This window comes from Castor canadensis, chromosome 7, assembly GCF_047511655.1.
Source record: "Castor canadensis chromosome 7, mCasCan1.hap1v2, whole genome shotgun sequence".
Taxonomy (NCBI): domain Eukaryota; kingdom Metazoa; phylum Chordata; class Mammalia; order Rodentia; family Castoridae; genus Castor; species Castor canadensis.
Window position 1 is genome coordinate 24,450,652 of NC_133392.1, and position 1,153,433 is coordinate 25,604,084.

At 40.1% G+C, this 1,153,433-nt stretch overlaps 5 protein-coding genes across 13 annotated transcripts; 1 reads left to right on the plus strand and 4 right to left on the minus strand.

The window, feature by feature from the left end:
* Positions 1-158,857: 158,857 nt before the first annotated feature.
* Sorcs3 (sortilin related VPS10 domain containing receptor 3) lies at positions 158,858-760,575 on the minus strand. Of its 2 annotated transcripts, XM_074078349.1 has the most exons (27): positions 759,263-760,575; positions 577,861-577,928; positions 486,330-486,429; positions 440,927-441,085; positions 379,964-380,037; positions 331,506-331,570; positions 317,660-317,778; positions 279,998-280,087; positions 271,421-271,600; positions 262,384-262,530; positions 260,597-260,699; positions 255,298-255,374; positions 252,035-252,126; positions 235,505-235,612; positions 211,482-211,599; positions 210,362-210,495; positions 201,218-201,331; positions 197,579-197,750; positions 194,874-195,060; positions 189,626-189,759; positions 176,192-176,315; positions 174,687-174,799; positions 170,705-170,836; positions 168,897-168,996; positions 167,860-167,965; positions 161,618-161,778; positions 158,859-160,773 (listed from the first exon to the last, which is right to left on the minus strand). In XM_074078349.1, exons 1-27 carry the CDS (start codon positions 759,872-759,874, stop codon positions 160,709-160,711), a joined length of 3,654 nt encoding a protein of 1,217 aa, XP_073934450.1. In that variant the 5' UTR covers positions 759,875-760,575; the 3' UTR covers positions 158,859-160,708. The 2 variants fall into 2 exon arrangements, with proteins under 2 accessions (XP_073934451.1, XP_073934450.1); XM_074078350.1 differs by lacking the exons at positions 210,362-210,495; positions 211,482-211,599 and having other exon boundaries at positions 158,858-160,773.
* Positions 760,576-933,864: 173,289 nt separating this feature from the next.
* Cfap58 (cilia and flagella associated protein 58) lies at positions 933,865-1,056,446 on the minus strand. The gene is made up of 18 exons (XM_074078351.1): positions 1,056,315-1,056,446; positions 1,039,265-1,039,546; positions 1,036,576-1,036,724; positions 1,034,008-1,034,164; positions 1,033,001-1,033,195; positions 1,030,485-1,030,622; positions 1,028,068-1,028,227; positions 1,025,082-1,025,164; positions 1,021,861-1,022,052; positions 1,009,421-1,009,582; positions 1,008,683-1,008,829; positions 1,002,837-1,002,977; positions 1,001,235-1,001,458; positions 998,815-998,926; positions 996,500-996,604; positions 946,746-946,865; positions 943,902-944,035; positions 933,865-940,096 (listed from the first exon to the last, which is right to left on the minus strand). Exons 1-18 carry the CDS (start codon positions 1,056,441-1,056,443, stop codon positions 939,982-939,984), a joined length of 2,745 nt encoding a protein of 914 aa, XP_073934452.1. The 5' UTR covers positions 1,056,444-1,056,446; the 3' UTR covers positions 933,865-939,981.
* Positions 1,056,447-1,056,453: 7 nt separating this feature from the next.
* Itprip (inositol 1,4,5-trisphosphate receptor interacting protein) lies at positions 1,056,454-1,085,379 on the plus strand. Of its 7 annotated transcripts, XM_074078353.1 has the most exons (4): positions 1,056,609-1,056,725; positions 1,072,760-1,072,917; positions 1,073,509-1,073,570; positions 1,075,106-1,085,379. In XM_074078353.1, exon 4 carries the CDS (start codon positions 1,075,119-1,075,121, stop codon positions 1,076,793-1,076,795), a length of 1,677 nt encoding a protein of 558 aa, XP_073934454.1. In that variant the 5' UTR covers positions 1,056,609-1,056,725; positions 1,072,760-1,072,917; positions 1,073,509-1,073,570; positions 1,075,106-1,075,118; the 3' UTR covers positions 1,076,796-1,085,379. The 7 variants fall into 7 exon arrangements, 6 of the variants coding, with proteins under 6 accessions (XP_020036410.1, XP_020036411.1, XP_020036413.1 ...); XR_012449632.1 differs by lacking the exons at positions 1,056,609-1,056,725; positions 1,072,760-1,072,917; positions 1,073,509-1,073,570 and adding an exon at positions 1,056,454-1,056,593 and having other exon boundaries at positions 1,075,106-1,077,419; positions 1,083,649-1,085,379; XM_020180821.2 differs by lacking the exons at positions 1,056,609-1,056,725; positions 1,073,509-1,073,570 and adding an exon at positions 1,056,459-1,056,593 and having other exon boundaries at positions 1,072,700-1,072,917.
* A 3,350-nt stretch (positions 1,085,380-1,088,729) lies between these two features.
* On the minus strand, positions 1,088,730-1,102,754 carry Gsto2 (glutathione S-transferase omega 2). Its single transcript, XM_074078356.1, has 6 exons — positions 1,102,600-1,102,754; positions 1,102,232-1,102,340; positions 1,101,378-1,101,600; positions 1,100,359-1,100,460; positions 1,089,777-1,089,883; positions 1,088,730-1,089,030 (listed from the first exon to the last, which is right to left on the minus strand). The coding sequence occupies exons 1-6, from the start codon at positions 1,102,631-1,102,633 to the stop codon at positions 1,088,871-1,088,873; spliced, it is 735 nt and encodes a 244-aa protein (XP_073934457.1). The 5' UTR covers positions 1,102,634-1,102,754; the 3' UTR covers positions 1,088,730-1,088,870.
* A 6,442-nt stretch (positions 1,102,755-1,109,196) lies between these two features.
* On the minus strand, positions 1,109,197-1,120,434 carry LOC109697299 (glutathione S-transferase omega-1). 2 transcript variants are annotated; one of them, XM_074078357.1, is made up of 6 exons: positions 1,120,412-1,120,434; positions 1,119,748-1,119,856; positions 1,117,234-1,117,456; positions 1,114,504-1,114,617; positions 1,110,847-1,110,953; positions 1,109,197-1,110,083 (listed from the first exon to the last, which is right to left on the minus strand). In XM_074078357.1, the coding sequence occupies exons 2-6, from the start codon at positions 1,119,804-1,119,806 to the stop codon at positions 1,109,930-1,109,932; spliced, it is 657 nt and encodes a 218-aa protein (XP_073934458.1). In that variant the 5' UTR covers positions 1,119,807-1,119,856; positions 1,120,412-1,120,434; the 3' UTR covers positions 1,109,197-1,109,929. The 2 variants fall into 2 exon arrangements, with proteins under 2 accessions (XP_073934458.1, XP_020036416.1); XM_020180827.2 differs by lacking the exon at positions 1,120,412-1,120,434 and adding an exon at positions 1,120,019-1,120,198.
* Between the last annotated feature and the right edge of the window lie 32,999 nt (positions 1,120,435-1,153,433).

A 1,153,433-nucleotide genomic window follows, 5' to 3' on the forward strand; every position in this document is an offset into this window, starting at 1 on the left:
CACTCAGCATCTTATTTAATAATTATAACAAACTCAAAAAAATAAACACAATTACCATTGTTTTTCCATTTACAGGTGTGAAAACTGACATTCAAAATGCTAACTAATTTGCCTAGTCCCTCAGCTAGTGGAGTGTGTAGGCAAGAATTCAAATTCCAGCTGCTTCATAGAAAGACCTTGTGCTTAACCTCATGCCAAGGAAATTCTATCAAAGTGAGCTTCATACTCTTGAGGACCATCTTCTATTTAGGCTTGCCAAGTTTAATCAGCAGTATATTTCATCCTTTTTTTGGTATTTTACCTGCTATTAGGATAATTATGAGACTTAAATACTAGGGGCTCTGTGGAAGAAATTAGCATTTTCCTATCATTGTTTTCTCATTTCAAAAATATAACTCTGCAGTTTAAAAGCCAGATATAATAATATTTTAAGTATTTTACTAAACACTATTTGTAACACATGATAGATACTAAGCAAAACATTTAAAGATATAAATATTTAGGTATAATTTTATTTTAATTCAAATTCTTAATTTATAACACTCAAGTCATAGTTTCTCACCAGTCTTTTCCAAATTACAAAATCTCTCTGTTTCCATATTCTGATTTGTGCATTACAACATTAGCAAACTCACTGGTATATTTTAAGATTGAACAGAACTTAAGCAAAGTATTAGGAACACTGCCTGGAACATAGTAGGCACTAAATAAAGACCAATTTTTATACATATTAGACATTAAAGATTATAGACTCCTTTTATAATTTACCCCATATGGACTTAAACATTCTATAAGGTGGTATCAAAGGCTGAGAGCAGCTTGTTCCTATAAATCCTTTTGACAGCTTGCCATATGTTTCACTAACCACATCCAATTTATTCCCTTAGATCATTTATAAATTTAAAAGCACAGTAAGTCTGGCTTTGCTTTGTTGGTTTCTAATTACCTATAAAAGTCTATTTCTGCTTACTTTGTTTATTCACACACATAGCGGAACAAAAAGTTACCTGTAGGTAAGTTTCTGTAACAGCAGCCTTAATTCTATGACAATATTTAAAATTGGATTTCTCAGTTTTTTTCCCTTTTGACTCAAATGCAAATTGATGCATGAATATCTCTTATGCTTTATGTGCATAAGACACACACATAAAAACACTTGTGAATATATAATGATACTTTTTGTTGTTTTAGATGCCCAGCTGAGTCATAATATATGAAGACTTCAACAGAGCTGGGTCCAGGCCTTCACTATTTTCACGAGAAATTTTTCTTTTCTTTTTTTGTCTGATACTGGGATTTGAAATCAGTGCCTTGTATTTGCTAGGCAAGCATTCTACCACTTGAGCAATGACCCCAGATCTTTTTCTTTAGTTTATCTTTCAGACAGGATCTGGTGCTTTTGCCAGTGATGAGCCTTGGACCACAATCCTCCTATATCTATAACCCAGGTAGCTGGATTTTCAGGACTGTTATTTTAACTCATTTTTTTGATGTTGTTTTTGTTGTTGTTGTTTTGAGATAGGATTTTCAAAATGTTTCCCCTCTGACAGGCCTTGCTTGAACCACTGTCCTCCCATCTCTGCCTCCTTTATATTTGGGATAACAGTCATGCACCACCATATCCAGACTCAATAGAACTCTTGACTTCACATGCTCTTACTTGGTTTCATTGTTGAGTGGTTTCCACATGAATAAAGGATGATTATAAAGAGTCAGTCCTGTGACAGAGCCACTGATCATCATCTACATTTTTCTTGTACTCAGGTGGGTTATACCACTAATTTTGGACAATGTAATACAAGCAGAAGTGACACATATCACAATCAGACTGATACAATAAAAGCTCATGCTCAGTGCCCCATTAGAGGGAGTATCATCTTACCTGTAACACCAACTGGCCCAACATTGTTTAACCTGAAATGTTGATTAATGAAAAGAATATGTGTTCCAAGAGGTGCACTCTTTAAGGAGAAGCTTAATCACACTGGGTACATGGATCACCACATGGAGAACTTCTTGGGACTGCAGTTCCAATGAATGAATGAGAAATGACTATGGAAGTAAGTCTTTCGATGCAAAATCAGTCTGCAAAATTAGTTGCATTGCTATATGCTAATAGCAAATTATCTGAAACAGAAATCAAGCCAGGCACCAGTGGCTCATACCTGTAATCCTAGCTACTTGAGATTGGTTTGAAGCCAGCCTGGAAAACAGCTTGCAAGACCCCATCTCCAAAAAATAACCAGAGCAAATGAACTGGAAGTGTGATTCAAGAAAGAGCTGCTTTGCAAGCATGAAGCTGTGAGTTCAAATCCCAGTCCCACTGAAAAGAAAAGAAATTAATCCCATTTCCAATAGCTAAAAGAAAAAACAACAAGCCAGTTGTGGTGGTGCACACTTGTACACCCAGCAGCTGGGAAGCTGAGGCATGGGGATATTGAGTTTGAGGCCAGCCTGGGCTACATAAACTCTGTCTCAAAAAATAAACTAGTAATAAGTTTAACAAAATATGCAAAAAATCTCTACAATGAAAACTATAAAACATTGTTAAAATGCCCATATCACCTAAAGTAATTTATAGGTTCAGTGCAATCTGCATCAAAATTACATTCTTCTTTAGGTTTCATATAAAACCTAAATTTTGTCTGAAATCTCTCTCTCTCTCTCTCCCCTCTTTGTCTCTCTGTCTCTCACACACACACACACACACACACACACACACACAACACCAATGGAACAGAATAGAGAGAACATAGAGTAAATTCATACACCTACAGCCAACTGATTTTCACAAAGGTGCTAAGAAATGTTTGTCTTTTCCATAAATGCTTCTGGGAATATTGGGTTTCCATATGCAGAATGAAACTAGACTCTTTACTCACCAGTTATAAGTCAGCTCAAAATGGATTAAAGACTTAAATAAGAATGGAGACTCCAAAGCTGCTAGAAAACATAGGGGAAATTCTTTAGGAGTTTGAAATAAGCAAGGATTTTTAAATCAAACCCCTAAATCAAGAAAGCAAAGCAAAAATAGACAAATGGGGCAATATCAACCTAAAAAGATTTTCTACAGTAAATGAAGCAGTCATCAGAATAAAGAGACAACTTATACAATGAGAGAAAATATTTGTAAACTATGCATGTGATAAGGAATAAATGTCTAGGATATACTAGACATTCATATAACTCAGACAAATAGATAACCTGATTAAAAATGGACAATAGACCTAAATAGATATTTCTCAAAAGCAGACATACAAATGGCCACAGGATATGGAAAAATGTTCAACTAACCACCAGGGAAATGCAAATAAAAAATATAATGAGATATCCGTGGCCTGAATAGGGTTACTGTAACCAATGAAGGAATAGCTGCCCAAAGCATTTGGGTTTATACAGTCAGCACTAATGGTTTCCTGAAGTCTTTCTGTTGCTGACACTTCCTTTAGCAAGTTGTTGGGAGATGTTGTTGGGAGAAGTAATACATTTGCTCTTCCTAAAGTGCTTAAGTGACAGACTTTAGTTGTCATCAAATATATTACCTATGTGAACTTATTCACATTCACCTATGTGAACTCACATGGGTGTATGTAGGGAGAGGGTAAAAAGTTGTTAAATTCTAAGAGATAGACCTAGTCTTTTATATTCTTCTATCAGCTATATGTAATCCTTACCTTCAATTCAACAAACCCCTACAGAGAACTTACTAACTAAAATATAATGTGCTAAATGGATTTCTAAACTCAGAGGCTAGCATAAGGAAAGAAGTGTTAGTTTATATGGTTGCAGAAATAAGTAAATAGCACCAGAGTGTGAAGGATGGATCTGAGATGGAAACAAGTAATTGTCAGCAAGGTTGGTTTAAGACAGTCCAGTGGGACTTTTACAGATATTGGTAAGGATTCATGGAATCAGGAAAAGCCTGGTAGAGCATCCCATGACTAGCAATAGCAGAAAGTAGGTAAAACATGAGAATGCAATGATACTGGGAGGCCATCCAAACCTGGAGAACCAAACCTGGAGAAAAAGGCCACCTTACAGGAGTTTTGACTTTTCAGGAAGGATGGGCCCACTGCCAGCACATAGACCAGAAAGGAGAATTTGGGGAATAATTACTCTAGCCTTCAGTCTTTTTACCCTCTAGTATCTGTCTTCTGCCTCTCCTTGGCTAAACCCAGCTGGTTGGTTGATGTCTGTGGAGATCAACTTCCTGCATCACAAAGCAGAATAGACAAGATGGAGATACACAGAGATGAACAGTGAGCTGCAAACACAAAGCATGGAGGGAGAGAATCGGAGATGAAGCTGAAAAGGCAGTTTTAACAAGAACAGGGAAGGCCTTGTTCTCAAAGTAAGGGGGCTGCCTGAATATTGTGAAGAAGATGCATCCTAGATTTTATGTGACTCTGGAAAAAGTACACATGATGTATTCTACACAATATTTCCCCAAATCTATCTTGGACAGTTGCATTCTGGATTATCAGATGTTATACATTAAAAGGGTCTCATAGAAATCTTGGGCAATGGTGACATTAACCAAGTTAAGTTGGCTTTTGTAAAACAGAATTTCTCAGGTCCTTTAATCCACTAACATACAATCCTAATCTCTAAAAAGTGAAGTATAATAATATGACATTTTCAAAAGGTATTAGACTCTGGACTGCACTTTGACATTTTCATACAGATACATAACTTACTTTGATCATATTTACTCCATCCTTTACATTTTCTTATCCCTCTCTCCACACTCATCCTTCAACTCTACCTAATGTTCCTCCATTTACTTTCATGTCCTTTTTTCTTTTTCTAGGTTCCACATACGAAAGAAAACATGAGTTACTTATGTTTCTGTGTGGCTTATTTTGCTTAACATGATGATTTCCACTTGCATTCATTTCCCTATAAACAACATAGGGAAAACAACAGTTTTCTTCTTTATGACTGAAGAAAACTGCACTGTGCATATTTACCTCATTTTCTGTATGCATTCATCTGTTGATGGATACCTGGGCTGATTCCATAATTCTACTATTGTGAATAGTTATGCAATAAACAGAGATATGCAAGTATCTTTGTTTCTTTTGGGTATACCCAAAAGAAGTGGAATAGCTGAGTCTGTGGTATAGGTAGTTCGGTTTTAATTCTTTTAAAAACCTCCATACTGATAAAAGCGAGAGCACACAAGGGAGGGGTGAGGATAGGTAAGACACCTAAAAAACTAGCTAGCATTTGTTGCCCTTAATGCAGAGAAACTAAAGCAGATACCTTAAAGCAACTGAGGCCAATAGGAAAAGGGGACCAGGAACTAGAGAAAAGGTTAGATCAAAAAGAATTAACCTAGAAGGTAACACCCATGCACAGGAAATCAATGTGAGTCAATGCCCTGTATAGCTATCCTTATCTCAACCAGCAAAACCCCTTGTTCCTTCCTATTATTGCTTATACTCTCTCTACAACAAAATTAGAGATAAGGGCAAAATAGTTTCTGCTGGGTATTGAGGGGGGGGAGCGGGAGGGGGTGGAGTGGGTGGTAAGGGAGGGAGTGGGGGCAGGGGGGAGAAATGAACCAAGCCTTGTATGCACATATGAATAATAAAAGAAAAATGAAAAAAATAAAAAATAAAAAAAATAAAAACCTCCATACTGATTTCCATAGTGGTTGCTCTAATTTACATTCCAATCAACATTGTAAAAGGGTTCCTTTCACCTGTATCTTTATAAGCATTGGTTTCTTGATGTTAGCCATTTTGACTAGAATGAAATGAAATCTAAATGTAGTTTTGATTTGATTTTCTCTGATGACTAAGGATGCTCAACATTTTTTTGATGTATTTATTGGGCATTTGTACTTCTTCATTTGAAAAGTGTCTGTTCAGTTTATTTGTCCATTTATCATTTGGATTCTTTGCTCTTTCATTTTTTTGAGTTCTTAAATATTCTGGATATTAATTGCCTGTTGAATGACTAGCTAGCAAAGATAGTCTCAGATTCTGTCTGTAGACTGTCTCTTCACTCTGCTAATTATTTCCTTTGGTGAACAGAAACTTTTTGATTTTATTCAATTCCATTTGTTAATTTGTGCTATTATTTCTTCAGCTATTAGAATCCTTTTTAGAAAGTCATTGTCTCTGCCCATATTTTAAATTATTTCTCTTATCCTCTGGAGTTCCAAAGTTTCAGTTCTTACATTAAGGTCTTTGATCCACTCTGAATTGATTTTTTGTACAAGATGAGTAATAAGGATCTAGTTCCAGTCTTCTACATGTGGATATTCAGTTTTCCCAGCACCACTTGTGAGAAATGTTGTCTTTTATTCCAAAGTATGTATTTTTGGCATCTTTGTCAAGAATCAGTTGGCTTTAGCTGTGAGGATTTATTTCTGGGTTTTCTATTCTATTCCATTGGTCCACAATCCAGTTTTTGAGCCAGTACTTTTCTGATTTTGGTAGTATGTGGCTTTGCTGGTATAGTTTGAAGTCAGGTGATATAGCCAGATTACTCTTTTTGGTCAGACTTGCTTTGGCTATTCTGGTTTTATTGTATTTCCATATGAATTTTAGGATTTTTCTTTTCTATGTCTGTGATAAATGTTATTGAAATTTTGATAGGGATTCACTGAATCTGTTGATCAATGTAATATGGCAATTAAATTCTGCCAGTAATGTATTCTTCAATTTCCTTCTTCAGTATTTCATAGTTCTCATTACAAAGAAGGGTCTATAACTTCTTTGGTTAAATGTATGCCTCAGTATTTTTTTTTAGGCTCTTGTGAATGGGATTGTATTCCTGATTTTTTTTTCAGGGAGGTCGTTATTGGCATGTAAAAGGACTACTGGCTTTTGTATGCTGAATTTGTATCCTGCTATTTCACTTAAACTGTTTATCAGATCTAAGACTTCTAAGTGAAGTCATTAGGGCCTTTTAAGATAAATAAACAGACATATAAATATAGAAATAGACAGTTAGTATTGTCTATTAACATTATTGTCTGGTAAGCCTGCAAGGAAAAGTACTCATGGCAATATCACTAGGATTTCTTAGAACTTGAATTCTTATGAACGGCAGATGGCAGTACCTTAGACTACTGTTTATATTATTGGGAGCTTCCCTGGACACTTTATGGCCCTGAGATGACTGAAAATGTGTAGTAAAAGCCTTGCTATAGAACATAAAATTGGATTCAAATGAAATGTCTAATGTAGGGCCACTAGAATATAGGACAAAGAGCTTTTCCCTCAACTTAAAAGAAAAGCAGAGAAATACGGTAGACTCAGCAAGAGACAGCTGCAGGTAGCAAAACTGTAAAGGAGAATGTTTTATTTTTATTATGTTTGTTTCTACATTGCTGAAGAATAGAAGGTGGTGGTTTAATGCCTAAGGTAATGCAATGTGTTTCATCAAATGGAAATTGTCATTTGTTCACATTTCAATCTGAGAAGTCAGGAGGCAACTTAAAATTTCACATGCCAGGAAGGTCTCAAGGTGGTGGTTGTCATTGGCTAGGCATGTACAAATTTATTTGTAATTCCTAGTGGTACCACTAGACAACTGTAACCCATTTATACTTCAGTCTAGAAACCATGTAAGGGTCATTTGATGAAGGAATATGTTGTTTTCCTTCCAATAACAGACTACTGTCTGAAAACATTCAGTTGTCAATTTCTTGGAACACATCTGTATTAGAAGTTGCTAGGTAGTATTAGCAGGATAGAAAAAAACTGCATGATAATAGTGGAGACCTGTTAAGAATATCATCAGCATTTCTGACTCATTTAATAGAACAAAGAGAGATATGATAGCTATGACTCTGGTCAAAGAATGATTCAAAACAATCAGATTTTGGTCATGATGAAAGTTTAGGACACCTCAAATCCATTTATCTTAATTTATATTCTACTTTATTACAATATGCACAAGATCAATATACAATAGCAACCTGTATCTAAACAAGTTTAAAAGGTGTAAAAGAGCTATTTAATAAGTATGAAATATACAACCTAAGTGAAACAATACATTGTTGCAAAGCTCATTTGCAGTATCATTTCTTCCTCAGTTGTACCTTTTGTAAAATGGCTGATATGGCCATTGCTGAGTGTTATACTCCATGGAAAACAAACAGAACAGTGGATTACCTTCTCTTGCTTTCCTTTGCTAACATTTATTAATAGCCAAGGTAGCTACAGAAAGGACTGTGATTATAGCAGAAACTATGACCCATTCCACTATGCCAAGAGATGTTTCTCCCTGAGTTTGTACTTTTTGTGGTGAACATCTTGACCTCAGCAAAGCCATCCTCCAACCTGGATAATGAGTTTCTGTTTAAAACTCCAATGTGTGGCCCCAAATACATCAATGAGCTATACTGAGTGTTTCATCATTGACCAATGTTAAGCAGGCAACATCCACATTCCCTCAGACCTCTCCATCCTTCCCTTAACTTGCTGAAGACTAAGTCTCCAAATTTCAAGATCAATCCGATAGTGGTACCACAAACTTCGGTGAGAAACACCTATTAAATGAAACCACTCTTCTCTACCAACTGCTATTATCAAGTAAGAATCAAATTGTTATAAAGCAGTATGAACAGATACACATACACATGTACATACACTTCCCTTTTCTTCTCCTGCCTTTTGTCTTAGGAGTTTAGAGCTTCCATCTTTTCATCTTTTTCCCTTTCCTTTCTGATTACCAAAGAGAAGCAGCACCTACCTATGCTTAATAAACAAACCAGGATTTGCCCAAAATTGGTGATTTTTCACTTCTTTGGGTTGTTTTCTGCTTTGTCAGCAAATTAAGTCTTTTTTGGGGGTGTACTTGGTTTGAACTCAGGGTCTTGTGTTTGCAGGCAAGCACTGTACCACTTGGGTAATGCTCCAATCCCTTTTACTTTAGTTGTTTTTCAGATAGGGTCTGGTGCTTTTTGCCGGGAGCTGGTCTTGGCCCCAAATCCTCCTAGCCTATGCCTTACTAGACAGGAATGAGACTGTCCTTCCTGATCCTGCACATAAATAACATTTAGACCCCTTTCCTAGGGGAGCTGCTTGGCAAAATATTTAGGCCTGACTCTTCCATTTAACCCTTTTGGTGACTGATATATGAAATGTTTCATGGAAAAAATGACATTATGTAAAGAAAAAGAAATGTGTCTCAAATTCATAATGTTTAATGGTTTTGATAAAAATGAGAAATTCAGCCTTTTAGGCTATCTTTCAAAACACTAAACTATAAACCCTCTTGATAAGGGACTTTACATATTTAGTTATTTCCACTATAATTAGTTCAGCAATCTCTCAATTATCGCATATATCTTAGGGTAAAGGGAATAATTACATTTTTACATAAAAGAAAAATAAAAACCTTTAAGTAGCTGACTAATGGGGGCATAATTTAAGATGTATCCTCATGTTCCTTCCTTAGTAAAGAATATAAGTAAACCATAATTTCACTTTCCATTGATAATAGTATTGTTATAAACATGAATTCCTATATCCTCTTGGGGAAATTGCTACTCTTCTTTGATTCTTGGTTTCCTTATTTACAAAATAGTAAGAGGAAAGGTTAACTGAAACAAGTGTAGGGTCATTTTGTGCTTTGAGCATCTATTGCTAGGATAAAGCCATTGGGATTCTGCTTTTATGTGAAAAATTCCAACTTAGAATGTGTGTTTAGGTCAGTGGAAATAATAACATAGCTAGGGCTGGCACTAGGTGATCTTAGATAAGTATTCTGGGTCACAATTTCTGTAGCTGTAAAGTAGAGCAACAAAACAAAGAGTCCATGAAGCTCTCAGCTGCTATCACTTCTTAAGCCATTTATTTGGATTTTTGATGATGGGTTACAATATTATGTTTCAATACCTCTATATGTCACGTAAAGATAAAATCAGGGTAAGGAGCACATTCATTACCTTATGCACTTACCACTTCCTGTGGTGAGAGCATTTACTTTGAACAACACAGGTTTAAGCACACAGAAGTCATTGGAATCCTGGAGAAAGACTCTTGGGATCATTGGCAGACTCTTGTGGAAAACAATTCTAAAGTCAAATGTCAAGTGATTTTTTTTAAGCAAACTTCATCTGTAGCATACACATAGAGAGTAAAACTTTGGTCATTGTATTTCCTCTGCCCTTTCCATGACACCCCTACTAATAAGACAGTCCTCTCCTCCTGTCTTTATCGATAAACTGATCTGTTTGCAAATACACAGTAAGTGCCTATTTTATGCAAGGCATAGTTTTAGTAGTTGACTTTCCTAGCATAGAGGGACACAAGCTGATCAATTTATTCGAACTAAACCTGGAGGCTATTAGTAATTTTTGCAGGTTTCTCTCTATAGGCAAACAATTAGAAGCACAGATGACCCCTCTGGTAGTCTGAACTCAGTTCCATCTGTGATTAACAGTCCAATTAACAAGGCTGATTTAGCAGTTACAGTAGAATTATTTACAGGTGCAAGTATTTGTGGAAATAATTATAAGCTGACTCAATTTTGCCTGGTCAGGAACAATCATACAAATGTATTTTTAAGTTCTTCTTATGGGGCCATCTAGGGCACAAAAATGTTACCTAAGTTCCCAGGATATGTAAAACCATCAAACACTAATGACTTTAAAGACTACAACCCAAAACATTCCCTTACTTTTATATCAAATGAATATTTAGAAAATTCCCACTAATTATTACTTGGACATTTTAGATTTCGTCTTTAATTTGTTATGAATATGTATTCTAAGTTATGTATTCACTAAAACACTGGGTTTTTTCCTATTTTAACTTTGGACTTTAATTTTTTAGTACTCATGTGACACATAAGATTGTAAAAATCACTTTATAGTAATTAATTTGCTGTAGAAAAACACAGATGGATATTTTGGTATTCAAATTATATTGAATCCTAGTATTCCCTTTAAATATATATGATATGTACATAACAAAATTGTTTTATAATTATGAAAATTACAGTAAATTTCTTCAAAACTTCCTCTACCTACAAAAGTATCATTACACTTGTAATTGTGATGTACTTTGACCAATAATATTAACAATTACTACTTTATAAATTGCTTATTATCACAGACATCAGCCTAAAAGCAGTTTTAAGTAACTCTTCATCAACCAGTATTTAGTAGGCATTTAAGAGAATTCTTTTGAACAAAATAAACAAATGAATAAGCACATTATTGTCTGACATTTTATGCCATCTTCACACGACTTTATGTTTATGGGTTCTTTTTTCACATCTCTGAACCAAGCATCCCTGATAAGTAATAATGTTCAATCTCCATTTGTTTCTGAACACTTCTTCCTTCCTCTCTCCTTAAACACAGGAATTGGGGTGCTGTAAATCCCATATACTTTATGTCAGTGATACTACATGTCCAATGATGAAACCAAACAAAATCAACATTATTTTATGTTGGTTGGATATATATATATATATATATATATATATATATGTAGTTGAGTATATATGTACATATATATAAATGTTTATTGAAAGACAAAACATTCAAAACTAAAGTCCAAGCAGTGATATGTATTATATCTTTCAAAACAAAACCAGTAAATCTAATCAACTCCCTCAAAAAATGGTTAAGATAGAGAAAAAGAGGAGAAAACAATGTGCTCGCTCCAAAAATGATACAGGAAATAGAGCTACAGATACACAAACTATCTGGAAATTGTAAGTAAATACTACATGAGGCTTTTAAACAATAAACTAGAAAGTCTAGAGAAGATATCAAAAACAAATGAGAAATACAGAGGAAAAAACAGAGTTAACACGGAGGTAGTTGTTTTATCAGTTTAGTCCATTCTCCTTAAAAGGAACCAGGGCCACCTTGTTTGACAAGACACTTGCAACATACCTTCAACAATGCGATAATTCTTACATTATTTACTGAGTAAAATTCAGAAAGCACCTCAAGGACCACCCCAAACAACATTGCACAAAGACAGCAAGCACCAAAATAATATGCTGAAGAAATTTGCTCAGCTTTTAAAAGCATATGAATTCCTTTTAAGAAAAATAAATCCTGTAGACCTCCATTTAGATTTATACACTAAGAGCATACATATATATATGAAGAGAAAATAAATTAAAACTCCTTATTAGACACAAATTCACAAAAATTAAACACAATTTTATAATCATATAAAAATAATGTATTAGCCACACAATTTCAGACATAACATTAAATTAGGCAAGTAATGTAGTATTTGATAGAAAAAAGGTGTTTTTTTGCTTTTAAGTTTAATAAAGGTGATAATAAGTATTCCTATTCACATAAATATATTTTTAAAGAATTACTAATACTTTCATGATTTGGTTTACTAATTACTAATCATCAGAATTCATAGTTTTTCAAAACCTTTGCTAATGAACAATCTTGTACTCTTTAAACACCAATTTTAATCAAGTGCCACATAATTATGTAAATATACCTGGCTCACTTAAAAATAAATTAGCATTGTGGCAAAATGAAAGCATGTTATTAAGTGGTTATTTTACCTTTTATTGCTAGAATAGGGGAAGACAAGCTCTCTAATTCCTATTTATAAGTACATTTATTTGTACAAATTGGTATATCCAGAACCAAAACCTACATCTGTGCTTCCCATTGTGGGACAACCATTAGAATTATTTATAGATACTTTTTAATGCTGATGTCCAAGCCTCAACTTTATGATTCTGATTCTTTTGGTCAAGGTTGAGGCCTTGGATGTGCAGGAAGTTTAAAGACTCTGATCCACATAGAACACGTGTATACAAATGACTTTCAGAAATTATTACCTGTTATTTGTTCATAGAAAATATCATAATCAAAAAATGTTAGAATAATTGGAATTTAAACCAAGGACTATTTAATTACCTCAAATTGCTATTACTCAACAATAACAATCTTGTCAATGAAACAAAGGAAAAAGGAAATACAAGGTATGACTTTTGGAAATTAAATAACAATGTTGTGTTCTGTAAGTGATATTAGATATCATCCTAGGAAATCCAAGAATGCCACCTGAAAATCCTGTGTAAAATGAAATAGTTTAATTTAATCATAGTAGTTAATACAGGCTTGGTCTTCCAAGAATTAAGAATGAAGAATGAAGAATGACTTAATTCTTTTACTTTTTCAATCCCTAGTATTTAATGTTCCTTGTCATATATTGATCTATCCTTGGTGGAAACTCCACCTTAAACACATAAGCGAACTAGGACATTGAACACAGATAGAAATTCTGTTTTAGGGTGGTAACCCACATCTATGATTATATTACAAGATTATGCTTAAATAGGTACAATTTTAGAGTATCATCAAAAGAGAATAAAATATGAAATTATTTTATGAGAATCTTTACATCTCAGGATTATGCTTAAATGTGTATAATTTTAGTATCATCAAAGGAGAATATAATATATAAGTACTTTATAATAATGAATCTAAAGATTACTTGATTCAATGGGTCTCAGTGTGAGAAATACAATTAGCGATTAATACAAATATATATATAGGAAATATGCTAAGTAACTAATATAAAATTGAATTAAACAATATTTTAAAACAATTACATAGTATAATGACTGAATATTTTACCAGGAAGTAAACACAGCTCACCAAGGTTTAATCTAGTAATATCATTCATGGTATTATAATTAAGAAGGAACACAAGACAATTCAAGCAATATTAAAGGCATTGTGGTGAAATTCACCCTCTTTTAGTAAACTTGGAGTAGAAAAACTCCATTAGTTTAACAAAAAGTTTCTTCCTAAATCTAGGGAAATCATCATGTAATATTACAATCATGAAATATTCGAATAATTGGAATTTAAATCAAGGGCATATTTTAACTGCCCCAAAATGTGATTATTTAACAATAACAATCTTATCAGCAAATGAAGAAAAAAGTGTGAGATAAGATTTTAGAATTTAAATAAAACAATATTTGAATTCAACAAGTGATATTAACTATCACCTTAGAAAATCCAAGAGCACCTTCTGAATACAGTATGTAACAATTCAAAAGTTTATTTAGTAAAAGTTATCCATATATAAATGTATTACATGAAAATTAATAGTGTTTCTTATGTCAGTAACAATGAAACAAGAAGCATGATTTTAAAAAAGTTTTTATTTATAACAAAATGAGCTATGAAATAGTGAGACATCAGTACCCCCCCGTATCAGAGATACTTAAAATGACACAATAAAATTTACCCAGGTGCCTTAGTTAAGTAACAAAGCCTAGAAAAATATTCAAAACAAAGATTTTTACAAATGGGAAGATACACATTGCAGAACGGAGATTCCTGAGAGAAGAGCAACCTGTAAAGTCAGACTGATAATTGCCAAACACCAACTTACACCTGAAGATTGTTGCCAGACTGAGGTGCAAGGAAGGCAAAATAAGCAGAGTCTGTTGGTCTTCTCAAGTCCAGTCTGGATAGTGGGTTACCAATGACACCAACACAGCTAGGTTCATAAGGAAGAGTTTTAGGAGAAGAATGAACAGAAGACAGTGCCCTGGAGACACACAGTCACCTCAACTCCCACTTCCAAGCTTCAGGTGTGCCCTGATCAGAGTATACGTGTAAGGATGCTACTCACAACTGAAGAACGAATGGTCAGTAAGGAGAAGGCAGAGAAATCTATGAATTCACAAAGGGCAAGGGACAGTTTGTTCTGGAGCCATCCAGAGTGGAAACATGACACATAGAGCATTACTCAGAAAATTCAGAATATTCCTCAATAGGAAGTTAATTGACCTCAGATTAGTCTTTTCTTATCTTCCATATAAGTAAAAAAGCAATTCTCAAAAGCATCAAACCTTTGTTCAACTTATCCCCAAGTTGGTTAAAAATTTAAATAAACACAATATCCAGGACCCAATAAATTAAAATTCACAATATTGTCCATAAAAAAATTAAAAGTCATAAAAGAAGGGAATACAAACTGTAATAAGGAGAAAAAAACCATCAATGAAAATGGGTGCAGAAAAGACACATGGAAGAAGTAGTGGACAAGCACATTACAATATTTAAAGTATTATATTCCACTTATTATGAGAAGGCAAAGGAATATATGAACATGGTAAAGATGAAATGGAAGACATAAAAGAAGATTAAATTGAACTTCTGGAGATGAAAAATATAATGTCCATTTAAGTGCACTAGAATACATTAAAAACAGAAGAGACACTACAAAATTAAAGATTAATGAACTTAAACAATACCAATGGAATTTATCAAAAGTGAAACGCACAGAGAAAAAAACTTAAAACTTAGCATAGCATCAGTGAACTGTGAGATGATTTCAAACATGCCAACATGTAAAGTCAGCATCTCTGAGGGTGACAAGAGGAAGAGATTAACAGAGAAAAATAGCAAATATTTCCCCATGTTGGTGAAAGTTATAAAACTACTGAATGAAGAAGCTTAGGCAATTCCTAACAGAAAAAAATCCCTTGGCATATCATAATCAATTTGCTCAAAATCAATAATAAAGAGAGAATTTTCATCACAGCCAGAGAAGGAAGACACATATGTACTGCAGAATAAAGCTTAAGAATGCAAAAAACTCTCGTTGAAAACAATGCAAGATATTAAACATGCCAGTTAAAAGTTTTGGAAGCAAAATACAAAACAGACAAATGAAAAGCTCGCAACTCTCCCTCAAAATTGAAGTGATAAAAAACTTACTGTCTCATTTATTGAGGCCAGTATTACCCTGATGATACAAAGATATTACAAGAAAGGTATTCACCTAAATACCCCATGAACTTAGACTCAATAATTCTTTTCAAAAGTTTACAAAACCAAACACAGTAATATCCCAAAGTCGTAATGTACCATGACCAACTGGAATTACTTTGGGAAGGCAAGAATGATGTAACCTTCCAAAAATCTTTTTTCTTTTTCAAACTTTGTTTTTCATTGATTTTAAATAAGTGAAAAAAATGCATGGGTTTAGTATGTGCTTGGAAATACACATACACTGTGGATGGGTAAGTCTGGCTAATTACCTCACATTGTTATAATTTTATGCATTTCTCCTTTATCATCAAAATAAAAAAATAAACACTATATGATCATATCAGTAGATTTAGAAACACCTTTTGACAAAATACAACATCTGATCTATTTCTGGTGAAACTTCTCAGAAAACTAGAAATAATAGAGGTTGTCTCAACCTGATACAGAAAATCTATGAAAAGTATATCACTAGCATCACACTTATTATTCAAAAGCTGAATTCTTTGTCTTCTCCTTTTCCTTTTCCTCCTCCTTCTTTGGCAGTTTTGGGGTTTGAACTTAGGGCCTTGCACTTGTTAGGTAGGTGCCCTAACACTTGAGCCATACTCCAGTCCAAAAACACTGAATTCTTTCCCTCTAACATCCAGAACAAGGCAAGAACTTAATTTTCAGAGTAATGGTCTTATAATGTCAGTTCCCTAATAGAGATGGAAGATGGACTTGAAAGACTTTAGTGTACAGACAGACTGAACTGATCCTCTTCTTATTGTTAGAAGATGCTAGACCATGTAGAAGTCTTGAAGATGATGAACAGGCTTCATCTGACCAGGGGCCTATAAACCACCACTGATGGTAGAAGAAGGGATTAAAATTCTCAGAGAAGTGTCCATTCTATAGCGAGTGCAATGCATGCAGTTTGAATAACCACCAGCTCTGGTGTTCTGTTGGGAGTCTCAAAAAAGACTTCATTTCCTAGAGTAATGAGGAATGTATTGATGGCAAGGGTGTCAGCATCATTTAACATCTCAGTGGCAGCTGGTGGCATTGCCTACCTATCTAAAGTAAGTAGACACAATTAACATAATGATCTGCAAGATCAGAGACGTAGCCACAGAGGCCCAAGCCACAAACAACTAAGGAGATGCTTAATAGAACACAGTGTTCCTAGAGGCAAGACACATGAGCAGCCAACAAAAGCATAGCTTAATTTATATGAACAAAATAAATCAAGAATGAATGAACTGAAGGCAACTCACAATAGTGGCAACACTTTTTTTTTTAACTAATCTCTTGATCAGTTTCTAGACTTGAGCCATTTTCATACCCAGAAGCCTCTAAGAAGGGCTTGAAATATTGCTGCACGTGAATTCTTAGGTAACTTCCCCGTGAGGTCTATGCTCATTTATTCAAGTGACCCTATATAAGAGAAAGGGAAATATTTAGGATTATGGGTATTAGACATGTGGATTGCTGGACACATGGTCTGAATTACCTTTCATATGTTTTATTTTATTTATTATCTTGTTTTGTTTTATTGTACCATGTTTCAAAACATGCTCTTCAGTAACACAGCATTATCACTAAACATTAGGTTTGTGTGTCATCTGTTTTTATGTTGCATCTCTAGCTCACTTAGAAATTGCATAATATCCCAGTGTATGCATACTTGAGTGTATATATCTACTCTCCCGTGGATATTTCCAATTTAAAAAATAATTGTAAACAGTCATGCTCCAAATATTTCCGTACAGGTCTTCTTTAGCATAAGTGTGAAATTTTTCACTAGAGAATATACTCAAGATTAAAATAGATGAAGACTTAGTTATGCATGTCTTTAACTATGAAATATTGCAAAAAATGCTCCCAAAGTAGTTTCACTTTTTGATATTCCCTTGAACTGTGTGGTGGGTTATATTGGCCCTCATCATCATTGTCACATATGATAATGTCAGGTTTAAGATGTTTTTCCAATATGCTGGATGCAAAACCTTATCCTTGTGATTGAATTTTCATCTTTTCTTGATAACTAGAGAACATATTTTCATTAATTTATTGACAATTTGTGTTAAATAGTTTGTGACATACATATTACTATTTGCTAAAGATATATATCATAAACACCTTTACCTAATCAGTGGGGTTTTTAAAAACATAAATTTTGACACAGATAGAATATCAACTTAATATAAAAACAAGATCAGTCAAAACAATTATTTTGTGCATTGTCAAAACAACTTCTCATCTAAAAAGTAAATACCCAAGTTACCGGTATTAGTAATAGAACAGAAGAGCTAAAAGAATTCTGTAGAGAAAAAAAGAATACACTAAGAGAAACCATCTTCTTGACTTCAATACTTATTGTGTAGACATTGGAATCACTGCATGATATTGGCAGAAAGACAAAATAAGTAGGTCAAGGAACTAAGAACTATTCCATACAAGTATGGCCACCTGATATTTGACAAAGGTGCAAAGCAATTCATTAGAGAAAGGATAGTCTTTTCAACAAATGATGTTGGAGAAATTATATATCTATAGGCTAAAACAGTAATAATAATAAATTCTCAGCCTTGACATCACATTTTAAAACAAATTAACTCAAATTGCACCATAGATTTAAATGGAAAAGATTAAAATTATAAAATGTTTTCAACATTAAACAGGAGAAAATCTTTGGGAGACAGGGTTTGGAAAAGGAATCTTAGCTCTGACACCACAAGTACAACCTATAAAATAAAAATGGTAAGTTGGACTACATCAAAAGGTAAAAATTTGTTCTACAAATAGCAGTGTTTGCTATTCTGGAAAATACTTTAGAGTTTTTTAAATTAAACAATCACATTCTTCATAGCAGCTTTATATCTAAGAACCAAAATCTTAAAATGTCCTTTATTGGGTGAATTTTTAAACCGTGGTTCATATAATTTGTAACACTCTGTGATTAGTCTTAGCATCTAATGCCACTCGGGAATAAAAAGGGACAACACTTCAAACACACTTGTATGTATTTTGATGTACTGAGTAAAAAAGTAAGACAATTTTAAATGGTCATATACTGTTTGGTTCCATTTACATAGAATTCCAACAAAATAAAAAAGTAGTAACAATGGAAAAGACAGAGGTGATTGCCAAGCATTAGCCATGGGATGGAACTGGGTGAAAGTTACATGAGTCCCTTTTTTACTATTTTTTTCAACATTTTACAAATCTATAATTATTTCAAATTTGAAAAGATTTAAAAACTCAGTGCTTGACTTTTTTTTTCCTCCCATTTTGGAACAGAAACTTCTTGGAAACAAGTACAGTAGTCAGTTTCTTTTTAATTCAGTTAGTATAATATTGTTTAATGCAGGTAGTATAAGAGAAAATGTTCTGTAAATAGTAGAATACCAAGTTCTGCAAAAGAATCCTCACACCACCAAAGACCTGGGGAATGGACACTGAGAGACCATACTCATCTCCACACTCGGGCTCCATCTGAGCCACAATTGGGTGACAAGTAATGAGGAAGTCAGTAAGCATCATTGTAGACACTGTTTGAATTACCACTTGACACTTGCTCCAACTGTCTTAAGCAGACAGACACACAGTTGAATCTGCACATATGCCATGCATGTGGTTGGTGACCTCATATTCCAAAGTTAATCATCATTGCATTGTTGTGGATAAAAACTTCACTGCTTATTTAAAGCCCATTCTTATTTCTTTAGTGGGTATGGAGGACAGTGTGTTAGTATCTTATACTGCTCAAACTAAGGAGCACTGTTCTTTCTTTTGAGTACTGGTATTCTAGAAAATAAAACCCAATGATTATGTGTGAACCCTTTTTAACAGAAAAAGTAACCAATATTTAATTAACTTTTTGAGGAAATGCTGTTTCCATAGTGGCTACACCATTTTACGGTCTCACCAACAGTAATAGAGTTTATCCACATTTGTGTCAACATTTGCTGTCTTTAAAAAAATACAATAGCCATCTTAACAGCTATGAAGTGATATCACATTGTGGTTGTAATTTGTATTTCCCTGAAGACAACTGATGTTAAGTATATTTTCATATATCTGTTGGTTATTTATGTTTTCTTTAGAGAAAGTGCTCAAGGCTGGTGAAATGGCTTGAGTGGTAAAGCACCTGCCTAGAAAGTGTTCAAGTCACTTATCCATTTTAAATTTGATCACTTGGATTTTGTTGTTAATGGCTTGTAGAAATTTCTCATATATTTTGGAGAATGATATTTGAAAATATCTTCTCCCATTCCACAGATTAAAGTTTCACTGTTTTGATTGTTTCCTTTGCTGTGAAAATTTTTAATTCGGTATAACCCCTTTCCTATTTTTACTTTTGTTCATTCTGCTTTTTGGGTCATAAAACAGCAATCATTGCCAAGACCAATGTCAAGTCATTATTAATATATGTTTCCTAGTAGGAGTCTCACTGTTTCTTGTCTTTAATCCAGTTTGAATTTGTCTTTGTGTATGATATGAGAGAAAAATCCAATTTCATTGTTTTATATCTAGGTATCCAATTTTCCGAGTACCATTTATTGAAAACATAATCCTTTCCCCCACAGTGTATACTTAGGAACTTTGCAGATCCATTGAATGCTTATCTGTAGGTTAAACTTGGGCTTCCCATTATTTTTAACATCTTACAAGGGTGTTTTTAAAAACAGAGGAGTGTTGTGACATATTCAGAATGAAAGATCTAGAGTCAGACAGCTCAGCCAATCTGAACTCTGCAGCAACTATTACTATGGCTTTGGAAATCCCATTTAATCTCTTTATGGAGTGGAAAGAGGATAACAATAATGAATATTAAGTTACATAACTGTATGTTATGTTATGTTTTTAACATTACTTGCCAATAGCATGCACCTTATAAATACTAGCTGTTCTTAAAATGAGTTCTCACACTGAGAATCTACCATAAATCACTCTCTTTTTCTCTTACAAAAGAAAAAGTTCTTTCATAATTTCATCCTATAGGTAGATAGAAGATTTAATTTTATTAATCAGGATAATTTCTACTTGAGGGGGAAAGGAGAGGGAATGAAGAAGACAGATCAAAGTATGTTTTATATCTCTTTATCTATATTGCTACATATGTATATATGTATGCAAAGGAAATATAATGAATCCACCAAACATTGGAGGAAAGTTAAGAAAGTAGAATAAATGGGTGAAGTTGCTCAGAGCACACATCCATGGAATTACCGCAATGAAACCCCTTATAATTGTTAATGGATGCTAATAAAAACAGTAAAAACAGAGGATAAACATAGATGTGTTCTAAGAAGACAGCATGCACAGTGTATTGAAAACAAGAGAAAAAGAATAGGTGAGGTTTCTAGTACTCAGGTTTGAGATAATCATTCACCTGTGTAGGACTTACTTTCCTTTTCTATGAAATGGAGGTTGTGGTATTTGCTTTTCCCAAATTCCATGAATGCTGTAAAACTCAGATAACGTAATGAAATTAAGATCACATAGCAATTGTATGGTGCCTGGGAAAACTACAGAGAAGGATGAAAACATATCTCTAAAGAACTCCTCCAGCTGTGTCCTGTGACTACCTCCAATCAGTCAACAGTCAAAGTACTCAGGCATTTCCAGGTGTTCTGCCAATTTCTTTAATAGATAATTTATGTGGCCATGAACATTCTTTTGTTCAATGACAGAAAACAAATGCTAATCACCTTGTTTAAAGCATGTGTATGACAGTGACAATCGGTGCATTTTAGTTGAATAAGTTACCTGGTTGATGAAACTTAAAATGAGGTCTGGGTTCAGCTCAACCAAATCCTTTTCCTGCAGGTCTGGATTCAGTTCAACCACCTCCTCTATATATTTTAAAACTCATGTTTTGTTAAACTCTATAAACCAAGCTTCAGGAAATCTGATTCTTGCATAACCTAAAAGTGCAGGAGTGTTTTCATGGCCAGTTTTTCCTTCTTCTTCTTTCCATGCCATATGTATAGGGTCCTCCACTGTTCATCTACTTCATTATATTCAACAGTATGTATGCACGTTAGGAGAGGGGTAGTTTGGAGGTGGTGCAAAGGTAATCAAAAGTGCCTGCACAAGATCGCCACTCATTAGCTTGTAGGTGAAGATTAAGAAAAAGGGCTGTTTACTTAACCTGTCATATACCAGCTGCTTATGTTCATGACATTTTACACGCCCCACATCTCTAAAAGTTTTGTTGAAAGTCAAGTTCAAAGATCCTTATCCCTATGCCTTTCCATGGTTTAGGATGACAGTGCATATGCACATGACATTTAGTGAAACAAAATTTAAGACAGCAGTTTTATTAGTAAAAGAAACGAAAGTTGGAAAATGAGGCTTTGTGCCAAGGCTGAGAGGGGCTTCTTCATTTTTTCTCTTAGTTTTGCAAAATAGTCATGCCTGCTGTGTAAAGCCAAGTGACTGAGGCTCTCACTTGCAAACAGACATGTTGCGATGGAAAAAACTGATCTTTGATCTTCTATTGCTGTCCTCCCTCAGGCTTTAGGCGTAGACTTATAGAACTACAAGAAAACAAAAATGCAGAGGCTTTTGTGTGTGTGTGTGTGTGTGTGTGTGTGTAAGTGTGTGGGACTGGGGTTTGACTCAGGGCTTTGTACTTCCAATGCAGGCACTCTTCTGCTTAAGTCACATCTCCATCCCATTTTTGTGTGGTTATCTCCAAGATGGGGGCCTTGCAAACTATTTGCCTGGGCTGGCCTCAAACCGCAATCCTCCCCATCTCAGTCTCCCAAGCAGTTAGGATTACAGATGTTAGCTATTGGCACCCAGCTAACATAGAGCCTTTTTAAGTGTGAGTCATCCACAAGTTTCATGATTTTATTAGGTGAGTTACCCCTACTCCCAAAGAAGGAGAAAGTTGGGTGAAAAGAGTGACCAGAAGTGATGGCTTCAACACATCCCCTACCTAGGTTCAAAGGAAATGCTGAGAAATAGACATTTCTTTTCCTCTGTGAAAATATGAGAAGAAGAGAGATGCAGTGAGGAGCTAAGTGGTGTTAAATGTGGATTCAAACAATTTCTGTGTGCCAGATGGTGGAGAAGAGCTTTATAGCATTCATTTCATTTAGTCATTCAAACCAACCTAAAAAACATTACTGCCATTTTAAATTTGAAGAAATTGTGCTTCACAGAGATAAAGTGCTAGAACACCTCTCGACACTTTTAATATCAGCAGGGATCAGAATCCAAAGTGAAATGAAACTGAGTCCAAATCTCAGGACCCATTCATCTCACTACATAGGCTCTACGAATGAGTGTGTCCCAAAGAATACTCAGTTATCATATATGGGGACCATATATGTGGTTCCTGTATGAGGGACTGATATGAAGTACTTATTGGATAACCATGAGGACCTGGGTTTGGTTTAAAGGAATTAGTGCCCTGGAGAACAAAGTAAACATAATTTTCCTGATAATAAAATGGGTTGAGTTTATTTTCTCCTTTATTTAGGGTTTTCTTAGAAGATGCTTTTTTATTGGTGTAACATGCATGCATACATACACCACACATACTCCATTCAACATAAAAATTTGGTTTGTGCATTTATCTAAAAAAAAGGACAATCACTTACAGACTATTCTATATGTATTGCTATTCTTAACCGGAAATTTTTCTCCTTGTACTGGAGCTTGGATTTTTGAGTATTTTGTTGGGATTCAGCTCTCTGATGAACTGACTTTCCGTGATACACAAGGTCTTACCAAAAAGAAAATAAAGATAAGGAGAGGGAAAAAAAGGAATTATTGTCTCATTAAGCAGATGATAATTGCAATTATTCACCAAGAATTATGAATCACAAATGAGTATTGCAAAGTCAATTGGGAATAATTTGGCTATAAATACTCATATTAAGCAGACTAATGAAATTCACATTGCTTTAGAAACTTCCTGTCTTGTTTTTATCAAGTGTTTTGTAGAAGTGCAAATCTTGATGAATTATTCCTGTCACTTGTAATGCACAAAATGAATGTATTATAATAAACATGTTGCTGGCTTCAAGATCTTCTGATAATAATAATATCACCTCCAATTCAAGTACACAGAATTTTTAAATGTTGTTTTCCACTCAATATCATTATTTCATGTGATACTCAGAGTATCACATAGTATAAAGCAAAAAAAAATACTTGATTACAAAATTTACAGATAAGGAAAATGTGGTATAGGAAGGTATAATGATAACCCTAAGGTTTACAGTCAATTGCTGGAGTAGAATCTAGGTCTTCTTATTTCCAGTGATGGGAAATTCTTTCCCTTAAACCATACTGTCTTCATTATCCATTTAACTGTTTTTCGTCTCTTATAAGTAAAAAGTGAACTCAAATTGACTTGAGAAATAGCAGGGTTTATTGGTTTATGTAAATGGTAAGATGACATAAATAGGTAAGTATGATTGTTGGGTTTGATCTAGCAGCTCAGAAATATGAATAAGTAACTTCTTTTCACTTCCTATAGTGTCTCCCTTTTTGTCTTAAGAAATATTTACTTTATGTCACAGTGTGAGTATCAGTAACTTTGGGAAGTGAAAGAGAGAGGTAGTGTCTAGGGTCAGAACCAAAGCTAGCCTGAGATTCTAGGATGTGCTCCACAGTAGCCCCTGATTTAATGAGGGGACTGCACCAGTACTGCCGTGGAGAGCAATTTGTACCTTAGGTCCCAGGTGCTACAGTACTTAAGTGCTGTAGATCTTAAGCCCAAGAACCCACTTCCACAGCCACTTCAGGTACCTGGATCCTGGATCCCAGGCCTGCTTTGGCCTCACATGAGCAAAATTAGGCTGGCCCAAATTAGAAGAGATTTCCTCAGCTAAGGCTCTTCATTGAAAAGAGCATAAGAACAGGAGAATACATAAAGCCCTTGCTCTAATTACCTACATAACCATGGTCACTGCATAAGCTACTGCATTCTAGACCACCAACTACAGCGGTCACTAAGGTTAATCACATCTGAAGAAGCTGCAGCAGATTGCATCATTGCACCTACATGTAACCAGAGTCACCATATGTGCCCAACTGGCATATTCAGGACCATCTGTAGGTGAAGGTCTTCCCTTACAAAAGTCACTCAGTAAAATTTAGAAGAGGTAACTGCACCTCCAAATGGAAGACATTGATGAAAAAAATCAAGAAAATGTGACATTATCAAAGGAAAACAATGATCCTCCAATCACTGACTCCAAAGAAATGAAAATTTACAATTGCCTGAAAAGGAATTCAAAATAATTATTTCAAGGAAACTCATCAAGATACAAGAGAAAACAAAAAGAAAGTCAATGAAATCAGGACAACTATTCATAATGAGAATGAGAAATTCAGTACAGATAAATATTATTTTTAAGAGAGTGAAATAGAAATCGTGGAGCTGAAAAATTCAATCAAAAAATAATAAAACAATTCTGTTCTTCAACAGAAGACTAGATCAAGCAGAAGAACAAATTTGTGAACTTCAAGTTTTTTTTGAAATTGCTCAGCAGGGGAAAAAGAATGAAAAAGAGTAAAATCAAACACACAGGACCTTGTGTCATAACTAATTAAATAAATATTTGAATCACAGGAATTAAAAAAGAGACAGAGAAAGCAGTAGAAGGCATATTTAAAGCAACAATTGCTGAAAAATTCCCAAATCTTGGAACAGATATGAACATCCAGATTCACGAAGTTCAAAAGTCAAAGGACTCTAAATGGATCCAACCCAAATAGGTTGTCTGCAAGGCACCTGATAATCAATACATCAAAAGTCAAAAACTAAGAGAGAGTATTAAAAGCAGTAAGCAAAATCTATCAAGTCATATATAAGAGAATCCCCATAAGACTATCAGTGAATTTCTCAGTAGGAACCTTGTAAACCTAGAGAGAATGGGATGATATATTATACTCAATGTGTAGCAAGGAAAAAGGAAAATCTTCCAGTCAAGCATACTATACTCAGAAAAATACTTCAGTAAGGAAGGAAAAATAGTCTTTCACAAAACTGTTCAGTTACACAAAAACTGAAGGAATTCATTACCAATAAAATTACCTAATAAGAAATGTATAAGGGAGTTCTTCAATACAAAATGAAAAGATGATAATCATCATCAAGAATACATATGAAAGTATAAAATTCATTGGTAGAGGTAAATAAAGAGTAAAATCAACAACACTCCAATACTGTAACAGGAATTTGTAAATCATATACATCCCTAATATAAAAGTTAAAAGTCAAAAATAAATGAATCTAAAGTAAGTTGATAAGGAATACACAATCTGAAAATGTATAAGTTGTGGCACTGAAAGCATAAATTGAAGAGTAGGAGGGAAAAATTTCAGTTTTTGTTTGTGACAGATTTTAAATTATTATCAGCCTTTATATATATATATATATATATATATTTAATACCTATCATTGTACAATACTATACATTATGTATTTAAATGATAACTACAAAATCTATAACAGATATACAAATGATAAATAGGAGTCAAAGCTAGCTATACAGAAAATTATCATAAGGACAGACAACAAAAAAGAAAGGAACAATGACCCTGTAAAGCAACCAGAAAGCAAATTACAAAGTGACATCTTACTAATAATTTTAAAAAATGTACTTTATCTGCAAGAGTGGTTGTACCAGCCTCTCTTCAGTACCTGAAAAAATGGCAAGTAATAGTACTTACCTATGCATAATAACCTAAATATCAGTGAAATACATTTTTCTAATCAAAAGGTATAGAGCAGTTAAATAGATGAAAAAATTAAGAGCCAACTATATGCTACCTACGAAAGGCCAATTAAGCTTTAAGGACACACATAAGCTTAAAATTAAAAGGTGGGAGAAAATTGTCCATGCAAATGGTGATTCCAAAACAGCAAGGATGGCTGATTTCAAGACAAAAACTGTTGCTTGAGATAAAGGAGCTCATTATTTAATAATAAATGACTCAGTTCATCAAAGAACATAGTCATTGAAAATATATGTACACCCAACATTCAAGCACCTAAAATATATAAAGCAAATATTAACAGATATGAAGGGAATATCTATTTTTATTTGTGTGTGTGTGTGGTACTGGGTTTGTAACTGAGGCATTTTCACTTGGTAGGCAGGTGCTCTACCACTTGAGTTACACCACCAGCCCTTTCTACTCTGGTTATTTTGGAGATAAGGTCCTGCTTTTTTTTTTCCAGGCCAGTCTCCACCATGAACCTCCTATTTTGAGCTTTCTACCATAGCTAATGTGACAGGCACATACCACCATGTTTTTATTGGTTGAGATGGGGTCATGTGAACTATTTACACATGCTGTCTTGTAATTATGATTCTCCTGATCTCAGCTTCCCAAGGAGTTAGGATTAGAGGCATGAGCCACTGGTGCCCATCTTGAAGGGACTATTTCTCCCTTTATAGCCATGAATACAATAATAGCATAGCATAATTTCTCACTTTCAACAATAGACAGATCAACCACATAGAAAATTAATAAGGAAATATTAGACTTGAATTGCACTTTTAACCAAATAGAGCTAACAGACATTTATAGGTCTTTCCAGTCCACGTGGAACAGAATAGATTATATACTAGGCCACAAGACAAGTCTTAAGGAGATGGAAATCATATATAGCATTTTTTCATACTACGTGGCAAAAAACTAGAAATTAATACAGGAGAAATATTAGAAAATTTACAAATTTGTGGAAATCAAAGTACATGCTACTGAACAGACAATGGGTCAAAGAAAACATCAAAAGGTAATTTCAAAATATTTACTGACAATAAAAGTGAAATGCAATATACCAAAACCTATAAAATGTAGCATCCATTAAACTAAACTAAATCCAAAATTAGCATAAAGGATGAATTAATAAATATCAAAACAGAAGTCAAATTAAACAGGAAAAAACCTTAGAGAAAACCAAAAACCTGGGAATTGGGGTTTTTAAATAAAAAATGATTTGGCAAACACTTAGATGTTCTAAATAAAAAAGAAAAGACCCAAATAAGTAAAATAAATTAAAGTGAAGTTATTACAATAGATGCCTCAAAAATAAAAAAGGACCTTAGGAAGGATTATGAACAATTTTATGCCAACAAATTTGATAAACTAGAGGAAATGGATAAATTCCTACAGAAATACAGCCTACTAAGACTTAGTCAGGAAGAAACATAAAGCTTGAACAGACTAATAACCAAAGAAGAGATTGAAGAAATCATCAAAATACCTCCCAATAAGGAAAAGTCCAGCACCAGATGTCTTCACAGCTGACTCCACCAAACATTCAAAGAAGAATTAATACCGTGTCTTAAATTCTTTCAAAAATCAGTAGTAGTGGGAATACTTCCGAACACTTTTCACGAGGCCACTATTGTCTTGACACCTAAGCAAAAGACACCACAGGAAGGGAAAACTGCAAGACAATTTCTCTGATAGACACTGAATCACAAATCCTCAATAAAATACTAGCAAATCAAATTCAACTATATATGAAAGTGATTATATATCATGACTGAGTGGGACATGTCCCTTGCATATAGGGTTGGTTTAACAATATGCGGATCAGTCAATGGCGTACCTCACAGAATGAAAGATAAAAAAAACAAATAATCACCTCAATTGATACAGAAAAAAGCATTGAGCAAAGTTCAACCTTCATTCATGATAAAAAAAAACTTAGCAGTTTTCAAGGAAAGCTGCTCAACAAAATAAAACCTATTTAATATGAAAACCCCATGACCAGCTTTTTAATCAGTGGGGGAAACTGAAAGATTTTTCACCAAAATCTAGGACAGAGCAAGGATGTACATTCATGACACTTTTATTCAACGTAGTACTGGAAGCACTAACAAGATGAATCAGACAAGGAAATAAAACTTACCTAAATAGGAAAAGAAAAATTATCATTATTTATTGATCACATGTTTCTACACATAAAAACCCCCAGGATTATACACATAGAAAACCCAAACTGCTAGGAAAGTAAATTCAGTAAAGTTTCAGTATAGAAAGTTTTAGCATTTTATAAATAAATGAAAACTCAATTGAAAAAGAAATCAAGAAAATAATTCTACTTGCAATAGTATAAAAATACTTAGAAACAAATGTAATCTAGAAGGTAAAAGATTGGTACACTGAAAATTATAAAACATTGGTGAGCAAAAATGTAATTTCCCGCATTAATGGAAAACTACACCATGCTTACTGATCAGAATAGTGAGCAGTATTTAAGTGTCCATACTACCCAAAGCAATACACAAAGGCACTACAATCCCTACAAACATTTCAATGTCATTTTCCCTAGAAAATATAATCTTAATAATATTTTTAAATTATGGAACTTTAAAAGGCCCCAAATCAACAATTGTTTTGTTGAGTAAACAGTTTGGAGCCATCACACTTCCTGATTTGAAATTTTCTGCCAAAAATAAAGGAGTCAAAACATTATGGTTCTGACATAAAAAGCAGACACATAGTTCAGGGAAACAGGATAGGAAGCCCAGAAATAAATCCAGACATACGTGGTCAACAAATGTTTGACCAGGCCACTAAGAGAACTCTAGAGAAAGGACAGTTTCTTCAATAAATGGTACTAGGAAACTGGATTTCCATATGCAAAAGAGTGAACTTAGTGTTGGTGAGGATGGCTCATGCCTGTAATCCCAACTACTTGGGAGACAGAGATAAGTTTAAGATCTGGGTTCCAGGCAAGCCCAGGCAAAAATTTAGTGAGACATCCATCTCAGTCAAAAACCTGGGCATCCATACATCGGAATCCCAACTACTAAGGAGGCCATAGGTAGTAAGATAGCAGTCTGTGGCCAGCCCCAGGCAAAAAAACAAGCCCCTTTCTGTAAAGTAACTAAGGAAAAATATGGTGGGGGCGTGTCTTAAGTGGTAGAGCACCTGTCTGACAGGGGCAACACCCTGAGTTCAAACCCCAGTACTGCCAAAAAGAAAAAAATGAAATTAGACTTTTATCATAAATAATTCTCAAACATCATCTCAAAATAGATGAAAAACATAAATATAAGACCAGAATCTGTGAAGCTCCTAGGAAAAAACATAGGGGAAAAGCTCTTAGATGTTGAACATAGCAATTATTTTTGGGAGTCATGCCAAAAATGCAGGGCACAAAGACAAAAATGGACTAAATTAAAGTACAAAGCTCTGAACACCGAAGAAAGCAATCAAGGAAATGTAATGACTGCCTATAGACTGAAATAACAAAAACTATATATCTGATAAGTGGTTAATATCTAAGATTTGTAAGTATCCCATATAAGTCAGTAGTAAAAGACCTGATTTTAAAATGAGGGAAAGACCTAAATAGATATTTCTCCAAAGAAGACATACAGGCCATTAGGTCTATGAAAATGTGTTCAACACCATTAATGATCAGGGAAATGGAAATCAGATCCACTATGACTAACAATAGGATGGCTAATATAAAAAAAGACGAAAGATAACTGACACGGCCACTATGGAAAATAGTAAAAAAGCTTCCTTAAAAACTAAAAATAAAAGTACCACATTAGCCAGAAATCCCTCTTTTGGGTATCAGGAAATGAAAATTTAAAGATATCTGCTCTATTATTGCATCATTATTCACCAAAGAAACAACCTAAGCATCCACAGAAAAATGGATTTTTTTATAGTATATGCACGATATACACATATAGAATGGATATTATTTAGCCTTTAAAAAGAATAATAAGGCAGGATTATAAGCCAAATAAGTCATATACGGAAGGAAAAATACTCCACGACCTCACTTATATGCGTAATCTAAAAATAACATAGAGAACAAACTAGTGGTTACTAAGAATAGTGGTGAGGAAAGTATGAATGTATAGGTTAGAGGATACCAAGTAGCAGCCTGGAGATCTAATGTACAATATGAAGACTACAGCTCATACAAATGTACTGTGTAAAGGAGTCATGTTAAATGAATAGATTTGCATACCACACACATAGACAAAAAAAACCCCTGGGAGTAACTATGTAAGATGATGAATGTGCTGATTTGCTTCAATATAGTAACCTTTTTATATCTATATGCATAACTAATAGCATAATGTATACCTTAAATATGCACAATAAAATTAATTTTTCAAAAAAAAAGAATGTGGCATGAAGACAGGGAAGACAAATAATTGACCTTGATTAAAAGAGAAAGACTGTTCCAAATACAAGCCCTAGGCTTAGATCTCATGGGCCAATGCCATTTCCGTACCCAACCATGGCAATATCATGGACTAATTGCCTTAAGCCAGTGTTGATGACATTTCTCTGCCAGTCCCCATGGCAAAAAGCTAAAGGAAGGTTGGTTGTATTAGAACAAGTGGACCCCATTTCTGGAGTCAGGTCAGAGGAAACCCTACCCCACCATAAGCCAAATACATGCTACACGATGATGTGGGATGATCCCTACTGTGAGGAAAGTTTGAGTGAAGTTTTAAATGGAGGTGGATGCAGTAGGGAAAAGATGGTCCCTTCAATAAATGGAAAAATGGATACCCACATACACAAAACAGTGAAATCAGACCAGTATCTCAGACAGCATACATAAACTGACTCAGAATAGATCAAAGTCTTAAATATAAAACTTGTTTTCTTAATAGAAAACATAGCAGAAAGTTATCTAGACATTGGGTTATAAATTTTTTTGGAGGCAACACAAAGTACAGGCATCAAAAGCAAAAATAAAGAAGTATGAATAAAACTACAAAACATCTCACAGCAAAGTAAAAGATTAAAAGAAAGAAAAGGCAACCTATGGAATGGGTTATAGATACATGCACATGTATATTATATGTATATATATGTGTATATTTACTAAATATCTATCTGATAATGACTTACTATCTAATGTCTATAAGTGACCTCTAGAACTCAATAGCAAAATGCAAAAACAAAACCAAAACAAAGCAAACAGGTAAAACACCTGAATAGACATTTCTCAAAAGAAGACTTACAATAACCAATAGGTATATGAAAAAGATACTCAACGTAACTAGTCATCATAGATATGCAAGCCAAGACCACAATGTCTATAACCTCAGAACCATTGGGATGACTCATCAAAAAATTAAAGGGAAAAAGTATTAGCAAGGACACGGAGAAAAGGGAACCTGTTTATACTGTTGGGGAGATGTAAATTGGTGCAGCTTCTATGGAAGCCAATATGGAGGGCTCTGAAAATGTTGAAAATAGAATTACCATTTAATTCAGAATCTTCACTTCTGGGTATATATTCAGAGAAAATGAAATTGCAAAGATATATATATATCTTTATATATAGTATATATAGTATACATATATACTATCTTATGTCAGTATTATACACAAAAGCTGAGATAGAGAAACAAATTCTATATCTACCAATGCACAAATGGATGAAAAATGTGATATGTGTGTAATAAAATATTATTCAGCTATGAAAAGAAATTATCTCATATGTCATTTGTGACATGTATGAACCTGGAGGACTTATACAAAGTGAAATAAGTCATACACAGAGAAGCAAACACTGTAAGATCTCACTTATATGTATAATTTAAAATAACCACAATCATACAAGCAGAGTATAACTGTAGTTACCAGAGGGGAAGGAGAAAGATGGAAAAGAAGAAAGAAAAAGATCGTAACTATATGTGAGAGGAAAGATGTGCTAATTAGCTTGATTGTGGTAAGCATTTCAGAATATACAGACACATTAAAACATCAGATCATATGTCTTAAATATGTACAGGTATTTTATTTGTCAAACTTAACTTTATGCCAAAATGTCATAACAAAATAAAATGGAAGTGAGTGGAATCTTTGCTTGAAAAGGTCCCAAGTGCGTGCCTCTAAATGTGTTACAAAAATGAGCCAAGTCTAGCAGAAGATACATTCAGCTCTAGAACATGGAAGATACAGTCTACAACTGGGAGAAGACAGGGTTATAAATGCACCATGTCCATATATAAACTAGTGATCTGAAATGAGATGGAGAATGGAAGCCTAGGTAGGAAGTAGTTCAAAATAATTCTATGAAGTCAGTGGTATATCTTTGGTGATCTTCCATATTCTACTTTATACCCACTTCCTGTTATTTTCTTCCATTTTGTGACTCACTGCTTTCTCTTTATTTTAGACATACTGTGGTTACAAGATTCATTGATTATTGATCTTAGCCAAATCCAACTGTCTGCAACCCCAGTTGTGTGATCTTACAAAACCTGGGCTACACTTTCCCTCTGTTGCAAAATTAGTTGTTTCATAAAATTAGTTATGAAACACTTCATAATCTCTAAGGTTCTTTCCAATTTTAATATTCTAATAGTTTCTGAATGCTTCATTTAACATGAACATTATATTTGATTCTGTATATATGAAGGAGACTTGGGCAAGAAATCCTCATTTCCCATTTTATCATGCACTTAACTGACTTACTTGGCTGGGGAAAATTAAGACTCCTTGAACTTTGAAGTTGACTGGCATCTTCCCATTTTCAGCTTGTGGCAGACAAAAGATTAAATATGAATAGGTTTCTGTTTCCTTATTGAAGATTTTGCTTTTACCATAGCATTTGGTAACCTAACTTAATTTAATCCTACTTGAGAAATGATATCTGGTGTTTACTTTCAAAATTTCTTGCATAAACAATTTAATCACCATCTCCAACCTCCCTTCTAAACGTTTGCTATTACTAATAATGCTTAAACAAATGTCACTTACACTTTTATCCAGATACCTTTAGAATAGATTCTAAAAAGTAGAATGACCAGGTCAAAGAGGAAATGGATATATTTTTTTGCTAGATATTGCCAAATATCTGACCATAAGTGTTGTAACATTTTGCATCCTCACCAGCAAGGTATGAGAGTACAGTTTCTTCAAAGACTCACAAATAGATTATGCTATCAAACTTTGGAATAATGCTGGCCAACTGATAAGAAACTACATTGTATTAAAGTTTTAATTTGAATTTTCTTTATGTAAATGTGGTTGAGCATGGTTTTATGTGATTCAGTATCACTTTCAGTTTGTTTCCTATGAACTCTGCTTCTTTGGTCCTTCATCCTACAAGATAGATTTTTTTTCCTGTCTTTTTAGGAAGCCTTTAAATATTAACTATTGGCTGTGACAAAAAGTACACATTTTTTTTCCAGTATGTCACTTGTCTTTTTGGGTTGATCATGGTGTATTTTTCTTGGAGGCTTTTTCATTATCATGTCAGTTAATGTATAGTTCTCAGGGTTTCACACTTGCAAAGCAGGCACTTTACCACTTGAGCCATACCTCCAGTCCGTTTTTGTTCTGCTATAATAGAGATAGGATCTCAAAACTATTTTGCCTATGCTGGCCTTAAACCATGATCTTAGCATCCCAAATAGCAGAATTACAGATGTGAGCCCCTGGCATCTGGTTAAATGTATAGTTCTTTATTCAGAGCTTACTTAAATAAGATGCTGAGGAATGTCTCTGTGGGGATGTAGCCTTAAATCTGACAGATCTAATAGTCCAGATTTGCCAGCACTAATAGACTGCTCAGTTTGAATGATAAACCCAGTGATTTCTTAGGCAAACTAGAATGAGTTAGTGACTCTACATGAAAGCTGAGATGAATGGACCATCTTGGGAGGCCAGGTAAGAGTGTTTGGGGCAGAGTAAACCTCAAGGACGAAGCCTTAAAGCAGACCGTGGGAGAAGGAGCATAGCAGAAGAGAGGGAAGAGACATCAGTAGAGAGAAGGGAAAGACTGCAAAATCACCACACCAGGGTGAAGTGGAAGTAACTTGTATTTATTCTGAAAGCTGTTGAATGCTATTAACAGCTTTTGACACAGGACAGCATGATCTATTCATGTCTTTTGGGACATGTTATCTGTCATTGATTGAAGATTGGCTTTTGGTTCAGTTTCAAATCTTTGCACTCCACTCTATGAGAACCTTTATCAGTTACACTGAATCTTTTCAACTCACAAAGTATCTATTGCCAGTACCTCCACAAAGAGTGATGAAAAAAATCTTGTTGGATAAACAAACGGCAGAAAGATTGAAAAGTTGTCTGTGATTCCCTCACATCAATCCTACAAAGGGCTTCTCAAGAGAAACATCTAAAGTGGAAGCTTTTAAAAGCCAGAAAAACCTTCTGATGTAATACATAGCCTATAAATTCATAGCAGCCCCATCTTTCTCTGCCTTTTCTCAAGGGGAAGTATTTACAGGTTTATCCTGATAACTGGATATTTACCATATAACTGAAAATTTGAACTTTAACTATAAAAATAAAATGGTTTAATTTTTTTAATCCTTGAATTCTATCATATTCTGTCAAATCTCCTTTTTGATCCCTTAACTATATCCTAGATAAATTCATTGCTTTGCAATCTCTTCAGACTATTAGGAGATTCCCTCAGCTCAGAATGATTGAAATCTCCAGCCTCATTTACAATTCAAATATCACCTCCTACACTCCCAACAGGCCTTACTTTTAGAGAACCTTGGAAGTGAATGGGATGTGTAGTTTGACCTCAATTCCTCAGTGGAGTTTGCATCGTCTCATCCTGGTATATTTCCTCTCCTTTGCAACTTCTATTTCTAGCTCTTCTGTATAGGGACAGGGGATAGGAAAGAAGGAAGATGGTCAGAGGTTGGGATATACTCACATTTTATTCTGATTTAGTTTAATTCCACTTGTTGCTCATGTTTGTCTGCAAATGTGCAAATAGTTTTCTTGAAATACAAATAGTGTTTCACTCTCACTACCACTATGGCTAAGTGCTCAGAGACAAGCAGCTGTATCTAGAGTGGGACCTGATACGTCCACCTACTCACTTCTCCCTGTGTAGGGTTCCCATCTCTCTTGGAAGCTAGGTAAGCTATCTCGTGGCCCTTGCCTTTGTCCTATTTATGACTTTTACTTCACTTGAAAGTACAAGGGACTGCTGGAATAGTGTTCTACACCTTTCACGTGTGCAGCCCTGGCATTCTCTCTTGGTGTTCATTCCTACCTACATCCATTCACTAATATCACCCATGTTTTCATTTGGGGAATGTATCTCCCCACATAATTATTGAGCAGCTATGTGATTTGAGTTTGGTTTGAATTTACTGAACCTCAGCTCCAAATTTATTTAAAGTCAGTCCTTCCTAATTTAATTCTTTGCTATGAAAATTAGGTTGGTTGTCCTCTTTTTCTTATGCATAGAACCCTATGATTCCAAATTGCTCTGTTGATTTGGACAATTCTGCCTTCAAACATATCCAGATGAGACACAGACTTTACAATCCTTGGAAAATTTCTCCAAACTCCAGTGAACAAATGTCACGTTTGCCTTGATACTAAGATCATTTCCATTCCTCTTCATACAGGCCGATTCGATTCCACAGCTGAGCAATCCAGCAGGGAGGGAGAGAGTTGGTAATGAATCCTTCTGGTAGAAACATGAAGTTCTATTCATTTGTAGAGTTTGGAGAACTCACTCACTTGGCTTTGAATGAAGGGAAATAACCACTTTCTCCATGAGGAAAAAAAGACTTTCCCTCCTTTCTCTGTTTTGCAATCAGTTATGAACTAGGAAGAGATGGGAAGGAATTGGGGTGGATGACAATGGGATGGGGTAAAGTGGACCATGAATAGAGATGCTGCTAGCTCATAACATCTCTTTTAATGAAGTACAGAAAGGCATTTCCATGTTGAAAGGATATAGCCCATGGGCACACAGATCAGTTAGCAGACTAAAGGCTGCATTTCAGTCCTCATTACCCTCTTGGCTGTGTGCATTTGGACAATAAGCAACCTACATGAAACAACTGTGGGTCGTGGGTCTGACACTGCAGTGATCATCAGAGACACTAGGGCTGGCTTAGCTACAGCTTACTAAATACTAATGAAGGGGGTCTGGCCTCAACTCACACTTGCTGTATGCTGACAGCATAATGAAAGTGAAAAACCAAAGGAAAATTTTCATGCAACTTCCTCTAGAATAAACATAGTTATGTACTATTGGACATTGTGCTCAGTGACTTGTGTGACTTTTTTAGAAAAAGAAGTGTTATAAAATAATATCCAAGGGCAATTTGAAAGAGACGCTCTTGCATATAATAATGGAGAGGAACTAAGCACTTAAAAAATTAAACTATATTTAAAGTGAAGCCATATTATCTTTACCTAACATAATCAAACTAGCAGGAACATATTTTAATTAAGAGAACCAGACTCTGGAACCAAATTTGAAATGTGCTAAGACAATCATAGGAAAAAGTTTGCCGTCAGCCTTTTAAGAATTATGATATAGCCTAACCTCATTTGTTTGTTTGTTTGTTTATTTCCTTTTTCTCTTTTCTTGGTTTGTTCATTGTTTTTAAGCAATGCAGATAAAAAGCTACTATTTTTCCTTAGTTCAGTGTAAATTATCATTAATTCCTCTATTATTTACTTATTTGTTTCCCAAATTGAATTCTTCTTCCAGCTACAGGCCATTATTTTAGTAGGCTTAAAATATATTCGTGAATTTCTGTACAATGCATGCATCTTAGGAAATTTAAAAATTTTTAATTTTAATTATTTTTTATTTTAAAATGTTTTATTTTATATTTATAAATTTGATCATTAATTTTCATATTTTACATATGTAATTTAAAAATACTTGAATATGGTATAGAAGTCTTGCTGTTTATCAATACATTTTTATTCTCGGTGCTGTTTTAAGACAATTCATTGAACTGCATGTGTATGACTATGTATCAATTTGTACATGATTTTTGCTTCTACCTACAACAGAGTATTTCATGGCTTGCATTCTCCACATTATGGTCACCAATTCTTTCAATAACTGACTGCTCCCAATTCTAAGCATCTGCTCCATCTCTCCATTTGAAACCAAGCAAAACTTGCCTTGCTGTGTCCCAGGGTATTTGCACACTTAACTTGAGTAAGTACTGCCATGGTGCTCTCCAGAATGGCCATACTGTCCTACACTCACACCCCAAATGAATTATGCATTCTCTGCTTTTGCCAGCAAACATCACCTTTATAATTAGCCTACTGCAAGAGTCGCAAGGGGACACTCAGAAAACTGAATCTAATTAATGCAAACAGACATGTATATTCTCAGAGATCAGTGAAAAGAAGCTGGAATGAAGACAGCTGTAAGATATTTACACAAGAGGATATTAGCATGTTAATGAGGCCGATGCAAATTAACTAGGCTAAATAGATGGTAAGTTAAACTATGAAGAAGACAGAACTCTTGCTGTCTTTTAATCAGTTTTTTAAATGATTTCTAGTGTATATATTTAAGGTATATGACATGTTATGGGATACATATAACTATCTCACTCTTTTTAAAACCACCTTCTGATTATCACAGCAATACATACTTATTATAGATATTGAGAAAATATAGAAAAGTACAGTGGAAAAATAAAATTTTATATAATCATCCTTATTTAGAGCAATTAATCTGTTCTATAATTTTAAAACATATCTGAGATCTGATATTACATTTTCTATAATTTATGCAAATATGTTTCAAATGTGATCCTGTATAATTTAAACATTTTCTTTCAACTTCATTTTCAAACAACTTAGTTTGTTACATTGTACAGTTAATGCAATTTCTTAATTTCAATGTCACTTTTGAATTTATAATTTGAAGCTATGGTATGATGATAAATCACTACAAATCTGTAATTTATCATACCAAATGTAAAAGCAAATAAATAAAGGATACTTTTCCTCTTACATCCGTGCCTGGCATCTCCCCTTGATCCAAGAGTAGAGACAACTTGCTTTCCTTTTTTTTTCTTTTATTATTCATATGTGCATACAAGGCTTGGGTCATTTCTCCCCCTGCCCCCACCCCCTCCCTTACCACCCACTCCGCCCCCTCCCTCTCCCCCTTACCCCCTCAATACCCAGCAGAAACTATTTTGCCCTTATCTCTAATTTTGTTGTAGAGAGAGTATAAGCAATAATAGGAAGGAACAAGGGTTTTTGCTGGTTGAGATAAGGATAGCTATACAGGGCATTGACTCACATTGATTTCCTGTGCGTGGGTGTTACCTTCTAGGTTAATTCTTTTTGATCTAACGTTTTCTCTAGTTCCTGGTCCCCTTTTCCTATTGGCCTCAGTTGCTTTTAAGTTATCTGCTTTAGTTTCTCTGCGTTAAGGGCAACAAATGCTAGCTAATTTTTTAGGTGTCTTACCTATCCTCACCCCTCCCTTGTGTGCTCTCGCTTTTATCATGTGCTCATAGTCCAATTCCCTTGTTGTGTTTGCCCTTGATCTAATGTCCATATATGAGGGAGAACATACGATTTTTGGTCTGTTGGGCCAGGCTAACCTCACTCAGAATGATGTTCTCCAATTCCATCCATTTACCAACGAATGATAACATTTCGTTCTTCTTCATGGCTGCATAAGATTCCATTGTGTATAGATACCACATTTTCTTAATCTATTTGTCAGTGGTGGGGCATCTTGGCTGTTTCCATAACTTGGCTATTGTGAATAGTGCCGCAATAAACATGGGTGTGCAGGTGCCTCTTGCTTTCTTAATCTACCTGCTTTCTTTCAGTCCACTTTGAATTATTGGTAATACTGGTTGGAAATTTTCATTTACTTTCTCTAAAGAGCATATGAATGGAAAAGAAAGGTCACAAAATCATGATAAAGTTTAAACATTAGCCCATAAATTTCACCTTATAGTATTGATAGGAAATAATGTCATTAAAAGAAAATAGAGAGAAACAATTGAAAGAAAATAGAACCAGTAAAATTTCCCTTTGGCATTACAAATTGAGAAGGGATGACTTGTTTTGGAATAAACTTATCGCTGAATAAAAGTATAAGACTTGTACAAAATCTTTTCTTTTCTTTTTTTGGCTGTACTGGGGTTTGAACTCAGGACCTCATGCTTGCTAGGCAGGGGCTTGAACCACTCCACCAGCACTTGAACAAAATCTTTTTAAAGAATCTTTTTGATATCATAGAAGAATTCAAAGGAAATGAGAATTTTTAGGGCCAACATGCCAGAAACTAGAGAAACCCAAAATGATGAGCCCATCATTTGGTACTGCTTTTCTTTTTGATGCTTTGCTGATTTTAAATCAGCAATTGAAAGACTAAAAGCCTGAGCATACAGTGAGAGCTGAGGGTATTGGTGTTTCACTAGCCTGGAAGCCATCCAAAAGCAGGGACTTTGGCTCACAAATGAGATTGAACAGAGATCCTGAAAGATAATATTGTAAACATAAGTATTAATCAGACATAGACCAGGACCTACAAGGACTCCAGTTCAGCTTTGAAAGAGCCAAAGTGTGATTATATTAAAGTATTTCCTTTTGCTAAGGAACTACTTTGCACTTTACTATTTTTTAGATTTTATTGTATCTCTAGGCTACATGAAGTAGAATGTCAAGCATCCATTAAATATCCACAAATTGGATGAGCCAGAGTCTGGTTAAGAGGCAGAAACTACATAATGCATCTCAGTAGAAATAATTTAACATTAAGAATTTTTTGATGGAAATTTAAGAACTAAAAAGGAAAAAAGAACAAGGGAATTAACATCACCAAGGTAACAAATGCAGAAGCAGTATAACTAACTGCTTCACACATAACTGAGGAAACAAATAAAGTTAGAAATACTTAACAATGATTTAAAAAGAGGATCCATCAGAAATGAAAACTGTTCCTTTAAAAAGGATTTGCTGCTTGGCTAGTGGTACCTCTGAGCATGGAAGAGAATCCTTCAGGATTGAGACCCAAACTTCCAGCAGGCAATGCTGCCTGGTTAGTGGTGGAGTTTCTGAGCTGTCCCATTAAGGATGGTCTGTGTTTGGCAAAAAAAAAATAAAACAACTAGAAACTGGAGCCACCAGTTGCTTCTGTTTCAACAAACATCTGCTCAGGAGTGAGGAACTGTTGCTAAGATGATATTGATAGAAAAAGTTTAAAAAGAAAGAAATAGAAAGTCACCACTTCCTCCTCTAATCTGCAGGTCTCCCTCTAGTGCTTTTTATTGCCAGAGCCTTAGAAATCCAGTGGTCAAATGAAATGATATTGCAGCTTTTCCACTGCAAAGCAGAATATAGAATGGTGGACCTGATGTTGAGAAATTATTGCTCAGCAAATGCCATCGTAAGCAAGTTAAAGAACACTATTGACACAGAGCAAGTGAAAAGTAGAAGACAGGGTAGAATTAGAGGCGATCTAGAAATTGGAGTTGTCAAACAATTACTTTTAAACAGCTACAACTGATCTGTTCATGAAACTAAGGGAGCCAGAAAGTTTAATGTCTGAAATTAAGAACTAAATGAAACTGAGTTCTCATTAGAAAGTAGAAGGAGGTAAAAGAGTTTCATTTCTAACAAACCACCCAGAATTCAACAAAAACAACCCCAAACATCACACCTTCCTTTAATTCCATTGAAGAGCTGAGTGCAAGTGATTCTAAAACACCTTATGCTGTCAGGTACCGAATGAGAGAGGCCATTTCACAGTGGACAGGTTGCACAAGGTGGGGAGCAAAGAAAGGCAAGTGCAGAGCCAACTGAAGTTATGGTGACTTGTGCATTTCTCCCATAGAGCATGAATGTGAAAGATTCCCAGACGTAACAGTAATTGTCTCTCCACAGGGGAACTGTGTTAGTTATGGAGGCAATATATTCCAGCTTGTTTAGTGAAAGCCTTAATAGAATCCGTAGTACACGAAAAGGACACTGAGTCATGAAGAGGTGGGTCCAACCTCAAGTAAAAGTTTACTTGGACATTCAAGAATCAACAAACATTATTCTCCATAATAAAAGATCAAAGGAGAAAATTTATATGATTATTTCAATATATGCAGAATAAAATATTTGGTAAAATTCAAACCCCACTCTGGACAAAATCTCTCAGCAAACTAGAACAGAAGGAAATATCCTCAGCTTAATAAAGTACAATTTTAAAAATTTAATATAAAGTTGGAGAGATATGAAATACTGTACATGAGTATAAATACAATTAATGGTCAAATAATGAAGGTCTTTAATCTGATATCAGCAGAGACAAAGATGACCACTTTAATTCAAAATTGTACTGAAGGTCTTAGACTGTGAATTAAAACAAGAAAAATAAATAGATTATATAGAGATTGGAAATGAAGATAGAAACTTCTCATTGTCATGGACATAACTATGTATGTTAAAATTCAAATAAATCTACAGTTAAGTTACTTGAAATAATAAAAATGAGCAATTCTTTTGCTGAAATCAAGATTATTTTACATATATCAATTTTTTTCCATGTAACTTCAATAACATAATAATATGGAGTCTTTGTAAATGGTATTATTGACAATGACTTAAAACATGTAATAACTAGTAATGATTCTAACATAAGAGAACCTTATGCAGAAAACTACAAAATATTGAGTATAATTCAATATCTAAAATACTGGTTACTATGTTCATGAGGTATAAGATTCACTATTAACAAATTATGCTTTCTCTCCAAATTGATCTATAAATTGAATACAATAATAATAAAAAAAGTTCAGGAGGATTTCTTCATAGAAATTTAAAACTCATGCCAAGCATGGTGGTACATGTCTATAATTCCAGCTACTCAAGAAGCAGAGATAGGAAGATTGTGGTTTGAGGCCATCACAGGCAAAAAGTTAGGGAGATCTTATCTTGAAAACAAGATGGATGTGGTAGCAAAGGCCTGTGGTCCCAGCTACTTGGGAGGTAGAGGGATCATGGTCCAAAGCCAGCATGGGCAAAAGTGTGAGAACCTATATGAAAGCCAAGGGACTGGGGGTATGGCTTGAATGGTAGAGTGCTTGCTTAGAAAGTGCAAGGTGCGACCTTGTGTTCAACTCTCAATACCTCAAAGAAAAAAATTAAAACTTATTTCTAACTTTTATGTTGAAATGCCCAAAATCAGTATCAGCCATGACAATTTTGAAAACAAGTAACGGTATCTTAGAATGTAAACTTCAGGCATAGACAGTATAGTCCTTGTGTCGTGTACCACAGACATAAAAACAGGGGGAACATTTGCCATTGTCTAAACCGAAAACGATAAAATATACATCCACACAACAAATGCATACGTTTAATGTACATTCATACAAGGAATTGCCTTTTAAGTCCAACAAAATGAATTAACCATAGCTATACCAACAAAATGGTTAAACCTCACAAATGTGATGCTGAGTGAAAAGAAGAAAGTAAGATGTGTTGGGTGATTTCATCCACATCAAGTGGAAAAGCAGGAAAACAGTGTCGGTGTTTTAAAACAACAGAAGCTGGGGAAGAGCGCAGAGTTACTGTGTTGAAAAAAGGCACGAAGTGGACTTCCGTAGTGCTGGTAACAGTGCTTCTTAACCAGGTGGTAGTCACAGGAATTCACTATTTTGTGAAATTGTATCAAATTGAACACTGATGATGTGTGTCACTTTCTATATGCATGCGATATTTCAGTTTTAAAAGTTTAGTAAAAGTGAAGGCAGAGAGGTTGAAGTCTGATGGTTATTAGACTTTGATAGTCTACTTTTTGCATGATAAATTAAATAGAAATATCATATCCTCATCAATAGCCCTCTATTGTCTTAGACCAAACTGATTTCATAGCTTTCTCTTCTAAAATACACCTGTATGGACTTACACTGTAGTTAAATTTCAGCACTTACTCCTCAGATATATTCTACGTACCCGTTTCACCTTTGAGTCTTTGATTCTCTTATCTCTGCCTCCCCTAATGCCCTTCCTCATTGCTCTTCCTCCTAGTCCTCCTTCATTCTCAAATGGTCATTTCCTGCCATCACTCACCTACCCATGTTTCTCTAACCAGATGTTACCTTGACTCCCCCATGTTGCCATGATGTTGCATGACATTTTGGGTTTTTTTTAAGTTCTCCAAGAAGTTTTATAATGCCTGCTTACATACTAATGGAAATGCTAAAGTGGTAAATAAGCTTACTCATTTTTATCTACATTCTATCTTTTATTTTATCTATGTTCTATATATTATTTCTATTACTAATCACAATTTTTGGCACAAGAAATCATTTAATAAAGATTTGAACAAAGTACCAAATATTGAAATAAAATGAAATTTACATTTTCAGACCTTTCATAAAGAAGGTTGCCATTTTTGAAGCCCTACAAAGTCCCTGGTATGGGCACAGCCATAATGCACATGGTGTGTTTGGGACTTTTAGGAGGATTTAACAGGAATTTGTCTACATAGGGCAAATGCAGCAATGTGGTTGGACTTGGATCACATGACAAGGGGAGAGCACATATGGGAGATACAGGAATAGGTACAAAACCCAAAACATGAAAGCGTTTGATGTCCCCACTCCAGAGGAACTAATACAGAAACCTTAAAGCAACAGAGGTCAACATGAGAAGGTGATCAGGAACCCGTGTAAAGATCAGTTAGAGATGAATCAACATGGGTCGTAACACATGGGTACATGAAAGCGATGCTAGGAATATGTCTGTATAGCTAGCCTCAACTCAACTAGCAAAAACGCTTTGTCTTCCTTATTAAGCTTGTGTCTTTTCTTCAACAAAATTAGTGATAAGGGCAGAACAGGACCTGCCTGGAACTGAGGGTGGGGGCGGGGGGAAGGGGAGAGGAGGGGATCAGGGGAAAGAGATGACCCAAACAATGTATGCACATGTGAATAAAGGAAAAAAATGTCTAAGGAGCACCTACAGTGTCTGTACATTACCAATACAAAGTACTTTGTAGTTTTTCTATGCTGTTGATAAGTGATTCTCCTTCTTCTTCTTCTTCTTCTTCTTCTTCTTCTTCTTCTTCTTCTTCTTCTTCTTCTTCTTCTTCTTCTTCTTCTTCTTCTTCTCCTCCTCCTCCTCCTCCTCCTCCTCCTTCTTCTGTGCCTTCTCCTCCTCCTCCTACTTCTTTTTCTTCTTTTCTCTCTCTCTCTCTCTCGAAAATAACATCATTTATAAAAGGAAGCATAGAATTTTGAGACTTTCCTTCCTCTTAGTACAAATTCCAACTCAGACAGGTTATATAACCTCTCCCTACCTTTACTTCATCATACATAAAATCATAGTTAAGAGTAATAGAAAGAACAGAGATAATATATGTATGCGCTGCTCATTATTATCACTATTGTTACCATTATTATCACAAGTAAAGCAGCACAGAACAGTAGCAATGTGATCTATAGCAAGGCATGTGACCTCGAGAACATTAGTTTCCACATCAGTAAAGAGTGTCTTGACCTTGACTTCTTAAGGCCAATCAAAAACTAAAACTTATACATGCCTGTGTTTGTATACCCAGGTATACATACAGGCATATCATCCAACTTTATCTAAAGCAATGCATTTAAGTTTCTGCTTTCTGTGTTCATGTATCTCATTATCTTCAGTAGAATTTGCTAGTGTGAGCCCAATATGGTGAAACTCTAGTTAAAAAGACTCAGATAGAAAGTGGGGGAGGATTGCTAAAAACCGTATATGTGTCATTGAACACAGTCTCATACGGAATTGACACAGATCTTTCTAATGTACGTTTATACAAAATTTCACTTTTATATTCAATAATTTCCATGGGTTTTCAGTAGATTTAAGTATTAAAAGCTAATATTTCTTCCAAGATACCCAGATGTTCACAAATATTGTATGCACCTTAGCATTTGCTAGGTCTCCAAACCTAAAGGTTATTTAAGAAAGCTTTATCAGAATGCAAGTAACATTTAAATGGATAATACTGACTTCATTCTAATTTTAAAAAAATTTAAAACGTCAGAATTTACTCTTAGTAGTAAATTGCTTGTAACTTATCTTCCAATTGAGGATGAAACTCAATGATTTGAAGCACCAAGCCTGAAAATGACTAGTTTATGCAAGAGAAATCTTGGGGTTCCAGTTTTAGAAATAAGTTTTATATTCAGCTCCTGGATTCAATATTCAGTAATTATATGACCCTGAACATGTAACATAACTTTCTTCTTATTCAATTTTTATATATGTAAAATGGAAATTAATTAGATTTAATTTCCATCCTAGGATGAGTACATTAGGTCAATACAAGCCAAAAGCTCACCACAGCTTCTAGACATGGAAAACTCTGATTAAATACTTGATTGTGTATTATTAAAATATCAATCAACATAACTTAAAATAATTTGTGAACTGTATTAGGTGCAATCAAGAAAGTGAAGGACGAAATATGATACTGTAAATTTTTAAACCTGTTGAAATCACCATAAGAATGGGACTAAAGTAGAAAGGAGAAAAATAGAGGCGATGAACCAATTTAGGTTATAATACATATATACATGGAACTGTCACAAGGAAACCAATGTGTAACTATCCTAAACAAACAAAATGTCCATTTTTTTACAAAAATGGAGAACAGGAGGGCAGAACAGGTCCTGTATGGGCCCTATCAGTGGGAGGGGGGCAGACGGGCAAGAGGTTGTAGGAAGATGACTCTGGTGCAAATACAGGGCACACATGTATGTAAATCGAAAAATGAGATCTGTTGAAACTTTTCCACCGAGGGAGGAGAATAAGGGAGAATAATCGAGGGGTTGAATTCAACTATGATACATTGTAAGAACTTTTATAAATGTCACAATGTACCCCCAGCACAATAATAATAAAGTTAATTAATCAACTAATTAATTTTTAAAAGAATTTGAAAGAGTTCTGAAGGGCTCTATTTGCACTAATAAAGAATTTCACCTTAATCTTCTAACTCTGATCTTCATAGATTTTGTTCTATAGCTTCATCCTTTGCCATTTTATTTCCTTCCACTCTCCATTAAAGGCTGCTAAATCTGGTTTCACACTCCCAATTACTTTGCTCAAATATCAAAAGCTAAAGTATTCTACCAATCACTTGCTATGGATTTATTCTTTCCAGACAGCATGAGTGTTTCACATGTAAGAATATGGATCATACTTGCTTTGTTGTTACATTTCTAATATTTACAGCAGTACCAAAAGAACAGAAAGTACACAAAAATATGTATGAATTAATAAATTTATGTTGCTGGTGTCTAATACTTATGTGCTCTCAACAAACTTTTCTGGGTTGTGTCAGGGACAGAAGAAAGGGATAAAGATAGGTAAATGGCTAGATTAATTTAAAGATTATACATGAAAAGAAAAAAATCCCTCACTCAAATCTGTAGTAGAAAGTTAAATGGTAAAAAAAAAATGATCAAAAGATAGCACAAAACAGCATATAACTCCAGAGCTAGTACAAATAACATTGATCTTGCCTCTGGTTTTACTTAGATTATTTTTGTGATATATAATTGAGATTACTTCCCATTGCATTAAAAACCATTTATCTATTTCCTACCTACATGGAAATAAATGATTCATCTTACTCTCTAGCTGTATACATGTTAAGCCAAGTAATTTCACAATGATATTATACACAGTTTTAGAAATAAGATTTATTTTTTAAAAAAACCTCTCTAGAAACAAGTGATTATAAGTGATTATATTATCTACATTTGCCATGTACTGGACATTATTAAATAAGCCTCATTAGGATCAGGACACCAACCCAAACCCTAAACCCTAAACCCTAACCCTAACTCTAACATGATTTATAGATTATAGATAATTGATAACTATATGCTAAATAAAAACAACAGGAAAAATTAAATCCACAGATGCTTTAATTTGTGAAAATAAAGACGAGTACAAGTCTTATGTTCTAGAAAAAATGTATTTATTATACCATTAAGATATATGGACAATAGGACCATTGAAATCCAAGAGTTATCATACCTGAGAAATCCACTGACCAGAAAGATCTGTCCACACACAAAGCTGATTCCAAAAATATAGAACCAAGACAAGAAAGGTGAATTATCCCAAAAGTTGCAGTATCCAGAAGGTCAGAGAGTTAGCAAGCTCCTTAAAGTATATTGTAAAATTTGTTTCACAGAATAAGGCATAACTTTGTTCATTCTTTTTTCTGATTCAAAGAAGCTTAGGTCAACTAATATTTATTTATCCATCCATTCAAGCATCCTCAGATTAAGGAGTATGCACTAGAGACCCAGGGGCTAAAAATGTAGATACCAGACTACCTTTAGTAGCTTAAAGGCTAGAAGGGAAAGAAGTAAATGATCCATAATAATAAAATGTCATCAATGCTATGATAGGGGCTTCACACAGAAGAATGAGTAAGGGCCTGTCATCTATTGTAGAGAGTATGACAATGAGCCTCTATAGGAGATTATGACTAAATTGAGGAGTAAAAGATAAGTAGGACTTTTGCAATCTATGGAAAAAAATGAAAGACTATTTTAGATAGAGATAACATCAGCTGATGGTTTCAAGAGGGGTAACAGTTTAAGAACGAAGACTTCCTCTTATTTAGGGTTGTTAAACAGGGGCTGAGATAATCTCAAACCACACCAAAGGGAAATAAGGATGCATCAGGCAGAAGACTATTTCAGCTTCCTGTGATCACCAATTTCTCATGATTGTCAGGAAGTCGGAGAGTTAACTTTAAGCATGAACGCTAACAGCAGCATCTCACAAGGTAAAACAAGCAAACACTCTTGCAAAGATTGACGACTACTTGACAACTGGGAGGTCAAGAAAATTGCAAATATATTTTGGGGAAGTACATGGATTATTTTATGTAGAGGAAGATTTGGGGCCAAGAGAGCTAAAGTACACAAAATTCAAGCTCAGGATCAGGATAGTGCTCTTTTAGGTATTCTGCATCGCTGAGTTTCTTAATTCTTCCAATGGACGTTGAGAGATACCATTAATGCAGGCACACCCCTTGGGGCCCTGAGTCCGTGTGCTTCAAACACATAAATCAGGAAATATGCCTTATTTCAAGACACTTTACAATATAATTGCCCCTTGATAACAGCAACATTGGAAGTTTCAAATGCTTATAGCTACTTCTAGTTATCTGATAAAATGATCCCACCCCAAACTTCAGCCTGCTTCAGGCTCATTTGTTTTTTCTGAAGACCTTGGCAGACACAAGAATTATGGTATTATGTCAGGAATGTTTTTTCCAAATTGATTCAGAGTATGCTTATGCAACTATGTTGGACTGTGTACTCTGTTGGTCTTAACGCTGAGCTCTACTAAAGCTTTTCTCTAGAATAGATTTTAAGCCACCTCTGTCCTCATGATATTCGTTGCCCAATTTGGACTTCAGTATTTCCAGGCTGAACATTAAGAAAATGCAGATTTAAGAGAGAATCTCATCCAGAAGTATCTATTGAAGAGAATGGACTACTGCCTGTAAAATTCTTTATACAAGTATCGCTGAGTCTGCAATGTATACTGGTCATCTTATTCTTCAATTTAATTTCTGAGAAGAGTGGGATTACTTTATATTGTATACATTTCTTTTAAAATGTATTTATTTTAATGTTTTAATTAGCATATATTAGTTGCACAGGTTTTATTACAGCATTTCCACATATTCAGACAATAACTTTCTTTTACACATGAAACAGCTGGATTCTCATAATTGCTTCTGCATTCGATCTGTAGTGATGTGAGGTTTTTATCTGAAGCATGTGAAGAAAATATGGCCTCACACAGACAAACAGTTAAGGACTGGGGAACTCTTATGAATCTTCTGAAAAAGGATGTCAGGATCATCAGAGCAACTTTAGAAATGCTGACCAATTTGCAGAAGACAGTGAGTCTTTCTTGAATTTGGAGAGGAATGAAACAAACCATAGCTGTAGAGGAGGAGTCAGAGAAAGGAACTTGACAGTAACATTTCATGTTATTGCAGAGGCAGGCTCCTCTATGGGGTGCTGCTTCTTTATCACCTGGAGAAAAATGATTCTCCACCTCCCACCCTTCATTAAATATTTGATGGGCTTCCCTACACTTGAATCAGCAAAGTTGCCATTGAACACATGGCACCATTCGTAGAAAACAACCTTCACTAAGAGCACGGTTTCTACCTTGGCCTTTCCTGAGAGTAGGGTGAGCCTGATCTGCAAGTGTTTATATATATATATATATATATATATATATATATATGAAACATTCAGTGTGATCTATATCTGTAGTGTTTTTTAATATTTTTTGAGATTCATGGAATAGATACAATGCAGATCTTAGGGAAAAATGTCATATCCTGGCCACCATAATGTGAGCAGATTTGCTCTACCATGTACTTTCTGCCATTGTGTTCTGCCTCTCCAAAGGTCCAAAAGAAATGCAACTAGCCAACAATGGACTGGAAATGTAATACAAAAAACATTTCTTCTGTTTAACTTGTTTACCTCAGGTATTTTATCACAGCACCAAAAAACTTTGACTATCACATTATGACTTCAGCTCAAGAAGAAAGAAATTTTGTCATTTGCAGGTAAATGAACAGAACTGGAGAACATCATTTTAAGTGAAGTTAGCCACATTCAGACAGCCAAAGGCCATGTGTTTTCCCTCATATGTGGAATATAGAACCAATAAAAATATAAGCAATATTATCACACTAAGGGGATGTTGTAATTGGGAGAGGGTAACTAAAAGAAGGAAATTAAGGCAAATATAGTGGATGTACTTTCTATGTAAGAATAAATACAGAATTTTTAAGCACATTGATATCACCATATGAAGGGGACTAAGGTAGAAAGGAGAAAAATATATGGGATGAACCAATTCAGGTTATAAGTCATATATACATGAAAATGTCACAATGAATCACCCTGTATAGCTAGCTTAAACAATTTTTCTTTTATCAAAAACAGAGGAAAGGAAGCCAAAACAGGTCTTATACAGTGGATTGGTACCAGTGGGAGGGGAAATGATATTAGGTAAGGGCAGAGGAGGGTGAATATGCTGGAAATATTATGTACTCATGTATGAAAATGGAAAAATGAGACCTGTTGAAACTGTTCCAGGAATGGGGGTAGGAGGGATAAGGGAGAATGATGGACAGGGTGAATTCAACTATGACATATTATAAGAATGTTTGTAAGGTCACAATGTACCTCTCGTATAATAATATAATAAAAAATATTAAATTAAATTGCTCTGCCTCAAGTTCTTCACCTGAAAATTGAGGTTAACAACTACTATTTCCTTAGTTCATCATGAGGACTAAGTGAGTTGATACAATGAACAAAAATTTAATAACTAGGAAGGTATATAATTATAAAACCATTGTTATTACACTCTTAAAATTTTTCTTGTTCCCACTACGTGGTAAGTAGATGATAAGTTCTATAAAGGAATAGGTTCAATATTCACTATTGGAGGGGTTTCCATGTTTTTACACATTCTTATTTGATGGCTTGGGAGTAACAATATAGTTTGCCACTATTGTGTTTGTTTTATGCTACTAGGCAATAATGATGGTGATCAAATACAGTAAGTACAATATCTTGCAAAAATAAAGACTTAAAAATATCTGGTTGATTGCAAGAGCAATGCACTGCACAGGAAGAGGAGTGAGCATGTCTTCTTTTTTCTGAAATCATATAACTAAATTAGCCTGAATAGTTAAACTCTAGCATTTGATTACCATTCCTATTTCTTATTACATTTTTGCTTTTCATTTTGTTGAATTGTTTTCCATGGCTGGTCTATAAAGCTTTGAGTAAATAAGATTGTCCTTGCCTGTCTCACCCATCTATCAAAGTACTCAGCTTTGTGCTGAACACACCCAAGGCATTCAGTGAAGAGCTGTGAAATTGCACACTAGTTATTATCTTCCTTCTGGAAATTAATACAACTGCTTGATGAAGCAACTCAAATGGATTCACCAAATCTTTTCTTTGAAAAAAAACAAAAAACCTTCTGGGGCATGCTATGTAAAAATTGAATTAGACCAAGCTCAAAAGGAGATTTTTCCTTTTAGGGGACTCCAGCTGCCTAAGACTTTTTCCTCTAGAAATTTAGGAATTGCTCTTAAATACAGTACATGAAAAGTTATGATATATTAACTCTTGGGTTTGAAAATTTGCTATATGAGAATTTGAAAAAAGATACTGAATAAATTGAATGTGTGTGTGTGTGTGTGTGTGTGTGTGTAAGAGAGAGAAAAATACACACAGACAGAGACAGAAAAAGAGGAGTATATATGAAGAGTGTGTAATCATATATACAGTCAGTCCTCCAAATTGATGGGTTCTGCATTCATGGCTTTGATAAAATTTAGATTAAAACTATATGAAAAAATGTGTCTTTTATTGAGCACAAATAAACATTTTTTTCTTGGCATCATTCCCTAAGCAATACAGTATAACAACTATTTATATTGCCTTAAGCATTGTAAGTAATCTAGAGATGAGTTAAAGCACACTTTATGGCTTTATTTTTGCATGGAAACACACATGGCTTCCTCCTCTTTTCTGCTTAATGCCCCTGCTGTTCTCAATATTGTTATGAGAAAACCAGAAGATTTAGGTTAGCAAACGTGAGAGATGAGAAGGATAAAAATCCATTCAGGCCATGTCTGAGGAGTTTACAGCCTGGATCTAAATTCCTGATCTGTTCTTAATTCATGTAATGTGATCAAAATCACTTGATTTTTTAAAGCAGTTAAATGACACCTGCTATACTGACCTCCTATATAGCAGGGACATTTTTAGACCCACAACAGTGTGTAAGTTGTCATGAAAATAATTTGTAAAGTTAGAGTTTGGTTTGGTTTGTTTGTTCCGTTTTTGCAGTACTAGGGATTGAACTCAGTGCCTTAAGCAAACTATGTAACTGCTCTACCACTTGAGTTATGTCCCCAGTCCTTCTATTTTTAATTTGTTTTTGAGACAGGATCTCATTGCTACCTTTGCCCAGGCTAGCCTGACACTCACTATCCTCTTGCCTCTGCCTCCAAAGTAGCTGGGATTATAGCCTTGTACCACCACACCTGGCTTAAATTTTCTGTATAAACAAAGCTCTTGGTGATTGCTAGAATGTGGGGAGTATAGAAAGAAGCAAAGGGAAGCTATCTTTACGGCTTTCTACTTTAGCCATGGGAGAAGGGTAGTGTCATCACCCTAAATATGAAAAGGTACTCATTACAGAGAACTCAGACACTTGTTTTAGGCTGGAGTTGGTAGAGAATATCCAAGTAATTTCTGAATTCTCTACATAATATGATTCTTACACATCTTCTTTCTTAGAAAATGGTCAGTGTTTAGACACTGTTCCTGCTACAAGGGTTTTGATGAGCCTACTATCTTATATAACTTTTTCTATTTTTGTTGGGGCAAGGCATTGAAATACACAACATCTGGTTGGGCTTGGGTATTTTATGGTCAGGTCAAACAGTAGTATACATTTACCCTTCTTCTTCAGGATTTGTTTCTTTGGCAGTGCTTGGACTTCAGGTTTAGGCAAAAAGACAGTTATAGCACTTTTTCTAAAGTATTTTCTGCCTATACTGTACTTATATCAGTGTCTTGTATGCAGTAAGTAACATGAAATATTAGCTATTGTTATTCTTTTTAGTAATAAGTGCTAAAGTTATGACTATGAATTTTCCTCTGAATAAGGTTTTGGCTTCCTATGTTGCGTTTTTGAATCATGTAATGAAAAATTTAGTTTTGAAAGATTATTTGGATGAATATTTTCATTTTCTAAGAGAGAAAAAGAGGGGAAAAAACCAGAAAGCCAAAGCAAGAAAGTCACTTGGCCAATATCACAGAGTAGTTTCCAAAATACATGTACAATTAGGCTGGTGAAAATAAGCAAACCAGGAAAAAAAAATCTTCTTTTAAGCTATCCACTGAGTGTATTTAACAATACTTAATGTGCTAATCCCTGAATTATAAACAGTATAGTTGTTGATATTTTTAAGGAAGTTCTTCCCTAAACAAATAAAAATTAAAATCTAGTAAATAAAAATGGAAACCTAAAAATTGAGCCCAAAAGGGAAATCTAGCCATCATGAGTTTTGAACAGGCAATTAACTTGGTAGATTGTTGAAACAAAAGCAAAAATTGTTCTTATATACCTCAATACATTGCATTTCCAAAATCATTTAGACAGTTCAGATCCAAGCCCTCCTATGTTTCATTAGCAAGAAAGATTTGCAAGTTTTGGGTTCCTTAATTTTATTCTTTCAACATCAGTTCTAAGGAGAAACTTCTGTTTATTTATAAATTCGTAACTAGAAATCGCTTTTGAAAAATCTGCCATATTATAAGGATAGATGACAGATAAATAGGTGATAGATGATAGATAGATGGATAGATGTTATAATTATTGTCATTTGCATTATAGTCAGAACTTTCCCTTTGGAAAGCTTAAAGAAATCCCAGGAACTGAAGATGCTGCGTTGACATGCCCTTTACAAACTCTCCACTAGGGGTCTCATTTGGGAACTATTAGCCAAATGAACAAAGTACAGGTTTAATTTTGTTTCATTAGCTTGTGAAGAAACCAACATGAATTAATTAATGTTAACTACAACACGCTTCACTAATATTCTGCCAATACAAAGATTTCCTACAGCGCCAAGATGAGAGACATGTTCAGGGTGATAAGAGGAATGTATCTGGGTTTGGGCAATTATTATTATAATTACTACTGTAAAGAATTTTTAATTTAAAGGGGATTTTGCTTTTGGGGGGTAATAAGCTCCATTAAGATCTTAGGCTACACACTTAATTATTGTTTAATGGCATAATTTTTGTCAAATGAATGCAAATTAAGTATTAAAGCATATTGATTGTGATTATTCATACAAGAAACATCTTGAAATGACAAATAGGACTTGCAAAGGGTAAGCCAGACACTCAGTCCCATTGGGGTGAAATGATAGTGAACTGAAAAGAAGCCTTGGGCAGAAAAAGTGGTTATTTGTGTGGTGAGTAAGGGGTGGCCTCTATCTGAGTTGCGCCCATTGGTAAGACACTGCCTTCAGGTTCATTGATGTTTAGGCATTTAAAATGGAGTGACTTTTCTTATCAAAACACCTGTTGTGTACATGAAGAAGTTTCTCAACAATATGAAGGTTGTTCTCCTGCTTAGTATTTACACAAAAGTCACAATAATGTTAGTGAGTTAGTGATAAGTTTTGACCTCCAAAGTTCCCACAGAGCAAAATACATACACACATAAAACAGAGCCACTGTTAAACAACCTGCAGTGTTAAACAATGTATACTGTGTGTTTGGCACATTAAAAATTACCCATTGCTGTGATCCCTAATGCTTATATTGTTCCTCATGACGATACGCAACAATTACTATAATTCAGCCCTACTCCTTTCAAGTTTTCTCTGTGATACTTTTAGCTGTCACTCAAAAGTTGCAGTGACTGAAATGACACAGTTTATATTTCACCTACTTACCCACATGCATTCAAAGCCTTTAAATGTGTCCTTATGGTATTATAATTTTTTTAACTCTTTAGAAAATATTGCAGAACTCCATGACTTGGCCACTAGAAGATGGGGGCAGTAATGGGTGATGAAGAAAAGGGCAGAGTTGTTTAATGCATGCTCACACAGAAACACATGGATGGGATGTGAGATCAGGATACTAAGTGAAAGAAGCCAGGCCCAGAACTACAGGTACTGCATGTTTTTACTCATATGTAGATGCTAAAAAAGTTGATCTCATGTATGGGATTTTGAGGCTGAATAGTATTCCCATACATACCAAATTCTCTTCATCCATCATCAGTTGCTCCTACTTCCTAGCTCTTGTGTATGGTTGCAATCAAAATGAGAGGGTAGATGTCTCTTTGACAGGCTGATTTCATTTCCTTTAGATATATACCCAATAGAAGCATTGATAGATTATATATATGGTGGTTTTATTTGTAATGTATTAAGTAACCCCCATACTGTTTTCTACCATGGCTGTACTAATTTGCATTCCCACCAACTGTGTGCCAGGGTTCCCTTTTCTCCCATGTCCTCACCAGCACTTGTAACCTTTTGCCTTTTTGATAGTAGCAGTCTTACTGGAATGAAATAATATCATTCTGGTTTCATTTGCATTCTTCTGAACATGTTTCTCACATTCCTGTTGACCATTTGTATGCCATCTTTTGCAAAAAAATATCTATTAGCTCAATAGATCCTTTGCTAATTTTTATTTGCTTATTTCTTATTTTATTTTTGAGTTTTTTGTATTCCAGATATCAACCCTTCAGCAAGTGTATATAGATATAAAGCTTTATTAAACACAAGTCATTGTCAAACAGATTTGGATCTCCCAATCCCTGGATCTGTTAAATTCTCCAACAGTTTTCCCCAAAGTTTAGGAGTGACTTTCAAACCTGATTTCCCGAAGGAGCAGAGTATAAAGTGGTCAACACTGCTGCAAAATAAACAGATGAAGAACTGGGACCAAGACAGTTTGTACCTCAGTGGAGAAAGAATTTGTGAAGATCTGAGTTGGTGTTGCATGATGCATAATGCACTCCTACCACCTTGCCATACCTCTGCTGTTGTGATTTTACAAGCCAAGTATAAACATTGGAGTTCTTAAAATTCTGTCATTTGGACAATGACCAATTTTATGATACTGTTCATACTTCTGGATACTATAATTGAGTAATTTTCTAGTCCAAAGATGATAAAAGTACTGAAAGACTAGATGGCTGCCCGATGAAAAGAGTATTTCTATCCCCACAGCTGTGAACACTGTAGGATGCTTTTGACAGTGAGAAAACATTTTATTTTTTCTAATTTTATATTATGAGAAACATTTTAATATTTCTGAACATTTCATATTCAAGGAAAAGTTAAACATGTTAAAGCAAATTTTAACAATTTGTTAACTTTATATGCTAAATTTTTTTTTATTTTTCTGTTTCTTGGGATTTTAAATTGTATATGTGTGCGTGCATGAGTGTGTGCTGGGGATGGAACCCAGAGCAAGTGCTTTAACACTGAAATAAAACCTCAACTATAAGACTTTAGAGCAATTTTAGGCTCAAAGAAAAATTGAGCAGAAAATATATAGATTTCTCATACACCCTATAATTCTTGTTTAATTTCCACATATTCTGGGATTGTCCAGTTATCTGTTATTGAATTCTAGTTTAATTCCACTGCAGCTTGGGAGAAGAACCTGCTTGGTTTACCTTCTTATAATTTGACAATGTGTGGTTTATGGCCCAGAATGTGGTCTACGTTGATGAGTGTTCCATGTGAACTAGGGAAGAATGTGTATCTGCTATTTTTGGATGGAGTAGACTATGGATGTCAATCATCTCCAGTGGAGTGATGGTTTTGTTCAATTCAACTACTCTTTAAGGATTTTATGCCCAGTGGCTCTTTCCATTTCAGGAGTTGAAGTCTCCATCTATGATTTAGTGGAGTTTTCATTTACTCCTTGCTGTTCTGTTGGTTTTTGCTTCATGTACTTTAACGCTCTGTTCTTCAGTGCAAGTATGTTAAAAATTATTATATCTTATTATAGAATTCTCCCTTTATTATATAATGTCTTTATCCCTGACAACTTTCCTTGCTTTGAAGTCTGTTTCATCTAAAACAGATATTGTTATTTCTGCTTTATTTTAATATTATCATTTTACTCTACCCATTTACTTTTAATTTATATGTGTCTTTATATCTAAAGTAAATTTCTTGTAGAAAGCACATAGTTGAATCCCAATTTTTTATCCACTTTGACAATTTCTGTGTTTTAATTGATACATGTAAGGTTATTTTCAGCATGGCAGGGTCACATCCACCACGTATGCTACTCTTTGTTACTCAGTGTCCTGTTTTTTATTAACATTCATTAATAGTACAAGGGGCTTCACTATTTTGGCTCATTTTTTATTCTTAGCTTTTTCTTCCATTTTTCCACCTTGTGTGGTTTTAATTAAGCATTTCACATTGTTTAATTTTCTCTCCTTTCCTATCATATCAGTTAAACTTCTATTCTTTAAAAATGTTATGGTCATCCTATAATTTTTGATAGATATTTACAACTAATTCAAGTCCAATTTGAATGAATACTTTATCTATTTTATGAAAAGAGTTTGTACCTTAAAATAACAAAACAATCCCAATTCTTCTCTTTCTATGCCTTGTATGACTGCTATTATTTATTTCCCTAACAATAAGCATATACATGTATGATATGTACTTGCATATATTCATAATTTTTTGCTATTATTATTTTTAACAAACTCATCTATTAGATCAATTATGAAAAAGAGTTGTGAAAAAAAGTTTTACCCTGACTTATTTCTCCCTCAATGTACTTTCTGACCAATATTAATTTCTTTGTCTCTGAAGAACTTCTTTTAAACGTTCTTGCAAGGCAGGTTTGTTAGCAAAAGATTCCTTCAATTTTTTTTTTTTTTTTTTTTTTTTGTGAGACCTTATCTCAAAAATATCCAACACAAAACAGGGCTGGTAGAGTAGCTCAAGTGATTGAGTGCCTACCTAGCAAGTGTGAGGCCCTGAGTTCAAACTCCAGTACCACCCCCCCCCACACACACACACAAAAGACTGAAAAATAGGCTGGCAGCATGACTCACCTATCATGCATAAGGTCCTGAGTTCAAACCTCAGTCCTGCCAAAGGGAAAAAAAAAGAATTACAACCACAAATAAAAATATAAGTGAGCCTCACAAACATAATACTGAACAAAAGAAGTCACAAAAGACCTTGTACTGCGTGAGTCCATTTATATAAAATTTTTTTTTTTCATTTTTCTTTTATTATTCATATGTGCATACAAGGCTTGGTTCATATGTGCATACAAGGCTTGGTTCCTTCAATTTTTGTTTGTCTGAGAAAGTCTTCATTTCTCCTTATCTTTTGAAGGAATTTACAAGGTACTAATTCTAGATCACTTGTTCTTATTTTCCCAAAACTTCAAATATTTCATTCTACTGTCTTCTTGATGCCATGTTTTCTGAGGAAAAATTGCATGTACTTTTTATCTTTATCCTTATATTAATAAGGTATGTTTTCATCTGGTTTCTCTCAAGACCTTTTCTTTTCTTTGATTTTTCTATAATTTAAGAAATGATATGTTTAAATTTAGCTTATTTTTTACATTTATTCAATTTGATGTTCTCTGAACTCCCTGGATCTCTGGTTTGGTGTCTTACATTAGCTTGGAGAAATGATTAGTAATTAGTATTTCAAATATTTCTTCTCCTATCTTTCTTCTCTTTCTACTGTCCTTAATTATTCTCATTTTTTTCCTTTTTAATTTTGGAGGTTTCTGTTGAAATGTCCTCAGCCATGTCCAATCTATTAATAAGCCCATCAAAGACATTCTTCATTTCTGTTGCGGTGTTTTTGATCTCAAGATTTTTCTTTTCTTTTTTTGAGATAGGGTCTTGCTATATAGCCCAGACTAGGCTCAAACTCACCATACTCCTGTTTTAGCCTCCTAGGAACTGGGGTTACATGTGTACACTACCACACTCAGCATTCAAGAAATTCTCTTTGGTTCTTTCTAAGGACTTCCATCTCTCTATTTTTGTATGGTGTCAGCTAGATCTTTTACTATGTTAATCCTAATTACTTTAAAGTTTGTCATCTCATAATTCTAACACCCATACCATTTCTGGTTTTTATGCTTTCTCTGTTTCTTCAAATTCTGTATTTTACTTTTTTGTATGTCCTGTGATTTTTTTCTCTATAGCCAGAATGTTGTACCAGGTAAAAGTACCAGATAACTAGTCAATAATCTTACGATTCAGTTGTTTAATGAACTTGTGCCTCTGACCTTTGAACTTCACACCTTCTTTTCAGTTCCCATCCTATTCTCTTTAAAGTGGGACAGGATGGCTAGAGTGAGCTAGAATTGAGTATTTCCCTTTCCCCATGGGTCATACCCAGTAGGATAGAATGTGGTTAACTGGTCCCTCCTAGGGGAACCCTTGTTGAAATAAACAGAAAACTCTGTCATGTTTCATATGTTTCATTTCTACCCTCCTGCCCACCCCCCCATCCCCCTTTTGGTGCTGGGAACATGAGGGGGTTTTTCTCTAGTATTTACTGTGAAAAATTGGTTGAGTTCCTGGAGGAAACACTCACAGGAGTGGGAGGGAGGGCTTTACAACTGAATATTCCTGATGATGTTCTAACTCACAGACTTGTCCACCACAAGCCTTCAGCAACTGATTAATTACAGTTTGGGTTTCCCTTCTCAATTTCCACTTGTGAGTCTCTATGCCTTACACTCACCTTTTTCTCTCTTGCAACCTGGGGTCACAAGCTTTCCCTTTATCCTCACCTGTCCAATGGATCCAAAAATAGATGTCAATTGTTTTCAGCCTGTTCAGCCTTCTACTTGTTGTGAAGATGAGGTGATGACTTCTAGGCTTCTTAAATGTGGAATTGGAAACTGGAAGTCAAATTTCACTTATTTTTACTTGGTTAGTTGTAGTAGTGGTTATTGCTCTTTGCTTGTTTCTTCCACTCTCCTCCCCCACAAAAAAAGGGCAATTTTAGACCAATTCAGTTTTATACACTGGATCTTATCTTTGTTACTTAAAACTCTGACAAACTTCAAGATTGTTTCTCTGTTTGGGGCCTTTTCCTTCCTCAATGTACCCCTACTTTCTATTTGCCTCCTCAGTTGATTTTATATTAGAAGATATCTATTATTTTCTTCTTTAAATAAATGGATATTTTATGTCCTTTGATGTTTAAAAAATTAATGTTTTATGTTCTAAAAAACTGAATTCATTGGACACTTAGTTCTGGAAATACCCATTTGTTTTCCTCCCAGCAGACATCTAATCCTTAGTTAGTTCATAGTAGAAAAGATATTATTCTTTCATTTTCTTATAACTTGCTCCTTATCCAAAAGAATCATGACTAGAAAAATACACCCATGTGATTTAGAAGCATATCCTAGTCTTAAAATAGAAACTCACTTCCACACAGAGTATGGTAACTGTCCAAAGCCAACATATTTTTCTCTATCTATCATCACTCTTCTTAAAGAGGCCAGAGGACTTTCCTATCCTCTGTGTGTGCAAAGCACTGGCTGACAGAGTCAGGAAATGGATCTGAATTCCCAGAGTTGCTTTGTGGAGGGCAGACAGAGGACTCAGTTCCCTCTCCTGAGGCTGCCCCTTTCATCCTGGCTGTAGCCTTTCATGGCTGTTTGCCATCATCGAAGGTCATAAAACTGAACTTAACTCCTAAGTATAATGTCTGTGCTCTGTTTATAATATTTCACTGACCATGACAAATAGGCCCTGGTCACCTTCACTGTATTCCAAAGCCATTCCTGGTGGATTTCAACATTTTGTTCTTTGACCAATAGTACAACCCTGAATATATATCTGTCCAAAACACTTCTACAGAAACTTAAAACTTTAACCTTAAATTAGGTTAAATTAGGTATGTGCTAGAAATGTAATTATAAAAATAAATTAATAAAATATGTTTTATTCTGTGATATTCTAATTTTTCCCCTTTCTGATGAATCATTGACTTTTCAGTCTGTAAGGCATCATACTTCTCCAACTGTCCTTGCTTCAACAAGTAGATCCTTAGTACACACTCCATTAACATATGCATTCTTTTTCCTTCTGTGCATTTACCATCTTTATTCCTGCATTGAAAGCTATTGTGATGGATATTCCATCTTAATTGACTGCCATATACTTTCTGACATTCTTCTTGATCCTCTCTTTGTCCTTCACCTAGTGAAATATGGCTTTCCATTGTTCCTTGGTTCAATAGGCTTTAATTTATTACTCCCTTTGTTTTTTCAAGTGATGGCATTTTAATTTTTTTAAATTAGTATTTGTTGCTTATATGAGTCAAAAGCTCAAGGATATGGAATAGGCTCATGTGCACAGCAACTGGAAGAAAGGGTTATAATGATCATTTCTTCTCTCTCTGTTGTTCTCTCTATCTCTCTCTGTCTCTGTCTCTTTCTCTATCTATCTGTCTATCTATCTATCTATCTATCTATCTATCTATCTATCTATTTATCTAGCTATGTGTCTGTCTCTCCCTCTCTCTTCCTCCTTCCCTCCCTTCCTATTGTTTATTGTAATTACAGGCTTTTCTTATTTTAGAGTTTGAGCCTCATTGATTTAATGAAGATGTTTTTCTTTTTCTGTGTAAAGTGAGAAAATGGCCCTAATATATTCAGTTTGCATCTCCTGAAAACTTTAAAGTCTACAAGAAAACATTTTTCTCAAAGCTTTGGGGGGCTTCTGATTAACCTGGCTTTGCCTTATGCATATGGCTAAAATTAAATGATCCAAGATCAGGTATACAAGAATCACATAAAATGAGGCCTATGTGGCTCCTGAAAAAAAAAGATTCTTTTCAACACACTACAAATGGGGCAGTCATTATCGTAACATTGGGAATACAGAGGTGCAAGAGACATGTCTATTAGGAAGCAGACTAAAATAATTCTAATTCACTGGACAAATACTTATTATTCTTACTCTCGGGGTGCTCTGGGAGCACAGATGAATGCCATGTAGGGGAGGGGCTACAAAAGGATTCCTAGAGGAGCTAAGTCTTAGAAAATGCCTTGGAGTTGGCAGGTTAAGAAAGTGGATATGCAAGGTGCAAATAATTCTAAGAACATGAGTAAAATATCACAGACTAGACAGCCTCATGAAGTCTAGGATTTGTAAGTGGTTTCCAGGGATGAACAAGGAGCATGACAGAGAGAAGACAGACATATAACAAGGGAGAGATAGAAAAAGTAAACCCTCAAGGCTAAAATTTAAGGCTCAAAAGTGGCATGTTTTAGGCAACCACTGAAATTTATACTGCAGCTACTCAAGAAGCAGAGATGGGGAGAACAGCAGTTCAAGGCCATCCTGGGCAAAATATGAGACAGACCCCCCTATCTCAACTAATAAACTGAATGATGGCACAAACCTATAATTACAGATACACAGGAGACACAGATTGGAGGATCAAAGTCCAAGAAGGCCCAGCCACCTCCCCAAAGAAAAATAACCTGATCTGAAAGATAACTAAAAGCCAAAAAAGGTTGGGGCATGAGTCAATCTTATATTATTATGTATATATAATATATAATTATAGTATTACATATCACAAATTTTATTATGTATAAAATTATATATATATAATACACAATGTGATAGTATTTATGTGTAGTATAAATCAAGTATAGGAACAGTGTGAACAATGAACTTGGCGGTGACAGAAGGGCAGAGAGAGCAGTCAAGGGGAAGCTACACTGATGTGAGTGAGGATTTTGAAGGGGGCCAGGAGCATCAGGAGGAGGATGTGGCACTGGAAGAGCCATGGAGGAGCTCAAGGGACAAAACTGAATGACAATTGGACAAGTCAGGAGAGTGCTAGGTTTCTGACCAAGATGTATGAAGGGATGATAGAATGGAATCAAGATGTAAAATTGACCAGCTATTGAGTTTAAGTCCACCCTAGGGCCTGCTGACCCTTAAACATCACATCTTCAGAGGTCATTTGCTAAAGGTAATTGATGAACCATATTTTGCTTCCTCTCCTAAATGTAGTCAAATTCAATATTTTTTTGTCTAGAAAAAGTTCAATTTCACATGATCTATAATTAAAACGATGGTTAGATTCAGCAATCAAGAACACTAATAATGGTGAGATTTCAAGGTGGATTTTGTCCTACATATGGTGAGGACTTCTATCTGAAGATCCTGGCAAAGAAACAAGAATGTGGAAGAACTCAGTGGCTGGCAGGAAAGATGGTGGATTTTCAGTCAGTTTATAACCAAAGCAGCAGAATGGCACTGATTGCTTACAAAAACACTTATAAAAATGTGAAGAGGTCCAGCTTAAATTATAGATTTACTTGCTAGTGAATTTTCCTGTCTTTTGCATACATTTCCCTCCAAAACTCTTTCTTCTATTTCAAAATATCTCTTTTCTGAGCTTCAGTTTTCTGAAGGAAATATGAACATGAGACATCCACATCTAATTCAGTTCTGTTTTAGAAATAAAAATGATTAAAATAAATAATACCAAAAGTCATTGAACTTGACCCCACAACTCAATCTCATTACATTAGGAACCAAGTTTCTAACACATGAAACTTTGGGAACAAAACACAGCAGTCATTAAGATATTTGTTTCTTTACAGAATAAACGACTGAAATCTTCATAGTCTGACATCTATCCTTGATGTTCTGTAGAAAATGTAGGCTATAAATCATAAAGAGTTATCTGAGCTACTTATCAAAAGTAATCAAGAGAAAAAGGAAAGATTTATAGGATGACAGATCATTTTATTTATTCCTGTCCATGAAGACAGAGGACCATACAATTCACATGAGATACCATTGAAAAGTCTGCAAAGATAAACTTAGCCTCATTTTTGGCTGACATTCTTAGAGTAGAAACTAAGATCCCTCAGGCAAACCAGCATCTTCCTATTCTCCTTTCAGTTCCTGATTTTCTGACCTCTCCACTTCATTCATCCTTAACTCCTCACATGCTGGGCTTCATTCAAACTTCTTCCCTTTAATAGCATCGATTTATCTCTTTTTCTTACCATAGCCTTTGGTCAATACCAATCTCAATATGTGTATGATAGTCTCTGATCAACATCACCCTAATAAAATATTCTCAAATGAAGAATACTTTCAGTTCTTATGTACAAAATCACACATTTATGTGGATAAATATTTGTCTACTCTCTTGTATTATTACCTAGCTCATTCATTCAACAGCCATTAGAGCAAGCACTTGTATATACATACAGGCCCTGTAATAATCACTGACCATGAATCTCAAGGAACTCACAGCCTAGTGCAAAAGGCCCTGAGTGAATTAACAATGTCTCTCAAGAAAATGAGCTCTAGACAGAGACAGGTAGAAGATACTATTAGGGCACAGGACATGCATGGACTTCAAACTTGGCAACAGAGAGAGGCTTACTGAAGGGAATGAGGCCTAAGTCAAGCTTATGAGGGACAGGAAGTATCGGCTAGACAGTGGAAGCATATGAGATGCTTCAGAAGACTTGAAACAGCCTGACCTATTATAGAGGGAATCTTAACTAGTTTGGTATGGTTGTGGCAGGAAATGCACTGGTGAGAATTAAGCCAGAGAAGAATCATCAATAGAACATCTCAAAGTTTTGAATACAACAAACTTAAAAAAAAATTTTAATTAGTATAAATTAATTGTATAAAGGGGTTTCATTGTGATATTTACAATATGTAGATAATATACTTTGATCAAATTTATCCCAACTATATTACTCTTTCTTAACCACGCTCTCTTCTCTCCCCTCTTTTTTAGGTAGTTTTTTGGTGGGGTTCATTGTGCTATTTTCATACATATCTATAATGTACTTCTGTAATATTTGCCACCATTTTGTGTGTGTGTGTGTGTGTGTATGTATTGTGTGTGCAGTACTGGTGACTAAACTCAGGTTCTCACGCTTGCTAGGCAAGCACTCTCCCACTTGCACCATACCTCCCTCCAACCCTTTTGGTTTTTAGTATATTTTCCAGTTTGGATCATGTGCTAACTTTTCCCAGGCTGGCCCCAAACTGTGATCCTCCTACCTCTACCACCCACATACCTGGAATTATAGGCACATGCTACCATGCACAGCCAAATTTTTGAAATTTAGAAATACATCATCTAGAGAATTTACTAAGAAATGGAGTACTGACCAGGTTCTGAAATTTTGATTTAGTGGAGCCCAGTAATCTACATTTGCAGCCAGTTCTTTTTATAAGTTGTTGTTCTGGATTTTAAAGAGTCTTGAATATTAAACAAATATTTGTGAAAGAAATCCTGAAAGATTTAAGGAGCTACTGAAGCCTCTTTAGTAGGAAGGCAGGATCCATTTGTTGAGAAGACATTGCCATAGAAGGGAACCAGATTGGACACTATCTCAGAGTCAACTTCAGTGATCCACTTAGTTACATTAATATACAATAGAGATTATGAGTCATTATTTTATTTTTTAAATCCCACAATGATCTGGAATATTGGAAGATGAAAAATTTCTGAACCTCACTCCTTGACTATCAAAATGCCTGGGTGGTACCCAGTGATGTGCATTTTATCACATCACTCACTAGAGTGAGTTTCATGTGGCACAAAGTCATCTCCAGAGTGTAGAAAAAGCAGGGCTGGTACCTTTTAGATCATCCAGTAAGAGGCCCTGATGGGCTCAATCTGAATACTTTCCAGTATTTCAAAGACACAATTTGAAATGCGGTATCATTATTAAAATCTTAGCACCATAATATTCTGACAGTGTATTAGTTGCTCCCACAACAGTTAGAAAACAAAACAAAAGCTCTTGCAAACTTCCTAGGCTCGGTAAAAGAAAAGCAGCTACTAAAAGTTACCTGGAAATAACTACATATTAAGATGTGTCTTTGAAAAAAGCTGCCAATGCTTCTGTGAAACATAAGGAGCTTTTCAGTAGAAAGAAATCAGGTAATTCGGTTTGAATTAAAGTTAAGCACATGGCTTAGTTCTTCTTTCATTTTTCTTATTGTAAATCCCTGACTAAATTAATTGAGTGTTTAAAACTGGTAGACAACCTGACACAGGAGGCCATGTGGCAAGCAGTTATAGACAGTGAAATAAGAACAAAAGTTAGAACCTGAGGCTTGGGAAGAGCAGGCCTGATTCTCCCTTCTTCTCTTCAACCCCACAACATGTCTACAACTGGCTGTCATGACCTCCCTTTGTGGAGTGAGTCAGCTTGACTTCCACATTTGACTCTTTGCTTTCCTGATATAGATAAAGTATAAAAAACACATGAAAAATGCAAAGGAAACTCTGCCATTTTCCACTCACAAGCCTCACAGCCTAAACAGGAGTGGCTGGCCATGCAACCAAAAGCTAGATCAAAGAAAAGACTTTAGGCCAATGACAGTTGAGAGCCCAGCCGTAATGGAATCACAGCTTGTCTGAGATTCCATCAACTCCAGACACTATGCGAAAATGCATGTAGTAATCTCTCCTTCTTCTCCTTTCTTGTCTCCCCTCTTCTTATCTTTCCTTCCATTCTTTCCTACTTAAACATGACCTTGGCAAAAATCCTGTCCCTAGGGTGCTTTGCATTACCACTAGAGTGGAGAAAACAGATCATGTGTAATTAGAGCAATTAATGTACAGAAATAATTACAGATTGGGACACACATTATAAAGTAACACAACAGAAGGTTATGGGATGCACAACAGAGGGGGCCTTAGAAAGGGTAGAGACAATGAGGAATACTTTTGAACTTAGATGCACAGCATAAGAAGGAGCTGTGAAAGCATGAGGAAAAGTGACCCTTGTTAGTGGAGGCTCCTGGCGTGACTGTCAGGACTTAGGCAAAATTTGTCTCTTGGAAACCATTACCCTCCCTTCTTTTTAATGGCTTTTCAATAAGATAACACATTTTCTAATTCTAAGTGGAAATTTCACAGGGCTGTAAAAGGGAATCTCTAAAATAAGGAGGTTGAATTCAAAGTGAATTGTTCATCTTCTTTGCTTGTAGGTTTAAGACATTAGTAACTTGAGTACATGAGGATCAATGCTCCTAAAAATACATGATAAAAAAGCCAGTAGAAGAGGTAGGAGCAGAGCTGTGCCCTTGCCATAATTAACCTTCATTCGAAGTTCCACATTCAGCGCAATTCCTCCTATGGTTGACTACCAGAAAGACGAAGGCAATCTTGTCATCTACAGCAATTATATGGGTTCCATTATTTGAATCCTTGAAATTTGTTTGACCTGAAGATTAAGGCAATTTTAAGCTCAATTTGTTTTGGTTCTGGGGTAGAGGTATGGGGGCGGGGGGGATGTCCTAGATGCTGAATTGTGGCAAATTTGAAATAGCAGGTGAACGCCAGTGGGGGAGAGACTGGTATCCTCTGCCTATCTGATTTGTGCCTGTCACAGCAATTCGAGGTGATATGATTCGACACCAATTAGTTGGCGTGCACAGAAGTCATTTCCTTCTCCAGTTAGTGGAACCGTGGAGTGTCATGCACCTCTTCAAACATGACAAGCAGCATACAAGCCATTGCCTTCGTTAAGGCACATCAGGGCTGACAGGCGGTGAGTTACGAGGAGATTTTGGAGAAGCAGAAAATATGATTGGTCACAAACATATCATCAAGGAGGACAAAACCTCCCAATGTCTGGGCCAGGTGAAATAGCCAGGCAAAATTTAAGTTTATTACTGCCCAAAACATGAGCTCACAAGGTGTCTGCAAACATCCAGTGCATCTCAGGGGACTCTTTTGGTGTAGAAAGAGACAAATAACTTCCCAGAAGATTCCTCGGGCTGGACTCTCTTGTACAGAGAAGACTGGCAGGTTAACCTGACTTCCAGAGAACTGCAAGTTTATAACCTTCAGATACTTTAAAAAGTAGAGTATTCTCACAAAGCATGCAGAAACAAAAACCTAAGTGTGATTTTGATGACTTTTTTACAATTCATAGCAATGCTTATTTCATTGACTCATGAGTCTTAGTGCACACACACATGAACATGCATCTTAACATGATTATTTCCTACCCCTCACTATTCAAACTGACCTAAAACTCTGTTACTTCATGCTTCTCCCAGCCTAAGAACTATTTACTGACTCTGTTTGCTATGAGAATCCTAAAGTTCTCATACTAGAATTTTTTTAAAAATCAAGTTCCCTCTACAAACTTCGCTTTAAGAAAATCATGTCTCATAGTTCTCTTTTCTTGTCAACAAAATGTCTTATAGTTATACTGATCCTCATTTTTGTCTATAATATGATTATATGATGTTTGCTCTGAAATTTTATGCAGTCTTGTACAGGATCTCTCTCTCTTTCTCTCTTTGTTTATATGTATATTGAGTATACATATATTTATGTATTTTTATATATATTTGAAAGAGACCCATCACAAGAGATATTTTAAGGTAAAAAAATCTAAATGTAGTGAAACATATACTATGTGATCTTGATTATTTTAAACTATATATGCATATACTCATTCTATTAGTAAAACAGAAAAAAATCGTAAAGACCACTGAGGAGGAAATTTAACTTTTATATACTTCTGAATTTGGGACTTTTTACAGGTAACATGTATATACAACCAATTGATGATATAAACATGTATAGGTATTTCAGTGAGAACTCAGGGAGGAGTACTGGTATTTCAGAGGTCCACAAAGAATCAAGCATTTTGTCAGTTCATAGTACTAACTAAATGAATTAAAGCTGATGACAAATTAAAGGAGGCAAAGGTAGATAAGAGTAAAAATGTCAAATGGAGCCAATATAAGATTCCTAAGCCCCCGCCAAATTCATAAGGCTCTACTAAAGTCCCAGAGAACCAATACCTAAGGAAAAAATAATGTAAATATCCAATCAAAACCAGTGTGTTGAGTTAAAAAAGAAATAGACTCATTTATGGGTTGTCCTCCTCATTCCTTCAATATTTACAGAAGAATGTCCATGCCTTATCCTAGCCAGCACCAATCTGGGTTTAACTGGAATTACACCAGAGCAGCAGTCCAGTTCTTAAATGCAAACTCAAGAACTATGGATAGAAATAATATTTACAGCCAATTGCCTGAAGGAATGGCAATTCTGCCACCTTCCTTGATCAACATTTCCTAAGTGTGTCTTTTGGGACATAAATTCTACAAGCTGTCCAGTGAAGAAAAACTACTTTGGTCAACCAAACTTGGCAAATGCAGTGTATTAACTTTCCTCCTTCCCCTGCCCCTAGAGGTTCAGAATATGCCACAATATATGACAACTTCTGAGAATTCATGAAGTAAAGAAAAACTTTCATTCACCTAGAATTTCTTAGGCAAAAAAATCAGGTAAAGAATCATTTTTATATAAAGCCCTGTGAAACATACTCAGGAAACACCCCTCTGATGGTACACACCATTTCCAAATGTACTTCTAGTTTACACTCCAAAATTATTTAACTCAGGCCTGTTGCTTTGCCCATGTTGCCTGCTGTTCTGCAGAACTGCTGATACTAAACTGAAATCCTTCCTGAAATCTTCTTTATGCACTTTGAAATTTGTTATTTTGACTAATGGGGAAGTATTTTTTACTTGCATTAAAAGTAGTCACTAAATTTTAACTAATTCAATGAGTAGACATAATACTGAGTTCCTTCCAAAGAATATCAAAGATAATCCTGAAAATAAAAACCTGTAAGATGAGCACTGTTGTTCCCAATTAGTGAACAGGAAAAAAGGCTTGAAGGAGGGCAATTCACCTTGCCCAAAATAACACGTGAATAAATTGCAGAGTGTAGAATCAAGCTCACACTTGTAACTACTATATGCATTCCATGTCTAAGATAATCCATGAAGGATGGTCTTTTTTCTACCAGAAATAACCTGACTGGGCCAGCCACAGTGGTACACATCTGTAATCTCAGCTACTCAAAAAGTGGAGATTGGGAGGATCACAGTTCTAGGAAAGCCTGGACAAAAAGTTAGCAAGACCTTATCTCCATCAGTAATCTGGGCATGGTGGTCTGTGCCTGTGATCCCAGTTATGAGGCAGGTCATAAGTGAAATGCTCTCAGACTGAGGCCACACTGGGAAAAATGTGAGCTCCTACCTAAAAAATACCTAGAGCAAAATAAGGGCTGGGAGTGTGGCTCAAGTAGTAGAGTAGCTGCCTAGCAAGTGCAAAGCATTGAGTTCAACCCCAGCATCACGAAGTTAATACTGCTACTACTAATAATAATGGTAATAATAGTATAACAATAATCTAACTGCCAATTTTTATTATTATTTTTAAAATGTTTTGTTCACTTATGTGTTGTGAGCTGGATCTGTTTCCCTCTTCCCACTGGTTCCTAAATACCTATAGACTATCCAGTACACAGGGCTTTAAGACATGTGTGTAGAAGACCATCCTTACGTGGGCTCCGTCCGACATTTTTTACTCTTACTGTATCTATGCTTCATTTATTTTATTTTTTCATCATTTTAATTCTTTTTTTTAACTGCCAGAGTGTACATATGCTACACAGTTGTTAGGTGGCAAGGTAGAAACATGTTGCATCTCTAGCATTTTCTATTATATCCCTTCACTGTCACAGTCTTTTTTTCTTTAGCTGTAACATCATAAAATACGATTATGAAAATGAGTTGGAATTGAGTTCTAGTAATAAACACACTTTCCTTACCTGAGAGCTTTAACACTAGTCAGTCAATTAGCATACAGTGTATGGCCCTGAAGAAAATTTGTCAAGAGCCAGTTTGTCATCTACAGGTAAGTAAAAGGTGGTTAATGTAAATTGCATTTCCAGAATTCATTCCACTGAGCATGGTTCAGAAAGGACCTCGAGACTATAATCTGAAGATTGCAGTGAGGGTGAGCACAGTGGTGGCACTTTCCATTTAGGTGAGCATCTTTCTCCAGAGAGCACTTTGCAGATGTCCTATTTACTTCTCCTCATTACACTTGTTTGGTTGCTCTACTGTGTTATATACAAAAGCATCAAAACCAGAGCAGCCATTAGTTGCAACTTCCCAGAGCGCATAGCTTAAACTGTGCTAAGAGATGATTCAACCCACGCTCATGCAAGGATTGCTTGCCCTGCATGAGGAGAGGACCATTTCAAACGTGGCTGACCATGTTAGAAGCACATAGCAGTACAGCTAAGGACCACATAACACATCAGTTTTAGTTATTGGGACAACAAAGCCAGAGATCAGATTTAAGGTTCAAATATTTAACCTGTTATTCTTAAAGCAACTAAATATATTTTATAAAGACTTGAAACATTATTGAAAGATTTATTGTAGAAATTCTTTAAAATACAGATATAGAAAAAGAAAATGCATAGCACCAAAAATGGTTCTCCAGACTTGGATACACACACACATACATATATAAAATGTATGTATTATGCATGTACACATGTTAGTAGTTTTTCAAATCAGGCCCTGGTACCAGGATTCCAAACTTCCCCTTACATACCTGGCACTTTGTGTTACTATTTGCCTACAACTGGTTCCTCTCCTTGCTCAAAGATTTTACCTTGCTACCACCTTGGAGTCAGACTTGGCTTTGTCATTTGCCTTGGTCTTGAAATATGAGGAAATCACTGGGAGACACCAACATGTGGAAATGTAAAAGGCAGTACATGCTCCTTTTGTCTTTTCCATGACACTGCTCTATCAACCCAGGCTTCAAAGTATTGACAATAACAGGTCAGCTAGCTGACCTGGGGACCTATATTGTGAGCTAGAAATAAAAATGCTGTGGAAAACCACTGAAGTCTGGGGATTACTTATTACCACAGCATAACCTAGCCCAGTGAGAGTCACTCTATTCAATGTAAACCAATCATATAATCAACCCGAAATGACCATGCCAAGGTTAAAAGTTGCTGTCCTACATAGATCCCAGAGTGCCATCTTGGATACCTTTGCAATTTTAGGTTGCAAATCATTAACTCACAATGTTTACATGCATTTGATCTACATATCAACAATATTTTTCTAAGTAAAACTGTGTTAAATATTAAACAGCTTCATAGAAAAGGTACTTATAAAAATTTATGCTCCTTGCCAGGTACCAGTGGCTCATGCCTGCAATCCTAGCTAATTTGGAGGCTGAGATCATGAGGATCACAGTTTGAAGCCAGCCTAGGCAAATAGTTTGCAAGACCCCATCTCCAAAATAACCACAGAAAAATAGACTGAAGACAGTCCCACCATGAAAAAAAAAAAACATACTCCTTAGCAAAACTGTTTACATATCTCTATATACACAGTTCACACAGTTTTAGTCAATGTTTGTATACACATATAGTTGTGTAGCATTTTATTAATGTCTTTTATAAGTATTACTCATATTTCTATAGTAGTGATATTTATCATTTTATAGATAGATACTACTAACAGGTATGCGTATCAGAGTTTAATTCTTAGCTAAGAAATATCTGTGTATGTGTGCATATAAAATGTATATATTATCCATATGGTTTTTTTACTCCAAATTGATTCCTAGACCCCTCTCAAGATGTTTAATTGTTCTTACATGTTTCTGGATCACTTGTGACCTCTTTAAATAAAAATAAAAAGCTAATGTCTTCTAAATTGTTTATATATATTCCTGACACTCAAAGAGGTTTGTTCCCCAATTTTGATTTTTTTTTTCTGACTGTAATTTACTCCATTAACTTTTCGAGTTTTATTCCAAAAATATTCTCTTTGTGTGTTTGCCCCTCTCATTAATCTTGGCTCTTTCTTTGGTCCCATGTTCATAACACTGAAGGCCCAGCACAGATAATCCAGTCAATCACATCACCTCACACTTTGCAGTTTGAATCTTTTCCTCTAGGGCTTGAATCTTGCTTAAACTTTTTACTCTTGAAAAATAAGCATGGCTACTTCTTCTTCTTCTTCTTCTTTTTTTTTTTTTTTTTTTTTAGCAGAATCAAGGTGGACTATCCTTAAAGAAAATGGGAAAAATTTAAAAAGGAAATATTTATAGAGTGCTACTCTTTAGCTACACCTTTACTTTGTATTTACTTTGTAAGTGTACTTATACCTTTCTCTGTGCATAAGTTTTACCTAGCTGTAATCACACTGTCTTTGTGATTTTGTATCATTTGCTCACATACAATGACTTAATAAATCTTTTTCACACTATTACAATTTTTTCATAGCCAACATTTCAAATGGCTACACAGACTTAGGTTGATCGTTGAAATTTGGTTTTGTTAAATATTTCTGTATTCTATGTCCTCTAAATTTACATGACATTCTTGCTAAAATGCAGTGGTTTACAATGGAGCAGAGAATATTGCCAGAGGCCCTCAGAATAGTGTCTCTATTGTTTCTCCAGATGGTGCATCTTCAAGTGTTTGCATATTATTTATTAGACTGCATTTTCACCTTCTCCCCATGATTGCTCTCCTCTCACACCCTTTCTGCGTTCCTACATAGCTTGGAATTCCATATGACAAGCATTTGATTTGATTTTCCCCTGTTAACAAAGCACCTTCTAATCTGTCAGGAAAGCTCATGCCTTACATTGCTTTCTCCATGAGCTGAAGCCTAGCGAGGCATCAATGATTGTCAAACACATCATAAGCTGTGTAAAGATGAACCCAGAGGGCCTTAATTTAGAGAAAGGGAGAGAGAGGTAAAGCAGAGGGGGAGGGTGGGGGACAGGTGCACCTCCTCAGTGAGAGAGGGAAAGAATGATGATAAAGGGAAATGGAAGGGCAGCTTTGGTTTCTAGGAGAAACATTCTGCAGTGAGAAATGCCTAGGAATGAAATTGACTTCCATGATGGATTATTACACGTTGATAAGGGAGACCTAGAAATGGCATCGGTTAAACACCACTATCCATTCAGTGCATTAATGAGACAGCTTTCAGAATTCACTTGTATAAAGAGGGCTATCAATATTAGAGAAGTCCAGAGATACTGCGGCAGATTAGAGCAGGATGAATGCTTGCCAAGGGGATGGGGATTTTTCATACTGTGCCTCATTTTCTTGCACATTTCTGTCAAAATTCAACAATGCCCAGAAGTCTAAGAACTCCAACCTCAGGCTTATAATAGGTATATGATAATTTCATTGTCATGAATGTGAAAAACTCCAGGGGATCATTCACTCTGGTCAGCCCTCCAGGCTAACCTGACATTCTGGTGATACGGACTGCACAAAGCCTTTAGCACCAAAACATTTACTGCTCAAGTAGATGTCCAAAAACAACACTGTCTTTGATTAGACACATTCCTGCTGCTGTATTAAAATAAACAGACATTTGTTTATTACTTATTTATTCATTCATTTACACAAACCCTACTACATATTTCACAAAGGACTTGAGGCAGTTACTATGCTATTATTAGAAAAATACACTGTGTTTTCTAAACAGTGAGAAATAAAACAAAACCCAAACTTAGACTATCAGTAGTGATGCTGTATGCACTGTGATGAAATGGGATTTATTGGTAGTGACCATAGTGTTTCTTCCTCAGCTTAACATATTTTCTGTTGTATACCACAAGGTCAGTGTGTATGTTGCTGACCATTTATGGAACAACTAACAATTCAGAAATAAGAGTGGTTTAAAGACTTCTAATTACACACAGGCACTTAATGTATGAATTAATCTTTGTCTTGTCACACAAAATACAAGAAAATAGATTATGAACTTACAAGGAGCTGACCAGGAGAGGGAGAGTTTCCAAGTTTTAGGGATATTTTAAGTGGATGAAGGGAATCATTTTGCTAAGAAACCAGAATCCCAAATGCTTGTGCTGAGGGCAGCCAGCAAGGAGCGTATCACTTAATGTTGCAGAACTGTGGGGCACAGACAACAGAAAGAGTAACCATAAGGCTATGAAAAAAAAATAAGTGGAAGACACTGGTAGAGAATTCAGTACCCTGGTCTGCTCTCTATTTCACTTATTTTGCCAACTTCACTTTCTCTTCCCCAGCCTAAAGTTTCTCTTTCAGGAATTTAAGTCACAGAGTTTCCATTCTAGGAGACACTAGTCACAGTACACAGTGGGAGAGAGATGGAATGGTGAAAATAAAGAGGTCAGGTTAAAGTTTTCAGCCATCATCCACAAATTATGTCCAAGATTTCTGGAAATGAGTCCCATACCTCACAATTACTAACCACTCAATACCCCAGCCCTGGTCTTGGCTAAAGATAAAGCCTGACGTTTCATCTTTGCAAAAAAGGAGAATGTAGAGACAAGGGCTCAAAGATGTGTTCATTTGCCATTCCTTCAGTCAGTTGCCTGAACTCTTACCTATTACTCAACAATTTCCATCAATGTGCCATATCTCCCAATCAGTTAGCATAGTCTCTAATATAAAGTTTTGAACACTAACGACAAAAAATAAGTTTCTAAATATCCTCAAAAACAAACAGCCAAGCCAATAAGTTCACATATACAAAAGTAGGTATTAGAATACTTGCAGAATTTTTCAACAGCAACACCAGAAGCTGAATGAAAATGAAGCAATGCTTTCAAAATTCTCATGAAAGACTTGTTTCTGACATATGATGCTATACTTGGTGAAATTATCAATCAACTGTGTGGATAGCAAATAATGTTTTCAGAAACTCAAAGTCTTAAGATGTTTTCTCAAGCCTCATTCTCAGAAAATCTCTGGAATGTACACTTCTCTAAAATAAGGGCATAGACCAAGAATGGCAAAGGAACTCCATTAGGAAACATGAGATCAACCTTGGGAGAAATGAAGAAAACATCCATTTTTAAAAATGTGATATTCACTTCAATATAAAAAGTGATACCAGTAAGAAATGTAATCATAGTACTCTATTGTTAGACAATGTCTATGCAGTCATACAATATAACACATAAATATAAATTTAAGCAAAATTGGATTGCAGTTATATTCTGTAAATGGAAGAAAGAAAAAAACATGCAGGGAGGGCTGAGGCAGGATGTAAGAATGTTAGGTCCTCATTTGTCAGATGGTGAGGTGATAAAAGCACACATCAACAATTGGTAATAGGAACATATTGCTTTGAAATATGAAAGTCAAATCATGAGTGGAGGGTAGAGAGATACAGATAATTGGATAGATATGGAAAGAGATAGATAATAGAATACATAGATGATAGATGATAGGTAAATTAGATAGCTAGAAATATCCATACATAGATACATAGATACTGACTCTGAGAAGCAAGACTCAAGAGACAATTGTAAATAACAAATAAACTTAAAAAGGTGCTTTTATTGAAACTTTACAGTATTTACTATCTGTTTCTAAATTGACAGGTTCTACTTTCATAAATAATGTTTGGAGAAAGACAAGCTTTTTTAAATGAGGGAAAATGATAGATACCTTTATGTCCTAAATGCTCAAAAATTTAGATAAAGGACTGGAATTAAACAGACATTTGTGGTAGTCACATTATTCCTATATATTTCAGCTTGAAATTTTTTGGAATAAAACCTTTAAGAGTGATACTAGAGGCAGATTCTACAGAACTTGAATACTTAGATAAAATGTTTATACAAAAAAGGAATAAACATGTCCCTCATTAGAAGGATAGAAGTATTTAAAGAATCATACTTGGAGAGGTAAGACACCCAAAAAACTAGATAGCATTTGTTGCCTTCAATGCAGAGAAACTAACAGGAGAAGGGGACCAGGGACTAGAGAAAAGGTTAGTTCAAGAAGAATTAATTTAGAAGGTAACACACATGCACAGGAAATCAATGCGAGTCAACTCCCTGTATAGCTATCCTTACCTCAACTAGCAAGAACCCTTGGTCCTTCCTATTACTGCTTATACTCTCTCTTCAACAAAATTAGAGATAAGGGCAAAATAGTTTCTGCCTGGTAGCGAGGGGGTGATGGGGATAAGGTAGGGGGGAAGGGGGGAGAAATGACCCAAACATTGTATGCACATATGAATACAATTATAAATAAATAAATAAATAAAAATAAAGAATCATACTTAAGAAAAAAATCTAAGTGATAACATTTGTTAGTGCCTTTTTCAAAGTTTTTTTTTCTCCATTTTAAGCTTTCAAGTCTTTTCTACTTGATCTAAGAAGCATTCCTTAAACACAATAGTTCACAACTCTCTATCTTCTAAAAATATGAGGCTCTTTGTTTTCCATGCCTTCTGCTAAAATTGACCATTTTCTTTCCCTTGATCATGTACATGGGTAGGTGACACACACATGTGCCCACTGGTATTTCTATATTCTCCAAGCATAGAATTAGGTGCAATATACTATATATAGTTCAAGGGCTAAGAACTGGAGATATTTTCTTTCTCATTAAAGTACTGAGAAAACATAAACCAAAGCAAAATAGCTCCTGACTTCCAGGAACTAGTCTGACACTTAGAGATCACTGATTTTAGAAGTTGACCTGATATTCACACCTAGACATTCTCCTATAGAACATCAACAATCTCATAAAACATCAAAATCAGGCTAAATCACTCTGAGACCAAGAAAAGTAAGACCATTTCATAACTTATGGCACTTTGTAATTTTGTCTACACACAAGCAAAGACAAGGTGTTTGTACAACCCACAAAATGACAATCATCCCCCATTCCAGTTATAAGAGTGACAGCTCCTCCTTAAGCCAAACACATCTTAATCTTTGCTTTAGTTTGCTTCCCCCAAAATGATAATTTATTGAGATACCAGATCATAGAATTTCTTCTACTTCTTAAAAGCATACAACCCAGAGTAAGTTCTTGCTTTCAGAAACTCTATAAAATTACCCAACCAAAATTCAAATACTCTAGCAGATTCTTTTTAAAACTATCTTACTAAGACAATTTGTATTTCCCTATGGGGTCTTCTGTCCCTCCCTACAAGTAATAGTCAACAGTTTTTCAACTACCAGTGGCTCTGGATAGGCTTTAGCTGGAGTACATTAACACTATTAAGTACTTTTGTGCATGGATTTTATTTATTTATTTTTTTGCAGTATTGGAGTTTGAACTCAGGGTTTCACACTTACTAGGCAGGCACTCTAGTGCCTTGGAGGTATGTCTCCAAGTCCTTTTTGATCTGGTTGTTTTGGGATATAGGGTCTTGCTTTAGCCCAGGTTGGCCTGGACCAATCCACTGTTTTATGCTTCTCATCGAATCTGGGATAGCAGGCGCAGGCCACCATGCCCAGTCTTTTTTCTGTTGAGATGGAGTCCATGTCTTTTGGGTTTTTTTTTTTCCTTTTTTCTTTTTTTGGGTCAAGGTTGGCCTGGTACCACAATCCTCCCAATTCTTCTGATCTCAGCCACTGGACCCAGTTATTGGTTGGAATGGGGGTCTTAGCACCTATGTGCCTGGGCTGGCCTGAAACTGTAACCCTCTTGATTTCAGCCTCCCAACTAGCTAGGATTACAGGTGTTATCCACCAGTGCTTGGCTTATGCATGGACATTTCTTAGGCTGAGTAGAGAAAAGGGTTTCATGTGGCAAGAATCACTTTTCTCATAAAAGATATAGTAAAACTTGGATGAAAAATCCTTCAGTCCAATCAACATGCCCAACACAGTTAAAATATACTAGATCTTCCAAAATATGTAAGAACATGCGTTCAGATTGTCAGGCTTAAATGCTGGTACCATGGCCTACTATGTGGTATGTACTATGTTCCCTAACTTTGTGGTGAAATAATGTATTTCACTGGCTTTGTACTTTGTTATGTTACTATTGTGTAAGACCAAGTCATAAAGTTGAAAGAGTTTAAATTGATCTACATTTTTGCCTCCCATTTCTCTAGTCACTTAATCTTAGTTACCTCATCTTAAGCTTGAATTATTCTGCTTCTACCCCTACAGAGTTGTCATGACAACCAAAGAGGTGATGATCATAGAGGGCCTAGAACTGTGCCAGACACATTTCAATTTTCAACAATTGTTTATTATTGTTATTATTAATATCACCATTTGCTTTCAGTGGAATGATCTTTCATGAAGGAAGAATAAGATTAAATGTGCAGAACAGAAGTTTATTTTCAGATTTTTAAAAAATATCTAGCACATAGTAGGCATTCAATAAATATTTTTTGAACTAAGTTTATTTTGTAATTGTGTTTCTTACTAAGTTGAGTATCAACTTAGTTTTTTAAAAGTGAAATCATACCAGGCATATTCAAAATTGTCCTTTGGCTTATTACTAGTCACCATGAATAAACAAAAATTTTGAATTTAATTTTAAATTGGGGGTTTTCTTTACAGGAGGCATGTGTCTTAATATTGTCAACCACTAGACAATTTAGAATAATGATATATCGACTTGTGGCTTTTATTGAATATATATGATTTAGCTTAAAACTGTAAAAAATATTCACTCTGATGAGATGCTGCAATCTTTCTTTAATGATGAAATCCCAGAAAGATTTTTCATGAGCTGCACCAGTAGGTGGAATATTTTCACACATGTCCACCCACTAAAGTGTCACTTGTTTCTAAATAAATTCTGTGTTTACATTTTGAAAACAATATGTCCATCTATCATTCTTTTGAAACATGGGGAAGAAGATGCAAAAGTCAGCAAGAACCACCCCTGGCAGCCATGATTTAGAACATATTGCAACAATCAAATTTGACATTGTTAACAATCTATCTGGCTCAACCTTAATTCTGATATACTGACAAGTGAAAAATCTACTGATGCAGAAACATGGTGGGCAGATTCCCTAATGTTTCAAATGCTCAATGAAGCTTCCTTCCAAATTATCTCAACTTCAGGCTGTGCCTTAGCTCTATCTTAGAATAACATCTTTCACAAGCTTTCAGCTTTGTTTTATAATAGTTGTGCAAGACCAAGTCACAAGTTAAAAGGATTTAAATTGATCTATATGTCTCTGTTTGTATATATCTATGTTTACATGTTTTCTGTCAAAATGTTTCTATAAAATCTCATTGATGCGCATGTTCTTGAATTATGATTCTTGCAGTATCTTGGTTGAAATGCTACTTTTGAATTATGGATGAAAAAAATCACAACCAAATTAATCTTCCACAGTGGCTCTACTGAGTGGAAATGCTCCAATATTGAAGCTGAACTCCATTTCCATTAATTTCTAGCATATTTTTAGAAGTCCCCTCTCAAGTTTGATTCCATTGTGTGGCCAAGTTTGGGCCTAGTAACCAAAACTAGCTGCTCAAAGAGCAGCCCATGGGTTAACATGTTCACTTGGGAGTTTGTCATATATGCAGAGTCCTCAGTTCCTTGATAGACCCATGAATTCAGAATCTAATACAGGCCAGGATTTCCCAAACTTTACAGTTCCTGTCAAAATGCACATTTGAATTCAGTTTATTAGCTGTGTGACCTGAGAATCTGCATTTTAACAACTCTTTGGTGCTAACTAAGCATCTGGCCCAAAGATCATTGTTTGAGTAATAAGGATCTATCTACTATAGGAGTCAACCTCCTTGGAGCAGAGGACAAAGCTCAATCTTCACATCCTCCCATTTAGTAATAATAATAAGGAATACTACTTTTAGGCCAAGTGCTATATGAAGATGGCCAAGAACCTTCTCTACAAGCTCTATGAATAAATAATGATAAATCATATTATTATATAAATTGTAACACAGAGAGAAGAAGGGTGTGACTCTAAGCTGATTTTCTAGCTTTCTGAGTCCAGGGACAATATTTCCTCAATATTTTACTTCAAAGACTCTCAGATTTTGTGGTGATTTTGAATCAACTGAATGACTCATTAAGTGAAAACATTATGGTCTATTCTGATTCAGAGTGTGAATGAGCAGACCCAAGAATCTATTATCTACCCAAAAGATGGCCTGGGTCCCTTCTTAAGTTTCAAATGACGACAGAAAAGCAACAGAGTATTTCTGTGAAGGGAGATTCTGAATGAATATGCCAGATTAATCCAGAAGATTTCTGGCTAGAGACACTTTTATTAGCTCTGGTATTATACTGTGAACTCTGTGTACTTAAAGTAACAAGATGTACTGCTGAAATGAATTTCTCAAAGGATGAACTTCTTAACATTTTTAATAAATGGGAAGATACCATCACTGCACTTACAATCTGGGACATGGAAAACAAACATAATATACAGCGTCTCCATGAAAGCTCCTTTGTAGAGGAGACAGATATAAACCTATGATAGTTAAACAGGAACACAGGGTAGCATATGCAAGTTGCCAAATGAGCAGTGGAGGCATACTCATAACAATAGTAGTTACCACTTATTAAATGTCTGTTATGTGGCAGATGTTTTATATAAAGTGCCTCATTTGATCGTGACAATCTATGTAAGGTTATAATTAATATTCCTATCTTAAAAATAAGGAAAGAGAGGCTTAACCTGTTATGTTATTTCTCAAGGACTCACTGATATTAAATGCTAAAGTGGAATTCCAAGCCTAGGCCATGTGACTCCAAGTGCAGTGACATTTCTAAAATGTCTCATTGTCTCCCATACATTATGCTACCTCCTCTGTATTCTTGGAGGTCACTGAAGGAAAACATTCAACAACAGAGAACTTTTCATGAGGAGATTTTACATGACCTGTCTTCATAAAAACTGCCAGGGTTATATACATAGGGAAAGGAAGAGAAATTAAACCAGCAAAGAGAATGAGCAGGGAGCGGGATCAGGAAACATGGGGGTGGTCAGGGTTGATAGAAATAACTTGTTTGAGGGAAAAATAGGCAGTGGCATGATAAGCTAAGGTCAGTCATGAATAGCCTTAAATATCAACCTCAAGGATACTGGTCTGAGAAGAGTGATCACACAGAAGTGTTCTGGAGAAGGAAGGAACAATGACTACAGAATTTTCATAAAATGTATAGGACTCCGGCGTAATGAATGGTTTGAAAAGCTGGGAAAGGAAGGAATTGGTGAAGAGTTCTAACAAACCATATCTAAATTGCAAGGGTCTAATCTAGACAGTGGCAATAGGACAGGAAAGACAGGGATGGACATGGCAGAGATTCAAACACAAAACTTGCAAGGAGCATGTCACCAGTGACACTGGGTAGATATGATAGCATCTATACATTTTTTAAACAGTTAAGAACCTTACATTCCATTAGGTACTGTACTAGGTTCTAAGAATACACACACACAATGAGAGAGAGAGAGAGGTGCATATACAATGTATTATGTAGCAGTTAGAAATAGTAGGTGAGATATACAAAAAAAAAAACCAATATAAATGATCTCCTAAAAACAGTGCTAAAGGAAATAAAATGTAAGATAAAATTGCAATGTATAATTTAATACCTGATTTAGGTAAATTAAAATTACATGTAATTTTTTAAAGTACATACTCTTCAAGAATAAACACAAATACAAATAAACACTAAGTATTTAGAGTTGTTACAGAAAGAAGTAGAAATGGACAATAAAGGGAACAAATAAGTAAGAGAAAAACCTTACATAGACAATTAATGATAATACACTCTGAGTTGAGGAATAAGATGAACTTAATTTTGTTGGCAGCTGAAGTCCAATGTCTCATTCCCAATCAAAAAGATGAATAGACATTTTTATCATACATTCAAAAGGGTCATGTTCTATAAGAGAAGACAGAATGTTCATTAATTCAATAAATACATTTAATTGCTTCCTATATTCCAAGCACTGTACTGGATCCTGGAAATTCAAATATGGAATTTATGGGACAAAAAGAACAAAACTGCAATAAAATGTTAGAAATGACCACCTCATTTATTACAGCATTTATGGATACACAGTAGAGTCATGACTTACCGAGAAAGTCAATCATGGCTTTCAAGAGGAGCTACACCTGAGATAGTTTTAAATGGTAATGTATTAATTTGTCAGGGTTATGGTAACTACATACACAGACTGAGTAGCTTAAAGAACAGAAATTTGTTTTTTCATAATTCTTGAGGTTATAATTTGATTGCAAAGTGTTGGCACCTTATGGGTGTCTCCTGAGGCTGCTCTCCTTGGCTTTTGTATAACCATCTTCCTGCTTTGCTTTTATTGGCCTTTCCTTTGTGTGTTTGTGCTCTGGCCTTCATTTTATAAGGACACCAGTTATATGCGCTTAAGGTCCACCACAATTACCTCATTTTAACTTAATTACCTCTTTAAACACTATCACCAAATCCACTCACATTCTGAGCAACTGGGGATTAGGACTTCAACTATGTGTTGGGGGAGGGGAGACACAGTTCTAGCCAAAAGAAACCTTGAAATATGGAAGATCATTAATTAATTCTCAAGATACTGAATTTGAAGCAGAAGCAGCAATGCCAAAGGCAAATATGAGATAGGTACTTGATGATGCAGAACACGAACTGTGGGGTCTGAGCATTAAAAGGTGGGTTTAAAATAAGAGTAAGTGGAATCAGCAGGCAAGAAGAGGATAGATGACTGGAAAAATTCAAGCTCCATTTGACTGCATAAGTAAGATGGGGTAGGAAGACAGAAAGAGAACAAAAACAAAAGGAGCCAGAAAACAAGTGTAGGTCCACATCCAGGTACAGTTTGCCAAACATCCTGTTTCACAAACAATCTGGTTTTATGGTTGACCTATGTCTTGAACAGCAGATGACGATCCCAACAGAGACCTTCCCCAAATCTAAACGTTAAATAGAAGGCTCGCATACATTTTATTTTAGTTGTGGTTTGATGCATAAACCTTACCTCAGATTGCCAACTTGGCTCTTTAGGCACCTTATCAAGTAAAGCCACTTTCTGTCTTTTCATTCCTGGAAGAATACTCTGCCATTTTTTAAGAGAACTCTGCAATTATGTACCTGAAGTTAACACAGCCGATTTCCTTCAACTATACAAGTGCCTACACTCCAAAAGTTTGGAGCCATTTGGGTGAGCTGCCTCCTCTTGTTGTATCCTAAGACTGCACTTTTGCTTCTGCTTCAATAAACCACATTCTGTCATTTTGACTGTGCATCTACCCCTGCATTTCTTCTTCAATGAGTCTGAGAACCTGCTGCCCAGCTCTGGTGACATTAGAGTATGTCATGTTACAGAAACTGGGAGGCAATACTGAAAAGATTTATGACAAAAGAACAAAGATGATATAAAATATATTTTTAATGTATCATAAATTCAAAGGAAACAAGTAGATGGGTGTTTAAAACAAACAAAAAAGAGAAATTTTTTTGAAAAGATTTAATGCAGTAAGAACAAAAAGTGTGTTTTGTAGATTGTTTGGAATGAAGATTTCTTAAGTATGAGAAATCTTTGGAAATCTTCACTCCCCTTAACTGTCTTCAAACTAGAATTGATTTAACTAGACTGATCTGTGTGAAAACAGAAGAACATCCCCAAAAGAGAGTTCAATTTATATCAGAAGAATTTTTCATCTTAAATGCATATAAAATCTTCCTTTTTGACCAATTACTTTCAAATTGCATCATTCAGAATGAATGATGTAATATAATATGAAAATTTCAAAGTTTAGTGCTTATAACTGGAGTATAATTTTAGTAGGAAGGACTTGAAGGAGAGTTCTACATTTGTTTAAGGTAAGAATGCTGGAGAGAACACTGATTCTACCTTAAAACAAAGGGGCCAAAAATAGATATATGAAAAAATAAGTCTTGGGCCCATCAGAGAGTTGAATTACAAAGGATAGCAAACTCTGCAAAGCAGATATGGGATACATGAATTATTTCACCTTTGGAAGAACAAAGGAAGAAGATGTGGCAGCTACAAAAGCCAGGAAAAAGAAAAATAGCTGAAAATTTATTGACATCTAAAAGAACAAATACCTTTAGTTCTCCCATATTCATATCCTATTCTCAGAACCTGTGGCCATGTTAGATAGCATGGCAAATGAGCATAATAGTTGCAGATGGAATTAGGTTTGCTAATAAGCTAACTTTGAGATGAGGGGATTACCCTGGATTATCTGACAGTCACAAGTATTTTAATTGGAAGAGGGAAGCAGAAGAATCAATGTCAGAGAGAGATTAGAAAATGCTACTCTCCTGGACTTGAAGATGGATGCAGGGAATGAAAGCACAAGAATCTGGATTAGGCTTTACAAGTTAGAAAAGGCAAGAAGATAAATTCTCCCCTAGAGACTCCAGAAGGAATGCAGCTCTCACAGTACCCTGATATTAAAAGAGAACTCTTTCAGATTTCCAATATTCATAACTGTGCGATCTTAAGTTCGTGTTGTTTCAAACTACTATGTCATGGCAATTTGTTGCAGAAGCAAAAGAAAACTAATAAACCAACCATAGTTTAGAAAAAATTAGAATCCTGGAGCGTCACACCCACAGAAAGTCCATACTGACTCACCAGTTCTTTTCCAAAGCCCTCCAGGATAGGTTCACGGAAGATTGGAGACATGGTGGGACACCTGAAACACCCTCACTTGCTGGATAATTCTATAGGTCTGTATAAGGCTGGTGATATAGCAGAAGTACCTGGAGAAACTCACTGTAGCTGGGACATGTATAGGGTGGTGATAGGTTGCCTAAGAGCAAATATAAAACATGCCCTAGCCTCAACCACCTCAAATAGGAAGCAAAGGACAGTCACTTCTGCAGATAGAAAATAGTCTTCCCTGGACTTAAGTATACTTTGACTCAAGGAAAAAGTCATTTGCCAATGGGAATGGGGTAGGAAATCCTCCTGTCCTCAGGGCAAGCAAAGTTGGCTGCAACCAAGGAAAGGATAGAAAACTCACCCCCAAAGTCGATATAGACACTGAACAAAATTCCTCAACTACTAGAGAAGACAGAAAACATTCATGCCAAGAATCTTTCACTGAGGCAGATGATGTTTCCTGCTGTCAGAGAAGGCCAAGAACCTTGTTATGCCCACCTACCCCTCCACCAATACGTGACAGAGTCCAGCGGCCACCAAGAGGAACATAAAGAGCCCTGAGTTCTGCTATACACCTTGTAATTAGAAGAATCTGAGCTTTATTGCCTTTGGGGAGGAGTAAATAACATCACAAAACTCCCACTCCTGAGGTTTAGGCACATAGGCTTGCCTAAGACAGAGACAAAAGAACTAAGAAGAGAATTAAGGGAACCCTACGCCCTCATCAGAAACGTTTCACTGAATAACGAATGATACCTCCACAGGAGGACTGATAGGAGCTCACAGATTCATCACAGTGTCTCTTGAAAGCTTAGAGTAGAGAAGGAACAGAGAAAAATCTCCTAGCACTTTTAGGCCTCAACTGAAGAGCTGGGTAGTTTCAGTCCACTGCTGGAGAAATTGGGAACCTGCAGAGCACTTGAAGGTAACAAACAAAACCCAAACACAACTCATTAACTGGGTTGATTCAACCACTATGCTAATAATCCGAGAGAAGAAAAGCATTCTCATTTCTGAATGTAAATAAATTTATCACAGTTTTTGCAGTTGTTTTAGAAGCAATGTCTGGTTGTCAACACACACACACACAAACCAAGGAAAAATGTACCGTGGTCAAGAGATAAAACAGTTGACAGCGAACTAGTCTCAGTGATAGCCTAGTAGCTGAAACTATTACAAAGGAATTGAAAAATGCAATAATTAAAATAACTATAAGTATGATTAAAGGATGTAGAGAGAGGGAAGTAAATAACGTGAGGACATTTGGCAAAGAAATAAAAACTGTATTTTACAAAAAGAGTTAAATTTAAGTTTTAAAAATAAAAAATACTAATAAATTCTACAATGTCAATAAATCCTACAATGTACAAAAAAGAAAAAATTCTTTAAAGAAATGAAATAATGGGAGAGATGGCCCAATGTATACACATATGAATAAATGAATAAAAAATGAAAAAAGAAAACAACAATTTTTTTAAAAAAACAAAATAATAAAGTAAACTCTAGCAGACATACATAATTAGTTGTGTATCCATTAAAGAAAGAAATATTGTGAAAAATACTTTCATAAAGAAAATTTTAAGCCTACCTGATTTCACTGGAGAAGGGACAAATATTCAAGGAAGAAACAACATTAATTATAGTCAAATCTTTCCACAAAATTGTAAAGGGGAAATAGCTACTAAACTCATGATGGGGCCATCATCACCCAACTAGCGAAACCAGACAAAAATATCAGCAGGAGAAAAATAAAACAAAAAACCTCCAGACCAATATCCCTTATGAATACAGATCTAATCATCTCTGAAAACTTTCATCAGGTTGAATCTATCAAGACATAAGAATAGTATATCATAACCAAGAACATTATTACAGAAATATAAGATTGTTTCAACATTTAAAATAAAAAATATATTTATCTCTATCAACAAACTAAAATAGAGAAGTCATATGGTTGTCTCAATAGATGCAGAAAAGGCATCTGAAGTGTACTATTCATGTATAGTGTAAAAATATGTCATCAAATTAGGAATAGAAGTCAATGTCTAATAGATGACATCTATGAAACCCCTGTAAGTAACATGATAAGTAATGTCAAGTGCTTTCCCTTGAAGACTGCAAGCAAGGCAAAGACAACCACTTTCAGCATCCTATTCAACACTGAACCTAGCAAAAAACCCATCATAATACAGAAAGAAAAAAAGACACATCTATGTAAATGAAAGAAAAAGTAAAACTTGTTCATGATCATCTTATATTGAAAATCTGAAAGAATATTATTTATTAGAACTAATAAGTGAGATTAGGCATGTCAAAGGATACAAAGCATTGTTGAAAAGTCAACTGTATACTAGCAATGAGCAAAATGAAATTGAAAAAAATTTAAATCACTCAAAATATCATCACAAGCCTTGAAATAGATAAGGTCAAATTCAACAAAAATGTATTAATCTTGTGCAATGGAAATTACAAAATATTCCTGAGAGTATTTAAAATAGACTTAAATTAATGGATCAAAGGATTTAAGAAAGTTAAATGTCGGTTGTCTCAAAATCAGTTTATAGAGTCAAACCAATCCCAATTAAAAACTCAGCAGAATTTTGTATAAAAAAAAAAAGCCAATGAACTATTTCTAAATTTTATACAAAAATGTAAGGAAAAGATGTTTTGACAAGCAAAAATTTAAATAGAGGCTATATAGAGCTAAGATTATAAAGTGTGTAGAATACAATGGAATTCTACACAGCCATGAAGAAGAACGAAATGTTATCATTCACTGGTAAATGGATGGAACTGGAGAACATCATTCTGAGTGAGGTTAGCCTGGCCCAAAAGACCAAAACTCATATGTTCTCCCTCATATGTGGACATTAGATCAAGGGCAAACACAACAAGGGGATTGGACTTTGAGCACATGATAAAAGTGAGAGCACACAAGGGAGGGGTGAGGATAGGTAAGACACCTAAAAATTAGCTAGCATTTGTTGCCCTTAATACAGAGAAACTAAAGCAGATACCTTAAAAGCAACTGAAGCCAATAGGAAAAGGGGACCAGGAACTAGAGAAAAGGTTAGATCAAAAAGAATTAACCTGGACTGGAGGTGTGGCTCAAGTGGTAGAGCGCCTGCTTTGCAAGCATAAGTCCCTGAGTTCAAACCCCAGTTCTACCAAAAAAAAAAAGAACCTAGAAGGTAACACACATGCACAGGAAATTAATGTGAGTCAACTCCCTGTATAGCTATCCTTATCTCAACCAGCAAAAACCCTTGTTCCTTCCTATTATAGCTTATACTCTCTCTTCAACAAAATTAGAGATAAGGGCAAAATAGTTTCTGCCTGGTATTGAGGGGTTAGGGGGGAGAGGGAGGGGGTGGAGTGGGTGGTAAGGGAGGGGGTGGGGGCAGGGGGGAGAAATGACCCAAGCCTTGTATGCACATATGAATAATAAAACAATAAAAAAAAGAAACCCAAAACATGATATAGTATTTGATGTCCTCACTGAAGAGGAACTAATACAGAAACTTAAAGTGACAGAGGTCAATATGAGAAAGGGATCAGGATCCTGTGTAAAGATCAGTTAGAGATTAATCAATTTGGGATTAATCAACACATTTGTATATAGAAGCAATGCTAGGAATCTCTCTGTATAGCTATCCTAACTCAACTAGCAAAAACGCTTTGTCTTTCTTATTATTGCTTTTATTTTCTCTTCAACAAAATTAGAGATAAGAGCAGAACAAATTCTGCCTGGAAGCAAGGGGGGATTAGGGGGGAGTGGGAGGGGGTGGGGGGCAGGGTGGAGAAATGGCCCAAACAATGTATGCACATATGAATAAATGAATTATAAAAAGAATTGTAAAAAATTAAAAAAAATAAAGTGTGTAGAATAAAACACAAAAGAAAATACTTTGGCCTTCATAAAAATTTCCTAGATAAAACACAAATGGCACAACCATGAGGAAAAATTGATAAATTTAACTTTATCAGAATTAAATTCTGATCTCCAAAGGACAATGTTAAGGAATTGAAATTGACCCCCAGCTCTGGGGAAAGAAAAAAAGGAAAAGAACAGAGTATGGTTGATGTTCTTTCTATGCATATATGAATATGGAACATTGAAACTTGCTGAAGTCATTTCAAGGAGGGATGTAGAAGAGAGAGGTTAATGGAGGGGTGCACCAAACTGGAGCACAATACATACATATATGGAAATGTCACAATGAAACCTCCTGTATAACTATTGCATTCTAAAACAGATTTAAAAAAAAATAAGAAGAGAAACTGCAATTGCAAGCAAGAGAAGTAACATAATGAGAAAAAAAGTCTTTTTAAAGTATTAAAAAAGATACATAGAATATATGAAGAATTTTTAAAACTTAATAATAAGACAAATTGTCAAAATTGGGCAAATGATGTTAATAAAGTCTGTTAAATAAGGTAGCAAATGGAAATAAGCACATGAAAAAACTAAACTTCTTTTGGTGGGACTGGAATTTGAACTCATGGCTTTGCTCTGCAAAGCAAGTGCTCTATTGCTTGAGCCACATCTCCAGTCCATTCTCTTCTGATTATTTGGAGTCTTGCAAACAATTTTCCTGGGCTGGTCTCAAACTGTGATCCTCCTGACCTCAGCCTCCCAAATAGTTAGGATTACAGGTGTGGGCTACAGCACCCAACTAAAACTAAACTTCTTAATCATCAGAAAAATGTAGATTAAAAGTACAATAGGATTCCATTTGAGGCCCACTAGAATGTCTAAGAATTAGAAGACCGATCATAAAAAATGTTGAAAGACCATGGAGCAACTGGAATTCTTGTTAATTGCCTAAGATTTTGTTTTAAATGTCTGTCTTGTTTTGCATCTGAACATGCAGTTTCTTTTACAGTTAAAATACATGTATGTGACTCAGCAACTACATTGTGGTGACTGTTATATAATGTATACATTTGTCAAAACACATCAAAATGTACTATTTTGAAAGAGTGCATTTTATCATGTACAAATTATACCACAGTAAAAAGAAATGAGCATATTTTGGGTTAATTTTTTTTTGTACTTTTTTTTTTAAAGCAAATCATTTTCCTGGGTTTGTTTTCTGGAGTGAAGAAATTCCAGATCACATAAAGAAAAGTGATTAAATCAAAAATTATTAATTAAATACTCACAATATGCCAGTCACCTTTTGGACATAGTGGCTGTAATGAAGTATGAACCATGAATCTTGATTTTCAAAACATGTTAACAAATAGGTGTTATATGGTTAGAAAACTTCAGTCAACAAGAAGTCACTCCTCTATGGAAAGACAGAAACATCTTCCAAGGGGAAGTAGAGAGATTCTGTGTGTGGACTGGGGATCGAACCCAGGGCCTCATGCAAGCTAAATGCACACTCTACCACTGAGCTACACTCACAGCTCAAAAGTGGAACAATTTTGAGTTGATAATACTAAAATGTGGTATTCAATGGGACTAATATAAACAGGGTATATAGGTGAAAACAGAACAAGTTACTTTGTAGGGATAGTGAAATGGTCAAATTTTCTGGGGTACAGGATTTCTTTTTAGAAACTGGAAATTAAAAGGCAGCAATGTCTTGACAGGGTTGAATGTGTATAGGTAAGGGATTCGGAATTCTAGGGAGAAGACAGAAAGCCATTATGATGATATTCTAAAAGAATAGGGAAACAAAGATCTCTTAGGAAAAAAACGAGATTTTGAAATGGCAGTGGGAATAGGAATGAAGGTATAAATGATAGGAACCAAGAAGTCGAGGTAAGAGGTGGCTAATCAGAACTTCTGAATTCAGAGAGAAGTCAGAATGACCAAAAGAAGGTATTTTCTGGAAGATTGGGAATAATAGTTATCTATTTACTTGTATTTAAAATCTAGACTTTGAATTTAAGGTGTAAAGGAAATGTGATACCAGACAGAATATATTTTTCTTTATAAAAAAATCCAAAATAAAAATAATAGTTTATGTTTGCATACTTTCTAATATATACATATATATATACATGTTTCATTGTCTAATTCCAATGATTTTCACATAATCACCATACTGAAATCTTCCTTATCTATAAAGAATTCAAGATAGAAATTATTACTCACCTTTTGCATGTGAGGAAAGTGAGATAGAGAAATGTTGGGACATCTGCTCAAGTTTACTCAGTGTATAAGCAGTCAAGCCCGAGTTGGTCCTATGTACAGTGTCTGCAAGTCCAAGACAGAAAATCCTGTAGTCAAGACAGAAAATCTGAGGCAGAAGAAGGTAGGGCGGGCTGGGGATGAGCACACCAATTTCTGTAGCAATGTGTCATTCCTTCAATTAGTCCATTAAGCAGAAGACAATTCAATAAAAGTGGGTAATGACTTTGCACTTTAATTGTCATTAGGCTTAAATTACAGAGGTACTTCTCATGAGTTTCCAGGAAGGCAAGAGAGTGGAAAGAATGAAAGTTGGAGAAAGGTTTGGGTTTTTTCCTTTTCTTTTCACAGTGAGGTTGTGTGTGTCTAAATGTGAAATTTCTCCACATGAATCAATGACCTCTTAATTGCTGATATCCAAAGCCATTCATCTCCTTGATGAGAAGCCCATTCCAAAGGAAGGCTCTTAAGGTGGACAGGTCTCAGAAATGAATCAGGCCCCGTGGATGGAACCCAGGTGGGAGATTCATGTCATCTAACACTAGATGTAATTTAACATTTCCCAGATTCCAACTGGATGGACAGACAGAGACATAAGATTTCATGTGCCTCTGCTGACATCCAAGACTGTTTTTTGGTAGAAAAAACAAAGGGGAGAGGGAAACTAGAGACCTGAATATATTAGTTTGTAGTTGCCCATAAGGTGAGTCATTTTATCACTCTGTGCCTCAGTGTCTCACCTGTCAATGAGAATAAAAATCATTGATTTCTACATCTATTCACTGATTCATTTAATGAATTACAGACCTTACTGCATGTCATGGGTTGAGTTTAGTGCTGAAGAATGCTATGGAATAAAAAAGATTCCAGTCAAATGAATAGGCTAATGAATTAATATAAATAAATAGCTATAAAAGTAATCATTTAAGATCATTAAGAACTCAATATTTTAGTGAGGCTTTCTAGAATGAAGGAAGGGGAAGAGAGCTAAATTTTACTCAGCATGTACTGTCTTTTAGATAATGTGCTAGGATCTTTATATGCAGTTTCTAATTTAGTCCTCCCATCAAACCCACCACACATAATTTGTTGTTATATGTGTGTTTCCATAAAGGAATAAAGGCCTAGACAATTTAATTGCCTAAATCTATCATATTATAGTACTTAGGAACCCAGACTCAGGAGTAAGGCTCCATGGCTTCAAGCATTTTATTATGTTTGAACTTGGAAAGTTACTTAACTTTCTCATATCTCAGTTTTCTCACCCATAAAATGAGAATAGTTATATATCCCATCTCATGGGATTGTTGCACGAATTAAATGAGTGCTTTGTGCCTGACAAATAAAAAATGTTTTATTAATTCTATTATTCTTCACAGTAGAAATTATGATAATTAATTTTATGTGTCAACTTGACTAGGCTATGGCGCCTGGTTGTTTGGGCAAGTGCCTGCTAGTTACTGCTTTCAGGAACGTTTTTGGGTGCGATTAACATTTAACTCATTAACATTAACTGTGCTGCTCTTTGAGTAAAGTGTGTGGTCCCATAATGTGAGTGGACCTCATCCAATCAGTTGGAGACCCTATGAAAAAGATGTTTTTTTGAAGAAGTAGAATTCAGGTTCAAGACTACAACAGCAAGTCTTGCTTGAGTTCCCAGCCTTCTTGGCCTGCCCTTTAGTTTGCACTTGGCAGTACCCTCAGCAGGATAGATCCTATTTGTTCTGTTTCTCTGGAGACCCTGACATTACAAATGGTAAAGAATGAATGACACTCCAACTCTGATGGAAGAAGTTGGTTCATTCTCTTACAGTGTTTTGCTTCAAAGTTTCAATGAACCTTCAGGCGGCTAAACTCAAAACTACTCAATTGGTTCAGTCTCCTCTTTCCAATTGGTTAAAAAATAAGTGTTCACTGAAAATTCAAGGTGTGGAAATCAAGTGAAAAAAGACTTGAAAATAGGCCTTTTTCTCTTCTTGGTCCTGAATGTTTGTCCTTTGAGGGCTTCGTCATGGTGAATAGGGGCACATATTTCTTTCACAGTAGAGAGAAAAGTTTAAAATGAGATCTTAGACTTTCATTAGTTTCTGTGCTGCCCTAATTTCTTTTTCTCCTTTGCTTTCACACCAGATGCTGACTTTAATTAAACTGGTGGCAAGTGTTCTGAACTTGGCGGGCTTTCCCGAGAAAACAAGGGCACCTCCTCCCAGTGCAGATTTTCCCCTAGTTCTCCAGCTTGCATTTATTTTTCCCAACTGTCCAGATTAGTGGCTGGAAGCCTTGCACGTCCTCACAAAGTGTTTCCTCTCTCCTTTGTTCTCTTCCACTTAGCAGCATTCGCTGGAAGTTCCCGATCCATCGTTATTGCCATGATTAATTCAAAGTAATATTTCATTGCTGTAATTATGGTAAATTACTACACTGGTTTATCATTTTGCTTCTTTATTTTAAAGCACCATTCATAGCCACAGGATAAAACCATCTATCTGTATTTATGGATTAAATTAATGCATCCTTTTATGATAGAGAGTGATAAAATGAAAGGTGAAGAGAAAGCATAATCTTATTAGGCTGTAGACAATGACAAATAAATTAGGGACCATCTCAAAATGTTCCTGAAAGCCAGTGGCTCAGTGCACAGGTCTGTTTGATTGAACCCATTTTGTGATGGTCACACACTCTAATATAAATCACTGAAACATACAGATAACCCAAATACTGCTTATGTGACATTATTTAAACAAATAATCTCTTTCTTTAAAAGATCATTTTGTTCTGCCAAGATCCTTCTGAAAGCTGCATCACTGACACTTTTACACCTTTAAATAATGTTAGCCAGTTTATAAGAAAATCATAGAAAATGGTGATGCAAAGATAGGGTGAACTGAATAAATAAAGAGGCTCAGTGACTAGAAAAATGACAGGGGGAGAGTTCAGGATGCAAAATCTAGGGGCTGGGTGAATACTCGTGTACCTTCTGAGAAGTGACAGGACAGAAAACAGAGGGAAAGGGATACTAGGAGATGAAGCCTTAAAGAATTCTTTCAATACAAAAAAGAGGTAAGATTCAGAGTAACTTTTGGTAGTTAACTAACAAAAGTTAGTTAACTTTTGTCACTGAAATAAAAATATTTGATATAAACAACTTGAGGGAAGATGGATTTTTTTTTTTAGCTCAAAATTTTAGAAGTTTCAGTCTAAGGTAGGCTTTGAGCCTGAGCTGAGGCAGATTATCATGGTGGTGGGATCCTGTGGCAGAGGCTGTTCACCCGGTGCTAGCCAGGAAGCAGAGAGAGAAACAGGAAGAGGGAGGTACTTTTCAAGGGCATGTCTCCATTGATCTACTACCTCCAATCAGTTCCACCTCCCACCACCTAACAATAACGTCCACAAGTTATGAATCTATCAATTAGGTCAATGATTGGATCTACCAGCTGAGCCTCCAACTGAGGCCTCCAACTCATGAATCTTTTGGGGGCTACTTCATATCCAAACCATCTGCAATTTGAAGATAACTTCAGCAGCCAGAGTACACTGAGAGCCCATTATGTAGAAGGTCATTCACTTCATGTATATTAACTCACTTAACCTTGGCCTCTGCTCTGTGTAGCATATTCAAGGTGGTTTCCAGGGAAGATATGCTACCAGCTCAGTTGCAAAGTGTTAGTATTCAGAGAACCCCGAACTTGAGGTTTGAGACTGTGTTCTCTGCCTTGAAATTCTTGATAATTTAATTGCTGAAAGTTTTATAAGCTAAATTGGACAGGTCAATAAAGTACTTAGGAGGCTTGGAGAATTAGATCACAGACAATTCCCCTGGCCTTTCACCTCCCTGGCGTGGGCCTTTAGCTGCCCTCTCCCAGTAGCATCAGAGAAAAAAAAAAGATTGATGATCACATGAGAAGTGGTTGTGGCTTAGTCCATAGGGGTTATATTGGAGATGGTAAAAAATGGTCATATCTGGATATCTTCTGAAGTTGGAACCACTAGGATTTGCTGACAGAATGGTCGTGAGGAGCCCAAAAAATGAAGAAAATTCCAAGATTGGGACCCAAGCCGTCAACTACAGCTGAAGGGAAAGTTATGGAATGAGCAGGTTTGGGGATGGAGTGCCCTGAGTTCATTTCTGAACACATTAAATTTCATGCCTATGAGATATTGAAAGGGAGCTAATAAATAGATAGGTTCATACATAGTTTGGGGTTTGGAAGAGATGTCCTGGCAAGAGCTAAAATTTATACACTTTAGCATACTGATGATATTTAAAGCCACACTGTTGGATGAAATTACCTAGAAGGAAATAGACAGAAAGAAGATATAACTCAATTGTGAATAACATACAATATATGTAATACACATCATTTTACGGAATCTTCATATCATCTCTGCAAGGTAGGTCATATCAGTCTGATTTTACAGATAGGAAATTCAAGGTAGTTCAACGCCTTACCTAAATCAATTCAAGTAGGAAATAATAGCAGGTCTCAAAACCAAAGCCCCTGGTTTCAAGCTATACTCTTAGTATACACCATGATTACGTGCAGAGCGCTTTGGCCACATGAGTTTTCCTAGTGTGTATTTTTTTCTCCACTGGAGATCAGAAGTGCTCTTAGGCTCCAGGCCACCTGTGTACAGAGCTCTTGGGAGAGGCCGTGGAAGGATAATAACTAGTGCTTTAACATCCCTGGCCCTCTTTATAGACAGAATCATCTTCACATTGAGTCTCCTGCCTTGCAAGTTATCTAAAAGAAACCTCAAGAAAGGAGGCCACAGGAGCTGAGTAACTTTGCTGCAAAACAAAAAGACCACAGCGTTTTATGCACACCCCAAACTCAAAGTTTTTAAAGTTAGTAGCTGAATGTAGCCGGAATGTCAGTCTTGCCCTAGAGGCTGCTGTGAGCAAGGGGATGCCTACTATGGCACTTGAATCAGTGCCCATGTGAGGCAGGGAAGCAACCAACAGAACCTCTCCAGGGGCAGCTCCCTGTGCATCCTCACCTAGAAGCCTTATGAGATTCCTATGTTTGGTTAATTTTAACTGCTTCTCTCTCTCTTTCATGAATGCACCAATTTTTACAGTGCTCACAGCTGCTAATTAATATAGACCTCTCTCCCTGAACAGCCGCTGGCGTCTTTAGTGAAGTTATGGATTTTCTTTCTCAATTGCTCTGGAGTCACCCTGAGGCTATTAATTTGGGCTATTAGCTGTGGGTGATTTCAAAATCCATATTGATAATGCTGAGGCTGTGCTGGCTGCCTGCTGCATAGGCTGTAAGTAAACAAGGGGTGGCCTTCTCTGTTACTCCTGCAACAGCCTGAGTTGCTAAGGTTATTAGCTTTCTAGAAGCTAAGCTGGGTCAGGTCACTGTAGGAGAAATCTTACTTGGCAACACATTTGGAGACAATAACTTGCTTTCACAATGGTAAAAATAACAATAACAATAATGATAAGCTAACACAATAAGTTGACAATACTTTTATTACAAAGAGAATTAACTAATAATTTCTTATTAATTTAACTAGGAAATATAGTTTAATAAATAAAGATGGTAACTGTTTCTATAATGATTAAATGATTGAATAACTACTTCAAGGCACCATTCTAAACAGCTTTTTTTTTGCATTGGATTCTTACACCTTCCCAGTAAGAGTTTCTGTTAGTAATACCACTTTGTCACTGAAAAATCTAAAGTTTTAAAGTATATGCAATTTCTCCTATCGTATAGTAAGTGCCCAAGAATCTACATCTGAGTCCCAAGTCAGCACTTTTAATCTAAGTTTGCAAATATTAGCCCTACAATTTGTCTGCTTCCCAGCCACTTGAACACATTTGTCACAACGCAATCTATCATAGCCCATTGTAGGCCTGTGTCAGACCCCAAACCTGCAAGTATAGTAACACACTTTGCAGACAATACTGACCCTTAGCCCAATCTGGGAACCATGGTGTGATTTCTCAGCCACCATGTTTTATAAACATGGACTCTCAAACTGCACCTCTTGTATATGGGTCCAAATCCATCACTTATTTGTCATATATCAGTAAGAGAGTTATTTGATGTGTTCTGTGCCTCTGTTTCCTCATTTTTAATGCAGGATAATACTAAAGCAAGGATGATATTGAGATTATGGCTCAATAGAGGGCTCGCCTGAGGTGCACAAAGCCCTGGGTTCAATTCCCAACACCACAGAAGCACTAAAGCCTACTTTAGGATTTAAGATGTTATTCAAAGCCCAAATTTTGAATAAATTCTTATTGGTCAAAAAAGAGATGAAGTAACACATACCCCCAAGTTTGTGACAGTGCCAGACATGCCTCAAGTATTTGTTACCATTAATGTACTAGTCTTTGAGGGACCAGTGGGCTCAGTGGGGTGTGGGCCTAAGGCATGTGATTTTATATTCTGCATGACCGTCAGTTTCAAATGTGGATAAAGAAGATGCTTCCTATCTTGACAACTGAGCAGGATCTGGAGTTGAAAACTTGAGTTGCAATCTTTCTATGCTGCCATCTATCCTGTAACTGTAAAGTCACATCAGCTCTTTTAAACTCAGCAGTGAAATCTGCTAATAGTCCCTTCTATAACACTGCTGTGGAGGTACATGCAAGTGGCCATCTTGATGCTTTCTACATGTCATACAGGAATGACTGCTGACTCTGAGAGGCAATAGAACAGATTCCCTTGTGTAATAAAGCTGTGCCTTCCCCTGTACATGACCTGCTCTGATAACTGCTCCGATATCTTCAGAAACCTCCACACTGAAGGTGCTATTTCATGTTAGAATGTAAACAATGGGTGTATCTTCACATGAGCACTTGGCTACTGACATGTGCCCATAGCAGACATGGGTTGCTGCAAGTTTCAGATGTAAATTCCAATCAATTTACTTACCTAAGATCATAGAGGAAATCAGTGTGGACAGCATGCAGAGCAGAGAAGTCATAAACATTCTCCAGTGAAAGATGTTCTATAAATAAGTGTGCTCAATGTTTTAAAAACAAGAAATCAAACGTCTCATTTTTCCCCATTTACTTCCAGAATTATCATTTGTATGTTTTTTATTTGTTCAAAAGAGTCTCCAATTTGTTTGTTAGTCTTATTTTTCTATTTTGTTTTATGTTGTTAATCCATGACTGGTGTGGAGGTTGACAAATGAGATTATGGAAAATCTTTTAAAAAAAGGCAGTCAAAACCATTCATAAAACTCTCCATGCATATATATAAACATATTAATAAATTTCCTCCCAAATATGTTCTGTGATAGTTTTTGTGATGTATAGTGCTTGATTCTTTGTATTTCACTTGATATTTGTACCATAAACTTGCCCCATCTTATTTAACATATCATTTTATTGACATTCCTAGTATAGATATGCTGTAATTTACTCAAAACAGCCTCCTATTGTTTGACATTTCAATGACTTTGAATTTTCACTCATTGTAAAAAGGGTCGCATTGTATGTGATAACATACAAATCTTTGCTTTTACTGCACTTCTGGTTATAATATTTACCTAAGAAAGGTTCATCAAAATAGGTGACTGAAGTTCTTGCTGTACATTCTGAGAAGGTGATACGAATCTAAACTCCCCTCGCAGTATACTAAGAAGCTCACTTTATCACACCTCTCAAATTTTACAAATAATTTACAAATGTTACATTTGTTCTTCTGAAATGTTGAAAAGGCTAGGATCATCATAAATTTTAAATTATAAAATTGGAAATTAATCTTGTTTTCTTATATATTTTCTGATTATTATGTGTACTCACCTGTCTCATTCTAATATCATACACAGAATTTGGGATAGAAATAAATTATGTGATAATCAGACAGGAACAACTTCAAGTCACATACTTGGACAATATCAACGGAACCTAATTTCTGCTAATGCCACACATTAATGCACTCATTATGCCACAAATATTTAATGATTACTTACCCAAACCACCTGTTGTTTTAATCAATAATTATAAGACTTTTACATGAGACAATGTTGGGTGAAATAAAGGCAGAATGTCATGAGAGCATGTAATGGGGATATCCTATCTATCTCAGCTGTGAAGGATGACTCATAGTGGATTACAGGAAAAGTAGGTGGAAGAGGGAACAGCATATGTAAAGACCTTGATTGGAGGACTACCAATAAGGTAAGAGCACTAAGAACAATGAGGGAGAAGAGAGCTAGGTGTGAGTAGAAAGGATGTTGATGTAATCACACTTGCTAGGCTATTTATAACTCAGCATTCTGGTCCAAACTCTGAAAACAATCAGATGGGTGCAGGGTTTCAAGAAAGAAAAGACATGATTGTATTTGCATTTTCAAAAGACAATTTCAGCTAGTTAGAGAATAAATTGAAAAAGAAAAAAATGTAAACCTAGAGACCAATTGGTCAGTGATTGCAATCTGAGAAAGGGATGAAGGTGGCAGCTTGGACTTCAAGAAACGGCAACAATGACAGAGAGAAATGAGAATCTTAACGTTAATAACTACAGTGGCAAAGCTTATGTCCACTTGAATCCTTTATATAATGGGTGACAAATCTTTATTCTTGTCCCTAATTCAGTGAGGATAAATGATGACAGCTTCAGTAAGATCTTTCTTCACATATGACCTAAATTACGTTTCTTCTGGTCTTTCTTTTCCTTTGGCTAAATAATCCCATTAACTTTTATCTCAAATCTTAAGATATACCTGTTGTTAAAAATATTCTAGAAGTTGGTGGAAGGAAAGCCCCAAAGCTTTAAAAGATGAATATGTATTTGTCATTCCCCTGTTAGGCAAAGGGCACTTGTAGGAAATTTTCCTTGGTTATTTGTGGAAATTTTCCTTGTTATTAAACATAAGTTTAATAACCTATTCATGAAATGCTAGAATTTTATTGTTTATAAAGCAATATTTTTACATTTTATTTGCTACAATTTGAAAAGAAGTGTGATGGGACAGGAGAAGGATGTGCGCACATGCATTTCTTTTGAGGCCTGAATACAGGATTTCCTGTAGGTGAAGATGGAAGGCACAGAATGGTCAATTTTCTGGAACCCCCTCCAGTGAATTTTTCTGTGGTGGTGGGAACAATGATGGCTCCTAGGACACTTCAATACTTTGCCCCATTTCTAACAGTCACCACATCTCACAAGGGAGCAGAATAAACATCATGGAGATACACTGGATGACTTTATATAGATCATCAAAATAAAAGGGCTATATATATTCAATGCATTACGAATCTGATTGTATTTGTACTCATGATTTTCACAAACATTGACTTAGCCTTAGAAGCTTCTCGTTCTTAACTCTGCATTTGGGGAAGAATCTAGTATTAAACACTCTGGCAAGACATTTTTGTTAGAACAGGAGAAAAAGGGGCAGACAGCCTTCATTCATGGTTTATACTCTGTACAGCCTCTTCCATTCTCTTTTACAAAATTGTCAATCTCCATATCTTCTTTTCTCAAGCAGAGAGAGCCCCACCTCCACAGAGCATCACAAAATGATCATGTACCCCTCATCATTGCTTTTGGCCCCCCCATGATCTCCTCTCAGCTGCTGGCTTTACTCAGTTGATTACATTCTAGCTTTGTGAGTTAAAAGAGATGGATGCTATAAAAATTCAAAGGGAGTGATTTCATTTCTGTCACTTGCCTCATGAATTTGCACACTGACCCTTTACCACAGGCTTCTGTACTGTATCTGATGTAAACCATTATGTTTCTTTTGATGAAAATGTTGGGCTGAGGGTAATATTTGGCCAGTCTATGTCAGCCACCTTATAGAGGAGATTGTGTTGCAAAATTTCTTGAAGATACCTTAACCCTGACCCTTAATTGGTTCTCCAGTCTTCAGACTTACATCCCATGATTAATGACAATTATTAGATGTGTCCAAGATCAAGGAGTTTTTTCCAGACTCAAGGAGTTCCCGAACAAACCTCATGATGTTTTCACTTGGCTGTGTGATGTTTTCAATGCTGAGCAATACAAGATCATGGAGAAGTTAGGAAAGGGTGTGAGAGGGATAAAACTGAGCTTCTCCAATATCCCTGTCTTGAGCTGTATTTATGTCTGTAATGATGGGGGTAGGCCAGAGCTCTGCAAATCTGCAGCTTCTCTGTCACCTCCCATGACCCACATCAAAGCTTGAACTCTGCTTACGCAGCCTCCTGGATGAAATTCTTGTGTTTATTTATTTGTGATTTATAAAATTGCACCTTTGGCAAACTGCTGGCTTTGGGAGCAAGTACACACACAGCTGAAGCCAGCTAGTAAGTCACATAAAGACCAGTGTAGCAATCAACAGCCACTATCAGCGGGAACTGACTTAATGATCCCTCTTCGTTCATACCAATCAGGGCAGGGCTTCTTACAGAGATGGGGCTTCCTCTAAACCCTGAGAGGAGGGAGGTCAGGTTTTCTTCCCTTAATACCCACAAATCCTCTTACAGCAATTCCATGTTCTTTGTCCTCCTGAGACTTAATTCTTGACAGTCAAGAGAGAAATGCTATCCTAAGATGTCTGGGAAAAAATCTCTTAAACTCAGCAAAATCTTGTTAATATAGAGCCTGCTGTGCCCAGCCCAAAGTGGTACATGGGGCAGGTGCACAATATTTAACCCGTTATTGAATCAGTGTCTCCTGTGTAAAGGATGGAAATGACATTTCTTTTCAATCCTCATCTCAAGGACTTTAAAAGGGCTGTTCCCATGGCCTCTTTAGCTGAAATGATGTGGGAGCAGAGGAGTCAGTCCCAATCAGGCAATCAGCTTTGTGAATGAAGTAAAATAGCAAGCTTCTTGCCAAAGGAAGGGTGGTTGGGGAATCTGTGACATTTTGAAAATGTGGTTTTTGCTGTGCTCTTTATTTAAAGAGCACTATACAAAAGCTGGCTTATGATAAGTTCTCTTTGTATATATTTTCCTTCATGACAGTCATTAAGGCTAAAAAATGGCCACCACAGTCCCTTCAGAGTTCAGCATCCCAGCCCACCAGCCACACAACGCCTGTTCCTTTCACTCTTCTCTTCAAAGTAAAAGATGAGGGGATCAAGTATATGTTTAGAGTCAGACACACCCTTAATTCAAATCTGGATTTTTCTACCTTTTGACTCTGTGCCTTTTTAGATCTTTTAATGACACATGTAAGGGGATTGGTGATTCAGAATGGTCACTGATGGTTCTGGTTGTTATGGGTGCCACATTCTCTGAACCTCAGTTTCCTCCCATATAAAAGTTACATTAAGAATTTTCCATGCTGGACCAGAGTGATGATTAAGTGAAACAAAGTATGATGAATCTCCCTGACTTCCCCACAGCTGCATGGCAAAGCCCTCCCCATGATCCTCATGGATCCCTCTATCCTCAGTGATAGCTAGTTCCAAATTTTATTACTGTTATCTGTGTTCTTAACCATGAGAATAAACTCTTTAAGGGCAAGGGAATTGGTTCTTTTTAACTGGAATCCCAGGGACCAACATATCTCAGAAATACTGGATGAGTAGATAGATAGATGGATGGATGGATGGACAAAAATATGGATGGATTTATGAATGAGTAATCAGTGAAGTTTGGGCCCTTATATAAGCTTAATAAAAGTATTCATGCCCTTCCCTTCACCATTGATCCATGACACTCCAGCAATAAGCCTATGCAGTTTCTCCCACAGGGTTCCATTTTGGTTCCTCACTCTTTCCCTTTCCCATACTGATCAGATCTGATAGGTACCTAATTGAAAATTAATGACAGCTAGCTGTCTAAGTGAAGAGACAAAGCAATCTCATAGCCATGTTAGCACTGAATCACTAATGACCAGCACAGTTTAATCTATTTCTGCATTTTAGATGTTTACATTTTAACCACTGACAGTTCCTTAGCTGAAGGAAGGCTGTGTAAAGTGGTTTTTCAGGACACAGGGAGCATTTAGAAGTTAGATCTTTTTGTAGTATCCAGCAGTCACAAGCACCATCCACCCACCTATTTCTGAGACATTTAAGTACAAAGTCAGCTCTGAACAAGAACACCCATAAAAAGTCTCCTTTATTCCTCCCTCGATCAAGAAGAAACCTGTCACCAAACTGTAGCACACCCCTGCCTACTTGAAATATGGAACTATGAGATGGATTTAGATTTTTCCCATATAAGGGGAGGGCTAGAGGGAGAGTTCTTCCTGGCTCTTTATTTATTCTTTATTCCTGAAGACAAACCTCTGGTCTTTCCCTAACCAGAGTCAGCCCACAAATAGTGCACCTGCTACAACCTTGATTGTGGCTACACAGAGGATCAGGTTATGTGGTCTGACAAACAGAGGTAGACTAATGAGATATAAAAATAAGAGAGAAGAAATCATGGTAAATGTCCAACATAGGGCTTGCCCACACTTGGGTGAGCAATTTTTGGTGGTTTCTAGGGATGTATGGCATATATCAGGCTTTGCAAAGAGGAATGTTTCTGGTATCAGATGCCTATGTGAAATTTCAAAATTGAGAAAGGTAAGTTTGACACTGTAGGACCTTATTCAAGTTGCATAATCTCTCACAGCCTCAGTTTCACCCTGTGTAAAATGTGAACTTTGACTCTTGCAGTAGAGAGTAGTAGAGAAAGAATCAGAGGTGAAGTGTTTGGCAGTAACACTCATCTTTTGTCTGTCCCTCCTCCCTCCCCTGGGGCCTGCCTGCTCATCCCATCACCTTTGTACCTATCCCTGCCCCCTCTGAAACCTCTTTGCTTCCCCATGGCTAGTGCTACTTCTGGTTGCCCTGACAGAGGGGATGTTGCTAATTGCCTGTCTTTCCTCTTCCCCAAATGCAGGCACCGGGGATGCCAACCTCTGGGCCCTGGCCTAACTCTAACAGCCAGAATGTTTTCCAGGCTAGGCTCAGAATAGCAACCCTCATCTCAGAAATATTTGACCTTTTCCCAATGTCTCTTTTTTGGTTGCCTCTGTCCTTTCTAAAAGCTCGATATTGATGTTTGGCCCTAATAGAGAAACGTAAACAAGAGATAGATAAAGGTTAACAATACCCAATCAATGCTGCAGAGAGGCAGCTCAGGCAGGGATGTATTGAAAGGCCAAATGTAAGCAGAGCTCTATCGACAGGTTAATTGCATTTATTCTTCCCCCTTATATGTTGAATGCATAACAGGACTTCCTGATAGTCTCTCATTTCAGCTATGGTGAGGTTTTTTTTTTTTCCTTTTACAAGATCAGAAGGAAAAGTATAATGTAAATAGATAACAGAATATTTTCTTAAGTTTTAAGTCCCTGAAATGTGCTCCTCCACCTCCAGTCTTCTTCTGTTCAAGTTGATCCAAATGAGGAAGCCCAATTCCCATTCTGACTTCCCTGTGAGGCATTTCTTGAAGCCCTTGAGGTACCAGTGACACCCTTCCTCTTACCACAGCCATCCTGTCATAGCTTCCTTGACATCATTTCTCTCTGACACAAATTGTCACTGAAACTCATGAGGTGTGAAGGGCAGAGATTATTAAGCAGATGACAGAGGAGGAAAGTGAGGCTCAAAGGGATTACCAGTCATTTCCTGTGGCCACACAAAATGTCACAAAATTTGGAGCTAAGCCAAGTGTGGTGGCACACATCTGTAATCCCAGCACTTGGGAGGTTGAAGCAGGAGGATCAAGAGTTCCTGGCTAGCCTGGGTTACATAGGTAGACCCTGTCTCAAAAGCAACAATAACAACAACAACAAAAACCCCACAAGGAGCCAGGAACGGTGGCATACATCAATAATCCCAGCTATTTGGGAATGAAGGTAGGAGGAAGATTGTCCAAGTGGGCCAGACAAAGTTAATATGAGACCATATCTGAAAAACAAACTAAATGCACAAGGACTGGGAGCATGGCTCAACTGGTAGAGCCAAATGAGATCTTGAGTTCAATGCCCAGTAATGAAAAAAAGACAAATTTAAAAAATGACTTGGGGTTAGAAGTTAGTCTTAAAACCTGATCCTTACTATATTTTTCAAATATTTTACGTACTTCATTTAATTTATTATACAAATAACATGAAAGAAGTACTCAGTAGCCCCAAAATTTTCTATATCAAACAAATAAGTAAGAAAAAGAAAGGAAGAAAGAGGGGAGGGAAGGAGAGGAGAAAGTTCCCATGACAATGAATGAACCACTCATTGGTAGATCCTCTGGATGAGAGGCAATCCTAGTAGTTAATTCCAGGTGCACTTCCTCTTTGTAATAATTTATTATGGCCCATCCCTTGTTTTCTACACATTTCCCTATACCCCACACACAGCATTCCAGGAGCAAAAATCAATATTCTTTCCTTTACAACTTCCTCTTAGGTAAAAAGCTGAAATTGAAGAAGAAAATCTGAGTGATGGTAAAAGGAATGTCGCTTAACAAAGCAAAAACAAAATTTATGTCTAAGTAATTCTTCATTTTATATGATTGGGATTCTTAACATTCACGTTGTCAATTTCAGTGATAAAAAATACATATGTTGCAAAATATTAGGCTGTCTTTCCCATCATGAAGCCTGCCTGTCTCTGCCTCTGCTTGGCTTGCAGATAGTGTAATGTATGTCTGAAGACTTCAGTCCCAATGACACACCTATAAAGTAAATGCTCCATTTGAGCAGAGACCCTGAAAACCAGTAGCTATATTGTTCTTTCCACATATGGGAGGAAGGACACCAAGGTCTCTGCTCCCTCCAGAGTGGAAGAGGAAAGCAGAGGGTGCTAACGCCTGTGGCCCCAACCCATTTGCTCTCTTCACCTCCATTTATATGCTGCAGAAAAAGAAACAGCAAAATGCTGTTGCATCAAAGAAAATTGCATCAATTTTTAATTATGCACTTAATCATCATCTTCCAGAAGGGCAGGCTGTCTTTCGTGACATTTTTACATATTTGAAGGCAGCACTGTATGAACACAGGGCAGGATGTTTGGTTTATTAGATGTCACAGACAATTTCAGTTGACACACTGATGGGTTCCAAGGGCCATGAGACTAATAAGGAATAAGAGTGCCAAACAAAAAAGATATGCAATGCGCAGTCTGTAAATTTTCTCCTTTCATTTATTCATTCAATTGATTTGCTAAGAAATTTTTATGAAGTATAATATTTTAAGTATTAGTCATATAGATATGAAAGGCAATACCTCTTCTTAAGGAACTCACAGTATGATTATTAAAGTGAGTAGGTCAATATGTAAGTTAAAATATACGCAGGTAAGAACAACATCTTAACAAAGGCTCTGGACAGATTTCAATTGTCTTAATCTGGGAAAAGTAACCGTGAGATTTTCTGCCTATCTATAAAAGATCTTGAAGATTCTGAGCAGGGTTTTGAGAGCTAAATAGGAGTTTGGAAAGCAGGCAACCTGATATCATTTGTGTGTGTGTGTGTGTCCTTCCATATGCCCTTGGACATTCTTTATAACATTAGCTATTAATGCACCAACACTAATAAAACTTAACATTATGCCTTTCAAGGTAGGGATGACCAATGGTACTTGAAGTATACAAATGCTGAATTGTTTTCTGTAGTTCTAACAGCATAGAATCATTGTTTCTGAAATGCTATTTAATGCACTCAGGGTATGATCTCCAGACAAAACTGAGATTTTTGTGATGGACTCTCCTTTGACTTCTGAAATGTATCAACTTTTTAAAAGAGTGTATGTTGTTAGAAACATTCACCTCATGTCCTTCCTTCCAAAAATTCAAGCTCTTTTGCAAATAGTAAATGCTAGGAAGCTGTACTCTGAGAGCCCCAATTCTTTCCCTTCACCTTTATTGTGACCTTAATTTCTTGACACATTATTCCCTTATATACCTGTCCCATTCCTTTCCTGTTCTTTAACATTTATGTTACTTTTCATGGTTTATTTTTTGTTTCGTCACATCTCCATTCATTCTTTCCACTCCTCCTAGCAACTGCTGGTCTTTCTCTCATTTTCTTTATCTTTCTTCTGGCTCCTACTCTAAGATAAGCTCTTCTCTGCAGGTAAAGCATTTAAGATTCTCAAATAAAATGTAGTTACAGATAAGATGCTGACTTCTATAAAGGCCCAGGATACTCAGTGGGATTTCTCTGGGGTCATGAGGAAAGGGCAGGAGAAGTTTATTTCTAAAATAGCTCCAATTGCTTCTGAAACCCTGTATCACTCAATTTGACTTTTATCAATTTAGTCTCTTAAGTAGAAAGTGAAAAAACAAAACACACGTGCTTTATTCAAGGCTTCCTTTTACAAAAGAAGATTTTATTATATAACTACAATGCCATTTTAAACCTAATAGTATTGACAATATTTTTAGTATCATTTACTACCTATGATTATTCATGATTGCTCCAATATGTCTTTTTACAAGCAATTCATCAATTGCTGTGGAAAGAGAGGCTTCTTCATTACATTTGTTTGTACTGTGTCTTAAGTATCTTTCATCCACATTTAATCTAAAAGAGTCCCTCTTTTCTATTTTGTTTTCAAATTTTTTGTTGTTGTTGGGTAAACTGAGTTAGTTATCTGATAGAAAGCTGCACACTCTTCATGTGACTAATTGTTTCCTTATAGTGTCATTTATTTGTCCCTCTATCCCCTATGTTTACTACATGGATTATAGGCTGTAAATTATTCCTAAAGGCTTCATTAGATTCAGATTAAACAATTTTGGGACAAACATTTCACAGGTGGTGCTAGGTAGTTTAGATTATATCACACCAGGTGGCACATCACATCTCGCTTTTAGTGACGCTAAGTTGAAACACTGTGTTCAGGTGGTGACAGCCCTATCTCCGCATTGTTCTATGATTTTCCCACAGAGCCTAGATTAAGCCATTTATGAAGGATCACGGACAGTGGGGTTTTTTTCTAGCCTTCATGGGGACTTTCAATAATACTAAGAATCTGGGTGGGTGGATCAACAAACACCTCCCTCCTGGAGCTGGTCCTCCCCCTAGATATTAACAGTAATGCCATCACTTACTTAGAGTGGACATTTCCAGGGACTGTTCTGAATGCTTTATTAATCTTAACCCATTTGGACTCACAACAACCATCCACATTTTACAGATGAGACATCTGAACTGCAAAAAAGTTAAAAGTTAATTAACTTTTCAAGGTTAGATGGCTGAAGATGGCAGTGATGAAGTTAGAATCCAAGCTGTCTAGCTTCAAAACTTTGCTCTCATTCATTTTCCCTCCCCCTTTCCTGCACAGTTCACCTCAAATCTCACTTTTTTAAAGAAGTCGTCCTTGACTGCTCCAGTACTTCCTGAACCCCCTCTGACATAATGTAGCATAATTTATAGAATGTTCTATTTTCTGTATTTCTATGAAGCAGAGAGCATAATCCACCTGAATATATGAGATAGGGACCCAAGAGAGAAAAGTTTTCTCCTGGCTGTCACTTTCTAGCTATTTGTCTTGAGGTAACTTAACTTCTTTGGGATTAGTTTTCTGTCCTAGCAATAATTTTCTCTTGAAGTTCTTAGGAAGGTTCAATGAAAAAATATAAAAGGACTTTGTAGCTAAAGAACTCTCTTAATATTTTTTACTCTTCTTCATTCAGTAATTCAGCCATCTCTCGTGCTTGCCCCTCTCTCTCTTTTGATTAAATCATTCACAAAGTGAGGGGCCATCTCAACTTTTCCTTTTTTTCTCCTCTACAGCTTTCATAATTTCTTTTCTTAGGATCTATGCTAGGATATTAGCTGCTAACCAGACTTGATAAAACTGAAACATCTAGGGGACCTGTCAATATTAACCAGCAAAGTTTTATTTCCCAATGAGTCCCAGCCCAAAGATGATGTAGGAATCCAACAAGTCTTCTGGCCCAGGAGAGATGCCAAGTCTTGCACTCTGACAGCATTACAGAGGAGGCAAAGGACATCATTTATGATAAAGTCACATTGACTTAGACTCTACTTGCTTACATCATTCAGATATGGCAAATGTGCTTTTAATTCAGAACCAGCTTTGAACAATATGATGAGGTGGCCCAGCTCTTTGGTATGTATCCTTTCACTCCTCCCCTTCCAAATCTGTATGCATAATTCCCTTGCTCTTGAGTATGTATTTATTTTTTGATATGTGTATGTTACTGTAACATGGAGACTCATGTTTTATTTATCCCTAGTGAAGATGAGTAACTTAACTGAGGTATTTGGATGACTGGAATTTTATACAAGAAGTTAGCTCAACTAGTGTAAATCTTAGGCATACCATTGCTGTTAGGGCCATGTGAGAAAGTATAGAATTTGAGACATGTAGACATTTCAGAACTCATCAAAAGGACTAGGGTACAGAAAATGCCTTTTCTATGTATCTATAAGGTAAATCTATTTTTGATGGAAGGATTTAGTTCTCTATATTATTTCTATCCACAAAATGAGCTGATCACAACCCAAAGTTCAGTGTTATATTTCAATTTGAATAAAAGTTCTAAAGATTGTGTCTTCGCCTTACAGAACTATAGACCTAGTTGTTATGTGTTCAGTAGAGTCAGTTTCATAAGACTTATCTACTCAGTACAGTAGGTCATTTCAGCGAGAGAGCTTTTAGCTGTTTTCCTGTACAAGAGCATGCATGAGAGAAGTAGGCTGAGAAACGAGTACAGTGTTCAGATCTTAGTAACAACCATCACTAATTAAGAACTTTAAATCTTGGATCTCAGTCTCTTTCTTTGTAAAACAGAAATAATAAATCAAATACTCCAGATATCTATTGTATGAGTATGTTAAGAGTGACAATGTAAAAATTACATGACATAGCTTGCTCTATCAACAAATATGACTTCCCTTTCTGTCTAAATACACTACAGATTCTGGTAAGTTTCATCACACAAGTGCAAAGGATCACAAGCCTAGGGGAACGGATTGATTCTGACTGAGAGAGATTTTATAATCAGGCTATATCACATGTCCCATAAGGCCCTTAAATATTATGCTTTTTAAAACTCTCAATTTTATTTTCTAGTATCTATTAAGCTTTTGGTTTCAAATACATAGCAAATTTGGTTTTAGAAAAGTATTTTCAAAGAAAGGAATTTCCAATTCAGAATCTACCATGTCAGAGAAAATCTTACATTTACCCTGAAAATAGAGACGATCTTGGTCTGCCTTCTTTATCATCTGCCTCATTCCATCTCTCGGTCATTGGTAGCCAGCCTAATGGGATCTTTTTGAATATTACAGAATGCTATTCATGATCTCCCACAATTAAAGCTTCTGAAACTTTATGAGCTAGCCTTGTCTTAGAGAATAGAACACAGACATATATACACATTGTGCTAGTCAGCTTTGTGTCTTTGGGATAAAACATGAAATAAACAACTTAAAAAGAAGAAATATTTCTTTGGCTAACAGTTTCAGAGATGCCAGCCCATGGTAAGCTATCCACTCCTTTTGGACCTCTGGCAAGGCAGAACATCCAGGTGAGAATAATGTGTGGAGCAAAACTGCTTACCTCACAGCAGCAGAGAAGAAGAAAGAGACAAGACAGGACTGAGGTCTCCATATCCTTTTCAAGGGCACACCACTAATGATATGACTTCCTTCCACTAGGCCCCACTCCCAAAAGTTTCTACCACTGCCAGTAGTGCTATAGACTGGTGAGCAAGCTATAGACTGCTGACACAATAAGATTTCAGGGAACACTACAAATCCAAATGATAACACAAACACACACACACACATACCTGAGTTTCTAGTAAAGTTTGGATTTTATTTGTTATATTTGGAGAATAATCATCCCTGACCCTGGCTCTCAGTTTATGTTTACCAGTTGGAAGACAGCATAGACTTTATAATATTCTTTCACTCATTCTCTCTTGTGTGTTTTTCTTGTGTATTTGTATTCTTATAGTCCTTTTTCCTCACTTTTATTTTGCCTTTTATACTTGGATTAAACTCTCTCTCACTGAATACTGAAGGACCTACTATACATTCTACTCTGTTTAAATGTAACCAGGCAATTCATACATTTGTCTCTGTATTTCAGATAAATGAGTAAATGGTTGGTTAAAACAAAGAGGAAACAGACATTAAAAAAGGATGCTTCTACAAAGCTCACATGGACAAAGCCACGCTTCCTGAAAAGGCCTACCACCATTCTGTCATGCTCACAGATGTTTATTTGTTCCTTATAAAAAAAAAAAAACAAGGTAAGTGAGTGAACATTTGGGTTCCCAGCATGGGTGCAAACACTCTCTAGCCAACTCTGAATTCCAGATGGTCATAAGGAGAGATCTAAGCATGTCTAGTAAACAGGCTTGAGCCATTTTCAAAAGTTTTTCTGAACAGATCAAAACTTACCCGTATAATTGTGTACCCTGAAAAATACATCTGCATTTGAACCAGGGTAATTTCTTTTTTGCTTTTTGTCTTCAACTCTGTTGCTTATTTAGCATTTAAGTTATGCTGCTTTGTATGTTTTTTTATTTTTTGTGAGGTAAAAAACTGGCTTTGTGCATACAATATCTCATACCAAATCATTGGAAACACAATTTTCTACATTTTTCATTTTATTTGTTACTTACTACTTGATTAATTGATTGGCTTACAAATAGATACGCATGAAAAAATTTTTAAAATCTTTGTCATTTTGTATGTTTCTTTCACCCACCTGATTTTCAACCAATAACCAGCCGTATACCCAAAGAACCATTGGAGTCCATGATTTTTTGTACATGAGTGCTATGTATTTGTTTAGTGTAGATTAAACCTTCTCTCTGTGCCGAACTTTGTGCTATGGTCGCTATAATGCCATGAAATCCACTTAACATCCTTGAGCCATAGTTTCTGTTTTCCCCTCTATATAATGGGAATAATTATTTTCAACCTTCCCTGTTAGAATAAGGATTTATGAGGAATTATTTTTGTAAACCTCAAATCACTAAATAAGTGGATTTATGTTGACATTTTCTTTCCCACTTTATTTTCACTACTTTTTAACAAACATATATTTTCTGAGGCCTTGGTCCTGAAAACTTTTCAAATTCGGCCTTTATTTATGAATGCCTAAATAACATTCTATAATCTTCATGGTCTGAAAATAGTAATTTCTGGCTAACTTATTTTTGGTTGTAAGCAAAAGCTGGTTTCAAGAAGTTTAAACAAATAATGAGGTATGTGTTTGTATGCTTATGAGTTTAAGACATAGTAACTTTCTCATAAAGCCTAAGGGCAAGGAGGACTGCGGAGTCTGGTAAAAAACTAAAACCAGGAATGGAAAAGATGTCAGAAACAAGCCCGAGGCCTCTCAGTTTCACTCTTGGATCTTTGGTTTCTGCTTCTCTCTGCACATCTGCTTCCTTCTCTCCTCTTTTTCATGCCCAAGCTGGAAGACAACACTCCATAGACCCCCAAGTACATACAAACACAGTTGAAACAAGCACATGTCAATATTCCAAGGGGAGAAATTCTAACTGGATCAGCATGGACCAGGTATCCACTCATGAGGCATACTCATGGCTAACGTCATTCATTCTGCTGATGAGTGGTGTGGGGGTGGAGTAGGTGTTAGTTCTCTCAAAAAGATGGTTTACATAAGTTACATAAATACTTCAAGTTTCTTTTCACAATCACATTCTCTTCTGTTGCATTTTATAATTATTTTAGTTCCCAGAGATATAAGTTTGTACGACATGCATGACTAGTCAATAAGCCAATATAACTATCCCTTGCTTCTGTGTACCCACACCCACCACAACACATACTGGTACTTGAGAAATACTTGCTTATTTTAAAAAAAGCCAACCTTGTTAAAAAGACATAAAACATAGCCTATATATAGTAAATCAGATATATTAAATATTTTCTGGATAATATACATAAATTTAGATTTTTATAAATATGCATTTACATATTTTGTGTATGCATATGTGTATGCATTTTTATTGTAATTTTTTTGTTAGAATTTATTCATTATACATGGGGTAGGGGGATTCATAGTGACAGTTCCAATTAGGCTTGTATTGTACATTAGTTATATTTCCTCCATCATGTCTTCCCCTCAACCCTCTCCCTACCCCACTTAAAGCAATTGCAAGAGGTCTCTTTGTTCTATTTTATATAGATATATGAAGTCCATCAATCATATACCCTTACCTTAGTCTCCTTCATTCACCCTTTCCTCTCCCACTAGTACCCCCACACTCACACTGTACCTATTTTACAGTCCTGTCTTTCATTACTGATATTTAAGTTGTTGTTTAAAGGTGTTTCTTAATGTATCCACACTGTGGGTATACTTTACTTTGGTCCATTTAACCCCTTCCATTACTCTCCCTTACGTCTTAACCTCTCACCATGGACATTTACAGATCAGTATTTTAGAAAGAGATAGAAAAGGTGATGTATCTTTTGGGTCTGATAAAAAGAGTGAGGAAACCATAATTAATGTCTATCAATACTTCCTATGGACCATATGTGAGACCGTCACCTAATATCTTTCATCATAACAATCCTAAAATTGGGGAGAATTTAAGAAGAATGAAACCATCTTATAAATACCCAAGACAGTTTCTAGCTAGAAAAAAGTGAGTACTCTTGAACTCCAGCAAAAGGGAAAGAAGGATTTGGAGAGAGTATGGCCCATCCTTAAATCATCCTTCCAAAGGGAAATTGTGAATATTTCAGTTTTCTATCTATTTTTATTGACTTGGGAATCTTTGTCATGGTGGATTCATGAGACTTTAAATATTTGCCACCATAATCCATGCCTTCAAGATGCTTTATTATTTTTTAACCAACATTAAAGTTTTAAAAGTGAATAAAAGCTTTGCTCCATGATGACCAGATTATCTCTCAGAACAGAGAAATGAAAGAACAAATCAAACAGCAAGATTTAGAGCCAATGGGGGTCATGCTTTTCATTGCTTCCTTTGACAGGGTATTTGTGTTTGTGTTTCCCTACATTGAAGATTAGAAGAAGAAAGCTCCATTCCAGGTGTCATAGTTAACTACATTTGAGACATTTAATTTTCAGAAATGGAAATGATCTGCAAGTTTACTCATACTGCAATCTAGTTGTTGTTGGATGAAATCAAGATTGCATAGTATTGGCTTATTCAGTATCTTTAAAAATTGGAATATTTTATTTAAAAAAACTATGCTAACCATGGTTATTTCTAAGTAGTAGAACTAATGATTTTCTCCATTTTTTGTATTTTTTAAATTTCACTAATTAATATCATTAAATAGTTTATATTAAGAAAACTAAAACTATTTAAAAATTGGAATTAATCATCAAAGTTTTAAAATCTGACATCCTTAAATTAATTTCGGATTTCTGAATATTATGTTAAAAATCCAAGAGGCTTATAATCCTATGCAACAGCTTGCTGAGGTGAGAAGACTTTGCTTCCTCTAGTTTTTCTATCTTCCTATGTTCTATGTATTTCAGAGTCCTCTCGTTCTGTTGTGGGGACACTGAGATTGTAGGCCAGTGAGCATTGGATATGATATTCTTTGTTTTGTTTATCTTATAGTATCATATATGGAAAGTGTTTTGGGCTCTTATTCCAGGACTGTATTCAGAGAAAGTAAACCAAAGAAAAGTTAAATAACCATACATTTCAAGTAAAGTATGAGAGAGCACAGCTCTTTGTAAAATAATGAAGGACACCCTTCCATGTGTATATAGACAGGGAAGTAATATAATTTATATCCCTGCTATAAAATAAATCCAGCCTCTTTCATTCATTTTTTATTAAATATCCATAGGGATAAAATATTTGATTCATGGATTTATTTAGACCTTTTCTTGTTCTGATATGTGATTATTTTACTAAAATTTCTTACTGAAACACCATTTCAACAGTTGTAGCAAAAAAATTTTCATGTAGGCCTATGAAAATTAACAGCAGGAAAAAGATAATATTCTATAAATGAAGAACTCCAAAGAGATAGCAAACTGAGATTAGGTCTCAGACACCCTGAGTCAGTCCCCAAGACTTTTTCTGCATAGCACCTCCTCTTAGATGCAATAATCAACAGTGGAGGCTTTCCTATCATTGCGGCTTCAAGTCTCTTTCAACAACATCAAAAACACACAAATTTTATGATTCTCACAGGAAACTTGTCTTTCATTCTCTCAATGACTTTGCATTTATAAGTTCCCTTTGGAAAAAAAATTCTTGCTTCTAAACTATTAGAGTGTTTGTTTCTACTGCCACAGAAGCTAGAAGTGAATCTTGACTTAGTTTGCCAATAGGATAGGCTTGGTTCCCAAGACACATGGTAAATGTGTTTGGTACAAAATTGCCTGCTGCATTTTGAACATTAGTTTTTCTTCATGTTTTCTATTCTTCATCCAAATGTCAAATTAACACTTCCAGGGAAATCTAAAGCTCTCTTTTCCAGCCTGAAGAAGTTACTTGGGTAGGAACCAAAGGGACTCATAGCTCAACAATTTCATGAAAAGACTGAGGAGTTTGCATTTTAGGAGGAGAGGATTTCGGGAAACCCAAGAAGACTCTCTTGAACATGTGCTCACTCTCTTCACAAACATAGAGCAGAACTACAACTCAGAATGATGTGAGAGATGAAACAGTGGAAAGTTTAGCACTACTAGAGCCAGTCTTGGACTTTGTATTGTGTGTGATAACATGGAGTAATAATTCTTTTTTTTTTATTAGCAACTTAATTTTAATTAAAATTAACAGTTCAGATGAAGAATAGGACTGAATAGTGTTTAATATCAACCTCTGGGAAATCACATTTATATAAAAGAAATAAAATGGGCCAGCAGAAATCCAAAAAAGGTGCAGCTTACATTATTGCACATGGATGAAGTATGCCATTTAGGGGTAGCATAATACTCAGGCCAGGCCTGGATGAGGAAGAGACAAACACAGAGGCAAACCTCTAGGCAGCACTCATTCTGGATTCTGAACTGGTCTCAAAATACATAGCACAATGGACACATTCAATAAGTTCTGCACAAAAATGATGGCAGTGTCTTTAACACATTTTAGCAACACTCATACACTCTTTTCCAATCATGTGCAAGTTCAGTGACAGTTTGAAGGGAGTAATAATTCTTTTTGAAGCTATATGATAGTATTTATGCTGCAAGAAGATTTGAAGGAAATTCTGAACAATTTGATGTAGATATTCTTACATTGTTACTGAAAGTTTTTCAAAAACTAAGAATGAGACTAACTAACGCAAAAAAAAAAAAAAAAAACCTCAGATTCGTATCTGAATCTTCTGGAGATCTGCCTGCATTTGGAGGAGACATGCAAAATCAAATGAAGCCCACATTCTTGGGGTTGCTGAACAACAGAAAATGTACATTCTCTCTTCCATAAAGCGAAATGAAGACAAGACCCATATGTCATTTACAACATAAATGACCAAATTCAGTTTCTCAAAATAAACACATTATCCAAATTAAGTGAATAGTATGATGTTTCAAAAGCCATGTGTAATAAAAAAATAATGACTGTAATTATTTGTAATACATTTAATAAATAAAAACCCATGAGTCTATAATAATAAAGGAAGAAAACTCATTTACCACCATTGGAGATGACTATTATACCAATGCAGAATAATTCTTTCAATAAACATATAGAGGGAATGAGATAATAATACAATCATTACATACACAAAATTTGATGGAGAGCAGGATATTTGCAGCTTCTAAGCCTCACTGTAAAGATGTATTTGTTTACTATGGCTTAAAGCAAATTAGCTCAAACTCAGTGGCTTTAAATGGCACATGACATACAGCTTCACATGGCTGCAATCAAATTGTCACCACATCATGAGCTTTAGAAAGCCACCTGCAGTGTGTGGAGCCAAGGATGTTTTGACAAACTTTATTATCTGTCACACCAGGCTACTCTGTGCAAGGTTTTTATACAGATATAGACAAAAGCGGCATTCTGCAAATTTATTACATCTTCTGTGCATGGGAACCCAGCCACTAGTTACATAACTAGTTGTCTGTGAGATGATACATAGCAACAGTGCCACTATCTCTAGATTGGCTTAGTGCACCTGCTGTCAGTGATAAGCCTAACTTTAGCCATTTCCCCTACAAATAGGTACAAGTTTCAGTTTTGCAGTATGAAAAAGCTCTACAGATCTGTTGCACAACAATGTGAATCTACTTAACACTACTGAATTTTAGACTTAAAATGATTAAGATGATAAACTTTAGATTACTTGTATTGCACCATAATAATTTTTTTTGAAAGGAGAAAACAAAAGTCCCCTTTTAATTTTGACGATTAGTACTATTGAAGCCTAATTAGTAGTCCTGGAAATGTTAGCTCTTACCAGTCTTTGTTGCATTTGGTGGCTGTATCCTAAAATACACTCAAAGATGTTGACACCTTTAGGGAAGGGAGTGAATGCTATTTTATAGAAAATTAGAAATGCCAAGGAGAAAATCTTTGCTGTGAGATTTTCCTATCACAGGCTATGTCCAAGAATAGGTGGCAATGTCTTAGACTGGCACGACTCAAAATTTAACATGCATAAGAATCATCTGGGGTCTTGTTAAACTATAGATTTGAATGCAGTAAGTCCAGAATGAGCTCTGAGGTCCTACAGTTCTAAAACTCTTCCAGGTGTTGTGGATACTGCTGGTTCACTGACCATACTTTGAGTAGTGACAGCTCTAAAGAGATTAAAATAATTAGCAAAGATTGAATGAACTGTGCAGTGTTTACCAGTTTTACCTGGTCAAGGGTTCACCAGGTCAAGAGAATCACCTGGTACTCTTGTTCATAAAGCCCAGAACCCTGTCCTGGGGAGTATGCCTTAGCTGCTCTTCAAGGGAGGTCTGGAATCTGTGTTGTTAACCTGATGGTTGTTATTGTCAATAAAAAATGATCAAATGATTAATAAATAATCTGCAAGACAGCTCTTAATGTTGACTTTACAGAATTCTGCTCTCTCTTTCATGTACATACATATATATTAAATGCATATATATGTACATATAACTGGGCATGTCATGTTCACTGATGTAAAGTAATTTATACATGGATTTTGAAATGTTAGAATAGTATATTACATCAACAATGTAAAACAGTGTCGTATAGAGTGCTATTTTAAACTTACAGATTCATGATTTATGTGCTTTTATCCCATAATTGTACCAGGTTTTAAAGAACATAGTTCATGCATCAATGTTAATCATAAATTAATTCAATTTTCTAAAATTTATAGGATATTATGAAGGTGAATTATAGTGTGACTGATGACGCTGAAAGCTCCCTATTTCACTGTCTTTTTTAATGTAATTGTATCACTCTCCAAAAACCTAAACTTTTTGCCTTTTCACCTAATATTCCACCACAAAAATCCTAAGAATTGGACCATAGAGTTCTCCTTGAGGTGGTGCATCATAGAGTTCTCCTTGAGGTGGTGAAATTCTAAACACAAAATCTTAGTGAACCAGGCCACCTAGCTTAGGAAAGACTGGGATGATCATACATTACATTTCTTTTTTTTCCCCATCACAAGTATAATTAAGAGTCTCCCACTATAGGAGGTGGAAGGAAAGAAAATGTTAGAGAATGAAAAATATTGACACAACCCATCTATATATGAATATAATATAATTTTCTGTAGCATAAGCTGTTTAGTATTAGGGTAGCATGGTGATAGAGAAAAAGTAATGGGGAATTAATTTGATTAAAACATAATACATACAGGCCTGAATTACCAAGGCAAAACCCCATGGAACTATCAATATACACTTAAAATGAAGAACAGGAGGGTAAAATATATCTTTTCTGGGGTAGGTACCAGTGGGGGGTGGGCACAAGGAAACGGTTAATTAAGGTTGATATGGTAGATGTATTTTGTATTCATATATGAAAATAAAAGGTTGAAACTGGTCTAAGAAGTGGGGAGGAGGATGAGGGAAAATGATGGTGGGGGTAAATCTAACTAAGATACATTATAAATACTTAGGTAAATACCACAATATGCAATTACCATATGCTAACAAAAAAAGAATAAAAAGAGTGTCAGTGATCCTGTGTTGAGAGTTAATGACCGTGCACACAGCAGTACTGGATACATCACCAACAAATCAACACTTTGGACAAGGCTCTCAGAGGAACCTGGGTGAGAGAAAGTTCATTTACCTTCAAGTTCATAAGCATTCAGAAATAATTGTGCTGAAACCACTTCTTCTCAAACTTGTATAGCTTTGAGGGACTGTTCTTATCATGCATTCATTAATTTACCAGGTATACACTGCACACTACAGTAGTCTAATTCTTCACATGACACTACAGGGAATCTCTCAAGTAACTGCAACTAGTCCTGATGTCACTGCCCCTTGTCAGCAGTGGGTCTGAGTCCTTGATTTCCCACACACTCTTCTGGTGGTTGCATTACTGGACCTTGTTCACTAGATGTATTGATGCTTTGAACATTCTTTTGTGGGACTTCAATGCCTTATGAATTATAAGTATCATCGTCGCCCTGTTTTGTTTTTAAGCTGCTTCTTAATTTCTGTTTCTACCCTCATGACCACTTTTTGATTTATTAGCATATCCTTATCAGTATTCCCAGATGCAAATGCTGATTACTGCTAGGAATTACAACTGTTTAAATTCCAAAATGACACAATTAAGCATCAGACCAGACTTTAAGCACAATACTCATGCCAGGGCTGAACGCTGTGTATTGTTCAGAGTAACCAAACCCTCTGATTTGCCCTAGGCTCAGTGTGTTTAGGGACTGGGGAGGTTGTTTCTGGGACAAAGGACTTTCTGGGATAAAACCAGGACACTCGTAGGCAAACCAGTATCACTGACCACCATAACTGGCTGCAATTATTTTTCCCAAAGGGAAAATTGACTCTTTCTTGTCCCTGTTCATAATTCACATTTCTGGGAAGGGGAGGCTGCTTTCTATAATGTCCTATCTCTGCTTCCCACTCTGGCATTGTTATTATGGATTAAAAAGGATCTCTTCTCAAAACTGTTGGACCCATTACAGGTCTTTGCTTTTTGTTTATTGAAACTTGAGAAATTCAAGGTAGATTCTCAATTACACAGGAAACTCTTAAGAGAGAAAGATACATGGGGCTAGATAGGCAACTCAACCATGAAAACATGATTCACTCTGTGGAATGCAGATTGTTATAGGGCTTTTGCCAGGAGTCCCAGGGCTTTGCTGGAGGTCCAGTGAGGTGTACACTTTTAATCATAAAGATCATCATCAGATCATAAAGATCATTTTGTTCATCTCTTTGGAGTTGAGATTGGTTCTGTGTCTCTCTCGGGTAGGCAAGTTATAGATTCAGGTCTTTAGCAGCTAGACTGAAGATCTGAATTACATAGCCTTAACTCTGTCTCTATTTGACTGATTTGGAACAAGTAAATTCTCTCTCATCTGTGTCTTCATGTGTCAAATGAATATAATAGAGTAGATCATTCTCATTGCATCTCCACTCTGGATTTATATAAGAACTAATCATATAATGAGTATTGACCTCAGCCCTTTGCATATTTTAATTCATGCAGGCCTTGCAACAACTCTGTAAGATAGATATTAGTGTGTTTGTGACTCTAAATCCACATGATTCTTTCCCATCATCCTGTAATACTGAGAAGACCAACCTACATAAAAGATATTCCTTCTACCTGGCTACTCTTTCAGTTCTGCCAACAGTAAGTAGAAAATTAGAAGGAGGAAAAGTGATGTTGGAGTCCTTACTCTCCTGCTCCTTGCAGTGTTGCCTGTGAATGAATGCATCTCTTGATGGAAACCTGCAGCTTTTGCCAGGCAGCCTGCCCACAGAAGTCTCCCTCTTTCTGTGACAACCAATGTTCTCCTTCTTTTGGCCTCTTCAGCCTTAGACAAGTGACAACTCCTAACATTGTTACTTGCTAAGAATACTGAGTTTTCCCCTATAGTTTCCAGGAATCTGCCCATATCTTTATAAAAGAAAAATCCATTCATTGAACTTTCCTCAAATTACCCATCTTTTTCCTAACAAGGCTGAATAATACAATGGGTAAACTGAGACACAAGATGAAAAAAATAACATGTTACAACACATAGCCAGCACATGTCTAAGGAAGAATTCAAAATCACAACAGTGGTTATCAGGGTTTATGCTCTGTTGCCCTATAAAAATTATTAAGAATTTGATTTAGAATTATCCTTTAACTCGTGTATTACCTGCTCTGACAGACCTTACAAAAAGTAACTTTGATACTTCTGGATTCCTACCTATGCATAAATCTTATACCAATAGAAAATCCATGTAGAATAATAGAAAGTATTGGACTTTGAAATCAGGTAAAACTGGTGTCCAACCCCAGATCTACTTACTAGAAGTGAGACAATGGGAAAGTTATATAATGTGATTAAGCATTTCCATATCGAAAGTCATATAGTTTAAGTTAGTTTTACAGATTTAAATTTGTATCCTATTAATAAGGCATCCAGTGCAATTCCTGAGACAGTACTGGGGCTCATCAGATATTAATCTCTCTTCTCTTAAACATTTATTTTGGAATTTCTTCACTGTGGCATGATTGTACACTATTTCCATTTTCTCTACCTTTAGCAAACTTATTTCCCATCTGAAAACCAAGATTGAGACACTTAACTATGTTTCTAGTAGTTCTTAACACAACTTGTTCAATAAATAAAGTGAATCTTCTGGACAGATTTCTGATCAGGATATAGACTTCAAATGTTCCCTAGGTTTTCTTCAATTTTCAAACAAAGATCACCAACACACACTCCTTAACTTATTTCACCCTTGAATAGCCACACTACTGTCATAGCCAGAAGGAGAAACATAAAAATTATATTTATTTCTTTATAATATGTTCATATGAAATACAAACACCCACCAATAGACATTTCCACTGTTTTAAAACCAAAATCAGGCTAGATCTTGATGGCAAAGATTGAGATAAGCAGATATAGGTACTTTGAGTCAGATCATTTGGCATGACTACCAACCCCTTCTGAATTCTTTTGCTTGGAACCAGAATGTAGAAGGTTGCAATTTTGTGAGTGTACTTTCACCTCTCTTGTTTGCTGATATGCCATTGATGAGCCTTTCAAAAGCCTTGGTCCATTCCCAAATATTCTCTGAAGTGGGAGTTACACATCTTATTGTTTCCTATCAAATAATTAATTCAAGAACCAGAGGTGTTTACATGATTTGTTGCTTTCATAAGTCCACAAAATTCAGATGGTTATATGAGGCAAACAGAACTGAAGATGACATAAAATTGAAAAGAAACAAAAAATAGTAAAATGAGTTCATAAATCACTCTTTTCTCTATGATGAATATGGGAATTTAGGCAACTAAAAAGCCGTAAGAAAAATATGTCTGGATTTACTGTACATGTGATAGCTTGTTAGCTGAACAATCTTCTTTGAGCCACACTTTCTCTCTTAACAAAATCCAGATGTTGCATTTGATAGTCTGTAGTATCTACCCTGACTCCTATTTGGAAGTATATGATTCTTTCAGATGCTTCCTTGAACAAATTGCAGAAATACCATAAAAAAAAGCTCAACAGAGGCCCTCCTACCAACTAGCTCTGAAGAGTTAAAGAACCTCAGCAATAACTTGGTTTGAAAATGTTACACATTTAAAATCACTACTCTTGCAAGAAGAATTATGTGACTATGTGATTATAGAGGTTGGAGGAAAGAAACTCAACCCCCTACCAACATGCAACTCTCTCTGCAAGAGAAAATCCAACACTTGTTATACTGAAGCATCTCTGTGATCCCTCTCTTCAAGTGTCTCTGAGTATTGAATCCTACCCTGAACATTTAAAGGAGCCTCCTCTTATCTTCACTGTACTCCTTCTCCACCCCTACCTCTAAGCATCTCACACTGGAGTTTTCAATGACAGAGTTAATGTTATTGCAAGCTGGTGTCATCTGACATCCAATGGTTCCACTGAGGATGTATTTCCAAATCTTCTCTGACCTTAGGGAGTGGTGGGTAATTGTTCCTATAAAGTAATCCACTGAAACAACCTTGGGAATTTGAAATCACTACAGGAATTGAAGAGTAAATTCCTCTTAATAATGGAGTTCACAGTAAGATGCCTAGGAATAAGAAATTAACTCTTAAAAAAGTTGTTGCTTAGCAGGGGAGATCTCCAGCTTTAAGAACCCAACAGGGTAGGCTTGAGATACATTTTCCACCAATAGGTCCCTGGATGTTGCAGTAGTGGGTATATTATATCTGAGTGAAGAATTTAGGTAACAAAATTATTTATCTGGCTCAAGTAGGAAAGGCAACAAACTGTGGGGAATAAAAACTCTGAGAAGCAGATTCTATGCTAGGGTTATCCTTTGTGGCTTGGCTTTTGATGCTGAAGACTCAGATCATATCCCTCCAGCCTTGGTCTTCTCAGAACTATGTCTAACATTAGAAAGCATGGTGATATTTTCTCTCCCAGGCACCTGGAGAGACAGATCATGTCTGTCATACTATTTGTGTGACGTCTGTAAGAAAAAAATATGTAAAGCTTTGGAAGGGCGGCATTATATTAATACAAATTACAATGTTGATGTAATAGCTCTGATGTTTGAAGCACTTTGTATGAGTCCTGCTTGTCCTTAATGATTTTTTTTTTCACTGAAAAGTGAGAGCAGACAACCTGTCTAGGTAAAAGAAGGTGAAAATAGCACTCAAGCAGTGTAATACTTACCTGAAAGGACAAGGATGCAAGAATGGTCTGAATGCATTTGCCTAAAAATTTTGATGTATTGTGGCTAAAGACCTACTCCCAGGGTAAGCTGATATTCACTGACTATAAAACCATGCTCTCCAAGGACTTCTATGATCCTGATCATTCTAGTGGCTCCATTTGCCCATTCAGATTATTTTGTTCTCCAGAACAATGCATTCTTGGATGTTATTGATCATTCTTCTTGAGTAAATGCCACTCTTTGCCTAGCAACATTATTCTTTTTCCTCCCACTCCAATTTCTTGTTTTTTACCTGCTCTTTATTATTAGAACCAATAGAGGGTTGGTATTAATATGGGGTCTGGAGTCTAACCCCCATATGATGGAGGCCTTGCTCTGTAACATACAAACGATCTACTTAATTTTTCCATCCTTACTTAGTCTTTTTACCTTTACATTAGAAAAATGGTTGCTAGAAATGTTAAATAAGACCAGGTATACAAAGTATATAATAAATTGGCAATACATTCTTACCTATAATTTTATTTTGCTGCTGAATACCTATTTGAACTGACTTCTGACTTTCTTTTTGAAGAATAATCATAAAAACTTTCATTTTCCCTGCTTTCCTTCTTTTCCTCTCCCTTTTATCCATTACTATCTCAAATCAGATGACAGCTATTTAAACTTCCTACACCTTTGTTTTCTCATCTGTAGAATGGGGAATATTAGCAGTTATTTTTTCATAACTTCCTCTTCTTGTGTTCAGTGGTTTCATCCTACACCCCCTCTAACATGACTCCCAATTTGATGTCACACAACCTGTCCTAGAAGAATACAATGCAAAAGATAGCCCTGGTAAGCTGTTCTCTGAACAACTTAGCTTTATTTATTTGCCTAATTTTAACTGTTCTTTACATGAAACTTTTCCTCATTCTAGATTCTCTCCTCTAAATGAATTGATTGATATATGTATAGGCTTTCTGTAAGGTAACAATACCTATACAATACTGTCTTAGCCTGTTCTGGGGTGCTAAAACAAAAATCATGCTGAGTAATTCATAAACAAAAATATGTTGTTCACAGTTTCTGGAGGCTGGAAAACCCCAAATGAAGGCATCAACAGATTCGAGATTCAGTGTCTAATGAGGGCCCATTTTTCATGTGTCCTCTCATGGCAGAAGGAGCAAATAGTCTACATCAAACCTTTTAAATAAGGACACTAGTCCCATTCCCCTGAACCATTCACCTCCTAGGGGCCCAGCTCTTCATACTATTGCATTAGAAAACTAGCTAGCATTTGTTGCCCTTAACGCAGAGAAACTAAAGCAGATACCTTAAAGCAACTGAGGCCAATAGGAAAAGGGGAACAGGTACTAGAGAAAAGGTTAGATCAAAAAGAATTAACCTAGAAGGTAACACCCACGCTCAGAAATCAATGTGAGTCAATGCCCTGTATAGCTATCCTTATCTCAACCAGCAAAAACCCTTGTTCCTTCCTATTATTGCTTATACTCTCTCTACAACAAAATTAGAAAAAAGGGCAAAATAGTTTCTGCTGGGTATTGGGGGGGAGAGGGAGGGGGCGGAGTGAGTGGTAAGGGAGGGGGTGGGGGCAGGGGGGAGAAATGAACCAAGCCTTGTATGCACATATGAATAATAAAAGAAAAATGAAAAAAAAAAAAAGAAATAGGCTGAAAGATATGGTGGTAGAGAGGTGGTACAAACCAGGCCATAGAAAATACTTCTTCCCAGATAACCAGTTCAAATAAAACAACATTGCTTCTTTCCACCTTTGATTTTAAATTTTCCACCAAATTCTAAATTTCTCATATTGAAACACCAATCTCATTAAATTATATACATGTCCTCTTATACTATTGACTCATTTTGTTTCCTACCTACAAAAATCCTTACATAAAAATGTAAAGTTTTATCTTTTCAGTTCTGTATTTGTGCAGTTGATTCTCTGAACTCAACAAGTTTGATTTCACCTTCACTTACATTAAATTTCATACTATTCAATTCATTTGGTGGGGATTTTCATAAATATTGATTTGTTCAATCAATCTATTATCTCACTTCTCAACATTTGTTATCCACAAATCTATGAAGATTATTAGATCTTAGGAAGTTCCTATTAGAAACATTCCTCTCATTTGTCATTCATCAAACAGTCCCTTTTGGGTCTCTTTGTTTATCCAGTTATTAGTCTATTTGTCCTTTCATAGCCACCAATTATCTATTGCAGGCCAAATTATTGCATGATGCAACTTGTAATGAAAGCTTTGGCTCACCATATAACATGTTTATCATGTTTACCTGTACCCAGAATCCACAGTTGTTATAAACTTGAACACTTGAGTCAGAAGGACTTGCTTTTGAGTTGGCATCCACTGATCACAAGCTATTTGACCATGGGAAGATTACATAATTACTCTATCCACAATTCACAACTAAAGAAACTGAAATTTAATGACAGTAGCTTCTTTATATGGCTAATATATTTTCTGTGCAGATATAAAGAAGCATATTGAGGGCTTACAAGAAACCACTTGCAAATACTAAGGACTCAATAAATGTTGACTTTTTCTACTTGTGTAAATGTAATTACACCAAAGAAATGCAAAAAAAACAAATTCACCTGGCCAAATCCTTGCTGACTTCTACTACTCATTTATTACTTTTTCTTAACATCTGTGTTCCTATTCTTCATGGCGCTCATCTCTAATGTAAAAATAATTAATTGCTGTGATTATTTAATTAAAATTATCTCCTTCATTGAATAAAAACTCCACGGGGGCAGCATTCATGTCAACTTTTGCTCAGCACAGCACCTCCAGTACTCTGAATAATACTGAAAAAGTACTCAATGTGTATTGGTTAAACAAATGAACAAATGATCTCCATGGAATTGTACTAATAATTACTCAGACATAAGAAAAATCAGTGAAAACCATTATGAAAGTATCAAGGAAGACTAATTTTCTTGCGTCACCAACCTTACCACGTGACCCTATAAAGGACAGCTGGGTTCAATTGGAAACTAGGGAAGGGAATATATTTTACAGCTGTACTAAAAGCAGTAAAATCAGGAACTCAGAACATCATACTTTGGCCTTTTCTCCAGACTGAAATGTGTACTTGAGTCAGATAGACTTGATGACCACAGCTACCAAGCTGAGAAACTGAAGAGAGCTGATGTTTAATGCTAGGAGGCCTGGAGAGAGCAGGTGCAAAACTCAGGGTGTAAGGTGCTGAGCAGGAGATACAAAGCTGAGGTAAGTGGAGTCACTGGGGAGAAAAGAGCAGAGGCTGTCAACAGCATACAGACACCACACCTCACAAACACGATGGAGAAAGCAGCATGAATGGGATCGGGTATGGACTGAGATGGACTTCCTCCATCTGTGTGGCCTTGAGCAAGTTATTTGGCCTCCATTGACCTTGGTTTTCCAGTCCTCACAATGAAGGAAGAAGTATAAACCTCACAGAGTTGTAGCAATTCAATTATAGTAGTATACCAAGTCACTTATCCACCACATAACAGTAGCAGATCCACATATCAGGCATTTACATTTTTGACTTGTGAAAATAAAAGGGCCCAATTTCTTCTAATAATAATCTTATTTCTCTGGGATGAAAGAACAGAAAAGAGAAAGAAAAAAAAACCTAACCAAAAATCCATTCAGAGAATAAAAAGATATAATAGGTAGGTGGCTCTATGAGAAATACAGAGAAACATCATCATAGAAATATCATAAAGGCCATCTAATTTGTACTTCCCAAATTTACTTAATCATAAAACTCATTTGCTAAACATATAATTCTAGATTTCTACACAAGATCAACTAAATCACAGTCTCCAGGGGAGACACCAGACAGTTATATTAATAAGTGTACTTGGTCATTCTTATAACCAACAAAATTGACAAACTCAGCTTTAGTTCAGTCTTCCCCAATTACCTGAGACCCTCAAGTGTTTTCCATATACCAGAAGCATCAATAATACTTTGGAACTTTGTAGAACTTCAGACTCACTCTAACCCCTAACCCATAGGTCTGCATACCACACTTTGAAAATTGTTGCACTGATTTGTACTCTGAGGAAATCTTTTCTCCTCCCCACTCTGCCTCTGAATCTCCTTTTTTTTCTTTTAAGTACTAACACCTTGCCTTGGTGTTCTGACATTCTTCCTTTCCTCCACAATTTGACCATTAAAGGGTTTATGGGAGGCACTTATCAGTGTTAAATCATCTTTGTATCTGTGATACTCTTTAGGAGCACAATAATTCATTACACTTGTAACTGTACTGAAGTTTTACCAGCGATTCAATAATGCAATGTGAAAGTTCTGACAGCAACATAAAATGAAAGAGATTTCTGGAAACATAAAGAGTTTATAATGTTTTATTTTCCCAATGTATCAGATAGGGCCCTTACATGAAAACAGAAGTCACTCTATGTATTTAGAACTTTAATTTAATAGAGGCAGCTGGTGGCAAAGCTGATAGCTTATGGAAAAATTAAAAAGCCAAGTAGAACAGTGGGACAACCCAGATTTAGCAAAGTGCCATTACCATTTTCATAGCACAAGGGGAAAATGAGGAACTGGTGGTACTCTATCCCAGGGCTAGAGTTATCCAGAGAGAATGGAAATTCCAGGGGATCTTTAAAACACTAGCTAGAAAGAAGAAGTTGTAGTCACTGCACAGGATGCTGACCCAGGGAGAAATTAGGAAGAAACACCGTGACTTTTCCCTTCCTCTTGCCCTCTGCGCTCCTGTAAAGACTTCCAATGGCTGCACCTGGCTGGATGACAGAAGTCTGGGAAATGAAACTACAGAAAAGTACAGGAGATAAAAGGATCTGACAGGAAACCATACATGGATAGAAAACTAGAAAAGAACAGAGTAAAACCAAAGAATGTGTGGACTAGTCATAAACCAGATTTCACTAGCTAATAAAATAGAAATAATCAACAAAATCAAATAAGTTAAATTCTGTAATTAACAATCCAAAGCAGAAATTTTGCCTGTATTATAACCAAGAGACAATGTTCATTAGATTAAATAGATCAAAGAGAAAACAGGTCAAGGACTGACACATCATAGCTTTGGTGTGATATAGATCTAGAATAATATAATTCATTAATTTCTACTATATATTGACCTATATTCTGGAAGATGGGCATTATTGGTGAGCAAGCTAAAGACATGGACTTGATGTTTTAATGAGGAGAGATAGACCAATACAAACAGTAATGTTAACTATGCAAAAATTTAAGACAGGGTGATGAGATAGTGATTGCATGGCTCTTCTAGATCACTTGTATGGTGAGCAGTTCTGAGACTGCAATATTTAAAACAAGATATTAATAAGGCACAGACCTATGAAGATCTGAGTATGGAATCATCCAGACTCTAAAGGCACAAATAAGCTGGACATGTTAGAGAAACTGAAAAAAGAACATTGTAGTGAGAACATTGGGTAGGATGAGAAGGGAGGAACCAGTCTGATGGAAGCCTAGGTTTACAGGGATTTATAAGTCTACACACCTATCCCAACCCTTAGGATGGAAGATGCTAGAACAAGTGTACCTCTGTTGGGAGTGATCAAGTGGTAGGGACATTGAAGATGCAGGAGATAGAGGTGGAAATGCCAGTTATTGGTAAATTTAAGATGTAAATGGCACTGAGATGAAATAAAGATCACTGGAGGTGGACCAAGAGGAAACCCACTAAAGGTACATTAAAATGGCTGAGAATGGTCTCAGAAATACAGAAGGAAAACAAGACAGTGAATTGGGTGTGGAAAAGTTGTCAGCAAATGAAGGAGTGAGACGATTCAGTCATGATTTGTGGCAAGATGTGAAGGCCTGAATTTAATGGAAGCAGGGGTTTTGAAGGAGGAAGTAAAAGTGGTTTCAAGGGGCCATTTTTCTGCTCTGAGGTTCTTGGGATAAAAGAGAAGTAATGGCTCCTATGCAACTGTCTCTAGAGGACATAACTAATAAGAGGACATCTGGATTACCAGTGCTGAAGGTCAGGGTAAGTTGGAATCCCTCCAAATTGTGCAGCACGTGATGCATTAGTCTCTGTCCCTCCATGTTCATGTCGATGAAGCACTGGAAAAGCACGAGCGAGTTTCAGATATTCAGCCAAAGAACCCTTTCTTCATATGAAAGTTGATATAAAGGCCCAGCACAAAAAAGAGTACAAATCAGAGCCTCTTCTATCCCCTCAAACCCAGGACTCCAGAGGGAAATATTCAGATCCTCTAGGGGACTCAAGAAGCATGCTTCACACACCCTTGGACAGTTTGATCCAAACTCCAAATCTGATATTCCCTGTTGATATTATCCACACCATTCTGGATGATGACCGCAACCATGAGATGTGGTAAAGCCTCACTAATTCTGAATAATGAGGCTAATATGATTCAGTAACAAAACCAAATTATAGTTTGTCAACAAAATACAATTTTATTGCCCTCAAGTAGAAAATGTATTATAAACTGAACTGTAAATGGATATTAAGCTAAATGGAATAAGTTTATGAAAAATTACAACTCGCATTAGGCCTACTAAAATAGTAATGTATCACAAACATATAAATCCTTAAGTATAAGGTAAATGATTACTGTGATTGAGAAATTGAAGGCAAAAATTAAAGGGTCTTTAATTATATTGAGTCCTTGATTTTAAAAGCTACTATTAGAGTTTAATGGCTTCCTTAAATATAAGACCCTAAAGAATCAAAGGTAAAAGAAATTATTTTAATGTTTTCTTGGAAAACATAAAGTGTACAAATTACTGAAAATCTGAAGTGAATAGGCTGGCCATGATGAAAAATGATTGTATATTTACAGTTGTGCCCTTGATATTTTAAATACATTGAGGTGGAATTGACACATGCTGAATTAAATAAAAGGAGATCATTTATACAGGTGTAGGATTTCTTTAAAATGTTATAATCAAAGCACAGCCTATATAAACCAAATTTTAACATGATTGCAAATTACCTGGAAACATGTTTGGATGCAGATTCTGATTCTGTAGGCCTGGCTGGGAAATGTGATTCTGAATTTCCCACTGGTGCCAAGGCTGCAAGTCCAGAGACCACACTCAGACTCACATGAGAAAACTGAACAGATAGAGCATAGCATTTCTGATAGTACATATCTTTTGTGAGGAAAGAAAAATTTTATAATCATTTCATCCCCAACATTGTGGCGTATGATTTACCAAATCCAATAGTCCTTTAATTTTAGCCCTTTGCTCTTTCACCCATACTTCCCCTAAACATTAGGAGGGGACTTTTCTTTGCAGGGCATTAATTCAATTGCATAGAGAAATTAAGTACAGAATTCCACAATCGAAACACTGTTATGTTGGCATAAGGGCTCTGCATGGACTCTTTTGATGCTTTAAAAAATTAGTGATTTTATCTAAACATGCTTTCACAAAATTAGTACTTCATTGTGGACAAACTAGACAAGCATAGTAGTTTTAAACTTTTGTGAGCACATATCCCCTTTGGATAATCATAAAAATCTGTAGCTATTCAAAATTACAATAAATACCATGATATTTAAAATATAAAAAAGTTAATCTAGCTAGCAATTTGCTCCTTAGATTCATAGACTCAGAGAATTTTAGGATGAGCAGGCTATTAGAATGAATATCATATAAAACTCTTGTTTTCCAGACAATGAGATAGAAATCCTAATGATGGCATGCACCCATTATCACATGAGAAGGTCCCAACACAGCCAGGGTGAGTACTATCTCTAATCTTTCTTTGAATTTTTAAATGACTACTGGAGCCCCTATTCCTTGAACTTAAACCCAGATATTGCTTATCTTGTGGGCTTCTGACTTATTAAAATCTTCATAATATATTTATGAGTATATTATCGGTATAAAATACGAAAGTTTCATGCACCTTTTGTTTTCCGGGTGGTACCAGGGTTTGAACTCAGGGCTTCACACTTACTAGGCAAGTGCTCTACCACTTGAGCTGCTCCACCAGCCCATTTTTTGGGTATTTTCAAGACAGGATCTCACGCACTATTTGCCTGGGCTGGCTTTGAACCATGATCCTTCTGATCTCTGCCTCCTGAGAAGCTAGGAATATAGGCATGAGCCACCAGGGCCTGGCTTCATACACTTATTTGTGACATTTCTCTTACTGTTTTCCAGATACTAAAAACTGTGTGTCTTGAACTGTAGGATGAGCAGTTTAAAGGTTCAGTACCATGTTCTTTCACCTTGGTGGTCCCTGTTCATGATTTGGGTCCATATGAACCTTCATTCCCAAATAACCTTAAAGGAATGGCCAAATTATCTGAGAAAGAGGCATGTTTCAGAAAGATGTAATGTGGGTTCAGGAACTCAGGTTTACACAGCTTCTGATTATTGTCCACACAGGGCATTGAATGTCCCCAGTAATCTGTGAAATATGCAGAAGGCAAGCTCTCCAGCTCGAGCTGCTTGCCACTTAGCCCTGGTGAGCTGGCTGGGCTCCAGTTCAGGTAATTGCATCCTGTCTGCTCAAATTTTCTTTGCAATTTCAATCAGATATGTTATCCTTCTTAGCATGACTGCCTGGAATGATAGTTCAGGATTCCCTTACAACTGCTAAACAGCTGTTCTGTTCAACCCAAGAGGTGGCTACATTTCAGTAGTGGGTAAAGTGATTCCTTGTTATTCTTTTTTGCCATCACAGAGGCATTGTGAGGCTTAATTAATTAAAATGTGTAGTGCTTTTGTGTGTGCACATGTGAATAAATGAATTTAAAAACATAGCAGGCACTCACTATTAAGTGTTTTTAAAGAAATAAGCACCTGCCTTCATCCAGAAGTGGACTCTGGGCATGAAATTACACTATGGACAAGAGATAGTATGTAAACTATGATGTAGCCAGTATAAATTCAATAAAAAGTTAATAGAAGTTGGCATTGGTTTAATTTAGAATTATGCAATATGTTACTGCTTTTTATCATTCTAAATGACACCCAGTAATAATGCATCAACCACTCACTAACAACTGCATGAATAAACATTTCATTGATGGTCCCATGTTACTAATAACAGACATTGCAAAACTGTTGACCTTCTTCATACATCAGTTCCATAAGTCTTCCACATGGCTTTCTATGCTTCTTCCTCATGAAAATATGCTACACAAACATCACCCCCAAACCTAATTGTTTAAGACACTTATCATTTGATTACATCTCACGAGTTTTTGTAGATCAGGAATTTGGCTCCACCTAATTTGACCATGGTCTTTAATTATGTTCAACTGATGTCTACCCTGGTCTAGAGACTATAACACAGACTTATTTACTTGCCCTGACCATGTTAGATAAAGAACAGGCACAGTGGAGGCCCTCCTCATTTAGTGCATAGGCTTCTTCATATGATCTCTCCAGCAGAGCAGTCCAACTATTACAAAGACTAAGGACTCCAAGATCCCAAAGCAAGAGCTGCAGGTTTTCTAAATGCTGCTATATTACTTTGACTCTCCTTTTTTGGTTTTCAAATGGAGGGGCAATAGATCCTCATCTTTTTTGAGGGGAAGGTCCCTGGGGTTTGAAATCAGGGCTTCATGGTTGTAAAGCAGACACTCTACTGTTTGAGCCATACGTCCAATCCATTTTGCTCTGGTTATTTTGGAGATGGGATCATGAGAAATCTTTGCACAGGCTGGCCTCAAAATGTGATCTTCCCAATTTCAGCCTCCCAAGTAGCTAGGATTGTAGTTATGAGTCACCAGCACGCAGCAATAGATCCATATCTTAATGAGAAATGTTAAAGAATTATGAGCTGATCTAACATACAATAATGGCCATATTAGCAATTCTCTTATCCATGATACTTTCAAAGAGATCTGAACTTTCCACAAAAGACATTTCTACAATTAAACATCCAGACCTAGAGTCATACTCAATACTAACTTTTAAGCCTTAACATTGGCCAATGGAACCCCTGGAAACACAAAAATGTAGATATTTCCTCAATCAAAATAAAATTCCCACTTCTGCTGTCTTAAGAATACAGTATCAGTCAAAGAAAAACCAACTCAAATAAAATTACAAATACTTTCAATTATTCAAAGTGCATTTACCCCAGGATGTATTAAAAGACTTTCAGCAGAGGTAGTTAAAATACTCTTCTTTTCCATTCCTCTATTGAACATAAAATAGAGAGAGGTGGTGATTTGCTAACAATGTCCAGGTAATGAGTGATGGGACCCTCACTGATGACCACCCACACCAGGACTCCAGCTTTACCCCACATTCTTTCTCCTCATGGAGACTTTACTCACAATCTGAACATTCTTGATGTTCAAGGCTCCTGACTGCACTACAATGGACATACATTTGTATGAGGGCAAAACAATTCTCTATCTATATTCAAAGGTTCATTGAGTGCTGTCTAGGTTGGAAATGCTGCTGTTGTGCCCAGTTTATTTATTCCCTTGGGCATGGAGTAGGAGAGTTGCATATGGTTGAATAACGTATGGTTGGCTCTGTTTAGCCACATCACTGCCAAAAATGTGAATCCATTCTAGGCCTCTCAATTTTCTTCTCCTAAAGCAAAATGCATTCTCTGCATTATTCTAACCACTTTTCTGTAATTTCTCCTACTCTTCTTGCTCTTAAAGGTTCAATTCCATTCTCCCAATTTCTCTGAAAGACTTCTCCCAGTATTTTAGTCCATATTTCACTCTTATCAATTAGCTCATAGAATTTTACAGTTTGGGGCAAGCATTATCAGAAATCAATCATATTTATTCTTTCACCCCTCAAAATGTTTTAAGCACCAACCCTGTGGATATTTCTAAGTTAGAAATTACCCTGCAGATATAAAACAAATCACATTTTTTTTCTTCAAAGAACTAACAGTATTTCAGAGGAAATTCACAGATGAATCACTATACAGCAGACGCTATGGGCTTCATTCTAGGACTTTATATACCTGACAACATTCCCAGAGGGATTTAGGGGTGATAACACTGGACTCCACAGTGTTGAATCCCTTGCCCAGGTCACATTACTACTAAGTGGCAGAAAGAGGATTAAAGCCAAGAAGCAAAGTGCTTGGCCATTAGGCCCTAATGTCTTTGGGGGTAATTATAACATGTATTCTCTCTCTCTCTCTCTGTGTGTGTGTGTGTGTGTGTGTGTGTGTGTGTGTGTGTGCGCGCGTGCATGTGTGTGTATGTGTGTATGATCATTTGGGGAAATGCATGGCTACTTTTATATTTCAAATCTCATATGTAGCATAAGAATGGTATAAACAAGGAATCATGGGACTTCAGACATGACTAAAATGACTTCATTTTGAAGATAAGATTTGTGGCACTTGACATGGGTATTCTCCTTGGAATAGCAAGTAGTTTTTAATCTGAGAAAGAGATGAGAAAGCACAGTTAGTAAGAATATAGAGGAAGAAATGTGAAAGATATGCTAAGGAGTTTGGATTTTGTCATATAGTCATTGCTCAGTTCTACATGTATTTAACACGGGTTGATGAGACCAGAGCTGAATTTTTCAAGACAGCAGGATAGACTGGAGTAGGACCTAATCAATGATATGGGTTGAGCCTTATCCTTTTAACTCCTCTCAAGAGCAATTATTATAAAACTCGAATAAAACAAGGAAATGGCAACATGACTCCATTATATACCTCATCTTGACTTGTTTGTTGATGATTTTAAGAGTTCAATTATTGAACTGGCAATTACTAGTTAAAATAGTAATTGACATTCCTTTGATTCTTTCATCGAACTTTCACAAGCATTATCCACTGAATTTTAAACTGAGCCACAGACTCCACAAAACTGAGAATCACAAGCTAACAAATTCTGAGAATGTAGTTGTCATTCTACATGTTTGGTTAATATACTAATGGATCTATCAGTTACCAACTTCCTCTGATCTTGGAGTCATTCTCTGAGGTGCCTCTGCTCACAATTATCAAGGCAGAAATAATAATCACAAAATAATAATTTCCAATAAATAAGTTATTTTAATACACAACATGAATTACATAATTTAAGCTCAGTCACATAGGCTATATATTATTATTCCATTTGAAGCATACAGAAATGGGGAAAGAAGGTTGAATAACTGTCTAGATCTATATATATATCTATATATATATAGATAGATAGATAGATAGATAGATAGATATAGATAGATAGATAGATATCAGAGAATGGTCTGGGATTCAAATGCAGGCATGATGATTCTTGAGACTGTACATATTTAATCAATGACTTCCCAAATCTACAGAGTCTCCGTAAGACAAGAGATCTTTCACTAAGAGGTCTCAGAAAGAAAAGATATATCTTAATTTTCTTGGATGCCCTACTCTAAATAAGGGTATTGGGAAATTATTTTTAGGATGTGATTCATGAACCATCTACGTTGTAAATCATGAGTTTAAACTTGACTGAGTTCTCATGAGCTTAACATGTCTAAGAGTGAGAAGGAAACTTGAAACCCAGTAGGTGGAAAGAATCCATACTCCCTAATCCAAAATGAGACTCAATTTCTAAATCCCCAGAGGTTTTCTTCCTCTTAGCAACTGGATGCTAGGAACAGAACGAGTTCACCACAGTCCTGTACAAGATTTAATGGGGTAATTAAGAAGTGAGCTGAGAATTTGGCCAGGACTTGGTTTTGTTTTTTGCTCTGCAGATTTTGTGTTGGTGGAAGCAGTTCAGGCTTGCACAAATCCATCATTTGTGCTTGGAAATGCCAGTGACAAAGTCAGTTCTTGGAATGCAGTAAAGGGACAATGGTACCAAGTGGGTAGCCAAGGTTTGACAGCAACCTATGGGGGTCTTAGGGGCCTTTGGCTACAGTTAGAGTTCTCAGATAACTGTTAGCAGTAAGTGACAGGGGAAAATAGGTCTGCCATTCCCCCAACCTGCCCAGAGTTGATTGCACTTCTTTTTCTTTTCTTGGCTTATTCTTTCTACATCTATAAACAAGCTCACATTTGTAAGAAAACTTCACTCGATGCTACAAATATAAGTGAGAAATGGTATCTTTAGGGTATGTGAATGGTATGAGTGAGATGGATCATCTTTTCAAATGTTAAAGAGTCACTTATATTTCCTTATTTGTGAATTGTCTGTTCATTCCATTAAACATAGATCTACAAGCTCCTGTGGTAAGCTAGAAAAAATATCCACACATAATGATCATGAAGTTATAAATTGTGTAGCAATTTGTCAATATCTAGCAAATCTTTTCAAGTGCTCATTCACAATTATATACCTATACAGAAAATGCTGTCATACATGTAGTATGGCAAACTTACAAGATCTTTATTGCAATACTTTTAGGAAAAAATAAGAGAAAATAACAAATATTTATTAATAGATGTCTGGTTAAATAGCTAAACTATAGGAGAGACATCCACTTCTAGCTATGATGGGCAACAAGAATGAACTAGTTCTCCATCCACAAACACCTATAAGATTGGACAAAATATATCAGGTAATATATTTTAAGCATTGGACAACAGAGAGCATAAAAGTGTGATCCCTGTGAGAAGGGAAACTAAAGAGATGAGGCCCATGATTGTGTAGCCTTCTGTCTGACATAATTTCCTGACCATGGCACAAAGAATAGAGGCCATTGCTGTCCTGCCAACTTGAGGACATAGGTCAGAATTTCAGGCCACTGACATGACCACAATCTGTAGGGTGGATCATCAGAGGTGAAGAGGGAACTATGAAAAGACAGTGCTCCAATGAACCCACAAAAAGCTACATATATATCTGTAATTTCAAAGAAATGTTGGGAGTTAAAATTAAAGAAAGTACTAGTCATAAAAGCACAAAGCATGAAATAAGTTATATCCCAAACTATAAAACATTGTTGAGAAAAAATTAGGAATACATTAAAAATAAGAAAAGTTATACCATATTAATGAATTTGGGGATTAATATTGTTAAGGTGTCAATTCTTCTGTAATTGATAAATAGATACAATGTCACTCAGTTATGTTGATGTGAGCATACTGAAACTTATATGGAAAAGCAAGGGAACTAAAATACCAAATTTTGAAGAACTAAGTTGAAGTCTCACACTGGGCTTAAGATTAAGATAAAGTTATAGTCATCAAGACATCCACTACGGAACAAAGTACAATGCAGATAGGCCACAGATACATGGCCAATGACTGGACAAGGCTTACACAGTCCAATTAAGACATGATAACCTCTTCAGCAAATGGCAATAGAGCAGTTTGATATCTATATGCAAAAAAGAAAACAGTAGGAAAAGAAACTGAGCCTATGCTTTACATTAATATAAAATTTAACTCAAAGTGAATTATAATCTTAAATAAAAAAACACAAATCTTTTCATAATAGCATAAGAGAAAACCTTTGTTACTTTGAGTTAAGCAAAGATTTCTTAGATAAGACATAAAAAAGCATAAATCATAAGAGAAAGAATGGATATATTATATTTCATCAAAGCCCTTTGAAAAATGCTGTGAAGAAAATGAAAAGACAAGTCACAGACAGGCAGAACAATATATGAAAAATGTGTCTGATAAATATCTAGTATATAATAGATATATAAGGAATTCTCACTACTCAACAATAAGCAAACAAACAGTCCAATTCAGTATAAGAGAAAATTTGAATTATTTTCAACAAATATTACTGGACTGACTGGATATTGATTTAGAAGGAAAGAAAACTGACTGTAGCCTCATACCACATGCAAAAGAACAAATGAAGAAAAATGATAGATTGGAGTCCATCAAAATTAACATCCTTTTCCCTTGGAAGACACAGTAATAGACAGAATTACAACCCTCCTCATTTCCCAAAAAATTGTATGTCCAAGTCCCCAGGAAGAGTGTGAATGTTATCTTACATGACAAACAGGATTTTGCAGATGGAATTTAGGCTACTAATCAGCTGACCTTAAAATTGGCAGATTACTCTGAAGTATCTAGGTGGGCCTGACATAATCACATGAGTCCTTCAGTGCTGAAGAGGAAGACAGAGGAAGCAGGAGAAGGGTTTAATGTCGCTCTCTAGACAATGAAGGGAGCTGTGTGTCAAGGAAAACACCTTAATGAGCTTAATAAGCTTGGAAGCAGACTCTGCCCCAGAGCCTGTGGAAGTAAAGGCAGCCCTGCTGCTGTCTTCATTTTGGCCTTATGAGACCCTGAGCAGATCATCCATCTTAAAGTACCAAGACTTACAGAACTGAGAGATAATAAATGGTGGTATATTAAACCACCCAATTTGTGGCAATTCATTATGCTACAATAGAAAGCGAATATAGACACAATTAAGAAGATAGAAAGGTAAGCCACAGTCCAGAACAAAATATTTGCAGCTTATATCCGATAAAGGACTTATATCAATTATGCATAAGGAAGTCCTGCAATTACATAAATAGGAGACAATAATCTTAAACTTAGTCAAAAGATCTGACCAGGTAGTTCACAAAAGAAGCTATTCAAATATCCAATAAAGCCACGAATGCTCAATATCATTAGTATTTAGGGCTCAAATTAAAAACATAATGAGATATTTTTAAATACCTATTAGAATTTAAAACACCATCCGTAAGCCAGGTGCTGTAGTACGTGTGTGCAATCCTAGCTTCTTGGGAGGCTGAGAAAGGGAGAATCACAGTTCCAGGCCAGCCATAGCAAAAAAGTCCACTAGATCCCATCTCCCATCTCAGTGGAAAAAAGCTGGACATGAGCATGCCTGTCATCCCAGCAGTGGTGGGAAACATAAAATGGGAAGATTCTGGTCCATGGAGGCCTTGCCTGGCCAAAAAGCAAGGCCCCATCTCAAAAACAACCAGAGCAACAAAGGCTGAAGGTGGCTTAAGCAGTAGAGCACCCGCCTAGAAAGCCTGAAACCCTGAGTTCAAACCCCAGTCCCACAAAAAAAACACCAAAAGTAGCCATAGCAAGAGTTGGAGATCATGGGGCAAGTGGAACTGCATGTATTAGTAGTAGGAAAACAAAAAAAAATACGGCTTGAAAACAATTTGGCAGTTTATTATAAAGGTAAACCTCCAAGTACCATGTTACCCTGATATTGTCACAAGACAATTGAAAACATCAGTCTACCTAAAGTCTAGTACACAATTGTTCATGGCAGGTTCTGCTATTCCAACCAGAAAAAAACACAAAATCAAAGACAAAACAAATGTCCATTGGTAGATGAATTAGTTAAAAACTTTATATATGTATAAAATTTAGTATATAATTCTGATATATATATATATATATATATATATATATATATATACTATATATGTTCTAGCTATATAATAGAATACTACCCAGAAATAAATAAGAACAGACTAATAAAACATACAACAGCTTAATCTCAAAAACAAGAGGATAAATGAAAGAAACCACATTTTTAAAAAGAGCACACTATAAGAATACAAGTACGTACATTTCTATAAAATGCACTTAAATCTATGTATGCAGGTCATTGCCTAGAGATGGGGTTGAGGGAGAGATGACTTCTAAATGGCCATAAGAAGGTTCATGATGGAAATATTTATTGTCTTAATTGTGATGATGGTTTCCTCGGTGTAGACATAGGTTGAAACTTATCAAATTGTACACTTTAAATACGTGCAGTTTATTGTACTTCAATTATGCCTCCATAAAGTAGTTTAAATGATTACATGCCCCACAAAGCACATTCTCCTGCCAGAGAGGCTTGGCTATTGTCCAACAATTTGAATTCTCCGATATCATGATCATCATAGAAGTAGGAGGAGGACACTGTGAAATAATTAGGATTGTGTCCCTGGAAGATCCAAGTTGGGGTGTCTGTGAGAGGTCAAGGGGAAAGGGCGACTTTCCTTTCTCTCTCTTCAGATTCAAGGAATTCAGCCTCTGGAGAACTGTTTTTGCTGGGGCTGACTGTAGTGGTCCATGTCATCATAAATCATGAAGCTGTAGTTACTTTCCCAGCACTCAGCCTTCCACAGTCAAGGGGATTTCTCAGTTCCTTGGGATTCAAGAAGACTTTCTGCCTGGGTCCCTGCTGTTGTCAACTACCGCATTTGAGATAGTTAGTGGCAGCCAATGGGATTAGTTATAGACAAATCTCAGGAACTTCCATAGTTTAAAGATAAAGTAAATCCCCAGAGGAATTTTCTAGCCAGCCACAGAATCACAAGATGATTTCATTGTATCTGTGATGGAAAGAAATTGTTCTAATTACATCTTTTGAGTTTTTATTACAGGAGCGACTCAGAGGTCTTTTTATCTGAGGTTTCTGCTTTGCAGGGCTACTTTCCCAGCCCAGTGTTCTCAAGAAGATGTATTTGACACTGGGCAGAAATCCAGAAACTGTCTATGAAGAAGAAAATCTGTCTGTCCCTGATAGAGGCAACCACAGCACAGCCACAGACTGGCCTCCTCCCTGCAGCCATGCCTCAGCCTTGGCCAAGAGAACAGCCAGCTGCAGAGGCTTTGACCCTTTCTCTTCTGACAGAATCCATGCTAACTTGTGGGAAAAAAAAAAGGATTTAATCTCTTCTGTCACTGGCAGCCAGATCAGCAGGTATTTCCAAGAAAGGTCTTCATATGACATCATTTCTGCTAGCCTCAAGACATCTTCCTGACAATCTTTATTCTCCACAAAATTATTTCATTGCATCTTAAGTAGGACAAGTCATTTAACCTCTCAGAACCTCATTTTCCAGTTATTCTTTCATTCATTCATTCAAGAAATGGTCACTTTTTACCTACTAAGTACAGGTCACTTGTGTACTCTTGGAAGGAATCAAGACTAAATATAGGTCTACTAGAAACCGGGACAGTTCTCTTTTCCCTATATCATTAATAATATATTTTATTATATTTTTGAGTGACTATTGAGCATGAGCTATTTTATAGACATCAGTCCCTTTCCTTACAATGCAAATTAGGTATTATAATAAGCACTATGTTGGGTATCTCAGTATATAACCCAGCCTAGTTTAGTGATTTTAATATGGTGATACACCTCTATATTTTAGCATTTTGGTAACCAAAATGCTATCACTTCTAGCACATTTTATGAAGAAATGCAATAGTGGTGACATGGGCTAGCACAGGCCATTGGTGAATTCCCCCTTGCTGGATTCCCACAGTCCAGTTTTGAGTTCTCAGACCACAGGGTAGCCAAACAATTTTGTTTTTCATCAGAAGCTAATTTGCTACAAGCGAGGAACTTGGTCTATAAGTAAGAATTCTAACTTATTATTATTGATTTGAGACAGGGTCTCACTGTGTAGTCCAGGCTGTCTTGGAACTTTCTATGTAACCCAGGCTGGCCTTGAATTTCAGATCTTCCTCCTGAATGCTGGGATTACAGGAGTAAGCCACCATACCCAGCTCCTTCTTTGTTATCTAACAAGGTAGCCCCTGTTAAAAGAGTTGAATATAGAACATGACTTTTAATTCATGCCACAATATTTATTGTGCTCTAGTTGCCAGCATGGTTCTAGGTGCCAAGGATAAGATAGTAAACAGGACCAGCAAGGTCCTGCCTAGCATTGTCAGTGCTATGGTTCAGATCGCTAGCTGGGTGGAAAATTCACGCATGAGCCATGAGAAGTTCAGCTTTGACTTCAGAATTTGAGCTGTCTTGGTTGGTGAGGAGGACCATTCCAGGAGGAGCTGGAGCTGGCTCACACCAGCTATGAAGAGCTAATTGTAAAAAGATCAGGAATTTTGTGAGTTAATCCATATCAGGTTGATAAGCCATGGCCAGTACATTTACACCATGGTAACTATTCAAATCAGGGCTCCTCTTAAAGACCTACTAGCATGTCACTAGGTAGAGGAGAAGAGGACTGGAAAATGCGGACAAGGAGAAAGATTCTGCCTACATTTGATTCTGAACTCAGTATTTAGGTTTAAGGGTTATCAAAAAACAGATAGTAGTCAATGTCTTGTGGTAGCTTTGGGGAGAGTGATGAAAGCAGAGGATTGAGAAAAGAGCATTAAAAAAAAAAACTAAAGCAGAAACAGAGCAGCAATGATAAAAATAAGCTCCAAGAGTTTTGAATGAATATAGTTTTTAGTATCAGGAGTTTCATAACCATGTTTCATGATGGCCTATGAATCCCAGCTATTTGGGAGATCCAGATTGGGAACACTATAGTTCAAGCCAGCCTGGGCAAAAAGTTAGGAAGTTAATTAAGACCTCTCTCAACAAACAAGCCAGACATGGTGGCAAGCATCTGTAATCCCAGGTACATAGGAGACATAAGTAGGAGAACCGTGGTCCAAAGCTGATCGCAGGCTAAAATGTAAGAGCCTATCTGAAAAATAACTAAAACAAAAAGGGCCAAGGGTGTAGCTCAAATCATAGAGTGCCTGTATAGCAAGCATGAGGCCCTGAGTTCAAACCTCAGCACAGCAGAAAAAAAAGTTTCACAAGAAAATGGTGATAAGAAATTTCCAGAAGGAAGTGTTCTACCTTGCTCTGTTAATCTTTTAAAACTATTGTCTGAAGTTTGGAAAGTGTCCAAGAATTTTGCTTAGCTAGAGTGGGGTGAAACATTGACAAAACTGGACAAAGCATTTTCCAAGAGTGTTGGGGAATGAAGTCAATTGCAGAAAGGCAAAGGGTGGATGGAAAGTGAGGTGCAGATAACAGGGGTACAGAACCAGAGAGCTCATGTCTGATCATGGGAACTTTCCCTTCTGGAAAGAGGAAATGTGGATATTCTTTTTCCACAGCTCACCCTCTGGATGCCTATTTTATTTTCTTCAGGTGGGATATCTGCTCTGTTAGTGCATTACTTTTTCACACAAGAGAGGAAGAAGGCAACAGCTTTAGCTCTGCCGAGCAAGATACTCTCCTGAAATTGATGGTACCCAAATCACTGAACCTGGAAGTTCAACTGCTTATTCTTTAAGATGGGTTTTTCTACAGATGGCTAATTTCATTTCCCAAATATTGAGCTTTTCCCTAGCTTTCTTCCCAGAGAACAATCTAAATTTCATGCTTAGGAACTGCCTTGCTCTTACCCCATGAACATATGCTCTGAGAGGGAATATTTTCTGTGCTCATTTTTAATTCATAAAAGATATAGCAGGCTTGTGTGAGATAAGGAAGAAGAAAAGAGTAAGCAACTTCCATTTCCTATTTGGTAGTAGCCATCCAATCCCTTGTCAAAAAAGCTACATCATCTAATACATACTGACAAGGAATGGCCAAGCTCTGTACTATGGTATTTTGTTCTCCAGGTCTCAGCCCCCTGGGCTGGGACAGACAGCTATTCACTTGATGGTTATTTCAAAATCTGAACAGAGACAGTGACTTGCTGGCTCAAAAAGACAAACTGGAACAATTAGATCTCCTGTCTTGAGGACTCTAGCTTGGTTCCTTCTGCTGCCCAAGTATGGACTGAAACTCAAGCAAAATTAGAAAGAGGAAGCAGAAGAATTCAGAGAGGCGTGATGACCATGTGAATCCTAAAAGACCTAGCATTTGAAGCTATAACTGAGCCTCACAGAAACCGAAACTTTGAAACTGGAAAATTCAAGGTCTCAAAGTCTCAGTTCATCATAACAGAAGAACACTAATTAACTTAGACATGGATTTTATCCAAGAAACTATCTTTTCATGATTGTAACTTACAATAAACTTTTAATAAATACCCACACAAAGAATAAGGTCCTGAGCTGGCAGAGTGAGTCAAATAGTAGAGAGCCTGCCTGCCAAGCAAGAGGCACTGAGTTCAACACCCAGTACTACCAAAAAAAAAAGAATGATACACTATCTTTCCAATCATCAAACAGCTCTCAGTCAAAAATAGAAAAGAGAAATATTTTTAGCAAGTAAGGATTCATTGGGAAAAAGGGGAAAAGGAAAACTGAGATAGCAGATAAAGTCACAATTTGAGGGTGAAGTACATCTGAAATAATTGAACAGCAGCCTGATTTTTCTGTTGGCAGATTTCAATAGCTGGCCACAGGAAACTTGCAGCTTGCCTGTGTTTATACTCACTGGTTCATTTCTTCAGACAGTGTAGTTACTTTAGCTCATTGGATAGTCTGATTGGTTTCTTCTCTCTTCTGGACAGTCACAATCTGAACACTATTTCTTGACTTTTTCCAAGAAGAATATTTAGAGTGGGCTTGGATAATTCATAAAAATAAACAAGCATATTTTCTTTATTGAGAGTCAAACCAAGAAACAGGAATAATGCTCATCCCACAGGGATCCAGATTAGCATGTCATAAATGGGAGCTAAATTGGATGCAGGAATTGTCTCACATAAGCCTCACATAGTACCAGGAAGAACTGCTATTACTATTCCCATTTTTCAATGTAAGGAAACTAAGGGTTAGTGAGGTTTAGGGAGGGGGCAGAGAGGGAGGCAGATGGAGGGAAGGGAAATAGGGAAAAAGGGAAGGAAGTTACGGCATTTAAAACAATAGTAGAAGTGGTAAGCTGATCCAACTTAGTAATAATTGAGTAAGGTACTATGTCAGTGTTTTCCATGGCAAACAGACATGTTGGAAAGTTTTAATTAGCAAAAATAGTCTCACAAGTTGTGGCTTATACCCCCTCTCAGCAGGCAAGGGCTTTATAAAACAATTTATGCAGTAATGAAAATCCAGAGTTAAATGATGATGCAGTTCTCTAGCTTTGGGGAAGAAAGCAGAGCAGCCTTTTAAAGTATTCACTAGCGTTGACTGGAGAGAAGAAGGAGGAAAAAATATATAGGCCTTCCATTCACATACCAGATGTTCCCATACAACAATTGCTTTCAAGAAAGCTCAACTTGTGTGGATGATAATCATTGAGTTTGTGAGCTTAGCGGCCACAGAAGAACATTATGGCAGAGGAAGAGCTGCCTCTTGCTGGGGCTGGCCAAGGCACTCTAGTTTTGGTGGTTCGGGGTATTCCACCATGTTGTATATCTCATGAACCACATGAGCCCCACTACCCTCCCGTCTTCCAGAAGTCCCTTGATTCGGCTCACTGCTGGATTATGACACTCATTTATTCATACTTTGTGTGTGGTCAATGGAGCTAGTTTCCTTGCTCCTTCAGGTATCATATTGAGAAGGACATAAATGTCCTATATACCTTGTATTGGTAGGGGTACCTTGAATCATACAGATGAGGATCTAAACCTTGTTTGTGAACTGACCACTATGGAATAGTGTCTTAGATCTCCTAGAAGCAGAGCCTGAGAGGGATTTGGGGCATATGGAGCCTTTATTGAGATATTGCTCTAAGGGACAGAGAGAAGGCAGATGAAAAGGAAAAGAGAGTTGAACTACAGTGTATAGTTCCAGGTTAAGCTCGCTTTTGATTTGACTTCTTTGTGTGTGGCCAGGGTGGGGGGGTGTCTCTAGAGCATAATTTACACTACAGACTTGCCCCATCAAGAAGTTGGGGTGTTACTTCTGGAAGAGATGGGGACTCCTCTGGGGCAGGAGCTGGGAGACATTAGCAGCCAGTACTCAAAACACTGGTATTAGATGCATGGCTGCAAACAAAGAAGTGCAAACATAGGTGGAGGAAGAAACCAGGAAATTGCCTTCTTACTCAGCTCATTGTTGTGACACCTCTGAGCTAGAATATTAAATTCACTGCAGAACAGGGTATCTCATTTGATACATATAATGATCTGGTAAGATAGGCAGGACAGACATGATCTCTTTTCAGTACTGACTCCTTTTTTTATAGAGGAGGTGTTCCCAGAGAGATTGAATTACTAGCCTAAGTAAGCCAGATTATATGAGAAACTTTGCAAGTAGAACCTCAGACATCTTGATTTCATGTACTTCATCATTTGTGCTCAGTCTCTCTGTACAGTGATGATAGGAAATGTACAAGTCATAGAGCAAATGAATGCCACAGGAAGCAGGAAAGGGTGGGCTTGGCAAGAAAGGCTTGATAAGGAAGCCACATCTGTGGTGGGTCTATTCTGGTTTGGTTAGGATGCCAATGGATGGAGAGGTGACCACTTTCCATGTTCAGGTATTCCGGAGACTAGAAGTATCCTGGGTGTATCTGGAGCATAGCATGTGGGCCATTCTAGAGAGGGCTAGATTTGGACAAGCAAAGTCAAGCTGTGTATATAAGCTTGGAAGAGAGCTCTCAGTCACTCTAGCCTATCCCTCCTCTCACTCATCTCGACATGGGTTTCTCTCCATCTACTGACTCCATGTTGTTTAGTTTCTAAATCAGACTATAATTTCTTTCTCTCTTTAGATGAAGTAAAGCCCTTTTAAACTCAAGATGCATTTTCTGAGAAGCACCAGAAGGGTTTTTACAGAATTAAGATGGTTCTGGAGAGACCAAGGTATTAAAAAAATTTTCCACTCTTCTCTCAGTGTCAAACACCCCTAACAATGAAGTTCACACCAGTTCCAAGGGGAAAGACAAGGAAAACAAGTGGCCACTACTGCCTTGGCTCAGAGCCAGACCACAAATCCTAATGCAGAATGTTTTGAGAAGCCTGACTGATGCATGTGACTCAGCTTAGATATTTGTGAAGCGTCTTCACTAATCTCCCCTTTCCCAAAACTGCAGTGGAAATAACAGGATCAGATGGCTTAATCTATTTCACAAAAACACAGAAAACTGTACCTGAAAGAAAAACTTTCTTCTTTTCTGATGGTCACATCATTGAAGTAGTGACCCCAATAACTAGCAACAGGGTCCCAATCTATGTGCTAGAATCTGAGAAATCAGATCACTTTTTTTTCTACTTTAATTGGAAGTAGGAGTGAGAGTATTGGTGAAAAGTTTCCTTTTTTTTTCTTGGTGGTACTGGGATTGGAACTCAGGTCCGTGCAGTGGTAAGGCAAATTATCACTATTTGAGCCATACTTCCAGCCCTTTTTCCTTTTATGTTAATTTTCATATAGGGTCTCACTAGCATTTTTCCCAGGGCTGGCCTTCAGACCTTAGTCCTCATACCTATGCCCACTACATAACTGGAACTCTAGACACATAGAACCACAGCCAGTTTTATTTTTGCTCAGATGGAGGGCTCACTAATTTTTTTGCCTGGGTTAACCTTGAATCACTATCATTCTGATCTCTGCCTCCCAAGTAGCTGGAATTAGTCACTACCTCCAGTCAAGAAATCTCTTCTTTTTAAAAAATAATAATAGACCACTAGTCTTGTATGATTAAAGGGTTTATATAAGTTAATTCATCTAATAATAATAATTTACAAAACAAAAATCAGAAAAACAATAACATCATGGCATAGGTTCACTCTAAAGAGTCAAAAGACTGGGATATATGCCTGACAAATTTTGCTGGGGAAAGAGAGCTAAGGAGAAGGAATGGGTCAGAGGGCCTACAGATGATGCTAATAGCTATGATACAGAGCCCACTGTGTGATATGGGCTCCCATACACATGTGCTGTTTGTCTCAATTTTATGTTTTTGAGACATAATCCTGCTGTGTCACCCAGCTGACCTCCATTTCAAGATCCTCCTCCCTTGTTTCCCAAGTGCTGGGATTACAGGTGTATGCCACCATGCCTGGCTTTATCTCTCAACTTTTATCTTTTTGCCTGCATCCTTATTTTAGGCATAGAACTAAGTAACGGGTTTAGTGGTGATCCTTTGAAAGATATACCCATCCAGAACTTGTGAATATGACTGGTTTATTGTTTGGAAAATAATCTTTGTAATATTATCATCAAGACCTTGAGATGAGATGATCCTGGATTAACTGGACAGCCCTAAAACCAAATGGCACATGTTCTTATAAGAGAGATGAGAATTCACAGGAAGGTGACCAAACATGGGGGCAGGTATTTGAGTGATGAATATAAGACAAGGAATGCCAAGACTTGCTAACAGCAACTAGAATCTAGGGGAGAGATATGGAATAAATTTTCCCTCAGTCTCACAAAGGAACCATTCCTACCAACATGTTGAGTTTGGACTTCTGGCCTCTAGATGCGTGAGAAAATAAATATCTACTGTTTTAAGCCACCCAGGTTAGGTAATTTGTTATAGCAACCCACAGAAACTGATACCACTTGTTATTTCCTTGGAAACACACTGAGATATTAACAATAGTGTGGGCAGATGACCTGCCAGGCTGCCCACAGCACAGATAGCTCAGCTATCAGGGAACAGGGCCACCAACCAGCATTGAAATTTGGGAGCCAGCATAATCTCCTGGGGCCAGTGACCCCACAGAGAACCTTCTGCCTTGAGTCTATCAGTCAGTGTCATTGCTCAAAATATCCCATTAAACATGGCTCAAGCACATCTTGGAGACCCTGGGGAATGTGCTCACATGACAGAACTGCTCTTCTTTTTGGCAAAGGTGTTTTATCAAGCAATACTGAGTATATTTTCAATCATTCTCATATCAAAATGAAGAGACCAACCTCAAATGTAAAATGCTATGGTTTTGGTACACCCAAGAACTAACTGAGGCTTTGAGCATCCATGAATCTTAGCAGTTTTCTGACAAAATGTAATTCAATCTTTTTAACTTCATGATATATATTTGTGTCCATGGCTTTAAGATAAGGAAAAGACTTTAGTGAAAAATGAAACTTCTGGTGAACAACTTGAAGAATGTTGAATAATATACAAATATTTCCTTCCCCTCTGTCAGAGAGATTCCAAACCCTGCTTGGTTTCAATCCCTGTTATTGCTCTTCTTTTATAGGAGAAACAATTTGGGAGGAGGAAAGAAAAAGAAACAGTGGCACCTGCCATAAGGAGAGTGGGGAGTAGAAGGGGTCAGAGAAGAGACCTGAAAGAAAGGAGGGGAGAAAAAAAAAGACTTCATTTGTAATAATTGAAAGATCCCAAAAGATGCAAGGAAATTGGCAAATCATTGATAATAATCATAATAACAAAGCTAATAATAGGCTCTTGGAGAGGAAGGACCTTGCTTGGTTTCATATTTCTTGTAAAGAAAGGGAGACGTTCAGCTGGAAGGGTAGGCCGTGTTTAGGCATACAGCATTCATTCCCCAACAGCCCACCAGTCACGTCATGGGCCTGGCCTCATACCATCCCAGTCCTAATTTTGCCTCCACAAAATTATTGGTTTTTGAGGCTCTTCTCTGAGGCTTGACAAAAGAACAGGTGTAAACATTAGTGGGGTGGTGGAATTGGTTTAGGGGTTGTCTTTTTCTAAATTTGTTTCATTCCAGTGGGAGGAGAGGTATCACTGGATTGTTGGATGGGTTCAAGTAGGGTCTCTGTCTCTGAGGGGGCAAAGAGAAAGCCTTGAAATCTGAGACTTCTCATTCTTCCACCCTAGCAAGGACTTGCTATGCTCTGCCATGTGATGTCCTTGAAAAACACAGGAAGAATGGATGGAGAGAATATCCAGTTATTCTGAAACTATGCCACTCTAGACATTTAGAGTTATCATTTTATTTTCTTTACTTCTTGAACAAGAGAGAAAGGTTTAGAAACTTACCCAAGATCACACAGTTAATAAATTCAAAAGTTGGGTTGACCCTTCAAAGGCTAAATTCTTATAGCATCATGCTCCTTTCCCCAAAGGTGGATTCAGGTGATCTGGGCTGAGAAGTTTAAATGTTAGTTCTCAGAGCCCAGAGTAGGAGTGATTTCATTTGAAGGAAAGAAGGTTTTATAACACATTAGTAAACACTCCTTAAAAGCAAATACTGTAAATGGAAACTTATTTAGAGAGCAGACCCTTTTCCAAAGCTAGTGGGGCTAGTTTAACCCTGGTTACCTGCCATATAATGTCTTCCCTGGGTGACATCCTGGGTCTATGGACCAGCATTGTGAATCTCAACCTATAGCTATCACCTTCTAAAAGTGTAGGTGCTATGCCATAGGAAGGAATTTTGGTGGGAAGTTTCCCTTCTGTTTAAAATGTTTTCTCTGAAACTGGAATAAATCCCCCAAGCTAAGTACTTCACCTCACAGTTCATGCAGAATCTCTTGCCATGTTTGATAACCACTTAAATCCTTAATTGGTGGTGTTCTGTTCCAACATTTGTTAACAATAGAAAATTACTTATGGAGGAGGCATTGCCAATGAAACTGCCAAATAAAAGTTTCTCTACTTTTGTGAAAGGAATAAGATAAAAGAATAACAGAGAGCAACATAAGAGCTATTTCCTTTGCCAAGAAGCTTGAGTAATGATTTCCTGTATCTTTAATACTCATTGTGAAGAACCTAAGTAATTACAGTTTCTTTTTCCATTTATAAAGTCCAATAAACCATTCTCTAACAGATATTATGCTACCACAAGTCTTGTTTGAAATTATTGTCCATCTCTGACCTATGGATGTTCCTATTTTAACTGTGGTTAATAATCAGTATTGCAGAACAATCTCATTATGTCTTTTTTTTTAAGTTTATTTAAAGGGACTCTTAGGCAATACCCGGAAATTCACTAGACCCGAGAACCATTATGGACATTTGATGTGACTTTTACTTTCCTCTTTTTTTAAAAACAATTATGAAACCAATATGTATTCATTATAAAAACTTAAAGCAATAAAGAAAGTGCAAATGTCATTGTAGGAGAGGAGGCCAATATTATTCTAAACCAAATCCTGATTTCTACTTATTTCATACAGTTGTTTTTCTAGCTCATTAATGACCATTCTCCATCTGCAATCAACCTCCAGTTCTGCCACATTCAGAAATCCATCATCTTGGAGAAAGAGAGAAGGAAAGGGACATTCTAGATGAAAAAGCGTGAGATAATGCAAGTGTGAAACAATGCCAAGGTTTTTTAAATGAACAGTGCAAATGAAATTTTCTTTGATAATTCTTCTTTAATTTTCATTAAACCCCTTCCTTTGGGGAAAAGAATTGCCCCTCTCCCCTTTTGCTGCCTTTCTTTAAATTATCAAAGTACTTGGTTCCCTAAAAGTGTAGAACTGTGATAAAAAATAGAATAATTAGTTGTAACAGTGCTCCTTAAAACTGGGTCAAGAATGGGGTGCTGTATTCATACCTGAAATTCCAATAACAACACAGTACCAGACATCTAATTTCTTAGTTTATGCTCAATAAACATTCAAAGAATAGTGATTTCTAAAAAATCCCTTGACAGGTTTTTATGCCCTTGCCTGGGTTGTATTGATTGCATGAGCTCCTGATACCCATTCTGCTTCATAATTAGTAACTTATTTTTGTTGGTGGTGTTAGGAGGGGAAGGATAAATTTTCTCCTAATTCAGGTAGTCTAAAAAGAATTGTAAATCAAAACGCTATTACTCACTCCAACTTCAAAAGCCAGAGCAATACTAATTTCTTGCCCTCAATCCTTTCCTAGTTTGCTAGGACTACCAGAGCATGGATCACAGGCTAGGTAGCTTAAGCAACAGAAATGTATTTTATCACAATTCTGTAAGTTAAAAGTCTAAGGTTAAAATTTCCAGCAGGGTCGTTTTCTTCTGAGATCTCTTTCCTTGGCTTGTACATGGACACACTCTCCCTGTGACTTCATGTGATTGTCCCTTTATAATTGTCAATGTCCTAATTTCCTCTTATAAGAATACCAGACATTGGACTAGGACCTAAGCATATCCCCTCATTTTAATTTGACCACCTCTTTAAAGGTCTGATCTCCAATATGGTCATATTCAGAAATACTGGTGGTTAAGGTCTGCAGGATGAATCTGGGAGAAACACAAATCAGTCTGTAACACTAACTGTACCATTGAGTGAGCATGTGACCTAACATCAACATTTGGGAATTGAGTGGAATTTTAATTCTTCAGTGATATAAAGATAGAAGAGATGGTTGGAATTCACTCATCACAAAGAAGGCCTCTGGTAAGATGCTACCAAGGCAATATTCTTGATTATTTTTATTCCTATCCCTTCAAATCTGATTTAACTCCTACCTCCTTCCTAGCTCGGTTCTCCAAACTTGATTCTATGAGCTCCTGATATCCTTCTGATAAATTCCTTCTTGGCTTGAGTTAGTCAAGGTCAGTGTCTATTTTTGCAGCCAAGAACCCTAATGGACACAATATTTTAAATGTCTTTTAGAGAACAATTTGAAGCTATACTTACTGACCTCTAACTATGTAGGAGTTTGCCACCCCTAATAAAAGGCCCTCAAAAGGCATTAAAGTAGATGGTGAACCTCTATAAACAGATTTGGGACTCGTGGAATTGGTTGGCCATCCATGGTTCAGGATTTGAAAGGGAAAATTTAAGTGTACATGGAATATATATACAATCTCTGACTTCAGAAACATGCTTCCTCTAGATTTTAAATCAGACTAAAAGTATATCCTGTTTTCCCTGAGACAGTCCAGTTTTCATGCTAATTTTCCCAAATTGATTATAAACAGTACCCCATTCACCCCAACTTTGTCCCAGTTTAGACAATGAATTATGTTGCTACCCTATTTTAAATGTGTCTTGATCACGGATGAATTCCCTACATCCACAACTGAGCCAAAGAATGAGTAGGTATGCAATAAATATTTGTTTTTAAAATGAATAAATGAATGGATGAAAGCTCCAGATGCATATTTAATTATTCATTTTTCTTCTTTGTGAGCCAAGAGATTTTGGAAGGACAGCTTTTCCCTATGGACAGCTCCTATACAGAAAGGAGACTAGTATTTGGAGACCTGCTGTGTTCTTGTTATCACATATAGAACTGGTGACTGCCTCTTTTAAAAAAGATGCATTTCAAGGGAAAGTGTGAAGCCCACCTGTTGTTAGAAAGCCTGCCAAGATGTGAGCTCAGAGTTCTCTCCCTACCTACCCTCCCCATCCCAATTGCCTAGATGAGGCTCCAACTTGATCAGTAGGCAACCAACATACCACTAATTAGGAGGCACAAGGCATAGCAGAGGATGATTAGCTCATGATGAGCACATGCTGCCTATAGTTGCCTTGTTACCATTATAAATAGATTAGAAATCTTGGGAGCATCTGTATTTTCCCCTCACAGAGGAGAGTCTCAAATTGACATATTGAAATGAGAATGTGTCAAGTAGAGCTTTGTAATTGACAAAGATTAACTTTATTTCTCTAGATCCATCTTCCCTTCTTTACATTGTGCCTGCTACCCTTCAAAAGTTCCAGCTGCCTGTAGAAGAAATCCAGCAATCCTCTAATGGAACCATAAGATTTTGGAAGGGCAGTGTGAGAAAACCATTCTGGCACTCCAAGAACCAGGTGTGATGTTTATGGAGACAATTATGTGCTTCCCAGGTGATTCTACCCAGAAACCAAAGACAGATTAGTGACAAGAAAAACAATGCTGTTTTCTCTCTGCTGCTGCAGTGGCCTCCTTTCTCTTCCCATCCACCATGGTTGGACAGACTGTTAATTGCAGCCAGTTCCTGGGATACTGACAGAAATAACCCTTTGCAAGTGAGAGCAAGCAACAAAAGATGCTGCATCATCAGAAGAGCCTCTGGGAGAGGCCCTGGAGAGAAGAAGTAGGGCCTTCTTGGTGGCAAGTAATCCCTGGAGCCTGGCAGACCTCTGCATACGGGACACTTTGGACACAGATATTTCAGTGAAGCAGTCTTTGTTGTTTGGGGAGCAGACCCCAAACATTCTCAGAGCAAATCACTGAGGGTGTCACATTATTTGGTTCATTTCTAGTAGCTGCAAAGTGTTGTTCCCGAGAGACTGAGCCGTACTAACAGACAGCATGTGTGCCTGTCATGATTTATTTTCTTGTCCTCACTGGCATTTTGAAAAGAACCCACATCTTTAGTACACTCCTTGGATCAGCTCTGCTTGAGCTGTCACCAAGTGAAGGCACTGTGGATCCTTGTTGTTAGCTCCTCTGAATGTCTAAAAGGTAAATTTTTACAAATAATTATTGTTCTGTTGGATTGTTTTTCAGTGACCCTCAGAGAGACTTTCAGGGATCCCAGGAGCTAGAATTGCATGCATTATCACAAAAGCATTCTATGAGAAGAGAGAATAAGGAAGCAGGTCATGTCATAAAAGCCTGAGCCCAGATGCATGAATGAGCAAGGCCAAGCTGTTTTTGTCCCACTGCATGGCCATCTCCAGGGCACCCCTCATGGCAAAAGCAACCATGTTTCAGAATCTGAGTGACTTGGGACTTTAATTTTATAAGTCATACCTGACATCTCTGAGTTGGGGAGCCCATCTCTTGCCCTTTCCATATAGTCCGAGCAAAATTAGATCCATTATATTAGGGAAAAAAGTAACAAAAGAAGTAGTGACTTGAAATTGAAATATATGAAGTGCATTTTAACCAAATTCTCTTCCTTTTAAGAGGAAGCTGGCATGTCTCTCCAGGTAATTCTGAATTTTTTCCCTGGGGATGATACAACTGTATGTGAGAGATTGGTTGGACAACTTTTAAACTTGAGGACAAGGAGCCAGCCAAAATGGACTAGAGCTTCTCAGAATCCATTCATTATTTGCATGTGTTTACCCAGATTACTCTCATTTAATCTAGATTCTAACTCTGTGAAGTACATGTCATTATCTTCAATTTATAAATAGAGAAATCAGGCCCTGATTATATCATTGTACCCCTCTGGGACTCAGATAATTAAAAATTGATGGATTCAAATTTTATTGAGACTTTTAGCTTCCAAGTAAATTGAACTCCAGCTGAGATTTTCTCCCCTTTTGTATACAAAGTTACATTGTTTCCTTCCTGAATGATATAGAGTCTGAAAATCCAGAGGGAAAGAGTGTTTTAAAGTACACTCTGCTACACTAAAGAAAATGGTAATTGAAAAAAGTTTAAGGAGCATCAAGGTGCAGTAGAACTTTGGGAGGTCATTGTTGGGCTATATTTGGTCCCCTTTGGTAGTACTCTTGAAGGTGACAAGAGAATTTGGCAAGATCTGGCATGTATCAGGATGAGGCATTTCCATGGTGTATAGCCTTTTTCCCTCTGAACAAGGCCAACCCCTTTAAAAGGTGCACAGCACAGCATGTGAAGCTGGAACCAAGCAGCTGTCTGTGTCTGTTGAGCAGTAAAGTTGGGGAAGGAAGTGCATTAGGCCACAGGCTGCTAAACTGTGGGTCAGTGGCATGAGGAGAGCTATAAGTCACTGAATGATGAGCAGGAAGTTATCCTCTAAACCCTTCTGGGATATGGGAGCCATACACGCACACAATCAGACTCTCAACCAGTTCTCAGTGATCTACAGTTCAATCAATTTTGCGTGTTCAAAGAGATGTGTGGTAGAAAGAACCTTGATTTATATATATATATATATATATATATATATATATATATAAAGACATGAATTCTAGCTCCACAGTGATATTTTAAAATATTAGGACAATCATGGTCCTCTCTAGATCTCAGTTTCTCCCTGTCGGAAGAGGGGAGCTTTCCTAGCACAGCCCACACTAGTAAGCTCTCAATATATTTGGAACTAGAAATGTGCTTTTCACACTCTGGGACTCAACAAAGTAAGGTGAGCAATAAAATGTTTCTCTTTTACAAATAAGGAACTAGTGGTCCAGACTGACTTGCTTAAAGTCAGACTTCTAACTTGTGGCTCAATGTTCTTCTAAGGCACAATCCATCACCACCTTCACTTGCAATGTGTTTTTGTCCCAGATAATGCAATTGGGTGACTCAAAATTATAGCCATTGCCCAGGAGGAAATGAGCAAATTTGGAAGCTGTTCTCACTTCTGTAAATTAAGATGCCTTTATCAAAGTAACAGTAACCAGGGGCAGTGTCTTCTACCCAACCTCTCTTTCTGAACTATTTTTGTGGCAGATAAAGCTGTTGTTCTCAAATTTCTATGCACATGAGAGTCTGTTTATGGAGCTAACAGCTGGGCTCCAACCCCAAAGTGCTTCTATAGGCTTAGATATCAGGTTAAGATTGGCCTTAGAGAAGACAATTCTAATACAGAGTTTCCTCAGTGGTGAGAACCATGTGTAGAAATAGCTACAATGCCTCTGTCTTCTACTTGGAAATCTGATAGACTCATGGTCTATCAGATACAGTAGGGCCAAAATGGTCCTACTGGCTGGCAGAGTAGTTCAAGTGGCAAGAACACCTGCCTAGCAAGTGTGGGACCCTGAGTTCAAATCCCCCAGTACCACCAAAAAAATGTAAACTTTAAAATGGGCCTACTGGTTTATACTGTTCTACTGCTTTTCTTTTACTCTTACCATTTTTTGAAAGTTGAGCAACTTCACTAAATTGTACATAAATTTAAAAAAAGAACTCAGATTCCATTGGGAAGCAAAAACCTATCCATTTAGAAAATTCACTTTTGGATTGAGATAGGAATATTAGACTCATTATATTATTTGAGAAGTTCCAAATGGGAAAATCATTAAAGAAATATAGGCATTTTGGGTTATGAACTATTTGACTGGAAAAAAACCCAAAAAACCTCACTACTTCTTATAGAGATACCCAAGTGACATTCCCAAAGTTTGAGGAAGAAACTTATGTATCATAAAAGTTTCAGGAGTTGGGGATATACTCAGGAGTAGGGCACTTGCCTAGCATGTATGAGACCCTGGGTTTGATCCCCAGCACTGCAAAAAGAAAAATTGAAAAGGCAAGTATAATTCAAGAAAAGTTATGCCAATAATCACAAATAATTTCTAAATAAAGTCCAAATTAAAAGAAAACCACCACCTATGTTTAATCATTTATCTTTAACTTGAGTTCAGAAAAAAATATTTCAGAGTAATTAGCTAGTTTCATTTTCAAAGAATGTGAGCAAATTATTGATCCAAACTTTCTAGAATCTTGAGTTTCTGGGATGCATAGAAATTTATCATGTATTTTAAGCAATCAAGGCATAAAAAGATCCAATTTATAGTCCTTATTCTGGGTGCTTAGTTCACATTTCCTTATTTACCTGGTGTGGAGAAGAGTCGCCCATTCAGCAAAGAGCTGAAGAAGGCAATTTGACCTTAGTTTCCTGAATCAAAGACCAGAAAGAAAAGGAAAACAGGGTGAGAGGGGTGAGTTTGGAACCTGTAGTTTCTTCTCTCATTTTCATTTCTCCTCCTTATGTACTCAGGATCTGAGTGGAAGTTCCATTTTGACCTCTCACTGGAAACTGATTCCAAACTCAAAGGCCTATAGTTATAAAGAGGCCTGCGCAGAGTCCTGGCCATACAAATTGGGATGAGGAATGTGGATATTGGTTTAAATGGCTCCTGTTGGAGCTGTGGAAAATGGACAAATTGGATTGTTGTTCCCAGTTTTTTTACACTCTCCCTATATTGGGAATATTTTTTCTGTACCTTTTGCTATGTAATTTAGTAGTGCCTTGCACTAGAGAAGGAAGAGTCTCTTTCCCCAGTCCGTGATGGAATATTTTGCCATGTGGTTTTCTTTAGTCAATAGAATGTCAGTGAAAGTACACAGAGTGACCATTTTGAGCCAAAGTATTTGAGGCACAGGGGTTTCTGCTGGTCTCACTTGGAATAGCACCTAGTCCCAGAATGAGGTATGCCTCCTGGAGCAGACTCATGCATCCAGATTAGCCCAGAAGAGCTGGCTGATCCTGACTGAGTTCAGCCAATCCATAACCAACCTGAAGATACATGAACAAAAGGTAACTATCTGTTGTTATAGGCCATGCCTTTTAAAAATATCTTTTGCAGCCATGTAACATTATTGCAGTAGTAAATCACCAAAAGAGAGAAAGCTCAGTCATGTATGTAGCTTTGATGTACAAAAATACATTTATTTTCAACAATTTCAAAACCACTGTCTTTTTTACAGTAGAAATATTCAAATGGAACAATAAAACCAAGAACAGTATATGTACATATACTGTATATATATATAGATATAACTCATGCATTTGTATTCCAGTGTTTCGTACAAGTATTGCAATTGTCTGCCCCATATAACCCTTGAAACAAAAATGCAAGATCTTTAGAAATACTTGTAATACTCTTCTATGCTGTAGCCAGACAGATTTCTCTATACCACATTCTCCCTGTGTCTCACAAAGAGGAATGTGAACAGCATCCCACAAAAATTAACAGGTGAAAAGCGTGGCCTCTCCTCCCATATATATATATATATATACAGTATATCATTCTTTAAAATGAGTGTGCTCAGGCTGAGCCTGAAAATAAAAACAATGCTTCCAGCCTGGTGTAAAGTGACCCTATGGAAAAGAACTGGTATGTTAAACACGTGAAAGGGGCCAAGGTGGTGGAAAAGCAAATACCAGCTTTGAAAGCCACTCACCCCAGAGGCAAGAACTACCATAAGGGAACAGAAGGCAGACATTTGACTTCAAGGAAGTTGTGTACATCTGACAAGCAAATAGCACAGCTTTGCTAAAATCATCTTTGACTAATATCATTAAAGGCTAGACCTCTATTTGGCCTGCAGGGTTTGCTTGTACTCAATGCTGTGTCCCTGCCTCTCCACCTCTCCTTATGCTAACAGGCACTCACTGAGCTAAACTGAGTGCCCTTGGGACTTTTTGAGCTCAGAGTAGCTTGGGAATTGGTCATAAGTGCCACACATTTTCAAGGAATCCAATAAAAAACCAGAAACAGACCAAGATCTGTATATCCATTGTCTGATCTCCTTAAATAGAACTGCTTTCTCAGGCTAAAACACATCAACTTCCTTTTGTAGGGGAAGCTTTGTCTCCCCTTCTGTGTCTCAGTTTGAGGTCTCTACTGGGCCTTATCTTGCAACTTCTTCTACTGCACTGTTGGCTCAAAAATGATTCCCATGTTCTATGATGCCACTAAAGTCCTTCCTTTATCAATTGCCCCAAAGAAGCCCTACCCCCCCGCCCCCCTTTATATACATAAGTAGAAACCATCTATGGTGTGGACACAGAGGTGCAAGAGTTAAGTGTGACAGACAGCTGGAGAGCATTCAGAACCTGACACATCAAGCAGGCCCAGGGATTGGTCAGCTCCGAGGGTGAGTGCGTAAGCCAACACACGCATCTTTCTTTTTTCTGTTTTCTTTTTTACTAAACATTAAATTATTTCTTAGGAAATAAAAAGCTATTTACATTGTAGTTATATACAATCAGCCATCTGTAGCCTCGCTATTGACATGCACGAGGCAGGGCCTCTTTCATAAAGGTGTGTGTGCCTCTGCAGCTACCTCCACTCCCCACCCACCTACCACCTGTGATCCAACTGGGAAAGTTTATGCTGTATGGGTATGTGCAGGGGGAAGGGAGTGTTAGTGATAGGGATATAATAGGTGGTTAACAAAACACCAACCCAACTTAAATTTAAAAAACAAAACAAGAGAGACCATAAAGTAAAAGAGAGTGTTTGCACTAGCAATGGCAGAATAAAGCAAGGAAGCTGTGGGAAGTGCATCTTTGCCTATAGCACAGATACAACCATTTATTGTTTCTGTCTCATTTTAATCAGCTAAGAATGCCTTTTTCTCCCAAAGCTAAGCATTTGCCTGCTATTTATGAGGGGACCCTTGGTAAACAAAAGGTAAAAAAGACATTTTTCATTTTCCCATAATAATAGTAATAGTAGTCATCAAAAATAAAAAGTCAGAAAGGTGGTTGACCACGTGGCTTGTTGGCATTAAACACTAGTGCAGTTGGGGATTTCCTTTGTGCTTTCACTGTTGGCAACGGTGGCAATGCCTCCTGCAGGAAAGAGAAGACACAGACAGAAAAGGAAGTAAGTTCCATAAGACTAGGGATCTTGGTTTTATTCACTGCTGAATACCAGCCACCTAGAATAGGGTCTTAATGGGTATTTATTAAATTTATTAAATGCCAGGATGTTCCTATATGCTCCCCAGAATTATGTCAAGCACATTTACCATATGCTACCACCCACACCAGCACATAGGGACAATCAGTAAGTTGACAGCCATCTTGCACCTTGCTGCTAACAATGGCAATAGATGGCATGGAGTGAATACTCTGATTGTGGCAAGCACTGTGCTAATGGCATAGAGTCATTTAATTATCACAACACTCTCAGAATCAGTTCGCAGATACTATATAGAAATTGGATAGAATCGTAGATACTATTACTCGCATTTCACAGTTAAGGAATATGTGGCACAGAGAGATCACAGAGCTCAAAGACTGGCCAAGTAGGGGCTAATTCAATATAGATTCTTCATTCATATGACTATTAATAAAGACTTACCATGCTTTTGTTTTACAGAAAATAAAGAAAAAACTTCAACAGTAATGGATGATTGACTTCATTCCTTCTCCCCCCCAAATAAAACCCCAGTGCTTCCACTCTCAATTGAATTCTAAAGGGAAAAAACTCCAAAAACAAAAACAAAAAACTCTTGTCAATTTCATGTGGCCCGAAGTGGCAGACAAATTTTAAAACATGATTATGTCACTATAGCCGGTTACTTTCCCCAGCACTCCTGTCTAGTGCTGTCCGCAGAACAAGAAATAAGGGCTGTTGACTGAATGTTTGGATCACAGAGGACTCTGAGGTTGATGGCACAGGCACACATACCTATGACCCTGGTGTCCAAGTCTTTGTCCAGCAGCTCTTCAGGCTCAGTGAAGTCACTGAGTGTGATTTTGGGGGCATTTTCACTTTGGCTCACTGACCCAATCATCTCCTGCTCCTTGTCATGTTGGACTTGAGCATAGATGTTAATCCAAGGGATTTTCCTACATGGGGTAGGAACAAAATCAGAGTAAATTGCAGGGCATGCCAAATGTGGGCCTTTGGAAATTTCTGGGTTATAAGGGGAGGAAAGTTACTAAAAGGAAGAGCCAGCTGAGCATGGTGGTGCACATCTCTAATCCTAGCACTGGGGAGGCAGAGACAGGAGGATCAAAAGTTTGAGACCAGCCTGGGCCACATGTTATGTTTGAGGTCAGTGTAGGGCTACAAAGTGAGATTCTGTCTCAAAACAAAAGCAAAAAATTTTAAAAAGCAAAAACATAAACAGGAAACAACCCAGAAGAACCATTGTCAGGGAAAATGATTGGTTACATGAAGGCACTGTGGCCATGAGAGGCTAAAGATGCAAGGCTAGCCAGAAACCCAGATGCCCAGGGAAGATGTAGACCATAGAACTCCCAGAGAAATGCATATTCTCCTGAGGTAAAAAGCAAGCAAATAAAAACAAAAAGGCAATGGTGTTGATTAATATTCACTAATACCCTTAAAATATTTATATACTAAGTTTTTAAAGGAGTTGAACTTTTTGACACTCATAAAATTGTGCATAGGAAAAGACATTTTTCTAAAGATGCATCAGTTAAATCAGTTCGGATTTTTTCTGTTAAGAATAGCCAAGAAACAACAGACTTACAGCTATTATTACAATTATCAGAGCAACACCCCCAAGTTAAGCATCTTAAATAGTCTGGTAGTTTCCACATATGTTCAATGGGGGTAATGATGACTTTCTTTTAGACTTGTGAGGAGTATTAGGAGAAGCTAAGTAACATCCTTTAAAGACACAAAAGTAGTAGGTTTGGAAATGCAAGGCAGATCATCTGGGGGTTGGAAGAGAGGACAGGTTCAGATTAAAATCTTCTTGGGGTATTCATCTCCTGACCTATCTCTATTATCTACTGATTCCTCTAGCCTCTGCAGCCTCCTTTGAGCTTCTCTAGGCCAGCATTTCTCAAACTTTGATGCTTAGGCATCACCCAGGGTCCTCAGTGAAACATGGATCATTACTTTATAGATCTGGACTAGATGGGTTGAGGTTCTGCATTTCTGCCAAACTCCCAAGTGATGCAGTTACTTCTGGTTGGCTGGAGATCCAAATTTTGACTTTCAAGAATATAATACAAAATCTCTTCCCCACTGACTTTGAACCAACTGTTCCCTCTGTTACATGCCTCCCTCTGTTCTTTTCATGGTAGTTTTTCATTACTGTCCTTTAGAATTGACTTACATGTCACCTCTGAGAGGCCTCCCCTGACAACCCATCCTTCTTTGTTTTAAATATGTAGTTATAAGACAACATCTACAAAAGAAATAAATGAGGTATTGTCTTAGGGTGCTGTAACAGGCTTTATTTTTTGGCTTGTTTTCTGTTGTAATTATGGGACATCTACAAAAGAAAGAAAGAAAGTATTGTTTTAGGGTGATGTAACAGGCAATGTCTATTGGCTTGTATTCTGTCTTTTTCTCCCACTGGAATGAAAGCCCCATGTGGGTAAGAACAACATTTTTTGTCTTCACTGCTATTTAGTTAGCACAGTGCTTGGCACATGGTTTACATTCATTAAGTAGTTGTTGAATAAATTAATATATGATTCAAAGCCTGTGCTCTATTTCCCTATAGTCTTTAATTAGAAGGCTACATTTTTACCTTAGGATCCCATATTCAGAAGATATTCCTCTTGCCTCATCATATGATGGAGAAATTGAACGAAAGTGCAGATACTTCAGGAAGCCAAATATTGGCACAGATACCTAGAAATCAGGACCTTTGACTGTCACTCCAACCCAGAAAATTCCATGCAATTCTAAAAGAGAATTTTTGTGTTGCCCTAATACCAACCAGTGGCAATTTCAAGCTTGTATATTCCTCACCATACTCCACCTCCAAATGAGGCATAATGTTGGCATTTAATAAGGTTTTCCAGTAGTCAACTCTGAAGAAAAACTCTTAAAATAGTTTAAAACATGCAGCAGTTTTTACTTCTCCTTTAAGTTTAGTTTTTATGCCTCTAATGTTTGCTTGCTAAACATGAAAGAAGGTGCCCAATGACTCCTACCGGTCCAGACCAGTTTAATATAATTTACAGGGTCTTAAATGAGCAAAATCTATGTGAGGCAGCAAACTGCAGCCTCTGTAAATGTGTAGAATTAAAAATTCATGCTGACCCTTCCTTTCTTCTTATCTAAATAGAACTGCAGACTAATGACTTCCATTCCTTCTAATCATAAAAGTACATATTACTCATGAATGTTGGGATCAACTGTAATATTTATTAGGTACTAGGGCAGCCAAACCATTCTTGATCACATGGCCTATGTACTTCAGAGTTGTAACCAGAGCTTATTTCTTCCCCTTTTGGCTTGGCTAAAGATATCTATGAGCATTTGGATAAGTTAGCCCTTATAATGATTGTTCATTCTCTTCAGTGTCTGAAAAAACACATCTAAAAAGAGACATATTTTCATCTTGTTGTAATAGAGGTTTGGAAGGGATTGAGTTTTCTATCACAAGTTACAGCACTATAAAGAGATGTCAAGTTGCTTTTCATTTCTTAACACATCTGTTTGCAGGACTTTTGAGGATATAAGTGAAGTCTGAGCCCCACTTTTGCATAAGGAGATCAAGGAATGTTTTGGACCACACATTCATACAGGTTTAAATAAGAGGAATAAGATGAATAAACTGAAGTATCCTAAAAAAGCAGGTAAACAAACAAAAAAAACTGTAGTTTATATTCATTTTCTCCAGCTATGAAGATTGTTGGAAGTCTGTGAGAGCAAAGTAGACTTTGAACTATAATGAAAGTCTTGCTGAAAAAAAGGCAGAGAGAAATATAATGGTTCAAAAGTTTTTCATGGATAACCAGGAAAAGCAGATCTACAGTTATAGAAAGAAGGTCTTGTTAGGCAGTTTTCAGAAGGTAAAAGTCATCTCACAATGATTTTTAATTATATTGTCAAGACATCAGGAAATAACAGTTGCTATCCAAAAGCGAGATGGAAGGTGAGAGGCAGGATGATATTTACTTAAAGGTGTTTAGAGATTGTGCTAACACTTCTTCTCCTAAGGGGTCACTTGGAACGGATGGTTTTCAGTGCCTGAAACATAGTAGGCACTCACTAAATGAACAGATGCATGTTTGAATAGGTTAATACTGGTGATTGCAGAGAGAACATTTTGCTTATAGAAATGCAACATAGCGAATAATCTGGAAATAGAAACATAACTAGACTGTATTGTTAAATACAGTATTTATTAGCCAGGTGTGGCTGCTTAAATTTCAATTTATTAAAGTTGAAGTTAAAAATTCAGATCCTCAATCATTCTAGTGGCTACCATAGTAGTACAGATTACAGAGCATTTTCACTATTGCAGAAAATTTGATTGGACAGTAATGAAAAAAGTAAAGGACATTTGGGGAGTTCAGTGATCAGAACCTGACCTTCACTTGTATGCAAGCTGGTCATCTTTCACATAGCCATTGTTGGGGCTCCATATGATGGAGAGGGAGAAAAGGCCAAAGGAGTGAAAAAAAATTCGACAGAATTCAAACAAAGGGATGGAGCTGTAGGAGGAAAACTTCTGGAAAAGGGGCTAGAAAAGTAAAGGTTAACTCTTGACTGACTACTCATGGCTGACTCTGCTGTTTATCCTGTTTTACTGGCATTGATCCACTGCCAGAGACATAGAAAGGGCTGGCTGATAACTGGGTGCTACAAAGGTAGAAGAGATCCATGACCTCGTTACCTGGCATGGATTCATGTATTAAAGCACAAAGATTTAGAGATTTTACAGTAAGTTGACTGTCTAGGGAGTTTACTAGTATTTATGAAGGAAAAGAAGCTGTTTTTTTTACAGTACTGGGGTTTGAACTCAAACCCTTGAACTTACTAGGCAAGTGTTCTACCACTTGATCCATATGCCTAGCCCTTTTTGCTTTAATTATTTTTCAAATAAGGTCTTGCCTTATGCCCTGGCTGGTTGGGACCACCATCTTCCTATTTATGCTTCCTGCCTAGCTGGGATGACAGGTATACACTATCATGCCCAGCTTTTATTGGTTGAAATGGGGTCTCCTAAACTTTTTTGCCCAGACTGGCTTCAAATCATGATCCTTTACCCCATCTCTACCTCCCAAGTAGTTAGGATGACAGGTTTGAACCACCGTGCCTGGGAAGAACAGAAACTTCTAAGTCACAGCATAAATCTTTTTTTTTTTCATATTATAGTTTTATTTTTATTTTTTATTAGGATATATTCAATGTACAGGGGGAAATTCATTATGACAATTCCAAATAGGCTTATATTGTACATTGGTTAGATCACCCCCACCGTCTCTCTCCCTGGATCCCATCCCCATCCCACTTAAAGTAATTGCAGGAGGTTTCTTTGTTCTGTTTTATGTAAGTATATGAAGTCCATGCACCATATTCCCTCACCTTAATCTTAATTTGAACATGCATGACACATATAAATGCCTCTTTACAGGACTTCTATTGGCCCTTGTCCTCAGCAACCATGGAGTTCTAGAACTAAAGGCAATAAATTTGGTTCATATGAACTTCAAACCCCAGCAAGCACTAGGACTCCCCACAATCAAATCCCTAGATAAGTGAAAGTCTTCTGTGCATGTAATTGAAGTACCCCCATAACTGGGCATTGTCTTAAACTGATTGTTCCCAAATTGAAGCTTTTCTAATTGTGACATAAAGACTTTTCCTGTCTTCAAAGGGATCAGGAACAGGTGGGTTGACCTCCCTTGATCCAAAAGGACATGATCTTACATATAGGTCTCTATGTTGACAAAAAGCTAAATGTCACTCTGTCCTTCTGGTGAGTATGGGATGGTGTTAAGTACTCCTGCCTGGGTGGCTAATTCTGAGAGATATATTGAGTCAAACTGGTGTTTTTAAGCAACTGAGATATCACTGGAGAAGAAAAAGGGGGTGGGAAGAGTAAAGCCTGCTTACCACTGATCTTTTCCGAAATCTACAAGCATTGCCTAGAAACACTACCACAGGCAAGCTATGCTTTTAAAACCCACCTGATAATAGGTAATGTTATTTTTACTTTTCCAAGGTTTCCTAAGAAGCATATCCTTGTGCCACTGGTATAATTTTTGAGAGCCTACTATGTGACAGTTTATGACATACAACACATCTGGAAGACACATTCATTGTTCTTGATCCTAATTTAGCTTTCTTACTTATTTAGTGTGTGGTAGTTATAGCTATTATATTTAAATCATATTGTAAGCCTATAAAATGTTATCATTTTACTCATTTTATAGGAGGAAACTAAGACTTAGAGAAGCAACTGTGATAACCCAACTATATAAATGCTAAATGGTAAAACTTAGTCTGTCTAATTTCAGAGTACATAATCTCATCCAGTCCACTTCCTGGAAAAATATTGCATAATTTGAATGTTAATAGAAAATTAGTGATTCTACTGTTATGCTTTTACTAAGTATCCTGTTATGTCACCCCATCTCTGTGGCTTTCAAAGATAATTTCTGAATAGATGTGCAGATTGCTTTTCCTGATCAATTTCCTTTAGAAATGGGAAATGGGGGATTAAGGGATTAAAGTTGCATAGCATGCAAATTTAAACACAGATACTAGATAGCTACAACAGAAGAGAAGTGTGTGTGTGTGTGTGTGTGTGTGTGTGTGTATCAGATGATTTCATCTGCTTTTTTTTTCTACTCAAGCACCCTGAATAGATGCTGGTCTATACAAGTAGATCTTCTGAATGCCTGAAACTTTACTTTAAAAATTAGGATGATGTTTGTGATTGTCTTACACTGCTCTTGAGGCAAATACAAGGATTTCATAGGCTAGCCCTCATTTTCCTAATTCATTATACTTACAAATTGGATAGAGGTCAGATTCTTATGCCCACTTATTTTCTGACCCACAACTACTCCTGCTTTTCCCCAATGCCAAAAAAAGCTTCAAGAAGAACTGTGACCACATTCATGAGATGAGGAAAGATGGTTAAGGAAGGGTAATCTTCAGCGAACCTAGTCCTGATATAAAAATTGAATGACATCACCACATACCTTTTAAATTTGTAGATCAAAAACACAGCCAGGCCTACAAACACCACTGACAAGAGCATAAGCATGGCTGAGCTGCTGTGCCCAGTGCTGGAATCCACCAGTGGAGCTAGGAAGGAAGAACAGACATGCTCACTTGGAAGCTAGTTAGATGGAGGGAGTACCTACCACAGAAAGGTAGGTATTGGTCTCCACTCTGTTTTCCAGTCTGCAATTGCCCTGCATACTATCAGGGCATGGGAAAGCTGGTTTCAATATTAAGAATAGCTGATCACAGCTTTTAAGGAAAAGTACACTCCTCTACTATGCCTGGGGAAATTTGTTGTTCTTAGTAAAAATTGAGCAATGTATCTCTCGATGAGGAAGTAGAGGAAGGACTTGAATGCTCTCTTAGTCTTCCTGTTAATACAGCAGCACATTGGGAACTTTAGATTAAGTACTAATACATTGGTTAGCTTTGCTTCTGTGTTGTTCTGGTAAAACACTTCTGCATGAACACATCTGAAAAGTTTTACATTAATAAGACCCACTGAGCAAACAGACTCTCCTGGCCAGCCATGCATGTCCCAATAGGACATGCCTTTGTTACTCCTTTCATTATTCAACCAACTAGAACTGGTCTCTGTTTCTACTTAAGACTTATACATTATAAACTGGAAGGGGGTTTTGAAGTCATATGATAAAATCTCCCAATCAAAATTCATGGAATCAGAGATTCAAAGAAATTAGAAGAACCCAAGGACTAGTCAGTTCAATCTCAATTGTTGCAAATAAGTAAGTACACACACAAAGTCAAGACCCAAAGAAATTATAGATTTTTCTCAAGACCATCCAGGATTCAATGGTAAAGCTACTCCTAAGAAAGTCTTCCTTCTACCCCTCTTGATAGCTCTAGAAAAACATAACACTACATATAAGAGCCTTGTACAACACCATTTTAGGCATTAATGAAATGTTTTGGGTGATTTATCTTCTTCCCTTTCTCTCCAGGATAACAGATCACTGAACTCATATCTCCCAGACTCCCAAAAGCCACTCACCTAATGTCAGCTGTGTGACATACACAATGACTCGGACCCCGGGCTTCAGCTCAAACTGGACCAAGTTTTGGTTGAGAGCATTAAACAGTGTCTCTACAATCTGGAAAAGAAGCACAAGTCTGCATGGGAAGACATGACATATGATGATGCTTCTCCATCAGGTAACTGGCAAAAAATTACCAGGCTTAAGCAGGGGACAGGATATTAGAATGTCTTTATCAACTTGGTCTTCACAGCCCTCAGAGCCATGTGAAACCAATGAAGTGGTGGTATTATTTGCTTGTACTGGAGAGGAGACAGAAAGAGATGTCCACAGTCACTGTTAGAAGCGCTAATAGACATAAGTATTTCATTCAACTCCTGGTTCAGTATTCTTTCATCATTGCCTTGGTAACCTAAGACCTGTTGTGGATTCCTATGAAAGAAAGTCAACTCATCATTAGCTCTTTAATCGGATCAAGTTAACACACACAGAGTAAGACACTCCAGTATTTAAGCAGGCACAGATAGCCCCAGCCCACTCCTCTGCATTTTCTATCTTAAAGACAATGGGAGGCAAACATCAAAGCAGAAGCTTCCTCCGTTTTATAAGATAATTTTTCCTCTTTACTTTTACCCAGCAAGTCTCAGAGCACATAACAACGATTTAATCACTCTTCAATTCCCACATGAAAGCTGAGGCAGACTTAGGCTGTTGTCCCTAACTCTTATCTCGCTGTACGAGCCTTAATATCACAGCTGCTATTCATCACTGTAATTACCTATTTATCTAAATGGATGGATATTGTAGCTTCCAAATATAGTTCACAAACATGCCACTTGCTATTTCAGAATAAAGAGGTCTTGGAAAAGTGATGTGTGCATTGAGAAGGTGGGTTTATCTCTGGCCAATTTCAACATGCAACCCCAAAATCCAATGAAATGTTTCCTGTTCCACAGAAACTGACTACAGTGGAAAATATACCACTTAAGTTCTATGCATAGATGAAGGGAAGTAAGCACCAGAGGGGCACAAGCCTGTGTCTGTACAATGGTTACCCCACACAGGAGCAAATGTGTTTGATTCATGCCAATTTTCAGCAACCTCATCCTTGCTTATTTTCACTTCTACCGGCTTAGCATCATGCAAAGTCAGGGAAGGGAGACCACAGAGCTGCCAATAAGATTCCAGTAGGAGCAGTAAGTGAGATGAACAGTGCATGGCCCCCCCTCTTTTGCTTCCAGGATCATGTGCACATCACAGACACAATATGCCCATTTGATGAAGACAGTAAATCACAACCCTCTTTGGAAATACTGCTTCTTCAGTCAAAGCAAGATGAGGCAATCCATCTCTCTCCAAAGAAATGTGTTTAAAAGCAGTTCATTTTCTCTCCAGAAGCAGAGCTTAAATTGACTAGGATCTCTAGGGTCAGTGCAGTTAAAGACAAGAAGCATATATTTGCATAAATAAATAGGGGAAACTCAAGCCAACCCCCACCCTTCTTCTCCCTCTCTCTCCACCTGCTGCCACTCCAGGAAAAGTCATTGGAGGGAGACATGAGCAAGGTTGCAGGGATGCCAACCATTGGCAAGAATGATGCCAGGGTGCTATTGCATCCTATAACTCTGAATGCTCCCTGATATTTGCATTTTTGTTTATTCTGGGTAAGACTGATTGTTCTTCAAAACCCTAAGTGTTAGGCAAAGAGAAACAAGTTAGTGGGTTAATGGAACAGAGTTTGTTTCTTTTTAGGATGAAAACAGTTTTTTGTCCCCTTAGAGTGTGTGATGCAGGCAAGTATACCTGCCAAGTTTCCTTCACTTACTTGTTCTAAGTCTCCTTCGTGGCCTTTCCTCCTCTCAGTCAAGTTCTTGGGTGGGAGGATGAAAAGTTCCGCTGAAGTGGGGAGGCCGGGGAACACAGCCACAAGGATCTGGTCTTCTGGGACACTGGTTACCTGCAAATCATTTAGTGCAAATAGTGAGGTTCTAAGGAGCCAGTCCTCCCCAAATGGGTAACCAGAGTACGCACAGTCATAGGATGCAAACAAGTTTGTAATTTTTTAAAAGGTAGCATTTTAAGAACAGACTGCAGTGTACAGCCAGGCCTCCTTTCTGTGTCCCCCCTAGAACTGCTAGGCTAAGAATTATTAGTTCCCTCTGCTCTTTAATACATTTTTACTGAAACTAAAATAGCATTACAAATGAATTTCAAGACATTATTTGCTGGTTGTATTTGCAATAGTTCCATATTTTTCCACTTTTCTGCACTAAGCACTAGAGCTTCTGGCTAAAACAGAAACAGACTGGCTGCAAATGGGAATGAATAGTTATAAACAAACACGGGAAATGCAAATTTAGAAAAAAAAAGCTGAGTAGCACTTGTTTCCACTTATTAAAGAAGGATTTTTCAAGTTTATTGCTAATGTTGGTGTGGGTACAGAGAAAGAGGTTCCTTCATTTGTTGCTGGCAGTACTAAAAATTGATACATATCAACAATTTGTTTTCCAAAAGACTTACTTCATGGCCATAAAATATTCATATCCTTTATTCAGTAACTGTAACTTGGTAAATTAGTCCTGAAGACATGATCCAAAACATAGGAAAAGCCATATACAGGAAAAAACACAACATTATGTAGAATAGAAAACAAATGGGATAACTCAAATACTCAAAAAAATTCACTCAGTGTACCACAAGCATCACCTGGTAGGGAATTATCCTAGCTGTGAAATGATAACGAGCACCAGGAGGCAACATGGAAGACTCCTGAGGGTGGCTGCATTCTGATCTATTTTCTTACATTTCTTTGGTTACAACTCTATAAAAATACAAATGCATATGGAAAAAAAAAAAACTAAACTACTAAAAGTTGTTAAGAGATTGAGCTTATGAGTGAATTTTTCTATTCTTGAGTGCTTAGTAAAAGGATTATATTGCTTTTATGATAAAAACTTAAATGTTAGGTCTGTCTGAATGCAAATTCCTGAAAAAAAACATGGGTGAGATGGAACTGAGTTTTCCCCATTGCTTATACTTTTCCCTATGTCCCCTGAAGGCCTTTTATCCAGGTCACTATGCCTCTTCTATCAATTCAAACATGAGAGATGATTTGTGGTTCAGCAGTAATACTGCCTCATCCAAGGAGTCTCCCTTAACTATCTTTCCTGAATCTCACCTGAGCGCCTCCAGATCACCACGGCCACCACATTTTAGGGACACAGGTCACGTACACTGTGACATACAATTATGTCTGGATAGTGCAGTCTTTTCTCTGATAGGTTCTGACTGTGTATTTTTCCAGACATTCCTGGGGGTCTTTGTTGCTACCTCACTATTCCAAAGGATTCTTGACAGAGAAGAAAATAAATAGTTGCTGAATTGAATAGAAGTGGAAAGATGGGTTGTTTTCCATTTGTTCAGCTCTGATTCCTATTTGGAACTAAGCTTACAGATTGGAGTTAACTCTCAGGGATGTGAAAAAGAAAGGAGACTGCCAGCCTACATGAAAGTAAGAATCAGAATCAGCAGTTAGAAGCCTAAAAAGTCTACAGATCAAGGAAGCATTCTTTTAGAATTCCTGAGGTAGTTAGCCAGCCACTTCAGTCTCCTGCTGGGAGCTATGACCCCAGCCAGGGACCTTGGAGCCATTCATCCACATTCACTTAATCCTGTCCAAAGGGAGTGATATGTCTTCCTGAGACACAAGTCTTAGCCATCAACTGATATGGCTGGTTATTATTATTTAGTGGCATTAACACAGTAACCAAACAATTTCTTCACAAGCTGGTAAGTTTTTAATAAATGCACTCATGCAAAACACAACACAATTTTGGACATTATGGGTTTGAATATTTATGTTCCTCTCCCTACAATTCTTAAGTTTGATGTAGGATGTGAGGCCTTTGGAAGATGATTAGGCCATGAAGAAGAGCTCTCATAAATGAGATTAGAGTCCTTAGCTACCTTGCCTCAGTAACAAATCAGGAAATAGGTTCTTACCAGATATCAAATCTGTCAGGTCCTTAATCTTGTACTTTCTATTCCCCAGAATTATGAGAAATAAAATTCTGGCATTTATAACCCACCTAAACTATGGCCTATTGTTATGGCCACATATGTAAGACTGAGACAGTCTTTTACATACATAGAAGTCTCATTTTCATTTCTTTCTATGAATATCTTTTTGTTAAAACTTTTGAAGTTCTTGTAGACAGCCCCTACAGGAATGCTCATATATCATTCTCATTTATTTATTCTGCTTCCTTTCTGTCAACTAGCTCTCCATGTCTTTAAGTCTGTTCTCCTGTGCCTTGGGGAACATTAGTAGTCACAACTTCCCCAAAGCCCTGGCCCCCTGAGGCGGCCTCATGGCCTCCACAACATCAGTCCTTAAATCTCTGCCTCTAGCTTGAAACTCTGTTTGACTTTCAGACCCATATTTTAAACTTTCCTGGTCATTTTTACCCAATTATTTCTCCTGTGCTCCAAACTAATATAAAAGATCAAATCAATACTATTCTCCAAGTTTTGTTTCTCCAACACAGTTCCCATTTTGGTTAAAAACATAGCCATAGCCTACTCTTGTATCAGAAAGCTCCTCCTTCCCTCTTACCTATCCTGCATTTATAGTCAGTACTCCTATTGTTCAGTTTCATAATTAGCCTTTGACTCTTCCTTCTTTACGATCTTATTATCCCTGGTCTAGATAATTTCAGTGGTCTTTTTAATATCATTTGTGAAATTTCCCCTATCTTATGTCCTTCCCACCCTAGCAGTCTTTCCTCTACATTGCAAACAGAAATGGGCACATGGAATACAAATCTGTTAACAGAATTTTCCCACTTAAATAAAAATTAACATTTGAAACTCTCCACTGCCTACAGTTTAGCTACTGAGACCTTTTATAATCTGACCTCACCATCCTAATCCAATTTAAACCACACTTGTCCTTATTAATTATGGATTGGCTACACAAAACTCCATGCCATTTCCCAAACATGGTATACTCTTTCAGTAGTCCATAGCTTTGTATGTGCTGTTCATTCTACCTGGAAGAAAGTGTCTTTTCCCTGCTAACTGACATAGATCTTTTAAAACACAGTTCAAATTTACCCCTCCAAAACCTTTCCAATAGTTCAACAAGTATTAATCAAATTGCAATTCTGTGCTAAGCTTGTTCTTTCTTGGACAGGAAGAAATACTTTTTTCTTCGTGCTTCTGGGAGATGCTGGCTATGCCTCTATCACAGAACTAATTGCACATTAGACTTTATTTCTACATTTAATTTGACCACATTTTATTCAATATTATATTCTGTTGGTTAGTTCTTACAGAGGTTAACAAAACTGCTTTACATTCTCTAAAGCAAATCTGATGTTGGGTTAAATCTAGTGTTTCAGTTTCCTGTCTTGCAGCCTTGAGACCAATGGCAGTCTAATGCACCTGAATATCTGATTCTGAAGACACTATTCATAGACAATGAGCTAGCTACGTGCATGAGATTAGTGTAGACTCACTGGATGGTCCATTCATTAGTCCACTAAAGGTGTCAAGCCTCTGTCTCAGAAATATTTGGGATAAACAGTGGGACATTTTCCATCTCTAAACACTGTCCTGAACTTTCTTTCTCACTTTCTTTCTACCTCTCCTATTCCTCTCCCCTCTACTCTCCCTCCTTCTTTTCTTTTTCTCTTTTTACAGAGAAATAATCCTTATCTACCTGGAGGATAGTTGTTTAATCCATGAAGATGCATTATCTAATTCTTTTCATTGCTCACAAAGACTTAAAGATAAAGTCAACTTACTTTAACCAGAGCTCGCTTGATGACATTGCCAATGTCTTGCCTCCACTCAGGAATGTCAGGATTGTGGAAATCCAGATTAGGAGAGAAGGATAGGAGCTGGGACTGGAAGTATTCTGCAGGAAGACCGAATGCACAAGTGAGACTGGCAGAGTGAGATGTGAGAGTGTGTGAGAGCTACCACTATGCCTTAGGCAAAGAGTCTACTCTCATAAGGCCTCAGCTACAATTCCTTACTTTCAGCTTACTTTTTGGCTTCTGAAAGAAAGCGGAATTTGGTGACTGGAAGCAGATCTGTACTCCTACAAGTGGTGTTAATTGCTAGGATCCTAAACCTTTCTTCTTGTAAAGAGCATTGCCTGAAAGGAAAGATAAGCAGGAAACCCCAAAGGAGATTTGTGCATTTATAGGTATTGTCCTGCGGATCCAACCCAAAGCACTAATAATTGGGGCTTGGTTGGAATGGAAGCTTTTCACTTCTCCCTTCAATTCCTTTGTTCATTATGCTAGAAACTGCCTGATAGGAGTAGAAAGTAGGTTGAAACCTTTTCTCTAAGGCGTGAGTAAGGTAATGCACCTTCTTGGTGAGTACATAGGTTTATTCACCTGATTGTAATCCATAACGTTAAACATTCATGATTTAGATGCTTTTCTGTATAAAATTTACACTTCAATATAAATGTTTACCTAAAAAGACAACATCCAAGTAAGCAATAAAGAGCCTGAGTAAAAGTTGGCAGAGAGGTAGGGAAAGGAACTCACCAGGATGAAGTGGAAGAAATATAGTCCAGATTAGAGGCTCACATGCCTTAGTACAAGTGTCTAGAGAACCACAGCGATAGTGCCTATGACTAGGAACCTGAGGCAGGTTCGGTGGGATGCAGTAAAGCGTAGTCAATTTCATTTAAAATAAAGTTAGTAATTAAGGATGATTCTCCAAGATTGAGAACAGCATGGGAGCCCTGTTTTCCGCTTTTTCCTGCCTCTCTTTAAGCTTATAGTATTAGCCTTATTATCTAGCTTTTATAGATTTCTAACAAATCTCCAACAGACAAGAAAATGTATCAGCTCTGTGCAGGCCATCTCATTACCTGAGCTATGAATTCTGTAGGGGCAGGAACCATGACTCCTCCAATTTCAGAACTCACTGGTCCCCATCTCTGCACACACATGACAGATACCTCAGCAAGACATCAGATCTAGCCCCCTCCATTGACAGTATTTCCACCAGTAATCAACTTATGATACATATCTTTAATGAGAAGCCCAAACAGGCTATGATCCAGACACACCACAGTGAACAACAAATAGTTGCCTGTGATCTCTTATGACCTCAATCCTCTATCTAGGAGCAAGGAGGTAATCTGAATGCTGCTTGTGGACATACATAATTTCCCCATGGACTGAAGAATTTCAAAGCAGTCAGTGATCACCACTTACAACGTGAATGGGGAAACTTTCTGGGCAGGGTGCGGGGGGAGTACCAAAGGATGATTTTCAGGGCTTACCGTGAACTGCAATATCTTTTGTGTCCTGAATAAGAGCATTCCCAGCAGCCACCTGAACAGTAATGGTGTTGGTTCCCTCTGCGAGGAAGGTAAAGGAGATGCTGCTGTCCAAAGTGATGAGCGGCTGCAAGAACCACAACACCCATTTAGTTCTGGTGGGAGATCAGCCTTTCCTCAAATCTCAAAATGTCATAGATCTGCACAGGAGATTAGATACAGAGGAATCTTAACTTGAAAAACTGAAAACTTTATGCAGTTTCTGAAAACTGCAACTATTTCTCCAGAAACTAGGAAGAGTATTAATAAATTTGAACTATATTATAAAATCCTGGGAAATGAGGGAAAGACTGGACACTCTTGATTTTTCATAGTCTGTTCTTTCTTCAGGGGCAAAGTAGAAGCACCTTTTAATACCTATCTTGTTAGCTCGGGAACAGGAATCATTTCTCTTTTTCCCTCAATATCCAATGTCACTTATATTTTCATCCTGTATTACATTGGACTATAAGACCTCTCAAATAAGTGGCAACATTTTACTTACTTCTGTATCACCCACCCCAGGTGCACTGTCCCTTCATGTAACAGAAAATATGTGTAAGTTAGATGCATGAACACACTACTGACTTTTTGTTTTATTATACCTGTTTTCTATTACAAGACATTTTAAGTATTTTATTAGGTTGGGAAATATACAAGCATACATATCTGTATGATTAATCTTATTTTCCTTTGTTTACTTTCCTGATTTATCATAACAGATAGGGACTTGTCAAGGCAAAAGCAAAGGAATAATTGTATTTTTCTCTAAGAATTAGGATCTTGATAAAAGCAGATGCTTATTAGAGAGAGGAGAAGGCAGATCCTGATACTGAAAAGCCATTTTTCCATGGCCATCTTAAAGTCCAGTCCCTCTCAAGCCCTCTGTTATTTGCAAGCTAAGAAATAATAGTAGAAGACTGATCTAAGGCAAAAGATAAAGAGATACCACAAGCACAGATGAACAGGCTCCCTCTCTTCTTTGTGTGTAGACCACAGGATAAATAATGGTGTAACTTGTTGGCAGGTTCATAGAGATGCCCTTTAATTGGATAGGTATGGGTCAGCCCAAACAGCATATCCATGCATGGCTAAATGCATATGCTTACAGAGCCCTGCGGAGGCTCAAAGTTGCATCTTTCAGGTAGCTTTCCCCTCCGCAAGATTGAAATGCCTTTCTAGCTCACAATTTTGGACTGGGCCTCTGAAACAATAATTTGATCTCTTCTGCTTTAAAATTCTATAGCTCTATTTTATGACCAGGTTGATGGAGTTGGGAAGAATTAGAGATTTGCCCTGAGCTTCTGACACCCTTTCTTCTCTATTTGCTGAATAAAAGAAGGAAGGGAATTTAGAAAGAAAGTCTTTCCCTTAACTAAGGGCAAATCTCGGTATGCTGGCATGCTTTTCTACACTTATGTCTAAGTGATGGTACACACAATGATGCATCCTTCTGAATTAAACAAGGGGGTGAAAGTGGGTTTGTCCTCCACACCATGATGACTCCATGGCAGTTTAGAGTCCTGTTTTGAGAAGGAAGCTGAAGTTGTATTGAGCTCAGCACAGCAATGTCATCCATGGACCTTAAATGAGGGAATAATGTGTGACCACACTGTCGCCATTTCTAATATAACAAGAACAGTGACTTAAAATTTAGGGTCTGCTACTATTTTTAATGAATGACCCTGGGCAAAGTCTGTCCCCTTTCAGGACTTGCTCTTTATCTGTGAAATGAACAGCTTGGGTTAGAAAATCTGGGAGGACTCATTCAGCAGTTAGACTCTAAGGGATTAACAAATGGCTCTAGGCAAAGTTTCTAGTTCCCAATGGCCAGCATATTAGGTGTTCCATGTCCAAAGGCCTTCAGTACCTTAGAATTCTCTAGACACCTAGCAGAATGACTAAACTATGTTGTTTCATGATAATGTCAAATAATGTTGAGGATGCTGAGTAATCTAAAACTCTAATATGATTTTGGTAGGAATATAAAATGCTACAACCACTAAGAAAAACTTTAGCTTTATAAGAAACTGCAAGAACTTTTCCACAACAATTGTACCATTTTATATTTTATGATTTGGCCATAGCTCTACTGGGAATTTAGTCAAAAGAAAACACACATCCACAAACAACTTAAAATACAGTTCATAGCAACTTATCTATAATAGCTTAAAATTATAAACAGCTCAGGGATTCATCAATAGGAAAATAATTACATGCATCTTCACATCATAAAGAGAAAAAATAGATAACAACATACACATGTCAGTATGCACACATGCACACACACACACACACACACACACACACAGAGGAATTCCTACACAATGAGAGGTGAAAGAAACCAACTCATATTGTATGATCATAGTTTTATAAGTTTTGAGAGCAGACATCTATTCTGTGATTGAAAAAAAAATAGAATAGTAGTTGGTTCTGGAGATTGGGTGAGGATTGACTAAGAAGGACCATGAAGAAACTTTCTGGGATGATGGTAATGTGATATATCTTGCCAGGGGTTTGGGTCATAAAGGTGAATGCCTTTGTTGGAATCAGTAAGTTCACATTGTAGATTTGTGCATTTCATCATTGATACATGGGAGAAAAAAATGACAAGAAATTGTGGACTATAGTTTTGTAAACTGAATCATTTAGCGCGCAGTACATAGATGTCTTAAATTTATTTTTGAATTGAATCAAAACAACCTAGATAGATCAAAGGATAGAAAGAACTGTGATAGAACCAGTGCAGTAAATGTTAATGGCAAACTTCAGTTAATGTGTATATGGATGTTCATTGAAAATATAAGTGAAAATTTTCTTAATAAAATATTAGGAGAAAAGTTTATAAAAGGGATGACCAATGTGCTTTTATTTTTCCTGATTCCTTGAATGACTGTTGTGGCAGTCACTATGTCACATTTTTGTCTGCTTTAGTTTGCTGCCTTCAGCTGGCTCTCATCTTGTCCCACCTCTCACCACCAGATCTTTTTCTTCCCTCACTAATTTTCTATTCAGGAAGATTTGCTACTTCCTTGTCATCTTCCTCAGCTCTCAGTGGGATGTGTGGCCCTCTTCCCTCTTCACTCATTCTTATTAACTCAAGACCCAGGTGGCTGTGCTGTGCTGGCCACAGCCTCTCTCCTGAGAGTAGCAGAATTCCTGTTCCAGCACATCTTATCTTCTCTCCATCTGGCTGGTTCCCTAGAAGATCCAGAGCTGAGTGAGGGAGCAGGGCTGCAGGATAAAGGGAATGCCATCTGAGGTGGGAGAGCACGTGCCACCCTGCCAGCCAGGCAGGGCACTGAGCCACAGCAAACAAACCTCACTGATTGGAAATGCTTGGTCTCTGGGTGGCAGGTCACAGACGTCTGTGCTAGGGAAATGGCAGAAGCTAATTTTGTTTTCCAAATTGCTTTTGTTTTTCATCAGCAGTTATGGCATCATGGCTGATTTCACCTTCCTTGCAAAGCTGCAACACTCAACAGGATCCTTGAGTTCTTCATTGGCCAGTGCTATCTGGTGCCCAATGCTAAATTAAATCAAGTATTTTAAGGTTCATTTACTCAAATCTATTAGGCAAGCAGACACATTTATTAAGCCAGACCTCTGTTAATCCCAGCAAATTGGACATTCAGAGCCCCACAAATCCATCAGGCGGCCAATTGACTTCTCTGCCTCTGCTTTGCCCAAGCTGCAGGGCCAACTCACAGTGAGGCCACTTAGAATAATACCACATGGCCTGCTTAGGCCGTGGGTTATGCCACTCCCCAAGAAGAATCTCACATGTATGACAGGTCACATACTTTCCAGCTGAGCCCAGCAAGAAATCAACAAAGCTCTGAGAAACATTTAGTTATGAGATTTCCATTTGACTAATGGAACTGGGAGCTGCAGGGAAACTCTTTGGATGCCAACTACACTGGTTTCCCAGACACAGTATGTCACATGAATGTGACACATTGTAAAATCTCTGCAGTTTAAAGTGGATACCTTCATGAAAGATGCTGTTCCCAAATTGGACATACCAGGCAATCACTATACTTGCCTTATTTAAGTCCTTCAATAGATTGTACAGTAATGAGTGCAAGTGTTTATCATATGAAATGGAAAGGTGGAATATATAATTGTGGATATACCATGTTTAGAATTATGCAAAAAACCTTAAATACACACAAAGACAAGAAATAAAGAAAACAGCATTTATAACTATGTTATGACTATGGGATTAATGTGAAAATTCATGGCTAAAACATTATTTTCTTCAAATATACATTCACACATACACACACTAAAATATATCCAAAACTCTGAGAGTATCTAACTGCCTAAAATATCATTGTCCGTCAATCTCATTCTATTTTTTATTTCTCTACACTAACTCTGAGGGTTGTTTTTCTCAGAACTGGTGTTTGAACTCAGGGCCTTGGGCTTGCTAGCCAAGTACTCCATCACTTAAGCCACGCCCCAAGCCCTTCTTGCTTTAGTAATTTTTTCAGATTGGGATTTTTATTTCTCTTGGAGACTGCCTCAGACCACCATCTTCCTACTGACCCCTCCCATGTAGCCAATTAACATGGGTGCACCACCACACCTGGCTTATTTGTTCAGATGTGGTCTTGCTAACTTTTTGCCCAGGTGGGCCTTGAACTGTGATCCTCCTGATCACCTCTTGAGTAGCTGGAATTTTATATGACAATATAAAATGTGTACTTTTAATACTCAAAGCCAAATATCCTATCATTTATCTGTCATTTTATTCCTGCAACTTCTAGCCAAATGAATTCTGTTTTGATTGAATCAGTGCACACAGAGCACAACCATTTCAAAAAACTTAGATCCCTTTCTTTCCTCTGCTTCCATTCCACTATACCTTCATGCCAGCTTATGATCAATTTTATATATGACTCACTCTGTGACCCACAAAACCTGTATCCATCACTCCCTAGGTTGTTTGACTTGGCCAACAATAATACATTCCTACTGCTTCCCCTTCATGGGTCTTTCCTTGAATGTTAACCACATATTATCAAACAGATTATGTCTCTTGAGGGCAACAAATGGAATTCACACTGCTTTGTATTCCTTACAACACCTAGTACAAAACATGGCTCCTTAAAAAGATCCACAGAGAACCTGATGCAATTTCACACCCCCTGCTGATAGATTTGTAGGTATGTAAGCCAACAGTTGGATTTCAGGAATGCTTGTTCTTTTCTATTTTGTACATGATAAAAAATTACTGCTTGTGTTCATCTTCCCATCTCATCTGGAATGTTCTATCTTTAAAAGTAGGGATAATTTGTACAGTACCATGACAAGGGGTGGTTATAAAGAGAGGGGTCAGTTCTTTCTTACCCAAAGATTGATATAATCAACTACCTGGATTAACCTCTCTACTTCATCCAGTGTCTCTCTGTTTCTGTCTCTATCTCACACACACAAACACAGTTCAGTGGTAGTCAGAGGGAGCTAAATAATTCTAATGCTACAGAAGTGGTCATGACACACAAAGGTATTCATTCTTTTCAGTCAAATATTGTGTTCATTGGATCAATCATTACACTTAGTGGCCATCTTTGTGTGTTTCTGGCATGATGCTAGCAAAATGTACTAAAAATGTAGTCCTATATCTATTGAGCAAATAGCCACTCTGTAGACATGAATGTAATCAGTAGAATCAAGTCAGGATTGTCGCCTGTTGTAGATGTTATTAGTGCAAATGTTATTTCCAAATGCTTTGATGCACTCCACGTGATTCGTGTAACATTCTTTACTAACCTCAGAGTAGCGATTAATTACTGTAACTACTATCATTACCCAGACATTACAATTAATAAAACTGAGACTCAAAGAAATTGAATGGTTTGACTAAAGGCATAGAGCAAAGAAGAATCCATCCGGATCTCAACCTAGGATTGTGTTCTTCTGAAACCACTTTATTTTACTGCCTCATGTATTTTCATTCTCTCTTGTTTCTCTGAGAACAAAAACTGACTGGTAAGACCTTGAGATCCTGGGTACTTGTGTAGAACTTCATGCTGAAGCTTGTAGACAGGAATACTACTGGTTATCAATTAAAAAACAATACTCCCTGAGTGTAAGTGGTTCATCCCTATAATCCTAGCTATCCAGGAGGCAGAGATCAGGATGACTGTGGTTCACAAGACCCTGTGAACACACAAAACACAGCTAGGGAGTGGTTAAAGTTGTAGAGTTGCCTACCTAGCAAGCATGAACTCCTGGGTTCAAACCCCAGTATCACCAAACCCCTCCCTCCTCCAGAAAAAAAAAAACCTATAATGTCAATATCAATGGAAAAATCACCCTCTCCTAATATGTCATAATGTGTACGGGAGATTTCAATTAATAACTGAATGATTCCATGTATTAAAGGTTAGTATACTTGCTTTAAACAAAAGGACACAGTGAGACTTAGATCACATGATTTAAGTTAACACAGATAATTAGTAGGAAAATAAAAGCTAGACTCCTCAATCACTGTGACAATTTGTTTGTTTTTTTAATCAAATAAATCAAATAGTTATTATACTCTTATAACATCACAGGTCTTAAAATCAGTACTCAAAAAATAAAGTTGTACAGTAGAGAAAATTTTTACTGACCATTCTTATAGGATGTTGAGCAAATCTCTGTTGAAAATAGCCAAGACTGGCCTCTTTGCACAGAGTAGTTTCTTAGTAAATATCATCAGATAAATGAACACTAACAGAAAAGAATTCCCTTATTTGGAAGTCACACTCACATCACCAGAGAAATAAACTTCTCCCCACAATAATTTAATCTTTATTCTTTACTATGCATGTATCTGTTTTTTATTTTAAAAGATGGTAGGCTAGCAACCCCTAGGAGATAAAAACTGCCAGGGTATACTTACAATATCCTAGGGCAGAGGGAGGTACATGGTATGGGAAATAGGGGCCCTGTGTTTGAGGCCTAGCTCTGCAATTAACCAAATGTTTGATCATGGGATGTCTGAAACACACTGGGAGCCTTACTTCTCTATTATATCAATACATATTTTACTTACTAGCTATTGTCCTGGTGAATAATAACCCCAGAAATCCAAAGTCACATGTCACCAATAGTAAGAAATTAATATAAAAGCATGAGGCAGAAATAATGCAAACAGGGGCTCATGGGTCCGTGGCTGTTGCTCTTTCACCACCTCACCTAATTATCAGTTTTGGTGATATGATAAAAAACAGACATTTGTGTGGGCATGGTGTGTGCCAAGTAGTGTGTATTACCTTAGCTTTCACAACAATCAAAAAGAAACAGGCTTTGTTCTTGCTTACACATGGTGAGTGAAGGGTATGTTACACAATTGATCACTCTTACACTCCCAGGATGTGGCAATGCTTCTGGAACCCTAAAACGTGACCCTAAACCTACCTTATCATGCTGTCTCTGCAGAGGAGATAAGGAAGGAGGTATCTCTTACTCCTCTTGTTCTAGGGTGAGGACATTGTAAAGTTCTCTTTGGTTATTATTAACCAATAACTATATTTATTTCTCCTCTCTTGATACCCAACATTTCCAAATTTGATGAGGCAGATTTTTTAAGATTTTCTTTTTAATTTAAACTATCTCCAGGATAAGCAATGCCAACAAGAACATGAGTTTTCATGGCAAACATAAAACTGAGAGTCAAAAACTCCCAGAAGAGATCTAGTCAGTCACAGGGAGGCCCTCACAACTTTATGTACCTTATAACCAGGAGCTGACCAGGTTCTCCCATAAATATTGGAGAAAATTGTCCTTATGCTTCTGGCAGGGAGGGAAGAATCAAACCACTTTAAAATACATCAGTGCTTTGTGGCCTTTTTAAAAAGTCTACCCTCAGAAGAAACTAGTACCTTGGAGCTTAACCTGCTGGGGTTTTATCCAACTCCAGCCCACCTTAGCCATGCTATTCCATCAGGGTAAGGGACCTGGGAAACATCTGTGAAGTACACAGGGATATAGGTTCACTAAGACTGAGACAAAATCATATTGGCTACAGAATGCTTTTCCTTCTCCTGTACCTTACTACCACATCATTATTAAATACTCCCTTTTATCCAGTATATCACACGGTAAAGGCATGCTAAGAGGCAGACACATAGAGTGAGGAGACAAAGTAAGTATCCGAGAAAGCCATGGCAGATATGTTGAAATGATCAGACTAGGAATTTAAAGCAAATATACTCAATGTGCTAAGGGATCTAGTTTATTTAAGTAGGCAGCATGCTAGAACATAAGTAGAGATGAAAGTCCTAAGAAATAAGCAAAAAGAAATGATCGAAAGCACTGTAACAGAAATGAAGGTTGCCTTGGATTGGCATGTTAATAGACTCAACACAGCTGAGGGAAAAAACCTCTGAGACTGAGGATATGACAACAAAAACCTCCAAGATAAAACAGGAAGAGAACAAAAAAATGAAAAGAAAATGTGGGGAAAAAAACAGAATTGAATATCCAAGGATTAGGGATAACTACAAAAGGGATAAATGTGTGTGTTGTGAGTCCCAGAAGAAGAAAGAAAGTAAAAAACAAGAGAAATATCTGAAAGAAAAATGACTGTGAATCTTCCCAAGGCAATGTCAGATAAATCACAGCCACAAGAAGCAGGATAAATGCTAAATACTTTACACCTAAGCAGACAGCTTTCAAACTACAGGAAATCAGAGAAGAAATTAAAATCCTGAAAGAAATCAGAGGAAACAAACATCTTACATATAAGAGGAAAAAAATAAGAAATACATGCAATTTTTTTCCTCAAAGACCATATAGATAAGAAGAAAGTCAAGTGATATATTTAACATGTTTAGAAAAATCCGCTATACTACTAATTCTGTACCCTGCAGGATTATCCTGCAAAGGTGAAGAAAAAAAGACCTTCTCTGACAAATGAAAATAAAGAGAATTTGTTGCCAGTAGGCCTGCCTTGCAAGATTTGTTAAAGGAAGTTCTTCAGAGATTAAAAAAAAAAATACAGACCATAAACTCTGAACCACAAAAATAAACAAAAGAGCATTAACAAAAGAATAAGTGCAGGTAAAGTAAGAATCTTTTATTTTTCTTCCTTTGAAAGGATCAAACACATAAAGATTTATTCAAAATAATAATGTGTTTGATTACATATGCTTATGGATAGATCTCATATATGCTTATATGTAAACAAAGTGAGTGACAGTAGTGATATAAGAAGCAGGAGGGAGGGATTATGACTATCTGGCTTTTGTCAAGTACCATGCTACCTACGAACCAGTGTTACTTAAAATTGATACGAGGACAACCACTAAATAAAGCTTTTAAAAAGTATAAGTGATATGCTAAGAAAGGAGGGAAAGTCAATAAAAACATACCTGAACTCAACAATCCAATCAACTGTATAAAATTGACACGTGTAGATTGCTTCATCAAAAATCAGAAGAATATACATTATTTTTAAGCTCACTTAGAACATTAGCCAAGGTAGACCATATGCTCCACCATAAACACACTTAAAATTTAAAAAGAGATCATACAAAGTCTGCTCTAGACCACAAGGAAATTAAATGATAAATCAATAAAAGAAAGATAAGTGAAAAATCCTCAAATATATAGACATTAAGCAACATACTTCTAAGGAACACGAGTCAAAAGAAAAGGTTTCTCAAAAGAAATCTTAAGAGAAATTAAACAGTATTTTTAAATAAATGAAAAAGAAAAAACATTATCAAAATGTGCAGGATGCAGCAAGAGCAGAGATTGAAGGAAATTTTATAGCATTGAATAAATATATTAGAAAAGAGATGGAAAAAATCAAAACTTTCACCTAAAAAAAAGAAAAGAAAATTAAATCCAGAGTAACGAGAAGAAAAGAAGCAATAAAATTAGAACAAAAAAAAAATCAATGAAATTGAAAACAGGTAATCAGTAAAGAAAATCAGTGAAACTGAAAGCTGGTTCTTTGAAAAGATCAATAAAATCAAGGAGTCTGATCCATGAAAAAAGAGAGGAACATGAATTACACAATATTCCAAGTGAGTGAGGGGGTGTCACCACAGATCCCATGGATATTAAAGGAAAAAAATGCCTACAAATTTGATAATTTAGATAAAATGGGTAAATTGCTTTAAAGGTATAATCTGCTAAAACTCACAACAGAAGAAACATACAATCCAAATAGGTCAATGTTTTTAAAGAAATTGAATCAGTAATTAATTACCTTTCAAAGCACAAAGCATGGGGCCCAGCTGCTTTTACTATTGAAACTAGCAAACACTTAAGGAAGAAATCATGCTAATTCTCAACATAAAAATCTAATGAAATCACAAGGTATTGATAACAAATAAATTCCTTGGACCAATAAGTGATAATATTCCAAAGTTGAACAGAGTCCTATTTAGCAGTACAAGTAGAATTCAAATTAAAACAGAATACCATTTATATTAGCAGCACCAATGTTAAACACTCTACTTAAATATAAGTCTAACAAAATATGTGGAAGGAAAACTACAGGACTGTTGAAAGAAATCACAGAATAACTAAATAAATGGAGAGCTGGTCCATGTTCACGGATAGGAAGGCTAAATACTGTCAAGATGTTAAATTGCATCTTCTTGATCTGTAGATTCAATGCAATTCCAATTTTAAAAAAAACCAGCAAGTTATTTTGTAGCTAACAGTGAACTTTGTTCTAAGTTTATATGGACAGGTAAAAGACCCAGAATACCCAACACAATAATGAAGGGGAACAAAGTTAAGTAATAGCTTTACCTGACTTCAAGACTTATGACAAATCTATAGTAACCAAAACAGTATGATATTAATAAGAGAAAGACAAATAGAGCAATAGAATAGAATAGAGAGGCAAAAAGAGTTCAATGTGATCTCTGACAAAGGAGCAAAGGCAATACAATAGAACAAAGCTACTTCTTTCAACAAATGGTGCAGGAACATCTGAACATCCATAGGCCAAAAAAACCCCCAAAACCTAGCCACATACCTTACACTCTTCAAAAATAAGTTAAAAATGGACAATAAACCTAAATATAAAACGCAAAAGTATAAAAATGCTAGAAGATAGCACAGGAGAAAGCTCACATGGCCTGGGGTATGGCAATGGCATTTTAGATAAAACACCAAAAATACACACCATGCAAGAAAGAATTCATATGATGGACTTCATTCAAATTAAAATTTTCTGTTCTGCAAAAGACCCTGCTAAAAGAATGGAAAACAAACCACAGACAGGGAGAAAATATTTGCAAAGGAGGTATCAGGAGTATTATCTAAAATACATAAAGAGTTATTAAAAACTCAACAGTAAGAAATGGAACAATCTGATTTTTAAAAATGGGCAAAATACCTGAATGGAAACCTCACCAAATAGGATATATACCTGATAAATAATTATATCACATATTCTCCATGATACCTCATCAGGGAAATGCAAATTCAAACAATGAAAAGATACCATTACCACATGCCTACTAAAATGACCGGAATCTAGAACATGACACCACAAATGCTGTCGAGGAAGTACAGCAATAGGAATTTTCAACAGGAATGAAAAGTACCCCAAACACTTTTGAAGGCAGCTTTGTAGTTTCTTACAAAGTCTTACATGCTTTTACCCTATGATCCAAGAATCATGCTTTTGGAATTTACCCAAGAGAGTTGAAAACATGTCCACATAAAATCCTGAACACAGATGTTCACCTCCAAACTTAGTAGCAACAAGATGTCCTTGAGTTAGTCAATGGACAAATGAACTGTGGTCAATCCAGACCATGGACTATTATTCAGCAATGAAAAGAAATGAGCTATCAAGCCATAAAGACACATGGAGAAAATTTGAATGCATCATTACTAAATAAAAAAGCTATTGTGTCTAGACTTCATACAGTATGATCACAACTATATGGCATTCTGGAAAGGGCAGAAGTATAGGGATAGTAAAAAAAGATTGCTATCTTGTTTTTGCGGGATTTGGGGAAAAGGAGGGAGGGATGAATTGGTGGAATGCTGAGGAATTACAGGGCAGTGAAACTTGTTTCATAGTATAATGGTAGAGTAAATGTCATTATACATTTGTTCAAACCTATAGAGTGTGCAACACTAAGAGTCAGTCCTCAGGTAAACTGCATTCTGGGTGATGTGTGACTGTAAATTCATCAGTTACAACAAATGCATTCTTCCCATAGTGATGTCGATAATGAAGGAATCTCAACATTTGGGGGCAGGTGATATATGAGAAATCTCTGTACCTTCCTCTCAATTTTGCTGTGAATGATAAACTACTCTAAGAAAAGATGAGTTTGAGGGCTGAGCATGGTGGTTCATGTCTGTAATCCCAGCTACTTGAGTGGCAGAAATTGGGAGGATTGTGGTTCAAGACCAGCCCAGGCAAAAAGTTAGGGAGGCCCAATCCCAACCAACAATCTGTGCATGGTGTTATATAACCTGTACTCTTAGCTGTATGGGAGGCAAAGACAAGGGGTGGGGGAATAGGAGATTTTATCCTAAAATAAATAAGGCACAAAATGGCTGGGGGTGTGGTTCAAGTGACAGAAAGTCTGCTGAGCAAGCACAAGGTCCCAAATTCAAACCCCAATACTGCCAAAAACAGTTAAGTTTACAACAACACAAAAAGATAGCAATAAAGAAGAACATTAATTAAATAGAGGAGCCCTCGACCTAACTGCTCTCAGATTCTATCATACAATTATGGTCACTCTTCAAACAGACATCACCATCACCAGGGACTGGGGGAATCCTATCTGGAAAGCCCAGCATTTGCCAGTTCAGCTTCTTACTCTGAGATGGGGCAACCTCAGTAAGTCAGCTAAGACCTGTAGGGTTTGCAAAGCATACAGTAGGTGCTGGTGAGGGTTGTTTACATGTGTTATCTCACTTAACTTCCACAACCTGCATCTAGAAATCTAATTCATATCGACAGATTCCATTCCTGAATCTCAAAGTTGTCAAGTAACTTCCTTGCTATTATACAACTAGTGAGTGCAAAGGCCAAGATTAAAACAAAAGGGAGGGCTGGACAAGGGTGACTCAAGAGGTAGAGAGGCTGCCTAGCAAGTACAAGACCCTAAGTTCAAACCCCAGTAAAACAGGAAAGAAAAAGAAAAAGAAACAGGAGCACATGAAATTTTAGAAACGTTGATTAGAGGAACAAGAACATGCAGGATTTCACAGTGTCTTAGAATCGCTTAAATTTTCCCTATTAAAGTGATGGACTTGGCATGGGAGGTTAGTTTTATTCAACTCTGGGTTTTTAGTGTTATCCACCACCTCTTATTTCTGCTTCCCTGCTGCTCCCAAGACAGATCTAGAAGCTGGAGCATAGCCGCTGTCAACATATATCAGACTTGAAACTGATCAGAAATGGCAAACCTTTGTGCTGTTGCCAAACCACCAGAAGTAGGTGAGGGTCCCCAGCTGACTGGGCCATACAACTGCACTGATGTTGACTTCCTTATTTCTTATGGCGACGAATGGAACTCGGAGGTGAACATGTTCCACGGGACCTAAAAACAGGAAAAGAAGTGTCAGTCTTTATATTCCCAGAAAAAAAAAAAAACTGGCAAAATTTATCGCACTTAAATTCTTAATCCTGATTCCCCTCCCTGTAATAAAGCAATGATTATCCACTCACAAATGCTGGAAAGTGTGTTTGAAATCTGATTTGAGTTGCCAGGTATAATAGGCAACTCAAATCAGATTTCAGATTGCTTGAGTGGTATTTCAGCTTAATTTACATCTGAGAAGCTCGCCCATGAATGCTTCTGAACTTCCAAGTCAAGGACAAAACTAAACACTTAGATATTAAATAGGAAGATAGACAGCAGTCTGTTTGGGTTCTGAAGATTAGCCTGTTTTGTGATTTGGAGCCAAGGCATTGTATGGAAGGCTCTTCCATTATCCTAAATCGCTAATTGGTTTCCATCCTCTTCCACAATTGGCCATTGTGCTTCATCATCTGTAGGACACAGTAGGTGTCACTCAGAAGCTGGTAAGGCCATTTTACAAAGAGGGAAAAGTATATCACCTCAAATTGGAACAAAAACAAATTCCAGGTTCCCAAGTAATTAAAAAGGTTGATTCTCTTTTTTTCTCAGAAAACTGGGTTTGACCAGCATGGAACTGTTCACTAGCAACATGTCAGCGCACACACTCTAGGCAGAAGTGAAGATGTTAATTTCACTTAGCTCCAAAATAAAATGAGAAAATGGAAATGGGATGAAAATCATTAATAGATCAGTGTGGCATTTGGCAGGTAGAAAGGTTATTTTTTCAACTCTGCAGATCTTTCTTGTCCTGTGATTTGAGGAAACATGTATGAACCCAGAGTACACTATGTTAAGTAAAATAAACCATGCACAGAATAATGAATGCCACATTTCGTCACTAGTGTGGAATCCAAAGAAGTTTACCTCATAGAAGGTGGTTACTAGAGGATGGCAGAGGTGGGTGGATTAGATGTTGGTCAAAGGATATGAGGCTTCAGGAAGAGAGGAAGAATAAATTCAAGAGATTTATTGTAGTGTGGTGATTATGGGCAATAATATTCTGTTGCATTTTGAAAATCACTAAGAGTAGATTTAAAGTATTCTCACAATAAAAAAAAGAAGTATGAGAGGCTAATGGCCCCATCAAGCCATTCCATAATGAATATATTTCAAAACATCACATTGTACACAATAAATGTACATAATTTTTATCAGTTAAAAAATTAATGAAGGAAAAATTTTAAATAACCTATTTATATACATAGATACATAGCCTGGAAATGCTTTCTGCCTAGAGCTCTTTGCCCTGACTCAGACATATGGCATCTCAAGATTTCTTCCAGCAAATAATGTCAACCTTGTCATTTCATAATACACATTTGGCTGAGGGTTTAATTATTTTAAATGAGCATATCTGTATTATTTTTGTATGGTTTGCTTGATGTCAGTAAAAGAACACAAAGTGCGAGAAAATATTAGCTAAATCCCTTGCTTTATTTACTTATTTTTAGGAATTTACCAGATTAATTTCTCTTTATTATTTGTGTTTTATTGATCAAAAAGGAAGAGTGGAGGCTGTGGGAAGGGGTCCCTGGCTTGTCCATAGTCCAAAAGGGAGATGAGAAGCCTAATTTTTTACATTAATTCCAGGCCTGGGTTCAGATCTCCAATTCTTTCCCTCCTGGGAAAGAGACTTCTTTTGCCCATGAGATCATTGCTTCATTTCTCACTGCTGTCCTGCAAAAGGTATGATGCCCCTTCTCTAGCTGCCTCATGAGATCCCCAGGCTTCTCCATAGATCACCAATGTAGCACAATACCTTGTGACCCTGGAAATTATTTTCTGTTCTCTGTCCCTTGGGGGACTTTACTCAGCCAGGGCTGAAATTGTAGGGTACTCTGACACCCAAGATCATAAAAGGACCTCTTTCTCCCTATCTTATGCCAGATATAAAAGAAATGGAAATTCTATGAACTGACCACCATGGTCACATTTATTCTAGCTTCAGGTCAAGTGTGTTTGATTAAAAATAATCATAAGAAACAATACCATGCTTCAGCTTTTTAGGACAAAGATCCTGAGTCAGATTCGGACTTCAGTGAAGAAACAAGCCACGGAAAAGTGAAAAGAGAAGAGAGCTGGAGAGAATACAGCAAACTCCTAAAATCTTCCTTGTCAAATAGTGCTCCTTTTGATAAAAGTTCAATAATCTGTGTGAGATTGGTTATTATGGGCAGCTAACAACTACTTTTGTTAGCTAATGGCCCAAGGTGAGGCCAAGAGCAGTTTCCACTATAATAACTGTCTGGTAAATGCAGCCATGATTGATTTGGAGGGAATTATGAGCACGATAAAAGTTTCAAGGAACATTTCCTCCTTCATGCACATAACCCACAGTATAAACCTGTTCCTTGCTGTTGTGTTTTTTGCACTTAAGATACGTTGGTCTTCACACCTGCAGATAAGGCCCACTCTTGGCAGAATCAGGAACATGGGTAGGACAAGTCCTGTGGAGTGTAAAGTTCTTTTTCTTTGCCTTCATTTCTAATTGCAGCAGAAGTGTCAGGCAGAAAGTTAATAGGGAAAGTACTAGTAATTACTATAATAACAGGTAACATTCCTCATGGGCCAGGCTGGGTATGAAGCAGCATTCTGCACTCTATGCAGTAAAATGTTAATATGGATCTGAAATTGCTGTCCATTCAAAGGTGTGTATGCCGAGCTGGCTCTTGGCTGGTGTCTGAGAACTTGGTTCTGAGAGTGTTCCTGATCAGTAGTTAACTAGAAAGAGTGGTTCACTTTGTCTAACTGCTCTCACAAACACTGTAACTTGTACTGACTACCTGCTTTGTGGAAGTTTGGAGCTTGGTATATGCCAGACAGAGGCATATACCAATAAAAACTATGGGCACTGGGTCTCTAATGAGATTCTCTGGTAAAGAGCCATTATGTTGTCACCACTCATTGCTAGAGGAATTGGCTTGTCCTGTGTGACTCCACAGAAAAAGCATCTGTGGAAGCCTGAACCTGGTTTTTTAATTTTCTCTGGGCTTTGCCCTGGAGCCTTTTTGTTTGGCTGATTTTGCTTTATATCCTTTCATTGGAATAAACCATTGCCAGGGATGGAGCTATATGCTGAGTTCTATGAGTCCTTCTAGTTAATCACCAGACCTAGGAGTGGTCTTAAGAGACTCCAATGCATGCATGCATACACACCCCTTCCACCCCCACACGCTATTCAATTTGATTCCCACAGTCTCCTTATAAGCTCATATTAAAGACAAGGAAGCAAGGGTCTGTAAGTCTATAAAAACTAAGATAATTGACCAATATTAGACATTTATCAAAAGGATATAATCAGAATTCAAACAAAGTTTTCTTTTCTCTAAAGTCTGGCTAACTGAATACCTTGCACCCAACTCACTTGGGTTTCTGACCTGGTGCTTTCAGCACAGGATTACTGTACTTACTGTGTGGAGGTCATCACCATTTTGCCTACTTAGGGCCCACTTTTGCAGCCCTTCCTCTTCCCCAGAAGAATGTAAATCCTGCAAGGGCAGGGCTGTATCTGTATTGCTAAGTCCCAATTGCCCAACAGAGTGCCTTGCACATATTAAGAACCCAATAAATTCTAGCTGAATAAATTAATAAATGAGTGGATGTTTTATTTGGATTTCATTTTTATTGTTACAAGAGTCCTCTGAGGCAAAGCAACACTCAGAATTAAGCCATTTTAAAATTGGAGTTTCAAAACCAGGCAAGAATTTATCTCAAGGTTACTTAGAATGGCATTTTTAGGGGCATAATTGATCTATAATTCAGATTTCCTCCCTCGTGTTTCTGCTATCTCTATTGGTTTCCTGTACCAGGGGACTAGGTAGCTTACTACTTACCAGGGAACTCTTAGGTGTGGGTTGTTTATATAATGGAATTTATACCATCACTGAGTTGTTAATAAAAAGGGAGCTTCATGTATTTAGTTAACCTCTTTCAAAATGTGTCATTTTCACCATAAGTGACATATTACTGGAAAACCATGTGGGCATACAGTAGACCCTGCTTCTCCAGTGTCACTTTCTACAGTTTCAGTTACCCATAGTCAAACACAATCTGAAATTATTAAATAGAAAATTCCAGAAATAAATAATTCATAAGTTTTTAATTGCACACCATTTTGAAAAGCATGACAAAAATCACATGTTATTCCTCTCTGTCCCTCCCAGGACATTAATCATCCTTTTCTCTAGTATATCCATGATGGATATGCTACCAGCTCAATAGTATGAGAAAACACATGGTGTATAAAGGGTTTGGTGCTGTCTGTAGTTTTAGATATCCACTGGATCTTGGAACAAAAAGACCTGAAGTCCATGAGTATTAATGATAAAGGTGTGGGAAACTATTGCAAGCCCCATAGCAATGTTTCTTTAACCTATCATCTTGAAATAACAGTATTCATGTTCCAGTTTACATGAGTCAAGTCCCAGGATAGGTAATACATAAAATGCATCCAACACAAACAAAATAGTTTTGAACTTCAGCTGTTGTTTTGTTTCTACCAAGCATCAGCCAATAGCAATAAAGTAGATTTTACTACAACAAAAAATTTAGAGTTCTTAGAAATGTTTACTGCATAATGAAATTGAAATAATATTGGGTGTAAAATTCAGGTTTTTACATGTTCAATTCTTCTTTAAAATAATTTAAACATGTATTTCTGTAATTCATCTTTGGCTCTTTCAACAGAGATAACAGTTTAGTTTGATTTGTGCACTATTCACTCATAATTGCTTGAAAATGAACCTAAGACCATCAACCAGAATTCCACTTCTTATATTTTCAGGATTCTCAAAAGTAAAGGGAAGGGATATTTACCTGAATGTGTGTCAGAGCAGATGATGTTGGAAAGGAGGATCTGTTATCAATGCGTTATCCAAACTTTCAAAGTACTGGATCTACTTCAGTATCATGAAACTCTAATAAATCATAGGTGAGTATACAACTCAGTCTTTTGATTTGGGTCATTGCAGTAGTCACACTCAACCTAACCTCAGCTCTGAATTCCAGGAAGTCTGGACAGAGGGAGGTGCCAACTGGGAGCAAAGGGAGAAAGGGATGCTCATGCTACTTACAAACCACATGTAGAAAGAGGACCGCTGTGTCTGAGCCAAGGTTGTTCTCTGCATAGGCTGTCACCTGGAAGATCCCCGCACTCTTATACACATGCTTGATGCCATCCTCGATAGGGCTGAAGTTAGCGTAGGACACGGCAATCCCATCCCCAAAGTCAAGTTGGATGTTTGTCCTTTGGAGATCACCCTGCAAGGGGATAGCAGTTGGCCTGCGCCCATTCACATGGTCCTGCATGATTTCTATCTGGTGCTTCCTTCTGTGGATTCAGTATCACCCTACTTCCTAGGGACAGAAACACCCCAGCAAAATCACCAGATTCCCATCTACTACCCACCAGGCATTATGAGCAGGTACCTATTGTCCCTGTATGTCTAAGCACAGGACAGTCGGAGTTGGTGTGAAGTGAGTAGGGTTAAGCATCTCTGAAGTTAAGAATTGGGTGACCAAGGACTTCCCCTCACAATATGGTTTAATTCTTCTGTGTCATTATTATCATTGTAATGATACTAGCACTTGCAGAGTTTCATATCAGTGCCAAATAATTAATCTCCCCACAACTCTGTCTTTTTTGAGAGTATTATTGTCTCTGTCTTTAAAATGGGGACAAAAATAAGTTGTTAGACCAAAGTCACATAGCTAGTAGCAGAAGGCAGAAGACCCAAGTTTTCAACCTGGACAGTGTAGTTTCAATACTAATGCTCTCAATGACCATGATATATATATATATATATATATATATATATATATATATATTTTTTTTTTTTTTTTTGGTACTGGGGTTTGAACTTAGGGCCTACATCTTAAGTTGTTCCATAAGATTTATTAAAGATAGGGTTTTGCTAACTATTTGCCCGGGCTGGCTTCAAACCATGATTCTTCTGATCTGCCTCCTGAGTAGCTAGGATCACAGGCGTGAGCCACCTGTGCCTGGCTTACCATGCTATAATTTTAATTGTCCCTACTTCTGAGTATTTATTATCACATTCCAAAGGCAATGCTAATCACTAAACACATATGATGCATCCTCACAATAACAATATGACATAGGATGATTGTTCCCATCCTAAAAGTGATTATTGCATATTATCTAAAATTATACTCTGTTTTCTTGTTCTTGGACTTCCTGAAACCTGCCTCAACCCCCTCTTCCCCAAAGCCTCTTTTGAGAGTCCCAGCTCACAGATCTCTCTGCCTCTTGGAAGGGCAAGAGCCCCTTGGGTGCTGCCTGCCTGGTAATGTGAGGTCAATGATTCAGTGCATGGCACTGGTGGTGAGTACATGGCATCATCCCAAGTTGGCACTTGGCTTCTTCAGTGCTGATTTGAACTCCATTCTTCCTGTCCCCTCCAGTTATACTGGATCAACACTTTGGATCAATGCAATGAACTTGACGCCAAAACAAAGATTCTGGGTGATAAAGAATAGGAAATCTCTGCTTATATACAAAAAAGGATGATGGAATAATGAGAGAAATGCATTTTGGAATTACAAGTCAATCCTTCTGCCCAGGGATTGTGCACTGGTCACAGTTTCACTTTCCATGTCTCCCCCACAGCAGCCCAGATGTGTAAGAAATACCGATAGGTGCTCTCTTGGACCCTCAAACAATGTCAACTACCCTTGAGTTTATAAATATAAATTAAAGTGGAAATGAGCTTGAGGCAATTCAAATTGATAAGATCGTGGCTCTTCATAACCATTCAAGAAAAGTTTTTTATATCTCTGGCCCTGAAGACTCCCTGGTGGAAATATGATAATGACTACCTCAGAATCTTAAAGTCCTTTAATTCAAGTGCCCAGTGTGAGTGAGGGCAGAGGAATCTGTCAACCCAGGATAAGGAACCTGCCACTTCCTGTCCTGTCTGGTATAGTCTTGACTTTAAAGATTCTAAAGTGCTCATACTTGTGAGAAAAACCTCCTGGCCTGCTTTGCTCTGTTTCCAAGATCTCAAGAGCATAGAGCAATTTGCATATAAATTTAGAGGCCTTTGTCAATCAGGCAAGTCTTCCAGCTCAGCAGTGCAGCAAAGAGTCCCTGAAAAGTCCCTGGTTTGGGCAGAAGAGAAACAGCTCATATAGGGAGAAGAAGCAAACAACAGAGCTACTTCCACATTGGAATGGCTGCATGCAGTTGAATTTTACTGCCCAGACTGCAAAAGACACTAAAAAAATGAACTAATGCAGCAGGCAGCTGGCATTGCAACTAATACAGTGTTCTTTACAAAGACAGCTTAAAGCATCCCAATTCTCTTTCCCCGTCACTTTCAAGAGCCTTTAAAAGCATTGTAGGGGTTTCTAATCAGTGAGACTAGTGGGTAGAATACAGAAAAAAATGCAACAGAAGTAATAAGAGTTTCCTTTTGCTACCAGTTTATAAGTTACAGTCTTACAGTAATAAACATTTCCTAAACAGGCCCTGAAGGGGAACCCTGAAGACCACATTCAGATTTGTATGCCTCAGAGACAAGTGGGCCCCCACTCCAGATTGGGTCTTTATTGTGAATGAAGGATGAAGAGTCTGACGCTACATATCCCAAGCATTTTTCACTCCTGTCTGTTTTCTGCCCAATGGTCACTGCTTATCACCTTTAGCATTAGTACAGTGGCCCATGGGAATGCTGCACCTTTGTTTTAATTCCTTTAGGGAAACCAGGAATGGCCAGCATGGGAGTTCTGAACTCAAGAGAGCCAGGTAAACACCTACCTCCTCCATGAGGATGATGAAGGTCGCATTGTGCCCCTGCTCTGCCACCAGGCGTCCATCAGTCGTCACCACATGGAGGCCTCGAGGGGCTTTTCCAGGGCACAACTGGGACTTGGCAGAGTACTTGTCCCTTAGTCCATCTGTGCAATTGTTGGACACAATCCTCCGGTACCTAAAAAGAAATGACAGATGATAGCGGTGTGGTTGTGTGTGTGTGTGTATGTGTTAGTAACAGAGTGCAAGAGAACAAAGGCAAAAGAGATACTTCTCACAGCTGCCCCTGAAAACCCTGCAAAAAACCAGTCATTTACAAAGATAAACAAATGCTGACCAACTGCTATCCTTCCATTTCAGGAAGAGTACCTCCTTAAACATTATTATTGATCCTACCTGGTGAGCCAGGGATCAGATCAGTGTCTAAACCAGGAAGAAAAATCAATGTCTGACTCACACACATAGAGGAGGAGGCAGACAACTGAACTAGGGAAGCAGGAAAAGCAAGCGCACCTCTGACAGGGAGGACCCTGTTCTATTTCCCCAAGGCTACCTCCAGCTTTCTTCATACCAGAAAGCAACTAGCACATCAGACTTATAGCTCTTGTTAATCAGAAAGCTTCTGCCTGTCTTCTCTCCATCTCTAGGATATTATTCCTTCTCCTAATACCTAATAGCCCTTACTCTGGAGCCACTGGGCTATTTTATAGTACATTTTCTCTCTTTGCTAATATTTCATTTTCTTCTCAACAGAAATGCTAAATTAGAGGCACAGGATTGCTGGGAAAACCTCCCTACAAAGCACCATAACAGCATCATGTGTACTGATACCATGTCACTCTCCTTGACCACTCACCCAAAAGCGTGCCTACAGACCCAACCGGCAATATGGACTATTTCCAGACACATCACAATCTGTAAGTCTTCACTAAAACCAATATTTTGATTAAACCACTACCACCACTACCACTGCTGCCACCACCACCATCATTACCATCACATCTTATCTTCTTTCACCTTCCATGCTAGGAATAATCAATCATTGACAGTTAATCCATCCATGTTCCTTTTTCTAGTGTCCTTAAGAAAAGAGAAACTGAAATTCTTCTGGAGTGATATTTGTCCTCCATGATACCTACTTATACCCAAAGTCCTCTGTTGTTGAACCACTTACCTTCCACCTCCACTCAAAGATCTCAGGGGAATATAAACAGAATGCTGTGGGTAGTTATCTCAGATGAAGTTACAGCACATCCTCTTGTTGATTGAGATACATCTTTTTTTATTAGGATATATTCATTATGGGGGGGATTCAAAGTGACAATTCCAATCAGACTTATATTGTACATTATTTACATTTCCCCCATTGTCTTTTCCCCAGGCCCCCCTCCATCCCACCCAAAGCAATTGCAAGAGGTATTTTTCAGTTCTGTTTTATATAAGTATATGAAGTCCATCAATCATATACTGTCACCTTAATCTCCTTCCTTCACCCTCGCCCCTCCCACTAGTACTGAACTGTTGTCTGGAGCTATGCTGCCCAATATGGTAGCTGCTTTCCACATGTGGCTATTGAGTACTTAAAATGTGCTAATTTGATATGTCGAAATGATAATTTTTATTATGTTAAATAAAATATATTTAAATTAATTTTACCTTTTAGAAGATTTTAAATGTGGCTACTAGAAAATCTAAAATCATATATGTGACTCATATTATAGTTATTTTGGTCTGCACTGGTCAAATTAATAACAATTTTCTTATCAATTCATACTTTCTTGCTGATCTTTACTCACAAAATATTTAGGTTTATTCATGATAGATATGTAAGTGATATGTCCTAACACAAACTGTGTCTTCCTCTTTTCCTTTAATTGGCCATCAATTTAAGCTGATAAGTGATTTGTAATATAAGCCAACGCTTGAGAAACCTGGAGGTATTTGTAAATAACTAGAGTAAATCCCTTAGGGAAAAAGTGAATAGGCTTTTCTTTTTATCTTTCTGATTTATTCTGTTAGCTATAGGATGTTTTACTATACCAAACTGATTAAAATTGGGTCCACTTATAAATGCCACATGATTACATGAGATGTGCCAGTGTAATTCTTTTCCAGTTATATCAAAGAGATGCTCTGACTGGGAATCAGGTTGCCCAGATGATCCACTGTAACCATTACATTCTCCTTCTTCAAACTTCCGAGCACTTTTTTCTCTAATAGCACATCTCCTTAAATTCAAGATTCTAGATTTGTAGTTTGAATGTCCTAAGGCCTACAATAACATTGCATCACAGTTTCTAAAATCCTCAGCCTTGACCCTGGAAATAAGCCATCCTAGAACCAAATATTTAGCTAAAAGTTACATGTTTTTCAAAGCAAATTAGACTACTCGATATACCTTCTTCATCAGGTTTATGTTGCTTTCTTAGTTGGGTAGGTAGTACCTACCACTATATTACATCCAAGTAAGGTAAAAGTGAAAGGAGAGTAAATTGGTTTGAGATGGCAGCCGATCCACTCAAAGAGGTGAGACATGTCTAGAACACCTTAGACCCTTGCAACTCATAGAGTGATCTGGAGAACAACAATACCCACATCATGTGGGAGATTATTAAAAATGAAGGCTTTCAACCTCACCCCACATCTCCCAAATCAGAAGCTGCATTTTAGCAAGGTTCTTAGACGCTACAATGCACAAGCTCATTAGAATTTGAGAAGTGCTTAGTCTGCCCAATCAATGCAATGTATCTCCTCTGAGTCACAGAGGCAGCAAAGGAAAAGGCAAGACAGAAAGCCTCCAGGAAAACCTTTCCCAAGAACCCGAGAGGCAACTAATAAGCTAACAAAGAAAGATAGACCAGGAACTAGAGAAAAGGTTAGATCAAAAAGAATTAACCTAGAAGGTAACACACACACACAGGAAATCAATGTGAGTCAATGCCCTGTATACCTATCCTTATCTCAACCAGCAAAAACCCTTGTTCCTTCCTATTATTGCTTACACTCTCTCTACAACAAAATTAGAAATAAGGGCAAAATAGTTTCTGCTGGGTATTGAGGGGGTGTGGGGGAGAGGGAGGGGGCGGAGTGGGTGGTAAGGGAGGGGGTGGGGGCAGGGGGGAGAAATGACCCAAGCCTTGTATGCACATATGAATAAAAAAAAAAAAAACAAAGAAAGATATACACATACAATTAGAGAATTATCCCAAGTGTGCCTTGACCTCAGTATTCCAGGAGTTCCTAGGAAAAGACTTACATTTTTATTTGAAGTTTTGGTATCAGTGGATGAGAACTTCCATTCATCTCTTACTAGAGAGCACTCTAATGTCTGCATTACCACTTGCATAAATTTCCTTCACTTGAGCCCCTCCAAATAAGGTAGCATTCCTTTCCAGAAGAGAAGTTTTAAGCAAACAACTAGCATTTCCCACAGGTAAATGGCAAAAGGTATTGGAAATCAGAAATCTCTTCTGACGCTTCTCAAAATACTCTCAAGTAAATGTGATCCCTCAATTTCCCTCTGAAATAACCTGGCACAAAGAAATTATCTACATCCTTCTTCTTCAGCACCAATGCATTCCCTTTGACTTTACCACAGGGAAATGAGAAAACAGTAAGTTGAATTTCTCCAGGTGTTTTACTTACCCAGTGCTGTTGAGGTAGCTTTGACCAAGGCTGCAGTCCTTTGAAGGGGATGATGGATTGTACCAGAAAGCTGGAACACATTGGCTCTCCCCATGTCTTTCATAGCCATAGTCACTGTCAAGAAAAGTAATATTGCACAATGTTGTATATGTACAAATGCTAAAATATCCAGACACACATAAACATATGAATGTTCTATGACTGTCCAGAAAGTCTAAACACATTGTTTTAACTAACTCTAGTGAGGACAAATACTCATATTTTGAAAGTAGTATGAATTTAGATTTAGAAACTCTCCAGTTTAGAGAGACAAACATAGTGGATTATCACTACTTATCACTGAAAAGGTATGGATTCAAATAATGTGACAGGTACATTAAATGAGGGTAGGAGGGGGGACACTGGAAATTTAAAACAATATTTTGGGTCCCAGTAGAATTAATAAAATATGTTGATGACAACTAAGAAGATGACTTTAAAGGTCAAGATACATTACAATGTTACAGTTCAATACATGTCCTTCCAAAATCGATGTCATAGATTTGATCTTCATTTTCCTATAAATTCTTCCCTCTCAAACACAAATATACATGTACATTCATGTATGTACAGTCACTCGAAGCTTTTCCTGATTAGCTAGAATGAGGCCCATAATTCCCTAAAAATAAAATTAAAATGTATCTCTTTTCCATGTTTCTGTAAAATTCCAGCCATAATAAAATGAAGAAAGTCTGGACTGACTCTCTTCTCTTCTCCCATGTTCAAAATGACAAAGTAACAGACCAGTGCAGGAGGGGAAGCCTTTCATCTGAAGAGTGTTTCCCTGGTATATAAATGTCAAAGTATAAGAAGAGTAATGAAATTGGTAAAAGGGGTTATTGGTCTCATAACCAGCTGGAACTCATTGTGGGTGGCTTTTGGCCATGTTTACATGTTTTCCAAGGGTTTCCTGAAAGCCACTGACAGGTCAACATAATCTGAACATTTTAATATTAACACACTGAGAGTTAAGGAAATATATGTTGCAAGGGACCTCACTCTCTCTGGATCCACCCCTGCTTTCTTTTTCTACTTCCATATTCCTTGAGTTATGATTTTGTGGAAGTCCAATAAAAACACAGGCAAGTTATCTGTGTGTCTGTTTATATAAGAATATAATGATGATGGAAATACAAACGTTATTCTACATTTATTATTCACTGACTGCCATCACCTGTAAGATAAATCTTTGTAAGGTAGAGATACAAAATACTCCAAACCCAACTAAAGAATGGAAAAATACAGCATGCCAAAGAGCACTAACCTGTATACTCAGAGAAGCCAACTGATGAATGGGATCTGTCCAGTTTGACCCAACCCCATCTTCCTCCGCTAAACCTCCACCAAACTGAATACTCTTAGCCACACCTTCTTGTCCTCATTTTCTTTTTGTATGTTATGCTCTTGGCTCCCCCCACCCCATGTTTGGTAGTTTCCTGCTTATTCTTCTTTAATATCTAGATTGTATGAGGCTGTCCCTCATACCCCAGACAAAATCTTTGGGCCTATCACATGCTGGAAACTAAAAAGAGCAGGGATATTTGTCAGTGCTTTTCACCAATGCAACCATCTAGAATAGTTCCTAGGACTTTATAGGTGCTGAATAAATATTTATTGAGTAAATGAATATTTCAATTGAATTAAAAACAATCTCATTAATTATCACATTGCATTCTGACTATTTCTGTAGGAAGACTGTGAGGCCATATTGACACTCAAATGTTGACCAGAGAGAGTATCCCCATGTGGTCAAGAGATAACTGTAGAATGAATGTGAGTAGAATTGTGGATCAATACATGGAAAGGTGGAACTCCAGATCAGCTTTGATATGACCATGTGTCAATAAAACTGGAAGAAAAGAAGGAGAAAAAGACATTTCTGCCAAGTAAATCCTTTGCAAAGCCTCTTAATTCAGTATTGGAGAACTCCCAGACTTATTGTTCTTATGAGTTTAGAGTTGTACCAGCTTGTAATAGTCCATGATATCTGACTGTTAAAATGTCAGGAATCTTGCAAACCAATTAATGGTTGTTAAACAATGCCATTATTAAAAATAACCTGAAATTTCATTCACTTGACACATTTTAAAGGCAACAAATATTCAAAACACATGATTTCCTCTTGCTTCACTGCATTTTATCATTACTATATTAATATATATGCTATCTAATTAATTATTATACATAATATTTGCCATACTATATATAAAATAGTGATATATTATATATGCTCTTGAGGTTATGTACATCTTATGGATCTGCATGGTAGGAATAGTATGTAATGTGAGACTACTCCCTATGTCTTCTCAATTCTGCATTCGCTGATGTCATGGTGGTAACTTGAAATCTACCATTGGGGGAATATGTACAGTGATCAATATTTGTTTGTTCCTAGTGATTTGGTAGTTAAATATTTACCAGTACACCACTGAATATCTTATTTCCAAGCATTATTTATCCATGGAAACCTTGGAGTGTGATGTGTCTGCACTACTTAAACAAAATTCCCCAACTGCTTTATGTGGTGAACATGTTGACCTCTCCTACTGAACCTAGGAAATATTGGTAGTCTGTGAAAGAAGGATGCTCTTTTAAGCAGTCTTGTGAAAGATAGAAATGTTTTAATGCTCTTTGCAAAATGAAACTGTCTTTAGGAGTTCTGTTCAGCTCTGCTACCTGTTAGTGATGCAGTAATTAAAAAAGGTGCATCAAGCATACTGCTTTGCCCCAAAGAGCAAAATCTCCTCATTAATATTTAACAACATTAACAGAAACTGGATGCCCCCAAGCTGTGGACATCTTCATTAATTTCTGCTAAATGTATATTAAAATCTCTCATACTGCCCAAACTTCTTCCTATCTCAGGCGTCTACATGATTTAGACAAATAAGCAGATCTAGCTGCTGCTCCAGCTTCCTGGGGAAAGGGGCGTAATGTGGACTTGTGAGGTTTGGACAGAATGCACCTGATTTGCCTCAGGGAAGTGTACTGCCAAGATTCTGCAAATACAAAAGCAATTTCCTCCAAGAAATAAGTCACCTTTGTGTCTTCCTTGATTATGAAAGTTAAACTTCTAAAAGTTTAAGGGAAAATTTGTTCATTTCCAGGAACCTGAATATCTTCCAAACCCATCCAGGAAAAAGTCTTAGATTCTGAAGAAGGAATGGCCAGGGCCATTCAAAAAGCCTCTGTAGGTCAGAGTCAGAAGGGACACTTATATATCTAGGTCCAATCCCTTCAGTTCATAGAGTGAAAAGGAAAAACCTTTGTGGCCAAAGGGTGCACACAGCTGATAGGGGCAGATGGAGGTGATAATCGAGACTCCTGGAACTTGTTCTACATTAGCACAATCCTATGGGGCACCCTTTTAATCATTCATAGTCCTCAAGGATGATATTCTGAAACTCTTCGCTAACCACAAAGTAATGGTCTCTTCCAGACAAGCTGCAGGGCTTTCCGCGTCTCAGACTGTGCATAGCCCTATCAGAGCCTCCCTGACCCCTACTTACTTCACCCTCCCACCTGGCAGTAGAAATTCCAGGGCCACAGTTCCATAGGTGCCCCCGCCCCATCTTGAGAGGCAGGATACCATGGTGGCTTGAGATCAGGTAGATCTTGTCAGGCACAATATAAATACTCAATAAAACAAAATCATCATGTATTAACAATTAACATCATCATAGTTTGACTACATAATAAGCTAAATGCAGTCATACAGGAAGACAGGCAGTTATCTACAAGCCATTTCAAAAATTGTTTGTCTTACCCAACAATCATCCTTCAAACATTTTTACTCATCTAATTTCACTCTATCCATCTGTCTTATCTCTCTCTTCACCAATACCCTTCTCCTATATCTACTCTGATTATGGCAGTCCTTTGTCCATTTCTCTGAAGGGCTATTTTCCTTGACTTACTCAGCAGCAAATTTACATAGCTCCACCACCACCTCCTCTATCAGATACAAGAAATGGAGGCACAGAGAAATAAATTCACTCAAGACAATGATTTTCTGACTCCAGAATCCTGAGTCTTAGTACGTTGAAGTGGCTGCCTTCCATGTATCTACCAGCATGGGGACAGACATAGAGCAAAGTTACCAAGTATTAATGCAGAAGACACACGGGAAGAAGTTTTGGGGCATTTCAGCACATAAATTTGGGTGAGTCTAAAATCCATTCAACCTTTAGTATTATGTATATGGATCACAAGTAAGCATTTTTCCTATCGTAGGCAAGTCAAAGTATAAACAAAATGATAATACTAAACTCTCCTTCCAGTAGTTGGCTGAGAAGTTTAAGTAGGCTCATTCATATAAAAGACTTGGTACAATACCTGATACACAGGAGGTGCTCAGTGAAAGCTACATTGAGTTAGCAGTTGGGTGTGGGGAAGAGATGAGGACTAGTCCCTGGATTCTCACTGAACAAGTGTATTTGAGCCTCCCAGAAGGTTACTCCTCTATAGAAAGCCCTCATGTTACTTCAGAGCAAGCCCCCTATGCTCTCTTTTCTTCTAACACCAACTAGACTCTAATGACCTTAATTTTCAGTGAGAATTAATTCCTGGCTCCTAACCAGAGCCATGATGAATGTTGCTGTGGAATAGTTCTGCAGAGTAAGATTGAGACTGGGGGGATTTGAGGTTCCTTGATTGAAGCATCAACATTTATAAATGTTCACATTTATTACTGACACCCACTCTGGTGAAAGTTGTGAAAGCCAGTAGTGTCCTGCAGGAAAATGCTTCTGAGACTATAAATTCCTTATTTTAAGCAGAGCAAGGTCACAGGTCAAAAGCTTCCCTATGTGAATCTAGGTTGTAGCCTTCAACACTTCCACCAAAATGAAGAGGTTCAATTCACCTTTCTCATCCTCCAACCCCTAAACTGACTAAAGTAGGTTATATCCTCTCCCTGCTGTCTCTGAGACTTAAACTTTGCCTGGACCATTCAAATGAGCAAGCCCTGATTTGGCTTAGGGAAACAACTAAATGGAATATACATGGTAATTGCTGGCCACTTGCGGTTCCTCAGTTAATAATACTTCCTGGTAGGGAGGACAATTGAGAAGGACACAAGGCTATAAAACTGTTGCCATGTATTCATTTCCAGCATTAGCACTCAAGACATAGACACAAATATTATTTGATGACAAAAACCATATTTTAAAACCAGCAACCATGCTTATTGAAACAGACTTAAAAACAAAACAAATTCAAACAGTCGATCCTATTATCTCCCCCCAAATGACTATAAATAATTCAGAATTTTCAGAAATCAAAAACTCCTTCTCCTATACTCAGAAATATTTAAAAAATACATTTTAGGCCATATGGCTTTTTTGTTATTATTTCTGATTATGACCACCAACCAGCATCAAACCTTGTCTGCCTGTTTACTCTGCGTCAGACTCAGTTTCTTCTACCTTCTTTTTAATATGTGCTTTGATTGACCATGGGGATATAAACATACAATATCTTACATATCGAAAAATCTACTAAGTCTTCTTGGAGACCATATACCTATTACAAGTCCAACACCAAAAGTCAAAACTACTTCAAGTGAAATTGTTTTAGACTTAATGAAACGTTTATATTAAACTCCATCTATAGTAATAAACCTTAGTCATTTGGAGATGAGATTTAATTTTATACTAAAAAAATGTTCCTTCTGAAACATAAAGTAAATCTCAAATAATAAGATGTGTTTGATTTCTGGAGAAATAGCAAGTGTAGAAGAGGATTTATTTAACCCTGCATCTGAACCCCAAATACTTCTCTCCCAGTTACATAACTATGATGAAGTAACTTACGGGCAAGATGCTCATCTTTTTTGTCACTGAAACGGCAATAGTAAAGATCCTGACATTATGGGGTCTTGGATCCAGATAGTAGCTCTACCAACACAAATCTGAGAAGCACAGAATGCTTTGCAAGAGCTGCCACTCCCCACTGCTTTGCTTAGAGATGGATTCTGACAATAGTCCATAAAGAAGGGGGACTATTCAGAAATACTTTAAGCAATGCCATTAGCATAAAATAAATGGATAATGCCCAAAGGTACTACTTTGAAGACAGTGCTTATTTGAATGTAGAAGCTCTGTTTTATTTGCTATAAATCCTATGGGGACCACTTAACCCTGGGGTACAAGATTCACAACAGTAGCAGCAGTTCCCATATGTTGCAGGCCTATACTGTACACCATTAGGCTAAATGCCTTATCTATATTAATGATCTATACTCATTTATTTATTAATTCATTTATTTCTCCCTAGAACCCAATAGGATACGTGTTATGTATTTTTATTTTGCAGCTAAGGAGGTGAAGGCACAGAAATTAAGAAAATTTCTTAAAGTTAAAAAACTGAATATCAGCAAAGGGATTTTTATCTAGACCAGTAAATGTTAATGGAATTACTGAAGGAAAAATATTTCCATTATAATTCTGTTGCTTCTGACTTGTGAAGCCTCCTAACAATGGGTGAGGGTCTGCTAAAGGTCAGAGAGAGACGGGAGAATCTGTAGTATGACATACTCAAAGGCAGTATGCCTCGATAGACTCAGTCTGCAGCAGGACAGAAGGCAATCTGAAATTTGTGTTCTGAATATTCAAGCTGACATAATTCTGAATGGACTACTGTACACCTTGCTATGACTATTTTGCTGGATTGTGGCTGATAATTAAAAATTATTCTCCTGGCTTCATTCACATGGTAGCTTGTAACTGTATTCCCAGCTACTTGGGCTGCAATGTTCAAGGTGAGCCCAGGTAAAATGTTCGCAAGATCCACATCTCAAAAAACAAGCTGAACATGGTGGTATGCACCTGTAAGCCTACTTATTCAAGAGGCAAGGTACAAGGATCATGGTTGGAGGCTGGCTTTGGCAAAAATGTAAGACCTTTTCAGAAAAATAACTAACACAAGAAAGGGCTGCAGACAAGTGGTAGAACATCTGCTTAGCAAAAGTGAGGCCCTAAATTCAAAGCTCAGTACTGCCAAAAAATTACTTTCCCAACCTTTTCTCCCAAAGGGGCAAAATTGCCATAGAAATGGTCTTACTATTGAAATTTAAATTCAAATGGAATTTAAATGTACTAAATGAATACATCACATTTTAATGAATCTCACTGAAGTCAAGCTTTTCACAGAATAAGTTCAAGGATGAAGAGCAGGTAGAGCACCCATTTGGCTTACAGTTATCAGTTATACTCCCAGTAGAAAGTGGGAAACAAAAGATGGCTTCCAGGAAAAGTCATAACTATCTGGATGAAATGAGGATGGAAGGAGGGGGGCTGCTGGTCAGGGGCAACTGCTCAGCAGCCACTTGGGTTCAGTCTGCAATTAAGCACTAGAGGAGTCCAAATGCAACACCATCATTGCTCCAGTCCTTCCCTGTTTATAGGCTGATGCTCAAGCTGTTAGCTGTGTCTTCTCACTGGGGTGAGCTATGAAAATAATCAAATTGACCTGCTTTTGACTTGGATTCAGAGGACGAATTCACCTACCTGGGATTAGCATGATACCAATATATTCCTAGAATTGGGAAGTTTTTGACTCTCTTAAAAGGAACAATATTCAGAATCGTGCTACACCTCTTTATCGAATGTTTACTATGGACTAGGTACTGGGAATTCAACAATGAGTAAAGTCAAAAGCAGTCACAGCACTTGCTTTCTACTGGGGAAAGAAAAGTGATAATAAAACATTCAAAAACATGATCACCTCATATGGTGATTAATACTAAGAACACGATAAAACAGAGTAATGTGCTAGAGAGTGCCAGGGTATAGGTGAGATTCGGCAGTCTCAGAAGACGTTTCTGAGAAGCTAATAATTTTGTTAAGAGATGAGTGTTTCAGAGGTGCCAACCATGCTGAGATTTGGGAAAATTCTTCCCTAGGAATGAACCTGGGCTAATTAAGGTAAAGGAAATGGTAGTGTGGCTTCAATACAGTGAATGAGAGAAGGACAGTAAGAAATTTAGACACAAAAGGATGTCAGGTCAAATGACCTACAAAGGAGCAAGCCAAGGAAAGAAAGAATATTTTAAGCAAGATAGGAAGCCACCAGAATATTTTTAGCATAGGATCACATGATATGATTTGGATTTTTAAAAATATAATTTTGGTGCTGTGAAGGGAATGGATTTTAAGGTGACAATGGAAGAGGTATAAAGAGAGTTAATAGGCTCTTGGAGTGATCCAGACAAATGTGGAGATGGGTGGAAGTGCTTATGGGTAGAGTGTATTTTGAAGGTAAAAACCCTAAGGACTCACTGATGGTCTGCGTCTGAGAATAAAGGAAAAAGAGACAAGCCCTCCTGGAATTTTTTATTTTAGCCACCGTGTAGACATCTGTGCATTCTTAACAAAGCTGTGTAGATAAGATAAACACATGTCTCTGTCCAAGAGGAGAGGGGTAAATATTTGGATATTTGGAATATAGCTCATATAGTTATGGGTAAGATTTAAATCTCAATAGGTGAGATTTAAAGTTATTCTTTGTCACTCTCAGCAGAGGGAGAATTATAGTCTTTAACACCTTATTAAATATTTCAAAATATCCAGGAGAGTCAAAAATTCTCAGTGCAAAGAAATGATCAACATTTGAAAAAATGGAAATACTAATTACCTTGATTTGATCATTACACAATGCATATGTATATAAATTATCATGTAGCTAAATGTAAACAAATATTACATATCAATTAAAATAAAAATAAAAGGAAATGATAATAGAGAGTTTGCATGGAAGCACAATTTAAGTGAACGTGGCTGAAGGTACCTGTGCAAGGCATAGCTCTCCAAGCTCCATCAGTGCCAGCCCAACCCCTCCGGGACTGTTCTACACAGCTACAGACTGATGATGTGAGAAATCTCCCTTGGGAATGCTGCTCAGCAAGAGCAATGATCTTTCTTGTGACAATGCCTCATCCTGTCCTCCTTTTAACTATGCAGACTTCCCAACTGGTCCAGTAACTAGGCCACAGACCCACCTCCTACCTCTGGGTCATGCCTTTCTCCACTAATCCCATCTTTACCCCCACCCCACAAATAAGTAAAAAGCTGGTTAGAAATTGTGATGATATGCCAAAGGACTCACCACTCGAAGTCCCAGTCAGCACAAACACAGGGTTCTGAAACCACCGACCCTGAGTAGTCTCGGCCCAGGGCACACTGAGCTCCTGGCTTGCGTTTCTTGAATATTTTCCTTTCTCCCATGACACAAGGCTCTCCCTTAGAGAGAAAGTCCATAGTGAGAGAGGCAGAAAAAAAAAAAACATAAGAAGTAAAATAAGCCAGCTTGTCAACAAGAATCATTGGCCTTTTCATTTTCTTTTTAAAAAGTCTCTCCACGGAGCAATCACATTCCCAGTAACTATCCAGGAGTTTCAAGAGCAGAAGTACTTATCTTTTACCACTGCACAAAAGGAATATTATGGGAGGATGTCCAATACCACCATATCCCATGATGTCTACATCAAATCCTATTTCTTGTCTACCTCTGTAGAGAATTCAAAGATGACAGGCATCCTCACAGACCATGCTACTGTCCCAGTGGCTTCAATAGCAAATCTAGAGGAAAGAAGCCTATTTCTTGCATATTTTTCTCATATCATTTGCCCAGTAAAACTGAAGTTGACACAAAAAGTTCCCTCTCTTCTGATAAATGATCATACTCAAGTCCTAAATCCTAGTCAAGGATAAAAAGAAGAAGAGAAGTTGATGTAAATTACATGAACCCAAAGGTTTGGAAGAATGCAGAAGCCTGCTGATATTGCAGAAACACTCAGCACTGCTAGACCCACTCACCCTATATCTTTTCTCATCAGTCTCTTTCTGAATGCTCTAGGGCTGGTTTGAGAACATGCTTTACCCCTCCACAATGGCAGGGCCAGTGAGCAAACTGTTGGAGACTTCCTAGCTGACTGGTGCACACTTCTCTTCAGATCAAGCTAAAACACAGGTTATTGTCATTCTGTCTCTTCCAGGCAGCTCAGTGAATTCAATGAGTACATTGAACCCCAGGGTGCAATCCCATGTTTTCTAAATATTATCCACTTCTGTGTGGCCTGAGGGTCTACAACCATTTCCCCCAAATCCATACCTACATCTTCAAATAGACTACTACCTTCTTCCCCCAAATAGTATGGCCCAGAGATGACTAAATCCAGCTTGCAGTAGCTCCTTCTAGAGGCCAGCTCTCTCTGTCATGGGTATACCTGATTGAGCAGGTGCCAGGTCTGATAGTCCTCTTTGGTGCAGCGCCGGCTGAAGATAGACTTGTAGTCCACTTTCACCAACTGCCATTCGGAGCGCAGGCTGAAGTGACCAAAAACTCTAAGTGTTTAGGAAAGAATGGAAAACAAAGCAGAGGAGACCCATAGTCAGTCAGTAGTGCACCAGACTGTGAGGAGTTGGAGGATTTCAGTGTACCCTGGACTTTTTTTTTGTTCTTCCAAAGTGACAAGAATCACTGTGCTCACAGTTTGACCCAGTTGGTGTTTCATTCACCAACTGGATTTAACATTAATCCAATGGATTAACATTAATCTTTTTTTAATTGAAAAGTAATATAGATTCTTTGTGGGAAACATTTAAAATATCAAAAGTACAGAGACAGAAAGTAATATACATAATAGTCAAAAATCCAACACCTAGATAAAATCAATGTCACATTTTAACACACAGCTCTCCCATTTCTCTTTAATGTAAGTACTGGTATTTTATCAATGTCTTCTGACAGAGACAGTTCCCTCATCTGTAAAGTGGAGAGAGATGGAGAGAGAGAGAATTAGGAGAGGGGGAATGGGTTAGCTGATCTAATATATGACCTTACCAATGCCAAAATCCTGTGACTATATCTAAGTATATTTTAGTTGAAATTCTACCTGCCTAACATGAATGCCCACTCTCCCTTCTTCCTTTTTCTAAAAACCAGTTTCATAAAAGGAACTCATATTTATGTATAGTGAGGAAACATACCATCTGTGTGACTTAGATAATCAATACTAACCTTTTCAAATCCCAGTAGTTGATAGCACTATAAATATGAGTGATCAATCATTTCTAGAAAATATAGAAAAAAGACTAATCATCCATACTTGACTCTGGTGGCATGTCTTACAATTACAATGCAAGACATCTATCACAGTGATGTACAGTGGAGACCAATCATGCTGGGAGCTTAAAACAACTGAAGTCTCTCAAGGAATTGGATGATGTCCATTTTAGCAAGACATAATTGCACTATCAGCCCTTAATTCTCCTCTGCTTACATTCAGATATTCTTTGGTGACAAACCAAGAGACTAACATTCCTCAAAGCACATTTCCTTCTACTATCTGAAAGATGAAAATGCTTACAGGAAGGATGAGCATTGACCTAAATTGTGAAATGGAGAAGAAATAGGATTGTTTTTGTAGATCATATGACTTAAAATACAACTCAGGAAATAACTTTGAATGTTAACAGGTACATTTTTTTCAAAAAAATTAGAGCTTTTTCTAAAATGTATTAAATAGACTTTGAGAAGGAAATTGAAGGATCTTTCTTTTAGCAAAACTGCATGGTCTTTGTATGAACCCTAGGTTAACATGGGGTGATAGAAGCTTGCGCCTAGAATTAGCCACATATGTGGCTGATAGTATGCAGAGCAGAGTGAACACTTAACTGTCTCTCTGCTAGATTCTATTTTCTAGCAGTTTTGCTAAACTCAGAGCATCCACTAAGGATTCAGAACTTTTAGTTCTGAATTTATTCAGAGTTCTCAAGTCAATCCATTTAAAAATCTTTAACAAAATAGACATCTCTTATCATAAATTTCTAGTTGTTTGAAGAAAGGAAAGTTAAATTGATAAGCTCATCAGTGAAAACAAAACAGTGGGAGAAGACCTTGACAAATGTCTCCTTCTCTATCTAGCCTATCAAAATCTTCCCACGTTCAAATGCTACTTCCTCTAGTAAGTAATCTGAGAAGCAGAATGCTAGTCATGCTAAATCAAACATTTCTGCCTACTCCAAATAGTTTAGCTATTTCATGCATCTCAAAATACACTATGTCAGATTAATCCCATTCATTTCTATGAAAAGATTACTAGGCAGACAGAAGAGGAAAATATGAGGCACATGATTTACTCGGATGTCACCAAGGTAGTTTATGGGGTCTGGCATGGCAATTTTGAAGAAAAAAATGAAAAACTATGAGTGAGGTGCTGTATGATGTGGCTGAATAGTGCCTAATTAAAGTATTAAAATCAGCCAGGAGGGAGGTGTCAGCAGTCAGCTGCAAGGTTCTGTTGTATGCTCTTTCTTGTTCATCATTTTTATTAATGACTTGAAGACAGGCAAACAATGGTCATCAATGGAAATTGAACTTTTTGATGACACAAAGTTGGAAGTAGCGGTCAATATGTTTAATGGCAGAATCAAGACCCAATCAGGTTTTGACAGTCTAGAGAAATAGATTGACTGAATTTAATAAGATGTGATGTCAGAGGGAGAAATGTCAAGCGTCCCTTCTACTAATGACATAAGTATTGAATAAAATAAACAACAGACTTGGTACAGCTCAGGTCAAATAATAATAATAGCAGTTTAAGAGTTTCCATATACAATATGATCAATACAACTGGACACTTCTGGGAGACCTAAAATACTTAAAATGATTTTGAAATGAATTAACAGAACTCTATACATTCTTTAGAGCAAAAGAAACAATCCCATTAGCCATTTCACAAAGAAAAATTGTGTTTAGTTTAGTATTTTAATATTAAGAAGGACATAGATTAAGCATCAATCTATGGTTCACATTTATACATATATATACATTATATATATGTATATATAATGTATATATATGTATATATACATATATACCATATATATACATTATATATATGGTGGGGGTGGAGGATATTGAATCTCCTGAAAATTATAAAAAATATATCTTTATTGGAACAGGTATATTTAGATATGGACAAATCCTATATTTTATTAGGTTACCTAAAGGAGTTCAAAGTTCCCAAGGTTTAAAGACCACTGGAAATAAGAGACTAAGATGTTCTACTGGGTTGAATAACAGCCTCCTGTAAGATATGACCATGTCCTGTTCTCTGGAGCTGTGAAAATGACCTCATTTGGTCTTTGCAGATGTAAGTAAATGAATCTTAAGATGAGGTCATCTTGCATTGTCAAGATTGGCCCTAAATCCAATGACAAGTATCATTGTAACATATACAAAGAAGAGAGACACGCAGTGAGAGGACCACGTGAAAACTGACATAGAAATTGGAGTTGTGTGGTCCTAAGGCAAGAAACACCTGGAGTAATCAGAAGTAAAAAAATTAGTGTTCCCCTAAAAATCCAAAAAAAGTATAGCTTTACTGACCTTTTGACTTTAGACTCCAGTCCCCAGAATTGTGAGATTATAAATATGTATTCTTTTAAGGCATCAATTTATGGTAATTTGTTACAGCAACTATAAGAAATTAGTACAGATAACAATATAATTCAGATGTACTTTTAATCTCTCTGTCCAAGAAGTAGTATAAGAACTAAGGTTGGTTAATATGAAGATGTCGTAGGAAGGGGCAAGGGAAGGAAGAGTAATAGATGGACATTCTAGGTATTTCTTAAGTGTGAAAATTCACAAAATGTGAGAGAACTTTCTAATACATGAAGTTGCTTACAAGGCAAGGGATACTCTGTGTAGTTTGTAACCAGAGAACTTCCAGCTAAAGCTTGATTGTTTCTCAGGATTGATATTGAATGGGGTACAAAGAGCATCCAGGTACACAGCTGAGTGGACTCTGAACCTCTAAGGATATCCTCCATATGGTCAGTTTTCCCAACTCTTTGGATGTCCATTTCTGAACTCAGAGTGTTCATTTCAGGACTGATCACAAGAATAGGGATCAGTCTAAACTTCGGAGAGAGTTCAGATTCTTTTGCAATCTTGGTAAGTAAATTCTTTTCATCTTTATTTCTTTGGCTTTTATCCCAGATTTTCATACATTCTTTTCTTCTTGGATCTTTCCCCAACCTGCAAATTGATACACTGATATTTTCACATGGGGGGATGCTGGTCTAACCTGCAAATTGATACACTGATATTTTCACATGGGAGGATGCTGGTCTGATTTTACACGAGGTTACTTTCATGTGGCAGATGAAAAACTATAATAACTTAAACACTGTTAGGATTATAAGGTTTATTCATTTTCTCAGTGGGCCCAAACTAAGATCAGGGGAACAAAATCCCTTAGCATCTTTCATACATTCGCATTCCCATCCTTCCATCCATCTTCAGTTCTAGGAAGACCATGGCCAATTGTGCCCTCACCACAGTAATGTGTTAGGGACTTGAAGGCATGGTCTCTTTTCTACAAGGACCTGGCTTCCTGCATGCTGTTCAATTTCATGTTTATTCACAGATTAGAGCTTTGGAAGCTGAAGAAATGAAAAATATAGTGAATGCAAGCAAGAGAAAGATAAGTAGAAGATCAAATAAGGACTAATTCATATTTAAGTATTTCTCTTCCATTTTTATAAATACGGATGAAACAGATGTTAAAATCCACAAGGAGATCTATGGAAGTGAGAACTGAACACAGAAATCAGGGTAATCATCAAGAGAATCTATCCATCATTTGGTTCTGATAATCACTGGAAACAGGCACTTGGTCCTGAATTAGGGAAAAGAAAGCCCAGACTGCTTCTAATGAATTATAATAAAAAGCAAACATCAAGTTCCAGAAAATAAACTTCACCATCTGGAAATATTCTAATGTTAAGGAACCCATGGTCAACAAAGTAGTACTCTTCATACTAGTAATATCTTTTTTGGAGAACAAAGTTGTTTGTGTACCAGTGGAAGATGAAATTAATTGAAGATGATTCTTTCCTAGTAGTTGAAAGAATTAAAGACATGGAGAGCCTGTTAAATATTGTCATGCAAGTTAGGATTAAAGTTAGATGTTTTAATCCTAGCACTTGGAAGCTGAGGCAGAAGGATTTCAAGTTTGAGGTTAGCCTGGGCTATATAGAAAACTTGAGGCCAGCCTGTGTTACATAGTGAGACCTTACCTCAACAACAGAAAGAGAGAAAAAGGAAGAAAGAAAGAGACTGAAAGAAAAAGAGGGAAGGAGGAAGGGAGAAAGGAAAGGAAGGAACAGTATGATTCCTAAGTGCTAATTTTTTTCAGAAGATCTTTGTTTTTTCTGGCAACAATGAGCTTTCTTTCTTCAGAAGCTCAAATGCTCCTATCATCAGAGGTTTTTCTAGAGGGCTTGTTAAGTATAGATTGTTCTACCCACAGTTTCTCACTAGTTCATTTGGGGTACCTAAGTATTTGCATTTCTCCTAAGTCCAATGTGATGCTTCTACTGTCCCCAAGATCACACTTGGAGTACTGCAACTCTAGACCACATATCCAGAACTTAATTTTCTTATATCATTGATCAAGTTTCTGTTAATCAATTAGAAATATTCCAAGGTTGGGACTCTTCTTGCACTTCTTTGTATCCTATAAGTAACAGTTCCTGTCAACAGTGGTTGTTTTTGGAAGAGAATGACTATTTGACCACTAAGGAACAAAAGAGGGTGAGGTTTAATTTTCATCTTTTGCAAAGAGAAACTGAGTCCTAGCTTGGCCAGTTTCACTATTACCAACAGTCCTACTTCCTTGCAATGACCAAGATAAACTATTTTGGCTCCTTCAGAAATTTATTCTCAGCCCCATTTCTCAACTTAAAGAAACACAATCACCAATATAATTAAAAACCCCCATCATGTGAGACAATGCATGTGAAAAATCTTCAAAACCTCCATTGACCACAAATGTTCACTTCCATCATTATCATTCTCATTGCTGGAATCCCCACTGACTCACTCGACCACTTCCTCATGCAGGGCTTTCAATATCATAATCCTCTCTTCAAGGAACACACTAACCTGCATGCACAGGCTTTGTCTGTGTTTGTGTGTATGAGACATCTCCTTACTGAGCCTTGGAGAAAGAGATAGACACCTCCTACATAAATATAGATGATTGCTTGGAAACAGGTAGCTACCCTTTGGATTCCCTGAGGAAGTTGCTCCTAACCACGGGAACAAAAATAAATGAATTCTCTAAGCCATTTCTCACTCTATGGATTTTCAGGAAAAAAAATCAATTAAAATTTATTACCTCTGTTTTCTTTTTTCTTTTATGTTGCCACATGGATTTTTTTTTTCATGTGAGTGTTTGCTTCCACTCTAGATTTATCTTCTTGGATTCTATGAACCAAAAAAGCCATCTTTCCTTTTTTAAACTCCTCTCATGCTAAATGTCTATACTGCTTATGTCACTCTAGTCCCAGATGGTCCTGTGATCCTGTGTTGCTGTTTAATTTTGAACATACAGGTGGCATGGGCATACTGTCAAGAAAACTAAGCAGGGAAATTAGAAGGCCTGATTTTCCCTACTCCTTTTCTGGCATAAAATTAACTAGGTAGCCTTGAACAAATCACTTCCCTCAAGGCTTCAATGTCCTTATCAAAAGTGATTTTTGATTAGTGGCAGGTGCTCAAAAAGATGGCATACAGAAATCAAATTCTGAGACTTTATTTTATATTAATCCCTGTGTCTATTTCCAGATAAATAAGTTATCTATCTCCTGTGCCTCTCTACACAAAGGATTTGTCTATTATAGTCATTCATCATTTTCTCCATGGGCACTCCTTTCCTATAACATATGCTCAATAAATTCAGTTCTGGGTTAATTAATGAATAGAATCATTCACTTCTTCCAGAATTGCAATAATAGCTTTATCTACTCCTATTTCTAGGTCAAAGAACATGGTTGAGTAAGGTACTCTGAGGTTTAGAAGGATAAAATCAGTCTCTGAGGGAAAAAAAAGAATAGTTTCTCTGTTCCTTGTCATCCTGGACTATGCTAAGATTTCCATGACAAATGTGATTTCCTACGATGTTAAATAACATACCTTCTTTAATCCACCATCTAGTCCTGAGTAAGTCTTTCTGGGAAGAGAGTGATTAACTTAAGGGAGGGAGGTGGCTCACAAAAAGAAAAGAGTTCATTAGAATTCCATAGACAGAGAGGTTAGCTACTCATTAATTAAATGATTTCAAATGGGATCGGGGTATATAATTGCTATAATTTAGATGGAAACAATGCCACATTAAATGTAATTAGAGAAGTAGGCTCTGTAAAGATGTTTACTTCTGCACAGGAGAAAAACTGTGGGTCACCTGAATCTCTCCTACATAGATATGTTATTATTTTTTTGATCTCCAGTTACACCAACTTTTATTGATAGTCATGAAAGCAGAGAGAAGTTTCAAGAAGAGTGGTTGACCGTGATCCTTCAAGGAGGAAAAGGACAGAGTCTTTACCAAGAAGTCACTAGAAACGTCAAAAAGGAAAAACAAACAGTCCCTTGGAAGTTGGATTACATGAACTTCAGTGCAGACTGCCTTCTGAGGAAACTTGATTAGGATAAGATCATGTTGTTACAACTTGCAAACAGGACTTCCCCCTTTCCCTTTCTCAGTGATTTCACTTGTACCTTGAATTCCTCCAACCACCAACTTGCATTTTTATTTGCCTGAATAGCATGATCAGAAACAGAGTAAGCAAGGCTGACTCCAGTCAACTTCTTCTGGACATGGTTCTTTCTGTTGTCGCCTCAGCTGAATTGTCCATCATCAGATGAGAAACTTCTGCATCTGCACAGATCCAGTCCTCAACATGGTCCTCTCTTAACCTCCAGACTTACTCTCAGTTCTTTCATTGTGTACTAGGACTTCCAATTCTTTACAGCACGACTACAAATCCCTCACATTCTTCAATTACACTTGAATCTCCCTTCCATGCCCTGATAATAATGGTGACCAATATTACTCCTTTCCACAACTTCAACCTCTTTGTAGAGGGCTCCCAAGTTTGCCTTCTCTTGTTCTTCAGCTGATCAGTGATCTAGTCATAAATAACATACAAAGAACTTTAACCTTAAACCCTGCTGTATTGGCCTCCATCTACTTTTGTGCATTGTTTTTTTTTTTTTATCTCTACCTTGTGCTCAAACAATTCCATTTTGTTCCACTTAGAAAAGTATGACTTCCTGCGCCTGCTTTTCCTCTGCTTGGGATGCCTTTCTACACACCTCATTTTATCCAACTCTATTCATCCTGAGAGACCCAGTAAGAAAATATGCAGTACTTGGGTGGAGGACAAAAGAGGAAGAGGAAAATGTTCCACATCTAAGTATATCAGTGACTATTCTGATTTACTTCTTAAGAAGCAAAACTATTCTTACATAACTCATAGTTTTGTTTCCAAACATATGTGTTTTTCTTTATTGTTATTTTACTTTAAATTTCTTATTGAATTGCAATATATAGAGAGAACATGGTGTCAATGGTATCAGCTCTTTGGACATAGCTGGGACTTTTCATATGCAAAGTGAATGTACAATTTAAAATTTATTTAAATGTTTGTTTGAAAATAGTGTGCCTTCTCCACTTGTTGACTGCAGGGTTGTACACAGGCCCTTTAAGTCATGTTTTCTAATAATGCAATGCATTTCCAGAATCATACTAACTTTTTGAATGCTAGTCTATTGGTTTTTAAGTGAAGTTTACTAAAATGTTGCCAAAAATTGCAACTATTCCATTTCTCTTTGTATTTTACAAAGTTTGTGTGTTATATAACCATAAAATTATGCAGATTTTTCAGATAATCTCCTCAAGGTATTTTTTAAATTTTAATTTAAATACAAACATCTTTCGTATGTGCTCCACGATCTTTCTCTCTTCCGCATTTCCTTTTCAAGTACTCTGTCCTCTGAATTTCTGTAGCTTTTTAATCTTTATTTGGGGCATGACCCTTAGCACAACCACCACAATTACAATCTGTAGAATATGTACGTACGTGTCTTGTTCACTTTGTTAAATTTCAAAAGACTGGAAGTTTGTAACTTACATGAGCTGCACTTTACACATTGTAAGTGCTTGTCATGGACCACTGTGTGAGGAGCAAGAGAACAAAGTAATTAAACACAGAGGTGTTCACATCATGCAGGTCAAGATGTGAGGCCCAATCCGGAACCTATGGAGAGTTCTCCACACATATGAGACTTCAATTTCCTTATGTTCAAAATGAGGATAATAACAGTATCTGGTATACTTTTGAGGTTAAAGTGTATTGTATATTTATAGTGTTTAGTGTGAATAAATTAATACTATTAAACTACCAACAATGTTATATAATAACACTTAATTATCATCATTTACTTTATCTATTTTGTTGGGGTTCTAAAATTTTTCTGGCCAGTTAGTGATCCCTCTTACAAGACTTTGCAAACAGTAGATACTCCGTAAAAGACAAACAAATAATACAATAGTTACTAATAACAGTAATAGGGAAGATTTGTTGAACTTTAAAGAGTATGCAAGAAACTTTGCATGGATTATCTAATTTCATCTGTCATTCTCATTTAACAGGCAAGGAAACAGGCTCAAAGAAATTGAAAAACATGTAGGTGACATAGTAAGCAAATGAAGGAGTCAGGAGTCAAATTATGCATTTGTAGCTATTGTTCCAACACAGTTGTCTGCAGTGTACTTTCAGCCAGGCTCACACTCCTTTCTAAGTGCTTTGTGACTCATTAGCAGTCATTTGACTGCACAGTTCACACTGAGGCCTGGGCATGGGGGCACCTCTTACCTTCAGCTCTAAATAGCCTATTTGCACAAAAGGCAGAAACACCAGGCTGAAAGCGCAGTTGGAGGGAGGAAGAAAAGAGAAGTCTATAGAGAGGTTGTAACTAGAAAGTTCCAATTATGATCTACTGTGTGGAGAATTATATACTTGACCCTGAACTATGACAGTCTTTATTGGCTTGGTCTCCAGTTGGGAATCCATAAGCCATGAAAAAAAACAAACAGGATGATAAAGTCTTAGTGCTGAAAGGGTCTTAAGGGATGATCCTTTGGCCTAATTCCTTCATATACTAGCTGAGGAAACTAAGGCTCATATAAAACAGCAGACTGCTCAAGAACACCAAGAACTAACACCCAAGTCTCCTGCCACCTAACTTTCTCCCATGCTGACAACTTATGGGAAGTGTTTCCATCATCCGCGTAACTGCAGCACCATGAATACTTGCTTACTTGAGGAATGCAGATGAGAGAAGCGATTATATTCAGGGCTGCTAAAAAATGAGGTAGGATTCAGTCAAGCCCCACTTCCCAGGTTTTGCTGGCTTTTCTCCCAGGCTTGCTTGCCTAAATGGGTGCTTTGAGTTTGCCAAAGTCTACCACCAAACTCTATCTGCTACTACAGTTGAATGCTACTGTTTCTTCTAAGACTGAATATCTTCTTGGATATACTCAGATGGGGCATTCCTCTGCAGAACCTTTCTCCTGACTCAGTTGAATCAAGTGAATCATCATAATGATATAACAGCGATGAATTCTATTCCTGGGAAAATAAATCTCCTCCCCCAGACACATGGTAGCTATTCTCATTAAGCCTCAGAGATAATATGGTGATGGGGTAATTGGGTTTCAAAGATGGCCAGTGAGCTGGAGGGCAGACATAGAAGAATGTCTCCAGTCAAGAATAGGAATTCTCCCCATGGTTTAGGTCTTACCTCAACATTCCCATGTAGATAAATGTGCCCAACTGCTCTACAGTGCCCACATCTGGTTACATGCAATTTCTTCCTATTGACACACTGAATTTATTTTTCATTCTTCTAAATAAACAGTTAAACCTGCTGTGGATTCTGGTGAGTCACATACCATCTTCTCTGCCATCTCCGTCCAGGACTCAGAATTAGCCATTGCTAGGAAACCACAAATCCCAATTCAATCCTTTTACTCAGCCTTGACTTCTCTCACTGGCTGGATGTCATTATTTTGAGAGCAAATTATTAAAAACCTGGAAAACAGTTCTGAAATGCCTGTAGATTTATGATGAAGTCATTTCACAAAAGGTCACAGGCAACCCCGCTATAATTAAATCTTTCATTAATTTTTAAAATACACAATAACTTACAAATGCAGCATAAATTAACCAGATGACCTTGAAGAAATTATTTAGAAGACTGCTTCATCAGAAAATACTACCTAGCAATTTTCTGAATTTTTATTTTTACAAGTAGGATTTGTCCATTTTTCCAATTCTTATCTTTTACTGAGTTCTAGCAGTATGTTTATCTGAAATGGTGTCATTAAGTTATTCAGAGCACTGGGAAGTGATGGTGGGTAGGTAAGACTCTCCCTTCTTCTAGGTCACAAGCTCAAAAGTGTAGAGTGATCCACACAATCAGCACTATATACTCAACTGCAGCCCCTCCTTCTTATTATTAGGGAGATGGTTTTATATGTATACTTTGATAAATGATTTTCCTTTCCTCATTATAAAAAGAATGCAGTCTCATTATAAAAACATTTGAAAATATAAAAATCTGTAGATGAGAAAATAAAAGCCTTAGTTTGTGATGTTCCCTTCCAATCTCTACAGTATTATTCTTTCTCATACTAGGAGATAAGCAATAATCAGAAATCACAGCCAAGGCTAGAATATTTGCAGGTTAAAATTACCCTGAGGTCTAAGGCAATATCTAAGTATCCATCATTCTCTCTCTCTCTCTCCCCCTCCCCATTACAACTGCTCAGAATTGGATTAGAACAGACACCATAAACATGAGAGCTGAAGTAAACCTCATACAAAAATGAACTTTTCTCCACAATGGATGAAGAGGATTTTAGAATATAAACTTCCTCTCAGTAGAGGACTTGACTATTTTCTTTATGCTCTAATCAGCTTCTAGAACACTTAGAACAATGCTTACCTTACTGCTGGCTATCAATGCATATGGTTGAATAAAGAAATATTAAATGTTCTTGTAACAATAGCAACATGCAGACTCCATTAAATATTCCTATAAGAGTTCAGTTATTTCTGAAAGGCCTGGCTCCCTAGGCCTATTCTTGCATGTGCCTGGAAAACCCCTCCTCTTCTAATTCTGTGGAGGAAGCAGCTAGGAGCAGTGGCTGGTCTCCAGAAATTCAGGCTACATCCGTGACTATGGTGTGCCTCCAGGGCACCTGATTGTTTTCCCATTATGGCATAGATGGGATTAGTGGTAAAGGAGGTCAGCAGCTACAAGGGAAATTGCATTGAGCAAAAGTGAGACATGAACTAGATCTTAATAGAAACAGGCAGTAGATAAACAGCAAGGATTCTGCAAGTGGAGCCTGTGTTAGCTGCATGATATCATGACTGGTAGAAAGAAGGAGGGGCTAAAAGACTTGAAAACAAATATGGGAAGAGGGGCAAAAGGAAGATTGAAAAAGGAAAAAGCATTGGAACTGAAGAAGCAAAGAAAGAAAGGTAATTTTTAAAAATGAACTTAAAAGAAATGTTTTCTGTGTGAACATCTTTGATTCTTTTCCCAAAACCAAGTTCCTTTAATGGGGTTTGAAAGTTTAGAGCCTGTAACAGAAAATGTGTCACAAAATGTGGTCTATAAACTAGTAAAAGAAAGTGAGGGATGAAGAACCTAGGGAATGGAAAGAAAGGAAGACAGATGTTCAAGGTGGGATTTAGAGGATAAAAAATATGTAAATTAAAAGAGAGGAGGGGGAAAGGCACTTTGCTTTTCCTTTGTCACTATAATGTCATTTTATTTCACTTCTCTGTGCATCACATTCTGAACAAAAATATAAAAAGAATCAGAAAAAGCATAAAAGCCAGCACTTGTCCAGTTCAATAGAATTACTCCCTCCCTGTATATCTGCAGAGCACTAATTATGCACACTTACAATTACATTCAGTGCTGCAAAGAGATGTCCATTATGTAAAATAATTAGAAAACAGTACCTATTTGGTGCATATTAACTCACTGACCTGAGTCAGCATTTCCACAACTAAGTGCATAGCTCAGAAAAAATCTTCTGTGTATTTAGCTGGAGGTATGTACACAGATAAGGTAATAGTACTCATAACAGAGCAAAACTAGAAATAACCTAAATGTCCACTGATGGGAGAATGGACAAATAATTCTGTATATACATATCATGATCGAATGCCACATAGTATTAAAAGTGCCTGGACTCAATGGATAGGCCCGAAGTTAGATAATAAAGAAGCATATAAGAGAATATCATTTGTACACAGCATGCATTTTAAAAACACATGAGGCAATACCACACATATTTGCACTGATAAATAAATACTAAAATTACCAACACTTATTCTACAAGAATGTGGAAGGAGCAAGGTTTGAGATGAACAATAATAGAAGACCAAGTCTACCTGGATGTTTTATATACTATATTTAAAGCTTAGAATCCAAAGTGATAACATGTTAATTATCACTAATTTCAGGTAATGGGTTATCATTGATTTCAGACACTTATGATAATGTTCTTTGTACTTTCCTGAGTTTTTAAATGAAACTTAAAGAAAATAAAATAGTTATGAAATTGTAGCAGTTAGACCTAAATTGGGAAATGCAAATTCAAAATCTTACCAGAACCAGGAGGGTACATTCAATGAACAAGGTATGAACTGAAGCAATTGGAGTAGGATGTGAATTTCAGGTAAGGGGTGGAGCAGGAAATAGCATGTCCTGTCCAAAGGGAGCAGTTGCTACCTGGCTTCTGCAGATTGTTGACCTTAATGCTGCTAAGTGTTTCTGATTTTTGTAATTCACTCCATGGGGAAAAGTGCAGATTGAATGTAAGGAAAGGGAATGAATAATCTTAGAGGGCTTCCTGAAAAAAGGTGAGACTTGTACATAGGAGAAATTAGGAGGCTTCTTTTTTAAAGCTAAATGTACCATATATGATAACACTGATGAACCTAGAAGGCATTGCACTTAGTGAAAAATTTAACCACAGAGCCGAGTATGATGGTACACACCTGTGAACACAGATACTGTGGAGGCAGAGACAAGAGTGACACAAGTGCAAGGCCATCCAGACCAAATTAGTGAGACCCTATCTCAAAAACCAAAGGACTTAGAACATGGCTCAAATGGTAAAGCCCTTGCTTAAATTCAATCACAGAAAACAGGTGCTTCACGATTCCACTTGCATCTGGTGCCTAATAGTCAAACTCATCAGGCAGAGAGTAGAATGGTAGTTGCCACGGGCTGGAGGAAGGAAAAATGGGGAGTTGTTCAATAGGTATAGAGTGCCAGTGATGCAGGAGGAGTAAGAGACCCACATAGTACAACACATACAGCATAATGCCTATGGTGAGCACTATGGGATTATGCCTTTAAAAATACACTAAGAGATAAATGTCATGCCAAATGTTCTTACAAAAAACCTTACGGAACAAAGTTTTAGAGGTTATGAATATGTTTAGCACTTAGATTTTGATGATGGTAACTTATGTATATACATGTTCAAATACATTGAAATGTATATATTAAATATGTATAAGTTTTGGAATACATCATTTATACCTCAGTAAAGCTTTATAAAAAGAAATGTGTAATCTTCTTAGCTATTTCTTGGATAGTACCTTTTCAATAGTCTGTAAGGGGTACAACTGAAGAAGAAATTTATTCACAGCAACTGTTTATAAAACCAGAATGTATTAGTAAGACTTTGTGGCAAATACCTGAGAGAAAAAATGTAAAGATAGGAAAGATTTGTTATGGCTCACTGTTTCAAAGGTTTCAGCCCATGGTCAGCTGGCTCCATTGTTTCTGAGCCATGGGGAGGCAGAACATCATGGCAGAAGGGCAGGGTGCATATTTGCTCACCTCACCTCCAAGTAAGTATGCCTTGTCTCCTACTTTTCATCACCTCTCTCAATGATGCTATTAATACTTTGAATCCATCAAGGGATTAATCCCCAATGAAGGCTGAACCATCATAATCTACTCACATAGCACCATCAACAGGAGATCAAGTCTTCAATATATGAGCCTTTCAGGGGCACACCTGATACCCAATCCATAACTGTCAAAAGCTCAAATGGTATTTGTAACACAATCACCATGAGCTGTTCAGGGCAAATTGCAACCCAGGGGCCAAATCTGGCTTGCTACTTGTTTTGGATGGTCCACAAGCCAGTAATTGTCTTTAAACGTTAAAAGGAACGAAAAATTGTATTTTATTATTTATGATTATACTTTATGACACGCCAAAATTGTGTGGAATTCAAATCTGTGTCCGTGATTGAAGTTTTATTAGAGCCCACTGATGTCCATTGGCCCAAATATTGTCTGTGGCTACCTTCACTCACTTGATTGGGACAGATGAATAGGTAGAATAGCAGCCCTGTGTTCAGCAAAGCCTAAAGTCTTTACTATGGGGCTCTTCACAGAAAAGTACACGTTCTGCTGCTTTAGTTGGATTCCTTGTGAGTAGCTGTCTTTTGGTCTTTAGACCTTGGAGAATACTAATACCTCAAATGCCCCTTGATGCAGGTGAGGAAACTGGGGTTCAGAGGGAGGTTAAGCAAGGGAGCTAAAGGTGCACAGATGTTTAGTGGTCAGCTGAGTGCTCTCCCTGGAGGCAGACTTCCATATCCCATGATCTTGGCCATCACACTGACCCCTCTTGAGTCTACCCAGAAGTCTGTGGGTCAAAATAACCCTTTTCCTTCCAGAACCATGCCAGCCCCTACTACATTCCAGTATTATCCAGAAACCTCTCTGCAGGCATGCATTCAGCCATTGAGTTCCTTGGTAAAAATGAGAGTAGTTCTCTGGTAGGTAGCAAGCCTGGAGACAAGCTTATGGGTATGAATCAAATAGCCAGCCAGAAAGGCAACGACTTAGGGGTTTCACTGGTTTTGCAGATTATTTGAATGACTTACTTTGGACAAAGTAAAATCAGGCTCTTCCAGCAAACAACAGAAAATTGAAAAACAGATCAATGGAAGCAGTTCTGGTTCATTTCCAATGACTTTATCAGATGCAGTTACTACAAGCTAAATAACGCATTTAAAGCTTAGAGCTGGGCCTTCACGTTGTGTATGCTAAGGCTGTACTTAAAAGTATGTTCCCGCTTAGCATGTGGTCACAGTCTCTTAAGTGGAAAGATCTCCACTTTAAAAAAAAGTCTCTTCAGCTTGGAGTTTGCATAATTTTCTAGGCAAAATGTTATTTCTCCCCTTCACTTTGGCTGTTAGTTCTGCTGGTGGAACAATGAATCAAAGATTTATGTCAATTAGAATTGGATTTATAAAGGGAGTCAGCAAGACAGTTAGTCCTAACCAACTTGCTGGAGGCATCTCTAGCCTTTCCTATCTCTTGGTTTCTTCTCTACAAGCCAGGAACTTTCCTACCAGTCTGTGTTTGCTCATGTTGGGCCACCCACAAGGAAGGACTCATCTCCCTCCTTTTTGTAGCTACTTCTTTGATATCCAATGGCAATAACAATTTGCCCCAAATCTTACTATTTAATTATTCCTGAATTCTTTGATGTCTTTATAATATGTTTTCCAGACAAATTGTGGATTAAAATTCTGTTGTGACTGATATGGGGCCACACAGTGGGTACTCATCAATACTTAGTGAATAATTAACATTCTGCCACTCAGCCCCACATACCTTAGAGGTTCTTTATTGAGGAACCTTAGAGAATTGTTACCTTTCCTCAATTTTAGCTGACATTTCTTGCTCTTATTTTGCCTCTTTCTGAATATGTGGGTTGAACATTGAATTTCTGTGAGTCTAGGCTCCTCATCTTCCCAATGGTGACAATCCTGTCTGCCTTGTGGGGAGATTTCAATGAAAGTGAGTTTGAAAGAGTGCTGATTGTGGTACCTGGCACACACACACACACACACACAAAGGTGATGAATAGATACAGACTGGCTGTAAAGTGTTTACTGGATTCCCACAGATCATACTGAATTCTCTGTAGGTCCTCTTGCTGCTCACTCCCAGAAGATTTGCTCTCTTCAAGGAAAGCTGTGCTTCTCCCTTCTGGGATTTTTTTTTTCCTGGGAAGCTGCCTAGTTCTCCCTGGCTCCTGTAAAAGATCAGCTAAGTCACAGTCAATTGGTTCCAACCTTTCATATTAGGAAAGGAATTCACATGTAGCTTTGAAGATGCAGGAAAGAGGCTTTCCATCTGATTCCACATAGAAGCTAAAGGAAAAAAAAGGAGCTCTCCTTAAAGTAGTATTTTGAGGACAAACAGCCTTTCAAGTAATAGTAGACCAAAGGAGCCGGGGTTCAAACTGCCACAGGCATCTCATCCGCTTGAGAGCCTCTGCTTGAGACTACAATAGGTTCTTGGGCTTGTCAATCAACCAGCCCTGTTGTCAGCTGTAAGAAATAAGAATGGTCACATTTCATTGTGAATTAGGCTACACTAGATGGTTTCTATCAAGGTTGCCAGGGAAACATTGAAATAACAACATTTAAAAAGGCAGTAGAAGAGAGAGCAATAAAAGCAAGCAAATCTCAAACCCTCATGCTGGGGACCATCTCTCCCATGCAGAGCTGCAGTGTGAAGCTGGGCAGATTTTTGTAAAAGTTGAAAATCAGAAATCATTTCTGGTACGGTCCTTGTTCTCTAGCTGCCCTTGTGCTCACACACCCTATTTTTCACTTGTGCTTCATAACCCCAGTTCACACCTCCTCACAGAGATGGCACCTATTTTGATTCCAACACAACTCCACCCCCCAAAATATGCAACTACTGGATTCTGATCAAGAACTTCTGAAACTCTGGGGGTCTTTGATCAATTTCCTAAAATGCTGGAGCCATGGGCTAGAAAGTCCCAGCTATCACAACACAGGACAGACTCTTGGGATTCATTGGATTAGTCATCCACTTTTTAATTCATTTAATTATTCATTCATCAAATAGATGTATACTGCTAAACTCTCTGTGTCACCACAAGCCTGATAAATCTCTTGTATTTGGCAGTACTGGGGTTTGAACTCAAGACTTCATACTTGCTAGTCAGGCCCTCCACCACTTGAGCCACTCCATCAGCCCATGAAAAATATCGTGCACTCAAGAGGCATGATACATAAAGAAAGATCATTCCTAACTGGGACTTAAACCTATATGTGTGTATGTGTGTGCACACATGTACATGTGTCTGTATCTGTCTGTCTTAAGGGCGAGTGAAGGTGTAGGAAAATATCAAACATCTAATGCCATTTTTGCTAATTTTTACTATTTGAAGTGTTACAAAGGAAAAAATATATATTATAGATAGATAGATAGATAGATGCGGTCAAGATAGTATACAGTGTGGAGACCCAACCTGATCTAGAGGTCTAAATGAAGCCCACTGGAAGAACTGATACTTCAGCTGAGACCTGTAAGATACTCAAAAGTTTGGTTGTTCAAGTGGCCAGGGGAGGCACATTTCAAGGCAGACACAAAAAGTTCCTGGGGCCAAAAAGTTCTACTGTATCAGAGAAGGGTGGTCTGATTATATGGACCAGAGATAAGGTCCCAAAGAGGTAGTCAGCATAGATATTTGTAGGTCATTCAACGAGTTTGAACTCTATCCTACAAGCCATGCCCTCCATGTTTTGAGAAGAGAGTTGACTTCATTAAATTTCCAATTTAAAAATGCAATTTGATACAAGTGTCAAATCTACAAACATCACCTAAAGCCTCTGGCAGTCTCACCATCTTAACACCTAATCCTTTGTGTTCTCCCCTCTTCTTGAAATCATTCATCCGCTTATTCAACAAATAATTACTGACTTTCTACTATGTGTCAAATTCCCATTTTAGGCTCTGGGCTTGTTTAGTGAATAAAAGTGTTAAAAATCTGCTTTCTTAGAAGCTACATCTATTGACTCTTATTTGGCTTTCTACTGGTAAAGTGCTCTTGAAAATTCCACACAAACTCAGCTGACACCTACTGTGTTTGTGTGAAGTCCTCACTTCCATTGCTAATCTGGCTCTAGAACCAAGATTCCTTGATGGTTAGTATAACTCCACTTACTCTACATGGCCCTGAGAGCTCCTTAAAGGGAAACAATTGCCTTTATCTTTTTAATACTTAAGATTCAACAGGCTGTGACACATATTAGAAGCTCATGAAATATTTTAAATGGATGAAATATTAAGTAATAAATTCCCAAATCAAGGTGTCAAGATAAGGCACATTGGTCTTATTGTTCCTTTTTTCCCTGGCCACAGCTAAGTTAAAAGAGAATTAAGGTTAACAGTGAGTTCACAGAATTCAAATGGTCTACTTCATTAATAAGTTTTCAGTTCAATGGCAGGTCTAAGCATCCTTGTTTCCAAATGGACTCTTTGTTCTCATAGTTCCTAAGGAAATACATATTTGAACTCCTGCTACAATCCTTGCCACACTGCCATTCTACAAAGGAAAAACAAACACTTGGTTAGCATCCTTCTGGCTATCTGAACAGTCACACAAAAAACTATTATTTTCACACAGGAGAAACTGGTTTAATAAAAAATTAAAAACAAGTATCCTAAATTATTTATATTTGTTTTGTGAATGCTTCCAAGACCTATCTTAATTTCATAAAAATATCTATTTCTACCTAAGATTCCCTATAAAAATAATTTCTCTCCATTCTTTAAAGTACTTTGATAAGCAATACAGAAGAGGTACAGAAGCTCTGCCAAGCTCTTGTGGGTCCTAGTGGAGAGAAAAGGAAAACTGAACGCTATCACATCTCTTCAGTAAGTGGTTTGGCCCTGAGGTCAATCTTCCTCCATGTGACCAGCTAAACTCCATATGAAGCTGAGAAAAAAATATTAACACTTAAGATTAGATGAACACAGAATTTCAACTGTGGCTTTAAACTTTCTATGAAATATCAAGCTGTGGGAAGACTGGTGTTGTTCAAAGTAAAGCCCAATAGAAGCATGCAATAAGTTCAAATAAGCCTTACACAGGAGAAATAATATTATAATATGAGGGGGGAAATACAGCATGCCAAGACAGTCTCTTTGGTATAAAAAACTGAAATAGCTGACTTTGAGACCACTGCCCAAGATTCTAGGGCCTTGTCAGATTGGAATGGGATAAGCAACGGCACCTGGCTTGACTATCCAGAGAGTAGTTTACACCAGTTCCTGCATATGTGTACCTCTTTGCCTTACAGAATTTAGAACTCAACACTTAAATTCTTTAGTGGCCATGTTAGAAGTCCTAGAAAAGTATAAGCTTTTCTTCTATGTCTAGTAAGTAAAGAATGAGAAAAAGCTTAGAGAAGTCAGCAGTTGGCCAGAAATCCTCATAGAAAAAACATGGTGGTGTTCTTGGTATTTCATTCACTTTCTGGAATTCATGAGACAATTCTGAATCTGTTGGCAGAGTACTCTGGATTTCATGGAAGACTTATTTGCTTACTGTATTTATTTAATATAGTACCATAGGACAAGGGTTTCTTTCTGATTTGGTCATCTGGAACAGTATCTGGCATTTAGTAGGTACTACCAGTTTTTTTCTGGTATAGTATAACTTTATAAAGATTTTGTTGAGACCCTAGATTCTATGGATTTCTCTCAGTCTCTCTCTCTCTCTCTCTCCCCATCCCTCCCTCCCTCTTTCTCCTCTCCTCTCCCATATATCTATCTCCAGACATATGTGTGTATATATATGTGTGTATATATATATATATATATACATATGTATATATATACATATGTATATATATACATATGTATATATATACATATGTATATATATACATATATATATATATTTGTATATATACAAATATATATATATTTGTATACATATATTCATTGATATGGATATGTGGATATGTATCTATACATACAGGCTTGATTATATATATATTCACTATATATGAATATCTACATATTTTCCAAGTAATGTCTACCTCAAAAATAAAATTTATATTATGATACTACTTATGAACATAGGACATATAACAATGCTAATATGGTTGTTATATAGTAATCAAATGATAAAGTTTAAGACTATACGTATTAATAATACCCCATGGATTAAAGCTAAGATTGCCTACATTGTTGTTAACCCTAAGCTAGTAAAATTATCTGACAGCTTAAAAATACAGCCTATTTTATTATGGTAAATTTAATCAGGAATTTAGATTGTGAGGTAATTTTATTCAAGATAATTTAAGAAAGTGAATGAAGTTTCTGGAAAAAAAATTCAAATCACAGCCTTATTTCTTGAGCAATAAATTCTAGAGGAAATCTTCAGTCACACTTCGTAAGATACGTGCCCAGAAAAGTTGTACAATGACACAAATTCAGTCTAAAGATATTAGTTACTGATGTGGTATACCACTTGGGTAGAATGTAGCAGTTCCTTAACAGCTTTGACATCTGTCTTTCAACTTCTGAACAGAGTGCTGGGTCCAGGCCAGTGTGTAACACAGAGCAGATGCTCACATATGAATGTCAAATCCTTCAAAGACATAGTTCATCATCCTTGCAGCTCAGGGAAGATTTCACTAACAATTGGAAAATTCAGAAAGAATTAAAGAAGAGAGTTTTAAATCACTCTTTAGAGCACTTTTCTTAACTGTCTTTAAAGATGTTCTCTGGAGTCTCCAAAAATTTCTATAGGGAACATTTTCCAATAGCAAGAACACTGGGAATCTGTAAACTTTCTTATGGTCCTACACGTGTTAGGTACTTTTACATAGTTGCGACTGAAATACCTGAAAAAATAACTTAAAGGAGAAAAGACTTATTTTGGCTCACGGGTTCAGAGGGTCAGTTTGTGCTTGCTTGACTCCATTCATTTGGGCAGACACCATGGTGGCAGAAGTACATGGGGAAAGAGGTTCTTCACCGCCTGCTGGACAGGAAGCAGACAGAGAGAGATAGGAAGGGCCAAGAACAGGACACACTGAAGGACCTGCCCTGCAGTGACCTACTTTCTCCAGTTAGGTCCTGCCTCCTAAAATTTTTAGAACCTCCCAAAATAGTGCCATCAGTTGGGGACCAGGCAATTGAAATGTGAGCCTTTTTGGGGGACACTTTGTATCCAATGCATAACTCTATATAAATCCTGTAGGAATGGGGCCTTCCTTGCAGTGCTTCAGCTAGATTTCCTAAAGAGGGAAATATTTTCAGAATTTCAGTATTTTCATAAGAAACATAAAGAGGAGATATGGTTTTACAAATGAAGTCATGGAGGTCCAGCAAGATGAGTTACTAGATATGTATTTCATAGCCATACAGTTGCATAGACTCCTACCTTAGGTCTGGGTGACCCCATCCTGGGATCAGACTGCAGTCTATTTCATTCGTTTTTCCTAGTTCCCACACTATTCCATTTTCATCCCATCTGGATTCTTTTTGTCACCCAGAAGGTGCAGAGGAGTGCTCAGTTAACCTTCTGGATGTGAAAATGGACTTAGAGGCATGGATCGTGGCAAAGTGCAATAGCCTGGTCCAGACTATGAAATTTTATCAAAACTGCATAGCAGCAGCAGTTACAGAAGATTTTTCACAACTGATCACTCTGAAAAAAGGCAGAACATGAGAACAAGCTATTTGCTCCCAAATTGGGTCCCTCTTCAAAAATCTATCAGTATTTGGACAAGACTGTTTCTAACTACAAAGAAATTCATAATCACAGAAGCTTGAAGAGCAGTGTCCCTTATAGAAAGAAGACCACACCACACAACGTCTCCCAAACCAGCAGACACATGATCTGAACTATTCTGTGCTGCTACAGTTTGGATCTGGAATATCCCCCAAAACCTTAGGTGTTGACGTCTTCGTGCTCAGCTTGTGCTATTGGAGGTAGTGGAATCTTAAAGAGGGTGAGCCTAGTGGAAGGATGTGCACATCACTGAGAGGTGCATTCGGAGAGTATTGTGGCATACCCCCAGCCTTTCTTCTTCCTCTCTTTGCTTCCTGGCTTCCATGTGGTGAGCAGCTTTTTTGACATATACTACTGCCATGGTGTACTGACTCACCACAGACCCAAAGTGATAGATCTAGTCAACCATGAACTGAAATCTCTGGAGATGTGAACCAAAATACATCTTTCTTCTCTGTAAGCCAATTATTTCACGTATTTTTTTATTTGTTTGGTTATACTGTGGTTTGAAAGGATGGTATTGTGTTTGATGACAAATGTTCTATCACTTGAGCCAAACCCCCAACCCTTTCTTGCTTTTAGTTATTTTTCAGATAGGGTCTTGCACTTTTTGCCATGGGTCAGCCTTGAACCACAATCCTCCCAACTATGCCTCTCTTGCAGTTAAAATTACAGGTCAGAATCATGATGCCTGGCTTGTTTGTTGAGATGGGGATCTCACTGACTTTTTGTCTGGGCTAGCCTCAAAGCATGATCCTCCCAATCTCTGTCTCATGAGTGGCTGAGACTACAGTCATATACCACCATGGTAATTTGTTATAAAATGGAAAACACAGGTGTGCCAATTCCACAAGGAAGAAAATATCCCTTGATTTTTCCCAATAGTCTCCCTTTATTCTGTCCAGCAATGAGTTAAAGTGTAAGGTGTTCCAGTCAACTGGGACAGGTGGAGATAGTGAAGGTTGATGGAGGATTAACACCATCATACCACCCCCGTAAACACTCATGCAAGCATAAATATAGGTTATCAAATTTTTAAAAATTAAAATTTAATATACTTTTAGAAAGCAGTAGCAAATCTTCATTATTATTATTATTATTACTATTATTATTTAATATTCACAAAGTATTTCAGGGTTTATTATAGCTTTAAGATCTATATACCAGCTATCTATTTTCCTTGAAAGAAATGTGGAAAAATTTTCACAGCAAATCAATATGAGGTAGAATAGCAACAATTCTGTGTGTGTGTGTGTGTATACGTGTCTGTGTGTGTGTGCACATGGGAGACAGACTCTGGAAGTCTCTCTTGAAGCAATCTCTGATTTCAGTGTGTTGCCTGTTCTTCTCCTTCTGTCCCTGCCTCTTGCATCTTGCTAGATTTTTGGAAAGACAGAAAACACTTCTAATGACTTAACTTTCTGTTTGCTTGGGTTTGGGATAAGTGGGAATGTGTTCTCCTATTTTAAATTCCATTAAAACCTTAACTGTTCAATTAAGAGCCTAGCCTCTATAATCTTGTCAGTAGCTCTTTGAGTCAGTGGTGCAAACTTAAATATTTCCATTTTCTAGGCAAGGAAACTTTGGCCCAGATATGAAAACGCTTTGATATAGGATTCCCCAGGAAAAATCTGAGGTCCCAGAGGAAGGAGAACCAAAGTCTCTGGTCTCCTTTCTACCATGGCAAAAGTTGTACTCACGTCATGATGTGCGTCTCCACTCCTGCCTCTACCAGAGCCCCGTCCACGAAGAGAGGAAGCAAAGTGAAGCTATACTTGTCCCAGGAGTGGCCCTCATCAAAACTCACGCTGGGATGGAAACAAATACAGGGAAGAGACAGCTGAAAATAAAGTGACAGTCTTTGGCAACCATTTTTCAGGTTATTAAATTTTCCTCTGTAACTTGCTCTCTGACTGTTTGGATTATCAATAAGTATTAATCTTCAACATCTCCCCATATTATTATGAGATTTGATCAAAACTGCATTTCCCAGCCCAGGCGGAGATAGCACTAGAACTGCAAAAATATTTCAACACATTAGAATTGAAAAAAGCAACCCAAGTAGGAGGGCTTAGTGGCTGCAGTGTCACGTTTCAAGTACTCAGAATGAAACCTAAGGTTCAATTTACAGCACAATCAATTCAGCCCTTGGAGTTTCTGACACAGTTAAGTTGAGTAGTGTAGGGTGTGCCCTGTGGAAAGCAGTGTGTTTCTTTCAGACCAAACTTAAAAAAAAAAAAAGAAAAAAAGAAATTTCCTATTTTTCAGAATGGATATTGGGATTATTTCCCCTGCCCAATGCTACCTTTAGGGGATTTGAGAGATGACTATTGACTGAGATGTGCTGAGCAACTCTGTTCCATCTTCTGTCCAATGGTAAGAGAAAGGTCTGATCCTTGTGACTGCAGAACCTGCATCTCTTTAAAGAGTGCTACTAGTAGAGGAGACTGACACAACTCTGGGCACTTGCTTCCTTCCCTTTCTTGATAGCATCATGTACCTCTCTGGCTGTTGATTTAAGCAGAGGACACTGCCCAAAGACTGACTCCTCTGGGAAGATTTTGAGGTACCCTCTTTCCCAAGACAGCTTTAAACTTCATCTCTTGTGATCCATCTTATCTGATTCCTAATTCTTCTCTAAGTCTACAACTTAAGATTTGGAATCCTTCCCATGTGTTCCTGCAACACACAGGCCCTCTACTATCTGTGTACTGTGTGATGACTTCTTAATCAATCTTGAGTGTCTCAATTTAGTATTGGAAGCTGTTGGAGTCAACAAGCATGTATGTCATCTTATTCATCGACTGACCCCGTAATACCACATGTGTATCTTTATTACATCGCTCATTCCTTTGTGTTATACATGTTTTCAGAAAATATGTTGTGACTCTTGCTAACTGTGAGTTTTTGAGGTCAAGGACCATACCATTCATTTTTATATTCCTAATACTCAACAGAACCAGTGGCATACAGTTGATATTATATAAATGTTAAATAAATAAATAAATGAAAAAAGAATGATGAAGGGCCCTCTTTTAATCAATCTAATCACTTTTTCAATTTTGATTTATATTGGCATCCATACATTAGGTACAGGAGTTTCTTTTCCTTTTGATTTCTAACCCACCTAGTCCATTCTCTCCTCCCTTCTTTGACTCTCTGTCTCTTTATCTGTTTTCCACTCTATCTTCTCCTCTCTTTCCAATTATATAGATTAAAAACAACACTTATAAAGTCAAACTCTTCACCAAGCTAGACTAACCAGTGTGTCAGACAACGGCTTTTGTATTTATGATATATCCATGTCCACAGATGAAAAACAGACTATCATAAAAGTTTTTATGAGTTGAGTAACTAAATTGTCAACATCCATCATGAATTTTAAGAACTTTGTCATTTTAGCCTTATTTAAGTTGGCGTAGAGAAAGTTGGGAGTATCTGGATTGCTTTTCATAGAAATGGGTTTCTCATTTCAAAAGTGAAAAAAAAAAAAACATGATTGGGAATGGACTTAACCTTTCTTGCCTTGTTCCTCATTGGTGCCTAAAATAATCATTAGTGTTTCAGAGTATACCATAGTCACTAATTAACTCTGTCTAGTAAGTTCAGGAGGTAAGAAAGTTTAGAGTTTTGAGTTTATTTGTTTGTCAAATTTATTTGTTTCAGTGACTTTGGACAGATTGGTTATTGTGTTGAGTTCAAGGCCTCATCTCATTCACAATTTCCTTATGACAAAGGTCAGCTATTAGCATCAGCAGAGAAAACTTCAGTGATTTCTGCCTGTGTTCCATGTGAGGAAGAGCCCTCATCCTACAATCCTTATTAGCAAGGCTTAAGACAGACATCTCTACTTCAAAAAAAGGAGAAGAAAACACCACAGAGCAGATTATGAGGGCCCATCACAACCTTCTAGTATCAAAATAGAAAATCCAAGGCAAAGCTCAGACCAGATGGAGAAAGAAATTGTTGAAGACCCAGGGCTTCCTGTATGAAATGAATCCTATGGGAGAAGCAAACTCACAGGGCAGAGGAAATAATGGCATCTGGAAGGAAAGATAGTCTGTACAATTGAAGTACCAAGATGATACAAAGAAGCACAGGCAAGTGGACAAGCTCCAGAGTCAGAATGAGGAATGAATCCTATGCTACTGTCAGTGGACCATTTGGAAGACCAAGATTGTATTGCAGGGATGGTTTTCTGAGAAAAGTAATTTTTAACATGACTATCTCAGGGTAAGACAGTTAATAAGAAAGAACAAAACTAATGAAAATTCCCTAAAGAAATTCTGAAAACCACAATAGAAATCTTAATCTCTTGGTTGTCAGAAATTTTGGTCTGGATGACCTGCCACTTGTGATGACTAGAAATTTAAAAATATTTAGAATTAACTATATTAAATGATATCCCCAAAGGATCCACAGTCTCCTCCTTAAGTCAATAGCTAATTAGTGTCCAAGATGAAGAAAATGGGAACTCCTTATTAAGACTATATGTGAAATTGAAATCAGAAGGATTGCCAATACTCAAGAAGACAATAAAATTCTGATTGACCTCTCCATAGTGCTAATGTAAGACCACAGAATAGAAATAAAATACACTGCCTTTACCAAATAGTTATATGCCTACTATGTGTCTGAGTTGGCTGTGGCTTTAGTTGTAAGGGTGTAGCAGTGAACAAGAAAGGAGAGTAAGGGAGAGGTACTGTGTGCAATGGAACCTGCATTCTAGTTTATGGAGACAAAATGTGCAAATAATACAAAAATAAGAGTAAGAAATAAGAGTCAGAATGACAATTAAAATAAAATGATTTGCTAGTAGCCTTTAGTCTACTTTGTACTAACAATTTAAGAAAATCCTCTCCTAAGAGGTGGCATTTAAGATGAGATCTGATGATAATAAGGAACTAGCTATGCAAAGATCTAGGGGTGAGCTATTACAGAGGAATCAGTTAATGTGGCATGGGAAGAACATGGCCGTGAGTTAGTGGAATGGAAAATACAATGACATAGAATTAGAAAATAAGGTAGAGGCCAGATCATAAAGGATTTTGTCTCTAGTTGAAAAATGAGAGAAATGATCTGATTCAAACTTACTTTTCTGGGATTCCAAGATGGCAGCTAGAGGGAGGAAGCAGAAAGCGTGCCTCCTAAAGTAAAATCTTGGAGAGACATTGGAGATACACCTTACAGGAAAAACAACTGAAAAGAGGCAAAACATTGACTACTCCACACCTCCAGTCTGCACAGAGCTTCTCCACTTCACATTAAATGGAGAAACCAGGAGGGCTCCCATGCCACCACCAGACACCAGTGCCCAGATGTCTTGGGAAGACGCAGACCACAAGGTGAGCTAAGTGGTACACAGTACTCCCACAGACAACCCTGGGCCAGATCAGCATAGCTCCCTGGACAGACCAATCCCCACCCAGGGAAAAAAGAAAAATCTGAATAATAAGCAATAACAACAAAAAAGACACTTAGTAAAGAGGGCAGGCACCTTGAGTGCCAAAGAGCAGGGGAGGGAAAATCCCTCACAAGCCGGCTGGAGAAGGCAGGAGCAGTGGCACACGCCCAGCAACCAGGAGCGGAAAAGCTTGTAAAAGTGGCAGTGGGAGGAAAACTCCACAGGAGAGGGGGCAAGACTCACTTCCCATGTGAACTGGAAATAAACACGCAGGCCTGAGAAAGCTGGTGCAGTGTCACCTCCCCCAGTGTGCTTGGAAAGGCGAAAGCTGTAGCAATGGCTGTCACGCACAGGAGAACTCTAAGTAAACAAAACCTGTGGGGCTAGGTGAGTGTTAAGCTCACTCCTGAGATCTTAATAAAGCTTCCAGCAACAACAGGCTGACAGCAGCGGGCAGGCGAGCCGCAGCCCCAGATAGCCATTCACAGAACTGTCTCCAGACTCTCTTTCTTTCTCCCTACCTTTGATGAAACAACAACCAAATTACACCTGCATGCTGAAAAACTTACTGAAACTGTATTGCATTTGAACTTGGGACACTTTTTGGTGTTTTGTTTTGTTTTGTGTTGTGTTGTTTTGTTTGTTTTGGTTTGGTTTGATTTTTTTCCCCTTTGAAGAGACAATGACAGAACTACTTCTGAGACACCATCTCCAGGATTGGAGGCTGAGGGACGAACACCAAAATTATTAAGACTGAAACTTTATTGCATTTGAACTTGGAGATGTTTCTTTTTTATTATTTTTTTTATTATTCATTTATTAGTTTTTAGTTTTTAGTTTTCAATCCTCTCTCTGTCTCTCTAATGCCTGTTCAGCTTACTGTTGATTAGTATGCTATCTCTCCCTGTTTATATCTTTGAAACTTTTTTGTTTGTTTCTTTGTTTTGTTTTTTCTACTTGTTTATTTGTTTTCCCCTTTTTCTTTAACTTCTTTGCTTTCCATCTCCTCTCACCCTTCCATTCTAAATATCACCAGTGTTATTATTACAACCTACAAAATACTTAATTGCACACAGTACAGGGACAATAACAACACCAAGGGCAATGACGGGAAGACAGAAAAAAACAGGGAAACCACAGCAAAAAATTAGTACAGGAACCAGAGGCAAATGAAGAAAACAGATACTCAGATCCAGACTCCAACAAAATGAAGATAAACTATGCCAAAGAACCCTATGTAGCCCACAAGAATAATCTAAAAGAAGAAATACTACAGGTACTCAATGAGAATTTTATAGAGATGATACTGGATATGGTCAAGCAAAATGTACAGGAGACACTCAAGAAATTCCAAGACAACAAAAATAGAGAATGTGAAAAAGCAAAAGAGGAAACAGAAGAAACCATAGAATCACTGTATAAACACCAAAGTGAAACAAAGAACATGATTAATAAAGAAATAAATGAACTCAGGACAAAAATAGACAACATTAAAGAGGAAATGACTGAGGATATGGAAAACCTCAGAAAAGAGAACGAAACAGAATGGCAAAACAAAATGGAAGGCCAATCCAGCAGAATAGAACAAACAGAAGACAGAATCTCAGAACTCAAAGATGAAATGGTAATTAAAGGAAAAACCAAAGAACTATTAGTTAAACAACTCAAGACCTGTGAAAAGAAAATGCAAGAACTCACCAACTCCATCAAAAGACCAAACCTGAGAATCATGGGCACTGAAGAAGGAGAAGAGGTGTAAGCAAAGGGAATGCGTAATATATTCAACAAAATAATAACAGAAAATTTCCCAAATCTAGAGAAATCTATTCCCATACAGATGCAAGAGGCCTCCAGATCACCAAACAGACCAGATCAAAATAGAACTACCCCACGACATATCATCACCAAAACAACAAGTACAGAAACTAGGGAAAGAATATTGAAGGCTGTAAGAGAGAAAAAACAAGTAACATACAGAGGTAAACCCATCAAAATCACAGCAGACTTCTCAAAAAAACATTAAAAGCAAGACAGGCTTGGCGTGAGACCTTCCAGGCACTGAATGAAAATTACTTCAACCCCAGGATACTCTACCCAGCAAAACTATCATTCAAAATAGATGGAGCAATGAAAGTCTTCCATGATAAGCAGAAACTAAAACAATATGTGACCACAAAGCCACCACTACAAAAGATTCTTCAAGAGATTTGCACACAGAAAGTGAAACCCAACATAACCATGAAAGGGCAGAAAGCACCAAACTACAGGAAAAGAAAAAGCAAGAAAGTAGAGAGTAATCTCAACGTAGGTACACACAATCAAACCTTCAAACAACTAAGACAACTAAACAACAGGAATCACCACATACCTATCAGTATTAACACTTAATGTTAATGGACTTAATTGCCCCATCCATTGACGAAATGGATTAAAAAGGAAGATACAACAATTGGTTGCTTACAGGAGATCCATCTCACTGACAGAAATAAGCATAGGCTTAGGATGAAAGGCTGGAAGAAGATTTACCAAGCCAATGGCCCTGGAAAATAGGCAGGAGTAGCCTGTTTACTTATCTCTGACAAAGTAGACTTCAAACCTACATTGAATTAACAATTATCAACCTATATGCACCCAATGTCAATGCACCCAATTTCATCAAACGTACCCTGAAAGACCTACAAGCACATATTACTCCAACACAGTGGTTGTGGGAGACTTTAACACTCCATTGTCATCAATAGATAGGCCATCCAAACAAAAAAACAATAAAGAAATCCTAGATCTAAAATATACAATAGATCAAATAGACGTACTTGTTGTCTACAGAACATTTCATCCAACTTCTGCACAATATGCATTCTTCTCAGCAGCCCATGGAACCTTATCCAAAATAGATCACATCCTAGTGCACAAAGCAAGCCTCAGCAAATATAAGAAAATAGAAATGATACTATGCATTCTATCTGAACACAGTGCAATAAAACTAGAACTCAACAGCAAAATAAAGACAAAAAACATGCAAACAGCTGAAAACTGAATAACTCATTACTTAATGAACAATGGGTCATTGATGAAATAAAAGAGGAAATTAAAAAGTTCCTGGAAGTCAATGAAAACACAACCTACCAGAACCTATGGGATACAGCAAAGGCAGTCCTGAGAGGAAAGTTTATAGCCATGAGTGCATATATTAAAAAGACTGAAAGATCCCAAATCAATGACCTAATGATACATCTCAAACTCCTAGAAAAACAAGAACAAGCAAATCCTAAAACAAATAGAAGGAGAGAAATAATAAAAATAAGAGCTGAAATCAACGAAATAGAAACCAAAAAAACCATACAAAGAATTAATGAAACAAAAAGTTGGTTTTTTGAAAAAATAAACAAGATCAACAGATGCCTGGCAAACCTGACTAAAATGAGGAGAGAAAAAACCCAAATTAGTAGAATCAGGAATGCAAAAGGGGAGATAACAACAAACACCATGGAAGTCCAGGAAATCATCAGAGACTACTTTGAGAATCTATATTCAAATAAATTCAAAAATTTTAAAGAAATGGACAGATTTCTAGATACATATGACCATCCAAAACTAAACCAAGAGGATATTGATCACCTGAATAGATTTATAACACAAAATGAAATTGAAGCACCAATCAAGATTCTCCCCAAAAAGAAAAGTCCAGGACCTGATGGATTCTCTGCTGAATTCTATCAGACCTTTAAAGAACTGATACCAACCCTCCTTAAACTGTTCCATGAAATAGAAAGGGAAGGAAAACTGCCTAACACATTTTATGAAGCCAGTATTACACTTATCCCAAAACCAGGCAAAGACACCTCCAAAAAGGAGAACTACAGGCCAATCTCCTTAATGAACATTGATGCAGAAATCCTCAACAAAATAATGGCAAACCAAATTCAACAACACATCAAAAAGATTATTCACCACGACCAAGTAGACTTCATCCCAGGGATGCAGGGTTGGTTCAACATACGAAAATCAATAAATGTAATAAACCACCTTAACAGAAGCAAAGGCAAAACCACTTGATCATCTCAATAGATGCAGAAAAAGCCTTTGATAAGATCCAACACCATTTCATGATAAAAGCTCTAAGAAAACTAGGAATAGAAGGAAAGTACCTCAACATTATAAAAGCTATATATGACAAACCTACAGCCAGCATTACACTTAGCGAAGAAAAACTGAAACCATTTCCTCTAAAATCAGGAAACAGACAAGGATGCCCACTATCTCCACTCCTATTCAACATAGTACTGGAATTCCTAGCCAGAGCAATTAGGCAAGAAGAAGGAATAAAAGGAATACAAATAGGTAAGGAAACTGTCAAAATATCCCTATTTGCAGACGATATGATCCTATACCTTAAAGACCCAAAAAACTCTACTCAAAAGCTCCTAGACACCATCAATAGCTATAGCAAGGTAGTAGGATATAAAATCAACATAGAAAAATCACTAGTATTTCTATACATTAATAATGAACAAACTGAGAAATAATATATGAAAACATTTTCATTTATAATAGCCTCAAAAAATATCAAATACCTAGTTGCAAACCTAACAAAGAATATGAATGACCTCTACAAGGAAAACTATAAACTTCTGAAGAAAGACATTGATGAAGACTATAGAAAGTGGAGAGATCTCCAATGCTCATGGATTGATAGAATCAACATAGTAAAAATGTCTATACTCCCCAAAGTAATCTACATGTTTAATGCAATTCCCATCAAAATCAATGACATTCATTAAAGAGATTGAAAAATCTACTGTGAAATTTATATGGAAACACAAGAGGCCATGAATAGCCAAGGCAATACTCATTGAAAAGAACAATGCTGGAGGTATCACGATACCTGACTTCAAACTATATTACAAAGCAATAACAGTAAAAACAGCATGGTACTGGCATAAAAATAGACATGAAGACCAGTGGAACAGAATAGAGAACCCAGATATGAAGCCACACAACTATAACCAACTTGTCTTTGACAAAGGAGCTAAAAATATATGATGGAGAAATAGCAGCCTCTTCAACAAAAACTGCTGGGAAAACTGGTTAGCAGTCTGCAAAAAACTGAAACTAAATCCATGTATATCACCCTATACCAGTATTAACTCAAAATGGGTCAAGGATCTTAATATCAGACCACAAACTCTAAAGTTGATACAGGAAAGAGTAGGAAATACTCTGGAATTAGTAGGTCAAAATGGGTCAAGGATCTTAATATCAGACCACAAACTCTAAAGTTGATACAAGAAAGAGTAGGAAATACTCTGGAGTTAGTAGGTATAGGTAAGAACTTTCTCAATGGAACCCCAGCAGCACAGCAACTAAGAGATAGCATAGATAAATGGGACTTCATAAAACTAAAAAGCTTCTGCTCGGCAAAAAAAATGGTCTCTAAACTGGAGAGAATACCCACAGAGTGGGAGAAAATATTTGCCAGCTATACATCAGACAAAGGACTGACAACCAGAATATATAGGGAACTTAAAAAACTAAATTCTCCCAAAATTAATGAACCAATAAAGAAATGGGCAAGTGAACTAAACAGAACTTTCTCAAAAGAAGAAATTCAAATGGCCAAAAAACACATGAAAAAATGCTCACCATCTCTAGCAATAAAGGAAATGCAAATTAAAACCACACTAAGATTCCATCTCACCCTTGTTAGAATAGCCATCATTAGCAACACCACTAACAACAGGTGTTGGCAAGGATGGGGGGAAAAAGGAACCCTCTTACACTGTTGGTGGGAATGTAAACTAGTACAACCACTCTGGAAAAGAATTTGGAGGCTACTTAAAAAGCTAGACATTGATCTACCATTTGATCCACCAATACCACTCTTGGGGATATACCCAAAAGACTGTGACACAGGTTACTCCAGAGGCACCTGCACACCCATGTTTATTGCGGCACTATTCACAGTAGCCAAGTTATGGAAACAGCCAAGATGCCCCACCACTGACGAATGGATTAAGAAAATGTGGTATCTATACACAATGGAATTTTATGCAGCCATGAAGAAGAATGAAATGTTATTATTCGCTGGTAAATGGATGGAATTGGAGAACATCATTCTGAGTGAGGTTAGCCTGGCCCAAAAGACCAAAAATCGTATTTCTCCCTCATATGTGGACATTAGATCAAGGGCAAACACAACAAGGGGATTGGACTTTGAGCACATGATAAAAGCACGAGCACACAAAGGGAGGGTTGAGGATAGGTAAGACACCTAAAAAACTAGATAGCATTTGTTGCCTTCAATGCAGAGAAACTAAAGCAGATACCTTAAAAGCAACTGAGGCCAATAGGAAAAGGGGACCAGGAACTAGAGAAAAGATTAGTTCAAAAAGAATTAACCTAGAAGGTAACACACATGCACAGGAAATTAATATGAGTCAACTCCCTGTATAGCTATCCTTATGTCAAGTAGCAAAAACCCTTGTTCCTTCCTATTATTGCTTATACTCTCTCTTCAACAAAATTAGAGATAAGGGCAAAATAGTTTCTGCCGGGTATCGAGGGGGTGGGGGGGAGGGAGAGGTGGGGGAGGTAAGAGAGGGGGTGGGGGGAGGAGGGAGACATGACCAAACATTGTATGCACATATGAATAAAAAAACCTTACTTTTCTGCGGTGAACAGATTGTCATGACCCAAGGTCGGTACAAGATGATGAGATGGAGGGAGAGCAGATGATAATTTTATAAGAGACCAAGTAAGAGATGGGGCTTGGATAAAAGTTACAGTGGTGAAGAAAGAAATGGAAAGGCTTGTATATTTTTAGAAGTGAAGTCAATAGGATTTAGTGATGAGATATAGATAGATTGCATATGCAAAAGAATTTCCATGATAGTGGTTAAGCAATTGAGAGAGGGACATGGGAAGTGCAGGAGAAGTAGTTTCTTGTTTATCTGTTTCTGTTTTGGCCCATGTCAAGATTTAGATGCTTTTTGGACTTCTGTATTTTGACATTGTCAAGGAGACCTTTAGATTGATGGATCTGAATTTCAGATTATAACCAGGGATGTGGATTTGGAAGTCTTTTATACGGTAGGGACCACTTAAAGCAGACTGTTAATAGGAAAGAAAATAAATGAAAAGGAAAGGAAATAAGAGAAAAGCTCTACACTTGAAAAGAGAATATTAACTAAGAAAATGATAAATTCAGTCACAAAAGAATTGGAGTCTTTGTCAACACAAGTTAAGCATTTTCCAAAAATGGCACCATCAGCTAACCAGTCACTATGAGTGTGGTATTTGCTCCTAGTCAGATTATATGCACAAGGAAAGAAGTTGTCTTTATACCAGATCCTAAATATTATGTTTAATTTCAGTCATTTAAAAAATAAGCTGACAATCAGTGTGATTTGATGTAAGAAACAAATTGTCTTAGAAATAGATTATATGAATTTTAGACAGCTTAGTTGGGAAAAAGGAAGACTAAGAACTGAATTAATTGCCATTGCCTTTTAACTGCTTTTTTTAGGTAAGGAAGTTTCTAAATGTTTAAAATTTATCCTATTTATTTACCATTGAAAAACGGGAAATGTCCACAAATGAAATTAGAGGAAATATACATAGACACATGGAACTATCAATTTTTAAAAATACAGATAAAATAACAAGAAAAGGATTCAATTCTTGTGACTTTTAAAAAAAGAATAGATAATTTTTCTACACAAGAATGTAAGTACCTAAGTACACTGTTCTGCTCAACAGTATACCTTAGCCCCTATACCAGTGCTTCATAAATGAACGTGTTCAATGATCACATGCAGCATAAATGAACAAATGAGCAAAATCTATCTTGTATTGCATATCTGATCATTGCCTAGAATGTTGAAAAACTAGACAAGGAAATATTTTGAAGCCATTTTCAGCTACACAATTATAAAACCATACACAATTCTGGAGGAGATTATTCTTCATAGATCTGGGTGACAGCATAGGAGTCAATGGGCAAAAATTATAAGTAGATTCATCATTGCCAGGCATAAAGAACAATCTTTCTAATAACTAAAACCCTTCCTTTGGTATTTGTCAGTTGGTTTACACTATGATATTCCGGTGAAGTGGGTGACCATTTGAGGTGTTACAAAAGTATTTGTTATACCAGAGATGACACCAGATTTCATGACCTCTAAGACCCTTTCCTATTCCATGTGTCTATGACTTTATCATATTGAGATGAAAGAAACTAAAAGAAAAAAAAATCCCAAGAACAACCAAAGTCCTTCCCAAAAGTTTAATACAGAGTTACAACTGTCACTGAGAACCAATGTTTTTCCTTTTCCCTTTTAATTTTAATCCAAATGCATGAGATGCTGGCATGCTAGACCCTTGGAATTTTTTCAGAGCACCATGTGCACTTTCCCTTCTCAGAGTCATGCACTGGTTGGAACTACTGTTTTCATGGGAATGTTTTCCTGAACAAAACAAAATGCAAGTGCCCACAACCATTTATAGATGAACAAAGGAACACAAAAGGCCAGGTGGTATTTTCCTCTCTGTTTCCAAGAATATCCCATTGAAAGGAAATAGGGACAGCATGTCAGGAATATGTACACAGTCACACCCCAGTCTACCTGCTGATTAGGCACCCTGAATACTGTGAGTTTCCATGAGAACGCTGTATCTGGTGGAACTCTGTTCATTTCCCTCTCATGCTTCTATGGTACAAAGGTAATACTGAACAGAGGGTTTACCTTCAATAGCACTTAGTTCTCATCTCTAAGCATCCAAATGTACATGGTCACAAATAGATGGGTTTATTTGTATGCTGTTTTGTCTTCATGCCTATCTAGCTACCTACCATTTCAATTTGTAGGAAACAGCATGCTTTTTAGCCTAGCTAAAGTTTCCCCAGCTACTCAGTTATGACTCCTATTTTCTCTGAAAAGCAATGTAGCTATTACTTAAGTTTGAGAGTCACTATACCCTTGTGTGAGACTAGGTAAACTAGTGTCTTTTTCCTGTGTGCGGCGTATGTGTGTGTAAACAAAATTATGTCAATCTGAAATCTACAACACAAAACAACAATGAACTGATTACTTAACCTTTCTTCCTCTTAAGATGAGCTATTTATCTTGACGTTTGTAACTTAATTAGAAGCTTCTAGTGAGGAATACACTGTGTTTGAGTTTTAGAAGCTTGCATCTCATAAGCAGGAGAAAAAATCAGTCAACCATTTCATAAGAAAACATTGATGATAATGACATGGTCAAGCCCTTACAAAACACTCACTTAGCCTTTGAAAGAGAAACACAGAGAAGAATTGCTGAATGAATTATTTGTTGTTTCTAACACACATACTCAATAGCTGGCATTTAACCATTTGCAGGGATCATTTCCAAGAATGGCGTTGATAGATAGACAACGAAACAGAAATCACGTCCCTATCCAACGTGATTCAGAAGAACATTTACAGCATTTGTGACAAATGGCAGTGTCAATGTCCTTTAAGTGAAGATAATACTATCTATAAAGCTTAGTTTAATATTCTTTAATATTTTTTAAATTAGAGTAGGCAAACATATGGAGGGAAGCATTGCCATTCTTACTATAAGAGAAAATTCAATGTGGATTCAGTTATTTTTTCTGAGTTCTAAAATGTTTTTATATTTTTTATTTAAAAATTATTTTTGATTGATGAATAACCTTATACAACTTGTGAGGTACAATGTGATGTTTGATTCATATATGTACAGAGTAGTGAACAAATGAGAGCAATTAGCATATCTATCACCTTAAACTTTATCATTTTTTTAAAGGTAAATACATTCAAATTTCTCTCTTCTAACTATTTTTTGATATATAATACATTACTGTTAAGCATATTTTTACCATGAAAAGAAACATTACATGGAATAAGGGAAAACACAAACTGTATTGATGATTTGATCAAATCATGCCTCTCAGAGTTGTCGATACAAAATTTGCCTGTGTGAAACTTGAATAATTTTACCAACTTAGATGAATTCCCTCCAGGGTCTCCCAGACAAGTACTCATTGTGGAAGTGAGCAAATCTCTGGAGAGAAACCACTGCAGATCAGGCTGAATGGTCACATGTAAGTGTGCTAAGATTCGCCAGAGCCAAAATCCTGTTTAGTTCCTCAACCCCATGAGTTCCTTCTGCACCAAACAGACTCTAATTTTCACCACCAAAAAGAACAACACACCTTCCCTTCCTCAGCACAAGGAAACCTCTCTAAAGTCAGAAATCTCTAAAGTCTGATGATTAAGTTAGTATTAGATTCCTACCAGAATCAAGAAGAAAGGGCAGAAAGATGATGGTCTAGTGTTAGGTAGGGTTGCTGCCTTCTTCTTTCAGGAATTAATAGAAAGAAACCTGTCTGTTAAGCTCTCTCCATACTGCATTTATCAATTCTCTTGAGATTTAGGTGGAAGTTTCACATTGTTTTTCTTGGTTAAAAGTCAAAATTGTTTCAAGAGTCAAGCTCACTTCTCTGACAGTACAAGTTTACTTAGTGCTCAATAGATATATAAAGAGATGAATTTTTGATAATGAAAGAAATTATCAGTCAACCTTGACTAGTGTTTAAATTCTTCTCAGTCCTACCCACTTTTACATACTCAAATTCTTGGCTCCAAATATATAGTTTTTTGAGTAATGCCTACATTTTAAAAATTTCACCCTTTGATCAGTTTTCTCTTTCCCTAGCTTGCCTCTACTACTCTTTCCTCTAGTTCCTAGCATTCTTTCTTCCAAGATTAGCCCTCATGCCACCTCCTGATGGTGTGTATTACTGCTTTCCAGTAATATACACAGTCAGTATCCTGTAGCAGCCATTGCTTTGATTTCTGATGATAAATGGGCCATCTAAACTCCTTGACTGACCTCTAAGAGGTCAGGGACCATATTCTTGCAATATCTAAAATATTACCAGTTTAAATAGGGGAGCACCCTACTTGGTGCTACTATCTGCTAGCTGTGTAGCATTCAGCAAGGTATTCCATATGGTTGTATTCCAATGCCTTTATAAGTGGGTGACTTTTTTTTAAAGTACATATGTGTACAGGGTTGGTTCAAGAAATAAACTGAATAATTCACGTAAGCAGTTTAGAACAGTGACTAGTATATAACACTGCTTCAATAATGCTGACTTTCATTAATATCAAGTGATTCCAGTCTTCACATGCTACTAAGTAGTATATAATTAGTAGTAAATGGATAATAAATTATTACATTGGGATTTTTTACAAGCTCATCTTTGGGCTTGTAGAGCAATTTTCTTACAAATGATTTCATGTACCTTTTAAAAATTTATAAAATGACACAGTGTTATGCACAACTATTCCACTTCATGCTAAATTGAGCTTCAAGAAACTGCCAATATTTGAGCTCTTTTAGCCTAAAACTAACAATTCCATATGGCTTAACCTAAAGTAGCCTAGCTGACAGAAGTGTTAAGTCTTTTCCAATGTGGCTGGAGTTTGGATTTGGCACCAGAGAATCCTAAGGCTACTCCTAATAACAATATGATGCTTCCAGTAAGACTCTCACTCTAAAAGGGTTGGTCTCTCAAAATCAAGGACCTAGTAGTTGAGCCAGGATCCATCTTTCTTCACATAGAGAATCCCATCAACTGTACTCCTAGAAAGTATACCCTTCATCTCCAAATACTCACACTTGTACATATTCACTTTACTGAATCTGAAGCCTGAAATTCTTCCCTTCAGGATATAAACACACAAGTCAGTCACCTATGCCTTGCCAAAAATATAAACAGAAGACATCAATAAATCATCCCCATCATTATAAACAACATCATGATACATTCTCACTCCACTATTGGTCCTCGCTGAAGGTCTTGCATATATGTTCTCAGTTCCAATCTACATTTTCCTTTTTTGAGAATAATAGTCTATACTGTCACTACTTCATTTCATTGTGTATCACTCATTCAGTCATCCATTCACTTATAAATCAATTACAATCTCTTTTTGAACTCCACCTCTGATTTATATCTACTCTGACAAAGATCACCACTGACCTTTATATTGCTTAGCCTTAGACTGTTATTCATGCCATAACTGATTTGAACAGATTGTAGAATTTGAAGACATTGGCCACTCTTTCCTTCAGCATTCAGGAAAACATTTCCCCCTGGGTTTCTATCTTTTTGGCAATCTCTCTTTCATCTGTCCCATAATCTCTTCTTCCACCTTGAATATTGGTTTTTTTTTTTTTAACCCAGGGTTCCAACTGAAGTTTCTGGTTTGTCCTCATTGTACCCACTTTCTAGAAGCACTGAGCCCACAACCATGTCTTTAAGTACCTCCTAGTACCTAATGGCTACAAACCTAGCCTGTTGGCCTAGACCTGCCTGCGGATTCTCAGATGAATATATCTGACAACTAATGGTCCTATATGGCAAAATATTCATAGAACTCACAAATTGAACTTATCCAGAACTGCGCTCATGATCTGCTACATGGATATAACTGTCCCTTTGTAGTGACTGCCATCTTTCATATTTTGGATTCTTAATCTTGGCTACTTGAGTGGGAGGTTCTTCTGTTATTTTCTGCCTTATCTGACCACCCATTCCTATCACTCCACCCCATTCATTGTACTTCCTCATCTGGACTACCTGGCCTACTATTGCTACCAATTAGTCAGATGATGGAAAACATATCAAACAAATGGACTGATGAATAATGGATGAGTAAATGGATAAAAGGGTATAAAACCATGGAAAACAACTGATCCCATCCCTCTCCACTAAAATACTGCTCGTTAATAGGGTAGGGAACTGTCCTTACCACAAATGCCTGACTGGCAGAGGTGTGTGTTTCATGGCCACGAGGGCGCCACCCCAGTCTAGGAACCAGACATTGTACTCTTCATCAAAGATCTGGAACAACAACAACAACAACAACAATCATAGCAACACCTTACATTTGCATAGTGCTTAATACTTTACAGGCTTTCACATACATTGTTTCATCTAGATCCTGAGCCTTTCAACAACCCTATCAGACAGTTTGGCAAGGATTATCCCCATTTGGTAGATGAGGAACTGAGCTCACAAGAGAACAAATAACTCTCCACAGGCAACTCAAATAATATTTCCAGGGTTCTTTTCACTAGTCATGTGAATTAGTGTGCTACATGAAGGTGAGGCAATATGGTGCATGATCAACTAGGTAACCCAAGGAAAAGTGTGACTTCAAAGATTTTCCCCCACCTTTGAATCTTCACAAGTTCCTACTTATTCTCCATTTCTTGTCATCTATTGAAATGTTTGCTAATTTATAAATTATCCGTGTCTTATAGTGTTTATATTTACCAGGGAACTGAAAAGACAAATTCCCTAGACACTAGGATAACTGACTACTTAGACTTAGCCACTACCTCCCTATTTACCCTGAAGATTAGATGAAGACCTAGATTTTGTGCCTATGAAGGCTTTTTCAAAAATTTTTTTAGAATATGATATTTACAGGGACTTGAAGCTATTCATTCTCTGATTCATGTATTCGTCTATAACCTATTTATCAATTCACTCATTCAGTGACCCATCCATCCATTTATTCATAGTTATTTACTAAGCACCAACTATGATACAAGGCTGTAAACTAAGCAATTTTCAGACCTAATTTGACTTATATCAATGTCAATATCTATATAGATAGATATAGATCTATCTATCTATATAGATATCTATATATATAAACTTGAGGCCAAAACTGGAAAAGCATTTCTCCAGCAAAGAACTAACCTCAAGTTCAGAGTTTTTCAGTTCCTCCAGCACTGAAAACTGGTGGTGGCTCTTGCAGCCTAGAGAGGTTGGGATGGTGGATTAGGTAAAGAGGGCTGGAAGGAGCTAAGGAGGGACAGATAGATGTAAAAGGGGAATAAAAAGAAGAAAAGGGGCCACCTGTACATATGCCCTAATGAACATTCAGAGAAAAAAAAGTTTTCTCAGCCCTAAAACATTTTTCTTCTTCACGTTTATCTTTTAAAGAGAGACAAATATCCTACTAATGGTGAGTCTTAATATTCAAAGGCTTTAAGGGGGTAACTGACTTATACTTAAAATATAGACAGAGACTTGGTGCCTGTAATGCTAGGCTTTTCTATCTGGGGCTTCAAAGATAACTCTATGCTAAGCTGCATAATGGAGAAGCAGGTGGGAAGTCCTTGGATGGGGAACACAGGAAGAGACTTGATGCTGAGGAGGAGGGAGACGTCATTCTCACACTTTCTCTACTGTCATTCTGGCCTCTGCTAACTCTTACCCTGTCAGGTACTAAATGAAAAGTGGAAGCCTTGGCTGTAAGGGAAAGTGGGAAAGAAAAACAAAATAGTCACAACATAAGGAAGGTATGCTGCAGTGGCTACCTAGTCAGGTGAGCTATTTCTTGCAGTGGAGGGACAATGATGTGTCTGTTGGGAATTTTATACCAGTTGGGACATTTGTGTTCCAGCATCCACCAGCTTTTAGCACTTGCAATAGGTAATTTTATGTTTTGATTTTTCTTCATTTTTATTAGGATATATTCATTGTATAGGGAAAATTCATTGTGACAATTCCAAATAGGCTTACATTGTACATTGGTTAGATCATCACCACCATCTCCTCTGACCCCTACAACTCCCTCCCCACCCCACTTAAAGCAACTGTAAGAGGTTTCACTTTTTTATTTCATATATGTATATGAAGCCCATCAACCACATGCCCTCACCTCATCTCCTCTATTCACCTTTCCCCCTCCCAAAAGTACCCCTCCACACACTGTACCTATTTTATAGTGCCGTCTTTCTTTGTTAATTCCAAAGTTAATGAAGTATGATTTTAGTTATATTTCTTCTCCTCAGCCACCTTATTATGCCTTCTGAGTGTGAAGCTCGACACATTCTTCTCTATATGTCTTATAGTGCTTAAAATAACTGCTATATGTAGTAGGTACTTAGCAATATTTTCAGTGGTGGTAGTGGTGAAAATGGGGGCGATGATGATATGGATGATGATGGTGACAATCTTCACTACAGCATCCAAAAGAGGAACTTGTCCAACCAGATTGCTAATGGTGACTTCATCTGCATTATCAAAACATTCAGTGCTCTTTCCTTGTCTTCCTCAGATAGAAATATTCTCACCTTTTAAGACTTAACAAAATGTGACCTCTTCTTGCGAAGTCTATCTCAATTTCTTGAGTAGGTTCCCCTCTTTCCTTTCCTTTCCTTTCCATTCTAATAAGGTCACCAAAACAGTGTAATCACTCTGAACTACAGTTGTTTGTGAACTTGTTTCCTCTATTTAATTTTGAGCTCCTTAAGGAAAGGAACTCTCACTCCTGAAGTTTCGGCCTGACACTTCACTGATACTGATATTGGGTCAATAGTTTTTGTCCATTATGGTACTAATGAGACTATTTACCTTTAAATTAATTAAAATAAATAAAATGTTAAGTTCCTCTGCCACACTAGCCACCTATCCAGAGCTCACTAACTGTGTGAGATGGCATAGACACAGAACTTTCCCATCATTACTGAATTTTCTATTGGATACATTGCTGCTCGTAACAGTGAATTAATGTTTCTCATAGTCTCATACTTACAGCTGGGTCTAAATAATTCTAAAACTACTGCCGACTTTCATGGCTTTGCCCGTTTTAATATTCTAATTCTTTCATTTTGTAGATAAAGAAACAGATACAGAAAGGTGAAGAGACCTGCTTGCCAAGATCTCTTGGCACATTAATGGTAGAAACAGTTTTATTGGTTGTATCCCCAGAAACCAGCACAGTATTTAGAATCTAGCAGATGTTACATACCTACTGCTGAAGGAAAAAATGAACCAGCTGGGAAAATTCCAGTTCCTTCTATTCCCTGCCCAGTGCTCTTCCCATCTTATGCCATTGCCTCCCTAAACTGCCAGCCAGATTATCCAAACTGAACGTTTAATCAAACTTTTTTGCAACTACAAAGTCATAATGAATCTGAAAACCTATAGAAAGGGGAGACGTTAGCAGAACTTACTCTAAATGCCTCTTCCCTCTTCATGACTCATCCCACTTACCTGTCTCCATGTGTTGCCCCCATCCGAAGAGATGAACACTCCAATATCAGTATATGAGAGTTCTGGACCAATATTGCCTAAAACATAAGCAGATCATTTGAAATTGTCAGACAGGTTACAGATTAAGTGTGCTCAGGTTTAGGGGAGGGGCAGCAGAAAGTAAAGGTTTTCCAAATGATGTTTACAGTTAATTCGTGCTTCTCTTTCTTGGTGCCATATCAAAAACTCAGCAGGAAGAAAAACCCAATTTGGGGGAACAAGCAAATAGTATGATAGAAATGTATTTTTAAATGGTTAAGGCTCAAAGACTGAATATCGATTATCTTGAGTTTCATGAATTATTCACTCTGTATTCCAATACTGATGTAAATTGCTCTTGACTGGTGTCCCATGAATATGGCAAAGAATGGAAGAATAGATATGTATGGAGAAGCTGGTCATAGGGGTCCCTTACTCCTCAGAAAAACTTATATGTATGTGAGTGAGAAAGTGTATGCATGTTGATGTGTGGATATGTGTTTGTGTGTATGTTTCCAGCTTAAATTTCCTGGTTTATCTCTTGAGCACCAGGAAGTTGAGGGACCAATGCTATAGGTTACATAATCTAAATTACAGATTTCCCAGAATAAGATAACCAAACTCAGCATACAATGGCCATTAAGCATGAAAGAGGAAGGTACCCCACTATGCTTAGACTGTTCACATTTATTGTGGTTGACATCCTCTTCTATCCTTCACATTCTCTTCTCTCTGTCCTTCTTCTTCCCGTGACACTCTATTACTTTGTGGCTCTGTTCACTAAAAAGACAGTAGTCAAGATTTTCTACTCTACCTATGTTACCCGAGTTTTCCCGATGGATGGTCCCCATTTCAGATCCTTGAACAGTGCCCCCAAACCTAATAGAGTTCGACACATAATGTGGAATGAGCGCATGAGTAAATAAAATATTGAATGATGTTCTAATGTTGAAAGCCAGGGAGGTATCTTACACATGTAAGAGTTTATCACATTGCTGATATTTTTTCTTTAAAAATAGCAGGAAGGGAATGTTAGCTCCCACACATCTGTAGCCTAAATAAGAGCACAATAAAAATGCAATAATGAAAATGTTAATTGAGCTCCTGACATTTAATGCTTCAAAATGAGAAATTAAAGCCAGGCTACAGCTTGCCAAGTTCCCATCAGCATCAGGGAGCACACAGCTAGTCAACTTGTTTTGACACTCAGGTTTCCAAAAATAACCCTGAGGCTCAGGGCTCAGGCAGTCGGTTAGACAGAATCAGGTAGATTTGGTGAGCATCTCTATGGAGATCTCTTTGGAATTCGGAATTCAACGCTCCAAAAGCACAAGTTTTAGGAGCCACAGATGAAGAAAGTAAAAAGTGATGGGTCAGAGAAATCAGCTCAAGTTGTTTGGTGTGATGGTTGCCTGGAACACTGTGCTTAGAAGAATTTGGAAGCGATAGGTGCTTTTAACACAATAGAGGATGGTGATCCATTAATAACATTTACCAAGAGTGATGTGGGAGACAGGCAGCAAGAGCATGTCTACATATTTGCTATCCCTACCACAGCTTTTTAGGATCTATTCCAGCACCTCTTACCCTTACCCTTCTTACATGTTAGTGCTAATAATATTCTCAGCCTTTCAAAGCTTGATTAGACCGATTTTGGAGGCTTTCTGGTAGTGAGAATCTCAGGATCATAGTAAAGTCTGTTTTTTAAAAATATCCTCTGTCAATTGAAGAGCTCCCTGCAAGATACAGTGATGACTACATGGACCAAAAAGTTGTTCTCAGATGGAGAGACAGAAAAGATGTACAGAGGAGGATTTGATCTTTGACCTAAGTGGCCCTTGAGCAATCTCTGATAAGAAGAGCTTGGGTGAGGATAGCATAGAAAGACTGGAATACAGAGCATCACAGGATAAAGTTGAACTTGGAATGGTCAGCCTGAGTGGCTGCTGAGCTTGTTGGAATGAAGAAGCTGTAGCTGTAGCCACCTGAGTGGTGTTAGAGTAGGGAGGGAGGAAGGGTGAGATGGGAAAACAGGGAGTTTCCCTCATCAACAGCTGAGTTGGTAAATACCCTTTCTGGTAGCTTGACACAACTTGCTTACCCCAGCTTCCTCCCAATGCTTCCCTTCTCTGCTCCTTAGTTAAACTTGTAAAAAGAGTGAGATAATTTTTAGACTCAGAGATTAGAGATTAGAGATGCTTCTCTCATCACTACAGATGACAGAAAGAAAAGTTACCTATGCAGGGGGTGGCAAAAAGGACTCAGTGGAGAAAGGCCATACATGGTGCACAGTCAACAATTGCAGGAGGAGATGTATCAAGGAAGAGAAGAACCTGAGGTAGGGATGGGTTAGCTGTGGAGATGGCATGTTTAGAACCTCAGGGACAGGTGTGGTTAAATGATTATAGGATTGAGCCCTACTCTGAAGTCAGAGGGAGAATGAGCTTGGGCATGACACCTCTCCCACTTACCCTTCATCTCTTCATCTATAAATTGAAGAGGATTGTGACTGCTGGGTCTACACCATGGAGTTGTTGTGCAATCAGGACAAAGAGAATGCTTTGCACACTGTAAAGCACTGTGAGGTTGGAAGCTCTTTACTACTAAATGGAATCCAGTATTTGGAATACTGGGAACCTTAGTGTTCAATTGCCAAACGCTCCAGACTGGAATTCCATCTGCTTTTTGAGATGTCCTCAGTGAGAGGTGGAAATGAGTCTCAGGGCACACATTCATCCGCACAGCTTCCCTGAGACCACTTCTCAAGGCAAGGCTGGATGAAGGAGCGAGAAGAGTGGAAGGGAGACAGCTCGATAGTCCTGGGGCGTAAATGTAGGAAAACTCACTGCCTAAGAGGCCCCATGAATGCCACTGAAGGCATACTTGGGTGATGTCATGATTGTTTTCCTGATAGCGAATAACCGTTCAAGGAGACCAGAGTAGTGGAGTAAGGAAAAGCTGGGCATGGGGAGGAATAAGCCAGTGATTTAGCTCTGGCTTTTCAGCAGGAACTTGTCATCTGTGTTATATCCCTCCTAATGTCTCAGGACTGGTAAGGAGCCTCAGAGATTATGAGGGGGAGAGAAGAAGGAGTTAGTAAATTTTGATATACACGAACAAAAACGTGCAAAAAGAAATCTTTAATGTCCTCATGCTTGTTAATTCAAAACAAACCTAACGTTAGACTAATTTAATAGCACATGCTGTTCACAGGTAATAGTAATTACTGCTAATCCTACTCCACTAAATGCTGAGCCCTCTTATAAGTCATCTATCTATCTATCTATCCATCTATGTTTGTTTTTTGAGACAGGCACTTATTATACAGCTTAGGCTGGGCTTGAATTTGTGATCCTCCTGCCTCAACTTTCCAGGTGCTAGGAGGAGAGGGTGCACTCATTATGGCCAGCTCTCCAATCTTTAGACACATTTTCCATCTCTAATTCTTTTTTTTTTTTTTTGCAGTAGTGGGGCTTGAACTCAGGGCCTACACCTAGAGTCAATCCACCAGCCCTTTTTTTGATGGGTTTTTTTCTTTTTTTTTTTGAGATAGGGTCTTATGGACTATTTGCCTGGGCTGGCTTCAAACTGTTATCCTTCTGATCTCTGCCTCCTGAGTAGCTAGGATTATAGGCATGAGTCATTGGCGCCTGACCCATCTCTAATTCTTGTGACACACTTTCGAGGTAAAAAAAAAAAAAAACTTTTGTTTACACATGAGGAAAATGAAGCTCAAAAAGTAAAAACTAAGCCAAATTCACAAGCCTAGTAAGTGTCAGAGCTCAGCTTAGAAAGCAAGATGACAGGCTCCTGGGTTTCATTGCATGCATAATGTATGCTTATGATTTATGGGTTTTATTGAAGGAGACGAACAATTATATTCTTCTGATGCAAGAAGAACAGCTTTAACATCTACGATATTAATTAAGATAGGTAGCTTGTACTGAGAGTTCAATATTTCCTGAGCCCTGTTCTAAGCATTTGAAATTCATTGCTTCATTAAATCCTGCAATTCTATTACGTTAGCACTATTAGTCCCACTCTGCCAATGAAAACACTAAAGTTCAGCGTGGTTAAACCATATTGAACAATTCCTAGCTACATCACAAGCATTCAAATCATGTTAACCTTTATCCTTGATCACTGTTTGCCAGTGTGGCTTCTGCTCCAGTACTGATCTCCTTGAGGCCTTCAGGAGAGGCGAAGGAAGCAGCAGCCTCTGAGTTGGAAGAACCAACTCACATGGATGGTGGAATATGGGAATCACTCCCCAAGCCAGAGAACAGCAACAGAGCCTGTCCTCATCTCTCACTGTCCTGGGCTCCTGAGGTCAGTAGTGTTCATCATGATGGATTCAGTTCACATCAAGTTGAGAGGAGTTGATTGAAATGCAAGCAGGTGGTGCTTGCTGTCCATCTGAATAAAAAGGCTGCTTACTGCTAGTATTTAAGTTCACTAGATTGGTGGCTTGGAGAAGGAAGCCAATATCTAAGAGAACCAGAGCTCAAGGTTGATGAAAGAAAACAGAATATTATCTTCTCAGAAAGTCACTATGAATTTATCTGCTTTCATTAGAAAAAGAGCTGCCTAGCACCAGAGCTCTAACTTCTAAGATTAGAAGCCTGCCTTGCTTTATGCTGTCAATGTATTCCTGAAAAGGTGCATGCAAATCAAATGTATGCTAATAGGAGCATATTCCCCTGAGACTTTCATTTTCATCTCAGAGTTGCTTTATCTTCACTTCTGATTGATGTTAGTGGACAGTGGTTCCAACAATGCAACCTTAAGTTTTTCTGCCCTTTCCCCCAGGCACTCAGGCAAGTGCTTAATCATGTGTAAACAAACCTTCACATGCACCAGAGACCTCCTGATTAAAAACAGCTCCGGGGTGAAACCCTTTGTAAAGTATCCTCTGTGTAAAGAGAAAACTGCCCCAACTGATATTTGGAGAGCTGGAAAGTTCATACATCATGTTTTCTTAAAGTGAGAATTCCTTTTTACAATCTCTCTGACTGGTCAGTTGACTTTGACAGAAACTCTGACTTCTTGTTAAACACAGGGGACTGCTCTCAGACTGGGTAGGATGCATTAACCTAAAAATATCAATTTTCCAGAACTCTTTGCACCAATGTGCTTTGGAGATCCAAGAATCCTGTATATTTTCTGGGGAGGGTTCCTGTAACTTACAAGTGATGCTCAAATGAGTTCATGACCCAAAACTAAGTGGCAAACGTATTCCAGAGGTCCTCCGTAAGGATGAAGCCCAGGGAGTTTTCCTTACCTGTGGCCACCACAAGACCTGGGGCTGTCTCCTTGCTTGAGATTCTTCCTGATGAATAGGGATTTTCAGAAAGCTGCAAGTGTAGGTGTAAGGAACAGAAGGGCTAAAATGGAGAAGAAGAAAATTGTTTTATTCCAGGAAATTCCTGATCCCCACATACCTTGCCCTACTAGAGATGGGGCCTCCAATGATCAACTTCCAGAAACAGCAAGATTTTGAATGATGAGCCTCAGACTTAGTTTAGGGCAGGAGTCATCTCCGTCTGGTATGGTGATTATTTTACATGGGAAGTTGTCCTGAGCATCATCTATAGCCCCTTCCCTCACCTGATCCTGTCCACCATCATGAGCCTAGCCCTCTCTCACTGTCATCCCATCCAAAGGCCAAAGTCTCCATGGCCTTTCCTTCCCACAGAATAACAATGGCCTCCCATGGCTAATTTGACCATCAAATTCTGCTCCTTAAGGTTCTAAGGGGCCACCAGGAGAAGTGCAAAGTGGAAACAAAGTGGCATACATACTCCAGGCTGTCTACATTCTTCTTCAACTAGATTGTCTCCGTTTCTATCTGTTTTGTGTATTTTGTTTCTGTTTATAATTTACTTAAAATATTTTAAGCCATTATCTGAAATTCATTTAGGCTTATGTTCTTTATTTATTTACTTATGAATTGGGGGCATTTAAAAAAAGGGCTTGGTGATTTACAGAGATGTATTCTAAATAAAAAATAAGAGAATAGAGGAAAAGCAAACCCTAGGTTAAGCAATAAGATGAAGCCATAGCTAAGGTTTAAGGGTAAAAATCATGTTATGTTACTGGGAACCAGTGGCTCACTCCTGTAATTCTAGCTACTCAGAAGGCAGATCAGGAGGATTACGGCTTAATGCCAGCCTGGGGAAATGCTTCGAGAGACCCTATCTCGAAAAACACCATAACAAAAAAGTGCTGGTGGAGTGGCTCAAGGTGTAGGCCCTGAGTTCAAAGCCCAGTACCGCAAAAAAAAAAAAGAAAAGAAAAATCATGCCATGAGTTAGTCCAAGAGGTAGGCAGTCAATTGTCTCTGACTTCCCTAGTAACCCTAAACAAAACAAAACCAACCACCAAACAAACAAAAAATAACCGTGGATTTAGATTAAAAACTATAAAAGGATAAGAACCCCATTTACCTTAGTCTCTACTATGTTCCTAACATTTAACTAGAAGATGATAACTATGATAGTTCATAATCCTTTCTGAATACATGGCGAATGGTAACGTTTTTGCTCTGGAAAAACATAATTACTTCTGGGACCCTAGAATATTTTTGGGTGTAGGTCCTCATTAAGAGGGCACTCTCTCCCTAACTAGTGTTGCAACAGATAAGGGCCAAGATGCCATCATACACACCACATCCTCCATGGTGCCTACCTCACCATTCCATACAGCAGGAACCTGGGAAGCTGACAGGTTAACTGGCCATCCCATGAAGACAAAGCATTCTGATCCTTCCCGGCTAACAGCTACATTAGTGCTACTGAGCCCTGCCTGGGCTCTTTCTTATATTCTTCTTTATCTTACTATGAGCTGTATCACATTAGATTTTCTCAGTAAAATTCTGTGCAATTCATCCAGGCCTTCCACTAATTGGTGTGGCAGTCTGAGCCTATAGACCAACATCCTGACAGTTGTAGGAAATTGCTGCTCAGCAGCAGCCAAGTTCCAAAGACCTCTTGGTGTAAGAAAGCCTTTTAGTAGCATTCCCATGGGACCAGCCTGCCCTGTAACTCCACATGAGACAGGATGACTGACCAGCAGGCAGTGCACTGGGCTTCCTCTCAGGTCCACATCCGGAGCTTGCAGTAGACGCCAATCCCTGCCTTTGTTGTAAGTGATGTATGTCTTCACTTGGTCATCCACCTTTTTGTTTGCCAGGAATATCCCCTTGATACCTGCTACCTAGGAAAAATGGTGAGAGATGGAGAACCATGTTGGGCCAAAATGCCTGTAGTCTGGAAGAAGTCCTGAAAGAAGCTTCAGCAGCTTTCACAGGTGGTTTGGGATGCAAAAAAGAAAAAGAGGACCATGGTGAAGAATGCCATATAACCTGCAGTCTCTAAAAGAAATTTAAATTTAACCTTGTACACTACTCCACTTTCCCAAAATATCCCATCCCTTTTATCTATCTTTTTTTCCCCACTTTTCCTATCTCTGTGCTTTTTCCATAGGATCTTATCTTTACTTAACTGTTAGCTTTCCTTCTGATAATAATTGAAAGAATAACCCTTTCGAGAGAACATTATTTTAGCTCCAGAGAGGCTTGTAGATGGGTCTTGAAGGCATCAAGGAAAGTCCTTAATGCTAGAAGTCCAGGAGTCTCAATTAATACTAAGGTAGATATTTTTGAGAAAATGACCCAGCTTGGAGAGCTGACATCTATTTCTGTCCATACCACTAACTTACTGTGTGACTTAAGGCAAATCACATATCATCTTTGGGTCTCTGCCAATGCTAACTCTAAAATTGGTGGTTTCTTTTCTTTACTTTTGTTGGCTAGCAAAGGGTCCATGAGATAATGCAGAGCACTTCTGCCAGGGTTTCTGATATATTGGGATTTGCACGCCCTTGATATTTAGAAGGGGGAAGAGAATGGCTGCGAGACAAGTAACTGGAGGATTAAAGATTTATCACCTAGAAGGGTTCTAGGCTAAGCACAAATCTGACTCAAACTTTTATTCCTTCTATTCTACATGCTGAGCAAAGAGAACAGACTATTTAAAATGGCAATGTCCTGCATCAAATAAAAGATTCCTGTAACTTTGGAAGTTCCAGCACATTCCAAAGCCAAAAGCTAATTCAGATAAGCAAAGGATGAATGGCTGGTTTGCTGGATGAAACTTAAGACACATCAAGGTTTTAAATTTTATCCTCTATTCTCATTCATAGTTAACTGAAGTTCACTTTCATTCCAAAAGAACACCAGTGGAAGGAAAGGGCAAAACTTCCATGGAAGGGATTGGTGGGATTTTATTTGGGGGGTATTTTTATTTTGGGGGGGTTATTGTCTTCTTATTTTTCCTAAAAGATGTATTTTAGTTGATGAAACAAGACGTCTTTTGTTTGTTTGTATGTTTTTTTTTATTAATCTATTTGGATTTGAAAGAGAATGACAACCTCCCCCAAACAAACAAAAACTACCAAACAAGTGGAAAGAGAATGCCAGGAGAAGAATAGGATTGTGTGGGAAGGACATCACCGGGGAATATGACAAATGGCAAGAATGGAATTGATTATATTCTAACCTTGAAGACAGGGTAAGCACAGGGAGATGCCAAGATGTGTGTGTGAGTGATTGCCCATCATTCCTCACAGAGAACAGAATGTGGTTTCTCTAGAAACTTGTGCCAGATGGAAACCTTTTTTGGTGTTCTCTTTGGCCACAGAGCTGGTGCCTTTTCTGCTGGACTGCCAAGTAACACTCAATCTTAAATCAGTTGGTCCCCTTCCAACTGAGTTGGGTACATATTTGTACCATAAGCATTTCTGTCTATTTCTTGGTAGAAAATACACAGGTCAGACTCCAGACTCATGGACCTTCCATCCATGGTCCCTGCTTCCTAGCTGGATGCTTAGTAGCAGAATGTGTGCTGTTTGCATGGGCATGCTAGCAAATGGAATGGCCACTCTTATATTTTCCCACTGAGAGCTCCACCACTCTTATGGTCATATTCTTGTGTCCTACAGCAAAATTATGAGGCAAAACCTGGGGAATAGGGACTGAGAAGTTGCAGAGAGGAGCAATTTCCATGGAACCCTTGTGAAGTTCTGAAGGCATTTCTCTGGTAGCAGCATATAATGCCATAGCAGTTTCCCTCCTTCTGAAAGAAGCAAAACACTCTCCATCTGCATTTGGATAATTCAAAGTCCTTACATTATTACTGAATGGCTTCTTGGCTCCAAGTCTCATATAAGTAAATGGACAATAAGTTTGGAGGGCACTTTGCTTTTATGTATCCCAGACCAAGACCTCTCACATTTTGACTGTAACCCAAGTTAGGAATACATTTATGTGTCAACCTAGTAGGCATGTCCATGTATGCATGTATGTGTACACAAGTATGTACATATACACAAAGGTGTCATGGAGCACTACTTAGCCTCATTATATGAAATGTAAAGGAATCTGAGAATAAGACACGTATGTTTACTCTTCTTTATCCAAGGAAGTACTTAGCATCCATATTCTATTATCAATTATTATCATATTATTGTTATGCTGGGGATACATCATGGCATTTACAAAAGTTCTTACAGTATATCATAGTTGAATTCACCCAGTCCATTGTTTGCCTTTACCTGCCCCTCCCCATTCCTGGAATAGTTTCAACGGGTCTCACATTTTTCCATTTTCATTCATAAGTACACAGTATTTTGACCACATTCCCCTTCCTACACCTTCTCCTTATATCTTCTCCCCTCCCCCTGGTAGCAACCCCCAGTCAGGGCCCATTTTACTTTCCTGTTTTCTAATAAATTTTAAGCATGCTTTCTCCCATTGGTGTCTGGAATCATAAGTGTGGCTGCTGCTGCTGATCTTGCAATCCAGGGGGAAGGGTACAAGTTTATGTTGGTGCCCATAAAAGAGTTCAAGGCATGAAGCATGGATGGGCCACTTTCCCTCTGGGAAATAATTTGAAGTGCAGAAAGAAACTGACAGCAGGCATGTTGGCAGAGCATTGTGTCCAGGTGGCATGGTCTTCTGCCAGTCGTGTCCCTGGGACCTCAGGACAAAGATGTCAGGGTTCTGCTGAGAAAAGCAATTACTGTGATATGCCCTGGGCTGTCCCTAGAGACGAATCTATGGTGAGGGTCAGAAGAAGGCCAGTTCAGGGAAAAGGTCCCTGTGGAGTTTATAAGCAGCTGTCCATCTGGTACAAGAAGAGTCACAGAAGGTCATAATAAAGAAGGGGATGGAGCACAAACTAGAGAAAAAGATGGCAAGGAAAGATTCATAAGAAGGATAGACAAGAACACAGAGGCTGGCTTAGAGAGTTAGATTTTACTCATCCAGGTATGACAGGGTCAACAGATTTAGTCAGTAAAGAAATGCAAATTAAACCCACAGTGAAGTAGCACTAGGTCTTAATCAGAATGGTGAAAAACACAAGGGGTTGGGTGGTGTGGAGGTAGGAGGATAATCAAACAAATTTGTTGATGAGAGTGTCAAAGAACCACAATGCTCATAACTTGCTGGTAGAGATGCAAAATGACTCTGTCACTTCAGAAATAGTTGGATGGATTTTTAGAAACATAGACTTACATTTGACCTTGACCAAGCAATCACATTCCTAAGTATTTACCCATGATAAATAAAAACGTATATTGATGTGAATGTTTGCAGAAGTTTTATTCATAGTCACAGAACTGGAAACAACCTATGTGTTCTTCAACTGATGAATAACAAACTGTAGCACATCCACACAATGGAATACTACTCAGCAATTAAAAGGAACATCTATCTACACACTTGACAACTAGGTGAATCTCTGATCTATTCTTCTAATTGAAAGACAACCAGACTCCAAAGGTTACCTGGTATGTAATTCCATCAATTGACACTCTAGAAAAGGGAAAAGTAGAGACAAGAAGAAGTCAGATGGATGGATATCTATCAGTAACTCTGTAGAACAGCAAAGGGTCTGTAAAACTGAACATCCTACAAAATGCAATGCCTCTCTGTCTTGATTGTGATGGTAGCTATAAAACTGCATGAATCTCAAAACTCAGAGAGCCATATACCAGAAAGGGTAAATTTTACTGAGCACAAATAAAACTGCATTTCTAAAAACTGTGGGGAAAAAGGGATAGTGGGAAAAGTCTGAATTTTTAGATAGACAGATATGGATTCTTTTCAAGTGTAGTTGACTGCACCTATAGTCAACCATGCATAGTTGAGTCTCCCATAGTTGGTTAGTTGGGTGATCTGAGCCAAGCCACTAAATTCTCTGGAATTAAAATTTCATACATACAATGGGAAACAATGCCTACCAAAAACAGATATTGTGGGGATGAGAAAATAAATAAATTATTTAGGTCTACACAATTCAAGAGACTAATTTTTAATGTTATTTAAAACTTTAACCTATACAATTTTAAACTTAATTGATACTTGGTTTTATTATTGGAAAATTTTTAAGCATGTTTGCATAACTTAGATATGTGAATCTCTTTTTTTTTACTGTAAATTTTATAAAATGTAAGTGCTGATCAAGTATTTCAGGTGAAAATTTATCATATGAATTGATCAAGGGAAGTATAAAATATATACAGGGTTTTGAAGATTTAGTATGAAGAGATAGAAAATAACTACGAATTTTTCATATTAAGTCTACATTAAAATGAAAATAGATATTTCATTCAAATAAAATATATTATTACAATTAATTTCATTTGTTTATTTCTCTCCTTAAAATGTAGGTATTAAAATTTTAAAATGTGTATATAGCTCATGTTGCATATTTACTGTATTTGATAGTGCTGGCAAAGGCATTGCTACTAAACTGTTTTATGTGAATGCTTAACATCAAGGAAAGCATTGAAGAAAATTCATCAGGCCAGCAGCTCAGAGTATGTTTCCATAGCACACGTGTGGGTTTTGGAAAGAATACCTGTTCCTTCACTTGTTCCTGAAGAGTAAGGAAAATGAAATATAGCTTATTGTTAGTGATATGAAATTACCACAATGGAGTTCTATAGAACAGTGTCATAGGAACAATGGTGAGTCACAAACTGGACTGCATTCACTGTCAATGCCAGTCTTGTTTTGAAGAAGCAGATTTCTGACACCTTAAAGCAGAGATCAGTTATTATTTGGCCTTCAAGTGCTATGCTCTCCCTTAATTATGTAAATGCAGCCATGACAATGTTGTACTTTGAAGAAGGAATTAGAGAATGAACAAGGGACTCTCTCTATAGTAAGAGATGACTATAACAGTTTAGTCATAGAAATTGTCTCAGCCTTATCGATTTTTGAAATTGGGTGGGGTTGGCCTACTTTAGTCTTCAAGAACTTTCAGTGCCAAGATTTCAAGTTAAATTCCCCCCAAAAGTTCTTCCTTTCATTGTTTCCTCTCCATTCCCAAGAGGAGGCTTCAGAGGATCATGTGGAAGATGGAATGATATGCCAGTACTTACATGGTCAAGGTCAATCAAAGTCACCTGATATCTTAGTTACCTAATGGCATCAATGACCTTTCAGACAAGGGAAATAGCTATAATGTCCCATCAAACATAAAGTTACAAATTAAACCTGGCACAGGAGACTGTATCACACATGCAAATTTTATTAACTGATTATGTAAATGGGGAAGAAAAAGATCCAGAGAATAAATGAATGCCTAACTCTTCAGGCAAGCTCTTTACCAGTATCTTCACGAAATTCATTCCAGTACTTTACAAAGCCACTCAACATTGCATGAACACAGGTCCGCACTCGCACTCATCTGATGCTGGTTCTCTTCCCTCTACCTCCTTCATGTAAGCCAACACATTTCTCTAAGTCTCTCCAAGTTCCTTAAGTTAGAGTTCACCTTTCCCCATGAGTTAATACAGTTAGGTTGTGATCTCTAACCTAACAGGATCACTTAGATCTTTCCTATAGAGTGTAAGCCTTATGTACCAGACCTCCTATCACCAGAAAAAAATTCACTCTATGAAAGTGTGTTAACCTAGTTGAATTAAATGTGAAAATTTACTGATTTTCCCAGCTGCATCACTCAAGAGCACTTGGAGTCCAGGAAAATTGTAGTTTCCTTGCTAACTGGCCATATGGCACACAATCTCAGTTTGTATGAGAATCTTCAGTAAAGAAGGTTAAATCCTAACCACCCCTAGAGACCAATTAAATTGAGCTTTATCTCCCACCACAGGATGAATCTCCAGGTGCAAAACAACATCCCCGTTAAAAATCTTCAATACGGTCATGGTCTAGAAAATGTTGGTTCCCAATTTATTCACCTGTTGTTAAATGCCTTCTAGAATTTGAAGTCTGATTACTTATCCCACCCTCATTCTTGTCCCTGAAAAGTATCTATTCTATCTAATTAGACCAGCCAACTCACTTTCTCAAAAATCTACACCATCTATCCAGTCTTGGTTCATGCTATTTTTAACACTTCGAATGGCCCCTATTTCTTCACTCCCTCTTCCATAAGGTAAAAGGGACTGATAATATCATTAATACTGAGAAAAAGAACTGGGCATGCACAGGTACAGATTGTCCCTGTGTCAGATCCACCTGAGTAAAACACATACTTTGTACCTCAATGCTGTGTTGTTACAGAAACAACCTTCTACAGGAGAATACTCGATTAACCATTTCTGCCTGTGTCTAAAGAGGTGAATCCAATTCAGGAATGAAGGATTAGTAATCTCACTTCCTCTTATGTAAATTTTAAGGTGCTAAAAGTGTGTTTGATCTCCATTTGTCTCATGCTTTCTCTGTCTCAGTTAGTTCTAGCTCAACTGGTTTTGAGGTTGGTTCTCTTCTCCCATCTCCAGAAGTTCATCATGTAAACCAACACATCTCTCTAAGTCTCCCCAAGTTCCTCAAGTCATAGTTCACCTTTCCTTTTGTGAGCCCATTACATGCCAGAATTTTGCCTCTAATATAAGTTAAGCTATGATCTCTGCCCTAACAGGTTCACTTATATACTTCACATAGATTGTGAGCCTATGCACCAGAAAAAAATACGCTCTGGGAAAGTGGGTTAATTTAGCTGAATTAAATGTGAAAATGTACTGAGTTTCCAAGCTGCAACACTCAAGGGTACTTGGCGTGCCCTTGGTAAAAAGGGAACTTTATTTACTAACCTCCTCAAAACCCAACAAACTGGATTGCAAGCTCCTTAGGGATAAGAATCACACATCCATACAGACTTTCTAATGGGCTTGGACACAAAGTTTGGGCACAATCATTCGGGTAAAACTGAATGAACGACAGGCTCACAGAGCTGGCTTTGAAGAAGTTGCCCTTCCTGTTATGTCTTGCTTCTCAATAAATGTAAAGACACTGCACACTTTTCCCCCAACAATATTGAAAATATAAGACCAACTCCAGCAAGAAGAAAAATAAATCGCATGTGTTTGGGCACATTTTTCACAGTGATTCATGCTTCACTTCAGATCACAATATCTTGAGGTTCTAAATGACCAGGGAGTTTCAGACTCCCTTTCCTATAGGTACATCACAGTGGCAAATTTACCCACTGTATCAGGAATGTCAGAGACACAAGGATTTCTTGTGTGTTGACTATAAAATCATCTGCAGCAATGCCTACTCTCTGCTATTTGGGTCTGACCAGAGATGAATAATTGTCATATCTGTATAGACTTATTGTCTAAACAGGAACTTGAATAGACTCAGTCCTTGGAATATTCATCCAAATCTTCTCCCACGATCTCTTATTACTAATATTGAAGGTGTATCTGTGTCTCCTGGAGTGGTTAGAGGCATGGGAATGTAAGTTTACCAAAGTTACTTATACCCCTTAGTCATCTCTACCAGTCTTCACAACTCTAGGAAAAATATGGAACATTTACCAAACATGGACCTTGTTGTTAAGGGGAATTATTTTAGCACCTGAGTTCCTATGAAAATGGAGTATTTCAACTGCTTTTGTTTTCTACCCAGTGATATTCATTTTTCTTTTTTAAAAATGTACTTCTATTCATGCCATACATTTGTGTTATCACCCTTCTACCTAATGAATTAGTTACAACCTGAAATATTACTAGCACCCTCAGTAACTGAATAGCTAACCTTGATACCAATGCATGGATACTTCAGCTTTGGCAACCACTGTTCAGAGGAGACCACAGTAAAGCAGAGGCACTGAACCCTCTGTTCTAAGAGCTTCTGTTTGTTCCTCAGATAGGAAAATCTACAAGGGAACAGCTCATCCAGGCCACCTGAGGCTACTACCCACCACAAGATTCAACTTAGCTTTACATAGGTGATGTCAAATATCACCACCTGTGTGAATATGATCATCAGCCACTGTTTAATGTAGGACAATAAGACACACCTTTTTTGTTCAACTCAATTCGTCATACCCATGTGGTCAGTCAAGTCCCTCACTGCTCCTAGCACTGTCAAAGGTCATGTACTGTCATAAAAGGTATAAGAAAGCACCACATTCTTAGTGTCAGCGAAACTAGTTTTACTCTACTTCCTCTGTGGACCTTGTTGTCAATAATCTCTATGGTTCCGCACAGAGATTATTCTTTCACTTGTGATCACATCTAAAAATAAAATCTCAAGATAAGTGACATGCTCCTGTCAAAGCCAGGTCTTTTCCCTATAAACCCTGGCATCTGATGGCATCTTAGAAAACTTGAACTCTCACCAGTGATACCTGTTTTTTCCTATAAAATTCATTCATAAATATTATTTTACAAATAACTGAGGCAGGGAAGAATCGCTACTCTTTCTACCCAGGATCCATAAGAAGAAACACAGTTAAAAAGCTATATAGGTATCACCTATGCCATTTAACTTCTGGTATGTAATCATGCTCATACCTGTAAGACCATTAACTGAATTAAGGTTGAAGCCGCACTAGATGCTTTAGATACAACATCTCTCATCTGACAATAATCTTAGGTGGTAAGTATTTAATGTATATTTTCCTGGAATTCAGGCACAGAGAAGTTATATTCCTTAACCTAAGTTACAATCGCTAAGTGGTTCAGCTGGCATTTGAACTCAGAACTCCACTACTTATGTGTATACCATCAAAATTCCTGACAAAGAGAGGTCAGTCTAGGAGAGACAATTTTGGCTACATACCTCATACAATTCAATAATGATGTTTCCCATTAGACCTCGGCTGCTCTTAATGTTCTCCATGGCCAAGGTAAAGAATATCCCCCGCGCGTCCGAGATGTAGAGGTTGTATGTGTCGTTCTGGTTCCATTCTTGCACTGCTGCGAACACTTGGTTCTCATCTGTACTGATGATATGCATGTCCTGTATAAGACAGAAGGCCCGTTAAGCAGCAGATCTCCATATCTCTCTGCCCACCGGGACCCTGAATAATTACCAGGACTTATGAAACGGTTGGAAAAAAACCTTGAGTTGTAATATATCCAGGGTTATAAATTATGAACGAGCATCATGACTTCTATACCTTGCTAAGTGGCAGCAAGATGGGTGTAAGGGGCTTTGGTGGGTATCATTTTCTATGGCTTCAAGGGATTTATCCACTTTCACTTTTTATTTTTATATCTGAAAGTTAGTGTTGGTGCTAACAGAGACATGTAGTCTTGTAAGAGGATTCTCACACATATAAAGAAGACAGGACCTAACCTGTCTTGATCTGCATTTGTGGTTTGACATTTTGTGGTGTAGTGGTTTACATAGTCTTTTTGAGAATCTTCAGTATTAAGAAGGTAGCAAGGAGGCAGAATCAATGAGTCTGGCTCCAGACCTCCCACTCTGCTTCAACCACAGCAGCACCACTTGAATCTGCTGTATATACAGGAATTCTGTCAAAGATTTTAGAAGTAAAAGGTAAGGGAGGGCCTGATGCTAATAAAATGAAATTATGTTTGAAAATCACTGATATGGAGAAAATGATATTCGACCTGGAATTAGGTGTTCTAGATTCTAATATGTGCACCTAATATAAGCACAATGTGTTCACCTCCATGGATTTCCATTTTCTCTCCTAAATAGTGAAAATGTTGGCATGCCAATAAAAATACCTAATATTTGGGCACATTTTAAGTCATCTAAATTAATTCTTTCAGTTGAAATAAAAATAATTCTGTAATGGAGGTAGTATGATTATATCTATTTTCCTGAATACTAAACTCAGGCACACAAGGGTTCACCAAATTGCTTCAGAATATAAAGCTCATAAGTGGTAGAACTAGGTCTTGAACCCCTGAGGCCTGACTCTCTAACAATTTGGATATATAGCCTCTAGATCAGGGATTTCTAACTGATGACAGGGAGTGAATAACGATCGCAAAGGTTAGTTTGACCATATCTTGTGTCGGATATCTGAATCTCTTGTCTACCATGTACATGCTGATATCAACTTCATGGCCTGGATTGTTTCTAAAATTATATCTAGTAGTTGACAATTAAATGTAGTGTGCAAAAGTCTGGCCTTTTTGTAAGTCACACTGTTGCATATTTGGATAGACACTGTAAAAATACTATCAAAATTTCAAATCCTTACCTGGAGAATTTATACTTGGAGCACATGTTGGCATGGATTAACATTTGACTGTACTTTAAACATAAATAAATATATAGCTGTATGTGCCCAAAGTAACAGACAGCAAGAGAAACACCCTTGTACCTGTGGTAGGACACACTGGAAATAGGCCCTTCGCACCTGGAGCTGATAGAAAGTTAATAACCAGGCTGGGTATAGCCTTTTTCTTCATTTGACTAATCTTTCCCAGAAACTGTTATAAGTAAAAGAAGCAGCAAGGCACTATCTTCAGTGTCAGTATCGTGGAGAGTTCCTCTGAGCTGATTTATAAATGAACAAGTTCATTTGATTTGGACAACTGGGAAGTGGGAAAAGTAAGAAAACAAACTCTGGATCTTTAATAGGAGATTCATTCTCAAATGACCTCTAGCCTTGAACTGTCTAGGTCACCTTGACTAAGACCTCACTTTCATTGGTGCTTATACATCTCATAGAATTACAGACTCCTGCTGAGGTACTTGAAAACAGAAAGAATGCTTGCTCTTAAAATCCATGTGACGAGATCTTGTTGTGTTGGTGTGGAATGAATGCCCAAGAACCCAGTAGGAGGGGAAACAGCAGCTGCAGGAAATACAGATTAAATTCACTTACCCTGTTAAAAATGCAGTAGAAATGCTTGGTTTTTCCCAGATGTTTTGGTCATAAAAATGAATGAGCTAAGTTATTTTAGACTAAGCTAATGTAGAAGAATTGAAAAAAAAAACAACTTAAAACACCCAGCATGGTCAGGATAAGAGGCAGCTAGGTTTGCTGTGAGTGTATATTAGGTAAATGCTGTCTTGGGGTTGTACCAGCTGGTGAACAGGTATCCAGGTTCTGGAGTACGATATTAGATGTCTTTAGTGTCTAGGATTCTGGGATGTTTGTCTAAGTAGTCCTCAATTTTTCAACTAACAAATTACATTATTAAGATTTAAACCCAAGACTATCATAATCAAGAAACTACTTTCAAAGCACTGTGTTTAGGATATGACTTCAGTACGCATCAAAATAACCCTCATATCTTGGCCAGTTTCTATTTTTCTTTCCTTTTTGAAGAAACAGGGCCTCCCCAGATTGCTGAGGCTGGCTTTGAACTCCTGGCTGAGCTCAAGTTACACTCCTTCCTCAGCCTCCCAAGTAGCTGAGATTATATATGTGCACTAGCATGTCCAGCTTGACCTGGAGACCTCAACAGCATGTAAATTCATGGGTCCCACTCCCTGGGATCATGATTCAGTATATCTAGTGTAGAGACTTAGTCTACCATTTGAATAAACCCTCCAGCAGACCCTGCTGCATCTAAGCCTGGGGAATTACTCACTGAAAAACTGAACAAGTGTGACCTATCTCCAAATAGGTCTTATGGTTAAATTGTGGTCAACCAATGAAAACAAGAATATTAAGTCCTCAACAACAAATAAAAGCATTATTAATTAAAATTCACCCAATAGGGTTCTGAACAATAATGAAGCTTTTTTTTCCTTGAATTTAGCTACCTATGGTAGGATACATTCCAAACACATGCTGCTTTCTAGACTGCTGGTCCTACAAACATGTGGGAAGAAACTTGAAAAAGAGAAACAGAAGGAGGGAAGTTGCAGTAAGAGTACATTCAGATTGGGACCTTGCTAAAAGTTGGAATTGAATTTGAAGAGCATCAAAAATAACTACATACAGGTTTTTATTTGGAAAACACTGAGAACTAACGCTCCCTTTCTGTCCTCCCAACAATGATTTGGGAGGCATGAAGTTGCCTTTTGAAATCTAAAACCTTTGTCATATACCAGTTACCACAATGGAGACACAAAGAAGAAAAAAGGTAAAGCCTGACCCCAAGAAGTTGCCTCTGTTGTTGAAGACTTTACATACTCTTGTGAACTTTCTCAAAACTGACTAAAGGCTATATTAGAGGCACTTAACTTGCTAATTAGAATGTAAAGGTTTACAAACGATAGACAGGGTGGAACATTCAAGGAAATAAATGTGTGGAACTCAGTACAGCTTGAAGGTAGTCTTCCTCTGCAGGAGGTAAGGACAGAGAGTGGTTATATCACATCTATGTGGCACACCTAACCTTCATTCTGAAAGTAGTACAAAGTTCTCACAGGGTTTCAAGTGGGAGAAAAGCATGATCAGAGATGCCGTATATAGAGATTTCGTTGGAGAGGATCAAGTTCCTTGTGTTATCATATTCAATGTGGGATCAGTGTGACAAGTGGATTTAGATTGGGCTATTGTAGAAGCAAGGGACAAAGGCTTAAAGGGCTATTGCACTAATCCAGGTAATAATGCATGAGGGCCTGAACTAAGGAAGGAAGTTCTTTATGAGGATCCCATGAAATGAATTGGTAAGCCAGTGGCTCACCTGTGATCTTAGCTACTTGGGAGGCTGAGCTCAGGAGAACAGAAGTTCAAGGTCACCCTGGGCAAAGAGTTTATGAGATTCCATCCCCAAAATAATCAGAGAAAAATGCACTGAAGGTGCGGCTCAAGCAGTAGAGTGCCTGCTTTGAAAGTATGAAGTCCTGAGTTCAAATCCCAGTCCCACCAAAAAAAAAAAAGAAATGGATTGATAAGATGTTAAAGAGGTAAAATCTATAGGTGGATAAGGAAAAGGACATATCTACAGTGCTCCAAATATCTGCTCAAATATCTGATTTTTCCTTTACATCATTCATTATGCTCACGATTAAGTAATCGCTTGTTTAATTGTTTGATGTCTTTCACTTTCATTAGACTGTAAGATTCCAGAGAGAAGAAACTGTCTCTCCTATCACTTTATCCAAGTATTTACTAGTGTATCTGGCACATGGCAGACATCCAACAAAAGTTTACAAAATAAGTAGATGATACATGTAAATGAACACAAAAGAAGAATGAGATACAAGGGAGTAGGAGCCCAGTTCCAAATTGGTTAAATGGGACCTTAAGAGAACAGTACTTCAAATAAGCAACTGGATATGTTATCTAGACTTCAGTGGAGAAGTATGGGCTGGGTCTGTGGATACAGTAGACAGGATATGAAAGAAGGGATGAGACACTCAGGGAATACACAGAACACAAGAAGTACTCTTAGGAACAACAACTTTTAAGTGGTGGCCAGAGAGAGAGCATATAGAAAAGGAGATGAGAATAAAATACTGCCTGAGGGAAGAGGATCAAGGATGAACTTTCTTCCTTTTCACATCAAATGCTCCAGAGAAGTGAATAAAGATAGAGGGTAGAGATGTCTTTTAGGTTTAGCATGTAAATGGTCACTAGTAACAGTGGCTAGAGAATTATCAGCGAAATAGTGGACACGTGGCTATAAGGACAAAAAGCAATTAGAAGTGGGTTGAAGAGTGAACAGGAAATGAGGAAAGAGATTAGAATTGCAGATGACTCTTGTAAGGGCAGCTGTGACACAGCAGACAAGGATAAACCAGTATTTGTGGAAATGTAAAAACTAAGGATATAAAAGGTTAATATCATTGTCACTATTATTATACTTTTTCTTAGATAAATTCCCCCTTGCCTGTTTTTTATTATTCAAAATAGGATTAACCATTGTCAAGTAACAACAAACTCAGAGTTAGGTCAGAAAAGACTATTATAGGGAGAATATCCTGGCCTTATCTAAAGCACCTCAGAGTAAAGACAGAAAGAATTGCTTTTATATGGCAACATAAAATAAGTCTAAAAAGAACTGGGTGTGGAGAATGGGGTTAGCAGGTAGCATGATGGAACAATTCAATGGACATTGTTTTCATTGAGGCCAAGTGATTCTCAGAAGTACTGTTAAGGGGAGCAGTTCCTCCTTGTTCTATTTGCTTAAGTTCCCATAAGTTGAATGTGAGGCAAAGTTCAGGGGTTGAACAAAATTAAGCTGGACTTAATTTTGGTCAAGTCAGATTATCAGACATTTATCAACAATTCAGCTAATAATATATGAGATAAATAATGAGAATCTGGCCTTGCTACAGGTAAACAAGGCAGACATCTGAGTCTTAACAAGTCCTATGGCAGAGGGTGAGGCATTGCAGTGAGCCATTTCCCAAACACAAAACAGTGGGGGAATTTCTTAACCTTGGTTGTTTTCCAAGAGCATGGGGTTTCGGCAAAGTTCAACATCATCACTTCTAACCTGAATCCTCTACAGAAAAAAACAAGTAAAAATATAAAACCGATTTTTTTCTTATGGAAATAATTATTAGAGTAGTTAGTTAAGAATAAATTCAGAATCTAAGAGACAAAAGAGGGCATTTAGTGGTAAAATGACAGCCTTGGGCAATATGGAGTCCAAAGTTGGTTGAGATACAAACCCATAATGAGCACTAATCTCTATGCTAGACAGGTTAAGAGCATCAATATTATTTTCCCCTGTGTAACAATTGTTCCTTAAATTTTCTGAGCACTTTACCCTGGACCAAAAGTGAGTCATTCAACGAATCTTCATGAGTTTGTCAAATAGTATTACCATTCCCATTTCACAGATGACAAGGTCATGAATAAGTAGATGGCAGAGTTGGAATGAAAATTCAGAGTTTCTACTCATAAGCTCAATTGTCATTTCCCTAGGCCACTATTTCTCCCTGTCCCCTGCCACCACGCCCTCCACTAGTGCACGTGTTTTGTTTTTATGCCTATGAAGTGAAGAGTGCTAACTCACTGCCCAGGGACTGAACTGTGGAGGACTTAGCACAAGGCTGCTGCTTCTTGTTAAGGACACTCGCCTCACTGTAAAACACTCCGACTCCATGGAGTGCATATCTGAGAAGATGGGATGGGAACAGAAGGCCTGGGCAGTGGTGACAGGGAGATTTTCCATGCTTGTGTCTTTAAGCAAGATGATTAACAGCAGCCCCAGAGCACTGCACAGAGCAACACATTGCTTAAAAGCATTTCCATTTTCAAACAACAGAAAGAACCGATCAAGCCTGAACCCTTCCTCCTTAGCCTTATTATGAAAATCTGGGCCAACACCAGCTAATAAAGGGATCGATAACCATCCAGCTATTTTCACAGCTTCCCATTTTAATGAGAAGCTACCCTGGATGAAGTTCTATAAGGGGGCTGCATCAATGGAATCATATGCCACCACAATAAGTTTCCATGGGGCTGCTAATTATTAATGGAGTGCTCCAGGGTGCTAATCAATTCGGGCCTCATTTGTCCCCACCTGCAGCTACATGGCTCAGGGGAGTGAATGGTTTGTTTTTCTAAGAAGGTTAAAATACACAAAATATGCACACACAGAAAAGCAAAAATGAACCCTACCTTGGGAAGATGCTCTGGAAAGTTCCTGAAACTCATTTCTTAGGCTAATGTATGAAGACTTTCAGGTTACCTGGGAGGGCAGTCTCTATCAGGATGAATATAACTGTGAGCTATCCCTCTCCAATCTTCTCCAACAGGGATACCACTTTCCCACTTTCTCGTTTGAGTTTAGGCTATCTGACAGGAACATCCTGCAACCACAATTCTATAGAATGGTCCCATGAAAGTGGTTATAGAGAAGGTAGAGAAAAATGAGAAATCTTTTCCTACAGCCCTGAAGCAATCTAATATGTGCCCTCCCTACCCCATCAGTCTCTGCAACTCTCTGCAACCCAGCCTCTCAAAATAGCTCTTTAGTTTGTTAAATGAACCATGCTCTCTCTTAAAATAGGGCTTTGCACAAATAGTCAGCCCTCTGTATCAATGGGTTCAACAGATTCAACTAACTATGGATCATAACTGTGGTTAGAACTGCATCTGTACTAAACACAGACTTTTCCTTGTTATTATCCCCTAAATAATACAGTATAAGAACACTTTATAGAACATTTATGTCATGTTAGGTATGACACATAATCCAGAGATGATTTAAAGTATTCAGGAGGATGGGCATAGGTTATTTGAAAATACTGGGCCGTTGATCTTTATGTCTGTAGGGGTGAGGGGATCCTGAAACCAACTCACACCAATAACAAGAGTTGACTATATTTTCTACCAACTTCTTCCTATCTTTGTTTATATATTTAATTCCTTACTCTTTTGTATTACCGTAAACATCACCTTCTCTAGGAAATTTTCCTCACTACCCACCTTTAGGTAGCTGTACCTTTTATTCTAAGATGATCCTTGAACATCTACAATACTTCCTACACCTACAATTGCTTGTCCTGGTCTCTCTTCTCTCTCAGACCATAAGCTCCTGCAAGACAGAGATCATTTGTGTCTTATTTACTACTCTACCTCCAGAATTTAGTTCAGTTCCTAGCACAGAGAAAACACTTAAATGGAAGAAAGAATTGCTGAATGGATGCATAAAGGAACAAATGAATGAATACATATGTGTATAAGTAACTGAATGAACAAAAATACCAGGAAATATAAAATTAGCCACCTTCTTATCTCATACTCCTCCCACCTCTCCACTCATTTATCCTTTCACAATATTTTTCAGCACCAGTTCAGAAGCCCACGTCTTTGCCACATTTACTTGGTATGTGTCCAGCTGGAGACTTATCTCCTTTGCAGCCTCATTAAGTGATGCAATTACATCCTGTCCTTGTTCACACTGAAGTGGTAAGATCCATCTCCAACTAGAAGCCAGTGTTCACAATGAATGGGATAAGTTTTATGATTTTTCCAATAGAGGAGTTAAAATGTCACCATTGATATTAACATTCCAGTAAATCAGCCCATTTTAATTACTCATAGTGGCACAGGGGAGTGGAAACATAAGAAGTACATTTATATTTAACCATAAAATGTAGAAAGAAGCAAGAAAACCACCAGACTTATCTGTGCACTTTTATGCACACATATGTAGCAGCTGTGCTTCTGCCTAAATTTGACCTATTTAGCAATAAGGCATTCGTGAAAGGCAAAATAAATCTTAGAAGAGATTTATTTCAAATCCAGTACTCCTTCTCTACCACCCTTGGGGAGAGATCCAAGGTTGTACAAGATGTTTGAGTCACAGGATATCAAAGCTAATTCTTGGTGCCCTGATGAGATGAGAATACAGAATCCTGGTTCAACAACATCAGCAGTGGCCAAATCCCTCAGGGGTAAGTTAGGCTGAATGCTACCAGTTCTTCCAGTCAGGGGTCTGACTTCCCATCCCCCATCAAGGCAGCCTCTCCAACCCTTGCTTCATCTGGAAGGACAGAAGTTGGTGCATTTGGTACCTTTGGCAAGGAGTACTTGGGAAGCTTTATCTGAGCAAAGGCCTCTCTTCGATAGGACACGTAGTAGTTGGCTCTTCCACCTGTTGTTACCTAGATGATGAAGGAAACACAGAGAGATCAGATGGATCACAGTTGATGGCACAAGTTGGAAAGTACCACCCTCTCCATCAACAACCAAAATAGATTTGTATTTATCTTTTAGAGAATATCCCTACTTGACTTTGAGTTTCCAATACTGTGACAACCCTGAGTTATTCGTGTTGACAGTAAATTGGTAATTACAACAGTATTTCTCACTAACTGATATCTCTATGAGAGTACCAGGTTCTGCATCTGGTCACTGTGCTCTGTGTATAGTACACACCTAATAAATATTTTCATCTGAAAAGAAGCTATTGACATGAACTGCTCTCATGATGTATTTGTTCAGCCTTTTATCAGTTTATTAGTAACCCATTGCAATCATGACACAAAATTGTTAAAGGTATTTTTTTTGGATCTGAATAATTAACATTGCTCAAAACTATCATTAGTTTACAATTTAATTTCACTTATGATCCGAGTACATTTTTACTTCTTATTTACAGATTCATGCATTGAGCAAATATTTATTGATTCTTTCCATATACAAGTTGCTTAAAGACAACTGTGCAACTATACAATGTGGAAAAGCTCCAGATTTGAAATTCAGAGATCCTGGGTTAGAGTCCCAGTCTGCAGTCTCCTAGCGGCGGCTCATGGATAAACCCTGTAACCTCACTTGAAAAAGGATAGATTCTTAGTTAGATGACTTAGAAACCACTCCAAGAAGTAGTCCCTAGTCAGGGCTTGCTGAAAAGTCCTGCCAACATGGCATCGCTCTGCAGATGGCTGCTCTCAGCCCAATTATCCTAACTCAGGGGGAAATTATTATTCACAAGAGAAGATAACATGGCCTGTTCAGAGAAAATAGCAGAACAACAATAGCAACTAGTCTGCTGTGCTGAGGAGGCAATTACTCCAGGCACATGCTCCATTCTCAGTGAAGCTCAAGCGTATGCTGGAGACTGGCCAGTCCTCTCACTCCTGTCCAAACCTGGAGCCCATCCAGCAACACTACAAAGCACAGGGGGTATAATGTCTCTGTTGCAAGCACCTGTGACTCCTCATTCCATAAGATAGCCTCTCCCATGGCTCCCCATTGATCCACACAAATTGGAACCCCACAAAGCAGGTACCCCAAGTTGTCAGGTAGACCAGATGTCAGAATCAGCAAGAAGGTAAAGCCTTGGTGTGGCGGGGGTGGGGAGGATAATGCAGAGAATTAACTAAATGAAGAGGACAGACTGGCTTTCTCTCTGAAGTTCAGGACTAGCCCTTGTCTCCATTTTCTAATTAGCATCATTCTTGTATCCCGGGACTCTTATTTTTATGTTGGTAAAGCACCTGTTATGAATCTATATTGTTGTGTGGACTTAGAGGTGGGTGTTGACATACCAAGACAAATTGGTTGCTGAGAAGGTTTTCTTCTTTCTAAGATAAACCTCAACTTCATAAAATTGGATTAAAACATAATCCTTGGATCTGGACACCCAGTCACCATTATACCTTGCAGGATCCTTTTATTTATTTGTTTAATTTGGTTTTATTTTTAATTATAAAATCAATGCATGTAAACAAACCTGCAAATTCAAAAACTAGATCAATAATTTTAAATTTTAGAATGCATCAGAATCAACTGGAAAGCTTTTAAAACTCAGATTGCTGGGCCTCATCTCTGATTCAATAGTGATGGGTTGGAGTTTAAGAATTTTCTTTTCTAGTAAGTTTCCTAATGATGCTGGTCTAGGGACCACATAGGTACATACGCAGAACTAGACCCTTAACAACAATTTACATGCCTGTGTGCTTCATCTGTCCTGACCCCTGTCTCCTTCCCAGATGTAACTAATTTCCTCAATTCTGTGTTTATAATGATGATAAAGACTTTTTTATTGAGGCAAAATTCAATAAGCATAACTAAGCCTTAACCTTTTTTCAATTAGACAGCACTTAGCATATTTACATTGTTGTCTAATCCTCTCTTCTATTTTGTCCTAAAGCAATTTCAGTAACCCCCAAAGAAGATCACATACCCATGATAAAGTTTTTAAGCCCCTAAAATATACCCTCTGGTCACTTATCATATGCCTGAAATCTACAGGACACCCCAAACTGCACCAAAGTAAACCAGCCTCCAAGGAGGCAGAGCCCATCCTCAGCTGGGCAGAACTCATTAATTAGAAACTTTCCCCCAGCAGATTTTAGCTACCTCTAAAGGGAACAAGATGGCAGCACCACCAGACCTTTTGTCACAAGCAAAGCAGGTGTCCTTGGATTTTCTAAGCACCAAGAGCTGAGAGAGAATGAAGTGTCCTCATCCTGGAGTGACTGGCCCCATAGCTGTGGGCACTCAGCACAGCATGTCTATTATTTCTCTCCACAAGCACAGATTCTCTCTTTCACAAGCTCATATACAACCTGGGGGGAGTTTGTGCTTGAAAAATAAATATAGAAATTATGCTTCATATGTACCACAGGATGGTGAAAAATGTGAAGGGACCTCATGGTCCCTGAAGCATAGTGGTTCTCCAGGTAATTCTGCACAGAATCTTCCAGACATACTAAAATGGCACTTTTCTTTTGCATGGACTGTGGCCCTCTCTGTACCTGCCAAAAATTTAACTGATGCTTTAAACCTCAGTGCAGGTCTCATGAAGTTCATTGTAGGGTTTTTAGATACCACCAATTCAGTATAATTTCTTCCATCAATCAACTTCTGATTTTTTTCTTTCCATTTCAATGGCACTTTCAACATTTACTCTGTGGCATAGATTTCTCTGTAATGGTACTTCCATGTCTTATTACAGTGCTATAACCTCCTCTATTCCAAGACAACATCAGTGCTATGGTTTGAATGTTTGGGTCCCCTATAAAATTTGTGTTGAAATTTAATCCCCAAGCAATAACATTATGGTGCAGAGCCTTTTAGAAGGTGATTAGATCATTGATGTTTGGCCATTATGAAGGAATCAATGCATTATCAAAAGGCTGGAGGTAACCATCCAGGCCCCATTTTGCCCTACTGTTCCTTTTGCCATTGAGGGCACAGTGGTCAAGGTGTCATCTTGGAAGCAAAGACAGGACTGTCCCAGACATTGAATCTGCTTCTTCTTTGATTTTGGCTTTCCCAGCCTCTGTGGGAAGTGTAAGAAATACGCTTTTGTTGCTTACAAATTACTCACTCTAGGGTCTTTTATTATAGCAGCAGAAACAATTGGCACTGAAAAGTAAGGTGTTACCATAACAAAACTGAAATATGTGAATATGGCTTTCAAACTGGAGTAATGGGTAGCTACTGGAATAGCTTTGAAAAGAATGCTAGAAAGTTTATATTGTGATTTATAGAGTATTAGGGGTGATTCAGGTGATTACTCAGAAGAAGAGAGCTACATAGAGACATAGAGACAGTCATCTTAGCAATTACTTAAGTGGTTACAATCACAATGCTGGTAGAAATATAGATGTTGGTGGCAATTAGAATTTTGGTGGAGATGAGGAGCGAGGTGCTGGTAACTGGAAGAAAGGCCATCCTTCCATAAACTGTCAAGATATAAGGCTGACTCTGCCCATGTTCTAATGCTTTGTGAAAAGCAGCTCTAATAATCAAGGAACTAGAATATTTGGTAGAAGAAACATCTAAGCAAAGTGTTGAGCATGTGGCATAGCATGGAGGACAGAATGGTTTCAAGAGAGAGGTCCATGCCTTACATGGAACCTCAGGGTTCACTACCTAGCATGACCTTAAGACTCTGCTTCCTGAATTCAGATGCAGCATTCGCTGGCTGCCCTTGCTGTGACTCATGGGTGGCTCAGATGACAGCAATGTAAGGCACAGGGATAAACCTTGACAGCATCCATGTGGTGCTAACTCTGCAACTGCACAGAGCACAAAAGATGTGGAGGCATGGCTACTTCCATCTAGATTTCAAAGGAGTCCTGAAAAGCCCCAGGACCTAGACAGAAAACTGCTTCCAGTGTTGGGCTTGCAGCAGAGTCCCTACTAGGGAAATGTCCAGCAGAGCCATGTATTGGAGCCACCCCAAGCTCCCAAAGCTGTACAGGAACTCTAGCCTGGAGCAACCACAGGCATGGGGCTCCAAACAACAACTGCTTTGTGAGATACACCTAGAAGAGCTGTGGGGATAGAATCTGACAAAGCCTATTCTAGGGACTCAAATCCTGCCTCAATATGTCTGGAAGGCAGGATATAGTCAAAGAATATTGTCCCAAAATTCATTGTTGTTTACCTTGTTGGGTTCTGGATTTACATGGGAAATGTTACTCCTTCCTTCTTTCTTGTCTATATTTGAATGGAAATGTTTATCCTAGGCCTACCCATCATTGTATTTCATAGCCATATAATTTGTTTGATTTAAAGAGCACAAAGCTACACAGCAATTGACTTGGGGATGAATCACACCTTGAATCTCATCCATATCTGTTTTAGATGAGATTTGGTATTTAGAATTTAAAGTGTTGGCACAAGTTAAGACTTTAAGGCTATTGGGATGGAATGAGTATGTGAGGAAGAGACACGTTTGTGTAATGGCAGGGGGGAATGATATGGTTTGAATGTTGTTATCCCTCCAAAATTTATGTTGGAACTTAATCCCCAGTGAAATGGTATTAAGATGATTAAACTATGAGGACTCCTCCCTCCTGAAGGGATCCATGTTTATAAAAGGGGTAGAGGTAGCTTTGTGTGTGGCTGAAGTGGTACAGCACCTGCCTAGCAAGCATAAGTCCTGAGTTCAAATCCCAGTGCCACCAGAAAAAAAATGAGGCCTGGAGGGAACTAGCTAGACTTCCTTTCCCCACCCTCACCCCCATCCCTTCTTCCTGTGAAAACACAGTGTTGAAGGTATCATTTTGGAAACAAAAGACCAGGTCCTCACCAGATAATAAACCTGCCTGTGTCTTGATTTCAGACTTTCTAGCATTCAGAAGTATGAAAAATAAATTTTTATTGTTTATAAACTACCCAATCTCAGGCATTTTTTGTAGTAGCAGGAACAGATTAAGATGGCTGATCTCCTGGCAGATGGCTAATGAATATACAATAATAAAAATAATGAGAAAATCAACATTTGTTGAGCTTACCATCCAAGATTAGAGCTACATAGAACCCTTACATAAATGATCTAGTTAATCCCTGTGGGAAACTTATAGAGGTTATAAGGTACTGAGTGACTTAACCAAAATAAGAGAAATGTGAACCTCAGAAAATCTGGCCCTAAGCCTGTACTTCTCCTACTTTAATTGACTAAAAAATGTCCTCCATTTGTCTTACTTATTTCACTGTAACATCATATTCCTTTGGTTCTAAGATATTTTTTAAGACACACTTATAAAAAGTTCTGTAATATATATTTCTTTGCATTCCCAGAAATCTGTTATAGCATTGACACTACATCTTAAACAGAATGTCTTCTTAGAGATGTGAGCTAACAAAAACAAGAGTAACAATAACCGCCATGAAATGGGTGTTTGTCACATAGAAGATGCTATGATGCACAGTTTGCATACCTGATTTTACCGGCCAGGAAACTGAAGCAGAGAGAGATCAACCAATTTGCCCAACATTATGCAGCTTGTCACTGTTACTACCAGAAAGTGAACTTGGGCTTTCTTATTGTCACCCATGCACAGACCTTTAACCAGGAATGAGCATGGCTCCACAGAGTCAGGTGTAGAGCAAGGGATCAATTCTTAGTCACTAACTGAATCATGGATTGTTGGGATTGACCTGCTTCACAAGAAAGACTGAGTCTGACTTCCTCCATTGTTTTTATTTATTTATTTATTTATTTATTTGCAGCACGGGGGGGGGGGCTTAAACTCAGGGCCTTCACCTTGAGCCATTCCACCAGCCCTTTTCTGTGAAGAGTTTTTTTGAGATAGGGTCTTGTGGAACTGTTTGCCTGGGCTGACTTCAAACCACAATCCTCCTGATCTCTGCCTCCTGAGTAGCTAGGATTACAGGTGTAAGCCACCAGCGCCAAGCTCCTTCATTGTTTTGACACTGAACAATGGATGTAATAAAGAGCTCTCCAGTCCTGCCCAGTCTCTGGATGATTCAAGGATCTTATTTCCAAACAGAATCTCAAGCACATCCCCTCTGGAGCAGAATCCTCGTAGATTTAGAGAGATACCAAGCTGATGGAAGTGCTGTCTCTCCATGATTATTTGTGTGGCTCTCTGGCAACCACATAAGAAAGGAATAAAATTTAGCAACTATTAATCTATTTTGATGAACTTTTCTCTTCCATACAAGCAAATTTTCTGGCATTGTAAATCCCAGAGATTATTACCACTCTACCTTTCAGTGACATCTTTTATTTTACATTTGATGGATGTCATCCAATTATTGGCTCTGGACCCATCCGTCATGCTAAACACAGAATTAGCTAGGTCTTTTCCTTACTAATGACTGGCTCGTTAATCTGATTCTGGATTTCCATTTTACAGGTTTAATTGGGCTCCTGGCCAGTGAAAATGATGCCTTTGAACAAATGCATTGGCCATTAAACACATCTGTCTCTTCTGACTTGTTAATGTTCTTGCAGTGACCAAGCCTAACCCGACATATGCTTTTTTTTTTTTTTCATTCATCCTATTTAGGGATTATGGCTTTCTCTGGAGGACAGAAGGAAATATGTCTACTGCCCCGTGAAACCAAAAGGTACTGAGTCATTTCCAGTCCCCATTTGGAGATTCAGAAGCTGAGCCTTTTTCTACCACAGACAGGAGAAAACCTGTCAAGTCTCTAGAATCTATAAATAGATATAGGAAATCTGAGAAGAGGGACTGAAACAAATATTTTTGAGTACCTGTTTTATGTTGAGAGTGATATACTTTCATAAGAGTATTGAATATCCACAATGATTATATTATTCATTATCAATGCAAATGATGACATTAATACCCTAATACGTAAAGATGTTAGTAGCAGGTAACATTTTTGAGCATTTAATAAGAAAACACTGATATTCTATGCTTACCAATCTTCTATTTTACATTAAGATGAGGAAACTGATGAGTAGGGAACTTAATGTGACATACTCAAAGACACACAGCAAGTAAATGAGAGGGCCAGAATTTGAACCCAAGTTTATCTGGCTTTTAAAGCTCATGCCAGTCTCATGGACATAGTCTCAGGCTATGTCCATGGAGAGGAATGGATTCTGTGTCACTCTCTGGCAATTTCCCAGACAAGATGCCCACCAACAAGGAATCTCTTTTGATGTCAGGGTTCCTGTCAATTTCTCAGCCCTAAGAAATCGATGTTCTATTGTTACACAGGAGTGAATGGTGCTGCTGGGAAAATTTGTGAATAAGCACTACATTGGAAGCAACTTTGGCTTACACAAGAACTGTTGCCTTTTAGGAAATGATATTCAGAAGCTTTTCCAGTTAGAGTATCGAGCTGAGTCCAATATGATGTGAAGAATCTGTCTAAGCCAAGAAAAATGACCACCTGTACAGGCATACTTTAGTTGTACCTTGTACAGACTGCATTGTTTCCTCCTCCTTAACAAAGGGAAAGGAACAGTCAAGCTGTTAAGATGCACAATTAACTTTTCCAATTTCTTTGCTCATTAAGTCCATTCAGATTATTTAAAATAAATCTTGATGCTGTTAGTCCTTTGTCTCCCTCTCCACCTACATAATTCCTCCAAAGACCACATTTCTCTTTTAAGAACAAAGAAACAGTCTTCTGACTACTGGGCCACAAGAGTCATCAAACTTGTGCCTGTATTAAAATACACATGAACCCAGGAGTTCAAGGTCAGCCTGAGCAGTTCAGCGAGGTCCTGTCTCTACAAAGGAGTGGCAAAATAGCCTTAAGTGTCAACTAATAGAAGTAGCTCTCACAGGAAGTTACTATAGCTACTATACATATCAAGACAGCTCCAGCAGCTTCTACATGGAAGTTTAGGTTGACTCTGCCAACTTGAGTTCATTTTCCAAAACTGCTTTGCTAAGGTACCACCCTATGTGACTAAATCAAAACTGTGGTGTAGCATTTGGAAGAACCAGGCATTCTATCAGCATGTCATCTTCTACGCTAGACTATCTGACTTTGAATTCAGTGTTTGTGTAACTGATATTTGCTCATTTTATACCCTGGAGGCTCTGTGATATTAATGTAATACAGTTTTATCTCCCTGTGTCTAGAAAGAGTGGGTCTATTACCTAACACGTTTGCATTGTGTTATGGCTGGACAGCCTTAGAAACAGATTTGCACATAAAATCTTTTATTGGTACCCAAACATAATGGACCCAAACTAGCTTCACCAAGAACAGATTTGGGATAAGACACTTGACACTGAAGCCAGTATTGCTTTCTCTCTGTCTCTCTCCTTTCTGTTTCTTTCTCTGTGTCTCTTGTCTCGCTTTCTCTTTCTCTATGTCTATGTCTCTGTTTCTCTCTCTCTCTCTCTCTCTCTCTCTCTCTCTCTCTCTGTGTGTGTGTGTGTGTGTGTGTGTGTCTTTGCGTGTGAGTAGGGGAGGTTTGGAGGGAAGACATGCACTGAGGCTGCCAGTAAACTCATTGGTCAAAAATTACTGATGAAGCAACTGCCACCCTCATCAGCCCTGCCAAGCAATTTCCTGGAGCCTTTACTGATGGTTGTGAATAACAGTAAAGGCAGAGAAAAGGTGATGAGTTGGGAAAAACACTGGACAGAGTTTGTTTCTAAAGCTTTTGTTTCCCAGATTTTGGTCACATACATGACTAGAAGAATTATTACGCCAGACTTTGCCGGTATTTCTTCAAATGCCACAAAGGGACTCAAATCAGTTTCCAATTACATACATATTTTCAACTAGAACTCTTCTTCTTACTTTTAAGTATTAAAGTACATTAGTTGGAATTCCAGGACTGAATTTGAATCTGTATTCCACCCCTTGTTGGCTTAGTGACTTTGGACAAATAATTTAACTTTCCTAATTTCCTCTTCTGGAAAATAGAGATAGTAAATTTATCTATTGACAAATGATTGTAGAGATTAAATATCACTGAACATGAGAACAGCTTTACTCTCCTGTGGACATACAGTTGCTCACTGCAAATTAACTGCAGAACTGCAGGCAGAGGTGCCTGCACCTGTCTAACATCTCAGAAGCCTTATAATGACTGACTGTAGCAATTTACATACGCAACCTGCAGGCATCACATGGTGCTGTGGTAGCCATGATGGCCGCCAATCATAACTTACCAGGGATAGAAGATTTAAATACTTCTCTTTGTCCCTAGTCAGAAGGAATTCCTGGAGGAGACCACATTTGAGGACCACAAAGTCAAAGCATTTTGTGCTACAAAATTTGACTACAAGCCTGATTTTGACTTCCAGCTTCCATGACTTAGAGGCAAATCAGAGAGACACCACCTGATTCATCAAAAGAAAATTTATTTGCCTTTCCTCTATGAGATTTTTTTTTGGGGGGTAGGGATGTAAAGGCCGAGATAAGGCATAAATATAAAAGACCAGATATGGGTTTGAATTGCCATCCCAAGTCCAGTGTTTGAAGCATCTGAATACTCCCAAGTAATACAAAAATATCAAAAGCATAGATAATCTACTTTCAGAGACACAGATAAGGATAACAGAGCTTCCTTCACACACAGACAAAAAGGTACTACCCATGGAATTCCTGAACAGAAATGTGAAAGCCTGATATCAAAACACCTCTCTCCTTTTGCTTTCAAAAATTATTCATTCCTTATGGACTGTGGACTCAAATGATTTTGTAAAAGATGGAACTAAATGAGGGTTAGAAATTATATTATAAGGGACTTCACTTATGTAATCTTCCTATAATTATATAAATTTTTATTCAGCTTAATAGATCACATTGTCTATTTCCTTTGTTTCTATAAGTGGAAATTTTGAAGTCAGTTATTTGGGTAAAATCTTCCCAACCTTCTGTCATTTCTACATTATCTCAAACTTCAGAAAATAAAAACAAAATGGTAGAGAGGAGAAGAAGAAGGGTGGGAGGTCCTGGCATCTGTGACACCGGTAGCCTTATTCTCAGTTCAGACATTTAGCTATTGAGCAACTTTAGGCATGATCACTAATCTCCTTAAGTTTGCGGGTTATTTTTCTATAAAAATGGAATTAGCAATATTTACCCTACTTTCACAGGTTCTTTCCAGTAAATGAAATAGGGCCATAAAATGCTTTCCTGTAACTATAAAGTACTGTAAAATAGAATAATTATGATGTTATGCCATCCTTGAGGTATTTACATAGGAACCCACAACTTTCAGAAGCGTCTTCACTGAAAAAATCCAGCCAATGATCCATGTATGTTCATGCTGACTGTGTGGGGTACTAAATCTACCAGTGAGGCTCAAACTACACACACAATGTAAGGCAAGAGGCAATAGGAATGTGAAAAAGAAATGGATGAGCAAAACTATAGAAGCGTCTCCAACCACATGAGATGAATGGCAGGTGCACATAGCTATTTAGGGAGTCATTAATTTTATTGATATTTTCAAGATATTTTAAATATCTTGAAAGGGCAAAGCAAACAAAATCATTAATTTCCTAGAGAAGGAAGAATGTTTCCTTGGGATATGGGATTTCCAGTAGGTTAGAGCTGGTAGATAGGACAGCAAAGCTTTACCAACATGGGATTTGCATTCCTCATGAGTGATTTCAGGACAGCAGTAAATGGATTGAAACCATCTGTCAAGCTGCTTCTCAGATGACACTGCCACCTCCCCAAGAGAGTCATGAATATTAGTGAAATGCCAACTGCTAGTTCTTGAACTTCTACATTGTACTCCTTATGTTAGGCTTCTCCTGTCCTCCATCAGCACAAGCATCATTGTTGGATGCACAGTACACATACAAAAAGATCCTTTTAAAGAGGTACTGTGCAGCCTGGGTTTGCTGACAAGTTAAATGACATGCAGAAGACACTCAGCTCCAAAGTGGCAAAGCCCAGATTTAAACTTGGCTTTCTAAATCCTGACAAGATCAATTACACAGTACAACCCTGACTGAGTCTACAGTGTCTACTCTGGAGCCTTTCCAAGCAATGGCTAGTTTAGGACAAGTTATCTGGATGCAGATGCAGCATCTGCAGATTTCATGGTGGCTTATATGAAGTTCTTTTCCTATCCCAGTTTCCCAGCGGTATTCATCCTTTCTTCCTCTTATTCCCAGGGCTCTTTGTTTGTGGCCATTTTGCTGTACTTAGTAGCTTTTTTCCTGGATTACAGTAAGTGACTTAGCAAGAACAGATAATGTGTCTTATTCATCTTTAATTCTCTCTCAGTACCCAGCACCTATGTCATAGCATCTGGAATCTGTACAGCATTCTATGCTATTAGTTTTCCTCATTAGTATAGTAATCTTATTTGAGCTGAGCATGACTCTGCAAGTGAGGCATAATTACAAGAGTTTGAGGTCCAGATGGGCCACTTTAGGTCACTGTGTTACTTAAAGGTGGGGTTCAAAGCCAACCTCAGAAATGCTGACTTGTAACTTCAGGTACGTTTTGCTGTGTTTGGCTTCTAAAATCTGTATTTCCCAAGTCAAAATCAGAAAAAACACAAAGGGAAGATAATTGCATGGCTTGTTACAAGTAGACAGCAATTTTACATAAAATATTCCTTTGACTGGTTAACAACACTGCAACATGGAAAAATCAGGGACTGTAAGAGATTTCACCTTCCTATAGGAAACAGGGAAGCAGATTACAAGATGTTCTCCTCCACCTACTCCTGAATCCCCACATTAATTAAAGCTCTGACCAAATTCACATCATTTCTTGAACATTCATCATGTTTAAACATCACATTTTGATACCAGTCTCATTTCCTCTATGTTACATGTGTCAAGTGTGAAGTATATATTCAGCATTTTTGTGTCCAGGCTGTGTCAGACCTATGGTAGTCATAGAGCTGAAACCTCATGAAGTTCATCATCTATTTGTGACAGAAAGCCTAATATATAAGGTGTACAAATGATGATATGAGAACAATGATACTGCTATGGTCCTCTGAGCAGAGTGAACCTCCATATCTTGCTCAACTTATTCTCATGTTTCTTCTACAGTTAGAATAAAATTAGTGCTAGGCACTGTGAGAACCACACTCATCCTATCTGCATTTTGCAAGCAAGACAATGAAGATATAAGATGGTAAAATCACCCAGTTAGCAGAGGTGAGACCTAACCTGTAATTTTAAGTCACATTTTTCTGACTCTGGAGTCTGTGAGCTTAGCCTCTCTCTTATATCACTCTTCACAGTGTGATAAACTCTTCCATGTGTGTCATGTGCACATACATGGGTGTGCACATATTGTGTCATATGTAATAGATAAACAGGTGCAATTAATTTCCTACGGCCTTCAGAGGAGAGTGGGTCCTCAACACTGAAGGGTATTTTGCTTGTTGAATGGGGTAATGGATTTAAGGATGGGGGACTAGACAGGCTGAACTATGGTACTTAACAAAGGGAGAGATAGAAGAAAAGGTAGAGCTAAGGTGGGTTAGATCTTGGAGGAAGAAAAAGATAACTAATGAAGCTGGAAAGATTTTAGTAAGAGAGAACCAAGAAGGTGTGTAACTATTTATTGTTTGAAAAGAGGTAGTTTGGTAGAGGTGGGCCACAATGGCAGGTTAGAAGCTTTCTCTTTTGACTCCATGAATGAGAAGAGTCACAGTAACAAAAGAGAGACTTACTCTTGAGAGAAAGAGAAGAGCACTGTTAATCATGAAAGAGGGTCAGAACAACTGAAAACCTTAGAGAAACAGAAAGATGATAGAGAAAAGTAGGAAACAGAATTGAGCTTCAACCTCAGCTCCCAAGGGTAGGGGTGAGGGGAAGATGAAGCAAAAAGTACAAGGTAAGCCAGGTGGTCCTGGCCACATACTGGCAAATCTAGGTACAGGATAATGGTGTACTTCCAATAAGCCTTAAACTCAGTGCAGAGATTTGATGTGTTATTGCCTAGTCCTGTGTGGCAGACTAGCACTGGAGGAAAAAAACATTTTGTCACTCCCCATATCTTAGAGTGCCATAGCCAGGTGCCATCTTGAGAATGGGCCTATTGTTTAAGCCTGAGATACTCTGGGAACCTGAAAACAAGGAACAATCCTAGCTCAAGGAGCTTGAAGACACTCTGCCATGGTGTCTGGGTAGCGGATGGACACAGAGGGGATCATGGAGATGGGGGGGTGGAGGATGACACTGATTGAGAAGTTTAGGTAGCAGGGAGTTCAGTGAGTAACAGGTAAGGTAGTTGGTGGCAATGCCCTCTCTGGTGAGGAGTGAACATCATCACCTGAAGATCACTGTGGAAACAGAATTCTAAGCTTATGGATGGAAGTCATGTTGTGGGGTTTCTTTTTTAATTTGTTGTATTTCTGCATAGGTATCTGAGTATCCAGGTCATTGATTGGAAGTTTAATCACCTGTAGTCTTTCAGTCAAGGCATCCTCTATGTTTAGGCTTGGCTGGATAGTGACATAAACATAAAAACAGAAAAATCCCAACATAATGATAACAGGTGACTTCAATACCACATTGTCATAAATAAATAGTTCTTCCAGGCTAAAAAATGAAACTTCAGGGTTAAACAACTCTATAGATCAAAGGGACTTAACAGACATCTACAGAATGTTCCACCAACAGCCACTGAATACACAGGAGTCCAAAGAACTTTCTCCAAAATAGATATTTTAGCCCGCAAAACAGTCTTAACAAATACAGGAAAATTCAAATCATTTTCTTTTTATTTGTTTATTTATTTATTTATTTTCCCATTTCCTTTCTTTTTTTATTATTTTTATTTTATTTTATTCATATGTGCACACAATGTTTGGGCTATTTCTCCCCCCTCCCACTGCCCCCCCTTGCCCCCCTAACCCCTTGCTACCAGGCAGAAACTATTTTGCCCTTATCTCTAATTTTGCTGAAGAGAGAGTATAAGCAATAATATGAAGGACCAAGGGTTTTTGCTAGTTGAGATAAGGATAGCTATACAGTGAGTTGACTTGCATTGCTTTCCTGTATATGTGTGTTACCCTCTAAGTTAATTCTTCTCGAACTAACCTTTTCTCTAGTTCCTGGTCCCCTTCTCCTATTGGCCTCTGTCACTTTAAAGTACCTGCATTGGTTTCTCTGCATTGAGGGCAACAAATGCTATCTAGTTTTTTGGGTGTCTTATCTATCCTTATACCTCCCTTGTGTGCTCTCGCTTTTATCATGCGCTCAAAGTCCAATCCCCCTGTTGTGTTTGCCTTTGATCTAATGTCCTCATATGAGGGAGAACATACGATTTTTGGTCTTTTGGGCCAGGCTAACCTCACTAAGAATAATGTTCTCCAATTCCATCCATTTACCAGCGACTGATAACATTTCATTCTTCTTCATGGCTGCATAAAATTCCATTGTGTATAGATACCACATTTTCTTGATCCATTCATCAGTGGTGAGGCATCTTGGCTGTTTCCATAACTTGGCTATTGTGAATAGTGCCGCAATAAACATGGGTGTGCAGGTGCCTCTGGAGTAACCTGTGTCACAGTCTTTTGAGTATATCCCCAAGAGTGGTATTGCTGGATCAAATGGTAGATCAATGTTTAGCTTTTTAAGTAGCCTCCAAATTTTTTTCCAGAGTGGTTGTACTAGTTTACATTCCCACCAGCAGTGTAAGAGGGTTCCTTTTTCCCCACATCCTTGCCAACACCTGTTGTTGGTGGTGTTGCTAATGATGGCTATTCTAACAGGGGTGAGGTGGAATCTTAGTGTGGTTTTAATTTGAAATAGTTTTCTATATTTTATCATACTATAGTGGAACAAAACTAGAAACCAACAGCAAGAGAAACTACACAAACAGATGAAGATTGAACAATACCATTTTGAGTGATAAGTGCACATTGGAGAAATAAGGAGGAATTCAGAAAATTTCTAGAATCAAATGAAAATGAAAACAAAGAACCTTGGGACACATCATGGGCAATGATAAGAGAAAGTTTATAGCTGTGAGTGCCTACATTTAAAAAATCAGAGAGATCTCAAATAAATAAACTAATGAAAATAGAACAAGTAAAACCCCAAATCAATAGATGGAAAGAAATAATAAATATTAGGGCATAAATTAATGAGATGGAGTCTAAAATAACAACTCAAAACAATAATTAAACAAATACTTGGTTCCTTGAAAGGTAAACAAGATTGAAAAACCCTTAGGCAGCTAACCAAAAGAAAGAGAGAGAAGACCCAAATTAATAAAGTGAGAAATGACAAAGGGGATATCACAACAAATACCAATGAAATTCTTAGCATCACAGAGAATATTTTGAAAACTTATTATCCAAAAAATTTGGAAAATGTAGAAGAAATGGATACATTTATAGGTGGATATGATCTACTAACTTTCAACCAAGAGGACATAAACCAGATCTTTAATGAGCAATGAGATCAAAGCAGTAATAGAGTCTCCCAACAAAGAAAAGTCCAAGAATGGATGGATTTACTGCTGAATTCTATCATATCTTTAAAGTAGAAAAGTAATGCTCCTCGAACTATTCTATAAAACAGAAATGGAAGGAATGCTAACAAACTCATTCTATGAAGCTAGTATTACCCTGATACCAAAGCTGGATAAGAACACACCACAGAAAGAAAATCATAGACCAAGTTATTGATGAACATAAATGTATAACTTCCCAATAAAATACTGGCAAACTAAATTCAACAACATGATCAAGTTAGTTTCATTCCAGGGATATAGGGATGCTGCAATATACACAAACCAATAAATATAGGACATCAATAGAATCAAGGACAAAAATCACATGTTATCTCAAAAGACAAAGAAAAAGCAATTGACAAAATGCAATATTCCTCCATGATAAAAGCCCTGAAGTAACTAGGAATAGAAGGAATGTACCTCAACATAACAACACATCTATAGCCAACTTCACACTAAATGGTGAAAAACAGACCATTTCCTCTAAAGTCATGAAAGAGACAAACGTCCACTTGCTCCATCCTTATTCAATATAGGCTTGAATTCTTAGCTAAAGCAAAAAGGCAAGAGAAAGGGGAGACGGTATATACATAGGAAAGGAAGGAGTGAAATATCCTTATTTACAGATCATAAGATCCAATACTTAAAAGACCTTAAAAGTTCAACCAAAAAAAACCTCTCTGATCTGATGAAGACTTCTGGGAAGCAGCAGGATACAAAATCAACGTTTAAAAAATCAGTAGCATTTTGGCCAGGTACCAGTGGTTCATGCCTGTAATATTAGCTACTTGGGAGGCTGAGATGGGGAGGATCATAATTTAGGTAATCTTAGCTACCTGGGAGACTGAGATGGGGAGGATCATGGTTTAAGGCCAGCCAAGGCAAAAAAGTTTGTGAGACCCCATCTCAACCAATAGTTGTGCATAATGTCACACTGCTGTCAATACAGTGACAATGGGAAGCATGAAATAAGATGATCATGATCCTAGACAGCCTGGGCAAAAAGTGAGATCCTACTTCCAAAACAACCAGACCAAAAAGGGTTGAAGTTATGGCTCAGGTGGTAGAGTGCCTTTCTCACGAGCATGAAGCCCTGAGTTCAAACACCAATACTGCTATAAATAAAGAAATAAAAATCAGTACCTTTACAGCTAGAGAAAGAAATGAGAAAAGCAATCACATTCATATTAACCTCAAAAAATAACTAAGAATAAACTTAACTAAGGAGGTGAATGTCTCAACAATGAAAACTGTAACACACTGAAGAAAGAAATTGAGGACACTAGTAGATGGAAAGACCACCTAGGTTAATGAATTGGCAGAATTAATATAGTGAAAATGCCTTCAATACATTTATAGATGTAAAGACTTAATGAAATCCTCATCAAAATTCCAATGTCAATCTTCACGGAAATAGAAAAAAAATCCTAAAATTCATAAAGAAGCATAAAAACCTTGAACAGGCAAAGCAATCCTTAGCAAAAAGAACAATGTTAGAGTTATCACAATACATGCCTTTAAATTATACAATGGAGCCATAATTATACAAATGGTGTGGTAATGGCACAAAAATAGACAAGTAGACCAATGGAATACAATAAAGATCCTGATATTAGCCCATACAACTATACTCATCTGATTTTCTAGGAAGTCTTCAAAAACATACATTGGAGAAAAGATCACTCAATAAGTAGTGTTGGGAAAACTGGGTATCAACATGTAGAATGAGTTCCCATGTCTTACTCCATACAAAAATGAATTCACAAAGGATCAATGACCTCATTTATTATAAGACTTGAAACATTGCAATTTCTAAGGAAAAACACATGAATATATAGGTACTGGCAATGACTTTGCAAAATTAAGACTCCAATTGCTCAGGAAATAAGAACAAGAATTGGCAAATGGGATCGCATCGAATTAAAAGTTTCTGCACACAAAGGGAATAGTTATCAGAATGAAGAAACAACTCACAGAATGGGAGAAAATCTTTGCCAGCAAGTCCTTGGACTAGGGATAATATCTAGAATATATAAAGAGGTCAAAAATTTAAACAAATAATCCAATTAATAAATGATCAAATGAATTGAACAAAGAGTTGTCAAAAGAAGTACAAATGACCATTAGATATGAAGAAATGGTCAACAGCCTTAGCCATTTAAAGAAATGCAAATCAAAATGACATTTGATCTTATACTCTGTTGATGGAAATACAAATTAGTTCAGCCAATATGGAAATCAGTATGGAGTTTCCTCCAAAAACAGTGAATGTAACTACTGTATGATCCTGCTATGGTATCCTGGGCATCCACCTTAAGGAATATAAGTCAGCATACAATAGTGATATCTACCCTCCTGTGTTTATTGCTGCACTATTCACAATAGCCAAGCTATGGAATCAGACTAGATGCCCATCAGCCAAGGAATAGATAAAGAAAATGTGGAATATTCATATGTGGAATATAAAAAGGGGACTGTTGGGGGTAAACCAGTGAGATTAAGTACAGCTAAAGAAAGGGTAATGAGGGGGTGAATATTTTCAATGTACATCACATATATAAAAATAGACTAATGAAACCCACTGAACATTGTTTTTAAAAAGGGTGGCAAGAAGGAAGAAAAGAAAAAGCAATAAAAGGGTTGCATATGATCAGAGTCTATTATATGCAGGTATGGAAAATCACAAGAAACCCATTTGTACAATTAATATACACTAATAAAAAATATAATCTCTCCAAAACAGAACAAAAAAGACAAGGAATGGTTTGAGGTGACTGAAAGAAAGAGTTGTTGTGTGTAGATTGTATCAAATGCTTTCACTATATTAGTCAGACTTTGTATATCTGTGATAAAATACCTGACATAAGCGACTTAAGGGTGGCTATTTTGTGATCGCTCATAATTTCAGATGGTTCAGTCCATGGTCACTTGACTGTGTTTCTGAGCTAGTAGGAAGGCAATATGTCATTCCACTAGGAGCATGTGGTAGGGGCTGTTCACTTCATGGTGGCCAGGAAGCAAAGAGAGGCACACCAGGAATTCATTCAGTGTCCTACTTCCTCCAGCTAAGCCCCATCTCCTAAAATTTTTAGCACCTCCCAAAATAGTTCCACAAGTTGGGGACCAAACCTTCAATACAAGAGTCTTTCTGGAGGACATTTCATATCCAAACAATGACACTAAAATGAATGACATAAACACTTCCTTATTTCTATTTAACATCTTTAACAAAAAGTCTATACTATGCTGCTTTGCAGAGGTGGTTCAGATCACAAACAAAGTCCTTCTTCAAGAAAATGCACAAGGATTACAGTTGAGTTATCAGGAATTTTATCTTTGTGCACCTTAGGTAACTTATTTTGTTCTTTGTTATGAAAATTAATGGAGCCACGGAGCTAAGCCACAATGGATTCCAAATTTCCTCTGATCTATGACTATTATGCATCTTTGGGAAAAGCACTTGTGTTCTTTAGGGTCTCAGTTTCATCTTAAATTCATGGCAACTCACAGAAACACTCACAACATGAGACTGGACCTGGCTGATGCAAAGTAGGGATTCAATGTTACATTCCCTGTATTCCACATCCCTTCACATCCTAGTTCATGATTTCCTCAGGGTAGAGTTCTTCAACTGTAATCTTCAGATTCTACACTGCCAGATTCTTTTGTGATCATTTAACCACTCCGAAAAGATTTTTTGAAGCACCTACTTTAAAAACTAGATTTCTAGTACATCCTTTATTATAATACAACAAAATAAAAAGTATAGAAATAAATGTGACAAAAATTGGTGGCAGTTATGTATGGTGGTCAGGTTATGGAAACTTTCTCCTGATCTCAAGTTTTATTTTTTTTTCTAACTTGCACAAACAATATGGAAACCTTGAAAATTACTGATTGGTGGAGATATTTAGCTCTATTTGTACATATTTGATAATTGAAATAATACCATATTTTTCAACATTTATTGTTTTCTTCTAAATCTTCAGAGATTAGACAAAGTTATATCCCAGTAATACAGTGAGAAACAATTCATCATATATTTTCATAAGAAAAAATATTCACAACATACATCTTACTAATGATGACCCTAATTAAATGAAAATTCGTGGTGACATTTTTAAGAATATGACCACAATATAGCATGTATTATTATTTCTGTTGTTATTTACATTTGTTTTTAACAAACCTTGAAATTTCTTTGTGCATAATTTCTTTTTTGTTATTAGCATATATTAATTGTTATAAGGATTTTCATTATTACATTTTCAGGCATGCATTGGTGTGCTTTGATCACATCCCCCCTGCTCCATTACTCCTGAAGCACCTGCTCTTGTGTTGAAGCTGTGTGTGTTTGCTCACTGTTCCTTACATAGGTTCTGACTGATTTGTGCTATGGTGGTTCTTTCTCCTGTAAGCAGCAGAACCATGCTGTGGTCGAGAAAGAAGGCTATGGGTCAAATTGTCGGGGGTCAAATGATCCACACCACTATTTAGAAGTAGGCTGTGCATTGTTGAGAAATGCCTTAACCTCCCTGTGCCTCTTCTCTGAAGTGGAGGTAAGAGGAATATTTAATCCATAGGGAATCGCAGCAACTAAATTCATCCATATATATACATAGCTCATGCTTCCCACTCAATTAGTGTTAGTTGTTACTACTAACGACAATTGATTCTCCAAGAACTACTGATTTTTCAATAGTAAAAAAAAATTAAGCAGGACCTAAAAATCACAGAAGACATCTGAGGCGAAATCTTCAGAAATAAAATGGTGAGAACTGCAGTGTTTCTTACATAGAAGAATTATGTCTGCTCAGCTTCATAAGGGCACATGTCAGACACTTCAGAGGAAGTGAGGAAGCCAGCGCTTGCATCCTTTCCCTCCCACACAGAGAACACCTGAGAAGCAATTCCACAGCACAATGAAATAATAAACACAAGCATATTAAGAGCCCTTTGATGATTTCTCCCTGCTGTAATCTGAAGGCAATGGCCACCTGGGGCAGGCAGTAAAACTGCAAGTGTTTATCCAAGAGAACTGGACAGAAGGCCTTGGCAGGGCAGACTCTCTGCTCTAATTGTGTTCTGTGGAATTACCACTGCGCATCATTCCAAGGTGTGCATCCCTTCTGAAAAGATTTTTCACAGAAGAAAGTGGAAGCAATCTTGCTTGACCTCGAGAAGTAGCAGGCTAGAAAGAGTGATGGAAGTGGCTATTTGCATGTTCCCAAGAAACACAAGCTGGGTGAGCAGAAAAGATGAAGGAGGAGACAAGAATGGAGATTAGACTTAGATAATTGTGAAGTCCAAAAAACACAGAGACTTTTGAAAAAGCTAATCATTTTTTTTTCTGTTGTAGTTTCAAATCTAATAGCAGTCAGCATAGTAAAGATGAACTGGTAAGAGGGAGAAAAAGAGAAAGCCATAAAAGGACAGAAGGAGGTTGACAAATCAGAAGCTCTTCCCCATGGCCTCCCTCCTTCCCAGTCACTGTGCTAGGTTCAGGCACAGGCAACGTGTGGGGCACTTCTCCTGCCCCCACCTTGGGTTCCTGGACACTGGCTCTTCCTACAGCAGACCCCATCCCTCTGCAAGCCTTCCTCTCCAGGAAAGCATGAGTAAGCAAGCCCATCCTTTAAACATCTTCATCCTCTTACTTTCATAATCAGCTTTTAATGTTCAGTTCAATAGATGTGGGGCCAGCCAGACCAAGTACTTCAACAGCTGCATGGGACGTGGAGCTATTCTTTGTGCCATTGATCACAGGGACAAAAATCAATCCTGGCTAAGGAGAAAGAAGTTAAAAATAAATTGCAGGGATTGATTTCTGTTCAGACCTTCTGACTCCCAATTTAGGAAGGTGGAAGGAAGAGCGTGCCTGGATCCACCAGTCATGAAACCACGTCATATGCCCCAGACTCAAGAGTAAAATCCAGGAATACTTTATACACATACACATGTAATTACCTTTTTATTTATATTTTTATATTATTTATTTTTGTTTCCTAATAACTGTCAGAGATGAGGAATCATCTAAATAGTAAGGTTTGTCTGATTCACTACAAAATCTCTCAAGTGTAACCCCATGTTTTGAGGATAGTAGTAATGTCAGAAATACTTGTTGAGGGGCTTACTGTATAAATAAATAAATTCCTATTATTATCTCTCATTATTATGTATATTTGGTCATAGATTTATCACAGTACACATTTATTGCTTTTATTTATTGTTTTTTTTTTTTTGTATATTATGACTCTCCCTCCCCAGACTATAACCCCCCTTATGGCAGGAACTATGTTTTTCTTATTTGCATATTTATTTCTTATATATGTATGATCTCCAAGGATCATAACCTTCTTATTTACTTTTGTGTCTTTTATTTCTTATTTACTGTGTTATCTCCCTATTACATTCCCCAGAAGATGTATGAGGAATGAGGAAGGAAGGGAAGATGCAGCAACTCTCTTGAGGATTTAGCTGCATCCCAAATATCTTTTTTATATTATTCTGACATCAAAAAAATTAGTAGTGCAAATATTTCTGAATAATACTCCCTTGTCCCTAACTGACTAAATAGAGTGACCTGTGGAGTGGACAGACTTGTGGACTTTTAGGGGGAGGTATTCTCAGAAGGGGGCTCCTGGAGTTGTATAATCCACTGCTTTCCAAGTTGGGTTCTGTGAAGTTCCCAGGCCCACAGAGGTGCCATTGGGGGTCCATACAGGAATGAAGAAATGAAACTATCTCTACTACACTTATGTCTGTTTTGTATACTGGAATTCCTTCTGAAAAGCAGTGCTCCGTCAGCAATGACAGCAAGAGGTCTGAAAGCCCTTCTTGAAGCAACCCTTTCAAGGTAACTGAGCTCCAGGGAGGAAAGACAATGGTCCAAGATCACAGAGTGAGATAATGGTGAGGCTGGGGTTGCACCTGGGATTGCTACCTCCTCACGTGCCCATCCTACCCAGGCATAGTCTCTTCCCACTGAACTGTCTCTTTGGCTTGGATATTGCCTGGTTCTAAGTTGGACCCCTTGAATAAATCCTCCTCTGCTTTGAGAACTAGCCTGAGCCTGCCCTCTTCATAACCTTTCCTGATTGTGAATCAGGACCTCATGGATATCCCTCAGTCCAGGAAGCAGCCTGTCCCACAATGATTGGCACTTTCTTATATGCTTTTGAGCATTGCTCATGGAGTGTGACAGACTAAATAGTTCCTGTTCCTCAGATTGAAAGCAAAATGAGGACAAGCACTTTGTTAGTCTTGCTTACCATTGCACGCCCTTTAATTAGACAGAAGTAGGAGCATATTAAGTGCTCAATAAAGGATTGTAAAGTGAATGGATAAATGAGTGAATGAATCAATCTATCAATTAGTAGGTCTGTCTCAGACTGAACCTATCTCAGCTTTGCATATATTAGAAGGTCCTCAATCAAATCAAGTGGATTGATTGATTAATCAATGTCTCTGCCACTATGAAACTTAAGAAGTCTTTATTCTGGTTGACTGTGAAGGGTTTCAGAGTCATATTTTTAAAAACTGCTTGCAGAAATCCAAAGTGTTTGTTTACCCCATTAACTAGTTATGGAGTTAAAGGCAGAGCAATTAAAATTTTAGAGGCTGAAACTCTGAAATTAATAGACATATATATCCTAGTTAGGATGGTAATGGGGAGAAAACTGGACTTAATAGTCTACTTCTCAGTCAACACCCCAACTGCTTTCATTATTGGCACTGTTGTTTTTATAAAGGAGTTCTCTTGGGAGATGGGCCTAGCAGAGTATGTGTTTGAAGGACTTGCAGGGACCTGGAAGGCAACAGGAATGGGGACACTCAGCTAGGTCATGACTCCACAGCTCCTCTGAGTCCTGAAAGCAGACTCTGAGGAAACCCCTTCCTTCACTTCAAAACACATCATGGAAATTGAATAACGTGTGGCAAGAGGTGCAAGACAAGTGAGGAGGGTTGGAGAAGACCAGAGATGTGGGTGGTGACCATGATTAACTGTGAGGCCACTCTGTCCCCACTTGGTAACCCAGTGATGTATGCTTGAGTAAATCCTACAAGTGGATGTAAGGGGCAACTCTCAGCAATACAGCCGTGATTACATTGTACTGAATCCCATTGAGCTTTTCTTTGGTTAATGATGCAGAAATTTCCTGATATGAAACAAAATTGAAAAAGATCTTAACAAAGAGTCCACTTGTCAGGGAGTGGATAAGGCTTTCCCACCTCTGTTATCTACAGAGATTGGGCAATATCTGCCTATTTTGCTAGTAAAGTCACCCAGAAAAGTTTCTGGGAACACCAGGTATTTGGTACCAATGTGAACAAAAATGAAAAGGAGAAATAGATCATTGTCCTCTTTTGTCATTCTTTAGGAACCCAGATAGCCCTGAGATCATGTCTTTGACCCTACCCTTTCTTGAGCTATAGACAAAACTGATTCTGTAAACTTCACTAAAGCTCAGTTTCCTCCATGAGGGTGGGGGGTGGACAGTCATATCTACCACATCAAAAGCTTTCAAGTATTAAAGTTTTGTTAAATAAAATAAAATGTGCACATGCCAGACATAAATTTGTCACTAAATAAATGTAAGGTCCTTTTTCCATTATGACATTCTTTTTTTTCAGTTTGCTGATGGGTGAGTAAAATTGGTGTGGCCAGATGAAAAGAACATTGTGAAGAATCATTGCTTCAGAAGGAGACAATTACAGATTTTCAAACTGTGGAAGAGACTGAGAGTTTTGTAGTTGTTCTTGCTCCTTTGAGCTAATGATGAAAGCACTGTGGTCCTTTGAACAACACATTGCCTTCCTGATGAAGACTTAGTCACTGCCTCTAGCAGAATGAGACTCCTGGATAATTAAACAGCATGAGCACCACCTTTCTTGTAAAACACATTACACAGCATACCTACAAACACCCTTCATTTTCCTGTGCATGGAGACACTGCCAACTTACAAGAGCAGCTTTCCTACTAAACCACAATAACATGACCACCACTGTAGCTATTATACATTATTCATAGGTGAACCAATTTAATACCTGGGAAAAACCAAAGCAATTTAACACCTTTTGAACTAAACACATCCCATCCATGTACTACAAGAAAGGCAAATACTTAACATATGGTGAATTGCAGAACCACTCTTTGAGATTAAATGGTAACATTCCTCACTATGTTGGCCTGGTAAGCAGCAAGTGTTATAAGTTCCATGAAGTCTCATTAGACCTCTTAGAAAGAAACAACTCTTAATAATTTATTAAAGACATGCATGGCAAAGCTCTGAGTGGAGTAAAGAGGAATTGATGGGCATTCTATGACCAGTGACCCTTCCCTGGAGACTATCTGTCTCTGCATTACATCAAACAGAGCTGGAGAGTCAACAGCATTTGGATGCAATTGACACTAAAACAGTTGATAAAATGGGATTCCCCAAAAAAAGGAAGTGAACAGAGAAAAGGAACCCAAAAGAGACCTGAGGAAACCCATGCATGAAGATGGGGAGAAATGGCACCTGTATAAGAAAATAGGATAGTACTGGAGAGGGAGGAGGACACTCTGAGCTCTGCATGACCAAAAAGTGACAAGAGGTGCATGCACCAGGACAGGGTGGGCAGTCAGGGGATCTGAGTGCTGCAGTCAGGTCAACTAAGTTAATTACTGAGAAGTGTAGTCTGCATATAATTTAAATGTATCTTTGATGAACTTGGCAAAAGCAATTTCAGTGGAGTAGCAGAGGCAGAAGTCAGTCTCAAGTGGGTTACAGAGAGAGGGAAATGAAAGAATGTGATAATGAATACAGACAACACTCAAGAAATTGAGTTACAAACGAAAGACCAACATTTATAGAGAGGAGTATGGAATTCAAAGAAAGTTTTGTTTTGCTTTGTTTTGTTATTGAAGGATGGTAGATATTTGAAAATATTTAAATACTATGAAAAGTCTGAAATAGGGATGAATAATTTAAAGATAAAGAGAAAAGGGAGACAATCAATAAGCCAGGTTCCTGAGAAGGAATGGGATTGAATGTTCACAGTGAGAAATTGATGCCTCTATTTTTCTGACATAGTTCAATGCATCCATGATGCTGAATATTTTAATAGGGACTCTACAAATACTTAAGAGTCTTTCAAGGCTGAGTTGGTTTCCATCCAAAGTAGATCCTAAACAAAGACTTTTATGTAGGCAGTTTTTGTTTTGTTTTGTGAGAAGTGATCTAGGTCCAGGAGAGGTGCAGTAGGAAACAGGCAGGGAGAGAGAGCCCTCCCAAGGTGAATCTCAGAACTGGTCATCATTGGGAGTTTCAGCCCGCCAGGAAACCTATAAAAACTCATAGAGCATAAGGCTCAGCATTGCCCACCTGACACAGGAAGAGAATCTGCTCCTTTCTTGTGGTCAGGTTGTCTTCAGAGGATCTTGACACCTGTAACCTTTGAATCTGCAACAGAATGGCTAAGGATTCTCTTGTGATCATTCCACTTGGGGATAAATCAGACCCAGAACATAAAGCAACAGATCTACAGAGGAGGTAAGGTGATAATAGGCTTTAGCTATTTACAGAGGCAAACATGAACTAGAACCATGTGAGAGGTGGCATGTGAGATTTTCCAGGCAAAGGTCAGCTGAATATCACTACTTCACAATCAGATCACAAATTTGTGTTCATTCATGGAAGTATTTCAAATACCAATAGCAACTTTTATGTCAAGCCACTAAAATCATTACATGTATGGCAAACACATTCCAACATCATGCTATTTGATGAATCTCCATTTCTGCTGGATTGTGTTGCTGTTGTTTGTTTTTTCTTTTGTTTTTGGCAGTGCTGTGGTTTCAAAAGATTGCTAAGCAAGCACTCTACTTGAAGTAGAACTCTATGTTTCTACTGCTTGAACCATACCTCCAGCCTTTTTGCTTCCTTTATTTTTCAGATAGGATCTCCCATTTTTGCCTGAGCCAGCTTGAACGTGGATCCTCCTACCTATGCTTGGGATTATGCAGATTATAAATGATCCACATCTGGATCATTTGTTGAGATGGGGGATCTTGCTAATTTTTGCCTCAGTTTGCTTCAAATCACCATCCTCCTGATACCTGTCTCCTGAGTAGCTGGGAATTACAGGCATGAACCAACACACCCAGCCATGTGCTGGCTACTGAAAATGCTTTAACTTAAGATTCTGAAAGTGTTTCAAGAGTATACACTTGAATATGTCTTTATTGGTTTTCTTTTGGATTGTCTCTGTATCTCTTTCATCTTCCTTTAAACTTCTTTGTTGTAACTGTGTCCCTAATGATGAAATTGCTATTTATCTAACATTCAAAATCTGTCCCATTAAGGCCAAATTAACATCATTTAAAATACCACCAAATAGTTTTCTTTGAATAATTATTACACTGTATTAATATCTGCTTCAGGGCTCTTCTCTTTCGGAAGGATAATTTATTAGGGAAACAATAGCCTCAACATAGAGGTTTCTCTATCTCCCATGATGGTACATAAAGTCAGATCTTACATGAAGTATAAAAAGCCAGGTGAGCTGGGGACCAAGATGCTACAAGTCTTGAAAAATAAAAAGCCCCAGAATACACAGAGTCCCACAAAGACCATGAAAATTTCTTTCTTAGATCGACAGTAACATGGAAGCTATGTGGGAAGGTATTTTGTTGGTCCATGAACTGAAATCATGAATAATTACAAATAAATTTGGTGAAGTGATTTAGTAATCTTTTATGTGGCGGACTAAGAAAAACAAAGGATGTAAATACACTGAAGAATGAGGCTGAGTTTTGCACATGTATTAGTCTTTCCATTCTTGCATTTTGTGAGGCTTTATAGTTTTCAAAGCATTTGAAAGCCATTATTATCTCTCTTGATCCTCACAACAACCTTCTAATTTGCACAGGGCAAGTAGTGTGATTCCATTCTGCAGAGATGAGGAAATTAATGCTCTGAGAGTCTAAGTGATTTGTCCAGTGTTCCCTAGCTGGTAGGGGAGAGGTCCCTAATGACAGTCCAAGTCTTTCAACTCCTAGCTCTTTTCTCCATATCACACCACTGGCTAGTTGGGTCATAAACTGTTTGAGAGCAGGAGCAATGTTTTCTGCCTCTGCTCTGTCCCATTGCTCTTGGCATACTTCTGGGAATATCTATTCATTGGCCACTAAGATCCATTAATTGCTAGTACTTCTGGAACATATCCTGACACTTCATAGCAGTACCATTTTTCTATGTTTATACACAGAGCTCTTAAAAGCTAACAGAAACTGGTATGGAAGCTACTGACTGGCTTCATAGTGGTACTGTAATCATCACAGAACCACTTTGCATGTACTATTGTTCTGTCCTCAGAATTCCTTGCTGTAAAAGGGGCTTCCTTTTTGATGACACCCATAGAACAATACTAGTAAATAGGAATAGTATTGGTGCTAGATGTGTCTATACAGTGCTGCTTTTACAGAAGTTTACAAGGGTTCAGGGAGCAACTAGCCATTGTGGGTTAGTGAGAGTGATTGTGGATACCATAGGTTTTCTTCTTAGACTGAATCTGTTACGAACTCTCCCAGGCTCAGGGGGCCAGGTGTGGTTTTAGGGTCTGTCTTTTCCTGCTCAGCTCCTAAAAACAATCTCTTTCTCCTGAGTACTGAAGTTTCTGTGTGTCATCTCCTAGGGCAATATTAGGCTTATCTAAAAGAGTGAAGGAAAGCTTTTGTTCTGTGCAAAGGCAGCAAAGACACCAGGGAGCATGTGGATTAAGACTTAGCAGAGTCAGTCTGACTTTCCCTCCTTGGAATTTTCATTTTCTCTGCTTCTTGAGTATGTTATTTGTATCTTGATTGTGGATCTGGTTTTCTCTTGTATTTTAGATATTTAAAGATATGTTGGCATCATACCTTTGACATGAATGCAATGCACAACAGCAGTTTATTCAGTGAGTGAATGAAGCCTTCTTGTAGGCGAGGCTTACTTATGTGCCAAGTAATCTACTGCAAATGCACCATTTTTGTGTGGTGGCTTACTCATACCCTGTTCTTGTTTTTTTATCACACTCCCTAGTAGCCAGGGTATGAATAATATGGCTGAAGGAACTTTACCATGACAATTGCTAAACTATATTTGCTCTAGAATAATCACTAGAAAAGCTACACTGTAAGGTGGAATGACAGAATTTTCAACCACCTTGGCTCAGAATGCAGAAATCAACTTACCTCTCCCTAGTCCTACAGAGGAAAGCCTATTTCCCTTTTATCCATGTGGAACAGATGCCTTTCAGGCAGACTCTTCCCCATTAAAACAAGGCTCTTCTGGGAAGGATTAGCTCCTTTTGATTTCACTATGAAACCCCAGGCCCCCTGCACAGAAAAGGCACTGACAGATTAACAAATTTCACAGTTTCCTGTACATCTCCAACTCAGCTTGCTCAAAAGCGGGAGATCAAACATGAGGTCCCCTCAAGCAAAGCCATCAAGTGGCCACCTTTACCTCTCTGTCAGCAGGAAAATAAAAGGTAAGGTAGAACCTTTGGGGTCTCTCTCAATTGCAGGAGCTGTATGAGTAATTTATAGACCCTTCTATCACACACAGGATAAAGGATTAAAAATAATTGATCCAGAAAAGGAAATTGGTTACAGGGAGTGCTTTCTACTAGAGAGGCAAATGAGAGAGGGTGAAATTTTCATACAAAATTAATATAATGGGAGAAGCTTGATTATTTAATTTAATTAATGAATATTATTATTTAAAGGTTAACTGTGCTCTCAAATGCATATACATTTGTATATAATGATTCACCGGTGGATAAATAACTATGCAAGAAATATATACACTGCACATATTCATATGTGCAAACAAGTTATGAGCCTGGATCTCACCTGCATTCCTAATGGGTCATTCTTTCCCATACATGAAAAAGCCTGATCTTTGATCCATTTAGCCAGAAAAGCTATAAAAAGTCAGTGATTTGTAAGCATTTTTTTTGGTCAAATGAAAGAGTATTGAGAAGCTCAATGTACAGAGCAGTCAGAGTTGTTCTGCTTGAGGAAGTGCTAAGAAGCCTGCAGATGTCCTCTTCTATTTTTAAATTTTTTATTGTTTTAAAATAATACAAACCCCCCAAAAAAGTTGGCCCTGTTTATGGGGTACACCATGTAGCGTGACTGTGTGATATTTCACTACATATATATATATTGTATAACACTCAAATCAAGCTGCACATATCTATCTCCTCAAATAGTCATCATTTCTTTATGATGAAAATTTCAAAATCCTTTTCTTCTAGGTTTTGAAATACAAGATACATTACTGTTATCTATAGTCACCCTACTTTCAATAGCTCACCAGAACTTCTTACTTCTAGCTAACTATAACTTAGTTCCTATTGACAGCTTCTCCGCATCCTTTCCAAACTCTTGTAACTACATTCTATTCTCAACTTTTATAAGATCAACTTCTTTAGATTCCACATATGAGTGAGAACATATGGTCTTTGTCTGTCTGTGTCTTCCTGACTGACTTCATTTAATGTGATAATCCCCAGTTATGTCCATGTTACTACAAAAAGGATTCCATTCTTGTCATGGCTGAATAATATTCAATTAGTTATGTGTACCTCATTTTTGTTACCCATTTATCAGTTGATGGACACCTAGGTTATTTCCATTCTTGGCTATTATAAACAGTACTGCAGTGAACATGGGAGGACATATGTCTTTTCAACATACTGATTTCATTATATTTGGATATATACACAGTCGAGGCTCTTCTATTTGTTGAGACAAGTTTTCCTGAGACCTAATGTAAAACTGCCAGAAACACCTTTGGGTATAGAAGTGGGAAAAGTGAAGGAACAGACTGGATTTTTTTGTTATTGTTATTAGTTTTGTTTTGTTTTCATCAGAGTTCTATGTCTCTGTTAGCACTAAAACCAAATATAAGATAACAGTATTTGAAACTGGGCACAATTAGCTCATGTCTGTAATCCTAACTTGGGAGGCAGAAATCAGGAGAATCAGATTCAAAGCAGCCTGGGCAAAAAAGTTCACAGACCCTATCTAAAAAATACCCAACACAAAAACAGGGCTGGCAGAGTGGCTCAAGTGGTAAAGTGCCTGCCTAGCAAGTATGAAGCCCTGAGTTCAAGTCCCAGTACCATAGCCCCATCCCAAGAAAGCTATCAGTATTTGAAAAAGTTAGACAAATTAAAAAGGAAAATTTTCTTAAAGTCATGAACCACCAAAGCCCCTTATGCTCATCTTGCTGTTATTCAGTTTTTCAAATTATAGGAATGAAAGAAAACACTCTGCTTTTACAAAGCTCTACTTTCAATGCCAAATACTGAAGAAGAACAAAATCCTTCAGTGCAATGCATAATCCTCAGGGTCCAACTTGCCTTGGCCATAACTCCTGGAGAGACTTGAAGCAAGCCTCACAATTCTATGCAACTTCTCCCAAATTCATCTTTTTTATTTATTTAATTTATTGAGCCAAGGTCTTCCTATGTTGCCTCCGCTGTCCTGGAACTTACTGTGTAGCCCAGGCTGGTTTCGAAGGCATGATTCTCCTGCCTCCATCTCCTGAGTGCTACTTAACTTGTCCTCTTAGCTTCCCCTCCAGGAAGCCGGCACTGACCCTCCTTCCCAGGCAGGGTGACGAGCAACATGTGCTTCCAACTAATACAGCCCTCATCACATTGCATTATAATTGTTTAGTTGTCTGTGTTCCCCACTGCGCTGAATGTATTTTAATATATTTAAATGAATGAATATAAAAAGGGCACTGAATAACACATTGGGTAATTCCTGGACAGCAGTATTATAAAAATGCAGAGACATTCTACACATGGGCATTTTTTATGCAGTGAGCAATTGTCAATTACCCTAAGTTGTCTTATATTGTTAGCTGCAGAAACAAGATTTCCTTCCTTAAAAAGATAACTAGCTATACTCCTTGAAAATTAGGACAATGTCTTATCTTCTCAGTTCAGTTCAGTTCAGTTCAGCAAACGTTTATTGAGTACCAGTCATTATGCTAAGTGCAAGAGAAAGAATGATGAATAAGACATAGCCCTGTTCTTAGAGTTTACAGACCTAGCCAGGGAGATATTATACAAATGGATAAGTTGTCTGCACTGAAGCATGGTCCAATCCAGTTGAGGATGTCAGTTTGTCAGATAAAGGGACATTCTAAACAGAAAGACAATGTAAGAAAGGCAGGTGAGACAAGAAATGTCATGGTGTTTGCATGGAGACTAAAAGATCCACGTTTGTTAAAGGGTAAATTGAACAGGAAGGTATATGGGAAATAGTTAACACACAGGGAATTCACACAAGGCCGATGGGGAATGTAGGATACAGAATGTGGAGGTCTGGAAGGCAATCCTAAGGAACTAGATTTCACTCTGTGGGTGATGAACAGACACTGAAGGTAGGAACATTGATTTTTATTTTAAATAAATGACTTTGGAAGTAGTGTTGTGAATGGACTGGAGATCGGTGTGCTGATCTGGGAGCAAGGAAATCAGTTAGTAAGCTATTGCAACACTTCAGAAAATACACAATAAGTATTTATAAATGGTTTTAAGTAGCCAAGTAATGACAGAGCTTCCCACTTTTTCTTCTCATAAATCATCCTACAGCATAAGCAAAACAAGAATGAGAAAGGCAAATTCCACACTTAATGAAAATTTAACTGTGAAGCACAACATATGTTGGAAGGAAGCCACATGTATTATGTTCCAAGAGAACCTGCCTTATGAGAAGAATCCTTTTGGAGAAAATGATCTTGGGTCATATGCAAACACATTGAGTATCAAGGAGGACGACTGACAACTGACAACAGAACCCTGATATACTACCAAAATAAACCTCCTCAAATAGTTCATGAGTAGTTTGTGACCTGAAGAACTCAGCTCATTAAAAAATAAGTAATAGTTAAAGACATAAAAATACAATAGTACAGTAATGATAAAATAATTCAGCATAATAAAAGAGGGGAAGGGATAGTAAAAACATAGAATAAAATACAATTTCATGGAGCAAATGAAAATGGTAACCACATTGCTATGATTTAAAATAACCTGTGTGGTGAAGAGATCACCTCTATAACAGAAGAACTTTAAGCAGGTATACAAAAGTCCAGGGAAGATGTATTGAGATAACAAGAGATAAAACATAAGCTGGCAAAGCACAGAGAAGAAGTTAAAGCAGAAAAATAAAAGGCAAAATGAGTGTGGACACTACTAAGTACTTATTTGAGGATAGTGTAAGACTGCTTTATCTCATTCTCCTCAGTTTGCTCAAATTGAGAGACGGATGAAAAGACATCTCTCTTTTGTCTCTCCCGTCTATTATACACATCCAGGGTCTCAAAGGAAGACAACCAAAACAATGAAACTGACATAAAACAGGTATTTCAAGATATGTTATAGGGGCTTTTGAGAGATTTAAATGATGAAGAAATGGAATCTTCTGGAAAAGATGGACAAAGTATGGCAATCACAAGGCATAGTCTAATAAACAACTGGTATTCACATGTAAAGGAAAAAGGACTTTTAATAATTAAAGATTATTTAAGTTTATTAGAGGTTATTAAAAAAACAAAACCAAAACATCAACATCCCCACAAGAAAAAACAAAACAAAAGAAAGACTTCTAAAGGGAAGAATATTTCAGACTGACCTGAGCCAGTAACATTCAGGAAGCTGATGGAGCAAAGTTCTCATGCAAAGAGAACAGCACATAAATTTTATACCATAGAAACTAACATAAAGCATAAAGGGGGGTAAACAAACCTACTTCTAACATATAAGAGTTGGCCATTCTTGAAGGCATTACTAAGGGAATAACTTCAGACCACCAAAAGCTAAATGAACAAAACTATAGAAAATAACTGATGGGGACAGGTAAATAAATACATTTATAAAACTAAGATCAAGGGCTGGCAGAGTGGCTCAAGAGGTAGGGTGCCTTCCTAGAAAGTATGAGGTCCTATGTTCAAACCCCAGTACTGCCAAAAACAAACAAACAAACAACAACAAAAACTAAGATCAAAGTGCATGCAGGAAAAGTAGGACAGAGCAGAACGCACATGCTAAAAGACTTAGTTAAATGAAATGGGTCAGAAAAGTGAATAGGGTGTGTGGTCATAATGTATATTAGTGCTTCATAAAATATTGAAGTCTACCAGAATTACAGTTTAAGATAAGGAAGTACTATAATTAATCAAAATTATGTAGCAGAAGAATTAGGGGAGAAAACAGAACGGTATAGAAACACGCTAATTTTATAATTGCTCACAAGAAAAAATCAATAGGTTTTACTTAAAAATAGAAGATTCAGTATGTTAGAAAAAGTTATGTTCTGAAAGCTAAGCAGTTAGAAAACTACAAATAATTAAAATTATCAAACGAATACTTGGGACAGCAAGGGAAACAGAGCATATGATGGGAATTTTTTAAAAGTACTAATAATTGAGCAGTAAGTATACACTGTCAGACCTAAGATATCTGTCATACTTACCAGTGCGAATGGCCGAGCTCACCTGCCAGAATGAAAGGAGTAAATGCTGATGGCCAACTGATTTATGTTTGCATCTGCAGCATGTGTCTGTGGTTGATTACCTGCAACCTACTGCCATTCTTTCACATTATTTCAATCTTGACTAGTTGATAGTTGCAAACAGTAAGTGCCACTTAATATGTGTTTATTTGGTGATTAATGAAATTGAAATTTTTTTAAGTTTATGGCCTTTTGAATTATTATATTGCTAATCAGTTGTCTCCTATTACATCCATGGTAAAAAGGAAGGAAGGAAGGGAGGGAGGGAGAGGAGAAGGAGGGAGGGAAGGAAGTCCTTAAAACAGCCTCCAAGAGCCTGTGGGGTCAAGTACCCTGTCACCTTTCTGGCCTCATCTCTCAATTCTTAGTCAGGGTCTCATTTGTTGGCTCTTTCTTATAAACCAGAATTCCAAAACATGTTGTTCCCTGGGACCAGTGTTTGAACTGTATCTCTATTCCACTACTACCTTGATGACTTCAATTCTGTAATTTCAAAATACCATCAATATGCTGACAGCCTTCCAAATTATATACTTAGCCACATCTTCCCCTCTTCCCCAGCTCTGAAGCTAGCTTCACATCTCTTTACTCCCTCTTTCAATTGCCACATCTCAATGTGGGGCTCAAAAGGGTCAGGACCCAACACAACTGTTCCCTACTGACTGTGCTATCTTCTGTCACCTTGTCCCTAGTGCATCACTTAATAAAGCTTTCCTGGGTCATCTTAAATAAAATAGCAATATTGTCATATCCCCCTCCTTTGCAGTCCCTGATTTATTTTTATCCGTATTCCATAGATCTTCTGTTCTACTTGATAGATAAATAGACAATAGTAAGGGATAGATAAATAAATAGATTTCTAGGTAATGAGATGGCAAATATTCATGTAGCACCATGGTTCCAGCCATGGTGTTTTACAGATATTCACAAATGTAGCTGGCGATATGGCTGAAGTGGTAGAGCACTTGCCTAGCAAGCTCAAGGCCCTAAATTCAAACCCCATTGCCACAAAAAAAGTAATCCTTCCAGAAACCATTAAGTAAGCCCTATATTTATCTTCTTTTTATAGACAAGTCAAACGAAACACAGCTCAAGGTCACCCAGCTAAATGTGGCAAGCCATAATCTGAAAACACGCTAGCCATTGGGCTCTAACCCATACGTCATACGTTCTTATTGGCCATTACACTCTATAGCTTTTCACATCTGTGTATTTGTATGTGGCTGTGTGTATCATATATATACATATATATATAAATATATTCCCATGTCCTATTAGAATTGTTTCCACTGAGGCAGAAGCTCTGTTTTGTTTGTTATTTTAACCCCAGTATCTAGAACAGGGGCCTCACATACACTAAGCAATAAATAAAACTTTATTGAATGATGGAACCTCATATTTCTTTCGAACAAAATTAAAATGCTGCTTTTTTTTGAAAAAAAATACTTATTGCTTCAAGTATAATACAAAAAGAAATGTTTCAGGAGAATTTTCTAAAAATATGGGTATCTGCCTAAAAATTACAGAAAACTATTCAACACAAAGAAAAAAAACTGAATGTTTTATATTTTAAATCACGCTTCCTAGAAACAATTCTGCCATGTTCATCTTTATATACAGTGTTAGCATTAAAATCATATTTGTAAATTCACAAATCATTTCTGTGCCTCTACTTTTAAAATACTTCAGTAAAAAGAAAGAGAAAATAGTCTTACATGGGGCCCATAACAATGAGAATGGAGTAAAAGGAAATGCCTGAGAAATAACCAAGAGTGATATGAGACAGGCTTTGGATTCATTCAATTTGGTGACATTGACTGACCTTCAGGTTCCTACTTTGAGTGACTTGATAGAAGGCAGTGTCACCAATTTGTTGTGAGGGTCAAGGGGGACAAGCTGATTTTGTTTTCAGAATCCACATTGGATTCTGAGATGGCTCGTAGATATAGATCTGAAGAATATAATGAAGGCCATAGCTCACTGACTTAAGAGTCAAGAGATCATGGAGATGGTGTTTAAAACATGGAATTGCTCAGATAGTGAGTCTTGGGTGCAAAAAGCAGTAGGCCAAAAGCAAAAATCTGGGAAAACACCAAGAGTAGTAACTAGCATTATATATTTTGCCATATACATGTTCAATAAATGTCTATAAATAAGACCATGAGAATAACATTGATCTGCCAAGACACAGAGAAACAGTCTTGAGATTCTGGTTTTGAATAAATCTGAGAAACAAAGACCTTTTGAAGTCATAGGGACTCCCTCTTTCATTCTTTCTTTCAAATTGGCTTTTGAGAAGCTGGTTACTTCTCCTGTATTTTATTAGACCTCAAAAATCCACACAACTAAGTTGTAGAAAGAAGCAACTGATATACCCAAAAGCAAGTATTCACTGAGCACCACTGATTTACAAAACCATCATGGTAGGGTCAAGAGTTAGGTACAAAACAAAAATATATGATATTTTCCCTACTCTCAGAAAGTGTAAAATGCAATTTGGAAAGAAGAAAACTCTATTCAGATTTGGTAAGAAGGGCTGCTAGAGGAATGGCATATACCACAGACCTATAAGGGTGCACAGAATGTGAGTCACAGTGAGTATTAGAGTCTCAGAGGATATGGGATGGATATGGACTCAAAGGCCAAGGGGCAAGCACGAAAAGTCACTGATGTGTTTAGGTTTGAGCAAAATCAAAGCTCAAGTTTCTGATGAGAAACAGTTTATAAAACAAATGAAAGTAGAGGAATGGAAAAGCAGAGGGAGAAGTTCAAGCTTGTCATCAAATGCCAAGTTTGATTTGTCACACAAACACACACGCACACACACATACATGATAACTCAGTGGAGCATCACTTTTTCTTTCTCTTCATTTATGCTCTATTTTTGTATATCCTTTTAGTACATCAAAATCACAAAACCTAAAAGAAAGCTTCCTTTGCCTGCCTAAAACATGTAAGTTCCACCTAGTTTCCTATGAGAGTAAGATTTCTGGAAGTAACAGATTTGGGGCTTGGACCTTCAACTGGGTGGTCAGCACTGGAAAGAGAGCAGAAGATTTAGTGATTTTTAGACTTTTCCAGAAAGAACATTCTAGAGATGCCTAATTCATTAGAGATCTAATTCCCAAGTTAGACAAGTCACTTTAGACAGAAATAGAACATGGCTTTGATAAATTACTTAATGTCAAAGCCCATTAGACATCTGACTTTAAATAACCTCAAACACCAGCCCAAGACCTAATCACGTCAAGACAGCTCTGTTATCTTGAAATGGCAATCCAACTGAAGGATTCAGCAGGCCACCAAAATGCCCGCAACAGGACAATGACCCATAACATCTTCATCCTGTAGCAGAAGTCTGGGATATCCCCAGGGCTGGTACCCCAAAGTGAAAGAGTGACAGTGTCCTAGCTCCACATCTTCAAACTTTAAGAAAACCATCCTCATTTTCCTGCAGGCAGCGAGCTTCACTTAAAACATTTTCTTCCTACCATTGACTGCACTTTCTGCACTCACCTGAATGAAGATATATTCATCTTGGACTACCAGGGAGCTGACATCAATGGAGCGAGCAAAGGGACCACTCCGAGTTGTCTCTGCACATTCCTGGATCCTGCAGGTGAGGTAGTGAGCATCTGAAAAGGGAGAGTAGAGTGACACTTAGACACAAGGGGAAATGACAAGCCAAGTAAGCAGCACACAAAGCTCTACTTCATAAGCAATCCATGATGTAATTTAAAATAACAATGAGATTTCACATTTGGCAAATGGGTGGGAAAGAGTTAATCTCATATCCAATTGGCAAAAGAGGAAATCTGTTTAGCTTTTAAGAAGAACAAATTTGAAGGAGCTATCAGAATTTTACATGCACATATTCTACACCAGCAATTCTAATTCAAGGGACGTTTTCTACCGAAAGACTCATACATTTTCACAAAGAGGAAAGGCGAAGATGGTCATTGTAGCATTACTCATAGCAATGAAAAACTGAAAAAAACCTAAATGTCCATGAATTAAACAGCATTTAAATGAAGCTAAGATACATACATATGACAGAGTATCATGCTATAATTCAAAGGTTTAGTAAATACCTATGCGTTGACCTGCCTATCTCCAAGAAGCACCACTCTGCCACCTTTGAAAAATTCAGCACTACATATCGTGTGATCCAATTTATGTTTTCATTGATATGTGGGTTTGTGCTACAACAGCACAGAAAACTGTATAAAATTAGCCATGATTACTTTTGGGGAAAGGAATGGATTTAAGGAAGTAAACAATTAGAGTGGGAACTTCAATTTTTATGCATCTTTATTATTTTCAGTAAGAATGCATTTGCTTATTACTTATAATTTATAAGACATATATAATGACTTGTAAAATAGTCTGAAGATCTCAGCAGGTGATCACTTCCCATTCCCTCCAACAGCCTAAAAACCTTTTGATTGCAGGAGTAGCTGAATGGGAAATCCTTGACTCTAAAAGGCCTTCTGACCATGATAACAGGGTAATCCTGGAAAGTCAATTCATTTTATTATTTGCTCCTTCTAGAAGTATACGGTTGAGTTTCTGTGAAGAAATCACTCTGTACATTGCTTTTAAAAAGTTTATTAGGACAAGCACAGTGGCCCACACCTATAATCCTAGCTAGTCAGGACACAGTGTTTGGGAGGATCATGGTTCAAAGTTAGCCCAGGGCAAAAGTTCAACAGATTCTAACTCACCCAATAAGCCAGGCATTGTAGCAAGCACTTATCATCCCAGCCATGAGGGAAATATAAATAGGAGGATTGCAGTCCAGGCTGGCCCAAGCATAAAGTGAGATTCTATCTCAAAAATAACTGAAGCAAAAATTGCTGGGGTGTGGCTCAGGTAATAGAGTACCTGCTTAGCGAATACAAGGTCTGATGTTCAAAACTCCAGTACCACCAAAAAACATTTATTGCTCATTGCATGGAACTAAAAAATAAATGGTCAAAATGGAGAGACTGCTTTAAGATTAAAAGTGGAGAAATTTTACCATCAAAACACATGTGAATTATTGTACATATCCATGTAATGCAATTGCTACTTTGCACGTATGTTTACATTGGTATTAGAGGCTAGAAAAGGAGTGACAGCAGAAATAAAAAAAGGCCAATAGTTTAAGTAAACAAAAATGTATAATGGTGTAAGTTTAAAGTAAAGGTAGTTTAAATTATTCCTGTTTCTCTTCAATTAATGATTGATTAATTGATTCAATAATTAGTTTTTGCATGCATACCGTGTATCAGGTATTATGTGCGGTACTAGGACTATAGCAACGAATGAGACAGAGATTTTCTATTCTAAGAAGACTTGTGGCCCAAGAAGAGGCTTATTCATATTTATGCAGCTATCTATTACAAACATTAATTTATAAAGATGATGCGAATTAAACAAAAAGTGTATTTTGGTAGAAGCAAACTTCATTATGTGCTGTGCATTCCAACTTCTTTAATGTCCATATGGAACAGAGTCTGTTTGCTTCCATATCTATGATCTGAACATGTCAAACATTGGTTTCATTTTTTCCATCAGCAGTCCTGTCACATGTCCAGTAGATCAAGCCCCTTAACTTTTCTTTCTTCCACATTCCGTATAATCCAGTTGGCTCCTAAACCTGGACAATTTAGCCATCGACTCTCTTCTTCCTATTTCCTGTACTACTAGCCTGTTGCATGCATTTCACAAGGGTTTCTGTGGATGTTAGTTTGGAAGCTGGATGGGCCCAAGGCAAACACCAGATTCACCTATAAAACTACTTTAGTTAATACCCTCCAGTTTTGAGTACCTAGGACAGGACTAAATATCTTTCTATAGAATACAAAGTCTTTGACAATGAGTCTAATAATCTCAAATGCCTAAGGTGCCAGGCCAATTATGTACAAGAGTGAAACGGTCTGTGTTCACATGACCATGGGCTGCTGGCACATCGTCTCAGTGCTGGGAATTGAAGCACAATGAGGATCACCACAAAAGAACAAATGCTTGGCTCCTTAAGGGGGAGCTGCTACTCAGCTGCAGCTAATCACGGGCACTCAGGTATAACATCTTTTGAGTTTCTCAGTAATGCTAAATGAATGATTTTTGATGCAAAACTTCCTGACTTTTAATAATTGACAACTAATTTAAATTTTAAATATAGTTCAGGCCAATACCATAAGGCCAAACAAACACTCATCTCCCATCTCTGCTCTGTAATTTGATCTCAATCTACCTCTCCAGGAAGGAGACAGAACTTTTCACCCCCTGTCCTTGACACTGTAGCAAAACCAGCCTACCCATCATTAAATATGGCCTGCATGTCCCTTCCTCTTTGTCTTTGTTCACAGAGGAAGCCAAGAGCAGCCTGGCTTTCCACTTTGGGCTGAAAGGAGAGGAGAAGGCAGGGAGCCCAGGATGTGCTTTAGAGCACATTGCCTGCCCACCAGGGATATGCTTGGACCTGTACAAATTTACTAATTTGCTCCTAGAATAAAGCGCCAAAAATACAGCAAAAAGCTACAGTGAATAAACACAAAGAAACCATAAATGTTGACATGACAACCTGCATCCTCATTAGCTGGTGTCTTAGAAAGCTCCTTACAGTGGTAATCAAAGGTGCACCCCGGGGAACACCTGCTTAACCACACACTCTGGCCCATTCTCTCCTGGTTATTTACTATTCACTCTTTCATTTGGCCACTTTGAGAAAAGAATCAAGTATATTCAAGGCCACCCCAAACAAAATCAACACCTACCTAAACCTTGGCCTGTGGCAAGTGAGATATTATGCCAAACTCATCCTACTTCTTGGCTCTTTCTCTGCTTGCCACTGTCCAGCATAGCATGAAAGGTCCAATTTAACAGGAGAGCATCACTAAAATGAGTTTTTGAAATCCACTTAAAATTCAGGGACCTTGCAGTCTTTAGCTGGACTCATGTATTGGAAGTTCTCAATGCTTTTGTTTTTCAAAACATAGGGATATGATAAGTGTTAATATGCTTACTGTTGCATGAGATCTCAAAGTGGGAGGGTAAGAGAGAATGAACTATCAATGGCCACTAAAGAGAAGCAAGTGACAGTCATGGGGTGGCTGTGGGTGTCAAGGGCGACCAGAGAACACCATTTGGCTCAAGCTTGATAGTCATAAAAAATCTCAAATTTGAATTTCAGATACTCCCTTCAAATGAGGCTGGATACAGTTACAGAAGTCCTATGATAAAACTCCAAAATACATTTATCTATAACTTGAAACCCCACAACAGGTTTGTAACGTGTGGCCTTTTTTTGTTTGTTTGCTTTGACTTACACCAGATACCAAATAAAATGGAATGGCTCAGATCTCTTAAACACATTGTGGCATTTGAGAGCAAGGCCTTTGAAGCTAGAAGGTGCTGAGTTCAAATCCTGGACTTACTACCCTTGACTAAACTGCAGCACAGCTTCTCCTCTGTGAGGTACAAACAATTTAGTATGTGCCTCCAAAGACTGTTGCCAGGATTAAATAAGATTATACATGAAAAAATGCTTAACATATCATTGAATACATTTCAAAAGTTCCATAAATGTTAGTGACTCTTTTACAATGGAGAGAGGAAAGGCAATTTAACTCTTAGTATAACTCATTTATCCCATTAATAATGGGTAACATTCTGTTTTATTGTTAGGTATCAAAAGATCTCAATACTATAGGTCCTATCATAAAGTCATGTTCCAAGTTTGTACCATGTGGACTTTATTCAAACAAGAAACAAAAGTGTGTCTAAGCTTGAAAAATCAAAAGATCTTCAAGAGAGAGGTAGCCCTTGAGTTTAGCCTGGTTGGGGAATTGTGCTATGGGAAAAGGGAATTCTTGCAAAAGGGAGTAAAAGTACACATGGACTTTTATGCAGGTAACACTTATGGAAAATACTAAAGCATTCCTAGTGTGCTATCATTATTCTTGAACTTCTACTTTCTATCCTTTTCTTTGAAACATTCTCAAATGAAAAACTACAAAGACCAGCCTAGAACGAGACTTATGTAGATGTTCCTATGGCAAAAATCAGAGTGATTTTTATAAATGATTATCATATTTCTAAATGCAATATATATTTGCATTTCTAAGATCTGATGTATTTCTAAGATCTGGTGTGGTCACTGCTCCACTTTCAAAATCTAAAAGTCATCGGACAGACTTGGTAACTTTGGAAATACCTGTCCCTATTTCAAAGCAGCAAGATGTTTAAGGAAGGTATTTCCCAAGTGGGGACAATCTCTATGTCTCCTCACACCGCAGATGTTAGACCAAGAGTCTCATATGGTGAGAAGGGCTGCCTGAAATGGATGAATTCATTTCTTTTATATTGGATCAAACTATGTAAGGACGCTATCATTCTTGGAAACAGAGAAAATTAGATGAGTCCTGTTCTCAGAAGATTCCAGGGCAATGACAAAGCATAATTTTATAAGTGATGGGCTTTGAGATTAGGGCTGGATTGAGGGTGCTTAAAAAGCTGAGGAATGTGAACCAAGAGACTAAGACAGTACAAGAGCCTTAGCCTTGCTTTCTTTCTAAGAGGCTGCAATTCAGTTGAGAGTGTCATAGGGCTCAGGGCCACAGATTAACTCTTTCCATCCATCAAGGCAAGCTTCTCATCTATATCAACAAATTCTACCAAAAAGTCCAGTTTGGACTTTATCAAACCTTCTCAAAAGAGTTATCTCCTTGCCAGAAGGAATAAAGTCTTAGCCATCTTTTTCTCTCCTTGGGCTGATTTTCTAAAACCCCACTAAATGCTAGTTAAACTGAATTGAATTACATTAAAAGTCTATACATTTTTGTTATGCTGAATTATATGATGACTTTGATTGTGATTTGCCTCTGAGATTACTAAATATTCAAAATTCCTAGACACCATGCCTCTTGGCACCTCAGAGAAAAGAACTTCCTATGATTCGCTCAAATTCCATCCCTTTGGGTAATATACACATTGTCAGAAATTGAAAAAGTGAATTAAAATTGTGAACAAAAAGCAAATTCAGCTCTTCAGGTCTGTTCTTCGAGAAATACCCAGGAGCTGTTTATTTTAAATAGCATTAACTCTCAAATGCAAATAAGTAAAAGAAGCATATTCAGGGTAACTCTGAAAAGTTATTTAGCTTCCATCAGCCTCTTTTTCCTTGACTGAGAAGTGGAGCCAACTTATTTGCAGACACAATACAAACCAAAGGGACATGACATGTGCAAATGACTAATACAGCACTAGAGGCATCAGGGACCTAAAAACTAGAATCAACAAACAAAAAAAGGTAGTTTGCACTCCTTAGATTTATGGCTTAAGTTTTTGTGAAACTTCAGATATCTCATAAGAGAATACTGGTATTCTCTGCTTTAAGGCCCTGGGGATAGTATGCAAAGATAGAGACATTTAGAAATCTTAATAACCTTGAATATCTTAGGACACTATTTAGGACACTTTCCACTCCATCTGCTCAATAATCTAAACTTGAATATGACAATTATAGGATAAATGATGATGACAATTATAATAGCAAGAATTTCAAGTGTTCACTCCATGTTGTCTAGAATTCTAGGAGCTATATGTATTAACTTTTTTAATTCCTGCAACATCTCAAAAAGGACTTGTACTTATCATCACCTCCATGTCACAGATGAGAAAACTGAGGCACGGAATGATTAAATACTTACAGATTAAGTAATTGCTGTCCTACTCTGTGACTTTGGGCATGTTGGTACAGATGTTGATGCTTTTTGGGAAATGATGCCATATAAAAACTCTTATCTATTCCAACTTTTAAAATTCTGCAATTCTTTTTATCAGATATCATTGCATGTCTTCAGTGCGGAGTTCAGCATACCTGCTCTAATGGAGCTGAAGGCAAGCCATCTGTAGTGCCATTGATTTAGCTACCATTTCATCTTCAATCTGGCCTCTGAGTCCTTAAAGAGTTGCTAAAGCTTTGTGTTATACAGTTTGAAAATCACTGAACTCATCAATAATTCAAGGTCCTTTAGGAGTCAATAATCTATGCTTCTAGAGCCTGGAGTTTAGTCTACAAGACCAATAGTCTCACTTCTGCATCAAGCCCATTTGATTATTTATGTCTGCCCGAAATTCTCTGTTAAGAAGTGTTAGGCTCTATCTTAACTTGGCAAGAAAGTGCAACGATTGACTAATGAGGTGCTATGGGTTTTGATTCTAAAATTTCAGGAATAGCTAGATGTTTAAAAACTTTTTGCCTATGTCCAGGTGAACTGACCACAGTACCTCTGCAAGACACTCACCTGGTTTGTGCTTGGGGATTTCCAATGAAGAAGAGCTTACTATATGCAAAGCAGCCTGAGTCATGTTTAGGTTTTTGAAATTATTACTCTTTTGTTTATTGAACTAAAATCTGCCTTGTTGTCAATTTTACTCTACAATAAGATTTTTGTTAGCAAACTTACAAAGAAATGAATTATAAAAACATTTCTTGTATATTTATTGGTATTTTCAAATAGATAATGTTGTAGATGAGGGAGTCACAGAAAGGCTAGGAGTTTAGTCCAAGGACAAACAGCCTCTAAATGAGAGTTAATTCTCCAATTCATGTCACCAAGTTAATGCTCTTGCTATTGCCCTTCAATTGTCCCTTAAATGGAAGGGCTGTGTGTGTGTGTGCGTGTCTGTGTGTGTTCATGTATGCATCTGTCTGTAACTATGTACCAGATAAAAAAAGAGAGAATGCACAGGGGACATTAAGATAAGGATGATTTCCAAGACAGAATGGAAGAGGCCATTTAAATCCTGACTCTCATGGAAGAAACAGATTTATCCTGTCATTAACCAAACTGGTTGGCTTTGCCCTATTTAAGCTCTGCCAAGCCAAAGGATCATTCAGTGATTTAGTTCCATCTGAAAGTCTTAAGAAGTTTGACCAGGACTGGGACAGAATGGAGATTCTTACACTTAGAATAAGGAGTGGGACCAGCTTGGGCTGGGTTTGCTCCAGACTGTCAGAGCCAGCTTAGAGACAGGGTTGTCAGTGCAACACCACACACAGTGCTCTGCTCCAGGGGCTCCTTTGATCTAGGGCAACGCTGTGCAACAGACATGACCTGAGCTAAAAATGACCTTTCACATTTTCCAGTAGCCATGTTAAAAAAGTAAATAGAAAAGTGAATTCACTGAGTATGTTTCATTTAGCTCAATATATCCTCAAATATGATCATTCTATCATATCATTAATGTAAAATTATTAAGAAGCTCTTATTTATTACTATTTATAGTAAGTCTTTGAACTTGAGCCATATTTCACACTTAAAGCAACACCCCCATTTGGACGGTCCATTTCAAGAACTCCATAACCACATGTAACCAACTACTGAATTGCATAGCACAACTCTAGCATAATTCTCCCACCTCGACTTTTTACCATCCTCTTGGGAAGACGGAGCTTAGTCATGGCCTCTTCTGCACAGCCTTCAGTCAATTCTCAGCAGATGGACAACCTGTCCTTTTGGCTTCATAGCACTTTGTCCATGAGAGTTTCATCAAAGTCTCCAGGGCTGGTATCACATTATGTTGCAGCAATGATCTGAGCATGTGTCTGCCTCTTTCATCCGCCTGTGGCCTACCAAATGCTGAATGTGTCCTACTCATCTGAATACTACCCATAGCACAGGGCAGTGCAGTGCTAATTACAGTGGAGTCCCTGGACCAGAGGTAGAAGAAATCTGCAAAGTGTGTTTTTACAAATTCTTCAGATATAGCATGAGCAGGTTAAAGCTCAAGAAACTTGGATTGAGCTTCATCATTCTCAATCCTACATGCTCTTTAGAATCATCAGGGTAATTTATAAGGGTCCAATTTCCAGAATTTTCCCTAGAGATTCTTTATTCATTTTGGGGTGGGGCTATGAGTGTACATGGGAGGGTATGCATGTAAGTGAGTCTGTAAGTTTCCCAGGTGATTATCATGTGTGGCCTGACAACCACTTGTCTTCCCTAATTTTGAGAGTGTTTCACTATAGTAGAGTGAATTGTGAGAGGAAGAATAAATATAGGAGAAACACCAATTTCTATATTGATATTTGTATGAATGTTAGTATCTCTGTCTTGCTCAAGGAACTAGAATAATATTAAACTGTCCTTTTATGAACATAGTTTGTTTCTGTTCCTTGAATGAATAAATCATTAATTCTGCTTCATTTTACAAGAGAAAAGGAAACTCAACAGATTTACTTGTTTCCCTGACTCATACTGCCTTTCAGTGGAAAAAGTAAAATTACAATTGAGGTTTCTACTCTCCCAGTCTAACCACCTATAAACTAAATAAATAAAGATAAATACATATTGCAAATGTAGGTCCCATGGAGAGGGAGCAAGGAGGGTTGTCCACCTTGTCCAGGGCAGCCTAACCTTATTCTAGGACCTTGAGAAGCCACTCATTCCAGCATTCGTCCTCTCTGTCTTGGGAGACAATGCAGACAGACTCAGTAAGTCCAATGTGGCCAGGCAAGAAAAGTGCTGGGCATAGAGCTGGGTGTAACTGTTAAGCTCATCTGACTACAGCCCAGTCTCTGGGAAGCCAGGTATAGGTGTTGCTAAGCCTCATCAATCACTGGTGCTTCAGCTCTGCTTCACCACCACACTCTGAAGGCCACAAAGCAAACCAGTTTCTTTCTCCATCTCTCAGCACCATTCCCAAGTTAGTGGTCAAGTTAGTTAGGATGGGGGTGTGGCAAGACAAAGCAAAGGTGTCTGTGCTCCAGAGATGGAAGTGTGGGTCTCCATGGGCTGGAATGGGTGCTGGATTTTCATTGGTCATTTTCTAAATTTTAAACATAATACACACAAGTGAAAAAGACTGATAGACTCCATAGCTAAGGTCACAGCTAGGGAAAACATAGTTGTATCGTGAAGCTTTGTCATTATAAACAAGCAGGAAAGGTCTTACATGGCTTAGAAAGCTGCCTATGAATCCTCCATAGGTCCTTCCTGGCTTACTCTAACAGCTCTATCTTTTCATTCTTGACCAGTTTATAACCTACAGCCTTATACAAATCACCTTTCATAATTCTGGGAACGTGTAAGCTGCTTCTCTCTATTAGAATGGGCTGATAAATTCCTACTAAACTCTTAAGCACCAAGTCAAGTATTTCTTCTTTTTTCCCTCAATTTATTTAGTTTAATATGTCACAGTCTTTTTTATGATTCAGTATAACATATGCCAACTCTACTAAAGTCCTTATTGAATTGTACTAGAATAATCTGAATACATGTCCATTTCCCCCAACAGTCTACAAGTTCCCTGATGATGAGGATATATTCTCTTCCATGATGTGCCTGGCATATGTAGACTTTAAATAAATGCCAACTGGATTAAGGAAAAGCTAGGTAGATGAATGAATGAATGCATGAATGAGGGAGAGTAGGATGTGCTATAGAACTGGAAGCCAAGAACTCTTTCTTCTAGTGTTTTTCACCACAGATTTTAATATTAATAGTATTTTAATATGAAATAATTTCCTAGAATATACATGTAAGTTTGAACAAATATATTAATTTATATGACCACCAATATTCAGGTTGCAGAACTGCTACAACATCCAGCCCTTTCTTGTCAAATTCTTTCCCCATTCTAGAAACTCCATTCCTATAGACTGTCATTGCCATGAGGTCATATAAATGGAATTATATAACATGTAACCCTTTGAGACTAGCTTATTTGACTCAACAAAATTCCTGTGAAATTTATCTGTGTTGTTGCAAATATCAATAGTACTGAGTAATATTCTGTTTTATGGATGGACCACAGCTTGTCAATCCATTCACCACTGACGGATAGGTTGTGTCCAGTTTGGGGTGATCATTAATAAGTTGACTATAGACCTTTGTGTTCAAGGCTATGTGTGAATATAAATTTTCATTTATGTCAGCTAAATATGTAGGGGTAGGTTTCTGGATCATAAAGTGTGTGTAATTTTGAATAAAACTGTCAAAATGCTTTTTCCAGAGTGGTTGTACCATTTTCCATTTCTACCAACAATGTGTGAGAGTTTTATTGTGCCTCACAGCCTTACCAGCACCTGGCACTGGTACCTTTATCTTAGTGATTGGATCAGTATATAGTGATAAATGATTTTAATTTATATCTGTCTAATGCTGAATGGTGATGAGCACTGTTCCATATACTAATTTGTCATCCTTATTTATCTTCTTTGCTAAATGGTCTGTTCAATGTTTGCCCATTTAAAAAATTTGTTAGTTTTTATTATATTTTTTTTCTTTTGGCAGTATTGGGTTTGAACTCAGGGCCTCTAGCTTGCTAGGGAAGTGCTCTACTACTTAAGCTACAAGCCCAACCTTTTTGCTTTAGTTATTTTTCAGATAGGGTCTTCTGTTTATGCTCAGAACCACAACACACCTATCTATGCACATAAAACTCATAAGCAGCTGGATTACAGGTGTGACTACCATGTCTACCTAATTTGCTGAGACAGTGTATTGCTAATATTTTTGCAGGCTGCCTCTAAATTTTGCATCCTGAGTAGATGAGATTACAGGTACGAGCCACCATGCCCAACCCTGAGATTTCCTTACTTGTTCTGGCTACATGTTTGTAACTCAGCACATGATTTACAAATAGTTTTCCCCTGTGTGTTAATGATTAATTTCTAAAACTAACATTTTCAATTTTAATGAAACCTAATTTTGCAATTTTTAAGTCAATTTTGTTCTTTTTTTGTGGTACCGGGGGAATTCAGGACCTCATATGCTTGCTAGGTACATACTCTACTTCTTGAGCCACTCTGCCAGCCCTAGTTGATTTTGTTGTTAGTGTCATAGCTATATTTAACTCTGTCCAATCCAAAATCATGAAGACCTTCTCTTATATCTTCTTTTAAAAGTTTCATAATTTTTTGCTTCGCATTTAGACCTGTGATTCACTCTGAGTTAAATTTTATTTAGATTATAAATCACAGGGTGAAGATTTTTCCCTGATTGCACACCAATTGCTCCAAAGGTATTTGTTGAAAGTAATATCCTTTCTCCACTGAATTTACTGCATAAACAATCATGTCAATGAGAAGAGCAAGTTATATTTTTTCCTTTGCAATCCATGTGGATCGCGTTTCACTTTTCTTGTTTTATTGCAGTGGTTAGGGCTTTCGGCATGGTGTTGAACAGGTGTGGCAAGAGTGAAAACACCTGCCTTTTTCTTGCTCTTCAGTCTCTCATTATTAGCTATGATGTTAATTGCAGATCTTTTGTAAATGTCTTTATTAAGAGTTCCCTTCTATTCTTAGTTTGCTAAGAAGTTCTTGTGTAGTTACCCCTCCCCCATCACTTACTAGCTGTGTGAATTTGAGCAAATTTGAAATTAACCCACCATGTCCAAAAACAAAAGAAAAATAAAATACATGTTACCCATTCCTGTCCATTCCTGTGATGATCAAAGAGTGGAGATGTGTGTGAGTGCCGAGCGTGAGGAAGCAGTCCCCATATGCCAAAAGGGACAGATCATGTGTTTCATTAGGGTATATAAAATAAAACATTCCCTGATTAATGCAATTTTTCTATGTGCACTTCTAAATAAAGCAGGGTTAGAACCAATTCAGCAAGTTGAGAGAAGATTTAAAAACCTAGAAAGTGGAACAGAACTAATCTATTCTGTATTTGAAGATTATGATATTTATTCCTATTATATTTCTGCCTTTTTTTCAGTTCTTGAATTCTGACAATAGACCAGTTTCTTATTTCAATCTCATAAAATTTCATAGCAGTCCTACATCACAGACCTTATCTCAAGTTTGACCAGAATTCTTACACTTTCAGAAAATAAATTTAAGCTTAATATAGAAAATTACTTTAAAAAAATAAGTAAAGGAGCTTCCCAGAAGCAGAGAATGACGCACCTGGGCCTGGACTGTGCTACCTGAGAACTCACTGTGGGAGGAGTTGGAGAAGGTACTTCCTACACTAGGTAGGAAGTCAGGCAGTCTTAAAAAGTTTCCTTCAACCCTGAAATACTATGACCACTATACATCCCCTATATGGCTTTAAAAGGTTGGCACAGAGAGCAAAGCCAATGCGGGATGTACTTGTACTGAAAACTGGCTGTGGGTTATTTTCCAGACCAGCTCTCTGCTGAGAGGAACTGAGGGGGTAGGTTAGGGGAGGACAGGGAGGGGGTTGAAAGGGAGACAGAGTGCCAGACATATAGTAACAAATGTTGATTGCCTTCTAACTCTTAAAAATGCAAATAAAACACATTCCCCTGTGTGTTTTTGGAATCCACCTGTGGTTGACCTCGCACAGATTTCCCCTAGAGAAAGCATATGCAGTTTTATTCAGTGTATTCTAAATGAAACAGCAACACCCACAGTCAGGTCAAAACAGAATCTACTTGCAGTTGTACATTTCATAGTTTCCCTAACAGTCCTGTTCTATTTGGTCAACCCAGGACCTTATGAGGTGAGCAGGACAAGGAAAGAGTTCTCAGATCACAGAGAAAAGTTTAAGCCCACAGAAATCAAGATTTATTGCTGTCGTTTTCCTAGTCTCATGGATAGAAGGTGGCAGAGCTGAGGACCCCAACTCACAGGCAGGAGCTTGTCCTGTACTTCTAGGTAAACTCTATTAGATTATTTGACTGAGGAAATGCTAATTATATCTGCATAGATTTTTATTTAGCTTGACCTCATTTTTGTTTTTGTGAAGAGTCCTACAAGTATGATCATTTCTGGGAAGAGTTAAACATTTAAATTGGTGCAGATTCTGTGTAAGGTGTACACAGCTACACAAAGGACAAAGAAGGTCATATGTTTGAAATTTTGCAGTTCCACTGTTAGCATGGGGCTCCTTGTTTGCAGGAACAATATAAATCTTACCACTGAATCTCCAAAGCCTAGAACAATGCCTGGCACATACAAGGGCAACCTTAAATAATCTGCCAAATGTATGAAAAAAAACCCCACTTTTGCAAATAACTTTATCTGGCCATAAAAAGTGTTTTTTTTTTTTAAGCAAGTGGCCCCTGTAATTCACCCCTGTGAATGTAAATCATCGTGATGAGTTATGGACACCAGTATTTGAATTACACTGAAGATGCCAAGGAAATTACTAACAGAAGCCTCAAAATTCATCACACTAACTCACATGCCCAGAAAATTCATTCCTGAGAGTTTATTTCAATGAAATGTCTCCCCTGGGACTGGAAGTCGCTTGCCCCATTCTGGGAAATAAGGATAAATATGGCAGTAATGGAGCATAGGGCTTTCCATCTTTCCAAGTCATTAAAATGTAAATCAGGGAGTTGAGAGACCCTCAGGCAGCCTCCCTGGGTCCTGCCTGTCTTCAGTAGCACTCACATCCATCTGCAGTCCGCACCTCCATGTGTACCAGGTCCGCCTCCTTATCCAATCCAGCCACAGACCTGGGAAAAGAAGGGAGAGACAGGTTCAGTAGGGACAGGGGCAACACACAGCAAAGTGGGAAGCACTCTAGGCTGTTACTTGAAAATCCAGTCTCTGAAAACAGGATCATCTCTGCACCTGGAGACTTACAGAATACAGCCACTGGTGGTCCTGGTATTGTGTCTGCCCTTAGAAACTGCCGCCTGCAGTGGTCACAACATGAGTCCCAGAGTGGTGTGAGTCAAGTGATTTGAAAACCACATAATAGAGTCCATAATGATGCTGGTCTAAATGGCCCTCCTGCATCACTTCGTACCTTCCAAGGAGTTTCTCTCTGCCCCATCTATCTTTCATCTGTCTCCTTTGTCTTGACTTTTTCCCCCTACCCAGAGCTGGAAATGGAACCCAGAACCCTGCATGTGCTAGGCAGGCCCTCTACCACAGAGCTCCATGGTTAGCTCTTGATTATTTCCAGTCCTCGCTCTCATGTGGAGCACTGTGCCTTGCCACAGTCTGTTGGCTTTAATGTTGCCCTTCCTGGTTTGATCCTATCTACCACTTTCCCTCTTTCCTTACAAACAATTGTTTGGCAACAAACATTCAAAGCCTCATCTGACAAAGACAAAATTCTCCTGGTATTTGGTTTGAGAAACCTTAAAGGCCTCTGGCCAATAGCTAGAAGAAGGAAAACTGAGAACCCCTACAAATAATCCTATAGAGCTCTGATCTTCCACACCAAAAGCCCAGACAGCCATCTCCTGCCTTAGATATCCATGCCAGAGTCAGACCCAAGTGCCAAGACACACTAAAACACACATGTGATAAAGAGCACATAATCGTTCTCTCCAAAAAGCTCAAACTCATGGTCAATTTACTCTTACTTTCAACACCATCCTAAGATTGGTTTTTCAGTTTTTCATTCTTCAACAGGTAAGAAACAGCCAGTTTGAAAGTGAAACTAGATTAATGGTGAGAATCAACAGCTGATACCTAGATAGCAAGAGAAATAGAAAACACAAAAAACAGACCTAAGAACTCAAAACCCAATCTTCCACACCACAAATCCCTACACTTCTCAATAGCTCTGGCATATTACTGTATTGTAGCACAATTCAGTGTCTGATGTCTATGCTTAGGGTCTGAAGACAGAAAAAAGGAAGCAGGGATCCTGGTATCTAGGGTTCTCTGTGGAAGAAACTAGGGTTGCGTGTGAAATATTTTAGGGAAGATAATAAGATTTTTTTGTTAAAATAAAATGATTGTTTTGACATGATTGTTAAAGGAGGACTGTTGAGTGGGGCAGACCAGTGGGAGAGAAGAGTAAAGGAGATGTGATGGGTGACTGAATATGAATGAAGCACTTTATATGCGTGTATGAAAATAAAATAATGAAACCCATCTAAAATTACGAAAAGGGTGGGAACATAAGAAGAGGGGTGAATTTGATCAACGTCCATTATATGCATGTATGGAATATCACAATGAAACCTCTTTGTACAATGAATATATAATTGAAAAATGATGATTATGTCTTGAAAGGTCAAACTTATCTTTATATATATAAGCTTTTCACTTATATAAAATACTTCTTTCCCCAAAGAAGCTGAAAAAATGAGGCATTACCCTAATGGGTTGTTTTCCCCAATGATTATTGATACATACTTTTTGTTTTTCTTTACCTCATTTGATCCTAACAGCAAATCCCTAAGGTTAAGGAGAGCAGCATTAGTTGCATTTGACTAGTGGAAATGCAACTAGAAATTAAGGCATGGAGAAGTCTGTGTTCACCTTAGGTCACACAGGAACTAGGCCAGAAGTAGAAAGCCATCCTGATTTCCCAGACCAGAGCATCTCTGAAGTCCTTATTCAGCCATGTCCTTGCCCCTTTCTCCTTCAGCTAATTTTCACCTCTCTCTCCAAGCCCACCTGGCCTCAGCCCTCCTTCCCTAACCTCTTTGCTCTCATAGCATCCTAACCTTAGTAGTTTGTTAAATTGGCTGCTCATGGAAAACACTAGGGAGATATGAAATATGCAGTTGCCTGAGACTCCTTCCCTGGACCAAAGAAACCAAAACCTGTGAAGATGGAACAAGAGAATCAGTATTTTTTTTAAGTTCCCAAGTAATTTCCACATGTAGACAAGTTTGAAAACCAATGCTTTGCATAGATCAATCACATCTCTTACATAATTGCTAATTCATTTCTTGTCTTTCCCACTTAGATACAAACTTTAAAGAAGGACCTTGTCTTATTTATTTTGAACCGTGACACTTATGTGCCTAATATATATTATGTGCTCTCTACATGCTTATTAAACTAATAAACAAACAAATATACCTGCGAAGTTGCCAACATTTCAAACTGATTTTCACTTGAAGTCAGAAACACAGAAGACTGAGGGCACCAGAAGGGATTATATGGACACTCTTTGCTCTGCAGACTCCTTGTTTCTTTTTTTTTAACTTTATTTTTGAATAAATGTACACTAATAATACAAGAGGGTTTCACTGTGTTAAGTCCATGCATGTGTATAGTGTACTTTGAACAAATTCACCCCTTCTTCCTCTCCCATTTTTAAACAGCATTTGGTTGGTTCATTATTGGTATTCTTAGGATTAGAGGCATCTTGGCTATTATTCTTGCATCCTATTCCCACAGTCACTGGCAGGGCAGCACAGATATACTTAGAACCACTATGACTGAGCCTGATTGTGGTCATCAGATTCTATCCACTATTAACAAAGAAACAAAGTCCTTGTCTTTTAGAAGCTTAATACAAGGTAAACAAACCAATAAGCAAACAGAAGAAGCTATTCTAAAACCCAGGCATGCTTAGGGTCATCCATATATTCAAAACCCTACACATCTTCAAGACTGAAATCAAGAATCAGGTCCTCTTAGAAGCCCTTTGTGGTCACTCTGTCTCTCTCATACTTCTAGAGAACTTGGAATCATGGTCCTATGCCCTCCAGCACTTAAGCTGTGATTGGGATGATTGTTTTTTTCTCTTGAGTTTATTTTGGCTCACTAGAATGGATATCAATGGTTTTGATCTGCTCGGTATCCTTTTCTTCTTCCACTCTGCAAGATCTGTTCTACCCAACTCAAGCTATTTGCTTTTGACCAGGCTGGTCACTTGGAGCAGCAGCCCATCCTCCTAAATAGCCAAGATGTCCTATGATTCTGCATTGTCATTGAGACATCTTGACTACAGCAATCAGAACATGTTAGTGCAGTTCAAAAGACTTCCCCAGTATTCCTCCTAATTGGAGCAGGGAGAAAAGAATTGTTTTTCTTCTCCGGTTACCAGGAGAAATCTTTCCAGCATGATAAGACAACCGAGTCTCAGAGAATTATGTAGATGTACAAATAGAAAAAGCTGACAATATGGCAGAGACAGGGAAAGAGACAGTGGGCAAGAGACGAGATAGAGGAACACAGACAGAAACAGACAGAGAGGGAGCAAACAGCTAGAAGTTCACTCAAAGATATAGAAAGAAACAGAGACATGGAGATACTGCATGTGCATGTATGTACATTCACAGAAATATAGGCAGAATCAGAGATCCACACAAACAGGGAACAGAGATATATAGACACAACTGAAGGTGTTCAGATAGGAGTTCACACACATAAGCCCTCTTATTGTGAGGGTGTTGGCATATTTTTTTGCTTAACTACAGTTACAAATACAATGACTCTTATTAATAGACAGCTCATCAGACAGGAAGATTCCTAAGGACAGGAAGCCTAAGTATCATTCTTCAGGTTTTCTAGTTTTTTTTTTTTTTTAAACACAGGACCTCACTATGTAACCCTCTAGACCTGAACTCAAGACCCTTCTGCCTGGAATTACAGGTGTGCACCCCATACCTGGCTTTCTCCCATATTTTGCAATACACAAGTTAGACACACCTTTGAATTAAATGATAGGGGTGAGCGATTTCAAAGAAACTCTGCCCCTAGATTCACAAAAGGGAGGACTTAGCTGCCTGGAAGTGTAGCAAAATAACTTGAGTATTGAGGGCAGGAAAACATTTTTCACTACAGTCTGAGCTGTGGCCCACAGGCACTCACCCAGCAGAGAGAGGCCACTGTCCACTTTTTGCTGCATTGGCAGCATTAGCCTCAGGGTTCTTAGCTTAGCACGGTTGATATTTTTGACCAGGTAACATTCAGAATAGTTAACAGCATCACTGACCTGTACTAGATATAGTCACATCCTTGCAGCTATGACCACTAAAAGTGTTACATTGTGAACTATGTCCTGGTAGGAAACAAAAATCACTCCCAGTCAAGAGCCACTGTCTTAGCTGGACTCATTTAATTGCTGCTTGGACTCTGCGCCACCTCTGCTACAAAGGCAGCAAAACTAAGCACTCAGGAACTGCACTTCCTCACCTAGCACAAACACCAGCACCACTGAGAAGCCATGAACTGTTGTTATTTCAGGCCACCCCATCACACCAGGAAACTAGTTGATACTCACCCAGTACAAATAATCAGGTTTCTGATTTTAAAGCCTAAGTCCCAATTATGGAAACTCAGGGTAAGGAATGTGCCCACAAATACACCAAGCAAAGAAATACAAGATGCAAATGTTTTGTGAGATTTACTGGGGTAAGGGAGGGTGGAAGTTGTAAGGGATGTGTTCCTGGAAACATTTGGGAAAGTTCATATAATTATGATGATAAATGGTAATGGGTACTGAGAACCTCTTGTGTCAGGTGTTGTATTTGGTATTTATGGACATTAACTTATTTAATCCTCAAAATGAGTTTTTAAGGAAGGTCCCATTCATCTAATTTTCCTCCTTGGTAAAGTGGGGATAATGGCAGAGATTAAGTAATGTGCCTAAAGTCACATGATTATAATTCACAGATATTGAGAGCACACCATGTGTCAGGTGCTATTTTACACATAAATGCTGATCTCACTTAAACCTCATGTAACCCTATGAGGTAGGAATCAGTTGTTCCCTTATTTTAAAAGCACACACTCAGGCATGAGACTTTAAACAACTTGTCTAAAGTCTTACAGCTAGGAAGTAGCAAAACTAGGACTTGAGCCAGGAGCTTAACTTCTGTAAACTGCCCCACCTCTGGTGAGGAAGAATGGGAATTGAGCCCAGCCATCTCTCCCTGAGTCAAGGTTCTAACTAACTCGTCCCTGCCAATATCTAAGTCCCCGCAGCAGCACTGTGGGGAATTTAAGTCCCTCTGTATACATCTTTCATACTGAGGAACAACTTGGTTATAGAAACTTGAAGTCACTCCTATTGGTGACAGTCAGTACAAAGGGAATGCTGGGAATAGAAAAAAGAGGCTGGATGGATGGTAGAGGAATAGCAAGTAGAGACTTTTGCAAAGAAAGATAAAAAATGGAGAGAGAGGAAATTTGGGGCTTGGACTTGACTCTTGAGGTCTGAAAGGATGGAAGAGGCGAAGATGTACAAGAGGGGCTGAGATGTTGCCAAGGGCAATGGGAGGGAGAGGAGAGGCATGCTTGCTCAGACATGTCAAGCAGCTGAATAAACGCCTCTTCTATCTTAAGCCAACAAGTCCCTTCATCTTCCCAGGACTAAAGTTAGGACAGGGTGGACCAGTAAGTCAAGTCCAGTATCAAGTGTAGAACCATCAACAGGACAGATAACATGCCCTGTGATTAACATCTGAAACAAAGCAAAGATGAATTTATAAGTGTCTGATTGAAACCACATGGAAAAGAGCTGGGTGAATTGGCTCACACCTATAATTCCAACTACTTGGGAGGTGGAGATAGGAGAATCAGACAAAGATTTAGTGAGAACCTATCTCAAAAAACAAGTTGGGCATGGTAGTGCATATGTGTAAACCAAACTGTACAAGAGGCAGAAGCAGAAAGATCAAAACACTATCCAAACAATAACTAAAGCAAAAAGGACTGGTGGGGATGTGTGGCTCAAGTGGTAGAGTGACTGCCAAGTATGCACAAAGCCCTGAGTTCAAACCCTGTGAAAGGAGGGAAGGAAGGGAGGAAAGAAGAAAGGAAGGAAGGTAGAAGGGAGAGAGGGATGGAAGGAAGAAAGAAGAGAAGGAAGGAAGGAAGGAAGGAAGGAAGGAAGGAAGGAAGGAAGGAAGGAAGGAAGGAAGGAAAGGAAAGGAGGGAGGGAAGGGAAGAAAGAATGAAGGAAGGCAGGGAGGGAGGGAAGAAGGAAAGAAGGAAGGAAGGGAGGGAGGGAAGAAGGAAGGAAGGAAGGAAGAAAGGAAGGAAGGAAGGAAGGAAGGAAGGAAGGAAGGAAGGAAGGAAGGAGGGAGACAACTGGAAAGTTTCTAGAAGCATTGGATGGTAAGGAGAAACTGTATCCATATTGCATTATCACTATAGTAAATTGTAAATAAGTTGTTAATAGTGCCTTTGTTTGCTTATGCTGTATTCCTGGTTTTAATTAAGTGAATTTAAAATAACGTTTTATAAGACAAAAAAAGAATTAGGTATTATGATCAGAATCCAGGAAAACCTGTGTGAATATTTTCATATTCCTTAATCATGAATTCTTTTACTACAGAGTTTTTCTAACACATGTGATTGGGGCAAAACTAATCTTTTCTGGTAGATTTTACCAGTCTTCTTCAAGAAGGCCCTTCATTATAAACTCCCAATCACATTTTGTACATATGTGCCAACAATGATTTTTAGTTTTCGCAGCTGTAAAATAGGAAGTTCATAACAGCTGCTTCATAGAGTTAAGAGGATTAAATGAGCTAAGTAGTGAACACTTAGAACAGTGTCTGGCACACAGAATGCATTCTTAATATTTTAGCTACCATTATTTTTTAGTTGAAGGACAGGATAAACTAATCCCCTGGCTGCCTTTTTCACTCCTTTAAACCTCAGTCCTATGTTTGTTGAATGCCTAACAATGATGGTGATATTCTGGACATGGGATAAGCAACGTCCCTCTGTGAAAGAATTCTGTTTAGACATCTTCTCCCTCACTAGACTGATCATACACACAAATCTGGAAGCCAACTTTTGATGAGGGCTCTTGTAGCAGCCTGTTCTCCTCCCCAGTGTAGAAATCATTGTAAGGGTTAAAATAATCTTTTGTCCCTGTTAGACATGGTCCTTGACCTCAGGGGCTTTCACTGCATAATACATCAATGTGTTCAGTTGCAGTGTTTGGCACATTGTAAATCATCTGTAAATCTTTGTTGAATGAATGATTAGAAATCTTTCACTGAGTTAGACCATCTTCCTAAGGCCTGCATCAAGCACTTTTTGGGTCTTAGAACAAACCTTTCTTACATCCAAAACAGATTTAGTAGTGTTGGTCTTAGGGATTGTTCACCTTATATTGATAAAGGGGAGGGAAAAAAAAACTACAAAGAGCTGAATGTGTCATGTAGTTTTCTCTTAGGGGTATTTATTGTCATTAATTTTATAACAATTAATGAGCCCAATAATAGCATCAAATATCATCTAAAACTCTAAGGGGAAGGACAATGAGTATTCTCCAAAATTAGAAGCCCTTCAAAGTTCTGAGCAAAGATCAAGGACACAGGGAACAAAAGGAAATAGGGAGCCATAGCCAAACCTCCAGAGATGACACTGTGAGCCATACAGTCACAGATGTTGCTGATAGAAGAATGTGAAAAAGGTCAAGTGGCTACAAGCTTATTTTTAGGAACTGAGCCCTCTTTACAAATAGTCTTCAAGTCCTATCGTATGAAATAGGTCAGACGGGAATTTCTCAGGAGCCATGACAGCTCACCTACACACAACAGTCCCCAAGAGAAATGGATGTAGCAATGTTTGAAACATCACAATCCCATCCAACCCCTTCACTTCACAGATCAGAAATTAGCGTTTGCAATCACCCAGGGACATAGCTAGTGTGTGTCAAGTGGCCCTAGAATCCAATTTGGAACTTCAGTCCAAGCCTTTTCCTAACACACTTGGCTGTCATGAGGGAGTACCAGGGCCAAGATCCTGTGCATTTTCCATTTTGGGTGGCTACAAATTCCAGGGCAAAGTCTTCCATGGAGATAAGAAAACTGGATATTGTGAGGGAATTACTGAAGGTAAAATACTAATAAGGCCAATGTACAAATGCTTACCCAACTGATTAGACATTTAAATTACAAAATAATTTTATGAATATTATTTTAACTGACAAAATATAATTGTATACATCAGTGGGTATAATATGATATTCTGATAACACATATGTGTGTATATGTATATATATATATATATGATGTGGAATGATTTAAGTGATGATAATTGACACATCTATCACTTCATCGTTTTGTCTGTTATGGTGAGATATTTGAAATGTACTCTTTGCTATTTTGAAATGTACAGTATTATTGACTCTTGTCACCTGCTGTAGCTCATTATGTCTCTTCAACTTACACCACAACTTTCTTCCAGCTGAAGCTATTTCTCCAGCTGGAATATTCATGCTGGTCAATCTGCATGGTCCATGCTGATGGTCCAGCTCAATGCCTATGTTCCACAAAAGTACCTTGCCCTGGATGAATATTAGAAATTTCTTGGGGAACTTTCTAAAATCAATAAATAACAATGCCTAGGCCCTACCCTAGGAATTCTGATTTAGTTGATTTGAATAGTTATTTCTTTGTGATTTTTATTTTAGTAGCAAATGACTACCCTGGAATTCCTGGTGTTAAAACAGAGACCGTTGGATGTATCCTCAAAGTATGATTCAGGAGGTCTGGATGGGGCCCAAGAATTTGCATGTTTAGGAAGTACACAGATGACACAATGCTGACGGTCAAGATTCCCACTTTCAGAATCACTAGACTACAGTAAAGTTCAGGAGAAATGGCTTTTGGAAGCTCCTGGGTGGTAAGAATGTGGCAGAGTTGAGAATCACTTATTAGAGCCCCAAACACAATCTCAGAGTGCAATGCCCTCTCTTTTCCATGTGTCAGTGATGCAAGGAAGAGCATACATTCTGCTGTCAGACTCTGGGATGGGGTCTTGGCTCCATCACTCACTAAATGTGGGAATCATGTCTTAAATCTTTTTTTATCTGCACAATAGGGAGATAATAACAATAGTACTCTAGTACTTATTTTTGTGGATCTAACTGAATTAAATGTATATTAAATACTTAGAACAGAAAGGCATGTACTAAAGTTTACCTTGCACAGTTCTTACAATGACAGTGCTCACATTATTTTAAGTGAAAGTAATATTTATTGAACACTTCTAATGTACCTGGACTTTTACTAGTTTAATTCTTAAGCAAACTTTGAGATTAACAAAGTATAATCTTTCTCTTATTTCTCTTATAATCAGATGAGAAAATGGAGGTCTTCAGATGTCAAATTGCCAAACCACTGATGAGGAGTGAGGAAAAAAAATCAAGCTTTAGTTCAAACTTAATCTCTCTTACTCTACCTTCAATTATTTTTGCACCTAGTTTTTCTACCTATTGATTACATTTTCCTTAAACACAGGGTCTACATCTCATTAAATTATGCTTTCCACTAGTACTGAGCACCATGTCTTGTTGCACTTACAAATATCTGTTAAATAGATGAGTAAATACATGAATGAGAATAGCAATAATAATAATGGTGATAGTAATAATAATCCTAGCAGTATGTTTCGGATAGATGTTGAAAATAGTCCTATAATATGATGAAACAGATATCATTCATTTAATTAATCTGTAGGCAACTAAGTGAATAAAGTCTTCATTTATATTATTATGGTGCTATTGTCCCCATTTATCCTCAAAGCAATATTGGATCTGTCAAACACAGTCATCTGTGACTTGCTTGAGAAATGTGATCATCCTGTGAAAATGCTGGGCCAGCAAAACCTCAGGGATCTCCTCCAGCTCAAATGAGCATGGTTCCCCTGGTGTGCAGTTGGAGAGTTTCCTCACAAATCACAAATACTCACCCTGCTTGGCCAACTGCTTGCTACTTCCAGAGTTATGGATTTTTAAGGTGCAGATCCCCATGCTTATTCTATATGGGCCTTCCCCTTGGCAAAGTACTAAGTATATCAGTTAAACCCCATCCAAGCTGGGGCAACGAGATCAATACTCCAGACTTTGGGATTGGGTTGTGAGACATCTCTCCAACATGAGATTTGGAGAAAGTGCATTTCAACATTTGCAGAATGGATTCAGAGAACAGGCAGAGTCTTTGTTCCCAGCCTTTTGATTTTGGAAATTCCTTTCTCCAATCCCATTATTTACCTCTGGAGCATTCAATGTTTCAAAGACTCTCAAACAGCCGGCAGTCTTGTCAAATGTGTAGTAGATCATAGAGATGAGGGACTCAGAGCTAGGCTTGAAGAATGTTTGGGATTACAAAGTTAGAAAATTCAGGGAGAACAGACAGCCATAGAATACAAGGCACTGCTGTGAATGGACATGCTGGAAAGGTAGAATATTTGGGCAGAAGGTATAAGAGATCATTTGACAAAAATGAAGAACTTGGAGATAATGAAATGCCACCATCCCAGAAATGATGGATTTGTTCCTGCAAAATAAATTTTCCATCATTCCCTCCACTTTTCTTGTATCATGGGTAAAGCCATCTTTTTCTGAAACTGTATTCATTCTATTTCTTTAGAAATGAATTTGTATAAAAGTGACCTTTATCATAAACTGGTTCATTTAGAAGGTCTATGCTTTCAAAAATTTCACCAAATATATGTATATATAGTGAAAAATTTTTAAATAAATGTGTGAGTATACATAAATATATATATATATATATACATATATATAAATGCTTAAATTATTACAACATGGAGCATGTGTGACACCTAAACAGCTACACCTTGTGGAGATACTCTCCTTCATGCCGAGGATTCAATTAATACCCATGGTTTCTCAGGTGGAATGAATACAGAGAATAAGAAAGAAAATGTAGGCCAAAATTTAGGACACTGAAATGTCCTAAATTCTTCCATATAAGAAAAGCCAATGGAGGCATTTATATTGGCAAGAATTTCTGTAAAAACAAGATTGAGAAGGAACATCTTTGTATCATCCCCATCATCACAATACTGAGTCTTTTCTGGGCAGATCACCACACTAACTAAATAATTCATCCAAACTGCCCACACATAAGTACTGAGTATCTGCTATATGTTCAGTTCCCGAAAGAAGATGCCAAGATGAGTAAAAGCAGATTCCAGCTCTCTAGAAGCTCAAACCAGTATGGGAAACAGCCCAGTGGGGCAGATACCAGTAAGAAAATGTAACGTGTTCTTTCATAGATCTGTGGGAATCCACAAGCATTGGGTTTTGTGACTCCTGAAGCAAGTATTTTCCAAGAACTTCCTATACATTCAGCATAAAGATTCACAATGAGAGGACGATCAGGAGGATGGAGAGAGATGGGTAAAGTGGGGTAGCATGTAATTTGAGAAATAATCAGCCTTATAAAGCCACAGAGGCCAGTTAAGAGGAAAATAATTAAGAATGATCAAAACTATCACTGCCAGTCATCTCTCAAGCTTGCTCTTGGAATGACACACTTAGGACTTGTCCAGGTTTCAATAATCACTATTTTTAAATAATTATATGTTTTTAGCTAAGAATTTGTCTCTTATACAGTTTAGTGGTTAAGAGAGGAGCTTTGGAATCACAGGCCCTTGATCCGAATCTTGGTTCTACTTTTATTAGTCCTGTGACCTTGGGCAAGTTAGCTGACCTTTCTAAACCTTCAAATCTCCATAATATTCACAACTTCCTCATTTGGAGGACTGGGTGTGTGGCTCAAATGGTAGAGTATCTGCCTAGTAGGCTTAAGACCCTGATTTCAAACTCCAATACTGCCAAAAAAAGCCATATCATTTGGTCTTGGGGTCAGCTTTCTATTAGTGTAACAAATCCTTGAATAATCAACTTATAAAGAAGAAAATTTATTTTGACTCACATTTTATAAGTTTAGTATATGATCAGTTGGCCTGTTGTTTTTAGATATACAAGCATGTGCTGGAGCAAAACCACTCACTGAATGGACCAGAAGTGAAAGAGAGAAAGAGGACCTGGCCAGACTTCCCTTTGAGGGCAATTCCCCCAATGACCTAAAGACCTCCCACTAGTCCCAACTGTTTAAAGTTTCCATTGCCTCTCATTAGTGCCACACTGGTGACTAAACCTTTGACACATAGTTTTTTAAGGGGACATTTATAGCAGGAAGGATAAAATGCACAGTTTAATTAATATGCAAACTAGGTTTCAAGAACTTAATGGGGCATGGACAGACAGACATGTGCCCACATACCCACAAATACATGTGGACACAAACTCAGTTCAGCACCTCCTGACTATGTAGAGAATGTTTAATACAAATTTATGTTGGAATGTAGTAGAAAGAGTAACAGGGGAGGACAAAGACCTTGACACCAGTCAGAGTCACAATGACTACCTGTGAGGCTTTGGCTAAGTCACTTAACCTCTCTGGATGCAGTCTCTTCTGCAAACTGAAAAGGTTGCCAGGACTAGTGGATGAGACCAAGGATCCTTTCCATCTCTGGTTTCTAATGGTTAGTAACTCCACAGATAAAGAAGAAGGTGGTCTTGGGAGCTCCCTGTGTATACTTGCCAGCTCTTGCACCTCTATTGTCAGAGATAATATGATACATGCTCTGTCTTGCCCTGGCACTTAAGTGAATGCATTAGAAGGAACAGGGGACATACCCATCAGGAATACAGTTTTCTGAACATCTGAGTACTGTCTTTGCAGCTGCACCTTGGTGAGGACTCAAAGACAGAACAGGTCCCAGGCAGATGAAGAGCTGTGGCAATCTATGAGCAAGAGCTTTAGCAATAAGTAGTTTGCAAAGCACAGTAACATCACTGCCTAATCTTAATGACCTTGCTCTTAGGGAAAGGACATTATGGTTCCCCATTCCACAGATGAGCACACTCAGGAAGCTGAGGTCACTGAAGATCTTCCAGCAGATTTAAATGAGCTGGAACTCATGCCAGGCCCTGCCGACTCTGAGCCCAGTACTCTCAGCACCATGTGCTTCTGAATCTGCCTCTCAGATAAGTCACAAGGCCACATGTAATTAGATGCAAGATTATGTGGTACTGTCTAGAAGTGCTGGAGGAATTAAGAGAGTTAATTAAAAAGGCAAAGGGCATTAAGGAGACAGTTTGGGAGGATGGGGGACTTTGGTGGAAGTTCTGCAGAAGAAGGAGAAAGGAACCAGGTGTATTTATAGATTAGTAATGTGCAAAAGGGGGGAATGTGCTGCCTTGGGCAATTCTCATCAAGTTAATGGATGTTGCCAATTACTGTGGTAACAATTTTAATTGTATCTCAGCTCTGAGGAGAATAAAATGAGAATTTCCTAGTCTTTGCCTCAGGACAATTAAGGGCACACATTCTGGTGCATCACACCAGTATAGACATATCCACTCAGAGTCTACATTGACATACTACTCATAGTTATCTCAGGTCCAGATTGAGGCTGGAATAAATGGTTGGAAACACAGCATGTAGGTATAGGTTCGTGTGCATCAACAGGTCTGGAAGATACCTGGCAAGTGTACGAGGGAACAGGCTGTAACTACAAGGGGACCCCATGAAGAGGACATTAATGCTAACATAGTCATAGCTGGTATTTGTGTGCTGTGTGCTACCTCGTAAGTCATCCCCTGTGATAACATATGTTTTTGTGTTTCATCTGATTTAGTACTCATAATAATTCATGTGAACTATTTGAATATTGCTGTGTCCTCTCAAAATTGTAAATTTCTTTTTCCTTTTTTTCACTCTTGGAGCTACTGGGTTTGAACTCCCAGTCTCATGCTTGAGCCTCACCCCTAGGGATACTCTAAATTTCTTGAAGGGAAAGTGTTTGTCTTCTGGGCCTACCTTGCTAACTCCACTTCCTAGCACAACCCTGGCACTCAGTTACATGGTTGGACAAATGATTACAACTCCTATGGGGGGTGTACAGTTTTGTATGCATTTTACTGACAAGGGGTTAGAGATTCCCAAACTAAAAGACTTGTCTATGTCACTGAAAGTAATAAAGGGCAGATTCCCATTCAAACTCAGGTCAAGTGTGGCCTTGGTTGCAGAGCACATCCTGTGATTCACTTCTCCAGGAAAGAAAGAAGGAGTGAGGGATGGAAATGACCAACATGTGTCAGTCAGTCACTCTGTACCAGGCACCTGATTTCTTCATATCATTTAATCCTACAAAGGAACCTGTGAAGTATGTATTGCTCACAAAGTGAAAATACAGAAAAAGAGGTTGCTTTTTCAATTTAAGTGACTTACCCAACACTCCTCAGGTCATAAAGAGAAGCTGGAAGATTCAAATGACTCTACAACATAACTCCAATAGAGTTCCCAGACAGCTTCTCAGAGTTACATACCCAGATGAAGCTACATCCTGGAAACACAAGGTCATTGAGAGAAGAAAAAACAGTTCCACAGTTCCCACTCCTATAAACAAATCCACCGGGGACAAGCTGGGGGATAGAAGTTATTCCTCTCTGATGCTGCCCTCACCAAGACCCAACCCTAGCCCAGTTCAGTACTTAACCCTCCAGTGGTCTCACACTTCTCATCCTCATGCCTCCTCCTCCTGTCCCAGGATCCATTTAGGCCTACCTTTGATGACTAATATTCTAAGCTTCAGAATCAACCACCAGCAGTCCATGGGAATGACAAGGCCCTTAGTCAACAGGAACCAAAGAAAAATAATTGAAGGAATAAAAAGATCTCCTTCAGTAACAAGCAAGGATCTCTTAACATGAAGAGCAAAGCAAACCACCATTAGCCAATTATGCCTCCCGCGAATGTACCAGTCACCAAACACCTTGTGCTCAGCATCATTCAATAAATAGGGGATACATGGACAAAATACCCCCTTTGCCTAAGCCTGGAAGGGATCCCTGCCAAAGTGCACAAATAGCAAAAGTTCTCAACATCTGTGCACTTGGAATCTGCACAGAAAGCTCACTCCACAAGTCCAAGTTTTCAGTTTAGAAAGTCAACTCTGCTTCAATTCAAAGTTAGCCTCAGTCTTCTCCTGCCTCTTCTTCACTTCCACCTTGTTCTGTACATCTTATTATGAGATAGTGATGGACTGCAGTGGAGTAAAGCATGAATTCTACACTTGTAGAGATTTGGGGTCAAATTCCAGCTCCACCACCACCAGCTACATGACTGTCATATGCTCTGACCTCTCTTGGACTTAGGGAATAGCAATAATAAATTATATCTAACAGGATTGTTGTGAGAATAAACCCAAATAATTTTATGATACTCCTACTATAGGTTAAGAGTGTGCAATACATGTCAGCCATTAGTGTTTCTAGTCTTCCCAGGAGATTGTCAGTCCTTGACCCCACCACGTTCATGCACCCTTCATCCTATTTTGTTTTCATAGACACTGCTATATATACATCTCCTGGCTAAGAGGACAAACAGGCAAAATCCACCAGATCCCATCCACAGGTAGAGTTGATAAATCTACCCTCCATAAAAGTTCCCCCCCATCCTAGCACATTACAGAGGCAATTTGTAAAACATGCCAAGTCCTAGAAAGTGGACTGCAAGTTATATACAGCCTTGGCACAGAGCAGCAGCCTCCTGCAAGATATTACTCACACCTGCATCCATCAGCCTGGGAAGGGCTGCCCAGAGAAAGAGCAAGAAGTCAGACCCTGTGGGACAATTAAAATTAAACTGTACTAGACAATCTGGATCCTCTCATGGGAGTCATCCTGCCTAGTCTGGGGCTGGAACAAGTTCACTTAATAGGCTCTTCTTCATCTTTAATTTCTCTGATTCAGAAAGTTTACAAGATCAATTGCTAAGAGGGCTAATGTGAGGAGATGAGGCAGCAAGTTGCTCAGGGTCCAGAGTCAGCTAATTCCTTAGCTTCTAACTAGAGTCCACAGAGACCCACTTACATAAAGCCTGAGAGCGCCTCACCTCGCTCAGCCACCCCACCCATCTCAAACTCCCTCTAAATAAAGAATTTGAATTGCAACGCAGCAAGAATAGCATAGCAACCTCAAGTTTGCTAGCATTTGTCAAGAATCTCAGTTATACCTTGCTTAACACACTGTACTGCCCAGAGAAGGGCACATGAGTTTAGAGCCTTTCCTTCTTAATCTTCACACCACAGGACCTAGGGTCCTTACATCAAAACACATCAAGTCAGTATGCTCTCAAACTGCATTGGTTTAAATCTCAGGTCTGTTTCTTTCTAGCTTTATGATTTTGGTCAAGTTAGACAAACCTAAGCAATGGTTTCCTCATCTATAGATGGGAGTCACAATAGAGCTTTATTACCTGCACTCAGCAAATGCTACCTGTATTTACTTACTGTTCATTAGGCTTGGGCACCTGGATTAAATATTAAGGACAGTCAAATATTAAGCACTAAGAACCAAGGATTAAGTCAAGATGGATCAATACTAGAATGCTTTCTTATCTAGATACAAGGCTGTATCTAGATTTCAAATCGGCCAGTGTCCTGTAACTGCTGCATCCATTGAGAAAAATGTCAGCCTTTTCATTTCTTTCTTTTATTCTTTTCCCTATTTCTTTTATTCCTGTAGAAAATTAAGATCCCACCCTCCCTCATTCCTGCTTCATGGGAAGCCACAGGAACAATGATGGGTGATCACAGTTTTACCAAGTGATTTCTGGAAACAGAACAGAAGAGAACAAAGTTGTCTCTCATGCAGGAAGCCTACATTCTCTAAATGGAAACCCAACTCAGAGGGGGTATAGCTCACTCCAGTTGCTTAGGATTGTGCATCCCCCAGGATGCCTCAATTTCCATCACAGGACACTTGCTTAGCTTCTGAATCATTGTTTATGTGCATATTTTCCTTAAAGACAGAAGAATTAAAATGAACTCTTTCTACACAACTGGCTCTGGGGGATTCTGGAAAGTCTGTGATGGAAGTTTCAATTTGTTCACTTGCTGAGAATGAATTCTGCCTCATATAACTCCTGACAAATTGCCATTTTTAAAGGGTTTGTTAATTTTCAATGAGCAAATGGCACATCAGATATCTTGTTTATTCAACAGATGCTCCTGAACTAAACAAATGGTTCTTGTTTAACAAACATGGAAACATCTTGTCAGTTTTGCCGAGATCATCCTGTTTGACTATCCAGGGAGGATCCTGTGGTTTCTGGGGAAAATACAAGCTGCTTCCTTCCATGCAGGATTCTCTGAAGAGATGGAGATATTGGTTCCACTGAAAGAGAAGATGTGAAGTTCCTTAACCTCAGGCTTAGAAGCAGCTCTCAGTCAATGGACCTGGAATCTCTCTCTTTGTCTGAAGATGCCACATATTTCTGATTTGGGTCTACTTGACTCATAAATCTCCCAGATGCTGAATCTGAAATAAACCTCAAAGGAGAATACCATCTAAGACTTAGAGCTGGTAGACAGTCACGATTAAAACCTCAGCTTTGGAGTAAACCTGGCTTGGCTCTTGGCTCTACCACTTACAAATCATGTGAATTTGAATTAGTTTCTTAACCTTAGTTTCTTCAACTAATATATAAGTTTAATAATGGCATGAAAAGTAAAGATGCTGATGATAGTGATGCATGTTCTTAATCGTAATCCTAATTATATACTAAGGAATTTTAAATGGAGCTGAACCCAGGAAAGACTCAGGAGCAGAGAGAAAAGGCCTTGGGAAGAGCCCAATTCTTGTGTCCTCCATTATCTGAAAGAAGTAAATGTGACACATTTGATAATGTGAAGTCGCAAAGACTCCAGCCGAAAATGAAATCTGAGCAGACAGTGGAACCCTTCCAAGCCTCAAAATTTCAGCCTGATATCATAATTACTTTCAGCCAGAGAGTTAAAGACCTGGCTAAACTGAAGGATGGGGTGGGATGGGGAGGGCTTGGGAAAGAGGCCAGCTTGCCAGGAGCACATGAGGACACATGGAGAGAAGCAAAGTTGACCTCTGTCAAATCTGAATATGTGATGATAAATCCATCTGCCGATGGGCGCAGCACAGTACAACATATTAATTATAGGAGGGATGGTATTTCAAAGCGTGCCTGCTGAAAAGTATCACAGAAAATTACCTTGGGACAACATTTAACTCACTGAAAATTAATTTACTCCACAGTTTTGATGGTTGGGAGGGATGCAAAGTGAGGTCGACCCCAGCTGAGTATGACATGGCCATGAGCTGTATGGATGAGCTATGAATGGATCTGAGCTCATAGCAGGGCTGCAGAATCCCCAGGCATGCTTAATTTCTGAAGGAATCTTCACAGCAACCCTTTGAGTTAGACAGCATTGTTATCACCATTACGCTGACGAGATGAAGGCTCAGAAAGTCTCTCCCCAAAAGTAGATCTTTTAATAGAGGAGTGAGGAGGTCTGTCTCTGGAAACATGCACTTAGTCACTCTGGGAATGTGTGAGAGAGGGTCCACAGAGTTTCAAAAGTTAGGTAATGTTTAAGCAGAACTTAAATGACAATAAATTGATTGCCTACAATTGCATGCCCTGCCTCCATGACCTGGCAAAGGGAAGTTCAAATGAGGATCTGGAGATATGCAATCTCATGGCATTCATGCAGAATAAGAATGGCTGTAAGGTGTGGATGGAGAGAGATGAGGCTTCACAGATGACTGAGAGCTTGGAAAGGTATCCCAGGAATCTTGTGTGAGAAGGCTGTCCAAGGTTTGTACTTTCATCTTGGGGCTAGTTTTTCTCAGTCTTGAGTTTCTGAAAAATCCATGGTAGATGCATTAAATGTAGGACACAACTGGATGACCACAGCATGAACCTGAGCAAATCTCAAAGAATTTTTATGAAATTCTATAGAGCAATGGTTACATTCACATCTCATTGTGTTCTATTTAAAAAGGCAACTCACTGTGGTCACTAAGATAGTTAAAGAGTAGAGGCAGGGGACTCATTAGCTATCATTCCACTGATTTCTCTTCATTTAAGAATGCAGATATGTAATAATGACATAATTTTTCTGACAACCTTGAACTGCCTCAAATTTGAGAGACAGACAGAAACTAGAGAGAGAGAGAGAGAGAAACTCATCAACATTGGTTCTTGAATATTGGCCACAAAAACTTTGTGACACACATCACAAGTAATCATGACTCACTAATGTGTTATTACACTATTATTTAAATTTTTGACAGTTCTTCTTGACTTCCATTGCAAAAGTTTTTGATCAAAGGTTGACCTCATTTAACCTGAGTTTTAGAAAATGACTAAGATAATATAAAGAGCTACCTCAAGTGGTGGCAAAACTGAAGACAGAGAGGCAGAGAAAAAGCTGGTCCAAGCAGACATCATGAAGACTTGGTTTAAGGAAGTGCTGATGGGGTAAAGAAGATGCATTTGGAGTGGAGCTTTTGCAGGTGAAATAAATTCAGTTTGGGGATCAAGGGCATAGGGTGGCTAGGACTAAAGAAGTTGATGAAGGGAGACCAGGGCAATTTGAGATCTCTAGTCAGGATGGTAATAATAATAACTAACATCACTGGAGAAATCAGAAATCATTTAACCAAATTAGGGAAAAGAGATGATGCTGATTTTATACATTTTGGAAGTGTATACATTTTATACATTTGGTGAAGAGTAGTTTGTGTTTTGAGGTAGTTGAGAAACATCACAATGGAGCTACTCAGCAGTATCAGAGTAGAGCTGTTGAGTGGGGCTTGGAGAAGCATGTATGTGAAATTCTTGAGAGGGTGCAGGACATAGGCTTTGGTAGTCTTTGCAGTAACTGGAAGTAGTGATAAGAATGTGTATGATTTCCTGGGAAATTATATCTTTTTGCAAGCAAAGGGACTAATGAGGACTGTACCTTGGAAACACTTGACATTTATAGAGGGTCTCCTAATCAAAAAGAGGCAGTGAAAGGTGCAACAAAGAAATAATTAGGAAGATAAAAAGAAAAACAGAATAAAATAATTGTGGTCCAGGAAGGACCAAGACTTTGGAAGGAAGGAGACAACAGTGTGAACATCTGCTGAAGTCAGGTAGAATGAAGAATGAAAGGCAAGTACAGAATCTGGATATCAGGAGTCCCTCGATGACCAATGAAAGTCAAGGGCAGAGTGAGGTAGTGAGCAGACAGGATGGGTTCAGAGGTGGTTTGAAGGTGAGGAAGGACATCCATTATAATTCCATAAAACTCAGCAATGAAGAATATGACACAAATTGGGAAATCACTTTTATGGAAAGACAATTTTATTAAAAATTTAAACTGACAGATAAAATTGTACGTATTTATCACGTGCAACACAATATTTTGAGACACACACATATTAGAGAATGACTGTTCTTTTCCTTTTCAAGATGGAAGAGAATTAGGTAATGCTTTTTTTGGTGGAAAGCGTAGAGTTTGAAGATGCTGAACCAAGAGCGAGTTACTGATGAAGCAAAACCCCAGAAAGTTGGGAAGGGACAGGATTAAAAATTCCAATGGAAATTTAAGTTCACAAGCAAATACTGATATTCTTCCAACATGGCAGAGAAATAGGGGGGAAGGGAGAGAACTTGGGGCACTGGTAAGGGCAACACCAGGTGCATTTATGTACTACAGTTGGTTTTCTTTGTGAGATGGAAGGCTCAGTGATTGCCAAAAGTAAGGGTCAGGGTAGAGTCAGGGACCAAGGTGAGCCAAAAGGTATAGTAGTGATTTGGGATAGTCCAAGTAACAAAGCCCAAGTAGAAGGAGAGGCCAACTAGGGAAGCACACTGGACAACAATAGTGGAGGCTGTTTGGCTAATCAAGTAAGAGCAGAAGGGAGCAGGTGTGGCTGGTCCTGTGCTGTTCTAGAAGACACATGTCTAGAACAGATCCTCCTGCCTTGAACATTGAATAAGAGAGAGCCAATGGATGAATACTCATGGGGAAAGATTTTGGCAGGAATGGAACATGGGAGGGACCATTCCTTAATGTTAAAGAAGGTCTTCTGTGTGCAACATGGTCACAGAATGTCAGCCATGATTGTCCCACAGGATGAACCCATGACCAAATATTAATTTTTAAAACCATTTCTGAGTATTAGCTTTTTATAAAGCAGAATGTTTACCCAGGGGGTCATCCATGACAGCAGTTGAACAGAGACACTCAAATTTATTATGTTCTAGGGTCTTGGGAAATAGAAATCCTTTAAGTACCTTTACTCTGTTTCCTTTGAGATAGCTTTCAGTTTAAATTATTTATTTTTCAGACTCCTCACTTACTAAATTCCATTTATGAATCAAAGTAGCTTCTAAGCAATTTGATGGGAATGAAGTGGATTAAGAAAGAACAAACATCAAATATATACATTTGGTCATTTGAGTTTATTGGATCTTTTTTCCTTTTTCTTCCTCCCTTTTTTTTTCAAAAGACATTGAGCTAGGTCTTATCTTTTCACCTTTGACATAAAGAACAAGTATATTGCCAGGATAGGACACATTTTGGCTGTCTTTTTAAAATTACCAATTCAGGATTCTGTTATTGTTCTAAGTTCTTGACTCAGGCTAAAAAAAGTTCTTTCTAGAATATCTAGAGTTCTTTTCAAATAACATCTTTTCTTTCATAACCATTTGATTCCAAAGTTTTATAACTCACATTTAATCTAGAAGTTTCTATACTATCCAATCTGAATCAAAGGTAAATGGTACTGGAAAGGTTTTCAGAATCATCTTATACAGTTGGTTTTTCTTTATTTATTTCTCTCTCCCCATCTTTCTCTTCTCCCTCCTCTTTCTCTTCCTCCCCCTCCCCCTTCAGCATTGCTAGGGAACAAACAGAGCACCATGCATGCTAGACAAGTTCTCTAACAACTGTACTGTATTTCTACCACCTAAAGTTGATTATAAAACCACTTGTGTTAATTAATTTTCCCAAATCATTGCAGACCAATTTTTTGCAAATGCAATAAAATATCACAAGATGTCAAATTGCTATATAAGTTTCTAAACACTCTAAATGGATATTCTTGTTTGTGTTCTTATTCCATTAGAGACTAGTGACAGTTGTGGGCCAAGCTCATTTCCTGACCCCTCTGTGAATAGTGATGGTGCCAGCACAAACTTCCTATTCTTCAGATAAGGGAGCTGTTGTGCAAGGGGAAGAGGCAATTAACCACAAGCACAGTTTCATAGTAGGATGGTTTGGTGAGGACCCAGGACTGCAGATGCCAGCTACAACTACTGAATCTCACATTCTCTCATATAGATTGGTAGATGGACCCCACCTGAAGACTCCCCATTCCCTATACCCCATATGTTTGCCTTCTGTTAACAACATGGGTGTATTGAACTAGGCTAGATTTGCTATTACATATATACAATGAGGACAGGTTTTCCAGACTCCCAAACTGTTGGGATCACTTCATTTTACACTCAACATGGCAAACATTAATGATCTTACATTGCTCTTAACCACAGTTAGTAAGTGCTCCTTTATTTGTTTATGAGGAGGATGATGATTTTAATGATGTGATGATGATGTAATGATTATGATGATGCTGTGTTGTGGATAATGATGTGTTGATGATGTGTGAAGAGGGCAGAAGACCATTGTCTATTTTGCCCACCATTGTATCCTGGTGGCCATTCAATGCATGGCTCCTCGTAGATGTTCAGTAAATGAAAGAACTAGTGAGTGGAGAATTAGCACTCTGGGGCCATCTATAGGTACTACAGAAAGCTGACAGCATGCCCAGAACTGCCCCAGTGAGGAGGACACCAGGAATGATGCAGTGCCAAGCCTGGACCCAGAGGCCACTGGTAGGCATCATATTCTCCAGGATGTCTCACAACTCAAGCCTCCTAACTTCTCCACACTTATTTCATGCAGCCCTTTGCAAATGCAGCTGGCTGAAGAATTCTTTCCTCCCTACTTCCCTTTCTTTCTTCTTTTCTTCCTGTGAGTATTTCTCCTTAATGCTGTGAAGTAGTGAAATAGTGTATACAGAGATAATCTGGCAGAATTTCTGCCTAAAAAAGCTCACTATCTAATTAGAGAGAGAGATAAAAGTGTACTGAATAGTTAATTGGAGAAGTTAGCAGAGCTAACCATGAAAACATGACCTCAAGGAGGTTCAATTTGGATTTTAAGTCCCTCACAATCCAATAGCATCCAACTGGCCAGGCTTACTCAGTGTGCATCAGAAAGCCCACACTGCTCAGTACCTACAAAATGTCATGCCCATTTCTGTCTCTAAGCCTTTAGCCCTTGCTGTGACTCTGATGAAAACATCCCCTCTCTTTTTTTTGGCTTAGTAAAATCTCACCATGCCAGACCCAGTTCAAGTGCCACCACTGGTAGGAAACTCCAACACTAGCCTTGGGTTTCCTATGGCATGAATTATCTTCATGGCAGGTGGAAAAAGGGGTATTTGACAACTGATGATCAGGTCTCCCAGCTGGATTATAAACCCTTTGAAGGAAGGGACTATGGCTCAGTGCATATTCAGTGTCTCTGCAGTACTCCTGAATGAAGATACAAATGCTCTAGTGGGAATACATTGCAAGGCCAAAACAATGAGCTGGTCAGTTAGGGACATGTAGAAGCAAATTTAGGGCAACAAATGCAAGTAGATGTAGGTGAAAGTTTCACATCTTATCTCAGAAGAGAATATATTTGAGATTATTTACAAAAGAGTTTTCCAAGACTCAGTTTGCCTGTTATCAAATGGGTACAGTGAGGATAGCTGAGAAAAACAGGGAACAGCAGTATGACAAATACAGTACTGCCACTGTGTCTACACTGTGGCTCTGGGTGGGTCACTTCTGGGTGGATCTCAGTTTCTTTATCTGTAAAATGAGGGTTCAGGTTCTGTTTTCCCCAAACTCCCTTCTAACTGATTGTCCAAGTATCTCTTAGAAACCAGCACATTTCTCAGGTTCCCAAGGTCAATGGCTGTTCCAGAAATGACTGCTGATTTTCTGTGAGCAGCTGGAAGGAAAGGTTCTTATTCATTAAATAGCCTCATAAATCATCTGGAGTCCATAGGATGTTTAATATGGAATCACTTAATTTAATAGTCATTTTGACATAAGGAATTGTTTTCTTAAAGCAAGAACTGGCTGTAAAACTTCCAGTGATATTTTATGGCTGCCATATAATAAAATCATTCAGCAATTAGTGATTAATGACATACAACAGTAAGTTTCTCCATGATCACCTCCCCTGGCTGCTGTTTCTCTCTGGTTTCACTCACTTCCCATTTTAGCAATCACACCTGGAAGTGACAAGCTTCTTTATAGAACCAGGGTAGATTTCTGAGACTAAAAGACCATCGCTACCATCAAAAAGTGTCTGATGGATCCTGGCCCTGTGGTGGGGCTAGATGAAAGTGCTTAAGTAAGTACAACCCATAGCATGGAGGAAAGTCAAAAAGCATGGAGTTTCCTCAGACAAACCACCAATGGTGATTTCAGTACAAAAAGAATGAAGTTTTGACTTGCTAGGTTTTGTTCATTTTTATGACCAGGTTGGTCCTTGCTGGCGAAGGTGTATAAACCCTGTGAGCTTGAAGTCTTCACACCCTCCTGCCTACTACCCTTCTGTCCATCACTGTGTTTTTATCCTTGCTATCTCTCACCTCTGAAATGCCTAACACCCTCTCACTGAGCATGTGACATTCTGCTCTGTCATATCCTTCCACAAACACCAAATATTTAACTTGACAACATGGGCTTTGGACTCAAAAAATCCAGCCCGTTGTTTTGAGTTCACAAGCCAGCCCCACTGTTTTCTAGTGTTTATAACACTCTCAACAACCCTACATGGCAGATTGCTGCTGTTAACCCCACTTTATGAATGAAGAAACTGAGGTTCTGAGGGTCCAAATATCACATGGCTAATAAGCAGTACAACCATGATTCAAATCTGGGCAATCTTTAGCCATCTCCATGCACTGGGCCACAGCCATATTCTGTGTGTGAAAAAGATAATTGCAGCCACACATTATGGACTTAGTACAAGGTCTAATACAGCATAAGCCTTCAACAAGCACCTCCATGCCATTGCATCTCCCTCCATTCCAGGACTTCACTACTTAGTGTTGAGGTTCAGGTGAATGATGAGGTTGAGACTTTTCCATGGTGGATGGCATCCATCCCTCTAAAATCACGCCTCTTCTCTGATGGCAGCTGGCCAGTATATAAAGGCTTAGTCCCTTATTTCAAGGCCAGACCTCTCTGAAGGATCTCTCAGCTACAAGCTTTTGTGGATCAGCTGCTGTAACTTCATAGAAACCCAATCTCTCCTTGTGTCAAATGCCGCCTCCCCCTCACCCCTTAAAAGTGCTGTCGTTTCCAAGAGTTCCCAATAAGCCTCCTGCACACAACTCTATTCCAGCATCTATTTACCAAGGGAACACTGCTAAAACACTCACTCTGTCCCCTAAAACGAACAGATAAAAAGTCAGTCAGGGAACTCTCTTCAGAGCCTTTGTACACAGGGGGAAAATTATACTTGAGTCCAAGCACACTTTCCAAGAAGTGTGTAAATATCATGCTGAATGTGAGTCCTTGTTTAAAAATTCATCTGTAAAGTCTGTAAACCTGTGGTCACCATAACTTTTTTATTTCTAATAGAACTCAAGTGTCCAGTATTACCCATTCTAGGAAACATCATTCTGAGATTGGGGAAAGATTTGAATTTATTTCCTATTCTTTAAGATGTCCCTTAACATTTTTAGTTGCAAAGCACATTTTCAAGAATTTCTTGGAATTTTACCTTTTTTCAGACCCATTGCACCTAGTAATATCCATTGAATTGAACACCTGGTCCCCAGCTTTTTCTTCTGTGATTTGCCCTTCACCCTACTGCAAGGATGATCTTCCTAAAGGCCAATTCTGAGCATGTTCCACACTTGAGTATGTTCCACTCCTGAGCAGAACTCTTCAAAAAGGTACACCGTATTAATGGCAAAATCCAAACCTGTCATTGAAAGCTTTAGGATTATCATTTTAATCTTCTTTCTCAACCTTATCAGCCCTTTTATTTTGATAAGTATAAAAATTTCTATAAAAATGATGTACTAATAGTTTCCTAAATGTACTTCATGCCTCTCTTATCTTTGGAGCTCTTCTCCTTCTCCTTCCTCTGCATGAAAAAGCCTGCCACTACTGGTCACCCTAAATGACCTCCACACACACTGAGGCTCTTGTCTGTTGAAACTGAAACCATCTTTCAAGCTTCTACTCAAATGCTAGCTCCTCCCAGACCACTTTACTGAAACCAATTTCCCTGACCCCTCTATCACAAGTTGTACCTTGCTCCTGGAACTCAACAACCATCCTTTTTCTCAGGCATATGTCCCTTTGTCTCAACTCCTCTTTGTCTTACTATATAACTGTTTAGCTTTTGTTGCATACTAAACCACCCAATGATTCAGTGGCTTAAAACAAGTTATGATTTCACTGACACATGTAGGACCAGCCAAGGATTGCCTTTCTGTAGACTGGGCCAGATGGGATGCTCTGCTTCATGCCAGGATTCCAGCAGAGTTCAGCTCCTCACAGACGTGGAGGGTCACATGCTCTCCATGGGTTTATTATGGGGAAATGGGGGTTGAGATAAGAGGACTACAACTACAATGCAATGTCAGAGGCAAGAGAAGTACATTCGATGTGAAAGACACACTATAAGTGTCTGCTTTATGTCACATTTGTTAAAATTGGCCAAAGCAACTCACTGGACTGAGCCCCAAGTCAAGGGATTAGGGAAGTGCTGCTGCATACAATGCAAAGGCATCAAGAAGTTACACAGCAATGAGTTTGGATATATGATTCTAGTACTTTAAGGAGAGCTGGGAACTGAAGCAACAACAAACCTAAAAGACCTATTGTCCATTATATCCCTTCATCTATATGCATTTTTCACAGAGTGGGGGCTCACAACTCTCTCTAGAGTGGAATTCCCAAGTAAGTACATCTAATGGGCATAGATCAAAATCAATAATCCCATTCATTCTATGAGTTTCATAAAACTACATTCTTTTCATAATGACTGTCTATACATATCTATCTATACAGCAATTTATAGTTACAAAGCATTTTAATAATAATCCTTTGTAACTTTCAAAGCACACTTAAATATATTATCTCATTTAGCATGAGTGTAAGCATTTTGAAAAGATGCCTAAAGATGGTCATTTCTTTATTGATTGAAAGAACTCTTGCACTGTGGGTTTCAAGTGCTGTTGGAAATAAGAAGGTCTGGAGTAAGGAGATCCAGGCTGTACTTCTCAAAGGACAACACCTGGTCACCCACTTATTTGTCTTCCTGGCTTCCAAAACTCCTCCGAAGTACTTCCTCTGGCTTTCAAAATTTAATATGCTGAAAAACTGCTATAAAACTCTATTAAAATGAAGATCCTGAGCTCAGTTCCAGAGATCCAGATCAGGTGATTCTAGGTGAGGTCCAAAAATCTGCCTTTTTACAAGTAACTTAGGTGAGTATACTCAGATTCTCCTTTGGCTATTGTGTGAGAAACATGGTTCTTTTTGACTGTTGGAAGACTGATTTTCTCCACCACCGCCATCTAATACTAGAGATCAACAGCCAGGATGTTAAAAATCAGAGACTCCAGGAGGCAAGCATAGGACCAATCCTCTGACACCTTCCTGTCAGCCCTTTGAATTTAAAGATGAGAATCCAGAATGCCTGGACCCTCTATGAGTGCCCCAAGGCCCTGCTAATATTCCAGTGGCAGAAGTAAAATTAGAAGCTGGAAGACCTGACTCCTACTCAAATGCTCTTTCTGCCACAACAAAGGCCATGGATTTATGCTTCCTAACTTGGTGAGTTTCTCTCAGCTATGGAAAAATTCTAAAAAAACTCACATTATTAAAAAAGGAAAAGAAGCAAAAAAGAAAGGTGGAAGTTACATCTCTTCCAAATCTATAATTCATGTTCTAAATCTCTACTTCCACAAAAGTATTAAAGAGTCATAAACCCAACTTTACTTGTTCTACACTTGGCCCTTCATATCCACAGGTGCTGCATTCACAAATTTAACCAACTGAAGGCTGAAAATATTCAGGGGAAAAAATTCATACCTATGATGTGCAAACTTGCTTTCTTTTCATTATTCCCTAAACATTACATTGCAATAACTATTTATACAGCATTTACAATGTCTTGGGTATTACAAGTAGTCTAGAGATAATGTAAAGTATACAGGGGGATATATGCAAGAACTAACTATATCATTTTATGTAAGGGACTTGAGCATCCTCTGAGTTGGGTAACCACTGTAGATAGTGAGGTACAATTGTATTTCACTATGGTTTCTTTTAATGGCACTTGCTAAATGGGGATAATAATGCCAAGAGATGCATGAATCAGGATCTTGGAGTCCTCATTCCCGGCATTACTTGGAAAAGTGCACAGCCATCCCTCTTAAAACCTCTAGTGCTTTGGGTCCACTCATTACTGAATACAGTAATACCAATGGTGCCTTTTATAGACCAGACTGGTTCCAGGGTCTGACCTTTTCAATGCTTCCATCTCCTTGAATCCATCTGAATTGCTGAATGGGCAGAGCAGGGATCCCCCAGGGACTTCCTCTCTCTTCTCTCTGCCTCCATTGTGCACAGTTCTGCTCAAATTACTTGACAGCTCAATGCAACACTGTTAGGGGAAAAGTTTGGAGAATGTCTGAATATGACAGGGCTGGGCAGCAGGGAGATGAGAGGACATGGGGCAAGTCCTTAATCCATCATCCAGGCACAATTTCCAAAAGGCAATTATGGATAAGATGCCTAAAGGTGTCCTGATTTATGGGGAAGCACCATAGATTCTCAATCAGAATTCTGTCCCTGATTGTATTTGTTGGACAAAGGGGATCAAGGTGGTCAAACCTGCCAGTTTGTGCATAAATACACAAACATGCACAGGGGAGGGAAAGCACTCTGTTGATAGCTAAAAAAGTCTAATCAACTGAAGGAATATCCTGTCTCAGATGTCCTTTTAAGAATAAAACAAGCTAGGATGATTTCATTTTCCCAATAAATGAAAGGGTTCATTTCTTCTGATCCAACTTCCATGGCCTTTCATTCTCTCTCATCCTGGTCTATGGATTAGCACTGAACTTGCCAAAATGGTGAACCCACTGATAGAACAGTGGGTCACCAGGAGATGCCCTCACTGATAATGAGTTAGGGAGCTTGTCAAAGACTTCTACCATTCAAGCAGTGTCTACACTGTGAAATTAGACATTTCATACTGAAAGGGAAAGTGATGTTGCTGGCTTCGATGCAAGGTCCAGTAATGCCTTGAGCAGGTGGTCTGGTGAAGCAGGCTGCTTTTACACAGCCTGTCTAACTAAATTTGTGAGCAGGGACTGAAAGACCATCTTTGTTGCTGCAGAGAAGGCTTGATGTTTTGTCTCAGAAGTCCCCACCTGCAGCAAGAATGCACTGAGAACAGAGGTGATAAAACAAATCAAGAAGCAGAGCTTTAAATGCACTCTGGGGACCAGTGAACTTTGGAGGGAGGGGAATAAAGAGGGAGCTAAAAGAGCAATAAAAGAGGAAACCCAAAGCATTTCAGTGGACTACCAATTTCTGGGTCCCACTGATTGACTCTCTGAGCACCCTTTACTTTCACGTTAGGCAATAAAGATACCTTTGCTTTGACTTTGCCAGTGTTCCTAGCTTTAATTCCTTAAAGTTTAGAGAACAAGGACCCACAATAGTCAAGTGCCTTGGACCTGTGCATCACATTTCTTGGTGCCCAATATGGGGGTCGAATGCATAAGACTCCCCAGATTGTCATCTCAAGGTCAATATAAGGCAAGCCAAACTGGGGGAGAGTACCTGGGAAGTAACCGTGATCACCCAGCACTCCTGTGGACTTTCCTTCCAGGGGATCCCCGACCATGCTTAGCACAGTTGAACTACCTGGCTGACTCATTTCTCTCATGCTCTCTTGATAAGGAGTGATCTCTTGATAAGAAGTTCCCCTTGTGAACCTGAGAAGGATGCCCCGAGCCCTCTCCAGCTAACAGGCAGGCAACCCGAGAAATCAGGGGCCAACCAGGAGTTTATACCACACTTCCATAACAGTCTGGTATAAACTGGGGTTGAAACCCCAGTGTAGTGAGGCTCTGGTTTCTACTCCTTCTCCATTCCTTTCCTGTGTGTAGAAATGAGTGGCTGCCCTTCTGTCCTAGGCAGCAGTGGGCTTCCTTCTCTGGCTGAGTCTAAAAAATGCTCCTTGTATCCTTCTGCTCAACTATGTCCTCAGGGACTCCTATGACCATTTGCAGCTCTTGTTTTGGTTGAGTGCACCAAGAGGAGGTACTCTCTGACTTGGACTGTGCTGTTTTTATTAGACATCGGTTGAACATATCCCTGCAGTCTGCCCTCAGGAGAAAAAAAGAGTGCTATTCCCGAGATCTGCCCAAGGACAGGGTGACTATAATGGTCTTTTCCCATTTTGTCCATTAAAAGCAATACCCATAGGTGCTCCCTCCCTTTTTATGTAATATACCAGAGGATGGGACGTTTATTCACCATCAGAAATTCCAAGGGTCCTTCCTTTGGCCATGCAAGGCTTCCTGGTTACTCTAAAACCCTTTACTGATAAGGTCATTTTTGAGCTGAAAGCCTTCAGTTGGTGAAGGAAAACCAGGTACCTGGGTCACAGGGTGGATAGGGCTGAGTCAGGGTCATACTGGCAAGGTGGCTAAAACCCGGATAGACCCATTTGTCTTCCCTGCAGTCTGAGTCACAGGTGGTGCTGGAAGAGTCTGGCAGAGAGGGATACCCTCCCCCACCCCACACCAAAAAAAAAAAAGTAGGAGGAAGTCTCCTCCCCTGGGGACACTCAGGTGGATGGAAACCAGATCCTCAAACTGACCAACTCCCCTGTCCCCCTTTTTAGATGGGAACTCCAGTCCTCATGAATTCCTGAGGGATCCCCCCTTGTCTGCTTACTGAAGCACTGGAAGTATCTTGAACCAGAAAGTCTTCAACAGAAGCAACTCAAGTTTTTCTGTGCCCAGGTCTGGCCCCAGTACCCTCTGGGAGATCAGGAAAAATGGACAGAGGTGGCAAGCACTAAATATACCACTTTACAGCTTGGTTTGTTTTGCAAAAAGGAAGGTAAATGGGCAGAGGTTCCGTATGTCCAGCTTTTCTTCTATTTGAGGGACTACCCAGAATGGCTAAGTGAATGTAGATTGGACTCTCAGACTATGGCAGTTCTCTCCAGAAACTCTCTGGCCTACCCGAGCAGCAGGACCTGGAGACCCAGTTGATACCCAGGGACTCCCAACCATTTCAAACCAGCAACCAAAAAGTCCAGGTACTCCTCTTCTAATGGTGCTTTCCAGGATTTATTCCACCCTAGAGGGGCTAAAGGGACTGTCCCCTCCCCCATGTCTCTTCCACCTTCTTATCTGGGTGAGGTACCACCTCTAAAACACCCATCATGACTGTGCTCCCTGCAAGCCTATTGGGGCAGGGGGTTGGGGAGAGAGTCCATTCAGATTAAATGAGCTCAAAGAGCTAAAGAAAGGTCCACAAAGTTATATTGATAACCCTGACCAATATATTCAGGCTTTCCATGAGGTGAGCCAAAACTTTGACCTGGCCTGGAAGGAAGTAATGTTACTATTGGACCTGACCCTAGCCTCACTGGAGAAACAGCAATGATAAGTCAGAAGGTGGCTGTGGAAAATGACTATCATTTGGCCACAACTTCCTCCTGGGACATCAGCCAGGTCTCAGCTCCCATGGAGGAAGAACAGGCCAGACTGAGAAGGGAGGCCCAACTCCTGGTCCCAACTGGAGATTAGGCAGTGGTCCTATCTGACCCAAATTGGGACCCTGAAGAATCAGCAGACAATTGATATAGAAACCATTTCATATACTGCATTACTGAGGAGGGCTAAGATAAAGCCCCTTAATTATTCCCATGTCACAGCTGTGTAACAGGGACTTTTAAAGCCCCCAGTGGTCTTCCTGCAATGGCTCAAGAATGCCTTACAAAAGCATACCAATGCAGTACCAGAGTCACAGGAGGGGGAGATTGTCCTAAAAGATAAATTTCTCACACAATCAGTTCCATATATCACTACAAAACTCCAAAAGCTGGTGACCAAGCGGAGCAAGAACTTTGATCAGTTGGTCCAAGCAACCACCTCAGTGTACTATAACGGATCTGGAAAAGGAAAAAACAAGGATAAGTGGCAGGAGGCTTTATCAAAGCCTATCAACTATCAGCTGTACTCTGGGTGACTCCCTCTGAACTAGATCCAAACCCGAAGACCTGCTGGAGGTATAGACTGGAAAGCCATTTCATAGGGAGTGGCCCCAGAGGAAGAAACCACCTCTGGGACCCGGCCCCATCTGTAAGGGGAAGCTCTTGGTGGAGCCAGGTACACAGCCATCTGAGCAATGATGGGTCCCAGGGCCTCCCATCCAGGCTTCTGTAACCACCATAAGAACTGAGGAGCCCTGGGTTGTGCTTATTATTGAAAAGCGTGCAAAGTCAGCCTCTTCTTCAACGCAGGAACATGCGTTTTGGCTGTCCCTTTTTCTCCTGGACCCAGGTCCTCAAATAAGGTTATTGTTCAGGGCATATCAAGCTAGCCCCTAGAGAATTATTTTACCCAGCCTATTGACTGCTCCTGGGGAGATCTCCACTTCTGTCACTCCTTTTTAACAGTCCCTGAGAATCTGACCTCCTGTTAGGATGAGACCTTCTGTCTCCACTAAAAGCCCAACATCTCTTGCCCCCGGGAGAGCATTCCTGTTTGTCATTAATAGAGTCACAGGTAGACCTTGCTGTAAAGTGGAAAAGGTAAATGAGATTTTAAAGTGACACCTGACTAAACTCATTCAGGAGACACACTCTCCTTGAACCAAATTGCTTCCAATTGCTCTTCTAAGACTAAGGAACACCCCAGGCAAGCAAGACTTGACTTCCTTCGAGTCCCTACACAACAGGCCCTTTCTTAGGAATGATCTTTTTCCTGATAAGGAAACAGCCTAGCTGGTCTCTCATGTCACCCAGCTTGCCAAGTTTCAGCAGGCACTCTGTAAAATCAAGCAAAAAATCCCCAGGGAGCGCATACAAGGCCCTCTCCTCTCTTGCCTAGGAGACTTAATTCTGATAAAATCCTCTGACCCTGACTGGAGCTTAAATGTACCTCCTTGGGATGGTACCTATCCAGTCATTCTATCTTCTTCCACAGCAGTGCAGACAGCTGGCCTGGACTTGTGAATCCATCACTTAAGAGTTGAATGCTGGAACTCTCCTACTGCAGCGGAGAGCCTGGAGTCAACTCCACTATTGGACCTGAGACCAGAGCCCACCTCCTTCAACTGTGAACCCAGCTTAAAAAGAAAACTTCCATCATCTCAGATAAGTGCGGACTCCCATGAGTCCCATAAATTTTGAGTTACAACACCTTCTGCTAAATTAATTTTGCTTGTGTTCATATTTTGTTTGTGCTCGTGGGTGGTATTGGTTGCTACTTCTCCTTCTGATTAGACTAGATTTCAAAAAGCAGCATTAACATGTTCCTTTATCTGCTAGTTATATTGCTATGGGTTTTAGTCTTTTGGCCACACTGATCTCCTCAACAGAGAAAGATCATAACAAACCACAATTCTGGGGTAAAAACACTTTCTTAAATCTCTCCAGAGTATTTTCCTTTCCTAGGTCCCCATCAAAAAAAATTGCTAAATTTGTTATAAAAGACTGGTGGGCTGCTCATTTGCCACATTGGATCCATTTAAACTTTACCAATTCCCCTCTGTACCCACTCTTGAGAACAAAACCTAAAAACTATTCCTATGCCATGGTTCCCCTTTCTGAAGTACCTTGGATCAATCACTCTGCTAGAGTCCTTGACTAAAAGGGATTAATTTGGCAAACCAACTTTCATTTCCCCATTATGTGTCTGAGTAAAAGCCCAAAGCAAATGATGCCTAGGCCAAGGAAGGGATATTACGACCCCTCTGATTTTAATTTTACTATCAATAACGCTGTCTAGTATTATATTATTAATGTAACACTGTCTGGTGTTACATTAATAATATTGAGTCATATCTTGATGTGCTAGAGCATCACAACCAAACAGCTTTCACAGGGACCATTACAAAAAAAAGCAACAATGGCCAGGATTAATGCTAACTTAATCTATTCCTGGTGTGCCATAAAAATTAGTCAAGTTTGCAATTACATTGCAACTGTCCTAGCAGCATGAGTCTGGGTAACTTACACCCTGCCTTCCGCAAGCCTCTCTCTTTCTCTCTCTCTTTCTCTCTCTCTATGTGTGTATATATGTATATATATATGGAAAAACTTCAACATTGGATGGTACAAGGGAAAAAAAAACAGGCAAAGGCTCAAACCATTCCAAAATAAGCCAAAAAAATGTGTTGTGATTAAAGAGGTGCTACCTGTTCATTGGCCATGAGCTGCCTAATTATACAAAACCTCACAGGTATAAAAACAAATAAAATCCTAGCTCCCCTCTATGAATCAGTTCCTTCTCTTTCTGGATCCCTTAGTTGCTGTAATCTTCCTGCTGATCTTTGGGCCCTGCCCACCTAAATCTTATGGTTAAATTTGTCTCCTCTCACCTAAAAAGATTTGTTACAGATGCTGATGAAGATGACCACTTACTACCATAGCCGCATGACAGCTCCCCTCGTGGCCAGCCCTGATGCTGTGGGCCCCCACATAGCTCCTTTTCAGCAGGAAGTAGCTAAGATGAGATGCTTTGTCCCATTTTCTAAGGGCAGTTAGGGGGGCCACTGAGAGGGGGGTTTGAAAGACAGAGCAATGTTGCTGGCTTCGATGCAAGGTCCAGCAATGTCTTGAGCAAGTGGTCTGGTGAGGCAGGCTGCTTTTACAGCCTGTCTAACTAAATTTGTGAGCAGGGACTGAGAGACCATCTTTGCAGCTGCAGAGGAGGCTTGGTGGTTTTTCTCAGAAGTTCTCACCTGCAACAGAAATGTGCAGAGAAAAGAGGTGGCAAAACCAACCAAGAAGCAGAAGCTCTAAATGTGTACTCTGGGGACCAGTGAACTTTTGAGGGAAGAGGAATAAAAGGGGAATTAAAAGAACAATAAAAGAGGAAACCCAAACATTTCAGCAGACTACTGGTTTCCAGGTCCTGCTGCTTGACTCTCTGAGCTGCCTTTACTTTCGATTTTGGCAGTAAAGAAAACTTTGCTTTAACTGTGCCAGTGTTCCTAGCTTTAATTCGTTAAAGTTTAGAGAACAAGGACCCAAAGTAGCCAAGTGCCTCAGACTTGTTCATCAATACTGATGTGAACACTGAGAAGAGATAATATAGAGACTGTCACACACATATGCAGCTTCTGCAAAATGAAAAGGCCAGACTAGAGCAATGATTTTCTAAACATTATCACGTGCTCCTTTAATGAATGGTCTTCTGTCTTTAAAAGTAATCTTATGCAGAAGCCCAACTATAAAACAAATTAAGAATCTGAATAGTTCTGCCTAAAGAAAAACAAGGGGGCCAAGGACCTACTCACTAAGCAGCTTACAGTCATCTCTGTGCCTTGTGTAGTCCCAGGAGCAATTTATCAGATCCCCTAGAGAGCTTCCAAGAGCACTGTTGGAGAAATCACTAGAGCAGATAATCTCTCAGGGCCCTTCCCACTCCAATATCTCCATAACCCTTTAATATAAATGAGAGCATATCCACTCAGTGGAATATTCTGTCCCCACCAAAATAATCTTTATGAATGCTAGGCATGTATTTCAAAAATGGTTTAGGTTAAGTGTAAGTTATTTTAAAACACATTAAGTAGGCACATACTCTAACTTTGAGAGAAATTAGTTTTATGTGTGCAAAAATTCAAGGACAAAAAAGAATGAAGAGTTGTGTTATAATGATTATATTTAATAAAAATCTTATACTTGATACATATATCAAGTATAAACAGACATATTTTTTAATTCTCCAATTGTACAACATTTTGATGGTGAATAGAACTCAGGATTGGGAGACTTTAGAGATTTATATCTATTATGAGAAAAGTTGGTAGCTTATATTGACAGAGAGTTGCACGAAAATGGACTTGAATATCTTGGGAAAGTGCCAAATGTTAATGAATCTTCATAAGACATAAATATCACACCATTCACTTGTACAAAAAATGGATGTTCTCCATTAACCAGAGAGACAACACGACACCATTCCCTGGCATTTGGAGCACTTCACAATCTGAATTTGGGCTACATCCTTACCTTGACTTCTCAGTGCCCCTCAAACAAATTCATGTTTTCTAACTCAGTGATTCTCTGACAGAGGGTGGGAAGGTAAAATATTTAGTCTTTGAGAAAATATTTAGCAATATCTGAGGACATTATTGGGCTGTCACAACTGGAGGATTATAGGTAACAACTAGGCATATGGTTAAACATCTTACAATGCAAAAAACAATTATTCACTTTCAAATACTGTGAGTGCAGAGGTTGAGAAACCCTGTTCTAGTGCACCTGCCAATTGCTCTCCAAACATACAATGACCAGAACTTTGCTCCAATTATTCTTCCTTCCCATGAAAACCTATTTCTCTTTCTTATTTGGCAAATCAAGTATTTTCCAATCCTATCTCCTCTGCGAAGCTGTTGCTGGGCACACTAGGCAATCACATCCTCTAAGCAATCATAATATTTCCTCTAATATCCTTTTGGGACTCCCATGTCTGGCCATGGTCCCTTGGGAATCAAGGATTGGTCTCAACATTTGCATCACAGCTGCTAAGCACATGTGATTTGATAGAACACAATCCTCAGCTTATGTTCTTTTGAATTTTATTACCTTATTAACATCACGCCAAAAATAATTTTTCTCCAAAAATAGTAATTTTAACAAGTATAAAAATAATCCTTATGCTGATTGCTGGAAAACCAGGTCATAAATGCAAACTGTATTAGGCAATGAGATTTGAATGTGGGAAAAATACATGGATATACCCATACTTACTTAGTTTCAAAGATGCTAAGTGTCATTAGTCATCAAATTAATGGAGATGATCATTTCTTACAAATATCCTCTTATATTTTAAGTTGTTTTATTATTAATTTTTATAGCTAATTCATAGTAGGCACTTGTGCACTATAGGAAACTGGCATTCACACAGGAGGTAAGAACAGGATGGACCAGCTGGTATCATTTCTGACTGGTGGCATGCTGGTTACAGGGGCTAAGTGAAGCTGCCCAAAGTTACACAGTTACAAAAGGCAGAGCTCCCAAACTGAAAAGATCCCAAATATCACAAGGTAAATCCGTAGCCACATCACACTCTCCTAATCATTTAAAGGAATTTTTACAATAAATTTCTTTGTAGCATGAAGAATATTAGCACATCAACTATACATGTACTCAAGAAAATTATAGATACACTTCATGGTATCATGCCAATTCTAAGAGAGATGCTGATGTACAAAAAATAATTACTTAAAGTAGCACCAAAACTGCAAATTCCTAAGAACATTAATTAAAATGAACTACTTTTCACATACATACACATATGTATATGAAAATACCATAATTAAACTAACCAAATGCTGTTTGAGAAAGATGGAAGAAGGAAGAGGGGTAAGGGAATGTAATACAGGGGGTGAACTTGTTCAAAGTGTACTGTATATATCTATAGAATTATCACAATGGACCTCCCTGTTCTTATTAGTTATTCTAATAATTGTTTCTTATTAATGAATACTTATAAGAAAAGGCACACTCTGCCCAAATTTGGGGGGGAAATTTGTAGGACTAAGATAAAGAAACCTATACAATTTGATTGAGGAATGTACAGAAATGGAATGACAGGAAAGAAAAACCAGAAAAGGACTCAGTTCTCTCCAAATGAATTGATAACTTTGTTGCAATTCTAATTAGTTGCATTATTGAAAGGAAGTGGGAGATTTGGGAACATAACAAGGTTATGTTCATTTGGATGAATAAAATATATGAGATAAACCAGGGGTATCCTGAAACAGAACAAGGGTTTTATTCTTGTTTTGTTATGATATGTAGGAAAGATCTGCCCAGCCAGATACTACGTTCATTATAAACAATAATTAAATGCAGGCACAGATGAGAAATACCACCAACCTCAAAGGCTTTCTCTCTCTCTCTATGGACATATAATTAAATGGAAAGATTTCACCATGCTTTATTTTACCTAACAAAATAGAAATCTTATAAATCTTAAAAATACCCATCAGTATGGAAATTATTAAAATGACTATATTATTATATAGTCTTGGGATGAAACAGACAAAATATTAATATACAATTTCTAAAGCATCATGTAGGAGAATGATTAGTATTTTATATCATCTGTAATCTAATATATATGCCATATATACTACTTAGTAAAGTGGGATTACAAATAAAAATATTTCAGTTAATATTTATATGATTATAGGTTAAAGGCACTATTTAAAAATAAAGTAATAGACATTACAATGGGAAATATAAAAGATTTCAGAACATGATTTTTTTAAGTAAAAAGTAAGGTTAAACTTGTGATGCAATTAAAAACCAAAGAACAAACCTAAGACAATACTGAAAGAAAATGAGAAGCCATATACAAACACCCATAATCAAGAAGGAACAAAAACAGATGGTCACATAAAAGAAATACAATGGTAAATAAATACGTGAAAATATGTACAAATTCACCGATCTGATAAGAAATGCAAATTAAAACAAACAAAATCCATTTTTTGGATTTAATGTTAGATTACTTTTTTAGATTAAATTTTATGAGGTATAATGAAATGGTATTTTAGTTAGAGTGGAAACTGGTGTAAACTTTCTGGAGGACAATTTGGCTTGATTTTACATCCATACACACATACATAGTGTGTGTGTGTGTGTGTGTGTGTATACGTATATATGTTGCTTTGATATTGGACAAACAATTACTTAAAGGTTTTCAAAACAACATTAGAATGCTTCCTTCAATAGTTAAATGTTAGAAGCAATATCGATGTCAAATAACAAAACAGTGATCATTATACAGCCATCAATTAGAATACCATGAAAGTTATGAAAAGAAGATGATGGTACAGGAAAATGTTCAATTTCATTTTAACAAGATACACAATTGTATAAACGGCATGATCTTGATTGTGGTAAAACTTAAGTATATGCTTAAAATTATACTGTAGTAGAGGGAAAACAGGATGTGAAGAAAACTTGATTTTTTTCCAAGAGGTATCTTTGGAGCAGTGCAATTACAGGTAATCATTTTATGGGTTTTTTTCTGCCTTTTCTTGAATGTTTACAACAAGCTGTACTGTTTACAATCAGAAAAAGGTAGTTAAGGTGCATTTATGCCTTTAAAAAATTATTTCTGTAGGTCTTGCATTGCCTCTCCATCTTCTACACTCTGCAGCCATTTCTGCTCCAGAATTTTTCTTGATGGATGTATTTCCCAAGTTGCTACCTGTTTTACAACTTATTACATACTGAATTTTATCTCTCCAAAATAAGTAGGTTAAAGCCCTAACCCCCAATGTGACAATATTTGTAGATGGGGCTTCAAGCCATAAGTAAGTTTTTATGCGGGTGGGGCCCTTGTGAGAGAATTAGTGCCCTTATAAGAACAAATATCAGAGAGCTTGTACTCTTTCTGCTACATGAGAGCACACTGAACAGGTGACCTTCTACAAACTAGAAAAAGGCCCTCACCAAAAACCAACCATCCTGGCACTATGTTCTTAGACTTCTAGCCTCTAGAACTATGGAAAAATAAATTTATGTTGTGTAACCTTCCCAATCTGTGGTATTTGGTTAGGGCTGCCTGAGCAGACTAACACATAGATAGCCCCAAACCATGGTGGAGTAGAATACTCTCAGACTTCCTTAATGAGAAGAGTGGTTCCTCCTGCTTGCAATCTAGTATCCAGTCACCAAGCCTTCAGTTTATAATTTTATCTTTGGGATACTTAGCAAAACATCTTCCTCTTTCTTCTCTCTCTAAGCCTCTCCTTGGCTCTCAGTCCTCATATTCCCCCTTACGAGACTGTTGAATAATTCATTATCATCAGTGTATTCAGTTCTCCCAATGTCTCCATGTAGCCTGCAAGCACTGAAATAGCTGATTCCAGAAAGACTACAGTGGTCAAAGGCAATGCTCTATATGGGGGCTTTCCTGACCCTATCCTCTTAGAACAATAATGGACTCAAGTTTCACCCACTGCGAGAACAGTCAAATTTGCTCACCTCTGAAAGTTCATTATCAGTGGCATCCCACTGTCTCTAAGTAGAATGAGTATTTCCCCTGTCCTAGCATAGTCATCTGAGTATAATAAGGATTTGGAAGCCATCTCTCTCTCATAAAGATAAGGAACGAGAAGATGTTGCTTCCATTTGCATCTTGGAATTTTACCACACTGGATTAGATGAATGGATGTGGCTGTCTTTGAGTTCCATGTTTAATATTTTCAGATTTTCAAGGAAGAGTAAAACATGGTAGAAGTCATTAAGTGTAGAGTTATATATGTCTCATTTCTTCTACCTCACAGAACTCTAATGTGTTAGGCATAATCACATGAGTTCAGCACATCTTGACTTCATCCAAAACGTTGAGCATTCTGTCTTGCACCAGACTACCATGGTAGGTGACTACCATGTGTATCATTTGAACAGTACATTTTCTTTGTTTGTAATTTTTATATTATTCATATGTGCATACAGGGTCATTTCTCTTTCCTTCCCCTTGCCGTCTCCCCCCCACACACCCGCTGCTCCCTCCCTTCCTCCCCTTACCCCTGGCTACCTGGCAGAAACTATTTTGCCCTTATCTCTAATTTTGTTGAAGAGAGAGTATAAGCAATAATAGGAAGGACCAAGGGTTTTTGCTAGTTGAGATAAAGATACCTATACAGGGAGTTGACTCACATTAATTTCCTGTGCATGTGTGTTACCTTCTAAGTTAATTCTTCTTGAACTAACCTTTTTTCTAGTTCCTGGTCCCCTTCTCCTATTGGCCTCAGTTGCTTTAAAGTATCTGCTTTAGTTTCTCTGCATTGAGGGCAACAAATGCTATCTAGTTTTTTAGGTGTCTTACCTATCCTCATACCTCCCTTGTATGCTGTCACTTTATCATCTGATCAAAGTCCAGTCCCCTTGCTGTGTTTGCCCTTGATCTAATGTCTGCATATGAGGAAGAACATATGATTTTTGGTCTTTTGGGCCAGGCTAACCTCATTCAGAATGATTGAACAGTACATTTTCTTCAGCTCCTCTACAGCCAAGACTTGACTGGCCCTATAGCATGGGTGACCCTCATCAACAAAGTAAAAACCACTTTCTGCTTGTTAGCCAAGCTCTCGTACCTCTCCTCCTGACCCTGCATGTATTATTTTAAGTGTAATGTATTTTTAAATTGCTGCACCATTTAAATATGTGAGGGAGAGCTGAATTGAATATTATTTGTGGCATATCCTGATTTGCAAAGGGCCTCTAAATCTGATCCCTCATATCAGGTTGATACTGAAATCCCATTACTTGAGATTGCAAATAACTGTGTTTGCAAAATTGTGGATGCACACTTGGAGGCAGCATCAAAAATTCAGCCCATAATGTTAACTTTGTTTGAAAAGATCTTGATTTTCCAGGAAGCAATCTCAAGCCATTCTTGCTATTCTTTAACTCTGTCTGTCATGGATAATGCATTAATAGCCTAAGGATGACTCAGCAGTTGGTTCTTTAGGAATCAAGATCTACAGTCAAAATAAGATCTTGGATGAATAGAAGAAGTCCATTTTTGAAGTAAAATGTAGGATATATTTCAGAACAAGTGAGATCTTCAGAGCTCAAGTTCAGGTTAGAAGTGAAAAAGCATTCATTCCAGCCATGTTTTCTCAAGGTAATCACTTCCTATTTCCCTTCCTGCTTCTCTGCCCTATATTTTCCATGCCCCAGGATGCTACCTGACCTAAGCGAGTGTCCAGGACACAAGTAAATGATATTCTAATGCCTTAAGTGAAATCAACAATAGTCTCAGAAAATATAATTCTGTTATCAAAATGAAGAATAAAAATGAAACAGTACAAGACCAGGAAACTTTATTATACTAAGTGAGTTCCACTCAAGCTTAGGACAGAGTTCTCAGGACTGTTAACCTTCAAACCCCATACAGCCTGAGCAACAGGTGGCAAAGAATACCAGGGCATGGCATTGTTTCTCTATGGTAAGTACAAGCCAAAGCAATAGGCAAAATACATCAGGGGCTGACACCAGTCATGTTTGGAATCAGTGCCAGACATGAGAGCTATATGTAGACAGGAGGGTGTGATGGAAGAAAGAGTCTTATGTTCTAAAATACAATAAAAAATAATGGGTTATTTATTTCTTGTTAATAAATTACCACAAAATTTAGTAGATAAAACATCAAATATTTAGCTCATTGCTTTTATTGGTCAGGAATCTGGGCCCCACTCAACAAGGTCTCCTGACTCAAAGTCTCTCACAGGCTCCTCAAAGTGTTGATCAGGGCTGCAGTCTCATATGAACGATTGAATGGCGAAAGATCTGCTCCCAAGCTCACTCACATGACTGAGGTAAGGATTTGGTTCCTCACTGGAACTGAGCTGTTGAAATAGTTCCTCATTGACTTTTGACTGGAGACATCCCTAAGTTCATAAGCACACAAACCTCCTCATAGCTCAGCTCATAACATGATGGCTTGCTTTGAGCATACAATCAAAAAGCTATACCCAAGATGAAAACCATTGTCTTCTTCTAATCAAATCTCCAAATCCAGTCTGTACTTAAGGGGACAGGACTGTAGAATGGAATGACTTCCATAGCTGAGGTCATTGGGGGCTGTTACAAAGGCTACCTATCACAAGGAGGAAGTAAATATTAATAGGCTGATAATATCATATGTTATAGGTTAGAATGTATATAATAGCTTATAATTTTGATAATATTTTGAATGACAAGTTTTAAGATACTGAAAGCATAGAGTTTTGATGGAATAATTTCTTTCCTTGTAGTGGTTAAACCTAACCATTACCAATGTCTCTTCCTCCATGTTCCAAGGCATATACACATAAGAAATATTACATTGATTTTATGGGGATGGGGTAAGGGTGGTAGATGGATCATAAAGGAGAAAGGGTAGGTCATTCTCTACAAGAGGAGCTATGATGCTTTGTAGGAGGGCATGGGGGAAGGGAGAACAATGGAAGGCAATGGATGGTGGACAATGAAACCCTGAGACAAAATAGTTTTAGAGCCCATGGAAAGAAAGAGTAAAGATGAAGCAACCCCATGACAATCAGAATTTAGGAGAGACAAATATGGACAGAGGAGTTTAGAAAGACTCATGAATTGTATGATACAATGCTTTTTTCCAAGCCCCATGAAGAAAATGTTCAATGGAATATTACATTGTTCTGAAATATTCTGAGGGTCAAGTGAATTGGGATCATTACTTTGAAATGTGACATTCTGGTGACACTGGGGAAAAATCAAAAACTTTTATTAGGCTACATAAGATACTGGCCCAAGGAAACAATCTTAGATATTGAAGAACTATGCATAAAAATACCAATCATTATTTATGATGATGAAAAACTGAAAAATTTCCACGTTCAATAAAAATAAAACAAAGTAATAAAGCACATATCTGTGCATTATGAAATGTTGCAAAGATAATTTTAAATGATGATTATAAAGATTTTATAATGACATAAAATCTCTGTACTAGGACATTAAGAGGGTAAGGGCAGATTATACAAATTTTAGCTATGAATAAAAAAACATATGTCCACAAAAAGATGTAGGTGCTAGTGGCTTACACCTGTAATCCTAACTACTTGGGAGGCTGAGATCAGAAGGATCACAGTTCAAGAGCAAATAGCTTAAGAGACCCCATCTCCAAAATAATCAGAGCAAAATGGATTGGAGGTGTAGCTCAAAGAGTAGAATGCCTGTTTTGCAAGAGCAAAGCCCTCAGTTCAAAGTTCAAACCCTATCCCATCCAAACAAAAAGAAAGAAAAGAAAATGAGACAAAACAATGAAAGATCAGAGAAGAAATCTGTGATATTGGAATTCTACTCTGTTATCTTTTCCATATTAAATGTTTCTCCTTTAAAAGACACTTTCCTAGGGCCTCCCATTTACACACACCAGGAGGGATATGTTTTGATTTTCCATTCTTTCTACCATCCATCATGGCTTTTCTGGAAGAGCAGATAAGAAACTGTTGGTATAGCCATCACTAGAAATCAGCAGTGTACGGATCCATCTCAAAAGACACCTGGGGTCTGTGTCTGTCTCTACATATCAGCCACTCTTCAGTAAGCAACCAGGAATCCCAACAGATCAAAAAGCAAGTTTCAATATACCCTCTGTATGATCTGTCTTTTCTAGACCATCTACATCTTTTGACATCTTCAAGGATACTTAACATTAGAGCCCAGGCCATGTGTAATCCAAATACCCTAGAAAAGGGATAAGAGCTGAAGTCTCTGGCACCTTAGGGTTTATTACTTTCTCAGAACATTTTCTTGCAGTGATAAAGAAGAAAGATAATATCCTGTTCTTTCAGGACACAGAATAACTAAGAGGAAAGAGGGGAAACAAGAGGAAGCCCAGGAGACATTCTTTGTTGTTTTTGGATTCTATTCACAGGAATGCCATTAAGGACCAGGGGCACTATGAGGTCAATCCAAATACACAGATAATTCAGGAAGGCCTCATACCTGTATGACCTCACTGAAAGAGATGTCTAAAAATGGTGGTCACCTAGAGAGAGTGCAGGACCATAAGGGCAAAGCTATGAGCCACATGTATTCACATTGGATACACACACACACACACACACACACAAAACCAAAGCGATCTTCCTGCCTGTCTGTTAAATACCTCCCAGGGAAAGAGTGGAAATATTACTCATTTGCAGCTCTGTAGGATTTTAAAAAATAAGAAATCAACAAAAAACTTTTCCCATCATGACTACAACTCTGCCTGAGCAGAGACTAGGAAGAATGAAGAGGAAACACTCGGACACTTCTTCCACTTGTTTGCTCTCCACACAAATACTCATTTCTGGAGCAGTTGGGGTAGTGAATGAAGAGCAATAGACAGGTCTAGTGATTACCTGGTGACCGGTATGAAGTGAGTGAAAGGGTTATATATAAACAAGGAGCTTTTGTGTCAATTGTTCCTCTTTGAGGGATGTGATCAATGCTGAGCAATTCTATGGTGAAAGATTTCTAGGTGACTTCTCTTGATGGGAATTCATAAAGAACCTTTTATGTCTAGATGAAGCTTTTATTATTGATATTAATGAACATTATGATCCATGCCCTGCTTTCCCCGCAAGCATGGTGGGGCACTAATGAAAAAAATAGTAATAATGATCACTCCTTGCAATTCCCAAAACATTTCACTACCATTTCAACAATCGCCACTATACAGCAGATATGGTGCATGGATATGGTCTTGCATTCTTGGCAGCAATCATTTCTGGATACAATGTTCCTTCCCATGAATCCCCCTTTAAGTGCAGTTTTCCATCTATTAAAGATGGCCTGCAAAAAGAAACCTGATACTCATGAAGGATCGACCTTTAAGACATTTGTCAAAGCAATATTTGGGAAATGTGTCTTCTGAATCACATGTGCCTATGTAGCACAAGTTAAAATTTTAATATCAACCATCATTTCAATGTTTATTTTATCATGACTGATTTCTCTTCAGTGTTCCTCACCACCTCAATTCTACTGCACTCTGCACACATCCCTCTTAAAGTAGTTTTAGAACTCTTTGTTGTTTTGTTTTCTTTTATAACTTCACGGGAATTTAACTCCATAAGGAGCTGAAGACGATAATGTTGGGTTAGGTATGGATTCTTGACAGTAAGTTAGACTCATTCATGTGTTATCAGAGGTCCAAGGGAAAACAGCCCTGCCAGGCCTGGGACCCACATCTGTGCCAAACAACATAACAGATCATTTATGAGTCATGCTCATAAGGACTGCCAATATTCATAGTACTTAAAGCATATATAGTACTTAAATACAGAGTACTTAAAGGCTTATAGTTTACAAATTAAAAATCTGAAGCAAAATCTCCCAATATCCACTTAATCACACCTGGCCCTTTCAATAACTTTATGTAACCAAAAGAAAATCATGGTTCTCATTATATGGATGAAGAAAACACAAGTTAAATATGGCCCATTGAGTCCAAAGTTTGCTTTATAATCCAGAAATGCAGATTTTGAATTTTTTCAAGGAGGTGCAAAATATACCCCTAGCAAACAAACCAAGTCTCTTGAACATAAGTGATTAAGAGCTTCAGACAACCTTGGATTCTGTCTTTGGGGAAAAGCAGACTGTATAAAATGAGCTCTTCCTCTGTGACTCCTATGACACCTAAAAGAATAATCACAGCAATTACACCTCAGAAACAGAGAAGTGATAATTACAAAAATGAAATGTTCAGCTACCACTTGGCTAGCCGACATGGACACTAACTTTTATATTTCCCCATGGGGGCATGTATGAAGGAAGCACAGAGTAGAAGAGAGACAAATACAATTACCAGGAACTAGGGATTTATCCTTTCTCATACATAAAAGAAGTGTGGGGGAACAGAAGCTGGAGCATTCTCATCTTGCTCTTTGCAAAAGATAGGAAAATGCTGCCTTTCCTCCACTTAAGTTCCTTCAGAAATGCTGACATGGCTCATGTAGTCTACTCTGCTTTCCTTCTCCATCAATTTGAGTTCCTAGTTGGCTGACTGTCTCACCATCTCATCTCAAAGTTTTTTTTTTTTTTCCAGAAATGGCAGACTGCTTTTCTTCTTCTTCTTCTTCTTTCTTCTTTCTCCTCCCCCTCCTCATCTTCTTCTTCTTTCTTCCTCCCCCTTCCCCTCCTCCCCCTCCTCCACCTCCTCCTTCTCTTTTCTTTGGGAGAGACTTCTGAGTAATGGCACACTGAGGAATTGGTCCATCACAACTGGGAAAAGGCTATAGTTCTACAGCTGCAATATCAGAAACAAATACTTCCTTTTTATGCCTCAATCTAATGAAAAATCTTAATAGTTCCAAAGAAAGACCAAATAATAGCTGTAATAAGAGTTATGGATGAAATAATAATTGTTCTTTAAAGGAATCACTGGTCTGAACTGAGGATAGACCAGGTGTTGAGTCAAGAGTGATAGCCCCCAACTCCTTTTCTCTTCCAGCTACTCTGAACTAGGTACAATACAACACAGCTGGTTTTCACAGTATGCTTAGGCAATCATCATTTTTAGTTATGGACACAGTTTTGTGGCTCCAGAGGTGAACAGGTGAAGCTACTACTTGCAGAGAAATGGGTGTGATTGTGTACAGGTAAAAGGTACATGTCACCACCACCTCAAACACACACATGTAACATCCCTATGTTGTGCCAAGTATAAAATGGCTATTACATGACTTTTCAAGGTAATTGAGGTAAGATATTTAAAAGGAGTTGGGAGTAGTACTGCTTTCAAGCATTGTAAATTTTGTTTTCTTTGTTTTAATTAAGTATAATTAATTAAAATAATTAAGTATATCATATACTTTGGTGTGTGCTTTCTCATCTCTATTCCTTATCTACCAAAACAAGAAGCAAGCAAGAATCATCTTCACATTATTGCAGGAAGTATACAAGGAAATTTATACTGAACTTGTAACAACCAAGGTGAAAAGAGTGTGCGTGTATAAAAGAACATCAATTAATATAAAAAAAACTTTTGAATAGGAGAAATAGCTAGTTTTCCATTTGAACCTTGGATTCACTCATAAAAAGGTTTTTAAAAAATGTGCACCACAAAGATTGTTATGGAGGATTTATCAGGTGTGATATGAGAAAAAGATTTTGTATGAAAATGAGTTTGAGAACCAGTGATCCCAGGTTTGGCAGGCTTCTTCCCTCTGAGCTCCTCCAGAGTCTTCAGTATCCTACTATGAATCACTAGACTACAGAAAGACAGAATTGGATAATCATGAGCTAAATTTATTTGACCACAGAAACTCCTACGGAAGGAGAAGCATTGGGGCAATTATTGTTCTTCAGGGAATTTTAGGGAATATTGCTTTGTAGAGTAGGCGCATAAAAAAGAGAGGGGAGTATAGTAAGTTAAAAGCACCTTGTTATGAACCTCCTCAATCCCAGTGTTTCTCAACTACTAATGTATATTGAGGGATTGTGCTAAATGCACATTCCAGTTTCATAAATCCTTATTGGGCCTGGGATTCTGTATTTCTAACAAGTTGCAAGTGATGTGAATGCTGCTTGTCCGTGAACTGCTCTTTGAATAGCAAAGAGTTACTACACATTTGTCCTCAAGTGCTGAAGGTGTTCATTTATTGTCTAGAGTCTCTGCTGTCTGCTAATTTTTTATCCAAGAGTGTGTAAATGGGGCTTACCAGTAAAACCTGTTGGGTGTGATGCGCTCATGCATGAGTTGCCACCGTCTTCCAAAGTCCATGGAGCTATAGAGCTGAAAAATAATGAAGCAAGCAGAGCATGAGCACAGGTGTCCTCACCCTGCAACATTCCAACACCAGAGTGCATGCACACACCATAGGTACCCAATTCACCCAGATAAAAATGCAAGAATATGACTTGTCATACTTATCATGGTACCTTCTCAAGCAAGTATAAATCCATTTCCAATGTTCAACGTCTCCTTTAGGAGTAAAGCCTTTAATAAAAGTATGCCTTTTGTTTTCTTCAAACTCCAAAAAGTATCTAACTAAACCTAAATCAATTCAGTAACATTTACTTTAAAACTATTTATTGACAACTATCATATTGAAGGCACTCTGGGAAAAATAAAGATAAGGAAGAGACAGAGTTTATCCTCCCAGGAAAAGTGGAACACAGCTGGGAACCAGTGCCTCATGTCTGTAATCCTAGCTACTCAGAAGGCAGATATCAGGAGGACCACAGTTCTAAACCAGCCCCAGGCAAATAGTTCATGAGACCCTATGTCAAAAAAAAAAAAAACTATCACAAAAAGGAGGGGAAGGTGGAATAGCTCAAGTGGTTAGGAGTGCCTGCCTAGTAAGTGTGAGGCCCTGAGATCAAGCCCCAGCACCACCAAAAAAAGAAAAGTGGGACATATATGTAAAAATGCTCATCAGCTGATAGCTAAACCAATATCATATGCAAAATGTTGTGCTCTTTGACTTTTTTCTCTTTCTGCTTTGATACATTATAGATAATATGAAATGGACCTCTTCATTGTCATCAGATACCAGGCTCATTTACATTCCCATGTGTTTGAAAGATAGCAAGGATAGGCCACTCTTTATGTCAAATTAAAATTTTCCCATCTATGCAAGACCAGCACATCCTCCAGAAAAAACCTTTTCTAACCAACTGAGCCTACACATCTCTGTTCTTTCTCACCTTTTGTTTCTACTGAACACTTATCATGGAGTAATATGGTTGTAGACAAATTCACATTTGTCTATTGTTTATGGTTATATTCCTTGAATACATATAAATGACCATGAAATATCTGTTGTATATTAACTGTAATAATAATATTAAAACAGGAAGTCATAATGGATAGCAACTAACAGAATGAGAAAAAAATTCCAGATGATCTCCAGTAAAACAGGTCCTTTGTCCAGGGGTGGATATCAGTGGGAGGGGGAGGGTGAAGGAGATCAAATATGGTCCATATACTTTGCATATGTGTACAAAAATAGAACAATGAAACCTGTTGAGATTGTTCTAAGAAGTGGAGGAAGGAGGATGATGGAGAATGATGGAGAGGGTGAATTTAATTAAGATACACTATAAGCACACATTTACATGTCACAGTGAAACACCCCTGTACAAGTAATACATACTAATAAAAGAGATTTGGAAAAATAAAAAGAATTGCTTGCATGGTTAATGGAGTCAGATTGTATGTTCACTTATTTTATGGATATAGAGGCTCACCCCTTTATGACACATTAGGAATAGGCCAGCAGCCTGTAAGAGAATAAGCAAGAGTAACTTTTACCCTGCTAGGCTGTGAATCACAAGAGAAGCAGGAATCATGGCTAATTCACCTCTGTGTTTCAATGGTTATATAATGCCTGGCATATAATAGGTGAGCATATTAACGTCCCATTTCATGAAAATCTTGGCAAAGTTAAGGATTTAAGTTTCCTGATGTCTAGCTCAAGTCTCCTTCCATGACCTTTGTGCATGTTTATGCTCTTTTTATTACAAGTGTTTATAGGGAGGGAAATTGAGGAATCCAGAAGCCAATGGCCCTTAAGTTTATTATAGGGACAGGTGAAGTATATTCCTAAAATAACATCCCCAGTTGCTCTTGTCTATAGGACTATGCTCTAAGTAAAACACCCTCAGATAACCTGGCCATTTGTAAAGTTCTAAGTCCATAATCAAAGCTCATAAAGAAATTTCAGCATGAACTTATGATAATCTCAAATTTTAAGGGGGTAAGAAAGTTTGGTGCTCATTTCAATTTAATACAGCAAGTTATGTATTGAACCCTGGCACCGTAAAAAATCTATTTGTGTCTAGTAAATGACAACTAGCTAGCTAGCTAGACAGCTATATAGATAGATAATAGATAGCTGAATGTAATATATATAATATATGTAATAATATTATATATAATAATAATATGCAATACTATTATATATAATTTGCCATATGTAATTTCTTGTGGTGCTCAACAAAACCTATAACATGGTTATCATTTCCATTTTAGAGATGAAGTTATCAATACTTGATGCTACAGAGTGACTATAGTAGCTATCTGGAAAACTGGGACATCAATCCTGATTTAGCTAATCACAAGTTTCCACTATCCCATACCTCTGTGCACCATTTTTCACAGTGTTCAAGCAAACTGGGCTCTCACACTATGAATAAGTTCTAATTCCTATGTATTTCCAGTTCTGCATATGGCAATACTACTCACCATTGTTCCCTAGTTCCTTTCTTCATTCACCAACTCAATGAATAAAGCAACACTGGTTCTAAAAGCACTAAATTACACGGCACATAAGACCACATATGATTACTTTATTTCATTTAAAATTGAAAAATAATTGTATATATTATATATTGATGGGGTACAAGTGATGTTTTGTTATGTTTACATTGTAGAATGATTAAATCACACTCATAAACAAATCCATCATCTCCAATATGTACCATTTTTTGTGTGCAGTAAAAACATTTAAAATCTACTTTTTTAGAAATTTTGAAATGTACATTAGTTATGGTCATCATTCTGTGCAATAGATCACTAGAGCTTATTCCTCATGTATAACTAAAATGTTGTACCCTTTGATCACCATCTTCCTTCTTATGCCCTGGTGCCCGGTGAACCTCTAATCTCAACTTTTCTCTAACAGGTCTACTTTTAATAAAGTAGATTGTGTGGTATTTGTGTTTCTGTGCTTTCCAGCCAATTATTTAGGAAGTAAAAATAGTATCCCCTTCCTTGACCTCCTAGCATACACATAGGTATGCCAAATCACAGAGGAACATGGGGCAAAGGGTGAATCTCTAGAACTTTAAAGATTGGCATGGGTAGAAAAAGAACAATGGGACTTCCTGGAGAAATATGTCATGAGCTAGGCCATTAGAGACAACTGGTGTGGATAGGAGGAAAAATGGATGGAGATTTATAGGGCAGAAGAAACAATAAGTACAAAGATGCCAATATGGCCAATACCTTGAGCTTACCTTGTAGAAGAACTTTAAGGAAGAAGGAGGAATATGATGAGGGTCTCTGGCCAAAAGCAGATAGAAGTTGTCTATCATCTACATGCCTGACTCTCTTTCTATCCATCCACCCATATATCTACCTGTGGCTGTTTATCTATCTATCTATCTATCTATCTATCTACCTATCTATCTATCATCTATCTATATCTAGCTCTATCATCTATAGATATGTATTTACATATGTATAAAAGCAAAGATTTCATGAAAACCAGACCATTCCATACTAATATATTTTGTTTCAAATACTGATTGTTCCATGTAGGGTTTTTAAAAAATGGTTGACTCTCCTTCCTATGGCAGGTTTTTGAGAGACAGATGCACAGACTGAGGAAACATGTCTCCCAACTTATAACCCAAAGACCACACATGGTCAACTCTGATTCCAATCATAGCAAAAAAAAGCCTTTAAATTCCTTTCTAAAAAAGAATTAAAAACCCAGCATGATCATATCTTCCCCAGCTGCTAACTCCAGAGATAGACCAGGCAAAAACCATGAGGATCAGACTGACACTGTTGGAGTTTAGAGCAGTCCTTTGGAGAGAGAGCACTTCCTGGTGCCCACACATGGCAGAAGCATGGCTCTTCTAGTGTCATGCTTCTCCTAACACAGAAAGAATGAAAGGTGCTGATCTCCTCATCGAAGTTTGTTCCACCTCCTGACTCCCTTGTCTCTGGTTTTGCTTCTTCAGCTCTTCAGTTTGACTGATGGGAAAAAATTAATTGTAATCTCTGCCTAGAGGTAAATTCGGATGAACAGAAAGAGCAGGCTCCAATTCATTAACGGCCTGGGTTTAGCTCCCTTGTCTCTCAACCTACAGTGAGTTTCTGAGTACAAAGAGCAGTTTTCTTCTACCATAAGCCATATCCTTGCAATCTCTTCATTTACATGTTTCTTCTTCCTGTTCATTTAATCAATCATGGACTCTTCATTCCTTTACTCACAGAAAGTGTGAAACAATCACTATACCCAGTCACAAAGGTTAAAAAGCCTATGGTTAGAAGATAGAAATGCATACAATTATACTGCCAAGTGTAATATAAGCGATCTCTGTGATGGTAATTGTGGGCAATTGGGTTTTTGTTCATTTGGTTTGCTTTTTAAGTTTTTTGGCAGTTACTGGGGTTTGAGCTCAGGGCCTCATGCTTGCTGGGCAAGCACTCTACCACTTGAGGCATACACCCATCCCATAATTTGGTTATTTTTGAGATAAGGCCTTGCAGCATTTACGCCCGGAACAGCCTACAGCATGATCCTCCTATACCCACTTGCTATTTTTATTGGTTGAGTCAAGGTCTCACAAACTTTTTGCCTGAACTTGTCTGGAACCTCTGCCTCCCAAGTGGCTGGGATCATGGGCCTGAACCACCTGGTAGCATTTTCTTCTTTTGGTCATCCAAATTTTTTAAATTCTAATGAGCATTGTGTTACTTTTGTAGTTAAAAATATTAAAATTTGAACGTTCAAATGAAAATGAAGCATACAGTGAAATTCAATAGTAAATTGTTGAAGATCATTTAATGATATAAAAATGCTCATGATATATCATTCACTTAAAATATATTACAAAAGATGCATATATTAATATCAACTTTATTTTAATATTGCAAAAACTTCAAACATGTTAGAAGATTAGAAGGAAATATGCCAAAATATTAGCAGTGATCATCTCTGAATTGTTGGATTATGGACAATGTATATAAATTTTAAGCTTTCCATCATTTTCAGATTCTTTTACAATGGATATGTACTATAGTTCAACAGTAAGAGAAACTTACCTTTTATTCTACTTATGTTTTAATATTAGTAAGTTTCTGATTTCAAAGTCTATATTACTATATTTATTTCTCAAACTAATTCTTCAAAGACCAAAAATTAAAATTCCAATGTTTTCATGCGGAAACAAGAATTGGACAAACCAATATGGAATTTTTCACAGGATAGTATTTCATAAAAATTATCATGGATAGTTTTAAATTCTTCTTTGATCATTGGCTCACATTGTGTTTATACAGCCCTACGTAGTTTCAACTGAATGTGTTCGTGCGACATAAAAACAAAGTTTGTTTTGCAAATAATAAACATCCTTAAAAGCAGTCCTTGTTTCTACGAAGGTACATATGTGATGTCACGTCCTGCTCATGAAGTCCCCTCCCAACAAAAACAAACATCACCCCTGGATATTACCAGAAAACAAACCAAATCCCTTCCTTTTCCCTCTCCCACTAAATACCATGGCCTCATATCTGTTAACAAACACAGAAAGAATACTAAGTGAATCATCAGAACAGCTGGAAAATCTGAAAGAACATGCTCTTTTCCTTATTGATTCAGTTATTATCTCCCTAATTACATCAGCCTGCCAGAGAAAAGCATCTGAGAGCTGATGAACGAAGAAGGCAATTTAGTCAATGAAATATTCCACAGGAAGAACAACAGGTTGTACCTAGAAAGCTTGAATTCAACAATAATATGAGCTCATTAGGAGCATCAAGAATTGCTATGAGTTGTATCTATATTCTCCCAGAAAAACATGGTGAAGCCCTAACTCCAGTATCTCAGAATGTGACGTTATTTGGAAACAGAGTCTTGGCAGATATAATCAGGTTAAAATGAGATTATTAAAGTGCACCCTAGTCTACATGACTGGTGTCCTCAGAAAGGGATAGACAGCCACAGAGGGAAAATAATGTGAAGTTATCCAGGGAGAATGCCACATGAACACAGAAGACTGGAGTGATGCATCTATAAGCCAAGGGACATCTAACATTTTGGACAAACCACTAGATGCTAGCAAGAGGCAAGCAAAAAATCCTCCAGAGGTTTAGGAAGAAGCAGACCTCTGCTAACATGTTGATATTAGAATTCCAACCTCTGGAAAAGGAAGGCAATAAACTGCTATTGTTTTAAGTCAGCCAGTTTGTGATACTTACATCAGCTCTGGGAAACTAGTACAGGCATCTCATACCCACCACTGGGAGTGAGCAGCTGGAGAGAGTTAATGATGATCCTTTCCTCTGTTGCCTCCTGGTCTCGACCTATGTATTTAGCTGTAGGCCAAAGGTCTGGTTTAGGGCAGGATTACTGAATTGTAAACCTGAGGATTTGAGAATCAAATCCTCATTTTCTGGCATTTTTATGCCCCTGTGCATTTTCGTCATGACCCACCTCTAAAGATAGTTTCTAAGAAATGTGAATTCTTAAGAATCACAACTGGGCATAGTCAAAAGAGGCAAGAAAATATACATTTTAGGAGATGTTTTGGTGATCAGGCCAGATTTCTAAGAGCCAGGCTATTTCCCACTTAGGAAGAAAGGATGAGTTGGAATATATTTATCTAAAAGCTTTCCTCATAGGAAAGTTCAAACCTGATCTTTAATTGCCCTATTTTTTTTCAAGAAAACCTATGGGTTTTATGCAGCATTCTGCTAAATTATGCTCATGATGGTCATTGTCTTTCAAATAAAATAACCTGGGAGGATATAGCTTAGTGGTATACCCCTTGCCTAGCATGTCTGAGACTCTGGGTTCCATCATCATCAAATCATCACCACACACACACACACACACACACACACACACACACACACACACACACAAACTTGGTTTCTGCTCAAAATAAGACATCTCTGCATCTTTCTTTGGAAGCACAAGGGTGGTGGTAGGAGGCCTTGGCTGGACTATGTAGGACTGTAGGAATAAACCCCTGGGACTGTGGTAGTATTTACAACAGACTGAAGAGAAACCAGGGTCACACAGAGGCAGAGTCCTCTGGCTCCTCCCTTAAATATTCTCTAAAGAATTTCTTTCCTGATTACCAGTGAGAATCAAACCATCCCATATTCTTCAAAGTTCTGAGGACCCAGACTAGAATTTCTGTTCTCACCTTCTTTTCCTCTGCCTTTGGAGATACAAGACATCTATGCAATGAAGAAATTTTAAAAACAAGCATATACTGCTTGCTCATGGAGCCCTGGTATTCTTCTGCAGAGAGCAACATCTTTCCTTTCTTCTCAAAGATTTCTAGCAATAGAGGTTTTCTTTCTCTCAGATGAGTTACATCATTTACTCTTTCCTTTCACAAATATTGGTCACATGTCTATTAAGAACCAGGCACTGTTCTATAGGTTTAGACACATCAGTGAACAAAACAGACAAAAAGTATCTGCCTTCAAAGATCTTACATTCTAGTGAAGATCATGAACTTACAATGGCCTCAAGCCCACAATGTGAAAACACAAAGAGAAGGGAAGAACTTTGCCATTATTTACACTCTTCAGACACGGGTTCATTTTGCTGGCATTCTAACATGGACAGAAAGTTTCTTTGCTTACGCAAGAGGAAGATTTTCCCAGTTTTTATTGGAACAATCTTCTAAGGCTGTCTTTTGTTTTCCTGCTTTTGATAGAGACAAAAAAAAGGTTTTACTTTTCCATCCACTCTAAGGAAAGCATAGTGCAAATGTAGTGATTCTGTTGACAATGGAATTTCACTATAGTGTTAGGAAGGAACAGGAAACCCAGAGAGCTATGCTCCACCTGAAACTGGGCTTAGCTGTTCCTTAGCTAATGAGGAGAGTTGATTCAGTAACACCAGACTTTTATCATCTTTAAGAACCAGAAAATTTACTTTTATTTTCTGTGAAATCTCTACATTTTTCAATTTTGATAATAAATTCAAACAGTTAAAATATACTTCAGGGGAAATAAGATATGCCTTGACTCAAATAGCCAGATGCTACCTAAGGGACACAAGTTATAACCTGAATCTCAGTGTAAATATACAAATGCCTCAAGAAGAGAACGGGTCTATTAAACATTGAAGTAAGATTGCTAGGTTAGGCAAATAAAAATGTAATTCTTAGGTAATTTAAATTTCAGGAAAAAATATTCTATATGGGTATGTCTCATGCAATATTAAAATACACTATTTTAAAATTTGAAATTAAAATTTAACTGGGTATGCTATATTTTATCTGGCAACCCTACCTTGAGGTATCATCTATTCCATTTTTAAGACTCTGGATTATAAAATACATTCTCTTACATTATGTGTTTTTGCTCATTGACATTCGACTTGTTCTTTGACTAAGTAAACTGAAATCTTGGGATTGTTATAAATTACTCATTTACTTAGTCAATGAACTGAAATCATTCACTCATTCATTTATGTGGTGTTAAATGAATGCCTAGCATGTGCTAAGCTTAGTGCTATGTGGGATTACATGATGAATAACCAAATTCCCTGATCTCTAGAGACTCAAAACTTGGGCAAGAAGATGACATGTCAATAGGTTAACTGCAGTACAGCAAGGTCATGACAACAGAGTTAGAGAAGAGACACTAAGAGGGCTTACAGGAAAGAATGCTAGCTTTGCTAGGCTGGGGCAGATCCATGAGGTAAGCCATAGTAGGTGAGTAGGAATTGGTATAAAGAACAACTTCCATCCCAAAATTACAGATAACAAAGATGAATACTTCCAGTCATAAGGAAAGATGTTGGAAATAAAACTGAAACATTAGCTCATCCCTCTACAAGAGTATGATTCACTTGGGCCATATTACAATATATTGGTCCAACTTCTACAGCTAAGAGAAAATAAAACAGACACAAAAAGGGATCTAAGCAAGGTAATGTAAAGCATTGAAGAGGAAGGGGACGAGACAGCTCCACAAAAACATAGACATAAGAATAAAACAGAGACTTAAAGATTGGCTGTGAGAGTGAAGGCTATAAATGCAGAAAAATGTAGGTTGGTACACACTTGTTTATTGAATTTCAAAACACTCCCCTTGAACTCCAAAGAGGCAAGATTACTACACCAAAAACAAAAACAAAAAAACTACTTTTCAAAGCAAATTCATAAAATTCATTATGTAAGAAGTTGGTGAGAAAGGCAGGGTATCCTAAAAACAGTATCTAAAAACGAACTTTAAGACCTACTACTTCTCAGTTTTCTATCAAAGCATGTCCTTATGGCCAAAGGTACTAAAGCATCCCACCAGGAATCTGGGGACTTGATCTTAAACAATTTGATGAAAGGACAAATATTTTCATGTTTCTAATTCTCATCTTAAAATTCCATGCATATTTTGTTGTCTTCTCTAAAATATATCTGGATCAGACTAAATGGTATATTTCTTCACAAATCTTTAAGTGAAATGGAGCCTCTGGAAAAATACCCTACCTCTGTCATCTTCTCATTCACCACTGTCCCCAGAGATACATTTTCATTTCCTAGTTTGAGGAGGAGAGGGGAAAAATGATTGATACATAAGGGACTAGTTGCTGTTGCTGAGGGTGACATATGAGGTTCTCCCGTGTGTTTTGTGCATGGTGACTACAAGGCAGACCTGTGGTCAGTCCTAGGTTCCTATAGCAATTAGAATTCTGGGATTGACATGAAAAGACAATCCATGGACAGGGTTTTCATTTATTATAAATTATAATTATAGTGAACAATTATAAGAGAGAGGAAAATATGTAGTCTTGTATGAAGTCATACTTGCAAAAAAGTGATCTCAGCAGACCTTGTCAGATAACATAGAAAGCCCGAGTTTGGCCATGGCTTTGTATGACTCTTCAGAATTGTCCTTCCAACCAGGCATGCAATTTCATAGACTACAAGTATTTTTAGATGACAAAATCCTTCTGTTTCTCAAGTGAGTATCCTACTCCCTGGAAGAGATTTTCATGCCCTTAGAGGCCTATTTGAGAACACATATAGGAACACAATCTGAGAATTTGCTCCAGAATCCCAATGCCCACCCTATGGCATAGAATGCCTTCCTCCAACTAAGCATGCAGAAACTGGGTCATGCTGATACTATTGTCTATATTTTGCCAAGTGGGTAACGCTGTGTTTATTTCCTACACCTACCTTTTCCTCTAAGATGCTCTCCTCCCCCCTTATTTTCCACGTTCTAGCCACAGTAGCCCCTGATGGCTACTCAAACATACCATGGACTCTCCCATCTCAGGGCCTTATCACATGCTGTACCTCTTTATCTAGAACACTTTTCTTCCTCTCCACACTTCTCTATTTTTGCCTCCCTCTGTATACTTAACACCTACTAAAATGTCACACCATAGGCAAAATAACACTTCCTAAGGTAAGCTTTCCTATGGATCACTTCTCACCCCACATAGCATCAAGCCCAATGTCACTTGCTCTCATAGCTCTTTGTTTTCCTTTTTCATAACATCATCAAAGTTGGAAATATATGCTTGTTTCATTACATGATCAATGTCTATTTTCCTTTCTAGATGGTGGGGATATCTTCTTAATAGTCTTGAGTGCTTAATGTAGTACCAGGTACAAGAGAGTAAACACTCAATGAATTGTGCTGAATGAACACATGAATATCCCTTTCTAGGTCTTTTAAGGAGCTATGTCTTCTAGCCACCCCTTCTTTTCCCCAATCTGTCTAAATTCTACCCTTCTTTCAATATTACTCTAATTCTGTCCTTTCCATGAAGTCTTCCTTGGCATATTTGACCAAAAAAGGTAAGATTACAGCACTAAAAATCAGGAGTTGCAATTGCTTTTAAAACAAAATTCATAAAATTCATTAGTATAAGAAGCTGGTGAGAAAGAAAGAGTATCCTCTACACAGTATCTCCCTTTTCTCATAGTTAACATTCGTATCCAACCAGTTTTTAATAGATTTCTCTTACAGCTCTATTGCTGCTTTTGTTTAACTCATCCAAATATTGATTCATCCAATTACAGATTCAAACTTCAGATATCTTTTCAAGTATATCAGAAGTTCCCTGATAAAGAGGGATCCCATCTGAGATCTTGATATTTTTTTTGCAGATACTACCACTAGGATACCCAGCCACATAGGATCAGAGAGTCATTAATTTTTATAGATGAACATGACATAAGAGATAATTTCGACATATCTTTTCAAAACACATGAGGATCCAAGGCTCAAAAATCCTATATGACTTACCTAGTGTCACACAGGTAAGGTGGCTGTGAAACTGGAATTCAAACCCAAGTTCCCAACTCTAACTCAATACTCTTTTTACTAAGATATGCTGTCTTTTTATTATTTGCTTGATTTTAAAAGAAAAACAAGCTAACATAACCTCACAGAAATAATGGCCCATTTGGGTATGCCATGCATGAATGATATTACATCTTGAATTTATCTAGCACCTTTATTTACAAATCATTTTCACAACTCATTTTACTATCTTTTATACTGAATAGTATTTTCTTAGCTAATAGTAATGTAAGACAATCTTTCAAAAATTTACATAGTATTTACTAAAATCCATTCTTTTGTCTCCACAGTCCTATTCCCTTGACCATTTTCCTTTGCAATCAGAGTCTATTCATTTTACACAGTACAATTCAGAAATGTCTCACATTAAGCTCTACCCTTTGAACAAAAAGAAATCTGGTTCCTCGGTGAGCTGACTTTATTTGTTCTGATCCACGTTCCCCTCCCCACCCTTCACCTGTGTTTTCTCTTTCAGTAATAGATTTGGTTTCACTTTATATCCTAGTGTCACCATCCACTTTATTTTCTTTCCTGGCCTTTTCACTATGTCCAATTTGTCCTTAACTCTTTTCCAAATTCAGGATTGCTTTTCCTTCTCAAAGGCCTGATCTAAAAGAGGTGAGAAGAAGTTAAATCCCATAGTTTTCAGATCATTTATTTAACTTAAATTACTATCTCTAAGTATCAGAACAGTCTTCAACTTGGAAGAAATGAAGACTTCACTATTCCTACCATATAAAACAACATTTGAAGCATATTTCAAGATAGAAATATGAGCAATTAAATTTGCTCATGATTTTAGCATTGACAGTGAACTAAAATATAAGAGTTCAAATCAACTGAAGATATTAAAAGAAAAATAGTATGTATTTTAAAGCCTCATAGAAGAGTGAGAAAGGGGAAAATAACCTAATATATTAAAGTTGCCCCGACATTTCTGTATATGCCATCTAGTTCAGCTGACATGCAATAAACTCTGAAGGTGATTTCTGTCTACACTTCCTAAAGAAGGACACTGAAGCCCGTGACTGCTCTAAGCTTGCTCTTGATACCAAAGCAGTTGAGTTAAGGTGACACATAGACATGATCTCAGCTTCATGTGAGGACATAGATAGGACAATGGCAGTCTGAAGTTGGTCCCAAGCAAAACCACAAGATCCTACCTGAAAAATAACTAAAGCAAAAAAAGGTTGGGGTATGGCTCAAGTAGTAGAGTGCCTGCCTTGCAAGCATATGGCCCTAAGTTCAAGCCCAAGTACCACACAAAAAAGATTTATTTTGAAGATCCCAAAGCAATTTCTAGGGCATCTGAGCATAAAAATCAGTGATCACTCCAAAAACAATATGCTGCCATTGAGAAGTAATTGGTTTCAAGGAAACAACCTAAAATGTGAGAGAGTCCAAATGCATATCCTAGGAGGAAAATTGTAGAAACTTGAGACAGAAAACCGACCAGTGAGTGAAAAGGTTTAAACCTATTTTTGAAGGTGAGAAAAGGTTGCTCTGGGGATGGGGAGACTTTCTTCACATAGCATCAGAGGACAGAAGCATGACAAAAAGCTAAAACTAGGCAGAAGCAAATGTTGGCTTTGTGTAAGAAATAATATCCTAATGATAAGAACTCTGCAGCTAGGAGGAGCTACTGCACATTACAGCAGATTCTCCATGGAGTTACATGATGCATTTGAGCAGAAGATGGATGAACATTTTGATCAATGTGATATTATCAGGAAATTAAAGTGTCAGATGAGGTTTAAACTTGATGAGTTCTTGGTCCCTTTAGATACGTGATTTTTGATTCTTCGTCCAAGAGCAATAATCCTAGGAATAGAATCCAAGGGAATATTCACTGGTGATGCTCACAAAACATTTGCAAAAGACTTTTATAAAGGCACTCAAATGTTATAGAAAGGACCGAGACTATGTGGCACCTTGGGTACATTCTGCCTCCCAGTATCTAAGACCTTTGTCAAGGGATTTTCAGATCTCTCTGTGGGAGCAAGCATTTATTTCCTTACCCATGAATCTAGGTTGTTTTTGTTCCTTGTTTTGGTATCAGAATGTGGTGTGAGTGACAGTGTCTCACTTCTGTGTATAATCCCTAAGAAGCCTAGGATACCTGCATCATGCTGAATGTTGTCATCCCTAGGTGAGTACACTTGTGCTAATCTGCTGGAGGGAAAGACCATGTGGAAGACAGCCCAAATGCAGGAGTTAATTCAGCTGAGAACAGAAAAATCACCTAACCTACCCACAGAATTTTGAGCAATGAAGAATGTCTATAGTTTCAAAACCTCTAGGAGGTTTTTTTAGGGAGTGGGGAAGCCAGTTACATCACTTAGCTAGTGATGCAAAGACCTAGATTTAAGTCTTAGCTCTATCAGTGACCCACCTCTACTGTTTTGAGACTTTACATTTCTTGTTTTCTCACATAAAAAGAATGAAAGTCTCATTCCAGAAGAGCAGCTCTCAAATTTTAGAATTAGTCAGATACTGTGTTAAAAATGTGCGTTCCAGTCCTCCCTCCAAATATTGTGATTCAGTGGGTCAGGCATGGACCCCAGATTCTTCAATTTAAGAGGCTCCCAAATGACTAATGTAAATGCAGAGACACCACGCAATAAGAAACTCTCTCCTAGATAATTCTTAAGGATGCTTTGACATTTAGGACCAAGCTCATCCCCCTTGTTTTAATCCCATCTATCCCCACGTCCCAGGTAGACAATGACCAGCTGAATATCTGGAGCTTCTTATAGCTGGGAATGTCACAGCTTCTTTTAGGACTATTAGAGCCAGAGCCTTGACCACAGGCCAGAGACCTTGTGACTTCTTGGAACATACTCTCAGCTCCATCAAAGAAGCTAGGACCTTGAGAAAGGAGAGGGACAATTTCTATTCAAAGCTTTTCTGTCCACTTGCCACTGCTAGAACACAATGAGACAGCAAAAACACAGCCTCAGCTAAAACACAGAGCAACAGCTGGACTGTATGCCCTGAAAGTACAACTCATTTATTACACAGATAATTAGGCTTCACTCTAAATGCAAAAGTGATATGCTCTGTGCATTAAGCAAAGAGGACTTGCCATGGCCTGGCAATCACTGCCTGAAGCCTTCAAATGATGCTGATCCCTTGATGCTAAAATGGAATGAAGAAGGAGCTAGGGTGGGGGCAGGAAGGCATCATCTGCTTTGAGGCTGCTCTGAGAATCTTCAGTTCATGGCTTTAATAATGCACTCAGTGGCTTTTGACTCTACATTAGAATTTCCTGGACTTTTAAACAATATTGATGACTGGACCCCCACACAAGAAAAATAAAGTCACAGTCTTTGGGATATACAATATGTGAGCATAGATGTTTTTAAACTTCTTCAAGTGACCCTAACGTGGAATCAGGATTTAGTACTTGTGAATTTACTACTCTAAAGCAGAGGTTGGCAAACTATGGCCCAGCTGTTTTTGTAAAGAAAGGCTGATGGAACCATAGCCAAACCCATTCCTTTAGAGATGTGCTATTGCAACAGAGATCATATAGCCACTGAAATCTAAAATATTTGCTCTCCAATCTTTTGCAGAAAAGTCTGCCATACTGCTCTTTGACTATTGGTGAAAGGTTCTTGATGAGGGATATTATTGTCAGTGCCTTTTGGCTTGGTTTTGTATTCTTTTGGCCTATTTCTCCAACACTAGGAAATCAAAGCACATAATAACAATAAGACCTGATGCTAGGAAGTACTTATTATGTGATAGGCACTGGATTAAGCGTGCCTCTACCCTGCCAGAGGACTTCTAGTTAACTTCATTTTACAGAAGGAAAAATTGAAAGGTTGGGAAAAGACTAAGAAACTTACCCTAAAGTGCATTACTCTTAACACTTACTCTCACATAGGCTGTCTCATTTCATGGTCCAGGGCTCAATCACTACACCTGCCATGATCCATAGTGCCCACAAATGGAGTTTCTAAGCCAGACTGTTGTGTGCATTTAGCTGGGCAACATCAAAAGGCTGGGCTGCTGGTAATCCCTCCTTCACAGGGAGGGTTCTTGGAAGATGTGAACATCTTGTCATGGCAAGGTGAGACAATTAGCATAATATCTAATGAAACAAAATTCCTGGAAGACTGAAATTGTTAGTTTGTAGATTTTTCCATGAAATATTCTTGACTATATTTCATCCATTTGCTTCTTCAGTTAATCAGTAATTTAGTAAGCACCTTCCACAAGGCAGGCATGGTTCTAAGTGCTGGGAATATAGCAATGACTAAGATTCTGAGAAAGCACAGCAGATCCCTGGCTTTATACAGTTTATGTGGTAGTGGGGAAATGGACAATAATCAAACATCAAACATATATTTGTATAAACATAATTAAACATATACACACAATTGGCTTTTGTTATCCATGGTAGTTATGGTCTATAAAGTCATCATACTGCTGGTTTAGTGAGTAATGAAACATTACCTCTAGGGAAAATACAGGAGCAGATTTCTGTAAGTCTCTGGTGACATTTTCATCAATCAGCACACAACCTTGTTTCAGATGTATTTCTGTTTAAAGACGCCTTATTAAATATGCATTGTTGATTCATTAACATTGAACTTGTGGCCAGCAATACTGTAATTCATGCTTCAGAGAAGCTTATCTAATGTGTGCCTTTTTTCAATAAGGCATGTCACAGCCTTCTGTGCTTAGGAACACTAGGCAACCCCTCTGCAATATACCTGGGGGTCATCATAAATATTTTTAAAAAGCACAAAAATATGAAAAATGTAATAAGAAACAGACCACAGAAAGGACACTTGCTTACGGTACATATGACAACTAAAACAAGAAAGCAGAGTGTAGCCTGAGTGGACCTCAGCTAGAAACCACTGCATTGGGTGACGCACTCTTTTTGTCACTCTTCACATGCCTGTGAATGATCACAAAAACACAGTGAGTATTGCTTTGGGCATTATGAATATATTTTAGCAAGTCAGCAAGTTGGCAAATACAGAATCCGTGAATAATCAGGATCAGCTGTATAATGTCATGCAGAGAGAACTGCTGAGAATATTAAAGAAGGATAAGAGGACAGTTTAAGTGATACTCTTTTTGTTGAGGTGGCCAGGGAAGACCTCTCTGAGGAGCTGACACCTGAAATGGGAGTGAAATGAAAGAGCAAGAGAGCTCAGGGAGGGGAACCAGTAGAAGGGGCAGGGCAAAAGGAGAGGGTGTTGGGGATTGATTATGATCAAGGTACTTTATATGAATGCCTGAAAATAGCATAACCTCTTTATCATTAAATATACACTAATATAAAAAAAGAGCAAGAGAAATGACTATCTGAGAAAAAGAGCCATTTAGGAGGGAGGAATGGCAAGGGAGGAGGCCGTGAAGTGGGAATTTCTGTGGCACATTTGAGGAACACTACAGATCAGAATGACTCAATCAGAGAGAGAAAAGGGAAGATGAAGTCAGAGAGAAAGCCAGGGATGAGCTCATATAAGAGGCCCATTTGCCCTGATAGGGTCTCCGGCTCTTTCTAGGCAGCAGAGGTGAGTCCACCTAAGGATAAGGTGCCATGATCAGCCTGAAGGTGCTGTATGACAACAGAAAGTGAGAAACCATGGGGATGGCAGTGAGGTTGGATAAGCCATGAGTGCATCGGTCTAGAGAAGAGGAATGGTGGCTGACACTAGGTTCCAAAGGTGGAGTTAGGGACTAATTTGCAGAATACCCTGGAGGGAATGTTGATAAGACTTGATAACACAATGGCTGTGAGGTCTCAGATTGGGAAGTCATGGGCAGCTCTGAGATTGGGATATGTTTTGAAAGTGGAAGTGATAAGCTTTGCTACTGTACTGAGGTTGGGTTTGAGAGAAAATGACAATTCAAGGATGACTCTAAGACATTGAGCCTGCAAAAAGGGGTGTCACTACTGCCACTCAAACTTGGGAAGGAATGAGTTTGTAAGATGTCAAGAGTTGTATACACTAACTTTTTCTTCATATTTTTATGTGTGCAACTGAAGACAGAGAAAACTACATGAAGTATGCAACCAACACATATAAATTGCCTAACCTACGTGCTCTGAGAAGTGCTAAAGATAAGGTAGAAACACAAAACAACTGCCCTGCTAGAACTTGGAGACTTCTGGGGGAAAGAGAACACAAGGAAACAGGTGGCTTTAAAAGAAAAAAAAAAAAAAGTGAATACAGTTCTGAAGTCAGAGAATGCCAGGCAATGTTCACGGCTGTGTGGAAAGAATACTAGAGTGAAATCCAAAATTTTAATCTGCTGGAGAAGTTTCTAATTCTCTAGAGAAAGAGCTGAGAAAGGGTGACTGTGTTGGACTCAAAAACACACAGCGAAATATTTTCAGCTCAAGTAGTTTGGGTGATAATTAAATTGCTCCTAGGATCTCCTTGGGAAAGCACCCTTAGGAGAAACCTAACTGGGCAGGCCAGTAGCCACCAAAACATTAAGTGCCACATAAATGTGTTTGTGCTCAAGGGACAGCCCACAGTTCTCAGGGCCAACACTCCCAGATTCACTCTACCTGAGGGTCTTGCCTCCAGATGATGTACTTGTTATTTTTACAGTGCAACCTAGAGCCACTCTGGGGGAGAGATTCTAACAAAGCTAAAAGCCTTTGTGCCAGAGAATCGCCTCCACAAACAAAACATAAATTCCTCCAAGGTCTGAGCAAGGGAAAAAACAGCTCCCTTGAGAAATATCTCTGTTGAAGGCAGGGTACTTTTTCCTCTGGGTTTGTTCCTACCTTTCTCTCTGCTCCCAGCACTGACAATGACGAAACTGAAAAATGAGACACAATGCTTTCCCTTACTCCCCTCAGTGCAGCAGTTAGAGGCTAGCATTTTCAAAAAGAATTTACTCTGGAAATCCAGGAGGGAAATAAACAAAGAAAATATAAAACTGTAAGGTTATTGTACTCTCAAAGCAACAGATCCTGACCCTATAATAGTTAAGAATGTTACTTACCAGGCATACCGGCACCATTTTATTACACACTTTGTCTGAAAGTTCCACATGAAGGTATTCTTAAGCAGGCAGATGGAGCACATGCATGCATTCATACACATGGCTTGGCTGCCTCTTTTCTAATGGTGCCTGGAGTGAAATTTCTAACCCAGTGGAGAAAAATGAGCAAGGATCCAGGTTTCTACAGCTTCCATGGGTAAACAATGCAAAACTTGCATTCCTTCAAACACGGACAAGCAAAGACACAGGTGGGACAAAGACTCCCTCTCCATTTCCCTACCTCTATGCTATCCCTACTTCATAAAATATTTGCATTCATAGCTGGAAGGGTCACTGAGATTGATCAGAGTCCCCGTTGAAGTCAATAACACCTTTGTCTGACTGTATAGTGGCCCATACAACTTTCCAGTGCTGACATTTCACTCAAAGAACAGTGAAAGACAAAAATCAGATGTATTGCTCCCAACTTCAGTGGATACAAGAATTGAAAAGTAAGCACAAACTTTTGAAGAAAAGTCACCCTCAGAGTCATGGAAGAGTCCAATGAATTCACTCTCACCCAAAGTTTTGTTTTGTTTTATTGAATGTCACATACGGAGTGTGCATCCCATGTAGAGATGCTTCCTCCCTGCATTTTATTTTCTTTTTGAACTTTATTGCACAATGAACACTAAATATTGACAATGCTTTCATGACAGAATCAATTTACAAAGATCAAAATAATTAGACTGGGAAAAAGGGAGGCTGGCTTCCCCTTAAACCAGTCTCTTCCCCTCTCCTGACCCACATGGGTAAGAGATTGGAACTACTCTACATGTGAGCTTGCCTTCCCATTTCCAACTGGATTATATGGTTTAATTATTCCTTACTTTTTGTCTCCTTATCATCCTATCCCCATTAGAATTTATTTTCCATTTCTTCCTTAATGCATTGCTCAGCAAGCACTGAGATGCCTCAAGTGATTATCCAACACCCCCCACCACTGTCCCCAGGCAAGGGACACAAATTCCTATTGGAGCCAACATTTGGACGTGCTCATTCTCTGTGGCATGATTTATAGAAAGGCAACCTCAATTACAATTTTTCTTACTCCTTGCATTGACTAAAATGCTGAAAATACAGAATTGCCAAGATGGCACGGTACACAGCCTCTGACTTAAACAGCTTTCTGCCCACAGCCCCGGGCACAAAAAGAGCTGCACTGCCAAAAACAATGACTCAATCCATCAGTGCCAAAGATGGGAAAACCAGAACTGTCTTCCTAACTCAGAAAGGGGGGTGGTGCCTACCATGGTGCTGCTTTTTCCAACCAACACTGGGAGCTCTGCTCTTTTTCTTTTTCTGGCTGTGTGCTCAGAGGCAGTCAGTGTTACAGGCCAAGCAATTTCAGGGACAGCAGCCAGCAGACAGGAATTGGGGGATTAAAAAATAAATCTGCATATGTGCTTCTATTTCCAGTCCTTGTTTACGCATGGTAATAAAAAAATGAAACCAGTAACTGAAATGAAAATAAATAGACCTATTTATCTACTGGCTTTGGTTTCATTTTTATACTGTTGATTTGAGACTGGAGAGAACTCCAAACTAGTGTTTCACCAAATTCTCCTTACTGGAGAGAGCCTAGGGAAAGGGGAGGCAGTGGCAAGGAACATAATATGGTTATTAGAATCAGGAGCATATTAAAAACAAGACCACCCTTGGACTACCTTGCCACGGACCTCATGATCTTACTTTTAATCCCTTTTCCTCTAAAGTCTCCTTTATCATAGCCTTAATGATCATGATGGCCCCTTAGAAAGTATTCCAACTTTGAAACAGGTGCTCAGAGGGAATAGGTAGCCATTTCAGGCTTTTCCAGTCTACTTCCAATCAACTTAATCGTAGTCAAACTCATAGCATCTGCTCCCCATCCTAGCAGTATGTCCCCAAATGATATTCTGATTAAAATCTCTAAGAAGTCATCTCTTGACAACTGGGATATTTTGTATTCACATGCTTAATTATTAAAATTAAGAAATGCTTTTTAAATAAATTAATAGCTTTTTGGAGAAGGTTTGGTCAATAGAAAAATGAGCAATAAGTAAGCAAAGAGTTTGCATATACTCTCTGACCTCTCCTAGGATTATCAACACCTTGCATTAAAATGGTATGATTACTACAACTGATGAGCTGATACTGGTCATTATTACTAACTGAAGTCGATAGTTTGCATTAAGATCCACTCCTCAATTATATTTTCTACAGGTTTTGAAACTGCATAATAACATATATCCACCATTGTACTGATACAGAATTATTTCACTGCCTTAAAAATCTTCTATTTATCTCCCCGACTCATAGAAACCATTGATCTTCACTGTATCCAAAGTTTTGCCTTTCCCAAAATGTCATACAGTTGAAATCATACATTATGTAGACTTTTAAGATTGATTTCTTTCACTTAGCAATAACAATTTTAAGTTTCTTCTAGATCCATGGAAGAACTGCTTTTTTCATATGTTTGTTTGCTTGGCTGCTAGAATCTGAAGCTTATAAACACAGGGCTAAAAGTAATAGCTTATAAACTCTTTCTCCAACTTTCCCCTCTCTTAACTGCCATCTCTGAAACTGAATACAGACACCATGAAAAACCAGTCAGACAAATGCTTGAGCTTCCTTATAGCTGTAAAGGTAAAACCACAATGATTTTACTACTGGATTTTATATTATCCAGTGAGTGTTTATATATAGATGGGTCAAGTGAATCAACCAAAATTATCACATCTCAGGGAACATTATTATAATTACTAGTTATTAGAATTATTCATTATTAAAATTGGAATGTGTTAGAGTTCAAGTGGAAAAAAAAAGAGTACTCAAATTCTAAAACAGCCCAGAAGAGATACACATTCAATTGACTGGTTAATTCCATCTTGGTACATGCTATGACTTGAATTTGTCCCCCCCAAAAAATCATACATTGGTAGCTTAATTCCCAGTGCTACAGTGTTGGTAGATTGGGTCCACCCTGATGAATAGATTAATGCCTATTACAGAAGGGCTTTTGAAACAATTCTCTCTCTCTCTCTCTCTCTCTTTCTCTCTCTCTCTCCTTTCCTTTCCTTCCACGATTGGATGACGCAAGAAGGCCCTAACCAAATGCTAACCCCCAACATCTTGGACTTTCCAGTCCCGAGAACCATGAGCCAATAAATTTCTGTTTATAATTAATTACCCAGCCTAAAGTACTCTGTTATAGCAGTACAAAACAGATCAAGATAGTGTACACACATGCTGATAGATCAAGCACCCTTGATTCTCAGATGGGTGTCATCTGTGAATTTAGGAATGACAAGGCTAAGTGCAATGTACTTTGGGCATGTGGATACCTAAGACATGTGTCCTGCCCATTGCAGCATATGGTCTCCCCAGGAGGAATGTGATGCATACGACAAGCACAACAAAGTTAGATGTTATGTGTTGGTTCCAGGGATGCACAGATGAGTATCATGGGAGCTTAGACAAGGAAGAGATGTGTGTGATGTGTGATGTGGCAACACTTCATAGAAGACAGAAAGTCCCCCCAAAACACTTGCACAGTGGCAAAACAGCATAAGGTCAGTGGAGTAGTGGAAATAAGGTATCCTGACTCTCCCTCTCTCCCTCCTTTTTTTGATTCAGTTTCCTCAAATTTGTAATGCATGGGCCAAATCCAGCATTTATTGTGTGTCTGTTGTATTTTGGAGAGTTGTTTTGGTTTATTTTTTATTTTGTTAACACAGCATTTTTAATGACTTTGAGTATCTTTAGGCAAAGCATGTACACGATGATTTAGCATAGTCTAAGACTGTTCCATATTTATATGATTTTTCTGTGCCCAATGTTCATCTGAAGTAAACCTGGGATAAAGATTTTCAAAGAGAATCAAAGGGTGACTCATCAATGATACAACTGTGTAAAAGGTTGAATTGTGTGCTTATTAGTTTATAGTACAGCTTGTAGACCTAACAGCAAGAGGGGGAGCTGATGAAGATTTGGTAACTTCATTTGAAACAGACTATATGGACAGTATTTATGAGGTATTTGCCTTAAAATATTCTCTTCCCATAAATAACAAATCCAGGACCTGGATGATCAATGGCAAGAAAGTATGGGAAGCCTCATGGATGCCAATAATACAGCCAGGAAGTTTCCTGATATAGCAATAAGACCATGGCTAGTAGCTCTTGGAAATAAGACACTGATTATATTTTCTAGAGAAAGCAAACTTAGACTCTGATTTAGACATTTGGAGTAAGTGAAACCAAAATGCACTGGAGCTCTAAAACCATGAAATTTAAATGTAAGTAGCTGACACTTCTACAAAATGTAGGAAAGGATGGAAAGAGAAGGGAATACATTTCTATGGTAATCGGTACCCTTCTAATATTGAACAAAAAATCACTTGCAACTTTACTCAGGAAAAATGAGCCCCTGGATCAGTTAATTTAGCCAAAATGCATTTCAGTTTTTTCACTTGTCCATCCATTCAACAAGTGCCTATTGAGGGTCTTCTGTGTGAAGGGCCTTGTTCTTGGTGATAGAAGAGTAACAAAGATGATAAAACGGGTTTTCTCCCCCACATAGTTCTAGATATAAAAAGACAGTGTGCAACATAGAACCAGGGAGATGAATTCCTTACTACTAGATAGATTGATAGTACATACAACAGTATAAACTTGATAAATAGCTACTCTCTGTATTTATGAAATGAAAGGAAGAAAGGAATGCTGAGCTTCAGAGGGGTGTGACCAAATTTGTTGGGTGACTGTAAGAAGCTTCATGAAAAAAATGACATGAAAGGACATTATTAGCATGAGGCTCAGAACGATAAGAAAAAGGATGAAAAGAAGATGAACAAGAAATGTTTATCAAAAGGAACATGACTCAAATATGTCTAGAATGTGAAGCATATAAAAAGAAGTAGAAATGGTAGGTAGTACCTAGACTAGAAAACTCAAATGCTAACTTGAAGCATGAGCAATGGAGAACAACTGATTATTCTTCAGTATGGGAATGACATACTATATCATATGGAAATCTACAAAGTTACTTAACGACACAAAGCAATGATCTTAATCTCTCTTCTGTTTCATCATCCGTAAAATGAGAAAAGAGTAGAAATGACTTCTGAAGAATGATCAGCTATCTCATTCTGTAGGAACTTTAATCTGGCATCAGTACACAGGAAGGTTATAAAGAAGAGGCAGAAGGGCTATTTGAAGTATCAGAAAGCCACTCTAGGTGTTGTCAAAAAAAGACAAAAAATCAAGAAGGTAACAATAGGATAGAAAGAAAGTAGAGACAGTGACAGGATAACAAGATATAATGATCTTAATATGAAAGACAAGGATAGGAAGAAGCCCCAAGTTAGAGTGACAGGAAGAATGAATGGGTCATTGATGTAACTTAGGAAGATAAAAAAAAATCAGGTTGGATCTTGGCAAGTGACCAGAAATTCAATTTGATTTTGTTGAGACAGTATTGGGTAATTACTTTATGTTCTGTTTCAAAAGTTAAGAGACTAAAACAATGAAAAAATAGCCTTACATGTAATAACCTTAAAATTTAGTTGAGAAAAATGCTGAAATCATGCTTCTACATATGGCAGCATAAGAATCTTTGATATTCATTGTTCTCCTGCTCTGTGCCAATTTCTAAATCTTTGGATAACTCCTAGTTGCCCTGGGGCTGCTCCTCCTCCAGAAAACTCATAAGATTTGAGTGCAACTTTCCTCACTCTGAGATAGGGTCAATGTATGATCCAGGCCTGAGCTAATTATAGTGGGCTTGGTGGTTAGTTTAGGGAGGACATGTGGTACAATAAGAGCCAACTGGAGCTGAAAACCCTACTGCTAGAGCTCCTTCCACTGAGCTCCATCCACTCTAGGGACTAGAGTTGATGGTAGCCATATTGTCCAGGAACAAAAACAACTCCAGAAAAAAGAAGCAAAATATCAAAAGACACAAAGAGAGTACCACTGGCATAATCTGAGCTCTGAAACCCAACCAATACTGGAAGCAAGATGCATCTTTCCTTGAATGTCATAGCCACTTTAGCCCATAAATTCACCTTCAGTTTATGCTAATCTGACATGGGTTTTTCATCACTTTCAACTAATACATTCCTTTCATAGCACATAACCACATGTGCAATTGCACAACACAGAAACTAAGTTCAGAGAGAACAGGCTACATCAGTCAGTGAACCTTCATGAAAGAGGCCAGGTCTTCGAGTCTGGTCCGTTGTATTTCAGCTAATAAAGTTTTTATTGAGCACTGCAGGTAATATAAAAACTGACTTTAATATAGCTCTTCTAACCAGGAACCTCATGGTTTCAATTAGGAACAGGTACATGTCTAGACCCAAGAAAAAGATGAACATAGTTCAAGGAGGAACAAAGTTCCTTCCTCTAACAGAGAAGGATCAGTCTCTGTGATGTAAATGAAACATTTTTTGCAGTACTGTGGATTGAATTCAGGATCTTTCACATGCTAGGCAAACTCTTTACCACTAAGCTAATATTCCCTGCCAAAGCAAATGAAATGTAAGGAGGGCTGTGGCACATAAAAATGCAGCATTTATTGAGCAACATTCTATGTACTAGAACTTCTCACATTTACTATGTCTGTATTCTGTTCCCAATAGTAATTAATAATAGTAATAAAAGCCATAAAGTCCATGACTGCCTCCACTGATGTTTTTAGACTGTGCTGTGTAATCTAAAACCCCATTCTTTAACCATATGCTACTCTTGCAGATTGGCTGATCCCACCAAACTTCATGGTTTATTCACCCTTTTTTGTATCCCTGAATCTGCAGAGAAGCCTCTTTATTTGCCTGACACCAGTGGGAAGTGGAAAACTAGCATCCCACACTTTAATTATTTCTTGATATCCTGTGAATCAGTTATACAGAACCACAGGGCATTTCTAGCACTGTTACTATTACTGTGTAGTGGATTCTACCCCAGCCTCACACATCCCGTAGCACAGTCATTCCACACAGAGGCCCGTGGAAGCAGATAGCTCCCTCGAAAATGAACAAATAAATAAGTAAAGCTTCATGACACAACAAATAGCCTCGATAATTACCCAAAGTAGCAGAAGAAAATATTACTAGCATGGGAGAAGAAGCAAAACTTAATCTTTAAGTGAGATGTGACAGAGTTTCTTGTACTACATCAAAGTCATGGCAAAAACTGCTGTCCTCCAAGTGAGAACACTGCTCTCCTGATTCCAAGAGGCAAATCAGTTTAAACACATCTTTCTCCTGGTGCCATTTTTAAGATTAATAATATAGCATATGTTGCTTTATTGTTTTCTTCCCTACAGCTCGAAATAACATTTATTTTGTAAGTTTTGAGCAGGCTGGCCATCCGCTCCCCATAAACACAATGAACAGAGAAAGGAAGTTAACTTTGCTGGGAACAACATAATTGGAGCAGCAGATAGGAGTAACTCTGTCTACAGTCACAGTCCACCTTCTAGCCGATGTGATAAAGCCCTCAGCAGACTTCACCTTCTATGATAATCATTTATATAAAAGAGATCACAAAACAGCAAATAAATAAACAATCATCACCATTTCAAAAGATAATTATGGCTATAAGTGACAGCTGCTTTTTTGTTGTTCAACTATTAGACTACAGATGTGGTGCTATGCGTTTAAGCTCTGCAATTATTTCAGTGCTATGCCTCAGCCTTTTGAAAAACCCCGTAATATGTTTATAAAATACATGTGTAATACATAGTAGTTAACATGACTAAGTTATGAAGTTCATCAAAACAAACACTGTGATCACTGTGATTCTGTCACCCAATATAATAATTATATAGCCCAGCTGAATTCTTGCTCAACCCCTAACAGGTTTATCTCTCAAAAGACAATAATCCTCCATGAACAGACCAGTTAAAATCCACTAGATTCAAGACAGCTGACTAAACTACTATTAGCAGACCCCAAACCCTATTTTAATCAGGTGGGCATGCTAGATGACACACACGCCAGCACCATGAAAGAATCTTTCATGAAAGAATCATAAAAGGAGGTAGGTAGCACCTGAAATCCCAGAAAAATCTCTACCATTCCCAGAAGACATGAATATCACTCCCCTTTATTAGTCTATTTCTCTTCCTTGTTTCTTTTACCCTATGTCTATGATTTCCACACTCCCAATAGATTTAAAGGTTGATTTGGAAACTTAGCCTCTCACTCTCCATGTAATGCTCACTGAATACACTTAAGCTGTTGGCACTTAGCCTCACCATGGTCTTTGGGCTTCAGACACTGAACAGTAAAAGATATCCCTTTGTGTGTATGCAGGGAGGGGGTCCTCTCTTAGAAGGGCCAACAAATTGTGGATAACAATTCCATCACCAAAAGTTAAGAGGTAGAACCTTATTTCTTCCATTGCAGGTATCTCTGATTCCCCCTAAACCTAAATGGTAAAGATTCACCAGAATTTGGTGTTTATTGTCCCCTTGCTTTTACAAAAGATTCAACTTCATAGGTTTGACTCTCTAACCACCATATTGTCAGGCACTGCTTACTTCTGAAATTTACAAAAATGACATCATACTATTTAAAGCCTATTTTAATGTGATTTTTTTCCCACCTAGGGTTATTTTTTCTAAGATCCATCCCTGTTCTCCAATGCAGTTTTAGTTCATTTGTCTTCAAATAACATTCCACTGTGTAAATACAATACAACTTGTCCATCCTCCTATCAGTGGATAATTGAGTTGTTTCTAGCTCTTTTTCTATAATAAGTAATTATGAATGAATATCCATGTCTGTGTCTCCTGGGAAGAATTTCCTCTTTGTAGACATCCAGGAGTAGATTTGTAGTTGTAGAATTTGCCCCTATTTGGTATTAAATGTGCTGCCACCTTGTTTCTCAAAGTGGTTGTTCAATTTTATGCTGCTACCCACACATACTGGTGTTCCCACTGAACTTGACCCTCAACCATACTGAAATTACAATGTTCTCAATTTCACCAGTCTGATGGTAGTAAATACTATCTTACTATGGTCTTAATTTGCATTAATAGTTACTAACAGGTTCAATATTTTCTCATGTTTATTTTAGCTTTAAACCATTTGAGTTGTTATAATAAAGCATTATAAACCTGTAGCTTATAAACAATAGAAACTTATTTCTCACAGTTAGGAGGCTGAGAAGTCAAAGATCAAGGCATCAGCAAATTTGATGTCTGGTGAGGGTCTACTTTCTGGTTCACAGATGGTACCTTCTAGCTGTGTCCTCATATGGTGGAAGGGGGAAACTCTGGTCTTTTCAGTCTCTTATAAAGGCATTCGTCACATTTAGAAGACTCTACCTTCATGCCATAATCACCTCCCAGAGTTCCCGCCTCCCTAATATGATGGGATTAGATTTCAAAATAAGAAATTTATGGGAACGCAAACATTCAGATCATCACATTTTCCGTTAGCGTTTCCCCTCAAACGATAAGTCTTTTCATTCATTTTGGCAATTATGTTGTCATTTATCTTTTGCTTACGAAATTTATAATATTTCTTTATATTAAATAAATTCTTACCCTTTGATAGGGATAGTGTTCCAAGTATCCTCTCCAAGTGTGTGGCTAATCTTTTCACAAACCATTTTTGGTACGTTTTAATGAACAAGTACTCTTCATTATTGTGAAGATTAATTAATATCACATTTATTCATCTATGGTTAACAGTTTTTACATCTTAATTGAGAAACACTTTCCTGTCATAAGATACAAAGTAGTTGCCAAAACTTTCTTCTCAAAGGTTAATATTTCTCTTACACTGTTAAGTCTTAAATCCTCTGGAATTTCAATTTTGTGTAGGCTAAGAAATTCAGACACAAATTTATTTCTTACCCATGCATAACTAATTTTCCCAGCATAATAATTAAGTAATTCATCCTATCCCTACTGTTTTGCTTTGCCTACTTTGTTATATCAAGTTGTCATATGTGTTTTATATGGATCTGTTCTGGACTTTCTGTTCTGTACTACAAGTCAATTTGCCCATGCCTCTTATATGTATTTATGAATGCATGTGAATACACAAATTGAAAAGCATAGAGTAAAACTATAACTTTTGATAACTGAGTTACCCAACCTAGCCTCAAAACACATACTTTATTCCCTTCCTTGTGAGTATGGCTTATTATTGGGCACTTGCTATATGTCATGCATTAAAAAATCAGCATGGTAAGTTTATATATGTACCTGTTGTCATTTTGGTTGAATTGTATTGAGACACAGTAACCTACAGAGCATTAATGGTTTTATGATATTAAGGATTCTGATTAATATACATGATGAATTTCTTCATTCAATTTGGTTTTCTTCAGTATCTTCTAAAGTTTAAAATTTTTCTCCATAAGTGTCTTATATAATTTTTACCTGTTCTTGTTGAATATTGGAACAAGATACACTTGGCAAATGATATTTTAATTGTGTTTTCTAACTCATTCTTTTGCTTAGAAAAATTGAAAATTATTAAGCATTCATCTCCTTGTATGCTGAGGGGCTTTTGCTTATTCATTTGTTCCATTTTCTAGTTTTTATTTTAGAAATCATTAATAGGTATTGAATTTCATTCAATAATTTTTATGTCAATTGAGATGCTATTGTAGTTTTTCTCCCTAAACCTTTAGTATAGTGAATTCCACTTTTAAAATTTTCTTTAGAATAAGCCATCTTGCATTCTGGAAATAAATCAACCTCTATCATAATACATTCCCTTTCATATATACTTTGGGACTCAGTTTATCTCACTCCACCTTCACATTATGAAATAGGAACTTTACCATCTCTGCAGATTACTTAGTAGCGGTATGACCACAGGCAGAGACACAACTTGAACTCAGGCTGATCTGATTGTAAAGCCCAAGATTTTGATAATTTGCCGTATCTCTCTGGATGCTTAGAAATTAATAATTTACAAGAATGCTTTAACATAAATCATTTTCATAGTGTCCATAAGGCATCTAGTTCAGTTCTTGGTCTTAGGATAGTAAGATTCCAACAGATTAATTTAATTATGCTTGACTGGTGGACCTTGGAGATCAGCCTTGCAGGTGTGTGTGTGTGTATACACTTAAGAACTGGGAAGGATAATGTGAATGAAACTAAAATATCTCTAAGATCTGTTGAGAAGAATGACTAGGAGAGAATAAGATTAAGGTTACAACATGATGGGAATGGGCTTCCTTTCCTTCTTTCCATCTAGACTTACAACAATTTATTTTCAGACTTGTTTATACAGGTCCACCTCTACATAACTTCCCTCTTCTTTGTCAGGTCCCTCATTGTTTTCAATCATTCAATACCAATCTTTAGAGCGAGAGAACATTCACCAGAAAAAAAAAAAAAGAAAGCCCTCAATGGCAAAAAAAGTCTATTCACATTTCGTCCCCAGAATGCTTTTTCTTTACTTCAAACATGTGCATTTTCTCAACCTTCTCCAGTTTCTCCTTATCCTTTTCTAGGTTCAGACACCAGAACAAAACACAACACAGCAGAGAACTCAAATGAACCAGTGCTATGAACCACATAGCATTAAGGAGGCACAGCCCTGGAAAATTTGAGAATGGGTGTCATGAGTTTCATCTCTTCTGGACTGTTGAAAGGCTACATACATCCAAGAGATCATATTCCAGGTTGTAATGTTATGTGGAAACCTAGCAAACTTGTTGAGTACTCCGCTCTAGAATTCTGCTTCTCTTGAATATCACTGTCTCAAAATCCTCCCTAAGTACCCTATCGGACATGCAATTCTCTTATCCTGGCTTTCCTATTCTCTTTTTAAAAAATTTCATTTTCCTTTTAGCATTTATGACCAACCAACAATATGCATTATTGTTATACCAACTATAACAACAGTTGGCCAACTATACAAGAACAACTATAACAATAAATGTTGTAATAATCTTTTTTTTCACAGACATAGAAAGCTTTACCATGAGGGGATTTACCCAAGATCCTAGAACAATGCCTGAGACATGGTCAGTGCTCAAGAAACACTGATAGAGGAATGGAAATTGGAAGAGAAGGATGGCAGGAGGAAGGTAAGCTTCATTCTCTCACTGTGGAACCTAGATTGGGAAATGCTGATCAGCACTCTTGGTCACTAGAGCAGCTCCTATCTCCCTAAAATGTGGTGTATCTCAGATACACACAGAGAGTTTCTCAGGTATTAAAACCAGCAGTACAAGTCATGTCATCAAGAATTGAGTTCACCTCAAAACACTATACTCACTAATAAAAATAAAGGAACTGTTGATATGTACAGAAACAAGGAGAAGTTTGATTATCACTACACTTAATGAAAGAAGCCAGACATACAAAAGAAGCGCATATTGTATTATTCCATTTGTGTAAAGTGCAAAGTACTCTATAGTGATAAAAGCCAGACTAGTGTTACTATGGGGCCATAGCTGAAAGGAGGGATCACAAAGGGGCATGAAAATATGTGGCAAAAGTAATGAAAATCTTCTACATTTTGGTGATGATTTTGCAAGTGCTTACAACTGCCAAAACTCACTTTAAATGAATATGGTTTATTACATGTAAATTATTTTTGGGATAGTCATAAGGAACAAATACCCTAGCAGGCACAATAAGGGGCAGATATAGGGTATTTAACCTGGTTTGCTACTCAAAAAACAGGCTTTTCATAAAGTCATTAGGCTGGACACCAACAAAGTGCAAAGTCAACCAAGAAGTGTGGAGATTTTCTCTGCCCCTCCTCTTCTTCCACCTCCGTGAAATACTCCTCGGACAGAATCTCATGCCTGCAGCAGCTGCATTCATCAACCTCTCTGTGTGGTCACATTATATGTTGTTTGTGTCACTCATCACTCTGTGATGTTTAACTAACACTCCATCTGGGCCAAGGCAGCCATAGCCTCTAGTAGCTCCCTGGATAATCTCCTCTGGTCATTGCCCACCCTTCCTTTCTATTAGAAGTGTTTAAACATCAGGGAAAGTACCACAGAAATAAAAAAGAAGAAACTGTACTTCCAATGGAAAGATTTTTCATTTAAATGCACTTTATTGTGTGATGTATTCCTTTAATTAAAGTGTGTGTCTGGGTGCATTGGTTGCTATTACAGTGCAATTCCTCATGTTTATTGAATGCAAGAGTAGCTGGGGCAATGCAGTGGAAACTCACATAATAGCTAGAGTGCAACTTAAAGCTACAGTTTCCTGATCTTTTGAGCTTTTAAGGGGTAGATAATCTTCAGGGTGAATTTGGTTAATGGCCAAGTGTGGTGAGATGCCCTCTCTCAATTTGAGCTCATTTGGTCTAAGAAACCAATTCTTATTTCCCAACCAGCTTGTATGGCTCTGTGTTACTCTCTAACTCAGAATACATCCTTCACTTCCAGCAGAAGTGTAGAACCACAGGAATACTATATACTAGGAAGGTTCCAATGTCTTCAAAAGGTGGTCTAGAGAAGTAGAATTTTTACATTCCCTACCATTCCTGTTACCTTACAGTTTATACAGCACTTTTATGTTTCTTCATGAACTCTTCTTAAAGAGGTTGTGAAGTATTTTTACCTCCCCTGCTGATTTGGGAACTAATACCCAGTGGGTAAATGAAATAACCAAGGTGACAGAAAGTAGCAGAGTAGAACATGGGCAACAGCTCTAAGTACCCAATCTATGCTCTTTCCACTAACCCCAGAGCTGGGGGTCAGGTACCTGGTTGTGCCACAGGCATGACTGACTTTGGGACAAATCTTGGGACCTCTTGGATTTTTGGCCTCATCAGTAAAAACAGGAAATGTTTCAACATCCCTTCAATTATTAAATTCTAATAGTCCCTAATTGTTTCTATAAAGTTATAAATGAGAAGTCTGAGAAAGGAGTTTTATTCCAAAATCTTCAGGGATAGTGGCAAATTTTATTACTAGTCAGGGCTCTGATAAACTGAACAGAAAATCTAGCTTTTCTTTTGATTATAACTCCTGTTTTTTTTTTCCTCAAAATTATTTTTACAAGTCATAGTAAAATACCAGATAGAAAATAGTCATTCTTTAATCAATATTTAGAATACATAAACGGTTTTCATTTCCCCATAATCTGCCAAGCTTTGCCAACACAGTCGTGCATTTTACATGGCGATGTATCATCTCACTACATCACAAGAAAGAAGATCCATCCTTTTGTGATTGTTTATTCGCCAAATAAATTACCTAAATTTTCTGATATACCTTTTCTCTCCAACTAAATTGTAAACTTACAGGGACACAGTAGGATCAGTGTTTATCATTTACTGCTAGGATACAATAACATTCAAAATACATTCCTCTGCTACTTGAATTCTTCTCTAAAATTTAAGGCCTACTACCTTTTCCAGATTCCCTCAAAAATATTACTTTCTCATTCGGGTCTGAGACTTACTGAATCCTTATAACAGCTTAAATCATTGATTTGCCTATATTATGTTTTTAACTCTTCAGCTTGGAAACAACAACAAAAAACGAACAAAACTCACTAGCATTTTGTGATATAAAGTACATGAAAGCCCTTAGCACAATGCCTGGCATATAGTAGCTCATCCATAAATACATGTTGGATCTGAGACAGTATGTGTCTAGATCCATAGTCTCCCCTCATGTTTAGAAGGAAAAGAGAAGTAGGAAACATGCTATCAAGGAAAACCTCACCCCTGCCTTCCCAAAACTATCTTCATTGTTCTTTCTATAACATTCAGTAGGATGGAGAGCAATCATCTTAAATATCATGCCTATGAAACACTCTACCACAAATCTCTTTTTCATGAGTCAGTGCAACAAAAACCACAGCCCAGTCACCTAATGAGAGCTTAATGCCACATCAGAATGACAAATGCATCCAAAGTAGTGCTACAGCCTTAAGTTCAGCCCGTTTTGACTGTATTTCTTTGGCTAGGTGCTGTTAAAAATGAAGAGCTTCAAAGAGCTTCACAGCCCTTCATCCAAGAACTGACTACTCAGTATTTACTATTGCTGAGTACTGGGATCCACAGAATGAGAGACAAGGTGTCTCATCCACTGTTGATCATGATCTTGCATGAAATGATGGCCTGCCTGATAGAGATCAAAAGGGTTTCTCAGACATCAGTTGCTGAGTGAAAAGATGCCAAACAGATATCAACTATGAAACCAGAATCAAGGGATTTCTCTTCCCTTTCTTCCTGGTTTCTCTTCAGCACCACAAAAATTTTCCAACCTTCTAAGTCAACTTTAAATCCTTCCTTCTTTGTTATAAATCAATCACTCCAGCACAGAAGGGCTGGAATGAGAAGGAGATCCCCATACTTCTGCATTCCCAGCTGATGTTCTGATTTAAAATTTTTCCCCATCTCCCCCTGAGCTCCTTGAAGGAAGGACATGCCTAGGAATGCACATCATTTTATGTCCAGCATGAATTCCCCTACCTGGTAGCTAGTAACAGCCCTCCTATACATACACAACCAGTGAATAATCATCTCAATGACTGGTCACATGGTGAATTGACTTTGCAGTCTGATTTTTTGGTTCAGAAACCATGGTCTGTAATTATGGCTCTATAAGTTAGGCAGGTGGATTTGGTCTTAGCTTCTGCTGCTTCTCTCATTCTCCCTACCCTCACAAACTCTCACACACACACACCTTCAAAAAGTTACTCAGGCTCTCTAGACTTGACTTTCCTCTTGTGTTTTTTTTTTCCTCTGGGGAGAGGATTAGAAGGAGGTAACAATGGTATCTTTCTCAAAGCATTATATGGACTTGGTGAGATTCTGAGTGCAAGAATTTGGTACAGTCAGTGCCTAGATCATAGCTATTGATATTACTACCATTGTATTGGTGTTGGTGTGAGTGTGTGTGTGTGTGTGTTTGTGTTTACCATCACTAGACTAGATCTTTGAGAACAGAAAATATATTAAACATTTTTCTGTATCTCTGATAATACCCAACACAGGGCTGCACAGAAAGTAGATTACTAATAAATGTCAATTGACCAACTGGTCTAAATGCTCAACTGTTACTAAGGACTTCAGAAGGAAAGCAAGTCAGACACCAGATTGTATCCATTTCCTTTCCTTCCTTGAGGAAGGTGCTTTCAGGATGAGTCATCATTACCTGGAAGATCTTGTGCTGGAACTTTCTCACATTGGTTCATTCAGTCAGCAAATAAGCCTGGAGCACCTGTCCTGTGCAGGCTGGACAAGAAGACCAAGTCGTTGCCTTCCCATAGCTTTAATTATAATGGGAAAGAAAGGTATGAAACAAAGAACAACATACAGAATGGTGAAAATAAATCAGGATAAAGGGTACCAAGAGTGGTAGGGAAGAAACTGAGCTTTACATAGGGTGCTTGGGGAAGGCATTTCTAAACAGATGGGAATTGAGCAGACACCTGAAGCCAGAAAAAATGCGAGCCAAGAGGATAATTAGCATCCACTGGTAGAAGAGAAGAGGACTGAGACAGGCCTGTGTCTGGCAACTGGAGGAACAGCAAGGAAGCCTTGGTGGCTGGGGCACCATGAGTGAGTGGGAGAGTGGTGAGAAATGAGGTCGGAAACATGGCAAGGGCACAGAGATAGGAACATTATACAAGCTTTTGTGAGCCACGAAAACTTATATTTTGCTCTGAGTGAAATGGGATACACTGGAAATTACTGAGCATGGATGGCATAGGACTTGTATTTCAGCCGCTTTTGGAGAATTAATGATAGGTGGATAAAGTAGGAAGAGGTTGTTATGTATGGATTACCATGAGAGGGAGGGATGATAGCAACATGGCTCAGACATTAGTGAGGAGGGAGTGAAAAGAAAGGGGATTCTAGGATGCATTTTAAGAGCAGAGCCAAGATAATTTGCTTAGGAACTATTTGCAGAGTATATAGAAGAGCCAAGAGGCCAAAGTATTCACCTGAAAAATTAGAACTGATTGTGATAGGAGCAAATTTATGAAAGGAAATGAACAAAAACTAGGTATTTAATTTGGCATATTTATAAGATTTCTTTTTGAGAAATCATGTAGGCAGTTTAATGAACAAGCCTGGCATATAGGGAAGAAATCAACCTAATTAGAACAAATAAATGGTATTTAAAACCATGCGTTTGGAAAACACCATGAAAGGAATGAGTGAGAGCAGAGACAGAGAGGTCTAAGAACTGTGCCCGGGGCTGTTCCACATTTGTAGCGGTCATAAACGTAAGGTAGAACCACAAAAGGATTCTGAGAAGGATCAGCCGATGAGGGAGAAGAGCTAAAGAAGATCAGGGCTCCATCTTCTCCCCCTGCCCCCAACACACACCTTTTACTACTACTACTAAACAATTTTCCCCAGCTTTGCTGGTGACTTCTACTCATCCTTCAAGTCTCAGCCTTTGTATTTCTTCCTTAAAGAGGACTTGCCTCATTCCCAGTACAAATTTTCCTCTTCTTCTCCTATCATATCCTGTTGCTCTCAACATTTTGGGTATGATTCTGTAGATATATATCTGTATGAACATAATCCTATGTAACAATATATATACTTCCACGCTTATTTACATGTATACACAATGAATATTCACCTTTAGCCAGACTTTTGGCTACCAGAATGCAAGTATCCAGTCTAATTCTATTCACTCTATGGTGCATTTGATGAATTAGTGCAAGAACGAATGCCAGATCCTGGGCTAGGAGTATCATAGTCATTATCTAAGCTCATCTTAATAATAACAATACTGTGACGTTTGCATAATAATCCCACTTTATAGATTTGAAAACTGAGGATGAAAATTTGAGTAAATGGCCAAAGACACCTAATTAATAAGCAACTACACCAGGATCACTCAAGTCTACATCATTCAAAGCAGATACTCTTTCCATAGGCCATGTTGTTCTTACACAGAAATGGATTAGTAAATGTTTGAAGCTGGTCTGTTTAAAAAGGAGCTTCAAAGCCATCCCTTCTCTGCACTATCCACCCTGGCCCCAATCCTCCTGGCTTTCTGCACAATCCACGCTGTCAGGCAGACAGCTGCACTGTGCCCACTCTGATTTTACAGCCATCCATAGTCCCATAAAAATCAATGGAACAAAACCCAGGGAATCTTTATCACACCTGAGAAATTTCCCATAACTGCTCTGAAATTGTCCTGAATCTCCTGTGGTAAAACTTAAAAAAAAGACAAAGAAAAAAAGGAGGTTTGACAACCAGGTGTAAAGTACTGGTAATCCCCATCTTTTTCCCTGACTGGATGAAAAATAAGTGCCCACAGGAGCTCAGCCTGTCTGAAGACAAAGATAATGCTTTGTGCACCTCTGATTCTGAGGCACTGTTTGCATAAACATTTTCAAAATCCCTCCCAAGTGCATGAAAGGGAGCCCACGGCCAGGTTGGAATGCAAAGTTGGGGGGACAGGTGCCCACATCAAGTTTTCTGCCTCAACACACTCATGCTGGGGGCCTGGATAAGCACAATTAATGACAAAATGGTTTGTACGGTTTATGTAAACATATTAAACACCTTGCTCTGCACATTTATCTGACATTAAGTGATTAACCAGTTGCATAAGCTAATATTTACACATGACTTATAATTGTGTAATGCAAATTAGGATCCATTTATCAAGTTGTTGGGAGAATGTAGGAAAGGAAACAGAGCCCAGAGACTTTCCCAGTTCATTCCTCACTCTATGGAAAGGAACTAAGGCAGAGAAAGGGACTGTCATGTCCAAGGTAGGCAAGAGAAGGGCTAAGAGGCCTGTATATCACTTCAATCCTTTTCTGCCATATTTTTGCTATTTCCCATCAACGAGAGGAATGGTGTATGCATCTCTCCCAGATCCATGAAGAGAATAAATACTAAGTTTCTCTAATATCCTTAAAGGCCAGAATAATGAAGATTAGCATTGCTTGAGCTCTATGCCAGGCAGATACTAAGATCCTAATGTGGAAAATGATTTAAATCTCTCAGCATCACTATAAGATTGATGCCATTATTAGGAATTATAATAAAATCTGAGTCCTGATACTAGATTCCAGCTCCCTGGGCGTAGAGCCCAGCACCACCATTAACCAGCTGCAAGAACTTTTCTGTCTGTATCTCCATTTACGAAATGGGGCTAACGGTAGCATTTACCTCATAGGATGGTTGTAAATATCATATTACTTAATGCAAGCAAGTTATTACAATGGTGTGTTGGATATAGTGTATTCCCTTCTCAGATGTTCCCTATCTCTCTGTTCCAATTGTGCTTCCTATTTTCTAGGGAAGAGAAAAAAATGCAGAGAGATATTAAAGAGTATGATCAAAGTATGTTATGTATACATATGGAAATGCCATGATGAAACCCCATGCTATGTACAATTTAATGTATGCTGATAAAACTTTGTTGAAAAATGAAACTGTTTAACTATGCACAAATACATAGCTGCTAAGAGTCAAAGCCAGGCTCCAATCCAGTCCTTCCAGTGTGAGTCGACACTCAATATCATTGTCATCGTCCAGCAGAGCTTTCTGCAATGATGGAAGTGTTCTATATCTGTGTTTCCCAGTTGGATAGACACCAGCCACATATGGCTACTCAGCACATAAAATGTAGCTAATGTTTCTAAGGAATGGAATTTTAAATTTTTATTTTTTAGAATTAATTAAATTTAATTTAGAGTCACATGTAGCTAATGGGTACTAGATTAGCCATTTCTTCGCTACCTTATTCATTCTGCAATCCTTGTGCCCCAATTCACTGCCTGATATAGGGTAGGTACTTTGTGTTGCTATGTAGGACACTAACCCTACCTGTATCTTTTTGGTGTTACTCCTTCTCAGGTATGTCCTCAATAAGGGTTATGCTGCTAAAATTAACCCACACATGTTTGCAGGACAAACACGTTTGTAGGGTAAGAAATGGCTTCATGTGCAGCAGGTGAGTCCCCAGGGTTGCCCTCTTTTATCTTGATGCAAATGCTTCTTCCCCAGCCTGCTGCACCTTATCTGCTCGGAAAGAGAGATCAATGGGCCAAAGTTCTAGGCTGCTAAGGTCATTAATCACCCATTACCTGGTCCTCGGGGTGCACAGCTTGGTGCCTGGAAGAGAATGGGGAACATACTAATGTCTCATTTTGATTCTGGCAGTCACATTCTCCCATTTGCTCAGGAAAATTTCAAGACCCTCTTAAAACTGATTTTACTCTGGGATTTGAATAATTAAGATGCTTTTTTATGGATTCAAACAAGCCTGCAAATCTCAATTCTGTTATTTGTAGCTCTGGTATTTTGGGCCACTTCAATGTTTTAAAACCTTACTTTCTTCATCCCTAAAATTGGAATTATGGTGTTCATTTCCAAAGGATAGAAAGACATACTGCATCTGAAAACCTTTAAACAATACCCAAGACATCGTAGGTGCTCATGAAAGGATGTTCAACCTCTTCTTTCAATGCTAAAGCTATAGAAACCTCCTCCTTCAATCGACTTATCACTAACCAATTCTCCTTTTCAACAATCTTCCCGAAGAGGGTCCTGAAGGCATTCTCCCAGAAAACACATACACTAAAAGATGAGTACAGAACTGAAGTAGATCCCATATTGTTGCATAAATTTTGCCAATGGAAACTGCTATTTGAAGGAAAATTTGGGGATAATTACTACTATCATCAAAACACAGGTAAGTGGATATTTGCAAGTAAGCAGAAAGGAAAATGGAATCCCTGCCATTCAGGAACACTTCAAAGAATCACATAGACCAAGTCTGTTCTCTTTAGACAATCACCAAGTCAAATGATTTTTCTTAGCCCTTGCTTGTCTACAGAAGTTTATTCTTATAAAAACTTGGAAACATTCTCCTTTCTTGAATTGTGTGGCATTGTTCCTTCCTGGTTTATATCTTGCTCACAGGAATACTCTTTCTTGTCTCCTTATCTGATCTGTCACTTACTGGCTGTGTGATCTTCAAAATCTTAATCATCTTGAACCTTGGTATTAGTATCTGTGTAATCAGAGTAATGATAACCAACATCACTTGATTAGTTTGAAGGTTATAAGGAAAAATAGAAAAGCTCATTTCCAACCACATGAGACCCCATCTCCCAACAAACATTTTGAAATGAGAGCTACAATATAATTTAAAATTTTAAAATGATTTCTGACCTTGGAATTAAATTCCTATGCATTAAAGTCTAAGTGAAAACTTAAAATCTAAGTAGTACATAAAAGCAGACTTAAAGATGATCCCTGGTGTTTGGGAACCAAATATAAGGTCTGGTAACTGACAACAGGTTCTAATAACTACATAAGGAAAAGGTATTTGTCTTTATGCAGTAAATAGCTGGAAATAAGCTTAACTTAAAGTATAAGTGTTTTCTGATGCATGATGTGGTATTTTGAAATATGTTCCACTCTGTGGGCAAGCAGCACCCAATTGTCTTCTGATCATAGCCTTGGATTAGGATGGGGGTGAGGATGGGCATAGTTAGCCCAATGAAGACAAAGCTCCTGGCTAGCTTAGAGCTATGTATATAGAGTGTGAATTCACACAACCTACATGATGAATGCGATAATGTCTAGCATATAAGTACATGTAAAACTGTCCATGCCCACTGATGCTCCTAGCGGTCAGCCAGAAGCAAATGTAAACCACCTATGGGGGATATTTCACCATACAGAGACCCTTGTCATAAAACAAAGTAGATAATCCATGTGAAAATAAGTTAATACTTAAGTAACACACATATAAACAAACATACACAAACACACACACACAAAAATAAATTATTAAGGAATTTTGAACAAACAGAGGTTAAAATATTATGCTTAGCAAGATAAAACACCTAGCATGGTGCTTACTATCTATCAGGTATCCAATACTCTCTACTCCTTCCCTCTTTTCTTCTATATCTTAAATATTGGTCCTAAGATTCTATCTTTGTCTCTTTGTTGGTTTGGACAGTTCCTTTTTGCTTTGTTTTATTCTATTCATTCATGTATTCATTCAGCAGGAGAGTAAGTGATCAGAGCAGAGCTACAGGAAGACTGTGCTTTCGGCTACCACAATGCTGAATTTCTTACTACTGCAAACAAACAAAAAAGAAAACAATAAGAGCCAATGATGAGGATCAAGGATCAAGGAAAAGGCAGGTAGTCACACAGAAAGGAATTTATCTGCCCACCACAAGAGGGTGATCACTCTAGGGAGATAGATATATGTATGTGAAGGAACAAGTGGAATAGAGCAGAGAGGCTATTTTGGAATCTCAGCTCCACTGTGGACCATAATGGGCTGGTCCATGACTTGAAACCAGAGTTAAAGAGCATAAGGCATTCTGAACTCACTGTGTGTGTTTGAAAAACCAGTAGTTGGAGCTGAGGCATAAACCCTCCTGCCTCTCCCCTGTACCACGGACTGTGGGTCAGGGTTATCAGAAGTGATCCTGAGGACAAAAACTGTTCATCTTGTAGAGAACAAGCATAGACGAATAGGTACTAAACTACACCACCCATTTGAAGGGCTTTCATAAGCAGAGAGAGGGGACCTATTTCTGGCTTTAGAAGAACAGAACAATATTTGAATGAGTTAGTGAATAAAGAGAAACTATGTTCAGTAGGCAGAAGATAAAAGAAGCACATTTTATTTTAATGTGATAAGACCTTAGTTGATAACTAGAATTCTCTAAAACTGAAATTGTCTGCTCTCTGAGCAACTGAGTTCCCTGAAAGTGTGTAAATCAAAGCTATGTGACATCTGATTAAAGATGACATACAAAGGATTTGGGGTTGGATTACAGAAATGCTCAGTTCATTCTACAAGAGTTAATTAAGAAAAGAAAAGAGCAGGAGACAGATTAAACCCAGCAGGACAAAAACCTACAAAAATTTTAATCAATGAGAATATGTAAAATGAGTTCCATACCTATAAGCATCAAGTGAAACCAAAAAAGTTTCTTCAATAAATAATACATATTTTTTCTCTTTTCTTTTCCAGTTTTATAACAGAGTATAAGTGTATCCATATATACCAGCTATCCAACAAAACACCACCAAGTGTCACTGGCACCACTGGAATACTAAAAATATCATAGCTCACATGCTGTCATATCTCTGCATCTGTGTGTCTTTACATGATAGCAAGAAGAGCTGGATATTCTGAGTTTTGCTGTCTTCAACTTTGTAATTGCAGAACATGGGCCCTGATGAATTGCACATGGAGTGAGAACCCCACCTTGTAACCTAATGAGCAAATATAGGACAGTCACAGATGTCCAAACTACATATTAATCGGAGGCTGATGATGCTTTGGTGAGAAACTGTCCCTAGTAATATAAAGTCCTATTAACCAACTACTACCCAGTCAGACCTCTAGCCTTTCTTGGTCCAAGTCTCAACAATGCAGCATTAAGAAAATGGATAGTTCAAAGAATCTTATCAGATGACTTCAGGCAAGAGGAAGCATGGCCTGAAGTTATACAAAGGTTAAAGGTTAAAATTCAAAGTAGCAAAAGGAGGAGATCAGAAAAAAAAGGAAAAGAAAAAGACTTCCCTAATGGAGAATATGTGAGCACTAGCTCAGCCAATTGAGAGCTAAGTCATATGGAGAAGAGTGTCTTCTGCTCAGCTGTGAGACCTGATAGCAAAATTCTGCTAAAATAGTTTATGCCAAGAAGAGATCTCACAAGAAAAAGATACTTGGTATATGCTATACCTTATCCATATGATTCTCACTACTGACCTATCATCTTTCCATCATTATTTTTATTATGCAGAAAGAAAATAAAGCATGCCAGAGAGGAAAAGCATCTACCCTACATAACACACCTGAGAAAAACAGAATTAGGGAATTAAACCTAGGTCTTTAAAAAATGAGTCCAATTCTGTTCCTGGAGCCTAGCTCTGCCTATTTAAGGAAGTCCATGTTCAGCTCAGTATTATTATGAGATGGCTTTTAAATTATGCATTCTTCTATCTGAGTCTCTTTTTCCATAACTGACCTATCGCCGGATATCTATTAAGCACCTAATAATACCTGGTTGGTTTCTTTCATTGGTGAAACCCCCTCAGCCTCCTACATTCAACACATTCCCTCCCCTTCTCTGTACAGTCTGCAAAGACCCCTGCTGATGACCTCAGAGACTCAAGAGGTCCCTAAAATTCCAATGGCAACCTATGTGGTTAACAACCCATGACCTTCCCTCCCCCTCAGATTTTAAAGGCTGTAGAGATAATCCCAAGGGACAGATCTCAAGAAAACAAAAAAAACCACACATATCTATCTTCCTCACCCTCAATCCCTGGTGTGCCTTCTCCTTTTCCCAAGGTCTGGAAATATCTAGAAAGGTACATTCTCTATGACTACTAAAGCAGAGGTTTTAGAGGCAGGTTATTGCCTGACTAGGTTTGATTTCCTCATGGGGATAAGATTATTGATAGAAAGTTCAAGTGTTAGACCAAGAGAAAGTCAAGTGAGAGAAGTGTTCACATCTGAAGTTCTGAACAAATCAGGAGTTCACATGAAAGTGATGAAAGGCAAAAGTGAAGATTCCCTTTAATTTTTCAATGAAAATACATTCAATGTGAAATAAATAACTTACTCAAATAGCCTTTGGTGGTTTAATGTAGATAGTTCTTAATCTCCATGTTCTAAGAAAAATGTTAAGGAGATGGAAATATTAACCACCTGACTTTATCCTTACACACTATATGAATCAAATTACCACTTTATTCCACAAGTGTGTATGATTAAAATAATAGTTAATTTAAAAAGTCAAAAGAGGAATGATTTCATATCTCTGATAATAAAGTACCAATTACCCAATCTAGCCCTCAAATACTCCATCGTCAGAATGTCAGACATCTCAGACTGACTTTCTGCTCACATTTTCTATTATTCTCATAATGTACTTTGTGCCAAACTAAAGAATTTGCTAATCTTACCTATACCACTTTTTCCACCTTCAATAATTTACTTGAGCTGTCTGCACTGCCTGGAATATCTTCACTACAGGCTGATCTAATTTTCATTAAAAAAAAAAACAACAGTTTTCTCAAGCTCTACTTATTTAGCCTGGATCTCCCTCCACTAAGGTTTTGAAATACTTACTTTTATCTCTTCAATATGATATGAAGGCAGAAGTTTGTACTTACTTGACAGTTACAGATATGGTGCTAGTAATTCTTTTGTTTTATAATCTTACTCTCAAAATTCCTCATAGCTTCAAAATAGTTTCTCAAATGTTAATTTTCATGCCTCCCTGAAACAAGTGAAAATAATTACGTTTCACAGGTTAAGAGTTACAATATGTGTACTCAGTCACAAATAATCAGAATATGACCTATTTTGGTAAATGTTCTATATGTACTGAAGGAGAAAGTAGACTCTACTTTGCTGGGTGAAGTATTCTAGAGTTATCAATTCGGTTAAGTTAGTTGATTATGTTGTCCAATTCTTTTATATCACTATTGATTTTTCTTTCTACTTGTTCTATGTACTAACAACAACAAAAAAAATTTTCTTAAATTACCATTACAAATAAAATTTATAAAATATTTAGGGATAAACCTGGCAAAAGAGATGCAAGCTCTGTAAACTGAAAACCATAAAATATTACTGAGTTAAAATGATGATAACCCAAACAAATAGTGAGATAAAGTGTGTTCGTGGATCAGAAGAATTAATGTTCTTAAAATGTCAATTACTCTCAAACCAGACTGTGAAGTATATGCAATGCCAATAAAAATTCCATGAGACTTTTGGGCAGGGAGAGAAATTGACAAATTGATTTTCAAATTCATATGAAAATGCAAAACACTACGATGGCTAAGAAATCAAGATAATGTGACATTGGTGTCAAGATAAGCAAATAGATCAATAGAATAGAATAGAGTCCACAAATAGACCTGCAAATATATAGTCAATTGATTTTTGACAAAAGAATAGCAGCAATTCAATGGAGAAAGAATAGTCTTTTCAACAAATGATACTGGAACTATTTGGCATCCATACACAGTAATAGTAATAAGTTTGATCCATACCTCACATCATAAACAAATGTGACTCAAAAGGAATCATGGACTTAAGCATGAAACTTAAACAATATCCATATCTAGTAAGAAAAAGAGAAAGTCTTTGTTACAATAAATTAGGAAACTGCTTCTTAGATATGAACACCAAAACTATGCTGCCAAAAGAAAAATAATTGAAAATTGAACTTTATAAAAAGTATGAACCTCCTTCACTGCAAGATACTCTGAAGAGAAACTATAAACCAGGACGTGAGAGGAAACACTGCAAATAACATATCTGACAAAGGATTTTATCAAGAATATAGAAGGACTCTCAAAACTCAATAAGAACACAAGCAACACAAGTTATAAGTGGAAAAAAACCTTCACAAAAATATATTGATACCAAGCATGCAATGTTCAATATCTTTAGTCACTAAACTAATGAAAATTAAAACCACAAGGAGATACCACTATGCAGCTATTAGAAAGGCTAAAATTATAAAGACTAGCATTCCAAGTAATGGCAAGGATGCATACAGCTGCAACTCTCATCCACTGCTCCTGGAATTGAAACTGGTATAACTTAAAATATACTTTGGCATTTTCTTGAAGCTTGTAGTTTCTTGAAACTATATCTACCATATGATCCAGTCATTCTATTGCTAGCTATTTGCCTTGGAAAAATGAAAACATATGCCCATATGAAAACATGAACACAAATAATTATCACAAGTTCTTTATTATAGCCCAAACTTGGATTCAATCCAAATATCCATTACTAGGTGAATGGATAAACCAATTATTGCATATTCATACAACATAATATGACCAAGAAAAAATAAAAGAAGAAACTATCAATATACACACAACATAGATGAATCTCAAAATAAGTATTAGAAAGAAGCTATACAAAAAAGAATTTATATGGTAAGATTCCAACATATAAAATTCTAGAGAATGTAAGCCTATCTCTAGTGATAGAAAGCAAATCCCCAATTGTGAATATGGTCAGGATAAAGATGCATGGAAGGATACTAAGAAGCATAAAGGAACTTTTGTAGGTGATGGGTTTGCTCACACTCTTGCCTAATGATGGCATAGGTTAATCGTGTTGACTTTTGCTAATTTATATACTTTTTTTGTGCATTCATTGAATGTCAGCAACATTCTTTTTATAATCAATGAAGTCTATAAAAATCTGAAGGCAACTCATAGAACAACTCTAGCTTTATTTTAAATAATGTATAAAAGCACTCAATATTGTTTAACTTCAAGATAATACTTTAATTCCTTATAATGGTAATTAGATTGAAGATTTTTGAAGTAAGATCAGACTAAGGTATAATTTAAGAACAATCTATGTTTCTGTTTTGTAGCACATATCATCTCTACCTCCTGTAATAGGGTAAGTGCTCCATAAGTATTTGTATATTTAGCCTGGCATCAATGCTTAAGGATCAGTTTAGTTTAGTTTTGACTTTTTCCTTTCATGTTTTCGTTGTAGTTTAGTTTTGTTTGTTGTTGTTTGAGGCTGGAGATCAAACCCAAGGATGCCTACATGCTAAGCACATGTCCTATCACTGAACACTGCACAACTCCAGCAAAGAGCACATTTTTAGTATTTTTAATGATGTACACTAAAAGATAAGAGATGGTTTCTACTCTCTAAGCTTCTTTTCTTCATCTTCTCATTTAGTTTTGGCAAAATCCTTTTGAGATGTTAAAATAAATATTTGTTAAGATTTGATAGTGTCTGTATCAGCATGTAAATGATATGAGAGGGAAAAAAGAAATGATGAGACAAAATTTTCAGTTACTTTTAATGATTAAGCTGTGATATCTGTCAGGGAGGTTAAATGAATAATAGCAGCTTTTTATCTAATTATTAAACTGGCATTTTCAGCATAAAAAATGAAGCAGATATTTTATAAACTTAAGAGCAAGCAGAGTACGTCAAGAGTAATGATCTACTTGTGAACTCTGAGAGACCCTCTGAGCTGGATGGTTCAGGAGATCATTCACGCAGAGGTAGATATGCAAGAGAATAGATTACCCAGCCACCTTTCAGAATCTTAAATATGAAAACATTCAAACCCAATAATAGCACAAACAGTGTTTGAAGACAGAAAAGTTAATATATCTTTTTCTCCCCTCACTCGTTCCCTACTGATTTATTACAAAGCTTCTAGATTACGACTCTGGTATCTCTACCAAGTACCTCAAATTAAAAAGTCTCCATTCTAAAAAGCCTTGTTCAGCTCTGGCTGGCTGCTGCCTCTGGCACTAAGAGCAACCAAGGGAGACTTGGACAAAATGTCAGAAAAGCCGATAAATGGAAGAGCAGCCACAAAAAATGGATTACCCCCTCTGTGGTGCCCCTTGGCAACAGTGCCACCAGGGCCTCTCCTCTAACATTCAGTAGTTTTGGTAAACAAGTACCTCCTTTGTCTGCAAGGAAATGTGCCACAGGCGTACTCCTTGGCCTTAGGCAATCTTACCGGGCAATCAATGGCATCCTTTTGGGTCTTGTCATGGCCAGAGTTAACAGTCATTTCCCTCTGTGACTTCTAGGCAATCACAAAGTCTAATACTATTTTCAAGTCACTCTAAAATTTCAGCCCTACAATTATTGCCTTTATCTCTTGCCCAGGGATAATTTAAGATCTTTAGATATCATAAAATTGAGAAAATTTCCATGTGTTCTAATATACTTTAAAAACATTTAAACTTTGTTAGTCAGACTTTCATCACTGTGACAAATGCCTGAGAGAAACAACTTAAAGAGAGGAACAATTTCTTTGCCTCATAGTCTCAGTGGTTTCAGTGCACAGTTGCTAGCTCCACTGCTCCATGGTTCAGGGCCTGTGGTTTGGCACATCATCATGGCAGAAGGGAGTGGTAGAGTAGAGCTGCTCACACACTGGGGACCAGGAAGCAGAAATAGAAAAAGGAACGGGCCCAGGACCAGATGTATCTTTCCAGGCATGTTCCCAATGACTTATTTCCTCATTTCCGCATTTTCTAAAGCTCCCAGCAGCTTGGGACCAGGCCTTCAACACGTTTCATACTCAAACTGTAACAAAAACCAAGAAACTAAAAGCTAGCAAATGTTCTGAAAGGAAAATAGCTTCTTTATAGACTTTTGTTTAAAATCTAGATCAATTTAGGTTACATAGATACTTGCTTAGGGAAAACTTTCTATAAAGTCATGTTTGCTTTGAATTTTGAAAAATAAACAGGACTAGCTAGATAACAAAGGAAAAAGGACTCTCATAGAGAAACACATATGCCAGGGCATTTGAGTGTAAAACACAGGGACAAACTGCCTATTGTCTGAGTGAAATGAGTACTTAGAAAGATGTCCAAGAATGTTAGACAGGATCCAAACTGCAATGGTCTACATGCTGAGCTAAAGGCTCTCTCTTTATCCTGCAAGTGAGGAGAAATCAACAACACATTTTAAGAAGACCTGGAACACTTTCCTGTCAATCAACTTTTTTCTGTAACTTCTGTCAAATCTGAGATTAATCAACATTTTCAAATACAAAAGAACAAAAAGTTGAATGTCAAAAATCAAACAAATTTAGTTTCTACAAGCAAACAGCCATGATTCTCAAAAATAAACTTCCAATTTTTCTTGAGGGTTCTGTTCCCTTAAAGTTTTTACCAGTGGTCTCCATGGCCTGGGTACCTACTTTTTCCTTGTGTCCTCCATGACTTCAGAGGTCACACATGAGAGGGAGGGAGCTGAGGTACCCATACACAAAATATTGTTGGACATTAGCTAAAGGCTGCTCACAGATGTTACTTCCCTGGTATTTCCATTTCTAGATGTACAGAAGGGTAGATCTGTATGCAGCAACTCTGGGGAAAGCCTTCAGGCAAAGACATGCAAATATTGGTAGTCAGAAGTCACTGGGAGCATACCAGAATAAAAATATCAAATGGATACGGGCACAACGTCAATACTGTGCTAAAATTAGGTTTCTCTTGGAAATCAGTGACATGGCTGAGTTTTGCATCCTTGTTGATGAGAGGCTGAAATAATCCATAATTATGAGGCAACAGCTGTCATCTGGAGTCTGAGAGAATAAACATTAATGGAACACTTTCTTCTATCTTGTGCCCACAGAACTGCCACTATTGTAATCCATTCTATATCATCTTCTACTGAATTCTGGCCTTGATCTCCTTGCTATCTGGTCCCACTTGAGGACTTGTGTATAGGTTCCATTTGTAGGACTTCCTTGACCCAGAGCCCGCTTCCTCCTTTTTTCCCCATGGCCAACACTCTTTCCTCAAACAGAATATCAATCTGTACTGCCACATATCTCTATTGTTCTTTTGAGAACAATGTTGAGTGGAGACACTTTCCAACTACTACTTCCTCCCTTGATTAAAAAAGAACTACGAAAAGAGGAATCCCCAAGGTTGTTTTCTCTTTCATTCCACACCTACTCCTCTGCCAGGCCCTTCCCCTCTATTCCCAGCCATGAATCAAGCAGTTCTGGACTTTCCATGTCAAAATTCATGAGAACAATAACTATGTGGGTACTGTTAAGTAAGAAGTCAATGTTCTATAATTTAATTTTCTCCTCTCACATTAAACCTGCCATTGTTCACATAATCAGAATGATAAATGCAGAGTTAGACTTTGTCTTCCTGACATTAATACCCATCAATACTTCAAATGCAAACAATTGTGACATTTGACTTTATAAATATTACCAAGAGCACAAACTCTGCTTAATTAAACCATTTAAAAGTTGCTTTTGTTACATTTAATGAATGATATATTATACTGCAATGAAACATGCAGCAATACAAATACTTCACAATGCTTCCAATTAAGACTCACTTCACTTATGCCAATTGACAACGCTAGTGTTCCACACTTCATTCAGTTTGTGCATTTTAAATGAACTGGTTAGTGAGAAGGGTTCTTCTTTGCTAATGAGTTTTGTAATCAAGGCATCTATTTTAATTTCAAATTGGCTAGATTGGGGGAAATTGCTAGACTAAATGACTGGTACTAATTAGGATTATAAAAATATTCATCATGCCATGGAATTAACATGGGGATCTGATTTTCCCACATTTGCATATTGCTTGAATTTTGGGGAAAAAATCTTGACAAATTGTCTTCTCTTTAGCAAATTGAACAAACACTATATCTGTTTTAGTCCTTCTTTTCATTTAAAGCATAATACATATTCATGATTTGTAAATGAAGTTAAATGATTTCAACTTCTATCTTCATTACCATATTAAAATGTTGTCTCTATAAGCTTCCTTTAAAAACTTCAGATCATAGTATTACCTACTTAAATGACAAACACTTTGTTTTCATCTATATATATCAACACAAAGATTTGAACAAATTAATAGGAAAAGTAAATCAAACTGGACACCTGCCCCCCACAAAACACAACTGCATTGCTATTGTTGATTTTTCTGCACTAGGAAGAGTGAGTCCTAAGTCTTGATATCACTAAGCAGTTTGATAGATTCTTTCCTGAAAGTCCTGCTCCAGAAAGTTCTGTCAGCTGAGAGATAAACCAGAAGCTTTGGATTCATTTGAAATCTTGGTCAGGTCACAGCTGATTTTGTTGTCTCACCGTTGCTCTGATCATTGGGATTGGAGCTCAGGGCAAAGTCATCCATGTGGAGATCTGCCCCATGTTACTCTACCAGGCTATCATTCTACCAGGGAGACCACAGCAAGACCCAGGGGAGAGAGCAGAGAGCAGGCCATGCCTTCTCTCACTACATGTGACCTTGAGCAAGTTAGCATCACCTTCAAGAATCATATGCTCATCTATAACTTGAGAACAATAATTTTCACCTTGCAGATTCCTAGGAGAATTCAATGTAATAATGTACATAAAAGCACTCTGCGGTACTGAAAAAAACAGAAGGTACTTAAGGACATACATCTCCATTTCCAAGAAGCACCTATATGTCCGACTCCAAGTAATGTAACACAGGGCGTGCAAGAGTTATGAGGAGCAAGTCTCAATTCACTGGGTATGTCTACACCTCTTGACTGCTGCAGTATTTGTTTCCATTACAGCTGTCAAATCAAATAAGCAAATACTAATTCAATTTGGGATACAGCTGGAAAATTCATCTGAAAAACTACCAGAATAAATCACTTCCTTAACATCTATCTACAGTGGGTGCCTTCTAAATAATAAAACCTATATCTATTGCTGAGTTGTAAATAACACAGATTGAGGTTATATCCAACAAGAGCACAATTTTTGTTAGGAGAAAACATAATTCCTATAGTTTCACAGTTCTAAAGGGACATAGTGAATAAAAAAGCTGGGGAAAAGATAAACCCCAGACTCAGTATATTTCTACTTCAGAGAAACTTTCCTCTACAATATTGCCTCTTGAGAAGGGACTTAAATGAGCCCTATTCACACCTGAAGCCTTTTCTAGGAGGAGTGCCTTATAATTAGGATGAATATAAACTATTCATGGTAGATTACTTTGTAGACTTTTTAAATTATAAAGGCAATCTAATGAAATCAGATAATTTGGAAAACAAATAGTATGAAAAACCCTACAAATAGAATTCTATCACTCTAACAAACCCAGTTAATAGTTGGGGAAATGCTTCCTTCCATTTCTAAAATTATTTTTCCTTCTTTCTTTCCTTCCTTCCACCTTATTTTACTTTTTCCATACTTGCATTCCAAAAGAAAATTTTAAATTTAATTTAATATGCATTATTCATGTGTTTGTATGTTTTCTTCAGGTATTATTCTACTAGTATAGTCTTGGAAGTGGAGTGGCTAAATCATTGGATCAAATTATGAATATGTATGTGTTTTGTGATATATATTAGATATTTTCCAGGAAGAAATCTTCATTTGCATGCCCACCAATATTATTTCAGAATATAAATTTCACCACAACTTTGCTAAAACTGGTACAGAAAGCAATACTTTGTTTTTTGAAAAAGGCCTCACAATGCTGCCCAGGCTGACTTCAGACTCATGATCCTCCTGCCTCAGCCTCCTGAGTAGTTGGGATTATAGGCACATACCACTGCTGGCTCAGAAAGCAATACATTTTAAAAAAATAAAACCTGCTAACTTAATTGCAAATGAACACTTTTAAAAGTCTTCCTATGCTTTTTTTGTTTTTCTTTTCTTTCTTTTTTTAATGCTGTGGATTGAACCAAGACCTTACATTTGCTACCACTAAGCTCCATCTCCAGCCCCTTATGAATTTTCTAGATTCATAGACTGTAAAGTCTTGCCAATAAATTCTTGCATTTGGTTTAGTCTAGTTCTCTAGCGTGATATGTTTCTCATTTATAACATTTCTTCTTCTCTATCATTTGCCTCACTTGCTGCCTTGTAACCTTTCTTCTGAGGAGTTTTTGTCTATTGCCTCACCAGTGTAGCCAGCCAAAAATCATCTCCATGAAGTTAAAAATGACCCTAACTGATAGTGGGTCAGTGCCCCACTGAGGGCAGAAATACAGGCACACAAGGAATTCTGATTTTAGCTGGCTTCATGTGTGTGTTCAGTTTATGAAAATTCACCAGGCTCATGATATCCACACTTCTCTGCATGTGTGTTACAGTTTGATTTTAAAAGTCTAAAGCATGACTCTGACTTTAAAAGGCCATATGTTGTTACACCAGAAAGAGTGGTCAAAATACAGGCAGAAAATAGAAGGAGAATAAAAGACATGGCCATGTCAGGTAGAATAGAGGATAAGGTTAGAGAGGTTTGCAAAGGAAGAGACTAGAAAAATTCCTGAGGTCCAACTAGAAAACTGTAAATCTAAGGTGAGGATGTAGCAAAGCGGGTGGAGTTCAGAGAGTGTTGTGAACACAAGGGTTCAGTTCATAGATAAAGACAAGATCAGTTCATAAGTGAGCAGGTGAATAAGCACAGAGAAGGCTTGGGAGTTGTGTAGCTCCACTAGGAGAAGCAGCTACCTGTCATCACTGCAACTTTGTCACCACTGAACTTCTATCATGACAGTATAATTGCTTTGGGGAAAGTGCTGTTGCCTAACTGAGTTCCATTCTTAAAGCAAACATATGCTGTACCTTCCACTAATTATTTTTAGAAAATACAGTTGTTTCCTTCAAGGAAATGTTTCAGGTTCCTAAAATGGACATCTAGAAGGCAGAAGAGTTGATTGGCAAATCTGGGGTTCAATATAGAAAAAGCAAGTTGGATCCATAATTTTTTTTTCATTTTTCTTTTATTATTCATATGTGCATACAAGGCTTGGTTTATTTCTCCCCCCTGCCCCTACCCCCTCCCTTACCACCCACTCCACCCCCTCCCGCTCCCCCCCTCAATACCCAGCAGAAACTATTTTGCCCTTATCTCTAATTTTGTTGTAGAGAGAGTATAAGCAATAATAGGAAGGAACAAGGGGTTTTGCTGGTTGAGATAAAGATAGCTATACAGGGCATTGACTCACATTGATTTCCTGTGCGTGGGTGTTACCTTCTAGGTTAATTCTTTTTGATCTAACCTTTTCTCTAGTACCTGGTCCCCTTTTCCTATTGGCCTCAGTTGCTTTAAGGTATCTGCTTTAGTTTCTCTGCGTTAAGGGCAACAAATGCTAGCTAGTTTTTCAGGTGTCTTACCTATCCTCACCCCTCCCTTGTGTGCTCTCGCTTTTATCATGTGCTCATAGTCCAATCCCATTGTTGTGTTTGCCCTTGATCTAATGTCCACATATGAGGGAGAACATACGATTTTTGGTTTTTTGAGCCAGGCTAACCTCACTCAGAATGATGTTCTCCAATTCCATCCATTTACCAGCGAATGATAACATTTCGTTCTTCTTCATGGCTGCATAAAATTCCATTGTGTATAGATACCACATTTTCTTAATCCATTCGTCAGTGGTGGGGCATCTTGGCTGTTTCCATAACTTGGCTATTGTGAATAGTGCCGCAATAAACATGGATGTGCAGGTGCCTCTGGAGTAACAGTCTTTTGGATATATTCCCAAGAGTGGTATTGCTGGATCAAATGGTAGATTGATGTCCAGCTTTTTAAGTAGCCTCCAAATTTTTTTCCAGAGTGGTTGTACTAGTCTACATTCCCACCAACAGTGTAAGAGGGTTCCTTTTTCCCCGCATCCTCGCCAATACCTGTTGTTGGTGGTGTTGCTGATGATGGCTATTCTAACAGGGGTGAGGTGGAATCTTAGTGTGGTTTTAATTTGCATTTCCTTTATTGCTAGAGATGGTGAGCATTTTTTCATGTGTTTTCTGGCCATTTGAATTTCTTCTTTTGAGAAAGTTCTGTTTAGTTCACATGCCCATTTCTTTATTGGTTCATTAGTTTTGGGAGAATTTAGTTTTTTAAGTTCCCTATATATTCTGGTTATCAGTCCTTTGTCTGATGTATAATTGGCAAATATTTTCTCCCACTCTGTGGGTGTTCTCTTCAGTTTAGAGACCATTTCTTTTGATGAACAGAAGCTTTTTAGTTTTATGAGGTCCCATTTATCTATGCTATCTCTTAGTTGCTGTGCTGCTGGGGTTTCATTGAGAAAGTTCTTACCTATACCTACTAACTCCAGAGTATTTCCTACTCTTTCTTGTATCAACTTAAGAGTTTGGGGTCTGATATTAAGATCCTTGATCCATTTTGAGTTAATCTTGGTATAGGGTGATATACATGGATCTAGTTTCATTTTTTTGCAGACTGCTAACCAGTTTTCCCAGCAGTTTTTGTTGAAGAGGCTGCTATTTCTCCATCGTATATTTTTAGCTCCTTTGTCAAAGATAAGTTGCTCATAGTTGTGTGGCTTCATATCTGGATCCTCTATTCTGTTCCACTGGTCTTCATGTCTGTTTTTGTGCCAGTACCATGCTGTTTTTATTGTTATTGCTTTGTAATATAGTTTGAAGTCAGGTATTGTAATACCTCCTGCATTGTTCTTTTGACTGAGTATTGCCTTGGCTATTCGTGGCCTCTTGTGTTTCCATATAAATTTAACAGTAGATTTTTCAATCTCTTTGATGAATGTCATTGGAATTTTGATGGGAATTGCATTAAACATGTAGATTACTTTTGGGAGTATAGACATTTTTACTATGTTGATTCTACCAATCCATGAGCATGGGAGATCTCTCCACTTTCTACAGTCTTCCTCAATCTCTTTCTTCAGAAGTGTATAGTTTTCCTTGTAGAGGTCTTTCACATCTTTTGTTAGGTTTACACCGAGGTATTTGATTTTTTTTGAGGCTATTGTAAATGGAATTGTTTTCATACATTCTTTTTCCGTTTGCTCATTGTTAGTGTATAGAAATGCTAATGATTTTTCTATGTTGATTTTATATCCTGCTACTTTGCTATAGCTATTGATGATGTCTAGAAGCTTCTGAGTAGAGTTTTTTGGGTCTTTAAGGTATAGGATCATGTCATCTGCAAATAGGGATATTTTGACAGTTTCTTTACCTATTTGTATTCCTTTTATTCCTTCTTCTTGCCTAATTGCTCTGGCTAGGAATTCCAGTACTATGTTGAATAGGAGTGGAGATAGTGGGCATCCTTGTCTGGTTCCTGATTTTAGAGGGAATGGTTTTAATTTTTCTCCGTTAAGTATAATGCTGGCTGTAGGTTTGTCATATATAGCTTTTATAATGTTGAGGAACTTTCCTTCTATTCCTAGTTTTCTTAGAGCTTTTATCATGAAATGATGTTGGATCTTATCAAAGGCTTTTTCTGCATCTATTGAGATGATCAAGTGGTTTTTGTCTTTGCTTCTGTTAATGTGGTTTATTACGTTTATTGATTTTCGTATGTTGAACCACCCCTGCTGGATCCATAATTTTTGAAGGTCATTTCTTTGAGTTATAATGTGCTTGGGAGCATTATTGATATGAGTGGAAATCCCTTCTGCACCACCATCTTTGAATGAAGTAGCTCATATAAACTAGCTGTGTCATTCAGAACTCAGCTCAGACAGACTAATGGCAACCTTTGAATATCACAGGATATCTTAGATGTCACCCACTAGGTGAATTACTCCACTCCCTGGTGTTGCTATGGTGATGGAGATAGCTCATCCCCATTGTACTGATGAGACACCTATAAGAGCACTGACACTTGTCATAGGTGAATGGTGTTATGGATTTTTCTTTCCCTTAAATGATATGCAAATGGTTTAATAAGAATGGGAGACATAACAAAAATGTAATATTTTTCTTTAAATAAAAAAGTGCCCTTCAGTCTATTTCTATTCCACAGATGATAAGCTCAAAACCACGGTCATCCTTAGTTAATCCTCAACAGCTTTATCCGCACCAGATGGGGAGACACAAAGCCGGTTTCTGCCAATGGCTACTGAGAAAGTTATCATCACCTACTAATCCTGGAGGATCTGAATACAATTACATTTTTAATCTGATGGTTTAGAATGAGAATATAAACGAAAGGCACAGCTTCACTTGTATCCAGGCTTCCAGAAGTACAAGTTTAAATTTCCTTTTGAATTTGAAGCCCTGCACAACACAGATATACTGCAGTTCACCCGTGCTTTGTTTACAATGTGTCAACAACGGGCGTGGTCCAATTAGCAAAGCCTGCGTTGGACTGTCAACCCCTCTGTACTGGGCCCTAGATTGCCAGTCATTATGTCTAAAAGTGCATCAGCTTCTTAAGCAGCTTTTCAGTTTGTTAGCTACTGTTGAACTTGGCTGGTAGGAGGTGATCAACAAAAACCCACAAAGAAATGACAAATGCTGAAAGTGCCTTGATTTAATCATTACGGAATGTACACAAGTATTAAAACATCACAGTGTACCTCATAAACATACATAATTATTATGAATCAACTAAAGATAAAATAAAATTTATATTAAAATATCCTTTTCCACATGCCGAGCCCCCAACTACTGTAGTGGCAACCCTTCATTATGTTTTAAGAAAGTGATTTTACATGAAATTATTGGCATTTCTAGATTAGTCTAGCCCAGAAGTGCCAAAAAACAATGGAATCTGAAATCCCATTGAATTCCCCATCTCTTGGAGCGAGCTTTTTCTCGCTCCTGGTTATTACTGAACCTAACTGGGGCCTAACTGGGCAGCAACAGGAGATGCAGAAAGGACACAGGATAGACAGACAGACAAAAAGTTGTATCAGGTGTACCGGGCACTTGGGTGGAGATACATAGTAGCCTCATTGCTTCTGTTCTCTATTTTTCTCTTCATTTACTCTGCTTCTTTTCTCTCTTTATTCTTTAAGGCCTTACTCCTTTCTAATTCTTTAAAACCTTGCTTCACTATTTTTTAAAACCTCTTTCCTTAGACTCACACTGTCCCATTTTTTTTCTTAGCTTTTCTTAAAATCTTGGCCCTCAGACTTGCTAGCAATTCTCCTTCAGCCATTCTTTTCCCTTCAGCAATCCTCCCTCCAGCACTTTCCCTTCAGCAATTCATTTTCCCCCTTCAGCAATCTCCCTCTAGCAATCCTTCCTTCCAAAAGCGTCCCACATCCAAAAAGCCAAAAGCCTTCCCCATCAAAAGCAAAAAGCCTCAAGCCTTGCAACTTCCTTCAGCGAGTCTTTTATACCCAGTGGTAAACAAGGAGGTGAACCAATGGTTCTGGGGGAGGGGTGTGACATTGTAACAAGAGGAACCTGCATTCCAGCTTCTCTGAATGTAACCAATTTAGGAAAAGCTGCTGTTCTGCATTTTCCTCTTTTGCGGCTGGGGCTGTCTGTGCCAATCTCAGCCTGCAGAAACATTTTAGGAAAAGCAGTGGCTCTGCATCTTATTCTTGTCTTATTCTGTGGCTGGGGTGTGCTGCACTCAGCCTACAGAACATTGGGTACAGCTGTGCTTATGTCCAATTCTCATAGGTTCTCATAATCCACTCTCCACAATCTCTGATCTCCCAAGTCAGTTGTATTTATTAAAGTTTAATTTTGCCAAGAAGATAAATGGTAATAGATGCTTTACAATCCCACATGCAGAAAAAATAGCTACTTTCAATTTTTCCTCCAAGGGAGGCCTCTGTGTCAAGATATGTGCATCTGTGAATACATGAGCATGTACCCAATTAAAAAAAACTACATTGTATCCCTGTCAAAACCAGAGATATTTAAAAGCATCCAGCTTTCACAGCAATGAGAATTGCAGCTATGTCTTTCTAGGATTACTGTGTCTTCAAAACTTATCTTAAAAATCTTCCAAAAGTTCTGATTCAATAAAATTATTTAGCTCTCCAGCTAATCTAAGAGCATCACAATGTAAGCTATTTCAGTTCTCATGAGGAAATAGGGTCATTGAAACAAAAAAGAAGCCCATTTCTTAAATAAATGATAAATGCATAACAGTCCTCAAAAGAAGGACATTAGAGAGCTTTGGTTTCAAGATGAAAGGAAGACAGTAGCTTTCCTTTTACCATTTCTAATTTGGTAAACTTTGACCTATTACTTCCACTGGTCTCTCAAAACCTTGAATTGTCATTATAGGACATCTCCAAAGACACCTATAACCAAGAATGAATCCCTGTGTTCACTAAGTACTGAGTCCTTCTACATTGAAATGCAAGATATCAGGAGAATCTGTAGAGTGAGCAGGAGCTGGCGCAAGAACTAATAGGAACTGGGATGCCCAGAAAGAAAAGAATTGGTCAAAAGTCTAAGTCAAACTGGTCAGGAAACAGAAAGGGCTTTGGAAGATTGGGAGATTAGAGGCATGGTCCTTCTGTAGGTTCAAATGCAAAAGACATTTACCTATAACCCTGAATCCATACTGTTTTGAGCTTTGGAAGAGGTGGGATGATCTCCACAACAGGCATTGACCCATATCAGGCAGCCATATTTCCTGGTTAATTCACAATCCACCATCTAGCATTTCAACTAACAGAATGGTACATGCATCTCTCAGTTTTTATATGGAATTTTGACTTATCTAGAAGGTATTTCCTTAATTTCCCAGAAGTGCCTTTTCCAAGTAGATCTACTGGCAAGTCTTCTGCAGCTATGGGGCTGCAGTTTGAAAAGTAAAGCAATTGGATATTGTCCCTTTAAAATATCATTCAATTAGGTCTTTTGTAATACATACAACATAACGAGATAGCCTTGCTGATTCTAAAGAAATTGCTAGTGCATTTCATCAAAGGCACAATAATGGAAACATTGATTCACTCCTCACCACAAACATCTCCCTTTGATGCTGCTGTTACCTTTACACTAGCACTTTTCATTTTCTCTAGAAGAAAACAGCTGCCTCAATACACATCAGAGGAGGCTCTAGTCTGAAATAACACATTTGTATATCAATCTCAACTACACTTGCATCTTCATTTGCTGCAGCAAAGCATCACTCTCCTTGACTCTGAACTGCTAAATTGCCCTCCCCCCAAATAAAGAAAAAGCCCCCTACAACCTGGATGCCTGGGGCTAGGTGTTTTATGCCATCTCTGCAAATGTTGCCAGGGGTTTCATCTCATTCTTCACATCATCTATTTAAAAGAAGAATGGTCAGGCACAGGTTAGCAGCTTTATGGGTTTGAAGAACATTCAGCCACTTTTAGCAAAAGATGTCAACAAGAAAGAGGACCTGAGGAATAATATATCTGGAAATGTGCAGTGTGATTAGGAAAATCCATCAACACCCTCTGCCAAATTTCCAAATACTTTCACTAAGTGAAAAAGCAGCCATCATGTCTGAAAGGATTTTGATGGTATTATATCCACAAGGGTACTTCATGAGCAATGTCCCAGAAGTTCTCAGTGCTGTGGAAAGGAGGAAAAAGATACCCCTAGAGATGACCAAGGCATACTGCATTTGGTTTCCCAACCTCATGGAATGAAAACTCTGTGGCTGTTAATCTAGCTTGCCTTTATGAAAATATGATTTAAGAGTTTTAAGGTTCATCTAAATAAATTATCATCCAACCACTTAACAACACCCAAATAATTTACTTTTTTCCCATACAGCTTCAACATTTCTGGCTATCCTAAGCCTCTAAATTCACAGGCTAAGTGACATTTGGCTAAGTCTTTCATACAATATCCACTTGATGCCATGAAAGAAATGTATTTTCAATGACTTTTGCTCTGCAAATGTCATGTGGGTGTCTTTAGGGGATTGTATTAAGCACCTGGCACCCACCATGAGGTTCTGTTAATGAGAGATATAAAGGTTATGTTGAAATTGTTGTTTAAAAGTGCTGACATCACACATTCATGCACACATACACACACAAATTCATAATCACAATCACATACTCAAATATATACTGAAGAGTAACTGTTATCAGATTTAAAAGACTAGAGAGAAGAAGCTATTTTAGTTGAGGGTATTCTGTGGATGCCTCTCTGCAGGATCATGGTTGTAATTATCTGTCTCCTTTCACTGACTGATTCCACAACCTTATTAAATAATACCTTGGCATCTGTATTAAGGTTCTTGAGATGGAGGAAATAGTGTTGAGAAGTCTAAATTCCCTTTTCTTCAACATAAGTTGAACAAATATAGTGGGTTCATTTCTACATTTCTATAGGATGTAAGCATTCATTCACTAATTTGTCCACCTAACAGACTTTTGGAGATAAGACCCAATGATGAATCAGAGATGATGGGTTAGTAGCAAGGAAGTATTAGGGATACTGCCCAGAATTAGATTTTGCAACTAAATCCTTAGCAGTAGGGAACAATGGAAGAGATCCAGCAACACTGGGGGAAAGATCAGTTCATTTTTGGAGTATGTCAAAGCTTCTGAAGCATACAAGAGACAATGTCAAGTATACAGCTGAATATCTGGACTTACAGCTTTAGGAGAGCTAATTGTGCCACTACATCTTTAATGGATTTTTAAAAAATAACAAATAGACTAGATTTAGGCTTCCCTTCTATCACTAAACTGAGAGCCACCAGATATTCAAATTTCATCACACCAAGGGAGCATGGTATGATGGAATACACCCTAGACTTTGAACATGACAATATGCATTGGAATACTGCCACCTCCAGCTATGACACTGGAGGGTGTGAACAAACACCTTAACCTTTCTTGCCCTCTTTCCCTCCCTTCCTTCCTTTATTCACTCTTTTTTGACAGAGTCTTAGTGTGCAAGCCCAAGTTTGCCTTGAAACCATAATCCTCCTCCTTCTGCCTGCCTCCCAAGTGCTGTGGTTATAGGCATGCACATTAGATACTCTGCACCTTTGCTTGCTATAATCACTATAAAATTATTATAATAGCATATCTCCTGCTTATCTCACAAGGCGATTTAAAATAAAGTCAGGGCTGGGAATGTGACTCAAGTGTTATAGCACCTACCTAGCAAATGCAAGGCCTTGAGTTCAAACCCTAGTACCGTATTTTTTTAATTGCTAAAATAAAAGTCCACTGAGTAAAATTTTAGAGAAAGTTATTTCAAACTGTAAAATGCTAAAAAGCATTACTAATAAATGAGCATTTATTGAAATAAAGCTTCCTGAAAATTTTGATACTTAAAAGTAACATAGGGAAGTTCACTGTTGCAGACAAAATCAACTTGGCTAGAATGATGAAATGTCATTGAATTCCCTCCAAAATGAGTTGAGAAAAAAATGTTTTTCACAGGGTGGGAACTGGGAGACAATATGTGAATGAAAACAGTATTTGCTCACCTTCTGATCCAAACTGTAGGCCAGCACCCAGTCCTCCTGCTTGGGATGAAAGAGCAGGCTCTGGATGAAGAAGGTGAGCCGATACTTTTGATAGGTCGCCCCTTCATCTGAACTGATAAGTATGCTGCTCTCCATTTCAGGATCACTAAGAAGCATGATCTAAGGAGTAGACAGAGAAAAAAATACAGAATTACTAGAAAAGAATAAATATAAGAAATTAAATCACACATACAAAGTCATCCATGTTGGCATATCATAGCACATAAAGGGACAGCTAGGTATCTCTGAAATATCGGTTCTTCTTCTCTTTCCTGACTTAGTCTTTCATTGCTGAATTGAGCTAAAATAGTGTGCAAAGCTAGGTCTGCATACAAAGGAAGACTCCATTTTTGATGTCTTCCTTTGAAGTGTTGAGATCATATTATTATGGTCCTCCATCCCCTAACCTTGTGATTCTTACCTCTCTCTCTCTCTCTATCTCTCTCTCTCTCTCTCTCTCTCTCACACACACACACACACACACACACTCCCACACACATCACAGTATTATTCTTTAGTCTAGGAAGGACTCAATTCCCCACAATCCCATTATTTATTCTGTTTTCTCTGATTTGTTTTAGTGATTTGATTTTATAATCCCTTTCTTACAGATATTTTCCAAAGCACATATCCCCCCAAAGGTCCTTGGGCAAATACTACCATAGCAAGTTTGTCATCCAAAGTGGACAATGAAAAGGCTTTGGCATACAAAGTGCAGTTTCACATCTTAACAACTCTCTATTCATATTATAGCACCATGAGAAAGTTACTTAAACTCTGGAAGCCTCAGTTTCCTCAACAATAACATGAGTTTGATGTTGCCTAAACTGGCTTTGAGCACAGGGTATAATGCATATTCTTGGCAAGAGACAGTTAGGATACTGTTTAAACTTCCCCTCCAACCAATGCAATCTGGCTTCTACTCATAGTACCTAATGACATTGGTCCCATTAGGGAATAATTCACCTTCCGCTATTTAAAATCAGTAGACACTTAGATACACAGACATTACCCTTAGTTGAACTCTTGGTAGTTTTTGGTACCACTGACTCTCTATCCTTCTTAAGGAATTCTCTTCTAGGGACTTCTATGGAGCCATACTCATCTGGTTTTCCTTTTCATCTGTTTTGGATACTCAACTTACTGATTTTCCCTTAAATCTGACCATTTCTCCATTTTGATCTTTTTCTCTTTTTATTCAACAAGATCCTGTTTAGTGACTCCTTTCATTCTCAATTTCATCTTTTCTTTTTGAATTGCTATCTTTCTGAGGATAACTCATATATTAAATCACCAAATGAGCACCACCTGCCCATGACTCCTCTCAGTTTCAGACTTGAAAACTCAGCTACTTACATTCTTCTATTTGGACTTTCCAGAAATACCTAAATTACATGATGTCCCACAGTCTTTCCTTATCTGAGCTTCAGTGATCTCCTACTGTTCACTGGCTCAGTGAATAATTCCACCAATCATCTGTGTGAAGCAAAGTGCCCAAGACTGATCCTGACTGTGTTCTCCCTTACCTCCTAAAATTCATTAGTCTCTGAGCCCTGTATATTTTACTTCCTAATTAACTCCAACATCAAAATCAGTTTCCCCCTGCCTATGTGATACCCTTCACCCAAAACATGACCATTTCTCTATTTGACTACTGTAAGACCCTAGCCATTCTCACAGATTAGCCTAGCTCTCTCCAAACCGTTCTGTATACTGTGGCTGGGAACAAGCATCTTATTATACAAATCTGACTCTGACATTCTCCTACATAAAGCCACTCAATAGCCCATCCCCAATCTCTATGTTCCAAAATCCTAAACAGCTTGACAAAAATCTGCCCCCACCTTATGTTCCCAGCTCTAGCAGTACCACAAGACTTTTCATAGTACTGAGGTTTGAACTCAGGACTACATGCTTGCTAGGTGAGTGCTCTACCACTTGAGCCAGCCACCACAAGACTTTTTGAATTTGTTTATCCAGTCCAACTCAACTTATTTTGAGTTCCTAATGCTTGCTGAGTGATTGAATGCACAGGTGAGCTTATTCCCTATTATAGTTTTTTCTGTTTTGGGGTATACTGTCAACAATTGTTAAGGCTACTGTCATCACATGGTCTGAACCATAGAACCTTAAGTATAAAATAAAGCCAAAAATCATTTCTGTACCTTATAAAATAAAACTATTAGATAGCAGGATTTTTAAATGCCACCTGGAACATGTATTAGTATTATAATAAAGCTTTAAAATAAATTTAGGACTTTTAACTGCTAAGATTCATAGTCCTTTCTCTCTTTTATTCCTTCCCAGCTCCCAAGACAAGTTTACTTTCTTTGCTCAAATATTTGCTTTGGCTTCATTGAAACAAGAAATCATTAGTTATCAGCAAATTTTAAAGAAATGGATGCAGTATAATAATTTTTTCATTCATGTGTGAAAAACCCAGGGCAAACCTCTTGGCTGGGTTACTCATAGACACAGAATAACCTCCTCCTCCCATGCACTGTGAAGGGAGAAGCAGCACTGGAAGCACACAGCTGCCCTTGAGAAGACCTTAGGTGAGGCATCACGGTACTTGGAGAGTTTGAGAGCACAGATATACTGGGTAAGAATGAAGATTTCATAGCCAGCCTCGCATACTTCCCACGACATACCAATGGGCTTCATAATAAGCAATGATACCATTTTTCCCCTGGTGCAGAGAAATTAAACTGCTTATTTTATGCAGGTATAAAGAAACTTCATGCCCATGATTTTAATTAGAAGATAAGGTCAACATCATAAATGGGCTTTATTTTATATACTATGAGTTATGATATACTGAATAAGGGTGACCATCAAATATTTGTGCAATGGTTTCGCTTCCTCTAGCTGTTTCTTTCTGTGTATGCACACATACACATGCACACATTTTCACATACAAACACACTAATCCACACACAAGCACATGGATCGTGTGCACATACACCAACACATGCAACAGCTGTTGCATGCATGTGCATGCCTGCATGCAGATATGAATTTATATATAATAAGGCATATTGACATTGTGTAGTAGTTTTATGGAACTTTTGTTTGTGAGACTACATTTTTATTGCAACCTTTCTATGACATTCTCATCAGAAATCCTTTTATACACTTTGATATCACTGGTAATGTTGCTATTCAACCCTGCTTTCTGAGAAGAATGAAGGGAAGAAATAGAAACCCACATATTCAGGATTTCTAACCTGTGCTAGGTACCTTATGTGATATTGCATACAGCACTCACATAAATCATGCAAAGTAAATTACTTGCATTTTATAGATAAGGAAACTGAGGCACAGTAGGCATGTGATTTTCCCATTATTCAACTGATTAACTCAATCTCATACCCTCCAGTCATACAAAAACACACATACACACAGAATTGAGGATTTTTAAAAACATCTCTAAGAAATCTACAAGAAAAAAGAAGCTTCAAGAAAGCCCTTTTCCTCCTCTAACTCATTTCCTACCTCAAGAATTAAATAAAGAGGAATCAAAGAAGAAAATCTAATGTTGGTAGTGCTAAAAAAGGAGACCATAATTTTAACATAAATATAATAAGATAGCAGATGCTTGCTCACAAGTTGAACCTCTAGGTAAAATGTGTCTTGTATATTATTACACCAAATTTAGAAAGAAAATCATCTCATGACCACCCAATTTTTTATTGTTAAGCAGAGATTTCCATCCAAATGCCTAAGTAACTGAGTGAAGCCAATAAGGCAAGACAAGAAGTGGTGAAGACTCTGGCAAACTGGAAAGAACTTATCACTACTCAAAATAATGTTTAAATCAGTCCCAATTAAATATATCTGTAGAGTAGGTATTTATGGACTAAAGCATGTGACTGTTGGTAAACTTGCCATACCTTATGTCTGCAAAGACAAAGAAATTTACAAGGTTTACCTTTCCATTTGTAAGTGTTAATATACAGGCGTACAATCTATAAGATGGCTGTTAAGATGTACGCTGTGCAAATTGTATGCAATTTTGATAATCTGAATGTGGCAGGGATTTCTCTGGAATTTTAGTTTTGTCTTGTTTTGCTTTTGCTCCACTCTGCTTTGATTCTTTATGCAGCTTATCCTGACACAAGATTTGCAGTGTGGGTATGGGATCTGGAAGGAGACATAAACGTTAGCAGTACGAACGATACAGGTTCTAGACGCACGTCTTGAGTATATATCTTCAGATAGCTTTTTCATGTCTAAATATTAGGAAGTTACTCAATGCTTTCAAGTCTGTTATCTCATATTTTAGAAAAGAAGAAAGTAATCATACCTCCCTCACAGGGCTGGCCAAAGAATTAAATGAAATAATGATAAAAGGGCTTAGCACAGTACCAGATACACACACCTGTTACAAGAAGGCTGACTTTTACCTTTCAGTCATCCAGAACAACAGCACAACTAAAGCCAGAAGGGAGGACAAGCAGGTTGGAGACAAAAGGAGGTAACTTGAGGCCTCTGTCCTGACTCCCATCATTCCTGAGATTTGTGGATGGAAATAAATGGGGGAAGAGGCAGGGAACACAGGGAGTTGCTGTTCAATGGGTAAAAAGTTTCTGTCCCACAAAATGAAAAATTCTAGAGATCTGCTGAAGAATAGTGTAAATAATACTGTATCGTATACTTGGAAATTTGGTAAGAAGGTAAATCTCATGGTGTGTGTATATGTGTGTATGTGTATACTATAATTTAGACACATACATAGATAGACAGATCGATCAAGTGAAAAATACTACATTTTATATTTTACATTCATTTACACACATTTTGCAGTCCTTGTAAATTGTAAGAAAAACATGCCCCATTAGCAAATATTAATACTGAAAAGTGAACACCAGTCAGTCAGTAATTGCCCATTTGCTCAATACAATTGCTGCTTTGAATGACCTCTCTCATCTCTTCATTGGAAGGCCCCAATCCATGATGACACTAAACATGTCACTGTCTTCAGAGCAAGAATCTCCCACAGCCAGTCTCTATGGATTTGGTCAGTCACTGTAAACCAACTGCCTGGGTGTCAGATTAGAGATGGACAAGCTTTAGAGTTTACCAACACATGAATGGTGTGATATCTTTTTGTTTTACTTGTAATGCTTTTGTAGGAAATCCCTGGCAGAGTTGAGACACAGTGGTCCTGATTTTAATGGTGTTTTCTAAATTGCAAAGGACACAGGTGGAAGTCAGGAATCAGGCAGGGCTGTACTGAGTCAGCTTATGTTTAAAAAATAGCCCTGTAAGCTTCTCTATATTTAAACCAGTCAAAATTACTACTGGAGATGTCAATATTCTACCCAGAAATCTCTCCAGAATATACCCTTTCCTGTTACCAAGCCACTCTAGCAATATCACTGATAGACATGTTACTTTATTCAGTAACCTATTCTGTTTCTGCTTTGTGTCTTTATCAAAAGAGGTGTTAAAGGTTTTCCAGTCTCTCACTCTGACAGAGATCCCAGGAAGGTGAGGAATCAAACTCTAGTGGAACGCTTTGAGAAGAGTTTCAGAATAGGCGTAAGTAGACTTTTATCTGAATAGAAAAGGAGGGATTCTATAATTCACTATGTAATTCAGTCTTAATGGTAGACCCTTAGCAGAGTTGGTGTTCACAAAGAAAAGCAATAATATCAATACGGACTTGCAAAGAGTGTAAGAGATGCCAGCATAGCTGATATGTTGCTGAATATTGACTTCCACACAAATGGAAGTCTGTATAAATAAAGCTTTTAATCTCTCTCTCTCTCTCTCTCTCTCTCTCTCTCTATCTCGCTGTTTTAATTGTGGTTCTCAGCACAGGGGCAAGAGGGGTTATGCCTTTTGCACTATATGCAGCTATTTGAAGTGTCACAACTAGGGTCAGAGGAGCAAGTTCCTGGCTAGAGATGCTGCTGAACATGTGACAGTGCACAGGACAGCACCCACAGTAAAGAATCACCCAACGCAAGATGCCAACAGTGAAATGTTAGTGGTGCTTCTGTGGAGAAATCAAAGTTACATTGAGAAACCACATACCCTACTATGGGTAAAATATGTTAAGTACATCTAAATCCTAAATGAGTACCAATACTCTCATTACACTTATTCATGTGCTTTTTCACTACGTGCCATTATATACGTCATTGTCTTTTTCAAGACTGGACATCTCAACAAATTAGATTACGCGTATTTCTTCTTTTTGACATAAACATCACTAGTGAAAGCAAAAATCATTTGGGCACACAAAAAATAAAAAAATAAAAATAGCAACTTATCAACACAACAAATAACCCTGTTAAAAATGGGGCCAGGGCTTGTGTAAACATTTCACTAAAGAACATATAAAAATGATCAATAAATACATGAAAAGGTGCTCAACATCAGTAATCTCATAAATCACTAGGAAAATGCAAATCAAAAGCACAGTGAGATACTACCTTACGCCCGTGACGATTTTTTTGGTGGTACTGGTATTTGAACTCAGGGCCTTGCCCTTGCTAGGTCAGTGCTCTACCACTTCAGTGACACTCCCAGCCCTTTATGCTTTAGTTATTTTTCAGCTAAGCTCACATTTTTGCCTGGGGCCAGCCTTGGACTGTGATCCTCCTACTTAGGTACTCCCATATAGCTGAGATAACAGACATGTGACCCAAGCCCTACTTGTTTGTTGAGATGGGGTCATGCTAACTTTATGCCCAGTCTGGCCTTGGACCACAATCCTCCTGATCTCTGCCTCCCATATGGCTGGGATTACAGTCATGAGCCACTTCAACCTGACCACACTCATGGCTATTATTAAAAACAAATAAAAACAAGTGTTGTCAAGGATAAGGAGAAGTAGAAATTGCACTGTTATTGGAATATAAATAGTGAAGCCACTATGGAAAGCAATATACTAGGAGAGCAAATATTTAAAATAAAATTACTGTGCAGTACAACAATTCTACTTCTGGATATTTATGGAAAAGAATTAAAAGGAACTAAAAGATATCTAACTATACTCATAGCAGCTTATTTACAATACCCCAAAGGAAGAAACAATTCAAGTGTCCATCAATGAATGACTGCGAAAACAAAATGTGCATGTATATACAACAAAATAGTACTCAGTTGTACAAAGGAAGGAAATTCTCTAACATGCAACAATGTGGATGAACTTTGAGGACAAAATAAAATATGCTGGTCACTAAAAGAGAAATATTATATGATTCCACTTATTGCCGGTACTTAGAGCAGCTGCATCATATACACAGAATGCAGTGATGACTGCCAGGGATTAGGAGAGGAAGGATGAGGAATTATTGCTTAGCGGGTCTACAGTTAATTCTGCAAGATGCAAAGACTTCTGGAAAGTGGTTACTCAATAACATGAAAGTATGTACCATTAAACTATGCACTAAAAAATGATTAAGATGATAAGTTTCATTTTGTGACTATATCACTATAATTTTTAGGAAGCATAAAAGTAAAAAATACAAAATTAGACATGAGACTGGAGATAAAATAGCATGCTGAGGAAATTTCCAAACTAATCAAACAAACACAAAAACACCATTTATTTCTCCAACCAATATTAACCAAGTCTTTACTATGTGTCAGACTCTATTCTGAGATCTTGAAAGAGATCAGTAATCAAAACAGAATGAAAATTCCTTCCCTCATGAAGTTTACACTCTAGATGGAAGAATAACAATAAAAAACAAAAAGGTAAAGTATGCAGGTATGCAGTGTGTCAGACTTTGATGAGTCCTTTAGAATGAGAGAGAGCAGGAAAGGGAACAGGAAGGGCTGGAGTAGGTTCTGGTTTTAAATGGTCAACAAAGGCTTCATTGAAAATGTGATGTTTGAAAAACACTGTAGGAGTCCAGTGGACTGGAACAGAGAGAACAAAGTAGAGAGTTGGAAATGTGGTCAAAGGTGAAGGGGGGCCTATTTGGTGTTATAAGGAGTCTAGTTTTATACAAGTGAAGTGGAAAGCAGTTGATGCATGCACATTGAGCAGAACACTAATAAACTACTCCTTGTATTTCAATAATTTCACTCTGGCTGCCATGTTGAACAGAGAATTTGGAAGGTGATAAAAACTCAAGGAAGTCAGAGGTCACCGTAATGACCCACAAGGGACAGACTGATGACCTGTACTAAGATGGTGTGCTGGGTGCTGAGAGATGATTAGATTCTGCGTAGGTTCTGAAAGAAAAGCCAAAAGGGTCTGTTTACAGATTATATGTGGTGTATCAGAGAATGTAAGGTGACTCACTAAAATGTTTTTTACCTGTATATTCATCTTGGTGTGGCATAAGTAATTAATTATTAGAAATAACCCTAACTGATAGATTTTGGGCATGAACAACTATGAAAAAGGAGTTAGCATTTATGAGATAAAAAAACCATGAAAGGAGTAGGTAGGGGGCTTTGATAGTAAGGAATTGGTTTTGATATACTTAATACACAACCAGTAGAGATGTTAGAGGACGGATACACAGGGCTCATTTTCCGGAGAGTAGGCTGACCCATGGATAAGAATTTAGGAGACATCAGTGTCCGAAGAGCATCAGAAGCCACGCATCTGGAGGTCACCATGACAACAAACAGAGATTTTAAAAAACAGTCCAGAAGACAAAGAGAGTTCTGGAGTGCTTTTTAAGGGTAAAAAGGATAAGGAGGCACAAATGAGGTTCAAAAGGAAGTACCTAAGAAGGAGAAAACTCAGAGACTGATGTTTCCTTGAACCAAAGAAATAGTGTTTATCAGGAGAGAGAGGGTTCAACTGTGTCAAATGCAGCTGACAACCAAGTAAGATGAGGACAGTAGTCCCCCCTTATCCTCACTTGCACTTTCCAGTTTCAGTTACCTGCAGTCAATGGAGGTCTGAACATATTAAATGGAAAATTTAAGAAATAAACAATTCATAAGTTTTAAGTTACACACCATTTGGGAGTAGCATGATGAACTCTCACACTTCCCTGCTCTATCCCATTCAGGATGTGAGTTATCCCTCACTCTAGTGCATCCACATTGTATATGCTACCCATGCGTTAGTCACTTAACAGCCTTGGTTATCAGACCAGTGTCTAAGTATCTCAGTGCTTGTGTTCAATTTATTCTTATTTTACTTATTAAAGGCCCCAAAGTACAAGAGCAGTGATGTTGCCCATTTTATGACATTATACTGTTATGACTGATTTATTTCATCATTGATTATTGCTAATCTCTTACTGTGCGTGGTTACACATGAAATTTGTCATTAGAATATCTGTACAGGGAAAAAATAGAGGGAGACTTTGGTGCTATTGGCAGTTTCAAGCTTTCACTGGGGGTCTTGGAATGTTATCCCCTCAGATAAGGAGGGATTGCTACTGAGAAGCAACCATTTTGATTAGTGACATTGAGGATATTAGTGATCACAGCAGAGGCTGTGGAGTGAAGTAAACAGACAGTCAGCGTTGATCCAAGTAAAAACTGGCATGATCACTCTGGAAAGCAATGTGGCAATATCGAACAAGACTCATAAATGTTCCTACCTTTGACCTTGGAAATTCTGTTCCAGGAACCAGTCCAAGGAAACCATCAGGGATCCAATAAAAGGTTTATGCACCTGTATGTCCATCTCATGTTATTTATAATATTACAAAATTGGAAATAACCCAACTATTTGATAGGAGAATGATTAAATAAAGTAGACTAAATCCATTTAATGGAATATTATGCAGCTATTAAACATGAATTCAAATAATTTCATGACACGTGAAAAATAATGATATGTTTGAACAGTTCATTAAAATCAAGACTGGATGCACATAAAGCATAATCTCAATTTTGTTAAAAATTTTCTTATATTTCATGTTGCTAGGTATTCATATATAACTAAAGGACATACACGTGTGTTAACAGTGGTTTTTTCTGAGTATTTTTTCTTCTCTATGTTCTTCTGTTTTCATAAATATTCTGCAATGAGCACATATTGCCTTCATAATTGTAAAATGTTCTCTATCTACACACACACATGCACACACACACACATTCTCCCATTGCTAGCCCTTTCAGGAACCTCAGTAAGACTGTGCTACCCACTGCCTGCACTTAGAACACTTGAGAAGCTAGATGAGAGTCTGACCACCTCATGAACACTACCTGGAATGCAGGACAGGTGTCTTGTTGAGGGTAGGGTAGTAAAGAGGCTCCCATGTGCACAACAACCACAGTACCTCACAACTCAAGGAATAGTATCCCTGGTTTCCCCACCAGAGAAATCTTCTGCCTAGACCTCTGAATCTCCAAACTTTTTCACCTACCACATGCTGGACAGCTTTTCTCTAGCCCAGTTCTGACTATAACATTTCCCCTCCACAAAAAAAAGAAAAAATAGTATTGCCTGGTCAGGCACAGTGGCTCATGCCTGCAATCCTAGTTACTCAGGAGGCAGAAATCAGGAGGATCAAGGTTCCAGGCCATCCTGGGCAAAAAGTTATCAAGACCCCATCTTAACCAACAAAAGCTGGGCATGGTGGCACATGCTTGTCATCCCAACTACTCAGGGATCATAAATAGGAGAGTAACTGTCCAGGCTGGCTTGGGCATCAAGTGAGAACCTATCTCAAAAATAACCAAAGCAAAAAGTGCTGGGTATGACTCAAGTGGTAGAGTGCCTGTCCAGCAAGTGCAAGGTCATCACACACACACACAAACAAAAGATGCCACAACACTCCACAGTCATAAAAATCACATCGAGCCATCTCAGACATAATGATCTCATTCTTTTCCCTCTTAAATACAATATTTGTTCAAGCCAAGCAGTACCTCCATGTTTTAAAAATCTCTGTTTATTCTGACGTTCTGTCTTTGTTAATGCCACTCTCCTTCCAGGAAGCCCAGCATCCTCACATGCTTCCTTCAAGGCTCAGGTTTTCCCTCCCTTCCATGAAGCCCTTTAACAGAAAATGATCTCTGCTTCCATGAATTCCAATGAGCAAATTTTGTTATCACACTGAATGATGACTTTATGTTTAAATATATTTGAAAACATTAATGTATTTACATTTTTAAAATATTATTTTACATTTCATTTGTATTTATCTCAGTATGTCACAGTGATGTTAAGTTTCTTAAAATCAGGAAGTCTGGTTATATTGCATCCTCCAGTCTTTCTTTGCTGCTCTGAATGACTCACTTGTGCAATAACCATGTGGTGCATGACTCAGTGACAGCCACTCTAGGGTTTCTTGGTTTGTTTGAACAAATAAGGCATTTATTTGTAGCTTATCAGTGTCCTGGGTAGGGAAGCCAGCTCCATCTCTGTAAGAGCAGCCAGCAAATCCTTAACCAGAAACCCTGCCCATCTGCCAGTCCAGACAGTATCAGTCCCATTCACAATAACTGTCACTATAGGCAGTACTATGCACCTCCCACTCCTCTTTTGTAAAAGTCTAATATAGAGGGAGGTATGTAGCTTACGTGAGAGAGTGATTGTCTAGCAAACACAAAGACCTGGGTTCAACCCCCAGCACACACATGCACACACACACACACACACACACACACACACACACATGCACACACATACACACACACACACAGGATAATACAGACAACTTTGACAAATTACTGGTCATATTACTCTTCAGCAAGATGAGTAAGATGTTTATTTCCACTATTTTCTAAAACCAGGAAAAAGAAGTTACATATTTTTTAATGCAGGATATAGGACTGAGTTGGAAATTTTTCTTAGTTTTGATGTGCTGTTATAGTTTGATTTATGTATTTAACCCATTACATTTTTTTTGCACAATTAAGGAAGATGAAAACCCAGATGTGCTCCTAAGATCTGATGGAGGGCCTGAGACACAGGTGGGACAGCTTAGAGGATATGTGACTTGACACACCTTTGTCAGAGGCATAGGTCTGTAGACAGATGTATTTGGTTTTGAGAAATATCTAATAAGTTGAATCAAGATCATTCAAGGTGTTTGCTGTTTCAAGCTTCCAAGTTGCTACTGTGCACGTCTGGGACCACAGTGGGAGCCCAGAGTTGAGAGTACCACTTTAAAGCCTAAAATCAGAAAGGCAATGACAATATGAAACCATAAAGAAAAAAGTGCTCACCAGCATGCCTATTATCTACCACAAACAAACCTAATTTATAAGCATCTTGTTGAAGCTGTGTGGGAGGAAGATCCTGAAAAGATTCAGGTACACAAGAGATGCTAAACAGAAATTAATTGCACGACATTCATTATAACTAATTTAAGAATTGCAGATTGTCACTGATACAGTATTTGTTTAGTGCACTATCTTTAGTAGTTCATCTAGTGAATATCAGGGGTAAAAAAGGACAATAGCTTTCATAAGGTCACCAGCTAAACCTACTTTTCTCATTGGATCTTAAACTCTTTGTATGAGATGCCTCCAGGTTTGGCTAATTTCAAGGACCTAAATCAAGATATGAGGGAAGAAGTATTATATTTAAGACAGGCAAGATAACCTTAATGTTATCAAAGGGAAAACAATCAGGGGAGCACATATGCTGGGAGTATTCTATGTCCAGGTCTAGTTGAAAGAGCCTATGTAGCTGAGAGTTTAATTGGTATTGGTAACAAGGTCACTGCCTTCTAGAATCATTCCCTAGCCCAGTAAGAGTGATGATTACATGAACCTGCATTAGAACTCAACTGTGCATCCCCGGTGACTGCCTATATATCTGGGGGTGGGGCAGGAATAGGCCTCACACAGAGATGTGATGAACCCATTGCCATGGAAACTTTCTGCTGTATCAACCCTTTGGACCAAAGGTGTATATAGGAAACCAAGCTGTGATGACCAATGGTACCTTGGAGTCTTTTCTCCACTGTGGGAATTGTACTGAGTTGAGCATTTAGGAGCTGATCCTATTCTCCCAGAGAAGAGGCATTTAGCTCCCAGAATGTGACAACCAAAAGAAGGTAAGCTATGAGAGGAGCTGGTGAGATGCTGGGTAGGTCTGTACTTTCTGCCCATAGCTCAAGACACCTGCCCTGCAAACCTTCACACTCAGGTGGCATTATAGAAAATCAGAGCCTTTGAGTTGTGCTGCATTTTTTAGTTTTCCAAGTGCTTCTCCTCCTTGATCATACTCTGTGAGGAAGGTAGGACAGGCATTATTAGCCCTGGTTTAGTCTGTTTAGGATTTTATCACAGAATACCACAAAGCAGGTGGCTTATCAACAATGAAAATTTACTCCTCACAGTTGAAGAGGCTGAGAAGTCTAAGATCAAGGCATAGCAGATTCACTGGGTCCCTTAGGGGTTAGTGCCCTAACCCCTTTTATAAGGGGATGATGTTCATGACCCAATCATATCCCAAAGACCCTCAGCCTCCTATACTATCACATTGGGTTAGGAATTTGGGGGAACACAAATTTTTAATCTATAGTACCACCTTTATTAGTTTCCTATTGTTGCTATAACAAATTATTACAAATTTAGCAGCTTAAATAACATAATTCTATTATCTTACATATCTGGGAAGTCAGAGGCCATAAAATGGGTTTTGCTGAGCTAAAATCAAAGTGTTCACATGGCTGTGCTCCTTTCTGAAGGTTGGAGATGAAAATCTGTATCATGGCCTTTTCTAGGTTTAGAGGCTTCCCACGTTCCTCAAGTCCTGACCCACTCTTACCTTCAAATCCAGATGAAGCTGGTCTAGACTTTATCAGACCACATCATCACAGTGCTGATTCTTCCTCTCCTCCCCATCTAAGACCCCCATGATTACAATTGGCCCAACTGACAATGTGGGTACTCTCCTTATTTTAGTGTCAGCTGATTAACAATATGAATTCCATCTAGTGCTTGAGTTCCCCCTTGCCTTGTAACCTATCATATTTACAATTTCTGGGGATGAAACTATTTTGGGAAGGTCATAATTCTGCCCCATTCCATAGGCAAGGAAACATGTGGGCTTAATGACTTGAAGGAGGTGACAGTGGGTTAGCAAATGTTACAATGAGGGCTCAAACTCAGAACTTTACCTCCCAAGTTGAGTGTTTTAGCTTTCTTGCTGTACTTTGTATTAGTGACATAGTAAAGGAGACAAAGGACAAAGCAAGGCGATGACAAAGAGTTAGGACAAACGGAGACAGAAAAGAGAAAGCAGGGGGAGGATGGCTTTCACTCCACAGTTCTCTCTCCATGGGTGTTCTGTCCTCCCTTACCCACTATCATCCTATTTGTGTGGGATCATCCCTTCAATGGCAAACTTGACCCCATTTTCCCAAAACAAAAGATACCTATGATAGCATGTGTACGTCCTTTTCCATGTTGGGTTTTTAGAGTGTTTTGTTGTTTGGTTTTACTTCCTCTCTTTCTCAACATGAAGCAGAAGGGGAGGGGACAGACAGGTAGCAATTTTGCCAGGCAGGTACTCGCTATAATGATCCATCATCCCATGCCAGGCTGTCCCCAGATAGGCAGGGAAGGGAAAACCACAATAACAGTAATAAATGGAGAAAAAGGCCTTCCTGGTAACAACATAACAAGGAGTCCCAGCTGCTTCAGCCTGGGAGGGGAGTGGGAAGAGGCAGGCGAGGAAAGACCAAAGGGGTAAGAGACTGAAGTATCCACAGGTTGTGGATTTATAATGTGCCCCACTGACTGCTCTGAATCTGTGTGTCTCTGTGTGTGCTTCCCTTTCTCATTGCACAAAGAAAATAAACACCACCACGTACACCCTCACTAACTTTTTGTTGTTGTTAAGGATAGAGAAGCACATTTGTCAAAAGGTCCAACTGCCACTTCTGATTCCAGAGCCATGCAAAGGATCCACCCCTATGGTGATTTAGATTAATCACTTCTCATTAAGAGCCAATAAGCACACTGCATTCAGAGTGCTCCTTGTTGCCACAACCCACTGTCATCACATATAATTGCTGAAAGGGAAAGCAGAGGCACACCAGAGAGTTGTCAAATGTAATTTACGGTTTTTTAAGATCTAATCATTTTCTATAATATTAAATTAAATGACAGTCTATATTAAAGAGGAAATTACATTTCACCTGGCTTTCTTCCGTTTTCCCCCTTTTTCTAACTAGGGTTCTAGAAAAGTTCTAATGTCACAGCAAAGGGCCAGAAAATGTCCTGGACAATGTACTTAAGAAGAATGACACACTGGACTTCCCTGCACTCAGACAAGCTGGAGAAGAGATAAATAGACTATTCTCTTAGCTGAGTCCAGGACGCCCTCAGAGCCTGCACTCCCCTTTCTCCACTCACAGCTGTGTCATCATTAATGGATCACATTCACAACACCTTCTGGGTGTTAATTTTTGTGTTTGTAGTGGTAAAGAGCCCTGGACTAAATGAAAATCATACATAACCTTATCATCCTTGGATTGGGAATCACATAGACCTTGCTTTTGCAATTGGCCATTCAGTCATGTGGTCAACCATTTACTCACATTCATTTATTGTAGCTCTAAGTATAACAAGAATCAGGCACCACAGATACAAAAATGAGAAAGACAATGTAAACCCCTCCTCCACCATTCATTAGCTCTGTGGCTTCAGAGCTTCAGTTTCTCTCAACTGTAAAGTCAAAACACAATGACTTCCACCACCACCACCAGAACAGGTTAAGAGAAGAGACAGAGAGCAATCATACCTGACAACCTCCTGACACATGTTGTATTCATAAATGTTGGGGCTTTTCTTTATCTTCTGTGTCCCACAGTGTTTCTCAAGTGAGATGTGGGCAAAAGTAGAGAATCGAATTTTGAAATGAGAGGTGTAACTCAGATCACACGGATGAGATGCATGATGAAACACAAAAATGTGAAGACTGATAGCCACTGTAGTTGACGGACATGTACAATCACAATTCCCATAGCACAAGAGAGGAGCAGTGGGACGGTAATAATGCTACTGCACTGTGTTTAACATTATAAAGTCAAAATTGTACAGAACCAACTCCTTAGCCTGAAGCTCACAGTCATTCATTCACTGTTCTCTCTCCATGGGGAGAGACATGTACCTACAGTGACTGTACTGCTGGAAAGAATCACCCAATTCAGCTTCCCAAATATCCTACTTTCCCACCTCAATGTCATTGGCTCACAAGAGACACTACTCAACTTCTCCCTCACTACATTCAATTGCCCAAAGTAAGTCATGAGGCCAACTCTGCTTCCAATGAGGGAGTGGTATACAATTCTCCCCAAGGGAGAAACCCAGTGGCAAGAAATATTTGGAACAAATACTACACAGGAATTCCACTCTTAGGTATAGAACAAAATGAATAAAAAACAATTACATGTGCATGCTTGTTCACAGAAAAGCTATTCACAAATTGTGACCAAAGCATATGGAAACAGTCCAAGTGTTCATAAATGGATGCATGCATAAACAAATTTTGGTACACAATGGAACATTATTTAGCCATAAAAATAAATGAATTATTGATGCATGCTACATGTGGATGAACTTCAAAAACATCATGCTAAGTGGGAAGAAGCCAGAGACAAAAGATCACATATTACACAACTCCATTTACATGAAATATCCAGAATAGATAAACGCATAGAGACAAAATGTGATTGGTGGTAGACAAAGACTGATGTTATAGGGAATGGGAAGTGACCACTTAATGGATACAGTATTTCTTTTGGGGGTTACAAAACAACATTTTACAAGTGAATTAGAGAGGGGTAGTATATGCATAGTAAGTGTTCACTTTAATAAGGGTTAATTTTATGTTATGTGAATTCCACCTCAAACAAATAAACAAATACCTATGGCCAGCACCAGTTGGCTCCAGCCTCTCTTTTCTATTAAGCAAAATTAGGCTGGTAATGTTAAAGATGATGGTTAGTATGAGACTATCTAATAATAATACAGTATATCTAAACAGATAGCACACACCAGTCACCACCTGAACAGCAGGACTAACAGTCAACTACTCATTAAGGAGTCTTGCTATAGACCTGATTTTTTTCTCTCAACGCCCAGTTCCAGTGCAGGCTGATGTGTCCTGCTGGTGTAAGCCATAGTTTCAAGTGGACTGCTCTTGCTAGGAACAAATCCTATCCTAATTGCCTTAAGCCTCCTCTTCTTATTTCTGAAAAATTAGCATTAGCAACAGGTTTAATTAACAAGCAGAGGCCCCCTCATTCCTCAATGCTGTGCTCAAATGTTCTCATTTTAAAGGATGGTGTACTGGCACTTGCTTTATACAGCTTTATGAAGCATGTGTTATAAAAATATCTTACCCATACGGCTTTTTAATACCATGGCAGTCCATTGAATTCAATCCCATAAAACCCCAGGAATATTTAAGTGTTAAAGGTGACTTTCACTATGATATTTATTATTGGATAATGAAAAATGGGACATATAGCCTTCAAAACCCCAGGCAATGGAATGAGCCACATCTTTTTCAAGCTTTTAATAAAGAGACCATCATATTTTCTGGCAATGACACAGGTCCCCAGAGTCCCTATCGAGATTCCCCTTGGAAGAAAGAGTTTTCTCTACAATTTTGCTTTGAAGCCGTCAAATCCATTAGTAAAAGGAAAGTTAATTGATGAAATATTTGGAGTTGCCTTCTCATCAAAGTGAAAACTTTTTTAGGATAATCTTGACCTCCGCATATGACCAAGACTTCTCTAAGATTCTTAGTCTCCCCTTGCTCTAGAGAGCCCTTAGAACACAATATAGAAAGCTGTCTATCAGAACACAGTGAGAATGCCACTGTGCCCATCTCTGGTTACCAGTGGGTCCTGAGCTGCTATGCTCAGTGCCATTGATTGCTTTCTCTGTTTATGTCTTCCTCAGACTGTGATATCTCTAGGAATCTGACTAAGTCAGATTTATCTTTCTTATTCTCAGTATCCAGCACAATGTATGATCTATTGTAGATGTTAATAAATATGCCTGAATGGAATAATAGTTAACTAGCTGAGGAAACTATTACAGAGCAGGAAGGGAACTTCAAGATCAGCTAATCGAACTAACACAAAATACAGTAGAAGTCTCATGAGAGATTCAGTTATCTCCATATAAATCCAAAGTCATCAATGATGTAATTGGTAGCCCCTTGGAGAAGACCAACAGTATCATCTAAAGTGCTATTAAACACTGCATTTTCATGGATCCTTCTATATCCTAATTGGATCTGCCTTTTAACAGGCACTTTGATTATTCTAATGCACACACAAGGGTAAACACCATTGCTTTGTGTGTCTGCAGCAAAGAAACAATTCTGGCTACCATTTCCTTGCAGAATGGAAGTAATCTGTCAGTGCCTGATAGTCCCCCATCAATGATGTGGCCACAGAGCATTTGGCTGTGGAGTACTAATTTAAATGGACTTTGAAATGCAGATTCAGTCTTCAGGTTGGGCCAGGTTCTTTAGGTGAGATCAAAGAGAACAGGAGAAAATGATGTAGTATTGGGGCAGAACTAATTACTTAGGAATTGGGATACCAGTGGTTAACTGTTTTTCTGAATAGCCTTTGACTCTCCACTACTCTGTCAAAGGTAAGGTCCCCAATTATTCCCCTTGTAACTTCACTATACAATAAGTCTCCAGAAGGTGTATATCTTTCCCCTGAAGAGCCTACATTTTAAGTTTTCTGAATGCTGCCTATTTATTCCTAACAGGGCTGGGAAGTCATTAGCATCAGCTGTGGAACAATGAGCTGCTGCTTTCAGGTTCTACAGTTAGTTTCTAGAATAGAAATGAGCAGGAATTAGCCATTCTCTTTTCTCATTCATAGGCAATAGTTACCATCCCTGTTAGTTTACAACATGTTAACAACTTTAGCTGCTCCCTTGATGTTGTCTCTAGATTAGGGTGACATCAAAGAGAAACAAAGAAAAATATTTGATGTCAGCTTGTATGTGCATTTAGTCTGGAGGAGCAAGCCTGTGGAGTGGGAAACTCCAATTCCATCAGAAAACAGCACAGCTCTGAACTTGGGCACAAAGCAGAAAATGGAAGAACCTTCAGCATTTGTTCCTGTACCATAGGTGAATGAAAGGATCTTAGGCATCTCAACTAAGAAAAGCCAATTGATTAAGAGGTGAAAAGACATAGCGCAGAGCAGTAATTTTCAAACTTAAGTATGCTTACAAATCATCAAAGATCTTATCAAATACAGCTTGATTCAGTAGGTAGGAAGAGCGGTAAGAGATTCTGCATTTCCTTACTTGAGCCAATACTTCTGGCCCATGAATCACATTTCGAGTAGCAAGGACTTAAAATAAGTAAGGACTATGAGAAATAGCTCATGTAGTGCTGTGGTTCTTCAAAGTCAGGGTGCATCAGAATGACCCTGGTGCTCAACCCCAGACTGTTGGGTCTCATGCGAGGGGTGTAATTTAGGACTTGTGGAAAAGGACTGTGAATGTGCATTTCAGAGAAGTTATCAAAGGATCATGATGAAGCTGCGGGAGCCACACCTAAGAAGCACTGGTGTAGCAGAAAGACACCAGACTTGGAATCAGGTGAATTTAAGTTCTCACTTTGGTGCTAATTTGCTGAGTGACTTTGGCAAGCCACCTCAGCTGTCTGAACCTATTTGGGGATAATAATACCTATAGGTTTGTTTGGGTAAAGGCTAAAAGATATAGCATATATAAATATTTAGGATAATTTGTTAGACCCTTGAGAGAATATACTATTGAACTGCTTTCATATTGTTTAAATTAACCAAATGAAGAACAGCTGAATTAAAGCCTATTTTGGGATGTGGCTTCACTGTAAGTCTTCACATCAAAAGTCAATTTTGTCCAGGACTCAAAATAAACACAAATCTGTATCATGGTTCTGGTCTGACTTACTCACCCCTGACTCTCTTCCACTTTTGACACATAGGCTGTGATGTAAATCTGATTGTCCAGAATGTGTATAATTGAGTCATCCACTGAGAAAGGGAGTGGGGAGTGTGGAAGATGCACCTGGGACTGAGAATTGAGCAAGATGGTTTCTGTCCTCAAGAAAGTTACCATCCAGTAGGGAAGGGGAGATTCAGTCCAAAATAGCATGAATTTGCCTGTTGTGTGCTAGAAACGTCACAGGGAACATAATAAGTAGCACTGATGAGAACTAAGATGGAAATTATCAGCAAATAATAAAGAAGTTAACAATACTGTTAATATCTACTTTCATGTCTGAAGGGGTCTGTGATGGAATAATTATTACTGTTTAGACATGCAGGTCAAAAAAGTCATCTTGCTTCAGAACAACATTCAGCATAATATGCAACTTCTGACAAAATGGCTTTGCTGAGATAATAAATGTTTAGGACCCAGCCTTTCTGAGAACACTCAGGAAACAGTTACATACAAGCCCATTGGTTTTAACTTGAGTGTGCATACGTGTCACCTGGAAAAGCTTGGTAGACATTCAAAATCACCACATATGATTCAGAGATGCCAATTCTGGAATTCTCAGATGAGAACAGAAACCTTTCCTGACCCACCCACCCACCCCAACCCTTTTAGGACAGATTTTTCCTAGTCTAAGTCAGAAGAACATGGAATTTTCCCCACTTGTGCTAGATCTTCTATGCAAACGGAAATTTCACTTTAAATTCACATTCAATGTGTAAAGTTTCTCCAACACCAATTTATAAGACAAGATGCATTTTTTGTAACTAAACTATAATAACAATTATAATAGCTAATATTTCTTGTACTTGGTATATGCTAAACTGTATGCTAAGATTTTTTTCTATGTGAATTTCTTCATTTAACTCTCACAAGGATGCTGTAAGTTAGGATTCTGTTAATTACAGTTTCAGAGAAAAGTCTATAGAGATTAAGTAACATGCCCAAGATTATAGAACTAGTAATATTGAAGGAACTAGAATCTGATGTTTCTAATCCAAAACTTGCTATTGTGTACTGTCCTTAAATGAGAAAATTTTTTTCACAAGAGTCAAGAGCAAATATCTCATTGGTTGTGGGTCTGGCTTCATTTCAGAGAATGACACTTTGGAAAGGACTTTGAATGGGGGAGAAGGGTTGTAAGAAATAAAGCAGAAGAGTGTTGCAAAGAGGAGAACAGAAGTGTCAATGTGGGGAAGCTCAGAAGAGTCCTGGTCTCTACTTTGTTTGCTGCATGCTTTTTTTTTTTTTTTTTGCATGACTTCCCCTTAACTCTGATCTTCTAAGCTTCAACCTTAAGATCTCATATTGCTGCTTCTTGTGGTTTGCTTGACACTGGTATAGGTGGTTCACACAATCCAAACAAAAACTTCACACAAACTGAACTGCTGTACATTGAATCTAATTTCTCCATTAATTCATTACCACTTTGCTTAAAATTGATATTAAATGTGCAAGCTAAAATTTCTATCCTCTCAGTTCTCTGCCAAGTGGTTAATGATCTACAACTGAACAGGGAAATACACTAAGGTAGTGATGGATAAATTTACTGGTTTCCTTACTCCTTCATCTTCTATACACACAGAAACTCAAAACTGCATATTTTACAAATCAAAATATTTATGTACTAGGCTCTCTTAAAGGGAACACTAACTTGAACATACACTTGGTTCTGCTCAAAAAGCAGAGACTCCAAATCTTGTCTAAGCTAGACTGCTGCTCTATGAGTCTCTTTATTATCTATCTTGACTTAAGGAAAATAAAATTTGCTTATGAAATGCTACGAGGAGTTCCAAGAGATAGCACGAAATTTCCTAAGGGGTAGAAAATGGAAGTCACGTTTAGCTTCTTTGCTTAATATTATACAGACTATGAGCCTCAAAAAGAATGCCTTCTCTCTTCAAGTGTTTTACTCTCTTACTGGGAAAAATAATTCAGTTCATCTATCATTCTCTTGAACTGCCAACTCAAACCAAAAGCCTGATTTTCCTGGCTCAAGCTACTCACAAAACTATTTCTCTTTCCCTATGGCATACAAGCAAATGCTCCTTCTACCTCCCATGTCTCCCCATTGATGCCCAAATGCAAACACAGTATCTGTGGAAAACATTGCAATTTAAAAGCAAAACAAACATAGCAAGTTTAAATAAAGCTAACTTTCAATTTTCTGCCTCTGGAGTAGGGCGGAGATTATGTGTGCTAAAGGGACCTATTGATTTTTTTAAACACAGAAGCAAAACCAAACTTGGCTGTTACTGTCAAAGCTCAGTTAGTCCTCCAATGGGAAAGACCTGGAGGGTGTGTAATCCCAAACTATGACTAATCAAAGCATTGCTTTTCTTTATATTTTGGAGGGCAGTCTTTTCTGCAACCAATTAGCTTGAATTAAATTGGCTTACTATTAGCATAAATTTATATTCCTTGACAAAGTAATATTTAGTGGGTAGCTAGGAGGAATAAGGGTGGTGGCCAAAGGGTCTGGGAAACCCCACTGTGAGTAGTCAATCCCAGGATAATGGAGGGCATGCTGGGCTTGCAGTCATGTGACCTATTTGCTAACCCCTAAAAAAATGTATTCACTTTCTCAGTGTTCTTCCTCTGGAGGAGGTTCATTCTCTGGAAGAGTCTTTTGGACATGAGGCAAATCTGGGTAGAAGAAAAGGCAGATGCTGATTGACACTGAGAAAGCCAATTCCACAAGAAAACCTCTATTTGGGTCTTTGCTACTGTGTCTTCACAAGTAGCTGAAGATGTTATGAAGAGAATTATACATTTGCAAGCTCAGTTCTCAGCAGAACCATTTCTCTCAATAAATTCCTCATTCTATTCTACTTACCTCCACAGTGACTGCCCTTACCCATTTTCTAACAACAACAAAAAAAAACGACATTCAGTCTTTATAGTTTCCATGCCTAATTGAATGTCCCTGAGATGTCTGAGGCTGGCTTCCAAGCCTCACAAGGTTGACTTCTCCATCTTGCTGCATCCATCCACATCTGATTTTATTGACAATGGCCCATAATATAGAGAAGCTGTCACTTCCATGCTATGATGCTGCCCTTTGCAACTTCCGTCAGGGACAATGTACCTCTGGACAAATAAAACCATGCAGTGAGGCACAGGTAACAGTCCTTTAGAGGTCATCAGGACATAGGGCAGCCAAGACAGGGCTGGGAGGCATCATTGTCCAGGGAGCTTTATGTCAGACAGGCAGACAATGTGCCCCTGGGAAAAGTATGAAGGTTGCATTTGTGTTATTTGCTTCTAAATCCCAAACCAGCTCTTGAGCCCTCCAACAAAAAAGTCCTTAAAACATTCTCATGTGTTTTTACTATGTCAAAAACTGCTCTGGCGTCTAGAGAGAATCATTTTTCAAACAGCCTTTTCTTGGCTATCCAAATCCACTCCTTCCCTGGAAAAGAAGAAAGGAGAACTTTTTTTTAAATATATGTGAGGGAAAGAAAAAGTGATGGGTAGTGAGGATGAGGTAGCAGATAAGATCAGGTATCCTGCTAGACTACACCATTGCTTTTCCTGGAATGTGAGCTGTCATCTACACTCTTAATGTCCTAAACACAGAACTCACACTGCCACTCCCAGAATAAAGTGTAGCCTCAGCACCGACTCATCTTCAGTGTTGTCTCCAGTCTCACTGCTTTTGTCCTGCTCTATCCACATTGCCAAACCAGAGGAAAAGCTGGGACCTCAGAGAGAGCAGGAACTCTCGTCTCTCAAGATCTAGAAATCCCACCAAGGAAAACTAAACCTAATAACTCCAAATAAAGAAAAGCAGGCTCTGATGCCTTTGCTCCCTTGGGCCACACTTGAGTGATGGGTTCTTATGCATAAGGAGAAGAGAAAGAGAATGTCAGTCAACTTCAGACCTAAGGGGAAGGGGAGGGAGTGCACACATGAGTGCCTTTCAGAGATGGGAATACTCTGTGCCTGTGAAAAGAGTCTCCAGTTTCACGTGAAACCATGCAGTCAGCAAGGGACCAACGTGAAGGCAAATTCATGTCAGAGCAAGACATGGATTCTAGTGTTTATGAAGAGTTTCAAGAGCCCTGTGCCCATATCAAAGCTCCTACAATAGTCTGGCTATGTCAAAGTGCTTCTCAAACAATTCGGGTTTCTGCTAGTAAAGAAACAGAAACAGTGTAGCTCCTGGCATATCCACACACATTATGTTGGGAGTGGAAAGAATATGAACCAGGCAGGGGGTGATGAGCAGGAAGTCACTGAGCAAATGAAAAGACAGAAGAAAGGAGGGGCAAGAGGAGTCCCAAAAGAAATGACAAGAGACCAAGCACCAAAAGAAGAAACAGACTGGCAGTCCCGCTTTTGCAACTCTATTATCAACCCTGGCAGGGGTCTTAAATAGCCCTAAGCCCCCTCCTTAGCTGGTAGCCATGGTTGTCATCACCACCATCAAACCTGTCATTTATTGTGCATACTCGATGTGGCAGACACTTTGTTTAGCACATTCAAGGACTGCCTCATTTAGTACTCAATGGGATTAAGAACTAATGTCTCCCTGGGCAAATCACTGGACTTAAGCTACATACCCAAAATAACTGTTAATAAGTGGTTAAGCCAGGACTACAGCACAGGTCTTCCTGAGGAATCTTAACATTACAACAAATGGATGCAAAATGGCAAACACCTGAGTCAAATCCATTCTTCCTGAAGTGCCTACTAAGCCACTTTGACTTCCCCAATGCAAAGACAAAGTACACATGGAGCAAACACTCTTTAAAAGCAATTTTGGTATGTGTCTATGAGCATAATTTTGTGAAGAAGTGTAGAGTAAGAGAAGGGGTTAATTTGATCAAAATACATTATACACATGGATGGAAAATCACAATGAAAACCCTTTGTACAACTAACACACTCTAATAAAAAAAAGAATAGACAAAAAGCACATGCTGCTGAACAGAAAAGCTATATCCTCCTTTTTGAGTTGACATGACTCTTTCATACTACAAAATAAACACTGTATTGAATAAAGTCATCACCCATGCAGTGCACAAATCAGAAGGGTAAAGAATTTCCACAGGTGAATTTGCCTGTGTATTCACTTCTGTGATGAAGAAAAAGAACATTAACAAAATTTCAGAAACCCAATTGTGATTCCTCTCTCCCCAAACTAGCCACTATCCTTCCTTCATTAACATTGATTAGATTTGACTATTTTAAAATGTTGTATAAATAAGATCATTTAGTATGTTTTCTTTTATTGTCTCAACACCTTTTATGGCTCAACATTCTGTAAGATTAATCCATCTTGTTATTTGCTTATAGAAGTACTCATGCATTATCCTTTATTTGTGGTATTCCATTATATGAATGAATATCCATGACTTATCTGTCTTACTGTTGATAAGGATTTGGGTTGGTTCTTGATTATGGATTTTATTACTATCAATATTTTGTAGGTGTCTTTTGGTATAAATATAAATGCATTTCTGTACAATATACAGTTAAGAGTAAAATTGTTGGATCATGTGGTATGTGTATATTCAGAATTAGTAGACATTGCTGGTTTTCCAAAAGGTTATAACAATTTACTTTCTTCTCTGCAGTATTTGAAGGTTCCAGTTGCTTTATATCTATGGCAATACTTGCTACAACACAAAATTTCACCATTAAGTGTGATGTTTAGTGTAGGTTGTTCAAGAATATTTTACCTCATTTTAGTCTTTCCATTTTAGATAATACATTGGTTATGTAAAATCATCTGACAGTGGTCTTATATTTTACATTTCCTAAGTACCAATGAAATTGAGCTAGTTTTCAAGTTTATTGGCTATTTAGATGTCTTTTGTGGGGAAGGGCTATTCAAATCTTCTGACTTTCCTTTGCTTTTTAAAAAAGTTACTAGCCTCTCTCTCTCTCTCTCTCTCTCTCTCTCTCTCAGTAATTTGTAGGATTTTTAAAAAATAAATTCTAGGTATAAGTCCTTGGCTGGATATACATATCACAACTGTCTTATTATTAAATGGCTTGTCTTTTCAAGCTAATGCTTTTATTGAACAGTTCTTCATCTCACTGAAGTCCAGTGTACCACTCTTTTCCTTTAAAGTCAAAAACTCTCTGTGGCCTGTGTTAGAAACCTTTACCTATCCAGAAGTCACAAAGATAATATCTTGTACTTTTCTTCAGAAGCTTTACAGTTGCAGCTTTCATATTTATATCTGCAATCCATCAGGAATAGGGTTTTGTGAGAGTAAGACATGTCAAGTTTCTTTTTAATATTAGTATGTTCAATAGGCCAAGTTATATATTTAAAAGCAGCATACTTTTATCACTGCATTTCAATGCTTCCCTTTGTTATAAATCAAAAGACTATTTACATGTAAGTATTTTGGATTCTGTTTTGTCCCACTGGAGTGTCTTAATTATTGCAGCTTTATATAACTTCATATCAGGTTTGTGATTCCTCCAACTTTCTTTCAACATTGTCTTATCTATGGTTGATAGTGTAGCACAGTGGGAGAGTGCATGCTTCACATTCAAGAGTCTCTGGGTTCAATCCTCAGAGCCAAAACCAAACCAAAACAAAAAGATGGTCTTATCTATTTTTTGGGTGGAAGGTGGTCATTGAGACAGGGTCTTGCTATGTAGTTTAGGTTGACTTAAACTAAAATTCTCCTGCCTCAGCTTCTGTAGTGCTGTGATTTTAGGTGTGCACCACCATGCCTGGATTTATCTATTTTTGACCCTTCGCATTTCTCTGTAAGTTTTAGACTCAGCTTGTCAAATTCCACAGACAAATACATTGGGCTTTATATCAAGGTTGTTTTGATTTTGAATCAATAGATGAGATTCAGGGAAAACTATTAAGATATTAAGTCTGCCTATAAACAGCTTTCTATCAACATGGTTTTTACTCCACTTTTTTTAGACCTTCTTTAATTGCTCTGAATATTTTTTAGTCTTTTATATTAAGGCCTTGCTCATCATTCATTATTCTATTCATTATAGTATGTTATTTTTACATTTACCACATACTGTTTGATGCTGTCACAAATAGAACCATTTTATACATTACATTTATTTATTGCTATTATATAGAATTTTTTCTATATATTGGCATTGTATCCAGTGATTTTGTCATATTCATTTATTAGTTCTAGTGTTTTGTTTCCAAGATCTTTTGAATTTTCCACAAAGACATGTAGGTTTTCATATCTTTCTCTCCAATCTTTATACATTTTATTTCCTTGTTGCCCTTTGCCCTGCTAGAACTTCCACTTCAAGTTCCTAATCTTTAGGAGGAAAAAGTTTCAAAATTTTACCATTAAGTATGATGATTGCTGTAAGTTTCTTTAAAAATATTTTTTATTTCATTAAGGAACTTCTTTTGTAGTAGGCTTAGAATTACCATGAATGGGTATTTGAATGTTATCAAATGCATCAATTGAGATTATCATCATTTTCTCCTTTATTATATAATTATAGTCAATTACATTTGATTTTTCAATGGTAAAGTAACCTTGCATTTCTGAAATAGTCCCAACTCAGTTGTAATATATTATCCTTTTTAATATTTTATTGGGTTTAATGAGCTAGTGTTTTGTTAAGGATTTTTGCATTGTGTTTATGAAAGGAATTGATCTGCAATTCTTATTTCTTTTAATGTCATTCTTAGGCTTGAGTGTCTCGATTATGCTGTCCTCATAGTGAGCTGGAAAAATCTCTATTTTTCTGTTCTCTGAAAGAATTTATGTAGAGTCCTTATTACTTTTCCTTAGCATTTGGAAGAATTTATTTGTGAGGTAATCTGGGCCTGGTGATTTCTTGGTGGGAAGATGTTTAGTCACAGGTTTATTTCCTCTGAAATAAATACTGGACTACAAAATTTCACTATTTCAAAACATTTCAGCGGTGTCTCTAAGAAACTATATGGTGTTTGACTTTTAGCATTTCCATGGGAAATGCTATAAAATGTTTCATTGGTCAAATCCCATCTGTGTTTCTCCCTTCACATCACTAGTCCTTACAGTCAAATAATCTTCCTGATCCTCTCCTATGTCTGCATTGCCTCTCCAATAAATACAAGATGTTTTCATAGAAAAGAAAGGAACAGGAAAAGGAAAAGATAAAAAGGGAGAGGAGGGAAGAGGACAGAAGAGACCATATGATAATTTAATACACAGGATGACCTATTAAGAAATAAACTTGTCTCTTTTTTTTTTCTCAATACTCCAGACTTATCAGGACAAAACTAATTCCTGCATCAACTTTCCAGACAAGCAGCCAAGTGTTTGTTTCCAAGCTGTGACTCTCTTCTCCATTGGGGACTTATCAGCTTTTTTTGTTACTCTGTATCAGGGCCAGAGCAAGAAGAGAAAGAGGCTTGTACTTGGAAGCCAATGCTACAATCATCTTTGCTTCTCCACAGTCTAGACCCATCCAGGGATTTAAGCCAGATTATTTGAGCTTTGGTGCTCTAGTTGAAGAGTCCAAATCCTTAAGTGTTCATTTGATAGTAGTGAGAGGAGTTCTAGATCTCTGAATGCAAAAAGTGTCATCCAAATGGCAGAAACTGAAGTGGAGGTACTTGTGAGTGTTTTATACACTGAGAGAAGCAGGTGACCTTGAGTGCTCTGGAGATGTGTGCAGCAGGTTCAACACTGATGGAGTGAAGATGGCTTTAGAATCAGCCACACTCAATGGACACTTGGCAAAGGCCAAGTGTAGCAAAGACCATCCTCCAGTGAAATCAAAGATAATTTCCACTTTTACTGACCCAATCACATAGTGGATAGAGTCACCAAGAATAAATTATATGAAACAAATCAATGAGTAGAACGATTAAGGGCTCAAGCTCCCTGTTTTGTTTTTCGTTTTTCAGTATGAATATGAATATATACATATAATATGGCTTATCTTCCATTCCCCAAGGGTTGTTAAACAAGAGAAACTCTTGCCCAAATATCTTACAGTCCTATCTTTGGGCTTTAAAACATGTTCAGTGTAGAAACCAACCAAGAAATTAATTTTCTGAGTAGGCTTTTGGTGAGAACAGTTACTTGACAGTTTCAGAGACAATATGGCCTGCTTTATATCCCTCTTCCCCAATGGTGCTTTCACTCAGAGAATAGAAAATGTGTTCAGAAGTGTTGGGCCCAATCAGACACTCATGGATTTTTGGGAAGAACAGCATAAACATGGAAGAACATAACAGGGAGTTCATGTGGTTCATCTGCTTTGCTTGGGTACTTTGTGAGCTGTTCTCATGTTGTAATTGTTTATTGATTTCCACTTAGTTGGAATAAATATCAACCCAGTGCCAAGTACTGTGTTAGGCACCAGGGAGCCAGGACAGATAATGCATGGCTCTTGCCCTAGGGCATTCACTGTTTAGCAGGGGAGACAGAGAAATAAATGATTGAGCTGCAGAGAGATGCACACTAGGGCAAGAGATAAACGGAGCTCTGTGAAAGCACCAAGGAGGGAGCAATCAATTCCAGCATAAATGTCCCTCTTATTTGCCCTCCCCTTCCCCCAGCAGAAAGAACTGGGCTTTAGATCCTGGCACAGCATGCTAAATGTAAACTATAAGCTGTCACAGCTGGAAGCCATTAGTCCTGCTGCAATGACAGGAGAGGCCAGCAGAATGCTGAACACAGAAGATGAGTCCAGGATGGGCAGCCAAGCCCAAGATCCATCTGGACCAAGAAAGCATCTGAGAGCTGGAATAAACCCCCTCTTCATCAGTTAGCCCTTCACAGGCATTCCCAAGGGAAAGCTTGAGAACCACCCACAGGTGATTGGGATCCATCTCTCCTGCAATTGCCTTCCACCCCTGCATTGTGGTTTACCCCCAAGGCAACAAGAAGAACACTGGGCTCTAGAGCACACAGACTTTGTGACAGACACCATGATAGGTACAAGCATGGGGGGAACTCAGTGCCTGCCACAAAAGAGCTAGCCATATTTATAGAGAGAGAGACATGAAGAGATGATATGTAAGTGGAAATGCCAGTAAATGGGAGGACACAGTGGTCAGGAAGAGACTCTGGGAAGAGGTGACAGGGCCCATGGGGTCCTGAAGATGGTTAGAATTCAGATCAGTGGAGAGATGACAGGGAAGCACATTCTAGGAAAATACCAGAATCAGAAGTACTAATAGCTACCAGAGAAGTCAAAAGAAAACACACAGTGTCTGAATTCAAAAAGAGTAGAAGAGTATGAACAAGAGAAGCAGAGAAAAGGCTGGCTCAGGTTACAGGGGAGGGTTAATTACATGCTATGGGATTTGTCCTGAATCCACTATGCAGTAGGGAGTTGTTAGCTGATTTTTGAGCACTGTAGGGACTGAATAAAAGCAAATATTCTCACATACTGCTTCCCCCTGAAAAGCATCTCTCCCCGGCCATTGAAGGTCATTCAACCGGAAGATGTCAAAGCACAACCTCATCCCAGGTTATAAATTTACCTGCCAGCTACTGAGAGCCATATCAGCTTGAGAAGCTTTGGGTCTCTCCACTATATTTATTTTGCAGTCAAAAATTTAAGGCACTAACAACAGTAGAGAAAGAGGCAAGCTGAGGCTGAATGGGCTCCCGATACATAGGGAGTCCTGAAAGGGCAAAAAACACATTAAATTACAGCAAAATCAAAGGGCAATACTGGAGTCTAAACTCTGCCAATCAGTCATCTTTCACCACCAGTTTAAGCATCTACTGCTTGGCTGGCTTCCAAACCTACTGGCACCTGAATGCAAACCACTACACACGGCCCTCCCCTGTAATTAAAGGTAAGAGTACACTTGTAAGCTGCCAAGGCAGAGAGGCTGAACATGTGGGCAGCATCATTTGGAAGTGCCCATTAGTGTGGAAAGGTATGCAAAGCAATGGGATGCTGCCACTTTGCTGAGTGACCTTCAATAAGGCCCTGCATCTACACCTATTGTCTAAGCAGTCATGGGGAATGTGGTATCTGCCTGGGGTTCAGGGAAGGACTGTACTTTGAAGCCCAAGCATGACTTGTGCACTATACATTGGCCACACATTGTATCCTTCTTGACTCAGATATCAAGTGTTGTTCTGCCTTGTGGTAACTGAAGGTAATAGGAGATTTTCAGCCAAGTTGAAAGAGAACTTACACTGACTTATAAAACCCATGTTCAGTCATAGTTATGTCTGAGTATAACATGTCTTGGATTTTATAGTGAATTCTTCTAATAAATTTAAAGTACAGTTTTCTAGCATTCAAATCAACACCCATGTTTTTTAAAATATGCTTATCTTCCTCGGTGAAATTCAATCACAAGGGCAACATGTTTAAAACAAAACAACAATAACAATAACAAAAAAGAAAACACCATTATCCACTTGTCAAACCTCAGCTCATTTTTTGCAGCCTAGTCCTATGTGACCTCAGTCCTATTTTCCTGTAACCCTTCAGGGCAGACTTAATCACTTACTAAAGCACTTGATACATTATAATGCATTTCCTTGAACACAGACTAAGTATTGTTCATCTTTGTGATTCTGGTGCCCAGGACCATGCTGACCGGAGTAAGTTTTCAACAAATGTTTGCTGGATTGAGAGCAAGCTGGGTTTGTTTGCACTTGATTCTATGTTCAACAAGAATCCCAAAGAGCCTTTTTTGTTAAATTTGTCTTTGTTTGCCAAGGAGACTTATGTGTGCTCTTACGCTCAAGCCCATCTCCTAAGATTCAGACCCATAAATCCAACTGCCTAACAGCCTTCTCACCTGGATGTCCCATGGTATCAAAATGCCCCAACTAAACTGATTATCTTTTGTCAAAAACTTGTTTTTCTGTGGTCCATCTATGTCTAATTAGTATACTCAGTTCTCCACTCCCACCCATTTGCCCAGCCACTCAAGTTGAAATCCTGGAAATGAGTCTAATATTTTCTTTTCTTATCCCAACATCCAAGCAAGCTCTAAGTTGGGTTGATTTTTACCTTTCTAGTATGTTCACAGCTGGCCCCTCCTTCCTTACTTCTACCACTATAGGTTTGTGTACTTGTCATCTTATACCTAGAGCATCAGGTTACCCATATATGTGTGTGTATGCACACATACAGAAAGAAAGCAAGGTATATATTATATAAATCTATTATATAATTCAATATATATTGTCTATAATTTTGCTTGCTTTATTTCAAGCATATCGTTCTATGACCTGTTTACGAAAGAAAGTTGTAATGAATAGCTTTCCATATCAGCACAACTATATAATCACTACAAAGTATTTCATCATATGAATGTATATTAATTCACTAACAAATTTCTTACGGTGGGACATCCAGGTGGCTTTTAGTCACTTTTGCTTTTGCAAAGCAATGTCAAGCTGGACTCTCTGTTGTCAGTTTCATACTTTTCTTGAATCTATCCCCTACCTTGTTCTAGGACACAGACCTGATCCAACAATTCTCTAGTCCACCAAGAGAAAAAAACCTCAATGTCCTAGCCCAGCAGACCTTTACTCATATGACCCCTTACTGTCTGTCTTTCCTCCTCTGCTACCACCTCACATATGCTTTTGCTCCATCCCGCACCAAACTTGCTGGGGTTTCCTGAGCACCCCATATTGTCTCAGAACACTACACCATGGCATATGTTGTTCGCTCTGCTGGAAGACCCTCCCAAAACCATTCCACCATTAGTCCTCAGCAACACACCTCCCCCTTGCTAAGAAACAATAAAATCAATTCCAAACCCTTTGAAAGTGGTGATACATGTTTTCTAGAACTCAGAAGACTGTAGTGAGTCAGAGTATAGAATCCTGAGTTAATCAAACCTCAGTTTAAAACCTAGGTCACCAACTTCCCAGAAAACTTTTAACCTCTCTCAGCCTTGGTTTCCACAGCCATAAAATGGGGATAATTACAATATCTGTCTCACAAGGACCAAAGTACTATTTAGAGTACTAATTGTTAGCCCTGTCCCTGGCACACAGAAAGCATGTTATGGGTTACCACTTACTATTGTTTACTAGTGCCCCTCGGTACCCAAAATGTTTTCATGGAGAAAGAAAGATTGAAGCTGAATGTTGAAAGAGGAGTGAGATTTTGGCAGGTGGAATGGGAACTTATCAGTGAAAGCCAACCACAAAGCTAGGAGAGATGACAAATAGGAAAGATGGTAATATTTACCCAATTTATGTGCTCAGAAGACCCCAAGAAACAGTGTGGCAGTCTTTGTTGGTTGCCTATATGACTTATAACCATGCTCCTCCTCCTTCCTTCTTAACAGAACACTTATTTTGTTGTGGTGTCATCCTCCCTATGAAAACATTTTCAGAGGAGGCTGAGCAGAGCAGAAAGACAGAAAGAACCTTGTCTTCAACCATGTCACAAAGCAAAACATTATCAACCTGGAGCTACTTACCTTTATCACATGAAGTGCTAAATCCCCCATGTTTCAGCCAGTTGAGGAAGGCTTTTCTATGATGCTGTAGAACTAAAGCATCCTAACTGAGGTAAGGCGGTAAGATTCTCATTTCACAAAAATGTACTGAAATCAGGAGGTCAGGCGTGGTGGTACATGCCTGTAATTCTAGCTACTCAGGAGGTAGAGGTAAGAGGTTTGTGAGTTTGAGACCAGCCCAGGTAAAGTTAGGGAGATCCTATCTCAAACACAAAATACAAACAAAAGGGCTGGAGTCATGGCTCAAAGTGGTAGAGCACTTGCCTATCATGCACAAATCCCTGGGTTCAATCCCCAGTGTCATGGAGAGGGGAGGGAAGGAGAGGAAAGGAGAAAGCGAGGGAGGAAAGAAGGAAAATGGCCTGAGATTGGAGCAATTAAAACTTGTCCAAGGTCACAGAACTGATACTGTTGAGCAGGGCAAAGAAAAGGCTAAACAGGCAGGATCTTCCAGACAAATCATGAAAGTCTTCTCCCTTGAATACCGGGGAGTTGAAGTTTCCTAAGGATCGACATGCTCAATGTGGTAATTCCAGAAGATAAATGAGAAGTGCTGGTTGTATTGTCTTTTGGAAGGATCACTGGGGTGACAGCCTGCTTCTTCACTCTTCCTTCTCCCTGATTCCTAGTGCCTGATGGTTCAAACCCCAAGTACCTGCCCTACCTGCCCTAACACAGGGTAGACTCAACATGCGTAGGTTCATGTGCAAGCATCTGTGAGACTAAAGAAACAATCTTCACCTCTTCAGGAGAAGAGGTGACATAGAGTGCTCCAAGTCATTTACAATTGGCTTAGGGTCCTGCTGAAGCAAGACAGGTTTTCCAGACAGCCATGTCAAGAAGCTATTAATGCTGAGAAAATCTCCACAGAGAAATAACTTTTTACAACCTTGTGTCTGTGAGGCTGTTCTCCCTGGAGCTCTCGAATGCTAAATGCTCTGCAATTTGGGATCAAGGTGGGGCAGCTCAGACCAGATACCAGTGGTTCATTTTTCCAAGTCTATTCCCAGAGCTAACCTGTGTGCTAAGTTTCTGCTCTAGCATCAGCTCACACCTCTCCAAAGGTCCAGAGTGGAGTCAGGAAATCTTTCGGGCACGTGTGCTACCATGGCCTCCTCTGAGATGATTGAAGATCCAAGGTTCAAGCCAAAGACCACGTTGGATAATTGCATCTTATTTCTCTGTTACCCCTCTTATGTGACTGTCCTTCTTGTCTGGCCCAGCCTGGCTGCTTTAATCACTCAAATGCCTTTCTGCTACCATCCTAGAAGCAAAAGTTAGCTACAAAACTGTGCTGCCAAGAACCTCAGAGGCTCAGTCCTGGACCCTAGGCTCGGGCCTGCTTTGCACTCTATGGCCCGATTTGGTTCTAGAGTTTCTGATCTCTTACCAGGTTGGTCTTGAGGAGCCTTTTCTCACCCTTTACATATAACCAGACCCTCTCTAATTTGGATCTTTTTTTTTCATTATTCAGCTTTGACTCAGACTATCTTCTGTTCTTATTGCCTATAGCTACTCTGAGTCCAGCTTGGCTTTGGAGACTTCATATATCCGTGACCACATGCCCATGGGCAAGTTCCCTACCAGAGTCACCCTAGTCTGACAGCTTAACCTAGCTTCTTCTAACTTTAGAAACCTGGAAGTTGTAGGTTTACTAGACAAAGTCAAGAGCACCTCAAAGTTCCTAGCTGTCATTGTTTTCCTTCCTTAGCTTCCTGTCTGTCCAGGTAGCATGCCATGTCTTTTTGTGTAATTTCATAGGAAGCACCCTAGACTTGAAGCCAGAAATCTGATTTCCAAAACCACAGTTCTGCCCTTTAGTGGCTGTGAAACCTTTATAAGTGACTTCCCCCAGTGGGACTCAGTTTCTTCATCAATTTAATGAAAAGTTTGAACCTGACAAACTTGGAGTCACCTGCCAGCTCCAATTCTTTGAACAGATGACTGGAGGCCACAAGAAAGCCAAGAATCCCCAGGTTGTATGTGCACTACAGATGGATAGATCATAGAATGAGCCCCTCTTATAGGAGTCATTGTCCTGAAATTACAATGACAGATAGAGTGATAAGTAGAATTTATAACCAGGAACCATGGGTCAATCACTGCTAAGCATTTGCAATTATTTCTCATTTAATCCTTCCTGGTATTAGCCTATGAGGTAGAGGTTCATATTATGCCAGTTACACAGATGAAGAAATGAAAGCTTAGAAATTTTTAATAATGTTCCCAAACCATGACCTGCTAAGAGACTGAGCCAGGCTTGACCAAGTGGATAGAGATGCTCAGAAAGCCAGTCAGACCCCTCTCAGTCAGGGCTTTCCAAGCCAGAATGCCAGAGCATGACACTGCTGTTTTCTCTTGTGAATTACTGAGTGCTGAGGTATTTTCCACAGGCTGTTTACAGCCCCTGTCCACCTCAGTCTACTGTTTGTCCATTGATAGGAATACTCAGCAATACCTCAGCCTTTTCTCAGCAGGGAATGTTTTTCATAGCTTCTCAGCGCTGTGGCAGTTAGACTAGAAGGAAGCACTTCCCTTTCCATATGTATCCTCCTTTTTTACAAATGTAAAGAGAGGTTCTAGAAGGTCAAGGTGCGAGTAAGACTCAGTATTAAGAGCATATGCTTCAAAGTTGGGCAATGAAAGTGCAAATGTTGGCTTGGACAGTGCTCAGCTAGGAAACAGAAGACCTCTCTTCTTACCTCAATGTGTTCTCTCTTTCTCTCTCTCTCTCTCTCTCCCTCTCTCCCCCCTCCAAAGGAACATTGTACTTAAATGCCAACCCACAAGAAGATATAAGAACATGTGGCTGTTGTCAAGAAGGATGTAATCATTATACTACCAAAAAGAAATAATGAATTTGATGTATGTCTGCACAGGCAAAGGTGGTGTGTCATGGAGATACTATGCTAAAGGGCTGTCTCAGCAGCAGGCAAACCTGAATAGGAGTGCTTTTCTACCAGCTCTTCCTGCCAAATGGGGTTTGGATGAGGATGGGAGTATAGGAGGAAACCCGCTTTGCACACACTGTGCAGAGCTGGCAATCATTACTTTAAATTTATATTTCATTAAATGAGATGCAAACCATCAATGGATTCATGAGAAGGGCAGACAGAGGGTGAAACAGAAGGTAACTTTTGGTTTTAGAAGTTGAAAGAACTTTGGGTAATACTGGACTGAGCAGATGGATTTCTTCTCTTGGTTAGAAAAGCCAGATACCTAGTTACAGGCACCTGGGAACTGGGAAACACCACTGAGTAGAAGAGAAAGCCAAAGAGAGGTACATTTAATTGGGGGGAAGGAAGTTCCATTGCTGAGCACCTCCCCTGTGCCATATGCGTTAAGTTATTTAATTCTTAAACCTGTTTTAAATAATAAAAACACTGTGAGCCCCATTTACAGAAAAGAAAATAAGACTTTGAGAAGTTAAATAAAACATTCAAGGTCACACAGTGAGTGAGGTACAGGCTACACCATGAATCTCTTTCCCCGACATTATACCACCTTTTGGGGCACCTGAGGAGAACCAAATGTGACTAACAAGTTCTAAGTTGACCATTGCCTCTTTATCTCAGTCAGGAGATAATTAGGTACATTTCTCACACCTCTGTCCTCTCTGAATCATTTCTTTCCTCTACTTGGTCATCATAAGACAACTGGAGCCATTTCTCAGTGTTAGACTCATGGTGTGGAGTGACAGGGTTAACTGTCTATAGCTGCTTCCAGGAGGCCCACCACACAGACTGCCAATATAGACCCAGGCATCCATTGTCACTGAGGTCAGTGTTTCAATCCGTGCCACCAGCATACCCCAACATGGAGGACAAAGACTTGCTGGCTTTAAACCCACCCCTGAGCCATTTGGCAGACCTGAGGCTCCCAGGAGCTCAGCCCTCATTACCTGGACATACAAACAAAATGTGTGCTAAGCACTGACTGCCATCATTATGACCTTGGGTTGGCAATGGAGGGACAGGCTAGGGGCAAGGCATGCATGCCAGCAGCAATCTCTCTGCTTGGTTGAGCTCAGCAAGGAAGAAGAAAATAGAGTCATTTCTTTCACTGGTGGTGGTGGTTGTTTTTGTTATAGCTGTCTCTACCTCAGGGGCAGTGAGATCCATTTGCTATGTAACTGGGTGCCAAAACATTAGGAAGAACATGATGCTCTGCCTTCTCAAGTGCTGGGTTAAACTCTCTCCTGCCAGTGATGCTCAGAAAACACACCCAAAGAAGTGGTGAGAGGCAGCATAGGAAAGGAGCCATGGAGGAGTGGGTGCCTCACACATGCACCTCACCAGTCCATGAAGTATGCTGCCAGCCTTCCTCATAGACAGCTTTCATGCTATCAAGACTCAACTCAGAAGCCTGCTGTGGCTCTCCCAGGCCTTTCTGGGCTTGGAGGGACCTACAATATCTAGTCCTATTCTCTCTCTCTCTCAACTTGCTATTGCTAAAATCCAGCATGTCCATTGAAACTTCCCTGCCTTCAGAGCTGGAGGTGTGGCTCCAGGGGATAGAGCCCTTGCAGAAAGCTCCAGGCCCTGACTTTAAACCCCATCACTGCCAAAAAATAAAAATAAAAATAAATATAGATATAGATAGATAATTAAATAAATCTTCTCTACACTCATTCTCCTGTCAGATTGCCTTTTCTTTTCCCTCCTTTTTCTGAATCCCAAACTTCTTTCGAAGTCTGCTCAATTTTTGCCACTTAGCTCTTGACTGCATTACAGGCTGACATCTTTCTTCAGGCCAAAAATGGACTGCATTCATTCTTTTGTACTGAGATATACTGCCTTCTTTTTAAAGACCTTCAATTATAAATTTTCCATGATCTCCATTGGTCATCCAGATCCAGTTTAGAGGCCCCATCAGTGTTAGTTCAATGCCCTCTCCTTTGGGTTGGTCTGTCATCTTCCTGCTCCTATTACCAGCTTGTCCTGGCCATTACCCTGTGTCCTTGGCTGACATCCACGCCCAAATGAATCCCTCCTCGTAGGCTTTATTGGGCAACTGTGATGGACAGATGATCCAAGCAGTGAAAAGAGACCACCATTTCATTTACCATCCAGAACACAAGCTTCCTTTATGTCCTTGCTTTTTCAGCCCAAACCAGTTTACACAGAAGAGATTTTTTTTCTTAATTTTTCTAATTCTGAAGTCTTCATAATAATCTTTTGTTGAAAAGCTTCTATACACACGTAGAGGCACATATACACATACACATAAAACCTCAAACCAATAAAAATCAAATTTAAAATTACGTTGGGCCAGAGGTAGGAACAGAAAAATATGTTAAGCAAACATAAATCCCTAATAAGGTATAGCAGTGGCTAATTTTTATTATTTCTCTTAAATGCTTAGATAATCTTACTGCAAATTGTATCTTTATTTTAAAAAATATGATATACTCAGTACAAACCCTAAAGGGCACGTTGGAGAACAGCCAGGCTATAGGTTTATATTCTTCCCATTTTCAAATAAAATGCAAAAGAAAAAACTAGTAATCATTTTAATGAGCCTTTAAAATAAATTCTTGGCTACAGAACACTGCAATAATTTATACAGGGAACCACATACTTATATTTGCTGAGAAAGGGACTTTGTGACTAAGGAGTGAATTTCCAAGAATTACTCCAGATTCCTTTTCCTTTAAGTGATTAGTTTGAATCGAACCACACTTCATAGCCTCTCCATCACTGGGTCACACTTGCAATGGCAGATGGAAACTTCAGAACCAATGTCCTTCCCTTCATTGATCCTCCTTTTTTCTGATTTCTTAGCCCCTATGAGATCTGATTCTTTCTCTTTTGGTGGGGGAAAGGGGATGTGTTGGTATTTTCTGATTCACTTTCTGGACACACCAAGAAGAAAAAGGTTTGGACTTGAAATCAGTAAACAAAGGCTATTTAGTTCAAATTCCATTCTTTCTTCACTCCTTCCTTTCACAGATTTTCCCCTAAACATCACTCCAGTCTCTTGGTAACTATGTTAATTTATGAGACAAGAAAAACGAGGTGGCTGTGAATTAACAAGAGTGGAACCATTTCTCTCCATCAGCAGACCAATCAATCTCTCTCAGACAGTCAGTAGGTTTGGTTTTAAGAGACAGGGAAGAAGATGGGAAAAGAGAAGGTGGCAATGTGCCTACTGGATGAGGTAGGATGTGAAGCTCTTCAAAAAAAAAAAACAGGATTCTGGGAGCTGCATCCTCCCCAAGGAAGCCTGGAAGCAGGGAGCAGAGGCCAGGCATTCACCGTGGCTCACACTGGGGCACAGCCAGGCAGTGGGTTATTCCAATCAACAGTTATTATGCCAGCTCTCCATTCTAGTAGTAGCAATTAGACCCCCAGCAAGAGAATCTACTCAGGATCATCCTTTGACTCCAAATGTCACTTCACAAACACCAACTTTTCGCCTTTAGACTTTCTTACCACCCAGAGTATGGTTCACAAGGCCAGCTAGACAAATTGAGTATAGCTTGCCAGCCCCCAAACCCTGAACACAACATTCTCATTTAATTTAACATGTCAAAATGCAGAGGTTTCATATAAAAAAATCTATATAGAAAAATCTCTTATGGAAATCAGAAAATAATAGCTGGCTACACCACACTCTCATTTTCTGATTTTCCCACAAGGTCATCTGAAACCTTGGGGTGGAAACCCCTGCCAAAGTGCCCTACCTGGCCCACATCCTCACTGGCATTACTTGATGGTCTTTGCATGCACTGGAATTTGCAGCTCCGGGTCTGTATGTGCACTTATTTTCTTGTGTACACTTTATCTGCCCAGATGGATTGCACATTTCTGAAAGCAGGGGGAGCCGCCTTCCACACACATAAAAAAAAACTTTGCTCAGAGCTAGACACATAACAGATTGCTTAACAGCATCAAATTACCTTTCCACATTCACTTTTCCTGCACTGCTTCAGCATAAGAGACTTTTATACCTGTGAACCATAGGGTATACTGCTTACTTTCTCCAACCCTCCAACAATCTTGAGAAACAGGAGTCAGGGAAAGTAGGAATCTGTTACTTTAAAATTCTCTGTTCTGTTTTGTTTAGAGGTTTCCCAGAGTGGTAAAGAGAGCTGGAGGTTATGCTATGGAATCTAGAGAATGACACAGGCTACTCGATACCAACCACACTCACACTGCCTCTTCAGCAGCTTCACAGAAGTGGCTTGCTCATCAGAGAATCCTGCCTGATAATTCTGCAGGGTAGCCTGGAAGTAATTATTCTTCTCTCTGGTAAATCAATTAGGAATAGAGGCTCTAGCATCCCCCTCCACCTCTGAGAAACTGCTAATCCTGTAACACTAATGAGCAGAAAACCCAGGCAACAGGTTAGTGCTAACAGCACTACAACTTACCTGGGCTTTATACCTGTGACAGGGGCAACCAGCCCCTATCAGAGGCAGGTGAATGGGGATCCTGGACCCCTCTTACTAGCTATTTTATAAACAGCAAGTGGGCCACCTGTGTTTGGATCAGTTTTCTCATCTGTCAAATCTGGAGTTAATGCTATCAGACTCAAGGGACTGAAACTGAAACTTAGAATAGAGTAGTAGTGAACTTAGCTCAGTGAGCAACACTTATTAGAAGCTTAGAGAAAGAAGTCTTCATTCTGTCCTGATGTCAAACCCACCACACACACAGGCAACACACTTCTACTCTGCAGTAATTTGGTCACATTTCTTGGCAGTCATAACTGTGTATTCTCTCTGCCATTCCCAACACATTGTTTCCAAAGCTGCAGGTGGCAGCTGCTTTGGAGCCAGAGCAATTAGACCACAACATGCCTACATTTCTCTGTCCACTCAAAGACTCATCCTCAAATGCATTCACCCATGGGAGTGAAGCCCCTCTCTGGCTAATACACAGCACCGTCAGCCTGATTTTACACAGCACAGCTCAGGTAAACAGATTTGACCTTCGTACTTGCTATTCTGCATGTGCCTGACTCAACTGACAGTAATGAATTCTGAGACCCAGGGATGTTTATCTTCTGCAAGAGAAAGGAGAGCTGCATACTGGAGCTCACCAGTCTCCATCATCACAGAGCCCTTCCTCTAGGAGGCAAACCCTACTCACAGAACTAATACTCAGTTCTTCATTTTCTCTTTGTCAGGATCAGAAACACCCAGCAATACTGAGCTCCCTTAATGAAGTTGGGCTCAAACCCAGGTGATGAACTAATTGGCCAATGGCCAGGGAAAGGCAAACAGTCACAGATATGCAGAATTCATACCAAATATAGTCAGAGCAGGTCAAGGTCATTAAAATAATGCTGATGCCACCACACCATAAGCTGCTCTAGGACAACTTCAACTGAAGAAGCTCGGAGCATTTCATATGAATTCTCTCATTAGATAGGGAATTATGACATTGGCTAGATAAAATTATGACACCCTGGCTCACATCTTGTGAGAAAGACATTACTACTAGTTCAAATTTTGACTTTTTAAAAAAAGCTCAGCTTTGTTGAATGTATCTTGATTAATTTGTTCTCCAAATCTACTCATTGGAAAGGCTACTGCAGATACATCATTTATGGTGATACAGCCTTAGGGAAATTTCCCAGAATCTATTTCCTTATATTGCCTGCTTCCTACTGTGTCTGAGAGGATTAGAGAACAATGCAGATAAAGCTTCTAAAAAAGCAGCTCAGCACAGTAGGTACTCAGTTATCATTAACTAATATTATTACTAGTAGAAGGAAATGATACACGTTAACACTTCCGCTTTCAACCCAGTGGCTTATAAACTTTCTGCATTTGGAGACGTTATTGTTCTCAGAAAAAAGTGTTTTAAAAAATCAACAGTTAGCTTTGGGAGCAACTATATAAATACAAGCACAATTTACTGTTTTGCCAGGGGCAACAGATCTCATCTGATGTATTCACAGCCTCCAAGAAAAGCAGTGGCCATCTGTTAAATAAATAACTCATTAGGTGAAAAGCAAGTGCTTCCATAAGATTAACTGAAAAATCTGCTGGAGCCCACTGCCATTAGCTGGCCAATGAACATGGGGAGTTAGAGATAATTTGGTACTCAGAGAACTAAGAGAATCTTGTTTAATGCAAGCTGAGAGTCCAGGTATCCACAGGTTTAAACTTGCAAAAATATTTTAGAAGAAAACTAAAAAAAAATTTTTAATTGCTTTACAAGGTCATAATGATGCAAAATTCTAAATTAATAAACAAATGAGCACTGTCATTGTTACTGAACTACCATTGGTTAGATAAGGAGTTGTACTAAACTGAATATTCTGAGCAAGAGAATGTCGCCAAGTAGAATGTGTATATGTCATCAACATCCAGAGGTTCCAAACACAATCAAAGCCACTTAATACAATGGAATAATCTAATTTCATCTTTCCTTGAGGATCACAAAAGATCTAGATGAACATTAAATTCTGTTGCTATATTTAAATAAACTCAAATCCATGACACTGGCTTGTTGCTTGCCTTTCCCAATCAGAGTGAAAACAAATCTGTGCTTTTAACTTTCTGAGTGGCAGTGTATCGTAGGTGGGAGATAATGTACTCTAGTGATATTTTCCAGATTAGACAGACAAAACAGGCCTAACTTCTGTTTACTGAGAAATAATGCCTGTGAGAAACTGGCCTGGGTGTCACCTCTGGGGAGGACAAATAGGGGTGGCATTCTGTGCTAGTGATCACCAAACCTCAGCTCTATGTTCCTTTCCAAACCATCTGTCTTAACCTGCCCTACATCCCCATCACTTCTAAGAATTTCTAAGATGTGTTCTGGGGAGTTCATGCTCAAGAGTACAAAAAAAAAAACAAAACCAGCAAAAGACTAAACATGGTATCAGTATAGTAGTTTCCAACAGGAAATACACATGACAAAAGCAGAGCAAAACAGATGTGAACAGGTGTGACTCTTCACATACCACATACCACATATCTCACAGATAGCTAGTCTGTCCAAAACAGAATTAATTCTGCTGTGCTCAGATAAGGTTGGAGTCCAGTGTAGATGGGCATCCTTTATGTGCAAAACATTCAGTTCCTGCTCCTCCCAAATGCACATGCACACTGTGATTGGATTTGACTCCACATCACCCATGGAATAAACTGGGAGTTATAAGACCAACTGCTACTAACCAGATGAGTGACCTGGTTAGGTTAGAACACTTGTCTTCTATTCTCCGCTTCCTTTTCAATGAAGGGAGAAGAGTAGAGGAAGAATTGATATAGATTGTCACTGATTCCATTCAGTTAACTTTTATCATGTATCCATAGCAGACATGGTGCCAACCCAGAGTTCTATATCATAAAATAACTTTGAACCCCTGGGCCATGATTGTACAGGAGGAAGACATATGAAGGATGGGCTAACGCAAGTCAATGTGGACCAAGAGGCAAAGTCTAGATTCTGATCCTGGCTCCTTTATCTACTTGGCTATGTGTTTGGCTTCCATTTTCTCACCTGTAAAATGAGGCTGTACTTGTCAATGGATGAGCTTAACTGAGATTCCATAGACATGTTGGGCCCATGGGTGGGAATTTGGATGTTCATAAATCCTTCAAAATGTATGAAAAATTTTTGTGACAGAGTTATGTTTCTACAGGAGTGGTACAGAACTTTCAGCACTTTTACAAAAAAAAAGGATTAGTTTAAAAACTGTTTGTACCTGCTTGAATAGATAAAATCTATGATCACTTCCAGCTCTAACATTCAATACTTCAAAGAACAATACCAAAAAATGTAATATGACAACTCTTAGGGATACAACAAATAGAAAGTACTCAGCTAAACCCAACAACAGGTATCTAAACAGCCCTCCTTATGATTAAGTCTTTGGCACTTGACTGGTGGGCTCATTTTGCAGATCTGAAGACCTCTGGAGTTGGTTAGACGTCTGAGTTTTCAATCACCAATGCTGAACCAGGAGCCAGCAATCCTGCTTCCTCTCTTTGTTGGCCTATGTAGGGCATTGAGATAGAGGAAGGGAGAAGACATGGGCTGTATGTTATGATGCTGAAGATTTGAGTCAAAGCTGCTCCATGTTGAGAAGCATAAACAGTCATCATTCTTAGCCACAACTTATACTCTACCTTGTTAGAATCAGAAATCAAGGATGCCTGCACACGAGAGGAAGCCCGCTTCTAAGCCTACCTGGATGAACAAAGGCTTTACAAAACTACTGGGACTGCAAATTGAATTGCAAGAGGAAAATCTGGAGGTACAACATTTTTAGCCATTTTGAAATATTAAAATGGCCTTTTCTATGGTCATTTTGGTGCAGGTCTACCTAATTTTCTAAAGAGTAGAGCTTTCTTAGATGGGGAAAGAGTACATGTCTCCAAATCCAATACATGGTATAGTTATTTATTTTCTAAAACCATCCACTGTTCCATGGAACCCAGGCCTCTTCCTCCCAGTAGGTCAGGTCTCCTTGACCAAGGTCTGAGCTTGCATGATTTCATCCTGGCTGTTTTTCAAGAGGAAAAAAAAAAACAGAGGTTTAGAGGAGCTGGCAGAGCCAGGTCCACCCTCTGTCTCAGAAGCAGCTCAGAATGAAGTTGATGAATCTAAGAGCCACCTTTCCTTCCACGAAGGAAAGGGCTTCCCTGTATATATGGTGCTTTCAACAAACACACTAGCAAGAGGGAGACTCAGTTCTAGAATCGAGCAGACCCATGCTCAAATTCTAGATCTGCTACTTACCACTGTCTGATTCCAGGCAAAGCGTTACTGAAGCTCTCTGAGCCTCATATCCTTTGCCTGTATAGAGAGGATCATTGTGAGCATAAAGGAGATAAGACATGGAAGACCACTTTCACTGGTACTGTTGCTGCTGGTGGAGATATCATCACTATTACTCTCTGGACTGTTGTCAGAATTATAAAAAATCACAGTGAAACATCTTTGCGCAATTAACTGATGCTAACAAAATCTAAAAAAAAGAACTACCGTGTGTGTGAATCCCGGCACATAAACCATGTACTCTACAAGTGATTTCAAGGTGATGGGTCTATTCTTAAATTCTGGCCCTAAACAGCCTTGTTAGCCCCAGCAGAAGTGCTCAGGCCCTGCTGACCCTGCCTCTTACCTTCCTTTTGTTGGTGGGATTGACATAGAGGTAACTGAGGACAGTCTTCAAACCCACTTTATCATTCAGCTTTTCATAAGTGGTGCCATAATCCGTTGACCTGCAGTAAGAGAGAGAAAATAAAGGGAGAGATTGTTTTACCAAATGGGGGATTACACTTAAAGGGGAGCCAGGCTCTTCCCTGACCTGCATCTTTGTTCCCAAATCACATGAGTGCTTAAAAGTATTCTTTAGAGATAAAAAGCCCCATTAGTTTTAGAAGAGCAATTAGACTAATGCATTTGCTTACTCCTGAGCTTGCTCTCCTTTGCTCCTAGCCTTTCTCAGAGACCCACTTTTTTGCCCTTTCTAAGTTGTGTGGTGAAAGGAGCTGTTGGAGACTGCCTACCCCCCACAGGGTCACTCTAGGGCTCTCTGTCGGGTGCTGGTCAGGACACAAGGTCCCACCAACCAGCCCTCTATAAGGGAGTTGTGTGTGGAGGCCATAGGAGAAGACGCCAAGCTGTTCCTGAGACACTGGGCTGCAGCCAATTCACACCTCCCCCACAGAGCTCAGAAGGGTAGGAAATGTCTGAGAACTCAAGGGGTCCAATGGCCAAATGAGGCCACACCAGGAAGAGAAGCTTGTGGTTGACATAGGGGCACTGATAGGTCCTAGATGAAAAGCCAGTGAACTGAACTGCTCCAGTAGTTCACTCCAGTTGTGCTGCTGGCTAACTGGTCCTTCTTTAAGCCTAATTTCCAGGAGACTGACTTGTTGAAACCACAAGTAAAGCCTCAGAAAACAAAGGTAGGTCAACACTTGGCTCCTTTCTTTCTATCCTGCCCTTCCTCAGTGGAGGATGGAGAAAAGTCCCAAACAGTGGGACTGAAGTAACCCAACCTTGTGGTCCCAGCTCCCACTCCTCCCCCACACACTTTGCCTAGACTTGGGAATCTTCTACAACTCAAGACTTATAAAGACACAGAGGTCAATCTACTTTTGCTTCTTGCTGACCTTGTGACTATCTGCATTCTGTCTCAATCTTAGTCCCTGTCCTTGCCTCTGCATCGACGCTAGACCTTGACATTCTGATGTCTTACTAACCATCTGCCCTTGCCTTTTCTTTGAGCCTTTGTCCATCTTCAAACTCTAATCTGGTCCTGCTTTGGCTCACAGGTTAGCTTGAGAAGCCCAGTAACAAAATTACGTGATTATTTTTAGGGCTATTCCAATCTATTCTACCTAGCAAATTCCTATTTTAAAGGCCAAGCTTAAACACCCAACTTCGTCTACCTTATTAAAACTTCCCTAGCCTTCTTCCCAAATACCACCCATTTCTCCTCTGCATCAGAACCCATTTTCCCACCCTATGAATTGTAAATTCGTCTTTAACAACTCTGACAGTGTCATAGTCATTTCTTTCATATTCTGTTTCCCCAACCACAAAGTAATCTCCTTAAAGGAGTTTCACAGAATGCCATGAGAAGAAAGAAGAACATGAATTTTGGGTGTAGCAAAATCAGATTCATTTCTCAATCTGCAGTTCTCTGGTGCATGACCGTGAGCAGGTTACTTAACCTGCCGGAGTCTCAGACTTCTTACCCAAAAACTGGAGATAATTTAATCTCACAGGGCATTTGTGCAAATATGAAAATACCACATGAAAAACCTAATGGGATGCAGTGTACTGAAATGTTTAAAAAAATAAATAAAATTAAAAGGCATTTGTTCATTTCTCCTTTCCCCAAAAGGTACAGAGCAAGGCTTACACATTATGCACGCTCGGCATGCTTACTAAATAAACAAATGTCAGTATTTCAAATCTCTCCCTAGGTTACTGGCTCCACATGGGCAACAGTTATGCTAACTTTAATAATCAGTACTACAAAAAGCTGGATTCCTATGCTCTATCTCCTGTCTACCACAGGCACAAAACTCTGGGAATCACTCCCAATCTTTCTCTTAGTCTTTATCTCTCAAAGCCAGTGCAGTCTCCAAGTCTTAATGATTCTGCCTCCTAAATAACTTAGGTCCCCAGTGTCCTTTCCCTTTCATGCCAATGCATGGCTGTGCATCATCATTTTTGGAAGAGTTTCCCCACTTAGACAATGCTCTTCCTTCTTCTTCCCCTCTTAGACAATGCTCCTCCTTCTTCTTCCCCTCCCCACATCCACCCTCCATGTTGTTATATTTCCTCCACCCAGACTGGGCAACCTCACTCCTTGATAGTAATTAATTACCCACTGACTGCACATTGTCAAGCTTCATCTTCCAAGCTTAGTCTTGTCAAACTTGGCTTCAGCCTATCTTACTGGACCCATTCCATTCACTTGCTCCTTTGTCACTTTCTCACCAGTCTCACTACATTTTCCTGAATGTACCCTGCATTTTCACTGTCTTCCACTCCTATACACATTTTCTCCTTCACCTGAGCCATCCATCCTCTAGTCCCTCTTCTTGATAAATTTCTCTCCAACTTTCTACATCTAACTCTAGTGTCATCCCTCTTTTAACTTTCCCACAGGGAAATTAACTACTGTTTCCTTTGTGTTCTCATGGCACCTTTGTACATATTCCTATTTTAGCACTTAGCCTGTTCTTTCAGCTGTATTGTCTTTATTCTGGGACCTCTTCCTTGATGGTAACTCCCTATGGGGAGGAAGCACTTCATATATCAAACTCAATGCTGTGTAGAAAATAAGTGCTGAATAAATTGGGTTTTGTTTTCTTTTGCTTTGTCTTTATTTGTGAGAGTTCATGCATGAATGAATGAACAAGTTATCCAAATCTACTCACTAGTTTTTAACCAACTGCTAAGATCTAGTGATTTACTCAACACATCGCCACAGCTATAAATCACACTTGACATTTTGGATGTTGGCATGACTATCACAATCTGGTAAGGTCTTACAGCATCTTGGGTCAGAGAAGGATCTGCAGTTCAGTCATATTAGAATCAAGGTTAAATGACCCATCACCCTGAGCAACTGTGCTCCCAGGACAGCACAGGAGACAAGTTGTGAGTTCTAGAGGCTGTGAGGTGCATACTTTTATTAATCCAAGGAAAACATTTTATAGGATGAATTACTTCTCAAATCTAATTCCTTAAGGCACAAAGGTAGCATGGTGTGGAGAAAGAACACTGAACTTGGAATCTGGAAATCCAGACTCTAGAAGTTATTCTGAAATGTACTCAAAGTGTTGCCCTGGACAAGCCACTTCTCTAAGCCTGTGGAAGAAAAACTCATTTTGACACTTGTTAAAATGATGAGGCTGATTTTATTCAGGACTACTGAATATGCATAAGGATTGTTGCAAAGGGGATTTTCAGTAAGGGAGAGAGATTTGGCTCAAGTCCAAATACAACAAGGAGAAACAGGAATTTACAGTGAAGGAGCGGGGGGGGTGGGGGGTCAGTGAATGGAAAATTACTGAGCTGGTAGGGTAATTCTCTGCTAAACTGATCTAATAGGATTCTTGCTGAATGAGGGCCAGGGTGATCAGATATTACCTGCAGACAGTGGAGGGTGAGGACTTCGATCAGACATTGAGACTGGGAGATTCGAACTAAACTGACTTAGCAGGATTCTAGTTAAAATTGGCCTCTTGAGAATATGACCAAGGTTAGGGCTTAGTTTAAACAGAGTTCAGAAGAGCTGAACAGAATTTGGTGAAAAGAATATTTGTCAAGTCCTATTCCATCATTAACATGAGACATTTAACTCAGATAATCATAAGGCCCCTTCTGGACCTTAAATTTTATTATCTTACCACCATAGCGCTAAGCTGTTTTCCAACTAGTGACTTTCCTCATACTATCTGTAGCAAACATCTTGTAAGAGCTAAATTCCAAGGGCTCCCTATATGACTGATGTCACAACAAACTTCCTTCCAGAATCCAAATAACCCTCATCAAAGGCAGCACCACACACAGTCTCTCTTTCTGAGGGCTGCACGGCAGACTCACACTGACTTTGCTCTTTTGCAGAAGTGGCTGCTGGGAGAAGGGACTTCCTGACAAAGGATGCTCTCTACATCTCAGCTTCCTCCAGGCCTCTGGCAGTCTCTGCTCATTCAGGCAACAGAAACAAGTCCCGTTCATTGAAGACACCTCAAGGAGCCAGCAAGCCCGTGCAATCAAAGGTGCCCTTGACTCTGTCCTTTCCAGCATGGACACAGCACACCACCTTGACCACAGTGTTCTGTGGCCCACTTGGCCTGGGGTGAGGGGCAGATGACAGAGAGGACTCAGCCTCTTTGCCAGAGACAGCTGTGCTCACAGAACTCTCTCTAACAAGAAAGCTAACTGTCTTCTATCTCAGGTCTTCAGACATCTGTGAAGGTGGGGGTCAGATAGAGGAAACAGACTCATCTCACCATTATAAAGCTAGCTTCCCAAATCCTAACACTATTTCATAAATCTGAAATGTTCAGAACGCTGGAATTATGACACACATGCACTGAGCACCCACCATGGGCCGGCATTATGCCAGTTTCCATTTTGAATTGCTCAGTGCACACAGCTAACCTGGAAGGCAACACGTGAGATGTGTACAGCCACAGAACTCTGACTTTTGTGCCTATGCTCAGGTGACTCAAGCGCTGTTCCTATGCTCTGTGTGTGTGTGTATGTATGTCTCTCTCTCATTCTTTGTGTATGTTTTCACGAGTTATTTCCAGCACACAGAAAAGCACAATGAACTGGCAATCACATATGGAAACTAGTAGAAATAACCGTTGTTTGTGTTCATAGCAGCATATAACCTTTTTGAGGATATATGTAGTGTAGCACGCTTATTTTACCCAACAGCCAGTTTGTGAGATGTATCCATGTTGACACATCCAGCCAAATTCATTCATTTTAACTGCCATATAGCATTTCTATTTATAAATAAGCCACTTCCCACTTATCTCTTCAACCCCTTAAAATATTTTCATTTCATTTTTCTTTTAAAGTCTGCTATCATAAATAATGTTGCCATGAACATTGTTCTGTGTACCTTCTTATGCATTTGTAGAAAAGCAGTTTTTCTAGGAAGACATCTTCATGGAAACTCACTGGATCACACCTTATGTGGAACTTCTACCTTTCTGGTTATTGGCAACATTTTTTTCCAAAGAGGCTGTGACTCCAAAGAGACACTGCTCCTTGGCTCCTTCATCTACCTGCCCAGGGACTTCTGCATCATCTGGCTGATTACTCACACTACTCTCTAGGTAACCAATTTGCCTGGCAGACCAGGTGACTTCCTTCTGCCACTTCCCAGAGATGGGTGGAACTCTTCCAGGATGCTGACTCCTGGTCTGAGCCCTTAAACAAGTTCCTGTCTCATCCTGCCAGGTGTCCAGAAGGCCTCAGTCTGGACCTGGTACATTCTGAAAAGACCAACCCAGCCTGACTTGCCAAGCACCTGGTTGCTCCTCCAGCATCACGGCCCCCTATGGCAATATTAGGAGTTGAGGGGTGAACAGGGTACATTTTATCTATTCAGCAAACTCCCACTCCTCTTGTGAACTTGTGAGGGAGAGGCTGGTGGCAACCAGCATATGAGCTGCTATTTTAAAAGTAAAAGAACAGAAAAGAAAAACTTTCTTCTATAGCAGCCCTGTTGGCCTCACAGTAGAGCTAAGTCTAACACCCCCACTCCCAAGGACATGCTCCCACAAGAGGTGAGAGTGCTGGAAGGCTCTCTGCCAGGGAGCCACCAGATGTTCTGCACTGAGGTGGGCACCCTGCCTCCCTACCCCTCCATGGCTTTCCCCTTCTTTACACCTGAGCCCAAGCCCCTTCTCAGGCCCTGTCCTCTTGTCCCTGAACTCTACAAAATTAAGGTGTCTTCACCCCTAGAGTTTCTTATCTGTCTCCCTTCTGTGTGATGCAATCTAAAATTAGCAAATGACCTGTGAGCAACTTTTGGTTTCTTGTTCCTTAACACATCTCTGTCACTCATATTTACCATGTGCCAGGATTCTCTTTTCTAATCACTTATAATTATCTTTAGCTCAGATCGGCAAACTTTTTTGCTATAGAAGGGCTAGATAGTAAACTTTTTAGGTTTTGCAAATCTCTGCCACAACTTCAGTGGTCTGTGACTTACAGTGGTTCAACTTACAATTTCGATTTCACAATGGTGCAAAAGTGATACGAATTCACTTGGAATTCTGTATTTTGATCTTTTCTTGAGCTAGCAATATGTGGTGGGAACTCTCTTAAGATGCTGGACAGAAGCATGGAGCTGTAGCTCCTAGTCAGTACCTGAACAGGAGGGAAAACGAAAGACACTGTTTGGTCAGTGTATTTTGGATATTGTGCTTTGGGTTTTTTAAATCCCATCCTGTCTACAAAATGCCCATCTGTGTCTACTGCTTCTGATGTACTAAATGCATTTTAACTTTTGGTATTTTTTACTTATGATGGATTTGTTAGGACATAACCCCATAGTAAGTAGAGGCATTTCTGTGCTCAACTCTGCTCTTGCAGCTTAAAACAAGCCCTTCACAATCCTAAAGGAATAGGTATGGCTGTTACAGTAAGGCTACCTGCAAAGCATAAGGTGCGTGGTTTACTGGCCATTACCCTAGCTCATTACAGTATCAGTCCTAACATCTTTCCCCTGAGCCAGGCTCTAAGCAACTTACCACAATTCCTGCCAGGGTCTCTGATGCCTTACTCATCCTTGCCTGCCTGGCTGCCATGTTGAGTTAATGCCAGCCCTGCCTGCCATTTAAGGGCCTTGTAGTCTGCCCTCTTTACCTCCTATTTTCCTCTGTCATGCTGGCAACTGTCCAGACCTTTTCCTTTATGACTCCTGGCTCCCATCATGATTGTACTATAAAGACTTCCTACAACTCCAGCCCACACCCTCCTCTGCATTTATATAAAAAGTACCTACAAATTTCCTATTTATTCTCTGAATATACTTGGTGCTTTCTGCTCTTTTTAGCAATTGCTAAAGGCTCCTTAAAAGAAACATCAAGAAATGACTTTTATAAATCCCTGAAAGCACAGAGTATGGCCATAAGTAGAGAAAACAAAACTGGAGTAGTGCAAAGACAAATGGAACCATCTGTGTGAGCTCTGCACGCCTCTGAACAGCTCAGACAAAATGACTGTTGGGCAGAATCAATGATAAGAAGTAAGGCACCTAGCATAGATATGATAAAAGCCCTATTCCACAAATGCTTGTAGCCACTATTTCTATGAATAACTCAAATTGTATTGTTTTTAAGGCAATCACTCTGTTTTCTTTTTCTTGATTTGTACTCCTTACACTTAATAGGGATTGGGCATATGGGTGCACAATAAATTATTAGAGAACTGCTGGCCATTGCTTTTGATTGTCACCACAAAAGCACAATATGGTCCGCCTCCCTGGGAATCATAAGACAGAATCGAGCTTCAAAGTGCCAGGCCTGAGCAAGCACACTTCTGAGTGCATCCCACTGAGATACGTGGAGGAGAAAAAAAAATAAAGCCCAGAGGCAATTAGGGACTTCATGCATGGTGAACCGCAGTCCATTCCAAGGTCAGGGTCAAGAGTGTCCACTACACAGTTCCAGAACAACAGCTGTCCAGAGAGTCTCGGTGATGGAAAAACATTGATGCTCCCCTCGGGCCTGATCCCACTCCATCCAAGGGCCAGTGCCCAAAGCCACATTTAACTGTGTCTTTGCAATGGCAGGAGCCCATTCTGACCACAAATAATCAGGCAGATAACTAATTTTAGACCTCAAGCCAAAAGCCAGTAATCTAAATAGCTTCATTGTCCAAGTGGCTATGTCCCACCCTCTGCTTCAGAAAAACCACAGGCAGACTGATGCCAAGACAGAAGCTTGCACAGCTCCCAGGGACCTTTTCTCATGGGCCACATTATCTAGCCTCACAAAGAGTTTCACAATGGTGTAATATAATTAATTCATGTCTATCTCCTCCTGCCTCAGCTATTAAAATGAGAATCACTATGGAGTTCTAAATGCAGAGAATAGGAGGTTAGCTGACTCTGGAGACTAGAATCATGCAGAATTCATGGTTTAGATCAGATAAAACGCAGACCCAACAGAAGGACAACTGTAGTACACAACTCATTTGGGATAGAAGGTGGAGGTGTGTGGGCTGGAACCAACATTCAGATCCTTGTGTGAGCACATTCATTCTCACTCAGCAACTTCAGTTTAGACTCTGAGATTGCTGGGTTGTTATATTTACAATTCAAAATGCCAAAAGATCTCAAACTATCAGTGAAGAGGCTCATCTGTATCATACAGGTAAGGGAAAGGAAGAAGCCCTGCAGAGGAAAATAAAGAACAAAAGCTGTCTTCTAAGAGGTAGAGACACCCTATAATTCACTGAGCTTTGCTCATGTGACCATAATGGGATAACAGTCATCAGGACAATGACAAGAAATACTCTCTCTCTCTCTTATTCTTTTTCACGCACACACACAGCAGTAGCAGCAACAGTGCTAAAAAATTAAGTAAATATCTATTCTATTGCCCTAGAAAACCCTTTAAAATATAATCCTATTTTTTTAAAAAAATTCTTAAATAACAATATAGTAAACACATGCAACATATGCAGACACAAAAAATATTTGCAGTAAGTAATTTATAGGTGTGTAAAAAAGGCATATAAAAATTTAGAGGAAAAATAACTGGTAAAAGAAGTAGTTACCTCTAAGCAGGAAACTGGGGTGTGTAGAGAGCTATAGGAACTTGACCATATTTTCAATATTGAAATGCTTTAAAATGAAAATGTAACCACATATCACTCATGTAGTTAAAATCATAACAATAAAGAGACTGGCACCAAGCAGTTACAATGCGATCAGAAAATTAACACATTTGCAAGGGAATTCTATTACAGGCAAGCCTTGTATTTTTTTAAAAGCACATTAACATAATCATAAGAAGATTCATTTCAGAATCAAGCAGATTTGGTTCTAAATCCAGCCTGTGGAACCTCAAGCTAATTAGGTAAGTCTCAGGTTTCATATCTGCTCAATGGGAATATACACATCACGCCATAGGATTTTAGGAACTATAAACAGTCCTCATATAAGGGCTTCAACCTCAGTTGCTGGGAGACCCTGTGACACACCAACAACCTCATCACTGGAGGAGAAACCATCCCGTACATTTCTGGGCAAACAGCAGTTGCATTATAACTACATAACCTCCAGTGGACATGCTCCCACCATCTCGTGCCTACCATATGAGCAATAAATCACCAAAAGGTGATGAGAAGATAGAAAGATAGCCTCCAGCAGGTGGTCAACACATACAAATTCAAGTCTAGGGAAAATGGACTCAACATTTTTTTCACCAAGTTTTCCTAGCGACAAAAATAATAAGGCTCACACTAGAAGGTTCCAGATAGTTTTAGCAAGACATCTCTGTCTAGGAAGTAGATGTTTACCATTTCCTTTAAAAATTCCATTCCGAGAATTGGGGCCCTATAACATGTGTACCATTAGGTCTGCACAGTCACGTGAAGGAGGATTAGGAGCTGGTGGGAAGTCTCTGGCATGCCCCTACTCCAGAAAACTGAAAGTCTATGTCCCTTTCAAATTTAGTCTCTTCCTTCTCAGAGACCAGCATGATGCCTTGCACATGGAAGACACTCAATGTTTAATTAAAGCTTTGCATTACTTATCAATTAATGGGAGTCTCTCACGCCCTGGAATAGTTAGCTCTGAAGAAGGGAGAGAGCTCCTTTTGTGTGTCCTCCTCCATGAAGCCTCTCATCCCCCTGGCTCTGGTTTCCAAGCCTATGTCTCTTTTAGACAGCACTGTGTCTGCTCTCTGGGGATATAATTTCTTCTTTTGTGCTGTTGTTTTATGCTATTATTTAACTTTTTGTACATGAGGCTTCTTTCCACAGACAGAGTAAGTCCTCTGAGGTCAAGAGACTACTTTGGATGTTCCTTTTAACCTCTCACACATGCTGAATAATGCCATGTGGGGTCGATACTCAGAACTGAGAAAACACACTCCAGGAATTGAAAGAGTCACATTCAGACAGAGTCCCCTCTGACTCTGAAAATGCTCCACTGTAAGAGACTAACAACAAAGCAGATGTTCCTCTGTGGCCAGCCAACTCTGTCAGGATCTTACTGGTCATCCAGGGGAGAAAAAAGGCTCAGATCTTCCAACACCTGACATCTTCCAACCCAGGAGGAAAGAAGCAAAAATCTCATATAGCAAGGTATGATTTACAGTTCCCCTTTTAGAAGTTCCCATATATTTGTCATCCCATCTCCTGATGGGCCTAAAACCTAGTTTGTTTATATCTTCTTTTAAAAGAATTATTGAGTGACTGCAGTGCTCCCTTCACTGCATCAGTTAGACAACATTATTTAAATGGTTACCCTGTTGGACCCTACATTCTACACTCCAAATTCTCTTGACAATAGACCAGAGTTGTAAGGCATGAAAAACAACCTCAGAAAGAAAGTTTAAAGCTTTCTTTGAAAGACTAAACAAGAAAATCCAATTAATCAGAGCATTCCTTATGCCATCTCTGTGGCCCACAGAGAAACACCTCTTTCAAGATTAGTGGCAACACTTATTTGAACCCAGGTGACGTGGATAGGTTCCCATGGCCTGGATAAAAGGAATGTCATACCCTAAGGTATTTTTGAAAGATAAAAGAGCTGAAAATGTACATTATCAACATAGTAAAATATAGAAAATAATAAGGTACAGCTTAGATATCAATTACCGCCACACTACCAAGAGAAAAATTCAGTCAACATTTTGGTGTGTTTTTAGTTTCTGATGTCTTACAGAGTTCAAGGTCATTCTTTGTAAGTAGTTCAGGTCTTGCTTTTTCACTTCATAATATTGTAAGCATTCTCCCATGCCTCTCATGCCTCTCAATATCTTTAAAAAATATCATCTTAAAAGCTTACAACATTCCAGGGTCTGAATGCATCATAATTTAGTTTAACTATCTTGTCTGGCCAGTTGGTCAGTTTCTGGTCAAATTATTGCATTAAATAATTTTAATGCATATTGTTGTATATAAATCTTTGTGTTTATCTATACTTGTTTCCTTGGAAAAGATTCATGTAAGTGCCATTACTAGTTCAAAGGGTAAAAATTATCATTAGGCTCTTCCTATAAACTTCTCTACAGAGTTATTGTGGTCAGTCCACACCTCCATTTAAGATGTATATAGGTAAATTCACTACGAACTTGCCAACAGTGAGTTTGGTCATTCTGAAGTTCTTTGACAGAGGTGCCAAAAAGACATAAACTTTGATGTCAAAGCATTATAAAATTGCTGTGAGACCTTCACAGTGCCTTCGTCCCAGAATACATGCCTCAAACTTTTATGAAATAGAAATTCTTCATACTTTTAAAAGCTACTGAAAACCCCAAGAGATTTAATTCACATGTGTTATATCTAGCAATATGTATCTTATTAGAAATACTTCAAGAAAAGTTTGTATTATTTCTGAATTTATTTAAAAATAACAATAATGCTTCATTCCATGTTAACACAAAAAAGAATAATTTTTATGAAAACAATTGTAATTTCCAAAAAATTTAGTGAGAAAACTGGCATTGCTTTCCTTTTCATTTGTATGTGCAAGGCTCTTTAATACTGACTTAATAAAAGACAGCTAGATTGTCATATCTGCTTCTACATTCAATCAGTTATAAGAGCACATGTGCCATGTAACCTCTACACTTGAAAGAACATGAGAGGTTTTTAAAAAGTCAATTTTTGTTACTCTTAGGAAATAGTTCTATCTTCATTAATCACCTGAAAAGGTCTTAGAGACTCCCACACAAGTTCTTAGAAGACACTTCGAGAACTGTTGCCATATGCCAACCAACCTCTAGGACCTAAAAGAACTACAACTTCATAGTCTTTAAAAAAAAAGAAGAAGAAAGAAAGTCTATGGAGTTCTCACAAATCTCCCCTCATTTCCAACCTCCTTTAAAGTTCAACTCCAGCCTCCTACATACAGGTTTTCATGGACCCTGCCCCCAGTGACCTTCAATTTTTCAACTTTCTCTCACTTTTATATTCTGCAGCACAATTTGACACACACACACCCTGATATCCACAGTCACTTATCCCCACCAAACTATCAGTTTTTTGAGGTTAGGGATCAAGCCTCTGGCACATTATGGAGCCAGTAATTGATTTCTCGGAAGATTGCCACCCTTAATCATGGTGTCGTGTAAGTAATGAACACTTGCATAGTATGTTCTACAACACGTGTTCTCTCGAAGTATTTCATTTAATTCTCACACTGACCCTCTGACATAGGTATTTCATCTCTGTCATAAAAATGAGGAAATAGAGACTCGGAGAGGTTAAGTGACTGAGAAAGTGACAACGCAGGGACTTGATCCCAGGTAATCTGCGCTGCTTCAATGCTTGGCCATTTGTGCAAGCAATGGAAATTGAGCACCTGCTTCATAGGGGTTTCACTAGCCTGCCCAGGACAGGCATTTCCTACTAGAAGACATTACAGGTATTAAAAGGGAGAGTGTTTGGAGTTAAAATCGGTATAGATTTCCTGCTTTCTCACTTATAGCAATATAACACTAGGAACATCAGCTAACCCTTCTGGGCTTCAATTTCCCCATTTCTACAGTGGCCATAATAATTACCAGAAGGGAAGACTGTCAGCAGGATTCAATGAGAAAATCTGCACAATGCACAGTGTGGGAATCAGCTTAGTTCCTTGGTACACTTTTATTTCTTCCTATGGTTGTCCTACCATATATTTCTCTTGTTTCTCCTTTAGAAACCTGAATGACTTCACAAAATGAAGACAGGCACCTCCTATAGCCTGAGCAATGTAACCATTAAGCAGAAAAACATTTTATCTCAAGCACCTGGATCTGGAGTCTGGAACACGGATACTGCAGAAGTCCAGGCCAAAAGTATAACTAGAAAGAGGGGACAGCCATTGTTACCAAAAGACATTCACTACCAAACTATGCAAGAGCCAGGCTCTGAGATCCACGCTCCACAACACACACAGACACTCCTCCAGCTAATGTCCACTCAAAGTCATTGGAACTCAGCACCTTTCCTGAGATGGCTGCTCCCCTAGGGAAAGGCAGTGCTCAAGAAGGCAAGTGAAGGTGCTGAGAAGAGTCAGAGCCCCAGTCAGGAACAGAGTGTCTCTCAGCCAGTTAACAAATGCTGGGGCTAGCAGCACTGTGATCCTACCAACTGTCTCTAGTAGCTCAAACTTAAACATTCAGCAAGCTCTGTAAATTATTGTCCAGTGGGTTTCCGAAGTCGTGTTGTTATGGACACCTCTTGTTTCCAACTATGCACAATGCTTCCCAGTTTGATTACTCTCATCTCTGTAAAATGAGAGGGTTGGAATCAATGACTTCAAAAGTCCCTGCTGTCCCCACATGCTGTGCATCTGATCAAGCTCCAAATGGCTTCTGGCTGCTTCCAAAATACAGATCTATGGCCCAAGGATGAAGATCTGTCATCACTGAGAGGCCACTGAGGTCCTGCAAAAATTAGCTAAGCCAGGAGACTGTCTCTAGAATAAGCACACAGCTGCCCAAAGGTCAGTCAGCCTATGGATCACTTTACTAGACATCAATGGGAACACTGTCAGGAAAGACAACATGGTTTTGAAGAGAGAAGACCATCTCTCATTAAATACTCAGAAAGCAAGATATGAGAGAGTCTTGAAGGCAATGGGATAACATTCATCATTTAAAGCCCCAAACCTGTACCACCAGGAAATGGTGGGCAAGACGACATAGTACATAGGTAAATTTTGATATAGCCCTTTCCTGGAGAGATTGGAGGTGAGAGGGAGACTTGGGGAGAGAGGCTTATGCATGCTATTAGATAAAACTCTATGTGACAAAAGCCATAATATTTCCTACTGCTTACTCCCTGGAACATTGCAGGAACTCAGTCACTATTTTTAATAAATAAATAAGTAACCAATGAGTCTGAAGCAGTTAGACAAAATAGGGTGGATCTGCAGAAGTAGCTCAATACGCAAGCTTCAAAGTCAGATATATGGTTTCAAGGCCTGGCGCCACCCCTCACTCCTTGTGTGACTGGGGCCATATAAAATGAGCAAAACTATCTAAACTCTGTACTTCACAGGGTTGTTTGAGAACTCAGTGAGGAAAAGGACATAAAGCATTTTTCACATCAAGACTATTACAGGCTCTTAATAAATGGTGGCCACTATTAATAACATGATAATGATGATGATGGAGTAGCAGCAATGACAAAGAAGGCAATGACAACACTTATTAGAGACAGAGGAAGTTGATGAAAAGGAAAGAAGACTTCATAGAAGAGATGGGATTTGAAGAAAAGGTTGAGTGTCAGAAGGCCAAAGGAAGTCAATGAATGTGTTTAAAGACTTGGAACCGGAAAAGTACAAATCTTTCAGAAGGTAATGAAGGAAACTGACCAGACCTGAATGAAACACCCTTACATAGGTATAAGAAAATTTTGATAAACAGAACAAGGCTCTCAGATGCCTTATAACAAGCTTGAACTTATTTTATAAGAAATAAAGACCCCCAAAGCTTCATGATTAGGGTAGGAACATGAAGGCTGTTTGGAAAAACGAACTTGTTGGTGATATACATGATAGTCAGGTGAGATACATGCTCCCAGAGGTTAAAAAGGCTGAACAGGGATCCATCTCACCAGCTTGGGTGATGACAGGTTTTAAGACACAGAAGAGAGACAGTGAAAAATGCTATGCTTACTGGACATGAGAAGAGATGAAGCAGGTAAAGAACACTTAAAGATGCCAAGCCTATGCAGTGTCAGACTATTGACAGGACCAAGATCCCAGTAGCAGATTAGAAACTGACATTAAAGAAAATATACTGGGCTGCATTCCCTAAAATCAGAGCCTGAGTGTGGGATCTGAAAGCTCCAAAATTGCATGGGGAGTGCTCTCCAGCAAGACCTGAAAGGAGAGCAGGAGGAAAGACGGGAAAGCTTGATCCATGGGGAGGCACAGTACACACACCTTCCTACATACTTTTCCCACTATAAAGCAAGGTGCCACGGCTTTTGTGCCCTAAACCATCCAGCATCATTGGCCATCCTAGCAATAGGTAGGTAGTCACCTCTGGAGAAGGTCACAGCACTCACTACAGCTGACAGATGGGTAAAGAGAATGATCACCTAAGGATTGACACATGAAAGTCAACACGTTCCTGCTATTACTATGATCATTAGCACTGGCAGAGTGGGGAGATGTCCAAGGTATATGACAGATGGAAGAAAGCAACTTTGGGCAACTACGGTTCTCTGCCCCTGTAAATCCTCTGTCCATGAGTGTAACATTCTTCCACTCCATTTCCTGACCTACTTTGTGGAAGCAGCAGAAAGCTAAGTAGTTGTCATTTTCTGGGTTATCAACACTGGCCATGCAATTCATCAGAGGTACAAGAGCATAAAAGAAAAGTTAGGTGAGGCTTTCTAAAAATGGGAGAAGTTAAGCAGTTTCTATATTAAGCCCTTGAATATGGATGAGAAAAGGCTGGTGTAAGATGCTCCACTTCTTCAGCCTCCTGATACTCACCTCTAGCTCATGGATCCCTGTCCTGGAACCCTCTCTCCAGATACAGCTTATGCTATTCTAAAATGTGTACATCATTGTATGGCTAGATTTCTCTATTATAAGATAGGAATCTCCCTGAAAAATGTGTAAATCTGTTAGTTTTAATAAGCCAGGCAAGCTGAACTCTATATTTAAGAGCTATATACCAAAACCCATAGTAAAGAATCACATCCAAATGAAACATCAGGCTTGCTCACATAAAACATGCTTCCATTTTATAGGAAGCTACTGTTTCATTCTTTGACCCAGAAATCAATCAACAGATGTTTAGTGAGTGCCTGTGGTGTGAAGGGAGCTATGTTAGATGCTAGAAAAACACAGCACATCTAGGGAATAATAAATAGATATTCTGGCTAGAGAACAAAGTGACTGGAGGAGCAGGAAGGCTGGATATGCATTTCAGAGGCTGCATGCATTTCACTGAGGTAGCTAAATGCCATAGGAAACACCACCAGCATTTCAGTAGCACAATGTTGGCATATTTTTCACTCACAGTATAGTCCAATATGGTACAGTAGGGAGAAGGAGAGCAAAGAAGAGTTCTGCTCTATGCAGTGCTTCAGAGACCCAGGTCCTTTCATCTCAGGGTTGCATCCTCTTTTACTTCTCAGGAGTTCTCAATTGACCTTATAAGTGGGAAAAATGAATAAGCCCTAGGAATGATATGGGAACAGTTTGGGCCAGTATCCACATGGCATCTATCCCTTCTGAACTCTTTCCAGGGGCCAGACTTCAGTCATAGGGCAATACCCCAATGAATGAGGGTGACAAACATAGTCTAGTTGTTTGCCTTGAACAAAGGGAAAATACCTTTAGTGAACACATTACCAGTCTTTGTCATAGTAACATAATATGGAGGTTGAGAATTTTGAAGTTTGGATTTTGTCTGAACTTCAAGAAGAGAAAATAATGATTTCTTGACTCCAAGAAGGTTCTGAGACAACATAGAAAAGGAAAAATGAGGTTCAGGCATGGCGGCTTCTTTCTATAATCCCAGCTATTTGGGAGGCAGAGATAGAAAGATCATGGTTCAAGGCTCTAGGCCAGCCAAAAGTTAGCAGAGACACTGTCTCAAAACCAAGCCAGGCACAATGGTACATGTGTATAATCCCAGTTGCTGGGGAGGCAGAGGAAGAAGGATCATGGTTAGGGGCAGCCCCATAAAAAGTTAGCATGAGACTCTACCTGGAAAACCGAAGGGATTAAGGTGCAGCTCAAACAGCAGAGCCACAGCAAACACAAGACCCTGAGATTAATCCCCGGTACCACTAACACACACACACACACACACACACACACACACACACACACACACACAGGATTATGATTTGTTGAATACCTGTTATTCATTTTCCAAATATTCTCAGGTGCATATGAGTTTCTTGACATATTCTCAATGGTCAGATACCATGATACATGTGTCAGGCACTTTATATTAAAATAGGTATTTTTACTTTCACCCCAGTATTTCAAATAAAGATATTCAGTTCTGAGAGGCCAAGTGATTATCTAGGGATACAATGGATCCCTAGAAAACACTTCATAGAGCCGGTGAAACTGGATGCCTTGAAGACAAGAATGGATGTACAGCCTGTTTTCAACCCCTGTTTGAGTGACTGAACTGGACTAAGTGAGTGGGAGAAGTCAGCACAGCCTGCAGACATCTGAGCATGAGTTCTCTAGGGCTGGCTGGCAGGTGTAAGTGGGACTGCCCCCATCAGACACCCCCAATGCCAAACACCAGAGCAACACTTGGTCAAAGCATTCCATTTCCAGGACAACTGCTTCACCTGCAATGAAGACCAAGTTCTGTTCTCACATGGGAAAGAGAAAATATTTTCTCTGTAGCTCTTTCACTAACTAAAATTACTCTATCATTTCGTGGTTTACCAAACTGTAAAATGGATGAGAAAGTCATATTGGGTGGAGGAAAATGTAACTGAAGAAATTAAAGTCTTGAATAAAAATATATCTTTTCAATGAGACAATTATCTTGGGTTTAAAGAAAAATACATTGATAACCTCAACTGTCTTATGAATTGCCTTTTGAAGCACTTTATATATTTTAGAAGAACTGTTCTTAATGGCTGGATATATTGAGATGTAAGAAACCTCTTATCTCAAAAATGTTCTTCAATAGTCTATAAGTGCCCCAAATTTCATGTTGAGATATTCATTCCTTTGCGTGAAGCTATGTCTTCGTTGACATCATTGCTATTACCATTTTGGTGGCCAAATCCTGGGAAAGAAGCAAGGTGTGGTGGTGCGTGCCTCTAGTTCAAGCTACTGGGGGCGGGGGAGGGCAGGAGAATCTTTTTATTAATTATTTAATTAAATAATATTGATTCTTTTTTTACAATCTTTATCAGCATGTATTAGTTAAATGGGGGAGTTCACTGTGATACATATTATATGTGCTTACAATGTCTCTTAATTAGATTCACCCCCTCCATCTTCTCCCCCATCTTCCCTCCCCTCTTCCGAGAACTTCAAGAAGCTTCATTGTTTTGTTTTCATACAGGTACAAAGTACATTGACCATATTCGTCCAACTTCAATCTCTCCATTTACCCTCCACCTCCCATATACATAAGTCATATATGTATTTAAGTATACATTTATCTATCTTTTAGGTCTAGCTTCTACATAGGAAGGAAAACGTGACCTTTTCTGAGCCTGACTTACTTCATTTAACATGATGTTCTCCAATTCCCTCCACTTACCTGCAAATGACATAATTTCATTATTTTTTATTTCTAAACAATACTGCATTATATATAGATATAGATATGCCATTTTCTCAATGCATTCATCTGTTGTGGGGCATCTGGAATTTTTCCAAAGCTTGGCTATTGTGAATAGTGCTGTAATAAACATGTGTGTACAAGTGGCTCTACTGTATCCTAGCTTACATTCCTTTGGGCATATGAGCAGGAATGGTATCACTGGATTATATAGTAGGTCTATTTATAGTTTTTTTGAGAAGCCTCCGTACTGCTTTTCATAGTGGTTGCACTAATTTTCATTCCAACCAACAGTGGATAAGGGTTCTTTTTTCCCACATCCTTCCCAACAGTTGTTGTTCTTTGTGTTATTGATTATAGCCATACTGACTGGAGTGAGGTGAACTCTCAATGTCATTTTGATTTACATTTCATTTATGGCCAGTGATGTTGAGCATTTCTTCATATGTTTATTGGCCATTTGTACTTCTTCTTTTGAGAGTTGTTTGTTTAGTTCATTTGTCCATTTGTTCAATGAGCTGTTGATTCTTTACAGGGTTAGTTTTTTGAACTCCCTTATATTCTGGTTATTAATTCCTTGTCTGATATACAGCTGCAGAGATTTTCTCCCATTCTATGAACTATCTTTTCTGTCTACTGATGTTGCCATTGCTGTGCAGAAGCTTTTATAGGATGAAGCCCCATTTTGTTAATCCTTTCACTTAATTGCTGAGTTATTGAAATTCTATTCAGGAAGTTATTACCTATGCCTATATGATCCAACGTATTCCCTATTTTTTCCTGGAATAATTTCACATTTTCAGATCTTACATTAAGATTTTTGATATCCTTTGAATTGATACTAATACAAGGTGAGAGACTGGGATCTAATTTCAATCTTCTACAGGTGGCTATCCAATTTTCCTTGCACCATTTGTTGAAGAGGCAATCTTTTCTTCAACACACACTTTGGGATCCCTTGTCAAAACTCGAATGGTGGTAGCTGCTTTGGTTCATATCTGGGTCTTCTGTTCCACTGGTCTTCATGTCTGTTTTCTTTCCAATATCATGCTGTTCTTATTGCTATGGCTCTGTAGTGTAGTTTGAAGTCAGTTTGTAGTGTAGTTTGTAGTTTGAACTATGCTGGAGGCATAGTTCAAGTGCAGAGTGCCTATATAATTTGAAGGCAGGTATTGCAATGCCTCCAGCATTGCCCTTTTGCTCAGGATTGCTTTGGCTACTCGAGGTCTTTTGTGCTTTCATATGAACTTTAGGATTGATTTTTCTATCTCTGCAAAGAATTTCATTGGAATTTTTTAGGTGGATCACATCAAACATATAGATTGCTTTCAGTTGTATCGACATTTTCACAATATTAATTCTGTGGATCCACGAGCATAGATTCCTTCCATCTTCTGTTGTCTTTGATTTTTTTCTTCAGTGACATAGTTTTTACTGTATAGATCTTTCTCTTCCTTCATTAAATTTATTCCTAGGTATTTTATTTTTGATGCTATTGTGAATGGTATCATTTTCCTGATTTCTTTCCCGGAGTGTTCATTATTGGTGTATAGAACTGGTACTGATTCTTTGTATATTGATTTTGTATTCTGCTACTTTACTGAACACATTTATGACATGAAAGAGTTTTTAAGAGTCTTTTAGTTATAAGATCTTATCATCTAAAAATAGGGATGATCTGCCTTCCTTCTTCCCTATTTGAATTGCTTTTATTTCTTTCTTCTGTTTCATTGCTTTGACTAGGAATTCCAGTATTATATTGAATGACACTGGGGACAATGGACACCACTGTCTCATGGGAAATGGTTTCAGATTTTCCCCATATACTATGATGTTGACTATAGGTTTGTCATATATAGCCTTTATGATGCTGAAGCATATTCCTTCCATCCTTAGTTTGTTCAGAGCTTTTATAATGAAAGGATGTCCAATTTTGTCAAAGCCTTTCTATATCTTTTGTGAAGATGATGTGGATTTTATCCTTGATTCTGTTTATATGTTATATTACATGTATTAATATATGTATGTTGTACCATCCATAAATCCCTGGAATGCAACCTATGAGATCATGCCATATGATCTTTTTAAATTATTGTTGGATTCAGCTAGCAAGTATTTTATTGAGGATTTTTTAGTCTAGGTTCATCAAGGATATTGGACTTTTTTTTAATGTGTCTTTACCCGGTATTGGTTTAAGGGTAATACAGGCTTTCAGAGAATGACTTTGGTAATATTCCTTCCCTGTGTATTTTTTTCTTGAATAGTTTAAAGAGCATTGGTGCTAGTTTATCTTTAAGAGTCTGGCAGAACTCAGCAGTGAATCCAGGTTCTTTATAGCTGTCTTGATCTCCTTACTTGTCATAGATCTTTTTTAAGTTGTTTATGTCCTTTTGGCTCAGTCATTTTGGTGGGTCATATATGTTAAGAAACTTTCTCTGTTTTTTTTTTTTTTTTTTTTTTTTTGGTTTTCCAGTTTGCTAGAGTATAGATTTTCAAAATATTCCCAAATGATCTATTGAATTTCATTGGTGTCCTTTTTCATATCTGAGTTTATTAATTTGGGTCTTCTCCTTTCTTCTGTTAGTTAATTTGGCTATAAATTTGTTGATCTTATTTTTTTTTCCGAAAAATATTTCTTTTGTTTCATTGATTCCTTGATTTGTTTTTGGTCTCCAATTCATTACTACTCTGATTTTTATAATTTCTTTCCATCTACTACTTTTGGGATTGTTTGTTCTTATTTTTCTGAGTTTGAGGTACATCATCAGATTATTGATTTGAGATCTATCTAATTTTCTGATGTGATTGCTTATAGCTTATAATCTTCCCACTTAACACTATCTGTGTCCCACAGATTCTGGTAAATTGTATTCACATTATCATTTGAATCTAGGAATTTCTTAATTTCCTCATTTCTTTAATAACCCATTGATCATTCAAAAATGTGTTGCTCAATCTCTAGGAGTTTGAATGGTTTTTTGTATGTGTGTGATTTTCCTTGCCATTTATTTCTAATTATATTCCATTTTGGTTTGTTAGGATACAGGGGATTAATTAGATTTTTTTACAGTATTGAGATTTTCTAAAGGGGACTCGAGAATCTTTAGTTTGAGACCAGCCTAAGCAAAGTTAGTGAGACATATCTCAAAAACAAAATGAAAACAAAAGGGCTAGAGGCATAATTTACTTAGTAAAGCACTAACATAGCAAGAATGAGACCATGAATTCAAAATCCTGGGAAAGGTGTTAAATGTTTATGTCTCCACGTGACTATTTAATTAGATCATATTTTGTATGAGTATAGATAGCTAGTGTGTAGGGAAGTCTGAAAGACAAAAGGCAGCACCCAATGAAGTAAACCTGGGATGCTAATGTTCAGATCCCAGCAGTAAATCCCATCATCACCCCCGAGGCTTGTTCTCCATAATTCTAATCACAATCTCTGTTACCCCAGACCAGGGCAGAGTAAAATTTTTCTTCACAGGGCCAGACAGAAAATATTTTAGACTTTGTGGGGGAAATGATCTCTGTCTCTGCAAACCAACTCTGCCACTATAACACAAAAGCAGTCACAGACAATGTGAAAGCTAATGAGAATGGCTCAGTTCCAAAAATACTTTATTTATGGACACCAAACTTTGAGCTCAACTTACCTTTAAGCTATTACAATATAATATTCTTTTGATTTTCCCCAAATTTTTAAAATATGAAAACCATTCTGAGCTCACAGGAGGTACATTAAACAGGGGTAGGCTAGATTTGGACAGTGGGTCACAGTCTGCTGACCTCTACCCTCAGCCCCTGCCCACTTGTATCATCCCTATTATGGACTCCCATTAGCTCTTGGATCACACAACTGCTCTTATTGCCTCAGGGCTCTCCCAGACTAAAATTTACACTCACACTTGGATCTCTGCTTTCTTTACACTGCCTCTTGCCTCAACCATCCCAATCCCAGGACCTATATCCTGCTTGGCATATGTCCATGATGGCTGACATGCCCACTGGATTTCACTAGCTTTAGTGGCAGTACATCAAACAAAAGAGCTGCCAAATATTATGATTCTTCATGCCTTAAAAGACCTTTGCTTAAGGATGTCCAAGCAGCACTTACCCAATGAGCTGATCATTCCAGCTCCTATATGCCCAATGCCCAAGCTGGACTTCTTCCAGAAGGGAATGGGAGGGATCCACCACTCTACTTCCTGCCACAAGAGCAGTGAGGAGGCATGTGCCCTGCAAAGAGGTAACAGCCATCTCCAGCAAGGGAAAGATGCACCAAACCCATCTGGTCAGTGCAATCTGGCCAGACCCATGTGGCTATAATCATGTTGCCTAAAGCAACAGTTTACTTCCAGGTTGGAAAATGGCAGCAATAAAAAAAGAAATGGTATCTGGTCAGATAGATGATGCCCAGCAAAAAGAGACTCTGCATAAGAGGAAATGAAAGAAAAATATTTATATACATATATAAAGAGACATTATCTTTTTCTCCAAGACATATTTTATAGTTACAAATGTACAGTTTCTATTTATTCCCATTACTGGGAAAAAGAAAAACCCACAGATTTATGAGCAGTGTTGTTTATTTATAATCCAAGAACTCTCTTCATACCATATGGTTGGGAAATTTACAGAGAGACAAAGTGAGAGGAAATTGCCTGCTTAATTCAATGGCTTTGGCAGAGCTAGCAGGCAGGGTAGAGCATCCCAAACTCTTCCCCCAACACATGTGTAAGTGTGTACAGGCGTGGAGGCATGCACACAGAGGAAAAGAGAGAGCTCTTGCCTCTCCAGCAAAGTCACAGATCAGTGCAGTGGAATAAGAAGAGCTGATATTTCCAGCTAGGAAGCTACACTCTATTCTCTCTCCTTGCACACTATGGAGACAAAGATACAAGAAACAGAAAGGAAAAGGGAGTGAGATGAAGGATGCTGGAGGAGCCAGTGTTCTGGACAAGCAAAGAAGGCATATGGTATTTGTGAGCTCTTAGGAAGGCAAAGTGCACATAGGTCCTTACAACAATTTTGCTTATTTTTATTTCTTCCTGGCGTCACTGAGAAATAGGAAGGAACTTCTGAGTCACTCTTGCAATTACTCACCTCCCTTCAGAGACAGGACAACAAGTCTGTACCTGATGATTTCTCTTCTCTGCTCCATACTCCAATTTCAAATTAATGATAAATGGAGAGGAAGAAAACACTGGGGTTGAAGACTGTAAGTGCAAATGAAAACAGTGCCAGGATGGAGAAAGAGACTGAAAAGGGTGCAAATATAAAATAAAAATAACATTATAGGCCTGTGCAGGTGTAGCTCAGTGGTACAGAATTCACCTATCAAGCATGAGGCCTTGGGTTCAAACTTCAACACAACAAAAAAATAAATAAAATAAAAGCATGATGGCCCAGGACCAGGGCAAAGGAAAGTCCCAGCCACAGCACTCAGTGACATTTCCTGTCCCATAAGCTCCATCATTCCTGAGTGTCCATAGCCCGCAGAGCCAGTTCACAGCATACAGGGATCCTATGCTTGCTACCTGCAATGTGCATGTGGGGCTGTAGAATGGCTCAAGCAGTAAGAGGGCCTGCCTAGCAAGTGTGAGGCCTGAGTTCAAACCCCAGTACTGCCAAAGAAAGCAAAACAAAAAACCCCAATAATATGCACAGGATTGCTGCTCTGGTTCACCTCCCAAAATATTTGGATGACTCCCAAAATGTATCTAGCACCAGACTTCCCTGTGAGCTCCAATCCCACATTCCCAAATAATGTGCAATGAACCACTGCCATATCCATTCGAAAATCCTAAAACCGAGCTCATCAATTCTCCCACTATAGCTCTACTCCATCTTCTTCTCCCCCACTTTCTTCTTCCTTCTCTTCCATTCCCCACTTTGGCAATGGGACCAAATTCTACAATCCTCCCAGGTCCAAAGTATTATAATCATCATGACTATTCTCTCCTTCAGTGATTACAGAATCAGTGCCGAGTCCTGTTAGCTATGCTGCAGAAACATCTCATGCACTGGTCCTTCTCTCTCTTCTTCTTCTGCACAAACCAAGTTCAACATCACCGGCTGGCTGACAGACTGCCTAAGATGCTCCAATACACTCCTACCTTGTTGCCTCATCTCTGAGCATCCTCCTTCTCAGTGCAGGCTTCATGGTGTCATTCAATCTGCCGTCCTAAAGATCAACTGTGAGCACAAAGTTTTTTTTCAGTGGAAGAACCATCATGGTTACCTATTTCTCCTAAAATATAGCTCTAGGATTCAGTACCCTACCTTCACTCACCATCACAGTTCAGGGTGTTGCACACATTTGCATCTCACCAACTGCTTAATGATAGGAGAGTTGGTGGATTAAGAAAACAGAAAATAACAATGCTTCTCCTCCCCCATACCTTTTAGAGAAATGCTGCTGTACAGAAGAACCTTAGGCTTATAAAACAGAACCAATTTGACAGTCACAAGTTTGTAGAACACTGATAAGAAAGCACAGGGAGGAGAGAAGAAAGTAGATAGCACTAGAGTTCATGACAAATAAAGAGAGGAAGCCCAGTCAGTCATCAACCAGGATAATTAAGAATGAGACCCCCAAAAAGTCTGTGAATAAAACAGAAGGGCCTGGGAAATCTGGGAAGAAGTAATTTATTGGCAGGGAGTAGCCATAGCTAAACAATGAAATGAACTAGTCAGTGAGAAGTGTTGCAGAAAGGGATGAGGGAACATGTGCTAGAGAGAGGCATAAATTTGCCACAGGAGAAAACCTGAGGTACTTATCAGAATAGGTGAAGGAGAGTCAGAAGAGCAGAAGGTTGACCAGACTACTAAGTGTGACAGGGCTTGACAGAGAAGGAAACAATTGGAAAAGCAAGATGCTGCTCACCCTGCCATTGAGACTTCCTTTCAACATGCAGACCAGGTACAATAAGGAGTCTTGGGTACCCGGAAGGAAATAAGCTTTAATTCATAGAAGTAGACTCCCCAAGAACATCAGGTAAAGGTCTCACATCAGGGGATTGAGCAACCAAAGTCCACCAAGGAACAAAAGAGAGTAAGGACAAAAGGCTTGTCATTCATTGAAAACATCAGCACATGCCACTGGTAGAATTGCAAAGCTAGAAAATCATGCTATAAATGACATCAAACTGGAGTGAACTGTGCCCTGCCTTGTTCTGATCACCAAAGCTGACAAAGAACACAGTGTAGAGATCAGATGGAAGAAACCATTGTCATGGGTCTTAATGGACTCAGAATGAGGTTGTGCTTTGTACACAGCAATCCTCAGGAGACTGACTCACTGCCTTTGGAGACTCAACTCTACAAGTGCCTGTTGAGTATCTACATAAGTTTATCTTTTTTTTAATTTCTTTTTTATTGTTTTATTATTCATATGTACATACAAGGATTGGGTCATTTCTCCCCCCTGCCCCCACCCCCTCCCTTACCACCCACTCCGCCCACTCCCTCTCCCCCCTACCCCCTCAATACCCAGCAGAAACTATTTTGCCCTTATCTCTAATTTTGTTGAAGAGAGAGTATAAGCAATAATAAGAAGGAACAACGGGTTTGCTGGTTGAGATAAGGCTAGCTATACAGGGAGTTGACTCACATTAATTTCCTTTGCATGTGTGTTACCTCCTAGGTTAATTCTTTTTGATCTCACCTTTTCTCTAGTTCCTCGTCCCCTTCTCCTATTGGCCTCAGTTGCTTTTAAGGTATCTGCTTTAGTTTCTCTGCATTAAGGGCAACAAATGCTAACTAATTTTTTAGGTGTCTTACCTATCCTCACCAATCCCTTGTGTGCGCTCGCTTTTATCATGTGCTCAAAGTCCAATCCCCTTGCGTTTGCCCTTGATCTAATGTCCACATATGAGGGAGAACATACGATTTTTGGTCCTTTGGGCCAGGCTAACCTCACTCAGAATGATGTTCTCCAATTTCATCCATTTACCAGCGAATGATAACATTTCGTTCTTCTTCATGGCTGCATAAAATTCCATTGTGTATAGATACCACATTTTCTTAATCCATTCGTCAGTGCTGGGGCATCTTGGCTGTTTCCATAACTTGGCTATTGTGAATAGTGCCGCAATAAACATGGGTGTGCAGGTGCCTCTGGAGTAACCTGTGTCACAGTCTTTTGGGTATATCCCCAAGAGTGGTATTGCTGGATCAAATGGTAGATCAATGTCTAGCTTTTTAAGTAGCATCCAGATTTTTTTCCAGAGTGGTTGTACTAGTTTACATTCCCACCAACAGTGTAAGAGGGTTCCTTTTTCCCCCGCATCCTCCCCAACACCTGTTGGTGGTGGTGTGCTAATGATGGATATTCTAACAAGGGTGAGGTGGAATCTTAGTGTGGTTTTAATCAGCATTTCTTTTATTGCTAGAGATGGTGAGCATTTTTTCATGTGTTTTTTGGCCATTTGAATTTCTTCTTTTGAGAAAGTTCTGTTTAGTTCACTTGCCCATTTCTTTATTGGTTCATTAGTTTTGGGAGAATTTAGTTTTTTAAGTTCCCTACATATTCTGGTTATCAGTCCTTTGTCTGATGTGTAGTTGGCAAATATTTTCTCCCACTCTGTGGGTGTTCTCTTCAGTTTAGAGACCATTTCTTTTGATGAACAGAAGCTTTTTAATTTTATGAGGTCCCATTTATCTACTCTCTCTATTAGTTGCTGTGCTGCTGGGGTTTCACTGAGAAAATTCTTAACTATACCTACTAATTTCAGAGTATTTCCTACTCTTTCCTGTATCAACTTTAGAGTTGGTGGTCTGATACAAAGATCCTTGATCCATTTTGAGTTAATCTTGGTATAGGGTGATATACATGGATCTAGTTTCAGTTTTTTGCAAATTACTAACCAGTTTTCCCAGCAGTTTTGTTGAAGAGGCTGCTATTTCTCCATCATATATTTTTAGCTCCTTTGTCAAAGACAAGTTGGTTATAGTTGTGTGGCTTCATATCTGGGTCCTCTATTCTGTTCCACTGGTCTTCATGTCTGTTTTTGTGCCAGTACCATGCTGTTTTTATTGTTATTGCTTTGTAATATAGTTTGAAGTCAGGTATCGTGATACCTCCAGCATTGTTCTTTTGACAGAGTATTGCCTTGGCTATTCGTGGCCTCTTGTGTTTCCATATAAATTTCATGGTAGATTTTTCAATCTCTTTAATGAATGTCATTGGAATTTTGATGGGAATTGCATTAAACATGTAGATTACTTTTGGGAGCATAGTCATTTTTACTATGTTGATGCTACTATAGTCTTCCTCAATCTCTTCCTTCAGAAGTTTATAGTTTTCCTTGTAGAGGTCATTCACATCTTTTGTTAGGTTTACACCTAGGTATTTGATTTTCTTTGAGGCTATTGTAAATGGAATTGTTTTCATACATTCTTTTTCAATTTGCTCATTATTAGTGTATAGAAATGCTAATGATTTTTCTATGTTGATTTTATATCCTGCTACCTTGCTGTAGCTATTGATGATATCTAGAAGCTTCTGAGTAGAGTTTTTTGGGTCTTTAAGGTATAGGATCATGTCATCTGCAAATAGGGATATTTTGACAGTTTCTTTACCTATTTCTATTCCTTTTTTTCCTTCTTCTTGACTAATTGCTCTGGCTAGGAATTCTAGTCTGTGTTGAATATTAGTGGAGATAGTGGGCATCCTTGTTGGTTCCTAATTTTAGAGGGAATGGTTTCAGTTTTTCTCCTTTAAGTATAATGCTGGCTGTACATTTGTCATATATAGCTTTTATAATGTTGAGGTACTTTCCTTCTATTCCTAGTTTTCTTAGAGCTTTTATCATGAAATGGTGTTGGATCTTATCAAAGGCTGTTTCTGCATCTATTGAGATGATCAAGTAGTTTTTGTCTTTGCTTCTGTTAATATGGTTTGTTACGTTTATTGATTTTCATATGTTGAACAACACCTGCATCCCTGGCATGAAGCCTGCTTGGTCGAGGTGAATAATCTTTTTGATGTGTTGTTGAACTCGGTTTGCCATTATTTTGTTGAGGATTTTTGCAACAATGTTCATTAAGGAAATTGGCCTATAGTTCTTCTTTTTGGAGGTGTCTCTGCCTGGTTTTGGGATAAGTGTAATACTGGCTTCATAAAATGTGTTAGGCAGTTTTCCTTCCCCTTTTATTTTGTGGAACAGTTTAAGGAGGGTTGCTATCAGTTCTTCTTTAAAGGTCTGATAGAATTCAGCAGAGAATCCATCAGGTCCTGGACTGTTCTTTTTGGGGAGACTCTTGATTGCTGCTTCAATTTCATTTTGTGTTATAGCTCTATTCAGGTAATTAATTTACTCTTGGTTCAGTTTTGGATGATCATATGTATCTAGAAATCTGTCCATTTCTTTAAGATTTTCAAATTTATTTAAATATAGGTTCTCGAAGTAGTCTCTGATGATTTCCTGGACTTCCGTGGTGTTTGTTGTTATCTCCCCTTTTGCATTTCTGATTCTACTAATTTGGGTTTTTTCTCTCCTCATTTATTCAGGTTTGCCAGGGGTCTGTTGATCTTGTTTATTTTTTCAAAGAACCAACTTTTTGTTTCATTAATTCTTTGTATGGTTTTTTTGGTTTCTATTTCATTGATTTCAGCTCTTATTTTTATTATTTCTCTCCTTCTATTTGTTCTGGGATTTGCTTGTTCTTGTTTTTCTAGGTGTTTGAGATGTATCATTAGGTCATTGATTTGGGATCTTTCAGTCTTTTTAATATATGCACTCATGGCTATAAACTTTCCTCTCAGGACTGCCTTTGCTGTGTCCCATAGGTTCCGGTAGGTTGTGTTTTCATTTTCATTGACGTCCAGGAACTTTTTAATTTCCTCTTTTATTTCACTGATGATCCATTGTTCATTAAGTAATGAGTTATTTAGTTTCCAGCTGTTTGCATGCTTTTTGTCTTTACTTTTGTTATTGAGTTCTACTTTTACTGCATTGTGATCAGATAGTATGCATGGTATAATTTCTATTTTCTTATATTTGCTGAGGCATGCTTTGTGCCCTAGGATATGATCTATTTTGGAGAAGGTCCCATGGGCTGCTGAGAAGAATGTATATTGTGTAGAAGTTGGATGAAATGTTCTGTAGACATCAAGTAGGTCCATTTGATCTATTATATATTTTTGATCTTGGGTTTCTTTATTGATTTTTTGCTTGGATGATTTATCTATTGAAGATAATGGGGTGTTAAAGTCTCCCATAACCACTGTGTTGGCCTTTATATATGCTTTTAGGTCTTTCAGGGCATGTTTGATGAAATTGGGTACATTGACATTGGGTGCATACAGGTTGATGATTATTATTTCCTTTTGGTCTATTTCCCCTTTTGTTAGTATGGAACGTCCTCCTTTATCTCATTTGATTAATGTAGGTTTGAAGTCTACTTTGTCAGCGATAAGTAAACAGGCTACTCCTGCCTGTTTTCGGGGGCCATTGGCTTCGTAAATCTTCTTCCAGCCTTTCATTCTAAGCCTATGCTTATTTCTGTCAGTGAGATGGGTCTCCTATAAGCAACAAATTGTTGGATCTTCCTTTTTAATCCATTTCATCAAGCGGTGCCTTTTGATGGGTGAATTAAGTCCGTTAACATTAAGCCTTAGTACTGATAGGTATGTGGTGATTCCTGTCATTTAGTTGTCTTAGTTGTTTGAGGGTTTGATTGTGTGTACCTAAGTTGAGATTACTCTCTACTGTCTTGCTTTTTCTTTTCCTGTGGTTTGGTGCTGCCTGTCTTTTCATGGTTAAGTTGGGTTTCACTTTCTGTGTGCAGAATCCCTTGAAGAATCTTTTGTAGTGGTGGCTTTGTGGTCACATATTGTTTTAGTTTCTGCTTATCATGGAAGACTTTTATTGCTCCATCTATTTTGAATGATAGTTTTGCTGGGTAGAGTATCCTGGGGTTGAAGTTATTTTCATTCAGTGCCCGGAAGATCTCACTCCACAGTCTTCTTGCTTTTAATGTTTCTGTTGAGATGTCTGCTGTGATTTTGATGGGTTTACCTTTGTATGTTATTTGTTTTTTCTCTCTTACAACCTTCAATATTCTTTCCCTAGTTTCTGAGCTTGTTGTTTTAATGATGATATGTCATGGGGTAGTTCTATTTTGATCTGGTCTGTTTGGTGTCCTGGAGGCCTCTTGCATCTGTATGGGAATACCTTTCTCCAGATTTGGGAAATTTTCCATTATTATTTTGTTGAATGTATTACACATTCCCTTCGCTTACACCTCTTCTCCTTCTTCGATGCCCATGATTCTCAAGTTTGGTCTTTTGATGGAGTCAGTGAGTTCTTGCATTTTCTTTTCACAGGTCTTGAGTTGTTTAATTAATAGTTCTTTGGTTTTTCCTTTTATTACCATTTCTTCTTCAAGTTCTGAGATTCTGCCTTCTGTTTGTTCTATTCTGCTGGATTGGCCTTCCATTTTGTTTTGCAGTTCTGTTTCGTTCTTTTTTCTGAGATTTTCCATATCCTGGGTGGTTTCCTCTTTAATGTTGTCTATTTTTGTCCTGAGTTCATTTATCTGTTTATTAATCGTGTTCTCTGTTTCATTTTGGTGTTTATACAGTGCTTCTATGGTTTCCTTTATTTCTTCTTTTGCTTTTTCAAATTCTCTACTTTTGTTGTCTTGGAATTTCTTGAGTGTCTCCTGTACATTTTGGTTGACCATATCCAGTATCATCTCTATAAAATTCTCATTGAGTACCTGTAGAATGTCTTCTTTTAAATTATTCTTGTGGGCTTCACTGGGTTCTTTGGCATAGTTTATCTTCATTTTGTTGGAGTCTGGATCTGAGTATCTGTTTTCTTCATTCCCCTCTGGTTCCTGTACTAATTTTTTGCTGTGGGGAAACTGGTTTCCCTGTTTTTTCTGTCTTCCCGTCATTGCCCTTGGTGTTGTTACTGTCCCTGTACTGTGTGAATTAAGTATTTTCTAGCTTGTAATAATAACAATGGTGATATTTAGAATGGAAGGGTAAGAGGAGATGGAAAGCAAGAAGTTAAAGAAAAGGGAAAAACAAATAAACAGACAAGTAGGAGAAAACAAAACAAAGAATCTAACAAGAAAGTTTCAAAGGTATAAACAGGGAGCATTAGTGTACTAATTGACAGTAAGTTGAACAGGCATTAGAGAGACAGAGGATTGAAAATAAAAAATAAAAAGAATAAAAATAAGAATAAAAATAAAAAATAAGTAAATGAAAGAAATATATATATATATAAATAAAATAAAACAAAATGAAAAATAGAAAATAAAAAAATTTAAAAATTTAAAATCCTCCAAGTTCAAATGCAATGAAGTTTCAGTCTTAATAATTTTGGTGTTCATCCCTCAGCCTCCATTCCTGGAGATGGTGCCTCAGATGTTGTTCTGTAGTTGTCTCATCAAGGGGACGCATAAAGTAGAACAAAACTGCACAATTAAAAAAAACCCACAAAGTGTCCCAAGTTCAAATGCAATAGTTTCAGTATGTTTTTCAGCATGCAGGTGTAGTTCAGTTGTTTTCTCATCAAAGGTAGGGAGAGAGAAAAAAAAAGTCTGGAGTGGAGACAGTTCTGTAAATAGTATCTACAGCTGTGGCTTGCCTGCAGGCTGCTATCAGCCTGCCTTTGCTGGAGGCGTTATTTATGCAGATCTCTGGGATGAGCTTAGCACTTACCTGGCCCCGCAGGCTTTGTTTGTTCAGAGTTCTCATGTGCATGAGCCTCTGCTACAAGCTTTCCCTTATCCAAGCACACTGGGAGAGGTGACACTGCACCCGCTTTCTCAGGCCTGCATGTTTGTTTACAGTTCATGTGGGAAGTGGGTCTTCCCCCCTCCTCTGTGGAGCTTTCCTCCCACTGCCACTTTTACAAGCTTTCCTGCTCCTGATTACTGGGCGGTGCTGTTGCTCTTGCCAGCCGCCATGTTTGTTTACAGCTCAGGTGGGAAGTGGGTCTTCCCCCCTCTCCTGTGGAGTTTTCCTCCCTCTGCCACTCTCACAAGCTTTCCTGCTCCTGGTTGCTGGGCGTGCGCCCCTGCTCCCGCCCGGAGCTCTCCAGCCCACCTGGCTTGTTTATTTACAGTTCTGGGAAGGATTCCCTTCCCCTAATCTTCGGCACTCAGTGCGCCCCACCCTCTTTCCCTCGTGTCTTTATTTTTCTTATTGCTTGTTACTCAGTTTCTCTTTTTTTCCCCAGGCGGAGGTCAGTCTGTCCAGGGGGCTATGCTGCTCTGGCCCAGGGTTGTCTGTAGGAGGACCGAGGTACTACTAAGCTCACCTTGTCCACGTCTTCCCAAGCCGTCTGGGCATGGGCAACTGGTGGCCCAGGGGCCCTCCTGGTTTCTCCGTTTAACGTGAAGTGGAGATGCTCTGTGCCGGCTGGAGGTGTGGAGGGGTCAAAGTTTTGCCTCTTCTTGGTGGTTTTGCCTGCAAGGTGTGTCTCTAGCATCTCTCCAAGATTTCACTAAAGGAGGCATGCTATCTGCTTCCTCCCTCTAGCAGCCATCTTGGAACCCCCCCATAAGTTTCTCATTGTGAGACTATTTTATAAACACAAACCCAAACAAGTGTAAATTAAATACTTGCCCATTGTCCTTGGTACCCAAATCAACCCATCTATAACTGATAAAACAAACAGAGTCCAGGTTCTGATGAGGCTCACAATGAAAAGTGGAGAGTAGACAATGAACTAGCACAATGATAAATAAAGCACCATGAAAGAAGTAAACAGTGACTGTAACAGAGACATGGAGAAGACAATGTCTTCTAAGAGGAGATCCCATATTAGAGTCAAAGAATGGAGTGATGCAGGGTGAAATACAGAGCTCTGCAATGGTAATGTAATGATCTCTGTAAAGGTCCTGAGGTGGGAAAGAAGTTTAAAGATTTAAGGAATGGCAGTGAGTCTGGAGTACAGCGAGCAAGGGGGATAAAAGTGTGCAATTAGAACATGCTGCAGCATAGCCCCATGTTTCACAATAGAAGGAAGCAGCTCAGATGTATTAAGTACCTTGCATGTCTCAAGCACTTGGATAGATACATTTCAGTCACACCCTCTGCCTTTGCATGCATAAGCTTACAGATGGAACTACCATGCATGAAATAGAATAGTAAGTCATGCTGGAGATATTTTTATTGGTTTTGATTTAGTAAGAATTCATGGATAAGATGCAATCTCACTTTGCAACATCAGCCAAAATACCATATAATCCCACTAACTTGCTGCATCTCCCTAAACACAGCATGGAGTTCCTTACTAAGTTTTTAGTATTCTGAAAACCTATGTTTACTAACTACAAGATAGACAGGACCCTGAAGGGACATTTCAACTAAACTAGAGTTTTTAAAGAAACACATCAACAACTCTGTATGTGTTTTTGCAACTTCAAATAATATAAAGTTGTAAAACTGAGAACACAATCTTCATAAAATATTCATGCAGGCAAACAGTCTCAATCTTCTTCCTACAGGTCATAGCCCTATCTCCAAAAAAACAAAAAAGAAAAAAAAAACCAAGTATTTAACAAATAAGGATCAAAGAAGAGACAAGGATTTCATGAGTTGCTTTTTCTTTATGATTTAAAAACTGTCTTTGGAAGACCAGTAGTCAAATTGTTATTTTTGGAGGTAACAGCTACAGTTTGTGATGACTGAAAGAGTCTCAATATGGAATAAAGAAATATAGGGTCAAATACCAGCTCTGCCACTAAAGAGATGGAGGAACTCTCCTCTTTTGACCTTGGTTTTATCAGGTATTCAAAAAAGACATAGGTACCTCAATTCTAGAGAAGATGGAGTAGATTTACCCTTCCATATGAATCAGCTTTGGAAAAAAAACAAAAAAAAAAAACCAAACAAACAAACAAACAAACAACAAAAAAAAAATATATATATATATATAAAGCAATGATTTTTGTGCCATTGAACAAAAGACAATAAAGGAGAATGATCCCAAGGGACAGGAAATAAATAAATGAAGTAAGCCTTACAATTGCCATAGACTGTAGCAGGAAGTTTCCAGTACACATGCAGAGTGAAAAAACTAGGTGAATGAAGCCTTATGATTTCCCTGGATTCAGCAGGTGGAACATGGGAGCCTCGGCAGATAAAGATGGTGGAGTTTCCAAGAAACAGTATTAGAGAAGGGACAGCTACACAAGTACAGAGAATTCTGACTATATCCAGAATATCCCCACAAGTCTTCAGTTAAATATTGATCATGCATGCATGTGAAAAATACCCACGGTCAAGGAAGAAACCACCCGAAAGAATTACACAGAGTATACAGTGCAAATAATATTTACTCTTTCCATCAACCAGAGTGACTACTATCATATATCATGGGGTAAAGAGTTCTGTCTCCCTCATGGGGTAAAAGTAACACTAACTGAAAAGAGTTCTTTGATCCCACCTTACAATGCTTAAAATCAACAACTAAAAGAACTCAATAATTTCCAACTGTGTCACAGAGCAAAGCCCAACAATATTTACAAGAATTCAAAAATACCCCTGCCTAGCAAGCATAAGGCCCTGAGTTCAAACCCCAGTGCCACAAAAAAGGAATTCAAAATTGCCCAGTACCCAAAAGAAAAAGTCATAATATCTAGCATCTGATAAAAACAGAAAAATACAATCCATAATGAGAAGAAAAATCAATCAGTCTAAGCCAGTAAAAATTAATTGTGAGTGATTTCCCATGACTTCCAACCTGGGAACATTAGCCAATGTTTGAAGAAAATTTTAATTGTCATGACTGAAGACACCATTGAAACTAGTGGGATGAGGACAGAAATTCTCCTAAATACTTTTCATTGCACAGGAAAACCCCATAATAAAAACTAGTCAATCAAAAATGTCAGTATCACCACTGCTGACAACCCTTATTCTAAAGTAATTAAGAAATAACACAGGTTATTAGTCAACAAGAATATTGAAATAGTTATTATAACTTTATTACATATGTTTAAAGACGCTAGAGAAAAATCTGAACATGATAAATGAAGATATGAAGATATAAAAAAGCACAAATCAAGCTTCCAGATTTAAAATTATAATTTGTGAGATGAAAAGTACACTAGATAGAATTAGTGGCAATTTAGACACTTCAGAAGAAGGTAAGTGAAATGAAAACAGCAATACAAACTGTCCAAAATGAAGCATAGAAGAAAATTGAGAAGGCATGACCAGAATATCAGCGTGCTACAGGACAATATCAAATGCACAGTCTCCAAAAGTGGGAGAACAGGGAGGCAGAAAAAAATATTTCATGGAAGTAATGGCTGGATATTTTCAAAATTTGTGAACACCAGAAGTTCATATCCAAAAAGCACAAAAAATCCAAGCAAAAGATCATTCAAAGCATATCCATAATCAAATTGCTTAGCACCAGTGATAAAGATTTGAAGATGCAGAAAAAACACATTACATAGAGTGAGACAAAGATATGGATGGCAGCAGATTTTTTTTGCAAGAAATAATGCCAATGAAAAGAAAGGAAAATACAACATTTTTAAAGTACTGAAAGGAATAGAAAACCATCAATCAAATTCTACACCTAGTAAACATCTCTTCGACTAACAAAGGCAAAATTAAGGTTTTCTCAAAAAAAAATAGTTGAAAGATGTGACCACCTGCATACTTGCACTACATGAAAATTTAAAGGCAGTCCTTCAGGCAGGAGTAGAATGATACGAGATGGAAAACTGGATCTATACAATGGAAGGAAGAGCACCAGAAATGGTAACTATGTGGATAAACATATTTCTTATACTAAATCTTTTTAAGAGATAAACAATGGTCTAAATTTAAAATAATACCAATGTGTTTATGTGGTTTCTAATGTACATAAAGTGCATGACTTAGTGGTCCAAAAGCTGTAAGGGGGAAACTGAAGTATATTTTTATGAAGCTCCTGTATCATGTGCAAAGTGGTATCATATGCACTTGACTCTAGCCTGTGTAAGTTAAGATGTGTACTATAAAACAAAAGCAACTCCTAAACCAATATGATGAAGAGTTGTACCCAATAAGCTGAAAAAGAATATAAAAAAGTATTCCATCCAAAAGAAGGTAGAAAAAGAAGAAATATCAAACAAAGGAAAAATAGAACAAATAGAAAACAAAGAGTAAGGCAATAGACTTGAATCCAAATACATCAAAAATCACACTAAATGTAAATGACCTGACCACTCCAATTAAAAGACAAAGTTGTTAAGTTGAATGAAAAGGCAAGACTCAATTCTATGGTGTCTATAAGAGATGCACTTGAACTATCAAGACACAAATAGGTTAAAAGCAAAAGGAAAGAAAAAGATGTACCAGTCCAAAAGGGGATGGGGGAGTTGGGGAGGTTATACTAATATCAGGAAAATAAATTTTAGAGCGAAACATCTTACCATGGATGAAAAGGGACTTTTCATGATGATAAAATGGTCAATCTGCCCGGAAGACATAACAATCCTAACACCTAGGCATCTACAAACAAAACTTCAGAATACATGAAGTAAAATAGGGCAGAGCCAGAGCTAAGGTTCAACCATAATAATTTAAAATAATTGAATTTGGTAAATGGTTGTTGTTCCAAGGCCCCCAAATATCTCCCAGCCCATCTTACTTAGTCACAAGATCTTGCCACAGCACATAATCTATATGTCATGGAGACGTCTGACCCAGTCCTAACCCTTGTAACTTCTCTGGGTTCTGACTGACTGGTGTCCTACCATGCCTATTATAACCTATATATAACCTCTTGGTTTAGATGATGTTAGTATTTAAATTTCTTCCCATTTCCAAGGTTTTATCATGGCATTCATTGAAGTTTGCTCAACATAAAGAAGGGGCAAGGTAGAAAAACCAAAGAAACTAGAATCGATGACATCCTTACACTGGTCACACACGTAGAAAGCTTGTTTGTAGGAACATGGAAAACAAGAGCTCTTTCACTGGGCTAGTATGTATGTCCCACTGCACACTACAAGTCTCATGCTTAACAGAAAAGCAGAATTCAACTCAATACTAGGGATCAGCCAGCATATGAGTCTATTAGTCCAACTACTTGGCTAGTCTCTTTCGCTCTGGTGGTAGCTTGGGATTTATGGATTTGATTTCAACATTTAATTTTCAGCTTTAGTCTCAGTACTAGGGGAATAAAAGTCAAAGTAAAATCGTTTAAAAGAGGTTAACTGTTACAATTGTATGAAACTCTAAAAAGTAAAAGTAAGGGGGAAGAGTTTTACAATGCTCACTAAACAATGTGTATGATGTCTCAATGCTGCAAGCACTAAGAAGAGGTGCTTGGAGAGAGCAGAGCTTCCAAATGCCTCCAAAACAGGACCATACGACCACACTCTTAGAAGCACTCTCATTGGCCTCACGCTGTCTCCATGGGATTGGTCCTCACCGTGTTGCTGGGAAGGTACAGGACTTGAGAAAGGCAGCATCTTTACTAGGACACTTCATGTAGATCTGATGCAATAGAGCTTAAAACATTCCCAGGAGCATGAGCAAAGCAATAAAATAATGGAGAGGAGTAGTAAGTGGGTACAAATTGAAAATAATCCAGTTCATCTGAGATCCAGTTAAAACTTTGGATGACAACAGCAACCACCACCATTAACACTTGGGATCTTGAGGTAGAGCGATCTCAGAATGAGCACCCTCCAATCTGATTCAGTGTTACAATTAGACCCCTTCCAATAACTGGTCTTTTGTCTCAGAGCTGCATCGTATGCACAATCCCAAAGAAGAAAGTCTAATCTCCTCACTACAGCCTTTAATGCAGGTAACTGTATCTGTGGTTACCCCCCTGTACTTCCCTTCCACACCAGCAGGACTGAATGCCAACACCATATTTCTTTCTGATCTCAAGACCTGCTGTCAGCATTTCTCTTTCTAGAATATCCTCCACACAACCTCCCAGCACAAATCTTCCATCCTTTCAGCTTTATCTCAAACTACCCATACCCAGGGAGCCTTCCCAACCACTCAATTTCACAATTACCATTTTTTATTCTGAAGTCTTTTAGCATTTACAAACTATAAAGTGTCTATGCCATTTGTTCACAGAGAGTTTTAAATTTTCGTCTAATCACTATTTATGTGAATCTTCTCTGTCCCTCCAACTAAATCATAAATTCAAGTAAAAGAGACACTCTAAAAATGAATTATTTTTCCTACTATGTTTCACCAGATATTCACTAAATTACTTGCTGAATGAAGAAATTTGAAGATTGAGGATCACCTAAATACTCTCACATAAATATTCCTCTTGGAAAACTTTCCTTCAACCAGCACTGCAGGTAAGCTCACAGAAAGGATGGTGAATGGCCTGTATGTGTTCCAATCAGATTACACAAAGATTTGGACCAAGAAGGTGGCAGGGAAACTGTGAAAGAAGAAAAAAAAACTCTCTAAGTAAGTCTGAAAATTATCACCATAGATAAAGGAAAGATATTTTATTCCAGAAATCTCACCTGTCAATTTAAATAAATGACATGACAAGTAAGTTCTGCCTTGTAAGCCATTTTCTATTAACGAATGGTGATTCTATGTAAGTTTATAATAGTTATATAGTCATAGTTATATGCTATTGTATACTATATACACTACTCTATACAATATTGTATAAAATGTACACATATGTTACATATGTAAAATATAATTTGTTAATTATGTGGTATCAGGACAAATTCTTTGTATCTGACTATTTTAAGCAAACACAGATATCTATCTATCTATCTCTATATATAACTACATCCATAAGATAAATAGAATAATTCAACATTATCCTTGCAATAGATATTCTTACACAATTTCTAAGAGTACTATGAATAGGGAAACCTGAGTTAAAAAAGAAAATTTTAGAATTTCTATTAAGGGTAAATGGATCCAAAGAGGTTTTGCTGTCTACATACAGGGATGACCAGTTATTATGCATCATAATCCCCCAAATAAAAGCCTCTGCCCTCATCTCATTGTATAAAACCATGGGCCAAGTTAGGCTTACTAGGGAAAAAAACTTATTAAAGACTTCAAGCACATGAAGTCAAGAGATATAAATCCTAATCCTCCTATCATCATCTGATATTTCTGGGCCCTGAGTTTTCTGGTCTGTTCCAGAAAACTGAGGCCTGGCTATCTGCTTTACATCATGCAGCTCATGGAAGCACTCTGGCATGGAAATGGGAAAGAAGTTGAAACAAATAAAAATATTGGAGGTACATTCCATATCTGAGGGGGAACCCCTTTGTCCTAAGCATTAATACCTTACAAGCACCTTAAAAGATGACAACCATTAACATGACACTAATTCTAACAAAATTAAAGTACATAAAGATAGACTTTAAAAATCCTGCTGAGTACTTAAGACCATATTGCTACAAGGACTCCATACACAGAAGAGTCTCTGGAATGGGAAAGGGGTATTTTGAACATCTTTGAAGTGCTTCTAACCCACTTGAGACAGAAGTGTGTATGCTCTTGGAAGTCAACTAAGTCTCCCTAGCAGAACAAAATTGAAATCTGCTATCCTTGAAATTGTTGTTGACAGAATCCTGATAAAGACAAGCCTGGAAGTGCTAGAATGTCCGGGAAAGAGACACTGGTGATGCAGGAGGCTAGCTCTACTTGGCTGTGCCCATCCTCAAGAGGACCCTGAGACAATGCCTCCAGCGTGGTTGAGCAGCAGTGCAGTCTCCCTTTCATTAACCTGCCTTCTGGGCAGAGACCAGCTTGTCCACTGCATTCTTAGCCCCTGGCATGGTGCCTGGCACTTAGACCCCTTGGAGAAAAGGAAATTTAGTTGGCCCAATCTGGCTTCCTAATGTTTAAGAAGCTCTAAATAAGATCCCAGCAACTTTCAGAGCTTTGAAAAGCTTAGAAGAAGCACAGAGTAGGACCACCACTAAGAAGCAAGCCACTCCTCACAGACAACTGCCCTTGTTCATGGCTTTGTGCAATATCCTGAAAGACTTGACCCAAAGGAGCCATTTTTCTTAGCTCAGACTCTCCACTAAGCTTTTTATGATGCTAATAAATGAGGTAAAGTCTAAGGTTTTGCCTTTAAAAATACATATTTTAGAGTGTTCTTTATCTTTCCTCCATTCCTGGTGAATCACTCACAGTCTTCTCATAGCTTTTGCACAAAGGCACTTAATCTTCTCATCTAATGACACCATTTATGGAAAGAAGCCACAGTGTCTCCATTCACCAATAGCCAGGTTAGTCATGTGCCTCTAAGAAAATGAAGTCATACCAAACTGGGTTTTAACACCACTGAGGGGTGTCGTTAAGACCTCTGGGACTCTTAACACTGAAGAGCTCTGACAGCCCATGATTAATCAGGCAGCTCTTTCCTGTAGACTCTCTCTGCCTCTGCTGTCAAACCTGTTCACCCCAATGCAGACTCCTGCGCTCCCCAGACCCTCTGGCACCCAGCTTGAATAAAGTTCAAGAACCTTTTCCCACACCCACTTCTCTGCTCTGGAACCAGAAAATGAAACTCTGCTCTCTCTATTGAGAACTGACCAAACAAATACCTATAACCTTAAAATGTGCGTGCCTTCCTCCTTGTGATTCTATGATGCTCGTCTCCTGAGAACCATGGTACTTTCTTCTACAGTTCACTGTAAGTATGCAGCATTCTCTTTGATGTGGAAAAGAAAGGTCAAGGAAGAAAACATGGTGTGACTATGAAAATGGCAAATTAATGATCCTTTTTCCAGTCTAAATGTTTAATAGCTTTTCTGACACCTACAAAGATTCTCTCATTCCAACCTGTGTCTAGGAGGGTACACTGTAAGGAAAGATTGGAATAGGCAAGGGATCTGGGCAGCATCAATTTGCAAGGTTGTCCAAGAAAGTAAGAAATTACAGTCTGTGTTATGCACAAGGGAGGGGTGATCTGAATGTTGCTTCCGTCCTTAACAGGAATATTGGGTCAAATCTGTGAACACATTTCCTGATTCTTCCTGTCCCCTCTCTTCTCCTCTCCTCTTTTCTCTCCCTCCTCCCCTCTTCTCCTGTTTCTCTATCTTGTTTTCTTCATTCATAAACTGATTCTCTAGAATTCTTCAGTCCAAGGCAGCCATGATCCACCCCCATCACAAACAATGAGATCAAATTTACCAGGATTGCCCTTCAAATCCTTAAGCATTCTGAGGACATTTGCTTCTGATAGTCATTTTCCCTTGCTTATTCCAGTGATGAAGTTCAGCTTTAAGAATGTCTGACTTCAGTCAGGAGATTTCTTTTGACCAAGGAAATAATCACACTTTTGATTAAGTATCAAAGCCAAACCAAGAAAATAATGACTTGGGCATTGCTTTTATTTTTTTTATTTCCTTTATTCATATGTGCATACAATGATTGGGTCATTACTTCCCCCTTGGCCCCATCCCCTCCCTTTCCCCCCACTCCCTTCCTCTCACCCCACCCCTCGCTTCCAAGCAGATACTGTTTTGCCTTTATCTCTAATTTTGTTAAAGAGAGAGTATAAACATTAATAAGGAGGACAAGGGTTTTTTGCTATTTGAGGTAAGGATAGCTATATAGGGAGATTCCTAGTTCAGCTTCCATGTACATATGTGTTACTTTCTAAATTGATTCTTCTCAAACTAACCTTTTCTCTAGTTCCTAGTCCTCTTCTCCTATTGGCCTCTGTTGCTTTAAAGTTTCTGCATTAGTTCCTTTGCACTAAAGACATCAAATGTTATCTTTTTTTGAGGGGGGGGTTACCTACCTATCCTCATACCTCCCTTGTGTGCATTCACCTTATCATGTAATCAAAGACCTATCCCCTTCTTGTATTTGCCCTTGATCTAAAGTCTGCATATGAGGGAGAACATATGATATTTGGCCTTCTGGGCCTGGCTAACCTCACTCAGGATGATGTTCTCCAGTTCCATCCATTTGCTTGCGAATGATAAGATGTCATTCTTCCTCATGGCTGCGTAAAATTCCATTGTGTACAAGTACCACATTTTCTTGATCCATTCATCAGTAGTGGGGCATCTTGGCTGTTTCCATAACTTGGCTATTGTGAATAGTGCCGCAGTAAACATGGGTGTGCAGGTGCCTCTGGAGTAACCTGTGTCACAGTCTTTTGGGTATATCCCCAAGAGTGGTATTGCTGGATCAAATGGCAGGTCTATGTTTAGATTTTTAAGAAGCCTCCAAATTTTTTTCCAGAGTGGTTGTACTAGTTTATATTCCCATCAGCAGTGTATAAGGGTTCCTTTTTCTCCACATCCTCGCCAATACCCATTGTTAGTGGTGTTTCTAATGATGGCTACTCTAACAGGGGTGAGGTGGAATCTTAGTGTGGTTTTGATTTGCATTTCATTTATTGCTAGAGATGGTGAGCATTTTTTCTTGTGTTTTTTGGCCATTTGAATTTCTTCTTTTGAGAAAGTTCTGTTTAGTTCACTTGCCCATTTCTTTATTGGTTCATTAGTTTTGGGAGAATTTAGTTTTTTAAGCTCCCTATATATTCTGGTTATCAGTCCTTTGTCTGATGTGTAGTTGGCAAATATTTTCTCCCACTCAGTGGGTGGTCTCTTCAGTTTAGAGACCATTTCTTTTGTTGAGCAGAAGCTTTTCAGTATATAAGGTCCCATTTGTCTATGCTTTCTCTTAGTTGCTGAGCTGCTGGGGTTCCATTGAGGAAGTCCTTGCCTATACCTATTACTTCCAAAGTATTTCCCACTCTTTCCTGTACCAACTTTAGAGTTTGAGGTCTGATATTAAGGTCCTTGATCCATTTTGAATTAATACTAGTACAGGGTGATAAACTGGTTACAGACTGCTAACCAGTTTTCCCAACAGTTTTTGTTGAAGAGGCTGTCTTTTCTCCATCGTATATTTTTAGCGCCTTTGTCAAAAATAAGTTGGGTATAGTTGTGTGGGTAGATTCATATCTGGGTCCTTTATTCTGTTCCACTGGTCTTCATGTCCGTTTTTGTGCCAGTACCATGCTGTTTTTATTGCTATTACTTTGTAATATAGTTTGAAGTCGGGTATCGTGATACCTCCAGCATTGTTTTTTTACTGAGTATTGCCTTGGCTATTCGTGGTCTCTTGTGTTGCCAAATGAATTTTAGGGTAGATTTTTCAATCTCTTTGATGAATGTCATTGGGATTTTGATGGGACTTGCATTAAACATGTAGATTGCTTTTGGTAGTGTAGCCATTTTTACTATGTTGATTCTACCTATCCATGAATATGGGAGATCTCTCCACCTTCTAATAGTCTTCCTCAATCTCTTTCTTCAGGGGTTTATAATTTTCCTTATAGAGGTCATTCACATCTTTTGTTAAGTTTATTCCTAGGTATTTGATTTTTCTGAAGCTATTGTAAATGGAATTGTTTTCATATATTCTTTCTCATTTTCTTCATTATTAGTATATAGAAAAGCTAATGATTTTTGTAAGTTGATTTTGTATCCTGCCACCTTGCTATAGCTGTGAATGATGTCTAGGAGTTTTTGGGTAGAGTTTTTTGGGTCTTTAAGGTATAGGATTTCATCTGCAAATAGGGATATTTTAACAGTTTCTTTACCTATTTTTATTCCTTTTATTTCTTCTTCTTGCCTTATTGCTCTGGATAGGAATTCCAGTACTATGTTGAATAGGAGTGGGGATAGTGGGCATCCTTGTCTCATTCCTGCTTTTAGAGGGAATGGTTACAGTTTTTCCCATTGAGTATAATGTTGGCTGTATGTTTGTCATATATAGCTTTTATAATGTTGAGGTACTTTCTTTCTATTCCTAGTTCTCTTAGAGCTTTTATCATGAAATGGTGTTGAATCTTATCAAAGGCTTTTTCTGCATCTATTGAGATGATCAGGTGTTTTTTTTCTTTGCTTCTGTTAATGTGCTGTATTACATTTATTGATTTGCGTATATTGAACCACCCCTGTATTCTTGGGATGAAGCCAACCTGGTCATGGTGAATGATCTTTTTGATGTGTTGTTGTATTCGGCTTGCTATTATTTTATTGAGTATTTTTGCATCAATATTCATTAATGAGATTGGCCTATAGTTCTCCTTTTTGGAGGTGTCTTTGCCTGGTTTTGGGATGAGTGTAATACTGGCTTCATAAAATGTATTAGGCAGTTTTCCTTCCCTTTCTGTTGCATGGAACAGTTTAAGGAGGGTTGGTATCAGTTCTTCTTTAAAGGTCTGATAGAATTCAGCAGAGAATCCATCAGGTCCTAGACTTTTCTTTTTGGGAGACTCTTTATTGCTGCTTCAATTTCATTTTGTGTTATAGGTCTATTCAGGTGATTAATGTCCTCTTTGTTCAGTTTTGGATGATCACAAGTATCTAGAAATCTATCCATTTCGTCAAGATTTTCATATTTATTAGAATATAGGTTCTCAAAGCAGTCTCTGATGATATCTTGGACTTCCATGGTGTTGTTGTTATCTCCCCTTTTGCATTCCTGATTTTACTGATTTGAGTTTTTTCTCTCCTCATTTTAGTCAGGTTTGCCAGGAGTCTGTCAATCTTGTTTATTTTTTCAAAGAATGAACTTTTTGTTTCATTAATTCTTTGCAAGGTTTTTTTTGTTTGTTTCTATTTAATTGATTTCAACTCTTATTTTTATTATTTCTCTCCTGTTTGTTTTGGGATTTGCTTGTTCTTGTTTTTCTAGGAGTTTGAGATGTATCATTAGGTCATTGATTTGAGATCTTTCTGTCTTTTTAATGTATGCACTCATGGCTATAAACTTTCCTCTCAGTAATGCCTTTGCTGTGTCCATAGGTTCTGGTAGGTAGTGTTTTCATTTTCATTAACTTCCAGGAACTTTTAATTTCTACTTTTATTTGTCAAAGAACCATTGGCCATTGAGCAATGTGTTGTTGAGTTTCCTGCTGCTTGCATGTTTTTTGTTATTATTTTTGTTGTTGATTATGATCAGATAGAATGCATTATGATCAGATAGAATGCATGGTATTATTTCTATTTTCTTATATTTGCTGAGGCTTGCTTTGTGCCTTAGAATATGATCAGTTTTGGAGAAGGTTCTATGGGCTGCTGAGAAAAAGGTATATTGTGTAGAAGTTGGATGAAATGTTCTGAAGATATCAACTAGGTCTATTTGCTCTATGGTATGTTTTAGGCCTAGGATTTCTTTATTGATTTTTTGTTTTGATGATCTATCTATTGGTGATAGGGGGATATTAAAGTGTCCCACTACCACTGTGTTGTTCATATATGTTTTTATGTCCTTTATGGTATGTTTGATGAAATTGGGTGCGTTGACGTTGGGTGCATATATGTTGATAATTGTTATTTCCTTTTGATGTATTTCCCCTTTTATTAGTATGGAATGTCCTTCTTTGTCTCGTTTTATCAGTGTAGGCTTGAAGTCTACTTTGTCCAAGATAAGTATTGCTACTCCTGCCTGTTTTTGGGGACCATTGATTTGGTAAACCTTCTTCCAGCCTTTCACCCTAAGCCTATGCTTATTTTTATTGATGAGATGGGTCTCCTGTAAGCAACAAATTGTTGGATCGTCCTTTTTAATCTAGTTTGTCAAACTGGATTGAACATTGTTAGTATTGATAGGTATGTGGTGATTACTGTCATTTAGTTGTCTCAGTTGTTTAAGGGTTTGATTGTGTGTAGCTAAATCAATGTTACTCTCTACTCTCTTGCCTTTTCTTCTCCTGTGATTTGGTACTGCCTGTCCTTTCATGGTTATGCTGGCTTGCACTTTCTGTGTGTAGAATCCCTTGAAGAATCTTTGGTAGAGGTGGCTTGGTGGTCATATATTGTTTTAGTTTCTGCCTATCATGGAAGACTTTTATTGCTCCATCTATTTTGAATGATAGTTTTGCTGGTTAGAGTATCCTAGGGTTGAAGTTATTTTCCTTCAGTGCCCAGAGGACCTCACCCCATGCTCTTCTTGCTTTTAATGTTTCTGTTGAGAAATCTGCTGTGATTTTGATGGATTACCTTTGTAAGTTACTTGTTTTTTCTCTCTTACAGCCTTCAATATTCTCTCTCTATTCTCTGTACTTGTTTTAATGATAATATGTCGTGTGGTAGTTCTATTTTGGTTGTGTGGTAGTTCTATTTTGGTCAAGTCTGTTTAGTGTCCTGGAGGCTTCCTGTACCTGAATGGGCATAATTTTCTCTAGATTTGGGAAGTTTTCTGTTATTATTTTGTTAAATATATCACAAATTCCTTTTATTTGCACCTCTTCTCCTTCTTCAATGCCCATGATTCTCAGGTTTGGTCTTTTGATGGAGTTGTTTAATTCTTGCATGTTCCTTTCACAGGTCTTGAGTAGTCTAATTAGTAGTTCTTCAGTTTTTCCTTTAATTACCATTTCATCTTCAAGTTCTGAGATTCTGTCTTCTGCTTGTTCTAGTCTGCTGGATTGGTCTTCCATTTTGTTTTGCATTTCTGTTTAATTCTTTTTTCTGAAGTTTTCCATATCCTGGGTCATTTCCTCTTTAATATTGTCTATTTTCGTCCTGAGTTCATTTATCTCCCTATTTATGGTGTTGTTTCATTTTGGTGTTTATATAGTGGTTCTATAGTTTCTTTTATTTGTTCTTGTGCTTTCTCAAATTCTCTATTTTTGTTGTCTTGGTATTTCTTGAGTGTCTCCTGTACATTTTGGTTGACCATATCCAGTATCATCTCTATAAAGTTCTCACTGATTACTTGTAGGATTTCTTCTTTCAGAATGTTCTTATGGGCTTCATTGGATTCTTTCATATAGTTTATCTTTGTTTTCTTGGAGTCTGGGTCTGGGCTTCTGTTTTCTTCATTTCCCTCTGGTTCCTGTACTAATTTATTATTGGGAAGAAAATGGTTTCTATCTTTTTTCTGTCTTCCCATCATTCTATTTCCTGCTATTACTGTCCTTGTACTGTGTGCAATTTAGTATTGTCTAGCTAGTAATAGTAAAAATGATGGTATCTAGAGTGGAAGGGTAAGAGGAGAAAGAAAGCAAAGAAGGTAAAGAAAAAAGAAAGGAGAAGGAAAAAAGATACAGAGCCAAAGAAATAAACAGGGAGAGATAGTGTACTAATCAGTAGTGAGCTAAACAGGGATTAGAGAGACAGAGAAAGAGGAAAGAAAAAAAAATGTGTTCAAATGCAATAAAGTTTCAGCCTTAATAGTTCTGTTTCTGGTGTTACTTCTTCAGCAGCCAGTTGGTGTTTGAGTAGTAGTTCTGTCATTGTCACATCAAATGAAAAAAAATAGAAAAAAAACTATAAAAGAATAAAAGTTTCAGGTCCAGAAACCATGCCGTTTCCATCTTAGTAGTTGTGGTGTTGTTCCTTCAGCATCCAGTGTTGGTGTTGGTATTTAATCGGTAGCCCTATGGTTATCTTGTCCTTCACTCTAAGGAACACATGCTTTCTGCTTGGAAACTCTCCTGGGTATTGCTCTTAAAATAAATCTGGGCACTTTAGAAGTCAGATGTTTCAACCTCAAATGAGTTCAGAACAAAGAAGACCCATCAACTGAATCAGGTGGACATGCTAGCCTCAAACATTCAATCCTTCTATTTTAGCCTCTAGTGCTAGAGTCATGTGCCACCATGACCAGCTTCAGGTGGATCTTTATTCAAAATTTGTTGCCAAAAGAAAATTCAAATATTTCCTCTAGTCTAGAAAACCAAGATACTGATCAGTGAAATATCAGTCTGTGAAAGTTGCCAGAATAAAAATGGAGTCACTTATATTAATTCCTAACAAATATAGTTATGTGTGGGCCCACACATATTTGCCTGATAACAAGAACTTTCACAAACCATAACCTTGGGTGCACACACACACACACACACACAAACCTTCTATGAGGACACCTGTCCAGCAACATCTGTTCAACATTGAACTAATGCCACTCTTCTTATTGATCTTTGTAGTCAAGGGTGTTCATTTCAAAATAATTTATGTAACCTCATTTTACCTTTAAAGTCTCTTGCTTCATTTGTCCCCCTGGATATGCTGATGGTCACATATACTGTACTACAATCCTCTATCATTCTCAAAGAAAATCATTGTTTTGGAGAGCCACTCATTGACTCATTTCTGGCTGACAAATCAACGGTCAAAACTCCCAGAAAAATCTATCTTCTGAAGTTCACTGTGCACCCACTGAGTAGTTCATCTGCCTCTGACTTCAAATCCTATTTGCAGATTTACTTTTTCTCTAGTGTGGAGTAGAGATAACTACTAACTGATGAAGATACAAAGAGCTTTTATACCATCCAATCCACATGAAAAAATGGGTGAATTCTTTAAGGTAAGTATTGTTGCCTCCTTTTGCCTAGTGTGGGAAACTGAGTCCAGAGAGTAAAGTGGCTTGGCCAAGATCATGTGGCCAATTAGGGATGGGAAGGTTTCTAGCATTCACAACTGATGTCACACCACATTCCATGGTCTTTCTGCTCTGCTTCTCTGCTTGGTATTTGATGCAAACTGTTGCATACTTGTTCAATCATCAGTAGATCCAAACTGCTACCTTTATAGCTGCTAACATGGGTACTTATCACTATATAAAAAGAAATAATTGGGATCAAGTGTGGCTGCTCACACCTCTAATCCTAATACTTGTGAGGTGAAGACTGGGAGGATTGTGGATAGAGTCCAGCTCAAGCAAAGAGTTAGTGAGGCCTCATATCAACAAACAAGCCCAGTATGGTGGTAGGTGTTTGTGGTCTCAGCTATGCATGGAGGCATGGGTAGAAGGATTACAGTCCAAGCAAGCTGCACATAAAAATGCAAGGCCCCATCTGAAAAATAAGCAGGCTAAGGCCTGACTCAAGTAGCAGAGAGTCTGCCTAGCAAGCTTGGAGCCCTGGGTTCATATTCCAGTGCCAGCAAAAACAAAATAAAATATAAAATATAAGCAATTGAAAAAGGAGCAGTGCCCACTCTTCCATTCTTAACATGACGTTCTTTAGTCTGTTAATTTTTATATCTATTAAAGGAGGTCTCTTTAGCCAAGGGAAAAGGCTCAGACTCTAAATGCATGTTGAAGGTTCCCTCCCAAGCTTGGTCTTGGCAATTGAATATTTGTGTTTAAATGTTCCATCAATTCATTAAAAATGTTAATATTCTGATTACAAAGTATTGCTCTATGCATTACTCAAACATTTCTTTCCCCGAGCAAAGCAGTGAGCTGGTGTTCACAAATGGGCAGGTAATTTTGATTTAAAGAGGGCAACTGCATACCACGATGTTACAGTAATTAATCAGTAGAAATATTTCAGGAGATTAAACTACAATCTATATGCACTCAACCATATTAGTCTCTCTTACTATGTTGTGCACTGAGCCCTTGCACAGCTGCTAAACCTCTGTATGTCTGCAATGATCAGGGGGACTAGTAAACTAGCAGCTGTCTGTTTAAATCTGCATTAAATGTGGATTTGGTGATGTTATAGAAAAGCATAACTCTTCTTTTTCATACTTTGCTGCATAAATGATGCTGAAGTCGTAACAAATAAATAATCATGGTTTCAACTTCAAGGCATTATCTCTCAAGCTTCAAAGATTATATATTTTAACAAGTCAGATACACAGAACTCTCTTGGGAGTTTTGAAATATTAATCTCTTTCTCCCCTGGATGTGGAGTGACAAATGTGGTTTTGAAATCCAATTGTGACTCACACTATGACATTCCCACTGCAAAATAGATAGCTTGTGAAGTAGGATCAGCTCAGTAATGACCCCATCAACACGTGCTACCTCTGTTGCTAATAATCCACATTATAATACTAAAGTCTAGGAGACCAGGCTGGGGGGATGTGGAGTTTCTAATATGGGGCTAAAGAATATGTTTGGAGCAATCTGCAAGAATGTCTCCTCCCTGTAGGAGCAAGGGAAGCATCTCCTGCAGACACTGGTGGAGGAGGTAGCCACCTGTAGGATAAGATGTCAGATGTACCATGGGAGCCTGTGACCCAAAAATGCTTCCCCCACCTACTTTGACAACTGTTTTAACTCAAATCAAAGACTTTTAATCCTATAATTAGATATCAAAGTCAGGGCAGAGCACAGTGATAAATTCAATCACAGTTGACTACTGTCAATTAGTCAATTATTTTTTTCTTTTTCTTTTTTTTTTCCATATTGGGGCTATCAAACCCAGGGCCTCCTGCATGCTAGGTAAGTGTTCTACCACTGAGCTACATCCCCAGCCCCTGTTTAGCAGATTTTTAACCAAGAAAAGGAAAGGCAGAGAGTATAGAGCAGCCTCAGGGAGAAAGAGAGAGAGAGAGAGAAGAAAAGAGAAGAAGAGAAGAGAAGAGAAGAGAATTGTCAAAGGAATGGGGAAACAGAAAGGGAGATAAACTTTGCAGTCTAATACTTTTTCTCTGTATTGCTATAGAGAAAAGGAATGATTGATGGTTTGTGTTGTTAAATCTCAAAGGTCTTTTGCAACTCCCATCATGTGTTATTTCAGTCTTTGGTTCATTTAGCCACATGTGTCATTGAGTATCTAATAATGAGGTTGAGCTATACAGAATATAAGGGGAAGATAATGAAGGCTGCTACCGTCCAGGAACTTATGGCCCAGCTGAGGAGATGGCACATAACTATATAAAAGTATAGAGGAGCATGTGAGCATCTTTCTCATTTGCACAGTGGTACTCAGAATAATGGCCCCAAAGATGTTCATACCATAATTTCTGAAGCCTTGAAATGTCACCTGAAAAGGGGACTTAGCAGATGCAGTTGGGGATACAGACACTGACATGGGGAGATTTTCCCAAGTGGTCCAGATGGGTGCATTCTAATCATGGGAGCCCTTAACAGCAGAGAACTCTCCCAGATGCACCAGGCCAGAAAGATGCATGATGAGAAGGACCTGGCCTGCTACTGCTGTCTTTAAATATGAAGGAAGACATCATGGGCCAAGAGATACAAGCAGACCCTAGAATCCAGAGAAAGCAAGAGAACAAATGCTCCAGCCCTACAGCTGCTGTCACTTTGACTTTAGCCAATCAAACCTGAGTTAGACTTCTACCCTACAGATTTGCAATATAATAAACTTGTGTTATTTTAAGCCACTAGATTGGTGGTAATTTGTTCAGGCATTAATAAAAAAAAACTAAAATATGTGTGATCCATCATAGCCTGTGTCCCCTAAAGTGCTTCAGAATTTAATCCTAACTTGCAGTGAGTCTTTCCTAATGCCATCCGGTCCTTAAGAACCACAAGCTTTGCTGACACAGACTGATGGAGGAGACCAGGGCTCTCAGGGTTCCCAGACAGCCACCATAACTTCAGATGAGCCTTTCACAAATATCCATTAGTACACTGCAGGCTGGAGACAATGACAGCATGCACAACTTCTGTTTCCCAACACATCTAACAGGCTGTGCTAATCCTGCTAATTCTCCACATTAAAATCCTCCATACTTGCAAACCATGGAGTGCAGTCCCCAGAGACTGAAACACAACTTATAATGATATAAGCATATGTATTAATGTTTTAAACTACAAAATTTTATTGTTTTTTCATACAAAATTAGATTATATTATTTTCAAAGCCTTTGTAAAATGACTTAAATGGTCACAATAGCATTTTATCCTATAAAATAAATTACTTAACCTTAGTCGGAAATTTTCTTTTTTCTCTCTTGTGAGCACCTTTTCATAAATAATGTATATCCTTGGCACATGCATGCACACACTTACATGTATAAAGACAACACATACAGAAGGAGGCAACAGTAAAATTCTTTGAAGTTTTAAGTAAATCTTGAACATCGAGTACTTTCCATAAAAAAACAAGCCCTTTCTCAAAAAATACTCATAGAAGAATTCTCCACAACCCCACTCCTACCATCCTCCTTTCCCTATCATAGCATTTAAAATTTTTCTTCCTAGTATCTATTGCCAACTCAGTTATGCAACTCCTTAATTTGTGTGGTTGTCTATCTGCTTTCCCACTAGCATGTCAGCTTGGGAAGGGCAGGGCTCATGAAAGTCTTGTGTACATTCACAATCCCCAAGGGCATAGGTTCCTGAAGTAGAGAATGAGGTAAGAAAATATTTGGGGATCGATTGAGTGAATAAAGTTCCCTGTGAAGATCTCCATGGCTATACCTTTATTCCTGAGCTAATGAATGGTCAAAGGACAAAAGCATTTCATGAACTATTGCAGTTGAAAAACCTCTGCATGTTTCCTGAAAGCCATATTAAACATATGCAGCGGGATGATAGTCAAAATGTTCAGAATAGCCTTGTTTTGAAATCCTTTCTGAAAAATGGTAAGGTATGGCATGTATAAATAAGTAAAATAAAAATCTCAAAATAAAAATGCTATATGTTATTCCCAGAGAAGTTTTATGATAAAACTAACTTTATAACACAGAGACCGGAAAAGACTTTCAAAGTCATAATGTTAAAGACACAATTTTCTATAGTTTGAAACTAGTGGAAATTGCAGATTTCCTCTAAGGAAGAATGCCCTATATGGTATCTCAGGAGACATCTTATCACTCTATGCAATTACCTTTTGCTCCTCTTAGCTTGTTTTATCTCTCACACAGTATTCCCTTAAATGGCCTTGCATTGAAATGGCTTATGTATGTAATTCCTTACTTGATTCTGAGCTTCTTGAGGGTTTGACCAGTCAAGACTCACAGAGCTTGAAGAAATACATGACAAGGAGCTATATTAGCAGTGGTGGGAGGTTATATTTATTGAGCATCTTTAATAGGTCAAATACCTTTGCAGTATTAATTCTCAGGAGGGGTATTGTGATTATATTCATTTTGCAGACAAGAAAAGTAATTCTGATTAAAAAAATAAGATTGCCAAGGATCACACCAATCACTGGGAGTTGGAAGGCACTAAGGCTGAGTAACGAAAGGTGGAGAAAGTGAAAAGGCAAAGAAAAAGATAAAAAGAGAAGCATTTCAGAGGAAACAATAGTGTGACAAACCACAAGACATGCTGGGTGGTAGTGGGTAAACTAGCTGAAATTGGGGTTAAAATTACTGAAAAATACTGTGTGCTGTGATTAGAATGGGAAAACCTAGACTACAGCATGGTACATGAGATGTGCGAGCATTCAACCACTGTTAATGAGCTGTCCCTCCATCCTACAGTCAACAGGGGTCAGAGCCACAGAAGGCTGTATCCAGGACTCCTAACTTCCAATCCAGGATCTTTATTTTATATCTTACTGAGATGTTAATAATATGTAGTAAGATCAGAAGGCCTTCTGGGGCCTCTGGCACTGTGCTCATGGAATAAAATCTATAAGTACCATGTACTCTCAATGCTTCCCCAGTTAATTTGATGGCTGTGTATCGATAAAATATTTTGGAACCTAGCTTGCTTTGTTGGTAGTTAAAAGAAAGGGCAGAACCCCAAAGGTCAGGGTGATAATATTAAAATAAGCAGTGCCTTCCAACAGCCAGAAAAATCAGGGCAAGCAATTAGCATCTGATGACAGGTTTATTCAACACAAACTAGCTGTAATAGAAGATGATTATGATCCTTCAAATACAATCCTTTTCAGAAATGTTTATTGCCCTAGTGACTTACAACAGTAGAAGTCACAGTCCCCCTTTGTCAGCATACTTGGCTATTTTCCTCAAGAAATGTCAGGTCTAACAAACATGCCAAAGTAAGAAATATGATTTGCTACTTATTGGCATTTGACCTTGACATATGGAGTAATAGTAACTGGGGGGAAAAGACATGGTTCAGAAATTCTCAAATAAACTTTAAGAGCCTGTGGGTTTATGTTTGGCAGTGTTGTGTGAAAAACAACCACTTTCGTTTTGTTGTGTGATTCTATTTAGCCATTCCAAGGCTGTCCCATCAATGTTATGGTGTCTAGAGATTCAAAAAACAAGAATAATTACATCTATTGTAAGGTTCTGCATTGACCACCAGTCTAGCACTTATTCACTCAGACAGCCGTGACAGCCATGCAGATTTTACAATTTAGAAACATTTCTAATATGCACCATTGAGCCTGTGAGACCATATATTTTTCCAAAGACATGGGCAGGCCAGTGCCAATAACTAACAAGGAATTTCATTAGAGCAGCTGGGGTTCACCCACAATTTATACATTTAACATCTTCAATGCTTAAGTTCTTCAATGCAAAACTTAAAATTTCCAAGGTTCATCTTAAACAAATACCAGTCTGAAACTTTAGCAAGTCACTGACCCATAGTAATAATAATTACTAACTATTTTGAAGAGCTCATTAAGTTCCAGATACCATAATTACAAATAGTCTTATGAACAGAAGGAACCAAATACTACTCATAACCCAGTCACCTGTCAAGACCACATCAGAGCTTCCATTTGTACCCCAATACCAGGATTGGACACCTAAGGAAAAACTCTAGAACTTTTATCAAAACTACTGAACATTCTGAGGTTCCTGAACCTGATGTTTTTCATTGTGTTTCTTTTTTTAATTTTTATTTTTATACTTCCTGTATTATTAACTTCACTATCACTATTTTCTTATCCCTATTCTTACCCTCTTCACTTTCCCTCCTTTTTCCTGTGCTACAATCCATAGTTCTCCCTCCTAACTACACTTTCTGCCAGTTCTCATCCACTCTTTTCCCCATCTTCACCTCTCCTTCTCACCTCCCCCAACCTATCACCACATTCACCCTACACACTCACCACTCACTGACTAGCCTACTGTACCAATTGTACACAACCCTGGCACCCTGCAGTCTCTGACACAAGCATCCTATACTACATCAACAGAAATACATCCAAATACACACAAGGGTCACAAAACCCAGCAGCCCGCATACCTTTTCCCCACTCACCCATCCCTTCCTCCCATTTTAGTACTTTACCAATTCCCTAAACTCTATAACTAACCTAATAACCGTCACCTGCCCCAACTCCATCCATTTATAGATATTATCATCGAAGGGTTTTCTATACAATATGTAAATAACTGGTCTGGCATTGAACCTGTGAATTTGTTAGTGCTATATTATACCTCCAGGTCAAGGACAGAAAGAGCACATCAACCTACCTAACAACAAAGTCATTCTCAACACAAAAATTAAATCAGGGAAAGAAATCAGTCAATCAAAACCACCGGCTAGCCTATCAAAAACACAGTTGCATAGCACAAAGTGCAGCAACGGGAAGAAAAAGGGATGGAAACCACTCTCCTCAAAAAAACAATTCAATACAGGACTCAGTGGGAAATGAAGAAAATGGAGACCCAGTTACTGACCTCAACCAAACAATGATAAATGTCACTAAGGAGCCCAGTGACACCCACATAAAAACCCTCAAAAAAGAAATTTGGGGAGATAGCACCAAGAAATTCATGTGGAAGATACTAGACATGGTTAACCAGAATGTACAAGATGCATTCAAGGAATTTCAAGACACCAAATATAAAGAACACGAGAAGATACAGAAACAAATAAAGGAACTCAGAGAGGATTTCAACAAATACCAAAGTGAAACAAAGGACACTATGAAAAGGGAGATGTATGTGTTAAAGTTGACAACATGAACCATAAAAGAGGAGGTGAACAAAGATATGGAAAACCTCAGAAAAAGAATCAGACAGAAATCCTGATTCCTTTAGCCAAACAAAAAGCACAGTGGGAGCCACTCCAGAAGACTAGAACAAGTGAAAGACAGAATCTCAGAGCTTGAAGATAAAATAGAAATTAAAGAAAAAGCAGAAGAAATCTTGTCAAACAACTGAAGATCTGTGAAAAGAATATGCAAGAACTCAGTGATTCCATCAAAAGACAAAACCTGACAATTATAGACATTGAAGAAGAAGAGGTGCAAGCCAAAGAGATATATAATATATTCAATAAAATAACAGAAAATTCCCCAAATCTCAAGAAAGTTTTGCCCATTCAGGTATAGGAAGGCTCCAGGACACCAAACAGACTTGACCAAAATACAACGTCCCCTGGCATATTATCATTAAAACAACAAGCACAGAGAACAGAGAAAGAATACTGAAGGCTGTTAAGAGAAAAAAAAACAAGTAACATGTAAAGGTAAACCCCAAAACAACAGCAAATTTCTCAATGGAAATCTTAAAAGCAAGAAGGGCATGAAGTGAGGTATTTCAGGCACTGAATGAAAATAACTTCAGCCCTAGGATACTCTACCCACCAAAACTATCATTCAAAATTGACAGAGAAATAAAAAATCTTCCATGATAAACAGAAACTAAAACAACACATGACCACCAAACCACCACTACAGAAGATTCTACAAGGAATTCTGCACATAGAAGATGAAAGTAAACAAAGCCATGAGAGAACAGGAAGTATCAAACCACAGAAGAAGAAAAGACAAGTAATCAAAGAGTAGCATTGATTCAACTGTATACAATCAAATCCTTAAACAACAAAAACAACTAAATGACAGGAATCACCACATACCTATCAATATTAACACTGAATTTCAATGGACTCATCTCCCCCATTAAAAGACACCACTTGGCAAACTGGATTAAAAACAAAGATCCAACAATCTGTTGTTTACAAGAGACCCATCTTATTGACAGAAATAAACACTGGCTTAGGGTGAAAGGCTGGAATAAAATTTACCAAGCCGATGGTCCCCCAAAACAGGCAGGAGTACCAATACATATACCAGACAAAGTAGACTTCAAACCTACATTGGACAAATGAAATAAAGAAGGACACTTCATACTAATAAAAGGGGTAATACATCAAAAGGAAATAACATTATTAACCTCTTATGCACCCAATGTCAGTGTGCCCAATTTCATCAAACATACACTAAAGGACTTAAAAGCACATATAGACTCCAACACAGTGGTAGTGGGAGACTTTAATACTCCTCCATCACCAACAGGTAAGTCATCCAAACAAAAAAATCAACAAAGAAATCCTACAACTGAATGACACCATAAACCAAATGGACCTAACTGATGTCTACAGAATATTTCATTCAACAAAGGCGCAACATACATTCTTCTCAGCATCCATGGAACTTTCTCCAAAATAGATCATATCTCAGGGCACAAAGCAAGCCTCAGGAAATTTAAGAAAATAGAAATAACCCCTTGCATTCTATCTGATCACATGCATTAAAACTAGAGCTTAACACTAAAACCAAAACCAGAAAATTCACAAATACCTGGAGGCTGAATAACACATTGCTCAATGATCAGTGGGTCATACAATAAATAAAAGAGGAAATCAGAAAGTTCCTGGAAGTGAATGAAAATGAAAAACCACCTACCAGAACCTACGGGACACAGCAAAGGCAGTCCTGAGAGGAAAGTTTATAGCCATGAGGGCATAAAGACAGAAAGATCTCAAATAAACAACCTAATGCTACATCTCAAATTCCCAGAAAAACAAGAACAAGCAAAACCCAAAACAAGCAGAAGGAGAGAAATAATAAAAATAAGGGCCCAAAGAAATGACAAAGAGACCCCCCTAAAAAAAAAAAAAACACAAGAACCAATGAAACAAAGCTGGTTCTTTGAAAAAATAAACAATATTGATAATCCCCTGGGATAGCTGACTAAAATGAGGAGTGAAAAGACCCAAATTAGTAAAATCAGAAATGAAAAAGGGAAGCTAACAACACTAAGGAAGTCCAGGAAATCATTAGAGACTACTTTGAGAACCTATATTTTAATAAATTGGAAAATATTGAAGAAATGGACAGATTTCTAGATAGTTACAACCATCAAAAACTGAACCAAGAGGATATTAACCACCTAAACAGATCCATAACATGTAATGAAATTGAAGCAGCAATAAAGAGTCTCCCAAAAAAGAAAAGTCCAAGACCTGATGGATTCTCAGCTGAATTCTATCAGACCTTCAAAGAAGAACTACTACCAATACTCCTTACTTAAACTTTTCCATAAAATAGAATGGGAAGAAACACTGCGTAATTCATTCTATGTAGCCAGCATTACACTCATCCTAAAACTGGACAAGGACACATCCAAAAAGGAGAACAACAGACCAATTTCCTTAATGAACATCAATGCAAAAATCTTCAATAAAATAATGACAAACCTAATCCAACAACATATTAGAAAGATCATTCACCATGACCAAGTCAGCTTCATCCCAGCAGTACAGGGATGGTTCAACACACACAAATCAAAAAATGTAATATAGCACATTAATAGAAGCAAAGACAAAACCCACTTGATCATCTCAATAGATGGAGAAAAAGCCTTTGATAAGATTCAACACCACTTCATGATAAAAACTCTAAGAAAACTAGGAATAGAAGGAATGTACCTCAACATTATAAAGGCTATATATGACAAACCTACAGCCAACATCATACTTAATGGGGAAAAACTGAAACAATTTCTCCTAAAGTCAGGAACAAGACAAGGATGCACACTATCCCCACTCCTATTCAACATAGTCCTGGAATTCTTAGCCAGAGCAATAAGGCAAGAAGAAGATATAAAAGGAACACAAACAGCTAAAGAAATAGTCAAAGAATCTTTATTTGCAGATGACATGATCCTATACCTCAAAGACCCAAACAACTCCACACAAACACTCCTACACTCCATAAATAACTTCAGCAATGTAGGCGGATACAAAATCAACTTGCAAAAATCTTTTCTATACACCAACAATGAATAAATTAAGAAAGAATATAGGAAAACAATTCCATTTACAATAGCCTAAAAAAAAATCAAATACCTAGGAGTAAACGTAACAAAGGATGTAAATGACCTCTACTGAAGAAAGAGATGAAAGAAGACTATAGAAGATGGAAAGATCTCCCATGCTCATGGATTGGCAGAATCAACACAGTAAAAATGGCTATACTACCAAAAGCAATCTACATGTTCAATGAAATTCCCATAAAAATCCCAATGACATTCTTCACAGAGATTGAGAAATCTACCCTAAAGTCCATTTGGAAACACAAAAGACCAAGAATAGTCAAAGCAATACTGAGGAAAAAGAGCAATGATGGAGGTATCACAATACCCAACTTCAAACTATACTACAGAGCCATAGCAATAAAAACAGCATGGTACTGGCACAAAAACAGATATGAAGACCAGTAGAACAGAATAGAGGACCGGAATTTGAGTCCACACAGTTAAGCCCACCTTATTCTTTGGAAAAGCACCAAAAACATATGATGAAGAAAAGACAGCCTCTTCAATAAATGTTTTTGGGAAAAGTGGTTATCTTCCTGCAGAAAACAAACTAGATCCATGCCTGTCACCCTGTATTAATATCAACTCAAAGTGGATTAAGAACCTTAATATCAGACCTGAAATCTTGCAGTTAGTACAAGAAAGAGCAGGAATACCCTGGAAACAACAGGTATAGGCAAGGACTTCCTCAGTAGAACTCCAGCAGCCCAACAACTAAGAGAAAAGATGAACAAATGGGACTACATGGAATTAAAAAGCTTCTGCAGTCTCTAAACTGAAGAGATCACCCACAGAGTGAGAGAAAATATTTGCCAGTTATACATCAGACAAAGGACTAATAACCAGAAAATACAGGGAGCTCAAAAAACTAACACCCCCACCAAATGAACCAATAAATAAATGGGCAACTGAACTTAACAGACTTTTTCAAAGGAAGAAGTCCAAATGGCAAAAAAAAAAAAGAAACATGAAAAAATGTTCACCATTCCTGGCCATAAAGGAAATGCAAATCAAAACCATACTAAGATTCCACCTTACTCTGTTAGAATAGCTAGCATCAAGAACACCACCACCAACAAATGTTGGGAAAAAGGAACCCTCATACACTGCTGGTGGGAATGTAAGCTAGTACAACCAATTTGGAAAACAATATGGAGGCTTCTTAAAAAACTAAACATAGATCTGTCATATGATTAGCAATTCCATACCTAGGGATATCCCCAAAGGAATGCCTCAATTTATTACAAAGGCACCTGCACACCCATGTTTATTGCAGCACTATTCACAATAGCCAAGCTATGGAAACAGCCAAGATGCCCCACTACCAATGAATGGATTAAGAAAATATGGTATTCACTCTTGGGGATATACCCAAAAGACTGTGACACAGGTTACTCCAGAGGCACCTGCACACCCATGTTTATTGCGGCACTATTCACAATAGCCAAGTTATGGAAACAGCCAAGATGCCCCACCACTGACGAATGGATCAAGAAAATGTGGTATCTATACACAATGGAATTTTATGCAGCCATGAAGAAGAACGAAATGTTATCATTCGCTGGTAAATGGATGGAATTGGAGAACATCATTCTGAGTGAGGTTAGCCTGGCCCAAAAGACCAAAAATCGTATGTTCTCCCTCATATGTGGACATTAGATCAAGGGCAAACACAACAATGGGATTGGACTTTGAGCACAGGATAAAAGCGAGAGCACACAAGGGAGGGGTGAGGATAGGTAAGACACCTAAAAAATTAGCTAGCATTTGTTGCCCTTAACACAGAGAAACTAAAGCAGATACCTTAAAAGCAACTGAGGCCAATAGGAAAAGGGGACCAGGAACTAGAGAAAAGATTAGTTCAAGAAGAATTAACCTAGAAGGTAACACACATGCACAGGAAATTAATGCGAGTCAACTCCTTGTATAGCTATCCTTATCTCAACCAGCAAAAACCCTGTTCCTTTCTATTATTGCTTATACTCTCTCTTCAACAAAATTAGAAATAAGGGCAAAATAGTTTCTGCTGGGTATTGAGGGGGTCGAGGGGAGAGGGAGGGGGCGGAGTGGGTGGTAAGGGAGGGGGTGGGGGCGGGGGGGAGAAATGACCCAAGCCTTGTATGCACATATGAATAATAAAAGAAAAAAAAGAAAATATGATATTTATATACAATGGAATTTTACTCATCCACAAAGAAGAATGAAATTTTGTCATTCACAAGTAAATGGATGGAACTACAGAACATCATCTTAAGGAAGTTATCCAGGCTCAGAAGACCAAAAATCATATGTTCTTCCTCATATGTGGATTATAGACCACATATATTATAATATTATGCAGTAATATTATTGGACATGGGTCACACACTAAGGGGATAACATGCACAGGAGAAATAGGGAAAGGGAAGAAAGCCTAAAACTTGAATGTTGATGTGCTCACTGTAGAGGAGCAAATAAAGTAATCTTAAACTGGCAGAGACCACTATGGGAAGAGGACCAGGAAGTAATGAAGAGGTCTGGCAGAGATGAACCAATGTAGGTTTCAATACACAAGTGCATGGCATCAACTCTAGGAATCTCTCTTATAGCTATCTTTATCTCAAACTAGCAAAAATGCTATGTCCTTCTTATTATCTCCTATGCTTTCTCTTCAACAATATAGGAGAAGAAGAGGGTGGAACAGGTTCTGCCTGGAAGCAAGGGAGGGAGGGAAAGGGATGGAGAGGAGCTGGAGGAGAAGGGAGGTAACCCAAACAATGTATACACATGTAAGTAAATGTAAAAATGGTAAATAAAGGAAAAAAATTTTTAAAAATTTTAAGCTCTGGATACCATGCTAATCATTCTACAAAAATTAACTAATTTAATTATCACAGGTACTTAATAAAATAGACCCTATCATTATGCCCCATGTTGTAGAGGAGAAAATTCAAGCTAAGAGACATAAGTAACCCAAGATCACAGGACTATTTAGTGGCACAGCCAGGATTTGAACTCAAGACTGACTGTTCAGATACCCCACTATTATAAAACCAATGGGCAAATAATAGCATATACTCAAGGTGGCATCCTTGATTCAATACATACCCCAAGACAAAAGTCAAGGTGTCATTTTCTTCTTCTTTGATCAAACACTCTCTTGACATGGAATCATCCACCAGGTGGCAAGCAGTCACTGGGCATCTCCTCCAAAACTAACACTGTATTAAAAGGTTTGTTTCTTGCACTTGAAGAACATACAGGTTCTTAGGGAAGGTAAGACATGTGACTTGAGGACAGAAGAGTGGGGCAGTTGAGAAACTATGAGACATCAGGTACTCAGAAACACAGATTCTATAAACTTAAGGAGTATGAGGAAATTCAATGAAAAAGGAAATATAATTAAGACGGGAATTTTACAGTTTAAGTTATTATAGATGAGGCAATTCTAAACAATGGTGGGGACCAGCATTAGTAATTCTGGTAGATGGTGGCAAAAGAGAGCTAAGACTATGACATTAGAGTACTGACAGTGTCTTCTTATACTGATGGAAAAGTCATCAAGAAGGGTATCACAAGACCAGAGGCAGAAAAGAGCTATAAGCCAGGGACATGGTAAGACACATGGCAAGACATACTTGAGGCATCCAAAAGGAATAGCAGTGGGCAGAACAGGCATCCATTATGGCACCTTCATGGAGCTAGAATGTACAGTAACCATTCCTAATTTCACCTGACTCAATTACATATAAGGTTTGCTTCCGCTTATTTAGAAAAGATGATCTTAGGAGCTTTCACAGGGGCTCCACAGTTTGGATGTCCTGAAATTTTGGTGCACTGTTTAGTCTACAGAAATCAGAAAGTACAGATGACAGACAATAGGAAGGTTCCACATATACAATTTAGAGGGCAAATAAGGCCTAAACAGTATTTCTTATAATAGCAAAAATAACTCGATAGGAGATATTCCTAATATCACCCAGAAAGGCAATGTGTGCTAGAGAGGAGATAGCAAAATAAAAACAGTAAAGAGAAACCCTGCTGAGGGAATGTGTCTCTTGTTGGCAGATCTGAATGGCAGATACCAAAATCCAAACAAGGACGACCTGGAAACACCCCCTATTTTGCCATTTATCAAAATTTGTTAGGAGTACCAAATCCTCTCAGTCAAACAAAGAAGGAAGGGATGTGTGAAGGAAGCAAACAAGATAAGCACACTGCATTTTCACCCCTATTAATGGGATTGCTTTGCTTGGCCGTATTCAGGATAAGCTCCTTTAACTGTGTTAGCCTCTCCACAGTAGTGAAATCTTAATGGAAATCAACTGTCTAACTGTATTTGTATTACAATAATAACCTGGAAGAACTTGTTTTAATATCAGATGACTTAGTGGAACAGATGAATAGTTTCAACATGATATCTGTGAGATAGAAATTCAATTAAAATCTGCAAGTAGAGCTGGAGAGAGGTAGTTATTGTTCAACACATACCACAGGGCCCTTTGCTGAAGCACAGCTATTAGCTGAACTGGTTGAGAAATTCTGTTTTCCTTTATGGCAATCTGTTAGCTTGTATGAAGTTAAATTAATAAAACACCAAGCTGCCTCTGTGGTGGGAGAGCAGAATGAGGCCAAAGGCTAGTTGCATATTTTATAATTATGGATTAAGTGCATTAAGCCAAACAAATTAAAGATATGCCACAATTATAATAAAAATGAGAGACTGCACATCTCCAAACAGTGATTGTATGACTATCGCATCCAAAAGAGAAGGCTGGTGCTCTACCCCCAAAAAGGCAATTGTTTCCACCATAAAAAAGGAGGAGGAAATTACCTGCCATGCACAAGTTCCTTCTAACCAGCTAGAACAGTACTTCTTCTAAAGACAGTCAGCTGAAAGCTAAATGGGGCTGCTGACTGCCTGTGCTCAGTGATCAGAATGGATTCCACAGCTCAAGAACTGTATACATCCCAAAGAGGAATGCTTTGGGCAAGGGGAGGTGTTCAGGCCATTTAAAGATGAATGGATTCCCAGCAGAGAGGAATCTGGTCAGCCACTAAGGAATAGTATAAAACCAAGGGCTTTATCCCACCAACTGATGGGAAGGGAAATAGGTCCTAGATGAGTAATCCTCACTCTGCACCCCTTAGTACATTCTGCATCAGAAGAAGCCTTTGCTGTGTTTCCATTTTCTGTTAGTTTTGCAAACAGGAAACAAAAGCCCTTCTTGTGAAAATGACTGACACATTGGCACCCCCTGCTCTCTGTTGCAGAAAGGGCAAGGATTCTTCATATCTTTCTTTGCCCTTTTCTTAACAGGTTTGTTGTAAAGGAGCATACTCAAGTGTGGTGGTGTGTTTGTGTGTGTATGTACATGATTATAAATCATGTTCTGCAAATGGAATATCAGTCCTTCCAGCCAGAAGCTTTCACGCATAGCAAATGATGATGATTTCAGCACATAACACAATTTTCCTTCTGCCAAGACTCCAGCATATTGTGCTTTTCAGAAAACAAACTTTTCAACCCATATTGTTTATAATGGTGCATGGGAGCAGGCATGCACAAATGTATTTGGACAAGAACATGAGACACATGGAGGAAACAGAGCTAAAGAAAGTTCATCAGAAACCCAAATGCCTCTAAAGAAGGTGTCATTGCAAGCAACAGTCACCTTCGTTCTCCTTTGTTATTGATTCCTGGTTTCAAGAATACCTACAGTTAAGATTCATGGCCTAATTGCACCAGAATCCCTTGAGATGTTTGAACAACAAAAAGGATCCTGAAGCCCAATCCCCAACTTTGTGGACCAGAGTCCATGGAAGATGGCAGGATGGGACCCAGAACAGGGATTTTAATTCTGAATTCAAATTGAGACTGAATCCTATATTCCTTTCCTCTGGCCAAAGAGCCAGCATGCAAATGAGTTCCCAAAACTACTTAATCATGAGGGATCATCATCAGACACAACCCCTCATGCTCCTGACAATGAAGCTAAAGTCCAGGAAGGAAAACCAACTTGCCAGAGGTCACACAGGAGTCACTGGTGGAATGCAGTCCAAGCTGACAACAATGCCTGCCATTGATAATTCAACTTACGATTTAAAAGCACTTTCCCAATTATTATCATATATATTCTTCACAGTATATTGTCTGCTTTGTGTATCTGGGTTCAGCATCCAATTGTTCAACCAATCAGGGATCCAAAATATTATGAAAAGAAAATTGTGTCTATACTGAACACATATAGACATTTTTATCTTGCCATCATTCCCTAAAAAAATACAGAACTACTTACATAGCATTTGCATTATATTAGGTATCACAAGTATATTAGGGAGTATATGGGAGAGCATAGGTATGTTATATGAAAATATGTAAGACTTGTGCATCCATAGATTTTGGTGTCTGTGAGAAGTGCTAGAACCAATCCCCTGCAGATACTGAGGGACAACTGTATTACAAGCTTCATGCAACAGTTACTGCTACACTTACAGTACTGTTGTGTGTACAGATGACAAGAGTAGGATTTGATTGACAGGGTGGAGATTTTGTGTGCTTTATCCAACCAAGTAGATGAGTAACGGGCCACCTTTGGAATTCAGTGGTGGTAGACAGCAGATCAGTCTGAGCCCAGAAAACAGAGAAGTCACCTCCTCTGCCTAAAATACAACTGTGTTCCAATAAGGACTCTGATCAGAAGTAAGATGCAAGGGGGCAAAATTAAGATTCTCAACAGGAGCTGAGAGCACTAAGTAAACACATCCCACAGTCCAGGGTCTGCCCATGACCCTGAGAATTCCCTGTTCTTACCTCAACAGGTTTCCACGGAAGACAAGAACAAGATAACTTTAAGCTGTGTCTCTGGCAGGTGTATCTCAGACACAATTCATATTGATAAAAAGGATTCCAACAAGGAGGTGCAAATAAAAATGGATCAAGGATTCAAAACCAATTACCAAAGCATAATCTCACTCAGATGGGCACGCTAAGAATAATTACTCTCCATAAGAAAAATATCTGTTGTAGACACATTGCAGAAGCCTGCATAATTAAATACAGATGCCAATTCTCATTTATCTTTCCGACAATTTGCATTTGAGGGTCCACCTGGATTGCCAAAGGCCCAGAGCTGGTATACACCATGAGGCTGAAAGCCAGGAGCTCAAGATTTCTAAAGCAGCAGAACTCTAAAAGGATGCTCCTCCACTGATAAGTCCTGATTTTTTTTTTTGTACTTGGATTTAAACCCAGGACTACACCTTGAGTTACTCCACCAGCACTTTTTTGTGATTTTTTTTTTCCTGAGATATGTTCTCACAAACTATTTTCCTGAGCTAGCTGCGAACTGCAGTCCTCTTGATCTCTGCTTCCTGACTAGCTAGGATTACAGGCATGAGCCTCTGGCACCTGGCGTCACCTCACTCTTAAAGTTGGTTTGCACAGGAGTTTAGTGTGAAAGGGACCACATGCCTTTCTCCTACCCTCCCCCATACCAGAAAAGTCCCTCCTTTCTCTTAACATAACTAAATTTTAGATACCTCAAAGGTGGGACCATTGCAAGATTCCTTCTAAGAAAGATATCAGTGTAAGGCAGGTAAGTGAAAGAAGAGCGGAGTGTGGGATGGACCCAGCCCATACAAACCTGGCTTGAGCATAGACCCTGTGGTATCACTCTCAACAAGGGAAAACATCTTTACCCTGGCCAGCCTCTTCCTCATTAGGGTATGTTGATTAAATGTAATAAACATATGTCAATTATATAAGGGGTCTGGCAGAGATCCTGGCACAAGGTGGAGCTCAATAAATACTGAACAAATGCATGCATGCATGAATGAGTGACTCCTCACTCATTACTATGTACTAAAGATGGCTCAGTGTCTCTCTTTTCCAAAGAATTTTGATTGGTCAAGATGTTCAATACCAATATATAGAAGAAATAATGGAAAAATAAATATTAATTTAAGTATGTGCTTTAGTTTACATACATTTCATCTGCATAAGAAAAATAGGGCAAAATGCGTACCAAGAATTGTTAACACTTAAGCATTAATTCTGTGAGAACAGTAGAATGATGACAGCAAGAGAGCATTTCAAGAACTCTGATGATACGGCAGCATTACTGAAAGAACTTTCTATGAATAGGTTCATTCAACCCTCACAATCACTCTTTGTGATAGACACCATCATTATGCCCATTTTGAAGATGAGAAATCCAAGGTACCATAATAACAAATTACTTGCCACAGCTAACAATGATGAAGCCAACAAGAGAATCAAGGTAGTAGTTGGCTCTATACAGTACACGCAACAACCATACATCCTGATGTTCCCACTGAGTCTGAATGACAATCGTTTACTTTAGCATATGGTGCATGGTATTTTTGGTTTGAGAAGAAATGGTTGAGGGCAGGTGCCTGAGAGAGGGTCACTCTAAGAGATGCTGTGATGGTTAATTTTATGTCAACTTGATGGCCAGGGAATGCCCAAATATTTGGCTAAACATTTCTGGGTATGTCTATGTCTGTAAGGGTGTTTCCAGAAAAGATTAACATTTGAGCTGGTAGACTAAGTAAAGAATATTTCCCTACCAAATGGGAAGGGGAGACCTTCCCATCTGAATTATCAAACCCACTGAAAACCTGAATACAACAAAAAAATCAGAGGAAGGTTAAACACTGTCTCTCTATTTGACTACTTGAACTTAGACATTGGTCTTCTCCTGCCTAAGGACTGGAACTAACACTATCAGCACTCCTGGTTCTTAGGCCTCCAACTTGAACTGGAATCCACACCTCATAGGAATTCTCAAGCTCCATAACCACATAAGGTAATTCCTTATGAAATATAGCTATAGTATCAATCTTGAATGCCTCACCCAAAGCCCATGTGGTAAAAGCCAAATACCCAGGATTTAGTGGGAGGTCTTTAGGTCACTGAGGAAATGCCCTTGAGGCGGGTCTTTGAGGTCCTTATCTCTTCTGCCTCCTGGCCATGAAGTGAGCAGTTGTTCTCTACAACATGCTCCCACTATAATGTGCTGCCTCTCCAGTTCCAAAAGAGATGTTACCAACAGACCATGGAATAATACTTCCAAAAGTAGGAGCTAAAATAAAACACTGCTCTTTATAAGTTGATTATCTCTAGTATTTCATTTCTATGATGGAAAGATGATCTATATATATATTAGTATAAATATAGGGCAGACATATATACACATATATATCTGTATGTGTATCTTTCTCTGGAGAATTCTCACTAATACAACTGTTCAATTGTTTTCATACCAGAACTACAATGGTTCTAGAGGAATGGAATTTTAAGAATGAATTTTCTGAATTGTTTCTGAGGCTCCTGGAATTAGCTCTTCAATTTGACTAGGTTTGAAGATGCTAATGACTCTATTTCTAGTAGTAAACAGAACACTGATACCCCATGACATGAACTGGTAATAGATATATGCAAAATCTCTGCATTGTATATTCCTATTCGACCACTCATAAGAAGCAAATATTTTTGGAAACCTAATGAATACAATGAGCTTGGTTGTGTGCTCCTAATGTTGGTGGACAAAATGTTGGTGAAGGGTTAAGAGGATCGAAGCACACTGCAAACACACACACATCGCACACATACAAGAACACGTAATGAAACCCTGCTTGAAAAAGGAGGGAGGGGGAAATGGAACTATAATGGAAGGAGTGAACTTGTTCAAAGTACACTGTACACATGGATGGAATTATCACAATGAACCCCCACTTGTAATATTAATGTACGCTAATTCAAAAGTAAAATAAAATGATTTAAAAAGTAGTGAAAGAAAGAACTCCCAGCTGAAGTAAAGCTTCACCTGAAGGTGTCTGTGTCTGACTTGAAGGAAACACATATCTACTGTGGTCCTAGGACTGAGCTTGCTGAAAATCAAATACAGGATCTCATCCTGCAATGAGCTGAAGTGCCATCATGAAAACAGAGCAAGGAGGAAATACTGTTGGACAAAGGCCAGTCTGGAAGCCATAACTAGCTAAGATGAGAAGGCATCTACATGATCTACATGAAGTGAAAGATGTGACCACAGGAGGCAGACAGTGCCATGAGAACATAGCTCTGCATGTGAAAGATGCTCCCCGGACCTATACTGCAAACTTGGTTAGAAAGGGTAATATATCATATGTTACCCAGGAGTTAGAACTTTGCTTATATTTTTGGAACTTTGCAATGTGCTGTTTCTCAATAATATGTTACTACCATGAATGTGTTTTTAATTAATGGCTTATAGTTGTGCATGTTATTTACTAAGTGACATTCTTCCCCAGAAGACAACCAAAATGTTCTCCCTCAGAGAATGGACCCCTAAAGCATAGTAAAGTCAGAGTAAGGAAGAAGTACAATCACCTAGACTGAGCCACAAGGCTCCTCTGCAATTAAAAGTAACTATATGAAAACATGAAGCAAAGATGGGGGGGCTTGTGTTTCTAAGAATCACACAGAGTTAGATTCCTGCATGTTAATGAATACAGAAAAGCTTGGGGTTGTAAAACAAGATGAATACCACCCCTCATTAGTGCTGCATTTGATGGCTGTGTAAAAGGAAGAAAGCGATCCACTTTAAAAGGGTCTTTAACACTGAAGGGTCAATTTTGGCAATTACGGGATTTACGCAAATATCTTGTACCACACTGAAATAAGCCACAGCAAATACCATCTTCACTTTTTTAGCCAATGACCAAGCAGCTCTTTGAATGCCTGGATCCTCATTATGGTTAAGGTCCCAGCTCAAATGTCACCTTCCAGGCAGGACTGGGACTAGGATGAAACAGGGCATTAAGAATGCAAGATTTAAAAAGGCATTTGCAGGACATCAGCAGTGAATGCCTCCTAAAATATGGTACATTGGGCATCTCCCTTGCCTCTCCCTTGTCCCAGCCCTGCTTCCTGTGAGGTCTCCTTGATCACTTTAATAAAAGCACCCTACTGCCTTTCGTCTCTCTTCTCCTATATCCACCTAGTTCCTACCACACCAGCATGTGACATTTGACACATTCAAATTTTACCTGATGTATTGTGCACTTATTTCCTGCCTTTTGGCCCCACTTGTCTGTCCACTCCATGAGAACAAAGACATGGTCCATCTTGCCCTCATGCCTAGAGTCTAATGTTTCACATAGCGTGTAACACACTGGAAGCTTCCAGAACTGCATATGTTGGATGGAAATAAAGCCAGAGTGGGAAAGCCTCCCATGACAATGGTATATAATAGTTCTAGACCACCCAAGGAAATCCTCCTAAACACCCACTCTTCCTACTCATATTAAAGAATACGAAACTAATGCTGTCAATGAATGTTTAAAATCGAGATCACCTAAAAGAGACGTGGGGCAAAAAGTGCTCAAGTTGGTGAAATCAGTAAATATGAGCTCCACAAAGATTAGGGCCACCTTTTCCAAATCATTCAGAGGGAAAAAAAAAAAGGAAAAAACACAAAAATATAGTTCACAGGTACCTCCAGATAATTTCAATTAACTTAATTAATGTTCACTTTAACCTGAAGCAAATTCTACTCCCACTTTCAAATGAGGGCATTGATGTGAGGGTGGAAGATGTTCCATAATTTGTGCATGATACCACCCTGTTTGCATCCATGTTGGTGGGACTGAGGATTGAATTCAGGGCCCAGGGCTTGTTAGGCAGGTGCTCTACCACTTGAGCCATACCCCAGCCCTCTTTTGCCTCAGCTATGTTTCAGGTAGGATCTCAGGGCTGGCCTCAGATGGTGATTCTCCCAATCTCTGCCTCTCCAGTAGCTGAAATTATAGGCATGAGCCAACACATTGGCTTTGATCTACTTTTTAAAAGATCTTTCATAAGTAGATCTCCTCCCCACCTCCCTTTTCAAATTTCAGAGATCATAGAGATGAGGTGTCAATCACAAGTTGATTCATGTGGGAAAGGAGCAGAGAACTGTTCTCTGATCTCTACAGATCTCCATCCCAGGAAGACTCCTAACCAAGGACAGAGGCTCTGCAAAAGTGAGCCCTCAGAGTGAAGCTTCACTCTGCAATGATGACCCAGCAAGCCTGTTTCTTCCAGCTTTAAGTCTGAATTGAGGTATAGCCTGCTTTTCACTGTCAGACATTGTGCTCAGCTTATAGCTTCATTTTAAGAAAAAGAAAAAAGTCATGTTCCTTCAAGGTACTACTCGAAGAATAGCTTTTCAAACTCACAGATTTCTCCTGGTGAAAGCCCAGCATTTGATTTGTCTTCATAGCATAAATTTCCCACTTCCTCCATTCTTCTAAACAGCAAAGGGTTTAGTCACAAATCCCTAAAAATTGGTCTCTCAAGGTCTTTCTGGGGTGTCTGCTGTTCTGTCTGAAAATGTACTATTTTTAGTTTTGGTCCAACCTCTTCTTCTGGCCAAGGAATATTGAGCAAGTCATTTCCTTTCTCTGAGTCTCACTTTTATTCATCCATAAAACCCAGAGGGAAGGCTTGCTTATTTATATTTCACTTAGCATGAAATATCAACAACCTACCCGAGAGAATTTTAAAAAGGAAGATATTTACAAAGGGGTCAGGTCAAGACTTATTATCCAGGGAATTGGAAATCTCTTGTCTTCCTATCTGTCCTGGCTTCTGTCTGTGGAATCCTGCCTGCCTTCTTGCTTTCCTGTCTTCTTTCCTTCCTTCTTTTCTTCCTTCTACCACATGGATCCTACCATGTGCCAAGAACAGTGCTTAGCAGTGAGGAATCATGCTATATCAGAAAAAAGAGACCCTACTTCCCAATGAATCTATGTTTAGTAGGGAAGGCGTAACAGTCATAAAATAAATAAAATAAACAAATAATCTCTACATAAGTCACAAATGATTTCAAGTTGTATAATAATAAGCGCTCAAAGGGAACTGAAAGCCCACTCAGCTTGAACACTTCTCTTAGGTACAATGTCCAGATAATACTTCTCTGGAGAAGAAACATTTAATTTGAAAGATGATAAATAATCATGCTGGTAAAAAATGTAAAAGGGGGCTAGAGAGAAAGGCAGGTAGCAAGGAGAATGAGAACATTTCAGACTAGTGTAAAGCCCCCAGACAGGAAAAGCTAGTTTGTTCTGAAGACACTGAAAGAACACCAGTTTGCCTCTGGTGATCTGGGTTCTCCTGATAGCTCACATTTTCACCACACTATTTGCTCTTCTGGGTCTGAATAAATGTGGTATAGTCACCTTATCACTGATGCTTTAATAGTAGACAAAGAAGAACAGAAAATACGTCCAATAATATCTCTGATGCAGAGATGTCAGAGTATCCTAGTCTAGTGCTCATTGGCTGATGCTATCCATAGCAGCACACCAGAGTCAAGAAAGGAAGACAGCATACCCAGTGAGTCCTTTGTGGACAAACTCTGTAAAGCTTAATAGCAGGCCCTCATTCAGATGTGTACTAGATGGGAGTGGCTAAACCCTAAAGGGATTGAGGGTGACTTTGATTTCAATATGTACAAAGCCAATGAGATTTCCCTAAGATGTACAATGCTGAATGGACCCTCCCATAATCCCAGGAATGTCATTCTGATAGGAGATCTGGGACTTTGATTGCAATGATATTAAGCTCTACTACTCCCAGGGTTTCCTTGCAGAGAAAAAAATCTATTGAAAGTCTTTTAAAAATGCTTTTATAAACATGCAACAATTCCTTACATTTCTGGGCAAGATAGTGAAGCCAGGAAGCCAAACAACCATCCCCTATCCTCACAGTATCATGCTCAGTTCATACCATAGCCAGCACTTTTCTAAACATCTTGCCATTAGGATGTTTAGATTAGAGATAATATTGGAAAGTACTTTATTTCTGGCACACAGTAGCTATTCAATATATGCTAACAATTATGGTAACTGCTCCCAAGTACATATTGTCCCCACTTATCCCCAAATCTCTGGAAAGGTCCTTTGCATCAACTCTGATAAGCAAGGTGGTAACTGCCTCCAAGCAGTCAGTGAATTTTGACAACTGTGGCATTTTGTATGTGCCACTCTCAGTTATCAGCTGGCTGGCTTCCAACACATGTCATCACTCCAAAATATCCCTTTTTCCCATCTTATATCATGTCACTGTGACAAAGGACATGCTACAGAGCAGGAAACATTGCCACTGCAAACTTACTGACAGGAGCAGATGGGTCACCAAGAACTAAGTGTCCATAAGAGACTGCCTGACACTTAGAGCACCTGCAGAGCTTGGGGCTGCCAGACCCAACCAGTCTTTCAACAAAATTCCAACATCAAGGCCAAGGAGATTCAAATGCCCCCCTACCTTCCCTCTGTTTACCCAAGAGGCATTTACCAAACACAGATGACACTGAACACACTTAGCTGAGGTGACCCCAAGAAGCTGCCCATGGTCAGATCAAGATGTGGATAAATGAGTGGAACAGCAGATTCTAAGGAACGGGAAAGACAAAAGAGGGATAGTGCTGGGCAGGGGTGTTCAGGAAAGCTCTGGAAAAAAGTAGAATACTTATTGGCCCCTGGAGGAAAGAAGAAATTCCAGGATAGGATGTGGCAACAATAAAGGCAGGGATGATGGAAGGTGAGGTAGCAGCCTGGCTACAATGGCTCTGTGGAAGGATTTGCTTTACTGACGATTTCCTGGTTTCCATCTGAGAAGTATATACTGAGCTCTGAAGTGACAGAGTGACAGAGTGGACTGCAAGCCATTCAAACAATCAACCAAGCAGGGTGTGATGGTATACTTCTATAATCCCAGCTACTTAAGAGGTAAGGCAAGAGGCTTAGGCTCAGTTCAAGGCTAGGCCAGGAAAACAGAATGAGATCTTATCTCAAAAACAAAGGGCTGAGAGTATGGCACAAGTGGTAGAGTGCTTGTCTAGCATGCATGTGTAAAACCCTACGTTCAATACCAGTACCACCAAAAAAAAAAAAAAAAACAATCGACCCAAAGTTTCCAGCTGAGAAGTTCCTTGGTTATAAGAAAGTCATGGGTTTGCCATCTGGGCTAATAGCTCATATCTGTGTACATGACCTTCAGCAGATGAGCCATTTTTACTAAAATCTCAGCTTGCCCATCTGCAAAATGGAAGAGTATAATAAGCAGTACGCACTTTATAGGTCTGGGGGAAAACCTGATGAGACAATTGAACACAAAACAAGCAGATGTTTCCTCAAATGAATGTCACAGCTTATTCAACAATTTGTGCATGCATTTCCCATCTAAGGGACGGATTTGCTGTTACATAAGAATAAATTTAAAAGGTGGGAACTCTTCTGTCTTAAAAAATAAAGCTAACTGGAAAATGAGTTTTAAATGAAGACTAGTAGATTCAGTTATTTACAACATGTAAAACTACCTTAAGGAAAACAAAATAAGGTTAACAGATTAAAAAAGAGAACGGGGGATTATTGGCATCGTATTCAACAATGCTTTCAGTTTATATGTTATAGTTTAAACCATCATTCTCCATAATAAAAATCAGTGATAAAAATAAATAAACATTCAGTAGTAAGTCACGAAGGCATTCATTAAATGATGTCACTTCTCTATTTAAAGTCCTTTGTTTCCCATCATGCTCAAAGGAGAACCCAAACTGCTGAAAATGGCTGACAAGACACCATGCTTTCCGCATCTCCATGGACCATTCTCTCCTCACCACCAACTCAGTCTGCCTCCCTGAACCACAGGATCTTTGCATAGCCTTGCCTAGAATCTTTCTCCCTCTCTCTTTTCCCTAATACCTCAGGTCTTGGTTAATTCTTCCTCATCTTTCAGTCCCAGCTTTGAGTACTTGCCCAATATTAAGACTTGAATTGTGTCTCTGAAAAAAAACAATTCCTATGTTGAAGTCTTCACCCCAGAATCTCAGAATTGACCTTGCATAACAGTTTTTGCTAGTATATTAGTTATGATGAAGGTGTACTAGAACAGGACAGTCCTCTAATACAAAAGGGTAAGAGTGAAATCTGGACACAAATATGTACATACAACACCATGAGAAAAATGAAGACAGAGGTGAGGTGATGTTTCCACAAGCCAAAAACTGCCAAAGAATGCAGACAAACCATGAGCAACTGGGAGGGAGGGGAAGGTTGGATGGAGCATGGACAGTCCTCAGGAGGAAGAGACCCTGGTGAAATCCTGACCTTAGACTTCCAGCTTCTAGAACTGTGAGACATAAATTTCTGCTGTTAAAACTAGCCAGCCTATGGTCTATGATCCAGCAGCCCTGGCACACTAAAACCCTGGGGAAGTCTCTGGCTCTCTTGTGGGATATGACCTGCTGCTTCACCATCTTGTAGAGCCCATGCCTCCCCTCAGATTCATTAGGGAGCATTTGGTCCACGCTGCCTCCACTTTGGAGGCATGAGGCAGCAGACACAGGGAAGAGCTCCAGGAGTGTCAATTACTTACATCAGGGAAAGTAGGATAAACCATGGCAGGCATGAGACCTTACTGGAGGGTTAGGACAAAAGGCAGGGCAATAATGACAGAAACTGAAGTAAAACCTCAGAGAATATGTACCTCTGTGAGCTAGCACTCTTTCCAGTATCTTACTAATGTTACCTCAGGGCATCCTCGTGGCTGTCCAGGTAGGTACTGACATCATCCATATTTCAGAGATGAGAGAGTGGGTTACTGCCCAAAGTTCACAGCTAGGAAGTGGCAGAGCTAGGATTTGAACACAGGAAATTCACCTGTTATGGTTTGGATATGAAATGTACCCCTAAAGGCTCATGGTTTAAAGTCTTGTTTGCAAGTCAGTGGGCTTTTGGGAAGTAATTGGATTACAAGGCTCAGACCTAGCCAATGGATTAATCCTTTGACGGATTCATCATAGGGTGACATTATTAGAAGGTAAGGCCTAGTTTGAGGAAGAATGTCACCAGAGGTGTGCTTTGGAAAGATGTACATTTTCTCCACACATCCTCTTCCTCTTCTCTTTTTCCCACTGCCATGAAGTGAAAAGTTATGCTCTGCCACACCCTCTTGCCACCATAACCTTCTGCCTCACCACAGACCCATCCTGATGGAGCAAGCCAACCCTGGAACGAAACCTCTGAAACTGTGAGCCAAAATAAATCTTTCCTACTTTAAGTTGTCTCTCTCTGGTATTTGTCACAATGACAAAAAAACTAAATAAATGCTTTTCTTGTCTCTGAACAGTGACTCTCAGTAGCATAGCAGGTCCAGGTTAACAGGTGAAAGAGGCACAGAACAGGTAAGGTCCTATTCCACAAGTGCTCCAATGATTATCAACAGAATTAAACAGGAGTTGAGACCAACTCCAAATCTTGAGAAAAGACGAAGACCAGATTTCCATGTACCTCCTCTTGGTCACAGAGAGCGCCTTGGAGTAGAAGAGTCACTGGATTAACCCAAAAGGAAGTTTTTTTTTTCTTTTTTTCATTTTTCTTTTATTATTCATATGTGCATACAAGGCTTGGGTCATTTCTCCCCCCTGCCCCCACCCCCTCCCTTACCACCCACTCCACCCCCTCCCTCTCCCCCACCTCAATACCCAGCAGAAACTATTTTGCCCTTATTTCTAATTTTGTTGTAGACAGAGTATAAGCAATAATAGGAAGGAACAAGGGTTTTTGCTGGTTGAGATAAGGATAGCTATACAGGGCATTGACTCACATTGATTTCCTGTGCGTGTGTGTTACCTTCTAGGTTAATTCTTTTTGATCTAACCTTTTCTCTAGTTCCTGTTCCCCTTTACCTATTGGCCTCAGTTGCTTTAAGGTATCTGCTTTAGTTTCTGTGCGTTAAGGGCAACAAATGCTAGCTAGTTTTTTAGGTGTCTTACCTATCCTCACCCCTCCCTTGTGTGCTCTCGCTTTTATCATGTGCTCATAGTCCAATCCCCTTGTTGTGTTTGCCCTTGATCTAATGTCCACATATGAGGGAGAACATACGATTTTTGGTTTTTTGAGCCAGGCTAACCTCACTCAGAATGATGTTCTCCAATTCCATCCATTTACCAGCGAATGATAACATTTCGTTCTTCATGGCTGCATAAAATTCCATTGTGTATAGATACCACATTTTCTTAATCCATTCGTCAGTGCTGGGGCATCTTGGCTGTTTCCATAACTTGGCTATTGTGAATAGTGCCGCAATAAACATGGGTGTGCAGGTGCCTCTGCAGTAACAGTCTTTTGGGTATATCCCCAAGAGTGGTATTGCTGGATCAAATGGTAGATCGATGTCCAGCTTTTTAAGTAGCCTCCAAATTTTTTTCCAGAGTGGTTGTACTAGTCTACATTCCCACCAACAGTGTAAGAGGGTTCCTTTTTCCCTGCATCCTCGCCAACACCTGTTGTTGGTGGTGTTGCTGATGATGGCTATTCTAACAGAGGTGAGGTGGAATCTTAGCGTGGTTTTAATTTGCATTTCCTTTATTGCTAGAGATGGTGAGCATTTTTTCATGTGTTTTCTGGCCATTTGAATTTCTTCTCCAAAAGGAAAGTTACTGAAGTCTTGGTCTTTCACATGAGAGAATGTACCAGGGTATTGTAGTAAAAGATTGTAAATTTTACACCACTGGGAACCCCAGTGACAACTTTCAACATAGGACAGACTTATTCAAGTACTATCTAGAAAAGGGTCAAGTGCACGGACTCTAGAATTAGAGGGCTTACATCAAATTTCATCTCTACCACCTACTAAGAACATGGCCTCAAGAAATTTATTTAAATGCTCTGTCCTGAGGTTGCTCAGCTGGAGAATGGGGATTACAACAGTATTTACCCAACTACTTCATTATAATGATCAGTTAGACATACGTAAAGCACTTCAATCAGCGTCTCTCACAATAATCAGTGCTCAATAAATGTGACAAGTATTATTACTGATATTGTTGTCTTCATTTTTTTCAGATCTGATGGGCCCTGATATTCTCAAGTGGCAGGAGACACATACATTCATTGAATCTGAGGATGTATTACTGCAAGGAATCTAATTGCCCAAATTTCATTCCAAAACTTCTACAAAACTTTTAGGTATACTAATTATCCTAAAGCATGAAATGCACATGTGCAATACACCCACAGCATACATACATATTACACACTGCAAACTAAGTGAACACTTCTCTTTGAATCTCAGAGTTTGACTTTCCCAGCATAAGAATTTTAGAAATGCACCTTTTACATAACCAATTGGCCAGTATATGATTCCTTCTCTAGAAAGCTATCCGAAGGAAAGAATTTAAAATGCAGATAAGAGCAAAGATTTATGCATCTACAATGCATTATAATATTTTCTAAATAATGAAAAAATGTGAAACTACTAAATATCCAAAAATAGAAGAATAGTTAAGTAAATTATGGAATAGCAATATAAAGCACTATTATGCAAACATTAAAATTATGCTTGCAAAACATTTTAAATAACATGAAAAAATGCTTAGTCAAACTTTATATAAAATATAAAGTACATTGGTTATATATAAGGATCTCAATTATGCAAAAATGTACAAGTAAAAAATATATAGGTATACTTTCACAAAAGTTTTCACCAAGATTTAGATGGTTTGTATTCTTAAGAGTACTTTTCATTTTTCAAGCTTTGGAAATTAATTTTTATTACAGAAATTATTATCTAAAAATTGAAATATGCAAAAGAAAGCACAGCGCTTAGGAAATACATTGTTTCCTCCTGATGGACAAGATGAAATCTTGTATAGCAACTCAGTTCTCAAGATTTAGGCAATTCAGGCAGATGTATTTCAAGAGGATGGCAATATAAAGTATCAAAGCATCAGAGTGAATCAGAATTAGTTATAATCCCAATTTCTTCACAGTATGCATCATTATTGCCCATCACCCCTCTGCCCATTTCCCCACAGGAAGCACATGTTAAGGAATGAAATGGAGTAAGCTTAAGAAGCTACACCACTTCCTTTATGCTTTCCCCATTATAAGAGGCCTGGGGTCCCCCAGAGAACTCCACAATGATACTTTCAGAATGCAGAAGTCTGACCTTTTTCTGAATACAGCAAGCGAGTGACGCCTGATCCCTGATGGCCCCTCACCAGGTAAGAGTCAATGAGGCCAGTCAGCTCACCTAGCCCCAACAGTTTAAGATCCACATTTACACAACTGAAAGTTAACAAATTCTAGAGGGAAAAGAAGTTTCTGGTTACACTAAAGTAAGCAAGATTTGAACTTAGGCTTTCTGCCTTCTTCATTCCTGATCACTGAGCATTCTACAGAGGTTGGCAGATAATTAAGCACACAAGCAAACACATGAATGAATGAATGAATGAAGGAATGAGGGAAGAAAAGCACTAAGAATGTTACAAGTTGCCAAACTGCTCCTCCCTGCCTTACAATTTCCCCCTCATGAAATCACCTTTGCTAAAACACATCTTTCTAAAACACAGTTTCTCTTTTACAATCTCTATTCACAGCCCTTTGCTCCTTTCTCTACCCACAGGAAAGCTTCCAAACTTCTCAATCAGTATCAAAGACTTTCACAATGTGACTTTCACTTCCTGTTTAGCTTCTTCCTTGATCCTCTTCCCTGAATTCCATCCACATGTCAACTCCAATGGTCTAACCAACCGTAAAATATTCTCTGGTCCTTCTCTTATCCTGAATTTAGTCTATTTATCTAACATTTCCATCCTCTCATTCACCCAATGAAGTCCTTCTTTCTCTTCCAGGTCCACCTTATATACTACTCCTTGGCTAAGCATCGTCAAATCTTCCAAAGTTAGAATTAATATTTTTCTCTAGCATACAGTTTTAAATTTATAATTATTTCTTACAGAAGATCCTAAGAAAGGCTTGTATTCTCTTTCCTCTCTTTCCCTTCCTTTGTCTTTCTACCTTTCTCTCTTTATCTCTCTATTTACATCCCCCTATGTTTATCTTGGTATTTCTCTCTCTTAATTAGAGCGTTCTGCCTATTTGCATACCCAACAGTACCTAGCACAGTTATAGCACATAAAAGGTCTCATTAAATGAACTGAACCAGTGCATGGCCTTACTACAGAAAAAAATCCAAGGCCTAGAGCCCTCATTTGGAAACCTCACTCTGTTCCATGATGAATTCAGAAAGTACTGAGCACAATGCTGAGTCCTCAGTAAGCATTTAAAAGCAAATACAAAATGAGCTGAGGACTCAATACCCAAAAAACAATCACATTCCTATTTCTAGCCCCTAAAATTGAACATGTGAAGACTTAAACTAAAAACGTGCCTTTCACAGCCACTCCAAGTAAAATGAAACATTCTTAAAGAACACACTTCATGAAACATACACAGGTTGTGTGTGGTAAAAATTACAGCACTTATAAAAGAACCACAGAAATAAATAAATGAAGAAATATACCATGTTCATGAATTCAGAGACACAACACATTAAAGATGTCAGTCCTCAACAAATTCATCTATGGTTTTAACATAATTCCTCTCGAGATACCAGGAAGATTTTACTTTGTTTTGTTTTTGTTTTACTTTTGACAAACAGAGACAAGCTTATCATAAAATACATACAGAAAAAGCTTATCATAAAAAATACACAGGCCCTAGACGATCTTAAAAATACGTACAAAGTATAGAGGGGGAGTGATCATTCTACCTGATTCTAAGCATTCCTATACCACTGCAGTATAAAGGGTGCAGCATTGACAGAGGGACAACATATCTCAGTGGAACCGAAGCAGAGAACCCAGAAATAGTTCCACATAAATATGTTTAACTCATTTTGACAAAGGACCAGAAGTGATTCAGTGAAGGAAAGACAAACTTTTTAATGAATAATGCTGGGACAAATGGACATACATTGGCAAAGAAATGAATTTTAACATATACCTAACACCTTGGAAAAAAAAATCCCAAATGTTCACAGGTTTAAGTGTGAACCATAAAGCTATATAATGTTAGAGAAATTCTTTGGAACCTAGGACTATGTAAAGAGTTCTTGGACTTGACCCAAAGGTATTATCTATAAAAGGACATTTTATAAATTGGACCTCATCAAAATAGTTTGCTCTGCAAAAAACCCATGTGAAGTAGATAAAAATACAAGCTATGGTTTGGGAGGAAGTAATTGCTAATTGTCTAACAAAGGCTAGCACTCAGAGTATATAAAGAACTCTTAAAATTCTATAGTGAAACAAATAATCTGGTTAGAAAATGGGCAAAGACATGAACAGATAGAACAGGGACAACAACAAATACTGACAAGGATGCAAAGAAACTGAATCATCCCTACATAGACAGGACTACAAAATGGGACAAGCCACTTTGGAAAAACAGTTTTCCAGTTTCTTCTACTATCATATGACTTATCCTAGAAAAATGAAAATGTATGTCACTCAAAAACCTATACTCAAATGTCCTTAAAAACATTAGCTGAAGTACACAAAACTGGAAACAACTCAAATAGCTATCAAGAGGTAAGTGGGTAAACAGTGGTACATTCACACCATGGAAAATCCTGTGGCCATGATAAGGAACAAACTGTTAACACAAAACCACCTGCAGAATTGCTAGCAAACTATGCTAAATGAAAAAAACTCATTTCAAAATGTTACATACTATATGACTCCATTGCCTATAGCAATTATGAAATGATGACATTTTAGAAATGGAGATTAATGGTTTTCAGGGTTTAATACATTCCAGATGAGGGAGGTAAAGTGTTTATAAAAAAGAAACATGATAGAGCCTTGTGGTGATGGAACCATTCATATGTTGACTATGGAGTAGTAAGACGAACTTATCTCTAGAATTTTGTCATTCTGAGGTTTTGTTTCTTCATCTCTTCCTCTAAATGTTGAGTCATCTGAGTGTCTTTCTTTAAAAAAAAATCTCACATCTTGCTTAAGTTAGTGATGATTTCTATTGCTTGTGACCAAAAACCTTTTATGAATGGAAATCCTTCCAATGTCTACTAGAAACCATTCTGTATTTTTTATGTTCTCTGATTCTCCTATAAAGCTGAGATTCCCAGCTGTCAACTCACCCTCATAAAGCTTATCTCAAGATGGAAAGCAGATCCTGTTACCACTCTCCTGTGACAGAGCTCTCTAAGATCAATGTTAATTGCCCAATTATACAGGCCTGATGCTGACAGAATGTGAGCTAATTAGTAAGAGCCAGAGCTCAGTCCAATTATTAACCTTTATGATTGTCATTTATAAAGATGAAGGTGCAACTGTGGACTTGTGTGTGAATGACTGCACTTGTCACTCTGAGTCAGACAAAAGGAAAATGGGTAGAGTTTTGGGAAGGTGTTATACCAGGGGTGAGATTCCCCAAAATAAGTTGTCATGGACCTTCTAGAAGCCAAGATAGCCATGAAATATCTTGGGTCACTGGATACCTCAGATGCAAGAAAGGAGCTCTTTAACATTCTAAGTTCCTAGATCTTGATCCCAGAAATTAATTCAGTAGATTTGGAACAAGGCCCAGGAAACTGACTTTTCTTAAATTTCCCAGGTGATTCTTATATTTCACCTGAAGTGAAAATCGCTTAAACAAATATCCAAGGAAATCCAATCCTAGTCCCCACAGGAATGCCCTGGCCATAGATCATTTATGAAATATGAATGGTTGCCAAGCAAGAAAGGCCAAGAAAGAGTGATTACTGATACAACAGCAAAAGCAAGAAGCTCCTGAGAATTGGGAAACCTAGATTTGAATACAAGGTCTGAAATCACTGACCACCAACCCACTTGGGACCATAGTTGATCCATCTATGAAATGGAATATCCAATTACACAAGCCTTATGCATTTCTCAGACATATGAGAAGTGTCATGTGTTCATGTGACTAATGGCTATGAGTACACAAGTTCCACTGATTAATAGCATTGAACGGAGGATGCTATAAATGATAAGCCGTATGTATTGCATTTTAGTACTTAACTTTAGCTTAAGCTTGAGCGTGGGACATTTAGAAGTGACAGCAAGGTATGAAATACTGCCTCTGTGAGTTTGGTGATTCCTGTAAAGACATCTCACATATGTGACAGAGAACAGAGGTCTTCTTACCAGTTCATTTCCTCCCAAATAATGAATAGGGCAGTGGTCCTTGTGAAAAAGCTGCCAGAAGCCCCTTAATAACATGTACAGTCTATGTCCAATGAAGTAATTGGCTACCAAATGATGAAAAAGTAACAATGAAACATCTATCTAATTTTTATAGTTATTTTATATCTATGCAGGAATAAGGTATGTAAAATCTACTCTTCCATAAATGTGGAAATAGAGAGGCTCTCTGTGAATTGCAAAATTTCCCCATTTTGGCTTCAAACCACATTCCAAGGGCCCACCTATCATAGTTTTACACACATGGACATCTGGCAGGGAAATAAATTAAGGCTTACCTTAGAGAGTAGGGAAATGTGTTCATTTATAAATGTTATTTTAGAAGGGACTGTCTGGTACCGTTCACTTATTAACTTCATTAGAAGGCTAATGAATCTACTGCTGAGAAAATGAGAGGGAGCTCAGGCTATGGAAAGGGATGAGAAGAATTTCACACCCCTTCTCCAAATGGTGGGGTTATTTATGATTGTGATGAAATGACACTGCATTTAGAACAAAGGGAAAACAACATAAAATAACAACCAACAGACACAATCCATATGAAAGTATTACATTCTCCCAGTCACTGGACAAAAATCAAGATTTATGCATGTCAGTGTCCTGCCTAGTGGAAGAAAAAAGACTAGGTCATAAAAAGAAGCGCTCTTTCCCACAATAAATAGAACATTAAATCTGTAATCCAGATCTTCTCCAGTGCTCTCATTTCTCTATTCTCTAGTAAAGTAAGATGTCTGATGAACTAATATTTAGCGCAAACTTCTTTCTCATACTATATTTTCTGAATAAAGACTTGTAGACTGAATGATGCCCCCTATGTTTAATGAATTTAAACTAAGTAGTCTAGATAAGTGTTCTGGCTAATGCCAGCCAAATGGTTAATATCCATCCACGAACAGCAAGTTAACAGAATACATTATGTTCTTGACACATGGATTGCAACTTCACCACCAGATATTTTAAGGACAGTGGCTGCAATTGGAGATAATGCTGTTAGCTCATAAAAGGCATCTACTGGGCATCATAAATCTTAAGTGTGCTTCTTTTTTTTCACTTCCCAGGATGGTAGTTATCTCTGGCTTCAGAGTTGAGAGATCTGAGATATCATTTCGTCTAATACCTTTAGTTATGAGGAAACAGAAGACTGTTAGGAGTAATTTAATTAATTAGTTGTGGAGACGGTCTTACAACCCTACCTAAAGTTCAGAATCAATCAAATAAAAGACTGAACAACATCCAGTCACACTACATTGGAATCTCTTGGGTAAGATGCAGAAATTAAAAATTTTAAACATAGTCTATAGGTAATTCAGTGGATATTTCAAATTTGAGAAACATATATGATTACCCCCACCTTCCATGTTAATCACTCGAGAAGTAACAAAGCTCTTCAATGAGCTTGGTTCCACTTAAAAGTTGCTTTAAAAAAGAAACCTTAAAAAGATGAGGTTATTCAGTACCATGTTGGGGGAACTAAAAACCAGATGGTGCTTTTCATCTTGTACCCCAAATCATCACCATCATCATCACCACCACCATCATCACCTGGTATATGCAAACCAAGAATTGCATTCACCTTCACCTTTTTGCCAACCACAGATGAATGAGTGCTTAAAAATGGCTCTGGAAATCCTGTCAAGTAAAAATGCATGATTTCTAGGCAGTATGTGCTAGGAGTCTACATTTGTCCTGTACCCCACCTTCCTAAAGATATCAGCACAACTGTCATCTGAAGCCTAGTCAAAGCTGCTAGAATAAGAGGATTTGAGTCTATGAACAAATGATAACTATTAAGTAACTGACTCAATTGCCAACATTTTGCATTCTATGCAGTGCCTCACAGAACCCTCAAAAAGTTCTGTATGATAGATCTTGTTATTTTTCTATTACACACATAAGTAAACTGAGACTTGCAGAGAGTGAAACATTACTTCAGTGGTCTAACTATTAAGCAATAGGCTATAATTCATATCCAGGACTCACCCTTCCTAAGCACTATAGATACTCAATCCCATCTGTCCTCAAGATTTCTAAAAACTATAGGAACTGCTATTACATGAAATATAGTCAGCCCTTTGTATCTGCAGGTTCTACATACAAGGATTCAACCAACCACAGATCAAAACCATTTGAAAAACTTACATATTAACTGAATGTGTACAAACATTTTTCTTGTCATTGTTCCCTAAGCAATACAGTACAGCAACTAGTCACATAGCATTCACGCTGCATTAAGTATCATAAGTAATCTAGAGATGATTTACAGTATAGGAGAGAGTATTTATAGGGTTTAGGCAAGTACTACACCGTTTTATATAAGGGACTTAAGCATCCCCAGATTTGGTGGTGTGTGTCAACAGGGGACAGGGTCCCTGGATCTAATCCCCTATGGATACCAAGGAATGACTGTAGTCTTTCCTATTAAGTGCTCACATTCTGGCAGAGAAATGAAATATGTTGTATTAAACAGCAAAGTAATATATATGTGCCGTATAGGTCTCTTCCCCAATTCATTCCTAGAACTGTTTTGCATTCTTTATGGGATGAAGTGGGGTGATAATAATAAACATAGAAGTACTTCTAGAACAGAACTACTCATTGCAGAAGGAACCATATTTTGTATATAAATGCAAATTATTGCATAGGCCTGATGCTGTTTCTTGTGTAGATTCATCTTATTTTTCAACCAAACTAAATATTCCTTGAGGAAAAACTTATGACATACTTACTCTGCCTATACTAGCAATGAGCACGGGGCTGCTTACATAATGAATGCTCAATTAATACCTGTTTATTTGATTACTCTGTGACCCATTCAGGAGTTTTCACCAGACTCATTACCACTGAAAGCAAATAGGAGAAATTCCCAGTTCTACAGGGAAGATTTCACAGCCTATATCAGCCTAGGCTTCAGTACCTCACATGTGATGAGCCTAGTGAGTAGGATGGAAAGCTTTTAATTAACAGCTTAGCTGAAAAAAAAAATGTCATCCCAATCTGCAGTTTTGTTTCCATTAATTCACTCAGATTCAGCAGGAATTCCACTAAGGAATTGGGGTGAGCAGCTGTAGAGGGAGGGAAGCACATAAATAAATCATGAGTGTCATTAAAATTTGTAAACTAATAACTTCTGGGATGTCTTAGCAATTATTGTTAGGGTTTTCTTGGCAAACAAAAAATTAATAAATCCAAAAGGTCTCCATTTTCTATTTAAAAAGCAGCATCCCTGAGAAAGGTCACTGACAGAACAATTAGGGAGAAAATAAACGGTTCAGACAACAGCTTGTGAACCAGATGAAAAGTCACAGGATTCCCAAGTGGCAGGAGAATGAGATAATTCAATACAAAGAAAGGGACAGACAGGACAAGGCAGGGCTGCTGGTAGGATTGGTTTGGGGCTATTGGAAACTTCTATTCAGGTCTGTAAACCCTTATGTGGTATGGTCTAAATGCTAAACATTGTAGATTAAAAAATAACTAAGGCAGAGGCTCCCTGAGGTGAGAAGCTCATAGGCTGAGAACGAATCACCACCACAGTGTAAGGCTGCTAGCAGTAAGCAGAGAAGGGGCAGCTCAGTCAGGGAACAGGGTCAGAGAAACTCTCTAGCAGGATGTGCCTAGAAAGTAGTATGCTTCATAAACACCCTAACCAGGAAGTTCCTTTGCTCTATGGATGAAGCCAGGCACTCAGAAGGAATGACTATGCAGCCTGGTGGCTTTTCTGAGAGCAGAATGTCTCGCATACATGAGTAGATGGAAAAAAGCAAGAAAGGAGAGAGATGAAGATCCAAGTCCACCAAATGAGGAGGACAACTCATTGTGAAGAATTCTTGGTTCCTCTTAAAGCTAGACAATTGCAAATTCATATACATCTGTGAGGACCCATAATCCAGTAGCCAGAGGAATGCTCCTGTGGAGACTCCACACCTGTAGAGACCTCACCCTCGCAACACCTCGGTCTTAGTATAACTTTGATCTGAAGCTGACCAGTCAGGAACCTTTGGTAGTAACTGCACTCTGGATGAGCAGATGGAAGCTGAAGAATTGCTTTCTAACTTGAACTTATTTGAGAAAGAGAAAGGTAATATGCTTGTTTATTAGTCCAAGTGCTAATGTCTAAGACATATAGAACTAAGACAAGAAGTGATTTTCCAGTCGGAAACATAAATTGTGACCATAAAGTATGTTCAAAACTAAAGACTTCAACCTTGAGCAGTAGTTAAGGAAACTCTTGCCAGTTTCCCTAATTGAGTATTGTGAACACTACCAAATGAGGCAGGGGTACAGAGTGTGCAAAGGGGAGTAAAGATGGTGTCAATGCATGTGCCACACACAACGTGCCTGGAAAGGAGCAAGGCAACCCAGTGCTTTGAGTCCACAGCACCTGCACCCTCCATAACAGTGGCCCATATTCAGTGGAAAAGGAAGAGATAAGAATAGGAGGGTCGTCTAGATGAAGAGTTTCCATTTAGGAGGACAAATGATACTATAGAAGGAGTCTCAGATCAAGGGCCAGGGAGAGTGCATTCCCTCAGCCTTATGACCTAGGAAACTCTGGTGGGACCCCGGATCCTCTTAAAAAAAAGTCAGTCGTACCTCATCAACTGTCTAAACTTAAATTCCTGTATGTGTAGTGATCTTTGACTAAGGGATGCCAACAGATAACCATATCTATAATGACAAATTTGCATAGTTATCCTTGGAAAGAACTTTGGCCACCAGCAGTGTAACAGTACCAAAGAGCTACAGAAAGAATGTCACAATGACATTCACAAGACTACTGCACAATGTGATACTTTCAAACAGTGTTTTGACTATTTAGAAGTAGAGGGCCTCTGAATTATTAATCTAGTGAGGCAAATAATTATATCACAGTGTAACCTGGCAGGGGGTGTCATCTTGTCATGACAGCTGCTGCTCCAGGGCTTCTCTGTTATACAGAAAATTGAAGAAGAATCACCAAATTCAATTTCAACTTAGTTGAGCATGTTGGACCAAATCATGAAGCTGAAAGGGTGCATGTTTAATTTAGTTTCTTTTCTTAGCCAGCATATTAGAGAGGAAAAGCATACTGCTCTAGGCTCTAACTGTAAAATACATTATCATTATCAGTACAGAAAAAGAGGATGGAAGATAGAGAATTTTAGGGGATGAGTGGAGGAGACAACAAAGTTAGCTGACTCCCTATGACATCTAAGCCAGGAGGGAAACCCTGCAAAGTTTGGGAGCAGTGTCTTTCCTCGTTCACACTCTAGCCAGAAGTTCCTATAGTAGACAATATTGAGCTCATGAACCCCTGAAGCCTAATGCAAAAAAAAATACATTCCTACGACATTTATCCAGAGAGATAGCCTATAATATCCACAAATCCCCAGGAGGTCACACCATACTCAATCTGTTTTTTGAAAACAGCACTCTGCATAACTGCCACTAGCTGGGTTCCTTCTGTGAATTGTTTGTGTCACAACACTCTCCGACCCAGTCCAACACTCAGCTGCTCTCTCTGCCTCCTGCTTGGCTCCTTTCTCTGCTACATCCCAGCAGTTCCTAGCTTTTGTGCTGTCTATGCGAGGGACATTTTTCCACTTGCTGGTTACCAAACTGCATCCCTCCCACCATTCCAACACAAGTTCAGAGAATCTTTCCCACAAAAGAGCATCTTTAGTAGAAGTCGATATTCCAATTTATCCTATAATGCCCAAGAGACAATATTCTAAGCCACTCTCCAAGCCTGCCCATCACCCCGACCTTCATCCCCAAAGTCTCTGCTAATTTCTAGAGAACACAGAATATACCTCTTGGTGTCCTACTCTCGCTCACACAAGACCTCTACAGCAATAGATCCTTAAAGCAAAGTCAATAGTGGAAACGAAAACCCCATACAAACACACAGAATTCTTATAGTCATTAATAATGACAATGAAGTAAGTACTTCCTAGAAGTGCTTTCACATTTGTTATTTAATCCTTACAACAAGCCATTCATTAATTCATTCATTGAGCAAACATTTGTTAAGCACCTCTGTGTGCTAGATTCTTCCCTAGGTATTAAGGACACACCACTGCATGAAAATGCAAAAGAAACTGCTTCTTTCTAAAACTTGGATGTTAGTGGGTGTAGGGAGATAATAAATAAGTCAATAAGTAACTATTTAGCATGCTTGGTGGTGATGAGTACTGAGAAGGAGACAATAACTAAGGGATGGAATGTGAAATCCTGGAGAAAGTCTCACTGACCAGGGGACTGATGAGTAGAGAATGGAAAGAGGAGAGTGAAGGATCTGCCCAACCCCTGGGAGCTCTGGACAAGCGAGGACATGAGTGTTCAGACTCCAAGGCAGAATGTGGTGTGTATGTTTGAGGAACTGCAAGGAAAATGTAGCAGGAGAAAAGGTGTGTTTTGTACTCTCCCTGGGGAGATCAGGTCTTAAGAGACTGAAGTGGGTTGAATGGTGAACTTCCTTAAAAGATATGTCTACAGCCTAACCCTCAGATTCTGTAACTGTGAGACAACGAATGTCTGCTGTTTTCAGCCACCCAGTTTGTGATAATTTGTTGTGACAGCCCCAGGAATCTAATTCACAGAGATTAAGTAAAGTGCTCAAAGTTACTGAGTTCATTGGGTGGGCAAACTGGCTCTCACATCCTCGCAGCTGGACATCGGGGTGCCTTGGAGCCATTGTGCTATATATTGCACGTGTCAGAGAATTTACTGGCTCTTGGGCACAGCTTTCATTACTTCAGGGCCTCTAGCATTAAGCATGTGGCCCAGGTCCCCTGAGCTTATGTGGCCCATTCCTGGAACCCGCCAAATCTTTTGTGAAACATGGGGTGCCAGGCAGAACTATTTCCCAAAACGAAGACAGAATTTCCTGGCTTGTTTCATGATTTGGCCAAGCAGACTACTTCACAGAAGTGAGGCTTGGAGTATCACACAGCATCACTGCCCTTGGCCTTCAGCAAAGGTTTCTGAGCTCTAAGTCCCTGGGAAGAACTGTGTGAGTGGAAATTGTCAGACTTTTCATCTGTTAGGGGCATCCTGATAACTTACACCTCTGCCAATTTTCACCGCACAGCAAAATTAAGGATGAGACATCCCATACAAAGAGGAGCAGGCCTCCATTGACCTGAACAGTTAACCCTAACTATTTAATAAATGCCATGACTGCTTTACCCTTCCTGGAGAGAGACTCCAGCTAGCTCTCTGCAAACAAGCAGGTCAGATGAAGAGACATCTATCTAACACCCCAGTCCCTCTGCTCCAACATGGCAGAGGATGGTGACACAGTCAGTTGAGCAGCCTGTTGCTATAATGTCTTCCCCAGTGCTGGCACATGGCAGAGAAAATGAGAGAAAAACACACAACCCTTGAGTCTCATGGCCCTAAGCACAGAGAAACACCACATCACAGTGGCTGGTGAAACTTGCTTTTCCCAGTGTGAGTGCATGCCAGTGTGTCTGTGAGCTTAAGGTGCACAGGAAAGGAAGGGTGTCCCAGTCTAGAGGAACTCCTAGTGTCTTCATTAGAGTCCTATTAGCCTACCCACATAGCGCTCCTCCCTTTGCCTATGTGTCTCCTAACTAGGCACAGGAGAAACAGTGCATATAGCTCATCCTGTCAGGGGCCCAAAAATGTTTTAAGTTCTTTTAATATTAAAAAATATTAACTTTTAGGCTGAAAAAAGACATGCTTTAATACTTGATATTATAGCATGTTTTTCTACCAATTATTATAATACTTTATTTTCTAATACAATTAAAATAAAATTGATATTATTTTATGGGAGAAGAGTTAACAAAGGCAAAAGTTCCTAGACACCACAAAAGTCAGCATGCAGACTTGTATCTGTGTCTTTTCCTACAGATGCTGGCTTCTGAAGAACCATAGCACCTGGATGCAGTGTGTCACATGCCTATAGTCCCAGCTACTCAGGAGGCAGAGGTAGGAGGACCTGGAGTTTGACACCATTCTGAGCAAAGTTAGTGAAACCCTATCTCAAAAACAAAATACAAACAAAAGGGTTAGAGGCATGGCTCAAGTGGTAGAGTACTTGCCTAGCAAGTATGAGGGTTTGGGTTCCATCCTCAGTAACAGAAAATAAAATAAAAATAAACACCACTTTCCAGATGCAATGGATAGGGAAGACCCCATCCCCTGAGTGAAGATAAACATCTCTTGGAGAATCCCTGCTACAGCATCAAAGATCCTCCACCAAAGGCTTCCACTTCTTTAAGGCATGCTTGCCTTAAAGACCAGACCCTACACTCTTCAAACAGAATGAGACACTGCTGGCTGTAGAAGTAACAGGTGCCAAGGTGGATGTGTGACAGGCAGAGTACTAAGGAAATTCACGGGTGGGAGGCTTACCACCCACTAAAGCTGGCTTCCAGGAGGAGGTCAATCTCATGCTCTTTCTGAAACTGGCTTCCCAACTGCTTGGCCCAGTTTTTCACCAGCCTAGTCAGAGCAGCTCTTTAAGAAGCTCTAATCCACTTACCTCCACAGAGAACTCTCAGTCACGCTTCCCAGGTTGAAGTCGTACAGCTTCGTCAGGATCAGAATGACCTGCAAGGGACAGGGTGAGGGCAGAGGAGAGGGACAAAGGGGGAAAAAGGAAGCTCACTTTAGTCTGTGCAGCGGTATACAGCGCATCTTGTATCACCCAGAGGAGGACTTAGTGTTTATCCTTTGAGTTGAGGGGTATTATAGGATCAAGCAAGGGGGAAATCATTAATTTAGTGCCTCCCCATAACTGGTAGCATTTATTTTAATCTTGACAGTCTTTGCATTTGAAATAGAACATGCCAACAGTAATTAACTGGGTATCAGCAGTGGCTCCTCCACATCTGTCCTTCCTCAAGGTCAGGCCCAGGCCAGCTGGCTTCATTCACCACCAAGGCCACCCAGAGATCAGAGGAAGAGCTTGCTTTTGATCTCAAGATGACTCTGATGTACAGAATCAGATCTAAAAGGGTATGAAGTAACTAGGTCTATTTCATTCTCTCTGTAGCAGAGGTTCAAAGAGATTTTGTGTTTCTATTAGTAGGGCCTTAGCAGGCATAAATACCTGAATGGCAGTAGGCTCAGTCCTCAACATCCTCTGATGCTATCTGCCATAGCCTACCAGGTAGTAAGCAGGTTACTGGACTTCGCTGAACTCCAGGACCACGTTCCTGACTCCAGTTGAAGTGAAGAAATCCAGAAAACTAGAGCCCCTGTAAATAGGGTTAGTAGTTTTCTGAACTAGCCTTGGATTGACCAGTCTGTTCCCATGGCCTTTACACTTCACTGCTGGGAAGTTGCATATCAGACATTGCCATCCCTGCCTGCCAAGTGCCTAGACAGTGGCATGACATTCTATCTCCAAGAATGCTAAGTGTCCATATGTGAATCAATTTTAATCAAAACACAGGTGTACATTCCTGTCTACATGAATGATAATCCAGTTACACATAGTTGGGTTTATCCAAATTTAGTGCACAACTTGTTTCACTTTTCTCAGCAACTTCCCATTCACAATTTAACTTCCTCCAGTTCATCTGCACTGCAACCATTAAACTCTTCCCAAGATAATGAATTTCTGCTACCAAGATGGGACTTTCCCATTCTAGGTATCCATTTAAGATTAAAGAAAAATAATCAGCCATTGTACTGAACATTTTTATGGCATTTAACTAACTATAAAATGCTCACTGTGAGATTTATTCTCATCCAGCACTCCATGGGGTCAGTCAGTTCCATTTCCCTTTCTTCTATGTAAAGTTAAGAAAAAATATTAAAGGCAAGTGATATGACCCACTACAGGTCAAACAGCATCCATGGCAAAGTTGGGATGAGACACTGAACTTGTGTGAAAAGCCATTTCTAGAGGCTCAGGTTTCCTCACAAGTAGTGTCCTTGCTTGGAAGTGGCAGGTTGAAAAGAAGCAAACATCAAGGGCGTGGCTATTTCTTAAAAAGTAGAATCTACCAAGTACAACAGCAAGAAGCATGTAACTTAGGCAACAAATTGCTCTCCATGGTCCCTCAGTGGTCTTGTGCCTGGACAGTGGCATGTTTTCCCATTCATGGCTAGTTTTCTCATTTGTTAAAGCCAGAGCCTAATCAGGTCCACAGACTTGCTCACACTCTTCCCAACCAAATTCCTAGCAATGTGCCAGATAATATCTGTTTGTTGAATTCATGTACACTCACACAGACTTACACACACATACACTAACACGCACACACAATAGACTTCTCCTCCCTTTCATTTGATCTTCTTAAGTCTTTCTCAAAGTTACTGCTTAAAAGTCTGGGTAGCTATGAGCAAAGCCATCCCAAATTCTGAGAAAACAAGCACAAAGCTATGAATAAATCAGACTGACCATCCAGGGCTCTGCAGGAGCAAATCAGATCACTGCATTTTCTTCCAACATTAGATTAGACCTCCAAGAATATTAAACAGTGTCCAAAAGGCTCAAAATCTGGGTACAGAGATGTTGGTTAGGTTCCATTGCTCATGCCTGTAATCCCAGCTACCTGAGAGTCAGAAATAGAGGAATCTTAGTTTTGCCAGGTGGGGTAAAAACATCAGTGCAACACTACCTCAAAGAACCAGCCATGTATGTCATGGTGGTTCACGCCTCTAATCCAAACTCTGCAGGAGGCAGTGGTAGAAGGATTGAAGTCAGAGGCCTGAGACCTTATCTGAAAGATAACTGAAGCAAAAAGGGCTGGAGATGTGGCTCAAGTGGTAGACCACTTGCCTAGCAAGTATGCAGCCTTGAGTTCAAAATCCTAACACCACCCCTCAAAAACAAAAGCAGCAGCAGAGATGTCGAGGTTAAGGGTTCCTCCCACTTAATCCAACAGAGCTTCTAACTACTGAATCTGGAAAACTCTTTTTCCCTAAACTTGGAGCACCCTCCTTTTCTTCCCCTTTCTTCATCTTTCCTTTCTTTACTCTACCTCCTTTCCAACTACCTCCCTCTTTCATCTATTGAGTGACTACAATATACAGGCAACTGGGCAACATGTTGAAGATACAGAAACACAAGATCCATATCCTGCCTTCCAGAAATTCAGTCTACTAAAGGGGAACCCTCACACAAATGAGCAGGCAGTTCCCTACAGAGAGCAGCAGGTGCTATGGTGGAGGATACAGAGAGAAGCATGGGAAGACTGAAGAACCAAAACCAGGAAATGGGAGTTATAGTGACACCACCCATTTCATTACAGTGAGATCATTATCTAAACAAGGAACCAATCCTTTAACTCAAATGTAGCTCTGTGAACAAAGCAGGCAGTAGAAGAGACATGAGGGGGCTGCTTCAGCAAAGTTAAATCAGCATTGCCCAGAGGAAAGATCACAACACGGGAAATTTAGGGGCTGAAAGTCTCCTTTCTTCTGGAGCCTCACACAGAAGAACATTAATAGAGCTACAAAGAGCTATGAAAATGTAACCGTTAGGCTTAAAACATCCTGTACTGAGCAAACAAAGTCAAGAGTGAAAGCAAACCTGCCTGCTGCCCCTGGCCTCTCTTTCCACTCAGAGCCTTCCAGAGACTTCCAGAGAGGAGAGAATAACAGGGAAAAAAACTGAAAGTAGATGCAGTAAGCCCATCGAACAGAGCTTAGGCTGTTGGGCAATTACTCAGAGCAGAAAAAGAGATGCACTAGTGGATGGGTGAAGCATGCAGGCTAGGAAGAGAGGCTAGTCCTGGATCCAGAGCAAAGCCTCCAGATGATGCCTCCAGAATGGGATTCGAATACAGAAAGGCAAACAGCAGGTGTCTAATAAATCCCTGCTATGTGCTAAATAATATACTGGGTGATTCTCAATCCTCACCACAACCTCTGGGACAAAGCTGGCATTATATTAAATCTAAGTTTTACAGATGAGGAAATGTGACCAAGGTTAAGCCAATAGCTTCCATGGCATCCAACCAGCAGGAGATAGAGCCAGCATCCCAGCAGGCCTATGACTCAGCCTGGCTAGTTTTGCTACAATGCAGTGCTCCTCCATGTGGTGATGTTTGTAGGTTGATATACAAGGCAGGAAGCAGGAACACGGAGAGGAGAAAAACATCCCCTTGCCCTCAAGGAGTTTATCATTCATTCATGAACTCCACAAATGTTTACTGAGCACTTCTTATGGGAATTGGAAAGACACCTGCTAAATTCAGGAAATCAGAGAGAGATACAGAACTCAAGGCCCAGGGGTGAAGATAACTTTCATTCTCTTTTTTGTGGAGAGAGAAATGGGAAATAGAGATGTGTGATGAGAAAAGAACCAGACAAATAGTTAAGAAACCTGGTTTGTCAAGTAAGTATTTTTTTGACCTAACTATCTATAGACCTAGGGGGATTTCAGACAACAAGACAAATGAAAGTAAATTGGAATAATTCATGAATAAATAGGACTTCCGTCTGCTCATAAGCTGTACACACATACATACTTACACATGCATAGAATAGAGAAGACAGAAATCTGCATGTGTGTCTAAATACAGCTGGAAAAGTAATGTATAGTTATGGGCACATATAACTCTATTTTAAATTGGCACCTGACCTCTCTAGAACAACATTCTGTTTACCTGTGGTTTACATCTTTTACCACACTGGGTCAATATGACCTCTCTGTATGCCTGACTGCTCTGTGAGACTTTGACCCCTTTGAGGTCAGAAATCAGGTCTCATTCAACTCTGTACTTCCAATGCCAAGTACACATGGCAGGTATTATACAAGGTCTTTGGGATGAATTATAAATGTATGACAATAAAAAGGATGAGATGATGAATGCATAAGAGAGGTGTGGATAATGCAGTGTAAGAGTTGAAAAGAGGAAGCAATTAAGTCCAGAAAATGTGATCAGCAAAGTCTTCATGAAGAAGGTGTTGTAAGAGCTGGCCTTAAAGTGTGCAAGGAATTTGGATATACTGAAGTAGAGCCTGTTGCTTACCTGCTTTAAGTCTCTTTCCTCCTTTTTAACTTGGCCAGGGGTAGACAGAAAAGGATAGGGGAAGGGCATGATTCCAGGGATGACAAACAGCATGGATGCAGCGCTGCACAGGCCCTGAGGGGAACAACTGCATATATGAGCCTCTCTGGGACATGGCTGGGCTGTGCCAAGAAGGGAAAGAAAGCATGGACAACACTGAAAGGCATGGGAAGAACAGAGGAACCATGACTCAGTGTGGTCAACTGTGGGTTAAGAAAAAGTTTTATCCAAGGCATGGTGGCTCACCCTGTAAACCTAGCTATTCAAGAGGCAAAATCTGGAGGTTCATGATTCCAGGCACAAGACCCCATCTCAACCATTAGCTAAGGTGTCCAAAGCCTGTCAGCCCAGCTATGTGGGGAGGCATACATAAAAAGATCCCAGTTGAAGTCAGCCAGGGCATAAAGCAAAAATCCTATTTGAAACACACACACACACACACACACACACACACACACACACACACACACAAGGAGCTAGTGGTGTGGTTCAAGTGGTAGACCACCTGCCTAGCAAATGAAAGTTCCTGAGTTCAAACCCCAATACTGAAAGAAAAAAAAAAGTTTTGTAAGAGGAAGAAGGTAAAGACACCGAGAGACTATATTATAATAATAAACCATACACACATAATGACACATATCTACATATATGCACAAATATAAATGTATATGAATGATGTGATGTGGCACATCACATCACTGTGTCAATCAGTTTGTTGACAACATACTTCATTTTCTTGTCCCTAATTGGTAAGCTCCTCATATCTTCTGCTGTCTCCAGATACTCAGGCCAGCTACAGACACATGCAATGCCAGCAACTAATGCCTTTATTTCTCACTCCCTCTCTTCTCTTTCACTCATCTATTCTTGTCCTATATTGTGCCACACACAGTATAAGATAAAGTGATCAAAAGAGAAATGGTTTCTGTCATCATAAAATGTAGTCTCCTTTACCTGCAGAATTCATGATTACTAATTGGTGTTAGAACCAAGAGCTCAACTCTCACCAAGGTTGGGAACAGTGGTATTTGGAGCAAGGTGCTTCCAACACTCTTCATGTGTGGTTTCCTATATGACAGGAAGTACCCACACTCAGAAGTTTCTGCCTCTACTCCACCTAAGAACCCTCCTAAATTTTCCAAGTCTAACTTCACTAACCCTCTGCCTCCTGGATGGGGCTTGCCTGACAACACAGAAAGAACAAGTGCTTGGAGCCACAGGCTGCACTCAAAATCCAGTCAGATTTCCTGAAAGGGAGATGATAATAACACATGATTTGCTGGGGAGTGGATTCTGATCCCATCTTCCATTCCAGAGCCCAGATGCAGTACAGGAGGCTACAAATCAGAGCCTGGTGCTCACCTGGCTATTCAACTCAGCTCGGGAAGGCAGGCAGGAAGCCCCAGGGGATTCCTGTCCTCTGAAAGGATAATGCATAATCAGCAAATTCATAAATCACTACGCTCCTGCCCGTGAGCACAGTCAGTGAAGTGAGGACCTTTAATGCCGGTAAAATTTTACTCTGAAGGAAAATTACTTTAGTTCATTAAACCTTCCTGAAATCTTGGTGCCTTTAAATCCACAGGGCTCTCTGCACATACCCCTCCACTTCCCCCTCACTTCTTTCTTTTCTTTCTTTCTCTCTTTCTTTCTTCCTTCCTTCATTCCTTTCTTTCTTCTCTCTCTCTCTCTCTTCTTTCCTCCCTCTCTCCCTCCCTCCTTCCTTCCTCCCTTTTTCTTTCTTAATATATAATAATTGTACATATTTATGGAATACAGCATATCTCAACACATGTATACAGCATATACCAATCAATCAGAATAATGAACATTTATTTCCATCTGCTTATCATTTCTTTATGTCTGGAGACTGAGTTAAAGAACTGTTAAGTCATATCTGGAACAAAGCGGTAAGAAGTAAAGGGGACTATACCTTCTTATTTTTCTCCCAACCAGATAGTTCTTTGCCCCACTGAATGTAATAGAGACCTGCTAGCTTTCTTTATCTGGAGCAATCAACAAGTCAAGATGCCGTACATATACCTTGGGAATACCTGCAAGGGTGAACTTTAAGTCTCAGCCTACTCTTGTGAATCCCAGCACCCTCCTCCCACCTATGGGAACCTCCTTTGGGTAGTAGAAACTAAGTATCTATATCCAGAGCCTAACCATCCCACAGTACAAGGATGTCTAGGAACCCACTGGTGTTCAGCATAATATAAACAGTGATTCCTGCCCATCACGAGTTTACAGTCTAGTTGGGAGAACAACATATTAATTAGTACAAGAGATAACAACTTTGTCAGTATGAAATTTGACAACACTGTGAGGCCTTCTCCCTGGTGTCTTGAAGGTAGTATCATCAACTCTGTGACTCAATACAGAACCTCAGCATGACCCATGATTTCTTCCTTAATCTACACATAGCAAAGCAAACACAGTTTTCTGATCTGTACACAGCCTACCACAATGCCCAGTTCAGGTCCCTAACACTTTTTCATTCATTCATCACACCAACATGTATGGAATGCTTCCTTTCTGTCAAGTGCTATATACTCAACAGAGAAGAAAACAAACTGGCATCTTTGCCCTCATGAAGTTTATATTCTAGAATGGGAGATAAACAAAAAAAAAAAAATCAGTAGTCTGAGGATAGTGAGTCCCAAGGGATGAGGAGGAAGAGACAATAAGCAAGGAGGACAAGGGGAGGTGCTAATGTACAAGGTTGGTCCTGGGGGAATGGAGATGCAGAGGCAATTAAGGAGATCAGGAAAGGCCTCCATGGGAAGCTGGCCTTTGAACAGACTCTTGAGTGAGGTGAGAAATTAGGTCATGTGTCTGCTAGGTAGTAAATATTACAGGAAGAAGTAGCCAGTGAAAGATCCTGAGGCAGGAATGTGTCTGGCATTTTCAAGGAACAGCAGGAAGGCTACTGAAGCTATAACTGAGCAAGGGAAAAGCCTTAAGAGATGATAGGGGAGGTGAGGATTCCAAGATGGCAGCTAGAAGGAGGAAGCAGAAAGCGTGCCTCCTATAGTGAAATCTTGGAGAGACGCTGGAGACACACCTTGCAGGCAAAACCACCAAGAAGAGGCAAAACTTTGACCCCTCCACACCTACAGCCGGCCCAGAGCATCTCCACTTCATGTTAAACGGAGAAACCAGGAGGGCCCCTGGGCCGCCAGTTGCCCGCATCCAGACAGCTTAGGATGATGAGGACAAGCTTACTGTTGATTAGTACACTAACACTCCCTGTTTATACCTTTGAAACTTTTTTGTTTGATTCCTTGTTTTGTTTTTTCCTACTTGTCTGTTTATCTCTTTTTCCCTTTTTCTTTAACTTCTTGCTTTCCATCTCCTCTGACCCTTCCATTCTAAATGTTACCATTGTTATTATTACAAGCTAGAAAATACTTAATTGCACACAGTACAGGGACAGTAACAACACCAAGGACAGTGACGGGAAGACAGAAAAAACAGGGAAACCAGTTTCCCCACAGCAAAAAATTAGTACAGGAACCAGAGGGCAATGAAGAAAACAGATACTCAAGTCCAGACTCCAACAAAATGAAGATAAACTATGCCAAAGAACCCAGTGAAGCCCACAAGAATAATTTGAAAAAAGACATACTACAGGTACTCAATGAGAATTTTATAGAGATGATACTGGACATGGTCAACCAAAATGTACAGGAGACACTCAAGAAATTCCAAGACAACAAAAATAGAGAATTTGAAAAAGCAAAAGAAGAAATAAAGGAAACCATAGAAGCACTGTATAAACACCAAAGTGAAACAGAGAACACAATTAATAAACAGATAAATGAACTCAGAACAAAAATAGACAACATTAAAGAGGAAACCACCCAGGATATGGAAAACCTCAGAAAAAAGAACGAAACAGAACTGCAAAACAAAACAGAAGACCAATCCAGCAGAATAGAACAAACAGAAGACAGAATCTCAGAACTTGAAGATGAAATGGTAATAAAAGGAAAAACCAAAGAACTATTAATTAAACAACTCAAGACTTGTGAAAAGAAAATGCAAGAACTCACCAACTCCAACAAAAGACTAAACTTGACCTTGTATGTACATATGTCTAATAAAACAATAAAAACAATAAAAGAAAAAAAAAGACCAAACTTGATAATCATGGGCATCGAAGAAGGAGAAGAGGTGCAAGCAAAGGGAATGAGTAATATATTCAACAAAATAATAACAGAAAATTTCCCAAATCTAGAGAAATCTATTCCCATACAGATGCAAGAGGCCTCCAGATCACCAAACAGACCAGATCAAAATAGAACTACCCCACGACATATCATCACTAATAAAACAAGTACAGAAACTAGGGAAAGAATACTGAAGGCTGTAAGAGAGAAAAAACAAGTAACATACAGAGGTAAACCCATCAAAATCACAGCAGACTTCTCAACAGAAACATTAAAAGCAAGACAGGCTTGGCGTGAGACCTTCCAGGCACTGAATGAAAATAACTTCAACCCCAGGATACTCTACCCAGCAAAACTATCATTCAAAATAGATGGAGCAATAAAAGTCTTCCATGATAAGCAGAAACTAAAACAATATGTGACCACAAAGCCACCACTACAAAAGATTCTTCAAGGGATTCTGCACACAGAAAGTGAAACCCAACTTAACCATGAAAAGACAGGCAGCACCAAACCACAGGAAAAGAAAAAGCAAGAAAGTAGAGATTAACCTCAACTTAGGTACACACAATCAAACCTACAAACAACTAAGACAACTAAATGACAGGAATCACCATATATCTATCAGTACTAACGCTTAATGTTAATGGACTTAATTCACCCATCAAAAGGCACCGCTTAATGAAATGGATTAAAAAGGAAGATCCAACAATTTGTTGCTTACAGGAGACCCATCTCACTGACAGAAATAAGCATAGGCTTAGGATGAAAGGCTGGAAGAAGATTTACCAAGCCAATGGCCCCTGAAAGCAGGCAGGAGTAGCCTGTTTACTTATCTCTGACAAAGTAGACTTCAAACCTACATTGATCAAATGAGATAAAGAAGGACATTCCATACTAATAAAAGCGGAAATAGACCAAAAGGAAATAATAATCATCAACCTGTATGCACCCAATGTCAATGCATCCAATTTCATCAAACATACCCTGAAAGCCTAAAAGCATATATAAACGTCAACTCAGTGGTTGTGGGAGACTTTAGCACCCCATTATCTTCAATAGATAGGTCATCCAAACAAAAAATCAGAAAGAAATCCAAGATCTAAAATATACAATAGATCAAATGGACCTAGTTGATGTCTACAGAACATTTCATCCAACTTCTACACAATATACATTCTTCTCAGCAGCCCATGGAACCTTCTCCAAAATAGATCATATCCTAGGGCACAAAGCAAGCCTCAGCAAATATAAGAAAATAGAAATTATACCGTGCATACTATCTGATCACAATGCAGTAAAAGTAGGACTCAACAACAAAAATAAAGACAAAAAAACATGCAAACAGGTGGAAACTAAATAACTCATTACTTAATGAACAATGGATCATCGGTGAACTAAAAGAGGAAATTAAAAAGTTCCTGGAAGTCAATGAAAATGAAAACACAACCTACCAGAACCTATGGGACACAACAAAGACAGTCCTGAGAGGAAAGTTTATAGCCATGAGTGCATATATTAAAAAGACAGAAAGATCCCAAATCAATGACCTAATGATACATCTCAAACTCCTAGAAAAACAAGAACAAGCAAATCCCAAAACAAATAGAAGGAGAGAAATAATAAAAATAAGAGCTGAAATCAACGAAATAGATACCAAAAAAACCATACAAAGAATTAATGAAACAAAAAGTTGGTTCTTTGAAAAAATAAACAAGATCAACAGACCCCTGGCAAACCTGACTAAAATGAGGAGAGAAAAAACCCAAATTAGTAGAATCAGAAATGCAAAAGGGGAGATAACAACAAACACCATGGCAGTCCAGGAAATCATCAGAGACTACTTCGAGAACCTATATTCAAATAAATTTGAAAATCTTAAAGAAATGGACAGATTTCTAGATACATATGATCATCCAAAACTGAACCAAGAGGAAATTAATCACCTGAATAGATCTTAACAGAAAATGAAATTGAAGCAGCAATCAAGAGTCTCCCCAAAAAGAAAAGTCCAGGACCTGATGGAGTCTCTGCTGAATTCTATCAGACCTTTAAAGAAGAACTGATACCAACCCTCCTTAAACTGTTCCACGAAATAGAAGGGGAAGGAAAACTGCCTAACACATTTTATGAAGCCAGTATTACACTTATCCCAAAACCAGGCAAAGACACCTCCAGAAAGGAGAATTATAGGCCAATCTCCTTAATGAACATTGATGCAAAAATCCTCAACAAAATAATGGCAAACCAAATTCAACAACACATCAAAAAGATTATTCACCACAACCGAGTAGGTTTCATCCCAGGAATGAAGGGGTGGTTCAACATACGAAAATCAATAAATGTAATAAACCACATTAACAGAAGCACAGACAAAAAACACTTGATCATCTCAATAGATGCAGAAAAAGCCTTTGATAAGATCCAATACCATTTCATGATAAAAGCTCTAAGAAAACTAGGAATAGAAGGAAAGTACCTCAATATTATAAAAGCTATATATGACAAACCTACAGCCAGCATAATACTTAATGGAGAAAAACTGAAACCATTCCCTCTAAAATCAGGAACCAGACAAGGATGCCCACTATCTCCACTCCTATTCAACATAGTACTGGAATTCCTAGTCAGAGCAATTAGGCAAGAAGAAGGAATAAAAGGAATACAAATAGGTAAAAAAAAACCTGTCAAAATATCCCTATTTGCAGACAACATGATCCTATACCTTAAAGAACCAAAATCTCTACTCAGAAGCTTCTAGACATCATCAATGGCTATAGCAAGGTAGCAGGATATAAAATCAACATAGAAAAATCATTAGCATTTCTATACACTAACAATGAGCAAACTGAAAAAAGAATGTATGAAAACAATTCCATTTACAATAGCCTCAAAAAATATCAAATACCTAGGTGTAAACCTAACAAAAGATGTGAAAGACCTCTACAAGGAAAACTATACACTTCTGAAGAAAGAGATTGAGGAAGACTATAGAAAATGGAGAGATCTCCCATGCTCATGGATTGGTAGAATCAACATAGTAAAAATGTCGATACTCCAAAAAGTAATCTACATGTTTAATGCAATTCCCATCAAAATTCCAATGACATTCATTAAAGAGATTGAAAAATCTACTGTTAAATTTATATGGAAACACAAGAGGCCATGAATAGGCAAGGCAATACTCAGTCAAAAGAACAATGCAGGAGGTATCACGATACCTGACTTCAAACTATATTACAAAGCAATAACTATAAAAACAGCATGGTACTGGCACAAAAACAGACATGAAGACCAGTGGAACAGAATAGAGGACCCAGATCTGAAGCTACACAACTATAACCAACTTGTCTTTGACAAAGGCGCTAAAAATATATGATGGAGAAATAGCAGCCTCTTCAACAAAAACTGCTGGGAAAACTGGTTAGCAATCTGCAAAAAACTGAAACTAGATCCATGTCTATCACCCTATACCAATATTAACTCAAAATGGATCAAGGATCTTAATATCAGACCACAAACTTTAAAGTCAATACAGGAAAGAGTAGGAAATACTCTGGAGTTAGTAGGTATAGTTAAGAATTTTCTCAATGAAACCCCAGCAGCACAGCAACTAAGAGATAGCATAGATAAAAGGGACCTCATAAAACTAAAAAGCTTCTGTTTATCAAAAGAAATGGTCTCTAAACTGAAGAGAACACCCACTGAGTGGGAGAAAATATTTGCCAACTACACATCAGACAAAGGACTGATAACCAGAATATATAGGGATCTTAAAAAACTAAATTCTCCCAAAACTAATGAACCAATAAAGAAATGGGCAAGTGAACTAAACAGAACTTTCTCAAAAGAAGAAATTCAAATGGCCAAAAAACACATGAAAAAATGCTCACCATCTCTAGCAATAAAGGAAATGCAAATTAAAACCACACCAAGGCTCCACCTCACCCTGCTAGAATAGCCATCATTAGCAACACCACCAACAACAGGTGTTGGCGAGAATGTGGGGAAAAAGGAACCCTCTTACACTGCTGGTGGGAATGTAAACTAGTACAACCACTCTGGAAAAAAAATTTGGAGGCTACTTAAAAATCTAAACATTGATCTACCATATGATCCAGCAATACCACTCTTGGGGATATACCCAAAAACTGTTGACACAGGTTACTCCAGAGGCACCTGCACACCCATGTTTATTGCGGCACTATTCACAATAGCCAAGTTATGGAAACAGCCAAGATGCCCCACTACTGACGAATGGATCAAGAAAATGTGGTATCTATACACAATGGAATTTTATGCAGCCATGAAGAAGAACAAAATGTAATCATTCGCTGGTAAATGGATGGAATTGGAAAACATCATTCTGAGTGAGGTTAGCCTGGCCCAAAAGACCAAAAATTGTATGTTCTCCCTCATATGCGGACATTAGATCAAGGGCAAACACAACAAGGAGATTGGACTTTGAGCATATATATGATAAAATCGAGAGCACACAAGGGAGGAGTGAGGACAGGTAAGACACCTAAAAAAATTAGCTAGCATTTGTTGCCCTTAACGCAGAGAAACTAAAGCAGATACCTTAAAAGCAACTGAGGCCAATAGGAAAAGAGGACCAGGAATTAGTGAAAAGGTGAGATCAAAAAGAATTAACCTAGAAGGTAACACACACGCACAGGAAATTAATGTGAGTCAACTCCCTGTATAGCTATCTTTATCTCAACCAGGAACACTTGTTCCTTCCTATTATTGCTTATATTCTCTCTTCAACAAAATTAGAGATAAGGGCAAAATAGTTTATGGTGGGTATTGAGGGGGTGGGGGGGAGAGGGAGGGGGTGGAGTGGGTGGTAAGGGAGGGGGTCGGGGCAGGGGGGAGAAATGACCCAAGCCTTGTATGCACATATGAATAATAAAACAATTAAAAAAAGAGAGATGATAGGGGAAAGACTGAGAGGTTCAGATCACACCAGGCCTCATGAGCCACCATAAGGACTTGGACTCTCATAACAAGAGAGGAAACTACTATAAATAGAGGATTTAAGTTGAAGAGGTTACTGTGGCTGCTGTGTTGAGAAACGCGCTGAGAGGACAAAAGTGAATTAAGAGGTGACTATAACCATCAGGGTGAAATGTGACATAGTTGAATGACAGCAATACCAGAGGAGAACGGGAACAAACAGTGGTGAGATCTAAATTTGTTTGGAGAAAGAAGTCAAAAAGATTTGCTGACACACTGGATACAGGTGTGAACAAGACAGTACTCAAGGAAGACCCTTAGCTGTTGGAGCTGAACAATGGGATGCAAAGAGCTGCCAAATGATGAGATGAAGTCTATAGCAAAAGAAGGGTCAGGGAAGATTGGAAGTTTACCTTTGGATATCACATGTGAGATGCCTAAGAGATACCATTTAAATGGAGAAATCAAATAGTGAGCTGGATAATTGAGTCTAGAGCTCAGGGAAGAGAGTCCGGGATGGAGATATCAGTTTGGAATCTGCCAAAGTGACAGTGTTTAAAAACCAAAGGCAGATTCAGTCAGCAAAAGATGGAGTGTGAACAGGGAAGAGATGAGGACTGAACAATGGGGAATTTTAGCAAGAAAACTAATGTTTGGATTCTCAAACTGGCATAATGCAAGGGGGACAGGGAAGAAAAGTATACTGAGGCGTGAAGAGGATTGAAGTACGTCTCTCACACACACACACACACACATGTAAAGAGAGCATAATGAAGCCCACCAAGTACTATTTGAAAAGGGGGGAGGAGGGAAGATGGAAATATAATGGAGGAGGTAAACTAGTTCAAAGTACACTGTACAAAAGTATGGGATTATCACAATGAAAACACCTTCAGCCAGGTGCTGGTGGCTCACACCTATAGTCCTAGCTACTTTACAGGCTGAGGTCAAAAGGGTCAGAAGACAGCCTAGGCAAAAATTTCTCCATACCCAATCTCAACCAACAGTGGGTATTGTGGCATGCATTTGTCATCCCAGCCACTGCAGGAAGTGTCAAATAGGAGGAACATAGTCCAGCCCTGCCTGGGTAAAAAACGAGACCCTATCTCCAAAATAGCCAGAGCAAAAAAGGCTCAAGCAATAGAGCGTCTGCCTAGCAAGTGTGAAGCCCCGAGTTCAAACCCCAGTGCCACTGGAAAAGAAAGGAATCCCCTCCTATCATATTGTTAATGTATGAATGATTTTAATAATAATAAATTGGCATAGTGGTTGTTTGTGTTCACTGTGAATGCTCACAATGAAGTTTACTATGAGGAGTCTCAGGAATCAAGACACATGAGATAGCCTCTTCCACTGAGTCCAGTCAGTCTCTGTCCCCAGCCATCCCTCCTCTGTGGCTCTTGAAAGTGGCCATTGTAGCAGAGATGGAGACTTTGCTTCATCATGGCAGACATGGATATCATCACCACTGCACCCCTAATGTGAGAAATTAACACTGAGTCTCAACATAACCAGTGGCGGAATGGTGACATTGAACACCACCTATGTCATGGAGCAATTTCTTCTGATTGGAATTGCCTTCCCTGCCTGCAGCATTATGCTAGAACCAAAATCTTTCTACTTCCAAACTCCTCCTTCATGGCCATGGTGTCCCACACAGCATAACTTCCAACAAGGAGCTCATGAGGCAGCAGATGAAGAGCAAGGATGGCAATGTCTGTGGAATTCTCTGGTCTTGCCCAGACCTGACCACCCAGAAGCAGCTGGCCTGACACCATGGCGGAAAGGACTTTTGGAGACTCAGTGGCACCAAAGCTGGAAGTCAATGCCCTTGTGAGGTTGTGGTACTGTCTTCCAGGAGGTAGACTCCAACAGTCTACTGAGTGGACAGAATACAAAAGTGTGACAACTGAAGGTCAAAAGTACAGTTGCTCCTCTCCATGTTATGCCTGATGAGCCATCACAAAATATTTTCTTCGTGTCCCCATAGGGCTGGTCTTTGCTGATAGAGTAGTCTTGGTTCCCAAGGAGGATCTGCCACCAGAAGACAAAACATCCCTTCTAGTTTTCTAGAAGCTAAAACTAATAATTATCTGAGCATCTCCTGCTACAACAGGTTAGCTGGGGTGATTTCTCATTATTATTAATGGGAAATAGATGCTATTATACAACGAGGACAGAGAATGATATATGAAACCTCCCATTGTTATTATGCATCTAATTAATTTTGAATCCTCTCATTATTTTCAAGTCCTGGAGTAAAAGTTAATGGAAAACTACTGTAATAAAAGCAACTATTAAGGATGCAGACCTTTCAGGAATGAAGGTTCAGATTGCTCCACGACACCACCATGTGAAAGTCCTCAGCAGCTGAGAAGCTCTCTAGGACAAAGGAAACTTTAAACGGGCAGCAAAAGAAGAATGTCAAGCTGGCCTACCAACTATGCCTCATGACAGTGACAGAAATGACTTTTATGACAACTATGCATACTTTCCTTGCTTGCTTTTATGTGTATGGGCACATATACAAAAGATAGTTGATAGATGATAGGTACAAAGAAAGAAAGAGAGAAAGGAAAGAAGGAAGGAAGGAAGGAAGGAAGGGAGGGAGGGAAGGAAGGAGGGAGGGAGGGAAGGAGGGAGGGAGGGAATATAAGTAGGTAGATAGGTAGGTAGATAAAACAGACAGACAGATAACAGATAGTCGTCCATAATTTTTTCTTTCTTTTACTCTCTATGCACCTTGTATTCTGTACAAAGAATGTTCATGGTAGTTAACTTCACAACCAGTTTAAGTTACAGAATATCCACATAGGATTGTGACAAGGTTGCAAAAGTAATTAATAACACACAGAGAAGCTACAGTGCCTAATAAGACTTTATGCCTCACTTCCTTGGAACAGTGAAAGCATCCTCGTGATATAAGAAGCTGTTGCATTCTATCAGGCAGAGTATCTGTCAAATGTGAACAGAAGGGTGGGAAAGGATGCTCCCAGTAGCTGAAGGGGTAGACTGTGCTGTCGTCTGCTTACTCTCAGCCCAGTCCTGACTTAGTACCTTAGGTACAGGGCCCTGCGAATTTCTTCCTAAGGTTCTCCTATGGGCTTAGCCCCAGTGGTATTCAGCCAGTGCAGGGCATGGTGTGGATGGCGGAGGACAGAAGCTGCTCCCTCCCTGCATCTGGTTTCTGGTGACAGGCAGCACAGAGCAGGAGCTGGTGGAAGCAGCTGATATGTGTACATCTCAGCACACCTATCAGGGATCTGAGCAGGGTGAACCTGGGTAAAGGATCTTATACTCAGAATCTGATCCTACTTCCTCTTTCTTCTGTACAAGTTACAATTATACCTGCCAGTTCTAATCTTTGAGTGACTTTACCTTTCTATTTCTTGTTCCTCTGAACTTTCCAGCATCTTGTCATCAATTCCTGTGTTCATTCTTTTTTTAAGAAATATCTAGAGTGGAGATTCTGACTGACCCAGCACAAGCTGTGAGGTCCAGGGAACCCAGGCAAATGTGGGTTCTAAAAGCAACATGAAGAAGGCATTCCAAGGAGAAGGGAGTAAGCAGCTATGCAAAATTCTATGAACAGCTCACGTGCAAGGAAGACAGAGGATAGGGTTTAGCTTTAAATGTTTTCAAAGGCCTTCAAATTAACCAGTTTACTGAATTTCTTATCCTCACTTTCTTCCATCCCTACATTAGAATGGCCTATGTAAAGTAGAGATCAGTTCTGTTTCCTACTGCCAGATATTCACTAGTGGCTTCTTGCTGCCTTTAGGGTCAAAGTCAAATTCCTGAGCATGCTATAAAAGGTCTTTTTCAACTCTGTCATTTTAAACATCTTCTAGGGCCACATTCCCAAAATCCTAGCCACACTGGGATACTCATTCTTCTCCCACACCATCCTCCCCCTCCTTTGTACATGCTCTTCTTCCCCACCTCCACTGAAAGCAAAACTCCCATGCCACCTGATTCTCTCCTTCTCACTCTTCAAGGTTCAGCTCAAATATCATTAGCACCCTGATGTCTCACTTGTCCCCTAGGTGAGACTTACATTGTAATTTCTATTTGCATGTATATCTGCATGATTAGACTATGTGCTCCTTCAGAGCAGGGACCCTGTTTTTGCCAGTATTATACTATGAGCTTAGCACTGTGTGCTCTTTTGACATAGTACCTATTAAAAGAAAGATGATATATTTGTTGAATTGAAGGTAGTGCCACAGACATTCAAAGGAGACGCCAAGTCTCAGCTGGGGTGGTCAAGACATCCCCTTGGAGGATAAGAGGCTTACATGAGATCATAAGACATGGAAAAAGTTGAAACTTTCTGCCCTCTCCTTTTTGGAAATACTGTTTTCAAGGGTATTTTCCCTTAGATAAGGTAGTCTGCCTAACTTCTCCAGAAGGGAAAGTTCAAAGTGGCTTGTGAAAGAACTTCAACAATGTTCAAAAGAGGACAAATGATAAAGAGGCAGGAAAAGAAGACAGTGAAACATGGCTGTGTTGAGTTTTAAGGAGTTGTAAATTCTCCAGGGACTTCCAGAGAGAGGAAAGGTATATATCTGTACTTGATGGGGTGTATGTTAATGAAAACACTAGATTTCTAGACAGTATGACTTCATAGATGAGAGTAATTTAGACAAGACCAGAATGAATACAGGAAAGGCAAACTAACATTTAGTGAGCACCCACTAAGTGCCCCACCATGCTTGGGGCTCTATATGTATTTCAAAATGGGTGTAACCATGGTGGAAAGTAGAAGGCTTTATCCTCACTGACCAGATGAGAAAGCCGTCCCAGTCATGTAGCTGGGGAAAGGGAGAAGTCAGCAACCAAACACAGGTTTCTCTATTTCTCCAGTATCCAAGGAAGGGAAAAGAAATAAAGAAATTAATAAGCATTAGTCATACTTGAAAGTGGGCCACTGTTGAGAAAGATGCTTTGTTGAGCTTGGTAGCTGAAAAAAAGGCAAGTGATGGTTTAAGGAAATGTTGCTGAAGCAAGGAGCTGGTGAAAAATGGTTGCTGATTAGTGGGGGGTTCTGGTGTTGTGCAATGAGCCATTAGAAATCCATTCATTCCCATTTTCCCAGGGATCTTTGAAAATAAAAATGACAGCCATTGCTTGGGAACCACTTAGGTAGCAGGCAGCCCAGCAAAAGAGCTGGAACCAAATAATCCCAGAATTCCCTAACAATTATTCTACTCCATGATGACAGCTCCCCAGAACAAGAGTCAGTCAGCACCAAAGAGGTACCACAAACTAGGAATCTGAACTCATACCTCTCACCTGCCCATTACTTCATCCATCTAACCAACACCAGTACCATGCCTGAAGAGGCAGCTAAAGGCACACACAGATGTAAGCAGATGAAAGGTGAAACTGTGGCTGCAGAGCCAGATGTAGCAGCTCATACCTATAATTCCAGCTACTTGGGAGGCAGAAATCATGAGGATCACCGTTTAAGGCAGCCTAGGCACAAAGTTAGCCAGATTCCCATCTAAACAAACAAGCCAGGCATATATATATATGTCCCAGCTACACTGAAGGTGTAGGAAGAAAGGTCAAGGTCAGAGGTCAGCCCAGGCAAAAGAATGTGAGACCCCTCCCAAATAAAAAGCCTAAAGCATAAAGGGCTAGGGGTATAGATCAAGTGGTAGAGTGTTGCCTGGCAAGTGTGAAGCCCTTAGTTCAAACCCCAGTCTTGCAAAAAATACCCTGTGGCTCCAAAATGAGGCTTCCAAAAATAATCATCAAGACTAAAGAAACCATAAGCAAGCTGTTTTAGGGGGAAAAGAGCAAAAACTTTAACCTTGATGTGGACTCCAGGCTCTGTCATTTAATCTCTCTGACCTTAAATCAGGAGCTCATCCTGCTGAGCCTTGGTGGCCTCATCTTGAAAAACAGCCAATATACCCACCTCATTTGGGCTGTCACGAGGATTAGATAAAAGGTATCTCAGTGCCGGGCACACAGGAAGTTCCAGCATATACTATATACATAATAGATATTTCTGAGCAGAGCAGAAAAATATCATGTCTCCAAGAAGGGACATGGCACTACTTTAATGATGACAACCTGGAGCTCACAAAATACAGGGCTGCCTTGCCAGGCCTCTCCCTGGTGCAAAGATGAAAGTCCAGAATTCCTCAAGCACAGCACTTGCTTCATGTGGCCACACATTGACAGGGTGGGCATTGGAAGATCACACATCAATCCAAATCTATGTTGCCTGGCATTTGATCCCATTATTTGTCTCTTTTGTTTCAGCACCTGTCTCCTGAGTCCCACCTGCAAGTGTGAATTCCCCTTACTTTGGCTCCTGGCAAGGAGCAGCGTTCTCTCAGTTGCTGAGACAGGCTTCAGCCAAACTTTTTCACTACTGGCCATTGTGAGTTTTCTGGAGATCACAGTTCCCCAGATGGAAAGTAGCCACTAGCCTGAAATGCTTCGTAAGACCAAAGGCAGGGACTTGGATAGATGCTAAAATACCTCAGGGTAAACAATGCATCTGTTTTATTTATCATTGTATCTCCAGCCTGAGACCAAGCTTAGCAGTTTGTGGATCTGCAAACAAGATGGAGCAAATGACCTGCAACAATCTATGATCTGGCATTGATCACAACCTGTCTACTATTCAATCCTGCAAATTGCTAATGCCTCTCTTATGGGCAATGCACCATGCCAAGCACTCTGGAGTTGGGGAGGATATAGGGATAAGAGACAAAGTTCCTGATCTAAGGTATTTTCAGTGCAAGAGGGGAGAAGTAAAGTCTTGGGTTTGGCTTATATTAGGCTGGAGACATTCCACTCACTGAGTCAGGTGAGGCTCACAGGTAGCCTGGAAGGTTGACATATGATAGATGGAATGATTTTCTTGGAAACTGCAACTGCCCTGCTTGAGGAATTTTACAAAAAATGACATGTGAGCTACTCATCTTAGGTAAAGAAAGACAAGGGGTTTTCAGGCTAAGAAAGCAGTGTAAAAATAAGCAAGGAGTTGGAAATTACTAGTCATGGTCCAGGAGGGAAGAGGTCTGTGGGAAGTAGTTTCAGGTACATAGAGGAGGAAATGATGGACCTGCAGTCAGACAATGATTATCTTAAATATCAGTGTTTAAGTTTCTTATACTGCTGTAACAGATGATTACAAATTTAAAATAACCCAATGTCCCATCTTACAGTTCTGGAGGTAAGAAGTCTAAAATGAGTTTTACCAGCTACCATCACAATTTCAGTAGGGCTGTGCTCCCTGCATTCCTTCCAGAGATTCTAAGAGAGAATCAGTCTTGGGTTTGCAGCTTCTAGAGACTTTCCCCACTCCTGTTCAAGGTCCCTTTCATCATCAAAACCTGCATTGGCTGATTGAGTCTCACATGGCATTGCTATGACTCTTTTGCCTTTCTTTTCCCCACTTAAGGACAGGTGTGATTGCACTGAGCTTAGTCACCTAATCCAGGACAATCACTTTACCTTAAACTCAGGTAATTATGACCTTATTTCTCTCTAGTGTCTTCATTTTCCTTTTCCACATTATTTAACATTTTCACAAGTTCCAGGATCAGGACATGGACATCTTTGGGAGGCCACTATTATACCCACCACACCGGGTGAAAGGGCTTCAGCTCCACTCAGTAAATACTTGGAGATATCTAATATGCTTGAGTAAATGACTGTCAGGAGTATGAAATGTGGATCATTAAAGATAGACAGTAAGGAGCCTATTGAGAAGGATACTGTGGTGGTCTGAACTTAAGAGGTAAAAGATTTGAACTGAGGCAATGGCAGTGGGAAAGGAAAGAAGGAGTGGAGGAAACAACCCTATGAAAATAGTTGTCAAAATTGCTAACTGTACATAGCAGACAAGAAGAAATGCCTATGAAGTTTCGAGACGTTAATGTGCCATTTTAATCACAAGGCAGAGCTTAAATCCAACTCCAAAACACAGAGGAGGATAATCTGAGAGATCCTACAGCCTCACAACCCTCATTTCATACTCCAGGTTGGTTGCATGGATGTTCAACTTATTTCCCTGAACCCCTGCACCCTCCCTTTCTTTTTTTTTTTTTTTTTTGGAAGAAGGCTTAGCATTTATTCCCTTATTGTTTTTTTTTCATTTTTCTTTTATTATTCATATGTGCATACAAGGCTTGGTTCATTTCTCCCCCCTGCCCCCACCCCCTCCCTTACCACCCACTCCGCCCCCTCCCTCTCACCCCCCTCAATACCCAGCAGAAACTATTTTGCCCTTATTTCTAATTTTGTTGTAGACAGAGTATAAGCAATAATAGGAAGGAACAAGGGTTTTTGCTGGTTGAGATAAGGATAGCTATACAGGGCATTGATTCACATTGATTTCCTGTGTGTGGGTGTTACCTTCTAGGTTAATTCTTTTTGATCTCACCTTTTCTCTAGTACCTGTTCCCCTTTTCCTATTGGCCTCAGTTGCTTTAAGGTATCTGCTTTAGTTTCTCTGCTTTAAGGGCAACAAATGCTAGCTAATTTTTTAGGTGTCTTACCTATCCTCACCCCTTCCTTGTGTGCTCTCGCTTTTATCATGTGCTCATAGTCCAATGCCCTTGTTGTGTTTGCCCTTGATCTAACGTCCACATATGAGGGAGAACATACGATTTTTAGTCTTTTGGGCCAGGCTAACCTCACTCAGAATGATGTTCTCCAATTCCATCCATTTACCAGCGAATGATTACATTTCGTTCTTCTTCATGGCTGCATAAAATTCCATTGTGTATAGATACCACATTTTCTTAATCCATTCGTCAGTGCTGGGGCATCTTGGCTGTTTCCATAACTTGGCTATTGTGAATAGTGCCGCAATAAACATGGACGTGCAGGTGCCTCTGGAGTAACAGTCTTTTGGGTATATCCCCAAGAGTGGTATTGCTGGATCAAATGGTAGATCAATGTCCAGCTTTTTAAGTAGCCTCCAAATTTTTTTCCAGAGTGGTTGTACTAGTCTACATTCCCACCAACAGTTAAGAGGGTTCCTTTTTCCCCGCATCCTCGCCAACACCTGTTGTTGGTGGTGTTGCTGATGATGGCTATTCACCCTCCCTTTCTTAGAAACCTTTTCATTGTCCTGATTCTTCCTCTGCCCTATCTTGTTTTTGCTCATCTCTGATGGATAAGTATAAATGTTTGTTATTATACAACTTACTGAACTTCTGGGATTCTCCTTCCCTGGATTAACATTTTTCGGCCTCACCCACATGTCTGGCCACTTCTTCAGAGTTCCTTCAACAAACTTCTGGCCATAATCTCATTTTTCTCAAATTCTATGCTGTTCTTACATTGGCTCTTGTATATGTCTTAACCCAGGACAGTGGGAAACCGAGCCATGACATCCACCTCCCAAGATGGAAAAGGCTAAAGGCCACCCCACTCACACGGAGAAGTGGAGAAGTTTGTAGATTCTAATCTGCCCAAGCTATTGGGTAAGCCATGGGGCAAAACTCCCAGAGATTTGTACTGTATATCATAGTAAAAAAGCCATTCATTTAGCCAGGAAAGGGCTCACAAATCCAGACATAAGAGATAGAAAAATTGAGAGTGTAATCAGGTCCATACCTGATCCTGAGAAGAACTGCTCCCCTCCAGTCTTTTGAAGAAGTCAGTATTCCTCTAGCAGCCTGGCAAAGATCCTCACCAGGAAGTTACCCGAATTGCCTAAACTAACACAGGCCTGAGCTTTGTCTCCATATAACTCTTTAGGAAGGAGCAGAACCTCCTGCGTCTGATGGTGGGTGATTTAAGAGGCTGCTCTGGTATAGACCAGGACATGGTAACAAAGAAGACATAATTTATTTATATTGATTCAACAGCACACATTTGATCATATCTCCTCGTCCTTCCTTTCTACAAGAATCCATGGTCACAGTCCTGAAAAATTTATCTGTTGCAAAATATCTCACATATCTTAGCTACAGCAAAAGAGCCCAGGCCATGGAAACTTGCCAAGGAAAGGACAAGAGAGACATGGCAGTGCTTCCTGTGTTTACTCTCCTCTAAACAATCTCCTACATGACAAGAAGCACACAAGTGTGCTTGGGAATAAAACTCTCAGATCTGAGAACTGAATAGTCAGATACAGAAGCAGAAATCAAGGATGGATCAAATTCCCGCTCTAAAGGAATAAGAAACACAGAGGAGTTTGTTAAATGTCACAACAAAGAGAAGGACTAAAACTCAGAACAGAAGTCAGTTTTGGCCTCATGATAGACTGATTGGTGTGAGAACACCCAAGCATTCAGCATGGCTTTCATTTGACCTTGAATGAATGACATTCATTTAGGTTATTCCATTCAAATATCCTTATACTGAGCATATAATACATACCTGACTCTGCTCCAGAAGTTAGAATAGGTTAGATATAGTTTCTTCTCTCCAGAGACTCTAGATCTAATGGTGGATGGACAGGCAAGTCAGCACACATTTTATTTACTGTGATATCTGCAACAACAAGGGCTCTCATTGTGTGAACCCAAGGACATTAGAGACTCCTCCCAACCCAGAACAAGACAGAAAATAAATGAAAAAGTCAAGAGCAATGGCTTTGCACTATAACCAGCCTGATCAACCTGGGTGGACATAGGGGACCTTACCCTGGAGGGTGGTTGTAGTGGGAACACATCTAGAAGGAAGCCATTTGCTTTTGGAATTGCTGAATGCTTTACTGTTCCACAGAGATGTGGCAGCAACAGACTTGATCTTTTTACCCTATTCAGTTGTCCTTGACCTTATGGAGACTGATCTAAAAGACCCAAAAAGGAAAAGAAATCATGCCACCTGATCCTAAGAACACATACTTTTTTTCTCCTCCCTGCCTCTCTCTGTCTGCCAGCATCTACCACCCTTTCTCCAGTCACCAGCTCTGGGGGTCATCCCACATTAGTCCAGTCCACATTCATCTCTTCATCTGTGGCCCACTGCACTCCCATACCACATGCTTATCTTACAATTTGACCTTGACACAGCCTCTGCTCACTAGTGGGACTCATGTCTTTTCCTTTGAGACGTCCTTATGACTGTCTCAACAAAGAGCATAGGTGCTGAAGGAATACAATGTAGAATCTGAGGATGAGCCAGCACTGTACAAGCCACAGTGGAAATTGCAGGGGCATATGTGTCCTTGGTGGTCTCCTTGTGCTGCTTCATCAAGCCTGACCTGAAACCTCTAATCTTTTCTGTCAAACAAGTCAATAAGTCCTTTTTGTTTCAGCCTATCCATGATCCTAGTACATTCAAAATTCTATCACCTTTAAGCTTTAAATCACTTTTGAGTACTTCCTCCTAAGACCTCCATTCTTCCTCCACAGCTTCTGTTGTTCCTTCTTTAATGTGACCCTCCATGCATCCCAAAATTATAACTTTCTCTTGCATTGAAACATTAATATTTTATGTTCTCACTGAACTTTGAGCTCTCTTGAGAGAAAGCTCTAATCCTTTTGGTCTTTGTTATCAGTAAATAAATGAATAAACATAACCTTGTCTGGTATGTAATAGGTTTTTATAAATGTCTGAGTTTTTTTTTTTTTATCATGTACTGGGGTTTCAACTCAAGTCCTTGCACTCTACCACTTGAACTACACCTCCAGCCCCTAGAAACATCTATTAATGTTGATATTTATAGGATGAATAGTAGTCAATTGGCAAATCCCAGGTAATAATGGCAGTAGGACGAGAAGTCAACGTTTGCATTACCTACTTCATCTAGCTCTCAAAGCAGTCAATGAAATGAGACTACTGTTATTCTCCTTTCTTTCAGGGATAAAATGGTCTCAGTGGAATTAAGTAGGTACAGTCCTACCTATGTATAGGCAGCGTCTAATATATTCTTACTCTAGAAAATCTAACTGCTTCCTCCCAATGTTTCAAATTCCACCTCCTTCCTGATTAGGTGTCAATTAACTCAGCAATTTCAGCACTACTGAAGTTACTATGGCAGCTTGGCACATGCAAGAACCTCCTCTGGAGTCTTCTCAAGGCTAAATTCAAAGTAAACTTCACAAAATCCTCCAGTTAGGATCACAGACTCAACCTCAAGGCAATGTTCCATTCTACACTCACATTTACAGAGGGCGCTAGCAACCACAGGTCTGCGTTTATAACTGCCTGAGCAGCCTCGGAGTGGAGCAGACAGAGCAGTCTCTGTGCTCCCTCTCAGCCCCAGTACTTCCCTCCCAATCCCCCTGCCTCTCCCCTCTCTGAGGAGAACCTCAGTACCCCAGGTGTTGAGTCACACACATATAGTTTCTTTTCCTCCAGACCACCTACTTGGCACGTCGCAAACGGCAGTTTTTCTTCTAAAGTTAGAACTTTGACTCAAAAGAGTGGGTTTCTCGTTGGCAGGAGCTGGATCTGGGACGCACCTGCCCCTCACTGCCTGGAGTACTAAGGGTCCACGTGGACAGGATGGACTGCTCCAAGGAAATGCTAAGCTCAGATTTCCAGCAGAAGGAATATGCAAACAGCAAGCATTTACCTGGCACGTAAAATGTGCCAAGTGCTTATCAGGTGTGGTGGACATAAGAGCAGAGGAGATATGGAGACAGGTAAGGAAGTGTGAGGATGTGGGTGGGTAGGGGACAGTCAGAGAAAGAATGAGAGATGTATATATGATATACTGAGAGGTAGGTAGGTAGATAGAAAGACAGACACAGATGGATGTAATATGCCCAGGTAAAAATATCTCAGTGGGGTTCATAAACCACTTGAACCAGATTTGAGAATCTGTAAAATATGTAGAAAAACAGGAGGGCAGAATATTTCTTGCCTCTGGGGTTAGTAACAGTGGGGGAGGGGGTGAGGAAAGAGGGTATAGGAGGGTGAATATAACACAAACATTGTGTGCACACGTATATAAGTGGAAAAATGTGACCTGTTAAAACCATTCCAGGAATGGAGGGAGGGGGCATAAAGGAGAACGATGGAGGGACTGAATTCAACTATTATATGCTATAAGAACTTGTGTAAATGTCACAATGTACCCCCAGTACAACAATGAAAACATTTAAATAAATAAATAAAATATGTAGATTCTGAGGCTGGGCCTGATGGCTCTATGTCTGTAATCTCAGCTATTCAGGAGAGATTAGAGGATTGCAGTTCAAGGCCAGCCAAGTGCAAAAAGTATGAGTCTCTACCTGAGAAAGACTAAAAAACAAAAAGTGGAGGAGTGCTTATGTAGCAAGTGCAAGGCCCTGAGTCTAATCCCCAGAACCACTAAAAAAAAAAAAAAAAAATTAGAGTGCTGGTAGCTGGGCCTGTCAGTCTGCATTTCATAGGCCATCCATATGATTCTTACCCAGACTGTTTGTCATCACCTCAGAAGTTTTATTTGACTCTGCCTGAGATGCTTGCAAATCTACAGAACCTTACACTCAAAAAACTCTGTTGCCCCTATTTTCTCACCAACCACACTGTTAGTTATTAAGAATCACCTCATATCAATTAACCTTTCCAGTTTTTATTCATTTTATCTAACACTTAGATGGATATTTCTACACAGAAACTAAATTTCTTTTAATCATATCACAAAACTGACCATGAACACAACAACCAGTTTTTTAAAAAAAATAAAAAGCAGAGTCCCCCAGGCTGTGGGTGCCTCTGACATGGCTCTTGCTCTCACATACCAGCTTGGAAACAGGGGTGATTCAAGTTCACACCTCAGCAAAATTCCAATGAAAACACAAGATTACTATTTTCACAGGTTGGGAATAATTAGGACAGCCACATTGAACTAGGAGAGGCCATTGACATCTTTCTGGAGACAAGCAAGGACTGATAGCTACATAAGCCCAGAGCACAGGGAGGCAGGAGATCCTACAGGAGCCAAGAACAGGAATATATCTGTGACTCAGGATGGGCCAGGAGCAGGGACTGGAGGCTCCAGGTCCTTCTCCATCTCCCTTCTTGCTCCTGTCTGAGGGAAGGCTACATCTTGTCTCCCTCTCCCCCTCTAGTTCACAGAGCATCCCTTAGTCCCTCCTTACCTCTCCAGGTTTGCATGCTAGAGGACCAGCTCAACAGAGAAGTATATTGTCAGAGAAGTATACTGGAGTGTACCCAAACTCCAGTGTCTGAGAAGAGATTTCCACGGGCTTCACCTAGGTCAGATGCCCACTTCTGGAAACACGGGCTTTTCCACATTTACAAGCAACTGCCACAAGCTCTCCACAGTATGGAAAAGAAGTAGGGAGAGAAAGGCTCTAGGAAGGCAGATAGGCAGTACAGCAGGTGTTCTAACTGACCAGGTGCATACAGGTGAGTATGTACATCTACCCATATACATAGAGCAACCTGCAGGCCCTTATATATGAATGATTTAAGGTACTATGAAAAGTGTTAAATCAATGAAATGACAAATCTCAAGCAAAGAGGGAGAGAGACAAAGAAGTGTGATGTGCGCTTGGAAGCTGAGGCCCTAGAAGTGGTAAGAGAAGCTCAAAGATGGATGGCATGGACTTTGGGTCTTTCTTCCTGCCCAGTCATACCAATCTTAGCTCTGCATTTTCTTCTGTGACCACAGGCAAGACATTCATCCTTCCTGACTCCCTGCCATGACCTCATATACCCACTCCTGCCATGGACAAGCAACACTACCTCAGGCAGGTGAAGGTACCAAGGCTGGCTGAAGGTTTGGTGGGACTGTCACACACTACCCCAGAAGACAGGGAATTGGGCCTACATGTGGACCTAGGACTTGGGCAGTGTGAAATTTTGTGTGCCTGGGCTTGTAGGCCAGGCCTCCCTGTGAACTCTAGCAGCTGTGTTCCCTGTGCACCAGAGGTAGCTGCACTCTGACAAAAGCACCCTCCCTGCTCAGGCCCAAGTCACCCTCCTAGTCTCTAGAGGAGGCCTGAGAGCATGCTGACCTCCTTGTGGGAAACTGGATTTGCTTCCAGAACCCCAGTGAGTCAAGCTGCATTAGGGTCCTTCCAGAAGTTGTTATCAGAAGTAGCGGGAGGCACTTTCCTAGAAACAAGGTCAACAGAAACATGGGAGGAGGGCTAAGACAATGGGAGCCACACCACATCTCCCAAATGCCAACCCCAGAACAAAAGGCTGAATCTCCCATTTCAAGAGCCTCTATGCATTCAAGATATGTGGTTCAGCAAGGGCCAAACTGCCTTGTCACACTAAAATTCTCCACTAGCTTCTAATTAACCCAGCCCCAAGCAGTGCAGGGTACAGTTCCAACAGGGCCACACCCATTGGGTACCTGCTGGTACCCAATATATCACAACACAGCCCTGTGGGCCTGTGACCCACCACTGAGGATACATCCTTTCAGGGCAGAGTGGACTCTCCTCCCCTTCCCTATACTCACCTCCACAAGGCTGCCCAAGCCAGTGAAGGATGAGTTCCTTGCATACTTAGAAGGATGGTGTTATGGACAGTGTCCTGACCTCCCGGGCATTCCTAGTCAGAAGGGAGCAGGAAGAGGCCTGTCAGTGCCATACTGCTGGATTTCCAACACCTACAGCAGGGACTGGTGTACTAGCACAAATTGGTGTTCATGATTCCTGTAGGCGGAGTGAATGTAGGAGCATAGCAACAAGTGATGAATAGGCTCCTTAATTATAGACTAATTAAAGGAGAAGAAATACCCTGGAGACTAAATTTGTATTCAGCAATTTTTTAAAAAAGTGCTTGGAAAGCTGATTCGCAGCTGCAATCCTGGCTACTCAGGTGGTGGAGGATCAACACTCAAAGCCGACCCCGGGCAAAAAGTCAGTGAGACACCATCTCAACAAAAAAGCTAGGTGTGATGGCATGTACCTGTCATCCCAGCCATGAAGGAAGCATAAATAGAAAGATCAAGGCCCAGGTTGATCTGGGTAAAACCTCAAGCCCCTCCTTGAAAACTAACTAAAGCAAAAGGGATGGTGTTGTAGCTCAAGTGATAGAAAGACTGCCCAGAAATCATAAGACCCTGCGTTCAAAACTCCAGTACCACCAAAAAAAAAAAATTGCTCAAGATCTCAAGTGGCCATTGGCTGGAATTCCAATGCTACCACTTACTGTGTGTCCTTGAGCAAGTGACTTAAACATTTCCAGGCCTCTCTTCTGTCTTTGTCAGCAGGTTCACCCAACTCATAGGGTTGCAATAAGGAATAAAGAATTAAACTAAGGTTAAGTCAGGAATACATTATCTGGCATAGAGAAAGAGGTTGGGAAATGTTAGCTGATATTAAAATAAGCTCTAGGACTTTCTGTTAAAAGATAGAGCAAAGAAGGGTGAGGCAAACGAGAGAAAGCAAAGCAGAAGAGACCATTCCAAGCAGCACCAATTCCATACGTGTTCCAAGCCAGAGTCAGTTCTTCCCATTATCCAGCTAAGAGAGGCTGAGGAAGTTTTCCAGGACACACAGTGGCCAAGGTGGAACCTCACAGCCCTCACTCACTCCCCATCTGGAGGAGGTCTTTAAGTCTCTGATGCTCTGGAAGATAAACTGAATAACACCAGTCCTTAACCAGCCCCAAGGGAGCAGTTAATAGTCCCCTACACCTATGAATTTCCCACAACTGGAAATACTTGTGATAGATATCATTTGTGTGACATGAAAATCCATTGTGGGTAAAGAACAAACACAGGAAAGACAATTGCCAAAGTGAAAAAGGTCCAGTTAGGGTTTTTCTTATTTAGAAAGGATACCCAATCCATTAGTCTAAACCCTAAGCCATGTTTCTGGGCTCCAGAGCAAGACAGCAGTACCTGAAAGAGTAGAGGTAGGGACACACGTGGAAAAGCAGAGGGAGCTCATACTGGACAAGTGCCTGGCATCTAGCCTAACAGAAAGCAAATTAGCTCACTTCTGAAATGCAGAATACCATTTGAATTAGTGAACGTTAACTGGGAAGTTATGGAATTGAGGACGTTATAAAGAAACAGGTTTCCTTCCTATGCTCCTGGGGGTGCTGTATGCTGGTCCAAGCTTGCCAGGGGTGTTATGCCATTAACCTGCTATTTCCACTTTGGGTCATACACTCTCACATTCCATGGAAATCATTCAAAAGTGAAAAGAAATCAAGCCATTTGTATAGAAATGTTTATAGCAGCGCTATTCCTCTCAGGGATAAAAAGCAATTAAACATCCTGCACACCCAATAGCTAGAAATATTCAGGCAATTAGTAACTAATTCTATGATGAATTTCACATTGTTACTACAAATTGAAAAATGTGAAGATATGGTCTACATTAACACAGGTAAAATGTATAAACATACGTAAGTTACACCTTACAGCAGAAAGTGTAGCTATGTCTTATTATGACTAAAGGTAAATGTATACATATACACGAACTAATAAACTGACATTTAGTATTAATGAGGTTGCATCCATATAGTTAAATGTATAACGAAAAAGTGATTTTGTTTTATGTATTGACTCAGCCTGAAGCCTATCTAAAAAAAAAGAGTATTCATTTCATATGTAATTGTAAAAATATAAATATGTAAATAACAATCATGGCAGAATTTTTTTTACATTTTTATTGGCACTTATTAATTATATAAAGTAGTTGGGTTAATTGTGACATTTTACACAATTATATTTTCATCATCCCCCATCAGAATAATTTATTTTTTATTTATTTTTTTTTGTGGACTTTATTTATTTATTTATTTATTTATTAAATTTTTATTGTTTTATTATTCATATGTGCATACAAGGCTTGGGTCATTTCTCCCCCCTGCCCCCACCCCCTCCCTTACCACCCACTCCGCCCCCTCCCTCTCCCCCACCCCCTCAATACCCAGCAGAAACTATTTTGCTCTTATTTCTAATTTTGTTGTAGAGAGAGTATAAGCAATAATAGGAAGGACCAAGGGTTTTTGCTAGTTGAGATAAGGATAGCTATACAGGGAGTTGATGCACATTAATTTCCTGTGCATGTGTGTTACCTTCTAAGTTAATTCTTCTCGAACTAACAGAATAATTTTTTTAAATAAAGGATTAGAAATACTGTGAATCTACTTTGTATTTCAATGTCAAATCTTTACCTATTTATATTTAAATGTGTCCAAGAATGTTATTTTCAGAGTCCCCAGTGGAGGACTTTCACATTGCTCTTCACAGCTGTGAAGTGAACCACTAACTGTGGTTAGTGACTGTTCATCGCTGGGCTTAGCTGACAGATCAGCAGTCATCACACACAGGTGCCTTCTTGCATTAGTACTATTTGTCTTTTTGTCCTAAGACCGAAGCTTCCTGACAACAGGAATTATATCTCCCTCTTCTTCCCGTTCTATCCACAGAGAGCATCTCTGAGGTCCTCATTCAGACTGGGGCTCAGTCTGGAGGATTTGGTGATGACAACAAAGAGAAAAGGAGGGATCATGATTTTCAACTACATTTGCAAGATCTAATAATACTGGGGACTTAACATTGGAAATGCAGAACAAAGTAATTCACTTGCTGGGTTTCATTTTGGCACAAGGCATGAAGCAAATCAAATGTTCACTATATCCAATTAATGATTAGTATCTAGGATAATCTACTGATGCAAAGATAAATTAGGCCCAGTCTTGTCCCACCCCCACAGCATTTCACATGTGGTTACTTAGAAACAGACACACCTAATAGAAATATAATGAGAGTACTGATAGAGGTGAGCATGAGGTGCTATCAGTGAACAGGGGACAGTAACCAAAGCAGGCTTTTGGAAGGAGGAAGTGACAAAGAGTATGAATAAGGCCCTGCCAGTGGAAGGGAGCAGAATTCAGGCAAAGGGGAACATAGCTGCAGAGGCACAGAGCAGAATGGTCAATAAGGGCGAGGAGAGATGAAGTCTTGGGGCTCAGGTTCAGGGTAGCGACAGCCACCTCAGTGGAAAAGCCTGACTATTGAGGAGGGTGTAGTTCAATGATATGGAGTTGTATGTGGCATTGGAAGGGGAAGGCAGGAAGACAGGGAAGAAAGAATCCAGAAAAGGCCAGCGTCGGGTCTCACTACAAGTAGAGGGAGAGCCAGAGAAGCAGCAGAAGGCAGGTGCCACTGGCCGCTGTTGCCAACATCAAAGCTAACTTGACTTACATCATCCCCTCCTGTACACCTGAAATTCAGAGCTCCACCCCTCCCAGCAGGGCACGTGACTAGCTCCTTGTAAGCTGTTCAGAGAAGAAAGATTTTCATAGTCTGTGCATGATTAAGAGAAGAGCAAACACACACCAATTTCTCCTGGGAAAGTAGCAAAGTGACCCTGTGATAGGGTGAAAGAAATCACGAGTTTCCCTAAACTACACAAAGAAATCAAAAGAGGAAAATAAAAGACTCCCCTAGGCATGCTTTATCAGGGAGAATGTTTTATTCCTGCCTGAAGAAAAAGCTTTTAGAATTTTCAGGATGATCACAACAATGACGGAAGAAAAATATCTTTTCTGTTGTTGTTATTATCCTCAACAAACCCATGAAAACATTGTTGTCCTGGCTACTATTTTGGTTTCATGGCAGAGGTGGATGGTATTTCTTTACAGTGATTCCTGCCAGTCCCCAGAGGATCCTCAGTGGAATCTTCTCATTTGAAGATCCACCCAGTCCACCAAGAGAATCCAAGGAGTACTGAAGGACCACTGGACCAGTGCTGCTCTGAGGATATGCACTAGCTGATGAAGCTCAGAAGCAGAATGACTCTTCTGATTCCACAAATATTACTGAATCCCCTCTATGTGCCAGTCACCCAGCCAGGAGTGTTTGCTAGTACATATTGGCATACACCAGTACATAACAGTGGCTGTTGCTATACTCATAGAATATAAAATCCAGTACTGGGGTGAGACTTGCAAACTAAACAAAGAAATGAATATGTTATTCCTAAGTGCAATGAAGGTCCCTAGACTGGAGAAAAATGAAGTGGTAATGTCTTTCCCAGAGGGAATTCAGAAATGCCTTTTCTCAATGGTAAAGGATCCTGAGAGGTAGCTGATCACATGAAGACAACGGTAAGGACAGTCATTGCATTTACAGGGAACAATAGCAGTGAGGGCAGTGAGATAAAAAGAATCTACCACCTTTAGGAAAGCGAAAGAAGCTGGGTGTGGTAAGCACAGGTCTGTAATCTCAGCACGGAGAGACTGAGGCAGGAAGATTGTGACCTGGAGGTCAGCCTGGACTATATATTGGGTTTGAGCCCAGCCTGGGCTACACAGTGAGATTGTGTCCTTCCCTCCACCAAAAAAAAGCAAAAGAAAGCTAAGAAGGCTAGAGGTTGTCAGACAAATGCCAAGAAGGTGGTGAAGCAGGCAGAGGCTTTATAGACAATGGGAAACGGTTGCTAAGATGAGTGGGAAGCTAAAGTCCAAGAGCCTGCATTGTAGACTGAGGTGGGAGCAAGCCATGATGCTACAGAAAAGAAAGAGGAGGGTTTTACTTTCTGATGCCAAAGAAAGAGATTTCAAATCCACACACCCACTGTCCACCCTGAGTACTGCCATCTCCCAGGACATGGGAAAGAAGCTGGTCCATTCCTCCAGGTATTTCTCTAGTTATCTGTCTGAAACTCCTTTCAGCTCCTCTGGCTCACCTTCCCAAGCCAAGGTGCCAGCAGCAGCCCAGAGCTCCCCTGGTCTCTCTTGCCCCACACACTGATGGCTTGAGATCCACCTGATCCCATTTAAAATCAAAACTTCCAGGTCAAAGTCTTCCCAGTACTTCTGCACCAGGACCACTGCCCAACTTGCTGGAACATTTCAACATTGTGTGTTGTTATTATTTAAGAAAACAAAGCTGTTTATTTTGGGCATTGCAAGCTGGGAGCAGTGATGGGAAATGAACAGGAAAAAATATTTGAGTGGAAGAGATTTTGTTGATTTGCTTTATTTTAACTGAAATAATACAAGAAAATCTGGATCAGAGATTTTCTGCTATTTTATGAATCCATACAAGAATTTATAAGGCAAACAAAATCTTGCAATCTCTAGGAGAAGGCCTACACTTGTTAGGAAGGGATCATCAGGGCTTCCTTCCTCTGATTGTCTGGAATGCCACCACTGGAACCAGAGCAGGTCTCCAAGGGAGATGAAGTCTCCATCTCTCCCTCATCTCATTCTTTCAGGTGCTGCTACCAGATGAGTCTTTTCTGGCACACACCTCTTGGCAGGCCACTCCTTTGTCCTCCACACATCACTTTCCTGCCTATTAACTAAAGCATATAGCCCTGAATTCAGAATGCACCCTAATCTTTTCCATACTGCTCCCCTAAATGAACCTCTATTCTCTCACCTGCCTCCCATCCTCAGTCACCCCAGCCTGTATTCCATCCTACAATACTTATTTTAAATCCCAGTCCCACTCTAAGGATCCAGTGACTAGGACAGAAAGCACAGATCTAGGGGGGATTAATATATGTGGCTCTGCCACTTTTTGAGCTGTGTGACCTTGAGCAAATTGCTTAACCTCTATCAGCCTCAGTTTCCTCCTCTGTGAAATGCCAGGTCATTGACAGGTGTAAATGTAACCAAGCACTATTTTCCCTCATGCCTCAGATCAAATTCCCTCTCTTCTCAGAAGCGGGTCCCACCTCCCCAGGCAGAGGCCTTTCTCTTGCATGTACAGTTTACAGTAATTATCATGTCAGTGGCTTCTGTTTGCAGGTCTGACTCCACTGGTGCTAACATTTCTTTGAGAGCAGGCACTTTAGCCTTTCATCTTTGTATTCCCAGGAAACCAATGAATGGAAGAATGTTGTAAAACACTAGGTCCATTCCTGCCATACGAAATGTGCCAATTAGTACTTTCCCCTTTGTATATTTTAATGGTTTAATAGGTTTTAATTATTTTGTACCTGTTTTATCTTTCCCTGAATCTTAAGTTCCTTGGAGCTGTAGGTTTGTCTTCATCAATCTTAAAATTCATTTTTTAAATTTACATACAGTAAAATTCACTCTTTCTGGTGTAAAGTTCCATGTGTTTTGACAACCGTATAAAGTCATGTAACCACCTGCCATAGACATTTTTACTTCTCCTGAAACATTTGATCATTCAATAAATGATTAATGAATAAATGAATGAATAACTGAATGAAAGAAACAATGAATAAACAAATACTTGCTGGGAAAATTTCAACAACAGTCACCCAGATGTTTTTGATTCTAAGAAAACACAGATGAGGGATTATAACTGCTATACCACCTTCCTGCAAAGCAATTTCTCAATATCTATCTGAAATCTTTAAGAAATACTTACACCCTCTGGCACAATATTTCCACTTCTAAGGTAATATCCAGAGGAAATAATCAGGTGCTCACAATGATTTCGGTCCCAGGAAGGTCACAGAGCATTATCTATAATAACAAAATATCAGGAGCAACACAAATACCCACCAATAGAGGATGGTTAAAAAAACTGTGGTACTTCAATATGATAACATTAAAATCATATTTTCATATTCTTATTTGATAATACTGAATATAATGTATGATTATATATGTTAACTGTAAATTCAGCCTATAAAACAATGTGTCAATTAATAAGCATTTGAAATATGTACATAAGTTTGTAAACAACAGCAATGCTTCATAAGAAATTTTTAAATTAAATATTACATTTAATTTTACAAAATAAATGTACATATGTTAACCTGATGATTACCATGTGAAGGTCATTTCTATTTCCTTCATTGTATGTTTTCAGATTTTCTAATTTCTTAAAGTAGATTTCTTGTATGATCACAAAATGTTATAAAAATAGAGTTGAAAGTCCTTTATTTCTGCTTTTAAAATCTCATAACCTTTATTTCAGCTCTAGATGATTCAGTGGTGGCTAAATTTTAACTCTTGAGATGTGGCATATGGCTCTGCTTAAATGAGAACGTGCTTGCTGTCGGAAGCATGTTCAGAAATAATCCATCCCACTGGAGGATGACACATGCCAGGCAAACCTCCAGGAAGCAGCCTCTGTCCTGGGGGCTGAGGCTTCGACCTGGTTACATCAGAACGTCAGATAAAGGACTTAGTCGAGCTGGAAGAGTGATTGAGCCTTCACCGCTAACAGGCTTCATGACTTTCTTCAACCTCAAATGTTGGGACTATGTGTTATTCATCTCGGTGTCCCCAGCAACTGTGTGCAAGACTGCACAGCAGACAAGACAAAAATGTGTGTTAGATGAGGGTGGGTGGGGCAGGAGCAAGGGCTGCAAGGTGGCACAAGATGCACTTCAAAACCTCACCGGAGTCCCAGGTACCTGGAGAATAGGTGTGGCTAACTGCAAAGACCGCCCCAGCTGCACACTTCCCGGCACCCTCATACACTTCAGTTGTGACTTGAAGCTTCTCCCATCAAGGTCAGGTCAGCCTCTGAATTGAAACTGGCTATGGACTTGTCTTGCCCCATAAAATATGGCAGAAACAATGGCATTGCAGTGCAGAGCCCAGGCCTTCAGAGGTGTTCACGTTTCTGCCTCTTTCAAAACCCTGCTCACAGCCATGAGAACAGCCTGGGTTTGCCTGAGGAGAATAAGGTTGGAGACCCAGCTGAGAACCAGTCAACCCCCAGGAGCAGGGCCGCCTGTCTGCTATGTGCGTGACTGCAAAGCTATGAGGTAGCCCAGCCAAGACCAGAACAACTGATGGCGAGCCCAGCCTGAATTGCCAACTTACAAACCCTAAGCCAATTGAGTATTTTTAAGCCACTAACCCTTGGGAGATGAATACAAATAGGCTATGTGTGTTTATATGTTTGTGTGTGTGTGTGTGTGTGTGTGTGTGTGTGTGCACTTGAGTACATGTGTGTTGCTGGAGATCAAACACAGGTCTTAAGGAATAATAGGCAAGCATTCTATCACTGAGCCACACCCCTGACCCAAATAGGCTTTTATTTCAGCTTTAAATCTCTATTTGTATACCTTAAAGGTCTCTAAAACTTAGTACTTTTAAAACTGAACTCATGTTCTCTCTCCCCAAACCCAGTATTCTGTGAGTGACATGACAATCCTTCCCATTGCATAAGACAAAAATCCAGAAGTCATCCTCAGTTCTTCTTTGCCCTTTCTTTTCACATCTTTCTTCTGTATCTAATGCATTGTTAATCATTTTTTGGTTTGTTTGGGGTTTTTCTGCAGTACTGGCATTTGAATTCAGGGCTTCACACTTGCTAGACAGGCACTCTATTATGTAAGCCAAGCCCCCAGTCCTTTCTGCTTGGTTATTTGGGAGATAGGGTTTAGCTTTTTGCCCAGGCTAGCCTGGGACCCGCAATCCTCCCAATCTCAGTCTCCCACATAGCTTGGGGAGACAGGCATGCACCACTGTGCCCAGCTATGAGTTGAGATGGAGTCTCACTCACTTTTTGCCCAGGCTGGCTTCAAACCATGCTCCTGATCTCAGCCTCCCAAGTAGCTAGGATTATAGGCATGAGCCACCAGCACCTGGTCCCATTGTTAATTTTTATTGATTTTGTCATGTAATTAATTTTCAAATACATTCAGTTCTATCACCAACATATCTTTAAATTACCATTAATCCATTTCTACAATGTGATTTAACAAGCTTCTTGACTTTTCTGAGCCTCAATTACCTACGCAGGTAACTGGTAACTTAGTTACCTACCAACAAAATGGTGATAATACCAGCATCTGCTACCTAGGGTTATGTGTATTAAATGACTGTGCATCTAAAATGCTCAATAGGAGATTTGCCATTAGAGAAGTACTCAGTAAATGTTAGTCAACTTGAGACCGCGTGTGATGGTCCCTGTCTTCCCATCTCCTGACAGCAAGCTGCCTTCACCCAATAGCTCCTTCTGTTCCCTGACTGCCTTTGCAGATGCTTTTCCTCCATCTAGAATGTCCTTTCCACTTGTTCATTACAGGTGAGCTCCTACCTACCCTTATAACCCAAATCATATTTTTACCTCCCTACTTTAATATCACTGCTCCCTGTGGCCCCTGTGTAATGTTAACCACCCTCTCTCTTCCAGGCTATCTCTGCTTGAAGCATGTGTCTACTGTGTTCCCCATGATCATGCCTTATTTATTTATATCCATCTGTTTTATAGTGAACTAGCTGAAGTGGAGGCCATGCACCTCTAGAATAGAGGTGCACAGTACACGCTAAATAAATGCTTGTGGATGCATAAATAAACAAAGATTCATACCCGGGTCCTCCACCAGCTCACAAAAGCAGGAACATGGCCTGAATCAGTAGAACCAACTTTCTTTGGTTCAGAAAGTCCTAGTTCTTCTGGTGCCAAAGCAACTGGCATCCATTGGGAAAATATTTGCTGTCACTCCCCCTCCCAGATTCCAAATTCCAGTTCAAAGCCAAGTGCCTGTCTCCTCACCAGGGCAGCCCACAGCTTCTCAGCAAATGTTTCTCTCAGCAATTCCCAGTGCATAACCTTAGCTATATTGCTTGCTACCATGAACACTATAATGTGTATTTAAATATGCTGTAAAGGTCACACAACTGAGCCATTCCCTTTTCTGGGAATCCATTTCACACCATGGCAGAAATGAGCCTCCAGCACTTACTCAAGCCCAGCTTTGAAAGTAAACTATAAAGCTTTTTCTCCTAGTGTAGGGATGACCCCATCATGCATCACATTCTATGGAATAATGGCTATAAATCCATCTGTTACAAGCAGGGAGAGCAGCAAGTGTTGCAAGCCACAGTATATTCTTAACTTCCGAGCCGTCACCCTTGTACTCAGAGAGTTCAGCTGTAAAAATGAACCCCACATTTTTAAAAGTAAGGAGAAAAAGACAGGGGAGGTGCTTGGTGAACAGATGTGGCTTTCCCATCTCCACCATCCTGAGATGACCCTGAAACTTTTAGAAACTCCTTTGTGCCATGCATGGTGGCACTCGCCTACAATCCCAGCACTTGGGAGGCTGAGGCAGGAGGATCCTAAATTCCAAGTCAGCCAGAGCTACAAAGTAAGACCCTATCTCATAAAATGGAAATCAAAAACAACAAAAAGGACCTTTGTCTCTTCTTCTTACAGTCTCCTCAGGTTAGTGACCTCCTTTTTACCCTTGCCCTAAGATGTATGGGTCAATTCTGTTAGTTTAGTGCCTCAAAGAGTTCTTAGAAAAAATGATTAAATGGGGGAGCCTCTCCCCAAAATATACAAGACTTCACATAAAAATTTCCACATAACATCATTTGTAACAACTCCAGTTTTACACCAACTGGAGAGGCCTCCTAGAGCCCACAGCACTTTACATTCAAAGATGTTATACTGCTATTATTTGCAGTACCTATCCATAACACAATATAGTCACCTCGATATGCCTCAACTTACCCTCTGGGCACAGGAACTATACTCAAATGAGACAGGCTAGAATTCTGGAAAGACCTATATGGATATTTAGTAATAAATATAAGTCATAAGTATCCTAGGACTACTAATTACCAGCTATGTGGTCTTATGAAGGATTCTTGACAATCTATGCCTCAGTTTTCTCATCTGGGAACTAGGATAACTTCACTTTCTTACTTTATGGATAACTTAAATTGTGGCAAAAAAATTTACCCCCAAAATATTCATAACTTCCTTCCCAACACTGACCCCAGTTCTTGGGTCTTATAATGTATACTGGGGTAATCTGTAATAATAGAAGCATGATGTCTGAGATAGGGGTTAAGAAAAAAAAAAGACTAAGATTCACCCAAGAAAGGGCCAGGGGAAAGAAGGACGAACAGAAAGGGGAATAGGAACAGGAGGATGAGAAAGTTTTGTCAAGCATAGGAGAGTATGGGGTGTGAAACAGTGGGTCCAGGGGCTGCACACTGAAAAATGAGGAACACAAAAAGTTGTAAAATGAGAAGAACTGAGGGTCATAGAAGGAGAGTAGGATGTGAGAATGGGTGCTGTGGTTATGAATTATATTGGTCCCACTCTGTTCTGTCTGCCCCCAAATTCTACCCTCCAAACCAAAGTAGCAAGAACTGGTTTTAATCCTAAAGCCTCCTCAGATCTGCCCACCCACTACACAGAGATCCCCATTTCTCCCTACTGCCTCCCAAGGGAGTTGTCACTCATTAGAGTGACAGAAGTCAGCTCCACCTCCAATTTCACGAAATGGACTCCAGTTCCTCTCTGTTTAAAATGGCTTTCAAAATGTGGTATCTATACACAATGGAATTTTATGCAGCCAAGAAGAAGAACGAAATGTTATCATTCGCTGGTAAATGGATGGAATTGGAGAACATCATTCTGAGTGAGGTTAACCTGGCCCAAAAGACCAAAAATCGTTACGTTCTCCTTCATATGTGGACATTAGATCAAGGGCAAACACAACAATGGGATTGGACTTTGAGCACATGATAAAAGCGAGAGCACACAAGGGAGGGGTGAGGATAGGTAAGACACCTAAAAAGCTAGCTAGCATTTGTTGCCTTTAACACAGAGAAACTAAAGCAGATACCTTAAAAGCAACTGAGGCCAATAGGAAAAGGGGACCAGGAGCTAGAGAAAAGGTTAGATCAAAAAGAATTAACCTAGAAGGTAACACACATGCACAGGAAATCAATGTGAGTCAATGCCCTGTAAGCTAGCCTTATCTCAACCAGCAAAAACCCTTGTTCCTTCCTATCATTGCTTATACTCTCTCTACAACAAAATTAGAAATAAGGGCAAAATAGTTTCTGCTGGGTATCGAGGGGGTGGGGGGGAGAGGGAGGAGGTGGAGTGGGTGGTAAGGGAGGGGGTGGGGGCAGGGGGGAGAAATGACCCAAGCCTTGTATGTACATATGAATAATAAAATTAAAAAAAAATGCCTTTCAAACAGTCTAAACACCTTCCAAACAGCCTGTGAAAACTTGAGATTTCCTGACCATTCCCCATATTGTCTCTGAGCCTTTGTTTATGTGCCTTCCTAAGCCCAAGATGCCTTCTAGTCTCCCTCTCAGTGTCAAACAAGCCACATGATATGATTCTTCCTCCATGACACCATTCCAGGCCCTCCAATTGGAATTACTCTGGCCCTCTGTGCTCTCAGTGCAGGTTGTTTCTATCTCTCCTATAACCCAAATCATATTGTATTAGTGCTCTGTGCACATGTGTCTTTCCTACCACTCAGGGGAAGCAGCTATAGTTCAGGGCCGTGCTGACAGCCCCTGGATGACTCTCTGTGTCATTACATGTGCTAAGGGTACTGGGAAGCCAACTCTGTTCTACGCATCACCTGAGAGTAGCTAAGAGGGGCACTCATGGTTTGTCTTCTTCAATTTATCTCATCTAAAGCCCACTTGTTTGAATGAATGAATAAGTATGTACACAAATGAATACTAATAGAAAAAACCCCAGGGTGTCTAGAATCAACCCTTTCCTTCTGTGCTTAGGAGGTCACACCCACCAGCAAGTTCAGTTCTTGTCTCTTGGGTAGAGGCCAATCAGCTTCGCTCAACTCATATGATTTGGCATTGACTATGGAATCCCGAGTGTTATCCATTCTCTAAACCTTGTCCTATCTCTGCAGGAGCTTTGTTGACTTCTGAAGATTGAATGTCAATGTGAACAATAAACAAGTTAAGATCCCACTTCTATTGTATTGCTCAGCTGAGGGTAAGGACTGTACCATGCCTCAGCTGAGGGCTTTACTGCCACCTAGGTAACAGTGGTACAGGCACTTCATCCATTTTGGCCTCCACATCTTTACCTGTATAATAGGAATAGCCATGCCCCTACCCACCCACCCCCAGGCTACTGTGAAAAATACGTGAAATGACAAAAATGAGGGCACCTTACAAAACTACCAGGTATGACATGGGAGGAAGGAAACTAACACTTACTTTGAGTACCTCTTGTGAAACTAGAACCATGAAAGAAACTTTCAACCACCTCTTTTACCTTCTCTATGATCCATATAACTAAGAGTTTATGTAGAGAAAAGGGAAAGTTAGAAGAACTGAGTTCAAATCCTTATTCTACCACTTGGTCAACACATGGCCTTCAGTAAGGTTCCCTAATCTTTGATGAACACCTGTCTCTCCATCTTTAAAATTCACATTTAAAGGTGTTCATCTCTTGAGTGTTTGTCAGAATAAAATAAGATGCTCCAGTGAATAAGCTGAGGAGGACTGGGGATGTGGCTCTGTGGTACAGCACTTGCCTAGCATGAGAGAGTCCCTGGATTCCATCCCCAGCACCTCAACAAAAAAATATAAAGTGATGTTTGCAAGTTATCATTTTAAAACTAATGGAACACTTCATACAAACAAGGTAATTAGGTAACTAGAGGAGAAGGGGTGATGCATACCTGCTAACTTGGGAGGGGGTGGGGGTGGGGAGGCTAAAATCCCAACACAGTTCCTCAAGGTTGATTTGGATACAGGCATCCAGTGGTAAAGACATGGCTGCTCTTTCCCTGGACCTTGAAACAGCCTTCGTAGGGAGTAAGAGATCTTGGTAACAGCTGTAAATATAATCAATAAGAGAGACCCTGAGCCCTGGAGAAGGCAGAAGACCCCCAAGGAAGGACTTCAGGAGGAAAGCATCATTAAAAAAAAAAAAAAAAAACTGCCTCTCATGAGAATCCAGAAACAAAAATGAGGTTACTCACCTGCAGTAAGAGCTTGAGTGAGTAAATGAGCCTGGGGACTCACATGGAAACATGAAATGCATTCTCTGTAACTGGCAGCCAGACACCCAGAAAGAAGATAGGAGATGGGTAGATGGAAGGAATAAAGTGCCCAGGATGGTAACAGAGAGGATTTTAGAAAGTGCTTGCAGCAGTGGTTTTCCAAAATGTTTCAGCCTAGGAAGTGTCTCCTGAGAGGAAAGGTATGTGGAAAGCCAGTGGAAAAACAAAAACAAAAAAAGATGAAATCAAGGCAAGCTAATTGAGGAGAGGTTGGAGTCTCACAACTCAGTTCCAAGGCCTCTCAGTTTCCCTGTAGGCAGCTTCTGAGCAGAATGTGAGAGATCCTGAGAGACCTGACAGCAGAATCAGAAGGACAGTGACTTAAGGAAGGCATGGAATCTGTGACACAGACTTCCAGCTCTCCTTTTAATACCCATCCTTTTTCATCCTTCAGAGTTTCAGTCTCCTTTCAGCTACACACATACATCCCAGCTTCCTTACTGTAGAAGAGATGATGGGAGTAAGCTTTGTTTCCCTCCAGTGGAACAGGAGTGGAAGGGATATGTGAAATTCCTGACTTGCTTCCTTAAAAAGAAATTGATTACTCTCTGTCTCTCTCACCATCAGCATAGACTTGACAATGGCTCACTCCAACCATGTGAAAAGACAAACATAGAAGGCAGGAGGAGAGTAACAAGATGGAATGAGCCTGTTTGGGTCTCTGGGAAAACATGGTCACCTTTCCTCCCTCTTTTACCCACAATAACTGTACATGGGAGGGAAAGAAATTCAAGCCTCAGCACTCCAGGCAGTAACAGAAGTCTAACCTCTGCCCTAATCAGGGCTGTAGGGGGGAAAGAAAGAGTAAAAAACTCAATTTGGTGCCTGCCACTCTCTCTCCAAGATCTTTTTTTTTAACCTTGCTATTTAGGATTGAACAGTCTGTGCTTGCAATTCACATGCTCTCCACTAAGTCTCACTTCCAGCCACCAAGATCTTCCCTGAGCACATGACTACTGGCCCCAGTACCAGAACACTGACCTCTTGAACCTGCAGAAGTTGTTCACAGCTTTGAATGATAATAGATTTTGTTTATATTTCAATTTTTCAGGAAAAAGACTCTTAAGATGCTCAATAGGTTCCAGCTGGACCCCTGAGCCACACTGTGACACCATAGAGTTCCTTTCTGGTTTTCTTTATGCTTTGTCCAGGAACCAGGATTTCATAGTCCTTTCCACTCTCCACTTCCCCAGCACTGCTGCTTCCTGGCTACTCCCAAGTTGAGTCATTAATTTCTGAAGAAACCTTGACTGAATCTTTTTCTTTAAATCCCAAATAGGTCTATCAGCTTAGGCTAACCAGTGCTAAATCAGTTCTAATAACTGTTAAAAGATGTTGAACTATTTTATATAAACCCCATAAATCCCCATCTTTGTTGTGGCTGTTTTTCAGGGTGTTTTTCCTCTGCTATTTTTTTCTACTTGGGTATTTTGATTATAATCAAAATAAGGACATTTTAGATCCTCCATTCCCATCACCTAACATTCTCAACCTCTCTTGGCTTCCTGGATCTAGAATCTTTACAAAACCATTGCTAAATCGTAGGTCATTATTGAAAATGATGAGGTTAAGGTGTGTAAAAGAAATACGCCTTAGAATGTAAAAGCTATTCTAATCACTTCATCTAATTACCAAGAAGAATGACTCATAAAAATATTTTAAATGCCTTAAAATATAATAAAGGGAAAAGAGAAAATGTGAGCAATTGCTTAGTGAGCTGGCAACAGGAAGTAGGTCTCAGAGAACACAATTCCCATTTTAACATCAAAGAAGCCTGAATCTTTCAAAATCACTGTAAGTTCTATTCTTATCAGAGTTTAAACTTAAGACCTTCAAAAGTGGTAGAACGTTCCAATTTTCCCCCCAGAGAATCTGAAGTTTGCCCTTGCTGTATACTACAATGACACTGTAAGCTTTTACATATCTATAAACTCATATAAGATTTTGGTGTTGAAATTAAATGCATCTCTCAGTGCTTTACTTCCTCTTTTCAGGTCCTGCTTCAAAACATACGTGCCTAGATGAAAGCCCTATGGTGTAAAAATTATGTTTGCAACAGATTCAGAACTTACCCTCAAAGGTCCCACTTGTACTGCACCACAGTACGTAATTCATTCATCCTCATACTCACTGGGTTCTCACTGAGTGCACAGAACACGAAACATGAGTAGCAGGCACAAAAGGCTATGCTCACACAAACTAGGCATTCCTGTGCCTCGCACAGAGCTAACCCTCTTACAGAGGTGATATTTTTTTCACCCACCAAATTATACTGAGAGGAAGGCCTTCTTACTCCCATTTTACAAATGAGGAAATTAAAGTTTGAAGAGGTTGAATAATTTTTCCAAGGTGGTAATCAAAGATCTGCTCAACTGCAAGCCTGTCTGCTCCCCTATGTAAGGGAAGCAGAAAACTAATAAGAGCTATTGTGTCCTAACCAAGCAGCCTAAACTTTCATATGAACTAGGCCTTCCTGATCTCCCCAGTTTTACAGATGAGGAACCTGGACACAGAGAGGTTAAATGACATTCCCAAGGTCACACCAACAAGAAGTGGCAGAAATGAGACCTGAACTCAGGCCATCTGGCTATGCCCTCACCACTATCCTTCCTCTCTATGCTAGAAAAAGTAGAAGTACATGAATGGAAAGTCAGTGATAAAAGTGACTAGTTTCTATAATTTTGGGACTCAGTCCTGGATAGTTGAGAATGGAATACATCATAGAAGGAACAGCTTTAGGAAATGTGACATAAAGGAATGATTAGATCAATCTTCAAGGGAACAGGAATGGGAAAGGTAGGAATAGGGAGGATATTTATTTACTTAGCATTTTGTTAGTTCAGAACCATCAATGTGCTTCAGAATCCTTTGCAGAGCTTGTTAAAAATGTGCATTCCTGCCACTGTTTTTCCATCCCACTCCCATTCAGATTATCCAGGATTACAGCCAAAACTTGAAATCTGAATTGTCATTTTTATATTGTTTTAATATATTTTGTTTTTAGAGTGGTTTTAAGTTCGCAGCAAAATTGAGTAGAAAATGCAGGTATTTCCCAAATGCCTTTGATTCAGACATGTCCCATAGCCTCCCTCAATTCTGCTAATGCCACAGCACCAAAGTGGTATGTTTCTCACAATCATTGAAGATACCTGGACTCACCAGTATACTCAATATCTATAGTTTACATTAGAGTCCATAGAATTGTACATTCCTTGAGTTTTGACAAACATATGACATGCATCCACCATTATAGAACCATGTAGAATTATTTTACTACCCTAAAAATTCTGTGTTCCACTTACTCATCCCTTCCACTAATATCTTTACTGTCCCCATAGTTTTTCTTTCCAAGAATGTTCTATATATAGAATCATTTGGTATGTAGCCTTTTGTATTGTCATTTTCCACGTAGTAGCATGTATTTAAGAGTTCTTTATACCTTTTTTCATGGCTTTGTAGCTCATTTCTTAACACTGAATAATATTCCACTGTGTGGATGTACCACAGTTTAATCATTCACCTAATTATGAATTAAGTTACTATAAACATTCATGTACAGGTTTTTGAGTGGATGTGCACTTTCAAATCACTTTGGTAAATACCAAGGAATGTGATTACCAGATCATATGGTAAGCATATCTAGTTTTTAAGAAGCTGCCAAACTGTCTTCCAAAGTGGCTGTACCATTTTTTCATTCCTATCAGCAATAAGTAAAGAGTTCCATTGCTTATATCCTTGATATTGTCAGTATTTTGTATTTTGTCATTCTAATAGACCCATGAAGATCAAGCCATTGCTCCAAGCCCCTCACATATCTCTCCACCACCCAAACAGCCCAGACCTCCCAACCTTCCTAATACCCTATAGCAGAGGAGATAAGGCTTGACATTGAAAGGTGTCCAGAACCTGGCTCCAACTACAGCCAGCATCCTTTCTGTTTGATTGGTGCCTTGGTCCTTACCAGTTATTAAATATCCCAAATATCACCTCTAGATTTATCATAGGAATAGGTATCATTTCCCAGAGTTCCCCAATGACTGTAAACATTTGCTGGGCATACCAGACAGACGATGAAACTTCATGATCAGAAATGCTATTTTTATAGGCCTGAGATGAATCCCAAGAACCTGTGGATATTTTGTCATTGTTGTTGTTTGGCTTCATTTTCTTTTTCAAGCACTTAAGATTCTTTATTTTTCTTTTTCAATCCTCTCAGATTCTTTTTAAAGGTATCTTACAATTCAAAGTAGGGAAGGACATTTTGACTGAAGCTAGAAAGATTCTCTTAAGAAAACCACAGGTAGGTCCAAAATGCCTAATAATTATGGGCACAAAGACTTTGTTTGGAGATGAGAAATTCAAATCCAAGTCCTGCTTCATCTGCTGTGTGACTCTAGGCAATTAAAGTAGCCTCTCTTCTTTGAAGCTACTTTGTAGGTTGCTTAGGTGAAATAAAGTTTAAATTAAATAAATGTGTGAAGCATAGAGGAGTTAGTTAAACAATTATAAACAATGTTGTAAGTACCAAAGCACATTTTTGGATGATCTCTCAACTTAAAAAAAAATCAGTCTTGGTTCAGACTCAAGGTTATAACAGAGCAGCAAAATTAGAGGTGAAGATTAGCTGAGCAAGTAGCTAACCTTGGGGGGCAGGGGAGCTGCTTTTTTCAAAGAATTTCACCCCTTCAAAGGCAAAAAGATTCTTGGGAATCTTAGCCCAGTCCATGTCATTAGAGATGGATATTACCTAGTCCTAAGTGCTAGGCTGCAAAGAGTAGAGAAATGGGTGGATAATGAAATTACTGAACACTCAAAGTGTCAGACAGAGACTGACTGGCTAGGACCATCCATCACCGATTATATGAGGCATTAACATGCTGCCTTCCTACCCAGGGACAAAGAGGCAACAAAAATAGTAAATAGTTTGGAGTGGGTGTGTGCAAGAAACCAATAATTTAATGAACTGACAATAATTTAATGAACTGACAGTATGGCCTACCTCTACCCTAAATGCTGTTTTACACCCAGGCGCCTGTCCCTAGAATGATGCAAAATGGCAGTGTTACCCAAACTTCCATCCTTCCTGTACCATCTTCCTCACAAGTGACATTTGTGTAACACCTATACTGAATGCAATGCATTTCTTTCAACTAGTTCTTCATTTTTACTAAAATTAGTTGATTTTTTTAAAAGAAAACTAGGCATTACTACCAAAATGGAAAATCAGTTTTACATGCCATGAATGCACAGTAATCATAACAACAGTTGCAAAGCAGAGAAAACAAGGCTATTGCAATATAGTCAATACAGTTCCCTGTTGTTGGCTGTGAGCCTGGAGTCTGCTCTTTCTTCCTGAAAATGGAGTATCATCAAGTATCCAAAGGTATTAAAGACACAGTAGCTCCAAACTGAGATTTTCTTCTTGACGTCCTAAAGGTATTAAAAACAAACTGAAAAAGGATGGATTCAATCATTAAACAAGCCAATGTTATTGTATTGTCACATAACTATACTAGATAAATCCTTACAATTTTCACACTTTACAAATGCCATTAAGAACTTTGACTGCTGAGAGTATAAGCAGAACTGATAGGCTTTTCACAAATACAGAGAAAACTATGGAATTACTAAGCCCAGCTAAATTCAAGTGAGAGGTGCTCTACCCAGCTAAAAGGTAGACAACTCATGGAATCTCTCAGAGACTTTTTGACAGTACTGGGAATTGAACTCAGGGCTGCATGCTTGCTAAGCAAGCCTTCCGCCACTTGAGCCACATCCCCTAGTCCTTTTGTTTTAGTTTTTTTTTTTTTTTCACATAGGGTCTCACCATTTTGCCTTCCTCTGCCTCCTGAGTAGCTGGAATCACAGGGTTCTACTATGCCTGGCCTAGTAAAGACTTTTATATGAAACCAATTAGTGGTTATAAACCTCTCCTCCATTTTATCCCATCAAGGAGTTGTAGTCAAAGCCACAGGAGAGTCAGGAAGGTTCTAGGTCCAAAGCAGGGCAAGATGACCTGGCTAATGGCCTGGCTATTTGTGATGTAACTTATAATGTAGTAAAGTTGGTAACTAGTGTCTTGGACCGGAGTCAAGATCATGACACCAGGTGGGACTTGGAATAGGTTGAATCAATATGAATTTTCAAATCAGGTTGGCCCAAAGTCTAGCCAGCACCAGGGACAGCTCCACATAGGCACCAAGACTTGACTGGAAAAGAACAACTGAACCTCCTCAGTTCTCAACATCTTCTGGCCACTATCAACTGTGAAATAATGGTTATCAACAGCAAAGTTTCTGTCCCTTTGGGGTACTTGGAAAATCTGATGGGAGACAGCAACACTGGATTCAGTGGACAAAGACAAAAATGATGGCCATGAAAAATTTTCTGTCATCCCACACAGCTTGAAATTACCCCACCAGACATTCTCATAGAGAAGAACCCATTTGTCATGAACCATACCTGGGACCTAAATTCATTTTATAAAGAAGCAGAAAATATTTTTACATAGTGCTAATAGACTCAATTTTCTAAGAATATAACTACTATGTAGATTGAGGGAAGATTTTCCTTTGTTTTATAAAAAACTTTACAAAAAGTTATTCACCATTTTAAGAAGTCACATAATAAATGGCAATGCCATTTATAGCATTTGAATTCCCAATACCGCACACCTGATAGTCTGCCTTTATAGCTGTCTTATTCATGGTGGTTTCTATGTATAGGAGCAAGCATCTGACGACTTCATTATATCTTCAAGTGTAGTCATACCTGAGCACTTATTGAAATACATACTATTTTGTTATAAATTACACTCTTTTTATGTCTGCTTTATATTACAGTTAGGGTATTATGTTGATTTAATTATGTGTGTAGGCAGGTTATATTATCTTCAAGTGTCATTTCAGTATTGTAAAGTGAATATTTCAAAATATTTGTCATAAAAAGGGGAAAGTGGGTCTAACACTCTGAGAAAACAGTTCTACAGAGACCAATCACATTGTGGTGAGTTCTAGTACCATATGGGGATCTCCATATTCCCTACTGAGTCCACCCAGGAGCTTCCTTAAGATAGAGAAAGACAGGCTACTCATCTTCTCCAAGCACTAAATGGCTATGAAATGCTGACAGACAGTGTGTTTAACAAGGGAGCTGATCACTGATGTACCCTTCCAGAATCTCCTTGATACCATAAAAGTCTCCTTGACCTGACCACAAACCTGGTGCTAGACAATAATACCCCCCAAAAGACACACACACACATACACACAGCCTATCTATTTTGATATCTGTCCTTGATCTTCCATTTAAGTTTTTTGATCCTCTGATAGAGGCCCTTTTGGTCCATTTCCTCTGAATTTCTGTAGCTATTCCTCCTGTGGGCTCCTTAAAGACTCTCCACCCTATGTTAACAGACATCTGCTTTAGGCCTCAACACTCCTTTTTCATGGATTCTCATTATCACTTTGGTTTCATGATAGAAAATGTTCCAACCACCAACTCTTGAAGAAAAATAGGTTCACTGGACAATGCCTCATGCTTCACTGAGAGATCTAAAGATCAACGCACAAGGTGGAGTGGCTTAAGTGGTAAAGTGCTAGCCTAGCAAGCATGAGGTCTTGAGTTCAAACCCTAGTATGACAAAAAAAAAAAAAGATCAACACACAACCCAGATTTTCCAAACCAAAAAACCTGGACACAAAATCTTTCAAATATATAGGCATAATGGCTGATAATAATATAAGGTATTTGGAATCATGACTGCTCCAGAAATTCAGGAATGAATGATGTTAGGGCAATCTCAGGACTCTTCAGAGGTAGCATCTAAGAACAATGGCCCTCACATGTTCCTCTTCTCTCTACTAGAAACTGAAGCAAGAGAAAGGTACAGTCCTTGTTTACCTCACACTCAGCTGGCATCTTCTCAAGGTTTGCCATCACTGACTGTCTCACTCTACCCCTTAAATTTTGGTCATTCCCAAAGTTCTGTCTTCAAATAACACTGAATCAACTCTCCCTCTCCCTTTCCCTCTCCCTCTCCTTCTCTCCCTCTCCCTCTGTCTCTCTCTTCTCTCTCCACATACTATTTCAAGGAAACTTAATCCACCCTGACAGCTTCATTACTACCTAAATTCCAATGGATCAAACCTCTCTCATTCAGATTCCCTTCCTGATCTTCAGCCCTATAAATCCAACTGTCATCACAAAAGAGGCCAACCTCCTCAGCTACCATTTGCCTCAATAATACATCAAAGCCATACTCATTCTCACACTTTATGTCCAGCTAAATAAGATCCCTGCTCCTCTATTATATTGGTTCATGGTGTCACTGCCCTTCCCATAATCCATAACAAAATCCTCAAAGCCTTATAACTGACCTCCTTGCTCCCCAAACTCATTAAATCATTGCTAATCCTAACAATTCTATCTCTGATACGGTAACTTGTTATCTCTATCCTCTGTATTCCCACAACTTCATTCCATATTTCCACCATCTTGACCTGGAATATTGTAATGCCATGGACCCAAACTGACCACTCATTCTTCTCACAACCTCAACCTATTCCCCAACTTCCTAGCAATGTTACCAACTTATATTGGTCAATCTCACACTTAGCTCCCCAGCAATTTTTAGTGGTCATCTGTGGGCAGAATCCAAATTCTAATATGCCGCCCTCCATTATTATTCCTTTTCAATCAGGAAGGACTGGAGGCATTTGAATCAAGCAGACCTGGGACTGAATTATAGGTTCACAGATTACTGGCTGTGTGACCTTGAGCAAGAACAAGAGTACAGACTCATTATTTTAATCACCCTAATTGTAGAGTATGTGTGTACTGTACATAGAGTTCAACTTACAATCCAACCACTCTACATGAAAAAAAAAATTCACCCGTGTGAATTGGGGTTATGTTCTCTGACATTCAAAATAACCCACTTCCAAAGTAAAGTAATATTGTCTCAAAAGTGGAGACAATAACAATGCTTATCCCTGGTTTTTGTAATGATTAATATGTGTGTGTGTATGTGTGTGCATCTATGCATATATACTACACAAATATCCACTATATAAATAGTACATTGCCTGATTCAACTTCCAAGGAGCCTCTCCTTTACCCCAGTGTGATACTGTTGCATTGAAACTCCTTATCAAGGAATAAACTTAGAAAATCAGTGCCCTCAAAACCCAAAACATGAAAGTATTTGATATCCCCACTGCAGAAGAACTAACACAGAAACCTTAAAGTGACAGAGGTCAATATGAGAAGGAATGCACTGGATGGATTCCTAAATTACCTTCCAGCTCCAACCCCCTGGCATGGAAACCAAGAAAGGCAAAAGCTGTTTTCTGAACCTGACAAAGGATTGATTAAAGCTGAGTTTGGCTATATGTTTTATTACAGGACTTGGAGCCCATATTGCCTCCAAAAACCTATAAACATCTGTAAGGTGACTGATTAAGGAGGATGCTGTCTGTAACATTGGTTTCTCCTGTCATCTGAGTCCACAGTCAGCATGGCCCAAGGCCATTCCACCAATGGCCTCCCTCCCCAGGGTAGAGGAGAAAGTCTTTTCTGTTCTTTCTAAGACATACATTCTGCTCCTTTGAACTTTCTTTGAGCAGCTCTTGCCTGTTCTTTCTTAAGAGTTCAGTACTCCCAGGAAGTTGCATTCCCAACTGCAGGGATAGGGCTATCTCCAGGTTCTCTCAGCCCCACTTATTCATCAACTGAAACAACTGGTCAGGGAATAGTGCTGTTTGTAGACTATAAAATAGAGCAAGAAAAGAGTTGTCTGAGTTTTAGTCCTTATGCAAACAGGAGTGTCATCTTATGAAGGTCAAGTAGCCACAGACATCAATTTCCTCATCCTTAAAACAGGGAAGAGAGGGTTGTGCTGGGTTCATTCAATAGAGATTGCTCATACACTATGCAAAGAACTGTACTTGATTCTGCTAAAAGTAAATGTCATTAGTACTGAGACCGTGTTTTGCTCATCTCAGTAGCACTGAGCCTGGTATATACTAAACAGCAAAATATCCACTGAATTGTCAAACACCAAAGCATAAGCTTCACCTGCAGGGAGTTTGTACATTTGTGGAAGAAGGAGAATGGACACAAGTAGTCATCACATTTGGGGAGAAATTCAACACTAAGCAACAGAAAAGAAAGATAATAAAATAAATCTGACAGGGAGCTTTGTTTTCATCTGGAGCACCAAGGAAGGCTTCAAGGAGAAGGTGGCACTGGGGCCACTAGATCACAAAACCATTTAATTGCAGATAGGACCTTCCCATGGTAATCACCAGGACTAGAGATTTTTCTCTTCCACCATCTGGAAAATGATGCCTTCCCATTTCTTCCTTTTCTCTCACCAGGTGTCCAGTGCAAAAATAAGCTTATTTTTGGTTCCCCCTCATCTGCTTCCACATCCACTGAAGATTCCTACGGGAAGTCGTTTGTTAATGTTCCTCCCTCCTTTCTTTATTCTGACCCATGTTAAGGGACCTCTGGTTAAATACTTACACCCTATGTTGTCTTTTCAGCATTGTTTTTCAGGAATTTTTATAGGAACCACTGTCTGCTGCGTCCTATTACTTAGCACTGTGGTGGTTTTTAGCTATAGTCTACACCCTGGGGCTCTTCAGGCAGAGAGAAGCAGGGTTATACAGAACCTGGGAAGGCTCTTGCTTACTATTTGGGGGGAAAATGCCCTGCATGGGAGACTACCAAGGAGAGTTATGGAAGTGGGGGAGCCAAATACCAGGTCACTGCACAGAGTTAAAAGTGATAAGATGAGAGGGGCAAGTCCCTGAATTATCCAACAGTGTTGAGCACAAAGACAGCCAACAGCCCTGCTAGGCAGAGAAAGCCAGGCAAGGGAAACAGTGGCCTAAGAGCCACACAGCCAGATATTCTTTATGTGTGGCTAGTCCTAGAGAGCTCAGAGTGGGCAGGCAGTGCTCACCTCCACATACAGCTACACTTTCAAAGAATAACCATTTTTCTCTTACGAGTATCAGGTTCTTATTCTGAATAGACATGGTCCTAAGAATGACTCCATTCATTTTTTCATTTTCCTTAGCAATTCTGGTTTTGATGTGCTTTGTCAGGGAAATATGTCCTGGGAAAAGATGCCCCTGGTGTCAATGTTATAACCCAGCAAACCCTGCCTAACTTTTTAAAAGAAAGCCCAGGGCAAGATGTGTTAACCTCTGCCCTGAGAGAGGAGATAAATAAAACTCAGCCCTCCAGAATGCCAAAAGAGGACCTGATATACCTTTTAAGCATGATGGGGCAGAACAAGAAGAGGTGGGAAGAAGCAGGCTGACTCTCAGCTATCTGGCAAACTGTCTCCCATGGTCTCCCAGCACCAACTCCCAAGAGGATGGCCTCTGACATAAAAGACACCCATCTGACATGGGAGGGCTGAGCATCAAGAGGGAGGCAAAGAGGACATTGAGGAAAGATTTAAGAAAGGTGATGAGGAAGCCTGGACCTTGAACAAAGTCTGAGTACAGATAGATAGTTTCTAAGCTGAACTTGATTCTTTTCAGGAGAGTCACACCACACCAGTTGTCAAAGGCCTCAACACTTCTTATGGCCAGCCAACTGGCTCTCCACACATACATTGCCTCTTTAATCCCTGGTTCCCAAGGAAGAAATTCTTAGTGTCCCAGGAAACAGACTGCCCCCTCTACCTGCTGGAGAACAGACAGTGGCGAGGGGGGCTGGAGCCCTGGTGGTAGAAGACAATGATGTCAGTAGGAGGGAGATTCAAGCTTCTAACAGATGGCACAGAACTAATCAGTGTGGTGTAAATGCAATTTATGTGGCCATAATGTACTCAATTTATCCCCATAAATGAAGGTAAAACCGCATCTCCCCTGACAGGTCTAGTTCTTTCTTATCTTCAGCATTGATAAATCCCGCACGGTAGTGGGAGCTCCTAGAGTCAACCTTTCGTTTCTGGGTAGCATTCGTTCATCACTTTCAAACCACCATGTGCTCATCCATCCAAAAGCAAACCATGCCAGGCACTCTTCCATTCGAGACTCATTCGTTAACCTTACGTGATTTTCAAGAAGTAATATAAGCACATAATAAAAAGAAAAACACAAGTCCAGAAGCACAAAAGGTTTTCTACAAAAAGCTACCCTGCTTCCCCTGTCCCTCAAGCAAGAGCTTCCTTAGTGGCAATGCGATGACAAGTTTCTTGTGCACCCTTCCAGAGATGGTCATCCCTGTAGATACAAGGTAAATTTTTACACATTACTCCTACTTTTAAACAAATGGAAGCATATAATAGTCCCTTCAGTGTGCTTTGCTTTTTCCTCACTTCATATTATGCCATGGGTGATCAGTCCTTGCCAGTGGGAGTATATTTTCTTCATTTCTTTTAATAGCTGTATAGTATTCCATTTGTGGATGGAACATAGTTGATTTAGCCAGTTCCCAACTGACAGACATTATGGTTATTGTTCCAGTCTACTATTCCCACAATGTGACAATAAATGGCCTTTTGGCTCCATTTTCATTTTCTTTCAACTTAGCCACTGCCTAATTCAATTTCTCTACCTTCCTCACCTAGATTCAGGAACCTAGCCTGGGAGACAGAACAAATGCCTCCGCAGAGCTGTGGTTCTCAGCAAAATGAAATAAAATAAAAGCCTCCCTCCTTAGGCCCATCTGGAGGGAGTTGCTGTGAGCAGAGTCTGTAAGAATAATAAATCTCTCTTGACACAGGAGCTGGGAGGAGTCTGCCAGACTGCAGCCATGAGCTTCTTGGTTTGAGATGTCGACAGGCTATATTGAAAGCAGAAAATGGAGTCACATGAATCTGTAATTGTAACTCCCGTTTTCACAGACAGAGAGCTGTCCACTTGAAGCCAGCCTCATTACTTGCTTACTACTATAATTTCTGGGTGGACCTTTTCCCTATACTGCAGTTCGCAGGGGAAACATAGCTGGGGTAGTGGCAGGGCATTTTTAAAAGGAGAATGAAAATGTACCAATTATGGCAACGTGATTTTTTTCTTTTGAATCCAATTGCTGTGGTCATCACTGTCCCCCTTCAGGGGGGACTATCACAACTGGAAATTCCACCTGCCCACCACACTCCACCAAGAGCATCTGATAGGTAGTTTGGACTTGGAGGTAAACTCAAAGATCCCATGCAGATTAACACACCTGCTTGCCCTCTTCCCCTGCTGCCTAAGTTATGGTGCCCAGCCAGAAAGAAGGAATTATGATTCATTATAGAATGTAAACAATGCAACCAGACAGAACGTTCTGTTAGCATGACCCATTTCAAATGCAGCCATCGTTCTGCAAAATTACCATTACTGCCCCCGACAGAGACTCCAGCATCAGTGGGCCCCATCAAGAAGGATATTGAGCTCAGAAAAGTCAGCTGTGTCCCCTTCCAGGCTTGACAGTGATGATTGCTGTCCCCACCCCCACCCCAGCTGCCTGACATCTTCCTTATTCAGTAAGAAACGTGCGGGCTGTGGACCACAGTTAGAGTCAAGACCTCAAGCCCCAATGTGGGGACTGTGTCCTCTTGTTCCTTGCCTGTGACAAAGGAGAAGTCACTCAGGTGGCCCACCCTGTTAGTGACTGCTAGCAACTATGCATGTTTGTGCTGCTGAGTACCTAACCACATGATGCTCTCGGTGGAACAGGATGGGCAAGGGGGGGGTTCCCATAGTGCTTTGCAGAGGACACTGAAAAGGCCAGTGCTGCGTTGGGTCAGTGGAAAGTTCTGGATGGTTTCCTAAAATGTTCCTGAAATGCCTCTCAAGCCAAGCTTGAAGCCAAGGCCAAGTGCCAGTCACCAAGATGGACTCTCCCTGATCCTGCATGATGCTTCAATTTCAGCTGCAGACCAGGGAGCCACTGCTTACAGAAGCAGGGCCTCTCAGCCTGTCTTCAGGATCCAACTCTCCTTCTTTTTTGTTTTGGTGGTACTTGGATTTGAACTCAGAGTTTTGTACTTGCTAGGCAGGCACTCTACTGCTTAAGCCATGCCGCCATCCCTTTTTGCTCTGGTTATTTTGAATATAGGATCTCACTTTTTGTCCAGGGAAGCCTGGTCTGCGATCCTCCTATTTTATACTTCCTGTGGTAGCTGGGATAACAGGTATGATACCATCACTCCCAGCTTTTTTCCCTTGAGATGGGGTCTCTAGAACTATTTGCCCACACTAGTCTTAAACCACAATCCTCTGATCTCAGCCTCTCAAGTAGCTAGGATTACAGGTTTGAGCCACAGATAGCTGGCTTCCTCTTTTTTTCTTCCTTTGTCTTTCCATTTCTGTATCTTTTTTATCTCTGTGATAAAGGAAGCTGTTTTTTTTTTCACTTTTGAGTCCCTATTGCTTAAAACAGAACATGACATACCAGAACTACATGAATATGTGCTAAATGAATGAGTAAGTGAGCTAAAACACAAAAAGGTACTAATTCATCACATGAATTATGACTTCCTGAGAACAGCAGGGCTTTGAGATCAGGGACTATGGTGGCCCCTGGCACACTCCTTTCAGAGCCAACAAAGCATTCACAGCACCCAAAAGGTTTCCTACAAATCACATCAAAATCTGAGTTCATTGGCCCAATATGGTGGTAAACATCTATAATCCCAGCTACTTGGGATGCCTCTCCAGTAGAGGCCAGCCTGGGCAAAAGTTAGCAAGACTTTATCTTAAAAAACAAAATAAAAACAAAAGAGCTAGTGGCATAGCTCAAGTAGTAGAGCACTTGCATTGCACATGGAAGGCTCTGGATTCAATCCCCAGCACACCACAAAAATAAAACCTAGTTTCGTGCATGCTACAAGTCCATTGCTGCCTAGAGTCACATGCATCACTGTGTGCACTCATCCATCAGCACGTATTTCCACTAGTTCCACTAGTTTCACCAAGTTCTCAAAGGGATGCATGGCCCCAGAGAACTTCCTGATCACTGACTAAGAGAATCAGACCATCAGAACTGCAACAGCCCCCACATCCCTCCCTGACGTGGTGCAGAACTGAACAGAGGAGGCTGCAGTTGTGAGTTCTGCTGACTATAAGCATCATTGCTCTGCTTTATGAAAACAGATAAATCACAGACACTTTAAGAATCCCTATCCCAGGAACGTTCTCACGTATGACAGCAAGCACATTTTCTCCACCCAGTCAACATCAGCTCCAGAGTGAGCAGCAAAGCCCTGTCAGTCCAAGAAAAACAAAAGAGGCTTGGGGCAAGATTAAAGAAATAAAGCTGGGAAAAGAGGCTCCTCCTGTAATGGTGCTAAATGGCATGATTCTGGAAAGGGAACAGAGAACAAGGAGATAGCCAAGTCACCCCCAATCCTATATGCTCAGCAGTGAGGGGTGCCTATCATTCCTGTCCACGTGGAGCAGAGTCAGGGAAGCTGAATGTCACCTCTGAGCATGAAGGAGAGCTGGTGATTTGTTGTGGCAGTACTCAGGGAGACATCACCTGGCTGTGTCTCCTCCAGAATGGTCTGGAAAATACTTCTCATCATAAAAAGCTTGGCAGGGATACCTGAATTTGCAGGGCCTTGTGTTGTATTATTTAAACGGGCCCTGTCCCTGACTATCTCTAGCTCAAAGTTACTCAAGCTTGGCACAATTGACTGGAGTCAGGCAGTTCTCTGTGTGAGCAGCTATCCTGTGCATCAGAGGCTGGGTGGCACCTCTCTGGTCTGAACTCAGTAGATGCCATGAGCAACTCTTGCCCCAAACTGTGACAAACCTGAATACGACAGACTTGCCACATATCTCCTGAGAGCAAAATAATCCCCAGCTGGCTGAGAACCACTGCTCTAGAATTTCCCAATTGTGCTCTGGAAAAACACTAGATCTAAGAGATGTTAACAGTTGTTACTTAAGAGAAAGTAGGAGACTGTGGACAAAGACTTTGGGGAACCCAGATTAAACAAGGGTAAGCAGGACTCTTCCCAGATGGATTTTGTGGAGTCTGAGATAGATCAGCAGGCATTGTTGAGTCTCTAAGAGGAAAAGATAATACCCAGCATTTTCCTAAGGGCATTGGTCACAGAATCCTTTCATCTCAGAGCATTGAGGATTAGCATTTGTAGGATTTATTTGTGCAACAGCTTCTGTAAGGCAAAATTGCAAGTACACTTCCGAGGCAAATCCACCCTAAGGAAGAGGTGGAGAAGCAGCCACTGAAGGATGTCAGGTTCAGCCCTACCCACACAGTGTCCTGTCACACATCCATCCCAAAACCTCTGACTTCATTAGGGATTCATTTTTTGAGAATGGGGTTAGTCTTTCAAGCTTTGGAAGTACCAAATATTTTGGAAGATATTAAAACTGTAAATCACCATTAGCTCACACTTCATCCTGGGTAATTTCAGGTTACCCAGAATGTTGGCTAGGCTAAGAATGGAAAATGGCAGGAGCACATGAAACAAAATGAAGAACCACCATAGGCCACCAAAAGAAACTTCTCCCACTCCACCCTCAGGCCAGGGCTCCTCTGGTGTAGAATTCACATTCACAACCTGCAAGTACAAACTTCAGGAATTTCAAGGACATCCTTTCTGAGGAGGAATTAAAGTCATTTGTGCAAAGTGGATTTAAAACATAGTATCATTCAACTAAACCGACTGTCATGATTTCCACAGATTTCAAAGATCACAAAAAATTTAAGCCTCAGAGAACCTTTACAATTATACAATTACTTTTTTTATTATTGTTATGCTGGGGGTACACTGTGACATTTACAAAAGTTCTTACAATGCATCAACTATATCACAGTTGAATTCACCCTCTCCATCATTCTCCTTTATTCCCCTTCCCCCCATTTCTGGAATAGTTTCATCAGGTCTCATTTTTCCATTTTCATACATGTGCACACTGTATTTGCATTATGTTCACCCTCCCCCTCCCTTTCCCACACCCTTCCCTCTCTCACTGGTACCAACTCCCCCAGACAGGACCTGTTCTGCCCTCCTGTTCTCCAATTTTGTAAAAAAAACCTGACATTTTTGTTTGTTTAAGATAGCTACACAGGAGTTTTCTTGTGACACTTCCTCATATATATGTATTATACACCAAATTGGTTCATCTCTGTTTTTCTCCTTTCTATTTAATAGTTCCGTTCTTTGATGATTTCTACAGGTTTAAAAATTCTACATTCATTCTTGTATAGGAAGTACAGCCACCATATTCACCTTCTTAACTTCTTTTTTTTTTTTTTGAGGTACTTGGACTTGAATTCGGGGCCTACACCTTGAGCCACTCCACCAGCCCTTTTTTGTGAAGAGTTTTTTTCGAGATAGGGTCTCCTGAACTATTTGCCGGGGCTGGCTTGGAACCTTGATCCTCCTGATCTCTGCCTCCCGAGTAGATAGGATTACAGGCGTGAGCCACGGGCACCCAGCAACCTTCTTAACTTCTTTTTCCCTCCATCTCCCATTAGTGAACTCCCCTTAGCACGACCTGTTTTTCATAATATTGCTGTATTTGTATTAGGTCTATCTATATTTCACATATGAGAGAAAACATGCAGTCTTTGGTTTTCTGAACCTGATTAACTTCACTTAAAACAGTGTTCTCCAAAACATTATTTTTTTAAAATAATGTTGAAGTATAAAAACCATTGAACTCAAAGTCCAATCTATGAAACACAAAGTTAAACTATTATCATCTAATATGGCAGGATTCTTACTAATACTAACCCCTCCACACACACCCCAACTCTTCATTGCAACTCTTGAGGAACTGTCTGGAAACCAAACTTCCCAAAGCACCATTGAAGCCAGGTCTTCTCATTTCATAGAGAGAGAAGCTGCTTCCCAGAGACATTCTGTGACTCCCCACAACTTATCAGTAAGAGATTCAGACGATCCCAAGCTCATACACAACTCATCCCAGTGCGTGTCTCATCTTATAATGTGTTGACTAAACTAGGAAAAAAGAGTAGAATGAGTTGACTTGGAATGAAGTTCCTTGTTCTTCAGGTATCTAAGACCAGGCTAATGATGTTATAAGGTATAGTTACTGCGCTGATGAGAAACTACACATCTTTACAGCCTCTTCTTATCTGAAATCTCACCAGCACTACTATGCCCTTCCAATTTTCAGTGACAAGATGCTGGGAGGAAGCCTGTATTAGGGAAGCAACACAACCTCAAAGGACAAAACTCTGTCCATTCCATGTGGTTTCCAAGTTCCCTGACTTCTCTGATTGGAAGCTGGCCAGCAGAAATGAACAGTGGGCTCAGCATGGGCGAGCAATGCTAGACACAACCTTAAGCCAAGTCAACTGCTCCAGGCTCAGTGTATATAAGGCAGAAATATGACAGTGACTGTCAGTCACCAGAAATATCATAAGGAAGGTTTAAAATAATAAAGCTGCCTCAGAACTGGTAATCCAAGTGATCCACGTGCAAGTTGGCAGCTCCTGCTCCACAACATCGAATGTGGGAAGTTCAGCTCAGTTCAAGCATGTCTGAGTGTGTCTATGGCTACACACACTAGCAAACCAACACATCAACACACACACACAGTTACACACAGACCCAAAACCCCATCTTCAGTCCACCTCAGGTCTTTACCACAGGAATCCCCAGAGGGCAAATGACAGTAGGAGAATGACACAGACTCAGACAGATACCCAGAGGTATCCAGGGCAGAAGAGCAGGAAGATCTGCCCTGATACCAACTAGGAAGACAACTGCAAATGCCCAGTCTGGACTGGTGACAGCAGGAGGAAATGGGACCCTTCTGGAATACAGGACAGGACACCTGAAATGTGGCAATTGTGAGGGACAGTGACACCACCAAATGTTCTTTTTCAGTTGCAGCTAGTATTGTTGTGTTTTGTTTGCTCTATGAGTTTTTCTTCTTTGCTTCTTTGTATGGTGTGTGTGTGTGTGTGTGTGTGCATGCACACATATTTGTAAGTTCTCTCTAGGAGTCAACACGCCCTCCTAACACCTCAGCTAGTGGGTGGCTCAAGCCCATGTTCCCCACAAAGCCTCTGTCTCTAAAATACCCATAATAAACCCAACCTACCTTCTAAACTCTATCTCTGTGAGGATCAAAGGAGATGACTGGTATGAAAAGACTTTGAAAATATAAAGCACTGTGACACAGATACACACCAGAATGCATAACATTTGGTGGGCAGGCAGCTGCAATGGGCAGAGACAAGTCCTGGCTCTAGCATCACAAGGGGTTGAAATCTCAGCTCTTTCACTCACCAGCTGTGTGACACAAGCCAGCTACTTAACTTCTCTGGGCCCCACATGACTCACCGTTGACTGCTGTGAAAAGCAAATGAAAGGCAATGGTGAGAGCTGAGCTTTAAAGCATTCTGCAGATGTTACAAACTGGCCTTACTACTACACCTGCCTGCAGAGTTTTCCACCATCCGTAACCTCTAGTGAAATGCATCTTCTGTGCAAACACATCTATAGTGCTTCCCATCTATTACCATTAGTAGTCCATAAAGCAATATAATGGACTCATAACAATATTACTCTTTGCTATTGAAGAATACTGTTCCTCACAGTACCGGTGATAGCAATAGTAACGGCAAGTACCTGTGTGTTGAGTCTTTCCCCAAGACAGTAAACGACTGAAGAGAGATTTTGTCTGGCACTTCTATGTTCCCCAAAAGATAAAGAACACCCAGCAGACACCAAACAAATGTTCGACGATTGACAAAAGATACAGGTAACTTCTCAGTGATGCACAACTCTAGTCTAGCCCCGCTCCAAAGGTAATTAGAATCAGAGCCTTAGTTTGGCATTTTCCAGCAGAAACAGTCTTATCATCCAGCCCACCCAGAGACCTGTTTTCAAACCTCAGTACCTCCCAAAAAGAAAACATGTTTTTGGATCAGATGTTCCTTCAGATCCAAGCAGGGCAGGAACCAGAACTACCCTGCTAGTATAACAAAAAGGTTGTCTGGAAATCAGAGCACCCACCCCAAGGCTCATGATGCCAGACCAAGTGGGTTCATAGGTCATCAAAGTTTGGTCCAGGGGGCTGGCATGAGTGATTCAGTAATGGAGAGGGAAGAGAACTCAAAGGGTTGAGCCTAAGGTTTATTAATAGTTTCCTTTCTTCCTCCCTTCCTCTCCACTTTCTCATCTCAGGGTGACCTCCACAAGTCACACCATGAGAGAACATTAATTATTATTATAATTACAGTGATCACATTGGGATGTATGCTCACAGATGCCTCTGAACGTGTGACGTGCTACTTCTTCTGCGTTTCCAATTCACAGTGTCTTGGAGCCAAAAATATTCTGCTATCAAATTACATTCAGTTATTTTTTTAATCTGCATCCATTTTTAGGGTAACTCTTTCCAACCCTGCACAATGCAGCCAATTCAATTCTTTGTCCCACCCTCCCTCCTGCTTCCACCTCCTGCCACACCCTCCACTTCCCTCCTCCTCATAAGCAAAATAGCAACATGCATAGGTTAATACATGCGTCAAGCCTCCCTCAGATGAATGACACATTTCCCTTAAATAATTTAGGCTTCTGATAAGCATACTACTCAGTAATTTTTTCATCACCTTCCTCGAGAGGCGTGGGGCAGTGCAGGGTGTGGCTGGCAGAGGGAATGAAAAGTAAAATCATCTGTCATCCTCTCAAATCGAAGTCACAGGGAAGACAAAAATTGTTTCTAGAATGTATCAACCAGTGGCAGGAATTTTCCACTAGGGGAAAGAAGAGGGCAGGAGACCAGACTGAAGGATTGACATCAAGGCCAATGAGCAAGAAAGAAGCCTCCATTTCCAAGATACCGAGATATCTTTACAAGACATCCACTGAGGCTTCAAGAGCTGGCAGCCTCCCCACTTCCTCTGTGGAACTAACTGAAATAAACAGCAGCAGGTGGGGAAGATACCCATACCCTCAAGTTTCCCTCTCATATAATCTCATTTGCTCCTCCATGTGAATCCTCCTGGCCTTTTCCAGTTAAGTGTATGTCTCCTCTACTTGGTTAGACAGCAAGTATACAACTTTCTTTTAGCCACAATGCCTATCCAGAGCTCAAAACTCTCTGGATGCAAGACCATAGTAAGTGTATTCATTTTCTAAGGCTGCTGTAGCAAATGACCACATCTTGAATGTTGAAAAAAACACAACTTTGTTTTCTTACATTTCTAGAAGTCAGAAGTCAAAGGGTCTAATGGAGCTATCACCACAGTTTCAACAGGGCTGGTTCCTTTTGGAAGCTCTAGTAGAGAACCCATTCCATTCCCTGCTCTCTCTTCCACAGACTGGCAGTATTCTACTGTGCTCTCTCCTTGAGACTCTTCAATAGGGATCCTCCAATGTTACATCTTCTCCTTCTTCTGATCTCCCATCTCCTTCTTAGAAGGACTTCTGTGGTTATACCAGGGTCACCCAGATAATCCAGAATAATTTTGCATCTCAAGGCCCTTAACTTAATCACACCTACAAAGTCCTTTTTGTTATGTAGGGCAACATTCACAGATTCCTACATTAGAACGCAGGCACCTCTATATTGTTCTGCCTACACAAAGTACCTACAATGAGTCCAGCTCTAAAATAGGTTGATATGAAGCTAAAGTGGAGAGTCACTACAAAAGCACTAACTCAGTGTCTAGCATATAAGTGGTTAATGACTATGGAGCTCATTATCACCAAATATGGTGGGCTCCTCTGACAGGGGTGAACATTTGCTGCTGACCTGCCAAGCCAGGCAAGGGGCATATAAACCATGCAGTGGATGGGACTGTCCCTCTTTTCAGGATGAGCCAGTTCAGACTTGAAGAATGAGTGACATGCACAAGGCAGATCTGAGACTGAAATTCAGATTTGCTTGAATTGACAAATAACAAATGTACAACCAGCACTGAATCCATTGTTTGCCCAAAACAGGGCAGTGTCAGAATTACCTTTGGAGCCAAGTAACAACACAGATTCCCCAGGCCCATCCCTGTACATCTGATTCAATAGATACAGAATAGGGCCTGGGAATATGACTTTTCTAACAAGTTTGATGTATGATTCAAATGTCTGGGCAAGATTGTACTAATTCATCCCAAAATAATACCAATATTCTCTTTACAGTCACATGGAACTTGCCTTTCCCCACTCAACACATATACAAAATGAGATAGGCAGAGGAGTTTCGCTATTGACATTTGGAGTCCAATAGCTCTTTGTTGTAGGGAGCAGTCCTGTGCACAGCACAGCATCCTTGGCTACTACCCACTACATATGCCAGTACCACACCCCTCCCAATTGTGACAAATATCTCCAGACATTTCTCAATGCCCCTTGGGAGGCAAAATTGCTCTTGGTTGAAAACCTCTGTGATGGGGATAAGAAAGAATCATTTGGTCTTTTTGATCGCATTGAGGTTTGAACTCAGGGCCTCACTCTTGCAGTCATTCTCACAGCTTGAGCCACTCCACCAGTCCAAGAACAGGTTTGAAAGAGAAGTCACTGAAATTCTAGTCTCCATTTAGTCCACAGTCCTCACTGGAGAAGGTTGAAGCACCCAGCCTGTGAAGCAAGAGCGCACCATTCTCTTTCCACGTGGCTGCAGTTCAGCAGGTGATTGAACAGTCACTCCCTCGGAACTGCCACAGACTCCCAGGCATCCCAATCACTGAGCAGACAATGAGAAACAGCTCAATGTCCCTTGTCTGGGTCTCTCTTTCCTTGCTTGCAAAATGATTAAATCAAGAGTTATCTCCAGTATTGTAGTATTCAGCCATAAAGAAGAATTAAATCATGTTGTTTGCAGGTAAATGGATGGAAATGGAGGACATGAGACAGGTTCAGAAAGAAAAAGGCTGCCTGTTTTCTCTCATATATGGAAGATATATCTAAAAGATAAATGTATACACAGAAACAAACATGATCATATACACATTTATATAGAGAACATTTTCGTAATAGTGGAAGTACACTCTGGAACTCGGGGTAGAAAGGAAAAGAGAATGGTAGAGCATCAGCAATATCAAAATACATAATGTCTGTGCAAGTAGAAGACATAATGATATGTACTGAAAGCTGTTGAGTGTAGGGGATAGAAGGGGGTAAGGAGGAGTATTAGAAGAGACTGAACTGACCAAAGAAGAGTATATTCACAGCTGGGCTACTTCAAGAAACCCCTTTAAACACTGACTTTGGGAATAAAAATGAAGGACAAGTCCATAAAATAGGTCTTGGGGGTGGGGTACTTGTGGGATAGGGGAAGGTGAATGAAGGAAACGAAGAAGGCTTGGTATGCTTGTATACATATATAATGTAGAACAATGAAACATTTCGCAATTGTTTTAGGTGGAGTGGGAGAGATGGTGGAGGTGATCTAACCGATGTTCATTATTAGGCTATTCAGAAGTGTCACAGTGAATTTACACACACACACAAGTAATGTATGTTATTAAAATTGAGGGGAAAAAAAGAGGATCTCCAGTGTCTTCAAAGGGAGACCATTCCCACCAACTCCCCTGACCATGAGAAGGTGAGTCAGAGGGACACTTGTTCCTGAGCTCCCAGAAGAGCTACAGACATGCCATGCACAAATGCCACTATGACCAGGACGTGTGCTCCCAAAGAAGAAAGCTCTACCCCCACCACTATTATCTGTTTCCCTCTTTCTAGAAGCCTTTCTATCTCTCCCTCCTTACACCTTTTTCTTTCTGTCTCTCTGTTGCTGTATAACAAAGAGCAACTATGCAGGGCTTTGAGGTTTATTTATTTTCAGCTGCTGAATAAGCTCAAGTATTTTTTATTTTTATTAAATCTGGTATCTTCAGTGAAGATGATATAGAAAGGATCTTGAATCCTGAGACATGAGATTATTCCTATTTTTCCTCACCCAGGTTCTTGGAGAAGGATAAGCTGATTCAGTGATCTTGGGTAAAGACCCAAGACAAGGGCGCAAATGGTTCTCAGAGGTAGACATGGAGGACATTTGGATTCTGGGCTGCCCTTTAAAAAAGATAAAAAGACAATCTTCCTTGTATTTGATGTAATTATTTGGCAAAAGTGTCCTACACAGAACAGACACTTAATTCCATTTGAAATTTATTGTATTTCACTAGCAGAGTGTGACCTGAAAAAAATGCTGAAAAAAGCCAACAACAAAAATACCCAAATATTAAGCATAAATGTCTTGTCCCATTTTCAAAAGGCAAATGTAATTGACTTTCAGATAAGGGCTTCCTGCCAACCCCAACTACCCTTGCAATGTCTGGCAACACTGGAGCTAGCCTAGCAAAAAGAACTTGAAATAGACTGAAGAATTTCCAACCATGGAGGTGTTAGAGAACAGTCCTGTGGTCTCAAGGAACACTTTAATAAAAAACATGGAACTCATTTCCTCCAGAAAACCTGCCTAGACCATCATCAATTCCCATGAACTCCTTCTTTATGTGCTCTCTGCAATCTCATGTCCGACACCCTACACCTCCCTCACCCTGCCCCCCACACTCAGTGCCCAATGTACTTAGCACTACAATACTTTGCTAAGAATATCTGTTTATATGTCTGTGTCCCCAGGCAAACCAGAATTTTCCAGAAGCAAGTACCAGGTTCACTCATGTCAAGACTCTTAAGTTATGGAAACAGCCAAGATGCCCTACTACTGACGAATGGATCAAGAAAATGTGGTATCTATACACAATGGAATTTTATGCAGCCATGAAGAAGAATGAAATGTTATCATTTGCTGGTAAATGGATGGAATTGGAGAACATCATTCTGAGTGAGGTTAACCTGGCCCAAAAGACCAAAAATCATTATGTTCTCCCTCATATGCGGACATTAGATCAAGGGCAAACACAACAAGGGGATTGAACTTTGATCATAAGATAAAAGTGAGTGCATGCAAGGGAGATATGAGGATAGGTAAGACACCTAAAAAATTAGCTAGCATTTGTTGCCCTCAACACAGAGAAACTAAAGCAGATACCTTAAAAGCAACTGAGGCCAATAGGAGAAGGGGACCAGGAACTAGAGAAAAGGTTAGATCAAAAAGAATTAACCTAGAAGGTAACACATACGCACAGGAAATTAATGTGAGTCAACTCCCTGTATAGATATCCTTATCTCAACTAGCAAAAACTCTTGTTCCTTCCTATTATTGCTTATACTCTCTCTTCAACAAAATTAGAGATAAGGGCAAAATAGTTTCTGCTGGGTATCGAGGGGGTGGGAGGGAGAGAGTGGGGGCGGAGTGGGTGGTAAGGGAGGGGGTGGGGGCAGGGGGGAGAAATGACCCAAGCATTGTATGCACATATGAATAATAAAAAAATAAAAATTAAAAAAAGAGTCTTAGCATCAACAACAAGTGTTCCATATCTACTTCCTTAATAAAAGAAAAGGAAAGCAAGAGGGAAAGCACCATATTATCAAGTCCTTGCCAGGGGCGAGAAGCACTTGTGTGTCTCTGCGTCTACCTGCTGGATATTTAAATAGGCATTTTGTCTCCCAGCAAAACAAAGATCCCTTGGCTTCAGGTGCTCTTTCTTCTAATGTGTGCACTTGCAGCCCCATGGTACTAGTCCAGTACAGGAAACACGAATGCCAATGATGTTCTGCTGGAAGACTTCAAGGATGTGCTGCCAACAGGGAAATGGTGTACATCCATTCACAAGCCCAAGCAGTGCTACAGTCTGCCTCCTGAATTACCAGAACTCACCCTAGCTGAATGGATTTTCATTTCCTGACTGTTAGGAGTGCACTGGCCTCTGGCTTTCTAGTTGAGGACACTGAGCTGAGCCTCTCTCTCTTCTCTGACACCCCAGATCATTGCTTTCTTTATGGAGGGCTGATAGCTTCATCACAGTCTGGGGGTCTTTTGGCCTGTTCAAAAGGTGTCTTGCAGGCAGGAGCTACCTGACTGACACACATTTTTGCATTCCTAATAGCTAATCAAGGTCTGGTCCCTACCTCAGAAAGGACTAATACATAATTAGCATTTGGATGCTGAAAGAATGGTTCTCACTAACTCCTCCATGAGGGAGAGATTCTATGTATCCCCATTTTACAGTTTTAAAGTCTCTGAGAGCTGAAATCACCAGTGCCACACCTAACAAATAACACATCTCAGACTTGGATTTCAATCTCCAAATGCTATGCGTCTTTGAGGACACCATCTTTCCACCCCAGAACAGACACTTAGTAAGTGCCAGTTAGGTTAAACTGAATTCCCGGAGCACTCCAAAATGGAATACACACACACACACACACACACACACACACACACACACACACACGGCTCCTCATAGCTTACTGCTCCTTGCTAAAATTATTCTTGGCTAACAAGAAATAACTAGAGTCTCTGGAGTACAGTCCATTAGAAATACGTCCTTGGGAATTAGAACATAAAACATGCCTAAATAGGAATGTCTCTGCTTCTTGGCAAAGTTCATAAAATCACAGAAACTCGGTGCTGAGAGGGACTCTGGAGATCAACTAGTCTATGCCCATCCTTTTACAAAGTGATAAACTAAGGTACAGATGGAAACTGACTTGCTGAAGGTCACACACCAAGTTTCAGCAATGGTAAGACTAGGATCCATGTTAGTTACCCCTTCCCCTCTTCTGTTCTCAGATCCCAGTTCTAAATGCCCCAAGTGTCATTTCTCACTGCTGCAAGCCCTCAGAACCAAGACTCAAAGAGGACCTCTTGGTCAAATCTCTCTTTCTTGTCAGGTAATTGAGACTCGTGGCCACAGATAGAAGCTGTCACGTCAGCTCAGTATTTAATCACCCGCAAAAGCCATTTCCTGCCTCGTTTGCTCTACTGCCAGAAATATTATCCTTAAATAATCAACACAGGGCCGACACCCTGCAAACGACAACATAGGCTTCTCTTTTCCTAGGGAACCTGTAGTATCAGCACAGGTTGCAGTGAAAGGAGAGTCTGCTGCCTGGCCGCATGCCCTGGGAGGCACAAAGTTGAGTCATAAGTCCCAGGGAAGCTCCTAGAATGAGGAGAGACCGTTTCCTGCTGTCCCAGGAAGGGCTAGGAGTCTGGTCAGTCAAAAGTAAAGGCTAATCTCCCAGGAGATTAAGCAGGGGAGAGAAGAGGATGGGGTGGGAGTGATGACATGTGACCCGAAACTATCATTCTGTCCACAGGCCATAAGCTTCACGGGAAGGCATACTATCCACCTTCCTTTGAAATTGATGGGAGATACCTTGTGCAATTAAACACACACAGAATATTAACTTCTACAGGCAAAATTAAAAATTATTCTCAAAAACAATTCAAAAGGAACAGAAAATAGATATGTCCAGAGTGAGGGCACTTATTTCAGAAATGGGGTAAACAGCATGGACTAGTCTGTCTGACTGAGGCTGGAGTTTCTAACTTTAATACTTCCTGTTGCTTATTTCTCATCTCCATTCTTTCAAATTCTTCCTGATATTCCTTTTGATAAGTGAGGGAACTGGAGCTCAGACAAGCTAAACAGCTTGGACAGCAACACACACTCATGTCTGTCTTCCCATCCTAAGGAACCTTCTTCTCCAGCCTGCTGTCTCCTGCTCCTAACGCCTTTGCTCCTTGGCAGCTGAAGCTCTGTGCCTCTAAATGTTTAAACACCAGCTCACTGAAAGGAAAAATAAAAGAGCCCAGATGTACAGGGTTCACTAATTTCCACAGTGTAAAATATTCTTATCGTAACTTTTCACCAAAGTTCTGAAAATTATCAGCCAGCTCTCAGAGCCATTAATACCAGTACACCATTGCTGCTGCGGAGGACTTAGAGGTTTCTTGGTGCTGCCCCTGCCTGTGAGGAGCTGGTAGCCTAAATAAGAAGACAAGAACAGGTTAATTGATAAACATGATACAAGCCAAGGTTGTGAAATACTGCAATGAAAGTCTTGTGAGATTTGGCTCCTGTCACCTCTCCATCCCCACTAACCTCCCCCTGCCTCTGGGCTTACACACAAGCTGATCCTCAGCTTAAAAACCCACCCTTCAGAGCTCATCCTAAATGCTGCTTCTTCAGAGTAACTTCCCTAAGGTTAGCTCTTCCTGTAGGATCCTCCCACAGTACGCTGTGCTCCTTCCACTTTTCAATCAATTCAGTAAGTATTGATAATGGTTTACTGAAGGTACATCTCCCTCCCTAGACTGTAAGGCAAAGTGCATGGTTATCTGGTGCACCTCTGTGGCCCCAGCATCTCCCTTGGCCCATGGTATATGTCAATATGTGTTTTTTGACTGATGGACTAACTACATAATTCAACAGAAGTCTGGCATAAAGAGAGGCCTGGAATGATGGGGAAAGGCTTCCAGGAAAAGGGCAGAATAGAGCTGAACCTTCAAGACCAAGTAGGATTTGGAGAAATGGAGGGAGGAGGACTTTCCTGGCAGATGACAAACTCACGTTGATGTAATGAGTGTGGCTTCTTTTGAAGCCCAGGACAGGAGAATCAGAGAGGAACAGAGGGTGAGTCCAAAGGAATGGGAAGGGGTGAGGGGTGTAAAGTGATGGGTTGGGCAAGAAGCAAATCAGAGAAATTTTCTTTCTTTGATGATGGCTAATGAAACCCATGTCCCCAAACTGCACACAGATATTGTTAGACATAAACAAGAAAATGGCTGGTTCCATGCAATCGAGTGGAATGACTCAGACTCCTTTCCAGAACTTAATATCAGAGACATCAGAGATACAAGAAGGAAGCTGGATCTAGGACAGTGCCACAACTGTGACACCAAAGAGGCCCCATGTGGGACAGTGAGCCCTCACCAAAGTGCAAGGAGAGGAAGGAAAGTGGACAAGTGAGGTGGAGGGAGACCCTTGAGGACCCACATACTGACCCTCGTCCCTGCCATAGACTGATATGTGGAATCTCCCCACACACTCCTACCACCAAGGGGTAGAGTTTTTATGACTCCCTGAGCAACAGAGTGACTGAAGAGTCTGGAAATGGGATGGAAGGGACAACCAGGGAATGTTTTTGTCCAGATTCCAATAATTTCTAGTTCCAGGAATGAACCTGAGTGTCCTGGAAAACCTTTGAGAAAACAACAGAAGAAAGGTACTAGTCAGAACACATGATGCCAGAGGGAGCCACAGCAGCTGAGCCTTTCCAAAGAGACAGGAGAAAAGAAGAGCCTCCTGGAGTCAGGAAGTCAGCCTCCCTCAGTCAGTACTTCTCCTGTCTCACAACCCTTCTTATGGCATTGACAGGACACAAGTTGCTCTCAGGAAAGAGTCAACCAGCACCTGCTGCATATGTGAGAAATTGTCTAAAATCCCAGTGGAGTCCAGGCCTAAGTCCTCTACCCCCTTGGGGTATTGGTTCATGCACCCACACTCTGCCCCCTCTATCTTGGAGAAATTATGGGATTTTTGTATTCAAGGCATAGCAAGCAGGGAGAAAGGAAAGACTATTTGTGTTCCAACAGACAGCATCTCATCCTCAAGTTCCTCCCTCTGCCAGAACTGGCTCTGTCTCAGTGACAGGCTGCAGCCCCACAATCATCAGCACATTTAGGACCTGAGGATCAGCCCTGGCTGAGATTCAAATTACAATGTTCATTATGGTGTGTTAGGCCCAGGGATTCCAGGGCCCTTTTACAGGGTCAGGAGCCAAGCACGGATTCTATGAGCCAAACAGCTTCTACTTCTACAAGTGTGGGCCCATTTCTCACATCAGCAGTACTGCTGGTTACTGCATCCACAAAGAATTTTAGGAAGAAGGAATCTTAGAATTGGAAAACAGATTGTCTTCCACTTCTCCATTTTAATGTGTACAGAATCCCTGAGATGGTGTTAAATGCAAGTTCTGATTTTGTAGGTCAGAGTGGGGCCTGAGATTCTGCATTTGTAACAAGCTCCAGGGCGATACTGATACTGCTGGAGTTTTGGGTCACACATTAAGTAAAAAAATATCTCACAGAATCTGTTCAATATGGTACCCGTGGGCCACATGGGGCGCTACTGAGCACGTGAATGGTGGCCAGTCTGAATTGAGATGGGCTGCAAGTATAAAATATGTACCAGAATTCAAAGGCTTAACAGAAAAAAAGAATGCAAAGTATAAATGTCACATTAACAATTTTATATTGGTTACATATTGAAATAATATTTTGGATATATTGAGTTAAGCAAAATAAAGTATTAAAATGCTTTCAGCTGCTTTCCTTTTATTTTTTATTTTTAATGTGGGTACTAGAAAATTTCAAATTTCACATAGTGTCATATTGGTCAGTGCTGCCACCATTACCCTCCCCTCCCCCCACAAGACGGCACAAATCCTATACAAGTAGCATGGCTCCAGGGTTCCATGGAACTGCTTCCCTTCCGTGGCCTCAAAGTAGGAGCTATTTCCTTCTTATACCCGGTCAACTTCGGAAACACTGACTTCATTCAGGTCAAATAGACGTGTCTATCAGGTTTCTCGGCTGCCTTCTCCAGATCGTGGGCCTCAGGAACTTCCAACAAGTGCCAGGGCATGCAGGGGCTTCCAAACATCTTGCCCTCTGAAGATAGCACATGGATCTAGATTCACTCAGACAGGTCCTAGCCCAAGTCTGACAAATCAGCTTCTGGCACTGGGTTGACATCCAGGAATCTCTTTTTTTTTATGTATAACCAGATGGTTCTGATGAAATTATTACATGTTTTTCGTTTGTGTGTTTGTTTGTTTTCAATACTGGGGATTAAACTCAGGGTCTCAAGCTTGCTAAGCAAGCACTACTTGAGATGCCACAGTGCTTTTGTTTTTAGTTTGTTTTCAGATAAGGTCTCAAGCTTTTTGCCTAAATCAGCCTCAGACCATGATCCTCCTGTCTCTACTTCCTGAGTACCTGGGATTACAGGCTTGGGCCACCATTCCTGGCCTCCAAATGTGTTTTCTTATAGATGCTGAACACCTCAAGCTACAAGGAGTGCGTCACTTCATGAGGCAGTTGTCTGACTAGTGGGCAGCTAACACTGTGATTACAGTTATCATTGTTATCATCTCAAGTGGCCTTCAAAAGAACAGCCACCTGACAAAGCTTACAATACGTAAGATCAAGCCATGACTTCGGGATTGGCAATCCCAAACTCTTTACTTTACAGATAAGAGGCTGGGACAGAAAGAGAAAGACCTATGCAAGATCATACCTGCAGACAGAGGACACTTAAGACTCCTACTCAGTGCTCGCCCTGGCAGCCCCACTGTAGACCCCAACAGCTAAATGCCCCCTGGCTCTAATCAGATGCACCAGACATTCCAGAGCCTGAGTGCTAATTCTTGGTGTACCTCGTCTACCCCTGACAAGTCATCTTGAAGATGTGCCACTCCCCACTCCACTTCCTCTAGGTGCCAGAATAGGACCCTATTAATGTCTGCTGACCTCTTCCATCCAATGCTGTCTTGTACCTGGGACCCCAGCTCCTTATCAGGCACCTGGGCACACTCCCCAGTGCCAGAACTATGCCAGTCTCACTCCTAGGGATAGGAATGCCCATTGCATCACTCCAAATAACTCCTTAGATACTTAGTCCTGAAACCACTGCCAGAAATAGAAACAGCTGTCAACACACCTGTGGTGTGGGAAGACCCCTACGGCAGCTGAGAGGACCCCCCAGAGCCCTTCACATGCAGTGACTTCACCCTGGTTTTGCTTTGGCTGTGAATTATGGGTGTCCTAACATATAGCAGTCAAAAGTTCCTGAAGGTGTAAACTCTGCCCTGTCTTTGCTAACATCCTTGTGCAGCTGTAAGAACCCACAGTCAGGTAATTCTCTCATCCTTGAAGAAGCCACATTTCTCAAATCAAGAAAGATCCACTTCCTTAAGTGCAAATATATCAACGGTTCTGATCCTCTCCTCTGATGTTCATAAAAAAGCAAAAGAACTGAGCGTTTGGAAAATGGAATGATTGGTGAGAGGGGACACAGGAGCAAGGTAGGAACAAGGGGAAGACTGGTGTCAATATTCTGCAGGCAGGGTGCTGGGACGTGGAGTTACACTCCAAGGACATTGGGATTCTGTTTGCCTAGCAGCCTCCACATACTGCCCTGACCCCACACCTTCCTTGGTGCCCAGCCTTTGCACACTTGTCCACACTCTCTGCACTCACTCTGTGCCTCCGCATCAGGTCAGCCCAGTGTCAGGCAGGATGAGGGGCACCTCCAATTAGCAGAGCAAGCAGATGCTTCTGGCATAGGAAATTGGGTTGGCGGGAGCAAGGGGCGACCCCTAACCGTGAAGCTACTGAATAGCAAACGGTCTATCAGCAGCAGTTCAGCAAACACAGAACAACAAGTAAGCACTGTAAGCATGTGAAACTTCATCACCTCCTCCCAGGGCCCCAGTGATGGAGTAGGGGCTCTGCTTGGTGCCCACAGGTACCACACTGTCAAAGAAAACAAAAATTACAGAAGCAAATCAGTTTTTCTTTCTCTCCTATCAAGAGTTCCTTCTCCTCCTCCTGTTTTCCCTAGTCCCATCTCAAGCACAACTTTTCTTTAAATATACCTTGCAGTGCATTATAAAATGCAATTTGCAGATAGAAAAAGGCATTTTTAATATAATAAACTCCGAGATTTCTCAAAAGCTGACTACTCTCCACCTCCTACACCTGAAACTCCAATGTAGTCCCAGTGTGCCTACTAATTCCCCCAGAAGAGAGGAGTGGTATGCTAAATGATTCTCAAATGTTAATGCACAGAGAATCAATCAGCGAGACTGCAAAGCAGGGCAGATTCACAGCGCCTTTCTGAGACACTGTGGGATCCTGTTCATTGACCCTGGAGTTCAGCAAGGAAGGCCAATAACTCTGAGGCAGTTCTTCCATGAACCACATCTTCGGATGTGCTATCATAGTGCCAAGCCAGGTCAAGAAGATGTTTAGAGGTTTATTTTCAGAAGACATTTGACTGAAGTGCTAATTGTGCTTACCCAGTTATACCTCTGGGTTCTAAGTCCCCAAATCAGCCGTCCTGGATTTGTGATGAGCGTCACCTACTGGCCATCTTGTGTACTACAGGTAAGCTCTAATAAGACTTGAAAAATCTTATTTTAAAGAGGAGGAGCAGGAGAGAGATGGACAGAGCCACAATTCTAAAATGAGGTGTTGACAGTCACCTTCCGGCATAAAACCTTTAAGCCTGATATAGTCAAATCTGCGTGGGCATTACAAAAAGGTGTTGCTTCTGTTGGCCAGGAGGCAGAGTTTCGCCTCCATGTTAAGGTGGGACTTTCTTGAGCATGTAGAAAAGACATTCCAAGACTCCTTAGAACCTTTCATTTACTCAGTGATTCAAAAAGCAAAGCTTGCCACCCTCTTGGGAAGATTATTTCTCAACCACTTCAGCACAGATTAAGTGCACAAATATTGCCCACTAATACAACTATTTACAGATCATTTTCTCTATGTAAATCCTGTGTGCAACTGCAGCATTTAGACTCCCCAAAGCCTGACCAATCAGTCAGAGCTGACTACTAAATAAAGCCAGCTTGTCATTTCTTCTCCCCACTATGCTGCCACAGTTTAAGAAGCCCCCTATATTCAAAGGATGGAAAATCTACTTAGGAAAATGACTCATATCATAGGATGCAGGAAACAGTTGAGAAATATATTTCCTACTGCATGAGTCTTAATTAAACATTCTGAAAAAATACCCTTCTACCATAGCCTATGCAATGCAGAACAATTAACTATGCTTTGAGAAAGAAGCTAACAATTCATTCCTTTCTTGGCTCAAATATCTATAATAACTTCAGGATTCACAAATTACCATGCCTTAACCCTCCCATCTACCCCATCTGGTAGCTAGGTACCTTATAATGTGGAAAGCATCAAATTGTATTTAGTTTTAGTGGTTTATAATATTTTCTGTTGTTAATCATTTTTTCCAGTAATTTCCATTATCATTCTCACATTCCTTTATTTTTTCCTGTGTTATCACATCAGCCAGAAGCTGAGAGGACTTAACATGTGGTCTTCGAATCTGAAACATTAGCCTCACCTGGAAACTGGATAGAAATGCAGAGCATCAGGCCCTGCCTCCAACCTTTTAATCAAAGTCTTTATTTTAGCAGGATTCTCGGGGGATTTATATGCCTACTGCCCTACTACCTGTTAAAAATAGAATCAGTAAAGAGTATCAAGGCATTTTGATATTTTGCTCTTTTATTACTTTTTAATGAGGCTGTGTCTCGTGTTCATCATTATTTATGAGTTTATTGTAAGTTCTTGATAGATGTCCTGTGTCAAGTTAAATAAGCAAACTCTATGTAAATATTAATAACTTTGAAAAAATTAAGGTCTAAAGAAGTTAAGTATCTGCCACAAGATCATACAGATCAAGCACAAAAGCTCATGCCTCTTCTGTCTGGACTCTGCATGGCCATGATAAGGAGAGAGGGACTAATATCAAATTATGCCCAAACATCAATATATAGTTGTTGAATTAATGAATAAACAAATGAGTGAATTTCGTTGTACTCTATTTAATGTAAAAGGGGCCTGTACATAGCTGAATGAACATTAAATCTTAGCTCCTTGGGTATTTGTAAACCCCATGATTCAATATGCAAAAAGAAATCTCTATTTTAAGGTACTCCGCCCTAAATCCTCTCACAAAGAGGAAAAAATAGCTTGCTTCATGAAAACATACTCCCTGAGAAATTTCAATCAACAAGTGTTGATTGGGCACAGCTGTGTGCCTATAGCTGCCTTCAATTTTAATAAGGATTCAGAAGACATAAGACAGTGGTTCTCAAATTTAGCATGCCCAAGAATCACCTGGAGGGCTTATTAAAACACAGATTGCTGGTCTAACCCACTCTTCCAAGTTACTCATCCAGTAGATTAACAGTGTGGCCAAAATTAGCATTTCTACCATCCCAGGGTGATGTTGATATTGCTGGTCCGGGGACCACACTTTGAGAAGAACAGACATAAAATAAAATATCCTCCCTGCATCTAAGAGAGTGACTCTCCCTTTCCCCCACCTATATATAACCCTCACCAAGGAAGCATCTTAAAAATATGGATACCCAGGTCACCCCCACCACACAACATACTGAATCAGAACCTCTGGTGGGAAGAGCCCAAGCACTGATAGCTTTTACAGGTTCCCAGAGTTGAGCCCCCTGTAGCTTAGGTTTCAGTGGGGAGTGGGTAAAATAGACATGAAGAAGAGTTTCAGGGCAATACTCACACGTGCTGCAACCAGCTGGGACCAGTGGAGAAAGCCAACCATGTATATTGCTTTCCAACTCTGTACTTTGTGACATCATGTGGTTAGCTTGAAATCCACCACAGTGGGCGTATTTACACTATAGAAATGGGCAAGTGCTATAGATCAGAGTTCTCCCTGCTTTGCCCAGAGAACTGGTTTATTAAACACTGGCCAGCACACAACTGAATAGAAGACGTATGTGACAAGTACCAAACAAATGATCAAGCAACAAGTGCCAGGGAAGGTGAGAAGGAAAAAAAATCTCATTGGATTGGAGTGGACAAGGTGGACTTCATGAAGGAGGTGGGAGCAGTGATGAATCAAAACGATTGATAGCATCCATAGAGAAAGAAGACCATCTGCCTGGGAGAAAATATGAATAGATATGGGAGGTGAGACAGGGCAAGATGCCTCTGGGCAAAGGGAGGAAACTGAACACCTCCAGGAAAGGATTCTTGTTGTGGATGAATGTTTCTTTATACACTTGGTTTCTTAAGTTGAGAATATCATAAAACAGCCCTCCACAAAGAAGTGACATAGGGGTGCAGGTCCATATATTGGCTAAACTTATCTGAAAGTATCAGACCAGGAAGAAATTGAAGCTTGCTGATAAGACAGGGCACAGTCCTATCAGTGCTTTGGAGGAACCTCCTGACCCTACATGAGTCAACAGTTTTCAGGCAGTACCTAAGAGGCACCCTGGACCTACCCATTTAGCCCCATTTTCTCAATTTAATGATGTCAATCTGTTTGATTCCATCCACCTTCACCCAAAGTCTTTGGAGGGAAAATATGCATCTTCAAATTCCTTCCCTAATTCCCAAGGGGAGATGGGGCTGTTGACAACCATTCAGATCCTAGATCCTCCGTACGAGGCATATGTACCCTCAACTGTCTATAAAAACAAAATGCCAAGAAAAGGAAAAAGAAATCCAGTTGGGGTTAAGGATGGGGGTGGACAGAGCTTTGTCTATTCCTCCCCAAAAGGTCAAAGACAGATTTGTGGGAGCCATTTCTCCATGCAGAACCTTTGGCCTGGATGCCTTTTCCCTCCTGAATCTGAGGAGAGAAGAGGCAAGAAAAAGAAAAATACCCATGAATATTTCATGCAGTGCCTCTGCTGACTTCTTCGTTCCCTGAACACCCATTAAAATGCCACTGTAATAATGTCATTGTTTGCTCGTCATTTCCTACCTGGCTCTTAGGGAGGAAAAAAAACAGAAATAATAATTCCTTGCTCTGATTGGGAGGTCACAGGAAATCATCTACCACTTGTACTAAGGCTTTTGAAGATCAAAGGGCTAAACAATCACATTTTCATTTATTTGACATCACTCAGGGAGGTAGAATGCCATACATGTGCATTTTCCAGAAAAAAGAAGCTTATCCTGAAGCACCTGATTTGTTTTTGAATTTTAACCATTTCAAATGGAATTTATTCCAAAATGGTACCTCACCGTAAAGAGTATGTGGTTTTACCATGCTATCATACACAATGTCTCAGGCTCGTTGTGATATTTAAGACTACTTGTCTCTGAATTAATAGCCTCACACAGATGAGCTTGCTGTGTTCTTAGCTCTTGCTTATTTTTCCATCTCCTATCTCTTTTCTTGCGGTCTATCTGCCTTTCTAGTGTTTATTCCCCACACCCACTTCCTACCCAATGATAATTTCTTGCTCTAACTTTGCTAGGATCTGAGAAAATTAACCACCAAAATTATTATAATAGTATGCAAAGAAATGTACAACTTCTGGCACATAAAACTTTTGGTATCTTGTCTTAGCATCTTTGAACCCTGTATTTATTGTTTCTTGATGTATCTTGGATAGCAGAATTTACCCAAGAAGCAATTCTTAGGTAAGTGTCATTCTTTAATAATGTCTGATGAATATATGTATATACAGGTGTTTATGGTTATTCATATATATATATATATATTCATATATATACTAAGTACTAACTAGACTAGGTGCTGTAGTGACAAAGGTTACAAAACCCTCCCCACTGTAGTCTCACTGTGGCCTACATGAACCCACTCCTAATAATTTCTTGACCTTACCCAGTTTCTGTTGCTCAGTCACCATCTCCAAACACTCCAGCCTGAACACGGCAAGGCTGTGGGCCTTTACACTTTGCTCTTTTCTCTCCCTGGGATTCTCTTCATGCAGTTCTTTGCAGCCTGACTCCCCTCAATTCTTTCAGGTATTCAGATCAGCTATAGCTCCTCTGAAAGGCTGCCCTGATTGCTTCATCTCTAGCTGTACTGGGCATCCTCTCTAGTGCCTGACTTTGTTTCATTTTCTTCATATAACCTTCCATGAGCTGAAATTATATATCCACTTGCCCACACCTCTAAACGAGCTGCCCAAGCTCAGGGGCTCCTCTATGTCAGACATGGCTCAGAACTTCCAGGTCAGCACCAGGCAGCACCAGGTCAGCACCTCCACAGAACATCTGTTGAACCAACAAATCAGCACAAATACAATACACAGAAGTAAGTTATGGCAAAGAATAGCAGAAACACCTACCTACCTAAGCCCAGGAGTTAGAAATACCCAGGGAGGTAGGCCCTGAGGTGGATCTCAAACAATGACCTCAGTGCATGAGCAAAAAGAGCCAGAGGGTGAGCCAGATAAAAGGCAACATCTAGTAAATATACCAAAAATGTATATTAAAATATCCCCTTCACAAAATCTCAGCCTAATAACTTAAATACTGTCTGCTTTTTCATCTTTCTGAAAAGATTTTATACAGAGTACCTTAAAATAGAGATTTTTTTCTTGTGGTTTATGAATATCTAAGGATCTATAACTCAGCTACACAGAAATATTCCTTTTACATTTAACAAAGTACAATGAAATTCAATTATTCATTCATCAAGTCCATATATACACCTGCACTATAGAATGGCATAGAAAGAGAGAGAAAGAGAAAGAGAGAAGTACCTCTTCTATCTTCCCACCCTAGATTATTTTGTCCTGTGAAAATCCTAGCAAACACTATTAAATACTTTGATTTGGGGCCTTCATTAGTTTGTGAAGACTTCTGTAACACAGGACCACAAACTGGGTGGCTTACACCACAGACAGTTATTGCATCACAGTTCTGGAGACTAGAAGTTCGAGATCAAAGTATAAACAAAAGTCGTTCCCTCTTAGGGTAATCTGTTCCATGCCTCTTTACAGTTTCTGGGAATTTGCTGGCAATTTTTGATATGCTTTGGTTTGTACATGTATTACCCTGATCTCTGCCTTCCCACTCAGGTGGCCTCCTGCGTGTGTCTGTCTGATCCCAGTTTCCCCAGTCATACTGTATCAGGGGCCCTCTCTACTCCAGTCTAACCTCAGCTAATCACAGCTACAATGAACCTATTTTCAAATAAGGTCAGATTTTGAGGTACTGGAAGCTAGGATTACAACATGAGTTTTAGAGGACAGAAGTCAAACCATAACTCAAGAGTCTCAGATATAAAACCACCTTTCCTAGCAGGACCTGTTTCTGTAAGGTGAAGACAGGTCTGGGGTCAACTTGTCAACACTATGCAGGTAGAATATCCAACCACTAAAGAGGGATGGGTCACATAAAGAAGAGGCCCCTAGTTTGGAGTAGCAGCCTAGAAAATACTAGAGGAAGGACAAGACCCCATTCCTTCTGAGGAAGAGGCCATAGCACCCCAGAGCACTGGCCAGATCACCTCATCAGCTCAACAGCCCCACAGGGTACTAGCTGTCATTTTTAAAGTGATGGAGCACAGGACATCCAGGAAACAAGATATCCAAAGCCAGGGTATTCCCAAGCACTGGGCCTTGAAGAGACACTATACAGATGAGAACACAGTATAAGTTTTTTTTTAATCTGCAAAACAAGAGGTCAGACAATGGCCCTTCAGGTCTTTTCCTGTCACCATAATCTGAGGTCCTAGGCTGTGCCAGACTCTATCCCTGGTAGCCATGTAATAAACATGAGTCAAATAGCTGAATGAAGGATAAGATGCAATAATCCTCACTATTGTTACCCTCTCCTCCAGGGTAAAAAAAAAAGGAGGGGGAGGATACGAATGAGTTGGGGTTAAAGATCATTGCCCTCCAAAAGTAGTCAAAATCGAAAAGCACAGCCACCCACCGCAACAGAGCAGAGAAAACACACAAAGGGCCTAATTAGACTTGCACACAGGTACTGCCAGAATTTTCCTTGCCTCCGAACACAGACCCCAGACCTTTTCTCCCCAGCCAAGTCCTGTGTCTTGCTCAGTCTTCATCTAAAAGCATTCCTCAGTACTGAGCTCCCCAACAATCTATTCTAAGAAGCAATTATTTCTGGTGATGAGAATTCTGCTCTTTCCACATCCCAACCTGATGCGAGTTCCACCTGCAAAGGGCTGAGAAGCTACAGCCAGGAATGCAATCAAAGAGAAGGACAACCTATAATCTTAACTTTCCCTTTGTACTTCAGATGGCTGCCATTAGCATCAAGGCAGCAGGGAAAAACTGCCAGTGGAGAATCAAGCACACACCTGTGCGGTGAGACTTCGCCCAGAGAAAATGAAAATGCCTCCTTTTAATGCCGGAGTTTAAGAAGAGAAATCTCTTCACAAATAAGAACTCAAAAGAGAGGAAAGAAGAGAAAGTAAGTAGAGAGAAAGTTCATGCCCCGCCCAAACTAAACTTCAAAATACCATCACAGGCACTACCTAGCTAAGAAAAATCAAGGAGAAAAATCTATTCCCCTGACAATAAAGCCGCTTTCCTCCAAACAAACAGGGACACAGATAGCAGGCAGCCCTCTGTGGCTGAAGAGCAAAACCCACAGTGTCAAACTTGTGGCAGCAACTTTAAAGAACAAAAAGAGAATGCGGCCTTGAGAATGTGGCCCTTGGGAAGTCACTGGTCTGTTGGACCTGGCTGGTATCTGAAGACAAGCATCTATAGGTCTGCATCGGAGAGTTCTACTAATTAGATAAAATTCAGCCCGCAGTGAGACTCAGGATGTGCTGAGGACAGGAGCTAATGGCAATTATTTAGTTTTAATAACTAGGTAATTGCTGACCAGACCAGCAGAAGCCAAAAGGCCAATGCCTTTTCTTTGCCAAGAAAACTAAGGGTTCGGTGTTAACTGCATAAATTAAGTGGGCTGCTGCCCTGGTCACTTCTAATCGGGTTGTGCTGCAACATGACCTCAGGACAGACCATTTGGGTTGGGGGCCTCTGGCAGACCCACCTGGACATAGCAGAAACAAACTTTTGTGAGCTGTAATTGGCTAAAAAAAAAAAAAAAACCTTAACTTGGACAGCAGCAGCAGTTCAATGCCAGCAAGCTCAGAAGTCCAAGGATAAGAGTTGACCTTATACATGGATACAGACCTTCCAACTTCAGGAGAAGCCAAGAGACTATCTCAGGGGGTTCTGAAAACAGGTGGGACTGTTAGAAAGCCAAGTTTTCATCTAAAAGTCAGGACAGTTTCCCTATGTGCCAACACAGAGCACATACACCCAGGAACTCAGCCAATGCTACCAGCTTGGAAGGTATTTAAACCCATAAGGGGTCTGTCTTGAAAGTATCAACTGATTACAGGCCAAAGGTCAGTGCCACATGAAGTCTACACCAATTCCACAAACAGCCTCCACTCTGCATGCTCACTCTAGCCTCTGCCTCTTCGACCTGAACTTTTCCACTCCTGTAGTCTCTCCTCTCCTATGGCACCTCCACTGCTATCATTCTACTGATGGATAAACTGAGCATCAGGGGTGTATCTGGGAGTTGTCTACATATGCATTTTCTAGGAAAGAGAACTTGAACCTACCATTAAGGAATTATAAATTTAAGTCAATAATAAGATTGCATAAGAGCTGAAACAGCATAAGAATTGAATAAGAGACCAAGTAAATGTTGCAGAAAGAAAATGGCGGAGTATTTAGGAGAGTCTAACCTCTTCTCCTATAGCACCTTGGAAGGTACCTGGCACCTTCCAACTTCCACCTTACCCCAACCCTTCACCTATTAAGAAACCCTGTTCATGAAGAAGGTGCTAACTAAACATTACCTGCCCTTACCAGTTATTGACCCCTGTTGAACTCTTCGAGTTCTTGATTTCAAGCTGAATGGATCCTTGCAGATCATCCAGTCCAATTTCACAGATAAAAATTAACCAAGCCCCAGGCAGGTTACGCGGACTACTCAGGCATTCTTTTGTTTATTTCTATTGCCTGAATTGGAACCTAATTTAATATAACTATGCTTCTGAAAGACAGCTCCTGTATGATTCTATCTGCTAGACTTCTGTATATTCCCAGAGTACTTAACACAGAGGTAGACAGAAGTAAACCCTTAGTAAAGATCTGCCCATTAGTTCTCCAACATTGGTCCCTTTCCTCAGTGGCTCACTGATGACCTAACTCTAATAGTACTATGGAGCTCAGAGTGACCTCAACTTCCTCTAGCCACACTGATTATGAGCCACAGAATAACCTAATAATTTTATAGAAAAACAAACCACTTTGGCTGATGTCACACATGTAACAGACAGCAAGGAAGGGAAGCAGGGATTGGTTCCTGACCCCTTAATCCAGACACACCACCATTCATTCCCTATACACTAACTGGCACACATTATTCACCAGCTTTCTGTAAGTAACAGTACTTCAAAGCCAAAAAAAAGAGACAGTCTTTTCTCTTAAGGCCTTTCAACATAATAAGCAAGACAGACAGGAATATAGATCATTATCATTCTGCATGACAAGTGTGCTGACAGAGAAAAGGCAAAAGGGTTCCATTCTCAATCATTAAGCAAAACTCCTTATCTCTCTCTTCACTCGCCAATGTTCCTCTCGAACACAATATGGCTGGCTTGATTTCTTGCCAAAGCCCCCAGCACACCTCTGCTTCTGCTTTGAGGGTTTTGCTCACATCATTCTCCCTACCTGGAATATCTTCACTTCCGTGTAAATCTAACCACCTTTGAAATCCAAATTCAAAATTGAGTCCTAGATTCTTTAGGATTTTCCTTTCTACCTAGAGTCTCCTAACTACTCTGCCACTTCCTTTCTGCAACACTTATTTGATATTTTTTGTTCAATTCTTACACTGTCTCAGCTCTTATGCAATTTATTATTGATCTGAACTTTCAATTCCTTAATGGTAAGTACAAGTTCTCGTCCCTAGAAAATTTATACATAGACAAGTCTCAGATATACATCTGATGCTCAATATTTTATCTCACTTCAGAATGAATGTATGAATCAGTGAATTAATGAATGAATGAGCTGTGTGATTAGTCGGTTTCAATTATTGGTCAATAATTTAATTCCAGATACATCTATCCTCTGCCCACTTCCCAGCCTCCTTATTACACACACACACACACACAATTTTCAGTCAACCAAATGAATTCACCTGGAATGCATTAGTCACCGATCCCTGCTAAGATTAGCCAGGTTATTTCAGTAGCACCTTTTCTAATCTAATTTTTTCTTTGGCGTGCCACTCCAACCTACCCTGACTCCATCTGTATTATTTTATGACTTGGGGAAAGGAAAAAAGGAGTAAATGAGTCAGCAGGGATGGGGCATAATTCTGTGGCTCAAATTGCCATCCTCTAATGAGTAGAATACATCTTTATTGATGCTAATAAACAAGATGCCAATATATGGGTCCAGAGGTCGGGGCCCAGCTTGGTACAGCCTCAGCGGGGACTGATTTCTATAATCAGCTTTCATTTCTCTATGAATATCCCAAGTTATGAACAGGCTAGACAGGAATCATTTCCTGAGTAAATTCCCATGGCCATAAGTCCAAACATTGCTCTCAACTACAAAGCCTAGGGAAGCTTAGCTACCTTCCCATGTCTCTGTCAACTCCTCCTTTCATAGCACTGAAAACCAGAAATGCCAGACAATAAAGGCTTTTCCCTCACAGTATTTTGGACTTTGCCTCTAGCATCTACTGATACCTATCAGTGAGCAGCACAAGTCCTGCCCTCTGCCAGGTTAGAGTTTAAGGCTGTTTATTCACAAAGGAGTCCATGATTCCCAGACCTGGACACACAGTCAGCTGGAGAGTTGCCTAACAGCAGGAGAGATCTGAATCAATCGTTACTGAGGTCTGACAATCAAATACTTAGCAAAGACCTCTGATGATTCGGATGTAGGAGACCCACATGACAGACTGGCACATGTCATGGAAACCTAGTGAGAGGGAAATGGCATATGCTTTTGAGATATGAAGGCCTGGGCTATGTCCCAGTTCTACTGTTTACTGCAAAAGAAGGTCTTTAATGTCATAGCTTTTTCAGTGAGATACTGTGGGTTTAAGTACCTAATACAAAACTAGCAGCACAGAGCCTGGCATATGGTAGAATTTTAGTAATTATAAGCTTCCCACAAATAGAACCTCTGAACTTTTCCTCCAAGATTGCCCAACCCAGTTCAAATTCCACCAAATCATATTAAATCTATTCAATTAGGATTCTTGTCAAGATGAAGCATAAATTTAATCATTTAGTATACATGATTTCTCGGTTAGGAAAAAGAAAGGGCATTTAAGGTTTCTGAAAACATGGCCAACTGAATGAGAGCACAGAATTCCATAATGATAGGCCAGCCTTGGACATTTTGTCATTGATCTCTGAAGAACATCATGACAATACTGTCTCATTCATAACACAGTGCCACAATGAAAACCTCAAGGACAATGTCATTCTAGAAGAGAAGACTGTATGTGAGGAATTCCTGTGAAAGTCTACTCTAAAATAATGGAAGTTACTGGGCTGTCTTTTAAAACTAGACATGGAGGAAACTAAGGGGAAAACCAACAAGTTCACATACTAGAATCCTTCTTATACTTCCATTATCAAAGTTAAATCATATACTCTTAAGAAGCAAGCACTTGAATAAAAGATAAGTGTTGCTAACAACACACTTGCACACTTTCTGTTTTTCTTTTCTTCACATATTTTGTATTTGGTGCCTCTTTCTGAAACCAGTTTTAATGGAAACTTCCATGCAGAGCTTCAGTGTTTAAGTTCTCCTCTTTGACATCACCAGTCCCATCACTCTACATGAATGTAGATCACTTTTCCTTTTAAATTTCTTGGCAAGAAAAATTGCTGGTAAATATCATTTAACCTTCTCAAACAGTCAAGGTGGCCCTGGTTCCATCCATCAAATGGATTCCTCACTCTTAATTTTAAAAATTAAAAGATGCCCTAAACCTTTTTTTGTGGGAAAGACCCAAGCAAATCTTATAAACCTTTTTTTTTGGGAAAGACCCAAGCAAATCTTATTTGGATAGATTCCCCATGGTTGTCCAAAGTCTATTACAGTTTCTGAAAAGATACCTAGCCAGGTACAACATTTAATTAAATCAATATTTAATTCGGTCAATAGAATGGATATACTGCATGTGAGTGGTTAATTGCTAAAAAGAGCTTTATAAATTATTTTTGAAGCCAAAGTCCCACATCTATAAAGCATTTCTGTTGTTATTGTATTGTTTATTTTCAAAACCCTCACCGAATTCGACTGCCAACCTCTTCCCAAGGTTGCTGAACAACCTAAGACAAATGGCTGTCTACAACCACTCAGAATACAAAGAAAATATTTAAAATTGCTATTTTTATGTTCACAATAACTATCAGAACTCAAATAGTAACCTCAGTATTGTATACTACCTCAGACTGTTCTATGATCTTTAATTTTGAACATGAAATATTCAAATGGGAGTAATTAATTCCATTTAAAGGAATCAAGTGCTGATGAGAGGAAATTATAGTTCAATCACTGCACAGAAATAATAACAATCACAATGGGACACACCTAATATCTGAAGAACTTATTCTCCAAGAAATAGAACAGGGAGGCTAAAATAATCTCTGATCAGCCCACAGTGAAATTATGAAATGACTTAAATGTGCCCTTGAAGTCTTCCCACTTTTTATAAAATGAGGCCTTGGCTCAATAGTAATCCACCCCTCCCCCTTCCCTGAATGCCAAGTTTGTCAACAGCAGCAATCTTCCTCAGCTCCGCAGTCCACTCTCCCATGCCCCCAAAATGATCTTTTACTCAACACCAAACATTTCATAACACCCCAGGCTTAGCTAGAGCTTTTAGAGGAAACTAAGCAGAAAACCTACTTCCTACTAGAGTTAAACCATGGTTTAAAATGTGTCCATTTCATTAGTATCTGCATTTTTAAAGTGAGAAGATGACAACTTAACTAAATTGAATAGAACCTGAGTGATGAAATTCCAGTCACTGTTAAAGTCATTTCTGGGTAGGAGCCACCTCTATTTTCCTTTTCATGTCACACAATTTAAGTAGGCAGACACACAGCTATAAATGCACCTTTCTGAGGATGAAATTATTATAGCTTGTTTCATCCCAGAATGTCATGAATGAAAGGGATCCTAATTCTAGCCTCTCGTTTCACAGTTGAGGAAGCTAAAGATCACAGTCATCAATGACCTGCCCAAGATCCACAGTAAGCTAGAGTCATCCCTCATTCACTCTCTGTGCTTTGCAAGGGCTTTGGAACAACAGAGCTATTCTAAACTCCTCTGTACCTCCTAACTCTTATATCTAATCAGTTGCCAAGTTTTGTTTCACTTGGACAATAGCAATTGTCTCCTTCCTACTCTCTGTGATTCCAGGGGAGCACACTTCTTAGAGGATATGAGAATCCCTGTCACTCATCTGCTCAAAATGTTGAGTCCCCCCCTCCATCGAGGGATATACCAGTAATTGATAGGAATGTCATTTGAGAGTCTGCCTACATAGTCTTTCAGCCTAGAAAGTTCCATATCTCCCAGAAAAATTTAGCTCATAACCATGCGCTCCTATTAAGAATTATTCTTTATTTTGAACCCAAATCAGTCTCCCTGTCAGTGCTACATGTTAGCATCAGTTATGTCACTTGGTACCATATTAAGAAATTCTAATACCTCCTGCACTTGACACCACTTCCTGCATCTAAAGGCTGCTGCCATGTCCTTTCTTTGCCTTCTCTTTCTTGCCATCCAGTTCACCCTGTCTTATGTCTTCCAATTTGACCATGTCCCACCAACCATATATCCACCAAAGAAGAAAAACCAGTCCAAATTAAAATACTACAAACACAATATTTTAAACTAAAAAGTGTATAGTACAGAGAAATTTTTGCCTTTCTCATTCCAGAATATACATATATTAACACAGATTAAGGTTTTGTGAACTTTTTGGCTTATATCACAGTTGACTCATAGTGATGGCTTACTGTTACCCAAGCCTTTTAATATTATTTCACTCATGCTACTAATTCTTTGAAACATCTCCCTCATCCTATTTTGTGCAGCTTAATTTTGGGATTTGTAGAACTTTACATTTATCCCTGCCACATTTTGTTCTGTTAGAGTTGGCCCAGATCTCTAGTCTATAAATATCATTTTATATCCTGCTTCTATCTTAGTATTCAATGTCCCTCCAATCTTTGTATTATTTGTACATCAGATGAATTCACCATCAATGGGAGGGAAGAAATGCCTGCCTCTCTTGAGTAGACTGGAGGTCAGAACCAAGGACAGCACCCTTATCTTGGCTGCTAGGGGACCATCTCCAGGTTACTTTTCAACCACTGGCCAGTATTCTTTGAGTATCATTGTTTGACCAGTTACTAATCCATCCAGTTCCCCTTAAATATGTTTCTATTGACCATGGAGATATCATCAGGAAGTTATCAGATATGGTACTGAGGTCCTTTCTGTGCCTAATTCTGTGCACTAAGTATTTAGTGACCCTTGCAAAGCAGCAAGATTTATGCTAGCCTGAATTGTTTGGACCTCATTGCAGCCCAGTGATCATCACCTCCTCCTCATTATTTTAATATTCCCCCTTATAAAACACTCCGTTATTTTCAAGCCCACTGTCCCAGGATCATGACATCCATCGTCTACCATCTGTCTATTTCATTCTTGAAGTTCCTCAGTGTTCTTCAGTTATCTCCTTGATAATGTTTCTTAGAGCCCTGGCACACTTGAATTTACTTAGGTCAATAATATCAAACAGTCAAAGTCCCTTCACACACCTTATATGGATTCTCTCATTTATACATGTTCATTTACACATGTTCACTCCACCCTGTTGAGCCATAGCTCATTTCTTCCACACAGAAGACAAAATGAGAGTGGGGACTGAGGTGCTCTGCCTCCCTGTCATCCACCACTCTAAAGAAACTTCTTTGATCTCCTCATTTCAAATATTTACAAAAGTCTCATGTTTGTCGTTGAGATTATTTTTAAAACAATAAAATATTATAAAATTTTCCCTCAAAACTATTCTTTTAGGTTAGTGCCACCCACTAGTCTATATTACATACTTGTTGCTTTTGTATACATTTTCAAAAAATATTCCTTAATATTGTGCCTAATGCTAATCAAAAACCTGTGAAGTTATATCATCACTTAATAATTTAATTGTTATCATTTGCTTATTATGAAGGAACAGCACTCGTTTTCATTGTTTTGCAAGAAATCTATAATCAGACAGCACAGCCTCAGGGAATACCAATGAAATTATGGTTTTAAAAAATGAAACTCTTTCCACAAGGAGACAAAGAAATAGGATGAAAAACATTAAATATATAAAAAGTAAGCAAAATAATTTAGTAAAATATACAAAACATGAAAGCTAAAAGAGTACAGAAGTGCAGAGCACTGGCTTTGAAGTTAGCAAACTTGAATTTGAACTTATTTGAACTTGTTTATTCAAATGTATGCAGTAATTGTAGTGGCTAATTTGAAACAGTTACTTCCTCTACTTTTGGCATTTCCCTCACTTGGGAGATATGGACACTGCAGGGGGTAGAGGGGAAGTAATGAATTTCTACAGTTAGTGACATACTGTAAGTACTCACTAAATTTGCAACTATTTTATATGTACATGCTTCTATTTAAAATACACCCTACATATTGAACAGTTGAGCCAAAGATGCCCCAATTTTTAAACAGCATGAAATACAAAGAAGATAAAAATATTTTAAGAGAAAAAAAAAAACTAGGAAAACAGTGATAAAGTTATCACTCTGTCTGGTCCTGGATTTGTACTGTAATGTTCTGAGGATAAGGTGCCTGAACTGTATTTTTTGTGACCACTAAACACATACATATACACAGACACAAATATATACACCCTAAATATTGCACAGATTGAGTACACGGTAAATGTTTAATAGCATATCTGACTAAGCAGTGATCTTTTTCACCTCCTCAGAGGTGGAAAACAAAAAGTAAATTCCCAACTCTCCAGCTTCCCAAACAGTAGCTGCAGTAGATATGTAGCAGTTTATATCCAGCCATGTTTCTGCTTCATGACCCCACCCCTCTGGCCACAGTAAATCAGTTTAATGGTGGACATCTGACCACAGCTGGGGAAACTGGACTCTCTTTTGGGAATTTGTTAGGAATCTGATAACACTTGATGGAGATCTGGAAGAAGTATTCACAGACTCTCACAAATCCTGGATTTTTGCTGTTTCCTATCATTTTGAGACACAGTTATTTCCTGAAGTGCCCACAGTATCTTTCCAATATATTTATTTTCTTGCTTAAGTGAATTGAGCTGGTTCCTGGTGCTTTTATTTTTTTTTATATTTTTCTTTATTCATTTATTCATATGTGCATACATTGTTTGCACCATTTCTCTCCCCTGTCCACCAAAGAAAAGTAAGAAATTGAACTAATAAATACACTGAGAAAAATGAAGAGAAAGAGTACTGATTCATCACCCTGGTCCTGCCCATGGCTACACATAGTTTAGCTAATACAAACCAAAACAAGATCTAACAGTTATTATTTGTTAGAAAAAAATTGGATGGGACTCACTAGAGTACTCTAATGAAATGATTATAAAATCGTTTTATCAAAATATATCATCAATCTATAAGAGGGAAAGGGTCTTATAATTAGGCTGCATGAAATCAGAGGAAAGCCAGAATTGTCCAAAGATTTTTCTGAGATTATAATATTAAGACTTCATACAAACTAAAGAGATGATGTGAGCTAAGTGCTTGCTACATGTTAGCTACTGCCTTAAAGGCTTATGCACACTAACTTATTTAATCCTCACCATGCAACGATGGGCTACTATCATTCCTCTTTAAAGACGAGGAAAGTCAGAGATAGAGAGATGATAGTTCATGGCCAGCAAGCAGAGATCCAGGTTTCCAACTGGTACTCTTCGCAGTGTACAACTGGGCCTCCTGCAGGCTTACTGTGTCCTCCATTTGTGGCATAGCCAGTGTGGAAGTACAAAGGCAGAGAGAGGAAAATGCCTTGCAGGAGCTGTTTTGCATTTTCCAAGTATTCATTCCTTCAAAGACATTTACTGAAGCCTCCTCCCTACCAAGAAGTGTCTGGGTGCTAATCACAGTCCCAGCACAGCCTCTCTTAGAGAACATGAATCCCCAGGGTCACAGGACAAATGGACAGTATATGGCAGTATCTTGAACCAAACAGAAATCAATAATCATCAATATTCAACCTACATATCACATACCATAATCTACAGGCTAGGTTGCCTCATTACATCTCACTGGCTCTCCAGGAACCCCACGCAACACACAGATTTCTCATAGTATGTTGGGAGTTTCCTCAGGTCTCCTCTATAAATATAAGCTATTTCCACATGTGTCTGTGAAAATTCATCTACCTCACTACAGCTGGAAAGTATTCCCGACATAGGCAGATATTCAACAAGTGTTGGTTGAATGCCTTTGAAACAAAAGTCAAGTAGGACTTTGAGCAGCTGCTCCCTTGGCAGAGTTGCATTTGTCCTAAATTGACCACTGTCTTTCCTCCTGTCTGTTTATAACCAACTTTACCCATTCTGGGAGGTAGCCAGCTAGGTCAGGGTTTCAGCCTGAGCTACAGGACCATGGAATGATACCCAGGGCAATGTCCCTGTTAGTTTAGGTCTTCAGTCTCTTAGATGGAAGTACACCACTTTTAGTGGGCCAGCATGGATTTCAATCCTCTGACTTAGCGCTGAATCGCTGCTCTCCCCCAATCAGTTGTGAAACTTTGAGCAAACAAACAAACTGAAACCTTTTCTGGTCTTATTTTACTACTTGCTTCAGAGTCCTCTGAAGATTACATGAGGACCACATAAATGAAGGTGTCAGAAGATAATAAGTGTCTATAAAAATAAATAACCCTTACCTAATATAGCATGTATCTTTTAAAAGCATATACTAATGCATTTGGCATGGATACACACTAAACATTCACTGATGGATGAATGAGTAAAGAGAATACAGTATGGGTATGGAATGGAATATAGCCTTAGAAAAAGAAGCAAATCCTAATGAATGCTGAATGAATCTGCAGAACATTATGCTGAGTGAAACAAACCAGACACAGAAGGACAAACATTATGATCACACATAATCAATCTAAAATAGTCATATTCAAAGAAGCACAGAGTAGAATGTCAGTTGCTAGAGGCTAGGATGATGGGGCAACAGAGAGGTGTCAATCAAATTTGTACCCTTTGGATAAGATGGATAAGTGCTAGTGCACTGCCATTCAGCATGTATCTATGATCAACGGCACCACATTGTGCATTTAAATTTTGCTAAGAGAGTAGATTTTATGTCATGTGCTCTTATCATAAATAATAGTAGTAATAGTAAATAAAGCAGACAGGAAGAAACTTTTGGAGGTGATGGATGGGTTTATGGTGTAGACTATGATGATGTTTTCATGGGTGTAGTTTTATCTCCAAATCTGTCATTAAATATTTAACATACATTATATGTGTGTGGATTTTTGATGTGCCAATCATGCCCCAATTAAGTATATACTGAGCCTTTAAGATGTCTGGGAGACTACTTCTCTACCTCCTCCATTTTTATCTTCTGTGTTGATAGGCTTTTTAATGTAGGTGTGATAGTAGAGAACAGCTGTGAGATACAAATAATTAAGAAAGGAAAACCACCTCATTAATTGAGGATGATAGTCTCATTAACTCAGTTTTTTGTAAAATCTCACGTGGGAAACCCCTTCAAAACATCCCAAGTCACAAAGACCCTAGGCTTACAGCCACGTTCACCATGCAAATGGAACATCGCTCCTCAAACCTCAACTAATTTTATGTTTAACTTTTTTAAACAAACCGTAACAGAATACTAAATGTAGCTAACCATTCTCCGATTGCTTTGGTGTTCATTGTAATAGCACTAATTACGATAAACGCATGCAGAATTAATGTGCATGTCTTACGCATATATCAATTCCATTCTAATTTGCCATTGATTAACGCCTGGGAAGTGAACAAGGAGGAGTCTTGGGTTTTAATACACCACTCACGTCTTGGGCAGCAGACTAAAATGGGTTCAGAGCATGCAACATCAAATCAGCAACCTGCAGAGGCAAAACACAAGAGGAAAACTGCACATCCTGAGTGTGCTCACAAAGTCCAGATTCTGCAATCCCAGAATTCGTGTGGGAGAAAGTGAGATTTGGAAGTTAGAAGCATGGGCTTTTGAATCTAGCAGACCTAGTTTCAAATCCTGCCTCTGACCCTTACTTTCTGTTTTGTTTGAGACATGTTACTGAATGGCTCTAACCTTCATATTCTTTACCTGTTTCAGTGGAGGTAACATTTCTCATAGGACTGGTGTGAGGATCACAAAATAAGAAGCAAATACTTTTCTATCCTCAACATATGGTTTTTTGCCTTAATAAAATAGCATCATAATTAATAATAATCACCATTATTACAATGGAAAGATTACTCTTACAAGTTGGAAATTTCATTCAACAAAGTACATTGGTGTATATATCACCCAAGTAATCCAGCATGACAAAGGACCCAAGAATAGGACAGGGGGGAAAGGTCTCACAAAGGGATCTTCTGACATTCTGGTCATTTTTGTTTTTAGTTTAGGTGGTGGTGGTTGTTCTCTAAAGATGCTGTTTAAGAGGATTGGGATTAAGGAAGACTATAGAAAGTGGAGAGATCTCCCATGCTCATGGATTGGTAGAATCAACATAGTAAAAATGTCGATACTCCAAAAAGTAATCTACATGTTTAATGCAATTCCCATCAAAATTCCAATGACATTCATTAAAGAGATTGAAAAATCTACTGTTAAATTTATATGGAAACACAAGAGGCCACGAATAGCCAAGACAATACTCAGTCAAAAGAACAATGCAGGAGGTATCACAATACCTGACTTCAAACTATATTACAAAGCAGTAACAATAAAAACAGCATGGTACTGGCACAAAAACAGACATGAAGACTAGTGGAACAGAATAGAGGACCCAGATATGAAGCCACACAACTATGAGCAACTTATCTTTGACAAAGGAGCTAAAAATATACGATGGAGAAATAGCAGCCTCTTAACAAAAACTGCTGGGAAAACTGGTTAGCAGTCTGCAAAAAACTGAAACTAGATCCATGTATATCACCCTATACCAAGATTAACTCAAAATGGATCAAGGATCTTAATATCAGACCCCAAACTCTTAAGTTGATACAAGAAAGAATAGGAAATACTCTGGAGTTAGTAGGTATAGGTAAGAATTTTCTCAATGAAACCCCAGCAGCACAGCAACTAAGAGATAGCATAGATAAATGGGACCTCATAAAACTAAAAAGCTTCTGTTCATCAAAAGAAATGGTCTCTAAACTGAAGAGAATACCCACAGAGTGGGAGAAAATATTTGCCAATTATACATCAGACAAAGGACTGATAACCAGAATATACAGGGAACTTAAAAAACTAAATTCTCCCAAAACTAATGAACCAATAAAGAAATGGGCATGTGAACTAAACAGAACTTTCTCAAAAGAAGAAATTCAAATGGCCAAAAAACACATGAAAAAATGCTCACCATCTCTAGCAATAAAGGAAATGCAAATTAAAACCACACTAAGATTCCACCTCACCCCTGTTAGAATAGCCATCATCAGCAACACCACCAACAACAGGTGTTGGCGAGGATGCGGGGAAAAAGGAACCCTCTTACACTGTTGGTGGGAATGTAGACTAGTACAACCACTCTGGAAAAAAATTTGGAGGCTACTTAAAAAGCTGGACATCGATCTACCATTTGATCCAGCAATACCACTCTTGGGGATATACCCAAAAGACTGTTACTCCAGAGGCACCTGCACATCCATGTTTATTGCGGCACTATTCACAATAGCCAAGTTATGGAAACAGCCAAGATGCCCCAGCACAGACGAATGGATTAAGAAAATGTGGTATCTATACACAATGGAATTCTATGCAGCCATGAAGAAGAACGAAATGTTATCAATCACTGGTAAATGTATGGAACTGGAGAACATCATTCTGAGTGAGGTTAGCCTGGCCCAAAAGACCAAAAATCGTATGTTCTCCCTCATATGTGGACATTAGATCAAGGGCAAACACAACAAGGGGATTGGACTATGAGCACATGATAAAAGCGAGAGCACACAAGGGAGGGGTGAGGATAGGTAAGACACCTAAAAAACTAGCTAGCATTTGTTGCCCTTAATGCAGAGAAACTAAAGCAGATACCTTAAAGCAACTGAGGCCAATAGGAAAAGGGGACCAGGAACTAGAGAAAAGGTTAGATCAAAAAGAATTAACCTAGAAGGTAACACCCACGCACAGGAAATCAATGTGAGTCAATGCCCTGTATAGCTATCCTTATCTCAACCAGCAAAAACCCTTGTTCCTTCCTGTTATTGCTTATACTCTCTCTACAACAAAATTAGAGATAAGGGCAAAATAGTTTCTGCTGGGTATTGAGGGGGGGGGAGCGGGAGGGGGTGGAGTGGGTGGTAAGGGAGGGGGTGGGGGCAGGGGGGAGAAATGAACCAAGCCTTGTATGCACATATGAATAATAAAAGAAAAATGAAAAAAAAAAAAGAGGATTGGGTTTATAGAATAGAGAGAAGATGGGAAAAAGAGAAGAGCCCTGTAATGAGAAGGCAACTCCACCGTTTTCCCACCAGCCACTGTGGACTGGTCCACCAAGCTTTTAAAAGTTGATTGGTTCACTTGCAATATGGAGGTTATAACAACCTTCTCAGGTGATGAAGTATACTTCTGAGGTGAAGAACTGGGTAAATGTAAAAGCATTGTTAACAGAGGTCATTACTATTATTATAATTATCATTGTCAATGAATGGAGGGTTAGAGAAGCCTGTTCTACAATCTTTTCATGGCAGCCCTAGCCTTTACACAGGTTACTGAATAAAAGGGTGCTTTTAATCTTCCTGTCCTTAACCTCACTTCTAAGTCTCTATGTCCACATCTGCACAGAGTAGGCAGATTCTTGTGTTCCCAGCTCCAGCTTAGAACGGCATAGTAGCATGCTCAAGTTCACAAAGGAGTTCAGGGGAGCATGTGGGAAAAACAATTCAGTCCACAGGCCATCTTGAGAATGGATCAGTAACACCCAGTGATAGAAGAGAACTTCTTAGGCACAGTTAAAAGACACCCAGCATGATCATCTATCTGGCCCAGAAATCCCTAGTAGAAGGTGAATTCCTCTCATGGCACACCTCCCATCTTGCCTTCTTCCACACCATGCACGCCTTAAACTTGGCCTACAGAACTGAATCATGAGACTCTGGAGTGGAAAGTCATTTGAAAAAGGAAGATTTTTGACTCCCAACATCAGTTATTAGCCTACGCGGCAGGGTATGTTTCCTGAATGATTAATGGTGGCTTGCAGAAGCATCACTGTGTTTTCTGAGACATGCAAAACTAACTTCATCCCTTTATGACAGGGGTGGTAGCTTTGGTTTATAGACACAGAACGGAGAAATAAAGTTCCAGGTGCTTTCAGGAAGCTAAAGAGACTCTGACATTCAGCACATCCCTCAGAAGCACCAGACTCCCAGAGTCTGAAGACCTCATTCCAATCCTAACTCCATTGAGAGTATCACTTAATCCCTTTGAGTCCCAGCTTCCTCCTTGAGAAATGGAATGCTACAGGTTCTTACCACATTATTGTGAAACTCTTACAAGGTAATACATGTGAAATTTTTTTCTGTTCTGTACATATACCAGTGAGGGGATTTAAGGGATTATTAATATTTATTTATATCTAAGCTTCTTACACAAAGCATATTCCTAGAACACAAAGTAAGAAAAAATAATAAGAGTCCTCTGGTCCCTCTGTGGCCAGTCTTCTGAAGTCTCAGCCCTAAATCCATTCTGACAATGTGGCAGGAGCTCTATTCCACTAGCAGACTTAGGGCCACTAACTCCTGAGGCTACAATACATCTCTCAGCACTTACTGAGCTACACTTCCATGTCTGCCTGCTTTAGTAGTCCCAAGAGTTTTCCCTTATTTGAAGAGTCCGATGCCTGCTGGATAGGGCCCCTAAAGGCCAAAATGCTAATGTTTGAGGGACCAGGCCCAGTCCACTTGAACCAAGCTCCTTGGAGATCAATGTCAGACTAAACTTAACTTGAATTCTTCATGGCTTCCTACCCCCTATAACTCAGGGAAGCTTGTCCTACTTCTCAAAGGCCTCTCTTCTGTATTGCCCATTTGACTTCTACTAATGAGGATTACAAAAGCAAGGCTGAGCACATCTTTTCTGCTAAGGAAGTGAAAGAAAACAATTTTCTGGGTAGATTTGAGAGATGATAGTTTCAGTCCATCTGCATGTACCACTGCCCAGCAGTAACAAGAATCCCTGCCCTTTCTAGGGTGTCAGTCTAGACAACCACCCCAACCTGACAGTAGCAAGGTGGCACCCTCCCACCTCACCCCATCAATATGAAATAAGAGAAAGCTTACTAATACAGAATAATCTATACAAGATTCAAAGTTGCATAACATAATACCCAAAATGTCCAGATTCCATTTTTAAAAACATCACTCATATCAAGAACAAGGAAAATCACACTTTGAATGAGAGCAGACAACACATACCAACCCAAAGATGACACAGATGTTGGAATTATCTGACAAGGAGTTTAAATATGCTTTGGTGAGCAATTACAGATACACTTGAAACACATGAAAAAAATAGAAAGGCTTAGCAAAGGAATGGGAAATATAAAAAAAGAGCTAGATGGAAATTTTAGAACTGACAAATACAATAACCAAAATTAAAAACTCAAACACTGGGCCACACAACAGATTGGAGAGGAAAGAGAGAGAAAAAATGAACTCAAAGAGAAAAATTTTTGCACAACATAGAGAAACTAGACTGGAAGAAACTGATCAATGCATCAGTGACCTATGGAAATTTATATGAAGATGTAAGACTCATAATCTAGGAGTCCTTGAAGGAGAGAAAAAAAGAAGGTGGAGTGAGGAAATAATGATTAAAATTTTCCAAAATTTGGCAAATGTCAGAAACTTAAAGATTTAAGAACATTGGCAAATCCCATACAGATTAAACTCAAAGAATTACACCTCAAGGCAAATCCCAAACTTCTGAAACTAAAAGAACTACACATGAAGATATATCCTGATCAAATTCTAAAAACTAAATGTAAAAACAAAATTTCAAAAGCCAAGAAAAAGAGAAACACCATATTACAGCTAGGGGAGAAATTTAAATCAAAATGAATTTCTCATTAAAAAAAAAACTGGAAAGTCATATGTGGTAGCTTGCACCTATAATCCTAACTACACTGTAGGTGGAGATCAGGAGAATAATGGTTCAAGGCCAGAGGCTAGCCTAGATAAAAAGTTAGTGAGACCATATCTCAACCAATAAAAGTTGGGTATGGTGGCACATGCCTGTCATCCCAAGTACAAGGGAAATGTAAATAGAAGGATTGTGGACCCTATATGAAAAATAGCTAAAGCAAAAAGAACTGGAGATGTGGCTCAAGTGGCAGAGCCCTCACCTAGCAAGCAGAAGGCCTTGAGTTCAAACCCCAGTACCACAAAAGAGAGAAGAAAGAAGAAGAAAAAACTGTCAATGCAGAATTTTATATCCAGCAAAAAATATCCTTTAGGAATGGATGAGATAAACAAAATCATTCTCACATGAAAGAAAATTATCAAAATTTGTCATCTACTTTTTTTTGTGGTATTGGGAGTTGAATCTAAGAGTGTCATACATACACTCTTACCACTTGAGTCACGTCCTCAGTCCTTTTGTTTTCATTTTGTTTTTGAGATAGGGTCTCCATAGTTTTGCTGGCCTTGGACTCCAAGCATCCAGCTTCCACCTCCACAGTAGCTGGTGTTACAGGCAGTAATACCACACCCAGTCCAGCTTCCTCATCTTTTCTAATGACTTCTAAAGTATAAATTTGTGAATGCCTAAGGAGATCACTAAATAACACTGAGACATTCATCTCTGCACCTTGTGACTGGAGTTCTCCTGGCTTCATTTCCAACTGGGGGATAGAGATGGGAGAGTCAGCTAAGTGGTCTGTGAGAGCAGAGAATTTTTATCACCAAAGAACTTTTCCTGTATCTTCAGTCCTTGGATTCCGTGTATGAGTCTCGGGGAAAGATGTGAAGTTGGTGTTACGTTCTGAACCATGGACCAAAATTTGCACAAGGTTAGGATTTTCCTGGACCATGAACTGAAAGCATTTCATTTGTCTGTGCCTCTGATGGCTGCCCTCTACACACACTCACAAATGTATCTCCCCAGAGCCTTTCCATCCACTCTTCTGTCCTGGGACTCCAGGAGAAATTGACAATACGGACCCCAAGAAGATCTGTCACACAGGATCTATAGATACTGCAATTCAGACACAGCCCCTGCAAGACATGTAAACCCTGCCCAGAAAGAACGAATGAATGGGAAGGTTTGGTCATCTATTCCTGACTTCTTCTGCTAGTACCAAGCATTTCAAAAGGCTACATCCATAAAACGCTGCTTCGAAATGAATCAAGAGCCTGTTTCTGGAAGAGGGCCTGGGTGGAGTTAGTGTAAAATGTCATGATTTACGGGTGAGTTGTGAACAAAGGAAAAGTCATCACACTCAAAATGTGAACCATCCAGCAACAAAGACAACAAATAACCCAATCAAGTTTCCAACTGAAAAAGTCAAAGGAAGACTCAGATTGCAGCATTTTGAAAGGAAAAGAAAAAGTTCACTTGTCAACAATATAAGAGATGTGGACTTCAAAAGGACTCACTCCCGAGAGAAAAAGCATAAGGACTATCTAATTGAATAAACTGCAGAATTATCAAGGAAATAAGAAACTACTGTAATGCCACAGATCTTTAGGGATGCTGATGATAATATCCAAAATCAGAAACAGTAAATCCATCAGTGTCAATTAAAACATACTTTTAAATCCTGGCAGAATAAGGATGTATCACTACCTGCTCTCAAATACAACCCTCATGTGCAACCACTCGCTCATGGGCACTTATGTGGAGTGTACCCTCTCTGCTTGCATGGATTCTCTCTCTCACACTGTCTCTCTGTCTCTCTTTCTCTACTTATTTCTCTGCCTCTCTGTGTCTGTGTGTGCGTGTGTGTCTGTGTGTGCGTGTGTGTCTGTGTGTGCGTGTGTGTGTGTGTGTGTGTGTGTGTGTGTTTATGTGTGTGTGTGTGTGTATCTGTCTGTCTGTCTCACACACACTGGAATACTTCCTCCTGAATAAGAAACCACTTTGATTTTAACAAGCTCACCTTCCTCTCATGGACTTCCAAGTGCCACGCAACTGGTTCACAAGAGGGTCTAACCAGGCATACAACTGGCCACACTGGGAGATGACACTCACAGGCCTGAGGCCCCAGAAACTCAAGCACTCAAGGATTAGGATGACAAATTTAGTCTAGTCACAGGAGGACAATTAAGAGGGCTGGCTGGTTTGTTTCATAAGTGGATTCCTGGGCAGCCCGAGTATGACAGCTGTTTAACATCAGCCCAAGGGGATGAGCTGAGATGAAAGAGAAAATGAGTTCACGGAGCCTCACTCTGCTATTAAAAAGAAGAGAGATGCAGACATTTGGCTTCACCTTGGGCTACTACTGTATTGTGTTTGTAGGGCTGGGTTTTTTTGTTTTTTTTTTTTTCTTGGAGGAGGAAGTGGTCAGATTAAAAGGAAAACGGGTCACATTTTGAAAGAAAATCAGATGGGTTATTAGTGAACAAATCAGAACCTGTTCCAAAAAACCTGAGGCTGGCTGGACCCCATGGCATGTGTAATAACTACATCCCAAACAAAAATCGTTATCAGAATGCTCATCCCCAAAGCTGGCTTCAATTGCTGCCTTTTCATCTCAGTAGTCACCAACAGGCCAGAAGCTCAGCAGCAGCTTTCATTAATTTCCGCTATCACTGCTGATCTGGAAGCTTCATCCAGGAAGGGAGCCAAGGGCTTTGTCTTTTTCCTAGGTAATTTACAATTACAAGGGCCAGTTTCCTTGAACCCTATGGTGGGGCAGAGGCAGTTGGGGAGCAAGCTTCTTTCTCTTCCAAAGAAACAAAGAGATTGGTAAAAAGGAAAAAAAAAAATCAGACAGCTAGAGCTCATGAATGCTCCAGCTCTGGCTGCAGCCAGAAATAAACATGAAAAATAATGAAAGTCCTGAAAGTGAACAGCTGAGGATGCATCCCTTGCTGCATTTGGGGGCAGCTCTCAAAAACCACCTGGAGTTTCCTGAATTCCAAGTAATAACTTTCAAACTATTTCCTAAGCCAAGTTTTGGAAAGCCCTGAATGGCTGGCATAAGTGCCAAGAGTAATGCAGTGGTACAGCATCCCCAGGAGAAGCCCACCCCCTGCGCGAGACATTCACCAGGCAGGAGAACCATGTGAAGGGCAGTTGGCGGGGGCCCTGCTCTTTCTTGATGCTCTTCACTGACTCTTGAATTTATATTCCACTGTTTCTGGGGAAAGAATTTCTAAACCAAATACATTAACGGTAGGATTTAAAAAGAAAAAAAACTGAAGTAAAAACTAACTTGCTAGGGGTATTCACCATAAGTTAGCAAGATGCCCTGCCTATATGACATCACTTTTAATATTCCCATCACACGTTCAATGCTAGTGTTGTTTTTATCTCTGGTGATCAAAGAGGTCAAACCATCCTGTCAAGGTCACAAAGCTATCAAGTACCTAAGCTGGGAGAAACCCAGGTGTGGCTAGCTCCAACCCAAGTCTGCACATGGACTTTTCCCTGCAGGCCATGGCCTCTCCTGTCAAGGAGGCAGGAAAGGGGACATGTCCGTGAGGGTTATGGAGAAGTATTTCAGAGGTGAGACCCTCTGCATGCGTGTGCTCTCATGACTCGTTCTCACTGTGACAATGGCTAAGGCCAGCATGCTGGCATGCAGCTGCGACCCCCAGACAGCATTAAAAGCCCTCCCTGAGGTCCCCTGCACAGGCACAGTGTCTTCTGTGCCCTTACTGCTTAGTGACTGTTTCTGAGGGAGAAATGCACACTCTCTCTCTGAAGCTTTTTCAATCTACTTGAGAAGACAGGACCAAGATTCCCCCACACACACATTCCCGCCCCAGCCAATTACAAAAGAAACATCTTGGTTTCTTTTTTCCCATTGCTTTCTCTTCCCCTTACTCTCCTTAATCTCCTCCTCATCTCTAGGGCTTCTGGACTCTCTTCTCACTACTCTAATTTCTTCCAGAGCTAAAAGAATAGCACACTTACTAAATCATACTAAAGTGTACAGAACTACAGCTGTCCATAGGTAACAATAAGGAAGTACATTTCTAATGGTAAAAATCAGAGCACACCGGACGAGGATGGCACACAGATCTCTTGTTGAGAAGAAATCTTCCAGGAGTCCTACCCTGAAAACAAACAGCAAATGTAGAAAAATTATGCTCACATTTTAGATTAAACCAACCCAACTCACATGTGCACACACACACACACACACACACACACACCACAATTTATAAGTAACATTTTGACTAACTCCATCCAATTATCCTATGCTGAGTGCCTGCTACCATGTAAGGGCAGGTTACCAAGATAAGCAGAACATCAGGATGCTCAGGTTGCTTATGATGTGTCTGGGGGCAGTCATGCATCTAAAAACATCATTGGGGAATATCACAGCCCTAGCCTTTTGGTCCCAAGGGGCTGCGGAAGAAAAAGCAGACCCATGTAATCAGGGACAGGTTTGCAGGCTTGCTCAACAAGGGGGCTCCACTCCTCCTCCCCCACTATGAAACAAGGATTGAGGAAATACTAAATAAACTTCTGGGCATCACTGCAAAGCACCAAACCTGGTACTTGCCTGAGAAAATAATGAAGAAGCAGTGCTTCCAAGGCAGCTTTATTTAAACATGCAAGTTTTTTGGTAATTTTTTGATGTCAAGTCTCTGTTTGCGATACTTCTTAAACCTAACTCAATGCTTGGCATACACACACACAAGTGCTCAGAAACTTGGTGAATAAATGAATCAATAAAATGATATGGAAATTGGGATGAACATCCCAAATCTTTTTGGGCTCTGTGGCGGTCTCTGAGTCTTCTGATCCTCTGCTAAAGGAACAGAAGATGCTTTCCCCATCTCTCCAGGTTCCTGGGGATATCAGAGGAGCTCCTAGGTATGGAGCATTTTCAGAAGCATAATGCAATCTGCAGCTTCAGGGTTGTTATTGTTCTGATGCCCATAGCAATCCAGAGCAGTTCTCACAGTGAAATTAAATGCATTCCTGACTATCAGCCTGCTTACTGCAAGCCACAGTAGCCTGACTTGGCCCCACTCTGTCTGTGGGCTCCTCCTCCACTGTTTGCTCAGCACCTCCACATTCAAACACCAAAGACCAAGAGTGGGGCCTGATAACTGGGGCTGCCCAGGACGGTCACCCCCACCTCCAGTCCCAACTCCCATCCTAGGAGTGCCAGGCCCTACGCAGAAGCCCCAACAAAGGTCCCCAGCTAAACAGCAGCTCTAAATGTCAATGCCCTACTGGGATCCACTGCCCTCCTGATCCTGCTTATTAGCTTGGCTGTTTTTTTCTGGGGCAGTGAAGAGATGCCTCCCTGCTCTACAATATACACATTTTAGCCTGAGATGCAGGCTTTTAAGCAGCAGCAGAAGCATGCATGCATGCAAAAGAAAGTTTGACCTCAATTGAGGAGGCTGAGATGCCAGTTCATCTTTCTAGTAATTCGATCCTCCCCCCATCCCCTCTTGAGGACAGCAAAGGCACCTGGCATCTTCCTGCAGCAAGGCCTGGTTCTGAGTGTTCCTCTCATGCCATTATCTATTATGATCTTTAAAAGCAGAGCCGACCTAGAGTGGCTCACCTTTCAAATACAAGCATCACAGTTTAGGAACATCATGTCCAGAGATAATTGAAAACACTGATGTAACAATGACCCTGACCTCATGTTTGTTTCTCTCTTTGTACCCAAAATGTCTGCTACTAAGCTTCTGAGCTCACACAGTACTATTTTATTAAATGTGTCAAACCCCTTTGCTGAGCCCTTGCTTGCCTTCTTTGTGTATGTAGGGGTTCTTATTCAATAAGCACTCAAGATGGATTTACTAGGGCCAATTAACAACAGACCAGGAATGGTAATACAAGGTGGTGCCCTGTCCTCCTGGTATCTATGCTAGAGCTAATACTGCTTCCTGTGTCCTTGTTGTGATTGTTAAGAGTAATGTGTCCATAATCTCATTCAATTCTCCCAGTAACCTGATAAAATAATCTCCAATTCTGAAGAAACCAAGCTTTAGAGAATTTAACTTATGTGCCCAAATAAGTGGGAAGGGCAGAGATTTGAATCCAAGCCTCTGAATTCTGTTTGGCCCATAACCCGAAGGCCACATCAATAAGACACCAACATAAAATAACCGGGAGTAAATGAAGGACTAAGTGGTGCCAATTAGTCATCCGTGTATTTCATTTTATCAGGCAAATGCTAGGTACAGGGATCAGTGTCTCTGCCCTTAAGTTACCCATAGGTAAGTAAATCTGTGCAGTTTTAGTAACTGGGCAGATCTCCAGAGCAGGCAGATATGGAGAAAATTGAAAAAACATGTAAATTCTGGAAATACAGAGGACATAAGAGACACACTGTGGTAGGCAAAGCAGTGTGTGGTAGAGTTGGCCATGTGGATGAAAGGTGACAAGGAAACTGAGGCTCCCCAGCAAACTAAAGGGGAGTATCAGAGTGGGATTGGGCAGCATTTTCTAGAAGAATCCCTAGCAGTGACTCCAGGGACAAACATGATTTAGTTATACCCTGAGGCCTGATCTTTCTCCCAGAAGAAACATGACTCAGCAAATGAAGATGTAAACTAAGAAAACAGGTCCATTTGGATGTCTACCCCAGGCCAGGACCCAAGAAAATCCTTAAAGATTGCCATGATACTCTCAAGGATCATTTCTTATGCTCCATCCCAAAGAAGTTCTGTTTGATGCAGATACAAACGTGTGGAGAGTAACAGGGTTTCTCAAAGAACCCCCAACCCCAACCTGGCATCTCACCAGGCAGTAATGTCAACAGGAACCAGGGCAAGAGAAATGGGGAGGGAGGAAAATGACACCAGATAGCCAGGCAGCTTCTAGTTGTCACTGGGAATGTATCCACTCAGTCCCTGCCCTTCTGACCACAATAAATACACTTTAGGTTCAATTCAACCTTGGCTGTTATCCTGGACCATCCACCAGGTGTAATAGAAAGCTTGTTGTCACTTGTCTCAGTCTGAAAAGAATATTAGCAATTGTCCAGCAAAATGCCTGAAGCGTCCTGCTGAGGAACACATGATGGAAAAAGAAAGAAATGCAGAGATGTCCTAGCTGAGCAGTGGCTGGCACTGGACTCAGACTGGTTTCCATTGCAGCCTAAGGCATGTGGGTTTCTCCATTTACCCAAACACCTTCCCCTAACGCCATGCCAATTCTCCAGGTATTTCCAGAGTGCAGGAGATGCAACATGGCAATACAGAAGAAAGACAGAAAACCAGGCTCTAGCGCCAGCTCTAACCCTGATTAACTGCAGAGCTCTTATCCAAACAAATCTCCCCTGCGCCTCAGTTTCCTCATCTGTAAAATGCCAACAACAATAGTACTGACTTCTCAAGATAATCCCTGTGAATTGCTCAGGACAAGTTCTGGAGATTTATGCACACATCTCTCACACTCCCAAATCTCCTCCTCTCTGGACTGCAAATCTTCACTTGACATGAATTTCAACTCTTCTAGAATCTTGTTAACTCCCTTTCACAGAGATAACAAGAAGTAAACCAACATTTGCCAAGCATCAAGTCTGAACAAGGCCCTGTTGCTCTAAGCAACAGAAATTTCATAATCCTCATAAAACTTGATACAGTAACAATTTCCTATACTAGCCCCCCCCCCTCTCTCTCTCTCTCTCTCTCCTCTCTCTCTCTCTCTCTTTTTCTGATGGTACTGAAGTTTAAACTCAGGGTCTCATGCAGGCACTCTGACATTTGAGCCACGTCCCCAAGTCCCTAATAAAGTATCTCTTATCAATCATTTTGCTGATGGCAAAATTGAGGTTTAGAAAGATTAAGCACCTTCTCCAAGGTACACATTCCCCATTAGGGGCAGATCTGGACATTGCATGTTCTTTCCCGACAACATACCACCATCTGCCTTTTGTTATCTCAAAGTACTATGCTCAGAAGGAGTCACTTCATTCCAGGTAAGCCAGGGCAGGACTCTCTCCATCACCAAAGGTCCTGTAGATTCATTCATGCAACCAGACACACGCTGCACTTGACACTTAATTTCTTCTGAAGTATGAGTAAGCCAAACCTCCCCATCGTGTACTTGAATAGTTGTTTTACTCTTTTAATGCAAGAATAAAATCTAGACTATGGCCCTATTAACCATCATTTTGATAAGTTAAATTCTTTTTCTCAAGCCTGAACTAATCAATTTGGATCTGAATTCTTTCATCCAACATATCCATTATCTTTCCTATCTCCATGTCACCTACATAGTTCTTTCTTTGTCATTGATTAAGGAAATGCTAACAGCACAGGATCAAGAATAAAACCTTATAGCTCTAGAGACCTGTCTCTGGCTTAAGAATGCCTCATTAACAAGTACTCTGGTCATATCATTCCACAAATAACTCATCCAGTCCAAAGCCCTCTGCCTTGAGCCTGAGGTTATCATGAAGAGCTTTTCAAATGCCTTGCCAAAATTAGGGTATACACATTTAATACAAAAAGGGAATAAAGTTAGTGAAACAAGATTTACTCTTTATTTAGCCCATGATGATTCCTTGTGATTGCTATCTGATTTTCCAAGGTTACACAAACCATCTTTTAAATCATCTACTTTAAATTTTTTCCCAGGACTTTAAACTACAGCTCATGAGTCTGTAGTTCATAAAACTGTTTTGAAAATAGAAGTAAGTGCATATCTCCAGTCTTCCATACATTCCTACTCTGCAATAATGTCCTCAAATATTACCAGCAATATTATATTACATCAATATGTGACCTGGGATATAACTGTTGAAATCAAGAGACTTGAGCTTCCTTAAAGCACATGGAGAGCTCTTATGACCAGAGCTGGTCATCCATACTCATTAGCCATAATCTACCTCTGGTTGTGATCCAGTGAACTTCTGCCATCACTTTCTGAGCTCAGTCATACTAGAGCTCAGAAAGATCACCCAGATATTAGGATTTTCCAGGGCTTATTGTAGGATTTTCCAGGGCATATATTGGATTTTCCAGATGCTCTTTGAGTCTGCAGGCCCTAGGGAAGTTCTTGATCAGTTCTGGATTTCTGGAAAGACAAGTATAAAAGGCCTCATGCCTGGGACAGGGTTCATCAAAGTTGTGAGGTCCTCATATTTAATGTAGTATATAGCTACAAATTCAAGTGTCGCTGTCCTGACATAACCTAGTCTGGTCTTTCACACTGGCCTAACTTGGTACCAAACACCTTCCTAGATTGGATCATCTTCTTATTCTCTTAGGTACACACAGACTCTTAGAATCCAGACCAGCCATAAACCAAGTTAATTCTCAGTCATACCTAGATTTTCCTCAGTTCTGCAATAGAACTCGGTCTCCTCAAACCTCCACCCCTCCCTGAAAAACAGTACTAGAATGTCAAAGCCATGGCCAAGATTAAGGTCCACACAAAAGTTGGACCATTGGAGTCCCCTTCCTCTATCAGGGGCAACCTGCAAACTATAAGCAGCACCCTAACTCTTAGAGTCAATCAGAAGTCTTTAACCCAGAAATTCTACTTCTAAGAACTGATCTTAAGGAAATAATCAGGGAAGGAACAAAGACAGAGCCATGACAGCAAAATTTCTGAAGTAAACTTCGATGTTCAACAATGGAGAAACTAGCTAAAGACAAAACAAAAAAAAATACGATGGTATAGACACAAATGAAATGAAATGGGGAGGTACATAGAATTTTTATGTACGCATATACATAAAGTCAGCTTCTGTCTGTCACTGGGAATGCATTCACTCACAAAGTTAAACCCTACTCAGTCTCTGCCCTTCCAACCTTAATAAATATACTCTTAAGTCCAACTCAAACTTACCTTCTGGTCCTGGATCATCCACAGGATGGAAAAGAAAGCCTGTGGTTACTTTTCTCAATCTGAGAAGAATATTGGCAATTGTCCAACAAAATACCTTAAGGGCCTAGCATAGAAACACATAGTGGGAAAAGGGGAGGTAAAGAAGGAAATCCAGAGATGCCCCAACTGAGCAGTGGCTGGCATTGGACTCAGACTGGTGTCCACTGTAGCCTAAGGCATGTGGGTCTCTCCATTTACCTAAACACCTTCCCCTAACACCATGCCAATTCTCCAAGTATTTCTAGACTGCAGGAGATGCAACATGGCAATACAGAAGAAAGATAGAAAACCAGGGTGTAGTTCCAGCTCTGACCCTGACTGACTAGAGAGTTTTGGTCCAATCACATCTCCCCTGAGCCTCAGTTTCCTCACCTGTAAAATGCCATCAATAGTACTGGCTCTCAGGACAACTGAGAGAGAGAAAGAGAGAAAGAGAGGGAGGAGATATATATATATAATATATATATATACACACACACATATATATACATATACACACACACATATATATATACACATATATATAAGTAAATATGTAAATTTGTGTGTAAATGTTTGAGAGATATACATCTTCTTAAGAATTATAAAATTACACTTAGTACTGGGTATGGTGACAAATGCCTATAACCCCAGCACTCAACTGGTTGAGGCAGGAGGGTCATAAGTTCAAGGTCAGCCTGAGTTACATAGCAAGACCCTGTCCCAAAAAAACAAAAAGAATCATACAAATTTATATGTAATATAAGACCCAAGTACTTTTTAAAAGATAGAGAGATAGATGGTGGTTGGATAGATAGAAGGAACAAGGGTAACGTGACATTAGAGAACTAATAAAGATACTGTAGAGTTAGTAGTTATTTCTGGATAGTGGGTTTACAAAGAGTTATAGGTGCATTTTTCAACTATTTTTCATTGTTTTCTGCAAAAGCAAGGTTGATTATTTTATAATCAGTGAAAATGGGTTAAAATCTTTCAGTGCACCTATGGTACATCTTCTCACTACAAGGATCTAATCCATTTATTATTCATTCATACATCTAATAAGATAGGAACAACTGCCATTTGAGGGCCCTTGTGTCAGGTGCTCCAAAGGATTCGAAGAGTAAGACATGCTCCTGTTCTCAAATTACTTACACTTTATACACTTTGTCTATGACAAAGGACAACATAAACATCCCATGTCATATAAATGCACAGACAACGAGAACTAGAGCTCAAAGGCCCAACGAGAATGTAGCAGAAACAGAAAAAGAAAGGAAAAGATGGCAAAAGGTAGAGATGGCATGGGAAAGGGTGGATGACCCATCGTGGTCTGCCAAGGTCTTCACCAATTTAACAACTGAGATTGCACCAGTCCCTCTAAGACTGTTGGCCACGCTCTGTGGGAGTAACTCTGAGTGGGAAAGGAGAAGGCATGGAGATTGGATCAGGCAAAGCTTGTTCAGTAGAAGGAAGATGTTGGTGTAGACCTAGAGGAAATGTAAACAGGAGCCAAATTGCAGGTGGCTCCAAAGTCCAGCCAGGGGAATGGGTTTTTACCAGGTGGTAACAAAAAACTATTGAAGAGTTCAAAGGAGGAGCAATTACCAATCAGGCAGTAGTCTATCTATCAATCCAAAGAGGAAGAGAAGAATAAAGGCGAGATCCCAGAGAGGTGTCCAAGGACAGTGGTCAAACAGGATAGCCCTAATGCCATTTGCATGAAAAATCCATGAGAGAGGAGAAGCTCCTGAGGCTTATGCCAAATGCACCCACTCTTACTGCTCACAAAGGGCTTCCCTCCCCAACCACAGCTGCCGAAAGCATAAGATCACACAAACAAGCAGAGTTTCATTCTAAACACTGATTATGCCTAACAAAGAAAAATACCTTTGCAAGCAAGTGCCTTGCAAGTGCCTTCATAGCAAGGAAAGTGTGGCCACACTCAACAGAGGACAAGACCAGTGTTTCTCCAAGTCTCCTGAGCTCTGGCGTGCTCCTGAATACAGGTTGGTAACAGTGCCAGGAATTCTGGGAATTCACAGCCACCAACACCTGGACAAGGGAAATTTACATCGGATGGCTCTAATTGTCATATTTGTTTACTGTAAAGCCCCCTCCTAGAAGAAAGCTGTGCAAGCTAATTGGCTTTCTGAAACAGCCTTACTCACAAAGGGGGGTTCTTTCTTCAGACAGCTTTAAGAACCAATTCCATTTGTTTTCCTCACCCTGACACAAACACTAACTACTTCTCCAAACATAATTTGCACAAGTATAATTCGCCTGCTTCCTGTTGAAAAGGACAAGAGGCACCAGCTTATTTCAATGATCATTTCCACAAACACACTCTGACGTACAACCACTGGTTTTACCTTTTCAATGTCCCTTGCATCCAGTGTTCCTTCATCCTTATAAAAATCCTAGAGGCAGGTACAAATGAGCCTGCTGCCCCCATTTAATGGAGAGGGAAACAAAAGAATTGAGAGGTGAAGTGATTTAGCCTACAATCCAACAGTAACATATAATAACATCTTTCTCTGTGTTGCATCCTCCATCCATTCTCCACAACCTCCCTAATTGTCTCAGGGTCTAAGTCCAGGAATACAGAGGTAGAGAGGTGTAGCTCCATCCTCAAATCACTTACACTCAATTACACTGGTAAACTTACATTCCTGACATCATTAATGCAGTCCACCCATGAGTACATATACACTAGACATGCAAGTACAGAGGGCAAGCAAAACCAAGGACACTTCTAACAAGGAAAAAGTGAAAGAACAAGGATTTTAGAAAAGGAAAAAGCCCTTTCTAGATCTACACTGTTCAATATAGTCATCATTAGCTATATGTGACTACCCAGCACTTGAAATGTGGCTAGTCAGGACAAAGATGGTCCACAGGTATCACACATACACAGAGTTTCAAAGATTTAGTATAAGAATGAAGACCAAAAAGCACTAACATTTGAATATTGCTTATATATTGAAATGATAATATTTAGGACATAATGTATAAATTAAGATATATCATTAAAATTAATTCTACCATTTCTTTTTTAACATGGCTATTAGAACAGTATAAATTATACATGTGGGTCACATTATATTTCCAGTGGACAGTGCTATTCTAGACAGTTTTTCTTCGTTTTTACAAAATAAAACAAAAATTTTCTGTTTTGTTAACATTCATGGTACCATTAAATAAATAGATGTTTCCATAATGGCATATTCCTGGCAATTTTCCTATTCTTCTGCACCTCCCGCCCACCCCGTCCCAAGACTTTTTGGACTACCTTTTTCATTGTGTAGACCTCCTTCTCAAATATTATCTGCATTTCCCCTTCCCATGGTCTTTACCGAAACTCCCACACCAGCGCACCAATGCCTCAAAGTGGGAGTCCATTAGTGAAGTCTGTTCCTCCCTTAGTGGGCCCCAGATTTCTTTTCTAGAGTAGAAGTCACTGGGTAGGGTCAGGGCAAGATCAGACTTGTCAAACTCTAATACTCCAGAAGCATCCTTCAAAGTTTTCCTCTATGGTAACAGAATTCAGTGTCCCAAGGCTTATGTATCTTAAAGTGCTCAAGACTGCCCAGCTCTAACTTGTTTTTCTGCTAAAATTGTTTTCAGTTGACAGTGTGACCATCCCACAAGCCCAATGTACAGGTAGTGCCATCAAGGGCCTCCTAATTGTCACTGCTGCTGGGTTTTATATGTGATCATCAGATAGAAGATGCTCATGAGCAAAAGCAGAAACTTTTGAAAGGAAGAAAAATATACCTGTAAGAGCCCTATATAGAGAGAACCACACCCCAGATAGCTGGCAACAAAGCTGCATAATCAATAACGGACTAGAAAGATAGACACCATGCCCTGGGTCAGGGAAAGGACCTGGAGAATAAAAGAACTCACGACAGAATTCTCTTTCATTTGGTTTCAGTGATGCTGTCATTTTCAAGGCTAGTACAAACTTCTTTTCTGTGGGAAGAAGGGATTAAGAAGATGAGTTCTCTCCTGCTAGCAGAGATGGCTTTCCAGTACTTTCTCCCTTCCAGCTGGAACTGCAGTGTCAACTGACATCTAACTCACCAAGTGAAACCCTCCACACAGAGGTGACAATGGTCTACCATACAGGTCTGACCAAGAGATCTGGTCAGTTCCACTGACCTGAGACTCAACTTCACAGAATTTGGGTAAGATAAGGAACACCAAACCCACTCCAAAACACTCCACAAACCAAATTTCAAAGACCCTGAGAAAATTCAGATTCCTTGTCCCTCAATTTAAAAAAAAAAAAAAGACAAGAAAAAGATTTCCCATCTCCAAAGGACTATGTTGTGATTCCATGTGGCTATTTGCTGTCCTTTGTCTTTATGATTTATTTGTCTTAAATTCAATCCTCATTCTCACTCATAACACATTCTCTCTCCAGTTCTTGTCTTCTTCTATTTCTTTCCTACATTCCTTTCTTCCTCTCTGCCTCTCGCTTTCTCTCTCTCTCTTTCTCTCCTGAGAAGCAACTTCAGGTAGTATGGGCCTTGGCTTCACAAAGCCCTGGCTTTGAAACCTAGCACTGCTTCTGTCTAGTGGAATGAACTCAGCCTTGCTTCTCTGAGGCTATATAATGTTTTCATTATGCACCCATCTGTCAACATAATGTAACAGCCCTTGTGATACTTATTCTTCCATTTACTTAACAAATATTCATAGAGGACCTTCTATGGATGTGTCAGACACTAGAGATACAGCAGTATCAAAACACAAGCCCTTGTCCTCGTGCATCTTATATTCCAGCTGGGGGAATATCATCAATAAACAAAATGAATATGTAAATTACATGTCTGACAGTGATAAATGTTACGAAGAAAAAACCAGAGCAGGAACAGGGAAAAGGAAATGCAATGAGGTATAAATTACATACTTAAAGAAACTGAGGAAGCAAGTTCAGTAGATTTGAAGAGGGAGCATTCCAGGCACAGGGTATTCCATGGCAAAGCTCTGGGGACAGCAAGGAGACTCGTGTGGGTGGGTGGCTAGGAGTAAAGTGGGAATAGCAAGAGAGAAGATAAGCAATATGAGCCTTGGCTATGTTTGGCATAGGACAGGATGTCGCGGAAAGGAATGATGTGGCCTGACTATGCAAAATAGGATCACCTTGTGTGGTCACAAAGAGAAAAAGGCAAAAACTGAGCAAATGGATATAAGTCTTCTGCAATAATTCTAGTGAAAGGTCAGGGAAGCTACACTGGGGATTTGTAGCAGAGGTAGGTAAGAACTAGTCTTTACTAGAACTAGTAACTAGTTCTAGTATCTCCCAAACATTTTTAAATACATGCCAAATTAAAAACAATTTAAAAAAATGAAATTCAAGTCAGGTATAGTGGTAATACCTATAATCTTAGCTACATGGGAGGAGGAAGCAGGAAGATTACCAGATCAAGACCAGCCCCAAAACGTTAACAAGATCCTATCTCAAAAATAAAATAAAACCAAAAAGGCACAGCTTAAGTGGTAGAGTGCTTGTCTGGAAAGCATGAGGTCCTGGATTTATTCCCCAGTACCACAAATAGAGCAGATAAGAGAGGAGAGAAGAGAATATGTGTGTTTGAGGTCAGCATGGGCTACACAGTGAGACCTTGTTTCAAAAAGAAAAAAAAAGATAAGCTCTAATATTTTGAGTTGAACACCCAATGGAATGCCTTGTCCACCCCCTAAATGTACTCTTCTGTATTAGTGCTCTCCAGAAACCAATGGGATGGGTTGATAGACAGACAGATAGATAGATAGATAGATAGACAGACAGATGTACAAGTAGAGATTTATTATGAAAATCAGCTCCACAGTTTGAAGACTGAGAAGTCCCAAGATCTTTCCATCTACATGAGATGGAGCAGGCAGGCAGAAAGGGACAACAAAACAAAAGCCAGGAAGCAGGGCAGCACTGCACTGAGTACATCTTGCCAAACAATTTGCTTCATGAACAACCCTGGAGTTATAGTTGACCACTTCTTGGTACAGAAGCTAATGGTCCCAGCAGAGACTTTCCCAAACCTAAAGGTTATCTAGACACCTCCTCTATATCTCACTATAAATGTGGTTTAATGTATACACCAACTCTCAGATCACCATTGTGGCACTGAGGGCAACTTATTAGGTAAAACCATTCTCCATTCCCAATTTCCTGGAAAAGTCCTCTCATTTCTTAAGAAAACCTCACAGTTATGTACATAAAATGAACATATCTAATCTCCAATAGCCCATAAACATGCCTAAGACCTGAGAACTACTCAACCCTTGGTAAGGTTGCCCACCTTCATCCCATCTTGAGGCTATACTTTTGCTTTTGCATCAATAAACCTTGTTCTGTTAAAACTCCTCTGTATGTTCACCCCTGAATTCTTTTTTTCTGCAGGACTAGGAGCCTTTCATCTCCACTGATAAGCAAATTGGAGAACCAGTAAAGCCTAGTATCATTCAGTCCAAATCTGAAAACCTGAAAACTAAGAAAGCCAATGGTTTAAACTTCTAGACTCCAAAAGACTGAAGAACCAGGAGCCCCACTGTCTGAGGGAAGGAGATAAAGGATGTCCCAGCTCAACAAGAAAGAGTGAATTCACTCTTCCTCTGCTGTTCATTCTATTTATTTCCTCAGCAGACTGGATGGTGCCCATCCACACTGGTAAGAGCAGATCTTCTTTACAAAATTAGCATTTTGAAATGCTAATCTTTTCCAGGAACACCCTCACAGTCACACCTAGAAATAATGTTTTACCAGCCTATTTGGGCATCCCTTGGCTGGGTCTAACTGACACATAAAATTAATCATTACACCTACTTTGGAGAGTACTGGTGTAGATTGCACAAAATAATGTACAGAAGCTACCAAGCATAGGTGTGAGAATGCAAGAGAAGCTTATTTATACTGCTTCCTCTCACTCACAACCCCTGTAACCTGCCCTATGACCCAGCATCAAACTCCTCCCTGACCTCCTGACTCTGGCCTTCCTGATGTTGCCTGTGACCTGGTTTCTAGTCTGATTAGAATTGCTCTTATGTGACTCTCAGTCATCCTAGGAGCCTCTCTCCTGGGAGGGCTCCAATTTCTGGGCTGGAAGGGAAAGTTGGGGAACCCTGTGGTCTTGGCCTTAGTCTAAAACTGACATCACACTCTACCCAATAACAGCTGAACACACATTCTTCCCAAGTTGGTGTGAAATGTTCACCAAGATGGACCATATTTGGTCATTTTAACAAATTCAATGCACCTTAATAAAATGCAACTTAACGAATTTCAAAAAAATAGAAATTACATGAAGTGTGTTCTCAAATCACAATGGAATTAGACTACAAACCATCAACAAAATGATGTTTATAAAAATTACCAAATATTTGGAAGTTAAACAATGCTCTTTTAAATAACACTGGATCAAAAATAAAGACTGGAGAATTTTTTAAACATTTGTAACTAAAGTAAAATGAAAATGCAACTTATTAAGATTTGTCAAATGGAGCCACAGCAGTGTTTGAAGGGAAATTTATAGCATTAAATAGATATGTGAAAAAACAAAAATGACCTAAAGTCAATAACTATGCTTTTACCTTAGGAAACAAGAGAAAGAGGACTAATTTAAGTTTACAACAAGGATGGGGAAAAAGAGGAAATAAGAAAAATTAGAGCAAAAATCTTTAAATAAGAAAACAATAAAGACAGTTAACTAAACCTAATGATGGGTTTTTTTGGAAAGATCAATATAAATGACAAACTTCTGGTGATGACTACCAAGACTAAAAGAGAAGACACAAGTGAATAATTGTCAATTTTAATCAGAAATAGAAGAGTGGTTATCATTGTTGATCCCACTGACATTAAAAAGAGACTAAAAAAATACTACAAATGATTCAGTCTATACCCACAAATTTGATACTTTATATAAAAGACCCAATTCATTGAAACACACAAACTAACAAAACCCACACAAAGTTAATAACTTATAGGATCCTACTTCTATTAAGAAAATAAAATCAATAATTAAGAATCTTCTCAAAAAGAAATCACCAGGTCAGGTGGCTTGACCTGTGAGTTCTACCAACCATTTAAAAAATAAATGATAAGAATTCTCTTCAGTCTCATCCAGAAAATAGAGGCAATCTATGAGATCAGATTTATCCCAATACTCAAAACCAGATGAAGACTTTACAGGAAAGGAAAGCTACATACCATATCTCTCATGAACATAGATGCTAATGTTCTCAACAAACATTAGCAAATCAAATCCAACAATGTCTAAAAAGAAGTATACATGCAACCAAAAGGGACTTATCCCATGTATGTAAGGCTCATTCATTATTTCACCATCCATCAATGTAAGCCATTACACCAACAGGCTAAAGAAAAAAAATCCTATGATCATATCAATCAAATAGAAAAAGGCATTTGACAAAATCCACCATCTACCTGACAAAAAAATCCTAGCTCAGGAGACAGACAGAGATCAGGAGGATCACAGCTCAAAGCTAGCCTAGGCAAATAGTTTGCAAGACCCTACCTCAAAAAAAAACATCACAAAAAACGGGCTGGTGGAGTAGCTTAAGGTGCAAGCCCTGAGTTCAAACCCCCAGTACCATAAAAAAAAAAAACACCCTCAGCAAACTAGAAATAGAAGAGTACTTCCTCAATTTAATAAAGAATATGCACCCCCCCAAAACCCCACAACTAACATGATGCCATGAGTTAAAGAGAAGCCAAAGAAACCTCCCATTCCCTGGAAAAGGACAAAAGGTGAAAGCTGGATTGGTTTTTATTTGTTTTATTTTCACCCTCTGGCTTAGAGTAGGCTTCTGAACACTGGGATCCCTCCTAATTACTCTGACCCAGCATGCAATTGAGGTACTGACCCTTGCTGGGTAGGGGTGGAGCTGAGATGAGAAAAGGTGACATAACCATTTCCTGGGGCAAAAGCTGTCTTCTGCCTTTGATTTGAGTTTATATATTTACCCTCTCTCTGTCCATCTCCTTCTCCCTTTCTTCCTCCATCTCTCTCCTTCTCTCTTTCTTCACTTGGTCCATTGCATTGCCTGTGTGAGCACACATCTTGAAAAATAAAAAAATAAGGGTACATGCCTGCGGTCCCAGCTACTCAAGAGGCAGGATTGCTATCCCAAGGCCAGTGAGGGCAAAGTGAGCTCCAGACCCTATCTGAAAAACAAACTAAAAGCAAAAGGACTGGGGATGTAACTCAGTGGTACAGCACGTGCTTAGCAAGCATGAGGCCCTGAGTTTGATCTCCAGAAACACATGTAGTGTCACTGTGTCACTTACATGAACTGCAACTGAAAATCCACCCATGGCATAGCTTATGCTCTTTCTGTCTTACTTTCCTCCCTAGCCCTGTCTAAGCTGCCCCATAATTTACTTGTTTATTGACTATCACCCACTAGAAAGTGAACTCCTTAAGGCCATGATTAACTGATGTACATCACAACGTGGGGACTTGAAAGTTTCCTTGACTGAATGATCCAGTTTGTCCTCATCTAGGTTGCTTAGGGCAAGATCACTAGAAAGAGGTCTCTGTGTTGGTAACTGTAGGTCAACCTACAGCCCTTCAGCTGTGGACATGTTACCTGAGAGAGGGACACTACATGGTGGAGTAGTGTAGTGTCCCTCTCTTTCCCTAGACCCACTTGCCCTGCAAGGAACCTGCTGCCAGGTTCTGAGGTTTCTAATTGGCCCACCTGTGACAAGGCAGGAATTTCATCCTTCCTCCACCTCCACAGCCCTCCCCAAACCTGGAGTGGCTTCCTGAGCCAAAAGACCCATATGTGAGGATGGCTTAGAAAATAGCATCAGGCAAATGTTTTCATTCAACAGCAAAATCATTTGATTTCACTCAAGCTTCTCTTTGCAAGGGCAACTGAAGCCAGTTTGACAGAGAGACGTTAAGTAGACTAATTAGGCAATGATTTGGAGAGGTGGCACAGAGTTGGGAAGGGTTGAGAAACTAGGATTGAGTTCTGGTGAGGTTGCTTAGTAGCTGTGTGGTATCCAGCAGGACAAGGAAACTTTCTGAGCTTCCATTTACTTCTCTTTGATATAGGGATCAAAATAACAATATTTCATAGGGTTCTATGGATTCAAAGAGAAAACAATACACACAAAAACTGCTTTGTAAAAATGAGCATCCAGTAATCCTAGCTACTTGGGAGGCAGAGATTGGGATTATCAGCCCAGGCAAAATGTTTGGGAGACCCTATCTCAGTCAAAAAAACCTGAGCGTGGTGTCACATACCTATCATCCCAGCTATGCAGTAAGCATAAACAGGTGGTCACAGTCAATGCTGGTGGGGTATAAACACGGAATCCTATTTTAAAAATACCTAAAGCAAAAAGAACTAGGGTCATGGCCCAAGTGGTACAGCACCTGCCTAGCAAGCACAAGATCCTGAGTTCAAATCGCAGTACTGCAAAAAAAAAAAAAACCCAGTCTTTAAAGTGGGAGAATAACCCAAATCTACTATTAGTTCATTATTTTATTTGGAAGAATCCCAAAAAAAGGAAAGTGGAGGGACTTAATATGCAGTATAGGAGAAACCAAAACTAGCAATCAGTGGTAACAGTCATTTGAACCACACCACAAAAACATCATGAAAAACAGGGCAGGCAATGAACATGAATTTGGCTAAACTAGCTCCTCCCTGCTTCCTTCGCATCTCTTCCAGGCTCAGAACTCATAGGGCAACTACCCTTAGATCCAGCATCCCCATCTCTGAACTGTGCTCAAGGTATCCCAAAGCCATAATACCCTTATCTACTGAACTTTTACTGGGTGCTTCCAAAAGTTCCTCCAATACAACTGGTCCAGCACCCCCAGGGTGTGATCTTCACCTTGTACCCTAGGCCCTGAAGAAACACAGGAGCTAAGGGGATGCACAGCTTGATACTCATGAATTGCCTGAGGCTGGTAGCACAGACAGTTCCCTCCTCACTCCAGAAAATGAGTGTGGCCTAAGCTGGGCTGCTGTGGGGGGAGAGGCTTAGTAACACTGTCAAAAACACAGCCTTTTGGTCAGAAAGAGTAAGTTTCATGTTATGTCCTGGACTCTGCAGCTACTCTGCAGCTATGTGACCTTCAGGAAGATGCCCAACCAATTTTCCCACAAAAAGAGAATAGGATCCCTTAGTCCGCAACTCCTACCATAGTGCTTGGCCCACAGTAAACTGTAAACACTCACTTTCAGACTACTCAGATTTAAGACTGGATCAGATGTTGATGTGCAGTCCTGGACTAATTATTAACCTCTCTGTGATTCTGTTTTCTCAATCATAAGTGCAGACAATAAAAGGATCCAACCTAACCTCAGGGATCTGCTCTTCCTTGTTTCCCTCAAGCTTTTCTCAAGCATCACCTCCCAAAGAAGCTCTCTCAAAACCAAGCCCAATGCTGTGTATCCGTTATCTGGATCTGCTCTTCTGCATAGGATTTTATGTTGCATTTGCTGATTCATTTATCATCTACCTCCCCCTATAGAACAGTACAGAGATATGCCTGTTTTGTACCCTACAGAGCCAGAACAGTACCTGGAACATAAATACTAGACACTCAAGACATCCTTGATGAATGAATGAATGAAGCAAGCAAAGGTCTCCCCTAGCAGAGGTGACTGAATAGGTGGAAGAATTGACACTCCTCTGCCAAATGACTTCTCAAGCCCAGAAGGATGGGCTGGGCTGGGCTACAGCACAAAAGGAAACTGTAAACCCCGGTCCCAAGCTCTGTTCTTGCTGATATATGGTTGGACTTCAGCTGCCTTTTATCTGTAAAACACACTCCATGACATTCCATCATTCAATTAGAATGTTAAAGAGTTACAACAAAATTAATTTGCTTATCACCAGGGAAATTAAAATGTCTGCAAATAAATTCTACCCCTGCAGCCCAATTTCAGGTGGTTGATACATCTGATGTGTTGGCAGCAGTGAGAACCAAGAGGGGAGTATTGGGAATACTAGTTTCTAGCTGCAAGGGAAAATTCAGCAAAGGTAAGAAAGAAAAAAAAAAACACTACTGCCTGAGTCTGTGTTTTTAATGCCTCTTCAAAATGAACAAATGATTTAAGGGACTAAATCTCATGTTCATGCAAAAACCAATGTAGACATTAATGGTATCCCCAAATGACTGAAGCCTTCCAACTTAGCACAGTATTTCAGAGTATGAGCTTTGCAATTAGTTAAACTTAGGTTTGGACTCCATCTCTACCACTCACTGGCTGTGTGACCTAGGAATATTTACTAACTTCTCTGAACCCAAGCTTCTCATTGTAAAATGGGAATTAGAAGATTAATCTCATGCTCAAAGGATGATGCATCATTATATGTAAACCAAAGTAGGTACTCAGCCAATGAAATATACTTTTACTATAGTACTGATGTTAAATATTAGCAATATGAAATAATGCTAACAATAAACAAAAGATAATATATCCCATGTCTATACAGGAATAGCACATATCAAAAACCAGGAAGATTGGCATAAAATCCTGCAGGACCTCTACCTCTGGAGATTTCCCCAGAACTCTGGCACTCAAGAAGCATGATGCCACTCCTGTTCTATGCAGGATGCAGTGAGATATGCTGGAATTATCTCTTAAGAGATGACCGAATTCCAGGTGACCCATTCACAGACACAAATGCCTAGCCCAAATCTCCCCCTACTCTGCAATTTCCAACTCCCTCTCCATTTGCCTCCTCCAAACACACAGAAAGTGTATGCAGTAAAAAAGGAAAGAAGTGACTTAGAAAAACTTTCAGGGTGTGCAAGGCAGGAAAAGGAGAGCAAGGACTGGAGACCTGGACAGAATTGCCTTTAAATCAAAAGCAAAAGTGAGGGGACATGCCAGGAGGACAAGGCAGAGAAGAAGACATGGTGAGCTCCACTGTGTGACAATAAGCCTCCATCATAATGCTGGGATGTGATGCACAAACCCTCTGACACTTCCCCTTTAGTGATAACATTCCATCTGTTTTCCTGAAGTCATTAGCAATTAATGACCTAGACAGGACAGAAGGTGATCATCTGAGAAAAAGGAGTAAAAAATGAGCTGGAAAAGACATCTTATTCAGCCAGAGACCAGAAGTAATAAGATCCCAAAGAAAAAGAGATTCAAATGTGACTGCTGTATGGGAAATCCAACTTAATGTTAGAGGTCAAAATAAACTGATGATAGGACTTTAGGGCAAAAGTGGCTAGCCCAGAGTCAGCAAGTTTTAAGGGATTTATAGGAAAAAGAACCCAACTCCCTTTCTCTCCAGCCCAGAATCCAAACATGAATTGTTGCTGGCCATATGCAACAAACAAGGCATCACAAACAATTTAGCAATCAACTAAGTCAAGATAAATGGACATACTCTCCCTTCTCTACCAAATTCTCTGCCTTAACACCTCTTCTTATACAATGACTCCATGCAAGCATAGGGAATCTTAGTTCCTTTGCTTCTTTAAGTCTCTTGGGAGGAAGGAGGACCAGATATGGGCTGGGAAACTTCTGTGCTTAATTGCAAGGCTGTGGTGGCATGCAGCACTAGCAGGAAGGCTGCATCAGGTAACACTCGTGCAGTCCATATTCACTCACAGCTGCGGAAGGGTTGATCCAGGGCACCAATTATCTAATTGCTGCTAACACACCATGTATTTACTCAGCTGCAAATTTGCAAGATGGGCCTGACTCACAAGAAGGGGATAATAATGGAAGATATATTTCCATTTGAAATTTCATGAATAAACAGTAAGAGCCCTGTTTATTAAAATTCAGATGCAGATAAACAATGAGTGTAGTTCCAGGAATAATTGCAGGGTTTCCACAGTTACAGAAAACCAGTCCCTTTGTCAACACTCCATTGTTCTATTTATACCTTGGGAGATATTGCACTGAGTTTCTATAAATACAATGGGAACTCATTCATCTCATCCCCTCTCACGTGTCAAGTGCCAACCTTCTCTGTAATAAAAGAGCTGCATCCCAAGTGTATCTGACAGTAGGTCTCAGGACTGTCATGGGCAAATGCTTCCTAATATAAGGAACAAAGAAGAACAGATTCAACTGGGCTGGGCAGGGGGAGGGGAAGCAGTGAGCATTCTATTCTGGTTTCAGAAATTGGTGTGAAGCAGCCACATTTCAGCTGCTTCAGCCCCTGAAACTCAACCCCTGAATATGAAGAATCTCAGCCATTAAGAGCAGATGTAGCCAACTGCCCAAAGTATCTTGACTTCTGCACAGGATGCAACCTCATAGGTGATGTTCAATTATATACTTTCTTTGAGTGTAACCTGTGTCCTCCTCTACCAATAATAGGCCCCTCTCTCCATCATACTGCAAACCTAGATTGGGGCAATCACAAAATCTACTTCTTTGATTCCTCCTCCCCATCCCTTGCCCCACTGCCTCAAAGGACCCAGCACTACACATTGTGCTTACTACATAGTATTAATCAGAGAGTCTGGTCCTAGGAAGGAGTTTTGATCCCAACCAGTCCCCAAAGAATGCCCCCACGGCAGGCTCCTTATGCTGGGCCCAGATCTAATTAGTATTTATAAGGACATCACATTCTAAGTGTCTTACTATGTGGCAGGCACTGTGTGAATTTCATCACATATAAACTCTAATCATCACTGCAGCTCTGTGAAGGAAGTACTAGTACTCTTTTTAATAAACAAAACCGGAAGGAGTAAGTTGCCAAGACACACATCTACTAAGTAACAGAGCAGCAATTTGAACCCAAAACAACCTGAAACTAAAATATGTGCTCTTAGCCTCTCATCAACACATTTTTCTGACTTCTGGATCCAGGTCTATATTGTTCCAATTTGTGGCAGGGCCCCTGAGAGCTCTGACTCTGCATGACTCAGACAGATCTGGCTTCTTTCCATTAACTCATTAATTTAACCACCCCACACACATACATTAAAAGCATTAGTATCTGTCATTCTCCATAGTCCCTATTTTGTAAGAGCTGAGCCTCCATCCACGGCAACCTTCCATGAGCCCACATTGATCTGCCTCATGTTTAGAGGGAAAAAAGTTATGACAAATATACAGCTTATATACATATGCACACACATGCATGTGTGTATATATGTGTTTAGGTATATATAAGTAAATATTTGTAGGTATATATGTGCATATAAATATGTAAGCTTCTTGTCAGTGCCTTTTTGATGATAACACTATTCTCAGGGAAGTAAGATGGTATCTGAAATGGGGCCCGGATGTATATGGAACACCTCTCACCAGCTGACGTTCCATATGCTGTGGTGGAACCAGATCCACTAAAGGACTTTACACACACTGAATTTTAATACAAATGGCTTCCTTCAGTGGTATCTCTCTCCAGAAACTCTAGTCCCAGAACATTCTCAGGTTTCAGAGCCAAAGTAAAAGGGGTTGGAACAAGAAGCAATGGCAGGGAGAGTATCCAGGAAGCAATGAGGGAGATATTTTATACTTCGTTCATCAGCCACAGCTGGCAGGCTTGTCCAGAAATCTGTGCCCTGTTCATTGAAGAGAGATTTCTCTTCACAGTCTCATTTGGCAGGTAGGAGTAAAAGGTCTAGCCTTTTGATTTTGGCCCAGCATCCCTACAGATAGAAGAGATGGCAGCCAATTATGAGTTCAAACACTGCTGGTCCTGAAAGCCAGATCACCAAAAGTTCTCTCCTTCTCATCCTGGATAGGTCACACATCCCTTTAATCTAGCAAGTGTTCTCTTAACAGAACTCTGCTCAACTAACCTGCTAGACTAACTGGTGTTCTCCATTTCTTCTGATGCACCACCTCATCCTGCCCTATGTACCAGCTGGGTCACCTATAGTTCCAGTCTTGTAAACTCAATCAGTGGGTCCCCCAACAGCTGAGTTATATGTTTACAAGAGCCAAATGTGTTTTTTCTCAAAACCATTGAGAAATACTTACTATGATTCTATTATTCAATTAAACAGTATGTAAATCAACAGAACATGAGTACAAAAAAGCCCATATTTCTACAAAAGCTTAGTCAAATGTTTTGCAAAGACTTGATAAACGTGAATCATTTAAAACATACAGTTGAATTAAGTGTGAATGGGGAAAATATAAGATCCTTAGGACGGAAGGAATTCAGACTCTGAGTTCATTGTCAGTGTTCTTTACTCCATTAAAAAAATGGGGAATTGGAAATTATAAATTATGAAATATAGATGTGATTTAAGTAAGAAAGATAATCCAGAACTGTAATCAGCAGGTCAATATGCAAAGAAAAGAACTAGGTCCTGTCTATATCAAAAGAAGGACAAATAAATATGTACCTGTAATATTTTAAGTTAAAATAATGATACGGTCATTATATGTGTATATTTTATCATTCCCCCTAATTTCAGACAAACTTTTCAATTACCAGCAACTGGTATTCATTATAAGATACAAACAACCATAATTAAATGAATCATGGGCTATAATGGACACATTTGGGGGAATGGAGAAAGTGGGGGGTCGGGGTATAACGTGGAACATTTGAACTGCAATATGGTTAGGGAGGAGAAGGAGAAGAAGACCTTCAAGAAGGAAGAGGACTTTGTGTCCAGTCTTTAAGAGGCAGCAAGAGCTAGCAAGTCAAAGTACGGGTGAGGGGTATGCCAATCATTAAAAGAACATCCACGTGGATCTGCAGATGTGTTGGTACAGCTGGAACCCCAAACATATGATAGCAAAGGTGATTCTTTCCATAGTTACTTGCACATCTGCTATTTGTTATATACCATTCAAGGATCTGCACTGGTGGGGCACATGTCCCCAAGAGCACGAGGAGGGAGTTGTTCCCTACATCCCCAAGAGCAGGAGGAAGGAGTTGTTCCCTGACACTTTTCAAAGCCGTTTCATGCTCACTCTCCAGAAAGTCTTCCTACTCTGAAGAAGCTGGGACCAAGTCTGCCTTTGCTTTGGTATCCCTGCCCCCTCATTCTTGCACCACCCCCAGTTTCTAGCCTCACACAGGATCCCAAGTTATCACTCAGTAAATATCACAGAAGTGAACTATCTGTGCTTTCCGGTCTGACTGACAACAAATTCACAACTGGCCAAAAGGCCTCAGAGTTTAAAATAATCACGTTATTTTCCCTCCTGTTTGGTGATATTTCCTTCTAAAATAAATACTTCTCCAACCACCCAAATGCCACTGAAGTCCATGATAGATGAGATTACCTGATCCACTTCTATACCATCCAAGAAATTTCCTAGTAATCACAGTAGCTGCTATTTTTTCCAGCTGGTTGCTGACAGCATTTCAAAAGGAATCCTCCTACACTCTTATTTTTACCCTTGACTAGCTGACTTTAATGGTAATCTCCGTAGGTTTGGAGTCCAGATGGAGGTGAAAATCTCTGATTTCTTTCAGAAGAGGACTTCAGTAGATAGCAGCTCCAGCAGGCCACTCTTACACTCCATTTTCATTTGCCTCCTGCCCCCACCCCAACCCTTATCATTTTATCTAAACTACTATCCCATTGGCTTTCTTGAGGTTTCAACTTCTTAATAAAAAGATTTCAAAATCTCCCTTGGACTTTTAGGAGATCTGTATTTAGAAAGGTCAGAAAAATCTAATCTCTTGCATATCGATTGATTCGAAGGTTTTTTTTTAATTCTAACATTTATTTTTTTTCCTTCAAAATATATCATATTTTTATTTTATTTATTTATTTATTTTGCTCATTTATTCACATGTGCATACATTGTTGAAGTTTTTTTCTACCGTAACTAACTTCATCACTTGGAAATAAGCTCCATAAGGGTAAGTGAGGACTTTTCCTTTTGGCCACCATTATAACTCCAATGTCTAACGAAAGAAAGTTATGGCAGAAAGTAGGTACTCACAAAGACAAAATGAATGAATGAACTAACGATATAGCAACCCTGTAGAGTGAGGAAGGTAGATGTTCTTACCATCAAAGATATTCTCAATAAGGTTAAATAGTTTGCTGAGTGTCACATGGTCTAGTACCATCACTATTTATCTAGTACCATTCCACTCAACTCCAGCACCAGATCAGGAAGATTTCCTGGTCTTTGTTTCTGCAGAGCTAAAATCAGGCCCCTGAGTCCAGTTCAAGGTCCATACGTTTCCAGTGGAAATATAGCTACTGGAAATGGGACTCTTGGAATTTTCACTTAAAATCTAAATCTTGTAACAGACTATTGCAGGGAAAAGGGAGGGGGAAGGATGGAGGACGCAGAAATACTGGGAAAACCCTGTGGGTTTCAGCTGTGCTCAGGCAAAGGAGTTCATGAAGACACACTCCAGTGGACTGTGCACCAAAGGTCTGCAAACTGCTGCCCAGGGTCAAATCTGGCCTTCCCTCCACATGTTTTATACATTGAGTTTTACTGGCACAAAAGCTTACCTATTCATGTATGTATTACGTATGCTGGCTTTCACATAATAAAGAGTCTAGGAATCTACTCTATGACCCCCAAAAAACTAAAATATTTACTACCTTCCCCTTTAGAGAAAAAGTTTGCCAATTCCTGATGGAGGCTCACATAATAAAGACATGAGCATCAGCTATAGCCAAAAAAATGAAAAAAAATACTACTGATGTTCAGAGAGCTGGGAAGGATCATTTTTCCACCCAATACCAAAAAAAAACAAATCACAAAACCAATTACTTCAGCACTTGATACCTGCTTAGAGACCTCTTGTCAATAATATCTACTCTTGCCTGAACTCTTGAACCAGTCAGCTACTTCCTTCATTACCACTGCATTTAGGATTAGCAATCAGTGGAAAAGCTACAGAAAACAAACTTTTTTTTTAGTCTATTTTAAAAGAAAAATCAGAGAAGTGCACATTGAATGCAGTGTTACAATAAATGGAAACTCAGCATGCCTTGTAAAATGGTCTAGATCTCATTAAATGATTTCTGGGCTATTATCCTTTGGGCTCACCAATGGATTTGAATGGACTCTCCAGTGAAAGCAAATGTTTAAGGTGCTATTCTTTTGAAAGGAAATAGCATATTGGAGTCAGGAAAGATGAAGACCAATTGTTAAGAAAACTGATTTGAAATTAAGAGTGCCATTTTCTGTCTTTAGGCTTTGCCACTGATATTCCCTTGCAAATCTCTTAACCCTCCCTATGTCTTACTTCCTAAATCTTCCAAGTGGAGAAAATCATATTGATCTCCTACCCCTTCTCCTCTTGCTCCAAACTAGTGATTTGGAAAGGATGCATACAAGAGTAATGGTGTGAGCTTTTAAAGGGCCCCACAATAACAGACCTAAAACAAATGCAGTAATATTATTGGACATGGGTCACACACGAAGGGGAGAATGCATACAGAAGGAATAGAGAAAGGGAAGGAAACCTAAAACTTGAAAGTAGTTGATGTGGCCCACTGTAGAGGAGAGAATGAAATAATCTTAAACTGGCACAGGCCGCTATGGGAAGGTGACATGGGTCGTAATACACATATACATGGAAGCAATGATAGGAATCTCTCTGTATAGCTATCTTTATCTCAAATTAGCAAAACTGCTATGTCTTTCATATTATCTCTTATGTTTTCTCTTCAACAAAATTAGAGAATAGGGAAGAACAGGTTCTGGATGTGCAAGATGGTGGGGGAAGGGGGAGGGGGCAGGGGGCAAGGGGAAAGGTGGTCCAAACAATGTATACACATATGAATAAATGTATAAAAAATAAAAATGAAAAAAATAAATGAAATAAAAATAAAGGGCCTGAATAGGTAAGTGCCAAACATCACGTATGTATATTTTCTCCAAACCCAGCTTGCTGTCCAGGGAAGTGGAACCCAGAGTCAATAGGAACACAGCACACTAGAACACAAGACAGGGATTTGGGCAAATGACCTATTACTTCTGCAAAAGCTTTACTCCACATACAGCTGATGCAGTATGGAAAACTCCCCAGATCAAGTGCTGGTAAGTCTTAAGGGAAGAACTTGAATATCTTCCTCTGAAGACTTGCTAAGCAAATGTGGTCTTTCTATCAGTCAGAATAACTTTATCTCAAATTTATGATGGAAAGACTTAAGTCACTTTCTCCAACCTTGATAATCTGGAATTGTAGCTGGATACAGATCCAGTGGGCCTGTCTCTGACATTCGCATCCTTTATTGCAGTCCAGGATAAGTCCTTGCTTTTTTTCTAGGCATGGGCTGGCTGTGTTGAGCAGAGGTCACCTGAAACCACAGAAACAGAGGGCCCCACACCATGACAGCCAGAATCCCCTGGTATCACTTGCATCTCTGCCTGCCCCACCCCTCCTTCCTATTCTCTTTTATTCTGATGCTGCTGTAAATCAGAGTTCTTCCTCCTCAAGATGACCAATTAATCAGAGGTCAGTTAGGGATAACATTTTCAGGGACAAAAGTAAAAACAGGGAAAGGAGGACGGATAGGGAGGGAAAAGAGAAACTGACTCTTCTTTGGTCTTTGCAGGTTCTAAATCACCAGCAGTCACCTTTCCAGCTGGAAAATAAAGCTAACAACCTGGAAAGCAGAGTTGGAAACAGAAAAAAAGACAGACTTGTAATCACACTGAGCCTCTAAGTCCAACCATGACTGAAGCTCCTTTCCACTCTACACATTTGAGTTGTTTCTAGTTTGCTTATGTTTTAGCTTAAGCCAATTTGAGTTTTGTTTTTTTTTTCATTTGCCACCCAAATCTTCTTGACCAATACAGCAAACACACATCTCATGCCATCACAAAATGACCAAGGAACAAAAGGTGGTGGCTTTGGGCAAACCAGCCCACTCCTAAAATCACAGCTCAGCTTGCACAACCACTCCCAACTTTGAAGTATAACAATAGAAAATGCTTCAACTCAACCCAACCCTGCTCTGTACACATTAAAGTTTGCAATTTGTCAGCATTCCCTTTGGATGGGTATTTACTACATTTTTGTTTAGGACTGGGTGAGAAAACAATTTCCAAATAACTCAGAATGCATTACTAGTAGAATAAAGTTTACATTACAACCAGGTGCAATAACCCTAATGGAAAACAGTAAATCATCCATCTTTTAAAAGTCATCTGTATTTAAAAAAAAAAATCTGTTAACTCCTATTATTTTCTGACAACCAAAAATTTTCTGATCATCTTTATGGATTTTTAATCTTTGTGTCTAAATGCTTAGAAGGCTTTGAACTGACATTAAAGATTCCCCCATATTAGAGGCCCTGTCTTCTCCTGTCTAATACCTCACAAATACCCTGATCCTCAGATAAATGGCTCTACTCTTTCCCAGATGTACCATCACATCCATGCTTCCAGACATTTCCATAGGTAGTCCTCTTGACCTGGAATGGTCTTTCTACTCATCTTAACTCACTCATCTCCCAAGCAAACTAGATACTCATCAAGGGCAGCAGGTTCCATCTCATCTTTGAAGAGCCCTAGATGTCTTAGCCCAAAGTCAACTCCCCACTCTGAGCTCAGGTCTGCTTGTCATTTCTCATATACTTGGTGGAATAGCAATCCACATTTGTATTCCTGAGGAGACTCCCTGAAGACAAGTGTTCTGGGTACCACAGCAGTCCTGATCAAGAGCTCTGCACTCATGTCCATTGGTGGTGATGACAATGATGCTGACATAGCAATTATGACTAGGTAATCAGGGACACCTCAAGCTAAAGCCCAAAGTATTAGGTTTGAAAGATATTTTTGTGGTCCAGGCCTTTCTATGTTTATAACTATATCCTTTGGCCTTTTTGATACAAAAGGACCCAAGAAACCATGATTCAGGAACTCCATACATTCCCCTAGGAATTAACAGACATGATTGGAAGGAAATGCAATAGATTACTTCTGCTTATGGCTACCTGACATTTTCTCAGTGAACCCCAAACTTGTGGTACTCCTTTTCCCACTATCTTCATCCAAATGCTACCTGGTTCCTATGATCATTCTCTTATGAGACCTTGGGGACTCGTGCTGCTCGCTCCCCCTGACAACTCCATCCTACAGTGACCCTACTTTCCCCAAACTCCTCAGGAAGAAAAGACCCCCCTGGCTCATGAGGCACAACTCTCTGCACTCTTCCCTGTGCTATTTAATTGAGCCTTCCCATACCCTAACTAGACTGCAAGCCCCTCAGGGAGGGACAATCCTCTGTACAACATTGTTCTCTCTGTCCCCAGCTGAGTTATACAGGATATGCATTCAAAAGCCATCTGTCCAATAAGGTGTAGAATTGTGTTTCTGTATATGAAATCACTACTCCATTTCTTCCAAGAAGACTTTTAGTTTAATTTGTGAGCGCTGTTACACATGTGTGTATGTGTACATTAAAAGAGAAATGTGAGCCGTAGGTGGAAACATTAAAAGGAAAATAAAATCCTAAAAATTCTCACCCCCAAATTTGCATGTACTGAATCTGTTTTGTGCTCAGACTGTGGGTGTAAGTGTATCAGTCTCTGTGTATACCACTTTGATATGGCCAATGGGTTGTCTGTAGAAAAGCGTGAAATGACTATAAAACAGGAAATCTGGTCTTAGGTCCCAGTGTTTTAATGGTCCGGTGTGGCTTCACACAAGTCACTAAACTCTGACCCTCAGGAGCCACATCTGTAAAATGGGGCCACTAAGTCTCCAGCTCCACAAGCATTGTACAAAGGAACTAAGGGACTGCTTTGAAAAAAATAAAAGTACAAAACCTGTGCATATGGCATGGCAGTAATCCCAGCTACTCAGACGGTGAAGGCAGGAGGATCACAAGTCTGAGGCCAGTCCAGGTAAAGTGAGCAAGACCCTATCTCAAACACAAAACTCAGAAGTGGAGGAATGGGGTGTGGTTCAGATGGTATAGTGCTTTCCCTGGGTTCAAGCCCCAGTACCAAAAGAAAGAGAGTGCTGCCTGGTTGACTCCTGGTCCACAACTTCCTAGAAAGAGTGGCCTTTGTGGAAATGTCCTACTCTGAACATGTAGTCCTGCGGCACAAAAATCTTCAATGAAGCACGGTGGGAGTAAGTAGCATCAAGTGTGCAGGGCTTGCCTGGATTCTGGGGCTGGAATTAAACGACAGGCAGGACCATGAATGTGCTGAAGGCAATTGCTAACCAGGCCCATCACTCAGATGCATTAATGGTGCTGTAGATCAACTAGCATATCACAGAGTGTGCTCTGGATGCGTCTGAAAGTTAATTACTCATAGGTGATCATCTTCAATGCATATTTACATGTTGGAGGCTGGCACTGGGGCAATGCCACCTGTTGTTTATGAAAAGGCCCCTTGACAGGTAAAGCCTGAAGCACGTGTGGAATTTTTTTTTTGAGACAGTGTCTCACTATATAGCCAAGCTGGCCTCAAACTTACAACACTCCTGCCTCAACCTCCCAAGGGCTGAGATTACAGGAATATACCATTGTTAGCTTTGAAGCATTTGTGAACATTTTAACAAGCTTGGGTGACAACTTTGTGATCATCTATAAATGCACTCGGATCAAAGCAGACCCTAAAACTACAAAGGAAAAAAACATTGCTTAACCTTGAATCAATGTGTAGTCAAACACCACTGTAGAGGAGAGGTTATCTCTGTGACTGACATAAGGAATGGCCTGGAGGACCAGCAACTTGAGAATTAGGGCAAAGCACATTCTCACCTGGCAGAACTTCCATGCACCAGGTTCTTTCCTTGTTCAAATCTAGATATGATGGCGGAGTTCTCCTGAGAAGTCAGTGCATGCTTGTGCACTGAGGAGAGCTAGGCCCCCTTTGATCTCTCATTAAGTTGCACATGGCCTTCAATTCAATTAAAATTTTTGATTGAGCACCTCCTGGGCATCCAACCCTGTAGGAGCCGAGGGCCATATGTTTCAATGGTATAATGGGTGTGTGGAGAAAGATATTCATTGCAAATTACTTACTATATTGGAAACCTGGAAGCCCATAGTGTAGCTATTTGTTTGTTTTTAAATATTCAATTGCCAAAGACAGAATGTATTCAAGATGTACAATGTGATGATTTGACAGATCCAGATTTTGTGTAACGATCACCAAAATCAAACTAAATCCACCCGTCACCACCCATGCCATAGATTACATCCCAGAACTTGTTCATCTTTAACTGAAAGTTTGGATCCTTTGTCCATCTTCTCTCCATTTTCTCCACTACCCAGCCACTGGCATCTACTATCTACTCTCCGTTGGAATTCAACACTTTCAGTAGAATCTCTATATAGGAGAGATCATACAGTATTTGTCATCCTGTGTCTGGCTTATTTCACTTAGCATAACATCATCCAGTTTCATCCATTTTGTCACAAATGGCAGTATTTCTTTCTATTTTATGGCTGAATAATATTCCATTGTGTGTAGATACCACAATTTCCTCATCCATTCATCTGTTAATGCACACTTAAACCATTTCTCTATCTTAGCCAACTGTGAAAAATGCAGTGATGGTCATTTTAAATAAACTTTAGTGCAGCCATTCAATGGAGTATTATGCAAAAACATTAAAAAGAAGTAGATTTATACATACAGATCTAGAAAGATGTGCAATTAGGGAAAAAAGCAAGTTCCACGGAAGAATGCAGGATAAGATCCCATTTATTTAAATACACAGATACACACGTATAGCAACACATCTTTATGTGCTCACATGTATATGGAGGAAAGTTGAGGACTTCATATAGCAATTTGTAATAATGGTTACCTCTGAGGGGTGGCGTTTATCTTAGGAGACATGGAGGGAGAATGACCTTTTACTTTTTATGTTATATATTCCAGTAATGTGCAAGGTTCTTTCCATTCCTTTCTACTTGTTAGAAGCACCTACAAAAGATGCTGTCTTAAAATGTTATACTAGACCCTCTTCCCTTAATAGAACTTCCAATACACTAACTACTCCCACTGGTAACCATCAACTAAGCTCCCTAATGCTCCAGCAAATGAGAAACCACAAACACACCCTTAGGGACCAACAGAAAGACAGACAACACACACATACACACACACACACACACACACACATTCACTCTGTCTCTCTTTCTCTCTCTCTCTCTCTCTCTCTCTCTCTCTCACAAGGAAGATTGAAGGAGTAGATGTGAGTGATGACATGCTTCTTTCCTTATTGAATTGATAGTATTTCCTTTCTTCATTAAGTCCTCACTAAAAGATTGAATTTGTTTAATCTCTTCCCAGAAGTGAAAATATCTTTGGGAAGATCCTCCTCCAGAGAGTATATGATTTCTTGTAAGATGGGGAAAAAAAGATCACCATGATTAAATTCCATTGCACAAAGCTCGTCTGAATGTCCCAAGGCACTTCTGATAAAGAAGTTTGATGTGAATCAATAGGAGGTCTTCTTTCACAGCTCCAAAGAATTCCTATTTTCCCTGAAATTTATGGAGCCCTGATGGTGACTGCATGCTCAACATTTTCCCCCAAACACAGAAAAGTTGCTTACTCTAACAGTTTCTATGCAATTTTGAAAGCTGACAAAATATAAGCTATATTTCAGAGGACAGGCCCTCCCATTTCCCAAGCACTATACCAGGCACTTACACCAATGATCTCATTTAGCCATCACAGAACCCTGACAGCGAGTGTCTTGGGTTGGTATCTGGGACTCTGAGACAGAAATTTGCATGAGCTTAAATGTATAGAGAGCCCTCAGGACAAGCACCTGGGGTAGGAAGGCTGCAGGACCAGGAAGAAGGAATTGATATGATGCAGCCATGACAGAGTCCTCTGTCCATCCCCGGGGACCTCCAGACAATCCTGCCTTGAGGCAAAATATCAGGTCATCACACCATGACATGAACACAGGCTGTGCCAGGGATCCGGCAAGACCTTGAGCTGGGCAGCTTTCATAGGCTGAGGTCAAGTCTTCAGGAGCAACTCTGCTGCCAACACTCCCAGAACCTGGGGCAGTGAAAGCTCATCCTAGTGGGGATCCTGGCAATTCCACTGCATTCACAATTCTAGTGTCCACGTTCCAGGAATGAGGACACAGCCACTGAGAATAAATTATGTAACTAGCCCAAGGTAAGCTGCAGAGGTGGGATTTGAACTCGTACTTCCAAAGGTCCTTCCTTAATGCCATGTCACTCCCAGACCTATCAAATATCCACTAGGGAGCCAGTTTCAGGAACTATATTTCATCTTCAAACCTGAATTTTTATACATGTCCATTTGCCCATCAAGAGGAGAAAAGAACTCTTGAATTTAATCTCAAAAGAAATCTATCAAGCAAGCAGAAGACATCTATCACAAACACAGAAGAGGAACTTAGCTAAAAATCACATGGATAATCAAGGCTCCGTTGTTTTGTAATCACTTCAGCTATATGGTGTCCTGCACAGAAAGTTCTCATGCTGTGTGTCTTACTGATGAGAGGTCTGGTTTCAAATGGATGCTTTAAAAAAACCTGTTTATTCTACTCCATTTCCACTTTCCATGTCATATAATAAACTGCTAAAAATAGAAGCAATATAAGATAAACTGGAGGAGAGAAAAAGGTACATTTTGGCACATGAGGGAGAACAAGAGTAAAAAGAGAGGGAAAGTGACTAGAAGAATCTCCTCCTTGCATAACTTATGTACTGACATCAAATCTAGGATCCAAGGACAGGGTGTGGTGGTACATACTTGTAGTCCCTGCTACTGAGGAGGCAGAGGCAGGAGGATTACCAAAGGCCAACCCAGGAGAAGTTAGCATGAGGTCCCATCTGAAAAAAACAAACTAGAAGCAAAAAGACTGAGGATGTGGTTCCAGTAGTAGAGCACTTGCCTAGCAAGCTCAAGGACCTGAGTTCAATCCCCAGTACCACACACACACAAAAATAAAATCTGGGTCCCATCAGTTACTAGTTATAAACCACTTGGTCCATTACCTGTACAGTCTATTTCCTCAATTGTTAAGTGGAAGGACGGTGCATAGGCCTCTCAGGGTCATGAGGATGAGATGAGATAACAAACATTCCATGCATAGAGCTGTGTGCACAGAACATATCTCCCTTGGCTCTTATTGTCGGGGATGTTACCATAATCACTAACACACCCACCCCCAAAAGGCAGCAGCAGCAGGGAAAGTTGGAATAAAAGAAAGTGCAGGTTGGCTTATAAATGGCTTTGCTTTCCTATCTTCAAAGACACTCCTTAAAGTGGCAAGTCCTCCTTGATAGTCTCTGTCCTCTCTTGAATGTCACAGCTTCCATTATGCCCCCCGAAATGACCTCAGCTCACCCTCATTGCCAGTGTGCAAACCTCACACACCCAGCGAGGGCATCCTCACTCCCATCTCCACACACAGAGCTCAGTCAACCTGCCTGTCCTGGCTTCACCAGACACAGGTAAAAAAGGACCACATTTCGATGCTTTCTGCTCTGCTGAGGACAGCAAGAGTCCTGGATCTGCCAGTCCCACAGAGGTGAGCTTACTGTTGTTATTGTGGATCCCTAGAATAACAAGCCCTGGAGTTATGTAGCTGAAAGAGAAATCCCCCTACGTGGACCAATGTTGCTATGTGTGCGGTTCCCAGCCAATCTCCATCACAGTGATCTAGGGAGCTTGTTAAAAATGCTGATCCCCAAGACTGCCAATTCAGAATCTTTGAGGTGGCCCTCAGAAGTAGTCCACAGAAAACTCAATCCATAAGGCAACCCATAGCCTCAGACATTCTGCATCTAGAGCCACCATAAAAACTGGGACAGCCATAGTCTAGACCCATGGCTAGAAGAGAGATATCTCTTTATCTGCTGCTAAAGACACAGACCTCCCCCATCCAGCCTGCCCTAGGGGACTTCTCCCTGAGGTCTTCCACTCCCTTCGACCCCAATGGCCTTTCCCAACTGCTGAGGAAGGAAGATGACAGCTAGATTCTTTCCCCAGATCCATACAGGTATTCCCATCTCATAAAGGCTTCCAGATTGCTAAAAAAACAAACAAAAAAACCCACTATCCACAAAAGCTTATAACATTACCTGACCCCAAATCAAGTCCTAATCAACTCCTGAATATTTGCCTGTGTCCACATAGCATGGGGAAATGCCAGACATGTGGGCTGGGGGGGGGCAAAATATAAAAAAGAAAACACAAACCACAATCTACTTAATTAACCAAAATGGACACACACAGAAACAACCAGAAGTGATGAGGGACAGAGCAGCCAGAGATTATTATTTGAGCATCTGCTCCAGATCTTCATTGAGCAAAGAGAACAGAGAAAAACAAGGGAGGAAAATCAGCAGTGAGTGTTGTCTCCAAGGTCAGGGTCAGAGGCTCCAGATCAGGCCAAGGACATGAACACTAGACAGCTCAAACAGGGGGATGAATCAGGGAACACTTTCCAGAGGAGCTGAGTCTGGACCTAATCTTTTTCTATTCTATTGGTACACATCCAGCAGAGACATCTCTCTGTTTCTTTTAATAATTATTTTTTAGTTTTCCAAACCCACACAAACAACTTCTTCCAACCCTCTCACCCTAGCCTTTTTCATCCTCCACCCACCATCAAACTCATCACAAGGGTACACAGCCTGACTGCTGATGCACTAAGCCAGCCTGAGTCTGATAGGTCCAGGGGTCCCCTTGTCACTATGTGGATGGAATTCCTCCATTTGGTTGCTATGACACCATGGTGCTAGGACTCTCCAGCCTTGTTACCATGGAATTCTTCCTTCCCCATCCCTCACTGCAAGTCAGAGGGCAACAGCTCTGCAGGACAAGCTCCCCATAGAGTGCTGGCCAAGCCAATAACCCCAGACACTGTACTAAAGGAGACAAGGATCTAAATCACCTGCCATCGCACACCTGGACCAAAGAGGACTGTGGGAGAGTTTTCCAGGGGCTCCTGGAAATGTTAAACACATAGAAACAGCTTTTCAAAATTTGCATCTCAAAAACAAAGTGCTCTGAACACACAAGGGTGCTCTGCTCCATAAACAAATCACTGGATTGTGTCTAGCAGAGAGGATCCCTTGGCTTGGCAGTGCTCAACAGAGTCCACTACCCTGGTACCCAACACCTGTCCTTGTTAACTCAATATTCTCATGGTGTTGAACAAGGAGGAATGTGGGTAAGGAGAGAGAGGTTCCCTCTAAATAGGTGATACTTAAGCTGACAATTCATGAGCAGTGAGACGGAGGAGGGTGTTCCATGAAGCATCAGCAGCATGTGGAAAGGCCCTGAGACAGGAATGGTTAAAATGTATAATTCTTCATAAAGAGATGGCTATACAATCAAGCAATCACAATTCCATAAAGTATAAAGGGAGTGGGGGGAGATGGCAACACGGTCAGAGTAAGCAGATGATAGGAGAGAAAGTCCTGTCAGCCAGGACTATCCAAAGGACTTCCCAGAGGAAGATGTATATGAACTGAATATTGGAGAATGAGAAACATAGAACATACAAAGGTCTGGAGGTAAGGGGCACAGAACTTTCTTAAAACCTCAAGCAGATCAATTTACCTGGAGCTCCAAGTAGAGGAGCAGATGGATGGACAGTGAAGCAAGAAAGGAATGGAGGGAGGGGGCTTTTGTGTAGGAAAAGTCAGAATTTTAGTCCCTCAACTAGATGGAGCAACAGGTAAGTGGATAAGAGATCACCCTCAGCTATCCTCAAACCACCGGCACCTTCCAGTGATCCATCCCAGTCCTTCCACATGAGCCCTGGCTCATCTCCCACAGGCCAACAACCTGCCCTGAGTGTTTCTTTGTGGCTGGGGGTTCCAGGCCTTGCTGCTGACAGAGAGGGTCCTAGGAGGGCACAGGAGTCTACAATTTGGATCAGCAAGTAACCAAGGACACATCCAAATCCTACCCACACCAGCGCCCTCAGAAAGGCTTGGTAGGGAGGGGATTTGAGAGAGAAGAGAGATGGAGAGAAAAAGAGAAGAGTGGGAGGGGGGAGATAGACAAAAAAGAGCAAGAACGGGGAAACCAAGCTGAGGCCAAGTGCATGCCGCTGGCATGGGAAAGCTCTGAGCTCCTCTGGAGCTTTCTTTCAATAAGCAAACAGAAGCCATCCTGCCACTGTGCCCCTACCACCAAAAACGGTAGTGTGGTACACATTCACACGCTGCTACTCCCTGCCCACAGCCAGCTGGCAGGAGCTGGCATCACTGTGTGCTGATTCACAAGGCCCTGGATGTGCACACGCTCGCACTTCTATACACACACAGCACAAGTGCACAGACATGTACATGTACTCACATAGAGCCTCTGCCTGGACAGCTGCACTCAGCTGTCCTCCCTGCTTCAGCTTCCAGTCTGCAAGCAACTGGGCAGTGGTCAGGGCTTCCCAGACCCCTTCTGACCCACTTCTGTGACTATCTTAGTCCAGATGAAGATGGGAGAGGTCATCCAGACTCAGCTTCTGAACCAGATCCAGTCTCTGTGGGACTGAGGAGGGTTCAAAGGCAAAATACAAAGTACCCCATTAAGTCTGAATTTCAAATAAACAACAAATAATCTGTATTTTTATTTGCTAAGTCTGGCAATGCTATGTTTGATAGTCCAGATGTACAACTGCCTCTTCCCTTAGTTCCCAATCCCTCCCCTAAAACTACAGACTGGGATTGTCACTAGCAGTTTTGAGCCCTTGTATATGTGCCAGGCCTTGTGCCTTATTTCATCAAAGTTTCATGACATCTGTATGATTATTGCCCCCATTTTACAGATGAAGCAGCTAAGCCTTATAACCTGTCTGAGGGCATGCAGCTAGGAAGTGGGGACTGAGATTGGAATGCAAACTCCAGAACGTGTGCCCTCCATCCCCAAGCTCCTCACACCCTCTGAAGATGCACTGAATCCAGAGGTTACAGTGAGCCAGAGAGCTCTCATGCTCAAATTAAGTTTAAGACCTGGAGGGCTTCCTTACCTCCTCCTTGGTCCTATGTGGTAACTGCCCCTCTCTCCCACACACCTCAGCCTTTCTTCTGGCCCCTCCCCAGTGCCCAGCCATGCTCAGGGGAGAATCTCATACAGACCCTTTCCACCTTCATGTGTGTTAATGTTTGGAGTGGCTTCTCCCAGGGGTTTTAAAGTAAGGTTGTCTCACAAAGAGGATAAAGATAATCATCGGTGAGTATCTGGTTTCAGGAAACAGTTTTTCCATGCACTTAGCTTCCCTCCTTCCTAGAGGTGACAATACAAGGTAAGGGACACAAAGAGCTCCCAAGTGTGCCATGCAGCATCCCACTCACCAGGCCAATCTGGCTGAGGATTTTTGATGTCTAAGTCATGGCTCTGACTGCAGGAGGTCCTGTCCAGCTAGGAAGGAGAGGCTGCCCAGGTGTGGGGAGGCCCTGAGGTCACGCTGGAGTGGATGCCTGCAAGGATGGATGGAAGGACTGATGGATGGATGCATGAACAGATGTGTGAAGAGCCCAAGAGCCAGTGGAGAGGTGGCACATGGTCCTAAGAGACCACCAAGGATCTGGAGCTCCTCTCAAAGGCCTGGGTTTTTTCTACCATGTACAATTATTAAAGGCTTTAAAGACAAGGCAGGAGGAGGAGGGGATGGGAAATGGCTAGGAAAGGGTACAGGGGAAAGAGAAATAGATGAACAAGGGGGAAAAGGAAGAGCAGGTTGGCTTCTGAACTCATCAGGTTCCTGAACCTTTCTAGCTGTAACTCCAGGATAGAGATGGCCCATGAGGATGCCAGGTTTTCATCTCTATGATTTCCCAGCCGTGGGTGTTCCAGAGCTCACGACAATCCTGTTATTTGTCACTCCATTTATTCAGGAGGCTGGTGCAAGGGTGAGTCAGGAGAGACAAGTCACTGCAGTGTGAGTCTGCAGCAGCTGGTGGGTCCCTCCACTAGTCCCTGTGCTCCTTCCTCCAACCCCAGTCACCACCACTCCTGTCATATCCCCCACACCCCAAAATACTACCTCCCAAAACTGAGACCTGTGGCACACTCCCACAGAGCCCCTGCATGTCTCTGGGAGAGCCAGGCCCATCGTTTGGGCCTCAATTTCTGTCCTCTAACCTAACCTTAACCCACCAGAGACACTGATAGAGACCATGGTGCTATGAGACAGATCAGAGCCCACGACCCTCAAGAGACTCCTGTACCAACTTCCACTTCTCTTACCTACCTTCACTGTTCACCGAATTCCCCCCTTACTATTCCTCCCCCTATACTTCTCCCTCCCACTTCAGCACTGCAGAACTTCACAGCCATGGGCAATAAATGTTCTCCCTTACCAAAAACCAATTGTGTCTTCCATCAAAAACACTGCAGACAGCTAGTCTGCTCACGCCTGTAATTCTAGCTACTTGGGAGGCTGAGACCAGAAGGATTGAGGCTCAAGGCCAGCAAGGGCAAATGGTTCATGATACCCCCCATCTCCAGAATAACCACAGCAAAATTGTCTGGAAGTGTGGCTCAAGCAGTAGAGCAACTTCTTTGCAAGGGAAAGCCCTGAGTTCAAACCCCAATCCTATCAACAAAACAAAACAAAAACCCATGACTTCTTTCCAGGAGTTGGGGGTGGTAGTGGTTAGAGCTTAGGGAAATTGGGCTTGAGCCAGAATACTAAGGAGATCCAGTAACTAGGGGAGATACTGCTGGGGTGAGGGGCTTAGAAACTGTAGTTCAAACACAGGGGATGGATGTGGCATGACTCAGGAGGTGCCAAGAGCACCTCGTGCAGGTGATCCTGGCAGCTGCTGCCCCTCCATCCAGGCTGGGCAGAGAAAGCCAACCCCAGACTCATGGCATCTGATCTCACTCCAGAAAAGTACAGTGGATGGTCCTAGAATCCTCTGCACATTGAGAGGATTCCTTGGGGCCAGGGAACAGCAGCCTGGGTGTTAGATGCAAGCCTAGGAGGACAGTGAGCTCATTCCTTGACACTGAGCGCATTAGCCTTGCTCTCTGCCTTGCAGACAGGGTCTGGGCCTCATCTGTCCTTCCACAATGCTGAGTTCAGGCCTTTTTGGGCTTCTTGCACTGCATGTCCACTCTCCATTCACTTGTCCATCTATTCATCAGTGCTTACATTCCTTGAAGAGTTTCTGAGAAATGCCTGCACTACGTGGAGTAGTTCATTTAGTCTCCCCCTGCCATGTAAGATTGTCATTACCATCACTACCATTTTTCAAATGAAACACCAAATGGACAAAAGCAGGTAAAACACTGCCCAGAGGTTCTACAAGTGGTTAGTGTTGGAGTGGGCCTGACCAGCCAGTAAGAAACCAGTGTGCCACACCACAGCAACACTGGTGTGCAAGGAGGAGAGCTCAACCTGACTTATTTCTTGTCCCAGTGGCAGCTCCTGTGCATGGCATAAAGTGGGTATTGATAATTGATGAACAAATAGAGGAACAAATTAAATAACTGAATGGACAAATGAATGAATGAATTGGCTTCACTGACTCTGTGTAGCACCATTACAAAAACTGCAACCATGCTACTAACAAAAGACAGGAACAAGAAATGAAGCAAAGGAAAATAATGTTTTGAGGATGATAATGGCTCCATCCACTGACCGATGTCAGGACTACTTTATGAATGTTACCAGCTTTAATCCACATAGCCATCTGTGAAATGGATACCATGACACCTGGATGATAACTGAAGATCTAAGGCTCACAGTCCAACTCATATTTCTGGACAGTGGCAGGACCAAGGTGCCTGGCCCCAGAGATGGCCCTAAACCATTGTGGAATCACCACCTTGAGTCTTGGCACCATCAAGATCCAATCCTGTGTCACTTCTTCCATGAATTACCCAGTGAATCTGATAGCAGTTGTTCTCTGATCCTACAGAACTTTCTATAAATCACCAGTAGAAAACTTTTCAGGCTTTCTTAGGCTCTCTCCAGGTCTTACCATGGTTTATGCCCTCACAGATCCCTGACCCCAGTATGGCGAAGGTGCTCAGTAGATCAGTGCAGATGGAGTGAGCCAACTGCATACCAGCTGCACACTCAGACTGCTGGTGAAGCAACTAAGAGAAAGGATGAATAAATGGGACATCATAAAATTAAAAAGCCTCTGCACAACAAAAGAAATGGTCTCTAAACTGAAGAGACCACCCACAGAGTGGGAGAAAATATTTGCCAGCTAATACATCAGACAAGGGACTGATAACCAGAATATACAGGGAACTTAAAAACTAAACTCTCCTAAAATCAATGAACCAATTAAGAAATGGGCAACTGAACTAAACAGAACTTTCTCAAAAGAAGAAATTCAAATGGCCAAAAAACACATGAAAAAAATGCTCACCATCTCTAGCCATAAAGGAAATGCAAATCAAAACCTCACTAAGATTCCACCTCACCTATTAGAATAGCCATCATCAAAAACACCATCAACAACATGTGTTGGCAAGGATGTGGGGATAAAGGAACCCTAGTCTACTGCTGGTGGGAATGCAAGCTGGTGCAACCACTCTGGAAAAATATTTGGAGGCTTCTTAAGAATAGAAATATAAACCTGCCATATGATCCAGCAATTCCACTCCTAGGGATATGCCCAAAGAAATGCAACACAGGTTACTCCAGAGGCACCTGCACACCCATGTTTATTGCAGTGCTATTCACAATAGCCAAGTTATGGAAACAGTCAAGATGCCCCACCACTGATGAATGGATCAAGAAAATGTGGTACTTGTACACAATGGAATTTTACTCAGCCGTGAAGAAGAACGAAATGTTATCATTTGCAGGTCAATGGATGGAACTGTAGAACATCATTCTGAGCAAGGTCAGCCAGGCTCAGAAGACCAAAAATCTTATGTTCTCCCTCATATGCGGACTTTAGATCTAGGACAAATGCAGCAATGTGGTTGGACTTCGATCACATGACAAGGGGAGAGCACATACGGGAGATATGGGGATAGGTAGAAAACTCAAAACATGAAAATGCTTGATGTCCCCACTCCAGAGGAACTAACACAGAAACCTTAAAGTGACAGAGGTCAACATGAGAAGAGGATCAGGAATTAGTGTAAAGATCAGTTAGAGATGAATCAACATGGGTCGTATCACACAGGTACACAAAAGCAATGTTAGGAATCTCTCTGTATAGCTATCCTTAACTCAACTAGCAAAAACGCTTTGTCTTCCTTATTATGTTTGTGCCTTCTCTTCAACAAAATTAGTGATAAGGGCAGAACAGGACCTGCCTGGAACTGAGGAAGGGAGTGGGGAGAGGGTGAGAGAGGGGGTCAGCTTGGAGAAATGACCCAAACAAGACTGCTGGTGAAGTGAAGGGGCCTGCTCCAGGCTTGCCAGCCACTGGTGTTGCTCAGCCTGCCACCCCTGATCCTAAGGCCAGCACACAACACAACAAGCTTCTGCATCTCTCTCCAAGGCTGTTTCACTGGGACAAAAGTAAGGTGACAAATACCAGTTGGCACTAAAACTTACACATGGAGCCATCAGGAGAGTGTCAAGGCGAAAGGTGAAAATACCTTTCTCCTCTGTTCACTCCTTCTTACTCAGGCTCATGAAAAGGGCAGAAATCACCCTGGAAACTGCACAGGCCTACAGATAATTCTCACTGGCCCTTTCTTCTCTGTCCTCCCCATGAAGAAGGACCAGCAGTGGTTAGGCAGGAAGGACTCATTCCAAGCTCTCTTCTTTTCTGAATCCAAAGCATTAAGAGTGGTGGACATTCTAGGCCTAAGAAGGACATCCTGTCTCTACGGACAAGGGGCAAACACAGGCTGATCCTCAAAACTCCTGGTGGAGTACTGCGCCCCAAATAAAAAAATGCTTTCTCTTTCCAAGTCATCTTTGGCTTCCCATACTCTTCACAACCAGACCCAATGTCTCCTTGAATATAGTGGTCCTTTGCAGGACCATTGTATGAAATAAGTGAAAATGAATATATGAAATAAAGCTGGATGAAGGCAACTTTCCCTACACTTAGGACATTTAGGATCTTCCCCTGAGCTCAGTGAGGCCCTAAGCTAAAGCATGCTTACATACTCTCACAGGCAAAGCTCCAGGACATTGACTAAAAGTCAATAGCCCCCAGACTGGCCATGATGCCAGAGAAGATCCAAACTGCTACATATGACTCTGGACCAGAACTAAGCTAGACTTGGGAGCAGAAAGTTCCAGGTACTGCCTGCATCTGTCCCCAAGAGCAGTCACTGGCTTGCTTCAGAGACCAAAGCCAGGCCCCTCCAGCCCAACCTCCCTCTTTGCACCAAATCCAGAGAATCTGAGTTTCTTAACCCAGGATTCATTTTGAAATGCTACTTTTCTGCCTGGATGTACATTCTCCAAAGATTTAGCAACCTACAAATCTTCAATGTAGGTGCATCTCATGCAATTTTTCCAGCAGCCTTCACCCTCCTCTAAGGCAGGCTGGGAGGAAGGATATATTAACCATATTATTGTCCTCAATTTCACTTGAGGGCTCAACTCAAGTTCCATGGGAGGCATCCCCGTGTCTGAAAGTACTTTAAAATTAGAGCTAAGCTGCTGAGTGCCTACAAGATCCAGGGCTCCTTCAGGCTTGCATGGATTCCTACAACACCTCATGAGTTATTTACACCACTGTCCTCTTTTATAGGAGAGAGAGACAAAGGCAAAAAGGCTGAGGAGCTGGCCTCACTTCATGAGCTGATACACAGAGAATTCCAGGCCATGTTGCTCCTGGCCTCATATTCAATTAATTCACCAAATAACCATTAGGCATCTACTTCAGGCCAAATTTGCAAGGTGAGCTGTTCCTGAACCAGGATTTCTTCTAGTAAACTAACTGCTCTCTGCAGAGGCCATTTCTTCTCCCAGTTCTGGAGTTAAAGAAAAGTCAGAAGTTTGCAATCCCCAAGTGTTTCCATGACCTTACCTTGCTACATCTCCACCTTGATCATATTCCTCCATCCATCCACTGTACTCTGAAGGGGGAAAGAAAACTGGAAAAATCTGTCTTCATGTGGCTTGCATTCTCATGAAGCAACAGATGACAAATAAGTTAAAGTAGTAAGATGTATAATATGAAAGATACTGATAAGGAAGAAAAGTAGAGCAGGGGAGGAAGGTACACATGTGGAGGGATATACAGTGTTAATCTCGGTGGCCAGGACAGGCCTTCCTGCAAAGCTAGATTTAAGTAAAACCCAGAAGAAGGTGAGAGAATAAACCACGTGGCTATCTGGGCAAAGAGCAGTTCAGAGAGAGGAAACAGTCAGTGCAAAGGCCTTGAGGCTTTGCTGATACATTGGGGAGGAGAGGCCAGTGGAGATGGAACAAGTGAACCAGAGAAGCAAGCTGGAAATATGGTAAGGACAGAAATGAGGGTCATCATGGGGCATTACTGGTCATAGAAAGACCTGTGGCTTTGACTTTGATGAGTCTTCTCATGATGGATGGGGAACCTAGGCTGAGAGAGAGTTGTAATTTGGTAAAAGCTTAACAGAACTAGTTAAACCAAGGCCCTGAAAAAAAATCAACCTTAAACATTCACCCCACCATACAGGGCTCCAGGACCTCTTCCTCCTGCCCACAGCCCTTGGCACCCCTATCTACCCCGACTTAGAACAGCTAGGGTGGGAATGACTCAAAAAGGCAAGCTCAGTGGCATTCCGAAGAGGCCTGTGGGGATATGAGTCTCCTGGCAGCCCCCACACTGCAGTCAGGGGTAGGGGAGGATGACGGAGATGAACCAGGCGGTGATGATGAGTTCTCGACTCTCCTTCATCTCTGTAAAAAGCAACCGCCTCTCCAGAAAGTGGGTTTGTTTGCTTGGAGAGAATCCCGTGCTGGTTCCTGAGCATCTCCCCATGCATGCACTACAAATAAATAACTCACATTTCCAATTTTAAAGTGGAAAACACGACCCACAGAGTGCAGCATGTATTACACCCACACATGAGCACATCTTCTTCCCTCCAGAGAAGGGATCCCAGGGAGATCTGAGATAGAAATTGAAGAGCTTGCTACGGACCCCCACACCCATCCCACTCTCTGTTCCCTATTCTACGGACCAAGGCCTCAGTGCAAATAATAGTAATAGCTACATGTCTACATTCCAGCAGTTTCTGTGCTCCTCACATACATTTACTAGTTTAGCCCTACTATGAGGTAAATCTATGATTATCCCCATTTTATGGTTTGGATCTAAAATGTCTCCCAAGGCTCCTGTTTTAGGCTTGGTCCCCAGCTGGTGGATCCAATCATTGGGAGGTGATTGGATCATGAGGACTCTGGCATAATCAATGGATGAAGCCACTGATGGATTTATAACTTAACAGCATCATTGGGAGGTGGTGAAAACTTCCAGAGGTGGGGCCTAGCTGAAGGACTTAGGTCATGGGGTGTGTTCTTGGAACTGTATCTTGCCTCCTGGTCTGCTTCTCCTACTCCTCCTCTCCTCATTCCCCTTCCCTTCCCTCTTCTTTTCCCTCTCCCCTTGTCCTTCCTCTCCCTTTTTCTGCTTCCCAACTGCCATGAAGTGAGTAGCCACCTCTCAGTCACACTCCTTTCACCATGATATGCCACCTCACTTCAGGCCCAAAGCAATGGGGTCAACTGACCATGGACTAAACTTCTGAAACCATGAGCCAAATGAATCATTCCTTCTTTGAAATGTTTTTCTCAGGTACTTATCACAACAACAAAAAGCTAACTAACATAGAAACCGAGGCATAGGGAGGTTAAATGACTCACCCAGAGTCACATAGCTGGTAAATGGATTTGAACCTGTGCATCCTGACTTCAGAATCCACATTCTAGACAGTCTCCCCAGGAGAAGGGTGATAGTTCTCCTGCTCTGGGGAACCTCTAGCGATAAGGCTCACTAGTCTGAGAAAAGCTGCGTTGAGGGCAGGACGTACCTATAAACTCTCAGCCCTGAGGGAGACTCCACCGCTCCTGCCCAGCCAGTGACTTACTTGCCCCTCCCAGGATTTTATTTATTGTGTTTACTTATATTTTCCAGGCAATTCTGACATGCTGATTTATGCATTCATCTCATCCATGACTAGACCATTAGCTTCTTGGAGGTTCCTGTTCTAGACTGTGTCCCTCTGAAAGGTATGATCAGGGCTCACATTAGCAAAGAGTAACTACATGACGGGTAAGTCAATGAATGAATTTGTGAATAACTGAATCAACCTGGCCAGTCGACAGGTTTTAGATACATCCTCTATAAACTCAGAATACCACAACACCCAGGTCAACATTTCCTGTCTGCTTCCCACATGATCCCACAGCAGGTCGAAAATAGATACACTATACTCTCTTTTCCCCTTTTATTGCATTTAATTCCATGCTTCAGTTTAATTTAAAAAGCACAATAGCTTAAAGAGTTGGAACTTGATGCCCTGTGCTATTCATGAATATTTATCACTCTGGGCTATATAAAATTGAATAATTATTAGCAATTAAAAGAAGGTCAACAGAAGGCTTTCTGGAACCCTCCACCAAGGGAAAGGGGAAGAAATGAGACACTGTGATCGAAAGCCGTTGGCAAGGACTCTGCAAGAAAGGGAAGTAAGTGTGGCTGACAAGGCAAAAACCTGCGCCTAAAGGGCTAGCAGGTCCCTGAAAAAACTGAAGAAAGGTTTGAAGCAGAAATGTTCTACCCCAAAGTCATTTATTTCAATTTCCTCTAGGAAAAGTGTTTGAAAAGGATATAATTGACAACACAGGTTCTAGGAGATGATCAAGAAAGGAAAAGACAGCCAGGAGGTGGAGATCTGAAGAATGGTGGTTTGAGGTCAGCCCAGGGTCTTCTCTTCTCCAAACTAAATGGACCTACACTTTAATGGCTTGTTGTATAATGGCGTCCCCTCCATGAATGATTCTCTCATTTGTCTTGGGCTCCCAGACTTGAACACTGCAGACACCATAATCCTAATAGGGAGAAGAGAGAAGGAAGGACCTTGCTGTTATTTCTTTAAACTTCAGATAGTAGGAACCTTAAGGGCTACTGTAGCCCTGAGTTGACTCATTTTATGTTCGAGTATCTCAATGATATAATTTGAGCATATCATATTCCACTAGCCAGTGAATGTGATAGATGTGGTTCCTGCCCTCAAGAGGATAACATTGGGAGCAGCAACTCCTGACCACATACCCATGAGACAAGACCCAGAAAAATCACCAAAGATGCATTAATGTACATAAAAATAAGCAGTCATGCCCAGTTCCCATTACATTCTAGTCCTGGATATTTCCTTTTATCCTAAATTGTGTTCTGGCCTCCAAACCCTACCCTTAGGGACTTGGTCAGGCTAATATTGATTACCAAGCTAACATTATGGAATGCTCCCTTACATGCCAGAGCTTCACATGTAGGAACTCACCAGGTGGCTGCCTTTCCAGCTCTGAACTCTTTGGCAGTCACTCATGCAGATGAGGCCTAGTCTATCCAATCAGTCAACTCCAAATAACAAGAACATCCTCACTTGAATAGGAGGTTCGGAGGCTACTGCCAAAGCCTCACATCATTGTCATACGTCATCATCAAGAACTTGGTTATCTGAGGACAGTGTGTAGGAAGACATGGAACACTGAAACCCCTTCCTTGCTTCTTCTGGAAGTATACAATGTTGTTGGTTTGTTGGGTCTACACTCAGTTAAGAGATTATTTTTATTGTTAATTAGATTCAACCCTTCTTACTCATCCCCACTTCCCTCTTCTTAGAACAATTTCAACAGTTTTCATTGTTCTATTTTCATACATGAGTACAAAATACATCCACCATATTCACCCTCCTTCACTCTTTCCTTATACCCTCCCCCTCCCACTGGTATCCACCCCTTGACAGGACCTGTTTTACCTTCCTCACCTTCATTTTTTAAGTGTATATTGATAGTTTAAGGGGGTTCACCTTGGTATTTCGAACATATATATCATGCTTTAATCAGATTAACCCCCCCATTACTTACTCTTTCTCTATCACCCTGCTCCCCTATTATTCAACAGTTTACAGTGCATTGCACTGTATTACCTTAATACACAGATGCAATGTCTCTTGGCATCCTCACAATTGTTTAGTTGGCTGAAGTTCATGCACAGGTGTGTCTAATATTGGTTCTATCACTATGAGAAGCTCTGAGGAACATGGAGTGCCTACTGCTTATACAAATGTCTGGTCATGCACCATTCCCCATACTTTAAAATGTTGCATAAGAGAAGAAACTTGAAAATCCCAGAGGTGTAACAATTTTAATGATCCTCAATGTGTTCTCTGTCTCTCTTTCTCCCTCTGTCTCCCTCTCTCTCTATCTCACTCACTCACTCACTTAGCTGCCTCTTTAGATGAGGGTTGCAAGTTGATGGACCATACTGCCATCCCAGTACAGTCTCCAGCTGGGACCCAGCACCTTCGCTGTCAGCACACCATTGCGCGCGCTCTCTCTCTCTCTCTCTCTCTCTCCCCTCCCTGCCCCAATGCTTTGTTTCCAAGATTGGGATGGACATTTCTCAATCATGCTTACTTTCTCTTAATATGGGCACTGGCTATATAGATCTGGGGTGGCATGAAAGTTACTGCCTTACACAACAGCAGACAATGACCTCATCACCACCACATTTCTTGTCCCCTGCCCCCACAAGAGCCCAACTCTCTGACAGCTAGCACAGGAGACCAGAGGGGTTCAATGTTTCCATAATGAAGATGACCCTCAGAAGCCCTTTTGCAGACAACTTCTTCAACTTCAGCCTCTTCAACAAACTTTCCTGCCACAGAACAAATGCACCAGGTTCACAGGCAAGCTGTGATAGATGAACTAATGTCAGAAGAGCATTCCAGAATATGTTAAAAAACACTGCAAAAATACATCTGCATTCATCTTTCAAACAGTAGAAAAATCCCTTCTTTGTTCTGTGTCTTTTTCAGTCCTTTTTTACAGTTGTTTTGTTTTTGCTTTAGGTTTGGTTTGATTTGGTTTTTCACCTTAAATGGAAGCTTCCTAATTCAGTCAGGAGTAGAAAATCAAACAACAGCCTCAGGACAGACTTTGCAAAAGAAAGAGGACAGCAGTAGAAGTGGCCCAGCTGCAGCAAGCTCAGGATTACAGAACAGCATCCCTTCCAAACACTTCCACATTGTGTCCAGAATGGAGTTCTCAACCAGGGTGATTAAACTTGGCTTGTCTCCATGAAAGGTTGGGTTCTCTGGGGTGAGGAGGGGTAGTTACAGCCTTCACACCATTTTGAAGGTTACTCACCTCTCCTACTCCCTAAGCACCAGTGACTGTTGGACAGCCATGATTTGTAGAGAGCTGACACCACCAAGACACCAAGGAGGATCCAGACATGGCCATTAATTTCAGGGCCCAGCCATTGTGATGGGAATGACCAGGGTCAACTGCATTATGTAATGGGTGTCTCAAAGGCTGAATTACAGAGGCAGCCAAAAGCAGAGGAGCCTCATAGGATTTGGAAAGAAGCAAAAAGAAGGCATACATCACCATTCAGCCACTGGAGAGAGAATGAGATCAAGCTGGAAACCAAGATCAAGATCAAGTCCTAGGTGGAGACAGAGATTGATAAAGAGACAGAAACAGATGGAGATACATAGGAAAGAAACACAATGCCCTAATCCTACAGGAGGATTCTGGAGTGACTGTTCTCATCCATACAGATCTTCTCTGTCATTTACTTTCCCTCTGAGTGTAGTAGAAAGAAAAGGTGCTGATTATCAGCAGATCTGGACTCTCATCCAGACTCCAGCCCTCACTAGCCATGTGCCCTATCCCAAGTTACCTTAGTTCTCAGTGAGAGGAACATAGGAAGCATCCAAGAAACTCTTTATACTCACATTTTTAGCATATTCCTTCACTTCATCTCTCTTCCTTCTCTTATTCTTATGCAAGGTACCATTATTATTCCTTCTATATATTAGCCTTTATTTTTTCCACACAGAAATAATCATTAAATGTTATACCTGAAAAGGAATCTTTTTTATCTCTAGCCAAATAAAAGGTATCTATAACCACCTACAGTGAATGTGATAATTCACAGTGAAATACTGAATGCCTCCCCCTGAACTCAGGCATAAAAGAAAGATGTCCAGGATCATTGCTTCTATTCAACACTGCAGGGAGGTCGTAACCTGTGCAATAAGGCAAGAAAATGAAATGAAAGGTATAAAGAAAGTCACAAAGCACCACTCATTATTCAAAGATGGCATAATGGTATGCAAAGGAAATCTGAAAGTATCTAAAGATAATGCTAACAACAGAAACTAGAAAATGATTTTTTTAAATTCCCACTTAAAATGACATCAAAAGGCATCTAATTCCTAGGAATAAATCTATTGAAAGATTTATAAGACCTTTGAACTGAAAAGTACAGCACACTGCTAAAAGAATTACAGAAAACTAAAACATCAATTTCCCCCAAACTGACTGATTCGTATAACATACTTCTAACCTGAAGTCCTAACAGGCTTTTTTGTGGAAATTGGCAAATTAGTTCTAAAATGTATAGAGAAATGCAAAGGATCAAGAAGACCCAAGACCTGGGACTGGAAATACAGCTCAGTGGTGGAATGCATGTGTATCATGACCAGAGTTCAATTTGCCAAGACAATCATGAAGGGAGAAAAGACAAGGTTGACAAACTTAAATTATCAAATACATGCATTCATTATAAAGCTATAGTATTAAGATGATGTGAGATTAGTGTTAAGAGAGAAAAATATGCTAATGGGACCAAATAGAGAATTAACTAACAAACACACGCACAAAAAGTAAATAAAGATATATGATTTGCACTAGAGATATCCATTTATTTTATTTTGTTTGTTCATGTGGTACTGGGGATTGAACTCAGAGCCTTGTGCTTACTACACAGGTAGGAGCTCTACAACTTAACACACACTCCCAGCTTTTTTTACTTTAGTTGTTTTTCAGGTAGAGACTCACATTTTTGACCAGGACTAGTCTTAGACCACGATCTTCCTACCTACTTCTCCCATGTAGTTGGGATTACATGCATGTGCCACACAGCCTGTTTGCTGAAAAGGGGTCTTGATTACTGTTTGCCAAAGTGGTCTGGAACCCAGATCCCTCCCAATCTGTGCTTTCTGAGTAGTTGGGATCACATGCATGCACCACCGTGCCCACCCCCAAGATATCCTTTCAACAAATGCTGCTGGGTCATTTGGAATTCTAGACAGGAAAAGAAAATTTGGCCCCTTTCCTCACATCAGATATACTCTGCACATTAAAAAAAAAAGAAGAAGAAGAAATTCCAGATGGATCATGAGCCAAAATGTGAAAGTTAACAATAAAGTTTCTAGGATAAAACATAGGAAAAAGGCCTTGTAGCAGGCAAATATTTTATAACCTTAAGGGAAAAAAATAATAAATTGCATTCCATTAATATTAGGAATATCCCTTTACAAAATACACCATTAATAGAAGCTGCAGACTCTAAGAAGATATCTACATGTACATATATCTGGCAAAGGACTTAAATCCAGAATATAAAGAACTCCCACAAATCCAGTTTTAAAATGGAAAATGTAATATAAAATGGACAAAACACTTGAACAGACATTTTAATAAAGAGGATATCCAAGTGGCCATTAAACATATGAACAATACTTAACACCCATCATTAATCAAATTTAAAACCACAATGGGCTACATTACCATACCACCCAGAAGGACTAAAATGAAAAAAATATTTTAAAGTATCAGGTGTTGGCAAGAAAGTGGCACCAATTAGAATCTCATAGTATTCTTGGAAGGAGTGTAAATTGTACAACCACTTTGGAAAATTGGTAGTGTCTACTTAAGTGTACCCTATGGCCCAGCTAGTCTACTCTTCAGTATGCTCAAGAGAAATGCTTAGGTCCAAAAACTGGACAAAAATGTCCATGTAGCCCACAAATGGAAAGAGCACAGGTATCCATCAGTTATAGAATAGATAAACAACTCAAGTGTATTTTTTCACTATAATACACAGAAATGAAAAGAACAAAATAAAGCTATATGTCAACGGGGATAATCTCACAGACATAATGTTAAGTGAGAAAAAAGACACAAAAAGGAACATACCATGTTATTTATTGTTGTACACAGTTACTCTAAAACTGAGTGGCTTAACACATTCAGTGCTGCTCAGTTTGCATGTATCAGAAACCAGGCAAGGATCAGCTGGTCCTCCAACTCAGTATCTCACAAGATGTCAGCCAGGCTTCAACAACCTCAAGGCTCAGCTGGGAGAACACTTTCACTCACACCCACTCTGTATGGCCACTGGGCCAAGGGCCTCAATTCTTTACTGAATGTTGCCAATAGGGCCTCATAGAACATGATAGCATGCTTCCTCAGAGCAAGTGAGAAGAGCCAGAGAGAAAGAAAGCAAAGCAAAAGCACAACTCTTTATAACCTCCAAGTGAGCTCTCACTTCCAAGTGACAGCAATATCATATTTATTATAAGCATGTCACTGGGTCCAGTCCACATTGAAGAGAAGGAGATTAAAAAACACAAGAATATCAGGAGGCAGGACCTATTGGAGTCATTTACAGTGGCTGCCTACCACACTATATTATTTCATTTACATGAATCTCAAGAATAGGCAAAATTTGGTACAAATCAGAATATTACTTCCAGGTAAAAGTTCCTGATGTGTAAGAGTCAGGAAGAGTCAGAAAGAGTCAGCACCTTTCTGGGGTGCTATAAATGTTCTATGTCTTAGTCTTATTTTGGTGGCAGAAGAAACATCAGAGTAATCATATGTAAAAACTTCACTGATAGGCACATTTAAAATTTGTGCACTCTAGCTAATTAATTAATTTCAAAGAATTATTAATTTCCTTTTGGGGATACACAATGTGTAAAAATATTATTTTGGGACATCAACAGCCAAAATGGCTGGAGAGGAGAAGCTGTTAAAGGAGCACAGATTTTGTATGTTATTGAAGTTAAGCTGGTATAAATTCAAGTTACAGTATTATAACTTTAAGATATTAACTATAATCCCCATGGTAACCACAAAGAAAATAGCTATAGAATACACATTGAGTCTTTCTTCTCCAAAATGCTTGCAACCAGAAATGTTTTAGACTTCAGACTTTCTCAGATTTTGAGAACATTTGCATATCCATAAAGAGATGTCTCAGGAATGGAACCCAAGGGTAAACATGAAATTCATGTATGTTTCATAAACACCTTATACACATACCTAAAAGTAATTTTAGACAACATTTTCAAGAATTTTATGCATGAAACAAGGTTTCGTGGTTTAGAATTCACATCTGTGGCACTGTGCCTGCACTCCGAAAGCTTTGGATTTTGGAGCATTTTGGAGTTCAGATGGATGGTGACAATAGTGAACAACACTACGAATGTTAACACCACTGAACAGTACGCTTAAAAATGGTCAAGACAGTTGACATGTGTTATGTGCATTTTACCACAGTAAAAAAATAGACATATTTTTAATTGGTGTGCTCCAGTGCATATATACCATATATCAATAAAAATTATAGGAAAAAAGATCTTGTAGCCAGTATCCTCTCCCTACTATATCTAAGGAGCTGGGGACCAAGGAAGATGATGAACTTCTAGAAGGTCACAGAGCCAGTTTTGAGTGTCAGGGCAGACTCAGACTGCTTCCCTCTGCTACACAGAGCTGCCTCCTTCACCAACCCAGTGCGTGAGATGTCAACTTACACACATCGAGGGTGAATTTCCCCTCCTGCAGTACCATCTGAAGGGAATGGTTTGCTCTGGGAGGCAGATTACATCTGTTAAATTTGCTCTACAATCCTAAGGTCAGGGTAGGGTCACAGTTGGGAAAATATCTCTAATATCTGACAAAGTTCTCAGAAATCAGTTGCATACCTGGTTACAACCTTAGCCAGGAATTACCCTTTCTAGACCCCTCCTCCTACAGTGTTTGTCCATGGTGAATTAAGATGCCAATTATTCTGACCCTTCGACTTCAAAATTGGAAAAGTATAGATATAGTCTTTGTTATAATTAAAGTGTTTGAGATTTAAACAATAGCTTTACTTATGTTTTTGGAGAAAATACAAGTGATACATGAGGCCCACTTAATCACAGTTAGCTTTGATGAGACAGATAGCATGGTGTGACTTCACAGGTGTATCTCACTGAGTCTGAGCACCAATGTCATGGAATATGATAAGACTGTGCCCATTTTGTAAGTAAAGACATTTGGATACGGAAAATTTAACTTTCCCAAGGTCATATTGCTCTAAGAGTGATTCAACCAGGATTCAAACCCTTGTTTATCTCACACAAAGCCTTTGATGTTAGTTAGTTCACTATACAGCACCCCATATGTTACATTAAAAGAAAAAAAAACAGGCTGAGCACAGTGGCTCAAGTCTATAATCCTAGCTACTTGGAAGGCAGAGATCAGGAGGATTGCATTTCAAGTCCAGTCTAGGCAAAAAATTCACAGGACCCCATCTCAACCAATCACACAGTGATTACAAAACAATTACACAGTGGTAAACCCCTGTCATTCCAGCTACATGGGAAAGCACATATAAAAGGATCATGGCTCAAACCAGCCTGGCATAAAATGAGATGAGACCCTATCTCAATAAAAACCAATGTAAAAAGGGCTGGCAGAGTGGCTCAAGTGGTAGAGCACCTGCCTGCTTAGCAAGTGCAAAGCCCTGAGTTCAGCTCCCACTGCTGCCCCAAAAAAGGCTCACTTAGTAGTTCTCTACCTGCCAGCTATAAATGGTCATGATAGAATCAATAAGGCAGATCCAACAGGGTCTACTTATAGACACCTTGAGTTACTTAAGGTCCTAAAATGAATAAATTTGGATTGAAAGTGCCTTTTATATGATGCTCTCACAACTGCAACAAGAGTAATAACAGAGCCCCAACCAGCAAGATGCTCAGCTGAGTCAGGCAGTGGCACTTTGGAGACTAACTAGAGATCTGGCCACTCTTAAGTCCAAGAAATGCAATGAAGGGGCCTTGAACTCAACCAGCAAACACTTCTCAAACTCAGAAGCTGAAGAAAGCTCAGCAGGGTGACACAAATGGAAAGCAGTAGGCTTCCTTAGACCCAAGCACCCACTGTCAGGGGGACACTAAGCCATTGCAAAGCCCAGCAACTCTTACAACCACTGTGAAGCAGTGAACTAATGGACACCACCCCACAAATTATCACCAGTCATGCTAGGAGAAAATCAGGCTCTATCACAAGAATTCAAAATGAAAGCACAACCAGAGGGATCCCTTAACCATATAAACTGGGTTAATGCTTGTTTCCATTTTAATGCGCAGTTGTTACTTGTTCATCTATCAGCCAAAGTTAGATTAGAAAATTCTGTGAAATGGTATTTTAACTGTGAAACATCTAGTTATTTTTTCTGTAAAAAAATTCATTTACTTTGAATCAAATCTTTTAGCCTGCTCCTTGGATAAACCAACGTATAAAACAGAGGAGAATATCATCTCTCAAGGACTTTATTGTTTAGAGAAAAAGAAGGTGTAGGCTAGGAGGAAGAACCAGGATAGAGGGAAAAAGACTGGCTGCAAGATCTCAGGAGAAGGGAGCAGACAGATACAGAAGCAGAGGGCACAGGAAGATGGGTCCCAGGCAGAGGAACATAGCAAGGGAACAAGGTGCTAGTACAGGGGCTCAGCTTGGAGCTCAAGCAGCTGGTGTATGCATGAGCTCAGGGTCTGCATGTATAAGTGCCTCCTCTAGGTCGGAGCCATGTCCCAAATGTAATAACAAAGTAGTCCCACTTACTCTGTGATACCTCATTATTAACACACCATGTTTTTTTCTTCATTACACAATTTCAACTATGTCTATATTATTTACTTGATTATTGTCTCCAGCACACGCACACACACAACTATAAGCCACAGGAAAGTACAGTTCCCGTCCTATGCCTCTACTTCTCAGCTCTGCCATTTTCCAGCTGTTTGACCTCAGACATGTCATTTAACCTCCCTGATCCAACAGTCTCTGGAAATGTTATGAGGATCAAATGAAAAATATAAAAGGCAGGATATATAATATATAAATACAGACTAGCTTGCCTAAATATTATTCAATTTCCCCCTGCCAGTGCTAATCAAGAACAGCAGGGTCCAGATCTGTAAAAGCTCTTCCTCTTGTTAGCATCCCCTGGCTAGACTCCCCATTCAACGACCCTAACAGAAAAATCCTATTTTTCTGCCACTGCATGCCATTTTACAGGCGTTCATCCATCTGGGCAGTTTCAATCCTTTCCTATCCTCTCCTCCCCCTGCTGCCTGATGCTATGATGCCACAATCCAGTCTCTGTGACTCGGGGGAAATGTTTCCATGGTGATGAGCAGTGATGTCATAAAGGGGGGATTGTTCCAGGGTTGAATGAAAACCAGGATCACCAGCGCCCTGCCTCCTTATATAAGAGGGGCGGGAAACAGTCCATGTAGGCATATCCAGAACATAGGAAACTGAATCACTCAAAGGATGGCAAGGAACGACCACGAGGAAAGAAAGTTCCAGTTCTTTCCAGCACACACTAGAAGCTGCACTTGGAAAAGCACAGATTTCATGGACCTCCCCAAGATAAGAATCTTTTTTTTTTTTTCTTCCTACACCTGAAGCCACTCCACCAGCCCTTTTTGTGTGTGAGGGTTTCTTTGAGACAGGGTCTCGTGAATTATTTGCCTGGGCTGGCTTTGAACCACAAACCTCCTGATCTCTGCCTCCTGAGTAGCTAGGATTACAGGCGTAAGCCACCAGCGCCTGGCAAGAATCATTTTTAACCAAAGGAAAACAAAGCAAGGAACAAGAAGCAGTGACTACTGAAGACTCTACCTCCTGATCTGGAAGATCCAAGCAGAGAATTCATCTATCAAAGCCCCAAATATCAGAAATTTGTTGAGTAAAAAGCCATCCTTTACCAGACGTTTAGATTGCAATATATGTCTGATTGTTCCAAAAACAGACTGTTGTGATTTGGAGACCAGGAGAGTAACAAATCTCAACAGAATAATAGCAGCCACCCCAGCTTTATTTCTAGAGGGAGTAAAACCCCCTTGTTAAGAAAATTCCCAAGGATAGTAGAGTGGCTCAAAGTGGTAGAGCACCTGCCTAGCAAGCGCAAGGCCCTGAGTTCAAGCCCCAGTACAACAACAACAAACAAAAAGCTTCCCAGAGGAGATTTTATACGAAGAAGCAACTCATAATGCTCTTTACCATCTCCAGCTCTCTAAAAAAGCAGGGCAAATGAGTACCCAACACCAGGACAATGGGACTGGAGGGCTGGGGAAAGAAGAACTTGACCTCAACAGGCAAAGCTTGGAAGCAAAGATGCACCTATTGCATTAGCAAAGCCTGGACAGGGTGGTTGTTGTCACAGGCTGGTGCTTTCTCTGTCTCTTGACATTGTGGCATGACCGAGCAATTGCCACAACTGTGAGTGCCCAGGAATGGGTCCTTTTCCATGAAAGGTTTCACTTTTTCCTACAGGAGGCTCTGGGATCTGGGGCTTATAGATAATGCATGGTGCCTTTGCTGTCTCACGGCAGCTCCTTTTCCAGAAAGCTCCACTTCCAGCAAGTTACAGTGCTCAGCAACAGTCAAATACGTGTGCAATGCGTGTGTACTTTTATGGCCTTCATCATTATTTATGAACTAACTTCAAAGGGAAGTCATTTCCATCCAGGAAACTTGACATATGGGTTTCCATACCCACACATGCATAGAGATAAGATAACTGCTCTTTTATTATTCCAGAGAGCAGGAGGCAGCAGCTTCAGATGTCAGTATGGGCCATACCAGATCATTTACCATGTATCAGAGAAAAGCCAGATGCCTGAAGGCTCCATTGCCAGTCCACTCTCCATTCCCAAAACATGCCTGGATCTCTCATGCCTCCTTACCTTGGCCTATGCTGTCACCTTGGCCAGGAATGTCCTCTACCAGTCTCCCATCTCACGGCTCTCTCACCCTAATAGCTGGGTCTAGGTTAAGTGGTGCAGACCCTCCTCTGGATGCTTCCTTAATGTCTCCAGCTCTCCACCACAGTGGGGGCTCTGAGGACAAGGAACTGTTCCTTATTCATATTTGAATCCTGGGTCCACACACGTGCCCCTAGCAAAACAGGCCAAGGTGAAGGGAAGGATAGAAGCCAACACCCTGAGCTTAGCAAATCATCACTCCCAACTTTGACAATTCAAAAATGAACATGATTTTTTAAAAAAGCAATTTTTGGTGATTTAAGTAACTAACTTTATGGACAAAAATCCAATCATGAGATGTAAGAGGAGCAATGAGCTGAAATGAGACTCCAGGCCCTATTTCCCCATCTATAAAAACAGGAGTAGGAGGAGTTTGGGCTCCAAGTCCAGTTCTGACTTTCAAACTTACTGAAGCAGACTGTGCCCTTTTCACATTCTTAAATTGAAGCATGTTGTACTTCAAGGATGACTCCTCAAGGCACTGTGCTGACCTGCTGGGTTAATATTGTCCCTTTCAGTCTCCCCTTAAAATCCCCCCTCTTGCTGACAGCTCACAATGCACTCCAGGCTAGGAAGCACTGCCTGGTCCAGCTGAACTTGTTAATGCAACATCACCAGAGGACAGTCTGCCTCCTCTCTCCAAAAACTTCTGAGCCTACCTTCGGCTCCTCAAAACCAGCAAAGGTCTTTCGAAGTGTTGCCCGAGTGGGGACAGAATTCATTATCTTGCAAATGCATCTCTGTGTACCAGTAAATTCTGTCATTCTCCTTGTCCATGACAAATGCCTAGCATAAAAATTACCTTCAGAGATGTGTTAAGGCAGACAGCAAGCACATTCAGAGAAGCCTGGGGAAGGTGAGAAGGCTAGGGAAGGATGGAGATGTTCTTCATTACTGTGCATGAGAAAAATAAAAGGAAAAAGGAGGGGGTGACCAGGGTGAAGGAAAAAAACTACTGGTTCATTCACTAGCAGCATGCATGTGTTGAAAGTCTATCGCAGTTGCTCAGCAACCAAGAAAAAGCATTTCAGAGAGCAAGGGGCTAATTGGACAAATGAATTAATTAGACATTTCCGGAGTCATTGCCGTAAGTGACAACAGGCTTGGGTGGCCAGTTTTTTTGCTAGTGAAAGTGTCTTCCCATTCCTTAGCTGAGTTTTGGTCCAGCAGATTTGAGGAGCTGAGGAGAGTGGGAGCCACGTGACAATGTGTTGGAGATACTGAGAGGGGAAGGTGATGGAGGGGGCCCAGCCTCGGATGAGAAGTTGGACCAAATGACCTTTGAGGTCTCTTTCAACTCTTAATATTTGATCAGATTTGCCCTGCAGGAAAGGGAGGACAAGAATAGGAGTAAATCCCCACTCTGGCAGCCTAAGGCAACTTAATAACCTGCTTTCCCCCACCGTCCTGTGGGGTTTCCCTCTGCTGTATCTAAAGCCAGCAGCTTCCCATGAAGACGGATAGACGGCAGTTGTTGGGGAGTTTGTGTGGGAAATGAGATGCTTTGTTGGTGGCTGTTTTTTTTTCCCTTGCTCTGCTTTGCTTCTCCTGTCGGCTTCCTTTAATTACAGCAGAACCCCACTGACTGCTCTAATGATGGAAAGAACCACTGCTGTGCAGATCAAGGGGGTAAGGGAAGCAGGCAAGAGGCACTGCTGGTAGAAAGGGAACAGGCAGAGTACAGTGGCCAGTAGCTATCAGAGCTGGAAGAGAGGCAGTGTAGGCTTCTGCTGTTGCTTCCAGAAGCAATTTGCTGAGCATCCCCAGGCAAGCCACTGCACCTCTCTGAACCTTTGTTTTTCTTCCTGCAAAGTCAGGAGAATGGGCTTGGTGGTGCATTGAGAATAATCAATGTGACTGCTAATTATATTTCTTCTTTACTCAAAATGACTTAGGGTTGTCCACTGCCTACAAAAATTAAGTGCAAGCATGCCAGCAGGCCACACAATGTCTTATAATCCAGCCCCATTTTACTTCTACCTCTACTGGTTCCCAAATTCACCCTGTTCTCCTCGCCTCCAGTCTCTTCCCCTACTTATTGACTAGAAATATCAAAACCCAAGTGCAAAGACAGTGAAGGCTTCTAAAGAACAACAGGAAGCAGAGACCAACTGGAAAAAACCCTGGAGCTAGAAACTCCTGGTATGAGCTGAAGTAGGCTCTAGACTCAGCACGTTAGGGGCTCTCTGATCAGATGGGTCCACATGGGCTCAATCACAACTTGGGGCCTGGGCCAGGTACTGAACCTGTGCATGCCATTTACTCCTGTTTACAGCAAGGCTCACTGAGGAGAAACTTCAGCAAGCCACTGTGAGGGTTCAATGAGATGCTGAATGCAAGACTGCAGCTTGGTGTCTGGCATAGTAAATGCTCACTCAATGCTACCATTTACTTTTAAAAAGCTCTTTGATTGGATTTCTCAGCCTATCCCCACTCACACATTCATAAATCCCAATCTCTTTATCACTATCTTCCATCTTTGAAAGACCCTTAACTGTTTCATTACCTGCTCTGCAGCTTCTTACTGTATGATCCTGACACTCTCAACTCTTCCTCACAGTTTTCTCATCTGGAAAACAAGGATACTAACCTCCCATAACTCCTACAGCTGCTGTGAGGGGAAAATGAAAGACAAAATGCAGAGCACCCACAATGGGCACTGGCACTCAGTCAACCCTCAGGAAATGAAATGTAAGACCCCCCATCCCCAAAGGATTCACTTTTGGTTCCAATATTGGTTTGAATTTCCATCCTTCCAACTACACATACTTGTCTTAGATCCCAAGTTCCCACAAGACCAAGATCAAAGCTGAACTGTACTTCGTTCACACCTACCAAAGTACTGAAGCACTATGAGAAATCTGTTCACATTTTAAAAACTTTATTGCAGGATGACATATACAGGACCTATGTCCAAATCATAACAGCTCATCAATCACTACTTTTCATGACAGTGATAATAATGAACTAGGAAATATGAAGTCATCTGGTGAATATGTTTGTCTCAGACCTCAGCTATTTATAAGCCTCTCACTCACACCCAACTCTATAGACCCTTGTTCCAGGAAGAAAAGGAAAGAGGAAAGAGAAAACAACTAGAGATGGGACAGGAGAAGAAAGAAGAGCTGGAAATCCCCATACTTGCTCAGCCCAAAAAAGAGAATTCAACTGTTTAAAACACAGAACATAGGGAAGTCATTGCCTAAGTGGTTACATTTCTGTAAAAAAGTTTCAGAATCAGTAGTGATGGTTGCAAACAATGTAGTAAGTTAATTAACTTACTACTTAAGTGTACCAAACTGTACACTTAAGATGGTTCAGATGGCAAATTTTATGTCACACATTTACAGGTAAATAAGATTTAAGTAGAGAAAATAAAAACCAAAGCAAAGTTCTTACCAATTCCCCTTTTCCTTAACCAAAGGAAACCCATTTGACCATGTTCCAGCCCTGGGACAGAGCCTTTGCTTTCACCTCACAGGAGCTTTCAAGCTCAGGAAGGAATCAGAAGAGGAGAGGTATCTCTGGTCAGGAATGGCCCAGGCCTGTCTCTCTCTAGTACCGACCCTGAAGGTGGGAAACTAGGCAAACAGCATGGGTGCTGATTTCAGGTATCTCATCCTTAAAACTCCTTTGCAAACCATCCTCCACAGCAGTGGAAGGCTTTCATTCATCATTAGGATATCGAATTTAAAATGTGAAGACATCAGGCTGAGGATAATGGTTCATGCCTGCAATCCCAGATATTCAGGAGGAAGATACCATGGAGATCATGGTTGGAGGACAGCTCAGGCAAAAAGTTAGCAAGAACCCTTGTCAACAATGACAAAAAAAAAACTGGATGTGGTCCTAGGTACATGTAGGTATAAATAGGAAGATCACAGTCCAGGCCAGCCCAAGCAAAAACATAAGACCCGATTCAAAAATATACCTAAAGTAAAAGGGAATGAGGCCACAGTCCAGTGAGCCCTGAGTTAAAACCCCAATACCACCAAAAAAATAGATAAGTAAACAAATGTATGTGACGACTTCGAAAAAAATAAATAAAAGATAAAGAAGGATCTTGGACCATTTTCTCTAGGGTAGGAAGAGATTAGACAGTAGTCAGTACTCAACAGGGGCAGGCTGAGGGCCAGGACACACCTCCTTGCATCCCTTGTCTGTTTTGCTTCAGGCAAACGTTAGTGCAGCCCACACAGCTGGGAAGTGACCCAGGAATCTCTGGGGTGTTTCAGTTCTCCTGGACCCTGGAAGTTCCAACCTTAGCCACGTGTTAACCTACCTACACCAAAACAATAGTTTTGGCACCAAAAATGGTAGTCCTATCTGTTCACAAGGGAGTCAAGACAGACTATTAGAAGCAGCATAAACTCAGCTAAAATCTGAAACCCATTTTCTTAAAACAAGAGGAGCCCCTGAGACACTGAGATGTGTAGTCTTAATTTGTCCCATTTTTAGTCTTTGAAGATGCTCTTCCCCACCCTCCTACCATCCCCATACCCCTTGAGGGACATTTAACTGGGGCTGGATAAGTGTACCTTTCTCTGCCTCCTCATAAACACTTGTTATTTTTTGTCTTTTTAATAGTAGCCATCTAAATGCGGTGGGATTTTGAGCATGTTTTTTCATATACTTGTACATTTTGTAGATCTTCTTTTGAGAAATGTATATTCAGATCATTTGCCCATTTCTAGCCAAATTTACTTGGTGGGTTTGCTATGGAGTTCTTTGAGTTCTTTATATATTCTAGATATGAATCCCTAGTCAGATGAACAGTTTTCAATTATAGCCACTGTGGAAAACAGTGTGGAAGATCCTCAAAAAACTAAAATTAGAACTACTACATGATTCAGCAATCCCACTACTAGGTATATATCCAAAGGAAATTAAATTAATATATCAAAGAGATAGCTGCACTGCTGTGTCTGCTGCAGTACTGTGCACAGTAGGCAAGATGTGGAATCAAGTGTCCATTGATAGATAAATGGACAAAGAAAAGCAATATACCTACATAATAAAATATTATTCAGCCATGAAAAGGATGAAATCCTGTCATTTACAGAAACATGGATGAAACTATAGACATTGTCTTAAATAATATAAGACAGGCGCGCGCGCGCGCACACACACACACACACACACACCACATAGCTTCATATGTAGAAGCAACATAAATTTGAACTTATAGAGAGTAAAACTGTGTTTACCAGAAGCTAAAAAAGGTAGATGAGAATAAGGATAGATTGAAGTTGAACAACAGTGCCAAAATACAGTTGGGCAGGAGGAATAAGTAGTAATATCCCTCAGCACAGCAGGATGACCACAGTTTACAGCAGTTTATTATATGTCTCAAAGTAACTTGAAAAGAAGTGTTCAAAGGTTCCCAACACAAAGAAATTATCACTATTTGAGGAGATAGAAACATAATCACCCCTGATCTGATAATTGTACATAATTACAATTACACTGTACCCCATAAGTAAGCTCAATTATTATGTGTCAACTGAAAAGCTTTTTTGAAATGGAGCTGGATTAAGGAGATTGTCTGAGATTAAGGAGAAAGGCAAGGCTGTGGATAAATATTGGCTCATCCCTCTGGTCAGTGTAAGGGAGTCTCTTCTCCCCTAGCCCTGGGGAAGCGACATGACACTGGTAGAAGGTATAATTTTCTCCTTTCCTTAAAATACACAGTTTCACAACAGGGTGTCTAGTACAAGGTAGTCCCCTTGGCATGGAGATCAAGCTAACCTTTACGACCTCTTTTCATCTAATAATAGCCATTCCATACCCATTTTAGATTATCTTCTACCATGGGAAAGGCCCTTTGCCAAGCATGTTAAGCTCACTAAATGCTCACAACAACCATCTCAATAAAGATTGAGATGCAATTCTGATGTTATAAAGGAGAGAACAGGGTCTCAGAAAATTTGTCCATGGTCAGAGAGCTGGCTAGTCAGTAGTAGAGCTAAGATTCAAAGTCAGGTCCTTCTGACCCAAACTATTCTCCCACCTAAAGGGCTCCATCCGCTATGTCTCCCCACAAGTCGTCTAATATGTTCATTCTTCCTAGGCTAAATTCTGGGAGAAAAAAACTCTAGATAACTGGAAGCTTAACCTGCTGAATGCTACAGGTGTTACAGACTGAGCATGGGGCTAGGAGTCAGGAGCTGGGCATTGATGTGGATGTTTCTACCATCCTGATGAACTTGGGCACTCCACAGTGTCTCTTGGCCATATTTCCCACCTCAGAAAAAGAATGTGATTAGATTATTATGTATTCCTTCTAGCTCTGAATGTTGTCTCTGAATTACTTACATTATAAGAGGACCTCAGAGAAGACAATGCCTTACCCAAAGGAGTGGTTCTCTGATGGTGATGTTTCTGGCCAAAAATAAATAAATGAAAACCAAATACAGAGTCTTCCCTAATCCCCTTCAAAAATCACACCACAAGTATCAGCAACTTCTTCTATGATCAAGTGACTATTACATTCCCTTAAAAATGTTCACTTAGAGTTCATAACACCCTTTCCAAAAGGTGATTTCATTTTGATCCTTGTAATTATTACAAGGTCACTTTGTAATGTGGGGTGGATGGTGATGTGAAGGCTAGCCTTCGACTTCAGTTTAGCCATCACCAAAAGGGATGCCCTTTGGGTCACCTTGCACCAGATCCAGAATCCTCATGCAGCATGAGCCCATCCATGGAACAACTATAAGCTAAAATCATTTCCATTGCCTTCATCACCACCATCATCCACAATGTTCTCATTTGAGCACATCTCAGACACTAGATGATAATTGTCGAAGCAACTGGTAAAGGAGACACTTGCTGTTTCAACACATACGTGAACCAACTACACCAGGTCAGTTCTGCTTAGAGGCAGGCACACATACACTCAGGTGTGCACATGCACATGTGGCCTCCCACTCCTCTCTGTCTTCATCTCAGCTCCTGGAAAAGGCATATGGATGAGCCCTTTCTCACCAGACATGCTTCCTTCAGCATCCCTCGATCTGCCACTGCACCCAGGCTTCTTGGCCGAAGCAGGGGAATGATCCGGAGTGAGAGTTTTTCTTTGCTGTCTGCCTATGCTCAGTTATAGATTATAACAACAGTGTTTCATACAATATAATCAACTTTGTCCCTCACTCCATTCCTTAAAAAATTTATAAGGGCACAAGAAAGGAAGAAAACATAAAACAAAATCACAAAGAAAAGGCAATCTTGAAATGGATTGGACTGCAGAAGCGTATGTTCCTACAGGCATAGTAGACATTAATAATTCAACAAAATATTACAGTAATTACTATACTTTGCAAAATCACAATAGTACACTTTAGCACAACTCCTACCAATCTCCCTGTAACTGCCATTAATAAATAAAATACAATTCCCTATATTAAATTTGTTGCATAAAAGCTAAATATTTTATTAGAACTAATATATTTTAAATAATCAGTCAAGACCAAGGAAATCCTTGGCCCTGAATTTCTACCCCTTTTAAGTGAAATTCTGTCTTCCCAGTTAAAGCAAAAAAAAAAAAAAAACCCAACAACAACCAAATAAAAGAAAATAAAAAATCTCTCACAAAAAAAGCACTGATTGTTAGGGCTTAAAGGCCCCTATTGAGAGGACCACTCATCTTGAATTCTCTGCTGAAAAAAAGTGAGAAGGGAAAAAAGGGAAAGATTAATCCTCTTTTGGACCATGAATCTGACCTACCTCTTTCAGCTCCAGAAAAAGAAGCCATGAATTGTACGGAGGTGATTGGCAGGCAATGACCTGACTTTATACACAGAAGGCAAAGGACTTTGAGATACAGGCAAGCCTCACTTTACATTGTTAATTATGTTCCCACAAATACCCCATCATTCAAGTTCTCTTGATTTTCCCTGCTATATCACTAGCTTTTGCTGCCAAAATGCTTCAGAATAAACAGCCCAAATCTCAATCCCTTATTCTCACAACCATCACCTTTTCTCAAAAGATAAAGGGCAACTGGAGCTGACTGATCACAACTGCACTCATATGATAGAGATACCTATGCACCCATGTTTATCACAGCACTATTCACAGTAGCCAGCTCATGGAATCAGTCTAGGTGCCCATCAACAGATGAAGAAAATGTGATAGATATACACAATGGAGTATTATTCAGCCATAAAGAAGAACAAAATCAGATTATCTGCAGGAAAATGGATGGAACTAGAGATCATAATGTTAAGGAAAATAAGCCAGACTCTGGAAGATGAAAATCATGTTTTGTACGTGGAATATAGATTTTTTTTAAAGACATGAAAGTAGAAGGGGGTCTATTTGGGGAGAGAGATGACCAGTGGGAGAAGGGAAGGAGGTAAGAGAGGGGGTGAATATGATTAAGGTACAAAGTATGCAAATATCATTTTGAAACCTATTTGTTACACAGTTAATAACAAAAATAAAAGAAAGAAGTCAGTACAAATTAGAACACCCAGCTAAAAAGCTAGAATGACTTAATGCTGTGGAGAAAAAGCAGATGTTTCCTTTGTCTATAAGGAAAATAAAGCAAGTACAAACACAAGGTAAAACAGAAAGCTCTCCAAGAAAGTTATAACCCATGCTGATATGACAGAGTTCTGTGCAAATGTCACAACACAGGATAATCTATTTGACCTCAAATGTCAGAACACACCTTGTCAAGTGACACAGGTTTAGTGATATAGAATGGCATCTATTTTCATTTATGCTACTAGATATTTCTGGAAATATAAAAAGTAACCATAATCATTTTAACATTTTTATTACTTTTAATGTGCTAGGGTCTTGATTACAATCAAATTATTTCCTAAATATGCTTAAATTAGCACATATGCTCTCCTGCGTCATTCTCTACCATCTCTGTTCAATAGATGTTTCCCACACATAAAAACATAAGCTTTTGGGGTGCCAGGTATATCAAATCAGGTATATCAAATGGCTTTTGCACATGCTGCATTACAAGGTGCATGATGAGTAGTTCCCAAATATTTCCCATTATCTAAAAGAACATAAGGATATATGATATATCAATTGCACAGCTATCAGTACAGGTCAAGTTCTGGAACAAATGTTTTTAAACATCAAATTACATTCCCACCTGGGAATTTTATTATATCGGATGTGACTCAAAATAAATATGCATCACGCCTAGAATAAGAACTCATGGGGTTTTTAATGTATGTGTTAGTGGAAGTGTTTCATTTAACTGTGAGAAGGCAGAAGGCGGGTGCTGTACATGGTCTCAAATCGGTTGTTGATGGATCTAACAGAGCCTTAAGGAATGAAGGAAAGGTAAGGTAAACTGATGCCTGGAGTTTGTGTCATCCTATTCTCAAAATGCTTTGCATGTGCATTTTGTGTATCATTAAACTGTGACATAACAGGAACAATCATGATTGTCCCCATATCACAATATATAAGTGACTGACCTAATAGTGCCTCTAGCTGGAGGTGAGATGGGCCTGCACCAATTTATACAACTCTTCCATTTCATAGATAAGGAAACAAAATCCAAAAAAAGCAAAACAACTTAATTAGCACTGCACTAAGCAAACAAATTACTGAATGAATCTGTGAAAATACATCTGCTTAAGGTGAGACCAACCATTTTGTGCTTGGAAAAAGAATTCCCAGTTTTTAAAAATCACAGTTCCAGACCCTCTCTTTACTAATAACATGCCCATTTAATCTCTCCTTCTCTCTCTCTCTTGCTGAGATATATATATATATTTCTATCTCTCTCCTCTCTCTGAGACTAAGCTTCTACACCTGGAAGGGTCTCCATTTTCAGCGGTAACTTACTGAATACAGTTAATATAAATCAGGATCCAAAATTTCTTTTTTTGTGGTACTAGGGTTTGAACTCAGGGTTTACACCTCAAGATGTAGCCACTCCACCAGCACCCCTGTTTTTAATAAAGAAAAGTCCATCCCATGTTTGTGATGGCATTTTTTTCAAGATAGGGTCATGTGAACTATTTGACTAAACTGGCTTCAAAACGTGATCCTCCTAATCTCAGTCTCCTGAGTAGCTAAGATTACAGGGTGTGAGTCTGGCTCAGAAATTACTAATCTTGAGACCAATTCTTCTTTCCAACTTTCTATTCATGATGCCCTTCACTGATGTTATCCTAGATAAGAAGATACCAAGTGTAAGCTCAGCTGCTCCCTGCCAAAATTTTATGTCATCTAAGAGGCAGGACATCACCTGCCAACAGGTAAAGGTGCAAATATCAGGGAGACTTTGGCATTGTGAAATCAAGCACATGTCCTTGAGGAAGGAGAGCACCTCAGCTCTGAGAAATGGTACGGAAAACTAATTTGAAGATTCATATCCCCTTACTAGAAACCCCAAAGCTATGCTCCTGCCAATTCAATAAAACTTGGGTTGGGCTCCTTTCTTCTGCTGGTGTCAACTCGAAGGGAAGACCATTTCAGAACCAGGGCCTGCAATTGCATCTTCCTCAGCATTCCCAGAGATCACTATGGAAGTGTGCAAAATAGGACTTTAATAATATGAGAAAAAATTTCTGATTTGGTGTAATGGATAATTTTATATGTCAATTTAGGTGGTTGCTATTTGATTGAACATCATTCTATCCATGTCTGTGTTTCCGGATATGGTTAGCTTTTGAATCAGTACACTAAATAATGCAAATTGCCTTCCCCAATATGGGTGGGCCTCATCCAATCCATTAAAGGCCCAAATAGAATAAAAGGCTGAGTAAGAAAGCATTATTTCTTTCTGCCTCACTGTTGATCTGGGACATCAGTCCTCTTTTGCCTCTGGACTTGGACTCAATCTAGAATTTACACAATCATCTCTCCTGTTCCTCAGGCCTTCTGGGCTCAGAATAGAACTATACCTTAATCTCTTCTGGGCTTCTAGCTTTCCAACTACAGATTTTTTACTTCTCAACCATCATAATGCATAAGACAATCTTTACAGCAAGTCTATACCAATCTACTATCGGCTCTGTTTCTTTAGAGAAGAAAAACTAGAAGACTTGGAAATAACTAAAGTATTTTAGTTAAGGTTCTTCCAGAAACATATTTTGAAACAAAGATGTGAATTTAAGCAGTTTATTTAGAAGGTGATCTAAGGAAAACTGATAGGGAAGGGGGGAAACAAAGTAGGAACAGATGAAATGAAAGACAGACAAAAAAAAGTTAGCAAGTTACCATGGCAGGCAAGTAGAGCTGAATCCCTCTAGGGACTCTGGTAACAATATAGAAAAACAGCCTCAGAATTAGCCCATCCCAAAAGGCAAAGGAGCTGGGTATTTGTCCACAACTTCGGCAGTCATTGAGAGGTAGCATCTCCCTACTCTTTGACAAGGCTCTACTCTCTGCCTTGTATGGTCAAAGCAAGCTTCAAGGGCCAAAGAAAGTTGTTGGGAAAATGATTCCTGTTTCTGGTAGTTGGAAGTCAACCCCATAGAGAAATAGAAAGTGTTCAGGAAATGGGCAGAGTACCAAGAGATCTGCTACAAAAGAAAACACTTGACCTATCCCATTCCCATCTGATTGGATAATGAGACCTAAAATTCTTAGCCAATAAAGTAGTCCACTGTGCTAGACAAGTTCTATGTGTCATCCCTAAGATTCACAACAAACTTGCAAGTCTGGTATTATCCTTATTTTGTAGCCAGTGGAAACTAAGACACAGAAATTGTTCAAGGTCGCTGTTTCAGACTTTTGAGAAATCCTCCAAGCAAAAGTTGGCTTTCCAGACTAAATAATACTGAAAGAAACATGTGAGATGAGCAACTCCTTTGCGTCCAACAATCTCCTCTTCCTCCATCACCCTGAAAACAATCTTCTGTTTCTCAAGTATTATGACCTCAAAACTCTCATAGACAAGTTCACACACATGCACCCATGCATATGATCATATACAGTCACAACCAGATATGGCTGCTTGGGCAACTCTTCTAGTCATGAAAAAAATGTTCCACTGAGTCATTGTTCTCCCTCTCCCACTGAAAGCACATCTTTTTTTTTTTTAAAGGTTCATTTCTTATGCAGCAGTGTAATCTTTAACTTGATTTAAATCATCTGGGTGAGAATCTGCTTACTTCACCGTTGTGGCCAAAAAGACTTTAGAGAAGACTAAATCAGGCATGTGGAACCTGAGAAGCACAGAGAGACAGCAGTGATATACCAGAAGTATAAACCCCAGACCCCAGCTAGAGCAAGCCAGACTTGTCCTCATCCCCAAGACACTCACTCTTCACCTAGGCAGGGTTAAAAATTTAGGAAAGTATTTATTCTATTCACCTCAATATACTTCTATTGACTGATCACTATACATAAGAAAATGTGGGGTCATAAAGAAGAAAATGCAGAGGAAATAGGAGAACCAAGTCTGAGCATTTACTCATCCAAATCTGTTTGTAGAGCTTTAGTTCAGTCACCAATAGGCTGAATATCTGACTGCTGAATGGGCTATTTGTACAAAACATCCATTTCTCTTTTTGGTAGGAAGAGGCAGGATGACCAACAACCAGGACTGAACTGCCCTACTGCCAATCAAGTACTCAGCCATGGATCACCAAACCAGCTTGCACACAAAGCACTTCTCATCTTCCCTCCTTTGGAACAGTTCCTGGTACAACAGTTTTCCATTATTTCATCCTATTTATTTTCACTTCTTTCCCAGGGCAACACTCCCTCTAGTGTCTGTGTAGTGATCTCAAGCTCCATTCTTGGTCAACAGGGTGAAAGCAAAACTCGAATGGAAGCTTAGAACTCAATGGGTATACATCACTACGGATTAATTTGTGGATTTGGCCAGTGTGATCCTTCTGAGAAAGAGGCTTCAGATATTCTCCAGAGAGTTCCAACCACCTATATTCCCCTTCATATCAGGCACAAAGATAGAGCTAGGAGAAGAAAGATGGAGCATCAAGGCCCATCCCATGACTTCACTATAGACAAGTCTTCAATACTCTGGGGTCTGCTTGCCAACCACCCCAGAAGCCCAGTGTTCTCCTGTTTTCTTAAAGGTACACACTTGACTCACTTGTCTCCCATGATTCCCTGTGAGGTATCATCATCAATGCTCAAAAGAGAAGCTTCTCTTCATTTCTTTGGTCCCCTTAACCCTCCATGCAATGAAAGCCCTGGAGAATTGTTCAACATATTCACCATTAATGAGTGTAATCTTTAACCCAGTCCAAAGCAATCTGCTTCTAACCATTTCTACTACAAATTCAGATATGAGTTTCAAGAAGCCAACCCCTGGTCATTCCCCCATAGTCCATGTCAGCACTACACAAAAGAGACATCACAGAGACTCACATGAGTGAGCACAGGACTATGGGAGGAGGCTGATGCTTAGGTGCCAGGAAGACTTTGCCACTGGCAACCTAGAGAACTTTGGGTCACTACAGAGGAAGGGGGTTCCCTCTGCTTCAATAGTTCAATCTGAAAACCAAAAGAAGGTCCCTCCAGATGTAGAAACAATAAACCAACAGGAACAGGTCTCAAGGGCTTCCTACATATGGGCCAGGAACTTTAGTCTCAGTCACAGTCCTCACACTAGCCCAAAGTGAAAGGTTTTGTTATCTTACCTGTTTTTACAGATGAAAAGACAGAAAAGAGAGGGTAACAATTTGCCTAATATCACACAGCTGTTCGGAGGCAGAGGCAGGATTTAAACCCAGGCACCAGCTCCAGAATCCATTTTCACATTTCCAGTCTATCATTGTCATTACATCCTAAAGAAGCCTGCACAATCATGAATTCACACATGTCATAAACTATGTAAGTTACACTGTAGAGGCATGCTCAATAACATCATACACACAAGTTGTAGAATCCACAATTATGTTACATAGCTCCGTCTTCAGTTTTTCCCTTAAGCTAGGTTTTTCTCCAGTGTGTACCAAGTCACAAGCCCCTACTTAGCCATGGGCACAGTTTTATTGACCAATAGCCCTGCTGTGTGCTGTGGGTTCCTCTCATCTCAACCCATAAGGAATAGTTTCATCTTCTCCTCAACATGAACTGAATAGCAAAAATCTATTTGTGCATTCATGAAGTTCCTAGACTCCATTACTTTTTCCAAATTTATACATTTATTAGTGTATAAAGAACATTTCCATAAATAATTAAACTCAAACTACACTGATTAAAACAAATGAGAAAAGCATTTTCAGTGATGCAACTAGGCTTGATTCACTCACTAATTCAAATAACCAGGTGACTCACAGAGGCCCCCATAAAAATGGTTTGTAAGATACAGCTCACCCAATGTTAAGGAGCTTATTATTTATTGTCTGCAGCCACTGCAGTGGATGGGCAGGTGGCTACTAGACCCAGCCCTGCAATAGAAGGAAAGAATCTATTCTTAGCCTAGTATATAGCCATCCGAAGCCTCAGTCTAACCTACCTATAAAATGGGCAGCACCCAATTTCACCTGAGTGAAAGCATGTGAACCTTCTTGGAAGGAAAATGCTCTATTAACCCAAAGGACAAAGGGGAAAAAACAGGTTTGAAGAGGAAAGAAAAGAACAGCTGGGGTCCAGCTGTTGGGTGCCAGGTTGCTATCTGAGCCTCACCCCTCATATCTATGCTGAAAGATTTGATGAAGATAATTCCCAAGTGCACTTCCAGCCTTGACATTCTGTGACTCTAAGATGCCTGTAGTATCTCCCACAGCGATCCTCTCTCCTCTGAGCCATAGCCTCAAACGATCACTTGACAATTAACCACATATCACCTGTGACATCTGTCTTGTTGTCATGTGTTATTTAACTTCACAGAACAGCAGACTCACATCCAAAGCATATTAGAAGGACCTTGAGGCAACCGCTGTTGTATCCTTGTTTATCACCTCTCCATCACACCCCTACCAAACGCCAGGGCCCAGAACAATGCCACATACACAGACATCGCTCAGCAAGTGGCCTGATTTCCTATGTGTGTGTCTGTCTCACCTCTGAGACACATGAGAAGAAGCCAGAATCACTGACTTGTCCTCATTTCTATCCTCTTACTAAATGAGCTAAAGATCTTTCTGAATCTTATATTAAAATTCACATATGAAACCATAAATCAAGTGCAGAAATTCAAAGTTATTAAGAGACAGTGCTAACATGCTTGTCATCGTGGGGCAAATATGATTTCCTCTTCTCTCCCTTCCCCCATGGATAAGGCACAGTCTGGCTTCCCATGGCATCTCAATGTTACTGAGGTACATGTCACACTCTGTGCCACACGCTGCAAGGCACACGTGAGAAGTGCAGAAGTCACAACTGGAGAAAGGGAATTCTGATTTAACTATTTCATCCCTCACCCTTAAAACACTAAAGGATACAAGATTAAAATAACCAAGTACTAAACTAAAAAATGATCAAACATGTGGCGCAGTTTGTAAATGCTATAAAAAGGGGAATTAAACCTTCCTGGGGAGTTTTCCTAGAACCCCGTGTTTGAGTCTTGAACTAAATAATGGTTGCAAATATATAGAGGAAGACAGATAACCCAAGTAGAGGAGACATGGAGAGCAAAGAATTGGCATCAAGCAGGAGGGCGCTTGGGACAATGGAGAAGTCAGTGGAGGACTTGATCAGGGAGCTATCAATTCCAAAGTTCAAGAAGTAGACCTAGGGCATAATGATGAAGGGACTTGAATGCTAGGCCCAAGGACTTTGAATTCAAGATGCCAAAGGTACTCAAGTTAGAACAGTAGACATATCAGATCCACTCAAGCTAGGAAATCAGACAAATCCCAGGCTATGAATTCTAATTCCTTTGTAGCCTGTGTGCTTCATGAAACTTGAGACTGTCACTCATTTTCCCATGTACTCAAACATCATTAATTGCCTATGATGTATGAAGCAGAGCACTTTTCATCTCCACTGGCTACCAACAAAGTCAGGACCCAGCCACCCACATCAGGAGAATAAACTTAGCCAAGTTCCCTTCGTGCCACAAAGCCAGTTCTGCTTATCAAGAAGGTGCTTGACACTCACATTTCTGTATTTTTCCACCTCCTCCTCTGCAAGGTCTCTTTTCTCCCAAACTTGCTACAGAATGATCTTTTGACATTTTCTCCCTGTGAATGAAGTGTCTCAAGCCAGCCAAGTCACCAAAGAAAGGCAGAAAGCAGGAAATCAACAGGTAGGGAGAAAGCACAATCTATAATCCTCAGGTGACTTGCCTGTCTGCACCTAACTATGGATAAACCACCAGCCTTCAGTCAGTCTTCCCACAGCTTATATCTGGATTTGTTGCTCCTCTCTGTTCCTTATGGAATGACTCAGGGGCCACAGATCTCCAGTCTCAGAACTCCTCCAATGGCAACAGATTTAAATAGTCCAAGGTATGAACCTCTTGAGCCTTTTTGCCACCAGAGTCACTAACCCCTTTCCCTTAAGCACAAGAGAAGAAGAGCTACTTCCCAACATTCCTTCCTTGTCAACCACAAAGCAAGTTCCAACCACTGCACAACTATTAAATCATGTTTTCCAATGAAGGAGTTTGCAACTTCTGATCACCTTGGAAATCACTGCAGGATCTGAGATGCAAATCAGAGCCTGTAGACTACCCGACAGAGGAAACACAGAGCAGACAAGCAGCCTTGTCCAGCCCCTCCTCTCCTCACCAGCCCTCTGGCAGACAGTGACCAAGAGCTATTAGTGCTGTTGTGTCCCCATGCATTTCCCAGCTACATCTCAAGTGAGATGGCGCTCCTTGTAATATTAATTAAAAACAGATTTTTTTTGGCAAACCCCTGAAGAATGGCTTCTGTGGCAAGCTTCTTTATTAAGCCTCAGAGAAGGCAAAACACATTAAGATATTGTGACATAGGGACTGTAAGCGGGGACGATGAAGACTAAGCAATCCAGCCAAAAGCTATTTGAAAAATCTGTTTGGGAGCCACAATTAGATGCTCCAGTGAGTGAAATACAATTAATCTGATCAAATCTGTCACTATTTTGCACATTAGTAGTAAATATTTAGAGCACAGTCCAGTTGCATTAGTTAAGGTAGGAAATTCTGCCTGGAGGAATCTGTGTGCCATACCTCCTAGCATGCTCCAGCAAGGGTGGTCTAACAAGAAGCTGAAATGACCAACATCTCCCCATTGCTCTTCACCCTGGTGCAGTGTTGGGCACATTAACTGAAAACTACCTGGCAAGTCATTCCAAGCAGATTACACTGCAGGAGCAGTGGTTTGTACATCAGTGCTGCTTCGAGTGAGCTGCTGGGGAGACATGGTACCCAATCTAAGGGGGCCCATCAAGAGTTAACTCAACCAAGAAGGAGGGGGTGCAAAGGAATGGGCTGTGCCTTCACAACTTTCCACTCCTCGGGGCCATCTGCCAACTCACTGAACAAGCAAGAAGGCTTCTTCCTCCATTTGAAGGAAAAGGACAGAATAATGTGTTTTTCTGTTTCCCTGTAAGCCACGGAGACTGGAGTCCCCCGGGTGTTTGTGAAACACGCTCTAACCCATTAATCACCAGAATCCCAGCTGGAGACAAGTGGTGAGAGAGAACAATGGCAAATCTCCTCCAGAGTAGAGGCCCCAAGGCCAAGTCTACTCACTGTCACCTCCCACCACCCAGAACACCAAGTAGCTGGGCAACACTGTCAGAGATGGAACCCAGACCTTCTCCCCTTCTTGCTTCCTACTGCCTCAAGCCTGTTGGACACCTTCTTCACTGCCTCCCAAGCCAACTCACCCTAGTCCTGGGACCAAAGCAAGCCCCTGCCCCAAGCCTTGAACAAGCATCTCCTCCTGCTCCTGGGGCACACGCTGACCCAACTGGGATGGAAGAAGGATGATCAGCTCCAGGTGACTGACTGTGAGCTCTGACAGAACAAGAGTTCAATTTTCAGTTATATGAGTGATTAAAAATTCTCTCCCATCAGGGAACTCATGACAAATAACAAAGTTCACCAAAGGCATATTGGGAGAAGAGCAAAAAAGCCCAAACTCTGCTAAAACTGAAGCTGCTGGCCTCCTTAAAGAAAAATGTGTTTAACACTTCAGAAGCAAAGACAGGAGTTCTTTTTCCAGGCCAAAAGAGCCTGGTGCTAGGCCCTGAGTTCTCTGGTTTGTGACATCTCCCTGTACTTTGAAACAATGGCAAAGGGATCTTCCTGATGTACCAGGATCCTCATCACTACTCACCTCTTCCTGCTGTCAAGAAAGAGGGAGGAGAGGAAAAAACCCTACCCTACTGGGGACTACTGTGAGGATGATTCTCAGCTGTTCTTCAGAGTCCCTTCTTTAAAGAACATCCCAGACCTAACAATCAAGGACACCTCTCTCCCTGGTGCTGCCAACAAAATGTGGTCAAAAGAGGCAGGTGCAGCATAGGGGCTAACAAAGCAGTCTGTGCACTGAGGAGGGGACAGGATGTGCCCTGAGCTCACATGGGCTGCTTTACCCTTGTTGGGGAGTGAGGCAGGCCAAGAAAACAGCCAATTAGTTCCCTGGAGCTGTTCATGGATGACTCAAATCTCATCTCCCAACTAGTCCACTGCCCAGGCCCTTTGGCCCTGTTTGATTAGAGCCCTTTCCCCAGAGAGCACAAGTCAGGCTGCCCCTTACTTCCTTTGCTGCTCAGCTGCCCTTAAAATGGGCAGAGAAGACCATGCGCATTTAACTACTATTTGTAGGGAGCATTTTCTCTCTAAAATCCCATCTCAAGGACTTGTCAACACTTAAAAATGATCCTCAAAAGCAGAAACCTAAGAAACTCTGAGTGAATTTACATTGTCCAAATGTGGAGGTAATAAAGCCTGTAAGAACCTCACTTTCTCCTCCCTCCTAGGATACATTCACTTCCACACATCCTATCCATCCTTCTCACCAAGTAAAAATGAGAACACACAATTCCTAATTATTGATTATGGAACTGAAAGGAAGTTGCTCTCAGAATTTAGTTCTCTCTCTCTTTCTCTCTCTCTCTCTCTCTCTCTCTCTCTCTCTCTCTCTCTCTCTCTCTCTCTCTCCACACTCACACACATCTTCTAGGGACTTGGAAGTCTTCAGTCACCCAGCCCTGCAAAAGTGTACACTGCCCAGCTCCCAAGCTCACAGCTGTCCAGTCCGAGTCTGTGGGGGTCTTCATGGAAAGCAGATGAAGCCAGCAACCAAGATGCCCAGGAGCTGGACCCTATTCCTTCCAACCTAGCCAGCATTAGAACCTAGGCTGTGCATTGCTAAGAATCAAGAAATCTGCACTTCGGTACGCCTTGTTTGCTGTGCTCTTCGAACCCCTGGCTTACCTGGTATTCACTCCCCACCCCTGTGAACACCCCTCCTCCTCTTCCAGGCTCTGTTTAAAACAAGGTAACATTTCCCAAGGAAATCTTATCAAACGCGGGTCATGAAGAGACACACAAAGGGGGCGGGGCTTTCCCTTCCAGTGAGTCCCCAAAGCTGCTGTACAGGAAACCATGATTCTCTGCCTGGAGCTCTTGCTTTGCCCAACACCAGGCTATAATCTGAACCTGAGAGCCAGACAAGAGGGAAGGATTTTGCAAGACTGGCTGGAATAGGGACCGTGGGAGGGAATGTAGTGCTGGAGATTGTAGGAGCCTGCCTTTCCTTGACGTGGCTGCACAGCGCTGGGTGGCTGAGAGATGGAGAGAGTCCCCTTGGGCACATGCTGCCAGCCGCTGCAGCTGCCCAGGCAGACCATGCTCACAGCCCAACACCCCAGTCCCGAGAGCCCGAGCTGCCGAGCGAGCTCAACGGCGCCACCTCTCTGTACAGCAGCATCTGGGGGACCCAGACGGCGGGGAGAATGGGGCCGAGAGATGGGCAGAAACCCCACTGGGGATAGGTTTGTGCAGAAAGACACAGTGGCCAAAGAGAGTTTTCTGCCCTGAGACTTAGGCATGCTTGTGCACGCATGGGAGCGAGTGGTGTGGAGGAGTTGAACTTCGCTTCATGCTTTAAACTTTTTTTTTTTTTACTGCCTTCCTGGACAGCTGCCTGTCCAGCTGCATGGTTACCTGCATGCCAAGGCTTGGGCCGGCTTCGGCCGACTTGGCCCCGCCACCGGCCGGAGCTAACAGACCATGCGCCTGGAGAGAAACGCAGCGACACCAAGGCGAGCAGGAGTCCAAGTGGCCTCAATCTCCCGGGCTCCCTTTCCCGCGATGAGTGGGGGTGAGGGGATCCCGGGAAGTCGCAGCAATCTGTCAGTTTGTCCAGCTACTCCTCCACATCAGCCCGCGTTCTCACTCAGGAATACACACACACACACACACACACACACACACACACACACACACATACACACCACCAGGAAAACTGACTCTCCAACCCGAGAATGGGAGAAAGTGACAGCAGACCCCTTCACCGCTCATCTTTAAGACACCCCATCTTCCTCTCCCCCCCAGGCGCCCCAATTGTAGGGTCTCCAATAAACAAACGCACACACCATCTTACAACAAACTCCGCTAACCTGTTGGGGGCCTGGAGGGCGGGGGGTGCCAGACAAACCTCTCTCTGAAAGTGGAGAGGCGCTCCTGATCTCTGCCTGGACCCCTGAGCAACTATATGTCCCTCGCCCCTGCTCCCCGATTTCCCCTTACTGTCAGGAGAAGGAGAAGGAGATCCGCGCCAGGTGGGTACTCACGCTGCTGTTGTGTCCCGACCAGTGCACCATGGCTTGGTTGTGGGCCGAGTCCCCGGTGAGCGCGAATGAGGTGCTGGGCAACCGGAGCTCCTCGGTCGTCGATCCCCCAGTCCGCGGCGCCTTCACTTCCTCCCGGGAACCCTTGGCCAGAGGACGGCTTCCTTTGGAACCATCGGCGGGAGCGGTAGCCCGGGCGTCCCCGCGCTCAAGAGCGCTGGGGGGCTGCGCCCGGCGACTCCTCCTCACGCCGCCAGGTTTCCCAGGAGCTGGGATGCCCGGGACCCACCACGCGCCTTCAGGCGACGTTCCCTGGGCTTCAACCTGCATCTCCCCACCGCTCGGCTGGGGCAACAGCTCTGGTCCCGGCCGGCGCCTCAGCGCGGCGGCAGCCGTCGCCAGCTCCTCCGACCACTGGTTTGCCACTGCCCGCGGCAGGAGACCAGGCAATGCCGGTGGCCGCGAAGCCGGTGCCGTGAGGCGCCCGGGACTGCCCGTGGTGCCCCAAGTGATCTCGGCGCCGGCGAGGACCCACGTCAACAGAAGTAGAAGCCCGGTCCGGGCGAGGGGCGCCCCCGGCCAGCCTGTGGGGCGCTCGTTGCGCGCCGCCTCCATCCCGCTGCGGCTACCGCGGCTCGGGCTGCCGAGTGTGTGGCGCCCGCCGAGGTGCGGGTCCGGCGCGGGGGGTGTGCGCGCGCCGGCGAGCGAACGAGTGAGTGTGTCGGGGGAGTGGGGAGGGGGTGGCCGGGAAGGAGGTGGCTCCGGCTGGCGCGCCTCACCGGTCCTCTGCACTCTTCCCCCTTCTCGCTCGCTCGCTTGCTCTCTCGTCCAGAGGATGATTCCAAAAGCCAAGGAAAATTAATAAATGCTCCTTCGGTGCTTTTTGTTGATGTTGTTGTTAAAATAATATTTCCCCAAATCTCCCCCACTGACTTCCTTCCAGAAATTTTGTAGAAAGGAGTGTTAAAAGATAGTAAGAAAATTCTCTTTTAAAATATGAAAATAAAGCTGGCTCCAGGAGGAGGGGCTGGCAACAGACCCGAATCCCGAGTCTCTCCGAAATTCAGCCTCCAACCCGCTCCCGCCGAGGAGTTGGGAGCGGCTTCTTGCAGTGTTTGGGGGTGTACTGTTCCGGCTTGTTCTGGGGACCAGGAGATGGCTCGTGGGGACGTAGAGGGGTCTCCGGGGAGGAGGAGGAGTAAAGTGTTTTCTGCGCCAACTGTTCGAGAGACAGCTGAAGGAAGAGCCCAGGGCCACCGCGTGGAGAGAAAGCGCGCGGAAGCCAAGCCCGGGATGGTCCCACCTCTGGGTTCGGGGCTCCCCGCCGCCACCACCCCCCAGGCCTGCGCCCCCGCCCGGTGCGGGGGCGCGGGGAGTGCGTGCGTGCTCGTGCGTGCGCGCAGGTTGGAAGGAGGGGTGCCAGGGGTGCTCTGGGGCTAGAGGGAGGGAGCCTCAGGGTGGGGGTACCGGGCTGAGCTGGTTACTGGGGGCGGCTGGATGCACGGGGGCTGCGGCTCTGTGCGCGAGCGTTTACACGCGCTTGTGTGCCTGTTAGTGAGAGCAGTGGGGGCGGGGCGGGGAGTGAGCTCGGGCAGTGGGCGCTAGCGGATCACGCACACTGTGCATTTCCAGGAGCTTGCGAGTCGTCAGAAAGGCTGGCCCCCTCTTCCTGGCTCACCCACCGCCCCCACCGCCCGCGGACGTAATGTGATTAAGCCTCCTGGGGGCTTGGAAAGAGAGCCGGAAGGCGGCCAGGCTCCGGCTTGCCAGCTACCCTCCGGGTCTCACTTCCTCAACCAGAAGTGGGGGGAAGAGACTAGTAGAGACCTTCTGCTGCCACCGAGAAGCCCCATCTTCCTGCCTAGGACTGCAGGTCGTGCCCTCAACTCTCTCCAGACCTGTTTCTAAACCAGCCCAGTTGTTTCAAAGTGCCCGCCACCAGATGGAAGGGCCGGGGCCCAGCAGTACGTGGTCTTATCAGGCCCCCGGTCCCACATTGCAGTATAGGGCAGCCTGGGCGCCTGATGCGGCTGGGACCCTTCGTGACCAGAGGAAGACAGACGGAGACTTTGGGTGAGCTGGAGAGAGAAGGGCTAAACCAGAGAAGGACCCAGTCGCGATTTATACACGGACGTGCCGCCTCCGAGAAGTCCCCTGGATTTCTAGGGGTTGAAAAGTCGGAGAAGTGAGGCAGCCGGAGGAGGGACTATTAGAAAAGGAGTAGGAAGGGGGGAGGGGCGTTGGGGAGTGAGACATCTCTTTCCTCTTCGGGTTAGAAGAGCGAGCTCCTTTGTAGGAGGCGGTTAAAGCAAAACGAGAAGAAGGAACTGTAAAAGAAAAAGAGAAGAGGAGAGCTGGAGAGATAGAGAGACGGGGGAAGAGAATCATGCAAAAGTTACAGGAGGAGCGAAAGAACGCTAGGGAAGGACCAAAGGGGATGCAGCAATCAGGATGCTCCTTGGGAATCTGAGCATCCTTAGGAAGGGCGGCAGCCAGCGATTCCTTGGAAGCCCCGCCCTCGGACCTTGCTTTCCCACTGGAGCTCAAATGAAAATTGGAAACGGAGGAAGCTAGGCCAGAGGAAGAAGTAGGTGACAATGTCCGGCCCTGAATGAAGCAGGTCCTGGCGCTTGTATGCTTCCACAGACCTAGGGTAAGGGATGCCTCAACAAAAGTTCCAGCGCCACCGACCCAGGTGGGCTCGGAAGCCAACGCTGAGTCCTAGTAGGCCATCCGCGGGTGCCCAGCGCCCCTGCCGGAGAAGGCCAGGTGCTGCAGCCCGAGCCAAAGCTCCCACAGGAGGGAGGAGGCTTCTTTCCTCTGGTCTGACTATAGGCAGAAGAATTAAAGCTTAAGGGGTTCCAGGCTGCCTCCTTGGCCTCCTAACTCGAGGCTCCTACAGCCTCCCATGTTCCGCATGGGGAGGTGCTGCCCAATTTCCGCACCTTCGAGCCCCTCCTCAGCAGTGTCACTGTCACGACCTCTAAGGATCTCCTCTCTCCCTCTCCCATCCTAAGGAGGCCCTACCCAGATGGACCCCGTCGGAAGGTCTGATGCTCCAGACGGGCCCATGCAGTTGCAGCTAAAGTATTGGGAAAAGTTGTATAAAAGACTTGCACAGCAAGGTCAAGGTCTGAGTTCCGTGGAGAGGACTGGGCACTAGAGAATGATGGGGCAGGGGCTGGGAAGCTGAAGGGAGAGCACAGGGCTGAGGACAAGGACTTTTAAAGGATGAAGGAAGGAAAGACTGAAGGTAAGAGGAGGAGGTCACAGTCAATGCAGTGAGACTTAGAAATTAACCAGTACAGGAGACAAGTGAAAATGTCACATCCACAAAAGTCTTTCCTATGCTTTCTTTTGTTTTTGTTTTTGGTTAAGTTTGGGTTTGCTTTTTTTTGTTTTGTTTTGTTTTGTTTGATGGTATTATCACTGTAAGAAAAAAACCTGAGGCTGGGTGAACCTGTAAAGAAGTGTTTTTAGCTTACAGTTCTGGTGTCAGGGGAGTTCAAGACTGGACAATGGGCACCTGGTGAAGTTCTCATGTGTGTTACAGCATGGCAGATGGCAACACAGGTGGGAATGCATGTGAGAAGCAGAGGAGGTGCCAGGCTTTACCACAGCCCTGTCCAGTACGAATCTCGTTCCTGCCTCAACTAGAACTCTCTCAAGGCTGCATTAATCCCCTCTGAGGGTGGTGTCTCCAGGACTTAATTATGTCTTTTAAATTTGTTTTTTATTATCATATTATTGTACTGGAGATATATTGTGACATTTACAAGAGTTCTTATATCATAGTTGAATTCACCCTCTCCATCATTCTCCTTTATCCCCCCGATCCCCATTCCTGGAATAGTTTCAACAGATGTAATTATGTCTCTAAAAGCCCTCCACCACAATCCATTACATTGGGGAATTAATCCTCAACACAAGCTTTGGCAGGGACAAACCACATTCAAACCATAGCAACAAGCATGTCCATGTGCAAGCCCATACACATCACGATCTCAAAACATACCCCCAACTCCTTCTCTGTCACCTGGTCTAGACACTTGGAAAGCAACTTTTACTCCTATCTCTTTCTGTTCCCATGTTTGGAAAAACCTTTGTCAGGTCCTACTGAAAGCCTTTCCACTCTTCTCTCTCCTGTCCACTTGCAGAATCAATCATTGCCTTCCATCTGCCCCTCACCATCATTTCACTAAGGTTTTGCAACAACTTCCTGTTTTTTCCTGGTCCTTAGTTCTTCCCATCCCCAAGCCAACCTGCCCACCAGCACCGTCCAGTAGAAATAAATGCAGTGTGAGCTACATGGGTGCTTTGAAACTTTCTAGTAACTTCATTGAATAAAAAGCTACTGAAATTAATTTTATATTTTACTGAATTGAATATATCAAACATTTTCAACTTGGGATCAATATCAAAATTATTGAGGAATTTTTGTGCCAACTTTTCAAAATCCAATGTATATATCATAGTTAGCGCACCTTCAGTTCAGACTGCCCCCATTTCAAGTGTTTAATAACCACACGTGACTGGTAACTATTGTTTTAACAGCTCCCACTGTTGAAAGAAATAGCATCATAAAACAGAAGATGGTGTTATGAATCACCATCCTCAAAATTCTTTAATGTCTAACCATTATCCTTGGAGTCCACATTTCTTACAATTGTTATCCAAGGCTCCGTGCACTACCTTACCTCCGTGAATTTTCTTATTATATACCTTAAACTTGGAATGTGCCATCTGCCACCATTTCCATCGTGGTCCAGTTTAAATGCCAGCTCTTCCATGAAACCTGCTCCTCAACCCTATGGTTCCTGACACTGTGTCCCTTGTTATCACAGTCACCATGTCATCATCTTCATCAAATTTTTGTCTTCGTGCTATAAAGTGGGAGCTGTCCTATATCAATTGGCAATTTGAAAGAGATGACCATGGTTAGACAAAGATACCATTTCCCTTGCTGGCATAATGACTACTTCAGCTGAGAAGGGCAGGATGGGGACTAGGATCCAGTACTCACTCTGTCCTTTTTGGGAAAGCAAAAAGGGACACAGTGAGACTACATTTTCCTACCAAGTTTCTGTCCCCATTACAAACAACTAGAGAACGCAAACTAATGTAAATCATCCATAACATCACACTAAATGTCTTCTTTTGGGTGTTTTTTTTTTAAATAAATAAATAACAACTGGATACTGGTGGCTCATGCCCGTAATCCTAGCTACTCAGGAGGCAGATCAGGAGGATCATGGTTCAAAGCCAGCCCCAGCAAATAGTTCTCAAGACCCTGTCTCAATAAAACCCATCATGAAAAGAACTGGCAGAGTGGCTCAAGATGTAGGCCCTGAGTTTAAACCCCAGTATCAGAAAAATAAATAAATAAATAAATAACCATCACAGTGCAATAACATTTTGGGACACTGTTCTGCTTTTCTCTGACATCACACACACACACACACACACACACACACACACACATACCAGTTCCAACCCCTTAATAGCCTAACAGATACTTTGCATCATTACCACAACAGACATAGAGACACATTCCAATTATGCCTAATTCTCACAGTTCATAAAGTGTTCAGTATCTCTTATATGAGGACCTAAATACAAATTCCTCATAAACTTTGAGCCAGGAAAAAAGTGGGCTTCTCCTGTGAAACTGATAATCCTTTGTTAATGGCATCCTTAAACCAGCTTTGTCTTCTCACTTCATCCTCCTGTTGTCTCAATAGTCAAGCTGAGTGCAGGTCTCACTTGCCATAATGGTCTTCAACACAGATTTGTATCCTCTGCTTCCTTTTTACTAAATGCTATTTGCTTAGGTTTTTTTTTGGGGGGGGGTGGTTAATACTCTTTGATCTTACTATATCTGTGCATTTTTGATAAATGCACTTCACATTTTTTGTGGAACTAAATAGGAAATTAATTAATTGATTAACATCACAATACCAGTCTGCATTGTAACTCTCTGAATTTCTGTAGAGACAAAGGATTACAAAATGAAATACACACAAAAGGAACCAAGTGACCCATAATATCAGGACTTCCTACCACTGTGTGTTCATGAAGGCAGTAAGTATGTATTTTGCTCAACACTACATCCTCAGCATCTGGACTAATGCCTGGCAGAACTGACCCTCGATAAATGTGCAGTAAGCAGCATACCAGACGAATGTAAATAATAATACTTCTGCCACAACTACTAGCCACCTGTTCATTTTAGCATGCAAGCATTTTCTAAAGAGGCAAAAGCCTTAGGATTTGATTGAAACTAACCTCCACAAAACTTTATTCCGTGGTGTTAGTCAATATTCTAATTGTATTCAACAGAAAGCAATTCTGGTTTAAGTTGGAGATTACTTTTTATTAAAAAGATCTTGAGTAACTCCAAAAATTTCTGGAAGGGCTTAAGAACTGGTTTCAGGGATCTGTGGGAAGAATGCAACTTGACATCACACATGGAACTGGATCTCAAAGGACCTTATTACCAGCATCACCAAGCATGAGATGTCACAGCTTTGACATCACCACCAGAATTGCTGCCAACAGTGGTCTCTGCTCCCCCCGCCACCCTCACTAAAATTAGATGTGACTACCACCTCCACTGCTGCCAGCTAAACTTCCACTTGCTTCTTTGTATTTTCTAGCATGGGTTGGCCAAGTATGGGTCACTAGCTCCTGCCCTAGATGCACAATTAAAAAAAAGCCAGATATACCTTCTAAGGTGAGAACAAAGAAAGCTCAGAAACTGGGCAGCCAGGAAAAGATTCAAGATAATGTCTACTACACCCATTACCAAAAGAGTATTTCTCAGAGAGAAAAAAAATGGACTACATTCACCTTCATCATGAACAGAAACATAATCCTGGCTCAATAGCATTTTGAACAATACCTATACGGAATCTCTTGCTTAACCAGGAAAATCCTTCTCCACTTCAGAAGCCACAGGTGTTGGTAGGTGTAGGTAATAACATTACAAATCCTGCTCACAAAATGGCCCAAAACTTCATGATGAAGGAGAAGGGGGAGAAAAGGCAGAGGAAAGAAAGGAACAGCAAAAAATAACTACCTGAAAACAGACATTTAATAAGATCTTCCTTTAACTCAGGTCTATGTCTTCTATGACCATTGCATTTTTTTAATTTGGACAAAATGAATTCCTTCATTCTAATCAGTAGCCTGAGAATCAGAAATATATATGGGCAAAACAGTGACAATGGGGAGATAATGCTGAAAATAATGATGAAAGTTAGCATATGCAGTACACTAGACAGACATGTGATAAGAACCCATCAACATTCTAACAGAGTGGTTAAGAATCCATACTCAAGAGCAAAATTACTCTTTTTTCAAATTCCAGCCCTACCAACCACCATCTCTGTGACCTTAAACAAATTATTTAACTTCTTTGTGCTTCTGTTCCTCATTTGTACATGAAGACAATGATAAAACTTACAATACAGGGTTGTAGTGTAGGTTAAATGAATTCGTGAACATAATGCACTTGGAACATGGTCTGGCATAGATTAAGTGATGGATCAGCTTCATAATACATCTTATTCTTCTTAACAGTCCTATGAAGGCCAGAACTCTGTTCTCATTTTTAAAATGAAGAAATTTGACTCAAAGGGGTTGGGTTGCATGGCTCACAAGAGACAAAACTAAAGATGTACATGTGGATCCATCTAACATTAGAGCCAAGCTCCTATATGCAGCTTATACTGCCTTCCTGTCTTCATCACCCAACATGCCCTAAGCAACACTGACATTTACTTCCACATGGCTCAAAAACCAAAGTTCTTCCACTGTACCACCTGTCTTTCCACCCAGTATGCACCATGAGGACTAATGCTGATGGCTGGTTCTCACTGGACACATGGCTCCCACAACATGGCTTATAATTTGAGAAGAAGATGGCAATTTAGTTGTTGATATCCTTATCTATAAATGACATTCCCATAGAAAGAAAGAAAATTGTGATCAGTGACTTCCAGCCTGCATTCAGATAGCAAGTTCAGGCTCAGGAAGTTAAGTCAAAAATGGAAAGTTCATCTTGGGAAAAGAACATACTCATTAAGCTGCTGAATCAAGTCATCAGCAACTTTGTCAACATTTCGCCTCTAGTCATGTCTCCAAAAGAAAAAGAGAGCATCAATCTAATGAGGTACATGCAGTTGGAAAAGAAGTTTTACAGGAAAATAGGTTTTTGTTTTTCTCTCCTCCTCAATGACTTACATTTTAAAGCTGCATTTCTTATAGAAAAGGTTGTCTTTATAAAAGAATCCAACTGAGACCCTTGAGGTTGGTGAGAGGATGGACCAGGAGGACAGACAGACAAGACTGAGAAGGGGCAGGAGAGGAGCCAGAAGAGTGTGAGATCCCAGAAGCAAGGGAAATCCACGCTTTATAAAGGCGGAATGTGCAGTGTTGCCCAAGTGTGCCTAGTCCAGCCTGCAGATGACCAAGTTCTGGAAAACAGGGTACAAGCACCATCCCCAGAGAAGAGGATCTCTCTCTCTCTCTCTTTTTTTTTTGACTCTTTGCCCAAAGACCAGAAATGGATTTTAAAAAAATAAGAAAGGAAGAAAAGAAGAAAGGAAGGAAAGAAGGAAGGAAGGAAGGAATGGTAGGAAGGAAGGAAAGTAGGAAGGAAGGAAGGAAGGAAGGAAGGGAAAAAGAGGGCATGTACATTAATCTAGGTCTTCCAAGAAGCAGATATCAAGATAAGATTAGACCTGCAAAAATGTGTAAGAGTAAATGTCCTGTTAGAGAAAAAGAAGAGGGATCCTGGAAGAGATACAAGAGTGATTCTTGTGAAGGAGAGAGGGAAGGAAGACTAGTTGGGTGAAAGGCTCTTAGATTACCATGGATGGATCTAAAAAAGTTTTCGAAGGTTGATGGGGAATCCTTGAGTCAAAGTCACTATCCAAGGAGTCCTCTGTCTCCCAGAAAGGGACCTGCCACAGTATTCCTGGAATACTCCATTAAATGGCTATGTAGGAAACATGGCCTTTGTGCTATCATGGTGATGAATTTCAGAGCTATACAGTAGGGGACATTGGCCAATCAGGCAAAGAGAGATGCATTGTTCCTTTTCCCATCTTAAAGAAGGTATTCTGGCATCTTCCTAATAGTATTGTTTTGAGAAGAAAATAAAAGAATATATGTACAGGTTTAACCTAATGCCAGGTCCTCAATAAATGCTTGTCAAGTGAATGAAAGAACAATGAATGAATGAACCTGTAGAGAAGACAGAAAAAAGACTTGGGCAATTTAATTAGACAATCTTGTGGTTAAAACAGAAAAGCAGGGGGTTGTCTAGAAAGAATGGAAATGGGAACCAAAAAGGATTTAAAGTCCAGTCCTGGTTTTGCCAGTGCTAGGTGAAAGATCTTAACAAGTCATATAAAACCAGTTATAAAAGAGTTATAACTGAGCATGGGGATTAAAAAAGACAATTTACAAGGAAGCACTAAGCAAACTTTCAAGTACTATCCAAAAGGCAAGAAAGTGGCCCATAGTTTTACTTGACATCAGTATTATTACAGATCTCATCTCTTTGGATTTGCCATCCTCCTGACCATTAGCTTACAATTCTGATTTCTAGAATCCAGTGTATGTTGAGTCTTTTTGCACTCACCCTCCCTTTTCTGTTCCCTCTACTCCTTATTCTGTGCTTCCCCAACAAAGGCTTACACAGGGGAATGTCTAATTGTACCTAAACGTTGATGCCTTAATGCATACTTCCCAAGAGTACAATATTAGCATTTAAAAAGGCACCACCACATGCTTCACCAGGTTTAACAAAAGGATTAGACAACCACAGGAAACTCCAGGCAGCTGTGACAGTGAGACCCAGACAGAGCTCTCCTGTTCCCCAGAGGTACCAATGGCAAGTTGAGCTCTAAATAACAGAAAAGAAAACCAGACTGGGGAATAAAAGTAGTTAAAAAATAGAAGAGGGAAGGATGAGAGGAGAGAAGAAATAGTACAGCAGTCATAGGTTTGTTGGGAAGAAGAGAAAGAGAAAAGACAGATATGTCTGCAGGGTTTGGAGATGGGACTGATCTCTAGAGTGGCTATAGATCCTAGTGGTCACACACAATGGTTCTGGATTCAGATGGAGCCAATTTTCTGCCTTGCAATTGTGTGATGTTGGGCAGTGTTCTTCTGAGTTTCTAATTACCCATCTGTAAATGAATGTATCAATAGTCCTCTCTCAAAGAGGGTGCTTTTTGAGGATCCAATGAAATTATGTTTGAATAGTGCCTGGCACATAATAAGAAGTTAATGAATCATTCTTTTTTTTTATTCATATGTGCATACAATGTTTGGGTCATTTCTCCCCCCTTCCCCCATGGTGAATCATTCTTAAATCACCTTTTCCTCTCCCCAACACCACCAAGAAAAAGAAACAATAGTATGTTCCATCTGTCCAATGGTGCCTAGATTTCCTTCCTGAGCAGTCAAACCTTTTAATTCCCCAAAGTAAGATTAAAAAGCAAATAACCTCACAGAAATAGCCATGGTGTCAGACCTCAGGCTATGGCACTAAACAATTAGCAGTAACTGAGTGTGTGTGTCTCTATTTCACAGGCCAAGACCTGCATTCTCAGTGAACTTAAGCCCATAGCCCAAAGAGTGTCATGGATTCAGGGTGGGGAGTCCCAAGAGCAAGTTGGGGTACAGAAGAAGTGAGAAAGAGAGACACAGGTGAGAAACCTAGGGGAGGGGAGGAGTTCCCCAGAGAAGCACAGCCAGCCAAGTAAAGATGGGGCTGCATAAGAAGGGTCCTGCTTGGCAAGAGAGGGCTGGGGTAATCCTCAGGACCATGTTGGAGACCACTTTAGCAGCTGCCAGATGGAGGAGGAGGTGGGTCTTGGATGCTTCTGTGACTATCCACCCCAGTACTCAGGGACCATGACCCATTCCTCCATCCATGAATCAGAATCAAGAGCACAAGGGCCTGGAGAAAGCTTGCATTCCTGGGAAATTGTTCAAGCACAGAGAGCAAAACAGAGAACTACATATAGCCTCAAAACAAATATGTGGAGGAGATCCAAAATGGTGGCTAGGGTAGGGAATCAGAAACCCTAAGCTCTGTGACACCAAAATCTCCTTGAGAGGTCAGAGCTACATTTGGGTAATTCTGATTGCTCTTAGTCAAAATAATAACCACCATCACCTTACGCACAGATAAAATTCAAAGACTGACCCCTAAATCAGCCTTTAATTGCATCTAACAGTCCTGAAATTCCCCCCATGGCACAGCCAGCAAGGTGTGTCTGGCCCTGGGGGAATAAAAAATAGCTGTTTCTTTTTTTCACCCAACAAGCAGAAGACAAAGCATCAATCAGAATCAAACTGTGACATCCTGGACCCCTAACCTGTGGAAATCCTCCCTATGCCATACCACAGTGAAAAAGTAGAGCCATTTCTCCCAGCTAGCCTGCTCCAAAGCTGCTTGGATGAAACTGCAGAATGAACAGGTGAGAATCACGCACCACATGCAACTCCCCTACCCAGCCCCCCCAGAAAATGTCCACCTCAGCCCCTGGGCAGACTGAACCTCCACCCCCAGAAAAACTGAAAAACATAAACAGTGAACTGGAATCTAACACTGACAGTGGAGGTGGGGGTGGAATGCTGAACCTGCCCCAGAGAATGGGGGTGGGCAAGGAGCTGAACTCTCATCACCCAACTCTCAGCAAGGAGCTGAACTCTCAGCACCCAACTCTCAGCAAAGGCTGAGAGTGGGTGCGGGGCAAGAAGCTGACCTCCTAGAGGAACCTCCAGCATCCAGCAGTGCCGATAAATAACTAGGAATTTTATTAGAGCAACTGGGTTGCACCCACAATTTATACACTCAACATCTTCAGTGGTTCAGAGTGGAACTTGAAATTTCCAGGTTCGTCTTAAAGAAATACCAGTCTGAAACTTAGTGAGTCAATGACCCCTAGTAGTAATAATTACTAACTATTTTAAAGAGCTCATTAAATTCCAGATACCACGATTCCAAATAACCTTGTAGACAGAAGGAACCAAATACTATTCACAAGCCAGTCACCTGGTAAGACCGTATCAGAGCTTCCATTTGTACCCCAACACCAGGATTGGACACCTAAGGAAAAACTCCAGAACTTTTGCCAAAACAACTGAACATTCTGTGGTTCCTGAACCTGATGTTTTTTGTTGTGTTTCTTTCTTTAATTTTTATTTTTATTATTCCTGTATTATTAACTTTACCATCACAATCCTCTTATCCCTATTCTTACCCTCTTCGCTTTCTCTCCTTCTCCTGTGCTACAATTCATAGTTCTCCCTCCTATCTACTCTTTCTGCCCCTTCTCATCCACTCTCTCCCCCATCTTCACCTCCCTCCCTACATCCCCCAACCTGTCACCACATTACCTCCCTCCTACACAATCACCACCCACTGACTAACCTACTATACCAGTTGTACAAACCCCAGCCCCCTGGAATTCCTGACACAAGCATCCCACACTACAACAGAAATACATCCAAACACACACAAGGGCCACAAAACTCAACAGCCCACATCCCTTTTCCCCCACTCACCCACCCCTTTCCCACTCCCCCTTTTAGTACCAACTTTACCAATTCCCAAAAATCTATAACTAACCTAATAACCATCACCCACCCCAATTCCCACTGTTTGTAGATATTATCATCAAAGGGTTTTCCATATAATATCTAAACAACTGGTCTGGCATTGAACCCATGAATTTGTTATTGCTATATTACACCTCCAGTTCACGGACAGAAAGAGCACATCAACCTACCTAACAACCAAGTCAGTCACAACACAAAAATTAAATCAGGGAAAGAAATCAGGCAATCAAAACCACCCATGAGCCTATCAAAAACATAGCTGCACAGCACAAAGTGCAGCAATAGGAAGAAAAAGGGATGGAAACCACTCTCCTCAAAAAAACAATGCAATACAGGATTCAGTGGGAAATGAAGAAAATAGGGACACAGTTCCTGACCTCTACAAAACAATGATAAATGTAACTAAGGAGCCCAGTGACACCCATATAAAAACCCTCAAACAAGAAATTTGGGAACATATCACCAAGAAATTCATTGAGAAGATACTAGACATGGTTAACTAGAATGTACAAGATGCATTCAAGAAGTTTCAAGACACCAAATATAAAGAACATGAGAAGACACAGAAACAAATAAAGGAACTCAGAGAGGACTTCAACAAACACCAAAGTAGAACAAAGGACACTACAAAAAGGGAGATGTATGTATTAAAGTTGACAACACAAACCATAAAAGAGGAGGTGAACAAAGATATGGAAAACCTCAGAAAAAAGAATCAGGCAGAAATCCTGGAAATAAAAAGTCCCTTTAGTCAAACAAAAAACACAGTGGAAGACCACTCCAGCAAACTAGAACAAGTGAAAGGCAGAAACTCAGAGCTCAAAGATAAAATAGAAATTAAAGAAAAAACAGAAGAAATGTTGTCAAACAACTCAAGAGCTGTGAAAGGAATATGCAAGAACTCAGTGACTCCATCAAAAGACCAAACCTGAAAATCATGGGCATTGAAGAAGGAGAAGAGATGCAAACCAAAGGGATATGTAATATATTAAATAAAATAATAACTGAAAATTCCCCAAATCTTAAGAAAGTTTTGCCCATTCAGATACAGGAAGCCTCCAGGACACCAAACAGATTTGACCAAAATAGAACCTCCCCTTGGCGAGGTTCTATCATTAAAACAACAAACACAAAGAACAGAGAAAGAATACTGAAGGCTGTAAGAGAGAAAACACAAATAATATATAAAGGTAAACCCATCAAAATAATAGCAAATTTCTCAATGGAAATCTTAAAAACAAGAAGGGCATGGAGTGAGGTATTTCAGACACTGAATGGAAATAACTTCAGCCCTAGGATACTCTGCTCAGCAAAACTATCATTCAAAATTGACAGAGCAATAAAACTCTTCCACAATAAACAGAAACTAAAACAATACATGACCACTGAACCACCACTACAGAAGATTCTATAAGGAATACTGCACACAGAAGATGAAAGCAAACAAAACCACATGAGGATGGGAAGTATGAAACTGCAGGAGAAGACAAGACAAGTAATCAGAGAATAGCATTGATTTGACTGTACACAATCAAATCCTTAAACAACAAAAACAACTAAACAAACCTATCAATATTAATGCTGAATGTCAATGGACTCAACTCCCCCATCAAAAGACACCATTTGGCAAACTGGATTAAAAACAAAGATCTGATAATCTGTTGTTTACAAGAGACCCATCTTATTGACAGAAATAAACACTGGCTTAGGATAAAAGGCTGGAAGAAAATTTACCAAGCCAATGGCCCCAGAAAACAGGCAGGAGTAGCAATACTTATATCAGACAAATTAGACTTCAAACCTACATTGGTCAAATGAGAAAAAGAAAGACACATCATACTAATAAAATGACAGTACATCAAAAGGAAATAACAATTATCAACCTACATGCACCCAATGTCAGTGTACCTAATTTCATCAAACGTACACCAAAGGACTTAAAAGCACATATAGATTCAACACAGTGGTAGTGGGAAGAAACTTTAATACTCCCCTCTTTCACCAATAGATAGGTCATCCAAACAGAAAATCAACAAAGAAATCCTAGAACTAAATGCACCACAAGTCAAATGGACCTAACTGATATGTACACAATATTTCATCCAACAAAGGCACAATATACATTCTTCTCAGCAGCCCATGGAACTTTCTCCAAAATTGATCATATCTTATGGCACAAAGTAAGCCTCAGTAAATATAAGAAAATAGAAATAATCCCCTGCATTCTATCAGATCACAATGCATTAAAACTAGTACTCAACAACAAAAAAAAAACAGCAGAAAATATGCAAATAATTGGAGGCTGAATAATACATTGTTCAACAATCAGTGGGTGATAGAAGAAATAAGAGAGGAAATAAAAAGTTTCCTGGAAGCTAATGAAAATGAAAACACCACCTACCAGAACCTATGGGACACAGCAAAGGCAGTCCTAAAAAGAAAGTTTATTTAATAAAAATAAGGGACGCAATTAATGAAATAAAGACCAAAAAAATCATACAAAGAATCAATGAAACAAAGAGCTTATTCTTTGAAAAAATAAATAAGATTGACAAGTCCCTGACAAATATGAATAAAACAAGGAGGGAAAAGACCCAGATTAGTAAAATCAGAAACAAAAAAGGAGATGTAACAACAAATACTAAGGAAATCCAAGGAATCATCAAAGACTACTTTGAGGACCTATATTCCAAGAAATTGGAAAATCTTGAAGAAATGGACTAATTTCTAAGTACTTATGACCATCTAAAACTGAACCAAGAGGATATTAACCACCTAAATAAATCTACAACACATAATGTAATTGAAGCAGCAATAAAGAGTCTCCCCAAAAAAGAAAAGTCCAGGACCTTACCGATTCTTAGCTGAATTCTACCAGACCTACAAAGAAGAAACAATAGCAACACTCCTTAAACTTTTCCATGAAATAGAAAGGGAAGGAACACTGCTGAACTCATTCTACAAAGCCAGCACTACACTCATCCCAAAACTGGACAAGGACACATCCAAAAAGGAGAAATACAGGCCAATCTCCTTAGTGAACATCAATGCAAAAATCCTCAATAAAATAATGGCAAACCGGATCCAACAACATATCAGAAAGATCATTCACCATGACCAAGTCGGCTTCATCCCAGGGATGCAGGGATGGTTTAATATATGCAAATCAATAAATGTAATATAACACGTTAATAGAATCAAAGATAAAAACCACATGATCATCTCAATAGATGCAGCAAAAGCCTTTGATAAGATTCAACACCACTTCATGATAAAAGTTCTAAGAAAACTAGGAATAGAAGGAATGCACATCAACATTATAAAGGCTATATATGACAAACCTACAGCCAACATCATACTTAATGGAGAAAAACTGAAACCATTTTCACTAAATTCAGGCACGAGACAAGGATGTCCGTTCTCCCCACTCCTACTCAATGTAGTCCTGGAATTCCTAGCCAGAGCAATAAGGCAAGAAGGAGTCAAAGGAATACAAATAAGTAAAGAAATAGTTAAAGTATCTCTATTTGCAGATGACATGATCCTATACCTCAAAGACCCAAAAAACTCCACCCCAAAACTCCTAGACACCATAAACAGCTTTAGCAATGTAGGAGGATACAAAATCAACTTACAAAAACCAGTAGTCTTTCTATACACCAACAATGAACAATTGAGAAAGAATATAGGAAAACAATTCCATTTACAATAGCCTCAAAAAAATCAAACATTGTAATCTTTAACAGGCAGAGGCCACCTCCCTGGGTGGTGACCAGGAAGTAATGAAGAGGACTGGCAGAGATGAACCAGTGTGGGATGCAATTCACAAGTGCATGGAAGCAACAATAGGAATCTGTCTAGCTATCTTTACTTCATACTACCAAAATGCTAAGTATTTCTTATTATGTCCTATATTTTCTCTTCAACAAAACTGGAGAACCACAGGGCAGAACAGGTTCTGCCCAGAAGCAGTGGGGAGAGGGGAGGGTGACTCAAACAATGTATACACAAGTAAATAAATGTAAAAACAACAAAATAAAAGAAAGGGAAAAAAAAACCCCAACATGTGGCCTGCAACCTAACAGGGCATCAGGACTGCAGAAGAAAGCACAGGTTAAATCATGTGAACCAGAGCTCCACAAGGCCTCTCCCCCTGCAAACAGCACAGGTGTCCCCAGTGCTCCCAGGACGCCATGCAGAATCCATAGGCACCTCCACACTCAGGCTTCTGCAGGTCCAGGTTCCCTCCTGCCATGGGGACTTTGTGCTGTTACTCTTCTGTCCAATTCACTCTCACCTTCCTCCTAGCCTTAGGTTCACCTTTTCTCCCTCAGGGAGTCTCTCTTCATCCCACTGGGTCCAGATACACCTTAAGCCCACTTTCCTAGTGTAGTAACACTACGAACAGCCCTCCCCCCACACACCCATTCCTTCGCAAAAGTTTCCCAGTTTGAGCAATAGATTATGTGGTCATCTCATATGTTTTCCTAGGACTATATAAATCTTTTTTGAAACATAATTTATACTCATTTTTTTATTTTATTTTTTCATTTTTCTTTTATTATTCATATGTGCATACAAGACTTGGTTCATTTCTCACCCCTGCCCCCACCCCCTCCCTTACCACTCACTCCCCACCTCCCTCTCCCCCCCAATACCCAGCAGAAACTATTTTGCCCTTATCTCTAATTTTGTTGTAGAGAGAGTATAAGCAATAATAGGAAGGAACAAGGGTTTTTGCTGGTTGAGATAAGGATAGCTATACAAGGCATTGACTCACATTGATTTCCTGTGTGTGGGTGTTACCTTCTAGGTTAATTCTTTTTGATCTAACCTTTTCTCTAGTACCTGTTCCCCTTTTCCTGTTGGCCTCAGTTGCTTTAAGGTATCTGCTTTAGTTTCTCTGCGTTAAGGGCAACAAATGCTAGCTAGTTTTTTAAGTGTCTTACCTATCCTCACCCCTTCCTTGTGTGCTCTCACTTTTATCATGTGCTCAAAGTCCAATCCCCTTGTTGTGTTTGCCCTTGATCTAATGTCCACATATGAGGGAGAACATACGATTTTTGGTCTTTTGGCCCAGGCTAACCTCACTCAGAATGATGTTCTCCAATTCCATCCATTTACCAGCGAATGATAACATTTCGTTCTTCTTCATGGCTGCATAAAATTCCATTGTGTATAGATACCACACTTTCTTAATCCATTCGTCAGTGCTGGGGCATCTTGGCTGTTTCCATAACTTGGCTATTGTGAATAGTGCCGCAATAAACATGGATGTGCAGGTGCCTCTGGAGTAACAGTCTTTTGGGTATATCCCCAAGAGTGGTATTGCTGGATCAAATGGTAGATCGATGTCCAGCTTTTTAAGTAGCCTCCAAATTTTTTTCCAGAGTGGTTGTACTAGTCTACATTCCCACCAGCAGTGTAAGAGGGTTCCTTTTTCCCCGCATCCTCGCCAACACCTGTTGTTGGTGGTGTTGCTGATGATGGCTATTCTAACAGGGGTGAGGTGGAATCTTAGTGTGGTTTTAATTTGCATTTCCTTTATTGCTAGAGATGGTGAGCATTTTTTCATGTGTTTTTTGGCCATTTGAATTTCTTCTTTTGAGAAAGTTCTGTTCAGTTCACTTGCCCATTTCTTTATTGGTTCATTAGTTTTGGGAGAATTTAGTTTTTTAAGTTCCCTATATATTCTGGTTATCAGTCCTTTGTCTGATGTATAGTTGGCAAATATTTTCTCCCACTCTGTGGGTGTTCTCTTCAGTTTAGAGACCATTTCTTTTGATGAACAGAAGCTTTTTAGTTTTATGAGGTCCCATTTATCTATGCTATCTCTTAGTTGCTGTGCTGCTGGGGTTTCATTGAGAAAATTCTTACCTATACCTACTAACTCCAGAGTATTTCCTACTCTTTCTTGTATCAACTTAAGAGTTTGGGGTCTGATATGAAGATCCTTGATCCATTTTGAGTTAATCTTGGTGTAGGGTGATATACATGGATCTAGTTTCAGTTTTTTGCAGACTGCTAACCAGTTTTCCCAGCAGTTTTTGTTGAAGAGGCTGCTATTTCTCCATCGTATATTTTTAGCTCCTTTGTCAAAGATAAGTTAGTTATAGTTGTGTGGCTTCATATCTGGGTCCTCTATTCTGTTCCACTGGTCTTCATGTCTGTTTTTGTGCCAGTACCATGCTGTTTTTATTGTTATTGCTTTGTAATATAGTTTGAAGTCAGGTATTGTGATACCTCCTGCATTGTTCTTTTGACTGAGTATTGCCTTGGCTATTCGTGGCCTCTTGTGTTTCCATATAAATTTAACAGTAGATTTTTCAATCTCTTTAATGAATGTCATTGGAATTTTGATGGGAATTGCATTAAACATGTAGATTACTTTTTGGAGTATCGACATTTTTACTATGTTGATTCTACCAATCCATGAGCATGGGAGATCTCTCCACTTTCTATAGTCTTCCTCAATCTCTTTCTTCAGAAGTGTATAGTTTTCCTTGTAGAGGTCTTTCACATCTTTTGTTAGGTTTACACCTAGGTATTTGATTTTTTTTGAGGCTATTGTAAATGGAATTGTTTTCATACATTCTTTTTCAGTTTGCTCATTGTCAGTGTATAGAAATGCTAATGATTTTTCTATGTTGATTTTATATCCTGCTACCTTGCTATAGCTATTGATGATGTCTAGAAGCTTCTGAGTAGAGTTTTTTGGGTCTTTAAGTTATACTCATTTTTAAATATATGTTTGTGTAGACATTTAATTAATACTTCTTCAGTAGATTGTAAACTCCATCAGCAAAGGGATCATTTCTATTTTAATTAAACTTTTTATTTTGAAATCATTATAGATTCACATGCAGTTATAAGAAATAACTTAAGAAGATACCACTTATGCACCTTTTACCCATTTTCTCCCAATAGTACCATCTTTCAGAATTGCAGAACAATAAATACCACAACTAATAGGTTCACATCAATACAATCAATCTATAGAATATTCCCAGCATAGCAAGAATCCCTCTTGTTGCCCTCCTTCCTATAACCACGTCCACTTCCTATCAATCCCCATCTCCACTTTAACCACTGGCAAGCACAATTATCTCCATTACTATAATTTTGTCATTTCAAATGTTGTATAAATCTCAGTACTGCAAAAAACAAACAAACAAAAACCCACACAAACAAAAATGTTGCATAGATAGAACTATGCAGTATAACTTTTGGGATTGGCTTTTCTCACCCAGCACAGTTCTCTGGAGATTCACTCAGATTGTTGTGTGTATCAATAATCTGTTCATTTTTATTGCTAAATTATATCCTATCATATGGGGATGAATCACAGTTGGTTTATCTTGTTGAAGGACGCATGAAATGTTTCCAGTTTGGGGGCTGTTATGAATAAAGCTGCCATAAAATTTCATGTACTGGCTTTCTGTGAATATAAATTTTCATTTCTCTGGGATAAATGCCCAAAAATGTGATTGCTGGTCATATTGTATGGTAGTTGCATGTTTTGTTTAACAAACTGCCAAACTGTTTTCCAGAGTGGATGTACCATGTTTACACGCCTGCCAGCAGTGTACGACTGATGGATTTTCTCAACCTTCCTCAACATTGAGTGTTATCACTACTTTTTATTTTGGCCATTCTGGTAGGTACGTAATGAAATCTCATTGTGGCTTTAATTTGCATTCCCCTGAGACCTAATGATATCAAGTATCCATCCATATTTCCTCTATAGTGAAATATCTGCCCTCACTTCTCATACAATTGATTTTTGTATGTTTGTCTTGTATTCTATGACCTAGCTGAATTGGCTTATTTTGGGATTTCTGTAGAAATCTTCAGATTTGCCAAGTAAACAATCATGTCTTATGCAAATAGGAATAGTTTTATTGCTTCATTCCCAATTTGTATGTCTTGGTGTTAGTGATATAGTGGCAGGTATAGGTGCCTTTCAATATCTGTACCCTTTCTTTAGTTTTCTTTTTTTATTATTTATTTATTAATTTTGCAGTACTGAGGCTTGAACACAGGGCCTACACCTTGAGCTACTCCACCAGCCTTTTTGTGATGGACTTTTTGAAATAGGGTCTCACAAACTATTTTCCCAGGCTGGCTTCAAACTGTGATCCTCCTGATCTCTGTATCCTGAGTAGCTAGGATTATGGTCGTGAGACACTGGTGTCTGGCTCTTTTTATTTTTAATAAGTATGTATTGATAAGTACAAGGGGGTTTCATTGTGATAATTCCATAGATGTATCCAGTGTATTTTGAAGATCACCCTATTATATTCCCTTAACCCCCCTTCCACTCCCCCTCTTTTCAAATAGTATTTAGTGGGTCTCATTATGCTTTCTTCATCATTTTAGAACTTGATTCTGCATATCAGCGAAACATGTGGCATTTGGGTTTTTGATCATGGCTTATTTTGCTCAACATGATGATCTCCAGTTCCATCCATTCATCAGTTGTTGGGCACCTAGGTTGATTTCACAGTTTGGCTATTGCCAATAGTGCTGGAATAAACATGGTTGTAATGATAATAAACATCTATGTATTGATTTACACTCCTTCAGATATTTACACAAGAGTGATATAGCAGGATCAGAAGGTAGGTCTATTTTTAGTTTTCTGAGGAACCTCCATACTAATTTTCATAGGGCCTGCACTAGTCCACTTTCCCACTAACAGCATATTGAGGGTTCCTTTTTCCCTGCATCCTCACCAGCATTTGTTGCTTGTTTTCTTGATGATTGCCATTCTGAACGGGGTGAAATGGAATCTTAGTGTAGTTTTGATTTGCATGTCCTTTGTGTTTAAGGATGTTAAACATTTCTTCATGTATTTATTATCTATTTCTACTTCTTTAGAAAACTGTTCAGCTCATTTGCCCATTTATTTATTGGATTATTTGTTCTTTGGTGTTTAATTTTTGAAATTTTTATATATTCTGTATATTAATCCTTTATCCAGTGAATAGCTGGCAAAGATTGTCTCCTATTCTGTGGGTTGTCATTTCATCCTGATAATTGTTTCATTTGCTATACTGAAGCATTTTAACTTGACGCAATCCTATTTATCAATATTTGCTCTTATTTCCTATGTAATTAGAGTCTTTTTCAGAAAATTATTGCCTATGTGTATATCTTCGGGTGTTTGCCTATGTTTTCCTGGAGTTGTTTAAAAGTTTCATGTCTTACATTAAGATCTTTGATCCATTTTGAAGAGTTTTTTTAAAATAGGATGAAGCTAAAACTAGTTGCATTCTAAGAGAACACTCTGAAGATGATAGATTTTGAGTGTACTTTCAAGAGTTTTCCTATTAGAAGCACATATATAGTTATGAACACTGGGCAAATACATGTAATAATAGAAAGACCTATATAATTGCTGTTCAAAAAGAAGCTTCATTTAAAAGCTCCTTTTAAATTAAGAATGATCCATTCTAAGAAAACCATGTGTGAGAGATAGATCTTTAATGTAAACTCAAGCATTTTGCTTTTAGATGCACATACATTATTGGTCATCATGTAGCATTAAATAAAATGCTACATTGATGGGTCTGCATAAATGCTGTAAGTAATCAATCTTCCCAATACTATTTGATGAAGATGCTGCCTTTTCTCCAATTTTTTCAGTTCCTTGGTAGATGTGTGGGTTTATTTCTAGGTCTTCTATTCTGTTCCATTGGTCTTTGTGTCTTTTTTGTGTGTGTGCGAGTACCATGCTGTTTTTGTTACTCTAGTACTGTAGTGTAATCTTAAGTCCAGTACTGTGATCCCTCCAGAATTGTTGTTTTTGTCAGAATTACTTTTGCTATTTGGGGTCTTCTATGTTTCCATGTGAATTTTAGGATCTACTTTTTCTTTTTCTGTGAAGAATGACATTGGGATCTTTATGGGAATTGCATTGAATCTGGAAGCTGCTTTTGGTAGTATAGCTATTTTCACAATGTTAATTCTGCTAGTCCACGAACAAAGGAGGTCTTTGCGTCTTCTGGTGCCTTCTTCAGTTTCTTTCTTCAAGGTTTTAAAGTTTTCATTAAAGAGGTCTGTCATCTCTTCAGTTAAGTTTATTCCTAGGTATTTATTTTTTGAGGCTATTGTAAATGGAATTGCTTTCCTGATTTTTTTTTCTCAGCCTGTTCATTGTTGGTGAATAGAAAAGCTCCTGATTTTTGTATGTTGATATTATATTCTGCTACATTGCCAAAAGTGCTCATCATATTAAGGAGTTTTTGGTGGAATCTTTAGGATTTTTTAAGTAGAGGATCATATAACTACAAATAGAGAAAATTTGATCTTTTCCTTCTCTGTTTGAATTCTATTATTTACTTCATTGCTCTAAGAATTCCAGTACTATATTGAATAAGAGTGGGACAGTAGACACAATTGTCTCATCTCTGATTTTAGAGAAAATTATTTCACTTTTTCCCCATTTAGTATGATGTTGGTTTGTTATATATACATAACCTTTGTTAGATTGAGGTACATTCTTTCTATTTGTAGTTTCTTCAGAGCTTTTATCACAAAAGGATGTTGAATTTTATAAAAGATTTTTTTCTACATCTATTGAGAAGATTATTGAGTTTGTCCTTGATTCTGCTTATATGCTGTATTAAGTTTATTGATTTGTGAACTTTGAATCATCCTTATATCCCTGGAATGAAACCAACTTGATCATAGGGTAAGATTTTTCTAATGTGCCTTTGAATTCAGTCCACAAGTATTTTATTGAGAATTTTTGCACCTATATTCACCAAGGAAATTGGTCTGTAATTTTATTTTTCTTTTTTGTTGTGTCCTTATCAAGTTTTGGAATTAAGGTAATACTGGCTTCATAGAGTGCATTTGGTAGCTTTCCTTCCCTTTCTATTTTGTGGAAAAGTTTGAAGAACATTTAAAGACCTTCTTTAAAGATCTGGTAGAATTCTGTGGTTAATCCATCCAGTCCAGGACTTCTCTTTGTTAGGAGACTATTAGTGCTTCAATCTCATTGCTCATTATAGATATAGTTAGGTGGTTTACATCCTCTTGGTTCAATTTTGATAGGTCAAATGAATTTAGAAATTTGTCCATTTCTTCTAGATCTACTTTATTAGAATATAAGTGTTTGTAGTATTCCCTAATAATTCTCTGAAACCCATTGGTATTTGTTATGTTATTCTCTTTTTCATCTCTAATTTTATTACTTTGGGTCTTCTCTCTCCTTCTTTTGGTAAATTTGGCTAAGGGTTTATCAATCTTTTCAAAGAACAAACTTTTTGTTTCATTAATTCTTTGTATTTTTTAGATTCCACTTCATTATTTTCTTTATTATTTCTTTCCACCTATTAATTCTGGTTTGGCTTGTTCTTGTTTTTCTAAGAGCTTGAGATGCATAATTAGGTTACTTATTTGAGAGCTCTCTGTTTTGTTTTCTGTTTCATTTTATTTTATTTTGATGTAGACACTCATAACTATAAACTTTCCTCTAAGCACTGCCTTTGCTGTATCCCAAAGGTTCTGATAAGTTGTGTTTCATTTTCATTAGGTCATAGGACTTTTAACTTCTCTCCCTTATTTCCTCAATGACTCACTACTGGTCATTCAAAAACACAATGTTCAATCTCCATATGATAGAACATTTTTTGTATTTCTTTTGCTATTGATTTCTAGTTTTATTTCATTGTGGTCTGATGAAGTGCATGTTTTTTTTCCAATTTCCTTATATTTGTTAAGACATGCTTTATGTCCTAAAATATGATCTACTTTGGAGAAAGTTCCATAGGTTGTTGAGAAGAAAGTGTATTGTGCAGCTGCTAGATGAAATATTCTGTAGATGTCTGTTGAATTCATTTGGTCAATAGTTGCTTAATTCTGAAGTTTCCTTGTTGATTTTTTAAGTCTGGATTACCTGTCTATTGAGTGTGGGGTACTGTAGTCTCCTAGTATTGTATTGTGTCTATCTGTGCTTTTAAGTTCACTAGTATTTATTTAATGAAATTGGGTGTAACAACATTTGGAGTGTATATGTTAACAATTATTATCTCTTCTTGATGTGTTGTTCCCTTTATCAATATGAAGTGACCTTTGTCTTTTCTGACTAATTTTGGTTTGAAATCTGTTTTTATCAATCACATTTGAGTATAGCTACTCCTGCTTGTTTTGGAGGCCCATTTGCTTTAAAAACCTTTTTATATCCTTTCACCCTAAGCCAATATTTGTCTTTTTCTGTGAGAGGTGATTTTTTGTAGGCAACAAATGGACAGGTCTTTCTTTTTAATCTAACCTGCCATTCTTTGTCTTTTGATTAGAGAATTGAGACCATCAACATTCAGGGTTAATATAGAAAGATATGTAGTATTTCTTCTCATTTTCTCAATTTTGTGATATTTGCTTCTTTCCTAATTCTCATTTGCTAATATAACTAATCTAGTGGGGTTTATTCTTTCTTCTACTTTCCTGGTTGCATATGTCTTCCTTTTCTCTGTGTAGGATTCCTTTAAGTAACTTCTATAGTACTGGTCTACTGGTCATGAATTCCATTCATTTTTTGTTTATCATGGGAGGTTTTCATTTCTCCTTAAATTATGAAGTATAACTTTTCTAGATACAATTAATCTAGGTTGACAGTTATTTTCTTTGAGGGCTTGAAAAATATTATTCCATGTTTCCTTGGTTTTAGAAGTTCTGTTGAGGAATTTGCTGCTATTCTTATGGATTTGCCTTTATATATGATTTATCGCTTCTCTCTTGCAGCTTTCAATATTCTTTCTTTGTTCTGTATATTCAATGTTTTAACTATAGTGTGTCAGGGGAGTTGTTCCTTTTCTGATCTTGCTTGATTGGTTTTCTAAAAGCCTCCTCTACATAGATGGCCCTATCATTCTCAAGATTGGGGACATTTTCTGGTATTATTTATTGAGTATTTTATTTATACATTTAGCTTGCTTCTCTTTGTTCTATATTCATGATTCATAGATTTGGTCTTTTGATGGTGTCCCAAAGGTCTTGCATGTTCCATTCGTATTTTCTTTGTCTTTGTCTGATTGATCTAATTCCTCTGCTTTGTCGTCAATCCCAGCTATTCTATTTTCAATTTGTTACATTCTATTAGAAAGGCTCTCAGCTGAGTTTTTATTTGAGATTATATAGTTTTTCATTTGCAGGACTTCAATTTGTTTTTATTTTCAGGACTTCTGTATCTATTGAATTCTATTTCATACCCTGCCTTATCTTCCTTATTTCATTCAATTTTTTATTGGAATTCTCTTTGCATTCAGTCAGCTGTTTATTTGTATCCACTTTGAAATCATTTAAATGACTAAACTTGTCCTCTTTTAATATCATTGATCATTTTTTATCATTGTTCTCTTGAGTTCTTATTAGAAATTTTATCCACATTATTATTGTTCAAGTCCTTTATTGTGTAATTGTTAACCTTTGAAGGAGATATGTTGCCATGTTTTTTCATATTCTTTGTATTTCAACACTGAAATTTATGAATTTGAGGCCACATTTATGGATGGAGGTTTTAATTTCTTCTATTCTTTCAGCTGGAGAGTTCGCAATGTGTAGGTAAGACCGGGTAGTAGCTAGGTTGTGGCATGTTTTCCCATTACTAGACTTGCTGTGGGGGAAGTGTCAGCAGCCAAACATTTGCCCGCAGTGCTTGAGACATTGGGTCCAACTGTCTACTCCATTCAGGAGTAGAAGCTTAACTTTAGAAGCTATCACAGTTGACAGACACCTACAATGAGAATACAGCAATTCCTAATAAAGAACAATCACTGCTACTGTTCCAGTCTTTTAAAAGGAATAAAGGAGAGAAATCTATAATACTTAATGGGCTAGGAAGACCTTGGCTGATAAGGGTGGTAATGTGAAGGATACAAGTGGACAATGCTCATAAGTAGTACAAGACAGGGTATTATAAGACTGGGCAGGGGTGGCAGCTAAGGTTGATAGGAGAGATTAATAAGAAAGCAGAATGAGGTAGAAAAGAAAGTGGGAGAGAACAAAATATCCAAAACAAACATGCAAGAAAATAAAAAATATAGAAAGAAAAAGAAAGGAAGGGAGGGAGGGAGAGAGAGTGAGTTAGTATTGTCTATTTGCCCTCAGGGACAACTTTGTTTTTTTTTTTAAGCCAGAACTGGTTCTTCCATTTAAAGTAGTCCAGCTTGGAGGCAGGTCAGTGAAATTGTGGGTTCTCTGAGCCCTGCACTGGTTCCACAGAGCAGGAAGATGGACTTAAAATTCTGACTGGGAAGAGCTCCCAATCCACAGTTCCCAATCAATCCACACTTAACATAAAACCTGCTCCAGCTCACAGGCCACCACCAACTCATAGTCTGTTGTTCTTTGTACAGGCGCTCTTCGGTTCCTGGGTCAGAGACTGTTGTGCTATACTCTGGGTTCACTGTTGCTCTTCCTAGCCATGCTGCTTAGGTCCATGCCACCAAGATTTTCTAGATGGAGTTGTGATTAGGAGCAAAGCTGTGTTCTTCCTCGGAATTCTGTGTTTTGTCTCACAAGGGTTTCTGTGATATAGTTGGTGTTGCCTCCTCAGTTTCCATTACTAGCCTTGCTGGACCAGAGATCTCCACTGCTTGCAGCATCTCTTGCCCAGCTCTGTCCCTATCACTTTCAGAGTCCCAGTGATCCATGCCACATTGTCTGTAGGTCTGTAGTCACTGGTGCTGGTGCCAGTGAGCTCATGGGATACTGATGGAATGAAACTAAATCTACTGTGTCACCAGCACTGACTTCCTTACCAGTTCTGCAGGTAAGGAAGAAATGCCAGGTTGTATCAGTCAGCTGCCATCTTCCCTCTTTAAAGTTTTGCTGTTTTGTTTTCATTTAAGACAGGGTCTCAGTATGTAGTTCAGGCTGACCTTAAACTCTCTATCTTTCTGTCTCAGTCTCTCAAGTGTAGGATTATGGATGTGCACCACCATGCCCATACTATCTATATGACTTTTCTTTCCTTTTCTTGCCTTTTGTACTGGCTAGAACTTCTAGCATGGTGTTGGGGAAAAATGGTAAGAGTAGACATCCTTGCCTTGTTTTTGATCTTAAGAGGAAAGCATTCAGTCTTTCACTACTAAGTATGATGTTATTTGTAGGTTTTTGTAGTTCCTTTCTATTAAGTAAAGAAAGTTCCTCACTATTCCCATTTTTCTGAATTTTTATCATAAATAGGTATAAACTTTTGTCAAATTGTTTTTCTTCACCCACTGACATCATGATCAGTTGATTTGTCTTCCTTTTTTCCTTGTATTAAATTGTTCTTGTATCCCTGTAATAAACCTAATTTGATCATAGTATATAATTCTTTTACTATGTTGCAGAATTCTATTTGCTAATACTTTGTTAAAGAATTTTGTGTCTATATTCATGAATGATAATGGTCTATAGTTTTCTGTTTTTTTCTTTTTCTTCTTGCACTGTCTGGTGTTAATATCAGGGTGATACTACACAAAATTAATTGAGGTTTTTCCCTCTTCTACTTTCTAAATGAGATTACATGAAATTGGTTTAAATTCTTCTCTAAACATTTATAGAATATTCTAGTAAAGGAATTGGGGCCTGAAATTCTCTTTAGGGGAAATTTTTGAGTTATTAATTTGATTTTCTTAGTAATTACAGGGCTACCCAAATTATATACTTCATATAAGGTAAATGGAGATAATCAGTTTAGTTAAAAATTGTTTTATCTAAGTTGTCAAATTTATGTGTGGAATCAATCATGTTCCCTTCATATCTGCTGGATATCTGAAGAATATGTAGTGATGTTCTCCATTCCTGGTAAATTTCTAACTTTTTTTCTTTTTATTCTGTCAGTCTTGTTAGAAGTTTATGAATTTTATTGCTCTTTTCAAAAGCTAGCTCTTTGTTTCACTGATTTGTTCATTTTTCTGTTTGGGGCTTAATTTATTTCTCCTGCTTTCATTATTATTTCCTTCTCTCTTTTTGTTTTGTTTTATTTTCTCTGCTTAGTGTGAGAGTTTAGATTATTGCCTGAAATTTTTCTCTTTTCTAGTATTTGCATTTTATACTGTAAATTGTTCTCTTGGCATTATTTTGTCTGAACACTCAAATTTTGATATATTCTGTTTTTCATTTAGCTCAACTATTTTTTACATTTTCCTTGAGTCTTCCTCTTAGATCCATGGATAATTTAGGCATATAAATTCTTGTTCCCAGTAATTTGGAGATTTCCCTATGCCTTTCTATTATTGATCCCTAGTATGGAGCCATTAAGGTAGAACATATCCTTATGGCTTCAACTTTTTTTGAATTGTTAAGGTTTGTCCTCAACAGATCAGGATATGGTCTGTCTTGTTTGTGTTCTGTGAGCACTTGAAAACAAAGTATATTCCACTGCTGCTGGGTAGAGAGTTCTATAAATATCTGCTAGGGCCTGCTGGTTGATGGTATTGTCATGTTCTGTGTCCTTGCTGACATTCTGTCTTACTATTCTATCAGTTGTCAAGAGAGTAATGTTGAAGTCTGTAACTATAATTGTGACTTTGTCTACTTGTCCCTTCAGTTTTTCTTGGTGTTGCTTCACAGTCTTTGCAACTCTATTGTTTGATGCCTATTCACTTGAGATTGCTATGTCTTCCTAACAGATTGAGACTTTTGTCATTATATGTCTCTATTTCTCATAAATTTTTGGTTCTGAAGTCTATTTGCTATTAATACAGAACTTCTGTTTTTGGGGTTTTTTTTTTTTCTTCTTTTGTTATTTTTTTTCTTTCTTTCTTGAGTTTAGGGATCTAACCCAAGGCCTAGCACATGCTAGGCAAGAACTCTACCTTTGAGCTACATCCCAGTCTTCCTGTATTCCTTTGACTAATGTTTGTACACTATATCTCTTCCCATCCTTTTATAGTTATATTTAAAGTGACTTTCTGTCAGATAGCACAGAATTGGGTCAAGTTTGCTAATCCACTTTGCCAATCTTTTGTTCTGTATATTTAGACCATTTACAGTTAATATAATTAATCATATGTTAGAGCTGAAATCTATTATGTATTTTTTTGTTTTGTGTTTCTCTGTTTTTCATTTCTCGGTTTGGTTTCTTCTGCCTTTCTGTGGGTTACAAATATTCTTTTGAAATTCCATGTTGTTTATCTATAGCATTTCTCAATGTATCTCCTTCTACAACATTTTTAGCAGTTACTATAGGTATTGTGTGAAATATACATAACTTATCATAGCTTGGTGGCTTTTATCAGTTTGAGTGAAGTATACCATCTTATTCCTTTTTGCCTTACCCCCATTTATTGTAGTGATTGCCTCAAATATTTTCTAGATAAGTATAAATTTAGAACCATATCAGATAATTCTGACAACTCTGTCAACTCAATGCTGGCATCTAACCATTGTTTTTTTCCACATTCAGTTTGAGGTCTTGCTGGTTCTTGACACAATGAATGGTTTGATTGAAACCTGGATATTGGGGCATATTATGTTATGAGACTCTAGGCCTTATTTGAACCCTCTATTTGAGCTCTGATACAGCTCTGTCAAGGGAAAGTGGAAGTGCAACCTTCTTGCTTCCAGGAGAGATGAGTCCACATTCCCTGCTGAGCTCCCATCAACACTGGGGAGGAGGGAGCTGGACAGAGGTGAGCGTTCTACTGAATAAAGGTAGGGAGTTCTCTGACTCCATCACATCTCAACTGAGTCCAACACTTCCCTGGCTGTGAGGGGTGGAAAAGTGCATCATTGCTGCTTCTGTGCAGCCTCCACCAATATAGAAGGGTGGAAAGGAGGGGAGGGCTTCATTACTACTGGGCAGTGATGACAACACCCCACACAGGGGAGAGGATGACTTCCTCACTAACTGGTGTTGGGGAGAAGAATTTTCTACTAACACTGAAGGGAGAGACGGGGGAGGCAGGGTGGCTCATCACCACCTGGTACAGATGGAAGTCTTGGCTCCCTACTTGGCCCTCTCTGACACCACTCCTGTGTAGCATCTTGTTACAACCTCAGGAGGGGGAAGTATAGGTCCCCCATGCAACTTTGCAGGTATGGGATAGGTAAAGGGTGAAGTCACATCCTTTTCTGTCGTGTCTGGCTGGAACAGAACCATTATTGACTAAAAATTCTCTGTCATGCTATGTTGCCCCTTACCTGGCTGCTTGACTAGAGACAGCAGAATTTTTATTGTTTGTGCCCACTGGCATTTCTCAACTGCTGAATCCTTTATCTCAAGCCTGGGATATCTGAGACAAAAAGAAAACCCAAGGAACTCACCACTGTGTCACTCCTTAGATCCTAAGGTCCCTAGCCAGCCTTCTTTCTTCTTTCCACTGTTCAGACTCTTACTGTTTTTATTTTATATATTATGCTCAATTTTTGCACATAACAGGAGAAATAAAGAAAAGCACATCTAAACCATCCTCTCAGAATCTGATTATATCAATTTTTGTTCACTATGATACCTTTGACATCAAACCCAACTCTTGGCACAGAGTAGAAGACTCTATACGAATAGTTGTTTAATGAGTGGTTGAGCACAATGAAACCTATATTCTCACAGGATTCAGGTAGGTCCCTCCTACCTGTAAGTTTCTCAGTGGATCTATGCAAAGAGCTTCTTTAAGGAGTAGAGTTTATATCTGTGAAGTTGAGATAATCAAAGAACCAGCCTTGTAGGTAGTGGTAATGATTAAATAAGGAATCTATATAAAGTACTTAGAGTTGTAAGCTTTCAATAAATACTATTATTTATTGAAATAAATAATTGAAATAATACAATTATTATTAGGGAAATAATTGAATTTTTGTCAGTTGAATTCTATTTCTTATCATTTCAGAAGTGATATCACTTCATTTCTTATTCATTTACAACCTGACAACGGTCTCCACTGCTTTCTTTCTCAGCCTCCCTTTCAGTTTTTGTGACAAGCCATTGATAATTTACAAATGGACTGATGGATGGTGCAGCCAAGGTCTTTAGATTCATTGAATTCCAGTGCTTTTCTTCTTTTGTCCAGCACTTACATCACCCTCTGACTAGTCCATTTGGTAAACTTACATATGGTTTTCTTCAATTCTGCATGCTTGGAGTTCAGCATAATTAGATCTTACATCTTCATGCTATCCTTTATAGAGATTTTCCGTTGAAATATCATAGGTGGCCCAGGCATAATAACACCCTTTTCTCTGTTGATAATCATCAGCATAATAATAAAGATTTTACTTATGGAGCATTTCTTATATCCCAGGCCCTTTATTTTACCAGCATTTTCTTAATTAATGTCCCACTTTTCAAATGTGAAAACTAAAGTTGAGAGAGTTCAGTAATATCTCTAAGGTTATAGGACTAGCAGGTGGTGGAACCAGCATTCTACAAGGCCTGTGTGAGGAGCAGCCCGTGGGTTCTTACCCAGGGAGTGGAGGCCACCTTCTCTAGCAATGTATCCATGAATGCTGTATCTCCAAAGGATTCCCCTTTCCAGAGGCAAAACACTTTAAATCCTGAGCAAACCTAGCTCATGGAAATAAAAAAATTCAAACAGGCTAACAGGAGGAGGTCTGAGTTCTGCTTAATTGACCCCATATAATTATTTCCATTGAATTGCTCTACATTTGGGGATGGATATTTACTAAGCAGACTGGCCCAGTGGCTCCCTTCAGCATCTGCTTTAGTCTGAAGGAAGTTAATTGCATGGAAAGTTCTCACCTGAATCACTGAGTTGCTTATTCCCACCACTGCCAGAAATACACACACACACACACACACACAGTCTTATGCCAAAGGGCTCTGCTTTGTCTTTTAGCTCAAGACTGCTCCTGAATGCAAAAATTCAACCTATTTGGAGGGTTTTAGTAGCACAGTTACTTCAACAGCCAAAACAGGAACTTCTGCTCTGCAGAGACCAGAAACACAAAGAAGTGTGGTCTGGACTACCCAGACCAAAGATTCCCCTATCCTACCTCCACCCCCCAAAAGAAACAAACCAGAAATAGGAGACAGGGAAAATATGGTCAAAGTTGCCTTTCTTTTCTTTGTGAACACAGGAAAAGATAAATTACAGCTTTGGTTCACCATAATTACTTTAATTAAAATTTAGGGGGTCAAAAAGCCAGTTCTGAATGTCAGCTTTCTAATGATAATCTGCTAAGCCTGGGAGAACAGAAATACAGCCCTGTAAATAATTCTCATATTATAACTGTGTGGTGCTGTATTCACTTAGAATTAGAATAGCAATTAAATGATAACCAGGACTCCACTCTCTCCCATGTCTCTGCCCTCATTTCACACCCAGGTAAAAATTACACACATAAAGCTATGGTGGTTTTTCCCATTCTGCTTCTAAGCAGTAGTGATCCTCCAAGGCTCTTCTCAAATTTGAGCCCTTTCCTGAAGACTCTGTCCCACAGAAACCCTAATCAGCCACTGTACTATTCTCTGCACCATGTGTTTTCCCTCTTAATTGGACTGATTTCAGCTTTGTGCTGCAGTCTGTCATATATAGCCATGTAATTGTGTCTTGCCTCCCTAACAAGATGATAAGCTCTCAGGAGGCACTGAACATGCCATATGAAAGCACAGCCATTTAGAGCTGGAGGGATCTTAGAGACTATATTGCAGATGAGAAAACAGGTCACAGAGCTAGTCAGGGGTTGAGCCAGGAATACAGCCTAAGGATTTTAATTCATAGTTAAATGTAGTTTCCAACCCTGCCCCAGATATGGGGGAGGTTTTGAATGAGCTCCATCAAATATCACTTGGGTTGGTCATAAAGGAGTGAGGGTATGGGAGGAGGGCCTTTCCCTTAAATCACCACAGCCCTTAAGTAACCTGGGGCCAATCTCCTTTCCCAGAGGCGTGGTGCCATGGAATGTGGTGGGAGGAGGGTGTGTCCACAAAAGGCAGGTAGACAGAAAGTTGAGGAGAGAACCCCAGACCAGATCAAATACTTGTGGCTAATAGATATAAATAGCCAGATGCTGTCACTTGGGGTGAGGGAAGGGACTGCTCTCTGAAGGACAGTGAGAATGGCCAGGCTATTTCAATTTCCCAATAGCCCTCTGACCTGGCAAAGGGCAGGGCTTGTACTGAATAAATCTCTTTAGCTCCTATCCCTTCTCCTTTCTCATCCAAGATGTCTAAGCTCAGTCTCCCCAGCAGGAGACTCTGAAGTTGGTGCACCCAGAAAACCCCACAGAGAAAAGGAACTAGGAGAAGGAAGGGGATGAGGCCAAAGAATGGTGCAGTTCATAAAGAGTCCCACAGAGGGCAGTTTTCCCACCGTATGTGACCTTCAGAGGATGAGTGCCAGCCAGAGGATAGAGAGCTAGGCCACCCTTTGGCATTGACTGAGGACCAAAAAGGAAACCCAAGTTCCCAGATCTGTTATCTTCTCATAATGTTGGACAGAGTGGGCTGCAGTCACCCAGGGGCAGGCCTTGGAAAAGGAGCTGCTGGTGCCGACTTATGAGAGCTCAGGAAGATGAGGGGGTTGCATAAAGTGATGACAAGGGACCCAATGACAGCACTGAAACTACCAATCTCACAAGGACATTTTTATTTAGTCAATAAGCATCTTGGAATCCAAATAAACAAGTGCCTGTGGCCTTTGCTTCCTGGTTTCATAAATTGATAACCCATGTCTTGTTATCTGGACTAGAGGAGGTGGTGTTTCAGTTGATGAAGACTGAATATACAATGGTGGTCTGATGATATTATAATGGAGTCAGAAATTTCCTATTGCCTAGTGACAGCACAACCATCCTAACATCATGGTGTAATGAATCATTCACATGTTTGTGGTAATGTTGTTATAAACACACCCACTGCACTGCCAGTTAGATAAAAGTTGAGCATGTACAACTATATACAGTAAATCATACTCAATAATGATAATAAATACTTGTATCACTGGTTTATGTATTTATTACACTATTTTTTATCATTAGAGTGTACTCCTCCTACACTCCTTTTTTTATTTAAAAAAGTGTATTGTAATGCTGGCAGCACCCCCATACACCCTGTGTTTATCACCTCCTGATTGCATCAAGAGGTCACATCGAGTGACTGACCTATGAGTCTAGCTCTGTGTGAGTGCACTCTATGATTCTTGATGTACAAGAATGAATTCATCTAACAAAGCATTTCTCAGCTCATATCCTCACTGTTCATTATATTTATGTTTTGGAAAGTAAATAGGCCCTCTCCTAAGCACCCCCAAGTAGCCCTTTATCACCCATATCACCCTATTCTGGCCTTTCCTCCAGGACCCCTCAGACCTTCCCATAATTCAGGAATAGCAGTAGCCTCAAGGACCCCTGGCCCACTAGTACTCTCTAGGACCTACAGCCAGAATCAGCAAAAAATGAGTTTCCCTTTCTTAACAAGCAAAAGGGATTCAACTCTTCCTGTAGCAAAGAAAAGAATTAAGTCTAAGCTATTAACTTTCCATGGAAAAGTAACTTTAGTCTTCAAATCTTGCTGCAAATAGTAGGTCACTCATTTGCCACTTTGGTGTCAAATTCATTCCTCTCCTTTCTGTTGAAAATTACATTTCCCAGACTTTTTGCCTGCTGCTTGCTAGGTTAGCCAGTGAGAAGCAATGTTGGGAGACTGGCTGGCAGAAAGGAGGGAGAAGTCATGGTATTGCTACTCTTCCTTCCACATTTCTTCCGTGGTCCTAGCTCTCATGAGGCAGTGTCTGTTGTAGATTCAGCTCCTTCTGGGAAGCCTACTCTCCAGCTGTCCTTTACACAGAGCTGATTCCAGTGCAAGTGCCATGAGAAGGTATATGAACCACATCAGGCCAATCAGAGACTAGCATGCTCATGGCCATTAGCTCAGGAATGAGCACATGACCCGATCTAAGCCAATCAGGGCAACCAGAGCTAATTCTGGGACTTCCACAAATAAGAAGAATTGCATTTTTCTTGGGCTTTGGAGCTGTGACGATGTCTTTCTGGATCTCCTATTTGGAAGGAGACTGCCTTGGAGTAAAATCAGAGAGAAATACACTGTAGAGATGGAAAGAGAAAATCCAAGTCCTGATGGCATAATTTGAATCTCTATAGCTTGCTCTGTCTGGTCTGGTGTTGAATTATTTCACAATATATTTGGGGTTTTTTAAAAAACATATTTTGGTTTAAGCAAGTTTGAGTTGCCTACTGTCCCTTGCAACCCAAAGAGACCCAACTAACACACCTAAAACAAATAGAACACTGTGTTAGTCATTGGAGAATATCAAGGTGAGCAAAATCTCAAGTAGTTTAGAGAGGAAGGAAATGGATCCATTACTTGAAGCAGATGGTGTAATGAGAACAAGAGATAAAGAAAAAGCACAATGACTCCTCTTCTATTTTGCCTCCTCCTTTCAGAGGAAATGATCTTTATATGGAGAAGGTAGAACAAATATTCTCTCAGGGTTCAGAAATTCGAGATAAACGAGGAGGTATAAGAAAACTTATCACTGCTTTGAGTATGTCCAAATCACTTAACTCCACTGAACCATAATGAAGTAAAGGATGTAAAGATGGGCTTACCAACCCAGTGCGGGTACACTTTGAAGGATTGTGGAGAATGGGGAAATTATCTGGATTTTTTTCATGCATTTTATTATTTATAGTCCAATGAGTTGTATGTAATTCTTGGAAAATTAGGATGGTTTTTGAATACAATAGAACAAGACCACATGCGGTTCAAAAAGAAAGTTATTGCCAAACTGCCCCAATCTCTTTTCTTAAACAAATTTATAAATAAGATGGGCACAAAAGAGACAGGTTTAATGTATCCAAATGGTAAAACCACTGGCAGTCTATTTTTCTGTTTTTGAAAATTTTTCTATTCAAATGGAAAAACAAGTCACATGACAGTACAGGTCATATGATTAGTTGATCAGAGCCAATGAGCATTTGATTGATGAAATAATGAAAGGTGGAAGATGGTCCCAGGAGATTGCTATGAGGCTCTATTCTGTTTTAAGTTATGTATTGTCATAAACCTCAAGGAGATTTGCTGGTAAAATCAAGAGTTAAAAGATTATAACAGACTATAATAATTTATCTTAAAAGCAACAAGATAATTTTTAACCTTATCTCAACCAGCAAAAACCCTTGTTCCTTCCTATTATTGCTTATACTCTCTCTTCAACAAAATTAGAGATAAGGGCAAAATAGTTTCTGCCGGATATCGAGGGGGTGGGGGGAGAGGGAAAGGGCGGGGGGGGGGGGTTAGGGAGGGGGTGGGGGAAGGGGGGAGAAATGACCCAAACATTGTATGCACATATGGAAAAAAAAGATAATTTTGAATTTAAAAAAGTAAAGGACTACATTTAGGTTAAAAAAAAAAAACTACACAAATCCAGGATTGAAAAGATCTGGCTTACCTAGATTTTATATAAAAAAGATTAAGTGTTTCACTTGACTGCAAAATATGATGTGACCATGATGGAGGATGATATAGGACATTTACTGATTTGGGGGAAATGCCCATAACATTGTGTTAAGTGGATAAAAACCAGTTTACAGACTATACACATAGACACACACACACACACACACACAGACACACAATCATACGTGTATTTGTAGTGTAGTAAGGAGAAAGGTGGCAGTGATTGACTCTCAATGGTGAGAATACAGGTGAGTTTTATGTTCTTCACATTGTTTCATAAGTCACACAGTTTCTGTAATTATTTTTTATAATTAAAATGTCCTTTAGCTCAATATGGCTAAAGTATAACATGGCTGATAAAAAAAATGGAAGGAATGCATTCTCCGGCTGCATCACAGGATTATATTTTCCAGAAAAGGGACAGTGATCAGTCCACTGTGCTTTGTACTGGGATGATCTTCTGTGGAATAATTAATTATGTCCTGGATGCCATGTTTCCAGCAGGATTTTGACAATTTGGCTGTGTATGCAGTTAGTAAGGATGTGAGTGATTTGAAGGTTAAAAGAACTGTTAAGTATGACATGTAAAAAAGATAATGGTGCATGTTTAGTTTTTTCATACATATTCATTGCTCTCTTATGGAAGCGGTGATAAGTTAGTGATGCCACAAGGTTTTTGACAATCATTCCATGGAGAAGGAGTCTATGTCCCAGCCCTTTGAATGTGGATGGCCTCTGGCTAACAGCATATGAGCAATATGCTCTATTTCCAGGCCCACTCCTTAAGAGACTGGTCACTTTCACTTCCTATGTCTTGGAACACTAAGAAATCCAGGGGCCATGAAAGAAAACTGCCTACACCATGACCTCCTTGCTGTGAGGAAGCCCAAGCTAGCTACAAGGAGACGGCACATGAAGACAGAGATACCTGACCACCCCCAGCTGATCCAGCCAACCCATTCCATGCACTGGACATGTGATGAAGACACTCAGGTGACATCTAGCTGCACCCATATGAGGTAGGCAAATAAAAACCACTCAGATGAGCTTTTCAATCTCTGCGTGATGAGATGTAATATCAAGTTATGAGTTTAAGTTACTGAGTTCAGGGGACAGTTTGTTATCCAGCAATAGGATATTGGCATATTTGTCACATCTAGCTTGCTCTTAGTATAAAAAAGTAGTAGGGTACTATTGAAGGGTTGTGAGTAAGAGAAAGACATCATTGCTCTTTATAATATGCCTCCTACAATACAGTATAGGATCAATGAGGGGTGTATGGCACCAAAGACAAATCCAGGGATGACAATTCGAAGCTTTGTAACAAGCTATTAGAAACTGTTAGCTGTGAGACAAGACCAGACCACAAAGATAGTAAGTTGGCTCCATTCTCAGTGATTCCCACAGAGAACAGGTACCTTGAGTAGGAAACACACGAAAATGATGGGTGCATTGTTCCTAGTGAATTGGGGTGATAATCCCTGAACTAGTGCACAGGCTGAGCAGAGTGATGGAGCACGTACCTCTTCTTTGTCAGGAATTTGCTGACCTGGCTTTAAACTTCTCTCTTGCACCCTGCCTTATCCTCTGATCCTTCTTATTATGAGCCTCCTAGATGTTGGAAATAAGAGACATAGATCTAGAATTTAGGAGACTTCTCTACTCAATGCACTGAAGTTAGTTTCACTAGAAGAATTTTGAGATAGTGTCTAGGAAAAGAAAGAAAAACTCCATGTATCCACAGCATCCTGGTCTTAGCAATCAAAATCAAACAAAACAAAAAAAGAAAATGCTTTCTAGCATTTTCCCAAGAATGTATTAAGTATATACATGTATCCTTATGACAAGTCCTCTCAGAAAGCTCAACACATGAATAGGGCATATTTTGCTGCTAGATCTAAATACCATATTGTCTGAGAAGCAACGCCTATTTCAGTGTGGGTTGGCCAGGAGCTATTGGTATGGCTTGGGGAAATAACTTGTTTCTGACTCTTCTTATGAAGCCTTTGGGTAGCTAATCAAACAGCACTCCATAATTACTCCATAATTTTCTTTTGCAATATCCTGACTTTTTTCCAATCCAAATATTAATCACAATATGGAAAATGTGTATATATTCACTTGCTCATTCATTGACTTATGTATCACTAGTCAGTAAGTGTACCAGGACACAGGCTCTGTCCTCATCTACTGCTGTATTCTCAGTACCACAGACACAGTTAAAATGCTCAATAAATATTTGTTAAATCAGCTAATGACTGAGTTAGGGTTTTTTTCCCTCTACCCATCTAAAAGGCCAGGATTCGTTTACTGTTTACATGTTTGAGAAACTTTCCTTACACATAAAACTCAGAAGGGAGAAATAATGAAGCTGCAAGAAACCAATTATCAAATATTTAACATTTGGGCTTGATACATATTCACAAATAACTAGGGGACAGCACAGTGTGGAGGATTAAAAATAAATCACTTTCACGTGATTAACATTGCTATCTTTCCAAACATTGTCATTTAGTCTCTTTTGACAAGACAGCACTAAGCAGAGAAGAATGATATGACAACTGTTGTTATTGGACAAAATAAAACTAAGTTATAATTCTTTTGAGTGCTGGATATCTGTGTTCTATGAATTCATATTTAAATCAGATTCCAGGTAGATGAAAAGGAATGCACAATAAGTCTGCTTGAGGAGAAAGACAGGCATTTTTGCCCCCCTGGAAAACAACTGGGCCTTTATCAGATGCCCATATTTTGAGAAAGAGGGGCCAGAACTGGGAAGGAAGGAGCTGTCAGCCTTTGTACCCCTTTCAGGTCTTCTGGATGTATGAGTCTATAGGCTTATTACAGCCTGGAGGAGCCATGTAGCTCAAACTGAAGGTTTCCATATGGTGATGCAAATTAGAACCCCTCTGCAGAGGTGTCTGAAAAATGGCCAAGCAGCTGGCAGAAAGGAAAGTAGTGTGAGAGGAAGGCGGCACTGTGTTTTTGATTGAAAGGAAGTTGCTGCTGCCACCTTTGACTGTGGTGATGCTTATCTCCTCAGCACTGGGTTTGTCTTTGTTGCTGCTGCAGCAGATACATCAGCATTGGGTTCTCTGAGTAGGGGCACAAGTAACACAGGGCTGGTCTGTTGCCTTTATCATTTAGCACTAAAAGAGAAATGTTGCCCTCTTCCATGATGGTTTCAAAGCCCCACCCCATCTCTCTTTGCACCTGTTTCACCTCTTGTTCTTACACCTAGCTTAAAAATGATACCTTGCGTAGTGCTTTACAGTTGGCTAAACACAGCCACATATCTTGTTTCATTGGAGCTTCAAGATTGTCCTTTAAGACTTGGAGCACATGATAAAAGCGAGAGCACACAAGGGAGGGGTGAGGATAGGTAAGACACCTAAAAAATTAGCTAGCATTTGTTGCCCTCAACGCAGAGAAACTAAAGCAGATACCTTAAAAGCAACTGAGGCCAATAGGAAAAGGGGACCAGGAACTAGAGAAAAGGTGAGATCAAAAAGAATTAACCTAGAAGGTAACACACACGCACAGGAAATCAATGTGAGTCAATGCCCTGTATAGCTATCCTTATCTCAACCAGGAACACTTGTTCCTTCCTATTATTGCTTATACTCTCTCTTCAACAAAATTAGAGATAAGGGCAAAATAGTTTCTGCTGGGTATTGAGGGGGTGGGGGGGAGAGGGAGGGGGCGGAGTAGGTGGTAAGGGAGGGGGTGGGGGCATGGGGGAGAAATGACCCAAGCCTTTGTATGCACATATGAATAATAAAACAATTTAAAAAAAAAGATTGTCCTTTAAGGAAACAAGGAGATAAGAGAGAAAGCATTAGCACCAAAGGGAAGGGTACAACTGCTGAAGCTGGACAGAGTTGAGTCTGAGGCCGACCTGAAAAAGAGAGGAAAAAATAAATACCTATATCTTCTCCAGAAGAGAGAGAGGAGTGTTGTCTCACTGTCTCCTGTCCTCTGATCTCCCTGGAAACAGCAGAAGCTTGCCTTCTCAATCTTCCAGGAGGCCAGCCCCACTTCCCATGGCTGAAGGGCACTTTCAGCCACACTCCTAAGAGTTACAGGGAAGTTTTTTTCTTAAGTTGGTCAAGCATTAGAACCATATCATTCAATATCTAGCCCAGGACAGTTTGAAAGTAAAAGGAGACACAGCTAACACCAGATGGCAAGCACAGACCAGGATGGGGGCCTCCCTACAAGTGCACATGGCCATTTGCCCAGCAGATCTGTCCCTGGTCCCAGGCATGCCACTGCTGAGTTACTAGAGCCTCTACAACAGCTCCAACTCTACAGCCAAATGCGCTTTTTGGAGATTAAAATTGCCCCATCTTGGTCTTATCTTCAGATTTTTTGTATATATTACAGTGTTCTGACTAGGATACAGGAGATAAATATCCCTCCCAAACAGAGATGTCCAAACTTCCCTCTCAGAGAAGGAAGAAACTTGATTTCAGTACAGAGCCCGCATGCAAAGACTGGATGAATGAATTCATTATCAGAATAATGAGACAGCACTTGCTAGGTTCTCTCTTGACGACAGGTACAATACGAAGCACCTTACATACACTGTTTAATTTAATTCTCATAGCAGCCCCAGGAGGTAAGTGGCATCCTTAAGTAACAGATGAGGAAACAGAGGCTTAGAAAAGGTGAAAAACTGTCCAAGGTCACAAAGCTGGTGGTAAAGGCAAAGCCAAGACATAAATCCAAGTCTTTACTGCTACCAAAGTGCACTGTTTTAACCACTAAGAACAATAACCGAGATGCACCAGGTATCGTTCTAAGCATCTTGTCCCCAGGACATTCATGCTACTGTGCCCGTTTTTCAGAGACTGCAGAACAGACAAGGTAAACAGTACGTCCAAGGTCATGCCTGAGCTGAGACACAAACTCAAGCAGTTAGGCTTGGAAGCCCCAATCCCATCACCCTGAGCTGTCTATTACTGCTCCATTACTTATGTTGACACAAGACAATATAGTTCGGGTGGGAACTTTTCTCTGGAAGGACTCTGATAAATTTATGACCCAGGAAGACTTTCATAAAATATGAAAGTCTTATTATCCGTATTATTTTATTACTTATTTGACCCAAGGCTTCCTAGGAACTAGGCCAATTCAGAACCTTAAGGTTCAGTCAAGTCTGGACTGAGTACCTACAGAGTACCAGCTAGACACAGCACCATGTTAGGTCCTTTTGCATCCCCTGCTTCTTTTGTTCTACACACCCATCCTGGGGTGTATTGCTCCCCTCATCCTGCAAATAAATAAAGCGACTTTCAGGAGACAAAGAGATCCTTCAGCTATTGACTCTGATCCTCTGTGAGCATGAATTCTCCCAGGTCACATCTTTGTGTTGTTTTTGTTTTTGCTTTGAAACAAGTCATGTTGCCCAGACTGGCCTGGAACTCACGATCCTCCTGACTCAGCCTCCCGAGTGCTACAATTACAGGCATGTAATCTTCCCAAACCTGGCCTGGGCCACATCTTTGTATCAACCAACTTCACATATCACAGCAGCACTCACATGTAATTTTTTTCTTAATATTCTGTGTGCATACACACAAAGGCTAGCTTTTGGGGGACTAAATATAGACCTGATTGCTGGGTTCAGTGTTTATTCTAATTCATGCAGGTTCAAAAAGTCCACTTTGGACAAAAACAAGGCTGTCTTGCCTATGTAAAAGAAAATCAGTTCATATTTATGAGCTCCATAAAACCTGCTGCAAACATGTAAGTAGAAAGCTATAGCAAAAGCATTTACTTCACCCAAATGTCTTACCACCAGTAGGCTGGAGGAGGTTCGGACAAGGCTGAAAACCAAGGGCTCAGAGGATCTGTGAGGAAACATATTCTAATTACTGAATGAACAGGGCAATCTAAGAATATTGCATTCAAATGGATTTTCCTGTGTTTGCAAAAGCACTGCAGAACACATCATAAATAGAGCTTATTACATAGTTAGAGGACCAGATTCATGAACACACACACAACCCAAATACAAATACACACACACAATGGCAGGACAGAGGTTGTGCTTTCCTGCTGGGAATCTTTCAGCAATTGTTGACATTTCTGGGGGAGAACAACTCCTCATGCCCAGCCTGTGCTACCCAACTTTACAATTTGTTAAATCAACAGTTACTAGCCCTCTAGCATAGTAATTGTCCTTCTTGTACTCTGCTCAGGGGAAGATAAGAAGAGAAAAGTGGCCCTACCTCAGGAAACTTACCATGTGACCCTGGGGGAAGAGACCAATTAGGGCTTATTTGTTGACAGTTACTAGATCCTCAAAATGAGTCAAGGAGAAAGGAGACAGTTGTCAGAGAGAGGGGGCATAGTAGGGTTTCTACTCGCTTTTCCTCTCTAGAGTCACCTGGTCTCATTTCCTTATCACCATTTTTGAGGCTTCTATCACCTCTTCTTTCTCTCTCTAGTAGCCCCTCTGCATCCACTCAGCAAATTATATGTAGAGGGAGAAAGTGCCCTGGATTTGACAACTAAACTCCACTGCAAAAGAATAAAGAGTCTGCTAAATGCTAAAAAATACTGAGAGCCACTCACCATCATGATTTCCAACAGGAGGAGGTTGCACCTTGGGGATTCCTTGCTCCATTGGCTGTGCCCACAGGGATGGAGCAGACTGGTCTATTTTGTGTGAGCTTTCAACTTGTTCCCCAAAATCTTATTCACTCTTGGTAGAAGGACCTTCTGCAAAGGGATAACTTACAGAGACGCCCCACTTATAAGCAAGCTATAGCTCTAGCAACCATACCTCCCAGGACACAGAAGAGGGGAAAAGGCCTCCAAAGGCCTGTGTCTCTTAGCCTGAAGGAGAGCACATGGGCACTTCACAGCTGTCTCTGGCCAGAACTGATCAGCTCACACCAGTATGCATTCACCAAGCACTAGTGGAGAGCCTGCAGCAAGCCTCTGCTCCACACAGAGGAATGCAGAATTGGAAACTACAGTCTCCAAATACAGAATCCTGTCCAGCAGCATGAACGTCCCTGCAACCGACTCAAATACAAGGCAGAAAGCAGAACATGCCTCTAAACCAAGGGAGGAAACAATAGTTTGTCAAAACAACAGCTCTATGCAGTCACTAGAACTTCACATTCTCCTGAAAGTCAGGTATAGCTCAGTCTCAGAGGAGCTGAGCACCTTGCCTACTTTGTTAGGCATAGGAAATAGACCCTGATCATCCCATGATAGTAGATGACTTCCTTCTAGAACAGTACACCACCCAAAAGAGATAACAGAAGGCACCAGAGAATACAAAGGTGAGAGAGGTGGTTCTCAAAGAAAGCACATGAGACTGCATTGGTACAAGATGGCATTGTGAGTGGGAAGAATTGTTTTGTAACATTAAATTACTAATACACTTGCTCTGTCAACAGTGTGCGGGGAAGTCTGTTATAGAAGAATTGTTTGAGGCAGGCACAATAAGCAATTGATGAAGATGATGACAGCCTAAAAGATACCAAGAGAAGACCCCAAAACATCATGAAATGAAGCCATGTAGTGTTCAACCAGCCTTCTATTACAATGTTATATGAATTGGTATTCCTAATGATACCTGTGGGTTATCAAGAAATGAGTAAATTATGTTGGCATATTATCTAAGCTAAGGAGAATGTGCAGTGGGGACTCTGTTTATTGACTCGGAGTGTCTTGGTCTAGCTGTGTAATCTTGGACAATTAGCTCCTCTGGACTCATCATCTCACTGATAAAATGAGAAGTGGGCAGCTCTAAGTCTCTTATTGCAAACAAAGTGATCCTGGAGAGAAATTATCCATGCCCACCCCACTCCAACAATGCCAGTAGCCCTTGAGAGGTAGCTACCATCTTCCCTCTAGACTGCTCAACTCATACAGTTGCTTATTCCAAAGACAGTATCTTGCTGCTTCCTTCCTCTGCTCCACTTCCCTAAAAGCTCTTTGTCTTTACAGAAGTTCTACTTTTGCCCAGGTTGTGCATATTTGTTTTAAAATTAGGGAGTACTTTGCAACTTACTAAAAAGGGAAACATATTAATATGGCACAATAATTTTACTTAGCATTTATAAGAACATAAGACAAGATGTTTTGATGCTACGCTATTTTTGCCATCTCAAGGTAGCACAAATCCCTTGATCTCTTCAAAAATGAAAGTGTGGGATGGAGAAATCATCAATGACCTTGGCCTCTACACTATAGGATTCCAAGCCTGAACACAGGCCTGGATGAGCTGCATCTACTCTACTGGAAGCCATGGTGGGAAACTTCTGGAGACATTTCCTTGCCTGTCCCAATTGCCTCATCTCATGGTCAAAGCCAGTCTAGATCAGGGAACACGATCTAAAGTGTCCAGCCCCTAATTCTGTCCAAGAAGAGTAGCTGAAGTAACAGCATTAGAAGTCCAGTCCCTGGAGCTTTGGGATTCTTTAACATCCAGAGCACACTGCTTAAAACCAAATATCCCTGGGGTAGGTAAGACTAATCCATGGATGATAAATAGGCTTTATCTAAAGTACCAACTTTGATCAATTGGTAACAACTGCCTGGAGCATTGTACTGAGGAAGAGTCTTCAAGTACTCCCCAGGATGATATTCTAAATATTTAACAGGTACCAACCAACACAAGCACCAGCTGTACTGCTGGAACAAGCTCTACAGACTCTCCCTAGCCCTCACCCTTCTCGGCTCTTTTTTTAGTTGCTAGGTCAGTCTGAGGAGCTCCTGCAGAGCCCAAAGGCCCCAAGTATTTACAAATTGATACAGAAGTGGTTCCCATGCCTAAATCAACTGATTTTGTGCTGAATCCTAGCTCCAGCTGTCTCCTGAATCCATGGAAAGTGGGCAGAGATGATTAGCAGTGTCAGCCTTAAGTGGGGGACAAGCCCCATGTCAAGTATTTGCCCTCAGCCTTTATCTTCTAAAGAATCCATGCTTTTGTCAATGAGTCAATGGATCAGAAATTAGCATGTGTGAACATTGTGAATTTTGACTGCAGAAAATTAGAGACTGCGGTGGGTGAGATTCAGACATATTCTTGTCAACATGAGTCCGTCAATTTGCTCTCCATTGTCAGGAACATTTCTGTTGAAGTGAAACCAAGGTACTCATTGGTCATGGTGTAATTTTAGTGAAGTTAACCTTCTAAAGCTAAAAACTGTAGAAGCCTATTAGTCTGACACATATGGTGCTTTCAGACCCTGGAACCTTAGAAGGGTAGTCAGGTTTGCCTGACACTCAGGTGCTCACTAGTTAGAGGATATTAGACAGAGGCAGCCCAGTGTTGGCTTACATGTTGAATCTGACCTAGCAGATACAGCAGATAACTTCTCACCCTTGGAAGACACTTGGGTGAAAGAGTTTAAGTCTCTCTCATACTTTAGTGCACAGGAGAACACCTGGAGATTATGCTAAAATGCAGGTCCAGGAGCCCTGTCCAAAGAAACTCCAGCAACATAAAATCTGCATTTTAACAGCTTTCCAATTTGACTTTACTGCAGGGTATAGATCTCACTTTGAAAATCTCAATTAGCAAGAGTGAGAGTCCAAGAGGCTTCTGGGGGACATGGAAGCAGATAATGAAACACAGAAAGAGAATGCAGGGAGAACAAAGAAGCACCTGATGGAAACTCCACCAACTCTGGCTTCCTAAGGGGTAGTCAGATCCTGCCTTCCTCAAAACAATGAATTAGGTTCATTTACTGACATAGGGTGACAATTGCTTGCTTTGCATTCATTGATAACAAATCCCATGGTAGTATGCACCCTAGCAGTTGGACACTACTATTATGCTTATTTAAAGATAAGGAAATTGAGGTCCAAAGTCACCAGTCTTGAAGGTTGTGAAGCCAAGATTGACACCAGACAGTCTGACACTGGAGCGCAGATATTTAACATCAGCCTGTGCTGCTTATATATGAGAATAATTCCAATATAGCTGAGTCAACTTCTCATATACTCCTCATAGACTGTCTAGAATATAAATACAACTATCAGCCTTTATTCAATATATGATTGTTACCAGCAAAAAACAGAACAGAAAACAAAACTGACAATAGCTAAACTACACATAATAAATTTCATTAAAATTAAAGTCTTTCTAAAAATCATATCTATTTTGAAAATGTAGCTATGCCAGATCAATCTTTAGAAAAGCGGACCTAAAAAATAGTCAGTATAGCAAGTGCCAAAATTTGAAATGGTCTAAAAAAGAAAAATCCCTGAGTAATGACTGCTGAATTCTACCACATATTTAAAGAGCTGATATGAATATCTCTCAAACTCTTCCAAAAAAAATTAAATAAGAAGGAATACTTCCAAACTCATTGCATGAAGGTGGCATTACTCTGATACCAAACCCATACAACAAGAAAAGAAAATCATAGGCCAATATCCTTGCTGAATGTAGGTGCAAAACCATCAAAAATACTAACAAGATGAATCAAGTAGCACATTAAGAAGACCATGCACCATGACCAAATAGATTTATCCCAGGGATGTAAGGATGGCTCAACAGATGCAGTTCTATAAATGTGACACACTGTAGTAATGGAATGGATGAAAGTCTTACAAATTATCTCAATAGATGCAGAAAAAAATCTGACAAAATTCAGCACCCTTTCCTGATTAAAAAAAAAAAACTCTCAATGAATTAGGTATAGAAGGATGTGCCTGAAAACAATAAAGACTATATATGACAACTCCACACCTGACATAAAACTCAGTACTGAAAGATTGAAAGCCTTTCTTTTAAGATTGAGAAGTCTCACAATTTCTATTGGACATAGTACTAGAAGTCCTACCTAGAGCAATTAGACAAGAGAAGGCAATAAAAGACACACAATGCTGGAAAAGAAGAAATGAAATCATTCCTCTTTGTAGGCAGCATGGGCTTATATGTGATAAACTAACAATCCTACCCTCCCCAAAAAAACTTTAGAAGTAATAAGTTCAGTAAAATTGTAGAACACAAAAAAAGAACACAAAACCAACATTCAAAAATCACTAGCATTAATAATGAATTATCCGGGGCTGGAAGAATGACCCAAGTGTTAGAGAAACTGCCTAACAAGTGCAAAACCCTGAGCTCAAACACCAGTACTGCCAAAACAATGATGATAATAATATTAACAACAACAATAATAATAAACTATTCAAAAAAGGTCAATAAAATGATCTTACTTATAATAATGACAAAAATTAAATATATAGTAATAAATTTAAGCAAGACTTGCACACCGAAAACTAAAAAATATTGACAAAACAAATTGAAGAGGACACATAAATGAAAAGAGATCCTGTGTCATAGATTGGAAGAGTTAATATTGTAAAAATGTCCATACTACCCAAAGATATCTACAGATTCAATGAAATCCTTATCAATATTTCAATGCCTCTTGTCTTAGAAATAGTAAAAACAATCCTAAAATGTTTGTGGAGTCATGAAAGAGCCCAAATAGCAAAGGACACCTTAAGCATAAAACACAAAGCTGTCGGCATCATAACACTTGATTTCTAAATACACAACTAAGCCATCATAGTCAAAACACGTGGCACTGGCATAAAAACAAATGCAGAGACCAGTAGAGCAGAAGTGAGAGTTCAGAGATAAATCCACGTTTATAGTCAATTGACTTCGACAAAAATGCCAAGAACACACAATGGGGAAATGATAGACTGTTCTACAAGAGACTGTCCTGATACTAAGATGGTATTGGGACAACTGGATATCAAAGTGCAGAAAAAAGAAATTAGACTCTTAGCTATATCACATCAAAAATCAACTTAGAATGGATGAAAGACTTAAATATAAGACCTGAAACTGTAAAACTACCAGAAGAAACACTGGAGAAAACTCAGTGACATTGATCTGGGCAATGATTTTTTTATATATATATAACTCAAGACACAGGCAATAAAAGCAAAAGTTGACAAATGGGATTACACCGAACTAAAAAGCTTTTGCCATGAAAGGAAACAACCAACACAATGAAGAGACGATCTATGGACTTGGAGACAATTTTTGAAAACCAAACATCTGATAAAGGATTAATATCTAAAATATATAAGGAACCCAAATGACTCAGTACTAAGACAACAAATAACTGTATAAAAAATGGACAAAGGATCTGATTAGACATTTCTCAAGAGAAGAAATACTAGTGACCAACATGTATATGAAAAAAATACTCAGGCAAAGACAAGATCATGGTTCAAAGACAGTTTTGGCAAAAATTTATCAAAACCATAACTCAAAAACAAACTGTGCTTTGTGCCTGTAATCCCAGTTACTTGGGAGATGAAGACAGGAGATCACAGTTCAAGACCAACTCGAACAAAGCTAGCATGAGACTCTATCTGAAAAACAAACTAAAAGCAAAAGGACCGGCAAAGGTTCAAGTGGTAAAGAACTTTCTTAACAAGTGTGAGGCCTTGTGTTCAATCACTAGCACTGAAAAAAGAAAGAATTTAATTTCAATTCAAAAAATTTTAAACCTCACAGAGAAAGGCAAATTAAAACCATAAATATGATGTCACCTAATTCCAGTTCGACATCTTTTTTACTAAAAAGGCAAAAGATAGCAAGTATTAGAGAGATGTAGGAGAAAGGAAGACCATGTAGGGGGAGAAATGACCCAAGCCTTGTATGCACATATGAATAATAAAACAATAAAAAAAAGACCATGTACACTGTTGGTGGGAATGTAAATCAGTGCATAGAGGTCTCTCAAGAAATTAAAAATAGAACCACTATACGATCCAGCACTCCACTACTAGGTATATAGCCAAAAGAAATGAAATCAGTATGTCAAGAGATATCTGTACTCCTATGTTCACTGCAGCATTATTCACAATACCCAAGACACAGAATGTCCATCAATGGATAAATGGATACAGAAAATGTGGTATGAATACACAATTAAATACTATACAGCTACAATTAAATACTATACTATTCCTTTAGGAATCAAAACATCCTAAAAAGAAGGAAATTCTGTCACTGTAACAGCATGGATGAACCTGGAGGATATTTTGTTAAGTGAAATAAGCCAGGCACAGAAAGACAAACACTGCATGATTTCACTTATATGTGTAATCAAAAAAGTGGAACTCATAGAAGTAAAGAGTGGATTGGTGGTCACCAGAGGATGGCTGGGGAAAGGGGCCAGTTTGGGAAGATGTTGTCAAAGGATATAAAATTTTAGTTAGATAGAAGGAACAGGTTCAAGAGATCTAGAGTATATCATGGTGACTATGGCTAATAACAATATATTGCATTCTAAAAAATACTAAGGGTAGACTGTAAGTGTTCTCATCACAAAAAAAAAAAAGATAAGTATAGCTGGGCACCGGTAGCTCATATCTATAATCCTTGCTGCTCAGGAGGCAGAGATCAGGAGGACTGCAGTTCAAAGCCAGCCCAGGCAAATAGTTCACATGACCCTATCTCGAAAAAATCCATTACAAAAAAAGGGCTAGTGGAGTAGCTCAAGGTGTAGGCCCTGAGTTCAAACCCCAGTACCTCACACACAAAAAGAAAAGTACATGAAGTAATGCATATGTTAATTAGCTTGATTTAGCCATCTCCCAATGTATGTGCATTTGATAGTATGTTACATGATAAATATACACAATTTGTATTTGTCAATTAAAATAAATGAACAAACTTAAAAAACATTTAAAAGCCTGAATGATTGATTAAATATCTGCTACAAATATATATAGAATAAAATTTCAAATGGAAACAAAAACCAAAATGATGGGAAAATTTAGATGCATCAGATAAAAGATGAGCAAGGAATTAAATTTACTTAATAAGTATTCCATAAAATCATTTTTGACAAAAATTAATGTTTTTATTGTTTTAATAAAAGTGATTATAAACCTGGAATCAAAATATCTTTGGGGGGGGGGAGGATCCAGAGCAAAGAATAAGCTCTCAGAGATTGAACTAGATTGTACTTACAAACGTTCCCTGTCGCTCTGGGCATTTACCCTTGGTCCTCACTCAGAGTTAGAACCGGTGTCATAATCATACTATAAAGCCATGTGGCAATGCTGAGGTGCGAGGGTAAGGCACGTTCTCCATATTCCTGCAGTAATGGTGTACCATTCGTTCTTTCCAGGAACCCAGTTGAGAACTGCTTCTGAATTGATAAAGAGTACTCCTGCAATTTTCCCAGTAAGCCAGAAAAAAATGCTTGAGAAACACTGCTTTAAAGATGGAGACCCTCCTTTATCTCATGTGTCTCTTTCCACCCTCTCCACCTGGCTGTTTAAACACCATGCTCTGTTTGCCACCTGCTCCCCTCTTCTCGGATCCACAATCGCCATCCCTCGCTGCTCAGCTGCAGTAAGGTCCTCACCAGGCAGCCCTTTCACTCCTGCCTCTGTTGCCACAGCAGTCTCTTAAAAGCAGAAAGCAAATCATGGTGTCCCACTTCTTAAAGCCCTGACAGTCCCCTATTGCACTTAGAGTATAACATCCATATCATGGTTTTCAAACCCTTTTCTCCAATCTGACTCCCGCCTAGTTTGCCAAATATATCTTGCACCCTTTCCCCCTTTAGCTTACTTCCTCTGAAGGCTTTGCCTTTATTTCTGATTCTCACCTGGCCCCTGGGTGCTGCTGGTTCCCTGGCCCCTGGGTGCTGTGTGAGCACCTTTTCCACTTGAGTCTTTCCTCATCCTGCTGGGCTTGTCTTTTTCATTTCTCAGCTTTAATGACAGGCCTTCTGAGAAATCTTTTCTGACCATCCTCCCCAAAACCAAAGAAAACAAAAAGTTACTACAACTTCCTCCTGCTTTAATTCTCTTTATTACTACATCTCATGTTTTCATTTGTTTGTCTAAGTTTTGTCTGATCCTCTTACAATGATAAATTCTAAAAGGGGAGGGGCTAATTGCATCTTGTTTGCTGTATATAGACACCCAATATATAGTCATAAATGGATAGATGAAGACATGAATGAATGGGCAAATGAACAAAGAAGTAACCCGAAAGTTGCTGAAGGTTTTAGAGCCAGTGTGCTCCAAATACCGAAGGGAAAAGAAAATAAGCTGACTCTTCCCTCTTTTTTTTGGAGTAGGGGAGGAAAGAAGTTGATACTGGGGATTGAACACCTAAGACCTTGAACTTGCTATGCAAGCACTCTACCACTTGAGCCACACCTTCAGTCTTTTTTCTTTCTTAGTTTATTTTAGAGTACAGTGCTAACTTTGCCCCAGCTGACCCTGAACCATGATCCTCCTGCCTGTGCCTTCCAAGTAGCTGGGATTGTAGGCATGTACCACCACACAGAGCATCTAACTCCTCTTTCTATCAACACAAGGCCCTTTGCAAATTCCTCTTTCACTAGAGAAGCTGAGCCCATCCCCAGAGGCTTGGCTGTCCTCTGAATTTGTACAATAGTGATTCACATTGGCAGCTGACCATCTACTTCATACTGGTTATCATGTATGCAACTGTGTTGTGATATCTTCTAAATCATGTTACTTTATGCCCTCATAGGGATCTTCCCAACAAGAGTAATGTCTCTGTAAATTTGGACTGCATTTTTGTGACTTTCAGCTCTTATGGGGTACCCAGTAAATATTTCATAAGCTGTAGTTCGGGGTTGGACTCTTCCAACCCTGCTAGGGAGCACTTTGTCAAGACTCCCACTGCAGAGACAAAAGAGAGACCTAGAAACATGAAGGCACTTTCTCAAGATTGCACGACCACCTCAACACAGGACCAACTTGTCCTCAAACCTTCATTTTCTGCTCCCCAGCAAGTATTCTTTTTACTGCATCAGTGGGAACCTTGTTAGAAGCACAGAACCTAAGGCACCCCTTGCAGAAACCAGCATGAAATCAGGTGCACCGAGAGACTGTGGTGACTGTGAGTCTGGGGGCCCAAAGACAGGGTAGCTTCTGCTGCCCAGTGTCAGATCAATCCAGACAAAATTGGTGACATTTGGCAGTTTTTGACATTCAAAACCACAATTTCCTATTGTTCAACTGAGTAAGACTCTTTGGGGTATTAAGTGTTAAGTGTGAAAGAGGAAGAAACAAGAAAAGGGATGATGGAACTCTGGGGGGTAAAGTTGAAAATCTAAGAAGAAAAATGATAAATGTACCCCACACAGGAATGTTATGACAACAGAGCTTCCTTTACTGGATCAAAAGCTGCCCTGAAAAGTTATAGGGTACAACAGGCTGCAACAAGTCCTTTGTCTCTAAAAATTTTATAGCAATAATGAGAATTTTTTTGAGATGGCATTTATTGAAGGGTTTTTAAAATAGGTCTACTTTGAGCCATGATAACTGTTAGCCATTCTTACAACAATCACACTAGGTAGACACTATCGGTGTTCCCAGCTTAAGATGACAATACTGACACAGGGAGAGGACAAGGAACCAGCCCAGGCTGCAGATTACCAAATTATAGAGACCACGCCTCTCCCACGACACTATCTTGAAGACATTACAGGGAAAGTTGGATGATCATTCAGTGAGGACTTTGGAAAGTTGCCTCAGCATTGAGTGAACAACCAACAATAAAATACCTTTAAAGAAACCTCTGGGCATGAGATTTTAGTAGTCTAGGATTTGGGGTGAGGGTATCTGGTAGAGGGGTGCCTTGTGACGTTGTCTTTTCTCCCAAGTGCTTTCCTCCCTGCCTTCCTCTTGCCCTTCTCCTTTTCCAGCTCTTGGTGCTCCTGGGGGGTTCAGGATTGTGGGGTCATGACTGCTTTTATTTTTTAGCGGGACTGGGGATTGAACTCAGGGCATCACACTTACCACTTGAGCCACACCCCAGTCCTTTTTTATTTTAGTTATTTTTCAGATAGGATCTCAAACTTTTGCCCAAAGCCAGTCTGGACTTCAGTCTTCCTATTTATGCCTCCCACATAGCTTGGATTGCAAGTATGCACCACCATGCTTGGCCCATGAATTCCTATTTATTATACACCTCATACATGCCAGGTGTATCCTGTCCACATAAGATACTCTGAAGTACTTGCCCCAATGCAGGTATTTGACCTGTTTCATAGACGAGGAGATTTAAAATCTAGCCCAAGCCCAGCTCTCCAGCTCCTCCTTTGTTCAGGTGGGGTCAGCAGAGCCCTGGCTAGGCTGCCAGCAACACGGGCTTCTAGTGAGCACCACTCTCCTAAAAGGCTTGGGAGTAGCCACCATCATCCGCCTGCCGACTCCTGCCACAGCAGGGACAGATGCTGTTTCCTTTTCCTGCCTGATTGTGATATCATTTACCTTGCGGGTGCCTTTGGCTGGGTTCTGTTTTACATGCTACAGCAGTTCTAAATCAGCCTCGCTTCTCCACCATCTGTTGGTGAGAATGATGGCACTTGTGAAGGCAGTTGCAGAGCCTCCTTCCTGGGCTTCCTCAGACTCAAGAAGTATAGGATGCGGCTAGAGAGGACAGACTGGGTTAGGGCCAGTCTTCTCTTCACGTGCAGAAGATCCCGTGGTTCTAAGACCGAGTGCCTGCTCCAGCTCCTGAGTGCTTCCCCCACTGAGCTCTGTGGGTTCCACTCAGGGTCCACCCACAACCTCCCACAAATGCCAGCCTGGCCAGCTGGCCACATGAGTGAGCTGGGTTTCCCAAACTGTGTTTCTCAGAATATATATATATTTAAAATACATATTAAATTTAAGTGTCCCTTGATCAAATAAAACTAAACAATTCCACGCGTAGGTGTTTACACAAGAGAAATGAAAATATATATCCACCCAAGCACTTGTAGACCAATATTCGTGGCAGTTTTTTTCTCAGCCACCTACAAACGGAAACAACTCACACTTCCATCAGCTTATGAACAGATTAACAGTGGTACATCCATACAATAGGATGGTACTGGATGATCAATAAAGAATACAAACTTCTGGTATAATGTGCCCGAGTCTCAGAAAACACCATGCAAAGGAAAAGGAACTAGAGCACAAGAGGCTGCCTCCTGTGTGATTCCAGAAAAGGTGAAAGTTAGTTATAGACTATAAGCAATGGTTTCCCAGGAATGGGAGTTGAAGAAGAGGACTAACTCCAGAGAGTCGTGAGGGAAGTGTTGGGGCTGAGGGAAAGTACTATGACTTGATTGTGGTATTGTATTCATGACTATACATCTGAATATTATTGTATTTAAATCACACCTCAATAAGACTATTTTGTTTTTTAAAATAAGTAGGTTAAAAAAACTGCAGGACTTTTAAGAGCCTTTAATATGGCTCTGAGTGTTTTAAATACTTAAGAAGGAATTATAAGCCAGGTGTGGTGGTACACACCTGTAATTACAGCACTGGGGAGGCAGAGGCTGGAGGATTGTGAGTTCTAGGCCAAAATGGGCTATACAGAAAGATCCTGTCTTAAAATTAGTAAATAAATAAGTAAACAGAATTTTAAAGGATTTATAATGTGGAAGATTTTCAAATTCACTTGACAAAGGATTTTATTTAAAAAATTGCACAGAACATCAATTAAAATCTTGAGGAGGCAGGTAAAGTGTGTTGGAGAATTACAGATCTGGATAAAGCAATGCCCTTTTTATCAGCTTCTTGGAAAACTCAAGTACTCTTGAGAAAGAAAGCATGTTCAGTACCACATCTTTATCTTTATCTTTTCCCATGGACTGGAGGGCCAGGTATGAATCCAAGTGCAGTGGGGAAGAGGGTGTTGGGAAGGGAAGCAGGGGTAGAAATCTGGTGGATTCCCTCTATCCTGTGGTCATTTACCCATCCATCCATCCATCTATCCATCCATCTATCCATCCATCCATCCATCCATCCAACAGTCATCCATCATTTGGGCACTCTGCCCAGGAAGCATATAGAGTGTGGTGACTGCCCTCTCATTGCTCACAGCCTTGCTCACTCCAGACTCCTCCCATTGTCTCCCCCTGTGGCACCCATGATTTTCTTCTTTGGCTTCTCGTTGCCTCTTCCTAACAAGAGAAGGGAGGTGGTTCCCTGATGCTTGGCTCCTCCATGGTCTTGAAGCCCTCTAGCCAAACTGGTCACCAGCTCTAACCCACAGCTGTCCCAAGACTCACTTACAGATCAACAAAAGGAATCCAGCTGTGGCCTGGGGAGTTTGTGCAGGTGGTGGCAAAGAAAGAGAGAGCCTTCCATCTCACTTCACGTCAAGCTGTGTCCAAATTCTCTCTGCCCCTCTAGGGGCTTGCCCTGTCACTCTGACTCATAGAAAAACTAGATAAGACAGAGCATCACATAGACAGCTATATGAAACACGCTTTCTTTGTCAAGTGAGCAAAGCTCTGTTCTTTTGGCTCTGTGCCCACTGTCTGGCTCCCTTCTCCCTCCTCTGTGTCTCCCTGACATGGCCACCGGGCTCCTGTCCAGAAACCACCACCTCCTGAGGAATAGACTGCAGACACAAGATTGGGACACCCCCCCCAACTGTCTGATTCCAGAAACTGAGCTCTTAATTGCTGCATGAGTCTGAGGTTCCTTCTTCCCCTTGCTAGGAATGGCAGCAGGCCCAGCAGCAGAGCAGCCTCCTTGCCTTTTTCTGCATTCCATGCACCTTGCCAATCATCAAGCTACAAAAGGTTCCTAAGCCCCTAAGGCTTAGAGATAAGCATGTGCAGGCAGTTGAGCCAAAATTGATAACACAGGCCTGCCCTCTGTCGTGAGCTCCCCTGATTTCTCAAGGGATATGTGTAGACAGGGAAGCTAGGGCCCCAGGAAGTTCTCAGAAGCACACCATGTTGCAGGGAACTTTGTTAGTTTTTCTGGCTGCCCATTGCTTTCTACACTGGGGTCCTGGAATGAGAAGGAACCCACCTCCCTCTACAGGAGTCCACATAGTCTATCTTGCTTCTGGAAGCTCTGCGGCTTCCAGGCCTTGGATGCAGGACCAAGTCTGTACAACAGTGAAGTGTGCCCACCCCAGACCTTACTCAGGAGCTGGGAGCATCAAAATTTATGGGTGGCAGAGAGTCTGTGGCATCCTTCACTTTCCAGGAGTGGCAGTGCCTCCAGCAGGGGAGGTCAAACACTTGCACCGTGTAGTCAACAGCAGTGACAATGGGGTCCTCACCTTGCTGGTTCTGTGCTTCTGGCAGCAATTGGCCTCCTAGTTTTCTTGATCCTGCTGGTTTTCCCAGGCTGGCTCTAGAGCCTTCCTAGAGTTCTTCTCCCAATATCCTTTCATTAAGTTCCACTGCTATTGAGAACACTGACCAACACACCATGCGTGTATCAAATCCCTCTAAACTAGCAGTTGTCAATTTTTTGTCTCAAGACGCCTTTATACTCTTAGATATTAAAGACCCAAAAAACTCTCATTTGTGTGAGTTATATCTATTGATATTTGCCATGTTAGAAATTAAAATGGAGACTTTTTAAAAAGACTTACTCATTTAAGAATAATATGAACTCATTACGCCTTAACACACACTCATTATATGTTAACATAAATTAAGTGTTTTATGAAAAATGCCTTTATTTTTCCAAATTCAAAAAAGTTAGTGAAATGAATAGCCTTGTTTTCTGTGTTTGCAAATCTCTTTAATGACCAGTTTAATAGAAGACAGCTGGATTTACGTATTGGGTTCTACATTCAATCTGTTTTGATAGCACACATTATGTAGCCTTTGGGTAACGCTACCATACATTCATGACAAAGATTTAAAAAGACAACTATTTCAGTGTTATTATTTAAAAAAAAAAAATCTGACCTCATGTGCCCCTGTAAGGGTTTAGGAAACCACAAGAGTATCCTGACCACAATTGGAGAGTCACTGCTGTAAACTTTCCAAACTTGTTCATGGAATTGAGGAACTGGCTAAAGATCGAGGTGGCGCTCACAGGGGGACAAGTAGCCACAGCACCCCAGCATGGGTGGGGGTGGAGGAGCCAACGGCAAACTGATAGGACTGAAGTCATTCTACTATCCCCACAAGACCGTAAGTTCCATTAAGGCAGTTATGATTCGATTCTGTTCACTGCTCTATCACCAGAGCCTGGAATCCCCACAGGTTACTCAATAAATGTGTTGAATTAATGAATGAAATGCATGAATGTATATGTATATATGTGTGTGTATGTATATGCATTTAAAGACTACTAAAGTTATATCTTTAAAGGGAAGAAATTTGAAAGAGAAAAACCACAGATATGCCAGGAACGCTCAGCCACCCAGAATAACAGCTAGCTGCAGAGCGCCGTCACGGCTGTGCCTTATTGATCTGTGTGGCCCCAGCGCTTCAAAAAGAAGTCACCACTTAAGAGGTGCTCTGGGCTGCTACACAAACATGGGAGGGTGGCTTATTCTTCAAGTAGTACATGTGCTTGTGTGAATATTGTATCCTTGGGATGCTTTTCCTGGGAATCTCCTGGAGGCAGATTTCTTAAAACTGTAAAACCTGTGAGGAGGCCAAGGAATTTTCCAGCTGTTTCCAATTTCTTTATTCACAGCAGAGTTGTTATTTCAGGTGGACTCTTATACCGTGTAGGGCAAGAGAAAATGAGGTTGCTCCAGATGAGGCAGGAAGGGGAGGCCTCTGTGCAGTACCCGAGCCCCTCTCCATGTACATCTCTATCCCTCCTCATCATGCCCCCATCCAGTGCCCATTCCAGGGGCCATCCCTGGCTATGGCCCACCATGGCATACTCAGGAGATGTCCCAAGGATCTGGGCAACACTAATACCTGCTTCCAGGTGGACTAAGCTTGGACCTCATTCTCATTCCTGAATCCCTGTCCTTGATCATTTCCTATTTGCTACTTAAATCAGATTGAGGGAGGCTTTTGTCATTTGCAGGCAAAGTGGCTTTAGTATAGCTAGTCCATCCATTGTGATGGCTCTCATAGGTGCCTCTACACCTTTGCCTCTTATCAGCATTTGCCCAGACAAATCCTGCTGGGAGCCTATAGACTGAGGATGGAGAAGCAGCCAGTCATAATGACCCTGCCCTTCTAATTGACCAGCACGTTCCCAGCCTGCAGGATGGGGTCCTTCACACTAGATGGAATCAAAGTTAACCCCCTACCTGCTCGTCCAGCAAATGAAAGAAGTAGGGGAAAAATGCTTTCATTCTTGGCAAGATCTAAATGCAATTATAGCTTAGTAGATCCATGAGAAAATTGACAAGAGTCAGTCCTTTGCACAAGGCATGATCTGATTTTATGTCATCAAATTATTTTTAAAGGGCATTAATATCACAAGCTGATGACTTTTAGCCCTGAGCAAATGATGCAGTTTAGTGTTTCTTTACACATAGCTCTCAGTCCAAGTGAAGCTGTCTTCGGCAAAGCATTAGCAAACATTTACATTTCAAAACTCAACAGAAGGGTTGTTGTTGGGTTTTTCTTCTTTCTGTTTTTTTTTTTTTTTCATATATGCCCAGGCAGATGAATCATACTTCACATGTTAAGTGGTGTGTACCTTTCCATTTCTAACCTCTGGCATACCTTTAAAAGATAGAGGCATCTGGTTTTCATACCTACAATTGAAAGATTGATTTTGAAAGGGGGAAAGGAATACAGTGGTATCATCAAACACCGTTATTTCTGTGGCAGGCCAGCTCTTTGTGAAATGGCAATGTATTTACAGGTTCCTTTCTTCCTCTGCACCAGGCATCTGGTGCCATGTGTGTGTGTGTGTGTGTGTGTGTGTGGTGTGTGTGTGCGTGTGTGTGTGTGTGTTTGCAGGTCAGAGCAAACCTCAGAGGATCCCCAAAAAGCAAACCAAGCCTAGTAGCCAGTGCTTATTCTTCCAGCTGCAGCCAAAGCCAAAATGACAGTGAAGCCGCAGTAGGTGCCAATTAGGAGCCATCAGACAAAGGAATCCATTTTCCATTTTAATAAACTCAAATTGATTGAGAGTCACAAAATTAGAGATCTTGAACATGCAGTCAGGGTCCACTGCATGTTAAGTCACCTTAGGGACCAGCTGGGCTTGACTAAAGTCTCTCAATGCCCCCTAGTGTAGTGATCTGAGCATGCAAACCCTGCATTCAGAAAGGTAAGGGTTCAAATCACAGCTCAGCCATTTCCTAGCAGTAAGACCTTGTACAAGCCACTCAACCTCTGGAAGCTTCACTTTCTCCAACTGTAAAACAGGAGTACTAAGACTGCCTGTTATAATGGGTTACTATCAAATGCAAATTTGATGATTCCTATAACACAATGAGCCTCTGGCTCATTGAATCTAAACAAAAAGTGCTGGCTTTTGCTACCCTTCCTTCCTAAAGGAAGCTTCCCATCCAGGCTACTCCACTGCCTCTACTTCTTGGGCTTACTCTCTTCCCAAGATCAGCTGTGTACCCCAGCCACACCTCAAAAGTCCAAAAAGTATTCCAACTACACACGCAGGGTTATACTCATAGCTCCATTGCTCTGTTCAGTTGTGCCTTGGTATCCATGGGGAATTAGTTCCAAGCCCCCCACCCCCAACCAGGATACCAAAATTTGTAATGCTTAAGTCCTGCACATAAAATGACATGACATTTGCATATAACCTATACACATCTTCCAGATTATTTGTAATACCTAAGATAAGGTAATTGCTAGGTTTATCATTGCTGTACTATGTTATTCAGGGAAAAATGACAAGAGAAAAAGTTTGGACATGTGTAGTACAGACACAATTTTTTCTGAATATTTTCAACTTGCAGTTGGCTGAATCCACAGATACAGAAACCGTGGAGAGATATGGAGAGCAGACTGTACAATTACTAAAACTCGAACTGTACATGCTGCATGGTGGATAAATTTTATGGTATGTGAATTATATCTACTGAAAACTTAAAAATCGCCAAGACAGAAATGTTCCAAAAGGTGAATTGACAAAAATTAACTAATGGGTTGAAATATCCCAAATGTCTGTGTGACAGTCAAGGACAAATGTTCTTGGCTCCTCTTCTTGTCTCCTTTAAAATAAAGGCCACTTGACTGTCTATTCATTCTCCCTGCCCCCTGCTGACCCCTCGGCCTGTACTCCATAGTTGAGACCACAGTTGGAGACTCTTTAAGGCTCTTCCCCCAACCAAGGAAATCTGCCATCCTGCTCTGTGTCACCTTTCCCTCCCTAGGTGACACCGATCAGAAGAAACTCAAAGGCTATGGACAGTGCTGGGAGATGCTTACTGTGAAGCCAGAGCCTGGAGCAATCTTGTTATTGAGTTAGGTGAGAACTACCAGGAAAACACAATCCATTTCCCCTAATGTTCACTCGCCTTGACAGCTCATCTCTCCCACACAGGCATTCCCCCAAATATTTATCTATCTTGTGTCCTCTCTGGGTACACAATGGGCCCTTGCCAGCTATAACAGAAATGACGTTCCCCTGAAAAACACCTCTGCAGGCTGTCTATACTCCTGTTATTTTGGGAGCAGAAGACATTGGGATGGGGATGCAGGGTGGCTCTGGGGAGCCTCCAAGGCATCTTTCAGGGCCTCTGCTCCCTCTTCCATTTCCATCTCTGACCCACGGAGATGGGCACAATGTGTTCTGTGTCCTCCATAAATGGAGTATGGAGACAGCCCTCCCAGCTGTCTGCAGAGGCCACACCACCTTTCCCACCATTTAGACACTTGGTGGCTCTGCTTTCACTGTGGGAACTCCTCTTGTCCTGAAATCACAACTTAGACAACACTTCCTACAGCTTTGCTCTTGCTATGTCCTACTGAGTGCTTTCAGGATAAATAAGGCACGATTTCTGCCCCTGATTTTACAATAATCCCTTAGCAAACTTAACACAAAGCAAAGGAAAAACACAAGCGAGAATCCCCCAGCTGCCCTGGGAGAGATGGGGAGATAGGCAGTCTGTAATTACCCTTGCTGGAGCCAGGCCAGCACCACTTATCTAGATAATTAAACCAGCTCAGTGCTCAAAGGGCATGAAGGGCCCAGGCTGCCACTAGGAACCTTGATCTTATCTCTTACCCTAGATACATTAAGAACCTTGAGACAGGCTTCTGGGGAAGTGAAGAGTGGCAGGGCACCAGACACCCAAGATGGGTCCAGGGAAGGCAGGCCAGAGACATGGCTTGCCCACTTGAGGGGATCTGATTTAATAACCCCTAACTGTCCCATCCCAGAAAGTCCACTGCCTGATTTTCTTTCCAGAATTTTTCTCTTCGTTTTTTCTGTTCTGACTCAGAAGCCACTCTGCAAAGGCCTCAGAACTTCTCACATCCTGTTGTGCTAAAGCACATGGAGGTTTGATGCTTTTAGTATCTATCTGAGCTTCAAGACCAAGCTCCATTGTCACAATTCAATGCCACCAAAGATGACCTCCCATGCTTCAGAACTGCCTCGTGGCTGTGCTAAACAATCAGGTACTTGTTCCTAGTCAAGTGCTCACATAGTTGAGTATTTTAGAAGCAGACAGAAGGGGCATGGCCAACACTGCAAATAGAAAGGACCCGCAGACTCCACCTGCTTGAGCTTCTTCTCTGGATGACTTCTCTGTGAACTGCACCCACCTACCTATCAGAGTCTTCTACCTGGCAGACTCTCCTCCCTTCAGCCAGACCTCTTCTCTCAACAAAATCCCAATTGTCCGCCCACATAATGCCTAATGCATTTCTGGTCCTGTGCCCCTGACCAGACCTGTCCTACACTGCTATTATTCAGAGCCCTCTGATCAGAGGACATGACAGCCATCTCTAGAATCCCAGGGGCCAAAAATACACCATGCTCCTGCCCAACTGGTGAAAATCCTCAGCTCCTCCTCTTGCTATACGTGTCAATTACCCCATTGACCAAGTGCCTAAAGAGTCCTAGCCAGGGTCCTCAGCAGGCCAGAGAAGGGGCTCCAGTCCACACATGCAGCCCAGCCCAAGAGTCAACTCCAAATTACAGGAAGCAAGGGGGTGGGGGTGTCCCCTAAACCTTACACCAACTGAGCTCCCCTCCAGGACAGTTGAGGAACCAAGCACACTGCACACTGTGCATACTCACCACCCCACATTCCCCCAGACCTCCAGCCTGTGCTCTGAGTGTATGGACATCCACCACACACACCACCAGCTAGTTCATGCTCTGTGCTCTGCCTCCCAACAGTGCAGCCAGCACTTCAATAGCTCGAAACAGGTACCCTGGCGGCCCATCTCCCAGCAGGGTAGGATGAAGCTACAGCAGGTATAAGGAGAGGCCCACTCAGCTGAAGCCCCATGTGTTGACCTGTCCTCAGTGTTCCTGGCAGCCGCTGTGAAGCTGCTACCATGGGCCCTCAATGCATGACCTCCCGGCTGCATGTGTGAGGTCCTCCGCCCCATGATGTGTAGGGTCCACACGTTTGGATAGGAAGGCATGATTTTTTTTTCTGCCATTGGAGAATCTACTATTTTGTTGGAAAAACAAGATCTACTTGGTTAAAACAATTTCTAAAAGGACCACAGGGCAAGGTGATATGTGCAGAGCTAATGAAAGGAAGGCAGACCCAGACACTTTGGTTGACCAATACTTAACAAATGCTTGCCTGAGGTTGGATGAGGCCCAGGCTTCTCCCCAGTGGAGGTCAGTTCAGAGAAGAAAGAAGAAACCAGTTTGAGGAGAGGGACTCTGGATCATGCAGACCCAGCTGCACAGCTTCCAGGCTTTATTACCTCCTCTTTCCTGAGTCTCAGTTTCCCTGTCTGTGAAATGAGATCAGCAATATTTGAAACATGGGGTTGATATGAGTATTAGGCGAAAAAAATATGGAAGTACCAAATTTATAACTCTAGCCCTGGCCTCTCCTTTGAGGTACAACTTGAAAATCCAGGTGCCCACTGAGCATCTCCAGGCAGTAGTGTGTGGCACTGCATACTTGCCAGGACCAAAAGAGCAAGGGTCCTTTCCACCAGACCCTCCAGAACCCCTCTCATTAACTCTCCTCTCATTAACTTCACCACCTTCCCCTCAGGTGCCCAAAGCCCAACCCTGGGGCCATTTTCATTTCCGATTGATTTCTCTCTCACACCTTTGGTGTCAGTCCTTCGAGAAGTTGGCCAGTTCCAACTCCAGCACAGATCTGATACTTGCTTCTCTCCATCTTACCCATCACCATCCCAGGATCTCTGGACTCTGCAGTGGCCTCTCTAATGCATCCATGCTGCTTCCCCACAGCTTTTTCTCATCCAGATGGAAACAGGTCATACCTCTAGGCCAGTGGAGGGACCTGCACTCCCACCATGACCTACACCATCTTGCTGAAGTCTTAACAAGCCTTGGCTTACCGTCTGGGCCTTGTGTCCTATCACATGCTCATAGGGGGGCTGATTTATATAAATCAGCCTCCATCTTCCTTTTTTTGTAAAGAAAGGCTCAAACATGCATAGGGCACCTCACAGTTGTCCTGAGAACCATCAGAAACCTATGTCAACCTGAAGCACTTTCCATTCTCCAAATCAATGTAAAAATTAAGGGCATCACCTCCACCTCCATGCTGAAGCATGCATTCCCCTCCATCCTTTCTAAGTTCAGTCTTCTTTCCACTAGACTAATTCCCTATACAGCAGAAAAAGTCAGCAACAAGGCAAGCCCAAGTAATGGAAACTCTTTGGTGCCCCCTTGTGATCACATCTAGTTAGCCGGCTGAGAAGTACAGGAGTAGGAATGAATGAATGCTTTTCATTAGCTCTGGAGGCAGCTCCAGGGACTCTGTAAAGGGGCGCCTGAGGCTGTCAAAAGAAATACTTGCAGATGCAAATCTTACAGACAAACATCCAGCATGCAGAGGGAGAGGAGTCCATATTGAAATGCTTACCAGCCAGCTTCTCTAAGTCTCCAATTCCTGCGTGCTAAAATGGTCATAATAATTCCTGCCCGGACATCTCCTGAGGTATGGTAAAGCCACCACAAGATTATGTGTACTTTTTTTGTTGCCTTAAAAAAGTGTGTTAGCCAGGCATGGGAGTTCACACCTGTAATCCCAGCACTAGGGAGGCAGAGGCAAGGAAGATCATGAGCTCAAGGCCAGCCTGTGCTACAGAGCAAGATTCTAGTAACTCAGTCTTGATTGATTCTGTCCCTGTGCTCTTGCCTATTCATCTGAACTTCTGGTAATCACCAAATGAGACAGGCAGGATGGGAATGAGGACGTGTTTGAGATAATGTGTGTCTGACAAAGAGGTACCCATATGCCACACATCGTCATACAAAAAAATGTACCGGAGAAAATGTCAGCGACAAGACTTTGCAAGTGGTGGAACAGAAAAGTGGGAGTGTTGTCATCTTTCCCAGGCAAACTGAAGGGCAGATGCTGGGATCTGGCATTTGCAAAGGAAGGGGAGGCCAGGTCAAAAGTCACATGTCCTGAGCTAATCTCTTGCATTTCTAACTCTCTGGAGTTCCTGCCTAAAAGACACTCACCTTTACTCCCCTGAACCTATTAAAGTGTTTGGCACCCAATGGGTACTTGTAAGTACTCAGTGCAAGAATGAATGAGTTAATAGATGAATGAATGAACTTGATTTTGAGGAAATGTTTGCCACAGTAACAGCCTCTTGCTCTGAAGCTGCTTACTTGCTAGTCCTACCCCAGCCTGAGGACCCTGCTTCTGTGCCTCATGAGCCTCAGCTCTTCTCTGTCTCATTTTGAGTAGAGTCGAAAAAAAAAGGAACATGGCTAATTTTGTCATAAACGCCTGCAGCCTCTCTGCACAACTAATTTTGTTTGGTCTGCCTATCACATCATCTTAGTCTGATTAAGGAAAAACTGCCTAATTCTAAACGGAAAAATGGACAACTTTTTCCCCTAAATCAGTAGTTCTTAACTCTGACTGAGTATTACAATAACTTGGGAAGCTTGCACACATACACACACATACACACACACACACACACACACACACGCAATGTTCCAATGTCCAGGCCCCAGATCAACTAAATTTAAATCTCTAGGCATCAGGCTAGCTCCCCAGGTGGCTTTACTGTGTATCCACGATAAAGAAGGATGGCCATGAGCTGAGATGACCTTTTGCCCAGAGAGCAGAGGTCACCTACTATGAACAAAGCCAAAGCAAGTTTCCATGCTGCCTCCCTAGCACCCTTAGACCCAGCTGGGAAGAAAAGAAGAGGTCAAGCCCAGAGAGTTAGAGAGGTCCCATTTTCATTCATTTTTGGACACCTCGCTTGTCAGTGGCTAAGAAAGGGTGTGACCTCAAGGGGCTACATTAACCAGGTTGACAGAGACAGCAGTGGGGGAGCAAGGTTCAGCAGATATAGTGGCTGGAGCACAGACTTCAGTGTGGCTCTGCTGGTGTGGACTGGCCTGGAGGGACAGCCAGGGTGATGGTGATGGGTGGGAATGCGGTCTCTTCCTTTTACAGCACTAACTGAGTGGAAACAGGGTTTTTAATGTAAACAGCCAGACATTCAGGGAGTTTCTGCCTGTGCATAAAGGATCCACCATTCATTTTAAATTATGTTTTCAAAAGCCACTCATATATTTCATACAGCACACAAACCTAAATTCAATCTGCCATGTTGTAATTTCTTGCTTTTAATTTAAGGCCTCCAGGCTTCAGCTAATTTAGGGAACAATCTGTAGGAAGACCATCTTCTTACAAAAATGTCATCAGCATAAGGCTCTATTTCCCAAGTTTAGCACATGATTGAGACTTTCCAAATCTTACCTGCACTTTGGGAGTCTTTTAAGCTATGGACCTGAGCTTATAAAATAAAATGGTCTGTCTTCTGGAGAGCAAATCATGGCTGTGTCCATCTCTTCTGTTCTCCACCAAACCATTTGTTCATTTAATGTCTCGGTGCTCTTAACCATTAGACAGCTGCCTTTGAATCTGCAGAATAAACATGAGCACAATTTATCACTTTGCCAAGTTCAAACAGCGATCTGACCACAGTCCTGCTGGCTCACTGTGAGAAAAGCAGTCATCAGGTTCATCAACAAGCCCCAAGCTGAGATCAGAAGTTCTACCCAGCTCTGGGTACCAGTTCCTCATCACTGATGGACAGGAAGGATGGCAGACCAGTCTTTTGTGTCTGATTGAAACACACAGGGAGAGGGCTGTGTTTTAGGGTTCACTGCAAGCCTGCTCACTGACAGGCCCAGGAAACTGGAGCTATTGGTTCAAAGGCAGAGAATGCAGACTGGCATTTATCTTAATTGCATCAGTACATCCAAGCAGGTGCTCTGAGCGCCACACCTTGAGGTGTCCATACAGGGCATGGGCCCAGAGGAACTTTTATCCATAGAAAGTTATATTACAGCCACTAACACTGACTTTCTGAGATTTCATTCCTGGGATCTGCTGCAAAACAGCTTGGTTTTTTAAAATGCCTGGCTTCCCTGTACCTCCCTCTCTACCCACATCCTTACCTGCTTCCCCCTCTGTCCTTAACAAGTGCTTGCTCCACAGGGGACACTTTTCATTTTTTTGCAGTAAAGATCCCAAAGAACAAATAAGACACCCTCCATTGAAAAGCTAACCCACAAGACAAGAGTGAAGGAATCCAGGATACGTTCTCCACTATTAGGAAAATTCCTGTTAGAACTCAATAAAAGCTCTCAGTCTGAACCAATCCTAAACTCCTTAGAGTGAAGGAAGCAGAAGATGTTGCTGGAAGGGGACTCAGAGATTTCCTCAACAAAGCCCATTCTTTGATAGAAAAGAAAATTGAGAGCCAGAGAACTACCAGGACTTATACCTAAAACACTTCCAATAAATTTTGTTGATCAATGGATAACTGTATAGATGAATTGTACAGATTGTGCCAAGATCTTGGTGTAGAAGCTCCTCACTCAAGGCTCAGTCCAGCCCACCACCCTGAGGGAAGTGAAGCAAGTCATAGCCTAGGCAGGCCAGAGACTCATCCATCTTTTGGTGGATCATGTGGACACCTGGGTCATGTGGGCCTATAGATTTCCACTGGAACCCACTCCTAATTGCCCCCCACCCAGAGCCACAGGCCCACTGAGCCTTGCATAGATAATGCTTACAGTGAGTTGGGGAGCCAGGGAAACCTAACATAATGTTACTTATAAGGAAACTGAGGCATGTGGAGCACAAAGGGACAAAGGAAATGATCCCCAGATTGGCCTGTGTGTCAAAGGAGTCTGTTGAGTGAGAGATGAAGGAAGGGACTGTTGGCTGGAGGGGGGATGGTGGGAGTGACAGGGAATCCACAAAGCAAGGTGAATGGTGGAGTAGAAGGAGCTGGGGGTGGGACATGCCCACTCCCAGCACTTACTACCTAAATCACAGTGGGACAGTGTGGATCCCTCTTCTTGTGAAATAGCTTGTAATAATGTCCCCAAAGCAAGCTCACCAGAACACTCCTTATGGGTGATGGAAATTTCCTGTGAAAATGTTCCAGGAAACCCTGCGTCTCCTACACTGGTCTTTTCACATGTGAAAGAGAGCCACAGCATATCTTGGTGTGACGAAGGCTCTGAGCAGTGATGCAGCAAAGGAACCTGTTTCTCTCAGTACCATCCTCCTGTGGCTGACCACACATTTCTTCTGGGAGCACTCTCCAGGAATTAGCTTCTTAGCAAACCAGTTTGGGGAAATGCTGGAATGGAGCAATGGCTCTCAATTGGGGACAATTTTGTTCCCCAGGGAACATTTAGTACTGTCTAGAGACATTTGGGGTTGTCACAATGGGGCTAGGATGATGAATCTAATGAAAAAGGCTATGGACACTGCTAAGTTTCCTACTATGCTCCGGATACCCCCCATACACATACAAAAAAATTATCACACCAAAAATATCAATATGGTAAGGGTGAGAAATCCTGGTCTATCACCATTTCTGCACTTTCTCTCTTCCTCACCTACGAAAACCACTCCAGCTTTGCTCCCTCTAGTCTACCCACACGCCATCTTACTATGCATCCCGAAACCTTGTCATTTTCTAAGCAGCCCAACAATTTCATCACACATAGTGCTGACAATTCTATCACACATAATAATAATGCTGTCTCTTTCTTGAAACTCTTTCCTTAGGTTCTAAGACCTTTCTTCTGCTTTTTCAATCTCTGGCTTTCCTTCCTTCTCCCTGCAGGTAAACATAGCAGTTGTCCATGTGCACCAAGCCTCTATCTCTCAGCCTTCTTCTCTTGTGATCTCACATCTTTCTGTTGATGGTCACCTCCCTAAAACCTATAGGACCCACTTATGGCTTCTGTATGGACAATACCTTGTATTGGTATATGAACATAAATAGGAAATGTTTTAGAAGAACCAGTTTGGAAAGGAAAAAGATAGGTGGTTGTATCTTCTTTCAATCAAGTACCTACTGAATGTCAGCTGTGCGCCAGGAACAAAAATAGATGTGGTCTCTGCCCACATGGAATTGAGAATCAGGAATCAAATAATAACAGGGACAGTATGAAAGTACTTCTGAAGTAAATGCTAAGTGGGAGAGGTACCTGGTAAGATGTGCCTGTGACTGAGAAATGGGGTCTCTCAGGCTATTTAGCAGAAGCTCAGGCAAGCGACTCTGAAGGGTGAAACAGAAACAAGCTGGTGAAGAGGAGACAAGGCAGCATTCCAGGCAGTGAAAAGGTGGGCACATGTGCCCCATGGCAAAAAGAAAGTCTAGGAAAGGCTGGGATGAATGGAGCTGAGAGAGTAGTGAGAAGTGTCACTCCAGTGAGGTAGGTAAGCTGAGATCCAGACCCCAAAGCACCTCACAATTTTATCCTAAGAAGACAAATTTAGTGTTCTATGTGGGTTAGGTGCAGAAGCAGGGGATAGGGATGGCCTGAGCAGACAGTTTTTGGAAGGATTACTCTGCTGCTTGCAAAATGGATTGGAAGAGGGCACGGTGATGTAGACCAGCCCAGACAGGGGACCATTCATAAACCCAGAGTGGAGGTGGGAGCTGAGCCTTTATGCAATCACTAAAGCTGAAAGTCACATATAATTAAAACTGTCCTCAGAAATCTCTTATGTAACCATTAAAAGTCAATACAGTGGTATCTCTCAGCAAGAACAAACCAGCCAGCACTGGAGTAGACCATGGATTCTTTAATGGAGCCCTGGATGAAACAGTTGGCTGTGGTGAGGGGCAATGTTACAGGAAACAGATTAGATAAGCTAACTAGCTAACTAGCTAACTAGCTAGCTCATCTTCAAGCCCTCGATTCTCATCAGGAATATTCCTGGAAACCCACAGAACTATGGCTGAATGGGGAATAGCAGATTCCCACCTTTCTTCTCACACTTGCTCTACAGCACACCCTTGGTGAGTGTGTTGATATTCTGGTGTCTCTCATACCAAGATGGGGTGGCTTAGACAACAGACATTCTCTTAGAGTTCTGGAGGTTGGAAGTCTGAGATCAAGATGGATGCAGGATTTATTTGTCCTGAGGCCTCTTTCCTTGCTTACAAATGACCATCTTCTCACTGTGTCCTCACATGGTCTTTTCTCTGAGCACATGCATCCTCTGTGTGTCCACATTTCCTCTTAGAAGGACACCAGTCATAATGGATTAGAATCTACCCTAGTAGCCTCCTTTTAATTTAATCATCTCTTTAAGACTCTGTTTCCAAACAGTTACATTCTGAGGTACTGGGGGTTTTGAGAGAACTGTGAATTCTCTCTCCCCACTTTGCATTCATCTCTCCCTCACGCAGGCAGAGTTGACTTTTCCTAAGGCTAATGCATACACCACAATGACAAGCTGTTTCAAGACACAAAATCCAGTTAAGTAGGTAACAGGTACAGTAGAAAGTGGCTCAAATTTAGAAGACAAAGAGCACACAAAAAAAACAAGAAAATCCAGTTGGAAAATGGAAAGTGCGACATCAGAGGGCTCCTGGGGAAAAAAAAAAGCAGGCATCCTAAAAGAGAGAACAGTACAAAGAGAAGCATCAATGTCAGAGTGGTCTTGGCATCCCAGACCTGTGCTGCAGCTAGGGTAGCTACCAGGAGCAGAGGGTTCACATGATAGAGGCCAGAGAGAGAGAAGATGGGGTCAGAGGTGAAATTAGCTTGGGTCAGAACTTCCAGGGCCTTCAGTGCTAGATTAATGGGTAGAAAGTTTACTCTTCAGATGTTATCTATCCATTCAGAATAGATAACATCTATCCATTTAGAATCTAGGAAAGGCCCGTCATGGGAGAGATGAGAGACTGTTTAATTGCAAGAGATCAATCAGAGATATCACGAGGTTGTACATAGATGAAGACTTAGGCTTACATAAGACTTCCTGCACTGTTCTGCTCAGAGTCAAGGTCAGAAATAGCTATTGTGATCTCATTCTGAATACCCTGCCCCCAAATACCAAAACTGTCACATGACTCACCAGCTTCAACCCACTAATCAAAGCACAAAAAGGCAACCTCATGAGGACAAACATCAATATCCGTTTTGCCCTTTGCTTTACAAGTGATCTAGATTTTCCAAATGCAATAGAAGTAAGGTGACTTTTCCAATAAGATTACTTCATGCAAGAAAAAGTCTCCTTTTCAATAAATAGTTTTAAACCATTTCCCCTGGATTCTGAATCACAGAGCTCTCTGAAGATGTATAAATATCAGGTAGCAGTTTTATTTCCTGTGAGTGGGGAGCTTTGCTTTAATAAAGAAGAGGGAGGCAGGGAGATAGAGTTTTGCGGTTGAAGTGAGATATATTACATCACCTTGGCCACTTTGCTGGACACCCCTAGATTGCTCCCCACTGCATTGGCACCAACACCACTGCTCGGGCTGGTCCAGTTTTAAATGATTTAAGGGTAGTATATTAAGTGCTCATGACTGGCTATAGAGAGGGGCTACTTTCTGAAACACTATAAAAATTTAGCTGTAATTGTATAAGGATGCTCGTATTATCAGAGGTCAGAAGGCACCTTTGCTATCCTTCAGGCAGTACCACACCAGGGCCATGGAAGTGACATCCATATGGACACCATTGTCCATCGAAGGGAAAGTGCAATGGCCGTGTGCATTACTAAAACCTGACAGCAAGGTGGAGTGGGGTCAACAGTCCCTACCCTCCTCTTTCCCAGGAAGTATGTACATTGCCCCACTAAGTCCTACAAGTGACTTTCACAGGTTGGGGAGGTCTCCAGAATTAGGAGGACTCTGAGTCTTGCACCCCCATACCCACTCCACACCACAGAATCAAAAAGCCCTGAATACATCTCAACCATTCAAAAGCTTTGGTGATGTGGTCCAGGCTTAGACATAAAGGAGCAGGCAAAAAAGAATGAGATCACTTAACACAGGTCATCAGTAATCTCTTAACAAGTCTTGAGATTACAGTAATAATTGCTAAGTTTAGCAAGTGCTTATTACTACCAGTCACATACACACTTTCTCCTTTATGAGCACTTACTATTATGATTCTTATTTTACAGCAAGGGACAGTAGGGTTTGCCCTCTCGTAGACTTGCTGTCATCCTTTGTTTGGATCATTCATCAAAATGGAAAACTTTTGTGCCTCAAAAGACATAATCAAGAAAACAAAAAGACAAACAACAGAATGGGAGAAAATATTTGCAAATCATATACCTGATAATGGTCCAGTATTCATTATAGCACAACAAAAAGGCAATCCGATTTTTTTTAAAAAAAGGAGCAAAAGAGTTGAAAAGACATTTTTCTAAAGGAGATACACAGGCCAGGTGCCAGTGACTCACACCCGTAATCCTACAGACTCAGGAGGCAGAGATCAGGAGGGTCACAGTCAAAACCAGCACTGGCAAATAGTTCTTGAGACCCTGTTTTGAAAAAACCCATCACAAAAAAGGGCTGGTGGAGTGACTCAAGGTGTAGGCCCTGAGTTCAAACCCCAGCACCACAAGTGGCCAATAAGCACATGAAAATATGCTCAACTCCATTGTCATTAGGGAAATGCAAATGAAAACCACAATGAGATCCAGGTCATAGCCATGAAGATGGCCATAAAAAAAACAACAATTGAAACAAAATGACAAGTGTTGGTGATGATGTTGAGGAATTAAAACCCTCAGACATTGCTGTTGGTCACAAAAAAATGTTTAGTAGCTCTGGAAAACAATTTGGTGCTCCCTCAAAAAGTTAACTTGAAGTACCATATGAGGTACTAAGTTATCCAGCCATTCTGCTTCTATGTATATATCCAAAATAATTGAAAACAGATCTTCAAACAAATATCTGTACATGTTTTTTCATAGCATCACTATTTTGCAAATACCCAGAGGTAGAACCCCAAATGTTCGTCAAACAAATATATATGATGCAATATTATTACATAATATTACAATATTATTACACTTATATATGATATATTATAGATCCATATAAAGAAAGGAAATACTGATACAAGGTATAGTGTGCTTAAACCTTGAAAACACTATGCTAAATGAAAGAAGCCAGATACAAAAAAGTCAAATATTGTACGATTCTGTTTATATAAAATATCAAGAGGTAAAACCATAAATTCAGAAAGCAGATTGGTGGCTGTCAGGGACTGGGGGAGGACGTAATCAGGACTGACTGCTTTCTTTTTTAAGGCAATGACAATATTTTATAATCAGATATAAGTGGTGATCATGCAACATCACAAATATACCAAATGTCACTGAGTTACTCACTTTAAAATGTTATCTTTATGTTATGTGAACTTCAACTCAACTAAAAGAAAAAAATAAAACATATAAACCAATTTTTAAAAAACTTTGTTAAAAGAACAAAGCTACCTAAAAGTACAAATCCTATGTACCTCACCCCCATCATCTTTAACACAGGCTGACAACAAAGAGGCAATGAATAGTGTTTGCCCAGATGAAGGAATAAGTTAAAGAGAAGCTATACCTAAATTTAAGCAATCTAGAAATACTGCAAGATCTTCCTTTCTGTTCATTCACCCTTTTTATTTGTTTGTTTAAATGTTTCCTTATATTTTCTTTTCTAAACACAAAAGCAATACTTACAAATAGCTACAAACAAAAGAGAGGTATACCAAGGATTTCCACCACCTGTCCACCCTATCCCCTAACACCATACTTTCCTACTTGGGAGGTTCCCACATTAACAGACTAACACTATGCTGTGTCTTTCCACTTGTTCTTCAGACTTATTCACATCTCCCCTGAATGGCGCGTGTGATCCTCCTCCCCGCTATTATCCTGGAATTAGTATTCTCAGGGTGAGCTACTCTAGAGTGCTTTGATTCCTTCATCTCCTCCTTCGAGATGCTGGGGGCCAAGAGCAAATGATTAGGAGGCATTTTCCCAGGTCAAAGGAGTGGCATTTCAACTGCCACATGCATTGTTTAATTACACAAAGTAGGAGTTTGATTTGAAACTTAAAATGAGAAAGCTTAAGTGGGAAAGACACTTGGCAACACCCATTGTCCTACCCCTACCATATACTATGTGTTATTTTGTAACCATCCCCTTCTCAGCCAAGAAGGGCTGCCTGCAGCATGGATTTTTATCAGGATGCATTTCAACTGTTAGTTCAAAGTTGGAATTTGGTCACCTTCAAATGTTTACTTACTTACTCATTTTGCTTACTGTTACAAGGCAGAGAGCTTAGTCTGTTCTCCTTACTGATGTGGCCAGCACCTGTGCTACCTACTGGCTGGCACATAGTAGGAAGCTCAGAAATATTTGTTGAATGAATGAAATTCTACAAGAATTCTGTTTTGGGGCCACTCGGAAAGGTTACTCCCTTGTAGAAAAAGTTGGGGGTAGAAATCTGGAACATCTCCTCTCCTTCCCTCCTCTCTCCTCCTCTACCTTCTCCTCTCCTTCCTGGTTTCTTGTGAAGATGGAAGCTACCTAAAAAGAGTGAGGAGTTGATTGGCTGGCAAAACTCTGGCTTTCCTAGTGCTCCCAGCTTCTTTTCTTGTATCTCTATGGAGTATAGATATAATAAGGACCTCCATGTGTACTGCTCCATGAGCTCACTAAGCCGCTCCTCACAACCTCAGCAGGTCCTTCACCATACTGGCGGTAAGGCAATATGAGGTTATCCCATTTCAGCAGTGCAGAGCTGGATGACCAGTGGATCAGGGCCTCTTTCTGGAATCCCACAGTGCTCTGTCCTGGATAGGTTACTGAAATTTGTGTTCCAGCAACTTTGTTGTATCCTTATACAGGAACCTGGATGAGTAGTCTCATTAGTCCTAACCTTTACCTGCATGGGGGTCCTGCTGTTCTCTGTATGCTGAGCCCTCCCTAGACAAACATTTCAAATTCACTTCCTCTTCAGCTGTTTCACATTAACTCTGTCACAACTTAAGTATGGTATTTCCTGCCATCCTCCCAGGAACAGTGGTGTGATCTGTGTACTACGTGTTTATTTCTCTATGTACCAATACTAGTAATTTTCTCTACTTATGCTATGTAATTTTCATGCCAACAAGCCATAGTCAAATTAATATTTTGGTAGTTTTTGTGAAGTTTAAATCAAGTCAATTGCTGGGAGCAAAAAACAAAGGACTTCCAACAAACTCCTTCCTACCACATCTCATTTATTCATTAAATGGGTGTTGGAAACCTGCGTGTCAGGTACTATGGGCCAGTAGGAAGTGATGCACTTCTAAGCCTGCTTTCCCCAACACAGAACCCTCTTCCATGAGATTGGACCCGGAAATCTAGATTATAGTCTCTCTCTCTCTCTCTTTCTCTCTCTCTCTCTCTCTCTCTCTCTCTCTCTCTCTCTCTCTCTCTCTCTCTGTATTTGGGTTTGAACTCAGTGCTTTGCATTGCTAGGCAAGCACTCTTCCACTTGAGCCAAACCTCCAGTCCATTTTACTCTGGTTATTTTAGAGATAAGGTCTCACTTTTTGCCCGGGCCAGCCTAGACCATAGCCCTTCTACTTCAAGACTTCCTACTGTCACTGGCATGACAGGTGTGCACCACTGCACCCAGCTACTTGTTGAGATTGGGTGGTCTCATGAACTTTTATTGCCCAGGCTGGCCTTGAACTGTGATCCTCCCGATCTCAGCCTCCCAAGTAGGTAGGGTTACAGGCATGAGCCTGGCTTCTAGTTTAGTTTTGACCCCGAGGATGAGTGTATATCTACCAACACAGCAGAGGTTAGACAGGTGTTCTAGACATTTTAAAAGAACAAGCAAGGATACTTAGTTATTTGTCAGATATAGAAGAATCTAGAAGATGAAAATAACAGAACCATGGAATCGGTCATCTGGTTCTGATTTAAAAGGCTGGAGCCACATTCCAGCAGGAACTGTAGTTCTAACACCAAGGGACATTTTTACCAACTATCCTCAGTCTCTGTTTCGTCCTGTAATAAATTGGGTCCTGGGCTCATTCTTTTAAGTGGAAACAAACAAACAAACAAAAAAACCCAGGAATGATTTAAGTCCAACCTGACCTGAACTTGACTTCTGAGGTGCTGCATTGCTGTAATGAACCAGAATGGGGAACATGGCAGCTCTGGGGACAGACCCACATGAAGGCAGAAGGCTGTCAGATCCCACCTCACCTATGGAGATGCTAACTATGGTGCTTCAGAGGCCACTGGCCACAGCCCTTAGTCCCTACCTGTCCGTTGTCTACCAGACTATTTAGGCTGCTGAGCTAGAAAGGTGATGAATCAACAGCATTCACAACCCTTCCCTGAATCCTAAGAGGAGCTGTGTTCCATTTACTTCCTTAAATGTCTCCCAGCGTGAGCAAGATGCAGTCAGCTACCTTGTTGCCCAACACATCAGGGAAGCATGGCTGTCCCACAGCTGCTCAGCCCATACTTTTAATTGCTTAATAATACTGAGTAGGCTTCCCTGCTTCCCTCCAGCATAGCAGCGTGGGGGGCTTTGACATTCAGGGCCTGGTGTGTGGGCAGAAAACACAGATGAGGCTGGGAAAATGTCAACCTCCTACAGCTTCTCTCCCAATTAATCACCACACCATCTGACAGGGCACACCTCATCTAAGGAGCACTGTGCTGGCAGTCCAGAGAGTTCTGCTCCAGCCCCAGCTCTACCACTAAATTATCTGTGTGACGTAGAGCATGGCTCACACCCTGGGAGCTCAAGTTCCTACTGGTTTGAAGCATTTAAAAGCCAATGGGAACTGATGAAGAGGATAGTTAAGGTATGGTTTCATGGAATGGGGATTACACTGCAGGCTCAGGATCCAGGCCACTCAGATCCACTCCAAGGTTCACCACTTGCCACTAGTAGAATCCTAGAGAAGTTATTTAACCTATTTGTGTCATAATTCTTTCAACTGCAAAGCAAGCCTAGTAATACCTAAACTACAAGGTTGTTGGAAGGACTGAGAACAATGCCTAGCATGTGATATGCATTCAATAAATGTTAGCTATTATTATTCTAATTCCAGCCACCTAATTTAATCAACTATGTTTAAATTTCCAAGGAAAGTATTTTTCAAAGATGAATAACACACAGAACTTGCCCCCAGATTCTTACAGTCTTATGGGGGAAAAATACATTAATAAAACATTGAGGGGAAGGAACGGACTGCTTGTGATGTACCCTGGAACAGAATTAAGTGATAACATCAGGTGTTTACCACAGGCAAGGGGCCAGGTTAAGAGCCCTGCTTTCGTCACTCCCATGTACTCCTCCCAGCTACCCAATGAAGTCAGACCCATTTTATCAAAGGAGAAGCAGTCTCAGGGAAGTTAAATAATTGGCCAAAGTCACATAGAAATAAAATAATATTCAAACCCAGGTCATTAGTCATGATTGTTAACTCCATCACTGGGGGATAGACGGGATTTGAGAAAGCTACACAAAGGCAGTAGCATTTGAGCGGCCTGTCTCCACAGTTTTATTATGAAAAGGCAGGCTTTCTAGAGCCACTCCCAGAAATGCTTACTTCTTAGCTATATAGGCAAGTGAGTTTTTAAAAACCTTTCTGAGGCCCCACTTCTGAATAATGATAACGTCCACCACAAAGCTGGTGGGAGGACTTTATGAGCTCATATATGTAAGCCTGTTGTATGGTGAGCACTTCTTTGATGTTAGTTTGTATCATCATCATTGTTACCATCATTGTCATCATTGTCATCACAACCATCACCTATTCTCAGCTCCCCCATCAGCTGACCATCAGGACCACCCATGGATAACAAAAGGACATCCATTCTCAAAAGCAATCTCAAGACCAATTCCAAACTACTTCCTAGCAAATGCCTGAAATGTGACAGTCTGCCATTTATTCATTAGGTTAAGCATTAATCTTATACATAGGATCTCCCTGTATGTACAAAAGCCACCAAGAGAAATGAATAACACAAGCAGTTCTTTATAGCATTCATTTAGCTGAGAAAAGAGTTCAGGCTCCCAGCAAGGATAGAAGACTAGGAAGATGAAGCTGAGGCAGAGGAAGATAAAGTCACTACACATGGGGACTAGAAAGTAGGGAGGGGGGAAAAGCTGAACGCAGTCTCCTTTATAGTTCCTCCAAGGGCTGCTCTGTCTCTGTCTGCAAAGAGGCTGAGCCCAGCCTCTTGGTAGGAATAGTATATGACTGGGACCCTCATTAGCATGTGCCACAGAGTTCAGAAAGGTGAGTGATGGCTCCCTGAGATTGGAGGCTTGTTTGATGTAGGCTTGTCAGGCCTGCCATCCTTCACTGGGACCTGGGGCCAAGATTCATATCCTCTGTCAGAGGCTCATCCAACACCCTGAGCTAGCCTCCACCAGGGTCCAATTTTTACACCGTCTCCCTGAGCATGGCAGGCAATCTTTCAGCTCCCAGGGATAGGAAGACACACAGTGATGTTCCATCTTTCCTGGGAATTTCCTAGGGATTGGAGTCATAATATACTGAGAAGAGGAAAGAAGAGAGGGAGAATCAGAAATAAGGTTTTATCTGAGGCCTTTTATCTGTTCTACCTGTTTTCTGCCATTCTTGCTTATACCTTCACTCTGCTAGCCCCATGCCAGGTTTTCTAGGACTATCATGCTGAATAATAGTATATTATTCAGTATCAGTTCAGGATACTCTGTCACAACAGTCAGTTGCTCACCAAGAGAAAATGCCATGATATGCCATAGTCAGATTCATGTGAGAAATAAAACCCTCAAATCTAGATGAAACTGTTGCAATATTTTAGTGGAAGGTCTGTATTGCCACTCTTTCATTCTGTGCCTCACTTAGTTGCAATGTTTTTATTCAACCTGTTAAGTTCCCAGTTGGACAGAGTGCTGAGGCTGGGAGACACTTGTAACAAGAATGGCCAAGTTCTTTCTCAAGCTCCTGGGCTTCAGCCTGCAACTGTAAGCCAACTAAAGGCAGGAACTGGGTCTTGTGTGCTCCACTCTGCTCTGTGACATCCACAGAGGCTTATAGCCAGTAGGTATTCAAGAGTTGCCTCTTCAATGCTAAATTTCGGTAGCATCTTTCCCACAAAAACAATGCAAAAACCAACAGGGCAAAGTCATATTCTTTTATCTAATCTCCTCATTTTTCATTGACATTGGACAACTGTAAAGATGTTACAAAAATTGTCACCACACCCTCAGGCGATACTAGCTTTATATAAAGGTGGCTTTGGTAGGAAGATTCTGGCCAGAGGCCATGAGTTAAGGCTGGTTCTGCCCTCAGGTCATCGTGCAACTGTGAGACCCCTAGATTTCCTTGAGCCCAGTACCATGTAAGGCTGGGGCTTCTACCCGAGAGATCAGCATACAGGAGGCCACAGGAGATAATGATGCTTCAAAATAGAAGTCTGAGCTCCAGGATGCTGGGAAGAGCAAGAGGAGAAGTTGAAGAACTGAGTAAGAAATATGTATGGTCCTCTTGGAGGGAGGTTCATAATTAAATCATTCTGGCCAAAGTAGGGGTCTGGGCAGGAGATCAGAGAGGGTTGAGGGAGTAAGGCTGAGAGTAGTAAATTGAGCACACATTGTGGGAAGGAAGGTCCTGATGGCCAAGTACTATTATTTTCAGCTCTTCATGCCAGAAACTCCAGGTGTCTTGTGGGGTTTAGGGCTAAGGTTGACAAACTCAGTCCTGCACATATTTTGCCCCCACCTTCAGGAAAAAAGTTGAAGTGGAAGTCTGGGCCTCCGGAAACACAAGGCTGAGTACAAAGTTCTCAAAACAAAACCACCCTCAGCCTTCACAGATACGTGGTTCTGTAGATTTCCTAAGCAGACAGAGGCAAACACCTGCGAAGGCTCAGTGGCAGCAGAAGGCAAATACCCAGGTTGAAGTCTCCCAAAGCAAGACAGGGGAAAGAATGGGAGAAAGAGCTGGTGAAAAAAACCTCTTTTTCAGCCTCATTAGAGCCCCTGCTTAACCGAGCTAAAAATAAAGCTAATTGCTTTTGCTATTCTAATGTGAAAAATCAGTTTTTAAAGGATCAAGATTCTCTCTTTGGCTGGAGAAATCACTGAATCGGTAATAGACTGACTGCCAATGAATTATGAATGTCGTAATCAAGCCTTCTTGGAAGGCCAAAGTCTTGGTTACGAATGGGCACTATAGTTAGAAATACGCCGAAGCAGACCCCGTTTGTCTTTTTTCCTTTCTCTTCTTTTTTAAGAGGGAAGAGGCATAGACTGCTCTTCATCAGATAAGCAGGTTTTTCTTGAACAATACCTTGTTCTCACCATTTAAGGAGACATCTACACAAAAGTACATAAGGAACACCATCCCCTCCCCCTCTAAAAGGCCCTACCAATGTTCCCAAACTGAGATTGGTAGAATGTTTTGACTCTTTTTGTCTACTACTTGGAATTCAACAAACTAGAGATATACATGGACAGCAAGTGGCCTCTTCAAATCCAAAAAGCCTGGGGTATTGGCCAGGGTGTCAGTCATTCACACCTTAATGGTAATTACTTATATTTAATCCTCTTGTTTGAACTCACTGAGCTCTGCAGATTTGGGATCTAGAGGGAATAAGGCATGCATACCAGGCAAGAAAATGAGAAAAGGCTGACTTCCCAAAGATTGAGGATCATTTGAGGACAAATGTGGAATAGTCCACCTCCCAGCTCTAGGCCCTCAGCCAGAAAGGAGAGAGCTCACTACAAAATCTAAACAATAAGGAAAGCCAATCTGGACTGACAGAGCCTATGATAACAATAACATCCCTTTGTGAGTTATCTTACCTCATTTTCTTGAGCAATCCATCTTGAGCAAAGAAGGGGTTTCTTTTTTTCCAACACTTTGCCTCTAGAGTTGGAATCACCTCTGATCACAGAGATTGTTAGCAGGAGCTACTTTTGAGAGCTTAGCTTTTCTCAGCCCTGGACTGGTCAGTTGTGCATAGAAGCCAGGGATTGAAGGTAAACCAAACACCTCCATCTCTTACCACCTGCTAAACCTGTCCAAGAGGCTTAAATGACTGGCACATAGTCTGAGTATGCATTAGATTCACCTGGAAGATTTCTAAACATTGACATCCAGATCAATTAAATGTAATATCCAATGGTGGCTTCCAATACCACCATTTGTTAACTTTCTAGTCATCCCAAAGGCCAAAATGACTGAGAACAACAGACTTAATCATTCCCTTTCAGCATCTGTTTCCTACCTTCCCACCCTCCTCTCACTTCCCAGATGAAGGCTAAGGGGCTTCTCCAGCAAAGAGGCTTTAGATGTAGCAGCGGTTCATCTCTCAGGTTCAGGGGATCTCTGAATACCACCCAGGATAGCTCCTTCACCCCAAACTATTCCACTAGAAAAGAACTTAAGGCACATCTTATCTAGAGTAGCAAACAGAATCTGATTCTCAAGCCAACTCTGTTGGGCCAAAAATAGAATCCTTCTTAATAGGACATGTCCAATCTCAGTGGGAAAGGACACCATGATCAATTATCAAATGTCAGCAAAAGGAGCAGAGGAAAGAGTAGTATTAAAGCTTAGCATTTGTCAAGCCTCAAAAAATTACTCCAGTTGGCTTATGGGAAAAGAGATACACAGAGAAAGAAAGTGATACACCCATTAACCAGCTCAATAAATCAAGTTAGCTTAAAAGATTTGGCCTGTGTCCAATACTACAGAATATTTCTACTTAAAGTGAGGTCCACAGACCAGTAAGCCTCAGTTGCTGTTGGAAGAGTGTGAGAAATGCAGGATCTCTGGCTCTGCGCAAGACTTACTGGATCCCATCATGTTTTGAACAAGTTCCCCAGGTAATTCATTCTCATAATGAATTTGGAAAAAGGAATGCCAGAAACTAGACAGAAGGTAGGAATAGCAATGAGCTCTGCCATAGACCAGATGAGGACTACCAGGGAAAAAAGTCAAGCCTAAAGCAATGCTCAGTCATGCAAGAGAACAGAAATGCTGTGTGAACCCAGAAGGTGGAGGGGTTTCCAAGTGTATGCAAAAGCACAGAAGGCTTCAGAGAGAAGGAGACCCTATAGCCAGTTCCCAAAAGAGAGGTAGACTGAAGTAGGCAGGAAGGCACCTGCCACTCCCCAGCAGCTATCCTCTCACCTGCAGGAGCCCTCTATCTTTCAGTCTCTCCCCTGCCCTAGCTCTAGATATGGTCAGTTGTTTCTGGTGTCAGCCTTCTCTTCCCAACAGGGTCAGGAACTGTTTGAGGCTATAGGTCTCTGCCCTGTTTCCTGTACATAACACAAGACAGGGCTCATAAGGACCACTTAAAACATTTTTGGGTGAATATGTGAATGGCTGAATAAATAAGAAAGTACTGAGGCTGGGCTATAAGGACACAGCCCGTCTGTCCCTCCCTGTTACCACCACTTCAAATTGACCTCATGGAATTGAGGCTTGAACCCCAGATCATCAGACTATAGGTTTTAAAATGAAAATTTAATCTAAAATCCCAACCTCACTCAGTTTGGGTTTGGATGCTAATCAGTTGAGTCTCTTTATTATGCAAGAAAACTCTCCAGGCTCTGGGGAAGCCCAGAGGGAGAGAAGCTGAGAATAGGCAGGAGAAAAGGTAGAGGAGCACTTTACGGAGGTTTATGGGGCAGAGCTAGCACTCAGGCAGGTCAGCTCTCCCTTAGTCAAGAGGCTCCTTCTGATACATCAGGATTCAAAGGCCTCCTCCAGCTAGTTCTGTACATGTGCCTGGCCCATGCCATCGCACAAGGTCAGTGTAGATGAAAGTTTTTTGTAAAGCAATAAGTAATGTAAAACATCATCCTTGCTTAGGACAGGAAACCTTGAACACAATCTTAGAGACCCAGGCATTTTTCATACCTTCACTTATTCACAGACTCATGGCATTTGTGAACTCTTCAGAAAAAGAGGGCAGGTTCAGGGGTGACACTTCTTGCATTTGAATCCCAACTCTGGCTATTTTTTTTTTTTTGGTGTGTGTGTGGTGGGGGGAGATTATGTGACCTTGATCCAGTTATTTAACTTTTCCATGCCTCAAGAGGGAGCACAGTAACAGCACCTACCTCACAGGAGTGCTCTGGGGATTCAATGAACTCACTGCATGCAATGAACTCACTGCATGGCTTAGTTACTGGAACATATTACATAGTCAGTAAAGGTCAGTAATTCCCCGCCTAGCTTGCAGTGCCATTCCACCACATATCTCTCCTCGTGCCCTCTCTGTGAATGCTGATACACATTGTTGGCCAGGTCCTCCTCTGGGCTCCACACAGACTTGGTACAGAGCTGCATCTTGTGCTTCAGAGAAAGTGGTACCCTCTAAAATTCACTGGGCAATTATTAGCAAAGCAGAAAGTAAGTATTTGATGATCTAATTTATGTGGAGGTATTGTAGACTTACAGATGTCTATATCCTTTAAAGGCACACAATACCTGCTCTTTAAAAACAAACCTAAAAATAGCAATGACTCAATAAAAAGGGATCTAGCATCAGCACTGAATCCCAGGCACCACTGATAGGGTAGGCAGGTGTTTTTAAGTTGAATGTGCAAAACTGAAAGCCTGTGGGTGTCTGATGCAGTATTACAGGACAATAACTAGGCACATGGTGTGAAGGGCAGACCATAGGCATCAGCAATGTGTGTAGGAAAGACCTGGAAGATCAGAGGATGTGTACAGGAATGGTTGTAAGGGGATTGATTCTAGGCAGTATTTCAGGAGCCCAGAATGAAGAAGTGGAACTTCATATTCCAACTCTTCCTGTGCACTTGGCTTCTGAAGCTCTTGCATCAACTTCCCTGCTCCAACTGTGTCATATGACTTCACACACATGCACCACACATACACCAGGACCTTCATAACAGATACAACTAATGTACAGGAGAGATAGCAGTGGCTCTGACCCTTGCTGGCATGGATTTTACCTTTTCCATGAGCAAGGCAAGACCAGTTGACCCAACTCCTTCTTTTTGCCAAAGCAATACACTGAGCTTCAGTAAGAGGATACTTTTGGCTTTCAGTCCAAGAGGGAGCCCACAGCTGAGTCAGAACTAGGACCCAATTCTTTTTACTATCTCCTGCTGAGAACTCTTCTACTGGGTGACTTAACACAGGTAATTTCTAGTGGTGGCTGACACAGACACCCAAAAGACGTACCTACTTGATTTTTTTTTTAGCAGTGCTAGGGTCTGAACTCAGGTTCTTACACTTACAAAGTAGGCACTCTACCACCTGAGCCACACCTTTAGCTAGCCATGCCTACAGTGTGAGGAGTTGTCCCATCTTGACTTTATCCTGAGCCTCTGGAGCAGTGACTCCTTGGTTATGTGAAGCTCTCCACACTGTCTCAACACCATTACCAACATAATTTCTGCCATAGTATAACCTTGGCTCCTCCTCTGACCATGAGCCAGCCCTCATGCTGTATCTTCTCCCCAGAAGCAAATGCTTGTATGCCAGTTGGAGATGCTTATAGTTGAGGATGCTCTATCCAATACTCACAGTGCCACAAGAAAATCCTGACCAGAACATGGTCAAAGTTCACAGAGTGAACATCATGGATATAGTTACACCTACCATAGGAGAAGAGGAGAAGGCATAGAGAGCAACGGGCTACATCCCTAGCTGTCAGCCACCCATCATCCTCAAAGAGCAGCTGGAAGCCTCCAGGCCTCCCCATGCTTAAACAGCCATCCCTCTCAACATCCAAGGCAAGTCTATTTAGGGGAAAGAATTGATGATCATGGAAAAAAAAGAAAATAGACTGTTATCTCAAAACATTGTCTCATTCATGTCCTCTATTAGTATCACCTACATTCTTGATGAGTTTGTCACGTGTGTGCACAGATGCTGGTTGACTTATGTTGGGGTTACATCCTGATAAACTCATTGAAAGTTGGAAATGTTGTGAGTTGAAGATTCGTTTACAACATCTAACCTATCAAACAAACTTAGCAACATAGTACATTGTAGAGTGTTGGGGTTTTACCCTGACACATGTCTGATTGGGAGCTGTGGCCAGTTGCTGCTGTCTGGTATTACATAAAGAATGTTATACTGCATATTGCTAGCCTAGGAAATGATCAAAATTCGAAATCCAAAATACATTTTCTACTCAATGCCTATTGCTTTTTTGCCATTATAAAATTGAAAAACCATAAGTGGAACCATTGCGAATTGGGGACTGTCTATACCATTCATTTTCTTTTCTGCATAACAAGGGAATCTGAAATTCAAGAGGGAGATGATGGTAGAGAGGGTTGGGCTCAGAGGATGAAGTAGAAAGAATTGCTTCAATCCAGCTTTTAAATACTACCTAAGAGATAAAATGAGGTATTCTCTTTAAACTTGAGGGACATAAGGTACAATAACAGATCACTTAAGAAGACTGGATTCCCACTTGGTAGTTGGCTGTCAAGTCAGGAGGCTGAACATCATTAAACTTGGAGTAATACAGAAGGAAATAGTTTTAAAATCAGAAAGACCCAGGTTTGAATTCTGGTTCCTCCACTTATTTGCTGTGTATCCTTGGGCAAGATTCTTAAACTGTATGATTCTCAGTCTCATCATTTAAAATAGAATCATAAAATGTGACTCACAGGAAGGTTATTAAGATTAAATGGGCCACAGAGTGTCAAATATCTGGGATAAAATAGACACTCAGTGAACAGAAACCAATTGTATATTGACTTTTCAGTTTTCCTATAAGCGTTTTCAATCTCCCCCAAAATAAGCATTGCCAGGTTTTACTACAGTGACTTTCAAATCTTTTGAGAGAGCAAAATTTTTCTTCAAAATAAACCAAACAGGTAACATTGAAACTTTCCTGACTGCATCATCCATCCCTTCTTTTCTCTTTACTGAGACACAGCCCTTGTACCTTAGGAAACTATAGGTAGAGGATGAACCTGTTGCTTGGAAACCGGGAAACCTGGATTCTTATACCTGTTATGCCACTAACTTCCAGAGCCATCTTGGAAAAGACACTTCCTCTCCCTAAGTCTCAGCTCTCAGTGTTGAAATAAAGACTTTTGAGTATGTAGTCAGTAATGATGCCTTTACTTTTAGAGTCTAAGGAAGACTCTGGTTATTGGATCTGATTATTGGTTTTTCTTTCTTTCCCCATGCTGAATTAATATATCTAGTATTAGTACTTAGTATGAATATACTTGTGCTGAATAAATATTTACTGATACTCTATGAGACAGTTAAATCTCCATCACTAAAGTCTGTTAAATACAGCAAAATGATCCTGTGTTGCCTTGCTCCACAGCCTGATCATTTGCAGGTAGCAGAAAGTGACATGGAATTATCATAATGAGAGTTAGCCAAAGCCTCAGGATGAGGGAGGGAAAGAAGTAAAAAGTGATATACCTACTAAAGATCCTAAAATATCCTCCAAAATAGAAAGTTAGGATCAGGAGTTCCATGAGATTTTTGAGACTACATCATTTCACTGAAAATAAAATACATATAACCTTGGGATAACCTACTATGGAAGAAGATGAACACTTTTCTGTTACTTGGTGGCTTTAGTCAGTGTCCAGAGAGTACATTACCTAGGAGTCCAGTTGCCATGTGCGGAGTTAATGGTATCAACTTGAGCAGGAGGCACGGGAAGACAGATTCTTTAGGAAGGAGATAGGTTAAAGAAAGATGGTATAGTGAAGAGACTTGGCCCAGCTAGGACTTAAAGAATCCAAGAAATCAAGTGTAGGTATGGCCAAGATGACCTCCAGTATTAAGCTAAAAACCTTTTCATTCCAGCAAAGCCTATCTGGTGGGACCTTGCAGGCAGAGAAGAATGAGACTTAATGAGAGGTTGAAAGTAAGGTTGTAATTGTGAAAATACAGACAAGGTAGCAAGGTTGCATGGAATACAAGAATTTTGAACTTCTTCCAGCTCCTACCCTTAACACACATAAAACTGTATTGTGTTCCACTCATAAATTATAGGATAATCAAGTGAAAGTACATTTTGGAGTCCTTTGAAAACAATTAAAAACAAAACATAAGATGCTACTTATTAAGGTGTCAGAATCAGAGTTTGGGTTTATGGTCAACACCAAGACCAGCTGCCAACTGGGCTAAATGATTTCCTGAGCTGTTAGGGTCTCTCAGGATGCACTTGTCCCTGAAATGACTCAGGATATAAAGAACCATACTTTTTTTGGCATACAACAAAATTGGTTACCTAACACATATGTCATGTGACAGTACATTTCTCCAATAGATGACTAGCTCACCTGGGTAGCTCACCTAATAGACTGCATGGAGTTAACTCTTCAGTGTCCTTTTGAGCTGAGGAAGGACCTTGAAACACAGCATCAAAGACAATCCAGAATATGGGTCAGCAAAATTTTTCTGTGAAAGAACAGATAGTAAATATTTTAGGCCATAGAGTCTCTGTCATTGTCACACAAAAGCATCCATAGTCAATTTGTAAGCCAGTAGAGGTGATTGTGTTCTAATAAGATTTTATTTACAAAAACAGTCAGTGGGAGGTCTTTGATCTACTGTCTGTAGTTTACTGACTTCTGTCCTGGAGGGTCATTTTAGTTCATTTTAGGTAGGACAGGTTAACCCTTACAGTTAGACATCCAATTCATGACCTCATTTAATTGGACAAATGTATAAATCATCATTTCATTATCTTACATCTCAACTTTAGCCTTTATTCCAGCTACCATTTGAAAGAGATCAGTTAGTCCCAGCAAACAGGTGGCAAATATGGAAAAAGATAACAGAAGGCAAACAAACAAGGTTGTTGTGAAAAGTTAATGAAAAAGAAAACCATGGACACTGGAGTTTTAGAGTTGACCTTGCAAGAGAAAGTACTTCAGCTGGTAGCAGCATTTCCATACTAATTAATGAGAGTGGATCACTAAATCTGAATGAGGGGAAAGCCATGATGCAGCAGAGACAACTTAAATCAGATACAGGAAGGAGCCGCTCTACATTGACTAGCATTTACTCCATGCGAGGATGAACACGGTGGGATTTGCCTGTTATTATATTTAATCCCCTTCAGTGGAATATTCTTTCTATTTAAATATGAGTACAATTAAAACCACACTAAGATTCCACCTCACCCCTGTTAGAATAGCCATCATCAGCAACACCACCAACAACAGGTGTTGATGAGGATGCGGGGAAAAAGGAACCCTCTTACACTGTTGGTGGGAATGTAAACTAGTACAACCACTCTGGAAAACAATTTGGAGGCTACTTAAAAAGCTAGACATTGATCTACCACTTGATCCAGCAATACCACTCTTGGGGATATACCCAAAAGACTGTGACACAGGTTACTCCAGAGGCACCTGCACACCCACGTTTATTGCGGCACTATTCACAATAGCCAAGTTATGGAAACAGCCAAGATGCCCAACCACCGACGAATGGATTAAGAAAATGTGGTATCTATACACAATGGAATTTTATGCAGCCATGAAGAAGAACGAAATATTATCATTCGCTGGTAAATGGATGGAATTGGAGAACAACATTCTGAGTGAGGTTAGCTTGGCCCAAAAGACCAAAAATCATATGTTCTCCCTCATTTGTGGACATTAGATCAAGGGCAAACACAACAAGGGGATTGGACTTTGAGCACATGATAAAAGCAAGAGCACACAAGGGAGGTGTGAGGATAGGTAAGACACCTAAAAAATTAGCTAGCATTTGTTGCCCTTAACACAGAGAAACTAAAGCAGTTACCTTAAAAGCAACTGAGGCCAATAGGAAAAGGGGACCAGGAACTAGAGAAAAGGTTAGATCAAAAAGAATTAACCTAGAAGGTAACACACACGCACAGGAAATTAATGTGAGTCAACTCTCTGTATAGCTATCCTTATCTCAACCAGCAAAAACCCTTGTTCCTTCCTATTATTGCTTATACTCTCTCTTCAACAAAATTAGAGATAAGGGCAAAATAGTTTATGCTGGGTATTGAGGGGGTGGGGAGGGAGAGGGAGGGGGCGGAGTGGGTGGTAAGGGGGGGTGGGGGCAGGGGGGAGAAATGACCCAAGCCTTGTATGCACATATGAATAATAAAAGAAAAATAAATAAATAAATAAATATGAGGACACTGAAGAGCAGAGAGATGAAGTCACCCACCCAAGAACACACAGCTAACAAGTGGGGAAACCAAAATGAGATGCAAACCGTCCAACATCAGAGGCCATACTTCCCACACCTTCACTGTCTGCCTTTAGGTCCAAAGGTCTGAGTCACTTAAGGAGACAGCGGCATCTCTTTTTGAGATACTCAAGTCCACAGAACTTGTGGCACCTCTCCTCTTCAACACATCCCCATTTCAACCGGGGCCACCACTCCAGCTCTCTCCAGAGCCTTCTTCATGGGGCTCCCAAACTGAGAACCATAGGGATACACTCTTCCTCTCTGAGGACCTCTCCCTTCCTTGCAGGCAGGAAGCCCCATGACTTTCATATCATTCCCTGGACAGGGCAACACCCTGTAGAAGTGGGACCATCAGGGAACTGAGAAAGAACACATGAGACTATCCGGCCACTTGGGGGCTCCCAGAGTTTGTCTCTAACTGCTCTCCCCACTCAGAGAAGGTCAGGGTAGTAGCTGCAAACTGCATTCGAAATCCACCCCTCAGGGCTGCCAAGTGTTTGTGGGGGGAATATTTTAAAGTAAAGTTGTAATATGCTTGCAATAAAAATTTACCAGCTTTCATATAGGTTCTCAATAACGAGAGGAGAGATTTCAGTAGTGCCATGAGAGCAAAAGCAATTTCTAGCACCACCTCTCGAAGGTGAGACTCTGCCTCTCCCACAGGGCTCATAACTGGTTGTTTTTCCCTGCTTAAAGGGAATGGCTTCAACTTCTGTATCCCTTTTCCTTTTTATCAGAGTTGTCAGGGTTCCTCAAGTCTTCTAAATGAGGGAATCCAGGAAGTGTAACTGCATTCAGATGTATGTTGAATTTTTATGTCCCCCAAACCTCGAAAGAGTCATGAGTTACAGCAACAGAGAAGAAGAAGGTGAGGGGTTCTTGGTCACTGTGGTTCAGACCTGGGGGTAGGAGCAGGAAGGTTATATGTGTCCTCAAGTTGGAGACCTGGGGGAGAAAGTTGAGGCTGTAGCAAAGTGCTGCTACTGTGGGCATGGACTTTAAGCAAGTGGCCATGTCCCCAGGAGGTGGTCAGAAACTTCAGTGAAAGCATAGAGAAAAATCTCCCAGAGTGACGGGGAAGGCAGTACAATTGGAGAGCCAGAGGGAGAATGACTGGCACCTGGAAACAGAGATACTGCTCAGGGGTCAGAAGGCAGAGGCCAAGGCAAGGGACAATGGTGAGGGAAGTTGGGACAAAGGCAGATGAACCACCTGTGGGTCCAGAGGGAGAGAAGCCACTCTCCCAATGCTATTGTAGATCTTTCTTCTCTCCAGAGAACTAAGCAGAGCCCAGCCTGTGTTGCAATGTCCTTGGGATGTGGTGTAGACCTGTGGGCCTCACGGTATTCACTGTCTATGGGACATCACGTCAAAACTCATTAACTGGAACATGCCTGGATTTAAACTTGTGATCATTTGGACACAGACAAAACTCAAGTTGACATATGAGCTTTCAATGAAAATGGAGTTTGTTACACAAATCAAGAGTGTGAAGAAATTAGGGGCCAAGGGGATAATTAACCTACTTGGGAGAAAACCAGATGATTTCAAGAACTTTGAATGACATTAGTTCCTGTCTCTTTGCATCCAAACAGTGGCTCTTATAAATGATTGCTGTCTTGGTTTGGCATGTGTCCATCTTGCTTCTGCCCATCACATATTTTTAGTAACTAATCAGTGTCGCTGCACACACCTAGATTGGCAACAGCTCTCCTCTTCTTTTAAAGTCCAGCCCCAATCACCTCTCCTTCAGAAAGCCTTCTGGAACTCTCAGTCACACAGCTCTCCCTAAATCAACCAGTGTCTAGGCCACCTACATACCATCTATGGGCTACTGTAACCAGAGTTCTCCTGTCTCAGGCCCAAGTCTTACAGCCCAAAGGCCCTGAAAGACCTTGGAGACTGAAAGTGAACCTGATTTATGGCAATTTGCATCTATGAAGTCCCTGAAGCTCTGCATTGGCTAATTGAAAGGAATGTGTGATTTTTCTTTTTGCAAGCGCTTTATATAGGGATATATTATGAAACACCAAGAAGCAATTAAAAAGAATGATTTGGAGCTATATACATTGATTGACCTAGGAAGATATCCATTTTACTTTCAGTGAAAAAAAATTGGTTGCAGGGTTATACATATTCTATGTTGCCATTTTTGAAGAAAAAATGCTTTCTGGACTTTTATAAACATCTAAATAGGCTTAGTGAGCATAGAGAAAAACAAGGAAAGATATATGGCAAACTGCTAATGTTGTGTTCTGGAATTGAAATGGGCCTGGAAGTACAGGGAGAAGCTAGTCTTTCCTTTGCATTGTCCCGTGTGTGACTGATTGCATGAGTGTGTGTTACTTTTTTGCTTTGAAGGGGAGTCCAGAAGCATTGCAGATAGCATAGGAGTGAGATTTGTCAACTGCTGCACTAATCCAGGCAGTATCACCTCTTCCCCATGGGGCTGAAGGCCAACCTCAAGGTGAGTGGAGAGGGGCCTTTTAGATCATTGCTCCTGACACCCATGGCAGCCACAGGATCTCCCTGGGGAGATGCGTAAGCAATCCCCTCTTAGGCTCCATGCCCATCACCTGTTTTCTCCTTGAAGTAACCTAAGTGGCTCTCTGTCTTTTACATCCCAGAGATCCCTGTCTGGAGGAGAAGGTTACAGAAAGCTAGTATTGTCCCTTTCTCCTTCCAGAGCTACTCACCACTCTCTTGGACCCTTCTGGGTGCCTGCAGGTGGCCAGCAGCCATGGACTGCCTCAGTGGGACTCCTTCACTACATTCCAACAGACTCAGTGGGGGAGGAGGGAAGGTTAGGTCTCATCCCAGCCCTGCCACAGGCTAACAACAGCTGACAGCATTCCTCTCCTGAAGGCACGGCTGCTACAGGGCAGCCTTTTTGGAACCACAGCTGTCTGTGCAACAGTTTTGTCCTGTTGTAATCTTTAGGTGCTTCATCGTCATTGCTGGTTCCCTTAAACTTCCCCATGTCCTTGGAACTTGTCCCCTATTTATTGCTCTTCAACACCCCTTCCAGTGGAATGTGCCATCTGGTTCCTGCCTGGCCCCTAAGCACCTTCCCCAGACTCTGCCACCAGCCAAGGGGCATGGGCAACTCGTACAGGGAGCAAGGGCCTTCTTCAATTCACCTCTGCCCTGAGGAGCCACTCTGGAGACCTATGCACTCAAACACCTCTCTGCAGCTTCCTAGCCTTCGCCTAGGGAGGACTTTAACAAACCCAGCCAGGCTTCTTGTTCCTTCCCCTTCCAGCTACCAAAAGGAAGTAAACAAGTCCAGTTTACTCCCATGCAGTCCACTTGAACAAAGGAATCCAGGTGAGCTAAAAGAGATGGAAACCTCCATGCCCCATTGCAGGCTAGAGACAATTGGAGGGGTGCTGTGCAGCCAGCCACCGTAGCCAAATAGCTCCAACAGCAAAGTTATGCTCCTCTGCCTCTCACCCTGCGGGTGTCAATCAGGCAGGGAGCAGGCAGAGAACAGATGCAAACAAGCCAACTAAAAATACACCCATCGCAGAATTCGTTAAATGTGCGGGAACACTCTCAGTCCCCAGGGCAATGATGGGACCTTGAGATCTCAAGGGGTGCAAGAAGAACATCAAGTAAACTGAACCCAATGTAAACAACAACAGCAGCGATGGCAAAAATATACATCCAAAACCTGTGCGTGCTCAAATCGTGGGGGAGCCCCACACCTAAGTATTAATCAGCCTGAGCAAGAGCAAATGTGGCCTCTGACCAGAGCCCATCATTAACCCTGTGCATGCTGTTCATTCCAATAACGAGATGTGAAAATAGGGTCCCATCCCAGGCCCAATCCCAGACCCATTCCAGGCCCCAGCCAAGTGGGACCTGAAAAGCAAATAAGTGGCAAACAAATACTTCACCACACTCCTGGCAGCATCCTTTCCTTTAGAAGAGTCCAGAGGACAAGGACAGTTTTCACATCTATGAAGGCAGCTCTGTTACCTTCGTATTAGTGAAAATACTAACTGTGTGTTGTAGAAATCCAGCTTGAACTGGCTTACGCAGAAAAGAGGAGTTGAGTGGTTCATTTAATTGACACATCCAGAAACCATTCAAGCACAGGTAGATCTAGGTGCTCAATAAAGTCAGCAGGATTCTCTAGCTCTTTGTATGTCAGATCTGAGTTTCTTGATAGTAACTTGGTCTTCCACTCACGGGGGGGCCCCTCAGCAGCTCCCACCTGATACCTACTATCAAGCATAGGAAAGTGCATGATGTTTGCCAAAGAGCAACCATACAAGACTCCGACTTAAGTGTCAATGGCATGGCTTGTGTCACCTTCCCTCTTATAGCTCATCTCTGTGGCCAAGAGAATAGAAGGCTTTGATTGGCCAAGAAGACAGACTGTTCTGATTGGCTCTGGGTCTTTGAGGTGGAATAGTCTGGCACATAGTAGGCACTCAATAAATACAGGTTTGATGTATGCATGAATGAATGAATGGGAGGCCCAGAGATATGAACATCCATGGAGCATTAAGGACAGTGAGTTGGCTACTGTGGAGAGTTAGAGAGAGAGAGAGAGAGAGAGAGAGAGAGAGATGGACAGAGACAGAGAGAGGAGAGAAGAGGAGGGTGAGGATGAGGAGAAGGAAAAGATGAAAAGGAAGAGAAATAAAAGAATGTGATTGTAAAGCCAAGACTCACAAACCATATCTGATGTGGTATGCAGCACAGGTAGGCACTTGGCCAACCAGACTACAAGCTACAAGACATACCTACTGAGAAGCCAGGGATGGCCACTCACCTTCTGGAGCTTACAATCTAGTAGGAGTCACTCATAAGTGCTATGTCCCAGAGGAAACTGTGAGGAGCCCCAGAGGTGCAGAGAGGATGTCTTCCATCTTCCCTCCTGGGCTTGAGAGGCCTTTAGCAGAAGGTGTGGTTCTACTTGGAGTGCATGAGCAGGGGCGGCTGACAGTGAACTTGAAGTCAGCTCTCTAGGCAGGAGGGTGTGTATCCACATGGGGCAAGACAGGCCCAAGATGGGGCCTGGGACATGGGGCTGTAGTGGGCTCAGGAGCCTCCAAGGGAGGGCTGAAGCTTTATGGCTCCGGTCTGTTGACTGTGTGTATCATGGTCCCTTCCTGAGCCACTTCGTCCCAGTCTCTCTCCTAGAGACTCTCTCTACCTCAGACATATGAATTCCAGTACACAGTTTTAGGAAAAGAATAGAATATCCCCCTGCCCCGCCCTCCCACTCCCGAGAGGCTGCCCCTCCGTCTGCTGCCATGAGAGAGCTCACCTCTCCAAGGGTGACAGTCAGGTTGCAACCAGCTTCCTGGATTTCCACCATTCCCAGCAACCACAGCAGAGCTCACCGTAAATTGCCCGGTTCCTGGCATGCATGCTAACTGCAAATTTAACTGATTATTGAAATCTATACACCGTTAATCCAGTGGCTGCCAGCAAAGCCCCGTTCTCTCGACTGTCTGATCCTCACTTACGATGAAAGAATTCAGCTGCCCTCGCTGCTGCCCTTGAAGCCCCTGCCAGGCCTCCCCAGCCTTGTCCACAGTCGTTCCAACCCCAACCCATCTCTGTCTGTCTCAGTCTCTTACTGAGGCAGAACTTGATATAACTGAAATTACTGGTCAAAGCAGATAAGGGACTCGCTTGTCAAGGTAAATTCTGTGCAGGGAAGGTAAGGATTCTATAGGATTCATCCCTTCATCATTGTCATCCAGTATGTTCCCTACACAGCTAATGTAGGCCTGAGTGGTATTGGATGTCCTGCCAGACTGCACTGCATACTTCTCTAGACACCCCAGACCCATTTCTTCATGAACGCTAGCATGCATCCTAGTCATCCCTCTTGACAAATACCCAACTATCAAATTCTCCCTAATCTGCAAGGTCAAATGTGCCACTCCAACACAAATCCTTCCCAGGTTCCCAAGATCACACAGGCCCCTTTTCTCTGAACTCCTGTGGCACTGTTACTATATTTGTCCTGTTTTGTTTTGTATTACAACAGCACAGACTAGAGTCTAAGAATGTATATCTTTGCTGTGTGACCTAGAAAAGTAGCATAACCTCTCTGTGCCTTGATTGCTTAATCAATAAATAATAGCATTCTACCTCAGAGAGTTGTTGAGAATAATGCCTTGGGAGCACTTCAAAATGACATCTCTTGCCCTATTCCTGTCCCTCCTGGAACCTTGACTATCTGTTTAAGTCTATGTCATGAGATTCCACTGGAGGAGAATTTTCATAGGAAAAGTCCCAGTGGAAATCCCAGCAGCTTCCTCTTGCTGTACCTCATGCCTTTGTCCCAAACCAACATATTAAAATGCTTTGTGGGATTTGAATATGGACAGCACCAAGGAGGAAAGAAGACGGGAGAACTTTGTGAAACAGGCTCAGGAAATGCTGCATTCATACAGGTAGGCTTCTAGGGGTTAAAGTGAACTTCTCAGAGTCCTCCATCTGCTCCTGTTCCTTAGGCCTACTGACCACATCCCCTTTCTCCCAGACCTTGTAGGGTTCCAGATGCCCAGAAAACACTTTTAAGACTTGCCATCCTAAACTACCTCTACCACTAGCATAGAATTGGGCAATGCTCTAGTTCCAATTTGGAATGTTCCCCAAATGCCCATAGGTCTAAGTCTTGGTTCCCAGCTTGACACTGGTGGGATGTGGGGGAGCCTTTGAGAGGTAGAGCCTACTAATAGGTTTAAGTAATTGGGGGTATGGCCTCAAAAGGGATTGTGGGTCCTTGCTGTCTTCCTCTTTCCTTTTTCACTTCCCAACTACCAGATAAACAAGTTCCTGCCACAGTATGCCACCACAGGCCTCAAAGCATGAAGTCCATGCAGACACCAGTGTACATAAGCATCTGGGCACCATCTTCACCTTCCTTGATGGAGTAGGTGGGCGAGGAGGAGCCAGAGGACCTAGAAATGCAGCGATCGCATGAGTAGGTTAGGGAGGCTGGCCCAGGAAGGCAAGCCGATCCCTGCGGCGGCCTGGTGGGCGGTGTCTGCTTGTGTCAGTCCATCTACCTGGGCAGTGGGTCACTGTGGACAGATGACATGCAGAGCCCTGAGCTTGATCGTGGAGAAGGATCGTGGACGATCCTTGTCCTAAGACAACTCCTACCCACTTGAGGGGTAGAAGTAGCCCCCAAACCTTTCAGATGAGGATTAAATTACAGCAGGGACCTGTGCCTCCTGCCTGAAGAACAGCTCACAGGAATGCATGCCTGGCACTTCTGCTTCCAGCTGACAACTTTTCAGAGCCCATCCCAATGCACCTGCTTTGAGCTGCGTCCACGCTGGGCTGGGGTAGGCGGGGTGGCTGGGTGGTCCCAGAAGCTTCCTACATTCCTGCCCTGGTGGCCAGTGTGAGCACAGCATTTTATCCTCAGATGGACCTTTAGCAAGAGTGTCAGACATTAGGTTTACCCTCCCCACTGGCCTCACTCTCTTTCCTGCCCATGCACAATACAACATGTCAGCCTGTGTGGCCCCTCTTCCCCACCAGCTCACTGACCTGGCTCAAAACCAATGCATTCATCCAAACTCAGTTTATGGAGTTTTTAACTGACAAAAATTGAATATCTTTATCCTATACAACATGATGTGTTGATAAAGGTATACGTTGTGGAGTGACTAAATCAAGATAATTAATATATCCATCACCTCTCATACTTGTGTGTGTGTGTGTGTGTGTGTGTGTGTGTGTGTATTCCGAACACTTAAAATTGACTCTCTCAGCAGTTCTCAACTGTACTATATATCATTATTAGCTGGAGTCACCATGATACAGCAGATCTCTTGAAATCATTCTTCTTGTCTAACAGATGCTATAGTCTACAGCCAACATCTCTCTAACCCCTCACCCCCAGCTTTACCACATGGTCTCACTTATAGATGGAATCTAAAAAAGTTCAATGAGAAAGAGAGAGAGAGAGAGAGAGAGAGAGAGAGAGAGAGAGAGAGAGAGAGCAAACTTGTTATGATTAAATGCATGGCTGTTTGCCACAGCATCTTTCTCTGCATTTAGCAGGGATGATGTCGAACTCCCAGGACTGGGTCCCTAATGGGAGTGCTGGGGGACAAGTTTGTTAACAATCTTTAGAGCCTCCTCTTACCATGCACAGTGCTGGGCCAACTATCTTAATCCACCTGCACAACAATGCTACAAAAGATGCATTCCCCAGCCTCATTTGTCAGAAAAGGAAACCGTGACACAGAAGCAAAAACAGCATTTTCACCAAGTAACCCAGTGGAGTAGCTGCTTTCCTATCCTGTATCTGCTCAATAGGGACAAAATATCCAGTGGGGACAATGACTGAGGGGAGAGCTGTTCCTCCTTGTCTCCCCCCAACCCCCATCACAGAACACACACAGCCACTTCAGTATAGGTTGATGGCACTTTTGTCAAGTCAAGCCCCAAATCCTTCTAGACCTGCACACCCCTCATCCCTAATCCGCCCTCTGTTCTCTTTTCCCTGTGATTCTCCTTGGGTCTCCCTTCCTCCCTCTCTTCTCTCCCCCTCACTTTGGGAAGTAATTAACAAAGTGGAATTATTGTGCCTTTGCATTCACACTTTCCAAAATGAAACTGGTTTGGGACTATCCTTAAGAAGTTTTTAAAAAAGCGATCTACAATGAATAGAATGGACTTCCCCACTTCAGATTTCTCCGGGAAACAATGATAATGAAAAATGGCCTCTAATTATTCAAAAGCTATTCCATGAATAATTCAGGAGCAACAGAGCTGGGACTCCTTACCTGCTTGTCACAGCACCCCCTCCTCTACCCCAGCCCCTCCCTTGCTCCTGGGGTGCTCCCTAACTGCTCTCTGTGCACTGAAATTCCTCCAAAGTCTATCACTTAGAAATGGCAGTAAAGAATACCACCAGCATTTGTAAAGTCCACTCCATGTGCACCTCCCTGGGCTGAGCAGGCTTGCGTGTTGGTTCAGTTACCCACTGCAATCCCACAAGTGAGGATTTGCCTTAGCCACCTTACACAGGTGAGGATGAAGAGGCTCAGAGAGGCCAACATATATGCCCAAGTAGCAGAAAGGAAAGCACAAGATTCGAAAGAAAGAACTAGCATCCACCATGCAGCAATTGCTGTGATGTCCTTTGGCACATAAACCCCCATCCCAGGTCATTTCCTGGGCTGCATTGCTGCTGACATGTCCTCTCCCACTGTGAAGCAGGGTTGTTCTTTTCATCCATTCCAGCACTTCAGGGTTGGCACAGAATTGTACCCCTTCCTAGGGTATTAGTGGACTCTCAGTTTATAGCATTGGCCTCTTACAAGGCCTATTTGGTGATGGAAGCTTGGGAAGCCTCAACCTTTCTGAACCCTCTGGCATTGAAAGCAGGCCTTGCTTTCTCTCAAAGGTTTTGCTCCTAGGAGGAAATTTCTACAAAGTTTCAAGTGTAGGTTAAATTGGGCTCAGCACCTACAACCAACTCCCCATCACCTTTACAACCCGTGTCTCGTGATGGCTAGCAGGAGGGTGGGAGAAGCATGCTTGCAGGTGGGACTTGAGCGTCCTGTTCGTGCTAGGGTCTGCTCTGCTTCTTCACCTACTCCTGTGATGGGGCACCTCGGGTCCCATCCCACACTCAGCTCTGAGACAGCCAAGCTTGACAGCAACTAGGAGTAGAACAACAGCCCAGCGAACACTGCTTTCACCTGCACTAACAATGAGGGATTTAATCCACACCAGGCAGAGGCAGCCAGCAGACTCCAGCATCTACTCTCCCTTCTTCATCAGAAATGGTCCTGAGATTTATTCTGATGTGCTGTCTCCAGGAATAAAAACTACATTTCCTGGCCTCCCTGGGCAGTCAGGTTCTGACTACATAAATGTAAGCAGAAGTATGAAGGGAAATTTCCAGTACGTCTTCTATTTTAAAAAACAGGTGGGTGAGGGTCTCCTTTTCCTTCCCTTTTTCCCACCTGCTGCCAGGTATTCAGACGTGATGGTCAGGAGGTCCCTGACCTCCCTGGTCTCTGGCATCTGCTGGCCCCTCCACACTGGCCAGACCCACCTGGAAGATAGGATGAGGGAGCTGAGCAGTCACCTCTGGAGACTCAGAGCAGGCAGAGAGAAGAGGCTGGATCTGCAGGCATAGGTGGAGAGTGACTAGCACAGCTACTAATGGGCCGGCAGCATTCAATGCTCATAGCACAGATGGCATGCTGACCTCCTTCTCTACGGATAAGGAAGTCACATGTTGACCCCAAGCCTGCAGGCTCAGGAAACATCCAGCATAGGCAGGTATGACTCTGGAAGCCCCTTACCCACCTCCTCCTTAGTCAGAATCCAATCCTGCCACCATCTCTGCTGCCCTCTCCCACCCTTTAACCTACTTGGCACAACCAGCTGAACCATTATTTGTACTAGCTGGCTCTTTTTGTTCTTTTGATTGTTTATTTTGTGAAATGCATATAATATAAAATTATTTGACCCATTATGAAGTGTGCAACCCAGGAACAGAAGTACGTTTAACTTGTACAACCATCATTTTTACACTGGACATCATCATCTCAGACTGAAACTTTGTACCCATTACACCATCAGTCCACATTCCACTTTCTATTTTGATGAGTTTAACTCCTCTAGGTATCTCATGTAAGTGAAATCACATAATATTTGTCATTTGTAACTGGCTGATTTCACTTGGTATAATGCCTTCAAAGCTCATCCATACCATGGCACATGTCAGAATTTCATTCTTTTCTAAGACTGGCCAATATTTTACTGTCTGTGTATTTTGTTTATCCATTCATCCATTAATGGGCACTTAGATTGTATCTTAGACACTTCAGGCTGCCATGATAAAGTCCCATAGACTGGGTGGCTTATAAACAACAGAGCCACCTCTCACGGTTCTGGAGGCTGGAAGTCTGAAATTGGGATACCATGTGGTTGGATTCTATTAAGGGTCCTCTTATAGGTTACAGACAGCCATGATCTTGCTATGTCCTCACATGGCAGAAAGAGAGAGAGAACTCCTTAGGGAATATTTTATAAAGGCAATAATCCTTTAATTCATGAGGACTCTACCTTCATGACCTATTTACTTCCAAAAATTAACTGCCTCATACCATCACACTGGGCTTAAGATTTCAACACATGACGTTTTTGGCAGTGCTAGGGACTGAGCCCAGAGCCTGTGCTTGTTAGGCCACGCCTCTGGCCCTTTCATTTGTTTTGTTTTGTTTTTTTTCAGATAAGGTCCCAATAACTTTGCCCAGGCTGGTCTCAAATTCATGACCTTCCTGCCTTTGTCTCCTGAATCACTAGGATTATAGGCGAGTACTATCATGCCCATCTAACATGTAAATTTGAAGGGACACAAACACTCAGTCCATAACAGGTTATTTCCACCCTTTGGCTGTTATGAATAATGCTGCCATAACCATAGGTGCACAAAGACCTATTTGAGCCCCTACTTAGGGTTCTTTGGGGTGTATACCCATTAGTGGGATCACTGGATTCTAAAATAATTTTCTGTGTGGTATTGGTGGTAGAAACTGGAGCCTTGTACCTGCGTGTTCTACCACTGACCTATGTCACTAACCCCTCTCATGAGAAATTGCCACTGTTTCCCTCAGCTCCTGCTGACTCCTTTAATGGCACTCAGTGTAACTTTGTTGTTTCCTCAGCCAGACCATCATGGTCACCCATGGAAAGGCCACACCTTCTCCTGCCTGTGCTGTTGACAGGAGTAACCACTTACAGGGAACCCACTGCAGCCAGACACCCAGCACACGAACAAAAGTGACCAAGATTCTTTCCCAGAGCTCAGGATTCAAGGTTGTTAACCTGGACAGAAAAACAGCCAAAAACAGTAGCATGAGGCTGGAACCCAAAGCGGCATGCGAGCTCCCGCGGGGGCACTCGAGGCCGGCTTCCTAGGAGAGACACCATTTGAAATGGGCTTTGAAAAGTGAGAAGAATTCCACGGCCAGATCCAAGATGAGGGAGACAGCCAGAACAAAGACTCCACAGGATGAGGACTGCACAACAGTGTGAGCACATTTAATCTCCCTGAACTGCATATTTACAGTTAAAATAATTTTATGGTATGTACATTTTAGCATCATAGAAAGTTTCTGGTGTGACTGGGAAATAACAGGAGTATGGGAGGCCAGCCCCAGAGCACAGGAACAGTGAACTGAGAGGCCAAAGGAATGAGGAACTTTGGGAAATGAAGGCCTTGTTGGCTACCACATAGGGCTTTACTGGGTGGAGGCAACGGGAAGCCACTGAAAGTTTTAGAGCAGGGGACGTCATAATCAGAACTTTGTTTTAAGATGATTAAACAACAGCAGTGCAAACAGTGGACTAGGAAGAAGGAGATTAGAGGCACAGAACCAAGGGAAGCCATTGCAACCTTGACAGACACCCTACAATGAGCCTTGAAAGCTGAGGGTAGGATGGGTCTGTGTTTAGGACTCATAGTAGACCACTGTGCAGGATTCCCTGTAGAACATGGGCCCACTCTCTCCAAGCTATGTGCTGTCTTCCTGGGCCTCTCTCAGTTTGCATGAGGTAGAGACTCCAAGTCAAGAATCAGGTGGCTGACTGCAGAGCCCCTCAGCAAGAGAGAAGTGACCCAGCTACAAAAGCTGGAAGAGGCCGGCTGGGCCAGGACCTAGAGAGACAGCATGGCAGAAACTCAGAGGGCCCTTAGTAGAATGCACTAAAGGAAGGTCGACGTAAGATCTCGAATGGACTCCAGATTCTGGAAGCTGTGCACACCTCCACTTTCCTCCTAAGGACACCAGTTATGTAAGCAGTGTTCAAAGGGCAGTGGTGTCACCATGGAAACCATGCACACCTGAAAACACCTGCACCTTGAGGCTTTGGGACAGGACCCTGCACTTGCCAACAATTTGAGGAAGGGGTCAAATAAGACAGACTGAGCAATAGCCCAGATAGGCCAATGTGAGGTACATGTTTCTAGTCATCGAATTGCAGGCCTATGATAGTTAGGATGGAAAAACTCTTGTTCTGTTCTAGAAAAGCTTTTCTTACATTACCTTTCATCCCCAGGGCTTGGAACAGGGCCTTACCCGCATGTACGGTCAGGATGCTCTGGATATGCAAGTCAGAGAGGCAGGTCCAGACCATGTTTCAAAGCCATGGGAAGATGACTGAGACTGGAGGAGGAAGGAAATAGTAGGAGCAAGGAACAGAGCTGTGTGTACACTGCACAGGGAGCCTGGTGAACTGGGCACCTTTTTCTCATGTGCACAAAGGCTCCACATGGAATAGCTGTGTCCCTGACAAGATGAAGACTTAGAATGGCAGAATGAGGCTTTGGAAATCATCTTCCTCTCTGATGTGTCAAAGTCAATTGCATCTATTATTTGCTCTCTGAGCCCCTTGTAATTCCACATGTAGCACCTGTCACAGTTACAAATTTTTATTCATTTGTGTGACCATTAACAGTTGTTTTACCCCTGGATCATAGTCGACATGGAAGCAGGGGGTAAGGGGACTGCTTTGGTGCCCAGCAGTGCCTGGCAGACAGTAGATGCTCCCTAGAGGTTTCGTTTAAGTGAAAAATAATCCTGTGATAGTTACTTTTGCTGCTGCCAAAATACCCAAGGACAACTTAAAGGGAGGAATTATTTTGGTTCATGGTTTCAAAGAGTTCAGCCTTTCAAGTCAGGGAGGGAGTGGTGGAGTAAAGCAGTTCACATACTTGGGGCCAAGAAGCTGAGAAAAGATGATACAGGAAGCGACCAGGACAAAACATAGCCCCCAAGGGCATTCCCCAGTGACCTACTTCCTCCAACAAGCTCCCACTTCCTACCTTTCTCCACCTCCTAATAAGGCAGTCATATGAGTCCATCAAGGGTTTCGTTCATTGATTAGGTCAGAGTCTTCATGACCTAATTGTCTCTGGAAATGCCATCACAGACACCCTGGAGGTGTGCTTTACTAATCACCTAGGTGTTTCTCAATCCAACCAAGTTGACAGTCAAGATTAACCATCACAGTCCATCCAAAATGTGGACCACAGTGAAGCTCTGCAGAAAGACATCCGTGCCCCAATTCTTTCCCCTAGCATGGGGTCCCAGGTCCTGCTTTGGATTAAAAATGAGTGAGAGGTTTCATGTAAAGAAGAAACATCACCATCTTGCCTGGCCATCAGCATCTCAGGCACCTCCATATTTGGAAGGGAGAGCATTGTATGAAACTCTCAAGCCACAGGTAAGATGGAAACCTCATTAGGCTCCCTCACCTCTTGTGCCCCATTCCTTATGCCGACTTTCATTCAATGCACTGGCCAGGAAACCCCATGACGCATGATGGAAAAGTCCAATTTTGTAAAAGGGATCTCAGTCTCCCTCGTCTGAAATGCCCATACCTTGTAACACACACACACACACACACACACACACACACACACTATTTTAGGCTGCAGAGTTGCTTACAGAAATCAGCAACAAGAAGCAGCACACTCTGTAACTTGGGGAGAGAGGGAGGGAAACAATGCTTTTCAAAGAAGACCAGTTTCTTTTTTTTTTCCTCACACAGTCATCCTCAGGTTTTAACAGCAACATGCTTGGCTCATAGAAGCAGATCTTTGGGGAAATTTCTATATCTTCCCAACCCCCCTTCAGTCTCCATTTGAGGAACAACCAACCACTAGTTCAAGTCAGTTCCCTATGTTCCATTCTTTCTGCAATGTCCATATAAGCCCTCAAAGATAACAAACACCACAGGCATTTTATGTTTTCCAGTCTACATTTTAGGTTAACAATTGTACTAGCCACAATTGTTGCATAACAAACAGCCTCTGAATCTCAATGTCATCCAACAATAAGCATTTGTTTTTCACTGACAAGTTTGCAGGTTGCCTGAGGCAGCTCTGTTTCTTGTGTTTCTCATGCTCATTCTGAGGTCAGGATTCAGACAGGCATCAATAAAAGCAAAGAGGCCAAGTCCACTTCACAAGCACATTTTAAGCCAATACTTGCATCATGTCTGCTAGTATCCCATTGGCCAAAGTAAGCTCATTAGCCAAAACCAAAGTCAAGGGCAGGGAAGTAGGAATACACTGTTAGGAGAGGAACTACAAAGATCCATGGCACTGCGTGTGGATAGAAAGAGGGTAACTGTCCCCACAGCACATGAACCATCTGCTCTTCACCAAGTCCCACACTATATGCAAGGTACAATGGAATACCATGTTGAATTAAATCCAGTCTCTACTCTCAAGGAATTAAGAATCCAATAAACTAAATGAATGGGTCCGTAAAGTGGTGTCATTTGAATACAAAGCAAAGATCTCAGAAATAAGGTAGGGAATGATACATTTATTTTTTAGATGATAAAGGAATACTTTGCAGGGAGAGAACATTTTAGATAGAAAAATGATTTTGATACATGAAAAATGAAAGGACCCTTACCTCATCAGCCAAGAATAAGCAATCCAAGGTCAATGACAATGGCTAGTGTTGAGCTCTTTTTTATTATAAATTGCTTTAATAGTTGTCTTCATTAGCTCTATGTTGCTCCAACTAAATACCTAAGAGAAACAATTTAAAGGTTTTAGTTCATTATGGCAAGAAAGGTGTGGTGAACCAGTTCACATAATGGTGGCCAAGAAGCAGAGAAAAGAATACCTGTGTGAGCTTGCTCTTTCCTTTTCTCCCTTCCTATCTGGGCCCCCAGCCTAAGGAATGGTGCTGCCTACATTTAGGACAGGACTTCTACCCTCCAGTTAATCCCTCACCAACATGCCCAGAGATATGTTTTACTAATGTAGGCCCTTTGCAGTCCAGTTAAGTTGACAATCAAGTTTAACCATCGCAATAGTACCAGATAACAAGAATTCAGAGAACACTGGAGTCCCCACATGATTTGAGATGCAAAGATGAATGAGACACAGTTCTCTGCTGGCAGAAGGACAGTCCTAAGAACACTTAAGTATATGGAAAAAGTTGGCATGGGGGGTACAGGGAGGGTACTTGTCTTGCGATTATCGGAAACCAGCAGAGCCAGTGAGTAACAGCAAAACACAGCACAGGAGAGCTCTAATGCAGCAGCCCCTAGGACAACAGAAATGCTGAGAAACATCTGGTTGGGGTCCACACGCTGCCCCTCTCCCTGGAGGAGACTCTGAATTCTCTCTCTGTGCAGGTGCCTGGTGTAGAATTGCTGAAAACTCCAGGCTGCAAAGAGTTTATCTGACACCTGATGATCTTCCCAGAACGTGGAAATTAGCAGCAAGATTTGTCTTCAGATCCATTCCTTCTCAGTTACATTAGGGAACCTAGGCAGCATGGCAGATCTTCCTCTCACTGATAATCTACCCTAACCAGTGCCCCTGGACATCTAAAAGTTAATGTGGGTGTAGGGATGGTGGTCAGTATCTGTAAAACCCTGAAATGACATATCCAATGTGTGATTTTATGAGTTCAATTTTAGAACAAGAACTCACAACTTTCATTATATTTGTATTATACTAACAAATAGTATATAATGTATTAATACGGAATTTATTATTACCCTGCTAGAGTTTGGATCTGGGATATCCCCCAAAGACCCGTGTATTAAAGGCTTTGCCCCCAGCTTGGTACTATTATGAGATGGAAGTGGGGCCTAATGGGATGCTCTTGGGTCACTGGGGCATGCCCTTGAATGGGTTGTGGGACCCTGTCTCCCTCCTGCTCACTGGCCATGAGGCGAGTGGTTTGCTCCGCAGAAACACCCACCATGATGTACTTCCTTACCGAAAGCCTCGGGGCCAACTGACGATGGACTGGAGCCTCTAACACTGTAAGCCAAGATAAACTTTTTGGAAATTGATTGTCTCAGGTATTTGTTACAGTAACAGAAAGCTGATGGGCACATATACCCCCTTCAAGGAGTTAAAAGGTTTGGTCCAGCCATTCCTTCACTGGCTTACTCAATTTACCTTCATCAAATACTATTGATGCCAACTTTTCAGAGACCACATGCCCAGCACTGGGGGTACAGGGAGCATCTGACATCTCTCTAGTCTCTGCGTAGAACACTCTATATGTTGTGCTCCCACGGGGAGCCTGTTAGACAGATCAGGGCTGAACTTTAAACTCTTTAAACAATATTTGGGCCATCTAGCTACATGACATTCTTCATGATTCCCTAAATCTGTTCCCTCTACACCACACTCTCCTGCCTCCTTCCTTTCAACTAAAATTTAAGGACCATCCTTAGTGTCTGGCCCAGGCTGTACCTTACTTAAATGCTGGAGCAGTGTTTTGGACTGAGCCAATTCTGATACAGTTCATTTCTATGGGAAAAAAAAAAGTCTAAAGTTCCCTTTCCTCCTCCCCTCCTCTCCCTGCCACTCCTCCCTGCCCAGTCATGGAGAGCTTTGTTTTCTCCTTGAAGAAGCTGTGATGAAGACTCCCCCATGTTCACGGTTTATGGAAGAAGAAAATTAGAGAATTGCCATGGTTACAAGCACCATTCTGCCTCCATCTGAAGGCCAGAGGGAGCTGGAGGAAAGCGACACTCACAGCTCCTGGTGCCACTCAGGCCAGAATCATCATTAAAAGAATGTTTATATCAGAGGAGAAATTGCTTCTCAAATGGCAATGGGAAAACACCAGGTTTGATGAGATTGTTACACAGAATCTTGGCTGGGTTGTTTCTCCCTTGCTCCCCCTTCCCCCTGCCCCTTTATTATTTAAGGTTATATTAAATCAGGCAAAGGGAGCAGAGAACAAAATGCAAGTTCATGTTGGCAGCTCTGGCAGGTTGCCCAGGCTCAGGGCTGGTCCAACTGCCTCTTCATCTCCAGAAGCACCAGCCACAGCCAGGATCAGCATCTCCCATAGGCCCTGCTCCAGTCAGTACCAGCCCAAAAGCTACAAAATCAACCCAGCTCCTACTTGCTGTGGGCTGAGAGGCTCTTGGCAGACCTTACCAATTCTTAAACAGAACCAGGCCAGGGTAGGGCCATATGAGCAAGGTCCTAATCCACCCCTGCTCCTCTCTAGCTGTATGTGCTGGAGCAGGTCTCTTTGCCACTCTGATCTATGTTTTTTCTTTCTTTAAAACAAAGGCAGAGATAGCCATCCTGACAGCAAAGCAGCAGGATGCTGAACTTAAGGTTCAGACTTCATAGGTTCACATCCTGACTCTACCACTGGCTAGTTATATAATGCTGGTTAAGGTGCTTAATATCTCTGTGCCTCAGTTTCCTTACCTGAAAAACAGGAATGAGGATAGCCTGCAGCAAGGAGTCACTGTGAGGACACACACAGCATCGCTCAGAGCAGGCATGGCCATGGCGGATGCGCAGTAAATGAGTGCTGTCATCTCTATGGCTACATCATTTGCTGAGTGTTATTCGATCAGAAAGCCCAGAAATTAATGTTTTGCTTCTATGGGGAGTGTTGTTTGGGCTGCCAGATGGTGGAAGAGGCTGTTGGCATCATAATAGAATGATTTCGCACCCCTCTTCTTCCCCAGCCCTTCCCTCTGGATGGATGCATGGATGTGGGGGTTACCATGTGGCAATCTGAAGGGCTCATCCTGAGGAGGAAGCTGGGGGAGGCCATGCAGCTGCTGTGGCAGGTGTAAACAGCCTGAGAGGGCACTTCCTACTGTCCAGTCCGGCAGGAGGCCTGGGTTGCTTTACTCCAAGCTTGGGAGCAGAGATGTTTCAGGGACTGTTGCTTGAAGAAGTAACCAGGACCTAAGAGTGGTGACTGGGGGGGTGGAGGACGAGGGCACAAGATGAAGGCAAGTGAACCTGATCACATTCCTTAGTGACAACAGGTGTGTTCATTCCTGTAGACTCTCTGTGCCAGTCAGGGCACCTACCTTTGTTGCATTCCACACTGGCCAGCTAAGACACTCGCTGTGCCTTTCCCTACCTTACATATGCAACATGTAGCTTCTGGCCAAGCTCACACAACTTTATGTGGCTGAGCCTAACTTGATCCAGGGATATTCGAGTCTGGCCCTTTGCCTCTCTGCCCAGTTTTCAAACAGAGGTCATCAGGGAAAAGGGCTATAAGCATTGTATAAAGTGCTGTGGGGCCCAGATGGCCAACCCTAAACCTCTGCACCTTCTTATCCTTATTCTGTTCCTTGACTCCTTGTTATCTCAGAGAACTTAAATAAGGCATTGAAACTCCAACCTTGCTTGGACTGTGCAGAGACCAGAGAGGAGAATTTAGAAAGAAACAAAGACAAGAGAGTGGCCACAACCTGAATCAAGATTCTTCATCCAGAGATGGTTTTGGAAGGACCAAGCTGTAGTTCTTCCAAGATGGAAGAACAGGCCTGTGGGTACATTAGTAGGTTACATAATCACTTCAATCAACTCAGTGCCTGGCCCCAGGGGCACACAAGAAGAACCCCAATGATCAGAGCCCTGCCTGCCATTTACTCTTGAGCTTCAAACTCTGTGCTATATTAGGTACATTTAGGTGGTTGTGGGATTTGAACTGTGCACCTCCCACCCACTAGGCCCACGCTGTAGGACTTGAGCCACCCTACCAGACTTTCATCTTCCCGACCACCTGATGAGATGAATACTGTGGTTATTCCCAGTATATGGATGGGAAAAGAGCCTTCAGTACCCTCTCCAAGTTCCCAAAGCAGAATGTGACAAAGCCAGGATTTAAACTCAGGACTGCCCAAATCCAGAATCCAAAGCCCCTTTCCCTGTTCCCACAGGATCCCCACTCATGGCAGACCATGAGAGTGGCCATGAAAGTACCAGGTCTGACCCCAAAACCATGCTCTTAGTCCTGTCCTTAAAGTTCTTTTCCTCAAGGAACTCTGACCTAGTTGAGGGACAGGGGAGCTAATAAAAACAGCTGCTAGAGTTCAGCAATCCAATATCCCCCAAAACCCCATGTGGTAAAGGCTTGGTCCTTAGCTTGGCACTATTAGGAGGTGGTGGTAACTTTAAGACATGGAGCCTAGTAGGAGTTCTTCTGGTCATGGAGGAACACCCTTAAAGGGTATTGTAGGACCCCACTCTTCCTCCTTCTCTTCTGCATTAGCCGTGAGCTGTGAGGTGAAGCAGCCTCTGCATGAACTTCCCCACCACCGTCTATTGCCTCACCACAGGCCCAAAAACAACAGAGCCAACTGACCATAGACAAATATCCAAAGCTTTGAACCAAAAAAAGTCTTTCCTCTTTTAAGTTGATTATCTCAGGTATTTTGTCATAGTAATGGAAAGATGACTAAGCTCCAACCAAGGAGCACTCTGACAGGGCCCACAGTGAGGAATGAGATGGAAGCTTCTAGGAGACATCCCAGTGAGCTGTCAGGAGGACTCTTCAGGAAAGGTGAGTTGGCAAGACTGAGTGCTCAGAGCAGAGGAGGGAGCAACTGGAGCAAAAGCAGAGAAAAAGATGGGGACATGTCTGGAAGAAGCAGAGGGAAGGGGGACAACTTGGGGGTAGGAGAGACTCAGTGAAGAAGCAGAGCAAAGAGCCTCCCATGAGCAGTGAGAAGTGATAGAAGGTGTCCAAGTTGGATGTGTGGACTTCACAGTCAAGAGCAGCTCCCCATTTGTCTCATAGAGGGGCTCTGGGTGACCAAATAACCCAACTCAAAAAACCTGTCCTGGTGCCCCTCCTACTCTCAACCCCCCCCACAGAAGGAAAAGTAATTTTTCATATTAATGTATCTGAGTCCAAACCTGCTGACCTGTGAAAATCCCTTCCTAGTGATTTATTTGTCTCTTCTTACTAAGACAACTACCTCATTATTTTAAGTCACACACATGGCAGGGGCACTCACTCCCTTCTCAAGGCAGGCTGGGCTTTACCAAAGGGGGAGAAAGCCTGGAAAGAATCCCAAAGGGTCCTAGGCCCCAGGGAAGCATTGCTCAGCAAAGCCTTGTAGAGCCCTTTAGTCCACAGGTCATGAAAAAGACCTTAGAGCTCCTAGGTCTGAGATGAAGCCCGAGATATAAGACCAGAAGGAAATCTGGGTTTGTGGCAGTCAGTAAAACAATCTCTGGCAGGCTTCTTTACCTACCTGTGAAACCAGGGTCCCTGCGTGCTGGTAGATGTCTCCAGAGATGTCTACCCTGGAGATGTCATAGAGTCTACAGGGCACTCTGGTGATCAAGAGCAATCTTAAACTTTAAAAGATCCTGCACATCTTCAGATAGCAATAACAATGATAAACAACCCTGTCCACTTTGCGGGAAATGGATGAGGACTAGGCAATAGTGTTGGAAACTGGTTGGATCAAAACTAACTCAGAAATGAAAACTCACTTCCTAGCAGGTCAAATGTTTATTGGGCACTCAAGTTTTCTAGAGCGCTTTGGAAAGAAGGGGTTTGCATGGGGATGACAACCATGCCCCAACCACCCTCAGCCAGAAGGACAGATGAATGGAGAGCTCAAGACTTGAATCTGAGAGTATCTGAGCTCCAAGTCAGCTCTGCCTCTGCAGTGTGGCATTAGACATGCTATCCAACCCCTTGGTGTGCCTTCATTTTCTCGTCTGCAAAACAGGGACACTAACCATCATGGCAAACTCTCAAGTAACATTACTTCTCACTCTTCTTATGTCTCATTCCTTCCTTCCACTTTGTGACATCCTTTCAAAACTTACCTTTCTTTTGAAATATAAGCTGACTACCCCTGTACTCCAGTGGCCTCCTTATAGCACTGACTACACATATTAAGCATGCCATCAACTATTTTCATGTGCTGAACTGTGCTGTTTTCAGGGTGAATGTTCTGCCTTCTCAATTACAGGTGCTGAATCTTAAAGATAGAACTATCTTTGTTTTTATTGTTGATCCCTTGTAGGAGTTGCATGGGGTTGGCATTAGGCCCTTGTGTGGGGCTGGCGACTCAAGCAAGAATTATTTAACCAATTTGATCATGGAGGCAGAAGGGGCTTAAGGGCCAGAAAATTCATGGACTAATTAGGGAAGGAACTGCTCAGTGTGCACGGAGGATGTGGCCTGCTCATTGCCCTACACAGACAGACAGGGGCTGAATGAATGAATGGATGGATGGAGGGATGGATGGATGAATGATGGATGGACAGATAGGTGGGTAGAGGATGGATAGATGGACAGTGCATGCATGAATAGATGCACATATACATGGGTGCATGCAGGTGTAGAGAGAAGAGACTTCTCTGGACCCTCATTCCCTGCAAAGTTACCTTCTTTCCTTCTCTACAGGCTCAGTTATCCCAGCCAGGCTGCACCCAAAGGCTCCAGAGGCAGGCTGATTGCTTTTCTCACTTGCTGATAATGTGTAAATAAATAATATAAAAACCACTCAGCATCAGGTCTCAAACATTTCTGTGGGTGCTGTCAGTCTCCTAATTAATGCCATTGCCTGGCAGGTTCTGGGCAGCCTATCCCCCTGAGCTCTCTCTGAGCTCCCTCTGAGTCCAGCCAAGCCTGGTGCAGCCTGAATCAACCTCTAGCCAGTAACTTCCTCCCTTGCCCACCCTAGAGACATACACTTCAGACAAGTTCAAAGAGGCAGCCCAGTGCCATCACATTGCTGGGGATGTCATGTAAGAAAACGGGCTTTGTCTTTGAGATAATGCCTAAAATGTCCCATGTACTCAAATTTTCCCCAACCAAGTCCCTCATCCAGGAAGCCTTCCCAGATTCCTCATCCTTCATTAGTGAGCAGCATCCTCTTCTGACCTCCAGAGCCTTCTGCTGACAGGGAAGGTGGATCTCTCTTTTCCTCAACTCCTACTTCAGCTTCAGACCATCAGGAAATGACATCCCATGCCAGGTATCTTCCCATAAGACAAGGAGTTACAGATCAGAGGAAACATTCACAGGGCCACATTTTATTCTTGGGCAGTTATCAGGACTTTATTAAAGGCCCAAGGCCATACTCTACTTCCTCTTTCATTTAATAAGCAGGATGGGGCCTTAAGTTTGTTTGATATGAGATTCCCTCATTAAGAAAAAAATACGAAGTTGCAAACACAAAATTAGGGTCAGGCCTAGAAGGAGCCAGTAGAGTTAGGGCCTTGAAAGTGGAGCTGGGAAGCCTTCCTCTTTCCAGTTCCTGAGCACAGTGTGGTCTCATCCACTCCCTTGCTCCTGGCTGCAGAAAGACCTGCCTTCCAGGAGGGCCTGTGCCACAGTCTCTGAAGTGTTCCCATCCAGCAGGTGAGACTATCCTGCTTAATGCAAGGCCCAACTGATGCTCTGATCTAGTGGGGCTGGAATGATGGGTTGGCATGGAGTCTGCTTCTGAGAGATCCTTGTTTCAAGGAATCACTGGTCAGATGTCCCTCTTGCACTTGAGCTACCTAACTAATAGCATTATTTCATACAACTCCAGTGGCAGGAGAAGAAAAGTCAATAGAAAAGACTCTGGTTCCACAAAATCAATAAAATCACCCAAGGGCCAGAATGGTAGCTCACACCTGTAATCCTAGCATTCGAGAGGCTGAGAGAGGAAGATTAAATATGCAAGACCAGGGCAAGCTACATAGAGAGATCCTGTCTCAAAATAAATAGATAGATACATAATAAATAAAGTAACCCAAAGTATCAAGTAAATATATCTATGAGTTAATACTGATCTAAATTCCAAAATTGAGTAAAATTTAAAATGAGTTAAGACACAAAACTCCTGTGCCAAGCAATTCCAAATAATTTGCTAGACACTCCACCCCAAAAAAGGGGAGCATGATTCCCCACTCTGCAAATGTTAGCTGTGCTTAGTAACTTCCATCTAAATAGCACAATAAAAGCCAGGTATGTTGATGCCTGCCTGTAGTCCCAGCACTCAGGAGGCTGAGGCAGAAGGATCCCAAATGTGACATGAGCCTGAGCTACGTAGACTCTGTCTATACATAACTAAATGTACTATATGGAAAGAAGAGAAAACTGTAACTAATAAATGGTACTTAATCAGGTGATCAAGGTCAACCATCAACAATGATAGTCATGTTGGTGGCCCATGCCCTGATACCAGCAATGAGAATGGTACTTCACCTCTGTGGTCTTCCCCAAAGCCTCATAACGTCAGTCAAATCATGAGGCAAACATCAGACCCCAACTGAGGAATGGTCTACAAAATACCTGGTCAGTGCTCCTCCAAACTCTTAAGGTCATCAAGAACAACAAAATCTGTGGATCTGTCACAGTTGTGAGGAGCCCTAAGGAGACATGACAATTAAGTAGCTAGCACACGTCTCCTGCACAGGATCCTGGAACAGAAATAGGACATCAGATAAAAACTAAGGAAATCAGACAAAGAATGAATTTTATTCAATAATAACACGCACATGTTGTTCTTTAATTAGGACAAAAGTGCCATACTAACAAAAGATGTCAACAATAAGGAAAACTTGGTGCGTGTTACACCAGAGTTCTCTGTACTATCTTTGTTGTTTTTCAGTCTGAAACTAAACTTTTTTTAAGCTGATTGGAATAAGTGGGTAAAGAAAATGTGGTATTTCAATGCAATGAAGTTTTACTCAAAAAGAAGTATGAGATTATGATGCTTACAGGAAAATGGATGGAAATAAATACCATCCTGTTAACTGAAATAAGCCAAATTCAGAGACAAATATCACATGTTCTCTCTCATATTGCAGAATCTGGATTTTAAAAAAAAAGACATAAATGTAAAAGGGGTAAGTAGAGGAAGGGACCAGCTGGATGGGGAAGGGGAGTTAAAAGAGAGTAATGGGGGGGGCTGAATATGACTAAATGCATTATATACATCATAATGAAAACCATTAAAATGTACAAAAAACTCAAAAACTACAAGTCATCAATGTGTATAAAGTAACAAAAAGACACTTAAGACGCATCAGTAACATTTGCAGAAAAACTTTTCAAAAGTTAACAGACTTTGACTCAAAATCCACCTACCCTTAAAACCCTAAAGCATACACATCGAAGATGGAGCACATTCAGACACTGTTTCTCACTGTCCATTACTGTCCCAGCAAGTTCAAGTTCTTAAAGGCAACAACCAAGTCTTCTGTTTCTCCTTCTTTATAGATAGATTCTTAAACACAGAGTCAAGCACATAGTAGATACTCAATAAACACCTAATCATTTAAAATACCTCTTTATCTCCGCACTGGCGGTGGGGCGGGGGGAGGGGGGGCATGAGAAGAACTAGAGTGTGCTGCTCAGTTTTGCACTTAAGGATGATAAAATGTTCTTCACAAAGAAATCAACTGTCCTAAGTCAAAATGAGGTACATTGTCACAACTCTACGGTCAACTGAGCAGCCTAAATAATAACTCCCAGGCATTAAATGCTTATCATATACTGGATATTTACATCATCTCATTTAATCTTCACTAAGGTAGTTTCTGTTGTTATAATCTCCATGACTGCTCAACATTCCAGAACAGTCAGGACCCCATGTATATGAATACTCCCAAGATGCCATGACACTGAGGAATCAGAAATAGAGATCCAGAACGGCACCAAAGTGCAATTGATTAGGGACTTACGTCTTGGGCGGCAGCAAGACCAGTGGATTCCCTATGATTTGGATCAGAAGACAGGGTATTATGAAATGGTCAGTTCAAAACTGACCTCAACCAAGTTGGAATGTACCTGGTTTATCTTAAACTAATATCAAGAACATCAGGTGCATTCCTGGTGCTACCAACATCAGGAAACCTATGTATGCCACTCTAAAGGGATTGATTTTTTTTTAGAGTACACTGAGAAATTATGCAAGAAAACTCACCAGGATTACTTAAAATGGCTGCAGTCATGTCTGGCTGAATCCTACATGAAAGGTCATATGGTTAGTAATCAGTGGAATTAGATTGTAAAATACAAAGACCAGTCTGACTGTGAATCTACTTTCACCAATAGGTTCAACTTGTACTACTTACCAACCTACATTACTTATTTCAACCTGTTTCTCAGCAGGGTCTGCAGGGGGCCAAGATCAAGTAATTGCAATATCCTAATGAGTAGGCCAAGCAAACAAGAATCTTGAAAAGTCTCTCTGCAAACTATCAGAGAGGGATTGCCCGGCATTTCTAGAATAACAGTCTCTCCTCCACAGTAGATGGTCTGAGGTCTTCATCTGCTGCTACAGGCTCTGCTCTGGGTCCTGCCTTGGCCACGCAGTAGTTGTGTCACCTCAAACTGGCCTCAGTTTCCACCCTATATAATGAGAGACTTGCACTAGCAAATCTCTGAGGTTCCATCCAACTCAGACATTCCAGGGCTGTTCAGACACAAATGAAGCCTGGGATAACAACACACTGATCACAGCCCCACCACATCCTTCCACTCCAAATCATTCCAGCTGAATTCCTCAAAGCTCCAGCTCCCTCACTTCTACTCCAAGACCCAGATCTGGGCAGTGACCTGCCATCTTGCTTCCTCTGGGGCTGATTTCAGTTCCCATCCAATTCCAGAACAGAGACAGTCTCAGGCTCTAGTATAGTCATTTCCTTGAGTAAAGCAGATGAGAACAGATGCCTTGAAGAATTCCTTTTTGCACCCCCATTTCATGTTTCCACTCATTCCTGTAAAGGAGCTCATTCCCTACAGACTATGATTAGAAATATAAGCAGCATTTGCAACCCCTGGGCAGACAGGCGCCATTCCAAGCAGTGGCCCAGAACCTCCTGTAGCTGCTGGCAGAGCAACGGAACCAAGACTCCTGGCTCCCTCTCCAGACCGGCCAAGGCTCTGCTGGCCTCCTGGCTCCATCTAGTGCCTCTAGAAGAAGCCCCAGGAAGGAGTGTCCTCAGCTTGCCCTCCCTCCACCAAGAACTCCTGGCATCAAACTACCTGTCAAGGGTGTGGGATATCATAGATCGTGTCAGGCAAGAGGAGAGCTGAAATCTAGTCCTAGCTTTGGCCCTAGCAAGCCATAAGTCTTTTTTTTTTTTCATTTTTCTTTTATTATTCATATGTGCATACAAGGCTTGGTTCATTTCTCCCCCCTGCCCCCACCCCCTCCCTTACCACCCACTCCACCCCCTCCCGCTCCCCCCCTCAATACCCAGCAGAAACTATTTTGCCCTTATCTCTAATTTTGTTGTAGAGAGAGTATAAGCAATAATAGGAAGGAACAAGGGGTTTTGCTGGTTGAGATAAGGATAGCTATACAGGGCATTGACTCACATTGATTTCCTGTGCGTGGGTGTTACCTTCTAGGTTAATTCTTTTTGATCTAACCTTTTCTCTAGTTCCTGGTCCCCTTTTCCTATTGGCCTCAGTTGCTTTAAGGTATCTGCTTTAGTTTCTCTGCATTAAGGGCAACAAATGCTAGCTAATTTTTTAGGTGTCTTACCTATCCTCACCCCTCCCTTGTGTGCTCTCGCTTTTATCATGTGTTCATAGTCCAATCCCCTTGTTGTGTTTGCCCTTGATCTAATGTCCACATATGAGGGAGAACATATGATTTTTGGTCTTTTGGGCCAGGCTAACCTCACTCAGAATGATGTTCTCCAATTCCATCCATTTACCAGCGAATGATAACATTTCGTTCTTCTTCATGGCTGCATAAAATTCCATTGTGTATAGATACCACATTTTCTTAATCCATTCGTCAGTGCTGGGGCATCTTGGCTGTTTCCATAACTTGGCTATTGTGAATAGTGCCACAATAAACATGGATGTGCAGGTGCCTCTGGAGTAACAGTCTTTTGGGTATATCCCCAAGAGTGGTATTGCTGGATCAAATGGTAGATCGATGTCCAGCTTTTTAAGTAGCCTCCAAATTTTTTTCCAGAGTGGTTGTACTAGTTTACATTCCCACCAACAGTAAGAGGGTTCCTTTTTCCCCGCATCCTCGCCAACACCTGTTCTTGGTGGTGTTGCTGATGATGGCTATTCTAACAGGGGTGAGGTGGAATCTTAGTGTGGTTTTAATTTGCATTTCCTTTATTGCTAGAGATGGTGAGCATTTTTTCATGTGTTTTCTGGCCATTTGAATTTTTTCTTTTGAGAAAGTTCTGTTTAGTTCACATGCCCATTTCTTTATTGGTTCATTAGTTTTGGGAGAATTTAGTTTTTTAAGTTCCCTGTATATTCTGGTTATCAGTCGTTTGTCTGATGTATAATTGGCAAATATTTTCTCCCACTCTGTGGGTGTTCTCTTCAGTTTAGAAACCATTTCTTTTGATGAACAGAAGCTTTTTAGTTTTATGAGGTCCCATTTATCTATGCTATCTCTTAGTTGCTGTGCTGCTGGGGTTTCATTGAGAAAGTTCTTACCTATACCTACTAACTCCAGAGTATTTCCTACTCTTTCTTGTATCAACTTAAGAGTTTGGGGTCTGATATTAAGATCCTTGATCCATTTTGAGTTAATCTTGGTATAGGGTGATATACATGGATCTAGTTTCAGTTTTTTGCAGACTGCTAACCAGTTTTCCCAGCAGTTTTTGTTGAAGAGGCTGCTATTTCTCCATTGTATATTTTTAGCTCCTTTGTCAAAGATAAGTTGCTCATAGTTGTGTGGCTTCATATCTGGATCCTCTATTCTGTTCCACTGGTCTTCATGTCTGTTTTTGTGCCAGTACCATGCTGTTTTTATTGTTATTGCTTTGTAATATAGTTTGAAGTCAGGTATTGTGATACCTCCTGCATTGTTCTTTTGACTGAGTATTGCCTTGGCTATTCGTGGCCTCTTGTGTTTCCATATAAATTTAACAGTAGATTTTTCAATCTCTTTAATGAATGTCATTGGAATTTTGATGGGAATTGCATTAAACATGTAGATTACTTTGGGGAGTATCGACATTTTTACTATGTTGATTCTACCAATCCATGAGCATGGGAGATCTCTCCTCTTTCTATAGTCTTCCTCAATCTCTTTCTTCAGAAGTGTATAGTTTTCCTTGTAGAGGTCTTTCACATCTTTTGTTAGGTTTACACCTAGGTATTTGATTTTTTTGGAGGCTATTGTAAATGGAATTGTTTTCATACATTCTTTTTCCATTTGCTCATTGTTAGTGTATAGAAATGCTAATGACTTTTCTATGTTGATTTTATATCCTGCTACCTTGCTATAGCTATTGATGATGTCTAGAAGCTTCTGAGTAGAGTTTTTTGGGTCTTTAAGGTATAGGATCATGTCATCTGCAAATAGGGATATTTTGACAGTTTCTTTACCTATTTGTATTCCTTTTATTCCTTCTTCTTGCCTAATTGCTCTGGCTAGGAATTCCAGTACTATGTTGAATAGGAGTGGAGATAGTGGGCATCCTTGTCTGGTTCCTGATTTTAGAGGGAATGGTTTTAATTTTTCTCCGTTAAGTATAATGCTGGCTGTAGGTTTGTCATATATAGCTTTTATAATGTTGAGGAACTTTCCTTCTATTCCTAGTTTTCTTAGAGCTTTCATCATGAAATGATGTTGGATCTTATCAAAGGCTTTTTCTGCATCTATTGAGATGATCAAGTGGTTTTTGTCTTTGCTTCTGTTAATGTGGTTTATTACGTTTATTGATTTTCGTATGTTGAACCACCCCTGCATCCCTGGGATGAAGCCTACCTGGTCGTGGTGAATAATCTTTTTGATGTGTTGCTGAATTCGATTTGCCATTATTTTGTTGAGGATTTTTGCATCAATGTTCATTAAGGAGATTGGCCTATAGTTCTCCTTTTTGGAGGTGTTTTTGCCTGGTTTTGGGATAAGTGTAATACTGGCTTCATAAAATGTGTTTGGCAGTTTTCCTTCCCTTTCTATTTCATGGAACAATTTAAGGAGGGTTGGTATCAGTTCTTTAAAGTTCTGATAGAATTCAGCAGAGAATCCATCAGGTCCTGGACTTTTCTTTTTGGGGAGACTCTTGATTGCTGCTTCAATTTCATTTTGTGTTATAGGTCTATTCAGGTGATTAATTTCCTCTTGGTTCAGTTTTGGATGATCATATGTATCTAGAAATCTGTCCATTTCTTTTAGATTTCAAATTTATTTGAATATAGGTTCTCAAAGTAGTCTCTGATGATTTCCTGGACTTCCATGGTGTTTGTTGTTATCTCCCCTTTTGCATTCCTAATTCTACTAATTTGGGTTTTTTCTCTCCTCATTTTAGTCAGGTTTGCCAGGGGTCTATCGATCTTGTTTATTTTTTCAAAGAACCAACTTTTTGTTTCATTAATTCTTTGTATGGTTTTTTTGGTTTCTATTTCGTTGATTTCAGCTCTTATTTTTATTATTTCTCTCCTTCTATTTGTTTTGTGATTTGCTTGTTCTTGTGTTTCTAGGAGTTTGAGATGTATCATTAGGTCATTGATTTGGGATCTTTCAATCTTTTTAATATATGCACTCATGGCTATAAACTTTCCTCTCAGGACTGCCTTAGCTGTGTCCCATAGGTTCCGGTAGGTTGTGTTTTCATTTTCATTGACTTCTAGGAACTTTTTAATTTCCTCTTTTATTGCATCGATGATCCATTCTTCATTAAGTAATGAGTTATTTAGTTTCCAGCTGTTTGCATGTTTTTTGTCTTTACTTTTGTTGTTGAGTTCTACTTTTACTGCATTGTGGTCAGATAGTATGCATGGTATTATTTCTATTTTCTTATATTTGCTGAGGCTTGCTTTGTGCCCTAAGATATGATCTATTTTGGAGAAGGTTCCATGGGCTGCTGAGAAGAATGTATATTGTGTAGAGGTTGGATGAAATGTTCTGTAGACATCTACTAGGTCCACTTGATCTATTGCATATTTTAGATCTTGGATTTCTTTATTGAGTTTTTGTTTGGATGACCTATCTATTGATGATAATGGAGTGTTAAAGTCTCCCACAACCACTGTGTTGGCGTTTATATATGCTTTTAGGTCTTTCAGGGTATGTTTGATGAAATTGGGTGCGTTGACATTGGGTGCATACAGATTGATGATTATTATTTCCTTTTGGTCTATTTCCCCTTTTATCAGTATGGAATGTCCTTCTTTATCTCGTTTGATCAATGTAGGTTTGAAGTCTACTTTGTCAGAGATAAGTATTGCTACTCCTGCTTGTTTTCGGGGGCCATTGGCTTGGTAAATCTTCTTCCAGCCTTTCATCCTAAGCATATGCTTATTTCTTTCGGTGAGATGAGTCTCCTGTAAGCAACAAATTGTTGGATCTTCTTTTTTAATCCATTTTGTCAAACGGTGTCTTTTGATGGGTGAATTAAGTCCATTAACATTAAGTGTTAGTATTGATAGGTATGTGGTGATTCCTGCCATTTAGTTATCTTAGTTGTTTGAAGGTTTGATTGTGTGTACCTAACTTGATGTTACTCTCTACTGTCTTGCTTTTTCTTATCCTGTGGTTTGGTGCTGCATGTCTTTTCATGGTTAAGTTGGGTGTCACTTTCTGTGTGCAGGATCCCTTGCAGAATCTTTTGTAATGGTGGCTTTGTGGTCACATATTGTTTTAGTTTCTGCTTATCATGGAAGACTTTTATTGCTCCATCTATTTTGAATGATAGCTTTGCTGGGTAGAGTATCCTGGGGTTGAAGTTATTTTCATTCAGTGCCTGGAAGATCTCACCCCACGCTCTTCTTGCTTTTAATGTTTCTGTTGAGAAGTCTGCTGTGATTTTGATGGGTTTACCTTTGTATGTTACTTGTTTTTTCTCTCTTACAGCCTTCAATATTCTTTCCTTAGTTTCTGAACTTGTTGTTTTAATGATGATATGTCGTGGAGTAGTTCTATTTTGATCTGGTCTGTTTGGTGTCCTGGAGGCCTCTTGCATTTGTATGGGAATATCTTTCTCTAGATTTGGGAAATTTTCTGTTATTATTTTGTTGAATATATTACGCATTCCCTTCGCTTGCACCTCTTCTCCTTCTTCGATGCCCATGATTCTCAAGTTTGGTCTTTTGATGGAGTCAGTGAGTTCTTGCATTTTCTTTTCACAGGTCTTGAGTTGTTTAATTAATAGTTCTTCAGTTTTTCCTTTAATTACCATTTCATCTTCAAGTTCTGAGATTCTGTCTTCTGTTTGTTCTATTCTGCTGGATTGGCCTTCTGTTTTGTTTTGCAGTTCTGTTTCATTCTTTTTTCTGAGGTTTTCCATATCCTGGCTGTTTTCTTCTTTATTGTTGTCTATTTTTGTCCTGAGTTCATTTATCCATTTATTCATTGTGTTCTCTCTTTCACTTTGGTGTTTATACAGTGCTTCTATGGTTTCCTTTATTTCTTCTTTTGCTTTTTCAAATTCTCTATTTTTATTGTCTTGGAATTTCTTGAGTGTCTCCTGTACATTTTGGTTGACCCTATCCAGTATCATCTCTATAAAATTCTCATTGAGTACTTGTAGTATATCTTCTTTTAAATTATTCTTGTGGGCTTCATTGGGTCCTTTGGCATAGTTTATCTTCATTTTGTTGGAGTCTGGATCTGAGTTTCTGTTCTCTTCATTCCCCTCTGGTTCCTGTACTAATTTTTTGCTGTGGGGAAACTGGTTTCCTTGTTTTTTCTGTCTTCCTGTCATTGTCCTTGGTGTTGTTACTTTCCCTGTACTGTGTATAATTAAGTATTTTCTAGCTTGTAATAATAACAATGGTAATATTGAGAATGGAAGAGTGAGCTGAGATGGAAAGCAAGAAGTTAAAGAAAAGGGGAAAACAAATATACAGACAAGAGGGAGAAAGCAGAACAAGGTATCAGACAAGAGAGTTTCAAAGGTATAAACAGGGAGTGTTAGTGTACTAATCAACAGTAAGCTGAACAGACAATAGAGAGACAGAGAGAGGATTGAAAATCAAAGATAAAAAATAAAAAATAAGTATATGAAAGTAATATCTATATATAAAAATGAATTAAAATAAAATGGAAAATAGAAAATTAAAAAAAAAAAACCAAAAAACTTCCAAGTTTATATGCAATGCAATTTCAGTCTTAATAATTTGGATGTCCGTCTCAATCTCCAGTCCTGGAGTTGGTGCCTCAGATGTTGTTCTGTAGTTGTCTCATCAAAGGGGATGCATAAAGTAGAACAAAACTACACTCACACACACACAGAAGAAAAAAAAAAAAAAAAAGCCCCACCAAGTGTCCCAGTTCAAATGCAATACAGTTTCAGTAAGTTTTTCAGCTTGCAGGTGTAATTCGGTTGTTCTCTCATCAAAGGTAGGGAGAAAAAGAAAAAAAAGCATCTGGAGGCAGTTCTGAGAGTGGTATCTGCAACTGTGGCTTGCCTGCCTGCTGCTCTCAGCCTGTAGCTGGCGGCGTTATTTATGCAGATCTCTGGGGTGAGCTAGGACTCACCTGGTCCCACAGGCTTTGTTTGCTCAGAGTTCTCCTGTGCGGGGGCCTCTGCTACAGGCTTTCCCCTTTCCAAGCACTGGGAAAGGTGACACTGCCCCGCGTTGTCAGGCCTGCGTGTTTATTTACAGTTCACGTGGGAAGTGGGTCTTCCCTCCTCTCACAAGCTTTCCCGCTCCTGGTTGCTGGGCACGCCCCGCTCCCGCCAGAGCCTCTCCGGCCCACCCGGCTTGTTTATTTACAGTCCCGGGAAGGATTCCCTTCCCCCAATCTTCGGTGCTCAGGGCGCCCCACCCTCTTTCCAGCGTGTCTTAACTGTTCTTATTGCTTAGTACTCAGTTTCTCTTTTTTATTTCCCGGGTGGAGGTCAGTCTGTCCAGGGGGCTATGCTGCTCTGGCCCAGGCTTGTCTGTGGGGCTACCGCGGTACCACGAAGCTCACCTGGTCCGCGTCTTCCCAAGCCGTATGGGCGCCGGCCACTGGCGGCCCCGGGGGCTCTCCTCGTTTCTCCGTTTAATGTGAAGTGGAGATTCTCTGCACCGGCTGGAGATGTGGAGGGGTCAAAGTTATGCCTTTTCTCGGTGATTATGCCTGCAAAGTGTGTCTCCAGCGTCTCTCCAAGATTTCACTATAGGAGGCTCACTTTCTGCTTCCTACCTCTAGCCGCCATCTTGGAATTCTCTTCAAGCCATAAGTCTTTGGACCTATCAAACATCCTCCCTGAACTAAACTTCCTTATATATTTCATTATTTTAAACAATATGGCCAATTTTATTAATACCTTACTCTGGATTGGTGATAAAAGAATTCAGTCAGATAACAGACAACAGCTCTTTCTGTACAGGGAGCACTTTCTCAATGCTAGGTCCTAAGCCAAAGCCTTTCACATCTATCAAAAGTTAAGCAAGATCACTGCACAGTGGCTCATGCCTATAATTCTAGCTACTTGGGAGGTTGAGATCTGGGGGATCATGGTTCAAGGCCAGTCTGGGCAAATAGTTAGCAAGGCAACATCCCAACCAATAAAAGCTGAGTGTAGTGGCACTTATCTGTCATCCCAACTACTTGGGAAGCTTCAAAAGAAGGCTCATGGGCCAGGCCAGCATGGGCATAAAGAGAGACCCTATCTCAAAATTATCAAAGCAAAAAGGGCTGGGGGCATACCTCAGGTGGTAGAGCACCTGTCTAGGAAGCACAAGTTCCTAAAGTCAATCCCACTACCACACACACACGCAAACACACACACACACAAAGCTAAGCATGCTGCATACATGCAAACAGGTCAACCTGAGGCAAATTCATTCAATGTCAAACCTCAGGCAAGGGTCTACTGAATGGTGGCTGAATCATTGGAGGCTCCTTGGCAGGAGTGACTGAACCAGGGATGGGGATGGATGCAAAGGGAATGAGGCTGGTGCTTGCTGATGGAGTACAAGACACCATATCTGAAACTTCAGGGAGTCATGGGAGAATTTGGGTATTCTTTTGTCCAATCCCAGTCAATGAAACTGGTAACAACCTCAATGGTTTGAATCCCATAGATAGAAGGTTTGAGACATTTGCCCAGTAAAGAATCCTACCCCTTGGGAGCCATGCAAAAGCAGCTACCTGGCAGCAGCAGGCCTTTTCTGAACTTATTTCCCTTGATTTCTGGAAGGAACAATCCAACCATGGTCATTCTTCCCAGATGCTCTCTCTCTCATTTTAAATTATAGGAATGTTCTACTGTAAAGACTGAAAAGCAGGACCTCCAGGTCAGCGGTTATTTTAAAAATGATTCAGTTCCGAGGTACCCAGAGTAATCAAATTCACAGAGACAGAAAGCAGAATGGTGCTGCCAGGGGCTGGAGGAGGGCCAGTGGGGTTGGTGTGTAAAAGGTGCAGAGTTTCAGTTTTGTAAGATGAAGGGTTTTAGAGCTAGGTTGCATGACAATGTGAATATTTTTAATGTACCTGAACTGTATACTTAAAAATAGTTAGAATGATAGATGTTATGTTGTATATATGTTAGCACAACTTAAAAAAATCATCAGGCCAGTCATCAATCCCAGCTACTCAGGAGGCAGAAGTAGAGGTATGAGGTAGAGGCATAAGGATGAAATCTGAGGCCAGTCCCGGCAAAAGTGAGAGATCCTATCCGAAAACAAAACTAAAAAGCAAAAGGATCAGGGGTGTGGTTCAAGTGGTGAAGTGCTTGTCTAGAAGGGCCTGAGTTCATTCCCCAGTATGGACAAAATAAAAAATAAATCAGCTCAAACCATCAGCACTACCAATGTTCAACTGCACTCTGCATTTTCTAAGAGGCTAGCTCCATGCTCCATCCATACCACTGACCCCTACAAGGGCAGAGCTCTGCCCCAGGCACACTGTGTAGCAGAGGGACAGGGAAGGAAGCAGAGGAAACAGGTCTCTGTAATTTTGTGCTGTTGAAACAATAGAGGCTCACCTTTGAAACACACACACACACACACACACACACACGTGCACGAGTGCATGCACACACAGTCATTCCTCACCCAGTCCCTGCTCGGTTCTGTCCCAGGAGAAAATTTAAGAGGCAGCCTTTCCTGGCTACTGTATGAGCTGACCTCTGGCTGGATTGGACCAGTGGAGTCACTAGCAGGAGAGGAAAAGACAGAGGAACTAGGATACCCCACCCACAGACTGTCTGAGGCAGTGTCTGTGGGGAGAGTGTGTTCCCTTCCCTTGCTCCAGCTTCTGTCACAAATGCATCCCCACACACACACCCCATGTTCTGGTAGTATTGCTTTCTCTTTGACCATCCAGCCTACAGTGACCATGAGGACTTCCTGCTGTTGCTCACCCCAGGGTTGCTCCACCGGTCCTGTTGACTTGAAGCTTTTCCATCACTCTACATCAATGTCCTGACATACGAACCCTCTCAGCAGTGTCAGTTGCCCTGGTTGGGCCCTGCCTTCAGATCCTGACCCTGGAAGCAAATCGCCTTTGCTCCTTCACTCTCTTGCTCCAGATGTTGTTCTGAATAGTGACTAGTATTCTGAATAGTAGCCCCCAGTGGCCTCAAGTGGCTCAGGAAGGGCTAAAATACCTTGGAATCCCATGGGTTTGAACTGCCAGTCTGATCCCTCCCTAACACAAATCAGGCTCTCCTCTCACTGAGGGTCCCCCTCTGGGGGGACACTCAGAGTCCTACAGAGCTAGGGAAGCCTGCGGATGGCCTGAGAGTAGCAAGAAATTGGAAGAGGGGATTTGGAGCAGCCTGGGGGCAGTTTTCAGGGAGGCCAACCCCCAGTCTCTCCTTGAAAGAAACAGTCCTTCCCAGGTATCTAAAGGTTCCACTCAGCAGCATTTGGGGTCCATTTCCTTCCCCCTGGAATATCTTGTTCATAGACCTACATGGTCCACAATGGTGGCAATTAGCCACATGGGGTTGTCTAGTTTTACATTTAAATACATTTAAGTTCAATAAAGTTTCAAATTTAGTTCTCCAGTTGCATGAGCCATATTTCAAGGGCTCGACTTGTGGCTAGTGGCAGCTGTGTTGGACAACACAGGTACAGAATGTTCCCATCATTGCAGAAGTTCCTGTTAAGCAGCACTATTCATAGACAAAGCTTTGTCAACCGAGAAAGAAATGGAATCTGCGTAATACAAATTAACCAATTACATTTTAACAACCAAACATTCTCCCTGCCTATGTGTGTGACCAAAGGATGATTGGGTTTTTATGCAGAAATGGCTTTTAGCTGGACTAGATGGGGTTCAGACAGAGCGGAAGAAGCAGAGATTATTTTCTGTCTCTTGCAAGGATGCCTGAATAGAAAGTTGATGGGATTAGTGTAGGTGCACAAACCCATCAGAGCGAGCAGCTTTCTAAAACTGAAAGAAAGGTATTTATTTAAATGCAAAGAAGAAGAAATAACATGTTTACTCTTTCTTTGGTTCTCTAAAAGAAACAAAAGAGCATCAGTTCTTAAAAGGTCTTTAACTACCACACAAACTCAACAGACCAAGGCTGGGAAGGCAAAGCTCACCAAATGAGCCAAATGAGATATTTAGCCTGCCTACTCTGTCAAGAAAATTAAAGACATTTGAACAGGGCTTTAAACTTGGAGAAAGAGACATAGCACCTTTGCATACCTTCTCCCACTACTGCCCCCAGCTACAAAGAAACAGCTCTACTTCCAGTTCATTAAAAATCTAACTACAAGGAGTAGGGCAGAAGGAAAAAGAAAGAGTCCTTTGCAAACCTTAGAAAGTTAACACTTTAATTACAGACCAGAAAGGATATGAAGGCTACAGAGAAATGGCTCTAATCTGGAGAGAGAAAAACCCCTTCCCAAGAAGTGGTTTTGGTAGCAGTTTGCTGGGCTCCACCTCCTGATTCAGGGGCTCAGAGATGGAGTCAATGAATCTGTATTTTAATAAGTTCTCAGGAGACACTAGTGCTATGAGTCTGGCTTACACTGAGAACCACTTTCCAAAAGGGCAATTCCAGAGAGAGCAACCCAAGTGAGGGTCAAGGTCACTACTGTCCATCCACTCTAGGATGTATCTAAATGCAAGGCTAAACTTCCCAAGGAGGAAATGAGATGACTGGTTTTGCATTAAATATTCTTTATCTTGATTAGTGCGATTTTGGTGCTGTCTGAAGTGATCCCTATCTTCTCACAGATGTGGAGTGACTTGCCCAAGATCATATAGGAAGTGCAGAGCCACAGCTCAAGCCCAGAGCTTTTGACTCTCAAAATCCAAGATTCTTTCCTCTAAGACATGAAAGAGGCACTGGCCTATTAACTCCATTTTGTCCTTCTGCCACATTAACTTTTTGTTAATGTGAGTTCCTCTGTCCTTTCCAGTTACCTTGCATTCCAGGAAGAAGAGGACCGATGGATAACATCTTTTGATAAAGAACCAGAGCTTCCATCCTCCCAGTGAGGACAATTACCAAGCCAGAGTAATCCCCTCAAACAGAAAACAGATTACTCCCTCCTGGTGATAACTTCCCAGAACTGGACCAGACCACCTGCCTGACCAAGATTGCCGGCTCCACCACTCAGATACACCTCAAACTCCTCCTTTTGAGGCAGGCTAAATGAGGGAAAGTTTGGGACTCATAGAAAAATGCTGCATCTCAGAGTAACCATGCTTTGGCTCAGGAACCACCTTCACCTGGCTCAGGAACCACTCATTTCCCTCCTCGCTCATTGACTATTGGATGGAAATCACCTGGTTTCCCCCCTTCCCCTAGGTTACCATAGGCTTTAAAAGTACCTGGGGAAGGGAAGCACCTCTCTCAGCCTCCAGATTCCACCTGGGCCTCATCCTGCTCCCTTTTGCATTTTTCTCCCCTAACTCATTTACACCCACATGTCCTGTGATGGATTCTTCCCTCAGGACACAGAGAATTTGGAAGTCTTCCGATCCCAGACTGCACCAGAGCCATTAACACTTTGACTTCCTTCTTATAAAATCTCACAGTTTCTGTTGGCCCCTTGAAGACAATCTTGGGGTTATTGGACCTCTTTTATTCTCCCAGACATGGCCATGTGCAATTAAATCTCCATCCTCTGCCATCCACCAGTTCTCCAATCTTTAACTGGCACATAGGGACAGGTGGCCAAACCTAATCCATTTGGGCCAGAGCTTTTCACCCTAAAACTCTGGTTTTAGCCACAGTTCCCCCAAATGAATGCTGTCTGGGGCTGATTGTGTCCTAGTATACCTTTTTTCCTGCTGCTTGTGGGGACTCCTTTGGGCAAAATTGCAGTCTGGACCACAGCCAAAGCCACCCCTGTGGGTACAGGGAATGGCTATGTCCTCTGCTAACACCTTCAGAGAACCCTTCCTCATCCCTAACAGGAGTACAGCTGGGAACTGACCACTCATGCATCCAATCCTAAGAACTCCAATGCAAGGTACCATTTACCACGCTATTCACTTTACCTTCATCATCTCATTCAGTCCTTACATCAAACCTGGTAAGCAGACACAACCAGCCTTCCTGTTCCACAAATGAGGAGAGTGAGGTACAAAAAAAGGCATCTTTGTTTAAAGTCACAGAGCCAGCAAGCAGAAGTTCGAGTATTCCAACCTGATGGCAACTGTCAGAGGGCATACCTTCACCCCTGCCTGTACAAAAGAAGAAAGTAGGGATTCACAATGTCTTCATTAATCACTTTCTCCATGCAAGGATGTTTTCAATTTCTTCTTCCAGCCAAAAACTGGCTGCACACCTACTATGCACAGGTTCTGAGTAAGATTTAGTCTCAGGTCTCAGTTTCCACTGCAAGCATGTGCATAATTACCTCTTTCTGACATACAGAGAAGCTGATCCTTCGTGGATACTGCCCAGATCATTTTTTCTTCCAAAAAAAGAGAGAGAGAGAGAAATAACGATTCATTTTTAGCAAGAAAGAAGATGCCAGGAGGTAATTGCTTTGCAAATTACTGTAAGTTATAAACGGATCAATGATTTTTTTCCAAAGTCGGAATTAACCATAATTAGCAATATGCAAATCCCATTCTGAGCCTTCATGGCCCACAATAAAGTGGGAGGCACCCATGGCAGCCATTTATACCCATTCAAAGGAGGCCTGTAAAGGAAGCAGAGAGGAGCAGAAACAGTGTCCTGCCTACTGATGGGAGCCAAGCCTGAGGACACTCCTCAGAGCTCTCCAAATCAAGTCCTATCCCTATCCCAGCTCAGGCCCAAGTGGAGATAGCAAAGGAGAATTTCAGAAGTCTGGATTAGAAATGACTTTCCTTCCACCCCGCACAGTGAAGGGTGGGAAAGCTGACAGTATTTAATTTCTAAGTGAAATCAGTATGCCTGTCACTTGAAGTTGGCCCAGGTGAATCACTGTGCAAGACTATGCAAGAGTCACTATGGAAGAAGCCTGGGTTCTGGCCCTGGCTCTGCACTATTACCTCTGAGGCTATCCCAGTCACCTTGCCTTGTGAGTATGAGGCTCTCATAAAACTCAATTCACGTATTCATTCCCTAAACATTTATTCTGCCTTCTAGTGCCAGGCACTATGCCAAGTACTAGGGTCAGACACCTGAAAAAGATTTGTTCCCACTAGCAAGAGTTCTCAACTTGCCTGGAATAAAGGATGTGTAGCAATGTGTGCTAAACACTCCACTATGCTTGAGAACAAGTTTGTCCCATAGTAATCTTGGCATCTTGGAGGTAACAAGTGAACTGGGCCTCGAGGAATAATTCCATCCTTTGTTCCCAAACAGTTCACCTGTTAACTCCATCTGGGACCATGGAAGGTTTAATGTGGGCTTCATTAGCTTTTATGAATACTTGGGTCATTTGGAGGGCACATTTAGAATGTACATTCCTGGGCCCCTCTTCCACAAACTGTGATCCACTGGAGGCTGGGGCCTGCACCTGCATTTTAATGAGCTCACCTGTGATTATAAGACATTCAGTCCATTCTAAGAAAGAACTTGTTCAAGCTTCTTGACTCTACTTATACTGTTACCAAAAAATAATAATAAATAACCGCCAGGGCTGTTGAGAACAGTCCTAGAACCTTCCATAAGTGCTGCCTCTCAAGAAGCAAAGCAACAGCTTCCACCACAATAGTAGTGCTGGATACAAAGATCTTCATTACAGTTGAAGCCATGTGTCACTCATTACTATGAAGGACCAATGACTGTTCCTCCTAGCCTGCTTCTCTTGGCTCCTCCCTGTGACTAATGACTGGCTCCATGACGCCAAGATCATGCCATTCCTCCCTTCAGCTTCCTCTTCCTGTTCTTCTCACTGCTGTCCAATAGGGGTCTTCATCCAGACCCTACCTTGGCAGCAGAAGGCAAGGAGGCCTAACAGGAGAAAAGCCACATTGTCCTCACAGCCCCCAGATCACCTGGCCCATCTGCCATCTCCTGGAGAGGCCACCCTATTAGTCTAACTACCCTCTAGATCACCTTACCTGAGAGAGTTCTTAATTGGTGGCTCCTAATACACATGCCTCCTGGTATTCACTCCTTGCACAGTCTTGTGCCCTTGACTCTGGGCTATTCTGTGACTTGTTTTAATCGTAGAATGTAGCAGAGGTGATGCTGGACCTTGAGAAAACCTAGCAGTGTCCGTTATTGTGCTTGGAAGCTCAGAGCCTCTTATGTAGGAAGTATATCCAGCATCTCTACCAGAGAGATTATGTGGAGAAGTCACAGAGAGAAGAAGACAGCCCATACTACATAGACACACTCATAAAAAAGGGGGGTGGGGGGGTCCCACCTGATCTCAGTTATCTGACTGAGCTGCAATCTAAATACAGCCACCTAGGTGGCCATAAGCAAGACTAGCAAGGAGCCACCCTGCTGAACCCAGTCTTGCTTTTGGAATGGTGAGCAAAGTGATTACTTACTGCTAAAGCCACTGAGCTTTGGGAGTAGTTTATTATGCACCAATAAATATCTGATTCTATATCTCATGCATGGATGGATACCTGATAATGCATCACTCTGTTTAATTTTCTTCATACCATCTATCAAATAACCAAAGCACATTTGTTCCCTGCCTCCAGAAGATGAACTTGATGAGGGCAGAGGCTGTTTGTCCATTGGTGTATCCCCCACACCTTATCCTTGCCCAGCTAAGAGCAGGAGCTCCCCAATGTTAATTGAGTGAATTTACCACCAGCTCATCCAAACCTCAGGCCAAACCAGGAGAAAAATCTAAGAAATTAATCAAATACCTGGTTGCCTCTCAACCAGAGCCAGAGTTAGAGACATGTTGTTTTTCCCATTAACAAACTTCACAGTAGTCAAAGCAAACTTTAAAGGATTAAAAAACAGCTAGTGAGAGATTTTATTTTTGTTCAGTGGTGCCATAAACAGCTGGTTTACAAGCACCATACGCTGCACTTTCCAGGGGTCAAAGAAGGCAGCAGTTGAGACCAAATGGCATTGGCACCAATTCTTGTATGGTCCCAGAGCCAACGTCTGGGCTTCTGTGCTCCCATTCACCCTGGCCACATATGGAGCACATCCACCCCACCTAACTAATGGTGCTTCCTAAAAGAAACCTCAGCTGCCACCTCCCACTGAGCACAGACAGCTGCTGATGCTGAAGGAAGCCAGAGTCCCCTGTGGGAATGGGCAAGCTGACTACATTTGGGACAAAGGCCAGCAGTGCAGGAAGATGCTCCATAACTGCTTTTTTTGCACAAATAGCCCCTCATGCCAAAGGCTGGTTTCCATTCACTTGGATGCTCCCTGATTATGCTTCCATTTACTTATATTTCTGGGCTTCTTTCTCCTTTTCCCCATCTATGTTTGCAAAGGTGGGGGGAGCCTTTATCCATAGGTGGCAGGTGGCTGCCAGATGAGGTGAGGGAAAGAGCTACCTGCAAGCCACTCGCAAAGACCCCGAAATAGTCAAGGTGGTACTTCAGAAAAGACCTAGCTAAGTTCCTTATCTTTGATCCTTCTAAGGTCTTTATCTCCTATTTAATGAGGTCTCTCTCACTACATTTAAAAGCAGTAGTTCTCAAACATTAGTGTGCTCAAGAACCATCTGGAGGGCTTGTTAAAACACAGGTTGCCTGGTCCAGCATTTCCTTAGGTCAAGCAGAAGAGCCAAGAATTTACATTTCTAGAGGGTTCCCAGGTAACAGCGGTGCTGCTGGTCCAGGGAGCACACTTTGGGAACCACTGATGTAATCCGGACAGGAATATAAATACGGGCATCTATAGACACACACAGGCACACAGAAGGCCCCTGCTTTCTAGAATTGCCCCAATTTTTAGTCGACGGAAATACATACATCACTTTAAACAGTCCCTGCTATAGTCCTCAAGGGACTGTCAGAGCAAACTACTTTGCAGGGAGAAGAAGATAAATATTTCACAGGCTCAGAAACTGGTGTTCCTCACATATTTGGAAGGGAGCCAGGGAGAGAAAAGTGAAGGAATCACCTGTCTTCTGAGTCCAGTGGCCAGGCAGCAGTAACTCACTAGGATTCTGGAGCCCTTTTAGATGGTAGTGGACAAGGGCTGAGGGATTGTTGAGGCCAGGTTAGAGTGAACCTCCCTTCTAAGACCTAGGCCTCCCCATATCAGAACCACAGAAACACAGGCTCCCACACTCACTCTAGACCCGTGGAACTAGGATCTATGAAACTTTATGTAAACCTGGTTCCCAGTAAGTTTTTTTCATACTTAAAGTGTTGTTTCTAGGGTATCTCAAAGTCCCATCCAGAATAGGGATTAGGGGGAAAGGGGAATGGAGAGTTACTGTTTGATGGCTACAGGGTTTCCGTTTGGAAAGATAAGAAAGTTCTAGAGGTAGATGACGGTGATGGTTGTGGACCAGTGTGAAAGGACATAATACACTGAACTGTGCACATATTGTCAGAGTCCTGGGCTAGAAGGGGGCCTGACTGTGGGGAGTCCAACAAACCAACTTTTGTCACTTGCCCCAGACATCAAATGAAAACAGTGATGGTGAAAAGCAGGAAAGGAACTTATTCAATATTGCTACATCGAGAAGAGAAGGTGGACCAGCATCCTTAGCCCTGTCTTCAAGGACACTGACACAAGTTTCAGATTTAAGTAGGACAATAATTGGGGCAGGGGCAAGACGTATACCTAATTACACATCTTGGTCAAATGTATGGTTTGGTTGGTCATTATCTCAGGTCTAGTTCTGTGAGGTCCTAGAAAAGTTCTTATTCTTGTTCCCATCCTAAAACGGTTGCTCCTGCTTCATGGGGGAGCTTCAGTTCCCATCATGAGATAATTAATCCTACTTGGAGAGGGGAGACAGGCTTGTTTGTACGTGCTAGGCAAGGGCTTTACCACTTGAGCCATGCCACCAACTCAGGGATAATATTCTGAGTATCCCCTGTCCAGTTATAGGTGGTGTGATTCAATAACAAATTCCTCTGAATGAGGCAAAACTGACTATAGGATAAACAGGAAGCAATATTCCTTGTAAATATCCAATGCCCTTTGCTCCTGCTCTGGGCTCCCCAAGCAATTTTGTGAGCTGTGATGGGGGGCCCTTCTCAAACACCTCTTCTGACCTCGCAGGTGCCCATGGCTGGTCTCTGACATCCTGCTGGAGAGCCCTTCTATTGTAAATTTCCACACTGCTGCACACTTCATTCCCCTGGGAGCAGAGTCCTATTTGGCCACAATAAACCCTTTCTCCAGAACCTCAATGCCTGGCCAATTGAGAAACTGAGGTTCCAAAACTACAAAGCTGAAGATGAAGATGACCCCCAAGAGGGGTACAAATTCTATAAAACCCAGTCTGGGAAGTAAACTGCCAACTCTATCCATCCTCACGCCTGCCGCCACACCCCCTACACCTGTTTACAATGAAAGCATAAGCCAGCTCTCAGAAATGCTATCATTTCACCCAGCAATGGAAGAAGCATTAGCTGCTTATATTTTCCAAGCTCATTGGAGGGATCTGTGAAGTCCCACTTAATCTCACTTCCTTGACCAAATCTTGGCCGGATTCTCCAAACATCCCTGATCTCCCCTCTCTCTTCTTTAAATGTCTACAGAATCAGACTGAAGAACTTGGCAGTTAATTATGCATGGCCTTGTGTCTTCTCCTGGCACAAATAGCTTGATGGGATGGAAAGGGCCTGGGTTTTATACCCACAGAAATTTTTGTTTGAAGCTAGCTTTGCCACAGCCTGGCTGGGAGACCATTTGACTGAGGTGAGCCTGCACCTATGTTTGGAGACTAAGAAATGAAGGTCATAGAAGTAGGAAGGTGAAATACTGACTGCAAGAGTACCCAGCAGTGTGCAGTACCCTCTGAATGCATGCCTAAGCTTCTGAGGGAGCAGAATGCAGAGCTGCTCTCAACCCTGACTGCATGAGTCTGGCAGATAGCGATGATACCCAGAGGTCCTGGGGTGGGGCTCGAGCATCTGTTCTTTGAAAGCTCCAGTCACCTCCCTAAAGTCAAAGCATAAAAACAGGCTCAATACATTTTCAAGAAGGACTTAATACATTGGTTGAGGTGCCAAGTTCTGTGATCAATATGACTGACAAGAGGAGACCATGCCTTGCAGGTATCATTATTATTGGGCACCATTTTTAATCTGGAGAAACACTACAGAATGATAGATAAATCCAGATGAGCATAAGTGGAGCTGCCAAACCACTTGATCTTGAGCCCGTGCATCCCAACAATGTCTTTGTAAATGATTCACATTCAACAGCACCAGCTCCTCATGCACTGAGACTCCTTATTAGGAAAATAACCATCTTCTCTGAGACATACTTTGTGGCGATGATGAAAAATAAAGGAGTCATGAGAGAACTTTGGGAGGAAAAGCGGATAAGCCCAGTGGTGTATAAATAGATAGCTGGATGGTTACTAAACTTGACCTCAGAGTCATGTAATTAGAGAACTGGGGGAAACCTCATTAACTCCAAAAATCATTATCAGAGAAACAAAGAAAAGGGGTGGCTGAAGGTAGATCCAGGAAAGGCTGCTGTAATGGAGGTGAACTGCAGCCAGGACCAGCTCTGTGGGTCAGTGAAGGAATAGGAGAAACAAGAGGAAGAGTCAAGAGGTAGACAACCCCCACACCCATTCACTCACCCTGGAGGTTCCATGAAAAAAAGATAAGAGATATAAATGGCCACAGCCTCTATACCCAAGGTTCTATGGCAGCACTCCCTGTAGGGATAGAAACCTGCAGGGATCTGGAGAGTAACCAATGCAGAACTCAGATTAAGTCCAAGGACTCAAATGTGCTGGGTTCCCAGTTAGTTACTTAACCCTGCCTGATGCCTTTCCCCAAATCCCAGTTCCCCTTTTACACTCCTAAAGCCTTGCTCCTATTTGTACCAAGCAGGGTGAGTGCTGACCCCTGCCAGTTGCTATAACCTAAGGAGGGATTTGTTCCTTTTGACTTGATTCATTAAGCTAATATATGCTGTGCACCTACTCTGTGACAGCAAGAAAGACAGACATAGGGATTATGATGAGTGATGGAATTGATGAATAGTAGAAATTAAAAACAATAATAATAATAATGCCCAGCATTTATTGAATATATATCACATGCTAAGTGCCTAATGTTATTATTGTATCCTTAAACAAAGTCCCAAGAATCAACACAAGTCCACATAGTCAGGGATGACCTCAAAGCCTAATTGAACAGCAAGGGAAGACTGCAGGAGGAAATGGTGAGAGAACCAGAGCACTGCAGACACCCAGCCCTGGGAAGCAGAAGAGAGAGAAGACAGGGCAGAAGAGGCCAGGGGTGCCCTGTAGTAGGGCAAGCTGGGAGGACTGGAGCCTGGTGGTTTGCTGCTTAGAAGGACCTTCAGACATTTTTTCAGCAGATTTGAAGGTTTGATTTGGACTGTAGAATGTGTACCATTCCCTAATGTCTTACCGGTGTCCAAACCACACATGGTCCTCTGCCCAACTCCCACATCATTCAATATGGGGACCCTAGGAAAAATCAATATCACCCCCATAGTGAAGTTATATTACAATACCCTTTAATTTATTTTAAAAAATACACATGAATCATTTTTTAATCTATTTGAACATGGGGAGAGGTATAAATGTGCACAATGAGGCCTCAAGCATGAATGTGCACTAGCTCTGTATTTCTTCCCAAAGAAACTATGTCACTAACTTACAGGATACAGTGGCCTTGGCCTACCTTGTTGAAGAACAATGGTCATAATTTATTAGTATATTCAGTGCCATGTAGAAAGAAACAATCATTCACATTGCCAGAGATTTCAAATCCTTTATAGGATTTCCTCCATGTTCCTTTATGATGCCTACCCAAATGCTCCCTTGAGTAGAAAAGAAGGAACAGAATTACAGGTGGTGTCAAAAACTGAATATATCCATGGTCTCTCTAATCTAGGAATGCCATGAGAGAGTGTCAAGCATCCATACATTACCAATAGGCCTGGAAAACTATTGGAATATGTTTAGAAGAAATAACCCAGTCTCTGGACCCTTCTGCCATTCTTCCATGCTGTCAGCCTCTGCAAGTAGCACAGCTCCTGGGTCTCAGGCAGGCATTATTTGAGTATAAGATGCAGGAAGGGATTCAAAGGAGTGTTTACACTCCTGACATCTTGGTGCTGCTGAAGATCCCAGACAGAGTACCAGGTATCCCTAGAAGGTACCCCAAACCTAGTCCCATCATGGGAGGGTTCATTATTAACCTGAGTCAGCTTCCCCCAATAGCATAGCAAGGTCATTTCAATGGTAGAAAGTTCTGTCCTATGCAAAACAACTGGAGGATGGAAAGAAATAGAATTCATATTCATTGCTAGGAAAATTAGAGCAAATGATGGGTCTGTTGGGGACTCCTGGTTCTGGGGAACATCAGCAGACTGACAAGGACACTCACAAATTATTCAGGAAAATAAATCTTGCTCCTTTGGGATAGGCAGCATCTTTTTTAAAAAAAATGGATATTAACTACCTTTATTTTTCAACATAACTTATTTAATTAACAAATGGCTATATTTAACAGCCATTTTCAGGATAAGCAATGTCTTGCCTTTGTTGAGACCAGGCCTTCCAAGAGGCAAGTCCAGACTTCCTAATGTCTTGTTTAGGAAACATTTTCTTAAAGGAACTAAGTCCTTCATCTGCACTATTATATAGGTCTACTCACACAGGAAACTTTTAAGTAAAAGCCAAAGTACTCACTAGCTGCTGAGGCTTGACTGTATCCCCCAACATTCATGTGTGGGAAGCTTTTGTTTTCCGGTGCTGGAGCTCAAATCTAGGGTGTCAATGCATTCTAGGCTTGTGCTCTATAGCTAAATCCCCAATGCAGTATTGAGAGGTGAGACTTTAAAGGGTAATTAGGTCATGAGGGCTCTGCTTGTATCTGTGAATGAATGTCATAGTTTCATGAATGGATCCATGTGTTACCAAGAGTGTAGATCTGTTAAAAAAGTGAGTTCAGCCCTCCTTTTCTCTAACTCATGTGCTCTATGGACCTCTTCTCTCTTCTCTTCACATGGGATGTGAAGCAAGACGTCTCCTGCCAGATGTGGGTCCCTCACCCTTGAACTTTACAGCTTACAGGACTATAAGGAATAAATTTCTTTTCTTTATATGCTACCCAGAGTGTTAGAATATAACTTCACCATTAGGTTGATATTGATTTTTCCTTGGGAGCTACAATCTTTTCCTGGAGTCCCCATATTGAAGAATCATTCAGTGTGTCATAGTCTGTTACAGCAACAAAAAACAGACTAAGATAGGAGCTGTAATTATTTATGTATGCACAAGTATATTTATAATACTCCCATGTACAGCAAGTAGCCACTGTGCTTGGATGCACAGATAGAACGACAAACAGAACGGTCAGATAAGTGGAGAACAGCACTGGGCTCAGACAGGTTTTAGAAGGTTTGAATAATTTGTACTGCTTTTAGATCACTGTAAGAACTGGGCAACCTCCTGACTATGCGCTTCCTAAGAAAAGAAAGAGGTGAACAAGGAAAAGCTTGACCAGGAATCAAGTCCCAGGGAGAGGCGGTGCAATCCTGGGGATAAGTGTGGAATCTGCCACCGGTCCCTGTCCTTGCCCAGCCTATGCTGAATCATTTGGGCCCTAATCGCTAATTAATATCAGCTAACATTATAAAGTGTTTTCTGTATATACCAAGCTTTGCACATATTAGCTCATTTAACCTCACACAATCCTGAGTTAGGTTCTGCTGTTTGGTACTCTTTTGCAAAAGGTTTTTCAAGGCTCAACTAAATGAAGAACTTTCCCTAACACAGATTTTCCCAAGCACAGGGAGAACCAGGCTTCAAACTTCCAATTAATAGGAACTCATTACCCAGGTCTGACCTTCCACTCCCTTGATCCCCCAGGGAAAGAGGGCCCATAACCACAGTTGAAAGCACTCTATGCCTGGCTACTCTCTGAGCAGAGCCAGGACTACTCTGGGGAGGTACAATGTAAAGAGCATCATGACCCCAGTGTTGCCAGACTGCCATGCTCAGCACCTGGAAAGTTCTGGTCATTGGGGATGCCCCAGAGGTAGGAGGGGTAGAGGGGTGAGGCGCAGTTTTCCTGGAAAGAGACTGTGGTATTCTGTAGGAGATGGTGGGGGAGGCCAGGCTGGGAGAAGGAGCAGTGTGCAGCGAATGTGATGATGTCAGCAGAAGCAGGGAGATATGCAGTGGGCCCAGAGGTAACCCATGGCAGCAGTGCCCAGCAGAACCCTGCAGCAGCTGACAGGCTTGTTTATGAGCCCACACAGGATGCTCCATGGATGTGCCCAGGAGCACCTGAGTGACTTTCAGCACTGCTTGGGGTCCTGCATTAGCAAGAGGGCCACAGGTAGAAAACATAGATTAGTGAAGATGTGATCCATACTAACCTCATCTACCACAGCTTGACAAAACCTATGTGGAATGCTTGAGAGAGAAAGAACAAGCCACAGTTCTATGCCACCCTGCCCCCCCTTTTAAAAATGATCCAGATTTCCTTCAAACCAAAAAGTCAAGTTACACATTAAAATTACTTTTTGCATAAAAACCAGGGTAATAGTTTTAGTTATCCTACACCATCCCCCTAAATTATTTTCAATATCAATGGAAATTTTGGCTCTAGCCTTTCCAAGGGTCTGACTAGACCTGGCTATCTAGGGAAATAGCTACTAATCCCATAAGCAGAACCCCCATCCTGTATCCCTCAAGCCCCTGCAGATGTACACATGGCATCCACAAACCTATGAGCCCTCACACTCCAGACCACGGAGACTCATCACAGACAAAGGCGTTGACAGGAGAGGGTTAAAGACCCGGCCTTGCTTTTCCCGGGCAGATGCCATGTGGAAAAGTGCTGGCTTGGCAGTGGCCTGTGGCTTCAGCAATCAGGCAGGGAAGACTAATTAGTCAGTCTGAGATTCACGGGGGAGATGCTGACAATCTTAATAAGCAGCAAGCCTGGTCCCACAGGGAGAGCTGGAACCACATAAGGCAGAGGAGCAGCATGTCAGGGGCAGGGGAAGGGCAAACAGGTGTCCTCCAAAGAGCCCTCACCCGGTGACTTCTTTAGCCTTTATTCCAGAAATGAGTTAGAGCAGCAAGAGGGTTACCAAGCACTAGACTCTGGGCTGATACATTCTCCCACACCACTTTTCTGCAAAGGACAAGGAGTGGGTGGTGATGACAGGCAGCTGATGTCACAGGGCATCACAGCATCCTGGAATACCAATTCTCTAGTCAAAGATGTGGGGGCAGAGGGCATCATTTTATGACAAAATAATATGAGTTTATTATGGAATGAGATGCAAACTACAGAGATGTTTAGAACACAGGAAAAAGCTTCAGGACTCAGGATACACCCCCAACTCCCGCCCCAGGGGACAAGGTCAGTACTGTCTGGAGTTGGAGGCACAGTATCGGAAAAGTAAAATAGATTTTTGCTCTCCATCATCATCTAACAATTCTGAGAGTAAGGTTTCCGTATCTCTTTCTGAAGAAGGAGGAGAGAAAGAAAGCTTAATGACTTACTCAGTCTTAAAGGAAGCAGGTCTTACAGGTATGTCTGATACCAACACCTGTTCAAGAGGGCAGCTAGAAGTCAGGATGTCAAAGAGCTAGCTGCTTTCCCACATTCATTGCAGTGTTATTCACATCAACCAAGATACAAGATCAACCAAAATGTCCATCAGTGTATGATACATGAAGAAGATGTGTACAAAATGGAATATCATTCATCCTTGAAAAACAAGGCAACTCTGCAATTTGTCCTAATGTGGATGAATGTGGAGGACGTAGTGTTAAGTAAAATAAGCCAGGCATAAAAAGACAAACACCACATGGTCTCATTTATTTTCAGAATCTAAAAAAAAAAATTGAACTCATAGAAATAGAATGGTGGTTACCAGAGTCTGGGGATGGAGGAGGGAGAGACTGGAGAGATGACAGTCAAGAGGTACAAAATTTCAGTCAGACAGGGATAGTAAGTTATATGACAAGGTGACTACAGTTAATAAGGTATTATGCTTGTCCTTGAAAGATGCAGGGTATATTTTAAATAAATATTTTTTTACAAAAAATGATAAGTATGTGAGATAATGAATGTGTTAGTTTGATTTTGCTATTCTATTATGTGTATGCTTATATATATATATATATACATCATGCTGTATACCATAAATACATAAATTTTGTGAATTAAAAAAATTAATTTAGGCTGGAGGAGTGGCTCAAATGGTAGAACACTTGCCTAGTAAGCATGAGGCTCTGAGTTCAAACTCCAGTGCTACAAAAAAAAATATTTTTAATTGCCATTCAGACTAAAGGAGGACATGTAGTTCCCTCAATTATTTCCCAGGTTTCCTGAGAATACTGAAGATTCCTTGGCCAGAAGACAGATCACTGTCCAATAAAAAGCTCTGGAGTGGTCCAGAGAGGATTATGTCTCTGGAGCCACACACAGAGAAAGATGTGAGCTGACCACATAAGCAGAGCATAAGGAAGTGCTGAAAAAATAAAAAATCATCCCTTCCCTTGAAGATCAGGAGCAGTAGACACTGGGTTACTCAGAAAATAAAATGTTCCTTAATTTTTCATTTCTTGTTATATATCTTGCATCTGATGTGTTGTGACTCGGGACTTCACAGAAGCATACCAGGTGTGAAAATCTGATTTAGATTTAATAAATACATTCACACACTTTCTGGACCTTGGTGAGAACATTAAATTACAGTGATTTCTAAGTATTTCTGAAGATTAAAATACATAAAGCTTGGGTGAATTTTTATTTCATTGGCATATCTTTATTCACTGATTTCCTTGCATATCTTCCAAATTGACAGAAATATGGAAGACAGTGAAAGTTAGGTCTGCAAGCTGCACAGCGAAAAGACTCTCACAGGGGTGGGAACAGGAACAGCAGTGGACACCTGCCAGTGTCCCCATTGTCTTCCTGCACTGGAGGGGTGCAGCCCTCAGAAGAGCAGGAGATATGCCATTTTAGAAGTCACCTGTTGAACACATAAGTTGTTGCAGGAAACTGTTCAAGGTGCTAGGAAGACCAGAGTGACCCAAACAGTCAACAATCTCAAGAGGATTGCTGCTCTTGAGATTCTCTGGTAATGCAAGCAGTGGCCCAGTCAAAGTTACTGGGCTCAACCTGCAGCTTAATTTATTTCACCTGTGCAAGTCTTGTTTCATTTCCCAGACTGAAGACGGGAGTAATTAGCCATCATGACGAGGGTTGTGGTGACTAAGTAGTTTAGAATATACAAAAGAGAAAGCACAGGATACCACAATGGATACAATAGCATAGGTTTGGGTCAGGGGCCTGAGTTTGAGGATGTGACCTTGAAGCTGGTCATCTTTTGAATTGCGGAGGATATAAAAATAGATGAGACTAAAAGATACTGGGCAGAGTGGCACATGGGCCTGTAATCCCAGAACTCAGAAACTGAGGCAGGAAGATGGTGAGTTTAAGGCCAGCCCAGGCTACAAAGGGAGACTGTGTCTCCAAAACAAGGTATGGGGCAGGGGGAGGAAGGGGCACTTAAAACAAAGCCTGGCATACATAAGGGCTCCATAAATATTACCTTTTATCATGAACAACAGTAAAACCAAGAAGATGAACCAATTGACTGAGATGGGGAGGATTGTGGCTCAAGGTCCACATGGGCAAAGAGTTATCACAACCCCATTTCAACCAATAGCTGTGAATGATGGCATGCACCTGCAACTCAACAGGAAAAAAGCTGGGTGTGGAAGTGCACACCTGTCATCCCAGCTACAACGGAAGCATGAAATAGGAGGATTGTGGTCCAGGTCAGTCTGGGCAAAAAGTGAGACCCTACCTCCAAAATAACCAGAGAAGAAAGGACTGGAAGCATGGTTCAAGCAGTAAAATGCCTGCCTAGCAAGCATGAAGCCCTGAGTTCACCAAAAAATAAAAAAGTAGAACAGACTATTCTCTGAATGATGTCTAGTAAGTGTGCAACATATGAACGTGTGTTTCTTTCCTCCCTCCTCTTCTTGAGCCCACCTGGGGCTGGGAACACACTGAATGGTGGCAAGTATCTGTGTCCAAACTCTAACTCACTATATGCCAAGAAAAAAAAAGTGATTTTGAGCTTCTGTTGGTTTCTGCACCCATTGTGCTGGGAAGTGCCAAGTGATGTTTGCATCTGCATCACGCTGGATTGAGTTGCCCAGGCATGTGAGGCCAAATGCAGAATTTTTGCTCAACTTTTGTCTTATTTATCCCCCTCAATAAGGTAGACCATGACCTTGATTTCTCCCTTGGATGGGGCAGTGGAAGTAGCTCACCCTACATGATAAAAATAAATAAATAAAACTGGACAAAAAGAAAAACAAGTCTGCGTACTATTCCCAAATATAAATGGGACCAGCTCTCCCAAACGTAGTCAGTAAGTAAAAAGTGGAACTTGCAGTAGAAGGAAAGAGTGGACAGCCCCACTAACTGCCTCCCTTCCTCCTCTGTGCCCCCCCACACACACACTGCCCCTACTGCTGGCCTTCAGCAAGGTGAAGGGTGCAATCTTACAAAAAAAGCAATGCAAAGGAGCCAGTGGAAGACTGGAGGGGACCAGACACTCTGGGTTGCTCCCTGGGTTCCTTAATGTTGTTTTCAGCTTAATTAGCCAGTCATGCTGCCTCACACCTGGATGGGATTCTGGAGAGCTGAACTAATACCTCCTGGACTCCTGAGGGGGTACCTGTGTACCCTCTCTGCCCCTCCAACTCTGTATGAGCTACAGGAACCTAAACTCTAGCATGCTGGCCTCCCCTGGGACTTGGCCCATAGCCTACACTATGATGTGAGGCAGGATCTGAAGGAAAGCAAGATGCTGGAGAGGAGTCATTTCCTCACTTGGAGCTGCATCAGACCCAGCCTTTGGAGGCCTTTGGAGGGCTAAACTCTAGCATGCTGGCCTCCCCTGGGACTTGGCCCATAGCCTACACTATGATGTGAGGCAGGATCTGAAGGAAAGCAAGATGCTGGAGAGGAGTCATTTCCTCACTTGGAGCTGCATCAGACCCAGCCTTCAGGCCTTTGGAGGGAAAGAGCAGGATAAGGCAGGAAGAGACTAAGTGGGTTTAGCAGTGCAAACACTGGCCCACTGCCTCAGTCCAGTAGGTGCTTGGTGCATAAACAAAGGTCCCCACCCACCCACCTTACCTAGTATTTTGGTGACACTCAGAAACCTAACCACCCAGCTGCCCTCATTTCAGACAAGCCATGAAACCTTAGCAAAACCACTCAACCTTATCTATAGAAAGGGGGATATTTTTACTTCCTATGTGATAGGATTGTGATAAGAATTGTGTGACATAATACTTGTAAGATGTCCTTCACAAAGTACCCCCCAAAAGTATAAACCTAGCCAATGAGTGTTTCCATTACTATGGTAATTAACATGGAGAATTTTTATATAAGATAGATCCCCTAACCTCTAAGTAACTTTTTTTTACAAAATCCCTCCTTCTCATTGATTAAGATAAAACACTTATGGACAAATAGCTACTCTGAATTTAATAAAACTTTCAAATAAACTTGTGTTTTTAATAAATTTTAAGTATAAATAAATCACAATCTAAATAATATCTAAACATATAAATGACCTAATCATCTAAATAAGATCTAAAAATCTAAATAGTTAAACCTAAATAAATCAAATGATCTTTTTAAATAAATCTGCACTTTTAAATAACTTTGTATTTCACAATCACAAGAAGACTTGCGTATATCAGAGCATGTATGGAGGAGCTACAGAATTTAGTCAGCCTTTCTATTTGCCTGTGTGTTCTTGGATTTGCAAACACATCACAGAAGATCCAGGATCTCTCTGCCTCACTGGCCACAGGATCGGGGAGCCACTCCAGGAGTTTACCATTGACAAGCCGTCATCAAACGCCAACTACATCCGTAGGGTGCATGCTCATGCCGAACCCACAAAACAGCATCCCACCTGCTGCTCAGAGATGAGAAATGATGTGTGTCCATGTGCACTTTGGAGGTGATTGAAAACTTTCCTCATCTGAACACCAGTATGTTAATGTATTTTGACAGCAATCTTTCTAAAATATTTTACAAATTTCCCTGTCTTCTTAAGAGCACTTAGAATATAATTGAATATTTCTTCATCAAGCCAGGATCATCAAAATTCAGATTTAATTACCATGCTGAACTGTTAATGTAGAGTTGCATTCACAGGTACATGGAGATTTCTGCCCCTGCATTACACATCTCTAGCCTGCTGTGCTTCTGTGGTTTCCCTAAACACCCTCACAGTCTTGGGTCTGTCCTCCAGCATCACTCACCTCTTCCTGTCAGTACATTGGTGAGGCTAACCCACTGCCTTCTGTTACACAGAAATTGGCTATGAAGAGGACCTCCTGAGTTGTACACCACATGTGGGTGTCACTATCTGTGGGTAGTAGCTATCATTTACTGAGAGCCTTCTGGAGCTCAGGCACAATTTTCTAAGTAGTTTATGTACTCCGTCTTATCCATTCTTCATGCTTACCATCCCAGGGTGGATAGTAATAGTGTTCTCATTTTAGTTTTGGAAAACTAGGTATAAAATACTGAAAAATGCATCTAAGATCATACACACACACACACACACACACACACACACACACACACACACACACACACCACACAAGTAACTGGATCTAGCTCACTAACCCCTCTTGTTTCACCAAATCAAGTATATTACACCCAAAGACCTATCTAGTAATAAGGTTGGCTTCTGTGTTTTTCACCTCATCCATTCATTCATTCACTTGTTCATTCACTCATTCATTAAGCACTGTTCACAGGCAGGCAATGTGGTAGTTAGAACCCTGACTTCTGAAATAAAGAAATTATATAAGACACCATTCTTATTGTCAAGAAGCTTGCCATCTAATGGAGAAACAAAGTGCACAGAATTAGGACCTAACCATGTATATTGGTTTTCTTGAGCTACTGTAACAAAGTACCACCAACTGGGTGGTTTAAACAGTAGACATTTATTGTCTCAAAGTTCTGGAAGCTTAAATTCAAAGGTCAGATTGTCGGCAGGGTTGGTTCACTCTGAAGCCAATGAGGGGTCCTCTGCTCCATGCCTGTCTCTAGCTCTGGTGGTTTGATAGCAGTCGTTACTGTTCCTTGCTCTCTCAGGTGCATCCCTTTGAACCCTCCCTTCAATCTTGCATGGCTTCTCCCTGTGTACTGTGGCTATCTCTGTCCCCAAATTTCCCATTTTTAAGGACACAGCATATTGGATTAGGGTCCACCCTAACGGCCTCATCTTAACTTGATCAGATGAAACTATTTCCAAATAAGTTCACATTCACAGGTACTGGGAGGTTAGGATATTATGATCTTGTGTGTGTGTATTTGTGTATAAGGATGATACAATTCAACCCATAACACTGTGCAAGGCAGTAAAGGAGCAAATGGGGATGCCAGAGCTGTGAGATGTCTGTGTCATGCACTCTCTTTTGAGACACCCCCTTTTTAGAACTTCTTGTTAGACTCCACAGTCCTCGATACATGGGAAATCCTTCATAAATGTATATTAAAGCTACTGATGATATAATAACAAGGCTAATTACAAATGAAAGAGTTAGAGCACTAAACAGACGACTAAAGTAAAAGTCATGAACTGGCCAGCCAGAATGGGCCTGGAGATCTTTGACCTTAGAGTAATCGAATGAGCTAGCCAATAATTAAAGACTGAAAGAGCTACTCTGAAAACCTTGATTTGATAATCTCTCTTGAAAAATCCCTCCCACTTGTGAAGCACTTGCCCCTCTAGGCAGAGTCTGCCACAGCCCACCATTCCCTGCTTAAAGCTAGTGTCAATGTCATTTAATATCAAATTTGTGCAATAATTTTACCCACACCCAGATTGCTTATTTATTTATATTATATGTGTGGGCCCTATAGATATTTGTGTTGGCAACCTCCTACACTGAAAGAATAACAGTAATTAATCCTTGAGTCCTTTTAGTATCGGATGCTTTTCTCAGTGTTTTACATCTATGAATTCATTTGCTCCTGGAAAACATTGCTAAAAAAACAGAATGTGACTTCTTTAACCAATGAGGGAAGTGAGACACTAAGACAGTAAACAATATACCTTACATCTCACTGCTAATAAGTAGTGGAACTGGGATTAAAATCCAGGCACCCCAGTTCTAGAATCTATGTTCTTCACCTTGACACCAACAGCTTGGTAGATGAGCTCACCCAGGAGTAGAAATGGGTGAATTTATTTTAGATCTAAAGACAAAACTATTAATGTCATTTGGTCCATCAGTGCAGTATGCCAACAGAGAGCTCAGCTGCCCTAGATAGTTCAGTAGAGAGAGGAAATATGCTTTCTGCTCTAGAGAGATTTATGGTTTAATTATAATGGCTAACGTGTCAAATGCTTGCCCACACCCAACCCTAGGTTATTCCATTTTACAGATGAGGAGAACAGAGACTCAGGAAGGAAGGAACATACCCAAAGTCATGTTGGTGATAAGAACTGGGATTTGAGCATGGCTCTGTCTGTCTCCCAGGAAGGTAGGCTTACCCCTGTGCCAGAGGACGTCATCACTCCATTCAGGCACAGGGGCAATCAGGAAGAGGAAGAACACCCATTCCATACACCCTCACTCCATGCTACAAGAATCCTTGGGCCAAAGGGTATAAAATTGGCACCTGTCCCCACTAGGCCCATCTTCAACTCTCTTGGGTCTTCCTGGAAAACACAACAAAACTTCTAGCTTCAACCTTTGTCTCCTACCATGGCAGCCTCTCCACCAGGGGCTTATAGCAAGGATCTGTCGTCTCCAAGCCCCCAGAGGGAAGAAGCCCAGAGGCAGCTGATCCTCTTGACCTTGAACTGTGCCTGTGCTGTGTTGGAACTTTGTCCAGTTTACTCAATTCTGCCGCACTCCCCTGCCACCATCCCATCCCATCTGCCATAGGGATAGAAAGTACAGTAGGACAGCCTTTCCAGAGACGTTCCTGTGATTTCAGAGTTTATAAAAGGCTAGTTTGTACTTTTTGAGGCTCCTCTCAGCCTTTGAGCTTAGAGACACATTGAGGTTGTTCAAACTGAGAGTCATCATTTATTTAATCCTTTAAAATGATTCCCCCGGTATGACCCCCACCTCTCACTTCTCACAGATACTAGACTGGTAAGGTGATCTTCGATCTTAGCCAATGTCTCAGGGCATTCTTATCCTCCTCCATCTGTTTCCTCATCTATAAATAATCCCCATTTGAGCAGAAGAACCCACCCCTAAGGCTTGTTGTGGGGACTGGCTATGGTCATTGACCCCAGATTACGGACATGGGCCTGGCCAGAACTGAGTGCTCCATAAGTGGAGCTCGTCCTACCTTTCTCTTCCCTTCTCTTCAGAACCTAGAAGCCCCAAAATAGTTCTGATCACTGATGACAGTGACAGACCAATTCTAGGGTCCAACTTGTAAATCCATATTTAAGGAGTCTCCTTACAATGCCTCCAGATGTATTGATTTGCAAAGGAACATAAATTAGTTCAGGTGCCGAATGATTTTCTTAAAACTAGTAGTTCTCAAACCTGACTATATTTTAAAATTACCCAAAGATCATTAAAAAAAAAAAAAAGACAAGTGCCCACACCTCACCCCAGAGAGCCTTGTTAATTATCCTGCAATGGTATCTGGTACTTTTTAGTTACTAAATGCCAAGGCCGTTCCTTCCCTGCTCCTTTCTGCCTGTTCAAGAGGCCTCTCTGTCCTTCTTCCCAAGTCTCTTCCATGAAGCTCCCCTCTGTCCTAAGTGGGCCACCGTGCATGCTCCTCAGTGGACAACTTTACTCTGCCCTTAATTCCAGGTAGAAGATGCTCCCTGCTTGTAGGAGACGGTGATCACAATCAATCTGCTCACTTTGAGCTTTTCTTACCTGCCAGTCACTGTCCTGTCTATTCTCAATCCTTTCATTTCAAAGGTTGGCTGCAGAAATGTCCCACATATTCCATCATTGTCACCATTTATTTCAGGAGAAAGTAGGACAGTCCAGGGTCCACTTTGAGACCTAACCCTGATATCGCCTATTCTCAATACATTAGAAACTTGACTCCTCCCTCTCTGCCCTCCCTTCTCCTCCTCCTCTTCCTCCTCCTCCTCCCCTTCTCCTTCTCCTTCTTTGGTTTCTTATTTCTCCTCCTCTTCCTTCTGTACCTTGACAGAGGTGTCACTTATCTTCAACACCAATAAGTGCACTTTCTGATTTTTTAAATTAAATTAATTTTTAAGATTTTTTTAAACTTCAGAGCAGCAACACTTGAGGTCAAGCATTGAAAAGGAAAACCCTAAAGCTATTCAAGGGTTTTTTTGTTTTTGTTTTTGTTTTGTTTTTTGGTGGTGGGTGGAGGGGTCTCACACTTTTGGGTAACTTCATCTCTTCTAGAAAGTCTTACTTAATCTTAGCTGTAATAAAATGATGGTAAAAATGATAGCAAACCCCAAACATTTTGAGATAGCCTGTCCACAGTGATTCAATCAATGATGGCCATTTGGTCAGTGTAATGGCCTTTTAATGGCCTCTCCTAGGAATCTGAAATTGAAACTTTCCACTGAAGTTGGGACAGATGGATGAAACATTGGCCCATAGAGTTCAGCTCAGTCATATTAATGGTAGAGCACCAATGCCGTGGTCAGGCCCCTGCTGCAGCTCTTGTCCTACAAGTAATCTGATTCCCCCTGTCCTGGGGCCTGAATGACCAGGTATTCTTGCATTCCAGCTAGTGCACACAATTCATAACTTAAGCTAACTCTGGGCACTTCTGTTTCTAGCAAATTAATATATGACCTCTAATATATACTGATTTTACATCTCCTTTGCAAAAATGCACCTGCCTTCTGTCCTGAGTTCACACACTGAGTGCACCAAGAGTCTCATGCTGCTAGGTGGGAGCTCACTGCTCACACCTGACCCTGTGGCAAGGATTATGGGAGCTGGAGAAGGCATGGAGTGTGGAGGTGGCAGGCCTTATCTTCTCATGGAGGGAAGGGACAAGGATGAGAGCAGAGCCTGGCCTGAACCAGAGGAAAAGGGCAGGAAGAAACAGAGCCAATGTGGTTCCAGGCCTGCTCTGCACTTGCTGCCAGATTTCTGGCTGCCACATGATGCCCTGGGTGTTTCTCAGGACACCTTCATCTTCTCTGGGAGCTGGGAAGGAGAAAAAAGCCACAACAAAACTGACCCACACTTGTGCCAAGCCAATAAAACGTGCTTCACAGCAAAGTCTTACTCATCCAAGGATAGCTACAACTAATGAAAACCTTTCACAAGAGAGGAAAATAGCTGGTTTATGGGAGGCCTAGGGTCCAAGACAGAACAACTTTTGAAACAACATATCGTGTATATGTGTGGCTTCTGTGTGTGCACCTGCCACTTACTGCATGTTCTTGAGCAAGTTACTTAACTCCTTTGAACCTTAATTTCTTCATCCACTTTTTTTCTTTAAGAAGGATTACAATAATATGCCATATGGTGAGGCTCATGTGACTTAGTGGATAATCCTGGCATACAGTAAGCACTCAATATACAGAAGTTATTTCTTATTGTAAACAAGCTTATTTGATTCCTTTCGTATGAAAGGCTTATACATATAAGAAGCTATTTTTAATAAGAAAGACAAATACCATATGTTTTCTCTCATATTCAGAAGCTAGATCTTAAGAAAAACATGGACATGAATATAAAAGGGAGACTATTATAGGGGGTCAGTAGGAGGTGGGGATGGGAAGAGAGAGTGAGGATGGGAGAATATGATTGAAGTACACTGTATGCGAGTATGAAAAGGTCATAATGAGGCCAGGCACAGTGGTACACATCTGTAATTCCAGCTACATGAGAGGCATAGGTAGGGGGCATCACAGTACCAGGCTGACCAGGGCAAAAATCAACACACCACCTTTATTTTTTTTAATTTTTTTATTCATTTTTCATATGTACATACATTGTTTGGGCCATTTCTCCCCCCTTCCCCCTACCCCCTTCTTCTCTCCCCCACCCCCCTAGCTTCCAGGCAGAACCTGTTCTGCACTCTTCTCCAATTTTGTTGAAGAGAAGACATAAGAAATAATAAGAAAGACATATCATTTTTGCTAGTTTGAGATAAGGATAGCTATACAGAGAGATTCCTAGCATTGCTTCCATGCACAAGTGTTTTACAACCCAAATTGATTCATCTTTACCAGACCTTTTCACTACTTTCCAGTCACCTTCCCATATTGACCTCTGTTGTTTTAAAGTTATGATATTAGCTCCTCAAGACACCATCTTTAAAAAAAAAAAAGCAAAAAGGTCTGGAAGCATGGCTCAAGTGGCAAAGCACTTGTCTAGCAAGTGTGAGGCTCTAACCCTAATACCACCAAAAACAAAGTCAGAATGAATTTCATTTTGTAATGAATTGCAAGAAAGATTTTAAGAAATGGGAAAGGGAGGATAAGAAAATATGATCAAAGTATATTATATGCATCCATGGACATAGCACAATGAAACCCCCACATTTTACAGTTAATATGCACTAATAAAAAATGTGGAAAAATTAAAAAGTCAGCTGGTTTTTCTCTGTCCCTGTTTCCCAAGATGCCAAAAGGAAGGAGGCCAAGGGAAAGCAATGGTCCGGGCCCTGGTTGTCATGAAGAAAAGAAGGCCAAGAAGATGGCAAGACATCTGGATGAGAAAAAGACTAAGGACTTTAGCACTGGACAAGAAATCCAGCCCCAAAGAGACCTCATATGCTCTGTCAAATGGCTCCACTCTGTCCAGCTGCCACAGCAAAGGGTTCTCCTGTACAGGTGGCTGAAAGTGCCTCCTGTGATAAACCAGTCTACCTAGAACTTGAACTGCTGAATAGTTACTCACCTGCCAACACCAGTCCCTAAGAACTGACCAGAGACACAGCAAGAGAAGAAGAGACTGTTGTCTCAGACTGAGAAGAGACTTCCAGCAAAATGGATGTCCCCACTAAAAACCCACCTGTCCTTTGACACTGTCATCTCTTTGGTGGAGAAAGAGAAGACTCAGCTGGTAGTGGCTTCACGTGGCATGGATCCCCTAAAGCTGGTCATCTTCCTGCTGGCCCTGTGCAGTAAGACCTGGTCCATCCCTGCTGCATTGCCAAAGGGAAGGTGGGGCTGGGCAGGAAGCCCAGTGTCCTCAACTTCTGGAGCAAGCTTTTGTTCTCGCTCCCTTGTTATTATTGAACCGAACTGGGCTTAGCTGGGGGTGACTGGAGATTCAGAAAAGACAAAGATAGACAGAAAGTGGGATCAGGTGTGTTGGGTGCTCACATGGAAACGCACAACCCTCATTGCTTCTTATCTATATCTTTATTCTTTAAGGCCTTACTCCTTTGCAGTTCTTTAAAAACTTGCTTCTAAAGTCTTCTTTAAAACCTTGTTTAAAACCTCTTTCCTTAGACTCACTCTGTCCCATGTTTTCTCTTAGTTTTTCTTTAGCATAATCTCTTTTAGTCTTTTCACTCAGACTTGCACTGTCCCATGTTGTCTCTTCAGCTTTCTTAAAGCCTGGGTGTTCAGACTTGCAAACAACAGCCACGCCTACAAACTGCATATTCATAAAACTCTTAGAGTCTTGGTCCTTAGAGTTGCACTGTCCCATGTTCTCTTTTCTTTAGCTTGTCATTTCTAAAGCCGATGTGTAAAGTTCTTACTGCAGACTTGCACTGCCCCATTTTCTCTCTTTAGCCCTCCTAAAGTCTTGGCCCTCGGGCTTGCCAGCAATTCCCCTTTAGCAATTCTCTTTCAGCAATTCTTTCCCCTTCAGCAATCCTTTTCCCTCCCAAAGACTCCCACATCAAAAAGCCTCCCTTCATCTGAAAGCCAAAAGCCCCAAAGCCTCCAAAGAAAAAGCCCTCAAAGCAAAAATCCCCAAAGCAAAAAAGCCCCCAATCAAAAAGGGCCCAAAGCAAAAAGGCACCAAAGCAAAAAGACTTCCCATCCTCCTTCAGCGAGTCTTTTTTTTTTAATTTCTATTTTTTTATTATTCATATGTGCATACAATGCTTGGGTCATTTCTCCCCCCTGCCCCCACCCCCTCCCTTACCACCCACTCTGCCCCCTCCATCTCCCCCACCCCCTCAATACACAGCAGAAACTATTTTGCCCTTATCTCTAATTTTGTTGAAGAGAGTATAAGCAATAATAGAAGGGAGCAAGGGTTTTTGCTGGTTGAGATAAGGATAGCTATACAGGGAGTTGACTCACATTAATTTCCTGTGCATGTGTATTACCTTCTAGGTTAAATCTTTTTGATCTCACCTTTTCTCTAGTTCCTGGTCCCCTTCTCCTATTGACCTCAGTTGCTTTTAAGGTATCTGCTTTAGTTTCTCTGCGTTGAGAGCAACAAATGCTAGCTAATTTTTTTAGGTGTCTTACCTATCCTCATATCTCACTTGTGTGCACTCTCAGCAAGTCTTTTATATCCAGTGGTAAACAGGATAGAGAAGCAGTTCTCAGGGGAGGGGTGTGACACTGTAACAGGAGAAACCTGCATTCTTGCTTCTCTGAATGTAAACCACTTAGAACAAGCAACTATTCTGCCTTTTCCTCTTCTGTGGCCGGGGCTGTGCCAATATTGGACTACAGATAAACATTTTAGGAAAAGCTGTTGAGCTGCATCTTGCCTTGCTTATGTCCAGTTCTCATGGGCTTCTCATAATCCACTCTCCACAACCTTCACACTGGTTAACTCAGAAGATAAAGGTGCTCCACTATACTGGTGGAACCATCAGACCAATGACAATGACAGACACAGTGAGATCCATTGTCACTGGGGAGACAACATCCAGGGTCCCAATTCTGAGCTCATGGGCCTGGAAAAGGCAAAGGCTAAGGAAGCAGACACTAACTTGGGTCAAATACACACTGTGGGATGTTTGTGCATAAAAATAATAAAAATTCTCCTCTAGCCACCATCTATTGGGCATTTTGTGTTGAAGGAAATTTTTAATAGCTAGACATAGAGAGTCCTCAACCTACGTGATTGAGCCCTCCTGGTGCTTGCTGGTTGAGCAAGATAGGTTGAGCAAGATAGGAAGTTCCACAGCATTGAAGGTGGAAGGCAGAAACAGAAACACTATAGCACTCTTCCAAGTATTTTCTTTTCCTTTGCAGGAAAGTTGTAGAAGGAGGGTTGCAGAAGAGGAAAGCCAGGGGATGAGTCAAAGTGTGAGTCAGTACTGAGCACCCCTCACCTCCACCACCCTATTACCATCATGCACCTAGATCAACACAGAAGCCCACTCAGACCCCATAAAGACAGCCTGAATTCAAGTTCCACACCAACTCATGTCTCACCAGCTCACGGTTTCATATTTTAACAGAGTAAATACTTAGAAATTGGATCTTAAGAGGTTTTGTTGTTATTATTGTTGTTTTGATTGGTTGGTTGGTTGGTTGGTTGGTACTGGGGTTTGAACTCAGGTCCTCAATCTTGCTAGATAGGTGTGTTGCCACTTGAACCACACCCTCAGCCTTCTATGCCTCAGTTTTTCAGATAGGATGTACCACCATTCCTGCCTTGTTTGTTGAGATGGAGTCTTGCTAACTTTTTTCCCAGACTGGCCTGGAACCTCACTCTTCCCTATCTCTGCCTCTCAAATAACTGGGATTACAGGTTTGCACTATCACACTTGGCTTTCAGATCATATATTTTAAGATGTCCAGACTTCTACTCATCTGGAAAAATCAGAAATCAGGTCATCCCAGGCTCTCCTTCCTCTGAGTTGACAGTAGGCTGGTGCAGTAGCAGCTGCCTCTTCTCATTGGGATTAATGATGCCATAGACCCACCATTCCCCACAGTTTGATCCAGTCTTGTTTCCCTCATTTACCCTTCTTGTTTGGCCCATGGGTATCTGTGATGTCTGCTCTAGAGCCTGTTCTTAACTACTTTGCCAGCCATGTCCCTACTCTCTACCAGGTCTTGATTTCATAAGAAGACAATCAGCATGGGTCATGTGGGGTCCTGTGGGGCCCCACACAGTTCTCAGTGGTGCCCCCAAGAAAAGACCAGGACACTTTTGCCTGCTGGACTTCTTTCCTTCACCAATAGGCAAAGCATACCGGGTTAGGAGCCCACTTCTCAGTGTGTGTGAAGTCATCATACGCCATGTCACCTGTCTGGACTTGAATGTCTCCTGTGAGTTGGGAGGAGGAAAGGCAGGGACTCATGACAGTGCCAGCTGATTGTAGGGAAGAGTCAGCCTCTGTGGTTCAGCTGGGAATGGAACTGCAGAACTGTGTGGTAACTGGGAGCCTCTGGTCACTGCTCAGAGGCTGGCAGGCCCTGCATCACCCATTAGACACAGACCAAGCTGAAAACTCCCAGGACTCTGGAGGCCCTGCATTCAGAGGGTGATGCGCTACAAACCTTTGTTCTTGCTTCCAGGATAGTTCATTTACAACCCAAAGATGCATGGCCAGTGGGTGTCAGAGGAAGTAGATCATGGAGGGGGCCAGGAAAGAAGTAAGAACTTGAAGGAGAGAAAACCCATTAAAAGAGGGAAGAATGGGGAAGACAAAGGGGTGAGGAAAGAGAGGCAACTTGCTAAATAGCTGCATAATTCTGTACTAAAAAAAGAGGATAAAATATACTAAAAAGGGCCATCAATTTGTGTGGTGACTTATTTCATGCCATCCAAACTCAGGGAGGCATTCCCAATCTGACTTATTCCTCCCACAAAAGACAGACTCTCTGCTCACTTGCTGACCCTTACCCTCTTACTCTCCCCTCCCAGCCCTGGCTAATTCAAAATGAGGCCTGAGTTCTGTAAGCTGTTTCTAGTTTGTGTCTAAGGCAAAGTGTTTCACTAGAATAATCTTGTTTTCATTTTACCAAGCAAGAGAAAATACCTGTGATACTTTGAAATTGTAGTTGAGCCCAGGCAGTGAGCAGGTGGGGCACTAAGAGTGCACTAACAGGGACTTAAAGTAAAGGCTTCAGAGACAGGGAGGGGGAGGAGGAAGAAAGAGACGGAGAGAGAGACCCTTCAAACTCATATGATCCCTGAAATCCAAGACAGGCTCTAGGAAAATAAGTGCCACTACAACATCCTGTCAACACACATTCACAAAGCATCCCTGGAATGGCATATAATGTCCCTACAGCTGGCCAGGGGTGACATCTAGGGAAACCTGTGTGCTTTCTCCAGAACAGATTGATGCCCTTGATCTTTCAGGAAATTGGCTAGGGCTCCACTCTCCCAGTAACTGCATGCCACATAGTCCCCTGGCAAGGACATCAGCACTAGCGTGTGTGTGTGTGTGTGTGTGTGTGTGTGTGTGTGTGTGTGTGTGTGTAGGGGTTTGGGGGGAGGAGCACAGTCCTCTTCTAAACCTCAGTTCTGGAACTTTCTTTGGAAGGGCAAGACAGAAGGAAGTAATTCTCTCAGTGATAATCAAAGACTTTTCCTTGATCATCAGTAATTAATTACCTGCACACTTGAATTCTCTGTTATGGTTTGGTTATCAGTTGTCTCCCACCAAAGGCTCATGCACTGAAGGCTTGGTCTCAGCTGGTGGTGCTGTTGAGAGGTGATTGGACCATGAGGGCTCTGCCTTCATCAATGGATTTATCAATTGATAGATTCATAGTGTTTTGTTTTGATTGATTTTGTTTTGTTTGACACAGGATCTCACCATTGTTGCCCAGGCTGGTCTTAAACTCACTGTGTAGCCCAGGCTAGCTTTGAATTCATAATCCTCTTGCCCCAACCTACTAAATGATGGGATTATAAGTGTGCCCAGTTTTAGATTTATAATTTAATAGTTTATTGGGAGGTGGTGACTTAGCAGGTGGGCCCTAGTTGAAGAAAGATCACTGGAGGCATGCCTTTGAAAGACATCTTGTTCCTGGCCCCTTCTTGTCTTTCTCTGCTTCCTGCCCACCATGAGTTGAGTGGCTTTGCCATACCATCATCTTCCACCATGTTCTGCCCAGAAACAATGGAGCCTACAGACTGTGGACTAAAACCTCTGCAAGCATAGGCCAAAAGAAATCTTTCCTGCCTTAACTTGTTGCTCTCAGGTATTTGTAAGCAATAAAAAGTTCACTAGCACACTCTCCTAGCTATCCCCTTGAAATCAGGATTATCTCGGAAATTTGAATCTGATTTTTGTCAGGGGAGGATTTCATCTGCTGAAAACCTTTTAGGGACTTCCCATTTTTTAGAATAAGAAATCTTTAACATGGCCTAAGGGGGGTTAGGGATATACCTCAGTGATACAGCATGTGCTCAAGACCATATGTTCAATCCCCAGCACAGGAAAATAAAAATAAATTTTGAAATAACATATCTTAAGAGGGTAATCATGTATTGTGTCCTCCAAAGCAAGACAGTGTTGAACATGTTCCTTTCCTTTAAGTCCTTTATCACCCTCATTTGGTTATTTCCTCATTTGTCTAAAGTCTGATTGCCATCTGTTTCATTTATTAGACTATGAAATCCATGAGGGCAGGAGTCAGCTGTGTATTGCACACATAATGCCCTTAGCATGCAGCCTGGTGTCAATAACTCTGTGACAAATTAGTGACCATAAACCCAAACCCTTTCTGGAAAGTGTGAAGATACTCACTTTGACTCTGACCCTAGCTCTAGACTCACTCACTGTGCTTCAAGTCTTCGTGCTATCCTGTGCCCCAGAGCACTCACCCTTCCTCCTTGTCCTTCCCCCCAACAGTGACTTTCCCAGGCCAGGTGTAATCTGGGCCACCAAACATACCACTGGATTTTGTTGTGCCTTGGAACATTCTTGAATGACCTCACAGGTAGCAGTCATGTCTCCCTGACTAATGTAAGCCTCAGAGGTGGAGACAATCTCCAAGTTCCTCCTACTCTCCATTCAAGGCATTCTGCAGTTTTCTTTTTCTGCCCCAGCCCACCTGAGACGTGCATTCCCTCAGCAGGCTTTAGCCCAGTAATTAAGAGTACACAGCAGAAGGCAGACTCCTGGGGTCAAATCCTGACTCCCATCCCACACTCTCATTGGCTGGATGGCAAGTTGCTTTACCTCTCTGCATCATCATCATCTGTAAATCAGGCTTGGTCATTGTCCCACCCTTGTAAGGTAATTAAAAGGATGAACTCACACGTGCAAAGCATTAGAAAAGGTCCTGACACTTACTAAGGTGCAGTAAACAATGGCTATTAATATCAGGAATACCTAGCAGAGATTCTTGGGGTGGTGGAGATGGAGTTAAAATCTCCAAGTGACCCTCATCCACTTAAACACCTTTCCCCAGTCTCCCTGCCATACCATCACTGCCCTAGGGACTGGTTTAGTCAACGCAGACCCCCCTCTGTCATACTCCCAGAGCTCCAGATCAGAGAAAGCATGCCTCCTGAGACAGGCCCACCTCATCAGACAGCTTCATCCTCCACTCATTCATCCAGTGTACTGTGAGGCTCCAAAGACCAGGGCATCCCATCACCATCAGGAACCATATCTCCTTTGCCTACTCATGAATTCCAGTGTGGTGGGGGGACAAGGTGCCTTCCCAATAGGCATGTTCTGATCTATTGACTCCTTGTGCCAGGCATGGATCTAGTACAAAGAGATTGGATGGTGAATGAAAAAGACATAACCTCTACTCCAGATGGCTGTCCAGCTGCAGAAAGACCTTGAGAGGTCATCTTTCAGTTATAGTGTGGTATAATAAGGGTATAATAGAGGTGGAGGACTTATGGGGTGCTGCCAGAGCACAGAGGAGGAGCACATTACCCAGCCTTGGGGAGCCAGGGAAGGCTCCCCGCAGAAAAGGAGACTTAGGCTTGAAGACTGTGGTAAGGAAGGGTGCTGTGGGCAGATGGAAAAACATGTGTGAAGTCTCCCTGGCAAGAGAGAATGGGATGTCCCAGCAACTGAAAGGATTTGAGGCAACAGGATGGTTGCAGATAAGGAAGAGTATTTGGATGGAGCTTGGTGAGGTAGGCCAACCCATTCTGGCCAGAGTCTAGGAAGCCATGTTAAGGCATTTGGTTCTGTCTTTGCCTTCACAGAGCCTACGGTCTAGTGCAGGGAACAGATATGAATCCAATAATAGAACAACAGATGTGTTGTTCACATTTGTTGAACATGGGAGATACGCAATCCTTCCTTGGGCCATTCTGTGTAATGGAATGTTCTATGCCTACTCTATCCAACATGCTCTGACCACATGGTGCTGGTGAGCACTTGGGATGTGACTAATGTGACTAAACTGTATGTTCAGTTTTATTTAGTTCTCACTGAGATAAATTCCAACTTAAATGGCCAGTATCCACCCCATTAGATAACACAGAAGAGAAGGAAGTCAGTTCTGAGAGCACATGAAGGAAGCTGGTCTCAACTAAGAGACCAGGGAAAATGTTCCTGGACAAAGTGACCTGAGTAAGGACCTCGACTATATGGTGACAAATCCTGTTGCTTAGCTGTTTCAGTATCCCTAACATGAAGCAGACAGGACACTAAGCCAGAATGCACAAGATTAGAGTTCTAATCCCAGCTGTGTTTTATAAGCCAAATAATGCATTCTTTAAGTTCCAGATTTGTTCTGAATGTCATTTTCCTCATCTATAAAATGGGATAGCTGCTCTACCTGACTCACAGGACAGTTAGGAGGAGCAAATGAAAATATGCCATATGCATACACACACACACACACACATATATATATTATATATGTATATATATATATTATATTTTATATATATATAATGATTGTAATTGTGGGGGGAGAGGGAAAGAAAATGATGGAGGTGAACAATATCTAAATACACCATGTCTATGTGGAGCGAGCTTTTCATCGTTCCCTTGTTAGAGCGAGCTTTCTCTTGCTCATGGCTATCACTGAACCTAACTGGGGCTAACTGGGGTGACTGGAGACTCAGAAAAGACACAGGATAGATAGAAGTAGGATCAGGTGTGTTGGGCACTCGGGTGGAGATGCACAACCCTCATTACTTTTTTTCTCTATTGTTCTCTTCATTTTACTCTGCTTCTTTTCTCTATCTTTATTCTTTAAGGCCTTACTCCTTTCCAATTCTTTAAAACCTTGCTTCTAAAGTCTTCTTTAAAACCTTATTTATAACCTCTTTCTTAGACTCACTCTGTCCCATGTTTTCTCTTAGCTTTTCTTTAGCATGATCTCTCTTAAAGTCTTTGCTCCCAGACTTGCATTGTCCCATGTTTTCTCCTTAGCTTTCTTAAAGCCTTGGTGCTCAGACCTACAAAAAACAACAGATGTGCCTAAAAATTGCATAGGCATAACTCTTAAAGTCCTGGTCTTTAGACTTACACTGTCCCATATTCTCTGTAGCTGTACTTTAGCTTAGCTTTTCTAAAGCCTATGTATAAAGTTCTTGGTGCAGACTTTCTATCAACCCCTCTTTAGCAATTCCCCTTTAGCAATTCTTTTCCCTTCAGCAATTTTTTTCCCTTCCAAAAGGCTCCTACCCAAAAACCCAAAAGCCCAAAAGCAAAAGCCTCAAGCAAAAGCCCCAAAGCAAAAAGTTTTGCATCCTCCTTCAGGGAGTCTTTTATACCCAGTGGTAAACAGGGTGGAGCAGTGGTTCTTGGGGAGGAGCGTGATATTGTAACAGGAGATATCTGCCTTCCTGCTTCTCTGAAGGTAAACAACTTAGGAGAAGTAGCTATTCTGCATTTCCCTCTTCTGTGACCAGGGCTGTGCCAATCTCAGCCTACAGATTAGGAAAAGCTATTGAGCTGATCTCACCTTGCTTATGTCCAGTTCTCATAGGCTTCTCATAATCCACTCTCCAGATTTATGTATAAAGATGGCAAAAGCAAACCCACTGAAAGCTCTGGGAAAATGGGGGGGCAGGGAAAAGAGAGAGCAATAGAGGTGTTAATCTGATCAAAGTACAGTATATGCATATGTAAAACACCACAGTGGGACCCTTTTGTGCAATAATACACACTGATAAAAAGGCTAAGGAAGAAGTTCTGCATCCTAAAACTCCACCCTTTTTCTCACCACTCTCTTTCTTGTTTGCTGTGAACAGTGCGAATCAGTGGACACACAATGCTTACTTCTTGCTTTCTTTTGGACTGATTAAATGTATTTTTAACTGAAAGTATGTATGTAAATAAACTTTGAAAACTGTAAATATCATATGAATGCAAGATGTGATTTTAATCCATTTCTCATTACAAAAGAAACACATGCCCACTGTAGAAAATTTGGAAAATAGTCAACAGTGAAAATCTAAACTTAAGGGTAGTATTTGATTTGTCTTTTCAGTCAATCCTTCTTTGAGTGTGTGTGTTGTGTGTGTGTGTGTGTGTGTGTGTGTGTCTGTGTATGTGTGGCATGTGTGGATGTGTGATGTGTGGTATGTCTGTGTATGTGTGGTGTGTGTGATACGTGTGTGAGGGGGTGGTTTTTAACAGACTCTAGGAGCACACTCACATGAATTTACAGTCTGGTGGTGTATATCATGAACCTTCCCCCAAATCATTAGATCGTTTTTCTACAACATGGTTTTCAATAGCTGCAAAGTGTTCTGTAAGATGTTGTCATTTTATCTTCAGAGCCCATTACTTCCTTCATTAGCAGGTTGAGAGAGAGTTGAGGGAAGTCCCCACCTGCTTTCTCTTTGGCATTGAGCCCAAGGACACTGGCAGCAGATTCAAACTCCAAAGTGCCAAGGTTCCTAGAATCCATTGCCAATCAAATAGTGCAAATCAAATTATGCACGAGGAAGTCTTGTGGGGGGCGGGGATAGGGGTCACCTGATCCTACCAGACCTGGGCAATCCTATCCCCAGAGCCTGGGATTAAGCCAAAATCAGATGGCAGCTTTACCAGCCCAACCAGGAATTGCCCATTAGTAGGGGACACAGTGTTGTGTGGGTGGACCTACCCAGAGCGTGATCATCAAACTACCCTCACTAAACCACTTACATGCCACCTATTCTGGGGGGAATATCTCCCTTTCTTTGTCACCAGTAAACTCCACTGGGCTTTAATATTTTCAGAGTTCAGGTGGACCTGGGCTCTCTGAGCGGCACTCCTGCTGAATTGGTTTTCAGACTGTGCCACTTTAAAAATGATTCAAGAAAAATTACCAGAGCCTCTATTCCATCTGTCTCTGGAAATGGTCTTTGCGCTCAGATCATTTGCTGGCAACACTCCATCTCCACAATTACCTCAGCTATTTTATCTTTATCTGTCTGGAACACTGAAGGCAAAGCTGCAGATAATGCTGTTGTTTAAGTGACTCGTTCAGCTTGAATACTTTTGCACTTCAGAGCATAAAATGCCCCCAGTTGCACTGGCCTTTCGTAGGGGATCAGTCCCAGATTTAAATATGATAAGGCAACAAAATGGCTTAGTCCACCAGGACGGCCATCCCTTAGGGCTGCAGGATGGGACTGAATCCCTAGCCATAATGAGAATTGCCCCTTCATGTGTCTCCTGGCCTTCAGGTAGGTATTTTAACAGCCATCTAGTATCGGTGAGGCTTCTCTGCACCTGGAATTCTGCAACAGACGAATCTGCAACATGCTAGGGATGTTGTGACCAGAAGAAGGAGCAAGGATCAGACAGCTAGGATGTTAACCTGCCCAATCTCTGTGCAGACAAGTCCTCTTACCTACTTACTCTGTGCAAGTAGTACAGACAGTGGAAGGAAGAGCAAAGCTACTGCATGCCTCCTGCCTACAGGGAGAGAAGATGTCAAAAGGTAATGAGCAAAGCCAGGCAGTGCCTGCCAAGTTAATAATAACAGCTAGCATTTATTGAGCTTTTACTATGTGCCAGGCATCCAGTTCAGCACCCCATCACCTTTTCTTATTTACTCATCATAACTAAGCTGTGATGAGCCACATTTTTCAGATGAGGATGATAAGTTTCCTAGAAGATTAAACAACCTTGCCCAATCTCACGAGCCGCAGTTCAGTCAGAGCATTCTGCTTTGCAAGAAGACACTGCTGCATCACAAGGAAGCACAGTACCATTTTCCAATAAAGCCAACCCACTGGCCCTCTCAAACGCCAGGAAGAGGAGGTGGCCTCAGAGCTGAGCATCCGTGCCTGTCCTGCTGGCAACACATCTGCCCATCAAGCCTGAGATACGCCCCTTTCAATATTGTCTCCCTCCGCCCCACCCCATCCCCTACCCCCGCCTCTAGAGTGAGGCTTCCTGTCTCCCTCCCTTAAAATGAAGTTCCACTTCTCTTGTTAAAGACTGGCCAAAAGCAGTATGAATTTCAGCCACATGAGCCAGGAAAGTGTCCTGAGAGTCTAGCAGGTCATAGCCCTAGATGAACCTGGATCAGATCTGACGCAAGAGCCATACAATCTCAAGGTGAGAAAGGAGTGAAACGAGCCCATGACCATATCTCAGACAAGCCACCTCATGTCTGGGACCCAGGAGAGAGAGGCAGGGCAGCAACAGGAAACAAGGTATGAGATCTGACTTGGGCTGGGCGCCTCCTGAGATAAGTTCTGAGATAAGGTTGGGTGTGAAGGGTGGGAAGTGGGTGATTCAAATAGCATTATGGGACTGCAGAGCCAAGACAAGGAAAGGAAAGAAGCAAACACAAGATGTACTGATGACAAGTTTACCAGGTGGGACAAATGGGATCCCAAGCACACTGGTAATTCTAGGAGACCATATAGAACTCCCTTCACAGGTGTCCAATCTTGGGGGTCAGAGGGCGGGGTTCACCCATAACTCCTTCCCATTGATATCTGAGTGGTTCCCACATGCAGCAACTCCCAGCATTTCAGCTGGTCATACCTGCTCAGGCTAAGCAAGGTCCTCCTGCAGCCACAGGAAGCCCATAGGCAGCCAGTTTTAAGTGCCTACAGACAGAGCTCTGGATGATTGTGCTTGGGAACTGACAAGGTCAAAACCAGAGCAAACAGTAACTGGAAGGAAGGAGTGTGAGAACAAGTTAAAGCCCACAAGACTACAAAGAAGATAGTCCTGTGAGCTCACAGGTGCACCTAGCCGATGAGTCAAGGATAGACAGTGCTCGGAGATCAAGGGTCAGAACACAATGGTAAGTTTCTTGGGCCCTCCACCCTTCACAAACCTCCTCTGTGGTCCTGTCCCTGTCCTAGGGATGAGTGGACTGCCTACCTACAGATCAGACCCCAAGAAATAGCAGACCTCCTGCAAGCCCTCTTTCTACCTTCTCTCCCCATCCATCTTGCTCTGCCGGAGTCCCCTGCAGTTGGTTCCTGATGGGGGACATGATGACTGCTGAGTTGATACCTCCTCTCCAACCCAGATCCAGTGCCTGACCCTGTGGCAATGTCCCCAGAATGATCATGCTGCAAATAATTGCAGCTGGGGTAAGAGGTGCCAAAGCCAACCTGAGGATCTAAGACAGACACCTGTAATCTCACATTCCAAAAAGCTCAGACCTTTAAATGAAAGTGCTACTTCAATTTTCTCACTCTCATTCTTCTTCAGCCTCAGACTAGGAGGGAATAAACCCTCTTTGATTTGTAGACTGGGTTCTTTAAAGAGACAGCTTGTTCTTTTCTAAATTTATTTCTTCCTTTTGCTTGGGCTAGACACTGGGGGCCCAAAATGCGAATTTGGTACCTTGGTCAGATGGCTCAAAATGCCAAAAGTGACCGTAGGGAATATCATGATGCCAATCCATCTTTCCTACTAATCCAAAAGTCAAATCAGTCCATGGAGGGCTTTTTTTTCCCTATAATTTCAGGCTCCCTGAGGCCTAATTTCTCTGAAAGCTGCATTAAACTAATAGCACCATAAAAGGCCCATTGTGAGATGTAATTGGTTTGCAGGACTTTCCTATAAAAATAATAAAAAGACTGCCAAAGGCAGTTTCCAAAGGTCAATTATCTTTGTGTTGCTTGAGTTGAGTGGAGGTCAGTTCCAGAATTCCATTTTATAGGCATATTAATCAAAATGGGGCCTGCCCTACTCATCTGACCTCATCAGCTGTGAGAGAAGTCACAGGTTCCACCCTTATGCCCATTGCCAAAAGGGTACTTTGTGCTCCTCTTTTCCCAGGCAGAGACTGGCCTGTTGTCACCACAATGAACGCAGAGCTGCAAGATGAAAATTTCAAGGTGGGAATAAAAGGTAGGAAAACTACATCCTGAGCACGAAGAAGAGATGATAACTCAGTGAGTGAAGCAGGCTGTAGGCCAGGCAGTGTGCTGAGAGACTAGGTCAGACAAGATCTATGAAGTATGTTAGCCAGAACTCTTGGATGCATTTCACTCAAACCAACCTAAACTACCTAAACTAGCTTAAGCCAAAGTGGAGCTAGTTGGCAAACATAACAGCATCTTAAAGAAGTCTAACAGCATCTCAAGGAAGTCAATTGTTCTCTCTCTCTCTCTCTCTCAATCTCTCTTCTCTTTCTCCCTCCTTTTCCCTCTCTTTGTCTCTGCACTTTTGGTCCCTGCTATATGCCACATGGCAGGCAAGAAGGCAAGAAGGCATCAGACTGCTCTGGTGGGCCATCTTGCCCTCTGAGCTATCTCAGAATGAAAACTTTTTCTCCTAGTGTTCATATGTTAATTCCAGGGGAAAACAAAATAAAAACAAAAACCTCTGGTTAGCTGTGTTTGGATCACATCCCCATCCCTGGACCAATCATTACAGTCAAAGGGTTGAAACTTGGTCACATACCCATCCCTGTTGCTAGGAGGTATAGAGAGAGGAAATGCAGAATATTTGATAATTAACCAGAGTGAGTGAACCTCCTTTCACCAGCAGATGAAAACCTGTGTTCCCAAAGAAAGCTATCCAACTCCAAAGAGCACCCGGCCAGTTTAACTTCAGGTGTCTTGATTCCAAATATTTCACTGGTAAGTCCATTCCCCTTTTTTTCCATCCATCCATCCATCCGTCCCTCTATCCATCCATCCATTCACCTATCCATCCATTCATCTATCCAGCAAAAACATTCATTTTATAGGAAAAAGGTGTTCTGCTTCTTGCCCTACTCAAAATAAAACTTGAAAAAATTGCTTTTGCATGGCCCTAACTTTCAGAATTATCCTCAAGCCTTAGAATATGTAAGTCTCAACAGGGGCACATAGAAAGGTGTGGAAATACACTCTAGATCATTAACAATGGTTATCTCTAAGTGCTATATACGGCTTCTTTTTTCCCCTTACCGCATACAACATTTTCTAATCTTTCTGCAATGAAAATTTGGGTGATTTTACAAAGGAAAAACATAATGATAAAACCTCATAGTTGCATTACTCAGATTCTATATGCACCACACAACTTTTTAGAACTTGACTTGGATTCCCAAATCAATTTTCTACTAAAAGACAAGAGGGGCTGACCATCCACAACACTCAGAGACGGTTTTTTTATTTTTAAATAATAATGCAAGTTTATCAAATCTCTTCTGGGTCTTGGATATTAGTCTCCTACTCACAGAGTGCCAATCCAACAGTTAGCCTTTCCTTGGTCCTGGAAGATAAAAGTGTTTGTCTCTTCACAGTTGCCCTGCTATGACTGAGCAGATTTGCAGGCCACAGCAGAACAGTAACTCATTAGCAGCTAAGTAAAAGCCAATGCAGTTTCTATCATCTACATGAGGGGGCAGTCTCTGGATGCAGTCAGTGATGGTCTACACTGAGCATGAAAAGGATGCACCATCCCTGGGAGCAGCAGCAGAAAATGTTCCAGCTGGGGCCAGGGGTCCATCAAGAGTCATTTCTGTCTTGGACATAAAAATGGAAATTATCAGACCTTTGAAATGCCTTAAACTTAGATCTTAATATTTTGAGTAGGATCAAATAACCTTGGTATAATTCAATACTTTTTGTGGAGTCTTTTGTTGCACAGTATGGAGGTTCACACATATGTCATTCGAAAGTATTTTAAACTTCTATAGCCAGAGTCATCTTGAAAAGGTAGGGTAGCTGGCTACATAAGAAATAAAATTATGAAAGGATGTTGAAGCTTCTTAGATGTGAGGCTGTGAAATGACTGAACACCATACTATATGTATGATATTCCTATGGACTCTAAATTTGATATATTTCCCAGAAGTATCTCTTATTGGAGAAACAAACTGGTGTTTGCCATTTATCTTCTCTGATTCATACATGTTATTTCAAGCAGTCCCTTTCAACAATCCTACAAGTTTTTTTTAATTCATTTATTCACATGTGCATACATTGTTTGGGTCATTTCTTCCCCCTGCTCCCTCCTCCACCTACAAGTTTTGAAGATGGGTTTTGAACAAAACCAGCAATGGAAGACCCATGTTTGACCCCTGTGCACCCTTCTCAATAAGATCCCAAGTGTGTATAGTACACACAGACACAGTGGGCATCCCATGCAAGGCAAACTCATGCAAGATTCAAGTGTCACGTCTTCTGCATCTTCTACGTATTAATATGCAGGCAGTGAAAACAGACGCCTAGTGAGAAAAGCTCAAATGAAAAATGAAAACCTAAGGTAAAGTTAATTCTGAAAGAGGGAAATCAATTTGACTTAAAGGGTCCTACTTCTACTGCATAGAAAGCAGTAGCTGGACAGTGGGTTCTGGGACCAAATTGGCCATTTCTGTATTAAATACAACCTTCCCAAGAAATTTTCCTAAAGATTCAGTTTAGCATAATTCTAAACATAACACTAAATGTCACCAGGGAAATAAAACCCTGTGGTTATAAATCCCACAAGAAAACAGTAAAAATGTCTGTGCCTACATAACAGCACCACACACCAACGTTCCCAGAAAGACAAACATAAATGTAAGTTGATGTCTACTTTAAAGAAGAGGATCTGGTGACAAATTCATTCTAGCCACTTTGCTGAGTTCTTCACAGTAGTGCTTGGAAGGATATGGGGCCCCAGGGCTTGTCGTCAGGTGTTGCTTGCTTAGCACGGTCCCAGCCAATGTGGGTTTCTTTCTTCTAATGCTCAGACTGGGGAAAGTACGAATCCTTCTTTGGAGGCTTAGAGAAAACAAGACTGGCTTATTGAGAATATGGCTTTTGTTGTTTTTCTTTACAATAACAAGAGGATTTGGATACACACTTGGATTTATGAAGTATAAATCCTGCTTAAATCTACAGAAGTTAAGACATGTGATGGTTCTTTGGAGAAGAAAGCAGCTCCTGTGTCACATTGCACTCAGGAATGTTCTTTGTTGTTGCAAGATATTGATAAATCTCCAGGTCTTCGACAAGGGGAGCTGAGAACAGGAAACTCATTTCAAATCATATCTCAGGTAGGCGTCTAAGCCGAAATAAGATGAAAGTCGTTAATTTTTTTTTCTATTAAGCCACAAAGTACAAGTGGAATAGTTCTCTCTCCTTTCCTATTTCAACCTGAAATCTGTTAAGGACATGAGCCAAGATTCCCATTTCAAATCTTCTGAGAACTGCACAAAATTGTTCTTTTTCTTTTTCCTTAACAAAAACAATAAGGTGTGAAAAAAAACCTGTCACTTAACATGGTAATTAATACAGGAAATATAATTAGCTGCTACAAGCATTCCTTTCTTGTCTCAAACATCATTGAAGCCAAGGAGATTAATGTCTATATTGCTGTTAGGATTTTTTTTTAAAAACCCACTGAATGAATAGTTGTGTTCTACCTGTTTGATTTGGTAACATAATGTCCCGGTGAGAGGAGAAACTTTAGGAGGAGAGGACTCGTTGGAGGAAGTAGGTCACTGGAGGCATGCCTTTGAAGGTTGTATCTGGTCCCCAATCTCTTCCTCACTCACACACCCCCACTGTCATGATGTTCTTTCTCACCATGGGCCCAGAATCAACTGACTCAAAGACTGAAATCTTTGAAACCATGAACTAAAATTAGTCTTTCCTTCTTTAAGTTGTTTATGTCAGGTATTTTGTCACAACAACAAGAAAAGTAACCAACACATCTCTTCTTCACCTTCTTTCTCCCTGTCTTCCTCTTATCATTTCTACATGCCCAATTTTCACCCCCATTTTTCTATTTCTCACCATCTCCTGTAGCTCATAAGCTTTAGTCAGTTCCTGGAGCACTTTGGAATTGCTATTTTTTTCCTGGTGCTAAGGATTGAACTCAGTACCTTGTACTTGCTAGGCAAGTACTCTACCACCTCAGCCATGCCACAGTTCACCCCTAAACTATGTTACCCCAACTATATTTTAAATTGGAATCTTTAATTTGTCCTTCCCCATATAATCAATTATTATGTACAATTACTTCTTTATAAGTAGAATTACCATTCCATCACAAATTCATTCTTCAGGAGAATGGGTTTGTGTAAGATTTGAGTTAAAGGTACTTCTCCCCAGGTCCCTGCTATAAACTTTCTTCAGAGCACAAATCCTGTCTTTGATAGCCCTGATTCACAGAAATGTCACCATATTTGAGGCATCCTGTGGCATTCCCAGACTGCAAACATCTGCAGAATATCTTGCCTCACATTTGTTGGACGCTGTTCCTTAGAACTTGAGTCTTTGATGCTGGTTCTACTCTCAGAATCTCTAGAAAATATATCAACTTCCCTTCTAAGCTGGTAGCTCCCCAACCAACAAGGAACAGTAATTTTATCACTTTCAGCAGGCATGTTGGACTGAGCTACAAAAGCCAAAACCACACCAGAGAGGCAACAAAGGACTGAGAAGAACCAGAGAGTAGCTCATTTATGGAGGCAGCAGTGAGCTGGTATCATGTGACCATTGTCAGAGATAAATGAAGGTCCACAACTGCCAAATCTTTCAAACCTCCAAGATAAGCATTTTCTCTGGATTTGTATGTGAAATTTCTCTGTAAACTGGCAATCAAATCAGAAAATAATTTTAAACACTATGTAGGACAAATGAAACACATCTGCAAGCCAGATTCAAACCACAAAGTTGGAATCTGCTTCTTCAAAATCTTTTCTAAAACCCAGGGGTATAGTGACAAAGGTGAATATTGTTTAGGATCCCTTGTTATTTTTATGGTCCTAAACACTGGTCAGCAGAAATAGTTAAAGAGTCTTTGGGTGGGGGGGTGAGTGCTGTGCTGGGGTTTGAACTCAAGGCCTCCTGCTTCCTAGGCAGGCACTCTACTACTTGAGCCACTCTGCCAGCCCTGTTTTGGGCTGGATATTTTTCGAGATAGAGTCTTGCAAACTATTTGCCCAGGCTGGCTTCAAGATGTGATCCTTCTGATCTCTGCCTCCCAAGTAGCTAAGATTACAGGTGTGAGCCCCCTGGTTAGTTAAGAGTCTTGTTGAGAGCATATATTTTCATTTAACTAAAGGTTTTCCTTTTTTCAGTTATTGCATCCAAACTAATCCCTCATGCAAGGTTGTCTACACAAATACAAGTTGGATGGTTATAAGGTATTTAGGCAATAAGCCAACATCACTAGCGTACACCTCTGTGTGGTCTTAGGAAATTCATTTAACCTCTTTAGCCTTAGTTTCCTCATCTGCAACAGGATGAAAAGTATCTTCTTTGGTGAAACAATCGCTAACACTCATTTCCAAGTTGAGGATGTGCCAGCGTAATGCTCTGTTCTCCAAAGAATAGAGCAGGAAACGCAGGAAATGGTGATTTTACAGGGCAGAAACCTGATACACAAACTTAACTATATGATCAAGATGAACAACACCAATGAAGTCAATTTCATATCTCCTGAAATGATGGCATTAGAAGGACCCTTCACTAGACTACCAACTCTAAAGTTGATACAAGAAAGAGTAGGAAATACTCTGGAGTTAGAAGGTATAGGTAAGAACTTTCTCAATGGAACCCCAGCAGCGCAGCAACTAAGAGATAGCATAGATAAATGGGTCTTCATAAAACTAAAAAGCTTCTGCTCATCAAAAGAAATGGTCTCCAAACTGAAGAGAACACCCACAGAGTGGGAGAAAATATTTGCCAGCTACACATCAGACAAAGGACTGATAACCAGAATATATAGGGAACTTAAAAAACTAAATTCTCCCAATACTAATGAACCAATAAAGAAATGGGCAAGTGAACTAAACAGAACTTTCTCAAAAGAAGAAATTCAAATGGCCAAAAAACACATGAAAAAATGCTCACCATCTCTAGCAATAACCAACAACAGGTGTTGGCGAGGATGCGGGGAAAAAGGAACCCTCTTACACTGTTGGTGGGAATGTAAACTAGTACAACTACTCTGGAAAAAAATTTGGAGGATACGTAAAAAGCTAAACATTGATCTACCATTTGATCCAGCAATACCACTCTTGGGGATATACCCAAAAGACTGTGACACAGGTTACTACAGAGGCACCTGCACACCCATGTTTATTGCAGTACTATTCACAATAGCCAAGTTATGGAAACAGCCAAGATGCCCCACTACCAATGAACGGATCAAGAAAATGTGGTATCTATACACAATGGAGTTTTATGCAGCCACGAAGAAGAACGAAATGTTATCATTTGCTGGTAAATGGATGGAATTGGAGAACATCATTCTGAGTGAGGTTAGCCTGGCCCAAAAGACCAAAAATCGTATGTTCTCCCTCATATGTGGACATTAGACCAAGGGCAAACACAACAATGGGATTAGACTTTGAGCACATGATAAAAGCGAGAGCACACAAGGGAGGTGTGAGGATAGGTAAGACACCTAAAAAACTAGATAGCATTTGTTGCCCTCAACACAGAGAAACTAAAGCAGATACCTTAAAAGCAACTGAGGCCAATAGGAGAAGGGGACCAGGAGCTAGAGAAAAGGTTAGATCAAGAAGAATTAACCTAGAAGGTAACACACATGCACAGGAAATTAATATGAGTCAACTCCCTGTATAGCTATCCTTATCTCAACTAGGAAAAACCCTTGTTCCTTCCTATTATTGCTTATACTCTCTCTTCAACAAAATTAAAGATAAGGGCAAAATAGTTTCTGCCAGGTATCGAGGTTTGGGGGGAGAGGGAGGAGGCAGGGTGAGTATTAAGGGAGGGGGTAGGGGCAGGAGGGAGAAATGACCCAAGCATTGTATGCACATATGAATAATAAAAAAATAAAAATTAAAAAAAATGCCAAAAAAGAAAAGAAGGACCCTTCACTTCCATGGTATTATCTTCCCAAAACCATAACCTCAATCTATTCATGAGCAAAACATCAAACAATTTCGTATCTGGGGATATTCTCTAGCACAGTGTTTCAAGAAGGAGGGAGTGGGGTCAAATGCAGTTGGCAGGTTGTATAAGAGTAGAACAGGAAAGGATCTACCTTTCCTGGTTTGACTGGAGACTAAAGCTAGACTGGAGAAGGTTAGTAAGTGAGACTAAGGAGAGGTACTGGGATCAAGAAGATTTTCTGGAAGAGAAAAAAGAAACATTGGGATGTTAATTGACAGGATGTGAAATATAGGACGATTGCTGGCTTTTGATGAGTTATTCTAATAAATAGCTACAAGCCAATGGAAATGATTCTGTAAATGACAACCTGATGATGTCAGAGAGAGGTAATAAAATTTTGCAAGACAGAAAGTGAGATTGGATCCAGAGCACAAGAAGAGGGGCTGGCCTTTGATAGAAGTAGGGATGTGTCTTACTTTAATTTTTGGTGCTGGTGATTAAACCTAGGGCCTCACACATGCTAGACAAATGCTTTACCACTGAGTCACACCCCATGTCTTACTTCTTAATGGGAGGGCATGGCTACAAGTAGATGTGTAGGTTTGTCAGTGGGAAGATTATGACTTCAACATTCTCAGTTAAATAGGAAGCCATGAGCTAAAAGTCAGAGGGCCAGGAAGTAAGGACAGGGGTAGAAAGAAGACAGTAGAAGCACCCTCACCCAGGGAGCCTTACCAGCCCATGACGGCAGAGAGGGGGTCAAGGGAATTAAAAGTGTTCACAAGAAAACAATAGCAATTGGAGACCACCAAGTCTAAGTCATAGGAGGAGGGAAAGGAAGAAAAGAGATGAATAGTGACAAAGTGGTAAAGTCAACGTTTTGAGGGGCTCAAGGAGCTCGTCCTAGGAACCTAACTGGGAGCAATGGAGATTGAGAAAGAACAAAAGACAAACATGCAAAAAGCTGGGATCAGGTGTGCTGGGTGCTCTGGTGGAGACACACAACAGCCTCCACCACCTCCAGTGAGTTTATTATATAAAGCAGCAAACCAGGAAGTAGGGCAACAGTTCTCTGGGCAGTGTGACATTGTAGTTATTGGGAACAGGGGGAACCTGTAATTGTTACTCTCCACACATAAACAACTTATGAAAAGCAGCTGTGCTGCATTTTGCCCTCCCTCCCATCTGCAGCTGGGGGCTGTGCAAATCCCAGCCTGCAGACATAGCTATGCTTATCTCAAGTTCTCATAGACTTCTCAGACTCCGTTCTCCACAGAAAACTGTTACATTGGATACTCTTATTCTGGAAGAATAAGAGAGCAGAATATATAACATCAAGATTTCATATCAAGACTGGTGGAATGGCTGAATGATGACCTGAGGTAGAAGGAAGAAAATATTGCCAGAACTAAGGAACTCAACAAACCAAGAGCCCAAATCATTGAGTGAGTCATCCACAGAGCAGCTGAAGTCATCAGAAGCACTGAGAAAAGTAAGTTGGGGAAAGCATACCCTAAGCCAAGAAGTAAAGAATTAGGATGTGAGGGAGGTGACCAGGAGGCAGGGGGCAGATGAATGAAATTCAAAGGATTGGTGGGTTGCATAGCTGGATGGTCCAATTTTAAATCCACTGATGTGTGAATACAGAATTTTTAAACCTGTTGAAATCATAAGAAGGGGACTGATGTAGAAAGGCGAAAAATAGAGGGAATGAACCAATTTGGGTTATAATACATACATACATGGAAATGTCACAATGAGACTCCCTGTATATCTATTTTATACAAACAAAAATACCTTCTCAAAAATGGAGAATAGGAAGGTAAAACAAGTCCTGTTTGAGGGTTAGTACCAGTGGGTGGTGGAGAATGAGGAAAGGGTGTGTGTAATGGAAATGCTATGTACTCATGTATGAAAAGAGAAACATGAGACCAGTTGAAATATTCCAGTAGTGAGGGAGAATGATGGAAGAGGTGAATTTAACTAAGGTATATTGTAACAACTTTTGTAAATGTCATATATACCCCAAGCAAAACAATGATATAATTTTAAAATTACTGCAAACAACAAAAAAAAAGAAAAAGAAGTAAAGAAAACTATTTTAAAAAACAAGTGAAGTAGCAATGCAGAGGAAGGATGACACCAACCCCATATCCTCAAACTAAGGAATATGGTATCGTGTGATATTTAACAACAAGGTCTCCATTCAAGGGAACTGCAAGGGAAGCAGGAGTTAACCATGTCTCCATTGGAACAAGAAGAGGAAGGCAGAACTTCCATTCAGAGAAAAGGATGCAGACATAGGGAAGTTTGCAGATCAGAGGGCACAATGGGGGGAAGGGAGAGCAGGGTGAAGCATTGCATAAACCCAATTAGATTGGAGGTTGGAATAAACTAATATCATATGTGGAATAATGATGGAATTAATCAAAGGGGTTTATCGCTTCAAGTCTTGCCTCTGGAAAACAAGTTCCATGACCTGGGAGGTTGCTTCCTTCCTCACTAGTGAGGTTGCAGGCGCATGAATGAGGACTTCTCTCAGAAGATTCTGTATGTAGAGCAGCAATTCTCCAGCCTGACTGAGCATCAGACCCCTGGGAGCTTTAAAAGATCCTGTTGGCCACACCACATCCAGGCCAATCAGTTATGGTAAGTTCCCCAGTTGATTCTCACATGCAGCCAGGTTGGAGAATGTGCATTCTGCTCCCAAAAATTCTGGGGTATAGCTGGACTTGGGTTTCTAAGCCTTTGCGATGGGGGCTGATACTATTACTTTTATACTCATTAACTTCCTTGGCATCTTCAGGGTGGGAAGAAGGAAAATAACTGTCTTTGTGTTTAGGCCACGGAAGAGAGCAGTGTTATTTTGGAACCAGAAGAAATAGTTCCTGGAGTTCTGTCTCAGATGAACTATAAAAAAAAAAAAGACTAATCACTTATGTGAAAGAGACGAAAGAGACAGAATTGACACAATATACTTTAATGGTCATTCAATCTTTTAATATCTATTTAAAGAACATAATATACAGCCCCTAATCCAGTGAAATTCTTGACCATATCCATTCAAAGAGCAGTTAGCAGTTTTTATCATGTTTATTATCCATTCACCTGACCAGCTAGAACAATATTTTTAAATTTCCCAAGCTATATTTAGGAGCAAGATGATTTTTAGACAATAACAAAGCTGACATTTACTTGACACTGGGTGCTAGCTATCGCACACACTTTCCTGAGACCCTCACAGCAGTTCCATGACATGGGTACTGTTATTATCAACACTTTACAAACGAGTATCCAAAGGCTGGGGAGGTCACTTAACTTGCTTGTGATCAAACAGCTATAATTGGAAGAGTACAGATTCAAATTAAAAATAGATTGTATTCCCATGTTCATTACACCACTACTCAAAATAGTCTACAGAATCAACCAAAGTGTCCATCAGTGGATGAATGGATAAAGAATGAGGTATAAATACACATGAAATACTATTCAGCCTTTAAAAAGAAGGAAATCCTATCATTTGCAACACCATGTATGAGCTTGGAGAATATTATGTTAAATGAAATAAGCCAGACACAGAAAAAACAGATACCAAATAGTCTCATTTATATGTGGATTATAAAAAAGTGAACTCATAGAAGTAGAGAGAATGGTGGTTTCACCAGAGACTGGAGAGGATGGGGAGGTGTTGGTCAAAGGGTAGAAAGTTTCAATTAGACAGGAAGAATCAATTTTAAGGTCTATTGAACAGCAGGGTAACTGTGTCTTTCAAACATATGTTAATTTTTTAAAAAGTTTTCAAAAGGAGACCAGGTGCAGTTGCTCACACCTATAATTCTAGCTACTCGGGAAGCAGAGATTAGGAGGATCACAGTTCAAGGCCAGCCAGGTCAAAAAAGTTAATAAGACCCCATCTCAGCAACAAAAAAATTTGGATATAGTGGCACACACCTGTCATCCCAGCTACATAGGAGGCATAAGTAGAAGGATTGTAGTCCAAGCTAACCCAGGCAAAAATGTAAGACTCTACTTCAGAAAATAACTAAAGCAAAAAGGGCTGGAGGTGTGGCTCATGTGGTAGAGTGCCTGCCTAGCAAGCACAAGGCTCTGAGTTCAAACCCCAGTTAACACCACCAAAAAAAGATGTTTAAAAAATAAGCCTCTATTCTGACCTCACACCATACTTAAAATCAACTCTAAATAGATCATAAATGTTAACATAAAAGCCAAAACTCTAATAAATTTCATAAAAATAAAAAAATATTACTCTCTTGGAAGTAGGCAAAAATTACTTATGACAGGACAACAGATGTACAAAGTACATAAGAAAAATAAGAATAAATTGGATCATATTAAGATCTAAAATGTCTGCTCTTCAAAATGCATCATTGAGAAAATGAAAAGGTAGGCTACAAACTCAGTGAATTTTGTTATACATATCTGACAAAGGTTTTATATCCAGATGATGCAGGATTTTTTACAGCCTAATAGGAAGATGGGAAATGGGCTAACAGTGTGGTGAAGACACCTCACAAAACAAGATTTATGAATAATTGAAATCATATGAAGAGATGCTTAACACTATTAGTCATCAGGAAATTCAAATTTAAACCACATTAAGATGTCATTGTCTTTTGAATAGAATGGTTTAAAAATTATTGATGATACCAAATATTGACAAAGACATAAAGCAACCAGAGTCCATGTGTTGTTGATAGAAATGTAAAATAGTATAACCAGGAAAAACAACTTGGCAGTTTCATACCAAATTAAATGTACCCTTTCTCTTTGACTTAGCAATTCCATTCCTTCGTATTTACCGAAGAGCACTGATAACGCATGCCACATAAATGCTTACACATGAATAGCAACTTCATTCATAATAGCTAAAAACTGGAAACAACTTAAATTCCCATCAACAGGTAAAATAAATTGTGTTAGTCCCATATAATAGAATACTGCTCTGTAATAAAATTGAATGAAGTATTAAGACATACAACATGGACGGATCTCAGAAAACACTGTACTATGTGAGAAAAAAAAAAAGCCAGGCACAAAATACATAATGTATGATTCCATCTACATGAAATTCTAGTAAAGATGACACTAATCTATAATGATGAAAAAAAGATGCATGGACACTTGGGCTGGGGATATTGACTTTCTAAGGGGCAAAAGGATATTTTGAGGTGTCACTGGGGCATATGCATTTGACAAAACTCACCAAAATGTACATTTGCATATAAATATGTATATGCTTTATAAAGGTCTAAATAGATTCACTCAAAAATACAAAATGGTAGTATTTCAAAGATGATATTCAAAGCATTAAATAGTTAAAGAGCACTGGAACTGACCAATCAGAACAAATGGTGGGTGTGAACAACTGTCACAGCCACCCCATGCAAATAAGATGCAGTGTGCGCCATGGGTGGTGGAATTATTGATGGTTTTTCTCTTCTTTTTGTTCATCCTTACTTTTTAATTTTCTGTAACAATCAGGTACTTTAAAATAAGAAAAAAATCTATTTTTAATTATAAAAAAGAAGAATGGTACCTGGTTGTTACCACATTTCCTACTGTTATAAAATTCTAATGGATCTCAAAACCCTAATGGAACTTTTAAATAATAGATATGAGAAATGGTATACTAAAACAGCATTGAATTAGAAGTTAAAAATGGATAATGCTATAAAAATATTTTCCATCTACTATAAAGAAAATGGTGAGATATATTTTATATTATTTGACAATTTTAATATTTTTAAATGCCTTCCCTTTGCTCATGTCCCAACTAAACCTCCACATAATTGATTATGTTTAAGGGAGAGAAAAAAGATTCTTTCTTTCAAATTGTCCTGACTCTGAAATGCCATCCCACTCAAAATACATCATACAGTATTCTCCTATGGGTAACTTGGCCTAGGTCAAACCAAAATCTGAGCAAGTCAGGAAATCAAATGATAATTATCAACCCTAGATAAATTTCTATAGCAGAATTACAGCCATGACAAGGAGAATTGCTTCCATTTCTTCCTCATACAACTACCATTGTTTCTATGGCTTATCACAGCAGCAAACCTTTGCTCTAAGCAATTCTTCAGAGGTAAGCACAATAAGAACCAGGCTATAAGAGCCATCAGTGAGAAGCTATGACCAGCAAATAATGATCAGGGAGTCCCCTTTATCATGTCTCTCCCTATTAACAGAGAAACCATCCCAGCTCCCCATTGGCCCAGATGGGAGTCAATAGATGGTTTCACAATAGGACTCCTTTCTGAAACTCTGAAAACTCCAGGATAAAATTATGCTACTGCATGATCTCCTAATGTTGCTTCATAATGCAGCTCAAATTTGTGATTTTAAAGGCACCCAGGCCCACTGTGAGTTCACAATTATCTTTAATGATTTGCATGTCTCCGTGTTGCTGTGGCTACAGGAGAAGCCCATGCACCTAAACACGCATTGCTTATGATATCTCGGGCTGTCAGGGTGTGCAGAAATGGGAGGTGGAAGCAGTACCTTCACCATCTCCAGTCTTAGCTCACTCCTCCTCCCTTCCAACACAAGCATATTGTCTCTGATAGAGCCGCATGTCAGCTACAGGAACCCTCTTCCATCCTGGCTCATGGGACCCCTGTCAGCCACAGAGGGGGACCGCCCTGCCTCACTACCTGGACAGAAACAGGAGGGAGAGAGCAGAAGAGGCCATGATGTTCTTTCTCTCTGGCAACTGGAAGAAGACAGAAAGCTCTGACTTCTGAGGGTGAAAAGTCATAATTATAAGAAGCATATGGACGTTTTTACAAGGCACACAATGTAGCATTTTCTACCATATTCAACCATAAACTACATTTCTAGATCCATCTTCATTCAGATATTTTAATATCATCCACCCTCTAAATGAGGATTTGAATTACCTTTATGGTTGATAAGTATTATGTAACAATAATTCTAGAACATTCAATATCTCTTATGTAATCATAACAATGCCAGATGCTTATCAAACAGTTTCTCTGTACCCCTTACATTCATTAGCTTGTTCAAGTCTCAAAATAACCCATTGTTATTATGAGCCGGGATCTGAACCCAGATCTGTGTCTGGAGTCTTTGCTGTACTGAGACAGATCAAGAACCATGAGCTCTATCACCCTGGAGAAGTGAACCTCTTATGGAGCCTCCTAAGGACTCAGAATGAAGTTGACCATGGCTATTCTTCACAAAGTCTCTGGATGATTGGGAAAAATTTTCCAGTGTTGCTTCTTTGGTCTAAGTAGAATATAGCTGGCTCTCAGAGAAGATACCATCAGTGATTTCCAGAAACAGAAATGGCCCCACTGTGATTCCTTAGGTTTAAAGTGCTCTTGATAAATTTTGTAGGGGACAGTCCCAACTTCTATCCCCTGTATGGTTCCCAGAAAGTTCTCTCACTGGGCCCATTTGGGGGAAGCAGCAGAGGATGACATCACCTGATCCATGTCCTCCTGAACTCTTAACCACTTCACTTCCAACAGTTACTTTACTCCCAACACTTTGTCCAAGGTCTACCACTGAGTTGTCAGAAGGTTCTTTGCCTATAAGCAGGCTGAACCAGGAGGGATCCTGAGGAGCAGTCCTTGGCCAATGACTGACAGCATGAGGACATAAATACCTCAGCTCCCTCAGTCCTGAGGAAGAGAACTCAGAAACAGAACTTCATTGTCTCCAGAGCTCCCCTGCAAGGTGAAGCCATAGTTTCCCATCATGGAACTTGACTTTATATCGCACCCTTACTTGGCCTCCTACCTTTCCCACTTTCACTTCTCTACTCTCTTACTGGTTTTTTGTCTGGTATCACTATATAATAAATCATTTTCATGGCTGTCACTGTCATCAGTCTGTCTCTGGAGAACCTCACTAAGAAGTAACACTGGCTTTGGGGGCCTGAAGGGGCCCCAAAAGATTCCATTAAGTCCCTGTACAGTTCAAACAAACACCTTGAGTCTAACACTCTTGTTCTTCACAACAGGAATCTTGGTCAGTTAGCACAAATGGAATGTTTTACTAATCCACTTACATTGTTCTTGTTCACTGCTGAGCTACTTACTCCTCAATAATTTTAAAAATGACAGATATCAAGTTATTGCAAGAGAGACCACCAGGACGTCCTTGCATAGTATCATTGAATGAATACTTATCAAGGAAGCTATGAACTGATGCCCAAATAATTGTGGCTTCGACACAAAGAAAACACAATGGCTTCAATGGCTCAATGGCTGCCTTGTAGCCTGAGAGCCAGATGGGATCCCTGCGCTGAGCAAGTGCATTCTCAAGCATGAGGTCTAGAAAGGATACCAGCCCAAACTCCTCCTTCTACAGTCTTGGATCCTCTGAATCAAACTGGCATGTTAAACATTTCTTACAGTAGCTTTAAACTTTAATTAGATACTCTACCAAAGCAAAGATCAAAATCTCTACAAAGGTTTTGTTTTTGTTTTTTTTTTTTATGATGAAGTATTTATTGGCATGTCTCTTCAGAATAGATTTTCCTACCCCGGGCCTGAAAAGAAATCCCACATGGAAATCATTCTCAAGCACTTTTTAAGTACTTGAGAGTTTGTCCTTCTTTCTCATCTCATGCAATGACTTGTTAATGAGGAATAATTAAAATAGATTCTTATTAATAAGATGAGAGGGGATGCATTGCATTTCAAAAATATTTTTTGAAATTTAAATTTCAAATTATATTTTTTGCATATAGAAACTTCAAGTGCACAAATACCTATAATAGAGAAATTAACATCTAAAGCTTCATCCTTATGGAGTATCTAAATCTGGTGCATTTCAAATCTATCAACGTGGTTGTAACAAAAGATCTGCTTCATGCAATGAATCAGCCTCATTGAATAAATAGAATTACAACCTGTTATTCTCCATGTAGTCCAGCCAAAACATTACTACTCTTACAGGAACATAACTATGATTGTTGTGCATTCTTTTCCATCCTGGGATCTGGGCACCTGTTTTTCCTATATATCAGTGATCCAAGAGATATAAAGAGATTTCTTCAAAATGTTCCAGAGCAAACTTCATGAGCTGTTCAACTGGACCCTGCCAGAAGCTTCAAGTTAGGTTTTCATCTTGTATGTCTTGTTAAGGGGAAATCCTCCCCCAGTAAAACGAGAACCCATTGGTTTGGCCATTGAGATGGTGTTGTTGGCAGTGGATATACTCTCCTTGTTTCTGTAAGAGAGGATGTGAAAGTCAGTTTCACTAACATCTTTTTTCTCTTCTAAGTTTAATATTCTCTAAGTTCCCAGGTTGAGTTAGCCACTGAAAACAACTTTGATTAAAGCTTCTAGTTTTAGACAAGGTGGTTGTGTAAATCTAATTAGATGTTTGATGATGACCCACAGAATTAGGGAAAGACAATTAAATGCGAAATGTGTTCTCCTAAGGTTGATCTAAATATGAATAGAGAACCTCATTATAGCTTGAACACTGTGGATTCTGTGGCTTCTGACTTGCAATCATCTTGTTTTAGAAAACATTTGTTTAGTTTCAAAGATCAGTCAGAAGAATCTTTCTCTTAGCTCAATTATAATGACTAATTCATCATTTATCAGCTGGTACATTCCAAAGTACCACTGCAAGCTGTCTTCATCTGTCTTCATCAAACTTGGACATTTATAAACACAGTTTCTTCCTGTAACTCTAGACAAGCAACACCTATTACTAGAAATAATTTGAGATACAAGGAAATCTATAGAACATTTCAAAAGATAGTATTTTGGCAACATTATAAGAGGAGTTCTACCCTAAAATAGACGATGTATTTTTTATATGGATCTCCTTTAAATACAAACACACACACACACACACACACACACACATATTCAGATTCTTGCAAAGAGAAGTTAAATTTAGACAAGTTGCCAATTCAGTAAAGGTCTTATAGAAAACACTGGTGGAGTCCCTTTTAAACCAAAATTAAGCAAACTGGTAAAACCAAAATCAATTAGATCAGACAGCTATGAATGGATTACCCTAGGGGAGTGAATTCAGCCTTTTGGAAAAGAACCTAACTGGCCCTGTAAACTCTGGACCAGCCTGGAATCTGAGGTGGGGAAGTCAGTGGCAGGTGAGGCACAGGTGGGATGTAAAGGGTGTTTGAACAAAAAATAACAAAAGAAACAAAAGAAGGCAAAAATAAGATGAGTTGCTATTTTGTGAAGGGCATGTGTGGCAGAGAACATCCACTGGGAGTATTCTAAATTATTCTATTTGCAAAGAACCTGCAGAGGACTGGTTAATCAACCCACCTGTCTCTTAGCAGAATTGATTTCATTATTGTGAAAAGTCATCCCCATAAGTAGGACAAAGGTGTTAGCCTTGAGGAGATCCAGCAAAAAGCATCCTTTAACATGCTTTGGCAACTTATCTGGCTCCTGATTGGCATTAGATGCAGGCAGTCCTCACTCCTCTCCCTGCACTCTCTTGCCTTAAATAACCTAAATTTTCCTTTCTGAAGGAACTTAAGCTTAATGCTTCTGGCTTGGTCTAAGCTGACTAATGGGAATACTGTCTCCTTTATATTATCTTTTTAATGTATTTATAGACCATTATAATGACTCCCTGCAGCCTTCTTCCTTCCCGTCTAAACCATCTCAGCACTTTTGTTCTTGCCTCTGCATATTTTTCTTCAGTACCTTCATATTTTTTGCTGTGCTTCTATGAACTTGTCTGTCTGCTGGTTTATGGATCCCCAGGTGGATGGATCCACCAGTAAAAACTTAGCCAGGTCAGAGGGGCTCCAAGTGACCAGCATTCAAGGACAAGAAGAGGACCAGTAAAGTTAGCAAAGATTCCAGAGCAGCCATCTCAGAGAGATCCTTCTGCAATAATGGAAAGGCCTGGTAGCAAGCCCCTAGGCACACGTGGCTATTGAGCACTTGAAATGTAGCTAGTACAACTGAGGCAGAGAATTTTTGGTTTCATTTAATTGAGATTCATTTAGACTTAAATAGCCACAGTGGAATATGGCTGGGGCAGCAGAGGCCTCATGAATGAGCCACTGAGAGAGGCTGAATCAACAGAGGGGCAGCTCATTGTGCTCTCTGTGTCCAGCAAACTAGGGGTGATCCATAAAGTCAAAGCAGACTAGGCTAAACCCTATGGCCAAGGCAGGTAAGTGAGCCAGCTCTAGAAAGACAAGAAACTCTTTAGCCAAGCTATCTGTTTAGAACTGTGTAATCTAGAGCACTGGTCTCCAAATGGGATGCATGAGCCCTGGAGATGAGTGAGATGATCCATTGGTGGTAGAAATAAGGAATCAGGGATTCAATTTATGCTTTTATCTTATTAAAAAATTATGCTTTGCTAATAGTTACAAAATGACAAGAGTATGCATGTAGCTTGTAAATTAAAATATATTGTTGGTAAATCTAAAGCTATTCTAAAATAAACTTTATTTTTAAAAAAATTTTTATACAGTGGAAAAAATATGTGCATGTATATATAGTTATATATATATATATATGTATATATGTATACATATATATATATGTTTGTGTGTGCGTGTGTGTGTGTGTGTGTGTGTGTGTGTGTAGGAATCTCTCTGCTTCCGGCCCCTTCGTGTCAGGGTACTCCTTTCCCCTGTCTACTTCTCCCTGCTTTACTAAATAAACTATTGCTAATCTTCAAAAACTAATGTGTTTTGATGGGAGGAGGAGCTGCAAATTTAAGAATCTTCACTGATCAAGGTGTGCATTCAAAGAGCTTGAAGACCAATTAGCCAGACACCTTCCTCAAGTGGGAAACAACCATATTGGCATTTTATAAGCATGACCTTGATGATGACCTTGATGTCCTGAAAGAAAGCCATAGTGTTTCCTCTCCACTCTTCATTTACTTCACATCATTAATCTCAGTGGTTCTTAAACTTCAATATGCATAAAAATCACCTGGGGAGGATGTGAAATTGCAGGTTTCAGGGGCCCTCCCAGAGCCTTCCAAAGCAGGATACCTGGAAATGTGGCCTGGGAACCTGCCTGTTTAATAAATCCAGCTACAGATTCTGAATCAGATGGTGGCTATACCCACACATTAAGACAGACTTATCTAATTATGTCAATATTTTATTCTACCAAGACGCTGGCATCTGAATGTGGAACGGGGGAATATTCTGATTTACAAGAAGGGCAGATTTTTACTGGCAAATGAATTTGCATCCAGTTACTTTATATGCTGTTTGCCACTAACAGATCTAAGGCAGATGCACTCAAACCATATTTCAGTGTGTCCCTGAAGTGTCCACATAGATGACAGAGTGACTTTCAACCCCTAATGGAAGTCACTCGGAATTACCTGGATGTTTTTGGCAATCCCCTGAAATCAAACTGAACCCCAAGCCTACTGATTTATTTGGGGCCCCTGCCTCTCTGCCCCTGGGATCAGGCAAATTGTGATAACAAAGAGAAGAGGACTAGTCAACAGGGGGGCACATGAAACCCCAAATGTCTCACATTTGCATCCTCATCCCCTAGAAAGGGAGCTCATGCAACACCCCACGACAGATACTGTGTTGGTTACTAGACATAGAAGATGGTTCAGGGATCATGTATCTAAAATGCAGAAACAGCTCATGATTACAGTGGTACAGCTGCATCGCTACAAAGAAGAGCTTTACCAAGCTCTGCCCTTTTAGCAGAAGCAGATATGGTTTCGTGAATATTCTTCAGTCTGTGCAAAGCTGATTTTGAACCTCGTTAGCAAACGTAGTTATGGTATATCTGTAAACCATGAGAAAATTTCAGGGGGTGGAGGTAATGCTCCCTTGCTCAGTGTTCAACCCACCAGTGAATGGGTACGAGTGGACCCTGTAAGGTCCTCAGTGTCCAATGAGACCCATCTGGGTCTGATTTGAACCTCTGATTACTCACCCTGTGACTTAGTTTACCCCATGAAATTCATAACGCTGATTCTTCTACCAAATATTTTCGTATGAGCAGACGACACAACAAAATTAGAACATTGGACTGATTCTTACTTCTCAAAGAGTTCTTTACGTTTCTGAGCCAGGTATTTCTTCTTTAAATTTGCCAGTTCGTTGCCAAGTTTCTCGATCTCATACTTATACTCTTGGCTCTGTGATTCATACATATTCAGTTCTGCAGACAAAACCTAATGTGGCAAGTAGAGCAGCATTAGCAAAAGACAGGCAGTGAAATAATATCCTTTTCTGAAAAATCTTAAGCTGCTAGTTTACCACATAGGTTCTCGAGGTATCAACTGATCCCCACAGTTAACAATCAACCTGCATACTGCCACAGGTTCAAGGTCCATGTCTAGGTAAAAATCTGGCTGAGGGCTGATCAAGTCACAGACACAAATGAAGCATCATTCTCTCGCTTAAAAGGAGAACCATCAGGCAATATGCAAATAAGCTCAGATGAATGGATAATGTGTTTCAAGGAAAATTGTGAGGAGAGACAGGAAAACTCCCAGACATACAGTCTAAAATTGCTTTTAAAGCCTTTTAAAAAATATTCAAGAAAAAAACAACAACACAAAGGAGTGTGATTTATCTGAGGATTATGGTGCGAATTATACTGAAATCATGCTGCTACCACCATTAACTAGGCATTTAATTTATGTTTGCCAAGGTGGTTGTTCTGCTAAGTGACTCTTGCCTCTTGATTGTATTCTGTGGGACTCTTCACGGGTTCTCCCTTTATCCCAGCACTGGGACACTTACCCCTAACAAGCAGGGAGCTATGACATGTGCACAGGAGAGCGTAATGCAACACAGAAGCTGTGATAAGAAGCCTGGTCACCCACCTCCCTCCATGGCTGTTTTCAATAGGTGCTACTGGTCTCTGGCTAGACGAGAGTAGGAACTTAGTCATCCACAGAGGACAGAAAGTATGCCAAGTGAGTGAGGGTGTGCTCCCTACCAAAACCAAGGTAAGCAAAGGTAGACTATTGCTCTAAGGGGCCTGCAATACGGTCTATTTTTTTTCCCTTGCTCGCTATTTTAAAGACTTGCATAAAAGATCTTCAGCTGGGGGCCAGTGGCCCACACCTGTAATCCTAGCTGTTTGCCTAGGAGGCAAAGATCAGGAGGATTTCAGTTCGAAGCCAGAAGGCAAATAGTTTGCAAGACTCTATCTTGAAAAAAAACCCAACACAAAACATGGCAGAGTTGCTCAAGTGCCTGCCTGGCAAGTGTGAGGCCCTGAGTTCAAGCCCTAGTACAGCCAAAATAAGTAAATAATAAAACAGAAGATCTTCACCATTTTGTTTTGCTTTGTTTTTATTTTTTGAGACAAGGTCTCTACATAGTCTAGTCTGGCCGCGAACTTGCAATCCTTTGGCTTCAGCCTCCCAAGTAGGATTACAAGTGTGTACAACTATGCCTGGCTTTTTATAAAGATGATAAGGCTTCTTTTTTATTGTTTGGTGGGATTTTTCTTACTAAGCTGGGAATCAAACCCAGGGCTTTGCACATGCTAGGCAAGTGCTCTACCACTGAACTACATCTCTAGTCATAGACCTTCAGCTTTTGGGTGTTTATCAGCTTCTGAAGTCTTTGCTCTTAATTGCTGTCAAAATGATTCTGATGATGCTGTCATGAGCTGAAGAGTGGATTTTCATGTTGGAAGAAAACCTCTTTCTATGGTCAAAGTCTTAGGAGAAAAAGACCCAGTTTCTAAACAATGAATGGGAAATTTCCAGAAAGTGACACTGAGCTGTCCTCCTAGCCCAGCACCACCCTACTCTGAACTTCTGAAAGGTGTCACACTTCATTCTGAGCAAAAACTGTGGATTTCTTGAGATAAAGGGTTAAAGTAACAAAAGGCCCCTGTGCAAGTCATTTATGGCCATTCAGAGCAAAGTATAGACTTGTGCTTTTCTAATCTATATGCACACAAAGAAAACAAGAAAGTAATGTATTTTGTTTGAAATATTCAGTTGTTTCAAGGACCAAGATGATCAAAATCATATGCCTTATGCAAAACTTAAAGTATGTTTCTGGATACTCATGTGGAATGAACACTCAGAATAATGTGAAAATCAATATTCCAATTAGACTTGTGTTTTATCTACCCTTTCTGCATATGTGCGATTTTGAAAGGGTTAATGCCACACTAGTAGGTGGCATCTATTTTACCCTGAGCAGAAGGCAACGGTTATTACCCTTGGGCAGGTGTGTATGGGATACCAGCTGACATGAGCTGCCCTCCTTGGAAGTGTGTGTGCAAAACTTCCCTAGTATGCCAAGAATCACAGAGACGAGACTCACTTCAGATGTAAAGCTCCAAATATCACATGAAGACACATAATTTTTGAGAAAACTCAGAAAAAGTGCATAGACCAGTAAAACACTCTACCTGTCCAACTAAGGTTCTTATGTGACTTAGAAGGGAATTATGCTAACAAAATTCTTGCATGATTTTATTTCCCTTTCTTGTCTACTTATCTGACACACAGTCATGAAGCAAAGCCTCAGGGACTAGCCTTGTGCTGGGTGAATGTTGATTTCAGGTGCAAAGGATAGCTCAAACCGGCTTCGATGTGGTGATCTGCTTCTGCAAACATGGCATCCCACATTTCCTCTGCTCCTTTCCACCATCCAAGTCCTCTAAATCATCTTGTGATCATCCACACAAATTTCTACATCATTGCTTTCGTCCTTTCCCCAACTCCTTCCTGTGTGCTTATACTCCTTCTGGTAACCAAGGACTGAGGTGTCTAATGAGCTCTAAGGAAGCTGACTCAGTGGAGTGTGGCACTTAGGAGACTGGTTCACCATGCGGAGGCATGGACTTCTCCATGGATGGCCCCCAGTGTGGCCTCCTTTCACCCACCAAGAGCAGAGCCTGCCACTTACTTTGAGCTGCTTGGTCTTCTCCTGCAGGGTGTGCCGGTAGATCTGCAGCTGCTCTGCGGCTTCAGGGCCTGGCTGTCGTGCCAAGATGTGCTTCAGCTCCACATATAGTTTCTCCTTTTCCTGGTGGAGGGCATAACCAGGAGCAGACATGAACAGCCTGCCCACACAGGGAAAGGTCCTTCCGCCTCACAGTCAGGAGGGCTCAGGAGCATCCCAGACTTCTTTGCGGGTGCATACTGATCACATGCACTACCCTGTTCTTTCAGCATGCCCGGCACTTGGATTCAAATAATAAAGACAAATGAGTAAGAAAGTCCCTCTCTACCTGGACGTATGATCACTGGGTAGTCCCAGGGAGTCTCAACAAAGTATTGTAGCTGATGAAAGCCAGGAGGGAAAATAAATAGGATCTTCCTCCAAAGAGAGAGAGAATAGAAGAGATTTTTAGGTGAAAGTTCTGTGTTGGACAGGGGTGCAGTGAGCCCAGCTCAAGGCACAGGGAAGGACGAAGGAAAGAATGGGGAGAAGACCCCATCTCATAGGGTGAGATCACAACCTTTGTTAGTGGAAGCCAGAGACAAGATGTGCCTGGGTTGTCTTCAGAGGAAAAAGTCCACCAGAAAAGCAGACTGCAGAAGGAGAACCCTACCCAGGGCCCCACTGCAAGCAGAAGATGCAGAAGGCTGGACTGCAGCACCCAGGATGGGAGGCGGGTAGATGTGAAGACATGATCAAGGTGTAATCAGCAGGATTTGGTGAATGATCAGATAAGACAGGAAGGAAGGGGCAGGAGCTATAATAACCCGAAAGTGTCTAATATGGGGTCAGGGAAGATGGTGGTGACAGAGGCAGGGATGCTGGAGGAGGAGCAGGTTTCTCAGAGGCAATGTTGTTGCTGATTAGGGTGAGGTCACTTTGTGCCTGGGCTCTGTAGGACATCTGGGAGAGCAGCTGACATGTGGCCCAGTGAAGAAAAGCAAAGCACAAGTTGGATCAAAAGAGTCAGATATTTGGGAGAACAAGAAAGCAAGGGATGGGTAAGGAAGAGAGATCAGAGAGAGAGAAAAGAAGGGAGAAAATTGAACATCCATCAAAGAAAGGCAGGTGTTTGGGTGGGCAGTGATTTGAGTAGTCAGTGATGTCAAGTGAGATGGAGAAGCAAAAGGCACTGCACACAGCTTGGGGGAGTCACCAGGACATGGCAGCAGACCTCACTCAGACCAGCTGCAGCAACACACAGGTTGAAGAATAAATCATAAGGCAGTGAAGAAAGTGAGTCTTTCAAGAACTGTGATGACATGGGAAGAAAAAGACCAGAAAATGGATTAAACACACACTCACACACACATTCACACACACTCACACATGCACTCACACACTCACAGGCTCTCACAAACTCACACGCACTCACACACTCAAAAACACGCAGTCACACACTCACACACTGACATGTACTCACACACTCTCACACACAATCTCACACACTCACAGGCTCTCACACACTCACATGCACTCACACACTCAAAAACATGCAGTCACACACTCACACACTAACATGCACTCACACACTCTCACACACTCTCACACGCAATCTCACACACAATCTCACACACTGACATGCAGTCACACACACTCACGGGCACTCACACACACATATTCACACAGTCACATGCACTCACACTCACACGCAAACACTCACACATGCACACACACACACACTAACACACACACTCATGCTCACACACTCATGCATTCACACATGGCACTCAAACTTACGTGCTCACACACCCACACACTCACATGCACTCACACTATCGCACTCACTCTCACTGTCACACTCATGCACTCGCATTCACATGCACTCACACTCACACACTCAAATGCACTCACACACTCTCACACTCACACACACTCTAGCTCACAGACTCCAACACACACATTCACAGGCACTCATGCTCACACTCACACCCACACACCCACATACACACTCACACTCACATGCATTCACACACACACTCTCACTCATGCACTCTCACTCTTTCACATACACAGACACACACACTCAGTCTCACACTCTTGCTCACAAACTCACACTCTCACACACACACACTCTCAAACTCACTCTCATACACACAAACTCAATCACGCACTCACATACTCATGCTCTCACACTCTTCCTCACACATTCACTCACACTCAGACATACACATTCACACTCACAAGTACTCACACACAGTCTCACTCACAAACTCTCACAGTCACACTCACATGCACTCACACTCATGCACTCACACACACACTCTCACATACTCACACTCACAGTCACACACTCATGCAGTCACAATCACATGCATTCACACATGATCACATGCTCATGCACTCACAGTCTCACACTCTTGCTCACAAACTCATACTCTCACACACTCATGCACTCACACTAATGCACTCACACACACTCTCAAACTCACACTCATACACTCAATCACACTCTCACACACGCTCTCACTCTTGCTCACACACTCACACTCAGACATACACATTCACACACTCACATGTACTCACACTCACACATTCTCACAAACTCTCACACACTCACACATTCTCACACTCAAACACACACTCACTCTCACATGCACTCACATACCCTTGCACACTCACACACATTCACACACATCTCCATTCTAGATCCCCATATCTCTCACGTGCAATACTTTGAGCAAACATTGTCTCTGTGCATACTTACTATGAGAAGTACAAGCCCTCTCATTAAATGAAACATCCAGTCAAATGAAAACTCATTTCTACCTAGAGCTACATCATCTTGGCATTGTCATCAAATAATCTATTTTTATCAGAGCACGTAAAAGCCTTGAAAAAAATAGGTAAAATTCATTAACCAGGTATTGTTACTATTTGTTTCAGTTTTTCCTTCCCCCTGGGCAAATTATAGAAACTTTATTACAAAAACATAGCCCTCCCTACAGAAGACTATTTGCAACTTAAAAATTAGCTAATGGAATAAAATTCTGGAGAAACACATAATAATAATAGTAATAATAAAACAATTGCCACTTAAGAGATAATTCCAGAAATAACAAAGATACCCAAAAATCAGCACTGAAGAAAACTTGAAGAAACAGAATTATAGAATGGTTTTCCTTTGCCATTCAACCCCTCCTGTCACACCTTACAATGTCATCTTCACAGTAAATGGATGTAGCAAGCAATGAGAAAGATATCAGGAGGTGAGTTTATTTTGTATAGCCACTTAACGCCTGCTCTGTTGGAAAAATAACACTTCTGACAAGCCTTCAAGATTCAATTTGGAGAGGGTAATACATAGGTGCTGAAGCCCAGGAAACCATTTCATCCATTTCTTTCAGCTCACCTTTCTTTATTCCAGAGTACAGAAAGATTGGAGAAGTAAAGAACCCCACAGTGATGAAGAGGAAACAATCTAATTTGGGATATAATAGTGTCTTAAACTCAAAAGACCATCTTATTCCAAGAACCATGATATGTTTCACGTGTGTGATTCTTTTCAATTACTTCTGGTATGTAGGGAGCAGGGAGGCACAGATAAAGTTTGGGAGAAGCAAATGTTTTGCCTCACTCCAAATGTGAGAATCCCAAGGTCAGTGGGAATTAATGGTGAATCCAAAGTCCCTTGAAAAGTCAAAAATGGGGGATTCCAAGATGGTGGCTAGAGGGAGGAAGCAGAAAGCGAGCCTCCTATAGTGAAATCTTGGAGAGACGCTAGAGACACACTTTGCAGGCATAATCACTGAGAAAAGGCATAACTTTGACCCCTCCACACCTCGAGCCAGTGCAGAGAATATCCACTTCACATTAAATGGAGAAACCAGGAGGGTCCCCGGGCAGCCAGTCACCAGCGCCCAGATGGCTTGAGAAGGTGAGCTTCATGGTACCACGGTACTCCCACAGACAAGCCTGGGCCAGAGCAGCATAGCCCCCTGGACAGACTGACCTCCACCAGGTGGAAAAAGAGAAATTGAGTAATAAGCAATAAGAGCAATAAAGACACACTGGAAAGAGGGTGGGGGCGCCCTGAGCGCTGAAGACTGGGGGAAGGGAATCCTTCCCGGGACTGTAAATAAACAAGCTGGGCAGGCCGGAGAGCCTCTGGTGGGAGCGGGGGCGTGCGCCCAGCAACCAGGAGCGGGGAAGCTTGTGAGAGTGGTGGAGGGAGGAAAACTCCACAGGAGAGGAGGGAAGACCCACTTCCCACGTGAACTGTAAACAAACATGGCGGCAGGCAGGAGCAGCAGCACCACCCAGTAAGCAGGAGCAGGAAAGCTTGTGAAAGTGGCAGTGAGAGGAAAACTTCACAGGAGAGGGGGGAAGACCCACCTCCCACATGAACTGTAAATAAACACACAGGCCTGACAACGTGGGTGCAGTGTCACCTTTCCCAGTGCTTGGGAAGGGGAAAGCCTGTAGCAGAGGCTCCCACACAGGAGAACTCTGAACAAACAGAACCTGCGGGGCCAGGTGAGTGCTAAGCTCACCCCAGAGAACTGCATAAATAATGCCTCCATCAGCGGCAGGCTGACAGCAGCGGGCAGGCAAGCCACAGCTGCAGATACCATTCTCAGAACTGTCTCCAGACTCTTTTTTTTTCTTTTTCTCCCTACTTTTGATGAGAGAACACCTGAATTACACCTGCAAGCCGAAAAACTTACTGAAACTGTATTGCATTTGAACTTGGGACACTAGGTGGGATTTTTGTTTGTTTGTTTGTTTTGTGTGTGTGTGTGTGTGTAGTTTTGCTCTACTTTATGCATCCCCTTTGATGAGACAACTACAGAACAACATCTGAGGCACCATTTCCAGGATTGGAGACTGAGACGGACATCCAAATTATTAAGATGGAAACTTCATTGCATTTGAACTTGGAGGGTTATTTGGGTTTTTTTTTAATTTTCTATTTTCCATTTTATTTTAATTCATTTTTAATATATAGATATTTCTTTCATTTACTTATTTTTTATTTTTATTCCTATCTTAATTTTTTTTATTTTTGATTTTCAATTCTATCTCTGTCCCTCTAATGTCTTTTCAGCTTACTGTCAATTCGTACACTAACACTCCCTGTTTATACCTTTGAAACTTTCTTGTCTGAAACCTTGTACTGCTTTCTCCCTCTTGTCTGTGTATTTGTTTTCCCCTTTTCTTTAACTTCTTGCTTTCCATCTCAGCTCACCCTTCCATTCTAAATATTACCATTGTTATTATTACAAGCTACAAAATACTTAATTGCACACAGTACAGGGACAGTAACAACACCAAAGACAATGACAGGAAGACAGAAAAAACAGGGCAACCAGTTTCCCCACAGCAAAAAATTAGTACAGGAATCAGAGGAGAATGAAGAAAACAGGTACTCAGATCCAGACTCCAACAAAATGAAGATAAACTATGCCAAAGGACCCAATGAAGCCCACAAGAATAATTTAAAAGAAGACATACTACAAGTACTCAGTGAGAATTTTATAGAGATGATACTGGATAGGGTCAACCAAAATGTACAGGAGACACTCAAGAAATTCCAAGACAACAAAAATAGAGAATTTGAAAAAGCAAAAGAAGAAATAAAGGAAACCATAGAAGCACTGTATAAACACCAAAGTGAAAGAGAGAACACCATGAATAAATGGATAAATGAACTCAGGACAAAAATAGACAACATTAAAGAGGAAAACCAGGATATGGAAAACCTCAGAAAAAAGAACAAAACACAACTGCAAAACAAAATGGAAGGCCAATCCAGCAGAATAGAACAAACAGAAGACAGAATCTCAGAACTTGAAGATGAAATGGTAATTAAAGGAAAAACTGAAGAACTATTAATTAAACAACTCAAGACCTGTGAAAAGAAAATGCAAGAACTCACTGACTCCATCAAAAGACCAAACTTGAGAATCATGGGCATCGAAGAAGGAGAAGAGGTGCAAGCGAAGGGAATACGTAATCTATTCAAGAAAATAATAATGAAAAATTTCCCAAATCTAGAGAAAGATTTTCCCATACACATGCAAGAGGCCTCCAGGACACCAAACAGACCAGATCAAAATGGAACTACTCCACGACATATAATCATTAAAACAACAAGTTCAGAAATGAAGGAAAGAATATTGAAGTCTGTAAGAGAGAAAAAACAAATAACATACAAAGGTAAGTCCATCAAAATCACAGCAGACTTCTCAACAGAAACATTAAAAGCAAGAAGAGCGTGGGGTGAGATCTTCCGGGCACTGAATGAAAATAACTTCAACCCCAGGATACTCTACCCAGCAAAACTATCATTCAAAATAGATGGAGCAATAAAAGTCTTCCATGATAAGCAGAAACTAAAACAATATGTGACCACAAAGCCACCACTACAAAAGATTCTGCAAGGGATTCTGCACACAGAAAGTGAAACCCAACTTAACCATGAAAAGACATGCAGCACCAAACCACAGGAAAAGAAAAAGCATGACAGTAGAGAGTAACCTCAACTTAGGTACACACAATCAAACCTTCAAATAACTAAGACAACTAAATGACAGGAATCACCACATACCTATCAGTACTAATGCTTAATGTTAACAGACTTAATTCACCCATCAAAAGGCACTGCTTAATAAAATAGATTAAAAAGGAAGATCCAACAATTGGTTGCTTACAGGAGACCCATCTCACCGACAGAAATAAGCATAGGCTTAGGATGAAAGGCTGGAAGAAGATTTACCAAGCCAATGGCCCCCGAAAACAGGGAGGAGTAGCAATACTTATCTCTGACAAAGTAGACTTCAAACCAACATTGATCAAACGAGATAAAGAAGGACATTCCATACTAATAAAAGGGGAAATAGACCAAAAGGAAATAATAATCATCAATCTGTATGCACCCAATGTCAATGCACCCAATTTCATCAAACATACCCTGAAAGACCTAAAAGCATATATAAACACCAACACAGTGGTTGTGGGAGACTTCAACACCCCATTATCATCAATAGATAGGTCATCCAAACAAAAAATCAATAAAGAAATCCAAGATCTAAAATATGCAATAGATCAAATGGACCTAGTAGATGTCTACAGAACATATCATCCAACCTCTACACAATATACATTCTTCTCAGCAGCCCATGGAACCTTCTCCAAAATAGATCATATCCCAGGGCACAAAGCAAGTCTCAGCAAAAATAAGAAAATAGAAATTATACCGTGCATACGATCTGATCACAATGCAGTAAAAGTAGAACTCAATAACAAAAGTAAAGACAAAAAACATGCAAACAGCTGGAAACTAACTCATTACTTAATGAAGAATGGATCATGGATGAAATAAAAGAGGAAATTAAAAACTTCCTGGAAGTCAATGAAAATGAAAACACAACCTACCGGAACCTATGGGACACAGCTAAGGCAGTCCTGAGAGGAAAGTTTATAGCCATGAGTGCATATATTAAAAAGACTGAAAGATACCAAATCAATGACCTGATGATACATCTCAAACTCCTAGAAACAGAAGAACAAGCAAATCACAAAACAAATAGAAGGAGAGAAATAATAAAAATAAGAGCTGAAATCAATGAAATAGAAACCAAAAAAACCACACAAAGAATTAATGAAACAAAAAGTTGGTTCTTTGAAAAAATAAACAAGATTGATAAACCCCTGGCAAACCTGACTAAAATGAGGAGAGAAAAAACTCAAATCAGTAGAATCAGAATGCAAAAGGGGAGATAGCAACAAACACCATGGAAGTCCAGGAAATCATCAGACTACTTTGAGAACCTATATTCAAATAAATTTGAAAATTTTAAAGAAATGAACAGATTTCTAGATACATATGATCATCCAAAACTGAACCAAGAAGAAATTAATCACCTGAATAGACCTATAACACAAAATGAAATTGAAGCAACAATCAAGAGTCTCCCCAAAAAGAAAAGTCCAGGACCTGATGGAGTCTCTGCTGAATTCTATCAGACCTTTAAAGAAGAAGTGATACCAACCCTCCTTAAACTGTTCCACGAAATAGAAAGGGAAGGAAAACTGCCTAACACATTTTATGAAGCCAGTATGACACTTATCCCAAAACCAGGCAAAGACACCTCCAAAAAGGAGAACTATAGGCCAATCTCCTTAATGAACATTGACGCAAAAATCCTCAACAAAATAATGGCAAACCGAATTCAACAACACATCAAAAAGATTATTCACCACGACCAAGTAGGCTTCATCCCAGGGATGCAGGGGTGGTTCAATATACGAAAATCAATAAATGTAATAAACCACATTCACAGAAGCAAAGACAAAAACTACTTGATCATCTCAATAGATGCAGAAAAAGCCTTTGATAAGATCCAACACCATTTCATGATAAAAGCTCTAAGAAAACTAGGAATAGAAGGAAAGTACCTCAACATTATAAAAGCTATATATGACAAACCTACAGCCAGCATTATACTTAATGGACAAAAACTGAAACCATTCCCTCTAAAATCAGGAACCAGACAAGGATGCCCACTATCTCCACTCCTATTCAACATAGTACTGGAATTCCTAGCCAGAGCAATTAGGCAAGAAGAAGGAATAAAAGGAATACAAATAGGTAAAGAAACTGTCAAAATATCCCTATTTGCAGATGACATGATCCTATACCTTAAAGACCCAAAAAACTCTACTCAGAAGCTTCTAGACATCATCAATAGCTATAGCAAGGTAGCAGGATATAAAATCAACATAGAAAAGTCATTAGCATTTCTATACACTAACAATGAGCAAACTGAAAAAGAATGTATGAAAACAATTCCATTTACAATAGCCTCAAAAAAAATCAAATACCTAGGTGTAAACCTAACAAAAGATGTGAAAGACCTCTACAAGGAAAACTATACACTTCTGAAGAAAGAGATTGAGGAAGACTATAGAAAGTGGAGAGATCTCCCATGCTCATGGATTGGTAGAATCAACATAGTAAAAATGTCTATACTCCTAAAAGTAATCTACATGTTTAATGCAATTCCCATCAAAATTCCAATGACATTCATTAAAGAGATTGAAAAATCTACTGTTAAATTTATATGGAAACACAAGAGGCCACGAATAGCCAAGGCACTACTCAGTCAAAAGAACAATGCTGGAGGTATCACAATACCTGACTTCAAACTATATTACAAAGCAGTAACAATAAAATCAGCACAAAAACAGACATGAAGACCAGTGGAACAGAATAGAGGACCCAGATATGAAGCCACACAACTATAACCAACTTGTCTTTGACAAAGGAGCTAAAAATATATGATGGAGAAATAGCAGCCTCTTCAACAAAAACTGCTGGGAAAACTGGTTAGCAGTCTGCAAAAAACTGAAACTAGATCCATGTATATCACCCTATACCAAGATTAACTCAAAATGGATCAAGGATCTTAATATCAGACCACAAACTCTAATGTTGATACAGGAAAGAGTAGGAAATACTCTGGAATTAGTAGGTATAGGTAAGAAGTTTCTCAATGGACCCCCAGCAGCACAGCAACTAAGAGATAGCATAGATAAATGGGACCTCATAAAACTAAAAAGCTTCTGCTCATCAAAAGAAATGGTCTCTAAACTGAAGAGAACACCCACAGAGTAGGAGAAAATATTTGCCAGCTACACATCAGACAAAGGACTGATAACCAGAATATATAGGGAACTTAAAAAACTAAATTCTCCCAAAACTAATGAAGCAATAAAGAAATGGGCAAGTAAACTAAACAGAACTTTCTCAAAAGAAGAAATTCAAATGGCCAAAAAACACATGAAAAAATGCTCACCATCTCTAGCAATAAAGGAAATGCAAATTAAAACCACACCAAGGCTCCACCTCACCCTGTTAGAATAGCCATCATTAGCAACACGACGAACAACAGGTGTTGGCGAGGATGCGGGGAAAAAGGAGCCCTCTTACACTGTTGGTGGGAATGTAAACTAGTGCAACTACTCTGGAAAACAATTTGGAGGCTACTTAAAAAGCTAGACATTGATCTACCATTTGATCCAGCAATACCACTCTTGGGGATATACCCAAAAGACTGTGACACAGGTTACTACAGAGGCACCTGCACACCCATGTTTATTGTGGCACTATTCACAATAGCCAAGTTATGGAAACAGCCAAGATGCCCCACTACTGATGAACGGATCAAGAAAATGTGGTATCTATACACAATGGAATTTTATGCAGCCATGAAGAAGAACGAAATGTTATCATTCGCTGGTAAATGGATGGAATTGGAGAACATCATTCTGAGTGAGGTTAGCCTGGCCCAAAAGACCAAAAATCGTATGTTCCCCCTCATTTGTGGACATTAGATCAAGGGCAAACACAACAAGGGGATTGGACTTTGAGCACATGATAAAAGTGAGGACACACAAGGGAGGGGTGAGGATAGGCAAGACACCTAAAAAATTAGCTAGCAGTTGTTGCCCTTAACGCAGAGAAACTAAAGCAGATACCTTAAAAGCAACTGAGGCCAATAGGAAAAGGGGAGCAGGAACTAGAGAAAAGGTTAGATCAAAAAGAATTAACATAGAAGGTAACACACACGCACAGGAAATCAATGTGAGTCAACTCCCTGTATAGCTATCCTTATCTCAACCAGCAAAAACCCTTGTTCCTTCCTATTATTGCTTATACTCTCTCTACAACAAAATTAGAAATAAGGGCAAAATAGTTTCTGCTGGGTATTGAGGGGGTGGGGGGGAAAGGGAGGGGGCAGAGTGAGTGGTAAGGGAGGGGGTGGGGGCAGGGGGGAGAAATGACCCAAGCCTTGTATGCACATATGAACAATAAAAGAAAAAAAAAAGAAATGTCAAAAATGTACTTATGATATACCCAAGAATCACTTTTCCCATTCAATACTTCCTCTGGGGCTTGAAGACATGCTATCACCTGAAAATTTTTGGATTGAACTAAGCTGCAGGGTAGGGTGTGCTGCATAATGGTGTGTGCTTATAATCCCAACTACTCAGGAGGCAGAAGTAGGAGCATCAAGGTTCAAGAGTATCCCAGGCAAACAGGCAGAGAGCAATACTTACATAAGACAAGGTAGACTTCAAACTTACATTGGTCAAATGAGATAAAAAAGGACATGTCATACTAATAAAAGCTGCAGTATATCAAAAGGAAATAACAATTATCAATCTATATGCACCCAACATCAGTGAACCTAATTTCCCCAAACATACACTGAAGGACTTAAAAGCACATATGGACTCCAACACAGTGGTAGTGGGAGACTTTAATATCCCTCTGTCAGCAATAGACAGGTCATCCAAACAAAAAATCAACAAAGAAATCCTAAGACTAAACAACACCATAAATCAAATGGACTAAACTGATGTAAACTGATGTCTACAGAATATTTCATCCAACAACAGCACAATATACATTCTTCTTAGCAGCCCATGGAATGTTCTCCAAAATAGATCATATCTTAGGGTGCAAAGCAAGCCTCAGCAAATATAAGAAAATAGAAATAACCCCCTGCATTCTATCTGATCACAACACCAGTAACACTAGAACTCAACAACAAAAACAACAGCAAAAAACACACAAATAAATGGAAGTTGAATAACATATTGCTCAATGATCAGTGGGTCATACTAAAAATAAGAGAGGAAATCAAAAGTTTCCTGCAAGTTAGTGAAAATGAAAACACAACCTACCACAACTTACGGGACATAGCAAAGGCAGTCCTAAGAGGAAAGTTTATAGCCATGAGTGAATATATTAAAAGGACAGAAAGATATGAAATAAATGACCTAATGCTACATCTCAGACTCCTAGAAAAACAAAACAAGCAAAACCCAAAACAAGCAGAAGGAGAGAAATAATAAAAATAAGGGCCAAAATTAATGAAATAGAGACCAAAAGAAAAATAATACAAAGAATCAACAAAACAAAAAGCTGATTCCTAGAAAGAATAAGCAAGATTGACAAGCCCCTGGCAAATCTGACTAAAATGAGGAGGAAAAAGACCCAAATTAGTAAAATCAGAAGTGAAAAAGGGGAGATAACAACAAACACCAAGGAAATCCAGGGAATCATCAGACACTATTTTGAGAACCTATATTTCAATAAATTGGAAAATCTTGAAGAAATGGACAAATTTCTAGATACTTATGACCATCCAAAACTGAACCAAGATAATATTGACCACATAAACAGATCTATAACATGTAATGAAATTGAAGCAGCAATAAAGAGTCTCCCAAAAAAGAAAAGTCTAGAACCTGACAGATTCTCAGCTGAATTCTACCAGACCTTCAAAGAACTAATGCCAACACTCCTTAAACTTTTCAATGAAATAGAAAGGGAAGGAAAACTGCCTAACTCATTCTATGAAGCCAGTATTACACTCATCCCCAAACCAGACAAGGACACATCCAAAAAGGAGAACTATAGGCCAATCTCCTTAATGAACATTGATGCAAAAATAATGGCAAATCAAATCCAACAACATATCAGAAAGCTCATTCACCATGACCAAGTCGGCTTCATCCCAGGGATACAGGGATAGTTCAATATATGCAAATCAATAAATGTAATACAGTACATTAATAGAAGCAAACAAAAACCATACAGATGCAGAAAAAGCCTTTGAGAAGATTCAACACCACTTCATGATAAAAGTTCTAAGAAAACTAGGAATAGAAGGAATGTACCTCAACATTATAAAGGCTATATATAACAAAGGCATAGCCAGAATCATACTTAATGGGGAACAACTGAAACCATTTCTCCTAAAATCAGGAACAAGGCAAGAGTGCCCACTCTCCCCACTCCTATTCAACATAGTCCTGGAATTCCTAGCCAGAACAATTAGGCAAGAAGAAGAAATAAAAGGAAAAAATTAGTAAAGGAATAGTCAAAATATCCCTATTGGCAGATGACATGATCCTACATCTCAAAGACCCAAAAAAAACTCCACCTAAACACCTAGACAGCATAAACAGCTTCAGCAAAACCCAAAATCAACTTAAAAAATCAGTAGTCTTTCTATATACCAACAATGAACAAACAGAAAGAATACAGGAAAACAATTCCATTTACTATAGCCTGAAAAAAAATCAAATATCTAGGAGTAAACTTATCAAAAGATATGAATGACCTCTACAAGGAGAATTACAAACCACTAAAGAAGGAGATCAAGGAAGACCACAGAAGATGGAAAGATCTCCCATGCTCATGGATTAGCAGAATCATAGTAAAAATGGCTATAATACCAAAGGCAATCTACATGTTCAATGCAATTCCCATCAAAATCCCAATGACATCCATCACAGAGACTGAAAAATCTACCCTAAAGTTCATTTGGAAACAGAAATGACCACAAATAGCCAAGGCAATAGTGAGCAAAAAGAGCAATGCTTAGGCATCACAATACCCGACTTCAAACTATACTACATGATACTGGCACAAACACAGATATGAAGACCAGTGGAACAGAATAGAGGACCTGGATATAAATCCACACAGCTGTGCCCACCTTATTTCTGACAAAGATGTCAAAAACATACGATGGAGAAAAGACAGCCTCTTTAACAAATGGTGTTGGGAAAAGTGACTATCTGCCTGCAGAAAACTGAAACTAGATCCATGCCTGTCATCCTGTACTAGTATCAACTCAAAGTGGTAAGAACCTTAATATCAAACCGGAAATCTTGCAGTTAGTACACGAACGATCATGGAATACCCTGGAAACAATAGGTATAGGCAAGGGCTTCCTTAGTAGAACTCTAGCAGCCCAGCGACTAAGAGAAAGGATGGACAAATGGGACTACATGAAATTAAAAAGCTTCTGCACAACAAAAGAAGTGGTCTCTAAATTGAAGAGACCACCCACAGAGTGGGAGAAAATCTTTGCTAGCTATACATCAGACAAAGGACTGATAACCAGAATACACAGAGAGCTCAAAAAAACTAAAAATCAATGAACCAATAAAGAAGTGGGCACCTGAACTAAACAGAACTTTTTCTAAGGAAGAAATCCAAATGGCCAAAAAACACATGAAAAAATGCTCACCATCCCTGGCCATAAAGGAAATGCAAATCAAAACCACACTAACATTCTACCTCATCCCTGTTAGAATGGCTATCATCAAAAACACCACCAACAACAAATGTTGGCAAAGATGTGGGGAAAAAGGAACTCTGGCACACTGCTGGTGGAAATGCAAGCTAGTACAACCACTCTGGAAAACAATATGGTGGCTTCTTTACAAACTAAACATAGATCTACCATATGATCCAGCAATCCCACTCCTAGGGATATACGCAAAGGAATGCCACTCAGGTCACATTACAAAGGGACCTGCACACCCATGTTTATTGCAGCACTATTTACAATAGCCAAGCTAGGAAGTAGCCAAAATGCCCCACAACCTACGAGTGAATCAAAAAAAATGTGGTATTTAAACACAATGGAATTTCACTCACCCACAGAGAAGAATGAGATTTTGTCATTCACAAGTAAATGGATGGGACTAGAGAACATCATCTTAAGCTAAGTTAGCCAGGCTCAGAAAGCCAAAAATAGCATGTTCTCCCTCATATGCGGATTATAGACCCAAAACAAATGCAGTAATATTGTTGGACATGGGTCACACACTAAGGGAAGAATGCACATGGGAGGAATAGGGAAAGGAAAGGAAATCTAAAACTTGAATGTGGTTGATGTGCTCACTGTAGAGGAGCGAATATAGTATTCTTAAACAGGCAGAGGCCACTATGGGAAGGGGATCATGAAGTAGCAAAGAGGTCTGGTATAGATGAGCCAATGTGGGTTGCAATTCACAAGTGCATGGAAGCAATGCTAGGAATCTTTTTGTATGGCTATCTTTATCCCAAACTGGCAAAAACGCTGTCTTTCTTATTATCTCCTTTGTTTTCAACAAAATCGGAGAACAAAAGGGCAGAACAGATTCTGCCTAGAAGCAGGAGGGAGTGGAGAGTGGCACAAACAATGTAAACACATGTAAGTAAATGTAAAAAGGAGAAAGGAAAAAAGAGTATCCCAGGCGAAAGTTAGAGAATCCCTAGATGAGAAGCAAGGTCTGGTGGTTCACATCTTTAACCCCAGCTAGGAAGTAGAGGAAGGAGGATTACTGTAAGAAGCCAATGCAGGGAAAATGGAGAGACCCTATATGAAAAATAAACTAAAAACAAAAGGACTGATGAAGTGGTAGAGAGCTTGCCTTGCAAGGCCCTGAGTTCAGTCCCCAACACTGAAAAAAAAAAAAGCTTCAAAATTCCAGAAGACTATGTAATAATATCAATAGAAGAATAAAAGACAGAAGGTGAAATGAGATTCAAAGCCAGGTTAGAGGCTATAAGAGGTAAGATTCCTCAGCTCCTCCATCTCCTCATCTACTTCATTCAAAGTCCTGCCAGGGCCTCTAACGGGAAGTGCAGTCTTTTGATACCCAGTGAATGGTTCATCTATTCAGTTCACCCTGTCCTATTCTATCACTTCCAAGTTTTTTTCAAGGTATAAAATGAATTGGAATGAATTTATTGTAAAGAATAATTGAGCAATTGAATCATGAGTACCCACAGGTGTGGAAAAAGTGAAGAAATGGAGTGAATTACCATTGAGCAATCTGAGTTTTCAAAGTCAAAGAGTTCTGAAGTAAAATAACCCTGAACAACTGATGCCTGTGCATTCGTGAACGCAGGAAGAGCAGCGGCCATGGTGGGCCATGGTCGGCCATGGTGGAACTGTACTGCCGAGCTCTGGTATGCATGAATTTTGGTGTATGGTCATGAAGCAAAACCTAACTGATAAATCCAGAGTGAAATCTGGTCAGCATTAACATTCTAGCCATGTGTATCATACAAATTTGCATTTTGGGAGAATGTGCTAGTAATTTAGATAAATATGAAGAGTTTGATGGATTGAAAGCCTTAAGTATGATTGTCTTCCAATTTATTTCCCTCCTAACCCTCTACAAGGGCCAACCAAGCTCTTCAAACACTGTGCAATGGTGTGTATAATAACCCCACTTAGAGACAAAGCATGCAATTCTATTATAAAGAGAATCTATCTTATGCAACAGAGACTCATTAGCTGTCCAATGGATGTCGTCTCCATAAGCCAGCACTGGCAGAACCAGCTGCCTCGTGATACATATCCTGTCCTTCTTCATTAAGCCACATCCATTTCTCTTTAAACCTAGTCAATTAATTTGTCACTTGGTTAGCAGCACCATATGTCAATGAGACATCATAAGAAGATCATAAATAGTGTGTTTCCTCACTAACAAAAGATTGCATCTGGGGTGGTGCTTCTTTATTCAAAGTTTATTATGATGTACATCAGTATTACTTAGCAGCACGGTTTACTATTGAAATTATCTTATACTGGAATAAAGTTATACCACTCATGTTAGGAGATTGACTTTCTCTCTGAATGAGCATATCTTGAGAGCACTAACCATGGAATGTCCATCCTTGAAATGATATTCTCTTCCTAGACATTCTCTTCTCTCAGTTGGCCGGATGTCAGACATGATTTTACAGTCTTTGGCCACAAGAGTCTTTGCTAGTTATGCAGATAACAGCACTTCTGACTGTCAGTATCGGCTGAGTAGAGTGGTAAGAAATTAATTATAGCATTAGCTTCAAATAATGCTATCATTACTTGGTGACAGCTGTAACCCCAATTGGAAACTCCAGATCCAGTATCACTCAGACTTCAGGTTATTTGTATTTTTCCTGACAATAAATTAAAAGCTTGCACTGGGAACAGTCTATGCAAATAAGAGTCAGTGCTATTCTGGTTCAATTCAGAGGAAGAAATTGAGGTGCTGGCAGAACTCCTTTCCCTCCCAAGCTACAGCATTATAATCACTGTCTGCTATTCTCTGTGTCTTTTGCTTTGCTTCTTTGACTGAAAACAGAAGATAGTTCACATTCAGCATGCACCTCAGCACCCCTTCCGCCCCAGCTCGCCTACTTGAAGCAGTAACTGGCTGAGAGGAGCTAATGTATTCTGTGTCCATCTGACTCTGTGTTTGGCAAATGCCAGTGCGTTGATTCTGCTCACCCTAGGATCATCAGTTTGCTTGGGTGAGAGTTGGGGATAATTGCCTCACCCTGCAAACTAGCTGACTCACAGAAAACAGACAGCTTTCCTCACGACTGAAGACACACATTTCTCAGTTTCCACCAACCAGGGGAAAAGCCACTCACCAGATGCTTGAGTACTAGGTGCTTTGAGGAGGCACACACTGCCTTCACTCTAGCTTCACCGATGGCTTCAAGATACATGTGATTAAAAAATCAAAATCCACCAATGGGCATGATGGCATACACCTGAAACACCAGCACTTGAGAGGTCGAGGCAGGAGGATTACAAGTTTGAGGTCAACCAAGGTTCATTAGAAGTTTCCATCTCAAAAAACAAATCTATAACCACTACTTCTGAAAAAAACCGACTTCACTGAACATAGAGAAGGCTTTTGTACAGAATGTCAAGAGGCATCATTTGTGGTTCCACCTATAGTATTTAATCCTTACGAATTCATCCTTTCTCTCCAACTAAAGTAAGAGTCCCTGAGAGTAGAGTCATAATGGATCTGTCTATACATACTTTGAACTCACTGTTGTGCACTGCTCATTTTAGGCACTCAATAATTCTGTTGGTTGCAATTATATGACAGCAACTAGGCCTATCATATTTTCATAGTATACATCAATAGAGGTGTGGATATCTTTACACTGAGAACATTTACTTCTATTAGACCATTGGGTAACATCCTTCCAACCAGTAAGGCTTGTATATTTTACACTAGTGGTCTGGTGCTATGACTCCCATCACTTTGGACTAAATTTTTTCATTGTGAATAATGTGTATAAGTCAGGAAATCACTTGATGTACAACCTTAATCTCTTAACTTTTTGGAGGTTTTCTGACAGTTCAGTTTCAAATACTTTTTTAATTAACGAGACTTGCAAATTTATTCAAATTAAATGACTCTGAAAACATTACCTGCATGTGCATGTACATATTGATACATATAAATATGAAAATGAAATCATAACTCTTAAACCACATTCTTTGACTAAATAACATGTTGGCTTTTTAAACAACCTCCTTAAACACAGAAAATTTAATTGCACACATAACTCTTTTCTAGAATTTTTTTAAATGCAGGATGTTTTTATCTTTCCTTGATTGCAACTCTTTTTCCATCTCTCCTACCCCTATTCATAATTCTTAACAAAATACAAACGTTAGATTCAAATTTTTAAGCAAAATTACCTCCCCCCATCTAAAGAAAACTCTGGAACACTGTATAATCTATCTGGAAATGCTTGTTTTCATTAGTAGGAAAATAAATTAGAAACTCAGTAAACATACTACATTTCTATCCAGCTTTAGAAAAGGAAAAAAAAATGGCTTGTCCTTGGGGCTTTCTTGTTTATTGGCTTTATAAGGAAAATGTCAGCTAAGCCGAACTCTGGACCCATCTTGTTTATGATGTCATGAAGTGGTACAGCCCCCTGGAGAAGGTAGGAGATGCTGGAATTGAGAAAGAAACAGAATTGCACAGCCGAGTTCCTGATGAGCAGGGAGCTAGTTGGTTCCACAGTGGTTCTGGGTCCAATGTAGATGATTAAGTGGTTCATTGAGGCACATGAGAAGAGCGCATCACTAACCTTCACCATTTTTGTAACAATAAGAAAAATGCTCCTGGCACTTTCGGTTAAGCAACTCAAGTTTTCTTGAGAGATCTTTTTAATAAGGGATTTTATTTCCAACATGAAAATACATGTTTGTAAAATTCCACCACAAAGTGTGTAATCCCCTAGACTAGCCTACACTTTGTTACTGAAGCTGTTTGCCTTTTTCACCTTTGGCCTTCACACCTAGTAGTCACATGCGTGTGAGGTATTTGTTTATATTAAGTCATGATACTGTTGACTCTTCTTAAAGGCGTTAATGAACTAGAACCAGAGAAATTCAAGTCAACTAAGCACTAATCTATGCAAGATTCATACAAAGATAAAGTCTGAAACTTTAAGGAGTTTACATATCCAGTTTAGGAAAAACAAAAATCTAACTCATTATAAGGACTGAGTAATGTCAGGTACCCAACGAGGAGCTGGCTGTAATGTGCAATGTGTGGACAGATTTTAAAAAAGAGTTCCTATCCAGTTGGTAGGCCACATAAAGGAAAATATTTCAGATGGATTTTGGCATGAGTAGTGGTAATAGTAATAATATTCACATTCATAGATGAGAAAGGGCCTTAACTACCAGAGGACAGCTTTCATAGATACACCCAATTGAAGTCAGTCCATTTAAGGTGGTATCCATTGTCTCTAGGAAGATTAAGTTTGTAAAATTTATTGAACGCCATGCAGAAACTGATGTCCATCTGTTAAACTGATGACAGACGTGACTCACTATTCCCCTGAAACCCTCTTCGATGACATTTGCGAACATGTTGCCTACTCCTTTTAGGTTTTGCTGATTATAAAGGTTTGAATTTAAGAGGGTTCATGGACCCCAATCCTCATTGATAGATCATTGGCTTCAAATAACAACAACATGATACAAAAGGGATGACAAATTACCAGAAAGATAGGGGATTCCTGCCACAACCAAACCACATTCATGTGTTGTTTTTTTTTTAATTCAACTTCATTGGTTATTACAAACATTTTTTTTCCTCACTAATCTCAGAAATAGAAATTGGAGTCCCTAAAATACACAACAGATTTGTGCTTTGCTTTATTTCCTAAAAGAAGCAAAACGAGGATCTGAAGATGTGTGCTGGAATGATGTCCTGGAAGAATTCAGCATGAGCAGATAATAAGCATTTAAAGAGGAAGAGAAGAGGTTGGTTAAAGCAGTAAATCAGTACTTAATTTAATGAAAACAAAATTGAAACTGAAAAACATATTTCCAATTGACTAGTGTCATTTTTCTTTGAAAACTTACTTTAAAAAAAAAAACTTAAGTAACATAAGTGCCCAAGTGTTGATTTTGTGTCTCTGTGTGTGTGTGCGAGTCTGTGTGTACTAAACCTAGGATCCAGAGCATGGTAGGCAAGCATTATACCACCAAGCTATATACCCAGCCCAATAAAAAAATATTCATGAAGCAGGAATACTCTGGAAGCAATAGGTACAGGCAAGGACTTCCTCAATAGAACCCCAGCAACTCAGCAGCAAAGAGAAAAGATGGACAAATGGGACTACATAAAATTAAAAAGCTTCTGCACAACAAAAGAAATGGTCTCTAAACTGAAGAGAACACACAGAGTGGGAGAAAATATTTGCCAGCTATACATCAGACAAAGGGCTGATAACCAGAATATACAGGGAACTTAAGAAACTAAACTCTCCCAAAATCAATGAACCAATAAAGGGGCAACTGAACTAAACAGAACTTTCTCAAAAGAAGAAATTCAAATGGCCAAAAAAACACATGAAAAAATGCTCACCATCTCTGGCCATAAGGGAAATGCAAATCAAAACCACACTAAGATTCCACCTCACCCCTGTTAGAATAGCCATCATTAGCAACACCACCAACAACAGGTGTTGGTGAGGATGTGGGGAAAAAGGAACCCTCATACACTGCTAGTGGGAATGCAAGCTAGTGCAACCACTCTGGAAAACAATATGGAGGCTTCTTAAAAAACTAAACATCGATCTGCCATATGATCCAGCAATCCCCCTCCTAGGGATATACTTAAAGAAATTCGACTCAGGTTATTACAAAGGCACCTGCACACCCACGTTTACTGCAGCACTATTCACAATAGCCAAGCTATGGAAACAACCAAGATGACCCACTACTGATGAACGGATTAAGAAAATGTGGTATTTATACACAACGGAATTCTACTCAGCCATGAAGAAGAATGAAATCATATGCAAGTAAATGGATGGAACTGGAGAACATCATCCTGAGAGAGGTTAGCCAGACCCAGAAGGACAAAAATTGTATGTTTTCCCTCATATGTGGACTTTAGACCTAAAACAAATGCAGTAATGTTATTGACATGGGTCACACACTAAGGGGAGAACACATTCAGGAGGAATAGGGAAAGGTAGGAAACCCAAAACTTTAAAGTATTTGATGGGCCTACTGCAGAGGAGCTAATATAATAACCTTAAAATGACAGAGATCAATATGGGAAGGTGACCGGGAAGTAGTGAAGAGGTCAGGTAGAGATGAACCAATTCGGGTTGTAACACACTTGTGCATGGAAGCAATGCTAGGAATCTCTCTGTGTAGCTATCCTTATCTCAACTAGCAAAAATGCTATGTCTTCCTTATTATTGCTATGTCTTCTCTTCAACAAAATTGGAGGAAAGGGCAGAACAGGGGGGTGGGGAGGAGTGGGAGGGAATGGGGAGCAGGGGGGAGAAATGGCCCAAACAACATATGCACATGAATAAATGAATAAAGAAAAAAATAATGAGTTTTTTTCTCTTGAAAAGTTGCTCTAAAACTCATGAAAAGTTCTTTTGTTTTATAATTAACATGACTTACATTTTAGTCATAACAATGCACTAGTCATTGGAACAAATAATTAAGACAATAATAGTAACTAATAGTAATAATAATAATCAAGTAACCCTAATTAAAATGCTTAGGGTTTACTCACATAACTGATAACATCATATTAGAATTTGATTTCCTTCACATATCTGACTTTGCAGTACAACATTCTCTTAAATTTTTATTATGTATCAATTATTCAAAATAATATATATAGCATACACAGCTACAGCATAATAATAAAAAACAAATGCTTAGTTGAGTGATAAACCCATTATCCATCTCATAAAATAGACCATTATCCACACTGAGAAGCTACCTGTGGACTCCTTTGACCACACATCCCTGTGCCTATACACCTGTCCCACCCCTCAAGGTAAACACATTGTGAATCCTGTTATTAACACATCCTTGATTGTTTCCATACTATTTTATCATTCAGCTATTATTTAGTTTTAAGCTTTATAGAAGTATAAGTATAACTTGTTTACTTGACTTGCTTTCCTCAACATTGTGGTTCTAAGGTTTGTTGAATACTAAACCTTATGGTCATTGTGTATTTCTGTTCCTGTAGTTCATTTGACATTTCATTGGGTCAGAATTCCACAATTTCCCCATTCTCCTGACAGTGGCTATTGGGTTGCTTTGGGGTTTTGTTTTCATGAACGATGTTGCTGTGGTTATTCTTATGCGTGTTCTGAAGTTTACAGGTAAAATCTTTCTAGGATATAGGTGAAGGACTGGAATCACTGTATCTTAAAGACATATAATGTTCAACTTTATTTGATAAAGTAAAATTATATCCCAAGTGTTATATTAAAATTCCCATTAAGCTGGGTGCCAGTGGCTCACGCCTGTAATCTCAGCTACTTGGGAGGCTGAGATCAGAAGGACTGAGGTTTAAAGCCAGACAGGTAAAAAAGTTCACAAGACCCCATGTCAACAGAAAGATGCCAGGCGTGATAGTGCTCACCTGTCATCCCAACTATGGCAAGGAAGCACAAAATAGGATCACTGGGCAAAGGGCAAAACCTTATCTCAAAAATAACCAGAGAAAAGGAGGGCTGGAGATGTGGCTCAAGCCATAGAGAACCTGCTTAGCAAGCACAAAGCCCTGAGCTCTAATCCTAGTACCGCCAAATAGGAAAAAAAAACCATTGACCTGCATTCTTTCCCGTGCTTGGTGTTGTCAGGTATTCCTTAATTCTAGTTGAACCACCCCAGACTCCCAGTCCACTGAGGTTAGGAGCTATGTGTTATTTTAAGCTTCCTAAATGTATGGTAATTTGTAATAGAGCAATAGATAACCAATATGGACATCTTAACTTTTGTCCCTCTAGAAAGTAGAATGCTATCTCAGTGTAGTCATATATTTCATTTCCCTTCTTATAAGATCAGGTTGAGCATTGTTTCAAGTTTATTCACCATTTGTGTTTCCTCCTCTACGAAATGCTTCTTCACATATATCGTTTCCCTATTTTACTATTCAGTGGTCTTTTTCTTATTGATTTGTAATTGTTTATATATTCTGGATGTATAAAACGAATGCCTTACTTTTTTCATGATTCTTCTTTAGGAGCAGACGTTCTTAATTTTAATGTAGTTAAGATTTATCCATAATGTCTTTTACATTTAACACTTTTCCTATTTCATTTAAGAACTCTGACCATGTGTTCTTAAAAGAATTCTTTCTGCAGAAATATCCAAAAGCTTATCAATTTCATGCAGATCTCCTCTTGACCCTGGGATATTTAAAACACTCTCTTTTGTGGTATCTGGATTTATACTTGTTCAGTTTTTTCCTTTTCTACCAGGTCCTGGTTTACTGTCACCCTTGTATATCATTCCAGCATTTTCCTAATATCACTTACATTGACATCTTTTGTAAAGTCTGGAGTTTTATCTTACAATTGTTTTACAATGCATTTTCATTGTACTGTTGGATTTTAATCATACTGGATAATCCTACTGAAAAGAGAGACCAGTGTCGTCAAGATGGGTGGGAGTTGTCACACGATGCTGGGAGGGACGTCTGAGTAAGGAACAGTCATATGGCAAGCTTGTTAGTATTTTTATGTCATGACAACCTTTACTTTCCTGCACAATCTCACAATTTGGGAAAACTGAACAAAAGAGACTAGAAAAAAGAAAAAGAAGTAGCCTTGGTAACCCTCACTTATAGAACCGATATTATGGATGTGCCAGCCATGGTGTTAGGCTCACAGTGTGTTATTTCAACACATGCTATCTCAACAACTCATCACCACACACCTGTGAGCAGATTGTTATTTTTTTTTCTATTTTCCAGACAAGGACACAGGCTGAGAAGTATCAGTGGTTTTCTCACATAAAACAACTAGACAGAGACAAAAATGCAAGATTTAAACCAATTTTAAACTGAGCATTTCAGTCTGAGATTAAAATTGTGTATATGTGTATAATTTTTTGTTCTTAGTTACTGTACAAATTGCTTCTTATAGAAGGTGGAGTGAGAGAGAAGAGAACAATACAAATAAAGGCATGCAGTGAGGAAGGGAGGGCGTAAGAGCGTCCAGAAGCAGGCCAGTTTGGCTCAAGCCTGCAGGGTGTGCAGAGGAGGTCATAAGTGACAATGTTACTGGACTGGAAAGGAGGACCACATGTGTGTTGAAGGACAGGCAGCTGAGTTTCTCTTCAGTGATAGGCAATAGGAAGCCATTGAGAGTTTCTTAGTATATAAAATATAGTAAGTCTGCCTCATTAGCCGATTTATTACACAGTTTTGACCAAGTAATAAATAAATCAAAAAAGTTTACAAACAGAAATTGTAAATTCCAGTGCATGTATTACATGGCTCAGTTGAAGGAAGAAGCCCTCTGTCAGTCCTGCATTATCGTTAGTGTGTTTAAATCATTGTGTGATCTGCTGAGTGTTTCCCTGACCTTAATTTTGTAAAAATATGCCTCCCCAAAGGCAAATTGTGCCCAAAAACAAGGTAAAAGTTGATGTCCTTAATGTAAGTGATAAAGTGAACACTTGAGCTCTGTTGAAAGGCAGCACGTCCTCAGCAGAAGTTGGGTATCCACAGTACAGTACAGGACTCTGTGCATCCTGAACAATCACAGTTTTTCCTCAACCACGCTCTCCTTAGTGCCATATACCCATGAATACCAAAAATCTACTAGGTTGTTTTTATATTAGCAAAATATATGTACAACTCTAATGAACTATTGACATTGTAAAACATATATAGAACAGAAACTTTCAAAGATTGAGTAAAAAATGCATACATGTGCAGAAGTCCTAACATTTTCTTCCAACATTCAGTGGGTTGTCTAAGTGCTCCACTTTAGAGAATTAGTCTAAGATCATAGAGAGGGGCTGACTTGAGAAAAGAAAGATTGGAAGAGATGCAAGAGCACATGGTGATGGAATTTACCTAATCAGCAACTGGCTGTGACAGAGCTGGGAGGCAGAGGAAGGAGTCAGGGAGCAGGGAAGGCTGCCACCCATGAATGTACACACCCAGGAGAAAGATGGCAAGTCCATGCTTAAAGAGTCAACAGGACATCATTGTGACAAAGATTAAGAACCTGGAAAAACCATCTTGACTTCATCTATGTAAAGGTGAAGCCTTAATAAGGAAAGTGCTCCTTCAGGGTGAAAACAGTAAAAGCAGTGTTCAAGACCATACCCTGGAGAATGGTAAAATGGGAAGACGAGAAGAAGTGGAGAGAGCTGAAAAAAGAAAGAGAAGGAACAGTCTGCAAGGGAAAGAGAAACTTCAAACTTCAAAACCGTGAAAGACAAGGGAGAAGGTGCGTGCAGAATGTTTGATAGCATCAAGTACGGTGATCCAGAAAGGACATGAACTGAAATCACTATTCATTGTGGCAATCAGGATGTGCCCTGCTCCAAAGTTACTCCATAATGTATAAACATCGTTTTCCAGCTGTGCCTTGCCCTGAGTGACTCTGTTTTATAAAATAGCAGTTTACTCCATTTTGAGAGCAAACACTGAGGCAGAATGACTCTGTATCTTGTTTGTACAGGTAGACCATTACCATCTGTCCAGCACAAATCATGAAGCAGACTGATAAATAACTTATTTGTGCAAATAAAAGATTACCACTTATGAACTTATCATATTAAATCAGGAACACATGGACACATAAGCATATCAAGTCATGTCAGAAAATCCAGGACTATAAACTTATCAAACACACCAGACCAAAGAATGATGCTGCTCCCTCACCTGGATCACACAAAAGGAGGGGCACCTAACACTGTCACCAACCTGTCACCAGATCATCTGGATCAAGAAGTAACAAACTCCCAACACTGTCACCAGAGCTTCTGCTTGGTATTGTCTTCCTGCTTAATGTGACCCACTCAAATTTCTTTCTGGGCCCAGTAAGCCTAGGTTCCAGTAAGCCTAGAACCAACTCTGCCCCCTGAAGCGTCACTGTGCCTTGAGCCAGCTCTGGGCTTTGACACGCCTGTGCTATGACTGGGTTTGTTAAGTAAATATCTGATCTAACCATCGTCAGTGGCTTTCTTTGCATCTGTATCAGCTCTCTGCTCTTTTCTTCCACAAGGCCCCTTTGAACCCCACAGCTGCTGTAACCCTTTCTTAGCCATCCTATAATCTATGTATCATTGTGTGAATTGTAATGTGTGATCTGAGAGTTAATGTTAGTAATTAAGATTGAAATAAAAGTGCCTGTTTGCCAAGGGCTCACAGCTATCAAATAAAATCAGTAGTACTTGGTGAATTATTGCCAAAAAAATTGATACAACTTGTGAATGTATTGCTATTCAATAAATTCTGACATTGTGGAAAGACAAGCATGTCCATCTATGTTTTTGATATAACTCACTCATGACACATATATTTAAACATATATTCATTCTACCATGCACTCACTCATCCTCCTATCCACAAAACACATGCTGATAGACACACCAGGCACGGTCTGCATCAATGATCACCATCACAGTTGCCAGCTACTATTTACTAAGAAACTACTATGGGCTGGGTGAAGAGGCTCATGCCATAATCCTGGTTACTTAGGAGACAGAGATAGGAGGATTGTGATTTGAGATCAGCCTAGGCAAAAAGTTAGTGAGACCCTATCTTAAAGAGCAAGACAGGTGTGGTGGCATGGATCTGTAATCCCAGCTCTACAGGAGGTGTAGATAGGAGGATCATGGTCCAAAGCTGGCCTGGGGGGAAAAGTACATGACCATATCTGAAAAATAACTAAAAAGGGCAGGGAGTGTGGCTTAAGTGGTAGAGCACCTGCCTAGAAAGTGCAAGACCCTAGGTTCAATCCCAAGTGCCACCAAAAACAGAAAAAAAAAGGAAAAGTAACTATCATATGCCTTCTTTCATAAGTTATTTCCAACCCTTTTAATGAGTTTATAAATTAGTATCTTCAGCTTACTGATGAGGAGATAAATGACTGGAGCAAGGTCACCAATATAAGAACTGAGAAGAAAACCCAATTCCAAAAGACCATACCCAGTCATGAAGACTGTGTAGTTCTCCAGAATTCAGAGTCCCATGAGGGGGGAGAAATGACTGAGCTATATTGTGATACAAGCAGTTCTTGACAGTTACAAAAGATGGCACCAAAAAAAATCAGAGAAGGACCATTTCTGAAAAGAAGGTCCCCTGGGATTATATCAGCAATAATATTTTACCATTGCCCAAGAGCTCACGGGTTCCTTTCCAAAGGTCCCCTGGCTAGGTCCACAAATTTCTTTCCCCTGAGTCTCTCTCTAGAACTCTTGGTTGTTGGTGATTTTGTGCAAGGGTGGGACAAACCAAGCGAGAGAGAGAGAGTACTGGTGGCATGATTCACTCAGGCCCATAATCCTTGGCCCTAAAGGGGATCATTCCTCTGGCCCTGTGTACATTGTCTAGCTTAGAAGGGGACCTCAAAGCCTGCTATACTTTGCTCCTTAAAAGCCGGGGTCAAGAGTCATTCCAAACACTGAACTCCCAGCTTCCTCCCACCAAGGTGCAATTGAGGGAGAAAACACAAAGGAAATTCTAGATCATAGATAGCTAATTAGGCCTATAATACTAATGACTCCGTAGGGATTGATTGTGGTTCCAATCAATTACAAGTAATAACTATAGTAATAACTAACATTTGAGCATAACCACAAGCTCTGAAACACCATGTTCCATACACTATCCACGTAATTCTCACACATAAACTCCACTTTGCAGATAAGCAAACAGACGTTCACTCAGCTAAGTAAGTGGTTTGTCAAGGATCACACATCCATGAATTGCAGAGGGAGAATTTGAATTCAGGCCAGCATCATCCAAGTCTAGTCCAGTACATTCTTGGGTCCTTTCAATAAGCTGCCGCACACCCTCCTTCACCACTGTTAGTCACCAGTCACCAGAGGATTGGCCTGGGCAGTGTGAGTTCAGGAGAGAATGGAGCAGCCATAGAACTGTACTTCCATAATGACAGCCACACAAGGCAATGATCTATGGAAGCCCTTGCTAAAACATACAATGGAGCCAATGAATGTGGCTTGGAAAGTTCTTTGAAATAGTAAACCAAGTTAAAATTTGAAAACAAGGTAGATCCTGGTGAAATGAAATACTCACATTGAAGTACTTCCAAGTAATTTTGATTTTGTGACTAAATCCTGAAGAGCCTCCAAGCAATAATGAGCCATGACGTCACAGGGTGAGCTCAGAACAGAGGGCTTCTACCTTGCTCGGTTTTCCTTTTGTGTCCCTATGTGCTCATCACACTAAGTCTTTGTCGCTCCTTCACCCAACCAGGTTCTTGGAAGCCTTCTTGCCTTTGCTCTGGCCACTCATTTTTCCAAAATGTTCTTCCTTTACTTCCCCCTCCCCTTTGGCAAACACCTCCTCATCTTTAAGCCCTTACTCCAAGTAACTTCTTTTGGGAGGCTTTGCCAATTACCGCAGCTTAACCACTTCTTCAGTGTTACCTGTGCGGTTGGCTGGATTTAGTCATATTCGTTGTTGGTTCACGCAAAAACATCTTTGACTTTCTAGCGTGTAACAACATCACACTGAACCATCCCTGGTACAGCCAGACTTAAACCCAACTCTGAGCCATTTCCTCTGGATTAATTCCTAAAGTAGAATTTCTGAATCAAAGACCTTCCATATTACAAGGCCTTTAATACATACCACCAAACTCTTTCCTAGAAAGTTTACAACAACTTAAATCCCACTCACAGAATATAAAATTATCCATTACCCCTATGTTCTCACTAACACTGGATATCACCATTCTTTTCTTATATTTTCTAATCTAATAGGCCCCAAAAGGATAATTATTCTTTTAGTTTTCACTCTTCTGATTACAAATCAGGTTATCAAATACATGTTCAGTAGTCATTCGTATCTCTCCCTTTGCAAACTGTTTACTTATTATCTCTATCAATATATTCACCTTACTCATCATCTTTTTCTAATTGATTCGCAAAAACTCTTTATATATTAAGAATACTTACCTTTTCTCTGACTTATTTGTTGTGAATATTTTCTAGGGATTTTTGCCTTTGTGTTTTTTTAAGGTTTTTTGGGGTTTCTTTTTTGGTACAATAATGATGTTTTAAATTTTTATGTAGACAAAGCCACCATTCTGTAACTTTAGAATTTTTGCCTTTGTCATTATTCTTAGCCTTTCTCCTATTTCCAGATATGGGTTCTAGAGAGATGCTTGTGTATGTATACAAGTATGTACAGGAATGCCCACTGAAACATTTTTGCAGTCATAAAAATTAGAAAGAAAAAAAAGTAAGTTTCCATCATTTAAAAAGTGTATATATGTTTTAATCCAAAGCTTTTGCAATATTTCTTTTTTTTTCTTTTTGAGACAAGGTCTTACTATGGAGCCCAACCTGGCCTCAAAGTTGTTACATAACCCAGGTTGGCCTCAAACTCACCATCCTCCTACTTCCTACTTCTACCTTCTGAGTGCTGGAATTACAGGCATGTACCTACCTGGTCTTTTGAAATATTTCTTAAAATGTCATGTATGGAGCCTGATGCTGGTGACTCACTCTTATAATCCCAGCTACTTGGGAGGTTAAAATAAGGAGGATTGTGGTTTGAGGCCAGCACAAGCATAGAGATCATGAGGCCCCATTTTAACCAATACCTGGGTGCAGTGGCATAGATCTGTCATCCCAAGCTACCTGAGAGGCTGAGATTTGGAGGATGGCAGTTCCAGACTAGTCGGGGCAGGAGGGAGGAGAAGGCAGTTTGCAAGATCCCATCTCATCCCAGTGACAGCAGGAAGCTTAAAATACAAGGATTGCTAGGTGCCAGTGGCTCACGCCTATAATCCTAATGACTCAGGAGTCAGAGATCAGGAGGATCACAGTTCAAAGCCAGCCCTAGCAAATAGTTCGCGAGACCCTATCTCAAAAACATTCATCACAGAAAAAGGGCTGGTGGAGTGGCTCAGGTGTAGGCCCTAAGTTCAAACCCCAGTACCGCAAAAAAAAAAAAAGGGGGGGAGGGGGGATTGCTGATTGCTGTCTAGGTTGGCCTAGGCCAAAAGTATGGACTCTAGCTCCAAAACAACCAGAGAAAAAGAGGCTGGAGGTATAGCTCAAATGGTAGAATACCTGCCTCATAAGCATGAAGCTGTGAGTTCAAACCTCAATACCATACAAAGAAACTGAAATTTTCATGTATTTAATTAATTAATTATTCCATGATAAATCCCGTATCATTTTGTCTGTTTCTTTGTTTCTTTCAAACTGTGCTATATAGTTATTTGTTTGCATGCTTGCATCCTCCATTAGACTTTGCCCGCATTATAAATAAGCACTGTTTCTTGTGTCTTTTGTATCCCTACAATAAGTAAAAACACTTTTACTCAGTGTTTGTGGAATAAAATTAGAAAAACTCTCAGTAAATAAGAAAAACTTAACAGCTAATCCCCAGTAATGACCACACAACAGAGCCAGCATGACAGCCGTCAACCACATGAGGTTATCAAACACCTGAAATGTAACTCATGTGAACTGGTATTTCTAGACACTTCAGAATTCGTACCAGAAAAGGAATGTAAAATATCACATTAATAACTTAAAATTCATTCCATGTTAAAATGTCATTTATTTTGAATAAATTGGCTTCATTGACATACATTATTAAAATTGATTTCACCTGATTTTTTTTAACACTTTCTTTTTGTGGCTACTAGGAAATTTATATCACAGATATGGCTCACAGTTAACATAGTCACTGGATGTTTCTGAAATAGAGCAACAATGTTGCTTTAGACTTCAAATGGTACAAGAAAAAACATATCCAGTTTTCACATATGCCTAATTTGAATGCAAACCAACCACCTCTTTGTATAAATAATGGCATGAAACTAGGTGAAAAACCATGAGGTCATTATGCTGCAGCCGACAACCTGGAAAATTAGAACTTAGGCAAATCGTGCCATAAAGCGCTTAATAAAGTTTTAGGGAAGTGGAAAATTGTGTATTAAGTTCTGTAATACCAGGTAGATTTGTTTCCAGAAGAACAGCATCAGATGAGAAGATAACAGGAAAAACAAGCAGCAGGAGGAGCTTTTGCGCTCAGACCCCCTGCGTCTCTGTTGCACACAGATTAGCCCTGTACCATACCTTGATAATTTCAGCAGTCCTGGGGTTACATGATTTGTAATGCTGTCTACTCTCGACTGGAAGGAAAAGTGAGGATTCTAGTGCAGCCCTCCTGATGCTAAGCTCTATGTAGTCCAGTCACAGAGATCATGGTCAAAGCCAGTGAGCAATCACTACCTCTCAATTACTGTGAAGGGGAAATACTGGCCATAGGATACTTAAAACTCTCCTTCCCTCTTAAGGCTCAGCTATTCTCACATCCTTGACTTCAAAAATAAAAAAAAAATTAAAAAAATAAAACCTCCTTTCACGTGCTGCCCCTCAATGCCATCATGTGCCTCAAAAGCCAAGAGAATGGCTCTAGGATGGGCACACTTTGCCCTAAGTGGGGAAGAGGAGCTGATGGCAGAACACAGGGCCGAGCCCCCTCCAGCAGGCAGGAGGCAGGAGATGGAAGGCTGTGCAGAAAATGCTCATTTTGTATTTTATGTGCTGTCCCCACCAGCCAAAGCCGAGTATCTGGAATGAAAAAGTGGAGTGATTCGATGCATATAACCCAGGGGTCAGCATGGGGAGCTCAATAGAAGAAAAGAGCAGGTTTTATAAAACTCGAGCAGAGGGGATACTGAGATGAGCGTAAGCCACTCTGGACTTAGGATTTGTGTCTGGACTCAACTTGTATCAGACTGGCAGGATGAAAAGGATTTCACAAGTCAGAGAGCAACAGGAATATTCAACATCAAAGAGGAATGGAGGCTTTTCCAAATTGGCAAAATTTGGATGAATATCAATTTCAGAAAAACACTTACTGAGAGACCCTCTAAATAACAAGGACATTGTGATAAACAATTTTAGAGATTAGGGCCGATACGCCACAGTAGGCACTGGCATATTTTTTGTTTTGCTTTTTGCTTTTATCTGGTTGATATATTATGCCTGAAATTCCATAGGCAAATAAAGGTGAATGTTATGACTTGAAGTGGCAACTCTGCAGCTCTCTACCTCCACGTCCCCCTGGATGGAGGCTGCTAACTGATCAGGTCCCTCGCTAGGACCTGCAATCACTCAACTTCCCTCTCCACTCGCCCACTGGGCTCCTCTTGGTCTCATTGTGCTGCTCCCCCGACCTCAACTCCTCAGTGCTCTTGAGGACACTCAGCTCCCGCGGCCCCACCTTCTGTCACACTAGCCAGCACGCTCCCAGAACTATCTGCTGGTCTGTTGGCTACCAGACCACCCCTAGAGAGCAACATGCAGCTCTGCAGAGTGGCACCTTTGCAGTTTGGAGCTCTGCACATCAATTCCTTCTTCCCTCTGCTCAGCGATTCTCGTTTTCTTTTTCTGTGAACACTCAGATTGCGTTTCTTCAACAGTCTCTTCGAGCCTCTCTCTCCTTTCAGGACCCCAGTTTCACCTGTCCATCTGCCCCCAGCAGAGGTGCCCTAAGAGACCCTGACCATCAAAAGGCACTCCATGTCAGATGGAAAGCTAGGGGTCTTCACTTTCCTCCTACTGTGTGCATGAAAAGTACATGTGTAGACATTCCAGCACACATGCTAGCCCATGTATACACACGGCATGCATGCCTACCCTGAACTTCCCCCTCTCCGTCGGTGCTGACTTCTTGTCCTCAAGCCTGGCATTATCACCAATCTCAACCTCTCTCTAAAATGTTTACCGAGGCTTTGAAGAGCACACGTTGTGCCATACACTTGAGTGGGACTGAGACAAAGAGGGACAGGGGTTTTGGCTGGTTTATTCTCTGTATTTCTAAACAGTATTACTTTTTTATAAGAATGTATTTGTGTCTTACATGGTTTTTTTTTTTGTCCTGGAATCTTTCATAGCTGAATGTCTGATACAAGTAACCTAAGCCTGCTGGCTCCTTCCCTTCTCTCACCTTCTTTTCCCTTCTGAGCTCCTGACAGCAAGGCTTCCATAACCAGAAACTTCCCAGAACTGGTCTCTGCACAGGCACCTGTGGTGATCTTCTTGCAGCCACATCCTCCTTGCTTCTTCTTCTAGATAAGATGCCCCTTGTCTGGAATTTTCTATACTCTTGCCCTCACAATGCTGCCTTTTGAGCTCCACTGCAAATCCAGATGCATTTCACAAAAACCCTTGTAGACACTCAAATGAGCAGTCCCCTTCCTTCTCCCTAAGTCAAGGGCAGCAGGCTTATCTAAGCACAAAAGGCATTTTGAGAAGGAGCAGTGAACACAGAGCCCTAAAATGTGCTTCTGTTTGCCTGTGAAGCATCATTCTCTAAACAGAACACTTACACACACCTCCATCACTACCTTCTTCTCCACAGTCGCTGCTTTGGAAAAAACCAAAGATGATAAGGCTATGCCAACATTTCTATGACCCTCAGTGTTGCCAAGGAGCCCTCTATGTCTACCACCAAGGGCTACAAGACTGGGTCCCTCCTTCTTGAGCCACCTCACTCAGGCTCTCTCCTCTCACCTGCATCCCACTACTTCTGCCTTGTGGGGAAGAGCCACCTGGGAAATAAAGAAAGGTCAGCACATAGACAAGGCAAGGATGGATATTCTCTATTGGAATTTCCTTTTCATAGAAAAAAACTATCTGTGTTTAGAGAACCACAATTAGATCACTTTCAAATTCATGTTAGAAGTGAATGTGAGCTCTGAGTGGGGAGGTATAGATGGAAGTACTTTGCATAGTGTAACTCCTATCATCACCCTCCCCACAGAGCTGCTGAAGACCAAATGAGACAATATATGTAAAACTGCTTTGTCAACTGGAAAACACATTTATAACTTGTAATTATTCTGTGATATTTTGCCTCTAGCTAGATTAAGAGTCAGGCCATGGCAATATTGACGAAAATTAAAATATCTGCTAATTTCCTTTGAATCCACATTCTTGGAACTGTTTATAAACTGAGAATTCTAATTAATTTCCATCCTCTCACCTCTTTTCAGATGAACAGAATGCAGTAAACTTCAAACTCTATTAACAACATAGCCAAATTTCTGGTTACTGTCAATTAGGCCACCAGCCTTTGAATTTGAGATCTGAAAGCCATCTTTTGTACCCTACCCACAATAACAAGGCCAGTCAATTTTCTTTTATGATTCTTTCAATTTTCCTTATCACAATTCCCTTCAGTCTTCCTAACCATCCACTCTTCCCTTTGCTTCTCTGATTTCCAATCTATCCTTCCTGTCTTTGCTCAAAAACCCAATATCATCTTTGCTATCCCAAGTAACTTTTTAAATAGCTGATATTATGCACAAAATAGCAAGTCAGTAAATGAAAGCAAGAAAAAAAAATAAGATGAAAACCATCACTTCTTAAAGGAGTTATGAATATGTACCTCAAAACCCAGAAAATTAACTGAGAAGTTATTTATTATGATAGGTTGGCTACAAATAAATAAGCATGCAAGAATCAATAATTTTCCAATATGCCAGCACTAACTGACTGGAACACATAATAGGGAAAGATTCTTTCCCCATACTTGCCAGTACCTACCAGAGGCACAATTAGGAAGTGTGAAATAAGACGAAAAGGGTTTCCAGAAATCTACTTTTTCTGCGATGAAATATTTGCAGCCTTTGTGTGCCATAGGTTTGCTTTCCCTGGGATTTCTGTTTGCTTTTAGCTTCTATTCGTCAAGGTTGAAAGAGTCTTAAGGTCCAAGTTTTATCCTGAACAACTGTGGAGGGGTAATAGGAACTTAAGGAGGGTGTGGTATGGTTGATGGACCCCCAGGCAGTGGGTCAGCTTTATCAACCTTGGGGTAATCCAAGATGCAGATAAAAGCTGAAGACCAGCTTTGATTCTTCTCCCTTGACCTTCCCAGACCTTCAGTTGCCATGTCCCACACATTGGTCTTTTTGATATCTCACAGATTTACTTCTTTTTCTTCAGCCCCAGTGCCTGCCCCTCACCAAGATCCTCATTACCTTGGGCCTGAATTACAACTGTTTCCTATTGGATCCTTCCATCCTAGCCCCTGGTCTCTGCATCCCTTTTCATCTTTCTCCCTCTTCACTTTCACTGTGTCACAACTGTGACTGTTAATATTCTACAAAATATAGCCTGGCAGACCAGCCAACCGAAGCTGGAATATAGGGTTCACTTATTACAGCAGAATGCATGGGTTTCAGTGTCAGCTCTGCCACTGAGTAGCTATGTGGCCTTGACCATGCTACTAAATCACTCTGACCCTCATTTTCCTCTTTTATAAAATTAGTCTAATACCTAAATTTAAAAACATTATTGTAGACTGGCAGAATGGCTCAAGTGCTAGAGCACCTGCCTATCAAGCAAGAAACCCTGAGTTCAAACCCCATTATCACCAAAAATCTATACAATATCCATAAAATAAAAGACCCATCAACAGGATTGGACACACAATAACTTAATGACATTCAAACCCTGTGACTGCTGCCTTGAGAGTTGTGTGCATTGTCATGACTGGGTCCCTCGCTGCCTACTGGACCAAGTTTAGTGGCATTACTTGTTCTCCAAAATCACACAACTGGTCCCAAATGAACAGAACCAGAGATACTCCCTAAAACAAAGCAGCCAACTGTATGTGCCTGCTGCTCACACACATCCCCACACCCTAGCTACACCCATCCCATCTCACAATGTTCACTCTTCATCTTGTCCCAGTTACAAAGCCCTTCCCATTTGTTTCCAACTACATCTCCATCAAGAAAACTTCCCAGTACTGCCCAGCTGCATCCATCCTTCCATACCAGTGCCACCACCATCACAGGACTACCCTACAGGTCTTGCTCTATCTTGAACGCTTTAAATCCTTTACCTCATTTGATGTGCACACAGCCCTGAGAATCAGGTACTAGATTCTCGACACTACATAGCTTCAACACTGTACACTGGGGCTCTGGAAGAATGAGTTACTTTCCTAAGGTCCCCAACTTAGTCACTCATAAAACCAGGCCCCAAAACTTATGTCTGAGCTCTCAACTGCTGTGCCAGCCTGCCCCCTGCCCCATGCACATTTTAGGCAGTAGCTGGAGTAGACACTGTAACACCTCAAGGCCCACCTCAAACATGTCTTCTTTGTCCTTGAGGAATCCAGTTCCTCACCTCCCCTGTTCCTATCCCTCTGGTCCCCCAGCCGTTTTATTCAAAAACACCTATTGTACACTGTCTTAGGCAGTGGCTGTACTGCATAATTAGGCATTTGCTATTATCAATATCAAGCACAATGTGATTAGGTATAATTGTGTATTTTTCACAAAATGGAACCATAAAGTAATGATCTAAATTTTCACACACCACTCATGGAGACCAATCCCATTTTCTCCCAGATACACCTCAGGAATCTTCTCAAATAGGCTATAAATTTCTTACAGGCAAGGACCATGTCTTTTATTCCTCTGCATCTCAAAACTTTTGAAGAGATGACACCCCAAAATGCCTTTGAGTTTCTAATTTTCCAGGCAGGATCTCCTCCTTGAGGGGAAGGCAGGTCTTGAGGTATGCAGACAAATGATCTCCTACCATCAGTTCACAACAGCCAGTGCACTGAGTCCCTGCACACGATAGAGGAAAATGTTCCCAGAACATTTTGTCAGAAGTTGAAAGCAAACGAGGTTGATGGCCTCACTATAATGCTTAATATGCTACATATTTGGCATCTGCTTCAGAAAGGACTGTGAATCAGGAACTCAGAACAGGTCTCCCAAGCATATAGGCAGCTCCCAGTCTGTCTCCTCCATTAAATACACTCAGGATAGGGAATATGCATTTTTAAATGCATGAAACATGAGCCTGGCTTGACACCCATCTATCAAAGCTGCTTTAAGGATAATAAAATCAGCACTGCCATTATAAGGAGAGGGAACTTGATGACCCACTGGAGATTTCTTCCAATCTAAACGATTCTATAAATTCCCCTAAAATCATAAAAAAGCAGATTAAGGATTCATGTAAGTGTTTGCACTATAAATACAAATTAATTTCTGCTCCAGCTGCAATTTTTCCCATCCTTGTAAGAAGTACCTTCATTCCTGAGATATTTCTGGGTGAAATACCAACCAAGAGAAGAGCTAGAGATAGTTAGGACTCCCCCAGGTCCTTGTTGGAAACTATTTTCTTCTAATTTCACAAATAAATCTGTATCTTGAAATGAACTGAATTGAATCTTGCCGCTGTCCAAAAACATTTATCACTGAAAATCTGTTTTGTTTGGGGAATAAGATATAATTGTATACAGATTCAATAGCAACCTAAATGTTCCACTGAGAAATTCCTTATTGAAATTGTTTGGACTCTAAGTAATCTGTTTGTTTCCTTTTTCAGTTACTACTTATATTATTGCTATTTGTACTAAAAAAAATATGTTTAAACACTGCTCTTATAAAAATCTTGAATAGTTTCTGAGGTCAGAAACTTGCATTCCTTTGCTTGCTTCTGTGCAACTTTATTGAAACTGACTTATAGAAAAAAAATCTGTTATACCTCAATAACTAGACATAAAAAGAACATAGTAATTGGTAAGATTGTTACAGATTAATTCTCTTCAACTAATATGTTTTTGGTTCACATATTTTTCTCTGATCTAGTATGAAGTCAGAGACTAAAATGGAAATGAACAAATGGATTGTGGATTGCCTTTCCAAATGCATAGTGGGGAGGGGAGACACACAGATCTCTAAAGAAATATGTTCAGTTATGACATCACAGCTGTTCCTCCTATAAAAAGAACTGTGTCCTACAGAAAACTATAATTTCCCAAATAAAGGGAATAAAAGATTAAAGGAAAGAAAAACATGCCAGCAATAGAATCTAAGGATAGCGACCAGATGCCAGGCATATTAAAATACCATATCCAACAAAAGATGAAAAAAAAGAAATTTGTACCACTTGAATGCTTAAATACAAAGTATTTCTACCCAAATGCACCAAAGAAAGGAGACCATGGTATGTTGTTCTAATAATGGCCACTTGCACCTCTGATCCTGGAAAGTGCTCTCCCTCATTTACTGTAGGCTTGGCCATATGACTTCTTTGTCCAATGGGACATTAGCAAACATGATACAAATGGGGACTCAAAAAGTGCCTGCACATGGAGGGATTTTCTAAATTGTCACCATAAGAATAAACCTAGACTAGCCTAGTGGAGACATGTGGTTCAGTCACTCTCATCAACCCATTGAGTGCCAGCACCATCCAGTGGACATTTGAGCAATGTACCTCAATCAAACAGCTCCTGGCCCACTGACCAAATGGCTCAAAAATATGAGTAAATCCAAGCAAGCTCAATATGAGAACAAGCCATCTGAGCCCCACCCAAATTTCCAACTGATAGAATCACAACCTAATAAATGACTGCTGTCTTAATTCATGAAGCTGTAGAATGGTTTGTTATACAGCAGAAGCTGACTGATACAGAGGTCAGCACAAAACACTATCTCAGGAGCACAGCAGTTAATGGACCAGCCCCCACCCCACCCACTGAAGGGAAGTGAGACTGCTCAAAGACTGAATGGCTCTAGGCAATAATTCCTGAAAGTGAGATTGCATATGAAATGCTAAGCCTTTTATTAGCCACTATTTTGGAGGCCCTTCTGGAATCTAAATCTAAGATGCAATGACCATGGTAATAACTGCTAATATGTATTAAGTAGAGTATTGATCTCTGTGCTTGATGAAGATGGTCTTGTCTAATCTACACAAAAACCTCATGTGAAAGATAGTATTATTTTCCATGTTTTACAAATCAAGAACAGAGGATTAGGATAGTTAAATGGGTTGCTAGGAGTCACACAGCATTCTGTGTGAGCTTGGACTCAAATATGATTTTCCCAAGAGTTGGATCTCTTTGTCCCCATGTTTTTCTACTGGATACCACCCTCCCCCAGCTGGAGACTTCTCTAGTACACTAGGTTGAGGCATTGTTTAGCCCAGGAGACCTATTCTCTCTTCCTTGAATTGTAGATGGCCAAGAAAAGCAGACACAATGGGGGCCCAGTCACTGATCAAAAGAATCTGGAATGGACAGTGGACATGCTGGATCTTTCTCAGGTCCATTGAGCACAAAAACACTGGGAGAACAAGAAAGCTCCAACAAGTGGACAAGGCATATTTAACACACAACAGCCTGGCCAGACAGTGGCTCACATCTATAATCCTCGCTACTCAGGAGATAGAGATCAGAAAGCTCACAGTTCAAGGCCAACCCAGGCAAAAAGTTAGTGAGATCTTGATGGCATACACCTGTCATCCTATGCAGGAAACATAAACAGAAGGATCATAGTCCAAGAAAGCCAGAGCATACAAGCAAAACCCTATTCAAAAACTAACTAAAGTAAAAAAAGAACTGAGTGCTTGCCTAACAAGAGCAAGGCCTTGAGTTCAAATCCCTATACTGCCAAAAAAAAAAAAAAAGAAAAAGAAGAACAATGGCCAGACCCACCAGCAATGTGGGACTATCAAGAACTCCTTTCCCAGCCATGGGAGTATGAGAAGTGAAAGAGAAAGGAGTTGTAGAAGGGGGCCACAAAAATAGGTGAAAAATTGGATATGTGTAGAAATGTCTCCCACAAGTGGGGTGAAGAGTCCATATCTCCTGCTCATTAAATATATGCCAGCCCTTTATTAATCACGCCTCCAGAACCAAACCTGCTATTTCCTGGATTTCTGGATTTCAACCATAACACTTAAAATTGAGATGAAAATAACTGTGAAGGAGGAGAGTCACTGAAGATAGCCTCTTTGGAAAACCATTAGTTTCAAAATATAACATGAAAAAGACCTTGATAATAAAAGCAAAGATGGAGACCAGCAATCATCTGTGCATCTCCCTAGATTGTCTGAAATTATAAATGTTTAAGGTACTTATGGTTTAAGACAAAAACTGGTTTTTAAGCTCTGCCTAATTGAGCCTAGCAGAGTCAATCTCTTTTTAAGAAACTCCTAATGCTTACAGGACTCTAAGGCTGTGGGGAATTATTCCTGGCACATTTCGAGAGAACCACTGAGAGGGAATATGAGACGGCGTTTGATAATTGAACATATTAAATACACCTAGGCAAGTATGAAGAGACACAGGTCGAGAAAGGTATTCACCGTCAATGAAGGGGAACGGGATTGTAAGAAAAGCCCCAAACATCTGCATATTAAAAGCTTGCTGCCTTCAAGGGGACCACAGGATCCTAAACCACCCTGCACTGATGTCCTTCTTCTTAGTGCCACCAGCACTGGCAGCAACATTTTCTGAGGGCCTATAAATCTCCCCGAACTTCAGTTTCCTCATCTGTTAAATAGGGGTTGTTGTGAAGATTACAAGGTAAAAGTAATAGCTCCTAGATTACAGACATCTTGGACCTGTTCTAAATACCCTCAAGTCTCAGAGGCACCAGCAGTCTTGCCAACTTTTTTTGTTGTTGTTCTGCTTTAAGATTAAAAAAAGAAAGAATGGTAGATACTGTTATGGTTTCAATCTGAACTGTGCCCCACAGGCTTGTGTACTGGATGCTTGGTTCCCTGCTGGTAGTGCTGTGTGGGGACATGGCAGGAACTTGAGGAGGTAGGACCTAGTTGGAGGAAGCAGATCAGTGAGGGGCCTGTCTTTGAAGGATATACCTGGTTCCCAGTGGCTCCATCACTTCACATGCTATACGGCTATGATATTCTGCCTCAACACAGGCCCAGAATCAATGGAGCCAAGAACAATGGAGGGAAATCTCTGAAACTGTGAGCCAAAATAACTTCTTCCTCCTTTAAGTTGTTTATGTCTGGTATTTTGTCATAGTGACACAAAGTATAACACAGATCATATTAATGCAGTATTTACTGTGTGCCAGGGAGTACTCTAAATGTTTTACATATGTTAATATAACCTCTCCCAAGATAAATAGGAGACAGGTATTATTATCACTGTCTTCAGATGAGGAAACTGAGTTACCAGAAACACAGGATTTATGCTCTTGACTAATAGGACATCATCAGAACTCTTACCATCATTTCATAGAGAAGAGGAATGCTCCCCCCAAAAAAGAGAGAAAGAGAAAGAAAGAATATTATCTCTAAAAATAAAAAGGATACACACAGGAATAAAAGAGCAACCCCCAGAATTGAAAAGTAAAATAGGCTGTATGCTACCCAGGCCTTATGCACTCATTTTATTACAGATGGTGAGCATTACATTTGGGACCATACAGTTTCTGCCAGTCCTCAGATCAGCCCTGGGGAGCAACTGATAATCCAGGCGTGGAAAGCACTTTGCAAACATTTCCTGTCGTATGTGAAAGTTGTTGTAGTGTTAGAAGATTGTGAACAAGGTGACCTGAACTCACTTTGCTAGGGTGTCCACTCCAAGGTAGACTTAGACAAACCAAGGTGGTGGAAACATGCGGTACCCCCAAGTCAGGCCACATGGGTGTACGCACATCACCCAACTCAGGACAGGCATGAGAACTTTGTTTTTAAAACAGCCCATCTCCAGCCCATCCCATTCTTCTCCCCCTTGGTTCTACAGCAGCACAAAACCCACTAAGCCAACTGGTTGCCACTTTCACAGTGTCTCTCAGTGCCCCACAATCTCTCTAGTGATGGTACATCTTCAATCATGTCAGCTCAGCTTTAGGGAGGGCTATCACTTAGTCATCCACTGATAGAATAACTAAGAATTATATTTGGTATAGGACACAATTGTAGAATTCTGCCTTCCAAATCTAAAGCAGTTGTTTAATGATTGAACAATTACTTTGGAATTTTTTGGTAGTCATGGAAATGAAACAGTTAGTGATTTGGAGGTATTGGAGAACAGTAGTTAGGGGCTCTGTTCTGGATTCCAGTGTTAAGGTTTACAAAAGGGGTCTTACAGTATATAGCCGTATAGTAAGTGGTACATCTGTGACCTGTAAGCCACTCAGAGTTTGTCACAGACACTCCGCTGTGCATTGGTAGCATGAAGGCAATCAGGGTCACTATTGAGTGAGTATGGCAATGCACCAATAAACCTTGATTTATGGACTTGCGTTTTGAATTTCATATCATTTTGCATGTCACAAGATACTCCTCTCTTGACTTTTTTCCTAACCACTGAAGTATATAAACACCATTCTTGGTTTGGGCCATATTAGAAACAGGTGGCAGGCCAGTTACAACCCACTGTGTGTCATTGTCTCCCAAATCTTGGCTTATATTCATAGCTCTGACATTTCTGAGCTGTAAACTCTTCCTCTGTAAGTTCCAGGGCAAGTTCAGTTCCCTTCTCTGTAGAATGAGAACAAAGGCAGCACCCACCTTGCTCAGCTTTGTTGCGGATGCAGTTGGGAGGAGGCTGGTCAGCACAGGCACTGGACATGTACTTGGCCAGTAAACGTGACCCAGGCCTGCTATTTCCCTCCACCCTTTAAAATTATCAGCAGCTTCTGCCAAATCCTTCCAGGCTACCATTAAAGAGGATCAAGGATTATTATGTTTCTATCCACAAAGAAACACTCTACACTTCTCCACAAATATCAGCAAATTTCAACAGTTTCCTGCATCCTAAGAGACACTTCAAGTTATGGATGCACCTGCTTGCCAGTTTCTTCCTAATGATCTACGTCCCTGTAGTTCAAGAGCTGAGGGCCAGAGCGTGAGGTTATCACCCTTCAAACTACAAATAGTGATATTTTTTTGAGCACTGGCCAATTTGCAAGCATTCTGCTAAGTGCTTTGTGTAATTCTGTCCCTAATTGTCACAGCAACTGAAGCATGCTGATGAGATGATGAGCTCTAGGCTTCAGAGGAGGAAGGTGAAGCCACAAGGCCAGGACACATGCTAGAATCCAGGAGATGTGGGGTCCCGTCCTGGGTCTGCCCACACCACAGCTCTTGCTTGGAAGCCCTGAGGTTTACCACAAAGAAAGAAGTAGCCAACCTCTAGAGACCCCATGCTTCTTCTCAGACCTAATGGGTGTCCTGACTCTCTGGGGATCCTGACTCTGTGAAGATACATTAGGCATGGGGAGGTCTGAGATTCTGTTTCTAAAAACCTCAGGAGTATCAGTGATGCTTATCCTAGGACCATGCCCAGAGTAGCAAGGGTATAGGCACAGTGACACGTGCATTTTCTCCATAATGGCCGATGTGGTCTGTGCACGATGAATTCAGTGCCATGGTGTCCCTACACCGCAAGTTGTAATGGCAAAGAGCCTCTGGAGGCTCCACCAGTTACCTGTGATGTGGCTTTGGGAGCTTTAGCCTTTCTGTGCCACCTGTGTCGTCCTCTGAAACAGGGAATGGTAGTAGCTGTTCTAGGGTTATGGGGCAGTGAAGTGAAATAATACACACACAAAGCATTTAGAGTACTGTCTAACACCCCATGAATGCTTAATAAATAAGGAGTGTATCTGGAGAATAACCTAAAAAGTTATGTGAGGTTGGTTCTTCTGCAACTTGCTAATAACTCCTGCAGATCCATTCCCACCGTCCTGTCATCCCAGCCATCCCAGCCATCTTACAGGTCAGTAAACCAGACTTCCATCCAATAGTCATAAAATTCATCTAGACAGAAAGTCTTCCTTGAAAGGGCAGGACCCAGATACCAGCAAAGAATCAGTGATTTCCAACTCAGTTCATGATCTATGTATCTGAGGCCTGCACCCATTACCTAGGCCATGAGGTGTACATGAAAGAAATACACATGACAATTTCCTGGAGCTACCCATATCTGAACTCACCAAGATGGTGTTCTTACCTGAATCATTCCAGGGGCCACTGCGTGCTTGTTTCCCCCAACTGAACCACCTCCCCCGGGTGAATCCCCGTCATCTCACCCCTACCACCTGGTACAATGATGTTTGCTATGTGCTCACTTCCGGCCCTGACATCAGTGAAGAGAGAAAGCACCATGCCTGGCACATCATGAGCACTCAATAAGGGGATGGCTGCGACTAAAAGAAAACTGGGGCTCCATATTTTCAATGGACTACAGCATGATTGTGTCATCTGGTTACTGGATGTGACCTGAAATGACAGCCAGTTGGGGGATAGGAAAAGACCCAGAGAGCATTTGGTTAGGTAGATGGTCACTGCCATTTCCAAAGTTGGATGGGCAATTTTTAACTTAGGTGAGCGGCGAAGTGAGTCTGGGGGTCTGCTGGCTGATGGTCTTCAGCACCTTCCAGGAATATCAGACTCCTGTGGTGCCTGAGCCCCATCCTCTCAGCATTCCGAAATTCATAATTTTGAGCAGATGTGGCTGGCACTCTGGATGGCCCTCAGCTTCTACCCCAAGTGCACATGGAGTCAGCTTCTCTGCCCCAGGCCAGGGCTTCTCTGACTCGAGGTTGGAGACAAGCAAAGGCCCCTCAACCTGCATCTCAACCAAGGGGAGGCAGGGCATTGAGTAAGTGTCATGCCCTCCCTCCCTTGAAGACACATTCTGCAATTGTTTCTGTGTTGTTCCTCAGAGGAATGCAATGGCACTGGGTCCCTCCCTCCCCTCCTTCTACTAGCTCTTCCTCCTTCTCATCTCACTCTCTCACTCCCTCCCTCCAGCTTCCAGGAACGACCTCCCAAACCACTGATACCTAAACTTTTGTCTCAGTGTCTGATTTGGGGGGACCCAAACTGAGAGCTCTGCCCATTCCAAAACCTTGTTGGGGGTCCATAGTGTCCTGGACGGAAGCACAGCCCCTACCACACAGCATTGTGGTTACAGAACTGAGGGGTCCTTCGAGGTCACCACAGAGCCTGTCTCATTCACCCCAGAATCCCAGGCACCCTGGCACACATATGGCACTTGGTAAGTGCAGAGCCAATGCCCCAAAATAGGTTGTTCCTACCCCTGCATCAGAGGTTGGAGAAAAACCTTGGTCTTTTCAACAACTCAGGAAAGTCCTTTTGTACTTTACAAAAGTTAATAAAATAACATTAAGAGTAACTAAAAGACATTTTTTAAGGAGGCCCCTCTTGGGTACCTCTTGGGCTAGAGGTGTGGCTCAATTTGTAGAGTGCCTGCCTAGAAAACTGGGGACCCTGAGTTCAAACCCCAGTACGACCAAACAACCCCAAAACAAACAAACAAAAATGCCCCCGTCTTCCATGAGGCCCATGCCTTCTCTGCCTCTCTGTTTTCCTTTTGGAAAGAACCCAGCCTGTTCACCTGTGGGTGCTGGCCCTGCCATATTGGGTGAGACTCACTCTTCCAACTCCCTCCCACCCCCTCTCTCCCTTTTGGTTCTTGGTCTCTGTGCTTCCTCATCAAGGAACTACAACAGAGAACGAGATGGAAGAAATCAAAACAAGTAGAGCCAATTGTGTGGCTGTGTTGTCTTTACCTCTCTTCCTCCCAGGCCTTGAAGCTGGAGGTTGCAAACTATCCAGCTATGAGCCAAGGGTAATGGACAGTGTTGTTTCTGGAAATCTACTTCTGTGTTTGTAAGATTGACAATAAGCTAAACTCAACATATTAAACATAAAAATCCATAAAAATTTTTCAAGATTGAAAAATTAAGAATTTGACAACAGGAGCCACATCTGGCTGAGGTGGGATTAGGTGCCTCCTAGTAATGGGACCCACAGCCCCAGGTGCTGCCGTCCCCACCCTTTGCCTCCTACTCTGAGGCCCCCAACAGTGGCCATTTCTGATCACAATATGAGAAGTTCCTTTGTTCTTTGATTCTTGCCTGCCCTGTGGGTCAGGGTTAGCTGGCTACACCATACTTAAGCACTTAAAAAACAAGTTCCAGCTGCTGTGAGTGTTCCTTGTGTATGTAAGCACCTCCAGCAAGAGGTCAAGCTTCCTACTCTTACATCATCATGCCTGCAAGAATGTCCTCTTGATGCCAATGATGATGTAATGATACACAAGTAACCAGTAGCAGTCAAGGCACAAATGCCTGTCTGTGCCCACAGAGGCCTTTTATTTTTATTATTATTTGGAATCATTTACCTGAATAAAAGCTTTTTAAATACGCAAAGGAGAGCTAGCCTCTGAAAAATCAGTCACTGAAAGACCTATCGTGTTCTTCAAAAAGAGAGAGGGACACAACAGCAGGAATGGGAGACATGCAGAAACGGAGAATGGAAGAACCGAAACAGTAAATCTGCATAAATCGATTCTAAAAAAATAGCAATGATGATGACTAAGAGCAGGTAACTGGCTTTAAAACATTCCAAGACTTCGTGTCATTTGTAAAAAGGATAAAGACGGAGATGAATTCTAAACTCAGTGAGGCTTGCTGTCAACTGCATGTGCTACATTTGTAAAGGAATCCATGAGAGAGACAGAATTAGAAGACTGTAGGTAATGGAATCCAATGAAAGAGAAGGAAAGAGGGGGAGAGAGAGTGAGAGAGAGAGAGGTGCAGGAGGGGAGGGAGGAAAGGAGGGAATGAGAGGATGGGCGAAGTGGGCAGGGGGAGGTGACTAGTGAGAGAGAACAGGGAATAAAGAAAATACAATCCAACAGAAAACAGGGACAGAGGCATTTGCTGAATATCTTAAAAGTCAGGGTAAATAACATAAAATAAGAAAGTAGAAAGAAACCCAAGACTCTGAATAAACACAAATGGGCTAAACACATCTGTCAGAAGATAAAGAAAGCAGACTGGATTCTTTGAATTACAAGAGATTTGCCTAAAATATAAGGACATCACATTTTTAAAGTCAAGATACAGAAAAATTATTTTTAAAAATCCAACTGGTAGGGCTATATTAATATTAGATTAATTTTTAAGTAAGAGCATTATTAGGAGGATTCCTGCATAATATTAAAGGAAGAATTCACCAGAAAGAAATAAAAGTTGTAACTTTTAACTCACCTTACAATCATAATCTAAACTTTACTTGAAGTTAAAAATGACACCACTACAAAGAGAAATAGACAAATTCCCCAAACTTATTTTCATCATTAGACAGAACAAAAATTAGGAGAAAGCATAGATTTGGGCAATATAATTAACAAGGTTGAGCTACAAATCAACCAATACAGAATATTGATACTTGCTGGGCATAGTGATGCACTCCTTTAATCCCAGCACTGGGGAGGTGAAGGCAGGAGAATCCTGAGTTTGAGGTCAGCCATGGCCACATAGTAAGGCCCTGTCTCAAAAAAAATTTAAAAATTAGGGCTGGCAGAAAGGCTTAAGTGGTAGAGTGCCTGCCTTGCAAGTGCAAGACCTGAGTACTGCCAAATAATTCTTAAATTAAAATTAAAAAAGAATCCTGATTCCTGAACATTTAGAAAGTCTACATCTTCTTCAAACACAAGGCATCAGTTATAAAAAGATGACCAGTTAGTTGGTCACAAAATAAATCACAACAAATTCCAAAGAATCCATATAACATAGACCACAGGGAAAAGCAAAAAAAAAGTAAAGGATAACTTCCATGCATACATATCACAAGAGTTTCTAATGTCTTTTTAATTATCATAGGAGAAATAGTGGGTATTCCTGAGGCTTACTCTCAAAGGAGGGATAATTTTTATAATAGACAAAAATTTAGGGCTGGTGGAGTGGCTCAAGTGGTAGAGTGCCTGCCTAGCAAGTGTGAGGCCCTGAGTTCAATCCCCAGCATAACCAGAAAGAAAGAAAATATTCAGAACTAAATGAAAATTCCATACATCAAAACCTGTGGGAAGGGACTTAAGTTATTTAAAAGATATTTTTATAGCCTCTAATGTTTCTGTCAGAAAAGGAGCTGAAGATGTGGCTCAGTGTTAGAGCTCTTGCACACACAAGGCACTGGGTTCAATACTCAGCACCAGAAGAAAGGAGAGAGAGGGAGACAGAAGGAGGGAGGGAGGAAGAAAAGACTGAATATTAATGTCCTGTGCACCAATCTTAATAATGTAGAAAATAACAAAGCAAACCCAAAGTATGTAGAAGGGAGGAAGTAATAATTATAGCACCCAATAAAATATAAAACAAACTCTATATAAAATATAGAATAAACTCTCTTTATGAAATAGAATTTTAACAAGACACAAAATTAGGTTCTTTTAAAACCTTTTAGAGTGATGATAGCAACAGAAGAGGCAGGTAGTGAAGTAGTAGAGAGCATGGGTTCTGGAGCTGCCTGCCTGGCTAGAATTCCAAGTCTGCCCTTAACCAGCACTTGGCCTTGGGAATCTTGTGGTTGGTATTGGTGACACCACAGCTCAAACCCTGGACCATGAGCCCCAGGGCCTATGCACTAGTTACCCTTACAACAAGACTTCCAAGCTGTGTACTGTGACCAGAGTCTCATCTGCCCCTAATGAAAATGGGTATCACTGGGCTGGAGGTGTGGCTCAAATGATAGAACGCCTGCCTACCAAGTATGAAGCCCTGAGTTCAAACCCTGTTACCATTAAAAACAAAAAAAGAAAGATATTATTATCCCTGTTTTTAAGAAGGGCAAATGAAGGTTTGCAGGATGTATGTATTTTCTCCGTGTCATGAAAATATCAAGTGTTGGAGCTGATTTGAGAACAGTCCTGCACACCTCCAAAGTCTGTCCTCTCATCCATGAGAGAAAAGGGAAATCCTGCTGTCTACTTCAATACAGTGATGCTCAGGAATGCTTTTACCAAACACCCAACTTTAGGAAGTCTTCTGCTTTAAGGTCAAATGTAAAATAGAGGAGGACAAAATGCCACTTGCACATGTCTAGCAGATCCTCCTCCTAATAATGATAACCTACCAGTTGAGATTAAGAGCTTGGGAATCAGACATAATATGACTAATTGCTGGTAGTTATTAGACATTATGGATCAGGCACAGTACTGAGGTCTTTCAAAACTCACAATGTCCCTTTTCACAGGTTTAGTTATTGCCCAATAATGCAGACCAAGACTCTCAGGTGCAAAGAGTTGCATTCAAATGGCTACAAATTGGCAGAGGCAGGATTCCAACACAGGCCACCTGATGCCAGAGCAGCCAATTCTATCTTATTCTTAAACTGCTGGACCCCAAATTGCTCATCCATCAATTACAGATGACAAGACCCTTCCCTGAACTGTACAGAGGAAATGAGACAAGGCAGGTCAAGCCAACTGCAGTGCAGTATCTGGCACGGTAGAGGTAAAGATGAGGAGGAGGAGGAGAAGAGGAGGAAGAGGAGAAGGAGGAGGAGTCTGCAATGATGACCGGTAAAAGATATAGGACACTGTGCACCAGAAAAACTCACTGTACAAAGGCCTCAAAGACACCTTCCCATGTTGTTCACACAGATTCTCATGTGGACAGATCATCTGTGCTGTATGTGAAAGTTTATTTTCAAAATCAAAATCACAGCATTTCTCATTATATGAAGATATGAAGAAAGTATTCAAAAGAATGTGACAAATAAAACTGTAGGAAAGTGAGGGGAAAAAAGGCTCCCATTACCAGACGACAGTTAGTCTAGCCTTGAACTTAACTTTCCAGAATGCTTGAAATCTATGTGATCGCAGCATAAAAGACCAATTAATCAGGCTTGTTTGTGCTCCATGTGTGAGTCACTGTCGCCATCTACAGGTTAGATGTGGGACATGCACTGCTGCCCAATCACTAATTCCAGGAACATAATCCTGCTGAGAAAATACACTTGTTCATGGCGTATAGACAATGAAAACCATACCTGAAGGAGCAGCTCTTTCTCCACCACCTCTTCTGTCTTGCTGATGAGACGCTTTTGCAGGGTTTGAATTTTCTGTATCAGTTCGAAGGTACTGGGGTCACTGGCCTGTGCAAGAGGAACGACAACCAGCACAGATATCATCAGTTTCAATGCACCAAAGTCCTGCATACAATATTTTTTGCTAAAATCTACTAGAAACCATGTATGGTGGCCCATGCCTGTAATCCCAGCTTCTCCGGAGGTGGAGGTTGGTAGGATACAAGGCCATACAAGGCAAAAACTTAGTGAGACTCCATCTCAACCAGTAAGACAGGCCTACTGGCATGTGCCTGGGAGGCATAAACAGGATGATGGCGGTCTGAGGCCAGTCTGGCCAAAAATCAAGAGACCCTATCTGAAAAATACCTAAGCAAAAAGGGCTGGACTTACGGCTCAAGTGGTAGAGTGCCTGTCTCGCAAATGCAAGGCCCAATGCAGAAAAAACAATTGCAAATCTGCAAACTCAGAACATAGAGAATTAAATTCAGTCTGCAGTTTTTCTAATGTCTTATCTGTGGATCTAGATAGAAAGTGAATTTATTCCATCAGTAGGAATAATAATAATGACAGCTACTGTGTGTGATACCTGATTCTTCGCCACTGTCCAGACTCTATGCTGTGTGTCTTTCATACAATATCGTATTTTAGCTGTTCAACAGCCTATGAGACAATACTCATTGTCCCTCTTCACAAATAAGACAACTCAGGCTCGGAGAAGTTAAGTCATTTGCCCCAACTGGGAAGGGTCAGAGCTGGATTCAAGCATCCACGTGCCCAGCTCCAGAGGCAGTGGATCTTCTTACGATGCCAGAGGCTTTCCCTACCACCTCTGGTTTCCACAAGAATGAGAAGGGTTCCCTAATTTCCTCCACCTTAGGATTCTCCTTTGGTCACTGTCAACCAGAAGATTCACTACAGCCCACGAAGGAGAAGATTTCCAGGACAGGGACGTCCACTAATAATCGGAAGCAGGATACAGCCATGGCCTTTCACACTTCACACTTCAGTGGAGTCATCAACCTGTAAAGCCCTCATGTTCCCTTCCACTGCTGTCCGTGTACAATTCAAGCAAGGGCTGTGGCTATAAACTGGTCACGTCTCCAGACTTGGAGCCAAAGCTTCACTTTCAACTGTCCTGACGCTTGGAATTAAACTAGAAACTGCATATTTTCAGCTGCAACCAGATGCTCTATTTTCTAACTTTTTAATAGAAATTGACAAGGAATTGGAAACTTGAAAGATCTGCTGGAAGGCACATGGAATACCTGAATGTGACGGTTAAAGGGCTTAAAATCATTGACGTCACTCCCCCAGACAGATCCATATTATCTGTGGGTTAACAAATTACCCAGCTCTTGGCATTTGAAGAGACATAAGTGAGGGTCTGACTTTGCTAAAGAAACACTAAGCAGTGCCAACTGATACCCATATACTGGGACTAAACTTGGCACATGTCCACTTGGCAACATGGGATGTTGTTAAAATTCAGGCCTCGTGTTTACATAACAATTTATAATGCATTAGTGTTCATGCTTTCTTCATTAAAAAGGAGAAAAATGAAAATCTACTTGGCTGATTTTCCACTTTGCACCAATAGTTCTTATCTCATCAACGTATCTCTCAACACCCTAACTGTTCGCTTAGCTGGAGCCCCTCTTGGCAGCTGTGTTGTTAGCTATGACTAAAGGAGAGGCCATCCTTTTCTTGAGTAAGCAGGGCTTGACTGTTGTCTGCAGTGCTGGTGGAAATGCCTATCAGGAAGTCCAAGAATGCAAAACGAAGGTGAGTATCCATCCCCTACCTACAGGACTTTTGCTATGCGCCAGATATTAAGAGGAAGGGTTTGACTAACACTAGCTTAGTCCTTCGTAAAGGCTAGTTCACAAAAGCAGATTTCCTGCACTAAATAAAAGGATGCAAAGACCAATTAAAAGATGGCTAAAATGATGGTGAACAACAACTTAATTCTACAGACCACGAAAGGATAACTGGTGGACCAAAAAAACTACTAAACAAGAAAAATAAATGTCCATTGCAAAAGCAGTTCATAGCTTTCCTTAGGTCTTTTGGACAGAAAGGATTTTGTCCAAGACTTTTAAAACAAAAAGATCCATGTGGTCCTGGAACAACCCAATTTCCATTTGATCCAGTCTTCCATTCTAGGTGACCATTTGCACATTAAATTAATAAGTGGTTCTCATTGTGCTTTAGGTTAGAAGCCTCAAGCAGGTGGAACAGAGACTTGGGGATGGGAAGGAAGCTGTGTCCAACGTTACCTCAAGTTTCCTCCATCTGTGCACGTTCATGGGGTTCTCCAGCTCCTCCTCCAGGGCTCTGCACCGTGTCCTCTCCTTCAAGAATTCTCTTTGCACATGGAAAAGCTCCTGCCTGAATAAGACAAACTTTATTTGCCAAGAAATTCTCCACCCACTTTCAAGTTAGGATTCAAGATTTGAAAAATCCTATCTTTAAGTGGTACACACATGCTACATGGGATATAAAAAGTTGGAGTTAGGGGGAGTTTTGTGAACACTGAGACCAACCTCTGAAATCTGGGCAGAACACAAATGATAGCAATTCCAATAGAGCTAAAAAAAAAATTGCCTTTGCTTGAAGAGGAAGAAAAAAAGTAGCCAGCTTCATGATCTTGATTCTGAAGGTGAATTATGAGCTCATTTTTCAGTGTTTCTAAATGTTTCTACAACAGCCCATGTTGCATACATGGCAACTGACTCCAAGCTACAGAGGTGTGTGTGACAACCCAGCACCAATGAGGGCAGAGCACCTCCACCCTCACTCCACACTGGAATCACCAGGAGGGGCTCAAAGCATCCCTTTGCCTGGACCCAATCCCCACAGGGGATCTGGCATCAGGCCGGGACTTCATAGGTTTTTAAATTCTGCTGGTTATTCTGACATGTGGCCAGGGATGAGACACATTGAATTGGGAGTGGTAAGGATATTTTACCTTGGGCCCCACAACTACTGCGCACAGATGGCTGAAAAGGTCCTGAAGCACTCCCTCCATATACTTTTTAAATCCCATGCAGCTCTAGTTAATAGGTAATATGCCACAGCTGTCTTCAATGTCCTGTGAACTGACTGCCACCCTATCAAGCAGAAACCTCGGCTGGGCGGTGGAGAAGAGGTGAGTGTGTGCGCTGACTCCAGTGATAAAGACATCACTATTGGTCCTCGTCGGCTGTGGGTGTGCTGATTACTAATACTGAGCCGTCTCTTTTACTTAATTGCTTCATTTAAACCAATAATACAACTTCCCCTCATTAGCAAGACAAACCATTAGAATTAACTGCACGATGTTCACTCAACAGGGAGTTCAGAACGAGCTGCTTAGAATTAAAAGCATATTTTAACACTACGATGTCTAGAGTACCATTGGAAAAGGAAGGCAAGAGTGTTAGCTATCATACTCAAGGCTTACTTTGCACGAGACTTTCTGCTAGGCACATTACATTTGTCTTCATATTTAATTGTAATTAAATATGAAATATTAAATATTACATTTGTTTTCATATTTAATTGTAATTAAAAGTCCAAAGCTCAGTGCTTTGCCCAAGGTCACAGAGCCTGTAGGTGGCAAGCCTGCTCACCTCTGATGTATGTCATAAAAAGAATTCATGACTGACAAGTTAGTCCTGACCCTGAAAATCATCCAGTAGCTACTTAAAATGAACCCATTGGTCTCCAAAGTGACAATGATAGTGTCTCAGGGTAGTAAAGTTATGAGTGACTTTCTAATCCCTTCTGTATTTTTCTCTGCAGTTCTTGCCTTTTTGTATAATTAATGTATACTAATTTCTTTATCTGAAATACAAGCAATTCCAAAAAAAAAAAGAAAAAGGTCTCAATTGATCTATCCTTGCTAATGGCAAACTCCTGAATGTAGCCAGTGCATGAAAACATCACAACTGTCTCCTCACCCAATTAATTTGATCCAAACTGTGTCCTTATCTGAAAGTGGTCAAGGACCACTGTTCTACAAGTCTTTGGGGAATAAGGAGAGCTACTGAGAAAATACCCAGCTTCCTATTTGGTTTCCTGCAATTGCCTTTATAAAACACGCTCATGTTTTCCCACAGGGAAAGTAGATCTTCTGTAATGCAAGATTTAAAGAAAGAAGAGGTGTACTAAGCTACAGCGAAGGCTGCCCAAGATAAATCAAGAGTGAGATGGAAAATGTGGCTGCTTTCTAAGGAAACAGATTTTCAGATAGTGATAGAATTAAATTTTCCACCTCTTTTCATCCTATAGATAATCCCAGAAAAAGTTGTGCAAATGTTACCAGGATGGAATTTAAATATTGATGCTCCATCCTTTGCACACTGCTCTCTTAAAGAAATTCCAGAGAACTCACTGGCGGGGGAAGAAAATTTTCTGAGTTGTAACTAGTTTGTGTTTGTGATTTGACTTGAAATTTCCTTTTTAAGATCCAGCATTGTATTTTAATAACCTTTTTGCACTCCCTCATAACCCAGCCCCCAGAATGAATCAAGTTTATTTTTGCAGCATACATAGCGTGGATACAGTGTAGATGTTATGAAAAGTTGTTCTCATTGTCCATGGACGACTTCATCTTGTAAAATCTGTTTCATACAATTCAATAAAGACCTTCCACGACCAACACCAGGTCATTTAATGGACCTTGGTACACCCAGTCCCGAGGCTCTCCTATTACCTGAGCTCCTCCACATTAGCCACACTCCTGGCAAGAATCCTCTTTTCCCGGCGAAGCTTCTTGATCTCCAGTTTGAGAATTCTCATGTCCTCCACCCTCTGGTTGTACTGGCTCTCACCCTTATTCAGCACGGACTGCTGGATCTTGATCTTCTCATAGAGCAAAGCCAACTCATCATTGCGCCGGACAAGTTGGGACCCCAGGATGTCTCTCTCACTGATGACCTAGAAAGGTGGGGAAGGGCATGGAAAGAGAAACCAACACACAATAAATAATGTATTTTATTTTCACATTTTTTGAGACACTTGCACATTGATGTTTATTGCAGCCAAGCTATGGAAACAGCCCAGATGTCTTACAACTGATGAATGGATTAAGAAAATGTGGTATATTTACACAATGGAGTTTTATTCAGCCGTAATGAAGAATGAAGTTATGTCATTGGCAAGTAGTTAAATAGAATTGGAGGATATCATGTTAAGTGACGTAAGCTAGGTTCAGAAAGAAAGAGTCACATGTTTTCTCTCAGATGTAGAATATAGATCCAAAAGATAAATGTATACACAAAACCAAACATGATCATATATCCATTTGTATATAAAACATATTTGTAACAGTGGAAGTACTCTATGGAACTCGGAGAGAAGAGGGAAAGGAAAAGAGAGTGATAGAGAATCAACAATATCAAAACACACCACATCTGTGCAGGTAGATGACAAAACTCTATGTACTGAAAACTGATGAATAATGGGGGCTGGGAGGGAAAGGGAGAGTAATGGAAGGGGTTGAACTGACCAAAGTACAGTATATTCACAGCTGGGATACATTGAGAAATACTTTTGAACACTGACTTTGGAATTAAAAATGAGAGACAGAATTGTAAAATAGGTGCAGTGGGGAGTACTTATTGGAGGGGAAAGGTGAATGGAGGAGACAGAGGTGAGGGAATATGGTTGATGGATTTCATACACATATATGAAATAGAATAATGAAACCTCCAAAAAAGAATTTGGAAAACATTTTTTTAAAAAGCCTCTTGAAAAGATAAATAGGCTATTGGACAGTCAAAAAAATCCATTTTATTAGCAGTTATCCAATAATTCAATAACTCTTGGCCCATGGGTATGCCATTTTGTTTGTTTGTTCCAACCCATTTTTTAATGTTTAAATTTGAATGGTTTTCTAGTAGACCTGGTCTCACCAAGTCCGTACATCTCTTACTGTCCTGCCCTGGCCAACCTCCCCCTGCCAGGTCCTTGAAAACATTTAAGTATCTAATCCCCAAATTATGCACTTGAGTTTCAATCTCTTGAATCATGCAGTTATATGTGAGTAGTTACATGTGCACGTTAGAATGTAAGCTCCCTGAAAATAGGGACCTTACTGTCCTGTTGGCCAATGTGTCCTCGTGCCTTGAGGAGTGACCAATGCCTGGGAAGTGTTCATAAATATGAATGGAATAAGTGAGTGACTATTTCATAATTAATCTACACAAGGTAGGTTTCTTCCAAAAGGGCTTGGCGGCGGGGCTTAGGGAGGACAGAGGATTCCTGACAAGTGGAATTGAGCTGGTGTGACAAGAATGTGGAGAAGAGGTTCTACCTGGTCTAATTCCTTCTTCTGCCTCAACCTCTCTCCATCAGCCTCAGAAATGATTCGCAGGAGCTTCCTCTCTTCGGCCTCTTGCTTTTCAATAAAGTGTTTGGTCTCCAGAGCTTGTTGTCTCAGCTTCTGCAGCTCAGCCTAACAAAGAGCGAAAAATTCAGACACATTTCATTCAGCTGTGTCATAAATGGGACCATAGGGCCGGGATTTAGCTGTGCAGTGTGCTTCTATGCTTTTCTGTGATGTTTCATTTAACACGGTTTGATCACTCTCACAAACCAAAGAAGCTCACAGGGCACACACACACACACACACACACACACACACGTGCACAGGCCCCAGGAAAAGGATCAGCGATGCCTTTATAGTGATCATGTGCCCCTAGGGATTTCTCTCACTTTTCAGTGTGGGTAGCAGGGGCTTCCTTGGCATTCACCATTCGGCATCATTTCCTCTCTTACCAGGAAAATTTACTAAGAATGGTACAGAGGAAGATGTAGGGTGAGAACAGTGGAGACCTCTGCAGGTACCAGCTCCTGTACCAGTCCTAACATACCAGTACATTCACTGCCAAGGGAAAGCCCCTTGCAAGAAAAAGACTAAATTAGTTGAAGATAATGTGTAATTCTCTACCTAACAGAACATCCTGCTGGGACAGAAGGGACTTCATGGTATACAAATATGTATAGATCCCATATACCTGGACTTCGGTCCAGATGAGAGGATCAGATATACAAATATTATGCACACATCAAGTCCAGGACATGATTTTCAGTATCTTTTTTTATCATGCAGAGAGCAAAGAGGTGTTACAGACAGGAGTCACCAGGTATGCTTTCTCAGAGAGCTCACACCTTAGTCTGGCTGTGAGGTTACATGGAAAGGAAAATTCCTCCCATCAGAGTGCACATCCATTTATATTCCACAAGTAGATTTGTGACTTAAAACATCCTAGGCATGATTCTACACATTGCAAAACTCTTATTCCCACTTTATAAATGCAATTAGAGACAACAAAAAGTGAATAGCTGCCCAAGGTCACTGAATTCATAAGGAGCAGAGTTGAGATTCCAACACAGACCTTTTGATGAATCCTTTCCTTTCTCTACTATCCCTACCCAATAGCTCCAAATCAAATATAGATGAGTCAGACAGGTTCACCATCCATTGGAGATGATGGCTACAGCCACAAACAGTAGTTTCTACTTCTGCCTGGAGTCAAGGGAAAAGAACAAGTCAGGGACTTGGCAGCTGACAAATATTGCCCAAATTGGGGGAGGAGGGAGGCAACTGATGGAGAAAGACATTCAATGGTCAGGCTGTGTGTGCCAAGGCAGCACAGCGCTCCCAGGTTGGTGCATTTGAATACCAGGTACGAAATTAAATAGCTGTGCAGGACTGCGAAGGACCACTTGTGCCATGAACTGTAGAAAGTATGCAACAGGGAGCTAAAGTTACCTATGTTAAAGGAAAGAAGAACATGTCTTTGAGAGGTTCCATGCCAAGCTGAGAAGGACAAGTGGATCACTGACCAGGTAGCACAAAAGAAATGAATGAAGAGGAAAAGCTCATTTACCCATGCCTGAAATCATAAGGGAAGTGACAAGATGATATTAATATATCAATGGCTTGAAGTTTTTCAAATTATGGTGAAAGATTTATAATTTTTTTCCTTCAAGGAAGTATCAGGACCCCCCCAAATACCCACCTACCCAGAAATGTCATCAAGATGATAGAAATTTCCATACTTGCGATTGTCTATGGACCAACCCAACTTAGGTCAAGGTCTACTTCCAACCCATGAAGACCAAAAGTCTTGAAATCTATACCTCAGACTTCCTGAAATGACAGGAGATACTGTGCACCTAGTAATAAATGTGTAGTGTCACAAATTAAATGCAACCAGCTGCTATAAAACCAAGGGTTTCTTTTATGACAGTTTGTTTACTCATGAAATATGTTTTGGTTTGAGGATAAGCAAAAGGAAATACTTACCTAGAAAAGATCTAGTCTAGTATTTACCACTTAGGGGGATTGTCTGTTAGGAAAGGGTGAAGAATCAGCCTTCCTGCTTCTGTAATCATTTAAGGTGACAACAAAGACAGCAATAAAAGATCTGTTTGGCTGGTGCTTTCTTTAAGAAAACTTTTTATTTTCCCATATCTGCAAGGCTCACTTCTCCACTCCTAAATGCCAAGGTCTCATCAGAATCCATCAGCAGAACAAAATGAAACCCCTGTTATATTAAAATGCAATCAGTGGTGTGTAAAAGTATCTGTCTGAAATGTAAAACCGTTCGTGCGTTTGGCATTGCTGGGTGCTTTTTTCATAATATATCAAAATTCTGAGTGGTCTCCTTATGTCATAAATTTATGGACTGTAAATAAGATGTGGCTTTAGATGCTGGCAGCAAATGTTAACATCAACAAAATACCTTGGGTCTAATACATTTAGCAGTTATAAATCTGAGCCATCTTACCCGAGAAGGATGGTGGCCACTGCTGTGCACCCGAAAGTCCATCAAGCAACCATGTAGGTGTGACCTGAGGTTTTTGCATGTGTCAAAGGCTACTGATGGCATGAGGTTGGAATGGCAGGGTACACCCTTTAGTCCTTGCCCCAATGGTTATATAATTTTGTAATTGTTGTTTATGGACAATATATCATCTTTTGAGGTTCTAGGCATAAATCATATCTCAAGTGCCATATTTAGTCTCACCTGCTCATATATGAACCACCTGAAGTCTTCAGTCACAAGAGTAATTAGGCTTTTTCTCTCCTCTCTCATGGATGACTCCCCATTCATGTCATGCTACAGAGTCCACTAAGTGAAAGGACATGGTGCCCTGAAGCCAGTCCCTAATGGGATGCTGGGCTCTGGACATACAGAACTTGCTGCTGAATTATTCACCAAGAATCAAAGTGCTGTCAGAGAGATGTGGGTTATTTGGGAAGTGACGAGACAGACTCGGGGGCTTGTTAGGACTGGAAGGCAGACACTTCAAACAAGGTGACTGCTTCAGTGCTGATGAAACAAGACTGGGACAGAATGGGCAGAGGAATGCAGATGCAGCCATGTCTCCATAGGACTATTGACATTCTGTGCTAGCCATAATGCACTGACAATGTCTAGGATGCTGAAGAGACAGTAGAGTCTGGTAGCAACTGAAAAAGGAAAAGAAACATGGAAGGTGCAGGATTTTTTGGTTGAGGGAGGTAAATGAGAATGACAACAGCCTACTATAACAATTGTTTGTCTACAGACTTGGAGAAGTAGTAAATTGGGTTGTTCTGTGAAAAGGCATCTCATAGTCTACCAAGTGGGCAAGGGCTTGCCCCTCCAGCAGGGATTATGTATCCATATGGCTTTGTAGAATAATAAGATAAATGTCTCTTGAAACAAAGTGACTAGGAAATCTTCCCATTCCTCCAAGGTTTTGGTGTGAAAACTTCAGATGCATGAAATCCAGAGACCTGTGTGGAATGCAATTCAAATTCTTAGCCTAAAAAAGAAAAGAGGCTGAAACTCAACATTTTGAGCTGTCATATTTTTCTAAAGAATGTCAAACAGGCTTAATGATAGGCCAAGATTATCCAGTCGGAGCACCGTTGCAAGTCACCCTTGGATAACCTCAAATAATAAATCGAACAAGCAGGCATCTTTTCTCTGTTCTTCATTCTTGTCTTAATGGGAAATGCTGGGAGAAAAAGCATCTGAGTTGCACAGCAAGTGGAATCATCTTCCTATAATCAACGACCCAAAGCCATCCAGGCCTGAGACTCCCCTTTTGTCCATAGCAGAAGCCTTTTAATCACCCTCATGTCCACCAGCCATCAACTCTGCTGGCCTAGGGACACTTCTGCCCTTTATTTCATTTTAACATCATACTTCTTTGGGGCTACATGTGTAGATGCCCAATGCTGGAGGCATCATTGGAACAAATATTAACTAGCATCAAACTCTAAGGAACTTGGAATAATGGCTCCTTTGTATAGGACACTGTTTATTCTAGAGCAGGACTTTGTAGAAAGCAATTAGTTCCACCATGGACAGTGTATGGGGTAACAGTTAATCTTTTGAACAGAGAATCACTTGGGAAATAGAGATGAAAATCAATGTTATCTTCCAAGAGAAAGGGATTGTGCACCAGATGGATTACACTGAAGCCTTGCTAACATGGTCCATGAGGCCCCTGGTGGAGCAGTGTTTATGAGATTCTTCCAATTCATTCAGCAATAAATAAATAAGCCCATCGCACAACAGGCTCCAGAGTGAACAAACTACCCCCCATAAAGTGCTCTCAAACAAAAGGAACAAGGGCAAAGATGCTCTTATACATAGATTTTAGAAAAAATATTTATAAAGCTTTATGTATAAATAAGTTTGAACGCAGAGTTTTCTATTTTTTCTGTCATAAGCTGGCATGCAGGAGATGAAAGTCACAGGTAAACATACCAATTACTATGTCTTTTTTGTAAAGGAATGTTTGTTACAGCTTAGTCTTTCTCAAGCCAATGTGCCTTAAATTTAATTAACTAATTTAATGCAGTAGTTCTGGTTCCATGAAAACCTGTCATTAAATTGCTAAGCCCATTATTAAATTGAGAGTGCATATTTCAATCTAGGGCATCTCAGAATCAAGCATTAAACCTGTCCAACGCCAGGTACACATTTTCAAGACAGGGATTATCTTCAAAGCTACTATGTGCAGAAACTGTGGCCCCCAGTCTCTGATTTATTGTAAACAGTTCCCATAAGTGGCTCTTGATCCCCACAAATATTTTTATAAACATTTTCAAAATAAAAGTGTCATTCTTTTAGAAGTTCCTTTTTGAATTCTTGGGGCACATGAAGTAGAAGAAAATCTACTGGGCCATAGGGGAATAGAAAAGATGCCATGATTGGTGATTGTGTAGTAAAACATGTTTACATGATTTCAAATGGTATAATTATTGGGTAGGTATTTTTGGAAAAAGTTTATTTTATGTTAGTAGATACAGAATGTTCTAAACTACTAGGTTTAAAAGGACCTGTGGAGGTGAATGTAATAGTATACACCTGTAATCACAGTAAGCACTAAGGACACAGAGGCAGAAGGATTGTGAGTTTGAGGCCAACCTGGGCTACACAGTAAGACCATGTCTCCAAAAAAACAAGGGCTGGGGACATAGCTCAATGGTAGAGCACTTGCCTAGCATAAGCAACATCCTGGATTCATCCCCAGCACTGAAAAAATAAACAAATGAATAGGTATGTCTTAGTAAGATCTAGAGAGACAGAGGAGATCACTTGGAGAAGCCACTGCAAAGGTCTTCAGCCCACAGTGGTAAAGTGAACCTGGAGAAAGCTCTGATGGCCAGTGTCTAGTGATAGTGTAGGCAGAAAAGTCAATGCACACAAAGGAACAATGTCCAGGAGCAGAGAGACAAAGTGTCACCTTACAGAAGGCCTAGGGAGGAGTTTGGGACGGTTGGGTGTGAGCCCAGTGAATTTGGGCTGTAAATGCAAAAAGATGGAAGGGAGCCTGCAGCTCAAGGACTTCCTGGGCACTGCCCATCTGCCAGGCTCTCTGGAGTTGATGCATGGCAGCCAGCATAAATGTGTTGGTGCTATGCATCTCACCACTCCCTCCCCTACTCTACTGGGGGCCCTACCTGTAAGGAACCCTGACCTAGAAACAGGTCATACTCCTGGTGCCTGGTGTGGGTGGGTGTGGAAAGCTATTAAGACCACACACAGCAGCCTCCACTGCTCTCTCTACCCCTTTCTGCCTCCATGGAGACAGAGGCTGCCTCCTGGACCAGAGGGCTGCTGGCCAGGGCTTCTACTGTAAGGCCTGTACCTTCAGCGTTTCCTTCTCCTTTTCTATCCGCTGCTGTTCCAGGTGCAGCTTCACAAGGGCAGACTCTTTGGCAGAGATCTCTTCTTTCAGCTGATCTACCTGATGGGTCATGATCTTTAACTTTCTCTTCATTTCCGTTATCTCATCCTTACAAAATGAAAGGAGAAACGTTTGAGAGTGAATTAAACAGATGTTATCATCCCTATGGGAATTCAGCATGCATTTAAGAGGCTTTTAAGGGAAGCGCTCTCAAAACAAGTCTCTTGACCAATTATCACTGAGCAATTCTTGTCTCCTGTGCCCGTCAACCTCAAAGTAATTACTAGCAATAACAGAAAATAGTCACACACGCACGCACACACATACACTTTGTTCCTGGTTTTACTTAAAGGAACTGGAAGCACAGAAAACATTGCGACTAAAAGATTTCAAAGCCAGGTTCTGCGATTTAAATAAGAGGGTGCTGCTGCCTTCTGAGACTCGGGAGTGAGTAGCAGTTTTAAAAACCACAAAGAGGAGAATAGAAATTCTGTATAATAATTAAAAGTAGGACCAGGATCCCCATTAAGTGGTGTCCTTTCCATTTCAAACAACCTGACAGTTCTGCATTAGTTGATCGTTTTCAGATGAATTGCAGATTTCCTTCTTGATTGGATTCTAAATCCCACCACTAGGACAACAGGAACTGCTTTAAGTCCAGGGTAGAGGAGAATCAAAATGTAAAGACACATTCTTTACCTGCGCCTCAACCAGATTCTTGCTATACAGATTCCTGTCTGACCTCACAGCTTCATACAGGTTCTGTTGCTGCTTTAATTTAGTCTCTGATTCAGCTATTTTTTTCCTGTAGTCGAAAATCTGCATTTCACGGACTTTTATGTCTTCCATGTTCATGAGGACCTGGAAGAGAAAGAAGTGTTTGAATATGGTTAAATAGCCCATCTGTGCTTCTGGGCCTGGGACAAATGGAGTTTTGGGTTTTTTGGGGGGTTTTTTTTGTTTGTTTATTTGTTTTTTTTAATCTAAGGGTGCATGGCAGAGATGCCAGCTATCAAAAAATCTGACTAGGACTATAATCACCACAGTATCACACAGAAATCCAGCCTCTCTGATTAGAGGCAAACACATATTTTTATCTAGGCTGCAGTACACTCAATTATAAAGGCTTAACAGTTATTTCATGATCACAAGAAAAAGGAGAAAAAAAAGAAATTCTTTTTTTTTGTCACTGCATTTATTTAACAAGTATTTGAGAACCTTGTAGAATTCTTTCAATTCTGAAAATGTCTCCTGACCAATCCACCCATGAAAGGAAAAAAAAAAAAAAAACACAAGCTTAAATAGATTTTAGCATAAAGTCTTAAGAAAGATGAGAGATGATTTAGCCGTTTGGCCACACTGGCTGATTTATCAAGTTAATGAGAGTAAAAAGGTGGCCTTTGACACTTGACAGCAATCATAGCTCTGTCTTGCCAATGTCAAGTCCATTCCATCAGGGAAGAACAAAGAACCTGCCTAGCAAGTGCAAAGCCCTGAGTTCAAACCCCAGTACTGCCAAAACTAAAATTAGCCAGGTGCCGGTGGCTCAAGCCTATAATCCTAGCTATTTAGGAGGCTGAGATTGAAAGGATCAAGGTGCAAAGCCAGACTGTGCAAACAGTTCACAAAACCCCATCTCCAAAATAACCCAGAGCAAAATGGACTAGAAGTGTGGCTTAAGTGGTAGAGTACTTGCTTTAAAAGCGTGAAGCCCTGAGTTCAAATCCGAATCCCACCAAAAAAAAAGGGAGGGGGACTGAAGTGTAGCTCAGGTGTTAGAGAGCTTGCGTAACAAGAACAAGGGCTTGCAGGCAATCTCTGGTACTACAAAAAAAAAAAAAAATCAACCTACTGAGCATACAGCACTTCTGGGAAGGATAGGAGACCACCTCCTTTTTGCAAGGTTGAAAAGTCAGGGCCTGAAATGCCAGCGTGAGCCAATTCCTCTCCACAAGCACTTCATAATGTAGGAAACATGTAATCATGCCTCTTTGATGCAATGCCCAAAGAAACTGACTTTTTTAAGAAAAACATCTTTAAAAATTCCTTAAGAAAAATTTTAGGAAAGAAAACATTAAATCAATTAAACTACAGTGTGAATAATAGGTGAATTTCTCTTAACCAATGGTTACAATTGAAGGAAACAGAGCAGTGTGACAGAGAAAGAAGTGATGGGGACACACTTGAAGTAACATGACCTGAAAGGTTCCTCTAAGGAAGTAACATCTTTCTCTGGGATCTAAAGGTAGAAAAGACCCTCAGCCTTTGCCACACTGCAGGCTGTTGGAACCAACATGTTCCCAAATTATTGCACTACAAGAATCTTTTTTTTCCATTTGTGGAATTAATACTTCAGGAAATACACTCTGATAAGCCTTGCTCTAGTGTTGCCCATCAGACCTAATGATGGCTGTTGTTGATGATACTTTTGAACATCTTTACATAGGCACCTTTCAAAGGTTTCTTACAGACATGTAAGGAGAGATGGGATTCAAGTTTAGCAAACGTCTTGGAACATATATTATTCTGTGCAATTTTTTCTTATGGGATCAATTGATTTCATCTATTTAGCAATAAAATTTTTGTTTTAAAAATCTCTTAGTTCTTTATATACAATCCCACATCCCATCATTTAAAACAAATTTATAAATATGAAGTGATGCTTCTTTTCCTGATTTACTTGGATCTTCCTTCTCCCTTCAACCCACAGCAGCCCCTCTGTCCATTTGTAGCGTAATTAGGTTAAAAATCTGATATATGCCCTTCCCTACTTTTGTTTGCATTTTGTGTATTCTATTCAGGTCTACAAACATAGTAATAATAGCTCATATTTGTCAGTTACTTTCTCTGTACCTGGCATCTTTCATGGGTTAACTCATTTAATCATCACACAAATCCTACAAGGTGTAATCACCCCAATTTTACAAAGAAGGAAACTGAGATCAAAAAAAATAATATTCACAAAGTGATTCAACTAGCAAGCACACAGCTCCAGGAATTCAGTTTCCTTTTTGTTTTTGTTTCCTGGGGGGGGGGGGCTTTGTTTTTATTTTTAGGCAAATAGGATGTAATTATACATACTTTTGGGTACTTTGCTTCTTATCACTCAATAGTGCTTTGGAGAAACCATCTGAAATAGCTCTCACTCGTTCTCCTTAAGGACTGCACACCACCCTACAGTGGAGTGTGCCTCCACATAGTCAACTGTCTCCACCAGCATTTTTTCCTCCATTTTTGCCACCCTACGTCCTACTGCATTTTGTGCATGCATTCTCATACACTTGTGCTTGCTTCTGTGGGGTAGATTTCCAGGAGTGAACTAACTGACTCAAAAGACATACATATTTTTCACTTTAATAGATATTGCTAGATTGCTTTCCAAAATGGATGTAACATTTTACATTTCCACACTGCCTGCAATACTTTTCTTAATAGAAAACTGTATTTGCAGTTTCAGGATAAACCTTCTTTGGTCAGACTAGATGATTCTTTTTAATGTAGTGTTAAATTTAGTCTGCTGGAATTTCATTTAGGACTCTGCATATGAGTTCTGAAGTGATAGAAGCCTACATCTTTCCTTTTAGTTCTAGTTCAATATCTAGGCTTCTGCTAGGTACGTAAAGTACATGAAGTGCCTTTCTGCTCACTCTTTGTTCCCTTACCCACGTGTTCATTCACCCAATGAGCATGTGCTGAGGACCTGTCTATGCGGGCACTATAAAAGCGCAATTGTCATTAGGAGGAATAAAACACATCCCCTGACATCAAGCTGACCTCTCGTGAGTGGGCCCACCCTAAAACAGGCAACCAACCAATGGATATAACCAGTATCTGAGATAGGCACAGGGCATTATGGGAGAATCAAAGACTAGATTAGTTTCTGAGAACGGACCTACACGACTTATCCAAACAGTTAACATTAGAGGCTTATACAAGTTGTGAGAACTGCCTCTTCATTCTTAACCCCCCAAGGCCTCACCTTCCACATTATCACTACATTATCACTGTAGAAGCAACGAGTTACATCAGCAAAGCAATGCTTATCAGTATTACCCCAAATTATACAAAGTGAATGAGAGGTAGTTTTTCTAAATTCAACTAAAAATTGTATAGCTATAATTATATAGCATGAAAAGTCTTCTGACTCTCAAAAGTTTGAGGGAACTTGACTCTAAAGTCATCAACCCTCCGTCAGTGTTAGAGACAATTCTGTCCACGTTTTCTGTGGCTTCCATAGGTGTTGATCTTTCTAAGTTTTCTACTTCTTCAGTCAAACTTTGATTTACATACTCTCAACTATTTTTCTTTTTTATTATATTTTTGAATTGGCATACAATAATAATACGAGAGTATTTCATTGTGATAATTCTATACAAGTGTAAAGTGTACTTTGAACAAGTTCACCCCCCCATTAGATTCCCATTATTGTTCAAACAGTATTTGGGGGGTTTCTTCACACACACACACACACAAATTCTTATGCATATGTGTGTGTGCTTCCATCTTCTTCACCCCTCAGTATCCTTTCCTCTCCCACTCCTCTCTCTTGCTGATTCCCCCAGACCTTCCTCCTTTCACATTTATGTCCCATTGTCGTCGTCATCACCACCATCATCCATCATTTTAGGCCTAGGCTCCATAAATGAGCAAGACATGCTGTATTTGGTTTTTTGAGCATGGCTTATCTCATTCAACATGATGATCCATCCATTTACCTGCAAAAGACCTAATTTCACTTTTCTTTGTGGCTGAGCAATATTCCATGGCGCATATATAGTATAATGTATAATACTTTCTTTTACCCACTCATTGGTTGTGAGACACCTTGACTGATTCCACCATTAAGCTATTGTGAATAGAGCAGCAATAGACATGGGTGTGCAGGGATCTCTCTTATATATTGATTTATACTCTTCAGATATATGTCCAAGAGGGCTGAAGCAGGGTCATAAGGTAGGTCTACTTTTAGCCTTTTGAGGACCTGCATACTGCTTTTGATAGTGGTTGCACTGGTTGCACAACAGTGTGTGGAAGTTCCTTTTCCCCCACATTCCCCCCATAGCGTGCTGTAGTTCTCTTGATGATTGCCATTCTGACTGGGGGGAGACAGAATCTTTGCATTTCTTTTATGGCTAAGGCTACTGAACACTTCTTCATGTATCTATTAGTTATTTGTATTTCATTTTCTTCGAACAGTATGTTCAGTTATTTTGCCCATTTATTAATTGGATTGCTTGTTCTTTTGCTGTTTAAATTTTTGAGCTCTTAGTATATCGTGGATACTAATCCCTTATCAGTTGAATAGCTGATGAAGATTTTTCTCCCATTCTGTGGATTATCTTTGATTCTGGTAATTGTCTTTTAAGGTGCAGAAACTTTTTAATCTGATGTGGTTCCAATTGCTAATCCTTGCTCTTATTTCCTGGGCAATTGGACTCCTATCCAGAAAAATCCAGATTTTCCCTATTTTTTCTGTACTAGTTTCAAAGTTTCAGGTCTAACATTAAGATCTTTGATTCATTTGGAGTTTGTTTTTGTACAAGGTGAGAGATAGGGGTCTAGTTCCAGTCCTCATAGATAACTAGTTTTCCCAGCATCAGTTTATTCCAACTAATCTTTAGATCTTTATAATTAATGTTATACAAGGTATTTTTAGGCTTTTGCTGCCATTGTGTTTTATTATCATTAATTGCTATTATCCATTTGGTGTAGAATGAAAATGACCAAGGTAAGAATATATACAAACTCAGTGGTGAATGGCTTAAATGGTTGGTTGGGACCAGGAAGGAAAAAGATTAGAAAATCAAAGACAAGGAGGTCTGGGGAAAAGGCATGTGAATGGATCTGAAATTCAAAGAAATACTGTTCTTCTTTCAGTATTTTATTTAATCTACATTTTTAGGATCCTTAAAAATAAGTGACCCGTAGTCTTATAAAATATCAACACTGGTAATCAAAATGTATGTTAGGAATGAATATAGAACCTAATTCATGTACCCATCACTGGATCTAGTCTTTGATTTTAAGAGAAAGCACTATCTTTGCCTAAAATTTAGCCTTTGGGTGAAAATGACATCAACCTTATGGGGGGTCAGTGAAACGAATAGGTTGAAAATACTTTGAGCAGTGTCATCAGCACTCAGAATATCAAGCAGCACATCAGAGAAAAGAAAATAGTGCTTGTTCAATCATTTTGAGAGATGTTAGAATGAGAAAAATCCTTCGTGCAGACAGAGCAAAGCTCCAGAGAAAGGACGTGGGCAAGGCCAGTTCTTTTTTGAGCATCTAACTAGAATGGACCATCTTTCTGCACACAACAGTGCACAGAACCACAGAATTGCCTCTGGATTCCTGGAACCAAACCCATCAGGAAACCAAGATCAAAGGAATTTAAGTGACAATGAAAAAATAGCAAGTGTTGAAACTAAGGGGAAAGACAATTTACCAAGCAATTTATTTCTAAGTGTTGGGACTCAGCTTATTTTGATGGAAATCATTCAAACCAATGTCATGCAGGAGTTCACATTCTGAAAATTTATAAAATGTGTGGGGTGTTAAGAAGCAGTCAAACCTCTCATCACCAAGCTGTTCCTGCTAAATATGATAGAGCAGAGATTACGGAATGTCAGGTTTTGGGCTAAAGCTTGATTAATTGATTATACTTTAAGATACCTCAAACCCACTCATGAAATAAGACACATAGTAAGTTTTATTATGGCCGGAGAACCAGAGCTCTTAGCATTTGTAGGACTGCTTCAGAGGAGCCCAGAAAATGCTTACAATGCAGAATAAGGGTTTGTAACCTCCTCCTACATTTTCTCTTTCTGTTAAAACAACCTGCCAATAGAAATAAGAGTGAGATAAAAATCAATAAGGCTTGTGGAAAACTGCAGCTCAGCCAAAGCTTCACCTAGGCTGAAGCTGGACCAGAAAGTAGGTCATTGAATTTGGAGCCCTTTAACTTCCATTTGATGAAATATCAGTACAATAAACTTCTCAAATAAGTTCTTCTGACTCAATGTCAATGGTCTGAATGCTGACGATGCCTTTACCTTCATAATGAGGCTAAAAAACTCACTCTCGGGAAACAGAAGGGTCCCTGTGCCCAGGCACGGGTGGTTTTGTCTTCCCTAGTTTTCTTACTTCCTTGTTTTATCCTCTATCTTAAATTTAGAGAGTCATATCTATGTTTTGATTTAAGTGAGAGAATATATGTTTATGCCATCACATAAATATCTAGCATATGGTAGTTCAGTCATTAAATAAATACTGACTGATTTTACAGTAGGTTATATTATGTCGTGTTACATCATGCTTGTACTTAGCAAATCAATTTGGCTTTCTGTAAGAATGAAATCCAGTTCTGCTAGAAAGTAGTGATACGTAGGATCCTTCATTTGTGATGACACAAAAAGCTTAGAATTTTTGTCTGTCCCTCGATGCCTTCTCCAGAGTTCTACCCAATTACAGATGCTCCATATAAAATTCTAATTAATATCAAAGGAGCAAGAGCTTTATTTCATTATGAAGATATGTATCTTTAATCAACTTTTGTTTTCCTTGCTTGTTTCTAAGCCCTTGAAAATACAATATTACCCATTTCTTGAAACCTCAGTGTTAAAAAAAAAAAAAAAGAAAAAACATTGTTTGACACTCTTATAGGCAAATGAGCAAAGAGCTGAGAAACGTGTAACTAGAGATCCATTGCAGAAGAACGCTTTTTGGTATGTAAAAACATCTGGGAAGAGATTGCCAGAGTTTAATATTTAGTCTGAAAAAGGGAGAGGCCCTGAAATGAGGCAAATGACTAATGGAAAATGTTCAGTGGATCAAATAATGAACTAGGAATGGTTTTACCTCAATCTTGTAAAAAGTTCAGAAAGGAGTAAATTTGGTGGACCACTTTAATGCTGTGACTCAGGCCTCAACTTTCCTGAACAGTAAAATTGAGAGTGTAGCAAAGGAAAAGCATGAGACCTCAGTGTGCGGGTGTGTGAGTGGAAAGAAGGTGCTTTCTTTCGTGTGCCATGAGAGTCTGTGACTGCTTATCGTGCAGCATTGCTGTGGCAAGTGATGACACATTAAAAAAGGTTTGGGAGGCTAAGCCATCCAATTCTAGCCCCAAAGGGATCTTCTTTGTCGTTTGCAGATGCTAAGTTAAATTAATAAGATATAACCTTGGGCATTCGGCATCTTAGATGGTGCCTTTCCTTTCTCAAAATCAGAAAGAACCAGAAGGCAAATAATGCTGGTTTTGCATCCCAGAAGGAAGAAGACACCATGCTGGGAAGTCTTCTTCCCAGATGAAAAAGCTTGAGATGATTCAGATATGATCATCCACCATGGCAACATGTTTCATGTGGATTTAATATGGTGTTAAGTACTATAAATATGTATTGAAGAATTTCATATAGGGCAGGTAAAGTCACTCACTCCAGCTACTTGGGAGTCAGAGATCAGGAGATTCACAGTTTGAGGCCAACCTGGGCAAAAAGCCTTCAAGACCTAGATCAAAAACAAGCCAGGCAGGGTGGTACACATCTGTAATCTCCTACTCAGGAGGAATAGGTAGGAGATTGGGAGTCTGGGGGAAAAAGTATGAGATCCTTTCTCAAAAATAACCAACAAAACAAAGAGGACTGAGAGCATGACTCAAGTAGTAGAGTACCTACCTAGCAAGCACAAGGCCTTGAGTTCAAATCCCACTACCACATAAAACAAAGTTAATGCAGACACTTAAAAAGTGCATCTTGACTAGTTAATTCAAACGTCCACTTAGGCTTTACATTCATCCTTTCAAAAAGTATTTGAGAAGCTGTTTAGTAGATAAGTCATAGGAAGAGCTCAAAGTTCCTCCACCCCAAGATCCAGGGGGTAGGTTGAGGCAGACATGCAAAAGTAAGGTAAGACAGGACTCCACAACCAACAGAAAGGGAAAACCAGGCCCAGAGAAATTAGAGATCACTTTTAATAACTAAAGCATAAAGCTTCATGGGAACGGTGGAATTTTATTTGGTCCTTAAAGGAAGGGTAATACTATCTGTTTACTTTTTAAATCAGGACACTAAAATAATAGGTATTAAAAAAAAGACAAGGAGCACAAAAGGAAGAAATTAAAACAAGCAATATCCCTACCACTCAGAGACCACTATCGTGTGTTAGTGGGTTTTCTTCCACTCTTTCTCCTATTAAAAAAGGGGGTGAACTAAATCTCCCAGAATGCTTTTCTTCATTGTTGCAGGTGCAGCTCACTCACTGGAACGTCCCAGGGCCAGGAGGTCACCTGTCACTGACTTTCCCTGTGTGTAGCCAGTGCACACAGTTTTTTCTTTGTCTCCAGGAAATATTTTCAAATCAAAGACATCTTTGATTTGGTGGCTCGGTTTCACCATCAGAAGCCAGTTCCCTGCAGGCTTGTTTCTGTCCTCTGCCCACCTCATCTCTTCTCTTGGTTAATCATGACCTTTAATCTTTTCCCTGCGTTCTGAGAGAACTGGAGTTTGCATCCATGTCATCGATTCCATTTACCCCATCAAATCCCTTTTTGCTTTGTTTGGTTTGGTTTGAGATAGGGTCTTCTATATATTCCAGACTGGACTGGAACTCACGATTCTCCCACCTTTGCCTCCTGAGTGCTGGGATTACAAGCACACATACAGGCTTCAATTCTGTTCTTTACTGTAGTCAGTGCAGATTTTAAACCTGCTGTGGTTTGTTTGTGTTGTCTTGTTTGTTTGGGTTTTGTTGTTGTTGTTTTTAGCTTCTTTACAACTGTTTTCCTATACCTTAGGTGACAGACCTATTGGGGTCACCTGTCCTTAATAACATTCTGAGTACCAATGTTTCCAAGAATTCTTGAAAACATTCTGTTTCCCACACTTATTATGGCTTGGTTTCCTATTTACATAGCTTTCTGCATTCTCAGTTGGCCTCCTGTCTCTTGCACATACTGTCACTTTTTTTAGTCACCTCACACCCTCACCAGTCCACACCACCCCAAACCCAAAGTACAATCAGAACCGGGGGGATGGTGTAGCCCATGTCACTAGAGGTTTACAGTGTGAAGCACGATGAGGAACTCAAAATAAAAATGACTATCTGTGTTCTCAACAATCCCTCCAGCTTTCCTGCCCCCAGGACCCCACCATCAGCCTCTCTTCTAGAAGATCCTAGCCTGTCGCTGGTGTAGGTGTTACCTGTACCTGTCCCCTCTGGTTGCCTTTTGCATCTCCCTCCCAATTCTTCCTAGCACACTATCCACCCTCTTCAACTCCTTTGTTGCTTCTTTTTGCTCTGGTCGATAGGATTGCACCTCTCAAACCAACACTAGCATCGAGGTATTTCACCATAAATGGTTCTCCCATTAGAGGGAAACTGGCACCAGGTTCTACACACCTGTACTCTGAAGAAAGCCCTCATACTGGGATTTGCACTATGGTCTCCCTGCTTCTCAGGCATTCAGACTCAGACTCAGACTGATCTACACCCCAGCTTTCCTGGGCCTCCAGCTTGGGGACAGCAGATGGTGGGAATCTGAGCTTCCAGAATCACATGAGTCAGTTCCTCCTGCTTGCTCATCTTCCCCGAAAAACACTGACTAATCCATGGACTGGCACCTGATAGGTCCATGGGTAACACAGACCCTGAGTCAGGGATGAGGCAGTGGCAGGTGCGGCAGTCTTTCCAGCAACTTTCTGGAGGAAGAGAGTCTTCCCTTTGAGGAAGCAAATTGAAGGGACCATGAAGAGTGAAGGCCCTGGTTTGACTAGGGCACCTCAGCTGACTTTAAAAATCTCATCCATTCTCTCGTCTTCTGGTGTAACATCAGCCTTTGTGTCAGCCTGCGTTTGATGTTGTAGAAACGTTTCATTTATGTCTGCACCTCATGACATTTAACAAGTGGCTCCATTCAAGAGCCACTTTTTCAGGAAAAGCTCTGGATTATTTGTCAATCAAATATATGTATTTGTCATTTACATAATAGTTAATATCTGCCTAAGATTCTTCTTAGTACTTTAAAAATATTGCTTCACTTAATCTTCACAAGTACCTCAACCATGTGTGCCTGCCTCCCAATGTTTTTGTATGCATATGAACAAAACTGGGATCAGACTACATAAATAATTTTACATGGCCTTCCTCATATTCATTTTACAAACATGTTCTAAATGTTCTTATGAACATTTAAAAAATATATTTTCAAACAGAGATTTTAGCGGTGGCCTAATATATCAAATAAATGGAGCAAAATTGGTTTAACTTTTTAAAATTTGTCTTCTTCCCTATTTTTCATTATTATTATAAAATCTTTGCAGTTCTTATTTTTCCTTAGAGTTAGTTTTTAAAACAGAAATATCTGGGTCAAAAGGATGACCTTGGAATCATAAATACTCCCTTTAGAAGCAAATGAAAATGGCAGTTTCATGGCATCTTCCCCAGCCCGAAGTATTACTCCTCAATGCCTTACAAAAAATGCACTGGGGTTGACAGAATGGTTCAAGCTATAGAGTGTGAGGCCCTGAGGTCAAACCCCAGTACCACCAAAAAGAAAAAGACTACACTAAAGAGAGCTTTTGGTTTACAGGAATGAGGGGTGTGTGTGTGCATGTGTGTGTGCGCACTGGAAAGTAAGTAAAGCAAGAGATAGAAAAAGTATAGTTGATAAGCAATGTTTAAGAAGTGCTAAAACTGTTCAGGTGAGACGTGGCATAACCCTATCCAACTGTGAAAAGCAGTTGGCACCAGTATCTCTACTTAAGGAAGACAGGAAAACCAGACCACTCTGTATTACAATCAATGGCAAGAACATCTTTTTATCACTCATCATTGTTTACCCAATACTAGTTTAGTGCCTACTTTGTGCCAGGAAGTTGGGAATAAAGAAATGAGTGAGATCAAGTCCTTGCTCCCAAGAGCTCACTATAAAACAAAGAAAATGAATATGCAAACAAATAATTACCCTGGAAGTTGATAAGCACCATCCCAAAGACATCAATAAATCCATAAAGAAGGAAGAGATAGGAGCTAAGTTTGCAGTGCAGAAAAGGGGAGGAAGGAGTTTCCAGTGAGAACAAAAAACTTGAACTCAACCCCCATAGGTCAGAGTACCCCAACTGCTGTGCCACGCATGGCCTCATGTGCCAAAATACCCATCACTCCACCTACAGGACAGCCACATAGGACCCAGGCAACCCTGGGTTAGTACCTTCCAGCCCTGAGCAGCCTCAGTCTATATTCCCATGGGCCACAGATATATAATTTTCTTCATTGCTGGGATGTGGAAAATGTTAGAAAGCATGTCCCAGGCAGCTGAAAGGTGACAGAGCTTTACAAGGCAGAGTAATAATAAAACCCCACTCCTGTAATCCCAGCACTTGGAAGGTTAAGGCAGGAGGATCTGGTGTTCAAGTCCTATCCCTGAACCTCCGCCCAACCCAACTATGCATGCACTCCAGAGAGTACCAGTTCGCACATGCTCAGTAGATACCATGCAAAGACAGCTGGTTAAAGTAAAACCAACTCCCTGAAGTCCTTGTAGTGTGTCATTGAGCCATCTCCCTCTTAACCAACTCCCAAGGAGGAGAGATGGAGAGCTCAGCTACCCTATGTGTGGACTTCCAACTGTCATAGGGTTTTAGGTTTACAGAAAGTTTAAGATAAAAATGCTCTTTGGAAATGTGACATATGAACCTGATGCCAATAGTCACTTGGGTCTTAATTTGAGGTCATTTAATTAGGTGCCTTTTTCCTAACAACTAGTTGGTATCCTTGCCCTGAAGAGACAAAGTTTCAGTAACAGATGAGGGGTGAGAATAGAGGGTTGAGAGAGAATAGTGCCGGCAACCTGAGTGTGCTTCATAGCAGCACAGCAGAGGAGAGGGAAACCTCAAGGTGTAGGAGGAAGAGGTGACAGAAAGCAGAAATGAGAGAAGACCAAGCACAGCAGTGTCCATTTCACAATTTGTCTCAGGGTCCACTCTGGGACAGCTTTTATTCCATCCACATCATTCCACTTACATCTGCCTGTGAACCACAAGCAGAAATCTGCAGCCTCCATCTTTGCATCTGTGTGTGATGATCTGAAATACAGCGGAAAGAATGCACCTGGGCTCCACCCACAGCATCACTGAGTGACTCACCTTTTGGGTAAGGTCACTGGCTTCATTGATGTACCGGTCGCGCTCCTTCTCCAGCTGAAAGATGATCTTTCTCTGCTTCTGAGCCTCCTCCTTGTAGTTCTGGATTTCTTCCTCCAGGTTCCTCTTGGCTTGTTCATGAAGCTTCACCAGTTCCACCTGCTTCTGAGTGGCACTGACTGCCTTCAGCATATTCTAAAATGAGGATGACAAAGAAGTCACATTACATTTGGGGTCAAGTTTACCTCTACCTCATCCCTAAAATAATTAGGTGCCCTATCTTTTGTATAAATCAAAATTATCATATACTTTCATTATTAAGAGCCTGTTATGTGAGTTTTGCACAAGGCACTTTGAATCCTAAACAATCACAACATCCCTCAGAAGGGGACTCTTGGGCTGGAGTGTGGGTTAAGTGGTAGAGCGCCTGGCCCTGAGTTCAAACCTCAGTACGGAAAAAAAGGTGTAGGAAGCAGAAACTGAAGGGTTGAGCTATTTGCCTAGGAGGTCATACAACAGGGAAGAGGCAGGGCCAGGATTGGAAGGCATGGCTGGCAGAGTCTGTCTGTGCTTTTCACCTTCATTCCAGCTCTAACCTTCACCTCCATGGTTAGAACAACTGAGCCCAATCACATAACTCAAGCTTTGACTATAAAGTAAGATTAAAATCAGCTTATTAAAAATGCAACGACTACACAAGTGACTCAGTGGTAGAACACTTGCCTAGCATGTATGAGACCTGGGTTCAATTCCCAGCACTGAAAAAAAAAGTTAAAAACAAAAAATAAAATACTAAAATAAGTTTAAAAATTAAAATGCAACCATTTGTGACTCATGACTGCAATTCCAGCTATTTTGGAGATGGGAAGATCAAGGTTCAAAGCAAGCCTTGGGTAAAACTGTGAGACCTTATCTGAAAAATAACTAAAGCAAAAGGGTTGAGGGCATGGCTCAGATTGTAGAGCACCTGCCTACAAAACCCTGAGTTCAAACCTCAGCACCACAAAAAAAAAAATTCGGATACACAGAATTAACATATGACCCAGCAATTCTGCTCCTGGGTATATTCCTAAAAGAAATCAAAGTAAAAACTTGTGAGAAAACAACCCAATGTGTATCAACCGATAGACATAAACAGAATATCGTACATCCATACAATGGAATATTACTCGATCATAAAAAGGAGTGAAATATTGATGCACACTCCAACATTGATGAAATTTGAAAACGTTGTTCTGAGTGAAAGATACCAGACACAAAGGTCATATAGTGTCTGACTGCATTTTTGTGAATTTTCCAGAGTAGTCAAATGCATGGAAACAGAAAGCAAATAATAGTTGCCAGGGATGGGAGGAGAGGGAAATAGGCAGTGACTGCTAAAAAGGCACAGTTTCCTTTAATGGTAATGAGAATGTTCTGGAACCAGATAAGAGTGGTGGTGGCAAAACACTGGGAAAGTACTAAATGTCTCTAGGGGTAAATTTTGTGTTCTGTGCACTTTAACCAAAATTTAAAAGTTAATACAGTTTTGAACACACGTGGATACTCCCTCACAGCTCTAGCGTCTGATTCCGTGGGCCTGGGATGAAACCAGGTACCTGTGGTTAAAGCACCAACGGGTTCTGACGGGGAGGCGAAATACTTTGGGTTGGCTCTGAGCTCCTCTGGAACGTGAAGCACCAAGCGGTGCAGCCTGGTGACCACGCTCACCATATCAGCCACAGCGCTCCCCATGGGCTTTGAAGCAGGGCCTCGTTTGCTGCCGTGTGTGGAGCTGGGGATGGAACCCAGGGTTCACTGTGCCACTGAGCTACATCCCCAGCCCTGGGCCTTCAGAGTTTTGCAACTCAGAAGAAAATATAAATGTCGGAACTGTTGGCAAAGGCAATTTTTCTGCCACATGGACTGGAAAACAGAGAGACAGACAGACAGAGAGGGTCTTCACTGGGAATGACGCAAAAACCCAGAAGGAAGTCTAACAATGGAAAAAGTTGACTGCACACTGGCAGAGTCCAGAGCTGGGCTAGACACTTAGAATACAATGGCTGGGGAAAGAATTAAAAGCACACTTTGTGCTAAAGGACAAACTGACATTAACCAAATCAAGCAAATGAGTATGGAGTGACTGCTGTGCCACTGTGTGTCCTATTGTGACAGAAAACCTTCTAGTTGTTTACCCGGGTAGATAAAGTATAAATGGATTAAATGTTATACATGTTTAAAATAAATTTTAAAATTTACATCTGATAGTATTGTTACGATGTACAAATTTATAAAATGAAGGAATGGTTTCTGGAACCATGGAAAAAAACATCGATGATTTCTTATGGAATGCTTAGTACGAAATGAGATTAGCACTTAATTATTTCCAGAGATTACCTAAACAGTGTACTTTAAGTGAAAGTGTAAGTCTATTCTGTTAACATTTGTTCAGTTCTGGAAAACACAAAAGAATGATGAAAGTCAACACTAAAAGCCATCAGGCTGCCTGGAACCAGCCTGGCCCCTTAGACACCTGACACCTGGCCGGTGGCTTCTTCATCCCAGGGGGAAATTCTTAAGCAAGAAAGTTTTGCTTCAACCCTTGAAAGTTGTCAACCTAAGTGTCGTCACTGGAAGGAAGGAGGGAGGATTTTCCCTTTAATGGAGAACCTCAACATCTTCAGGCTTCTCCAACCTCTCCTTCAGCTTTAGACCACTGTGAACTCAGAGACCAGAAGAGACAAGGGTGGAAAACAGAAATCAAACCCTCTAGCAATCCTGAAAAGCGAGGCAGAGGAACGGCTAGACATATTCTATCACCAGCCTGGCCATGTTCACATCTGACACCTCAAAGCTAAAATTTAATTAGCACTCACACTTGTAATTTTTGGATTAGCCATAGTTGTAGATTATACATATTAAATTCAACTGCTTAGGATGCCAAATAACACACCAGCAATAAAAACAGAATCCACAGAACATTCGGAAATCCCTGCTGGTTTATGTGTTAATTCTCCAAAGTCCTTTTGTGCTCACAGGCAGTAATACAGTTTCAGTTCAAGGTTTGGTTCAGTGGATGAGAGACCATAAGCTGCTGCTTGGAGGAAAATTGAGCACTATGGTTTATTCTAATCCACTTTTGTCTGCCTTAGTTTTCTTTCCCCGTACCACTGGTTCCAGGCCGATATTTTAAAGCACTAAAGGAAGACATCTATTTACCAGTGTCACTGTAACAGACGCACCTTATTGAGTATATCCCTTTCTCTCAGAAGCTCATCCATTGCTTTCTTATCAAGTTCTGCTTGTTTCTTTGAAGCATCCACCTCTAAATCACGGGGAGAAAAATAATAATAAATGTACAGTCAACCTAAGAGAGAATCTGCCAAAGCCAAAGCGCTTAACAAAAGGAAAACTGCTTTGCAGGTAACAATACAACAGCTCTCAATTGAGTAACATATGACATGTGATCACCACTGTGAGGTGAGTCTTCTGCCCACTCAATAGATGGAAACTGAGGCTTAGAGAAATTACACCACATGAACAAAACTCAACACCAAGAAGTGACAAGACTAAAATAAAAAGCCCAGTTTCTCTGACTCCAAAAAAGCCCCCACCCTTAAATCTTTTTAAACCTTTATATATATATATATATATATATATATATATGCGTAGAAATACATAATAAAGTTACAAATACAGATAAGCAAAAGAGAAAAAAATTAAATCAGACAGAATCCACTTAGGAGGCATATCTCTTTTTAGTTTTTCCTATGCAAACAATGTGTTTATATAAGCATAGAGGTCTTAGTATATAAGAAAGATACAAAGACTGACAATATTTTGGTCAGTTTGCCTTTATTATAGAGTCTTTTGCTACATAGGAGATGTTAACTTTTATTTCATTGACTTTCCCAATCTTAGCTCTATGGTTTCAATGTGTGGTATTGACTCTGTACCTCCAAAAGTAGCTTTTTGTCATAGAACCATATACAAAATGATCCATGCTACACACCAGTATGAAACAACACCTTTTCTGAGATGATCATCTTAGGTCTTTTCTGGCCTTTCCAGTCTTTTCCATTGATCTGTTTATTTGGACATCATCACTACACTTTTTGATTGTGAAAGATTTGTGACACATTTAAACATCTGCTGAGGTGAATGCTACCCCATCTCTCATAGTTTCCAGAATTTTATACCAATTGTCATGTTTATTCTTCTGGTAGAACTCTAGAATCAGTTTTCAAATTCCATACAACATACCTCACTGAGATTTTTGGACATAGTAAATGTATGAATTAATTTGAACAAATTTGTATCCTTCTTGTGTTGGGTTTTTTATTCGGGGACTTGACATAACTCTCATTTCACAAGTCTTCCTTCACACCCCTCCACAGAATTCTGCATTTCATCTTATAGGTAGGTCCAGACCTACATTTTGGTAACTTAGTTTAGTTGCTATTGTGAAAAGGAGGCTTTTCCATCATATATTCTATCTGATTTTTTGTATGAAACCTTTGAGAGCTACATTTTTATTTTATAATCTGCCATTCTATTGAATTCTTGTGTTCATTCCAGTAGGTTTTTTTTTTTTCTTTTGGTTTTGGTGTTTGGGGTTTTCTTTTTTGTGGTCCTGGGGTTTGAACTCAGAGCCTCACACTTGTGATGCAGGTCTCTACCACTTGAACTATTCTACCAGACTTTCTGTATGTTGGGTAGTTTTAAGATAGGGTCTCACTTTTTCCCAGGCAGGCCTAAAACCTGGATTCTCCTGATCTCTGCCTCCCAAGTAGCTAGGATTACAGGAGTGAGTCACTGGCTTCTGGCTCATTTTGGTAGTTTTTCAGTTTTCTTGGGTGTTGTGGTAGAGAATCCTAACATAGGGAGGTCATATGCTCCTAACCATCTAGCCAATACCACTCTGATCAAGTGCATCAAAAGAAAGAGACCCTCCAGACTCAGTGGTGCCCGTCAGTCGTCCCAGCTACTTGGGTGGCTGAGATAGGAGAATCACCTCCTGGAATTCAAGACCAGCCTGGGCAAAATAGTAAACAAACAAATGAACAAAAATCCTTAAGAAGAAATGACAATGTCAAAAATATGTATCTATAGGATAGGCAGAGAGGGAGAGAATGATGACTTAAAGTAAATATAACTTAAAGATAGAAGAACTGGGGTCAATGACAAACATTAAAATGTGGGACTGTTCTGAGGGCCACTTAGCCAGTTATGTGCTCCAATAGCTTTTATCTTATTTTTTGTTTTGGTTTGGTTTTTGGTTTTTGAGACAGAGCCTCTATGTAGCCCAGGCTGCCCTAAAATTCTTGATCCTCCTGCTTTGGTCTCCCCAGTGCTGAAATTACCATCTTAACCAGCCCATTTTTCTTTGTATCTGCATTAAAGACATTCGGTTATAAACTTGCACTGGACTATATTCATCCTAAAAGCAGAATCCTTCACACACCCAACACCTGCACATAGTCTGCATTTGATTTGTGAAATGAATAAATATAGAATTTGTCAAGATAATCTATAACTGGAATCAATAAAAGATTATTTCCTAATGTCTTAGAGGGGAAAATAACTGCACTTCCCAAAAACTTAAATGGTAAATATTTCTAATAATCTCACCTAGAGATCTAGATTTTACCTAACTTACAGTGAGGCAATGCATGTTTTTATGCCTTTATATATAGTCTAGCTCATTCAATGATTCATAACTTATGGAAGCTTGCCTTCCATTGTGAGAATTCATACTCAGAATCTCTGTCCTTAAAGCTATTTTTGCCACACCAAGTTTAATCAGTATGCCATATTTGTAATTATATTGTTATTCAGAAAATAGTAATATAGCTAGATGATAAATACATGGATTTAGTGATCACTCCTCTGTGCTAGACTAGGTCTGCCATTTCGTCCCTGATCCTGTTAAGGAGAGACATTCATTTTAATGCATTCCCTATCTTTATAGACAGACCTAAGATTTTAGGTGTTATCTATCCCACTGACAAATAGTCAACACTACTTTGGGCAGGATTTACACTGTGCTTTGCTAAGGTAAGAAAGTTTTAGTCAAAGCAATGGCCTTCCATGTTGACTGGTTACCAGTTTGAAAACTTTCATTGATTTCATTTGCATGGTTTATGTTTATACATGGAGCACTGGGCTGTCACTAATATTAGTCACTAATGTGATGCTTATAAGTTAATAAGGCACAAACTGGTTTACCTCGCTCTAGTCCCAAGATCTGATTTTTTAGTGTTTCCTTGTGCTGTTCTACTTCTGCCTTTTGATCTTCAATCTGGTGCAGTTTCTTATGGATTTGTTCTCTAATTTTGTTGAGCTTCCCAATGTCCAGGCGCATTTGATGGACTTCTTCTTCTTTGGCCTGGAATTAGTGAGAGAGAATTAATCAGGATGCTAAGTAAATACAGGGCAAGTGACTGAATGATGGTAAACTCAGAACCAATAAAAGGAAAGTCTCCCGATGTCAGTGTAAAGCTATTTCATGGGATTAAATCAAAAACCCACTGTTTGGTTTGGTTTTGAGAGAAATCGAAAAACTCTAGTCTTGAAATAAAATATTTGGCTGCATAAACTAAACATAATGAAAAATCTGATAAAACCTGATGCTCCCGGTTACCATCTAATTGTGAAATCAAGTAAGAGTGCTGAGTTGTATGCAACACAGATTTGTGGATTTTGTATATGAATACTGCATTCAAAAAGTAGTTCTCATGGACTTAAAAGTGATCTCTCTGAGGTTACTCACACGCTGTAGAATATTTAAACATCCTTTTGGACTCACAGGGTCACGAGAGAAGGGGTCATCCTTCCTCATAGTATTTCATCTATGGATGTCCTACAGACAGGTGAACAGGATGGCATGACCAGACAAATCTACATTAAAAAAATAATCCTCACAAAAGGGAATCTCCAGATTTTTATCTATGGATGTCAAGATTGATTGATTTTTTAAATTGAAATCGAATTTACTTTAAAAAAATAGTACCATTAGAAATGAACAGAAAAGCAGTTGGGGACTCTTCTGCAAACAGTGGTTAGCAGTTCTCTTGGCCCTTGAGAAGGAAGAAACTGAGATGATCTGTTCGTATAATCCTTTGGTTATTGCTAGGGATCTAATCCTATCAGGTTTAGGGTCTCATAACAGTAAAAATCTATCTTTCCCAATGTCCCACTCATGTTATTAAAGGAGAAAGTGTGTGGACTAGTATTTTTTTACTTTAATTTCACTTAGTGGCTAATACAGTATTCTGATTTAAGTAGTCATTTAAATCACTTAAGTAGTCATTTAAGTCTACTTCAACTTACCACATTCTCATAAACAACTGGTCTTAAGAAAACCCACTCTGAACTGCCTTAAATGTTCCTCAGCCTCACAACCTAGAGTGGTTTAAGGAAGGAGACTTTAAGGGCCTTTCCAATTCTAAGATATTCTAATTCAATAGTTACTAATCTAGACCCTAAGGTTAGACTTCAAGGAAATCCTGGAAGCTCATATTTCCAGGATGCATGCAAAATAAGATGCAAGATATGCAAATAAGTGTGTGTGTGTGTGTGTGTGTGTGTGCTTTCATTAGATTCTCAATAAAGACGGTAATACAAGAAATGTTATGGGGGCCAGACACAGTGGCTCACACCTGTAACCCTAGGTACTTGGGAGGCAGAGATGGGAGGGTCAAGGTTCAAGAACAGCCCTAGCAAAAAGTTAGGAAGTCCCTATCTCAAAGAACAAGCCAGGTATGGTGACCTGTAATCCCAGCTATATGAGAGGCAGAAGGATCACAGCCCAAGACTAACTCCTGGCAAAAACATGAGACCCTATCTGAAAACTAACTAAAACCAAAGTGTCTGGGGGCATGGTTAAAGTGGTTGAACACTTGCCCTAAGTTCAAACCCTAGTACCATCTAAAAAAAAAAAAAAATCACGGCTTACTGTTTAGATCTATATTTGATCTATTATTCTTGATAGCCCACTTCTTTTCTTTGTATGCCCAGCACTTTAATAGAATCAAAGTAGGAAATATAGATTTTCCTTTCACAATTAAAGGGATAAACATAGAGCTACTCTGTTAGTTACAAAGGCATATGATGTGTGTCTGAGTATAAAATGTCATCCAACATCATTTGCAAGCACTCTTTAATAAGGGAAGGGAGAAAAACCAGAAACCTCTCTTAAAATATACATTAGACAGTGCTAAAAATCATGGCTCCCCGATTGCTGGTCCATGGCCCAGGCCTCCTACCCACCTTCACCATAGGAGTAGTAAAACAGAATCTGATGTCTTCACTACCCATGCATGTGGGTGGGTCTCGCTCTGGGCATCAACTTATTTGCGAGGCTAATTATAGAAATGAGCATCTGAGCTTGCTTTGTAAGGCATTTGCATAAGCATCCAATCAATAATCAGGTTTGCCACTTTATAAAGAAGAACGGAAGGTACCAGACTGTCTGCTTCAGGCATACAGCAGTCACTGAAGGATTGCACCTGCCTCAGATGTACCAAGGCACTTAGTAGAGCTAACATGGTTTGTCCAACCAGGGGCTCCAACCACAAAGGCAAACCTCTATTCACAGTAATGAGGAAGGAAACACAGGGAACAGACATGGCGCCAGGGTTTACTTTGAGCTCCAAGGCCTTCTGCTGGTTTTCCTGAGACAGCTGCTCACAAGCCAAACTGTGTTGCTCGTTCTCTTGCTGCAGTTTGGAATTCCGCATCTGAAACTGCTCAAGTTCCTTTGCAGCTCTCTCGTTCAGGATCTGAAAGGCAGGAAAGAAAGGAGTCTGTGAAAGCATTTTAATCTGATTATAGTGTGTGCACACAGCGCAGGAGGCCGCAAACCTCCCAGGAAGATAACAGCAACCACAACTTTTTTGTCTTTGCAGGAATCATTCTTTATCCCTGATGAAAGCACTAACTCACTCAAATATGATGGATGTTAAACGGTTGAAGAAAATGATGCCTTCTAATGAATAACACAGTGAACGTAGTTTGGTTTTTGAGAGCCTTGGGAAGTCTTGTTCACAGGTGGTGAATAAATATTTTAATGCCTGTTTGCCATTCGGCAGGCTTTGCATAAGCAACAATTGCTATAATCATTTAGAATTAGCTAGAGATTCAAATGGTTTTATCAGCTCTGGAGCTCTGAAGCTGCGTCTTCCAAAGCAAATCCTGTATTAACATGCCTACAACATTTTTGTAAACAGAACTGTTCACTAACAACAACGCAGAGACGATTCTGGTCTAATCCAACTTAAGTCGAAACCATAGAACAGGCAACAAAGTGATTTACAGCTGCTTGGTTTCAGTGTCAGCTGGATTTTTCTCCTCCCTAACTTGACTATTCTCAGCAGACAAGGTTTTATAAAAACAAAGGATTATATCTTAGGAAGTCATTTATCTGGGGGAAATATTTGGGAGGTAGAGGTATAATAGCAAATGACCTGAAGGTAAAGGGAAGGGGGGTTAGCACTTTCTTCAAAATATAACTCTCCTATATGCAAAGACTACACATGAAAAGAATCATGCATTTCCCCATGAACAAAGACTAAACAAAATGTAGCCAGCTATGCTAAAGGTGAAATTTTATTTTACATGAATCTTAAACACTGCTATACAAAGCACTACAGTTTTACCCTGGTGTCCAAAAGCTCTTCTATTCAATTTCATGTTCAAAGAAGTCACATGCTATTCTCCTGGAGACTGCACTCTGTGTATTATCTATTTGAATTCAGGACTCATATAAAATTAATAAAGCAACTGACAAAGAAGTATACTCTAGTATCTATTTTTAATCAGAAAAATGCTGTATGGCCTGATGATTTTTTTAGAGATAAACCTCCTGAAAGAAAATACTTTTAAGAAAAGACTTTTCAATTAAATGAATTGCTTCTTTAAGAAATGAGAAAAGAGGCCAGGCCTGGTGGGTGGTTCATGCCTATAATCCCAGCACTCTGGTTGCTGAGGCAGGAGGATTGAGAACTCAAGGTCTGCCTGGGCTTCATAGTAAAGACCTGGTCAGAAAAAAAAGAAAGGAAGGGAGGGAGGGAGAGAGGGAAAAGAAAGAAATGAGAAAAGAAAGACCAGGCAAACTAGAATTGCTAGTATTCACATTATCTAAATGGCCATAAGAGGAGAGATGTTGAAAAACAGAAGACTATTAAAAATGTGTAAAGATTAAGTATGGTTTTCTAAACTTGAAACCTGAACCTGTTAAGAATAAATCATGTTACACACATGCAATGAAATACCATACAGCCATGAAAGTGAATAGTCTTCTATGTTCAACAGTGCCTTCTGCGATGATATCAACATTGTCCACCACCCCACTACAGTACCTACCAGCCCCATGTCTACTGAGCATTTGAAACAATACTAATGCAACCAAGGAACTGAATTTTTCATTTCTGAATGTTTAATAAACAAAATAGCTACATGTGGTTTACTGGCTACCTTATCAGACATTGCAGGTCTATAAGACTACGTGATAATACATGTTATCAACAGAATATAACAGAAGCCAGACACAAAAGAGTACATCTGGAACATGCTTCATTTTTGTGAAGTTCAAAAACAGGCAAGACTGGTGTTTGCTTAGAATTCAGAATACTGGTGTTCTTTTTCAGGAAAAGGAACTGAGAGAGAGCACAAGGGGGTTTCTGGGGTGCCAGCAATGCTCTGTTTGTTGGGGCTGAGTGAAGGTGACCAAGATGTAATCAAGTGGTGAAAATTAGTCAAGCCACACACCTGTGATGTATGTTCTTTTTTATGTGTATATTATATATCAACAGAAGGTTAGAAACTGGGCGCTGATGCTTGCACCTGTAATCCTAGCTACTTGGACTGAGATCAAAGGCCGGTCTGGGCAAATAATTCAGGAAATCCTATCTCCAAAATAACCAGAGCAAAATAGACTGGAGGCATGGCTCAATTGATAGAGTGACTGCTTTGCAAGCAGGAAACCCTTAGTTCAAACTCCAGTCCACCAGAGAGAGAGAGAGAGACAGAGAGATACACTAGCATGATCGGTAGTGAAGGGTGTCTGCTGCTTTCCAAGAAAACAAGATGCAAAACAGGCAAACCAAGGTTCCCTTCTTGGGTCCCCTGGGTTTCTCGAGCCCCCCACACCCACGCTCACCTTCTGCTCCTTCAGCTGCTGCTCCAGCCGCTGCAGCTCCTCCTTGCTCTTCTGCACATACTGCTGCAGGGCCTTGATCTCCATCTGCCGGGTGTCCATGTCCGTCTGGATCTGCTTGAGCTCTTTCTCCAATTTCTCCTTCTTCCGAGACTCCCTTGAAGCTTCGTTCTGACGATGCTGGATTTCTTGTTGGAACTGCGGGCGCACAAAGGATAGGGAGTAGAGAGAGGACCTCTTTGTCATGACAGGTCTCAGCCATTCTACCCTTCCCTCAGGTCTGTCGCGTTCAGAGCAGTCACTTTGAACCCCAAAGTTCACATTTTCAAGAATATTCTGTGGGCCTTGATACCAAAGGTCCATCCCAATGGTGGGCAACAAATTCGAAGAGAATGGTATAAAATCAACCAAATACAGAAGCCAAGAGTTCTAGGGATGATAAGGCAAGGAATTTATCCAGTTCTACACCAATGGGGATGGCAAAGTAAAATGTAGGCATTTTACTAAATATGAAATAGTGCTTTACGTGATCGAGTATTGCTAAACCAAACACTATGATGTCATCTGTGAAAAATCTCTCTTATGTCATGTTCAAGGAAGTCTCATGTTTTTCTCTTGGAGACTGCTCTTGTTTATTATCTACTTTACTCTGGCTTCACATAAAACCACTCTGAAGGATTCAGCTGGTTGGCTTTCCTATAAAGGAGAGGGGCCAAAGGAGCTACCACTTCCACTATGCGCCATGCTGGGCCCCCTGGCCTTCACAAGAGACACCTGCTGGAGCCAGAATTATAAACAGTCCCTGTCTTCGTGACTTCACAGGCAGAACTTGGACAAGGAAAAACTGCTCTCATGAGAACAAATCAGAGAAGCCAGCAGAACAGCGGGCATTTCATTTGGGCACAGGGAGATACATCTGAGAGAGGAGCAAGATGGGAAGGGACACAGGAAGGACAGCGTGTCCTCTGGAGATGGCACTCTTTCATCCTGCCTGGCGTGGTAGAGCAGACCTGATTGATGACATGCTCTGCGTCTTCCTTGGCTCGCTCCGTTTCCTGCTGCTGCTCAGTGGTCTGAGCTAAGGACTCTCGTAATTTCACCACTTCTGACAAGAGTTGATCTCGCTCCTTTGTCACTTCTTCTTTGAACCTCAGTAAATCTCGGATACTAAATAAGAAGAACACAGAAGTCAGACAAAAATGGTCATCTGCTCAGGGGTCCCTGAGCTTATTTTCCTGTGAAAGTCTACAGGTTCCCAGTGCACAATACCCAGGCCTTAAACAGAAAGTTCTCTGTCCACTGACACAGGAGATGTACTGAGATGTTTACAGAAAAGAAATACCTGTATAATAATGAGTGCAATATGATCCTTTTTTATTTTTAAGAAAATATAATTTCTATTCATGTACGAATATGTCTGGGGGTGGTGGGGGAGGCTGAATGCTACAGGCATTTTTATAAAAGCCCAGAAAAACAGATGTTATGTGATCAATTATCTCTGAAGAATCTGAAGTGGAGAGTTGAAGGGAATGAAACCTTCTACACCTCTGTGTTATTTGGATCTTTTGAAATAAGAGTATATTGTTACCATTGACTCTTCTAATTAACCCTAAGGAGATGTCAATTTAGGAAATTAGTTGTTCAATATATCCACTGGAGGGCTATGATCACAGCTATAAAGTCCAAAATGAAGCATTCACATAAGCAAAGATATGCATTGCCAAATTTCTTTCCATTCAAAGAGATTAGTTTTCCCCAAAGGGATGTCACCCAGATAAAATGTTCCCCAGAATAAAATTTGGAAAATTACTCATAATTTTAGAGAGTCTGCAGTAATATTCATTGATTTGACTTGTAAATCAGTTATCTCTGTATCTCAGAAACTATTCCATCTGACTTGGCATGACTTTGTGCAGAATTAACACTTTGTGAGAGAAAGCTCTGTGTTTAATGGGACCTCTGCAGCAGAATGAACCTAGAATGGAGCTGCTCTCAACAGGAGAAAGAGGAGGAGAACACAGGCTGCAGACTCCTTGCAGCTGACAGTCATCAAACACTACTCAAAACATGAGAGTTCATATTTGCCAACATCTTTGATACAGCATAAATATTTAATAGGGAACCTTCAAATGCATGCTCAAAGGCCTCTTCTCCATAGACAAGACCTCAACTCCAAAGTAGCTATAAAGACAGACAGATAACACCCATGCCCACTGTTTATGCTAAAACTCTGAGCTTTTTAGTTCAGTCCACTCTTCTGGTTTTTATTAAAAACTCCTATCTGAATCAGTTCCCTCACACTGTCTTCAGTGAGCCTGCTAGACTATGAGTCCATAATTAAGGGATTGCATCTTCTGTTTGTTTTCCCTCCTCCAGCACTCGTACTTAGAATTACCCATCAAAGTTGGACCAATACATTGAGAAAGCAGAAAAACTGAGCACAACACTAGATTTGGTTCAGCATGCCCAAGGGAGTGTGTGCCCATTCATATACTCCCCTGGGCATCTTGGGAGTGTGATGATTGGGTGCACTGCACAGTGCTAGACGCTTGCATGAAATATTAAAGGCATCTTTCTTCAAGGAGTTCACAGCCTAATGGGTCCTGTGGAAACAGAATACAGTGACTCTTTCTGTCTAGTTATTGGGGTCTAGAGGTAGAGAGAAGGTGGGAATAGATACTGATGGTGACAAAGTTGACATGGTGTTCAAAATAGGTCTTAGAGGATGAATAGGCGTTTACCTTACCATGGGGGGAATGAAAGAAAAGGCACTCCCAGCATAGAAAGCAGTGTGACAAAGGCCCGTAGGCATGAGCAGCATGGTGTGGCTCAATATGAGGACAGAGGTCACTGAGGCAGATTTATGAAAGGCATTGAACATGTTCTAGACTCAGGATTTATCCTTTGGGTACGGGTAGCTGTTGAGAGTGTTATGCTGGAGATAAGTGCATGTGTACTTCAGAAGCATAAATTTGGGAGCTGTACTAGATAAAGAGAGAGATGTCTTCCTGATGACAGGACGACCAGTAAGGAAGCTACTGCTGAATCCAGCAGAGAATAGGGAGAACAAGGCAAGGCAGTAGCATGGGCCACAGGAAGTTGGAGTCAACAAACAGAGCTTTAAGGGATGAGGGAGTGGCAAGTAAGAAGAGCAACTGTGATTTCTGACCTAGAATCTGAGCGGGTAGGAAAGCTGCAGATGGGATTGATGGGGGTGGGAGGGAGAGTGGGTGCATGGAAATTGCTGGGACTCTGGGCAAAAACCTAGCCAGTTCTATTCTACACAAGTTTGAAAGAAAGAAACCTAAAATCTTTACTCACGTGGAAACTATAGTACTGATTCTTATAGAGCCATTTGTTTAATATTACCACAAATTAGAAGTTCTTCTATGTAGAGAAAGGGAGTGTTAAAAAGAAAAAAATAGTGACAGACAGAAAACAGTGAGTGGGAATCAAACAACAAAGGAGAGTTTTGCAGAGAACCTTTCAAGAAGACACTGGCCAGCCCTTGCTGTCCATAGCAGAAGGAAGACTCTACAAAAGCAAGTCCAACATACATCAGGAAGGCTTTCACCTACTTGCTATCCTGGTCCATGGACAGTCCAGACCCCTGCTCGACTAGTTTGGTCAGGTTCACTATTTCCTCTTTCAGGGCAAGAATCGTCTCCTTAGCCTTCTGTTCTTTATCATAGGCTGAGTCCACCATCTTCCAGGCCTTTTCAATTTCCTGAATAGGCCACAGGGTAACAATGAGAAAAACCATACTGGATCCTGGATGCAAGATAAGCTAGCAGATAAAATAACACTATGACTACAGTATTGTAGTTATTTGTAGGGAAAGATATAATTTATTATACAATATACCTTATGCATTATGCATGAGTTTTTACTGTCTTCTGAATTGTTCAGCATAAGCTAATTAAAAGTGAACAACACAGTTAAAGAGGCAGACTGGCAGCTGAGCACCAGTGGCTCATGCCTTGTAATCCTAGCTACTCAGGAAGCAGAGATCAGGAGGATCACAGTTCAAAGCCAGCCCCAGGCAAACAGTTCCCAAAATCCTATCTCGAAAATACCCAACACAAAAAAAGGGCCTGCAGAGTGCCTCAAGTGGTAAAGCACCTGCCTAGCAAGCATGAAGCCCTGAGTTCAAACTCTAGTACCTTCAAAAAAGGAGGGGGGTTGGCAGGCAAGGGGTGAGTGTGGCCACAGGGTTCTACAGGATTGTTCTATCTAGGAGGATTATTTCTGATGAAGAAGGTGATAGATTTACAAAATTAAAAATGAAAGCTTATGGTGCTTTCCAAATTCAAAAAAACAATAAGCTCTTTCATATAAGAAATGAGGAGAGATACCGGCTTTAAACTGAGAGAATGAATAGAACTTCTAGATAAATTTGCAAATGAAAATATATTTTGTTCTCAGGTCCTAAGTGAATGCCTGATGGATGGCAATGTAGGGTTTGGAACTCCCTGGGGAGCTGGTTCCAAACCGTACACCACAGCCTTGGCAATTCCTGTTTTCAGAAGCCCAAACCCAGACCTTCTCATCAAGTGTATTCAAGGAAAAACAAAATGCATGGCAGGGAATGGAAACCATGACTCATGCAGCTCCGGCTTCCTTACTGCTATGAGCATAAATACTTAAAAGTGAATTACAGCCATTCAAGTAAAGGAGCAAAGCACCATAAGTGTCTGCAACAGCCTTGAGTTTTGTCCTATGTCCTGCCACTCAAGTGTCTTGCAAAAGTTTGCCAAGTGGTAGGGAGGTCATTTACACAGATAAGAATCTATAAGGGTTTAGGTGAAAATACTCCACTTGTATGTTGACAAGGAATAAAATGGGTGGAAGGGAGTATTTAATTTGATAAATTCACACTCATATTATATTATACAGATTACTCTTTAGTAACCATGGTGAATAATTTAGTGATTCAAAGCAAAATGTCAGTTTCTGGGATATGTTCTTATGTAGCAGCCATAGGTATGACTTTTGATAAAATGAATGAAGGTTAGTTAAACAAAAATATAATTACATAAACTTTTTTCCAAATTATATCCACCAAGTAGAATTTTTTTTTGCAGTGCTAGGAATTGAACCCAAGACCTCATACATGCTAGAAAAGTGCTCTATCACTGAGCTACATCCCCAGACCAGCCAGTGTAATTTTAATCAATTCATGTCTTGCATTTCTTGTTTTTAAATTTATAATTAAAAAAATTTTAGCCAGGCACTGGTGGCTCGTGTCCATAATCCTAACTCAGGAAGCAGAGATCAGGAGGATCAAGGTTTGAGGCCAACCCAGGCAAATAGTTCACAGGGCCCTATCTTGAAAATACCCAACACAAAAACAGCTTATGGAGTAGCTCAAATGGTAGAGAACCTGCCTAGCAAGCATGAGGCCTTGACTTCAAACCCCAGCACTACCAAAGCCATCATAAAATGAACTAAAGCCTTCTTATATTGGTTTTTCAGCAACACACACAAAATGTCAATAGAGAAAAATTACACTTAAAAAAGAATAAATAACTTCTAAGAAAACAGATAAACCATATTTTGTACTCATCTTGGAAGTTAATTTGAATTGAATGACATCTAATTGTATATTATTAACAGAATTACCTAAAATGTTTATAAATTATTTCTTATAGCTGGAGTTTTAATTATAAATTAATATGTCTCAACCTCTTATCATCCTGATATCAACATGGAACAGTTATGTTTTGTCTTCAAAATAACACAGCACACTTAAGGATGAAAAATAAAAAGTCACACCTCCTCAGTAGTCCCCCAGACTGAATCCCTGGTTTTTCTGTTAGAGGAATTAGAAAGATGAAGGGAGAAGTAAAGGGGTACCAAAAAGAGAGGCCATGAAAATTACTATCAAATTATTCTCTCCTGAAGCAGGAAGAAAAGTAGAAATATAAAAATATCTTTAACGAACTATCAGATGTGTCATTACTCATCTTACATCAAATAAGACATACTGAGATTCCTGTTTTTGCATTTACTTATCTCTAAGTGTTTTTTGCTAACCCATTATTTTCCAGACACCAAAGCAGTAAAGTTCTCCATTACTTTCTGCATGGTGAAAACTCACCTGGGATAATTATTTTCTTTAAAAATGAACACTATTTCCTAAGCTTAAAGAATACATAAATCATCCAATTTTTTAACTAATAACTCATTTACTACCAGCCTAGAGCTTCCAACACAATGAAAGAATGATGTTTGAAGTTCAAGTCCATCCTTTTCTAGATCACTGACCTTCTTCAGGGACACAATGGTGGTCTGGTCATCCTGGGAGAGCTTTAAGGCAGTAGCAACCTTGGCAGAATTCACCACGATCTCTGCGTTCAGCTCTCTGCATTTGGCCATCAGACGCTTTTCATTGTCATAAGATTTTTTCATGACAGCATGAAGCTTCTCATATTCAATCCTGAATTTTTCCAGACTTTTATCTCCTGAAAGTTCCCCAAGAACCTCTTGAAAATCTCTTTCGATTTCCTCAAATGCAGTTTCTTCCAGCACCGCTTTGTCACTCTTTTCCTGTATAAAGAGCAGCAATGGGAGTGGCATTGTGTTACTCCATTGCTATCAGAGAATTACTGCCCCTGTCCCTGAATGAACAACTGTCATATAAGCAAAGCAAATGCCACTGGCAAGCAGAAAAATCAGGGTGATGTGATGGGAAGTTTCCCTTTTCATTTCCTGATGCATTTGTGCATCTTATATACAAAGATAAAATTAGTTAAGATGAGATCGGTAAGGTGGGCCCTAATCCAATATGAATAGTATTCTTTAAAAAAAAAAAAGAGGTGAATTCTGGACAGAGACAGACATAGAAGAACTCAGGGAGAACATGAAGATAAACTGGATTGATACAGATGCATCCTAGGAAGGCTAAAGATTGCCATCTCCTACCAGACTAGGAAGAAGCAAGGAAGGGTTATACTCAAGTTCTCAAAGTTTGCAAAAAGACCTGCTGAAACCTGGATTTCACACTCTGAAAACTAAAAGACAAGAATATTTTCTGCTGCTTTAAGCTACTCAGTTGGTAGTACTTTGCTGTCATTTTTATTGTTGTTTGTTTTGTTTGGCAGTACTTGGGTTTGACTTCAGGGTCTCATGTTTGCAAGAGCTCTACCATTTGAGCCATACCTTAGTCCTTTTGTTTTTAGTGTGTTTTTCAGATAGAGTTTTGTGCTTTTGCCCAGTCAGCCTCAGCCCACCATCCTCCTACCTCTGTTTCCGGAGAAGCATGGACTATAGGTGGGAACCACCACACTTAGCTAGTTTGTGGTATTTTGTTATGACTACTCTAGCAAATGAAAACCTACTTCTTCTTAGGTAAATAATTAATAATAATAATAATGAAATGTATGTTTAGTATATTTAATTAATTCACTTAGCAAATACTTACTAACACCTGCTATATGTAACTTTAGTGACAGAGCCTGTAGGAGATATCAAAGTAAGAAATAAACAGCCCATCCACAAGGAGTTTATATGTTACTACCTGTTGGCATATGCTATGCAGGTCATGTGAGTATAAAATTTGGGCCCTCCCTCCCATAAAATACATTCAAAATTCTATTAGAAGAGAAAATTACTCCCAGCAGCACGAATAAAGCACACTTCATAAAGAAGTGGCATTTGAGCAGACCTAGAAGGAAAAGGGGAATTTTCACAGGTGGAAGTGGCAAAAGACATTCCTGGCAGAGGGCAAAGTTTGAGCAGAAGTTTGAGCAACAAATATCCAGGTTGGCTAATGTATAAGAGGCATGACAGAGAGGAGACTAGCTACAGAGCAAGGGACAGACTGAAGGCACAGAATGACATTTTAAGGAGTGTGGATCACATTATTCTGTGGGCCACACAAAAGCACTCACGACTTTTAAGTAAAGGTGCAATAAGGTTCACAAAGCCTCATTTATGCTTGCAAATTTATACTTTGATATTCCACACAAAAAAAGGCTTAACTTCAATACTCTACTGCTAATCACAAAAACCAGCTACTATGATCTCTCATCTCAATTACAAGTCCAATTCACCGTGGAGATTCTGGGCAAGTAGTCTGTTTACTTCCTGCTTTGAAAAGCCTGTGTTGCCCAATATGGAGAAAGTCTACACATTTTTAGTTTTCAAAAGTACTTGTACTATTAAATCTCTAAAGGTGGCATGACATAAAACACAGTCCTTGGAGATTAAAACAAATGCAGAATCAAATGTAGAATTTTCTACAAATGTAGAATCAATTATACTTTGTATAACAACTTCAGTACTAATTTTAAACTCAACAGGGGTTTGCCTCAGGACTAAAAGATCATTGCAAAGAACACAATATAGCAGCTCAACAAAGGAGGAAGGGAAATAAGGTGGTGCTGCTCCTTGCTTCCCTCTTGTTGATACTAAACATGAGTGCACACAAAAATTTATCACAGCAATGTCCTAGGTTCCATCCTTGTAAGTGATATTAATGTCAACACGATCAGCAAGCCAGGTTTTCTCTGTATACCTGGCACCTAGCACAGAAACGGAAAAATGTCAAAGAAGGAAACATTCTGAAGAAACTTTTATGAACAAAAGAAATTTTTCAAATGGTCATTAAAAAACATACTATTATTAAAAGCAAAGCAAAAATAATCTCTTAGCCATGACCAAACCAGTAAGCACTTTGTGTCTACATTATTACCATATATAACCATGTATATTTCATAAGCAGCACATCAACATGAATTGATGGGTGGAACGGTGTCATTTCATCATTCATCACTAGGTGCCAGGCACTGTTCTAGGTGTTGGGAGTACCAATTTGTGGAAAAAAAAGGAAAAGTCACAGTATAAGATGAGAACAAAATAGAAATAGAAAAGCAGAGGCTAGGAGATGTTGGCTGATATTGAGTAAACGGAAAAATAGAAAGAAATGAGGAGATAATGAAAGGAAAGGAAGAATGGGAAGTAACTAGTTCACAGTATTAATACCTGGGGCTCACTCATGGAGATCAAAGAAGAGTGAAATAAAACACTCAAAAGCAAACAATGGAAAATATTTAGGAAAACTAGAAGGACCAAGAGGAGAAGATGGAAAACAAGGAGATATGGAAGAGAGATGTGATGTGGCCACAGCAGCATGAATGTCAGAGGAAGATGAGGGCACTCAGGCCCAGGTAGTGTGGGTGATGGAGGGTTGATAAGGAAGGGACAGAGACATTAACCACAGAAAGTGGAGGCAATGGAATGATTACATGATGTAGATAAAGGAAACAAGGAAAGCAGTAGGGACCGGGCATGACTGCTGAGAAGCTGGGACCAGGGCTGGCTTCACAAGCCTGAGTCCCATTCAACTGCTCAGGGTTCAGTGTTCAGAAGAGCCCTGTCCTTGGCTGATGCTCTGCTGCGATGTCTTAAAGTTGTTAATAATATTGAAGCTTTTCAGTTTGCACAGGGCCTCACAGTCCATGTCCATGTAGTGGAAGCTGACAGGAGCTGACTGTGTAATGACTGAGGTTGGGGAGGGCTCTGATGGGGCAATGAGGACTTTGTATAAGGAGGGCCATGGTGGTTAGGGACTGTGAATGGCAAGTGATGCCAAGGACTTGAGGCTGTTGAGATTATAAATGAGAGGCCTTATGGGCAGCTGGAGGGTCACTAAAGGATTGCAGAAATGACCCTTTGTCGAGTAAGGCTGGAGATGGATGTGCTATAATGTAGGGATGATTGGAGGTTGTATGATGTCAACAGGGGTCAGTGACAACACAGGGCAGTAGTGATGGGCCTTAATGAAGATGTGTGACGGCCGGTGATCATAGGTTAAGGAACCAGGGTGTGACAGGTGGACAAGAGTCAGTAAGTAGGGGTGACAAGTATCTATGAAGCCTTCTTCTAGGTTTCCCCAGTCAGAGAAGACTTCTTCAGTATTTCTCTGCGTACCTCTCTGTGGTATCACTTTATGATTTGAACTCTAGGGATGGCTGCATGTCATGTCTGGGTCTGGAAACTCAGGAAGGAAGGAGAGGTAATGGGGCCAGAGCCAACAGAGAAAGGCAGAGGAAATGAGGGTGCAAGTAGAGATAGGCCACTAATGGAGGACTATCAGAACTAATGGATGTGACAGGAAGAGTAGTAGGAGAGGAATGACAGGGAGAAGTAGAGAGAGAGGTGAGAGATCGGGAGGCCCTGACTCCTGACCTCGGCCATCCTGACGCTCGGTGGGGGCGGCCTCAAAGGCTGCTGTAGAGATCGCAGAAACTGGGACGGAGTCAGGAGAAGGGGCTATGCACTGCCCCCAATGTCTAAAACGGCGACACGTTATCTGTATCGCCCTCCCGGGGCGAACCCCCCCACCCCGCCCCGCGCTCGGCGCGTCCTCCGTCGCCTGGCAACCGCCACGCCCCCAAAAGCGCCTGCGGACTTCGAAAGGGGTGGAGCCTCAGAGGAGGGCACTTACTCCTCTGGAGAAATATGCAAATATATCCGGAATGGGGCGGGCCAAGGAAATGGGCGGGGGTGAGGGGAGGTCTCTGAGAAGCCTTCAGGAATCCCCAAGTGTGGGAAGAAGACCCCTAAGAAAAAGGAGTCCGGGCGGGTTGGGCTTCAGATGCAGAGTTGTACTCATCAAACTCCTTAGTTCACAAGACTCCTTTCTGGCTTTATTTTTTTTTTCCTTTTTTTTTTTAATCCCCATCCCTGTTCCCAACCTTCATTCTCAGCCCCATAGGCATTCATGCTACTGTGCTTGGATAAGCATTTTTGAGAAAAGATACTTGGATAGTATTTTATCAGTGTATTTAAAAATGGGTATGTTTATTATCTACTTCTTCACTCAACTCTTTTCAAGGATCTGTCTATGTTTGGTGTGGTGATCACATTCATTGCTTCTGATCGCTGCACAGCATTTTGGGAAGGGATGGGGGTAGTGAGGGAGGGCCTCAGAGTACAGCTCAGGCTGGCCTCCAACTCGCTGCATGCATAACATTTCAAATGGACCGTCCACCACGTTTTATTTCCATTCCCCAAGTGTTAGACAAGAAGGCTGCCTCCAACTCTCCAAAACCACAAACTGCGCAGCCAGGACTGCTTTTGTCCATAGTCCATTTTATTAACGTATGTGCCAATTCCTTTTAAATACATGTTTAGGAATGAGACTGTGAACGTCGTGGGGATGCATGGACCCATTACATTCAGGCAAGATGCGTCCTACACAAAGAAATCCTGCCAAGGGACTATTGGGGGCTAAAAAACAGCTTTCACTCTTTTCCCATGCGGTGCGCCCTGCTAGAGGAGGACGTGCCCCCTGCCTTGCCCCCAAATCCCTTCACAGACAAAAGCTCTGTTTCTTAGCCAAGTCATGAACCTGGAAGGATGTGATTATCCCCACACTGCCTAGCAACACAAAGGTGCCTACTACCTGGTGGAAGCCCCGGTCACTTAACTGCATCAAGTACTGGTAGACTGGGTCTCAGAATCACAGCCCCGCACTACACACTACTGTGTTGTACAAGGGTTTGTGTGCCAGATTCCTTGTCTTGCCAGAAAATGGTAGTTTATTTATTCATAAACGTGCATGCAGTGTTTAACAAGTATTAGACACTGTTCTAAGTGATTTACAAATACTGACTCATCTAATTAGCCATTTTTCTAGTTTCTGTCATTACGGCGGAAGAAGTGCCAGCACATTTTTGCTTTCATTTTCACTTTCTCTGCTAGATACATCCTTTAAGTTACTTGGGATTTCTGTGAATTGCCTATTCATAGCCCTTGCCTGCTTTCCTATCAGTCTCTTTCTTCTTTTTGATTTGCAAGACACCTTTGTAAAGTCTGGACATTAATCTACCTTAAAGGCTGGAAATTTTTCCTTTATGCTCTTTGTGTAACAATAATCCTTAATTTTGACAGTGTAACTCTTTGTCTTTTTTCCCTTTTTCTTTTATTTATTTTACTTTTATATACCTTTTCAGTGTGGCTTAGTCTTTCTCAACCCCCAAGGTTGTAAAGGTATTCTTCATCTACTCAGTGAGCTTCATCATTTTACCTCTTCATACTTAGTTTTCTAATCTATCTTCAGTTGACCTTTGTATTTGGTATGAAACAGTGACTAAGGCAAAGCTACTGACTTTTGCATTCATAGTGTGAAATTGGGGGAAAGACAAAAAAGTGCATCCACAATTAATCATAATGAAATATTATGTATTGTTTAGTAAAATGCCATGTTGACAGAAAGCACCATGAGAGCTTAGAGAATCTAGACACTGATACCGCAGAGCGTTATTTATGATATGATAAAGACCTCCACACAGGCAATCAGGGAACCACGAAGAGGCAGAAAGGCATGTGACATGTTTAATTCACAGGAATGAGATGCTGTTGAGTGGAAAAATGGGTGAAAGGATGAGTGGTAGGACAAATCAGTTGATGATGATGAAACAGAATGTTTAATTTCCAGTTGTCTGGTGTATAGGAGAGTAGTCACCACCCTGTTCACAGGTTCTGTTCCAATAAAAAGAAGCACTAGGGGGCAGCATGGTACCAAAAGTCCTCACCTTTCAGAGTCTCAGGAGAAATACCCACCAAAATTATGTCAGGCCCCAATTTAGACAAATCAGAGAGCTTTCATTAATCTCATTTCTCGTTATACCCACCTAGTTTGTTTCCCGAACACCTACTATATGCCCAGTCCTACAATGCCTAGTGCGAAAAGAATACAAAAGTTGTTGAAGACAGGACCTCTCCCTGAAGGAGCACGAGGAGAAGCCAAACACGTGTGCCACCTATCCCACAGCCTTCTAAGACCGCCAAAAGTGGAATATAGTAAGCATTTAAATGAGGGTGTCAGGACAGATGGTCCTGTGAAGTCTGACCCTTTTGACCTTAATTCCTTGACAATGTTGTTTTCTTTCCCACTGCCTGGAATTCACAATGTTGATTGCTGTGGAATATTGGACCCTCTCTTGGATGACTCCCATCTATCCTTTCTTCAGATCTTTACTCCTCAGGGAACTCTTTCCTGACCAGCCTCCCAACACAAGACTACCTTTTCATACATTGTGTATTCTACTTCTTGGACCATCCCAAGATGGTAGATGGTAATGAATGATCTAGTCAAGTGAATGGTTGTATAATCTCTGCCTGCTCTACCAATAACAAAAGACAAGGATCACATATGTCTTGTTCAGCTTTGAACCCACTGGTACTGGGTTTACGGGTTGAATCCTATCCCCCGCACTACCACCACCCCCAGAAAAATTCATATATACTGAAACATTAATCCTTCATACCTCAGAATTGTTACATTTGGAAACAGGGTCCTTTAAAATATAATTAAGTTAAAGTGACGCTATTAGGGTGAACTCTAATCCAATCTGACTTGTATCCTTGTAAGAAGAAATTTGGACACACAAAGACACACCAGAAATGTGTGCACAGAGAGAAAAGTCAAGGGAAGAGACTTTGCACACTTGCTGATACCTTTATCTTGGGCTTCTACCCTCCAGTACTTTAAGGAAATAAATTTCTGAGTTTTTTAGGACACCCACTCTGTGGTACTATGTTATATCAGCCCTGGCAAACTAATATAACCAGCCAACACTGGTCTGAGTAAATAACTATGGAGTGAGTGACTATTGAATGAGTTCTGAAATAAGGAAATGAAGGATGGCATACTAGGAAAAGGTAATTGGTAGACATGACTCTTAAACTTGACGTTAGACAATAAGAGTTAGAGACATGGAAGAAAATAGAAGTAATCCCAAATATGGGAAGTAGCATTGGGCAGAAACCAAGGCAAGACTGCAAAATCCTGCTGTAGGGAGGGTGAGGTCCCTATTGGGAACCAGTGGTCATTAATATTGATAAGAGAGTATAGTGAGTAGTAGAGAGCTTCAGAAGAATAGCAAAGAAATGGCCACAAACTCAAAGACCAGGGACAGACAAGGATACACCCATTTGTTCTGCCAGACGACTCAAATATGTGATCACGCGCTGTAACACCTGTGCAGAGCTCCTTGTTTAAACCTGGATACAATACCTCGCAGTGGCCTCCCAGGACTTCAAAGTGGTGGCTGTAACACAGTAGTAAAAACAGTATTATGTACAGAGCTCGTCATCTTCAACAGCACCTAGTGAGAATATAAAGTAAACCTCCAGAAAAGCGGAGCCAGTGACTTTGCAGCCCTACATACGAATTCCCAACCTGCATGCAGAGCAACTGTATCCCAAAAGAACCACTCGTCTCTAATGGGAAGAGTCTACATAACCCACCTTCTCCTCTGAGACTAGTAACTCCCACCAACAAGTGCATGGCTCTCTGAAGCCAGAGGCTCCAGGAAGCCCTACCTACCTCCCCAGGACCATAACTGAGAGGGTCTCCTGTGAAGAGACCAACCCTATTGTTATTACTCTATTATTATTTCCTTAGAATTTATATCTAGGATAAAGAGTTGCTAGTCAATCTTCACTGGGGCCTGGAACTGAACATGTAAAGCTTGGAGAGGTAGAGAAAGGCAGGCTACAGGCAGGGAAGAAGGAAGCAAAATGAATGAGGAGAAGCTACAGACCCAGAAGGAAAATGGCTGACATCGGCCCAGCAATGTCTGCTCTCTTGGATTCTGTTACGTACTTTGTATCCCCCTGACAAATCACGTTCTTTGTTTCGGCTAAAGTGAGTTTTCACTGCTTATATACCACCCCTCTCCAAAAAAGAAAGTCCTGACCAACTCAGGTTCTGTTTGCACAAGTATTTTTATGATATCACTGGATTTACTATCCATGGAATCTAAAACACATTTGGGGCCCCAGATGACACGGAAGGAATTGCTCTAGTCATCATGTCTAACATTTCTCCTTCAGGCTATTGGGAAGATTAAAAGCCCGCGTGTTACAGAAAATTGTTATCATTTATCAGCCGGCCCTATGGTCACCTTAGATGACAGAGCAGATTCCCAACTGGCTCGTGCTCTCTGAAACTGTGCGGGGCATATTTTATTCCTTTAATCTCCTCCTTTTCCAGTCTGCTGCAGATCTAACTTAACAGAACATTTGCTGAGCATTTGACACCACTTCCCAAAGGGGCTCTAGATAAACTTCCCTCTTGATACTGGAGGAGGCAGCGAGGCTCAGGCAGATTTATTAGGAAGACGGGGAGCTCAGGTGCGTGCAAGGCAGCTGTATTGAGGGAGCGGCCACTGCAGGTGAGCATTTTACTGGAAGAAGAGGTCAGTAGCATTATCACCACTTGGGCATCTCAGCTGCCTGGAACGTGGTCAGTTTACCAGCAGCTGCTCTTCTGTCAGATGACCTTCAGGCACAATATGACTGGTTAGTCATATTGTTAAGCCAGCTCATTCAGCCCCTGCTCCTTGCCCAAGAGACCATGTCCTACAGGGACAAACCAACCAGCTGACCAGATTGGTTAAAAAGATGGAATGACTCCACACAAGTAAATAAATAATGGAATAAACATTTTAAAAATCAAAGTACAAGTAATTTAGATAACAGGCCAATGCTCTAATTCCTGCTATTACTCCCCAAAGCGCTGTTTTCAACTACCTCTCAGCTTTCCACATGCTGGTCCCCACATCTCCTTTGCTGTCCAGCCAGGCATGGGGTCTCACATCTATAATCCCAGCACTCAGAAGGCTGAGGCGGGAGGATTGTGAGTTTAAGGCTAGCCTGGGTTACATAATGAGGTCCTGTTTCAAGAAAAAAGAGTCAACTCAGTTTCACCTCCTCCAAGAAATCTTTTCAGTTAGGCACCCTGCCTCTGTACTACAAAAAAAAACCTGAGCACCCCTCTGTCAATACACTGTCTTTATTTATTTATTTATTTATTTTTTTGGCAGTACCAGGGTTTGAACTCAGGGCCTGATGCTTGCTAGGCAGGCACTCTAACATTTGAGCCACACCTGCAGCCCTTTTCCGTGTAGGGTATTTTCGAGATAGGGTCTTGCAAACTATTTGCCCGTAGCTGGCTTCTGACTGCTGTCCTCCTGATCTCTGTCTCCTGGGTAGCTAGGATTATAGGTGTGTACCACCAGTGCCAGGCTAACCTGTCTTTTTTTAAAGCATTTTTCCGTTCTTTTAAAAAATTTATTTTATTCTTGAATTATCATATATTGATAATGTGAGGGAATTTCATTGTGATAATTCTATACATGCATAAGGTATACCATGAACAGATTCACCCCCTCTCAACACTCTGTCTTGTGGTTATGCGTTCACATCTCCAACAGACTGGGGGAACCAGTCTCTTCATTAATGTGTCTACAGCACTGACCCACATATAAGAGACATTCAAAATAGAAAGCTTGAAGAATGAATGGGAACTACAACCACTTATACATTCAGACACACAGCAATTATTCTTGAGTGATTAGTGACTAAGGGAAGTTGAAAGCTATTGGAACATAAATATTTAAGGGATTTTTTTGACAGGGTTTTGATATGTAGTCTAGGCTGGTTAAACTCACAATCCTCATGCCTTATCCTCCCCAGTGCTGGGATTACAGGGTGCACCACCATGTTAGATTCTTAAGTAGTCAAACAAAATCATACCCCAGGACACACCAGAGCCCCAAATAGAAGTATTAAGGATCAAAAAAAAAAAAGATGTATTTCTCATTCCTCTGCCCATCCTCATTGTAAATGCTTAAGAACTATGTCTGTTTCTTGCCCATAGAGCTGCACACACGGTAGATCCTCAATAAAAGTTGATAATTAATGGAAAAGTTGATGGATGGTCACATGGTCTCTGAAGCAGCTTACTCAGTTGCACTGTGATAGCACAAAAGCAGCCATAGGTAACACCTAAATGAATGGGTGTGACTGTGAGCCAATAAAACTTTATTTACAGAACCACGTGGTGCTCTGGATTGGGTCTGCCAATCCAGTTGGCCAATTCCTGATTTGACACAATGCCCAGCATAGAGTTGATGCTGAAATAATTGAATGAACAAATGCATAAATGGACGGATGAATAAGGAGTGAAGGTCTAGAGTTACAGCTTGGAGATTTGTTTCAAGGTCCAGTGTACCATCTTTAGACGGGAATTAAAGGAAAAGCAATGAATGGCTACTGACCAGAAATAAGCTCGAATGAAATTATGTCAGCTCTTTCCCATTCCAAGTGGTGCGTGTGGATGGAAAATTAGCATGTAGAAGCCAGGATCAGCTTCCATGAGAGATGTGAGCTAGAAGAGTAGTTTTCTGTAAAGGAGTTTTAGTTTTTTTTTTTTTTTTTAAGTAGGGATCTTGATTCATTAGTAAATTGTGGCTTGCATTTCTTTCAAAATCGTGGATAAGAGACAGAAAAAGAGAAAAGAAGAGGACTGGGAGCATAGCTCACTATAGAGCTCTTGCCTAGCATGTATCACACCCTGGATTTGATCCTCAGCACCACAAAATAAAGGAATATAATAGATTGCAGTAAACATTTTTAAGGAACCTGTCTTTCAAATATAATACACTTACATGCAGAGTACATTGTAAGGTAAAATGTATTTTTTTAAGCTTGAGAACTCCTTTCTTGGGGCTGCTCAGGGCAGTTGTACATTTGAAGGGAAATGATACAGTGCAATGTGCCTTTGAACAAAAAGACAGGGTAGAAGGCAGGGCAAGATTCTGAAGCCAAAGTGCCAGGTTCAAAACCTGGCTCTCCCACTTGCTAGCCATGTGACCTTGGACAAGTTATTTAATCTCTCTGGGCTTCAGTTTCTCCTCCATTCACTAGGAATCTAATGCTATCCACTAGATTGGGTTGTTATGAGAATTGAATGAGCCTTTATGCGCAAAATGCTTGGAGTAATACCTGACACATAGTCTAAGTATTGGCTATTATTCTGCCACTAACCAGCAATGTGACCTTGAGTATGTGACCTAACTTCTCTGGACTGCTTGTTCCCCAGTAAGTAATCTCTAGCATCCTTATAGGACCCAACATTCCTAAGGGAGCGTGCCATCATTGACCCTGACCTTCAGGAAAGAGAGAGCCAAATGCAAATTATCCATCTTATTCAAGTGACACCTTTGAGGGCTCAGCAAAGCAGGAAAACACACTGTAACTCACTTGCTGTCCTCTCCTGGAATTCCAGGCAGAGTGGGATTTGCGGTGGTGAGAGATGGACCAAATCAAGGAAAATAAGTGCCCTTTTTCCACTGACTAGGGCTGGCTTCCTTTCTCTCCATTGGCATGCATTTGATTCTGTTTGGGGCTAACCACAGCTAGGAGTGAACAGGAAATCTGTCCCACGTGCTTTCATTTTAAATTTTTTTCCAGGGTTCCTGACTGTGAAATGTGATGTTCCATATTTGATCCAGTGTTTGTCACAAGTCACCTTTCACTATGGAATTTGAAACTTCATAGAGCACCTACAATCCTGAAAAAACTTCCATTTACTCTCTCTCTCCCTCTCTCTCTCTCTCTCTCTCTCTCTCTCTCTCTCTCTCTCTCTCTCTCACACACACACACAAGAAAAATAGGCAAAGTTGCAACTCACTGTTCTCAAATAAAGACAATAAATAATGTTCTGTTCAGCCTCACTCATAACTAAAGAAGTGCAAATTAAGACATTGAGATATCTTTTTTCATCTATAAAAGAAGCAACCTAATTAGTTAGAAAATATCCAGTGCACGCTAGATGCAGTAAGCACATCTGTAAGCCCGGCACTCAGGAGGCTAAGGCAGGAGGATCTTGAGATTAAGGGCAGACGAGTATACACAGTGAGATTCTGTCTCAAAAAAAGAAAAAGCAAAGCGAGCAGGGAAGGGGAGGGGAGGACAAAGAAGAGAGGAGAGGAAAGAGGAGGGGATGGGGAGGGAGGAGAGTTGAGGAGAGGAGAGGAAAGGAGAGAAGAAGATATTTGTCAAGAGGTTAAATTGGTGAAAACTCTTGGAGAGCAACTTTGCAGTACCTTTGTTGGGGGAAGGGATGTTAGGACTTAAACTCATGGGATTTAAACTTACTGCTCACTAGATAAGAACCCTACCACTTGAGCCATGCCTCCAGCCCTTTTTTGCTCTGATGATTTTGGAGATAGGGCCTCACTTTTTGCCCAGGCCAGCCTGGGCTGTGATCCTCCTAATTTGATGCTTCCCTCATCAGCTAGAATGACAGGTGCTTGCTACCATACCCAGCTTTTTTCAGTTCAGATGGGGGGGGGGGTCTCATGAACTTTTTTTGCCATGCTGCCTTGAAACCTCAATTCTCCTGGTTTTAGCCTCCCAGGTAGCTAGGATTGTAGGAGTACAGGTACCACCATCACCCAGCTCATGTTATATCTGTTAAATAGTAAACGAACGTCAACTTTAACCAAAGGCGTTGAACCAAACAGCCATCTATATGCAGCCTTCTTATTTGAGAAAAACAAACCCTTATTTGTCAAAAGGTTTTATATTCCTGGACACTTATAAAATTACAGCTGTGTTTTTTGTTACTTTCAGGCAAAAATATTCTTAATCAATAAAGCTAGATGCCACATGCCTGTAATCCCAGCATCAGGCTAGCCTGGGCTGTAACGTGGAAGACACTGTCTCAAAAACATAGAAGGAAGGAAGAAAGGGAGGGAAAATTTTTTTAAAATGCAATTAAAAGAAGACATTCTTGTCTTGCACTGGCTTTAACATGAAGCTTTCTGTTGTTCCCCAGAAAGTATGATATTGCCTTGGGGAGCTTAAACTTCAGCCTTTGTTTCTATCATGTTACAGAAACATTTGTTTATATCTGTGTGCTGAATTGGGTCTAATGACTTTTCAAGCATCTATGTTGATCTTTCAGTTTTTCTCTTGTGATCTATTTGTGCTGCAATATTCTTTTGCTGTGTTGCTGAGGTTCTATTTGTTAATATTGTTTAAGATTTCTGACACAATCACTGGAAGTTCATGCTATAATCCTAGCTATTTGGGAGGCTGAGATCAAAAAGATCGAAGTTCGAGGCCAGCACGGGCAAATCGTTCAGGAGATCCCCATGCCCAAAAATAACCAGAGGAGAATGAACTGGAGGTATAGCTAAGGGGTGGAATGCCTGCTTTGCAAGATTTCTGAGACAGAACTTATAAATGAAATTGACTTTTTGTTCTTTCCCCTTTTAATGAGCTGTTGCAATGTATTTTTTACTAATATATTACTACTGCCTCACTAGAAAAGAATTTTGACCACTTAATATTTTTAAATGTAAATGAATAGATTTTTTGTTTCTGCATATTAAATTTGTAGATTTTCCAAATTTTTACCTGTTCTTTTTTTTCATGGGCCTATGTACTATCTCTTTATCACTTTTTTTTAACCATAACTTTTTTTGCAGTTCTGGAAATGAACCAAGGCCTTGAGCATATTAGATGGGCACTCTCACTGAGCCACACCCCCAGCCTGACCATGACTTTATAGTCTTTTTCAAATTGCTCTATTATCTAAGATAATAGATAGTAGTACCTAAGAAGATAATTCTCCTGTTTGTTACAACTGCATATTCACTCCTTTATGTAACTCATGTCCTACTTTGTTTCTAATTTCTTATTGTAAGCTAGTCTTTGATGGAAGATGTTTTAATTCTGCCAAAAAAATGGGAATAAACCACTGATTTTTAGATTTGCCTCTGACAGGACCCAGGGGATTTGGCACTTTGGAATTTGCTTTCATGTTCTTAACTTCAGGACGAGTAGCTTAATTTAGGATCTCACAGCTCTGCAAGGCATAGGCAATCTGGGGTTTTGATTTCTACAGCAGGCATTCTTTAATTAGTTCAGGTCCTGGGCAAACCACAAGCTTCTTTGAGGACCCTGTGCCAATGAGGAGTGTTTTGTTTTTGTTTTTTTAACATCTTCCTGTTACTGAAAGTCAGCCTTCCCGGGGTCCCCACTGTAAGTAGAGGTCTCAAGCCCAGACTTCTTTCTAGAAACCAAGGCCTGAATGGATCATAATCCACACCCCTTGTGTAGATACTCACCCATCTTTAGCCACTGGCACCTACATTCATGTCACAATTTTGAGTTCCCTCTTCCTGTCTCACATCTTGACATCCCCATTTCTTACAATTGTTGATATATTTTTTACAGCAGTTCTGTGTTGGAAGCAGGGGTTCCCTGACTTCTTGGACCTTCTTGTTCCCAGAAGCTGAATCCTTTGTGCTTTCCTATCTTTCAATAACTCTTCCAGAGTGTGATACAGCAAGTGCACAGCAAGTGTCCAGAACAGGTATGGGGCTTCAAGGAAGACTCCCTGAAGTGACCTCCATCCTCAGATCTGAAGACTGAATACACAATTAAACATGAATACCAGGCTTGTGCACTGGGGTGACAGGCTGGAGGAAGAGATGGGATGGAGGCTGCAGAGAGGAGATATCCACAGCGGGAAATCTAAGCAGGCAGCACATTACTTCTGATAATCACAAATTCTAAGAACTGCCAGCATGGTTTCAGATAAGGGGTTAGGAAAGTAAGGAGAGGCTAGCTCATGAATGGCTTATGTGTCAGGTTAGGATGGTAGCCTGGTCCTGAGAGCAGCCAGGAGCCCATGAAAGACACCCACAGGATGAAGACGGTGAAATCAAGAGGCTTAAAAGAAAAACCAAACATAGTAAATATCCCTTATATAAATGAATACTTACAGCTGGTTAGAATTTGCTGGAACAAAATTTTGCAAACTGGGTAACAACCTCAGAGGGCATTCAAGCATTCAAGCACTACCCTTGACATTCCAGCATAACCCTGAATTCTTAGCCAAAGGATTTTGCTAGTGCAGTGCTCCCACCTCCCAGGAATTTTCCCCACCTCCTTTGGGAAAAGTGAGTAAGTGCCTCACCCACTCAACCTGTAGATATTTTGGAAATACACAGCAATTTCAAGAATGTTCCCTCAGATCCATTTCCCTCCACTGGACCCCAAACTCTGCCATAATGATTTCTGATGTCAAGAAAGGGCTGTGAGCAACAGCAGAAGTTTCAATGTAAAAGTACCCTGGGCCAAGGGCCAGGGAGTTCTATTTTTAGAACATTTTCTCATTGCCTGTTTATCTTTCAGACACAGCCTAATGTGTTCCAGGCTGGTGTTAAAGTTACTTGGCTGGATGGAGAGGGAAAGCAAGGTGAGGTAGGACTACATACCAGTAGCGATGGTGGTAATCTCTGGACAGGGTACTCTACTTTCCCAAATGTCCCTTTGTCAGTCTTAAAACAACTTAAAGAATTCAAGCAAGCTTCTCCCACCACTGTGGCTGTAAGATTTGGGCAGGTCCCAAAGGGAAGAGGTCAGAAGGTTCCGGATTTTATAAACTATTAAGTTTTTTAAGAATACATTTATTAACCAATATAAACACGTTAAATGAACCTATATATTGCTAGTCAGAGCAGCTTACAAAATGCTAGACGGGCATCATAGAACTGACAGCCTACTGTACAACAGTGGTTAAGCTTAACACCTAGCTTCATAACTGCAGAAAAATTTTAATGGAATAATGACTCCTAAAACAATCAATTGTAATTTTCCTAAAATTTTTACAAAACCAGGCCACAGCTCTTTTTAAAAAAAAAAAAAATTTTTTTTAAACACAGTTTCCACTCTGTAGTAACTTGGAAATGTGCAACCCTGTTACAGAGACAAAAGAGCCAAAGTAACACAAGTCTCTTTTTCATGCAGCTATCGTTAAAATATTGCTTACTCTGGAATGATTTTTACATCAAAAATACTTCCACAATAACTTGCTCTCATGGGGGTGGAGTGAAGTTTTAAAACTTGAAAGACAATCGGGGCTCAAGTGTTCTTGGTTTATGACGCCTCTATTTTTGTTTTGTTTTAGCTGTGCTGGAGACTTGAACCCAGGTCCTCACAGAGGTTAGACAAGCATTCTACCCCTGAATGGCTCCATACGCAGCCATCTAACACTGGGATGCAATGCTACATCTAACTTGACAACCTTAACCAGGCTTTGGAAAGGAAAGTGCCCCCTATCGCAGCTGCTCGCCCATCTCCTTTGTGCCTGGTCGATCCCTGAAAAAGGGACAACACAGTCATTAGTCATAAAATTTGGTGAGTTCTTTTAATCCATCCAAACTGCAAAAAAAAAAAAGGCCGGCGTAGTGTCTCCATTTATACTTTCCTCTCAGAGACAAAATAGATGGCCCCAGGAATTCCACCGCTCATAAAACGCGCCACAAAAACGCTGCTAGACTCCCAGTGACTTAACCCCTTCCTTCTGTGGCCCAGGCCAACTTTTAAGGGCGTCCTCCCCGCGCCCCCGGCCCTCTTGCCCACTGTCTTCCCGAGGCCGCTTCCCGCCCCGCCGGGTGGCTCCCTAATTCTGCACTCTCGTCGGAAGTTTCTGGGGGGTCACCTGGCAGATCTCCACAGCTGACCCTCGGCCCTCCTCCGCCACCGGCACGGTCGTCCTTAAGAAGCTTCTGCGGCCACCAGGAGAGGCGGGTGTTTTGTTCTTATAAGGAGGAAAAAGTTTCCGTGACATCCAGGAAGTGAGTAACTCCGGAGCGCGGTAGAGCCCGCGGCTGGAGGCCAGGAGGCGAGAGCCAGCCGCAGTCCCGCCGCCCGCATCCCCCGAGCCACTGGCCGCACTCGGTGGAGCCCGGGACCCCGACCCGCGCGACCAAGGCTGAACGTAAGTCCGGGGCCTGAATGCGAGGCCGTGCTGACCCCCAGTCGCCCAGTGTGTTGGAAGAAAGGCGCGATGGGGACCGGGACTCCTTGGAGCTGCGCCTGAGATCGAGGACAGGCGAGGAGGCGCTCGGAGGTGCGGGAAATGCGGGCGCCCGCGTGGACTCCTGGCGGGGCTGTTTGGGGACTCCTTGAAAGCGCGCGTTCAAAGGCGGGCGCATTGTCTAGATCGGTCACAATTCGCGTTCCCGCTGCGTCGGGCAATGCGCGCGGGTCTCTCCGCTCCAGCCCGGGCCGCGGAGCCCCGCGCTCTCCCAGTGGTCCTTTTGGTGGGCAGCTGATCCTCGGAGCCCTAGGCGGGAGCACGTGTTTGTTCCCAGAGCCGGAACCATCCCTTACTGAAGCAGGGTTGTCCTGCTCCATAGCCTTCCCTCCCCTCCTGGAAGAAAAAAATGGAAGTGAAGTTTGTTTTTTCTTGGTTTATGGTGTTGACGCAATGAAATCACTTCGGGCCTGATGAAGCCCCTGGCACTTCCTCTTTCAAGACTATTAATGGAGCAGACCCCACGCTGTGCAGAACTTTCTCTTGGGGCCATAAGTAGGCGCTGCCTCTGACTTCTAACCCCATCCTCAAGCCCATCCTGGGCCTCCTCCATCCTGGTAGCCAGGTGAAGGAATTCAGAAGCCCCAGATCAGACTCCCACTCCTTCCTAAAACCAAAAATGCTGGTGAGCAGGAAAGGAAAATATTTGACGGAACCAGGACAGAACCTCATTTAGCCTTATGCCCCTCTGCCTGGTGTGACAAAGGCCCACCTTACTTACTGGGAGAAGACCAGGTACAGGTAGTATGTAAATCAGTTTTGGGTTGTTTTCTGTTTTCTTGGGCCCCTTTGCATTTGACCAGAGCCTTTCCCTTTTACAAACCAGTTCTGCCTCTGAGAGGCTGCCAGCTAAAGTCACCCACCCAGTTAGCAGTGAAAACTGGGTGGCAGACACTGCTGGTAGGATTGCTGTCACTCACCTTCACCTCCTGGTTAATAAGGTTACAGGCAGTGTTGAGCCCAGCCTCCTGTGCCTAAGAAGCTTTCATTGTTCACTGATTCCCTCGTGTTGCTGCTGCTCCAGGCAGTTCTGCCCTCAGATTTTCCACTTGTGAGTAACCATGAAGTGGTTTTACCCACTCTCTGCTCTCCCTGGGTGGATGGAAAAGCTTTTTCCCTCAAGTGCTATCCTCTGGGTAATTTTCAAAGATGTAACAATTTCAAGCTCTGGCTTTCAGGGGGCAAAGACTTGATCTTTCAACCTGAAAATCAAGTGCTCTCCAGCCCAGGTGGTGGAAGGAGGGACAGCTCACCCAGATGAAGACGGGAGGAAGGAAAGAGGCAAGCCTCAGAGGGCTGTCCTTCTTATTTTGGCGGGGGCAGAGTTGAACTCAGGGTTTTGTATTTGCTAGCCAGGTACTCTGCTGCTTAAGTCACACCTCCAGCCCTTTTAGTTGTGGCTGTTTTAGAGACAGGGTCTCAGCTTTTCCCAGCCCAGCCTGGACTGTGATCCTCCTATTTTAGGATTCCACTATTGATGGAATGACAGGTGTACACCACTACGCCCATCTTTTTTCTGTTGAGATGGGGGTCTCACGAACATTTTATGCCTGTTCTGTCCTGGAACCAGGATCTTTGCCATCTCAGCCTCAGTATGGGATGAAAGGCTCACATCACCACACCCAGTTATTGGTGAAGATGGGGTCTGGCTGGCGGGCTGCCCTTGAACCTTGATCCTCCTGATCTCAGTTTCCAAGTAGCTAGGATTACAGGCAAAGGCCACCAGTGCCCAGCATGACTTTCCTTTTTAATTACTGAGTGGTACATCCAGCTTGCTGCCTTGTATGAAGGTGGTGAGTAAGTACCACTTGGGGGGGTGTGGAGGGAAAAGGTGACAGCTGTAGCAGGATCAGGAGAGGAATCCCCGGGAGTGGAAGCAGGTGAGGAGGGACAGCATACTGTCCTGGCCTTCCAAACCCTCCATCCCTATCTGTGTTCTCTTTCTTCATTGTTCAAGTGTGGTTTCTCTGTAGGTGCCCTTCCTGAGATCACCAAAGAGCTTTTCTCAACACTCCATGTCACAGCTCCAGACAGATGGTCCCTAGCTTCCATTCTACGTATTCAGCACTTAATGAGCTGAAACAAGCATTTTATTCATTTATTTTGGGAGGGGGGCAGTATGGGGTTTTTGTTTTGTTTGAGGTAATGGATTTTGAACTCAAGGCCTAAACCTTGAGCCGCCAGCCCTTTTTTTGTAATGGGTTTTTTCAAGATAGAGTCTCTCAAACTATTTGCCAGGGCTGACTTTGAACCACGATCCTCCTGATCTCTGCCTCCTGAGTAGCTAGGATTAAGACTACAGGCATGAGCCACTGGCAACTGGCTGGTACTGGGGTTTTTGAACCCAGGGCCTCACACCTGCTTTGCAGGCACTCTACCACTTGAGCCACACCTCCGTCCCTTTTTTGCTGTAGTTATTTTTCAGGTAGCATCTTGGGCTTTTTGCCTGGTGCCAGTCTCAGATCACCATCCTCCTATCTCTGTCTTCTAACTTGCTGGGATTGCAAGCATGCACCAAAACGTCCAGCTAAACCGAGCATTTTAAAGCATGCTGTCCATGAACACTTTAAACATGACAGGTTCTCACCAGTGAGGAAGTCAAGAACCTCCGGACAGGCAACTGATGCCAGCAAGTTGCCCAGAGGGTGGTATTTAACCTGGATGGATTATGTCACCTGTCCCAGGTGACTCTTAGCTATACCCATTCAGAAATTCTCTTTCTGTAAGTTTTAAAGTGATTTGGACCCAGGCTACTGTTTCACCCTGAGAAAGCTCATGGAAGATGAACAAGTCCAAATGCTACTTTGTTAATTTGCAAAGAGATTTTGTGAATATCATGCAGATTGGATACTGTCTTATCTGTTCCTTGCATCCTGGGCAAGGTGCATGAGAAACCTTTGCTTAGCAGAGCTGGAGTCAAAAACAGGCAGGAAGGTGTGGGGCACCGATGTCCAGTAGCACAGCTCTGGCCAGCTCTGTGGCCTCTCAATAATGGTAGACCAATGTAATGATTGAGGCCAGTTGGCCATGGGCATCCTTGGCCTGTCCACAAGGGCAGTGTTTGTCAGGTCTGGTTTCTCCATTTACTCTTTCATAATCTAGCACTTTTTCATTTTATTTGCTTATTTCTTTAGTGCTTTGCAGGCATTTGTTCCCATCTATATAAATTTACATTTGCATAACTTAAATAACTAGGGTATGGTATCAGGCCACTGGAGTTAATGTTATATGCAAATCAAAAAGATGCTCAGGTGACCTTGGCAGTCGATAGGAAGCCAAGCACAGACCACAGAAATGTAGTCTGTAATTTCTACCGAGGCTCTGGGGCGTGGACAGGCCAACGTAGCCACTTAGAGTTCCTGTGTGTGCCTGGGGATGAAGCAGGCCTTGCACAGTGTCTGCTTTGGCTGCCGTAGGTGATCTGCTCTTCCCAGCTGACCCCTTGGGATAGAAAGGGCTCTTTCTGGTCTCTGTCTGGGTCCCCTGAGGGCTCATCTTTAATGAGCCGCATCTCAAGGTACCCAGCACCGAGGAGGTGTGACCCTCATGAGCTCTGGAGTGGATAGACAGTTGAGTCCTGGCTCCATTGCTCAATAATTGGATGTACTCAGTAGTTGGGCAAAGGCCATGAAGAATCCAAGCCTCAGTTTCGTCATCAGTAAGATGGGGACAATGCATCATAGTATTGTTGGCGAGTGAGTCTGGTGACTCATAGAAAGCTCTGAGTGCAGTGTCTAGCCCAGACCACAGTCTGGCTAGCCCAGGCTCTTTAGCACATGGAGGTCAGTCAAGGATATGTGTTCTCTACCTCATTGGGCATCCTTATCAGGCCACGCTTTGTCCTCTAAGGTCTGGAGAAACAGCAAGTCCACAGAGACCCAGACTGTCCCAGAGGAGGAAAAGGAGATCCCTCTCTGAGCTAAGGACAAAGGTGCCAGTCCTGACCATTAGGCCCAGTCAGAGAGAGGGAAAGTCAGGTTGTAAGGATGTCCTGGAGCAGGTACCCAGATCAGAGGGCAGGGTGAAGAGGATTTCTGGAGAGGAAATGAGTCATTTGAGAGTCCCCAAAGGCCTCCAGGATCCTCTTCAAATGTGTTGGGACTCTTGATGTTTGCCTAGAGAGAGCACATCCCTCCTGCATCCTCATGGCCCATCTGGTGACATCAGCAGATGGAAGCACCTCTGTTGCCCAGCAACACTTCCACCTTAAGGCAGACCAGGAAACAGACCAACACCAACTGTAAGACACATGTTGAAGGGAAGGGACCTAGAAAGTGTAGCCTCCATAGGTTTGTTTCTCAGAGGCTGGGAGGCTGGGCTGAGGGCTGCCAGGGGAGGCAGGAGGGGAATTGGGTTTGGCCTAAGGGGAGAAGCACAGACTACTGCAGTCTCCTTAGTTCTCTGAGCAAGGTGACTCCCTATAGGGGCTCCTGCAGCCTGAATCTGTGAGTAAGAGTTAGGGAAGGGCAGGCTGGAGCAGTGAGGCTGGACCATCAGAAAAGTGGCTTTCCCTTTAACTCACTCTGGCAGCTCTAAGAAAGGAGAAGCAAGGATGCCTGCATCCTCACTTTGGGGACTCCATTGATCGAACTTACACAGCTCGCCTATGTAAGCATGGCACTATGCCAAGTGACTGCGTGGCCTCTTATGGCTGAATGCACAGAAAGGAATGTGTGGAATCTGCCCTAAGAGGTAGGTAGCAGTGGCCAGAAGTAGAAACTTGGTCTGAGCTCACTTCTCACCCAGCTTTAGCAGATCCCATGGAATTCTATGTGGGGTAAATTAAATCTGTGTGGTCCCTTGTTTCTGGTAGCAGATGCAGCAAGTTGGAGGTGTTTGAGACGTACTTGGTATTTGGAGGAATGGGATTAGAGAGGTTGTTCACCATGTCTCATCAAAGGATGCCCTGGGGATAGCCCTGTGCATAGAACTGAACTTTCGCCAATTCTGATGCTCTTCATTTGGTGACCCATGGTTTCAGCCATATCTTCCTAGGAGGAGCCTACTGCTGACCTTCAGTCAGAATTCCTAAGCAAAGACTGCATGAGCCAGCACAGGGATGAAAGATGCAGGGATGGGAAAAGTCCCCTCCCAGACACAGGTGAAGAACAAAATGACATGGTAACACAGTGCAAGGTTTCAGAACGGGAGCCACCTTGTCTTTTAACCTGAAGGTGTCTGAATCAAGTTTTTTGATTTGGGCATCTGGTCGGGTGCTTCCATGTCATCCAGTGGGTGTATGGCTAAAGTCATTGCCCTGATTTTTATATAACCATAGCATTCTCGGGGTTATAAGTGAAAACTGGAGTATCCTCTCTATTTGCAAATCACACTTCTGTTTACAAAACTTGTCCCCAGTCACTTCTCATGACCTTTTGTTCCTAAAAAGAGAATAGCCTTTATTAAAAAATAAAAAGTAGTGGCTTCATGCACTGAATATCAGCTCGGAGCAAAGCTCAGTCTTTGGGCCCTTACATACATTCCTTTCCATTGCTCACAGCACTGGGTCAAGGTAGCTATTGTCCCAGTTTTGCAGATGAAGGGACAGGTTCAGAGGGCCAAGGAACTTGCCAGTCATCCCGTGCAACAGAGATGAGCTCCACACTTAGATCTGCTGTCTTCCACAGCCTTAGACTCTTTCTGCCACCACGGGTGTCACTGGACAGCATGGCCAGTGACCGAGAAGGTAGCTTCCAGAACCCACAGTTTGAGTGTCAAAGGAGAGAAAACTGCAGGCAGATCACCAACCCCAGGCCTGAGCCTCTGGTCCCCTCCTGCTGTGACTCACTGTGATGTCAGCAGATGCTAATATTATTTTCTGTTCAATGGGGACAGTAACAACCAGTCCCAGATATCGTGCAGCACACATTGAGATGCTGGGATGGGAGTCCCTAGGAAAAATACAAAGCCCGTGATTATCAAATGATTCACTTCCAGGGACACCCAAGTCTAGCCCTGGTGGAGGAACTCAGCCACAAATCTCTCCTAGGCTGCTACAGCATTCTCCCTCCTGGTCATTTCGCCATCAGCCTGCAGCAAACCAGAAAGGGGGCAGGGGGTGACATTATTTGGGTTCAGCCTGTTGGTGCAGAACCATGTGCTCATAGCGCACTCTTCTGAGCCTGTTTCTATAGTCTTCTTAGCAGCAGGGAGGGGACCAGCCTGAAGTTGCTGAAAGAGTCCTTTGCTGGCAGGGTGCTGAGAAGGCAGGACTGCAGCATGCCTGAGCCCCACCCTGCCCCCAAATGCACTGAGTTCATCCATCCTAGTGCTTCCCTGAGCGCCACCCCCTCTCACTGCCCCATGTCAGACAAGCCAAATCAGCTTTCCAAATCAGCTGTGCAGAAGGCTTGCCCTACTTATTGGCAGAAAACCCATCTCATGTAGCTCCCATCTCTTGATGGATGGAGCGTCATAAGTTCATTTGGTCCACTCCCTTCTTCATGCCCAAATTTCATCTAAATTGTCGCCCACCTTTCCCTGAATGATACAAGGATGGTGAGTCTATGGGTACACATGGAATGTTCCACAGATACCAGGCCATTGAGCAGCACGGCATGATGGGACCCTCATAGGCTTGAAAGACAGTCCTGAGATCGAATTCCAGCTCTGGGATATTGAGTGAGTGGCTTCACTGTTCTGTACCTCAGTTTCCTTATCTAAATGGAGATAAGTGCCTGCCTCAGTGGTTTAATGTAAGAAAAATGCACATAAAACATTTGGTCTCAAATATTATGTATTATGTATTGGTTTACTGAACCGTCCCCCAGTGTGTCAGGCCATGAGGCTTGTCCAGTTTTCTCCAGAAAGGGAGTCTTGTTGGTCACCAACCTTACCTCATTTGTTTCAAGCAACATGTGGGGTTTCAAGCAAGATGTGGGATGTCAAGTAGAGAGGGGAGTGTAAAACCCTCACATAAAACCCAAGGCAGGATTCATTCCAGGTCTTTTTTTGGTAAACACTGGCTGGCAGTTAAGGCCTATTGACACCAAAAGGAGCTGCGGCCATCTCCAGGGCTACATCTGCCAGGGGCTTTGCTCACATTTCCTGGAGCACTTGGCACTTATGCCTGTGCTTTGCTTTCCTAACTGCTGGTCCCCCTCAGGAAGAAACCATTTAGAAGTTACTCCATCTAACACTTCCCCCTCCACGAGGAATTTGACATTCCTGCTCCTGGAAGTAGCAGGTTCTTTTCACAGTCTTTCATTCATTCATTCATTCATTCACTCATTCAGCAAGCATTCCTGGGATGGCTGCACCCTCCCCATGCTCAGAACCCCATGGAGGAGCTGTCAGGATGTTAACAGTGCTGGTGCAGTCTGTGATCAGAAGATCCTGGTTTTTGTGCTCCAAATGGAAAAATCCAAGCTGAGCACGTGGATGGGGTGAGGTAAGATAGCTTTATTGTGAAAAAGGGAGTCACCTTCAGTAAGAAAAAGGAAGAGGAAGCAGAAGCCACAGTGGGTGCTGGTGAGTCCATGGGCCAAGACAGTGTGCTTTTTGTTTTTCAGGTGCTTTTAAAACCTACACTACCCCATGGGAGGGCAGGCCCAGGAGGTTCCCACCCAATAATGATCCAAGTGGGGAGGGGTATGGGTACTTCCCAGCCAGGTGAGGGTGGCCCATCCCCAGGCAACCTACATAAGCCCCAAACTTTTCTACTTCTAGCCTACCTCAAAGATGCTGCTGACTGGCTGGAGAGAAGGAGGTTGCCCTTGAGCTCCCTAGTGACCACACTTCTCATGTCCTCTGTGATCTGTAGAAGGACACAAGGAGGTGGAGGAGACAATTTAGTCATTGTCCCCTGGCTTCTGGAGTAGCTTCAGGGATGTCGGTAACCAACTCTTCCCAGAAAGTCTTTTTTTGCAACAAGAATGATCTATCATTTCAAAGGGAGACCTGATCTTATCACCAATACAATGTCAACAGCAACACTGTCATTTACAAAACACCACATGTGACTGTATGCCTCACTCACTGATGTACACAAAGACATGGAGCAGGTGCTGCTGTTGTAGCAAGTGGTATAGAGCCAGGACTCAACCTTAGACCTTCTGACGGGAGACTTGGCCCCTTAACTATAGTATTCTAGGCCTCTATAAACTGTTCAAACTCTTAGCTGAAGAATTTTGGGCTGTTTCCTTCTGTGTGGCTTTGGCCTTGGGAGCAGGATTATGTCTGAGTGAAATTGTGAATTTGACACTATCCATGCTGCCTGGGGACCAGTCATGCATTCAGCCGGTATTATTTGGACACCTACCTCTCCTTTGCTGTGGCTGGAAGATGATATGGTGTAGTTCAATGTAGTTGTTTTGTTTTTGGTAACTCACAGGGCATGTGACTCAGTGTAGTCACAGATAAGTCTGGGAACGATTTTGTTAACTGTTGCAAGCCTTAAAGTTCAGATCTTGTGCTGGGGAAGAGAACTGGGTTGCTCTGACTACCAGGTGTGGGTACACAGGCAGGCCACCCGCCCTGTTGTTTAGCCTGGGCCTCCACAGCAGAGCTAGGCCAAGAAGCTAACCACAGCTCTTAACTTTTTACAACTTGGTTGGCCTTCTTCTTGCCTTTGTGTTTCTTCCTATTCCTCTTCATTAAGATGAAAGGGATTTTAGATCTTTGCAGGCACAGAAGTGTGTGTGTGTGTGTGTGTGTGTGTGTGTGTGTGTGTAGGAGGCCCAAAGAACTTCCTTTCTCCTCTCCACCCCTCTCATCTCTCTCCCCATCCCAGCTGGGGCCCAGATATTGTGTGTCAGTACTGCCTAACCACAGGGACTGAGCCACCAACCAGGGCAGAAAAAGCATTGAAGATTTTGCTGTGGACAGGACTCAGTAAGAGGAGGATTGGGGAGGCTTTGGCAAGGGAACTGGCCTTTCAGAGCCATCTTGGGGGAGGCCCATCTTCCTCTGTGCCCTAGAGATAACAGGCTCTCCTCTGAACCAGTCTCTTTTGTTCCCATGCAAGGATCAAAAGGAAAGCCTGCCTCAGGCCCCACCTGCAGTTCCTTTAATTCCATCCATCCCCAGCTCCTCTATGGAGGGGAGAGGTGGCAGGGGGAGTGTCCAGGAAGGGCTTTGTTTTCCTTTGTGTTTACTCCCTGGTTCTGCTTAAGCCCCCTCCTCCTTATCCCTTGTTTTTGATCCTGCTTCCACCCTGCAGCCCTCTCTTGCCTGCCCCACCAAGGAAGTGTGCTTTTGCTGGAGCCTTGGTGCTCTGCTGGGAGGCAGGGTGTGTATAGAACACAGGGTGGAGAGAGGATGGGGACAAATACTGGGAGCCCCAGCATGTCCTGCCCAGAGGTGACTCTTAATATAGCTCCCCTGTACCAGCATCTTACCAGTGAGAAGGGACCCACAGGGGTTGAAATTCTTCTCTGAGGAGTACTGGCCCAAGCCAAGCCAAGCCAGTACACATCTGGGAACTGGTTAGCGTGCCTGATTCAAAGTGCTTGTGGTTTCAGTTTTAGAGATCTCCAGTGGGAATCCCAGGGGTCTAGGGAGTCCTCTCCCTACCAGCTCTCAGTAGGAAAGTCATCCTTCTGGGAACTGATGGTGAGTATCTACGGAGGCCTTCTTTTGAAGGTGATGGCTCTAGCATGTGTGGTATGAACTGTGGGTCCCCAGGATGGCATGTGTCCTTAGCACAATGAGTCAGTGTGTGCCAGGTGCTTTGGGGATGGCAAAGACAAAGAAGGCCCTGTCCTTTTCCTAGGGGAGCTGACAGCTGAGGAGGGCTGCTAGTTGATGAAGGAGCAGGATGGGACCAGGGAGACAGTGGGGACTGACTATGATCAATTGTGTGGCCTTGATCAGCCTCTCTGTGCTTTTGCTCCTGCCTGTGAGATGGGGCTGATGAAGTCTTCCCCTGGCTGCCTCATAGGATTAATGCACTAAGGAAGAAAACCCAGGAAACCAGCTTTTGTTGAGTGCCTGCTACATGCTAGGCACATCAGTTCACCTACTTAGGTACCAGATGCCTGCCTGCCTGCACTCAGAGGCTTTATAAATATGTTCATCTCCCTCCACTTCTGCTTCTGTCCTTTTCTATAAAGAGGGGTTTGTCTCAGGAGCTGGGGCACAAGAGCAGGACTCATTGAAATGGTTTCTAGGAGGAGCTCTCAATGAGACAGAGAACAATGGAGATGTGCAGGAAGTGTTCAGAGGTCAAAGATGATCTGAGGTGGCTGGACCAGGCAGGGAGGGAACAGAGGGGTCTTAAAACTCTGATCTGTGCTGCATAGAAAGAGGACTGCATTTAAGTGGGGAAAAGGAGAACTTCAGGATTGGGGAAGCTAGGGGTTGGGGACTGGGTACCAGAGAAAACTCAGAGGACCTGATTCAAAGGTCTATACTTGCCAGGCTATGAGAGTCCCATCTCACATGGAATCCTGAGACTTTGGTGCAGTGCAGAGGCCCTAGCAGAGAGATTGGAGGAACCCCAGCATAAAAGGGGGAGTCCACAGGAGTTGCTAGCTGGGAGAGGAAGGTGCATTGTGTGTTGAGACTGCATCAGTCTCCTTTGGCTGCTGTAATAAATCACCATGAACTGGGAGGGGGGTGGGGGCAAGGCTTAAAACAACAGACATTCATTTTCTCACAGTTCTGGAGACCTGGTCTGAAATCAAGATATCTTCAGGGCCACACTCCTTGCAAATGCTCTAGTGGGATCCTTCCTAATGCTCTAAGGGGAACCTTCCTTGCCTCTTCCAGCTCCAGATGTCCCTTGGGTGTAACAGCATTGTTTCTGTCTGCCTCTGTCTCCCTTCACCTTTTTCTCAGCCCTGTCTTTTCTGCCTCTTCATATGGACACTTGTCATTGGCTTTAGGGCCCACATGGGAAATCCAGGATGATCTCATCTCAAGATCCTTAATCTAAACACATCTACAAAGACCCTTTATCCAAATAATGTCACGTTCATATGGTTTTCAACAGCAGCAACACATCTTTTTGAGGGCTACCATTCAACCCTCACAATAATTGTTGGATTCCGGATGCCCTGAGAAGAGGAAAGGGAATATGGGCCAGGTCGAGGGTGGCAGAGGAGCCCTTCTTTGTCCCCATAGCTGTTTTACTCCTTGTTATCCTCCTTCCTGTCTCCCCTCCCCACACCCAGCCATAAACACCATCTTCAGTCTGTCTGTCCCAAGACCCTTCAATGTCCATGATGCTCTGTGGGCCAGGGCCTCTGCTGCTGGGAAGTCAGCTGCTGCTGGACGGAGGGACAGCCTGTCTTTCTTGGGAGATTGATGGCTTCCCTCCTTCTCTAGCCTTTGCTCACCTTGGCACACATTAGCCAGTGGAGAAGCAGGGTCAGGGGAGGATGGCCAGGAAGCAGTGGGCAGAAGAGAAGAGGCCTGTGCTGCCTTGCAAGAGGTTACTGCAGCAGGGCCCAAAGGCCCTATATCTTACTGGGCTCACATAGTTTTGAAATAGTAGCCAGTTGTTTAAATTGGAAAATTTTGATAAAGTCTAGATCACTGACTTTTCCTGGAGGGGAAGATCCCACCACTCTCAATACACAGAATGTGTGAAGTGGTGGGTGTCACCTGCAGGTAAAGCATGTGCCTTCCAGGCAACCAGTATCCCTATCCACACAGCACTCCAGGAAAGCCTGGCTCATTTTCCCAGGGGGCTTGGCTTTACAACCCCTGTCCCCAGGAATGGCAACTGAAAAGGAAGACCCCAGTGGGAGAGATGGAGGGTGGCTAGGGTTGAGATTACAAGGATTATGGAGGTGGAAGCAGAACCACACCCTTCTACCTACTTTCTCAATTATTTTTTGTTGGTCCTCTTCCTTCCTCTTTCTTCACTTCCTCTCTTTGCCTGCCCGTCCCTCTCCAACTGGACCCTGAGGCCTACCAGTGTCTACCCCCCACACCCGAGGCTCCTCAGCCCCCCACAGATGCCCTCCCCAGACCCCATTTGGGTGCAGGTGAAGGGAGGTCCCAGCCAGAGATGCCATGGTAGTGACTCTGTGGATATGTGTCTCATGGTGGGGTGAGGGCCAGCTCTGCCAGCCCTTTCTAGTCTCCCACGTCCTGGAGGGGTAGACAAGAGTGCTATGTTCAAAGCTGATGTCATGGAGCCCTAGTTCTGGGTCCCAAGTGTCCTGAGTTAGACAATAAGGAAGGAGCTGGTGTTGGTAGAGACGTATAACTCCCACAGATGTGTCTGCCTTGGCTATCTCCTCTCAGCTCCTACTGACATATTGGGAACCTGTGCTGTATCCAGCCCATGCAGGCTGCCTTGGGGGCTGCAGAAGAACATTCCCCTTTGTGACTGGACCTGTGGGTAGATGAACTGACACAGAGAAGAGCATAAAGGTGGCTTGACGTGCAGCAGTCCTGAGATGGTAAAGGTAGATCTGCTCCTAGGGGCAGGTTGAGTCAGCACTTGGCAGGGAAGCTGGGCTGATGCCATTTTGGGGCATGGTTTCTGCTTGAGAGAAGCATGGAGTCAGATGGGATGGATGAGCTAGGCCATGGGAAGAGAGTTTGCAGGACACAGACTGCCCAGCCATCAGCTTCATTCTCTAAAACCGTGGCTTAGACCAAACATGGGTTTTGCAGTCAGCCAGTCCTTTCTCACGTCCTGTGTCTCCAACAAAGCTTGGGGGACAACTTACCTGATGATTTTTAATGGTCACCATTGACAGAGATAGCCATGAGGGCTCCTGAGTAGTAAGAGGAGGTGGGGCTCACTATGTTCCCATCTGCCTTTGGGGGGATGGAGAAAGAGCAGAGGGAAGGGAGCAGACTAAGCTCATGTACAGTCATGCACTATTTCAGGCAGTCTTAGAGACCACCCAGTGGACCTCACGGGCATCAACCTCTTCATCTGTAAGGTAGGGAAAATTAAATGACAAACACATGCAGAATGCTTAGCATTGTGCCTGACGTGGGGTAATTGCTATACAAATTGCACTTAATAACAATGTCCTCACCTTTCACTACCCTTCTCCTGCATACAGACCCCCTGCTATATGCTCTCCGGGAGGGCCTATGCAGGATGCCCAGGCTGCCTCACCCACCTCTGCCCCATCCTCCAGGTCAGGCATGTCTCTTCATTGGGCCTCAGTTTCCTTATCTGTAAATGGGGCTTACATTAAAACAACTCTAAATTCTGACTTTCTTGAATCTGTGGCTCTATTTCCCCTAAACAATTGTGAGCCTTGTTAGTTGGGATGGAAAATTCCAGTACATGGCTAAGCATCAGTGGGGTGCAGTCCAAACTTAGGACAGGTGGGTCGCCTTAGCTGATTCCTGGAGGACTTAGAACCTAGACAGGGGAAGAGGAACCCAAGTCAGCCCACTGAGCCTGAGCTCAAAGTCCCCCTCAGCCATCAGTTATCATAAAGGAAAGGGTCAGCTGCTCCTTTTGGCTTTGAAGGTGACCCTAGGGCAGTAATGCTTCATGGTTGGCTGAATCTCCCCTGGACTGTAAGGTTTTAACTGCAAGGGATCAGCCATGGTCGTCACTGTGGGCCTTGAGCCATTGCCTTTTTCCTTGAGTTCGATAGGTGTTGTCACTGTAGCACAGTTGGAAAAACTGGGCTTTGCAGCAACAGACAAGATGGGCTTGAATTTCTACTTGGCTAAGACTTTTCTGGTTGTATACTAGAAAATGACTTAGGTCTTCCGGCTTTGGTGAATCCATTTGAGAAACTGGGATCACAACTACCTGTTGGAAGTTCACAGTGGTCACATGGACATTGTCCAGCACATCCCAGTAAGAGCTTCAGAGATGGGACTATGGTTTTTAGACAACTTTCAATAGTGTTTGCTGGATAAACCGGAAGTGGAGAGTCCTCTGGAGTGCAGGAGTAAGGACCCCAGTAATGAGCTGTCTGGGGTTTCTCCTCCAGGATCTGGGGCTTCTGTTCTGCCTCACAGTAGGAGTGTGGTAAAGCCTTGGTCCGGCCACCACCTTCAGCCCTCTGCCAGGGCACCCAGAGGCCACCATCTTCCCCCAGCCCCTACCTCCTGTGACCTGGCCCTTTGCCAGGCTAAGTTTAGCAGTGCACTGCATGAGTTACCCTCTCTGTGGGTGAGGCGGGGGCTGAGAAGAATTCAGCAGGCTTCCTGTCTGCTTCCTGGCAAGCAGAGGAAAGCCTGCCAAGGGACCCAGGTTTATTCTCAGTGCGAAGCTGCCACCAACATCACCAGACCACAGGTGTGAGACTGCAGAGGTGAGAGCTTTGGGTCAAGACAGATGCAGATATCCTTGGCATTGGGGGAAAGGCGCCCTTTGGGGAGATGTGTGTGTATACACGTGTGCACATGTAAGTGAGCACATGCACGTATCCCTAGTTTGCAAGAGGTTTCCAGCTACCTAGTCCATCCTGTGATCTTCACATGTCAGAATGCCCTGATTCCATGGCCCCCACCTCTTTTAGCCCCAGAGTCCCCCATAGGAACTGGTTTGGGAAGGGTTAGTAGCAGGCACTTCAAACGCAGTCGCCTGTAGTTGACATGAGCAACCATGGCCCATTCTCAATCTTGGTGTGGCCCTCCTTACCCTGTCCCTAGGGTGCTGCGTATAGACAGCCTGTGTAGAGTATAGCAAGGAGCAAAATGACAGCCAGGATAGGGGGTGATGGTCTAAGTTGAGGAGGTGAGTCAGCGGGAACTCCAGACCTTCAGGAGGATCCCATGCTCTGAAGGCTTCTCTGGTTTTGCTGGGGGCAGGGCAGACTGAGGAATGTGCCAAGGAAAAGCACTAACAGTGGAGCATTTGTGCATTCAAAGCACTTTTGAGCGTCGCCCTCCACACCCCGAGCCTTGGGCAGGGCTGCTGTGCTTGCCTGATGAGAAAACAGGCATGTGGAGGCTGAGGGAAGAGGAGCTGGTATTGTGGGGTGCCAACTCTGTGCCAGCCTTTGTGCTAAACACCAGTGATGTTGACCTTCCCAACATCCTTGTGAAGGACGGACTGTGCTGAGCACCTTCTCACGGGTCAGATCAGGAGTCCTAAAGAAGCTGATCTGTCCAAGATCACACAGCAAAGGAGAGAGTGAAAGTTCAAGGTCAGGTCTGCTGGGTCTACAGCTGGTTGCCTTTCATGTTGTTCACTGTTTTCCCTGGTGCTCTTGATGAGTCTTGTCTGTAACCCCACAGTTCACAGTGTTACTTGAGGCCGCCCCATCCTGACAGAGCCCCTAGTAGGGGTGCCTGTGAACCCCGGCAGGCAGGGTCACCTGTGTCTTCCCATCCCATCTTAGCTAGCCTTTCGTAAGAAAACTCACTCGGGGCAAGCCTTTCACTAAGGTTTGACATGCATTAGCTTATTCAAACTTCATAGCAGCAGTGTTGTTCTTATTTGACAGGAAAAGACTGAAGTTTGGACAAGTTGAGTGATTTGTCCAAGGTCACATCCACTAGGTGCACATGCTGGGTTCTAACCCAGTCTGTCTTGTCCAAGTCCTTCCTTCATCCTTGGTTTTGATTTCAAACCTTGCCCATTCCAGTATAAAGAGGCTCCTAGATCCCGTCCTCCTCCAGCAGCAGGTACGAGGATGTACACAGATGGTACAGCAGAAGCCATTGGGTAAAGAAGAAGGACTTCCCAGTCCAGGGTTTGGTGAAACACCACTCCTAGATTGGTTAACATGGAAAATGACTTTCTCCTGAGTTGGGAGTTACCAAGGCTGTCCCTTTGATTGGTGAAGACCTGCTGTGCCTAAATGTGGCTGCCTGAGCTACAGAAGCCCTTGAGAACCCCGAAACCTTCAAGCTTCCTACTAAATGGCTGCTGCCTGGTGTTGCACCCCTGGTACTCCACATCTTTACCCTATACCTCTGGTGCTCACTCAGCAGTCACCCTCACAGCTTTGCTTTGGACCACCCTGACTAACCTTCCCTTGCTGTCTCTATAATGTAGAGACAAGGGCCCACCTGTTTCTGCAATTACTCAATGGCTTGACCTTGGCTTGGGATGGAAAGCTGCCTAGTGGCCCCCTGTACTTTTTCCTCAGCCCACCCCACTTCCAGTTTGCACTTTCTCCTAGGAGCTCATGAGAGTTCACCTCTGAGCCTGAACTTGTCTCTGCTTGGATTCCCCTACCTAGACCTCCCTCCACCAAGGCTTGTGGATCCTGGTGACATGTGAAGCCGTGTATGGGTGGAGCTGTCTGAGTCACATCTAAGCAGCAGCTTTGCCCAGGTGTGGCTGTCAGCCAACTCAAGCAGTCTACCTCTTCCTCTTTGCTGGGAACAACCTGCGGAGGTATCCTTACCTGGTGAAAAACCCTTGCTCCTAGGCACCATTTGGGCAAGAATTTCACTGTGCAAATTCAAGATCAAAGGGCTCTAAGCCAAATGGAATGGGCTCCTCTAAGCCCATGGTGCTGGCCCCAGGGGTTGATAGAAGCCCTCTGTGTTCTCTGTGGTCCAACCAAAGTCTCAGGACCTCACTGATTTGCATTTGGCCTTTTACTGTCTTTCTGAGGTCCCATGCAGGACAGATGTGAAAAGGGAAGATTGTTTGTTAATCCCCAGGTTTCCTGCTGGGGAAATGAGAGAGTGTAATATAAGGTTTAAGTGGGGGACTTCTAAGACTCCCCCGCTGGGTGCCTGAACTCACACATAGAACTGAACCTTATATTACCATATTTTTCCCATACATCCAAACAAAAATGTAAGGTCTCTTCCATCTTACCATATCCTCCACTTACCCCACACGATGGCCCTAAATTTGCAATTTTACGTGCAGCAGTGGAACTAATACAAATTTATCTTTGTCACAATTTCACAGATAAAAGATTCTTACTGTAGCTGTTACCAACCTTTGCATAAGATTTTTTTTTCTTTCCTTAAGAACTTCCATCTTTTCACATAAAGGAAGCACTTTATTGCTTCTCATTGACATATACACAAATGGTAAGCATCAGTAACTTTGCACTTTGGGGCCATGACTCAGTTAAATAAAGGTACTCAACCACAAGCACTGTGATACCACAGCAGTTGACCTGATAACCAAGTTGGTTACTAACATGACTAACAGAAGGGTAGCATATACAAGGTGGATCTGCTGGACAGATGTATGATTCATATCCCCAGCAGGAAAGAGTGGAACAGAGCTCTTTCAACACACTACTCAGAATGCAACAATTTAAAATTTATGAATTGTCTATTTCTGGAAAGTTCCATTTAATATTTGCAGACCACAGTTGACGACAGGTAACTGAAACCTTGGAAAGTGAAACTGTAGGTGGTCTAGGGGAGACTATTGTCCTGTAAGGACAACTCTTCCCAGACTTTATTGTGGACAGTGTTAAAATACTGAGTAGGTCAGCAGTGGGGCAGAGATGATGCATTTCTCACAAGCTCCAGGAAATATCATAGCCAGAGGTCTGTGGATCACAATTTAAAGTAAAAAGACTGTAAGGGGCTCGCCTTTCCCCCAAAGTCACTTCTGACCTAAAAATCCATTTCTCCTGGGGGAATGGAGTGCCTCCTTTCACAATTAAGAAGTCAAAGTTAGAGTCCAGATGCCTTGTGAGAAGAAGCTAATGACATCAGTATTGTGACCCTGTGGGGCACTACTGCCTTCCTCTTGTATAGTATACCTGGGCTCAGAGAGGCAAGTTACACGCCCAGAATCCCACAGCCATCCAATGGCAGGCTAGCTTTGGAAATGCCCATTCTTAACCACCAGACTTTACCATATTCCAGAAGTATGCACTTACTAGACTGAATTTATTGGGAGGACAAGGGGACATGTGATGCAGGACTACTTTGATTTTGAGTGATGGAAAAAAAATTCAAGCTGAGTTCTCTATTGACTCACATGGCTAAAAAAGCCCAGGAGTAATGCCTTCATGCATACCTGGATTTGAGGGTCTGCTATCTTCCCTGTTGCATCTTTCTCAAGTAGGCTCCCCTTCCAGTTGGCTAGAGATTACACAGCAGGTGTAATCCTCTTACTCAACAATCCTAGCAACAAGGTTAGTTTAGAGTATTCCACCATTGATCCCAGCAATCCTACACCTGACTCCCATTGGCTCAAAGTAGATCATATATTCATGCAGAAACAGTCAGCTGTGGCTATAGCAGGGAGCAGTTGTGGGGACTAGTCTGATCGCCTGGGGCCTAAGTCCTATGGTTATCCCTGAAGCTGGGGTGTGGGTCTATCCAAGAGGAGAAAGGGGTTGGCTCCTGGGTCAGTGAGGTGCTTACTCCAGCAGAGGAATGTCCTTGCAGACAGAAAAAGATGTCCAGCACAAGTGCAGTCCTTTGGTTCTTCCTCTGAGACTAAACTGGAGCAGGGGAGGTGTTGGCAGTGGGCAGACAGGGGTTGGGTGAGAGAAGAACTGAGACAGTCACTGGCTTTGTGGAGCAGAGGCTGGTGTGAGGGTCCAGGGAAAAGTGGCATGGAGGGAAACAGGTATGACTGGCGGTCTCTCTGTTCCCAGGAAAGCTCCAGCCATGGCCATGGGACTCTTCCGGGTGTGCCTGGTGGTGGTGACAGCCATCATCAACCACCCACTGCTGTTCCCACGGGAGAATGCCACGGTCCCCGAGAACGAGGAGGAAATCATCCGCAAGATGCAGGAGCACCAAGAGAAGCTGCAGCTGGAGCAGCTACGCCTGGAGGAGGAGGTGGCACGGCTGGCAGCCGAGAAGGAGGCCCTTGAGCTGGTGGCAGAGGAGGGCCAGAAGCAGCCCGAGGGCCAGGCAGGCTGGGACCTGTGGAGCACTCTCTGTATGATCCTCTTCCTGATCATTGAGGTATGGCGGCAAGACCACCAGGATGGGACCTTGCCTGAGTGCACGGGCAGCGACGAGGACGAACTGCCAGGGCTGGGGGGTACTCCACTGCAGGGCCTCACCCTGCCCAATAAGGCCACATTGAGCCACTTTTATGAGCGCTGTATCCGGGGTGCCACTGCCGATGCCGCCCGCACCCGGGAGTTTGTGGAAGGCTTTGTGGATGACTTGCTGGAAGCACTGCGGAGCATCTGCAACCCAGACACAGACATGGAGATGGAGGACTTCATCGGTGTGGACAGCATGTATGAGAACTGGCAGGTGGACAGGCCACTGCTGTGTCACTTGTTTGTGCCCTTCACACCCCCAGAGCCCTACCGCTTCTACCCAGAACTCTGGTGTGCCAGCCGTTCTGTGCCCCTAGACCACCAGGGCTATGGCCAGATCAAGGTGGGACTAGCTGACGGAGACCCCCTGGGCTGTATCTGTGGCAAGAGCAAGCTGGGGGAAGACATGCTGTGTCTCCTTCATGGCAAGAACAGCGGGGTGCATCCCAGCAGTGAGATGGAGGACCTGCTGTGTGCCAAAGAGTCCCCATACTTAGATACCACGCGGGTCATGAAGTGGTTCCAGATAGCCCTCACCAGAGCCTGGCATCGTATTGCCCACAAGTATGAGTTTGACCTCGCCTTTGGTCAACTGAACACTCCAGGGTCTCTCAAAATCAAGTTCCGCTCAGGGAAGTTCATACCCTTCAACCTGACTCCCGTGATCCAGTATGACGACTCAGACCTGTACTTTGTCTCTCATCTTCCCAAGGAGCCCTGGGGGGATGAAGGGGGTGGAGCAGGGACCCCAGCCTCCGGCACAGAATGGCTTCTCTCCTTTGCTGTCTATGAACGACACTTCCTCCGGATGACAACAAAGGCACTTCCCGAGGGTGCCTGCCACCTCAGCTGCTTGCAGATCGCGTCCTTCCTGCTCTCCAAGCAGAGCCGCCTTACAGGCCCTAGCGGGCTGAGTCACTACCACCTGAAGACGGCCCTGCTGCACCTCCTGCTGTCACAGCGGGCCACCGACTGGAAAGCTGCACACCTCAACGCACGCCTGCATGAGCTCTTCTGTTTCCTGGAGAAGAGCCTGCTGGAGAAGAAGCTCCATCACTTCTTTGTGGGCAACCGCAAAGTGCCCGAGGCCATGGGACTCCCTGAGGCCGTGCGCAGGGCTGAGCCTCTCAACCTCTTCCGGCCTTTTGTCCTGCAGCGGACTCTCTACCGTACCACTGTGGACTCCTTCTATGAGATGCTCAAGAATGCCCCGGCGCTCATCAGCGAGTATTCCTTACACGTTCCCACCGACCATGCCAGCCTGCCCCCAAAAGCTGTCATTCTGTAGAGCATGTGGGATTTGAGGGCCAGGAGGGAGCACATCCCACATTTACACACCACTGGGGCACTGCGATCCCAGTCTGGAAAGGCGGCAGGCTTGGAGGGGAGCTACGGCTCAGCCTGCCAGGAAACCAGGTCCTACAGAGTGGAGGAAATAGAATTCCAACTGACCACTGGTTTGCTTTCCTGCCATTGGAGCCCATTGGTGAAGTTGTCATTTGGGGACAGATCCTTTATAGCTTACTTTTGGATCACCATGATTGGCAAGACAATGGCAGAACATTCTAGACACTGAGTTGGAGAGATTGAAAACAGGGATTGTAGTGTAATCCTGTTGGCATCCCAGTTGCAGTCTATGCTTCATATCAACAGAAGATCTATGGGAATGCTGCTTGGGACCCAGCACCCCATTCCCAGGAACGGTTGGCCCTAGCCATCTTCAGCCAAAGAACAAGTAGGAATAGGGGTGGAGTCCCACAGTGACTGTCACTTTATAGTATTTGGAGAAAAGACTCAGTAGAGATTCGAAGCCCCAGACATTAGACAGCTAATGTCTCTGTCACACAGAAATGGGTACTTGGTGGTGGAGAGTTTCAAGTTGGCTGAATTTTTGGCCATATTTCTCATTCAGGTACATCTGCATGCCATTTACCATGCCAGGGGTCAGCTCAGCAGCCCCTCACCTCTCTCTGTTCTCTCCACAGCTCGGGCTCTGGTCATCACTGTGGTGGGGGGAGGCAAATGCTAAATGTGAACACTGACCTAGAGAAAAAGAGGCATGGGGTGACTGGGGCAAGGGACAGAGCTTGGGTTCCAGGGTACTGGGGTATGCCTTTCAGTCTGGCCCAGTTCAGAGAAAATTACAGAGCTGCCCTGGCGTGAGGACTGCCATAGCCTGAGTGGTCCCCAGATCCCAGTTCTAGGCAGCAGGCTTGGAAGCAAGAGCTGCTTAGAAACCCAGGTCTGCCCCACCAGCTCATTCCTCCCTCCCAATTCTCCACCTCAAAGGGGCCTGCGCACTGCACTAGCCCAACCTTTCAGCATGGGCCTTGCTGACCAGACCTAAGAGCTGATTGGGGACTTGGGCAATCACCCCTGGGGGCCATGGGCCTTGGACAGGCACCAGAGCTAGAGACTAGAGCTGGGCTCCTGTCCAGGCTAGGTTCAGAGGATCAGGATCCTCTTTTCCACTTGGACTTCATTGGCCCTTTGAGATTTCCTCAGCATTATCTCGGCAACATTTGTCCAGGGCCAAGGGGGAAGCAAGAATGAGGAACACAGCTGCACCAGTGTTCTCCCTCCAGGATTGAAGCTGGTTGTGCCTCCCAGGCAACAAAATCTTGAGTGTGTCCAGGCTCACCATGACCTAAAGAAAGTAGCTCCTTCCCCTAGGCCCAAATATGCTCTCACCTGGCCACAGAAAGCTTGAGATGATGGACTGTTTGCCCACCAGAGTTAATTCATGGTGGGGAGGCTCAGCTGCAATCAGGGTAGCAAGGCTGTACCACTGCACATGCGCAGTCTGCCTCTTCCCCAGCCTCACAGCAGCAACGGTGCCCCCAGGAATGAACTTACTCAACTGTGGCTCTAACAGCATCCCTGAGCCCCACTGGTTCCGTGGATTCTTTTCCAGAATCAGGGCAGATGTTCTTATTTATTGTTGCCTGTGCCTTTCCCCCTCTCTATCCTTATGCAGTTGTGCTTTAAAGAGAGACCAGCAACCAAGAACTAGCTTCCAGAAGCCAAACCAAGCCTGGATCTCCCTCAGTTCCCCTTTGTCTCTGGGAGAAAAGTTCACTGGAAAAATACCTCTGGCTCCTTGTTTATATACAAAACTCGGTGGGGAAACAGTGGCCTGTTATGCACCAAAGCTGCTTCTGAAGCAGAAAGCAGCAGGGCTCTTGGTGTTTTGTGCTGCCTTATTTATATTAAAAGAAGAATTAAATTCTCACAAGGAGTAAAAATGGGACACAGCATTTGTTTTTAACTTCAGGAAATGTGTGAGGCTCCCAGGGCAGAGTTGGGGACAGGGGTGGATTTCCTATTAAACAAGCAGCTTTCATTCTCCTTTTATTCATACACTTTCAGGAAGCTTTTAAAAATAACAAAATGGAATATTTGTGCCTTTGAGGCCAGCTTTTGCCCTGCCTACAGAGTTCCAGAAAGGGCCTTTGAAAGCCAACCATGCAGTGGATTCTAGCACAGAGCTGATAAATGTGCAAAGATGTAGGTGCTGGAAGTAACAAGAAGCTTTTGGTGTTTGAGAGAGTTTTGTAACTGGAGGAGCCCTAGCCCTCTGGAGCACATGGGCCTTTCTGCTAAGGATGCCCCCTTGCTCTCTGAGGACTCTTTCCCTTCCCAAAGATACTGTGCAGAGTATCCCAGGACTGTGTTTGCTATACCTCTTTGGTAAACTGGGTAGGGCCAAGAGATTGGTAAGTTGGGAGAGGGCACTACATCCTCAAAAGCCCCAGCCCCTCTGCATTGATTAGTTTTCCTTAATTATAATGAAATATTCAATGCAGGATATTGAGGAAAAGAAGAGGTGTATTTCATTCACAGTTTGAGAGGGTCCAAATTCAAGATTGGATGGCCCTACTTGTTTGGCCTCTGGTAAGGGCAACAGATGGTGTCACATCATGGTGGCCAAATGTAAGAGCAAGCACTCAGAGCAGAGAGTTAGATGCGGCCAGGCTGAGGCTTATATAACAATCTTTATGAGAACTAACCAGAATCCCATGAGAACTACCTTAATCCCTTTCAAGGCCATAGCTCCTTGGATCTGAAGACCACCCAGTAGGCCCTTCCTCTTAAAGGTTCCAATACTACCATCCTGTGGACCAAGCTTCCAATGGAGGAACATAACATCCAAACCATAGCTCTCTCTCTCTGTGCCATGCTGAAGCACCACTGGTTTGAAAACCCAGAACTAGCTAGCATGTCAGTTCATCATCAAGAGTGTCAGCAAAGTGACCTGGAGAGTTTGCCCAGACCCAACCATGACCCTTCATGGTGCCCAGGATCCATTCTGAAATGACCACGTAAGGCTGTATTATTAAAGTGTTCCTCAGGTGACTGGTAGTATCTTAGTTGAGGAAGTTTTCCCACTTCCTTTCCAAACGAAAAGTCAAACTCAAGTGGGGCTGGGTACTGTGGCTCAAGACACTTATCCTAGCAGCTTGGAAGGCAGAGATCCAGAAGATCGTGGTTTGAGGCCAGCCTGGGCAAAACATTCACAGGGCCTCACCTCAACCAATCGCCAGGCATGGTGGCGCATTGTCCTTCCCAGCTACTTGGGGACACACAAATAGGAAGATCATGGTCCAGGCAAACCAAGGCATAAATTGAGACCCTATCTCAAAAATAACCAACACAAAAAGGGCTGGCAGAGTGCCTGAAGTGGTACAGTGCCTGCCTAGCAAGTGCAGGGTCCTTAGTTCAATCCCCAGTACCAACAAAGAAAATAGAAAGAAAATCCAAATGGGCTGCTTTTCCTACAGGAAGATGAGCTTGGGAGAGACTGAGGAGCCCACTGACGATGGGTTCTCATGGCATCCACTACACCACAGCTTCCCCTGAGCATCCCATGCTCCTGGTGGATGAGGAGACAGCAGATGGAAGCATGATTCCTAGCAGGTGTTAAATCCACAAGCCCCTATCAGGAGCCTTATGTACAGGAGGCCCTGTGGAGGGTAGGAAAGTGAATGGGATGGAGCCTATGCCAATCTCCCAAGTACTCATCTGTGAAAAGTGCCACAGGGCTGGTGGGCTCCAAGGAGACCACTTCTCTAACCACATCACCTGAGACAGCTTTCAGTGAAATCTAGGAATTGAATCCCAGAATATGCATGTTACAAGCTTCCCTGGGTAATTCTAGAAGTCCCGAAACCACTGATACCTGGGGTGACTCGAGACAGCCTCATGGTGTGTGCCAGCCTCCCTTTATACTTATGCTAATGCCCACCAGCCCATGTCAGTCCCAAAGTGGGTGCTGGTACTGTCTTCCCCATTTTCCACATGAAGAAACTGAGGGTTGAGTGACCTGTCTCAGGTCACACAGGTAAGTAGCAGTCAAGATTCCAACCAGGCAGGGCTGGTATGTATGTTGGCAAAGCATGGCAAAGAAGGTTGAAAAGGTGGAGGGGTGGGACCAGGGAAGTGGCTCAAATAGTAGAGTGCCTGCTTAGCAAGTGTGAAGCCCTGAGTTCAAACTCCAGTGCTGCAAAAAAAGAAAATAAGGCATGGAGTGGGCTGAACCATGAAAGCTTTGAATGCTGATCTGAGATGAATTTGGACTTCAAGCAATAGTCTGAACTAGTGGCGATTTTTGAGTGAGACAGTAACTCAGTCTTCCCAGAGCTGTGGAGTCCTTAGTTATGGGATCAGTGCCATGTGAGGTGCTGGAGGGTATGAGGCCGTCCTCCAGAGCAGGGTTGGTGACAACTATGACAGTGGTCAGTGAATGTCCAGTCTTTCCAAGGCTGTGATTCAGGACAGTCTCATGTTCCATCTCGTCTCCACCTCCTAGGATAGAGCTGGAAGGTTGTTTGGGTTGGCCAGATGCAAGTCCCCTTAGAGAGAGCAAGAACCATGGCCAAGAGGAAAAATAAGAGCCTTCAACTGATCTCATCCCCATCTCATTTCACCCCCTCCTCTCTGCTCAGGAGGAACATGGTTTAGACTTAGCTTTTCTCATTACCATGTAAAGATAGCTTATTTTTTTAACTAGTTATGTATATATATATATATATATATATATATATATATAAAGCAACACAGTCATGCTAAAAAAGAAAGCTCAACCACTGACAGAAAAACCAAGTAACATAAAAGCTTCCCACTCCTGAATGAGTTCAATCCCCAGAGTGAACTTAACTAGTATTAACCTTGTATATCCTTCCAGAAGGTTTTTGTGTGTGTGTCACATCTGTGTATACCTCCCTTTTGCTCTTTCTTATGTAAATGATGTCACATCGTCTGACTTTCCCTGAACATCTTTTGAAACACTGGGCTCTACCTTATTCTTTAAAACAGCTGCTCACTATTTCACTGTGTATATGCGTATCCCCTAATTTACCCAACCTCCTCTCCTGAGGTTATCTCTGCTTTTTTTTTTTTTTTTGCTCTTATAGACAACACTGGAATGAACATCTCTGAGCACCAAGCCTATTGTAAAACAATTCTAGTAATCACTATATTTTGTCCTTGGCAACTTTTTGTATGTGGATATACCACTAAGCATCTTCCCATCAAAAGACACTGATGTCAGGGATTTATTCAATCGCCATGATTCAAAGAGTAAGACAAAGGCATTTAACTAAGCACTGAGCAACAAATGTGTTGCACCTGGGTCAGGCACAATGAGGGGAAGAAAAGTATAAGATAAAGGCTCTGTCCCCAAGGAACTGGTCTATTAGGAAGTAGTATAGAATAAGTCAGATCCATGAAGCAAAGAAAGTAACTGAAAGTGAAGTTGTGTGACTGTGAAGCCTGCCTGAGGGGAATGAGAACAGGCAGATCTGCTTTGAGCTTAACAATTTTAGCTCCCTTCTCCCCAAAGGAAACCAAATTCATCTAATTGTTTGTTCTGTCTCCCAAATGCTTATATGTCATTCATCTGAGCCAGGGCTTGTTTAATTCCACCTACAGCATGGGGCCTAGCTTTTTGGCTGAAAATATCATTTGCCATCCCTCTGATGTTCCTCTATAGCCCTACAAAGAAATCAAAATAAAACTCAGCAACAAATTATCTCCCAGCAAGATGAAACCACAAACTTTGGAGGTGTTCAGAGACATTTCTTAGCTCTATGGGGAAAAGGCAGATCAAAAAAGTGCAAAATGAGATTTGCAAGACAGAAGTAGGGATAAGGAGTTGGGAGGCATTTGGCCCCATCTGTTTCTGACCCACAGACCAGTGATATTTTTAGTTTCTCTTAGGGTAACTTTATTTCAAATAGAAATAGAGAGCAAAGACCCACTTCCTCTTTCCTCTAACCATTCACTCTTGGCTATGTTCCCAACTGGCCCAGCTCCCACGATCTCACTGCTTCCCTACTCCTGGGAGTGTACTTAGGACCACAGTTCTGGGACAGTGGTTGGACCCCCAAGGATTGACAATGGCCTTTGAACTCTCCCCAAAGTCATGACTCACTTCCCCAGGGGCCTGGAGACTGCAGGCAGCCCCAAGATCTCCAGCACTGGAGACAATGAGTCAGCCCATGCATAATCCTGCTACCCCCAACCCAGGAATCAGGGCCAAGGCAGCCCACAGCAAACGCACAAAATAGACTCAGGGCCAGCTCTCACAACATCTGATTAAGTACGATTCTTAAGAAACATTCTCTGCCATTGGTTTCCTTGTGGCAGTTTAAGATTTGGCCAGGCAGGAAGCTCTGCAAGCCCCAAGCATCCAGAACAAGACAACAGTCAAGCATCCAGGGTGTTCTGCTGAGAGTTAACGACCCAGAGAGAATCAAGGAAGAGCAGGCCCCTTCCCTACCTCCATGTCCCTTCCCAATATGGAGGCCCACATGTGAGGGCCTGCCGACTAGGTATCAGATATCTCCCAGTGAGGCTCAGGCTCTAGATACTTGTGAGCTCCTTACAGCTGGATTCTTCCTTCCTGGCTACCCCAGTGGTGTTGAGACTGTTCCTCCAGTGCCTGCCATGTGTGAGTCTATCTGCCCGAGGCCCTTACCATGGGACATACAGGGTCTGTCCCCTTCCTTGGGGTCAGACATACACTAGTTGCTCAGGAAATGTTTATGGACCTCACTAGAAGGATCAGGGCACTGCCTCCAATTCGAGAGAATAGTGAGGGGGTCTCTTGCTTCCCGCTTCTGACCGCTCTGTCCTCTTAGACCCTCTGAAGGAAGCCAGAGGACAGCCAGAGCCTACACCAGCAGTTGCCATAGACACAACAGAGCCAAAGCTGGGTACCTCTGCTGCTCCAGAGACACAGTCTTCTCTTCAGACGGTAAATGGGAAAATCACCAAGACAGCTGCCTCATCATGCACTCCTTGGACTGTCCCAGGTACAGCCATCCATCTGTCCATCCACCCATTCCATGGTGTATTCCTGCATTTGCTCATTTGCCAAACACATCAATGTTTCAAAACCAAGTCAAGAGGACATGATTCGTGTCTCGAATGCTTCCAGTCCTGGAGGAAGCAGAAGAGAAAGATCAGGAGGGCAGAGGGGAAGCAGTGCTGGCCACTGGGAGGCAGAGGATCACAGGTTCAAGGGAGTCAGCACAAACCTCAGCTCTGCGCATTACCGTCTATGTGACATCTTGGCAAGTTACACCACCATGAAGCTTCAGTTCATCCTTGAAACGAGAATAATTAGTCCTTACCTTGCAAGGTTGCTGAGTATAAGTAGTGTAGGAGAGGTCCCTCAAATACAGTAAGTGCTCAGTAAACAGGTTTATTATTGTTCCCCACTCTACAACCTGAAGCCAGGTTTTAGATTCCACAGAACCTCCTCAGACAAGTCCTAGTGGCCCCTTCTCCTGGCTTCCAGGGTAAGAGGCTTAGCTGCCACTGCACCAAAGACATCACTGGGTCCCCTGTTCTTCAGCTCCCTGCTGCCTTCAGGCCATCTGGGACCGAATCTCAGCTGAAGCTCCAAAGAAGGCCTTTCTGTTTATCAAATGAATGCCCCGTGGCCATTTATTTTAGAATGACATTTTAAAATGCCTCCTGTCCTTACTGTTTACCTCAATGTTCATCCTGCTACCTCCCTCTTATGGCAGAAATGCACAGAAACACACACACACAGGAGAGAGAGAGAGAAATTTCCTTGCCCTGAGCATAACTGTCACTCCCCACTCATGTCCTGTGAGGCTAGGAGGGAGCTGCCCCTGTCATGGTTCCCTCAGGAGCATCACAGTCCCTGAGTTGGCCTCTGCCCTCTGCTGCTTTATCCTTCTGGGCTCCAGGACCAGTCTGGAAGTAGCGCTTTCCTGCTTCCTTCTGTGTTAGGGAGTTGACTCTTGGCTCCCTGCCAAGGGCCAAGTGAGCTGAGGACCCTTGTCCAAGGGAATTTGTGGTCATGGTGGGAGTAACAGCAGAGTATCCCACGGTTCTTGTCCACAGAACACATGTGTAAACATGCTGTCCATGAGCAGTGTGGTCCTAGGGCCCTTTTGGAGTGCATTCAGCTCCAAGCCTCCTGGTAACCTGTGCATTTCAGATCATTCACATTTTAATCCTCAGAAGGGGATGAGCTGCTGTTCCAAAAGGTGGCAAGGATTCTCCTAGGACCATCTGACACTTCCTTATAAAATCCAGCTTTAGCAAAGAGCCTCCCACTCTCAAAATCTGTGACCATCCTCCATATCTGTTCTGGCTCCTCATCTTCACCATCACCCAAGCGATGCCTAATCACCTGGTCTATCTTCAGCATGAATCCTCTAGGTCAGTTCAGCTCTGAGTAGTTTTTCATCCACTGACCCCACCCCCTGCTCTCCCACTTATCTAGAAATTCCTCTTGCCCATGCTATATTTTGCCACTGCTAAATCTCATTGCAGTGGCCCCTATATCTATGGTGATGGATCTGAATAAAGTCTTCCTTACTGTGCTTTGACAAGTACCATTGATTTATTTTTATTTAACACAGAGTAGAAGAGTAAAATTCTCATAAGTGCTTTATAATGTGGGAGATGATATTTTACCAAAAACAAAATTTCAGAATTTCAATATTAAACTAGGCTTGGGGTGAGAAAGGAGCATTCCAAGGGTTCAGACATCATTGAGATTTTTAATCTACATATCTGAAACAATCAGAAAACAGCTCCAAACCGTGAATGAAGCTGTGCTATTGAGGTCATTTAGTTCTCAAAATGATGGGAGAATGAGCAGAGTTCAGGTCTGATTAGGAGAAGCCTTGTCATCATAATAGGTTGCCTGCTACTTACTGAGCATGCGCCCAGCTGATACTAAAGCCTGCAGGATGGTCCCATCATTGTTCTTCAAGAACCCTACGGAATAGGTACTCAGCATTTCCATTTTATGGATAAGAAACTGAGGCTCAGAGGTAAAACAACTTGCCAAGGAACTCAGTGAAGGAAGAGCCAGGATTTAAATCCTGTGTATCTGATCACTCAGCCTTCCTCTTCACTGCTTTGTTACTTCACTTCTCTTTCCATGAAGAGTTTTGTTTTGGGGGTTTTTTTGTTTGTTTTGCTTGGTTTGGTTTTGGTGGGGCTGGGATTTGATCTGCAAGTAGAAAAGCTAGTTGTCAAACAGGAGGCTGCCCTGAGGGAGAGGAGCAGGAATTGGAAACAGCACTTGCAAAGGTGTAAGAGTTCCAACAAGCTAGATGTGAGCAAGATGTTGAGGAAACCAATGTTTCCTCAGGAAAATGAGCAGTCGGTGGGTCTCTAGGTAGGCATAGCATTCCCTGTGCGTAGGAAGGATAAGAGGCTAGACAGTGAGAAGCCCCTTGGGCTGGATAGCTGCGTATTTGTGAAGACTCCAAATAACAAACCAAACCAGGCTGACAAAAGCTATCCCCCTCCATCTAAAAACCCAATAACCTTGACAAAGGACAAGTGGATGGGGTGGGGGTGGGACCTGAATGTGAGAAATTCAAGGAAAAACCATTGCCACTCCAACAGCAAAGCTCTGAGGAAAAAATGTGAGATCCTCACAAAGGAAAGAGTATGCAGGACTGAGGAAATGCTCCAGTTTATGCCTTATCATTTAGATTAAATCCCCTCTCACATGGGCACTTCCATCGGCTGAAAACAGAGAATTTGAAAGCTACAAGGAATTTCAAGTAACATTCAGTGATCATCCCTGCCACCACCAGTCCCAGCCACACAGACCCTTCCATGCTCCAGTCCTGGTAAGATGTAACTGTATTCAATCCAGATGGCTCAGAACCTCCAAGGAAGGGAACACTGCACATCCTCCTCTAATCCATTCTTACATTAAGATCGTCTGTACATGAGAGCTTTAAAATGCTGTGGTTTCAACCTACTCCTCTTTTTCCAGTCTGCAGGAGCTCTCACACCTTTAATCCTGAGGTTCAAAATGTTTTTTACACAATGTACATCCATTGTTAAACATAGTTATCTCTCGGATATTAGATTGTAGACTTCCTGTTTTTCACATTTTTATATTTTTAGCCAACTATGTTATTATCTGTACTCCCAGCTCTCAATAAGAACTCTACATGGAGCATTATTTAGTTGTCTTTCCCTTTTTCTGCAGGTTGAATACTCCTAGTTTCAACCGAGGTTGACGATGACTCAGTTTCCTCTGTAGGTCAGGTGGGTGACATCAAGAAATGAGCTGGAGGAAGTTCAGAGCAGTGCAGGTGATCAGGACCCTGGCAATCTGCAGAGGACACACCTGCTCAGAAGGCACTCAAACCCTGCCATCTTTCCTCACGAGCACTTTTCTCCATCCTTTATTTCCTGGTTCTTCAGCTTTCTAAAGTACTATGTGGGCTCCTAAAAGAAAACACCTTCATTTCATGACTTGAAGACACGCCTACTCCTGGAGCATCAACAGAAATGTGGGTCCCATGATGAAGATGAGTTAGAAGGCAGGGTTTATACTTGCAAAGGCTCATCAGTCCCCTAAGTTCCAGGAGAGTGCATAAGGGATGACTCCCCTCTTCCCAGGCACAGATCCCAGGGAAACAGTCATTCACATACTTCACTCTGCATTAGCTTGGGTGCCATGGCAACAAGGTGCCACATCCAGAGCAGATGGTACTGTAGACTGTCTGTCACATGGCACCTCTTCTGACAGGCCAGGCCACTTCACCATGCAGGCTTGCCTCTCTGTCCAGCTGGCATAGAGTAGCACCTGGTAACTATTGCTGCCCTGAGCCAGCAGATGGCAGGGTGGGCTGAGATGTAGGGGAAAAAGGCTGTTTTGAGCTGAGTTCAAGATGGGGAAGCCTACAGATCTTTAGGGTACACAGACAAGTCAACACAGCATCCAAACTCCCAGCAAGGGTATGAGGCTGGGAAAAGAGTCAGTTGAGCAAGGCCAAAATAATCATAGGCTGGCCCTGAGAGACTGAGATAAGACAGCATTGCACAGTCTCGGTCCCCATCTGTAACATGGGCAATGGCTGCTCCCAGCCAAAGGCACCTTCCTGCACACTGACCTTCTTCAGCTCTTCATTGTTTTGTAGTCTTGGGTTTTATAGCACTGCCTGGTGGAGATGCCACTTGGGAGCCAAGCCTCGCATTCTCACTGTACGATAAGCACAAAAGCACCAAGTCTAATACCTGGACCAAGAGGTTGCAGAGATAAGCGGCTCAACTTTACCCCCACATGGCCCTGGGCTTGGTACCCAGCATGCAACCAGAGGCATATGTTGGGACAAATTGAAAGTGTGTGACGCAAATCCAGCAGTGACCTCTGACTGTAACTGGGTTGGGTTGTGTGTGTGTTTAAGGCAGGATGCTGGCTATAGAACATTTTGTGAGATATCCTGAGCCCTGACAGTACCAGAGAAATTCTGACGTACTTAGTCCAGGGTGATAAATGAGTGTTTCACTTCCTGCTTTGGAATTCTTTCCAGTCACAAGATCATCGGTGTCTCCCAGGCCCATGGCCAAAGTTTTCATGAGAATGATACTCATGCCTGCCCACGTGGACAGCGGTGCTCCTTTCCCAAAAGAAGGGTATTTGAACTTGGTGTGTTTCTTTTTCTTTACCCTCTTCTCAAGCTTTTCTGTCACCAGGGATTTTTTTTTTTTTGGAGGGTGCCTATCTGGAGTAGCAAACATAAATCATAGATAGTCCCCTGAACTCCAGCATCAGCACCATCACCAATAATCTGGGGACCAAACCAGGCCAGAGACAAAGAAGGAAAGAGGTACCACCAGCTCTTAAGATGCATCTGGACATTAGTGCTGGGTACTTTCTAGAGAATCATTAGAAGATATGGGCTTAGAGGAATCAGACAGTTTATTAACAGAATATATTTTATGTTTTCATTTTTATTTGGAACCTCAAAGAAAAGGAGCAGAAACAGATCGACTCCCAAGACCACCCTGACACAGAATCATTACATGTTGGGAATTTTGGATGGTGCAAGGGGTACCGTGAGGCTCAGCAAACCAGCCCAAAATCAAAGGCATTAGGATTGTTCTGGAAGTAGAGATTCAAGAAGCCCAGGAAAACGTTCTTGTCTATGAGCAGAGCACTGACTGCGGGGTCCTGCTTCATGGCAGCTATCCAGACCCGTAGTGATGGGGTATGATTCACGCAGCTGCAAGACAGGAAAGAGGCATCAGCACTTCCCAGGCTGAGGCATCAGGACAAGAGGACCTTTACTGCCTTTTAGGTTTTAAGAAACAGAAGATTGGCTTATTTGGGGAGTATACTTAATTGTCTTGTTCTTAAGTGAGCATGATCATTTAGTGGAGAAAAATCTTATTTGGGGAACAGCTGCATATGTTTTTTCACTGTAAATATTACTATTGCTGCTAACAACACAGTGAAATACCCAGGACTGAGGCTCTGGGGGAATCAGGTGTCTGTACTTCATTGTTTACTGGAAAAGAGCAAACAATCTTGAGTTATTTGTGATCTTACTTTAGGAGGGTTGAAAAACATAGAGACAAGTATTTTCCAAAACATTTTTTGAATGATCAAAAACATCATCAATATTGAAATAATGATGCTGGATCAGAGAATTTAAGTCGAGGGCCTGCAGGGCAGCAAATGAGAGTGCAGGGCAAGTGGTGAGATTTCCTAATGGATCTAGGCTTAATACCTTATCTTAGGAAGAAATGTTCTTGTAACTTATAGGAGAGTTCAAATATCCAAGTATCTTATGTCTGATCTTATGTCCCCTCCTGAGACAGCAGGCTTTGAAGCACTATGGGAGGCTTTTGTCCACAGGATTTTATGCACAAAAATATAGGATAAGATGTGAGTCTGCAGTTAGTGGGAGAATACAAGTGCTTTTTGTCACTCAAGAGCAATTTTGCAACCACATGGTCAAAGTCTTACTCTGCTATCCCATATACATCCAGTCGCTCAAACCAGGGCCAGAAGAGGTAATCGACCATGGATATACGATCTCCACCAAAGAATGTGGTGTTTTGATATTCAAGAATCTAGAAATATAAGCAGAACAACAGCAAGATAATTTATGTATCAGCTGGCATGTATTGAACTGACAAATACCAGATTAATTCCAAAAGAGGGAGAACTAAGGCTTCGATTCCTCTTCCTATTTTTAGGAGACTGCGTCTTCCCTTTTCCTGAAGTTTCCTCTCCCTTCCTTAGGGTCACACTGCTGGTCACATCCTGTCCTTTCCTGCCCCTCTGCTCTTCAACACTGGAATGATAGTGTGGTTCATCTGACTGGAGAATGTGGAAGGACAGCCCAGGCAGAGGTAGTTCATCCTTCCTCAGCCTAGAACAGGCTCCACTGTGTGCTAAGCTCTTTGTGGATCTGCTTCACCTGCCTCAGGCCAGTGGTGCCTATTACCTAGGGCCATAGAAGTCTCAGCCTGATGCTGAAGGCCAGCATTAGGAACCTTATTTGCTGTAGTTGTCACTCCCATTCCCAGCATGCTCTATCTAGTATAAAGGGGATACTGTATGTCTTACAATTCTTCCTTATCCCTCAATCAGCTCAAAGCTAAGGCAGGAAAGACCAGTGCTCTTTAGTGCCTCCAGACATCCCAGCACTGTCTTTCTATCATGATTTCTTCTTTTATTTGAGTTCTGCAAACTTCACACTTGTTGGCCATCAACACTATCAGCTTTTTACACTAAAATAAAATTTCTCTTTCTGAAGTGGGACAAACTAACTCAGCTAGATGGACTATAAAGAAAACAGATACACTCACAACGGACAGCCAGTACCTAAAAAATTTTAAAAAAACAAAAGTGTGCTTGGCAGAGGTTATTGTGAGTTACGTCTTCTCAAAAAGAAAAGTATGGTGCATTTACCTAGTTAGTCAAGCCAAGTATTCACTAGACCTGTATAACTCATTACCAACTCTTTACCAACTTGTTACCTGCTTTCCCTTTGCTGCAAATGTATATTTCTGGGCCCAGGTCAGTTGGGGGAGCTAAGTTAATCAGGTGTTTCCATTCTGAGATGCTGGAGATCTGGTGAGTGACAGAGGTATACTGAGGGTTAACCTGCAATTGGGTTCTTGGGTACAAATGGCACCAGTGAACACACACTAGACCTGCTCTCATGTTGAGGTATGATCTTGGCTTTATAGTCAAGAAGGAGAGTTCTGGATCCAGCAGACCTGGTACTACACTGAGTTTTACTTCTGATTCAAATTGGAACCCAGGGAAACTTGTCTCCTCTTCCTCCAAGCCTTAATGTTCTCACATGCAAAATGCTGGTAATGTGAGTACCCATTCTCAGAGGTTGACAGGAGTGACATGGTCGTGCATGAAAAATAGTCTGGTGCTATTCAGTCAATGTGGGTTCTCCTGATGAGTAAGATCCCTTAAGTCTACATCCACAGAAAGCAAATCTTTCCTGATGAAGGGTCAAGGAGCTCCTCTACCCACCAAACCTTTTCAGAGGGGAAAACAAGTCTTGTTGCCCTAAAGTCTAAGTCTTCATATTTCTCAGGGTGGTAGAGACAGGTTCTCCAATCATTGTCCTGAAAGTCTGGAAAAATGTTCAGGGCATTACTTTGTTCAAAAAAGCTAACAGAATGGTACTAAAACAACAAATTCTGAACAATGAAAACTCAACACAGTGGAACTTTCATAACTTGTATAACCAAGATCTGACTTGGAGAGGAAAGGAGCAAGTAATTCAGTTTTATAGGTTCTAATGGCTCTAAACTTCCTTTTTTTGCTGAGGAATAGATACCAATTATCCTTATTACTGTCTTTGAAATGTACACCTGTCTTCAAATGTATACATGTAGCTTGTTGCTGGGCTTCATGATACAACTGAGAACCAAATCTAAACTGATGGGCTCCAGAACATCTGTGTAATTCTGCTGCTTTACAGAGCAGAAATGTTCTTGGAAAAGTCCTTGTCCAAGCAAATCAAATGTAGGTGGTAATGGAACCTATGGTGGGTCCTTTGGTAAAGTGATGAGATAATTTTGCAAATGAACAACTGCTTAGTAATTGATGTTATTTAGCATATATTTTTAAAGCATTCCACTTACTCAAAGTAGGAGCCTGCTTTTAAGTATATAAGATCTTATAGACACTATTAATTTTTATACAAACACCCATGAAGTATAAATCTCATCTAGGTACTTGGCAGAGTAAAAATAAACTCTCACTATGGATAAACCAGATCAACAACTCTTCAGCAGTTCCTCAAAATGCCCATACACATCTCTCAGGCTTTCTTAGAGCTCAGGGTGACTTGGGACCACTCACATCAAAACCACTGGGAGTTCTTGATGCTCCTACAGATGCTTGAGCCCTGCCCCAGACAGCATTTCTCCAATTTCATGCAGAACAAGTCTGAAAATCCATAGAGGAAAGCTATTTCCCCCAAACCTAGCACACAGTGCTGGCTGCTTTACAAATGCATTCAATGGTGCAGGAGAACACTTTGGCCAGGCCTCCAAGGAGGTTTACTGTGGTCTTTAGTACCCTCAACAGGACAGCTCCCTTCTGTGAAAATCTGGTACCCTCCAGACATGTAAAATTATTTTCCTTTTAGTCATCACAATGTAGACATGGTGCAAAAAAAGCATTTGATGATCTGAGTATTAGAAAAAAATCTATTTTAAAATGTTCTGTTTTCCAAGTCTCTGAAAAGGAAGACTATACATGTGATAAAGGGTAACTAGTGAGCAATGCCAATAAAGGAGGGACTGTTTTGGTATGATGAAGAGAAACTATTTCCATCCCTGAACCTGAAAGCCTGTCATCCACCAGGGCCTCTCTGGCTCCCCCTGAGGGATAAAGAAAGTGGGCATTTTAAAGTCAGCCCTGGAGCTCAGAAGAGCGCAGGGCTCCCCCTGGTGGCCATCAGGGGGAGATGCGGTGGCTGTGGCCCCCTCCAAAAGGTGCCAGAGAAGGAAAAATAAATCTATCAGGCTTTTGAAAGAGAAGCCAGATCAAAAGAGAAGAGAAACCTACAGTTCTTTAAACCAGGCATTCTAAAAATCTCCAGTCTAAGGTCTCGGACTCTTCTGTTCAGCCTCAATAATGGAGCTTCAAACCTTGGAGTGGCCGTCTGCCTTTCACCACCATCTTTTACTTTGTCGCCAAGAAATCCCCAGCGTCCAGTCCCAAAACACTGTGGTGGCTCCCAGTGGCACCACGGAACTTGATGGAGTGGGGAGACAGCATTTTTTCTTGTTGGAAATAATTCTTAAGAAGTAGTCAACTCCCATCCCAAAGAAAAACACACAAAGCCACCTGCTAGTACAGGAGCAAACTATACAAGCCTTTAACTAGAAGCAGCAGCAAAGTACTATGGGGTGGAAATGTTTTGAGATCATAAAAGATAAGTAAAGATTCTCAAGATTCTAAATTTCAGGTTCCTGCTACCCCGAGACAACTGAGGCTGAGCTAAGGATGAGATGGACTGATTTCCGGTAAAACAAAAGCATTTTTCCTCTAATACAAAGTCTGCAGCAAGTTGTCTTATGCAGATGCAAAATACAACTTGTCAACAGTTGGGGATTAAAGGGACACTGAAAATCCTTTGCTGGCATTGTTTCATTCTTTTGTTAAAAAAATTCATTTGAATTTTTTCATAAGAAAGTAGGTCATGCCTGACCAGTCAAATGCCTGTAAAGCAATTAGTGGTTGATGTAAATATAAATGATTATCAGTCTCTGAAGGAGAAGAGGGCTTCCTATGTGCAAAATAGTGGAATAAAGCACAATATTTTAAAATATTATACTTCTAAATTCACAAAAGAAAAGTTAGATTAAAAGTTAAAAGAAAACAGCCAGGCACCAGTGGTTTACACCTGTAATCCTGGCCACTCAGGAGGCACAGATCAGGAGGATCAAGATTCGGAGCCAGTCCAGGCAAATAGTTCATGAGAACCCCCCAACTCGAAAACACCCATCACAAAACAGGACTGGTGGAGTGGCTCAAGATGTAGGCCCTGAGTTCAAACCCCAGTACTGAAAAAAAAAAAAGTTAAAAGAAAATAAAAATGTGATTTAAAAGCAGTCAAGTAGCTGCTTGGGAGGTAGAGATAGGAGGGTCATGGTTTGAAGCCAGCCTGGGCAAAAGTGGTGAAGGGCAAGTTCAAAGCCCTGAGTTTGAAACCCAGTACTGCCAAAAAAAAAAAAAAAAAAAGTCCAAATACCCTTATCTAGTGTGCTGAATAAGCAACTTCCTGGTTTATACAAGTGGCAAATCATGAAGCCACTAAAAAGTGATTTTTTTTCTATTTAAAAAAAAATAACATGTGTAGTAAATACACTCTCACTTTAAAAAAAAAAGTTCAAACACAGATTGAGGATGTTGCTAAGGGCTACAGTGCTTGCCTAACATGTTTGAGGCCCTGGGTTCAATCCCCAGCACTGCAAAAAAAAAAAAAGATCAAATCAAATCAAACACAGAAGACCCTCCCCTCCACCCCTGCCCTGGACCACTTCCCTTTCCCATCCCAGTTGTAGTAGGTACCCTTCTCAGTGTAGCCACTATCAAAAGTTTGATGTGTATCTCTCCATACAGTTTTCTAGGCATTTACTTACATGCATATGTACCCACATGTATACAAGGCTTTGTTTTTCCTCTACTAAAATGGGATCACACTAGCTATATCACTGTTAATTAATTGAATATTTCTAGGCAGTGTTTTCATATCAGTACTCAGAGGCCTACTACATTAATTTTTAACTCCTCCACAAATTTTACAAAATGAATATAATTTACTTAGCCATTCTCCATCTAATGGATATTAAGGTTTCTTATTTTCCACCACAAATAATGTTGGCCTAATAAACACCTTTGTACATATGAATAAGCACTTATAGAGTTAATAAGGAAAATCTTTGCATAATATGGTAACCAAGTTCTATGGAGAGCCTAACTTCAACTACATACAAAAATGCATACCAGAAAAGGAAAGAAAATAAGAACAACTACTAATTTTTAATTCAAGAAGAGTAAAAATAATTTAAATAATAAGAATAATGACTATTCTATTATTTACATGGTGGGAGAGAGTATAGCAGAAGGCTATTAAAAGAAATGTGCAAATATCAATTTACCTAGAAGGCAGCTGTCAGATGGGTAAGGAATTAAGTTACCTAACTAGCAACAGCACTAAAATCCCCATCCTTTGTGTGAAAGAACAGTGGTTATAACTAAATGGTCAGGCAGTGGACATACTCAAACTAAAAACTCCAAGGAGACAGACAGCATATGTCCACACAGAAACTTTAACACAATATTTATGGCAGCATTGTTTATAATATTCCAAAAGTGAAACCAACCCAAATGTCCATGGACTAATGTACATCCACAGAGACAGACAGTAGATTAGAGGTTGCCAGGGATGGGAGGATAGGGAAGAAACGCAAGAAAATTTACAGTAAAGAGTCAGGCGTTTCTTTGAATATGATGAAAATGTTCGGAAATTAGATAATGGTGATGGTTGCAGAACTCTGTGGATATACTAAACCCGCCTGACTTGTGCACTCAAAAAGGTGAATTTCATGATATATCAGTTATAACTCAAATAAAGCTGTTACAGAAATAGCTACTAACAAGGAATTTAGTTTGTAGACATGTCAACTTGGATGCTAAAAAATAAATTTAGTTTATAGATAGTTTGTACTATATAAATATTATAGAGAATTCTTTTTAGTTAAGAATTAACCAGTTATGAACTTTCTTTCCCTGCTATCTTGGTGATATTAAAGCAGAAACAAACAATATGTAAATAATTTCATCACTGAAATTATGAATTAATTAAAAATTAATGAACAACAGTAAAACTTAACCAGACAATACAATCTAATGGACAAAAATATCTTTTTTGTATAGAAGAAAGGACAGATTTAAAAAATTAAGATTATGGGTAAAATTTAATGGAGACATTATTGGACCTCATGCAAACTTCTACACAAAAAATACATAATTAAACTTGGCAACTTAGCCGAGCGCCCCTGCTCATGCCTATAATCTTAGTTACTCAGGAGACAAAGATCAGGAGGATCACAGTTCAAAGCAAGCCTGGACAAACAGTCCACGAGACACTATCTCCAAAGTACCTAACACAAACAAGGGCTAGGAGTGGCTCAAGTGCTAGAGCACCTACCTAGCAAGCATGAGGCCCTGAGTTCAAACTCCAGTACCAGCAAAAAAACCCCAAAACAACAACAACAAAAACTTGGCAACATGAGAAGCTTTGCATGGAAAGCAGGTCAACGAATGCCAAGGGGCTAACAGAGGAAGTGTCCTATGGTCACAGGAAGATGAAGGCTCCAGTTGCTGGGCAGGTGCTCACTTCCCCGGAGCTAGTTCAGGATTATTTATGTCATCTCCTCACTTTTTCACTGGCTAGGAAGGCCCCAAGCAATAGCTGCAATAATGCATAAACATAGGAAGCCAGAATTAACGCAAAAATCCAAAGTACTAGAAAAATATGGCCAAATCTAGAAACTTATTTCACTGCATTGACCTGGATTTGACTACTTCCATAATGAAAATATTTTGAATGAAGTCTGTGGTGGCACCAAATCCCCTGAAAGGTTCTGCTGTGCTGAAATACACTGACATGGATAAAACGAAGCCTGGCTCTGTTGGAATGGAAAAGTCAATAATACCGTAAAAAAGAAGAAGAGTAAAAACTGTGTGCTGCATAGATTAATGTTTCTAGAAAATCTGCTTGAAGACAGGTTTAAAGTATGGATAGGCTAACATATCCCAATAGTTTTAAAATGTATTTCAATGTTCAGAACAGAAAAGCAAGTGAGCAGGTTGCTGGTTCAATAATAAGAGCAGCAGTAATATATCTCAAAGAAGTGTAAAAAATATTGTAGAAAAATGTGAATATATAACAATAGATCTTCAATCTTAATGAAATAGGATTTTTCAAAGAAAAAAATTTTAAAGTCATATAGGGCACTTATTTCAAAAGAAAAAATTGTCAGGTTTTAAGAGCATAATATTTAAAATGAGCCTTTTGCTTGGCTATAACATGAATGATTGTACTTTGAAATCTTAGCTTTTTTTATCACTCAGAAAGATCATGTGTACTTAATATATCTGTAGCTCACCCAAAATTCTAATTGTACAAAGCCATGTGAAAGAGTTACATAAGTGAGAAGATTATTTCTATCTGAATTATTCTGACCAATTTCAATTTCACTAGAATCTTCTGAAGTCCCTATATTAATATTTAGAGGAATACATCAAATAATTCACGTCTACTGGTCATGTTTTTGGATTCTGATATTACATACATGTTAGCATAGAGCTAACATTCTTGTTAACGTTCTTTTTTACTGGGGTTTGAACTCCAGGCCTCATGCTTGCTAGACAAGCATTCTACCATTGAGCCACCCCTCCAGCCCTTTTGTGGTGATTATTTTTAGATAAGGTGTCACTTTATGCCTGGGAGAGCCTGGACCAGATCCTCCGATCTCTACTTCCCTGGTAACTGAGATGCCAGGTGCGTGCCACCACACCCTGCCATTGGTGAAATAGAGTCTTAAGAACTTCTTTGCCTGGGCTGGTCTTGAGCCAGCATTCTCCTAACTTCTGCCTCCTAAGTGGGTAGGATTACAGGCTGGAGCCATCACGCCCAACCGCTTGTCAACATTCTCTGGGATAAAAGCTACAGTCAAATTTGTTGGGACAGTGCTGAATGCTCAGTAGCCCTCCAATAGATCAGTGACAACTACCTGAACCTGGGCTGGTCAACAACAGGTATTTCTGGGGCTCAGTTACTAAAGATAAATGAAATGTGTTATTCTGTAATGCATGGGAGCTGTCCAATTGTCCACGCCTCTTCCCAGCACATTGATAACTTAAAATCAGCCTTGGTGGGAGGGTTTACCCCACTGAAATTGGCAAATGCTACAAAGATTTTTTTCCTTACTTCTTTATTCAGAGAGTTGTGAAACATTTATCACTCACCACCCTGCTGGTTATATGTCTAATCTTTCCAGTTAAAGGTCTAGCCAGTAAAACCAACTCAAAGATCTTATACAGCCCAGGTATCACTCTGTTAACCTGTCTCCACACAGATATCCCATTAACACCTCAAACTGAGCAAAATGAATCCTCCCTCCAAATTTGAGTGAGAAGAATTTACTGGCCACAAAGTTGGAAAACGACCTTAATTGTTCCATATTCTATCTCATCTTACTGCCTTAAAACCTCTCCAATCAAATCCCATCTCCAACTGTCTTTACCATGGTCCAATGGCCACTCTGTTCCATCCTCCACACCATTGATAGGCTGAGCATTTTAAAAAGCAAGAAGGAACTGCCCGTTTCATGCCTGACTGCCTTCGATTATTCTCCATCAACTTCAGCATCAAGTGCAAATTCCTTGGCACAGTGGAAAAGGTCCATTGCTTTCCAACTCTGATCTACCCTATGCCTCTGACTGATCTTTGGAGAGTCAATAGTGCATTCTCCACACCTTCTGCATGTCTTTAGCCTCACACTGTTAAGTGGGTTTTAACCATCTACCTCCTGCTGTAGAACTAAACCTCAATGAGGTCTCTAATTTTTGCATTCCTAGTACTTGGTTCACAGCCTGCATCAAGAGACCACCCTGACTAATAGAATTTGTAGAATTGGCCTGAGAAGATTGTTGGAAAGACTGGGTGAGATGGTATATCAAAAGCACCTGCAGCAAAATACTGGCTGAATTGTTCTGGGAAAGAACCAAAACTGAAGAAGCGCTGTACCTACACCATAATTTTTTTTTATGTTCATTCAGCAATCTGTAATTTACACAGTACATCCACCATCTAAAGGCAGAGTAGGAGGGAGACAGATAAAAATGTGTTTCAGACTGAGGGTGTAGCTCAAGTGGTAGAGCACTTGCTTAGCAAGCCACAGGCCCTGCCTGAATTCAATCCTCAGAAACACACACACACACACACACACACACACACACACACACAAATGTTTTTATTATCCTTGAATTCAAAGAGTTTTGTTTCTCCAGCTCTTTTCTCTGGCCCAGCATTTATTTGTCTGTGAGAAGGTAACCAGGTATGATGACATCAGTTCAGGTGATCATTTTTTAAAAGGATCTTAAGAATTTTCTGTTGGCAAGAGTTTTCAAACTTGTTTTTTTTGTTGTTGTTGTTAAAAAAAACCCAGCTGTTTCCTTCCTTGCCAGAATACTACCTTACTAGACATATCTTGTTCATCACTGGTTAAAGATAGTGCTGGTGTCTACCAGGTCTTGTCGAAGGTTCTAGAATCCAGTTAAGTCACACCTAAGATTCAAGTCTCCTTCCACCACACCATATTGCCTCAGGGTCAAGACCTCAGGACCAAAGGTTGATCTTTCTTCGGCATGATAACTAATCGTCCATAAATACTGAAACTCTACAACTCTAAGACAGGAAATGAAGTGTACATAAATGTAATGTGCTCCCACTTGAGAAAGGTTAAGTGGAAGAGTGTTAATAGTTAGTATTCCCTTAAGAAGGTAAAAATAGGATTTCCTGGCTGCCAATAAAGGAACAATCCACCCAAAAAAGGAATTTATCAGTTTCTGGAACAAAGATAAAAGAGGTCAAAGAGCCACCTTCCAGATAATTCTAGAGGCAAGGGGTAAGCAGTAAGGAGCTCCATTTCTTCCAAGGTAATGAAGAACTTAGTGGGAGAGATTGCTCTTCATCCACCATATCCACTTCCCTTCTTCTTTAATCACACAACACTGATTTTATTCAAGCTATCTCAGCAAACAAATTCCCTAGCCTCCTCTGCAGATAGCTATGTCCTATGACTAAATCTGGCCAAGGAGATATAAGCAGTCATTGGATTTCAGGGAAAGTCCTTTAAAGGGATATAGCCATTTGCCAGTTTTTAATTCTGTTCTCCTTTGCAGAGACTGGAACAGGGAGGCAATGGCTACAGTTCCAGCAGCTATCTTATCTTCTGGTCGAGGGAATAGGTAATTGGGGTTTGAACTCAGGGCCTCATGTTTGCTGGCAGGCACTCCAACATTTGAGTCATGCTCCCAGGCCTACCTTGTCATTTTGAGAATGATAACCTTGCACTAAAGATGACAGAACAAAAGAGAGAAAAAACCTCGGTTCTTGGCAACTTCATAAGGAAACCAGCAAAATAATCCTGAAGTGACTACCTCTAGCTTTTTTATGTGAGAGAATAAACCCTTATAAGATAAATTTATAGCAGTTAGGTCCCACACCATCCGTGACCTATAACTCAGCCTTATTGGCAAAAGTCACAGAAGTCACACGACAATACTTAGGGAACATGGTAACCCAGGAAAGGAATCATTCATTACAAGTCCTGCCTCCTCCTTGCCAGATATTCAAGAATGATTCCAAAGCAGGTGAGTGGAGCAGGTGATGAGAAGGTAGACTTTATCAGTCTGGCAAGAAAAATAAGCCTCTGAAAGCAGGTGTCAGCGACCAGATGGAGATCCTGCATGGCCTGGTCCCCTTTCATACCTCTCCCAGGTTGCAGAATTCCTGCCGCAGGGCTCCCTTCAGATCAGCACATTCTCTCCCGCATCTCAGTGCTACCAGACACTCCTTGGTCAAATGTGGGACCTAGTCAGAGGACACAGATTCTTAGTGAAGACATCTATGGAAACTCCATGATCCCCTCTGCCCAAAGATGTGGTGAAGGCTTTGTACCTCCAACACGACAAGCCGGCACCCATATACCCGACCTCAGCCCCCTGCACAGAGCATCATGTTATCGCTGTGCTTCCAGGAACCCATGTCTCACAGCACTCTGGTCAAACCAGGCACTTTAACAGGGGCTCCCCGGTGCACCATTGTAGATCATCTGCTCTCCTGCTGTGCATTCTTTAGGCAGGACACTTAACCTCTCTAAACTTCAGTGTTCTCATCTGAAAGATGGATACAGTACCACCTCAAAGAGCAACCATGGGAGGAAATAAGTTAGCCTCTAAAAAGAGTTCTAAGTCCTCAAGTATGTCAGTTATTACTATCATTGAGTTATTTTTATTTCTTTCCAAGGGGACTCATTCACATTTCTCCATCACTTGTTCCCCCATTACCAAGAGCTTCCCCTTCCTTTCTATTCTTCACTTTCCTAGCAGGTGGCACTCTTGCCCTATCTAAAAGGTAATCCCCTTCCATGCATAATCTCCTCACTCTGACATTTTGTACCTGAAGCCCTAGAAATACTCCCTTTAAAGGATCACCAACTGTCAATTCTTTCAGCATTCTTATTTCAAGTTGCATGGTCATTTCCATGTTGTAACCACACCTCCCTAGACTGCTAGTTGAAATGGAAAAGTACGTAGCAGTAGTTAAGCCTGCAGCCTTGGCTATCAATGGCCACATTCTACTCTAATCCTATGCCAGTTACTCTGCTGAGGCTCATGGGATATTAAAATGAAACAATGTTCTAAATGATTTGACTTTAGAATGGGTTGAAATTTGAGAGCTACATGAAGGAAAATTGAGTATGAGTGGCTCTTTATAATTACACATACCTTACAAAATAGCTCCAATAACATCTTTTGGCGAGCTCGTTCATAAGGGTCATGTGGAAACAGCTTCCTTCCAGGGTACGCATCATCCAGGTACTCACACGCGATGATGGAGTCATAGATCAGTTGACATTGGCTGTTCTCTAGGACAGGAATTTGGCCAAAAGGGTGTTTTGTATAGTACCAGTCAGGCTTATTTCTCAGGTTAATGTTGATAATTTCATGTCTTTGAAAGCAAAGAGAAAGAAGACTGAATAAAAATAGGAAGCATATAGAGGCAGACAATCTTGAAAACAAAAACAATCAATTTATAAAATTAAGAATTAGAATTACAGTAGCTTTTAAAGTTTAAGTTGTATGAAAAATCTGTAACATCACAGTCTTCATTTCTGCAGTGAGAGGTATTAGATGTTTTTAATGGTGGGAAGTTGAGGGGGCAGGAGTGAAAGAAAGATGGAGGAACAAATCAGAAAATGTTGGCTGCAATGGAAAAACAGAACAGAGTTGACCTAAGATTCCTAGGGTAGGGACGGAGGCCACATTGGAGGAAGCAGTCAGAGAAACCTCAACAGCTTTGGCTGTGTCATTCCTAAACATCAGTGGGAGGGAACCAGTTCACCAAAGCCGTCATTCAGTTTTCTCTGCATCATCCGAAAGTTTTATGGATAGATAAGCTCAGAAAAGTACTCTGCATTTCAGGGGTGCCTGCAAAACCCCATCTTTTGCTATTTATTGACTTTGCATTGGAAAAAAAAGACCAGAAGGCCCTTCCAAGATCTGCAGGTGCCCCAGATTTTCGTATTTCCTCCCCAATTGAGCCTGGGCTTGCTCAGGTCACACTTGGCTCAGGTTCTCACCTGATGCCTTTAGCCCTGAGGACCAGGCGTGCCCTGTGTGAGTAGGGGCAGAACCTCATGCTGTACAGGCGGATCACACCTTCTGGAACTGGCATTGGGGGGCAGCTTCCTGAAGGTAAAGGGAGGGACAGAGACAGATGCCAGTTAGCTAGTGGGGCAGAGAGGCTCATTCACTTCCCCCAGATTCCAGGAGGTCTCTGCATGCACCACTTCCAAGTCCTGGAGATGACACTTTTGCACATAGCTTTTGTGCAGGGGAGCCCTCCAATTCCCTCCTCCCTCCACTGATCTATAAGCAAAGACTGGGTAGTCAGCATCCCTTGTCACGTGGCACCCCCAGTCTGAGGGCAGGGGTGAGGAGGACTCACCTCTCTTCAAGGCCCTGGTTGCATCTCCAGACATGGTTTCTAGGTATTTGCGTTGCACCCAGCACTCACAGTCACTGTCTCTGTGGCTCACAGCCAAGTGCTGCTCCAAGGACAGCTGCACTCCTGTGCCCCTCCTGCCCCCAAATCAACTTTAACGACTGGACTCTGGTGGGGCAGAGAGGAAGAGATCTGGGGCAGGAGCTAGAATAACTTAACCTGGGGTGACATCACCCCAGATTTTGAAGCCCAAGTAGGGGCAAGCAAAAGAAAATAAAACCTTGAAAAATGCCCTTTGCTTTAGACATGTCTGATGGGGCCTCCTCCACATCAAGAATCAGTGGAAGCCAAGTGTGGTGACACATACCTGTAATCCCAGTATTTAGGAGGCTGTGGCAGGAGGATCACAAGTTCAAGGCCAGCCTGGACTACATAGTGAGTTCCAGGCCAGGCTGGGCTACATAAGGAGACCATGTATCAAACAAAACAACAATTTAAAAAATTCTGTGAAAGAATGGGCATTTAAACCCCAACATGCATTTCAAGGACAGTTAATAAAAATTGGCAAGGGTAGCTTTCTCTTTCCCATTCTGAGCTCTCCTCTTCTGTCACTTAGACAAGTGGCTGCATCTTCGACATGACTGCAGCTTTTTTTTAAATTGTTGTGCTGGGTGGGGGTACATTGTGGCATTTACAAAAGTTCTCACAATATATCAAATATATCATACTTGAATTCACCTCCTCTACCATTCTCCTTTATCCCCTCCTCTCCTTTCTTTTCAAAATGACCAAACTTTCTCATAATTTCCAAGAAGACATGTTCTAATTGCTAAGAACACATTACCATCAGTCCAGCAATACAGAGGCCTTTTGCACGGTGGAGGAGGTAGCTGGCCTTGACCTTGACACTGATAAGCTGAGCTCTTGAATTTTAGCAGATGAAAAAGAATTTCTTTAATTTTCCAGGACTGAGCTGAGTGGAAATTGCTTGCAAAAGCATTTTATGGGACTGACACATAATGAAGGAAAGAAAAGTGTTATGCACCTCACTGACACCTTGTTTGCATCTCACAACAACAGTTAGGCAGCTAGTGCTATTCCTACTTTACAAAATCAGAAACTGAGCCAGACAAATAACATTATTTACCCAAAATGACTAGTTTAGACTTTAAAAGTCCGAAGACTGACTCATTGTCTTGGCATCTAAAATGGAGACAGTGTGGAAGAGAAGGCATATTCCCAAAAAAAGAAATAGCACATACTGGCTGCCCAGTGATGGCTAGTAAACTCTAAATATCTTTTATTAAAATGAAAGAGTCTCATTGTGTGGCTTATAAATATCAGGCACCTGTTGGCCTTCGTAATTCTATTCTGGAACTTCTTGGTTTGTAGTGTTAACTTTTTTCTACAGAATAACAATAACAGAAAATGGAGGAGCACCAGAAAAAAAATCATAGAAAAATCTTCAGAATAGTGACTCAACTACATTTTTTAACTAAATCATTCAGTAATTTCTTATGAGACAAGCATAGATAATAGTATGACATGTGTGGTTGCTGTATACGAATTGAAGAATAGCAAAAATGTTTGAATCAAGGGACTGGTAGAGTGGCTCAAGTGGTAGAGCACCTGCCTAGCAAGCATGAGGACCTGAGTTCAAACTTCAGTACCACAAAAAAAAAAGTTTGAATCAATGCTTAGAAAAGCATAAGTGTCAGCCAGAAATCCGCTGTTAGAGAAGACAAATGGGTGCTTGACTTGATATGCTAACACTTTTCATTTTGGAAAATAAAGTTATAGAAAATTATACTCTGGAACTAATTTTGATCAAGAAGGACACACTGGTTGATAAAATAGAAACAAGGAACTTAACCATGTCATGTTAGAGCACCTGGTAGATAAGGAGATGACTTCTGGGCAGAAATTTGTGTCTCTCACATAAATAAAGAAGATTTCAAACAGTGAAGAAAAATATATCCAGATTCTAAAAGGGAAGGCCATAAAAGGAAAGTGGGATCCCCAAATCAAAATAAACTATTGCTTCACGTGTATGAGTCCATTTAGCCCTTACAATGGTCCCATAGACATTCTATTATCAGGCCAGCTTAAAAGATGAGTAAACTGAGACTGGCAAGGGTGAGCACTTGTCAAAAGTCTCCCAACTAGTAGGAGAAAAGGGAGGATTAGGAACTCTGGAAGTTTCACACTGAGGGCAACAATCTCAACCAGTAGCATAGTCTTCACCAGATACAATGGACTGAAAGGTCACCACTTTTCTCCAGACAGTGGGAGATTGGGGTGATCTGGTTTCAACTACTCAATTCTACCCTTCTAGGGTAAAAACAGTCATAAATGATACGTGAGTGTGGCTGTGTGCCAGTAAAACTTTATTGATGGACACTGAACTTGAATTTCAAATATTTTAATATCCTTTGTTGTTAGAGCAGCTTTAGGTTCACAGCAATGTTGAGCAGAACATACAGAAATTTCCTACATACCCCAACTCCACATACGCACAACTTCCTACACCAACATCTCAACCACAGTGATCCATTTGTTACAATCTGATGAACACACAATGACACCTTACTACTCAAAGCCCATAGCTTACCTATCCTTCACTTTTAATGAATTTCATATAATTTTCATGTCACAAGTTCTGATTTGTGTTTTGATATTTTTCTCAACCATTGAAACATTTAAAAGCCATTCATAGCTTTTTGATCTGTACAAAAACCAGCAGTTGGCTAGATTTAGCCTGATGGCATTAATTTGGCCATGCTTGGTCTATATTCAATGATTGAGCTATCTATGACCAAACAGGGAATTCTAGTTGTAAATTAAAATGTTCTACTATGCCCAGAGAGGATGCATTGCCAACGTTTTTCTCTTTATTGGAGGAAATTAAATCTAACAGTGGGAAAATGTTCATTAAAAGTATACCTGAGCTGGGAATGGAGGTGTGCAGCTGTAATCCCAGCACTCAGGAGGCAGAGGCAGGAGGATTGGGAGTTTGAGGTCAGCTCAGGCTGCATAATGAGACCTTTCTGAAGACAACATCAACAGGAAGAAGTATGTGGGAGGTCAAGTTCTGAAATGCAAGTCTATTTGGTGCAGTTGGGGAGAAATGACAAAGGGATGGAAACTGTTCTTCCTCTGATAGAGGCAATATAGTGTACAGAGTTGTACTCTATTTATATACTCTATTTATATGTTTGTTTTGAAGAAAGAAAATGTACCTTACATTTTTCAGTAAAATTTTTCTTGCCAGTGTCTTATGGTGCCAGAAACTAGAGGACATTCCTCTTACTATTTCAGAAGGCCATGTTACATGAAAGATTACATTACCTGGTGTTCTGTTATTACTCACTGAATTTAAAGAGTGAGAAAAATGGGGAAAGGCTCTATTCTCCAATGTGCCTACATTCAGGAGTTGTTTCCAGGAAATGAGGATCATAGAGAATCCTGTGTTCTAGGGAAGATGTTTTGGGGGCATATTAAATAAGATTACTAAAATGACCCAGCAGGGGGGGGACTTTATTTTCCCACTAGGGAAAGCGGGGCTAAAGGAGACGTTCAAAGGATTTAGTTTTCTTTTCCTACCCTTGTTTCTCCTTTTTACAATTTGAGGAATCAAAGAAAATATTTTTACACATTTTGATATATTAAAATAAGCAAATGCAAAATTTCAAGATTCATACATTAGCAACTAAAATATTTATAAAAATCAAACAAAACACACTGAATTTAGGAAAGGAGCAACAACACCTCCTACTAAATTCCAGGCATAATAGTGGTGTAGTTGAAAAGATGAATATAGTCATCTCTAGATATTGACTCAGAACTGGTTCCAGGACCCTGAGATACCAAATTCTATGCATGCTTGAGACCCTATTTAATGGTGTAATGTTTGCATACAATCTAGCATTAAATCATCTCTAGATTACTTATAATATCTAATATAATGTAAATGCTAGTAAATAGTTATGATATATTGCTTCAGGAATAATGAAAGTGCATGCATTCAATACAAATGTAATTTTTTTCACTTATTTTCTGCCAGAGGTTGGTGAATAAGAGTATGGAACCCCCTATTATCTTCTCGAGTTTAATATTTAAATGCTAAGAGTTGTTGAATATGAAGAGTCTGGGGCATAGACATGTAATCTCTTATCTCCAGAGCAGTCTTAGAATGTCCTTCAGCATTTAATATCTGGGTGACTATGGGCAAATTACAAAAACTTCCTACGCTTTGGGGTTCTAATCTGGAATGTAGAGGTAACAGTACCAGTACATCATGTTGTTGTGAAAGGTTTCATTCAGACTCAGGATGAGAAGCACTTAATGCTTAGTACGTGCCTGTTACCTAGTAAGCATTCATAAGTAGCTATTGTTTTTACTATAATTTGAATAAAACAGAAAGCTTTCATAATCTTCAAAAAGACAGGACATTGCCAGAAACCAAATTCCCCTGTCTACCTGTGCCCTAATTTTGTGGTGGAGTTCAACTAGTGATACTGGATTGCAGGGCCAAGAACCCATGATCTCTAGGGTGGTCTTTGCGTCTCTAGCCAAATCAAAAAAGTAAGAACAGTATGAGTTAAAAGCTTTCAGTTTAAAGACCTGTTCTTTATTCTTATAGCCTTTGTTCCCCTGCCCCCCCGCCCCCGTCCCCGCTCCCCTAGGATTTTTTTTTTTTAACCCAGTGCTGGGTATTGAACCCAGGGCCTTTTGCATGTTTGGCAAGGGTTCTCTATCAGTGAGCTGTATCTCCAGACTCCTTGCAGTTTTGTTTTGTTTTTTGTGGTACTGGGATTTTAGGGCCTCACACTTGCTAGGCTCTACCACTTGAGTCATTTGGGTTTTCTCAAGATGGTCTCTCCAACTATTTGCTCAGGTTGGCCTCGAACCGCGATGCTCCTGATCTCTCCCTCCTGAGTAGCTAAGATTTCAGGCTTGAGCCACCAGCGCCAGGCTCCTTGCAGTTTTTTGTTTGTTTTGACGATACAGGGGATTGAATCTACCACTTCAGCCACGTCCGCAGCCTTTTTTTTTAATGTTAAATTCTCTGATGAAACAGTAACGAAGATTAAATAAGGGCTTTCCCTTACCATGTTAAAAATGAAAGTGAAAAAATTAAAAGTTGGGCAGTCCTATTGTGGGACGCGAAATTCCAACAGTTGAGAATTGGTCTCAAACCTTCTTCCCTTAGAATACGTTGCGGGCCAGACCAACCCACCCGGTGGAGGTGACAGGAGAGGAACTCCCCAAGGACTTCCCGGCACTCAACAGCCAGAACCATCACACACCGAGCAACCACGGCACGCAGAAAGAGGCAGGGCCAAGCGAAGCCCGCTCCTTCTCGCGAGATCCTACCCGACCCTTCTCGCGAGACCCTACCCGCGAACTGGCTGCGGCGCCCTAAGCTTCAAGCCAATCCACAAAGCTTTTAGAAGCGGGAGTCCAGCAGAGTGGACCAATGGGCGGTCGCGTTACAGTTCCTGGTTACCGAAATTGGGGCTCAAGGCCAGAGTCTGTGGCTGGCCGAAGATGAAGGCGTCTGGTGTTTGGCGGCGGCCCTTGGGCACCTGGCTCCACACTCGACTGGAAATGCGCCAGGAGCCGCCGTGGCCTGGCGGGTGGGCCGGTGGACCGCGGCACAAACGGACCGCTCGCTGGGAGCCGGGGCGCTGGGGCAGCCGAGGGTGGGCGTCCGGGGGCCGTTTGTGAAGTCAGCTGTTCTCAGCTGCCTCTGAGGGTGCGGCCAGCACGTGGCGGGCTTCCCACTAACTCGGAAGGGCCGCGCAGGGCCTAGGGGATTGCTATGCACTGTTTAGAACTAGTTATCCCGGGGTTTTCCTCCCCAGCCAATCTGAAGATAAGTACAGGAAACCAGACTATTGGGGCAGGGGTCGGCAGCCCCCTGACTCTGATGTGTCTCGGATGCGATCTCCAGCCATTTCTGCCAGAATCGTAAGGTCTCGCTTCTCATGGAGGAGATGTGATGATAAAAAACGGTGACTCCCACTGGGCCGTGGGAACGCATTGAAGATGTCATCAGTATTGTTAGGGTACACAGGCAATTCAGCAGGAAGCAGTGCTTTATTGTGCAGGCACAGACTCAGTGGACTTGAGTCCAAAGGCTGAACCCCGAGAACAAAGGGTGCTTTCTTATATACCCTTGCAAGCAGGTTGCAGAAGCAAAAAGAAAAGCTTAACCCATATATGCTTGCATGCATTTTTTTAACTAGATCACTCTCCCTCCCATCCCCCACCAGTGCTACCCGTCCTTCACGTTTCAGTTCTTGAAGCTTTTATCTCTGTTATGCTATTCTTTCCCCTCCTACATTATTAGAACACAGGCCTCTCTCTTTTCTGGTTCTCCTCCCTGCTACAATATTTCTAGTGAACTGAATGATGTGGTTTTCATGGCATTTAACTACACCCTGCTGTGTGCCCAGCGTGGGATTTGGAGAAAAGATTTGAAGGGGTTAGAGACAGGAGGTCCCCCAGTCACCTAGCTTTGAGGTGATTTGGATATGGTCGTCACTGGTAATTTTTCTGGAAGTTATTAGCTGAGAAATGAGTCTCTGAGGCAGATTAGCAGGAAGCAACGTTTATTGTGTTAGCACAGACCCACCAGACTTGTGTCCTAAGGCTGAGCCCCAAGAACAAAGGGGTCTTACCTTACATACCCTTGCAAGCAGGTTACAGAAGCCAAAAAAAAAAAAAAAGCTCAACCACATATGGCTGCATGTGACTTCATTGGCTATTTCATTTCCCCAGTGCTATGTGACCTTCATGTTTGAATTCTTTAAGTTATATCTCTCTGCTTTGCCATCCCCTTCTGCTGTCTCATCGCCAGAACACAGCCTATCTCTTTTCTGACCTCCCCTTTCTTGCTACAATAACAGGAATAAGAGAGGGAGTGAAATGAAGTTGGCGTTGGAAAGTATAAGGAATTGAAATTTTCTGTTTAGAAACCAGAAGACAAGAAACTTGAGAGGATATTTCTGGAAATGACTGCTTAATATCTTAGTAAAAATTGCAGATAAGCAGTTAGAAAGCTGGGTTAAACTGTAGATTTCACTAGAGATGATAGTTTGGGAGTTTCAGCAAAGACTATAGTAGAACCACCAGAGTTATGTTTGAGTGTGGTAAGGTGGGAATGCACTCCTGCTGTAGGAGGGCCTTGAGACGTTAATAGACCATGATGGCAAATCAGAGATGAGCCAATGAGATGTAAGAGTATTTGGTAAAATGAAAGCATGTTGTTGGTCATATCAGTGAAGTAAAATATCAGACATAGCTTCACTGCTGACTGTTGTTCCCTTCAGAGTCCATAGTCACAGGCCTCATGGCTGTTTTGCAAGTAGAGTCGGAAGAAACCTTGATAGCTTTTTGCATCAAGGAAGAAGGCTGACACTGCAGGATCTTCCCTCATGGCTGTCATCCATTGCTTAAGTTTTGGAGTGTGGGAGACACACCTGTAGGAGGAAGAAAGAAAGGTGTGAGCATGGCAGTCTCCCATATATCACCATCACTGCACTTGATTGTATTTTCCCCTAACCTTTTAAAAGATTTTTTTTAAATGCCTGAAATCACAGATACTATGTTTGAAAGTTGTCAGAAGTCTTTTACAAATATGTTGAGAGTGAAGTTACTAGTTGGGTTAGTATGAGAACTCGTCCAGCCAGGTGTGGTGATACATGCCTATAAACCCAGCACTCCAGAGGCCGAGGGAGGACAATCATAACTTGAGGCCAGCTTGAGCTGCATAGCAAGAATCTCTCAAAAATTAATTAAAAAGTAAGCTAGTCCAACTGAGAGATCAATAACTTTAAAAGAGTTATAATGGAACTAAGAATGTTAATAATTTTCTATCATCAGATGTGACTTAGCAGTAACTGAAAAGGTCTAATCTCTTAAGAAGTGGCAGTCAGCCAAGGTTGTTGTCTGCCAAGCTCAAAAGATGGAGTTTAGAAAATAGTGCGAAGTCTTACTAGTAAATGGAGGTAACCCTGATCACAGAGTGCTGCAACAGTATACATCCTTCTGGGTTTTTAACCCCTGGAGGAGTAAATTTTAAAACACTTTACCCCATTTCACAGAAATCTGGGGAGGAGTAGTGAATGTAGGTATAGAACCCTCCTGTCCACTTGTTCACATTCATACCAATTGTATTAAATACCTTAAGTTTTCTTCAGATAAACTATTCTAAATTACGCACAAGATATTCAAATGTCTTACTCAGTTAGCTCCCCTGGTTCCTGCCGTTCAAACCAGGGCCAGATGAGGTAATCAATCATAGAGACAGAATTTCCACCAAAGAAGGTTGTCTTCTTATTGGTCAGAACCTAAATATTAAGCAGCACAAGAATACTGATTATTTGTGCATCTAGTAAGAATAGTCATTAGAAATGAGAGCAAATTAAGCAGAACAGGTGTAAGCAACAACTTTTACATTCATGTTAGGCTTTTCTCTTAGATCACAAAGGTCAAACAGTTTTTTAATCTGTTGGACTGGCATAAAGTGAAATAATAAAATAAACTAGAAAATGGAAAAAGATAAAACAAGCTGCAAAGGACAACATCTCTAATACAAAGGACTAGTATTCATGATAAAGAATTCCTGAGAAGAAACATGGCAGAGTACCCGAGGACAGGAAGATGGTGGATGCGGCCATGGACAGGAATGAGTGTGGGAAGCAGCAGCCAGTCTTGCTGCCTGTGTCCTGCATCTGCATCATCATGAAAAGCTCCCCCGAGGTGTCCAGCATCAACCAGAGGGTCTGGTGCTCACCGCCAAGGCCAGGGAGCTCTTTGTTCAATAGCTAGTCGTGTATTCCTACAGGTGTGGCAGTGGAAAGGAAAAGAAAGCACTGGCTTACAGTGACTTGAACTGGAAACTTTTAAGTTAATTGCAGATATATTACCAAAGAAGATTTTAGTTAGAAGTACTTGAAAATGCTTAGAAGGTGAAAGAAGAGGAGAGTGATAACGATGAAAGTGACAAAGTCACTTTCCTAAAGTGAGTCCTAAACCAAAAAAGTGCTGTAAAAATCAGCCTTATCAGGTTTGGCATTGTGGAACACATCAGTAATTCCAGCTACTCAGGCAGAGATAAGGAGGATCATGATTGGAGGCCAGCTCAGGCAAAAAGTTGGCGAGTCCCCCATCCCAACCAGTAGCAGGGCATGGTAGTACACACCTGTCTACTGAGAGGTGTGGGTAGGAAGATCTCAGTCCAAGCATATACAAGGCTGGGATTGATCCCGAGCACAACAAAGCAGCAAACCCACTTTTATTCCCAGAGTGAAATACCAAGTCAAAGTATCAAAACTACCTCTATATAAGGATATTGTTTGTTTAGTGGTACTGGGGTTTGAACTAAGAGCCTTGTGCTTACTAGGCAGTCACTCTGTCACTGGGGTCATATTCCCAGCCCAAGAATATTGTTCTTTAAAAATTTTTGTATATGAAAGATTATTTCTTATCTTTCTGTTGCTTAAACACTCCAGTAATCATTTTTACTGTCTGCAAGAGAAAACCATTAAGCCTCCCTTTTTTGTTCACATAGGGTGAATGTTTGACTCCTGTCTTCTCAGTATTTTTCTTTTTAAAAAGGGGGAGGAGAGCTGGGAATGTAGCTCAGTGGTAGCAAGCTTGCACAAGGCCCCAGGTTCGATCCCCAGAAATGGAAAAAAAAAAAGTTAATTACATTCAGTAAAACCACCCTTTTTTGGTGTCAAGTCTGTGAAATTTGAGAAATGCATACTTCAGTTTACTTCATTGACACTGGGTCTTACTATGTTGCCCAGGCTGGCCTCAAACTCTCAATTCTCTTGCCTCAGCCTCCAAGTAGCTGGTATTATAAGGGAGCACAGTCAGGTGCTGATGGTCATGCCTGTAATCCTAGCTATTCTACTCAGGAGGATCATGGTTCAAAACCAGCCCAGGCATATACTTCCTGAGACCCTACCTTGAAAATAACTAAGACAAAAAAGTCTGGCAGAGTGGCTCAAGTGGTAGAGTACCTGCTTAGTATGTGTGAGGTCCTGAGTTCAGATCCCCAGTTTTTTTAACCAGTCAGTATATAGAACTGTCTCATCACCAAAAATACTCCCCTGTGCTGCTTGTACCTAGTCTGTTCGCTAATCCCTGGCAAGCACTGACATTTCTGTCACTATTGTTTTTTTTTAAATGTTTTTAAAATACTAGAAAATCCAAAAATGAAAAAAGAAAAATGGTAAACAATCCATTAGAAAAATAAGTAAGACTTAACCTGCACAAAAGAGTGTCCATATGGCCAATGATCATTTGAAAAAAAATGACTGCATTACTCATCAGGAAAGTGAAACTAAAACCAAAATTCAATCCACTGTACACCCATCAGAATGGCTAAAGTGAACAAGTTAGCAAGGGTGTGGAACACTGCTGGTCTCTGTGTAAATTGGTACAATCAGTTTTCACACTGCCCTTCTAGAACCCAGCAATTCTACTTGGAAATTCAGGTTCACCAAAAGATGTGGCTATAAGTGTACAAATGCAGCACTATTTGACATATTCCAAATTCTAAATGGTGTATAAGGAAAGCCCCCTTTGTTCTTGGGGCTCACCCTTTGGACTCTAGTGCCCTGAGTTGCTGCCAGCTTGCTTAATAAACTTGCTTCCGAAAGCTTTGGTGCCTTCTCAGTCTCTGAATCCTCCTGCAACAAAGAGACTGTGCTGACTTGGAAAATTTGTTAAGTTGTATTCTTCAGGTTCTTCTTTGCTTGCAATTTTTCAATTACAAACATACTTAAAACACACTGGAAATTGGCTGAATTAACTGTTAAACAGATGTCAATTGTTTGAAAACCACAAATAGGATGTTTCTGAAATTTAAGGTGAATTGCTATTAAGAGTTTTTCCAAAGGGGAAAATTGAGAAAATTATCTGGCTAATTAAATCAGCACCAAACCAATATGCCCTTTATAAATAACCTCCATCATTTTCCTCAGGGCCCATGAAGCACTATGCATTGTGGATTGGTTGTTTATATCTACGTGATGTTTGTCTTCATTCTACTACTAAACTCTAATCATCTGAAGAATATGGACTCATCTTAATTTCAGCTTCCACACTGCCCAGTTAATTACAACAGTTGATTAAAAAAGAAATAGAAAATTCCCCAAATCAATTACCAGTAAAGAAGTAGAACTGGTAAAGGAACATCTCCTGTAAAAGACACGAGGTTCAACTGCTTTATGGAAAATGCTAGTCCCTATAGAATGGTTTTAGAGATTAGAAAAATGAGGGAAATTAAGAGATTAGAATATGTTTGATACCAAATATAAAGATATCAAATGAAGACAGTAAATTATGGGTCCTCCCATCTATGAACACATATACTATTTACTAACTCTACAATACATATGAAAATTCATTGAGGGCAAGTAGATTTTATCCCACTAACACCAGGATGGTTCAGCACCAGAAAAATTGATAACGCTAGACAGTATATTAGAGGGAAAAATTACATGAACAGTACAATAAATGAAATAGATGCCAGAACAAATTCATTACTAGTGAATTTGGGGGAGAGTGTTGGGTTTTTTGTTTGTTTTTTGTGGTACTGGGGTTGAACTCAGGACTTTAGCAGGCACTTTACCACTTAAGCCACACCACCAGCCCTTTTTGCTTTAGTTATTTTTTAGATAGGGGCTTACATTTTTGCCCTGGCCTGTCTACTGTCCTCCTCCCTCCCCCTCCCACATTGCTGAGATTACAAGTATGTACTACTATGCCTGGCCCTTTGACATTATTTCTAATTGGGAAATGGAAATATAAAGAAAGGAGTAGAAGGAAAAAGAAGGTAGATATAGGGTATCATTTACTATGACAAAAGCTGGAAGAAATAATTACCTCCTCTAACTTGCTGAATTCCTTCCGCAATTCTTCTTTTATGCCAGCACACTCTTCTTTATTTTGCTTACTGTCATTAAGCTTTCTTGGAAAGCTTAACATCAGAGATAGCATCTAGATGGAGAATATGACAGTTTATCATTGGAGGCTGACATCGGATCCCTTACTTAATAACATGAGAGAACCCTAATAATCCTGGCATTAGGGTGTTCGGGTGTTACAGAAACATCAATGGTGCACCACGTCCCTTTGTTCACAGAAACCATGGACTGGTTGTAGAAACACTTTTGTAGCCTAAGATGTGATGTTGATCAGGATTTTAAAAGCTGAAGATAACAGAGCACACTTTGGAAAATTTGAACCAGAAATTACTTAATGACACACAGAGGGGCTCATAGAATTGTTGGGATGCTGAACAGACATTCTTGAAACTAAGACAGGACATTACAAATCATCCTGACAACCAGTCTAATTGGAAGTGTCCCTGCTGCCAGCACCAGCTGAGCACTAATACCAAAATTTATGCTGTTACTCAAGTAACCAGTACTGTCACTGGCCACAATGTTGTTGTTCGCTTCTCTGGATCTTATGCCCACCCCTGCCCCTGAAAGCCAGAAGTTCTGCCGCCCCTGTCACCAACAGCACCCAACCAGTGACCCACACCAAGCCTGGTCCCTCACACTGCTCTTATCTCAATCCAAGATTACCATGAATGTGTGTGGCAGGAAAGGCCTCGATCACAGACCTTGACCCAGCTGCAAAGGGAGCTGGGAAAGAGTTTTTCTCAGTGAACACAAACAATTCAGAAGGAACCAAATACCTGAAGACCTGACAGGTGTAAGTGTCGGATGATCTAATGTGGTAGAGGTGTCTGTGTGTTTTGATATTTCTTATCTTGAGGTCTCTTCAGTGTAGCAGAAGCCCATCCACCCCAGTGTGGATACTTGTGGAACAGTAGTGTGAAATCCTATCTATGTCAGAACACCTTCCCCATTGGAACTGAAAGCTGGCAGGCAGCCCTTCTGTCCACATTTCCATCTCTGCCTACCTAGTCTATCATCCTTGCTGTGCCTCCAGTTTTGTTTCACATTACTTTCCATAAATCAGTTTCCATTGTGATGCTCTTCATTTCTACTTCCCTGTAAAATGTATTTCTATATGGGCTTGATTTCTCAAGTCTCCAATGATATGTAAGCTTAACACCTTTACTTTCTTAGTCCCCGTGTCTTACTTCCAAATTCCCAGGAGGGAAGATTAGTGAGGCAGGAGTGGGATGCTTCTGTGTTCTAATGAGCTATGCCCAGGAAGATAGGATCACATGGTACCAGACCACCTTTTTCCTGAAGGTGAATGGGAAATATTAATGGGCATCTCCAGTTGTACTTTTCATGCTTGTTTTCTTTCTGGACAGTACAGTGAATCTTTTGGTACTAATTTTTAAACTCCACAGCATTCTTGCAAATACCATATTTCCTTTCTATCACTGACAGCAGCCATTTCCACTATTCTTCTACCCATATCCTATTAAGCCAGATGACTCTCTCTTCCTTCCTATCCCTTTGCAAGAGCTCTCAAAACAATATGCTCTCCCAATAGCACTCCCATCTTCTAGATATTTTTTAAAACCTATTTTGTTTAGAGACAAAATAGCCCTTTATACACTAACCATACTACCAAGGTAGTAACTTTATAGGAATATAACTGTGCATTTTTATTCTTTATGTTGCAAAACACATCTGTTGTTTACTCCTTTGCTGATACTAATTGTTTGAACTGATCCATATTGATGCTAATAAGATGCAAGCACTTTTTTTCAGGAATGCCATTCAGTAAACTCAGAGTTATCGCCAACAGTTAATGCTCACTGATAGACACTGTGACTATGCCATTAAAAGCCAACATTGAGGAGGTACCAGGTGTCAGATGCTGCTCTAGTGTTTGATATTAACTGATCTTTACCTTATAAGACAGAAACAACTAAGGTACTGACAGGTAAAGTAATAAGTAACTTCCTTGGAGTTGCACAAGGTAAAATTGGCTGAGCTAGTCACAAACCTAGGCAGTGAACCAGTGTTCAAAACACAGCTTCCAAGTCAGGTATGGTCAGAAACACCTGTAATTCCAGTAATAGGGAGACTGAGGCAGAAGAATCAAGGCCAGCAGGTGCTACACAGTGACTTTGAGGCTAACCTGGGCTTATACTGAGACAACTATTAAAAAAACTAAAAAGGTGGGGGACAGCCCCTCACCTTCATGGAGTCCACATTCTTATTGCAATAAGCAGTCCAGAAGGCAGGCAATCACTAGGGCAGAGAGCCCTTGATGGGGAAAAGTGACCACATCTGAGATTATAGAGCTGGAGGACTGACCAGCGGGCAAGCTTCTGGGAGGTAGCAGTGTCAGAGCAGATGCCTGTGAGTAAACAAGGCCGAGATAGAAGAGAGAAGGCTCTTCTGCAAGAGCTGAGTGAATGTAGCGACTGTGGAGACAGAAGAGGACAGAGTCTCAGGAGAGGATGGAGCAGGAATAACTTTGGAGAAGTGAACAGGCACCAGGTCTTGGAAGGACTTACAGGATGTGTCCTGCAGACAAGAGCACATTCCTGATTTCTTCTCCTCTCCCAAATCACTGAACCATCATAAATGACAGCACTGATTTAGCTTTTAAAACAAAACAAAAAGAAGAACAAAAGCTTTTTCAAATAGGGACTAACATTTCTGACACACACACCTTAGAGAATGACTCCAAGAGAATCTTTTGGCAAGCTTTCTCGTAAGGGTCATCTGGCCACAGCTTCTTCCCGGGATACACCTCATCCAGGTACTCACAGGTGATGACAGATTCATAGATCAATTGACCCTGACTGTTTTCCAGAACTGGCACCAGACCAAGAGGATTCTTCTTAAAGAACCAGTCAGGCTTATTTTTCAGGTTGATATTGATGATTTCATGCCTGAAAGGAACATATAAGACAATGAAGAAAGCAAACCATCCATTTTGGGTACCTTATTATTTTTTAACCTGGTTTTTAATAGAATTTGGAATAATATGGTGTTTTTCTTGTACCTATTTCACCTATTTATTTATTTGTTTGTTTATTTTGGTGGTAGGCAAGTGCTCTCCCACTTGAACCACAACTCCAGCCCTATATAATCTGTTTTTTTTTTGTTGGTGTTTTGTTTTTGTTTTTTGAGACACACCTGCTATATAGCCCAGACTGGCCTCAAACTCAAGATCCTCCTGCCTCCAGCTCCCCAGTGTTGGGATTACAAGTGTGAACCACAATGCCCAGCTCACTTTCTATACTCCTGAATAAATCCTAACTGGTCCAACCATCCATTCAGTTAATCACACCCCAATTGTAATAGTCAATTCTGCCTTGATTCTATCCATACCTGTTTATTTTAAGAATTTGACTATTTTAGATACCTCCTGCCAATTAGAACCATGCAGTATTTGTCTTCCTGTGTCTGACATATTTCACTTAGAGTAATGTCCTCAAAATCCATTCATGTGGCCACATCTTGCACAATTTCCTTCTTTTAAAAGGTGGAATAGTATGTATACACCCCAATTTCTTTATCCATCTGTCAAGGGACATCAGCACTGCACTATTGTGAAGAGCATGACAATGGATGCAGGAGTGTTGATATCTCCTTGAGATCCTGACTTGAGGCAGCTAATTAAGTTGTGTCCACTCCCCACTATATGAGGATTCACATGACAAAATTCACTTCATTTTAATTCAGTTCAAAATGAATTGACTCAACTGAATTCATTTTGCCAATATGAACAAAAAATTTTTTGCTTTCCACAAGGATATTAAGGAATTCTCATATGTTGATATATTTTTAAAATGTTGCATGTTTAAAAAAAAACACACAAAGTAAACCAAAAAAGGAAGAAAACAACTGAAGTCAGGCTACATTCAGATTGTAATCATATCTACCTTGTATCTAGCCTGAGTGAGTATAGAGGAAATAAAAGAAAGTATGTTATAATTGTTAAAGAAAGGTCTGTATAACTGTCAAAGATGGATCAGTGTCCAATAGAACAGATTTACTCAAAAGTAATACACACCAACATCTTTTCTTTCCTATCCTTATGGTAAAATGATACCACTTTTCCTTTAGAAAACTCTCCTAAGTGAGAGGTAACTTTTTCAAACAAGTGTTCTGGAGGGAGGAAAATTGTATCCATTTGAACCTGACTCCAGCCCTGCTCTACTCCTTGACTTTCCTATTAGATGAGTACAAGAAATGCCTTTATTACATTTATCTTTGAATCTCCGTTGGTTGCAATAAGAGTTTGGGTAATCCAGCAAACACCAATTACAATGCATTAGATAAACATTACAAAATAGGGAATATTTTGTTCTGTGTTTAAAATTATACTTTCACCCAAATGAGATGTAAATCTTAGTGAAGTGATAGCAAATCCAAAAATATTTTGTTTTTCCTTTAGCATGAAGCTTCCATTGCTTTTAGAGAAATGCCTGCCTGCCTAGTTCTCCCCTTAGAAGACTAAAATTAGTTTACAAACTCTACATAAAAAATTCCTTGAGAATGGGATATTTTAAACTTCCACAGAGCCTTCCACGCCACAAGTATCTAATAAATAAATGTCTGTTCAAAAGATTCCCTGGGTCACTGGAAAGGAAGTGGTTCCAAGAGATCTTGAGCATCAGAGAAAAGCCAAGTGACTTGTCCATTGTGGACAGCACACAAGTCAACAACTGCTAGTTTCAGTAATGAGGTTTTCAAAAAGACTGACTTTCCAGGCATAGACACTTCCTCTATTTGTCAGCAGCAAAGACCCAATCTACAGGATGTGCATGGGGCAGTAGACACAGCCTCCGCTGGGAGGGTTCAGGTCTGAACTCTGTATGTAACTGAAGCAACTTACCACGGGGGAAGGGGTCATATACTCAGAATAACAGCAGGACAAGAAAGAGTGAAAGCGAAACACAGACTCCGGAATCTCCAGGATCCAGAGCTGACAGCTGTTGCCACTGGTCACGCATAATTTTACCTAAAGGTGATCACGACACCAGCTTTTCTGATCCATAAAATAATCTGAACAAACTGTCCTAGACTGCTTAAGAAAAGGGTTTGTAACTTGCTATGTCTCCACAAAAGGCTGAGAATTTTGTCCCTAAAAACGAAACAAAACCTCCGAGGGTCCAGTGCGTGATTCCCTGCCCGGACTCGCCCCGCAGCTGGCTCCCGGCTCCTCGGTCCTCACCCGATTCCCTTGGCCTTCAGGACCAGCAGGGTCCTCCGTGCGTATGGACAGAACCTCATGCTGTAGACGCGGATCTTGCCCTCCGGGACCGGCCCCGGGGGCGCGCTACCTGCGGGGGGGAAGAGAGGACGGTGACCGCCTGCAGAGTGGACGGGACCCCCTGGTCCCCCACCCCAGTCCCCGGATCCCGCCGCCTCCCGGGCTCGTTCCCGCCGGAGCAGCCTCTCCGGGGGCGCGAAGATCATTCCCAGATCGCAGCGGACAACCTCACCCTTCGCCAGGCTCCGGGCTGAGACCCCCGACATCACTGCGCAGTTGTAGCCCCGGCCCTCGAGTCCCCAGCTCTAGGGTGTGCAGCAGATTGAGGAAGGAGGTGGCCTGGCCTTCCCTCCTGGGTCTCCTGATAAAGCTCCCCCAGTCGCCTTAGCTCCGCCCAAAGTGCTTGCCGACCCCGCGCGGCCAACGTGCTTAAAGAGAACGCAGCGCTCAGGCAGCGGGGGGTGACAGGGACACGCGTGCAGTGCGTTTCCCACCCTCCGCCACCAGCCACCCGCGGCGCTGCAGCCTGAGCGCCTAGGGGGCCACGCGCTGGAGACTCCCACCCCCTGCGCCGCGACCCAGGGCCGGTCCTCCTCACCACACCGCGGGGGCTGTGGTGCCCTACCTCGTGCTGGCCAAGAGATGCGGCCACCGCGAGATCCACAGGAGAAACTCAAAATGCTCAGAACCACCCTACCACAGCCACCGCAGGTGGTCTCCAGTCGCCACCTCACACCTGACCCTGACCTTGGACCTGACCTTCATACTTCCCACACCTGGCAAGGAGCCAGAAGGGAGCGCCCAGGCCGTTCGAGAGGAACCCACTTTTGACTGCAGCGCTCCCTGGCCCTCATCGCCACCCCCCTTACCCTCATCCCCCAGGTTTCAGGGCGCCAGACTTCAGGACCTGTCCTTGGTACTCACTCAACATTTCAAAGGCTCCTGTTCTCATCCATGCCTTGCTGGAGGTCGCCCAGCCACCTGCACAGACTTCCTTTATCTGCCAGTACTAGCTTGATAGGACAATTCAGAGGGCCACTGTCCCTATTGTCACCAACAGGGCACATTTTAACCCACAGGAAAAAGAAAATATCTGGATATTGTTAACCTCAGAATGCTGCTTTCTAAAATCTATTTAACAAACATTTGTAGGGTTTTTTTGTATTTTTCCTTGGAGGGGGGTGGGGGACAACAGCGGCAGGATTTTGCTAGTAGCCAAGCTGTCCTGAAACTCATGATCCTCCTTCTTTTGCCCACTGTGTGCTGGGATCACAGGCCTCCACCACTGCACTGGATTCAAATATTTGTGTTTGGAAACCCTAGAAATGCCATAGGCTTAGAGTTAAGGTGTTGGGCTTAATTGGTGGTCTGGCAAGAGGAGTGTGAGCTCCAACAGCCCTTTTAACTTAGGTGTCAGGAAAGAGGGGTTCTGTGGCACCAGGAAATGCATAAGGAAAAAGACTTTCCAATGATTTGTTTCTCTGTTACATTTGAAAGCTTGTCAGTCCTGTGCCATTGATAAGGGGGGTATGCCTGTGTTTATTTTGAGTGGGTCCATTATGGGAGGGGCAGAGAATGAAGTGTTAATCCTGGTCTTGGAGCAATTTTAGCCTGTCTTGACCCTGGCTCCTCAACGTGTTAGTTTGCTAGAACTAGAACAAAGTACCAGAGTGGTGTAACCTCATAGTTCTAGAGGCCAGAAGTCCAAGATGGGGGCGTGGGGGGCGGGTGGGGTGCTCTTCTGAGGACAGTGACTGGGATTTCTTGTAGACTGAGGCAATCTTTGCAAATTAAGTGTGAATGAAGCAGCTTCCTGGTGCTCTTGTCCCTCCAAATTTCTTCTTTTAAATCACTGAGTTATGGTCACAATTCAGTGTAATTTCATCTAATGTAACTTATCACACCTGCAACAACCCTATTTCCACATAACGCTGCATTCAGAGGTTCTAGGAATCAGGACAGTAGTACATGAAGGTAGGAGAACACAAAGAACCCCTAACAATCTAAGAGCAAGTCCCTAACTTGTGTGTCTCAGTTCCCTCATCTGTAAAAGCGAATGGTAAAAGTGTAATGCCATCCTTATAGAGTTTGAGGAAGGTTAAATTACTTAATAGATAGAAAGCATTTAAGACATTACTTGGCATAGAATAAGTGCTAAATAAGTGATTGTTATTGCTACATATTTATTTTAACTTAGTAAATAAGCAAGAAATGGATGCTAAGTGAAAGAAACAATCACCTTTTTTAGGCTAAAACATGAGCCTTTTTAACTCTTTTAAAGGAGATAAACTTTTTAGGAGGAGTTTTTACACATTAATGACTTCATGCAAATAACATTACAAATTTAAACTTGGCCAGCAAATCTCCAATTAGCCAAACTAAACATTTAACATCAAGCCATTATTTCAGGACTTTCATTTGGAATGGCTTGTCCGCTAATTAGTATTAGTAGTATAACATTTTGTTATAATTATATGAAAGATCTAATTCATCAATAAAGCAAAACATTATTTCCTCAAAGAAGTAAATAGAAAAGAAAATATCCTGCTCCGGTGCACTGCTGCACTGCATTACTGCTATGCAGTAGAGTCCAGCTCTGTCCTTTGTGGCTGTTTGCATAATATGTGAACTTTGTGATGTATATCACTGTTAGCCATAGTTCAAATGGTACAGTTCTGCACATTTTGCTGCGTAATTGTCAATATTTATTCTGAGGAGACTAATCTGAACTGATTCTGTTGACTCAAAGATCATGTTTTCTACCTTCTCAGTACCATCTCTTCTGTACATTCATTTATTTATTTGCAGTACTGGGCTTTGAACTCAGGGCCTTCACCTTGAGCCACTGCACCAGCCCAATTTATTGTGATAGAGTTTTTTGACATAGGGTCTCCTTAAATGTTTGCCTGGGCTGGCTTCCAACTGCGATCGTCCTGATCTCTGCCTCCTGAGTAGCTAGGATTACAGGCGTAAGCACAGGCACCAGGCTCTGCACATTTTTGATACAACATTTTCATGTATAAAACTCAAATGAGCTTATACTTTCTTGTATAACATAAACTTAAATGGATATGTGTAGGTTGGGAATATTAAAGTAATATTTAAATTTTAAAAAAATTAAGTGTTCTTAATTTGTTAAAATTGTGGGCGTTTTTATTCCTTTTTTAAAAAAATTAACATTCAGTGACAGTCCCACAAACTTAGGAGTTAAGTGCTGTCAATATTACTGTCTCCTGAATTAAAAAATTAGGGGTGGAGATTAAATGATTTTTCTCAAGACACACTTTGACACACTTTTGGATGGTGGAGCTATTTTTTTTTTTATAACTCAGTCTAACACTACATTCATCTCTTAACTGCTACCACAGCTCATCTACTATAAGATTCACATTTCTCCATGTTTTAACACCTTAAAAATTGGGGTGTATCTTAAAATCACTATAAGCCAGGTGGAAGACTTACCTTGATGTGATTGCTTGTGTTTGAAGTTGCAAGATAGATGATAATAGCTGGGAAGAAAATCACAGAGCTAGTAAGAGAGCACTCTTGATGCATTACTAAATTAATGCACTTAGTGGGCACCAGTGGCTCATGCCTGTTCACCCTAGCTACCTGGGAGACTGAGATCCAGAGGATCCTGGTTTGAGGCCAGCCTGGACAAATAGTTTGCAAGACCCCCTTCTCCAAAATAGACAGAATAAAATGGATAGAATTTGGGGCTCAAGCAGTAGAGCCCTGTTTCTCAAGTGTGAAGCCCTAAGTTCAAACTCCAGGTCCCCTCTCCCCCCAAAAAGATAAATGCTCTTGTTGGACAGAGGACAATGTGGAGGGGGGCAGAGCCGGTATATAAAATAGCCAGCAGAACCCTGAGTTGAAAAAGTGTTCAAAAGAGCTGCACTCTAAAAGTGGACGAGCCAAAGCAATGTTTTAATCTATGTCACTTATGTTTTCCTTTTTATACTTGCAAAGCGTAAGGTAGGATAAAGATCGAAATAAGCTTAAGACTTATGATAAAAATATAAGTTTAAAAGTGCTCTTTCAGTAAGTGTAAAGTAAAATTCTAGGACTCCTTTGTAATATAGTTGGTGGATTATTTTTGTTTTATCAGTTCATTTTAGATTAGATGAAATACATTGTGTCACAATCCTCTTAAAGTACTTAGTTTTTAAAGAAAAATGCATTTCCTTTAATGACCAACTCTTAGCACACACACACACCCTACTAAAACAATATTTATACTTGCTATTTGGAATGTATTGTGAAATTTTTGCTTCATGTTCTTTCATTTAAAAAAATGCAAGTCACTATTAGTAAGCAGATTTTATCCACCTCTGATTCATTCCAACCATAACTGCTCCAGAGGGCACACTTGTGTCACCAATGCTAATTAGAACTTAAAGGGAGTTCTATATTCTTCTTAGCATTAGTCTACCATATTATCCTGTATACTGAGAAAAAACACCTTTTTGCCCAAACCCACAGCTGAGAGAATAACTTGCAAATATGTAACAGGACTATATGTCTGCATTTTGCATTTTATATATAAGTCCTTATTTGTTTGTTTGTTTGAGACAAGATCTTGCTATGTAGCTTGCCATGGTCTCAGACTCATGATCCTCCTACCTCAGCCTCCCAAGTGCTGGGATTACACACATGTGCCATGCTTGGATAAAAGTCCTTTTATTGTATAGCATTTTAATCTGATCCTCACAAACACCCTGTGAGGGTAGCCAGGGAAATATTGTCAGGTTCACTTTCAGATGATGAAGTCAAGTGACTTTCCCAGTGATCACATACCTTCTAAGAGCCAGAGATAGAAAAGAACCATGAAATTTTAGGTTGAAGGTTCTTTTGTTTAAGTCTCAGATCTTCTGAGAGTATAATCTGAAGTTACATATATTCACCACTTCAGCTACATGTTATAGTTAACTCAAGTTTTTGTCATTGAATATAACAAAATTCCTGATCCTTAACTTACCATACAAAGTTTCTACCAGTGAAAAAGCCACAGAACATGTGTGTTTTTGGAAAGCATTGTTTGTCTCTAATCTAAAGGAACACAGCAACATGAAAGACTAAAGCCAAAGATATTGACAGGAAGTCATGTGAAAAGTTATAAAATAGAATACATCAATGGATTTTCACTGCTTTTAAGCTTTGAATTTTGTGAGAAGTTAAGACAGATTGAGACAGGTAGGGACCACTGCAAGGGGACTAAAGGCAAATAAAGTCTGGGTTCTTAACCTTTACCCATTGAAAGTATGCTTTCAACAGCTTTGTCATAAAACACCAGATTAGGCCATGAGGCCAGAATGCTTACAGGCTGGGAGCCTCGAATGACTAGACCAACCTACAATTAGTAAGGTTCAAGATGGCCACATAAACAATAAAGACATGGTAGAATTGTTACTAAGAGAAATGCTCTTGGTAAGCCCCTTGAATCAACCTTGATATTAAACAATCTGTTAGATCAGAATCATAGCATTTGCTCTTAGTTGACGTAAAACCCACTAATTTTGGAGGTTACACAGCTGAGCAATACATTATTAGTTCTCCACTAGCTTTGCTGTAAGAAAACACTTCCAACATGCAAGTTATGATAACAGTTGCCTAGGTTACACTGAAGCACACTGCCTTTGCAAAAAACCTGACTCTTCACTTGAGCCTGAGGATATGTGATAAGTGACTGAAATGGGATAAAAGGCTTGGCTTCACTTTTTTCATGTCAAGTCTGTCTCTTTTGCTGCCTCAAGCTTTCAGCTCTGCCTATAGACATGTTGATCACTTGAGAAATGTTTTGTCCAGACTGTAACTTGATTATCGTCTTTTGGAGCAGATGTGTTTCTTTGACTCTGATCTACTGCTTTCTCCTAAGCTCAAGTACTCACTGTTGCTCGGCCTTACCATAAGGCCCAGACCAAACCATGAGGTCACGGTGTTTATGCAAGATAATGACATCAACAACAGGAGAATTCATAGCTTATGGGTCAATTATCCCTGAGCCTGAAAACCTCAAAGTCCAAATGTTTGTATACAGGAGAACTCTTTTGAAACCATGCTGATGACAACGACAATTACCATACTTTAGTACACCCCAGAAAAATTAATAAAAGCAGCTATTGTCTTTTAGTCAAAAAACAGCAGGCTGATCCTTTCTATATTACTGCTGAATTACTTCCATTTGAGCTGAAATTGTCCAGCTTGGACTGACGTCCCAATAAAAGAGCCACGCCTGTCTTTTCACCAGATGTGAGTTGTTCTCATTTCTACTGTTTCCATGCTATAAGATCCCTACCTTTTCTGAGACTTGATGCTTTGGGGAAAGAGCTTAAATCTTCCTCCTTTTTTTTTTGTACTACTGAGGATTGGGCTCAGGCCTCATTCTTATTAGTCAACAATTCTGAGCTTCACCTCCAAGCCCTTTTATTTTCATTTTGCTTTATTTTGACATAAAGTATCACTAACATTACCCAGGTTGGCTTTGAACTCAAGGCCCTCCAGCCTCTATGTCCTGAGTAGTTGTGATTACAGGCAACTACCTGGGTTCAAATCTATTTGAAAATTGTGAAGTTTGGGACAAAAAACTTAACTTTTCTGAGACTTGATTTCCTTGTACACAAGGATAAAACAGAGAACAATTCCTAAAAATGTAAGAAGCCAGACACAGCACTACAGCTTAACAAAAGTTCACTATTATACAAACACAAGTGGATGTAGCAACAGTGCAGAGAGGATACCCACGCAGAAGACAAGATTCAGAGCCCGGTGGACTCAGGCTCCAACCCAACAACCACTAACTGGGTGTACAAACTTGAGTCATACTTCACCTTTCTGAGTCCCAGTTTCCTAGGTAGTGTGGTCAGTGGGAGGACTCAAATTTTATCAAGTCCCTACACATTTAAGAGGAGCTCAATAAATTGTGATTTATTATTATTGCTACTGTGAAAAGGTTCCATTGTCAGAGGATAAACAGATATTCCCTGTCACAGTAGGTTATTCCTTTGCCTCAAAGACATCTGTTATTTGCATTTCTTTTCATTCTGACAAATGTCACTCATTTCTTGCTTTTGTAAAATTTCTTTTTGCTTGCCAATCAAACTCAACTTTTCTTATAAACATGTTACTTTTCACAAAAAGCAAATAGCTAATAAACAGAAGCTCATGGATTCATTTCCTTAATGAAATACTTTCTATTATACTGTATAATCTTTTCCATGTTTAAATGACCCTAGAAAACTTAGTTAATGGGTGAAAAACAGCAAAAACTCATCTTTCAGATTATCATGGAGTTTGGCTGGAACCCAATAGAAGTGAGGTCTAAAATGGTCTTTTATTAGGAAATTAGTGCTTCTTACTCTGTGACTAGTTGTGGGCTGGTTTGGTTTTAAGGCTCAATGACCTGAATTGACCACTCCTTCTTTGGCCTGTAAGGCAAGGTGAGTTCTCCTCTGAAGGGGTAAAACCCAACGCTGAGGATTAAGCTTATTCTTTCCAGACTTGTCTAATGGGGCTAGGTGGAGATTTGCAAGGGGAAGAGGAAATGAAGAGAGGTAAGGTAGATGCAGGGCAGTTGGGCACCTCCTAGCAATGGCAGGACACATTGGTTGTCACCTTAGGAAGCCCACGGCTGCTCCTAGGATCGCTGATTAGAGGAAGAACTTGTAGATCGTAGATTTTGTTCCAACATTCATAAATCTTCCCGAGTAAGGACAGAAAGAGATTTTCCTGATTTATCCTTCCCATCCATTCTTTGGGAGAGCTATATTTCCCCTTCCACACTAAGAAAGGCCACTCATGATTCTGTTACCTAGCACAGAGCATAGGTCAGGGCATCTCCTCATGAATATCAGTCAGAAGTACCACCTGAAACCCAGATGGAGGCCACCCTTTTCATCTAAACCCCAACACCAAGGTTTCAAGTAGTAAGATACCCAAAAACTGCAATTTAATTTAATTCCATTCAGGATGTCTTTTGCTGTAGTGCAGAGAAAGTGCAGCATCCCAAGTTCATGGCTAATTCCTGCCTACCTTACATTCTTTGCCAACTAGTTCCTTCGGGAGCAGGACTGGACTGGCCTCTTCACATTCCTCTCTGGTGTTGGCATGAAAATGCTCTGCTTGTGGTTAAAGTTGGGGAGGATTTGGTTAAACAAACAAGCAAAGTAGTAAAGTGCAATAGAGACAGCCCAGGCTTGCCAAAATGACTTAGCAGGAATCTTCGCTAAAACTGAATCATGCAAGGAATTGCACAGACAGGCCTAGGAGAAGACTCAGGAAGCTGGCTAAAGATTGACCAAACATTATCTTTGTCATTTGGCAAGGATGCCAAGGTAAGTATTCTAGTACCATGCCCCTTTTCTTCCTATTTTAATGTGTAATTCTAAAGCTGCCTAATGGGATGAAGAAAAATCTTCCTAACACAAGGCATTTACCTGCCTTAGAATTGTTTTCTTTTTCAAGGCTAGCTAAAAATGTACACAAGTTCTTGACAGAAACCCCGTGGTTCCAGACTACAGCAAAGGTCATGATAGCCAGAAGAGCATGCAGCAGGAATTGGTCATAGAAAAACCAGACATGGATCAACCAACAGACCTAAAAGTCATTTGGGTTTTTTTTCAGATTCACAGGGTTGAGAAGCTCATTGACCTTTGTAAACCTAAGAATAGTAACCCTAGAGTTCACTAATCTGTGACCTGCACCCTTTTCCTTGCAAAATTCACATAAAAGGCCCACACTTAAGGTTGATCATAAAGGTGTTTGACCACCATCTTCCAATCTGACTTATTAATAAAGTTGTTCCTCCTGTAACTCTGTCTCCTAAGTCATTGAATTTATCAGGCAGCAGAAGAATGGGACTTTTTTCTGGGTTGCAATTCTGTGTTAGGGTAGTGAAGTGGGTGTCATTACCCTCTCACTGGATCCCATCAAGAAGGGAGGAATTTTATCTGTTTTGTTCACTATTTTGTTCCAAGTAACTAGTGCGATGTTGGAGATACTCAGTTGGTGTTTTGAGAAAAATGGAGAGAAGGTGGTGAAAAACAAACATGGAAGCTGCTAGAATCAAAATCACTTGTATCAACCCTAATCAAAAAATAATCAAATAAAGCCAGGAAGTTATGAAGGAAGGGTCCTTTTTAAAAATTTATTAGCATATTACAGTTGTACTGGGGGGTACCATGTGGCATTTACAAAAGTGCTAACAAGATATTTTAGATTTACCTCCTCCATTTTCCTCCCTTATATCTCTTCTCTCTTCCCACAGCCCCTTTTAGAACAGTTTCAACAAGTCTCATTGTTCCATTTTGACACATGAATACATCATACTTCCACCATATTTGCCCTATTTCACACTTTGTTTATGCCCTCCCAACCTCCCATTGTACAAATCCCAACAGAAGACTTGTATTATCTTCATGTCCTTTGTCTTTTTAAAGGCATTTTTGTTTGTTTATGATGGTTATACAGGGAATTTTTCTTGTGGTACTAGGGTTTGAACTCAGGACCTCATGCTTGCAAGGCAGGCACTCTACCACTTGAGCCACTCTACCAGCCCACACAGGGAATTTCATTGTGACATTTTCACATACCCATATGTACTATATCACAAATTGGTTCATCCCTCCATTATTCTTCTTTCTACCTTAGTCCTCTTCTTATGGAAATTTCCACATTTTGAATGTTTCATACTCATAATTGTATAGAAAGTACATCAAACATATTCACCTTCTTTACGTACTTCATTTAACTTCCTCCTCTCATTAGTGCCCTCTACTTGGCTTGACCTGTTTTACACTCTTGTCCTTCATTGTTTAGGCACCTGCTCCTTGTTTAGTGGGGTTCTTGCCTTGGTATTTTACCTGTAAATGTACTGTGCTTAAGTCAATCTAACCCCTCTCCACTGCACTTCCTCACTGTTCCCACAATCCTGTGTTGTCTAACAGTTTTTAGTGTGTTTTGTTGTGTCTTGTTCCTATACAGATGTGATACATTTCATTATTATTGAATAATATAATTATTATCCACTTTCCTTCTTTTCCTCCTCCCTTAGTGTCCTTTTCAGTCCCACTTTTGGGTATATGTTCTATATATATTGATATGTGTATCTGGTATTGCTTGTATTTGTACTGGGCCTCTATTCCACATATGAGAATGTGTGCCCTTTGGCTTTCTGAACCTGGTTAACGTAACTTAAGATCGTGTTCTCCAGTTCCATCAATTTATCTGCAAACAAAACTTCATTCTTCTTTATGGCTAAAATAAAAGTCATTGTATATAAATACCAAACTTTCTTCACCCATTCACCAGTTGTGAGGCATCTTGACTGTTTCCATAGTTCCACTATTGTGAATAATGCTGTAATAAACATGGGCATGCAGGGAAGGAAGAGTTCTTATGCAAACGATTTCCCTGGTAATGACTATAACTAATAAGATTCTGCCAGACTACAACCTTGCACAGAGGTCACTGGGACGTCCCAAAGGAACTTGTCCAGGACACCTGCCCAGCAACTGTCTGAAGCTGCAAGCCTCCAGATACCTGTGCAATGTGTCCTGTAACTGTGACCACATTCTGTAGGGAGTTGGAGTGACAAACTCTGTAAGTATTTAATCCAGCTCCTGACAGAGATCAGGTCTCAGGGCTTTGAGAAATTATCTCCCCTGAGTCCATAACAGTAATAAACGCCATGCTTCTCGTAAAAATGGTTTCGGTGACTTTGTTTCCCTCGCCGTTTCCCGCAACAGTAAAATGGAGCTAGTGCACAAAGGAAGAGTAAATGAAATATTTCCCGCGTGACGCTAGGAAGAACGTTCTGCCCGGTCAGCTCTCAAAATTAATAACTATTTTGATATTTACCACTATTGTAATTATCTGATAGGGAACGGACCGCCGTAGCACCCGGTCCAAGGCGCCCGCCCTTCTTAACGCTCGCCGTTCGCCCATTGGCCGAGAGTGAGTAGCATTTCCACCAATCCGCTTGGCGTGAGAGAGAGCGAGGACAAAGGGCCGAGCCAATGGGCGCAGGGCTTACGGTCTCCTGGATACGGGAGTAAATATTGGAGGCTTAGGGCGCCCAACAGTCTGGGCGGCGGAGTCACAGGTATCCCCGGCGCCTGCTCGGGCTTTTGCTGCCCACCGCCCGGCTGAAAGAAACACTGCGCGCATGGCGCACGACCGAGAGCGAGACGGGGCTGCCTACCACGCCGGCGGCGCGGCCCTGACCGTGAGGTGCGGCGTCGACTGCCCCGCGCTGGACTCGGGTCTGGCGGAAACTCGGGGCTTTCGTGTGCTCCTAACGCTCTGCTTCCTCCGGTTCCGCAGCCCCGCTCCCCCTACGCCGCTCTTCGCCACCCGAGCCCCCACCCCCACCCCCAGCAGATTCCCTCCCTGTATGGCTTCTTCCGTCTGATCCCTCCGTTCCCTTATTCAGTGTTGCGACCCCAACCCTCGCTCGCTTACCCAGTATTCCCCTCTTCCACCTTTCATCTGTGCCTTCTCTTTCTGGCTCAGTCTACCTGCCCGTCACATCCCAGGGACAACCCTCATCCCATCCTTGTCTGATGATTTCTCCCAAAATTGGGACGTCAGTCCCTCCCTTCTAACTCCCATCCAGGCGCTTTGGGTTTATTTGCAGTTGTAGTGGACTTGGAAAAGCATAAGGCGCTTGCTGCGCAGATGTAAGTGGTATTTCATACCTTCCACAGTCAAGGGTATTACCCAGCTCCATTTCATAAGCATCCTCTGCCAGCCCAGCTGTACTCTTCCATCTCTTGGGGTACTCAACAAACCAGTGTCCTTAAACTGGTCTTCACCGTCTTCAAGCATATCTTTAATAGTTAAATAAAAATAGAAAATCCCTTATCTCCGACTCTCCTTCCTTCCAGTATACATCTACCACACACTTCTTATGTTCCTTTTATTCTGTCCTTTTCATTTTGTGGATTTCATTTCTTCTGTCTGTATTTTTAGTCTAAAGTATAGCCACATACTCTTCATCTTATTTGAAATATATTATATTGATGATGGCATATCTTTTCCCAAAGATGGGTGCAAGGATTCCCAAAGCAGAATGTTCATTTTGTCAATGAGGACACCACTTGCTATGCTTCTGGAAATTATGTAATATTTATTAATATTGAAACCAAGAAAAAGACTACTCCAGTGTGTTAATGGAATTGTGGGCGTCGTGGCAACTAACGTCCCTTATGAAGTTGTGGCTTTTTCTGACAGAAGATTAAGACCGCTTATCCATATATACAGCTTTCCTGGATTGACCAGAAGGAACACATTAAAAGGTATCCTTGGGGACCTTTCCTATGCCCATAACTGAAGGATTTTGTTATAAGATGTGCCCATATCTATATGGTTACAGGTAGCTATGAAGGTGGTTTGTATTTTTGAAGAATCAAGCTGATCACTAAAGATTTAATTAAGTAGGTTAGAGCTTTGCTACTCGAAGTGTGGTCTGCTTTCCATCAACACTGATGCTATCTTCCAAGCTGTTTAAAAATGTAAAAATTAAGATGGCGGCTAGAGGGAGGAAGCAGAAAACGTGCTTCCTAAAGAAAAATCTTGGAGAGACTCTGGAGATACACCTTACAGGCAAAACCACTGAGAAGAGGCAAAACTTTGACTCCTCCACATCCCCAGCCTGTGCATAGCATTTCCACTTCACGTTGAACGTAGAAACCAAGGGCTCCTGTGCTGCCACCAGATGCTAGTGCCCAGACTGCTTGGGAAGATGCAGACCACAAGGTGAGCTAAGCGGCACGCAGTTCCCCCACAGACAACCCTGGGCCAGATCAGCATAGCCCCTCCAGGGAAAAAAGAAAAAAAGAACTGAATAATAAGCAATAACAACAAAAAGACACATAGCAAAGAGGGCTGGGCACCCTGAGCACTGAAGACGGGGGAAGGGGCAACCCCTCACAGAACTGTAAATAAACAAGCCAGCAGCAGTGGCAGCACATGCTCAGCAACCAGGAGCAAGAAAACTTGTAAAAGTGGCAGTGGGAGGAAAGCTCCACAGGAGAGGAGAGAAGACCCACTTCCCATGTGAACTATAAATAAACATGCAGGTCTGAGAAAGCGGGTGCAGTGTCACCTCCTCCAGTGTGCTTGGAAAGTGGAAAGCTTGTAGCAGTGGCGGTTGCACCCAGGAGAACCCTAAGTAAACAAAGCCTGAGGGGCTAGGTGAGAGTTAAGCTCACTCCTGAGATCTGCATAAATAAAGCCACAGCAACAGCAGGCTGACAGCAGTGAGCAGGTGAGCCACAGCCTCAGATAGCCATTCACAGAACTGTCTCCAGACTTTTTTTTCTCTCTCCCTACCTTTGATGAGAAAACAACCAAACTACACCCACATGCTGAAAAACATACTGAAACTGTATTGCATTTGAACTTGGGAAGTTTTGTGGTGTTTTTGTTTTGTTTTGTTTCTTTTGGTTTTTTTCCCCTTTGATGAGACAATGACAGAACTACTTCTGAGACACCATCTCCAGGATTGGAGGCTGAGGGACTACCACCATAATTATTAAGACTGAAACTTTATTGCATTTGAACTTAGAGATTTATTTATTTTTTTGTAATTTTTATTTTATTATTTCCTTTTTCAATCCTCTCTCTGTCTCTCTAATGCCTGTTCAGCTTACTGTTAATTGGTACACTATCTCTCCCTGTTTATATCTTTGAAACTTTTTTGTTTGTTTTGGTTTTTTTACTTGTTTGTTTATTTGTTTTTTTCCTCTTTCTTTAACTTCTTTGCTTTCCATCTCCTCTCACCCTTCCATTCTAAATATCACCATTGTTATTATTACAATGCACACAGTACAGGGACAATAACAACACCAAGGGCAATGACAAGAAGACAGAAAAAACAGGAAACCAGTCTTCCTACAGCAAAAAATTTGTACAGGAACCAGAGGGGAATGAAGAAAACAGATACTCAGATCCAGACTCCAACAAAATGAAAATAAACTATGCCAAAGAACCCAATGAAGCCCATAGGAATAATCTAAAAGAAGAAATCCTACAGGTAATCAATGGGAATTTTATAGAGATGATACTGGATAGGGTCAACCAAAATGTACAAGAGACACTCAAGAAATTCCAAGACAACAAAAATAGAGAATTTGAACAGTCACAAGAAGAAATAAAAGAAACCATAGAAGCACTGTATAAACACCAAAGTGAAACAACGAACACGATTAATAGAGATAAATGAACTCAGGACGAAAATAGACAACATTAAAGAGGAAATGACCCAGGATGTGGAAAACCTCAGAAAAAGGAATGAAACAGAATTGCAAAACAAAAAGGAAGGCCAATCCAGCAGACTAGAACAAACAGAAGACAGAATTTCAGAACTCAAAGATGAAATGGTAATTAGAGGAAAAACCGAAGAACTATTAAACAACTCAAGACCTGTGAAAAGAAAATGCAAGAACTCACTGACTCCATCAAAAGACCAAACCTGAGAATCATGGGCATTGAAGAAGGAGAAGAGGTGCAAGCAAAGGGAATGTGCAATATATTCAACAAAATAATAACAGAAAATTTCCAAAATCTAGAGAAATCTATTCCCATACAGGTACAAGAGGCCTCCAGACACCAAATAGACGAGAGCAAAATAGATCTACCCCACAGCATATTATCATTAAAACAACAAATACAGAGAACTGAGAAAGAATACTGAAGGCTGTAAGAGAGAAAAAACAAATAACATACAAAGGTAAGCCCATCAAAATCACAGTAGACTTCTCAACAGAAAAATTAAAAGCAAGAAGAACTTGGGGTGAGATCTTCCAGGCACTGAATGAAAATAACTTCAACCCTAGGATACTCTACCCACGCACAGGATATCAATGTGAGTCAATGCCCTGTATAGCTATCCTTATCTCAACCAGCAAAACCCCTTGTTCCTTCCTATTATTGCTTATACTCTCTCTACAACAAAATTAGAGATAAGGGCAAAATAGTTTCTGCTGGGTATTGAGGGGGGGAAGCGGGAGGGGGCGGAGTGGGTGGTAAGGGAGGGGGTGGGGGCAGGGGGGAGAAATGAACCAAGCCTTGTATGCACATATGAATAATAAAAGAAAAATGAAAAAAAAATCAAACTGGGAAGAAAAGAAAAAAATGTGTTAGCTCAATTACTCATAGTACATTGAAATGTATTTTCCAATTAGCCTCCTTAAACAAAAAATGAACTTTGTCACTGGCTTTGAGCCATATCTATGTGACACTCCCAGGGAGTGTAATATTGTCATACTGTACTGATTAGCACCCTCCAAGTAATAAAGGCCAGCGTGACTTTTTAGGTTAGAGTTTAACTATGGAACAGATGTGCTGCTGTGATTATTTTGCCGAATTGAATAGCTCAGTTTAAGGTGCTGTGGTATAGAGACTTCTGGAAAGTTAACAATTATTGTATACAACCTGGAAATTCTGTTTAGCCATGTGTGTGCATGACTGATGTATTCTGAATGTTTTGTCCATCCCCACCCCTACACACACACACACACACACACACACACACAGAGTTTTTATGTGGGACCTTTGGGGAGAGATAGGTAATGAACACAGGGTAATGAAGGGGTCATTACCCTTACAGAAGCTAGTTGGTCCCTTCCACCATGTGTGGACACAGGGAGAAGGTGCCATTTATGAATTGGGAAGCACACCATCACCAGACACTGAAGCTGCAAGTGTCTTGATTTTGAAGTTCCCACTTTCCAGAATCATGAAGAATAAATGTGTGTATAAGACACCTAATCTATGCTGTTTTGTTTTATGATTCTGAATGGATTGGGAGTGGAACAACTTCTTTTTCTTCCTGTAGGCTCTATTATTAAGGAGGTACCCATATCCTGGCTGTTTTCTTCTTTATTGTTGTCTATTTTTGTCCTGAGTTCATTTATCCATTTATTCATTGTGTTCTCTCTTTCACTTTGGTGTTTATACAGTGCTTCTATGGTTTCCTTTATTTCTTCTTTTGCTTTTTCAAATTCTCTATTTTTATTGTCTTGGAATTTCTTGAGTGTCTCCTGTACATTTTGGTTGACCCTATCCAGTATCATCTCTATAAAATTCTCATTGAGTACTTGTAGTATGTCTTCTTTTAAATTATTCTTGTAGGCTTCATTGGGTCCTTTGGCATAGTTTATCTTCATTTTGTTGGAGTCTGGCTCTGAGTTTCTGTTCTCTTCATTCCCCTCTGGTTCCTGTACTAATTTTTTGCTGTGGGGAAACTGGTTTCCTTGTTTTTTCTGTCTTCCTGTCATTGTCCTTGGTGTTGTTACTGTCCCTGTACTGTGTGTAATTAATGGATGGAATTGGAGAACATCATTCTGAGTGAGGTTAGCCTGGCTCAAAAAACCAAAAATCGTATGTTCTCCCTCATATGTGGACATTAGATCAAGGGCAAACACAACAATGGGATTGGACTATGAGCACATGATAAAAGTGAGAGCACACAAGGGAGGGGTGAGGATAGGTAAGACACCTAAAAAACTAGCTAGCATTTGTTGCCCTTAATGCAGAGAAACTAAAGCAGATACCTTAAAGCAACTGAGGCCAATAGGAAAAGGGGACCAGGTACTAGAGAAAAGGTTAGATCAAAAAGAATTAACCTAGAAGGTAACACCCACGCACAGGAAATCAATGTGAGTCAATGCCCTGTATAGCTATCTTTATCTCAACCAGCAAAACCCCTTGTTCCTTCCTATTATTGCTTATACTCTCTCTACAACAAAATTAGAGATAAGGGCAAAATAGTTTCTGCTGGGTATTGAGGGGGGGAGCGGGAAGGGGTGGAGTGGGTGGTAAGGGAGGGGGTGGGGGCAGGGGGGAGAAATAAACCAAGCCTTGTATGCACATATGAATAATAAAAGAAAAATGAAAAAAAAAAAAAAGGAGGTACCCCCGTGTGCCCATAACCTGTTAACTTAAAATTCTGCTTTCATATTTAACCTCTCTAAAGATTTCTTTCTTTAAAATGAGACCATTTTTTGTTTGATTGACTTGTTTTGTTTTCTTTTGGTGTGGAGTAAATGTGCTGCTTCATTTACAATCTCTGTAAAATTTTCTGATGCAACTGGTGGTGGTAGTGAGCATGGCAGTTAGGCAACCTTATTCCCTTTGCCATGACACCCCAGCCTGGGACTACAAGCATGAGACTACTCTCATTTTACATTAAAATGTTTTCTTCAAATTTGTTATATTTTTAATTTTTATTTTATTCATATGTGCATACAACGTTTGGGTCATTTCTCTCCCATTCCCCCCTGCCTCCTCCTCCTCACTACCAGGCAGAAACTAATCTGCCCTTATCTCTAATTTTGTTGAAGAGAGAGTATAAGCAATAATAGGAAGGAACAAGGGTTTTTGCTGGTTGAGATAAGGATAGCTATACAGGGAGTAGACTCACATTGATTTCCTGTGCATGTGTGTTACCTTCTAAGTTAATTCTTCTTGAACTAACCTTTCATCTAGTTCCTGGTCTACTTCTATTGACCTCAGTTGCCTTTAAAGTATCTGCTTTAGTTTCTCTGTGTTGAGGGCAACAAATGCTATCTAGTTTCTTGGGTGTCTTACCTATCCTCGTATCTCCCTTGTGTTCTCTTGCTTTATCATGTGATCAAAACCCAATCCCCTTGTTGTGTTAGTCCTTGATCTAATGTTCGCATATGAGGGAGAACATACGAATTTTGGTCTTTTGGACCAGGCTAACGTCACTCAGAATGATGTTCTCCAATTCCATCCATTTACCAGCAAATTATAACATTTCGTTCTTCTTCATGGCTGCATAAAATTCCATTGTGTATAGATACCACATTTTCTTAATCCATTCATCAGTAGTGGGGCATCTTGGCTGCTTCCATAACTTGGCTATTGTGAATAGTGCTGCAATAAACATGGATGTGCAGGTGCCTCTGGAGTAACGGTCTTTTGGGTATATCCCCAAGAGTGGTATTGCTAGATCAAATGGTAGATCGATGTCTAGCTTTTTAAGTAGCCTCCAAATTTTTTTCCAGAGTGGTTGTACTAGTTTACATTCCCACCAGCAGTGTAAGAGGGTTCCTTTTTCCCCGCATCCTCGCCAACACCTGTTGTTGGTGGTGTTGCTGATGATGGCTATTCTAACAGGGGTGAGGTGGAATCTTAGTGTGGTTTTAATTTGCATTTCCTTTATTGCTAGAGATGGAGAGCATTTTTTCATGTGTTTTCTGGCCATTTGAATTTCTTCTTTTGAGAAAGTTCTGTTTAGTTCACATACCCATTTCTTTATTGGTTCATTAGTTTTGGGAGAATTTAGTTTTTTAAGTTCCCTGTATATTCTGGTTATCAGTCCTTTGTCTGATGTATAATTGCAAATATTTTCTCCCACTCTGTGGGTGTTCTCTTCAGTTTAGAGACCATTTCTTTTGATGAACAGAAGCTTTTTAGTTTTATGAGGTCCCATTTATCTATGCTATCTCTTAGTTGCTGTGCTGCTGGGGTTTCGTTGAGAAAGTTCTTACCTATACCTACTAACTCCAGAGTATTTCCTACTCTTTCTTGTATCAACTTAAGAGTTTGGGGTCTGATATTAAGATCCCTGATCCATTTTGAGTTAATCTTGGTATAGGGTGATATACATGGATCTAGTTTCAGTTTTTTGCAGACTGCTAACCAGTTTTCCCAGCAGTTTTTGTTGAAGAGGCTGCTATTTCTCCATTGTATATTTTTAGCTCCTTTGTCAAAGATAAGTTGCTCATCGTTGTGTGGCTTCATATCTGGATCCTCTATTCTGTTCCACTGGTCTTCATGTCTGTTTTTGTGCCAGTACCATGCTGTTTTTATTGTTATTGCTTTGTAATATAGTTTGAAGTCAGGTATTATGATACCTCCTGCATTGTTCTTTTGACTGAGTATTGCCTTGGCTATTCGTGGCCTCTTGTGTTTCCATATAAATTTAACAGTAGATTTTTCAATCTCTTTAATGAATGTCATTGGAATTTTGATGGGAATTGCATTAAACATGTAGATTACTTTGGGGAGTATCGACATTTTTACTATGTTGATTCTACCAATCCATGAGCATGGGAGATCTCTCCACTTTCTATAGTCTTCCTCAATCTCTTTCTTCAGAAGTGTATAGTTTTCCTTGTAGAGGTCTTTCACATCTTTTGTTAGGTTTACACCTAGGTATTTGATTTTGTTTGAGGCTATTGTAAATGGAATTGTTTTCATACATTCTTTTTCCGTTTGCTCATTGTTAGTGTATAGAAATGCTAATGATTTTTCTATGTTGATTTTATATCCTGCTACCTTGCTATAGCTATTGATGATGTCTAGAAGCTTCTGAGTAGAGTTTTTTGGGTCTTTAAGGTATAGGATCATGTCGTCTGCAAATAGGGATATTTTGACAGTTTCTTTACTGATTTGTATTCCTTTTATTCCTTCTTCTTGCCTAATTGCTCTGGCTAGGAATTCCAGTACTATGTTGAATAGGAGTGGAGATAGTGGGCATCCTTGTCTGGTTCCTGATTTTAGCGGGAATGGTTTTAATTTTTCTCCGTTAAGTATAATGCTGGCTGTAGGTTTGTCATATATAGTTTTTATAATGTTGAGGAGCTTTCCTTCTATTCCTAGTTTTCTTAGAGCTTTTATCATGAAATGATGTTGGATCTTATCAAAGGCTTTTTCTGCATCTATTGAGATGATCAAGTGGTTTTTGTCTTTGCTTCTGTTAATGTGGTTTATTACGTTTATTGATTTTCGTATGTTGAACCACCCCTGCATCCCTGGGATGAAGCCTACTTGGTCATGGTGAATAATCTTTTTGATGTGTTGCTGAATTCGGTTTGCCATTATTTTGTTGAGGATTTTTGCATCAATGTTCATTAAGGAGATTGGCCTATAGTTCTCCTTTTTGGAGGTGTCTTTGCCTGGTTTTGGGATAAGTGTAATACTGGCTTCATAAAATGTGTTTGGCAATTTTCCTTCCCTTTCTATTTCATGGAACGGTTTAAGGAGGGTTGGTATCAGTTCTTCTTTAAAGGTCTGATAGAATTCAGCAGAGAATCCATCTGGTCCTGGACTTTTCTTTTTGGGGAGACTCTTGATTGCTGCTTCAATTTCATTTTGTGTTATAGGCCTATTCAGGTGATTAATTTCCTCTTGGTTCAGTTTTGGATGATCATATGTATCTAGAAATCTGTCCATTTCTTTTAGATTTTCAAATTTATTTGAATATAGTTTCTCAAAGTAGTCTCTGATGATTTCCTGGACTTCCATGGTGTTTGTTGTTATCTCCCCTTTTGCATTCCTAATTGTACTAATTTGGGTTTTTTCTCTCCTCATTTTAGTCAGGTTTGCCAGGGGTCTATCGATCTTGTTTATTTTTTCAAAGAACCAACTTTTTGTTTCATTAATTCTTTGTATGGTTTTTTTGGTTTCTATTTCGTTGATTTCAGCTCTTATTTTTATTATTTCTCTCCTTCTATTTGTTTTGTGATTTGCTTGTTCTTCTGTTTCTAGGAGTTTGAGATGTGTCATTAGGTCATTGATTTGGGATCTTTCAATCTTTTTAATATATGCACTCATGGCTATAAACTTTCCTCTCAAGACTGCCTTAGCTGTGTCCCATAGGTTCCGGTAGGTTGTGTTTTCATTTTCATTGACTTCCAGGAACTTTTTAATTTCCTCTTTTATTTCATCCATGATCCATTCTTCATTAAGTAATGAGTTATTTAGTTTCCAGCTGTTTGCATGTTTTTTGTCTTTACTTTTGTTGTTGAGTTCTACTTTTACTGCATTGTGGTCAGATAGTATGCACGGTATTATTTCTATTTTCTTATATTTGCTGAGGCTTGCTTTGTGCCCTAGGATATGATCTATTTTGGAGAAGGTTCCATGGGCTGCTGAGAAGAATGTATATTGTGTAGAGGTTGGATGAAATGTTCTGTAGACATCTACTAGGTCCACTTGATCTATTGCATATTTTAGATCTTGGATTTCTTTATTGAGTTTTTGTTTGGATGACCTATCTATTGATGATAATGGAGTGTTAAAGTCTCCCACAACCACTGTGTTGGCGTTTATATATGCTTTTAGGTCTTTCAGGGTATGTTTGATGAAATTGGGTGCGTTGACATTGGGTGCATACAGATTGATGATTATTATTTCCTTTTGGTCTATTTCCCCTTTTATTAGTATGGAATGTCCTTCTTTATCTCGTTTGATCAATGTAGGTTTGAAGTCTACTTTGTCAGAGATAAGTATTGCTACTCCTGCTTGTTTTCGGGGGCCATTGGCTTGGTAAATCTTCTTCCAGCCTTTCATCCTAAGCCTATGCTTATTTCTATCGGTGAGATGAGTCTCCTGTAAGCAACAAATTGTTGGATCATCTTTTTAATCCATTTTGTCAAACGGTGTCTTTTGATGGGTGAATTAAGTCCATTAACATTAAGCGTTAGTACTGATAGGTATGTGGTGATTCCTGCCATTTAGTTATCTTAGTTGTTTGAAGGTTTGATTGTGTGTACTTAACTTGATGTTACTCTCTACTGTCTTGCTTTTTCTTTTCCTGTGGTTTGGTGCTGCCTGCCTTTTCATGGTTAAGTTGGATGTCACTTTCTGTGTGCAGGATCCCTTGCAGAATCTTTTGTAATGGTGGCTTTATGGTCACATATTGTTTCAGTTTCTGCTTATCATGGAAGACTTTTATTGCTCCATCTATTTTGAATGATAGCTTTGCTGGGTAGAGTATCCTGGGGTTGAAGTTATTTTCATTCAGTGCCCAGAAGATCTCACCCCACGCTCTTCTTGCTTTTAATGTTTCTGTTGAGAAGTCTGCTGTGATTTTGATGGGTTTACCTTTGTATGTTACTTGTTTTTTCTCTCTTACAGCCTTCAATATTCTTTCCTTAGTTTCTGAACCTGTTGTTTTAATGATGATATGTCGTGGAGTTGTTCTATTTTGATCTGGTCTGTTTGGTGTCCTGGAGGCCGCTTGCATTTGTATGGGAATATCTTTCTCTAGATTTGGGAAATTTTCCGATATTATTTTGTTGAATATATTACGTATTCCCTTCGCTTGCACCTCTTCTCCTTCTTCGATGCCCATGATTCTCAAGTTTGGTCTTTTGATGGAGTCAGTGAGTTCTTGCATTTTCTTTTCACAGGTCTTGAGTTGTTTAATTAATAGTTCTTCGGTTTTTCCTTTAATTACCATTTCATCTTCAAGTTCTGAGATTCTGTCTTCTGTTCTATTCTGCTGGATTGGCCTTCCGTTTTGTTTTGCAGTTCTGTTTCGTTCTTTTTTCTGAGGTTTTCCATATCCTGGCAGTTTTCTTCTCTATTGTTGTCTATTTTTGTCCTGAGTTCATTTATCCATTTATTCATTGTGTTCTCTCTTTCACTTTGGTGTTTATACAGTGCTTCTATGGTTTCCTTTATTTCTTCTTTTGCTTTTTCAAATTCTCTATTTTTATTGTCTTGGAATTTCTTGAGTGTCTCCTGTACATTTTGGTTGACCCTATCCAGTATCATCTCTATAAAATTCTCATTGAGTACTTGTAGTATGTCTTCTTTTAAATTATTCTTGTGGGCTTCATTGGGTCCTTTGGCATAGTTTATCTTCATTTTGTTGGAGTCTGGATCTGAGTTTCTGTTCTCTTCATTCCCCTCTGGTTCCTGTACTAATTTTTTGCCGTGGGGAAACTGGTTTCCCTGTTTTTTCTGTCTTCCCGTCATTGTCCTTGGTGTTGTTGCTGTCCCTGTACTGTGTGTAATTAAGTATTTTCTAGCTTGTAATAATAACAATGGTAATATTGAGAATGGAAGAGTGAGCTGAGATGGAAAGCAAGAAGTTAAAGAAAAGGAGAAAACAAATATACAGACAAGAGGGAGAAAGCAGAACAAGGTATCAGACAAGAGAGTTTCAAAGGTATAAGTAGGGAGTGTTAGTGAACTAATCGACAGTAAGCTGAACAGACAATAGAGAGACAGAGAGAGGATTGAAAATCAAAGATAAAAAAAATAAAAAATAAGTAAATGAAAGTAATATCTATATATAAAAATGAATTAAAATAAAATGGAAAATAGAAAATTAAAAAAAAAACAAAAAACCAAAAAACTTCCAAGTTTATATGCAATGCAGTTTCAGTCTTAATAATTTGTATGTCCGTCTCAATCTCCAGTCCTGGAGTTGGTGCCTCAGATGTTGTTCTGTAGTTGTCTCATCAAAGGGGATGCATAAAGTAGAACAAAACTGCACACACACACGCGAGAAAAAAAAAAAAAAGCCCCACCAAGTGTCCCCAGTTCAAATGCAATACAGTTTCAGTTTTTCGGCTTGCAGGTGTAATTCGGTTGTTCTCTCATCAAAGGTAGGGAGAAAAAGAAAAAAAAGCATCTGGAGGCAGTTCTGAGAGTGGTATCTGCAACTGTGGCTTGCCTGCCTGCTGCTCTCAGCCTGTAGCTGGCGGCGTTATTTATGCAGATCTCTGGGGTGAGCTAGCACTCACCTGGTCCCACAGGCTTTGTTTGCTCAGAGTTCTCCTGTGCGGGAGCCTCTGCTACAGGCTTTCCCCTTCCCAAGCACTGGGAAAGGTGACACTGCCCCCGCACTGTCAGGCCTGCGTGTTTATTTACAGTTCATGTGGGAGGTGGGTCTTCCCCCCTCTCCTCTGAAGTTTTCCTCCCACTGCCACTTTCAGAAGCTTTCCTGCTCCTGCTTACTGGGTGGTGCTGCTGCTCCTGCCGGCCGCCATGTTTGTTTATAGTTCACGTGGGAAGTGGGTCTTTCCTCCTCCACTCTCACAAGCTTCCCCGCTCCCGCCAGAGCCTCTCCGGCCCGCCCGGCTTGTTTATTTACAGTCCTGGGAGGGATTCCCTTCCCCCAATCTTCAGCGCTCAGGGCGCCCCACCCTCTTTCCAGCGTGTCTTAACTGTTCTTATTGCTTATTACTCAGTTTCTCTTTTTTTTTTTTCCCGGGTGGAGGTCAGTCTGTCCAGGGGGCTATGCTGCTCTGGCCCAGGCTTGTCTGTGGGGCTACTGCGGTACCGCAAAGCTCACCTGGTCCGCATCTTCCCAAGCCGTATGGGCGCCGGCCACTGGCGGCCCCGGGGGCCCTCCTCGTTTCTCTGTTTAACGTGAAGTGGAGATTCTCTGCACCGGCTGGAGATGTGGAGGGGTCAAAGTTATGCCTTTTCTCGGTGATTATGCCTGCAAAGTGTGTCTCCAGCATCTCTCCAAGATTTCACTATAGGAGGGTTGCTTTCTGCTTCCTACCTCTAGCCGCCATCTTGGAATTCCCCCCGGTTTGATTTTTATTGTTGTTCTTGCTCTTATGAGCTACTTGCCTAAATTTATAGAGCTGGTGAGTTGCTGAGTGGGATTCAAACCTGGAGGTTCTGAATTCTTTCTTAGCTTCCAATGATCTTAAGCACAATGGGGCCATGTAACAGGGCATTTCATGCAGTCTGAGGGTGGAGTGGGGTGGTTAGGGAACACTTACTGGGGAGGGAAGGTAATGTTTAAGTAGATACCCATATCAGTTTGCTAGGCTTTTCATAGCAAAGTACCAGAAAATAGGTGGCTTAACCAACAGATTATTCAATGTCTCCAGGTTTGGAGTCACGAATTCAAAGATCAAGGTACTGACAGAGTCGGTTCCTTCTGAGAGCTGTGAGAAAGAATCTGTTCCAGGCCTTTCTGTAGCTTCTGCTAGTTTCTTGGCCTGTAGGAGCACCACCCAGATCTCTGTCTTCATCTTCACATGGCATTCTACCTGTGTGTCTGTATCTGTCTTCTAATGCCCCCTTTTTATTACAACATTAGTCATATTGGAATAGAGTCCACCCTAATGACCTCATTTGAACTTGCTCTCTTCTGTAAAGACCCTATTTCCATATAAGGTCACATTCTTATATGAGGTATTGAGGGTAAGGACATGTACATAGGAATGTGGGGTGGGGTGGGGGAGAAGGGGAGCACAATTCAACCCATAGCCATACCTAAAGTAAGTAGGAGTAAGCCTTGAGAAGAGTTGAAGGAAGCAGACTCCAAGCAGGAAAGTGGCATGTGCAAAGGCCATGAAGTCAGAGAACACATGTCAGGTTTTAATTTAGAGGCCAAAATAAGCAAAACAAGATTAGCCATGAGGAGGTGAGCCTGGAGGGACAGTCTAAGGCCAGCTCACAAGCAGCCTTAAGTAGGTGACTATGACCATCCAAATCAGGATGCTTTTAAGAGTAAAAAGGGCTATTATTAATAATTGATGCAAAGCAGCACACTTAAACTGGGGTTCTCCTGGGCATACTGGGAAGAGGACTCACACTCCATATAAGCCATGTTAAAGGGCACATGATTTATCCTAAAGGCAATGGGATGCTATTAAAAGATTTTAAGCAGGGACGTGACATGATCATCTTTCTGGCCATATTGAGGAAGGCATATTGGAGGAATCCAAGCACAAACATCAATTTGGAGGCCATGGTGACTCAGGAGGGAAATGATTGTGGTACAGACTAGGGATGGAGGAAGCAGTGATATGTAGGTGGTGTTTAGGTAGCATCATAGACTTGGTGACTGACTGTCAGGTGTAATGTGAGGAAGAGGGATGGGTCAAAGATTAAACCTAGAGGTGTGACTTGGGTAGTTGGGGACATTATTCAGAAAGATGCTAAGGGAAAACCAGGCATAGTGGCACATGCTTATAATCCCAATACTCAGGAGGTTGAAGCAGGAGAATCCAGGTTAAAGGCCGCCCCCCTGAGCTACATACAAAACAAAAAGAAAAAAGAAGATGTTGAAGGATAGGACAAAAGAAGTTAAAGAAGGCAATAGGGGAAGAGAAATTGGTGAGGGGGAGGTAAGCTGAATTGAGGATGCCTAAGATAAATAAATGTTGATGTCTAGTAGGTATTGATTTATCAGTTGAGGTTTAGTTTCATTTGCTGAAACAGAAAACCAGATCACCCACCAAAGTGTCTTTCGGTCACTTGTAGTCTCCTGGGAACTCGTTTGGATAATATGGTGGTTCCTCAGTATCTAGAACAGTTTCCCTTTATTGTATTACTCTATCATTCATAGAGTATTATCCTCATCTCTAGTCTGATTACCACCTATGAGTTCTGGGAAGCCAGAGGAAGGAAAATAGATGAGGGGGAGGGCAAAGACTTTGTGTTAAAATGCATAGCTTAGAAGTTGCACACACCACCACCACTTACACCCTGCTGGATTTAGCCACAAGCCACCTCTAGCTACAAGAAATAACTGATAAACATGGTCTTCATTGTGGGTGACCCATGTGCTTGGCAAAAATCTAGGAGCTCTGTTATACAGAGGGAGAAATGGAGAGCAGATATTTGGGAATACAATATGCCTCTGCCACAGATATCCAGGTCTGTAGCTCAGGAGAGAGAGCTGACAGAGAAACACTTGGGGGGACTGCACACAGTGACTCACATCTGAAATCCTAGCTACAGGGAAGGCAATGATTGGGAGGATCATGGTTTGAAGCCAGTATGGGCAAAAAGTTAGTGAGACCTCATCTGAACAACAACAACAAAAGCTCTCATGGGACGTGATCACAGTCCAGGCCAGCCCAGGCATAAATGCAAGACCCTAATCAAAAATAACTAAAGAAAAAAGGGCTGGGGATGTAGCTTAAGTGATAGGGCATCTACCTTGCAAGCATGAAGTCCTGGGTTCAAGCCCCAGTACCACCAAAAACTAAATAAAAATTAAAACATTTGGGGTAGTTAAAGCAAATTGATCATCTTATTACTAAGAGAAAAGAACACCTAAAGAGAAACCTAGCAGAACACACATGGAGGGGATGGAATGATAAAGAACCTTCAAAGGAGACTCATCCTGATTCCACAGAAAGCAGAGCCTAAAGCAAAATGTCATGAACCAATTTTCATAGCGCAATCCCAGGAAAGGAGGAGAGCCAATATAATGACATATTTCTTTGCTGGTCATCACTTGGTACCAAGTACAACTGTCTGTCTCAAAGGAGGCCTTCAGAGAGGATCAATGAACTACTACAAATATAGACAATAAAGAAGGGGAAAAGAGGGGACAAGAATTTGCCCACAGACTCCTGTATTCCGTTGATCAAATTGTCACTGCAGACAATGTTAACTCTTCACACTTTCAGGTTTATTGCCACCCCTTACATCTCATGTCCAGTGGCCACAGAGAAACCCCTGGGCATGTAAAGTAGGTGTGAGATGAGACACAGGTGGAGTGTGCCCACATAACATATTATCCACAGAACTGGATAGCCCCTGAGTTGATTAGGAGAGGTGGTTAAGGCACCAGAAACTATAGCGGCTGAGAGGATATGAGGTGTACCATGCAAGGTATATGACAGCCCAATAGTCATTCCAGAAGTAGTTGTGGTGAGCAGTGTGAGCTTTGGTAGAGGCAGAGTTAGACAAGGACTAGATATAGGCAGATATCTGTGGCTCTTGGACAGAGCTGTGTCAAGGGAATGGTGGTGGCAGGACGCAGATATCCTGGGATGAGGAGAGAGTGGAGCCGAGGGAGCAGAGAAAATGCTCATGCCTAGGGAAGAGAGACATGGATGGGTGAGATTGAACATTGGCTTTTGTTGAAAGATGGTGTACTGAGCATCTAAGTGTTGACAGGGAGTTGGGAGACAGAAAGAGTCTGAAGATGTAGAAGAGAAGGAGTTACAGATAAACTAATGATGTTTTTTTGGTGGAGGTAGGGTTTGAACTCAGAGCCTCATGCTTGTGAGGCAGGCTCTCTACCACTTGAACTACTTCCCCAGCCTAGTATTCATAGGCAAGACCTGTAGGATCAGTGGTGAAAGGCATTCAATAGAAGGAAAGACGAGTCTTCCACTGTAACCAAAGAGGAGAGGATAATGCAGCCTTAACAGGTGGTTAAATGTGATAGCAGGAATTGGGAGGAGATTCTCAGCTGATTATCTCTATTTTCTTTGTGGGAATTGAGACCATTTGCTGAGATTAAAAGGAAACTAAAGGCAAGTTAGGGGCTTCGGGTGAGTGGAGAATGTTTGAAATGATTGCCTTTTTTTTTTAGCAGTACTGAAGTTTGAACACAGGGTCTGGAGTTCAGATTGCAAGGCAAGCAATCTGCCACTTGAGCCATGCTCCCAGTCCTAAAAATTCCTTCTTTAGATCAGGGAGAGAGACCCAGCCAGAGAAACATGAAGATTGGAGGTTGTATAGATATAAGGATCCATAAGGGAAGTAACAAGGAATCTGCAGTATCACTGACATGTACACTTCTTCCTATGTCCCAGCAGCCCAGGCTTTCAGTTGTATCCATCCAGGCTTGACAGGCTTGCCAGGTATCGAAGGCAGAAAGTCAAATGATCAAAGGGAACCAGACATACCAGCAAGACAATAGCTGCTGTGAGGGTCAAAACACTTGTGATGGAGATGGAAGGCAGCAAGAGCAGGAGGAAGGCAGGAGACAAGAATAGTAAAGCTCCAGTCCTGTTTGCTAATCCCAGCTCTGCTGCTCTTGTATGAGGGTGTACATGAAGCGCACATGGATTTTTCCCTTTCCATTCATCTAGCCAAGAACCTGGTTTATGGGACAGTTTGAAGGTGTTCTCCCAAATGGGTGAATGAATGGATGAATCAGTGTTAAAATGCTATCATTTGGGTTTTTAAATCTCAGTAAATGACCAGTTGGCACCCGTGAGAACAGGGCACCCAGAGCTGTATGGAGTTATTCAGACATAGCGCTTAGAAATTTAGACACTATGCTTGATTTTCAGCAAATGTGATGATATAGTCCATATTTTAGGTTTGGTTGAGTTAAATTCAAATGGAAAAAGAAGATAAAATAGCCCTGGTGTAGTATATGACATTTAAATAATACATAGTAATTTGCTTCTTAGAGGCATCCAGCTAAGCAAATTATAAATTTGATGTTTGTATCATAACCAATATAAATTATACTTTAAAATATGTCCCAATTTATGTAAATTGTCTTCAAATATTTATTCTTTAGACATGAAAGTTACATTCATTAATTTTTCCCCAAAATGCTATTTTCTTCTAAGGAACTGGGAAGCAAATGTCATCTTGTGCAAGAAATTACAGCCTGGTGTAGATGTGAGCCAGATGTCTTTTAACCCCATGAACTGGCACCAGCTGTGCTTATCAAGTTCAAGTTCTGTGACCATGCGGACCATTGAAAGAAGTAACCAGGAACATTATTTCAAATCAAAGTAGGAGGATTTTTTTATTATAAAGCAATGTGATAATCTTCATTTGCATTCATGTAATATGGTTGAGTCAATTTGATAAATTAAATGCCCTTAATTTAATTTACACCTACATGTACACACATAAATTCATACAACTTATCATAAGTTATAACATCTTTCTATATGTATAATTACCTTAGTGTGGTTGCATTTCAAAAAGATTTTATTTGACTTGATCTCCCAACAAATTTCCTTTAAATATCAAGTCCCAGGAAAGCTTTTCCCAACACAGTTTAATTTTGCAAAACTAGATTTGTTCTTATTCTTTTAACACATGACAATTGTATAAAAAGGACATTTTTGATGTTTTGTGCCTATTTCTTTAATGCCCTGGCAAATTGCAAATGTAAGAAACTGTTAGGTATAGGAAGTATACAGATCACAGTGTACTTTCAGTCACATCATCCACAAAAAAGAATAGTTGCTTTCACTGGACTCATGGGAGCCACCTGTTTAAAAAGAAATGGGTCAAAGAGAAATTGAACAGTGAGCTGTTCATAATGGCTATAGTTGATAGTAATGGAAGCCTTCGATGTAGTTCAAAGACTCAAAGTGCCATCGTGCTCTCCATTTTCAGTCTCCTCCTCAAAAACAAAGGCCAAGATGTGTTGTACAGGCATACCCTTAAAACTGCAATTTTTGAAAAATTGCCATCAGGGAAATGCAAAGCCATTGATAAATAAGTTTGCAGACTGGAGAACTCTTAAGAGTTCAGCTTAGCAACTTATCACACCCTTTAGTTCCTTTTTTTCCCTCAAATATACTGTTTGGTTTTGAGTGTTGATTTGTGTGATTTTTCTATTAGAAAATGAAATGAGAGACACACTGAGTGGATTTTCCTAATCCATAAAGCAAGTAAGAGTCAAAGAGCACTTATGTTTTACATTTCAGTAGTAGGCACATGATCATTTTCTAAAATTATTTATCATTCATAAAACATAACCAAGGGAGCTTTAAATTTAATGATTTAGGCCATGAATTAAATTCTTTACATTTATAACCATATTATGTATTAAAAGTAGGCGTATGGTGAATTTGAAAATAAAGTATTGATATAAAGATTGCAAAGGTAGCTAAACACAGCCAGCCTATATGCTTATTTTAATCCACAGTGTTTTCTAAATTTGAATTAGTTGTCAACATTTCAAATTTGAGACATTTTTCATGAATATCCAACTTCTCTTAAGATTTTGGAACCAAAATCCTCACATGTCAACAACCCCATTGGCTAGAACTGAATGGTACCTGCCAACTTTACAAGGGAGAAAACACTTTCCTTTTGTTTACAATCTCTCTCGCCAGTAGCTACACATTATCTGCCTGACCTCTACCAGCGTTCAAATTTACAATCCCTCCATTATACATTTGGAACCTTTTGATAATGTCTTACCTACCTAATTTATAACTATACATAATATGTCCTTTTATGACTTATCTTTTAAGATCTACCATTTGGCTTTTATGTTTTTATTTATGTTTATATTAAAACACCTCCTCCTTCCTCTCCCTTGCTTCCCACTGATATGCAGTGGTTATGTCAGTAATAAATTTCTGTCAATCCACTTGTTCTTATGTCTCTTTTTTTCTATAGATAAGTAAAGCTACCTCTAGAATGCGGATCATTTTTTAATGAAACAGATGTACTTTTCCCCACCTATTTGCCCAAGGACCCCATCTGTGGACCAGTGATGCCCCTGTCTGCCATTGCTGGGCTAGTAGGTGAAGAGGCAGAAACTTTCAGGGTAATTAATTAATTACTTTGTTTACCTAACAGATAGAGGTCTAGGAAGTCTGATCTCATTTGATTGTCTGTGAGCCATGCAGGGTAGAGGGCATCACCATAGTTTTTAGTATAGATTAGCTATGGAGACTGCGAGAGTACAAGACTAGAGTTTGAGGTGGAAGGTTGGGAAGATGAAGGCAGAAATGGGGAGACCAGGTGTGATTTACCCTTGGAGGCACTGAATTTTGGGGACAGAAAGCATGGAAGTGGAGATGTGGCGTGGAAGTTGGCAAGTAGACCTGTGTCAGATGACACAGATGAGTCAAGATGTGCATGTCATTGACACAGATAACACTAAGGAGGGGTGGATGGAAGGAGAACAAGCAGAGAAAATAAGAGTGAAGATAAAAAGGCTTAGAGAAAGACTGCTGCCAAAAGTCAAGGGGAGAAAGAGGAGCCTGAAAAGACACTGTCCCTGAAGTAGGAGCAAATGCAGGAGAGAGTCAGACAGAGAAGAGTGGAGGATGGTTTCAAATAGGAGAACTTGTGCACAGTGCCACACCCTTTCCTTCCTTCCTTTCTTCCTGTCTTCCTTCCTTCCTTCCTTCCGCATATATTTCTCAAGCTTCTTCCATGTTGGAGACGTTGTTTTAGGCAATAGGATCATGTGGTAATCAACCAGGCATGATCCTCACTGAGTTCCCACCCTTGTCAGGGAGAAAGCACAACAACACAAGTAGAGACATCAGAGCATTGCAAGCTGTGATAATATGACAGAATACAGGGGATGGGGTGTCAAGGAAGGCCTCTGGGAGGTGACACTGAAGCTGAGATTTGAAACACAAGCAGACATTGCTAGTGTTGCAATAAGAGTGTTTCAGGTAGAGGGACTGCTTGTGCAAAGGCCCAGGGAAGACAACCTGGCATGTTTGAGGAACTGAAGAAAGACTTGCATGGCTGGAGCATGATAAATGAGATTCAAGTGATAAAGGAAGTACAGAGTGATGTTCAAGAGGAAGACAGGGCACAGAGTGGCAAGGCAAGGCCCTTGGAATGAGAGTAACCAGCATCACTCTTCTGACCCTTCAGTCCTGGATTATAACTGCTGATGTTTGTGTTAAACTCATGTTACACAGAGGGTGAAGAAAGTGGACATTTCCAAATATTTTAGAGCACTGCAGAGAATGAAGCTATGAGTGTTAGAAATAATTCAATGTGTGAATAAGTTTACTAAAAAAATCTGTGTGGCAAGAAAAAGTTTCCACCCCTTAGTATTTCCTCTAATGAAGAACAATGAATAATTTGCCCTTCTCCTTTTTGTTGACCACACTGGGATTGGGTTTGAACTCAGGGCCTCATTCCTATAGACAGGTGCTCTACTACTTATTCCACCAGCCCTGAATCACTTTTAAGTTATAGAGAATTGCTTTTCTAGCCTAGGTCTTAGCTATGGAAACAGGACCACAAACAGCCACACAGAGCCAGCAAAGTATAAACAAATACATACTATGGTTTTCAATTACTTTTTGTTTAGTATGTCTAGAACTCCCAAATTTCAACTATCTCAAATTGTTTTTCTGCAGTAACTTTCTGTCAGAGCCCTTGTCTTTCTTCCACACTTTGCACCAATGTGATGATCCTACATAAAAAATGTAAACATCAAGCAATTGTCCTTGTTATTCAGAAAATGCTATGAAATACCTCCTTTAGATACTTAAATGTGGAGTCACCAGTTTTTAAATGTGCATAGTAAATAAATGTCTCTATTTCATAGGACTTTTGCACTCAGTGCATTTTAACCTCTTTCTAAAAGCAGATATTTAATTTATAGTTTGACAGCCCTAAATCATACAGGAATATTAATGAAGGAATATACTTTGCATTTAGTTAGAAATTAATTTTCCCGGTAGTCTACTTTTTCATTTTATAGCTAAACAAGGTGGAGGAAACAGATAAAACTTTGATTAATGATCGGACAGCAAGTAAAATCGTAACCAAATATAGCTCTCAAGTGTCTTGATTTCATTCCTCTTTTAAATGTCATTCTTGTGACTTGGGTACCAATGCCAAAGAAACCAATAATGACTTGGCCGCATTAGAAATCCAGGGACTTTTACAAGATTACAAACATGACATAATCCCATGTTTCCATTCCAAGTCTTTCTTGTAACTTCCACTAGAAGGGCACATTATAGGCCTTCAATAGGCCTTAGCAAAACTATGCGACTTATTTAGGTTGTTAGAAACATAGGAGAGAGGGGTAAATCAAAGACAGTGCTATCTGGACAGAAATTTGACCCAAGATAGTGAATCTCATCTCAACAGCTCAGTTTCTTTCTTTTTTTTTTTTTCCATTTACTTCCACTGCTTTTCAAACAGAAGTTCCCAAATAGAAATCCCTTTTATAAACTCACACATTCCTAAACATACTTGCAAATGTACATTTCTCAAACAGTATTAAGTTGGGATCCAGTTTTTCATGCTTGGTCTTGAGTGATGAAAATGTTTAATCTATGATCCTAGAGGGCTGAAAAGGAGGCTGTGTTGTTGGAAATTCGTTTTCTTTTAAAACTCTAAGAGTTGAAACTTATGAGGTCTGCTCACATAATTCACATTATGTCACATTTCTTTTTAAAGTATGCCAGAGATATTTATTAAAT

Coding starts and splice junctions, on each gene's coding strand:
- Sorcs3 (XM_074078349.1), bottom strand. CDS start 759,874: ATGGAGGCGGCGCGCAACGAGCGCCCCACAGGCTGGCCGGGGGCGCCC. Junction 380,038..440,926: donor CCTACAGTTTGGATCAGAAG/GTGAGCAAATAC, acceptor ATTATTTTTCAG/CTCTATAGCTCCATGGACTT. Junction 280,088..317,659: donor ATGAATATATCTTCATTCAG/GTGAGTGCAGAA, acceptor TTCATCATCTAG/GTAACAACAGGTGGAAGAGC.
- Cfap58 (XM_074078351.1), bottom strand. CDS start 1,056,443: ATGTCACGGAAACTTTTTCCTCCTTATAAGAACAAAACACCCGCCTCT. Junction 1,033,196..1,034,007: donor CAGAGCATGTCATCAATCAG/GTCTGCTCTACC, acceptor GTGCGCCCGCAG/TTCCAACAAGAAATCCAGCA. Junction 1,022,053..1,025,081: donor AAAGGGATATACTCAATAAG/GTGCGTCTGTTA, acceptor TCCTCATTTTAG/AATATGCTGAAGGCAGTCAG.
- Itprip (XM_020180821.2), top strand. CDS start 1,075,119: ATGGCCATGGGACTCTTCCGGGTGTGCCTGGTGGTGGTGACAGCCATC.
- Gsto2 (XM_074078356.1), bottom strand. CDS start 1,102,633: ATGTCTGGAGATGCAACCAGGGCCTTGAAGAGAG. Junction 1,102,341..1,102,599: donor AACCAGGGCCTTGAAGAGAG/GTGAGTCCTCCT, acceptor CTTTACCTTCAG/GAAGCTGCCCCCCAATGCCA. Junction 1,100,461..1,101,377: donor TATTGGAGCTATTTTGTAAG/GTATGTGTAATT, acceptor TCCTCTGACTAG/GTCCCACATTTGACCAAGGA.
- LOC109697299 (XM_020180827.2), bottom strand. CDS start 1,120,052: ATGTCGGGGGTCTCAGCCCGGAGCCTGGCGAAGG. Junction 1,119,857..1,120,018: donor AGCCCGGAGCCTGGCGAAGG/GTGAGGTTGTCC, acceptor TCCCCCCCGCAG/GTAGCGCGCCCCCGGGGCCG. Junction 1,114,618..1,117,233: donor TCTTGGAGTCATTCTCTAAG/GTGTGTGTGTCA, acceptor TTCTCCATCTAG/ATGCTATCTCTGATGTTAAG.